Raw genomic sequence first — 1,153,433 nt, 5'->3', positions numbered from 1 at the left:
ACCCTAGGGATACAAGGTTGAGGGAGTGGCCAGGGCTGTTCACGGTCTAGTTGGGGAGAATGGCGAGGATCGGGCATTTAGATAAAGTATGGTAAGTGTTCTGCTCCTAATAAGAACAAAATGTGAGTCCAGAGCAGTGGTCTCTAATGCAGCAGTAGGTTCAGGAAAAGTTTCTGGGAGGAAAATAATTCCTAAGTTAGATGTTAAGCCTAAGCCCAGGTTAACCCAGTTGGAGGGAAATGTTATTGGTCACAATTTTTAGATGCATGAAAAATAAAAATTAATGCTACAGAAAGTAGTTTACCATTATTGCTTCTCTTCTTCTTCCCCCGCCACTTACCCCTGCTCCTTCTATTCTTCTTTCACTTTTGTTGTTGTTGTTCCGTTGCTAAGTCATGTCCAACTCTTTGAAACCCCATGGACTGCAGCATCCCAGGCTTCCCTGTCCTTCACTGCCTCCTGGAGTTTGCTCAAACTCACGTCCTTGGAGTCGATGATGCCATACAATCATCTCATCCTCTGTCTCCCTCTTTTCCTCACGCCTTTAATCTTTCCCAGCATCAGGGTCTTTTACAATGAATCAGCTCTTCACATCAGGTAGCCAAAATATTGGACCTTCAGCATCAGTCCTTCCAGTGAAGTCAGGGTTGATTACCTTTACGATTGACTGGTTTGATCCCCTTGCTATGATTATTACTATTATCAACAACAATAGTAATAAGACCTAACATTTTGAGCAGGTACCATGAGCCGGGCATTGTTTCAATCATACTGTATGTTATGTTTAATCTTTGCAAGCACTATTTGAAGTAGGCATTATTGTTAGCCAATTTTAGAGATGAAGAAACTGATGTAAAGAAGTTATTTGGCTGGAGTAAGGTTATATAACTAATAACTAAGGTAGAGAGTATTTGGACTCAGTCTCTCTGACCTTGAAGCTTCTACTGTTGCTGTCTTTGTCAGAAAATTAGAGACAATGCCTGTTCCTTCCTACTTGTGTCACAAGTCCCTGAGCCAAATTATGATTGACAGAACCTAAATTATATGCCTAGGTCTTAGCTACAGAGGGGGTTGAAATGAATTGATGATATCTCATCCCCTACACAGTAAAACAGTCTGTCCCACAATGATCTCAAAGTGGAAGTTTCCCTATACTTAGAAAAAGGTCCTATTGATAGATACACAATGACAGGGATGAAAAATATTCCAGGCACAGGAAGACATTTGCAAAGACATAGAAGCAATAAAGAGCAAAGATATTTCAACAAACTGCAGTTAGTTGCTATCAACAGCACTTAGAATGAAAGTCTGGGGTGAGTATGCAAAGGGGATACAAATGCAGAAGCCTCAGATCCTCAAAGGCCTCATACACCATGGTGAAGGCACTACATTTTATCTCCAGGGCAATGAAGTAAGGAGTTTTAAGTAAAGGAATGATGCAATCACATTTGCAACTGGAAAGATTTCACTGAATGCAGAGAATGAAGGTAAGGAGAATGTTACCAATATCCAGAGCATGACCATGTAATTTGTTATGTCCAAAGGGGGATCAATTAAAGTGTGAAGGGGAGTGCACCTATTCATACTAGAAAACAGGCATTTACTGTCACCGCATTAAGTAAACAGAGGGGTAAGAGGAAAAGATTGAAAGAAAAGAAATAAATTTTTTGCAGAATAGTTTCACCAAGAAAAGACCTAGACTTTTAAAAACATCTCATTTCCTACTCATAATGGAATGGTTTTATTTACCCCATTTTGAACGGAAACGAATTCCTTGAGATTAAATTAGTTGTCCAGGATCACAGTGGTAGGAAACCAAAAACTCAAACTCCAATCCAGTTCAGCCAGACCTGAAAGCATGACCTCTATCCAATTCTCTTACCCCTTTCTTACCCCACATACAAAGACTACTGCCCATCTGCTATAAACTAGAATGATGATTAAAAACATGTCTTTTGGAGACAGACAAGCCTAGATTTGAAGACTGGTTATGCCACCACATACACATGGACAATACCAAGAAGGCCAAAAAAGTCTTTTAATCTAAGTCTGTTCCTTCTTCTGTAAAATAGGAACACTAATATTATGTACTTCAAGGTTTGTGGTTAGAATTAAACAGAGTATACAAAGTGCTTGAATACACAAAGTATTCAATATATAACAGCTTTTATATTACTAATACTTGATATATTCAGTTCAGTTGCTCAGTCATCTGTCTCTTTGTGACTCCATTGATTGCAGCGCACCAGGCCTCCCTGTCCATCGCCAACACCCAGAGTTTACTCAAACTCATGTCCATTGAGTTGGTGATGCCATGCAACCATCTCAATCTCTATTGCCCCCTTCTCCTCCTGCCTTCAATCTTTCCTAGCATCAGGGTCTTTTCCAACGAGTCAGTTCTTCACATCAGGTGGCCAAAATATTAGAGTCTCAGCTTCAGCATCAGTCCTTCCAATGAATATCCAGGACTGATATACTAGCTGGAACAAAATAAAGGATCAGTGACTATAAAGCAAGAGGCTGTTTCTTTAACCAAAGCTGAGACTATTTTAGTTTGGCTTATTATTGAGAATTAGAGCAAGACCAAGTCAACTGGTAGAAGGATCTTTGGGCCCAGTAAGTTATGGGATCCAACATCTGTTGGATCATTGAAAAAGCAAGAGTGTTCCAGGAAAACATCTACTTCTGCTTTATTGACTACACCAAAGCCTTCGACTGTGTGGATCACAACAAACTATGGAAAATTCTTAATGAGATGGGAATACCAGACCACCTTATCTGCCTCATGAGAAATCTATATGCAGGTAGAGAAGCAACAGTTAGAAACAGACATGGAACAACAGACTGGTTCCAAATTGGGAAAGATGTCAAGGCTATATATTGTCACTCTGCTCATTTAACTTATATGCAGAGTACGTTATGCGAAATGCCATGCTGGATGAAGCACAAACTGGAATCAAGATTGCCAGGAGAAATATCAATAACCTCATATATACAGATGACACCACCCTTATGGCAGAAAGTGAAGAAGAATTAGAGAGTCTCTTAAGGAAAGTAAAAGAGTTGGCTTAAAACTCAACATTCAAAAAACTAAGATCACGGCATCTGGTCCCATCACTTCATGCCAAACAGATGGGGAAACAATGTAAACAGTGAGAGACTTTATTTTGGGGGGTTCCAAAATCACTGCAGATGGTGATTGCAGCCATGAAATTAAAAGACGCTTACTCCTTGGAAAGAAAGTTATGACCAACCTAGATAGCATATTCAAAAGCAGAGACATTACTCTGCCAACAAAGTCCATCTTGTCAAAGGTATGGTTTTTCCAGTAGTCATGTATGGATGTGAGAGTTGCACCATAAAGAAAGCTGAGCACTAAAGAATTAACGCTTTTGAACTGTGGTGTTGGAGAAGACTCTTGAGAGTCCTTTGGACTGCATTGAGATCCAACCAATACATCCTAAAGGAAATCAGTCCTGAATATTCATTGGAAGGCCTGATGTTGAATCTGAAACTCCGATACTTTGGCCACCTGATGTGAAGAATTGACCCATTGGGAAAGACCCTGATGCTGGGAAAGATTGAGGGCAGGAGGAGAAGGGGACAACAGAGGATGAGGTAGTTGGATGGCATTACCGACTCGATGGACATGAGTTTGAGCAAGCTCTAGGAGTTGGTGATGGACAGGGAATCCTGGTGTGCTGCAGCCCAAGGGGTTGTGAAGAGTCGGACACGACTGAACAACTGAACTGAACTGAAGGTATGAGAGGGTCAACCTGAGGAGAACCAAAGGGAAATGATGTGGAGGCTCATACACACTGCTTTATCCATAGAACACTTGGCCAATCAGCTCAGTTAAGCTCAGTCGCTCAGTCATGTCTGACTCTTTGCAACCCCATGCAGCACTCCAGGCCTCCCTGTGCATCACCAATGCCCAGAGTTCACCCAAACTCATATCCATCGAGTCAGTGATGCCATCCAGCCATCTCATCCTCTGTTGTCCCCTTCTCCTGCTGCCCCCAATCCCTCCCAGCATCAGAGTCTTTTCCAATGAGTCAACTCTTCGCATGAGGGGGCCAAAGTACTGGAGTTTCAGCTTTAGCATCAGTCCTTCCAAAGAACACCCAGGACTGATCTCCTTCAGAATGGACTGGTTGGATCTCCTTGCAGTCCAAGGGACTCTCAAGAGTCTTCTCCAACACCACAGTTCAAAAGCATCAGATCTTCAGTGCTCAGCTTTCTTCACGGTCCAACTCTCACATCCATACATGACCACAGGAAAAACCATAGCCTTGGCTAGACAGACCTTTGTTGGCAAAGTAATATCTCTGCTTTTTAATATGCTATCTACGTTGGTCATAACTTTCCTTCCAAGGAGTAAGCGTCTTTTAATTTCATGGCTGCAGTCACCATCTGCAGTGATTTTGGAGCCCAAAAAAATAAAGTCTGACACTGTTTCCACTGTTTCCCCATCTATTTCCCATGAAGTGATGGGACCAGATGCCATGATCTTAGTTTTCTGAATGTTGAGCTTTAATGCAACTTTTTCACTCTCCTCTTTCACTTTCATCAAGAGGCTTTTTAGTTCCTCTTCACTTTCTGCCATAAGGGTTGTATCATCTGCATATCTGAAGTTATATTTCTCCCAGCAATCTTGATTCCAGCTTGTGCTTCTTCCAGCCCAGTGTTTCTCATGATGTACTCTGCATATAACTTGGCCAATAGATCATGTCTAAAGAGTTAAGCTGATTTCCAAGGCTTTCAAAGAAAGTTGAAAATTGAATTCAAAAAGAATAAAGAGGTATTACAATAAAAGGATGAGAGAAATGGATGCAAATGTTGAAACTGTTTTAGCCCACAAGAGAAAGTACCAACATAAAAATCTACTTTTCACTTATTATTTATGGGAAGCTGACTTGTAGAGTACTTTCAAAACAGACTGTTAAGTTAGATTCTGCTTGTTCTATTTTATTTCTTGTTGTGGGTCTATACCCATTTATTCATTGATCATTTTATGAGAAACTTATGTGATAGGTAGAAGCTTTGCATTCTCGAACACGAAAAGATGAATCAGAAATAGGGCTTACACTCATGTAACATACCAATCTAGTGATAGAAATTAAATGTGCTTAGAGTATGCTAGGAGAAAGCAATGGCCCCCCACTCCAGTACTCTTGCCTGGAAAATCCCATGGATGGAGGATCCTGGTAGGCTGCAGTCCATGGGGTCGCTAAGAGTCGGATACGACTGAGCAACTTGACTTTCACTTTTCACTTTCATGCATTGGAGAAGGAAATGGCAACCCACTCCAGTGTTCTTGCCTGGAGAATCCCAGGGACAGGGGAGCCTGGTGGGCTGCCGTCTATGGGGCTGCACAGAGTCGGACACGACTGAAGTGACTTAGCAGCAGAGTATGCTAAATTCAATGCAAAAAGGGCTAAATGCCATAAAGGAAGACCAGGTGAAGCATTAAGAAATTTAAAAAGTAAAAGAGACTTAAGGGGAATCATGAAAAACTTTATGGCAGCACTGGTCTTTGAGGCGGGTCGATGGTTAAAATGAACCAACGCCGTGACCAAAGACTTTGAGAAGAAGTAAGGAGTATATGTGTATCACTCTTGTTCTTAGATGTCTGTTCAAAAAAGGCCTTTGACTTTTTATAATCAAAATAAAAGAGGCAACCACCTTTCCTGACCTTTACCTTGGGCGGCTGTCGAGATGTTATAAGCACATTTGTCAGCAATGGCTTGAAGCTCCTTTTCTCTCTGTTAAACCCTTAAAGAGATATGGAAGACAGATTAGATCATGTTGGCAAACCACACACCATCAACAGCTGTTTTCAGAAGTTTTTAACCTATTCAAGATACTACATCTAGCTCGTGAATAGTATATTAAGGAGACTGACATAGCTCTGCTAGCAAATGGTCCACAAGGCTAAACAGTGAACTTTATGTATCTAAGTAATTTTTACTAAAACTCTTAAAATTCAGAAAATGACTTATTAGCATTTTGATAGTATTGACAAAAATACTAGCTCTTTCAGTTACTTAACAGTTGGCAATTTCATTGTTTTTTTTTAACTTGCAGAGCAGTCCTAAAGATTAGGAAGGCAGGGACTGTTATTATTCTTATTTTAATGGATGAAGATATTGAAATCCAGAGAGTTTAGTGATTTTCCAGAAATCACACAGTGAATATGGACACAAATAGGGCATGACTTTCAATTTTTGAATCCCATATCACCAAGCCTGTGTGGAATATAATAGAACCATAATCTGAGGTATTGCAGTATTATCTGCATGAACTGTTCACTGTATTAGTTTAAAAAAACAAACAAACAGGTAAGAAAGTCCAAGGTTTAGAAAAAAATTGAGAAAAGGAAATAATCATAGTGTTTCTTCTTCTTCCCTCTTTTCCTTGAGCAAGATGGATTCCAGGATTAGGGGTTTGGAAGGGAGTTCTCCTGGCTATGCATTATCATTTACCCATTCTTTAATGGTCAGTCTTATGGGCTCTGGTTGAAAGACCTACACCCTTCAGCCAGATGCAACTTGATGTCTAGTCTTCTTCAAATAACTAGGGATAAACATAGATGCACATTAATAAGTTTGGTGTGCTTCGAGTTTTTGTTTATTTAAGAGAATGCAGAGAAAAATTTTCAGTTGCTGTAGATCCTATCCTCAAGGTGGATGAAATATTGCTCAAGAACTGGGAGGCCATTCTAGTGACCAGCCTCTGCTACCCTGGAAGTAAACGTCCAGTGTCCCTCTCTGATGCCTGCCATTACAGTGAATCACCCATTCTTCTCTTGCTTCTACCAACACCTTCCTGGCTAGTCTTTTTTTTTACTCACATGTTCATATTCATGTCTCCATCACCTCTAGCTGCCAGTAACTCCTATCTGCGTTATGGCTTCTCCCCTCATGACTAACTGCTATTTCTCTCTGTACTATACTCAAGTTCACTGAAGTTAGCTCCAAGTGGTTCATTTGGTGATTAAAATACCTATTGGATGGATTTATAATGCCAGGCCCTTGACTGCCCTTGAGCCAGTTATCTAAAAGATTGGCTCTGTCAGCTGCACCAATCTACTAAGATCACCTGGGAAACTATACTATGAGGAAGCAGTGCTTCATAAACTCTTCTGCAGGAAAATTAAAAATAAGGTAGAGAATATTTGACTTATGAATCATATATTTACATGGAGTCTAGAAGAAAATAGGCCATTAGAGTAAAATAGTGTGGAAATCCCAACACCTTGAAGAATAGAGTATTCAACTTCAGTTTTGGCCTAATCCACCATAGAACTGCCAAAGGAATCATAAAAGAATATAATGTAACTGAGAAATGAGAAGGCTCAATCACTTTCATAACAAGATAAAGGCAGTGGTTTGGTCAGAGTAGAGAAAATGGTGCATTAAGTATGCAGTCTTTATGTGAATAGTCTGGGATAGTGAGAAGGACAAAGGCATTGAAACAGATAGACATTGGTTTATACCTGTCTGGGTAGGCTCCTATTTAGGCAACCTTGGGTAAACTTTAACTTATATACCTTAGCATTGAGAATATAATACTTAATCCACATGTCAGTTTCAAGGATAAATAAGAAAACATATGGAAATTGTTCAGCATATAGTAAACATTCAGGAAATGATAGATCATCTATCTCTCCTGCTCAGTAATGAAGGAAAATCTCATTAACACTCTCATCACTCATACTTGGTAAGTACTTAATAAAGGTGGAACCTCTTTGGTATTTCTATTTATTGGTTTATGTATACATTTATTATTTTGAATAATTTATATAGGGAGTTTTTCAAGTAGGCATATGTGTGAACACAGAGGAGTCTCCAGAGCCCCTTGGGGACAATAAAAATGTATAGGGAAAAACACTTTCTGAAGTCACTTTTAATCTAGTTTTTAAAATAAAGTATATTATATTCTCAATCCAAAAATATTATTTGCACATTATGAAAATACATTGGAAAAATGAAATTGAAAAGTGAAAGAAGAGAACTAATCAGATTTTCACTCCTCAAAGGAAACTTCTGTTATCAATGATACATGTTCCATTATAGTTTTCCACTCTTTGAGCATACTTTGATTTGTTTTGCTTAGTAGTTATCTAATTGAATATTCAAAAGCAGAGACATTACTTTGCCGACTAAGGTCCATCTAGTCAAGGCTATGGTTTTTCCAGGGGTCATGTATGGATGTGAGAGTTGGACTGTGAAGAAGGCTGAGCACCGAAGAATTGATGCTTTTGAACTGTGGTGTTGGAGAAGACTCTTGAGAGTCCCTTGGACTGCAAGGAGATCCAACCAGTCCATTCTGAAGGAGATCAGCCCTGGGATTTCTTTGGAAGGAATGATGCTAAAGCTGAAAACTCCAATACTTTGGCCACCTCATGTGAAGAGTTGACTCATTAGAAAAGACCCTGATGCTGGGAGGGATTGGGGGCAGAAGGAGAAGAGGACAACAGAGGATGAGATGGCTGGATGGCATCACTGACTCAATGGACGTGAGTCTGAGTGAACTCCGGGAATTGGTGATGGACAGGAAGGCTTGGCGTGCTGCGATTCATGGGGTAGCAAAGAGTCAGACATGACTAAGTGACTGAACTGAACTGAATTGAATATACAGTTTTTTCTGCTGATTATTTCCCTTAAAATTATACCACATTTTCCATGTCATTTAACCTCTTCTCATTGAATCATGTCTGTGTAATGGGCTTCCCTGATGGCTCAATTGTAAAGTATCCACCTACCAATGCAGGAGATGTGGGTTCCATCCCTGGTCTAGGAAGATCCCCTGGAGAAGGAAATGGCAACCACTCCAGTATTCTTGCCTGGAGAGAGCCATGGAGAGAGGAGTCTGATGTGCTACAGTCCACAGGGTCACAAAGAGGCAGACCCGACTTAGCGACTGAACAACAGCAACAATTAAATCAGTAAGTGGATGTGTGTTGATTGACTCAATCTTTCTTCATAGCCAATGGGCAATGGTTTTTCTTTTTTGTTGTTTTATTTTGTTTTGGCTGCTTTAACTAATGCTACAGTAAAAATGATTTGTGTAAACTATGTCTGTACCTTTATTTCAGGAAAAGAGATTGTAGAATAAATGTCTTGGGGGCTGAAAGTATGCACTTCATCATATCTATGATAACATTTCATATTCTAATTTTTGCTCATTTCCTAGTTCATAAGCCTCCTTTTAGGGGGGCTGGGGTTCTAGGCAGTTCCAGTAATTCTGCTTTCCTGAACCTTCTACCCATTGCCCTTTCCACCAAATGAGATCACACAGAAAGAAAAAATATCTGCTTTTACCTCCTTATGACAGCCCATGAGATAACTGAGGACAGTTCTCACGTCCTGAGACTTCTTTTTGCCAACAAAAGGAAATGTCTACACTGTGACTATTTTTCAGGAAAATACAAGTTTATAACTAATGATTCTAAACCTTTTGCAGCAATGTTTTAAGTTTAAGCATTGAGATTCCCAGAAGAAATAGTTTTAATGTCCAATACCATTGCCTATATCCTAGTCCCTCGATGGAATGGAGAACACTGTGTTCCCTCCTGAGGCAGAGAACTGAATCCAGAGACTGAACAATAACACTAACCATAACAATCATAATGGTGATAATAGCTAACATTTCACTGCTTCCTATGTGCATTGTTCTAAGGGCTTACAGGTAATCTCCCAGTAATCCTTAAATTACGCTATGAAGTTTACATACAGAGCTCTCTTACACAGAGCTGAATCCACTTGTTTTAAATGTGAATAAAGAGAGCAAAATGGAGAAGAAAAGTCATTCATTAAGCCCAGATAGGTTATCCTATGTATTCATTTGCTATTGCTGCTGTTAAAAATTCTAACTTAGTACCTAAAGTAGTGTAAATTCATTATCTTACAGTTCTGTAGGTCAGACTCCAGCACTGGCCTCAGTGGGGTAAAAAAATCAAGATATCCACATGACTACATTTCATTCTGGAGACTCTAGGGGAGACCGTTTCCTTGCATTTTTCAGCTTCTGGAGGCCACCTGTATTCCTTAGCTCATGCTCCCCCTTTCTCTGTCTTCAAAATAAGAAAAAGTGGGTTTCATACTTATAATTTTGCATCTCTCTGACATTCTTTCCATTGTTACATCTCTCTGTTTCTCTCTGACCACAGCTAGAAAATATTGTCTACTTTTAAGGACTCGTGAGATTAGATCAGGACAACTGGCTAACCCAGGAAAATCTTCTCTTCTTAAGGTCTGTAAAACTAATCACACCGGCAAAGTCCCTTTTGCCATGTAAGTTTCCCATTATTAGAGCATGAACATCTTTAGGTGCCATCGCTCTGCATGAAAGTGAAAGTGAAAGTCGCTCAATCGTGTCCAGCTCTTTGCAACCCTATGGATATACATTCTGTGGAATTCTTCAGGCCAGAATACTTGGTGGATAGCCTTTCCCTTCTCCAGGGGATCTTCCCAACCCAGGGATCGAACCCAGGTCTCCTGCATTGCAGACAGATTCTTTACCAGCTGAGCCACAAAGGAAGCCCCATCACTGTCCATAGTGAAGTGAAGTGAAGTCGCTCAGTCGTGTCCGACTCTTTGCGACCCCATGGACAGTAGCCCACCAGGCTCCTCTGTCCATGGGATTTTCCAGGCAATAGTACTGGAGTGGATTGCCATTTCCTTCTCCATAGGACAGCCTAAATATGTGATTTCATTTATTCTTCCTGGGAAACCCCCAAGGCAAGTATATTCATTATCAACTATTGTATAACAAATTACCCCAGAAGTAAGTGATGTAAAATGACATTTATGACTTCACAGTTTCTCACAGGATCATGAATCTGGCTGAAGTTCAGCTATATCCTCTCTTTCAGGGTCTCTCACAAAACTGTAATCAGGTATCCATTTAGGCTTCAGTCTCATCTGAAGGGTCAACTTGGATTAGATTTGCTTTCAAATTTATGACATGTTTACTGGCAGGATTCACATCCTCATAGGCTGTTGACTGGGAGCCCCAGTTCCACTCAGTTGTTAGCCAGAGGCTGTCTCAGTTCCTGTCTATGTAGGTTTTTCCATATGACAACTTTCTTTTTCAAAGTGAGCAAGCAGAGAGAGTGAAAGTGTCAGCAAAATAGAAGTCATAATCTTGTACAACATAACTTCAGAAGTGATGGCATGCCATAAGTTTTGCTATATTCTACTAGCTTAAAGGAAGTGACTAGATCAATATATCCAGCCCACACACAAAGAGAGGACCATGAAGAATGACTACATGAGGAAGGGATCATGGGAGCCATTTCAGAAGCAGCCTACCACAGTGTTTGTATCAGCTATTACCACCTAGCAAGTCACCACAAAGCTCAATGACTTGAAGTGAAAACTATTCACTCTTGGTTACCTGCCTATGAGTTAATGGGGCACATCCGATTCAAGCTACAAGTTCTGCTGACCTTGAATCTTTGCTGCAGATTCAGTGTAAGTATGCTTCATTGGAGCCCAGACAGAGGAGGCTGCAAAATCCCAGAGAAGTTTCTTTTTTGGCAATAACATAAAACAAGAAGGTAAAAGAACAATGGGGTTACTTTTAAGTTCATCATACTATCTGTTCCTTCACCATATCCCATTGCCCAAAGCAAGTCATATAAATATGCCAAAAATAAAAGGACAAGAAAACATGTATCCCACTAGATTTTCCTCTAGTAGGAGCGGCTGCAGTCAAAAGGTAAAAAAAAAGTCAAGGATCCAGGAAAAAGTGAAGAATTAAGGCCAATAATTAATTCCACCTTCCATTGCATCATTACTCATGTTTCACAGATAAGGAAATTGTGGTACAGAGAAGATAACTGACTTGCTCAAGGTTACATAACCCAAATTCAGATTTGTCTGACTTCAAAACTCATTCTACCTTGCTTTATACCACAAGGCCTCAAGATATATTCTCTGAATTAGTTTTTTTCCCCCAAATAAATGAGTTTATAAATTGACATTTAAGAAATCCTTTGGCCAACAGTAGTTAGAAATTCCATTTTGTTCTTCTGTCTCCTGTTCCACTTTATCAGCCTAAATTTGTAACATGGGCAGAAGCATGGAAATAAAATCAGCTCTGAAAAAGAGAAAATGGATTTTCTTGCCATGCTTTTGCATTACAAATGGTCCCAGTCCACAGCAATCATGGCTGCACCTGGAACGCTGCACAGGCCGCCATGAATAATCCATGTTCCTCCCACACTCCTCCCTGCAGTGCTGATTCAGCAACTCCTCTCCTACTTCTGTGAAGCAACAGCAACATAGAGGTCAGATGAAGTGTAAGAATGCAACGACACTGTGAACATTTGGTTGAATCTTGAAGGCAGACAAGGGACTTAAAAATCTGATTAGGATTTAAGCAGACTGCCACACTTCCCTTCTTAGAATACTCCATTCCCTTCAAGATTAAATCTAGACTCCTTTATGTCACATATACAGAAGCTTTCATGATTTCACCATTGCCTATCTGAAGAGATTCTCATCCTCTCATTCTCTGACTTTCAACTTGACTGCCTTGGCCACTTTCCTCACCTTCAAAAATGTCAGATATATCTATTTGGATCTTGCCAAAAGGAAACATAATCTGCAGTCCTTTGCACTGTTGGTCCCTTTTCCTAGAAAATTCTTCCTTTCCTTTGTCACTGACCTAAATTGAATTTCTTCTTTCAGAAGTAGTTCAGGGGTCACCTTTTGCAGAAAATCTTTCCTGACTTTACCCTCACCCTGGCACCCAGCTTACTTGGGGCTTCTTGTCTAAGAAACATTTTGTACTTCCAACTATAGCCCTTATCAATTTATATTGGAATCACCTCTTTACTTGTCAGTTCCACAAACTTTGAGCTCTTTAAGACTTGATTCTAAATTCACATTGTTTTATGCACAGTGTCCAGCAATCATTAAATATTTGCAGAAGAAAAGATTGGGAAGAGAAGGGAAAGAGAGGAAGAAGGGAAGAAATGGAAGAGAAAGAGAGGGAAGGTAGAAACAAAGCAGGGAGGAAGAGGGAGAAGGAAGAGAGGAGGAGGCAAGCCAAAAGGGAAGGAAAAAAGATGCAGGAGAAAAACTACAATCCTATATGAGAAGGTATTTTGTAATAGCATATACTTGTGTGACTCTAAGGAGCTCTGTTCATTTTCACCAGGAAAATGCTAAAGTGCTTGGCTGGCTATCCTGGGCAAGACTAAATTCTTCTACTCTGGCAGTTCCAACCCACTAACATTCTTTGTAAACTCAAGCGAGGAAACTTTTTAAAGAGTAAAGTCTCTTAGCCAGTTCCTCAAACTGCTCTAGTGCGATCAATAACCAATCCAGATGACAAATTAATGTTACAGTTTGAAGAATGGCAAGAAAAAATGTAGTAGGAGAGGATTAGTGGAGAGTTTTCCTCCAGAACTGTGGCCTCATAGGATGTCTAAGGACCCTGCTGAGATTCTGCAGGAGTGCTGGGAAGATGGACTGTGTGTTAGATTGGAGATGATGAGTAATCTGGCAGGTGGGAGGGCACTCTGCAAATGGAGTTCTCAATTCTGCTGTAGAAATTGGTCTCTTGAATCAACCCAAACAAGAGTTTCCAGGTAATAGTTCCAAATGCCAATTGCTGCTATTTTTGCTTCTGCACCACAACTGGCTGAGCGTGATTGCTTGATGGTTTTGAAACGGCCTTCACACTCTAAGAATTGCACTTTGTGAATTGCACCTGAGGTATTACCATACCTGATAAGTGCTCTTCATTGATGTTTTAGTATAATTTCTTGGAATACGCATCCTTGGAAAGATTAGTTAGAAGACAAATCAAATATGTTCTAGGCTAATTCTTTGCAGTCATGGGATAACTGCTTCTCCCTATGACCCTTTCTCCCCCTAAAATAAATGTTAAAGTATTAAGGCTTGAAAAAATTTCAAAACCTCTAGAAGCTTTACCCTTCTAATAAATGATCCTTTTGTCTTTTTCCTGTGAAATTGCCACAGCATACAGCCAAAGAGAGGAGGTGTGGCTGTCATGATCTAGGGTTGCCAAGCTCCTGACCCTTTCCCTGACATTAAAATGGTGTTTGGATTTGAGCAGCAACAGCAACTCACTTAGAGCAACTTATATGAGCTGAAACTCTGTGCCACATTCTCTTTCTATTGTAAAGGGGAAAGAGCTTATTTTCACTGGACTTTGGTAAGAACCTAATGAAATCTGATGGATTTAAAAAAAAAAAAAGCAAAAGCTAAACTAGTCTGTGTGATTGGAGAATTATGGATTAAAATTATTATTGAGGGCTAGAATTAGTTGGATTAGAGTATACAAGGTGTATTCTATTCTGGTTTCCATAGAAAACAAAAAAACAAAGATTGGGTGGCTTAAATAACAGAAATGTATTTTCTCACAGTTCAGGAGACTGAAAGTCCAAGATTAATTTCTTGCTGGGCTTCTTTCAGATGAACATTCTCTTTCTGGATTTTAGATCACCTCTTTGGTCTCATATGGTCTTTTCTCTGAGAATGGACAGACCAGGTGGAGAGAAAGCTCTGGAGTGTCTCTTCCCTTTCTTATAAGGACACTGCTGCTGCTGCTAAGTCGCTTCAGTCGTGTCCAAGTCTGCAACCCCATAGATGGCAGCCCACAGAATCCTCTGTCCCTGGGATTCTCCAGGCAAGAACACTGGAGTGGGTTGCCATTTCCTTCTCCAATGCAGGAAAGTGAAAAGTGAAAGTGAAGTCGCTCAGTCCTGTCTGACTCTTAGCAACCCCATGGACTACAGCCTACCAGGCTCCTCCGTCCATGGGATTTTCCAAGCAAGAGTACTGGAGTGGGGTGCCATTGCCTTCTCCATTATAAGGACACTGGTCCTGTCAAATGTGGGTTCCTCCCATATGACCTCATTTAATGCTCATCATCACTTCACAGGCATTATCCCCAAATTCAGTCACATTGAAGGATGGGGCTTCAAGGTATGACTTTGGTGGTGAGGAGTAGACACAAGCATTCAGTCCATAGCACACTGGTTTTATCTAAGAACTTTTCTTCCACAGGTGTATTTTTTCACTGTTCATGGAAATCAGACATGGCTTTAGAGTCCACTTAATATATTTTAGGCTGGTTTAAAACTTTTGAAAGAAGTTTTCTCTACTGCTCCTGCAGAACTAATGTCTGCCTTCTCTTTGCATCTCCTAGAACTTTACTCTCCGATAGCACTTAGCTCATTATCACTTGTCTGTTTCTCTTAGGAAAAGTAGATGTTTCTCTGGGTCAAAACACCACTTCCTTTTAATTTTACATAACCAGACTATTGAGGATTCTCAATATGGTGTGGTAAAAACATGAATATGTTTTAGCTTTTTTGTCATTAATACCTTCAACCCAATTTTGACAGATCACCCTTTCTTATTTCCTTACAGATATCTTGGGCAGATTTATTTCTAGTTGTTTTTCATAACTGAGAGAACAGTTTAAAATTTTAATCTCAAGATTGATTGGAAACCCATCTCTTTCCTTTTCTCCAACTAAGATTTGGGCTCTGACCCTTGCTTATCAGTGTTAGAGGTCAGAGATAGGCTGGGTTATACGATTCATGCAGGCAATGACATAGATCCAAGCAGGACATAGAATGCTCAACTCTAGAGAGCTGGATTCATACAATATACCATATGACCTTCTCCTTGTGTTGTCCAGTACACAATCTGCACAACCATAGAAGGAGCCCTGAATACACAGTCTTCTACCCCCTGTCTAGGTCCAGTTATTGCAGAATTTGATAAGAACTGAAAGAAGAATAGGAGAATCAGGGGTCATCTTATAAAACATGTCATATTATCAGTAAAGGGAAGCCATCTTTGACCTTGCCGTGATTTTGTTCGGTTCATCATCTCCTGGTGATTTTCACAAATAACAATAACAATTATAACAAATAATAACTCTAATTATAATGATGTACTACATAATGCTTCTTGAGTATTCATTACCATACTACATAAATTGTAAAATACATTCTTTCATATTCCAAAATTTCTGAAATAGCAATGTAATTTACAATTGATGATGCATCATAGTTTAATTGTCAGAATTCTTCTTTCTTTGTGGTACACAAAGGAATGATGAGTCTATCAATTGCTGATCTCTGATAATTGATGAAGTACAGAATGTACAAGACAGTTCTAAGCACTTGTCTTAATTCATCTGATACAATAATACTGTGAGATTAGCTATGATTATTATCATTCTATTTTACTGACATGAAATCTGTGATGATGAGATTAAGAAAGCTGCCCACAGTCCCACCTACTAAGGATTTAGAGTTGTTCCTGTGTTTAGAGAATGAATACCCCACATTGGATGCTGGAACTACACAGCTGTGTGACCTTAAGAGATACATTCTTACAACATCTGAGCCTCAGTTTTCATTTCTGTAGAGATAATAATGAATAAGTTCAGTTGCTCAGTCATGTCCGACTCTTTGCGACCCCATGAATCACAGCACGCCAGGCCTCCCTGTTCATCACCATCTCCCGGAGTTCACTCAGACTCACATCCATCGAGTCCGTGGTGCCATCCAGCCATCTCATCCTCTGTCGTCCCCTTCTCCTCCTGCCCCCCATCCCTCCCAGCATCAGAGTCTTTTCCAGTGAGTCAACTCTTCGCATGAGGGGGCCAAAGTACTGGAGTTTCAGCTTTAGCATCATTCCTTCCAAAGAAATCCCAGGGTTGATCTCCTTCAGAATGGACTGGTTGGATCTCCTTGCAGTCCAAGGGATGCTCAAGAGTCTTCTCCAACACCACAGTTCAAACGCATCAATTCTTCGGCGCTCAGCCTTCTTCACAGTTCAACTCTCACATCCATACATGACCACAGGAAAAACCATAGCCTTGACTAGACGGACCTTAGTCGGCAAAGTAATGTCTCTACTTTTGAATATACTATCTAGATTGGTCACAACTTTAATGAATACTTCCCCAAAAGTACTATCATTAAGATTACAATACCAATGCATGAGTGCATTCTGTCCTCCTCTTTCTTTGCCCTTTCCAGTTCAGCACTATTGATAATATCCTCAATAAAACTCTCATCTCTCTTCTTTCCTTTTGTATTTCTTATCTTACTTGCTTTCATCACAGTTACTGAGTCACCCATGACAAAATCTTGGATGTGACCTTTGAGCCAGCCCTCCCATTTATCCACCATTTCCAATTACTTCTAAGTCCTCTGTACACTTAGCCTTCTATTGGGCTGCAACCCACAGGCTTGCATGCCTTGTGGTTGCCTGGCCTTGAGACTAAAGAACCTGGAGACAGCAGCAGTAACATCAGTGGTTTATGGGACAGGAGGATCTTACATACCTGAAGAAAAGTCCTGGAGCAACACCCCAATGTGTGCAGCAGACAGCATGAAGGACGTGGCAGCAGTCTTTGCTCCTTGGGGGAGACTAATCCTACCATTTATAAGAGGAATTGACATCAGGTGGGCTTCCCAGTTGCCAGAGACTAATAAAGTCCTATAATTAAGAGGATTGGATAGTCATGTGAGTGAAGCAGGGCTTGGTCAAGCAACTGATGTACAGAGAGAGAGAGAGAGAGAATAGCCATCTTGAATAGCCTGACCATATACTTTTAAAATATTTTATATTTCCACTAACTCTAGCCTAATTTAGGCCACCATTACCCCTTAGATTATTATAATATCTTATCAGCAAATAACTCATATCTCTGCTTTTGGCCCTAAGTCCCTCCAATCTATTATCTATACTAATGTCATAAATCTGCTCATGTCATTCTGTCACTGAAAATGTTTCACCACCACCTGCTAACATTCAGCAGGCCACCTGCTGAATGCTTGCTATCTGCCTAACAACAAAACTGTTAGGTAGGTATTGTTATTATTCCTATTATTCAAATAAGAAAGTTGAAGCACAGAAAGGGTAACAACTTAGCAAGTTACCAATATTTGAAATGATTTTGAGTTTCTCAAGAGAATTATACATCCCTGTATACAATATTTTCCCTACTTGACAGCCTTGCTTTAAATTTCAATAAAACTTACATTTCAATAGTGCTAAACTGCTTTCCTGAACATTTAATGCTCTATCTTGACTCAGAGTCTTTGTTCATGCTATTTCTGTGACTGAAATTCACTTTCCAGGCAAGTCATCTTCCTTTTCCTAGTTAACTCCTCTAATCCCACAAGAGGATTAATTCTTCCTGCTTAGTGTTCTAATATCCCCATTAAATACATTTGTCATTGTATTTATAATGATATATAGATGATTGATAATATTATGTGTACATTTATGTACCCCTCTCTCTCCCAACATAGATTAATGATAATTATCATATAATAATAATAATAAGACTATGCTGCTAGTAATAATGCATATTAAGTGAATGGATGATACAGCCTAGAAGTGTGCATATGTTAATTCCCAGTAAGGTTATCTTTAACCAGTGAGATAAAGGAAATTGAAACGAGCCAAGAAAATAGTCTCACTCCTTCTCATTTCTTCTGAAATGCTCTGAGGCCTCGGATCTTTGTATAGCCTGATGGGAAATGTTTCATGAGACCAAGTGAAGCCAAGTGCTGATAGTTGAGGTTCATATTTTTGGTACTTGTAATGGATAATGAGTAATATAGCACCTTGCCTTGATTTCCAACTTCCAGAATATGGAATATGCATTGAATCAAAACACAGTTTATGGTACCGTGTCTATAACTGTTAGAGTTCAAGAGTCAGCTATCACGAAGTGGATGTAGATGTGGTCTCTCTTAACTCCAGTGGTTCACTAACAGAATTGTGCTTCTTGCCCTCACAACTTTGTTCCTAAGAATAGGGAACATATCCACCAAGGAAGTCAATGAGATTCCACTGAACAGGAAAACCTGTGACTGTGACTTGGCTACTTTAGGCATATCCTTCCAGTGGACTAACGGGCGAAAGAAAAATAATGTTACTACAAGATAAGGTCAGCAGGGAAAACAGTCTGTGTAACTGAAGAAATCCACTAAAGATACTTTTAATAATTGCTGTAAGTTTATATTACAGCAAGTAATAATTGCTGATGGGCAATGACAGCAACTCCAACTCAATAAGAGTCAGGCAATTAAGGGCTCCTTCCCATCAGGGATGAAGGTCTGTGTCTCCACCAGGAAACTAACTGGACTAACTAAAATACTGGCCAACAGTGATTGGAAAGTCTAGGATGGTAAAGGATGGAGCTACATTTCTCAAGACCAATCCCTAGTAAGAACCTACCACATGCCAAAATTTTTCACATCTTTCATCTCATTTAGTGCTGCAAATTGACTAGTGATACAGGAACATTACTACACATCTATTCTACAGATAATTAAACTGAATCTCAGAATGGAATCTCAGAATGGACATTGATTGACCTTCAACTGGAAAACAATATTAAGCAAATTATTTAATACATCTGAATCTTTTAAATGGTGCTAATTAACGGTAAATGTCCTAACTTTCTTGATGCCAGGGTGAAAAATAAACTATTCTAGAAGTGCCATTTTCCATATATTGATGAGGAAATTCAGATTCAAAATATACGTTTTTATGAGACCATGTACCACTGGGTCAGTGTCCTACAAATTGAATAGCACACTGTTGAATAAGACTCTTAACCACCTGCACAATTTATGCTACACTTATCTTGAGCAAAAGTGGACAAGAGATTTCAGGTATTCTCATTCTAGTCCACTGTGTTCTCACAGAACAAGTCCAGGGGCAGCAGGTAGGAAGAAATGGTGAAAGGCATGTTTTAAAGGACTTGTGTATCCTGACATCTTTCAAAACAGCCCACAGAGTAAAGGAGAGAAACAGTTTACCAATGTGAACACAAAGTTGTCTGTATTGATACTAAGGAGGTACTTGGTACTCCTCCAAGGTCTTTTATTTATTTTGGTGGTTAGTTTGTAAGGTTAATTCTATATGCCAAATAAAAGATAAAGATGTGTGCAGACAACATTTCTTTCAAAGCTAGAAAAGCATTTGGGTGGTTAAGAATAAGGTCAAAGAAAAAATAATAATAATAGTGAAAAACAACACAATTAACATTAACAACAACAGAAACTGTCCATTTACTAAGTAAAGGACTCAGGTTAGTAACATACTATAGAATTCTGTGTAAGAGAGATAGAGGTAACTCTTATGCACATGCCCAGACTCTTGCACTTCTAAGAACCTTTCCTTCCTTAAGACTATTACAGATGGTTGGGCATGGACTGAAGGAACATGCTCTTAAACATAAAATGTGGAATATAATATTTACAGAGTTAGGTCTTATAATGTTTCATCAAAGGAGGTGTTGAGAGGGGACTGGAGTTTAAGGAATACTATGTGTCCTCTGTAGATTTCACTGGCCCACATAGGTACACAGCTAGAATTCTAAAAAGTAAAGCAATGTGAACAAAACCACACAAGTTTGATTTCCTAAAGCAGGTTAGATCCCATTAGGCTCAAGCTTATATATGGGAAGTATGCCTGGAAGTGTTGCTTTTGGTAAAATTACAAGAGGGCTTTGAAGGCTTTGCAGGCATTTATAAATCTTCAGGAGGCTACGAGAAAGTAATATTCTTGACAAATTCAATAGCATGATGTGAAATATCCTTTAGAAAAATTAATCTTGCCTGTGTGTAGAAGGAATTGGACTGAAAGAGGCAAATAAACAGGACAAGCAGTTAAAAGATGATAATATAGTAGAGACTATACTACAGTCCAGTCTATTGTATAGTATAGACTCAGTATATTATTCTACTCTTCGTTCTCAGATTGTGTTATGGAAACCGGGGTAGCCAGATAAGAGACCTCTAAATAAAAAGTAGGTTTCCTTCACTTCCACTGAAGATCTCATAGTAAAAGGAAAAGATAAAGAATTCTGGATAACAGCATCTTTGGGGAAAAAAGGTGGGAACACAAACCTCTGTGACAGAGATTGTTGGATGTCATCTGATAAACATTTCTACCTTTTCTCACTGTAAAATAATCTTATCATTTGAGATGGCGATGAACCAAGCTATAAGACTGCCTTCTTGCAGCTGAGTGTGGTAAAGTTGAAAAGATCTGGATAATGAAAAGTGAGTAGAAAGCAGGAAAGCTGCTTGAGGAAGCTGACTCAGCTGAAACTGAGTCCATTTTACCTGTACTACTTTCTCCTGCTGCCAGCCTGGAATGCAGATGTGATTATTATTCCAGCAGCTATTTTGGACAATCAGGTGACCTTGAGAATGAAAGCCATATGATGTAGAAAATACCTGGCCCTGAATATCTTTTGCATGAGAGATAAACTCCACTCTTAAGTCATTTTTGTTTGGTATTTCCTATTATGTACAGCTGAACCCAATCTTAACTGATAATGCAAATTTGCAAACATAAACTTTGGGAACCTGGGATTTAGACACAAGTCCTTTAAAGCAATGACTAGGGGACCATCATGTTAAAGAATTCCAGGGATATTATCTAGCCTAACTCCCACCTCTTACAGGGCCCCAGCTATGGAATCTACTCCAAATAGCCTCCCTCAAGATGACATTGTTTTCAATTCTGTTTTCTAAAAATCTTAAAAACATACCCTTTGCTTCCCACTACCATTGCTTTAATTCAGTTTCTCATCTTATATATATTGAAATATTGCCACAATTTTCTAATTTGTTTCCTATCTTCATTTGCCAACCCCATATCCTATACCATTGCCTACTTTCTTAACTCCAGCTGCTGTAACAAAATCCCATAGACTGGGTACTTATAAACAGCAAACATTTATTTTTCACAGTCCTAGAAGCTAGTTAGTCCAAAAGCCACCAGCAGATCTAGTGTCTGATAAAGGCCACTTCCTGGATCATAGATGGCAACTTTTCACTGTCTCCATATGGTAGAGGAGACAAAGTATCTTTCTGGACCCTCTTTGATCAGGCAATAATCTCATTCATGAGGGTTCCACCCTTATGACCTAGCCACCTCCCAAAGACCCCACCCTCTAATATCACTATCATAATATCATATAGATTTGGGGGGAATGCAAACATTACAACACACACCCACTTTCCATGCTGGCGACAAAGTGCCATGTCTAAATCCAAATAAAACCACATTATTGTCTTACTTTAAAAGTTTAAAGTCTTCTGATTGACTGGCAGAGTCCTTTCCTTCTTCAACCTTTCTCTCCATAATCTGTTCCACATACTCTATTTCCATCTGCATGTCTTCTTAAGGTCCTGAATAGGCCACACAATGCTTCATGTCTTCTTGTCATCACACTGGAATGTGCTATCATCTCTCATCAACCTTACTTGCTCTGATCCATATTTAAAGACTATAGTGGGGCAGTCCTAAGATGGCGGAGGAATAGGATGGGGAGACCATTTTCTCGCCCCACAAATTCATCAAAAGAACATTTAAACGCTGAGTAAATTCCACAAAACAACTTCTGGATGCCGCCAGAGGACATCAGGCACCCAGAAAAGCAGCCCAGGCTCCTTGAAAGGAGGTAGGAAAAAATATAAAAAACAAAAAAAGAGACAAAAGAGGTAGGGACAGAGCTCCATCCAGGGAGTCTTAAAAAGAAAGAAGTTTCCAAACCCAGGAAACACTCTCTCTGCAGAGTCTAGGGCAAGCCTTGGAACCACAGAGGGCAACATAACTGGGAGGAAAAATAAATAAATAATTAAAACCCACAGATTATGTGCCCAACGGTAACTCCCCCAGCAAAGCAGCGCAGATGCCTACACCCACCACTAGCAAGCAGGGGTGGAGCAGGGAGGTCCTGGCTGCATTGCTTAGAGTAAGGACTGGGCCTGAATGCCTCAAGGGCAAGCTGAGGGAACTAACTTAGGCTAACAAACCAGACTGTGGGATAGCTACCACGCGAAAATCCCTAAACTAAGACAAAGGACAGGCCCGCTCACAGAACAAAGGATTGAACAGAGCAAGGCCACTGCAGACCATCCCCCTCAGGTGACAGGCAGTCAGAGCCCGAAGGGGGCAATCGCAGCCCCAGAGAGACATTATCTACCAAACTGTAGGCTTCTTTGCTAACTAAGACTTCTTGGGGTTCTGGATGGTCAACATCCGCCTGAGAAGTTGCTCTGGTTGTACACCCAGAAAACCAAGTGGCAGGGACGGGGAAGCGATAAGTCACAGCGACCGCGCTCGCCAAACACCTCATCACCTGAGCTGCTCGAACCTGGGAAGGGCACAAAATGCAGGCCCCGAGTCTGCGCCTCTGAGGACTACCCGAGTGCCTGAGCCTGAGCAGCTTAGACCCGGGAGGTGCATGCAGCCCAGGGCCAGCCTCGGATGGTTCCTGGTGGAGCAACCTAGAGCCTGAGCAGTGTGATCAGGGAAGGCACATGCACCGTGAGCGGGGGCAGGTCCAGTGTGGCTGAGACACAGCGAGCACACACCAGTGTTATTTGTTTGCAGCGTCCCTACCTCCCCACAGCGCGACTGAACAAGTGAGCCTTGAAAAGTGTCCACCACTGCCCCCTTAGGTCAGGGTGGAAATCAGACACTGAAGAGACCAGCAAACAGAAGCTCAAACAGAGGGAACCACCTTGGAAGTGACAGACGCAAAAGATTAAAACCCTGTAGTTAGTACCGACTACATAGGAAGAGGCCTATAGATCTTGAGAAATATAACCTGGACCAAGGAACTATCCAAAAATGAACTAACCCCACACTGCCCACAACACCACCAGAGAAAGTCTTAGATATATTTTTATTATTTTTACTATCATTCTTTTTTTAATTCTTTTTAATTTTTAAGTCCTCTATTACTCCTTTAATTTTCATTTTTATAACTTATTATTACTTTTCAAAAAAAATTGACCCTATTTTTTGTCTTTTTTTATGATTTTTTAAAATATAAATTTATTTATTTTAATTGGAGGTTAATCACTTTACAATATTGTATTGGTTTTGCCATACATCAACTAGAATCCACCACAAGTATACACATGTTCCCCATCCTGGACCCCCCGCTGTCCTCCCTCCCCATACCATCCCTCTGGGTCGTCTCAGTGCACCAGCCCCAAGCATCCAGTATCATGCATCGAACCTGGACTGGCAATTCATTTCATATATATAATTTTTTTTTAATAATTTTTGTAATTTTGTTGTTTTTTTTTTCTTTTCTTTAATATTGTATTTTTGAAAATCCAACCTCTATTCTAGATTTTGAATCTTTGCTTTTTGGTATTTTTTATCAATTTTGTACCTTTAAGAACCCAATCTTCAGTACCCATTTTTACTTGGGAGCGAGATTACAGGCTTGACTGCTCTCTCCCCCTTTGGACTCTCCTTTTTCTTCACCAGATCACCTCTATCTCCTCCCTCCCCCTTCTCTACCCAACTCTGTGAATCTCTTTGTGTGTTCCAGGTGGTGAAGAACACTTAAGGAACTGATTACTGGCTGGATCTGTCTCTCTCCTTTTGATTCCCCCCTTTATCCTCCTGGCCAGGTCTGTCTCCTTCCTCCCTCTTCTCTTCTCTGTATAACTTCGTGAACATCTCTGAATGGCCTAGACTGAGAAGTGCACATAAGGAAATGATTACTGGCTAGCTTGCTCTCTCCTCTTTTGATTCCACCTCATCTCATTCGGGTCACCGCTAACTCTCTCCTCCCTCTTCTCTTCTCCATGTAACTCTGTGAACCTCTCTGGTTTCCCTCACTGTGGAGAAACTTTTCATCTTTAACCTAGATGTTTTATCAACAGCACTGTATATAGAGAGAAGTCTTGAGACTACTGTAAAAATAAGACTGAAAACCAGAAGTCAGAGGCTTAAGACCAAATCCTGAGAACACCAGAGAACTCCTGACTCTAGGGAACATTAATCAACAGGAGCTCATCAAACACCTCCATACCTACACTGAAACCAAGCACCACCCAAGGGCCAACAAGTTCCAGAGCAAGACATACCATGCAAATTCTCCAGCAACACAGGAACACAGCCCTGAGCTTCAATATTCAGGCTGTCCAAAGTCACTCCAAACCCACTGACATCTCATAACTCATTACTGGACACTTCATTGTGCTCCAGAGAGAAGAAATCCAGCTCCACCCACCAGAACACCAACACAAGCTTCCCTAACCAGGAAACCTTGACAAGCCACCCATACAACCTCACCCACAGCAAGGAAACTCCATAATAAAGAGAACTCCACAGATTTCCAGAATACAGAAAGGCCACCCCAAACTCAGCAATATAAATAAGATTAAGAGACAGAGGAATACCCAGCAGGTAAAGGAACAGGATAAATGCCCACAAAACCAAACAAAAGAGGAAGAGATATGGAATCTATGTGATCAAGAATTCTGAATAATGATAGTGGAAATGATTCAAAATCTTGAAATAAAAATGGAATCACAGATAAATAGCCTGGAGACAAGGATTGAGAAGATGCAAGAAAGGTTTAACAAGGACCTAGAAGAAATAAAAAAAGAGTCAATATATAATGAGTAATGCAATAAATGAGATCAAAAACACTCTGGAAGCAATAAATAGTAGAATAATGGAGGCAGAAGATAGGATTAGTGGAGTAGAATGGTAGAAATAAATGAATCAGAGAGGAAAAAAGAAAAACGAATTAAAAGAAATGGGGACAATCTCAGAGACCTCCAGTACAATATTAAATGCCCAAACATTCGAATCATACGAGTCCCAGAAGAAGACAAAAAAAAAAGACCATGAGAAAATACTTGAGGAGATAATAGTTGAAAACTTCCCTAAAATGGGGAAGGAAATAATCACCCAAGTCCAAGAAACCCAGAGAGTCCCAAACAGGATAAACCCAAGGTGAAACACCCCAAGACACATATTAATCAAATTAACAAAGGTCAAACACAAAGAACAAATATTAAAAGTAGCAAGAGAAAAACAACAAATAACACACAAGGGGATTCCCATAAGGATAACAGCTGATCTTTCAATAGAAACTCTTCAGGCCAGGAGGGAATGGCAGACATACTCAAAGTGATGAAAGAAAATGACCTACAGCCCAGATTACTGTACCCAGCAAGGATCTCATTCAAATATGAAGGAGAAATCAAAAGCTTTACAGAGAAGCAAAAGCTGAGAGAATTCAGCACCACCAAACCAGCTCTCCAACAAATGCTAATGTATCTTCTCTAGAAAGGAAACACAAAAAGGGTATATAAACTCAAACCCAAAACAATAAAGTAAGTGGCAACGGGAGCATACTTATCAATAATTACTTAAACATAAATGGGTTGAATGCCCCAACCAAAAGACAAAGACTGGCTGAATGGATACAAAAACAATGAAGGGCTGGAAAAAGATATTCCACACAAATAGAGACCAAAAGAAAGCAGGAGTAGCAATACTCATATCAGATAAAATAGACTTTAAAACAAAGGCTTTGAAAAGAGACAAAGAAGGACACTACATAATGATCAAAGGATCAATCCAAGAAGAAGATATAACAATTATAAATATGTATGCACCCAACATAGGAGCACCACAATATGTAAGACAAATGCTAACAAGTATGAAAGGGGAAATTAACAATAACACAAAAATAGTGGGAGACCTTAATATCCCACTCACACATATGGATAGATCAACTAAACAAAAAATTAAAAAGGAAACACAAATTTAAAGTGATACAATAGACCGTCTAGACCTAATTGATATCTTTAGGACATTTCACCCCAAAACATTGAATTTCACCTTTTTCTCAAGTGCACACAGAACCTTCTCCAGGACAGACCACATCCTGGGCCATAAATCTAGCCTTGGTAAATTCAAAAAATTTGAAATCATTCCAAGCATCTTTTCTGACCACAATGCAGTAAGATTAGATCTCAATTACAGGAGAAATACTATTAAAAATTGCAACATATGGAGGCTGAACAACACGCTGCTGAATAACAAACAAATCACAGAAGAAATCAAAAAAAGAAATCAAAATATGCATAGAAATGAATGAAAACCTGTGGGAGACTGTAAAAACAGTGCTAAGGGGAAAGTTCATAGCAATACAGGCATACCTCAAGAAACAAGAAAAAAGTCAAATAAATAACCTAACTCTATACTTAAAGCAACTAGAAAAGGAACAAATGAAGAACCCCAGGGATAGTAGAAGAAAAGAAATCTTTTAAATTAGGGCAGAAATGAATGCAAAAGAAAGAAAAGAAACCATAGCAAAAATCAACAAAGCCAAAAGCTGATTCTTTGAAAGGATAAATTAAATTGACAAACCATTAGGCAGACTCATCAGGAAACAAAGGGAGAAAAATCAAATCAATAAAATTAGAAGTGAAAATGGAGAGATCACAACAGACAACACAGAAATACAAAAGATCATAAGAAATTACTATCAGCAATTATATGCCAATAAAAAGGACAACGTGGAAGAAATGGACAAATTCTTAGAAAAGTACAACTTTACAAAACTGAACCAGGAAGAAATAGAAAATCTTAACAGACCCATCACAGACACAGAAATTGAAACTGTAATCAGAAATCTTCCAGCAAACAAAAGCCCAGGTCCAGACGGCTTCACAGCTGAATTCTACCAAAAATTGAGAGAAGAGCTAACACCTATCCTACTCAAACTCTTCCAGAAAATTGCAGAGGAAGGGAAACTTTCAAACTTACTCTATGAGGCCACCATCACCCTAATGACAAAACCTGACAAAGATGCCACAAAAAAAGAAAACTACAGGCCAATATCACTGATGAACATAGATGCAAAAATCCTTAACAAAATTCTATCAATCAGAATCCAACAACACATTAAAAAGATCATACACCATGGCCAAGTGGGCTTTATCCCAGGGATGCAAGGATTCTTCAGTATCCACAAATCAATCAATGTAATTCACCACATTAACAAATTGAAAAATAAGAGCCATATGATTATCTCAATAGATGCAGAGAAAGCCTTTGACAAAATTCAACATCCATTTATGATAAAAACTCTCCAGAAAGCAGGAATAGAAGGAACATACCTCAACATAGTAAAAGCCATATATGATAAACCCACAGCAAACATTATCCTCAATGGTGAAAAATTGAAAGCAGTTCCCCTAAAGTCAGGAACAAGAGAAGGGTGCCCACTTTCACCACTACTATTCAACATCGTTCTGGAAGTTTTGGCCATAGCAATCAGAGCAGAAAAAGAAATAAAAGGAATCCAAATTGGAAAAGAATTAAAAAAAAAAAAAACTCACTGTTTGCAGATGACATGATCCTCTACATAGAAAACCCTAAAGACTCCACCAGAAAATTACTAGAGCTAATCAATGAATATAGTAAAGTTGCAGGATATATAATCAACACACAGAAATCCCTTGCATTCCTATACACTAATAATGAGAAAATAGAGAAATTAAGGAAACAATTCCATTCACCATTGCAATGAAAAGAATAAAATACTTAGGAATATATCTACCTAAAGAAATTAAAGACCTATATATAGAAAACTATAAAACACTGGTGAAAGAAATTAAAGAGAACACAAAAGATGGAGAAATATACCATGTTCATGGATCTGAAGAATCAATATAGTGAAAATGAGTATACTACCCAAAGCAATCTTTAGATTCAATGCAATCCCTATCAAGGTACCAACAGTATTTTTCACAGAGCTAGAACAAATAATTTCACCTGTATGGAAATACAAAAAAAACTCAAATATCCAAAGAAATCTTGAGAAAAAGAATGGAACTGGAGGAATCAACCTGACTGACTTCAGGCTCTACTACAAAGCCACAGTCATCAAGACAGTATGGTACTGGCACAAAGACAGAAATATAGATCAATAGAACAAAATAGAAAGCCCAGAGATATATCCACACACCTATGGACACCTTATCTTCAACAAAGGAGGCAAGAATATACAATGGAGAAAAGACAATCTCTTTAACAAGTGGTGCTGGGAAAACTGGTCAACGACTTGTAAAAGAATGAAATTAGATCACTTTCTAACACCATACACAAAAATAAACTCAAAATGGATTAAAGATCTAAACATAAGACCAGAAACTATAAAACTCTTAGAGGAGAACATAGGCAAAAAAATCAGTGACATAAATCACAGCAGGATCCTCTATGACCCACCTCCCAGAATATTGGAAATACAAGCAAAAATAAACAAATTAAAATTAAGAGCTTCTGCACAACAAAGGAAACTATAAGCTAGGTGAAAAGACAGCCTTTGGAATGGGAGAAAATAATAGCAAATTGAACAAACTGACAAACAACTAATCTCAAAAATATACAAGCAACTCATGCAGCTCAACTCTAGAAAAATAAATGACCCAATCAAAAAATGGGCCAAAGAACTAAACAGACATTTCTCCAAAGAAGATATTCAGATGGCTAACAAACACATGCAAAGATGCTCAACATCACTCATTATCAGAGAAATGCAAATCAAAACCACAGTGAAGTACCATTTCACGCCAGTCAGAATGGCTGCAATCCAAAAGTCTACAAGCAATAAATGCTGGAGAGGGTGTGGAGAAAAGGGAACCCTCTTACACTGTTGGTGGGAATGCAAACTAGTATAGCCACTATGGAGAACAGTGTGGTGATTCATTAAAAAACTGGAAATAGACCTGCGTTATGACCCAGCAATCCCACTGCTGGGCATACACACCAAGGAAACCAGAATTGAAAGAGACACGTGTACCCTAATGTTCATCTCAGCACTGTTTATAATAACCAGGACATGGAAGCAACCTAGATGTCCATCAGCAGATGAATGGATAAGAAAGCTGTGGTACTTATACACAATGAGGTATTACTCAGCCATTAAAAAGAATACATTTGAATCAGCTCTAATGAAGTGGATGAAACTGGAGCCGATTATACAGAGTGAAGTAAGCCAGAAACAAAAACACCAATACAGTATACTAATGCATATATATGGAATTTAGAAAGATGGTAACGATAACCCTGTATGCAAGACAGCAAAAGAGACACAGATGTATATAACAGTTTCTTGGACTCTGTGGGAGAGAGAGAGGGTGGGGTGATTTGGGGGAATGTCATGGAAACATGTATAATATCATATAAGAAATGAATCACCATTCCAGGTTTGATACAGGATCCTTGGGGCTGGTGCACTGGGATGACCCGGAGGGATGCTACGGGGAGGGAGATGGGAGGGGGATTCAGGATGGGGAAAACACGTACACCCGTGGTGAATTCATGTTGATGTATGGCAGAACCAATACAATATTGTAAAGTAATTAGCCTCCAATTAAAATAAAGAAATTTTAATTAAAAAAATAAAGACTATAGTGAATATATATGGCAGTAATGATCAAGCCTTTTGATCTCAGAGTCAGTCTAATCAAATGTTATTGAGGACCACAAAGTCATTTGCTTGTGTCAGTTGTATACATTAATATTTCCCATTTATAAATTTTAAATGAGAACAATTTCAAACATCTATGTATTAACCTATTTACAAATAATATATGCTAATATATAAAATAGTTTATAAAAAACTACATTTTCAAAAAATTAATAAGAAGAGTGGCATTATTTTACATTTCTGAAAATTTCTCTAACGTCTAGCTTAATAGAAGACTTTTCTGGCTTAAACAATTTTTCACATCATTTTTTCACATTTTTCACATCTATAGTCAATCTATTTTGATATACTATTTTGACTGAAGTGTGTAAATTTTGGATAATTTTATGGATTTTATTCTTTGAATCTAAGCAAACAGTTAAGTAGTGATACCTTAAAGGTTAAGCTGCAATGTAGAATCTGAAAACATACAAATAAATTTTCTATACTCTGTTACATTGAAATCTATTGGTTAACCCTGTATGGATTTTTATCAATGATCTTTGTAGCATTGGGCTTCCTTAGTGGCTCAGAGGGTAAAGCGTCTGCCTGCAGTGCAGGAGACCAGAGTTCGATCCCTGGGTCAGGAAGATCCCCTGGAGAAGGAAATGGCAACCCACTCCAGTATTCTTGCCTGGAGAATCCCATGGATGGAGGAGCCTGGTAGGCTATAGTCCATGGGGTCACAAAGAGTCAGACATGACTGAGCGACTTCACTTTTGTAGCATCAGTGCATGAGTCATTTTAAAAATATTGGTTTAGTCATGTAGATCCTTGATATGTTGACTCTATAATATCAATAAATCATATTTGTTACTCTCCCCACATACTCCATCTGAGAAATAGTTAAGTATTAGAAACCATCAAGTTCACACTAGTAGATAGAAGCTTTCTAAAATTTTGATTTTTATTTGAAAGTTCAAATTTCATCATTGGTAACAAATACTGTAGTTGTTTCCCTTGAAATAGCAGCCTTACTTTGTTCATGAATATGTCTTCCAAATGCACCAGTTTGAACAGTCATAATTTTTCTGTAAGTTACTCTTTGAAGTAAAAAGTGCATTCCATGAAAAAAGGCAGCTAGTTCAGCTTGCAACTCAAACAATTGTGCAACGACTTTTCCTCAAGGCAGACGTTTTACTACAGTATGCAGGGAAATAACTTTTTGGCAGAATTAATTTGGTACATCGATATTAAAAAGCATGTAAACAGGATTAATATTTAATGAAATCAATAGTTCTACTGTTTATTCAAGGGCATTCTAAATTAAACTGGCCTCTGTAGCTGTGAGTACAATGTAAAGAATACAATGACGACCTTAAAGTTTCGGTGCTTTGATTCATTCTGAGGTGCTTGCAGTTTTGGTGCTTTTGTAACATTACTTTGCTTTTGTAACATCAGTGAAAATGTCAAGATAGAGGGAAAAATGTAAAAAGCATTTTAGGATTACAAAGAAAGTAGTTTTAACCTCATGGATCTTCTAAAATGGTCTCAAGACCCCAGTGTCCCCTGGACCACACTTTGAGAACCATTCGTCTATAGAATCAGTAATCTGATCCTACTTCCCCTATTTTGGAAATTGACTCTTTCAAGTCTTCTGATACAGTTTCTGTGGAAGTTGCCTATTTCTAAGTAACTATCTTAGAGATACATCTAATTGGCTGAGAAGTACACCAATGAATTCCTTCTCTAAAATTCTGGACAGGGAACTTTGGAATGTGGACAGTTCATTAAAGCAGCTTCTTTCCAGTGTCTGAAGATGCAAGATGTAAAATTTTGAAGTGTCAGTGACACTACCTCCTGTCAAAGATACCAAGAATCAGAGACAGCCAGTCTGAAGCAAGAGCAAAGCAGAGATTAGAAGGAAGAGACATCTTATTAATGTTCAAATAAATGGATCCAAGTTTATATAACCATGTTTCTATACTTGATTGTGATGAGATCTCTATTAAAAGCTCCTTTGAGATAAAATCATTTACATAGGTTTTCTAGCATTTGCAATTCAAAGCATCTGAAAATAAAATTCTCCTCAAGGGACTCCTCATCTGCGAAGCCCCCTAGCTCCATTCTCTAAGCAGAATTGATGGCCCACCTTTGAGACAACATTAGGCTTATCACTCACCTCTGGCACAGCCTCTGCCTTACTGCAATCACACACACTCTAAGGTTTTCTCACCTGGAAGTCTCCCCAATACATTGCAAGCTCTTGGAAAGCAGTGAAAGAATAGAACCATTTTTTTAAACTTAAACTTTAGCAAATTAAATGTATGAATGGATATAGGTAGGGGAAGAAGAAGGAATGAAGAAGAAAAAGAGTCATTGATATAGACATAAAATCTTGCTCTATTCCTTTCTGGGTAAGTTATTTCATGTTTCTGTGCCTTCATCCACTCATGCTAGACTGAGTCTGAATTAGGTGAGAATCGTTTTTTAAAACTTACTTTTAATTGGAGAATAATTGCTTTATAATATTGTGTTGTATTTTGTGTTGGTTTCTTCCATATATCAACATGAATCAGCCATAGGTGTACATATGTCTCCTCCCTCTTGAACCACCCTCTCACCTCTAATCCCAATCCCCCACGACACCCCCAGCTCCGTTGTCACAGAGCACCAGATTTGAGCTCTCTGAGTCATACAGTATATTCCCACTGGCTATTGTATGTATGGTATAGAATGTGTTTCCATGATCTCTCTCAATTCATCCCACCCTCTCTTTCCCAGACTTATTCACAAGTGGGTTCTCTAAGTCTGGGTCTCCACTGTGAAAGTTGCTCAGTCATGTCTGACTCTTTGCGACCCCATGGAATATACAGCCCATGGAATTCTCCAGGCCAGAATACTGGAGTAGGTAGCCAGAACACTGGAGTAGGTAGCCGTTCCCTTCTCCAGGGGATCTTCTCAACCCAGGGATTGAACCCAGGTCTCCTGCATTGCAGGCAGATTCTTTACCAGCTGAGCCACCAGGAAAGCCCAAGAATACTGGAGTAGGTAGCCTATCCCTTCTCCAGCAGATCTTCCTGACCAAAGAATTGAACCAGGGTCTCCTGCATTGCAGGCAGATTCTTTACTAGTTAAGCTACCAGGGAAGCCTTGCTGCCCTGAAAATAAGTTCATCAATGCCATCTTTCTACATTTCATATATATATATATATATATATATATATATATATATATATATATATACATATATATATATATATATATATATATATACACATTAACATACAATATTTGTTCTTCTCTTTCTGACTTACTTCACTCCATACAGTAGACTCTAAGTTCATCCTAGGTGTGACTCTTAAAATGCCTTCAGTAAGTAAAATTTTCCTAAGAAACTCCATCCTTGCCAGTTCAGTTAGAAACAGAAACCATATCTACAGTATTTCTCTAGGAATCAAGATGAAGTTTATTAAACTTTCCATTTTGTAGATTTGAGACCTCCAAAGAGAACCACCTACCTTCTCCCACTTTCATTCCATTTTAAGAAACTTGAAAATTAAGTCCCCCACACTATCAAGTACAAATTTTATAACTCTTCAACAAATCTTTTAATTTCTATTTTCTCATCTGTTCCTGACCTGTAACTTACCATCTTATGAGTTCTCTAAGACAATTGTTTGACCAATGTGTTCACATTGCCTATGTGAAATGAAAATATGTCCTGCCATATTAATAAACAAGAAATGTCACAGCCTTTGGTGATTTCTGGCCTCCAAACGTGATTGAGGGCTCCAAAAACTGCAAAACAGTGATGCTGCCAGCCCCCATGGTGATTGCTGAGGAGCTCTGGGGAACTAAGAAGCAAGGTGGACAGGGAAAGAGGATTGGCCCCAGATAGCTAAGTGCATATAAAAGGAATGACTTCACTGAGTCCAGAGGCTTGCATCTTCCCATACATAGAATGGCAAATTTCTTAACTTGATACCTGATCTTTGATGTTCAGACTGTAAATTCCTTAGATTGCTACAGGGTTCTTGATGTTCAGACTGCCTGCTCCATGTGTTGCAAACTTGTATATAGCCTGACTTCCCCTCCTGCCTACCTGGAACGGTTTTCTCAGAGCAATCACTGCAGATGGTTACTGCAGTCATGAAATTAAAAGATGCTTGCTCCTTGGAAGAAAAAGCTATGACAAACCTAGACAGCATATTAAAAGGCAGAGACTACTTTTCTAACAAAGGTCCGTATATTCAAAGCTGTGGTTTTCCCAGTGGTCATGTACAGAAGTGAGAGTTGGACTGGACCATAAAGAAAGCTGAGTGCCAAAGAATTGATGCTTTTGAACTGTGGTGTTGGAGAAGACTCTTGAGAGTCCCTTGGACTGCAAGGAGATCCATCTAGTCAGTCCTAAAGGAAACAACCCTGAATATTCATTGGAAGGACTGACGGTGAAGCTGAAGCTCCAATACTTTGGCCACCTGATGCAAAGAGCCAACTCATTGAAAAGGACCCAGATGCTGGGAAATATAGAAGGCAGGAGAAGATGATAACAAAGGATGAGATGGTTGGATGGCATCACCGGCTCAATAGACAGGAGTTTGAGCAAGCTGTGGGAGATGGTGAAGGACAGAGAAGCCTGCTGTGCTGCAGTACACGGGGTCACAAAAAGCTGGACGTGACTGAGCAACTAACACACACACCATGAGGTAAGCTAAGTCTTTTATTTTAATCTCTTCTTTCTAGGTGTTTCTCCCCTAGAAAAACCATGTACTTCAGGTTTATTCTCAGGAAGTTCAGATTGAAATAGCATTTATCTCTGACCTGCACTGAGAGAAGTCACAAGACTGGCCTAAATTCACACAGCTAGTAACCACTGCCTAAAAGCTCAATGGAACTTCCTGACTCTAAACCCTGCTCTCTCCCCACCTGTGGTCAATTCCACTCAGACAAAGAGCCCAAAGCTTTTAGTTCAAATAAAAGACAAGGATTTTATTCTATCTGTGGGTATTTAAGGAAATAAATTTTGTAAAGAACTGAAAAAGAGCTGAAAAACAATGGTGAGCATTTAAAGACATTACAATTTGACTGAAGCTAATGGCAAGGAGATTGGAAAGAGGAGGGTATGTATTTCTGTCACTGCCCTAACACTAGCTTGGTGACTTGAGCAGGTTAAGCAAAACAGACAAGTTCATCATATATAAAATGAAAAAAAAAAAAATCTTACAGAGAAAGAGAACAAACTCATTTTCTGAGCCTACCCATAGTCTTGACAAGTATTACCATACTTAATTTTTACAACAACTCTACTTATCTGCTTAGTAGGCATTATAATTTTTTTTTTTCTAACAAAGAATCTGGGATTTGAAAAATTAAACTTTCCCAGCATCACAGAATTAACACCTGTGATTCCCACCACCACTGGTCTATAGGTCTTAAATGAAGGCTTTGAAATAAAATAGCCTAAGAAAAGAGAATAAATGTATTACACTGTCCAAAGTCTGGTACCTTTGGGTACATCAGCAGAACCATCCCTGAAGGTCAAATCAGGAAATTTACTCTTATTTCACCACTTACATTCAATCATGACAACCTCAGTTCATGTCTCCCTGCCTCAGTTTTCTCACCAGAAAAATGGGGTAAATGAATCATAGTCCTAGATTCCTGCCTTATGGAGCAGTGATGAGGCCTCTGCAAGATCACAATGATAAAATGCTTTGTGTTCCATAGAGCCCTATACAAATGTGTGCTATTATTATTATTATTATTATTGCTATTATGATTATTATTACACCATGTTCTTTGGGCAAGACATTTATGTTAAACTGACACAGCACATAATTGGAGTGCTCAAGTTAAATAAATGAAGTCAGCTGTCTGACTCCTTTAAGATAAATGATGTTATTACAACATAATTGTATAACCCCATATAGCTTACAGCAGCAAAAGGATGTGTATTTCACATGCCCTCCTATAATTACATCCCCATTATAATTTTGCAGTTAGTTGCGATGAGCTCTGGTCATGAAAACATGCCAATTTTGTATGGGATTGAAGTCTGCCTAATTTTAGCAAATTGAGAGTCACACAAAAGAAAAGAGATAAATACTATGTTGTTATTTTTCATTAGAGAATTGCTATATTAAGAGGCTGCGATCCAGCTGTGTTTGTTTAAATAAAAGTGTGATTTGAATACCTCCTACAGCTAATGTTCCTGCCAATGAATAAAAGATAAAATGTGGCTCCCCTCTCGTTGGATGGGAGTCTCTGCATTCTAGCTGACTTGGAGATTTATTGTTCCACACAAGGAAGTTGAAAGCGTGTAGGGCAGACCACACGCAGGGGCCTTTTGTGTATTGTTTCAAGCCACACCACTAATAGATTTCTTCCACTGAGGCTCCCAGCAATTCAGCTGTGCTCAAATGCTCCACTTATCTGTGAAAAAATAATAATAAAATAGTAATTATGCCTCAGTGGCAAATGCAGCCCAGCTCGATGCCACAAGGAAGAAAGTAAACAGGAACAAATATCATTCAGAGAAGGAATGCTGTATTGGAGTCATTGTGATAATGGATTTAAGCCTTTTCTTTATTTCTTCCAAGCAGACTCTCTCACTTATACCTCAGTGTCTCTGTCTTCCAGTGTCCTCCCAAAATTAACAATACTCTCCTGAAATTCAATGCCTTACAAGTTGGCCAACCCAGAATGAAAGACCAGAGGTGAGATCGAAGATGGAGCTACAATGTAGTTAAAGTTAATTTTAAAACATCTGGAATGATGTTCTAGAGGTCTGGCATACCAGGATATGGACAACATGAAAGACTTTGCCATCAGGTAGATTGCAATCTAACAATGCATGCAAAATATATACATATTCCTCATTCTCCAAGCCATTAAGTGTGAGTTTTTCAAAACTCTGTTATCTGAATACTACTTGCTCTTGACCACTCAATTATTGCCCACCATTCCCTCTCATATAGCTATATCAGATCTCCCCTCCCGCCTCCTCAAACGCACACACAGCATTCTGTATTTTATCTTCAGGCTTTTTCAGGCATTAATTATCCCTTCTATCTGACTTGACTTTCCTCCAGTCATGTAGTTAACTCATCTTCATAATTTGGTTCAAACTTCAGCTCCCAGAAGTATTCCCTTAAAAAAACTCACCCGCCATGAGGATGCTCCAGATGCGGGATAAACATACCTCCTTCTCTGTAGCAGGAACACCTGTGCTAACTTCATACACAGGGGCCCAGCTGAGGAGGTTGAGCTAGAGAGACATATATCTTGTGTTCCCTATCTCCATCCTGGAGTGGGGGCAGTTGGGGAGGAGGGAGGATAGCTCTTCTCTTTTTTGTTCCTTCTCCTTCCCACCACTCCATACCATCTACCAGAACCATAGCCATCATGAGTAACTCTTACCGATAGGAGTGCATTTTTCACATGTGTTGAGCTGGAATAAAAATAAGAGAACTATATTTGTATTGAAATATTCTGTCCACTTCTCTGCCTCTTTCCCAGGTCTTTGAGGAGGATCTTTTTGTCCCTGTATCCTAAGGCATTACAGTGACTAAAGCTTTATAGACATATAGTAAATGATAGGTGGAAGAGTGAATAGATAGATAAGCAAATAAACAGGAGAAAAAGGTGACTGGTAACAGGGGCCACCAGAGAGGGCAATGAGACCCCACTCCAGTACTCTTGCCTGGAAAATCCCATGGACGGAGGAGCCTGGCGGGCTGCAGTCCACGCGGTCGTCAAGAGTGGGACACAACTGAGCGACTTCACTTTCACTTTTCACTTTCATGCATTGGAGGAGGAAATGGCAACCCACTCCCCTGTTCTTGCCTGGAGAATCCCAGGGATGGTGGAGCCTGGTAGGCTGCTGTCTATGGGTCGCACAGAGCCAGACACAACTGAAGCGACTTAGCAGCAGCAGCAGCAGCAGCAACAGGGGGCCACAACCTCCAGGCTCCAGACTGGTACCTCCTATCAGATCACTGGCTGCATTAGATTAGAATTAAAGTGCACAAAAAATGTAATTCGTATGAATCATCCTGAAACCATCGCTCCAACTCCCTGGTCTGTAAAAAAATAATCTTCCATGAAATCATTCCCCTGCTACCAAAAAGGTTGGGAACCTCTGACTGGTAACGTGAAAAGTGAGGACAAAATGCAATGAGAACCAAAATTAGGCACAGATCATTTGCATCTGGGAAAATTAGAGGAATCTTATGGAGAATGTGGCCATTGAGCTAAGACTTCAAAAATCTTATGATAAAGGACAGGGCATTCCAAGCATAAAGAACAATAAAAGTGACCATTTCAAACCTACAGTATCCACAGGGTCTAGTTACAATGCCCAAATGGGGTAGTTACTTCCAAAGTAAAAACTCTGAAAGGCTACACACATTTCCAATAATAACCCATATCTGAATTTTTTTGGAATGGTCTTCCAGGTCCACCTAATAGGCACTGAACAACATCTAATTCAGATTGCTTTGGTGTTTTTTTTTTTAAACCCAAATCTGGACTGCCTAGCTTAATTTCCCACTTCACTGTTTCTTCAAAAGTTGAATATATGTGATTCACATAAACAGCATGTGCTCGATATATTGAATGAAGTCAGTGAAGTAACAAACTCAGAATTGCCACCACTGGGGACAATAAAAGTGTCACGTTTCTTCATCACAGTCACCAGTTCACAGAGAAGAATTGCCTAGGTGAAAAAGGAAAAAGCACACCAGTTATTGACCGTTTAACCCTGTGCATATTATATAACCTAGCTAAGCTTCTATTTCCTCTTTTGCAAAATAATGTTAACAATAGTTGCTTTGTAAAGGTATTGTTAGGATCAAATCTGACTTTAAATCACATGATATTGCTATTTTGTAGGTAAAAGATCAGCAATTTAATGGGATTCAACCCAATGTAACTGTGATTAGAATATAGAAAATGCTCAATTTAGGTTAAGAGTGAATCTTCATTGTGTGTAAATGATGAATGACAATTTAAACCTAGTTATATCATTTTTTTAAACCTTAGTTATATCATTTAATAGCAGCAAACAAGTAAGTCACCATTGTCCTAACCACAGTTTCCTTATCTGGAGTTGATGTTATTTCCCTTGTAGTTATAAAAATAAAAGAAATTAAAGATATCTGATACAAAGCAGTCACTCAACCAATAGAAACCTAGATGATTGCAAAAGGCCAAGATCTATGAAAAGATAACAGTGTTCTAGAAAAGAATACTGGGAAGAAAATTTATTCAAGAGTAGGTTATATACATAGGTATTCTGGTCTCATGTTGAAATATTCTTTATTGAAATCCTATGACCTTGCATGTAATTCTAAAGAACTGTTGTGTTGAAGCTGACTTAATTAAGGCTCAGTAGAGAACTGAGCAGGTGGTTGCCAGAAGCCACTGGGAGTCTGGTTTATACTGTCTGAGTCCATTTAAATAACCAGAATGCTCAAAGTCTAAAAAAAATCTATTCAAACAGTAACCGTCATGATCAAATTAAAACTACATGCTTTGTGTGTGTGTAAAAATATGGCATGGGGATCAAAATTAGATGTTAAATACTCAGAGGGATCTTATTAACAGAAGTTTCTGACCTAGAAGCACATAAAGAATGTATTCATTCATACCATCAGAAGTTATTATTATCTGAAATAATAATAAACTAAGTTATGACAGCCTGCAAAAGTGCTGGGCAGACATGGTTTTTATCAAGTGTGTAATGCTAATAGCCATCCAACAAGGTAATTATTTGAGTTAAAGTTTAGAATATCTGAGAAGCAGTGCATAGGGATTGTAAGGGAATAGTAGTGTTCTCAGGGGAATGCTTCATCGATGTTCAGAATGTGTGCTTAGAGACTTCCATCTCACACACAGAGTTTAGAGGGCACATCTTAATGCTGTGCTGAAAATAATCACCAAATCTCAAAAGGTTTCTTCATTTAGAATTTGGACTGGCCATTATGTGAGGTATCCTCAAGGGAATATCTTGGAGTGTGTTCTGTTTTAAAAGGAAAAGAGACATTCTGAACTACCTTCTGAAGCATTCAAACAAGGAGAAGCAAGAGGCTTCTCTCAAAACCAGGACTTGAAAGCCAGCTAACATGTGCATTTGGCACCAAGTGACCATAGAGGGTGAGGGTCTAAGGCTGCAGGCTTGGGGGTTGCCTACCTCCAGGTCTGGGGGCAGGTTTTGCCATTCTAAGTCCTGGGACAAATCATCAAATCTCTCTAAGCTTTAGTGTCTTCATCTGCTAAGGTGGCTAATAATCTGTATCTCATGGGAAGTAAGTAGTGCATAACCTCAGAGACAAGTCACCCAGTAACAAGTGGAGGCTAATGTGTGTCTTCAGATTTGCTCAGCTTCTCAAGCAAGATTTGGGGCTGCAAGAGGACAAATGTCAGGGTCCTTAATGACATGATAGGCACCCAAATTTTTTTCAAAAACTCTATGCTGGGATCTAGGAGGTAAAAGGTGAGCTTCATGTGTGGGCTCTGAGACGTTAAGGTGCAGAAGCTGGCTGAGCCAAGAAAAGACTGAACTCTTTCTCAGCCTGAGGTCCTCTTGAAATGCCCGAGGCTGCATCCTGGCCCTGGGGAGACTGTGGCACTGGACAGACTAATCAAACCCAGGCTGTCGTGTGTTTGCTGCAGCATTGTGGAGGAAATGATAGGTTTTCTACTATAGGAAATCTGAAACTGATTCAGTATAAGATTTTGGTCATTTGAGAAAGAACGTGAATGAGAACCAGGAGAAGTCGTACATGAACATGTCTTTTCAATATCCTTGACAGATGCCAAAAGAAAAGTTAAGTAACGTGTAGGATACAATACTATTTCCTAAATTGTTCCCAGAACACAGATTTGCGACATTTACAGGGGTTCCACCAAAAAATAGTGTTCTGTAGTCAGACAAGTCTAGAAAATGCTACATGTTGTGTTTACATCTGTCCTGAATAATGGTAATTCACTGTAGTCAATCAAATGCTCTGAGAAAGCCTATAATAACAAATATACTTTTAAAAATTTGTTCATTACCTTTGGGTATTGTTCGCTTTTGAAAATATAACACCTATGAGTACCTCTCAAAACATCAGTGTTCTTATGAATTCAAAATGGGAAGTACAGCGGCTGCAAGAATGATAGTGTCAAACAATTGTTTCTATGGATGTCTTCCAAGGACTGACTAATCCCTGCCTACAGGATGATGCCTTCCATGAGGTACCCTTTCTATTTTCTTCACTGGAGCACTCAGCTCAGCATTCAGGCACAATTTCTGGAAAGCCTTCTTTATTTTTTCTACCAGTAGAAGTTAGGAAGCTTCAGCTGTACTCCTGCAGCCCCTAAGCTTAGCCCAGTGTGACAGTGGCCGTAGCCACTTGTCCCTGAGGACCTTGAGGTCAGACGAATGCTTGTACCCCAGCAACTAACCAAATACTCACTGTGCTCGGACTAATGTCCTACAAATGACTCTGAATCTTTACTAAGCTGAACTTTGATGTTTGAGCAAGTCTTCTGTGATAAGTCTGAAGGTCGAAGTAATTTCAAGTCTTTCTCTACCAAGGCAATTCCTTATCCCTGGTTTGGTGGCCTGTACAGAATAAGAGAGTCTGGAGGGACTGGGGGCAGGAGGAGAAGGGGACGACCGAGGATGAGATGGCTGGATGGTATCACTGACTCAATGGACATGAGTCTAAGTGAACTCAGGGAGTTGGTGATGGACAGGGAGGCCTGGCGTGCTGCAATTCACGGGGTCGCAAAGAGTTGGACACGACTGAGCGACTGAACTGAAGAAAAGGGAAGCTAGAAATGTAACTTCTTGGCTGACAAATAAAAGGCTCTTGTGTGGTGTAATAGCCAACAACAAAAAGCTTTATTCTAGAAGATTTGATATTAATAGCATGTTCAGAATGTATCCAGGTCATTTTAATCTCACCACCACTATTCTAGTTCCAATGTTTGATATCTCCCATCAGTGACAATACAATGATGCCTACACAACTCTCTCATCTTCCATTCACCTTATACAAGATTCATCATTTTCTTTATTAACAATAGGTATCATTTTGACTCAGTGGTAAAGAATCAGCCTGTAAATGCAGGAGAGGCAAGAGACTCAGTGTCAGGAAGATCTCCTGGAAAAGGAAATGGCAACTCACTTCAGTATTTCTTGCCTGGAAAATTTCATGGACAGAGGAGCCTGGTGGGCTATAGTCTATAGGGTTATGAAGAGTCAGACACAACTGAGAGACTGCAAATGCATGCATGACTTCTGCAGAAAACCATGCATTTTCACTTATGCAATATTATTTAATATTAGGTAGACCACAGTTTTTTCCTACTCTCCCCAAAATATTTCATCAAACCTCATGAACCTATCCAGTCATTCAAGATCATCGAAAATATGGGGCAGATTTTCATACAGATTGCAAAACTGGGATTGATAGTTTGGGCATTTATATTATCAAGTATTTAACTTAGTTCTGAATATATTTACTGTTATAGATAACAAATGATATATGTTTTAATTGTTTACTAAGCTGTAAAACAAATCCAAATGTTTTGTATTGCCCAGGTATTACATCTTTTAAAACTCAAATATGGCAATTTCTTCTATATGATTCACTCAGATACACTCTGTTCTGAATTCCCCTTAAATATCTCTTCCTTGGCTATGTTTTAATTGATTATAGCACATGCTAAGTCACTTTATGCAAGTCCGACTCTTTGTGATCCTATCAACCATAGCCTGCCAGGCTCCTTCGTCCATGGGATTCTCCAGGCAAGAATACTGGAGTGGGTTGCTGTTTCCTCCTCCAGGGGATCTTCCTGACACAGAGATCAAACCCAGTCTCTGAAGTCTCCACATTGGCAGGCAGGCTCTACCACTAGCGCCACCTGGGAAACCCTGTGTGCAGGTATCCACTTAAAAGTGTACAGTTTAATGAGTTTTGAGAAATGTATACACCCAGAGAGACTTGGTAACAATGAAGAAATAGAATATTTGCATCCCTCAAAAAACTGCCTAATGCTTTTTTATGGCCAGTCTTACCAATCCTTTGTCCTTGGCAACTTCTGATCTGCTTTCTGCTATTATAGATTAATTTGAATTTTCTAAATTCTATATAAATGAAATTATATGGTATATACTCTTTTGTGTCTAGCTTGCTTCACTCAGAATAATGTTTTTTAAATTCATCTGTGTCATGCATTAAAAAGTATATCAATCTTTTTCATTGCTGAGTAATGTTCCTTGTGTGTATATATAATAAAATTATCTAATCCCCTGCTGATGGGCATTTAGGTTGTTTCCAGCCTGATTACCAATACAGCTGCTATAAACATCCCCTTACACAGTTTTCTGAGGACATATGCTTTCATTTTTCATTTCTTTGGGGTAAATAACTAGGAGTGGACATACTGGGTATGTATGGTTAGTGCATGTAGCATTTTCTAAGAAATTACCAAACTGTTTTCCAAAATAGTTGTAATATTATGCTTCTCTCCAGCAACCTATTAGATATTCAGTTGTTCTGAATCCTTACCAACATTGGATCTTACAGTCTTTTTCATTTTAGCCATTCTAATAGAAGCGTAGTGGTATCTTATTTTGGTTTTAAATTGCATTTTCCTGATGACTAATGATGTTAAGAATCTTTCCATATGCTTATTAGCAATTAATACATCTTCCTTGATGAAGTGATGAAATATATGTTTAAACCTTTTCCCTATGTTTAGTTGGATTGTCTTCCTGCTATTAAGCTGTAGTTTATTAAATATACTGCATGCCAAGTCTTTTAACAGATATATATATATATATATCTTTTTTCCCAATTTGTGACTTGCTTTTTCATTTTCTTAACATTTTCTTCAAAGAGCAGTGATTTTTAATTTTGATTAAACCTCACTTATCCTTTTTTTTTTTTTCTCTTACTGTTTTAAATGTGGGAGGTATTAGTTAAGGAATCTTTTCCTACCTTGAATTTGCAAAAATTTTCTCTACTTTTACTTCTTAAAGTGCGAGCTATTACATTTAGGTCTTTGAGTTAATTTTTGTGTATGTCCGTGTGTGTTAAGTCACTTCGGTCATATTTGATTCTTTGCAACACTATGGACAGCCTTCTCTGTCCAATTTTTGGGTAAAGTATGAGTTAAAAACCAAATGTTTTTCATCTAGATTTCTAGTTCCTCCAACACAGTCTCCAAAAATGACCACCATTTCCCCAGCGGATTGCTTTAGGATATTTGTCAAAAATTAATTGACATATTGACATAGGTCTATTTCTGGATACTATTCTGTCTTCCTTATACCAACCAATACCACACTGTCTAGATTACAGTAGCTTTATAGCAAGCTTTGAAATTAGGAGTGTAAGTACTCCAATTTTGTTCATTTTCAAAATTGTTTTGGCTAGCTTAGACCCCTTTACATATTCATATAAATGGTAGATTTATATTACCAAATGCTAGATTTTTTTAAACCTGCTTATATTTTGGTTGATATTGAGTGACATTGCTAGGTCATTTTTAGTAGAATTGATATCTTTCAAAACTTTAAGATGGTGTTCCATTGTTTTCTCACTGGATTTCTGATGAGAAATATGCTATCATTTTAAAACCTGGTGTATTTTTTTTTAATTTAGTTGCTATAAATTTTTTCTCTAAATAATTGATATTGAACAACATAATTAGATATTCCTTGGTGTGATTTTTTTCATTTTATTTTTGCATTTGACTTCTATAAATCTTCCTGATTTTGTGAGTCTATAATATTTATCAAACTGGAGCAATTTCAGTGATTATTTCTTCAAGTATTTTCAATTTCTCCTTTCTTCTGTGCTTCAAGGTACCCTTGATATTCATTTTATCTATATTTGGCTTCTTGATGTTGACTCAGTTTTTTGATGTTCCCTTCACTTTAAAAAGAAAAATTCTTCCTGTATTTCATTTCTGTTAGCATCTATTTCTGTGTGTCAAGTTCACTGATCTTTTCTTGTGTAGTATCTAATCTACCAATAGTCCCGTTAAATGTGTTTTTTACCTTAGACATTGTGATTTTTATCTCTAGAAATTTGATTTGGGCCTCTATATATCTTCCATGTCTATACTTAATTGTTTTGAACATATAGAATATGTTCTAATGGTTTTAACATCAGGTCAGTTTAGTTCAGTCACTCAGTCATGTCCAACTCTTTGTGACCCCATGGACTGCAGAAAGCCAGGCTTCACTATCCATCACCAGCATGGTGTCTGCTAATTCTACTTCTTTGTTAGCTCTGGATCAGTATCAATTGACTGATCTTTGCCTCATTATGAGTCCACTTTCTCCTTTGTTACATGCTTATTATTTTTGAAATTTAATGCCAGACATTGAATTTGTCTTATTTTGTGCTGTATACTTTTTTGTATTCCCAAAAAAATGTGAGTTTTCTTCTTTGATACTGTTATTGGGACACGGTTTGATCCCTTCAGATCATGCTTTTAAGATTTACTAGGGAGGTTCATGGTCAACAAAAGAGTCCAAATTGCAGTACTTGGATGCAATCTCAAAAATGACAGAATTATCTCTGTTCGTCTCCAAGGCAAACCACTCAATATCACTGTAATCCAAGTCTATGCCCCAACCAGTAACACTGAAGAAGCTGAAGTCGAACAGTTCTATGAAGACCTACAAGACGTTTGAGAACTAACACCCAAAAAAGATGTCCTTTTCATTATAGGGGACTGGAATGCAAAAGTAGGAAATCAAGAAACACCTGGAGTAACAGGCAAATTTGGCCTTGGAATGCAGAATGAAGCAGGGCAAAGACTAATAGAGTTTTGCCAAGAAAATGCACTGGTCATAGCAAACACCCTCTTCCAACAACACAAGAGAAGACTCTACACATGGACATCACCAGACGGTCAACACCCAAATCAGATTGATTATATTCTTTGCAGCCAAAGATGGAGAAGCTCTATACAGTCAACAGAAACAAGATCAGGAGCTGACTCTGGCTCAGATCATGAACTCCTTATTGCCAAATTCAGACTTAAATTGAAGAAAGTAAAGAAAACTGCTAGACCATTCAGGTATGACCTCAATCAAATCCCTTATGATTATACAGTGGAAGTGAGAAATAGATTTAAGGGTCTAGATCTGATAGATAGAGTGCCTGATGAACTATGGAATGAGGTTCGTGACATTGTACAGGAGACAGGGATCAAGACCATCCCCATGGGAAAGAAATGCAAAAAAGCAAAATGGCTGTCTGGGGAGGCCTTACAAATAGCTCTGAAAAGAAGAGAGGTAAAAAGCAAAGAAGAAAAGGAAAGATATAAGCATCTGAATGCAGAGTTCCAAAGAATAGCAAGAAGAGATAAGAAAGCCTCCTTCAGCGATCAATGCAAAGAAATAGAGGAAAACAACAGAATGGGAAAGACTAGAGATCTCTTCAAGAAAATTAGAGATACCAAGGGAACATTTCATGCAAAGATGGGCTTGATAAAGGACAGAAATGGTATGGACCTAACGGAAGCAGAAGATATTAAGAAGAGGTGGCAAGAATACACGGAAGAACTGTACAAAAAAGATCTTCACAACCCAGATAATCGTGGTGGTGTGATCACTCACCTAGAGCCAGACATCCTGTAATGTGAAGTCAAGTGGGCCTTAGAAGCATCACTACGAACAAAGCTAGTGGAGGTGATGGAATTACAGTTGAGCTGTTTCAAATCCTGAAAGATGATGGTGTGAAAGTGCTGCCCTCAATATGCCAGCAAATTTGGAAAACTCAGCAGTGGCCACAGGACTGGAAAAGGTCAGTTTTCATTCCAATCCCAAAGAAAGGCAATGCCAAAGAATGCTCAAACTACCACACCAGTGCACTCATCTCATGTGCTAGTAAAGTAATGCTCAAAATTCTCCAAGCCAGGCTTCAACAATATGTGAAGCATGAACTCCCTGATGTTCAAGCTGGTTTTAGAAAAGGCAGAGGAACCAGAGATCAAATTGCCAACATCCGGTGGATCATTGGAAAAGCAAGAGAGTTTCAGGAAAACATCTATTTCTGCTTTATTGACTATGCCAAAGCCTTTGACTGTGTGGATCACAATCAACTGTGGAAAATTCTGAAAGAGATGGGAATCCCAGACCACCTGACCTGCCTCTTGAGAAATCTGTATGCAGGTCAGGAAGCAACAGTTAGAACTGGACATGGAGGGGGGGGGGGGGCGGTCCTAAGATGGCAGAGGAATAGGACGGGAAGACCACTTTCTCCCTCACAAATTCCTCAGAAGAACATTTCAACGCTGAGCAAACTCCACAAAACAACTTCTGTAGGCTGGCAGAGGACATCAGGCAACCAGAAAAGCAAACCATTGTCTTCAAAAACAGGTAGGAAAAAATATAAAAGACGAAAAAGGAGACAAAGGAGGTGGGGAGGGAGCTCCGTCCCGGGAAGGGAATTTTAAGAAGAGAGGTTTCCAAACACCAGGAAACACTCTCCCTGCTGAGTCTGTGGCGAGCCTTGGAAACACAGAGGGCAACATAACAGGAAGGGGAAAATAAATAAATAATTAAAACCAAGAGATTACAAGCCCAACAGTAACTCCCCCAGCAGAAAAGCAGCACAGAAGCCTGCATGCGCCACAAGCAAGTGGGGGCAGGGCAGGGACGCGCGGGAGGCGCGGGCTGCAGTTCTTTGTAAGAATCGGGCAGGAACGCCCCACGCACAACCAGAACGATCTAACTTGGGCTAGCAAACCAGACTGTGGGATAGCTACCACGCGAAAAGCTCGAACATAAGACACCGCCAGGACCGAGCACAGAACAAAGGACGGAACGGAAAAAGCCGGCTGCAGACCATCCCCCGCCGGGGACAGGCAGCCAGAGCCGTAAGGGCTGGAAAGGGGCAATTGCAGACCCGGAGAGACTTTACTTACCAAACTCAAGCAGGCTTCTTTGCTAGGACTTCTGGGGGTGCTGAACAGTCACCATCTGCCTCACAAAGAGCGCCAGCGGTCCACCCAGAAATCTGAGCAGCAGAGGCAGAAAAGGCGACAAGTCGCAGCCATCGTGCTCGCCAAACTCCTGAGCTACTCGGACCCAGGAACAGCACAAAATGCAGTCCCAACCGAATCTGTGTCTCTGAGGGCTACCTGAGCGCCGAATCTGAGCGGCTTAGACGGGGGAAGTGCACGCAGCCTAGGGCCGGCTGCAGACGGTTCCCAGCTGAGCATCGTAGAGCCGGAGCGGTTTGTACGTCGCGAGAAGGGACAGGTCCAGCGGGGCTGAGACACTGTGTGCACACGACAGCGCTATTCGTTTGCAGCATCCCCCCTCCCCACAGCGCGACTGAACTAGTGAGCCTAAAAAACCAGCATAAAGAAGAAGTTAAACAGAGGGAACTGCCTTGGAAGTGACCCCACACTGCCCACAACATCAGAGAAGGGCCAGATATATTTTTACTATTTTTAAATCATTCCTTTTTTTTTCTTTTTCCTTTTTTTTCTAACTTTTTTTTTAATAGTTAAGTCTTCTATTTCTCCTCTAATTTTTATTTCTATAACCTATTATTACTATTCAAAAAAAAAACGACTCTTTTTTTTTTTTTTTTGGCAAACACCATATATACTCTTTGGGTGGTTATTGGTGGTTTTTTTTTTTTTAATAATTCTTGTGGCTTTTTCTTTTCTTTTCTTTTCTTTTCTTTTTTCCTTTTGCCTTCTGCTTCTTTTCTTTAATAACGCATTTTTGAAAATCCAACCTCTACTCTAGATTTTTAATCTTTGCTCTTTGGTTTTTGTTGTCAATTTTGTACATTTAAAAACCCAAACTTCACTACCCAATTTTACCTGAGAGCGAGATTACTGGCTTGACCACTCTCTCCTCCTTTGGACTTTCCTTTTTCTCCACCAGGTGGCCTCTGTCTCTTTTCTCCCCCATCTCTTCTCTATCCAACTCTGTGAATCTCTGTGTGTTCCAGACGGTGGAGAACACCTAAGGAACTGGTTACTGGCAGGATTTGTCTCTCTCCTTCTCATTCCTCTCTCTTATCCTCCTGGCCACCTCTGTCTACTTCCTCCCTCTCCTCTTCCCCGTATAACTCCGTAAATACCTCTGAGCGGTCCAGACTATGGAGCGCACATAAGGAAGTGACTACTGGCTAGCTTGCTCTCTCCTCTTTTGATCTCACCGCATCTCATTCCAGTCACCTCTAACTACCCCCTCCCTCTTCTCTTCTCCTTGTAACTCAGTGAACCTCTCTGAGTGTCCCTCAATGCGGAGAAACTTTTCATCTTTAACCTAGATGTTTTATCATCGGTGCTGTATAGATGGAGAAGTCTAGAGGCTACTGTAAAAATAAAACTGAAGACCAGAAGCAGGAGGCTTAAATCCAAAGCCTGAAAACATTAGAGAACTCTTGAATTCACGGAACATTAAGCAATAGGAGCTCATCAAATGCCTTCATACCTACACTGAAACCAAGCTCCACCCAAGGGCCAACAAGTTCCAAAACAAGACATACCACTCAAATTCTCCAGCAACACAGGAACACACCCCTGAGCTTCAATATACAGGCAGCTCAAAGTTACTCCAAAAACTTTGACGTCTCATAACCCATTACTGGTCACTCCACTGCACTCCAGAGAGAAGAAACCCAGCTCCACCCACCAGAACTCCAACACAAGCCTCCCTAACCAGGAAACCTAGACAAGCCACTGATACAACCCCACCCACAGTGAGGAAGCTCCATAGTAAACAGAACTCCACAAATTACCAGAATATAAAAAGGCCACCCCAAACGCAGCAATATAATCAAGATGAAGAGACAGAGGAATACTCAGCAGGTAAGGGAACAGGAGAGTTGCCCACCAAACCAAACCAAAGAGGAGGAGATAGGGAATCTACCTGGGAAAGAATTCCGAATATTGATAGTGAAAATGATCCAAAATCTTGAAATTAAAATGGAATCACAGATAAATAGCCTAGAGACAAGGATTGAGAAGATGGAAGAAAGGTTTAACAAGGACCTAGAAGAAATAAAAAAGAGTCAATATATAATGAATAATGCAATAAATGAGATCAGAAACACTCTGGAGGCAACAAATAGCAGAATAATGGAGGCAGAAGATAGGATTAGTGAAACAGAAGATAGAATGGTAGAAATAAGTGAATCAGAGAGGAAACAAGAAAAACGAATTAAAAGAAATGAGGACAATCTCAGAGACCTCCAGGACAATATTAAATGCCCAAACATTCGAATTATAGGAGTCCCAGAAGAAGAAGACAAAAAGAAAGACCATGAGAAAATCCTTGAGGAGATAATAGTTGAAAACTTCCCTAAAATGGGGAAGGAAATAATCACCCAAGTCCAAGAAACCCAGAGAGTTCCAAATAGGATTAACCCAAGGCAAAACACCCCAAGACACATATTAATCAAATTAACAAAGGTCAAACACAAAGAACAAATATTAAAAGCAGCAAGGGAAAAACAACAAATAACACACAAGGGGATTCCCATAAGGATAACAGCTGATCTTTCAAAAGAAACTCTTCAGGCCAGGAGGGAATGGCAAGACATACTCAAAGTGATGAAAGAAAATGACCTACAGCCCAGATTACTGTACCCAGCAAGGATATCATTAAAATACGAAGGTGAAATCAAAAGCTTTACAGACAAGCAAAAGCTGAGAGAATTCAGCACCACCAAACCAGCTACCCAACAAATTCTAAAGGATATTCTCTAGACAGGAAACACAAAAAGGGTGTATAAACCCGAACCCAAAACAATAAAGTAAATGGTAACAGGATCATACTTATCAATAATTACCTTAAACGTAAATGGGTTGAATGCCCCAACCAAAAGACGAAGACTGGCCGAAAGGATACAAAAACAAGACCCCTCTATATGCTGCTTACAAGAGACCCACCTCAAAACAAGGGACACATACAGACTGAAAGTGAAGGGCTGGAAAAAGATATACCATGCAAATAGAGACCGAAAGAAAGCAGGAGTGGCAATACTCATATCCAATAAAATGGACTTTAAAACAAAGGCTGTGAAAAGAGACAAAGAAGGCCACTACATAATGAGCAAAGGATCAATACAAGAAGAAGATATAACAATTATAAATATATATGCACCCAATATAGGAGCACCGCAATATGTAAGACAAATGCTAACAAGTATGAAAGGGGAAATCAACAATAACACAATAATAGTGGGAGACTTTAATACCCCACTCACAACTAAGGACAGATCAACTAACAGAAAATTAACAAAGAAACGCAAACTTTAAGTGATACATTAGACCAGTTAGACTTAATTGATATCTATAGGACATTTCACCCCAAAACAATGAATTTCACCTTTTTCTCAAGTGCTCATGGAACATTCTCCAGGATAGATCACATCCTGGGCCATAAATCTAAACTTGATAAATTCAAAAAAATCGAAATCATTCCAAGCATCTTTTCTGACCATAATGCATTAAGATTAGATCTCAATTACAGGAGAAAAACTGTTAAAAATTCCAACATATGGAGGCTGAACAACACACTTCTGAATAACCAACAAATCACAGAAGAAATCAAAAAAGAAATCAAAATATGCATAGAAACTAATGAAAACACAACAACCCAAAACCTGTGGGACACTATAAAAGCAGTGCTAAGAGGAAAGTTCATAGCAATACAGGCATACCTCAAGAAACAAGAAAAAAGTCAAATAAATAACCTAACTCTACAACTAAAGCAACTAGAAAAGGAAGAATTGGAGAACCCCAGAGTTAGTAGAAGGAAAGAAATCTTAAAAATTAGGGCAGAAATAAATGCTAAACAAACAAAAGAGACCATAGCAAAAATCAACAAAGCCAAAAGCTGGTTCTTTGAAAGGATAAATAAAATTGACAAACCACTAGCCAGACTCATCAAGAAGCAAAGAGAGAAAAATCAAGTCAATAAAATTAGAAATGAAAATGGAGAGATCACAACAGACAACACAGAAATACAAAGGATCATAAGAGACTACTATCAGCAGTTATATGCCAATAAAATGGACAATGTGGAAGAAATGGACAAATTCTTAGAAAAGTACAATTTTCCAAAACTGAACCAGGAAGAAATAGAAAATCTTAACAGACCCATCATAAGCATGGAAATTGAAACTGTAATCAGAAATCTTCCAGCAAACAAAAGCCCAGGTCCAGACGGCTTCACAGCTGAATTCTACCAAAAATTGAGAGAAGAGCTAACACCTATCCTACTCAAACTCTTCCAGAAAATTGCAGAGGAAGGGAAACTTCCAAACTCATTCGATGAAGCCACCATCACCCTAATACCAAAACCAGACAAAGATACTACTAAAAAAGAAAACTACAGGCCAATATCACTGATGAACATAGATGCAAAAATCCTCAACAAAATTCTAGCAATCAGAATCCAACAACACATTAAAAAGATCATACACCATGACCAAGTGGGCTTTATCCCAGGGATGCAAGGATTCTTCAATATCTGCAAATCAATCAATGTAATTCACCACATTAACAAATTGAAAAATAAAAACCATATGATTATCTCAATAGATGCAGAGAAGGCCTTTGACAAAATTCAACATCCATTTATGATAAAAACTCTCCAGAAAGCAGGAATAGAAGGAACATACCTCAACATAATAAAAGCTATATATGACAAACCCACAGCAAACATTATCCTCAATGGTGAAAAACTGAAAGCATTTTCCCTAAAGTCAGGAACAAGACAAGGGTGCCCACTTTCACCACTACTATTCAACATCGTTCTGGAAGTTTTGGCCACAGCAATCAGAGCAGAAAAAGAAATAAAAGGAATCCAAATTGGAAAAGAAGAAGTAAAACTTTCACTGTTTGCAGATGACATGATCCTCTACATAGAAAACCCTAAAGACTCCACCAGAAAATTACTAGAGCAATCAATGAATACAGTAAAGTTGCAGCATATAAAATCAACACACAGAAATCCCTTGCATTCCTATACACTAATAATGAGAATGTAGAAAAAGAAATTAAGGAAACAATTCCATTCACCATTGCAACGAAAAGAATAAAATACTTAGGAATATATCTACCTAAAGAAACTAAAGACCTATATATAGAAAACTATAAAACGCTGATGAAAGAAATCAAAGAGGACACTAATAGATGGAGAAATATACCATGTTCATGGATCAGAAGAATCAATATAGTGAAAATGAGTATACTACCCCAAAGCAATCTACAGATTCAATGCAATCCCTATCAAGCTACCAGCCATATTTTTCACAGAACTAGAACAAATCATTTCAAGATTTGTATGGAAATACAAAAAACCTCGAATAGCCAAAGCAATCTTGAGAAAGAAGAATGGAACTGGAGGAATCAACCTGACTGACTTCAGGCTCTACTACAAAGCCACAGTCATCAAGACAGTATGGTACTGGCACAAAGACAGAAATATAGATCAATGGAACAAAATAGAAAGCCCAGAGATAAATTCACACACATATGGACACATTATCTTTGACAAAGGAGGCAAGAATATACAATGGAGTAAAGACAATCTCTTTAACAAGTGGTGCTGGGAAAACTGGTCAACCACTTGTAAAAGAATGAAACTAGATCACTTTCTAACACCATACACAAAAATAAACTCAAAATGGATTAAAGATCTAAATGTAAGACCAGAAACTATAAAACTCCTAGAGGAGAATATAGGCAAAACACTCTCCAACATAAATCACAGCAGGATCCTCTATGACCCACCTCCCAGAATACTGGAAATAAAAGCAAAAATAAACAAATGGGATCTAATTAAAATTAAAAGCTTCTGCACAACAAAGGAAAATATAAGCAAGGTGAAAAGACAGCCTTCTGAATGGGAGAAAATAATAGCAAATGAAGCAACTGACAAACAACTAATCTCAAAAATATACAAGCAACTTATGCAGCTCAATTCCAGAACTAAATAGGCATTTCTCCAAAGAAGACATACGGATGGCTAACAAACACATGAAAAGATGCTCAACATCACTCATTATTAGAGAAATGCAAATCAAAACCACAATGAGGTACCACTTCACACCAGTCAGAATGTCTGCGATCCAAAAATCTGCAAGCAATAAATGCTGGAGAGGGTGTGGAGAAAAGGGAACCCTCCTACACTGTTGGTGGGAATGCAAACTAGTACAGCCACTTTGGAGAACAGTGTGGAGATTCCTTAAAAAATTGCAAATAGAACTACCTTATGACCCAGCAATCCCACTGCTGGGCATACACACCAAGGAAACCAGAATTGAAAGAGACACATGTACCCCAGTGTTCATCGCAGCACTGTTTATAATAGCCAGGACATGGAAGCAACCTAGATGTCCATCAGCAGATGAATGGATAAGAAAGCTGTGGTACATATATACAATGGAGCATTACTCAGCCATTAAAAAGAATACATTTGAATCAGTTCTGATGAGATGGATGAAACTAGAGCCGATTATACAAAGTGAAATAAGCCAGAAAGAAAAACACCAATACAGTATACTAACACATATATTTGGAATTAGAAAGATGGCAATGACGACCCTGTATGCAAGACAGCAAAAAAGACACAGATGTGTATAGCGGACTTTTGGACTCAGAGGGAGAGGGAGAGGGTGGGATGATTTGGGAGAATGGCATTGTAACATGTATACTATCATGTAAGAATCGAATCGCCAGTCTATGTCCGACGCAGGATACAGCATGCTTGGGGCTGGTGCACGGGGATGACCCAGAGAGATGTTATGGGGAGGGAGGTGCGAGGGGGGTTCATGTTTGGGAACGCATGTACACCCGTGGTGGATTCATGTCAATGTATGGGAAAGCCAATACAGTATTGTAAAATAAAAAAAAAGATAATAATAATAATAATAATAATAATAAAAGAACTGGACATGGAACAACAGACTGATTCCAAATAGGAAAAGGAGTACGTCAAGGCTGTATATTGTCACCCTGCTTATTTAACTTCTCTGCAGAGTACATCATGAGAAACGCTAGACTGAAGGAAACACAAGCTGGAATCAAGACTGCAGGGAGAAATATCAATCACTTCAGATATGCAGATGGCACCATCCTTATGGCAGAAAGTGAAGAGGAACTAAAAAGCCTCTTGATGAAAGTGAAAGAGGAGAGTGAAAAAGTTGGCTTAAAGCTCCACATTCAGAAAACGAACATCATGGCATCCGGTCCCATCACTTCATGGGAAATAGATGGGGAAACAATGAAAACGGTGTCAAACTTTATTTTTTTTTTTTGGCTCCAAAATCACTGCAGATGGTGACTGCAGCCATGAAATTCAAAGACGCTTACTTCTTGGAAGGAACACTATGACCAACCTAGATAGCATATTCAAAAGCAGAGACATTACTTTGCCAACTAAGGTCCGTCTAGTCAAGGCTATGGTTTTTCCTGTGGTCATGTATGGATGTGAGAGTTGGACTATGAAGAAGGCTGAGCGCCGAAGAATTGATGCTTTTGAACTGTGGTGCTTGAGAAGACTCTTAAGGGTCCCTTGGACTGCAAGGAGCTCCAACCAGTTCATTCTGAAGGAGATCAGCCCTGGGATTTCTTTGGAAGGAATGATGCTAAAGCTGAAACTCCAGTACTTTGGCCACCTCATGTGAAGAGTTGACTCATTGGAAAAGACTCTGATGCTGGGAGGGACCGGGGGCAGGAGAAGAAGGGGACGACAGAGGAGGAGATGGCTGGATGGCGTAGTGACTCAATGGATATGAGTCTGAGTGAACTCCGGGAGTTGGTGATGGTCAGGGAGGCCTGGCGTGCTGCTATTCATGGGGTCACAGAGTCAGACACGACTGAGTGACTGAAATGAACTGAACTGAACTGAACTGAGGGAGGATGAGAGCATTGCCTAGTATGAAGCTATTTATTCTCCACTACTGAGGCTAGTTCTTTGGGTGCTCTCCCCAGGTTCCTGTGATTCATAAGTTTTCCTGAATGACTGGTAGAAATAGGCACTATCCCCAGTCCTCATGAGCACTTGTCTCTTTATACTTTCAGGTGGTTCATTCACTGTCCTCAGATACTGTTCCTACAAGTATGAGCTGATTTCTCCGTTGAAGACTCAAGGAGAATCTTCTATAGATCTCTGGAGTTCTCTCTCTGTACAGCTCTCTCCTCCGCAGTAGTTTGACCTGAAAACCTGTCACGGTATCCTCAGACTGTCAGCCCTATCTCCTCAACTCAAAGGGCTTCGTGTGATTCCTGTCCCCTGTTTCATGGCCTGAAAAACCCCTCAAGGCAGCAAGATGGGAAGATTATAGGTCCAACTTAATTTTTCCCCATCTTTCTTAAAATTCATTGAGATTTCTTTTTCTTTTTTGCAGGGAGTGGTGGTGTTTGTTTCTTGGTTCTTTCAGATGGGAGAGTAAATCTAGTTTCTGTTACTCCATCTTGGGAAGAAGTAGAGTCTATATTTGCTCATTTTTAAAACACTTTTCCTCTTTACAGTTATATTTAGATATTTCAAGTTTATTGGAATTTTGTTCTTGGTTTTCTAATCTGCTCTTTCATTTCATGCTTCTATCTTTCCAAACTCTTAGCCCTGTATCTTGAACTCAGTGAGAATGTTATGTTCTGTGTAGAATCCCCCTTCCCACATTGCAGCCCAGGAAGTTCCTCCAGATAGAGCATGTGAGTTGCAAAACTCACATTTTTTCCCTTTTCTAAGAGGTTACTGTTCTACAGTGTTTGTTGTTCAATGTGTGAAAAATTATGTATATTGTCCAGTTCTCTGATCATTTTCAGTGGAAAAGTAAGCCTATTCTTGTGACTGGTAGTAGAAGTATTCTTTGGGTTTTCTCTCATCACTTAAAGATATCACACCATTATCTTCCAGTGTGCATGGTTTCTGAAGTCTGCTATAATTCTTATTTTTTCCTTCCATATTGAATGTGACTATTTTCCCTCTGGCTAACTGCATTTTCTGAGTTTTCTTTGTTTTAAAAACTTGAAAATGACATGCCAAAGTGAATTCTTTTAGGCTGGAAGATTGTTTCCTTTTGATTATCCTGTTTGGTTGACAATGGGGATTGGCTTGCCAGAGAGATTATTTTTCAGTGTTTGCTCCACCCTCAAATTTGATTTTCCTCTTCTACTGCACCTCAGAGAGGGTATATCTCTTGCACATTACTTGCTACTTACTGCTTTTAAGTCTAATGGTTTAGGATGTGGGTCTTCTAAAGACCCTTTTCTTCTAAACCTCACATTTAGATAAGCATTGTGTTTTAGAGTATGGGCTTCTCACTAATATTGAGCCCAGCTCATATTCTTGTTTCTCCATCCTTTGGATTTTAATCAGTATACTACCAAAAATCTTTTTTATAAAATACAAGCACTATTACTTTCTAGCTGTGTGACCTTAGGCAAGCACATCATTTCTCTGAACTTCAGGCTTTTTATTATATAAAGTGGAGATAACAAAATCAAGGAGATTAAAATTTTTCCAAAGAAGATTAACAGATGCTCAAAATCACTAATAATTAGGGAGATGTAAATCAAAACTACAGTAAGATATGACCTCACACCTATTAGAATGGTTATCATCAAAAAGATAGGAAATTACAAGAGTTTGTGAGGATATGGAGAAAAGGAACCCTTGTGTCCTGTTGGTAGAAATGTAAACTGATGTAGCCACTATGGAAAATACTATGAACATTCCTCAAAAATTAAAAATAGGGCCACTATATGATCCAGCAACTTCTCTTCTAGGTATTTATCCAAAGGAAACAAAAACAGTAACTCAAAAAGATGCTTGCAGCTGCTGCTAAGTCGCTTCAGTCATGTCTGACTCTGTGTGACCCCGTAGACAGCAGCCCACCAGGCTCCTCTGTTCCTGGGATTCTCCAGGCAAGAATACTGGAGTGGGTTGCCATTTCCTTCTCCAATGCATGCATGCATGCTAAGTCGCTTTAGTCGCGCCTGACTCTGAGCGACCCCATGGACAGCAGCCCACCAGGCTCCTCTGTCCACAGGACTCTCCAGGCTGGAGTGGGTTAAAAAGATGTTTACACTCCCACATTCACTGCAGCATTATTCACAGTAGCCAACACATGCAAGCAACTTAAATATCCATTGATGAATGAATCAATAAAGAAAATATGATATATATATATATATATATATATAATTCAGCCATATAAAAGAAGAAACTCTTGCCATTTGCAATGACCTGAATGGTCCTTGAAGGCATTATGCTAAGTGAAATAAATCAGAGAAAGATAAATACCATATGACCTCATAATGGAATCTAAAAATTAAAAAAATAATAATAATAATAAAAGAACTCATAAATAGAATAGATTGATGATTACCAGAGATAGAGGTTGAAGGATGAACAAAATGAGTGAAGATAGTCCAAAATTACAAGCTTCCAGCTTCCAGTTGTAAAAATTAGTCTTGGAGATTCAATGTACAAGCATGTAGTTAGTAATACTATATTGTTGAAAGTTGCTAAGAGAGCAAATCTTAAAATTTTTCATGACAAGGAAAATACTTGAAACTATGTGTAGAAATGGATAATAGACTTAGTGTGGTGACCATTTCACAATATATACAAATGTTGAATCATTATGTTACACCTGAGAATAATAAAATATTATATAGCAATTATATCTAAATTTAAAAAATAAAAAAAAAGAATGAATACTAAAAAATACCTAAAGTGAAACAACATGAAATCTCTATGTTTATAATATTGTAGTTGTTTCACATATATTGTTCTGATTAACTTACTAATTAATAATGATACAAAAGTGGGTGAATTGCAACTTTTATTAACACACCTGGAATTTAGCATTTCTATTTCAAAATCAGCTTCTGGAAAAATCCCATTTCCTCAGTTATCCAAAAGGAAAACAAAAAATGAGATGTTCATCATTCAGATATAATAATGCATAAGAACACAAAAGGTTAAAAAAAAGCAACGCTTTTTCAACCCCATGCCATCCAACTGTCTCATCCTCTGTCAAATAATTGGCAAAGGAAATCGAGTTGAGGGGAGCCTTCTGAGAATGAAATAACTCCTCGATCTGTAAATAGTGTTCAGAGAAATAGAGTAACTAGGAGACACAGTGAGATAACATGTTGGACTAGCGACACCCTCAGATGTCCGACCATGCCACGTTTAAACTCCAAATCTTCCATTTTTAGGATGTGGCAATTTGGACGAATTACTTTCTTTAAACCTCAGTGTCTTTACCTGCAACAAGGCAATAATTGTGCTTTCCTTACAAATGTGTCATAAGGATTAAGGAGGAGAAATGAGACAATATACATGAAAGATCCTGAGATATAAGAGGAGTTCACTCTATGTTTATTTACAAAACACACTTACTTAGAAAAAAGAAGGCTATCTATCAGGAAACAGCAAAAGGAGCCAAAGGCAGCATGAGCCAGAACTCAGAAACCTAAGAGAGAGATGCCAAACCAGAAACCCAAATACCAAGATTAGGAAGCAAGGGTGACAGTCAGATAGGACAATACCACTCTATAGGAACAGAATTAGCCAAATTTGGGTTAATGAAGACAATGTGTCTGAAGGGGGTGAAGAGGGGAGTCTACAAGGAACTCTAGTCTAGGTCACTTCTAAGGACCCTTCCATTACTTGTATTTTATTTTATTATTTGACTGTGCTGGGTCTTTGTTGCTGCACACGAGCTTTCTCAGTTGCAGTGAACAGGGACTACTTATCATGGTACGCTGGTGGTGGCTTCTCTTGTGGAACAGGGGCTCTAGAGCCCAGGCTCAGTAGTTGTGATGAATGGGCTTAGTTGCCCCGCAGTATGTGGGGCCTTAGTTCCCCAACCAGGGGTAGAATTCATGTCCCCTGACTTGGCAGGTAGATTCTCAACCATTGGACCACCAGGGAAATCACCCAATACTTGTATTTTAGAATTCTATGCTTTGCTTAAACAGTTTTTTTTCACTAGCTCCCATTTCTAGCCTGGAGACAGCATAGTAGCATAGTTCATTCCTGGATCTTAGTAAACCCTCCTTCAACACCTCAGCATTGTGAGTTTGGGCAAATTCTTCTAATGGACTTTTGCCATTCTTTTTAGATACTTATTATCTTAGCTCCTTTCACATATTTGGGATCTTTTCTACCTTACAAGTATTGCTTAGAGCATAGCCTAATTCTCAGCATAGAAGCTAAAGAAGTTGGATGCTTGCTTTTTTAGTCTCCTCAGCAGACAATATTTGAGCATTTAAATTGGCATATCAGCAGCATTCTCCATGGGCTTTGAATTAGAAGCTCATAACCCAAAGATTCAGAGTCATAGAGAAGCTTCACCTTTAAAGGTTACCATTGAAAAATAACACTCCAGGTCTAACATTGGTGTCCAGTGTCCGCTGATTACTAGCTCTATGCAAGCAGCAGCAATATTTTCCTTCATGAATCAGTTTTATAGAGTTGATTTTAGGTTGTGTTGTTGGGAGTATTCTCTGAACCTGGCTTTCCAATCATCCCATCCATTCTTTTAGTAAATTCCTTTTGCTTAAATCAGATATATTGGTACTGAGACTGACACATTCTCTTTAGCATCAGTTACCTCATCTATAAAACGGAGAAAATAGCAATTTCTGCTTATAGGAAACTGTAATGATTCAACTAAAGGAGGCACATAAAATGTTTACAGGTGTTCCTGAAATATCTGTTTTTCTTAATAAATGTTTGCCATTATTATTTAGTATTTTATTTTTACAGGGAAATTTTGAAAACACTATATCATTGAAAGCTCTCAACCACACTTGAAAAAGATACAACTTTTACTAATTTAGAAACACATATCCATTAACATTAAGCATATAGAATGAACAAAGCTAGATGTTCTGAGCAAATCACTAGGCAAAACTACCATTAAGATGGGATATGAAATGGTAGGAATGGATGAGATCAATATAAGGAAGAGTGTGAGTGAGAATAGGGCTCCAAGTTCTCATGGAGATCAATAGGTTTACCAGTTCCAGTAAGGATGAGATGAGTGTCAGTTCAGTTTAGTCACTCAATCATGTCCAACACTTTGCAACCCCATGGACTGCAGCATGCCAGGCCTTCCTGTCCATCACCAACTTCTTCCAGAGTTTACTCAAACTCATGTCCATTGAGTTGGTGATGCCATCCAACTGTCTCATCCTCTGTCAGCCCCTTCTCCTCCCACCTTCAATCTTTCCCAGTATCAGGGTCTTTCCAAATGAGTCAGTTCTTCACATCAGGTGGTCAAAGTATTGGAGTTTCAACTTCAGCATCAGTCCTTCCAATGAATATTCAGGACTGTTTTCCTTTAGGATAGACTGGTTTGATCTCTTTGCAGTCCAAGGTACTCTCAAGAGTCTTCTCCAACACCACAGGTCAAAACCATCAATTCTTCAGCGCTCAGCTTTCTTTATAGTCCAACTTTCACATCCATACATGACTACTGGAAAAACCATAGCCTTGACTAGACAGAATTTTGTTGGCAAAGTAATGTCTCTGCTTTTTAATATTCTATCTATGTTGGTCATAACTTTCCTCCCAAGGAGCAAGCGTTTTTTAATTTCATGGCTGCAGTCACCATCTGCAGTGATTTTGGAGCCCAAAAAATAAAGTCTGATACTATTCCCACTGTTTCCCCATCTATTAGCCATGAAGTAATGGGAATGGATGTCATGATCTTAGTTTTCTGAATGTTGAGCTTTAAGCCAACTTTTTCACTTTCCTCTTTCACTTTCATCAAGAGTTTCTTTAGTTCTTCACTTTCGGCCATAAGTGTGGTGTCATCTGCATATCTGAGGTGATTGATATTTCTCCCAGCATTCTTGATTCCAGCTTGTGTTTCATCCAGTCCAGTGTTTCTCATGATGTACTCTGCACATTAATTAAATAAGCAGGGTGACAATATACAGCCTTGACATACTCCTTTTCCTATTTGGAATCAGTCTGTTGTTCCATGTCCAGTTCTAACTGTTGCTTCCTGACCTGCATACAGATTTCTCAGGAGGCAGGTCAGGTGGTTTGGTATTCCCATCTCTTCAAGAATTTTCCAGTTTGTGATCCACACAGTCAAAGATGTGTGTAAGCAATACTAAAAAGAAAAGAGTAATGAGGTTAAAAAAAATAAAATTTGGTCAAAATGCCAAAAGAAAATCATATTTCAAGAAAGGAGGGTCAATTATTCTCTAGAAAATTCTAATCCCCCTGCTGAAGGAAGAAGAAGCACGCAACATTCAAGATAAAAACAGGGTGGGAGGAATATGGACAACATAATTTTTTAAAGGAGGGAAATAGGGTTTTGTTAATGCAGGAATGAACAGAAACATTGTTCAGTAGTTTCTAGGTAGAGTATCCCACAGTTCAGTATAGAGTGTCTGACAGGATATAACAAGGCCAGAAGGGAGCTAGCTAAGATAAGGCACTTCAGTTGTGTCCAACTCTGTGCAACACCATAGACAGCAGCCCACCAGGCTCCCCCGTCCCTGGGATTCTCCAGGCAAGAGCACTGGAGTGGGTTGCCATTTCCTTCTCCAATGCATGAAAGTGAAAAGTCAAAGTGAAGTCGCTCAGTCGTGTCCGACTCTTTGCAACCCCATGGACTGCAGCATATCAGGCTCCTCCATCCATGGGATTTTCCAGACAAGAGTACTGGAGTGGGTTGCCATTGCCTTCTCCTGCTAGACCTGATATATAAGAAGAGATCCAATCTCATGCAATATCATGGAAAGGACACAGCTATGGGAATCTCCAGTTAGGTTGTTATCCTTGAAGTCAAAGTGAAGTCTTATTGAGAATCCTGGTTACCAGACCTTTCAGAATATGATACTATTCGTTATTTTTTTGTATCAAGGACTGCATCCAATTTAAAACATGAGACCTAAAAAGAGATGTTTGATCACTAGCCAAGCTAAGAGTTAAGCCAGAGCTCACATACAGAATAGAACTAGAGCGAAAAAGAAATCCAGTGTAAAATAAATAGCAACAAAGCGGCTATAGGTACAGGGTCAAGATCTATAGGCAAGTTAGGTGAGAGTGAGAGCCTCAGTGTTGACAGCCAGTCCCCAGAAACACTGTGTGAGAGAATAATGGAATCAGAAGTATGAGGAGAATGAGGCTCCTAATTGCTGGGAAAGACTGGGTTCATGAGCCTGAAGAGAAGCCATCTCAGGGACCTAGGCTGAAGAGGCTGGAGGAAGGAAGGGAGAAAAAGAGGAAAGGAAACATTACCTGCCAGGACCCTTGACCTGCTTAATCAATAGATATTGATAAGAGGCCAAACAAGAAATTAAGGCAAGGCTTTATTTGGGCTCCTGCTATAGCAGGAGGGAGTGAAAGCAAGTAACAGTTTTCCCTGCTAGCTTTCTCACTCCTCAGGCGAGGCAAGCTGGTTCCTTACATGGGATGAGGGTAGGGGTGGGTCCAGGAGTTGGCCAGAGGGGTGGCTGTGGTGGTTTACCCACCCGTTTGGTGGTCAGGTATGCAGGGGGACATGTGCTGTACGCTGCTTTTGCTTCCAACACCCTTCTTTTGCTCCTGGCTCTTTAGAAGTGACAGTTGGGTTTTTGGTCTTTTTGTATCTTGTCCATAATTTACCCCAATTGCACATGCACATAGTTATTTATAGTTCATTATAGTTTCTTGGTATTTTGTTGCTCAAGCAGATGTTCGTCCAGGTGACAGTGCTGCAGCAAAGGGTCCCAGGTCCCAGCCTGTCTCAGAAAGAAGAAGAAGGTAAGATAGAGAAGAAAACCATGGAGAGTCAGAGAACTGGAAGAAAATGTAGGGGGAAAGGAAGAAAACAGAAAGGGAAGAAAAGTGAAAACTGGAAGCATGGAAGAGACTGACAGAAAATGAGGCAAAGATCTATATCTTCAAGCAGGAAGACATGACTGAATTACTGGGAGAGAGGGGGTGCAACAAATGTTTGAAATGTAGGTGAAATATAACTTAATTGTCTGAGATCATCCACCACACATGCGGGGTGGGGGAGGGGGGAATCACATCAGGTTGTAACTGCCTTAGTACTGAAGAGTTACGTTTCTGCATTTATAAACAGATATCTTTTGGCAAGTGAATCAAAAAGGCCTCCACAAGACACACGATTCTGGGCTTCAATCCATTCACTCTGTGAATTAATTGACTTTATTTGAACTCTACTGTTTTCAGTTGGAGAATTCACTGTGAACATGTTGTACATCTCTCAGATATCAAATAGCAAATGCACTGCAGCCAGATACTGAAACAGAGCCAAAAATTGTTCATTAATCAGAAAGAGGTTTCTCCATGATTAGGAAAGACAACCAAGAGGTAAATAAATAAAATAAACAGCTAAACTCTTTAAAATGTCTTAAATTTCACTTTTCACTTGGGAAAAAGAAGCTCCACTGGAAACCAAGTAATTGTACTCACTAGGGAAAGGAGGTGGTAAATGACATCTGCTTTTGAAATCACATTTGTTCCTGAGACCTCATTTATAATCATTTCTTCATATCTTACTCAAAATCATCAATTTCCAGCACTAGATTCACAAATTCAATTGTTTTCTTCTTTTACAGCATAAAAAATTATGTTTTAATCTTTTATAGTATATAACCATTTATTTGATTTGACAAGACCATGGAGTGTATGTTCTCATTAATCTATAAATTCACTACATCTTAAAAGGTTAAAGTACATACACATAGTGTTCTAGCCAGAATTTATGGGTGCTTTCAAAAGATAATTACTCTTCTTTTCCTAAACAAATTAGATAGATGATGATAGATTAGATGATAAACAGATAAAACGAGGTTCACAGACTCCCATGAGAGCCTGGGTGAAAAACTGGGCTGGGAAATAGCCACAGGCAAAGGCAAACCACAGGTCTGTTCTGATATACCTGGCATTACTACTGGCATTGTGATCATTCTAAGTATTTCCTCTGCCTGTCATATTTTCTCAAATTCAAGATCTCTTCACTATGTTTTCATCTCTCTAATCCCTGAAAACTAGCAGGGATTAGAAGATAACCTACCAAAATATACAAACAGCTCATACAACTCAATAACAAAAAACAAGGAACCCAATCAAAACAACGGGCAGAACTAAATAGACATTTCTCCAAAAGATATACAGATGGCCAATAGGCACATGAAAAGATGCTTAAAATCACTAACTATTAGAGAAATGCAAATCAAAACTACAATGAGGTACCTTCTCACATGGGTCAGAAAGGCCATCATTAAAAAGTCTACAAATAACAAATGCTGGATAGGATGTGGAGAAAAAGCAACCATTCTACATTTTGGTGGAAATGTAAATTGGTATAGCCACTATGGAAAACAGTATGAAGGAAAATAATTTTTTTAGTTAAAAAAATAGACTTGCCATATGACCCAAAAACCCCCACACCAGGGCATATATCCAGAGAAAACTAATTCAAAAAGATTTGTGAACCCCAACATTCACAGCAGCATTATTTGCAGTAGTCATGACATGCTGCTGCTGCTGCTGCTGCTTCTGCTAAGTCGCTTCAGTTGTGTCCAACTCTGTGCGACCCCATAGACATGGAAGTAACCTAAATGTCCATGTACAATTGAATGGATAAGCAAGATGTGGTGCATATATACAATGGAATACTACTCAGTAATAAAAAGCATGAAATAATGCCATCTGCAGCAACATAGATGGACTTAGAGATTATCATACTAAGTGAAGCAAGTCAGAGAGAAAAAAATGAATATAACATGATATCACTTATATGTGAAATCTAAAATATAATACAGATGAACTTATTTACAAAAACAGAAACAGGCTCACAGACATAGAAAAATTATTTTATGGTAACCAAAGAGAAAGAGGGTGGGGGAGAGATAAATAAGGAGATTGATTGGGACTAGCATACATGAACTACTATGTATAAAATAGATAACAAAATTATACTTTGTAGCACAGGGAACTAACTATATTCAATATCTTATAATAAACCATAATGGAAAAGAAACACTTTGCTGTGCACCAGGAACTAACACAACATTGTAAATCAACTAAATTCAGTAAAATAATATTTTTTAATACACCCTGGTGGAAAAAAGCACATGACCAGTATGAACTAATATAAATAGCTTTACACTGATTGAATAAAGACTACATTTTTTGTTTTTCAACGTGCTTGAAATGTTCACAGAATTCAGACAAATATTGAATGCCCAGTAGGAAGCAGAGAATAGAAATTAAACACATTAGGTCTTCTAATTGCCATACCATAATGTCATAGATAAATAAAAAGATAACTTTAAAATTTCATATACCTAACAATTAAATACTACTACTAAGTGATGTATAGGTTAAAATTACAGCAGAGGGAAACTATTACAATTTACAGTTGAAAAATAATAAAAGAACTATATGACAAATTTTGTGAGATACAATTATAGCAGTATTTAAAAGGAAAACTTTAGTTCTGAATACATTTATTAAAAAATAAATAAGACTGAAAACAAATAAAAGAATCATTCAACAGTAAGCTTTAAAAAAAAATCACAACTGAATAGCTGGGGGAAAAAATCAATTAAAAAATCGGCAAAGAGCTTAAATAGACATTTCTCCAAAGAAGACATACGAGTGGCTGATGGATATATAACAAGATATTCAGCAAAACTTATCATCAGGAAGATGCAAATAAAAAACACAATAAAGTATTACTTTACCATTCTTAGGGTGGCCATTATTAAAAGGAAAGAGAAGAAAGAAAAAAGAGAGGAAAAATATAACAAACTTTGACATGGATTGTAAAAATTGAAACCCTTGTGCACTGTTGATGGGATTATAAAATGTTTCAGTCAGTATGGAAAATAGTACAGAGTTTCTATAAAAAAATTAAAATAGAACTACAATGTGATCCAGCAATCTCATTCTGGGTATTCAAAAGAATTAAAAACACTATCATTTTTTTAATAATTCTTTTATTATTTATTTTTTACTTTACAATATTGTATTGGTTTTGCCATACTTCAACATGAATCCACCACGGGTATACACGTGTTCCCAATCCTGAACCCTCCTCCCACCTCCCTCCCCATACCATCCCTCTGGGTCATCCCAGTGCACCAGCCTCAAGCAACCTGTATCAAACCTGGACTGGTGATTCATTTCTTGCATGATATTATACATGTTTCAATGCCATTCTCCCAAATCATTCCACCCTCTCCCTCTCCCACAGAGTCCAAAAGACTGTTCTATACATCTGTGTCTCTTTTGCTGTCACGCATGCAGGGTTATTGTTACCATCTTTCTAAATTTTATATATATGCATTAGTATACTGTATTGGTGTTTTTCTTTCTGGCTTACTTCACTCTGTATAATAGGCTCCAGTTTCATCCACCTCATTAGAGCTGATTCAAATGTATTCTTTTTAATGGCTGAGTAATACTCCATTGTGTATAAGTACCACAGCTTTCTTATCCATTCATCTGCTGATGGACATCTAGGTTGCTTCCATGTCCTGGCTATTATAAACAGTGCTGCGATGAACATTGGGGTACACGTGTTTCTTTCAATTCTGGTTTCCTCGGTGTGTATGCCCAGCAGTGGGATTGCTGGGTCATAAGACAGTTCTATTTGCAATTTTTTAAGGCATCTCCACACTGTTCTCCATAATGGCTGTACTAGTTTGCATTCCCACCAACAGTGTAAGAGGGTTCCCTTTTCTCCACACCCTCTCCAGCATTTACTGCTTGTAGATTTTTGGATTGCAGCCATTCTGACTGGCGTGAAATGGTACCTCTTTGTGGTTTTGATTTGCGTTTTTCTGATAATGAGTGATGTTGAGCATCTTTGCATGTGTTTGCTAGCCATCTGTATGTCTTCTTTGGAGAAATGTCTGTTTAGTTCTTTGGCCCATTTTTTGATTGGGTCATTTATTTTTCTGAAATTGAGCTGCATAAGTTGTTTGTATATTTTTGAGATTAGTTGTTTGTCAGTTGCTTCATTTGCTATTATTTTCTCCCATTCCAAATGTTGTCTTTTCACCTTGCTTATAGTTTCCTTTGTTGTGCAGAAGCTTTTAATTTTAATTAGGTCCCATTTGTTTATTTTTGCTTTTATTTCCAGTATTCTGGGAGGTGGGTCATAGAGGATCCTGCTGTGATTTATGTCGGAGAGTGTTTTGCCTATATTCTCCTCTAGGAGCTTTATAGTTTCTGGTCTTAGTTTAGATCTTTAATCCATTTTGAGTTTATTTTTGTGTGTGGTGTTAGAAAGTGATCTAGTTTCATTCTTTTACAAGTCGTTGACCAGTTTTCCCAGCACCACTTGTTAAAGAGATTGTCTTTTCTCCATTGTATATTCTTGCTTTCTTTGTCAAAGATGAGATGTCCATAGGTGTGTGGATTTATCTCTGGGTTTTCTATTTTGTTCTATTGATCTGTATTTCTGTCTTCGTGCCAGTACCATACTGTCTTGATGACTGTGGCTTTGTAGTATAGCCTCAAGTCAGTCAGGTTGATTCCTCCAGTTCCATTCTTCTTTCTCAAGATTGCTTTGGCTATTTGAGTTTTCTTGTATTTCCATACAAATTGTGAAATTATTTGTTCTATCTCTGTGAAAAATACCGTTGGTAGCTTGATAGGGATTGCATTGAATCTATAGATTGCTTTGGGTAGTAAACTCATTTTCACTATATTGATTCTTCCAACTCATGAACATGGTATATTTCTCCACCTATTAGCATCCTCTTTGATTTCTTTCACCAGTGTTGAAAACACTATCTTGAAGAGATATTTGTACCTCCATGCCCATTGCAGCACTGCTTACAATAGCCAAGGGTATGAACAATGTAAATATCCATCAAGGATGAATGAATAAGAAAAATGTAATATAAACACACAATGAAATGTTTTTCAGCCTTAACAGAGAAGGAAGTTCTGTCATATACTACAACACTGTAGATCTTATACTAAGTGAAAATAATCAATCACAAAAGACAAGTACTATATGATTCCATTTACATGAGGTGTCTAAATTAGTCACTCATAGAAGCAGTAAATACAATGGTGGTTGCCAGGGGCTAGGGAGAGAGGGAATTGGGGAGTTGCTGCTCAATGAGTATAGAATTTTTGTCATGCAAGATGAAAAAAGTTTTAGAAATCTGCTGTATAAGAATATGCAAATATATATCATATATGCATATAGATAACAGTACTATATTGTAAGTTTAAAAATATATTAAGAGGATAAATGCTATGTTACCTGGATTTTTGTTGCAGAATTACAAAAAAGAAAAGTTAAAAAAGAATATTAAGATAAACACAAAGAAACAACAACAACAAAAATAAAGAACAGAAATAGATGAAAAAGAAAAAACAGATAAATAGCAGTGTATTTTTTAAAAAATATTAATAATATAAATAAATCTCTAGCAAGGACAAACTGACATAGAAGAAAATACACATATAGGCAGATGAACACACACAGAGAAGGAAAAATAGAAATAACAGATGCTTTTATAAAACAATAATACTTCTGATAACTTATATAAAATTTATGTGTTTCCAGAAAAATATAAAATGCTAAAACTGGTATCTAAAATTATAAATTTTAATGAATCAATAAATATTTTTAAAAATTAAATGGTAACCAAAAACCTCTGCTTTGCCTAAATAGCCACAGTATAGACAGATTTTCAGATGAATTAAACCAAATTTTAAGAAATAAATATTCCAATCTTAAACAAGTACTTTTCTGAATAGAAAAATAAAACAGTAAAACAACTCTATTCATTTTATGAAACTAATACATACTTGCTACCAAATTCACATATCAAAATGAGAAAATAAAATACTAGCCAATTTCACTTTTCATTTTCTCTTTTTAAATAAATTTTTTAAAATTTTTACAATGTTGTGTTGATTCCTGACACACAACAATACAAATAAGTCATAATTATACATACATCCCTTCCCTCCCCTCACCCCATCTCATCCCTCCAGGTCATCACAGAGCACCAGACTAGGCTCCCTGTGCTACACAGCAACTTCTCACCAGTTATCCATCTTACACCTGATGAAACGAGGAACAATGTTTGCACAAAAAGCAGCATGGAAATGTTTTTAGCAACTTTATTTATAATTGCCCAAACTTGGAAGCAACCAAGATGTCCTTCAATAGATGAATGGTAACCAAACTGTGCTAATCCATAAAATGGAACACAAGTCAGTGACAGAAAAGAATTAAGCTACTTTCATGCAACAACACCAATGAATCTTACATGTATACTGTTATATGAAAGGAGCCAGTTCGAAAGACTACATACTCTATAATCTCATTTATATGACATTTCAGAAAAGGCAAAATGATAGAGATAAAGAACAGATCAGGGAGTTGTAGAGGAGAAGGGTTGATTAGGGGAAGCACCAGGATTTTTAGGGCAATGAGACTTTTGTGTGTGGTACTATGGTAGTAGATTCCTGCCACCATGAATTGTCAATACTCATAGACCTTAAAAGCAATGAATATAAACTAAATATAATTTAATAGTTTATAAATATATCCATTTAAAACACAAACTGTATGTATGTTCTCAAGGGTTTACAAGCACTTACTTCACGCCAGGCACTAATTTTATGCTGTATTATATATCAATTAATTTAATTATCCAATAATGAGACATAAATTAGGAAACTGAAGAATGGAGATGCTAAACAGCTTGCTAAGATCACACTGGTAGAGCGAGGGATGGAACTGAGGTTCCAATGCCTCCATTCTTAAACAGTGTGTGATATTGCCTTTTGTGTGGCAGGGGATTCAGAAGGACATATATCAAATATACCATTTGTGTGACAACTGTGGAGAGGGAGGAAACAGTAGAGAGTAGAAGTAGGGAAAGAGAATGAAGGGAGAGAGTACAAAAATGTAACAGAAGGTAAAAGGGCACCTACAAAGGCTGATGATGAGAGTCAACCAGACTGAGGAGGATGATTAGCTAAATCTGTGCATCTGTTGATTAAAAAAAAAAAAAGTGCTGACATTAGCCAGAAAATTCTGATTACTCTTCAATCTTAGGTAACCAAACATTTTAGATACATATTTTTCTTGGCTTTTTTGTTTGTTTGTTTGTTTTACTAAATCAGCAACTTTGTAGAACAGAAATGTCTAGCCCAACAGACTCATGAGTACCTGCCTATAACATCTGAAGGACAGCTCACAGATCCTTTAACTCTGGAGAACTCCTCACCACTTGCTTGAACTATAGCACCAACCCACACATTTCTGATCCGTTCTTGAATTTATTAACTAGAATTTCTGTTGAAGCTGAAACTCCAATACTTTGGCCACTTGATGTGAAGAGATGACGCATTTGAAAAGATCCTGATGCTGGGAAAAATTGAGGGCAGGAGGAGAAGGGGAAAACAGAGGATGAGATGGTTGGATGGCATCACTGACTCAACGGACATGGGTTTGGGTGAACTCCAGGAGTTGGTGATGGACAGGGAGGCCTGTCATGCTGCAGTCCATGGGGTTGCAGAGTCGGACATGACTGAGCAATTGAACTAAACTGAACTGAAGATGAGTTTATTATCTCACACCTAGTCTATCTCCTACCTAGCATATATGTCTATTTCCCAAACTCTTCTTTCTCCTACTCTGTTTTGCCCCTCTGCTCCATATGTCATACACCTAACCTTAGTGGTACCAACTGATATTTATCCATCCACATGTCCATGCCTGTGTTCAGTCAATAGACTCTTAGCCTTTGCTATGTCATGCACTGTTCCAGGCACCAAAGATAAAGGAACAAGTTGGACACAAATCCTGAGGACAAGAGTTCACATTTCAAGAAGGAAGACCAACATACAAATAAATGAGTGCAGTAAGATGAAACCCAACTTGTGAAATAATGTATGTAACTCTATAAATGGCTCAGCATCTTGCATGACATAGAGCTTCAGTTCAGTTCAGTTGCTCAGTTGTGTCCGACTCTTTGCAACCCCATGAATCACAGCACACCAGGCCTCCCTGTCCATCACCAACTCCCAGAGTTCATTCAGACTTATGTCCATTGAGTCCGTGATGCCATCCAGCCATCTCATCCTCTGTCATCCCCTTCTCCTCCTCCCCCAATCCCTCCCAGCATCAGAGTCTTTTCCAATGAGTCAACTCTTCGCATGAGGTGGCCAAAGTACTGGAGTTTCAGCTTTAGCATCATTCCTTCCAAAGAAATTCCATAGAGCTTAGAGTTAAATAAATAATATATGCTTGCCTATTTGCAACTTCTTTAATGTCCTTTTCTGGGAGTGTGTGATTTTCTTTCTGGGTAAATGACTCCCTACACATTTTCTTTCAGAGGTCCTCAGGCTGTGACTGTGGTTCTGCTGCTGTTCATATGAATGTGCAAGATAAAAAATATATCAGGTTTGCACTTAGCATCAGAAAGAAAAAACTGGGACATTCTCTACAGCAAATTTTCCTCCTTGCCTTCCCATTTTTCAGATCTCTTCTTCTCCAGGTCTTTTCTATGGTATGAAAAGGTATACTGCTTTTAAATCTCAACAGTTTAACTTAAACTACTGTTTCTTTAAATAAAAATTATTATTTACCATTATAAAAGGTATGAATTATTGAAACTTTTGAGAACAAATCAAATATTCTTTGACGCATCCATAAAGGTAAAAGAGGCCAGATGTTGTCTCTATTAGCCTGTAAGTGCTGCCATAACAAAATATCACAGACTAGGTAGCTTAAACAACATAAATTTTTTTTCACAGTTCTTGAGGCTAGAAATTCAAGATCAAGGTGCTGACAGTGTTGTTTTCTCTTGAGGGCTCTCTTTAATTTTCAGATAAATTCCTCCTCACTGTGTCCTGACATGGCATTTTCTCCATGTATGCTTCTAGTGTCTTCCACTTCTCATTAGGACACCAGTCCCTACTGAATTTAACTTCATCCTGATGATCTCATTTAGTCTTAACTATCTCCTGAAAGATCCTATCTCAAAATCTAATTACATTGGAGATTAAAGCTTCAAAAAATGAATTTAAGAGGAGAACACAATTCAGGCCATAACGTCATACTTAGAAGCACAATACCTATCACAGAACACTGGATTGAGCTCCCTCTTTTACACAGAAAATTCTCACTTGCTACCTGTTTTACATATGGTAATGTACAGGTTTCCATGCTATTCTCTCAATCCATCCCAATCTTTCCTTCCCCCACTGTGTCCATAAGTCTGTTCTCTATGTCTGCGTCTCTATTGCTGCCCTACGAATAGGTTCATCAGTACCATCTTTTTTATTCCATATGTATATGCTGCTGCTGCTAAGTCGCTTCAGTCATGTCTGACTCTGTGCAACCCCATAGATGGCAGCCCACCAAACTCCCCTGTCCCTGGGATTCTCCAGGCAAGAATACTGGAGTGGGTTGCCATTTCCTTTTCCAATTCATGAAAGCAAAAATTGAAAGTGAAGTTGCTCAGTTCTGTCCAACTCTCAGCGACCCCATGGCCTGCAGCCTACCAGGCTTCTCTGTCCATGGGATTACCAGGCAAGAATACTGGAGTGGGTTTCCATTACCTTCTCCATATGTATATACATTAACATACAATATTTATTTTTCTCTTTCTGACTTCACTTTGTATAATAGGCTCTAGGTTCACCCATCTCATTAGGTGGAAAACTCAAATGTATTCTTTTTTATGGCAGAATAGTTTGTTCTATGTTTCTCAATACCACACAGTTATAATCTTTGATAATTATTACTCAAGAACAAAAAAGAAAAAAAAAAGAGTTGAACTCCTAAAAACAGAAAGGTGGCTGCAAGAGGTGTGAGGAGGGATATGGGGATATACTGTTCAAAGTGTAAATACTGTCATTTGTAAGATGAATAAACTCTGAGAATTCAGTACAAATAAAAAAAAAAAAGAAGCAGCAGCATGATACCTTTATTCCCAAGGAGCCCATCACTGTTTCTGCTAAACTGGTTGATGTGAAATCTATAGCTCTACCACAAAAGCAAAGGTGATTGTTAGAGAGTAACATCATCAAAATGGCAAAATAGGAATTTTCTACCATCTCACCCACAAAGAACCTTGATTCTGACAATTGTCCATGGACAAGAGTGTCTTCAGACAAGTATAGTAGTCCAGCAGAGAAACTCTAGCACAAAACTGGGGAAAAAATGATATTGGACATATTGAAGAGGGTAAGAGAAACAGTTCCACTTTACCTGCATCACCCTTAACTAAAGGTGGTAGAGTTTAGTACCAAAGAAACATGATAACTTTCTAATGTATTTAGTTGCTCAGTTATGTCCAACTCATTGCCACCACATGGACTGCAGCCCACCAGGCTCCTCTGTCCATGGGGATTCTCCACGCAAGAATCCTGGAGTGGGTTGCCATGCCCTCCTCCAGGGGATCTTCCCAACCCAGGGATCAAACCCCAATCAAATCACATTGTAGGCAGATTCTTTACCATCTGAGCCACCAGGGAAGCCCAACTTTCTAATAACTGACCTCAAAAAAAAAAAGTAGTTAGGCTCTTAATTTCTCCCACAAAAGAAAAGTAAGAGAATGTCAGTGAGCACCTGGCTTCCCCAGCTATAAAAAATGCTGCCAAAAATACCCACCTCTTTCTTGCCCCACTTAGAATATTGTGTGCTGCACAACTAAGGGGTGGAGAACCACTGGGAGAGCAACAGCCACCCTTCTCAGAGGACATCAAAGGGATGTAGATATGAGTAATTGCAAAGCAGACTTCATCAAGAAGCCTGAACTCCCCCAATGTTCAGTGTGTCTCATATACCACCTACCACACCCCCACCTCATGGTTGGCTCCTGATGCAGGAGGAAAACAAGAGCAAGCCTTTGCAAGCAGCCTGTGAGTGTGTATAAAAAGCTAGCCAAATTCTCCAAGATTGGAAGAAAGTCTACAAATTTGAGCACTGAGCACCACTCTAGGGAAACTAATGGAAGGGAGCCCATCAGCTCCTGAGCTGGCTCTGCGGGAGCAAGAGAACATACACAATCCTAAGAATTCCTTCACAAGAGGGAATAAGAAGTATGGAGTAGGCACACTGGAAAGGTGTGAAGGGGTCCTCAGAATCCCCAACAGGGATCATGGAAGATATTTCCCTCCTGACACCAGTCAATAGAGAGTGGAGGAGGTGACTCTTTTTTCAATGTAAAGAAAACAATGCATGACTTCAAGAAGCATGAAAATTCAAGGGAACATGACACACTAAAAGTACATGTTAACTTTGCAGTAACTGACCTAAAAGAAATGGAGATCTGCCTTTTGCCCAACAGTTGTTTTGTGAAAGCTCAGTGAGCTAAGAAAATGCAGGAATACAATTCAACAAAATCAAGTAAATAATACACAAATAAAATTAGACATTTAACTGAGAGGTAGAAATTATTACCAAAAAAAAAAAAACACACACACACACACACAGAATTTCTGGAGCTAAAGAATAAAATGTATAAACTGAAAAATCAGCATCAGATGTGATTAACCACACACACACACACACACAAAAATGATAAGGTAGAAGATGATCTGAAATTATCTTACCAAAAGAGGTCAAAGAAAAAAAGAAATAAAATGAGTGAAAAAAAAGCCTATGCAAACTGTGGGATATCATGAAAAGATATAATCTATGTATTTATTAATTCTGAGAAGAAAGGGGGAAAGGGAGGTAAATAGAGAGGGGAAGAATGTTTATTTAAAGAAATAATGGCTGAAAACTAAACAAATATAGGGAAAGATTTGATATCCAAATTAATGAAACTCATAGATTTCTAAACACATTCAGTGCAAAGAAATCCTCTCTAAGATACATTATAACTGTCAAATTAAAGATGAAAAGAGAATTTTTAAAGCAGCAAGAGAAAAACACTTCTCTAATACAAAAGAACCCCCATAAGGCTGATTTATCAGCAGAAACATTGCCAGCCAAGAAAAAGTAGGATGATTTATTCAAAGTGCTGAAAGGGAGGAAATGTGTCCAACAAAGAATACTTTACCCAGAAAAGCTATCCTTCAGAAATGAAGGAGAAATAAAGATTTTCTCAGATAAACAAAATCTGAAGAAATTTATCAAGAAATATTCAGGCTGAAATGAAAGAATGCTGATTAGTAACATGAAAACATAAGAAAATATAAAATACAATGATAAAATGAGTCTACAGTCAAATTCAGAATATTTTAATAGAGTAATATGGTGGTATATTAATCACTTACCTCTAGTATAAACATTAAAAGGCAAAGTATTAAAAATAACTATAGCTACAATAACTTATTGATGCACATGTAAATTGTGATATCAAAAACATAAAATGTGGAAAGGGGAGTAAAATGATAAGGTTTTTGTATGTGATCAAAGTTAAGCTGGTATCAGCTTAAAATGACTTACATCTTTGAGATGTTTTTTGTAAGTCTCCTGGTAACTACAAAGCAAAACTTTATAGCAGATACATAAGAGATTAAGATTAGGAATCAAAGCAAATTACAGAGAATCATCAATTCAAAAAGGAAGAAAGGAATAAGGGACTACAAAACAGCCAGAAAAGAATTAGTAAAATCTCACGGGTAACTCCTCACTTGATAATAAATACTTTAAATAATTACATTAAATAATCTATTTAACTGTAAATGGATTAATTCTCCAATAAAAAGACACAGAGTGTCTAAATAGATAAAATATAAGATCCAACTATATGCTGCCTACAAGACACCCACTTAACCTTTAAAGACACATATTAACTCCAAGTGAAGGGATGTAAAAACAATACTCCATTCAAACAGAAACCAAAAGAGAGTAGGGGTATCTACATTTATCATAAAAATAAATTTTGAGTCAAAAAATATAAAGGGGAAATAAGGTCATTATGTAATGCAAAAGGGGTCAATTCATCAAAAGAATAAACAGTTGTAAATATATACGTATCCACATCAAAGCAACTAAGTATATTAAGGAAATGCTAACAGATTTTCACCAATTTCATCCAAAAAAAAAAAAATGAAAAGGAGGAACACTCTCAAACCCATTTTATGAGTCTATTATTACCCTGATATAAAAGCCAATATCCCTGATAAATATAGATGCAAAAATTCTCAACAAATACTAGCAAACAGATTCAACAGCAACCATAGGTAAAATAGATAGCCAGTGGGAATTTGCTGTATGACTCAGGGAGCTCAAACTGGTGCTCTATAACAACATAGAAGGGTGTGATGGCATGGGAGGTGGACGAGATTCAAAAAGGAGGGGCCATATGTATACCAATGGCTGATTCATGTTGATAAATGGCAGAAGCCAACACAATATTGTAAAGCAGTTATCCTTCAATTAAAACTAAATAAATTTAAAGGAAAAAAAAAGATCATACACCATGATCAAGTAAAATTTATCCCTGAGATGCAAAGATGGTTTGATATTTGCAAATTAATAAATGTGATATACCGCATTGACAGAATGAAAGATTGAAATGTATGATCATCTCAATAGATGCATGAAGAGCATCTGACAAAATTTAACATCCTTTCATGATAAAAATTCTCAATAAATTGTGTACAAAAGGAACATGCCTCAGCAAAATAAGGACCAAATATGAAACAAGCCCACAGCTAATGTCATGCTCATAATTGAAAGATTAAAAGATTTTCCTCTAAGATCAGGAATAAGACAAGGATGTCTACTTTAAATGGATAAAATATAAGATCCTATTATAGGCTGCCCATACGACACCTAGTATTCAACAAAGCTCTAGAAGTTCCAGTGAGAGCAATTGGTCAAGAAAAAGAAATTAAAACATACAAATTGGAAAGAAAGAAGTAAAATTGTCTATATTTGCAGATACATGATCTTATACATATAAAATACAAAAAAAAAAAAAAACCACCTGTTAGAGCCAATAAAACTTTGAGTAAAGTTACAGGATATGAAACAAAAAGTCAGCTGTGTTTCTATACACTAACAACTAACTATCTGAAAAAGAAAGAAAATAATCCTGTTTATAGCTGTATCAAAAACAATAAAATGAATAAATTGAATCCAGGAGATTAAAGATTTGTAACCTAAAAACTCTTAAGACTGTAGTGAAAGAAATTTATTAATAAGAAGTTATATTTCTCCATCTATTAGTGTCCTCTTTGATTTCTTTCATCAGTGTTTTATAGTGTTCTATATATAGGTCTTTAGTTTCTTTGGGTAGATATATTCCTAAGTATTTTATTCTTTTCGTTGCAATGGTGAGTGGAATTGTTTCCTTAATTTCTTTTTCTACTTTCTCATTATTAGTGTATAGGAATGCAAGGGATTTCTGTGTGTTGATTTTATATCCTGGAACTTTACTATATTCATTGATGAGCTCTAGTAATTTTCTGGTGGAGTCTTTAGGGTTTTCCATGTAGAGGATCATGTCATCTGCAAACAGTGAGAGTTTTACTTCTTCTTTTCCAATTTGGATTCCTTTTATTTCTTTTTCTGCTCTGATTGCTATGGCCAAAACTTCCAGAACTATGTTAAATAGTAGCGGTGAAAGTGGACACCCTTGTCTTGTTCCTGACTTTAGGGGAAATGCTTTCAATTTTTCACCATTGAGGATAATGTTTGCTGTGGGTTTGTCATATATAGCTTTTATTATGTTGAGGTATGTTCCTTCTATTCCTGCTTTCTGGAGAGTTTTTATCATAAATGGATGTTGAATTTTGTCAAAGGCCTTCTCTGCATCTATTGAGATAATCATATGGTTTTTATTTTTCAATTTGTTAATGTGATGAATTACATTGATTGATTTGCGGATATTGAAGAATCCTTGCATCCCTGGGATAAAGCCCACTTGGTCATGGTGTATGATCTTTTTAATGTGTTGTTGGATTCTGATTGCTAGAATTTTGTTGAGGATTTTTGCATCTATGTTCATCAGTGATATTGGCCTGTAGTTTTCTTTTTTTGTGACATCTTTGTCAGGTTTTGATATTAGGGTGATGGTGGCCTCATAGAATGAGTTTGGAAGTTTCCCTTCCTCTGCAATTTTCTGGAAGAGTTTGAGTAGGATAGGTGTTAGCTCTTCTCTCAATTTTTGGTAGAATTCAGCTGTGAAGCCGTCTGGACCTGGGCTTTTGTTTGCTGGAAGATTTCTGATTACAGTTTCAATTTCCATGCTTGTGATGGGTCTGTTAAGATTTTCTATTTCTTCCTGGTTCAGTTTTGGAAAGTTGTACTTTTCTAAGAATTTGTCCATTTCTTCCACGTTGTCCATTTTATTGGCATATAACTGCTGATAGTAGTCTCTTGTGATCCTTTGTATTTCTGTGTTGTCTGTTGTGATCTCTCCATTTTCATTTCTAATTTTATTGATTTGATTTTTCTCTCTTTGCTTCTTGATGAGTCTGGCTAGTGGTTTGTCAATTTTGTTTATCCTTTCAAAGAACCAGCTTTTGGCCTTGTTGATTTTTGCTATGGTCTCTTTTGTTTCTTTAGCATTTATTTCTGCCCTAATTTTTAAGATTTCTTTCCTTCTACTAACTCTGGGGTTCTCCAATTCTTCCTTTTCTAGTTGCTTTAGTTGTAGAGTTAGGTTATTTATTTGACTTTTTTCTTGTTTATTGAGGTATGCCTGTATTGCTATGAACTTTCCTCTTAGCACTGCTTTTATAGTGTCCCACAGGTTTTGGGTTGTTGTGTTTTCATTTTCATTCGTTTCTATGCATATTTTGATTTCTTTTTTGATTTCTTCTGTGATTTGTTGGTTATTCAGAAGTGTGTTGTTCAGCCTCCATATGTTGGAATTTTTAATAGTTTTTCTCCTGTAATTGAGATCTAATCTTAATGCATTATGGTCAGAAAAGATGCTTGGAATGATTTCGATTTTTTTGAATTTATCAAGTTTAGATTTATGGCCCAGGATGTGATCTATCCTGGAGAATGTTCCATGAGCACTTGAGAAAAAGGTGAAATTCATTGTTTTGGGGTGAAATGTCCTATAGATATCAATTAAGTCTAACTGGTCTAATGTATCATTTAAAGTTTGCGTTTCTTTGTTGATTTTCTGTTTAGTTGATCTGTCCATAGTTGTGAGTGGGGTATTAAAGTCTCCCACTATTATTTTGTTATTGTTGATTTCCCCTTTCATACTTGTTAGCATTTGTCTTACATATTGTGGTGCTCCTATATTGGGTGCATATATATTTATAATTGTTGTATCTTCTTCTTGTATTGATCCTTTGATCATTATGTAGTGGCCTTCTTTGTGTTCATGGATCGGAAGAATCAATATAGTGAAAATGAGTATACTACCCAAAGCAATTTACAAATTCAATGCAATCCCTGTCAAGCTACCAGCCATATTTTTCACAGAACTAGAACAAATCATTTCAAGATTTGTATGGAAATGCAAAAAACCTCGAATTGCCAAAGCAATCTTGAGAAAGAAGAATGGAACTGGAGGAATCAACCTGACTGACTTCAGGCTCTACTACAAAGCCACAGTCATCAAGACAGTATGGTACTGGCACAAAGACAGACATATAGATCAATGGAACAAAATAGAAAGCCCAGAGATAAATCCACACACATATGGACACCTTATCTTTGACAAAGGAGGCAAGAATATACAATGGAGAAAAGACAATCTCTTTAACAAGTGGTGCTGGGAAAACTGGTCACCCACTTGTAAAAGAATGAAACTAGATCACTTTCTAACACCACACACAAAAATAAACTCAAAATGGATTAAAGATCTAAATATAAGACCAGAATCTATAAAACTCCTAGAGGAGAACATAGGCAAAACACTCTCAGACATAAATCACAGCAGGATCCTCTATGATCCACCTCCCAGAATTCTGGAAATAAAAGCAAAAATAAACAAATGGGATCTAATTAAAATTAAAAGCTTCTGCACAACAAAGGAAAATATAAGCAAGGTGAAAAGACAGCCTTCTGAATGGGAGAAAATAATAGCAAATGAACCAACTGACAAACAACTAATCTCAAAAATATACAAGCAACTTATGCAGCTCAATTCCAGAAAAATAAATGACCCAATCAAAAAATGGGCCAAAGAACTAAATAGGCATTTCTCCAAAGAAGACATACAGATGGCGAACAAACACATGAAAAGATGCTCAACATCACTCATTATCAGAGAAATGCAAATCAAAACCACAATGAGGTACCACTTCACACCAGTCAGAATGTCTGCGATCCAAAAATCTGCAAGCAATAAATGCTGGAGAGGGTGTGGAGAAAAGGGAACCCTCCTACACTGTTGGTGGGAATGCAAACTAGTACAGCCACTATGGAGAACAGTGTGGAGATTCCTTAAAAAATTGCAAATAGAACTCCCTTATGACCCAGCAATCCCACTGCTGGGCATACACACCGAGGAAACCAGAATTGAAAGAGACACATGTACCCCAATGTTCATCACAGCATTGTTTATAATAGCCAGGACATGGAAACAACCTAGATGTCCATCAGCAGATGAATGGATAAGAAAGCGGTGGTACATATACACAATGGAGTATTACTCAGCCGTTAAAAAGAATTCATTTGAATCAGTTCTGATGAGATGGATGAAACTGGAGCCGATTTTACAGAGTGAAGTAAGCCAGAAAGAAAAACACCAATACATTATACTAACACATATATATGGAATTTAGAAAGATAGCAATGACGACCCTGTATGCAAGACAAGAAAAAAGACACAGCTGTGTATAACGGACTTTTGGACTCAGAGGGAGAGGGAGAGGGTGGGATGATTTGGGAGAATGGCATTCTATCATGTATACTATCATGTAAGAATTGAATTGCCAGTCTACGTCTGACGCAGGATACAGCATGCTTGGGGCTGGTGCATGGGGATGACCCACAGAGATGTTATGGGGAGGGAGGTGGGAGGGGGTTTCATGTTTGGGAACACATGTAAGAATTAAAGATTTTAAAATTAAAAAAAAATAAAATAAAAAAAAAGAAGTTATAAATAAATGGGAAGATTCATGTTCATGGATCAGAAGAATTAATAATATTAAGGTGTCATATTACCCAAAGTCATCCAAAGACTCAGCTGAATCCCTACCACAATTCCAATAGCATTTTTCATACAAATAGAACAAACAATCTTAAAATTCATAGGGAGCAACAAAAGACCTGGAATAACTGAATTCATCCTGAGAGAAAATAATAGAGATGAAGACATTTCAATCTATATTTTAAACTATAACACAAAAACTGTAGTATTGAAAACAGCATTTAATGGCATAAAAAAAGCAGACACATAGACCAATGGAACAGGATCAATAACCCAAAAATAAACCCAGACATGTATGTTCAACTTATATTTTTAAAGGGAGACAAGAAGACTGAATGAGGAAAGGGTAGTCTCTTCAATAAATTGTGCTGGGAAAATTAGATATTCAGACAGGAGAAAAACTAAAAAATGAAATTGGACCCTTATTTTATACTGAACACAACGATTAATTCAAATGGATTAAAGACTTAAATGGAAGACATGAAACTGTAGAACTTTTGAAGGAAACATAGGAAAAGAGCTCCTTGACAATGGTCTTGGCAATGGGTTTTTTGGCTATGACACCAAAAGCAAAAGCAGTGCCAGTAAAACAGGACATAGAACTAAAAAGCTTCCACCTAGCCAAGGAAAGAAACAATGCACGAAATGATAAGGTAACTTGTGCAATGGGAGAAACCATTTGGAAACCATGTATCTGATGAAATATTTCATTCAATTCCCATAGAAAAACACAAATAATCTGATTAAAAACTGGGCAGAGGACCTAAATAGACATTTTTCCAATGAAGATACCTAAATTGCCAACAGGTATATGAAAAGATTTCAACATAACTAATTATCAGGAAAATGCAAATTAAAACCAGAATAAGCTATCACCTCACACCAGTTAAAATGGCTATAATCAAAATGACAATAGATAAATGTTGGCAAGAATGTGGATGCACTGTTGGAAGGAATAAAAACTTGGAAAAATACACTATGGAAAACAATATGGAGGTTCCTCAACAAATTAAATGTTGGACTACTGTATGCTCCCATTTCTGGGAATATATACAAAGGAACTTAAATCATTATCTCAAAAAGACATCTGTATCCCCAAATTCACTCCAGCATTTTCACAATAGTCAAGACAAGGAAGCAACCATAATTTCTATCAGTAAATGATGTATAAAGAAAATGTGGTGTGTGTGTGTGTGTGTATATATATATAATGGAGTTCAGCCATAAAAAAGAACGCAATCCTGCCACTTGAAACATGGATGGAATTTAAAGGCATTATGCCAAGTGAAATAAGTCAGAGAAAAATAAATACTGTGTAATATCACTTATACATGAAATTTTAAAAATTCAAATTTATAGAAACAGAGAGTAAAATGATGGTTGCCAAGGAATGGATTGTAGGAGAAGTGGTGGGATTTTGGTCTCAAAATACAAACTTCAAGTTATAAGATAAATAAGTTTTGGGGATCTAATGTACAGCATAGTTACTACAGTAAATAATACTATATAATATACTTAAAAGTTGCTAAGAAAGTGGATCTTAATTTTTCTTACTCCCCCACAAAACAGTAGTCACGTGAGTTGATGGTTGTGTTAACTAATGTTATTGGGAAAGTCATTTAGTAATGCATATGTATATGAAATAAATGTGTATATCTTAAAGTTACAGAATGTTATATGTCAGTTATACATCAATAAAGCTGCAGTGGAGAGAGGCAATTGTTAAAGAAACTTTATTTTCTCCATCTCCTCCTGCTGAATTATGTAGGATCTAGTGTTTATTGTATTTATTCTTTAATTTATCCATTAACATAAAACAGAAGCTGAGCTAATGCTTTGACAGCAAGGATATTGATACTGAAGTTTGACCCAAGCTTCAGTGGTGACTGATAACTTGTCAGCTGTATGATCTTAGGCCAATTATTTAATGTTTTGGAACTTCAGGATGCTCCTCTTTAAAAATAGGAAGAACAATGCATACTGTATAGGGTTAAAGTGTTAGGGGAAAATATGTAAATAAATCATATGGTATATTCATTTCATACAGATAGTATTATCACAAATTTAGTAATTTTAAACAACATGCATTTATTCTCTTACAGTTCTGGAAGTCAGAAATCAGACGAATATTACAGGACTAAAATCAAAATGTTGGCAGAACTATTTCCTTCTGGATATTCCAGGGGTTAATCCATTCCTTGCCTTTACTAGCTTCTAGAGGTTGCTGATATTCCTTTGCTCATGGCTGCTTACATCTTCAAAGTCAGCAGAGCAGCGTCTTCTCTACTTTCTGACTTCCTTCCTGCCTCTTATAAAGATGCTTGTAATTCCATTATGCTCACCTATATAATCTTGGAAATCTCCCTATCTCAAAACCCTTAATTTAATCACACTTGAAAAGTCACTTTTGCTATATTCAGAAGTTCCAGGAATTAGAACATGGCCATCTAATGGGCCATTATTCAACTTATCACACCTGGCTTATTGTAAATTTGAGTACAAAATTGTTGGTTTTGCCTGTACAGTATATCCTTTGCTCTCTTCCTTATCCTGCTCTGGTGATAGAATTTTGTATCCATGCTCTTTGCCATGTGCCTTCGGTACAGGTCATTTACTTTGGTAAATGAAATGCTTGAGCAATAAATGTAACGTGAGCAAAGGGTTTGAATGTGCTTGTTTGGCTTGGCTTTGTCTTGAGAAGGGGATGCCCTGGATAACTCCTGGTCCCACAGGAGAAGACATGTGGCTTATACTTAATCCGTAGACTAAGTAGAGCTTCTCTAGCCAACTTGTTAGTAAAAATAAAATATTTGATGTGGTAAGCCCTTGAGATTATGATGACCTCTTCTATCTAGCACTTTTGCAACAGTTGACCAATGAAATATCCTAAGTTAGGTTCCCCAGAAATAGATCATGAACCAAAGATGCTGTCAAAAGAATGAAAACATAAACCACAGACTGGAAGAAAACATTTGCAAAAGACGTATCTAATAAAGTACTATTGTCAGAAATACACAAACTATATACAAAGAAGATATAAAGAATAGACATAAAACCTAGTAATGAGAAAATAAACAACCTAATTAAAAATAGACCATTGTGTATATGTACCACAGCTTTCTTATACATTCATCTGCTGGGAGATGGAGAGGGTGGGATGATTTGGGAGAATGGCATTGAAACATGTATAATATCATATATGAAACAAATCACCAGTCCAGGTTCAATGCATGATACTGGATGCTTGAGGCTGGTGCACTGGGACGACCCAGAGGGGTGGTACAGGGAGGGGCGAGGGAGGGGGGTTCAGGATGGAGAACACATGTATACCTGTGGCAGATTCATGTTGATGTATGGCAGAACCAATACAGTATTGTGAAGTAATTAACCTCCAATTGAAATAAATAAATTTATATTTTTAAAAATAGACCAAAAACCTTAAAAGACACGTCACCAAAGAAAACAAGCAGATGGCAAATAAGCATGTGTAACATCCCACATTATGGTTTATCAGGAAATTAAAACAACAGTGAAATATCATTACACAGCTATTACAATGTCCAAAATTCAGAACACTGACTTCACCAAATGTTGGTAAGGATGTGGAACAACAAGAGCTCTCATACCTTGCTGGTGGGGGTGCAAAATGGAACAGCCACTTTGGAAAATTGTTTGGTGGTTCTTATAAAACTGAACATACTCTAATCGAATGATCCAGTAATCACACTCTTTGGTATTTATTGAAAGGAGTTGAAATATGTCCATGTAAACACCCGCACATGGATGTTGATAGCAGCTTTTATCATAATTGGATTTGCAAGATGTCCATTAGTAGGTGACTGGATAAATAAACTATGTTGCATACAGACAATGGAATATTATTCAGCACTAAAAAGAGATAAGCTATCAAGCCATGAAAAAAGATGAGGGAACCTTAAACACATATTATTAAGTACGAGACAGCAATCTAAAAAGGCTACATTCTATATGATTTGAACAATATGGCATCCTGCTAAAGGTGAGACTGTGGAAACAGAAAAATATCAGTGGCTACTAGGGGTTAAGAGGGAGGGAGTGATAAATAGATAAAGCCCAAAGGATTCTTGGAGAAGTGAAACTACCCTGTATGGTTCTGTGATGATGGATACATGTCACTATAAATTTCCCCCAATTCATAAAATATACCACTCAAGAGTAAACTATGAAAACTATGGACTCTGGATGATAATGATGTTCAATATAGGTTCATCAGTTTTAACAGATGTACCACTCTGATGGGGAATTGTTGACAATGGGGGAAGCTATGTGTTGGGGCAAGGGATATATGGGAAAACTCTGCACCAATTCTCAATTTGGCTATAAACTTAAAATTGCTCTAAAAATAAAGATTATTTTTAAAAACTTTTAAAAATTACCATATGATAATATTTATAGCTACTTCCCAAGCTATTCTAATAAGTAAGATTTTTCTATATCAGTAATCATAACTTTGTTCAACCCACATTTTCCTTACCTATGTATGCAAGGGTAAGGAGTAACAGTATCTCTCTTCCAAACTAGCACACCCTCTAGGTTCACTCAGATTATCAGTGGGAAAGGGTAAGTGTGTTCACTGGCATTACATTCCAAGTAGGAAGCTCAATTTTATACAGATATTAACTTGTTTGATCATCAAAACTACCTTACGAAGAAACATTATTATCCTTGTTTAGCAAAGGAGAAATATTACTGCAGAAAGTGCATGGATTTGGAGGTGAAACGAACTAAAATCATATAAATTACTGGCTATGAACTTGAACCAGTAATTTAACAGCTTTGTAGGAACTGACTAAAATGATGTCTCCATCAGCCTGGCACAAGGTACATACTTTTTAACTAGTGATCCCACTTTCTCCCAGAGAGCAGTGGGACTGTGATTTGACTCCGCTTCTGTCTGACTTTAAATTCCATGCTCTTTGCCCTTTGTAAGCCTTCCTGCAATAGAAAGCCATCTTGTGTAGATTTGGCGCATGTGTTTTTGCACAGTGCAGAGCTGGAAAAGGATTATGATCCCCAGCGACCTTAAAAATGAAGTACTTAACTATTGATTTATTTTTATTTAATATGACTTCCTGAAAAAACCCCTGGTCTACTGAAGATTCAATTGAAATTATTAGCCTATAGGCATTTATGGATACATGACATATGCAGCTCTAATAAAAACAGATTAACCCCTCTCTTTCATAGTTTACACTGCATCAAGCACTGAAAACTAAGTCTGATGTAATAGATCTCTTTTGTGGTTTTAATCATAACAATTGCACCAAATGGCTTTTTTTGGTGCATGTGATAACATCATAATGGAAAACTAAATCGATAGCATATTTCTCAATCTAATTATATGCCTTGCATTTCTAAACCAGTTTTAATGAAATACAGTAAGTGGTAGCATGGAAATTAGAAGAGGCCTAGAAAAAAAGCAATTGCAAATAATACTGTCAGTGACAGGAATAGTATGAACTCTGCTAGTCTGTGCGAACAATGCCTTCTCACTACAACTGCACAAAAGACAAAAAGAGGCAAATGGATCATCCAAACAAATCATTATTTTCAGAAACAAGCATGTTTTACAGACTAAACCTAGGATACAGCAATTCAAAAATAGATAAGGAGCATCAGAAACTGCAAAACTCATCTACACACAAACCTCACCTGGGTATCACAGCAGGATCATCAATCTATAATCACACTAGCACTCTCATAAAAATTTTAAGTGGCTTCTTTCCTTATGCAGACCCCTGGAAAAGGACATGGCAAACCACTCCAATATTCTTGCCTGGAGAATCCCCATAGACAGAGGAGTCTGGTGGGCTACAGTTCGTGGGGTCGCAAAGAGGCGGACTTTACTGAGCAATTAAGCACAGTTCCCTAGACAGAAGAGTAACTCATGATCATTACACAAGTTCTGGAAAATATTAAAAGACACAAAGAAAAAGCATACTTTAACCTAAAATCTACACCCAGAGATAACCCTGGTTAAAAATTTGACTAATCTCCTTTGTTTTTTCTCCTAAATATATGTTACGTATTTGAAATGAACAATAATTCAGATAGCTCAAAGTAATAAGGTAGGTAACCCATAAACAGTTCCTAATATAAAAATATGTACTTTTACAGGCACTTTATTAGTTTCCTAATGGTATTTCCTAGGGTGTCATAAAAAAGGAGCATGGATTAGGTGGCTTAAATAACAGAAATTTCTTTTCTCACAGTTCTGGAGTCTAAGAGGCTTGATTTTTCCTAAAATCAAGGTGAAGGGAGGACTGATTTCTTTTGAAACCTCTCCCCTTGCGTCATAGATAATGATCTCTCTGTCTTCATATAGTCTTTCCTCTATGTATGACTGTGTCCATATTTCCTCTTTTTATAAGGAGACCAGTCATATTGGACTTTACCAACAAAAGTCCAACTTTATCTACAAAGTACAAGTTTTCTACCAACTTTACCAACAAAGGTCCATCTAGTCAAAGCTATGGTTTTTCCAGTAGTCATGTATGGATCTGAGAGTTGGACTATAAAGAAAGCTGAGTGCCAAAGAAGGGATGATTTTGAACTGTGGTTCAATTAGAGAAGACTCTTGAGAGCTCCTTGGACTGCAAGGAAATCCAACCAGTCCATCCTAAAGGAGATCTGTCCTGAATGTTCACTGGAAGGACTGATACTGAAGCTGAAACTCCAATCCTTTGGCCACTTGATGCGAAGAACTGACTCATTTGAAAAGACCCTGATGCTGGGAAAGATTGAAGACAGGAGGAGAAGGGGCCAACAAAGGATGAAATGGTTGGATGACATCACCAACATGATGGATGTTAATTTGAGTAGATGCTGGGAATTGGTGATGGACAGGGAAGACTGGTATGCTGAAGTCCATGGGGTTGCAAAGAGTGAACTGACTGACTAGTGACCTCATTTTAAATTAGTTGCCTCTTCAAGACACAATCACCAAATGCAGTCCCATTCTAAAGGGTTAGGGTTTCAACATATGAATTTTGAAGGGTCACAATTCAGCTCATAACAGGTGCTAAGTGTGGCAGACAAATACATCATACACCTAATAAAAGGATAACATCTTACAGGTTCTGCACCCTGCTCTAGAGACATAAAGATCAGTAAAGATCAGTGTCCTGAAGGAGCTTAAGTTAGCGAGCAAAGGAAGGACTGTTTAGTGAATATCATTGGGAATTTATTGATATTCTGGGGAGAATACATAAAGGCTCTCCTGATAACCTATACCAAAAGAAATGACATATTTAATAAAATGACAAAGCTTCCCTGGTGGCTCAGCTGGTGAAAAACACACCTGTCCATGCAGTAGATACAAGAGACCTGGGTTTGATCCCTGGGTTGGGAAGAACCCCTGGAAGAGGAAATAGCAACCTGTTCCAGTATTCTTGCCTGGAGAATCCCATAGACAGAGGGGCCTGGCAGGCTACAGCCCATGGGGTCACAAAGAATCAGACATGACTGAGTGTACACACACATGCATACTAACACACACACACAGTAAAAAAAGTGTTAAGAGAAATAGGGGGGAATAAAGAAGAGGAGGAGGAAAGCCAGAGAAAGGGGAAGAGAATGGAGAAGAAAAAAGGCAGAAAATGTAAATGAGTTGTATCTATCTTCCCTATGACACAATGGTGTATTTGTTTTAAATCCATTCATTTAATAGATATTAGTTGACCATCTACCACATATCAGGCCTTTGACTAGGCACAGGAATAAACCAGGGTTTTTGATGTTCATACACATTGAAAGGAGCCCCTCAGATTATTTATAATGTAAATGCAAGTTTACATTTTCTTTACCTTCCTGTTTGATACTGGTTTTGCATCAACATCATAAGCTGTATGCAGTCAATATGTTCCTGCATAAGTTGTTCCCGAGACTTTCTGTAAATCAGATCTTATTAGAAATGCACAAAGAGAGACGGCTGTTCAAAGGCACCCCAGAGAGACCCCTGTGATAAGAAGAAGCATCCTTATGTAAAGGGAGGTTCCAGGGCTGTGTCAGTCCCAACTGTCATACCTGTGTCCTGGCTCTCAGGTTATGCCTGAGCGCTCATCTGTGTTCGCACTGTCTGTCCTTCTGCCTTGGATTACAAACCCCTGGAGGTGGCCCACCACATCTGTTCCCTTTATTGCATCCAGTGTCACAATGAAGCATGCACAGAGAGATCTTAGTAATGCTTTCAGTTGCTGATAATGGATGCAGAAACGGATCTCAGCTGATAGCATCCATGGGGCTACGTTGAGGAAATATCCCACATGGCCTATTTCTAAACAGTAAAGCCCCACATTAAATGCATGGCAAGGCACTGCCAAGTGTAAGAAGCAAGACCAGGGATCCCTTAGTCCTGTTCATGTCCCAGAAACAGAGAAAGGAAATTATTTGAGGAGATAACAAAAGAGACTAAGAGACTTGGAGACCCCTTGAGGGCACTCTGAGAAGCTCAATCTGAGCTGTATTGGGTTGTTCACCACCCGGTGCCTTTGATGAGCATAGACTTTTCTATAAGCTTCCATGAAGCACAGGGTGACAGTTGCTGTCCTCCCCAGTGAGAAGCGTCTCAGGTTAGTAGTACATTGCATGGCAGCTTGCTCCTAGAATCTAATTATCAACTCAGAAGAAATGCCTAAGTCCTTGCCTTCTACCTTGAGTTCAGAGAAATATTTCAGCCAAAAGTTGTTTTTCTAATAAGTAGTTTTACAATGCCATTGCGAATAAATGAGTGCTATAATGTCTGGTTGACATTTGCTCAATTCAGTCAGATTGTAGCAACCCTAAAATTAAAGTCAATATTCACAAATACAAACATGTCCCAAGAACTATACTAATATTGATGAATCTTCTTGAAGGGGAAAATATATATTTCTCCAGTATGATTCAATCATTTTAATTCTTTGACCAATTTTCTATTTACTCATATTTTCCATCTTTATTTCTATCTTACTTCAATGATTTTCATGAGTATCCACCATTTTCCATGTATATTTTATAATAGAATTTGTAGTTATTTAACTTTTTCATCCACACTAAATTGAATGATCATAATAACTTCTTCCATGGGAAGTTTTCTTTAGGGGTTATTATTTCCATAAAGTCTAATTTTCTTAATTTTGCATTTATAAATTTTTCCTAAATTATTTTATTTACCCATTAATATCTTAATAATGTCTTTACATTAGCGAGTTTCAGTCTGTGATCGTTTTGGGGGTTATTTTTCTGGAAACTATTATCTTCCCAGTTAATGTCTACATTTTCTCTTTTACCTATTTTTCTACCTGTAGCATAGTTAATCCTATCAGTCCTGAATATTCATTGGAAGGACTGATGCTAAAACTGAAACTTCAGTATTTTGGCCACCTGATGTGAAGAACTGACTCACTGGAAAAGACCCTGATGCTGGGCAAGATTGAAGGTGGGAGGAGAAGGGGATGAAAGAGGACGAGGTGGCTGGATGGTGTCACTGACTCGATGGACGTGAGGTTGAGTAAGCTGCAGGATTTGGTGTTGCGCAGGGAAACGTGGTGTGCAGCAGTCCATGAGGTCACAGAGTCAGACACGACTGAGCAGCTGAACTGAACCGAACATATTTAATCATACAAAGTCTTAGTCATTGCTAATTTTCTGCTAAGTTCTTATTACTTCTAAAATTAAGATTCCATACAAATTAGATGTAAAATAATGTATTTTTATTCCTTTGTAAAGGCAGATAGGAAACAAAAGGAGGTGAAATAGCTGTGAAGTCAACACAGCGTGGCAAAAATTCCCAGCTTCATTCAAATACAAGCATCCCTGGAAAGGGCAACACCATTTATAGCTGGAATATGGAAAAAGTGATTCAATCTCACGCTTTCCTAAAAATGGGAGCGGAGGTTCTCCCTTTCCCAGCCGCCTGCCGCGGAGGTGCTGACACATAGCCTGGTCTCCATCCGTCCCTTTCCCTCTGCGCAGCTCTGACTCTACAACTGGAGAAACAAAGCAGCAGGAATGGGAGATTTGTTTCTGTGCAGCACAGCTGTGGCAGCAGAGACACACGGGGTCCTGGAGTGATTACGAGGGCCTTGAATGCCAGGCTAAGGGGGCTGAGCTTTCAGTTCAGTTCAGTTGCTCAGTTGAGTCCGGCTGTTTGCAATCCCATGGAACACAGCACACCAGGCCTCCCTGTCCATCACCAACTCCTGGAGTTTACTCAAACTCCTGTCCATAGAATCAGTGATGCCATCCAACCATCTCATCCTTTGTTGGCCCCTTCTCCTCCTGATTTCAATTTTTCCCAGCATCAGGGTCTTTTCAAATGAGTCAGTTCTTTGCATCAGGTGGCCAAAGGATTGGAGTTTCAGCTTCAACATCTGTCCCTCCAATGAACACTCAGGACAGATCACCTTTAGGATGGACTGGTTGAATGCCCCCTGCAGTCCAAGCAGCTCTCAAGAGTCTTCTCCAACACCACAGTTCAAAAGCATCAATTCTTGAGCATTCAGCTTTCTTTACAGTCCAACTCTCACATCTATACATGTCCACTGGAAAAACCATAGCATTGACTAGATGGATGTTTGTTGGCAAAGTAATGTCTCTGCTTTTGAATATGCTGTCTAGGTTGGTCATAACTTTCCTTCCAAGGAGTAAGCGTCTTTTTAATTTCATGGCTGCAATCACCATCTGCAGTGATTTTGGAACCACAAAAAATAAAGACAGCCACTGTTTCCACTGTTTCCCCATCTATTTCCCATGAAGTGATGGGACCGAATGCCATGATCTTAGTTTTCTGAATGTTGAGCTTTACGCCAATTTTTTCACTCTCCTCTTTCACTTTCATCAAGAGGCTCTTTAGTTCTTCCTCACTTCTTCCCATAAGGGTGGTATCATCTGCATATCTGAGCCTATTGATATTTCTCCCAGCAATCTTGATTTCAGCTTGTGCTTCTTCCAGCCCAGCGTTTCTCATGATGTACTCTGCATATAAGTTAAATAAGCAGGGTGACAATATACAGCCTTGACGGACTCCTTTTCCTATTTGGAACCAGTCTGTTGTTCCATGTCCAGTTCTAACTGTTGCTTCCTGGCCTGCGTACAGATTTCTCAAGAGGCAGATCAGGTGGTCTGGTATTCCCATCTCTTTTGGAATTTTCCATAGTTTATTGTGATCCACACAGTCAAAGGCTTTGGCATAGTCAATAAAGCAGAAATGTGTTTCTGGAACTCTCTTGCTTTTTTGATGATCCAGCGGGTGTTGGCAATTTCTCTGGTTCCTCTGCCTTTTCTAAAACCAGCTTGAACATCAGGAAGTTCACCATTCATGTATTGCTGAAGCCTGGCTTGCAGAATTTTGAGCATTACTTTACTAGCGTGTGAGATGAGTGCAATTGTGCAGTAGTTTGAGCATTTTTTGGCATTGCCTTTCTTTGGGATTGGAATGAAAACTGACCTTTTCCAGTCCTGTGGCCACTGCTGAGTTTTCCAAATTTGCTGACATATTGAGTGCAGCACTTTCACAGCATCATCTTTCAGGATTTGAAATAGCTCAACTGGAATTCCATCACCTCCACTAGCTTTGTTCATAGTGATGCTTCCTAAGGCCCACTTGACTTCACATTCCAGGATGTTGGCTCTAGGTGAGTGCTCACACCATCATGATTATCTGGGTCGTGAAGATCTTTTTTGTACAGTTCCTCTGTGTATTCTTGCCACCTCTTCTTAATAGCTTCTGCGTCTGTTAGGCCCACACCATTTCTGTCCTTTATTGTCCTGTAGAAATGGAGAGACATGGAGAGCTCTATCTGGGGAATCATATGCTCACCTCTGAGATTTAGAGAGATGACTAGGGCAGCACATCACATAGAATGGATTGAAGATAACAACTCTGGAGACAGACTTTTGGAGGGCTAGTTCTGCACTACTGGTCAGCATCTTCCCAGTCCAAGACACTGGGTGCCAACACTGCTTCCCTAGTCCTTGATGGCATGGTTCTTGCCCATCTTTGCGTCTGCCCAATAATCTCACCTACTCCATTGGGTACCTCTCTATGCTCCAAACAAATCATTCAATGCTCCCACATCTGTATTCCCATGTTCTATTCTCATGATTCAAGAAATCCCTTACTCTCATTCTCTTCCTGACAGATTCAGTTCCAGCCCTAGGGTTTAGTATTTCTAAGGAGACTGAGCTTCTCCCTGAAAAAGGCAATGAAGAAATTACATAATGCCTCTTTAGTAATGAATTTCTCAAACTTTTCCTTCATTAATAAGAGGAATGAGTGCTTGAATTTGTGAGTGAGTGAGGAAAGGTGGAGAGAGAGAAAATGAATCCATTTTAATAGTCTATCTTCTGAATTTTCTATAAAAATATATTACTCTCATAATTTGAAAAAATAAATATATTAAACATTTTCACCCTAGTATTCTGATAATTATATTCATTTTTTTCAGGCAGCTCAAATATCCCTATATAGGTAGGCTTGTGTAGTCTTAGCCTACATGAAGCTTTTTATCTTAGTCTGGATTCCTTAAGTATCAAATCCAGATAAAAGCTTTCTTAGAAAGGTTTATTAGAGAGTACTGTCTTGAGGAAGCAGAAGAGGGAAAACGGAAGTGGGGATGGGAAGAAAGAAAGTCAAGTGTGAGGAAGGCATTACTGTTCCCAACCCCGTCCCTGGTCTTTGGAGAGATCCTATGGAAGTATTTCCTCTCCATGCAAGCCAAATATGGAGGAAAAGAAAGAATGATCCCACTGGTGCAGTTCATCTCACAGGGGCAACTGTCTCAGAAGTACAACTTGCATTACTCAGCCCCTTGGCAACCTCAAGGAAGCCAGCTCCCAGCAGTACCTGGGTTGTGAGTCACTGGACGGTAGAAGGAGCCCAGTGGCGGGAGCTGAGCCACAGCGAGCCAGCACATAAGCATCGCTCAGAAGCTCAGAGCACTGTGTCATTCCCTATCTCCACAGCAGCAAGGAAGCCACAAAACAGGAGCTGTGGTGTTAACATGAGAGGCTGGAAGCAGATGGAGTGCCATGACAACCTGGCCCTGCCACCAAGGTGGCCACAGAGCTGGAAATCAATGCCTCCTCCTTCAGCTTTTAAGAACACAGTTGTTACAAGTGACTCTCCTAGAGGGCCATCGGTAGCATCAAGCAGAAAACCACATGGAGTGATTACAAACTGGGTTCAGTAGAACACTGATGAAAATAAAAAAGATTAAATAGCAGCTTTACATTTTTTTAATATAAACTTATTTACTTTAATTGGAGGTTATTACTTTACAATATTTTATTGGTTTTGCCATACATCAACATGAATCCACCACAGGTATACACGTGTTCCCCATCCTGGACCCCCCTCCCTCCTCCCTCCCCGTACCATCCCTCTGGGTCATCCCAGTGCACAAGCCCCAAGCATCTAGTATCATGCATCGAACCTGGACTGGTGATTCGTTTCATAAATGATATTATACATATTTCAATGCCATTCTCCAAAATCATCCCACCCTCTCCTTCTCCCACAGAGTCCAAAAGACTGTTCTATACATCTGTGTCTCTTTTGCTGTCTCACATACAGGGTTATCGTTACCATCTTTCTAAATTCCATATATATGCATTAGTATACTGTATTGGTGTTTTTCATTCTGGCTTACTTCACTCTGTATAATAGGCTCCAGTTTCATCCACCTCATTAGAACTGATTCAAATGAATTCTTTTTAATGGCTGAGTAATACTCCATTGAGTATATATACCACAGCTTTCTTATCCATTCATCTGCTGGTAGACATCTAGGTTGCTTCCATTTCCTGGCTATTATAAACAGTGCTGCAATGAACATTGGGGTACACATGTCTCTGTCAATTCTGGTTTCCTTGATGTGCTTTACAAATTGTTGGTTTTGTGAACTAGGCAAGTTTTGAAAATTGATTGATTAGTGCAGGCCAGGCTGTTACTGTAGGAGAAAAGCCCTCATATCTCAGGTGTTTCCTCCCCTCTGTGGCCCCCACCAACCTCCATATTCAGCTTGCCAAATCTCTTCCCTTGTTTCCCATAAGCCAGTGGTAAGAGGAAAAAGCATGGATGGTCTCATACAGGGGTCTTAAAAGGCAAGTCTGGGAAGGGGTACATACTTCTCTCATTCCATTGGCCGGAACGCCATCAGATTGCCATTCTTATCAGCAAGTGAGATGAGGAAGTGTAGGCTGGCTCATGCCCATGAATAAGAGGAAACAAGTTCAGTGAAAGCTACTTTGTTTCTGCCAGAAGTGCCTACTTGGTCCCAGGCTTTGGGTCATGCACTGAAAAGACAGCAGTTACAACACAGATGTGGCCTCCCTTGGGAAGCCAAAAGTATGAAGAAAAATCAAGAGCTTCAACAACTAATCGTGAACACATGTATTTAAACAATACCATTGCAAATGAGATGAGAGCAGAGGGTACAAGGGGTAAATTTAACAATTATTATGACATAGGTAACAAGGAACTAGACACGTAAAAATCAACCAAGTTAAGCTAGAAAGATGTGTGTGTGTCTGTGTGTGTGTGTGTCCCTGACAGAGATATTCACAGGAGGCATTCCAGGGTGCAGAAATAACCTATGTCAGGGTTATTCTTCGGTGGAATAACCCTATTTGTTGCATTACTGAGTTAGCAAATAAGAGTGCCCAGTATGTGCCAGAAAGTGTTAGTTGCTCAGGAATGGCCAACTCTTTATGACCCCATGGACTGTAGCCCACCAGGCTCCTCTGTCCATGAAATTCTCCAGGCAAGAATACTGGAGTGGATTGCCATTTCCTTCTCCAGAGGATGTATTCTGCAAGTCTCTGTAGAGAGCATGCAAAATCCCACAGTCTACTGCCATTGCCTTGGAGAACTTATTTTGATTCATCGAGAACAAGACCTCACAAATAATCTCATAAATAATCCATGTTTGGCATGATTTCAAATGTGAAACAGGCCTTTTTAGACACTAAGTAATGCTCTTCCTTCCATTTCTTAAGCCAACTATTGAGCCCACAGCCAGGATGTCAGTCCACCACTTCACTCAAAGGCCCAGCTTTACCTTACTGAGAAGAAGATTTAAATATCTGCCATCCTCAGGGCCCCTTTTAAGGAAATCACTCCAAGCGCATCATGCGTGACATTTCAATGATCGCCACAGTGCTACCCTGATACCCTCCTCAGACTGCTGGGATCAGGGCTCAGAGCAAGAGCTCAGAGCCTCTAAGCTAAAGTGGCAAAAAACTTTTCAATTTTTTTCCGTTTACAGTCATGGTAGTTTTAATAGTAAGAGTAGTATCAATATTTTATAGTAAGAATTGATATCAAAATTATCCAATTAGACTTTCTCTCTTAGTATGATAAAAGCTAGATTCCTATTTCTTGGGGTTTCCCCAGTGGCTCAGTGATATAGAATCCACTTGTCAAGGCAGCAGACATGGGTTCGATCCCTGGATTGGGAAGATCCCCTGGAAAAGGAAATGGCCATCCAGTCCAGCACTCCTGCCTGGAAAATTCTAGGTCAGAGGAGCCTAGCAGATTATTCTCCATGGGGTCACAAAAGAGCCAGACACAACTTAGTGACTGAACAACAATCCTTTATTTGAGAATAAAATTTAGAGACTGTTTACTGCTTAAAAAAACATAAAACAAGCCTTGTACACAGCGAGGCCTCATATTGTTCTGTGTGGGTAATAATTTACAAAAATAAAGAAGGATATGATTAGGAATAGAAATTTTGTAGCTGTGGTCTAATGAGACACATCTGCAAGCAGGACCTGAACAGAAAAAGAGCAAGTGAGGCTTTCCCTGCAGGAAGGAGGGCTGGCAGTTTTCAAGATGTCTAGTGAGCTAGGTTTGCATTTTAGGTTGGTTCCTGCTCTGTGCTCTAATCCCTGGAGCCGTCCTTAAATTTTTAGTAAAAGTCTGCTGCATATAACTTCCTTGTGTGAGTGATGCTTTAGAGAATGAAGGAGAAAACTCCCATCAATGAATGAGACAGATTGGAGAGAGGCATGAGGACAGCCACAAGAGACAAAAATGTGAGCTGGTCAATCAAGAAGCTGAAATTCACAGCAAGAGGCTCTAAGAGATCACTGGGTGAGTGTCATGAATCCTCCTCAATCTTCTTGAGGGCACTGGATTGCCCATTACAGAGGGAAGTGCTGCTCCCGGTCACTGTGTCTGGTCATTAAAGTAAAAAGTAGCCTGCAGAAGGCCAACACACATGGGTCTATCAAGGTCAACGTCACAGGCTTCTATTCAGGTCCGGCTGACATCAAACCTGCATGTTTTCATACAGCTGTGGAGAAGGATACTGATGACTCGGCTTAGTAATAACACTTAAGTTCTTTGAGCAACCAAATAAGCAGACAGAAATATTTTGCCTCTATTCTTCTCATCTTCTTATTTCCAAATGTATATGCTGTTGGTTGCTTATAGGTTGTTGTTTCTTTTTTCTGTAAAGAAATGAAAAAATTGCATCTTAAAAGCAGCCATGAAGTTTTCTGTAATAACCTAGAAATCTATCAATTTTATAGACAACCCAACTGATAACATATTGTCCAACAATGTTTTTTCCTACTGTTTTCTTCCTTTTTTTTTTTTTTTTTTGTCTTTTGGGTTTTTTTCTTTTTGCTCCATGAAAATAGCACAATATGGAGTGATGTTTTAATTTATTATTATGAAAGGGACAGCAACTGGTTTTTAATGGTTACAGAATGGGGACTCGCAGCCCTGGCCCAGCTGCTGTCACCAGCGTGCCGCAGCAGACTCACAGCATCTTGTCTCCAGCACACATCAGTGCTCCCGCCGGCTGCCTCCCTCCCTCCCAGAGGACGGGCCACCACCTGCTGCTGGCGCAGTGCCGGCCCTTTGGGGAACAAATGTTCTCTGGCTGCTGGGTGACAGGACAGGACAGACGCCGGATTTCAAGGAAACCAGGGAAATGCGCCCTGGGGCTTCTTGCCCTTACTCGTCCACCCATCTGCCTTCCCTGCCTGGCACAGATCTCCCTAATCAGGGCCATCGGAGAATGGGCTTTTTCAGACCTTGATCTAGATGGCTCTGTCTCCTTTTCTCTACCAGTCTCCCTTGGGGCTATAATGGTCATTTATTTATTCAGGCCACAAGCATTTTCTGAGCCTCTGTTCCATGCCAGGCAATTTGCTAAGTGCTAAGAATATAGACCTGAACAACTCAATCTCTCACCTTGAGAAGGTCACAGTTTAGTGGGGTAGACAAGACATACAAACCAATAAATTACAATTCAGCACTGAGAGCGTTAAGGGCAGAGTTAAAAATCAAGTGCACAGAGAAGCAGCATTAAAGTATCACACAGGCATGAAGCTTGTGGACTTGGGAGACTTAGCCTTGGGGAAATCCAGCTGCCTGTTTACTTTTGGACAGTTCATTAAGGTCTTTAAGTCCCAGTGATTCATTGGTATAAGGTTATGTGAAATAATGCAGTGAAGCACTGTAACAGGGCGTGTGATAAACATTCAATAAATCTGGACCGTTGCTACCCAGCACAATTTGTATTCAAATACCTCTCCCAGAGCTGTGGAGTCCCAGCCACTGCATCCAGGCAGGAGTTTTGGAAGCAGAGAAGGGATGAGGGGAGAGGAGGGTAGCTAGTAGCCTTCAAAGCTTAGAGCTGAAGAGGATTCCCAATGAGCCATGTCCAGGGACTGAAGCTGGAGTACAAAGCCAAGTGACAGATCTGCCTGGACTATCAGGCAGGAGGGGCTATTGTGAAAGAAACTAAATCCAGGACAATAGGATAGAAATTGGAGGTATCAGGCAAAACCCAATCATAAGAGAGAACGCAATGCAGAGTGACAATCTGGAGTACCAGAGTCTTGAAAAGGCTGGAAAACTCTACTCAGTTGAGATGGTATTTGATCTCAGTCTTAAAAGATGAAGAAGAAATTGCAAGGAAGAGATGCAAGGGAAGGGATGTCCTGAGAGGGGTGTCTTGAAAGGGGAAACAGCATGGGCAAATGCACATGATGTCCAAAGTGAAGAGTGAGGAAGTCGAGTAGCTGGGACCTTGAGTGCCTAGAACACAGTGAGAGGAGGTGAGGCTGGAGACTGCCAGGCGCTGAGGCACGGAAGGCCTGCAGTGCCAGGCCAGGGAAACTAGCCTTATCCTGGAGGCCCACGCGGGTGCCCAGCAGAGTCACCGGTCCAGCTCTGACAAGCTGCCAATGCCCGGGGCAATTCTCAGCTAATTGGTCTTGAGTAAGACATGGTCACGAGTGTTTTTAACATCTCCCCAGGTGATTCCAGTGTGCCTCCAGAGCTGCAAATCACTGCTGCAGGCAATCAGAAGTCAATGGAGAGACTCTTTTCACTTTTGAATGCTATGAAGCTAAGAGATTCATTTAATTTCAGCCAACATTATCAACACCGACTGGGTGCCAGTCCCTTGCTAACCTTGTAAATATGGAGATGCAGAGGTCAGGGTCCACTGCTCTGTTTGGCTCTTAGGAGTTTATGAATCACATTCACCTCCACTGTCTTATCTGGCCTGGGCATGGAGAGAGAATGTGGTTGCTGCCCTTCAGGGGAAGCAGTGTGCCTAATCCACTCGGTCATTGTGGGGCCTACCCTGAGGTCTGGCACTGGGCCGCAGTGGGGAAAATGAATTGAGCAATCTTTCTAGAGCAAAATCAATAGCTTCAGAACAGCCAGCCACGCTAGCAGCAGGGGCGGGTGCGTGGGAGGAGGGGAGTCGCCGGGGGAAGGGGGGAAAGGCGCTCTAGGGAGAAAACAAGGACACTGCAAGGAGAGGACAGGAGAAAAAGAGGTGTTGTGGAGGGAGGAAGGAAAGGAGGGCCAAGGGGAGCAGGTTAGGGGGATAAGGGGTGGTTCATGAGAGAATTTAGACAAAACCACTGTAACCCTCTTGTTTTATGCTCTCTCCACTGCTCTGAACCCTGAGCGTAGAGGTGGGTAGTGTGCTATGAGAGGGAGAAACTGGCACATTGCAAGTTCCTGTCCCTGTGCTGAGTATTTTGAATATATTCATACAAGGTAATACTTGCTAATCACTAATTCCATAAATGAGAAGACAGAAATCCTAAAGGTCACTAGACTACCAAGCTCATATGTGATGGAGTCATTTATCCCCTTAGAGGCTTAAAAGAGAAAAGGATGGGGGAGCTGCTCTGTAAGAAGAGACACTTCAGAAATCACTCTTTTTTTCCACCCTCAGCCCACCTAGCTTCCACAGATCTTCAGTCTGCTTGGAAACTTGTCCGTTACAGTTGCACAAAGCAGATGAAAGAGAAAAGGAAAGCCTCCCAGGCAATTGCACAGAACACGTTCTTAGGATTGTCAGGCACGCATCCTCCTGAGAGGCCCGTGGGAGGGCCAATGGCTTTCCCTGCTGAGGCTGAAAAGACTGCAGGAAGAGGAATGAGCTCACTGCTGCCCACTAGAGTGAAAAAGCTGCTCTGGAAAACAGCAGCTCCCTCTGGCTCATGCCCGGTGATCAGGCCTCTAGTGACTGCTTAGATATATGCCCAACTCACACTAGGTCAGCAGAGGGAGAATTTATTGGAAGGATAATGGGGTTATTTCACATGGATGGAAGTGTTGGACCAAATGGCAGGAATGTATGCTTGCAGTTGGGCCGTGGAACAGTTGGACTCAGGGATATGAACCAGAAGGAAGTGTCTCATCTCTTTTCTGTACCTCCACGGTTTTGCACTGTTAGTTTCCTTGTCAATCACTGCAGACTGCCTTTTGCTGCAAGGTGAAAAACACAGCCACCAACAGGTCCTACCTCCAGAGAAGTAAGTTTATAACTTGAAAAAAAAATTCCAGGGGAAGGCTTATATGGAGAATTCTGCTTGGTTGAGAGAGAGGTGGTGCCTACCCCTTTACCAAACAACTTTGTCTACAGGAAAAGCATTATGTTCAACGGTATGGCAACCCCAATTAGATCCCTGTGAAAAGAGGGGAGTACCACCAGAAGAAGGGAGAGGCCTTAGGATTTTACACTGTATCTCACCAACAGAAATAAGACCCCTCAACAATGGCAGAGAGAGATTTTGACAATGGAAAGATTTCCAACACATAGTGTGCCTGCATGATCAGCCGTTTCAGTCATGTCCAAGTCTCTGAAACCCCATGGACCATAGCCCACCAGGCTCCTCTGTCCATGGGACCTTTTCTGGCAAGAATACTGGAGTGGGTTGCCGTTTCCCCCTCTAGGGGATCTCTCCCTGACATAAGGATCAATCCCTCACCTCCTGTGAAAGTGAAAGTGAAGTCGCTCAGTCGTGTCTGACTCTTGGCAACCCCATGGACTGCAGCCTACCAGACTCCTCTGTCCATGGGATTCTCCAGGCAAGAATACTGGAGTGGATTGCCATTTCTCATCTCCCGTTCTTCAGGCAGATTCTTTACTGCTGAGCCACCAGGGAAGCCCCTTTCAACACATTATTTACATGTGAGAACAATTTATATGCAATCCTGAGAGAGAGATAAGATCCCCCATCACTAGTCCTTAAAGTTCTCACAGTAACAGTGTGGCAGATCATCATGCTCCTTTCCTTACCAGACACACAGTGAGGGTGTATTTCCCACAGTACTTGTGGTTAGCAATGGTCATGTGATTGACTTATAACTACTGGAAAATGGTGTGTCATTTCCAGACCTGCTCCATTAAAATCTTCTCATGCAATCCTCTGTGTGCTTCTCCCCTTTCAGCTGAATGGAATTGAGATGGCCCCCCAGGTAACTGGGAAGCCGTGTGTTTAAAATTGTAGAACCACAGACGGAAGGAGCCTGGCTCCCTGAATCACTGCTTAAAGAGACCCACTAACCACAAGCACACACGGTGGGCTCTCAGATTAGGGGAAAAAAAAAAACTTTTATAGCATTAAGCATTAAATTTTGGAGTTTTACTTATTACAGATGTTATATCTGCCTTCATTAATAAAGTTAGTAAACATTTCATTAACTGGAATTAACTACTTTGAGTCCCAGCTCTGTGGTAAACTTGCTAGATGACTTAGAGAAAATCACTTTATCTCTCTAAGTCTTCCTACCCATTATACCACCATTGCAGGGCTTTTCATTAATGAATAGAGATAATGCATATGAACAAATGTGAATGCTAAATTACAACTTCAGGATGGAATATTACGAACTTGTCTCTATATTGCCATTTCTCAAGTATGCCTAAGATTTAATTTTAGTGGTTTAAAGAGCTTTCAAGTTTCTCATTGAAAGTCTCCTATTTAATAAAGGAGGCAATATAGGCTATAAGAATATAATTTTTCTGTAGAACTCAATAAAGTTATTTTCACTTTGGATTTTTTAAAATAAGTGGCACTTAAACATTTTTTATTTCCTGAATTAATCAGCATTAGCAGATGAATAGCTTTTCACCACTGATATTACGAAGTTTCACTTATATCTTCTTGAAGAAATCAAGAATGAATTGGAGGAAAAAAGGAGAACTTTTGCCCTTAGTAACTCATAGCTCTGGGCCTTGGACCTGGAACCTCTGTTCCAAGTTGTCCTGCCTCCCCATCACCTTTGGAGAAAGTTTAATTACTTAAATAATTTTTTATTTTATTTATTTTTAAATAACTTTTAATTTTTTTATTGCAGTATAAGCAGTTAGCAAAGGGCTTCCCAATGGCTCAGATAGTATAGAATCCACCTGCAACACAGGGGACCTGGGTTCAATCCCTGGGTCAGGAAGATCCCCTGGAGAAAGGAATGGCTACCTACTCCAGTACTCTTGCCTGGAGAATTCCATGGACAGAAGAGCCTGGTAGTCTACAATCCATGAGGTTGAAAAGAATTGGACATAACTGAGCAATTAACACTTTCACTTTTCACTTTCATAAGCCATGACAAATGTTGTGATAGTTTCAGGTGGACAGCAAAGGGACTCAGCCATACATATACATGTATCTGTTCTCCCCCAAACTGCCCCCCCCCCATCCAGGCTGCCACATAACATTGAGCAGAGTTCCCAGTGCAATACAACAGGTCCTTGTTGGTTTGATTCCCCTCTATTGGGCACAGCTATTTCATATCTGCCACTGCGATTACATAGGCTCCCAAGAAACTATGCAGAATAGCCCAGTCTCACCTTCTTTTTGCCCACACCAGAATACTCTGAATAAAGATTCATGCATCCTGTTACATCAGTGGTTTTCCAACTGTGCTCTTGCAAGCTCCCTAGGAGCCACTTGTGTTTGAGTTTTGGAGGAGTCTCTGTTGCTCCTCTAACCAAAGCAGCACTGATCTTACCTGTTTAACATACTGAGCTTTAGATAAGATTTTCTTTGAAAAAAGAGCTTCCTAGTTTAATAAAAAAATACAAGGTTGAAAGCCACTAAACCAAAATTGAACTTGGGTGTTATAACATATGATGGCAAACAAAGGAGATTCATTTTCTAATGCTGTCTGCTACTTCTTATGACTTGGGATGAGTATTTTTCCCTTTTAGGCCTCATTTTCTTTGTCTGTAAAATGGAAAGTGTAATGCCATCAGAGCTTAGTTTTCTTCCTATTTTGCATTAGAAGATCCACGGGTCAAGGTCATTCAGGTGTGCACTCAGTATTGGAGATGGAGACAGGGAAGGTAGGATGGACTCCTCTCACAGAGAGGAGGAATGAAGGCCCCAAGAGGGAGATTTTAACTTTATTAAAAATATATATATATATATTTGTTGAGCTACAAGCATGTACAGCTGTGCAAAGCAGTGAGAGTTCAATGAACCAAGTAGTTAACAGTGCTTACGGTGCCAAATCTGACATTGGTAGACGTCAGCACCAAGGAGTAAGGGGGCTGTCAGAGAGAAAGAGAAGGGTGCTGGCAGAAGAACAAATGGCTCCCTGTTAGGGGGCTCCCCCCAGATTCAATTGTTATCTTCTTCACAGAGTCTTAACTCCCTCTCACACTTTCAGCCATTCTTCTGAATCTTTAGTAGAGGTTTCTATCTAGTCTTCCCTCTAACCATTGATTTTCTCACTCATTTGTCATTTACATAGCATATACACTAAGGCATCTCCTTTCCCCAACACACAATAGCAGAGCCTCAGGACCCAGAGATGAGTTCCTTGTGATACCAGTCATCAGGATGCTCACGGTGGGGACATATGAAAAGCCCTGCAATGAATGTGCTAAGAGCTGGGATGGATGAACATGCATGAGGATGGGGGAATCATGGGTGATCCTTCACCACTCCTCAGATGACTCTGGATCCCTCCTTCCTCCACTCTCTCACCTCTCTGAAGCTCACCTCATGCTGAATCACCTTATGGGGCATGCCCTTATGCTGAATCAACAAGATCAGGTACAGGCATCCCCAGTGAGGAAATAATGAGGGCACCAGAAGGTCACCAAAAAGAGGAAGCAGCTATGTTGCTTTGTGATTTAAAGTACTAAATGGTACACTTATTTCCATTAACTGCTATAGTGTGGTGTTCTCATGGGTGAAAACAGTGGGATTTTCATAACATTACTTTGGTCTATCTGGTTACAGAACCTGCTAGTTTTCCTGAGTATTGAATGTACCTGAAACATTGAGGAATTAAGGATATTCTGTACTTTATCATCCTAGCTCCCCTGCACCTGATCTTTTCTGGTTAGAGACAAAGTCCTTATTTTTTAGTCACTCAGTTAAGAAATATTTACTGAGCCCTAGTGCATGGCTGACACTGTGCTTTGTACAGACATGTAAATGAAAAGAAATGAGCCCTGATCCCAGAGACCTAACAGTGTCACAAGAAAAACAATCAGAGTGATTAAATTCAATAAGATTGGTGTCACGTGGGAAGTGAGGTCAGTGCACACAGGGAGCACAAAAGAGGGACACGCCACCAGTGATGAACTTTTAGAAAATCTTCCTAGAAAGCAAAACCAACCTGGGTCAAGTGAAGAATCGTGGCTGGTCAAGGACAGTGACGTTGGAAGGGTATCCAGACAGAAGGGACTTTGTCTCCAAAGACGCTGTCCAAAACCAACGCACTCATACTACTTAGAAACTCAGCATGCAGCATGTATTTTGGAGTCAGACAAATTTTCTCTCTTTTTTCTCCCATCTCATCTACTTTGAGGCATGATTATGAAGGTGAAATGAGAAAATGGATGATGCGTTTCAAGCAGTATCTGACATCAGCAAGTTTTCATAAACTTGGAGACATTGGAGAATATGTGTGGGTATGTGCATGGATCAGAGAGGAGCCCCTGAGTGTGTGTCTTTGTAAGACTGAAGACTTACCTTATCTAATGTAATGAACTATCCATCTCCAATTTGTTCCCCCAGAATCACTCATGACCCCTTGTCTCCAGCTTCGTGTCCTGGGAGCCTGGCCTGTTTAGACTCTAACAGAGAGCTCCCTTGCTGACTTCTAGCTAGGGCCCACAACAAAGAACATCATAGATTAGACACAAGAGTCAATTCATGTTCCCTCCTCTGCAGTCATCTCGGGCTGCCACACCCTTGGCAGAAGGGCACAGCTCCTGCCAAGTGGCCCTCTCTCTCCATTTTCCATATCTCTAGATCCTGGTAGTGGCCCCCTCCTTTTATCCCTCACATACCAGGATAAAAATAGGCAGTTGCTACAAACCCCAGGACCTACATTATCTTGTGGTTTCCATACAACAGACCCCCCACCCCCACCCACCTTTGTAACTGAATCTTTGATTCAATTCTTCTATAATCACTCAGTTTGAGTACACTATCTATTCTTTCTGGAACTCTGACAGACTCATACTCTATAAGTCCTACAAAGGAACTCTAAATAAGTGTGTGGACATGGGAATTCGTTTTTAGATGCAGGAATAATGAATATATTTTGTTAGGGATATTTTGACAAGGACATACTGAGGCACTAAACCAGCTCAGAGCTACCTGAGAGAGGTGAGGAGGCTCTCTTTGCTGTCTCTCTTTCCCCACTAAGCTGAGAAAATTGAGAACAATGTCCAAATTTTATCCTTCTTTTAATCCGTAGCCCCAGTATCTAGCTTAGAGACTGGGATACAGAAAGAATGCTCAATATATGTGTGTTGAATTGATTTTCACAGAACTGTCAATGGTTGGAAAAGAGGAGGGAGATAAAAGTTACATAACCATACTCAGATGCATATATAAACCACACTTATGACTTTTCACGTTTCAAAGAACCTTCACTTTGTCATCCAGTCTTGATTAAAACAGCATTCTTCTGGAGGTCCACAGGAAAAACCCTTCTTCACTGAGTGGGATCAGGACCCAGAACTGGAGATGGGATGGGCGCTCTGCCACTGAATCAAGAACCTCAGAGCCAGATAGACACTTAAAGGTCATATGGCCCCAAGATAACTGCTTTTTTTTAACTCCCCTGACTTGGATGATTATATTGTGACCAGGCTTTCGGAGTACAGAACTGGGAGACTAGCTGGGAGTCTGATGAGGCAGAATCTCAGTGGATGAGGAGCTATCCCAAGCAGCCATGAAAGAAATAATATCCCAGCATTGGGAATTACAAAAGCACAGAAAATTTAGAGTGAGCCTCCGAAGTGTCAGGTGCCACAGTAGTTGGTGAAAGAGGAGAGTGCCGGGGGAGAGGGGTGAGCTATGGGCCAAAAAGGAAGCAGGGCCCAGCTCTTCTACCTTCTTAGCAATGACCTTGGGAGAGTCACTTCCCTTCTCTGTGAAGAAAGGAAGTGGGAGGGCTACCTCATTTCTAAATGCCTTTCTCTTCCATAAATCAACACTTCTAAAAATGCCTCACATTTCTGCAGCTCTTCACAGCTCATAAAGTACATTACCTCATTTCATTCTGTAGAACTGAAGGCAAAACTTGGCAGAATGCAGAGTTGACCTTACACTTTTCTGATGACTTTTCAACTGGAAGGCAAAATTCAAGCAGCCCCATGCTCTCATCTCTGAACCAGTCTTTCCAGTAACCTGTCACCCCTTGCTCACCACACACCACACACATACACACACACACACACACACACACTTTTGTCAAAGACAAAATAATTCTTCCTATGAGAGTTCCCACATTTAAATTTTAAAAGTAGTCAGCTACACAGCCCCAACCCAAACTAAAACGGTGAAGAGTAAAGGTCACTTGTGGTGCCTGGAGAGTAGGCAAATCTTACTCCTACCCTAAATGGCCTAAGAGATTTGGGAATTCACCTAACATTCTGGTCCACAGAGTCTGGATGCAGAGTATCAAGGTATCTCCAATTGGGGATATGTGAGTAGAATGGGGTTAGAGAGAACTTGGCTTCCTCGGTTTAGAATTCTAAATGGTGTAATTGATCCAAAAGGGCCTTAATAATCGAGGCTATGTGGTAATGGTAAAAACTCAAAAGTTTATTTTAGTCTAGATCATAACACTGCCCAGACTGGTAACAGAACAAGGTGACTAACTTCTTTGAGATCTATTCTGTCATTATAAAATTAAGATTTCGGTTAGATGATCAATAAGATGCTATTCCATTTATTGGTTATTCAACCAAAGCACGTTGGTTGAACATCTACCCTGTGGCAGATATGGTGAAAGGCACTGGAATAAAATTGTTTAATGTTAACTAAAATTAAATGTGAGAAAGACAGAGAGGAGTTCACATTATGGTTGGGAAGATAGATGTGCAAACAAATAAATGCACTATGCAAGAATCATCATCTATAGAGGGGAAATGGAGAAGGCGATGATGGCACCCCACTCCAGTACTCTTGCCTGGAAAATCCCATGGATGGAGGAGCCTAGTAGGCTGCAGTCCATGGGGTCACTAAGAGTCGGACACAACTGAGCGACTTGACTTTCACTTTTCATTTTCATGCATTGAAGAAGGAAATGGCAACCCACTCCAGTGTTCTTGCCTGGAGAACCCCAGGGACGGGGGAGCCTGGTGGGCTGCCGTCTACAGGGTCACACAGAGTCAGGCACGACTGAAGCGACTTAGCAGCAGCAGCAGCAGCAGCATTGAGGGGAAATGCAAAAGGAGCAATTCTTTCTGGTGGAAGGTCAGAGAATCTTCGAGAAAAAGAAATGTTTAAGTTGGATCTAAATGTGACTAAAGCTGAGAGGCTCTTTCCCCCAACAGGGAGCAGAAGAAATGAAGACAGGCTTCAGGAAACAGACTTAATTGGTAACGTTTAGAACCCCAGATGATGAGAAAGGGCGATGGCTCCTGGAGATGCAGGCAGGAGCCAGGCTACGCAAAGCCAAGTCAGCCTGGGTGAGATGATCAAAAGTCACTCAGAGCTATAGACGGGAGAGAAATGATTAGCTCTGCATTCAGTAAATATCACTCTGGTTACCCTAGGGACTATAGCCGGTAGGAGCCCAGGCCTGGGGGCAGGAGCTCAAAAATCACCATATGATGCCGGAGGAGTTAGAATCAATGAAGGCAGCCTCCATGGAGATGGAGAGGAATGTGTGAAGTTAACAGCCTTTCAAGGAATGTGATGTGTGATTTATTTACTTAACAAACATTTACATAGCATTTACTACGTGCCAAGCCCTATTCTAAGCCCTCAAAAATATTAACTTGTTTAATCATCACACCAAAACTACAATGTTAGAATTACTATCCTATTCTATGCAATGGATGAGATGAATATGACACAGTCAGGATAAGAGTTTTACCCAAGGCCCACATCCCATGAATGGATAGTCTTCCCCTTGAGCCTATGTTTTTAACCACTAATATCAGTAATAGAGCTTAGTTGAGTAGTGGATGGATGGTCATGCCATTTACATCCTAACAGAAGAACAGATATTGGGAGAAAGACCAAGTTTGTTTCGGAGCATGTTATCAAGGCACATGTAATATCATGGTGGAAAAGCCAAAGAGATGGGCAGGTGGGTGTGAAGAGGAGAAGAGAGTTCTAGGCTGGAGATCTAGTTTTGGAAGTCATTTGTGTGGCAGTGGTGGCAATGGTTACCAAGTGGGCGACACAGACTGTCCACTGCTATCACTAGTGTGGCCCATGTGACATGGAAGGTGGCCTCCTCAAGTGCACAGCTGGTTCTGGTTGCATGTCAAGAACCATTCTTCATTTCCTATGGAATGTTTCTCATTCTGCTAGTTGTGAACTAACTATTGTCTAAGGATCTGGTTATTTTCACCCAAGAGTCATATTTGAAAGTATTCCAAAACACACAAAAGTATGAGCTGCTAAGAGAAAATAGGACTTTGATCTAGAACCTATATTAAGAACTCAAGGCAGATGAAACCTCTAGTAAGATCTGATTTCATAAAGTCCTTCTCTGTAATCCTATTGTTTAATATTTAAAACCTACACATAATAATTGGTACAAAACATAAGCACTATAATTTGGTTAAGCCAGTTCTGTATTTACATTCCTTTTATTAAAAATTTAGTGGAAATGAATAATTGAAGAAACACCAGAGCTTAAAGACTTTTTCAGTGACAAGTTAAAGGTTGAATTCTGGCCTACTGAGTAATGACTATATCCACTTAAAAACTAGGCTATATTGCTTTCAGAGTTCAAAAAATTCTAATATGATTTAATGGAAAGCAAAGACAACACTCACTGACTGCAGGTAAATCACTTCATTCACATGCTACTCAGTTTACACTTCAGTCATCAGAAAGAAATATGCTAAGCTTTTTAATATGTGTCAGGCACTGGACTATATGCTTTCTTTCCAGTCTCATTAACATAGCAGAAAGTGAAGAGGAACTAAAGACCCTCATGATGAGCCTGAAAGAGGAGAGTGAAAAAGCTGGCTTGAAACTCAATATTCAAAAAACTAAGAACATGGTACCTGGTCCCATCACGTCATGGAAAATAGAAGGGGAAGAAGTGGAAACAGTGTCAGATTTTATTTTCTTGGGCTTCAAAATCACTGTGGACAGTAACTGCAGCCGTAAAATAAAAGATGCTTGCTTCTTGGGAGGAATGCTATGACAAACCTAGATAGCATATTAAAAAGCATAGATATCACTTTGCCATAAAAGGTCTGTCTAGTCAAAGCTATGGTTTTTCCAGTAGTCATGTACAGATATGAGAGTTTGACCATAAAGAAGGCTGAGCACTGAAGAACTGATGCTCTCGAATTGTGGTGCTGGAGAAGACTCTTGAGAGTCCCTTGGACTCCAAGAAGATCAAACTGGAAGGACTGACATTGAAGCTAAAGCTCCAATACTTTGGCCACCTGATGTGAAGAGCCAATTCATTGGAAAAGATCCTGATGCTGGGAAAGATTGAAGGCAAAAGGAGAAGGGGTGACAGAAAATGAGATGGTTGGATGGCATCACTGACACTATGGACCTGACTTTCAGCAAACTGCAGGAGATAGTGAAAGACAGGGAGGCCTGGTGTGCTGCAGTTCATGGGGTCACCAAGAGTTGGACACAGCTTAGTGGCTGAAAAACAACAAGATCTCACAACTGCCAGGCAAAGGCAAAATGATTGTCCTCATCTTTTGGATGATGAAACCATAGTTCAGAGAGGGAAATTTACTTCCTCAAGCTCATTCAGTGAGTAAATGACAAAAGTAAGGACCTGAACCAAGTCCACATTCACTTTGGGCAGTAATCAAAGTCTCAAACTCTAAGGCCAGGTTATTTTCTTGATGTTAACACTATCTCCTGCTCTCTGGAAGGCCTGCCAACTATTCTTCAACTACCCAATCTTTTCCATCCTTCTAGACATCTGGACATCTCAGGGCCCACCTCCCCACCAACTCCAGCCCATAAAGTTCCTGGTTTTGTTCCTTTCTGGTTTGGCTTACTCATTCACATCACTCGCATTGTCATCTGGGACCCTGGGCTTCCCATGGGTAAGTCCTGCCTTTCCCACATCACTGTAATCCCTTTCAGCCTGAACTTACCTGTCCCTTGCATTGCAGGTCTCATGACTTGTTTAATAAATTATCCCAAATTAACCAAAATGTGGTTGTTGGGGGGTCTCTGGGGGAGACCACAGTGTGTAGCACCCTCTTCTCTTCCTGAGTCTTGAACACATTGAGAAATAAGTAAAATAGTGGCATTGTGAAAGTAGCTCAGTCGTGTCTGACTCTTTGCGACTCCACAGACTGTATGGTCCATGGAATTCTCCATGCCATAATACTGGAGTGGGTAGCCTTTCCCTTCTCCAAGGCCTCTTGCCAACCCAGGGATTGAACCCAGGTCTCCCCCATTGCAGGCGGATTCTTTACCAGCTGAGCCACAAGGGAAGCCCAACATAGTGGCAGTCAAAAGTTCAACTTTAGTGCCTGAACTGATAGATAAGAGGATCAAACTGGCTTTCCTAGCACTGAAAACAAAAACCCTGGCAGCATAGGTTCAGTTATAACTCATTAACTGTGGGAGGCAGGCTTAGGTGACACTCACAGTGTGGTTAAGCAGAAGAGAAATCAACTGGGGAAAAAAGGGAGAACTCCCAGTTATTCTTACATAGTTTTTTCATAGCATCTTGACATCTCCCAGGATACAGCAATTCCATAAGAAAAGGGACAAAGAATATAAATATCTCAAAGTGTAAGGAAAAGATATTCCCTTCTAACAGTGTTTAATAGCTCACCAACTTTCCATGCATTCTACATTTATTGAGTTGAAAAGAAGGAAGAGTGACAGCATTGTTTATAAGAGCTCTGTGAGTATCTGAAAAACATAAAAGACTCATAGTCATAATAATAACAATAGTAATTATTTTTATTATATTGATCACTATTTTTAGAAATTATTCTATGCTTCAAATTGCTATTATTACCATATGTTCAATCCCCATTATACAGATGAGGCTTACCAAAATTAAATTTCCAGGGTCACAGATCAACTAAATGGTACAGTCAAGACTTAAATCCAATTTTTCTAACTCTACAGTCTCCTAATGAAGATAGCCTATAAGTAGCCATTACTACTGCTGCATACAAAATAAATAATTCTAAGACATGTGACCTTTACGTATAATTCTCACATGCATAGCACATCAACTCTCTTCAAATATGGTTTACAGAGGTTATGTTTTTATTCTTAATGTCTGATGAAGTGATTATCAACATCAATGGCAAATATATACACAGGCTGAATAAAGGCAGTTATTGTATCATTTAAGTGTGATGTCCTTGAAGTCCAAAGACCCAGTCTTAAAAGCCAGCTTAGAAACTTACCAGCCACAGAGGGCTATTTTGAATAAATTACTTAACATGCGAGATCTATTTTAAAAACAGAATAATTAAACCTACCATAATGTTGTTACAAAGACTAAAATAGATGGTCTATATAAAGTATGCAGCACAAAGTCTGACACACAGTAAATACAGAAGAAATTACTACTAAGAGGAAGGCAAACTGTGAGGTGAGGGAGAATGAGGCAGAGAAGGAACAATAGTCAAACTCTGTCTCTGTGGTATGTTTACAGGACGAGAATTGAGGGAGGGAAAGGAGGGAGGTGGAAGGAAGCAGAAGCTAAAGCAAGAACGTGTCAATGTAAACTGTTTACACAGCACTGAGGGCATTGTAATTGCAGGAACCATGTGTTATTGGCTGTCTCACCAGTAACTAGCAAAGTGTATAGCTCAGAGCAGGAACCCTGTTAAACGCATGAGAGACAAGACCAGCCAGTCTCAAGATCGTCCCAGACCCACTGTACTTATCAACTTCTCTGCTCCTGAGACCCTCCCTGACTCTCCATCTGACCTAAATTATGGTACCTTTTTTTTTTTTACCAATGACATCAGAGAAGAAGAATACAATCCTCTCCCCTGTCACCACTGCCTAAGGTCATTTGGAGCGACCAGTCATCACTATGGGCGGGATGCTTACAATTTCTGGACCTCAGCTTCCTCAGCTGTGAAATAAAGGGTGGCCAATAGCTGTTCCTCAAGGATTTGGGTAGGAATATAATAATCAAAGTATTTAAACTGTTTGGCAAATTCATGGCCCTTCCTTACACACTTGTGCATCCTTCACAATAATCCTATAAGGTGGAAAGTAGGGCTGGTGTAGAGGGGCAAGCATTCATTGTTTAGTTAATGTGTCCCAGCCCTTCCTACTGTGTTGTTGCTGTTCAAGCATTCAGTCATCTCTGACTCTTTGTAACCGCATGTTCTGTAGCATGCCAGGCTTCCCTCTCCTTCACTATCTCCTTCAGTATGCTCAGACTTATGCCCATTGAGTCGATCGTGCCATCCAACCTTCTACCCTCTTAGCATCCCCTTCTCCTCCTGCCCTCAATCTTTCCCAGCATCAGGGGCTTTGCCAGTGAGTCATCTCTATGCATCGGGTGGCCAAAGTATTGGAGCTTCAGCTTCAGTATCAGTACTTAGCATGATCTGTTCTGTGACTGTTGAGTTTAAGTTAACCCACAGTACTTTTTCTGTTTGCAAACAAGATAGATGCTTAAGCATACATATTTTAAAATCTCCTGAAGGAATGGTATTAATTCCTGACTTAATATTGTATTTCATGGTTATAACGTTTTCAATGTCTTTTTTCAATTTGGCCCTCAGCCCTGTCAGACATGACTTAGTGTCTGAACAACAACAGCTTATCATGATGAAGCAGAGCAGGCACAATGGTCACCACTTTGCAGATGAAGAAACATCCAGAGTGATTGCAGGTCCTGCCTTCACCACTTGGTTAACTGCAAACCTGGGGCCAAACCCAATTCCCTTGATACAGAAGCCCAGATTCTGTCCAGTGTCTCACATTAGGGGGAAAGAAGTGACGAACGTGGCAGTACCTCCAAAAGGGGACCACAGTAAGGGCACCTCTCTGGCACCACAAAATTACTTAACAGTGAGGACAGCCTAACAGATGAAATCTTCAGCTTCCTGTAATTGTGAAGGGGAGATGCCATTAGTCTCATCTTACAGCGACAGCCCTTCCTCCCCACTCCTGTGGAAGTGGGGAGACTTCCACAGACTCGGAGAGCTCAGAGAGGAAGTTCTCGATTACCCTGGTGCGCAGAACATGAGCTCTCCAGTCCTAGGGTCTCCAGCTGCACTGCCACGGTCTGCTGGGGAGGGAAGAAGTCTCAGCCTGACTCAGCATCTCAGTGTCTTTTACCTCTCTCATGGACCGAACCTCTGCCTCAGATTTCCATTCAAAAAGTTTTGCCATGAATAACAAACAAATAGTTTGAAAATCACAAATCTTGTCCTTGCTCTCAATTGATATTCTAATCTTCTTTACAGCATCTGCAAGAACGTGTCCAAAGAACCTGACATTCCCCACTGGTGGGAACATGGCAACTTCAGGAAGCAGTTCATGTCATCTTCAGCTGTTCGGAATTTCTTTGCTGTGTTAAGCAGTGATCAGTCCTGCCATGAAGCTTATTGCTCTTTGGTCTCAAGTTAGGGTGATATTCAAAATATTAACAACCTGCCGGGCTGACACAGTGCCTGCCATCTGTGTATCAGCCCTGGTCCAAGTCAAGCCCTAAGGCCATACAGAACAGGTGTAATTGCTTATCTGCAGGAGGCCCTTTTAGTAAGGTGAGTGGGGCTGGAGGGAGGTAGGGCACCTCAGTTCAAGGCACCTCATGATTGGCTGGGATTCCCATGACATTCCCTTTCCAAGAGCATTCCTTGCTCTGAGCTGCTTTTTAGACTCCAGGCAAATCTGAAGAAATATATTCTGATCTTCACTAATGCTGATGTCACCAGCAGATATCTAGTGTGGTAAGGGGGAAGAAAATGACAGTTTATTCATTCATTAAACCATTATCCATCCTATCTATCTATATATTGTATTTAATGTTATGCAAGACCCTTTGCCAGGCGCTGGAGATACACATGTATATTAAACAGATATGTCTTCATCCTCCAAGAAACTTAAAGTTTACAGGCAAATATTTAGAATATAATAAAATTGCTTTTGAACCCTAGCTTCGAAAACTACGGGACAGTGACTTAACCTCCCTCGGTTTGTTTATTCATTTGTTAAATAGTAATGCCTATCTCATAGGATCATTGTGGTTTTAAGATGAGGTAACAAACTTAAAGACTCTAGCACTTTATAAACGGTGGTAGTTTTCCTTTTCCTTTTTATCAATGTCACTTAAATGTGACAATGTCACTTAAATGTCACAACGTCTATTACAGTGGGTGGCTTATTTTAGTGTTTCAGAAGTGCTGGTTTCCTTCTTTTACATTTAATTCTTATTATTACTAAAATTTTATAGTAAATCTTAGGTTACATCTATATAAAGTATATATGTGTGGATGCACATCCTTGTAACCACAATACAGTTCAATACAAAGAACACTTCCAAGACTGAAAATTTCCCTCAAAACTCTTCCCAATCAATGTCCACTACCCTTCTCCAAAGATAAACACTTTCAGACTGCTATCACCATCCATTAGTTTTGTTTATTCTTGACCTTTACTAAATGGAACTATGAAGTGTACAGTCTTCTAAATCAACCTTCTTCCATTCATTATTATGTCTAGAGATTTGTCTATATCGTTATGCACAGCAATATGTCACATTCTTATTACTGTGTACTTTCGCATCATGTAAATTTACTCATCTTTTCCACTGCCATTAGACATTTGAGTTATCTGATTTGGCTATAATGAATAAAACTGCTATAAAAACATCCTTGTACCTGTCTTTTGGTGCACATGTGCATTCACTTTTTTGGAGTATCTATCTAGGGGGTCTTAAAGGAAACATAAGTTTATCCTTAGCATATTCTGCCAGTCATTTTTCCAACTTATCTATACCAATTCCCATTCTTAGCAGCAATGTGTAAGAGGTTGACATTGTCACCAACATTTTTTATTGCTCACTTTAGCCAATTAGATGGATGTGTGCTGAAATACTATTGTGATTTTCATTTGCATTTTGCTGATAAGTAATGATGTTGAATAACTTTGCAAATGGTTATTGATCATTTGTCTGTCCTTCTTATGAAATAACTGTTCAAATCTCTAGCTCATTTTGAAATTGTGGTATTTTTCTTTTGTTGTTCGGTTGACCTGTAAGAACTAGTTGTGTCTTCTGGATATAAATTATTTCTATAGAATTATACCCAAGTGTGTGACTTGAATATTCACTCTCTTAATGGCTTTTAATGTACATAAATTCTTAATTTTAATAAATTTCAACTTATTAATCTTTTATATTATGATATATAAACCTTTTTATCTTAAATATTTTACTGATCTTCCTTTGAGTTTTAAGCGAAGAGCTTATACACAATTTTTAAACTCTTGGTCCTAGGATAAGTGTCCAGCCCTCATTCTAGTCTTTTAAAAGAAACTATCAATAAACTTTATAGATAGCATGATGGAAGCAGAACTTCACTAGACTCAAGAAAAAGTAGTTATTTCCATAGGCCCTTTGACTACTTCATTCAGTCAAAAGACTAAAGAGTAGTTTAGCATAATAATTCAATAGCATGATGGAAGCAGAACTTCACTAGACTCAAGAAAAAGTAGTTATTTCCATAGGCCCTTGGACTACTTCATTCAGTCAAAAGACTAAAGAGTAGTTTAGCATAATAATTCAAAGCAGGAATCTATGATTTGTTATGTGAGTTTAATGTCTAATTTTTATATTCCTAGAACTTGAGTTCTGGTTTACATTAAATTACAAAGAGCACTATTTAACTAGAATTGGATGATAGCAATGCTGTTTGATCATCAAGTTTTCTCTCCTCCAGGCTGAGCAATCATCAACCCTTCAACCGCATTACAGGCGCCCACCAAGCCGACTGCTCTTCTCTGGGGGTGATTCTGTCGCTATGTCGTGTCCAGCTCCTGCAACCCTACGGACTATAACCCGCCAGGCCTCTCTGTCCATGGGATTCTCCAGGCAAGAACACTGAAATGGTTTGCCATTTCCTTCTCCAACTCTTCTTGTGGGTACCTTGCAAATTTTAATGTCCTTAAAATTAGTTGTTCAAAAGTGACTTCAACGATGCAGGTACGTTTGTTCCTTGATTGATGTAAATTTGGCTCACTTCAGGATGTATTTGTCTTTTCAGAAATATCATATTAAACTTTCAGAAATATATATAAATATTTTGGTTTATATTAAACCCGTTTAATTAAACTCTTCGCCTGTTGTTCTGTGACTTTAGTGTACATGTAAAAATCACCTGGATGCTTGTTAGATTTCTGGATCTCAACTTAAAGGTCCAAATTCAGTAGATCTACCATGTGGCTCCAAAAATCTGCATTTTCTAACAATCTCCCCCACCACCAGTAATTCTAGTTTGGGTGATTTGGGGGCTGTAACTTTGAGAAATTCTGCTTTAAATCTTTCTCACAGAGGTTTTAGTTAAGTCTTATCTCCTAATGGTGTTTTTTGTGGGTTTGGATTTGAGGGTTCAAGTTCATAACTTTGCATCGATTCCTCTTAAATTCACCAGTGAGAAACTGTGGTGAAGAAAACACAAAGCATGGGCTTTGGAGATAAGAAGACTTGTATTCAAAACCTCCTCTGCAAATGCTGGCCTGAGTTTCAATTCCCTCAACTGTAGAATAAGAGAACACATTCTTCCTGTGTTGTCGCAACCATCAGATAATCTGCTTGCTGTAGCTACACGGTGTGGGGCTTACCGAAGGTGTTCCATTTGTATTGTCTCTTTAAGAACATTCCCTTACTATTCCAGCATATGGACACCTTGGGGAAAACTTATATTACTACCCAATTAATTAATTCTTATTTCCAGCCTCCTGTCACTTGAAAATTTTGTGGACATTTTACCTCTATCTTCCTCTCAGTCAGTGATACCCAACCAGATGTGCATATGAAATTCCTCTGGGAGCATTTAAAAGTGCCAGATCCCTGGAATAAAAACCTCCAGAGGTCGAGCCTGGGAAAGAATTGGCTTCAAAAGCTCCCCAGATTATTTTTGATATACACCCTGATTAAAGAATCACTGGTCTAAATAACTAATCATACTGTGGTTTACTATATATCAAAAACCACAAAATGTGCTGACCTTTTGAGCCATCAATACTCACTCCTAGAAGTGGATGCTGAGGAAATAATCCTAGATGAGGAAAAAGACTGGATTACAAGGATGCTTAATACAAATCTCTTTGTAAGTAGAATAAGAAGGAGGAACAGGAAAAAGAGAAGGCAGAAGGATTGAAGAAGTTGAAGGAGAAGAAGTAGTGAAAGGAAAGAAATTTATTGCCCAACAGTGGGCCACCAGGCACCCTAAAAAAGTGAATAAAATGTGGCACTACTTCCTGCTCAGTATCACACAGCCCAGAAACAGACTGCTGCATTTTTTAATAGTGATTTTGCTGGGCTTCCCAGGTGGCTCAATGGTAAAGAATCCACCTGCCAATACAGGAGACACAAGAGACATGAGTTCAGAAAAGGCAATACTTTCTAGTATTCTTGCCTGGAAAATTCCAAGGACAGAGGGGCCTGGTTGGCTATAGTCCATTGGGTTGCTAAGAGTCAGACATGACTGAGCACTGAGTGCATTAGACACAAGAATCTAATGTGCTACATATGAGAGATATAATCATGTTTTTTCTTGTTTAAAGCATAACTATGGGGGAAACACAATAAATCATAGGTAACAATTTTAACAGTAAGATGATAGTTTATTTTATGTTAATATGTTTTCTAATTTTTTCTATGAAAACATTCTTCTTAAATAAAACTTTAAAAATAAATGTTCTTTTTCCTGATAGGTTTTACATTAAAACAATGAATACATATTGCTATAGACTCTCCAAGTCAATGTTGTTGTTGTTTAGTGGTTAGGTCCTGTCTGACTCTTTGCAACCCCATGGACCATAGCCCACCAGGCTTCTCTGTCCATGAGATTTCCCAGTCAAGAATACTGGAGTGGGTTTCCATTTCCTACTCCAGGAGATCTTCCCAGCCTAGGGACCAAACCTGGATCTCCTGCATTGGTAGTCAGATTTTTTACTGCTGAGCCACTAGGGAGGCCCCTCAAGGTCAATATTCCTCCATTAATCAGAATTATTTGGCTACCCTCATTTCATCTAAGGAGATTATCTGTTTATTAAGAACAGGCTAAGTACAAGTGCTACGTTAGGAATTCTCATGGACATTATTTCAGATGATCTTCACAACAGTCTCATGTAATGTATACTATTACTATTCCCATTTTGCAGATGAGAAAAATGAGACCTAGGTACATTAAGTAACTTGAAAAGAAAAAAGTTAGTCACTCAGTCATATCTGACTTTTTGCGACCCCATGGACTGTAGCCCACCAGGCTTCTCTGTCAATGGGATTCCCCAGGCAAGAATACTGGAGTGGGTAGCCATTCCCTTCTTCAGGGTATCTTCCCAACCCAGGGATCAAACTCAGGTCTCTTGCATTTCAGGCAGATTCTGTACTGTCTGAACAATCCAAGGTCAAGATAGGGCAGAGAGTACATGAGATAGATCTGTATTCTCAGACAACTGTGGGTGAACCTGCAAGTATCTCAAAATAAAAAGTTTAATTTTTTTTAAAGACAAGTGATTGGCAGGGCAGGGATTCACATGCGACCCTGAGTGACTCCAGCTCCTACACTTCTTCAGTCATATGAATACTAAATTGGTCCCACTTTGCTGTCCTCTGATCTCTCCTTCTGCACCTTGTCCACTAAGATACTGAGTAACGTTTCACAACTTTGCGAAAGTCCAACCCATTATGCTTTACAGTGTGACTGCTTACTCTGTTCGTGAAGGCCTTTTGCTGGATCTGCTAGAAGCAGCAGAGGGCTAGCCTGTGGGTTTCGGTGCCAAGAAGGAGCAGAATAAAGGAGGTAAGAGTCAATGGGCATTTTGCCTGACTAAGGACTCTGGGATTGGACCCTCAATAGATATGCAAATTGAATTCTGTGTAATTTGTGCTTTTCAATAACCTCAGCATGTGTTGGATGTGTACAAAAAGAACTGTAAAATAAAATTGCAGACAAAAAGGGGAGTCAGAACATAGAAAGGGGAAGAATCGGTTTATTTCACAAGCCAAACAAAGGGTCATAATAAATTCACCAGCCATTAGTATTTTGGTTGCATGGAACAAAGAGCTTGAAATGAAATGGGGTGGAGGGGAATCACAGTTAACTGTTACATGGCTGGCCTGCTTCCATTTGGCTGACCAAATAGATCACGGGATGAGCCCAGGAGTGGCCTAGGGGCATTTGCACCTCTATGGGACAGCCCCCACCAGTTTGCAACCCAGCTGTGGCTCTTCCATATGGTCAGATGCCACTTGGGCAATTTTTCCTTAGGAAAGCAGGTAATAAAAAGATCCAGTTGTGTTTTAATCAGCAATCAGTTCATCCATAGTTACATGCTTCCAAAAGAATTATAAAATATACAAGGGATGAAAAAAGAAATGCAGAGATGTAAAGGTAAAAAATGAGAGAGAGAGAGAGAAACATGCAGAAAAAAACTGAAAGAGAAGCAGGAAAGAAAAGAATAGAGAAAAACTGACAGAGAAAGTTGATAATAATGATCAGAGACACTGTTGCCAGTGCTGCTTTTGCCACCAGCAGTGCCATCATTTTTTGGTATTAGCTATGGCCTCAAACCTAGGGCAGCATTCCCCCAAGAACAGAGCTCTGCCAGCTCTACACACACCTCCCAGGAGCCCTGTGAAGATTGCTATGAAACTGTTGTCCTGGTTGAGCATGTCTTAACCACTGAACTTCCCACCTTAGTTCTTAGCTATTTGAACATCCTTCCAATAGGCTCCAAGGTCCTTGACAATGAAGTCTAGAGTTCAGATACATATCCTAAATGACAAGCATCAGACCAGACCCATTTTAGATACTTAAACAATATTTAAAAAGTGAATGTGTTTTTCAGCTGTGTATAACGGACTTTTGGACTCAGAGAGAGAGGGAGAGGGCGGGATGATTTGGGAGAATGGCATTCTATCATGTATACTATCATGTAAGAATTGAATCGCCAGTCTATGTCTGACGCAGGATACAGCATGCTTGGGGCTGGTGCATGGGGATCACCCACAGAGATGTTATGGGGAGGGAGGTGGGAGGGGGTTTCATGTTTGGGAACACATGTAAGAATTAAAGATTTTAAAATTTAATTAAAAAAATAAAAAAGAAAAAAAAGAAAAAAAAAAGTGAATGTGTTTTAAATGGATGAATGGATAGATGGATGGATGGGTGGATGGATGGGTGGATGGATACCAGACACCCTAATACTCACATGAGCCCAGTAGGTTAGCTGTTATTAATCTCCTTTTACAAATGAGGAAAGTAACATCCAGGGAAATCCAAATCTATCTGATTCTTTATCCTGTAAAACAGCAAAGAGTTTCTCAGACATATTGAGAAACAGAGGGGTACAAAGTTTGGGAGAGGTTTAGGGAACAAATGAATAGGGGAAAAGGAAGGAAATGGGAGGAGGAAAGATGAGGGAGAAGTTGGTGCAGAGCAAAAACGGGTCCTGCTTGAGGCCCTCAAAATAGAGGACAGGGCTTTAGCTTTGTTTGAAAAATAAGTAATAAAGTCTGGGGTGAGCACAAGCCAGGACTGGATGACATCATATTAGCATAGAATCAGGAGTTTAAGGGAGACTCCTAAATCCTATTTGGCTCTGACAGCAGGTGGACTGGGGTTGGGGATTTGCAAACTGGCCAAGGTCATCCGTGGTAGCCCTAATGCAAAGTGAATGTCAACAGAGATTTGATAATAAACAGAAGTGCTCAGAGATTCTGGTGTCCACATACACAAGAGGAACATAGGAAGGCAGTTTTGCATGAGTGAGGCTGGATCAACGTTGCTCTTAAAGACCTAAGTCCCATGGACCCTGCTTGCCATAATTTTCAGAGTAATATGATTTTTGACAAATTCATTAAGCAATAAGACATGACAGACTGTAAATTGCTCTGCTGTTAATTTACGTCCACTATATTGTTAGGCACCCAGCCAAAACTTGGTCCTATCTGAAAGCAGAGATATAAATTGCTGTTGTGTAACCACAATCTGGAAAGCTTTGCAAGGATCAGAGAATGATCAAATGCCTGACTCCTCAACACTGAATGAGAATTCAGCCCCTTACTCGGGCCTCAACTTCCCCTGAGTGCCCACTCTGGTACAGCCACGTTCCCTGAGGAGAGCTTATCAGAGCATTGGGAATATAAACAGCTTTCTTTCTATAAAGGGATGGGCTCTGCACCAAAGGTACAACATCATTATTTACAGAGTACAGAAAGAGAAGTGATCAGTTCTAGCATAGAGATGAGATGAGAAGTTCATAGAAGCTTCCAGAAAGATGATTTTTGAATTAGGTCCTAAAATAAACACGGACATTCCTCAAATGGAAAAGGATGGAAGTTCTTTGCAAGAAAACCTCACAGAGGCATGAAAGTAAGATATGTTCAACGAGTCTGAGCAATTTGGTGTGACCTTAACACAGGTTGCATGAGGGATAATCATATGCAAGTTATATGGCAAGAGAGGAAGTTTGGGTCAAAGTGAGAAGTCTTCTACTAAGACTTCATACTAAGAAAGAAAGTGAAGTCGCTCAGTCATGTCTGACTCCTTGCTACCCCATGGACTGCAGCCTACCAGGCACCTTTGTCCATGGAATTTTCCAGGCAAGAGTACTGGAGTGGGTTGCCATTTCCTTCTCCAGGGGATCTTCCTGACCCAGGGATCAAACCTGGATCTCCCGCACTGCAGGCAGATGCTTTACTGTCTGAGCCACCAGGGAAGCCCTCATACTAAAGGTCTAGGAGTTTATTCAATAGTCACCTTCTCTGCATAATCGCATTGCCACTACCTAATTCAGGCTGTTATTGTCACATTTAAAAATTGAAGACTTCCATTGAGAGTGACTATCTGGAATCATTAGTTTTTAAGAATATAAACCCTGAGGCTGGTACTCTATGTTGATAATTTTTAAGCAACAAACAATACTAAAAAGAACAATACCTAGTATCTATCAATTGTCAGTCACAGTCATTCCTGGGTTGGAGCACTGGATCAGAACACAATCTCTCAAAGGCTACTTTTAGTGGAGAGGTTTTCCAAGCCAATTTCCTCTTAATCCAAAAAAAAATGCGTTTAGATCTCTTCCTTTCTCTATAGGCATCTAGGGAAGGAGGAGAGAAGCCTTGGTTTTGGAAAAACATTAATTCCCAGGTCACCAGCTCTGTTCCCTATTTATTCAGCAGAGTCCTTTCCATACACCTCCAGACTGAGTTAACAGATTCAACGCCATGGACTTGATTTCACTTTAAGTTTTAACTGGACTTAAGGACTTTAGGAAAGGAAAATAAAGGGGAGGAAATTACAAGACTGACTTTCCAACCTGTGGCAGCAGAATTGAGGGAAACAGACTATGAAAAGAACCAGGAGACCAGGGTTTTACTCCACCTTCTCACTCACTCCCTGGTGGCTCAGATGGTAAAGCGTCTGTCTATAATGTGGGAGACCCAGGTTCGATCCCTGGCTCGGGAAGATCCCCTGAAGAAGGAAATGGCAATCCACTCCAGTACTATTGCCTGGAAAATCCCATGGACAGAGGAGCCTGGTAGGCTACAGTCCATGGGGTCGCAAAGAGTTGGACACGACTGAGCGACTTCACTTTCACTTTCTCATTCAACAGCCCTGTGGACTTCAGCAAAGGTGGCCTCACCTGTCTGGGCTGCAGGGAATTAAAAGGAAATCACGCATATGGAAACATCTGGCACAGAGTAGGCCCTCAGAAGATGCTTATGGAATCTGAATCTACAGTATAGAACCTGAGAAATATGTAGCGTTCATATGGGAGATGTCAGATATATCTGGAAAAGGGCCGCAGACCCAAGGAATAAGCTCAATGAAATCATCGGCATGATGTGTTGGTATTGTGGGGTAATTTTTAGTACTTTGTCCAGTTATTTTCAGTCCCTTGAGGCCTTTTATCAGTTTCCGTGCTATCCCAATGCTATTCATAAAGTTGGCATGCTTTATGAGCCTTCATCAACCTACACACAGTGAGACAGGTCCCAGGAGGTGGAGGAAAGTTCTGTTTCTTGTGAAACTAGCTATGTGTGAAACACATGGAGTCCTTGGGGATGCCTGACATGATTTAGACGTTCTTTGCCTGCCCACTGCAGGAGGTTTATACGGGAAAGGCATCCTGTCATCTCACTAACTAATGAAAAGCAGACGAGGTACAGTAGAAAGAACGCTGGTCTTGGTCTCAGGAGGCCTCACTCTGGAAGCACAGCTCTGTCACCTGGGAGACCTTGGGCAAATTAACTTTTCTGAGCTTCAGTTTGCCTGCCTAAAAGGTAAATAATAGAACTTACTATTTGGGATTTTTTTCTGGACTCAAATGATATAATTTATGTGCAAGCACTTTGCAAATTGTAAAGTGCCAACAATTGTGTGTTAGAACTCTCATCATTGTTATTTATGGTGATGGAGCATATAGGCTTTGCAGCCAGTTAAACCTTTCTGTCTTCATGTCCCCATAACCCCTTAGCTACTGTCTCTATCATTTCGGAAAACATAATTCACTTCCAGATAATTCAAATGAGGTGATTCTATTGAACCTCTACATAGAAAGGTGTAGGGAGAGTTAAGGGAGTAAACAAAGGATGAAGAGGTACCAAGAGGCCAGCAAGAGCTGGAAGCATTTGCTCCCCACTTACAAATGAAAGAAAGAGTAACAGTTTCTGCCAGAGCTAAGAGAATGAGGACTGAACCTCTAAAGGAGGAAGGCCTGGCTGGAGGGTTGCAGCTATTGCCAGATTTGGGGCACCAAAACAGGAGAGACTTCTCTCCTTATGGTCACCAGTCTCCCATTGGTTGAACCTCATTTGAAGGCAACCAGTAATGGTTCCCAAATGATGCAACCCACAGGGTCAAACTCTCAAAGATTCAAGTCTTTGTGGCCATCTACTATCTCCTATACCCTACTGTTCATAGTGTTTCGTATGTGACATCTAGATAGCAGCATAGCTGGTAATTATGAACTGGATTCTGAGTCAAGGTCTGTGTTCAAATTTTGGCTCTGTCATTTGCTATATGATCTTATGGAGATTTGTTTAACCCATCAGAACTTCAATTTCTCATCTGTACAAGAAGCCTTATGAGAGTGCCAATTTCAGGGGATAGTGAGAATATTAAATTTGTACACTGGTAAGGCATTTTTCAAGGTACATATTAAGCATTCTACAAATATTAAAGATATTGCTGTTTAACTTTCTACAGACCTTTTTTTTTTTACTGTTCCCCCTCTCTCCCAAACCTCTTCACTAGAAACCCTTCATGGAAACTTTACCCTTTTGCGTCTTTAACCTGTTTAATAATGCTACAATTTTTTATCCTAACTGAAACATGGACCTCCCTGGTACACTTTTCTAATTTGTTTGACTTATTGGCAATATCTGTATTTTGATCACTCATTCCTCCTAGGAAAGACTTCTTCCCTTGGCTTTGGTGTTACTATCTCCTGATTTTCATCTTGATTGGATGGATCATGTCCTAAACTGAATTTATTTTCTTTCCCAAAAAACACACTCCTCTCCTCTTAATTAATGACACCCACATTATCCAATTGCTTAAACCTATATGCCTCACTTCTTTCTTACTCCTTATATCCAATAAATCATAGAGCTCCATATATTGAGTCTCTAAAATGTCTCTAGAATCTATATTCTCTTCTCCATCCCTAAAAGTACCATGTTCATGAGTCATTATCATCTCTTGCAACTTTATTGCAATAATTTCCTATGTGGCCTCATTGCCTTTCTGTCTTTCTTTCTCTACCTATTTTTCACACTGTAGTCAGAAAGCTTATTCTATAAACAACACTTTCTCATGCCCTCACCCTTATTAAAACTCCCTCAGTGATTTTTCCACTGCCCATATTAGAAAGCCCACTCTTGTAATTTCTAGCAAGACCCTCTAGACCTAAACCCTGAATACTCATCTAGAGACACTCCTTTCTCTCACTCAACTGCAGTTGTAACAAATGAGTTGCAAATCCCTCAGTGCTCAAGCTTCTCTCTCCTCTGGGTGGTATACATGCTGGCCAGGACCCTCCATGCCTAATTGGCCCTTGAATAATTCTCACTTGCCCTTTGTATCCCAGCTTGGATGCCACTTTCTCTAGAAACCATTCCTGACCCTGAAATTCCAATTTAGTTGGCCCTCCTAGGTGTGCCACCATGACTTAGGAGTGCTGTTCTAGGTAGGCAGTTCTTCATTCACACTGTTTAACCTTTGAATTCAGTACCTGGCACTTTTGAATAAGGGAAGTTTCAGCATGACAATATCACTGCTCAAAAAAGTTATTTTGGATTTTCCATAACACCTTATGGAAAAGCTCAAATGAAGTTTTTGGCTAACCCAATATACCACTCTAACCCACTGATTGAGAAATTGTGTGGGGCCTGAAGTAGTATGGTGTAAATAGAAAAATGTTTCTATCTAGACATCCATGTTGTTATTTTTAAACAAATATTAAAGATCATACTATGTTCTAGCTCAGTGTTAGATTCTGATGAAACTGCAACAAACGAGACACATTTCCTGTCAAGACCTCACCAGTTACTGGGGTAAACAGACAGGTAAACGTACATCTACAATTTGGTGTGATGACTTCTTGGACATGGGAAAACATAATAAGCATTTTTGAGCACTTTTAATAATAGCAACCACCTATATGGTTATTGTGAGGATTGAATGAATTCATGCATAGGAGGCACTTACAGTAGTACCAAGCACAAGTGCTTCTTATGCATTTATTCACTCAATCCTCACCTCAACCATGTGACATGAGTACTATTATCAAAGCCCATGTCACAGATGAGAAAAGTAGGGCACAAAACAGATAAGCAACTTAGCACGGAGCCAGCATGCTTTCATGACAGTACTTGGCTCTGAACCTGGCAGTCAGATTCCAGAGCCCACGGAATTCAATCCCTGTCCAGGGGCAAACACCCAAGGAGCTGTGGGAACAAAGAAGAAGGGAATCTAGTCCAGCCTGGGTTCCAAGAATGGCACACATTTCCTGTCTGGCTTACATAATTTGATCTCCATTGAGGCTAATACTAAAATGAATACTCAGCTCTGACCTCCAATGCCTTTGCCCCAAAGCAGAGCTGTGCATGAAACCAACACAGTGGATTTTGTATCAGTTCATTGTTATTAGTCAGTTAGGCCTTGCGAAGCTGACAAAGGAGCAGATGCTAGGAATATTATATGTAGTATAACTATCATAATGATGTGCAGTTGTCAAAAGCATCTATTTTCTTTGTTAAAAAGAAGAGCATTTTATGTGGGAAATTTCTTACAAAGTCAATTTTTCAGCCGAGGGCAAGAGGAGAGAGTAAACATGAAAAGCCCGAGAAAAAGGTAGATGGAAGCGGAGGATGAATGTTTAGTCTACGTCTAATAGTCTGCAAAGAACATGTGCAATTTGGGAAGATTATAGGGGGAACTGCCAGAGCCAAGTAAACTCTCTGAGGTATGCACACTACGCATTAGTAAAGGATCAGCCAACGCTCACTGAGCCACATTTCCCTTCTGTTTGCCCAAGTGGAATGGCATACAGAAGCAAAGAAAGGGCACCTATCTTGTAAGCACCTACTATGTGTCAGGTGCAACCTTCCCTCTTACAGTTATCAGTTAATCCTCAGGAAATTATACAAGAGAAATATTTTCATCTCCTTCTTGCAACTGAGCAATTGAGGCTTGAAAATTTGCCCAAATTGTGCCTATAAATTGCAGTCAGAATGAAAATCCACTCCTGACTACCAGCAAAGCCCTTTCAACTCTTACTGCTCCCTGACCCTGAAAATTTTTAGGACTCTTTGATCATGCCTCACATAACCTTTAGGTTGGCACTCCCAAGGTCCATGAGGGAAGGGACTGTCATTGAATCCCAAGTACTACATTTAAAGTATCTAAAGTACAATGAATGTTCAATATTTTTTTTAATTCTTTAATAGACTTTATTTTTAGCATAGTTAGAGGTACACAGCAATATTGAGAGGCAAGAAGAGATTTCACATATATCTCCTGCCCTACACCCCCACAGGCTCTCTCACCATCAACAACCTGCACAGGAGTGGTATATTTGTTACAACCAGTGAACACTGTTACAACCTAAAGTCTGCAGTTTACATTAGGATCCACTCAGGTGTGGTACAGTCTACAGGTTTTGGCAAACATATAATGACATCTATCCACCATGATAGCATCATACAAAATAGTTCCACTGCCCTAAAAGTCTTATTTTTCATCCCATTAATGCTTCCCTAGCCCTTAACCCTTGCAACCATTGATTTCTACACTGTATCCATAGTTTTGCCTTTTCCAGAATATCACATAGTTGGAATCACCCAGTACATAGCCTTTTTTTGCCTTCTTTTACTTGACAGTATACATGTAAATTTCCTCCATGCATGTTTACAGCTTGATACCTCAATTTTTTAGTGTTGAATAATATTCCATTGTCTAGGAATACCATAGTTTACTTATCCATTCAACTACTGAAGGACATCTTAGTTGCTTCCAAGTTTTGGCAATTATGAATCAAGCTGCTATAATTATCTGTGGGCAGGCTTTCCTGTAGACATGAATTTTCAATTTTTTTGAGTAAACTCCAAAGAGTATGATTGCTGGATCATGTGCTAAGAGCATGTTTAATTTTGTAAGGAACTGCAAAACTGTCTTCCAAGATGACTGTACCATTTGATTCTCACCAGCAATGAATGAGAGTTCCCATTGTTCCACATCCTCGACAGCATTTTGTGTTGTCAGTGTTTCAAATTTTGCCCATCTAATATGCTACTGGAGATCAGTGGAGAAATAACTCCAGAAAGAATGAAGAGACAGAGCAAAAGCAAAAACAACACCCAGTTGTGGATGTGACTGATGATAGAAGCAAGATCCGATGCTGTAAAGAGCAATATTGGATAGCAACCTGGAATGTTAGGTCCATGAATCAAGGTAAATTGGAAGTGGTCAAATAGGAGATGGCAAGAGTGAACATTGACATTCTAGGAATCAGCGAACTAAAATGGACTGGAATGGGTGAATTTAAGTCAGATGACCATTATATCTACTACTGTGGGCAAGAATTACTTAGAAGAAATGGAGTAGCCATCATAGTCAACAAAAAAGTCCAAAATGCAGTACTTGGATGCAATCTCAAAAATGACAGAATGATCTCTGTTCATTTCCAAGGCAAACCATTCAATATCACAGTAATCCAAGTCTATGCCCTGACCAGTAATGCTGAAGAAACTGAAGGTGAACTGTTTTTGAAGACCTACAAGACCTTTTAGAACTAACACCCAAAAAAGATGTCCTTTTCATTATAGGGGACTGGAATGCAAAAGTAGGAAGAAAAGAAACACCTGGAGTAACAGGCAAATTTGGCCTTGGAATACAGAATGAAGCAGAGCAAAGGCTAATAGAGTTCTGCCAGGAGAATGCATGGGTCATAGCAAACACCCTCTTACAACACAAGAGAAGACTCTACACATGGATATCACCAGATGGCCAACACCAAAATCAGATTGACTATATTCTTTGCAGCCAAAGATAGAGAAGCTCTATACAGTGAGCAAAAACAAGATCAGGAGCTGACTGTGGCTCAGATCATGAACTCCTTATTGCCAAATTCAGACTTAAATTGAAGAAAGTGGGGGAAACCAATAAACCATTCAGGTATGACCTAAATCAAGTCCCTTATGATTATACAGTGGAAATGAAAAATAGACTTAAGGGACTAGATCTGATAGAGTGCCTGATGAGCTATGGACCAAGGTTTGTGACACTGTACAGGAGACGGGGATCAAGACCATCCCCAAGAAAAAGAAATACAAAAAAGCAAAATAGCTGTCTAAGGAGGCTTTACAAATAGCTGTGAAAAGAAGAGAAGCAAAAAGCAAAGGACAAAAGGAAAGATACACCCATTTGAATTCAGAGTTCCAAAGAATAGCAAGGAGAAATAAGAAAGCCTTCCTCATCAATCAATGTAAAGAAATAGGGGAAAATAATAGAATGGGAAAGACTAGAGATGTCTTCAAGAAAATTAGAGATACCAAGGGAACATTTCATGCAAAGATGGACTCGATAAAGGACAGGAATGGTATGGACCTAACAGAAGAAGATGATATTAAGAAGAGGTGGCAAGAATACACAGAAGAACTGTACGAAAAAGATCTTCATGACCCAGATAATCACGATGGTGTAATCACTCACCAAAAGCCAGACATCCTGGATATGAAGTCAAGTGGGCCTTAGGAAGCATCACTACAAACAAAGCTAGTGGAGATGATGGAATTCCAGTTGAGCTATTTCAAATCCTGAAAGATGATGCTGTTAAAGTGCTGCACTCAATATGTCAGTAAATTTGGAAAACTCAGCAGTGGCCACAGGACTGGAAAAGGTCAGTTTTCATTCCAATCCCAAAGAATGGCAATGCAAAAGAATGCTCAAATACTGCACAATTGCACTCACAATTCTAGTAAAGTACTGCTCAAAATTCTCCAAGCCAGACTTCAGCAATACATGAACCATGAACTTCCAGATGTTCAAGCTGGTTTTAGAAAAGGCAGAGGAACCAGATATCAAATTGCCAACATCCACTGGATCCTCAAAAAAGCAAAAGAGTTCCAGCAAAACATCTATTTCTGCTTTATTGACTATGCCAAAGCCTTTGACTGTGTGGATCACAATAAACTGTGGAAAATTCTGAAAGAGATGGGAATACCAGACCACCTGACCTCCCTCTTGAGAAATCTGTATGCAGGTCAGGAAGCAACAGTTAGAAGTGGACATGGAACAACAGACTGGTTCCAAATCAGGAAAGGAGTACATCAAGGATGTATATTTACACCCTGCTTATTTAATTTAAATGCAGAGTACATCATGAGAAACACTGGGCTGGATGAAGGACAAGGTAGAATCAAGATTGCCGGGAGAAATATCAGTAACTTCAGATATGCAGATAACACCACTCTTATGACAGAAAGTGAAGAGGAATTAAAGAGTCTCTTGATGAAAGTGAAAGAGGAGAGTCAATAAGTTGGCTTAAAACTCAACATTCAGAAAACGAAGATCATGACATCTGGTCCCATCACTTCATGGGAAATAGATGGGGAAACAGTGGAAACAGTGGCTGTCTTTATTTTAGGGGGGCTCCAAAATCACTGCAGATGGTGACTTCAGCCATGAAATTAAAAGATGCTTACTCCTTGGCAGGAAAGTTATGACCAACCTAGACAGCATATTCAAAAGCAGAGACATTACTTTGCCAACAAAGGTCCATCTAGTCAAGGCTATGGTTTTTCCAGTAGTCAGCTATGGATGTGTGAGTTGGACTATAAAGAAAGCTGAGCGCCCAAGAATTCATGCTTTTGAACTGTGGTGTTGGAGAAGACTCTTGAGAGTCCCTTGGACTGCAAGGAGGTCCAACCAGTCCATCCTAAAGGGATCAGTCCTGAGTGTTCACTGGAAGAACTGATGCTGAAGCTGGCCACCTGATATGAAGAGCTGACTCATTTGAAAAGACCCCTGCTGGGAAAGATTGAAGACAGGAGGAGAAGGGGATGAAAGAGGATGAGATGGTTGGATGGCATCACTGACTCAATGGACATGTGTTTGAGTGAACTCCAGGAGTTAGTGATGGACAGGGAGGCCTGGCGTTTTGTAGTCCATGGGAATTTTCCACAGTTTATTGTGACCCACACGGTCAAAGGCTTTGGCATAGTCAATAAAGCAGAAATAGATGTTTTTCTGGAACTCTCTTGCTTTTTTGATGATCCAGCGGATGTTGGCAATTTGATCTATGGTTCCTCTGCCTTTTCTAAAACCATCTTGAAGAGTTAGACACGACTGAGTGACTGAACTGAACTGAATAGATGTACAGTCAATAAATATGGTGGCTCAGCTACTAAAGAATCTGCCTGCAAAACAGGAGACCCAAGTTCAATCTCTGGCTTGGGAAGATGCCCTGGAGAAGGGAATGGCAACTCACTCCAGTATTCTTCCCTGGAAAATTCCATGGATGGAGAAGCCTTGTGGGGAACAGTTCATGGAGTCACAAAGAGTCAGACACAACTGAGCAACTAACACTTTCACTTTTTTTTCTCTTAACAAATGTTTTTTAATAAAAAATATTTATTCATAAATCAAGATGAAATAGAGTTATAAATCATTAAGAAAGTAGAGCTATGACATTGTTATTTATATGATCACTTTTAGATGACTGGGAGTAAAAGGAGAGCCTCCACAATCAAACCCTAACCTGTCGCTTTCATGGTACCTGCACTCTTCTGGGCAAATGGTCCTGCCTGCTCCAGTCAAGCAATCTGCTGAGTGTGTGTGTCCGCTGCAGCTGAGTGACAGAAATGCACTTTGCAATCTTAGTCTAAGATCCCTCTCATGTTAGTAAGTGAAAGTCTCTCAGTCATGTCTGACTCTTTACAACCCCATGGACTATAGCCCTCTCACAGCTATATTTTATTCTTTTCTAGCTACTATGTTTTTCTCCCCAAATTTGAGATGTAAATATTCATGTCTCTTTTATTATCATAGATAATTGCTCTGGAGCATGTTGCCATTGTTAGAAGAAAAAACAATACCTCCACATTGACATACCCTTTCTAATAAGCCCCATATTAAACCTACAATAATTTAGTCTGACACACACATAAATAGAACAATGTCAAATTGTGAAATAAATCCAAATGCGTAGAGGAATTTAGATTAAGTGATATTTTAGTTCTGGGAAAGCTTTATCAGTGAATACACAGAATTAATGTGATAGGTACAATTTTTAAAAAGTGTTAGATCCTATTTCATACCTCACACAAAAATTAATTCTAGAAGTATGAAAGGTTTCAATAATGTAAAAGGAATCTGAAAAAAAAAAGGCTAAGGAAAAATGTATGATTTATCTGAACAATCTTAGAATAGGAAAGGTTTTTTAAAGAATAACACAAAACCCTGACACTTTAAACAAGTCAATAAGCTTGATCATATAAAAATAAAATATTTATGAATGATTAAAAAGTAGAAGACAAATGAAATATTTGGGGAAAATATGTTTGCATTCCATATCACATCAAAGAGATATTTTTCCTAATACATAAAAAAGTATCTGAAGAGTAATAAAGAAAATACCACTAATCTAACTGAAAATTATCAAATTATATGTACCTAGTTTACAGGAAAATACAAGTATGTTTTTAAAATAATAAATAATATTCAATGTCACTCATCATGAGAAGATATACCGAGAAGCTACTTTTCTCTTAAAAATTGGCAATGATCCATATTTTGAAAATATGCGTAGATGGTGAAGGAAGCTAACACTCTTGGATATTGTCAGTGGGATATTTTTGTACTGCCCTACAAATGTACAGTGGGCTTCCCAGGTGGTGCATTGGTAAAGAATTCACCTGCCAATGCAGGAGATGTCAGAGACAGATTTTGATCCCTGAGTTGAGAAGATCCCCTGGAAGAGGAAATGGCAATGCACTCCAGTATTCTTGCCTGGAAAATTCCATGGACAGAGGAGCCTCATGGACCACCATCCATGGGGTCACAAGTAGTCAGACATTACTGAGCACACACAAACACACAGATGTACAGGAGGACAAATGGGGAGCACCTTTCCATATATACCCTGTGATCTAGCAATTTCATTTCCTTGTATTCATCAAACAGATACACCTGTACATTTGTTTGTGCTGATATTATTGCAAATTCCATGTACATCAGAACAGAGTAGTTAACTAAAGCATAGTGCATTCTAAAAGAGGATAAGGATCATGTCATCTGCAAACAGTGAGAGTTTTATTTCTTCTTTTCCAATTTGGATTCCTTTTATTTCTTTTTCTGCTCTGATTGCTGTGGCCAAAACTTCCAAAACTATGTTGAATAGTAGTGGTGAAAGTGGGCACACTTCTCTTGCTCCTGACTTTAGGGGAAATGCTTTTGATTTTTCATAAATTGAGGATAATGTTTGCTGTGGGTTTGTCATATATAGCTTTTAGTATATTGAGGTATGTTCCTTCTATTCCTGCTTTCTGGAGAGTTTTTACCATAAATGGATGTTGAATTTTGTCAAAGGCCTTCTCTGCATCTATTGAGATAATCACATGGCTTTTATTTTTCAATTTGTTAATGTGGTGTATTGCATTGATTGATTTGTGGATATTGAAGAATCCTTGCATCCCTGGAATAAAGCCCACTTGGTCGTGGTTTATGATCCTTTTAATGTGTTGCTGGATTCTGATTGCTAGAATTTTGTGAAGGATTTTTGCATCTATGTTCATCAGTGATATTGGCCTGTAGTTTTCTTTTTTGTGGCATCTTTGTCAGGTTTTGGTATTAGGGTGATGGAGGCCTCATAGAATGAATTTGGAAGTTTCCCTTCCTCTGCAAGTTTCTGGAAGAGTTTGAGTAGGATAGGTGTTAGCTCTTCTCTCAATTTTTGGTAGAATTCAGCTGTGAAGCCATCTAGACCTGGGCTTTTGTTTGCTGGAAGATTTCTGATTACAGTTTCAATGATCCTCTACATAGAAAACCCTAAAGACTCCACCAGAAAATTACTAGAGCTAATCAATGAATATAGTAAAGTTGCAGGATATAAAATCAATACACAGAAATCCCTTGCATTCCTATACACTAATAATAAGAAAATAGAAAGAGAAATTAAGGAAACAATTCCATTCACCATTGCAATGAAAAGAATAAAATACTTAGGAATATATCCACCTAAAGAAACTAAAGACCTATATATAGAAAACTATAAAACACTGGTGAAAGACATCAAAAAGGACACTAATAGATGGAGAAATATACCATGTTCATGGATCGGAAGAATCAAGATAGTGAAAATGAAAATACTACCCAAAGCAATCTATAGATTCAATGCAATTCCTATCAAGCTACCAGCGGTATTTTTCACAGAGCTAGAACAAATAATTTCACAATTTGTATGGAAATGCAAAAAACCTCGAATAGCCAAAGCAATCTTGAGAAAGAATAATGGAACTGGAGGAATCTACCTGACTGACTTCAGGCTATACTAAAAAGCCACAGTCATCAAGACAGTATGGTACTGGCACAAAGACAGAAATATAGATCAATGGAACAAAATAGAAAGCCCAGAGATAAATCCATGCACATATGCACACCTTATCTTTGACAAAGGAGGCAAGAATATACAATGGAGTAAAGATAATCTCTTTAACAAGTGGTGCTGGGAAAACTGGCCAACCACTTGTAAAAGAATGAAACTAGAACCCTTTCTAACACCATACACAATAATAAACTCAAAATGGATTAAAGATCTAAACTAAGACCAGAAACTATAAAACTCCTAGAGGAGAGCATAGGCAAAACACTCTCTGACATAAATTACAGCAGGATCCCCTATGACCCACCTCCCAGAATATTGGAAATAAAAGCAAAAATAAACAAATGGGACCTAAATAAAATTAAAAGCTTCTGCACAACAAAGGAAACTATAAGCAAGATGAAAAGACAGCCTTCAGAATGGGAGAAACTAATATCAAATGAACCAACTGACAAAGAACTAATCTCAAAAATATACAAGCAACTCCTGCAGCTCAATTCCAGAAAAATAAATGACCCAATCAAAAAATGGGCCAAAGAACTAAACAGATATTTCTCCAAAGAAGACATACAGATGGCGAACAAACACATGAAAAGATGCTCAACATCACTCATTATCAGAGAAATGCAAATCAAAACCACAATGAGGTACCATGTCACACCAATCAGAACGGCTGCAAACCAAAAGTCTACAAGCAATAAATGCTGGAGAGGGTGTGGAAAAAAGGGAACCCTCTTACACTGTTGGTGGGAATGCAAACTAGTACAGCCACTATGGAGAACAGTGTGGAGAGTCCTTAAAAAACTGGAAATAGAACTGCCTTATGACCCAGCAATCCCACTGCTGGGCATACACACCAAGGAAACCAGAATTGAAAGAGACACATGTACCCCAATGTTCATCACCACACTGTTTATAATAGCCAGGACATGGAAGCAACCTAGATGTCCATCAGCAGATGAATGGATAAGAAAGTGGTGGTACATATACACAATGGAGTATTACTCAGCCATTAAAAAGAATACATTTGAATCAGTTCTAATGAGGTGGATGAAACTGGAGCCTATTATACAGAGTGAAGTAAGCCAGAAAGAAAAACACCAATACAGTATACTAATGCATATATATAGAATTTAGAAAGATGGTAACAATAACCCTGCATGCGAGATAGCAAAAGAGACACAGATGTATAGAACAGTCTTTTGGACTCTGTGGGAGAAGGAGAGGGTGGGATGATTTGAGAGAATGGCATTGAAACATGTATAATATCATATAAGAAATGAATCATCAGTCCAGGTTCAATGCAGGATACGGGATGCTTGGGGTTGGTGCACTGGGATGACCCAGAGGGAAGGTGCGGGGAGGGAGGTGGGAGGGGGGTTCAGGATGGGGAACACATGTACACCTGTGGCAGATTCAAGTTGATGTATGGCAAAACCAATACAATACTGTAAAGTAATTAGCCTCCAATTAAAATAAATAAATTTAAATTTAAAAATAAATAAAGAGGATGAGAAAAAAAAAACCTATGTCCTTTATCTTTATGAGATACAATCATCAGGATATGTTTCCATATTTTAAAAAATACAAAACCAATGAGTGCAACAGTCAGAAACCAAATAGCACACATGATATGATTCCATCCATATGACCTTCAAGAGCAAAGGAAACTAATAGATGGTGATAAAAGTGAGGCTAGCAATGACCTCAGCAGAGACTGGGAAGAGACACAGGGAAGTGTTAGGGTGCTAGAAGTACATAGCTTGATACAGATGGTGATTACCTGGGTAAATGTTGGAAGAAAAATCCACAATGTACACATTTCTGCACTTTACTGTACATGCTATACCTTAGTTTACAAAAATATAAACAAGATGCAGAACAGTACGTATAACATTTTATACTTTGCACAAAATAAGCAAAAGAGAAAAAATAAAAAGGTCTCTATGTGGATTTGTTTAAACTTACCTAGGATATTTCCAGAAGACCACACAAGAAACTGATAGCACTAGCTACACCTGAAGAGTGGTTCTAGGTGATTAAGGGTAAAGGTGAGAGGAAAACCCCTCACATATATCTTATGCTACTTTTGCAAATTAAAGCATGTGAATATATTACCTTACCATAACCATACATTGAATTAAAAATTTTAAAATACAGCATTTGGAATTATCCAAGACTCTAGGAGCTTACTCAGTTCTCCTTACAAACGCGGATTGTCAGGACACTGAAAGGTCTACGGTCAGCCCTCTACTGACAAGGTCTCTCCTGCCACAGTGTCACTATTGCAGGCTCGGCCTGTAAGACCTGACAGACACTGGTCCATCACCAGCCCCCATCACCTCCCAGGGCAGAAGTCATCACAATTGCTTAGACTCTTAGGTTGACCAAGATCCTATGCCCAGGTGCCCCGTTTTATTCATTTATTTTAAAATATTTACAAGTGCCCATTAAGTATCCACTGTATGGTCCACACAAAGGGGACACAGTAGCTCATATTTGTGGTTGAGGAAGACAGATAACAAGCAAATGAACAAAATATCTAGAGAGAACAAGTCAGATGGCAATATGCATAAGGAAGAGAAACAAGTCAAGGTGTAAGGAGAAAATTTCAAGGTGGAGGTAGTGAGGGAGAGTCATGGCTATTTCAAGGGTGGCTTACAGAAGGCCTCACAGGTGGAGTGGTAGCTCGGATCAGAATGAAACAAGAAGACAAGCATGGAGAATATATGAAGATAGAGAAGTTGAGACAGAAGGAACAGCAAATCCAAAAGCCTTGAAATCAGAGCCTGCCTGCCATAGTGAGAAACATCACAGAGGCCAATGTGGCTACAGCTCCAGGGACCAAATCAGGAAGAGAGCAGACAAGAAAGGAGAGGGAAGCAGGGCCCAGATCACACACGGCCTCGGAGGCCATGTAAAGACTTCCACTCCTACTCTTCACAACATGGGAAACCAGTAGAGGGTTTGGGGGAGAATCAAGAGATTATTTTTGACCTGTTACATGGAAATGTCAGGGTGGATACAAGTCTGGGCTTTATAAAGGAGAAAGAGTCTGGGTATATGAATCTGGGAGTCACTGAGCTTCATTTTGCTCCAAGTCAGTTACTCTTTGGGGTCTTTGGGGTCTTTGATGTCCTTTCTCATCAGTACCTCTTGGTCAGGCCCATCCTAGACTATTTTATTTCAGTCAGGTTCCCCACCTTCTTCTCATCATGTGAAGCAAGTGCTTGGGTATTTTACTCCTCCGTCTCAGTAGGCAAACTTATCTCTCCCCACCTGGAGACTCCATATGTCAAAGGATCCAAGAGGCATAGCTATTGCTAAGTCACACACATGTGCTCACATGCATTCAAGTGCCAGTTATGCTCTTCTGCTAGGACCTTAAGTTTTACATTTCTTTAATCAAGAGGGGCCATTTAATTGAATCTCTTCTGAACTAAAAAGGGCTACTATGTCCACTTGTACAGATACCTTAATATCACTGAAAGCTTTTCATTATGCCTTACTAAGGTTCCCATGACTTTTCTATGACCTTCACTAACTTTGTAGACTTCTAAAACATTTTTAAATCTTTGTCTATTCTCCCTCTACTAACATCTGAATTATCCATCAGCTCTTGTTTAAAAATATATGCCACCCAACCTTTAAATCCCTGGAATCAAGGCACAGCCTTCTCACTAGTGAATGACCTTGAGAAAGTCACCTCATTTCTATAAGCTTCAGTTTCCTTAGCTTATAATCAACTCCTGTCTCTAAGAACAGAATATTTTGTTTATATTTTCCTGTAGTTTGCTACTTAAATTGATGAGGATAAAGATGAAGATACTTGTATAGTGATCCCCTAGTGAACTAGCGGATCTTCATACTCTTTGCAGGGCAAGGAGGAAAAAAATTACAAGTGAAGATGAGACATGCGAACAGAATTCCTAGCGTGCATCAGTATAAAGCATATAGGTATTATGATTTTTATTATTATCCTGAATTGGCTATGAATTAACTAGCTGTGTGAGCTTGGGAAAATTTACATATTCTCCCTGAGACACTGATTGCTAGTCTGTGAAATGCAGGCAAAAATAATTCTATTCCTGAAATTGTTATAAGGAATATTCAAATATATAAATTTCTTACTTAAATAAGAAATATTTAAATAAGTCTAAGTACTGTGTCTGATATCTTGACAGTGACAGAACACTTCATAAACTTGATGATACCATCCTCATCACCGTCGGGGAGAAGGGTCAGCTGGAGCAGGGCAGATGGAAGATCCAGGGAAGAACTGAGCACCAGGTGAAGCAAACCAAAATTCTGATACAGAGAGTCCTCAGTTTTTACAAGTTATGCAGAAGAAGACAGAAGCAGTGGAGATTCAAACTTGAAATAGCAATATTTCACTCTGGACAAACTGTAAACAAATATGTATTGAGTTTGTTTGTTCCCATGGATGGAGAAGCCTGGTGCGCTATAGTCCATGGGGTCACAGAGAGTCGGACATGACTGAGCGACTTCACTTTTCACTGTTGTTTGTTCCAGGGGGTAGTAGACCATAATGATCAAGAAGTTGGATTTTGTACAAAAACAGACATGATTTCAATCTTGACTCTGGAACACTGGCTCCGGAAACTCCATCCCCCAAATCTCAATTCCTCATCCACAGAGAAAAGATAAAAGTGATAGAATTTGGCCACCCATGGATCCCAGTGACATCATCCTCATTGAGACACAGAGCACCATAAGGAAAAGAACTCAGAGCCTGAAGACAGATTTGGCTTGAATCCTAACTTAGATATTTACTATGTGATTTTGGATAAATTTTTTGATCTTTCCAAGCCTAAGTTTCCTCAGCTATAAACTGGGGAAAATAACCACTTCTGACTGAAATACAGCAAGCAAAACACTATTGCAATTATGGGCACACAGTATGTACTCAAAGCGGTGATTACTATTATCATTATGACAGCTCTTTACCAGGAACTGTACCTCATGTTGGGGATTCAGTGTGGACAAGAATATATTTCATACTATGTACAACATGACACTTTTCAGCTATTTGAAGACAGGTGCCATGTTCCTCCGTGTCATATCCATGCCTGTCTTCTCAGGTTTCTTAGCTATTTCTCACAGCACAAGATTTCCCCATGCAATCCTCTCATCTCTGGCCTTCGATTGCTTTGCTTGGTGAGTGTTTCATTTTTGTTTTTGTCAATGCCCATTCAGAATATGGTACCCACAATGGAGACACCATCCAGCCATGGATTTCCACTGTCAACCTGAGGATCACAGGTGGAGAATTTGGCTTTTGCTCTAACCCTCTACTTTAGCTAATTAAGCCACACTTTTCTGCCAGTTTTTCTGTTTTTACAGTCATGGTAAAATGACTCTAAATGACAGTCACAATGAAAACTGCAATGGAGCTACTGAACTCATGAGCTTAGCAAGAGTACCTGAGAAAGTCTTCAGTTGTTTTAAACAAGCTTACAGGTAAAGAAGGGGCTTCCACGATAGCTCAGTGGGTAAAGAATCCAGCTGCAATTGCAGAAGACACAGGTTCTATCCCTGGGTAGGGAAGATCCCTTGGAGGAGGGAATGGAAATCCATTTCGGTATTCTTGCCTGGGGAAGCTGTTGGGCTATAGTCCATGGGTCGAAAAGAGTCAGACAGGACTGAGTGAATGCACACACAAGTGTAAAGAAGCATATATCCTATATGAAGATTCGAAGTAAAATCAGAATGTATCTACTTTACCCCTTATCCTTTAAATAGTAAGGGTGGCCCTAATTTAGTACCACTGAGAAGATGAGTATTTCAATCTAGTAGGGAGAAAACAAAACCTTTAACATTACTAAGAATAGAAATACTTAACTAAGAAATCAGCTTTGAGTGTATTTTAAAAGTAGACTCCCTAGTAAAGTTGATAAGATCTTTATTATTAATGTCAAATATCCTTTATCCCAGCTCATAAATCCTCCCAGAGAAATGAAATAGAATAGAGGTAGAACAGATTCATACCCTCCTCCTAAGACAGAGTCTTCTACTGGTGCCTCCAGGTAACCTAAAGAGTCAGCAAAAGGTACAGCTTTAAGACAGTCAACAGGTAGTTCCTGCAATCTAGGAATGTAAACAACCACTTTTCAAATTAGAAAGAAAAAAAAAAGAGTCCTAAAGTATAGATCCTAGTCTCCAAACATTCATGAGGACACCTTTCTACTCATTGATTTATGTGCCTAGGCCTGAGTATCAGAGGCCTGAGAAATCACAGCTGGATGAAAGAGATGAGCTTAGCATGAACGTCATATTTTGTTTTATAAAAGGAGCTCAAGCAGCACGGTTTGAATGGCTCGGCACCTCTTTAATCAAACCAGGGCTTCTCAGGCCAGGGCTTTGTAAGTGAGCTAATTAGCAATGTGCCAGAGACTTACCTGGTTAATCAAATGATTAATCACTCCATAGATTTCATTTCTCTTATTTCCTGGCTGTCTTTGGCTCTTCTATTTGGCTTTTTTTGTATTTGGGGGGAGAATTAGCATTTTAATAGCTGGCAGTCACCATTCAGGGTAAAAACTGGCATTGTCCCATTTTAACCATTTTTTGTACAAATAAAAATGAGACAGAGGGGATTCTTTCCCAGAAGTAGAAAAAGAATAGTCTTTGACTATGGCTTGACCACAAAATGTTAAACCATTTCTGAGGAAACATGGTGTTTAGGAAGAAGAGGATTTGAAGCACTGTGGAAGGTTTGAGCAATTCTTTACACGAGCAGTCTTGTCTGGAGAATTACATGACCACCATTCCTGTAATGATTTAATGATATTCTTAAAGTTTAGATATCTAAACCATTAAGGAGCTCATTATCTTTTTCAAAGTTAATATTATAATGGCCCAATTTCAATTCAATGTCTTAAAATAGTTGTCAGTCATAAAAAGATATAAATAGCTAAGAACTATAAGAAATTCATCAATTACCAGCAATTCCTTCACTACGTCACTCCAGTCACCCTGAAAATCAGCCTCCCCACTCAGTCCATATGATCCTTCAGCCCATCTCCCATGACTTGTGGATCTTCACCATGAACCATGTGAAAGCATCCTCTGATGACCCCAATGATGTTCCAAATGGATGACAATAACATCATTATACATTTGTTAACAATTCCTTGTGTTTGAATTTCCATTTAATTTTCTTCCATTGCCACATGTGTCAAATTTCCATGAGAAGTACAGAGAATATGATCCAATAAATATTTTCCTTTTTCAAAGGCCAGTGTAAGTGGATCTTGAAGGTAGATGTGAATGATCCAAAAGGATAATGGGCCTCCATCCAGTTAGGCTGGTGATTCTCAGCTCTTTAGAAAGAGGCTCATGTCTATGTGACATTTTCAAACTGCATTCTTTGCCTCTTTAAATGTCCTGATCTTTTGCCACAATGAACCACTGTTTCTTATGGAAGATGGTCAAACACTTCAGAGTAGGTGTGTAAGTAATATGTGTGTGGTTGGTATGTACTTGTTTCTGTGTGTGTGTGGTATGTATTTCAGTCAAGAGAGAGCTGACAACTGTAACATTAGTAGGTGTAATGTTATTACCAAACATTACTAGGTGCACTAAAGAGCAAACATAAATTGTAAGAAATGGAATATTCCTGTAACTTTAGAGCAAAATGGAGAAAACATGGAAGGAATGAGAATCCAACTGGAGGGATCAGATTTCTTTCATTGTTTCTTTATTAACTATTGCCCCCCAAATAATCAGAAGTCTATAATAAAGGTAAAAATTAGTTCCTGAGACAAAAGCTTTGATTATTGAGAAGGCTCCTAAAATGAACGACTCTTCAACAAAAGTCTCTAATTTAAAGGACTCTTTGATGACTGGAAAACAGAATCATCAGAAGAGAATTCAAGATAAAGACTAAGTTTTCGCCTTATTCCCTGGACAGTTAGCCCATCCAAATAGAGGACCTAGTTGAGGTAATGCTACCACTTCCAGTTCCGGGCGTATCCCAAAGCCAGGAGTAACCCAAGAAATGCTGACAATCAGATCAAATTTTTAGTTTCCCCTACTTCAGTTTTACTCATTTCCAATCACTTATCCATTTCAGCCTCCAAAATGATCTTTCTAAAACACAATCTAACCTGTCTTTACAATCGATTCAAACTGTCTTGGACAGTTTACAAGGTTGTACATGACCTTCCCCATCCCTCTCTTCAGCCTTGTCTCCATAATTCCTCCATGCACTCTCTCTGCTTCTGGATCATATTGACCTGAATAACCAAACGTTTTGTGGCTTTTGCCACCATTAGGCCAGCACTAACTGCTTTCATGACTTCTTCAGGTAACTTCTGGAAGACCATAGGGAGATCTCAGTCCTGAACAAACCCACCCATGCAGAGTTAACCCACCCAAGGCAAATCCATGTTCATTGCTACTCTGTGCCACCCAACCAAGCTCTAGACCCAGGTCAACGGCTGTTTTACCTCCACTCTGCCAAGGCTCAAATCTCAATGACCAAGAAACTTCAACATGCCAAAGTTTCAGCACAATTTCATGGTCAAAAGGAGAATATTTCTATTCCACATGTATAAATCTCCAGGAATGAAGGGATGAGAGGTGGTACCAAAATGTTTAAACGCAGAGGTTTAAACAAAGTTGTCATTTCTATTTTTATATATGGCCGCTCTGTGCTCCCAAGACAGCCTTTGCAAGATAGGAGACAAATCCAAATGACAAATACTGTTCTGTATTCAGAACTCTCTCTCTGACCTGTGAAGGAAGAGCTTTAGATGGGATTCCTTCTTGGTAGAGGATAATTTTTTTCCTAGAGAATCTGCCATGCCTCCCTAAAACCTGAGGTCACTAGATTGGTTCTCCAGACATGCTGAGATGTGTCTGTCTGGATCCCACAAGTGGAAACATGATTTATTTCACAGGAGAATTCTCAATATCCCCTAAAAGAGAGTTCCATCAGGTCTCAATCTGCAGTTTTCCAGACACCCTCAGACATGTCTAGACCCATGGGTAGACGTAGCTAGTGCTCAGGCCAAGACCCAGCTACACCTTAATTTATGGGTGAGGTGGGAGAAAAAGTATCTGTGGAAAAGGAGGTATTTGAGCCATATTTTGAAAGCAGAGAAGGATTTATGGAAACACTGCAACAAATGATTCATGAAGAGAAAGCAGAACCATTATAAAGGCCAAATATCAAAATAATCCACTTTACACAAATTTTGCTAAGCTGTCCAGAGAAGGACATACTGACATTCTTTGAGATCATACCGACTCACAGTGACAACTCAATAAATATTGTTGAATGAGTAAATGAATGAATGAGTAAATTGTTTCATTTACTTTAAGCAAATTAAGTTTGGCTCTGAGCCCCCACTTGCCACAGGCAGGGAAGATTCCATTTCAGTCAGTTTAGAGGGTGATTTCCTTCCCTGCCTGGGGTTTTGAAAACAGTCTTGGCAGTATATATGGTATGCACAAAGTGAGGGACTGCTACATGGTGTTCACTCTCCTTACAATTACATGCATCCTGTATATGACATTGCCAGGCAGACAGTCCTCTATCATTTGGCAGGTGGTGGTGCTTCAGGTGGGCTCAGAGATGCTTCCCCAGCAGAGCGCTCCAACCAACACAAGCCCAGCCACAGATCCAATACCTGCTTCAAAAGCCTCAGTGTTAGCGATCCTCTCATAGCCATCTTCCCTTATTTGGTGCTTCATCCATATAGATCATGGATTTCTGTCACTCACAGAAGCACCCCAAGTGCTAACTAACCCTGTCTCAGTCAGAAAAGGGAAACTCGCCCTTTCCCTTCTAAATAAACCCCCTTTTGTTTCTTGAATCACAGCACCAGTCTCTATTCATGAGTTCATAAGCCCAAATAGAATAATGAGTGCTTCATAATTTCTGCTTTCAACCCTGACATATAAAAACTATTAACAATCTCTTAGACAAGGAATGGGCTTCCCAGGTAGCACTAGTAGTAAAGAACCCTCCTGTCAATACAGGAGACATAAGAGACATGGGTTTGATCCCTGGGTTGGGAAGATCCCCTGGAGGAGGCCATGGCAACCCCCTGTAGTATTCTCACCTGGAGAAACCCATGGGCAGAGGAGCCTGGTTGGACTACAGTTGATAGGGTCGCAAAGAGTATGGCATGACTGAAGCAACTTAGTAGGCAAACAAGGAATGCAAATTCAGATCAGAGCTTGGGCTCTTATATAAGGTACCTTGCTCTTTCAAGTCTGGAGAGATAACAGCCAGAAAAAAATACCAAAATCATGTTGCAGTGTAGTATTTTCCCCCCAGGATCATTCTAGTTCCCATGATACTGTGGATAACTATGTCTTGCAAAGAACTCTGAATCCAGAGTCAGAAGACTCCACCTTCTGGACTCATTGCAGCTCATCATGGCTTCATTTTCTCTTGTGTAAAAATTGTCCCATTGACCTCCCCAAACCACATAAAGATCAAGTGAAACAGGAATTCTTCAAATCCTGAGAGCTGGACAAAGAGTGCTTACTAGTGCGGATCAGGTCAAAAGTCAGCAGAAACCTAGATTAGTTGCGCCTGCTCCCCTATGACTGTGAAAAACAGAGTCCTCAGAGTTGAAGTGACCCTCGTGGCCTCAGAACAGGTGACCCCTCTTCTCACGGGTGAGTTCTACTGTTTCATAATCCTGGAGGGAGGACGAGCCCTAGCGGCAATGCACAAGAAACACCAGCCAGAAATGTGATCCTTGGGCCGCTTTGGAGCAGGAAAGCAGGTCTATCACCTGTGCGATGTTTACTGTGGGCCCCAAGGCCTGAAAGGCAGCTTTGTTCAGCCCCCAGGTGAGCTGCAAGAGGAGGGTGCCTCTCCAGCCACCGCCACCAAGACTTGCACAAAGCTCTTATTCAGCGGTCCCGTCCTGGCCGTGCCCTCTGATGCTGCCTCTGACTTACTGGGTTCCCTGGACAGAGATAATTTCCTTGGCTGCACCCCCCTCAACTGCTGACCCTACTACTGCATAATGCCACTCCAAGGGCACGGGTAGAATATTACATTCCAGAGAGAAAAGGCAATGCTCTGGCTGAAAAGACCCGGCTGCAGTGGAGGACACTCCCCGTTCACCACAGAGCTCCCAGTGTCCTAGCAGACAATAGGCCTCTGTGCAGCCCCATCTCCTAATGCAAGGACTGCCTACATGTTTTCATCTTTGGAAACTTCAAACTGCTCAGTCCCCAGGAGCGGCTGCACAAGGGAGCGTCTATCTAGGATGGAAGGGGAGAAGAGGTGAGAGTTATCCTTTCAAAATAATCTCCCAGCCAGATTTATTTATTCCCAGGGGTAATGCCAGGTTTTTCCCAGTTTATTCTCTCATTCACTTAAACAATCAGTATCTATAGATCATCTACAATGTGCTAGGCATCTTGCTAAGATGTCTTACTACAAATGCCTTGCCCTAAAGAGAAAAATTAAATAAGACTTCCCTGCCCTTAGGCAGATGGTGTCCAAGGGTCTGGAAAAAAAGGCACTTTGTGTATTGATTTTTGTGTTGGGCATCCTTTTTCCCACTTTGTGCAGTACCTAACCTTTGATCTTCATTCTGTCCTGGCTCCTGAATCCCTTCTAATTTATCATCCTGTGAAAAATAAGTCAAAATGTTGGGTTTCCCAGGCAGTCGCTTACTAGTGGGAATGTAAGAACAGCATAATCCCTGTGAAGGACAATTTGTCAATACATAGTAAAACTGTGTGTGTATTTACTCTTCTACCCAAAATATCATCTCTAAGAATTCACCCTGAACATAAATCTCTAATAATACAAAACTACACATACACAAGATTGTTCAGTGCAGTATCATTTTCATTTGTAAAACACTGGAAAATACTTATATGTCCAAATATAAAGGACTGATTCAATAAACCATAGTGTTACGTAGTCGAATACTATGCTGTTGTAAAAAAAAAAATGATGATCACTATATATTGAAGGAATAATTTATAGGGAGTATTATTAACTGACAAAGTCAGGATGCAAAATAACATATATAGCATGCTAGCTTTTATGTAAAATAAAAAGAGGAAACAAGAAAACATACAAATCTCTGCTTATTTTTACCCCCCCCCCACAAAAAAAAAAAGAATAAACAAGAAAACAACTAAGCTGGATACCTATAGGATTAAGGAAACAGAGATGAAGGGAGGTGAGAGAGTGAATTCCTCTAAGTGTAATAATTTTGACTTTGGGATTCTATAATAGAGGCTTAAAAATGTAAAGGATCACTATCTTGTAACAACCTGTAATCAAAAAGAATATACATATATGTATATTTATAAAACTGAATCTCTTCGCAGTACACCTGAAACTAACACAACATTGTAAATCAACTATACTTCAAGTTTTTAAATGCTGTAAAGGATATTATTGGGTCAATTGACAAAGTTGGAATAAGGACAATAAATTATATCAAAATATTTTTGTTAGGGTTTACTACAGTTGATAACTATGTTGCGGTTATGTAAGGAAATACCATTGTCCCTAGAAAATAGACACTGCTATGTTTAGGGTAAAGTCTATAATATATGCAACTTACCTTCGAATGGTTCAGAAAAATATTATACATATATATATGTGTGTGTATGTTTATTTACACTGTGTGTGTGTCCATATGTAAGCACAAAGGTAAAGAGAGGAAATGATAAAGCAAACGGAGCAGAATGTCAACAATAGAAGAGTCTTGTTAAAGGGCATATGACTATCCTTGTACTATTCTTATTCTTACAATTTTTCTTTATGCTTGAAGTTATTTTCAGTTAAAAATTTTTTGTTGTTGTTGGGTTGGGTTTCTAATGATGACATTTCATAAGAAAAATGTGAACATGATTGTCTCAGACTGTCTCCTTCTCCAGTGAATATCTGCACTTCTGGGTGCAGCAACTTCTTGGCCTACCCGTGTGTTCTTCTTAAAGTCATTCTCCCATGAGTCTGGCAAGTAAGGATGTATCCTAGGTGTACTCTTCACTGTATCAGGAAAACTGTAATAAAAGGAAATTAAATGGTATAGTTGATCAGGCTTGGACCTGAGTCATCTTAGGTCATTTTGAATAAGAATAGCTACCACCTATGACTTCCCTGGGGGCACTAGTGGTAAAGAATCTACCTGCCAATGCAGGGTTGGGAAGATCCCCTGGAGTAGAAAATGGTATTCCACTCTAATATTCTTGCCTGGAAAATTCCATGGGCATAGGAACTTGGGGATCTACATTCCATGGGTCCACAAAGAATCAGACATGACCGTGTGACTGAGTGCGTGCACACACACACACATACACACACCACTTATGTATCAGAATTATGCCAAGAACTTTATGGATATTGTCTCATTTGATCCTCACAACAACACTGGGAAGGGAGCAATAATGTCCTTGAGAAAGAAGCTGATATATACTGTGAGATGTAGCAATGTCATGACTAGAATTCTGATGTCCTGGTCCCAAAGCCCATGTTCCTTAACCTCCAGGATTTAATACCTGCCCCAAATATAGAAAGACCAGGTCCACCTGTCAACTCATAAAACTCTCCAGGTCTTGATTCTGAAGCTACGTCCTCTATAAAGCCCTCCTTGAACCCCAGGAGGCATTGATACTACTTTCCCCATTCTCCCATCTCAGTTGGTACCCACCGCTAAAAAAAAAAAAAAAAAAAAAAAGGCAAGAGAGAGAGAGAAGAAGAAAATTGATAATGGTGTATTATTGTTTTTGCATGTCTGTTTTACTTTTTGGACTTTTACTTCCTTGAGAACAGAAACTATGTCTTCTCTTCTTTATATTCCCAGCATCTCTCACAGGTTCTAGTTCATGATAGATACTCTCAACATTGCTGAAGTTGTATTGGATTTTGTTGAGTATCTATTGAGTCTTCGAAACAGCTCTATTATGCTCACATTTTATTCACATAGTAATTGAGGGTTAAACTTGAGCCTTGAGTCAACAGCTTGATATGATCTCCTGCTAAGGCAAATATGATCTTAAACCTCATTAACAGAAGAATCATATGTAAAAGAGAAAATGGATGACCTAATCTACTGTAGCTAATCAGGCCAAATACAGAGAAAAACACTTCTAAATCTACCTGAAGGTAGAAGTAGTCAAACTGGATGAAGCCTGAGAGCAAGATGAGAATAGATGGTACTCAAAGACAGCATTGTCTCAGTGGAGACCAAAGAGATGAGGATTCATAATGACTCAGGGGAGCTTTAGCTGTTTTCAAACACCTTAGTGCGTTCAGTTTTTCTAATTGAACACCAGGAGATGAACTTCAGCTGATGGGTAGTTGTCACTGGGAGAAGGATTAGTGTTCTATAAAATAAAAGAATATTATTTTTTTCGTTCAGCTATCTAAATGCTATCTATGCTTCAGATAATAGTGAGCTCCCTGTCTCTAGAAGAATGCAAGCAATGATTGAATACCATGAGTTAGGAAAGTTTTAGAGGGTATTTGAGTGCCAACAAGTGAAAAGACAGGGGTAAATTAGTAGCATCTATATGCAGGTCCTTCAGCCAATCTAAAGACATCCCTGGCCCACCAAAAAATAAGCAAATAATAAAGACAAAGTAGGACTTCCCTGGTGGCTCAGATGGTAAAGCATCTGTCTACAATGCAGGAGACCCGGGTTCAATTCCTGGGTCGGGAAGATCCCCTGGAGAAGGAAATGGCACCCCACTCCAGTACTATTGCCTGGGAAATCCCATGGAAGGAGGAGCCTGGTAGGCTACAGTCCATGGGGTTGCAAAGAGTCGGACACTTCACTTCAGTTCAAAGGCAAAATAATAAGTTTTCACAAAGCTGAATTAGTTCAATTTAAACAATAACTCAATTATAAAATTATGCCTTTTGGTGTTGAAGTTTCATTGTTTTTCTATAAAATGAGGATGATAGATGGTTTTTACAGTGCCTGACTTGGCACACACACAAAAAAAAATAGCAAGTTAAGAAATCTGTGGTGGTGCCAAAATACTTTTTGAAATTATAGTGAACCATGGAAATTCAAAAGTCTATCAGCGAATGGACCAGACAACCTCTGAGGGCTCTTCCACCTCCAGGAACAAATGGCTCCACCTCTCACAGACTTGAACCCTGAGTGTCACCATCTAGGTCCAATACAAACTCACTGGCTTTGGAGTCAGACATGCTGGGCTTCACACCAAGGTTTAGCTACTCACTAGTCAAGGAACTTTGAGCAAGTTGCTTAATATCTTTGAATCTCAGTTTGCTCATCTATTGATACAAATAAGGATTAAAAATAATGTCCTTCACTGTAGGATTTTGGGTGTTGGGGTCCAAAACCACACATAGGCTTGTGTGGCATATAACACAAATGGCCACAATTCTTTTCACTTCTTCAGCTAAGAGGCAGAACTTACTTTTCCATCCTTTGTATTTGTATTGGCCTTGTGTTACTTGCTTCCCTGGTGGCTCAGAGGATAAAGCGTCTGCCTGCAATGCGGGAGACCCGGGTTCGATTCCTGGGTTGGGAAGTTCCCCTGGAGAAGGAAATGGCAATCCAATCCAGCACTCTTGCCTGGAAAATCCCATGGATGGAGGAACCTGATAGGCTACAGTCCATGGGGTCGCAAAGAGTCGGACACGACTGAGCGACTTTACTTACTTACTTACTTGTGTTACTTTGGCCAAAAGACTGTAGCAGAAGCAATAGTCTAAGCTGGGGTTGCAAGTGTCTGCTCATGTCTGCTTTTGGTCTTGGAACATTCACCCTGTGCCATGTGAATAAGCCAGGCTGGCCTGTTAGTTAATGAGGTCCAGTCACTCTCACTTCTCTAGTTGTCAATCAGCCAACAGCCAGAGAAGGCTATTGAGAGAGGCCATTCAAGACCAGCCTGCCCTCTATCTGACCACAGATGCAGGAGTAAACCCAGTTGACACCAGCCAAGCCTGACCCAGATCTTCAAAACACCCAACAGACCCCTTGACTCATGAGGAATAATAAATGATAGTTCTTGGAAGCCACACTGTTTCAGAGGGGTTGTTATTCAGCAAAAGCTAACTGAAAAACCAGAGTTAATATTTTCTAGTTAAGTGACCTTGAGCAAGCTATTTTCAGTGTTTCAGTTTTAATACTCTTATCTGTAAAACAGATGAACAAAACCTACTTCATAAGTTTATTGTGCAACTTAAGTGATATTATATAATTAAAATATTTGTTCCTGGTACATGTTAAATATTCCATTCATTATAGATTAAGACTAGTGGTAGTAGAAGTAGCAATATGCTTCCTACTACCCTACCCTCCACATAGATTCCAGTCCCAAGAACCTCCAAACAGAGGTTATTTGTTTGAAATAACTGTTCATCCTATGACTAATAAGATTTCTTATGCAAAATGAACTTAGTTGGGCTTTGACTGATTTTATATTCCTGACTCACCCTCTGAACTACTGTTATGCAAAGTAGGTGCTAGGGTGTTAATTGCTCAGTTGTGTCCATATCTTTGTGACCCCATGGATTGTAGCCTGCCATGCTCCTCTGTCCATGGAATTCTCCAGACTAGAATACTGGAATGGGTAACCATTCCCTTCTCCAGGGGATCTTCCAGGCCCAGGGATTGAACACAGATCTCCTGCACTGCAGGCAGATTCTTGACTGTCTGAGCCACCAGAGAAGCCCAAAATGTAGAATTTTCATCAAACTGTTCAGAGTTGACAGCATCACTGTTCCCAGAGTCAAACAACCCATTAGGGCAAGAAGGGTAGGAATGAGTACAGCTAACTCATTTTGCAGGGTTACAGGGCACCATGCATTCTCCCAAGGGAAAATATTGTTACAAATAATATTCACACCAAGCATTTTCATTTGCATATATATTGATGAGTAAACCAAGTCCAATATGGTTCAGCGACTCTCCTATGATCACGTTACCAATGATAGATAGAGCCAAGGTGCCACCAGGTCAGATGCACCCCAGACCTGTTGATCTTTGTTCTGAGGATTTGCTCTGCTTTGAGATCATCTAAGAAACCTCTCACAGAGGTCCCCCTCTTCACCCTCACATCTACTGCCTTCTTAGTGGGTCATACCCAAGTCAAGCCTTCTGTCTCTCACCTGTTCACTTCAGTAGGCTTTGTCTCACTGCCTCTAGTCTCAGCCTCTGACAACAGCCACCAGTCCCTGCCAAAACCAACCCCCATGACACGCAGATCTGATTACAGTAAAGTTCTGCCTTTCAGAATTGGAATTCCCTAACTTTCCTTCACCTACATGATAACATCAAAACTCTTGTCTCAGAGAAGCAGAGTTGTATCTACCTCATCAACCACAGAGTCCAACTTTCCTCCCTCCAGGCCACCCTAACATTCTCCCAGTTCCCACGGCCCGCCATGCTTTTCCTTGCTGCCACTTCACTGTGCATCCTGTCGTTCTCTTCTGAGCTCTCCCCAAGGGCTTGAGTTCCTGACAAACTCCAACTTGATCTTCAAGTCTTCCTTCAAAAGCCAAATCCTTTGTAAAATCTTCCCTGAAGCCTCCACAGATTTAGATCATCTTCTCCCATCATCCCTCCTCTCACCCAGTTAAAGCAAAACTTAGACTATATTTTTTGCCTGTGTGTCTTCCCTATTAGAATCACAAACCAGGCATCAACCACAATTAGTGAGATTTTGTGTTTGTACTGTGCTAATAAAAAGGGTTATTACAGTGGCCTCCGCTGTTTAGTTTAGTGGGCAAGAGATGAAGGCAGAAACCAAGTTAGACATTGCTAATCAGTTATCAGACTTTGAACTTGTCAGCTTCTTAGAACTATGGGATAATGGGTCTCTAATAAATACCTCATTTTTAGATACAGTGAAGAACTGCTCAAAGCAAGCAGCTATATCCTGAACTCAGGAAACACTGGGCTACGAAATAAGAGAGATGAAATGGGAAACCTTAAGGAATAAGCAGCAAAACCTGCAGGAAGACTTAGAAAAATCATTTACTTCAATTTTCAGGGGTGCCAAGGACAGAATGCATTTTCCTTGTGAGTAAGGAAGAGGAAATTTTGTGAAAAACAAGATCTTTCCAGAGCAGGTGTTAAAGAAATTAAATCTCACAGAGGATGGACCAATGCCAGAATTATGATCCACATGATAAACAAGGAAAAGGTATTCGGCTGGGCCAAGAGCAGAAAAGGATTGGAAAGAGACAAAGTGACATAGAGAAAGCAAAGGGGGCCTCCAGGGTGCAGCCATGCTGTCTGTGAGCAACAGGTTTATCCTCTCAGGTCTCAGGCAGGTTTCCAGAGAACACCTAAATGCTAGAGATATGGACTGTTTTTAAGTCATTCTGTAAAGAAATAGTAGCATCATTTGGTTGTCTAAATCACAGAACCATAAAGACAATTTAATTACTACCCTTCAAGCATAAAGATGAGAGCATTCTCAAGTGCATTAAAAACTTAGAAACACAAAACCTATGAGCTTTTGGTGAAAAAGGTGCCCGATAATGAAATATTGGAAATCAATGATGCCTCAAAATTAAAGAATTTTGCAAACACAAAGCCATGGTGAAAAGGCTAGTAGTAAGTGCTAAATGGATTTGAGTACTGAATTAAGATTAGATGACTGGGAATTATGTTTACAAATTAGATGTTAATATTAGGAATTACAACAATGTAAAATAATTTCACTAAGAAAAAATGGAAGGCATGAGGAAGGGCTGTGAAACACAGATGACCCACAAGTCTTACATTTCAAAAAGGCCCTTATAGATAAGGCCCAATTTGGAGCATCTAATTTAAAAGCAATTTTTCCTCATTCCATTAATGTATTTCATAATGTTTTTCTTAAGTTTGGAAGGATTTTTTAAATAATAAATATCCTATTAAGTAACAGTCTGAGGTTTAGCAATACCTTGTTCTTTTCTTCCATTAGATTTAAGAAAAAATAAACATACTCTCTATTAAAAATGATGTGCATTTTAATGACCACACTTTTGTATAATTACTTCTGCCACATCCCTTTGTTCCCAAAAAGAAATGTAGAAAATAATATTAAATACACTTTCAAACTTACAATGATAATATGCAGGTGGAGAAATTAGTGGAAAAATTTACTTTCTTCTATGAACTTTTCAATACTGCTTGATTTTTGTGTTACGTACCATATTTGCAAATATAAGAAAGAAATTATTCTTTAAAATAAACACACAAGGACTAAAACTGATTTCAGTTCTCATGCCACTCTGTTGGTTGATAATAATTGCCTGGAGCACCATGTTAAGAAGGATTTTTGAGCTGCATTAAAAATCAGCAGAAAACAATACTCTGATTAATCAGTGAATCTGCCATGGATGGCTCTCAAGAAGTAGTGATGCCACACAGAATATGTAGTCAGCATTTCAAAAGACTAATAAAAATGAGAGTAGTGTTTTGTGTATAACAACTGAAGTCAAATAAGGACAGACACACCATTCACTCAGTAAAGTGGACTAAGCAAAGACCTGCTGCTGCTAAGTCACTTCAGTCATGTCCGACTCTGCGCAACCGCATAAAGACAGCAGCCCACCAGGCTCCTCTGTCCCTGGGATTCTCCAGGCAAGAACACTGGAATGGTTGCCATTACCTTCTCCAATGCATGAAAGTGAAAAGTGAAAATTGAAAGTGAAGTCGCTCAGTCGTGTCTGACTCTTAGTGACCCCGTGGCCTCCAGCCCACCAGGCTCCTCCGTCCATAGGATTTTCCAGGCAAGAGTACTGGAGTGGGGTGCCATTGGCTTCTCCGAAGCAAAGACCTACACATGCTAAATAGCTTACACACAGTAGAAAGTGCAGTTTATAGGCAAACATAAAAAATGGGCAAATGGTAATGGACAATTTATTTTACTAGTCTCTCTAGTTAGTGCATATTTGAAATCTCCAATAATATTTAAATATTTAAAATATTTAAAAAACAAAAAATAGAATAGAATTAATATAGAAGCCTCTGCCATTAAACTCGGAGAAGGCAATGTCACCCCACTATAGTAGTCTTGCCTGGAAAATCCTATGGACGGAGGAGCCTGATAGGCTACAGTCCATGGGGTCGCTAAGAGTCGGACACTACTGAACGACTTCACTTTCACTTTTCACTTTCATGCATTGAAGAAGGAAACGGCAACCCACTCCAGTGTTCTTGCCTGGAGAATCCCAGGGACAGAAGAGCCTGGTGGGCTGCCGTCTATGGGGTCACACAGATTTGGACAGGACTGAAGCGACTTAGCAGCAGCAGCAGCAGTCATTAAAATAACTAGTAGTCCTCTGCTGATCCATAAACTACATGAGTAAGTCCATTATTGAGAGATGTGTTTTCAATGAAATTCTAATTTGAGGTCTAATAATTAATTATCAACATTCATAATATATGTAAATTATTGTGATCAATTGAGAATTATGAATAATTACAGTGGTGAATAAATCCAGAAGAGAAAATATTAAACCTAAATCAGCATAGTAACAGATTTTTAAATTATATTTCAAAGGAGAAACAAGGAAAGAGTACACTTAAATGGTTTCAGCATTTCTTCACCTTCCAGATGCTTCCTGAACCCTGTGTATGTCAGGTTCTGTGCTGGTTGCTGGGGTTAGAAAGATGAATGCAGCACCGTTGTCATTAGGAAGGGAAACATAAGGCAGAAGAGGGCAAGACTGTCACTTAGGTGAAGGGAACCAGGAGAGGGTGGGCACGTGGGAGCTGCTGGCAGGTGGAAGTTTGAAAAATTAGAGTGAAAGCAGCAAGTGCTGCTGGCAGATCAGCAGGCGTTTCATTGGGACAGTAAGCAAAATTCTTTGTTCTCCAGTAATCTTGGACTGATTACTTGCAAAGGAATATGATTAAGTTTGCCAGGTGGCACTAGTGATAAAGAACACGCTTGCCAATGCAGGAGACACAAGAGACATGGGTTCAATTCCCTGGGTCAGGAAGATCCCCTGGAGGAGGAAATGGCAAGCCACCCCAGTATTCTTGCCTGGAAAAACCCATGGACAGAGGAGCCAGGTGGGCTACAGTCCATGGGGTCACAAAGAGTTGGACATGACTGAAGCGACTTAACACAACACACACTTGATTTAGTTACATGTTTCCTATGCACACTCTGCGGAGTAATGGACACAGTAGCAGGGGGAAGAGTTGGGGGCCAGGGGGATCTGTAAACTCGCTTAAATATCCACATCTAGGAGATCAAATGCACAAGAAAGAACCTGGGGGATTTCCGGCAGGAAAACTGGGGCCAGAGAGGAGAGCTGGTGCAGTGGACAACACCAGCTGTAAGTACACTCCTCTGAATTTGCTTGGACAGAATTTGCTGGGACCCAGGATGAAAGGAGGCTAGAGGTCCGCCTAGCAATACTATGTTTATGCAATGGTCCCAAGGATGTGCAGGGAATAATATAGGGGAATAAACACCCTTTCTGAAGTGAAGGTGCCTGAGAACAAGAGCGGCACCAGTAATGGTGAGCCCCAGCTTGGGGACGGGCCTGCCGAGGCTGAGCCCAGCCATGTGATACCCAGGTTCTGCAGACTGTGTGCTGATGTGGGACACAGGCCTGGTGGGCCCCAGATTCCCCAGCTCCCCCACTAATCACAGCTCTCCTCAGCTTCTGCATTGTTTTCACAGCTGTTCGGCTGCTCCTGCTCAGTCAGGGGACAGACAGGCTGACTCCAAATCACAGAGCAGAGAATACTACTCGCGCCAAAGAGAGGGTGTTCATAACATGATTTTTATTGGTGGAGGTGGGGCGAGGGGGTAGCAGGGAGATGGAAACGATGCAAACTCTTAACCCTTTTAATGACTGATCAAACAAGAATTTTTGTTCTGAGAGAGACAAGACTGTACTCAGAATTAAAATCATTTGGCAATTCCAAAATGTGTGAAGGACTGGCTTTTTCAACTTGAGATCATATTTGCCCATAAAAATAACATTAGAAATAGGAAAATTTTGTCTAGACCAGATCACAAAATCCCATCTAATCCTCAACATATTCAGTTATACTCACCAGCGTGATCAGAGAGCAGAGAGAAGGCAGAAACTTAATTATCTAAATAAAAACTGTAGCTTACATTCATGGATTGCTCACTATGGACTCCAAACAATGTGTATATAATTTCACAACACCCTACTCTGAATCTATGAAGTAGGTAAATTGTCTTACTTTACAGATGAGAAAACTGAGGCATGAAGCAGTTAGTAACTTGCCCAAAGTTGTAGAAATGTTAAGAGATATGGCCATGATTATAAAAGAGACATTTGACTCTCAAATCAAGGTTTTTAATTACCATGTTACATCTCTGCTTTCAATACCTCTATGTTAGTTTCCTGTGACTGCTGTAATAAGTTACCTCAAAACACAGTAGTTTACAAAAATGTAGGGACTTCCTGGTAATCCAGTCGCTAAAACTTCAAGTTCCAAATGCAGGGGGCCCAGGTTCGATCCCTGGCCAAAGAACTAGATTCCACATGCAGCAGCCAAGAGTTCACATGCTGCAACTAAAATGATTCCACATACCACACCCAACTGACAGACCCCACATGCTGCAACTAAGACCTGGGGCAGCCAAATAAAAAAAAAAGTTTTTATAAAGAAACCACAAAGTTAGTTACAGCCTATAGGTCATAAGTCTGAATCAAATTTCAATAAGCTAAAATTGAGTTGTGATAGGCCTGCATTTCTTCCGGAGGCTGGCTCTGAGGGAGAATCCATTTTCTTGCCTTTTGCAGATTCTAAAGGCTGCTGACAACATTCCTTGGCTTGTGGCCCCTTCCTCCATCTTCAAAGCCAGTAGCACAACATGTTCTCACTCCTTCTGCTTCCATCCTTACATGTTTATTCTCTTATAAGGATCCCTATGGCTGCATTCAAGGCCCACCCAGATAATCCAGGACAACCTATCAATTTCAAGCTCCTTAATTTAATCACATGCCTCTGTCCCTCTGGCCATGTAAGGTAATATATTCACAGGTTCTAGGAATTAAGAAGTCCATATCTTTGGGGTCCATCCCTCCATCTCCCACAATACCTAATAACATATGCATATTTTACTCAGTATTTCCATCGTGGTGTGTCATATGTATTTGTTTATGTTCTGCTTCATTACAAGTTTTTTGAGGACAGGGACTATCTGTTTACTCGTCTTTAAATCATTTCAGTAAAAAACACTAAGTAGGCTCTCATAAATGTTTGTTGTGACTGATGAATAAAGAAAAAATACTATGAAGAGATTTAAACATGATAACAATTTGAGTTCATTTTTTTGAATAACAACATGTCTTTTATAAGAAAAAATGGTGAGCAGAACCAAATACATGCTGACTTTCAGTAATGACCATAAAGTGGACTGAGTTCTTTGTCCTTACACATCATGCCATCTGGGGCCTCCTTCCTTTGTTTGCTCTATTTCCCAACCTTGAATGTCCTTCTTACCTTTCTTTTCCTGGTTCCTTCCTACTCATCCTTTAAGACTTAGGTCATGGGTCCCTTTTTCCAGGAAGCCTTACTGATGCATGCATGCACGCGCGCACACACACACACACACACACACACTGGTATGCTGGAAGTTTCTGAAACAGCTCACTAGAGTTGATTGTGCATATTTTTCTCAACTTCTTAGCATGTTACCATGTTGATAGCCATGGCAGGAGTAATTACACCATGGAAACTGGCCAATGCTATAGATCATAGCTTTTTTTTCAGAGAGCTATTATTCAATATGTATACCTCTGCATGCATACATTCCCCACGAGCTCAGTCCTCCTTTCTGATTGTGTACCCATTGCATCCCCTTCTTATCTCTACCATAATATTTTCCATTTTTTTATGATATTCTGTTGATATGTTTATTGCTTTTCAAGTACCATCTGTTCAGTTCAGTTCAGTTCAGTTCAGTTGCTCAGTAATGTCCAACTCTTTGTGACCCCATGAACCACAGCACACCAGGCTTCCCTGTCCATCATCAACTCCCGGAGTCCACCCAAACCCATGTCCATCAAGTCAGTGATGCCATCCAACCATCTCATCTTCTGTCGTCCCCTTCTCCTCCTGCCCTCAATCTTTCCCAGCATCAGGGTCTTTTCAAATGAGTCAGCTCTTCACATCAAGTGGCCAAAGCATTGGAGTTTCAGCTTCAACATCAGTCTTTCCAATGAACACCCAGGACTGATCTCCTTTAGGATGGACTAGTTGGATCTCCTTGCAGTCCAAGGGACTCTCAAGAGTCTTCTCCAGCACCACAGTTCAAAATCATCAATTTTTTGACACTCAGCTTTCTTTATAGTACAACTCTCACATCCATACATGACCACTGGAAAAACCATAGCCTTGACTAGATGGACCTTTGTTGGCAAAGTAATGTCTCTGCTTTTTAATATGCTGTCTAGGTTTATGTTAATGGAGAGGGGCAGTGGGGGAAAGGATCTGGTGATCCCTTAAAGTTACTAGTCATTTGATCATAGATTAGTCCTTCCCATAATTCAACCTGGTTCAGCAATTTTTGGACTGATCCTCTGATTCACTCCAGGCAAACATTCATTCCCACAGAGGAATTAACAGCCCCCATCCCTGCATCATCCATGAAGCAGCTCCAGGAAGAGGACGACAAAGGATTGAAGTGTGATGTGCTCAGCCCCAACCATTTGTCCTCATGCTCTTGTGTTTCTTCTTTCTCCTCCATGTCTTATGGACTGGCTATCATGGGAGAGGGTAAGTGGAGGAAGCTGTCTTTTACCCAGGAGAATGTAAGGGGCACACTTAAGAGTGCCAGTGACCTTTCCGCTATCTCTCTCATTACCAATCTACTCATGGTCTATGTGTTCATCTGAGATATGCCCATCTGTGTGGGCACTGAGTCATGGACATACCTCTAGGCAGGAGACCCAAAAGACATTTGAGAACATCTTCAATCTGACTCCAGCCCCCTTTCCTCAATATCCACAAGAGATATAGCAAACTTGCAGATCACCAATCTCCTTACCCACCTCATCCCAAACTCAGAGTCTGTGGAAGCAAATGGGATTTTCCACTGCTCCCTGAGACCCCACACTAGTAGGTGGGATGACCTCTGTCTCTTTCCAACATCAACACCACTTGTATCTCCAAACTCCAAGATCTTGGGTGTGTGTCTTAAACCTAGCAAACATCCATCTTGAGAATGAGCTACCAGTTTTCCCTTCTTGAATAAAACCCAAGAATTCAATTAGAATGGGGAATGGAGGCTAACTTTCTATAAAATACTCTCCATTAAACCCTTTCTGCAAAGCCACTTCTACACACACACATGCACACACACACACAAAGCTCTCTTTGCTTAGACAAGTGGGGGCGGGGTTGTCATATATTTCCTTCTGGAGTGCCATGCTGTGTAAAACCAATGTGTGGCCATCACTGAGCAGTGGAACAGATGGGTTCTTTGACTTTAGAAGGGAAGGTAACGGCATCTTTTTCTCCCAGCTGTGCGCTGCCTCCGTGTTATTTTACTTTCCTATGCTACATATCTGTTTGCACCAAGCACCATGATAAGCATTTTATAGGAGTCATGTCACAGCAATAATTAACTCTTTTTTACAAACGGTGACATTGAGTTTCATAAAAGTTAAATTATTTCCTCAAATCACTCAGCTAATAACATCCAAAATAAAATTCAAACTTAGGTTGGTTTAACTCAAAACCTTGTGTTCCTGACTGCTTATTTTTGCCCCATCTCAAATCTGCCCTCATCTGTGGACCTACCTTTGCCTTCCCATAAGTACATTTCCTTCAGGTTATATTATTAAGGATCTTTTAAAATATATGTTACTGCTTGGAAGGCAAGCTCACTGACCATTTTTATTATAAGGGAATGTATTGTTCATCATTGCCAAGGAACAGGTAAAAGTTCACCAAAACAGCCTAAAGGGGAAGTTTTCAGTTTTAAGGCATTTTACTAGGCTCTTGGTCTATTAAAGTAAGAAGAATGGCTGGCCCATGAAGATTCTCCTAACTCTGGCTCTAGGAAAGGTTATTGATTCTAGGATGCTAGGAATTAAGTGACTCACACTGACCCTCCAGAAGGTTCTCGGCCCCCATGGAACAAAGAAAGACATATTTGCAAAACCTTCTGCTCATCATATCAATGGGGGGCCCTGGGGTTTACCAAATGTTTGACTTGGACCCCTGGTCCCATAGCTTCCAATTTCCCCTATCCACTATCTCACTAGCCCTTACTGAAGGTCACACCACTATTAAGGCCTTCTCCCCAGGCCTAATGATCTGGGTTGGACATTTCCAGAATCCTTTTTCCACTCAAGCATCAGATTGAAGCAGTCATTTTCAGGTTCCTTCCACTCAGCCCCATCCTGACCCTGAGATGCCTGTGGAGGTAGAACCCTACTTCTCCAGTGAGAGGAGGCCTCAGACTATCAAACCTCACTACCAATAGTAAAGAGCAATTCCCAAAGGGAAAAAAAAAAATACGCAAGACCTTGTGACCTCTTTCTCCCCTTCCATGCATAAGAAGTTCCAACCACAAAAGTTTTGAGTAAAATCTCCAAAAATATATCAGTGGAAAGCAAAAATCATCATTTCAACCAGTTTCTTGTTTTGAATAAATCATCTGCTCCCAGCCACTAGTGCCAGGGCTACTTCGTCTATTCGGTACTGGGAGCTCAGGATTTTTAGACCTGCATGCAGATAAAATAATACAGGATCCAAAACAAAGAACAAAAACTGCAAATCAAAATAATGTTGAACTAAGTAGCTATATAAATGTAACATCTTTTCAGCCACTAGATTACAATTATACTCTTATAGTTATTCTTAATTATAGGAAACAAGGAATGTGACTGCATTTTAATATGTTTGCAATGATCTTGGATAAGACCTCCCAAAGAAAGAGAATAGTAGAGCATCTCTGCCTAGTTCCATGGCTCATGGTGTGTCCTTGACTAAAATTGGAGCTCATCTCCTCTTAAAGACTGGGGAAGGGAAGGAGAGGATGGAACAATCCTTCAGTACTACTAGAGGGCACAGGTGGGGCACTACTCCCATCACTCATGCAGACTGCTTTCCATTCCTTTCCCTGCAGACACAGGGATGGCACATGCAATCAGACATCACAGGATGAGACAGCCCTGGATAACCCCTCAAGAGACGAACATATTCCAGCTTATTTCTCTTGTGTGATTTCCAGTCTCTTTGAGCAGAACTGCCCTACACTCTGCACTGTGGGCTGATCTTTTTGTTTCCATCTCCCCTAGTCTCTGTCTGGGTTCCCCTTTCCCCGGCAAGAATTCCAAGTGATTACAATCTTCATTGATTTCCAATGAGTAATTTCTTAGGCATCTCCAGAAAGATGCCTAGGAAACTTAGGCATCTCCAGAAAGATGGACACCCATCTCCAGGAACTAACTGATGGACACCCATCTCCAGGACTGAGACCACACCATATACATATAATAGTCACACACACACATAATGTAATACTATGTGCCAAGCACTGTTCTAAACATGTTCAAGTTTATCAGTAACTCTATTATTATGCTTATTTTTCAGGAGAGAAACCTGCATCACAGAGAGCAAATACCCTGCCCAAGTTCCCACAGGCAAAAGTGACAGAAGTCTTAATCACTGCACTGTCCCACGAGTCCACCCAGGTTGGAGGAACCTAAGACCAGTGACAACTGGACCAGCTGCCTAGGAACAAACACTTGTCTGAGAATGGAAGATGAAACCAGACCCCACAGAACCACACAGCCTCGGATAACTCCTTGAGAGAGAAACCTATTCCCTCTTATTTCAATTATGTGATTTCCAGTCTCTTTGAGCAGCTCAGCTTGTTCTCTAGCTGCTTTGTCTCAGCACCTTCCAAATAAAGCAGGTGGAGTCATTTTGGATGCTTAATCACACATGGCTGTGTTTGGCTCACCAATTATAGTTTTGGGTAAGTCTCATCTCCCCAGCGAGATTTGAAGAGAAGTCCTTGAAGGCATGGCATCGATCCTATTGTAGTCAGAGAACACACCTGTGGTTTCTCATTTCATAGGCTTAAATTTCTACTCTCCATGTTCCAGGTGGGTCATCATGGACAAAATTCATTTCCCCAGGTTTCAATCTGGGGTTCAATCTTCAACTGCAAAATTGGGGTAATAAAGGTATCGAACTATAAGGCTGCCCAAAACATTACAAAAGAATACTTCATGAAAGAGTCTTAGCCCTTTGACTGACAAATAATAACTATTCATAACTATTAGCAAAAACTAAACAGCTGTAAAAAGTGTGCGAAAATCTACCTGGTACTTTGCATATATTATCTCATTTAATCCCCCAAGCAGTGCTTCAAGGGAGACAAAAGTATTAAAATGTTACAGGAAAGTAAGTTCAGATTTAGAGAAGCTTAGAAAATTACCTAACCATATACCTTATAAAACATGGACCTGGATTTGCAGCTCAGCCGAGGTTAAAGCATCTGCCTGCAGACCTGGATTCGATCCCTGGGCCGGGAAGATCCCCTTGAGAAGGAAATGGCAACCCACTCCAGTATTCTTGCCTGGAGAATCCCATGGACGGAGGAGCCTGGAGGGCTACAGTCCACGGGGTCGCAAAGAGTCGGACTCGACTGAGCGACTTCACTTCACTTTCTTTAGAAAGAATGTAACTTATCAGTCAGAGAGCCAGCAAAGGCATGGCACAAGTGACATCATTCATTTGGTGTTTATTGACTGAATAAATGACTCCTGATAAAAGTTGGATTTAAACAGAGTTAGTGTTATTCCTACATTTTATTTCTCAGATTCAAGAATTTTATTTTAAAATCTAAGTCCATGACCAGAGGTTTCATGTTAATTAACTAAAATTTATGATAAGAATAAATAATAAAAAGCTCTCTATGTACAAAAAAAAGTTGAACTAAGTAAGAGTCAGGAGGAGATTTCACATCGACCTTACTTGAGCCAGGGGGATTGGGGAGGGGAGAAAATATACGTGCAAGTGATATCACATTATTTCCAGACCTATAATTCATGGAACACATTGTATTTACAATATTTGTTTGAAAGAAGCCATAGTAAGTTATACCCTAGGGACTAGTCACTGCAACTAAACCCATCAAACACAACCAGGGCAAGGAGTTGGAGGCTCCTGATATAATCTGTATATTTATAAGAGGCTTTGCTTCAAAAAGGTAGCTCCAACCCCGGATCCCAAGACCTTTATTTGAACTCTTGGCGGAGGCATAATTGACAGAGAGAATTAAAGGGGATATGAAGACCTGGGACTGAACTTTTTCAATAGTCTCAGCTCAGCTCACATTGCTCACAATATTAGAGGCTGCCGAGATGATATTAAATGATGCCGCACTGACAGAGATTAACAGAGTATGCAATTAGATTTAAACGCTGTAATTGGAACATGCTGTTAAGTGCCTACCATCAGTCGTGGGTCTCCCCTTATGGCAAGCGAGTCTCTCCTTGGGTTGCTCTGTAAATTTAACACTGTCCTCACCAGCTACAAATCCTCTGCCACTTATGCAGAGAATGAATGGGACTGACATTATGATGAAATTGTCGTCTATTATGCTGCACACCTCTGTGCTACTTTTCAGTTTTGAAGTGCTTTCAAATCCAATTAGATTTGTTAAGCTTTAGAGCAGCCTATGAGGATAGGAGGGCTTCCTTGGTGGCTCAGATAGTAAAGAATCTGCCTGCAATGCAGGAGACCTGGATTCTATCCTTGGGTCAGGAAGATCCCCCAGAGAAGGGAATGGTTACCCACTCCAGTATTCTTGCTGGAGAATTCCATGGACAGAGGAGTCGAGTGGGCCACAGTCTATGGGGTCACAAAGAGTCAGACATAACTGGGTGACTAACACACACACACACAAACACACATATCAGGATAGGAGGACAGATGTCACAGGGATGTGGTCAATGATTGTTACTGCTATAAAGAACTGCCCAGGGTCTACTAAGCTACTCTGTGGATAAATCATGAATCTAAACTAGATCTTTTGACTCCAAGTTCTGCGTGCATTCCATGATGGCATTTTTCCTCCATAGGTTGTGATTTGAAATTCATTTTGCCTCCAGCAGTCATGTGTGGATGTGAGAGTTGAACCATAAGAAAGACTGAGTACCAGTGAATCAATGCTTTCAAATTGTGGTGCTGGAGAAGACTCTTGAGAGTCCCTTGGACAGTGAGGAGATCAAACCAATCAATCCTAAAGGAAATCAACCCTGAATATTCATTGGAAGGATTGATGTTGAAGCTCCAGCATTTTGGCTCTCTGATGCGAAGAGCCAACTCACTGGAAAAGACCCTGATGCTGGAAAAGATTGAAGGCAAAAGAAGGGGGTGGGTAGCAGAGGATGAGATGATTAGACAGTATCACTGATTCAATGGACAAGAATTTGAGCAAACTCCAGGAGGTAGTGGAGGACAGAAGAGCCTGGTGTGCTGCAGTCCATGGGGTTGCAAAGAGTCAGACACAATTTAACAACTGAACAATAACAGGAGATGGAGGACCTCAGGCCCCCAGTAGGACAGGTTACCACATTCTGATATCTGTTACCCTCAGGAAATGGCAACCCACTCCAATGTTCTGGCCTGGAGAATCCCAAGGACGGCGGATCGGGGTGGGCTGCCATCTGTGGGGTCACACAGAGTCGAACATGACTGAAGCGACTTAGCAGCAGCAGCAGGAGCACACCCATAAGCTTCCAGGGAAAAATATGACCTCTATTAACCACTGACAATACCACAGAATGAGGTGTGTCAAGATATCAATAAGCACCATATAAAAAAGAAAAAAAGGGGATTTTAAAATTTCATTGAGTATTTCTGTATGATTCAGTTTGCCCACCTACAAAATATGGAAATAAAAATGACACTTTACATTTGCCAAGCTAATCACTATATGCCAGGCTTTTAAAAGATGCTCTATATGCACTAACTTTTGGATTCTAAAAGTTGGTTTTCAAACTCTTCATGTAGCAACAGGATTCACCAATGATACTATAAAGATTATTGAAAAGTCAGGAGATTCATTGGATGGGTCTCTGAGTCTGGCTCTCCCAACTTCATTCAGAAAAAGAAACTGAAAATGTGTGACTTGTTTATTAATCTATCTTGTAGGCATTTGGTTTCTTAAAATAATTTTAATATATTTTTTAAATTTTATAAATATTAATTTATATGTTTTTATATTAGACATGATTCAAAATTCAAATAGTAAAAAATTGTGTCAAGTAAAAAGTCTTTCTCCTGTTCAAATCGTACAGCTACCCAATTGACCTCTCTTCAAATGAAAAAGCCAAACAAGAACAGAAAAATTTATCACTATCATTAAGTCATCTGTGTCCTTTCAGACATATTTCAATTAATATAGGAGCAAATATGAATATTTATTCTTTTTTACCATTACTCCCATGCCATACACACTGTTATACATCTTGATTTTCACTCAATGTAATTTGGAGATCTTTCCATTTCAGTTCTTTAAAAGCTTCAGCTGTATAATTCCATTTAACCAGTCTTCTGTTGATGAATATTTGGGAGATTTCCAATTATTTGCCATGAAGAATAATACTGCTTATGTCAATTTTCACATAGGAAAACATATACATAGTATAATTTTCTGGAAGTGGGATTGTAGGGTCAAAGAATAGATGTGCTTGTAATTTTGTTTGATATTAATATAAACTATACCAATTTACTTCCTTCCAGCAGCATATAAAGTGTTTCCACACAGTCTTGGCAACATAAGAAAGAAAGAAAGTGAAGTCGCTCAGTCGTGTCTGACTCTTTGCGACCCCATGGACTGTAGCCTACCAAGCTCCTCTGTCCATGGAATTTTCCAGGCAATAATACTGGAGTGGATTGCCATTTCCTTCTCCAGCGGATCTTCCCGACCCAGGGATTGAACCCAGGTCTCCCACATTGTAGACAGACGCTTTACCATCTGAGCCACCAGGGAAGTAAGCTTGGCAACATAAGGTATCATCAAGTGTTTGAATGTTTGCCAGTTTGGTAGATGAAAATGGTATAAGAGAACAATTTAAATTTTCTTATTATGCAAAAAGTCAATTGACTCTTTTAGAGTCTTTAGTTTGGGATTTGCCTTTTCTCTAATCTGTTATGCATATCCTTTGCTCGTTTTCCCAGTGGCTTGATGATCTTTTCTATATTGATTTGAAAGACCTATTTATATATTAAAGATATTAGCCATTCATCTGAAAACAGTTACAGATATTTGCCAAGGGTCATTTGTCTTTTGACTCTGCTTAGACCATTTTTGCAAACAGATTTTTTAAATACATGAAATGAGGTATTTTTTTTTCTTTCTTCTTCTGGCTTTTTCATTTTGTATAGTAATTGAAATGATTTTTCCATTTCTAGGTAATAAAATAACTCTCACGTGTTTTCATCTACTATTTTTATGATTTCATATTTTACTTTTAAATTTTTGACCCATTTGGAATTTATCTTCAAGCACAATATGAATGTGAATCCAATTATATTCCAAATGGCTACCCAGTTAACACTGTATGTGTGTGCTAAGTTGTTTCAGGTGTGTCTGACTATTTGTGACCCCACGGAATGTAGCCCGCCAGGCTCCTCTGTCCATGGGGTTTTCCAGGCCAGAATACCGGAGCGGGTTGCCATGCCCTCCTCCAGAGGATCATCCTGACGCAGGGATCGAACCCACTCTCTAGTCTCCTGCATTGGCAGGTGGGTTCTTTACCACTACTGCCACTTGGGAAGCCCTGCTGCCGCATCCACTGGCTCTCTTTTCTTCTCCACACGTACTCTCTCTCTCTCTCTCTCTCTAATTTGAGTCGCTAACTTTATTATACTCTGATTTCTATATATATTTGAAATCCATATATCTTTAGATATTGTATTATTTTCCATTGGTTCTTGTTTACTAGCCAATACCTCACTGATTTGTTAAAGATTTATGATACGCTTTAAGATTTTCTCGAACAAGCACTCCCTCATTGTTCTGTGTTTTATGACTATTCTGATTTGTTTCTCTTTCCAAAAGAACTTTTACAAATTATTTTGTTATTTTTGATAGAATTATATTCATTATAAATGAATGTACATAACCACTACAATATTGTAAAGTAACTAGCCTCCGATTAAAATAAATAAGTTTTTTGAATTAATGTACAAAATTTGCATATTTAAAGATTGACTCTCCCTATCCAAGAAGTTAGTATATGCCCTTCTATTTGTTCAGCTCTTCTTTTATGGAATTTCAGAAGCATATGTGTGTTGCGTACGTGTAGACAAGTAGACAAGTAGGTGCTTGCTTTCATACATGTATATACTGCATTACACATGTATATATAATTCGTATACACACAAAAGATATGGGATGTTGCACACTAATCAGTTGCCTTTCATTATCTCTGTAATAAAATCATAGAAATTCTATCTCATTATATCCATTAATATGGATTATTAATTAATAAGCTATTTATTAATTTATCTTTATATTCCTGGAGTAACTCTTCTTCCTCGTGGTGTAGTATTCTTTAATATGCTGCTGGGTTTTGCTAGCTAATGTTTTACTTGGAACTTTTGCATCTTCACTACAAGGATGTTTTAAAGCATGAAAACATTGACTAAGATCCTGTTCAATTCTAATATCCATTAAGTAAAACCCAAGAAACTGTATGAGAACAACCAAGTATCACACAGCCTGGTACTGGCTACAAGGGCAAACGAAATTAAAAGAATTCTTTTCCACCCTCTGTGCTTAGTAGAGTGCCCAAGCACAAAAGCAGTGCACCAACAATGTTTGTTTTAACAGTGAATAAATGAATAAATATTTATTGAACATTAGAAAGCTCATGACATGGCACAGGAAATGGGCTAGATAGAGCGTGGACTCTGGACTCAAGCAGACCTGCAATCCAATTTCAGCTCCACTGCCTCGGTAGACGAGAGATCTTAGACACAAATGACTCATTCTCCTCATCTTAAAACACAGAGAATAACATAGCATGCAGTTTGTGATAAACATTAAGTGAAATATTCTATGTAATTAGTAAGCATATCTCTTGGTGAAGAGCAGATTTTTCAAAAAATTACTTCCCCCTCCCCACTCTTTTATCTCCTTCCCTTATTAAGAACATATACTCTAACACAGGGAATAAAGCAAGACACATACCCACACCCAACCACACACATACACACCTCAGAGTGGGGGAAAAGCCTAGGGCTACAGTAGGAACATTGAGTGGTGAGACAGAAATGAGTTCTAACACAGTCATTCCCTAAATATGCACCCACGGACACATGATCCAAATCAGTAAATCTTAGTTTCCTTGTCTGTAAAATGGGAATCAATACTATTTCATACAGTTCATGTGAAGACTGAGGCAATACACTTGAAGCATCTGGTACAAATCATCAATGGTTCCCTGGTGTCCTTGCTCCTTCCCGAGAGTTGCTCACTGACAGCTGATGGACGGATTACCTACTGTCTGCCAAGAATTCTCCTCGTCAGTCAAACTCCCTTCTGCAGAGTGGGGAATTCCTGCTGGCTGATCCGGAGACGTGACACCAGGAAGCTCCATACACACCACTTTCTTCCCTGACCTCCAACTCTCCTAGCCACAGAGACCCCTCACTGTGATCCTTAATCAGATGCTGATATATATGGTTACCTGTTGGCATGTTAGGTTCTACTCACCAAATCACCCTGTCTCTTGCTGTTCTTTTCTCTCTCAAAGAAGCTCTCACTGGATTGAACCCAAGAGATTAAATGCTGTAAACCATGTGATTTTAGGAACAGTCTTGGCTGTAGTTGATGAACTTCTTTGAAAACTCCACCAAAAGATTCTACTTCACACCAAAAAAACATTTACCAGAACGTTCCCTCCCACCCTAGGGCCTTTGCCTGGCTCTTCTTTCTCCCTAGAACACTCTTCCCCACTCCCTCTCTTTGTTTTTTTGGTTTGGTTGGTTTGCTTGGTTTTTTAGTCCCACTCCTTTGATGCTGAAGAATCTCAGATCACTAACCTCTTCTTTTAGGAAGTCTTCCCTAATCCCCCAGGCTAGACAAGTATCCCTGACAATATACCATTATAGCTCTCTACTCTCTTCCTTTACTGCACTTCTCATTTATTAAAAAATAAGCATCTTTCTTACCCACTGACTATAAAATCCAAAAGGCCAGAAGCAAGTCTATTTTTGCACATGTTATTATCAATAGCACATGGTCCATAGTTGGCTTCTAATGATGTTTATTGAATTAATTAGTTAATGGATTAACCACTGCTAAGTGCTTCTCAGGGAGACTATATTTTTACATTCTATATATTATTGGATCTCTACCTCCACTCAATCTTAAAATAAGCCCCAATCTTTTGTCCCCCTTTATCAAATATCTTACCTTGATGGCAGACAGTTTATCACTAATCATGTCCTACTGATCCTCCTACTTGAAGGAATCTGTCTTTCCCTTTTCTTCCCGGCAAACAGTCCACCCCATTCCTCTTCCAACCAGTTAGGTGTGCACCCCAGACGCACACACAGATACATACAACTAAGGGATCCCTCGGCAAACAGCAAGCTAATATGTGTTTACTAGTGATTTGAGCACTGTCTACACTCTAGGGTACTGTGCATTGCTGCTGCTGCTGCTGCTGCTGCTGCTGCTAAGTCGCTTCAGTCGTGTCTGACTCTGTGCGACCCCATAGATGGCAGCCCATCAGGCTCCCCTGTCACTGGGATTCTCTAGGCAAGAGTACTGGAGTGAGTTGCCATTTCCTTCTCCAATGCATGAAAGTGAAAAGTGAAAGTAAAGTCGCTCAGTCGTGTCCGACTCTTAGCGACCCCATGGACTGCAGCCTACCAGTTTCCTCCATCCATGGGATTTTCCAGCCAAGAGTACTGGAGTGGGGTGCCATTGCCTTTAGACCCTGATAAATCTTGGAGTTCTGTGCAAGGCCAAGGCCAGATGCAGTCCTCCCCTGTGCCCTGCATTGTATCACAACAGGGGCTCATCTCCACAGCCTGCAACTCTCAGGAGAGGTTCTGAGGGGACTGAAGGAGCAAGAGAAGAGGGGAAGCCAGAGCATCCCACACCCCTTCTCTATGCTCAAGACCACATCTCTTCCACTGATACAGATCCCATCTGATAGACCAGTCATCATCAAATTCTCCCAGTGAAACCCACCCCTAGGCTCCAGAAACCCTCCCATTTCTTGGCCTCTCTAAGCTGGTAGGGTTAGGGGCTTCTTGTTGCTGCAGATCTGTGTGTTGCCTCTGTGCCTGCTGGCTCCCCATCTTTTCTATCACATGTATAGCCGGTTCCCTCAAACTTGTTTTATTTTCCCAGTTGGACTGAAACAAGTGAAGATGACAACAGAAAGCTAGGACAACTACTCCCTACATTTCCATTCTACTCTATGATTGTCATTTCCACCTTAGGATGCAGGCACCAAGTGTTACACATTCTCTGCATTATCACACCAACTCCCAAAGTACTTTCTACATATTGAAACTTCACTTAATATTTTTGAATGAATGAATGAATTGAACCTTGGGAACTGTAATATCTTAAATGTTTAAAGCCTCTATTATATCATGAAGTTGTTATACATTAATTATAACCAGTTGATAAGCACCCTCCTTAATAACAAATGAATCTGGAAGTAATATAATTAATTCAAAATTATGTAAGCAATCAAGGTGTGCTTACTCTTCCATCAATCAAGGCATAACTACTTAACCATGAGAAAGCTCAAAAGGGGTTTGTATAGCCTTTTATGGGGCTTACAAAGCGTGTAACTCAGGTTATCAGCAGAGCATTGTCAAAAGCACTAGACAATTAAGGCTGCTTAAATGTCAGGCATGAAGGAAGTCTATTTCTTCTCAGATACTGTTATAATTTTCTTAACAGAATTTCCTGAAGAGATGGCCAGATCTTGTATTTGGATGTAATTTCACACTCACATGCATTCATACCACCACCCCAATAGCAAAATAAATAAATAAATAAAACAGTTAGATGTTAGGTGGATAGATAGATATATGATAGATTGATTGACTGATTGATAGATGGGTAAATAGTATATAGATATGTACATGGAGATAAGAGGGGGCAAAGAAAGAAAGAGTAGCTTCATAGCATAGCCTATGTTCCCTTGCCAAAGCAGAGCTAGGGAAAGAGTTTTTATGTGTAAATAATTTGTTTAAGAGGTTCTTATGGGCTGGATTATGTTCCCCCATAGTCCACAAAGAGCTGGACGTAGCTTAGCAACTGAACAACAACGAAATTCTCATGTTAAAGTCCTAAACCCCAGTACCTCAGATTGTGCTACAGTTGGAGACAGGGCCATGAACGTCATGTGAAGTCATGTGAATGGGTCTTAATACATTATTGCTAGTCTCCGTAGAAGAAAATAGATTGAGATGCAGACAGCTCAGAGGAAAGAGCATGCAAAGACAGAGTGAGAAGGCAGCTATCTGCAAACTTAGAAAGGCCTCTGATGAAATCAACATGGCCAATGCCTTGATCTTGGACTCCTGGCCTCCAGACCTACAGGAAAATTAATTTCTGTTGTTTAAGCCACCCAATCTGTGGCATTTCTCACCATAATGCTATAGAACTAATACAGAGGTAATGCTAGGGAGCAGAAGTGAAGCTCAAGTATAGATGAGGGGATATGGAAAACGCAATGCATATTCCCAATTCTAGTATCCATTCTTGACTTCTATGGCTTCAGATCTCCTTGTCATCATACATTTACTCACTCAACAAACACTTATTGACAGATCAACTAACTACTATGCCTAGCCTTGCAGATTCAAGAGAATGAGCAGGTAGCCCCTGCACTCAGGGTGGGAACTTAGCTACAACATCCAGTTTATAATCCTGGAGGCTCTGCCCTCAAGGCACTTCAAGTGGCAATGTGCCTCTTACATCAAACCCCATGAAATTCATTGACTCCCAACTCTAGCACACCATACTCAGTCTGGTTGTATGATCACCCTCCCAGAATTCTCCAGTATCCGATTTTTCAGATTCCTTCCACGTTATATTTCTAGAATTATCTTTTTTTAAATTAACTTTTATTAGATATAGTTGACTTACAATGTTGTGCTAATATCTATGGTACAGAAAGGTGAATCAGTTATACATGTGTGTGTGTGTGTGTGTGTGTGTGTGTGTGTGTGTTCAGTTGCTCAGTTGTGTCTGACTCTTTGTGACCCCATGGACTGAAGCCCACCAGGCTCCACTATCAATGGAATCTCTAAGCAAGAATACTGGAGCGGGTTGCCATTTCCTACTCCAATACATATATGTAGATACACTCTTTTTAAGATTTTTTTCTCATATAGGTCATTACGGAGTATTGAGTAGAGTTCTCTGTACTATACAGTAGGTTCTTATTCGTTATCTCTTTTATATATAGCAGTGTGTATATGTCAGTCCCAATCTCCCAATTTTTCTCTCTCCTCTCTTTCTCCCTTGGTAACCATACATTTGTTTTAGGATCTTCTTGAATACTATTTAAAAATCTAAATAATGTATTATCATAAATAGTACCAATGTCACCCACACTGCTACAAATTTTTTTTTCTTTTGGCTTCACCATGAGGGATGTGGGATCTTAGTTCTTGGACCAGGGATCAAACCTGTGCACCCTGCATTGGAAAAGGAGAGTGTGAACCACTGGACCAACAAGGAGGTCCCCACACTGCTACATTTTAACAGCATCATGCAGCAACAGGAAGCCTCTTTTTCACTTCTCAGTATTGTGTCTATGTGTTAAAGATCTAACTTTCAGACCAAATCTCTAACCAGAAATAATGACTCCAACATGAGCAAGAAGGTGGATAATATAACATGAGACATTTTTGCTATTATTGACAGCAGTTGTGTGTTATATCACTTTAGGGAAAGAACGTTGGCACTAGGCATGTCAGAGTCAGAACAAAGGGTTATATATGTCCTGACTTAGCCCAGCCCTATGTTTTACAAACAAAATTCTACAAGCAGAGTAGCATTGCAGAAACAGCCTACATTCAAGGTCACCCAGATCTGGGTCCAAATAGCTACTTCGTCATTAACTCCCTGTGAGATCTCAGCCAAGTCACTTCACCTCTCTGAGCCCAGATGCTTCATCTATAAGACAGAAATAACATCTAACTCATAGACTTATCAAAGAAGGCAATGGCACCCCAGTCCAATACTTTTGCCTGGAAAATCCCGTGGGCGGAGGAGCTTGGTAAACTGCAGTCCATGGGGTCGCGAAGAGTCGGGACACGACTGAAGTGACTTAGCAGCAGCAGCAGCAGCATAGATTTACCATCGGCTTTGTGATGAGGTCTTTCCTACCTGGGTCATGGGAACTAAAATGGTAATCTCAGCTCCCCAACACTCCTTCTCTCTCCCCTGCTTGTATTTTTTTTGTCTTCAGTCCTTATCATCATCTGATACATCATAGATTTCTACAGTTGTATCCCTCTTTTCACTTAAATTTTACCAAGCAGATGTTGTGCAGCTGCTAAGTCACATCCGACTCTTTGGGACCCCACGAAATGCAGCACACCAGGATTCCCTGTCCTTCACTATCTCCCAGAGTTTGCTCAAATTCATGTCCATTGAGTTGGTGATACCATCCAACCATCTCATCCTCTGTCTCCTGGAGGAGGAAATGACAAACCACTCCAGTATCCTTGCCATGAAAACCCCATGAACAGTATGAAAATGTTACCACTACTAGAAAATAAATTCTGAAAGGACAAAGATTCCTGATTCTTTCACTTAATGTTGTACCCTCAGTACATAGTAGAAACTCATTAAGTATTTGTTGAATGAATGAGTGAATGAATCATTGAGACTGTTTATACTGTGTACCTGAAACTAACGCATTATAAATCAACTATACTCAAATAAAAATCAGAAGAAAGAAAGATGCATTAAATGTTAGTTTCATGAAGCAACGGGGCACAGTCTAGCTAAAAGAGCTGAAAGAATGATACCAGTGCCAAATAGAGACATGACCAACAAGCTGTAGCTTTTTCCCAAAGGGAAAAGATTTGGCTGTGACTTGACCACAAAGTGCTTTTTAAACAACAGCATCAATTATTCTGGGTATCTTCTCCCCAGCATCCTAAATTTCTCACAAGTACCCAGTTGGCTAGCAGGCAGCCTTTCTTAATAGAAACCTCTGACCCTTGAGGAGTCGTTTCTCTTGCTAGGAGCACTCTCAGATATACATTCTTTGCAGCAAAAGGCTCTTTCTACCACTTCTATCTTGTGTGTTAGGAAAGAGACAAAGCTTACAACTAGAGAATGTCTCAAAGAGAAATGAGGCCAGCAAAGGAGAGAAAAAGTGCAATAACATATTGGGAGTAAAGCCAAAAAATATAATGTTTCTGTTCCTGTTAATATGACCTCACTTTTAACCCTCAGGCCAATTCAGCCTGGGATGCAACATGGGGCCCACAGAGAAGGTGAGGAGAAAAAGAGATGCTTTCCAGCCCCATACACTGGCTAACTAAAGACTGGCAGTCAGTGGGGTCACAGAAGTTGTGGGCCAATGCTCCTCACAAATTAACAGCAGAAGAACAAGTGTTTCTCTGGTGACTAGATGAATCAATGAAATATGTATTTGTTCTCATTCATAAATATTTATGAAGCACCTCCATTGCACCAGGGTCTGTGGTGGGCACCAGGGTTACAAAGATGAATGAGACTCACAGAGGGGCTTGGGCTGCACCAGTGACTATCAAACATTTTTGAGTCTTGTCATCTTCCTTCAAAAGAACAAAAGCCCAATATGCAATACAGTTTCAAGCTGAGCTGCTCCAAATTGAAACAGGCTGTGTGTGGAGGGGGAGGGCAGGGCAGGGAGGATGGGCTCTTCTTCAGTGGGATATCTGAGGAAGTTCCATGGCTTCCCAGAGCATGTTTGAAAACATTGACATGGATGGCAGTTCAGGTGCCTCTGTGACAAAGATGCTAGGTTTCTGTAATTCAGAAACCAAGCTCATTATGAGAGAGTGGGGCTCTGAGGGATCCAAGACGAAGAGGCAGTTTCAGATCTCAGAGTGTCCTCCTTGGAGGATGCTTATAGGGTTCCTCGGAAGCCAAGAGTTTGTTTGCAGGCAAGAGACGATAGTTATGTACATTTGCTACTCAGCATACATCTTGTGTAGGATAAAATTGCTTCCTCTTGTACTCTTGTACTCCTGGGTACTCGCTTTCCCAGACTTATTTGCATCCAAGGCACAGGTAGGAACCAGGACCTAGGAACATGAGTACATATGTCCTCTTCCCTTTCTTTTCCTTCTTTCTGTTTCCTCCTATCCGCTTATCCTCTCCTCTCCTCTCCCCTCCACCCCCTTATTCTTTCCTCCTCTTTTCTCCCTCTCCTTAGTGGCATCTCAGTGTCTAAGGTGCAAGATCAGACCATCACATAGTTGAGCAGTGTTGGGGCTCACATAACAATTTCCTTATCCACTAGAGAAGGGATAGGCTATGCACTCCAGTATTCTTGGGCTTCCCTTGTGACTCAACTGATAAAGAATCCACCTGCAATGTGGGAGACCTGGGTTTGATCCCTGAGTTGGGAAGATCCCCTGGAGAAGGGAAAGGCTGCTCATTTCAGTATTCTGGCCTAGAGAATTCCATGGACTGTATAATCTATGGGGTCACAAAGAGTCAGACACAACTGAGTGACTTTCACTTTCACTGTCGGACTGAAACCTTCCCTTCAAACCTGCTCTGTGGAGCCCCACACTTCTGTTGGCACAGGGAAGTTGAGTGGGAGACAGGGACCCTTCTCTTTCAGAAGCTCCCCTTGAGCCATACCAGGAAACTGCTTAAAATGAGGCTGCCAATGGAAAAATGGCTAAAGAGTTTCCAACATTTTCATGTGGCAATAGTTCTGAATTCTCTCTCTTTCAATACACAGATCTAAAAAAATAAAAGGACTTCCTACCCTTGAACCTCTTTATTTATATTTTCGGACATGTCAGCCAAAGACAGTGGCTTCTTCCAGTCCAGAACTCTGGATGTTCTAGGAGTCAGATGTTCTGAGAAGACATTTTTCATTTGGGAAACTCCTTAAAAAGGAATCCAGGTGGCCTTCAGCCTGATAGCCAAGTTGTTGACAAAGCACCAGTGATTCTTATATTTCCTGGACACCAATCCATATTGCTTTAACAGGATTTCATTGCATTGAACTTGATATTCCCTCCAAAACCATCAATCTAGTCTCAGCTACTTCTGTTGGTCAGAATAAATCTTGTAGCTATACTTAGAGAGGTCCAGAGAGAGGAAAACATTCTTCTGTGTTAATTAAACAAATATTAACCAGGAAATAAGGTCCTAGTTAGAGAATTAGGAGTTAGGAAATCAGGGTTCTTATGCTAGACTTGCCAATTTCCAGTTTTGTGAACTTGGTGATCCTCCTCTGTGAAATGAGGACAATATATTTCATGGGATTTTTGTGGTGATTAAATAAGAATGAGAGCGTGAGGGGGGACATACCTCTCAAAAATGTTTAGCTACTATTGTTATTTCTTTATCTTCATTGTTATTATAGAGTCAGAAGCAAATGTGCCCAGAGACCCTGGTGAAAGCATGTGCGTGGAAATAAGGGGAGTTGTGATGATGGGGAACAAACAGCATTTTGAATTCCCTGGATCCTGCTTTCCACCAGCCATAAGATAGTGGATAATCTGTTTCACCTTCTGAAGCTCCACTTTCTGACCTGTGGCACAGGGATTAAGTTGTGGTATTAAATGAGTGGAATTATAAAAGCCATGAGTGGAATTCCCTGTTGGTCCAGTGGTTAAAAAGTCACCTACTAATGAAGGGGACATGGGTTCCATCCTTGGTCCACAAAGATCCCACATGTTGCAGAGCAATTAAGCCTGTGTACCTAGCACCTGAGCCTGAGCACCTAGAACCTGTACTCCACAACAAGAGAAGTCACAGCAATGAGAAGCCTGTGCACCTCAATGCAGAGTAGCCCCCATTCGCTGCAACTAGAGAAAGCCCATGTGCAGCAATGAAGAACCAGTGCAGCCAAAAATAAATCAATAAAAGCCATGATACAGTGCCTAGTTTACAGCATGACCTCAATCAATGTTAATTTCCCTCCATTTGCCCCTTTTGTCAAATAAGTGAGAAGCTTTTTCACCTACAGAGAAGTAAATCAAGGGTCAGCCAGTGGACCAAATAAGCCCACCATTTGCTTTTATAATTAAAGTTTTATTGGAACACAGCCATGCCCATTTGTTTACTATTGCCTATGACTGCTTAGGTGCTACAGAGACCATATCTGGCCCTAACAGAAAAAAATTATTGACTTCTGACCTAAGCTATTCAAGTCCAAGATCCATGTTTACTGCTTTGGAGCAGAGCTCTATTGTTATATATGACCAGACCATTTTCTATTTGTATATTCAATCCCTCAGTCCCCTTCTTGATTATTCTCTCACCTCTAAGAAGTTGATCAATTCAAGGAAGACTAGAAAACCAGATCTTCCTGATGAGGGATTATCCAGTTGTCTCCATAGTCAATTGTATCCCAAGATCTTCCTGACCTTTAATTGCTGAGTCATCTTGCTGCAGAGAGAAATGCTGCACAGAACCATTTATAACCCTGAACAGAACATAATAAACCAACATTATAACTATGACAAAGCAAAAACAATGAATAGTCCCTTTAAGATGGTTGGAACCAGAGACTCCAATTGTGCGATATGGGCAAAAAGAATAAATTCCATATTAACAGCTGGCATTAGAGGGCCTAGTCACTTTTTCTTTCAGATGATGTAGAGTCTGCTCTATCTTGCCTGTTTCATTGACCTATGTTAGCAAGTACTGTTAGTAATGATACAAACACTACCACCATGAGTAGTCAACAAAAAAATCTAGAGCAATGCAATTGTTCATTGCTACTCATGCCAACAAGTTGAGACTGATCCATATCAGTCTAGGGCAAGAATAGTACCGTTAATAATCTTTTCTAGAGTTAGTGATATGCTCCTTGCAGGGTTTTTTTTTCCCCATTTGTCGATTTGCACAATTGGGAACATGGCTCTGATTGTTCACATAAACAATGATTAATTCCCCAAAGCTGAGTGCCTGTGTAATCAAGGGTAGCCTCTTCTGAAGCTCACACCTGAGTTGAAATTTCCAGCTTTGGTGATTTATAGAATTAGGGTGCCTGTGTAGTGACAAGTTTTGGCATGCTGTTCCTAAAGTGCATGAAATATTAGTCTGAGAGAAAAAGAACCAGGAAATTCTAGCCATGTGGTTCACGATAGGGGCATAATGACATCCTGGGAAAAAATTGTTCATGACATGAGGTCACGGCCTTACTTGAGCTGGGTTACATATTTGTATCTTTTTTAGCCTCTTCCAGTTGTGAGTATTTATTAGACCATTCATTCTAAGAAAGTTATTGAATTCAAATTTATATTATCTAAATTCTGATCAATAGATTGTAATAAATTATCCTTTTGCTAGGAAAGGACACATAGTGAAGTCACTGGTTGGTTTATTTAAGGGTCCCTGTCCATGCAAATAGAAATGATATTAGCTGCAATTCTTCGTGGTTTGTTTGAGGAGATTGGAATAGCTCTAAAATTTTTATCATTAGAGTCTGGTGGTTAATGGCACATCCAAATGTTGTTACAGTGAGAGATAGAGCTATTGTTTAGGATAATCTAAGAATGGTGTTACAATGAATATGTTCTAACCTAACAACTATCATAAAGGGGAATGATAAAAGAAAAGGAGCCATTATAAATCAGGACTCTATAGAAAATGATAGGCAAGTGATTATAAATAAGCAGATGAAAAACAAAACCAGAATTACACAGAGATGTTGGTCCAGTATCTTGGGTGCAAGCTATCCATAATCTGATGTCGTCAGATTGTTCTAAAGATCCTGGGTCAGATATTTACTTCCAAAGATCAACTATTATGAGAGAATCCATGAAAACTCTTTTTGAGATTTTATATTTTAATAACTTCCCAATTGTGTGGAATTCTGTGTTGCTTGTTTAGTTGTGAAACAAGAACCCAAGAAATGTTCCACTGTATCTGTTGTTAAAGCACCTTTCAATCAAGCTCAAATGCAGGTGTTTTTGTTTTTCTTTTTGTTTTTCTTAAGTCTTTTCCAAGGTATAAAATTTCCTGGTTGAAAATCATGAAAAGGTTGTTTAGGTAGATTTTCTGGGAAAAAGGCCTTAAGCAATGGGAAAGAACTAGGGATAGTACATGAGTCCCCTGCAATATTTTGCCATGTCTTTGTGCAACAGGGAAGAGTCTAGTAGTAGAGATAAAATCTCTTCATATAAAAGCCTTCCACTGACCAGTTCTTAAGAAAATAACTGATGTGACCCCAGGAGAGTGAACTGTATGGCCATAAGGGCTGGTGGAAATATCTTTGACCAAGTATTAGTGAATTTTTTATAATTATGCTAATTATTATTATTACTACATATATATTATAATTATGCTAATTATATCAAAGTATAGTTGTTTCACAATATTATATTAATTTCATCTGTACAACATAGTGATTCAATATGCTTAGAGATTCTACTCCATTTAAAGAGATTATAAAATGTTGATTATATTCCTTGTGCTGTACAATATATCCTTGTAGCACACTTATTTTATACACAGTAGCTTGTGCCTCTTAATCCTCAACCCCTATCTTGCCCCTCCTCCTTCTTTCTCCCCACTGGTAACTACTAGTTTGTTTTCTATATCTATGAGTCTGTTGCTTTTTATTATATTCATTCTTTTTTTTTAGGTTCTACCTATAAGTGATAACATACAGTATTTGTCTTTCTCTGTCTTACTTCACTTAGCATAATATCCTCCAAGTCTACCCATGTTTTTGCAAATGGCAACATTTCATCCTTTTTTATAGCTGAGTAGTATTCCATCATGTGTATGCACACACACATATATCGCATCTTCTTTATCCATTCTTCTGTTGATGAACATACCTACATTGCTTCCATATCTTAGCTATTGTAAATAATGCTGCTGTGATCATTGGGGTGCATGTATCTTTTCAAATTAATATTTTCATATTCTTTAGCTTTATACCCAGGAGTGGAAGCCTGGGTCATATGGTAGTTCTATTTTTTTTTTTTTTTAGGAACCTATACGTTGTTTTCTATAATGGCTGTGCCAATTTATATTCCCACCAAGAATGTGCTAGGGGTTCCCTTTTCTCCACATCCTAGCCAACACTTGTTATCTGTGGTCTTTTTGATGATAGCCATTCTGTCAGGTGTAAGATGGTATCTCACTGTGGTTTTCATTTGCATTTCTCTGATGGTTAGCAATATTGAGCATTTTTTTCATGTGTCTGTAGGCCATCTGTAGTCTTCTTTGGAAAAATGTCTATTTATGTCTTCCAATTTAAGGATGCACCTGGTTCTTTTAATCTTTGCAGAAGATTTGGACATAAGGGAAGAATAATTTTTGAGTTTTTAATAACACCTTATAGAGTTTTTTTTAATCATGTTTCCCATAAATTGTGTGTCTCAATCAGCTAATATAAAATAAAAGTTGATATACCTCAGCTAGGAAACAAAAAGTCAGGCAGCTTTTTAGCAACTGTAAGAGCTATAGTTTTGGGCAAGGAAATAATCAACATCAACACAACCTGAAAACAGACATACAGTAACTAAAACATATTTAAACCTCATGGATGGAGGAAGCTGGATAAAATCCCACCCTTTTCAAATGAGCCTCAACTTCTATAATGGCTATCTTTCAATAGGAAGTATGTGTAGCATCTAAAAGTTTCTTAACATGTCCATTTATGATAAAAGTTCCAGAGGAGGTGAGAAATTCTTGTTTCCAAAGAATCTCAAAGGTGTATATTACTTCAAAACATATTGCTATCTGGATATATATTTACCTCCCAGTCTTTGGCTACTTTTCAAGCTCTGATAAACACCATAATTTCAGCCATCTAGGCTGATGTTGCCTCAGGTAGAGAGATATACTCTGAAGGATAGTTTAAGTTAGTGATACCATATTCTGGTTGGTAACCACCAGTTTCTGCTTTGAGTATGATCCATTATGAAATAATAATAGAACAAAGTTCTCAATGGCAGTCTCATAAATTTGAGTGAGCCAAATTTCTGAAGCAGGAAGGAATATGTTTTAGTCAAGAGTCCAAGAGTTGTAACTAAAGGCTAGGAGACAGAGAACCTAAGTTATTTGAAACAACCATCACCTTTGTGATATATTTACTCCAGTGAAGAGATTGATCAAAGGTGGCAGAGCTTAATGTAGAAAGAGCAGCATGCATTTCTACCAAGAATTAGTGAGGTTGATCATTTATATTTATAATTAATTTACCTTGCATGTTCAATAAGACTATAGCAAAATATCGGGCACTTTTTCATTCCTTGGAGCACCCTCATTGATCTGAACTGGGGAATTTTTCTTTACCTGTGTTTTCTTTTCCAAGATGGGACCATCTTTTTTTTAATTGCCCTTTCTGTTTACAGTTTCTACAGGCACCTTTGTCAATACATGGCCTGTTAGGAAGTGGGCCACCCAACTTTTTGGTCATCAGGGCCACACATCTGTGTTCCTGTCTCATTTTTGTTTTAGAGTCCTTTCAAAATCTTCTATCAGGTGCTGTAGTTCAGGTAAAAGGGCTCTCCCCCATTCTAATTTTGGTTTCCTTTTTAGGTTTCCAATGAAAAGACTTCTGTTATGTCAGTGCCTTTTTAACTCCCAAATATTATCAGAGGTTATTTTCTAGTCTATTGCAAAATCTCATATAGTTTCATCTTTTCTGTTTGCCTGATTAAATTATAATCCAATCTATATGTATTGGAAATGCTTCACATATGGCTTTTAGGATACTGTCCTACTTTCCAGGCCTTTCTTTGAATCTCGAATTTATTTTGGAAAGAAGGAACCTGTAGATCCCTTTATGGCTCTGTGCAATTCCTTTTGCCACCCAGGATTAGCATCTAAGTTTCCAATCATTATGTGTAAAAGTTGGCTGTAGGTCAGATAATCCTGGGTTGTATGCACTCAAAACTCCTAAATTCTTCTATGAGCAGTTGCTAGTCATGTCTGAGTTAAGGGAAATCTTTAATTATAGTTCTTTTTTTTCTTTTACAGGCATTTTTGTGTACATATATTTTCTTTCTTTTTTATATTTAATTTTTATTTTTACTTTATTTTACTTTACAATACTGTATTGGTTTTGCCATACATTGACATGAATCCGCCATGGGTGTACATGAGTTCCCAATCCTGAACTCCCCCTCCCACCTCCCACCCCATATCATCTCTCTGGATCATCCCTGTGCACCAGCCCCAAGCATTAATTCAGTGTGTGTTCATGGTTTCAATTCTACTATAGCCTGCATATCCAGTTCATGGATAAGATGGATGTCAGAGTTGTATCGTCATATATGGTCTTGCCATTGTTTATAAATTCAGTCTCTCAGTCTTTTAAATTTCCCAGTTAATTTTCCACTAATTGTCCCTAACTCTTTGTGTTTATTAGAGAAGGTGATGGCACCCCACTCCAGTACTCTTGCCTGGGAAATTCCATGGACAGAAGAGCCTGGTAGGCTGCAATCCATGGGGTCGCAAAGAGTCAGACACGACTGAAGCGACTTAGCAGCAGCAGCAGTAGCAGCAGGGGATTATTGGTGGCTGTTTAATTTGCACCATCTAATCCCCTCAGTTCAGTTCAGTCGCTCAGTTGTGTCCGATTCTGCGACCCCATGAATCGCAGCATGCCAGGACTCCCTGTCCATCGCCATCTCCCGGAGTTCACTCAGACTCACATCCATTGAGTCGGTGATGCCATCCAGACATCTCATCCTCTGTCATCCCCTTCTCCTCCTGCCCCCAATCCTTCCCAGCATCAAAGTCTTTTCCAATGAGTCAACTCTTCACATGAGGTGGCCAAAGTACTGGAGTTTCAGCTTTAGCATCAGTCCTTCCAAAGAAATCCCAGAGCTGATGATCTTTAGAATGGACTGGTTGGATCTCCTTGCAGTCCAAGGGACTCTCAAGAGTCTTCTCCAACACCACAGTTCAAAAGCATCAATTCATCGGCGCTCAGCCTTCTTCACAGTCCAACTCTCACATCCATACATGACTACTGGAAAAACCATAGCCTTGACTAGAGGGACCTTTGTTGACAAAGTAATGTCTCTGCTTTTCAATATGCTATCTAGGTTGGTCATAACTTTTTGTCCAAGGAGTAAGCGTCTTTTAATTTCATGGCTGCAGTCACCATCTGCAGTGATTTTGGAGCCCCCAAAAAATAAAGTCTGACATTGTTTCCACTGTTTCCCCATATTTGCCATGAAGTGATTAGCCAATTAGAATTCTTGGGCATAGATTAAGGATGAGAATGCAACTTCTATGGCTCTTAAATATGCTGACTCCAGATTAAATAAATGCTAGACCAATTTATACTGTGTCTTTAGCAACACAAGTCCATGGAAAAGCAAGAAAGATAGAAATAAAGTGGTATGAGGATAGGCAATGATGTATGATAGCAGTAGCTAGTATTCTGAAGTCATTTAATCTTCATAATATCTTTTTTATTTTAATTGGAGACTAATTACTTTACAATATTGTGGTGGTTTTTGCCATACATTCATATGAATCAGCCACGGGTATACATGTGTTCCCCATCCTGACCCTCCCTCCACCTCCCTCCCCATCCCATCCCTCTGGGTCATTCCAGTGCACCAGCCCTGAGTACCCTGTCTCATGCATTGAACCTGGACTGGAAATCTATTTCACATATGATAATATACATGTTTCAGTGCTATTCTCTCAAATCATCTCACCCTCATCTTCGCCTGCAGAGTCTCAAAGTCTGTTCTTTACCTGTGTCTCTTTTGCTGTCTTGCATATAGGATCATAGTTACCATCTTTCTAAATTCCATATATATGATTAATATACTGTATTGGTGTTTTTCATTCTGGCTTATTTCATTCTGTATAATCAGCTCCAGTTTCATCCACCTCATTAGAACTGATTCAAATGTATTCTTTTTAATGGCTGAGTAATACTCCATTGTGTATATGTACCACAGCTTTCTTATCCATTCATCTGCTGATGGACATCTAGGTTGCTTCCATGTCCTGGCTATTGTAAACAGTGCTGCAGGGGTACATGTGTCTCTTTCAATTCTGGTTTCCTCAGTGTGTATGCCCAGCAGTGGGATTGCTAGGTTGGCAGTTCTATTTCCAGTTTTTTAAGGAATCTCCACACTGTTCTCTATAGTGGCTGTACTAGTTTGCATTCCCACCAACAGGGTAAGAGGGTTCTCTTTTCTCTGCACCCTCTCCAGAATTTATTGTTTGTAGACTTTTGGATAGCAGCCATTCTGACTGGGGTGAGATGGTATCTCATTGTGGTTTTGATTTGGATTTCTCTGATAAATGAGTGATGTTGAGCATCTTTTCATGTGTTTGTTAGCCATCTGTATGTCTTCTTTGGAGAAATGTCTGTTTAGTTCCTTGGCCCATTTTTTTATTAGGTTGCTTATTTTGGGGGAATTAAGTTGCAGGAGTTGCTTATATAGTTGAGATTCTTTGTCAGTTGCTTCATTTGCTATTATTTTCTCCCATTCTGAAGGCTGTCTTTTCACCTTGCTTATAGTTTCCTTCGTTGTGCAAAACCTTTTACATCTAATTTGCTTTTTGTTTATTTTTTTGTTTTATTTCCATTACTCTGGATCCTACTATGATTTATGTCATAGAGTGTTTTACCTATGTTTTCCTCTAGGAGTTTTATCATTTCTGGTCTTAGATTTAGATCTTTAATCCATTTTGAGTTTATTTTTCTGTATGGTGTTCGAAAGTGTTCTAGTTTCATTCTTTTACAAGTGGTTGACCAGTTTTCCCAGCAACACTTATTAAAGAGATTTTCTTTTCTCTATTGTATATTCAGGCCTCCTTTGTCAAAGATAAGGTGTCCATAGGTGTGTGGATTTATCTCTGGGCTTTCTATTTTGTTCCATTGATCTATATTTCTGTCTTTGTGCCAGTACCATACTGTCTTGATGACTGTTGCTTTGTAGTATAGCCTGAAGTGAGGCAGGTTGATTCCTCCAGTTCCATTCTTCTTTCTCGAGATTGGTTTGGCTATTCAAGGGTTTTTTTTTTGTATTTCCATACAAATTGTGAAATTATTTGTTCTAGTTCTCTGAAAAATACCATTGGTAGCTTCATAGGGATTGCATTGAATCTAAAGATTGCTTTGGGTAGTGTACCCATTTTCACTATATTGATTCTTCCAATCCATGAACACAGTATATTTCTCCATCTATTTGTGTCATCTTTGATTTCTCTCACCAGTGTTTTATAGTTTTCTATATATAGGTCTTTTGTTTCTTTAGGTAGATTTATTCCTAGGTATTTTATTCTTTTTGTTGCAGTGGTGAATGGAATTGTTTCCTTAATTTCTCTGTTTTCTCATTGTTAGTGTATAAGAATGCAAAGGATTTCTGTGTGTTAATTTTATATCCTGTAATTGTACTATATTCACTGATTAGCTCTATTAATTTTCTGGTGGAGTCTTTAGGGTTTTCTATGTAGAGGATCATGTCATCTGCAAACAGTGAGAGTTTTACTTCTTCTTTTCCAAACTGGATTCCTTTTATTTCTTTTTCTGCTCTGATTGCTGTGGCTAAAACTTCCAAAACTATGTTGAATAGTAGTGGTGAGAGTGGGCATCCTTGTCTTGTTCCTGACTTTAGGGGAAATGCTTTCAATTTTTCACCATTGAGGATAATGTTTGCTGTGGGTTTATCATATATGGCTTTTACTATGTTGAGGTATGTTCCTTCTATGCCTGCTTTCTGGAGGGTTTTAATCATAAATGGATGTTGAATTTTGTCAAAGGCCTTCTCTGCATCTATTGAGATAATCATATGATTTTTATCTTTCAATTTATTAATGTGGTGTATCACATTGATTGATTTGCAGATATTGAAGAATCCTTGCATCCCTGGGATAAAGCCCACTTGATCATGATGTATGATCTTTTTAATATGTTGTTGGATTCTCTTTGCTAGAATTTTGTGAAGGATTTTTGCATCTATGTTCATCAGTGATATTGGCCTGTAGTTTTCTTTTTTTGTGGCATCTTTGTCAGGTTTTGGTATTAGGGTGATGGTGGCCTCATAGAATGAGTTTGGAAGTTTACCTTCCTTTGCAATTTTCTGGAAGAATTTGAGTAGGATAGGTGTTAGCTCTTTTCTCAATTTTTGGTAGAATTCAGGTGTGAAGCCATCTGGTCCTGGGCTTTTGTTTGTTGGAAGATTTCTGATTACAGTTTTGATTTCTGTGCTTGTGATGGATCTGTTAAGATTTTCTATTTCTTCCTGGTTCAGTTTTGGAAAGTTATACTTTTCTAAGAATTTGTCCATTTCTTCCAAGTTGTCCATTTTATTGGCCTATAGTTGCTGATATTAGTCTCTTATGATCCTTTGTATTTCTGTGTTTTCTGTTGTGATTTCTCCATTTTCATTTCTAATTTTGTTGATTTGATTTCTTCATAATATCTTAAAGAATCCATCTTTAACTGCATTCTACAGATGAGGAAACTGAAACAGGGAGGTCAAGTGATTTACCCCAATTATGCAGCTAGCAGGGCTTCCCAGGTTGCCCAGTGGTAAAGAATCTGCCTGCCAATGAAGAAGATGTAGGAGACTCAGATTCAATCCCTGAGTTGGGAAAATCCCATGCAGTAGTAAATGGAAACCTGGTATTCATGTCAGGAAAATTCCAGAGAAGCTTAGCAGGCTACTGTCCATGTGATTGCAAAGAGCTGGACGTGACTGAATGACTGAGCATGCATGATGCAGCTAGTAAGTGGCAAAGCAGTATTTAAGCCCAGGCTGGCCACATCCTTAAGATCATGTTTTATCTAATTTAACTAGGGAAATAATAGTTTGAGGCAGCCAGAGCTGGACACTAGCATGGTTAAGACAACTGGATTTGGAGTCATCCAGATGTGAGTCCAAATCCCAGTTCCAGCACATACTGGCTGGAGTAGGAACTCTAATAAATTCATTAACCCACTGAGTTTTGAGGTCCCCACATGAAAAATGGGAGACTACACCCAGAGCCAGGTAAACCTTAATCCCTCTAGGCAGATAACCATGATATTACATCAAAACATTAATGAAGGTGAAATGAAGTAAGAGAAAAATGTATTTTCCAGAACCTCTTTCACAAAGAGTAAAATATGTGGCAAGAAGGAATATTTTAATCAATTGTTGGCTGTGAAGGAGGCTGTGGGGGAGGCAATATTAAATAGTTGCTAAGCTGCTTTCTAAAGACAAGTGTGTCTAGTTAACAGGAGGACTTTTGTTTAGCAGAATTATTTATGAAATCTTGAGTTAAAGCTTAATTCTTTTGTAAAGAGGGAATGGCTTGCATGGTTAACAGGAATCCCCTTTATTTACTTCCTTCAACTTTCCTTTAACCATCCTATAACTACTAGACATTTAAAGATGATCAATTTGAAAGGGCACAGATCATTCAATTACCACAATTCCCATGCGTTTTGTTCCAGCCCAGCTAAGGTTTAGCTCATAGAAATGTAAAAATTAAGTGATATTAGGTGGAAACACATAATTGCCAGTATTTAACTGTTTTGACCTACAAAAATAGTATTTCTGTGTGGTTCAACCTAGTATAAGGTATTGCAAATACTTTTACCCAGGACTTGGCCCAGCATAATTCCTTGGTAAATGGCAACCAGTTTCATCACAATTGCCAAGAAGAGACCAGCTAACTCAGGCATGCTTCTTGAAGGCCACATTTAAGATACAATCTAATGAATGAGAGATTCTCAAATTCTGGTGAATACTAGCTTCATGGTTTGAAACTTCAGTCCACTGGTAGGAGAACGTCTGTCCATGAGGTGTCTGACACAGGACACAGCTCCTAGAAGGCAATCCTAGCAAGAATGAGAAGGATTGTCAAAGTTTTTCAGCCAGCAGACAGGGCTGTGTCTACATGTCTTCAGGAAACAGGAATGAACACAGGGAAACTGAGGTAGAAGTCCAGACCTTAGACAAGAACAACTTGAAAAGAAAAAAGAGGAATGTAAAAAGAATGTTTTGATTTCTTTTCCTGACCTCCTTCCTAAAATATTTTTCACAATAAAATAGTTAAGATGTAAGCTTCAAGGAGAGACAATTGGGAGTCAGAAAATCCTACCTGTACCTTGGTAGGCACCTTGCACAATACACTTTTGTTGAATAACCTTTATTTGACAAATGTTTGTTCGGGCTAAAAGTTAGTTAGTATCAGTCACTCAGTCATGTCCGACTCTTTGAGATTCCATGAATTGTAGCCTGCCAGGTTCCTCTGTCCATGGAATTCTCCAGGCAAGAAAACTGGAGTGGGTTGCTATTCCCTTCTCCAGGAGATCTTCCCAATCCAGGGATGGAACCCAGGCCTCCTGCATTGCAGACAGATTTTTTTTTACCATCTGAGCCAACAGGAAAACCCTAATAAATGCACATTAAAGCCCTACAAGTCTTATAATAAAGAGGCATGTTTGATTTTATTGAACCCTGAACTTTTCAAATATTTTATAAGATAATTTTTTCTTCATTAAATGCTTAATACTCTATGGAGCCCAAATTTTCAAAAGATGCTTTAGGAAATACATCCCTGGATTATAAATTTCTTGGATATTCTATATAAAGCTTTCTATCCTCTCTACTTACCACAAGAATTGGCCTAAAGTTGAGTTTAATTTAACCAAAGATGGGGTAAAGTGTGAAATAGGAAGGTAGTCTCCAACTGAAGACAGGAAGAAGCCTTGGTGGACTGGGCTTTGCTAACATCTGCCAGATATTTTTAAATGAATGTGTAGCCTGTGCTTTCCCACTGGCCATTTCACTGAATCCACATGACCACCCTAGCAGGCAGGTAGTATCAATCCCTGTTAAGAGTAAAGAAAACAGCATTCAGACAATTACAGTTACTTGCTCAAGTCACATGTTTCTTGGGTCAGAAACACCATGCAGAGCGTGGTCTTCAGTTTCCAAATCCAGATGCCCATATCCACCTCACATTAGGAGCATAAAATCTTTGGACAGGGAGTTATTCACCCAAACTAAGAAAAAAGTCTTAAATTTATATATATGAAGTCTAAATACAAGTATCCCGAAGCACTGATTGTTCAGACATAGTATGGCAATAGTAGGTTAGGTCTTGAGATGGGCAGAGGCATTCACTACAACCTGGGGGACTTGTTTTCTCCATTGTCTAAGTGCCCTTGGACCTCAGACAAACCTCATATTTCTTAGAACCATGTATTCCTCTGAGAGCCCAGGAAGGCGTGTGGTCCAGTAAATGCAATTAGCAGTCTCACCACTCCGTTTCCTCATCTGTTGTCTCTGGGAGTACAGACATCAAAAAGCTCACATTTTCAAAAACACTCTTCCACTGACCAGAGTCACTAGCTGATTTTGAGTGGGACTGAGGAGAAGGCAATGGCAACCCACTCCAGTACTCTTGCCTGGAGAATCCCATGGATGGAGGAGCCTGGTAGGCTGCAGTCCACGGGGTTGCTAAGAGTCAGACACAACTGAGAGACTTCCCTTTCACTTTTCACTTTCATACATTGGAAAAGGAAATGGCAATCCACTCCAGTGTTCTTGCCTGGAGAATCCCAGGGTTGGGGGAGCCTGGTGGGCTGCCATCTATGGGGTTGCACAGAGTTGGACACGACTGAAGTGACTTAGCAGCAGAGGTGACTATCTAGGGAGCCCTTGGGATATATGAAAAAAATGTATTGAGCATCTCTAGGAACAAGACTCAATTCTAGGCACAGAGACACACAGAATTGATTGAAAGAGAGAAACAGTTAGCCAGAGAGATCATGTAAGATAATTCCTTAAAAAATTGCAAATAGAACTACCTTATGACCCAGCAATCCCACTGCTGGGCATACACACAGAGGAAACCAGAATTGAAAGAGACATATGTACCCCAATGTTCATCGCAGCACTGTTTATAAAACAGCCAGGACATGGAAACAACCTAGATGTCCATCAGCAGATGAATGGATAAGAAAGCTGTGGTACATATACACAATGGAGTAATACTCAGCCGTTAAAAAGAATACATTTGAATCAGTTCTGATGAGATGGATGAAACTGGAGCTGATTATACAAAGTGAAGTAAGCCAGAAAGAAAAACACCAATACAGCATACTAACACATATATATGGAATTTAGAAAGATGGCAATGACAACCCTGTATGCAAGACATCAAAAAGGACACAGATGTGTATAACGGACTTTTGGACTCAGAGGGAGAGGGAGAGGGTGGGATGATTTGGGAGAATGGCATTGTAACATGTATACTATCGTGTAAGAATCAAATCGCCAGTCTATGTCTGACGCAGGATACAGCATGCTTGGGGCTGGTGAATGGTGATGACCCAGAGAGATGTTATGGGAAGGGAGGTGGGAGGGGGGTTCATGTTTGGGAACACATGTACACCTGTGGTGGATTCATGTCAATGTATGGCAAAACCAATACAGTATTGTAAAGCAAAATAAAGTAAACATTTAAAAAAAAAAAAGAAGAAGAGATTCCAGCAAGTTATTTAACCTCATCCTCAATGTGGAATTGATAATAATATGATGATATATAAATTTACATCCTATAACTCCAGGCTTTTATATTTAAATGCTATCCCCAAATTTACTCTCAAATGATTCATGGGAGCCCCTGAATCAACATGATCAAAGTTGAACTTAGGGCTATATCCTCCAATTTTGCAACTTCTCCAATATTTCTATTTTTGTAAAAAGTTCCCAGAAATTCCATCCTAACAATTCTAGAAAACTGAAAGTCTTAAACATTAGTATGGAAAACACGTCAAAGCACCTTCTCAGTTCTGTGAACTCCGAACTGAAGACCGTGTTATGCCTTTTTAGCCACCAATGGCAGAGGGGTGAAGACAAGTTTATAATTTTAGTGTTTCTGTTTTTGTTTTTTTTTTTTTTTTGGCCATATCACAGACTATGATGAATCTTAGTTCCCCAACCAGGGATAGAGCCAGTACCCACTGCAGTGGAAGCATCGATTCTTAACCACTGGATTGCCAGGAAATTCCCTATATTTTTAGTATTTCTTGCACTTGATTGCCTGACCTCTCAGCAGACAGACATACCTGGTCTCTGTGACTGGGTCTGGGACTCTGTAACACTTACTGCAATGGTCAGGCCACATCCAAAGAAATAGCCTGATTTTGAGGGGCAACTCCCTCTGAGAATAACTACAGCAGTTAACAGGACCAATGCATCCCTCAGCTCAGAATCTCTTACATTTTCTTTGCAGGGTGACTGTAATCAGGACTGATCTCTTGAACATATTTCAAGTTCCTGGAAATTCATGGCTCAATTACAGTAGTGACTCTGAGTTGAGAAGAAATACCTCATTGCAATAAATGGAACTGGAATGCAGAAATATTTCAGTGATGCCTCTAAAAGGAGTGGAAGTCATCATGTGGTATCAGCAGATGGTGCCCTTGAATATCTCCCTCACTAGACTGAGCTCCTGGAGGCCAGAAGCAGCATCTAAACATGCCTGTTGTCCTCACAGAGCCCAACACTGTCTGTGTGCAGAACATGTGCATTGAATCACTTGACACACTATGCTTCCTGTGGACAGCCATGAATTTTCCATTTCTTTCACTTCCATTATAAAATCAAGAGACACATTGAATCAAGGTTCTTGGGTTTCAGTCCACAGTTTTCAGTAATTATATTTCAATTTGTATCTTTTATGAAATAGCTAGTTGGGGGAATTCCTTGGAGGTCCAGTGCTTAGAACTCTGTACTTCCATTTCCAGAGGCCCAGGTTAGATCCCTGGTCAGGGAACTAAGACAAACCGCACAATGAGACCAAAAAAGAAAAAAGAAATAGCTGGTTAGAACTGACTGTGGTAGTTTACCAAGGTTGTAATGAATGAGTGTAAGGCTTGCCTGTTGTTTAGCAACCATTCTGTAAGATTTTAATCTTAAAAAAGTAATATGGCATTGTGGTCCATCTGGGTTGAAAGAATGGATTTACTTTTTGGGTGGCTATGCCAGCATTAGCATGAAAGAAGTGCTGAAGTGCTGTGAGCTGAACTGTATGGAAACTGTACCTCTCCCATTGATGCTACACTCCATAACACATGGCATATGTATTGGAGGGTCAAAGCCACAACAGGGATGGTGGGTGCAGAGGCAGCATTCAGGGCTGAGTTCTGATGGAGGTGTCTCTTGCACGGTACTGGAATCAATTTGGTCTTGCCGTCTCTTGTTTGCAGGGCTTGGGCACGTGTTTTCTATTTGACTTTTCATAGCTATCTCACAGGCTCACATACCACACAGAAGAAATACAGGCATGTTAAGTCTGTGGGTTGAGGGTTTTTTTAAGTAAAATCTAAATGAATGGGAAATAGATGTTGGAGAAAAATCATAAAAGGCATGACTGCCTGAGATATTTACTCTCTCCATGGATGGTACAATCCCATTCCAAGGAAGTTTCCAGGGGCTGGAAGAGTGTTACAGAGTGGAAGCAAAATGTTATGGGGTAAAGGAAAACTCCTATAAACAGGGACTTTTGTCTGTATCTTCCATCCAAACTACTGGCATCTTTAAGATGCTGCACTTGTCTCTATATGAGGCACCAGTTAAATGGGTAGTGTTGGTGGCTTCTTTCAACCATGACTTCCTGTCTCCCTTCACCTTTTTCCTCGCACTGTGTTTTTACCACACATGTTTTCATAGCCTTGAAAACAGGCTACTTGGAAGATAGATTGCTCTGTTTCTCCCAACTGGGTACCTTGCTTCTGGCTGCCCTGGGTAACTCAGCCCTGTTCCACAACCCTGGACCCATTTGCTACCCTGTGGAAAGGACCCCTATCAATCTCATTCTTTGATAGAGGGAAAGCCCTGACCCACCCTTGAACTCTTGAAGCTGCATTCCAATAACGTGGCACCGAAATGTTTGAGGGCAAGAAAAATCAATGGATAGTAAATTAAAATAAAAGAAAATATCTGGGAAAGGCCATAAAAATGACGAAGGACACATCAAGAACTAAGCATACATTGAATGGTTTTCTAAAATTACAAATCCCTCCCAGAAAACAACATTGCATATTCATGTTCATTACAGTCACCAAAGTTCTATGTTGACCAACTTTAATAACCTGGAGCCTTTCTCACCCTCTGGGAGGCATAAAACATTTCCATATCTGAATAAAGGAACAAAAAATGAACTGAGAGCCTGAGTGAATTATCTATAGGAGCAATCCACAGAGATAGTATAAAAATAAAAATTGCTTCATCAGAGTTGAACCTAGCCTGTCCTACAAATCAATCAAAGAAGGTAAACACTGAACAGATTCAAGGAAGAAGGGGATGTTGGAAGAAGAACTGCTGAGAAAATCATCAGCCTTTGGAATTACCACAGATTCTCCCTCCAAAACAGGCAAACACGTACAACTGAGTTCAATTTCCTTCATAAACACCAACTGAGAACTTTTTCTTCAGGTATTCCATTCAAGAAGGAGTCAAACAAAGTACAACTCCTGAGCTTGATGAGCTGAAAGTCAATTAGATGTGGTGACGGTGGTTTAGTCACTAAGTTGTATCTGACTCTTGCAACCCCATGGACAGTATGCCACCAGGCTCCTCTGTCCATGGGATTTCCCAGGCAAGAATACTGGCATGTCTTGCCATTTGCTTCTCCAGGGGATTTTCCCAACCCAGAGATCGAACCCAGGTCTCCTGCATCATAGGTGGATTCTTTACTGACTGAGCCACTAGGGAGGCCTCGATCAGGTAAACAGAGTTAATAATTTTAACATGATGTGAGAAGAATCAAATGTTAGAGGACCCACTTCATGGGTACCTAGCCCAACTTGAATGCCCAAAGGTTTCCCAATGACACATTTTAATTGAGCCTGGAAAGCTAAGAATCATTGAGATAGGCCTGAAGCTACTCAAAAGATGTTCATTAGTCCCTCATTGTTTTACAAAAATCCAATCTAGTGCACACATTCTGCGGCAGGAAGACTTGGACATCTCTATAATGAGTTTGCAATCTAGTCACAGAGAAAAGACTTCTAAATGTACATGGAAAAGTTACAGTCACTTCTCCAATATGGTAGATATAGGCTAGATATTGTGCTTTCAACTGTATGAGTTCAGTTTAGTGTTGATAAAAGAGAAGAAACAGAGGATGAAGAAGTCAGAGAAGGCTATCATTTTCATCAAAACTTTCTCAGCATCAGTGAATTAGGAGTGGGCCGCTACAAAGCTAGTGAATCTAACCCTCTTTGAGAAAACTGACCTTGATCAGTTAAGATCATATGACCAAGAAGTGATAGACAAGACTGAGTTCCTTGAAAGTACATTCAGGTGAGTATTTCCAGTACTTGGAATATAGTTAGTGCTCAGTAAATATTTGTAAGCTTAATCAACATCCTTCTCTGAAGGACTATCTTAGGACAATCCTGAAGTACTATGCAACACTTCCAGAGCAGCAACTGAAGATGAAGATAGGACAGACATCAGTGCAAGACAGAAAAGGACTTTGTCTCTTAAATGAGCCACATGAGTCAGATTTCAGAGGCCAAATAAAGCAGTCAGTGTTTAATGATATGACATAGTTAAGACCTATCTTCTTGGATACTGTAAACTTCATCTCAACAAATCTTTTTCAAATACCTACCCTGTGCCAAGCATTTGATTCCTCTCTGAAACACAAAGGTTACTAAACCTACCCTTGATCTCAGGACTCCACTATCTAGAGAAGAAAGTACATCCACTTGGAACATTTTGCCAGTTTCCTAGAAGTAAACTTGAAATGCTAAGTGACTAAATGAGAGGAGCAGTTTGATTCTAACTTCGGTGGATCTGGGAAGGCTTCGTGGAAATGAAAACATTTCATCTTGGCCTTGAATTATGACTAAGTCTTCAGCAGGAGACTAGGTAAAGAGAGTAAGATGAAAAATCAGACAGAAGCAAGACCATATTGTTCATATTTTAGAATCAGTGAGAAGTATGGTACAGGAAACCCAAGGGGAATGCCTCCTGTAAGGAGAGGTGGCCCAGAGCCTGAGCTATACCGGAACATGTGTTTACCCAGAGCTATTAAAAAAAAAAAAAAAAAACAGGTGATCAGAAGATAAAGCTGAATCAAGTAGAGCTGAAGCCCCAGTGTTGGGACCCCACCTGTCTTTCATCCTTTACCACGTCTGTCCAAGTCAGCCTAACTTGAAACTATGGTCACCTAGAATGCTCCAGCTGCTATAACCCACTCTGCCTGCATGCTAGGCAGGCTAGAGTTATAGAGAATTTATGTATCTTCTCTCCTCCTTCCCCAAGCAATGATTAATGGTCTATAAACACCCTCTTCACTCCCCATATATGGAAACACTGGAGGATGTGCAGCCCAGCAGAATTAGGCTCCAGCTTCCCACAATTTAAACATGTTGCATAATAATTCTCTACCAGCTTTCTTCTCTAACCTGTCTTATTTCTCCACTCCCTTGCTGAGGTTTTATAGGATCACCCTCAAAATACACTATTTACATCTGATTTAGTCTCATGGTCTTCTTCTGAGAGGAAGCCAAACTGAGACACTATCAGGAAATTATCGTTAATGATAGACTAAGTAATTATCAAGAAAATAAAACCAGTGGTCAGCTTAGATGAGCAGGAAAATGCTATAAAAAGAAACAGAGGAGATAAGCCAATAAATAGGAAAGTGAAAGAAAGTACAAGATATGGGCTAAAGAAAGTAACACGTAGGGGCACAGCCAGGCAAGAAGTTCAAAACTAAGTCAATAAAAATGAGTTTTATGTGCCAGTTGCCCAATTTAAGGGCAAGTCTAACAGATTGATGGATACTTAATCATTTTGATTTGGACTTCTTTGAAAAACTAATGAAAGCTTTGGACTCACTTTCCAGAAAAAAAAAGAAAAAAGTATATGCAAACTATACTGCTTGGAGCTTCAGTGGATTCCCAAACCCCAGATTAAGAAACCTGATTAAAGGCTGTATGTGAGGCTAGACTCAGAGGGCCTTGATTGCCTGCAGAGGGCTTCAGCGTTTATTCCATAGGCAATGGGGAGCCAGCAAAGCTTTTTACTATCAGAGGCCCCAAGTGGTTATAGTTTTCCATTCTAAATGGAACCCAAGAAATCTGGATGCTTTTAACAGATTGAAAGATAGATTGGAAAAAAAGTGCATAGATAATTGAGCTCCTTGTTGGCCAAAAACATTTTCAACCAGATGCAACTATAGGGCTTCAAAGGCTGCTGACTGCAGAATCCAGATGCACCTCCATGGACGCCATGGGGAGTCACTTCCACAGCCAAATGTTTTGGCCTCAAGAATCCCTGGAGCAGGATAGATGCTGAATGGAGCTGGAGACAAGCTCAGGGCAAACACAACACAACTGTCTCTATGACCACATATCAGGAGTCTGGGTTAGAAAGGCCCCTTTTGCAGAGTATATACGGCAAGTGTGGGGTATGAATAGAGATAGATGAGAGACAGAGGGGCTAAGAACAAAAGAATCCACTTGGAGGGATAAACAAAGCTGGGAGAAGAAAGCAAAGAACATATGGAGAAGGACCTATCAGAATTATAATTATCAACTCACACCCAGAGAAACACACACACACACACCAACTGGCGCCAAGACAGGTCAAGAGCCAGAAACACCAGAAGAATACTTCTCTTCTGTCGAGTCATATAGCTATTCCTGATGCATTTGGTTGGAGTCACTAACAATTTTTTGAGGGGTTCACTGCAAAATGGAGGAAAATAAAGAAAATGCATTCAAATGGTACTCAGTTGGCAGTATTTACTGTAAATTAAAGACAACTTGTCTGAAATATGAACATGACTGAGCACAATTAAGTATCAGAAAACAAGCACCCACCTCACACAACTTCTGTAACAGCTCCAGTTTGCACCAAATTGAGCAAATGCTTTCTGAAAATGTGGACTGAAAAAGGATGCCAAAACACTTGCTCTGAAAAGTTGGGGATTAGTGACAGTTCATAAAGGAACCTAAGGAAATAATGTCAAGTTAAGGGGAAAAAGCTGGAAACAAGATTGCCAAGAGAAATATCAATCACCTCAGATATGCAGATGACACCACCCTTATGGCAGAAAGTGAAGAGAAACTAAAGAACCTCTTGATGAAAGTGAAAGAGGAGAGTGAAAAAGTTGGCTTAAAACTCAACATTCAGAAAACAAAGATCATGGCATCCGGTCCCATTACTTTATGGCAAATAGATGGGGAAACAGTAGAGACAGGGGCTGACTATTTTTCTGGGCTCCAAAATCACTGCAGATGGTAACTGCGGCCATGAAATTAAAAGATGCTTATTCCTTGGAAGGAAAGTTATGACCAACCTAGACAGCATATTAAAAAGCAGAGACATTACTTTGTCAACAGAGGTCCATCTAGTCAATGTTATGGTTTTTCCATTGGTCATGTATGGATGTGAGAGTTGGACTGTGGAGAAGGCTGAACACCGAAGAATTGATGCTTTTGAACTGTGGTGTTGGAGAAGACTGTTGAGAGTCCCTTGGACTGCAAGGAGATACAACCAGTCCATTCTAAAGGAGATCAGTCCTGGGTGTTCATTGGAAGGACTGATGTTGAAGCTGAAACTCCAATACTTTGGCCACCTGATGCAGTGCTGACATTTGAAAAGACCCTAATGGTGGGAAAGGTTGAGGGAAGGAGGAGAAGGGGATGACGGAGGATGAGACGGTTGGATGGCATCACCGACACAATGGACATAGGTTTGGGTGGACTCGGAGTTGGTGATGGACAGGAAGGCCTGGCATACTGTGGTTCATGGGGTTGCAAAGAGTCAGACAAAACTGAGCAACTGAACTGAACTGAACTAAGAGGAAAAAGACAATGCACATAAACACGTTCATCCTCACATCACTCATGACACTGATGCACAGAAGATACTTCATTTTCCCAATGGAAAGAGCCCCCCATGGCCTGCATGCTGCCCATGGGGCCAACAGTATGCTTACTCCTCAGGTTTGTCCAGAGACTTGGCATTTACCTTGTCTTTGGAGGACTGAATATGATTTTTAATTTTTTCCAGTTCAACTGACTGTGCTCTCTGGAAAAACAAAAACCAAGCAGTTTTTAGATAATGATCTTAAATACAGCAAAACTCTACATATTTTCATATTTCTTAGCATCTGTTTGAGGTAAAGCTTGACTATTCATGAGATATTTTAAAGTGTATATGTGTAATGCAGACCATATCATCTCCAAATCTTCCAAATATTATTAGCTATCAAAAGTGAAAGTGAAACTGTCTCAGTTATGTCTGATTCTTTGTAACCCCATGGCCTATACAGTCCATGGAATTCTCCAGGCCAGAATACTGCAGTGGGTAGCCTTTCCCTTCTCCAGGGGATCTTCCTGACCCAGGAATCGAACCAGGGTCTCCTGCATTGTAGGCAGATTCTTTACAGACTGAGCTATCAGGGAAACCATTATTGGCTAAGAGTTGACTCATTGGAAAAGACTTTGATGCTGGGAGGGATTGGGGGCAGGAGGAGAAGGGGATGACAGAGGATGAGATGGCTGGATGGCATCACTGACTCAATGGACATGAGTCTGAGTGAACTCCGGGAGTTGGTGATGGACAGGGAGGCCTGGCGTGCTGCAATTCATGGGGTTGCAAAGAGTCGGACACGACTGAGCGACTGTACTGAACTGAACTGAACTGATGTGCAAAATATTTATTCTAGCATGGTTTAAATCAATATGATATCCCTTTCTTGTTTTTTAGCTGTTTATAATACTTCTCTGGCAATCCAGTAGCTAGGATTCTGAGCTTCCACTGTAGCAGGGCACAGGTTCAATTCTTGCCCAGAGAACTCAGATCCCTCATGCCAAATAAACTATAATACTCTCTGGAATGCAATAGTTTTACTTAAAAATGGTATTTCCTATTCAGAACTAAATCAAATTAAATTTGGAAGGAATTTGATCCTAAAGATGGTATAAGATTTTTAATATAAATTTATTTATTTTAATTGGAGGTTAATTACTTTACAATATTGTATTGGCATAAGATTTTTAAAAGAAAAAGTACCTATTTACCTATTGCAATCATTATCTATGCCTATCTGCTTTGGAAGAAATAAAAATATAGTTGAATTATTAAGTCATGGAACAAAAATAAAAGATTTTGATTCTCCTAAAAAATAAAAAAGGAATTATAATTGTCAGTAGTGGAGGATGGTTTGAGAACAAATGAGACATCTATGGCCATGAGAAGGAAGAATGAGAGTAATCGACCTTGAAGGATCTGGGTACTAATAGGGATGAAGAAAAGTGATGATTTTTTTCCTCTTTTAAATAAATGAGTTCATGGAATGACTCTCATTTTAAGTATTCATCAAATGGAGAAACTATATTCAACATCACATGGCATAATCTTACAAGTAAGGTGTTATCCCCAAGCCACAGGTAAGTAAACTGAGACCTAGAGCTTGCACAAGCCCACCTCATGAGTAGTGGGAGAGCCAAGGTTTGAACCCAGGCCTGTCTCACTTGGAGTCACACACACTAGTTTCTGCTTCCCTTGTCCCAGAGCCCAGATTTGTAGAATTAACATGACTGAAGTGAACACAAATTTGGTGACTTAGGCACCAAAGCAAAAACGAAGAGTCTTCTCTGCCTAAGTTTTTATGGAATAGGCTGATGGGGGAGGAAGAGGTTGCTGTGGCTGGTCACCATGATCTTCTACACGATGACCTCTAAACCTTCACTATCCACAGCACTGTGGTACTCCTACCATGCTCAGGCACAGAAGGACCTGTGGGAAAATGGGAGGTGTGCTTCAGGCAGAAGGGACTCAGCTAGGTCATCTAGATTGATGTCCTCTAGTTTCTGGAGAAGCCAATGGTGTGGCAGAAAGAGCATGGATGCTGAGCCAGGTGATGAAGTTCCGAATCCTGCTCCGCCATCCATCACCTCACCCATTCACCCACCGAATCTCTCACAGACTCTCATTCCTCACTGGTAAAAACCAAACCACCTGTTTTTCAGGGCAAATGCAATGATCATGCAAAATAATGGATGTGTCGTGTCTAACACTATGCCTGGCACACAAACAAGCTCTCAAAAGCTAACAGTCTTGCAATCCAACATCTTTTATTGTACTCTCCTTTTCTGTTTGAAACCCTTCTTGTGGGTGTTTGCTACAAACCCCCCACCAAGACCTGTTAGCACCCTGGTTAGCTCTTCCCCTTATTTCACCTCAATATACAAATACGGTATCGAGTATAATAGCAAAATTAACGTGCAATTTGCAAAACTCTTCCACTTCTATCATAACGTCTATCTCTACCATGGACCTAGGAAGTGAACAAGCGGGAATAGTTACCCTTTGTTAATTATGTTGAAAAAAGGCTCAGAGAATAGGTGTGTTGCATCCCAACCACACAGCAAGTATCAGAGCAAGTAGGGATCAGGCAGCTTAAATAAACAGAGCCATAATATACGTAGATGCTGACTTAGTTCACTCTAGTCATTATAACAAAATTCTTTGCCAACTGAGACACAAGGGAAGCCCAAGAATACTGGAGTGGGTAGCCTGTTCCTTCTCCAGCAGATCTTCCCACCCAGGGAATCTAACTGGGGCTTCCTGCATTGCAGGGGGATTCTTTACCAACTGAGTTATCAGGGAAGCCCTGACTCTAGTCATTATAACAAAATATTAGAGACTAGATGACTTCAACAATAGGAATTTTGCCCAATAATGCAAAAATCACAGTGCTGACCAATTCTATTTCTAGTGAGGACTCTTCCTTGCTGTGTTCTTATGTGGCAGAGGGGGAAAGAGAGAGCATGTGCTCTCCGATGTCTCTTCTTATAAGGACACTAATCCTGCTGGATCAGGGCTCCACCCTTGTGACCTCATTTAACTTCACCCTGTCTCCAAACACAGTCACATTGGAGATTGGGACTTCAACATCTGAACCTGGAGGAGAGGGCAACACAAGCATTTAGTTCCTTGGACAATTTACTTGCCTCCTTTGCTTCATCTTAAAAAACAGTTTGGGATAGCTGTGTTTAAGACATCTTCCTAATCTGATATTCAGATTCTACTCTAGGATTGAAAGTGAAAGTGAAGTTGCTCAGTCATGTCCGACTCTTTGTGACCCCATGGGCTGTCGCCTACCAGGTTCCTCCATCCATGGGATTTTCCAGGCAAGAATACTGGAGTGGGTTGCCATTTCCTTCTCCAAGTAAGGATTACCCACCATTAATTTTTACTGGTTCACAGTCTCTTCAAACTGCCTTATAGGCAAGAGTGTTGCATTTTCACTTTCAGTGAGTTTCCCTGAAAGAGCATTCATTCAGTCAACAAACATTTGATGAGCATCCACTGTATGTCAGTCACAATACTAGACAGTGAGGCTATACTTTAAATGAGAAAAAAACTCTTCCTTCCAGTATAGAGAGAGAGAAAGAGAAAGTTTCAAGGTGTCAGTTAAGATGCTTTCAGCTACAAATACTGGGAATACAAACCCTAATTGAAAGCATGAGTTTATACCTATGGAGGTTTTACTATCTCATATGACAAGATGCCCAAGGTAGGTGTCATGGTCTGAATGCTTGTATGCCACCAAAATTCATGTGTTGAAATCTTAACCCCCAAATGATGACAGTAAGTGGGGTCTTTGAGAAGTGCTTAAGTCTGAAGGGTAGAGTGAATGGGTCAGTGCCATTACATAAAAGGCTCCAGAGACACCCTAGTTCATTCCACAACGTGAGGGACATAGCAAGGAAGTAAAGTTGCTACTCGTGCCTGACTCTTTGCGACCCCATGGACTATAGCCTACCAGACTCCTCCAATGGAAAGTCCATGGGATTTCCCAGGCAAGAGTACTGCAGTGAGTTGCCATTTCCTTCTCCAAAGGATCTTCCCAACCCAGGGATCGAACCTGGGTCTCCCACATTGCAGGCAGATGTTTTACCATCTGAACCACCAGGGAAGACCACATAGCAAGAAAGTACTAGCTAAACAAATGGGACCTAGTTAAACTTAAAAGCTCTTGCACAGCAAAGAAAACTATAAACAAGGTGAAAAGACAACCCTCAGAATGGGAGAAAATGATAGCAAATAAAACTGACAAAGAATTAATTTCCAAAATATATAAGCAGCTCATAGAAGTCAATACCAGAAAAACAAACAACCCAATCAAAAAGTGGGGAAAAGACCTAAACAGACATATCTCCAAAGAAGACATACAGGTCCAAAGAAGACATACACATGTCTTTTAACAAAAACATGAAGAGATGCTCATCATCACTCATTATTAGAGAAATGCTAACCAAAACTGCAATGAGATATCACCTCACACCACTTAGAATGGCCATCATTAAGAAGTCTACAAACAATAAATGTTGAAGGGGGTGTGGAAAAAAGGGAACCCTCTTGCCCTGTTGGTGGGAATGTAAATTGATACAGCCATTACAGGAGATGGTATGGAGATTCCTTAAAAAACAGAAAAACTGGAAGTAAAACCACCATGTGACCCAGCAATCCCATTGCTAGGCATATACCCTGAGGAAACCAAAATTGAAAATGACACACGTACCCCAGTGTTCATTGCAGCACTATTTGCAATAGCTAGAACATGGAAGCAACCTAGCTGTCCATCAACAGATGAATGGATAAAGAAGCTGTGGTACATATACACAAGGGAATATTACCCAGCCATATAAAGGAATGAATTTGAATCAGTTCTAATGAGATGGATGACCCTAGAGCCTAGGGTGAAGTAAGTCAGAAAGAGAAAGATAAATATCATGTACTAACACATATATATGGAATCTATAAAGATGGTACTGATGAATTTATTTACAGGGCAGCATTGGAAAAACAGACTTATGGACATGTTCCAAGGGAAGGAGTGGGTGAGATGTACGGAGAGAGTAACTTGGAAATTTACATTAGCATATGTAAAATATATAGCCAATGGGAATTTGTTGTATGACTCAAGGAACTCAAACAGGGGATCTGTAACAACCTAGAGGTGTGGAATGGGGAGAGAGATGTGAGGGAGGTTGAAGCAGGAGAGGACATATGTATACCTACGGCTGATTTATGTTGATATTTGGTTTAAAAAAATTGTAAATTAACTATCCTTCAAATTAAAAATAAAATAAATTTTAAAAAACAAAGAAAGTACCAGCTATGAAAGAGGCCCTCACCAAACATGACCATGCTGGAGCCTTAATCTTGGACTTCCCAGCCATAAGAACTGTGAGCAATACATATTTGTTATCTACAAGCTACCACAGTAAGCTTACCAGCAAGACTGGCAAGGCTGTTGTGTTTTGTTAAAACTGTCCAACCAAGCTAGGACAGAACTCTTCAAGAATGGTTTATGCAATGGCTCAGTGCTGGTATGAACACTCAGCTTCTTTCCATTCCCAGCAAACTGGAATTGCCACAGGCTAGCTCTTTACATAGACAAAACATGGTCACCATATTTCTAGGAACCCACAAGTAGGGCAAAATCATGCAGCAGAGGAAGCAGAGACATAGCTTCTTGCAAATCCCTGTTACTGAACAACATTTTTCCAGAAGCCCTCGGGAGACTTCTCCTCTCAGCCATTCATTATCACTGTAATATGGCCCTCCCTAAGGGGCATATTGGGTTTCCCTGGTGGCTCAGATGGTAAAGAATCTGGCTGCAATGCAGGAGACCTGGGTTCAATCCCTGGGTCAGGAAGATTCCCTGGAGAAAGGAACAGCTACCCACTCCAGTATTCTGGCCTGGAGAATTCCATGGATTGTATAGTCCATGGGGTTGCAAAGAGTTGGATACAACTGAGCAGCTTTCAAGGGGCATATTAGAAAGCAGAAATAGACAATTATGACTTACTCCTAGAGTTAGAGTGGGTCACTTCTGAGTCATATGGGAAAGAAGCAGGCAGCTGACCCAATCAGTGCGTAACAACAAGGAGTAGGGGGTAGTACCCAACAATCCTAAATTACACAATTTACTGCTTTAAGGAATATAATAGAAGTAAGCCTGAGATACCAAAGGAGCACACAGGACTGGCTCCTCGGGCAGCCTGCCTGAGCATGCACGAAAAAAAAAGAAAGTACAGTATTTTACAAGCTAGCCTTTCAGATGGGGTTTGAAGCAGAACCAGAAATGCCATTGCTTTGGGGTGAAGCGGTGATATTTACAGACTCTCATGTGCCTCTGGCAGCAGTTGACTCCAGCAGGATATGACTAGTCCCTTACAGCAGAGTCCAAACAAGGGCTCAGAGCCCTTAATACAAGCTACCTTAAGGGAGCTTGGGGCCCATAAGAGACAGGCAAAGGTCAAATCTCTAAGATGAGACCAGAATGAGGGTTGAATGTGCTATGACTTAACAGATGTGGGTTTTGTTGTCAGAGAGCCTTGAGTTAAATGTAAGCTCTATTATTTATTAGAAAAATTATGTAAACTCTTTGGATCTCAGTCTCCTTGTCTGTAAAATGGGGATACCTACTTGGCTGGTAAGGATTAGCTATAATGTGTATAAACAGTAACAAAATGCCTGGCACATAGCAGTAAATGGTAGCTATGATCATCACTAGAAGAAAATACAAGTGGGAATAGATCAGAAGTGAACGAAATGAGAATGAACAAACCCCAGGAAACAGAAATTCAAACAGAGCCCAAGTTTTAAATTTAGATACCATTTTCATAGTTTTTTTTTTTTTTACAGTCGGCAAAACCTCTCCTCACCTATTGTCTCACTGGATCTTCTCAGTCAAGTTATTATTACGGCTAGCCCATTTTACAGGTCAAAAAACTGATATTCACCAAGGCTTCATCTATGACATGCTTTGTTCATCTCTGATATCATGACAGAAGAAAGCCCCTTGGAGTGTATTTTCTCAGGAAATTCAGGCTTCAAGAAAGACATCTGCAGATTAAAAACTCAGAAACCATGGGACCCTGAGACTAACCCACTAGTGAGTCACTAGCTCTGAGTCTCCTTAAAGGTCTCCTCAAAGGTCTCCTTGGAGAGCAGTGTTGCTTCAACTTTATGAGGCATCAGAATCTTCTAAAGGGCTTGTTAAACAACAGATTGCTGGGCAGGACCCCAGAGGACTCAATTCAGTGTGTCTGGGATAGGACCTATTTGCATTTCTAACAAATTTCCGGATGATGCAAAAGCTAATGCTTTGGGACTACATCTTGAGAATTCCTGGCCCAGAAAATGGACCCTAGAATTTAGATCAGGGCTCTCAAATGTAAATGTGCATAAGAATTACCTGAATAACCTGGACATGCAGTCCCCACTTCCTCCCATGAGGCAGTTCAGATCCACAGAGGGGACTCTGATGAAGGAGGTGAACTCAGCCCTATTGAAGAGAAGCTGAGTGGTCAGTTCTGTCAAGCTCTTTTTGATGTTCACCCCTAATTATGTGTATTTATTTACATATAAATTATTTACATCTACTTCTATAATCATATATCATATTATTTCATATTTTTAAATCTCAAATTTTAAAAAGTTACAAAAGATATACATAAATGTTCAGTTTTCTTCCTGTACCCAAGTGGATTGCCTGGCACTCCTGCTTTAGGGAGAACTGAATGCACCAAACGCTATTCAATGTGTGTTCTACAAAGTGGCAGTATCTGTATCACCTGGGATCTTATTAGATGCCCATGTTCACAGTCCCTGCCCCACCATAGATGGAGTCAGAATCTCTAGGGCTGGGGAAATTGTATTTTAATAGGCTCCCTGCATGATTCTATGGACAATACATTTTTGAGAATCACTGATAGTTAAGTACACAGATGGAGGCAGAGAGGCCTCGGCTCTAAGACGATAACTAATGGGGGCAAACCACAAACGCAAGATACAGCTCAACTGAGGCAAGTTCTTAAACTTTAAGATACTAGAATTCCCCACTGGAATTAACTTTTTTAGTGAATGATTTTGAGTCAACAATGATCACATTATTATTCAGAAGTCTAGTGTTATGATTCTATTTTCTTACCTTGACACTGTCAAAGAAAAGCACTGGTTTTGTGTGTGTGTGGATTTCAAGAAAATCTACCTGGTCAGAGGTACCAACCCTCCCAGTTTGCCCAAGGCTGAGGGTATTGTCAGGACACAAGACTTCCTGTGTCAGGAAAGGCCTGAGAAAATCAAGACAGGTCTGTCACCAACCCTAGACTCCAGCTGATGATTTTAAGAAATCAACTTCTTTACTCTTGACACCTATAGAACCTCTGCATAAGGTGGCTGTGGACAGGGCAAAGAACTGTAGACTTGAAGACCTGGGTCTTGCAGCCTCACTCAGAGCAAGTCAGATAATTTGTGAACCTCTGTTCATCATCTGCAAAATGGAGGCACAAATCGCTGCCTCCCACCCTGCACAAACAGATTGTCAAGGCCAAGAGAGCTGATGTTATGAAGACACCTTATGCATTACAAAATAGTCCAGAAACAAAAGGGACAGCTGATCGACATCTTGGAAAGAGAGCAGGCTTTGGGACAGGCAGATCTTAGTTACAACCTAGCACCACACCGGGCTCATAATTTCTCTCTGAGATGATTCCCATCTATAAAATGGGAATTCAAATTACTGATACCTCTCTCTTAGAATATTGAGGAAATTGAAAGGGATGGTTGTCGCTAAGAGCCTGGCCTATTTGGAGCTCCAAAGTATTAATTCTTTTCCCCATGATTATAAGACAGTCAAAGACTTAATAATAGTTTTTTTGCAGTTAATGCAATGAATAGCATCATTATGCTTGCTTCCTGAAGTGAAAAGCCACAATAACACTCCTCCCTGCTCCCAGGGCCCGTTTGATGTGGCAGGGGGTGGGAAAGGATGTTACTTCCACTTGGTATAACCAAGCCAGTTCCTAGGCACAGAGGAGTGGAGTGAACACAGGCTTAGGGAGGCCTGAGGCTGACATTCACAATGACCTTTGCATATGGGAATGCCAAATATATAACTTCTGAACCTGTTTAGCCATTTCTTCAGTAAATAATACCAAATGTGAATATATTTTTTTTTTCAAATCATTTAAAAAAAAAAAAAAAAGAAGTACAAGTGCAGCCCATCCTCACAGAGGGAGAAAGTGCCATTCATTGGGTGCCCTCTTTTCATGCAGGGCTTTTGTAACATTTCATTTCTAAAGATTCCATGGGCTCATCAAGCCTTCACTCCGCCAGATATCCTGTGTTTTGAGCATCTACTTTGTGCCAGGTTTGGCCCATTATAAATATGAATAGTTCGTGCTTGGCAGGAAGCTCACAGATACAAATAAACACAGAGTTACAAACCACAGTGAAAAAAAAAAGTATTAATAGAGGTAAGTCTGATGGATGACAAAAAGAAGGTTTAAAGCCCCACCTGGGGAAGTGTTGGAAATGAGCCACATTCTGTAAATTAAGCATGCACACAGGATTGATGGCAATTATCCCCTGGTGGCCATTGTCTTTGACTTGGCACATGGCCTCTTCCAGGGACCCTGAGAATAAATGGTGGCCAGTGGGATCTGAGCACAAGCACTGTATGTGACGTCCGGGCTCTACTTTTAAAGGGAAAGTCGTGTTCACCCGATTCCCTTTCCACTTTCCTTCTGGATGGAATCCAGGCATGGTAGTGAGCTGTCTTGGACCATGTGGTTGAGAATATCACCTAAGGATGTCAGAGCATCAAGAGGCAGAACAGAGGTAAAGGACCCAGATGGCAAGGACTAGAAAGGCGGAGGGCAAGAAATCTTTCATAGGATGCTGTCAAGAAGGTTATGGCTGAAAAGAGATCTGTGAAAGACTCTGAGATAAATCAGACAGGCCTGGCTGCCTGCTCAGACCATTACGTGTAGTCATAGTCCTCGGAGATCCCAGTTGTCTGTCATGAAGAACCTTCCTTCACGACTCAGTTCAGGTCCTTCAAAACACAGATGCCAATGTGGAATTAGAAGTGCAAGAGATTCATTGAGGATGGTGTTTGTTAAATATAAAAGGAGGAGGAGAAGAAGCAGACAATGCTGTGATGCAGATCTGATGCCTGTGAAAGGAGAAGGAGAGGCATAAGGATTGGATAGCAAGAGCCTCAGACTGTGGCTCAGTTCTGAGAAAATCTCCAGCAGCCCAACAGGAGTTTCATTGCAAAGATTGCTCATAGACAAATCCTAGGAAGGGCAGAAATGACATCTTGCTTCATCCCTGACAACAATAACTTCCTTTAGTTTCCCAGCTGACTCAGAGAAAATCCAGGTTGGAAGGTGCCTTAGAGATAATTTAGGCAGCATTGTTCGAAAGGATTTTCTGCAGTGATGGAGATCTTCCATATCATCCCTGGTCAATATGGTAGCTACTAACCACGTGTACCTAGAGACCTCTTGGAATGTGACTAGTGTGACTAAAGAACTGGACTTTTCATTCAATTAATTTAAATTTAAAGTGATCATTTGTGGCTACCCTATTAGACAGTAAAGATCTAAAATCCAAGTTTTTAAAGGAAGAAAAGGAGGCCAAACAGAACATGTCCAAACACAACAGTAGTTAAGGATAGACCTAGGACTTGAACCCAGTCTTTTTAAGTATGTGAGTGCATGCATGTTCAGTCAATTCAGTTGTGCCTGATTCTTTGCGACCCTACCAATTACAGCCTACCAGGCTCCTCTGTCCATGAGATTCTTCAGGCAAAAATACTAGAGTGGGTTGCCAGACCCTCCTCCAGGGGATCTTCCTGACCCAGGAATCAAACCCACATCTCCTGCCTTGAAGGCAGATCCTTTACCCACTCAGCCACCTGGGAAGCCCCAATTTTTAAGTACAGCTTTCTCTAAACCAACACCTTCTGAGTCAGGATATAGAACATAGTACTTCTATTTAGAAACTTGGGCCTTCACTTACAAGTTGTCTCACATATTTAAGGGGTCTGATCTTTCTTCGAGCACTTAGCAGTTAGTTTCATGCCAAAATATGTCTCATTTTTATGACCAATTGCTTGGGCTTTCCTCTCTGCTCTTGTCTATGTGTTTGGACATGGCTTCTCTCTCTGTTTGCTGCTTTAAAAGTTTTCTGCTCTCCTTTACCTCCAAACTCAGGTGTTCCTCTAGTATTATTTAGCCTCTTGGGGCCTGTCCCCCAGCGCTGTCCCCAAGAATAGTGCCTCTGGGAGTTGAAAGTTCCTCTGCCTGGCCATGACAACAGCCTTCGTGTTAATCCAGCTAAAGCTCCTGCCGAGCCCAAGGTCTCAGATCCCCTCCTGGGCCTTTTCCTCCTCCCTGATCTAATCCCACTCCATCACCTGCAGCCCAGATGGGGAGACCACAAATCCCCAGGAATGCATTCCTAGCAGAGGACACGTGATTGCTCCAAGGCTTACCATTCATTCCAAGACTTGGAATCTGGCCGCCTCAGAGAGTACACACTTCCTTTGGGCCCAGTATGGGAGAGCACTTTTCCTACCTCATTCTAAACACAGAGACCTTCACTGTAGCCAGACATCTCAAAACAAAAATAAAAAGGAAGCACTTTTAGCACCCCTACAAATCTCTGTCATCCTCCTCACTCTGAATTCCCCTTCTTTTTGAATAAAATGATGGTCACTTGTAAAACCCCCAATAGACATTCTTCCCATGTGCATTCTCTCCTTCTTTCCCTTGGATTGCTTAAACTGTTATTGTATCCAGACCTCTCGGTTCTTTGTTTTACCCAGCAGCATCTCCTGTCATTCTAACACTCACTTCTCTTTATCTAAAAATGAGCTACAGAATTTGTAAGACAATCAGGCAATAGAAAATGGAAACAATAAGCTGGTCAGAGAAGTTTAGGATTTTATTTCTAAGTGGAAAGTATGTACTGGGTCTTCCTTTAACACAGAGCTTGGCAACTTTTTATTTGAGTGTCGTTCTGGTCTCTTGGACACTGGGTATGACGTTACAGGTCCACTTCCATGGGCTAGAGACCATTAAATATGGGGTAACAATGGAATTTGATCACTTAAATCAGAACAACTTTGTAAGTGAAAGGGAGTATTATCAACAATTGTGCTGGGATAAAATAGGGACTTCCTTGGTGGCTCAAATGGTAAAGCATCTACCTACAATGCGGGAGACCCAAGTTCGATCCCTGGCTTGGGAAGATCCCCTGGAGAAGGAAATGGCAACCCACTCTAGTACTCTTGCCTGGAAAATCCCATGGATGGAGGATCCCAGTTCATGGGGTCGCAAAGAGTCGGACACGACTGAGCGACTTCACTTTCAAAGAAGTAAATAAGGATCTTTTCTAGCAAACCAGTATGTGGCCAGCTTAATCTTGGTTGATGCACTCATCCATTTTATCCTCCAGTTGTCAAGGGGTTGTGGAGGGATGGGGGACTAACAGAGCTGTTCACCATCGAGGTATTGAGTCCTGAATGCTGGCCACAAACAGCATCCTGTAAGGAAAACTGAGATGCGAGGAAACAAAAAAGTAAGTCAAGCCAGAACCTTGAGAAAACCTGGGGTATCAACACTAAGGCTGAGGAAAGCATTCAGAAAAATCTAAGCACGTTGAAAGACATGCAAGTATGCCTCCTACGTCATGACTTCAGTCACCTGCTGGTCTGTGAGGATGGAGTGAGCATAAGTATGGGTGACTTAGCTGCCAGAAATCTTGTGGCTGCTTAGATGCTGTTGCTAATGTTCCCAGAGTCATTTAGTTCTAAAATGAGGCAGGGTGTATTATAAATGGAACAGGCACCTGGAAAAAAAGGCCCTTAACCTTTGCTGGTACACAGAGGGTCCCCGAGGTTACACATTATTTATCTGGGAATGTAGAAGGCAAATAGCCGTAGCAAATGTAGGACCATTTTTTATCTTTCTAGTTTCGCTGAATAAGCCTTTTGAGATTCTGTTGGTATTAATATATATGGCCCTACTTTGAGGGCAGGAGAGAGGGAGCATTCTAAACTATAAAAGTAAATAAATAACACCAATACATCAACACCCTAGATTTCTGTCTCAAGCTAAAATAGAATTCTTTTTAAACATTTAAATACGACTTCAGACAGTTACTTAGAAGAGAAAAAAGATATGACCCTCAGAAGCCAGACTCAATTCCCAAGGACGTTCTTTCTGTGGCCCAATGCCTTTCATTAGATATTTAAGAAGGAAGACCACTGGAGAAACATCTTTACACAACACTGAGGCTATAAAGAGTGAGAAAACTGATGTCCAGAGATAGAACTAAAACCACAGAGACAGACACTATCAGAGGGGTGATTAAATTTAGTTCTCTTGACTTACATGTGGTTCGGTACAGATATCCTGGCAATTTGGTAGGATATAGTCAGGCATGATGCTTTGATGTCAGACTCAAATTTCTATCTTGGTTCCATTTATTCTAACTCTGGTGCTTCAAATAAGGCCCTCTATAAAGAGTGTTTTGATATCTATTTTATGACATGGTTATCAAGAGAAAAATGCAATTATATTGATAAATTGCCAAGTATATGTTGCTTCAGATTCAGTAGGTCCCAGCATAGCTAGCTCCGTCCCCCATTTCTCTGGCTGAGACACCAGCCACCCCTTTGATTGTTAGTCAATTCAAATAGCACAAGTTTTCAATACCCATAATCTATTTATAGGAAAATATACAGTAATTCTCAAATTCCTTTGATGTAAGAATCACCTGATCAAGAGAATGAGAAGACCAGTCACAATCCAGGAAAAAATATTGCCAAAGACATATCTGATACCTTTATATATCTGATCCAAAATATACAAAGAACTCTTAAAATGCAACAATAAGAAACTGAACAATCTAATTTAAAAACGGATCCAAGATGTTAATAGATACCTCAGCAAAGAAGATACACAGATGGCACATAACCATATGAAAAGGTGTTTCACACACCATGTTATAAAGAAAATGCATATTACACAGATGTAGAGAACAAACTAGTCATTACCAATGGGTAGAGGGAAGGTGGGTGGTGCAATATAGGGGTAGGAGAAAAGGAGGTACAAACTGTTAGGTATAAAACAAGCTACAAAGATCTATTGTACAACATGGGGAATAAACAATATTTTATAATAACTATAAATAGAGTGTAACCTGCAAAAATTATGAATCACTATAGTGTACACCGCAATATATTATTTTGTACAGTGACTCTACTTCAATTTTGAAAAAAGAAAGCTTAAAAAATCACAGAAATATTTTACTTTGTCAAATTTCTACACATTTTCAAACAATCTGACCTAATTACAAGCATAATTGTTTGTGGAACTTTCTTGAAAATAAAATAGTATATATTTAAAAAACACACATACACACAAAGTTTATAGCAGAGAAATAAAGACAGTTCACAGGTTTGAAAGAAGGATCAGCTTCTCAGGAAGCCATATTTCATACTGTTCTCCAGTAACATTACAGACGTGTTAAAAGAGAGCATATAAATATTATCAGGAAATAATTTCCTCTAAAGGATAGTTCTAATATAAGGAACACAACAAATCAATTATCCTCTGCCAATATTTCTCAGGGGAGTATTTTAATTTGTGGTTGATTTTTTCATATGCATATCAGCATCTTAAAAACAGTAACAGTTTTTTGAGGAAAATTTAAATAAGCTTTGCTTTACAAATAACTTAAAAATTCTGTCAACTATAGCTTGAAGATTTACTACAATAAGGAAAAAATCATTGTGGAGACTTTGCACATAGGTATGCTGAAGCATGCTCCTCAGTATCAGCTTTGCCCTTATTCTGACAATAAAAGATTGCTTGTCCACTCAGAAAAAAAAAAAGAAGATATAGATTAAAACAACAGTCAAATACCACTACCCATACTAGAACAGCCAAAATCCAGAACATAAACACCAGATGCTGGTAAGGATACGAAGCAACAGGAACCATCATCCATTGCTGGTGGAAATGCAAAATAGCATAGTTTTCAAAGCCAGTTTGATGGTTCCTTATAAACCTAATATGCTCTTATTATTACAATATAGCAATCATATTCTTTTGTATTTATCCAAAGGAGTTGAAATATATGTTCACACAAAAGCCAGCCTATGAGACTTTATAGCAGCTTTATTCATAATTATCAAAACTTGGATTTGACCAGAAGTCCTTGAATAGGTGAATAAATAAAGTATGGTACATCTAGACAATGGACTATTATTCTGCATTTTTAAAAATGAACTATCAAACCATGAAAAGACATGGAGGAAACTTAAACACACATTACTAATCTGAGAGAGTACATATTATATGATTCCAATTCTATGACATTCTGGAAAAAAACAAAACTATGGAGACCGTAAAAAGATTAGCGATCACCAGGGATTGGGGAGCAGGGGAAGGATGAACAGATGAAGCACAGAGGATTTTTAGGATGAGAAAATACTCTGTATGATACCATTAGGATCCACACATATCGTTATACATGTCCAAACTCAAAGAATGTACAAAATCAAGAATAAACTTTAATGTAAATTAAGGACTTTTGGGATTATAATGTGTTGATGTAGGTTTATCAATTGTTAACAAATGTATCAATACCATTGTGTTGAGAGATGTTTATAATAGAGGAGACCCTGCATGTGGGGGTGGCAATAATATGAGAAATCTATGTACTTTGCTCTCAGTTTTGCTGTAAACCTCAGATTGCTCTAAAAAAAATTACCTCAATGAAAAAAATTTACCTGTGACATTAGTTAGAAATGCGGATTCAGCAGAATTTAAGTGCAGCCTCGGAACCTGCATTTTGATATGCAGTCCCTTCTCACTTCCACTCTCATCTCCTCACTCCAAGACTCAGATGCAACTGGACTACAGACCACACTTAGAAAAGTGCTAACAGAGAGAAAAATGATTTCCCTCTCTCTATTAGTTACAAAATCATTTTTCTCTCTATTAGTTATAAAACATTTCTGTGCTTCAGATTAAAATATGAAGAAAATTCAAACTATAAATTTAGGAATCTCTCATCCCAAGAGACCAGAGAAGGCAATAGCAACCCGCTCCAGTACTCTTGCCTAGAGAATCCCATGGACGGAGGAGCCTGGTAGGCTGCAGTCCATGGGTCGCGCAAAGAGTCGGACACAACTGAGTGACTTCACTTTCACTTTTCACTTTCATGCATTGGAGAAGGTAATGGCAACCCACTCCAGTGTTCTTGCCTGGAGAATCCTAGAGACAGCGGAGCCTGGTGGGCTGCCATCTATGGGGTTGCACAGAGTCGGACATGACTGAAGCGACTTAGCAGCAGAAGCAGCATCCCAAGAGACACTAATTCAGTGAGTGGAGTCTTACATCTGTATTTTAATAGGTTAACTCTGATGCTTAACTAGGTTTAAGAACCACTGCTTTATGTATGCTGCAGGATTGTGGTCCTATCCATTCTGATTTCAATTCTCATGGCTAATTTTGCATCAAGTCATTTAAAGCCATTCTACACTGGACTTGTTTTCCTACAAGAGTGGAAGGATTTTGCTATCTAACATTCCAATCAGAGGCTTTCATGCATAAGGCATTGCTCACAGGTGTTCATAATGACTGCTTTCCACAGCCAGTTGGAATGAGAAGCCTGTCTTCATTTTAGCTTGTTTGCTTTTAAATATACACAATGCACAGGTAATAGCAAAGTTCTTAAACACAAAGATGTTAATTTCATCATGGAGGAAAGATGGTCAAAAAGAGACACAGTGGCATTTACAGATTACAACTTGGCTTTTTGAGATTGTGAAGAGTAGTAGAATAGACATTCTTTAAATAAGCTTAATAGCTACTGCGTGCATTTCATGCCAAGACAATTAAATGTAGTCTGCCCTCCCAGGTTCCAAGAGGAAGTGTATCCTTGAAGACAAAGACTCTAAAGTCTGCCTCACATAAATGTCTATGTTATCCCCTCACATATTCTCAACCTGTGGGTCTTTATTGGTCTCTACAAATAAATTATAGTCAGATGCTATCTATATGTATATTTATAATACATATAAAATATTTATATGTATATATAAATTATATAATATGCATACATGCAAACACACATACACATATATAGCACCTGACCCATAATTAACATCCATGAAATGCCAGCAACTTTTCTTTTGAAATATACTAAAAACAAACAAAATCGTAGTGTAAAAAGTGCATTGAAAGATGTGAAACATACTCAGGCAAGATGCTATAAAAATAATAATGATGAACATTTATCACAATGCTGCCTAAGGCCATCCCCATAGGTCTAGATCTGTCTTCCTCACTCCTGATATAAATGCCCAGCTGTTTCTTCCCCTGAGTTTTGAATGATAGCCAGGTTCTTTTCACATCTATCAAATGAGTCCTACCAGTGCCTGCCCAAACTCCATCCATCCTACTACATCACCAGTTGGTTGGAAAGGGAAGGAACTTCCGTTTATTATGAATTTTGCATTTTAGGTACTATAATTACCTGTTCATTGACTTAATTATCAAATATTTATTGAGCATCTACTATATGCCAAACACAGTTGGGAGGTTCCTGCAAGAGAGCAAGCGTCTGTCTTCAGAGAGTATCATAATATGTGTCACATGTATTATCTCATTCACTCCCATGAATAAGTCCTTAGACGGTGCTCTTACTACCGTCCCTATATTATGGATAAGAAAATGAGGCTAAAGTCAGGTAACTGGCTGTTTCACACAGCTACATGATGAAGTTGAATTTAAAAATACAGTTGACTCCAGAGCCCATATGAAGTTTCTCTTTTTCAATTTTTGTCCTATTTTGCCTGCTTTTTACTGCAAACTCACATACAACTCAGTTCTTACTATTGCAAAGTCAAGGAAAGACTTGCTGAGTGCATGCGTGCCTGCTCAGTCACTAAGTCATGTCTGACTCTTTGTGACCCCATGGATGCATCAGGCTCCTCTGTTCATGGGATTTCTCAGGCAAGAATACTGGAGTGACTTGTCATTTCCTCCTCTAGGGGCTCTTTCCAAGCCAGGGCTAGAAAACCCATGTCTCCTGCATCTCCTGCATTTGCAGGCAGACTCTTTACCACTGAGCCACTTGGAAAGCCCCAGCTTATGAGAGCGTGCAATAAAATGTAAGCAAAGGTAGAACAGGACATGCCTGACCGTGCCCAGCTAGTTCTTCTCAGTCCAGTGGCAGCAGCTCCACGACCTGTCTTACCTCCTTGGTCGAGAGCAACAAAGATGTACCAAAGTGAGCAAATAACATCTGACTGGAGTTTGCCAAGATAGGGACAGGCCAGTGGCTGAATAACTACCTTCAAGTAGTCTTCCAAATTTGTCTTTTCTATAATTGCCAAGTGTGCAAAATTCTATACATCTTCAACCTACTAATAAGCTATCTACTAAGATATTTAAGGCTATAAAATTTATTATTCAAAAACTGTCATTAGCACATTACTAGAATCTCCCATGGATGGAACTTCTATTTTCTACTGAGAAAAATGACTTCATCAAAATTCTTCCCTGTGTTGCACAGTTTCCATTGTAACTCAAGCAGGTCATTGTAATGCTTGCAATTTATAGGAAGGAAGGAAATTTTGTTACCTTTACATCACCAGCATTGCTTTGATCATGGTTTTATTTCTGCCATTCTTGCTTTGTAATGACCATTTACTGCTATTTTAGCAGCACTATCAATCTCACTTGTGGGTTGTTTGGTTAACCTTGAGCAAAGCCTTGAGCACCTATGAAACAATACCAGACTGTTTAACACAGATGAATTACAGTTTTAGGATGAAACAACACCAGCAGAAAAAGATTTGGGGAAAAAATGACAAAAGTTTCCCCAACTTTTATGAAATACATAAATTTACAAATTCAAGAAATGTAATGAACTCCAAGAAAAATAAAATGAAGAAAAATCACACCTGCTGATAATGAAAGATGAAATCATCTTGAAAGCTACCAAAGAAAAAGACACTTGGCGTACTAGAGAAGAGCGGTTCAGATGATAATGGAGAAATAAGGCCAGACGACAGTGTACCAACCTCTGACAAGTGCTGAAAGAAATTGACAACCCAGGAGTCTAACCTAGAAAAAATATTTTTGAAGGCAAGAATAAAGATGAAATAATGATATAGCTGGATAAAAGAAAACTAAAAGATTGTGTTATCTTATAAGAAATTATCCCCCCAAAATGCTTTAAACCAAAGGCAAGAAATAACATGAAAACTCAGATCTTCGGGAACAATGAAGATCATTGGAAATATTAAATTCCTGGATAAATATAAAATATTATTTTCCTCTTAATTTCTTTTTCTATAACAATTTGAAGCAAAAATTATAATATTATCTTGTGAGAATTATACAATACACAAGAAAACCATCAAATCAGATAATCACAGTGGGAGGTATAGACTGATATAGCTGCAGTGTTTTTACATGTTGCATGAAGTGGCAAAATATTAAAATTAAGAAGTATATCTTAAGCCTTATAGCAGCCATTAGAAAGATAATGCAGAGAGTTATAACTAAGAAACCAGGAAATAAATAGAATTCTAAAATAATCATCAAAGAATCCAAAAGAAAAGAACAGAGGAACAAAATATCAGAGGAAATAAATGAAAAACAACAAAGCTTAATATAATTATTAAAGTATCTTGTAATCACTGGGCATTGTCCTCTAGCATTAAAGCATTCATACTTCATTTTACATGCAGCAGACAAACCAATACTGTTTTGTAAAATCACTCATTCAATAAATATTTACTGAGTTAATATTATGTGCAGTGCATTAATGTTATGCGCCTGGTACACAGTGATAAAAAAGATTTTGTCTTTTTTATGGAAGTAATAGGAAATGATGAAAGGTATTTGGGCAGGGAAATAACATGATAAGATTTGCCTTTGTAAAGCTCTCTGTGTGAGGAACTGGGTGGAGGAGGAGGGGTGGGGAAAGCAAGGGAAGAGGACAGGGGGCTGTTGCTTGATTCAGGGGAGAGGCAGAGATGGCTTGGAAATGGCTAACAAGACTGAACTTGGAGAACCTTCTCTGAAATTAAAAGATCTAAAAATATGTTAGAAAAAAAATGTATAGGGCACGGTGATGAATCGTTTATAAGGAGTGAAGAGAAGGGTGATTTCGTAGAGCATTTCTAGTTTTCTTTTGTGGAAAGCCACTTGAGGAGGGTGCCAGTTGCTGAAGTTAGGGGACAATGGTAAAAGTGAAGACCAGGAGTTCATTCAGGGACATTTTAAGTCTGAGTGACAGACACTAAAGCAGCCAACTGGGGATTTCAATTAGGGAATTTATGTTGTATTCAATGCAGTATCCAGTACTCAACACAGGGTATGTTTCAAAATAAAAATTCAACACATATTTGTTAATTGACCAGCTTAGAATAAGAAGAAAAAAAATAATAATAATAATTTATTAAGCATTGACTCTTCCAAGCATTCTGAGGCATTTTGTGTGAGGCATCTCATTTAACAGTTCAACTTTGGTGATTAGGAAAACTTTACCAATTACGGAACACTCAAGAAGCTTAAGTAAGAAAACAATGAAATTGTAGAATCAAAATTAAAACTCAGATCTGCCTGGTTACAAGTCACTTGCCAAGTCTTTGTTCTTACTCACAACCTCCTGGTCACCCACCACAATGTAACATTTATTTTATGGAAAAAAACTCAGCTTCTTCCTCTGTATCTTAGAAAAACTCTCCCTCTCTTTTCCCCATAATCATTTATTTTATCACTCAGGCATGGATACTTCGGAATGAAATTTGGCGATTTCTACTTTGCCTCTACCGGAGATTAAGAGAAGAGAGTCTGCTGCCTTCTCTACCTGCAAAACTAAAATAGAAAAATGGATACGCTCCCAGTGCTCCAAGATCACGGATGCACTCATTTCATGTGTATTCTTCAAAAATTTCAAGGAAGTTGAAATCTAATTTAAGCTATTACATGATTGTTCTAAATGACTTAACCACATCAAAGCATCAGTGGACTCACACTCTGGGAAGGGACATTGTAAAATGGTTTTCAAACATATAATGCAGTCTCTCAGGTGCTTGAGACAGGGATGCCCATCTCTGAATATAAAGATTCCCTTACACTTCTGAGATCAAAACAACAGAGCCATTATTTGAGAGGCCGGATGAAATACCAGAGCCATTTCTTATTAGCTTCAGTCATTAAAGAGAATTTAGTAGCCTGGCTATTTATGCTTTTTTTTTTTTTTTCCTTCCTTTAAAAAAAGGCAATCTTAATGGAATGAAAGGGCGGAAGATTCTGAAGATCAAGATTAAGGGTAAATTTCCTACTAATTACATTGTTTTCTGCTTTCAGAAAAGAAACTCAAACCAGTTTTCCAGTTCCCCTCTCTATCTCATGCTAAACAGTTCAAGAACAACAACAACAAAAAGAGATGTCAAGCTTATTGCCGTTTGCTTAGAGTGAGGAAAATTACTACCATACTACTGTTACTGCTATGAGTACTAGAGAAAAACATCCATCTATCCTCTGGAATGTCGGATGTGTTTTCCTATAGCAACAATACTGTGAACAAAATTTGGATCCCCAGCAGGAAGCTTAAAAGCCAAGTCAAGCCATGACACTGATGTAAAAACACTGCTACATCTAAGCACTTAGGCAAGATCCTATGAATCTCAGAAACATCAGAATTGCATCCCCTGTCCCCTTCTCTTTTGATAACAACTATTTTGAAAGACATATAATAGTGGACATTCAACCTTTGTATAAAGAAGACAATATCTGACAGGGTAGAATAACTTAATATTGAATAGCGTAGACATTAGAACTAGATTAGCAAGGTTTGACTTCTGTCTCCCAACACTACCTAGCTCTGAACATTGAATAAGGTACTTCTTTTATTCTGTGCCTCAGTTTTCACATCTATACAATGGGAATTTAAGGAGTATCCTTGCCAGGCTCCCCTGGTCGTCCAGTGGTTAAGAATCCATCCTGCAATGCAGAGGACACTGGTTTGATCCCTAGTTCAGGAAGATTCCACATGCCATGGGGCAACTTAGCTCATGCATCACAACTGAGCCCATGGGCTGCAACCACTGAAGCCTAAGCACCTTGAATCTGTGCTTTTCAACAAGAGAAGCCACCTCGATGAGAAGCCCACACACCACAAGAAAGACCCAGTGCAGCCAAAAATAAATAAATAAAATTTTTAAGATAATTTTTAAAAGTTAGAGCCAGATTTCTAATCCAGCTCATGCTCTACCACAAGCCTATGGATATATTGATCTTGGCCTTGGAAATCCTGATGGATGTAGTTAGTTAGAGAAAGTAAAGACAGCTGACCATGTGCAGTCAGAATCATAACAACCTGAAGCATTACAGAAACTAGGGCATCAAAACCCAGGGATTGCTGGGACCCAAAAGCAAGTTGCATGTAGAGACATTTTCCAGAAATCAACTGTTCAAGAGCTAAGAGGGTGTTCTCTTCACAGGCTTGACACTTTCCAGTTTCCCTTTTCATTCAGAGATGGATGCTAAAAGAAACAGAGCAAAGACAGACAAGAAACAAGACTCTCCCAAGTCCTGAAAAACAGGTCTAGTGGCACTGAGGTTTCCTCTGAGACAAGGTAGGAAAGGATAGGCTAGCCTTCTTGATTCCTGTGAGCCTCCCACAGTGCCCACATTTCTCGATTATTTTGAAAATGTAGGAGGATTATCAGGAAGGTTCTTTTAAGGAGTCACAGAATCCCAAACCGGAAAAGGGATTGGCCTTTTAGAGCACTTACCATGCGTCAGGCATTGGGTTCTCACCTTGAATCCTCCCAGCAACCTGGTATTATTGTCCTCACATTACAGCTGAGACAGAGTGGGTTAAGTAATGCCAGGGTCATAGGGCCAGGACAGGACACACTGGCTCCTAGCCTGCCCAACCCACAAGCAGAGCTCTTACTCAGTCAGTGTCCACGAACTACCCCCGATGTGACCTCCTCCAGCACTCACCACCCTGTGAAGTTGCCTGGACAGCATCCCCAGTGAGTGGCTTTGCAGTGTCCACTTAAATACTAACTACAAAAGGAATCTCACGATTTCCTTTTTTATTGTGGCGAAATGCACATAAAATTTGCCATTTTAACGATTTTAAAACCTGTAATTCAATGGCATTTAGTATGTTCTCAAGGGTGCACCACCATTGCCACAACCTAGTTCAAGAAAATTTGAATCACCCCAAAAGGAAGCCCCCTTACCTATTCTCTATCCCTGCTTCCCCATTGCCACTAATTAGCTGTCTCTGTGATCTTCCTATTCTGGATAATTCATATCGATGGAATCATACAAAATGAGCATTTGTGTCTGGCTTCTTTCACTCAGTGTAATATTTTTAAGGTTCACCCATGTATGAGCATGTATCAGTACTTTATTTCCTTTTATGGCTGAATAATATTCCAATGTAATGGATATTCCACATCTTATCTGCCCATTCATCAGTTGCTGGCCATTTCTGTCACTGCTTTTGGCTATCTGGAATAATTTTTTGAACATCTGTTTTAATTATTTGGGGTATATATCTAGGGGCAGAATTACTACTTCATATGTGAATTCTGTCTAACTTAGTCTGGAACCATTGAAGTGTTTCCATAATGGCTATACTGGTTTACATTCACATTAGCAATCTATGAAGTTTCCAATTTCTCCACATCCTCGTCAAGGCTTGTTATTTTCTGTTGTTTTTAATTATAGCCATCTCAGTGGGTGTGTGGAGAAGGCAATGGCACCCCACTCCAGTACTCTTGCCTGGAAAATCCCATGGACAGAGGAGCCTAGTAGGCTGCAGTCCATGGGGTCACTAAGAGTCGGACACGACTGAGTGACTTCACTTTCACTTTTCACTTTCATGCATTGGAGAAGGAAATGGCAACCCACTCCAGTGTTCTTGCCTCGAGAATCCCAGGAATGGTGGAGCCTGGTGGGCTGCCGTCTATGGGGTCGCACAGACTTGGACACGACTGAAGCGACTTAGCAGCAACAGCAGCAGTAGCAGCAGTGGGTGTGAAGAAGTAACCTGTTATGCTTTTGATTTGCATTCCCCTTATAATTAATGACACTGAGCATCTTTTCATGTGCTTATTGGCCATCTATATATTTTCTTAGATAAATGTCTATTCAACTAATCTGCCTACTTTTTAACTAGATGGTTTGTCTTTTTGTTGTTGAAAGAAGTATTTTTTTTTAATACTATGGATACTAGACTGTAGGTGAATACATGATTTGTAAATATTTTTCCCCATTCTGCTTTCTCACTCTTTTGATGGTGTCCTTTGATGAATTTACGCTTTTGATTTTGCTGAAGCCTAACTTATTTATTTTTACTTTTGTTGTCTGTGCTGTTGTTGTCATGTCTATTAAACCACTGCCAAGGTCAAGATTAGCCCTGCATTTTCTTCTAAGATTTTTATACTTTTAGTTCTTATAATTATGTCTTTGATCCACTTTGAATTAATTTTTGTACGTGATATGAGGTAAGGGCCCAAATTCATTCTTTTGCATGTGAGTGGGGCTTCCCCAGTGGCTCAGTGGGTGAGGAAACTGTCTGCAATGCAGGAGATGCAGGAGACAAGGGTTTGATCACTGGGTCGGGCAGATCGCCTGGAAGAAGAAACGGCAACCCACTCCAGTATTCTTGCCTAAAAAGTCTCATGGACAGAGGAACCTGGCAGGCTACAGTCCATAGCATCACACAGAATAGGACATGACTGGAGTGACTTAGCATGCACGCACATCAGCCGTCACATATCTCCACTCGTTAGAAAATTCCTCCTCACCTTGTGTTGAAATATACCTCATGTTACCACTAACCTCTGATCTCACTTCTGCCCTCTGGAGTCATAATTACCTACAGTGACATGATCGGGAAACTTGTTAAGCTCCCATTACTTTCCAGGAATATTCTAAATGTTTTACTCCTATTATTTATCAGAGTATGTCCTCCAACACTATAGATACCATCATTATCCACAGTTAATAGATGAGGAAACTGTGGCATGGAGAGGTTAAGTAGCCAACTCACTCACAGTTACACAGCAGATCCAGGATGCAAACCCAGAGAGTTCAACACTCCAGCTCACAATCGCAACCTGAAGAGCGGTTGAGCAAATGTTCATTGAGTGCCTCTGGGTCAGGCAACTGTGTTAAGAGCTATAAGTACAAAGTTAATGGGCCCCCCTCACTGCCTTCATGAAGTTTATATATTACTGGAGAAAACACTAATCAATATCAAGTCTCCTCTGGGGAGGGTTGTACTGCAGGAACACCAAAGATAGACATTCTTCCTGGGAAAGTAGAAAACTTCACTAAGTTCACAAAACCCTTGCCTCCCACCACTCCATTCCCCCATCCAGTCTAAGTCATGTTCATGGTACCACTCCTGATATAAATACCCTCATCCTTGAACAGAGACTGAGATTCTCTGGACCACTGCTGCTCTCCTTAGCTTCACATGGGCCCACATTGACCTGGAGTATTAAGAAGGATCATTCTCCAATATGGGAGTCTCAACTCATCCATGAGTGTTCACGTTACCATTCCCAAAATGATCCTCCACCCATTTCCCGTGGTACTTGAAATCTCTTCGATTATTAACTCTTCCATTGGTAAAGCTGTTTACTCTTCCAAAGACGAAATATCTATATCTCTACAAGTAAGCAAGTAGTGAACTACATTTATTATGGACCCATCACATACTAGGCATTTTATGTAGACTGTCTGCCAGAAGAGCACAGTGAGGTACGCATTATTAGCCCCATTTGACACAGGCAGAAACTGAGACTCAGTTTAGAGAATGAAGTGGCAGGTTAATATTTAAGCCCAGGACTGTCTAACCTCCCTGCAGAAATCCCTTTGGTAGCTTCTCTGAAAAGAGAACATTTAGTTTATGCTAAACCACTTGATGCTGGGAGGGACTGGGGGCAGGAGGAGAAGGGGACGACAGAGGATGAGATGGCTGGATGGCATCACGGACTCGATGGACGCGACTCTGAGTGAACTCCGGGAGTTGGTGATGGACAGGGAGGCCTGGCGTGCTTCAATTCATGGGGTCGCAAAGAATCGGACACGACTGAGCAACTGAACTGAACTGAAACCACTTTCTGGGACTAAGAGTTCATAATCCACATTTGACCCACCATGGAGTGTCTCTGGTTAGAAAGTGTCTGCTTCTAACAATGAAAGCATTCCAGAAGTAAAATGGGCTGCCTCAGGAGGGGCAGTGATATTCTCATCTCAGGACTTTCTCAGCTGTCAAAAGGTCTTTGTTTTAAATGGAGATTCTCAGTCCCCACTTAGCCAACTCATTCCCAAATGCAACATAGCAAAGATGACAAACCACTAGAGCCAATTTGAATGCCTATATCATTTCCTAAAAGCTAAAAGGACAAAACTGCAAAAAAAAAAAAAAAAAAAGCTATGTTTATGTTGCCACTTTTCTCATAGGCAAGGGCATTGCAGGCAGTGGAGAGTGAGAGCAAAATTAAACTATAAAGAAATAATTGACAGTGTTTCCTTAATCGTGGTCTGGATCTGCTGATCTAGCCAAAAGCGAGGGGGCAGAGGTGATCTTTGCTATGCCACATTGAATAATGCAATCATATTTTTGATACCAAACTACATTTAACTGCCATATAAATCCTGCCTGCCTCCATACCACACCTCATTATCTCAAGAAATGTACAACCTCTGGAAAGTCAAATGTGGTGAGACCTGTGCCCCCGAAGCTGAAATGGAGACACAAAGCTGAGGGGCAGAGGCTTGCTGCACAGCACTCCATCTTCCTGCCCGCACACCAGGAGCTTCACTAAGGTATCCTTGGTTGCTAACTTGCTCTGGGACATTAAGCAAAATATTTCACCTTTCTGGGATTCGGTATTTCATCATTAAAATGGGAGTAGGTGGTATCATTATTCCCATTTTGCAAATAACAAAGGTCGGGTACAGAGAAGTTAGAAAATTGCTCAAGGTCAAAGTCAAATGTCTCAGTTCAGTTTAGTCACTCAGTTGTGTCTGACACTTTGTGACCCCGTGGACTGCAGGACATCAGGCTTCCCTGTTCATCACCAACTCCCAGAGCTTGCTCAAACTCATGTCCATCAAGTCAGTGATGTAATCCAACCATCTCATCCTCTGTCATCCCCTTCTCCTCCTGCCTTCAATCTTTCCCAGCATCAGGGTCTTTTCCAATGAGTCAGTTTTTTGCATCAGGTGACCAAAGTATTGGAGCTTCAGCTTTAACATCCAATGAATATTCAGGATTGATTTCCTTTAGGATTGATTGGTTTGATCTCCTTGCTGTTCAAGGAGTCAAATATCTAGTCAAAGGGAATCCAGACATCAAGTGCAAATGTGTCTGTCTTGACTTATAAATACACTCTTCCATAAATGAGAAATCTCTAACACTGTGACTCAGTGGAACTTTGCTGGAACTGTGAGGGTTAAAAACTCTTAACGGTAGCTTCCACCATTTGGAGCTTATTGTCAACATATGAACTGCCCAGATTCCCAAAGGAGGAAAAAATTCATGAAATAAGCACAGTGTTTAGTGTTCAATCTTGACTTAGAGGTATGTGGTGGGGATAGCAGAGATGATTGGTATAGAGAATGGGGAAGAGTTCTTTCTCAATCTCTTTGGAAGGCAAAAGGAGGAGGCTGCCACTCTGCTTGACTTGGGAAGAAGCAAAGAGCACACTGGGTCATTTTTGCCCTGTTTCCAGCTACATGAATTGAAAAGCCAAGTCCAGGTTCAATGCATCATTCTTGAGGCCGAGAACAAAATCCCTCTTTGTTCCCCAGTGAAACTTATCTCTGAAGAGCTGCACAACTTCCTGTGAGATATAGCCCTGCAGATGTGCCATGGGAGACCCGCCTGGCTGGGCTGCCATCACCCAGAGTGCAAGAATGGGCACTTTGTACTGCTGGACTGAAAATGACACTCTCTGCTCTGATCCCCATTGGGGTTCCCAAGTGGACAAAACTTCCTGCTAAGGGGAGGGGCTGTGGGCAGTGGATGTGTGTGTGATTTTGTTTTGTTCCTTTGTGAGTTTGTTTAGTTATTTATAGAGCCAAAGGAGAAAGCAAGGGGGCAGAGTGTAGCACAGTGTTTTGCAAACTGTATTCCATGGAACCCTTCCAAGGGTTGGAGACCCTGAAAGCTGGCAGTAGAGGATAGGATGGGTGAAAGAGCAGGCAAAGATCCAGAATATTATATCTGCCTCCTTCTCCCCTAGCCAACACCACCAACAATAACAATCACAGCAGTTCTAACAATTTAATGTAGGAGGCTAGATGATTTTATTTCAACAAAGACTTTTATAGCTTAAAAAGTGTTTGAAAAACACAATTGCTATAGATAAATTCTATTCTCAATTTTGCTAAAATGTAGCTCTGTGATGTTGAATAGTTATTCTCAACTCTGGTCTCAGTCTCTTTATCTATAGAACAACGAAAAGCATCAAGTCCCCTAGTACACTCCAGGTAAAAGGAGGAATTACCAAAAAATTCTTTCTGACACAGTTTTATGCAAGAGAAAATGAAAAATGAAGGAAATCCTCTCTGTAAGATGGTTTAATTTTCAATTAATATAGGGCAACAAGCTCTTTCTGATTTTCCTATTATGGGCCCAGAATTAAATGAGTACCAACGGACTGTACGTAGTACACAGAAATCTACCGTTGGTGCTACTAAAATTAATGGGCTATTTGAACATCTTTATAAGGGACATTAATTTTTCTCTGGTTGATAATCAAAAAGGGGGAAAAGACGATGCAGTTGGACAAAAAGAAAAGGGGAAAATCAAAATTTTCTCATTGAGTATGCAGGTAGGAACTATTGATGGCATAAAGATAGGAAGGCTTTTGTGCTGGATTGTTCAACTGTCAACTTGGTTAAACTGGGAACTTGGTTTCCCAGAATTCCCTTCCATATATGATTCTGAGTTAGCATCAGCCAAAAGAGGAAGTTGTGTGAGATTGAGGAGCAGAAGTAGAAAAGTGGCCATCACCCTCTGAAGGTCTTATTGTGATCAGCGACAAACACAGAGGTTCCCAGGGGGCCCAGCTTGTCCTCACTTCTCTACACGTCAAGCTCTTCTTCTGGACATTGGGCTCTGCTGAACAACAGCTTGTCCCAGAGTCACCACCACACCACTGATGGCAGTAGATACGCAAAGACGACTTCTAATTGATTTCATTCCTCACAAGTTGCTCCCTTGAGGTCTCCCTCCATCAGTCATACATGACTTCTCAAGTACCCCTGGGAAGCTCCAACTTGTTCTTTTGTATTAACACTTTAAAAAGATTGGTTAGCAACATATTTCTCGGATACTCCAACCCTCTTTTTGCCCATCACTTCATTAGCTCCTTCCACAATTGTATCAGGTCTAATTCCTCTACTCAGTCCCTTATCTGAACACTCACAGGAACTCTGCTTCCCAGACTGATCCTTAAGGGATACAGAAAATTCTGATTGGAAGTCAAAAGCTACCACAGCATAAAATCTACAATATATAGCATTTTCTTGAGATAGCAGCAAGCAGAGGTTGGAAAGGCAACTAGGACAATGTTTGTAGAGGCTAAAAGATCAGTGAGTAAATCTGAGGCCAGATAAAGGGCAATCAGTATTATATCGTGGTAAAACAACCAGCAAAGCTGGCACTTATGGTGATTTGGAAGATAGAAAATGTACTGGATAACCAGTTGATCTGCCTAAAACATTTCCAAACAGGATGTTGAAAGTGTCAGTTGTCATCTTTTGTCTATATACAAGTTGCAGGAAGAGAAATATGAGCTAAAAAGAGAAATGACCCATTTTCAAGCAGAATTGTTAAAACTACATATGCAAATCAGACTGTTATGAGCAGAACACCTGTGTGTTTGTGTGATACATATGCAACTTAGGATTTTCTGATTTAGAAAATACAGTTAATTTTACATTCCTTAGTCTCTGTAGCCAGCAAAAACTTCTTAAATTAAGAATTAGTCTCTGAGTACTGATTAAATTAAACATGTGACCATAAGAAGCTATGTTAAGACCTCAGGAAATTTTAAATTAGTGACTTATGGATTTTCTAAGTAAAGAGGACTCAAAAATCTCAAGCATGTTACCTGTAATAGTCTGACTTGCAGATTGAGAAGTATTTATCAAAAGAAAGGTATTTCTCAAAAAGATACGGATTTTAGACATAAACTGAACCCGAGGGAGATACATGGAAACCCACAAAATTTTTAAGAAACTTGTACTAACAAAAGCACTGCCAAATTGGACAAAAAGGAGCATAAACCATTCAAAATGAAAAAATTCTTCTGGGTATCAAACTTTGGGCAGAAAGTAGGTTGACAATGCACTCAGTTGTAAACACAAGCCAGTTCTTATTTAAAAAAAAAAAGAAGAAGAAGAAGGAGAAAGATCTCAGAGAGTTCTACCAAAACAGAAGATAATCAGGACAGATTCAAAACTGAACCCTTGCCAGTGAACATGCTGCATCAATAGAGTAGGGGACTCAGAGGATGTGCTCTGCTAGATTTCTGAATTTCTATGAAAATTCTTTACTATTCTTGCAAGCCTCCCCTTTTTGAATATGTCTTTTAAAGCTATCCTTTCTCTAACTAACTCATTATTGTATCCTGTGTGTGCGAGAGACAGATATCTTGTCTTTTTAACTAATAGTTCTCTGAATCAAGAGCAGCTACCCCTAAGAAGCTGCATTAGAGGAACTTCATCTCCACCTAGATCTGATGGATCTGCAATAGTGAGATAATGACTTCAGGACTTTGCCATAGTGAAAGGAGACATTGAGGGGGGTCTTATCCCATAATGAGAGGATAACTGTATTTTGTATGTGGGACAAATGTAAATAAGTATGACCAGAGGATAAACTGGGGTGGGAGTAAAAGGGGTAAAAATGCCTATGGATTCCTTTGAAGTTCCTATCATGACGGCAAAGAGTCAGTTTCCTCACTTTTTTCAACTGAGGAGGCCAGGTGACTTGCATTGACAATAGAAAGCAAGAGAAGTGATATTATATGGTTTCTTGGTGCTTCTCCTCTCACCCTTCTGCATGTGCCACTTCCATCCTTATTCTCTTGGTCTTTCTCATTGCCAGTCATGAAAAAGCCCAGGGTAGTCTCCTTGGGGATGAGAGAGGCCATGCAGAAGTAGACAAGGTCAGTCACCCCAACCGCTATAACCATGCCAGTTGAGTCCCAGTTAAATCCTATATATATAAGTGAGGCCACCTAGGCCAGCCACCGCCTAGAAAACAAACCAACCAACTTTATATGCATGAGTGAGCCCAATATCGTACGGATTAGCCCAGTCCAAATTTCCAGTCTACAGAATCACAAATAAATAATGACTAACTGTGCGGGTATCTTGCTGTGAAGTAATAGAAAGCTGAGGTGGTTTCAGGGAAACAAAATCTGGAATTGGTTCTTTGGAGTCCAGGGACCAGGATGAGGCAAGAAAGTTATCCAGAATGTAAATATGAAGAAGACATTCACTCTCAGGGTTGTACAAGTACCCCTTAAATTTTTCACCCTATACATTTCCCTCCCCTAACTTAAGACCTTAGTTCTCCTGACTGGATCCAAAGGCATTAATGACCCAGTTGCTAGTGATAAAAGAAATACTGCTCACCCACAGCATGAAGTGGAAAAATCTTTTCCTAAATTATCATCTTGTAGCACCTAGAATCAAGTGCTCATATACAAGAAGTCTTTGAATGGCCAACTAGCTGCTGTCATAGAGTATTTTAGTAAAAAACAATGAGTTGGTGGTTGTTGTTTAGTTACTCGGAGAAGGGAATGGCACCCCACTCCAGTACTCTTGCCTGGAAAATCCTATGGACGGAGGAGCCTGGAAGGCTGCAGTCCATGGGGTTGCTGAGGGTTGAACACGACTGAGCGACTTCACTTTCACCTTTCACTTTCCTGCATTGGAGAAGGAAATGGCAACCCACTGCAGTGTTCTTGCCTGGAGAATCCCAGGGATGGGGGAGCCTGGTGGGCTGCCCATCTATGGGGTTGCACAGAGTCAGACAGGACTGAAGTGACTTAGCAGTTTAGTTACTAAGTCATGTCTGATTCTTTTGTGATACCATGTACTGTAGCCCACCAGGCTCCTCTGTCCAGGGAATTTCCCAGGCTAGAATACTAAAGTGGGTTGCCATTTCCTTCTCCAGGGGACCTTCCCAACCCAGGGATTGAACCCACGACTCCTGTACTGCAGGCAGATTCTTTACCACTGAGCCACCTGGGAAGCCCAATGAGTTGGTAGGTTGTTCTAAGAGTAAAGGAGAACATGAGGAGAAAATGAACTTAATGCCTTAAACTCCCAGCTCAAAGTTTGATTAAGGAACCAGGAATCTTCATGGCTACACTAAAAGACATCACTATCTCTTATAGCCACAGGTGGAGATTTCAGAAAACCAAACCAAAAATCTAATTGTAAAGGTAACTGAATTATAACACAAAATGTATCACAAGCTCATAGGGCCCTATGTTAAAGTTAGGTCCTGAATGGGAAAGATAAGACTCCTTGAAATAGAGACAATATATATGAGAAAATTCCAGTGAACCTGAGGGCCTTAAACTTCAATTCCTCTGAGCATCCTTTGCCAATAAAAATAATACTTCCTTCTTAATAGTTTTAGGGAAAGATGGTGAAAAGACTGGAAAGCATCCAAGAATATGGGTAGAAATAGGATTGCTTTGTCTAGGAAAGAATACACAAGCAGGTACATGAGATGTGACTTTAATTATATGAGAAGCTAGCATTGTAGGAAGTTTAGATTTGTTTCACCTAGACTATAGGAACAAATCAAGAACAAGTTGGTAGAGATATGGTATGTATACTACTATTTCCATGTTAGAATTCCTTTCTGGAACTTTTTGATAAAATTATGCTTTTCCAAATTCTAAATGCCAAGAAAGCCTGTCAAAAAATTAGGAAAATTAAAAACTCAAGAAATCCTTTCACAATGTATATGTATATCAAATCATTGCATTGTACACTAAGTATCTCACAGTTTTGTTAATTATACCTCAATAAAGCTGGAAAAACTGAGATTGCTCCAAAATAATGTTATCACAACAGCTTAGTGTCTCCAGCTACACCATACATTTTCCATTTGCCGCTTTATACCCATTCTCCACTCTTATCCATTCTGCTCTACACCCTGGAACACTGCCTTGTATGGACTACATGAAAGATTTTTATGTCCTCCAAGATTTCAGAAAGATTGGCCAATAGTAGGTTAACTAACCCTGGTAGGTTAGCTCAGCTGGTAAAGAATCTGCCTGCAATGCAGGAGACCTCAGTTCAATTCCTGGGTTGGGATTATCACCTGGAGAAGGGATAATCTACCCACTCCAGTATTCTTGGGCTTCCCTGGTAGCTCAGACAGTAAAGAATCTGCCTGCAATGCAGGAGACCTGGGTTTGATCCCTGGGTTGGGGAGATCCCCTGGAGGGGGGCACGACAACCCACTCCAGTATTCTCACCTGGAGACTCCCCATGGACAGAGGAGACTGGCAGGCTACAGTCCATGGGGTCGCAAAGAGTTGGACACGACTGAGCAACTAAGCACAGCACAGCACAACTACAGAAGAGGGCTTCACCGGTGGCTTAGTGGTAAAGAATCTGTCTGCCAATGTAGGAGACGTGAGTTCCATCCCTGGGTCAAGAAGATCCACTGGAGGAGGAAATGGCAACCCACTCCAGTATTCTTGCCTGGGAAGTCCCATGGGCAGAGGAACCCGGTGAGCTACAGTCCATGTGATCGCAAAGAACTGGACATGACTTAGTGACTAAACAACAACAAAGGCTATGGAAGGAAGTGAGAGGAAAGAGAATATGTGCAAGGCATTCATTCAGCTGGCTTCCTCCCTCAAAGGTCACATTGAACTGTCTGTGTCCATGACCAGACAAAGTGGTTTCTTCTACTTCACTGTCTGACTGCATATAACTGCTCCTTCTCCTCACTCTGACTAAGGGAGACAGCTCTTCTGCTCTTACTAGCCTCCGGGTACTGAAGTATCTCTAATGGTACTTTTGTTAAAAGTTCCTTTGTAAATAGACCTTCTGTGAATCACCTTATTCGAATGTCTCGTTTATTTCCTGTTGGGCCACTGGTTTATAGACCAGTGGAAAGAGAACTTCTCTTTCTCAATAATTCTAGCAAAACTCACAAGGCTGATGCTCATTGGCTTCCATGCCATAACTTTAGTTAAGTGGTCAGTAATAATTGTGGCCATGGAAATGCAGCATTTTGATTAACCAGACCTTTTTCATGTATCTATCCCTGGGAGTAAGGTCAGTCCCACTGGAATCATGTAGAGTCAGAGTTTGAGTGAGATAGTCCCCAAATAAAAAAGCATGGATTTTTTTTTTTTTAAAAAAAGATCTGATATCTACAAAACTAGGCAAATTCCAAATGTTTGGAATCCCATCACACCTATAAAATGATAATAATGCATTATCTAAATTGAGTAAATGGACTAGGTTCTCCTTTGAGTTTTCACATAGCTTTAAAATTTATGATCTAACTCAAACAATGTACATTGGTAAAACTGAACAAATTTAATTCTATTTCCTGCCCTACCAACAAATATCTATATGGCCTTGAACAAGTCACCTCTTTTCTAGGCTTCTATTTCTTTATCTGTAAAAGGAAAAGGTTGGACTAAATGATCTCCTGGGTATGCTCTAGATGTAAAACCTCTGAGTCTATGATTGTCTCTGAAATTCCAAGTTCTGTTAGGGTTCTTGGATTGTAAACATCACAAATAAGTTCGGTATAACATCAGACTCTGCCCCTACACCGAGATAAAAGGAATATATTAAAGGTATGAAAAAACAGAGAGTCCTAGGCAAACATTAAAAGCAAAACTTTGGAAATATCAGAAACCATAGATTCTCTGTGAATCTAAGCAGAAGTGTTGTCTTTTTTAAGCACTGCTTATACAATGAGTCAGCTCCACTTTTCATCTCTCCATCCCACTCAGTATTCATATTCCCAAGCGTAAGATCAGAAATTGATTAGTGTGAGCTGCTTTCTCACCTTCTATCTGGGGATGGCAGAGTACCTTGCTGACTTTCCCAACAGGACAATACATCATGGGAGGATAATGACTCCCAGAAGGTAGAAAAGGTAATGAGCAAGCAAAAATTACTGATACCCTTTATACAAGTCAGCAATAGCATCAGAAGCTGGGTACAAATTTCCTTTGCTCATATTTCCAATATAGCTCTACGTGGCGGCTCAGCGGTAAAGAATCTGCCTCCAATGCATGAGACACAGATTTGATCCCTGGGTTGGGAAGACCCCTGGGTCAGGAAGATCCCCTGAAGAAGGAAACAGCAACCCACTCCAGTATTCTTGCTTAAAAAATCCCATTGACAGAGGAGCATACAGTCCATGGGATCACAAAAGAGTCAGACATGACTTAGCAACTAAACAACAACCAACTCCTTGCAAATTTTCTTGGAATTATATGCATCATACCTAAGTCACAGTCCCAGAATCTTCAAAACAAACAAACAAAACATTTTAACCTCCAAAATTCAAATGAATTTGTTAGGTCACCAAAAGATCTGGAGATTAGAAATGACAATTTCAAAATGAGATTCTCTTTTCAAGAACATTGTAAAGCAAAGGCCAATAACTTGGTTTTGTTTTTATTAGACTCTATTATTTTTCAGCCGTGGGCAAATGCTTACAAAATGAGATATTACTTGAATATATGAATGTAAAATCAAGAACTCCAGCATAAAAGGTGAATAATTTATAAATATACAAAATGAACCCAACCCTCCTCCTGTCACCACTGTCACTGTGTATAGAAACCAAAAGCCATGTAATTTCACAGTAATTATCCAATTCCTAACTTGAGGCTTCAATATCAGCACTGAAAATTATGTATCAGTTGTACTTGGAATTGTAAGTTTTATAGTGGGATGAAATTACCATGAATTAGCAACTTGTTGGCATCTTTAAAGAGAATTTTAATATTTAGTTTTGAAACGGACATATTATAAGGTTCTGCATATGCATTATCAAGACACATCATATGTGCATGTGCTTTATATTTATAGTTCTGTGTTTGTATGAATCCTGTATCTATTTACCTTGCATTCATAAACACTTGCAAAGATTGAAAAGTGTTAGTCACTCAGTCATTTCCAACTCTGCGACCCCATGACTAGAGCCTGCCAGGCTCCTCTGTCCATGGAATTCTCCAGGCTATACTGGAGTGGATAACCATTCTCTTCTCCAGTAGATCTTCTCGACCCAGAGACTGAACTCAGGTCTTCTGTATTGCAGGCAGATTCTTTACCATCTGAACCACCAGGGAAGCCCTTGCAAAGATTATGTTGTTCTAGTTCAGGTATGATTCATTTTTCTAAATGTGCTTACTCTGCACAGTTGAGCTAAATAAACTGTAGGAAGAAAATTTTAGGGAATTACTATTGCTCTCTACATCCCAGTTCTGAAAGTTGTTGGTACCTAGCTGGCAGACAGGCCCTTCTGAGGCTTCACAGGGCCTGAGGAAGAACTGGCACGCAAGGTACTCAACAAATGAGTTATGAAGACATGAATGGTTGAATGAATATCAAAATGGTTCACATGAGTGTGTGAATCGCATTAAGATTCCTTTTCCAAGAAAGGCAACATCAAGAGATGTTTAGGAGATACCAAAGATGATCTAAGGTCTTGCCAAGAGGCGCTAGTGGTAAAGAACCCATCTGCCAAAGCAGGAGACGTTGGAGACAAGGGTTTGATTCCTGGGTTGGGAAGATCCCCTGGAGGAGGGGATAGCAACCCCCTCCAGTATTCTTGCCTGGGAAATCCCATGAACAGAGGAGAGGCTACAGTCCATATGATCACAGAGTTGGACATGACTAAAGTGACTTAGCATGCATGCAAAGGAGATATAGAAATAAGAGATGTATTTCTAAGCTATGGTCTAGTCCAGGCCCCTACCATAGCAGTGAATTTTGGCTTAAGCTGTTTGTCATTATAACAAACATTGTGCCTGATCCAACACCTCACCATGGCATGGAAGTAGAAGAAATCAATAAAATGGTAAGAGGAGAGCGAAAAAGTTGGCTTAAAGCTCAACACTCAGAAAACGAAGATCATGGCATCCGGTGCCATCACTTCATGGGAAATAGATGAGGAAACAGCGGAAACAGTGTCAGACTTTATTTTTGGGGGCTCCAAAATCACTGCAGATGGTGACTGTAGCCATGAAATTACAAGACGCTTACTCCTTGGAAGAAAAGTTATGACCAACCTAGATAGTATATTCAAAAGCAGAGACATTACTTTGCCGACTAAGGTCCATCTAGTCAAGGCTATGGTTTTTCCAGTAGGCATGTATGGATGTGAGAGTTGGACTGTGAAGAAGGCTGAGCACCGAAGAATTGATGCTTTTGGACTGTGGTGTTGGAGAAGACTCTTGAGAGTCCCTTGGACTGCAAGGAGATCCAACCAGTCCATTCTGAAGGAGATCAGTCCTGGGTGTTCTTTGGAAGGAATGATGCTAAAGCTGAAACTCCAGTACTTTGGCCACCTCATGCGAAGAGTTGACTCATTAGAAAAGACTCTGATGCTGGGAGGGATTGAGGGCAGGAGGAGAAGGGGACTACCAAAGATGAGATGGCTGGATGGCATCACTGACTTGATGGATGTGAGTCTGAGTGAACTCCGGGAGATGGTGATGGACAGGGAGGCCTGGCATGCTGTGATTCATGGGGTCGCAAAAAGTCGGACATGACTGAGCGACTGAACTGAACTGAAACCTTAAGTAAAAGTCATTTAATTCCTCACTTTGTAGTATTCTCCTGGAAGATTTAACAATGAAATTTGTTGCCATATGAAGATGTGAGTTATCATCTCAAACAGCGGTTCCCTTTGAAAAAATATTGTGCTCAAATCTCATGGACTAGACATGCTAAAAAGTTTTTCTTTGAGACCTGAAAGGTGTTAGTCATAAAAGAAGATATATAGGGTTAAAGGTTTGTGTCAGCCACTCAACAACAGACCCTAAGAAACAAAGGTGCCCGTGTGCTCTTGAATAAATCTCTTTTCTTGGTTTGCTTGTAATATGTACAGCCCTCCAGTGCAAATCCCAGAGAGGAAACCCCTATGGTTTGACTCTAGAGGTGATACTTTAGTACCTATTCAGGAAATATCAGAGCTCATTGGCTAGGCAATAGTGAAGTAAAGGCACTTGAGTGGGAAGATTATGGAAATAAGAGGACCAGAGGTAGAAGAGTCAGGGAATAGAAAGTGTGTACTTTTGTGCATGAGAGTGCTATATGAGCAACTTTTCTTTTCTCACTATTTAAGAGGTATGAGAGTCACATCAGCATGATGGTGGAAGAGGAAGCCCCAGACCTTGTTCCTTGACTTAACAATATATATGATCCAAAGGCCTTTATAAGTATTCCTATAAATTAGAAAGTTGCACTATTTCAAGCAAAGCATTCTCAAAAGCATTCTCTTGAAATTGGTAAGAAAAGGCATTTTATTTCAACCATATAACCTCCTTCCCCAAGTTGGCACAGGTTGCAATCAAGAGGAAAAGTCTAACTCATGGATTCTCTCTTGGGATAGAAAGAGAAGAGTGGAATGTATGTCCAACTCTCCAGCTTTGGGGGGCAGCTACCTAAGAAACTGTTTCTGTCTCACCTGATGTGAGGTGCTGATTAGGAACCAGAATATCTTGAGTATCTGGGCATCACAGAGAACCAAAGAAAGCTCAGCAGTTTATGACAACATCACAGAATTTGTAACACCATGAAAGAAACGAGCACAGCTCATCAGGATCAGAGGGAAACACTCTTGTGGCTTCTTTCATGAGAGGGAAAGAAAAGTGTGGAATGTACATCCAACATTCACATTTTCAAGGGGCTCACAGAGGGATTGGTTTCTTTCTTGCCTGACTCAGAGCACTTGTGGAACTGGCATACCCTGGACACCTGGGGATCACAGAGAACAGAAGAGAATCAGTGACTTGTGACAGCACCAGAGAACTTGTGGTGCCATAGACAGACACGAGAGGAACAAAGAGACTGCAAGCTCCAGGGGAAAAGTTGACAAACCTCTCTAATGGGCAACCCCAGGAAAGGTTTGAGAGGCTCCCAGAATCTCTAGCCATGTTGGTTAGCGAAGAGCTTTCCTGTACAAAGCCAGACTATAAAGAGCGAGAGAGGCAACTGTGTTTTCAAATATGTAAAGCTCAACACAAATCTAGACAGCATATTAAAAAGCAGAGACATTACTTTGCCAAAAAGGTCCATATACTCAAAGCTATGGATTTTCCAGTAGTTATGTATGGATGTGAGAGCTGGATCAAAAAGAAGGCTAAGCACTGAAGAACTGATACTTTTGACTTGTGGTGCTGAAGAAGACTCTTGAGAGTCCCTTGGACAGCAGCGAGATCAAGCCAGTCAATCCTAATGGAAATCAACTCTGAATATTGATTGGAAGGACTGATGCTGAAGCTCCAATGATTTGGCCACCTGATGCAAAGAGCCAACTCACTGAAAAAGACCCTGATGCTGGGAAAGATTGAGGGCCAGAGGAGAAGGGGACAGCAGAAGATGAGATGGTTAGATGAAATCACCGACTCAATGGACATAAGTCTGAGCAAATTCCAAAAGATAGTGCAGGACAGGGAAGCCTGGCATGCTGCAGTTCATGGGATCACGAAAAGTTAGACACAACTTCATGACTGAACAGCAAAGCTCAAGCAATGCACATGGAGAAACACAGAAACAAGGCCCAATCAAAGGAATAAAATCTCCAGAAACCAGCCTACAGAAACAGAAGTATACAAATTACCTGACCAAAATCTTCAAATATCCATCAAAAAGATGCTCAGTGAGCTCAGGAAAATTATTCATGAACAAAATGAGAATATCATAAGAGAGAGAGAATATTTAAATGAAAACAAAAAGAAATTCTGAAGTTGAAGAATACAATAACTTAGAAAAATCCACTAGAGGGGTTCAATGTCAGCCTTGACTGAGAAGAAGGAATCAGTGAACTTGAAGACAAGTCATTTGAAATTCTCCTGTCAAATGAGCAAAACATAAAAGGATAAAAAAGAATGAAGGAAGCTGAAGGAGTTTATGGGACACCATTGAGTGGAACGATATATGTATTATAGAAGTCTCAGAGAGGAAGAGAAGAAAAAAAGAAGAAATAATGGCAAAAAAAGAAGAAATAATGGCAAAAAACTTCCCAATCTAGGGAAACAGACATCTGGATTTAAGAAGTGCACCTGATCTCAACTAGGATCAATCCAAAGAAATTCAGAGACACAGTATAATCAAATTGTCAAAATCCAGGACAAAGACATAATTTTGAAAGAAGCAAGAGAAAAATGCAGGGAAGCCTTCCTAAGGCTATCAACAAATTTCAAAGAAGAAATTTTAAAGGCCAGAAGGAATGGAATGATATATTTAAATTATTGAAAGAAAAAAAAATCCAACCAAGAATACCATATTCAGGAAAATTCTCTCTCAAAAAAACAAATAAAAGTCAAGACTTTCCCAGATAAATAATATCTGAAGTAGTTCATCACCACTAGACCTGTCTTTATAAGAAATGCTAAGTGGCGTCCTTCAATAAGATTGCTATACAGTAACATCAAACTATATGAAACTATAAAGCTCTCTGGTAAATGTATAGACAAATACAGAATATTGTAATGCTGTAATAGTGGTGTTAAATCACTTTTAATATATACTGAAGGAGCTAAAGGACAAAAGTGTAAAAATATGACTATAAAAATATGTTAATGGGTAGATATGCTATATTAAAAAGATGTTACTTATAAATAATACAAGGGGTGGGCAAATGAATAGAATTTTCATTTGTGAATGAAATTAAATTGTTATCAACTTAAAATAGCCTGTTTTACATAAATCCCATGATAACCACACAGAAAATATCTATAGAAGATACACAAAAGAAAATAAATATGAGTCACTACATACTGTTATTGAGACCTGTCTCTCTCTTTCAGCCAATCTCCAGGTACCCCTGATCTCATCTAAGTTATGTTCATAGATAGTTATAGACAAAGAACCTGAGGCTCTGGGAAGAAAAGGGACTCAGCCAGGAGTATTCAGAGAGATAGTGGCACAGCCCTGGTTAGATTCCATATCTCCTGGTTCCCAGTTTGGTGTTCCTGTTAAATTTCTTGTGACTAACCTGGGAAATATCCAGCTAAGCAGAGAGGCAACAGAGAAGCAATCAGTTGCTAGGGGGCTGGGGGGTGGTGGGCAGGGAGGGCGGTCATTAAAACTAGTCAGCAATAGACACAGATCTCCAATTTTAACAGGTTTTTATACGTATTTTGTTTCCATTATGGAAACAGTATCCATTCATTACAGGAACTTTTGAAATGGCAGACAAGCAGAAAAAGGAGAAAAATTATAATTCCACCAATTATATACACAACCATTAACACTTGAATTGCGCTCTTTCTGTCTTTTAATGAATAGATTGTTGAGTTTTCACTGAACTACACTCTTTCTGTATGTTCATTTTGTATCCTGCTTGTTTACAGTACTATAAGCATTTTCCATTTGCAAACATTTTCTTTCATAGCTACATAATATACTAGAGAGTAGTTGTGCCATGCTGAATGTTTTTTCTGACTTCACTATTTCAAATGACACTAAAATGAACATGTATCTGTGTATACGATAGTTGTTCCACATTTACCGAGCACTTATCTACCTTGGTCATGTACCAAGGTGAAATGATAACATTAAAGAATGTAAGGATTTTTCAGTGTTTTGGTACATAGTTCCACATCACTTATAATACATATTTTCTTGTTCTTGTTCAGTCACCCAGTCATGTCCGACTCTTCATGACCCCATAGACTATAGCACACCAGGCATAAAAAGACATATTTTCTTATTTATGTGCAATTTTACAAACATTGTTTTTGAATTCTAGAAATAGAAAGAACCCAAATATAGACAACTACTGAATATCCTGGCATATTCCTTTCCAATCTTTTTGAAAGCGTATACATATACACACATAATTAGCAAATTGAGATCATTATGCTTAGGTTTGGTCTTTGGCAAAATAGTTTATGAGCTTATTTCCATGTCAAGAAACAATACTTACAGACCAAACAGATTTTATTAATCACAGCATTTTATCCCAGTCATACAGGCATACTCTCGCTCATCCACTCACAGTACAGCAATACCCATATCCCCAGACCCCGTAATAGGACAGTTCTCAAGGAGTCACCCTGGTTGTAGTTCTCATGAGAAGTCTCTGAGAAACTGACTCTAGAATGGATATAGGAAGTTGCAATAAACATTTCCATAAACTGGCACTTCTGCAGAACTGAGTGATATTCCAACATGCCAATCACCAGGAACTGCTGTAGGTCCCGAAACTCGGTCGCTTGCTTTCATCAGAAGATGTTCACAAAATCACAGCAGTTAAGGCAGAAACTTTGGCATCAGAACATTCCAGGCCTAAGTCATGACTCTGCCTCCTACTGTCTATGTTGCTTAACCTACATAACTTCTCTAAACCTCAGTCTCCTCATATGCAAAATTGAGTGACAATGCTTGCTAACTCATAGTTTGAAATGACGATCAGACAAGGCAAAGCGTGTAAAATACTTAGCAACATGGTATAGTAGGCACTCAATCAATTTCAGCTATAATTATTCTTTTTTGAGAAAGTCTGGCAACACTTGTCTCTGATCCCTCAGAGCTTTGTCTTCTCACTCACAAATAGGACTTTCTTTTTCCTCGTTTATCTACTAACAGACAATGCCTTTTATCTGATAATTCCCAAAGCAGATATTCTGGCAATGAATATGGCATTTCACAATGTTATCATATTTGTCTTATCGCAAATGCTATTAATTGCTCAAAATATTGAAATTGTCATTAATTATTTTTAATAAATAATTTTACTTCAGGCTTACTAGTGCCAGAAGCTTATATGACAGTATCTTCTTCAATCTTTACAAGCCTGTAAAGTATTTTTATGACCACTTTTCAAGTGAGCAAACTAGCATAGAGGCAGTTTAAGAAATTCGTTGAAGATCACACTTAGATGTTGAAGACTCAGGATTTGAATCCAAGCCTGTTAGACTTCAAACCCTAAGCCCCATTCACTTGGCCACGAGTCAGCAAACTTTTTTATGCAAAGAGCCACATAGTAAATATTTTATACTTTACAGACTATATGGTCTCCATCATAACTACCCTCCTCTACCAGTGTAGCATGGAAGCAGCCACAAACAGCACAGAACCTTTTGGACACTGACGTTTTAATTTCATATCATTTCTGACCAAGTGCTCAGATGGGAGAGCTTCTTTGAGATGAAAATATAGGGACCAAGAAACATCAGTTTTTCATTTCATTGCTTCCCGCTTTCCTCACCCAAATTCTCTTCTCTGGTGGTGCAAGACTCCAGGGAGATGTCAACACATTATTCTACCAAGAAGCTCCTTGGAGGTACAGTGGTCTGATTGCATGGGTTTAGTGTCACACTGCAAATATCTCTTTCATTCATTCCCTGAACCTTTGTATATGACGAGAAAGACGCCAGTCACTGGAGAGAAAGTCAATGCCCACCATTGTTCTCATTGCCTTGGCTTCCTTTCCCTGCCTGCTGTTACATCTCCATGGGAGAAGGCATTCCTAGATGTGTCCTTGCAAGAGCTTGTCTCTGATCCCTCACAGATTTCTCTTCTCACTCACAAATATGACTTTCTCTTTCTGTATGTATCTATTAACAGACAATCCTCTGTAAATTGGTAATTCCCAAAGCAATAATTCTGGTAATGAATATGGCAGTTCCCAATGTTCACTTAAAGACATGTAGCTCTCTTAAAAAGAAGAGGTGTACTGGGTATATTCTGTTCAAATAATGCATGAAGCCTTCTCCCTGCCATTTGGGAAATAAATAAAATCTATGGACTGGGACTCATGAACTCCAGGCTCAAGTCTGCCACTAACTTGGCAGGTGTCCTTAAGAAAGCCATTTGACTTCTCTAAGTTCAGTTAGTTCCTGAGGCATACCATCTGATACCCTGCAGTTACTGGGAACATTGGAAGTTGACAATTCTCAGCTAAAAGCCCCTCTGGATTTTGTCTTGGCTGAAATATTCGTGTAGCCCAAAGCTGCATTTAATGATTGGTTGGTCATTGCAAGAGTACAAAGGTCTGGTCCCCTTGATCAATTTGGTACTGTTCTGCAGGGAGATCCCAGCTTCTGGGTTCCCTGTAGAATTAGCTACACCTTTGCTGGAACTACATGGATTTTTAACTCCTCCCTCTGCCCAGGTCTCCTTTTCCTTCCTTGCAGATATTGATCCTGAAAGCCTCCCCAATAAAATTCTTGCACACAAATCTCCACTCAGCCTTACCCAAGATTCAGAGTTTGCCACCCACCTGGGACACTCGTCCTTCCCTTTCCCATCAACCCAATAAGCAGGCTGTGCTAGATACCTCATTTCTGTCCATAAATAGGAATAAAGCACAGTGGCCCAACTGCCAGGTGTATAATATAATCAGCAGAGGCAGCAGTGGCTGGATCTCATGTGCCTCTGAATCCAGCTGTAATTCTGAATTACAGAATCCAGGACACAGCTCTTCAAATGCTATGAAACAAGTGGTTCACTGGCAACAGAGGCACTGAATATTAGGACCTCTGGGTTGGAGCCCTGTCTCTGCCACTTACTTGTTGCATGACTCCAGGTGAGTCTCTCTGCTGGGTCTCATTTTCTTAATCTACCAAATAAGAGGCTTTGTCATTCCCTTCTCTTAACTTTAAACAAATTTATGCCATCTCTGCTTTGAAAAGAAAGTTATTTTTTGGAAAAAATCAGTCTCTCATTCAATATCATACAAAAGCACACATTAGGTGCCTAATTGTTCATGACACTGTCTGGTGCCTTATGCAGGGCTGATTCTCAGAACCCTTTGGCCTGAACTGAATGATGTGAATAAAAAGTCACCTTGCCAAAGAGGCAGCCTCCCTGGATTCAACGTGCCACTCAACCACAAAGGAGAAATCTGCTGGAAGTTCACTCTTCAATACATGAGATTGTCATGCATTCAGGGGATGACTAGAAAGGAATGGAAACTAATGGACGTAGAGTACCTGCTAAGTTTCTTTCACTTACCTTCACCTTTTTACATAGTTAATTTCATTCCAGCAACAATACCTGAAAGTAAGCCATTGCCCTCTCCATGTTATAGATGAAGCCTGTAGAGAACACACGACAAACCAGGGTCATGCATGGAGAATGCGGAAGAATGAAGGCTAGAAGCCACCGTAGTTTCACTGCACTGTAACAGAGGCGCCTGCTCCATTGCTTCCTTGAGTTGGGAGACTCCTTGATGGCAGGTCCCACATTTCTCTTATTTGTATCCTGAGCACCTAGCACAGCGGTAAGCATTTGTTGTTACTAAACTCATGTGTATGACATTAATTAATTAAGAACTCCTGACTTCTTTTGCCATCGTTATTATACCAACACACAATCAGTCTTGCTTCTTTACCTCAAAATTTCTATAAAAATGATCCATCTTGAGACAAAAGATCAATCCCGACTCACAAGAATGTAGCTTTTTACAGTCTGCCAACTTACATGGGGACACCAGTCACTTGTCCACTTGAGGACTCCATGGCTGGCTAACTAGTCTCCGCTCTGTTTACTTGCATGAGACTAGCTCACTTGGGCCAGCCAAGCGAGGGCTTCCATTGATTTTTACTAAAAAGCCATTATGCTTCTGAAAGCTGTTGCATTTTAAGATGGTTTAAATGCATCCATCTTGTCATTTTTAACCATGCCCACAAAAAGCATCCTAAAGATACTTGATCGTTCAATTAGACTAAATGAGGCCAATGTATATGCTGCTGCCGCAGAGGTTATCATGCTTAATAAAACATACTTTATAAACCCCATGAAGGCTGTAATTAAATTTACAGGAAGCCTTCCGCACAACTTGAACAAAGGGTGCCTGAATGGTGTGTGTGGGTCTGTGTCTGTGGGTGTGTGTTTTGTGAGTGCTTGTGTGTATTGTAAAGTCCTGTTCCATAAGGATTATAGCTCCCCTGCTGTTTGGAAAAGATAATTTCACTTGTAACACTAATAACTTGAGCAGGGGAGAAGCTGGCCTGGTGAATGGAATGCACTTCACTGCACATCTTGGCTCAGCTAGAAATCGGAAACAGATGGTCCTTGCGGCTGGTTTCCCACTCGAGCCCGCTCACTGCCAGCCTGTGGTCTTCAGTGAGCTGCTGCTGGCAGTCTGTGACTTGAACATAGTAGGACAGTGGCAAAAGAAATCAAATCTTTTCCAATGAGCAGCAAGTTATAATGAAATTTGACAGATCTGACATTCTATACCCAACATCTAGTTAGAATATATTAACCTTTTAGTTTTCTTAAGCGCCTTGCATAGAAGTTGTGAATATACTTATTAGAGGGTTGTGTTGTATGCATGTTTTCCCTTTCCTTTTTTTTTCCTTTTTAACAGGGGGCAGAGGGTTTAGTTCAATCTTGGGTGGCAGCTGGTTGACAGAAAATGCAGAGAAAATAAAAGAGAATTTCTAAATGGCAGTGAAGAACAAGAACTGCCACTAAACCCAGTTCTTCACAGGGCACAGGCGGGTGAGTTTCTGCTGAAAAAAATTATCAATATTTTTCTTGAACAAAAAGATACATATCCTAGATCAAAAATCTGGACAATCTCTGGGCATATTATTAAAATGGATGGGGCTGTCTGGACCCCCTGGCATTTTCTTCAATTCTGCCCTTTTCAGCTTTGCAGCATTTGCTTCTGCCATACGGTGAGAAAACCATGCCAGGTGACTTGGGACACTGTTTTATTTTATTTTATTTTTTTTTAAGTTCCCACACTCATGCCTAGTAATATGAGTACCTGTGCAAAAGACTTTGATACTTTCATCATAAAGGGCTAAATCTCCCACCAGAGACTTTGGCATTTTTCTAGGCTTCAGCAGAACTAGACTGTCTATCCTTTCGTGTAGATTCTTCCTCTGGTTTCAGAGCTTACATGTGAGTGACATTTTTATTTTCAGTGTTAGACAGTGATGTCCTGAACATCATTTTAGGATTTTCCACCTGATTAAAGTTAGAAAAGACCTTGGCTATAGATAATCTCTCTTTCATACAAGCTTTTTTTCAAGTCTTAGATACCCATTGCCCTAAACTGAACTTCAGTTTCAGCAACAGGGTACATTTCTAATTTCATTATTTTCAAAAATTTGGAGAGTTGTTTCATTAAGCTTAACAACCAAGGATAGAAAAGAAATTTTTTAAAATCTTCTGAGAGCTAGCTAACTAGAGCAGGAAAAGCTGGGCTTTCTTGTCAAGTAAGTACCAGGCTGTCTCAGCTCTTCAAACTTTTGTATGTGTCCTTAGGCAAGGCTCTTACCTTTTGGATCTTGACCTGCAAATTGAAAATAATACTAACCTTCTAGGTTGTTGTAAAGCTTAAATGGTATATCACACCTGAAAGTACCTCAACAAGCACTTAGCAGGTGCTGAGTGCTTTCATGGTTTGGAGGCAGCACCAGCCTGGTAAAGCTCTGGAGTCATAATTTCTAGCCTTGAATACTTCTTCCATCTCTAGCTCCAGGATCCAAAACAAGTTGCTTCAACTCTTAGAGCCTGTTTTCTTGCTTTTAAAATAGAGTTACTAACAGATCCAACCTCATAGGACCTATCTGAAAAGAAAAATCTTACAACAGTGCCTAGCTAAGAGGAAGCACTCAGTGTTAGCTATTGCACATAAAATCAAGTTGCTCTTCTCCTAAGTTTCAAATTTCTAATAGCCCTAGAAACAAAGCTTCAAAAGGAAAAAAAAAAAAAAGGTACTTGCCAGCATTGCAAAAGTTTCTACTAAATGAGTGAATGAATGAATAAATGAATGACCTGTGTTCATTAAAGAAAATGAGAGTATAATCTGTCTCTAAGAGTACCAGTGGATGATATGGATAAGAAGGCAACAGGAATTCAAAGGTGCTAGACATCACTGCAGACTGGGGTCTTGAAGAAGGGTGTTAACTAGTAAAAGCAGATGTACTAGAATGGTCAGTAGTTCAAGGTAAATGAAAAGGCTCTTAAAATATGAGATGAATGCAAATTTCAAATCAGCTAATGTTCTGTGCCTTTTTACCATCTTTCTCTCACTATTTAGGGAGCCCCTATTGTTTGCCCATCATAGAGTTTGACCTCATAGCTACTGAGATAAACAAGACACGGCCCCTGCCCTCAAGCATCTCAAGGTTCAGGAGGGAAGGCTGACTGGGAGGCAGATGGTTCCAGAAAAGGGTACTAAGAGCTGAATGGAGCAAGGCACAGATTTTTAGGGAAGCACAGAGTGAAGGTACCTAACTCAGTCTCACAGGGCAGAACCGGAAGCAGAAAGAAAGGGGATTCCCTCCACAAAGGAATAATAGTAACAAAACATCATTAACAAAATAATAATTTTGCTTGAAAACTTGTTACATATCAGGAACTATTGATTTTATGCATATTTTTACTAACTTTATATTTATATATGTATGTATGTATGTATGTATATATTTAATAACAATTGCTATCTTCATTTTTCTGATTAGGACTCAGAGAATCAAAGTTGTTAAGTAACCTGGAAGTGGTCACACAGTAACTAACCAAGCCAGCATATGGGCAACTGGACTTCAGAAACTGTCTTTCCAATGACTCTGCTATCCAGCCTCTGAAAATCATTAATATTCCATTTCATGTTGACTTTTAGCAGCATACATCAAAAAACAAAATCTTGCCTTGGTATTGCACACCTGTTGGCAGTGAAGTCTTCAAGGTCTTTACCCAAATAAACTGCAGTAAACACACAGATGGGAATGCCCCAGTCCCTCAGTTCTTCCAGGTTCTTCCATTCAACCAAGGCAGGTGGGTAGCTGATTTGGACAGCATTGGCCACAGACCACCAGAAAGAGGCTGGAAAGTGACTTGTTCTTTGCCCCAGGGGGCTCTTGTTATGAGAAAACGATTCCTGTTCTAATGTTCCTCCACAGTCAGTCGGGCCATACTCCTCATCCATGCCCTGCAGTTTAACCCACCGTTTGACTTCACAGCTAAGAGGACTCCTACTTCTTAGAAAACACGTTCCAAGGAAGTAAGAAAGTTCCAATCCGGATGGGCTCATTTCTTGACAAAAGTGCTGTCTTTGCCTCAGATTCATTCACGTGCAGTGGGAAGAAGTATTCAAATGACAAGAGTTAAATTCAAAACATGTAGCCACTTTCTGTTAAATTTTTTTTGTGACTGAAAGCAAACCATTTAGATGTTTGTTTCCAAAAAGGCATCTGTCAGCAATCAAAGGGGAAAAATGCATAAAGCAAATGCAATTGTTTGGAGTAGCATTTCCTGGATCATGTTAAATGCTTGAATTGCTCCCCATTATGCTCACCAAATAATTTTATTTCCCACAATAATTGCAATATTTAACATGTTTTATTTAATCTTGTTTTAAGGCTATTAACAACAGGCCACACTGTGAAAAGATTGATTGCTATATGGGAAAGGACAGTTTCCACCAGCCTCTTAGAGAACAATGATAAAGTTAAATGCACCTAATTGTTTTGGATTTAAAACACTATTATCCAATAATATTTCTCATTTCTTTGTTCAAAACTACTTTGCCATCTCCTGTAAAATCCTCCTGAGTATTCCATCATTCACAGAATGAAATCTGGACTCCAGTTTACCTTATGCCTCATTCATTCATAAACAATGTGTGTGCATGGGGTGTTCTGAGTCTCAGAAATGCACCTACTCAGATCAGAGACACCTTCAACTTCAGAGTCTGCTGCAGGACAAATTAAAAATTGTACCCACGAACCTGGACCCACAAATCCAAAATACCCTTGTGCCTTTGTACTCTAGAAGAAGGCTGAGCAGACTCTAAAGCAAGGGAACTGTGGTTTTGTCTGCTTGTCAGAGGCAAGTTGGAAAGGATGAGATGGAACAAGAGGTTGATTCAAAGGCAGAATGCTACTTCATTTCTTTTCTTTTTTCCCTTTTATTTCTGGTTTATTCTATTTTACACTTATACAGAATTTTCAACTCTTTTCTATTTTGTTCTCCAAATGGTAAGCTGAAGAAAGACTAGGTCATTTTAATGATGTTGCAGTTATACAAGGCAACAACTGTTTTGACTGGCAAGGTTTTGCTTGTGGACACCTAAAGTAACTTAGTGTTCCCTGTGCTTCTGACTCTCTTTCTCAACAGAGAGGTGACACCAAAAGAATAAAGACTACAAATGCTTCTAAGAGTAATGCTAATATCCATATTTGATAATCATTTTCAATACCACTGCCTACACTCATTTGGAGAAATCCCATTAAATGAGGGATGAGAAAGGGGGAAAATGCCATACTTACTAGATTTGTGGTTCATTCTGTAAGAAGCAGTCTGTAGATAGTGCTTTAAATGCTTAAACATTTCAGGTGCAACTGGATAAAATTTGCTTTGCCAGAATTATGTTTGTCAAAGCAGCCATTTTGCTGATGCTAAGTGGTTAAAATAACACCAACTAAGGAAGAGGTCAGAAATAGGAAAACAAAAGCCACCAAAATTTCACCTCTTTGGAACTGATATTGGGCCTGAATAAGTTCATCTAAATATTATTCAGTTGAAAACGTGACTAGAACAAAATCTCTTGGATAGTCTGGCTATAAATGCACAACTTTTCAAATAATCACAGTTCAGTTACCCTAAAAAACACTGGAGATAAATTCTCCCATGCTCCAGAGTGCCGATACAGGAGACCTGGAGTATAAAGAATTATAATATCATTGCTAACTTCTTGGAGATGAGCAAATCGTTTGTATTTAGGGGAAAAAAATGGGATGTGTTTGGTACATGATTCTTATAAAGGTATTTCTGCACTTCCTAATTTCACACAGTTAGCAAGAATAAAATACAACAAATCCAAGACATCCTTTCTATTTCTTTCTCCCATCTTAGTCCTAAAGTCAAATGACTTGAAATTCAGCAGTTTCTTGGAGGTCTCAGTTAAATTTAAAAAAATTATTTTTACAACCATTCTTATTGGTAGGTCCATGTGGTGGTTTATTTTTCCTGCTAAAGAAAGGATGTGTGGCTAAAAATCCCTGTGAAGAAGATGGCTTGGTTACAGTAAGGAAATCAGATGCAGTTTTCCCTGAATAAGGACGTCCTCAGTCAAGTTTAGCCTGAATTGTGTTAACCTGGGTTGAAAATAACAGAACCACTTTATTAACAAACAATGGAAAAGCCCAGAATTAACTTTTGTTTAAAAAAAGGTGCACCCAAAGATAGACATGGTACCTAACCTAGATGAGAACTTGTGAAATATCAGTAATGTATTTCCTCCTAGAAAAACACACATGTAAATACAATACCAGCAGAACCAAAAAGCAAGGGACCTGAATGTTGTCCTCTCATGTTTTTGTTCCTTCACAACCAAATCAACTGATGAATCATTTTTAAAAAATAAGGTAAGGAAACATATTTTTTCCCCAGACTTTTTGTATTCCTTGGGAAACCTGTTCAGCTGTCCACAGACTTAGTTTTAGACTTTTTGCTTTGCTTCCAACAAGATGTGTAAGACAAGAAAACTGAACTAAACACTTTTTTAAATGCACAGCTCACGTTCCTGAGAAAAGTGGCTGTGAAAAACAGATACTGAATCAGACTTAAAGTCGAAGAAGGGGGTGGTGGTGTAGAAAGAAAAAAAAGCCCAAAACATCGCATGATAGTCTCTAAGCAGTTCCATCTGTCAAGCAGAAATTTTAGGCTAATAGCCTGTGGCGATCCCTCCGCAGTCCACTACCTGCCTTTGTCCTATTAAATCTCTTTATTCTCCTTAAAAAAAAAAAAAAAAAGAGGGGGGATTGGTTGTTGGAAGGAAAGGAAAACCCTTGCAGACCAAAATCATCTGAGTGATGAAGCCCTAATTTTAACTGCCTCGCTTTGATGTGTAGCAGTGGGTTCTTGTTTTTTAAAAAGGAGAGAGAAGACAGTGCTAGGAGCAGAAGAGTTTTCATCTCCACTTCACCTTGCCACTGGGTCTGTGAGAGATTGGTTCATTGTCAAGGAGATTTTTTTTTTTACCCATGATTCCATATGGTATGGACCGGACTACATGTTGCCCCACATGCCACTGCAAATGTTTTCTCAATTAGGTGTCTTATCTCCCGTGAGTTAGCATCAGATGAAGCTTGCTGACAGCGTAATGGCAGGGAAAGCTTCCGACGGCTCCATCAAATGGCAGCTCTGCTACGACATCTCGGCCAGAACTTGGTGGATGGTGAGTTGGCAGCCGGGGCTGCTTTTTTTTTTTTTTTTCCCTTTTCTATTTTCCCTCCCTCTTTGACAAAATGTCCCAGACCTCACATTCATCAAATTCACATTTGATTTTTTTCACACTCTTCAGTGAGGCAGCCTCACACCGCTTCCTCCTGCCATCCTCTCTCTGCCACTCTGAGACTTGAGTTCCCAGGAAGGCTTGTCCTGCTTTTCCACAGGACAGTGAATGGGAGTCGTTGTGTTTCTGTTTTTTTGCTTGTTTGTTTTTATTTTTTTAAGAGAATATCAGAAGTTTTAAGGGAGAAGTGGATATTTTAGCCAAGTCGAACTTGGGGTTTGAAAAAAAACAGAGACACGTTTATCCTGGCCCTCAGGCTTTAGTCCCTCTGTCTAGCTTCACGTCCTCCTTACTTTTGTTTTCAGGGACTCTGGGGTGTGTGGTTTTTCCTTGACTGTGGTATTTTTTGAGGACACATGTTGGGTGCTGGGAGAAGCTAACCCTGGGTGAGTTCGGCTGTTTGCCCCATTAACTGGATGGCCTGAAGTCACCTGTGGGAGACCTCTGGGTCCCCACTCCCTGTTTTCCATCCGGGACCCTCAGCCCTCATTTAACTTTCCCCCGTTTGTTTATGTCAAAGCAGGTCTTCAGTCTCTCAGGAACTCTAGCACTGAGTGAGAAAGACTCGCACACCCTATCTTTTCAAAATTCTGGGTCCAAATAAAGTTTTAGTAAAAGTTCCATCCTGCAGCCGCGGAATGAGTTAACTCACATGTCACGGTCAAGCAGGCCAGACAACCTTTGACATCCTGGATCTGTAAGAGGTAGAACAAGTTGGGAGGATGCACAATAGCTTATTGTCACGGGAGATGCAACTCCGGTGCCGAAGAAAGTCCTCAAATCATTACCGCCCTCGTTAGGGTGGTGTTCGTTAAGGATTAATTCGTTAGCAGCGCATTTCTAGTTTTCCGTAATTATTATTCTTGCGGCAAGCGTGAATTCTTCCAGGGAGTGAAAAAAAAGTTTGCTGCCAGGACAATGAATGTATTATCCGTTCCTAACTGGACCGTGAACTTCAGCTCATTTCACATAGATATCAGTTTAAGAAAAAAATGAGAGGGAGAGAGAGAGGAAGAGAGTGGTGTTGGAGGAGGCTGGCGAATGGAATTACAAGACGCACAAGTTGGTTTCATTGTATGCTCTCCGGGAAGAGTTCTCCTTTCCTCTTCCTGAACCAGTGGTGGCATCATTTTGGCATGTTTTAGGAATTCTGAGGACTGAGAGACTATTAAAAGTGAGCTTCTGCAGGATTCTATTCGGCTGCTTCTTGGGGTGCAGAAGGATGTGCATTCTAAGGACTCTTGAGTTAAGGTGGTTGTGGGTATGTGTGTCCATATGTGTGTGAACTTGCAATTTCTTAACTAGACCTTAGAAACTTTACCAGTGATTTCAGGACAATGTTACTCGAGGCTTTTGGTTAATTAGACTAGCAGTAGGCTATTCACTTCCATCCTGAACTTTTATTCAGGGCACTTGTTTTCCCATAAGAGTTTCTGCCAGCAAGAACAAGGTTTGCTTGTATGCAGTGATGTTGTCTATTGCTTTAGCGTTATACAGCTTGTTAAACACTAGAAATGAACATACTGATTGGTTTAGCTATTATTTTCTAAGCTAAGTTGTAAGTTAAAAAAAAAACTGCACGCTGATGTCATATTCTGGGTGACATTCTACTTCCCTGTATTTCAAGAGTTCATAGATTTTATAGACTGTTACTTTTTATGGCAAATTGTGTCATCTTTTTTTTCTTTCTTGCAAAGATCACCAAATGCTCCTCTTTTTGTAACTCAGAAAACTGTCATTTCTTTTATGTAAAGTTTACTTGGAAGTTGCTTTTCATTTAAAATTATTTTACAGATGTTTTACCGCCGGGAATATAAAATATAAAAGTGGTGGAAACATTTAGCAATGCAGTCGACTAAAAATAAACAATGCTGTAAGCTCACATGCTGCTGTTTAGGCTGTATACTGCAGGAAGTTTCTCCACTTCAGTCCTTCTAGATCTTTGCTTTGAAAAGGAGTGAGAAATCAGAGTGCTCTTTAAAGAACTTGTAGAAGCTACCATAGAGAGTAAATCGATTTTTATTTCCCTCAAAGGTGACCACAGACCACAGCGTTTTAGATCTGCCTATTCCAAATAACTCTAATGTAAACTTCCCATTACTGATGGGAAATTGAGGACTTTGGGGTCGGGAGGGAGAGGATTAATTTAAAATTAAAACAAATTTTGCATTTTCTCTTAGCTCTTATCTTTCCTTGAATAGCATTCACTTCCTCTCCCTCCACACCCCTTCGTCACCCCAAACAATTTTTCCCAATTCAAAAAAAAAAAGAAATTTTTAGACATGCCCCTAGCTGATATGCTTCTTTAACCAAAGAACAGTACAAGATCTGAGTTTCGCACTAAAGGCAAATAAAGCTTTAAAATTACCTCATGCGTCATCTGGCTGCACAGACTCCGGGCTGCATAGTGGGAACCTCCGGCTTGGTCCTCCCAGCATACAAAGGCAACTCAGTGAATGCCCCCTCCGCCCGTGGAGGCTCGGCCTCAGCTGCCAGCACCGGGATATGCAATTTTGCTTTTTAATGAATCGTAAACAATTTGTATGGCAAATGAGTTTGTTTGTTTTAGTTTGGGGGCATATGTTGGACCAGGTTGTAGACATCCATTACCGACTCCAAATTTTGGGGGTGAGAATGGAGAGAGAGCCTCAGATCATTTTTATTTTTCTAAATAATAAAGACCCTACTAGAATGAAAGAAACCAGTTAATCAAAGACTGAGAGTAACAACCTCTCTCATCTTTCCTCTCTCTCCCTCTCCATCCCCACCCCCTCTCCTAATGTACCCTGGCTTACAGTAGGGTTTTAACTTCACTTTTTGATAACTAATTGGAGAGCAGTTGGCTAAATTAATCAGGGGCTTTTTGAAGTACAAATTTTAGCTTTGTCTTTATAAAGCTACGTCTGTCTGAGAAACAAGTGTTTTAAAATGAGAAATACTGAGAAGTGCCTTCTCTGTCTTCTATCACTTTTTTTTTTTTTTTTTGCTGAAGATAATGTCTTGAAGGACATAGGGTATAAGAAATGCTAAATACACTTTCGTTATCAAATTGGAATAAGAAACAGGTCTTGATACGCAAAGTCAAATGAGAACTTTTATTCCAGCCCAAGAAGTTGTAAACAACTTAGAAGTTAACAAGAGACCAGGGTTCGAGCATGCACATTTTAACAGTAATTACCTTTGGCGCTGCCACTTATGAGAAATCTTTTGATATCTGAGCCACTTCTCTAATGCTTTAATCATGCAAATCAAGAAATAGATATTACGTATCAACTTAATCTAGCTATGTTGTGACATCTCTATTTGAAACCTTCCGGTATAAAACTCTGGAAAACCCTTGTGAAATTTTCCTTCACTCCAAATGATATGGAAGTGCCCTGAATGTCTGTATATGCTTCAAAATATAATTCTATCCAGTGGAGTTACCTTCATTCTACCTACTTGGCATTAAAGTAAAGGCAGAATAAACCTTCTCCTCTTCCTAACGATTAGCTGATAACAAGATACTATAGGATTATTTTTATGTGAACTACAAATTTGTCTTGCCTCTATGATCAAATTTAAAAACTCACAGTGACTATTAAATGAAGGCTATTAAATCATCCTGCATCTCCCTCACTCCCTAGGTTCCCAAGCACTTATTTTGGAAGTATTCTCTTTAGAAATTGCCATACAAGTTTTCAGTCAAGAACTATCCAAATTTTTGCATCTCAGATTTTGTGTGCCATGAAAATGCTTGGGCAGGAACGATATGCTATGCCTTATAATGTAAATGCCTTTAAATATATATATTTATGCATATATAGACAGATAGGTATAGATAAATTAGCAAGGTACTTCTATGAAATACTGTCTTTCTGTGCTCAACAATTTAAAAAAACTCTCAACTCCAGCCTACTTTTCAAATGATTGGCAGTCCTAACCGCTGCAGACAGAAAAATTCATATTTCATGCAAACCTTTTGTTGTTATTTGCTTAGTTTCACATCTAATGTTGTATTTATTGTTTCAATTTTTGAACTGTTATTTCAGAATGAAACAACTTTTGTTAGATATTGGCTTCCATATTCCTAAGAAGACATTGCTTAATGAAAATTTTTCTGTGCATCTGCTCTAGCTCTTTCATGATGACGAGTAAAATAACTTGGAATTCGCCACAATAGCCATAAAATGAAAACAATTAAAATCAGAGAATTCTGAAAATAATAAATCTTATCTGCTCAGCATCCAGTATTTTATCAAAAGAAAGTGTTCGTGATAAACAGATCTACACACATTTATTTCAAGCATTTACACACTCCACGTGAACTTGTTTTTAAATATACAGTTGCCTTATTTTATCGATCATTATAAAGATGTGCAACTCAATTAATCTAAGAAAATGCATTAATTTCAAAGGTCTCTGTACACCCCAAAAACTATTTTCTCACAGTACTAACAATAATCGATTGAATGAAGTAGAATATTTTTCTCCCACATACACTAAGAAATTATCCTTATCATTTTCTTTTTGGTTAGCCTTACACAACATTTTTTCAAAGTACCATTTACTATACTTAGAAACAGATACATTAAGCTATGTTCCTATTTTTTTCTTTAAATCAAATTATGATCCAAACGTACTTCATCCAGAAATGTGATTGGTTACTTAAGTTAGCCTATGTACTTCTACTATCTTTTTTAAAATCTTGATTTCCTGTTATTACACTCGTATTTCTCCTGTGAACTTTAAACAGTAAAATAAGTGCTTTGTCCTTACTTATTTTCTAGTTGATTTTCCTTCACCTGTCCCGAATATTGTCAGGAATGTTTCTAATTTAAAACCAAAAGAATCAGGGGCTGATTAGAAGACAGGAAATTGGAGGATTAAACTGTCTGGTTGAACTTCCTTTACTTATCAGCACTCAGTAATTCACACTGGATTACAAACTCAACAGGACCATTTTTACAATGCATTGTTCCTTCTGGGTGTTTACATATACACAGTGTCTCTGAGGGAGTCTGTATGCGCGTATGTGTGTGTGTACATGTGCACGCTATCTGTGTCTGTGTGTGCATTCATGAGCATGAGAGAAAAGGGTCAGCAGCTGGTAGTTATAAGTAGATGCTTTTAAGAGGAGCAGTTTTAAACCAAAGGGGCTTATACTAGCGGTATGAAAGTTCATTCAAAGACTATAATCCCAGGATATTCTCAAAACTTTCTTATTAAAACAGTTCTGTGAAACCAAGCAAATAAGGATACTACAAAGGAGAAAGCAAGATGCACTATTTGAGAAGTGAAAAGTAGTTGGTGGTCCCTTATGCAGTTCATCTCTCCATAGTTCTGCTCCAAAATCCCAACACCCATAGGATGAGTGAGTCGGGAAAGTGAGAGAGTTCATCTAAGAGGCTTCCCAAGCCCTCTTGAGATCCCCTTGGCACCAGCTGAGAAAGGACTCTCTCTTACTAGGATAGCAGGTCTGAACATTTCAGGTGACCTTATACTGTGAAATGAGTGTTTGGCAAGGAATTAAATAACAAACCAGTGGAAGTAGGTTAGGATTCATCTCATGCCATTAGATCATTAAAATTTGAAAATAAATAAAAAATAAACCACCGCCCTTGATTTTTACCATGTCTTATATATTTGCAGAGCTATGTTCTAGAAACCATGCTGAGAATTATTTTTCCTGACTCCACTCTGCTCACCAGTCTTGTCCTCAATAAATATTTGTGGATGTGGCTTAAGAGAGCTCCAGAATAATATTTAACAGTTTTTCCTGCTTCTAATTGAAATGGTGCATTCTACTGAGAAAAATAGATGGAAAAAAATATGGAATATGTGATCTGGCAAAATGAATTGGTCAGTTGCACTGGTAGGTCTGGGGGTTAAAACTCGAGAGCTTGTTCTGGTGGTCTTTCATTCATTCACCAAATATGTACTGAGCCCTGACTGAGAGCCTGGGACAGAGGGGGCTAGGAAATCAACTGCTGCTTCTGTCAGATGCCATCATTTAAGCTTTAAAGGTTCTCAGATGCCAACCTCTCTCACCTAACTGAAAATTTCATCCTAACAGCTAGCATTTATTGAATACAAACTGTCTACTAGAATCTCTCCTAGGTGCTTCAGGTATATATATATATATTTTTCATTTAATCCTCATCATCATACTATTGCCTCATTTTACATAGAAAGGAACCAAGACTCAGGAAAGGTGGCACACTGCCCAAGGCCCAAGGATGGCCACACTCCTAGAATGAGCTGCTCAGACCACAGGCCCACTGGCTTCAGCTTGGGTCAAACTTGTCATGAAAAGGTCAGTTCTTTTAGCACTAGAAGATGTTTCAGAACTTTATAGCATTAGGATCAGGCATCCATTTGTATAATGGTATTGTCGGGGCACAAGTCTGCTAAGAAAATAGAGACACAGAAATTACAACGTGTTAAAAAGCAAGATACTTTTTAACTGGGCATCTTGTGATGCCCAGTCCCTGTTCTGGAAGAGTTATACAAAAAAAAAAAAGTTTGTATGTGACATAAACCTGTCACCAACTAACAAACTCATAAAAGACATGGGAGAGTCTGATGCAAAGAATATACCCAGTCTTATTAAAACACACCCTTTCATCAGAAGATAGATGGCTCAGGGAAAACCCAGAGTGTTTAAGTTCTTGCTGAATATTAGGGACATTTTTTTCTCTAAGAAATGTAATCTATATTTAGCAAATATTTCACTTGTAGTTTTAAACGGAGCATACCATTTTAAAAAGACCATCCTTCCAAAGAAAGGTTCCTGGAGCTTCTCTTTCTCTCTAATATGCTGAAATACCAAAATAGAACAGTATTGCTATTTAATATTTTTCCTTGCCCCGTGAATCGCCAATTAAAGGTTTATTCCACCATACTTTTCTGTAAGAGAAAATACAATGCAGGATATATACTGCTTAATGGCAAAGATCTTAATATACTCCCTGTAAGTAAACATCTATTTTCCAGACAACTGCTGACCATAAGAAATATGTCTCAGCCAGAACCCTTTAATGGTGCCACATGTTGGACATATTTTTCTATTCTTCATAATCCAAATTTCTTTTGCGGTCCTTGATGCACACATGCTATCACTGGCTGTTTGAAATGGATGATAATTGGGAATAATGACCGGGTCAGAGGTGGGGACGTATGCTGGGCAAAGCAGTCCTCCAACAGGTCGCAATGCCGCAGGCCGGGGCGGGGGCGGGGGGGCAGTGCTCGTAGCGGGGACTTCATGCTTGTGAACTGAATCAGACATTCAATTAATGCAGCTGACCCTTCTCACCTCAGTAGGTACCACACTGTGTGCACCATCTCCCCACATAACCTACGTGTCAACAACGTCTATACCCATATATTGTCTGAAAATGCTCTTCCCAGGATGGTCCCATCTGCCTCCCTAACCCCTAAATCGTCCTCAGCCACCCTCTCCCCCGCCCAGAATTGCACGACTCTAGTCCTGCTGATGAAATGCCTTAGCAGCTGGGTTTGATAAGCTCCCTTCACATGTTGAAAAACTAAACATTGTGGGCTAAATAATTGATTTCACCCGTTCATTTAAGAATCAATTAAAATCATCACAAATTGTTGTGTTGTGTTTTAAGAAAAACATCAACCTCGATTCTCATTTTTCTGTGAATGTGAGAGAAAATTTAGTAACAGTTGAATGAAGCCTTAGTAACAGGTGCTAAAGTCTGGTCTCCCTCCTAGTGATGAGGAGGAATCCTAGAACACTTGTAACCATTACCCAACACTGGGTACAAGTTGATAGAGTATTATCTGTAGAACTGCCTAAGGAAGAAAGGAACAGAAGGGAAATTACTATAGGAGGTGTTGATGTAATTTCTCAATTGAAAACTACAGAAATGAGAGGGCTTCTTGCAGGGGGCCACATACACAAATATCTTCAGACCAGGTCAGCCACAGTAAAGATGTAATAAACTGGTAGGAACAGTGGGATCTGTGAGAAACTGGGGAGTGATACTTACTTACCACTAAACAACAGTGAAAACAACACCACATTCACCACACAAAACTCATCCGCTACCCTGGGGGCCTAAAACGATTGAGTGCAGACCATGGATCAGAAGATAGAGTGGGATTCGGGCATCAAAGTGTTTCACTCCACAAAAAGCGAGGAACTTAAAGGAAAATACCCCTGGGGAAAAGATCATAGCAACGTAAACTGCATAAACTACACTGCAGGTTCAACCGTTCACATCTGATGCTTTTCTCCTGGCAGGCTTTTGTGGGTGGGAGAAGGGAGGCAGAGGACCCTTCTGCCTTTTGGTAAGTATCCAAAGTAGGGGCTGGGGCCCTCAAGCAGGAAAGGCAGTTGGCAGAAAGGGGAGCGAGGAGATATGGGAGGATGTGGAAAGCATGCTGAGATGGGAGCTCGGGGAAGCACCAGACATGCTTGCTGAGCCTCATCTTCCCACCCCAGTTCCCTTTATTCTAGCCCCAGGTTTCTCAAAGTGGGCTTAGTACCCCTAGCCTTTTGTGGAACATTCTAGAAAAGGATACTTCAGTGGCACACAGCAGGGTACTCATGCCTTTCTCTCCACCCAGCAAATTCTACCCTCCTGAAGGTCCAGGATGAATGAAGCCTTCCCAGGTTCCCCAGAGGCAAAATGAGTCACGTCCCCACTGCCTCCTGGACCCACAGCCTATTGCTCATAGTATTAAGACTCTGATGAAATTGTGTTGGTGTTATTCTGTTTACTATCCTGCTCCACTATGTTACTTGCTCCATTAGAATGAAGTCTAGGTCTCAGTGTTCTTTTTATCTCCAGTCACAGAGATAAAAAGCCTGTAGCAAGTATCCCCAAGAAAGAGGTTCTGTGATGCTCAGTCAGCAGTTGGAGAAGTGAGAGCAATCAGAACTAGGGGCCTTCCCTGACTCTGCTTCCACTTCTCTGAGCACCGGAGGTCATTCAGCAATGTTGCCTGGCTGTGTTTTTGCAGAGATTTTTCACTGCTGTGTGTTCACTGCTTCCTCTGCATAAGGACTGGACCCAGCAAGCACACTGCACACGCATGAGCTAATCCTCGAAACCCGGAAACAGCGACACAGGCATAGAGAACAAATGTATGGAAACCAAGGGGGAAAGGGATGAGCTGGGAGACTGGGATTGGCATATACGCACTACTGTGTATAAAATAGGTAACTAATGAGAAATTCCCAGGTTGCGTTAGTGGTAAAGAACCCACCTGCCACTGCAGGAGACGCAAGAGACTCAGGCTCCAGCTCTAGGTTGGGAAGATCCCCTGGAGTAGGAAATGGTAAAAGCCACCCCAGTATTCTTATCGGGAAAATTAGATGGACTGAGGAGCCTGGAGGGCTACAGTCCACGGTGCCACAAAAAGTCAGACACGATGGAGAGACTGAACAAAAACAAAGCAGTGAGAATCTACAGGATAGCACACTCTACTCAGGGCTCTGCGGTGACCTAAATGGGAAGGAAATCCAAAAAAGTGGGGATATATGTACACATATAGCTGATACACTTTGCTGTCCAGTAGAAACTAACACAGCATTGTAAAGCGACTGTACTCCAATACATATGTTTCAAGAACCTTTCTGTGACTCCAATATCATTATCTGCCCTCCACCAGCGAGGAAACCAAGCAGAGGTGAAGAAGCTAGCTAAGTAGTTGGACAAATTCCCTAGCTGTTTTTCACTCCTACACTGTACTACCACCAAGATACCCAACACTGCCACACTGTGACTCCATCTCAAAGGAAAAAGACTGTGATAAGTAAATGGGGACAAAGTTTCACTCCGGTTTACAAAGGACAAGGGGAAGTCCCAGACTCTAAAGCTTCCCCTGAAGTCAAAATCACAAAAGAGTGGGTCAAGATCTGGGGTCTCTAGTGATCTTTCCACTAAGTACCCGTGGTGGTTAATCATAGTGTATGGTACTGTGTAATTAAAAGCAAACAAGTGTTTTCCACCCCCTCTGAGGATTACAGGAGATTTTCATTGTTTTTCTTTCTGCTTGTCTGTATTTCTTTTCATTTTTCTATAACAAGCATATATTTTTATTTATAAAAATGATATTTAACAAAATCATACTCCCTAACAATATTAATCCTATTCCCTTGATCTCATGCAACAGAAGTAGCACCAGCTGCAAACATGCATGGACATCATAGGACATTGGACTCTGAGGATGTGCATATTTTCAAAGTTGAGTGAAAATTCATTATTCATTAACTTCCATACTTAACTGCTATTTTTAAGATTTCCTTTCCTATAGTGTAGCATAGCAATCAGGAACACAGATTTCAGATTCAGGTGGACCTGAGTGAATCTTGGCCTTGCTTTGGATGACTAGCGACAGTGACAGAAAAATTTTGAATCAGGTTCCTGAAACTTGAAAATGTAATAATCATCATAGTGCTGATGTGAGGTTTAAATGAAACAAGGCGCATTACACAAGCCAGAAACCTGGGAGGCATTCTAACACCTTCCTCTTGTTTATTCCATGTACCTAACTTAAAATTAATCTCATTGAATTTACCTCCTAAATAGTTCCCAAATTCATCTCCACCACCCCCCTACAGTCTAAGCTACCATCGTGTCTAGCCAGTATTGCCGCAGTAGCCTCCTAACTGGTCTCATTGCATGCATGTTTGCCCCCTGCAATTTGTTCTTAACACTTAAGGCGGAAGGATCTTTTCAAACACCAGTAATCTGTGATTTCAATGGATTACACCTTCTTTTAAATAAAGTCCTTAAAAAGGCCTGTATAGGGTTGCCTCTCTAAGCTTGTCTGGGGCCATTCTTCTTCTCTCTGAACATACTCCAGCTAGTTAGTTAGCTACTTTTAGCTTTGAAATTCCCAAAATGTCACATCCTATAAACAGCCTTCTCTTTTCTCTAGAACATATTCTCTTGTAGTTAACATTTCCACACCTACTGTTCTCAGTACAAACATGGCTTTTTCAGGAAGACTTCCCTGTCCCTAGATGGTATCAGAGTACTCTCCTGATGGATTCTGAGAGCACCCTAGACTTTCCAGCAGGGCACTTAGCACTCCTTATAGTCATAAATGTAGGTGATTATTTTATTACTTTCTGTTTTTCCCCAAAGACTATAAGCTCCATAAAGAATAATGCTTTGCTCATGTATATATTCTTGCATTCAGAACAGCACCAGGCACATAGTGGGTGGTAAGTCAAAGCTTCATTTAATGAGCAAATGGATGGTACAGTGCTTAAGATACCAAGCACTGAGCGAGTCTTTATTATTATTATCATAATCAATATGTTATACATACAGATAGGTGTTTAACCCTGGAGAAGGAAATGGCAACCCACTTCAGTATTCTTGCCTGGACAATCCCCACGGACAGAGGAGCCTGGCGGGCTAGAGTGCATGGGGTTGCAAGAGTCGGACACAACTTAGTGACTAAACTACCACCAGAGGTGTTTAAATGTAGATATATTGTCCTGAGGCTTCCCTGATGGCTCAGATGGTAAAGAATCTGCTAGCAATGCGGGAGATTCCTGGGTTGGGAAAATCCTTTGGAGAAAGGAATGTGACAACCCACTCTAATATTCTTGGAGAATTCCATGGACAGAAGAGCCTGGAGGGCTACAGCCTATGAGGTTGCAAGAGTCAAACACGACTGAGTAACTAACATGTCCTTTAAAGAAAACTCATTTAAAAAAATGGAGACTTAAGAGTTGAGAGCCTCAACCTGGGCTTGATTCCTGGCCTTGTCATGTCTTAAGAGTGAAACTTGGCCATGTGATTTCACATCTTTGATTGTGTGTGTCTGTGCTAAGTCACTTCAGTCCTGTCCGATGCTGTGCAAACCTGTGGACTGTAGCTCACCAGGCTCCTCTGTCCATGGGATTCTCCAGGCAAGAACACTGGAGTGGGTTGCTGTGCCTTCCTCCCAGGGATCTTCCCAACCCAGGGATTGAACCCGGGTCTCTTAAGTCTCCTGCATTAGTAGGTGGATTCTTTACCACTAGCGCCATCTAGGAAGCCCATCTTTGATTGCTGAGAGTTAAATGAGATAATACCAATGATGTGATTAGTATGGTGCTTGGCATATGGTAAATATTTAGCAAATGGTTTATTATTATCATCATTATTATAGATAATTCCCAATCTTCCTCTAATAGTCTATATGGACCTTAGAAAGCCTCTTAACCTCTCTGGTTATTACCTTCATCATCTTTGGAATAATAATGTCATTCTCACATGGTTCACAGGGCTCTTTGGGGAATAAAATAAGTCAGCAGGTGGAAAAGTTTCTCTGAAAATTATGAAGTGCAAAAGATATGTAAGATGCTGCTATTGACAAACCTAAGAAACACAGGTTCTATGTAAACACATTCAACCAAAATTAGCATTGCTTTTTCTAAATCTTCTAAGAGTGAGGTTCAGCACACCTCCTCAACAGTGACTTCAAGTAGTTGATAACTAAATGTATGTTAAGTATAGAGACCATATAGTTTAGGAACATACTTTGTAGAATGAGAATGCCTGTATCAAATCCCTCTTACACAACTTTCCATCAGGGTGACCACAGGCAAATTGCCTAATCTGTTCATCTGAAGAGTGGGACAAATGACAATACTTGTGTCATGGATTGCTATAAGGATTAAATTACATAAATTGTATAAATCATCAAGAACCATGCCTAGACACATGTTATACATGTAATACACATATTCAACCATCATTAAGATTGTAGTTATTTTTGTTGTTACTGCTATCTTCATTATCATGTTGGCTGTCACTTTTTAAGAGATTGATACGCAAGGTTATGGGAAGATACTAATAGCCAGGTAGTCAAACAGTATATAACAGATTCGTTCTTCCAAGATGGTACCTTCGGATTTAGAGGCAAAGAAATTGCTCCCCTAACATGTTGGATTAATCTGCCCTAGCAACTCAGTTTGGGCAACACAAGGACCATGTGGCTTAGACACCTTAGAAACAGAGAGAGTATATGAAAGAACATCCTGCTAACAATAGCCTCATCCCATGCTGTGGACATCACACATTTTGTGATAAAATTTCATGCAACCAAATGTGCTCCCCTTCTCAAGATATAATTCCATTTCCCAAGATATTTAGTGAGATATCTTAAATGATATCACTTAAATTCATGCTGAGTTACAAGCATGCTTTCTACACTTGAAACTGTCACATGTTAAATTCAGTGTAACAACCTTTATGCAACAATTTCTGTGGAATATCAGTGACCTCTTATTCCCTTGGGAGAGAGAACCATGGCCTGTGTATGACTAACTCACAAGTTTTATCTATTACAGTAGGGTGCAGTGAAAAAAAAAAACAGTAACTGTATCTTTATTCAAGAAAAAATGTATTGGGAAATTATAAGTGTATAGCCAATGTTAATTTTAAAATAATAATAATAGATAACATGTTATTGAGTACATCCCTGTGCCCGGCCCTCTACCAACTACTTTACTTGAATAGCCCTATGTAATATTCCCATTTTACAGATTATAAACTGGGATGTTAAGTAACTTCAGTTCAGTTCAGTTCAGTCACTCAGTCGTGTCCGACTCTTTGCGACCCCATGGACTGCAGCACACCAAGCCTCCCTGTCCATCACCAACTCCCGGAGTTTACTCAAACTCATGTCCATCGAATCAGTGCTGCCATCCAACCATCTCATCCTCTGTCAGCCTTCTCCTCTGCCTTCAATCTTTCCCAGCACCAGGGTCTTTTCAAATGAGTCAGTTCTTCACATCAGGTGGCCAAAGTATTGGAGTTACCTAAATTTAATTTCAAAAGTCAGGAAGTGACCTGGGATGTGAATGGTAGTCCAAAACTCATGTTCTTAACCACCTGGATATACTATCTAATTTAATATGCTGTTACACTGGTGTTTGCTATTTAAACTTTACATTAACTATTAATCTTATTTAGTTTTTTTCTGTGTGGGGAATAATAACCACAAAGCTGGCACTGAGATCCAGGGTTCAAGGTTGCAGCACTAAAGACCTTCTGGAAAATCTAATAATCAAGCCCTTTTAAGTACCCTCTTTGTGATGAGTCATTGGATAGAACTAGAATCTCTGGTTTTAAAAGGCTTCTATCTAGGAGTCCCTAATGCAATCCTTGCCAATGTTCAATACCTAAGATAAGAAAGAAGACAGGATTTCTTAAAAATACTGACAACTGGTACTAAGAAATTTCTCACTGGTATTTCTGGTAGGAAGTTCCACTAACCACACATCTATGATGTCGAATAGAAACATATAATTAGTGACTCCTGACTGCTTGCATCAAAAATAAAAGTCCCACAAGCACATGTCAAGAGATGGGAAGATCTTTTGTCACTTTCCACACTGCTTTCTACTCATTCAGAAACATGGATTATACAAAGCATGGAGATAGCTGTTCTTTTTTTCCCATTGATATTTCTATACTGATTGAGATACTGTAACTATTGCAAAATAATTGAGTAGGGATAGCAGGGAAGCTGGCAGTGATACAGTGCATCCTTGGAAGTGTGGTCCCATTAGTAAAACCCAAAAGACAGGAAAAGGAATGGAGAAAGCTGCAGTGTCCTTGCATGCTGGGAATTGTAGTTTTACATCTTTCATCTGCTCTGAATATTAGGAAGTCAGTCATTGGGACAAGAAGAAATTCTTGTCACAGATCAGCAAAATAGCAGAAGGAAGCTACTACACTGGAAGTAAGGCCAAGACATCAATCTGATATACAATTACAGACCTGGGAAGAGGATTTCAGCAGAATCCAGTTGGAGAACAAGAGGTATCCCTTGAGCTAAGTGTACCGTATATGTAAGAAAAAAACAGATCCAACAAGGCCTCTTCCTATTTGAAGATAGATAAATTTTTTAAAAAAAGAAAAACATACAAAATAGAAAGCATTACATACTGTTGGGCAAAAGCAAAGGGAGTCTCAGAAGAAAAAAAAATCTGAAAACTATAAAGGATAGAAATAGAAGAAAATGGAACAATATCTGCTCTCTAAGATTACAGTAGAAAGTCATCAAGAAAATATGTGATGAAAAAGAATTGTAGGATAAAATTTTAAAAGAGATTGTCAAAATCATGTAGTAATTTAAGAAAATTAGCAGTGTTAAGTCTGCTGCAAGGCAAAATTAATACCGTGAAAATTGATCCTGTAATTTCAAAGTCAAACTCTGAATAACTTTCCCCGACGTACACAAATCACACAAAATGTAAAACTTGTGACAGAGAATGACACCTATCCCAGAGACTGAAGACCCATGGAGTGGGTTTCCATTTCCTCCTCCAAGGGATCTTCCCAACCCAGGGATTGAGTCCATGCCTCTTGCATCTCCTGCATTGACAGGTGGATTCTTTACCACTGCACCACCTGGGAAGCCCAATGCAAAGTAAAAAGTTTAAAGAAAATAAAAATAAAAGGAAACTCAAAGAGTCATTAAATACAATGAAGGTAAAAATAGGAGAAGTGGTATTAATTTCTGGAAAAGTAGCTTCAAGGGAAAAATAGATTACCTGTTCATGTTTACAAGCTGGAAAATAGTGCAATGAGTCTACAGTAGTAATTAATCCCTTTATGCAGCAATTATCCTAATATCAAATAATATAAAGCAAAAATGCTCAAAAAATTAAGGAGAAAGTGACAATAACACAATCTGTATATGTAATCTTAACCCAGATATATCCACTTTTTCTAGTTCAATTAGGCAAGCCAGAAATAATAACATGGAGAATTTAAATAAATATAATTAATAATAGTAAGTCTACTAAATAATATTGACCTCTTACAAACACAATGTATTATGTATAATGACACTAGAAAATAATCTCATAGTATAGTAAATATCAAGGTTTCTCAGGTGGCTCAGTTGTAAAGAATCCACTACCAAGCAGGAGACACAGGTTTGATCCCTAGGTCAGGAAGATCCCCTGGAGGAGGAAATGGTAACCCACTCTAGTATTCTTGATGGGGAAATCTCATGGACAGAGCAGCCTGGAAGACTACAGTCCATGGGGTTGCAAAGAGTCAGATATGACTTAGCATGTAAACAGAAGCAACAGAAGCTTCATATAGAAAGAAAGAATCTCAATAATTAATACATATATTAAATGATTGTTTAAAAAAAATATTTAACATCATACTTAATGGCAAAACAAGAAGCATTCCAACTAAAATCAGTAACAAGGTGAAGAAGCTCCAAGCTATCATTATTTTTTAATGTCATCCTGCAAGTTCTAAACAGTTCAAAATATATGAAAGAAATATAAAGTATAACTATTGAAGAAAGATAAAAGCAATGTTATTTTCAGGTGACCTGATTAAATACTTAGAAAATCCAAAAGAACCAAATGAAAAACTGTTGCAATTAACAAGATAGATTACTTAAGTAATGGCCACAAACTAGTTATATACAACAATGTCCATCTAGTCAAGGCTGTGGTTTTTCCAGTGGTCATGTATGGATGTGAGAGTTGGACTCTGAAGAAGGCTGAGTGCCGAAGAATTGATGCTTTTGAACTGTGGTGTTGGAGAAGACTCTTGAGAGTCCCTTGGACTGCAAGAAGATCCAACCAGTCCATTCTAAAGGAGATCAGTCCTGGGTGTTCATTGGAAGGAATGATGCTGAAGCTGAAACTCCAGAACTTTGGCCACCTCATGTGAGGAGTTGACTCATTGGAAAAGACCTTGATGCTGGGAGGGATTGGGGGCAGGAGGAGAAGGGGACGACAGAGGATGAGATGGTTGGATGGCATCACCAACTCAATGGACATGAGTTTGGGTAAACTCCAGGAGTTGGCAATGGACAGGGAGGCCTGGCGTGCTGTGATTCATAGGGTCACAAAGAGTCGGACACAACTGAGCGACTGAACTGAACTGATGGCAGATAAAAGATATAATGGAAAATGACTCCATTCCCAATAGTAACAAAAACAAACTCATAAAGCACCTAGACGTAACCCCAACAAGTAGTATGTAAAACCTAGATAAATAAACTATAAATAATTTCTGAGAAGATTTTAATAAATGTATCCCCAGTGTGGGGCTATAACAATACTATGTCCTAAAATTGCAAGTGTAACAGTTTTCTCCCAAATTAATTCTTAGGTTTAATGCCATTCATGTCAAATCCTAAGGTTATGTAGAAGTTTGTAGCTAGATTAGCTACAGAACATACACAAACATACTTCCTTTGCTTCTTACCAATTTTTTTCCCTCGTATTTTTCACCATTTACTTACTGTCTGTGTATATCCCTACTAAAATAGAAGCTTTAGAAAGTCAGGATCATAGCCTCCTTGACTGCTATATCTCCTATATCTAGAAAAGTGCCAGATGCACAGTAGATGCTTAATAAATATTTATAGAACAAATGAACTTTGTAAATGATTATGATATGCCAGTTACGTTCTAGGAGGGGAACACAAACAAGGGAACAGATCATTACACTTCAGTGTAGTAACTAGAATGATAGAAGTTTGCACAGGATGCTTAAAAAAAGAAGAAGAAGCCAAAAACCCAGCCTGGAGACTGTCAGAGGACACTTGAAGAAGACAGGGATCTGAACTTAGTCACAAAAGCCAAATAGAAATTCACCAGACAGAAGTGGAAACGTGGTAGAGAAGTAAACAGAACCTGTAGAAGCACCGAGATGAGAGAAGAGAGGAAAAAGCATCCAGTGTGTCTAGAGCAAGAATTTAAGGGCTTGATGAGAGACGAGCTGATGGGGTAGTTAGAGGACAGAAAATGTTAAGGAAACACTCTTCACTTGCAATTAGTATTTAAGGAGTAGAAGTTTTATTACTAGTTTCTGTGCTCCATCTCCCTGTACTCTTTAGTCTTTAAACCATCCAGTCAATTGTAAGGTCTCTAAGGAAAGAAACAAAGGGTTGAGTAATTTTTTTAATGAACATTCCTTTCCACCTAGCCTTCCCATTTAAAAATGTATTTGCATACTCTCGTTTCTCTTCAGAGCATATAAATCTTTCACATTTTACTAACAATGTATTTGCTTTGCAAGTTCAATCCTTAAAACACTGACTTCCTTTTTTTTTTTCCTAAAAAGAAGTGTACATTCCAGGGTTGGAAAGGGTTAAGCATAAAGAACTTTAATATTATTTATGGACCTTTTGCTTTTCCTGAACCAAATTGTTCCCTGTGGTTGATCTTATGGGCATTTGTCAAATCTGCAAAAATATCTCAGTCAATCAGTATTTTCTGAGAAGAGGTGGTCTACTTGATTTTATTTTCTAGTTAGCTGAGACTTGACCCTTTTAGTTCCACTCTGGAGGCTAAGGTTTCTTGTAAAATATAATAGCATACTTTTGTGCTTCAATAAAGCATTATGCTGAATCTTTATTTAATGCCTGAGGATTTACAGAGCTCACAGGCATTGTTCTGAGCATAAGTTTATGACCTTAAGTTTAGAAGCAGGAGGAATTTTGCATTAATTGCACACTATACCCAACATTTTGAAATACACAAACCTCCACTCTTTCAAATGTAGGTATGATTATCCCCATTTTTCAGACAAAAGAACTGAGGCTTCAAAAAGTTAATAAATTGTTCCATTTTGTAAAAGTACCCCAAGATGGTCCCAAATCCCATGGTCTTTCCTTTGAACCTGAACTAGGGACAAACCCCTCTAAAACTGATTCTAAAAAAGGGTATTATCAGCACACCTGAGAGTTAGGGATCTCCATCAACAACCACCCTGATGCTTTGAATTCAGACCAGGCAGGAGCAAGCAGGCATGCTTTGAAATGTCTTCTCTGTTCATTTCGATACAACAAGTAAAGCTTTTGAAAAAAAAACTCTGATTTCAATTTCTATCCTTATGGCTGCCTATTATCCTATTATAATAATTAGAAAGCAAGAGAAAATTGCACATTTCCAGTTAATTTAGGGCAGAATAATCAGGTGTTTATTTTGCTTTTGAATGAATTCTCTTGTTACAACAGGTCCTGCGGATTAAATGGAGTCTGCAGTGAGCTAACTTGAAGTAAGATTCACAAATATAAATTTAAGGTACATGATCTCTGTAAAGTTTATCTCACCTACTCAGACTGCTGTAACTCTTCTCTCCCCTCACCATGTGAGGGTATGTGCTATGATACAGGGGTGGACAAAGTGATCATTCACTTCTTTCTTCCCTCCTTTATGTATTGAGTGCCTGTGATAGGTTTGGTATCAGTAAGGACAATAGACCTCTTACTACCACATCATGCCCCTTTCTGAATATTTTTCCTTTCCTTTACCATTGTCTGCAAGGACAAGAGAATGTGCCATGCCTCTCCTGAGCATCAGAGTTCTGAAGAGTTGAAGGTGTCCAAAATTACCCCCTCCTAAAAAGGTGGGGAAATTATTTGAACTTCTTGTTTCCCTACCTCTTTTTCTTTTGAGTCTCATAGAAGTAAAAACTAAATACTCTGCCATTTTATCTTGTTCATGCTATTTTCTCACTCATCACACACAGGTTGGGTAGGCAGTCACCTACACACTATAATCTGAAGTGCAGAATCTAAATTCTTTCTATTTCAAGCTATTACATGGCTGAAATGCCATCCAAGGGCCCGTGTCCCTCTCCCTGTGAGTGAATTAGCTTACTGGATCATCAACCTTCTTTCTTGGGTCCCCTTGGAGTCCCAGGGCTGACTGAGCAAACATGAATGTTAGGGTTGGTTCACTCATTTCCACTCATCAAGGGAGAAAAAAGATTAAAAGAAAAAGGGAAAAGCTATTGGAAAACAGAGATATATGGCTCCAAATTAACTATTTCACTTTTCAAAGACCCACTCATAGATTCTGTTATCTAAAGCACTTTAAATATTACAGAATATTCTTCTTGTCTTCCAGTCCTTGGCGTATGTGTTAGGTAACCAGCCAGCACCTTTCAAATCTGGTGCCTGCTAACACTGGTGACTTTTGTTTCTGCTAATCTTGACTTATTTTCTCCCAGGATTCCCTCTAACTTTGTAAGGAAGCATTCATTGAATTTGCCACAATAAAAATTGTTTTCCCCCTTTGGAGATGAGATCAACATAGATCACCCAATGTGAGTGATTTATGTCTCCAGCAACTACCTCCAAAGAGCACAGAGAGATAGCACAGTTGTTCTCACTAACCCCCCAAAATCATTTCAAGATGAATTCTGGGTTACTTTAGCAGCATCTTTGTTTGGGTGCAGATCCACCATGTAAGGCCTCTAGCAGCATATTAAAATACAGAGACATTACTTTGCCAACAGAGGTTCATTTAGTCAAAGCTATGGTTTTTCCAGTAGTCATGTATGGATGTGAGTTGGACCATAAAGAAAACTGTGTGCCAAAGAATTGATGCTTTTGAATGTGATCCTGGAGGAAGACTCTTGAGAGTCCCTTGGACTGCAAGGAGATCCAACCAGTCCATCCTAATGGAAATCAGTCCTGAATATTCATTGGAAGGACTGATGAAGCTGAAGCTCCAATACTTTGGCCACCTGATGTGAAGAACTGACTCATTGGAAAAGACCCTGATGCTAGGAAAGACTGAAGGCAGGAGGAAAAGGGGACTACATTAGATAAGATTGTTGGATGGCATCACCAACTCAATGGACATGAGTTTGAGCAAGCTCCAGGAGTTGGTGAAGGATAGGGAAGCCTGGTGTGCTGCAGTCATGGGATCACAAAGAGTCAGACATGACTGAGCAACTGAACAAATACAACAATAAAATTTGGAGCTTAGATTGATCATTTCAGTGGTACCTTCTAGCCTTCCATCCTGTAGAATCTATGACACCTTTTCATGGAAACGAAGGTTTCTCGTGGAAATATTACCTATCATTTTTCACCATTCTAATAAAAACCTCTTCCCCAATTCCTGTGTTACTGTGGTAACTCAGGACATGATGAAGGTCACCTACTGGAGAAGCTTTATAATCACTTCCAAGTGGATGAGAGAAAGAGGCTGCCTGGGATTATTATCAGTCGTGATAATAATGGAAGCTGTAGGTCTTTTTGTTCCTTTCCATCCTTATGACTATAGTGTTGATCTTCTTCTGAAATTACAAACATTTTTTGTGACAATTCGCTTCCACCCAGCACATGTGGTATCTGGCTAGAATCTGTAAATTGATGCTCCCCACTCTAGTGTGTGACTCAAGGAAGAGGATCGGGGAATGGACGGAGCAGTGGAACTGTGGCTATAGAGACAGACACAGCTGAGACATTTAAAATGCATGTTCCCCTAATAGGAAAGAGAGCAGACTGTGATAGAAGGGGATGAGAGTGGCCGCTCCTTGTGAGCTGGGGCCAGGGGCAGGGGGGATGGGGGATGCTTGGTGCCCAGCTACCAAAGGCTCAGGACTCTAGCAAGGAGGCCCAGAAGAATGCAACAGGAGTAAGGTTGTCTGATAAGACAGTGGTAGAAAACCATGAGATAAAGGAAGTCTGGCCTGCAGCAGATAGTCTAGAAGGCAGGCAAGAAGTCACCTGACACGGACAACAAAGGGTGACGGAAGCCAGGCAACCAGAGAGCTCAGTAAGGGAGGAGGGGCTGTGAGCTGCTGGGTGGCGTGGAGGGGTCGGATAGGAGCACCATTGACTTGGCCAGGTTTTGATCAAGATGTACATCTTTTACTTAAGGGGAAACCACTGAGGCATTCAGCCCTCCAAGCTAGTGTCTGGTTGGCTAAGATGTATTTAACCTTACAGGTGGACAGATTCTCCCGAAGGAATTTGGCACAGGAAGTATTGCTGTTTATATCAAGGCGTTGATATAGAAAAAGAGATCAGAAGGAATTCCAGCCAGCTCCTGGTCTCATAGAACCTTATACAGTTAACTAAAAGCTTTCCTAACTTTCATAGAGTCATTCAACAAGAAATTATGGAAACTTATTGTATGCCAAGCTGGCATGGAAAGGCCACATACTGAGGACATATACTGAGGAATAAGACGCAGGCCCTGGTCTTAAGGAACTTCCAGCAATTTCCTCTGTGTGGACTATGCAAAATTTCTGCCTTGCTTCCTTCTGCTTGCTTCCTTAGGTTTATTGTAGGAATTCTAATATCAATAGTGGATGTGAAAACAAATTTCAATGTAAAATATTGAAAGCAATACAAACAGAAAGAGATTAATATCATTTTCCATATAATTTAAAGTTCTAATAATTTAGTTAGGATGGGTAAACAACAAGGTCCTACTTATAACATAGGGAGCTATGTTCAATATCCTGTGATAAAAAATAATAGAAAAGAATTTAAAAAGAATATATGTATAACTGAGTCATTTTGCTATACAGTAGAAATTGGCATAATATTGTAAATCAACTATACTTGAATAAAATTTTAAAATAGAAAATATAGTTCTAACAATTTAGGTCTGAGGTAACCAAAATTCAATTATGCACCTTTGTTTCTAGATTCCTATGTTTTCTAGGTCTATGTCTTCAAAAAAATCATTAGGCATCTGATTCTGATGTCCTATATTAATGTCCTCACTGTGACTAGTGAGAAACTAGCCTAAGGGCAATGTCCTTTAAGTCAATCTGGGATAAAAGGTATTTTTCTGCCTGGCATGGAAAGATGGTAAAAGTGAGAGGCAGTGTAAAAATGAATCACCTCTCTAACCCAGACTTTATGCTCCATACTGCAGACCTGCTCAAATTCAAAAGGTGTTCAAAACAGAGATGTGGGACTCGTAGCCCTGTATCCCAGAGGGTGAGACCAACCAACAGGCTCAGGAAGCACCATACTCTTGGGGCTGAGCACTTGCCACATACTTCTTCATCTCCAGGAGTTGGCCAAGGGTCCATCAACATCCTCACTCACAACCTGCTTTCACTATGATGGTGGACACTGGCAATTGATTAAAGTCTCCTGAAAGATTAGGCCTGTCCCACACTTACAATTATTTTCACACTTCCAGCCCGCTGACCTTGATAAGAGGGTTTTTATTTGTGGTAAAATATACTTGATATATATATCATGAAAATGATCATCTTAACCTTTTTTGAGTGAGCAATTCAGCAACATTAAGTATATTGACACTGTTGTGCAACCATCAGCACTATCCACCTCCAACCTTTCCAAATATAAAGCCTATGTGATCCAGCAATTCCACTCCTGTTTGTTTAGCCAAAGAAAACAAAAACACTAATTCAAATAGATACCTGCAACCCAGTGTGCATAGCAGCATTATTTACAATAGCCACACTATGGAAGCAACCTTAGTGTCCATCAGTAGAGAATGAGGAGGCTGGCACAATGCCTGGGAAAACTAGCCACTATTTTAAAAGTTGCCACCAATAATCTATTGACAGGTCAACATCATTTCAGAGAACCTAGAGTCATTTCATTCATTTATTCATTCAGAAAACTTTCACTGGGCATGTCCTTGCAACCAGCACTGTCCTGGCCACTAAGAAGACTAAGGCAATTGTGATATAGTCCCTTAGGCTTTTGGAGGGTTTGGTGAAAGGTGACATGAGATTAATCCAGAGGAACACAGGTAACCTCAGATAGCCATGAACTGTGCATAATTTCCCAGCACAGAGCTCTTCACGAAGAAATGATTTGATAAGTCATTCAGATTTATGACCTCATTCTCTTCCTATTTTAATTAGGTCATAGTAATCCACATAAATAATATTTTGTCCTCGGACAGCGTAAGCAATAATTAAGAGCATGGACTTTAGAGACAAAGAAGCCTAGCGCCCAAAAGCATTTCCTGAGTGACTATGAGGGAGTGAGTTAAACTCTCTAAGCCTCTGTTTTCTCACAGCTTTTAAAGGGTGTATGTAAGCTTATAGTGCTTAGCATGGTGCATGGTGTGTAACAAACACTCAACAATGTTAGGTATTATTAATAGATAAATTCACTCTCTTATTCCTTTGTTTTTAATTCTTTAAATTTTTGTTTTTGTTTTTGGCAGAGGAAGGAAGGAGGGAGGTTTGATCCACGTGTTATTTTTTAATCCTATGGCTATATGTGATCCACCTGAAAAAGGACTTCCTGGGCCCCCCTTGAGTCCCTCTGTGTATGTCATACCAGGCAAGGTCTCATCAAGAATATTAAGAACAGTCTGTCCCACAGACATGTATTTTCATAAATGTGATTTCAGCAAAATGAACATTTCCCTCTTAGATGTAGACCTGAAAACATCAGGATTTATTTTAATATAATTTCTAAAAACTTTTTTTTTTCCCCAAGAATCTACTGTCTCAAATTAGAAAAGGTGTGACTTTCCAGTTATAGCAAATTGAAGCCCTACTTCAGAAGATGTGAACCCGGCAGGAAGTGACTGATTCTTAAGGAAATCCCTAAGCTGGGACCAGCTCACTGGCTTGAGAACGGGCAGACTATCAATGGGCAGCCTGCTCCCTACGTGTGTTGACTTAGACCTCAGGTTCCTGTGCAGTGGCACTTAGGTTAAAATTTAGCAGCTGAAAGCTTAATCAGAAACTTTGCCCTGAGTAACTCTGCTGTGAAACATACCTGTCTGTGTTGCATTCAAAGTTTCAGGCTGCTTCAGAAAGCTGTCCAACTCTACTTCCCCAACTACACAGTCCAGGAGTTTGGATCATAGAGGAAACTCCTTGTCAGTTTTGATTCTAAGCTGCCCACCTTTTATACTCTTGGTTGTAAAAATATCCAATTCAAGAACTAACTTCCCTGGCTTGTCACTTTCAGTTGTGAGTGTTCCAAGCTCTATCCAAAAGAGATACAGAGAAGAAAGTTTGAAATCATTATTCTTAGTGATGACAGTTATATTTGGCAGTTTCAGGAAAGAAAAGAAATCCAGGACAGGGAAAAATCTTTTTCTAATGCCAGCACTGAACCTTCAGAGCCTTTAAGTGCTACAATTCACTTGTATCATCACTAAAAATTTTTAAAGTGGAGGGGATGGGGGGAATGTGCCTCCCCTTCCATAAAAAGTACCAGCACCTTGAGTTCAATCAACTACAGTCAGAGAACAGTCTCCATTTGTAAAATGGTAATACTAATACCCACCACCTGCTTCCCAGGGCTGGTGTACGGGTTTGTGTTCATTTCTGAGAGGGGCTTGAGATCCTTGAGTGAAAGGTGTGATGCACAGTATTATAATTCTCACCACAGGGTAACATATGGAGAGGGAAAGAAAGTGTATAGATACGTATGTTTCTGTTTAAACTCTGTGTGCAATGCTGACTTTTATCTTATTTTGCCTTTAAGCTAAACTGCATGGGTCACATTTAGAGCATATGTTGTTATCATTTGCCTTTTTTTAGCTCAAGAAAATTGAGTGAATAACGGGTATTGTTTTCCTATTTGCCATGGTTAGAATGGTTGCACGTTTCAAAATCTCTGACTTGACACACAAAACAGCAGATTCTCTTATTATGATGCCCAGGAGGGGCTTCATCGTGTGTTTCTCCCAGTCTACCATCCATAAATATTATGGATCCCATTTTGAGTATTATGAAATTGGCCAAGTATTACTTTACAAGTGAAAAAATCTTTTCAGCCTCCTTGATAAAAAGAACGGACAATTAAACCATCTCACTGTTGGTTACCCACATGCCTCTCACTCACAGCGCCTTAATTGGTCTAATATGCCTTTCCCTTTTTGCTCTTTTCCTATAATGAGCTCTCATGTTAGTGATCTTGTATTTTAAACCCTTACAGAGGACCCAGCAGTGTGTTAGGACAGAACCTACACTTCTGCAGAAAGCCTCTTTTTCAATTTGATTTTAATTAGAAACCAGGTGGTACAAACCCAAAAGTTTGGTGGTGTTCCTCGGATGTAAGATGTGAAACGGTTTTTAAGTAACACTGTATTAGTCATGAGGCAGCAATGGAGTAATGTTGACATGACTCGCAAGTAGCATTGTTGAGTAAATGAATCTGCGAGAAGCACTTGCTAAACTAAATGAGTTTTGCAGTTGTATGCACATTTGTGTAATCCTGTTTATTGATGCCTGAAACAATTTGCAAAATAGAAACAAATCCACGAAGAAGAAATATGTTTGGAATTATTTGTTTATATGACAATTTTAAAAAAAACACACAGGAATCCAACTGCCACATTTCATGCACTAAATATACCATATGTGGAAGCTTCCCCTCAGAAAATTCGACAGCAACCTTTACCATCTGATGCAGAACAATAAGGAACAAACTTAGTCTTTGACTTGCTTTCTCAACTGTTTTAAACACAAGAGTTAGTTCTGTAGATTTTTTTTTTAGCCAATAGGATACCTAAACTATTGTCTTTTGTATTCAAAGGCTAATGAAGAAAAAAATTTCTCCTGATGCAGAATGAATAAGAGTAATTACTCTGATAGTAAAAAAAAAAATATATATATATATATATGTATATATACAGTTGCACATTTTCCTAGGGGTAAAAAAATCCATGTTTTTAAGGAAATGCATTAAAGTTTACAATGGGCCAGACACTGTTCTTGAGTATTATCACAAATATTAATGTATTTAAACTTCATTACATTTCCTTGATTACTGTGATGATGCCCAGTTGACATCTGAGGCAACTGAGGCACAGAGAAGTTCAGTAACTTGTTCAAAATTACACAACCAATAAGCAAGAGAGCCAGGATTCAAAGGTAGTCTAGCTCCAGCATCATGCATGAACTACCACACTGCTGCCTCTCCACAGAGTAAACCCTCTATGTGTTAGGGAAGGGTTTTTTTTGTGTGTGTGTGTTTTTTTTAAGAAGATTCAGGTTCTCTGTTTAATTTGTCATCTAGACACCAGCATTTCTGGAGCTCAGATGCTAGCCCAGTCCGTCTGTGGGCCTGCTGGCTGTCCGAGCACCCAAGGGACTCTCCTTCTCACACTCATTTCTCCAGGCCTCTGCTTTTGTGGGCGAACACTTGTTGCTGTCTGACTCACTTAAGAAGTACATGCTGCCTCAGCCCTGCCAGCTGCGATCTCAGACTGGATCACTTCTCCAGATTTGAGGTTAATCAACTGTAAATTCCATTAGCTTCATACGGAGTGAAAATAAAGAACAGACGGCTTCACATGGGAGCCTGGAGTAAGGTGCAGCTCCTCAGGTCTAGCCGGCAGGTATCCGTTTTTCCCTCTGGCCTCAAAGCAACAGTGGCTTCCACAGGAAGACAGATCAAAGAAGGGCTGTTCCAGAATGCCTGAACCGCTGGAAGGGCTCTCAGAGGGCCCCCATACACCACTGACGCCCTTTTTTCTGGAAAGAGGTCAAATTTGAAACCCCGGTTCATTATTTTCCTGCCTTTGTGAAAGCGTTTCCTAGAGACACTGGGGGGTATGCTGCTGCGGTGGGTATGCCGTGCTGACAACTGATTCTTCTGCCCGCTAGACACTATGGACAAGTGCGAGGTTCAAAAAGGCTGCCATGACTTTGAGGTGGTCCTCACTTGAGGCCGTAGGCTTCTTTTCGTACGTCCTTATGTAGAATGGCTTGAAAACACAAAATAAAAGCCGTTTTTCCAAAGATCGCTGATGTTTTTCAAAAACGAACAAAAGTGAACTTGCTAGGACATATTCAAATACAAGTTGTTAGTTTCTCATTAATCTAAGTTGACCAAACAAAAGCTTTGCTAGTTCAATAAAAGAAGTATTCCATGGCAGTGTTGAGTAAGTTAGCAATTTCCTTTAAAAATGCATAGTTCTATTCGGCTCCTTGTGAGAAGCTTCCCCATGATCAGGTGAGAGTTCAATTTCCATTTGACTTTTTAAATGCCATATGGTCCCTGTCTACGAGCTTTTCACTTTCCCTGATACCCTGCCCCACTCCATTGACTGAGTGAGTGTTTTGCTTTTAGTATTTTTCCTTGTTTAATTATTCACCTCTTCCTACCCCAGATTAAGGCAAATATTGTCACCATTAAAACAGACGGAAAAACGCAATAACCCCGTGGCTGGGAACTTATAAGCCAACCAACCCTGATCACAAATGGCCCCTTTCTAATCAGAGTTTGTGGAGGAATAAAAGATGCAATTGTCTGGAAGGGATGAATATGGGATCCATGCTGGCTCGGGGGTGAAAGGTCATCGCATGCAAAGGTCCCTTTCTCTCTGGCACAGCTCCCTTTGTATAGCATAGTTTGGCAGCTATCTCCTTGCACTTCGGCTACCTGCCAGTGCAGCTGGTACTGTGTCTTGTGCAGACAACAAAGCGTCACTCAGCAACCAGCAGCTCTGCATGGGGCCGCTTTTCTCAGATGACAAAGAAAGATGGGCTATACATTCTACCATCGCTGCCCATTAAAAGGACTCTTAAATTGCATTACTACAAGTTATTGTTAATTATGTAGTAGTCACTGGAGCTGGAGGATCTTTCTGGGGAGGGTGATGGGGCTGTATGCTGGAGAAGATGGAAGTGGGGGAGGGGTGATGGTGGAAGGAAGGGGTATGGGGTACGGAGGGAGGGGTGGAAGGGGTGGGAGGGAAAAACAACCCATCAAACCCTGGTGGCATGAATAGGGTAAGCCCTTGGTCCTGACACCTGGCTCAGATGGTTAGTAGTTGCTGAGGGAGAAGGAATCAATCGGCTGAAAGAATCTCTGATACAGGCAGTTTGGAAATTGTTCTGCCCACGCTCCATTCAAAAAGCTACACCAGAGGTTCCCAGCATTTTCATTTAAGAATAATTTTAAGCAATTTATCACTTGGCTGTAATGCATTCGCTCTGGGCCGAAATCAATAAGTCCTGCAATGTAGAGATAAGGCCTGTTTAAAGGTTGGGGGAAGAGGGCCAGAGGTTGCCTATTGTCAAATAGCCAGAAAATTAAAATTAAAGTGATATGTTTACCCCATTTGGCCATCTGGGGTAGAAACACAGCTCCCTTGGTGTTGCCCAGGTTTTTTTTTTTTTTTGAGGGTGGATTCTGGGAGATATTTTTCCTTCAAGGGTCTAGTTCCCTCCGCACTGCTTTAGAAATCACATCACTATAGCTATGTGCCCCCAAACTAGAAAGAGCTTCTCACGTCTTCTGTTGAATTCCCTTGGAACATATCGAGTGGGCATTTGTTTTCTCTCACACTGTCTTCCTAATGCTTCCTAAGGCAGTGACTGAGTTTTTGAGATCTGGTAAGAGTCGGACACGACTGAAGTGACTTAGCACACACACAGAGTTCGTTTGCTTGTCCCTCCCCAAGGAATAAAAACACACACATTTTCTAAAAAAGGTTGAACATGGGGCTTTATCAGTCTTCTTTGGCTTATTTTGAGGGTTTTGGCCACTGAAATGAGATGACGCTGCTCTCGAAATGTCTGGCAAGTTTCACATGATGTGTACCAAACTCTAGCAGGGAGAGGATCCCAATTTGATGTAATTTCATTGCAACAACACCGCAGCACTGCCTCTCACTCCTCCCCATCCCCCAAGCTTCTCCTTCACTCCCTCCCCCGCACCCTCCCCTGCTCTGCACTCCAGCCCCCTCCTGCCAATCCTCTTCAGATTAAAAGAAAATCCAAGGGAAACAGGACACAATGGGGGCAGATGAAAGTCCACAGTCTTTAGTTTCCATCTTTCCTTCTTGTGTCTAATTTTCCGCTTCTTGGTTGTTCTGATCTCAGCTATTTGCAATAGTTATATATAATTTAACATTATACAAAAGTATTGTCATATCAAACATAGTGAAATGGATTCCAAAAACACCATCTGGTATTTGGGAATGCACTGTGAGTTGGGAACGTGAGAAGAGATATTCTTTGCCACTTTGCTTGGGACCCAGCCATTAGCAGTGTAATTGCCAAGAAAAGGTGACAGGCTCCAGGCTTAAAACAAGTGGGTTCCTCCCCCCCGACACACTCTCGCCTGTTAACTCTTGTGAGTCCTAAACCATAATAGAAAAGTCTCTGAGGACAGAGCAACTTAGAACAACAACCAAAGAACAACAAGCAGAAAAAAAGGACTATGGAATCTGATTTTTTAAAATAGGAAGAAAATAGCCCACTGCATTATTATTGCTGTTATTTTACGAAGACTGTGAAGTTGGACGAAATAAAATGAGTCAGATACAAGGAGGGTGGGGACTGGGGATGGGTTAATTGTGCTTTAAAATTCTGGGGGTTTTCAGTGGATTTGCATGATGAGAGTTTTAGTCCAAAGCTTGTTTCAAAATCCTCATTAGTTTCCTCTAATCCACCTAAAATTATGAAGACCTAGATTGTGAAGGTCATCTGTGACGATTCAAACCCATTTAATTTCATGGAGGTTGGCACCCATTTCTCTATAGGAAAAAGAAAATGAATAGCTTGGGACTGTCTTCTGTGTCTACAGTTTCGGGAACAGCCACAGGAGAGAAACAAAGAAATACAGACTGCACACTTTCACAGACCTGTACTTTGTTCCACCAGTTTGAGAACTGTTAAAAATAAATAAATAAAGCATTCCTGAGTAACAGGGGAAAGGAGTTATCCCATCAGATGGAAATTAGAAAAAGGAGTTCTTTGCAGGAGATAAAAATAAGCGAACAGCAGGAAAAAAAAAAAAATCAACCACTTAAACCTCTCCTAGCTATGTTCAATCTGGCGTTCACAACCTGGGTCTGTCTCTGTTTCCAACTACAAAAATAGTTTACAAGGGTCACAGTCTTTTTTTTCTTCCACACAGTGTGTCAGAAGTTGGGATGTGCGACCCAGAACTGCCACTCCATTACACAGAATAAAATGATATCTGGTGGGTGGATGGAGAGACTGCCAAAGAAGACACAGTGAAAGCTAACCCTCTCAGTCTAGCTCCTGTTTTTAAATATTTATATCTCTGGCAGACTTTTTTGGGGTAGAGGAAACTGAAAGCTCTTTTGCTATCTGTCATTTCACCCAGGAAGAGGAGGGAGTCTCTCCACTTGATTTTCCTCAAGTTTGGCACCGGGAACAGGCGATGGCATTTCTTCAGGGCAGTGAATTTCTCTTTGTGGAAAAACCGGCCTGGACCAAGGATTTTTACAAGAGCCAACAGCCGCTTTCCATACCCGCCTGGGGCCGGGCCAAGTTCCCATTAGCACTGCTGTTACAGCTCAGGCCTGCTCGCAATCAGCCAGTGCTGCCTTCCTCAGGGCCTCTTAGGAAAACCTAGGAGGGAAGCCCGCCTGGACCTGGGGCAGCAGGCAGTGGAGAGCACTAGAAAGGGCATTTTGGCTCCCCATCTGGCCTCGATCATGAACTTGCCTTGTGATCATCAGTTTCCCTCTTCCCAGCCCCACATCCTGACTTCCCTCTTCAAAGAGTCAGGAACTGAGGTCAGTTGACTGCATCTTCTTTTCTGTCTTAACATCACCTCTGCCTCTGCCATCAATTCAGAGCCAGGAACCTTCCAAGAATCTTGTCACATTGTGAGGCAGCCTTGTAGTGTGCATATCAAGGGGTAAGGGAGAGGCCTTTGGAGCCAGATACACCTTAATGATACATGTTAATCATGGCTTTGCCACCTGCTAGCTGTGGGACCACAGACTCTACCACAAAACACAGTGTTGTTGTTGAGTCACTAAGTCGTGTCCAGCCCTTTGTGACCCCATGGATTATAGCACACCAGGCTTCCCTGTCCTTCACCATCTCCCAGAGTGAGCTCAAACTCATGTCCATTGAGTACATGATACCATCCAACCATCTTACCCTGTCACCTCCTTCTCCTCCCGCCTTCAATCTTTCCCAGTATCAAGGTATTTTCTGAGTCAGTTCTTCACATCAGGGGGCCAAAGTATTGGAGCTTCAGCTTCAGCATCAGTCCTTCCAATGAATATTCAGGACTGATTTCCTTTACGATTGACTGGTTTGATCTCCTTGCTGTCCAAGAGACTCTCAAGAATCTTCTCCAGCACCACAGTTTGAAATCATCAATTCTTTGGCGCTCAGCCTTCTTTATTGTCCAACTCTCACATCTGTATGTGACTACTGGAAAAGCCATAACTTTGACTATAGGACCTTTGTCAGCAAAGTGATGTCTCTGCTTTTTAATAAGCCATCTAGGTCTGTCAAAAAACAGAGTAGCTCATTTCTAACAGGAATGTTGTATGGAGTATGTGAGACAGTTTTTATAGGATCTTGGACATGACTGGTCACTGAGGTAAAAGCCTAACGTTATTGTTAACGCAATCAAGAAACGCACACAGTTGCATCGGGAAGCCTTTAATTCTTCACTTTCTTATACCAAGTCTTGTGTTAAGTGCATAAATGCAGAGAAAGAAAAGACAGCCTCAGTAAGTTCTCCATCAGAAAACACTGCTTCATTAATTACAATAGGCTTAACTTTCTCTATTCACATCCTTTAATCTCCAGTATTTGTGAGATTTTTCTACAGCATCTTTTGGCAATAACAGTAACTACAATTATAATAATAGTGGCCTTCTACTCAACCTTTGCCATGTACCAGGCTGTTTACATACACTTGCTCATTTCATTCTTTAGGTCTATACTCTTAACATGATTACAAAAGGAAAAATGGGGGAACTGGGAAAATTAAGTAACCTGCATGGGAACACACAGCTGTTAATATGCTAGAGGTGATGAAAAGCAGGAATAATATGCTTTTGTTTTCTTGATAGAAGTGATCTTGATTCAAGTTTCTAAGAGTCCATTCCAATTCTTATGGTGACTCATTTGCGATTCACTTCAGACAAAGGCAAAATGAGCCATACAGCTCATGCAAATTATTTATTCATTAAATATTATTAAGCATCTACTCTAGAATTTGGATATTCTGGTGGAAACAAAAATAATTCAACATGAATTCTTCTCTCAAGTGAAATAAAATCCAGAAAAGTAAAGAAGGCCTGTTTATAAGAAACTGATATGCAGTGAAAGAGGGGCATGTTCCGTTATGGAGTTTCAGCAGATGGCATTGGTATGTGACATGCTAGGTTGCTTCAGTCATGTCCAGCTCTTTGCAACCCTATGGACTGTAGCCCACCAGGCTCCTCTTTCCTTGCGGATTCTCCAGGTAAGAATATGGGCATGGGTTGCCATGCTCTCCTCCGGGGGAATCTTCCCAACCCGCATCTCTTGCCTTTCCTGCATTGTCAGGCAGGTTCTTTCAGGAGATGGCGTATCTGAACTCTATGACCTCCAGGTACAACTGGACTGGAATAGACAATCAGGAAGAGTGTGAGCTGAGGTGATGCACAAAATGATGAGGAAATATGCTCCAGGAGGAGAGAAGTGTATGAGCAGAGACCCAGACGTAGGAGTGGGTCAGATGTGTGCTGATAAGAGTGCAAGGAAATAGACCCAGGAAAAGTGGTGCACTGTGGCTTGCAGGCCCTCAGCAGTCAAAGCACAGAGTCCTAATCACTGGACCATGAGGGAATCCCCAGGATAAACTTTTGAAGACATGAATCTGGATAGTACAGACTGAGAGGGGAAGATAGACGTCAGAAGTGATACGTTGCCAAATGTTACGCCCAAATGTGTTGTTTAAGAAGTGTTCCTTGATGAGGACTACATATGCTGTTACTTAATAAATATTCCTGATGAGGAAGACATGTGTTTAGCTGATGAGGAAGACATGTGCTTAGCTGATGAGGAAGAAACAGCAAACTATCACCCAGGGCTCAGTTTTTCTACTGGCTTCCATGTAACTATTCACTCTTGTAAGCATCCGAATGTTTATTAAGTAAATACTCCGCAACAGACTAGACACTAAAAATACAAAGATGAACAGAATATGGTCTTTTCCTTTGAGGCATTCACAATCCAGGGGCAGAGGCAAGCATGAAAGAGAGCAGCTCTAAAATGGTGTCATGGGGCAGGGTGATACTGCAGAAAAACAGCCTGGAGAGCCAGAGGGTGAAGTGGTGGACATTGCCCAGGGCAGTAACGGAAAGCTTTACAGAAAAGGGAAGATTAGGGTTCAGTGTTGAAATTCATATTCTTTCTTCAAATGAAAGTACTTTGTGAATCTCAAAAGCACTGCAAATGTTCCTTACTATTTTCTTATTTTTCATAACCACAACTTTGAGGTTAAGTTGGCCCAAAAGGAGACAAAATATTTATTATTGGAGCTGGAGGAACATCTTAAAACAGCTTAAAAACATATTAAACATTTGGTACACTGGCTTTTACAATGAATGGGTGCATATCTATATGAATATGCATATATGTGCATATCCTAAAAGATGATGCTGTGAAAGTGCTGCACTCAATATGCCAACATATTTGGAAAACTCAGCAGTAGCCACAGGATGGAAAAGGTCAGTTTTCATTCCAATCCCAAAGAAAGGCAATGCCAAAGAATGTGCAAACTACCACACAATTGCACTCATCTCACACACTAGTAAAGTAATGCTCAAAATTCTCCAAGCCAGGCTTCAACAGTATGTGAACTGTGAACTTCCACATGTTCAAGCTGGATTTAGAAAAGGCAGAGGAACCAGAGAACAAATTGCCAACATCCATTGGATCATTGAAAAAGCAAGAGTCCCAGAAAAACATCTACCTCTGCTTTATTGACTATGCATCTTTGACTGTGTGGACCACGACAAACTCTGGTAAGTTCTTAAAGAGATGAGAATACCAGACCACCTGACCTGCCTCTTGAGAAATCTGTATGCAGGTCAGGAAGCAACAGTTAGAAATGGACATGGAACAGACTGGTTCCAAATCAAGAAAGGAGTAGGTCAAGGCTGTATATTGTCACCCTGCTTATTTAACTTCTATGCAGAGTACATCATGAGAAACGCTGGACTGGAAGAAACACAAGCTGGAATCAAGATTGCCGGGAGAAATATCAATCACCTCAGATATGCAGATGACACCACCCTTACGGCAGAAAGTGAAGAGGAGCTAAAAAGCCTCTTGATGAAAGTGAAAGAGGAGAGCAAAAAAGTTGGCTTAAAGCTCAACATTCAGAAAACAAAGATCATGGCATCCAGTCCCATCACTTCATGGGAAATAGATGGGCAAACAGTGGAAACAGTGTCAGACTTTATTTTGGGGGCTCCAAAATCACTGCAGATGGTGACTGCAGCCATGAAATGAAAAGATGCTTGCTTCTTGGAAGAAAAGTTATGACCAACCTAGACAGCATATTCAAAAGCAGAGACATTACTTTGCCAACAAAGGTCCATCTAGTCAAAGCTATGGTTTTTCCAGTGGTTATGTATGGATGTGAGAGTTGGACTATAAGCAACTGAGTGCCAAAGAATTGATGCTTGTGAACTGTGGTGTTGAAGAAGACTCTTGAGAGTCCCTTGGACTGCAGGGAGATCCAACCAGTCCATCCTAAAGGAAATCAGTCCTGAATATTCATTGGAAGGACTGATGCTGAAGCTGAAGCTCCAATACTTTGGCCATCTGATGCAAAGAGCTGACTCGTTGGAAAAGGCCCTGATGCTGGGAAAGATTGAAGGCCAGAGGAGAAGGGGACGACAGAGGGATGAGGTGGTTGGATGGCACCACCTACTCAATGGATGTGAGTTTGAGTAAACTCCGGGAGTTGGTGATGGACAGGGAGGCCTAGTGTGATGCAGTCCATGGGGTCGCAGAGTCGGACATGACTGAGCAATTTAACTGAACTAATACATGGGCTTCCCTGGTAGCTCAGACGGTAAAGTGTCTGACTACAATGCGGGAGACCCGCGTTCAATTCCTGGGTCAAGAAGATCCCCTGGAGAAGGAAATGTTAACCCACTCCAGTATTCTTGCCTGGAAAATCCCATGGACCGAGGATCCTGGTAGGCTACATTCCATGGGGTCGCAAGGAGTCGGACACGACTGAGCGACTTCACTTTCACTTTCAATATGTGCATATATGAATGCAAATATTGCTACTATATTGACAAATACTGTTTTATAATTTCAAATGGATACCATTCATTTCTTTAAGTTCCACCAAAAAAGACAGTGAGTTTATTTAGATTCACCCCAACATCTGATCTTGAAGTAATGGATGATATCTGCTTTCATAACCTCAGTATCATCTTTATTTCAACATTTTATTTTGAATACATAGCCTTATGAAAATCCTGATTGCACTGATAAGTTGTCAAAGTGGTAACATCTGTGGGTTTTGTTTGACGGTTTGTTTTTTGTTAACAGCTTTATTCACAATCTCAAGATACTCTTCATTTAATCTGGGCCAGAAACGTGAAGGCAGAATAGCAAGACATTTCAATTTCAGAATTTAATTAATAACAACACCTACCGTGGTTCTCTATCTTTGACATAAATATGAAAATTAGATGTAAAGAGCCCAAAATTTACACTGTTAGTCATTCAGTCTTGTCCAACTCTTTGTGACTCCATGGACTATAGCCCACGAGGGTCCTGTGTCCATGGGCTTCTCCAGGCAAGAACACTAGAGTGGGTAGCCGTTCCTTTCTCCAGAGGATCTTCATGATCCAGGGTCTCCTAAATAGCAGACAGACTCTTTACATCTGAGCCTTGATTCATGAAGATCAGCACATCTCAGATTCACAAGTTTCTGAGTTAAATATTACACCATGATAAAAAAAAGATTGGCCAAAGCAGCAGATTGGACATTTACCTGACATTTAATTGTGGTACCTGTGACTCAGTCATACAATTTTAGTTTAAACATCTGAATTCCAGAAAGATCATTTCTAATGAATGACATATTGATAGGAAATTATAATGTATGTACAGACGTGTACTGTTATTTTCTAACATCAGAGAAATTCTATGAATAGTAGGATTATCCATTTATGTTTTGTCTTTTTCTGTTAAAATTTTGATAGGAATTATTTTTCAATAAAATTAAATATATTCACAGAGATTATTGAAGTTTTCTTCTGAGCCTATATAAAAATTAGTAGACTAGCAGCTCAAGTAATTATGTTGGTAGTCTCCAGTATATATATAAGATACATACACACAGACTTATGGTTTCCTTGATAGCTCAGTTGGTAGAGAATCCCCCTGCAATGCAGGAGACCCCAGTTCAATTCCTGGATTGGGAAGATCTGCTGGAGAAGGGATAGGCTACCCATTCCAATATTCTTGGGCTTCCTTTGGCTCAGCTGGTAAAGAATCCTCTTGCAATGCGGAAAAACTGAGTTTGATCCCTGGGTTGGGAAAATCCTCTGGAGAAGGGAAAGTATTCTGGCCTGGAGAATTCCATGGACTGTATAGTCTATGGGGTTACAAAGAGTTGGACACGACTGAGAAACTTTCACACACAGACTTAAGTATATTCATGGATTTTTATCTCAATTTTCAAAATAGTAAAAAATATGTTTACAAAAAAGAAATTTTCATCTTGTATTACCACAACAAAATAATTTTGTCCTTTAAAAACAGCTCAAAAACCATTGATCACCCTATACTTTCCCAATGGATGATAAGCAAGATAATTTTAGGTGATCTACCAATACTTTTATGCTGATTATTTTTGCTATTGATGTACTTGTTGAAATGTGTATTAACTATTGGCTTCTCTAGACATATAGATGGCCAACAAACATGAAAAGATGTTCAACATCATTAATTATTAGAGACATCACCTCACACCAGTCAGAAAGGCCATCCTCAAAAAATCTACACCCAATAAATGCAAGAGAGGGTGTGGAGAAAGGGAAACCCTCTTATACTGTTGGTGGGAATATAAACTTGTACAACCACTATTCAGACAGTGGTTCAGTGGTTCAAAAAACTAAACATAGAACTACCATGTAACCCAGTAATCCCACACCTGGGCATATATCCAGAGAAAACCATGATTCCGAAAGATACACATGCACTCTAATGTTCATTGTGGCACTATTTACAATAGTCAGGACATGGAAGCAACCTCAATGTCCATCAACAGAGGAATACATAAAGGAAATGTGGTACATATGTATAATGGAATATTACTCAGCCATAAAAAGGAACAAAGTTGTGCCATTTGCAGAGACATGGATGGACTTAGAGACTATTATACAGAGTGAAGTAAGCCAGAAGGAGAAAAACAAATATCATATAATATCATTTATATGTAGAATCTAGATGAATGGTAACAGATGAACTTATTTGCAAAGCAGAAATAGGGACATAGATGTAGAGAACAAACATACGGATACCATGGGGAAATGGGGGGAGATGAATTGAGAGATTGAAATTGACATACATATATACAGGGAGGAGCCTGGTGGGCTACAGTCCATGGGATCATGAAGAGTCAGACACGACTGAGCGACTTCACTTTGACTTTTCACTTTCATGCATTGGAGAAGGAAATGGCAACCCACTCCAGTGTTCTCGCCTGGAGAATCCCAGGGACGGGGGAGACTGGTGGGCTGCGGTCTATGGGGTTGCACAGAGTCGGACACGACTGAAGCGACTTAGCAGCAGCACCAGCATGTATCAAATAGATAGCTAATGAGAACCTACTGTATAGCACAAGAAACTCAGTGCTCTGTGGTGACCTAAATGGGAGGGAAATACAAAAAAGGGGATATATATATATATATATAAACACACATATGACTGATTCAGTTTGCTGTATGGCAGAAACTAACACAACATTGTAAAGCAACTGTACGCCAATAAAATTTATTTTCAAAAAAGTTTGGCAAAGTTCAAAAAAAAATATTGGCTCTTCCATTTTCTATCATGATAAACATTTTATTTTACTCCAAAGTGACCTATAAAATTAAGGAGACTGAGTTAACATAAAGAAAAATATTATGTAACTAATAAAATAGCACAGGTGAGCATAGAAAAATTGTAAAGATAATAGATAAATGACTGCAGTTTGGTAAACTCTAATCTAATACAACCCACTTGCCAATCCAAGTGGAGAAATGAAGAAACAAATAGCAATTCTTTAGCAAATGAGGTGAGAATTTAGTCATTAAGTTGTGTCCAACACCTGTGGCCCCATGGGCTGTACCCGCCAGGCTCCTCTTGTCCATGGGATTTCCCAAGCAAGAATACTGGAGTGGGTTGTCATTTCCTCCTCCAGAGGATCTTCCTGACCCAGGGATCAAACCCCTGTCTGCTACATTGCAGGCAGATTCTTTACCAACTGAGCCACCAGGACTTGCCCTCATTTATCCTCATTCTTAATTCAGGAAGACTATCTTGTTCACACTGCAGGTGCAAAATCTGCACATGAGCCCTCAGGTCTGATGACTTTGTCAAGTAATATGTGTGGCAAACCAAATGTTTAACCGACAGTCTAAAGATAAGCCAAAGCCAAATGTCTTTGTGTACAACTTCTCAGTGCTTCTCTGAGGGCATCTGTGTATTTTTCAGTTGCTAAGTATGAAAAACAGCCTTAAAATATAAATATTATATACATATAAAGTATAAATTGTAATTAAAATAATTGTAATTTTTATAATCATAAGAATTTCTCATGATTGAAAATCCCAAAGATAGTGCTGTCTTCAGTCTTGGCTTGATCCAGGAACTCACAGTTACCCCGTTTCTTCATTCTGCCTTTCTTGGAATCCTAAGGCAGAAATCTTTCCAACTTACTTCCCTATTATAGCAAAAAAAAAAAGAGTTCCAGCATTCCCGAGAAAAACCTGAGTCATCTCTTTAGATCCATGTAGGTCCTAAGGCCCATCCTTAAACCAAAACTGTGGTCAGAGAATGAAGACCCTGCTTGAATTAACCCAATCATGTGTTCTATACCTAAAGTGCACCTTGGAACAACTGGGCTTTTTCACAGGCTATTAGAAGCTGTTAGGGGAACTTCCCTGGTGGTCCAGTGGTTAAGACTGTGTGCTTCCAATGCAGGGGGCACAGGTTTAATCCTTCATTGGGGAACTAGGATTTCACATGCCATATGGTGTGCCCCCTGCCTCCATAACAAAAAAAAAGAAAGAAAGAAAAGAAGAAGCTGTTAGGATTGAAGACAGGTGAGAATAAAGACTGGACAGGCAGCCCCCAATACCCACTGCAGTGAAGAAAAAGTAATAATGTTAACTGTAATGGGAATCTTTAGATTTGATCTGGGAAAGACTCTGGATACTTTCAAGGGCATGTCGTATTCTTCAGAGGTATTTATGAAGTGTTCATATGTGAGGGGAAAAAAGCGGTGTACCGCCAGCCACCTCAGGCGTGCATTCATGGCCAAGGTCCACAAGGATAACTGTGTGAATGTCTCCTTGCTTAATACCACTTTGGGAATATATTTCCCCACTACATTCCAGGCTGGGCCACTGTCCTACTTAAGAATGTACTTACTGGTGGTTATTTTTTAAGAGGGTGGCGGTGCAAAGATAATCCAGTCTGGAAGCCAAAAATAAAAGGAAGCCATAAGTTTTGATATTTGGAGTTGAGGTTTGGGGTAGAGGGAAATTAAATGGTTCTGTGAGGAAAAGAGTTGCCTTCCAGTGAAGATGCTGGCTCCCTTCCTAGTATTCCTATTTGTTTAGGCTTCCCACAAAGCACACACTTTAGCTTCCTGCTACCCCTGGAAAAGCAAGCTACCTCAGGAGTAAACATTCTGCAGTTAAAGTGCCCATGGAAATAAGGCTGTATTTTAACAGTAGTCAAAAGAACGCAGGTGAATGTCATCCAGCGTTTAGTAAAGTGAAGAAGGATCTGAGGAAGTCCTGAACATTTTCCAAAGCCTCCTGACAGCATAACATGTCAGTGGCCGCTTCTGACTTTTATAATTGGAAGGCTAAGAAGCACATCAGTGAAAATGCATCAAGCGGCTACTCACTTAAATGACTTCCTCTAACCTTCACATCAAGTCTGTAAGGCTTATTTAGCCCATTTCACAGGTAAATAAACAGAGGCTCAATGAAACGAGATGAATGCTTCCCTATGGTTTTGACAGCAGGCTGTAGCGTGACCTTGAGCCCTTCTTTCTTAGAAGCCCACCTCCACTGTGAAATGAGGCCTTTGGCCCTAGAAATGCCTTCCCAGCTGCCTCCAGCCTCTCAGGCCTCAGACTGTTTGTGTTAAGCCCTTCTCTTCCAGTCTGTGAGGTCCAAATCCTGGACAGATGTCTCTCACCATATGCTGGGAGTGATTTAACAAGGCCAAATGGGCAGCCCCGTGGTTAGAGGCACTCTCTATTCCATACACGCGGGTGCTGCTGCCTGCCTGGCTGGCCCAGCCCTGCCCACTCCTTCTCCCCGTCTCCCTGTCTCCTCTTCTCCCAGGCAGCAGCCTGGAACTGCAGATGCCAAGCAGCGGAAGATATTTTTAAAGCTACAGCATCTGGCTCCTTGGCAGCCTCCACCCGCTGGTGGGCCGGGTGTTTTGGAGTTGCCTCTGGGCACTTCACGTGGTTTGGCATCTGATCCATTGTCTGGGCTGCCTTTTAGAGCCAGGCTTTTATTGTAAGGTGGAGGTGGGGGTGGGGGAGTTCCCCTGAAACCAACTTTTGATTATGACCTAGGTCACCCCTCTCAGTGACATCAGTATGTCTCTGGATCTTTCGTGATGGCTTTTTTATCCCTTTAAAAAACAGAAGTGATGAAAGAATGAAAGAAAAGAACATTTCCCCTCTGCCAGAGTGGGTTTGAAAAGAAAGCTGTTCAGTAGCTGTGCAGCTGGCCAGACCTTGCCCACCGTGTCCCCGTTCTGACTAGCTCAGAACACGGCTTTCTTGGCATTCAGACTTCCCTCCTGCTTGACTATTACTCAAATATCTCCCAGGGGAGGTGTGGGGTGGGGGAGGGGGAGGTTCTTTTCTCTGTCTCTCTTTTTTCCCATTTTTGCAGAAGACTCTGAAGCTTCCTATCTGTATCCAAATAACCATTCCCCAAAAAAAGAAGAGGGAGAAAAAAAGATACTGACACTTAATTCTCCCTGGCAAGCCATATTAAGTTTTTTCTTTTTCTTAGAAAGGTACTTTATAGGGAACACCAGCTCCCCTAGCCTGGAAACTCAGGCTTGGGGACTTGGCCCTGTTTCAGAACACCAGTTTGAAGATGACTTCAAGTGAGGATTTCAGGCCTAGTGACAAGAAATTACCTCAGTTGGGGGAACAGGCTCCTGTGTCATGGGGTTGGGCAAGGCACCAGCCTGCCTCTCACCACGCACTTGGCAAGACCACTAAGTGTGGTCTTTTCTCCAGCCAGCAGGCACAGGGAGTCCACAGGCAGTGGCTACTAGGGGGCAGGGGCACCAGTGGCCAGGGATGACACCTGGGGGCCCAGTCCACCTGGCCAGAAGGTTGTTTTTGAATATTTATTGGACATGCTTGTCTTCATTAAGCTACATTGATATAAGACCTGGGACATCATCACCCTCACCAAATAGGAGTCGGTAGTAGCTGAGGGCAGGAGGGGAAGGGGGCTACACTCTTAGTATTTTCACTGAAAGCCTGTCTTCCTTTTTACCTGTGTTGGCCCCATGAGAGTTTCATGTCAGACTGACCAGCAGAAAGGAGCTTAATAAAATGGGAGATGTTCGAGCAGCAAGAGTCGCCCCACCCAGGCCCAGGCATTTCAAAATGTTGAATGGCTGCAGAAAATCCAATTAACACAAAGGCTACTGGAACTCATTCATTCATTCAAAGTAGTTATTATCTTCTCTGTATCAGGCATTATTCTGGGTCCAGCAGATACAGTAATAAAGAAGAGGGATGAGGGAGTGCTGGGTGAGGGAAGGATTCAATTTAAATGAGGTGGTCAGAAGAGCTGAGTCTGAAAAGTTGACATTTGAGTAAGATGCCAAGGGAGGTGAGTGATAAGCCAGTTGGGTGTCCAGAGAAAAAGAGGGAACAACCAGTGCAAAGGCCTAAGTTGAAGCGTGCCACAGTAGCTAGAACAGAGTGAGTCAGGGGAGGATGGTAAGAGATGAGGTCAAAATGTTAAGGGAAATGGGAGAGATTGTAAACATGATCTATTTAAATAAGCTTCATTCAGTGAGACCATCCCAGTGTATCCAAGAAAAGGAACAAAATACGAGTGATGGCATTCTCAAAGAGTCAAGGGACAAACAAGCCTGATGATCACAGGAGAATGGAGTTGACATGTATTTTGACTTGGCTTGGTTCTCCAAGCCTTGAGATGTGCTTTTGTAAAATAAGACGAAACCACAGAACCTGAGGCTTCTACAGGGTGAAAAGATGAATTTGACAACCTTACAGGAATGCAAAAGGCTAGGCTCATACAAAGAAAGTTTGGGACTTCTTTATGATTTGATACCCAAAACAATGCCTGCATTGTCTATTTCAGTGCCGGAAGTTCCACCATGTTTAGCTCCTTCGATTCGGAATGCAATAGATGGAGATGAGAGGGCACCAAAGGAAACCCTACCCATATCAAAATGCTGGCAAGTGTTAGAATACATATCATCTTCTCCTAACTTGTTTTCTCAATTCTAAGTTCTCTTCCATCATCTTTTAAGCCCACACCCTTAGAAATGCTCATCAAGTACTATTTCACTTGGTTTTCTAAACTGGTTAGAGCTACTTTGTTCAAAGCCCTCATATTTAAAGCTTTTTAGGAAGGTACCAAGTGTCTCCTCTACATTTACGATTGTTGTCTTGAGGCTTGCTCCTTGGAAGAAAAGCTATAACAAACCTCAAGAGCATATTAAAAAGCAAAGACATCACTTTGCCAACAAAAATCCCTATGGTTAAACCTTTGGTTTTTCCAGTATCCATGTACAGATGTGAGAGGTGGATCATAAAGAAGGTTGAATGCCAAAGAATTGATGCTTTCAAACTATGGTGGTGGAGAAGACTCTTGAGAGTCCCTTGAACAGCAAGGAGACCAAACCAGTCAATCCTAAAGGAAATCAACCCTGAATATTCATTGGAAGGAATGATGCTGAAGCTCCAATGCTTTGGTCACCTGATGCAAAGAGCTGACTCATTGGAAAAGACCCCGATGCTGGAAAAGACTGATGACAAAAGAAGAGGGCAGCAGAGGATGAGATGTTTAGATGGCACCACTGACTCATTGGACATGAGTTTGAGTAAACTCCAGGAGACAGTGAAGGACAGGGAAGCCTGGTGTTCTGCAATCCACAGGGTCGCAAAGAATCAGACACAATTTAGCAACTGAACAACAACAACAACAAAAATGTGCTGCAGGGCAGCAAATCCAGGAATAGGTACATTTCACTGAGTTTTACATTAGGATGATAAGTCCTACTCTGTCAGTCACCGGCTGTGTAACCTCTCTGGGCCTCATCTTCTCATCCTACAATAAGAAAAATAAGTCCTGCCTAGTAGAGACTTCGCGTGGTTTAGATTTAATGGTTACAAAGTATCTGATGGATAGCAAGCAGAGAGATTCTAAGAGGGCCCACTTGTCAGTCCACCATCACTCAGAAGTGAAGTCCAATGCCTCTCTAGGGCAAGTTTCCACCTGGTTCTTTATTCTTTCTGGTTTTCACATATTGCTTTATTGCTGTGATTCTAACAAGTATTCAAAATGTTATAAAATTATGATATCACTTTATATATGGAACGACCACAATATTTCGTTTTGAGGGAGACTAAGATAGATAAACATTAATTATTCTATCAACACTGTCTCTTTAGTGTCCAATAAGCTCCTCTCAGGACTCACCATGAACTGTTGGCCTCACAGCTCATTAAAGGGTACAAACTATCCATGTTGTTAGTATGACTTACCTTCTTTACCACATGCCGGGGTTCAAAGTATGCTGTGATAAGTTTTTATAAATTCCTGATATGAGCATCAATTTTTTTCTACTATATTGTCAGGATAAAATTGTGCTTGAGGGCAGACTGCTTTACCATAGCAGCTGTAGCCAGCTGTTTCCATGTTCTCCCTGGGAAGAATGTATTTTTTTGTTTATTTACTTACTTATTGCATATTTGGCACCAAAGGCAATATTTTCCAAAGTACATTGCAATGAACATCAGTTACATAGAAGTGATTCCAAGAAAGGGTTTTGTGGTCAAACAAGTTTAACAAAGTGAATTACATAACTTGTTTTTCTGGTTTTTAAAGTCTTTTCATAGTACTTTATTCTAGGATATTGTATATAGTCCCCTGTGCTATACACTCGGAGAAGGCAAAGGCAACCTATCCATTCTATGTGTAGTAGTCTGTATCTGATAATCCCAAACTCCTAACTTATCCTTCCCCTATCCCGTTTCCCCTTTGGTAACCATAAATTTTAGAAAAGGTAAAGGAACCAGAGATCAAATTGCCAACATCCGCTGGATCATGGAAAAAGCAAGAGAGTTCCAGAAAAACATCTATTTCTGCTTTATTGACTATGCCAAAGCCTTTGACTGTGTGGATCACAATCAACTGTGCAAAATTTTGAAAGAGATGGGAATACCAGACCACCTGGCCTGCCTCTTGAGAAACCTGTATGCAGGTCAGGAAGCAACAGTTAGAACTGGACATGAAACAACAGACTGGTTCCAAATAGGAAAAGGAGTACATCAAGGCTATATATTGTCACCCTGCATATTTAACTTATATGCAGAGTACATCATGAGAAATGCTGGGCTAGAAGAAACACAAGCTGGAATCAAGATTGCCGGGAGAAATATCAATAACCTCAGATATGCAGATAACACCACCCTTATGGCAGAAAGTGAAGAGGAACTAAAAAGCCTCTTGATGAAAGTGAAAGAAGAGAGTGAAAAAGTTGGTTAAAGCTCAACATTCAGGAAACTAAGATCATGGCATCTGATCCCATCACTTCATGAGAAATAGATGGGGAAACTGTGGAAACAGTGTCAGACTTTATTTTTTTGAGCTCTAAAATCACTGCAGATGGTGACTGCAGCCATGAAATTAAAAGACGCTTACTCCTTGGAAGAAAAGTTATGACCAACCTAGATAGCATATTCAAAAGCATAGACATTACTTTGCCGACTAAGGTCCGTCTAGTCAAGGCTATGATTTTTCCAGTGGTCATGTATGGATGTGAGAGTTGGACTGTGAAGAAGGCTGAGCGCCAAAGAATTGATGCTTTTGAACTGTGGTGTTGGAGAAGACTCTTGAGAGTCCCCTGGACTGCAAGGAGATCCAACCAGTCCATTCTGAAGGAGATCAACCCTGGGATTTCTTTGGAGAGAATGATGCTGAAGCTGAAACTCCAGTACTTTGGCCACCTCACGCGAAGAGTTGACTCATTGGAAAAGACTCTGATGCTGGGAGGGATTGGGGGCAGGAGGAGAAGCGGATGACAGAGGATGAGATAGTTGGATGGCATCACCAACTCAATGGACATGAGTCTGAGTGAACTCCGGGAGTTGGTGATGGACAGGGAGGCCTGGCGTGCTGCGATTCATGGGGTCACAAAGAGTCGGACACGACTGAGCGACTGAAATGAACTGAACTGATCCATAAATTTGTTTTCACGTCTGAGAGTCTGTTTCTGTTTTGTAAATAAGTTCATTTGTGTCATATATTAGATTCCACATATAAGTGATACCAGATGGTATTAACTTTCTCTGTCTGACTTAACTTATAGTATGATAATCTCTAGATCCATCCATGTTGCTGCAAATGGCATGATTGCATTCTTTTTTATGGTTGAGTAGTATTCCATTGCGGAGAAGGCAGTGGCACCCCACCCCAGTACTCTTGCCTGGAAAATCCCATGGACAGAGGAGCCTGGTGGGCTGCAGTCCATGGGGTCACTAAGAGTTGGACACGACTGAGAGACTTGACTTTCACTTTTCACTTTCATGCATTGGAGAAGGAAATGGCAACCCACTCCAGTGTTCTTGCCTGGAGAATCCCAGGGACAGAGGAGCCTGGTGGGCTGCCATCTATGGGGTCACACAGAGTCGGACACGACTGAAGCAACTTAGCAGCAGCAGCAGCAACAACAGTATTCCACTGGGTATATATACCACATCTTTATTCATTCATCTGTTGATGGACTTTAAATTGTTTCCATGCCTTGGCTATTGCAAATAGTATTGTAAATGCATATTTGGGTACATGTATCTTTTTTTAATTGTATCTTTCTCAAGCTTTTGAATCCAGCAAATGGGATTGCTGGATCATATGGCAACTCTATTTTTCGTTTTTTGAGGAACATCCATACTGTTCTCCATAGTGGTTGCACCACTTACATTCCCATCAGAGTGTAGGAAGGCTCCCTTTTTGCCACACCCTCTTTAACATTTGTTATTTTTAGACTTTTTAATGATGGCAACTGTGAGGTGGTACCTTATTTGGGTTTTGATCTTTATTTCTCTGAATGAGGTAACTTGTTAAGTTCACAGTGGAGTTTTAGTTTGTAGGATCCTGAAGTTATAAAACGAGTAAGTCAAACAAGTAGGCCTTCGACAGCGAGTAATCCTAAAAGAAATTGTGAATCTTTTATTTTCAATAATCCCTATAAATTTGTGTAGTGGGGGCAGTCATCATTCCCCTGTACTTAGATGAGAATTCAGCAATCCTATGACTTTTCTGAAATTGTTAGGCAGTGATTCAATGTAGAGATTTGAAAGTATCAGTTAATATGTCAGCCTTCTGGGCTGGTTCCTGAAGGCAGGTGACATGTCTCCCTGCTTTGGGTGTGACAGGTTTTAGCTCTCTCTTTCACCATCATTTTCCTGATCTGGCTTAGTCTGATGCTGGCCCCTTTGTAGTTGGGACACAGGGTGGGATCAAATTTAGGGAGTGGAGGTGCTAGAAAGGGAGTGTAGGAAGGTCCCTCTTGATAGGTACTTTCATAAGATGGCTTTGAGATCTCTGGGCCTGGCAGGGGTTGATAGACCCCTTGTTTTGTCATATGGACTTTCATGTAGCTTCAGAGGGCCCCCTGCTAGGCACCCCCAGCTGCCTCTCCCTTGCTCTGGTCCTTATCAGCCACTGATGCACATCACTGATGTCCTTCCTTTGAGAGCTTTCTCCCTTGTACGCTGCTCTTTGGAGCAGGACCCCTTTTTAAAAAACCTTGCAGGAAGCAGATGGAAAACTCAGATGGAGTCATCAAAGGGGAGTTTAATGAAGGGATTGTTTGCAATGGAGTGAACAGGGGAGGGTGAAACCAACAAGAGATGTGAAGTGACCTGAAATTGGCGAGAGTGGAGAACAGTAACCACCCTAATCATAAAAGAACAAGTGAAGGGAAAGCTGCAGGAAACAGCTACCTAGTGGGAACCGTGGCCTCCCATAAGCCAGCATTTTGCCAACCTACCACCCAGCAGGATGGTGCCCTGGGAATGGATCCCCCGACCTCTCTTCTCATGTTCTCCGATCTCCCTTGATGCCTCCTACTGACTAAATCCAACTGGAAGTCAGAGGGTGAGGGAGCCATGTCAAGGTAGCTTATAGAGGTCAACCTCCTAAGCCACAGAGCAGGGTACAGAAGGGTGGACAGCGGACAAAGAGGCAAACAGAAAGCCTCTTCATGACCTCAAGAGGCTCTTAACATGGGTTCCACGGCTTCATGGACTGGCCCGCATCTCACTCAGCTTTTTTCTTGACTGCATTCTTTTTATTTTTATTTAACTTGGACTGCACTGGGTCTTCGTTGCTGCACCCAGGCTTTCTTTAGTTGCAGAGAGCAGGGGCTTCTCATTGCAGTGGCTTCTCTTGTTGCAGAGTGTGTGCGCTCTAGGGCTCGTGGGCTTGGTAGTTACGACTCACGGGCTCCAGAGCCCAAGCTCAGTAGTTGCAGCACACAGGCTTAGTTGCCCTGAAGCATGTGGAATCTTCCTGGAGCAGGGATTGAATCTGTGTCCCCCATATTGGCAGGCTACCACAGAAGTCCTGATCGCATTCCCCCTTAGTTGGCCCGCTCCAACTGATCCAGACATCTCTCCATTCCCTAACCATGTACTTGTTCCCTCCCTGCTGGAATGTTCTTTCTCTACCCTCCACTCAGGAAATCTTTTTCATTCTTTATGACTCATTTTAAGCATCACTTACTCATGGAATCTTCCCTTTAAAGCCCTGTACTTCTACACATTGCTTTGTGTGTTTGGTATTCATTCACTATTGATCGTGATATTTTATTTATTCATTTATTTGGCTGCATCAAGTCTTAGTTGTGGCGTGCAGGATCTTTCACCGCAGAGCACGAATTCTCTAGTTGTGGCGCGCAGGCTCTGGAAAGTGTGGGCTCAGCAGTTGCAGCGTGGGTGCTTAGTTGCCCCGAGGCATATGGGATCTTAGTTCCCCCATCAAGGATTGAACCTGAATCCCCTGCATTGCAAGGCAGATTTTCAACCACTGGACTACCAGTGAAGTCCCAGTTCACTGTTTTCAATGACAATCATTTCCCTCTTTTCCTCTGGACACAAGCTCCTTGAGGGCAGGGGCTACTTCTACTTGGAGGCTGACACATAGCAGTTCAGGAAGAGTTCATTGAGTGATGGGTGTCCTCCGTCTGGGCCTCAGTTTCCTCAAAACAAGGGACTTAATACAGAGGACACGAAAGGCTGCTTTGAGTTCTCAAATTCTTCAAGATGTAAATGCTATTCCCACAGGTGAGACCCTCTTGACTTCTCTGTCAAGAAATTTCTTCCAAGTTTATACATGAACCAGGGAATACAGTAGGGGGAGAAGGTTAGGAAATCTCAGATTACTTATGGGGGGGGGGGGAAATAGCATTATGGTGAATGTATACAGTTTCTCAAGGAAATGAGCAATCTCTTCTTTGATGGAATATGTGAAAGCTACACTGGAAGGAATAATTAGATTAAATGGTGATGTAAACTGGAAAGGAAGCCTTACTTCCTGCACTACACCAAATGTCTTACAGGTGTCAGTGGGACCCACCAGCTTAGTAATTAGGGTGTTTTAACTGTCTCCACTTAACTAAGTGCAAATGATTGAAAACGGGGTTTTCGCTGGGGCCCCTGGCACCAGGAGAACATTTTGGTGAAACGAGCTTTGTTCTCCATTACTAGAATAAAAAACAGGATTTATGGTAAATGGATGTTGTAATGGTTTCTATTTTACCCCACATGGCCCAAGGCTTTGCTAGCATGTGTCCCAGAAGCCTTGTGACCCCAAAGAAAGTGTATCTGAGTGGGTCGCTGAGTGCAGAGCTGGAGGGAAGGCTCTGATTGAAGAGTCAGCAAAGTTCTGTCAAGACCTGGCTCTTCCACCAAGATATGTGCAATCCTGGGAAAGCCAGCTAGAACTACCTGATCCACAAAGAGGACAGGGTGACAACCCTGAGACACAGAGGTTTCTGACGGGCAAGGGAGGTAACAGAGCAGGATGGAAACACTTCAGTTTTGGAGCCAGGCACCCTTGCATTCCAGCCAGGGCTCAGCCACTTACAACGTGGGTGACCTGAGCCAGGTGACTTATCTTCTCTGAGCCGCAGCTGTCTTGTATGAGAGCTTGAATATCATAAGACCCCCAGCCTGTATAGCACAGGGAACTCTACTCAGTGCTCTGTGGTGACCTAAATGGGAAGGAAATCCAAAAAAAAGAGGAGATATATGCATATGTGTAGTGATTAACTTTGCTGTACAACAGAAACTAACACAACATTGTAAAGCAACTATACTCCAAAAAAATAATTTAAAAAAAATTTTGCTAAAAACAAATCTTTCATAACCACACAGATCTCAAATTTAAAAAATATCTAAGTCGCAGGCCTCCTGCCCGGTGGCTGAATAGGATCGCTATAATATGGTCACAATACCAAAGCTCAAATAGCTGGACAGGTTGGCCCTTCCATTTCCAAAAATTCAGTCTTTGCATTCATTCATTCATTTGGCAAATATGTACCAAGTCCCTACTATGTTGTTGTACAGTCACTCAGTCCTGTCCAATTCTTTGCGACCCCATGGACTACAGCACACCAGGCTTCCCTGTCCTTCACTATCTCCCAGAGTTTGCTCAAACTCATGCCCATTGAGTAGGTGATGCCATCCAATCATCTCGTCCTCTGTCACCCCCTTCTCCTCCCGCCTTCAATCTTTCCCCAGCATCAGAGTCTTTTCCAATGAGTCTTCTTTGCATCAGATGGCCAAAGTATCGGAGCTTCAGCTTCAGCATCAGTCCTTCCAATGAATATTCAGGATTGATTTCTTTTAGTATTGACTGGTTTGATCTCCTTGCTGTCCAAGGGACTCTCAAGAGTCTTCTCCAGCACCACAGTTCGAAAGTATCAATTCTTTAGAGCTCAGCCTTTTTTATTGTCCAGCTCTCACATACATACATGAATACTGCAAAAACCATAGCTTTGACTATATGGACCTTTGTCAGCAAAGTAATGTCTCTGCTTCTTAATACACTGTCTAGGTTTGTCATAGCTTTTCTTCCAAGGAGTAAGCATCTTTTAATTTCATGGCTGCAGTCACCGCAGTTTCTTGGAGCCAAAGAAAATAAAGTATGTCATTGTTTCCATTGTTCCTCATCTATTTATCATGAAGTGATGGGACAAGATGCCTACTATGTGCCTGGCCCAAATTATATAGTAGTCAGCAAGGCAGCCATGGTCCCTGCCCACATGAGCCTTACAGTCCACATGAGACAGGAGAGCACAGACTTCACATAAATAGAGAAGTCTGTGAAAGAAAATTCATAGTCCTGTGAGAGCAGTTAATGGGGAGTGTTATCTAGATGAAAGAGCTCAAGAAGACTGCCCTGAGGGAGTGGCATTTAAGCTGTGACTTAAAGAATGAGTTGGTATAATCCAGGGCAAGATTACGCCAGACTGCGGGAAGAGTTATGTCTGAAGGCTGAGAGGTGGGACGGTGCTTGGAAATGAGAGACAGCCAGGACAGTTTTGTTAACAAGGGGAGGAAAGGTGCCTGGTGAGGCGGGTGAGGTGAGCAGAGACCAGCTCGAATTGATTTAATTCTATACACAGGGGTGAAAAATCTCTCCCCAGATTGCTCTTATAGGGCAGAGTCCTGCCTGGGTCCTTGGCTTGATGGTTACCAAGACAACATGGAAGCACAAACAATGCCTGGAGTGGATGGGAGACCTGTGTCCTAATCTCAGATTCGTCACCTAATCCTCACAAAGTATATCTGTAGCTTCATTTCTTTTTTAATTGAAATATAGTTGATTTACAGTGTTGTGTTAGTTCTAGTATACAGCAACATGATTCAGTTGTTCATATATGTATTCTTTTTCATATTCTTTTCCATTATGGTTTATTATAGGATATTTAGTATAGTTCTCAATACAACCTTGTTGTTTATCTATTTTATATATAGTAATTCATAACTGATAATTCCAAACTCCTAAATTATCCCTCAGGGGCTTCCCTGGTCACTCAGTAGTAAAGAATTTGCCTGTAATGCTGGAGCCTCAGAAAGACACAGGTATGATCCCTGGGTCAGAAAGATCCCTTAGAGAAGGGCATGGCAACCCACTCCAGTATTCTTGCCTAAAGAACCCCATGGACAGAGGAGCCTGATGGGCTACAGTCCATGGCAGAGTCAGACACCACTGAGTGACTGAGCATGCGTGCAAATTATCCCTCTCCTACCCTCTTTCCTCTTTGGTAATCAGAAATTTGTTTTCTATGTCTATGAGTCTGTTTCTGTTTTGTAAATAAGTTCATGTGTATCATATCTTAGATTCTACATATAAGCAATATCATGGGCTTGTCTTTCTCTGACCTACTTCCCTTAGTAGGATCATCTCCAGTTCCACTCATGTTGCTACAAATGGCAATATTTCATCCTTTTTATGACTGAGTAATATTCCATTGTATATATGTACATCTTCTTTATCCATTCATCTGTTGATGGACACTTGGTCGCTTCCACGTCTTGGCTCTTGTAAATGGTGATACTATGAACATAGGAACACATATATTGTTTTGAATAATAGTTTTCTCTGGATATATGCTCAGGAGTGGGATTTCTGGGTTATATGTCAACTCCAATTTTAGTTTGTTAAGGAACTTCCATACTGTTTTTCCATAGTGGCTAAAATAATTTGCATTCCCATCAACAGTGTAGAAAGATTCCCTTTTCTCCATACCTTCTTCATTTAGCTTCATTTCTTGATCCCTCACTTTCCCTCCACCCAAACAAGATGCATTTGGGCAAATTCATCCAACCTAAAAATCTCAGATTCAAATTTTTAATTTCTTGACAACTTCCTTGGGTGTCACAAACACCAGGACAGTCATTTCCAAAAACAAAGAGAAAGAAGCATCTGTGCTCTCGATCCTGTTCCACTGCCATCCCTGGGAAGTCTCAGGAGAAGCACTTAGGGAGGGGAAGCAGACAGCAAGGCCCCGTAGAGGATGCACTGTCAGTAAGGTAAACAGCTGTCAGGGACAGAATGACAGTATTCAGGGCCCTTGCCAGCCTTTGGGGAGGAGAGAGAGGCTTTCTGCCATCCAGGAGTGGAGCCTGCAATGTGATCCCCCAAGGTGGAGCCTCTCCGAGGACACCGGAACAAAGAGGATCTTAGATTTTCCACTTGGGCTTGCTCTATTCTGTAATCATTTTAGCTTCCAGTCTACCAGTCCTTAGATTAACCAAATCTCTAGCAATATTGGCTGGGTGGACACAGGCTAAGTCAGGTGGAAAGTTAAGGCAATTATCCAGATGAGTCAAATCTTGCAAAAGGGTGGGGGTGGGGGGAGTACTGAATGGGAGGCCTGGCACAGCTTGGCTCCCTGTAAGCATCAGCCTCACCAGACCACTGCTCATCCCTCCAAGTCACTAGGGTGGAAGATCGCATTATTCCAAGGGATCAATTAGAATCTAAAACAAATGAACATCATTCCTCCAGCAAGGATTTGTGGAGAGTTGCAATGTGTTAACCCTTCATCAAACCCTAGAGTAACAAAGTCATAGTTACCCTTCATCTCTGAGAATCAGAGTTTATACCTTAGGTGGGCAAATAAGACCAACGGGCAAGCAGGAATCAACAAACTATAAAAATCTTCCATCTATCTACAGTATGACCCTAATTTTTGTAGGGTTTAGAAAATTAAGCAGCTGGAATAGACGACAATTTGTAGCGATAGTAGACTTAAAGGAGAAAAATTCTAGCACAAAAGAAGGAAGACAATCCCAGCGGTGAGTTAGATCAGCAAAAGCAGGGAGGTAAGAAAGAACACAGAGAATTTGGAAGAAAGCAAGGAGCCACTACTAAGAAAGTGCTAGAAGTATAAAAACTCAAAATCTAGTCCAATTTGAAGTCCCAGCCAGTAGTGGATCTTGACAAACGTATTCCATTATGGGTTTAATTGTGCCCCACAAAACATATGTTGAAGTTTCAACCCCTTTGTGCATGTAAATGTGACTTATTTGTAAAAGGAGCCTCTACAGATGTAATCAAGTTAAGCCATTGGGGTGGACTCTAATCCAATATGACTTGTATCCTTGTAAGAAGAAAAAGACACCTTATAAAGACAGAAGGGAACAGGCGGAACACTTTGTGAAGAGGGAGACAGCAGTGAGAGTGAAGCACCTACGGGACAGCAACCATCAAAGATGGGGCCAGGAGCCAGGAAGAGCCAAAGAAAGATTCTCCCCTACTTGTTTCAGAGGGATCAGGGCCCTGACGACACTTTGATTTGAGAAGTTCAGCCTCCGGAACCATGAGGCAATACATTTCTGTTGTTTTAAAAGCCACACAGTTTGTGTTACTTATTACAGCACTTGTAAGACATTGATACACACTGACAAATATTCATTTAGTCTTAGTGAAGGTACAACTGTCCATCACAGGGACAATGTAAAGGTATATGAAACAGCCCCTAGAAAAGTGCTTTGCCCTCCCTAGAAGGAATTACATTGCCAGGAAAAGAGACTGTATCCCCACACCCTGAACAATGCTTGGCAGGAAAGAGGTAGCCACTCCTTTCTGAGGAGAATGGAGTGGACAGTTTGAATCAGGGGTGAAACTATAAGCTTTAGAATCAAGTTAGTCCAGTTAAGCCCCACTGTGCCTCCTACAGGAGAAGGCGATGGCACCCCACTCCAGTACTCTTGCCTGGGAAATCCCATGGACGGAGGAGCCTGGTGGGCTGCAGTTCATGGGGTTGCTAAGAGTTGGACATGACTGAGTAACTTCACTTTCACTTTTCACTTTCATGCTTGGAGAAGAAAATGGCAACCCACTCCAGTACTCTTGCCAGGAGAATCCCAGGGACGGGGGAGCCTGGTGGGCTGCCGTCTGTGGGGTCGCACAGAGTCGGATATGACTGATGCAACTTAGCAGCAGCAGCAGCAGTGCCTCCTACAATCTATGAAACCTTGGCCAAGTTCCCTCTCTGGGCCTCCATCTTTTCAGCTATAGAATGGAGATAATACATGAACTTAGCCCCTAGAAGCAAGTGATTTAAAAAAAATAATAATAATGCACACAAAGTTCTCATCACAGAGCCTGGCCCCTACCTCCCTGGTCTCAAGCTTTACCTGAGGGCCTCCCAAAGTCACATGCTTCTTCCCACATCTGGATTTTGCCCCTGCTACCCTCATAGGCTTTGGCCTCAACCAGCCTCCATCCATCTCCCTTTTCTAGAATACCTCTCAGCCTCAGGGCCACTCCTGTGCCCTGGGCTTCTTCCTCCTCTGAAACCCTCTGACACATAACTGCCATCATCATCAGGAAACACCAAGAGACAACTTGTCTATTATCTAGTATGCTCTGCCATCCACCCTAGGTTGTTACTTCCATTAAAAGCCAGTTAAAAAGACAAAGAAAAGATACTTCCATTCTTCAGTGCTTACTCTAAGTCAGACCCTGTGCTGAGCACTTACATTCCTCATCAGTTCAGTTCAGTTCAGTTCAGTTGCTCAGTCGTGTCCGACTCTTTGCAACCCCATGAATCGCACCACGCCAGGCCTCCCTGTCCATCACCAACTCCCGGAGTTCACTCACACTCACATCCATCGAGTCCGTGATGCCATCCAGCCATCTCATCCTCTGTCGTCCCCTTCTCCTCCTGCCCCCAATCCCTCCCAGTATCAGAGTCCTTTCCAATGAGTCAACTCTTCGCATGAGGTGGCCAAAGTACTGGAGTTTCAGCTTTAGCATCATTCCTTCCAAAGAAATCCCAGGGTTGATCTCCTTCAGAATGGACTGGTTGTATCTCCTTGCAGTCCAAGGGACTCTCAAGAGTCTTCTCCAACACCACAGTTCAAAAGCATCAATTCTTCAGCGCTCAGCTTTTTTCACAGTGCAACTCTCACATCCATACATGACCACAGGAAAAACCATATCCTTGACTAGACGGACCTCAGTAGGCAAAGTAATGTCTCTGCTTTTGAATATGCTATCTAGGTTGGTCATAACTTTTCTTCCAAGGAGTAAGCGTCTTTTAATTTCATGGCTGCAATCACCATCTGCAGTGATTTTGGAGCCCCAAAAAATAAAGTCTGACACTGTTTCCACTGTTTTCCCGTCTATTTCCCATGAAGTGATGGGACCGGATGTCATGATCTTCATTTTCTGAATGTTGAGCTTTAAGCCAACTTTTTCGCTCTCCTCTTTCACTTTCATCAAGAAGCTTTTTAGCTCCTCTTCACTTTCTGCCATAAGGGTGGTGTCATCTGCATATCTGAGGTGATTGATATTTCTCCCGGCAATCTTGATTCCAGCTTGTGTTCCTTCCAGTCCAGCGTTTCTCATGATGTACTCTGCATAGAAGTTAAATAAGCAGGGTGACAGTATACAGCCTTGATGTACTCCTTTTCCTATTTGGAATCAGTCTGTTGTTCCATGTCCAGTTCTAACTGTTGCTTCCTGACCTGCATACAGATTTCTCAAGAGGTAGGTTAGTTGGTCTGGTATTCCCATCTTTTTCAGAATTTTGCACAGTTTATTGTGATCCACACAGTCAAAGGCTTTGGCATAGTCAATAAAGCAGAAATAGATGTTTTTCTGGAACTCTCTTGCTTTTTCCATGATCCAGTGGATGTTGGCAATTTGATCTCTGGTTCCCCTGCCTTTTCTAAAACCAGCTTGAACATCAGGGAGTTCACAGTTCATGTATTGCTGAAGCCTGGCTTGGAGAATTTTGAGCATTATTTTACTAGCATATGAGATGAGTGCAGTTGTGCGGTAGTTTGAGCATTCTTTTGCATTGTCTTTCTTTGGGATTGGAATGAAAACTGACCTTTTCCAGTCCTGTGGCCACTACTGAGTTTTCCAAATTTGCTGGCATATTGAGTGCAGCACTTTCACAGCATCATCTCTCAGGATTTGAAAGAGCTCAACTGGAATTCCATCACCTCCACTAGCTTTGTTCGTAGCGATGCTTTCTAAGGCCCACTTGACTTCACATTCCAAGATGTCTGGCTCTAGATTAGTGATCACACCATCGTGATTATCTGGGTCGTGAAGATCTTTTTTGTACAGTTCTTCCATGTATTCTTGCCACCTCTTCTGAATATCTTCTGCTTCTCTTAGGTCCATACAATTTCTGTCCTTTATCAAGCCCATCTTTACATGAAATGTTCCCTTGGTGTCTCTAATTTTCTTGAAGAGATCTCTAGTCTTTCCCATTCTGTTGTTTTCCTCTATTTCTTTGCATTGATCGCTGAAGATGGCTTTCTTATCTCTTCTTGCTGTTCTTTGGAACTCTGCATTCAGATGCTTATATCTTTCTTTTTCTCCTTTGCTTTTCACCTCTCTTCTTTTCAGAGCTATTTGTAAGGCCTCCCCAGACAGCCATTTTGCTTTTTTGCATTACTTTTCCATGGGGATGGTCTTGATCCCTGTCTCCTGTACAATGTCACAAACCTCATTCCATAGTTCATCAGGCACTCTATCTATCAGATCTAGACCCTTAAATCTATTTCTCACTTCCACAGTATAATCATAAGGGATTTGATTTAGGTCATACCTGAATGGTCTAGCAGTTTTCCCTATTTTCTTCAATTTGAGTCTGAATTTGGTAATAAGGAGTTCATGATCTGAGCCACAGTCAGCTCCTGGTCTTGTTTTTGTTGACTGTATAGAGCTTCTCCATCTTTGGCTGCAAAGAATATAATCAATCTGATTTGGGTGTTGACCATCTGGTGATGTCCATGTGTAGAGTCTTCTCTTGTGTTGTTGGAAGAGGGTGTTTGGTATGACCAGTGCATTATCTTGGCAAAACTCCATTAGTCTTTGCCCTGCTTCATTCCGTATTCCAAGGCCAAATTTGCCTGTCACTCCAGGTGTTTCTTGACTTTCTACTTTTGCATTCCAGTCCTCTATAATGAAAAGGACATCTTTTTTGGGTGTTAGTTCTAAAAGGTCTTGTAGGTCTTCATAGAACCGTTCAACTTCAGTTTCTTCAGCGTTACTGGTTGGGGCATAGACTTGGATAACTGTGATATTGAATGGTTTGCCTTGGAGATGAACAGAGGTCATTCTGTCATTTTTGAGATTGCATCCAAGTACTGCATTTTGGATTCTTCTGTTGACCATGATGGCTACTCCATTTCTTCTGAGGGATTCCTGCCCACAGTAGTAGATATAATGGTCATCTGAGTTAAATTCACCCATTCCAGTCCATTTTAGTTCACTGATTCCTAGAATGTCAACGTTCACCCTTGCCATCTCTTGTTTGACCACTTCCAATTTGCCTTGATTCATGGACCTGACATTCCAGGTTCCTATGCAATATTGCTCTTTACAGCATCAGATCTTACTTCTATCACCAGTCGCATCCACAACTGGGTATTGTTTCTGCTTTGGCTCCATCTCTTCATTCTTTCTGGAGTTATTTCTCCACTGATCTCCAGTAGCATATTGGGCACCTAATGACCTGGAGAGTTCCTCTTTTGGTATCCTATCATTTTGCCTTTTCATACTCTTCTTGGGGTTCTCAAGGCAAGAATACTGAAGTGGCTTGCCATTCCCTTCTCCAGTGGACCACATTCATTTCCCTTAATTCCATTTTCATGACACCTCGCTAATGTATGTCTCTAAAATTTCTTTGTCTCTCCTGCTGGAATACACCTGCCACACAGTAGGTGCTCAATAAACACTGTTCTAGACACTCAGACTTCACTTCATGTCTTCTTCACTCAGTTAGCTAGAGAGAGAAGAGCCAGGGAAAAAGAAAGCAAGCCTTGTGAGTGTCTGGGAAATTGTTCAGTGCTGCAGCCTGCAAAAAGGGAAAGTACTTCTCCTTTGGAGGATAGCTAGGGAGCCCAGAAATTCCACATGAGCCCCACCTAGCACACCTTGTTCCAACCAACCTTCCCTCACTGCCAACCCCCACCAAGCTCGCCATTAAGAAAATAAGCTTCTTATTGGAAACCTCTTCCCAACACGGCCATACCCCAGGACAGCCTATCAGGCCGTTGGGCCTTGTTAGTGCCCATGGCTGTGCACTGGTGTGTAACTGGATCCCGAGCCATGTGCTAAATGCTCCATCTGGAGCCACTCTCTCTGAACACTGCTGAGGGCTGCTCCTCATCCCCAAAGGTCCTCTGCAGAATGGCTCAGGTTTCCAAAACCTGCTTGTAATGAAGACAGCACCCGTGGCCTGAGGCTGCTCACTCCTGCACAGGAGAACCAAACACAGAATGGCAGAGACCTACCCTTCACCATGTCATTCTTCATACGGGCACTCTGAGACCAAGCTTGTTCATTCTCTGTCTTCTGAAAGGTTTACTCAATAAACATTTATTGAACAGCAACTACATGCCAGGCATTTTTCTGGTCCTGGGGTTAATGGCCGAGAATAAAACAGGAAAAAAAAAAATCCCTGCTTTGGGATTGTGCAGCTTATATTTTAGCAGAGGGAGACACAGAATAAATTTCATTTGGAAAGTAAATTATAGAGATTTTGTGTATTGGTCTCCTCAGGTTGTTATGACAATGTATCATAACTTGGGTGGTGGGGACAACAAGCATGCATTGTCTCACCTGGAGGCTGGAAGTCTGAGATCAACGTGTGTCCTGGGTGGGGCCCTTCCAAAGACTGCAAGGGAAGGGTGAGCTCCAGGCCTCTCTCCTTGGCTTCCCAGTGGCTGTCTGCTCCCTCTATCTCTTTGCATCATCTTTCTTCCATGTGTACCTCGATGTATACTGTTTATATTTTGCCTTTCTTAAGGACACCAGTCACGTTAGGTTAAGGCCTAACTGATTGACCTCATTTTAACTTGATTACCTCTGTAAAGACCCCATTTCCAAAAAAGGTCACCTTCTGAGAGACTAGGGGTTAGAACTTCAACATATGAATTTGGCCCATAGGAATGTTAAAGTAATATTCTAACAGAGACTTACAAGTACATAATAGAGCATGCAAATAGGGGAAAAGATGAAGCAGTTACATATTTTATTTTCTTGGGCTCCAAAATCACTGCAGACGGTGACTGCACCCACTAAATTAAAAGATGCTTGATCCTTGGAAGAAAAGCTATAACAAACCTAGACAGAATATTAAAAAGCAGAGACATAACTTTGCCAACAAAGGTCCGTGTAGTCAAAGCTATAGTATTTCCAGTAGTCATACAGATGTGAGAGGTAGACCATAGGGAAGGCTGAGTGCCAAAGAATTGATGCTTTTGAACTGAGGTGTTGGAGAAGACTCTTGAGAGTACCTTGGACTGCAAGGAGATCAAACCAGTGAATCTTAAAGGAAATCAACCCTGCATATTCATTGGAAAGACTGATGCTGAAGCTGAAGCTCCAATACTTTGGCCACCTGATGAGAAGAGCTGATTCATTAGAAAAGACCCTGATGCTGGGAAAGATTGAGGGCAAGAGGAGAAGGGGAAAACAGAGGATGAGATGGTTAGATGGCATCACTGACTCAATGGACATGAGTTTGAGCAAGCTCCAGAAGATGGTGAAGGACAGGGAAGCCTGGTGTGCTGCAGTTCACAGGGTCTCAAAGAGTCAGCCACAACTGAGCAACTGAACAACAACAATACAACTAATTAACACTGTCACTTAGTAATATGTTAAATAAACAAGAAAAGTAAATCAGGTAAGGGCCATCAGAGTGCTAGGACAAGAGCAGATGAAGGGGAGACTAGCAGGAGATGCGGTCAGATGGGAAAGGAGAGTGTGGAACGGGCAGACCGCTCACTAAAGCCATAGCATGAACGGAAGCTGAAGCGAGGGTAAGAAAGGTGCACAGTCTGGTTTTTCTGTGTGTGAAGCACTGTTCTCCTGGGAAGTTTGGTCTCGGATAAAGAAACTGACCCCTGATGGCTCAGCACATAAAGAATCTGCCTGCAATGCAGGAGACAAAGAAGATGTGGGTTCAATCCCTGAGTCAGGAAGATCCCCTGGAATAGGAAACAGCTACCCACTCCAATATTCTTGCCTGGAGAATGCCAGGGACAGGGCACCCTTGTGGGTTACAGTCCATGGGGCTGCAAAGAGTCAGACACTATGGAGCATGCACACACACACACACACACACACACACACACACACACACACACACACACAAAGAAGCTGATCTTCACAGTAATGTTTCACGTCTGCAGCTTTTCCAGGGCTTGCCACATCTTTTCTGCACTGACCCTTTGTCCCGAGATCCAGGGCACTAGTCCAGGATTTTATGAGGCTGCATCTTCCTGAGTCCCAGAGACCCATTTCCTCAGAGTTTTTGGACCTTAGGCTTTTTAAGTATCACAGGTCTTCTGCTGCACATGTCAAACTGGCCTCCACAGACCAAAACATCTCAGTGTACCCACCACAGGGCTCACCTTGGCCTCACATGAAAAGTGAAAGTGAAAGTCACTCAATCATTTCTGACTCTTTGAGACCCCACAGAGTATACAGTCCATGGAATTCTCCAGGCCAGAATACTGGAGCGGGTAACCTTTCCCTTCTCCAGGGGATCTTTCCAACCCAGGGATCGAACCCAGGTCTCCCGCATTGCAGGCAGATTCTTTACCAGCTGAGCCACAAGGGAAGCCCAAGAATACTAGAGTGGGTAGCCTATCCCTTTTCCAGGGGATCTTCCCAACCTAGGAATCAAATTGGGGTCTCCTATATTGCAGGCAGATTCTTTACCAACTGAGCTATTGGGGAAACCCTGGCCTCACATATCATACTACAGATGTGGAGAGGAGTGAGCCAGCCTCTGAGCTAGCATCAGAAATAATAAATGCTTCCAAAATGGTCTTCTTAGGGAACAGAAGTCTATAAAAACTTTTACCAACAAGACAATAAAAGGTGAAAATAGTTATGTTCCCAGATGCGGCCAAGCGGTGTGCCATTAGAGGCAATGCTGTTTGCCTCTGAAAGTCATCACCCGCCTCCAGAGTCTTGAAATTCCCTCACTTCTGGGCCTGCTGACTTCACCCCAACAGGTGGCTGTTTATCTTAAGATAAGCTGCTTATCTTATCCTAACTTGGATCAAAGGCCCATACGGTAGATGTGCCATGTGCCAGGCATGTTATAAACATGTGCTCATTTAACCTTCACAGGGACTGCTATAGATATTACTAGTCCCATTTTATAGATGCAAAAACTGAGCCTCAGAATGGTTATTTTGCAAAAGATCACACTCGTAAGCTAGTGTGTTAATGGAGTTGGGTCTCAAATCCAGGTTTGGGTGATTTCAAAGCCTATTTCCCCCACCAATACATCTTGCCACTTCCCAACAAATCCATTTTCAGAGTAAATATCTGCCTTTGATATACTTGCTCTCATTTAATATGCAGGTAAAAAATTTCCTTGTTTCCTTTCTCTCTCTATTTAAAAATCTTATCCAACTATAAAATTCTACTTTAAAAAAATCAAAATAGTATCCATTATTTCTTCAATATCTATCCCTCATATAACTTATCTGTGAATTCTTTACTGGTCTCTAAGTTGTGTCTGACTCTTTTGTGGTCCCATGAACTGTAGACCACCAGCTTGTTCTGTTCAGGGGATTTTCCAGGCAAGAATATTGGAGTGGGTTGCCATTTCCTTCTCCAGAGGACTTCCCAACCAGAGATTAAACCCAAGCCTCCTGCTGTATCTCCTGCATTGCAGGCAGATTCTTTACCGCTAAGCCACTGGGAAAGCCCTTTACTGAGAGCCCCATTCTCCTGACAAAAGCTTGATGTGTTCTCTTTGAAACACTAGTCAAGTAAATACGAATCAGAATCAAATGGACTTGTGGTCATAGTCAATATCTGTGACACTGAGCAAGTTATTTACCTCCCCTGAATATCACTTCCTTGTAAATACAATAGGGATTAAAATTCCTACTTCATATAGTTTTCATAAGGATTAAAAGAAATAATGTGTGTAAAGCAGCTGGCCAATAGTAGCTGCTCATCAAGCGCCCTCCCCTACTCTTATGACCCTCAGAACATTGCACCTTACAGAAGAGCTCTTAGTAGTTGCCTTTGACAGTATGGCCTGTGTCTTCCACGTTTTTGGAGACACCATTGTAATAGCCCATACTTGGTGCTCTAGAAATGTTTATGGAATGAGTTTAAGTTGCAATTTACTGATCTTTCAAGAAAGAAAAGAGGAAGGAAAGAGGGGGAGAGGGGAAAAATAGAAAGGAAGGAGAGAGAAAGGGAAGGGGAGAAAGCAAGGAAAAAAGAAGAAAAGGAGAATATCCACCAAGGAAATGAGTGGTAGGAAGAGAAGCCTACAGACAGAGGCCCACACAGCCAAGGAGCTTGATGAATCACAAATCCATCTGTTTTCTAAAATTGTAGGAGCTAGCCCCATCAGGACTGCACCCCTTGTTTTCCATGTACCCCAAGTACACAAGCATGTGATTTTTAATGGATAAATGGCAAAAACATGGGAAATTTAGGCAAAGCCCCCTTGTATGTGTTAGAACCAGGACTACGATGAAGAGCATCTCCGTAAGTATCAAGAAGGTCCGTTTTGCTCCCTTCTCCCCCACCTCACTGTGAAAGCCCCCAAAAGCAGGTCACAGTGCATGACAGCTCAGCTCCCTCCTACTCCTCCTGGCAAAAGGACACCTAGTTGCAGGCAGAGCCGCCAGGCTTTGCTTCCTCTCAATCTGCTGATAGCAAGTGAGGGAGAAGAAATGGGGCCCCTCTGCTCCCACTCCTCCTAAGTCAATTAGAACAGGCTGATTTCCCTAACAGGATTATCTCTGTCCCTCCCCAGAGCCTTTCCCATTAATGAAGTCATCAATGATGTTGCCTGCATTCACCCAGTGGACTGCTCATAGCACAGAGATTGGTTAGTAACCTAAACAAACAAACGCGCAGTTCATAATTCTCACCTTTAACGTCTTTACAACAGTTTCGCCCTCCAAAAGCGTGTTTCAACACTAATGAAAAGGCCTCTTTTTCTGTGTGTGAGCATCTTTCCACATTTTATCACTAGTCTCAGGTGTTGTAAGGTATCATGGGTCGCTTCTAGCAACTCCAGGCAGGAAGAGAGAGGCAACAGGGACGTGTTCCATTCATGACAAACAGTGACAAAGCATGTTCCCCAACCCACACCCTAATCCATCAGAAACTTGAAAATAATGAATCAGACAATCTAGAAAATCCATAATTTATAAGGAACATCTAATCATGTGTAACCAGAAATCGAGACACATATCTAGAAAAGTATTAGCGAAGGACACTGAAAATCCTACCAAACTCTCACTGTAGTCTGAGCTATCTTCCTAAACCACAAATAGGATTACTTCACAGCCTGCTTATGACTTTCCAATTACTTCCCATCGCTGTGAGGACAAAGTCCTCCATCCTTAACACAGTCTGTGAGACCTTGCTGTGCTACACACACATACACACACACGTGTACATAATTGTACACATACACCTGCACAGGTGTGCATACACATACACAAAAAATAATACATATGCAAACACACATGTACACACATGCCCAAACAAACACACACACTTGTGCACACTTTCCTCTATTGATCTTTCAGGCCCCAAGGCAGATATCACTTTTTCCAGGAAGCCCTCCCTGAAACCTTAAATGTAAATTAGATGCCTTTCCTAGAACTCCCCTGCACTTTGTATTTTGCTATCTTAACCTTTCTACACTGTTTTGTAATTGACTATTCACCTGCCTAGTTCCCCTAACTAGACCTCCAGGTAAGGATGGCATATATACTGTCTACCAATATAGCCCCAGGGTCTGCTTGCTGTGGCCCCAGTTCGTACAGTACCTAACTCAATAAGTACTTGTTAAATCAAATTTAGTTGAAAAGACTGAATTTAATATGACCCAGAGAATCTCAGGCAGGCCTACTAGCATGTAGTAGGTGTACAATAAATATTTGTCATTGAAGTGAATTGAACTGAATATGATTTGGATAATCTCACAGGAAGGCACAATAGAGATTAACTGTATTTCAAGGAGCTAATAGCTGATTTTTTATACAGTTTATGAGGGTCCCATGGCAAGTATCCTGGGGTGGTTTACCATCCCCTCCTCCAGTGGATCATGTTTCGTCTGAGCTCTGCTATGACCCCTCCATCCTGGGTGGCCCTGCACAGCATAGCTCATAACTTCACTGAGTTATGCAAGCCCCTTAATAGCATCAGAGGATATTGCTTTGTGTGATGAAAGATGCTGTTGTTGTTTGTTATTGTTCAGTTGCTAAGTCATGTCCAACTCTTTGTGACCCCATGGAAAGATGGTCTTCACCAAAGGGGAGGGGTCATAGTGGAATAGGAAAAAAAACTAGAGGGAAGAAAAAAGAAAAAAAAGCCACATCTGACTCTTTGCAACCCCATGGACTGCGGCCCACCAGGCTCCTCTGTCCATGGAATTCTCCATTTATCACACAAGAATGCTGGAGTGCGTATTCTTCTTCAGGGGATCTTCCCAACCCAGGGGTTGAACCTGGATCTGCTGCATTGCAGATAGATCCTTTACCATCTGAACGAAATGGCTCTTTCACCCAGCCCTGATCAAGAGAAAGTCAGGGGGTAACCACTGACTCAAGTTGGCAGCTGGGCTGGAGAGGGCTCTCTGCTGTGGGCAGAGGATTCCTCAGCATGTCAAGATGCTTGGCCTCCTTTTCTCAGATTCACTCTTCACCAAATGGCCCATAAAGTTTCCCTGCAGATTTCCTACCGGGAGAGCATGTTCTGACCCCAACAATCCTGCCCCTTCAGCAGTTCTGTTTCTCACTGAAAATGAATAAATTGGCTCAGCTCATGAACTGGTCTCTTGGAAGCCAGGCTAGTAGGCATGCACCCTGAACCCTGCTCCATTCTGAGTTTAAGAACAAATATCAGGTTTCTAAGCTTACAGAACTGCCCAGCCTGAGCAGTCCCTGGGCCCCCCAGAACACACCTCAATCTCATTGCTTCTAGATGCAATGGAAAGCAAATCTAAGACTTGGTGATCACAGGGCTTAGAGAACTAATTCTGCCCCAGAGGCTGGCCATCTTGGGGCAATCAGACCATGAAGGCACCACCTGAACCCAGGCAATGACAGGCAGGCAGGGACTAAAGATACATACTTTAGTGGCGGGGACCTGGCATCTGGGTCAAGGTATCAGGCAGGCCCAAGTTATGAGAAAGGAACAAATAAGCATCAGGCAAGACTCTCTGGGAACAGACAGAGTAAGGAGCCTGGAACAATAGTAACCTCCCAACACTGGCTTCCGTGTGTTGGACTCTGACTATGTTCCAAGCATATTCTCGGTGCTCCATAAACATGATCTAATTTAGTGTTCCAATAGCCCTATGATCTAGGTACGAACAGCACCCTAATTTACAAGGAAGAAAGGACTCTGGATGCAATACCGAGGTTGTCAATATACTAGCACAAATGTTATGCAACTGCCAATATTTGGCTATTGTTTGCTACTGCTGCTGCTAAGTCACTTCAGTCGTGTCCGACTCTGTGTGACCCCATAGACGGCAGCCCACCAGGCTCCCCCATCCCTGGGATTCTCCAGGCAAGAACACTGGAGTGGGTTGCCATTTCCTTACCTACCAAGAAAATGGCAGTTTCATGGGATTCAGAGGGTTGACCCAGGAACCTAGTCAGGATTGAATGCATTGGTGAGAGAAGACAGAAGTGAAATAGCGAAGGGATCACCAGGACACAACCCTCTGAGACTCGAGGGAATGATGGCCACAGTTTGGACAGTCCCTGGCAGGCCATTGTCAAGGCCCTGGCAAGTTATGATGAGGGTTTCTGGTCCAGGGGGCTGGTTCCACAGACAAGCCAGGTGTTGTTTACCAGTCAAGTCACAAGAGAAAACTGAGCTGCCCCCTTTCCCGACACCCAGAGACCCAAACAGCCGCTCATGTCTGCATCAGCCCTTGCTGAGCCCTTTGCTGTGAACAGAAATCAGATCGCACGTTGCCTGGAGTCAGATATGTGACCAGACTCGGTGCACTGTGCAAGATTTCACTGATGAAAATAACTTTCTCCTGCTGCATTTAACATCTGGTGTCACAGATTTTCGCTAAGAGCCATAAAATCACTAACTTGCAGAGAAAACCTCATTGTTGAAAAATACATTTATGGAGGGGTGGGTGGCAGCCAGCTCTGGACCTGCTTTAGTGTTAAAGGCAGCCCTTTGTCTCCTGGGAGGATGAGAAATCTCACGAGGCCTCGGAAGGAATGGAGGGGGACCTGGGGGGGGGCAGTAAAAAGACTCACCCGAGCTAGTGACTCTGTCCCTGTATAGCTGAGGGAATTTGGAATGGCTCCTTAACCTCTCTGAACTTATATTTTCATATCTACCAAAGGGAAAAAAAGTGATGATAAAATGGCCACCTGCTAAGGTTACTGTGTGTAGGTCCAGTGAAATGCCACATGGCAGTGCCTAGCCCAAGAGCAAATGCCAGCTTCTTCTCCTTGCCTTTTCCTTTTCATCTTTTGCTCTCTGATATTTCCTTTCAGACCCCAGTCTGCCAGCACACCGTGGCATTTGTTAAAGACTTGTCCACATAACACTCCCTCAAGTGTGGCCCAGGCTGGTCTGGCCGGGCCCCTGTGCTCTGCTTGGGGTGGAGTTGCTGATGTCCTAGTCTGTCTCTCCCAGTAAAATGGAAGTGCTTTGAAAGACATTGTGTCCGTTCACTGGTGTCTGGCACACAGTAGGTGCTCAGCAGTTCGCTGAAAAGAGAGGACTATATGGTGTCAAGGAAAAGCTTTGAGGGAGAAAGTGGTGCCACAATCACTTATGTCCACCAGCACATACTCAGCAAGCTTCTGTGCCATCCAGGTCTGGTGCTGGGGCTGGGGATACAGGAATTAGGTGATAAAAATGGGGTGAGCATGAGGGTGCTCAGCTTGGCTGGTAACTGGGGGCTGGGACCAGAGGGACCACTCTTTGTAACTTGTCATTCATGACAAGAGGGAATCCCTCTCCAGCTTGTCAGTCTCGTGGCTGCCTTTGCAATTCACATTAAATCTATTTCCCTTTGGATCTCAATGCTGCCCTGAGCAGAGTGTGAGAAGGGAGCATCTTGATGGGGTTGACTCTGCCCCAGCTCCTCCCCACTGCATAGTCTTGACTTTGACCCAGCCCTGTTTGGTATAGGTGATTGCTCAGAGCATATTCAATCTCCCCTCTCTCTCTCTCTCTCTCTCTCTCTCTCTATCTCTCTATCTCTCTCTCTCTGTGTGTGTCTCTCCCTCCCTCCCCACCTTTCTTTCCCACTCCTCTCTTTCTTTCTACCTCTCAGTGTATATCTTTCTGCCTCTGAGCATGTGTGTACTTTTCTCCCACATGCTCTCGTGTTTCTATCCTGTCTGTCTGTCCCTCTCTGGTTCTCTGTTGCCCTGCTTCTATCTCCCCATCTCTCTGTCTGTGTCTCTCTCTATGTAGGTGTCTCTCTCTTTCTGTCTGTCTCTCCAAGTCTGTCTCCACCCCCTTCCCTGTTGCTCTTTCCCCTCCTGTCTCCATCCCAGCTTCTCCCTACCTGAGCCACTCCTCCAGCTGCCTGGGGTCCCACGCAGCCCAGCCGCTCTGCACATATTTTTAACTCTCACTTATTATCTTTGCCGTTGCCATTTTTGGCTGTGGGCCACAGCAAACAGAATGTGAGAAAGCAAAATCTAATGAGCTTCTTCAAGAGAGGATAGGGAGCTTCTGTTATTTCATTTAGTCCTCCGAGTCTAACTTCTGGCACTTCCGTCACATCTCCAAATGGTAAGTGAAGGTTGCTACTTTTCAATTTGGTTGGGCTATGTAGCACATTTCATCAATTAAAATGCACCCTTGGTGCAAAATCACAACAGGGCAGGCAGGAAGGGTGTCAGTGTGTGAGGAATTTTTTTTTCAAAGTTACTTTTGTTCCATGTAGTTGAGATCTGTTGAAGGCAGCCTTATGCTCCAAACAGCATCAGTGTTCATGGAAAGCAACATGTGTACGATCTACCGCAATGCATTGCCCTGATTGGCTGAGGACCTACAGGACCTGGTGGAGCACGGGGCTCTGAATTTAGCTCAGGCTCTGCTGGCGGGCCTCCTAACCTGTGGAGTGACCTGGGCAGGTCACTCAACCTGCCTGGACACTGCTCCTGACTCACCCAACCCTTCCCCATAGACCATAGGAGGAATTCTTTAAATGGAGAGATCTTTACAACAGGCAGTGAATGAATGAATGAATGGGATAATAAGCTTCACCAACTTCCCTCATATTCATTCATTCATTCGACAGTTATTGATGAACACTTACTGTATGCCAGGTACTATTACTGGCTTCAACTTTTGGAACATTAGGTTCAAAGATTTCAACCTTTCTCCTTGTCCTTCTTTGCCAAATGGAGATGATTCATTTTAGTCACTATGAAAGACAACACCTTCAACCTCCTGTCCTTTCTACCTTTATGACTGTGCCTTTGATTTCTAACTGGCAGAACAGTTCTCAGAGCATCCTGAGAATCTGCTTGCTGGGTTCTAATCCTCAATTTGACTTGAATGAAATTCTCCTTTTTTCTTCTTAAAAAAAAGTTGCTTGAAGGGAGAACCTTTCAAAACATTACTGTTGTTTCCTGGTTATAAGTGTGACACATTTATTATAACAAATTGTAAATTAGTCATAATCCTTCCTCCCAAAGATCACCACTGTTTTCAAAGGAAAGTTATACTTAACATCACCAGAAAGCGGCAGGCCTGAACTAACTCAGTGAGCTGAGTCCCAGAGAGAAAATCGAAATTTAGCATAATAGATGGACTGAGCAGCTGCCTTATACCAGGAGATATTTATAGCTACAAAATTAGTATACTAGAATCTTGCCCTTCCAGGACTTGAGAAACACTGACTTATTGGTCATCTTCACCCCCGTGTTTTAAACCCAGCTCTGAAGTATTTCCACCACACCATAATTTGGGAATGGGCTCTGTATCTAATTGTCAGTGCAAGTCCTTCACCCATTCTCAAGTTTCCTCCCCCTCTGAGTGCCTGACAATCATCATCGTTCACTCCTTCCCACTCTCTTTCCTTGGTATTTCCTTCACTCAGAAATTGTGGCTACTTGACAGCCTTATCTTGTGCAATGCCAGAGATTAGCATAGCATCTTGAGCAGGATGTGATCGATGGAACAAAGTAGACTGGAACATGGCTAACACCACCCTTTTCCAAGGTCCCACAGCTGCTTCCTTCTTACAGCCCGGACCGACTGTCAATAAATGCTCTGGACTGAGCAGGATGTGTCTGTCACCAAAGGGTGTTGTTCAAACTTCTAGTCCCTCCCAATATTGAAGGAGGGGAAAATGGTAGTCAAATAAATTTGGGGAGTGCCTCTGGCCGCATCTTAGTCACAAAGCAAGTTACCACGTGGAAGGCCCCGAGAAATCTGCTTAACTCACTTTACCCCAGAAATTCCCAAATGTCTGCCTGCGGATGTTAGTGAACTCAGTATGGGACATAAAGTCAGTTATTGTTATTGTCTAAGTTATTCATATTAATATTATGTGAATATTATAAAGAGAAACATTGAATCTGGTGTTATTAACGTATCTTCCTCTACTGTTACCATTGCCAAAGCTAATATCATTGTTATACACAAGGTCATCACCAGTCTGACCTTTGCCCAGTTCAGTGAACTTACCTCCCACCCACCCCACCATTCAGCCTTTCCAGATGGCTTAAAATACCCCCAAACAATTGCTCTTGCCCTGGGATGTTCATCTAACTTATCTGTGCAGCCAACTCCTACTCATCTTTTAAGGCTCAAATTTTCTCCACTGTGGAACCACCCCTGAACCCCTTAGGAACAGGACACCCTTCCTTGTTCTTTCTATTGCATATTCTTCATCTACTGAGTAGGACTGTTTGCTTCCACATCTGTCTTCACTGCCAGGTTAGGAATTCCCAAAGGACAAAGACTGTCTTTTTCATTTTACTCATAGGGCTTAGAGAGATTCACAGATGCTTCCAAATAAAGACATGCAAATGGACCTGCATCCAGAGATCAGGCAGACTCAGTTAAAGGGGCAAGTGAAGAAGACGCTTGAAATAGGGAAGGTGTAGGCAGCAGCCGGCATTTGGAAGCTTCATCTGTAAGTGACACCCTGCTTTTAATAGAGTCTCTCAACAGCATTGGCAATTTCCAGACATGTGGGTGGTCTTTCCAGAGGCATTAGAGAACAGGTTCCCAGGAAACAGAACTTCAGACCAAGCACCAGGTCAGGATGAGGTAAGCCCTAGAAAGACCAGGGGAACTCAGATGCAAATCTGAGTTGTTGAGAACTAGTCATTGGATTGATTGAACTAATGGCCCAGAATCCCTTAAACTCTCCTTAAATAGAGAGAGGATTGAATCCAGATTCTGGGACAAGGCTGAGCCCACAGGTGCAGATGAAGTGGCTGCACCTGGGGGATTAGAGGGCTCCAGGGACAGGAAGCTAGACTGATCATTAAGGCTTCCAGGTGCTTCTCTCTACATGGCCTGGCTAAGGTTTGCCTCTGTCTCTATGATACAACCTCAGATTCCCCCATACTGTGGATTTCTGCGTTCAGAACCCCAGGCCATAAATGTGGCTTCCACCTACTTTCAAAATCATTTGTGCCTTAGAGTTTACACCCCTGAGTGAGACTCATGGAGTTGTGATCCAAAGATTTGTTCACCACCACAGGCTCAAAGCCAGACACCACAAGCCTCAGTGACTAACACGGTAAAAACCACGTATCCAAATAGTTTTTGGATGAAATTAAGATGGATAAGAGTGGGATTCTTTCAGAAGAATAAAACTGTTCATTTTCTTTTAATAACTGAAGACAAACATCTCCCAAGTATCTATACCAATCAGAAGGGAAAAATACAAGAGATTCAGATCAAGCTAAGAGGATTGGAAATAAGCTTCTAAAAATGGGGGAAATAGATTCTAATTAAATCCTGAAGTCCCAAATCCATATCTAGATTGCAAACTGTGAAAGGAAAAGCAGATCATTTTGGTTCAAAATGATTCTGTTGACAGAGCAGGTAACTATCAGGAAACTCTTCCATAAAGCAAGAAAAGGGGTTGGAAAGGCCTAAAGTTCTACCTTGCTGTTGTTTGTTTAGTCACTAAGTTGTATCTGACTCTTTGTGACTGCATGGACTGTAGGCTGCCAGGCTCCTCTGTCCACAGGATTTCCCAGGTAAGAATAATGGAGTGGATGGCCATTTCCTTCTCCAGGGGATCTTCCCAACCCAGGGATGGAACCCCAGTCTTCTGCACTGGCAGGTGGATTCTTTACTGCTAAGCCACCAGGGGAGCCCAAAATTCTACCTTATTCAGTGGAAATTCTAAAGGATGGGAGAGGATTTCCTGGTTTTCTTTTTACCTTATTAGTCTGAGAGCCAGGGAGCAATAAGAGAAAGAGACAGAAATGATGGAAGGATGGATGGGTGAAGATGGATGGTTGGATAGGTAGATGGATAGAAGGATGAATGGATGAGTAGGTGGGTGGGTCGATGGATGAAAGGATGGATACCATTCTTTAAATGTAGATAAAATGGGTAAGGTTCTAACTCGGGCATCTGCTTAGTATTTTCCCCTAAAGACCACTTACACTTTCTCAAATCCTGTGCTTCTTGAGATGGTCAGAACAAATTCCATATGCGACTCAAATGTGCACTGGGATCACTCCGTCCTTTCTGAGTCTAACAACACTGCTGAGACACTACCCCCACTTCATTCTACATCAAATCTAATACTCTCCCTGAGATTGGCCGTGGACTCAGGGCTAATATGTTCTTGATCTGTCGTTACTCAGATTTTCTGCTCCGGCTACATTTAGAAAGCATTCTTGCTCCACCTCTCATATTTATCCTCTTCTCTCTGTTCCATGATGACTCAAATATACAGTTTCACCTCTTTCCTTGGTTTACCCCAAACACCAATCCTGAACCATCTGCTGAGAATATGGAAGAACAGTGATGAGTGGTTATGAAACAGAGCAACAAACAGGTAAGAATCACGGTTAAGCAATTATACATTCCTGTTCTTAAAATCTCTCAGCCATACCCACAACTGGGGATTTCTCACTTGTTTGCCTTCTCAAAATTCCTGGCCTCCTGCCATGGTTATCTCCCCTCTCTCTCTAGATTCTTCTCCTATTTTTCTTCTCTGCCTGCTTCTAACCCAGCACATTCCCATTTATTTCATGTCCATTTGGATCTCTCTTCATTTCTTCCCTGTGGCTCCTCCCGGAGGCACCCTTGAGGCTCTGTGATCAAACACACCCATGTGTGTCTGAGACAAAGGCTTCTCTCTCGTCACAAGGTCTCATCTCTTTGTCTCAAGTAGCAATTTCTCTCCCGCTCCACCTCACACCACATTTCTCCTCCAGCAATCATCCTTAGACACACAGCAATCATTATTAATTAGGTCTATTTTGAATCAAAGGCTGAATGTCTCTGCTTCTGACCTCAGTCTGCTACCTGGCCCAGGCCAGCCCCACCATAGTTCTCCTCCCAGAGCTGTTCCCTGAAATCCAGTTGGCACTCGAGCTTCTTAAAAACCCATCATCTTCAAATGTGAAGAGTACGCAGGACCTGGTAACACCATTTATTTTGCTTTATTTAATGTCACAGTAATCCTATTAGATGGATAGTACTCCCATATTTCTGGCTTCCCAGGTGGCTCACTGGCAAAGAATCTGATTGCCACTACAGCAGATGCAAGTTCGATCCCTGGCTCAGGAAGATCCCCTGGAATAGGAGATGGCAACCCACTCCAATATTCTTGCCTGGAAAATTCCACGGACAAAGGAACCTGGAGGGTTACAGTCCATGGGGTCACAAAGAGTCAGACATGACTGAGCACAAGCACCCCCATATCACAGATGAAAAAACTGAGGCTTAGATAAGTTAAATCATTTTTTCCAGAGTCACACAGTTTTTCCTCCCACCAGCTTATTTCTATTCCTGAAGCCAAAGTGATTTTTCACTTCTGTGGCCAGAATTATTGTTCTCAAAGGGACATATGAACATGTTTACTGTTGCTGAAAACTCCTCACTGGCTGCCTGCTCTCCTCAGGGCGAGACTTCAAGACCACACATACACATACTGTTTACCTCTCAATCCCATCTTTGCCAATCCACCCTCTTCTTGATCCCCTGATCCCCTGCCTTACACTCAGGTTCTAGCCGTGTTCAGCCACATATTGTTCACACCTCTGGCTCTTTGCACATGCCGCTCCCTCTGCCTGTCACCATCTCCCTGCTAGAATGAAAGCTCTTTGAGAGAAAGAACTTTGTTCCGCTCAGCACTGCTCTAATGCCTACCGTGATGCTTAGTGCATAGTGGGTCTTCTATTTGCCCGAACTGTCTCTCACACTCATTCTCCAGGCATCTCACATGTCGCTTCCTCCAAGTCTTCCTGACAGCACAGTCAGGTTCCAACTTCCCTTTTCTATTCCCTCACAGCACCTCATGTTTATGTCTATCATAGCCTTGATCAGCCCCTGCTGTGATTTTCTCTGTACTCTTTGACCTACTCACTGAATAGTGAATCTGAGAACATGACTACATCATGTATGCCACAAGTGGGCAGAGTGCCAAAACCCAAATCCTGGTGGAAGTCAGAGGGACCGATGTGTGGGGCCATCACAAAGATGTTACTCTTGACAATTCCAAAGCAACGTGGCCCAAATAGATGGAGAAAGAGAACACAGATACATTACCTCGGCTGTGGGTACCATTTGCTTTTGCTGTGCCTCTAGCCAAAGACAATGCCTGGTATAAAATAAGCTCAAGCTGTGAATGAAGGAATGATCCAGAATGAAGCAAGTTCTGGGACTAGTATGTCCACCCACAATTGACTTTCCTGTTTTGATGCCATTTAGTAACCTCTTCCTCCTGTGGTGCTATGACCAATATGGTGGAATTAGAAAAGTGAGATCTGAGACATTTAGGAGTAGCAGTAATTGTACAGCAAATTTCATTTATGGACATTTCCAGTCATCTGTACTCCACCACCTTCACCCCCAACAGCCTCCAGGTAAACTGTAAGACGTGTTTCAGGATCCAAGAATGAGACCAGCCTTTCCACCTTCCCATCAAAGTAGTTCTCTGAACCCTCACTGGTTGTCTTTCGGCCCACCTCATACCCTAGTGCCTTCTGAAAATAATGGCCCACCAACTCCACTCAAAAGAAAAATTCCTTCTTCTCCATTTCAAGAACCTTTCAGTTAGAAGCACCCCTGTGACTTTAAGCCTAGATCAAGTTATCTTGTTGTTTACTATGAAATGTGTGTGTGCTACTGATACCTGGGCTGTGAGCCCCTTAAGGGATCATAGGGACCCACTGAACACATCTAAAACCTCCACTTCTCACCACTTAAAGGAATGTAGGGCATGTCTGTGGGTAAAATCTTCTCTTCTCCTCCAGGACACCCCACCTTAAAAATCAATCCTTTAGGGTTTAGCAATGCAATGTAATTCAATAGATAATTGAAATTACGTCTGATGGCTCCAGTCTATACCAGGTGCTAGAAAGAGATGAACATTTTCCGGAGCACCTCCCCCGTACCAAGGAAGGGTCTTCATTTCATTTCATCCACACATCAGACTTGAGGTAGAAATTATCAACTCTGTTTTACAGTCACTTTGACAAGTACATGTCATTTGTAGTTTGGGACATGGCGATTCAAAACCAGGTCTGATTACAAAGGTCACAGTATTTTATTTATCTCTGACAAAAATATCTTTATATAACATATAATAATTATATAATATGCTTTATACTTATAATAGTCAAAATTATTATAAATTATTCCAGATTTATTCTATTTAAATGTATATGTTATAGAACCTAATTTTTTAAATGATGGAAATAAACTTATTTACAAAACAGAAATAGAACCACAGAATTCAAAAACAAACTTAGGGTTACCAAAGGAGAAAGGTGGGCAGAGGGAATAAATTAGGAGCTTGGAATGAACATACACACACTATTAAATATAAAATAGATAACCAACAAGGACCTACTGTATAGCACAGGGAACTCTACTCAATTACCTATATAGGAAAATATCTGAAAAAGAATGAATATATGGATAGGTATAACTGAATCACTTTGCTATACACTGAAACTAACTCCTAATAATTATTGGGAGAAATTATATTCCCAATGAAAAGTATTGGAGTATACTTTTTATTGGGAGTATAACTTTTATTTATACTCCCAATAAAAATTTTTTTAATACACATGTCCCCTTGGGATAGATGCAAAGAGGGAGCAAGGAAGGGCGCATGTGCAATGGTCTGAATGATTTGGCAGGGAGTAGGGCACAGAAGCTCAGGATAGGTGAGTTTCAGTGCGTACCAAAAGAATGGGAAGGAAAAGGCTTTAAATATCTACTACGCTCCTATAATATGATAGTAGCTTTTCATACATCTTCTCATTCAGTCTTCATAATGACTCTGTGAGGCTGTTGCCATGAGGAAACTGAGGCCCAGAGAACTAAGAAAATTGCTCAAGTTCACAAAGCAAGGAAATAGCAGAGCCTGGATTCGAGCCCAGATCATTCTGGCGCCAGGGTTGACTCTCCTTTCTTTGTCCCAAGCTGTTTCTTAGCAACAGGGCTCTCAGTGGAGGCCTTGAGCACAAACAACATATAAATAGGCAATAGATGGAGCCATTAAGTGTTAGTCGCTCAGTCATGTCCAGCTCTTTGTGACCCCATGCACTGTTGCCCTCCAGGCTCCTCTGTTCTTGGGATTCTCGACTTAGCAGCAGCAGCAGCAGGCAAGAATACTAGAGTGGGTTGCCATTCCCTTCTCCGTGGGATCTTCACAACCGAGGGATTGAACCTGGGTCTCCTGTATTGCAGACAGATTCTTTACCACCTGAGCCACCAGAGAAGCCCCATAAATTTCTCATATCTTTATGAGAGGAGGGAGGTTTGCAACTTGGAGCTGGAGACCAACTCCCTCATGCTAAGTCACTTCAGTTGTGTCCAACTGACCCAATGGACTGTAGCCCTCCAGGCTTCTCTCTCCATGGGATTCTCCAGGCAAGAATATTGGGGTAGATTGCCATGCCCTCCTCCAGGGAATCTTCCTGACCCAGGGATCGAGCCCACATCTATGTCTCCTGCATTAGTAGGTGGGTTCTTTACCACTAGCGCCACCTGGGAAGTCTGGGTGTAAAAGTGAAATGGAATTAAGGGAGGGGCTATGGAGGGATTTTGTTGATTTCCCAGATAACCTGGGACTCCAGCCCAACATGTACAAGAGCCTCGGGCTAGAAGCCAAGGTGCTCATCACAGCTCTGCTAGTAACTGAGTAGTGATGTCACAGCCCTACTAGTAGCTAAGTAGTGATGGCCCAGGATGTCCATCACATAACCTCTTCAGGGTTCCATTACCTCTACTGTAAAATTAATCTACTGATAGGGTGACTTAAGATCCATGCATCCCTGAGGTGTTGAGGATCTTCAAAACATAACAGCAAAATATGCTGCTCTCTCTATATCAAACTGTTACAGTCCAAGGCCCTTCCTGAGGAGCTAAGCATCTCCAGATAGTTCTGTCAGCCTGAAGATTGCTTCTTTCACCATGTCCTTTGTCTCTATGGGTCTAGAGTAGGTGATAAATATTGATTAAAGCAGGGGTCCCCAACCTCCATGCTGCATCCCGGTACGTCCTGTCAGATCAGCAGCAGCATTAGGTTAGAAATAAAGTGCACAGTAAATGTGCTGAGCTTGAATCATCCCGAAACCATCCCCCTCACTCCCGATCTGTAGAAAAAATGTTTTCCATGAAATCCGTCCCTGGTGCCAAAAAGGTTGGGGACTGCTGGACTAAAGCACTGATACTTGGCTAAGGGAAGAATATAAGAGCACACTTGAGCGTAACACCCTGTGAGTGGGGGAATCAGCCTCAGTCGACAAAAACATACCAAGGCTCCACACTCGGGGCCTGGCACTGCGCTAGATGCCAGGGATCCAGGAGAAAACTGGCAGCCAGAAAAGCATGGAACAAATCATTAGGCGAGTGAGTAACAGCAGTTGCACTGCATTCTGAGGTTCTCAAGGGAGCCATGCCAGGGTTCAGACACGGTAGTTACATAGGCAGGTTTGTGAATTAGAGACAGCAGGATTGGAGGCAGAGAGGCCAGTTAGAAAATACATTGCAACTGGCCTGGAGACTCTTGAGGCTCTGAAAGAAATCGGGACTGGTGGGGACATTGACAGACGAACATTGTCGGGAAGTAGAGAGAGCACAGCCATGTGACATGAAGGCACCCCCACGGCTGGCATTACTGGGCAAGAGGGTGATTAATACTAATCACCACACACGGGACTCGCTTGGTTCACCCATCCAGGGAGGCAAGATGCCAAGAGGCACAGGTGTTCCATCCCATCAAAGGCAGCCTCTGCCTCTCCTGATTGCATGAACAGGCCTCCTACCTTCCTGCTTCTCAACATCCAGTCTGACCCACAGGGAGTCCTGGCTTCCCATTAGGGGTGTCCTCCTCAGAGAGGCAGAAAGTCTGCAGGGGTCCAAGCAGGGGTGAGGGCTCCTTATGGGAATCGTCATTCAGGCTCCCCCGCATCCCGGAAGGGCTATGGGTCCAACCCATGGGCCCTGCATCCTGTAATCTCCACTTGCTCTGTGCCTGCTGGCTGCCATCTGTTTCCTATCCGGGCTGAGCACGAGCTCGTGCGTGTGGTTACCATCTCGCAGAAAAATTCCTCTGCCAACAAATGGGGAAATGTTCCGTTTATCCATGCCCCTTCCCCCTTTTCGACTGACTTCCGGAATGGACATTGAAAATATCGACCCTTTCTATCAGGCCTCCTTCAGCTCCAAGGAACATGTAAGGACGCAAAATTCCCCTTGATGTCCATACTTTGTTGAAAGCGTGGGGGACCTCATGGCGCGTGTACAAGGGCCAAACCAAAATAGGAAATATGAGCAAAGTGGTTGCATCCTTTTGCAATCAACTATTATAAAAGCTGGCCATCTCTTGTTCAACAAGAAACCATGGAGTTTCCACCAGGCCCAGTTTTATTTTACATAATTATAACCATCTCGGCATGTCAATTAAGATAGAATGTTACCTTTGGGATGGGATCAATTAGGGCCCTGAAGATTGAATTTGGAATCGTGATTAGCCTGTTTTACATTTTGCCTTCGTTTTCTAAAATATACAATTGTCTGATTCAGCCCAATTTTTAAAAACATTTTGTAAACTTATTTATTTTTTTAAGCCAAAACAGACGTGGGAGGCCTATTAGTAACAGGAACCATAGGAAAATGGAGGATGGGGGTGGTGGGGTTGCTATTTGATTAGAGTCAATTCTTAAATTTCCACAGCAAGAAAATATTGAATGTGCTGTAATGGTTGCTGGATTTTCTTAAGAACTGAAATCATTACACTCTGGCTGCAATCCAAGCTCTTCCCTTTTTTTAGGTTACAATTTGAAACGGTGCAGAACATGCTATAGCGTTGTAGTCATTCATGTAATGTCATTGAATCGAGCTTCTGGAAATAGACAAAGGACTTTGTGTCCCGAAATGTTCTTCTGGCGGAAAATTGATAGCAGTCTGAGATATGCTATTACTGGGTTTGGTTCTGCCTCCAAATTTGTGCTGACTAAAGTGATTTCATGAGGGAGAGAGAGAGAAAAGGAGAGAGCGAGAGAGAAAATGGCTAGATGAACTTGCAACTGTGTGGGGAAGCTAAATACTTAAAACAAATGCCGCATGGAAGAAAAGCACACATTTCCCAGCAGAGATGCGCGAGTTTTTTCAGGGGTCACTAAAATTACGTGAACCTCTTTGCTTGCTTTGCTTAAGTTGTTGTTGCCCAAATGGAGAAGATGAACAGGCAAATGCCTGACACGAAACCCCTGGGTAATTCCCCAAGCCTTCCCCTCCCATCCCTGCCCTCTGCAGCATTTTCTCGTTCATTGTCACCCCTCGTCAGGAGCTCTCACCAGACTCATCAGGACGACAAGCAAGTCCAGCTTCACCAATCAGGGATGCAGCCTGAATGTAAATCAAGCTTCGGCCTGGATGCTCCAGCCAGGACACATGGTGCTGGGCACAAACCCACGCCTGGCTCATTCTTTGGCTCCTAAGTCCTTTCCAAGATTCACCATCTTCATCACTATTGTCCCTTTCAAAAGAAAAAGTTAGAGTTGTTTTGTGCATGATGTGAAAGACATGTCAATAAACCCCCTTTCCACATAAATAGCACATCAAAATATTACCAAATCATGCTGCTGACTTTGCCAGCAGGCAGAGGATTCCATCTGGAGATAATATCTTCCAACTGAGAGGCATCCAAGGTGCCCTTTCCTAGGCAACGGGCAAGTTGACCTCTCTGTGGCTGAATCCCATCCTCTCTGAACACACAGGCTCTCGGCAATTCCCTCCTCTTTGGTCCAGTCCAGACCACCTGCTCTTGGACCAGAAGTCACCTGCTCCACTCCAAAATGGACTCACTGATCCTCTTTCTTCTGTGACAGCCACATGATCTCTTTCTGACCACCCTCCCCAATAACACCCAGGTATCCTCCAGAGGACCCCAAAGTAACAAGTACTGATTCTAATGAGGTGCAGAGCTGGCTGGTTGGTTGCTGGGTCATTGGACCAGTACTGTCCTCATGGGTGCTTCTCTCAACCCAGTGACAATAGCCAAACCCACTGTTGGGTCAGCTCTCCAAAGCATCAGAAGTGACACCTTCTGAACCAAGCCTTCTCCACTTTCCCCTAACTCTTGGGCCTTTCCTTCTGCGAATTCCTCTGTGATTCCAGTCTAAGCCACATAGAGATTCTCTTTATTGTTCTCAATCGCCACTAAACATTTATCATGTGCAAAGGACAGAAGGGTAACAAAGCACCCACAGGGGTCCCTCGTGTCCATATAATCCACTCCTTACTCTGCCGAGGTCTGAAAGTTTCTGAGACATTTCAGAGGGGCTTGTGTTGTTCTCAAGAGGCAGGTTAGGTGGTCTCGTATTCCCATCTCTTTCAGAATTTTCCAGTTTATTGTGATCCACACAATCAAAGGCTTTGGCATAGTCAATAAAGCAGAAATAGATGTTTTTCTGGAACTCTCTTGCTTTTTCCATGATCCAGTGGATGTTGGCAATTTGATCTCTTGTTCCTCTGCCTTTTCTAAAACCAGCTTGAACATCAGGAAGTTCACGGTTCACGTATTGCTGAAGCCTGGCTTGGAGAATTTTGAGCATTACTTTACTAGCGTGTGAGATGAGTGCAATTGTGCGGTAGTTTGAGCATTCTTTGGCATTGCCTTTCTTTGGGATTGGAATGAAAACTGACCTTTTCCAGTCCTGTGGCCACTGCTGAGTTTTCCAAATTTGCTGGCATATTGAGTGCAACACTTTCACAGCATCATCTTTCAGGATTTGAAATAGCTCTACTGGAATTCCATCGCCTCCACTAGCTTTGTTCATAGTGATGCTTTGTAAGGCCCACTTGACTTCACATTCCAAGATGTCTGGTTCTAGATGAGTGATCACATCATCATGATTATCTGGGTCGTGAAGATCTTTTTTGTACAGTTCTTCCATGTATTCTTGCCACCTCTTCTGAATATCTTCTGCTTCTCTTAGGTCCATACCATTTCTGTCTTTTATCAAGCCTATCTTTGCATGAAATGTTTCCTTGGTGTCTCTAATTTTCTTGAAGAGATCTCTAGTCTTTCCCATTCTGTTGTTTTCCTCTATTTCTTTGCACTGATCGCTGAAGATGGCTTTCTTATCTCTTCTTGCTGTTCTTTGGAACTCTGCATTCAGATGCTTATATCTTTCCTTTTCTCCTTGGCTTTTCGCTTCTCTTCTTTTCACAGCTATTTGTAAGGCCTTCCCAGACAACCATTTTGCTTTTTTGCATTTCTTTTCCATGGGGATGGTCTTGATCCCTGTCTCCTATACAATGTCACAAACCTCATTCCATAGTTCATCAGGCACTCTGTCTATCAGATCTAGACCCTTAAATCTATTTCTCACTTCCACAGTATAATCATAAGGGATTTGATTTAGGTCATGTCTGAATGGTCTAGCGGTTTTCTCTGCTTTCTTCAATTTGAGTCTGAATTTGGTAATAAGGAGTTCATGATCTGAGCCACAGTCAGCTCCTGGTCTTGTTTTTGTTGACTGTATAGAGCTTCTCCATCTTTGGCTGCAGAGAATATAATCAATCTGATTTGGGTGTTGACCATCTGGTGATATCCATGTGTAGAGTCTTCTCTTGTGTTGTTGGAAGAGGGTGTTTGCTATGACCAGTGCATTATCTTGGCAAAACTCTATTAGTCTTTGCCCTGCTTCATTCCATATTCCAAGGCCAAATTTGCCTGTTAGTCCAGGTGTTTCTTGACTTCCTACTTTTGCATTCCAGTCCCCTATAAAGAAAAGGACATCTTTTTTGGGTGTTAGTTCTAAAAGGTCTTGTAGGTCTTCATAGAACCGTTCAACTTCAGCTTCTTCAGTGTTACTGGTTGGGGCATAGACTTGGATTTCTGTGATATTGAATGGTTTGCCTTGGAAACGAACAGATATCATTCTGTCATTTTTGAGATTGCATCCAAGTACTGCATTTTGGACTCTTCTGTTGACCATGATGGCTACTCCATTTCTTCTGAACTCCGGGAGTTGGTGATGGACAGGGAGGCCTGGCGTGCTGCAATTCATGCGGTCGCAAAGAGTCGAACACGACTGAGCAACTGAACTGAACTGAACTGTGTTGTTCTCACTGTCACCCAGGTCTCTTGGCTCCTTTGAGTAAATGCCATTGCTTCCTGGGCTGCTGTCGAACCCCAGGAAAGAGGTCATTTCTACTTATTTAAAAGTTCTTGCAAAGCATATGTGAGTTCAGTAGATTTTTGGAAGAAATTGCCAGGAGTGCATAGAGAAGAGAAGGGAGCAGTATTACAGCAACACAACACCATGCAAACCATTAAACATAAAAGCCAGGACCATCTCACCAGCAGAGCATTTCAGCGGCACATCTCTCAGCCTTCTTGTAGCTCGTTCATTGCCTGCTCACCAAACAGCCTCACCCCTTTGTTACTCCTCTCGTCTCTCAGGAGAAAGATCTTATTCCTGAAATGCAACAGTTTGAACCATTCCTCTTTTTGAGGAGGTTGTGGAAGGAAGCTAACATCACTCCTACCCTCTGATTTCAAATACCCTTAGTGAACCACAAGGTTGTGAACCACAAACAAAAACAGTTTATTCCCTAAGGAAAATGTTAGTACCAAGTGTTAAAATTATAAAAATGTTGCCTTATTACACAAAGAGGTATGATACCATTGGATTCAGTATCACCTGCTATTTTCTGTACACTCTATGCATGAGGCACCAAGCTAAGCCTCCAAGCAGGCAAATTTACTTACTCTTCACCACAATTTACTGTGGGATAGAAACTGACCCTGGGAGTGGTTCCCTTGTCCAGCGCTACCCAGATCAGTCAAACTATCAGACCTATTCTCTTAATCAATAAGTAGCTATATCCCACCAGTTAACAAGTGCGAATTTTTTGCAAAGCACTATGGAAATTACAAAGATTAAAAAACAGGATCCCCACATCAAGTGACTTATAGTGTAGTAAACCATTAGAAAGGGTAAGAGTTACCCAGATTTGAGGACAGACCTGGATTTGAATCACAGTTACATTACGAGTTTGTTGGATGACACTGAGAAAGTTATTCAACCTTTCTGAGCCTTATGTGCCTCAAATATAAAGTGGAAATTGTAGTGGGACAACCCTCATGTTGTTTGGGGGACTCAAGGAGATAAGACATAGAAAGCATTCAGTGCAGTGCTAGGCACACAAGGAGTCAGGAATAGATGTTACCTTTCATTATGATGTTATAGTGAATATGTTTTATAGCTTGCTTTGTGGATTTAGCATTTCATACTGAGACTCTTCCTGCTGCTGAATATCTCTTCTGAACATCATTCAGATAATGACTTAATGTCTTATTATAAGGACATATCATAATTTACCTCACTATTCCCTTGCTTTATTTATCTATTGGGTAATATTTTTTAATTATATTTGTTTCATTTTAATAGATGGATGATGGCTTTGCATATATTGGTTTAATTTCTGCCATATCCATAGGCGTGCATATGTCCCCTCCCTCTTGAACCTCTGTTCCACCTCCCACCCTTTCCCATCCCTCTATGTTGTTACAGAGCCCCCATTTAAGTTCCCTGAGTCATACAGCAAATTTCTATTGGCTATCTATTTTACACTGGGTAATACTATTGTCTTCCTAATATATATGATATCTTTATACATTAAGGCTATTAGGTTTTTCTTCATATTTGTTGCATCATCTAAATACTTTAATTTTTTTTCAGACAAGGCTTTATTGGGTCCCTGCAACAGCATGGGGAAGCAAGAACAAGTAGCAGGTTAACTTGCTCACTCATGGGGCAGAGTCGGGGGTGGGGGGAGAAGGGAACACAAACTTGGTGCAGTGCTTGCCCTTTACTTGTGTTTCAAATTTTTTGACCTACAAGTATTGGTCAATTTTTATGTAGTTAAACTTATCTAAATTTTCCTTCATGATTCCTCCTATTAATTTTTAGCTTAAAATATCCTTCCCACAAAGAGATCAGAGGGCTATTCATCAATGTTTTTTGAGTCTAAAGATACATTTTTCAATATAAAGTGATTTACAAACTAAATAGAGTCTAAAATTTAATGTTAGTGGTCTTTTCTATTCATGAGCGACCTCAATATCCCATGACTTGAAGTAACTTGTAACTGCTAATAAGGATTTTTTTCATGATGTAGTTTGGGGGATTACATCAGATTGAGTCACATCCTAGGAGTCTTTGGTGAGTTAGTCTGCAGAGATTTCTAGGCCCTGAGAAGTCACCCAGATCTTCACACATGCTCTCATCAGTGTCAAAGCTCTGCTCCCTGTTTTCCCTGAAATTCAGCGGGATTTGAAGAAAAGACTTTGGAGTGAGGCTGACCCAAGTTCAGAGCGCAGCCCTGCTCTGAACATATAGTCACCTATGTGTGTACCAGGTACATCCTCTGAGCCTCCATTTCCTCACTTAGAAAATGGAAGAAAATGATGGAACCAACTTTAGAGACCGACTGTGAAGACTGAATAAGGTAATACATGTATGAACATCCCTGGTGGTCCAGTGGTTAAGATTCCATGCTTCCAAGGCAGGGAGCTCAGGTTCGATCCCTTGTAGGTGAACTAGGATCCCTCATACCAAGTGGTGTGGCACAAAAAAAATTTTTTTAAGTAAAATAATGCATGCATGTGAATCTCTTAGAACAACGTGTGCATGCTAAATCCTTTCAGTCGTGTCTGACTCTTTGGGACCCTATGAACACTAGTGCATCAAGCTCTTTTGTCCATGGGATTCTCAAGGCAAGAATACTGAAGTGGGTTGCCATTCCCTCCTCCAGGAGATCTTCCCAACCCGGGGGTCGAACACGCATCTCTTGTCTCCTACATTGGCAGGCAGGCTCTTTACCATTAGCACCACCTGGGAAGATGACCATGGTTGTTCTCAAAGATTGGTTGCCCAGTACAGACTGTAGAGTAAGATCCCTCATCAAAGCAGGAGACCTCTGACATCAGGATAAGTCTAGCCTTGTGGCAGACTCAGTTCAGTTCAGTTCAGTCACTCAGTTGTGTCCAGCTCTATGTGAACCCACGGACTGCAGCACACCAGGCTTCCCTGTCCATCACTAATTCCCAGAGCTTACTCAAACTCATGTCCATTGAATCGGTGATGCCATCCAACCATCTCATCCTCTGTTGTCCCCTACTTCTCCCACTTGCAATCTTTCCCAGCATCAGGGTCTTTTCCAATGAATCAACTCTTCCATCAGGTGGCCAAAGTATTGGAGTTTCAGCTTCAACATCAGTCCTTCCAATGAATATTCAGGACTGATTTCCTTTAGGATTGACTGGCTGGACCTCCTTGCCAGTTCAAGGACTCTCAAGAGTCTTCTCCAGCAGCACAGTTCAAAAGCATCAATTCTTCAGCCTTCAGCTTTCTTTATAGGCCAACTCTCACATTCATACATGACTACTAGAAAAACAAGAGCTTTGACTAGACAGACCTTTGTGGCAAAGTAACATCTCTGTTTTTTAATATGCTGTCTATGTTGGTCACAGATTTTCTTCCAAGGAGCAAGCATCTTTTCATTTCATGGCTGCAGTCACCATCTGCAGTGATTTTGAAGCCCAAGGAAGTAAAGTCTCTCACTGTTTCCAATGTTTCCCCATCTATTTGCCATGAAGTGATGGGACTGGATGCCATGACCTTAGTTTTCTGAATGTTGAGCTTTTAAGCTAACATTTTCACTCTCCTCTTTCACTTTCATCAAGAGGCTCTTTAGTTCTTCTTTGTTTTCTGCCATAAGGCTGGTATCATCTGCATATCTGAGGTTATTGCTGTTTCTCCCGGCAATCTTGATTCCAGCTTATGCTTCATCCAGCCCAGCGTTTCTCATGATGTACTCTGCATGGAAGTTAAATAAACAGGTTGACAATATACAGCCTTGATGTACTCCTTTCCCAATTTGGAACCAGTCTGTTGTTCCATGTCCAGTCCTAACTATTGCTTCTTGACCTGCATACAGATTTCTCAGGAGGCAGGTCAGGTGGCCTGGTATTCCCATCTCTTTAAGAACTTCCCACAGTTTGTTGTGATCCACACAGTCAAAGGCTTTGGCAGAGTCAATAAAGCACAAGTAGATGTTAATCTGTAGCAGACTAGGGTAGCAAAAAACTGGAGAGATTGGATTCAAAACAGAGTGCATTCATTTCATAGGGCAACCTTAACAAATTACCATACACTGGGTGGCTTAAAACACCAGAAATGTATTCTTTCACAGCTTTGGAGGCCAGAAGTCTGAAATCAAGGTGTCAGCAGGTCTGGAGCTCTCCTGGCTCCCAGTGGCTGCCAACAACACTTGATTTTCTTTGGCTATTGAATACATCACTCCAGGCTCTGCTTCCATCATCACATCATCCACCCATGCCTGTCTTCTCCTTCTCCTCTAGGGATACATACCATGGGAATTAGTCCTACTCAGATAACCCAGGATTATATAATCTTGAGAACCTGTTACAACTGCAGAACACTTTCTTCCAAGTAAGATCACCTATACAGGTTCTGAGTAGGTATATATTTGGTGGGGGTGAGAAGGCCACCATTAAACCCACTCCAGAGTGCATCCCCTCCCCCTCCATGAAGTGAAAGAGATGAGGAACAGGGAGGTAATCTTCAGCATTATAAGATTATATCCTTGAAAATCAAATGATCATTAGCAAGGTGACAGCATTTTAATCATCTCTTTCCAATATCCAAATCAATAGAAATACCGAAATGTGTTAAAGTGAGAAGGGTAAAAACAATTCCAGACTCACTGGATCAAAGAGAACAACCTTGGAGAAATCCAAGGTCACCTGCTGAAAACTCCAAATGTAAGAGTCAGAAAATTTCATAGTTGATTTTGAAAAGGTATTCCCAGCCTCACAGGGATTTCTAGATTCTTTCTGCTGCTGGTATCTCTGATGATTAGAAAGGAGGATCCTAGGCAGGAAAGTGTCAAGGTGTCCCAGAAGATGCCAATGCTTTGTAAATACTAAAAGGGAAACATGCCAAACAGAAAGGGAAACAAGCCCCTCCATTACCCTCCCTGAAAGATATCTCCTGCCAAATGAAATAAGATGTTTATGTTGTGTGCGCCATGTTTATATATCTTCTCATCCTCCTTCCTGGTGAGTGTTTTGCAAATCGATTAAGGTCGTTACAACTGTGACTCCTCAATTTCAAGCCCTGTTTTCGTTTATCCAGATCAATTTCAAGTGACCTCTAAGGGATTCATCTTTATTGGGATTCTGTAATGCTCAAAAAATGTTACTTTTATTAAAAAAATGCTAGAGGAGAAATTTAATGACTTATGATCTGTGGTCTTATTTGCAAATATAAAGGGAATTTCAAGTCCAAAAAATAACCAGATCTGACAGTTGGTTCATATAAATTATTCAGCCTTTTCTAAGTATATAGATAAATAACAAACACTTAGCATCCCCTATGTGTGTTTACCTAATTTTGTATGAACAAGTCTTTGAACCCTTGTTACAACTGTGATTCCTCAATTTCAAGCCCCATTTTCTTTTGAGGGGGGCTTGAAGAAAAAAGCCCCATTTTCATTCTTTTCAGCAAATTTTGCTGAGTGCCTACACTGTGCTGTTCATGTACTACTGAGGGGGTGAGTTGGAGAGTCAGACGCATGCCCAGTGGTATCCAAAATAGGCTGCTCAACCTCGTCTAGATCTCCTGAAGTGACTGGGGTATTTATTACTCTTCCAGTGTAGCCCAAACCATTGTTCAACTTTCCCAGTGTCCAAAGGAAACAAATGGAAAGCAGATTGCTGGAGCCACCCCAATAATTCTGACTTGTCCTGTCTCCTGAGGACGCAAAGACCTGCAGTAGTAACACCTACCTCAGCTGACTCTAGTGCAGGTGCTTCCCAGGTGGTCCCCAGACTGTGTTTTGAAAACCATCCAGTCGGGAGTACCAGTCATGCTGCTAGACCTGATTTATGTTGGCTCATGGCCTGCACAAAACTGAGCCTCCTGCTGGCAAATTGCAGGACTAGAACAGATTCCCTCAGACAATATCCCTGGAATTTCTACCCACAGTCAAGCAGAAGAAATCTTGTCTACCCTGTGGAGTCACACAGAAGAAATCTTAGTTCATTTTCTCATCAGCTGTTTATTGAATGTCGATTATGTGCCAAGGTGCTTGGTGCAGAAGCTACAGCAAAGAACAAAACAGTCAAAAATCCACCACCTTACATTCAAGTGGAAGAATGATGCCCAGTTTTCCTCCTCTAGTTTCATGCATGCACACATTCATCCATTTCACAAATACGGATCAAACTAAGCAAGATGAGAAATAAACAACAATCTTACCTGCTAAAGGGCCTGCAGTCCAGAGAGGGAGAGAAACAAATAAAAACCTGTAAAATAATGTATTAAGTGCAAAGATGGAAGAGTTTGAGGGTGTTATGAGAACTCAGAAAGGGTTAACAGAGGAAAGTTATCCAGAAGGAGTGGCACGAGACCGAAACCTTGAGGACAAGTAGTTCAGAGGTGGTGGCACCCCACTTCAGTACTCTTGCCTGGAAAATCCCATGGACGGAGGAGCCTGGTGGGCTGCAGTCCATGGGGTCTCAAAGAGTTGGACATGACTGAGCGACTTCACTTTCACTTTTCACTTTCATTCATTGGAGAAGGAAATGGCAACCCACTCCAGCATGCTTGCCTAGAGAATCCCAGGGACGGCGGAGCCTGGTGGGCTGCCGTCTGTGGGGTCGCACAGAGTCGGACACGACTGAAGCGACTTAGCGGTAAGTAGTTCACCGAGGTCACAGGCACATCTGCATACATGCAGGCTAAGTCGCTTCAGTTGTGTCTGACTCTCTGCAACCCTATGGACTTAGCCCTCCAGGCTCCTCTCTGTCCATGGGGATTCTCCAGGCAAGCATGCTGGGGTGGATTGCCATGCCCTGCTCCAGGGGATCTTCCTGACCCAAGGATCAAACCTATGTCTCCTGTGGCTCTTGCACTGCAGGCAGCTTCTTTGCCACTGAACTACCCAGGAAGCCCCCACAGGCACATCTACATGAGAGGAAAAAAAACTAGATGGAACACAACGTGATTGAAGCAAGAGTGGGGAGGTAAAGACAGAGGGATGATGCACAGAGGTGGGCAGGGACCCCCGAGTATGAATACCAGATGTTACTCTGAAGGCCGTGAGAAGCCGATGAAAAGTGTTAAGAAAAATGAGGTAAACTACTCTGATTTGTGTTTCAGAAAGATCTCTCTGGATTCAGTAAAAGGGATAGAATTAGAGGGGAGAGAGGCAGCATGAAATGAGTTAAGAACTTATTACAAAAGAACAGTCCAGGGTGAGAAGAGTCTGCATACAGGCCATGAGTAGGCGGTGAAGAGGGAGGCGCAGAGTTGACAGATGTTTAAGAAGAGGAATTGAGAGCACTTGATGACCATTCAGGGCTTCCCAGGAGGTGCTAGTGGTAGAGTCCACCTGCCAATGCAGGAGATGTAAGAGACATGGGTTCAATCCCCGGGTAGGGAAGATTCCCTGAAGAGGACATGGCAACCCCCTGCAGTATCCTTGCCTAGAGAATCCCCATGGACAGAGGAGCCTGGAGGGCTACAGTCCATAGGGTCACAAAGAGTCAGATGCGACTGAAGTGACTTAGCACACATGCATGATGACCAATCAGGTGTCAGAGCGTGAAGGAGAATGAGAGCCCCGAAAAGAACCAGATGGCAATTGCACTTCCCAAATTTCTCTTCATTAGCCTTCCTCCAGGATTAATAACCCAGTTTTTAATTTTTACATCATCCTGTTTCCTCCCTCTCGTATTGTTATTCACGATAACTGAACTGAATCAATGGGGAGCTTGACCATGGTCTCTGTGGGATGATGTACTCTAGTTGAAACCACCTACTTACACCTCAGTTAAGTTTAAATTATCTTCCAAGGGTCAGATCAACTAAAAAAAATTGGTGATAATCCAAGGTAGAAAATGCAAGAGTTGGAAATTCTCCTTGCTGAATAACTGAACTCTAAAGTTCATACAAGCCAAGTTATATCCCATAGCCTTTAGAAAATGATGGCAGGCTGAAAGTACTCACCACAAATCCATAAGGGGAAGATGGGGAGGGGCATGGTGAGAACAGGGGAAATGCAATTGAAGAGGGGGTAACAGTAGCCTTCCATAATAGTGATAAAATTTTATTCTTATGCTTATTGTGGGCACATGAGTGTGTTTGCTTCATCATCTTATGCACTATTTGATGGGCCTGAAGTATTTTAGACATACCTGGGATCACATTAGAGATCTGGTCACTACCTTTGTGATCTGGGCCAAAGTTTCCAGGAGACCTTTTGGATGACCCTGCTTGCAAGTTGAGAGACATTTGCAGGTGTGAACTTTTCCCCCACCTTGGTATTGGTAGGTTCTTCTTCATCAGCAGGAACTTTATGCGTGGAAAATAATGCTACAGCTATTGATTGCTTCTTGATATATTAATTGCATAGATCTAGTCAATAAAACTTTGAAAGTTAAAAGAAAAAGATGAAAAGGAGACAACAAATGTAATAATTTCAGCCAGTAGGTTTTACATAATGTAACTCAGTGCCCTAGACACTCTTCAGAGGGAGACGATTGAGTGACTCACACTCAGCTTCCCACTCCAACCACCCAGCAGTGCTCTCATCCGACTGTACACCGGCTTTTCTCTCAGTACTGAGTGTGTGAATGATGAACTCTACGGTTTACACAAAAAAATTATTTAGTAAATAAGGGATTTTGAAAACAATAAATTTTTTATTTTCTCCATCTCTCATTTCTCTTTAGAATTTAGGCTAATCGACTATATGAACACACACACACATAGTGTATGTATACTCATACACAGCTTATACACACACACACACAATGTGGCAAATGACCAAATGAACCCAATAAGGAACAGCAATATAAAAGCCTGAATGAAGATCCCATTTTCCCTTTATTGATCAAAGGGGAGGATTCTTTTTCTTCATAGTGACTTCATGAAGCCTTTTGTGATCACTTTATGCATCCTGAACTTTCACTGAAGGCTGGTACACATTGTGCTTGTGTTTACAGCCCTGACTCTACTAGGCCCACAGTTACCATTCTGGTACTTATTAAGTAAGCAAGCAAATGAGTGAATTAAAAATAAAAGAAGAAAAGAACAGATAAATAGATGAACGGCCGAACAGTTTGATCAATTAATTCACAAATAAATTGTGTCCTGCCCTCATTAAAGTTATGGGTCATCCACAACGTGAATGCATACATAAATTTCTACACATTGATTTCACAGTCAGAATCCAGGTGTGACAACATTTTCACATGTGAACACTTAGAATCAAGGCAAAAAGATTTTCCTCAACCAATATGATTACCCTTGACTGTAGCAGAATCATGTCAGAAATTTGCTAATTATCTTTCTGCTGCTAACAGCCACTGTGTTGATCTGCTTTACCATGAAAAGGCTTTTCATTGGGAAGCATGTGGAGGACTTCACACGTGGAAATGTGCTAGAACACAAGCAAAGACTATTTAATTGCATACTTTTCTACCACTTTTCTATCACGAACAAATTCAAAGGCCAGCAAGTCAGCCATAGCAGTTTCCTCACTCAACAGGAAGAAATGAAGACCTAAAATTGAAATCCAATTCAGTTATTGTTGGTTAAGCAACTCCCAGCAGAAAGACTGGGCTAAGGGAATGGTTGAAATGCAAACCAACTTCTCAAGAAGTTGACAATCTAGACAGACTTGCCAACATCTACTTTTGTTTATTTTCTCATCTATTATTTGCCTACCATATACTATGAGCTAGGTACTTTTGCTAAGCCCTGGTGATAGTCATAATACAAGGGCATATTTCATGCCTATGCAAACAAGAGAGTTTGCAGTGTATTGTTGTTATTCAATCACTAAGCCATGTCTGACTCTTTGCAACCCTATGGACTGCAGCACACTAGGCTTCCCTGTCCTTCATTATCTCCCAGAATTTACTTAAACTCATGTCCATCAAGTCGGTGATGCCATACAACCATCTCATTCTCTGTCGCCCCCTTCTCCTGCTCTCAACCTTTCCCAGCATCAGGGTCTTTTCCAATGAGTCAGCTCTTCGCATAAGATGGCCAAAGTTTTGGAGCTTCAGCTTCAGCATCAGTCCTTCCAAAGCATATTCAGGGTTGATTTCCTTTAGGATTCACTGGTTTGATCTCTTTGCTTTCCAAGGGATTCTCAAGAGTCTTCTCCAACACCACAGTTTGAAAGAATCAATTCTTTGGCACTCAGCCTTCTTTATGGTCCAACTCTCATATCCATATATGATTGCTGGAAAAACCATAGCTCTGACTATACGGACCTTTGTTGGCAAAATGACGTCTCTGCTTTTTAATACACTGTCTAGATTCGTCAAACATAGACAAACCTAGACTGCAGTGAAGAAGGTAAGGCAAATACTAAGCAATAAGCATACCTACAAATACAAAATTATAAATATTCTTAAATATTCCATAGGAAAACAATGAGATTCTATGAAAGAGAATGATAGGGGAAATATGCTTTAAAAGGAGAGTGCTCAGAAGCGACCTGAGAAAGTATCATTTGTGCTGCCCCCTACCTGTGACAAGGCATAGTCTTAGCAATAAGGGCTAACATAAGACGCAGAAAGTTCTGTGGATGTATACATTAAAAGACATTTACCTGCAGCTAAGGGACTCTTCCTGGAAGAGGCACCAGTTTGGGGTCTTCTGGCAGGATGAGCAGAGATCTGGTATGGGGAGAAAATTAACAAGTATGAGAAACAGCAAGTTGCTGAGTATAGCTAAGGGACAAGGCACAAGGGATGATCAAAAACAACCAATTATGAAGAGCTTAAAATGCCAGGCCAAGGAATTTCAACATAATTTTACCGGCAAGGAGTAAGTAAGGAGGAAGCCTTGTAATCAGGGTGTGGGATGCTCATATCCGTGCATTTCAAAACTCAGAATGCAGATGAGTGGGGAGGGATTGTATGCAGGAACAGACTAAAGGTGGGCAGGACAACTAGACCCCAAGAGATCAGCAAATGCAAACAGAACTGCCATGGTCCACATGAGGCTGCTGAGGACCTGAAATGGGACAGCAGTGCACTTATGAGGGGATATGACAAACAGCCCATGTTGGCAAAGTGATTTGCCTGCCTGGCTGGCTGTAGTCCAGTCCTTACTGGCCTTAGGAAGTGAGAGGGTGGTGTCTATTATATCACTAAAATCATAAGACTCTGGGAATACAGAGATGGTGGTGTCACTAGCCAGACAGAGAATCAAGAAGGAGGAGCAGGTTGAAGAAGAGATGCTTTGTTTGCTTTGGGATATGTTGGGTTTAGGGATCTTCAGGGCCCTCTGTCCAGCAACTGCATCCATTCAGACTGGTAGAACACACACACGCTGGGATGATCAAGCCAGAGGCTTCTGAGCTGACTCAGCTGCAGCCAATGCTCAGAACCCCAGGTCACTGCATGTGTTTTGTTTAGCTGATGAGTTATCATGAAGTATTAACTGTACTCAAGCCTGGGCCTTCCCAAGAACAGGCATGGGCACACCTAACCCAATATTCTCTGGGATTATTACTGCTTAATAACTCTTTATTGGGGAAATCAAATAGTTGTAACTTTTCACTGGTGTTAGAAAAGCTTGAGGGGTGAGTCATGTGTTACCCACAGAAGAAATCTGTCCACACTAGCCACATAGTAAAATTAAGTTCAAATAAAATGGTTTGGAAGAGTGTTTCATTTCAGAAAGGCTTACCTTCTTCCTCTTACTGGAAGTGAGTGTTACAGGGCATTAAAAGGCTCTGTGTCCTGCATTGTGTTTAATATAAGGGCTTCATTTTTTCTTTAATCTTCATGAGATTGATACTAAAATTCATAAGTGGTAAAAAGCAGTTGTAGTAAACCTTTACCTTTATAGTACTGCACCATTTATGAAACACTTTGGTCAACGTTACAACCCAGTAGGGTCAGAATTGCAGTCTCTCCTTTCCTTCAGAGAAAGTGAGGCTCAGAGAGGTCCCAGGAGGTGCTCAAGATCACATAACTAGAGAACATCAGAGCCAAGGGTGAGCCTCCAGCTTTATTGTGTTTGTATCACGCTGCATATATGTGTAACATTTCATAGTTTGCAATGTACTCTCATAATTATGTTTTAGATCTTCCCAAGAGCTCTGTGGTTTGCCATTGCCGACTCCCTCTAGGGCAGAGGGCCCTGAGAGCAAATGACTTGGTAACAATCACAAGGAGTGTGATAGACCGGAGACTCCAGGCCTAGGCTCCCTCTATTCACTCCCCACACTGCAGATCTCCTTCCAGGACAACCAGGGAACAGGAAGCTCTGCCAGTGGTTCTCATTAGTGGCAGACAACTAGGACTTTTACTTGTCTTATCCTCCTGGACAAAAACGGCCTCCCAGAGTTCTTCCTTCTTTACACCATACCAATAGCCTATTTGAAGCACTGAGGAAGATGCCTTTAAAAAGGCTGCTCTTCAGACTTTTCAAAAGTTCCAGATTTGAGCCCCAAGTTGAACATCATTGCCTTCACCCACGCTTGCCACCAGTTTCAATCCGTTGACAGAGGCTACTGAGGGAAAAAACCCATTGGACTCTAAAGCAAGTCAATCCACTGAGCCAGCTGAACACTCCTGAGGGTCCACTTAGTTCATCACACTTGGCAACACTCAGAGAATACAGGGTCACCCTGCCCAACACACTCTCAGCCACTCGTATCCTGGAGCCTGTTGTCTATGGATATCGCAAATTACACTCTGAAAGCACTGAAGTGTCCAACACTTTGCAACTCTATGGACTGTAGCCTATCAGCCTCCTCTGTCCTGAAATTCTCCAGGCAAGAATACTGGAGTGGGTTGCCATTCCTTTCTCCAGGGGATCTTCCCAACTTAGGGGTCAAACCAGGGTCTCCCACATTGCAGGGAGATTCTTTACCATCTGAGCCGCCAGGGAAGCCACTGAAGTAAAAGATGGGTTCTTACCAAACATTTCTTTAATGAAGGCAGAGTGCAAGGCTTACATTTCATGGCACAAAGCAAACCTCCTCTTACTCCTCCTTGGGAATCTCTGGTTTCCCCAAGTTCTTTTCCCAAGAGTTACTGCTACCTCTCTCCTCCTCCCTGAACCTTCCCCAGACTCCTCCCCGAACCTTCCCCAGACTCCTCCCCACTCCCATAGCCCTCCAACCATGCCCTCTGTCTCTCCTACGTGTAGAGCAATTGGCATCCCTTTCCACTCACCCCACTCAGGAAACCTAATAATATCCCTGGGGATTCACTCTCTCTAAAACTTCAGGAACTTTTGAGCAGAGAGAGTTGGAGACAAATTCTACAACTATTGAGTTAATTATTGCTCCTGGCCCCAAATAAAAACACAATAGTCAACATTTTTAGTCTCAGACTCTATGCATATTATCTCCCTAATTCTTAAAACAGCCCCAGAAAGCAGTTATCCAGACCCATTTCACAGATGAGTATATTGAAGATTGGAACAATTAAGCTACTTACCAGCTACTGCTGGTCAAATGCAAACCCAAATCTATCTGGCTCCAGAAAGCGTGCATCCCATGCCACACTGCAAGGAAACAGTAACAGCAAGCTGCTTCCCCTTTGGGAGCTGCCCTCTCCCCCGACCAGCCACCCAGCTCAAGCCAGCTGCAGCCCTCCCCCTGCTACCCCCACGTTTCCTCTGGCCGGAGGCAAAAGGAAGCTTGTTACCTCTGCAGCTGATAGACCCACTTCCTGAGCCAGCCCTGGGTGCTATGTGCGCAAGGCCCAGCTCCCTCTTGCCCCCAAGACCTGCTCAGCAGCCTCTAGTCACATCTGGAATGTATTTGAAATTACCTCTAACCACAACTGCAAAATAAGTTTTTTTGAGTCAAAGATTGCAAAAGATTAAGCCGGTGGCTTAGGCTCACTTGCCTAGGTTCACCCCAGGAGATCCATATCCCTGCTTCCCCCTGCTCCCACTGACCCTGTTGGGGCAACTTAACATGGGAAGTGTGGTCTGTTTGTTGTCACCTGAGAGCATGAAAGCCTCAGTGCACCTCTGGAAGCATGGACTCTGCTTGCAAGTGAGGAGCAGTGGTAAGCAGTCTAGGACAAGTAAGCGCCAAAGCAGACAGTTTTGGAACCAAACTGCCCCCAAGAGTGAGTCCTCCATCTGGTGAGTTTGGTGAGTCACCTAAGAGCGCTGAGTAAGAGAGGACCCTTAGGAGTAAAAAGATAACACCTGCACCTCAAAGTCCTAAGTAAGTGTCATTTATCCTCATTATTATTTCCAATGCAGCCTCAGCTCTCTCCTGACCTTTCTGACCTTGGACCCCAAGTCTTATCACCTGCATTGACAGATTAGTTTCGGTCATCTCTCAGGTCCTTTCGTACACTGATTTTCTATGAAGCAACCCCCATTTTGCTTCTTTTTTCCTGCTTATTGGACCAAAAAAAAAATCACTCATTCCCAAAACCTCTTGGAAAAAGAACTCCGCCTGGCATGGGCTTTCATAGGAAACAGCTCTTCTTTTCCAGGGTTGGAATAAAAAGCATGTGTTGTTTACTGTTTGTTCTGGTTCAGAGAGAAACAGAAATAGTAGAGTAGCTTCGCGTGACAAAGTGATCTCGGGCAGGAGGGGCAGGTATATAATAGTGAACATGTCACATCCACAGTCTGGGGCCCTGGAGGGTCTTCTGTGCTGTGGGCTTGCCCAAAGTGCACACCTGTTGTGTGATAAAAATCATAAAATGGTATTCCCAGAGATCTCTATCTTGGAGTGGAATGATCAGGACCAGGGAGTGATGGTTGATATTGCGAGGTGCCAAGCAAAGCAAGCAGGGAGGTGAAGAACTGACTGTTGGCCAGGAATAGAGGGGAGAAAAAAAGAGAGAGAAACAGTATGATAATCTGGTCTCAAAAGAGCCAGGCCCCTGCTTTTGGCCAAGCAAGGAGATCTTTGCCAGCAGCTTCCTAAACGCATCCACCAAACCCATCCAAACTCCTGCCAGGAGGCATCATTATAGACAAACGTCTGCCTCAACTCTATTGAGAACACATGAAAGGAAAGGCTTCCTACCCACTCTTCTGAAAGAGTTTTGCCATTTGGACAGATTTTCAGGGTCACTTTCCGACCCATCCCTGGAAGAATAACAGCTATCAGACCCCTCCTGACTTACTTGTTAATGGGAACAAAAAAATATACACCTTTATTCAGAATACAGATGGATGCCCAGTCCTAGCCCTCTGGCTCTCTGAGACACCTCTGCTACCTTGTCCCTTGCATGTCCCCTCTACCCTTTGGCCACCCTTGGAAAGAAATGTCCTTCCAGTTAAGCATGCTTTGACTAATTAATTTATTCCATCTGTTCTTCCTCAGGAACTCTGACCATGACACAAAAGGTTCTGAAACAGATTTGGTTCTTATATTGATAACCAGGTCACCCATAATTGAAGCAGAGTAGAGTATGGAGGGCTGAAGGAAAAGGGCAACTAAGATTTGTTTCCCCTTTCATTTGCCTGGCTTTCATGCAAATTGCTGATTTACCCAGTAGCTTAAATGCATGAGGATGTCTGAAACTGTATAAGAAGGAAGCTAATCTACGCTTTGCAAGGAAAATTTTTAACCTAACCCTCTCCAAGCCATTGGTGAAAGGAATGCTGAGAAAGAGAAATGAACAAACTCGTGAATAACTGTCAAAGGAATGAACAAACAGTACTAACCGAGCAACTACAATGAGCCAACACCGTCAGCAGGTGGCTTGCATGCATGCTGTCGTGTCGGACTCTTTGCGACCCCGTGGACTGTAGCCCACCAGGCTCCTCTGTCCATGGGATTCTCCAGGCAAGAATACTGGAGCGGGTTGCCATTTCCTCCTCCAGGGGATCTTCCTGACCCAAGCGTTGAACCCACGTCTCCTGCATTGGCAGGAAGATTCTTTACCGCTGAGTCGCCTGAGAAGCAGGTGGCTTACGTGTTTTTAATCCTCCAAATAAGCTTGTGAGTAGGCAGAATAATGCCTGTGTCACAGATGAGGCAACTACACCTCAGAGAAGCAAAATGACTTGTCTTGAGTCCCTCAGGCCTTGATTCAGCCTCAGATTCGCTACATCCTCAAATCTACTTCCACCTTGATGCACTGGGAATCTGGGAAACAAGCATTTCTTTGTTATGAGTGTATTTTCTACAATTCTGATGACTCTGAGTCTAGCAGGACCCCATCAAGTCTTCAGGGGTGGGGAAAATAAGTGAACATGACTGGTCTGGGTGAGCTCTCCCTGACAGCTCTGGAGAAGCAAATGTGGCCTTACATGTGCAAGCTCACTTCATTAAGTTAGTCTCCTTCATTTGAACTCAAATGCCCTTTATCTGAATTGACAGCAGGTTTCTGATCAAATATTACTGAGTCTGCCCCTAGGTGCAAACGTGGGCGAGTTCCTCTGTTTCCCTGTGGTTGATGCCTTGTGACTCTGGGTGCCAGAACCATGCAGTTTGACTCGGCCTAACACAATGTGACAGGTAACCTCCAAAGGAGAATACAGTACCTCTCGACTGCCTCCCATGTTCCCCATTTTTGCAGCAAGCATGTCTCAAACCCAGTGTGCAAGGGACTTCTTAACGCACCAGGTGCTGCCTCTTGGAAAGGTCACTTTTACATTTGCAGTCTTTGCATCCTGTTCCCCGTTATGGATTAATGGAGCAGAAGACAAAAGAGCCCCATGTTAGTATATATTTGGTCCGTCCAATACCATTCTTGAAGGGGCTGAGGGAAGGGGTCCCAGGCCATAGGCGCTGAGGTGAGGGGGCCAAGGTCCAGGCTCGGTGCCCCAGGGTTTTGTATGAACTCTCAGCTGATGCCCACGGGGTCTGATGGAGTCGAGAGAGAATCTTTCAGGTGCCAGAGCAGTGCCCACTCCAGCCTGTAGTCGACTGAGATAACCTTGACAGCACGAACAGTGGCCAGTGCATCATCTCCCTGGGGATGCAGCGATCCACAGAAAGATCTCTACCAAACCTCATGCCCTTGCCAAGGCTTCCAGGTGTTTCTTTGTGTTTGCATGGAGAACTAACATCATTTTTTTCCTTCATTTGGGAAGAGGTGGTCCAAAGTGTTTAAGCGACAGTAGTTGCAACATGTCAGAGTGGGAATTTATTATCTCAGCCCCAATAGGTCTTAATAAGCCTTACACAACTGTTTAGGCATTTATTCTATTAACGGCTGTTCATTCTGGTGGCTTCACCTGAATATTCATGATCTTCCTTCTCCCCAGAGCTTCCACGGAGCAGCTGTTTGAAACCCACAGCAAATGTTCAAGAGAGTTCCACAAATACAAACACCCTCACAGCTGACTGTTCCAGCCCTGGCCTCACAGAGGCTAGCCATGAAACATTTATGTCAAGTGGTTTTTGGAGGGCGACATGTACAAAACTTAAATAGTCCTCCCCCTTTGGGGAACCCTGCAGTCTAACTGGGACATGACCAGTCACACAAAGGGTGCAGAAGAGCCTGCATCCACGAGATAACCAGATCCTTCCGTGCCCCCTCCTATCCTGGGAGGTTCTGAATAAATTTCAACTGGGAATGAAGCTACAGCTGCTTGGAGGATGGAGGTGCGAGTATTACAGGCAGTACACACTTCAGGAAGTATCGCTGAGGTGGTTGTCTGTGAGTGAGGTGGTTGTCTGTGAGTAAGGTGGTTTGCACAGGGAATTTTTTTTTTTTGCATAAAAATATCAGAAGAGAAAGGATTGATGGTGGTTTTCCGAAGGGATATAACTAGGAATGACAGGATTAAATTACCAAGAGGACGATCTGACATGAAATCTAGTGAGATACCCCCCTTAAGCATATGTTTTGAGCCTTTCAAAACAGAATGCGAAGTGGAAAAAGTTCAGGCTCATCTTTATAACTGAACAAATCGCCCCTCTGGGCAAATCCCTTAAACACATCGTGCCTCAACTTCTCTTGTAAATCTGCAGGGAGGTGGAGAATGTTGGGTCAAAGATGTTTATATAACAGCATTTTATAACCAATAGATGTTAATGTATTCAAAACACACTCCTATGGTCCTTAGCACACCCCAAGAAGATTTTTAAGGACTAGCTTCCCTGGTGGCTCAGAGGTTAAAAGTGTCTGCCTGCAATGTGGGAGACCTGGGTTTGATCCCTGGGTCGGGAAGATCCCCTGGAGAAGGAAATGGCAACGCACTCCAGCATTCTTGCCTGGAGAATCCCATGGATGGAGGAGCCCGGAGGGCTACAGTCCACGAGGTTGCAAAGAGTCGGACACAACTGAGCAACTTCACTCACTTAGTCTAAAAGCATAAAACTAATATGCTTAAGTGGGAATATGAATTATTGAATAAACATATTTTCTAGCCTTTTTTGGAGATCGCCTTTTGGAGATACCAGGGAGGACTCTAGGGTGAGCAAGCACTGGGGCTGTTTGCTAGAGTAGGAAGAACATGTCGAGGCATAAGTCATACTGACCAGGATTCATATCTCAGCACTGTTGCTGAAACTGAAGCAAATCTCTTCACTTTCCTGAGCCTCAGTTCCTTTGTCTGTAAACTGTTAAGAATCTCTGACTTAACACTTCTGTCCCAAGCTTTGAAGTGCCGTGATGCACAGCACAGTGCCTGCCACAGCTCTCACCAGACGCGTGTCCTTTATCTCGCCTTCTGCCCCTGGAGCATAGCTTGCTTTTGCACCCCCAGCAAGTCTGCCCCCTGCCAATCTCCCTTTAGCTGTGGGGGTTTTGTATCTGGGATCTGGATGTATGGATAGAATAGCCCCACCTCCAACCAATGAACTGCTCTAACCAGAATTCCACTTCTTTCAGCCAAGAATCAGAAACCAGGAGCAGGACAGGAGAGAAGAATCTATCCCGTCCTTATTTTTTCACTGGCCTGGCAGTCTCGTTCTTTCCTTGGGAACTCTGAGCTGGAAAGGAAGGGGAGAGTTGAAGGCTTTACTGGAGTTTATTCCAGGAGGAGAAAATAAACTGAAACTTCTCAAGGAAGGCAATCATCCTTAGCCAAGTGCCCTCTTCTGTGCTTTCCAAGAATTTACCACATGTATTTCGATCCTTGATTTTTTTCCCTAGTAGAGGAGTGCTTCTCAGTCTTTTGTAAAAGACATCTTTGGAGTCACATACAAACCTCAAGTGGTCTCTGGAATTCAACATAAAAGAAGTATGATTCAAATCAAATCAATGCAATTATAATATCAGCATATTTTTGCAAGCTTCCTCCATTAACACAAGTTCCTATCCCATGCTTGAAAAAGGGTATAATATTGGGTTGCCCAAAAAGTTTGTTCAGGTTTTTCTGTAAGTTGTTATGGAAATTTTTGGCCAACCCAATATAACAGAGAATGAGAGAACCAAACATGGAAAAAATAAATTAATATAAAATGTGGCAAATGTTATAAAGGAAGATGAGAGCAAGTCCTTGGGAGCACAGAGGAGGAGGAGGAGGGACTCTGCTGGCTGGGAAAACCTAGGAAAGCTTGAGAGAGGCAGGTCACAATGGAGTAGGCATTTGCTGGGTGGAAATAAACAGAATAGGCATTACAAGCCCAGGTAACTGTGTGGGCTGAGGCCTAAAAGTAGGAAATGGATGGTGAGACCGGAAATGGCAGAGTTCTTTGTGGCTGGAGTGATTTAGTGGGGAGCAGGGCAAAGTGGATTAGGGCCCCTTTGCAGTGCTAAGGGCCTGAATGAAATCTTGCAGGCAAGGGTCGGGTGGCTTCATAAGCATTTTATTTTAGAAGAAAAACACATGCATGTTTGTGATAAAAGAAATAAGCTGGGACATGACAGTTAGGAAGATCCCATGCTAGGATTACTTAATCCTCCCAATAACCCCAGGAAGAGGTTATTTCTCTACAACAAGCAGGAGTTCATGACTTACTCTTTTGCTGAAACGTAGCAGGATCTGGGTCTCAAACCCTGGCCTTCTGATTTCTAGTCTTTGATTTTCTTCATTTCTCATCATAATTTATTAGCAATCACAACCACAAAATGCAGACACTGAGTGATTCTCAGGAATTCGAAATTTTTTTTTTTTTTTTAGCTGTGTGCTGTTGATCCATTTAACAGTCTGGCTAAGCCTATAAACCTCTTGTTAGAATTATTTTTAAGTGCATAAAAAGTGTATCAAACTACCAAAGATACTAATAATAGTGAAATATAGTTATCAAAATATTTAAAATGCTATGGTAAAATAAGTAGTTCTTTATTAAGGCATCAAGAAGCCAACTCTATTGGAGAGACTAATAATTACCAGACATAGTGGTAAATGTAAATCATGTTTCAAGATCTCTTCAAGAACTGTTATGCAATATGAAAAAATCTATAATTCCTATTGGTGACATACTCATAGGATTTGTGGGTGTGACTATTACCTGATTCTAATCATAATTAATAAAAGTGAGAAATTTTATTTACAGATTAGTGAATATAAAGATGTAATTTTCCCCACCCAGATTCACAGATTCCTGAATAATATCCATGGACCGTGGTAAGATTCTCAAGAAATGTTTCAAATTTGAGATAACCTATAAGCGTGATTTCTAAAATATTTAAGAGATGGGGACCTTTTTTTCAATTGAACTAAGAAAATGAATTTCTTTTTCAGATACCTTTTCCATGTAGGTTATTTCAGAATATTAAGTAGAGTTCTCTGTGCTGTATAGTAGGTCCTTGTTATCAGTTTTATATATAGTAGGGTTTCCCTCATAGCTCAGTTGGTAAAGAATCTGCCTGCAATGTAGGAGACACCAGTTCAATTCCTGGGTTGGGAAGATCCCCTGGAGAAGGGATAGGCTACCCACTCCAGTATTCTTGGGCTTTCCTTGTGACTCAGCTGGTAAAGAAACCACATGCAATGTGGGAGACCTGCGTTCAATTCCTGGGTTGGGAAGATCCCCTGGAGAAGGGAAAGGCTACCCACTCCAGTATTCTGGCCTGGAGAATTCCATGGACTGTATAGTCCATGGGGTCACAAAGAGTCGGACACGACTAAGCAACTATCACTCACTCACTCACTCACAGTATGTATATGTTAATCCCAAACAGATATACATATATGTATAACTGAACCACTTTGCTGTACACCTGAAACTAACACAACATGGTAAATCAACTATACCCCAATATAAAATAAAAATTAAATTTAAAAAAATAAGGAGAATTTCCACGATGAAATAGTTCACAGCATAAGTGGAAGGAGTATGGAGGATTTGGAGACTCACCTCCTGGGTCTTCTTGTCCCCTCCCTTAAGCACCTACAATGGAGCTCACCCATAAAGTATCACCTCAGAACTCAGGGCTCCCCAGAAAATGCTTTGCTGAGGTTTCCCAGCCTGTCAGCTGTGCTCAACTGTCTCAAGACAGAGACCTGGAAGGTTTTCCTGTGATAATAGCCCTTTCCAGAAAACAAACTGCCATTCCACTCTCAGGAAAGCTGGTTTTCAGGGAAAGTTTCTGTGTAACAGTGAATCTTCAGGAATATTCCAGAGCTAGCATTGTTCATACACAGGCTGCTCTCAGTGAACAGTAACGGTTTGAAGCTAATACGGAAATAATCCATTTTCAGCAGATGAAAGAAGGGGGATCAGAACGGTAACTTGAGCTGAGGGTAATACCAGTGCCAAAAACTTTTATAATGGAAACTATCTAAAGAATCCAAGACCCTTTGTTAGATATGAATGATTTCTTTTTTCTGGTGAAAAGTGTATGAAGAACTTGAGAAGAATGGCTGCAGTGGATTTTATGAAACAACCTCTGTGTGAGGAAGAAGGGCTCAGGGTAAGGTTGCAACTCCAGTGTGTCCTTACGTTACGTAATGGGGAGGGAGTTGAAAGATGGTCAGACCACCACAATAGGATGTGCTCTGTCTTTGAACTCTTTCCTCTGGTTTTAACTGTAAAGTCATACATGTTTCCTTGAAATACCTCTCTCACTAGGTGTGTGATATAAAACAGAAACAGAAGCAAACTTAATTAAGAAAGAATTCTATAAGGGATGATACACACACCTGGTGTTTCCCACTCAGAGTGCCAAAATCTTCACTGTAATAATTGGGAAGATCCCACCCACACATAACCCCATATATGACAATGCTTTATGGTTTTTAAAGCAGGATTTTTTTTAAAAAAAAAAAGCATTAAACGGATTCTACTGAAAATATCTAAGCCCATTCTGAAATAATAGAATCTTTTGGCTCCATTACCAAAATGCAAAGAACCATAAAAGATATATAGTAGACTATGACATAAGTTTATAGTTTCTTTTATTCATTCATTCATGTCTTTATTCAAAAATGACTTATTGAGTGACTTTTATGCCTGACGGACTGAACTAGGTTCCAGAAATACACTAGGGAACAAGACATGATCCTTTGTTTGCATGAAACACATATTCTAGAAGGGAGACAGACATCAAACCATTACTTATTCAGTTCTTCCCAAAAGAAATGATTCTCAGTCTTCAACATGATTGAGCATTACCCAGATTAGCAGATATAAACTATTATATATAAGATGGATAAACAACAAGCTGCAACCATATGGCACAGGGAACTATATTCAATATCTTGTGATAAGCCATACTGGAAAAGAATATGAAAAATATAAATATATATACAAATATATTTATATATGTACAACTGAATCACTTTGCTATATGGAGATTAACACAACATTGTAAATCAACTATACCTCAATAAAAAACTTTCTAAAAAATTATCCCCCAGGAAGTTTGTTAAAAAGTCCATATCACTAATTCTACAAACCTGCAGTGGGGATGAGGAATTCACATTTTTAATGAGCTCTGCAGTTGAGTCTCATGCAGGTGGTTGGTGGACCAGGCTTTGAAGAATGCTGCAAATTAACGTGTAGAACAGGCTGTTTTTCCTGCCCACCACTCTCTCATCCTACACCCTTCACACAGGAATGCCCATGTCTTACTTCAGAGCGCTTATTAATAATAAACCTTGGGCTTCACCCACACACTATCTTAGAGCTCAGCCTTTGTGAACCCTAGGCACTAAAGGGTTAAATAGTTTATTTCTGAGGAAACTCTGATTCCCTTCAACACGTGCAGTGTTTTGCTGCAGCCCCCTGTCTCTCTAACCTGAATCATCTGCCCCTCCATTTTTAGGCAGCTGCACAGTTTCTGCTTTCTGTGAGCTTTATTAGCAAGAGGAGGGTTTCATGCCCCTCTGGGCAGGAAGACTTAAATTCTGATTGCAAGGCACTTGAATCCTTCCAATACTATTAAATAGCCCACTCCACCTGGCATTATCAGAGAACGTGACTGCTTGACTTCCTCAGGCTTCCTAGTACAAGCGCACACATGCACACATGCATATGGATATCCACGTGCATATAAATAGGTTTGCATATACAATCTATCTAAATAAAATCTGCCAGTTCCTTAGTGTCACCAAAGAGCATTAATTTGCAAATTCTCAGCTAGAAACTTAATACAGCTAGTAATCCATATAAGAATTTAACCCCTTTCAATTCTATTTCTTTTTTTTTTTTTTGTAGACATAGTATTTATTTATTTTTTTTTTTTACCTTGTATAATACCTTTATTTTAGTTGGAATTATTCTTTTTTTTTTTTTTTTTTATAAAGGTACCACAAAGTGAAGAACTTCAATCTCCACTTGCCTTGGCCCTTTCTCTTCCCGTAAATGAGTCTTAGGATCATCCTTGATATGACACCATGCCTGGACCATATTGGGACTTTGCCCATAACTTCAACAAATTAAAGCAAGACTGGTTTTCACTGCCTCCAAAGCACAAGTTGTTGCTGTACAATAATCTCTGAATCAATTAATTATATCCCAGTGGATTCTAAGCATAATACTTCCTAGAGTTAGTCCTTATATTTTCTTTATTTCTTCTTAATATGGTAATATTGAACTAATAAAAAATTAATTGCTTAGGGCTGAGCTGAATTAGTGAGAAGTGTGAATTATAAATTGTCTTTTCAGAGCAGTTTTGTTACTATAAAATACAGCTAGATTAAATAAGCATGCCAAGTAAAAGGCATGCTGCCCTGCCCCACTTTAATGAGTAGATAAGAATAATTTGTAATTAGCATACGAAGTCTGCTAAATTGCTTTTTTGAACATTCTTAGCATAGGAAGCACATGCTTCCACAGCACACATCACAAGAATTAGCCAAAGCTGGCTCTATGAATACTCTGTAGGGTATTATAACAGATTCAAGCACTGGATAATTTTTTGAAGTCCATTTCAAAACTTCCATAATTCTGTGATCAACCAAACTTAACACCTTTTTTTTTAATTTGGTAAAATTCTTTTATGAATTATCATAAGTTCCAAACTAGTGAAACCCAAACTGATAAATTTTGCTGAATCCAATTACTCTGTTCATTTCCTGATTTTCACAGAAAAGTTACTATTTGGTGTCGAGTGTCATTTTCCTGCAGCATTATTTACAATAGCCAAGATATGGAAGCAACCTAAGTGCGTATCAATAGATAAATAGATAAAGATGTGGCGTATACATAACATGGAATATCACTCAGCCATTAAAACAGGGAACAAAATCTTGCCATTCATGGTAACATAATACTAGAGGGCATTATGGTCTATGAAATGTCAGACAGAGAAAGACAAATCCTGCATCATTTCACTTATAGGTGGAATCTACACAGCAAAACAGATGAACAAACATGACAAAACAGGAACACACCCCTAGACACAGAGAACAGTCTAGTGGCTGCCAGAGGGGAGGGGTTGAGGGGAGGAGTGAGTGAGATAGGTGAGGGAGATCGAACGGTGCACACTTTCAGTTATCAAACAGAAGTCATAGGGTGCACTGCACAGCACAGAGAATGTAATCTATAAAACTCTAATAACTTTGTGTGGTGACAGATGGTAACCCGACTTAAGATGATCATTTTGTAATGTATAAAAATAAATAAATAAACATATTATATATTCAACGTATAAAAATATTGAATCACTATGTTGTACACCTGAAACTAAGTCAACTACATGTCAATTTTTTAAGAAATTTATTAAATAAAAGTATAAAATTAAAATTTTTTAAACAGCATCATGTTCCATGGGATCTAACAGGGGAAAAAAAATAGGAGAAAGCTGCACTCCAGAGATGGAGAGAACAGTAATAAAATTAGCGATTGACGTCATGCACTATCTACTTCCAAATATGCTGTATCTTTTTGCTTTCATAGTTTTTCTGGGCAAGAGGTTAGGAGAGTTGTTAGAAAGTGTTAGTCACTCAGTCATGCCCGACTCTGCGACCCCACGGACTGCAGCCCACCAAGTTCCTTTGTCCATGGGATTTTCCAAGCAAGGACACTGGAGTGAGTTGGCATTTCCTTCTCCAGGAGATCTTCCCAACCCAGGCATTGAACCTGGGTCTCCTGCACTCCAGGCAGATTCTTTACTGACTGAGCTATGAGGGAAGCCCTATTATTAATAACACCAAGGGTCTGTGAGTTCTTACAGGATTAGAATTAAGGTTTTCTGAGTCCAGAGTCTACTCGGTATGTAATAGAAGCTCCATATGCATCAGTTTGGACTTCCTCCGTGGCTCAGCAGTAAGCAATCTGCCTGTAATGCAAGAGATGCCAGAGATGCAGGTTTGATCCCTGGGTTGGGAAGATCCCCTGGAGGAGTGCGTGGCAACCCACTCCAGTTGTTCTTGCCTGGAGAACCCCATGGATAGAGGAGCCTGGTGGGCTACACAGTCCATAGGGTCGCAGAGTCAGACACTACAGAAGCAACTGAGCACGCAGGCAGCAGTTTAATGAATGAACAAATTGCTCATCAATCAACCAATACATATAATTAGGGATAATTTGTATAATTAAAAGAAGGCATTGGTAGGCAAAGACAATCATTCAAAGACTAAACATCCTTCATATACTTCGGAAAATCTACGGGACCCCATCAGTATACGTAGCCAGGGCTGGCTCCATCACTGGCACGGCCTGGTGCAAAATGAAAACTCAGGTACCCTTGTTCAAAAACCATTAAGGATTTTAAAACAACAACAAGAAAGCATTAAATTAAGCACATGTGTGCTTTGCTCAGTCATGTCCGACTCTCTGCGACCCTGTGGACTGTAGCCTGCCAGTCGGTCCATGGAATTTTCCAAGCAAAAGTACTGGAGTGGGTTGCTATTTCCTATTCCAGGAGATCTTCCTGACCCAGGGATAAAACCCATGTCTCCTGCATTGGGGTAGATTCTTTGCCACTGAGCCACCTGGGAAACACAAGCATAGGGCCCTTCTAAGGACAAGGGTCCAGTGCTAGTATGCAAACCACAAGCCATGAAGCCAGCTCTTCATATAACATTTTAAAGCTTAGAGCGCTGGTCCTTGTGGGGAATGATAACATCCTGTAAAAGGCACTTTGGATGTTGGTAGGTGGGGAAGTTCTTGGACAGTGCAATGTTTGGAGGCCCTGCTGGTGGGTAGTGTGCACGGGACAAAGATCCTAGAGTTCTTCAATGTCAGAGATAGCCCAGCACTATCAAGAGCATTCCCGCTCCCCAGAGAGCCTTTGACTATCCCAGCAGCTAGTCCCATAGGTAAAAATTCTGTTTGTAAGTATCTGAGCTTAAAAAAAACACCTTTGTTTTACATATCCTGAATTTTCTCTGTCAATTCTGGAAAGAGTGCAAGATGCTTGTTTAGAACTTTATCATTAAAAACAGTCAAATTCGTGTCGACAACTGTCATTCAAGGTGATTCTTGGGGAAATACAAGCAGCTGACTCCTCCAAGTGTGCCTTCTAGTTGAAGCCTAGCCATGCTTTCAGGCTTCCCTGGTGATTCAATGGTAAAGAATCCACCTGACAATGCAGGGGACCCAGGTTCAATCCCTGGGTCGGGAAGATCTCCTGGAAAAGAAAATGGCAACCCACTCAACCCACTGCATTATTCTTGCCCGGGAAATCTCATGGACAGAGGAGCCTGGAAAGCTACAGTCCATAGGGTCGCAAAGAGTCAGACACAACTAAGTGACTGCTGCTGCTGCTGCTAAGTCGTTTCAGTCAAGTCCGACTCTGTGCGAGCCCATAGACAGCAGCCCACCAGGCTCCCCCGTCCCTGGGATTCTCCAGGCAAGAACACTGGAATGGGTTGCCATTGCCTTCTCCAAAGAATGAAAGTGAAAAGTGAAAGTGAAGCCGCTCAGTCGTGTCCGACTCTTAGCAACCCCATGGACTACAGCCCACCAGGCTCCTCCGCCCATGGAATTTTCCAGGCAAGAGTACTAGAGTGGGGGGCCATTGCCTTCTCCAAACTAAATGACTAAACAATCACAAAACCATTAGGAACTTTCACCTAAAGGAACATGTTTTTTTTTTATCATATATGGTTTTCCTTTTATACTACAGTTAGAACATTACTTTTTTCTAATTGTTTGGAGGTAGGTTATACTATGGGAGCATTTCATTTTATGTTGGTAAAAAGTGGTTTCAAAATATTTGTTACAAAATGTGACTTTGGGTATGAAAGAGTTGAGAACCACAGGCTTAGAGGCATAAGATTACAAAATGTTTCAGCTGGAAGGAATCTGGGGAATTATCTACTTCATTGACAGATAAGGAAATTTAGGCTGAAATAAATTATATACCCAACTTAAGGTTACCCAGCAATTATTGGCAATGCCAGGCCTTGAACCTACACTAAAATCCAGGACTCTAGAAAGGGACTAGTTCTTTCCTCTTTGCTTTCCTCCCTCCCTTCCTTCCTGCCTTCTCTCCAACAAACACAACTGAGCTCTTACTGTGTGCCAGGCAATAGGGTGGGTCCTGATGACTGGGAGATGACTAAGGCACTAGCTCTCTCTTAAGAAGACCACAGACAGGCCAGAAGACAGGGAAGAACCAAATACCATGAAACATGCCTCAGCATAGACCTGTGTTCAAAACATTACAAGGAGCAAATAACTGAGTCTTCCTCAGAGACTTGAGCAAAGATGGAATATGAACCTTCAGGTAGAAGAGAGGTTTTGCCCTGTTGAAACAAGGCAACTTTCATTCCAGGTCCTTGCTCAGCATGGACAAAGACACAAGGGCCCAAACGAGAGCATCTGTGATCAGGAATTGAATGTCCACAGCCCTTAATATCAAGGAGTGCTTCCCAGAAGCAAGGGGTTGGTCATTATTCTGACAAATGTAGGCAAGCAGAGAACAAGCAGAGAGCAGGGCTGGCTCAGAGGACTCGGGACTCCCTGAGATCACGGGGGAAAGGAAATGAAGGGTGACATCTCTGAGCCACTCTGTGGGTGATAAGGGCCTGATAAGCCTTTGGAGTTCTGCAGGCACTGGCTGGAGTGCAAACTAAGAAAAGAGCTCGTTGATTGCTGAAGTGATTAAGTGGATCACCTTATTGATTCTCACCTAGCCTGGAACAGACCTCAATAACCAACATCAACTGCTTTAATAAGAGTAAAGGAAAGATTTACTGGATATGAGCGCTTTTCATTAGAGAAGACAGAGGGGAAATCAAAGATGCTGACCCATCAGCAAGGAGCCTCAGTGTGGCTCCCAACCTTATGACTGTCCACCAGACGGGAAAGTAGAGAAGAGGAAGTCAAATGAGACAGCCCCTGGGCCCGTGCTTATCAGAAGTGTTAGAGAAGTTCCACAGTTTGCCAGAGTGCCTGCTTCCCCTCTTCTCTTCCGCTCCACACTGCAAAGCCCGCCACCCAGGAAGCTGGGACAAGGCAAAGCGGCTGCCACTTACTGAGTCCAAAGCCAGGCACTGACGTGGCCTTTTTTAGGCATTATCCACAGTCCTCACGTCAACCCTGAGAGAGATGTATCATTTTCTCCCCATTAGAAGGGAGGAAACTAAAACTAATGAAGTGGCTCCTAAATGGTGGGGCTAGGATTTGAACCCAGTTCTCTCTGTCACTAAGGCCTGCACTTGAAAATTTTCCCTTGAAAAGAAGACTTGGCAAGCATCCATTTTTTCCTCTCAAGGCTTTGAGTTAAATCCACTCTACCCCACAGAAGTGAAGTGTTAGTCGCTCAATCATGTCTGGCTCTTTGCGACCTCATGAACTGAAGCCCACCAGGCTTCTCTATCCAGGGGATTCTCCAGGCAAGAATACTGGAGTGGCTTGCCATTTCCTTCTCCAAGGGATCATCCCAAACCCAGGTCTCCTGAATTGCAAGCTGATTCTTTACCATCTGAGCCACCAGGCAACCCCACAGAAAATGACCAAATTTTAATTTTTATTGCCCAATTACTATATGTCAGACACCAATAAAATATTATGACCTTTGACCTTCACAACCAGCCTAGGGAGTCGAGTCACTCTATTTTATTATCTTCATTATAGAGATGAGTTAACTGAGGCTGGGGGAGTTCTCAGCACATGGCAAAGCAAGATCTTTTTTTTTTTAAGTATTTTTTTATGTGCACCATTTTTTTAAATTGGAGTATCATTGTTTTACTTTTATTGGAGTATAACTGTGTTTCTGCTGTACAACAGCGTGAATCAGCTGTAAGTATACATATATCCGCTCCCTCTCAGGCCTCCTTCCCACCCCTTTCCCCCGTCCCAGCCCTCTAGGTCATCACAGAACACCAAGCTGAGCTCCCCGTGCTGCGGTGCATAGGGAAAGACAGTAACGACAATGAAGGGCAGCTTCCCAATAGCAACCTATTTTACACGTGGTCGTGTATACATGTCAGTGCTACTCTCAATTTGTCCCACCATCCCCTTCCCCCCATATGTTGATGTGGACCATTTTTAAAGTCTTTATTGGGTGATCAAAAAAAGTGGTAAGTTAAAGCTTCCAAGAAGGCTCTAACCATGCAAACGTCTAATTGAAAATGATTCTAGGAGGTAAAACAGTGAGTTCAGACCCCAGGAACTTGGGGCCTCCACAATAGAGGAGGAGGGCACTATAGATCAGAATGTACAGGGAGGCAGTGAAACAGGGTCAGGTACCGGCAGCAGGAGCAGCTGGGTCTCCTCAGGGCCACCAGGTTGTCACGGGAACTGGATTTTATTCTAAGTAAGAGAAGAAGTGTTGCCATGCCCTCCTCCAGGGGATCTTCCTGACCCAGGGATTGAACCCAGGTCTCCTGCATTGCATGCGGATAGATGCTCAACATCACTCATTATTAGAGAAATGCAAATCAAAACCACATGAGGTATCATATGCCAGTCAGGATGGCCATCATCAAAAAGTCTACAAACAATAAATTCTGGAGAGGGTGTGGAGAAAAGGGAACCCTCTTACACTGTTGGTGGGAATGCAAACTAGTACAGCCACTATGGAGAACAGTGTGGAGATTCCTTTAAAAATTGCAAACAGAACTGCCTTATGACCCAGCAATCCCACTGCTGGGCATACACACCGAGGAAACCAGAATTGAAAGAGACACATGTACCCCAATGTTCATAGCAGCACTGTTTATAATAGCCAGGACATGGAAAAAACCTAGATGTCCATCAGCAGATGAATGGATAAGAAAGCTGTGGTACATATACACAATGGAGTATTACTCAGCCATTAAAAAAGAATACATTTAAATCAGTTCTAATGAGATGGATGAAACTGGAGCTGATTATACAGAGTGAAGTAAGCCAGAAAGAAAAACACCAATACAGCATACTAACACATATATATGGAATTTAGAAAGATGGCAATGATGACCCTGTATGCAAGACAGCAAAAGAGACACAGATGTGTAGAGCGGACTTTTGGACTCTGAGGGAGAGGGAGAGGGTGGGATGATTTGGGAGAATGGCTTTGAAACATGTATATTATCATGTAAGAAACGAATCGCCAGTCTATGTTTGATGCAGGATACAGGATGCTTGGGGCTGGTGCACAGGGATGATCCAGAGAGATGATATAGGGTGGGAGGTGGGAGGGGGGTTCATGTTTGGGAACTCATGTACACTCGTGGTGGATTCATGTCAACGTATGGCAAAACCAATACAGTATTGTAAAGTAAAATAAAGTAAAAATAAAAACTAAAAAAAAAAAAAAACAATAAATGCTGGAGAGGGTGTGGAGAAAAGGGAACCCTCTTACACTGTTGGTGGGAATCCAAACTGGTACAGCCTCTATGGAGAACAGTGTGGAGATTCCTTTAAAAACCACAGTGTGGCTGCTGCTGCTGCTGCTGCTAAGTCACTTCAGTGGTGTCCAACTCTGTGCAACTCCATAGATGGCAGCCCACCAGGCTCCCCCATCCCTGGCATTCTCCAGGCAAGTGTGGAGATTCCTTAAAAAACTGGGAACAGAACTTCCATACAACCCAGCAATCCCACTGCTGGGCATACACCCCTAAGAAACCAGAATTAAGAGACACATACCCCAATGTTCATTGCAGCACTATTTACAATAGCTAGAAACAACCTAGATGTCCATCAGCAAATGAATGGATAAGGAAGTTATGATACACATACACAGTGGAACATTACTCAGCTATAAAAAGAAATGCATTTGAGTCAGTTCTAATGAGGTGGATGAAACTGGAGCCTATTATACAAAGTGAAGTAAGTCAGAAAGAGAAATACAAACATTGTATATTAATGCATATATATGGAATTTAGAAAGACAGTAACGACAATGAAGGGCCGCAAAGGAGACCAAGATGTAAAGAACAGACTTTTGGACTCAGTGGGAAAAGGCGACTGTGGGAAGATCTGAGAGAATAGCACTGAAACATGTACATTACCAAGTGTAAAATCGATGACCAGTGCAAGTTCGATGCATGAAGCAGGGCACCCAAAGCCGATGCTCTGGGACAGCCCAGAGGGATGGGGTGGGCAGGGAGGTGAGAGGGGGTTCAGGATGGGGGCACATGTATACCTGTGGTCGATTCATGTTGATGTACGGCAAAAACCACCACAATGTTGTAAAGAAATTATCCTCCAATTAAAATAAATAAGCTGGAAAAAAAAAAGCTGAAGATATGGAAGAATTTTAAAATAAAATAGCTCCAACAGATAGCCTACTACTATACAGCACAAGGAACTCTACTCATTGCTCTGTGGTGACCCAAATCGGAAGGAAATACAAAAAAAAGAGGATATATGTATACACATAGCTGATTCACTTTGCTGTACAGAAGAAACGAACATAGCATTGTAAGGCAGCTAAATTATTTTAAATAAATAAATCAAAATGATTTGCATCTTCAAAACATAATTTTGGCCGATATTTGATGGAGACATAAGAGGATTCAGGGAGACGAGTGGGAAGCCACGGTGGGCTCCTGCTGGAGCAGGAATGCAGCTCAGATTCGGTGTGAACAGCAGCAGAGAAGTGAGCACGTTCCGGGACTCCCTCGTGGTCCAGTGGTTAAGGCTGCTCTTCCAGCACTGGAGACATGAGTTTGATCCCTGATCAGGGAACTAAGATCCCACAGTGTAGCCAAATAATTTTAAAAAGGTGGGGAGGGCATCTTGAATACATTTTAAGGGAAGAGCAGGCCTCACTTGCCACCTTGCACTTTTTCCTACATGGAAAAGAGCTGCTCCTTTCTTGATAGCGCAGATGGTGGCCCCTGCCCACCGCTCTCGTTCTGATTGGACTGGATTTTGCCAAGTGAGACTATGGAAACTGAAAGAACAGAACGGGATGCCATCACTGCCTCTGCTCACCCCAGGAGAGGGTTTTATGAAGTCTCACCAAAACACAATGCCTGCCAGGAAGCCAAAAAGTTCCCCTGACTGCTGCTCACAGCGGCCCAGACACAGCGGAAAACCACCGGTGGAACACACCCTGCGTTTCTGAACCTCAGTGATGGTTTGTCCTGTCTGCTGTGGACACACTGACATTTACCTCAGAAGAAACAGACAACAAGCTGAGCTAGAAGAAACCTGAGGTCGCCTCAAGGGCTACCTCATCTATTTGAAAGCACCTGGGGATGCTCATTTTCCTCACGGCACGTTGGTGAAAACACAAGGAAGGGCTGTGTACCACCCGCAGGCTTAAGTTCCCACTCTGGTAATCAGGGGAAACTCATCTGAAGGATAAGGAGGAATGTGACAGGCAGCGCCCCGGGTCATGTTCTCAGGAGGGTAGACAGTCAGTGGCATATAAGGGTCTGCAGGTCTGACTCCAGGAAACAGAATGCTGAGCACAAGGTGAACTGACAGGAGGAAAAAAAATCAAGGGAACCCTAAAGAGTTGTACCTAACTCATCTGACAGAGCACTGCCCACTCCGTCATGGCAGCTGAAACACTGCCCCTCACCTATAGGGGAGCACATTTGCATTTAAGCACCCCAGACTGCATCTATTAAGGAAAGTGCTTAAGCAGGAAAGATAACATGGCTGTCTGTCTGAGCCAGTGATTTTGGAAACCCAGGCACCATGTCAGAGCATCAGGATTAAAACCTGGACTTCCCTATCCAGTGGTTAAGAATCCACCTGCCAATGCAGGGGGAGACGGGTTCGATCCCTGGTCCAGGAACATCTCACATGCCACAGGGCGACTAAGTCATGTAACACAACTACTGAGCCCGCACCCTAGAGCCCCTGCTTCACAACAAGAGAAGCCATCGCAGTGAGAAGCCCACACATGCGACTAGGGAGCAGTGGAGAAGGCCTGTGCACAGCAACAGATCCGGCACAGCCAAAAATGAATGAATAATTTAAAAAAGGTACATACCTGACTCTAGTCTAAATCAAAAGGAAGCTTATTCATCAAACTAGGGCAGGGAGGAAGGGGCTTAGGACAACTGCCATTCCTGACTTTGGGTTGATTAATTATATTCAGAGAAAAAATGCCATCCATTCTGGGGGTCTTCACACAAAGTGGTCCTAGAATGAATCTTGGCTACTTGGGTTTGCTTTCTTCCTAAGGGTAAAATAGGAGATGTTCACCATTTCATCAATAAATATTTATTTAGTGTCTGCCATTTGTTCACCCTTCTGGTAGGAACAACATTAAATAGGACAGAACATCATCTCTGCCCTCATGAACTTTATAATTCAATCCATTTTTAGGCCTTTCTAAATATTAGGCATACGTGTGACAGAGGGTTAAATTCAATTTAATTCAACAAACATATTGAGTTCTTATTCTGAGCAAAGTAATATAAGGACAACCTAAGAATTATTAATTCAAAGAATATTAAGAAAATAACATGTGGGATATACTAGACTGGCTGTTCAGGGAGACATGTAGTTGATCTTGATATAAGATAACTGCCTCAGGGAACCTGCTGTGTGGGAGCCATGATAAAACTTTCACATAGATAACTGTCCATAGACAGACATTTTAAAATGATACATGTCTTCAAAAAAGAGAAGTGCAGATAAAGAACTTTAACAGGAAGGATGAGGGGATGACCAGCTTTGGGAGCTGGGTAAAACCTATTCTCTGCTTCAATTTCCTAATTCATTCATTTGGTCATTTACTCAACAAACATAGCTTGAATTCTCGCCACATTCTAGATGTTATGAAGGCCTGGGATGAAGATCAAATGAGAAAGGAGAGAGATGCTGGTTCCCTGGCATAAATACCTTGGTAAACACTTCCCAGTCCAGAGGAGATGCGGTGCGAAAGAGATGAGGCAACTTCTGCTCTGGCTTGTGGTGGGAGATAGTTAGGAAAGGAAGGTGTTACCAAGTAAATGAGTTTTCATGGGGTGTGAAAGCAAAGCAAACATCTCAGGAGAAAGAAGAAGGAAGACACAGCACTCTAGGCTCTAGGGTGATGACAAAGTCTCTCAAGGGAGAGCTGCAGAGAGAGGGGAGGCTGTACACAAGAAGCAGGGAAGGAGGCTGAAGGTGGCAGCTGAGGGCGGAGGCTGAGGGGCCTCTGCCGGTGTCCCAGTGCTGAGGAGACTGGACCGGCAGATTCTGATCTGGGAGTCTGCTGTGAAAATGTGAGAAGATACTAACAAAGAACAAGCAAACTTTCCTGGTGGTCAAGTGGTTAAGAATTCACCTGTCAATGCAGGGCACAGGTTAGATTCCTGGTCCTAGAAGATTCCACATGCCACATGCCAGCCACAACTACTGAAGAATGCCTAGAGCCCGCACTCCCCAACAAAAGAAGCCACCAAAACAAGAAGCCTGCTTGCTGCAACTAGAGAAAGTCGTCGGGCAGCAACAAAGACACGGCACAGCCAAAAAGGAGAATAAAAAAAAGGCAACTCTAGGGACCTCCCTGACAGTCCAGTGGTTAAGGCTTTGCTTTGCAATGCAGGTGGTACAGGTTCGATCACTGATTGGGGAGGTAAGATCCCACATGGCTCATAGCCAAAAAATCAAAACAGAAAACACAAGCAATACTGTAACAAAGTCAGTCACATCAAAAAAAGAAGGAAAAGAAAAAAGAGGGGAAAAAAGAAAAAGAAACGGCAGCTCTGAAGGTGAAGGATAAAGCATAAGTGCTTTGTGGCATAAATCCACATAGGAACCCAGAACCCTCCAACAGCACTGAGCAGTCTGAGTGTAAGAGTGGACGGAGCTCTTCACTGGACAGACACAGCACGTGCGTGTGCAAGGGAACCAGGCATGCTCTGCAAAGCTCAGATGGCCCACCACGGGGCCTGGCCTCATAGACTGAAAGAAAAAGGGTCAAGCTGCTGGAGCTGGATATCAAATAGATTTCATCTGAGCTGTCAACTCCAAATGATAGAATCCTGGATTCCAAAGTTACCGCTGCTCCACAGGACAGGATGGCACCATCAGTCAGGAATGTCCTCTAAGGGCACAGAAAGTGCGGCCACAGCCAAGCCAGGTAGTGGCTATCTCTGGACTAGCAGCCAGATGAGTCTGTGAGAGTGAAGGAGTGAGAGAGCTGAAAGAAAATGAGACAGTGTGCAGAGAAGCTACCAGAACTTGAGGTTGCCAAGATGGAATTCTCACAGGAGATGGCCAAGCCTGACACAAGGTCATGGGACAATTTGGCTGAATAGAAGACCAGGCACAATCTAGTGTTTAGATGCCCAAGTGCTGCTGAGTGTCTTGCTGAAGAAAAGACAGGTCTTCAGAAGAGAAAAACACTTGTGACTTAAAAGGAGGAAGATGGGAAAAGCACTGGGCTGTTACCAGGTGTCTGTAAGAAAGCACGGGAAGCGCTCACTCCACCCATCGTCATCAGCCTCCCACTCTTGGCTGCGTACATGGACTCCCTCCAGACTCATGGTGCTTCCAGCCCCCCTGAACTCAGCTGGAGGGACCAGCCACTGAAGATTTCCTCCAGCAGAGTGGGCAGGGCCAAGCCAACAACATCTCCTCCCATGACCTGATTTCCTGACTTTTTTCTACTTGAGGCAAGGACACAACTGGAGGGTCTACCCTTGTAACACATTTTTAAGTATAAAAATACAGTGTTATTGACTATGGTACAATGTTGTACAGCAGGTCTCTAGAACTTACTTATCTTTCTTAACCGAAACTTGATACCCTCTGATTAGTAAATTTATTTTCTCCCCTTCCCCCAGTCCCTGGCAACCACCATGCTGCTCTTTGATTCTATGAATATGACCGTTTTCGATACCTCGTGTAAGCAGAATCCCATAGTACTTATCTTTCTGTGAGTGCCGTATGTCATTTTAGTGTAATGCCCCCAGGTTTCCTCTATGTGGTCACATAGGGCAGAATTTCCTTCTTTTTTAAAGCTGAATAGTATTCCATTGTGGGTATAAGCCACATCTTCTTTAGGCATCCATGTGTCATCCATGTGTCAGGCACCCACTGAGTGTCAGGGGACACTCAGGTTGCTTCTACATCTTGGCTGTTGGGGATAAGGCTGCAGTGAACACGGGAGTGTTACTCTCTCTTTCAAATCCCGATTTCAGTTTTTTTGGATAAATACCCAGAAGCGGGATTGCTGGATCATATGGTAGCTACCCCCGCCTTTTTTTTTCCGAGGAGCCTCTATACTGTTTTCCAAAGCGACTGCACCATTTTTCATTCCTACTAACAGAGCATAGGGGCTCCAATTTCCCCACATTCTCACCTGAATCTCTCTCTGGGTTCTGGAGTGACAGTGTCTCAGGAGTTTAGCACGGAAAACACCACAACCTCCTCCTCAGTCGGTGCCATGGTGGAGGGCTGGGCTCATCATTCTCCAAGCTTCCCCATTTGCCAGCTTGCCCTGTGGATAAATGCAGAGATAGGCCAGAGGGGTGAATTCATGGCCCTGCAGAGCATGTCTAAAAGTGTTTGTCAAAAAAAGAGTTAATGACTGCTTCTCTGCAGGAAGCCCGAAAGAAATGAGTGTTCTGAAGTGTAGAACATTGCTTTTACGGTAGGTGGTGTTATTGTTACATGTTCATACAGACGGTGCTAATTAACAATCCTAAAGGCCACATCATTAAATTATTTCTCGGCTTAAAACCCTGCAATGTTTAAAGCACCCAGCAATTCAATTATACCCAAAACACTAGCCCAAACACCAAGGCATTCTTCGGCCACTGACAAAATGCAATTCACTCTTAAGAGCAGGTGAGCCTTAAAAAAAGAAAGAAAAACATCTGACATGCTTCCTCTCTGTCCCTCTCCCATACACACATCCTAAATATTAAAAACAACAGTAATCTTCAAAGAAAATTTAAAGGGAATCTTACCTTTGCCGGACAGACAATGAAATATACACTCTACTGATTTTCCTGTATGTGCAGATAGGAAGACTATGATTAAGATTTGCTTAAAGATCTCTCTTGAAAAATCAAATCGTTGCCCTGAACTCTGTTTAAGGTCCTTTGGGTTTTACCGTTTTTCTTCTGGGTCCTGCCACCCATCCTTTGTCATTTCTAACTATTGTAAGTTGCATTTGGTGTTTGAACCAGGGGCAATGTCATGGCTTTGGGCTGTGTTTTTCCTGGATGTGTCTCATGGTCAGCACGGAGTACTTTGAAGAACACACAAAGCCCCTTTGTCTCCCACCTAGTGAAACATCACAAGTAAAGAGTACAGGGAGAGAGGGCTTCAGTGCAGCTTAAACACACACACACACACCAAGCTCTGGCTCTTCTGGACTCCCCTCAGCCTGATTGTCTCTGCAAAGGGTGAGACAGTTCTGCTCACAGGCGCAGAGCCCTGATCAGCTGGACAAGTGGCTTCAGTTCTCTGGATAAGATTTGGCAGGTGACACCATGACAGAACCTCCCACTTGGAGAGTGCTGGTGCCGGGGCCACATCTGGGAACAGCACATATGTGATTTCACTGGTTTTCACACAAAGAGGCAGTTTGCGCCAGCGGCCAGCTGGCCAGCTGGGCACTTCTCTGCAGCCATAGAAAGCACGGGTGGGAAAGCAACCCACCTGATTCCCTTTTTTGTGATCTCCCCAAATGTTCAGTCTCTGTATAAACCATCTCATCACTCTTCTCCCTAATACTTTCCCAAGAGTACCCTTCAAGGAGGCCCCACTCAGTTCTACGGGGCCAGGAGACTTATATATCTCCCTAGATCCATATTATAGAGCATAGTGCCTTACACAGAGCACACCCTGCCTAAACCTTTTCTGGATGGAGGGACGGATGGACAGACAAAGACATGGATAGAGGATGGATGGATGGGTAGCTGAATGGATGATCAGTGAATATTGGATGAACAGATGTGTGGATGGGTAGATGGATGGGTGGATAGCAGAATAAAGCAACTGAAGATGCTGCTCCGCCTCTCTGAAAGAACTGAGTCCTCCTAATGACAGCCTCAATCTGGACTTTGGATCTACAGAGAGGCAGCCCAGGCTGGTGTTATCAGGGCCGTCAGCGCACTCGTAGTGCGGCCAAGCCCCATTCGCTCACCCCAGCAGATACCGCTAACCGGCCACTGTGTCCTTGCCAACAGATTTAAGACTTTTCCGCAACATTTTCTCCAGTAGTGCTCCAGGCAGGTACTCTTTCTCATCCAACAAGATGCAACCAATTTTCTTTCCCAGGGTTAGAACATGGGCTTTGGGGCCTAACAGACCATTGTTTAAATCCTGATTCAATCAGGTTTTTTTACTGTTGCAACCTGGACAAAGCTACTGAATATAAAACTAAGCCTTTAGCTTTTCTACTTATATGAAGGAAGATAAAGAACTGAATGAGTACTTACCGTGTTGATTAATGAGAAAATTTACCTGATACAGTAGGTACTTAATAAAAGTTCACTGTTTTTATCCAGAGACTGTTTATGGGTTGTGTCACTTGTTTCCGCGAAAGGTCCTTTCCATCACTGCCACACTTATTGCTCAGTGGCATCTCTCCCAAAGTGATGACAGAGAAAAGGCATCACACTGGCTTTGGTCTGACGAAACTCAGACTGGACTTGGTACCACAAGAGACAGCATCAGTATGGACAGAGGAATCACAGTCTCTAATTTAACTATGATTCAATCAGGCATTGTTTGGAGGCAGAATAGTAAAATGAAAGATCGAGAAGAGAGGAAACTGGGTTCTAATCAAGGTCTAGCTTGAGAAACAGGGAGAGGTCACCTCTCTCCTATGGTCCCAGATGTCTTCTATGAAAAAAAACGCCACTGGGTTCTATGCATGCTTCAATCCTCGATTCTACAATTCTACCTGATCGACATCTCCTCACTCTCCGCTAAAGCCTTTCCTGATATTTCCCACGAGACATAAATTCTCTCCCTGTGAGACTTTGTAACATTTGTCTGTGCTGAGCATCTGGAAATTAGTCCATGTCCTGATCCCCTTGTAACAATGATACAGTCAGATCAAACTAACTGCAGGACCACAGATGGTTCTAAGGTACACACACACACACACACACACACACACACACACACGCGCGCGCGCGCGCGCGCGTGCACGTGCATTCTAAGTCGCTTCAGTTCATGTCTGACTCTGACAGACACAGGCTCCTCTATCCATGGGATTCTCCAAGCAAGAATACTGGAGCGGGTTGCCATGCCCTCCTTTAGGGGATCTTCCCAACCCAGGGATAGAACCCGCATCTCTTATATCTGCTGCATTGGCAAGCAGGTTCTTTACCACTGGTGCCACCTGGGAAGCTTTACACACACACACATACACACACAGCTCTCTAACTCTGAGATAAGTAATAACCCATTTTGCAGTTAAAAAACTGATACAAAAAAAGGTAACTTGACCAAAGTCAAGTTTGGGGCAAGTAAATGCTGGGGCAAGTATTTGACCCCAAGCAGTAAAGACCTGCTGTCTGGAGGCAATAATAGCTATCTTTGTTGTTTAGCATCTCTGTTTCATCCCCAGGAGCCTCCCACATCTGAACCCAAGCTCTGTTTCACTGCTTCATGCCTCCATTTCCCAATGCATACTATGAGGACAATAACTGTACTTCCTCATAAGGCTGCTATGAGAATTAGGAGTTACTCTAAGTCAAGAATTCAGAGCAGGGTCTGGTCCCTAGTGAGTGCTGCTCAGGCATTTGCTGTCACTGTGTCCAGGGACCTAGTCCAGAGCCTCTCCACATTCCCTGAGCCTTGTGCATAGCAAGTGGTTTTGTGGTGATTCAGTTGATCTAGCTGAATAGCTCAAAACCATGGTACTAGGAGGCAAATAGCCAGATCCAGTCCCAGCTCAACCACAGATTAACTCTGTGACCTCGAGCATATCAACTAAGTTCTTCTGATTCTTAGTTTTCTCCATTTATTAAAATGGGAATCCTATGGGCTGCCCTGTGGATCACTGAGAATTGCTGTGCTGCTCAATTCAACAAGACCAATGTGTACACAGTGCAGACTACTGGATACATGAAAGGGATATAGTGTGGGTTAGTCCTGAAGAAACCACCTCCTGATGGCTTCTGAAGACCTCTGCTTGAAGGTCATTCTCACCTTGTTGCAAAAGCAGAAGAGAGAATTCTCTCCAGAAGAGCCATTTTCATAACTTTTGCTAAGCCAGATAACCTTATTGTAAAGCATACTGCAGAGGAGATATGGAGACTTGATCTTGTCACACTGAAGGAACCACGTCTCTATGTCCAAGACGGGGCAAGTCATGAGTTTCCTGACATGTATAGATGTTCTCTAAGACATCCAAAAAATTTTGCCATCAATGACATATAGATACCCGTTCAGTTTGTTGGAAGTTAGGTAGAACATATTACTGACCAGACAATATTCTTAAGGAGGCATTTATTTCTGTTGTTATTTCCTTGTGGAGTTAGACACATCTATGTTTTACTACCAGTTCAATCACTTACAAGCTATGTGACCTATTTAATCTCTTTCAGCCTCTCTAGGACAGGAGTAGGGATTAGAGACAGGGACCTAGCAGAGACCCTGACACATAAGGGAGGGTCTATGAATTTAGTAGTCGCTGTTGCCTTCATACTCCTCTGTATTTAGTTGCTTCAGTCTGAATGCAGGGATCCAAAAGTCCTCCAGTTCTGCCTTACCTGTTCCTTCGACCACTGTAGATAACCCAAGGTCCATGGTCTGAACCTTTCTTGACATCTGCCAATAAACACCCTTTTGTCTCCCTCCCATCAGATAGGCCAGTTCTTGCTAAGATGTGTGCCTTTTAATGTGTTCCCCACCCACGTAACATTTGCTAAAAGATAGTAACTCATGCCCCCTGCAGTGGAAGCTTGAAGTCTTAACCACAGGACCACCGGGGAAGTCCCTATGACAGGTCTTAAAGACTCCAATTATGATTATTAACCACATGGCTATGGCTCCCAATCCTCTATAATAGAAAGCTTTCCCTGGTTACTACTAAAGTCCTATAAAGTCTTCTCATGAGCACTCAGTAGGTCAGGCCACAGCCCAAGGTAAAACCCTAGCAGATTAAAGAACAGAAACAGCATCATGTAAAAGAAAAATCACAGATTTTCAAATCAGAGAGATCTCTGTCCCTTAGGCATCTCTTGACCTGAACTCTTGCTTCCTCCTCCATAAAGTGAGGATGATGATAGCATGTACCTCATGAGCTTACCACAATAATTCAAGATTATGTATCAGTTAGCCTTTGCTGTCTAACAAGTCTCCCAGAGACTTAATGTTTTATAATAACAAGTGCTCGTTTAACTCATAAGTCTGCAGGTTTGCAATTTGGGCTGGTTTCAGCTAGACAGTCCTGCTGGGCTCCACTGGGCTCTTGAGACCTGGACTCAGAACTCACACATCATCCCTCCCACCACATTCAACTAGTCCAAACAAATCACAAGACCAGCCCAGATCGAGGCAGTAGGAACACAGGCTGCCTTTTGACGTGACTTGCTTCAAATTATTGTGGCAGTACTGAACGCTACCATAGGTCATAAATAGAAAACACCTGGCCTTCAAACCAAGTTAATAGATTTCTAGCATATTTTTGGTTCAGAAATTCTTGCAGTGGCCTTTTATATGAAACTTTAAAAGAATATTTACTAAGCCTTTACTATTCAGCATTGTGCTAGATATTGGAGAGGATTTAAAATATGTTTATGATGGTCTCTGCCTTTAAGGTGCTTATAAATCTAATTGGGGGCAAGGGATGACATGCATGTATTGGATTGGCCATAAAGCTCATTTGAATTTTTCTGTAAGATGCTGTGGAAAAATCAGAAGGAACTTTTTGGCCAACCTAATACAAAGATGAATTACAAGACCAGAGTGAAATATCAGCGTGAGGGATCAATAGTTGAGGAGAGAGAATGAGACAGAGATAGAAGTGTGTAGAGTCATTGGGGAGCTTATCAAAGGAGAGGGGATTTAAGCTGGGTCTTGAAAGATGGTTAAAGTTGGCCCAAAGCACCAAACTGATGTGACTCTTGCTGACATTCGCCTTCTATCCAGGCTCCCTTTCTAAGGGCCCTTTCCCAGAAAGAACTCTCTGTATCCATCGCTTACATGATGAAGCTGTTTCCAGCTCTGTAGGGGGAAAAGGAGAAAGCCTAATCCTCAGAGCCATTAGTCAAACAAAAGACCTTTATTGGTGATCCACAGGATGACATAGTGGAAAGATTGTGGATTTTTTTAGTTCCAAAAGCTGGCAATGTATATTTGTGTGTCTTCTCGAAAGACTTCATTTCTTCATCTTTTATTTCTAATGGGAATTGTTCCTACCACAGTACATGAAACATCACAGAGTATTTGAATAGAATGTTTCTGGCACGTAGCAGACAATAGATAAAATGCAGCCCCTCTTCTATACTCCATTGCCTCTGCCATTACTTCTAACTTAGTTACCAAATGTTCCATAAAGAGTAATAATAAACACCACAGCAAAGGCACTGGGTTTCACTATAGTAGTTGTGCACGCTTCCCAGGTGGCGCTAGTGGTAAAGAATCCACCTGACAATAAGGTGGAGGCAGGAGACTTAAGAGATGCAGGTTCGATTCCCTGGGTCAGGAAGATCCCCTGGAGGAGGGCATGGCAGCCCACTCCAGCATTCTTACCTGAAGAATTCCATGGACAGAGGAGTGTGACAGGCTACAGTCCATGGATCACAAAGAGTTGGACACAACTGAAGCTACTTAGCATGCATGCATAGTAGTTGTAAGGCAAAACTCGTTCCAGAAGACCCAGGTGGAGCACCTGTCAAGAGAAAGGTGTTCAGTAAGTATCTGTTCCTCTTGCTTGCAGTTCTGAATCTCGTCATGCTCTCCTAGGTCTCTGCAACCTGCCCACATTGCTCTATCTTTCTGAAATAGCATTCCCCCGTCCCAGCCACCAACCTAGCCAAGGAGCTAACTCCATTCCTCTTAGGCATCTACTTTCTCCTCCAGAAAGTCTTTCCTGCCCCTACTTCCCACCCATTCCCACTCTGGTTTAGGTATCTCTCCCCATGCTCCTATAGAAGTAAATGGAACAATATGGGATCTCAGAAAATGGTTATTCGATGGATGGCTGAATAGAAGGATGATTCACTGAGGTATTCCAAACAGAAATCAATCTGCCAGAAGCTCCTTTCACATCTTTGAGCCAGTGTATGGGGCCTCTTGTGATGCATAAATTTCTTGAATCAGAGATAGAAGCTAAACTTTCTATGAAGAGGTAGGGGTCAGTGATTAAGGCTCAATCTCATAGAATAGTAGACCTGACATGGAAAATTCCTGCTCAGCATGTGCACACTTTAATACTCACAGGAAACAGCAGGTAAGCACCATAATTAGAAAGATATGAATAAACCCAATGAAAAAAGTCAAGCCATTCCCCCTGAAAGTTTTCAGGGGCAAACTTATGGCAAAGTAATTGGAGATAAGATTCTTTACCATCAGATTCAGTAAGCAGAAGACCCCAAGCCTGACATGTTTGGGAGGGAAATGCTTCTGTCCAAAGAGACTGAAGTTAGTTATTCTGAGATCCCTAACAGAAATCGTTTTCATCTTGCCAAGGGCTTCAGCAAGCCATGGAGCCAGGAGACCCTAACTCTCAGCTTCCTAATCTCTGCTTTCTCTCTCACCCTCCACAAAAGCCTCAGCATCCTTCTCTTCCACCTCATCATGCAAAGTTTTCTAAGTGTTTGAAGATTAGAGGAACATAAATATTGTTTATCTAGCTTGCAACAACCATAAAGCTTTTCTCTTTAAAAATTTGTACAACAAAACAAAACAAAGCAATTGATTCAAATGTGAAAGCCATGAAGCACTATCTAAATTTAATAAAATAAAATGTATATCATCAGTATATGATGCCTGTATATTTCCTCCCTCTCTTCTTTTCTTCCTTCCTTCTTGAAATACACACACACACACACACACACAACATTTATGGACTGCCATATGCCAGGAAGTCTGCTACCCCTACTGATGTAAAAATGAAAAGGGCACAATTGTTTCCCACAGTCTAGAGGAGACAGGGCATGTAATACAGTCACCATATAGCGTGAGGAGTGTGATGCGAGACATAAGGGCAGGGTGCAGAGGGGTCACCAAGAAGAAACGTGCAAATCCATCTAATGGATCACAAAAGCCTTCCCAGAGGAAACCACTCTGGAGCATAAAGGTGATTCTAAGTATAAAGAGGGATATGCCAAGGAAAAGGAAAGAAAAAAAGGATGCAGGTTTCACACAGCAAGAATGGCAGAGAAGGCAGAGTAATGAATGGGCATTTGCAGAAGTATCGGTCACTTCATTATGACTATAGGAATGGGATAGACAAAGCTAAAGATATACAGAGGAGCCAGATCATGAAATATCTTGTGTGCAAAGATGAATTTGTGTTTTATTCTAAAAGCTAGTGAAGCTAATGGGAGCTAGTGAAGGGTTGTAAGCAGCAAGGCTATAATCTGATTTCCATCTAGAAAAGTGGCTCCATCATAGAATGGAGGATGGATAGTAAGGGGGCAGAAAGACCACCTAGTAAGTACTGGAGTAAACTGCATAAGAAACGATTAAGCCCCGGTGGGCCAAAGCAATGGACCTAGGAAAGGTGGTTGAGGGTCCTTTAATTTTGGGTGGAACCTTGCATTTGGGTTCTTTTATTTTTGTTTTATAATGGAGTATAGTGGATAAACAACATTGTGTCCATTTCAGGTGGACAGCAAAGCGATTCAGTTATACATGTACATGTACTTATTCTTTTTCAAGTTCTTTTCCCATTTCGCGTATTACAGAACATTGAGCAGAGTTCCCTGTGCCATACAGTAGGTCTCTGTTGGTTATCAATTTTAAATATAGCAGTGTGTACATATCATCCCCAATTTCCCTTGTATTTTTGGATGAAACTTCCTAGCAAATAATATACTGTGGTTCCCTTTGCATTCATTTTCTATTTGCTTTCCCTAAGTATCTGGTTTAGGAAAAATATGTCTTTGCAATTACTGTGATCAGAAATCCATGTTTTTATCCCATCCCAATCACTTGCCAGCTGTGTTCCTTCAGGTTAGTCACTTGTTCTCTCTGTGACTCAGTTTCTTTAATAATAAAACAAGATCATAAAGCTTATCTCCTAACCCTGCATGATAATTAAACTTTAACAACTCAATATATTATTGTTTAGCCAAATAAGTCTCAAAAGTACAGTAAATCATCACATACTGTACAGCATTAGGAATATTCTGGATGCAGAAAATCTAACCTAAATTGACTCAAGCTAGAAAAACGGATGTCCTGGAAAATCTTTGTTAGCAGATTTGGCTTCAGACACAGTTTGACTGAGGCTCAGATGAGGTCACCCGGACCCAGAAATCTTGGCTCTGCTACTCCCATGACGGCTCCATGCTCAGGCTCACATTGCAGTCCCCTTCTCTACTGCCAGCAGCTTCAGACACACATCATACCACCCGACTCTGTCCCTCCTGGTAAGTTCTTCATAAGCTTCTCTCATTGATCTGAACTGGATCATATGCCCTTCCCTGCAGCCAGAAGATGGAATTCATATATTGATTTATGCCCACATCGGGGATTCTACCCGTGGAGGCATCCAAATGTTCAGAACTGAAAATGAGGGAGAGAAAGTTCTTCCAAAACAAAAGTGTCCCCACTCAAGGCCTCTGGTTGCTAAGCAGCTGTATAGAGATGAACCAACCTTGCTGTTGCTACCACCGTTCAGAGATGGAGTACTAAAGAGATATGGCCCTCCTTTCCACTTATGTCATAATTGGAAAAATGGTTACTTATTGTTAAGCTTTGAAGTATTCTTCTTCCAAATGATCTCATAACACCTACGAGCTATTCAGGGATCACCAGGTTTCCACACGACTCATTTAAGAGGCACTTCTACTGGTAATAGGAAGCAGAGGGCAAGAGAGCGCTTCTAGCAACAAGAGAGACTAATGGGCAGGAATCAGATAAAAGAATCTGACAGTAATCAATATTTGTATTTATAATACAATTACAGTCAGTAATTGTATTTATAAGAGGCATCCTCTTCCTCCTTGGAAAGTACCTTCTAGCCCGTGGGGACTTACCCATCTCTATGAGCTTTAGATCATTTCACCAATCTTTTGCATCCAGCCTCCTTGTGAGCAGACCCCAAGATTGTATTTCCATTGTGCCCTCCATGCGAGAGCATTCAACGGCAGAGAAACAAAACCAACAACTGCCTGGTCATCAAGAGGTGACCATCAGTGCTATCTTTCTCAGTTCAGTTCAGTCACTCAGTCATGTCTGACTCTTTGCAAGCCCATGGACTGCGGCACACCAGGCTTCCCTATCCTCCACTATCTCCCAGAGCTGACTCAAACTTGTGTCCATTGAGTTGGTGATGTCATCCAACTGTATCATCCTCTGTCATTCCCTTCTCATCCTGCCCTCAATCTTTCTCAGCATCAGGGTATTTTCCAATGAATCAGCTCCTCTCATCCTATGCCCGAAGTATTGGAGCTTCAGCTTCAGCATCAGTCCTTCCAATGAATATTCAGGACTAATTTCCTTTAGGATTGACTGGCTGGATCTCCTTGCAGCTCAAGGGACTCTGAAGAGTCTTCTCCAGCACCACAGTTCAAAAGCATCAATTCTTTGGCGCTCAGCTTTCTTTATGGTCCAATTCTCACATCCATACATGACTACTGGTAAAACCATAGCTTTGACTAGACAGGCCTCTGTTGGCAAAGTAATGTCTCTGCTTTTTAATAGGCTATCTAGGTTTGTCATAGCTTTTCTTCCAAGGAGCAAGCGTCTTTTAATTTCATGGCTGCAGTTGCCATCTGCAGTGATTTTGAAGCCCAAGAAAATAAAGTCTCTTACTGTTTCCACTGTTTCCCCATCTATTTGCCATGAAGTGATGGTACTGGATGCCATGATCTTAGTGTTTTGAATGTTGAGTTTTAAACCAGGCTTTTCACTCTCCTCTTTCACCTTCATCAAGAGGCTCTTTAGTTCTTCTTCACTTTCTGCCATAAGGGTGGTGTCATCTGCATATATGAGGTTATTGATATTTCTCCCAGCAATCCAGCCCAGCATTTTGCATGATGTACTCTGTATATAAGTTAAATAAGCTGGGTGACAATATACAGCCTTGTCATACTCCTATCCCAATTTTGAACCAGTCAGTTGTTGCATGTCTTTCTACATTCCATATATATTGTTTGATTTGACAGAATAACATTGAAACATACACATTACCATATGTGAAGTAGATAGCCCATGGGAGTTTGATGTAAGACGTAGGGAACCCAAAGCCAGTGCACTGTGACAACCTAGAGCAGCGGCAAGGTTAAGAGGTGGGAAGGGGTTTCAAGGGTTAGGGGACATATGTATACTTATAGCCAATTCATGTTGACGTATGGTAAAAACCATCACAATATTGTACAGTAATTATCCTCTAATTTTAAAAAATTTTAATGGAAAAAAGGTAACTATCAACAGCTTGGAAGTTGGATCCCACCATTTCTTAACTCTAGGAGAACACAGAGGGGAGGAAGCTTTTCCTGCCCTGGAAGAGGCAACATTCACAAACAGGATTCCCCGTTAAAGAGTAAATCTCATATCCTTTAACTTTATTCCCTGATTTGTCTGTAGTGTGTTTCTGTGTTCAAAAGTCAGATTCTCATGAGCAGCAGCCATATCTTGTTCATGTCTTAACCCAACATTTACCACTAGACTTGAGCCATAATAGGGGTTTCATAAATGTGCATAGAAACGAAAAATTCACTTTGCTAGGCACTAAAATTCAAAGATATAAAAGACAACTTAGTCCTTAAAAGTCTCAAAGCCTGGTTGGGTGAAAAATGAGAATATAATGGATTTGAAATAAGACAAGGTGTACTAAGTAAAAAGCACCCAGGCAAGGACCTTTCCTGTTTGTGAAGCACTAAATCAAATCCAGCTTTTATCTGATTTTCAGGACATCTAATGATATTGGCATAGCAGATTTTCTAGCTTCATTTTACAGACATAAAATCAGACATAAAAATTACTTGTGATGCACAGCGTAGAAAGATTTAAGTTACATAATTGTTAGTGACAGAGCCTGAACTGGCTCTGAACCCCAGGTCTGGGCTCTTCCTATGACATCTTTGCAGTGTTCCAGGATGAATGCTGCTAGCATGTTCAACCCTGAACACCACAGGTGGTAAAACAGACTACATGGGTTAAAAAAAAAATGCTTTATCATTCTCTCTTCTAATCACCACACTGAATTTGTGTGAAAAGTTTAAACATAAAAGAATAGAGAGAGCGTCTAAGTGTCTCAAGTTTAGACAAATGTAAAATTAGTCAGTGACTAACTTACAACTAGAATCTAAGACTCCTTGGTTACCACGCCCCCTTTTGCCTTCTCTCTGGCCCTAAAAAATGACAGTCATAGCATCCTTGGATAGTAAGAATAAAAGAAACCTTACATGGTAGTACATTTCCACCCATGCAAATAGCTTTTCCTTATACACCTCCAATGAAAACATACCACTTCCCGCACTGAAATGCAGATCATTCAGTATTACCTACTATTGGTCTTTGTGTCATAAACAAGCAGAACTATGATTCCCTGGTACGTCCACTCATTGGTTCTGCATTGGTTCGATTTTATTCTGTTTTCCTGGGTAACTGACAGATGCCGAGCACCTCATAGATAGGCACTACTGTTACATTCATTTTGCAGACAAAGAAACTGAGCCTTTGAGAGCTTAGAAAACTTGTTCAAGGTCATATCTGGGGAGAGACAAGATGGGCTCTGCTATTCTTAAATATCAGTACAGTGCTGTCTGTGGCTGGCACTTAAGAGATGCATAAGCGAAACTGCAAGCCTTCCTCCAGACAGAGCAGACAGGACGAGTTTTGCAGACATGGTTCCCTCTCCACCACTCTCCCGTTTGACAAGCCTGTAAATGTTCAGGAGCTCTCCATCCAACATATGAGGTTAATTAATAATATGTAAAAGTTTATAGTTTATACAGTGTAATCTCATAAACATTTATTAGTATGCTAATAGAGAATAATGGCCATGTGAGCATAAAATGAGATGGGGGCTGCAGTGATGGAGCAAAAGAGCTGTCAGAAATTCCGTGGCATCATTTTCTCCAGCAAGGGTATTACAGAGGTGATCTCCTGACAGATTCATTTTCCCGGTTGCACCCCTGGAAGACCGTGATAGGGTTGAAAAGATGCTGGACTTGGGTTCTGTTGATCTGGGTTCTAGTCCCAAATCTGTCCTTAAAGAAAGAAAGGGAATTGACCTTTATTAAAATCTGTTCTTTGCCAGTGTTCTACTAGGCACTTCCCCAGTGACTTCTCCAACTGTTCCACCTGGGTGAGCTCAAGCAATTACTTGGCACATTACAAATAGTCAAACATATTTATTCAATTATGCTGAGTTGAAATCACTCCCCTTCTCTAGGCTGTTTTTTCACTCTGTCTCTAAGATTCCAAGAAAGTCTTCCACCATCTCTCCCAAATATGTTAGGCAAGTGACAAAATTTAAATCATTCCACTTTTTTCAAATCTAATACAGGCTGGTTTAATGCAAGAGGCAGGACAGCTAGAGTCTTGTCAACCACTGCCCTCATTGGCCACAGGCAAGTCATGTGATACAATGTACTACAGTCAGTTTCCTCATAGAAAGCAGAGACAAAGATGTCAAGACAGAAGAAAGTCATGAACTATGTGGAAGTGTTTAGAAACACATATATGTGCATTTGTCTCTCTGCACAACAATTGACTGAGTACCAATTATAAGCAAGCTCTCAGGCTGGGACGTTGGGGACATAAACATGACTAAGACCAGATTTCTATATATAAGACGTTCAGTGTACATGTGATAGAGATGGAAGAGTGTGAAGTGACCCTGAAACAAATAAAGTTATAAATAAGTTTCTGTAGAAAGTATAATTCATTTCATTTGGATGGGATTTTTTTTAGAGAACAGTTCATTAAAGAGAAGGATTACATTTTTAATTCAGCCATGGAAGATGAGCAGACCATTTTGCAACGTGACTATTATTTTAATCTCACCTTATGATTACAATGCATTTAGAGATTATCTATTTTAACTACCATACGGTATTTCATTTTATGAAACCACAGCATATTTTGATTTACTAAGGGACAATTAAGCTGTTACCATTTTGCACTATTAGGTTGACTGTCGTGATCCATGACTCAACCACATTGGAGCTCTTTCCCTACCATAGACAATTACGAGTGGAATGACTGGTATGTGTTACTTACCAAGTACTGCCAAATGGCTCCCCAGTGGATATGGGCAGATTAATACAATTATGCAAAATATAAAATCACATAAACAGTGTTATGTATTATTTGTGGATACATTTAAATATAATAAAATGGCATTGGAAATGATTATATACCAGCTTCACCACAGTGCTTACCTCCAGTGTAAGGGCAAGGAAAAAGAAAAGGACTTTTGCAAATGCCAACCTCTCTGAGTTTCTGGTAAAGAATTTCTGTACTTTTCTGGATAGAAATATGAACTAATTCATAACTAATCCTATTTAAATTAGAAGACCCACATCAAGGTGAGAAATGGGGAGTAGCAGGACCAAGGAGCCTGGTAGGCTGCAGTCCATGGGGTCGCACGACTGAGCGACTGCACTTTCACTTTTCACATTCATGCCTTGGAGAAGGAAATGGCAACCCACTCCACTATTCTTGCCTGGAGAATCCCAGGGACAGAGAAACCTAGTGGGCTGCCGTCTATGGGGTCGCACAGAGTCGGACACGACTGAAGCGACTTAGCAGGAGCAGCAGGCTTTCTAGGCTGAGGAAATGACACCCCCAGGAGCAAAGAATAATGTAAGCATAGCCGGTCCCAGGAGTGGTCCCAGGTGTGGCACAAACATCACTGTGACTGGCGTGAAAGATGCTGCGCTGGGAAAGAGAACGTGACAGGTCAGTGGGATTCAGCCACTCCAAGGTGTCTGGACCATGTTCGGAAATCAATAGAGAACCACTGAAGCTATTTGCAACCCATAAGCCTGTGTGCTTCTAGCCGGTCTCTGGCATTATCTGGACAGCACCAAGGTCACCCACCACCCACCACCCACCCCTCTGCCCCTCCCCTCCTCACGCATCTTCTGACCTCTCGCGAGATGCTGTGGTCAGAGCTTGAGAGCCAGGCACTTAGTAGCCGGTGGGGCCCCCTCCGTGGCAGCCTTTAGAGATGAGTCAGCTCAGGGCTGCTAAAGTGGAAAATGCACGTTGTCTCATGCACAGGTGTGAGAATTGGAGGAGCTCTGAGCCAGAGCTGTCCTAAGCTCGATGAGAGTTCAAACAATCCCCAGAGCCAGCGAGAAGAAAATTGTCTCATAAAACTTCCCATTGATTTTAGTTGGACCCTTATATTTAAATTCCCATGGGACCAGATTGCTTTTTAGCATGATTAATACCCCTGCCTTCCCTGATGCTCCTTCTTGCTCACTCTCTCTCCCTGTAAGACACATATACAGACACACTGCATACTCACAGCCTCTGACACACTCAGCCCTCCTCTCCAATGTGGATGTGAACACACAGAGACCCAGCATCTCTGCCTAAGTGCTTCTCAAACTCCTTCTACAGGGGGTTAAATGTTTCCCTTGTCAGGAAACTTCAAGTCGGTTTCCTTTTGTAATGTATTTTTCACACTTATCTCAAATCTGGCTAGGCTTTGCCTTATGACCAAAATTTTCCCTTGAAAACACCCTGGCTTTTCTTAACCCAGAGCACAGGCCCTGCATCAATCATGGAGCCGATGACTGGTGGGTGAGCTCCACGAACCAAAACAAGCCACTCAGCAGCTCGTACTCAGCCCCGCCAGGGCTCTCCGGGGTTCACAAGGGAGAGAAGACATCTTGCACCCAGCCAACCTGGTGCAAACCTGGGTACCTGAGGCAGGAGGGGGCTTCTCAGACTTATAAAGGATCCCACTCAGTGCCCAGGGAAATGCTGGGAACCAGGAGGGGCAGGGTTACCTGGCATGCCCTGCAGCTGGGAGCAAACTCCAAATGAACTTACATGCAGAAAATGGTCCCTGAGGATCCAGTTTCCCAGCAGACATCACCCTTCAGGACTTGTTTTTTTGGGGGAAAATTAGTATGTGTAATAAGAAGAGAAAACATCCATAATCATTCTCTTTCAAAGGCACCCAGCTTAGCACAGACATTAGCTCACGTTTACTACCATGTAGGAAATGCGCTTCTCAGTCAAGGCGCCCTCTCTGCCAGGTAACACATGCTGCCACTCTTCAAGCCTTCTCCCACCCCCAAGGCTCCCCATCCTCTCTTCCAATTCTTAGCCTTTACCTGAACCTACCAAAAGAAGACAGATTCCAGGGGGTAAGAGAGTACTGTGGAGAAGACCACACTGTCCAGAAATGATACAGGGTCCCTTGAGCAGTAGAAACCAAAGGCCAAGAAGAACAGTTGTCAAGAGTTGACTTAATGGAGTCGAGTAGAGGAGTGGGGCTCCATCCATCCCATGGTGCTTTGGGAGATGTGAGCCCAAGCTCCATCAGGCCTTCACCTACCACTGGGATGGCCGTGGCCTCTCCACGTCAGCATTCCTCTAGCTCATTCCAAACACCTGTGTCCTTACTGACCTTTCCTTCTACCGAGATCCTTTCTCCCCAGATGGGGTCGATGGAATTTGAAAGCTCAAACTTTTCTTCCATCATCCCCACATCTCCAAGCACAGTTCCCAACACATGGTAAAAGCCTAGTAAATTGTTTGACGGGTTGAAGTGCTTTGGAAATGAGGTGCAAACAAAAAGATGGTCCTGGGATGTTTACTCTGTCTGAAAGAGTCTTATAAAGCATACAGTCCAGAGTTGGGTTGTGTCAGTGAACTAATCCCCCATCACATTAGCTCAGATCCAAACATGATGACCCAGGGTGGACCTTCTCTTGGGTCAGTGATGCCCCTGAGAATGCCATGGAACATCTGAGGGTCTTTAATGCACTATCTCTTTTGCAAAGCAGAGTGGTTAAGAGCAGGGATAATGGGCATCAGGCTGCTTTGGGTTCAAATTCCAGCTTTACCTCCTACCAATTGAGTAACCTTGGGGCTCACCTATCTCATTGCTAAAATGGAGTTATGAAGAGCTTGTACCTCATAGGGTTGATGTGAAATCAGGTGCCTTGTTACATTTAAATCTGTAAATAAATATGTGGGTATTCATATATATATCATATGATATGATATATATATATATGAATAGTGGCTGACATAACCTGACAATAAATATCTACCATATGCCAGGCACTGCTCTAATTGCTCAAAATACAGCAAGGAATAAAAACAACAGTCAAAAAAATCCATGTCCTCATGAAGCTAATAGTCTATTGAGGACATTATCCTAAAGCAATATCAGTGACCCTCATAATTAGTTTTTTATGATTATTCCTATAGCATCACCCTTTGTTTCCCCTACTGGCCAGTATCTCCAGACCTGGCAAAGTTCCAGGCACACAATGGTTATTCAGTAACCAGCTTTCAAATAGACAATGACTAGATGAATCCACAATTAGAATATTGCCATAGTTGTGTCAGTTTCAAAATTATATTAGGCATCAAGTACCGAGCCTTGGTCAAGGGATTTAAACTAACTGAGGATTCAGGCCTCAGCAAACCTACAAGGCCAGGAGTATTATTATCCCTATTATGCAGATGAGAAAACTGAGACAGACATAAACTGGAAACATTGCTCAAGACCACCCAGCCAGAGCTCACACTCATCTGCTCAGGACATCCTGCTCCTCAGTAGGACAGAACAGGCCAGGCTTTTTAAAAGCACAGCAGACACTCTTCCTGTGACTAGGAGGAAACCAGCCAGCACTTGACAATTGTAGCCACTTAACTCACCTGTCTGGCCTTGGTCCTACCCCACCTGCACAAAGCAGCCAGAGACGACCACCCTAAGTGACAGAACTGATCTGGTCACCTGGTCATGTCCGTGCTTGAGCACCCATCACCACCTCCTTCCCTGTGAGTTTTCGTTGTCTTTAAAGTGTTTTTCAGACTTTTTATAAAAAATGTTTGTGTGTTTGTTTGGCTGTGCCAGGTCTTAGTTGTAGGACTTGAGGTCTTTAGTTGCAGCATGCAAACTCTTAGTTGTGGGATGTGGGACCCAGCTCCCGACCCAGGGATCTAAGCCAGACGCCCTGCATTGGGAACTTGAAGTCTTAGCCACTAGACCACCAGAGAAGTCCCTAGACATTTTCTTACCTTTATCCATAGTAAGAAACACATTTCACGTGGTACCTCAGTACGTGTGCTGTGTGCTCAGGAGCTCAGTCGTGACTCTTTGTGACCCCATGGACTATAGCCCACCAGGCTCCTCTGTCCATGGGATTCTCCAGGGAAGAACAGTAAATTGCCACTTCCTTCTCCAGGGGATCTTCCAAACCCAGGGATCAAACTGGCATCTCTTATGTCTTCTGCATTGGCAGGTGAATTCTTTACTCCTAGTGCCACCTGGGAAACCCTAACCCAGCCCTATCCCAACATACAAATGAAATAAAGCTTCTCTAAACAGTACCTGGCCCTCTTTTTGGCTGTGTATCTTAGGCTGGGTATTTACATTTTCTCTTTCAGACCCCCCTCTGCCCTCTCCACCCTGCCCTGCTCTGGCTTCAAAAGCCTATCTCAAAAACTTAGTGGCATGTGACCTTGGGCAAGTTATTTAACCTCTCGAAGCCTCAGTTTTCTTCCCTGGTTTAAAAAAAAAAAAAGATGGGGATGATAATAATAACACCCAGCATAGAAGACAAAATGAAATGGTACATAAATTCTTAGAGTATGCCGGAATATAGCCACACTCAGAGAAATGTTAGCAAGGGCTATAATTATTTCGAGTAGACACAACCATAAATGTGCATTAATTTTCAGGAATTTGCTTTAGTGCCTCGCTCTGACTTAGCAAAGAGGCCTCAGACACAGGCTATGTGTCCACAGTCTTGGAGCCACATGATCAAAATGACCGTTTTAGAACAAAAGCCACCATTGTGTTGTTGGAGGCCGTTTTTGAAACAGATTCAGATCGATTGCCCTACAGATCTCAGTGGTCCCCAACTGCTTATTGGAAGATGACTTCTCAACTGAAGAGCAGTTTCTTCTCTGGCAGTGTCTCACTGTGCCCAGAGTCAGGAATCTAAGCCAGTGATAATCCTAACAGACTCACCTAATGACGTGTTTCAGGGTCCTGGGGAACGAGGCACCAATAACATGGGTCTCCCGTGTGAGACGTGCTTCTGCAGCAGCACAAGCAAGGGCTTTTTATTCTCCAGAATTTGGGTTTATTCCCCAAAGGCAGACACCCAGGTTAACAGCCAACTTGCAAAAGGTGCCAAAGCAGACTATTAGGAAAAAAGAAAAATCCCAGGTTACAAGTCACTTGGAAGGCAGTTTAATTATAAAATGTGTGAAGCTGAGTTTTAAATGTGAAGGTTCATATGGGCTGTTTCCTAGGACTCTTTGAAAAGTGTTAACTAGTTATCGTTACACGAAATTTATGAATGTACACACCCCAGGACTGTATGTTATTTCCTAGGCCCTTCAAAAATTTGCAGTAACAAGGAGCTGGTATTCACTATTTAGACATTCCAATGCTGGCATCAAATTCAAGGCAAAGACCCTGAATGCAAACATTTATATCAATAGTCTGATCACCAAAAAACTCTTCTAACTTTGGACAGTGCTTAGCATCCTTAAATAATATTTATAGCCACCTTCTTACCAGACCAACAATGTGAACTTTCTTCCTATCTACCCAGCACACACACACAAACACAATTCCATTTTGAAAAGATAATTTTTGCTGATAGAAACTGCCTGGCCCAAGATGCATTGGTGCAGAAGATTAGCCACCAAGTGTCCCAAAAAACTCCACCCCAACCGAAAACCAACTCCCTCCAGTCACAATAGTGAGGATGGGATTATAGCCCTTGCTGTCACTCACCCTCTCACCACCTGCCACCCTGTGAGATCAAGGGAAAGGGCCAGGAAACTTTGGCAGATGGTACCAGAGCCCACCTTTCTGTAAACCCACATTTGAATTTTCATCCCGCAAATAGGCTGGGGGCAGGGCAGCACAGCAGGGGCGGGGTTGGGGGGGGTGGAGTTGGGAGGAGAGTGTGGGCATCAAAGATGAATAGATATTGGTCCCGACCCTCGACCTGGTCACCAAGCAATAAGGGACAAATTAAGGCTCCCCCAGGGGAGAAGCCCTAATTTGTTGTTGTTTTGTGTGTTGTTCAGTCACTAAGTCATGTTCGACTCTTTGCAACACCAGGGACTGCAGTGCGCCAGGCTTTCCTGTCTTTCACTGTCTCCCACAGTTTGTTCAAACTCATGTCCATTGAGTCAGTGATGCCATCCAACTATCTCATCCTCTGTCACCCCCTTCTCCTCCTGCCCTCAGTCTTTCCCAGCATCAGGGTCTTTTCCACATCAGGTGGCCAAAGTATTAGAGCTTCAGTTTCAACATCATCCCTTTTAATGAATATTCAGAAGTTGATTTCCTTTAGGATTTGTAGCTCTTGCCAATTTCCATCATGTAGATACTCCCACTATGACCAATTTCAAGCTGCCAACATGACATCCCAGAACAGAGAGTTGGGCAAAGATGCCCAGTGGCACCCCAGTACATGGTACCTCCACCATACAGGTACAGTAACCTCAAGACTATAGATCTTAATAAATGTGAGCAGTGCAGTTTCTCAGATTTCTGTGGCACATGGTAAATTGTAATAAAATAATTTGGAAGCAATGAATTTTGAGTACTTATTAACTCTAAGTGTCGTATATCTGATTGCAAATTGAGATGATTTAAGTTTTAAAGGTGGTTATGTTTAACAACCAGCACACAAAATTCCTGCAACCTTTAACAATTGGCTTTTATGGGTGGTGGCACTCTACTCCAGCCCATTGCTGGATGGACCTCACTTGGACAGAGGGTTGACCAGGGTGCCTCAGGGCCAGGGCAGGGATTCAAGAGGCCAGATGTGAGCAGAGAACTTACCTGAAGCCATCTGAAGTGCAAGAGCTCAGAGTGCAGTCCAAGCCAAATTTTACAGAGAGCTGAAAGCCAGACACAGAGGAGACGAAGTACTCACAGCAGACGAAAAGAGCCAGAGGCCAGCTCCACAAAGAAGGTGCAGAGCAGAGCTGACTTGGGGCCAAAATGTGGTCAGACAGAGAACAAAGAGAATGATTCGGGAACAAGTGAGGAGGTTTTTGGAATGCAAAAGGAACTCTGAGAGACGGTGCAGCTCACATTTGTTAGTGAATGCTCTTGATCATCATTCACGAGCACTTCATAATGATTACAGGGGCCTTCACATAGACATGGTGCTGGTGTAAGTGCTTTGCATGCTTTATCTCACTTCTGATAGCTCCATTTCACAGATGAGACAGACAGCCCAACTCCAGAGTCCGTGGGGCCCCTCCAATGCTCTGCAGCTGCACGGGTATACTAGGCTTCTTTAAAACGTTCTGCAGAAAAACAGTGTGTGAACACTAACAGTAGAACAAATATGTGTTTTCCAGCCTGTGTTCAAATGGATGGTGGTGGTTTAGTCGCTGAGTCCAACTGTTTGCAGCCCCCATGGACTGTAGCCCACCAGGCTCCTCTGTCCATCAGATTTCCCAGGCAAGAATACTGGAGTAGGTTGCCATTTCCTTCTCCAGGAGATCGTCCCGATCCAGGGATCAAACCCATATCTCCTGCATTGCAGACAGATTCTTTACTGCTGAGCCCCCAGGGAAGTCCCCTGTGTTCAAATAGTTGGTTCAATATAATATCTGTGTTCGGAGGTATCACCACACATTTCCTATGGGTAAGGAGGAGGGTTAAATTAAGCAGTGGTTGATCTTGCCTTTTGGTGAACCAGATGCACTGTGAGTACTCTGCAGGGAGGAGGGTCGAATACAGTTCCTGCCCTCCTGAAGCTCCAATCTCTACTCCTTCACGCACACGTTCAGCCCCTTGGATTTGACACCATTAGCAGTCCTTGCTTCCTGAGTCTCCTTTCTCCAAACACAACAACTTTGGTTCCTCTTGCCCCAAGGCCCAGTGCATACAAGTCAGCCCACCTTGCAGCCTGGGCCCACTTTGCAGCCCAGCCTGGGAAGACCCTGGGTCCTTGTCCCAGAGGGGAAATTCTAGCCTGTGAGCATCTTGAGACTGCACAGACTTTTTCCAGAGGACCTAGCAAAATGCCCAGGACCATAAGTAGGTGCTGAACTAAACACAAGGCTGCTGGAGCAGGGAGAAGACATTACCACAGTGCCTTCTCATTTTATGAGTCATTGCATGGGACATGGACCAACGGCCCCTCTGCCCTTAGGAAGTGACCTTCTAACTAGAACGACACAGTGCTGCACATTCCCCGCCGGGAACCGCAGAGGCCTCACAACATCTCAGTCTGGCTTGAAGCATTACACTGAGTCTCAAGCAGAGTTTTCCCTGCTTTTGTCTTTGACTGATGGGGGCACTTGAGAAAGAGCTATCAAGAAGGGCCAGGATACCGCATGAAGAGCTTCAGGGAAGTTCACGATCGGGTCTCACCCACTGACCTGGGAAAGTCTCCATGAATTCATTTTCCCCTCACCCTCAATGATGCTCAATTGGCAAACCCGGATGAGGGAAGAAGTCTGTTTTCAATTAGGGCTTCTCAAAAATGTGTTTTTAAATAGCCTGTAAAAATAATCCGATAGAGGCCGTAGAGGTGTGAGCTGTTGTCATCATCCTGTTTGGAAAACGTCACTCAGAATACACCCCAGAGCCAAGGAGGGGGGTTGTGATGCCTTCAGAAATTTAATTTGTGAAAGGAACCTGCCGGATTAGTTGTGCCCCTTTGTGCCAGCTTTAATGCGTCCTCCACCAGGGAAATCCGAGGCTTTGGATGATTAGCCAGGTTGGATCATGTTACCCTGTTTGGCTCTGCAGAAATCACACTTTTCATTTTGCCTTTAATCCTAAAGGTCACTGGGAAGGTTAGCCCTCAACACAAATGATACTTTGTGGTCTTACTTTCAGACAATTATCAACTCATAAATCTTGGTCCGACGGTAATGAGAGTGTGAGAAATAATTGAATTCAGTCCAGATGAGCAGGATTGGAGGAAGGAGAGGACTGAGTGGAGGTGAAAGACAGAAGGAGGGGGTCCAAGACCCGAGAGCCAGAAAGCCTCTGCTGACTCCTGTTGGTCTTTGTTGAATCACTGCATTTGGAGGCTTGGATGGATATGAGTGAGGACATTAAAGATGGTGATGGTCCAGTGGAAGCTCAGAAAATAGAGAGTAAAATCTAAATAAGATCACTACTGGCTCTAAAGGTAGCCAGTAAGAGAGAAGATGCAAAAGGAACTAGGGAGCTGAGAGTCCCAGCTCAGCAAATATCCATGCTGTGGGACCCAGGGAAAACCAGTTGACCTCTCGGTGTTGGAAATGGGGCTTCTAGCCCCTCTTACATCACAAGAATGTCATAAGGATCACAGGAGATAACACACTGGAACATGTTTAAAAACCCTTAATAGAGACCATATTCTTAAGGCAAGTTAACACCATGTAGTCAACAATGATTTGGAGACAAATCCTGTTGACTCTACGTTCCAAGAATGTCTAGAACTGACCTATTTTTCACCCATTCCACTGGTCCCATCTGGATCCAACCCAGCATCTTCTTTTCCCTGGATTATTAGAAAAGTCCTCAATAATCTCTCTCTCCATGAGTCCCCTTCTCCAAAATTCATTCCTTATCCAGGATCTAGTCAGAAATCTTTGAAATATGTCGTGTTACTCTTCTGATCAAAACCCTCTAGTGGTTCTTCATTCCGCGTGAGTCCCTTGGTGGTGAAGGAGGGGAACCTTTGCACCATGGTGCCTTCCTAACCAGCCTGGCTTCAACCACTGTAAATCTGCTGCAGATACCTGCAAAGCTGGCAGCACCCATAAGAGAAAGGGAAGGAATCGAATTTGGCTTGAAATAACCAGTATTTTTGTTTTCAGCACCAAGCATTGCCAGTAATTAACTAGGATATAAAGGTTGCTGGGTTATTTAACAAGATTTTGTGTATATATATAAAGCACCTGACACAAGGAGAATGCTCAGGAAGCCTGTCGTGATTCCATTATTCTGAATGAGGACAGGGTCACAGACTCAAGTCACATGGGCCACCAGGGTCTATACCATTCCAGGGACTTGGCCCATAGGCTTCACTCAGCTGGAGGTGGGAGTCAGAATCATACGGTAGCGAGAACTAGGAGCGTGCATGGCCTGATTTGGGCTTTGCCGCTAACCTAGTCTATGACCTTAGTCTGTGACCTCATTGCTCTGTCTCAGAGTTTCCCATACGTTAAATGACAGTTTAAAAAACTCCACATGTGTATTATGGCTGAGTCCCTTCACTGTTTTCCTGAAACTATCACAATATTGTTGATGGGCTATGGAAGTGAAAGTGTTAGTCACTCAGTCGTGTCTGACTCTTTGTGACTCCATGGACTAGAGCCCACCAGGCTCCTCTGTCCATGGGATTCTTCAGGCAAGAATACTGGAGTGGGTTGCCATTTCTTTCTCCAGGTATGCTCCCAACCCAGGGATCAAACCCAGGTCTCCTGCATAGCAGGAAGATTCTTTACCATCCAAGTTGATTGGCTATACCTCAATACAAAATTAAAAGTTTTTTTAAAAAAAATTAAATAAACTGAATGCAAACAGTAAAATTAAATAAATAAATAACTTTTTCACCTACCTTCTAAAATTGTGAGCATCAAGTGACATCAAGTATCTGAGTTGACTTTGCAAGGTTGATGTAACTTATTAACTACAAATGAAATATCACCTTGATGGAAAAGAGACCTTACAAAATGATGGCTAACATTTTGTAGAGCTCTGCTCTGTGCCCAACACTGCTTCAGGGCTTTTCCAGGAATTAATTAACTTGCCTACTCCTTACAACAATCTTTTGAAGCCTGAATTATTATTATCTCTGTTTTTCAAATTCAGAACTGAGTACAAGGAGATTAAGTAATTTCCCAAGATCGTGTGACTGGTAAGAGGTAGAACCAGGCCTCAGACCCAAGTTTCCCTGGCTCCAGAGCTGGTGTTCTCCACCTCTAGCTGTGTTCAGCATATCCCCATTTTGCAGATGAGAAAACTCACGAGACCACACGCGTAAGACAGCGGGAGGCAAGTGACGTGTAGCAGGAGAGCACCATGTGCCAGGCGAGTCCTCAGGCTTCCCATGTGCCCTCTTACTACTCATGGCAATCCCATGAGGCAGGAACCACACCTATGTTACTGTTGGGGAAACGCAAAGCATTTAATTAACACAATTAACTTGCCTAAAATCACCAGCTTAGTAAATCATAAAACTAGGATTTGAGCCCAGTCCTTTCTGACACCAAAATCCCTGGTCTTTCCACATACCATGCCTGGGTAAAACTTACCCTGATGCCAAGAACAATTTACACACGCAACATAATGATGTGGTACACTTATACCAATGGGTTCAAAGTCCCTTCTGATATTAAAGGAGCAGCTTATTTTTTGCCCCTCATACCAGAGGTTTGCTGACACATTGCCAAATCCTTCTTTTAGCCACTGCGCCGGAATAGGCCAATGCAATGATGAGTTACACATCACAGAAAGATAAAGCCCTTCATGGCGATGCTGGCATAGTCAGCCCTGGTGGAATATACTAGGACCAGGTGGTGCTGAAATGAGAGAGTAACTGGAATGCAGGGGAAATTGTGGCACACTTCATTTGGACTGATAGGCAATTTTGGGTCCACTCCCATGGAAATCACTTGGGGATAACCTAGCAGTTATTAAATGCACCAGGCTTGTGGAAAGACCCATTCATTACTGAGTCCCTGCACCAGAGCTCCTGCTTAGCAAAATGTCGCCGTTACAGAGCCTGATTTAAACCTAATGCAAGGGGCCACGGTAAATCCTGTCACTTAGCAAAAGGCAAGAGAAGACAGCACCTTCTGAGAGATATGTGGGGCTGTGGATGCAGCACGCAGGTGCCCGGAAATATCTAAATATGGAAAATAGACTGAAGTGAGTTAGTTACTCGTATTTTGACTCGTATTTTCCAGAAATGAAGGCTTCCTCTAATGAAATTGCAAATCTTCAACCCTGCGGTGGGAGCCACAGGGCCATGACGCCACTCCCCAAGCATCCCCTGAATCTCCTGGGTCTCTCCATTCTTCCCCTTGTCACACCACATTTAATGCAAAATCTGCCAGGGACACTGACAAACAGGTTATAGACACAGAAGTCTTGCTCATATCAGTCAATGGCAGCCCTGCCATTCTACTGCATGGGCCATAAACCTGGGAATCATCCTTGGCTCCTCTCTTTTCTTACAACCCACATCCAATACAGCTGGAAATTCTGTTACCTCTACGCCTAAATATGCCCCAAATCCAACCACTTCCCCAACTCTCACCCGCATTCAAGCTGCCATCATCTCTCACCTGAATTGGGCAATAGCCTCCTAACTGGTCTCCCCGCTTTCATTCCCGCCACTCTACAGTTTTTTCTCAACACTGCAGTTGGCATGATCCTATTAAAACCTTAACCAGATTGTGTCATGTCTGTGTTTAAACCCTCCAATGACTCTCCATCTCAATGAAAGTGCAAGGTCAAGTTCTTTCACTGGCCATGGCGCCCCTCATGGCACGCCCTTTGTTTCCTTCCCTACCGTGGATCTTAACTCCCCTCCTCCCGCTCTCTCTGGACCCACTCCCTTGTTTCCTTGCTGTTCCTCAGATGGCCTAGGAGTAGTGGGCCACAGAAGAAGAGCCCATGAATGGGCTCAAATGGGCAGAGTATCTCATGTACCTGCAGGAGGGTCAGTCCAGTGGGTGTGACCCGATTTGACTGGAGTATGTGCAGAATGAGAAGACGGCACATTTTTAGAGAGGAGGAGGTTGAGCACGAGTTCAGGTCTCAGCAAGCCTGAGCGGGCCACACTGGAAGGTGACAATGAGCGTGCCCATCTCCTACTGGGCATCCTTTCTGCATCTAACTTTTAATCCCCTAGCTCAGCACACAAGGCCCCTCCTGTTCTCTCCCCTACCTTCTAGTTTAGGCTGCCATGCCCTCCTAGGTCCCTCCCGTGTCCCCTGACTCCGTACCAGGCTGCTAAGAGTTACGAAGACTGTCATGCTGTTCCACACTGGAGAACATTCACCTTTGCGATTTCCCCAAACTTTCCTCCCTCTCCGCATGTCTCCCTCACCCCCAGTCCACATACATTAGCCTGCACACACACATGTGACCTCAGGAATCTTCCCTGCTCCTACAATGCTCACACTATCACACCACTTCACCCTCTGTACTCTAATAGCACGTTTGTCTCATGCCTGCCAGATTGTGAGTTCTTTGTTGGGAGGGACCAATTGCTGTGCGTTTCTGTATCCCCAGCATCTAACACATTGCCACACACATGGTAGTGCCCTCTCAGCTCCACATACCAGCACTCAGTGAACGGAGGAATGAAAGCTGGTGTCCCATCAATGCAGAGAGGTTTGACAGCAGGAAAGAACAAGACCCATTCACAGGTCTGGAGGTCTGAGTCAAGCCCCTAGCATTTGGGAGGCTGGAGAAAGCAAAGCAGGGGTTAGTCTTATAGGAAGTAGAACATAGATCATCAAAGTGGACCTTTGAGTACAGGAAGAAGTCAGGGACTCGAGTGGCAAAACTGGAAGCGAAGAGATCTTCTTGCAAGGGCAGGACAAAAGACCCCAAGATGGGGAATATTTCTGATAGCTGATGGAGCTGCTGAGCTAGTAGACTGAAGACAGAAGTAGTAGTCAGCAAAGTCAAATGTTCCCGTTAATGAGAACAAAGGGTGCAGGGAGCCTGGTTGCTCCGTACATGGCAGCTTCCATGGTGTCTTGATCACCCTTCATCCTCCAAACCCAGTGGCACAACCGACCAGGGCATCCCTTGGCACAAAATAGAATAGGTACCATAGTATTTCCACATTTCACCTTAATAGCTCTCTCCCTCTTTTCATCACTTCCTTCCCCAAAGTACAGGAGAAAAAATTCAACCACCACATTCACATTTAGCAGTTTTGAGTCAGATTGCCGCAGTTTAAATCCCAGCTGTGCCATTTGCCCCCTATGTGGCCTTCAGGAAGCCGCGTACTTAGCTTTCTCTTCTATGAGATGGGGATGTCATCATAGCACATACCTTACAGGGTTAGGAGAGGAGCAAATGAGGTGCATGAAAAGCATTCATTGTAGTGCCTGGTGTCCAGTACTCAGTGACTGTGCCTCGGTATTTTTTAAAGTCTTTATTGAATGTGTTACAACATTGCTTCTGTTGTTTATGTTCTGGTTTTTTGGCCTTCAGGAATGTAGGATCTCAGCGCCCTCCCCTTTCAGGGATTGAACCCGCATCCCCTGCCATCGGAGCATCAGGGAAGTCCCCATGCATAACTGTTATAATTCGTGTTGTGCTGTTATTGATAGCATAGTGACTATGAACACGAACTACAGAACCCAGACCTTTGGGTTCAAATTCCGACTCCACCTCTCACTAGCCCTGGGACCTTGGACAAGTTACTTACTTCAGGCACTTACTTCAATTTCTTCATCTGTACCATGGAGATAATAGCAGACTTACCTCCAGGGGCTGTGAGGTAGTCAATAGCTATAAAGCATTTAGAACAGTGCCGGGGTTATATAACAAGTGCTTTCTAAAACTCAGTAGAATAAGTACCTTATTCTTTTTAGGAACCAGTGACTTACTGTTTCCCCTCTCCTGAGATGCAGTGGGGCCTCAGTATCTCAGGATATGAAACCCGCAGATATGGAGGACCAACTGTATTCATTGAACTACAGCATTTTTTAAAGCTTTGGGATTATCAGAAGTCTTATTTTTCACCACATGGACCGAAAAAACACTGGAAGCCAGTCTGGGGGCATGACAATGCTGGAGCAGGGCAAGGGACAGAAATGAAGGAGACAGGCAAAAAGTAAGAGAGATGAGAAGTGGAGAGAGAACCTAATGGCTTTTGTGTTACAGCATTTTATGTAAAGGACTTGAACATCCTTGGATTGGCTCTTGGAACCAGTGCCCCACAGATACTGAGGGATGACAGTACTTGCAATTTTTCAAACAATCTTAGGGGAAAGAAACCCTACATGTCAGCGGCCAAGACCAATGACTATGGGCAAAGGTAATACTGGAGCTTCCTGGCATTTCCCAAGTGTCCTGTGAGTGCCAGCCTTTTCTCTCTGCTATACATCTGGCTTCACAAGACCCAAACCAGTCCCAGACCTGCTGGGAAGGTCCCCCGAGTCCTGACAACATATGACAAAGTGGCGGGAGGGAGTGGAGCGCCTGCAGAAAACAGCTGACCCAGTGGACTGGCTGCTGCCCCTGGATCTATTTCCCAGCGTCTCGAAAGTTGCTGACTTCAGCCTTTCCAGAGTAAAGCACCGTCCATGGTCAGAGACAGCGCTGAGGCGAGCACGCAGCACAGCCGTAAATCTGCAAGCCATATTATTTAAGAGACCTGACTTTCTTGTGTTGCGATATTAAAGCAAATCTGCCTCCTGCTCATAAATCAGCAGGGCTATTTCCGTCCTCAGCCACTCTGCTCAGCCATCTCGAGATGCACACAGCATACATTTCTCTCACTTGGGAGGTGCAGGCTGAGAAAGTAAAGGAAGATATGTATTTACACCCTCCCAAAACTCTGTCCTCATGACCCTACCTATTGTTCCTTCCCCACCCTAGGAGCTTAGCCTCCCAGCATCCTCTGCTGCTGCTGCTGCTAAGTCGCTTCAGTCGTGTCCGACTCTGTACAACTCCCTAGACAGCAGCCCACCAGGCTCCCCTGTCCCTGAGATTCTCCAGACAAGAACACTGGAGTGGGTTGCCATTTCCTTCTCCAATGCAGGAAAGTGAAAAGTGAAAGTGACATCACTCAGTCGTGTCCGACTCTTAGTGACCCCATGGCCTGCAGCCCACCAGGCTCCTCCGTCCGTGGGATTTTCCAGGCAAGAGTACTGGAGTGGGGTGCCATTGCCTTCTCTGCCCAGCATCCTCTGGAGAGTCACAAAAAACACAGCACCACCCCCTGGATATTGACGCAGGTTACTCTCCCAGCACTCTGGGTAGATAGGGCAGGTGCCGGTCATGAAACTGAGTATCAGAGATATTAAGTGAATCTCTTGCAATCACATAGTGAATAGAAGCATACACGTGTACTAAATCTCTTCAGTCATGTCCAACTCTTTGTGACCCCATGGACTGTATGTAGCTACATGGACTGGTCAGGCTACTCTGTCCATGGGACTCTCTAGGCAAGAATACTGGAGTGGGTTGCCATGCTCTCCTCCAGGGGATCTCACAAACCCAGGGATCAAACCTGCATCTCTTATGTCTCCTGCATTGGCAGGCAGGTTCTTTACCACTAGCACCACCCGGGAAACCTAGTGAGTGGAGGAGCCTGGGCTAACTCATGTCTCCCAACTCCTGGTTCAGTGCTCTTTCTACAGCGTTAAATGTCTCATCATGAATCACTTCACATGCATAAAGCACAGATGTGCAGGGACTCTCCTGGGGAAAAAAGAAAACGATGTCAGTTCAAAATTGTAAATGAACGTTGATTGAGAGTCAGCTATGTGCCAGGTACTTTCCAACACATCAGCAAACCTTATCACTATACCAGACCTTTCTGTGGCTTCCCATCACCCAGAATGCAGCCCTGGTTCTTAGCATAATAGCCAAAGGTGCCTGTGATTTTGGTTTATGCCCCAAACCACAGGACGCTGCCTTCACTTCGTCTTTCTGTCCTCCAGGAAGTCGGTTCGGGCCCGGCTTACCTCTACGCCCTGGCTGGGCTGGGGCTCTTCCTCCACAGTTCTCCAGCACCTGAGCTTGCTCTCACTGCAGTGCTTTCCACATTCCTTCACCAGGCTCTGTTTATTTCTGACTCTTCCTCAGATTCTGAACTCCTTCAAGGCAAAGAGATTGCATAGTTCCAGGTGAGAGGGTGGGTGCACAACCAGTGTTCCTGGACCGAATCCTCACTACCATCCCGCCCAGTGTACATAGTTATCTTCATTTGACAAGCGAGGAAATAGACATTCAGACACACTGCATGGCTGTTCAGCATCAGCCTTTGGGAGGGTCCCCGGCTGGACCTAAAGCTCACCCATGCCCTCGTCCCTTTCCCCTCCCTGCCTTACTCAGCCTTAGATGGTTCAACTGACTTCTCTTTTTTAATATTTATTTATGTGGCTGTGCTGGGTCCTAGTTGTGGCATACAAGATCCTTGGTCTTTGTTGCAGCATACAGGATCTTTAATTGAAGCATCCAGCATCTTTTTTTTTTTTTTTAAGTTGTGGCATGTGAAGTCTTAGTGGCAGGATATGGGATCTAGTTCCCTGACCTGGGATCAAACCCAGGACCCCTGTGTTGGGAGTGAAGAGTTTTAGCCACTGGACCACCAGGGATGTCCTGCTTCAATTGATTTCTGCTTTTCCATCCAGAGTTAGTACACAGAACAAGCCCTGCTGTTCAGTGCTATCAAGAAAGCATGTGTCCTGTCTTCTCCCTCCTCCAGTCAGCATGGCTCCACTATCCCTTGAGAAAAGACCCTCATGGGTCACCTTGGAAGGAGTGTTGTCCTGTGGCCTTCCACAGAGGGCTGACCAGGACCCATGGGTGAAACTCAAAGGGTAGAATATTCACGTGAGTTCACAAACTTGGAGCACTCACTCTGGGTCAAGCATTTCTCAGTAACTAGATCTGTCAGAAAGGAGAAGAGACTATTGATCGTGGCTGGAGGGGGCACCTAGAGGCAGAATGAACTCTTGGCAGCAATGTTACAAGCAGAGACAGAAGCATTTGCTGTGGGTGGGAGTGATCTGACGTGACTCCCATAATCTCTGAATGTGGAACCCTGGGCCCATAGGCCTGGGGTCCCTCTCAACCCCAGTCCCTCCCCAGCTCTTCCAAACACTGTAAAAAGCCAAGGCTTAGGAAATGTAACTAAACTAATTTTGTGAAAGATTCTAAAATGTTCTTTAAGTATGGCTCTAAATGATTTTGTTTCCAATACTTCCTGGCAGAAAAATATTACCCCTGCATTTCAATGCAGAGGAAATAAGCAGGCTGCATTTGGCCGAATTCATTTATTTAAGTTATTTCCTAAAATGAGTGTAATTTGAAAATGACTCGTATTATTTTCTCCCAGTACAGGTTAATGCCTTATCCGTGGCCTCTGGAAGGGACACTTCTTGCAAAGAGAGTTATTAGTTTTTTATTTAGAATGTACTGTATGGGTGATTTGTGGGTGTAACAAACCTGAATAATTTAAAGTAGCCTTTATTTGCTGAGAACTGCAGTTTTGGTGTGTTTTTTTTAAGTAGATTTTAAATCTTTAAACTTCCTGAGATTAAGAGAGATCGGCCACGGGATTTATTTGTAGCAGGAATTTCTTTTTCTTATGCTTGCGTCTTTCCCAGCACCCATTCTTCTCTCCTGCCTCCATCTAGAATCATGTAATGTCAGAGATAAAGGAGATAGTAGATGGCCATCTTTTAGAGCGGTAGGTTTCAGACTTCTTTTATGGCCAAATCCTTTATGCAAAGAAAAATTTTAGCCCCTCTAGCAATAAAACAGGGAAAACCAGAGCTGCTCTGGCAGGGCTTGGGAGTGGGAATCATCCTTCTCAGCTGACCAGTCCATCTTCATGCCAAGATTCACAGAACTCCTGGAAACACACCTTGAAAACCAAGACCACTCATTTCACAGTAAGAGAACAGAGGCCAGATGGTAGGGAATGACTTATCCAAGGTCACTCAGCAAGGACAAGGCAGAATCAGAATTAAAACAATGTCTCCCATTTCCTGGTAGCTCAGATGGTAAAGAATCTGCCTGCAATGCAGGAGATCCAGGTTCCACCCCTGGGTGGGAAAGATCCCCTGGAGAAGCAAATGGCAATCCACCCGAGTATCCTTGCCTAGAGAATCCCATGGACAGACCATGGGGTCGCAAAGAGTCAGACACAACTGAGCAACTAACACCTGCTTGCTTGCCCCTGACCCAGCTTATGTGCATCCCATCAGACCCAGCTGCCTCCTGCACTAGGCTTTGCTGTTTACACATAGATCTGTCAACCATCTTTCAAATTCCCGTCTCTTGGTGAGAGTGATAAGAAGCTTCTCAGCACAGGAGCACAGCACAGAATCACACTCATGCATGTCAGCAGCAGCCGTAACAGTGGTCCCAGGCCACATCCTCCTGATGTGTGCACTCAGCAGCCATCCTCTGCCTCCAGCAAGGCTTGGTGGCTCATCATTTCTAAGCAGGGCACGTTTTTCTGCGGTCCTCTTTCCAAAGAGCACATAGTGACAGCAGCCGGGAATGCAGAGTCAGCAGAGGGGAGCCGCTTTGCCTGCAAAGGCCCCATAGCGACCCAACACCCTTTGCCCCTTTTCCTTATACCTGGAAACCCGACCTTTTTCCTGACGTCTGGGGCACCCTGTGCCAGCCAACACCCACCAAAGACCTCATCTCAGCCCCATACCCAACACAGATTCCGTATGAACAAGGGCAATTTTTGTTTGCCTTTCTGCTTTTTATTTCTAAGGAGAAAAGCATCTTGCTACATAACAGGTCTTTTGTTCTGCTAGGGACCTTGGTGAGTATAGGTGTGAATTTAGCAGGTAAAGGCTTCAGGGAGTTTAGCTTCACTGCATGAAGGAAGGGACAAGTTCATTTTGTTTGCTAGAGATGCAGGAGAGGACAGGAGAGAGACAGAGTGGGCCTGGCGGGCTGGAAGAAGCTGGAATCTGGTCCACCTGGCAAGAAGCTGGAGTCCAGTGTGCCACATGGACTAGAGGGATTTTAAAAGCAAAAATCTCTAACGTGAAATTTCAAGTTATCTGTGCTGCTGCAGTCAAAATCCCTCCCTTTCTTCTGCTTTCGGGAAGCCTTCTCTAAACTCAAATGCCTTGTTGTAAGTGGCTTTCCTGAAGGAAATCAGGAGAATGAACTGAGTTCATATCTCAGTTGGTGAGGCAGAGAAACAGACATGTGAGTGGAACAGTGAGAAAATCCCTAAAGGCAGTGATTGAATTAAAACTGGAACTCAAACCCAGAGCTGATCACAAAAACAGAAGGCTCTGGGCCATGCTTCATCATCTTGGGGAGAATTTACTACTTACACACTCCATGAAATGGGCTTCTGAGTCTGTCTTGTTTTCGTTTTAATTCCTGGGAAGATACCATCAGATGTTCAATTTGTATGTCAGGCAGCCAGCACATCTAACACTGTAGAAACACAGATTTTGCCTGTGCTGTCAGGGCACCTGGTAAGTTAAGATACAGTAACAGTTGTTAATTCAAGCCGGTAACATTTGCTGACTCTAGCTGAGAGTAACTTTCTTTCTCTCTGCTTGGTGTATTTGTCCTTGCCTGGGTTTAAATACTACCAGAAATCCTTTAGCCCCACCTCCACAAGCTTTCGCAGAGCCACGTGAGATTAGTGCAGTCATGAGGCTGAGGGAGAATGATTGCTTCATTCCAAAGCAAAAAGCATAAAAGAGAAAAAAAAGAAAAAAGGCATAAAAGAGGTTCACAGAGTATTTAGCCTTTGCTCTTACTAGTGATCGAGAACAATAAGACAAGCATTCTCACTCTTCAAAACTGGTCATCTGAGGTGCTGAAAAGTCCTAGAGACAGACACAGATCATGGCTGAGTGTGAATAAGTTAGATCGGATCTGAAGGGTAAGGGAGAATTTGAGGATACCCAGGAATTTGGGGAAACAGAGAAAGGACCTTGGTGTTCATTTCCAATGTCCTTCAAGTTGGGAGAGAAAAGTCTCCTGTGGGGAGAAAACCTCAGGATAGAGGTGGAGAGAGGCTAAGCAAATGGCTGGGATGAGGGTCAGGGAGGGACATTTTCTCTGGGAAGATCAAAGGAATGAGCATGTTTAACCAAGCAGGTAGGTTCTCAAAGTGTGGCTAGTTTGGAGCATCCCCAACTTTAATCCTTTGTATCACAAGGTTTCTCCAACAGGAATCCAGTTTCCCTTCCCACTAAACCACATCCCTGACTTGCCATGAGCAGCCCAGGGCCAAGACTAGAGTACTAGCTTAGACCCCAGAGGTTTGGATCTCAGCCTCAACTCTGGCCTTCTTGGATTTTAAGTCAGCTACCCAAGCATCAGCTGGGGCATTATTAAATCATGAGGTGTCAAGTGCTTTCTATTTCAAGGAGCAGAACACTTTCTTCAAATAAAATCTTATTCAGTAGCTCAATATACAAGAGAGATCAAAGCAGAGTTGTCTAGAAGAGAGTGAAGGTGACTGTGGCCCTCCCTAAGGGGCCCTCAAACACACAGTGCTGTGGACATACACTTCACCTAGCAGGTCACATGGAAGGTGCCCCTGGACTGTGCAGTGGAGCAGTACTAACTTTAAAGCTCCACAGAACACAGTTCAGGCAATCACAGGACAACCTAATCCCCTTCCAGTTCCCACAAACTATGGGGATACACTTTCCCCAAAATAGATCAGTCACAGGGCTAACCCCAGTTCTTTGTCTTTGTCCCAACTCAGCCTGCTTGTACCCCAGGAGACTGGAGGCTGGGGAATTAGAGATGATAAAGGAGGAGAAAGGACCAAAGTGGAGAGAAAAAAAAAAAAAAAAACTGCCCACTTAAGCATAGGTGTATATGAAAAGTGAAAGTGAAGTTGCTCAGCTATGTCTGACTCTTTGTGACCCCATGGACAGTAGCCTGCCAGGCTCCTCTGTCCATGGAATTCTCCAGGCAAGAATCCTGGAGTGGGTTGCCATTCTCTTCTCCAGGGGATCTTTCTGACCCAGGAACCGAACCTGGGTTTCCCACATTGCGAGCAGATTCTTTACTTTCTGAACCACAAGACCTCCATCTAACTGTCAGTTCAGTTCAGTTGCTCAGTCGTGTCCGACTCTTTGCGACCCCATAAATCGCAGCACACTAGGCCTCCCTGTCCATCACCAACTCCCGGAGTTCACTCAGACTCATGTCCATCAAGTCAGTGATGCCATCCAGCCATCACATCCTCTGTCATCCCCTTCTCCTCCTGCCCTCAATCCCTCCCAGCATCAGAGTCTTTTCCAATGAGTCAACTCTTCGCATGAGGTGGCCAAAGTACTGGAGTTTCAGCTTTAGCATCATTCCTTCCAAAGAAATCCCAGGGCTGATCTCCTTCAGAATGGACTGGTTGGATCTCCTTGCAGTCCAAGGGACTCTCAGGAGTCTTCTCCAACACCACACTTCAAAAGCATCAATTCTTCAGCACTCAACTTTCTTCACAGTGCAACTCTCACATCCATACATGACCACAGGAAAAACCATAGCCTTGACAAGACGGACCTTAGTCGGCACAGTAATGTCTCTGCTTTTGAATATGCTATCTAGGGTGGTCATAACTTTTCTTCCAAGGAGTAAGCGTCTTTTAATTTCATGGCTGCAGTCACCATCTGCAGTGATTTTGGAGCCCCAAAAAATAAAGTCTGACAATGTTTCCACTGTTTCCCCATCTATTTCCCATGAAGTGATGGGACCGGATGCCATGATCTTCTTTTTCTGAATGTTGAGCTTTAAGCCAACTTTTTCACTCTCCTCTTTCACTTTCATCAAGAGGCTGTAAAGCACACTGAAGAAGGAAGTTGCTGTTATGAATAGAGTGAATCTTGAACCAGAGTCTCAGCCAGTTCTGTCACTTCCTAGCTGTGCAACCTCTGACAACTTATCTGTGAGATGGGAGAGAAATGAATGCCTGCCATACAAGTCTGTTTTGAGGAACAGAAGAGAAATATGTGTTAAAATACATGTAAATTATGACATGTATATAATTTAAGATATTATTGTTGCCTTATTAGTTTAACCCCTTTGTGGGCTTCTCTTGCCTGCAATGCAGGAGCCACAGGAGACTTGGGTTCAGTCTGTAGGTCAGGCAGGTTCCCTGGAGGAGGGCATAGCAACCCACTCCAATATTCTTGCCTGGGAAATCCCACGGTCAGAGGAGCCTGGTGGGCTGCAGTCCATGGGGTCGAGAAGAGTCAGATACGACTGAGAGACTTCACTTTCACTTTTCACTTGCATGCATTGGAGAAGGAAATGGCAACCCATTCCAGTATTCTTGCCTGGGAAATCCCACGGTCAGAGGAGCCTAGCAGGCTACTGTCCATGGGACTGCAAAAAGTTGGACACAACTGAAGCGACTTCGTGCACCCAGCACCTTTTTGGCTGTACTGGAGATTTTAGCCCAATCCTTTATACCACTGAATCTCTAACTGTGATTCAGTTGATGTTTTAGGAATTCTGCAAATAATGGAATCACATTTCAATTTTGTAATAAATTTGAATATTTTTAAACTGTGATTCAGTGTTAGAAAAGAAAATTACAAGATGCCCGGAGAACATTCATGGGCTTGCGGTTGGTAGAACGAGGAAGACTTACTGAATAAAGTTATGTTTGGGAGTTAAAGGATGCGGAAGTGTGGGCAGGCCAAGGGAACAACATGAATGGAGATCCTACAACAGGAAGAAAGCATGGGGTAATTAATGAAGTGAAAGGGGGAATTCCCTGGTGCTCCGGTGTTAAGGACTTTGTACTTCCATTTCTGCGGGCATGGGTTTGATCCCTGGTGGGGGAACTAAGATCCCGCAAGCCATGCAAAATGACCAATAAATAAATAAATATAATTTAAAAATACAGAACTGGAAGAAAGAAGGCCAGTGTGGCTGGTGGGAAAGGACAATGGTGAGAGTCGTGAGATGGGGCTAGTGAGGGGAGGTAAGCGGGGGCCAGACCAAGCTTGTATGAGCAAGCTAAATCTTACATAGAGTTCATAAAAAAGCTTATAATTTTTCCGTTTATCTTTGGCTGTGCTGGGTCTTCACTACTGCACAGGCTTCTCCCTAGTTAGAGTGGCTCCTCTCAAGTTGCGGTGCACAGGCTTCTCACTGTTGCAGAGCACAGGCCCTGGGGCGAGCAGGCTCCAGTAGTTCGGCTCCCAGGCTCTAAAGCACAGGCTCCACAGTTGTGGCAAGTGGGCTTAACTGCTCTGCGGCATGTGAGATCTTCCCAGACCAGGAATCGAACCTGTATCTCCTGCATTGGCAGGCAGATTTTTTACCACTAAGCCACCAGGGAAGGCAGGATTCAGAAAATTTTGCTCATTTTTTTTTCTCATTACCAGATGTATTTTCATTTGGACACTCATCAGGATAAGAAATAACAATATCAAGATACTGAAGCACACTGGCCAGCCTGCCTAAGAACGGTCACAGAGCAGGGATTATAGCTGAATAATGCAGAACCTCAGGACATGACAAGGACCCAGCACACCAGGAAGCGGCTGAAACCCTAGTTACATGAATGAATGACTGAAAGAATAAACAAATGACCTTCAGTTTAACCATTCATTTATCAACAATTCTGCTCAAAGAACTGGAAACTAATTCATTAGATCCTCAGCTGGGGCTTAGACCTTCACCCACTAAGAACTACCCACCCCATCCCATTCTCCACAGCAGAAACTAGATTCCTAGACTTTAGTTTTTGTGTTAACTTCATGCAAACACCCATAAAATCTTCTTAAATCATAAGAGGCTTTTTAAAAGCACGTCGTCTAAAGCCTTCAGCCTCCCCTCTCAGATCCCATACCTGAATCTCTTTTCTCTCCCTACCTACAGATCTCTGTTCTCTTCTAACAGCTCCTCCTGCTGTGGGCATCTTTTTGCCCCTCAAACAACTGTAAATGTGAAAATGATTCTTCTGAAAGCCAAAACCTATCTCCCTGAAGCATTCATTCATGATTTTATTTCTTCTGCTCTTTGAGGCTATACAGATTAAAGCTACCTCCTTTTTCAAATAAGAGCCTCTCATAAATGTCTTTCCTCCATCTGTTCCATAGAAATCATGTTTCTGTTTTAGATCAGAAAAGCAAAGTTCTGTGCCCAGTAAAGATTATAACCTAACAGGGTCGTGGGCACAAAACACAGCACTTGTAGGTGGTGTCCCCATGTCCTTGTTACGTGCTTTGGCTCTTCATATGGGGAGTTCAGGAAGATAAACATCAGGGCCTTTGGCAACTAGGGCTAAGGTTTGAGCTCAATTTGAAGTCTCCTGTGAAATATGTTGGTGGCTTGAACTCTGACACTTGTGAGTATTAGCTCACACAGTAAAACTATCATGACTAATTCAGCCCAACTGGAGGAAGTTATTGGCGGGATGCAGGGTAGCTGGGGTGACTTAAGACATTGCTTTTTGAGAAAGGAAACTTGCATGAATGAAGACTGAATGATTTGTTAACCCCCAGAGAAGGTGTTACATATAGGTCAAACCTGAGTTCATTGCTAGGGCAGCTGTGCTAAAGGGCTCTGGCTATAAATTCGCCTTATTTCAGCATTTATAACAATGGGTTTAAGAACTTCGAAAAGTGTCCAGAATAATTTAATAAAGCTTATTTTTGTTATATGGGTCTACTTGAAATAAGGCCATGATCTTTATCTTTTTTTTTTATGACTAACCACTACACAGAACAATTCCTTGCCTTTATTGTCAGAAGTAAGATCCTGCTCATTCTCTCAAGTGGACATTCATGGAGCAAGGGAAGGAATTCCATGACCCCTGGAAGGTTTTGGTCAGCAGTGTAGCACACCATGGCAGTAATCTCTGGGCCACCATTTGGCTTACTGAATCCTTTTGACTTTAATTGAAACCCAGATGTAATCTTTTATAGCTCAATGATTTTTTTCTCCCAGGCACTCTGATGAAATATAAACAGTTCCCTAGTATCCAGTGAAAATAGTTTCTATTCCTCTTTCCTGTTTCTAATTAATTGTTGAGCAATTAGATTGAACCTTGATCTGTAGCAGTCACTATAAAATTGTACCACTGCAGAGAGTCTTAATAATCACAGGCATCACCACAAAAGTAAGATGTTCTGGAGGGAAAAAAAAAGAGGAAAAATATCTTGAGGGCCTTAATTCATTCAATTAAAAATATAATAATATTTTAACCTAAAAGAATATCTATTGCCTGAACTAACGAGGTCTTTCAGCACCCTGGTGAATGAGACAGATACAGAAAGATAATGGGAAAATGCTGAGTTTAAGTGACTAGCTGGTGGCTGACACGATGGAAAACCATGGCAGAACTCAGCAGGGGACCCCTCCTGCTAACCATCATAGACCAGAGCCAATAGTCACAATCTAAATTAAACACCCCTAAGCCCAAGAGAGTCGCAGAGATGTCACGATCATACTGGAAAAATTACAACCGAGGCTTGCCTCAAAATTCCAAACGTGCATCAGAGGAAAAGCATACTGTTCCCCCACCACACTCTGATTTCCTCCCTTGGAAAAATGACGGCAGTGCCATTTCTAATTCAGTGTTATGCTGGGAAGGTTGCAAATTAATTACAATTATGCCTTCTTTGTGCCAAGTGATAATTTACTGCAATTAATTATCAAAAGATCTACTGCTGTCAATTATGATACTTGCTCTTGAGGGGGGAGGAGCTATTTGTGAGCCTCTGAAATCTGTAAGCAAGTTATGTTTTGCCCTTTTTCTTTTCCATTTCCAATTAAGCTATTATAATTTGTTTTCATCATGCCAAACACAATGGAAAAACTAACAGTGTTACTCTAACCTTTTTCTTAATCTAAACATTATCTAGACTTTCATTGAGTCAACATGCCTATTGTTACACCTGCAAGTCGTACATGGAGGGAGGCATACTTCAGAATTAATGAGCGCAGCTGCGGTCTCTCTTACATTCAGCACTTGTAAAATAGACCTCTTTAAAGTGCCATTATCACAATATTGATAGAGTTATTTATAGCATTGCAAACGCTCCCAGTCATAACAGAGGACTTGTTATCCACAGCGAGTTCATGCCTCTGTCATCCCCTGGCCTCGATCCAGAGCTGGGGAGCAAGCACCAGGTGGACCATCTTTCAAAAATGAGCTCTAAAAGACATCCAAAAAACTTGTCCTTAAAGTGAATCTGATCACCAACAGTGGTTCCAGTGACGGAGTGACTACCTGTAGGAAACATAGTAAGTGGGCCAGAGCCCCCACACGTAAGATATGGCACCTATAACCCAACCCAGCACAGTTCTGCAGGGAAATGGGAAACCCGAGGTACAAGGCTTGCGCCATTTCTTCATAAATCAAAGAGGTGCCCGTGCAGGAGGGCAATGTTGGAAGAAACTGTCCATTTCCACACCCTTGCTTGCACTCCTCCATTCCACAGTGGATGATCACCCTTTCTTCTTTTCTGTGAAGGAACCTCCTTATTTGCATCTTCTCCCCATAAAATTTAAGTGCTTTGTGGATTAAGCATACACCTTATTTGTGTCCTGATTAGCCCAGTGGGAAAGTACTATACTCTGTAATTAGCACCCTGTAAATTTATTTGAGGCTCCTTTGTCAGGCACCGAACCCTGTGTCAAGCACAGTATAGGCCCTGTAAAGCAGTACCGGTCCTAGATAAGTCATCATTTCTTCTCTTAAGAATGTCATAGTCTGGGGCAAGGGTCCTCTACCTTTCTTTGAAGTTATAAGATCCTTCATTAATCTGCGGAAGTAAACACTTCAGGATCTGTCTGTAGAGAAAGCAAGATGTCACTCAAATAGGGCCAGGGCTCTTATAACAGAGGCTGCCTCAGAAGCCACCTGTCAGCACAAGGTAGAAGACGCTGAACTCATATATCCAGACCTTTTTACAAGAGTTGAAGATCCCCTCCAGATGTCCTTGGATGCGTGTGGAGGGACTGAGGCAGCAGACCGGCAGTGACTTACAAGGCCTCTGTAAAGTAAGTGACTGTCTGCCAGGGGCCCTCTGAGAAAGTGACAAGCTTCTCTGCAACAGATGGCCTGATTCCCTATCACCTTCCAGGGTGCCCGTGTGGGTGAGAAATCTCTAGGTCATGCACCTAATTGTAGGGAGTCACAACCTTATAAAGCCCATTCAGGGACCACCCCCACTCTCACTCCCTGCCTCACTCCATCCTGTGAGTAGTGGCAATGAATTACAAGAATTATATGCTGGTTGGGCAAGGGCATGCTTTGCCTGGGAAAAAGACTATCAGCCTTCCTCCCAGAAGCACATTCTCCCTAAACAGGTTGGCCTGGCTTGCTCAAATAGTGAGGGCCAGGCAATTATCGCATATTTTTGTAAGTTTATGTTTGGACAAGTAGATTTTATTTCTTTTTCCTATCTGTATTCTGATTGAATCCACCTCCCCCACCCCACCCACACACTAGACTCTCTCCTTGCTGGCGGTGAAGATGAGCACGTGTTGATCAAATCTGCCAAGCGAATAGGTCAGCCCCTCTGCCAGCCTTCACCACAGAGCCCTGGGATGACAGAAACCCAGCTGAGAGGGAGAGATAAGCCTTAATGCATAATCTTCCCCACCCATCCACATCTGAGTTTGCAAATAGACATTCAGAAGTGACCCTGGCTCCCAGGGTTTCGCCGTGCTCTGTTCTCGCCAGCCAAACCCTGCCCTGAGCTCCATTCACAGACACCCATCTCTCACATGCATGGGCACGCTAAAGGGAGACGGGTCACATGGCCATCCCGTGGGAGTAGCCTGTCACTCATCCTGGGGCACAAGACCAAGCTATCACATAGCTCGCAGAGACCTTTCCCTCTGAATCCCATCACCTGCATTTATGGCTCCTAAAGGGAATTTTTCCCTTTGCACCGGGTAGGTGGAGATGGCTGCTTCGTGCAGCCTGGGTACACTATGTTCACAAAGCGCTTCTCTGAGAGGCAGCCCCTGTCACAGGAAGAGCCTGGCGAGGTGGGGACCCCAAGATACTAATCCTAGCTCCACTGTATTAGAGTCACTTTTCTCTTCTAGTCTTCACTTCCTTGTCAGCAAAAGGAAGGACTCAGCCTAAATGAGAGATTGCAACCTCAACCACCCTCTAGGACCAAGAAGGCCACATAGATGTCAGTAGCTGCCAACAGGTGGTGTTCAGAGCCATGGTGAGCAAAGAAAGCCTGCTCCCCCATAAAGGCATTTTTTTTCTTTTCTAAAATTGTTAAATGCGCTTGAACAGCAAAATACGTCTGCATTCGAAATTCGTCCTATGACTGCAAGTTGTGAGCGTGGGCTGTTGCTCACAGCCAAAGCAAAATGATACTATTGGTATTTCAGAACTTGTTTTATTTAGTGGATCTCAGAAGTATTTAAGATATTTTAAATAGAATCAGTGAAATTAAATAGATTTCAAATATGAAATTTTAGGGACTTCCCTGGTGATCCAGTGGTTAAGACTTCGCCTTCAATGCAGGAGGTGGAGGTTCAATCCACGGTCAGGCAGCCAAGATCCCACATGCTTTGAGGCCAAAAAACCAAAACATAAAACAGAAGCAATATTGTAACAAATTCAACAAAGACTTTTAAAATGGTCCACATTGAAAAAAAAAAACTTTAAAAATTAAGAAATTTTAGCTGAATCTTCCTTGGCCATTACTGGTTCTGTTGCTGCCTTTAACATTAGTACCTTCTGCCTGGGGCAGCTTAGAGCAACTGTGCGTGATGCAGTCAGTCCAGGTGGGCTCCAAAGTCCCCTGCAGGGTCTAGCCCCTAAACGCACCCTTGAGGACCACTGCTACTCTGGGCAGCTCTTCTGCTCTGTCCACGAGCTCCTAACTGCAGCACTCCTTCTCTCTCCCCCATCTGCCAGGAGAAATGACCCTGCCTGCAGCCCACCCTTTCTCTTCTCATGTAGGACAGGCAGTAGGCAGAGGGGCAGAGTTCCACGCAAAGCTAGCTATCCTGAGGAAAAACTGTTGGTGATGTCACTCACATTCTCCCCGTCCCCTGTGGAGCCACTGTGCCCATGTGGAGGAAAGAAGGACGTGCCCTTGCTCCATGCTTCTCTGGCTGCACCTGTGCTTACCTCTGTCACTACACTTTTCTGCAGTATTACTTTTTTATATCATTCACATGTCTCTTTCTCCCACTAAGTCTGTAAGGTCCTTGAAGGTATTTTTGTGTCCCCGGTTTCTAGCATAGTGTCTGACATATAGCAGATTCCATATATTTTTTATATTATTCCTTACTTCTTATTTATTGCAAGGATGTCAAATTTATATAAACAAAATAAAGAATATAGGGCATTCTGGGCTTGGGGGAGCATAAGCATAATAAACATAATCTATTATTATTTGTATTTCTTCAGAATGTCTGCCGACACCTAGGGCAACACCTGACATATAGTATGTGCTGAATTAATATTGTATAAATGAATGAATGAATGAAGGGAGAAAAGCCATTTTGCACAATTTCTATTTCCATCAGCCTTCCTGGGAAAATTGCTTTTCTTCCTTGCATTCTTGAAGTCACACACCAGACTCTCCCCTCTTAAGCCACGTGTTGATAATTTATATCTTTGCATTGGTTGAGGGTCTTGAAATCTTGAAAGAAAACCCTATACAGAGCTCATGTTCATACACGATAAACCAGACTGACAGTTAAATCAGAAAGGCTGTTTCATAATTTAATTAAACTCCCTTAAATGTAGACATTAGTCAAGGACAACTTTATTGATTGAGTCTAATTGCATATATTTTCTTATACTTTTACTGAAGCCTATTTTTCAAGTCACTTGAAAGACTACTCCCATTTTTGAAAGAGGATACGACAAAGTGAGGTTTTAATTCATTACCTTTTGGACATACTGTCATTCCCTGGCTAGCACCAATCCGTTACAGAATGTGATGGTGCAATTACTTATAGGCCTCCCAATCCACCTTTTTACAAGTCTTAGTTATTAGAAAATTCTGAAGATCTGTCTGACTTTCATTGATTTAATCAGTCAATCAGTCATTCAACAAACATTTATTAAATCTCAGTTATGTGCTAGAAATACAGAGATGAATGATGCTCAAAACTGCTCTCCAAGAACACCCAGTTTGATAGAGGAGGTTGGTAAATAAATAGTTAATTTACTGTAACATGCACAGTGGACTAAGAGATCTGTATAAGGCACCAGGTACCCCAGAGAAGGATGGGGTGACTCATGAGGGAGAGGTCAGGGAAGGCTTCACAGAGTCATGTGTGAGCTGGGTTTCATTAAATTTATATAATAAAGGGAGTAGCAGTGCTTTAGACAAATCAGGTGGGGTAAGGACATTCCAGGCAATGTCACCACTAGAGCAGATACATCCACAAGAGGAAGTAAGGAGCAACTAAAGCGCTGAATGCCTGAGGTGGACGAGCAGCAGGTCACCCTAGAGAAGGAGCTGAGGGTCAGGATGAAAAGTTTTTCTGAAGACTGGGGGCATGATCTGCTTGACATTGTGGAAGATGGCCCTAAACAGTTACATAGAAAATAAACCACAGAACAGTAGGTTTCATGCTCCTAGCTGAAGTCACCCTGTCCAGCACCTTCTTCCCCAACTTTCTATGGACCAGCAGTGAGAATCCATTCCTTGCCTTTTCTGGGAGGTTACCTATAGCCCTTGGTTCCTGGTCCCTTTCTCCATCTTCAAGGCCAGCAGCGTTGCTTGTGTCTGATTGTGCCTTCATCCTCATATCTTCTCTGACTCTCCTCTTCAGCCTCCCACGTCCACTTTTAAGGGCTTTATTGGATCTACCTGGATAATCTAGGATCATCTCCCCATCTTAAAGTCAGCTGATTATCAACCTTAAATCCCGCTTGCCGTGTCAGGTGACCTATTCACAAGTTTCAAGGACTGTGATATGGGCATCTTCGAGGGGCCATTATTTTGCCATTACAAGGAGGAAGCAGACAGAATGAGACAGGCTTGCAACATTTGTGAGGAGGAAAGCACCTAGTGTGATGGAAGGAGCCCTTTCCACTGTGGCTTTGACGTCAGAGACCTATGTTACATCAACAACTCATCCACATGCTCACCCATGAATTAGAACAATTCAGTTGATATTTCTGAGTCTCAGTACCTTCATCTATCAAGTGAGGATAACCATAACTACCTCCCAGGAAAACTGAGGGAATCAAACGTTCTTTAAAATTAAGGAAGCAGTGCTTAGCCAAGAGTAAGTACTCAGAAAATGAGGAGGAAGAGTAAAAAATGGGTCCCAGCTAAACTATTAGGAGCTAGCAGAGGAGTAAAAAGAAGACAGGGTTGGACAAGTAAGCAGAATCCACACCATAAAGAGCCTAGAATGCCAGAGTTTGCCTATGAAATGCTATCAAAGATGCTGGCTAGAACAACAATGAATGGCTAGAATATTCACCAAGCAAACAAGAGTGTCAGATGAATTAGAATGAGTAGCTTTGGCATGAAGAATCCCTCAGGACATGTAGGCTAGGCTCCTACACAGCTAGATATCATATTTTAAGCCAATAAGCAGAAAAGAAATCCCCCATTCTGCTGCTGCCCATGGTGAACAGCGTGTTGCCCTCTAAGTGCTCAGTTCATGTTCACACATAATTTTAAGTCTGCTTTAACCTCAGATTCATAGATTTCCAATTTACCCAACATCTGGAACTCCAAGGACACTGGAAAAGCCACTCTGGGAGCCTGCCATTTAGACAGTGGTGCCTCAGTAAACATTTGTTGATCAAAAACTGCTAACATAGGAGAAAGAATATTTGGAAGCCAAAACCAGGTCTTTTGAAGTGGAACAGAATTTGAAAAGTTTGAACTGTGACATATTGAAAAACATATTTTGCAAGTGAACTCTTGGGGAAAATTATCATCTAAGGTCAGCAAAAACATCCAAGGGAGAAAAAAGAGAATCTAGAATATTTGTGCATGTGAAGGGAACATTTTAGACTTCTTTTCCTTTTTGTCCAAATCATATGCATACACACACACACAACCTGGGGCAATGCCTAATTGCAATCATCAAGCAGTAACTTTGAACATTCAGGAAGATTATTCTAAGTTCCTATGACTATTATACCACCAGCTATCCCTAACTAATATTTGTTAATTAGCAATAAGAATTTGTTTTGTAAAATTTTTCTGCAATTGACAATATACTTCGTATGGGTTTTCTAGTTGATCAGCTAGTCAGGTAGTTCTACATAAATTGCTTTACTTATGATAATAAAATAATATTTTTGAATGGCTGTTCTCCTCTTGATTATAGGCTAACAAATGAACATTGTGCTTACCGCACTGATCTCTGCCAATAATATGAATCATTTTAGAGCATGTGTAGTGAGTTCCAAATGCGTCAACTTTACTTCCTGGTGTAGAATACTTGTCAGAGCATTCATCGTAGACCAATGTCACCATGTCTCCAGAAGTTTCCTTTTAAAATATAGATTTGTTCAGGGGCACGAGTGGTAAAAAGCAAAACAAACAAACAAACAAACAAAATCTGCCAGTGCAGGAGACACAAGAGAAGTGGGTTTGATCCCTGGGTTGGGAAGATCGATCCCCTGGAGGCAACCCAATCCAGTATTCTTGCCTGGAGAATCCCTTGGACAGAGTCTGGCAGGCTATAGTCCATGGCGTGACAAAGAGGCGGACATGACTAAAGTGACTTAGCATGCAGCGTGCACGCAAGGCAAGTGAAGCAGAACTAATATTTGTAGAACTCCTCTCTAAGCTTTTTCATGGACATTAGCTCACTTAGTCCCCACAGCAACCCTGTGGTGAGCAATTATGAGTCCCATTTTATAGATGAGAGGGTGAACCTCAGAGTTTAATATCTTGCCAAAGGTCTTTCCACCAGTAAGTGGCAAAACTAGGATTTAGACCCAGTTTTCTCAGCCAGCTTTACTTTCAGCTGCCAAGACAACTGGAAAGTTGCAGCAAAAGTCACTGGTGAACCAGGACAGATGCTGAAACCTATAGGAAGAGGGCTGAAAAAGAGTCACCCTCACTCTTTGACTTATGTTAAAGAAAACCTCACTTTACTAGGAATTACTAATCTGTCCCTAAGAAGAAACCAAGAAAGAGTTCAGTCAATAAATCATCGCTGGATGGCAGTTGAAAGCAAGGCAGATAGCTATAGTCATAATAATATTTATGACTACTTACATTCGTTTATACCTACTATATGCCAGGCGTTCTTCTAACACCTTAGAGATACAAACTCTTTTAATCTTACAACATTTCTGTGAGGTTGGTGCCACTGTCATTCCATTTGATTGATAAGGAAGTAGAAGCACAACAAGACCACAAGGTAAGTGACAGATAAGAATCAACCCAGGCAAGTCTGGTTTCAGCACCCACAGTCTTATCCTCTAAACTTCACTGCCTCCATAAAGGAGATTCCGAGTTATATAATATCAATGAACACAGAATCACACTGATACAAGAGGAGTTTTAGCCACAGAAGTAATGATGGATGCATGTTTATAAACTTTGTAATTTATAAAAGCAATGTATTCATTATCATTCATTCACTATTATCTCAATTGATTCTCTTAAAAAAGAGACTGAAAGCATATTTTTTATCCACACTGTACTGATTCTTTCATTCATTCAACAAATGTATATAAAGTGAACACTTGTCTTGAACAAGCTTTGGAGATAGAGAAGTACTCAAAAAGAATCTCATCTTTGCCTTTATAGAGTTTACGATACAGTAGACAGGATATTCTTTAGTAAATAATCATGTGAGTATGTAATTACAAATGGTGCTAAGAACTTTGCATGAAAAGTATTGGAGATTATGAGCATATAATAGAAGGTGACCTAGGTATTCAAAGACTCGCTGATAGATCTAGGCTGGAAGACATCCCTGAGGAAATTAATTTGAGCTAAATTCTAAGAACAATGGAGAATTAATTTAAATTTTACCCTGTGAGTAAAGACTTCCTCCCTATTCAAAATAGCAAGCACTTTTCACATACCTTACTCCTCTCTAATCTTCCCTATCAATTATCATCTTCTAACAAACAATTTACTTATTTATTATGTTTCTTTTTGGTCTGAGTACCACCGCACCCCCAACAAGAATATGAGTTCTGTGGGGATGGTGAATCAGTTTCATTCCCTCAAGTCTTTGGCAAACGTGGGACCTCAATAAATATAACAAAGGAACTAGTGAGAGGGGCTTGGGGATGTCATAATCAACAATAAAGGGGGACATTTCTCAGTAGATACATCCCTCTCTCAAAGGGCCTGGGGCAGGAGGGTGTATCGATTTTTTTTTTTTGGCCATACCATACGGCAAGTGGAAATCTTAGTTTCCTGACCAGGGATTGAACCCGTGACCCCAGCAGTGGAAGCTCAGAGTCTTAATCACTGGACTGTGAGGGAAGTCTCCATATCGATTTTGAAGGAACTCAAGAAGGCCATCAGGCATGTTGAGCAAGGAAGAGAGTAGCAGAAAATGAGATGGAAAGGGAAGATTAGACCATGTTGTGAGAAAAAGGAAATTCAGAGTGAATGATTCCCCCTCACCAAAGAAAAGGAGCCACATGTGTATTTCAAGTAAGCTCTAGCCTACTTTGTCACCTCTTAGAATTCTCTCAGAGGAGTAGGGAACTACATGCTCTTCACACAATAATGACCAAGCTTAAGCAGTTGGCATGAACAATGACAAAGAATGCTCAGATTGGGAAAATAATTAATAGATGGTTAAAATATGGTCATTTAACATGCCTGAGGCAAAAAAGCTTGATGGATGTGGTTGATTTATGAGCAGCTGGATATTAATGCACGGGATGTCAAAGTGTGTGAATTTTGTAGAGTTTCCTAATTCTGCTTTGTTAGAACATAATATTAAAAAAGTGGTATCCTAGATCATTACTGTCTCAGCTAGAGATAATTGATATTGTGGCAGATAGCCAGCATTGTTGAAGGAAAGAGAATGTTTCAGGAGGCCAGCAACACCAGACATTCTAGGACCCATGGATAGATTTCTACTTGCCTGCCCCAAGGCACCATTGACCTCTTACAGGAAGGAATCTCTTAAGGAAGTCTTCCTTAGAACAAGATGGCAGAGTGGGGGGACTCCTTTATGTCCTTCCACCTGGCTCAGAAGAGAGAGATTTGTGTCTTTTAATTAAAGTGCATCTTTGTCAAACTGGTTTTCTTACTGTCAAACTAGTGTTCTGACTGGAAGCTTATTTCATACAGCCTCCCAGATTACGCCTAACACGTGGTAGGACTTTTGAAACCCTGTGGCACAGTATTACAGGAGGAGCTTGGGGCTTGATTCTGTCAAACAAATTAAATGTCTGCACTTCATACACTGCTGCTACTGCTGCTAAGTCACTTCAGTCATGTCCAACTCTTGCGACCCCATAGACGGCAGCCCACCAGGCTCCCCCGTCCATGGGATTCTCCAGGTAAGAGTACTGGAGTGGGTTGCCATTTCCTTCTCCAATGCATGAAAGTGAAAAGTGAAAGTGAAGTCACTCAGTCGTGTCTGACTCTTCGCGACCCCATGTACTACAGCCCACCAGGCTCCTCTGTCCATGGGATTTTCCAGGCAAGAGTACTGGAGTGGGGTGCCATTGCCTTCTCCACTTCATACACTAACAAGGCCAAATTAAACACTCATCAAAAGGGAGATACCTTTTAATGTGCAATGCCTGCAGCCTCCTTGACACCAGCTAGCTTTCTCAACAAATCCCAGACTGTCTTCACTGGATGCATGAAGATGGCATTTTATTTCCAAGGTAGTCGCTTCTAAGATTTGTCTTCCCTAAAAGGATGATTCTTATTCCAGCTACTCTGCAAGTCTAGTTAGTACAAGAAAAGGTTTAGCCACCACACATAATTTGTTCTCACAAATAAACATTGCCACAGGTGTAAGCTATTTATTTTGCCCAGAAGGTAATTATAGTAAATTAAATGAGACCACCATTCCACTGACCCTTCCTAGACCTTTAAGAATGGCTATTTACAAGTTGAACTATGATAACTTACTCTGTGATTCCATTCTCTGACGTGGTCACTGCCAGTTCTTTGGTTGCTGTAAGCCTGAGATGTCCAGCACCTCGTTTAGGTGAAAATCTAGTTAAAATCTAACATAAGCATGTCTGGCTTGGGTTTTGTCAGGCAGCTATTGACCTGGGAAGCCCTTTAAAGAAGTAGAACCTTGCTCCAAATTATTTTCTCATCTTTCCGAGTCTTTATATTCATTCTGGAATGTTACATGTTGAAAGCTAAAAGAGTCCTTGAAGGAATATTTGGCCAAGTAATTTTCAAAAAAGTCAGCTAAACAGTGGCATTAGGATTAACTGAGGTGCTTATTAAAAATACATTTTTCCAGGTTCCACCCCAGACCTGCTTGAACAAAGGCTGCGGTTGTGGAACCTAGGGATCCAGGCTAGCAATAAGTCCCTCAAGGGATCTGGGTGACTCAGTGGTAAAGAATCCACCTGCCAATGCAGGAAACACAGGAACCTCAGGTTGAATCCCTGGGTCAGGAGAATCCCTTGGAGGAGGAAATGGCAACCCACTCAGTATTCTTGCCTGGAGAATGCCATGGACAGAGGAGCCTGGGGTCAGGGGGACTGCAGTCCATGGGATCACAAAGAGTCGGGTGTGACTCAGCATGCAAGAGATTTTGTTCCTTAACCACTACGTTTGGAAACCAGAGTTATATTCCTCTCCTCATCCCATAATCAGACTACATAACCCTCTTAGCAGATGAAATCTTATATAGAGCAATAACAAATATTTCCCATGCACACTTAATTATTATTAGGAACAGAGAAAGGCCTCAAGTTATCAACATGATTTCACATTTTCATCCTATTATCTGGGTTGGTTAGGATACTGCATTATAAAGAAGAGTCTAGCAAGCGGGCTACAGTGGCCAGAGTTTCCAGGTGAGGTTATAGTCAACATCAAGCACCTGCTGCATCTGCTTGGAGTAGGACTTCCACAAGTAGCTGCTCTAATAGGAAATCCAAGACCATCACGGGAGAGGATCAGCTCCAAGACCATCATGGGAGGGGATCAACCAAGGTTGAATGAGGACTCAAATCAAGCACTTTTCATGCATTAAATTATTTAATCTGACAGTGACTCTCCTACACAGACCCTCCTCTTATTAATACCGTTTTAACAAGTGAGGAAACTAGAGCACAGAGAGGTTAAGTAACTTGCCAAGGTCACACAGCTAGTGAGTGGCTTCAGAACCAGGCAAGGTGGCTATAGAATCCACATCTTTAAACATTAAACACACTGCTTCTTCAGAAGGCTAATGATAAGGATTATGCTCTAATCAACAGAGAAATGGGACACTCACTCAGTAGGAAAGACAGCCAGAGCTTGGCTGTAGCACAGGTCAACCTACCAGTCATTAAAAAAAATAAATAACTTAAAAGCTTTTGCACAACGAAGGAAACTATAAGCAAGGTGACAAGACAACCCTCAGAATGGGAGAAAATAATACCAAATGAAACAACTGACAAAAAATTAATTTCCAAAATATACAAGCAGCTCATACAACTCAATATCAGGAAATCAAACAACCCAATCAAAAAGTGGGAAAAAGACTAAACAGACATTTCTCCAAAGAAGACATTTGGATGACTAACAAACACATGAAAAGATGCTCAAAATTGCTCATTATTAGAGAAATGCAAATCAAAACTGCAATGAGGTATCACTTCACACCAGTCAGAATGGCCATCATCAAAAAGTCTACAGACAATAAATGCTGGAGAGGGTATAGAGAAAAGGAAACACTCTTGCACTGTTGGTGGGAATGTAAATTGATATAGCCACTATGGAAGACAGTGTGGAGATTCCTTTAAAAACTAGGAATAAAACCATCATATGACCCAGCAATCCCACTCCTAGGCATATACCCTGAGGAAAGCAAAATTGAAGACACATGTATCCCATTGTTCACTGCAGCACTATTTACAATAGCTAGACCATGGAAGCAACCTAGATGTCCATTGACAGATGAATGGATAAAGAAGTTGTACATATACATAATGGAATATTACTCAGCTATAAAAACAGAAATGCACTTGAGTCAGTTCTAATGAGGTGGATGAACCTATAACCTATTATACAGAGTGAAGTAAGTCAGAAGAGAAAGATAAATATCATATTCTATCACATATATATGGAATCTAGAAAACTGGTACTGAAGAATTCATTTACAGGGCAACAGTGGAGAAACAGACATAGAGAACAGACTTATGGACATGGGCAGAGGGGAGGGGAGAGTGAGATGTATGGAAAGAGTAACATGGAAACTTGCATTACCATATGTAAAATAGATACCCAATGGGAATTTGCTGTATGTCTCAGGAAACCTAAACAGGGGCTCTGTATCAACCTAGAGTGGTGGGATGGGGAAGGAGATGGGAAGGAGGTTCAAAAAGGAAGGGATATATGTATACCCATGGCTGATTCATGTTGAGGTTTGACAGAAAACAACAAAATTCTGTAAAGCAATTATCTTTCAGTAAAAAAAAATTAATTAATTTTTAAAAGCCAGATGATATAAATTCAATACTAATTTACATGAATTATATTATATTCTTTGGATTTTGATCATGGAAATCTTGGGGAGAAAAAAAGTTTTCCAAATTCAGTTCAAAGGTGTACAATGTTAAATAAATATGTTCCTATTGTAAAAAGATAAAAAATAAAAGCTGCATCTTAGTAACCATCAGCACACTTCAGGCACAATGACTTCTAGACTGTACAGCAGCCAGACTAATTTCAACCAACCTCACCTCCAGGGATGGTGTGGGGGCTCCTGTTGTCTCTGCTCTAGAAGGAACCAGCTTAAGAGAGCAGGGTGTTGGGCATTGCCTTACCTCCCGGGCTGCCATAACACTATGCCTTAGATGGCTTAAACAGCAGAGATGTACTCTTGCAGTTATGGGGAAGTCTGAGATCAGGGTGCCAGCATGGGTGGTCTCTGGTAAGACTTCTCTTTCTGGTTTACAGGCAGCCTCTTTCTCCCTGTGTTCACATGGCCTTTCCTTGTTACTATGTATTAAGAGAGAGAAGATTCTCTTTACCTCTTTTCAGAAAGTCACCAGTCCTGGGACTTCCCTGGCTAGTGCAATGGTTAAGACTCTGAGAATCTGACCCCTGGTTGGGGAAATAAGATCTTTCATGCTGTGCCTGGTGGCCAAAAATGCATGCATACATATGTACATAAAATAAAAGATCAGCAATCCTATCAGATTAGGACCCTATTCATATGACCTCATATAACCTTAGTTTCTTCCTAAAAGCTCAGTCTCCAAATACAGTCTCATTGAGGGGAAGTGGGGCTAGGGCTGCAACATATGAATTTTGGGGGACACAATTTAGTCCATAGAAATCACTTGGATATTATGGGAGAAGGCAGATCCAATACCAGCAATGACGATACTGATTCTGCCGCTGAGGGTCTCCTGTGTGCCAGACTCTGAGTTAAGTACTTCCTGTATGCTACCTCATTTAATCAGTGCCCTACAAGCTCAGGAGTAATAAACTCATTTTTTTAATGAGAAAACCGAAAAGGTCAGAGATTTGGGGGACTTCAGATTTAACTAGTGGCAGAGCCAAGCTCTGATTCTGCTCAGTCTGACTCTCAATCCCTATGCCAGAAATGACACTCTGGATCTGTGATCTGGATCCCTTGGAAAGTCTAAATCAAGTTATAAACCCTCTCCCTAGGAAAAAAACACACAAACACAAAATTTGCATATAATTTTAGGGGGCCTCCCAGCAATCCAGAGGTTAAAGGAAGTGAAAGGATAGACTAAACAAGGATTTTATTTCTCTGGAGAATCAGAATCTCAAGTGTGTGCTACATGCATGCTCAGTTGTGTTCAACTCTTTGCAACCTCATGGACAGTAGCCCAGCCTTAGGATTCTCCAGGCAAGTATACTGGAGTGGGTTGCCATTTTCTCCCTCAGGGGATCTTCCCGCCCAGGGATGGAACCTGAGTCTCCTGCATTGACAGGTGGATTCTTTACTGTTGCACCACCTGGTAGCCATATTATAGAGCAAAGGTAACTTTTGCATAAATTTCTAAGCTGAAGCATGTACATCAGAGAAACTTGCATGCTACATGGGTTGCAATGGGCTTGCTGCTGCTGCTGCTGCTAAGTCGCTTCAGTCATGTCTGACTCTGTGTGACCCCACAGATGGCAGCCCATTGGGCTCTGCCGTCCCTGGGATTCTCCAGGCAAGAACACTGGAGTGGGTTGCCATTTCCTTCTCCAATGCATGAAAAGTGAAAAGTGAAAGTGGAGTCGCTCAGTCGTGTCCGACTCTTAGCAACCCCATGGACTGCAGCCTACCTGGCTCCTCCGTCCATGGGATTTTCCAGGCAAGAGTACTGGAGCGGGGTGCCATTGCCTTCTCCGGCAATGGGCTTAGCCCCAGGACAACAAGACCACCGTCCCCTGACTGGAAGTAACAAGGCAGCACCAAGCTCCCTCTTTCTCTCTTTTTCTGGGAACGGATCTGATGCAGGGAGAGGGAAATGGCTCTTTAAGATGTACCGAAGAAGCAAGCTAAGGTCACCTGAGAGCAGGAGGCTAGAATTCAGAGGAAGCCAGGGATCAGCAGATAATAGAAACTGAAGCAGATCTGGTATGATAGAGCAGGCAGCTCTCAGCCTAAGGGGCCCCTGTCTGCCTTCTCCATGAGGAATGTGGGTTCGGTCAGGACACATCTTTATTTTCTTAAAGCAAAAATATTCAAATTTTTATGTAAAACCTCCCCATTTTCAAATGTCAACTCTTAGAGGACATGCCGCCTTAGAATGATCTCATTCTTCATAGCTTTTAGTTTCTTCTGTTGGTAACATGAGATTTGTAATAAGATTAGTCTCAGGGGATTTTTTTTTCAAAGATCAAATGAAATAAGGTATATAAAAATGCTTTATAAACTATAAAGCGCTATATAGGTGTTAACAAAGAAACCTGTAAAAAGCAATTTCTCTCCAGCAGTAGTGATAGTATATTTAATAGCTGGGCATCAAACACCTATAGAGTCTGAGCTGTGACAGAAGAGATCTTTTAAAAATGTAAGTCAGATTATATCCTCCCTCAGTTAAACTCTCATCCCACTTAAAGTAAAATCAAAGCTCTGTATGGTCTGGGTACTGTCCACCTGTCTAACCCAATCCCTGACCTTCCCCTCACTTAGGATGCTCCAGCCACAGCTCGTTTCTATTCCTCAACCACAGGGGGATTCTCCTCTTAGAGTCTTGGCAAGAGGCTCGTTGACTGACACACAGTGTCCCTGACCTTCTGCATGGTTCAGTTCAGTTCAGTTCAGTTCAGTCGCTCAGTCATGTCCGACTCCTTGCGACCCCATGAATCGCAGCACGCTAGGCCTCCCTGTCCATCACCAACTCCCGGAGTTCACTCAGACTCACGTCCATCGAGTCAGGGATGCCATCCAGCCATCACATCCTCTGTCGTCCCCTTCTCCTCCTGCCCCCAATCCCTCCCAGCATCAGAGTCTTTTCCAATGAGTCAACTCTTCACATGAGGTGGCCAAAGTACTGGAGTTTCAGCTTCAGCATCATTCCTTCCAAAGAAATCCCAGGGCTGATCTCCTTCAAAATGGACTGGTTGGATCTCCTTGCAGTCCAAGGGACTCTCAAGAGTCTTCTCCAACACCACAGTCCAAAAGCATCAATTCTTCGGTGCTCAGCCTTCTTCACAGTCCAACTCTCACATCCATACATGACCACTGGAAAAACCATAGCCTTGACAAGATGGACCTTAGTCGGCAAAGTAATGTCTCTGCTTTTCAATATGCTATCTAGGGTGGTCATAACTTTTCTTCCAAGGAGTAAGCGTCTTTTAATTTCATGGCTGCAGTCACCATCTGCAGTGATTTTGGAGTGATTTCTCCACTGTTTCTCCATCTATTTCCCATGAAGTGATGGGACTGGATACCATGATCTTCGTTTTCTGAATGTTGAGCTTTAAGCCAACTTTTTCGCTCTCCTCTTTCACTTTCATCAAGAGGCTTTTTAGCTCCTCTTCACTTTCTGCCATAATGGTGGTGTCATCTGCATATCTGAGGTTATTGATATAGACCCATTATTTAACTCTCAGATCAACAGCCCCTTCTGAGAGGGGCATTCCAGTCCAAAAGAGCAACCTGATCACCCTCAGCAACCACACTTGACTTTATTTTAGCATAGCCCTTCTCACTATTCGATATGGTTCTTGATTTTTATTGGTTTCCTTTTTTAACAAATGCGTCCTCCCACAAGACACAAGCTCTAGTCCTACACAGTCTTTTTGTTTATTTTTTATGTATATTTTTTTAATTTACTCTTAATTAGAGGATAATTGCTTTACAAGATTATGTTGGTTTCTGCTGTATGTCAGGGGCTTCCCTCATAGCTCAGTTGGTAAATCATCTGCCTGCAATGCAGAAGACCTGGGTTCAATTCCTGGGTTGGGAAGATCCCCTAGAGAAGGAAATGGCAACCCACTACAGTATTCTTGCCTGGAGAATCCCATGGACAGAGGAGCCTGACAGGCTACAGTCCATGAGATCACATAAGTCGAACACAATTTAGTGACTAAACCACCACCACCACCACTGCTGTACAGTCAGCCTTAAGTTTACATATACCCTCTCCCTCTAGAACCTCCTTCCCACCCCACCCCAATCCCATTCCTCTAGGTCTTCACAGAGCACTGGGCTGAGCATCTTGTGTTATACAGCAACTTCCCACTTTTTTACAATGGTGATATATATAGTCTTATTCACCACCGAATTCACCAGCCTCTGAGTTAGGCCTGGTTTATGGTTGAAATTACAATATCCGTTGAAAGCAGAGTCTTAAAATTGGTATTATAGTAGAAATTTTAGTAGAAGAGCAAAAAGCACTTTGGACTGGACCAAGGCCACTTCTTGGGTCCTACTCAGATTAACTGAGCCAGAATCTCTAGGAATGTGGTTCAAGTATCTGGATTTTTAGTAAACACCTTAGATGGGTGATTCTGGTGCAGGTGACCTCAGAACACATTTTTTTTAAACACAGGATTTAGAGGACAAAGACTGAGTTCTAGAGCCTATTTATTTTGCAGGGTGTTCATGAAGCCTCAAAAAATAAAACAACAGGTAAAGTTCTTTGCCTACACCCAGACTTAGAGAAACACAGGCTGTTCTTCCCTGGCCTTCCTGTCAGGGGCCTGCAGTGTCCACATTCAGGGATAGAAGCTTGCTGTGCCCTCAGGCAGCTCCTTCTTTTCATGGACCTGAGCAAGCTTTATGCCCTCCTCCACGAGGTACATCTTCAAGGATTAAAGACAAGTCTACCAGCTTCCTTTAGCATTTCTAGATTCTTAGCCACTCTCAGATCTTAGCAAGCTGGATATATTTCAGTTTGTCTAGGCCATTTTTAGAGTATAAATTTTTCTAAATTAATTAAATAGTCCTCTACAGTCTGTTCAGTGTAGCTACCTGATAAGAATATTATTTTTAAAATGACTGGAGTTGTAAGGTCAAGCATTCAGGAATTTGACTTTTTTTCTCATCTCATCAAAAACAAAGCAGAGTTTTATAGAAAGAATCATCTGCAGAATCTCACAAAAGACTGATGGAGAAACAAAAACCCAGAATATCAACCTACAGTGAAGAAAAAAATATAATAGTAAAAACTAACACATATGAGCCCCACCTCAAGCCCAGCCCCATCACACACTCATCTCATATGCATAACCCTGTAAGGAAGCATCATGACTCTCCCCCTTTCAGAGATGAGAATTGTCCAACATGAGTATCTTGCCCCAGATGACCTAATTAGATCTTTGCATACTTGGTGTAAGAGCCCAGGCGGCTGGTTGACCCCAGAACCATGTACTTACCCACTGACTATGCCCTGTGAAAACTTCTCTTCTGACACCAGACCAGCTGGTCTGCTCTCGCTCTTTATCTCCTGTGTCCCCCTCTAACCAACCAGTTCTTCTTACTGATGCCTCTCTTTCTAGAACAGCACCATGGATGATACCACAATCAAACTCCATTGGCTTTTCCAGTTTCTCCTCTTGAGGGTATTTCTGCAGCCATCCATTATATGTTGATTTTGTAATTTAAGTCTTTGAATTTGGATGGAGGGAGAATTCCTTACTGATGTCTATAACTTCCTTTAATGATCAACTCAAACTTCTAAATATTTTTCCAGACTACTGGTCTAAACCTAGGCTTGTATACTTGCGCCACTGATTTTTTTTTCAACCCAAATACAGGACTTTGCATATATACCTGTGGGATTTCATCTTGTGGTTTTGGGCCATTGTTGTAGCTTGTCAAGATTATTTTAAATCTTGACTCTATCGTTTGCAATATCAGCTACTCCTCCCAGCTTTATGTCATCTGTAGACTTAATTAAATGAAGCATCTATTCCTCAGGCAAGTAAGTGATAGAAATGTTGAGCTGCACAAAGCCAAGCATAGATAGTATGACAGGAGGGATTTTTAACAATGGGTCTTGGTATTGTGCTGGACTGAGCATGGAGATGAACATTTCGTCACTAAAATTAACCCTCAGATGCTCTATTGAAGAGAGTGTAGTTCCAGCTTTCTCCCAGTCTTCATAATGCCAAGTTCTGGCAGTCATACTAATAGCATGATCATCACTTTTGATGTACCTTTTCATATACTTCCTTACCCTTTATAATTTATTGCCTTGATGAAGTAAAACGCTCTGTGCATATGTGCTTTGGTTACAAAGATGAGGAAAATAAACAATTAAGTTGATCATCTGGGCTCTTAAACCAAGTGTGCGAAGTTCTAATTATGTCATTTAGGGCAAATTACTACTGCTTTGGCAATTTTCATTTCTAAAATAGGGAGAAAATTGTGATTCTTTCTTACAGACTCATGTGTATGAGATAGTGTGTGATGGTTCTTGGCTCTGAGTTGGAGTCCATGTGTATTAATTATTACTATTTTTATCTTCACCGTAGGTTGACACCCTGTTTTTTTTCCTCATTAGTCTTTTTTTTGGGGGGGGAGGGGGACAGGCCACTGCATGGGGCATACGGGATCATAGTTCCCCAACCAGGAATAGAACCTGTGGCCCCTGCAGTGGAAGCACTGAGTCCTAACCACTGGACCACCAGAGAAGTCCTCTTCATCAATTTTTGTGAGATTCTGCAGGTGATTCTTTCTACAAAAGTCTGCATTATTTTTGATAAATTAGGTGGGAGGGGGTGGAAAGTCAAATTCCTGAATGTTTGACCCTGGAAGTCCAGTCATTTTTTTAAAATAATATTAACATCACAGGGCTTCTTTGGTGGCTTAGTGGTAAAGAGTTTGCCTGCTGATAGAGGAGACATGAGTTTGATCCCTGATCTCGGAGGATCCCACATGCACTGGAGTGACTAAGCCTCTGCACCACAGCTATCAAGCCTGTGCTCCAGAGCCCAGAAGCCACAGCTGCTGAAGCCTGCATGCCCTAGCCCCTGCGCCCTGCAACAGGAGAAGCATCACAATGAGAAGGCCGCGCAGCAATGAACCCCACACAGCCAAAAACAAACACAATTAATTTTTAAATGATATTAATATCATGTAACTATTATGAACAGACCATAGTGGACTATTTCATTGGAGAGATGATATGGGAGAAAAAGAGGAAGACACATTACTATGATGAGAGATCAAGAAAGGTGCCCTAAAGGAAAAGTTGCCCAGGTTAAATCTGAAGTTCAAGCGTGGATTGGTCAAAGAAGATTTGGGTGTGGAGTGGTTGTCATGAGCTAAGTTCACAAAGCATCTCTGCCATCTTAGAAGACTGATTTTATATTAATAACATTAAAAACTTTCAATGAAGTTTCTGTCCAAGAAGTCTCCCCCATACACTTCAATCGTTTCCAATCCCGCCTGCCTTGAAAATCCTACTGACGTTTTTTTCCAACCCAGGAGCAGGTTGCCCTTTAACATATACTCATATTTTTACCTCCATAATGTATACATGTATCTTTCACTCCCCAAATCAAGGCAGGGCATTGAAAACTAAAACTATGGTTCACATCCTCATTCAGTCCACAGTTTAAAGCATCAAGATGGTAGTGAACAAATTCTTGATGAATTGAATAGACCCAGCAGAGATGAAAGGCTAACAACCGCGGGGGGAGATCAGGTGAGAGGCTGATAACCAGGTAAAATGGCACAGATAGTGAGGATGCCTGGAAAACTGGGGTGGAAACTCTATGCAGAGAGGATCACATTTGTGATGTTCCCTCTTGTGCCAAGTGACCGGTGGAGTGCCTGGTTTTATCTTTGGATAAAATAAACCAATGAAAAGTGTTACATTTTTCTCAGAACTATGCCATATTTACTATTTGTATGTCCAGTCCTACTTTACAAGGACAGCGTATGGCATTGGCATCCTTTGTAAAGGTTCCTGAGTCTGTAAGGTGGTATTAATTTTTTTCTTTTCCATTGTGATCTATTACAGGATACTGAAAATGGTGCCCTGTACTATACAGTAGGATTTTGTTGTTTCTCCATCCTATGCATAATAGTTTGCATCTGCTAGTGCTGAATTCCCAATCTACTCCCCCGCTTTTGCCAACCATAGTCAGTTCTCTATGCTTGTGAGTCTGTTCCTGTGTCATAGATAAGTTCCTTTGTGTCATATTTTAGATTCTACATATAAATGATATCATATGATATTTGTCTTTCTTTCTGGCTTCACGTGGTATGGAAATCTTAGGCACAATTTCATTATACATGTCAAGATATAGTGAGATTTTGGAGGGTATGCCAAGCTCATACACAAGCTTTTACCTTATCTGATAAGTCAGCATATATTGATAACAGAACATCCATGGCCAGTCAGGTTGGTTGAGAATGGCTGTCTGGGCTCGATGGGAAAATGAGGCCTAAGCTATTGATCATGTTTCTTGGCCACAGGTAAAGGATGTGGTGATTGGAAAACACAAGGGCCATACATATGCCAATCCCTGATAGGTATTGCCTTTAATGTGGCTTTCTTAAGGACTTTTGGCACAATCTAAATGGTCAGCATCATCCTTCACCTTGTAAACTGGTGTGCATGTGACTCTAGCCTTTTCTTTAACCTTATTACTATGAAACAAAATATATCTAATTTATCAATCCAAAACACATTACTAAACAAAAATATACATAAGATACACCTAAACAGTTCAAAAATTTGTCAAGAGTAAACATGTGATACCACCACCTAGGACAAGAAATAGAACATGTTCAGTCTCTTACAAACCCCCTCTCTTTTGCTCTCTCCAAGACACTACACACCATTTTCCTGATTTTTAAGGATATGACTTTCTTGCATTCTTTTAGTTTTATCACCCAAGTATATTTCCCTAGGCACCATAGTTTGGTTTTGCTCTGTTTCTTTTTCTTTTTGGTGCACGCGTGCTAAGTCACTTCAGTCATATCCGACTCTGTGCAACACTATGGACTGCAGCCTGCCAGGCTCCTCTGTCCTCTGCAGACGTAAGAGACACAGGTTTGATCCTTGGGTCGGGAGGATCCCCTGGAGGAGAGCATGGCAACCCACTCCAGTATTCTTGCCTGGAGAATCCCATGGACAGTGGAGCAAGGAGATAGTATCTTAAAAATCAGGACAGTGGTGGGTAGTATCAAATCGTACAGTATACTTTCTTTGGTGTTTTTTAAATTGATATTAGGGGTGCAAGCTTGATTGATTTTGCTGCAGGTAGCTGTGGCTCGTTTATTTTTAATTTATTTTTATTGTAGTATTAAAAAGTGTGACTGTATGACGGTTTTTTAATCCAGTCTACAGGTGAAAGGTATTTAGATTGTTACCAGTTTTTAACTAGTCTGAATAGTGTTGGTATGAACTTTCTTATACACATTTCTTGGAGCACGTATTTCTTTTGGATTTATGCCTAGAGAGTAGTTGTTGGGTCATAAGGTGTTCATATGTTCAATGTTAATAGATAATGCAAACTGGTTTTCTTGGTCACTGCATCAATTTCACTTCCACCAGAGACACATGAGAATTTTAGCCTTTCTGCTATGTGTGTGATATTTTATTGTGGTTTTAATTGTTATTCCCTGATGACGAATGGGCATCTTTTATATGTAATTTGACCATTTGAAACTCTCTTTGGTGAAGTGCCTGTTCAGGCCCATGTACAAGATTTGCCATTTTCTTTTATAGGAGTTATTTTTATCTATTCTGGACACAAGCCTTTATCAGTTATACCTATTACAAATGTATTCTATTTGGTGGCTTTCTTTCCACTCTCCTAATGGTTTCTTTGGAGGAAAAATAGTTATAAATACTATATAGTTCATATTATTCAACATTTTTCTTTATAGCTCATGCATTATTTTGCCCAATTTATGAAAATTTCACCTAGTTCAAGATCGTGAAGATATGTTATATTATCTTCTAGAGCAAGGGTCCCCAATCTCTAGGATCTAATGCTCATGATCTGAGGTGTAGCTAATGTAGTAACAATAGAAATAAAGTACACAATAAATGTAGTGTACTTGAATCATCCTGAAACCATCTTCTTGTTTCATCTGGTGCAGAGAAGTAAGTCATTTCATTTTTTCCAGAATGATCACCAACTGAGTTTTTAAAAAGACTGCTCTGAATCAATATTTTTGTTTTGAATTATGTTCACCTATGCATGGATCTCTTTCCAAAATCCCTATTTTATCCTTATTCAGGTAGCAATACCAAACCAATTTCTGCAGCCATCACATCCAGTGCAGCAAATCCTCCCACTATCCTTCTTCATCAAGTGCCTTGCCTATTCTTGGCCACTTGCATTAACATATGCACTTAAGATAATCTTTTCAGGTTTCATTTAAAAAATCTTGCTGGGATTTTAATTGGGAATACATGAATCTATAGATCATTTTGGAGAGAAATAACATATCTATAATATTGTATTGTCCAATAGGAACATGGTATGTCCCTACATTTATCTAGGCAGTTTTATAAAATATTTTTGTTTTCTTAAAGTGTATTCCTGAGTATTTGACAGTTTTGATATTCTTTTAAAAACATGCTTTTTCAATTTTATTTTATAATTGTTTGAGACTACAATATAGAAATGCAATGTTTTTGTGTATTGAGCTTGTATCCAGCGATCTGCTAAGCTCACTTATTAATTCCAACAATTCATACATATTTTGGATTCTCTACATACCCAACCATAGCATATACAAATAATCAGAGTTGACTACTCCCCTTCCAATCCTGATAGATTTTGTTTCCTTTGTTGCCTCGCTATATACTAACTGGGATCAATACAATACTGAATAGAAATAGCGACAGAAGTCATCCTGCATGTTGCTCCCAATCTCAAAGCTGTTGACATCTTGCCATTAAGTATGGTGCTTGCTGCTGGTTCTCAGTAGCTGCTCTATTCCTGATTAAGGAAGTTATTTTGTATTCTTAATTGTGTAGAGTTTTTTAAATCACCAATGGATATTGAATTTCATCAGATTTTTTTCTGCATGTATTTAGATAAGCATATGATTTTGTCTCCTTTACTCCGTTGATGCAGCATATTGTTGGGTTCTGAATATCAAGCCAACTTTGAATTCCTGGAATAAAGCCAAATTGGTCATGATTTATTATCCTTTTATACATATCCAATTTTTGTTTAGAATTTTTACATCTATGTTCACAACAGAGAATAGGATATACTTCTATAAACTGTCCTCATCAAGCTTTGGTATTAAGGTTGTGCTGATCTTATAAATCAAATAGGTAATACTCCTCCGTTTTCTATTCTCTGGAAGAGTTTTTGGAAGTTTGGCAACATTTCTTCTTTGAAAGATAGGTAGAATTTACTGTGAAAGCCATCGAGTTCAAGATTTTCTTTATAAAAAGGTTTTTTTTAAGTATAGATTCAATTTCTCTAATAGTTACCAAATTATTCATACTTTCCCTTTCTACTTTTATCCATTTTGAAAGTTGTTTATTTTTTTTTAGAGAATTTGTGTATTTCATCCACATTGTCAAATATATTTGCATAAAGTTACTCATACTATCTTTTCATCAAATGTTTTTAATACACATAGTATCTGTAATCATGTCCCCTTTTTCACTTGTAACTTTGGTAATTTGTGTTCACTATTTTCTTTTTTTCCTTTGATCAACCTCATGAGGGATTTATTGACTTTATTAACTTTTTCAAATTAATTTTTAGATTTTGTCATCCTTTCTACTCTATGTTTATTTTCTACTTCATTTGTTTCTACCCTTATTTTTTATTGCTTCATTCATTTTATTCAACCTTATTTTCAGCTCTGTCTTTAAATTATTAGAACAGGTGATTAGCCCATTGATTTTCAGCCTTTCTTCCTTTATAATATATGCATCTGAAGCTACAGATCTCCCTATATACATGGCTTCCATTGTATTTTATTAAGTCTTGATACATATTTCTCATCATTTTTCAGTTAAATTATTTTCTGAGTTTCATTGTCATTTCTTCTTTGAACTATGAGTATATATAACTATATTTCCTAGGTTTCTAGGTTTTTAGGGTTTTCCAGTTATCTTTCTGTTATTGACTTCTAGCTTAATTGTATGGAGGGAAGTTTTTTGAAAAGGTTTTGATCCTCTATGGTATAGAAGTTTTACATGTGCTTCACAAAAAAATATGTACTTGGCCATTATTTGTTGTCTTACTCTACATATGTCTATTAAATCAAATGTGACCATAACGTTACTCAAATTCTCTATCAGTTCAGTTCAGTGGCTCAGTCGTGTCTGACTCTTTGAGACCCCATGAACCACAGCGTGCCAGGCCTCCCTGTCCATCACCAACTCCTGGAACTGAACTGAACTGAGAGAATTTGAGCAACGCTATGGTCACATTTGATTTAATAGACATATGTAGAGTAAGACAACCAATAATGGCCAAGTACATATTTTTTTAATATTCTCACTGATTTTCGGTCTGCAGGCTTTATTAGATATTAAAAGTGACTTAAAATTGTATATTAGTCTATTTCACGTTCTAGTTTTGTCAGTCTTTGCTTTATATATTTTTGTGTCTGCTATTAGGAATATACACATTTCCTGTGAATTAAATATTTTATCAGTGTAAAGTGTCTCTCTTCATTAATAGTGTTTTACAAGCATTTAAAGTATATAACAGTTAAGTTTGGCTAGTACTTGTTTTATGCACATTTTTACTCTCCTCCCAATTTCTGTATTTTTATGCTTAGGCATGCCTTTTAAAAATATGTTAAGCACTGTAATTTAAAGTTTGTGTCTCATGACTCCTCTGTTTGGAATTCCCATAGGTCTGTTTCTTTTGCCTATTGGTTTTGTTAATTTTCATTCCTATTATCTGGTCACCTCATATTCTTATTTATTTCCTTATTATATGATGGTCATTTTGTTCAACAATGTGTTTATAGAATTAATTTGAGGCCTAAGATGAGATTATCTTCCCCAGAGAGGATTTACATTCGTCTTGGCCCTCAAGCCATAATCACTTCAATTCAATTTAAAGATGATTCAAAACTGGCCTTAGTCCTTCCTGGGCCTCTCTGTTTCTGGTTCACCCATCCCCAGGGCTCACACCTTTCTAGGGTCATAGCCAGCGCTCCCAACCTGGGTAAATCCTGATGTTCAACCTCTCTCTCCCTTGCTTCCCTCTCTAGACCTGATAGACCTAGTAGAAAAGTGGGCCCAAATGCTGAGCTTACCTATTGGGCCTCACTCTCTTCTTCATCCTAGCTCGGTCATTTTTCATTACTTAGTTATCTAGGGCCTTAAAGCTGATATTTTTATATTTTTACCAGTTTTTCTTATTGTTCTCAGAGAGATAAATAGTCCAAATTACCCAATCCACCATAATTAGATAAATGTACATGTCTGCTCTCCATTTGTTTTTTAATGTTTATGATTTACATGATTTTCTTGTTATGCTTTCTTTTTATTTTTTGGCCACATGGTTTGTGGGGTCTTAGCTCCTAGACTGGGGACTGAACCCTGTCCTTCTGCAGGAACACATTGAGCACATTAACCACTAGACTGCCAGAGAATTTCCTTATTATGCTTTCTTATTATGGTTGCTTTTTTATTCCAAAAGTTGTACATTTCCACTGTCAAAAATTTAGAAAATACAAACACAAGAAGAAAAATTAAAAATCACTTAAAATTTCACTATTTCCTATTTATTTTTTCTCATATATATAGACATTTTTAACAAAAATGAGATCACACTGTAGTTATTTTAGAATTGAATGTATTCATTTAATATATGAACATTTAATATATAACATCTTGACAGCTTTATACTATTCTAGTATATGTATATACTATAATTCATTTAAACAGTTTTTAGAATTGAATATAAAATTTTTCCAATTATTAAATCACTATCACAAACATTTCATCAAATATTCTAAAAGTTCATGATATTTTTCTTAGGATAAATTCCTAAAAATGGAGTTGCTGGTCAGAATATATAAGGCATTGTATACATAGCCAAGTTGTCCTCCAGAAGAGTATTATGGGTGTACACATCCACCAGCAGTGTGGGAGAATGATAGTGCTCAACTCCTAAAATCAGATTAGAACTTCTGAGTAATTATTTCCTTACCAACATAGGTGAGATGTATCATTTTAAAACAAGTAAAAAGCATTTTAAATGCTTTCTATCCTGCTTTTGCCATCATTGTGACTTTGATTTCTTCCTCGGTATATAAAATGAGCCACTAGCTTGGGGATTGGAGGATTTAGGGGCTTAGCACTGGAGATCAAACATTTCCTCTGCAGAGGGGTCCAGGGCGGGGAGAGGAGAAGAGGGAGGTCTGTATAAAAGCTGGTTCACTGAGGATCACCAGGGATGACCATTGACAGTTAGCTGGGTGGCCAAAGTAGGGCTCTTCCTTCTGGTTGATACCCTCACACCTTCTATTAAAAACCAAAGTAAATGAGTATAAAACTTCTTTCTGGTAATCCAGAAACTAAGCAATACTAAAATAGATAAGCTTTGTTTTGAATTCCCCTGTACTGAAGAAGTCTAAACTCTTTAGCAGACTTTTTGAGGTCTGATCTGTTCCCCACCTCTCCTGTGTATTCTTTCTCCTTCCTGACGTAAGACCTTAATAGCCAACAATGCTGACTTCCCCTAGGTTCCCAGACAGTCATGCTTTCTCTCTTCTTCTCCCCTTTACCATGGATACAGTGTCCTTTGCATGGAATTCTCTTCTATTCTCTATCAAGTCCAATTTATCCTTCAAAATTCATCTCAAGGGAATTTCCCATGACCCCCACATCCTGGCTAGGAATAACTCCCATCTTATAGTATTTTGCATTAATCTCTGTCACAGAACCTATCAGTCTACTCTGCACTCCTCTGCTTACTTGTCAGTGTCGTCTGCTATCTTTAGAACTTGTGATGTCAGGGACTGTTTCTTATTTCTCTTTACACTCTCAGCACTGCCCCTGGAAAATGCTCCTTAAATTAAGTCTTTCCTTCACCTACAGATATTCCTTCACTTACTCCCCAAATCCAGGACTTTGTTTCTATTAAAGATAATGCCACCTAAATAACTCATTCCCAGTAAGGTAATAGTAGGATGTAGTTGCATAACATTCTAGAATGATAAAACAGGGAGGGATGTAGGTAATCATAAGCCATGTTCTCTATTTTTATGGCAAAGGAACTGAATTTCAGGAAGACAGAGTGACCTGTCCAAGATTATATTACAAGTTCATGGTCAAACTACAATGCCAGTCTTTTGATTTCTAAACCAATACGTTTCCCACTAAATCAAGGAGCTTAAGAGCAGCATCTCAGAGGCAATGGTCCTTAAGTCACAAAAAAAAATCTATACTTGTGGGATTTCAGATGCTATGGCTTCCATACGAAGGATACAACTCTTGGTGTCTCGCATCTTATGCCACCTACCTCTACCCAAAGTGAGGAAAGGGGAATTCCACAATATTAACATGGAGAAAAAAACTATATTTCATGGTATACTTAATAAGGAGGATTTTGTTTTATGTTCATTATTGTATATCCTCTTTAAGATGTCGTAAAATCTTTCTGAAGATGAAGAAATAGAAACATGAAGCCACACGTGTTTTTTAAACTAAGCCTTGATGTAGTCAAAACCAAGTTTCAAAGGTTTATTTTGCTTGACTTATTTACTGTTCTGATATCACCTTTTGGAAAATAGCAGATATCTATTTCTGAAATGCATTGTGACTTAAACTGATAAGCTAAAATCAATTATGCTATTTTAGTTTTATTCCTAATTAGAACATAAAATAGTAAGAAACATTGTTACTAAGCCCTGGCTTAGCCCATGGGGCAGTATAACATGGTTACCAGTATAGACTCTGGAGCCAAACTGAGTTTGGATTAGTGACTTATAACTAACTTTGAGCAAGTTACTTAGCATCTCTGCCAGAGCTTTTTCATCTCGAAAATGGGGATGTAAATAGACACATTTCAGATGGCTGTTTTGAGGATTAAATGAGATAATAACTGTAAAGTGCTTAGAAAAATGCCAGGCACATGGTAAGGCTTAGAATTAGTTATTACAGCACGGGCTCTGTAAAGAAATGTTAAGTTGAAAATAATCAACAGATCTATAGCGGGAAGGCGGGGGTGTTACCTACTCCTGCCCCAAAATACAAAGCTCATGCTTCTGGAAATAATTTTAGCGAATGGAACATATCCCCATTGACTCTCTATAATATTATGCTACAGGAAGTCCATGAAATAAAACTCGATAAAATACAAACAGTAAATGTTATCCAGTAACTATTCAAAATTTCTGGATTTTCACAAAACAGTTCTTCCGAATCGTAATTAAAGGTTTGAAAGTCAAATGATTTAAATGCTAGTTTTAATTACCGCTTGGTGAACTTTAGTGTGTTAGAATTGTCACAACTTTCCTTAAGGATTACTCTGAAGCCAGGCGATACAGTGGGAAATTATTAACTCCTACTTTGGTACAGCAATTATCTGCATTACAAGGTTTATGCAATTAGCTGTTTAAGATGTCATTATATTTTGCCATCTGGTACACAGGAGTTTATGCATATGAACAGGCACGTGTTGAAGTGATTTTCACTATATGACTTGTTCTCAACCCAAGGCATCTCTCTAATGAGGGGAAGTTACCGTGCACCGTACATTAGTGGCAGGTGCACACTATCAAGCTTCATTTTCATCGAAGACCTTCATTTTTCCATTTTAAAGTATTCTGCACAAGTGCTGGAAAATTAATTAGTCGTTTGCCATTGAACGACGCCTGCAGACGTGTTCCTTAGCAGTCAGATGCGGGCACGGCTTCAGCTAGGGGCCGCTCCTCCTTACCCAGACCGGTGCGAGGAACCCGCGCTGGGTGAAAAAAGCCAGGGCGTGAACCACCGCAGTAGACAGCCTCTCGGGACCTGGGAATGGGGGTGGGGGTGGCTGGTGGCGGGGTCCCCGGCCTCAATCCGGCTTTCCACCCAAGGCGGGGCGCGCTGGACGGGGGACTGCGCGGCGGCTTTCAGTCCGCAGCTCCCGCGGGGCCACGCGGGTCCCGACCGACGCGCATTGGAAGGGCGCCCTCTGCCGTCGGCTCACGGCCGCCGGGTAAGAAGAGAGACTTGGGAGCGGTCGGCTTAACTTTACACGCGTTTTGCACGAGGAAAGCCCGGCTCTCCGAAGGGGCTTGCAACCCTGCGCACGCGCAGTGTGCGGACACCGCCCCCCCCCCCCCGCCCACCCGCAGTCGGGCGCGCTCGGGTCGCGCGAGGACTCGGCCCCGCGCACCCGGGGCTGGCCTGGGCGCCAAAGGCCGGGAAAGAGAAACCCCCGGGCGGGACGGCGGTGGGGCGAGGGACAGCCGGAGATCCGGCACCTGTTCCGGAAGGTGGCCCTGCGCCGCCCGCCGCAGAGCCTTTGTTGGTTGGTTCCGTCTGAATCGCCGCGGAGCCCAGCCGTCCCGCAGAGGCGCGCGGGCACCTCGCCGAGGCTGGCCCCGCGCTGCCATTGAAACGCGACACTGACGAATGAGCTGGGCCCGCGGCTTTCTTTGGGAGAGTTAGGAGTCGCCCGTCGCGGAGAATGTGGCTCTCTGGTTCCCTGGGAAACGTTCTGCCTCCTCGGCTGCTGCCATCTTCCGTCTCCCCGCGAACACCGCCGCAGCACGCACGTGTTTCCTCTTTCCCAGTCCGCGTGCCAGGAGGAGAGCCCAAGTTCAGCTCCGAGAGTTGAGCAGGGAAGGACTCTGCTGAACACGGGAAAGTGGGGTTTGAGGGGGCCCAGGCAAGAAGGTAGTTCCTTGAGCCTTTTGCTTTAAGGCACCGACTGCATGTGTCCTCAGTCGTGTCCGACTCTGTGCGACCCCATGGACTGTAGGAAGCCCACCAGGCTCCTCTGTCCATGGGATTTACAGGCAAGAATACTGGAGTGGAGACTTTAGCCTTTTGGGGGAGAGGGGCTGAGTATGATGGCAAGGGGACTGAGGGAGAAGACCCTGGCTGAACCTGTCTCCCCCACCCCTTTGTCACGTTTCTGCGCCAGCCTTTTGGGGGGGAGGGGCGGGGGGAGTGAGGAGTTCGTTATTTAGTTGTCTGTTTCCAGATACACAACAATGTGTGAAGCACTGAACCGGGGACTAGCAGTTATTAAGAATCAAAATAGGAATTTGCAAGCTGATTAAAGAGAATAAAATTCAAAAAAGGGGATAAAATGGTCTCATTAAAAAATCAAATGGTGTAGCCAGGCTGTGTACAACTAAAGGGTAGGTAAAATTAGAATTGGCTGTTGGAGTCCCAGAACTTCTGTACCTGGGGCAACCCTGCAAGTAAACTGGTCAGAGGTGATTCTGTGTTCTCACAGCACAGCATAGGAAAGACAATAGAGATTGAGGTGATGGTGGCAAGAAAAAGAGCCGCTCATTCGCGCTGGAGAAAATTGGACAAGTAAATCAAGGCCAGATTGGAGAAGGCTGAGGGACCTGGGATTGAGTGGATAGAGTAGGAAAACCTTGTGCTTTGGGGCCAGTCGAGACTAAGTCTGAATCTCCTTTATGCCTCTTAGAAGTTGTAATTAGGAGCCCCTGTTCACCTCTGTCAGGCAGTAATTATGCCTCAATGCTATGAGGATTATACACGGTTATATGAGACAATGTTCTTGGCCCTAATACATTTAGTGTTGATATAACCCTTTCTTTCAACTATTTCAAATGTTGCCATGCATGATCTCTAGGCTTCTTCAAAGCATCTATAAGGTTATTTAAATAACCATATGTCTATGCTCTTCTTGCTTAAATCCAGCCAGCTCTGTTGCCTCCAGACACTAAGGAGTCCATGCTATACCGCTATGTTTTATAGCATCTAAATTATTTGAAAATGTTCAATTTCTAGCATAAGCTTCTAGTATAATCAACTTTCTGAGCAACTATCCCATCAGATTAGTCCATCTGATGCCAGTCACATATAACATGGGTTTATTAGACCCTCACCAATGGCTTTGGCTGAAAATTCATCTTCATGAACAGGAGCAGCAGTTAAGTTTCTCAAACAACCCTCACACCTGTGGCCTGCAGCCCACATTCAGAAGCTCTGAGACTGCAACTTAGGAAGGTCAGGCTGTGATTCACCATAGGTGATATGAAGAATACAAATGAATTTCAAAGTGACATATAGACTGGACCCCCACTCTGTCCTTTCACTGCTAAAAAGAGCCCTGGATTGCTCACTGTTGCTGTTGGGGAAAGGTACCAAAAAGAAGTAGCTAAGATCTCCAGATACATGCCCAACACACCCCAACCAATATGTGTTTCCATGACACAGAAGCACAATTACACATCCGAGAATAAAACAAATGTCTCCAAAGTACAATGCTGTCTATTATAAAATCTCATTATAAAATGAGGCCATAAGCTATAGTTCCCACTTATCTAAAGTATTCAACATTCATTCTTTTATCTAACCATACCTGAAGATGATGAAATTTGTAACTGAAATTCTAGGATGAAGATAGTAATTTCAGAAGAGAAACATGTCAGCTTAATGTATGAGGTGGAGTCTGTGTTCTCCAAACATTAACCCCACCACTTTATTATGATAGAACTAAGACATGGACCTAGGGAGTGGGAGAGAGGAAGAAGTTTCTACGTTGAAGTTTAGAATGTAAATCTCAAGAGAATTGCTCCTGCATTTCTTCATACTTTTCCCAGCACTCAAAACAGGGTGGAACACACAAAATAAATTACATGAGTAGGTGCTGGTTTCAGATGGTGTTTCTTCACAAAGCCCTCTTACCTAATTACCAAACTGGTCCCCAAAAGCTGACCATCCAAAGCCATCTGACCTTAAATTTGATAACTTTATGGTGTTAGTTACACAGTGCGGTTTTTTCCTGCTAATGAATCTCCTGTGGCATCTGTTTTTAAAAATGAAAATCTATTACATTATTAGAAATACTCTCAGGGTACAGAATCTGCATAGCAGTGAAATGCGGTTAATGTCTGAGCTTGTGACATTTCATTGGCAAGCAGAAGCACCAAGATTGGACCCAGTTTAAAAAAAAAAACAATAGAAGAAGCAAGTAGGATGCACACATTTATATCCAATACCCCAACCCAAAGCCTCTTTAACTTTCCTTGTGCTATATTTGTGTGCATGCAAAGTTGCTTCAGTCATGGCGGACTTTTTGTGATCCTATGGACTCTAGCCGACCAGGCTCCTCTTTCTGTGGGGATTCTCCAGGCAATAAATGTTTGTTATGTTTAGTTATTCTGAAAAGTGAAAAGAAGGTATTCTGGGTAGGAATGCACCATATTCTACCACACCTTCAACATGGTTTGATTTGGTGCCTAGGTAGATAAGAAGAAGGGGAGTTAGTGAGTAATTGTTACACAATTTGGAAAAACAAAAGTACTGAAAGGAGTATAATTTTCCTGCCAAATAATCCAATCCTTTCATCATGAACTGTTACTATTCCATGGATGCAGGTATCAGCAAAAATATTTAATATTCAGAATTACTTATTGTAAATAATTTTTGTAACCAAATCTACAAAGGACCATCACTATGGGTCAGATGCCAGGATTTTGCCATAGCTACATTATACAAAAATTTTCAGTGTGATAGTATGCTATAAAGAGATTTGGTTGGTTTGGTCATTAAATATGTTACTCATATTTGTTAATGAGTAACTAGATCAACTCATTGTTTGGCTTCTCCCATGGCACACATGCCACCTTCCTCCACCATCAATATTTCCTTATGAAATGTAATACTCGACCATTGCTAAAGGCCATAAAGACCATCTTCTACCACACCTTCAACATGGCAAAACCACCAAGATGCCACTTCTCCAAGTGACCTTTCCCAATAACTTGTAGCAGTGTCCCAAAGCTAGTTGGAACCATATTAAGTTATGGTGCAACAGAGGCACCTGGATGTATAATCAGAAGAGCTGGGCTCTTCATGACCTGGCTCCACCACTTCTCTGAAGGATTTTAAGTGACCCCCTATTCTCCTACTCTCTAACCCCCAACCCCCATATACCTGAACCAAGGTTTCCTCTTCTATGAAGAGTGAACTTGAAGTCCTACTTCATGGAAGTGTTATAAGAATCACATGCACATAGTAGGTGCTTAATAAATTGATGTTAAAGGTAGATTCTGAAATGTAGATCTGAGTTGTTGACATAGGAAAATTTCTTGAAGAAACAAAATATACCAACTATTCCTTGTATCCTCTTGATTTCCTCATATTCAAAATGAGAATAACATAAACAATGTAAGGTGATAAAAATGAAATGAGGTAATACTGTGTGTGTGCGTACTCAGTTGTGTCTGACTCTTTGTGACCTTATAGATTGAAGCCCACCAGGCTACTCTGGCCATGGGATTCGCCCTCCTCCAGGGGATCTTCCCAACCCAAGGATCAAACCTGTGTCTCTCTCTAGTCTCCTGCATTGGCAGGCAGGTTCTTTACCACTAGTGTCGCCTGGGAAGCCTCAAAATAGCAATAGTAAGTTATCCATATTAGAATGCTATTATTTGTCTATGAGGAGGGGATTAACTAGAGAAAGTAGTTATCACAACTTCTACTGACGGGTCCTTCTAATCAGACACTCATCTCTCTCTGGCTCGCTCTATCCTCTTCTAAGGCCCTAATCTTCAAAAAACAGAAAACAGTAGACAAGGGCTTATAAGTTAGATTTGTTAGAGTAAAAGACAGCTTTTTTCTTATTAAAAATCGCTGAAAGCTCCCTCTAGAAGGCATCGCATAGTACGCTGTTTAACTCTAGAAAAGATCCTGTCAGGTATCACTATTCCCCTTTTTAAAGGATGACGAAATCAAGACTCAGAAAGATCAAGTAACCTGTCCAAGGTCACAGGCCCACTCTTAGTGAAACAAGCTGCACTCCCTCGGACTAGCCTGGAGGAGGGATTTCTTTGATCCACGAATTCCCGGATTCCTGTATTTACTACCCCAACCCCCTACTCCCCAAAAGTTCATTCTCAGTGCCCTCGGGACTCCCTCTTCTTCTAACAGTTCCGTAATTCTGCAGCTCAGAACTCAGACTCAGGATCAGAGAGAGGGCTCCCTGGACAAAACCGGGCCCTGCTTCTTCCCCTGGGTCTCTTTTTCTTGACCGGCAGTTTCTCCCCTTCTCCCTTCTGCAATCTGGAACTCGCCTGTAGGTGGCGCCCTGATTCGCTCGGGGAACTTGGAGGGCGAGGACACCGGTCACCGGCGGCCTCCCTTCAAGGCCATTTTAAATAGTCCCTTGGCTGGCGCCCTGCACAGGAACCCTGGTAATGCGGTCATGGCCCCCGCCCCCGCCCCCGCCGGGTCTCTCTTCCTCTCCCCCGCCTCGCCCCTCCCCTCCCGTCCCCTGCCCCCTCCGGCCAGTGCGGTGCGGGAGCTGTCTGTCGGCGCTTCCTCCGAGGTCGGGCTAGGGAGCGGATCTCCAAGCGCTCTAGGCCGAGCCTGGGGCTCCGACGTGGTGCTTCGACCCCAGAGCCTCCGCCGGCCCTCCCCCCTCCCCCATCCCCCACCCCCGGTGCTGCAGCTGGAGCGGGGGTGGAGGGATCGGGGGAAGAGTGTGACCCGTGAATGCTGGGCGGGGCGGGGCAGCTTTAAAAACTTCTGAAAGGCCACGTTCAAAGCCTCCAGGGACCGAACTTGGGCCGGAAGGCGGTTTCCACGGAGGGGGCCTAAAAGGGGGCGGAGGGTGCACCTGCAGGGGCGGGAGCGCGCTGCCTGGGAAGAGGGTCTGGGTACCCAGGAACCCTGAAGCCCGGGCCCGGCACTCGCCACCTGGCCCCAGCCTCCTCCGCCCCAAGCCCTTGCCCCCTCGGGGAGCCAGCGGCCCCTCCCGGGACCTTGCTTTCATCCTCCCGGCGGGATGGCAGTGGGGCGGGGTGGGAGCCTTTTTGGGCCGCGTGTTCCCTGCGGGGTCTTCCTTCCCTCCGGCCCCTCCTTAAGAACCAGAGGTTTTGCAGCAAAGTTGAATTCCCGGATTTTAATTCCAGTCCACCCGGGTGGGAGACGGCTGAGGAAGTGGGCATCGCGATGGAGGAAACGTTCCCACTTTACTTCCCACCCCCATAAAAATCACTGGGGAGGGTGAGAAGGAAGAGAAAAGGAGAGGAGGGGGCCCACGCTGGGGGTGAGGAGGTGGGTAGAGGGTGGCCAGGGTCGCACAGTGGCGAATCGGATAGTGGTCCGGGCGGGCGGCGTCTGTGCGCCTCGGCTGTGCCATCTGGGGGCACATCGGGAGGGGCAGCCGCTGGCCAGGGCCGCTCTTGAACAGACAGCTGACGCGGTCCCTCACGGGTCAGAGGGGGAAGGACTAAAGGGATTTTCACTAGTATGAGGATCTCCAGGCCCAAAGTCCTTCCTCTTGAGGCTCTTGAATTAATTAGGTAAATGATTTCCTTCATTGGTAGTTTCTGAAGAAGACATTTTCTGGTATCTTCTGAAACAGAGCGCTTTAGCCAGGTAGCAAATACAGGGAGGGTTCCCTTAGGACGGTATCCACTCCTGCGGTCTCTCGGGGCGTGAACAGATGGGTGGGTTAGTGGGAGCACCTGGGGATACGTAGACATGGAATCGAACAAAGCTCCTGAGTTAAGGAAGAAAAAGAGCTACTGAAAATAGAGTCGCTTGAAAATAAACAACATAAATTTTATTATTTTGCTTGGCGTCCTTTTCCTTGATCTGAGAAAGTAAAATAAATGAGTTTGGGTTTTTTTTTTCCAATTAGCATTTATTACATTTTCTCAAAGGCCTTGAAAGAGTTATTTTAATAAACTTGAAGAACAATAGTGCTGGCATTACAGAGATGAGAACCGATCGCTAGGCTCCAGGAGAGTTTAACTGCAACACTAACTTCAAATTTAGTGTCAACTTTATGTATTTTTTAAAAAATAGAGCAGCGTTTTTATTAACTCATAACTTTAGGAGGTAGGGAACACTAAAAAAGAAAGAGACCTAAGGAAAAATAAAGCAATGGGAACAAAAAGAAACGAGATTAATTGTAACAGTCTGATCTTCAGTGAGTCCCAAGTCGGCATTCTAACACAGTGCACATGTCTGGTAGCTTTAACTTTACCCGCAATATTGGTGGGCCCGGTCTCTAAGCGCTTCCTAAGAAAGAACAAGCTTAAGCAAAATGTGTTCTCTTTTGTGAAGGTCTAGCACTTACTTAATGAAGTTGCTCCAACAGAAAAAGGGGTCCTTCTGCTCTCGGGTGACCTGAGCAGATTTCACTGCTGTAAAATCGGCAGGTGTGTGCAGCATCCGCAGCGCAAGAGCCTGGACCTGGTAAGCCAGAGAAACAGTTGACCGGAGTACCTTGCCCTGGCATTTTAGCAGACAAGAACTGGCACGTTGAAACGGTCCATGTGATGGACAAAGAGATCGAGTTTCCTACAGAGTGCCCACTTTGCAGTCCAACATTCTCCTGTATACAGGGGGAAAGCAACATTTTTATCCCTTAAGACTAAAATGTAACCTTTAAAAGGAGTGGAAAGCATGGTCAAGGGCTCACAGGTCAAGTGCAGCTTTTCTGGTAAGGAGCAAGAAACTTCGTAAAAGTTGGAATTGCCAGTCAAAGAGATAGTTTAAGATGCTACAACATAGCCTGGTCACCAGAAGAGAACCAGAAATACTTGGGGGTGCATTTGTGTTTGTGAAGGGGGTGGGTAATTGAGACTTGTTTTGCTATTGTTTGAATGATTTGAGGTTTACGGAAAGCGGACCTTATAAAGCTGGAAGGCTATACTTTCTGGGCAAAATACTCTTGGTGATTTCACCCTCAGAGCCTGTGGGGTCTAAGACCTTTGCAAGCACCCTTGACCAGAGAAATCACACATCTAGCAAACTGCAACTTTTCTCTTGGGTTCATTATATAAAATGCACAAACCTTGATTGCTAAATAATTTAGGTGGTGTTTTCTCTCAGAAAGAAAACTCCAGGGAGAATTTCTGGAGATAAGGGCTGTATTAGAGCCGATTCCTTAGCAGTGGGACAGCGGGTCAGACAACATACTAGCACAAGCACACATCTTTACCTGAACCGGTTCGCACATTCCCACCCTGGGTGCACACACTGCCAGCTGAAGAACAAGAGTTTATCCACCCCAAGTGGATAAGGAGTAAGGCTTGATGCAGAGTTCAAACACATGTCCACAAAACACTGAAGGGGGGCTTAACTCTGAGTGTTAAGAAAGGTTACCTCCAAGAAGCCAGGGACTTCCAGCAAGCAATGAAAAAGAGCCCCAGAGGTCTGCAACCTGTCAGCTCCAGGGGTAGTCCCGCCAGCCCCACAATATCAGTGCTGTGGTTCAAAGTTGGAAACTGCGGTTTTTAATTGAGTCAGGGTCCTGCCTCCCCGTTTCCTCTTCAGCGGCCCCGCTCGGTAAGCGGATTTGCTTTTCCATGCATCGCTGGCAAGTCGCTTTTAGGAAACCTAGCTTCTGTGAAACGTTTTAAACATGGTAATATATTGCAGCCTTATGAAATCCCCCTCCAGAAGCGCGTGAAAGAGGCTCTGTTTTCCTGAAGGATTTGGGGACTTTACTATCTGAGCAAAGGCTGGCTCAGAATCCAAGGAAGGCTTGGATTCACTTCACATCCACTCACGTGAAGGCAGCGTATTTTGTTATTGGTTTTGTTGTTTTGTTTGGTTCTTAACGCCTAGAAGCTTTTAAAGTCACATAATACTCCCTCGAAAAGAGGTGGGGGAAGCACTAAACTTGCTTATTTCTCTCCAAGATACCCTAGAAGGTATTTGTCTGAGAGAAGCGGTGCTGAGCTGGTGGAACCACCAATTAATATGGAGAACTAGGCCGTCTGGGCCAAGTTCCCCAGGCATGGAGACGCGGAGGGGAGGGGATAAAAGTCTCTCACAAGTCGCCACTAGGAAGAGGGTGGCAGAGCAGAGAGCCCCTTCAAAAGTTCAGCTGTGCTGGGCGTCTGATCTTCCTTCCAAGACCGCTTGCCAGGGAGCCCCGCGGGTTTCAGCTTCCACTCAAAAGTAAGGGTTGGTTCTGCGGCGTCGCCCCCCTCCTATTCCTAGGGACCTGCCAGGCCGGTGACCGAGACTCGAGCGGCGCGGGGTCAGCCCCGGGGCCAGAGGGCGGCGCCGGCCGCTGCGCGCCTCGGTCAGCAGCCTGGCGGTCGTGACCTTGTTGTTCAGCTGCTGCGACTCCCGCTCCATCCCTGCGCCCGCCCTCGCCCCCTCCCCCGCCCCCGCCCCCTTCCAGGACCGGAGCGGGGGATCCTCGACCTGTCTTTCCGGTCGGTGAGGACGGAGGGTAGAGCTGAAGGGATTTATTCTCAAATTCCCCCAATACCTGTGCAACAGGGGAAGTCCGCGGGCCACTGGGGACCGTGATCAGTGAGGTCCTCGCGGGCACTCCGTGGAGGTCTCCAAAAACTATGCGAGGCCAGGCGCCGGCGGCTTCTGGTGCCAAGTTGCTGCGGAGGCGCGGAGGAATGAAATTCGCCAAGGTTCCCACCTTTGCCTCCGGAAAAATTTTAAAGCATTAGTCCCTATATACCTTATATATGTACAGGGACCTTCGGTTTCCTTTCGGCACCTTACAGCGCCTCTTTAGAGGGAGTGTGTCCATGATGGAGAGAGTGGGAGTCCCCACGGGCGAAAAGGAGGAAGGCAAACAGGTGTTATGAAAGGCAGCACACCCTCTTCTATTGATTGATTTATTTAGGAGATTGTGTTAATCAGATTGACAAAGTGGAGTCGAGCACGCAGTAGCTAGCGCTCGGAACACAACTTTTCTTCCTGCGCTTTCAGCAAGACGTCGTCTGGTTAACTGAACTGAACCCGGCGCGTTCAGCCCTCTCAACTTGGAGTTGGACTTCACCCTCGGCGCCACAGGTCTGCCAGCCCTGGATGGGACGGTCTCTTCCCGGCTCCTGGTAGAACAGTTAGTGCACCTGGGGCTTCAGGTGCCACAGGAAGAAAGAAGTGGGACCTTACTTTCCAACATGCAGTGACCGACGCCTGCCAGCTTCCACCTTGTTCTGGAAACACCTAATATCCACTTCCTCTATAAAGCTTAACTACAGCTCGCCTCCAATCCCAAAATGCAAACACTATCAGGATTGCTCCCTTAAGCATTCCTTGCCTGTGACCCTTCCTAAAGCCTGGTTCAAGTCTGCACTCTAGGGGGTCATTAAGAGAGGAGAAAAAGTCAGAATGTTGCTTTTCCCCTTTAAAGTAATAATGACACCGAGGGAGCCAGAGATTTGCAATTGTTTTGACCCCATAATTCAATGACAGAGACTAGGCCTGAGGTAACAAATTGTGTAGGAAAAAAAGTTTCACAACAGAACAGGCAGGAACTGATTCTTGCAAACTTCTACCCAAAGAAAATCTTGGCTTCTTACCACCTGGACAGTCAAGACACTCATTAATAAAGATCCACTCAACATACAGACCCAATATTACACATTTGCATTGACCTGGTCAAGTGGAGGATTCTCCAACTTCACCTCTATTGAATGTATGGGAATGGAGTTTGGTGGAGAATGTTTTGGTTTATTCTTAATAAAGACTCGTGTGCCCCCTGCTTTAAGCTGACATCATAAAAGCCTGATAAAGTGCTTAGAGGCCTTAGTTGAAATTCAGGAGCAGTTCAAAGATCCCTCTATTATATCTGCCCTTGCTTTCCCTGTATTTACACTGGAGTAATAATAACCTCTAACATTTATTGAGCTGTTGGTTACATGTGCCATGCTCTGTTCCCAGCACTTTAATATGATAACTTATTTATCCTGACAACAGCACTATGAATTAGTTGCTATTATAATCCCCATTTTATAATGTGGGAAACTGAGGCACAACTAAGCAATTTGGCTATGATTACTCAGCTGGTGCATGTGAAAATTAGTTAGTGGTCTGGCCCTAGCCACCACACTTCTGACCACTCAAGACACAGACAAGAGGAATGTCAAAGAGTGGTCTCTGCCTGCGACCGTGCTTGGCATTGTTTTCCGAAAAAGTAGACAGTAATTAATCTCCTTAACTCAGTCAATCTTGATAGCCAATATGGCACAGAAGAACTCTTAGACCTACTAAAAACATACTTTCTCTAAATTATCCAAGTAATTTAATGCATTTCACAAACAGATTATAAACAAGAATGTTGAAAATTGTTCCAATCCCCAGATTATATTGGCTGATCCTTGAAAATAGTCTCTACCCCCAAAAATATAATTATAAGATTACAATGTCATTCTCAAAGAGCATTCATTATATACTATCTATACTTCAGAACTGGGACAATAGCAGCTCTTAATATAGACACAATCTTTATTGTTAAGAACTCAGGCATACTGGACTCATCACTTTCATCACCACCAGTTTAAATAGATGCCACCTGAAGAATGTGACCTCTTTTTCTCTCTACATTAAAACTTCTTCCCCGTACCCCATCATTATTTCCTCCTAGCTAAAATCATGTTAGTGCAGAAAAAAAATCTTAGAAAGCATATCATTTACCCTCTGCGATTTTACAGATGAGAAAAGAGGGCCATAGCAAAAGAGACCTGCTCAAGTTCACAGACCATGGCAATGTCTAGAACCCAGGACTTCACTCCCAGTTCACTCCTTCTCCCAACCCGAACTCATCTTGAGAGTTTATAAAGGTATTTTCACTGACAGCATACTTTAAAATAAATAAGTTTTACCAACTCTTTTCGACCCACGATATATAAAGAAGGGGCTGTCTTACGCCTTTCTTCCTTTCAGATGTGTTCCTGGAACGTCTTCACCAGATGTTTACCCAAGAAATTACAGGCGCAGAGTCTTCAACATGTGCGTGCATTTTGAACGCAGCATTTAAGATCTGAACTCAATTTATGATTTTCGTTTCCTTATTAAAAAAATAAAAGGGTGGGGGCATGTTAGTTTTGCCTGCAAGTGAGTCTTTACCGAGTCTGCGTTAACGTCACTCACTTTCACTCTGCGACGTGCTAGTCTCACAGTCTAGTTTTGTTCAGACTTTATTTTGCTCCAAGCTCCCTTACAAGCCACTTGTCCACGCTGCAAAAGGTGGGGGTAGTGGTTGGGGTGAGGGGCTCTTTGGCTCTTTTTTTCCCCCGGTTCCTATATGTGATGCAATTTGGAATCATTTCACTTGGCCCTCCGCGCGCGCACAGACGCGCGCGCACACACACGCACACACGTGTACCAGGCATGTGTGGGCCCCTATAGAACGGTGTAGACGCGCGTTTGTGATTTAAAGTGGCAGGACCAAGAGCTGGACTGAAGTCGTGAATTATTTTGCGTGATCAATCAGCCCGATCGTCTGCACACTGTACTGGTATCATTCACCCGAGTGCTCGGCAGTTACGGCGGACGTGCACTGCGGCAAAAACGTCTTCGGAGCCGCTAAATTTGTGGCCACTGCGGCGGCGGCGGCGGCGGCGGCGGCTTGGGGGCGCGAGCACGGATTGATTTTTCAAGATCACGTCTCCTTCAGTGAGGGTCGCCGAATCGAATCGAGTTGAAGCCTCACTGGATGCATGCGGATTAGGTTTTGTACCTGAGATTGTTAAAATCCATTAAAAAAAAAATTCCTTTAGAAAGACGAGCAGAGCCGTCAGTGCAGGAAAGGAGATATACCTTTTCTGTTTTATTTTCCTTTTACGTTTAGGGGGGAAAAAATGAAAATGGCTACCACCGCTTCTTGAGCACAGGGGAGGCCAGACCTTTGCAGACTGGGAGATGATGCTCGAAATCCTCTTTCTTCCTTCCATCCCTCCCTCCCTCGCCCTCATCCTCTGCTCTGAGACAGCCTAGGGAGAAAAATGGTCATATGCACTTGCGTGGGTCATTTGTCCTCACTCTCACTCTTTTCTTAGGACAAGTAGTTACCTTTTTTGTTTTTTCTTTTGACAAACTGATCCTTTTTATCTGGTTTCAAATTTTTAATAAAACGTGTCCGGAACATGTTTGATTTGTCTTCTGCTTAGACACCCAGCCTTGCAATGGTTGCACAGCGGCAGGGTGGGGGTGGGGGCAATCTCCGACCGGATCTGTAGAGCTCACCTGGGCTCCAGACACTGCCCGGTGGTTACCCAGACTTTTGCGGAGGGGGAAGGTGGGTGGGAAGGCTAATTAATAAACTAGTTACCAGATGTGTATTGATGCCTGCGAGTTTTTGAAAAACACATCCAGAATTTCACGTGCTCGTGATTGTATTGCTCTTCCGAGCATATGGATCACTCCAGACCAGTTATTTACATTTAAAATGTGGGGTTCGAAAGACTTGAGAGACGGTTTGGCGTCCCACTTTGTTTGCAGGATAAAACCTGAGGATCTCTCCAGAGGGTGGGAAACCTTTTCCCTTCCTGAAGGTGGCATGGACCTATTTATCCCGGATTTTTACTTCTCCCCGAAGCAGCAAAGCAGGTCGTATTTGCCAAACTGGGAAAATAACTGCGGTGTCGATGTGTAATGACACAATGTTGCATAATAATAACTTAAGCAACTGTGCTTTTGTTTACCGTGATGTAACTTTCCCGAAGTTTGTTTGTAGCTTTAAAGGGTTTAAGTGCAGAGCAGAATGCCTGTGAGCAGCTGCCATGAAGAAAGTGAGCGTGATTCAGCCCTCCGGTTTGGGATCTGCAGTTCCCATCTTTAGCTGCAATCCCAACTTGTAGGTCCCGGGAGCAGAGTGGAAGGCAGAGGCAAAGCAGAAGACTTAGCTTTACCTGATAAAGTCTGCCTGAATTGTCCACGACTTGGAAGAATACTCATGTTCAAAGCAAATTAAAAAGTCAGAGGCAGCAGTGCTGGGAAAATCCAGCTCAGTTAAATGGGAGCATATAACATAGTTGAAATACAGCTTTTTAATGAGCGTGTCTCAAGTAGTAAAAATGAGTGCAAATGAATTCAAAACCAACCACCCCATTTGCTCCAACATTTCAAACATACTGAGTCTGTCATGTGTTCCGGCTGCTGTTTCACAGCCCATGATGTGTAGACAGTGCGCAGTTTCTACGTTATAATGACTTGGAGATAAATGAGTGTTTTAATTTAGCCGTTAGAGACAAATGAAAGTAGGTTATACATCTAGGTCCACAGAAAGGCGGCCTAGCAACCCAGAGGAAGCCCACACTCTCCCAGACAGCAACACCTCCTCTGTCCTTTTTTTCTTAAAGACCCGGATTTGCAGGGCCTCTGAGTTGGGCATGAGTCTGATTTATAACCATGAGTGATAGACCAAAATGTATTGGTTCACACATGGACATGGATGTATGAAAACTAACAAATAAAGAAGTCTTTGTTAGCCATTAGGCAGGGCTGTAAACTTGGGAGATGCATCCCTAAAGTTTATCTTAATTAATACTTTTTGTGATTAATACTCTTCTGTATAACCTTGATTCACCATTTACAGAGACCCTATTCAGCCAGGAAAGTTAGCTTTTTAAAACTTTTGTGGCATCAAAGTTGTTTTTGTTTTTTTTTAAAGGGGAAAAATCACAAATCAAGCTCTCTTATATGTTGTAGGAAAAATTAGTAAAATTCTTAATGTGTTACTGTTTTAGAATTAAAGTTAACAGGAATCTCCTTTGATGAAAATAATAAATATCTGAACACTATTTGCATTAATTATGGTGTTTTCTTAATTGATCATGTTTTTATTTTCAAAGTAACTATTTCTGATAGTGAAAAACTTCTGATTTTCTCATAATGGGACTGTGGGGTTGCTCTATCAGTGAAGTGATTTTAAACTTTCAATTTAGATTGTTATGTTAAACTTTCATATCAAGAACTGTGAGAACATAAAGTTCTTTTTTAGTTGTCTGTTTTAGTTTTTGATGTCAAAGTTAATTCTAACCATTTTATCTACAGTTCATGGAAGTCTATTACTATTACACCTAGCATATTCATTAAGACACATAGTAAGTAATGTTATATAATACATTTTTTTTTGAAAAATTAAAGCAAAGGACATGAGCAAATTGAGACAACTGAAATGATCAAGTAACAATATCACAGCAATACAGACACCTGTAAAATTATGTATTTGAGTCATTATTCACAGTCAAATTTACAAAAGAAAAACAAGGAGGATGAGTTTTTATAAGCCTTTACAATTAACACTTAGCTGGGGAATAAACAGGTGTCTGTGTCCACTGTTCTCCACTGAGAAAAACTCTTTTCCTGGTCACACTACACCCTCCCCCCAAATTCAAATAGTATTTTAACAAGTACCGATATTGACCTTGCAATGAGTCTTTTAACTATCTGTAATATAAAATTCAACTGTATTCTCAAATTTTGACTTTGAGAAACTAAAGCAAACATGAATTGTTATGTTTTTAATACACTTTGAAGCAAGTGTCATGCACATTATGTTTTCAGGACTTACTCAAATACTACGCTTCTACATAAGAATGTAGGGTTTACTGCAATCTGATATTCAAATAGAGACTTTCAAAAGTTAGTCCTACTAACACAAGGATGAGGTTTGGAAGGAGAGCAGTGAGGTAGGATGTGCCTTGTTATTTGGTACAATCTCATGTGTCATATGTTTTGAATGACCTGGAGAAGGTATTCTGCTCTGGCCTTCTGGCAAATAAAGTAACCCAGCCTTGCCAAGAGTCACTTGCCTCTTTGAAGACCAGATCATCACTTACTTGTCCTGAGTCCCTAGAACATAACGGAGTGCCAGGCTACCGCAGCATCCAGTAAATGTTTCCCAGGCTTGAATTTATTTGATAGTTCTTAAGTTTTAACAGTAAGTGTAAATTTAAGGAGTGGATAGGGTTAGTAAAAATACTTTGGCAGAAAATCAGTTGGGAAGATTTTGTTTCTATCTGTTATCTCGGGACAAATTAAAATATATTTGATTTATTGTTAACTTTATAGCTCTTGGGCAGGCTAGCAAATTAATAGGAATAATGTTAAAACCAGAAACACTTACCATTCTTTGGCTTCTTTCTTGAAGCACTTCTTTTTCAATATACCAAAAGCATACCACGTACCATACAAACTTTAATTTCCCGGCTCTTGGCCTGGCCCTGCTTGCTACAAGCTGGCCATTTCAAGCATCCTCGCCAGACTAAAGCACTCTTTATAATTGGTTCTCCTTGCTCTCATTTTGGTTTTCTTTAACACAAAGTAAAAATTATGCCAAACTGCCAAAATTTATTGAAGGCAAATGCCATTTTTTCCGGCATTACTTTACTAAACAAGGCATGAGTGATTGAATGAATCTTAATACTTGCAGTAAACCAAGGCATTATTCTTGCATATTAAAATTCAGAGTTTTTTTTCCAAACAATTTGTTTTGCATTTGTGTGATCTAAAATAGAACTAAGATCTAAGAACTCCTTTTCTTCACCCATTAAAAATAATGGCCTTCAGGGATCATTTGTTGTCTTCATAGGTATACAATCTGCTGATACAGCACAACACATAACTTTCAGAGTGAAGAAAATGAGGTATATAAACAAAGGAAAACAGCATCACTGTGTATTTTTATGATTTTAGAATACTACATTATTTATATAAAGAATATATAAAGCCAGAAGTAGACTATTTGCATCCCAATTAAGGAAAAACTCCATTTAATTAAATATGAGTTTTCTAAAGTTTTCTCATGAAATATAAGACTGATATTAATATGGTGATATTTAATTTTATTAACATTGTAGATAAAAGGATAATAATTCCCGATCAGAACATCTTTAAAAATTTCTTTAATGTCATAGTCCTGTCGTATTAATTGGCAAGCTAATGACCTGAAGACACTACATGATGGGTAGTTTTCATGGTTCAGGGGAAACAGTGGACAAATACTTTTGAGTGTAAGGAGAAGTTCAGTACAGTATTGTTTACCAAGATGAAATAAGTTTGATCTAAATGTCTTTTGCTCCAAGTTAGGTTCTGGGACATCTTGACTAATTTTCCCACCGTCAAAGAAAAACACAGCAAAGCAGAGAAAGAATAGGCAACCTGTTTTGAGCACCTACAGTCCATTCTCCATGTTGTTGTTGGTTAGTGTGATTTTTTAAAACAAAGACTGATCTTGTTACTACCTTCTTTAAGCCCTTCAATAGCTCCCCATTAACGTCAGGATAAAGTGCAAAATCTTAAAAGTTGGTCACTCAGCCTAGACTGTTCTGACCCATATTTATCCCTTCAGCCTTCTCTTGGCACCTGCCTTTCCACTAGTTCACAGTCCATTTTATTTCAACTATTACCCCAGCCTTCCTTCTCCCCATTCTCATTCCCCTTGGATAACTCCTGTTTAAGAGACAGAGAAAAAGAAAAAACAAAAAACCTGCTCTGACATTCAAAAAGCATTTCCAAAATAAATGAAGACAGGAATGGATGAACTCATATACCAAACAGAATATGCAGAATTAGAAACTTTTAGAATTTCAAAGGACCTTAGATATCAGCTAATTAAAAACCATCTTTTTCAAATGGGCAAATGGAGAGTGGTCCTGAAAATTCAAGAGACTTTAAAGATTATATAATAGGAGAAGTGAGAACAGAATCCAAGATTCGTGATGCTCATGAAAGCAACTCTGTAAATGAACTGTCATTAAATAATTTGTTCAATTTTTCCCCAAAGACACATTAAAATTCCCATTTCCTCCTCAAAAAATTAAAAATAGAATTACTATATGATTCAACAATTCTAAGTATATACCCAAAAGCATGGAAAGCAGGAACTCAAATAGAAATTTATACACCATATTTTTAGCAGCATTATTCACAAAAACCAAAAGGTGGAAACAACCCAAGTCTCCATCGATGGATGAATACATAAACAAAATATGGTACATACTTACAGTGGAATATTATTCAGCCTGAAACAGGAAGGAAAATCTTACCATGTATGAATTTTGAAGACATGCTAAGTGAAAGAAGCCACTTACAAAAGTGCAAAAACTGAATCATTATTCCTATGTAAGATTCCTAAAGTAGTCAAGTTCATAGAGGCAGAAAGTAAAACTGCTTGTTAGGGACTGTGGGGAGAAGGGAATAGGGAGTTACTATTCAATGGATACAGAGTTTCAGTTTGGAATGATGAAAAAGTCCTAGAGACGGATAATGATAAGAGTTGCACAACAAAGTGAATATACTTAATACTACTGAATTGTACATTATAAAATGGATAAAATGGTAAATGTTATGTATTTTACCCGGAGAAGGCAATGGCACCCCACTCCAGTACTCTTGCCTGGAAAATCCCATGGACGGAGGAGCCTGGTGGACTGCAGGCCCTGGGGTCGCTAAGAGTCGGACACGACTGAGTGACTTCACTTTCACTTTTCACTGTCATGCACTGGAGAAGGAAATGGCAACGCACTCTAGTGTTCTTGCCTGGAGAATCCCAGGGACAGGGGAGCCTGGTGGGCTGCCATCTCTGGGGTCGCACAGAGTGGGACACGACTGAAGTGACTTAGCAGCAGTGGCAGCATGTATTTTAACACAATTAATTTTTTAAAAAGATTGCCATTTTCCTAACGGATCTACCAGTACAGTGTCAGATTGTACCCTATTTCCCTACCCTTGAAACACACAGGCATTTTTTTTCCTGTGATGTTTATGGTTAACTCATAATCCTGATTCTTAGCCTATTAACTGCACTTTGAAGCAAGTCACCTACTTATTACTGCTAGTGTATCCAACACAATAACAACAACCCCAACTCTATACATTTCTTTGCTAGAGTTCCCTTTGCTGATAGCATTTTTTTTTTTAATGTACTTTACAGTATTGTATTGGTTTTGCCATACATCAACATGAATCTGCCATGGGTGTACACATTTTAAGTCACTTTATGAAAGAGAAAGAAAGGTCAAGGGAGGCTGGAGAGCTCTGAAGGGATAGAGGATGCACGGAGAGTCTGAACTCAGTATCCATGCCAACTGGGTTGTCCAGTTCCTATTTCCTTCCTATCCATACTATCTTGGGGGGAATGGGATGTTATCTTAAGAGTGAGCGTAAAAAACCCTAGGGTCAGGACTTCCCTGGTGGTCCACTGCAGGGGATGTGGGTTTGATTCCTGGTCTGGGTACTAAGATCCTACAAACTGTGAGTTTAAAAAAGAAAAAGAAGAAGAAAAGAAAAACTCCAGGCTAAAGGGGCCAACCTTAATTGGTTTTCTCCTTTGTTGCTGATGTTCTGGACCTATAGACACTGATGTCAGACCAGGTACATCCTAATTTAGCAGTATCCAGAGCACTAGTTCCACTAGCCCAGGGCACTCAAGCTATAGTTGAGCAGTTTTAGAAGAAGCACAGTCCCTTTGTCCTTATGCTGGCTGGAGTCTCACCCAGGGATTGAATATATGGTTCTGTGTCTCATACTGAAGCTTGTCTTCTTTACAATACTTGTTTGTGTACATGTATGGCAGTGGTGGTGATGGCTGGTGGTGAGAGCTTATGTCTTAAAATCTTGCAGACCTCAGAATGTGTGTGTTGCTTTTGAATAACTTTTCTTGAATTTGCATTTTAAATGATATGAATATTACGTATTTCATACGTTTTTACCTTTTCTTTTTTAAATTGACGACAAGGAATCTCAAATTCGAAATTGCAACTCAACCCTGGATACCAACTTCGGCCTTGACTTTACCTTCAGTTCAGTTCAGTTCAGTTCAGTCACTCAGTTGTGTCCGACTCTTTGCGACCCCATGAATTGAAGCACGCCAGGCCTCCCTGTCCATCACCAACTCCCGGAGTTTACTCAAACTCATGTCCATCGAGTTGGTGATGCCATCCAGCCATCTCATCCTCGGTCGTGCCCTTCTCCTCCTGCCCCCAATCCCTCCCAGCATCAGAGTCTTTTCCAATGAGTCAACTCTTTGCATGAGGTGGCCAAAGTGCTGGAGTTTCAACTTTAACATCATTCCCTGCAAAGAACACCCAGGGCTGATCTCGTTTAGGATGGACTGGTTGGATCTCCTTGCAGTCCTAGGGACTCTCAGGAGTCTTTTCCAACACCACAGTTCAAAAGCATCAATTCTTCAGCTCTCAGGTTTCTTCACAGTCCAACTCTCACATCCATACATGACTACTGGAAAAACCATACCCTGGACTAGAAGGACCTTTGTTGGCAAAGTAATGTCTCTGCTTTTCAATATGCTATCTAGGTTGGTCATAACTTTCCTTCCAAGGAGTAAGCGTCTGTTAATTTCATGGCTGCAGTCACCATCTGCAGTGATTTTGGAGCCCCAAAAAATAAAGTCTGACACTGTTTCCCCATCTATTTCCCATGAGATGATGGGACCAGATGCCATGATCTTCATTTTCTGAATGTTGAGCTTTAAGCCAACTTTTTCACTCTCCTCTTTCACTTTCATCAAGAGGCTCTTTAATTCTTCTTCACTTCCTGCCATAAGGGTGGTGTCATCTGCATATCTGAGGTTATTGATATTTCTTCCAGCAATCTTGATTCCAGCTTGTGTTTCTTCCAGCTCAGCGTTTCTCATGATGTACTCTGCATAGAAGTTAAATAAGCAGGGTGCCAATATACAGCCTTGACGTACTCCTTTTCCTATTTGGAACCAGTCTGTTGTTCCATGTCCAGTTCTAACTGTTGCTTTCTGACCTGCATATAGGTTTCTTAAGAGGCAGGTCAGGTGGTCTGGTATTCCCATCTCTCTCAGAATTTTCCACAGTTTATTGTGATCCACACAGTCAAAGGACTTTACCTTATTTCTATGTTAATAGTTTCTCTCTCTCTCTCTACATATATATATATATATGGGCTTCCATATATATATACGGGCTTCCCTGGAGACTTAGATGGTAAAGAAACTGCCTACAATGTAGGATACCTGGCTTCGACCCCTGAGTGGGGAAGACCCTCTGGAGAAGGAAATGACAACCCACTCCAGTATTCTTGCCTGAAGAATTCCATGGACAGAAGAGCCTGGTGGGCTACAGTCCATGGGGTTGCAAAGAGTCAGACATGACTAAATGACTTTCACTCACTTTGGATATATATATATATGACTATATGTGCGTGTGTCTGCATATAGTTGGACAGACAGAGATAAATAGAGATACACACACACACATCCCCACTCAGAAGCATTTCTGAATAGAGCCAGGATAAATACAACCAACTATATATCCATGTTCTTTATTCTGTGCTGTACGATAAACCACTGTTGCTGGTACAGGCCTTCATAGAACAGAAACCTAAATTTTCGTACAGTTTCACACTCATGATTTCATTGAATCCTCACAAGACTTCAATATGTAAGCAGGGCTGATGATACTTAAACATTTTTCAGAGAAGGAAGCCAGAGGGAGAGGTTGAACTGTCCAAGGCCACAAAGAGCAGAGACTAGAGAACCAGATTTATTCGCAGCTCTTCACACGAATTTGCAGTTCTAAACAGCTGCTCTCACCCCACCGTCATTTATTTTTCCTGAAAATTATCACTGAACTGTCTGAACACGTTTAGGTAAATCTTTTAGGTACCTGCCTGGATTTTATAGTCGTCCATTCGATTTAGATAATTAACCATTTTCTTTCTCCTATCAGATTCAAGAGCAGTATTTCTCCACTTTCCCAGGCCTCTTTTCAACTTTGATATCAGAGATAGTTGTTCACTCCTTTCCCATTCCTGCAAAATATCCTTTGCATGATGTAATGAAACTGGCACCGGACTGGGGATTAATTCTTTACCAGCTGTAAGACCATGAGCTTCACTCGGCTGGTTTCAGTTTTATCATCTGTAAAGTGCGGTGGCTGGAGACTCCCGAGTTCCCCTTCCCCTTTCCTTCGGTGAACTGGGTACTTTGCTACCTGCACTTTAGTTATGGCACAGATTTCCTCTCTCTGGCCAGCCTAGCAGCTCAGTCGTGCCACACCATCTTTAGTACTGGCTAGCCTAGCAGCTCAGTCGTGCCACACCGTCTTTAGCACTGAGGAATTTCTGCAGTTTATCACGGTGTGTATCTATGCTGCTCAACTGCAAGCGTGCTCAACTGCTCGGTCATGTCCAACTCTTTTGCAACCCCATAGGCTGTAGCCCGCCAGGCTCCTCAGTCCATAGGATTTCCGAGGCAATAATACTGGAGTGGGTTGCAATTTTCCCCCTCCAGGGGATCTTCCCAACCCAGGGATTGAACTTGTGTCTCTTGCCTTGGCAGGGAGACTCTGTACCACTGAGCCACCTGGGAATAAGAAGGATGGGTCTAGGGTGGGGGAAACGAAGAGCTGTTATTCAGTGGGTGTTAAGTTTCAGCTATGCTAGATGAATACGTCGGAAAAGGCAATGGCACCCCACTCCAGTACTCTTGCCTGGAAAATTCCATGGATGGAGGAGCCTGGTAGGCTGCAGTCCATGGGGTCGCTAGGAGTCAGACACAACTGAGAGACTTCCCTTTCACTTCTCACTTTAATGCATTGGAGAAGGAAATAGCAACCCACTCCAGTGTTCTTGCCTGGAGAATCCCAGGGACGGGGGAGCCTGGTGGGCTGCCATCTGTGGGGTCACACAGAGTCGGACACAACTGAGGAGACTTAGCAGCAGCAGCAGCAGCAGATGAATACATTCTGGAGATCTGTACAATACAGTGCATATAGTTAACAAAACTGTACTGTGCCCTTCAAGATTTAAGAGGTTAGACCTCAAGGTAAATGTTCATACCACAGACAAAAGTGGGGGGGCACAAGGAAACTCTGGGAGGTGTCAGATATATCTATTACCTTGATTGTGGTGATCAATCATGGGTGTTGGTATATGTCCAAGCTCATCAAACTGTATACATTAAATATGTGCAGTTCTTTGTATATCAATTATATCTCAATAAAGCTTTTCTATTTTTTTAACAATGGATCTACGTGTTTGCCTTTGATTATGATTAGAGCTCACTAGCACCTGGCAACTATTCCAGTACTCTTGCCTGGAAAATCCCATGGATGGAAGAGCCTGGTAGGCTGCAGTCCATGGGGTCACTAAGAGTTGGGCAAAACTGAGCAACTTCACTTTCACTTTTCACTTTCATGCATTGGAGAAGGAAATGGCAACCCACTCCAGTATTCTTGCCTGGAGAATCCCAGGGACGGAAGAGCCTAGTGGGCTGCCATCTGTGGGGTTCCACAGAGTCGGACACGACTGAAGCAATTTAGCAGCAGCAGCACTTAAAAAAAATTGAAGCCTGAACTTTTTCCTAAGTCTGAAATCATAGCTAGAGCTTTGGGGAGGAATGCTAAATGAACTGAACTGTTTTCAACCACTCATCCTGTGAGTGACCTTGAGTAACTACTACAGTTTCCTGAGCCTTCAGTTCAGTTCAGTCGCTCAGTCGTGTCCGACTCTTTGCAACCCCATGAATCACAGCACGTCAGGCCTCCCTGTCCATCACTATCTCCCGGAGTTCACTCAGACTCATGTCCATCGAGCCGTCCAGCCATCTCATCCTTGGTCGTCCCCTTCTCCTCCTGCCCCCAATCCCTCCCAGCATCAAAGTCTTTTCCAATGAGTCAACTCTTCGCATGAGGTGGCCAAAGTACTGGAGTTTCAGCTTTAGCATCATTCCTTCCAAAGAAATCCCAGGGCTGATCTCCTTCAGAATGGGCTGGTTGCATCTCCTTGCAGTCCAAGAGACTCTCAAGAGTCTTCTCCAACACCACAGTTCAAACGCATCAATTCTTCGGTGCTCAGCCTTCTTCACTGTCCAACTCTCACATCCATACATGACCACTGGAAAAACCATAGCCTTGACTAGACGGACCTTTGTTGGCAAAGTAATGTCTCTGCTTTTGAATATACTATCTAGGGTGGTCATAACTTTTCTTCCAAGGAGTAAGTGTCTTTTTAATTTCATGGCTGCAGTCACCATCTGCAGTGATTTTGGAGCCCCCAAAAATAAAGTCTGACACTGTTTCCACTGTTTCCCCATCTATTTCCCATGAAGTGATGGGACCAGATGCCATGATTTTCGTTTTCTGAATGTTGAGCTTTAAGCCAACTTTTTCACTCTCCTCTTTCACTTTCATCAAGAGGCTTTTTAGCTCCTCTTCACTTTCTGCCATAAGGGTTGTATCATCTTCATAGCTGAGGTTATTGATATTTCTCCCGGCAATCTTGATTCCAGCTTGTGTTTCTTCCAGCCCAGCGTTTCTCATGATGTACTCTGCATAGAAGTGAAATAAGCAGGGTGACAATATACAGCCTTGACGTACTCCTTTTCCTATTTGGAACCAGTCTGTTGTTTCATGTCCAGTTTTAACTGTTGCTTCCTGACCTGCATACAGATTTCTCCAGAGGCAGGTTAGGTGGTCTGGTATTCCCATCTCTTTCCGAATTTTCCACAGTTTCTTGTGATCCACACAGTCAAAGGCTTTGGCATAGTCAATAAAGCAGAAATACATGTTTTTCTGGAACTCTCTTGCTTTTTCCATGATCCAGTGGATGTTGGCAATTTGATCTCTGGTTCCTCTGCCTTTTCTAAAACCAGATTGAACATCAGGGAGTTCACGGTTCACATATTGCTGAAGCCTGGCTTGGAGAATTTTGAGCATTACTTTACCAGCATGTGAGATGAGTGCAATTGTGCGGTAGTTTGAGCATTCTTTTGCATTGCCTTTCTTTGGAATTGGAATGGAAACTGACCTTTTCCAGTCCTGTGGCCACTGCTGAGTTTTCCAAATTTGCTGACAGAATGTGGTCCACTGGAGGAGGGAATGGCAAGCCACTTCAGTATTCTTGCCTTGAGAACCCCATGAACAGTATGAAAAGGCAAAATGATAGGATACCAAAAGAGGAACTCTCCAGGTCATTAGGTGCCCAATATGCTACTGGAGATCAGTGGAGAAATAACTCCAGAAAGAATGAAGGGATGCAGCCAAAGCAAAAACAATACCCAGGTGTGGATGTGACTGGTGATAGAAGCAAGATCCGATGCTATAAAGAGCAATATTGCATAGGAACCTGGAATGTCAGGTCCATGAATCAAGGCAAATTAGAAGTGGTCAAACAAGAGATGACAAGGGTGAATGTTGACATTCTAGGAATCAGTGAACTAAAATGGACTGGAATGGGTGAATTTAACTCAGATGACCATTGTATCTACTACTGCGGGCAGGAATCCCTCAGAAGAAATGGAGTAGCCATCATGGTCAACAAAAGAGTCCAAAATGCAGTACTTGGATGCAATCTCAAGAACAACAGAATGATCTCTGTTCGTCTCCAAGGCAAACCATTCAATATCACAGTAATCCAAGTCTATGCCCCAACCAGTAACGCTGAAGAAGCTGAAGTTGAATGGTTCTATGAAGACCTACAAGACCTTTTAGAACTAACATCCAAAAAAGATGTCCTTTTCTTTATAGGGGACTGGAATGCAAAAGTAGGAAGTCAAGAAACACCTGCAGTAACAGGCAAATTTGGCCTTGGAATACAGAATGAAGCAGGGCAAAGACTAATAGAATTTTGTCAAGAAAATGCATTGGTCATAGCAAACACCCTCTTCCAACAACACAAGAGAAGACTCTGCACATGGACATCACCAGATGGTCAACACCAAAATCAGACTGATTATATTCTTTGCAGCCAAAGATGGAGAAGCTCTATACAGCCCAGAAAAACAAGACCGGGAGCTGACTGTGGCTCAGATCATGAACTCCTTATTACCAAATTCAGACTCAAATTGAAGAAAGTAGGGAAAACTGCTAGACCATTCAGGTATGACCTAAATCAAATCCCTTATGATTATACAGTGGAAGTGAGAAATAGATTTAAGGGCCTAGATCTGATAGATAGAGTGCCTGATGAACTATGGACTAAGGTTCGTGACATTGTACAGGAGACAGGGATCAAGACCATCCCCACGGAAAAGAGATGCAAAAAAGCAAAATGGCTATCTGGGGAGGCCTTACAAATAGCTCTGAAAAGAAGAGAGACGAAAAGCAAAGGAGAAAAGGAAAGATATAAACATCTGAATGCAGAGTTCCAAAGAATAGCAAGAAGAGATAAGAAAGCCTTCTTCAGTGATCAATGCAAAGAAATAGAGGAAAACAACAGAATGGGAAAGACTAGAGATCTCTTCAAGAAAATTAGAGATACCAAGGGAAGATTTCATATAAAGATGGCCTCAATAAAGGACAGAAATGGTATGGACCTAAGAGAAGCAGAAGATATTCAGAAGAGGTGGCAAGAATACATGGAAGAACTGTACAAAAAAGATCTTCACGACCCAGATAATCATGATGATGTGATCACTAATCTAGAGCCAGACATCTTGGAATGTGAAGTCAAGTGGGCCTTAGACAGCATCACTACGAACAAAGCTAGTGGAGGTAATGGAATTCCAGTTGAGCTGTTTCGAATCCTGAAAGATGGTGCTGTGAAAGTGCTACACTCCTGAGCCTTAGTTTCCTCAATTGTGTGGTTAGAATGACAATGGCAGACCCACCTAGAAGGAAAGGTAAAGGTGAGAATGTTTGTGGAAGGTCTGTGATAAGCAAACTCATTGTCCTACTATTTTATTACTTAAAATTTCCATCCAGTGATAATGCCATGTCTTGCAACAGCCATACTCCTGACCTTGTGTTTTATCAGACTGAAAGGCTGGAATGCTAACCATTTGTTCATCTATTCATTCACATGTGAATTTGCCCAACATTCATTGAGGATCTACTGTGGCACTTTGCTTATAGGAATCCAGGAAGGAATGAAGTCATCGCACTTCCAAGGAGCTCATAGTCTAGCAGACAAATGGACAAATAAATTATTGATATACAAACTGATGGGTCTTCCCTGGTGGCTCAGACAGTAAACAATCTGCCTGCAATTTGGGAGACCCGGGTTCAATCCCTGGGTCTGGAAGATTCCCCAGAGAAGGGAATGGCTACCCACTCCAATACTGTTGCCTGGAGAATTCCATGGTTAGATGAATCTGGCGAGCTACAGTCCTTGGGGTGCAAAGAGTCAGACATGACTCAGTGACTAACACTTTCATACAAATTTATATACAATATGAAGAGAGCTGTCCTAAAAATGAGTATAAGACACTAGAGATCATGCTGGAGGGATGGATGGACTCTGCCAGGGTAGTTAGGAAGTAGTATTTGGTTCTTGAAAAAATGAGTGGAACTCATTTTTTAAGGGATTTCTGGACAGAAAAAAAATCACACAGACAAAGGAAGAGAGGAATGAACATGTGTGCTGTGTTCAGAAAATGATGAGAAGAGATGAGTTGTTTAGTGTGTATGGGATGAGCAGGTCACAGAATTGAGGCAGGAGGAGAGTCTGGAAAAGGAAGCTGATAATAAAAGCAAATGTAATCTCTACCAAGTTGGGGAAAAACCATAACATCGTTATAGAGAAAATTATCCAAAGATCTCATGAGATTATTTTGTAATCTTGATTATTAGTTGTAGTAAATGCTAGGTTGCATTATCAGAGACCTCAGAACCAGAAGTTTAAATATGATCTTGGCCCGAGATCACTTAGGGACCAAGGTCCTTCCATCTGGCTGCTCTCTTGTCTCCGAGGGTGCAGTCCTGGTCTTTGTCACTGAAGTTTGGTCTCTAACATGGCCTCATGGAAGCCCTTAGAGAGGCCAAAAATTTACAACAAATTTCTTTTAAGCAAGTAACATGGAACTTGCACTCAGCTATCCTGCTTCCATCCTATTGAGAAGAACTTAATCATGCGTTATGCCTATCGGAAATGGAGGCTGGAAAATATAGATTCTAATTGTTCATCTATGTATCCAAAAGTAGAAAACAAATTTAGGGGGGTACGGTAGACTGCCACAACTTGCTTATTTGGAAACCTCTTCAAATCCTAGATTTAAATTTGCTTCTAGTATTTATCCTTTATATTGCCATGTTAGGTATTACCCTTATATTGCCATGTGAGATGGCTGGATGGCATCACGGACTCGATGGACGTGAGTCTGAGTGAACTCCAGGAGATGGTGATGGACAGGGAGGCCTGGCATGCTGCGATTCATGGGGTCGCAAAGAGTTGGACACAACTGAGCGACTGAACTGAACTGAACTGAGACCTCTAAATGCTAGTGTTCATTACTTAGCCTAAAAAGTTCTTTGGATGATCTAGGATTTACCCAAGCAAATCAAGAAAATGTGATGTATACCTTTGTGTTCAACATTCAATTTAGTACCGAAATTTATAGTTATTATTAGAAAAATACAGTGATTCTGAATTATGTTTCTATTCTGTAAGACTCTGATGTTCTAGTCTCCATATCAATGCCCTGCAAGAGGATTAGGTTTCTATTTGGGTCAACAAAGCAAAATTCCTGGAAAAGCCTACTATTTTCAAGGCATAAAGCCAGCCTATGTGGAAACATGAGGCTCTCAAATGGGTTGACAACTCAAAACCACCCTATTTAATGTACAGCTATTTTTCAATGGGGCTGAAGTTACTAGAACACAAATTCAGGGAGTGGAAAGAGCTAATAGAGAGTAAACAGTCAATCTATGTGAGCTACTGTTATGGTTGCTGTTATTTATAAATTATTTAATATTGCAGGTTTAAGGATATAGAAGGGCAATGGCACCCCAGTCCGGTACTCTTGCCTGGCAAATCCCATGGACGGAGGAGCCTGGTGGGCTGCAGTCCATGGGGTCGCTAGGAGTCAGACACAACTGAGTGACTTCACTTTCACTTTTCATGCACTGGAGAAGGAAATGGCAACCCACTCCAGTATTCTTGCCTGGAGAATCCCAGGGACGGGGGAGCCTGGTGGGCTGCCGTCTGTGGGGTCACACAGAGTCAGACACGACTGAAATGACTTAGCAGCAGCAGCAGCAGCAAGGATATAGAAGTAGCAATTTGCGGGGTGGGGGAGGTAAGAAGAGCTTCTTTCACTAACAGATCTTAAACGTCTTGTAGATATTTGGACATTGTCCCTATTGATCAAAGTCCCTGAAATGAATGTGAATGATGTGTCTCTCCCTTGCTTCCACACCCCTCTCCTACCCTCTACTCTTCCCTCCTCTGTCCTCTTGCTCATTCATTTCTGCTGTGCTACAGTTCAAGACTTCATCTTCTCTCGCCTTCTTCTAACTGGTCTCTTTACCTCCACTGCTACCATGATCTTTCTAACTTGCATATCTTATCTTGCCTATCTTTTGGTTAAATACCTTTGAGGCCTCTGCAGTCCCTCAAGCAAAACTCATAAGGCTCTCCACCATCATGCCTCAGTCTGCTTTACCAACTACAACTCTAGTTACCGTAACACAAGCTAACACTAGCTAGTGCAATGAGCCACAATTGAACCCCACCCCATTCTCTGGCCCATTGCATATGGTGCTGATATCACGGTGCTTTCCTAGACAGGAGTACTCTGCCCCTCAGTTGTTCACCTGACAAATGCATACTTTTAGCCCAACACTAATGTCACTTTTTTTTTTCTTTTTATCTGTACACCCAAGCAAGATCAGTCATCTGTATTCCTACTGCCCTTTATGTATATCTAAGTTAGAGATACCACTTACTATGTTGTTATTTACCTTTATGTCTTGTCTCTGCCATTGGACTGAAAGCTTCTTGGAGGCAGGGATAATATCTTATTCTCTCTTTCCTTAGCTCTTAGCACATTCAGTGTACCTAGAATATGGGTGTGTGTGTGTGTGTGTGTGCACAGTGCATGCTCATCACTCAGTCATGTTTGACTCTTTGCAACCCTATGAATTGTAGCCCATCAGGCTCCTCTGTCCATGGGATTTCCCAGGCAAAAATACTGGAGTAGGTTTCCATTTCCTCCCCCAGGAAATCTTCCTGTCCCAGGGATCGAACTTGTGTCTCCTGCATCTCCTGCATTGGCAGGCAGATTCTTTACCACTGAGCCACCTGGAAAGCTCACCTAGAACATTATAAATATTAAACAGTAATAGTATTATTATAGCTACCTTTATTGACCACACATATTGTACTCAGTAATTTACATATGGTATTTGAATATGTACCATGTTTCAAAGGAGGGATCTAAAGCTTACCAAGGTTAAATAATTTGCCTGGAGTCACATAGTAGGCACTTACCTGGTGGCTCAGTGGTAAAGAATCCACTTGCATTGCAGGAGACTGCCTGCAACTCAGGAGATGCAGGTTCAATCCCTGGGTCAGGAAGATCCCCTAGAAGAGAAAATGGCAACCCACTTCAGTATTCTTGCCTGAGAAATCCCATGGACAGAGGAGCTTGGTGGGCTGCAGTTCATGGGGTCACAGAGTCAGACATGACAGCAACTGAACCACCATCACCACCATACATAGTAGGACCAACATTAACACCCAAGTTGGATTCCAAAGCCCATACTGTGTTGTTGTTGACTAGACAAAGATAGAAAAGGTTACTTGGGAACTGGTGCTAGCTAACCTACCACATTAGACCAAGTTAATGAAGTACAGACATTATACACAAAACTCACTGTTACCACCTACTGACAAGGCCTGGTTTGCTTAGCATTAGTAATTACTTAGGCCACAGCATCTGCAGAGTAATGCAATACAAATTGATACCTCTTGTGCATTTCAAAGGCTCTTAGCTAAGACCTCCATTCTCACAATAAGTCCATGTCCTATTTTATAGGTGTTATGTAACCATCTCAGGATTACATAGCCTAGCACCAGCCAAACTAAGCCTAGAAATTTTTTGATTACTTAAAAAATTATTTTTTCTTTTTACTTAAGCCACTATATCTCATCAAGTGTGTTTCTAAGGTGAAAGCGGTACGCCAGGTGGAAATGCTCAGTGGATTAAACGCCACAGACTTTCCAGAGCTAGATAATATTTGAATCTATCAGAGTCAGACCAGAACAGCAAATCTTGTGTAATACCAAGGGCAGCCACAGTACTTTACCTTCCAGCAATGCTTCATTAGTTAGCTAGTTGTAAAGTGTTTAAGTCTAAAGCCAAAAATGTGGTTCAAAATAAAATAAGTTTCTCTAACATCTAATTTAACTGTGCAAGGTCCTGTTATTAATTAATTAGGTAACTTCACCAAGGACAGTTAAGAAAATCAGACAACTATCAGGTTGCTTCCTATTCCTCTTGACCTCTTATTGGATAAATTTTATCAAGTGAGCTAAGCACACATTTTCCTGTAACTCAGTTATTCAGTAAAAATGTATTAAGCTACTTAACTGATGCAAAGCAAACACATTTAAAAAAACAAAACAAAATAATAGGCCAGTTGTGAAGCTTTCCACTTAAAGGGACACCCTACCCCATACATACACCACCACTGAACCAATGGCTTATTTGTTGCTTGAAACAAACACATAAAAGATTGACACTGAAATAACCTGATTACATGAGTCTGGTTTAATGATATAAGATGAATCAGTGAGATGGAGGACTTAATAATTCAATAACTTTTAACGCCTCTCCCCTTTATATGTGGAATATCTTTCAGCTCTTTTCGGGGGATGGGAGGTGGAGGGGTGTATTAAACTATGTGGAACCCAGGCTTTTTTTTTTTTTTTTAAGGATATTGACAAATTAGACCGTTGCAATTAAGTTAGAATTCACTGGATCTCTTGCTTTAAGGGAACAGCTTTATTCTTGAGGGAGCCCACCTAACAATTTTATGTTCAGCCATCTGCAGGGCAGAGCCAATGCCTTTTTCTTTCTGAATCTGGAGTAGAAGCTTTATTTCATTGCGAGTTCTCTGTGACATTTTGCACTCTCTTGATTTAATGAACCAAAGAGGATCTTTAGCTCTTGGTCTACACCAGTGCAAATAAAGGTTAAATCTCTCACTAACCATCCTGAACAAGCCTAATAACTCACGAGAGACTGCAGAAAAAGAAACCGAGAAAGCAGGTGTGCAGACTTGATTAAAACGTGCGAAACCCGCACAACCGCAGGCAAAGGTACTATATCGTCACATCTCCCTAGTACCGGCTGCGAGGTCCTCAAGCGGGGGAACTCCTACTGCGCCAAAAACACCATCCAGAGAGCCGGGCCTAGTAACACAGGAGCTTTCTTCCGAACGGTGTCCCGACCGGAGCTTGCGCTGAATGCTGGGGCTCCTATTGGCCACACGCCGTGGGGGAGGAGGAGACTGGAGGGGAGAGAGACAGGAGGAGGGGAGAAGGGGGCAAGGCCTTTTCCCTGCCCCCTCCTGGCCCCCACCGCCGCCTCATGCGTGGTTACTATGCAAATTGCAGCGATTGCGGAAATAAACAAGGGGGTAGGGAGAAGAGAGGGACTGCGAATCGATTGCAACTTCTGCAAAGTCTCGTACAATCCAAAGCACACAAGGCAAAACCAGAGAGAATCTGAGAACCAGCCAGCCGGGGTTGGATCGCTTTCAAAAGAGGAGAGAGAGACTGTGAGAGAGGCAGAGAGCGCGCATTGCAATTGCAAAAGCCTCCTGATTTGGAGTTAAAAAAAAAATTCTCCAAGAAGCCTGCAATTGGCCAACAGCTTAAAAAAAATCTCTTCCGGGTTTTCAACGGTTCCAAGTTTATTTAGATGTCTTTTTTAATGCAAAAAAAGGGGGACAACTAATGAAGCAATTCGTCTGAACATTTTAAAGTTTCTCAGTTTCTCACGTACTCTTTTTACATTGCAATGGTACGTGGTTCAGCTTTAAACTTTCTATTTTGCGTTTATACGGTACGCGTTTTATAAACAACAATAATGGTAGAATGATTTTGTTTAATAGCTAAGACTTTAAAATTTCTCTAGCTTGCATATGCATTGGAGTGATTGCTGGGTAAATGTCTATTGTGATGGTTTTGTTTTAAAGATGTAGCTTTGTGGATGGCTTTTTTTCTTATGTACATCAAGGACCGGGTTTCCTTTTTTTTTTCCTCCCTGAGATTTGAAAAAATTGCTGAGCTTGACAGATTTTTTTTTTTTTTTCCTCCTAGCGCTTGCTCGGTTCCAGAAAGGGGGGGGGGGGGAGCGAAAAATCCTGTACGTGCTCTGTTCTGTAAAAAGACGTCTGGCCTCAGCAGTCAACCTAACCCGAAAAGAAATGTCTGGACCTGGAGAATAATTGACGATTCGATCCTCTAATCAATGGGACCAAAGGGGAGACTGACAAAAGCTTTACCCAATCATATCCAAGCTTGGGTGTACAATGGTTCGCAGTAGCCAGAAGGGGCGGGACAGAGAAGATCTGAAGTTCTCTGCGGCTCTGAAGGGGATGGTGTGGTTCAAGCTGTCAAAGCTACAAGCTCTTCCGGATTTAGCAAGCACAATAGGAAAGAGTTTTTGAATTTTAGAAGAAAAAAAGAACCTAATTAACGTGGGGTTGTTTGTTTTCTTTTGCATGAATAGTAAGCCTTCATTGCCTTTTACAAAAAGTTAAAAAAATTCTGTTAGAGAAATCTTTAACTTTGCATGAATGATTATTTCTAAATTCAGGGAAGTTGTTAACGGTTGTGGAAGATGAAGTTCAACTTTTAAAAATGTGTGGCTGATAAACTATGGGATTGTAGTGAGCTTTGGAAAGTAATGTATTGCATGCTTAGCAGTGCAAAACGTCTTTCTCTGTTTATCTTAGAAGCTTTGGCTTTTCAGGTACTTTGAAGGAATAGGCAAGCCTCTCTTCTGGAACTCTAAACAACAGGTTTAAAGGAGAGACTGTTTCACAGGTGGACTGACAGCTGTTTTATACATTTGAAAGGAAGAAGGGGAGAGTGTTTTTCTTGACTTTTCTTGAATTCTGTTTAATATATGGTCAGTAGCGAATAGGATATTGAGACTGGCCAACTGCACATTTCTTCTTGTTACCACAATAACCCGTGTGGAGGGTGTGTGTGGAAGATTGCTGACTTGCTAACCCTCGGCTGGAGTCTGGCCTCTTGAACAAGTCTTTGACACCAATCCTGTGGAAACGAACGGCAGCAGCTTGTCTTGGAGACAGTAACTGGCAGCCTCTGAAATATGTCCATCTTTCCCTTCCCTTTGAGCAGTGTAGACACCTAATTCTGTTGGGAAGTGAATGGAAAATAAAAGAGGCTCTTTCCCATCTTTGGCTTAAATTCCCATCCAGCTATTTCCCAAGGCTTTAGGCCTTCTAATCAAATCTGGCCTGGAAATCTGATGTAAGAATCTGCTTAGATGCTCAGCTAAGCAACATGATTCAATTTAGGAATATATGCATATAAGAAAAATCTGCACACAAGTGACTGCAGGTCAAAAAACTAGAGAAGGAAAACCTTGGGAAATGCAAGTAATAAAGTTAGTCTTGGTAAGAACTATAGAAAATGGCATTGTCACTTGTGAACCCCAATTTTATCTTCACTGCTTTGTACATTAAAATCTAAATCATATTAACAAGATCTTCCTATTAAGTAACCTCTGAAATGAGAGGTATTTGAGATGTACATATAAGTGAATCCTTATTGACGTAATTTATATATCTAAGAGGATTTCACTAAAACTGGCAAGGTAACATTTCTGCAAATAAAACACAGCAAATGCAAGGCTGGGCTCTGTGCCAGGAAGAATATGGATAGCAGAGAGCATGACAGGAGCCTCCTTTGCACAGAGACAATCCCATTTCAAGGCAGTCTCCTAGCACTTGCAAAATAAATGATTGGAGTGGTTATTTCCAATAAGGGGTTTATTCTTCCTAACAATGGGTCATTTATATGATTGCAGTAAACTAGTTTTTTTACGTCACCTGTGTTTCCTATACTGTTCTCTCCACTATCCTTTCTTTCTTCTCTTCACCCTTCATCCCTGTTCTCTTTCAAGGGTCTCAGTATCTTTTCGAACTTTGGACAAGGATTTACTTTTGTAACTTGGGACCAGGGGAGAGAGTTGGAAATGTTTTTTACCCCCAGACTGCCCTCTGAGGAACATCTGTTTCTTTGTGTGTGTGTGTTTAAATTTATGCCTGTTGGAGAGAAAGTTACCAGAAGCCTCTCTGTAACTGTAACTCTTCTACTGTATTTTTCTCAGTCCGGTTTCCAAAGGCTGTAGTTGGAGCTGTGCTTTGTAGAGTTTCCCCCGCCTCTCCACCCCACCCCCCTCCCGCGGGGGAGGGAGCGGGAGCTGGCGGAGATAGGAGAGAAAGCAGGAGCGGATGTGAAGGGCTTTGGTGCTGAACTTGGATCCAGCCCTTGCCTAGAGGGCGCAAACAATCGTCCCACATCCAAAAGTCTTACGAAGGGCGCCAAAAGTTACTTAAGATAATATTGCTAACCGCAGAAAGCTGGAAATCGCGGGCACATCCACTGCTGCAACAAAAGAAGTTTTTAAAGTAGAAATATCAGCATTAAATTACTTTTCCTCTTTAAAAAAAAAAAAAAACAGGGCGACGTGCCAGTGCTTTAAAAAAAAATCCTTTTCCTTTTTCTTGAGATTCAATTAAAAGTCAGAATCTTTGCTGTTTGGGGAAGTGGCAGATGTGAAGTCTATCTTTTAATACACCAAAAGAAAGATTTTAATCTTCTCTGGAAGAGAGCTTCCCAAGAGTACACACTCGGAACAATAACTTCTCACTGTGCCTCAGTTACATGTTGGAACTGTCAGCCAGAAACTTCTATCGAGGAAACTTGGAGCGCGTTGAAGTTATAGATCCCAGCAAGAGTTCTCGTGGCCAGGAATGTTGTCTCTGTAACTCGGCTTGCCTTTTAGGACGTTTTTCTCCTTCTGAAATCTAAGAGGAAGCAAGGAAAAAAAGTAGTTGTGTCGTTTGGGAAACGGGGCTCTTTCATTAAAGTTTTAAGTCATTATTTCCCCTCACCCCTTAATAAATAACCTGAGAGATTTCCAAGGATATTTAGAAGCGGGGGCGTGTGAAAATGGTCTCCTGAGAAACCAGGGATTATTTTGGCTGTTAAGTAACTGGAGAACAAGCATAAAATCACGTTAGAAAGATGCAGAATATTTGAGGACTTCATATTCTTTTCTCCAGGAGCATATTTCTTGCCCCTTACTTAAAAAAAAAAAAAAGAGTGGGGTGGGAGAAGAGTCTGAATGAGAGTGGCCTTAACATGTCATCTCATCCATACATGCAGAGTGGGCATTCCTACAGGAATTTCTTCTTTTCAGAGGCTCTCTAGATGGGCAACCTCCACCAAGGTGCACATTCCCCTGTCTGTGTGCTAGAGCCTTTCATCGTCATATAGTCGTCTTCCCTTTTGGAATTTTAAGGATTAGAAAATGCAGAAGGCTGCAAACTAGAGTGAGGGAGATGAGAAGGGATGGAATGGGGGTTTGGAGGAAGGAGGTATACTTTTTTCCCCCCCCTTTCCCAGCAGTGAGGAGAACCTAGAGAGAAAATATGAGGTTAAAAAAAAAAAAAACTGGAAAAGCAGGCTTATTGGCAACTTGCCAAACCTTAAAAACCACCCCCCTTTTTCTGCCAAAACAATACTTTAGCAAATCTAAAATAATTGCAGGAAGCTCTTTTCCATTTTAAGAACTATTACCTGGGGGAGGAAAAAAGAGGGGATTCTTAAAAGGCACCCTTCCAGAGGTGTCCCGGGAACAGGGGAGGTAATGACAGGCCTGTGTCCAGTTCTGGGCACGCGTTTGTGGACGAGAATATCTCCCTTCCCTAAGGGGACATCCCTTTCACGTTTTTTTTCCCTCCTAAAAAGAAAAAGATGTCACAGCTAAACCACTGTTGTTTCTGAACGTGATAGAACTTTTTCTATGGCGTCTGTGCTCAAACCCACTAGTTTCACAGTCCTGGGAGGGAGAATGCTCGTTAATCTCCGCCTCCCTTTCTCCAGACAACCCCCCCACCCCAGCCCCCAAATCCGGTGAATCTTCCTTGTGAAAATTTCCCCCACCACCCCCGCTTCTGGAGGCCATAGGACTGAAGCTGCACAAAGTTTGCAGGGTTTTGTGCATAATTACCTCTGCCGACGATCTATTCCCACCAAAAGCTTCGTCGGAGAGATTACAATGCTTTGAGCCGTACCGCATTTCAGAAGGGAAAAAAAGTTACCTAGGAGGTCTGATTTTTTAAATTTGCATACATGCAAATCTGCACGCCCGCCGCCCCCCCTCCCCGCCACCCCGCTCGGCTTTCTCCGCGGTTCTCTCCTTGCCCACGCAGTGAATCGAGGGGTGCAGGGCAACCTGGCAAAGTTGCCCAAGTCCTCCACCGAGGTCCGCGAAGGTCTGCGGCGGGGGTTGGGGGATGGGGACGAGGAAAAGTAGTTTTGTTTGCTTAAGCACATCCTGTGGCAGCCTATAGCTGCCCGGGAGTACAGACTGTAACTGCTCCTCACTGCGTTACCCAGTAATGCGCTGAGCGGGGACGGGGGGGTGAGGCGGGGGGGCCGAGCGAGCGAGCGAGCCAGGGAGCGAGAGAGGGAGCGAGCGAGGAGCGAGCGCGAGCGGCCGCGGAGGCTCGGGACCCGGCTGGCCGCGCGGCGCCGCAGCCGCCCCCTCCCCCACCCCATCCCCCCCCCGCCGCCACCGGCGGCGGCGCGAGCGGGCGGCGGCCGTGCGGTGCGGTGCAGAGCGGAGGCGGGCGCGCGGGCAGCTCGCGGGCACCCGGCCGGCGGGCGCGGGAGCGGGAAAGGGTGCGCTATGCCTTTAACGCCCGCGTACAGTAGACATGTATAGTGGAGTGTAGGGAAACTCTAGGCGGGGTTAAAGTTCAGCTCATGGAGCGGCAATAGCGCTGGCTGGCTGCAGTTGAGCCGAGTTGGAAATGTGAACGCAAGAAGCAGGCTTGATTTTTTTTTCTCCCCCCTTCTCTCTCTCTCCTCCTCTCTCCCTCTTTCTCCTTTCTCACCCGCACTCACGCACACCTCCAAACCGCACACACCAGACGCACACGCACACCCCACCGCCCGGCAGTGATGTATTCTCCGCTCTGTCTCACCCAGGTAAGCAGCTGTTTGGATGCGGAGGGGGCGTCGGGATGGCGGGGGCAGACCTGGGGCCGGGCCGGGGGTGCCGGGGACCCCGCGCTAGCAGGGCCCGGGGCATGTGTCCCGGGGTGTGCCCATATCTGCGCGTGTTTCTGTGTGTGTGTGTGTGTGTATGTGTGCGCGCGTGTGCTCGTGGTGGGGGGGCGGAGAAATACAGCTTTAAGAAAGTAACTTTGTTTCCATGCGGGTGCATTCCTCTTGCACGGCCATTTGTGTGGGCACATGGCTAATGGCGCCCTCTTATTAATGCGTTAATTAATATCGGGGCGATTGACTGCGGAACGGTGGTGTTTTCGGACGCCCCGCACGTGTTTCGGCGGGGTTGCAGCCCATGTCACGCTGAAATCTGGACTCAGCGTTTCTGCAGGCGCGAGGCCGGTTTCTGTAGTTCCGCGGCGCCCGGGGAGGGGGCCGCCGACGGAGCCCCCCTCACGCCCCGCACGCTCGGGGCCGCTGCACCCCCGGCTGCGGGAAAACTCAGGTCCCCGCGCCCGCGGCCCGCTCGCGGAGCCCGCGCCGCCGCAGCCGCCCCAAACTCTTACTTTTGTTTATTCTTTGTCAGCCTTTGGGGTCCGGCCGCGGGAGGGACGCGGGCCAGCGCCCCGGGCCCCGGCCGGGACAGCGCCCCTCGGACCCGGGCGGGCGGCGGCGAGCCGGCCCCGGGGCTCCGCGGAGCTGGACTGCGGGGCTGCGGGGCCGCGCGTCCCCCCGCGTCGGCCGGGTGGAGCCTGCGTCCTCGCCGCCTGTCGCCCGCTGGCTTTCCCGAGCGAAAGTTTCCGTGCCGGGACGAGCCCACGCAGCGCAGGGCGGCGAGCAGCCGAGGCCGCGGGCCGCGGGCTGGGGCGCGTCGGGCGGAGTTGGGCTCCCAGCCGCGAGCCCGAGCGGCGGCCCGGCTGGACGCGTCTCCCCCCGCCGCCGCCGCCGCCGCAACGCGACTCGGGCAGCTCCGCGCTCAGGACTGGGGCAACTTTTCCCCTCCGACCTAACTCGGAGCGTGGGTCTCTCTCGCCCCAGCGCTTCTCCTTTCCATGTCCTCCCTTTCCATCCCGCCCCTGTCTGCACAACCCCCAGGCAAAATATTGCTACTTCAAGGCTCCAAATCTGGTCCCTTTTGAATGTATTATTTATTTATTTATTTAGACCAAAAGGCATGAAGTCAAAGTGATTTTGCGCAATTTTTTTTTTTTTTTGAAGAAAACTGTGAGCCTTCATACTGTTTTGGTACAGTGCGATCTGACCATTAATCATGTACATGAAGTTTGTATGCTTCATGTAAAATGTTTACTCACCACTCCCTACAAAAACCTGCTACCACTTCTTGCTTTCATTTAGCAGGAGATAACGGTTTATCCGGAATACTTTCTGGAAGACTAAAAAGTATCCATAGTTTCTTCTCTCTAGATTCTGGATTTATTTCCCACATGACATCCCTTCTTATTGCAATATCTAACAGTCATCTACCGGCTATTTGATCTCAGAAGACTCTTAAATATATCTTTTATGTTGAAATGGTCGGTTTGGGATTTAGGCCTAGCATTAATAATGGATAGCAGTTGCTTTCAGTTATTGTAAAAGTTTTTTATTTTTCCCTAACAAACTTCCAAAGTTACTATTTTAGTAACTTGTGGAAGTATGGAATGAAACTTTTCCAACCACTTTTGGCAAGGTTCACAATTGCATATGGATAAGATGCAAAGTGTAAGATAATTTGAATGAGTTATGACTACAGTGAAAATGCTGAGATTCAAAGGCTGAAGTTCTAGCTGGCAAAAGTTTGCAACACATAGAACCAGTAGATAATACCAGTGGTGTTGCTGTAGTGAGGAAGAACCTTAGCAGACACTTTAGCGACTTCTCCGGTGAGCTCTCAATAGATAAATTTATATTTTGGCATGATGCATATATGAGGATACCAGTGTACGCATGTAGGCCCAGGGCATAGTTAGGTATTTAACAAAGTTAAAGGATTCGCACAGCTCATAAGCCATTATCACATTAAGAAAGTTTTTTTTTTTTTTTAAAACCTATTTGGCCCTGTGATGGATACATTCAGTAGGCCTTCTTCTGGAAACACCACTAAGAGAAATGCTTACTTAGTGTAACAGTTTGTAAAGAAAATGTACACTAAATAGTGAATGAGAGTCATGTATTTTATGAGTTCTTTTAAAAAATTGATTCACAATGTATTTAACTTTCCAGAATATTTATAAAGCTTTAGAGCCAGGTTTAAAAACAAAAAAGTAGTTTATTGGTCATTAAAAAAAGTCCAGTAAAGCATAGTGATAAAAAGACTCTAAATGAAAGAATAGACTCCATATACGTGAATGCAATTTTTAAAAACTTTATTAGGAAAATGCCAAACATCATATTTTAGTCCAAGTGGGCACATTTTAACCAAATCATGTACCTGGTCATAGAATGGTAACAGTAGAAATTTATAGGTGAACCTTTCAAAGAAGTAGTTCCAGAAATATCAGCATTCCGTGGTTCTGAAACTTGGCTTACTTGCAAACAGATGAACATTGAAGATGCTGATTCAAAGTCCTGTTGCTTTTGAAACAGGTTTTCAGGTTTGTTTTTATTGCTGGCCCGTAACTTTCTCACTGAGTACATACGTAAAATATTCTTTTTGTTTTCTCTTGACTATTTTGAAATATTCCACAGCTTATGGCGATATGTGCAATAACATGATTTATAAGGGCATACTGTTTTTTTCTTTAAAAACTCATTTATGCTATGCCTGGACATTTCCTACAAGTGAATGATAGCCTTTAGTTTTGATATTCTGGAATATTTCTAATTGTGTGTTGAGAAAAATAACTAGCACTTTCATTGTGCATGTGACTGAGTCATAAAAAATACAAAATATTGTGTGCTTTTATTGGCACATTCTTAAAACCTTTGGGGAGTAAAAACCTGTAAATACTTTTGATGCAAAATTGGGACTTAGATTATTCTTAATGATTAGTTGACATAGTTGCCCTCATTTAAGGATTTTTTGATGAGATATGTGGGCATTTGGTTGGCAGGTAAACAAAATCCTTTTGAACACGAATGAACGCAGTTCGCAGTTCTCTGAGAAGCATATTGGGGTATCTTTGAACACTTAAATGTCACATTAGAAGATTTATTTTAAATGTTTATTATTATTAAAGTGCTTTAATAAGACTAGGTTTGGACATAAATATGAATGTTTGGAGCTAAGTTATTCTTTGCATTTTAAAATGGGGCTGAGACTTTAAAATGAAACCCTCCTTTTGGTGAAAGCTCACTTTGTAGTTAAGGTAGACTCCGGGCTTTCTTTGCATAATTCCAGAGAGCCTTGGTCCCCCACATGTCCTGTGTATATAAAAAAGTCAGTCAATGTGAAGGACTGTTTCAAACCCTAAATTTATGTATTTTAGAGCATTTCAAGGATGAGCTCAGAATTTAGTAATGTTTAAATGCTTTGCGGTTTGGTGTATACCTTGCTAGATAAACTGTGGCTTGAAAAATGCTCCCCCACCCCATTTCTCTCTTTCAAAGTATAGTAGTAGAAAAGATACCCAAACATCAGAAATTTTAAAGTGCAAATGGTATATAGGAAAGAATAATGTAATTCTTGTATTTTTCTCTGTTTTCTCTCCACTTAATGTACATGCGTTATAAAGGCTGACTTCTTTGCTTTTGGATTCTTTTATTGAAAAAGAGCAGTTTTCAAACCTAAACTTGAAATACAAAGCCTGAAATTTGTTGAGAGAGGAAAAAATTAAATGTCAATTATTGAAATGATTTATTGTATATTATATTAATATAAACTTACCTAAAAAGCAGTCATATGTAGTTTTTAAATGATTGACTGTAATTTATATTTTAACATGCTTGATTATTAAAATATTTCACCAATTTTAAGCACTCAATTTATATTTTAACATTTAAAAATTAATAATTGGTTTGATAGTATTAATATTTTGGACATTATAGTTACTTGTGCCTCCAAAGTATATATTTAGATGGATATTACAAACCTAAAGAATGCATTTTATATTTGTCTGTCCTCCACCCTTTGAAAAAGTCATCAAATACCTCTTTGGCGTCCTTATCCTCATTTATTTGAAAGTAAATAATTTATCTTTTGGTGGGGGTTGTGCAGTGGGGAGAAGTTATGTAAGATTAGTGTGGGTTGGTTAATCAAAAGTTAGATGTACTCAGAAAGCTTTGTGGAGGTTACTGTTTAATTTTCCTTTAATCTTATATTTCTATTTCCTAAGAAAATGTCAAATAAAAGAATCAAGTATTTTCAATGAAAGAGTAAGAAAAATTTAAATGTTTTAGATTCAATTTTATTTTCAAATTACTTGAACTTTAAGAGGCAAGCATGAGGGTTTTCCTGTAGTCTCATAAGCATTGAATATACCGGGTTCTCTGTTTCCCTGTGAGAACAAAAAACCTGAAATACTATTTTCAAAATTTAAATAAGTACTCTGTTTTTTAGGGATGATTATTACTGAAGGTATTTCACAATCACATCAGTAAACTGAATGTATTTAGTTGCAACCGTGTTGTCACAGTGACACATTCTGTTTACTATCTGGCTTGAACGCTTTTTTTTTCCCCCTTTTTCCCTTTTTGTTTCATTTCCATAATATCAGCAATTATGTCTTGGACATAGATCTTTTTATTTCTAGTCCGACAAATATAAAATCCATTTCTTCTTTTATATATGGACCTGCCAAATTTTTCTAAGTTTTTGAGTCAAAAAAAAATTGTGTGTAACTGTAATACTTAAAAAGGAATTAAAATGTTACAAAAATGACTAAGAAACAGATCAGAGTCTACATGCACTACTTTTAGAGGGAAAGTCTTTGTTTCCATTGAGCGTGGAGATGATTTTTGCTCCTAGACTTCCATAAACACTGACTGGCATCTAAATGTTTAGGATTTGCCAATCTGGCTTCGGAGCCCTGGCTGTACTACAAGTAGTGAGGTCAAGGCTGGAGCAAAATTAGATATGCCTTCCTTGAAATAGGGTTAAGATTATATGTTGTTATAAGCATTTTGATAAACTTCACTGGCTGTCTAAAGGCTTTGGGACGTAGGCCCGACAATAGAACCTGGTACAGTTCCGTAACATAACAAACCATTTTTTACTTTTTAACAGTTTTTTTCTTTGAGATTGTGAGACACGATACTGATAGTATTTTTTTCCCCCCCTCTTGGACTTCCCATAGCAATCCCATGTATGATTTTGGTAATGCTTGAATCAAATTTCAAGTGAAATAAGGATTATATATACATATTTTAAAGGTGAGCATCTAAAGAAATGTTGTTTCCTTTTGTTTTCATTTTAGTTATATTTTTGTCTTGATTCATTTTGCCAGGATGAATTTCATCCTTTCATCGAAGCACTTCTGCCCCACGTCCGAGCCTTCGCCTACACGTGGTTCAACCTGCAGGCCCGAAAACGAAAATACTTCAAAAAACATGAAAAGCGTATGTCAAAAGAAGAAGAGCGAGCTGTGAAGGATGAGTTGCTAAGTGAAAAACCAGAGGTCAAACAGAAGTGGGCATCTCGACTGCTGGCCAAGTTGCGGAAAGATATCCGACCTGAGTACCGAGAGGATTTTGTTCTTACAGTTACAGGGAAAAAGCCTCCATGTTGCGTTCTTTCCAACCCAGACCAGAAAGGCAAGATGCGAAGAATTGACTGCCTCCGCCAGGCAGATAAAGTCTGGAGGTTGGACCTTGTTATGGTGATTTTATTTAAAGGTATTCCGCTCGAAAGTACTGATGGCGAGCGCCTTGTAAAGTCCCCGCAGTGCTCTAATCCAGGGCTCTGTGTCCAGCCCCATCACATAGGGGTTTCTGTTAAGGAACTCGATTTATATTTGGCATACTTTGTGCATGCAGCAGGTAAGTGCGACGGTGAGAAGTCGGTCCACTTTCTCGCGTGTGCTTCTTTCCTGATGACCTCTGCGTGTGCTGGGCCATTCTTGAGCTCCCTATGGCAGGCCACGTCTATATGGACAGCGTGGTGTCCAAGGTAGCCCAATGTCAGAGTAGCCAGATGCTGCAGAGTTTGAGGTTCCACCTTCATTCAGGTGGAAAAGCATAGCTTTGAGAGCATTCTTAAGTTAATTCTCTTGGCAAGTAGTGTTATCAAAGGTTTTGGTAGTCAATTATGAGATATTGTTTAAATCACATTTTTTTGATGAGGGGTGAGAGAAACCTCATAAAAACCCTTGTAAGAAAGAGTCTATTTTAACTGGCAAGTGATCTAGTTAAAGGGCATTTAGTTTGATAGTGAGGCAATGTTTTTAGTTGCTTTTCTTCTGGGAGTGTTTTTAACCTTCTGGAGCCTCTTGAGCCCCCTTCTAATCAAGAAGAGGTTGGAGGTAAGATTGCTATCAAATTGCTGATCGTTTATGAAGAAAAAAGAATCACACTAATACAAACTTACTAACTTTGTTTTAGGAATACTTGATGTTGTTTAAGATTTCTAAGGGAAAAAAAACTAATCCAACTCTTTAAGCAATTGATGGAAAGGTTAATCTTAAAAGTAACCAAATCTGTATAGTGCGTTTGAACAAATTGAGAAATCGATATTGAGAACTGATTTAGTGAGTTGCTTTGATTCATAATAACATTCTTTATTGTTCCAAGGCTGTTTTCAAGGCATGCTTTTCCTGTGTCTATTACAGCAGGTAGAGTAGCATTCAGGATAAAACTATTGAGGACTGGATAAAATAATGCATTTTTACTTTGTTCCTCTTGTCTTGTTTTAGACAAAAGGCTCATTGTGTTAACGTGAAAGCTCAGGTCTTGTGAAACTTGTTGACTTTTTATATGTACATATCGGTCTTGCTAGATTACCTTTATGGCAGTTACTTGAGCCAGATGGAAGAACGAAGGTTGTGGAATCCTTCCAGTAGGTTGTTTTGGGGTGCATGTATGTATGTATTTTGTGCCAAAGGGCAGAGAAGATGATACCTGTAAAAGGGAACACTCCATTGTTTTGCAAAACATTTTTAATTCTAAGAATGTGAGCAATTTTTTAAAGACGTCATCTGATAGCCTATTCTCTATTATTTTTCTCAATATATGTTTTAGAAAGAGAACTTTTGTTATCCATCTGTCCTTACATAAGAAACTGGAGAAATTTACTTTGCAAGCATGTCACATCATCATTTGCATTCTGTTGGCAGGGGATAGATGAGTATTTTAGAGGATGTGATCTGTAAGTGTTTCAAATATTTGGGTTTTTGAAAATGTATACTTAATTATAAGAGGTGCCTGTTGCTTTAGCCAGTTTTGGGTAGCAAAAACAAAAAGGCAACATCTCTCAAATGACCTCTAAACAGGAACAAGTGGCCCTTTATTAACTCTCAGTTAACTCTATTGTTGTTACTTTATCTATTGAAAAAGCAGAGTTAAAAAATTTTATTTTTATATATATAAGTAGAGATTCTGCCAGGGCAAGGTGCAAAAAAGGTGTGGCTATTAGAGGTGCTTTGGGAGCACACTCTTTAAAAATCGTGTGTTTAATCTCTAATATTTGGAGAAGTAAATACTTTATAAATGATAATAAATGCTCTAACGGACCAACATAGGAAATTGCAGGTGCCAACGAGTGATGCCCATCACGGTGTGTGCGGTGTATCCCTTCGAAGGTAACATCACAACGGAATACCTGTTCTGCGCTTATTGGTATGAGCAGCGTCCCTTCTAAGTTTTAGGTGTAAATGTTTCCTTTAGATTCACAGAGACGCAGCCCTTCTCGCTCTCGCCGTTTCACGTTGGATTCTCTTTCACTGTTGACGGTTTTTGCACGTTTTATGGCTCCAGATCTTTGAGCCAACACAGTTGCTGGCGGTTTCAAGGACCGGAAGGTTGATGTTGGTGAAATGGCAGGTAGAAGGTTGCTTAGGAAGAGTGAGCATCCTTATTGCTAATGAAAGATTTATTGCCAGCACCGTGGATCAGACTACCTTTCGGTTTGGTTTCCCTGCGCCTCCCAGAATCCCTTGGTTGCCTGAATGCCGGCCAAGTGCAAGCCATTGGCTCTCCCTGCGCAGCCGCGGCGCCTCTGCGCGCACCGGGAAGGGTCCGAGGGATGCTCAGGGCCTTTTGTCTGAAAATATCTCAAATTTGATTTCAGAGATTTAAAGGCCTGTTATTTGTGGAAGGGAAGCTGCCAGTACAAATAGGAGGTAGATCGGTCAACTCGCATACAACTGATTTGACAAGCATCTGTTATAATACTGAAGATTTGTAAACACTAAACAATGTTTTTACCTCCTTAAAAGTTTTGAGAACTTGCCAGTATTGGCAGGAGGCAGAGACTCTGAAACGTGCTTCAAGAAACATGCCAAAACCATTGTGGCCTTTTCACCTATAGTCTCCCCCTACTTTCTTTTAAATGTATTTTTTTTTCTCCCCAAATGCCATTTCCCCCCTTGATTGCCACAAGAAGATTTTTTTTTCTTTCTAAAAATGCATACAATAATTATTGCTTCATGCCTCGGCCTCTTCTTTGGAAGGAAGTTGAAATCTTAGAACACACATGTAAATACTGAAAGCTAATGCAGAATCAGTTGTTTTTTTAAAAGTGTAGGAGATGATTTTTTTAAGTTATTGAGATGCAAAATACAATACATAAACTGCATTCCTTTTTTTTTATTCCCTCTAAATCAAGGGGCATTAGAACTGTGAATTTTGTGGCTGATAAACAGTAACAAGTGTAATGAAATCGGAGTGATTCCAGAAGCCTGAGAATTTCATCTCGTTAAAAGTACAAAAGAGTAAAACCATCTTATGCCCAGAATTTGGTCTCTACTTGAGTCGTCCTTCCCACGTATCGCATGACAACTTGGAGATGTTATGGCATTGTGGCAAATGGTTTTCTTTGTGGGCGTGTAACAGTAAAGCTAATTTATGACTAGTCTTTACCAGATGATCTGTATCAGAATCTACAATATACCCGGCACGTGGCAAGGTCACAATTTAAGTTGTTAAGGTCATAACCTTAGCCACCAGGCATTTGACCTTTTAGATAAAGTTAACCTTTGTTCATTAGTAGGCACTCAACCGAGAACTTTCTGGAGAGTTTTTTTTTTTTTTAAACTGCTTCTGTATAACTTCTGGTAATGTAATCACATTCTAGAAAGATTCTCAGTTGAGTTAGTTAAATTTTGTAAGGGGTTAGATTTTTTAAGGACTCATCTCTTATGTAGAGATAGGTTGCTGTATCTAGGCCATAAAATGACAGTGTCACAATTTACTTTTTATAGTTATTACCTGCTGGGGGATAGAATGAAAGCTGAGGCAGCTGTGTGGAGATGTTTAAAAACTAAAGTTAAACAAATAGAATTATGTTTAATTCAGTGAAGGCCTTTGCTAAGTTTTGAGTGGCTTTAGGCCCCAAAGCGATTAATCACAATGAGCATCTTCAGTTTTTAGCAGGTGAGGAATTTTCTAAGATTGGAAGTATTTTTAGTTGCCGTAGCATTCACTTTGAAAGACAAATACATGACAGGAGTCAGGTAGTTGCTGTAATTGTTAATTAGCCCATGACAGAGCAAATTGAACTTGTCCTGATGGTAGCAGGAGTACTTGTTAGTTTCCTGGTAGAAAGTGACCATGTTTGCACCATAGTGATTTCAGTACAGTCGTTACTGATTGCTTCCATGCTCCCATCATTGCTGCCTTTACTTAGTGTTGCTCGGACCAGGAATAATATAGGTTTGCCCGCTTACTGGAAGAGTTGTGGTGCCTGGGAAGCTTGGTACCTGTCCTGGAAACCTGCCGGCAGGGTTACTGATGACCATATTACCTGTACTATATTGTTCACTTAATTATGCTGTCCTGAACGCTCATTCAAATTATTTCTGTTACTGTTAGTTTCTCCCTGATAGGCCACGTATTATTCCATTTCAACAAAGAGAGACTCCCACTCAGGTGCACTGTAGTTGTATTTTGGCTTCGTGATTGCCATTCCTTCATATAGTAATAGAGGAAGCCGTGATATGCAGATAGAGCAGATGGTCATGTTGACAGATTGAGAATTCACTTCCTACTGCTTCAGAGCAGGTGTAAGATTAGGAGTGTCTGTGTAGGAGCGTGTGTGCGCCTCGTGTGCATGTGTGTGCACATCCAGGCTGCACACAGAGTGCTGGATAGAGTAGGGGGGGAATGCTTTCTTTTTCTAAAAAGCAGGTACCTGAAATACAGTGTAATCATCTGTGGAAGGTTATCAATGCATACCGAGTAGTATTAATAATTACAAAAAAAATTTTAACGGATGTTAGATTGTTACAGTTTAAAATTTTATGCCAAATTAATTGTGATAATTTTTAAATTTAAGGTAACTTACTATGTTTGTGGCAGGGTTGTGTATATAAAATATAGTTAATATGTCCTGTTAGCAGGAGCTTGTGTGTATGTATGTTTACACTCAAATCTAAGACTATACATTATAGTACCTTAGTAAACTGCCTAGTAGAAATAGTTGTGTGGTTAGTTTCTTTGATTTATAATAACTGTATTTGGAAAAAGAATGGGGAAAGATTATATACAGCGATATTTAATGTTAGTACCACTCTATTTCAAATTGTAACCCTAACCTTAAAGCAAAGATGGATTTTGTGGCCGATTGGTGTACTGTAACTTACTGGTACGTGCACACGCTTTTAGAAGATGTCATCTTTCTACTTATCTTTTCATTCTTTAAGAGAGTTAGCCCAATCAACAAACTTGAGATGATATATGGCTTTTATATCCTTGAGCGTTGTCTACATAACTTGAAGATTGTAGCAATATTCTCTATTTAGAATGCAGCAACAATATTCTTTATCCTAGAATGTGGCGAGGAAGAAGTTGAAAGGCAGAGAGAGTAGAAGGAGTAGGGAAAAAGTGTTGTTCTGGAGTAAGACAGAGGTCAGCTCATTTATGGCTCAGAGGTTTGAGTGTTGGTAAGAAATTTCCCAACGCTGCTGGCTTGGATTTGCCTTGTCTGCTTTTCCACCCAGTGATGGATAGCATTAATTTAAACCTATTTAGGGCTAGTGTGGGAGAAACCACAGCCTTTGTTGTGGTCACTGCTGTACACAGTAGGACTGGGTGTTTTACTTGGTTAAGGCCTCAAGCTGCTTCCAGAGGATGCAGAACAGCCTGTCGGTTTTTTAAAACTTGCACAGAAGCAGCAACAATTCTAATTGCTCACAAATGTTAATATAGATTATTAAAAACAATTTTGAGGTTAGAAGGAAAAACATAAAATACAGATTGCATTCAGTGACTGTGCTAAACACCAATTTGTTGTCATTTCAGCAATTATTTTCCTATGGTCATTTAGAGGTTAGATGTTGCTTTTAAACATAAAATTGTAAATCCTTGGGAGGAGAGGTCAGGGGAAGGAAGAAGTCAGGTGGAGGAGGAAGAGAATGAATGAACTGGCATGCTTTGTTAAGAGAAACGTAAAACTGTGAACTTAATCGCGAATGGAGATGCTCTAAAAAGTGTTCTGGTTTAAGTAATGACTGTAAAAGGATCCCAGGCAGTAAGACATCAGGTGGAGAATTTTATAATCCATCTCACCATCATTTTTTGCATTGTATGTTCTAGACTGAGAGACTGTATGGGGGGTTTTTGGAATTTCTTTTCAGATTTTTAGAAAGAAAAGTTCTGCAAAAATTCTGGGTAGCATTTAGGGGTCCAGTTAAGGACACTGTGGCTTGCATGAACTTGGAAAGGGGGCTATTGAGATTATTATTATTATTACCATTTTGCTTTTCAAGGGGGAAACAGAATGTTGTCAACATTTTGGCCTTTTCCCACCAAGGCAACTGTTAGAAGTGATTGATCCAAACTTTAGAATTTATCAGAATTCTCTAGATGGAGATAGAAAGATAAATAGATAGATGTGAAGATAGAAATGGCTTTTCTCCTAGGCATTTCCCCAAATATTAGAAATCAGTACTTCTTGTTTTGCTATGACAATTCCACAGGGTAGAAGTATATTTTATCTAACAGGGTTAGTCTTCTTATTAATATTCTAGTGAAATAAACATGGCCTTTTAGCCAAAGGACTATGTCCACAAATAACAAATTGTGGCAGGTTGGAAGCAGAGGATATTTTTGCTGTTTTGTTTGTAAGAGATACTAAAAGAGATAAGATTGAGAGAAATAAATTCATTTGTGTATGCATTTTGGGAAGTGTTGGTCTGTGAGATATTGCTAATCTCAACCTGAGAAATGGTTAGGATGATCGTAATAACTGGAGATTGAAATGGTATAGCTTTCATGTTTTTTGAGAGCCTTAAACTTACTTGTCTTCATATCTTTCACATATTTTCCTAGTGATAAGTATTTTGGACCTTGATAAATCAAGAGTAGAGAGAAGGAGGGACTTCCCTGGTGGCTCAGATGGTAAAGAATCCGCCAGCGGTGTGGGAGACCTGGCTGGGTTTGATCCCTGGGTTGGGAAGATCCCCTGGAGGAGAGCCTGACAACCCACTGCAGTATTCTTGCCTGGAGAATCCGCATGGACAGAGAATCCTGGAAGGCTACAGTCCATGGGGTCGCAAAGAGTTGGACACAACTGAGTGACTAAGCACAGCACAGCACTGCACAGAAAAGGAGATGGGTGGAAGAAAGGAAGGCGGGCGAGCAGGCAGCTGGGCAAATGTTAATAATAAATTTTATTCAGTGTCTGTTTTGCAGCAAGTGCAGTACTGAATTTTGCCATACATTGTAGCTTTCTGTTTTTTTTTTTTTAAACTTCATTGGAGTATTGTAAATAAGTAATGCACTGTCCATTTGTACAGGTGAAAATCAAGTCTCAGAGGTGCCTAGTGACTTGTGCAGAGCAAGATTAAACCCAGGCCTCCTGATTCTGTGTCCTATTCTTTTAAAAATAAAATTCAGATCCGTCTGATATCCCTCTTTACATCCTGTTGTCTGGATTTAAAGAGGGCTTGGATGTCACTTAAATGGTATCACACACCTTAAATCAAAGGGGCAATAAAAAGTCAAAATCCAAACCCTTCCCACGGAGGTATTTTACAGTGAAGTTCGGGTTTTGTCCGCAGAATGAAGCCACACTTGGTTAGAAGAGGGAGAAATGGTCTCATGCTTGTTAGTGTTAGGGTCAAAAATCTGGAATGACTTGTTCTTTCTTGTTTTTAGAATGTAGAAGTTTAGTGAATAGAAGCATTATAACACAGGTTAAAAAAAATTTTTTTTTGTAAGATAAAGTTAGATGAATTGATTCTAGATGTTTTAGGAATTAAAGCAACCATTATTTTAAGAATTATAATTACATGTAATATTTTACTGGGTAGATTTTTGTACATTTTTAAATATGCACAAGATATATATATATTTTAATTTCTTCATTAGATTTAAATGTTTTAAATTTACTTTGTTCCCAAAAGATCTTTTGTATAGTTATTTAAAAAACCAAAAAATGGAATTTTATTAGTTAAAAAAGTAGATTTTTAATTTTAAAGACAAAGGAGGAAAATTGAAAATAGGAACAAGTTTCATGTTAATGCCCTTAAGTAACTGATATATTTATTGATTAATTTATTTAATGCCTTTATTTTCATTTTCTTTAAACTTCAGCAAGATTAGTTCTTAATGACTTAAGTGTAAAAGTTCAGAGCCTCACTCAACATGAATTTTATAATTGTTAATAGAAAAAAGGTGATAATTATAATTTATACTACATCTGTTCATTGTATATATGAATCCTTCTAGTCTTTATTAAAAAAAATAAGCTGTTGAACTTACATTGAATAAAATAGAAATGTGACTTTCTTTTTAAGTTTAATTTTTTAGAAGTGCTAATAAATTTAAAAGTTAGGGTGTGGAGTATGTCATCCCAGAAAGGGAAAACTGAGGGGTGTGTTAAAAGTGATTCAATTGGAAACAAGAGGATTGCAATTAAAAAAAAAAAATAAGACTCACACCCCACTGTCCTCTCCATCAGGCTCCATACTGCCTACCTTTGATGTCTCTGGTGAGAGTTTCTGGTGGGACCAATAGCCTGTGAGTTTCCGAACAAAAACTGTTTTCAGAGCATATGTATTCATGTATATGTTTTAATGATTATTTTTGAAATGCTCTGTGGATTATAAAAGCAAGATGAAATAAAAGTAGCAATAAAACATATTTTAAAAATGAATAATATTTAGCAGTTTTGTCGGTATTTCTGTGTAGCATCTGCCATTGTCAGGCTGTTGTCTTTGTTGCTATGGTTTGGGTGATTTTATTTCCTTTTGTAATTTTGCCAGCCTGTGATTGGTTAGTGCAACAACATGTTCATGCTGTTGGGGAGGATGTATCTGTGGTGAGTCATATAGCTTTATCCGATTGGTAATTTTTGGTAAGGAAAGGTATTTGTCAGTGGATAAATAGGAACTTTGGTGCTACAACATCAATAATTCATTTAATTTTCAAAATTTGGGACCTATTACTTAATATGGGAAACTCAGAACTATCTCTTCTGTGTTACATCCCTACCTTTTTCCTCTTCCCCTATTGGAAGCATTTAGAATTCTGTGTATTTTAATTTTGAAGAGATTAGTGATTTAAGTTTAAGCTTCTACATAAAGTGAATATTGTACGTATGGGATCCCATCATTGTCACTTTCAAATATTCCATTGCCTTTCACAGGAGCTGACATCACAAGTCCTTAGGTTGACAAATTCTCATCAACTTTTGTGAAAATTTTGGCTGCAAAAGGAGTAAAGTCAAAAGAGGGCCATAGACAGATGGATTTCAGTGTTGAGATGACATCAAGCCCTTCTTGTGGCATTTTTAAACATTCCAAATGAATGAGGAATGGAGATGCTTAAAGAGCTTACTGTAGAATGAGTAATTAAGATACTGTGCATCCGCATGTAAACCTTCAGCAGAGCTGTATGGGCTCAAGTATAATAGCAGATTAAGAATGAAAATAGTAAACATCTTTTATGTTGAGTATAATTCATAAATATTAAATATTAAAAGTGTTGTTGATGGAAAACAGTGTATACCTGAGAGTACATGTTTAGCATTAAGTAATTGAAAGTTAAAGATAAGTGCGTTACGGACACTTAAGATGAAGCAAAGATTCGGGATAAGAATTTGGCAGAAGCTTGTCTGCATCTCTGTAGGACTGTGGCAGGATTTTTGCATGGATGCCTTGTATATAAAAATTACCGAGTTACTGAAGTTTCTGATTGATTTATTTAGTTGGCTTTTTCTCCCCTTCTTTTAAATGGTGGAGGTTCTCTTTGGGAAAGTAGTTTCAAGTAACTTCTGAGAATGAAGTCTTTGTAACTTGATGCTGTTCAACAGCGTAACTATTGTTGTCTGTCCCTGTCAGGGGAAGATAGTCATTGCAATACTTTTATTGTATGGCCTCTTAATATGTGACAAGGACTTGTATCAAGAATTCTCTTTTCTTTTAAATGTACTTTTAAAAGTCCCTTACCCTTCCAACCCAATCAAGGATGACAGTGGTTTTTAAGAAGATTCAAATGAATTTTTATTATTTTTTTTCTGCTTATTTACTGTACAGACAAAAGTCTTATTTTTTTTTAAAAAAAGGGACTTTGAAATCATATATTTTAGATTTTCTGTAAAATAAACTAGGAATAGAAATTAACAGAAAAGTGCCATCTCATTGGGCCCAGGATGTGTATAGTTCTTGGAGAATGAGGGTATTGCAGCCTGAAATGTTAGCATTGAAGAACTAATTGTTCTGAAGGTATTTGTCCCTCATCTCAGAAAAGATGGCAAACATGCAAAATGGATAAATGTAATCCTTTGTACTTTTACCACCTACATTTTTAAACTACAGTGACTCTGATTTCTCTAGAAAGGTCAGAGGTTTCAGACAGAAAGCTTTGTGATTCTTCAAAGAGAGACATTTTCAATTTTGCTATCTAAAGACTGATTATGCATAGCTTTTAACTTTATTTGCAGTTGAGCCTCGGAGGTGCTGTGCTGGGGTGGGTGATGCTGAGTAAGTGAGGCCAGGTCATGAGACAGCAGAACTGGAGGCAGACAGATAGATGGGAGAGGAACACAGATGCACATTCAGAGAGTCGCGTGTTTGGCCCTTTATTACTGACACCTTTTAAAAAGTGTGAACAGAGCAGCTGTAACTGTGTTTTGCTTTGTGCTGGAGCATTCTGTGACAGACTCTTTAAACACTGTGGGCACTTAAAGGAGTTTACATAGCTGGGTGCCATTTCTTAGGGTTGGCTTTGTTGGTTTTCTAAATTGTGGATATGGGTTTCTTGGGTTTTATGTGGGTTGCTTTGTTTCTGCTTTGTTTTCCTTTTGGACTTCTCCAAGTTTTGGAGAATTTTTCATGTTGGGTGATGGGGGCGAGTGGAGATGGTAGATGCCTTTTGTTGTGGTTTGCTCCTGTTATTCAGGAAACTGAGGTTCAGAGAGTGTTCTTAGCTTACTCAAGGTCAGGCCAATGGTAAGTGGCAGAGCCAGGATGAAAGCCAGATCCGCTAGACTAGTGTTGTTAATTTCTGTGATATTTAAGTTGGTTCTTATACATTATTTTATTAGCTCTTCATGTAAATCTTACCTTTTGGATAGGGAAGCTTTTATAATTGCCTTAATGCTGCTGAGAAACAAAGAGGCTGAGAAATGTGTCCATGGTACATGGTTAGTAAGTGGTTAGGGCTGGTTACCAGGTCTGACCTTTCCACGGTCTGTTTTTATCTCCTATGTGTTCCCGAGTATATCATTCTCCCTAAGGGCTGCTTTGGAATTTATGGATGGGCTTAAAATTGTTCTCTGGAAGTACATTATAGTGCTGAAAGCTATTGTTTTCTCTGAAGTTAAAATTAAACGTTTTTTTTTATTTTTGGCCGTGCTGGGTCTTCGTTGCTGTGCGGGTTTTCCTCTTGTTTCGTGTAGTGGAGGCTACTCTCTAGGGTCAGTGCGCAGGCTTCTCTTGTTGCAGAGCACCAGCTCTAGGATGCTTGGGGTTCAGTAGTAGCAGCACGTGGGCTCAGTAGTTGCGGCTCCCAGGCTCCAGAGCACAGGCTCCATAACTGTGGCACCTGGGCTCAGCTGCCCTGTGGCCTGTGGGATCTTCCTGAGCCAGGGATCGAACCAGTGTCCTTGGCATTGGTAGACAACTTCTTTACCACTGAGCCACCAGGGAAGCCCTTCTCTGAAGTTTAGAAAGTGGTCAGCAAGTAGTCTTTGTCCTGGTTTGTTAATAGATTCAGAACTTTATACTTTGAAGGAAGCTTAGAGGAAACTTTCATTTTGCAAGTCTGTGCATCCCAGGAGCTCTGGAGATAGAAAATTCGTGTGTGAGTTGAGGAGCAGTTGTGGTCTGTTGTTATCATTTGCATCATGGTGAATGCCCTTGGTTGGTGTTGTCATAGGAGATGCAGTTTGGTTGCCTCCGTTGATAGTTTCAACCTTGCCGTCGACAACTCAGTTCAGCAGACATGTTTTGAATGCTCACTACCTATTAGGCACTGTGCTAGGTGCCAAAGCACACAAAGGAAGGAAAAACTAGGAGGTGAGTTGATGCCATCGTAGATGAAATTTCCTCAGAAACTGATTTTAAGGTTTTCAGTGTTTTAAAATTGGGATTCTCCCAACTAATAGCTCATATGAAGTTTTAAACATTTGCAAAACCAGTTATTGATACCGCCCTTTTCCCGTACAGTTGGTCTCCACTGAGGAATTCTGTCTTCTGATGACATTACTAGTAAGTGTTAAATTTTTTGTTTTCTTATGTCAGAAATATCTACATAAATGGAGAGCAAATCGGAGCAGACAGAACAGGGCACAGGTGGTTTCTATTATTTGATAGTTCACTGTAGCATGTCTTCTCTAGAGAAATCTGGTATACAAGAAAACTTTTCCTTCTTTTTTTAAGGCCCTCCTTTGAGGAACACTGAGGTATAAAACAGAGTTATAGGGAAACTAAATAGCAGGAGAAATGAAGGAGTGACAAACAAAAAGCAAGGGGAGGCCTTGAGAGCAAGCGTGGTGAGTTCACGTGGCAGTTGCAGACCGTCCCTAAAGTACAGCCAAGTCCCAGGAGCACAGCCATTTACATTCTGTCTTGCTCCATCTCCGAAGAAAGTAAGTAATCGTGGGACTTTGACATGGAAGTGAGTTTTAAGTTGTCCGAAGTCTCAGACTGCTCTGCCTTTCTTTCTCTTGTGAAAAGAAAATAGGCAAGTAGTAAGGGGGTTCTGTATGTGTGAGTGTGTGTTAGTGTGGTAACGGGGCAGCTGTGAGGGTCTTTTGGGAAGGTGGGTACAGATGGTGATAGAACGGAGAGGAACTATTGCATGTCTGATAAATGAAGTACAGACAGCAGCAACCCCAACAACAATCTGGTGGTCCCAAATATTGGAAATTTTTTGTTCTCTGTTACATCTGCTTGTTGTTTAACCTGAAAATGAAATCTGTTTCTTTTTTTTTTTTGAAATCTATTTCTGCAGCCATTAATACAGGTGCTTTTCTTTGTATAGTGCACAGAACAAATGATTTGTTCCGTAATTATTTTTCAAAAGGCACATGAGAATGGCATGGGATTATCATAGAAATTCATTCTGAACACTGTAAATAAAAATGGCTGGGATTAGTCATAGTGACGTGGGGTACATCGTGGAACTCAAGACAGATTTCTTTCTTTGACGGTCAGGGTGAGAAGTGAGGCAAACTCGATAGAGTTCATGGAATGTTAGCAGTTCATTTCCTCCAGGGAAAATCATGTTGATGTCAGATGAAACAAACCACTTGGATACAAATATCAGAATTTACTTGATGAGTTTGGGAATATCTGGGATGTTTCCTTGAAGAGTGTCTTATTTCCAAATAATGAAAGTTTTGACACCTTTGAAAATTTTTCCGTTTTTGCTACTAATCGTTAGAATCTCCCCGTCTGTCTCCTCTTTCCTTGCCCACACTTCACTCACTTGTAATCCTGGATGACATTTTTTCAGATCTGGCCTTAATTCTGTTTTCTTTTGTCTCCCACATTTTTTCATGAAATATGAATAAAACTGAACACGTTAATGATAAACAACGCTCATTAATGCTATATATTTTAAATTATATGTATTCAGGAGAATTGTGACTCTGTATTTGTGAGTCAGTATAATACTCTTTGCTGTTGTTTAATCACTTATTTAGAGGAAAATTGTTTCAAGGGATTCTCATTGTCTAAGTCTGACATCTGGAAAAAGGATTGCGCATCTTTAAATTTGGAATGAGTCCCCAATCACAGATTCCCACCAGGGTGATGTTTCAGTAAACTCTGATGTCTTAGCCTTGGATTCTTGAGCTTTTGGAGGCAGGGGCTGAACTCTGAGAAGGGAATTCAGGACTAAAGGAACTTAGTGTTATGGAGTGACTTATGCTTCTGACAAGGCCCCTTTCAAAATGCTGTGCATTATTGAAGGTTCTTATTTGTTATCAAAACAATAAACGCAGTGTTGAAATAAGGACAGGGTGTATTGAGACAAATGTGGGATAATTAGCACAGGTAAATTACCTTTCTGGATTGAGTGAACCAGTGGACATGACTAACCTTAAAACTGGAGAGAGCACGTGCAAAGACATGTGAGAATTTTAGCGCGCAGAACATATAGGGGCCGTCTGTTTCTCTGCCAAGTCTTTACCCACTACACACACACACAGACGTACGTGCACATATATACACATACACACGCGAGTGCATGCTTGCTTAGTTTTGTCTGACTCTTTGCAACCCTATGGACCGTAGCTTGCCAGACTCCTTTCTCCCTGGGGTTTTCCAGACAAGAACACTGGAATGGGTTGCCAAATCAGAATAAATAAATTATAATTCTGACAATAAAGCTTTGGTGACTTTGGACTTATTTATAAAAATTATATAGGCTATTTGTTTTTCTGGCTAAGATCTTGGTGTTCGCTTTTACCACAACTGTTTACCTAGAAAAAATGATTTGGAGGTGATAGAGTAGTGTAGACATTGCTCCACTGTGTATGTGAAGAAATCCGTTTCTATATTACAGCAACAGTGATTTGTCAAGTACCTACTGTGTGCTAGCTACTCTGATAGGAAAGGGAGAAAGGATTTTAATTTTATGCTGTTAAATTTGTGAAGAGCACAATCTTGATTAAAAAGGGAACCCTCTCCTCAGGATGAACACACATATTTTCTGGTTTTGAATCACATAGAATCCTGGTCTACAGGGAAAGTGTCTGTCAATCATAGCCTTATCTCTAGTGAGCGTTTGCAGGTTTGTTTGTCTGTCCTCGATGAATAGGGTAGATTTTGGCATGGTTACTTCTCCTAAGTTGGGAGAGGCCAAGGGCAGTAGTGGTAGAAAAGGTAAAGATCCAAATTAAGGAGCTGGGTCCAATTATATACGATGAACTCACACGTCCCCCCATTCCTATCCAATACTTTACTCATTAAAACTGGTAGACCAATTTCATTAGCTCCAAAATGCACCAGCATATGTAAATCTTCTTTGTTTAATTGGAGACCTATTGATTGTAGGTAACATAAGCCTCTCTAAGGGAAACAGAACCCAACTGAAGATAAGAGTTTCTTCCCCCCAACACATACAGCATTCACAATTTTATTTCTCTAGGCATGTTCATTATCAAAACCATTCCACTGCAGACTTTCCGAGAAAGTGTTTTTGTCTGGCCCTGTTTTCATATCTAAAAGCTCCTACTGGTTTCAGCAAAGGATAATGGAAGGATTTTGATGGAATATGCATTTTTTTTAACTAAAACTTTAATAATATAAAAACTTATAAAATCATATGAAAAATAATTTGCTTTAAAGAGACTGGGAATAAGTCTTCTTTTGTGTTTTCATAGACTGCTAAAAGGGACCAAATTCTGACTGTCGTCTTTGGTGAGCAACACCAGCAATGTTCCAATGAGAAATGGATACTAGAATGTACTTTTCCCCTTAACATTCTAATTGGATCTCAAAGTTACAGAGAGGATAGTGTACCAGCCTGCACTTTGCAATGTGATATAAAGTACGGGATTTTCCCAGTGTGCTTCAGAGGACTGGGGTATCTTATAAATGTTTAAACTATAATGAGAAAATGTTCACTTACTTATATATGTTCCTGCAATTCCACTTTATTTCTGGAGTGTAAGATTCAGGTCAAGGTCAATGTAGGGCTAGTTGCTTACAGGGAAGTAGGAATCTTGGAAAGGAGAAATATCTGTTTAGATATTGTATTCGTACAGTAACTCAAAAATTATCTTTAAATGACAAAAAGTAAGGTGTCAGAGAGGTAAATATCTCTATTTTTTCCTTTCTTAAAGTTGTGCTAAACTTACATTTAATGTTAAGGCCTTGAATTAAGAAGCACTCTAATTTTTCTATTCCTTAGAGTACTATTGATCTCTAAAGGAGATATTTAATAAGTGAAATTATAGCATCTAGGGAAAAAATTCTTCTTTTCTGATTTTGTAAGGTAGTCAGTGCTGCCTTGGAATACATTCCTGGCCTTTCTTGTACTGGTCATTTTCTTTCTTTCTCCCGAGTAGCTGCTTGAACACCTCCCAGTGGGTGAGGAGTGTTTGTTCAGGTGGCACAGAGTAGAGAGATCTTGACTGGTAGAGAGTAACTTAATATAACGCTTATCAGTGAAATTCTAGCTCATTTAATTATTACTTAATTCTCTGATTATTTTTTGTATCTGAGAGGAGAAGATTGTCTTCACTCTGGGGAAGTATGGATGGCTACATGTTGCTCTTGCAGTTTCTTAATTCACTATACCTGGTAAGGTGTTTGGAGCTAGAACACCTTTTTAAAGAATAGGGTATCTATGTACCTACAAAAATGGTGAAATTCTGACTGGACCTGTGATGAAATAGGGAATCCTCTTGTTCAATTCATCTTTCAGTACTAGATACCACTCATGTTTGGTTAGATTTCTAAAAAATTTGTTTTGGAGATTATTCATAGGAACTCAGGTCTATAACCAGGTATTGAATGTTTATCATTGGAAGGAAGCTTTGTACTCATTTATCATTTCCTCTCTGCCAAGCCACAAAAATCCTACCTTGTTGATCTTTTCTCATATATGTGATATATGATGTGTGTGTGTGTGTGTGAGAGAGGCTGCCTAGCTCTTTACAGCAAACCTGTATCATCATCCTTTCTTAACCTCTTTCTAGGAATAGAAATTTCTTTGAAACCAAGCACAATCGAAAAATGAAATAGATTGTTAAAAGACTGAATGATGCATTTTAAGTCGAACAGACATGTGGATTATCTGCTGTTTCGATTTGTCCATCCTGAAGTTCCCTCCATTACCACTGTACCCTCAGTTTTTGCATGGGAATTGGAGAGTAGATGTAAAATACAAATTATTCGCACTAGTCGAGTAAAAAGGAATGAAGATTATTTTTCTAATTTGACTACTCATATATTTTCTTGGAGGAAAAAGCATTATTAAAATAATCCAAAATAGAAACTCTAATGTATTTCTTTTAAACTGTTTCTCAGACCTGTTGCTGGAGGTTCTAGGATACTGCGAAAAATCCTTTTAATAAACATTACTGGTTTGATTTCTTACTGACTTTCACTACTTTTCAATGTGAAAATATGTGGAATTTATGACACATGATAATGAAGACCTAGCTACCTACTGCTCAACTCAAGAAAAAGTACATTAGCAATACCTTGTATTTACTTCTATGTTCCCTAAAAATAACACCCTGATATTCCCCCCATTATCATGAGTTTTTTGTTTATCAACCCCCTCTTTTAAAAGAAAGGTTTTTATCGCCAATGTGTACTAAATATATTTCAGTTTTGGCTTGTTACTAAATTTTATAAACAGTAAATATACCTATATGGCACTTCTTTGGTGGCTCAGACAGTAAAGAATCTGCCTGTAATGCGGGAGACCCAGCTTTGATCCCTTGGTCAGGAAGATCCCCTGGGGAAGGGCAGGGCAACCCACTCTAGTATTCTTGACTGGAGAATTCCATGGACAGAGGAGCCTGGTGGGCTGTAGTCCATGGGGTGGAAATGAGTCAGACATGACTGAGCGACTTTCACTTTCACTTCACACACACACACATACATACATACATTGGTGCTTCTGGGAGTTGCATTTTCATTCAAGATTATGTTTCTAATATAATGTTTCTAATGTCCTCTTGTTAAAGGATGAACTGTATGGAGAGTTGATCCTTGAACAACACGAGTCACTTATATGCGATTTTTAAAAAATAAATAAGTATTTCAGTACTATATGATCCAAGGTGGTTGAACCCAAGATGTGGAACTGTGGACATGGAGGGCTGACTTTCGAGTTTTATACAGATTTTCAGCTGTGTGGGGGTCAGTGCCTCTTTCCCTGTGTTGTTCTGAGGTCAACTGTACTGTGATTTCCTCTTTTTCTTGTATAACGTGCTATTGTGTAATGGGGCGATGTGATATTGGCAGTTTCTTGATATTCAGTTCAGTTATTGGCTCAGTCATGTCTGACTCTTTGAGACCCTATGGACCGCAGCACACCAGGCTTCCCTGTCCACCACCAACTCCCAGAGCTTACTCAAACTCATGTCCATTGAATCAGTGATGCCATCCAACCATCTCATCCTCTGTTGTCCCCTTCCTCTTGCTCTCTATCTTTCCCAGCATCAGGGTCTTTTCCAATGAGTCAATTCTTCGCATCAGGTGGCCAAAGTATTTTAGTTTCAGCTTCAGCATCAGTCCTTCCAATGAATATTCAGGCCTGATTTCCTTTAGGATGGACTGGTTAGATCTCCTTGCCATCCAAGAGATTCTCAAGAGCCTTCTCCAACACCACAGTTCAACAGCATCAGTTCTCCAGGTTTGATGCATGATACAGGGTGCTCGGGGCTGGTGCACTGGGATGACCCAGAGGGATGGGATGGGGAGGGAGGTGGAGGGGGGTTCAGGATGGGGAATACATGTACACTCATGGCGGATTCAAATCAATGTATGGCAAAACCAGTACAATAATGCAAAGTAAAATAAATAAATTAATTAAATTAAACAAAAAACAAAAGCATCAATTCTTCGGTGCTCAGTTTTCTTTATATTCCAACTCTCATATCCATGTATGACTACTGGAAACACCATAGCTTTGACTAGACGGACTTTTGTTGGCAAAGTAATGTTTCTACTTTTTAATATGCTGTCTAGGTTGGTCATAGATTTTCTTCCAAGGAGCAAGCGTCTTTTCATTTCATGGTTGCAGTCACCATCTGCACTGGTTTTGAAGCCCAGGAAAATAAAGTCTGTCACTGTTTCCATTGTTTCCCCATCTATTTGCCATGAAGTGATGGGACTGGATGCCATGATCTTAGTTTTCTGAATGTTGAGTTTTAAGCCAACTTTTTCACTCTCCTCTTTCACTTTCATCAAGAGGCTCTTTAGTTCTTTGCTTTCTGCCATAAGGGTGGTGTCATCTGCATATCTGAGGTTATTGATATTTCTCCTGGCAATCCTGATTCCAGTTTGTGCTTCATCCAGCCTGGCATTTTGCATGATGTACTCTGCATGTAAGTTAAATAAGCAGGGTGACAGTATGCAGCCTTGACATACTCCTTTCCTGATTTGGAACCAGTCTGTTGTTCCATGTCCAGTTCCAACTGTTGCTTCTTGATCTGCATACACATTTCTCATGAGGCAGGTCAGGAGGTCTGGTATTCCCATCTCTTGAAGAATTTTCCACAGTTTGTTGTGATACACACAGTCAAAGCCTTTGGTGTAGTCAGTAAAGCAGAAGTAGATGTTTTTCTGGAACTCTCTTGCTTTTTCAGTGAGCCAGTGGATAGTGACAATTTGATCTCTGGTTCCTCTGCCTTTTCTAAAACCAGCTTGAACATTTGGAAGTTCACGGTTCATGTGCTTTTGAAGCCTGGCTTGGAGAATTTTGAACATTACTTTGCTAGTTTGTGAGACGAGTGCAGTTGTGTGTAATTTGAGCATTCTTTGGCATTGCCTTTCTTTGGGATTGCAATGAAAACTGACCTTTTCCAGTCCTGTGGCCACTGCCGAGTTTTCCAAATTTGCTGGCATATTGAGTGCAGCACTTTCACAGCATCATTTTAAGGGTTTGAAATAGCTCAACTGGAATTCCATCACTTCCACTAGCTTTGTGCATAGTGATGCTTCCTAAGGCCCACTTGACTTCGCATTGCAGGATGTCTGGCTCTAGCTGAGTGATCACATCGTCGTGGTTATCTGGGTCATGAAAATCTTTTCTGTATAGTTGTTCTGTGTATTCTTGCCACTTCTTCTTAATATTTTATGCTTCTGTTAGGTCCATACCATTTCTGTCCGTTATTCTTCTTGTTATTAACAAGTGTTATGAACAATAGCATGTTTTCTGGACAATGTGTGTAAGAGCTTCTTTAGGGTATAGACCTAGAAGTAGAACTGTTGAATCATAGAGCATGTAAGTATTGCATTTTTTATAAAGATAATCTTATTTTATTAAGTAGTTGACCTATACACATTCTCACTGATAATTGTTGTTCAGGCCGTAGAGTGTGTCCATCTGTTTGTGACCCCATGTACTGCAGCATGCCAGGCTTCTCTGTCCTTCACTATCTCCTGAGTTTGTGTAAACTCATGTCCATTGACTTGGTGATGCCATCCAACTATCTCATCCTCTGTCACCCCCTTTTCCTCCTGCCCTCAATCTTTCCCAGAGTCGGAGTCTTTTCCAGTGAGTCGACTCTTCACATCCTGTGGCCAAAGTACTGGAGCTTCAGCTTCAGCATCAGTCCTTCCAATGAATATTCAGGACTGATTTCCTTTAGGATTGCCTGGTTTGATCTCCTTGCAGTCTAAGGGACTCTTCAAGAGTCTTCTCCAGCACCACAGTTCAAAAGCATCTATTCTTCAGCGGTCATCTATTCTTTACAGTCCATCTCTCACATCCATACATGATACTGGAAAAACCATAGCTTTGAATATACCAATCTTTGTCAGCAGAGTGATGTCTCTGCTTTTTAATATGCCGTCTAGGTTTGTCATAGCTTTTCTCCCAAGGAGCAAGCGTCTTTTAATTTCGTGGCCATGGTCACCAACTGCAGCGATTTTGGAGCCCAGGAAAATAAAATCTGTAACTATTTCCACTTTTCCCCCATCTATTTGCCACAAAGTGATGGAACTGGATGCCATGATCTTAGTTTTTTGAATGTTGAGTTTTAAGCTAGCGTTTTCACTCTGCTCTTTCACCTTCAAGAGACTCTTTAGTTCCTCTTCACTTTCTGCCATTACAGTGGTATCAAATTAGAAATGCAATCAAATATCAACAACCTGATATCTGAGGCTGTTGCTATTTCTACTGGCAATCTTGATTCCAGCTGAGTCATCCAACCCAGCACTTTGCATGAGGTACTCTGCATAGAAGTTAAATACTAGCAGTGTTTAAAAGATTCTGTTGATATTCATCCTTTCCAGCACTTGAAAAGTGAAGTGAAAGTGAAAGTCGCTCAGTCACATCTGACTCTTTGCGAACCCGTGGAGTATACAGTCCATGGAATTCTCTAGGCCAGACTACTGGAGTGGGTAGCCATTCCCTTCTCCAGGGGGTCTTCCCAACCCAGGGATTGAACCCGGGTCTCCTGCATTACAGGCAGATTCTTTACCAGCTGAGCCACCAGGGAAACCCAACAGTTGCCATTGTCAAATTTTTGCTTTTTGCCATTCTGGTGGTTATAAAATGACATTTCAGTGTGGTCTTACTTTGCATTTCTAATTTGATTGCTGATGAGATTAAGTACCTTTTTTGTATACTTATGAACCACTATCTTTCCTTTTCTGTGACATAAACACTCATGACTTTTACTCATTTTTTCTGTTTTGTTGCTTTTTTTTTTTTTTTAAATTTGTAGAAGTTCTTCACACATTCTTATTTCTGTCCCTTTGTGTTTTATGTTTGCAAATATCTTTTCATAGTTGTGGCTTGTCTTTGATTTTCTTTAAGGTATCTTTGATGACCAAAAATTCTTAATTTTAATATAAATGTTATTAATCCTTTGTTGTACAGTTAGTCCTTTTGTGTCTTAAGATATCCTTTGAGTTTAGAGATACATTGTATTTCTCATACATCTTTAAATATTCATCTCACATTTGATTTTGTATTCCACTTGGAATTTATTTTTGGTGTATGGTATGAGGTAGGGATCTAATTTCCTCTTTTTCTCTGAATAATAGTTTTCACTATATCATTTATTAAATCATTCCTCTATTTGTAAATGATCTTCAGTGTTCTGTCATTTATTAAGTTTTCATATTTGTGTGGGTCTATATTTAGACTCATTGTTCTGTTACAGTGATCAGCTTGTTGGTGTGTGTGTGTGTGTGTGTGTGTGTGTGTGTGTGTGTGTGTGTGTGCTGGGTTGCTTCATTTGTGTCTGACTCTGTGACCCTATGGATTGTAGCCTGCCAGGCTCCTCTGTCCTTGGGATTCTCCGGTCAAGAATACTGGAGTGGGCTGCCAGACCCTCCTCCAGGGGATCTTCCTGACCCAGTGATTGAAGTGGCATCTCCTGCATTGCAGGTGAACTCTTTACCACTAAGCCCCCAGGGAAGCCAGATCAGCTTGTCTACTCTGTATCAAATCCATGCTGCTCAGTTACTAAGACTTTATAGTTAGTTTTGCTATCTGATAAGGCAAACCCTTTACACTTTATTTTAAGGAGTGTTTTTAATTATTCTTCACCTCTCTATTTCATATATATTTTAAAATCATCTTGTCAAGTTTCATGAAAAATCCTATTGGGATTTTGTTTAGAAATGTATTAGATTTACAGATGAATTTGAGGCAAATTGACATCTTTTACTGTCAGCCTTACTACATCTATGAACATGGTATGTTTCTCCATTTCTTTACATCTTATCTGTAGTAAATTGTATTATTTTTCACCCAAGTCTTGACTCTTTTTTTTGCAAAGCTGATTTTGTAAATTGTGTTTTGAAAACTATATTTCTGTGTTTCTAGTATAGAAATACAGTTTATGTTTGAATAGTGAGCTTTTGTGTAGCTGTATTTACATATTTTTCAGCCAGAAATTTGTCTATAAATTATTTTGTGTTTACTGTTTATATAATCATACATTTTCATTTCTGCTGTTCAAATGCTATATTTTTATTTTCCTTAACCTTCTTACTACCCTGGCTCCATTTCCAGTTCGAGTTCAGTTGCTCAGTTGTGTCCGATTCTTTGTGACCCCATGAATCGCAGCACGCCAGGCCTCCCTGTCCATCACCAACTCCCAGAGTTCACTCAAACTCATGTCCATTGAGTCAGTGATGTTATCCAGCCATCTCATCCTCTGTCGTCCCCTTCTCCTCCTGCCCTCAATCTTTTCTAGCATCAGGATCTTGTCAGATGAGTCAGCTCTTTGCATCAGATGGCCAAAGTATTGGAGTTTCAGCTTCAATATCAGTCCTTCCAATGAACATGCAGGATTGACCTTTAGAATGGACTGGTTGGATCTCCTTGCAGTCCAAGGGACTCTCAAGAGTATTCTCTAACACCACAGTTCAAAAGCATCAATTCTTTGGCACTCAGCTTTCTTTATAGTCCAACTCTCACATCCATACATGACTACTGGAAAAACCATAGCCTTGACTAGATGGACCTTTGTTGACAAAGTAATGTCTCTGCTTAGGTTTGTCATAACTTTCCTTCCAAGGAGTAACCGTTTTTTAATTTCACGGCTACAATCACCATCTGCAGTGATTTTGGAGCCCCCCCAAAAATAAAATCAGCCACTGTTTCCACTGTTTCCCCATCTATTTGCCATGAAGTGATGGGACTGGATGCCATGATCTTAATTTTCTAAATGTTGAGCTTTAAGCCCACTTTTTCACTCTCCTCTTTCACTTTCATCACGAGGCTCTTTAGTTCTTCATTTTCTGCCATGAAGGTGGTGTCATCTGCTATTCCCATCTCTTTCAGAATTTCCCACAGTTTGTTGTACATACACATAATCAAAGACTTTGGCATAGTCAGTAAAGCAGAAATAGATATTTTTCTGGAACTCTCTTGCTTTTTTTGATGATCCAGCAGATGTTGGCAATTTGATCTCTGGTTCTTCTACCTTTTCTAAAACCAGCTTGAACTTCTGGAAGTTCACGGTTTACGTGTTGCTGGAGCCTGGCTTGGAGAATTTTGAGCATTAATTTACTAGCGTGTGAGATGAGTGCAGTTGTGTTGTAGTTTGAGCATTCTTTGGCATTGCCTTTCTTTGGGATTGGAATGGAAACTGACCTTTTTCAGTCCTGTGGCCACTGCTGAGTTTTCCAAATTCGCTAGCCTATTTAGTGCAGCACTTTCACAGCATCATCTTCCAGGATTTGAAATAGCTCAACTGGAATTCCATCACCTCCACTAGCTTTGTTCGTAGTGATGCTTCCTAAGGCCCACTTGACTACCCTGGCTGGTACCTCCTATTCATTGTTGAATTAACCTGTGAGAGTGCATTCTTGACTTTTTCCTTGATTTCCTGTTTATTTTTTATCCATGAATGAGACTGAGTTAATGCCTTACTATTTAAATATGACATTTGCTGATCACATTTTAAGTAGAGAAAGGTCAAGCAAAACCTTACCTAGTTTTATTAACTTTACCCTAATTTTACATACTAGATTTGCTCTATGTTACCAAAAATCGAAACCTCCAATTCTCTGGGCAAATTACTTCATGCGAAATGAAGTAGTAAAAATTATTAGGTGAGTGGTGTTTTGAAAATTGTCATCTCAAATTTTACAGTGATAGGGTAAAATGTATATATGAATCATTCTAGATATTTCAGTAAAGACAAGGACTAAATTTTATGTTGACTTGAGATTCTTTGTTACTGTGGTATGTGGATCAGCTTCTTAAGTGTTTAATTTGAACTATAGAATCCTTGAGTATCATTTTTCACAATTTGAAATGCCTGATTTGGGTGGGTTTAGCCCCCCACCCCCATTTCCTCATGCAGTTTTTGTTAAGACTTGGACAGATTACTCCTAATCTTGTGAGCAGACTGCAGGAAGACAGCTATTAAAAGTAGAAGGCTATTAAGCAGTCAGGGGTTTATTATGCTTTAGTGTTTTGTTTAAGTCTGCTCTTAATTGGTTGATTAATGTATGTAAAGTCCTTTTCCCCCCTCCATCTCTACAGATGGCAAATGGTAAGTCCCAACTGTCATTGTTCGCAAAAAAGGTTATGGTTCAAAGTCAAAGATTCAGAGATACCACAATAATCAATCATAGGAACTTGTCTCAGAGTGCCCAGCCAGGCAGAAGTTAGGCAGAGTATTAATATTTACTCAGAATCCCTTAGGAGCATTTTTTTTTCTTTTTGGTGTGTTCTTGATTTTATTTAGGAAAGATTGTTTAATTAATAGCAATGTCTCTCTGAATTTAATGGCAGGAATTTACGTAAATGTGAGAAATATGAGAAGGAGTGGTAAACAAGTTTTCTGTTTACTGATTACCAGATATTGCTGGAATTTAGGTCTACTATTTAAAAATAAGTGTAATAGAGAAAGTAACATTCTTAATATATTGAGATTAACAGAAAACTTTCAAAGAAATGTGTTTTTTTTCATTTTCACGTGAGGATGATATGTAATAGTTAACTTCCTTTTTTTTTAAGAGGAAGAATAGAATTATGTTCTGGTATTGATCCATAAAGAGGATTTGCATTTTATTCATACTATAAAAGTACCTTTAATGGATACATTGTGGTAATTGAATCTATACTGTGTATCACTATCAAAGTATCTTTTTAATTATTTTATGTTATATAATTCAGTAACTAAATTGAAGTCATGGGGAAGGAGATGACTATATTACATCTTTTAAGTATAATGTATAGCCTTTAATATTCTTAAAGTGGATGGCAGTTAAGGACATTTTTAGTTGAATGCAAAAGAAAGAGGGAGAGAGAAAGCAAGGGAGAAAGAGAGTGGGGGTAGAAGGAGGATTCCATTACATTCAGCACGGTATGAAACTAAGTCAAAGGAGTTTTGTTAATTAAATTCAATTGCCATCCATTAGACCAGTGGAATGAGATGGCTCTGCCAGGACGCTGACACAGCACAGGTATGCAATTTGGCTAAATGGCCATTTCTAAACCATAGCAGACATTTCTCTACTTGTTCACTTTTTCTTTTTTTAAATGAGAGTTTTTACTCTTAAAAAGTCAAAGAGTAACCAGTGCTCGCTGAAGGGTAAAGGTATCATTTTTATGCAGTCTATTGAGAAAGGATTAGTTTGTTGACTTGGAAGTGTGCGGTTCACATGGAGACTATTTGGGAGAAAATGACTTTTAAAAAGTATGCAGTATCCTCAGGCAAGCATACTAACAAGTTTAATGTGTTAATATAGATACGGGTGTGTTTTTAAAAATTTAGTTGTCTTTTAATCTAAACCTATTTCACTCATAGTCATTCCCTGGATTTTTTAAGTATCCTTGATTTATAAAATTGATTATAGCTATATTTGAGACTTATTTAGAGGAAGTTATAATAATTATGGGTATTATAAATGAAATTTAGGTGGCGGGTAAATGTATCTACATTTTGGCATAAATCACTACTTTTAGAGGCTTTATATGTCAGACTGATGAGTTTCTTACCATGGTGAAATGACAAGAATACCACTCCGGCATTGGCTGACACATAATTTTGACAGCCAGCAAGATTGCAGTGTTGCTGAGTGCACAGATTTCCACTTCCTGCCAAGATTAAAATTGGCAAAAACCAGAAAGGATATTAGGGATTGTCACTTTAAGGAGAAATAACATGTTAATGTTCTCTATTTGCTTAAGAAATATAAGGGTGATCTCTTGAACTGTAGTCTGTTGAATTCTAGAAGTTTGCAATCAGTAGAAGAGTTTGATTAGCGTGAACATCAAAAAATTAAATTAGTGAGGTTCTCTGACATTTGTGATAATAAGGCTCATTCTAGTTTTACTCTGTAGGACATTTTAATTTTTCTTCTGTGTAAATTCTTCACAAACACTATGAGTTTCCCAAAAGTCCCTGAAGAACAAAGGCCTACCTTAAGTTAGTGAATTTGAAGCCAGAAGGCCTTATTTCCAGAATTCTCTTGATTTTTTTTTTTCCTGTACAAGCAGATGGTTTTTCTTTTTATAAGATGCCAGATATTCCCTACAACAAGAAATGCCATTTATTGAGAACCTACTATGTGCTGGGTTCTGTACCAGGCACTCAAATTTTCCATGTGTTTTTCTTAGGAGTTTTGTTTCAATCCAGGCATAAAAATGCAGGGAAAAAAATGATATCCTCTGTTGTGAAAGAGTCAGACTCTGAAATCTGCTTATACTTTGCTATTTACAGTAAGTACTTTTGAAACAGCTGTAGACGCTCAAATGAAAGTAGCAGTGTGGAGTGGAAATGTGGGAGCATTCATTTGGGAAGACTTTGCGTTTCTCCAGCTTTATGGCCAACAGAAAAGGAGATTGTTGTGCATTCTATTAAATACTGCCAGTATGATTAATTTAAAGGGTTACATTTTATTGAACCCTGGTGTAGATGTTCTTTGTCAACCCACATTCACAGCTAGTTAGAGTGTGTGTAGCATTTATCAAAACTTTCTGGAGCCCCTCTCACCTCATTAGCATCTGAATCTCTATTCAGCAGTTAATGTCCGTTACTGCTAGAGTGCTCAATTCTTGTTTTCAATAAGCCAGTTGTAAAATGTCAGACTGTCACTTACAATATAAAAAACCAAAAATGATGGTATTTGTAAAAATGTTATCACCTCATAAAAACAAATTGTAAAGACATGAAAGTGATCTTGCTATGCTGGGCTTTCAGAAGGGAGTTAGTACGGCTACTTTAAATACCAGTTGTGTAGATTCCCACACTTTTCTACCAATGGAGAGGTTTACACAAGCATAATTTAAGTTACAATTATACTAATTAACATCTCATTTGCATAAATTGTTGAAGTCAAAACAACAAAGAATTGTCTAAGAAGCTTAATCCTATTTGTCCAAAATAGATTTTTTTTAATAAAAAAGCCATGCTCTAAAAACTGGCAGCTTGAGTATGTCTTTAGTATGTTGGGTTATGCCATTTAAAAAATAAATGCTTTGTATTTGTTTAAGAATATTTTCTGTATCCTTTTTAGAATATTTCACTTTTAGTGTGCTTTGAAAATTAAAAACAAAACCCAGTACGCTCTGGTTCCTAAATCATATCCCAAAGTGATAACAAGATATTAAAGAGATTAACAGGAGATTAAAATCAAGGTACAGTATCATTTATATGTAGTAGTGTAGAGTTACATGACTCATTAGATGTATGATGAACATGTGTGTATGTGTGTGTATAGAATTTATTAAGAATCTTTGTAGATCTTCCACGGTCAGTTAAAATTTTTAAGTCTTGGCTGGTCTTGTTCATATTGTCCAGGTGTTTTCAGTGTCGTGTATTTGCCTTTTTATTGTTGTAGATTAAGGGTATGTTAAAGCTGGTTTTTACCCAGGTCTTCTACATGTGTGATAGCTCACAACTCTAGAAAGAAAACTTATTTTTTAACGGCCACCCAAATGCAGTTAGTTTCCTAGGGGATGACTTAGTACAGTAAACTATCTTCTTTTCTATGACTCATTTAAAATCAGGGACATGTTTGTGTGTAGTGGATTGGTGGAGTTTTCAGACCAACCGGCAAAAACTCTGCTGTACTCTTGTTTGTAGGTGTGACATTCATTTATTTAGTATGCAGTTGTTGTTACCATTGAGTTTACATAAATTATATTGTGCATATAAGGAAATAAAATGTCACCAGCAAGGTTTAGGATTTTTGTTGTTAATTTTTATAGTAATTTGGGGTTGAGGAATTGCAATTAGGCTGCTTAGTCAGTATTTCCAATGCTGTATTAGCCCTAAAAACATGACGAGATCAGGCATAAGATTAGAATGATAGTTTCACTTTAAAATTCTATGTCTTAAAGTATTTTGTTTATAATAGATAGTTTATCTTAATTCAGTCAATATAATCTTACTTTAAGTATATTCTTTAACTTGATCTTATAAGGTCAAGTTTATAAATTACTGTCTTAGAAATATTTAATTTGCAAATATGTTTTGAGTGTCCACTGCATGTGAGCCATTGTGCTGGATTTGGTGAGGGCTATAATTTTATATATGTACAGTGTAGTCCTTGCTTGTGTGAAACATGTATTCTTCTTGTGGATATAGAAATAAACACCAAATGAGAATATCTTTTGTAAAAAAGTAGAAGAAAATTCAAGAAGAATTGAGATGGTCTAGAAGGCTTTTGTATGAAACTGAATTTGACTAGTGGATTTGACTAGTAGAAGGATTGTGGGGAAATGAGCTGATAAAGAGGGGTGATGGTAGGGATTAGTTGGAGAGAAGACCTGGAGAGCCAGGGAAAGGCGTGCGTGAAAGTGCAGGAGCAGGAATAGGCAAGGTTTGTTCCAGGTCAAGTGAGTGGACACATTCAGTTGGAATGGGGTTTGTCTTGGCGAGGGCAGTGAGTGCCCAATTAGAGATTTAAGCATTAGAAATCTTGCAGAGTTTTTGAACAGGGACATGTTTTAAGAAGTGTTTCCCCAAGATTATTTGTGATTCTCAATACAGGGAGCCTTGAAAAAAATGATGGAGTGAAGTTAGGGACAGTTTAGTTGTCCCTACACAAAATTATAAATCATAATGGTTTTTATTTCCTATTCCCTGAGTAATATAATGAACTAAACAAATGAAAAAGCAAGGGTGCTTTGGAAAAAAATAAATGATTTCTGATTCTGGATGATACTTAAAATTTAAAAAGGTATGTTTTGATATAATAACATTTTAAATTTCTTTGTCTATTTAATACTGATTAATTCATTCTATATGTTTAAAAAGATCAATATGGGAAAGTGAACATTATTTCCATTCTCCTTTCAAAGGAAAATGATCTCCAGATTATTTTTCCATCTGTTGTTTTTAAGTTGGTTTTTAAAGAACACAGTTTGTTTCCTTTGAGTATGGCCAAATCGTTTCATTGTCAATATTTGATTTTTCTTGGAAGTTGAGGGCATGTCAGAATTACTCAGGAGAATGTTCTGGACTTTTCTTCTTATCTTTTAAAGGCTTATCTTTGATAAAGTTGGACATGGTGTGTACATGGTGACTTTTATCAGTCTTCTTGTCACTTTTCTATATTTACCTTGTTCTTAGTACGTAACTCGAGAGTGCCTTCAAGAGACTAGAAGATATTTGACTTCAGACACCACATTTTGGGTATTTTAACATAATCAGGAGAAAACTGAGTATTATATTCCAGTGGGAGGATAGAATGCATTGGCATTGGTAGAAGTACCCATCTTAAGTATTCAACAAATAACTTATTAATCATTTACTAGAAATAAGGTGACATGGTATATGTGGATAGCAGAAAAATAGTGAAAATGGGGAAATGTTCTTTCCTTCCAGACGCTCAGATATTGGTAGGGGAAAAGGCAAGACGTGTCGAGTGCTCTGTTAAATGTAGACCACAAAGGACCCACGTGGCCCAAGAGAGGACAGTGCAGCCACAGCTTGGAGATATGGCAGGTTCAGTCTCAGGCTCCCAAAATAAAGCGAATATCACAGTGAAGCAGGTCTCGTGAATTTTTTGGTTTCCCAGTACATACAGAAGTTATGTTTGCACTACGCTGTAGTTTATTAAATGTGCAGAACCGTTATGTCTTAGAAAGCAGTGTACCTGTCTTAATTTAAAAATCCTTTACTGCTTAAAAAGGAAAAATGCTAACCATCTTTTAACAACCAGGGTGGCCACAGGCCTTCAGGTTGTAAACCAGGCAGGACCTGTGAAGCATAATAAGGCAAAGAGTCATGAAACGAGGTGTGCTTATACTGATTCTTAGTTGAGGAGAATGAGGACGATTTCTGTGAGGGAGGTGGTGTTAGGGAAATGAGGGGACAGTGCATGGGGCTGGGAGCCTAGGGCGTGCCTTCCAGAGGTGGCAGGTGGTTGAAATGGAGCCTGGGGTGCACAGTGACGCCTCGCTCCTCAGTCATTTAGCGGGCCAGCTGCGGAGCGAGGCTGCTCACCTCCCTCACGAGGAGCTCACCGACTTCTTCCTGGACGGGTGGAAAAAGTGTGTCCGGTTGCCTCTGCCTCACAGAGAGAGAAGGTCCACATGTGCTTCCTTTGATGTATTATCCCTTGGCATAGCTGAGAGTTTAGTTCAAGTGTTTGTTTATTTGAAACGTCACAATCCTGTAGCTAAAGTGTGGGTATTTTGAACCTATAAAAAGATGGTGAAAGCCGTAGGTCTCCCTGTTCTTTTCCTTCCTTCCAAGGGTGACCTGAGGAATATCTGCCATATCTCCTTGTCGTTTCCTTTTTTCTCCTAAGAGAGTGTGATGCTGGTTTCCTCTGCTTCCAAGGCTGTCCAGTTATAACAGAGGTCAGTGGTATGAATGCAAGGCTGAAGTTAGAGATCCCAAAATAATGTTGTGGAATTCTCACGTATCAGTAGAATTGTGTTATGGATTTGAGGAAGCTTTGTATACAGTGAAAGTGAGACCCCTGAGTTAATTAAAATAGGTTCACAGGGCATATCTACCATTACAAGTGTAGCTATAAATATTTGCAAAGTTAAGGAGTTTTAATATCTGCAAATATGCAGAAAACATGGGCATTAGAAAGTTTAGATGGCCTTAATGAAGAAACAAAGTCAACTTTGGAACTTTGCCTAACGGGAATGAGGTTTGTGGATTTGATAAACATTGTCGGTTGTTAAGGCATCTTCTGATAGGTGAAGAGTGGTTTTTCGATGCAGTACTGCTTGGCATGCATCTTCTCTATGGTCTATTATCTTGTGGGAATGACATTCGTTAAGTTGGTATCTGTGTGCATCCCACCCAAATAAAGAATGTTTCATCAGCAAAGTGAATTGCCATATAGTCATCAGACTCTGGAAATAAATTATCAACCATGACTGCAGTGGGTGAGGCTGTTTGTTTATCAGATCGCTTGAGAACTGAGTAAAGTGAATTTCATATTTTCCTAAGTCTTGAATTCTCATTTTAGACATCTGTTCGGAAGCTTTGTAAGCCATGGAGTATTCTAAATGAGCATTTTGTTAAATGGATGAAGGAAGACTTAGTTTTCCATTGTTAGGTGAAACCTAATTAAAAATTAAATAATGACCTGTGTTGGCTTGTAAATTTCTTACTTCCTGCATATATGAGTGTGTTTTGTTAGAACATTCCATTTTAAAATGTGTGCTTTTTTTTTAATTGACAAGAAATACTTTAAAAATACTATTTGTTACTGGCCTCACTATAGAGTAGCAAAGGACAGTCTTTTGTTGAAAGTGGAGGGGGTGGTAGGTGTTAGAGGCATGTAGCTCTAGGAACTGGGTTTTCTGTGAATATAGCAGAGTTAAATTGTTCACAGAGGCACCACTATTTGCATTATATTAGGAATTCTTTGTAAATTTTACTAAATAAAAATGTTTTCTCTTACAGGCCTGATTCTCTAGTGGACTTCTGGTGAATTGTGTGGCTACCTTCCATTAATGTTAATGGAGGTTATGGATATAAACCCCTCCATAGTGATGGACGAATGAGCCCCAGAGAAAAGAATGCTTGTAATTATTGGGTTGGGATACAGGATTCACTTGGTCTCTCTAATACCATTTCTTTTCCTCCTAAAAATTTAAGGTCTTACATTTAGGAGCAAGCCTTTCTCCATCCTAATCCTTTGTTGTCAAGTCTGCAGTGACATTAAGAACAGAAAAAATAGGGATAATTTTTTTATTGGTAGGCATAGTTTTTATGTTAGATAATATAGAATATATATATATATTTATGTATATATTATATATGCAGTTTTTTTGTTTTCCTTTCACTTACTATTTTTTGGTAACCATAACTTGATTGTTTTAGAGGTCATAATATTCTTCACTAATAAGAGTTGCTTAATAATTCATTGGGCTTCCCTGGTAGCTTAGCTGGTGAAGAATCTGCCTGGAATGCAGGAGACCCCAGTTCGATCCCTGGGTTGGGAAGATCCCCTGGAGGAGGAAATGGAAACCCACTCCAGTATTCTTGCCTGGGAAATCCCATGGACAGTGGAGCCTGGTGGGCTACAGTCCATGGGGTCACAGAGTCGGACATGACTTAGCGACTAAACAACAGCAAATAATTCATTATCCTGACAGACTGAAGTTTATCATTTAGTTATTAAAGCTCTCAAATATATTTATTGAGTACCTGCTGTGTATAAGGCTCTGAGCTTAAATGCATATGGCATAGCCCTTATCTCACATTGCCTTTCATCTTAGGATAAAAGTATAGCCAGTCCCTAAGAGATTGTCCTTTGGGCCACAAACTATGAAAGTTGCCTTGGTTAAGAAAGGGAAGGAAATTCAGAATCAGTAATATCACTTCTGGGAATCTGAGTAGAGAAAGTAAGTCTATATGTAATGATGTTTCCAGTCAGTACTCTTTTAGGTAGTTGATTTACCCAGCTAACTTACTATTGGCTGTCCACTATGTACCAGGCACTGGGCTAGGCACTGGGAATGCTCCAATGGACAAGGCGGGTAGAGCCCTGCTTTCATGGGGTTTAAAGTTCAGGGAAGTGGGTAAACACATAACTGATTTCTAAATGTAGTAAATCTCTAAAGGGAACACATGGTGATAGAGAATAAATGAAAGGCCTTCTTCAGATGGAGATGTGGAGAATCAGACCATGGACACCTGAGCATCCAAGTAGAGAGATGATTATGTGCAGAGAACTGGGTGGGGATGGGGGAAGAGAGAGAGAGAGAGAGAGTGTGTGTGTGTGTGTGTGTGTGTGTGTGTGTGTGTGTGTGTGTGTGTGTGTCCCAAGGGGAGAGAGAGAGAGAGAGTGTGTATGTGTGTGTCCCAAGGAGAGAGAGAGAGAGTGTGTATGTGTGTGTGTGTCCCAAGGAGAGAGAGAGAGCGTGTGTGTGTGTGTGTGTGTGTGTGTGTGTGTGTGTGTCCCAAGGACTGAAGACAGGAAGACCATCGTGGATAGTGGTGTGTTGGGGGAGAGTGATCTAGAGAGAGATAACTAAATTCCTTGGGAGAGGAAGAGTAGCTTGCCGTGAGATTACAGAGCAGACTAGTGGTGGTGGAGGTAGCATTTGAATCCGGGTCTGTCTGACCTGACTGTGCTGTGGTCCGGCGACGTGTTATAAGCACCAGAGGGTAAGCACCAAACACTAGTAGAGGAAATAATTGCTACAGACATTCAGATAAGAGGAGAATCACTTTCATCTGGCACATAGCTCAGGATTCCCTTTTTAAAAATGTCTAGAATGAGAAAAATCTTGTAAGACTTTTCCTCCTATAATATAATCAGAAAGCTATTCAGGCTAATTTTCGGATAAATTATTATCTCTAGCTGAAAGGAATATTGTACACAAACTTTTTATTTGGTAACTTTTCCCAGGAAATCTTAAATATTTATGCATATCATTTGGTGATTTTGCTCTTATTTATATATTTTTCTCCCTAGTGACACTTGCAAAGTCTTGCTTGCCTAACTCCTGAAGTCCACACCAATAGTAAACCCTCCAACCTCTGTTCCTGGGCCAAGTGTTCTTCCTTTGTTACCAGGTCTACACAATTAATGGCTTTATCATATGAAGTAATTCAGTTACTCAGCAAAACAAATGATATACACTTTTAGAAATAGCTCTAGAAAGTAAACTTGAACCTAAAAGTGTTTAGTGAGAGGAAATTTCTGTTTGTCTTTAATTAAAAGAAACTGTATGGAAATGTAAGCTTAGGATGCATTAATCAGAGAAGTTGGCGTCGCAGTGTGTTCTTCATTTTTATTTGGCATAGATTGCATGGGTGCTCATTAAATAATTTGGCTGAAATAACTCTTGTGATATTTCTTGTTAAATTTTTGCATCTGAATAGACTGTAGCTCTGAAAAGTGAAAAAAATTCAATCTTTAGGGTTGAAGTTTTGAGCCATTTATTGTAACTGAAAATCTTTATTATGGAAATACATATTCATCATAATATTTGCTTGCCTCATTGTTGGGGAAGAAATGTATATTATGAGATTATATGTAATTTTAATAAGAAAGTAGTACACATGTCGCACATTTATAGCTGGTAAGTAGATACTTGTACTTAATGCCTTTGAATTTTAACAACTTTGTCTCTGCTCACCTTGTCTGTGAATTTGCTAACTTTGGTATTATTTTAAATACACATGTGTTTAATACACATTTGAAGGAGAAAATCTGCATGTCTAGAGGCTTGATAGGGTATACTCACATCTCAAAGGGAGCCTGATCTTTAGAGATAGCATATTTGGATAATCAAGGCCAAGGAAAAGGAATTTCCCCCTTCACTTTTATTTTTTGGTTCATATAGATCAAACCATGTTTCTTTGGCCTATATCAGGTGGTGTAAACTAGGCCATAGGTCTGGTTTGGGCCCCGCAATGTTTGTAATTATGCGAGGACAGGATTGAATTAACTTAATTGTAGAGTTTTACCCAGTGTCTTCACCAACCTCCTAATAAAGTAATATGAAATTCAGTAAGTCATGCCAAGTGGGACAGTGCTTCACTCACATAAGCTTCCTAAACGTGATATATTCTTATGGCGCTTCTCCAGAGTGTAGAAGAAACACATTTATCTAGGTGATTAGTATTCTTTCTGTCTGCCAGATTTAAGGATTGTTTGGAAATATTGTTAGAATGGAAATCAACATTTGTTGCTACACAGGATTGGGCATTCCAGGCAGACTCCGGTCGTTTTTAACGGTGTTGCTCTCCTGTCCACTCACGTCGTATCTGCTATGACAGCGACAGGTTTCCGTAGCACAGCTGCCATCAAGAGTGATAAGCTTGTAAGTGAAACCTTTGGGAAAGTAATAAAGTCATTTCTGGTCCCATCTCAAAGGACATTATTGAAAATGTCTTTAAAAGTGATCAAGATAACACCTATGAGACTGTGTGACGTTTGGGTGTTTAAAGTTACTAGCAATCTGCAGTTAAGTCCATTTCAAGCTGAAAAGTGGCTCTTGCACAAACTCCCTTTTAAACACCATAGCCAGTTCTAGGTTTTAGGAAAATAGAAACATCAGAAATTAATAGTCAAAGAAAGTTCTAGAGCAGAAGATACTTTTAAGTTTGTAGCTGCCCTGATCAGATTTAAAACTTGAACGTGGCAGTGCTTTGCATTTTGCAATGTCTAATGAGCACCTCGTGATTTATTTTGTTAATAGTATCTATTAGCTGTAGTACAGGTCCGGTTTTAAAAATCTCAAATAAATTTACGATAAATATATTAACAAATTGCAAGGTCTTACATTGACCTCCAGGCATTAGGAAATCAAATTTAAAATGTTGCATTGTCTGTTACTCAATGCAGTGCGCTGAGGACAGCGTGTGACTTGTGTACTAGGAATGATGCAATCGCTAAATATTCTAGTGTGAGTTAAGGTTGATTAAATGATCATCTTTAACTCTGCTCTTCCTGGGGCTTTTTGAACTCTTGTTTTTCAGTTGATATTCCATGCTGTATTTATTGTTCTTCTAAAAAGGTGTTCTCTTTGGGGCAAGAAAACATGAAATCTCTCTTGGATTCTGGATGGAGATCAGCAACCTTATGCGCAGAATGTAAACATGCACTGAGTTACCGCAAACTGACCATCCTAAAAAACAAAACAAAACAAAACTGAGGAGTGGAATATATAAGCAGAAATCAGAAACCAATCTACAAAGTTATAGATTTATTAAAAACTTTTAAACATTCCCCCCCCCGAATGAATTTTCTGTGAAAACTAAGGCATTTTTCTACTCATCTGGAATCAGTTTTTACCCCATTAGCAGGAAATAGTGTTCAACACAAATAGAGTTCGCTTTATGAGACAAAGAATTTGCGCTCCATAAGTAGATGTGTACAATAAAAGACTCTTTTTGCTGCTCTTAAACAGCATTGTGAAGGAAGGATAGCAGTAGATATCATTATTCAGGTAACTTTCAATGGTGTGATTCCCTGCCCCCCAACCCCACCCTATAAATTCAAAGTAAGGAGAATTTTTAACCTAACCTGTTGGGAAATATTTTAGTGCAGCCTTTAATATATTGGTAAAATTAAATGTTCCCTGTGCTGGGTCTTCGTGGTGATAGCATGTGGGGCTAGGGTAGGACTCTCTTTTCTATTTTCTTTTGATCTTAAAGTTACATAACTGTGCATTCAGCTCAACTTGTGTTATTGCAGTAGGAAGATGTGTAGGTGGAAAGATATTCTAAAGGGAGGCTAAAGCTACCTTCCCTGACAAGAAGAAATTCAAGTGAACAAATAAAAATAGACTCAAAGAATCATAGAATGTTACAGCTGTAAGGGACCTGAAGTTTCATTTAACCCAAATTTAAGCTTCAGGGTCCTAGATAGCATTTACATTCTGGACTTGTGAATGGGACATTTCCACATTTAAAAGTTAAATGTATTAATGTCTACACTTGTTTACCGTGATGTGTTTGTGGCTATTTTTTCATATTGCTAATGGGAACATTTTGTATTATTGCTCCTTTATTTGTCTGAATGCTTGTATATGCCTGGCTAGTCTGCTAATCTCACATGTGCAAACATAGGAGAGAAAATGGCAATCCAATGTTGTACAAGAAGAGAGTTATAGTGCAAGAAGACTGGATTAATTGTGCTTTTGGCAGTCAGGTTGCTGTAAGGGTCATATTTTACAGTTTTAGACTACCCCACATGCATCCCCGAGTTTGTACAGGGTTGTTGAGTGTCTCATTAGACATACAATCTGCCTGCTATTCTGTCCTGACATATAAAATGGATGTCATTGAACTGGCATCTAGAAAGCGTTGGTAGCACTACAGATTTTATCACTCATTCCAAACATAGGAATTGCAAAACACCTTTCTTTAAATATTTTCTCTTCATGGTGCAACTCGGGAGGGCCAAATTCCAGCCTTAAATAAAGTTTCAAGCTGACCGGGTGACAGAAATGGCAGAGTAATAAAACTTTTGGTCAAGAAACTGTTGCCTGAACTGTATTTAAGATTAGACTGTGCGTTTGTGACTATTCTGGTGGGCTCCTTGTTTCTATTTAGCACACCCATCTTTGTATCCAGGAGAGTAGTGGAGGTAGTGGAGAGTTCCACCTTTGATTTCTTATTCTAGAGATATTCCTCTTGACACTCCTAGAGCCTAATCGGTATTATTTTGTTGATGATAATCTACTTAAATGATATCCTATCATGAGAATCCCTTGATAGACTGATCTTTACATTTTTGCACAATTCTTTCTTCCTGGCTTCAAAAAGTGTTTTTTTCCCCCTTAAATCATTTTTCTAATGGAAATTACATATAAACATGCAGGACAGAATCCATAGTATGGCAGGAAACCTATGTAGTAGGGCTGGTTTTGATACATAGTCCATCCTATTGGCAACTATGGACCCTTTGTAGGATGCTTCATATAATAATGTGTAGGGTACAAAAGGAGACCTCTGCTGTAATTTCTTTGACTTTTATATTTTGCATTGGAACTGTAGATTTTTTTTTTTTGGTTGGAATTTATTTGAGATGATTAAAGACATTTTGCAGAGTACTCAAATATAGGTGAAAGAATTTCAAGTTTGCTCATTTTGGCATAATTTTACAACAAAAGTGTTACTGTTGGATCTGGGCATGTGATGGCTGAATGAGTGTTTCAATGAAATGACATAAGTCTGTATAATTTGGAGGGTAATGATGCCTTAGAACAAGAATAAATCTGGAGCGATGGAAAGGCTCCATATTCTAGATGAATGCATGCTTCCTCTTATGGGTCTGAAAAATAAAATTAAATTTTTATTTATACGAGTCCACTGGGGAAAAACGCTACATGGACTGGGTTTATGATATATTTCAGAACAGGAATATTAGCCTTAACCTCTTTCCTCACATTGCATATGATATTTAATCCATCATCTTTGTTTTAAACAAACAATACGCAAGCTGTTGCTGGCATTGGTATAAAGCTGATGGTCCATCTGGAGAGCAGGAATATAGATCAGGAAAATAAGAGAATTGAAATTGGGTGCAAGGGCAGATTTGCATGTGCAAAACCTTTTCTGTTTTACCAGCTTTTTATCAAATTATTTAATACTAGGCAAAACAGATTCCTTTTTCTTGAATCTGAGTGCCTTACTGGAAGAAGAGTTGCTTCAGTGTTAAAAGAAGGACAGTTGGGCTTCGAGAGACAATAAAATCCTAAGCCATTCCCATCACTTTTCTTTTAGCATGAGAGTCCATGTGGAAGAGGAGACAGAGCCCCACTGGGGGATTTGCTTCTTGTTCTGGCTGTGTGACCCTTGGCCAGTCATTTTAGCTTCTTGACCTTCAGTGTCCTTTGATCCCACTTAATTCAGCAACCATTTATTGGGGCAACTGTGAGAATTTTCTCTGAGCCAGCCATTCTGCGAGGCATTATGGATCCATAGAGGAATAAGCATGGGTCTTACTCAAGAGGCTTTAGGTCTTGCAGCGGAGACAGATCTTACAACCGAACAATGGAGTGAGTGTTGTATAAATGGGAGGAAGGGGAGATTTATTCTGTCCAGAACACACAAGGAGATGTGTATTACGAATCCTTCACAGGGCTTTTCTGTTTTGACCAGGCGAGGAGCAGACATTCCAGGTATCTGAATGGTGAGAGGTTCAGAACAAATTATCAACAAAGTTCTCTCCAGTTCCCCATGTGTAGCGTTATCAATGTAAAATTCTTTGAATAGCTTTCCACTGATGAGTTACTTGCTGAAGAGTGTTGATTGTCACGGTTGGAAGAGAGGAATAATGAAAGAAACAGTGATTTTTCTTTAGTTATAATATTGGGGCTGGATGGGAGGAGGCAGCCGGTTTTTTGTTTTTTATTTCTCTCTCTCTCTTTTCAGTTATCACCCCTTTTGACAAAGCGTCTTGCGTGGAGGGTGGGCCTTCCTCCTTCCTTGCAGAGAGCCGTGCGGGTGGACCCGCTGTAACCTGGCCTCCCTCCATGGGAGGAGGGAATCCAGGTGGCTGTATTCAGATGTGTGTGTGCAGCGAGGCTTCTGAAATGACAGCAGAGCCCCTCGGCTTCCAAAGCAGCTGTGACTCTGGATAGCGCCCACCATTTCTGCTTCTCAGCAAGAGAGGAGTGAATCTCTGTTGCCTTAGAAGGCGTGGAGCCTGGACTTTTCTTCCTCCTGAAAAATTATTTGATTTTTGCATTTTTTTTTTTTGAGTGGTGGATGATGATATCTTGACAAAAGAGATTTCCTCCTTTTAAACTACACTAACGAAAGATCTTGTGTAAAGTCATGGGTTAGGAAGAAAACTAGAATACCTCCTTTTTTGTTGTTGTTTATGAACAGCCAATAATGTATTCACATGTGACATTTGAGCTGGCATTTTTTTTTTTCCCCTCCTAAGATGACAGTAGCTTTCGCTGTGGTTGTATCCTAAAGCAAAGTCAGAATAACCCTTTGCTTCTGTCCCCCTTGGTAGTTCTCTTTTACCCTCTTGCCTTTTTCATTTAGACCTTATGGTGTTTCCTAACCCTCAGACTGTTTTGAAAGGCTTTGATTAAAATATGCTGATAAAAGAATTTGATAACCCAAGTTAGGGACGACAAGGCTATCTGGAGAAGACCGAATGATTTGGCAGCCTAACAAATTCTATTCAGAGCACACAAAGAGATCCTGGAATGTTTTATGGGGACTTGTGTTTGGGGAATGGTATGAACTCAGGTTACCTGCAGAATATGGTGTCATATGGAAGCATTTAAGAGCTTATGGAAAAATCTTTGAAATAAAGTGGAATGAGCCAGCAAGCATATAATACCTAAGAAGAAAAATAGGAGCATTCATTCTGATTTTCAGGTGGCTGCTCAAGGAAGGGAGAAGGACAAAAGTAAATTATTTTCACCATCATAAGCATATTGTAGAAGAGATATCACCTAAGAACAGTTTTGCTAACCAAACCCTAACTTAAAAGGATATTAGAGGCCATCATGTCTAATGGCCTTCCTCTGTAAGAAACTCCCGTCTGATGCCCCCAAGAGCCTCTGCTTAAATACTTCCAGTGAAAAGTGAGAGACGGGTAGTGGGGAGGAAGGTTTCAGGCATTCATGTTAAAAACCCAGTATCTGCAAGTGAGTGTAGTAGATACTTCCTCACTGTCTCAGTTGACTTTGTGTAGGTTTTATAAATTCCGGTTTACAGATGAGGAAACTAAACGTAAGTTGTGTAAACGTAAGGCGACTTGCCTGAGCTCATGTGTCTAGCTTAAGGTGAAACTGAAATTAGAACCTAGTTCTGTCTTCCGGCACTACACAAACCTGCCCCTCCCCAGGTAGAAGAAGAGCTCCCTTATTCACAGGGCAGCCTCTTCCGTCTTAATGCACGTTGTTTGAAAATGCTTTCTTTTATTTAGTTGAAATCTGCCTCTCATTAACATCTCTCCTTGGTCTCCATTTCACCTCAGGAACATCACAGAGTTGATGGAATTTTTTTCCTCATTCAGGTATGTTAACAACCACTGCTGCCCAGATGGTCTCTGCCATCTTGTACGTAGTTGATTTTTTTTTTTTAATGAACACACACACACACACACACACACACACGCACACACACGCACACACACACACGTCCTCTTGCTGACTGCACTGTACCGTCCAACATATGGAGCTCTTTTTGAGCCCTAGGGATCTAGACTCAAAGATGAATGTTCGCAGACGTCTTAGTTTCATTCCACTGTGTCTGATTCACCAATCAGTTGTTAATATGCCATCATGCAGGTCATTAATACAAATAATGACCAGGATGAACAGGCTCGGTTAACTTGTGGTCTGTGTATTAGTTCCTGAAATTGTATGCTGCCTATGAATTTTTCTGAGAAGAAAGTTGGTAACAGTTGTCAAGATTTTAAATGATCCCATTATCTTAAAAAGTTAAGAACTACTCAAAACAGAGAACTTCCTCAAGGTTGAATTAACTAACCTCTTTGGGGAGGGCTTCCCAAGAGACTGTAAATTCATAAAACCATCATCCAGACCATTTACTTTGTCCGACAGACATGGGAAATAGTCTCGTAAGATGCCTGGCTAAAATTAAAGTTTGCCATGTTTTTTGTCTGGTCTTGATACTCCTGGACATTGAAAAAGAATAATTATGCCCTCAAAAATGGAAAAGAGACTGTAATGTTTTGGTAGGAAGTGAGCCTTTTTTTTTAAGTGTCCTTTAAAAGGTAAAAAATATAAATCTTTTGGAGTTTGTATTTATTTTCCATTTTTCTTTGTTTTTAATTATAAGCCTAAGTACTCTTCAGCAAAACCTTGCCCTTTACTCTGCAGAAACCTTGAAAACAGGTGGGATATTGAAGAATATCCTGTCTACACCTGACTCCTAGCTGCTGTTGAGTAGCTGTTGGCATCCTCAGTAGCCTGGAAGCTCCTTGAGGACAAGGGTCTTAGCAAGGCCTTGACTCCCGTGCACGAAGCCTAATGTCTGGCAAATTTTAAACTCTGAAGATTTCTGAACTGAATGGAATGAGTGAGATGAAACTGCCCGTTATGTATTGTTTTAGTATCGGGTTGTTTAGTCAACCTTATTTCATGTGCCTTTATTTTGGGTGAATGAGTTAAAAATGTAATTGTACTGAGCACCTAATTAATTTAATAAATAATGAAGAGGAAGAATAATGGGCCATAATGAGTTGTGATCTGCAGGGATGAGAAGAGCCCAGTTACAAATGAGGAGCTTTATTATGTGTGAAATAAAAAATATGTAGCTGAAGTGAAAGTGTTGATGAGCATAACCCCCTCATATGTTGCTGTTTAAAATGGGCATTGGCCCTCATGAAACGGATGCTGATAATTTTACATATGTAGAAAGAGAGTTTTCAATATCTAGATTTCAGAGAAGTTAGTTAATACAATCCCCTACTATTTATAGATAAGGAAACTCAGGTCCTGAGGATAAAGTGGCTTTCCTAGGGTTGCACACTCAAAACAGTAGTACTCGTTTCTATAAACAGTGCTGCCTACCTGCCCCATGCTTCTTTTCTTTTTTAAATCTTCTAACTGTTGAACGTATAAGATTAGGTAAAGGTCGTTTCTGGACTATGTAAGTACCCTAGTTGTCCCAGCTGTTGTGCTCTGCTCAGTTCCTGTCCAACTCTCTGTGACCTCATGGACTGTAGCCCACCAGGCTCCTCTGTCCATGGAATTTTCCAGATGAGAATACTGGAATGGGTCGCCATTTCCTATTCCAGGGCATCTCCCCAACCCAGGGATTGAACACACGTCTTTTGCGTCTCCTGCATTGGGAGGCAGATTCTTTACCATTGAGCTACCTGGGAAGCCCAGTTTGCTCCAGGAGTAGTTTATGTCTATCTACCATTGTCTAGGGCTTCCCTGGCGGCTCAGAAAGTAAAGAACCTGCCTGCAATGCAGGAGACCTGGTTTCGATCCCTGGGCTGAGAAGATCCTCTGGAGAAGGGAATGGCTACCTACTCCAGTATTCTTGCCTGGAGAATTCCATGGACAGAGGAACCTGGTGGGTCTGTGGGGTTGCAAAGAGTTGGACATGACTGAGTGACTAACAGTTTGACTTTCACCTTCATCTAGTAGAGTCAGAGCAAGCATCCACACAATTTGCTTTTAATTTGGTTTTCAGTTTAAGTAAAATATACCCACAGAAAGACAACAGTCACATTTCTCATCTGAAGTTTTGAGTTCTTTATGGTATTTCACATTAGGGCCACTTTTCAAGGGAAGTTTAGATACTGAATATGTGAAAGACATCTAATAAAGCTAAGAGTGTTGAGAGATGTTCAGAGCCCAGCTATCCCTTCTTACAAACTGTCTCTTCAGCAGGGGGATCCCATAAGAATTAGAATCCTGGCTTGGTAGACAGGGGAACTGACCCAGGGTAATGGTTCTTACAGTGTTATGAACCGTCGTTGACTCTTCTCTAAAAAGTCAGTGTTTTGTTTCAAGCATACAGCCTAGACTCTAACTTTTCTGATGCTCCCAGAATGACTGCTCAGTAATTACTTCTACTCTGCATTAAAACAAAGTTCTTGTTGAGGTAGGAAGAAGAGGAAAGACCAACTTGCTCAGGCTGCATTAAGTTATATTTCAGACTGCTAGTGAAATAAGAAAGGTTCCTGATTTTTAAGACATCACAGATGCCAAGTGTATGATGAAGACATATGTTACCTCGCTCTCTTAGAGCGATGGATAAACAGGCATACTCATTGCCCTGTAACTTTCAGATCTTCTGTAACCTTTTTAAACAAAATGGAAGAAGTTGCTTCTTGTACCCAAGGGAAGAGAAAGTTAATGACTAGAAAGACAGAATTTACCTAGGAAAACAGTGGAATTAAGCTCTGGACAAAGCACGCATCAGTGATGCATAACATTTTTGTTAATTGGGTCTTAACAGGTTTCTGACTCATGTGGTAATCATTGTAGAAGTGGGTCATGCTAGACCATGCCAGTGGCATATCTCTCAGCTATTGGAACTCTTTACCTACCTGTGCTTGTACACCTGAGTTTCTGGAGGCGTACATTTCTATAGCTTAATTTAGGTTCCACATACACTTCAGTGGTTAAACCTGAGCTAGACTCAAAAGAGTTTGTTTCCATTAAGAAAATGAATCTTTTATGTGGACCAAGGTCAGGTGAGTTAATTTGTTTGCTTTTATTGGAATAACTTTTCCCATTCCAATTCATCACTTAATTTTAAGTGGTTCTACTAAAATACCCATTAAAGTCCCTTACATTTCTCACAGACTAGTGCTATGACAGGTTCATACAACTTTTCTATTTCAAAGTACAAAGGTAGCTTTTCCAGTCATCAGCCTAGCCTTCCTTGTCTGTAATTTCCCAACAATGAGGGAACATTTTTTGTAATAGCAGTATGAACCTTAATTGCAAACAGACCAAATGAAGTCTTCAGGAGAAACAAAATTAATTAAAATATGAAAATGCTCTCAACAGTGATAAACATTTCTTTTAAGAAAGTAATATGACTCCCTGCACCACCACCCCCCCACCTCCAACAAATTCTCCTTTTTCTGCCCGCTTCACTCTCTTCCCCGCTGATGCATTTTCCAGCAACTCAAATTCAACTCCTGCTAGTAAAGTAACTAAATGTGATGTTATCGCTCTAATTAGTGGTGACAAAAGATCAATTAATGTTATAATTAAAAACAGTGTCTAGATCTGTTGTTTGTGGTGAACAAATTTGACAATTACTTTGTTTGTTGACATCGATGTGTTGAATTTCTTCCCTAGATTTTAAGGGGATGCATTTTAGTGCTGATGTGCACATTTAACTGTGGACAGTAGGAACAAGGCAAGCATATTAGGGGAAGAATAGGGCCCCTAATGTCTAAGCTAGAGCCATATTTTAACATACTTGACACCTTTCCTCGGTGCCTGGTGCTATATCAGCAACTTGTACTCACTGGGTCTGGAGCCTCATGCTTTTAATATTTTATCACTAAATGCTTAAGTGTTTATGTTGCAAAAAGAAAAGGGGGAAAAAAAGAGATTCCCACTTGGACTTTTAGACCACACGAACAGGACAATGTGATAACTATATCATTGATGATTTTGGTCCCATGTATGGCAATGACTTTTAAGTTGATGGGGTGGAGTAGTGAGTATGTGATTTTCACAAATCTAGTTGGATTTTTTTCTGATGGGGAGCAAGCTGTTTTTCATACATTGAAGCCTGGGAAAGCTATGTTACTGGAGAAGGAGTAACTGTAGCTCTTTTCTGAGTTGTTGCCAAGCAGATGTAGACTTTTGGAATGTGCCCAGAAAACTTCTACAGCTGATACATTGGTGGCTTGTTCCTACTTCTGGCTTTACTGGCACCTATTTCAACAGCAGAGGAACACAATTTCATGTCGGTAGGTCACAATTTTATATATTTGTTTGGAAGCAACTAGCTGTTGGTAAGTCTATCAATAGAAGCGAAGTGAACCTAGTTTGCTTTTCAGGAATAGCGGGAAAGATATGACCAGCTTTGGTTATGTCATTTTGGAAACATAGCCAAAAATCAAGAAGATCCGTCTGAAACGTTGTCTGAGGGATTAGCACTGAATGTCAAATAAGGCAATCCAGTACGATTACTGAAAGAATCTCACCTTTTACCTGCATCTCACACACGGCTCATGCCTATTGGATCTACCTGAATAACACTTGGCTTGATTTTAAATTCTTAAATTAGTGGCTTCTGCCATCACTGTTTGGTATCCTTTCCATGGTTTTAATGTTGTAAAGGCTCTTGGAAATGGGGAAATAGCAACAGCGTCAAGTTGACAAATTTGTCAAAAATGAGCCTTTTTAAAATAGTTGCTTTAACAATGTCATGTTAATTTCTTGCTGTACAGCAAAATGAATCAGTTATACATATACACATGTCCACTGTTTTTTAGGTTTCCTTCCATTTAGGTCACCACGGAGCACTGAGTAGAGAGCCCTGTGCTATACACTATGTTCTCAGTCAGTTCAGTTCAGTCGCTCAGTCGTGTCTGACTCTTTGCGACCCCATGGACTGCAGCACACCAGGCTTCCCTGTCCATCACCAACTCCCGGAGCTTACTCAGACTCATGTCCTTCGAGTCGGTGATGCCATCCAGCCATCTCATCCTCTGTGTCCTCTTCTCCTCCCATTAGTTACCTGTTTTATACATAGTAGTGTGTGTATGTTAATATCAACCTCCCAATTCATCCCGCCCCTTTCTTCCCCTCCAGAGATTGTCATACAGAGTGAAGTAAGTCAGAAAAGCAAATACTGTGTAATATCACTTACATGTGGAATCAAGAAATGAGCATTTTCTGTAACATAAGCTCAAAACAACAGAGGTCAATACCACCATCTCAGACAACTTCGTAGCAGTTGAAATCTTGTAAACCTCAAAGGTAGTATATTTTTGGCCTGTCCCCCATAAGAGGAGGAGGCCAGTTGAATCCATTGACTCACTCTGTCGCTGGCTGAAAAGACAATTAAACAAGCAGAGAAGGGAAGAACAAAGAACCAAGTCTGTTCCTCGTGTAGAAGGAGTTGGAAGATGAGAGTAATACAGCACTTTAGATGTGTGTGTTAAAAACTTACAACAAATCATAGATCATACTAAAGGATTACTGAAGTTTAGAACATGGCTGAGGGTATAGATGTCAGATTTTCTTACACAATAGTGAGCCTTTTGTTTCAGAGTTCACTCTTGGCAAGAAACTCGCTACCTCTGTGTTAATTTCCTGTCGATCTTTCATTCAGCAACAGAACTAGAGATGGGGAGCAGACACCCCCCCCCACCCCAGGCTTTTAAGACTGCGCTTTGTGTAGATTAAAAAGAAGAAAGAACAAACTTTTCCCAAACAAGATATCCATGTGCTTTCTTTAAGATCCTGTGTTTGTGACTAAAATGATCCTTAGAAAAATCCCTCTCCATAATTTTGAACCTCTCCTTTTTCTAAAGACTTTTATAGCCATTTTTTTTTTCTTCCCAGCATGTGAACAAACGTGTAACTCGAATAGACGTTACTTTGCTATTTACTTAGATTGTTTTAAAAGGCTAGCTGTGTGGAGGAATGAGGAAGGAAGGGATGTGGGAGTGGCTGAGGTTTATTTGTTCTGTGCTGACCTAATGAGTGCAGTTCTTAAAAAAATAATAAATATTTATATGTGATCTTAATTTTTAATGAGTCTCATAAACGGGCTGGTATAGAAAAGGGTATGAAAAGCCTTATATATTAAACTTTACATACTGTAAATATGTGCATATGTACACTGGAATATTTTAGGAGGGAAAGGACATTATTGGTCTTGTTCACTGTTTTTTTCCCAAGTATCTGGAAAAGTGCTTGACACATAACTGGCACTCAGTAAATATGAGTTTGAGTTGAGTTTTAAGAAATGAATGTAACTAGGCAGCATCGTATAGTGGGATAACATTAGATAATTCAAAAGACCTGGAGTCTGCCTCCAGCACCGCCATTAACAAAGTATGATGTGAAGTTGCTTAATTTCTTAATGGAATCACTTAATTTCTTTGCTCCTCCATTTCTTAAAAATTGGAAATAATAGTTGCTGCCCTCCTTGCCTTTAAGTTTGCTTTTTTAAAAAATAATGATTAAATGATATCTAAAGGATATAAAAATGCTTTGGAAATTACAGAGTGATTTAAAGACGTGTGTGTGTATGTGTGTGTGTGTGTGTGTGTGTGTGTGTACACGTACAGAAAATCCTTTATCTCTTGCTTCTCAATTTCTTTTCTTAGGAAAATCAGATTATTTAAATCCCATTATGCACAGCTCTCCTCTCTTCTTCTTAAGCCTCTGTATTCCATTACTTCCAGTAAATCAGAAAAAGGTGGTGAGTCAGGCTAGAGTGGAAAGCAAGGTCTGCTGTTTTCTGACATCCGTTTTACTCTGTGGAACTCTAAAATCTTGAGTGCACATATCTCATGAAATTTCTTACCTGTTTCAGCTTTACAAGATATAACATAGGATGTAGAGTAGCTTAGATAACTACCTCAAAATTCTCTGATGACCAACCTAAAATATTTATTAGTTGTTAATGCTAGATTGAGAATTGTGAATTTAACATGGGGTCTGCCTAAATAATGAGTATCATGGAATTAGCTGTAGAGTTTGTTTTTAAAGTTTGTGTGTGTGTTAAAAATAATATGTCCTGAAGCGGCACACCTGGAAGGGAAAATGATAGGAAGTCAATAGTAAGTAGGATGGTATTAACAAAGAGGAAAGAGATCATCAGGATAGTTGTGTCTCATTTTCAAAACTCTTCAAGACTTCATTTATTCTCTACAGTTACTTTTTGAATTAGGATTCTTAAATTTCAATATTGGGTAACAGTGTAGGGTGGCCATTCAGATTAACATATTACCTTAAATTTGGAAGAAGGTGTGAAGACTGCAGTAGACTTTAACAGCATCATGGAACTTTAGCATCATCAGAGTTTCAGATTTTAAAAGACCGTCTAGTCCCAGCTACTCTCATTTCTGTCTTTGAAGAACTGAGGCCCACATGGCCCAGGCCAGTCATCTTTTGGAAGGTCATGCGACCAAATTTACTTTAGAGTTAGGACTATAGCCCTAGGTCTTCAGATTTCCATATTCCTACTACTACTTCCTGTTACCCAACTATTCAATTTTCATAAAATGAAAACAATCATATAAGCCCCACTTAGAAAAACCTTCCAAAATATTGTAAAGGTTGAGTGCCTTGCTTTGCATTACCTGTGCTAATAACAATCATTTAGGTTTACTGAACTGGAAGCCTTACTTTCAGATTAATGAGTGATATTGAATGTACCATCACTGGCCAAACATATCCATAGATCACACATTTTAAATCTGAAAGAATGTAAGTAATCTCTATCCCCCCTCCCCAACCCCCAGCCACTCTTTTAAACGACAGGGGCTATTGAAAACCCTCCACTGTCACTTGCATCCATGTGGCTTAAAATATATGCTACTTATTGAAAGAGTTGTTCAACTTAAACTCAGGAGATATATTACAGCGTGTAATATGCCTGCATTTGTCCATGCATTCTTTTTGGAAACCTGATCTTATTTATGTCTGCTTTTAACAGATAGGCTAGGTTAAGTTATGTTAAACATGTTGTACTGAGGCTTGATTCACTGTGCTGCCGCCTGGCTTTCTTCCTTGATTAGCTTTAATCAAACTCTCCACATTCCATGACCTTAATAAAGCTATTTTTCCTGACAACTGAAGACTGTCTTAACAAGCACAGCTCATCTGTGCTGAAACTAAGGGTGAGTTAAGATGGGGTTTAGGTCCTCATTAAAGTCCACAGCATGGAGTATGAGAGGAAATGATGAAACGGTGCTCCCTGAAACATCTCTTCTTTAAATTTAATTAGACAAATTATACGCAAACCAGTAGATGCCCTGGGAAGGCAATCAACATTAGGGCTAATAAAAAGCTTGAATAGTATAAAAGGGCCAGGGGGAGGGGCTCTAGACCCTTTCTAACACTTTACGAGAAGTAAATTAACACCAATCGCTAAACATAGAAACTAGGTGAATTTCAATATTGATTTAGAAATTAATTTTATGATGCTGTTCGAAGTGCAGAAATGCAGTTTGTACTTAAATCTCTTAAAGTTTGGCATGTGCACACATATCCACAAGGTATTTTATGAATACATACATTAAGTATACATACATGTATACTTTAAATATGAAATATTTTGTACACTGGGGGATGCAGTTATGGTCTGACTTTGGAGTTTTTGAGAGACCTGGGTTCAAGTTGTAGAGAGTGTCCCCATTTGCTTTGTGCACGTGTGTGTCCAAGTTACTTCACCTCTGTGAGATTCAATTTCGTCACCTATAAAATGAGTGAAATAATTCTTTTCCTGGAGAGACTTTGTAAGAATTGAAGTGAAGTGAAGTCGCTCAGTCGTGTCCGACTCTTTGCAACCCCATGGACTACATGTAGCCTACCAGGCTCCTCTGTCCATGGGATTTTCCAGGCAGTGGTACTGGAGTGGATTGCCATTTCCTTCTCCAGGGGATCTTCCCGACCCAGGGACTGAACCCGGGTCTCCCGCATTGTAGACAGATGCTTAACCATCTGAGCCACCAGGGAAGTCCTTATAAAAATTAGTTGAAATTCAGTTAGATTAAACATACAGAATGCTTGGCACAATGCCTGGCACATAATAGGTGCTCAAAAATAGGTGCCCACATTTAAAAGAAACTTCTGCTTAGCTAAGGGTAGCTTCAAGTGACTTATCCCATAAATATGTGAAAACTGGATTATGAATGTAAATATTCAACATAATCTTGTGGATCAAGATCACTATAAGGGTCCTGCATGCTAGAGAACAGAGGCTCATAGATTTTGGAAAGAATGGTGACTCAAACGTAGCAAGTGAATTATTTGAAGCCTTGAGTAACCAAATGGAGAGACACTTTGGAAAGCTGAAACACTTACTAAGGTGCTAAGTGTCTTGTATACCTTGTTATCTCATTTAATATTGAAGACAGCTCTGCAAGGTAGGTATTATTGACCTAATTTTACGGACAAGGAAAAAGAGATTCAGAAAGAGTGAGTGAGCTGTGTGTTACCATGGTGGAACTCAGGGTTGACTCAGCTCAGAGTGTGTTTCATTGGATGGAAAACTAGTGCAGACATGTATATCACTTTTGAAACCAGATTTGTCGTATAACTTACTGCATTACATTCTCTTTTTTTCATCCTTCTCAATGCACTTATTTTGTGTTGTGTTTAACCCTCGGTTCCATTGCTTTGGGACTGTGGTTCTCAGTCTTGGCTGCCCTTTTAGCATGCCTGGAATGGGATCTGGCATGAGTATTTTCTAAAGCTGCCCTGGTGGTTCGTCATGTGCAGACAGGGCACTCAGATATATCTACCTTCATCCTGGGTATTTTGGTTGTCCCCAGTTTTAAGCCTAAGTGTCAGCAGTGTTTTGTCAGTCAACTGTGATCCCCCTGCTGGTTTAGGGAAAGATATATGGAAGGCCTGACATCTATTCTAGTTGTGATAGATGTTGCTTATGCATTAATTAGCATGTAAAAATTAAATGTTCTTACTCTATTAGCTGGTTTTCTCTTTTTTTCCCGTTGAAGAAGGCGAATTAAATGCAATGAAGATTATGGCCACAAAAAAGAAAAACTGATTATGGCAATGTTTCCCCTCAAGAATGAAAGAGTATAAGGCCATCCTTTTCTCAATTTTTAGTAAAACAAAAATTATTTACAAAATACCCTGACCTTTACCCTTATTCCCTTGGAGGTGGGAAGAGTCTTTGTGGTCAGGCTGATCTGTGGTCAAACGCCGCCTCTCACTTTCTAATAAAGAATTAGTCATTTTAAACTCTCAGAGTCTTGGTTTCCTAATCTGTAAAAGAGAAATAATTTTGAACTCATTTAGTTACTCTGAGGAAGACATGAAAAAAATAACAGTTTGCAGAGGCTGGCGCTGAGCCTGACCTGTTGTCAGGAGTCACAAGTGTCTTTGGATATTGGTCAGGTTGGGGGGTTCTTGAGAAGGCTTTGTGGGACCGGTGGGTTCTGCAGATTGTGGAGCCTGCCGTTGACTCTTAATTGTGGAGCCTGCAGTTGACTCTTAATTGTGGATGCTGCTATTCAGATAGATCTTCTTTCTCCTAAGAGATTCCTGGGTATCTCCTTTATAGACCAGAAAATAAGGAAAGAAATTAGGATATTTCCTTGAAAGCTAGTCTGGGATTTGGTAGCTAATGCTGCTGCTGCTGCTAAGTCGCTTCAGGCGTGTCTGACTCTGTGCGACCCCAGAGACAGCAGCCCACCAGGCTCCCCCGTCCCTGGGATTCTCCAGGCAAGAACACTGGAGTGGGTTGCCATTGCCTTCTTCAATGCATGAAACTGAAAAGTGAAAGTGAAGTCGCTCAGTTGTGTACCACTCCTAGTGACCCCATAGACTACCGCCTACCAGGCTCCTCCGTCCATGGGATTTTCCAGGCAAGAGTACTGGAGTGGGTTGTCATTGCCTTCTCCGTTGGTAGCTAATAGGAATCAGCTATTCCCTAACTTCAGATTTCATAATATTCTTTCTTGGTTTCAGTTCTGAGTCATTGGTGCCTGCTCTGGTGGCATTGTTAATGAACTCAGCCGATTACTGGGAAGTGATCTTGTCTTTCCGCTTGCCTTCAGGCACAACTACATCTACATTACCCCAAACAGATGTATTCCATTCTTCTTTAAAAGACTATGTAATAAGCTTAACTATTAAGTTCATTCTAATTTCTAAGTTGATAAGCATCAGGTTAAGTATATTTCTACTCCTGCCATCTTCCTTAGAGGTATAAAATTGTTTGCATACCTCTTACTTAGGGATTTATACAAAGAAAATGTTGCTGTCTGCTAATGGTTTGAAAATGCAGGATGTTTTGAGAACCCAGTAGAAGAGTACTTTCCCAGCACGTCCAGAACCTGGTGAAAATCCAGATGTTAGGTGGGACCAAACTGGATGATAACCGATAAATGGTGGTAGAAATATTCAGAGAGGTAGAAGCCTGGAGACCACTTACTCCCTAAGCTTCAGGTCCTTACATGACCCTACAACAGCCAGGCAGTGGGGCTGCAAGGCTGAGATAAGTACTGAAAATTGGCCAGGGTACTCTTTTTTTTTTTTAAACATAGCTCCCTCCTTTACACTTTTCTGTACCTCTGCCCTGAAGGCTACACAGTCTGTTACATGCTGATAGCTAAGTAAACCCAATCAACATTCCTTACTACTGGCTACAGAAAAGACTTAAATTATTTACTGGCCTCCCGGATGTTGGTAAATATCTGGCTTGTATTTGTTTGAGGGTTTCTTTTGGGGGTAAGGGTGGGGTCGGTGGAAGAAGACCAGTGTACAGTATCTAAATTTACATTATAAAAATACAAATTTTGTTCTCCAGAATAAAAAATCATTTATAGTCGACCTGCACTGTTCCAAGGCTAATGACAAACTATTTTGTTCTTAATTTGCGGATGCCTCCACCACCCCTATGGCTTTATATATTTTCTGTAGGGAAAAATGCAATTTATAAAATAACCTGGGGTAGGGAGAATCCAGTGATAAAAGAGATAAGAACATTTTCGGACTGTTTTTTGGAAGGTAGCTTGGGAAAGCCTGGCTTCCCAGGTGGCTCACTGGTAAAGAATCCACCTGCCAGTGCAGGATGTGCAAGAGATGCTGGTTTGATCCTTGGGTTGGGAAAGCACCCTGGCGAAGGAAATGGCGGCTCATGCCAGTCTTCTTGCCTAGGAAATCCCATGGACAGAGGAGCCTTGTGGGCTACAATCCATGGGGTTGCACAGAGTTGGACACGACTGAGCTACTGAGCATGCACGCAAGGGAAAGCTCATTTTAATAGTTCATACCTCTGGGCATCCTGGCAATGCTGGAAACAGAATTGATCAGAATGAAATGAAAATAGGATGCAAATCCTCAGTTTCTGTTAAATATAGACAGGCTGGGAATGGGGCATCCTGAATTTAGAATAAGTTTCCTTATACAAAGGAGGAAACCTAATTTGACAGGAGTCTATGTGAAAACAGTCTAAGAGTGTAAGCTGACCACAAGATTAACAGGGGCCAGCCGTGTGACAGTGCGATTTCCAAAGCTGATGCCGTGTTGGGCTGCGGTTTGACCACAGCTGTAATTTTTTGCCCAGTTTTGGGCCCAAAATGTTTAAGAGGAATGCCAACAAAATGGAAACCTGGATGTTAATGGGTCAGGAAATCATATCATAGGAGGGAAGGGGAGGAAAACATGATGGTAAAGTCTGGAGAAGAGATTATTTAGAGTGACCTTAAGAATAAGCTTAAATATTTAAATGTCCTGTGGAGTATTCTCTGTTGCTCTAGAAGACAGGCGTAGGAGTTTAGGTCTTTCTCTGGAGCCTCTCATATAGGCTTTCCAGGTAGCACTGCTGGTAAAGAACCTGCCTACCACTACAGGAGACCTAAGAGATAACGGGTTCAATCCCTGGGGTGGAAGGAGCCCTTGGAGGAGGGTTTGGCAACCCACTCCTGTATTCTTGCCTGGAGAATCCCATGGACAGAGGAGCCTGTCAGGCTACAGTCTATGGGGTTGCAGAGAGTCGGACAGGACTGAAACGACGTACCACACTTAGCACACTGGAGCTTCTCATATACACACTATGTGTGAAGAAAACAGAGACAAAACCTGGGTTAATGTCTTGCACTGCTTGACCCATTTTCCCAGCAAATCTGCTAATCTTCCTGCGTTTCAAAATGAGTGTCTGTCACCATTCCTCACCCTGTCATCCGAACCAGAAATCGAGCATCATCTTTTCACTCATCCTTTCCCTCAGGGGAAAACAAACAAACAAAAAGCGTTGCTTATAAAGTCAGCTCCCGTGGTTCCCAGGTTCAGTTTATCTCCAGTAACTCACTTGTTAATGGCTCTTGATAGGGAGGCAGTACTGTTAAACTGGGTAATTTCTAGAGGGTTTTGAGATGCCAGAGGAAAAGAATATTAGCTACTTGCAGCAGAGGGAAAAATTCTATATCCTTTTTGGGGGCCAAGGTTAAATTCTGTGTGACTCATCACACTGACATTCTGTGTGACCCAAAATCCCTTCTGTTTCCTGGTCTGCTTGTCTTGACCTGTTACACGTCTACACCAAAATAGTTTCATTAACACTGGGATCATGCACAGGAGATGGTAGCTAACTGATGTAATTAACTGATGTGTCAAAGGCTATTGGCTTATTGCATATGCAACTGTCTTTTCTGGTGGGGAGATACACTTTCTGCTGACATAATAGATCTACACATATACCCAATTTGCCAGATAATCTGTTGGGTTATCGCGAGGTGTTTGTAGCGATTCCATTTATATAGGCAGAATGGTGGGATCAGTTACTCTGTTCTCCCAAAAGGCACCTGGCTGAAGGTGCTACTTGTTCAATGGTTAGCGCAGAAGAGGAGAAAGCAGTTTAGTTTTTGGGCCTTGGTGAGGTTCTTTTCCTTTTCTTCTTCTTCTTTTTTTAATCTGTGCTTTTGGCATGCTAATGCACGCATTTAGTCTCTGTAAGAAATTTCCGTTTAAGAAAGAATTTAAAAACATGAAGTGCTCAATCCATATCTCCTAAACAACTAAAAAGACTGCAATTTCAAATGAGAAATTATGTTGCAAAGAAGAAAAAAGTTGTTTATTATGGCTCAAAATTTTAATCACCCAAGGGCTGTAAAGTTAAAAATAGACAATTCTGCCTTCTGTTTATGGTAAACTTGGCTGAGTCCCGGCAAATTTCAAAGCTGAACATACTGTATGTTATTTTTGCTTAATTTTAGATTCCACATTTTAAAATTATTTCTTACAAGAAGCATATTTCAGGATATAAACTTAGCCTGAAGAACGGTATTCTTGATTTCTGCCCATATTGAAACTCCTTTGAAAATAGTAAACTATGGTTTTGGGATTTTCCTATTCCCAAGAGTCCAAATGGGTACCTTTCTAAGTCTTTTACATTATGAATGAACACAGAAATAGGAAATTGTAAAGGTTACTTTCTGCTCTCTGGTTCCTTACTTGTGATTTTAGTTTCCTTAACAGCATAATGCAATACAAACATGCTAACTTGCACCAAGTGTTTCGTGGAGGGAGGGGCATTCTGTCTTGGCTTTTGTGCTTCAGGTGTGGAGGCTGACACTGAGAGGCTCTTTGGCATGTAGAAGATGTCTGCCTGGGTGCCAAAAACCTAAGACAGTGCCCGGGAGAGACCCTCCCAGCTGCAGCTCCCGGACAGTGCGGCTTGTCTCCCTGATCCACTCGCACCTGCCCCGAGAACCGCTCCTGTGGTGACTGCTTGGCCCAGGAGCAAGTAGGCTTGTTGACTCAACCCTCTTCATGCCTCCAGAGGGAGGAGGAACACCTGGCTTCTTCTCTTGACACGGCTCTTGTTGATTCTTGCCCCCTGAGCTCTTCACAGAGTGCACTTCTAGGCCTTTGCTCTTGGGGTTTTTAGAGCAAACCCTTTGGGATGGCAAGAAACCTAGGAGAGGGGATTTTTAACCTATTACTTAATGTGGCATCAGAGAATCAAGCCCTCCCCACAGAGTGAATGGCATGCTTAGTAAATATTTGTCAAATATTGCTGGGTGAACGACTGTTTACTGAAGATCAAGATTTTTGTGATGGCTCCGACAGAGGTGTGTTTGTGATCACGTTGATCATAGCTACCATTGAAGGATTCCTGCCCTTTGTGTATGTTATTTCCGATCTTCCCAAGAACCCACTGTATAGAAGGGGAAGCTAAGCTTTGGTAAGTTGGCGATGTGCCACAGGACATTGAGCAGTCTAGAATTAGCTGTGTAGAATTTATCCTTATTAAGTGTAGAATTAGCACTGATTCCCTGTTCTGTTCAATATGCTGTATCACCATGATTGAGCAAGGTTGAGATAACAGGACCCGTGCATGGACACCTCTGAGTGGCCAGAGGCTTTGTTACAGCATTCATGAAAGTGCTCACACCCTTCCTCATGAGATTTCCCAGGCCCCAGTCAGAACCTGTTAATGCTTAGTTTACACACTGTTTTAATAAAGTTGGTTATCTCTTTTTCAAGTACACAGCAGATTTATTTATTCAGTAATTATTTTCTGAACAGCAGACATGTGCCATGTATTCTTTTAGGTGCAGAGAACAAAAAAGACAGAATTCTTGGCTTTAGAGATCACATTTGCAGATTTATACATCAGTGGTTCTCAACCTATGGTCCCCAAAGCAGCAGCGTCAGCCTCACATACAGACTTATTAGAAATTCATATCTTAAAAAAAATTTTTTTTGGCCACAACATGCGGCATGCAGGACCTTTGTTCCCCAACTAGGTATCGAACTCATGCCCCCTGCAGTGGAGGCACATTGGACCTCCAGAGAAGTCCCAGAGATTCATATCCTTGATCTGAATTCTAGACCCACTGAATCACAAACTTGTGAGTTAAGTAATTTGTTTTTAAGCAAACCATTGTTCTAGAAGGCTTAAAACAACATTTTTGTGTTCCTGTGACAAGCAACCCTGTGGAAAACTTCTGTCTTTAGAAATTTCCCAATTAGTATGTGTGTCTGTGTCTGTGTGCTGAGGCCTGAACTCATCCATTCTGTGATGGGCTTTTGGTGGGCAGTGGCACTGGGACATTTGTCCACAAAAATTTGAGCCCTGGAATCACATGTGTCTGGATTCAGATTATTTCTTTGCCAAGCACTGGCCCCATGAACTCATGATACTGCTAAGCCTTAGTTTTCTCACTGTGACAGTGAGGGTTATGGTAATGGAACTGCCCTTGGCACAGCTGCTTGATAACAGAGAACATGCCTGAGAACTAATCAGAATGTCTTTCTGTCTCTAGGATCTAGCACTTGGCTTGGCACAGGATAGGTGCTCAGGAAATGTTCTTTGAGAAAGTAGATGGATGTTTATTTTTCCCTTGGTGTTAGCCACTAGCCCAAGGCCTGCAGCTGTTTAATTCCTACCCTTTGTCCGTCTTTAGTGGAAGAAACCAGAATAATAAGAACCAGCATCAGAGCATACCTGGCATACAAGGTTCTTTTGGAAATGCGTGTTGCTTACCTCTGTTTAGCTGCTGTGCTGTGCTCTGCTTAGTTGCTCAGTCATGTCCAGCTCTTTGCTACCTCATGGCCTGCAGCCCGCCAGGCTCCTCTGTCCAGGGGGATTCTCCAGGCAAGAATACTGGAATGGGTTGCTATACCCTCCTCCAGGGGATCTTCCCAACCTAGGGATTGAACCCAGGTCTCCTGTATTGCTGGCGGATTCTTTACTGTCTGAGTCACCAGGGAAGCGCAAGAACAAAGTAGGTAGCCTATCTCTTCTCCAGCGGATCTTCCCAACCCAGGAATCAAACTGGGCTCTCCTGAACTGCAGGCGGGTCCTTTACCAGCTGAGCTACCAGGGAAGCCCCTGTTTTGCTCCTGCTGTTACTTAATCCTCTTTGGTGTGTGTCACGTTGCCTGCTCCTCCGGCCCTTAACTTTGAGATATTTCACATGCCTATAAAAGTTCATTTAATTAAGGGGCTGCCATTTCTGCTTGTAGATATTTTATTCTTGAAATGCTGATGGCATTAATAGTAAATCTAAGAGAATCAAACCTCTGCCTGTTCTGTGCCATTTCAGCACTAAGCCAAGGAGAAAAACCCTCAAGGAAATTAACACTTCCCTCAAGCATGGTGGGAACACGGAGCTAACGCATTGCCACATAACCTGGTTTCACTGACTTTCCGAATTTTTGTTTTGCCCTTTTTATTACATGTTACACTATATGGCTAAAACCAAAAGTGCAATTAGGAGGATGTTTTCTCAAAATCTGCAGAGTCTGGCCAATCAGATAACCTTGCAATAGAAACATTATCCACCAGAGACTTGCTTGTTATTCACAAATAGATTATCTTTTATCTCCAGGCTTTCATTAGTTCACTAAATGTTACTGAATACCTACTATGTGCCAAGCATTGTTCTAGTGCTGGGGATAGAGTGGTGAAGAAACAGAACGAAATCCCTGCCCTCCAGTTACTTTTTCACGTAAGGGAGCGTGGGTAGGTGCCTCTGGAGCAGTGAGTTTTTGTGCGGAGTCTGAGCCTTGGGGTGGGCTGGCCACGGCAGGGACACTTGGATATGAATTCCCTGGACATTTGATGACTGCTCACTTTGAGTTATGTCAGCACGTTGAGCCACTTGTAGTGTTTTGCTCCCGTTTTGTGTGTGGCGTTACGGTTACTGTCATTGTTTCTCTGGCCCATCAGGGTGCTTGGATTTGTGGTGTAAAGTCAGTGCTGATTGAGTTCATCTCTTCTTCCTGTTACTGCAAGCCCTGTGCTTGTTTCCTATTCCTGCTGTAGCAAATGATCACAACCTAATGGTTTAAAACAACACAGATTTGTGTTCTTACAATCTTGGAGCTGGGGAGTCTGAAAACCAGTCTGGGGTCAGCAGGGCTGGTCCATCCAGGAGGTTCCAGGGGAGGCCCATCCAGGCAGTTCCAGGGGAGGCCCATCCAGGCGGTTCCAGGGGAGGCCCATCCAGGCGGTTCCAGGGGAGGCCCATCCAGGCGGTTCCAGGGGAGGCCCATCCAGGAGGTTCCAGGGGAGGCCCATCCAGGCGGTTCCGGGGAGGCCCATCCAGGCGGTTCCAGGGAGACCCATCCAGGAGGTTCCAGGGGAGGCCCATCCAGGCGGTTCCAGGGGAGACCCATCCAGGCGGTTCCAGGGAGACCCTTCCTTGCCTCTTCCAGCTTCTAGAGGCTGGTTTGGTATCTTTGGCTCATTTCTGCATCACTCCAGTTTCTGCCTCTTTCTCCCAGGTCTTTGTCGTCCTGCCTCTCTCCTGTAAGGAACCTTGTGATTACATCATTGGGCCTTCCTGGATGATACAGGATAACCTCTCTACTTCCAAATCCTAAACTGGATCACCTTTTGCCACAGTCACAGGATCTGGAATTAGGATGTAACCATTTAAAGGTGCAGATTGGTAGGGGGCGGTCATTGAGCCATCCACACCCTCTCAGGGAGTCCAGAGTCCCTGGGTTCATTGGCAAACAAGTCAGTTTTGTTGAGTTGACTCTTCTGTTCTATGAAACCCAATCCAACAGCGCATACTCTAAAATGCAAATGTTGCTAACCTGGCAGGATGGATTATACTTGCTTTACTACCTGAAAACCTCCTTAGGACTCAACTCAAAAGCCCCTCCCCCGGGAAACCTTCCTGGGCTTATCTGATGCTCTTCATTTGTGATTCCCTGACACCCAGTGTGTAAGTGACTGCGGGACCACATCTTCCTGTTGTAACTGTGTGGGTTTACCTGCAGCCCACTGGCCCCCCATCCTCTCTCCTTCCCCTAAATGGTGTGCTCTTTACAGGAAGGTATTGTCTGTGCTGGACACATGGAAGATATTTGTTTGTTAAAAGTTTCTCTTTTAAAAATGATTGGAGGTTCTCCACTCTCATATGTTTAAAAAAATTGTTTTCAGTATGTGTTACTTAATTCCATTTAACAAGCTCTTCACTAGAAGTTGGAAGATAGAGTGTGGCCAGCCTGGGCTCTGGACGGACTGACATCCTGTGGCATGTCTCAACTGTATGTCACATCGTTAGGACTCCTGAGTCCTGAGTTCATGGGTCTCGGGGGCGCTTCTTTGCAGATGAATGTAATCCTGTGTCACCACGCACGTGCATGCTCAGTCACTCAATTGTGTCCAACTCTTTCCAACCTCATGGACTGTATCCTGCCTGGCTCCTCTGACCGTGACATTTTCTAGGCAAGAATACTGGAGTAGGTTGTTGCCATTTCCTTCTCCAGGGCATCTTCCCAACCCAGGGATTGAACCGACATCTCTTATGTCTCCTGCACTGGCAGGCGAATTCTTTACCACTGGCACTACCTGGGAATCCTTAAATCCATATTTCCAAATATCCAGAAACAAGGTAGATTCTGAATATTTGGAAATAATGATATAAATAATGGTGAAAGACTGAGTGAATCTTAAAGTTCTAAGATTAGTCTCAGTCACCAAAGAACTGTGGCCTGGTCACCTTTAGGATTAGCTTCGTGGAGTCAGATTTCTGGTGACAGAGATACTTTATGTCAGTTTTCAAAAGGAGTGTCTTTCTGTGTAGAAAAATCTTTGAGTCCTATATGGTTGTGGTTGGAAAATAATTTTGCCTTCTTTTACAGTATCCGGGCTGATTTTTTTTTTTTTTTTTTCCTTTGTAAGTGGACCTTGGGTTTTCTGGAAAGATGTAATTTTCATTTTTTTTTTTTTTTCACCTAGTGGTGCTTAATGATACCATGTGAATTTTTATGGTCCCAGCTGCACTGAAGTGTGTGCCCTGAAATTTCAGCTGGATTAAGAATGTACCTTGGTGTGAGGGCTGAAATTGGAGAAATGGGAGAACACAGGGTTGGATCTATATATGCTGCAATTAATATTGATGAGTGGGCAAAAGTCCAGCATTATCCTAGGGGGCTTGGCTAATGTTCATTGTAAAGCAGTGCAAAGGAGTCCTTCCCCTGCAGGTGTGGATGGTTTAATTTAGTAGGTGGATTAGGAAAAGCTCGGGGTGTTTTCTTGTGCTTCCAGTTTACATCACATGGTGAACACTAGCCTGCTGCATCAGGTGCAGCTCGTTCTTGAGTGGTGGTGACAGGCATCCTGAAGCTTCGCTAACCCACCTCGGTATCTCCAGGGTCTAGCGTCATGCCTGCTGCATAGTAGCCACTCAGTAGCATCTGTGACATGAATAGGAGAATGAAGCAGTGGTCGCCGAGGCAAGGCCCCTTAGAAATACTGGCCTCTGCTTACCTCTAGCCCTCTTACCACCCGCCCCGCCCCCCTTCTGCCCATAGTACACTGTTTGTAGCTTGCTAAATAGCTCACATTCTTTCTTGCCTTTGGAACTCTGTACCATTCATTCCCTCTGCCTCTGACTACACCCTCCCTAGCCCCTTAGTCTGATGAATTCCTGCTGAAGCTTTATGATTTAGCGCCTTCTAGAAGACTTAGGAGGCGTCCCTGCTGGTATCTGAGTGAAGAAGGCCTGCTTCATTTTTCATACCTCTGTGAACCTTTGGATACCAACAGGAAGCTGCTGACTAGTGGAACTGGTGAGATCTGTGTCTGGGCCTTCTTTTCAGTAGAGTGTGAAGCATTGGCAGGGGCTGGAATCATTTGGATTATATCTCCCAAACTCTACTTTATTGGTGCTTTTCATTTCAGAATGGGTAAAACGTGACTAGGATACCAGAACAGAAGTCGTCAAGTTAGCAGCAGGCTCTATTGTGTCTACAGAGCATCAGGATAGAATGGACCATGAAGGAGAATGGTCGATGAATTACCTGTACTAAAGGGTCTCAGTTGGCAAAAAGAAGTTGAGAAACTGAAGCATTCCCGTTCTAATGAAATCTAGGAAAGTTTAGTGCATAGTAGATGCTCAGCCAACGTTAGCTGAGGTTGGAAGAATAAATAGATCAAGTTACTTTTTTCTTTCTTTGGGCTTTATGTTAAGATTTAAAACAGAAAATCTTTAGAGAGTCTCCATTCTGCTTCTTTTTGTGCACATAGTCCTAACTCAGCCTATACTTACTGTTTTTGCTAAGACTGACTCATCTTGTTTCTGATTGCCTTAGCGATATGAGACTCTGGTATCCATGGGAATGGTGTTAAGGCTGTATTGCTTTCATGCTTAGGAAAATGTAAACCAGAAGGGCCAGCTGTTGGTACTGGTACCAGCTAATTCCTGAGAGCTATAGAGCAATCTCATTCTTACATTCTTAAGCCAGTGTGGAAAACAGCATAATCTCCTGGGAAACTAATCAGCTTTTGTGACAAATAGATGTGATTCAAATCTTGGGTCTGCTGCTGACCGGCTGTGTGACTTTCGGCAAGTTGTTTAACCTCTCTGAATTTCTTCATCTCTGTTTTTTCTGTTTTATAAAGTCCCGGTGGGGAACCATATTAACTCTACAGGGCTGTTTGACAAGTAGAAATGATTTTGTAAGTGTCCCAGACTGCGTTTGATTTTTCAGTAAATAGTAGATATTAAGACTACCGTTACTGCTGTAAACCAGGTTGGCTACAGGCCCTCCAGAGTTTCAGTGGTGACAAGGTTAGGGCTTCCCAGATGGCCCAGTAGTAAAGAACCCGCCTGCCGATGCAGGAGACGCCAGAGATGTGGATTCAATCCCTGGGTCAGGAAGATTCCCCTCGAGGAGGAAATGGCAACCCATTCCATTATTCTTGCCTGGAGAATCCCATGGACAGAGGAGCCTGGTGGGCTATAGTCCATGGGGTCACAAAGAGTTGGACATGACTGAGCGTGCGTGCATGCATGCACGCACATGCACACACACACGCACACACACACACACAGGATCAAGGTGGGACAGCTGGGTTAGATTTACATATTCTGTGTGTGTGTGTGTGATGGAGATTTTCTTTTTTTTTTCCCCCTCCGAGGAGAATTCAGTTTGGTTTAAGAAGGGAACTGACAGTGTCTTCCTTATATTCTGGGTGTTTTAGAGATGGCTAAACATTGGTACTAGTTGCTAAGGAAGAACTTGAAAAATATGGATGTGAGGGGACTGGGGGCGTCAGGGCATGAGCGCTGACCTGTGCTCCCTGGGCTCAGCTCGGTGCCCTCTGCGGGGTCCCTCTCATGCTGTGCCCTTCATCTCCTCCCTGGGAGCCGAGCAGACAATTATCCCTGCCCTCTTGCGTGTCTCCTTTCCAGGCAGGTACTTCTTCCTGACCAGGAGTTGGCATGGGTGGCCCCAGCTGGGCTGGTGTTATTGTTCCACAAAGTGTCAGCAGAGAAATGGCTGTATATTGGAGTGTCCTTTGTGATTTTAACATTTTGAGGAATCCTTCTATGATCCAGAGTATCTGGCCCCAAAGTCTTCCAGCTGAGAAATTCTGTGAGTGGAAACACTTTGAATAAACCTAAAGCCAAGAAGGGATCTTCAGGATAAATTTTAAAAATTCTTATCTGGTTGGGCTATAGCAACTGCTTATGCCACTGGTCTTCTTCGGGGTATTGATAATGCTTGTCTTTGAATGGGGCATGAATTTCCCAGCTTCCTAGGAACAACAACAGCAGCAATTCCCCCAACAAACCCCAGGGTGTCTGAAGCGCCTGCTTTCTTCTCGAAGAGCCGATCGAATACTCTTCTGTGGGCTCAAGAGCTATCAGTGGTATTGAACAATTAGACTGGAAGGAAGGGTTGTGAACAGTTGTTCCCTAAAGGCTTGGAAATTAACAAAGGCCATATTAGTAGGTCCCGGGAGGAGGAGTTGAAAAGAATGGGGGCTAGGAGGAACAATTCACAAGTGGAGAGGGTGATTGGAGGGGTTTGTTTCCCAGATAGTTTTCAAAGAAAAGATTTGTGTAGTTTGCTGTGGGACTGAGAACGCAGTGCAAAACCAGTTGATGTTCTTTTTTGTCTAACAATTACTTTCTCTGGCATCTTCCTTTTAAGCTAACAAAGTGTCTTCCTTCCTTCTGCCTGGTCATTGATAAGAAAGAACTTCAGGGCTTTTTGCTTCCCAGGGCTCAGGGTAGGGTAGAGAGAAGGACTTCCATAAGAGGGAATTGACATTTTGCAAAATTTCGTGAATTTTGGCACAGACAAGGAAAAACCTTCCAGGGCATAGTGAAGATTCGGGTTTTCATTTTCGGCTCGGGGTGATTGATTTCTTTCTTTCACGGGGCTGATGGAGGAGGTCAGTGTCTTAGAAAGGGAAGAAGCCAGGGAAAAGGAGAAAAGAAAGAATGAGATTTATGACCTTGTGGATCCCTGCTTTTATGTCTCGTAACCATTCCCAGTACTGGAAGTTCATGACACCCTGAGAAACAACCCTGGAACTCGGAGCAGTGATCTGCATGCAGAGGCGATGTTAAACAGTCCAGCGAGCGTCTCGACTGAGAGTCACAGACGGGCCCGCTCTGGACCCTGAGCATTGCTTTTCTGTAGTTTGTTCTCTCTGCTGTTTCACGGAGTTAGAGACAGACCACCCAGGGCCACTCACGTTATACCGGGGATGGTTGGCGATGGTGCTAGAGAGGAGTTATTTCAGCAACGGGACTTTTCCATTATTCTTTCTGTAATCAGCCCTTCACGCTCAGCACATGGAAACCTTCGCATCTGTCACCAGGAGTACAAAACTGATAAGGTGTTGCTCAGAGCCCCCACCCTGGTCAGTCCCCTGAGATAACAATAGAAGATCTTACAAAGTGTAAGGATCTTCTTCCATTTTTATTTCATATGGCCCCTTAGGTAACATGACCCAATGTGGCCATTAAATGACCCTGCTTACACTTGGATTACTCGGTACAAAGCAAATTTATGGTTGTTTATTCTCTCCTCCTATCAGCTATTAGTGCCTAATCATATGGTCTATCGATCATGAGATTAATCGCCTGCTCAAAGAGGCAGCAGGTCTTGTGGAATGCTGCACTGCGCCAGACTGAACTTCAACCTTTTATACAAACTGGAGGAGTCAAATCATCATTCACTGCCTGAAGCCCCTGGTCCCTGGGCCTCCTGAACCCCAGGAGGTAAATCCCTGCTTTTTCAAACAGTGTACTTTGCACTTCCTTTCCTGCGTAAAACTTTACTTCATTGATTCAGGCAGGCACTTGTAAATAAAATCCTTTGCAAGGCATCCTATAAATAACCACCTAAACTGAAAATATGTGGGCTTTCTTATACAAAGCCCCATAGTGCTGCCATAATTAAAGGTCTGTCAGTATTTCTATTAGAAATTCTCATTTTGGAAGATTTATAACTAGACCATTAAAGTTTTCTTGGGCTAAGACTTTCCATGAGTATCATGATTTGAGACCTTTTTTTCCCCCTCCGTTTTGTGGAGTATGTTTCTTTAAAGATATAAATAATAAAGCCCAGGAACCTTATGCCATAGTACTCTGTATCTGCAAAGATCGAACTCTTTAAAACTTGAGTACGGCACCATCTAAAGTGGCTACAGTTCCCCTTCCCTGTATTCTCATTTGCAGTTGATGAGAGCAGAGCATCGTTGTCCTGTTTGTCCTATACTGTCACGTTTGTTTCCTGGTCTGTCTCCTCCTCTAGGAGAGTGAGGCCAGGGTGATCTTAAAGCCCTTGGTCTTTTCTAGCCCATTTATCAGAGAGCCTAGCTGGATGAGCTGGATTTGTTCAGTAACTGCCTTGAAGAATGGGAATCAGGAAACTTCCCTTCCAGTCCTGACACAGTTGGTCAGGGTGGGGAGTAGATTCAAGCAGTGAATTTAGGCAAGTTGCTTGACTTCTCTGAAAACAAGTTTTCTGATCAATGAAATGGGTGCCTTGAGTTCGGGGCTGGTAAATCAGTGTTCTGTGAGTTGAATGGTGCTAGCCCAGTTTTCAAGCATTTGAATCCGAATGCCTTTAGGTGAAATCTGGTGTTTCTAATTTGCCGTAATCCCCGCTGTTCCCTGTTGTATTATCCTGTATCAGCAGCCTGCTTTAACCTGCCTGCTAGGTCTGTAAGTGTTTAAGATTCCTTGTAGTTACAAAGTTATAATGTGATCTTTTGTTGTTACAGTGAGGTTCGAAATCCGAGATGCAGGGAAGCTGAGGATGCCTTTGACTGTAATTTTACTTCTCTAACTTCTTTTTATCAACAAGAAGCTCAAATACTACTTTTTGTTTCATTTTGGAAAACTTCTGTTTTCCAGACAGACTGCATTGGTTAGCAATTAATTTGCTTTCCCATTTTTAAAGCAGATGGACATCTGTAACTGAGCACGCAGATACAAAGGAGTGGAGAGTATGAAATAGTTTTCGTGTGATGAATTGGATGACGTTTTAGCAAGCTTGTGCAGTTGTTCTGTGGATAAGTATGTAGTTTCTCTTCGAGGTTTTGATATACTAAAAATAGCTCCTAAGCCTTCCTGCCGTTTTAAACACCCAAGGGTCCACGGGTGAGTCCTGAGCACTTGGCTTTTTCTTCTGTGAGTTTCTGGGCTACTGTTGTCCTCAGAGCTTCGAGTAACTTGCCTCCATATGCAGTCCACGTCTTAATTGTCTCACTACAGGTCCGCCTAGAGAAGTCTCTATAAAACCTGGTTTTCATTTTCCATAAGAGGGAAAGAGCGTCCTAATATGAGTTTACCCTAACACCCTCGTTTGCATTTTCTCCCTTTAGTCAAGAGCATTTTGGAAGATTTGTCAGCAAGAGAGAGAGACAGTTTGATACTTGACTCCCAAGCTAAGGAGAAGCCTTTCTTTCATCTCAGCTGAGGCACTGTTGGATATTGAAGGTCAAGAATTTAAAAGCACACATTTAAATAGAGCAAATTAAAGATCTATAGCACAGAAATAACCTGCATAAAAACCAGTTTTGAGGCTTGACCTTTGGTGCTTGAAGTTGTCAACATCTCACAAAAATAAAGGGCTTTTGAAGGTAGCAACCGGGTTTAAACAGATCATCATGTGGATACTATTAATAAGAGGAGGTGGTGTCTGCATTGTGGCTAAGAGCTTAGGCTCTGGAGTTCCACTAATTTAGGTATAGTTCTCTCTTGGTTCCTTATTGATTCTCACTTTGGAGAGGTTACTTAACAGTTCATCAGCCTCAGTCTCTGCATGTGTAAAATGGGGATAGCTTGTTGTGAGGAGTAAATGAGAGTGGTTCACACAAAGGATTTATCCTGTTGGTCACAGAATGCTGCTGCTGCTACTGCTGCTAAGTCGCTTCAGTTGTGTCCGACTCTGTGCGACCCCAGAGACGGCAGCCCACCAGGCTCCCCCATCCCTGGGATTCTCCAGGCAAGAACACTGGAGTGGGTTGCCATTTCCTTCTCCAATGCATGAAAGTGAAAAGTGAAAGTGAAGTCGCTCAGTTGTGTCCGACTCTTAGCGACCCCATGGACTGCAGCCTACCAGGCTCCTCCATCCGTGGGATTTTCCAGGCAAGAGTACAGGAGTGGGTGCCATTGCCTTCTCCAGGTCACAGAATAAATAATGCTAATAATTATCATTATGCTAAGACATAATTGAAATATGTTTCTGAGCTTTGAGTTTTTTTTTTTTTAAACAGGTTGAAGTATTGCTTTTTAAAAAATTTGGCTGCACCAGGTCTTAGTTGCAGCATGTAGGGTTTTAATCGTAGTAAAATCTTTTACTTAGTTTGTTTAATTGCAGCATACAGGGGTCTAGTTACCTGACCAGGAACTGAACCCCAGTCCCCTGCACTGGGAGCATGGAGTCTTAAGCACTGGACTACTGGGGAAGTCCCTAAAGAGGAGGCTTTCTTGAGCGTGCTCATGCGTGCTGGGTCAGCTGCCTACGTCTCCAGGAAATCGTGTGTTTCAGCTGTCCTGTTGTAGGTGTGCTGCTTCAGTGTTTTCAGGAAACAAATATGATGTTCAGCTTTAAAAGTCTAAGGCTGACATCTTCTCTGTTGCTTTTTCTTCTCCCTCCAGATCAATCCAAATTAAAGTTTCATTGCAGGAGTTTCATGGACCCTTATTAGCATTAATTATTGTTGGTGTGCTGGTGAGAGTCCTAAAGTGAGTGCATTAAGATTTAAAACCCTTGAGAAAACTTTAAGCCCTCATGGACTGACAGAGCTGGAAGGGACCTAAGCCATCATCTCCTCTAAGCCCCATTTTACAGATAAGGAAAGTGTATTTTACAAGGTGAAATAGGTTTTGAATAGGGACTATCCTACCTAATGGCTTTTTAATTTGTACTCTCCCTGGAATCTGCACTCATTTGGCATGTTATGATTATGTTCTTATTGTGGGAATTGTATGTATTTATTAGGGGCCATTGAGATATAGCATTGGGCATTACTTCTGTGGCAAAGGCATGGGGGCAGTAATCATTATTAATGGATTCCATTATTTGGGAGAGCGTTTTACTGACTAGAGAGAATTCATTGCATTGATCCATTGTGCCACATTTGTATTATACCTGGTAGTTTAAAATGATATCCTCCAAACTGGGAGGCTGAAAAATTGTCCAGTCTTGGCAGTTATCCCATCGGCACGACCTTCCTTTTACTACTGAAAATACATAGTTCTGCTGAAAGAAACCTTTTGACTGGTCCCCAGTGCCCTGAATGTGTTTAAATCCCTCACTGCTGAAATAGGAGGATTACTACTGCTATCATTGTTCTAAAACAAACTTCCTTTTGGACGATAACAGCAGTGGTAAGTCAGATGTTGAAGAAAGTACCAGCTTAACTTCAGTTTGCTTTAAAAGGGCTTCCTCTTTAATTGACAAGTGTCATGTGTAATAGAGCATGGCAACTCACATAGAAAACCATGGGCTGGGCTTCCCGCTGGGGTTGGAGTTCTTAATGAACATACAAGTGAATACACTGAGGCAAAAAATTAAAGCGCCCCAACTGTGGGCTATTCATTCTGTTCACTCTGGCCAGCGTGGCGATCCGCACCAGCTACACCAGTGGCCAAAGAGACCTATGTTGGTCATGTGGCTGTTTAGTAGTCCTGAGCTAGGGTGACTGTGGTCTTTCCTGGTGATACTTTGAATAACAGCACAGATCTAGTGTCATCGCTAAGGGATAAATATTATTCTTTTAGTTTTTTTTTTTTTTAACATAAAGATAATAAGCTGTTTTTGGCACATGCAGCCTCTTCACAAAGTGGTGGTTTTCTGAAGCTCTGGACCACTTGCTATCATTTGTAAGTTCTCTCACTTAGTAATTCCCTTTTCCTTCCCTTCACAAAGAGAACAGAGCCAATTTTTCAGAGGTGATGTTTATAGCAGTTCAACACACTCGAATAAGCACTTAGAATAATGTCAATGGGGGGGGAGGGCATATTATTATCAAATTAAGTAATGGATGGGCAGTGATATTTTATTTATTAAAGCTCGTCTGAGTACCATTGGAAACGGAGTATGTTGGTTCTGAGTGCATAGATTAGAAAGGAATGTTGAGTTTGGAAACGTGGCAGCCTGCAGCACTGTGTATGGTTTAAATTAAACCTTTTTTTGGAAAGCAGATTTGCTCTAGGCCACATTTAAGGGAAAAGCTACAGCAGAGTGAGCTGGCTGTGGTTTTTCTTTTACTCTGTAACCGGCCCACTTTCCCTTGTTTTAACACAGAAAAAAGACTTTGGACTCCTTCAGACCAACCACAGAGCTTCTCTGCTGACCACAAAAAGGAAGCTTGGCGTAGAAGCCATAGGATTAATACCCACTGTCTCTTAACCCAACAGAGTGTGAAAACTTTTATAAGAGATTTCTCTGGGCAGGCTGACACTGTAGTTGGACTTGAAACATTTTAAAGCAAGAATAACTTGGAATTGCATTATGCCACACTGCTCTGTAAATTGTTATGTGCGATCTCACTGTTAAAAGTTATTTACATGAGCCCCCAGGTTTCAGAGGGATAAACCACTAACAGCTTTGTGTATCTTGAGGAAGAAACACAAGAAGAATTAAAGATAGGCCTATGCCAAATTATCTTAGCGTAGGTAGATCACAGTCAATCAGATTTTATTGTTCCTGGACAAATGGAGACAATTGGCTCTTGGTGGAAAAGCCTTTTAATCTTTGAAAATAAGAAGATGAAGATTGTGGATTCTGTTAAATCACTTGATCAGCTTTATTAATTCATCGCATTGTTTTTCAACTAGGTGAGGAAGCTTCTTTTTAGCAGATGTGCATCTTTCTAAAATAATCATTTCTGCATTGCAGAGGTGTTACTTATTATGCTGACCTGCTCAGGGGTTATAAATGGTTGTTTCTGTGTCCTCAGCGTTCATTTTAATGATTGGAATCTCACCACCCCGATTAACTCATCGTGTGTTTGCACATAACCACTCTGAAATGACCAAACAAACAAAAACAAAACCAGAACACCCTCGTGTGTTTTTACTCCTCCCAATTCCTAGGATTGATATATTTTAAAAGAAATGTGCACGTACATTTTGCCATGCTGAATTAAACAGTTTTTCACAGGTACACTCTATCCACAGTCTGGTTTCTGTTCCACAAAGAATCTCAGTTGAAATAATTGATTTGAAAAGTTGAAGGGAAAAACTGGCATACGTGTTTCAGAACTGTGGTCTTACAGTAACCACTGAGTTAATCCTTGGTTGACGGAGTGTCGCGAGAGGGGTTTCTTTGCTGTCATTAGAGAAATTGGTCTGTATAACACTTCCTGTGTGTGAAGAAATGCAGTTGTCATCTTGCCTGGGCCATTAAAACAGTATTTAAATACTTCCAGTTGTGAGGAGCCTTGCGTTTATTGTGGTTATTTTCCCAGGTGCCTTAGGAGCAGCTGTTTTGTGCTTTCCTGAACTTAATAGTTGAAGAATGTGGGAAAGAAGTGGTATACTCCCTGGGTAAAGTATTTTAGCCACCCTGGAGTAGTTGCACTGCATCTTGATCATCTGGGTAGAATTCTACTGTAACTAATTGAATCCATTGATCACTGTCTTGTTTTTTTTCCATCTTCTTCTCAGAGGATTCATTTCATAGGGGTCTATACATCAGTCAAGAAAATGACTACAGAGGAATTACCAAGACTGGTAATAAAGGTAATTTAACCTGGTATAATATATATTTTTAAGGCAAACACTCTTAAGTGTCCTTTCCCTGCTGAGAGTTAGCTTCTTAATTAGGCCCAGTTGGAAAACAAGTCAAAATAGGACACTGACCAGTACTTTTAGAGAGGGAGAGAAAAGGGGAGAAAAGGCATCGATCTTGGAATTAGATGACCTGGTTTCTAGGCCTTTCTATACTAGGGCTTTTCAAACTTTAATGTGTGTATGAAATCAACTGGGGAGATTGTTAAATTGCAGATTCAGAGTCAGTGGGCACCCTGAGAGTCAGTGGTGCCCCCTGAGATTCTGCAAGTTTCTCTGCAAGAGTCTAACAAGCTCCCTGGGATGTCCATGCTGGACCTCAGACAACACCTTGAATGCGAAGGAGCCGATCCGTTAGAGCACTTAACTAACTTTGTGGTTTTGGATACACCATATAATGACTCTACCTCTCTGCTTCCTAATCTCTAAAATAGGGAGGTTAATTTTTACTCTCCCTGCCTCATCAGATTGTTATGAGAATCAAATGAGATAATGTAGATGAAATTTTAAAAGGCTGCATAAGTTAGAAGACATCAAGGATCTTTGTTTATAGATAAAGACATTCTTGGAATACCTTTCCTCAAATCAGTGTGAGCTGCTCTGTGATGGGAAGCGCCCTGAATTGTGAGAGGGCCTGGAATCCTTCCTTCCCTCATATCTACTCTCTGCTGCCTTTGGCCACATCAGGTTTACTCTGCAGGTCCCTCACTGTCTCATCTTTAGGGTTTGGCCTGGATTAGCAGATCTCTCAAGTGTGGTCTCAAGACCAGCAGCATCAGCATCCCTTGGGAACTTGCTAGAAATTTGGATTTCCAGGCTAAATTTTGTGTGATCTCATGTCTCATAGGCTCAAAGAAGAGTTGAGGGTTCCCCCACGGTGGTCACTGAGACTGGAAAGGTGGGATGAACACCTGGGGATTTAAGCTTTACCTCCCTAGAGGTCAGAATAGAATATTGCTGCACTGACTTATGCCTTTTTAGCTAATCCCAGCTTTGGGGCTGCTTCAGTGCCCTGTGAAACCTGATTGAGACAGAGTGTAGACCCAGGAGTTCTGGTCCATCCTCCTCTTTGCTCTCCTGCCGCCCCGATGGTTGTCAGCCTAACCCAGCACTGTCTTAAACACTTTTCGGAGTTTTTGAGCACTTTCACAAAGGTGACTGCAGTCTACTTGCGAAGGGTAGATAGGCGTGAGATGAGAACTGAGAGTACAGTACATGATTGTCATAAAGTCACTTACAGTTAGACTTCACATACTTGCAGTTTTAGAGTTTGTTTGTTTTTATATTAGGAAACGCATCTGAAAATTACAGAAAAGCAAAACCAGCCTCCAGTTATCCAAAGTAGATTTTATCAAGTTCAAACTAAAACTCATGAGCTTTATGATCGGAAGAGACCCTCACTGAAACCTAACAATATCTATAAAAGTCTCCACAGCAGCAAATAAAGTGTAATGGGTAGCTGCTTGAGTTTGGTGAGTGGAAACAAGCAAGAGGTGTTAGCTGGCAGCTGAGCAGTGAGGAAAGAGCTTGAAGACTCTGTCAAAAGTAGAGCAGATAGGAGGGTGAGATGCAGAGTAGCTTGAGCCCCTCTTTCTGTGTGCATGTAGATATACATGTGTATGCATGCATGCATGCATGCTAAGTTGCTTCAGTCATGTCTGATTCTTTGTGACCCTATGGACTGTAGCCCCCCAGGTTCCTTTGTCCAAGGAATTCTTTAGGTAAGAATACTGGAGTGGCTTGCTATCCCCTCCTCCAGGGGATCTTCCTGACCTAGGGATTGAACCTGCATCTCTTCACATCTCCTGCATTAGCAGGCAGGTTCTTTACCACTAATTCCACCGGGCATATATGTATATGTGTGAGCAGTATAGTAATAAATATATATGTACAGTGCATATGAGTATGAAAGTGAAGTGAAAGTGTTAGTCGCTCAGTCATGACTGACTTTGTGACCCCCATGGACTGCAGCCTGCCGGGCTCCTCTGTCCATGGAATTTTCTAGGCAAGGATACTAAAGTGGGTAGCCATTCCCTTCTCCATGGGATCTTCCTGACCCAGGGAACAAACCTAGGTCTCCCACATTGCAGACAAATTCTTTACCTTCAGAACCACCAGGGAAGCCCCTTAAGCATATGAGCCCGACATCCTAGAATGTGAAGTCAGGTGGGCCTTAGGAAGGAAGCATCACTACGAACAAAGCTAGTGGAGGTGATGGAATTCCAGTTGAGCTATTACAGATCCTAAAAGATGATGCTGTGAAAGTGCACTCAATATGCCAGCAAATTTGGAAAACTCAACAGAGGCCACATGACTGGAGAAGGTCAGTTTTCATTCCAATCCCAAATAAAGGCAATGCCAAAGAATGCTCAAACTGCCGCACAATTGCACTCATCTCACACGCTAGTAAAGTAATGCTCAAAATTCTACACGCCAGGCTTCAGCAATACGTGAACCGTGAACTTCCAGATGTTCAAGCTGGTTTTAGAAAAGGCAGAGGAACCAGAGATCAAATTGCCGACATCCGCTGGATCATGGAAAAAGGAAGAGAGTTCCAGAAAAACATCTATTTCTGCTTTATTGACTATGCCAAAGCCTTTGATTGTGTGGATCACAATCAACTGTGGAAAATTCTGAAAGAGATGGGAATACCAGACCACCTGACCTGCCTCTTGAGAAACCTATATGCAGGTCAGGAAGCAACAGTTAGAAATGGACATGGAACAACAGACTGGTTCCAAATAGGAAAAGGAGTACGTCAAGGCTGTATATTGTCACCCTGCTTATTTAGCTTATATGCAGAGTACATCATGAGAAACGCTGGGCTGGAAGAAGCACAAGCTGGAATCAAGATTGCTGGGAGAAATATCAATAACCTCAGATATGCAGATGACACCACCCTTATGGCAGAAAGTGAAGAGGAACTAAAAAGCCTCTTGACAAAAGTGAAAGAGGAGAGTGAAAAAGTTGGCTTAAAGCTCAACATTCAGAAAACGAAGATCATGGCATCTGGTCCCATCACTTCATGGGAAATAGATGGGGAAACAGTGGCTGACCTTATTTTTGGGGCTCCAAAATCACTGCAGATGGTGATTGCAGCCCTGAAATTAAAAGACGCTTAGTCCTTGGAAGGAAAGCTATGACCAACCTAGATAGCATATTCAAAAGCAGAGACATTGTCAACAAAGATCTGTCTAGTCAAGGGTGGTCATGTATGGATGTGAGAGTTGGACTATAAAGAAAGCTGAGTGCTAAAGAGTTGTTGTTTTTGAACTGTGGTGTTGGAGAAGACTCTTGAGAGTCTCTTGGGCTGCAAGGAGATCCAACCAGTCCATCCTAAAGGAAACCAGTCGTGGGTGTTCTTTGGAAGGACTGATAATTGAAGCTGAAACTCCAATACTTCGGCCACCTGATGCGAAGAGCTGACTCACTGGAAAAGACTCTGATGCTGGGAGGGATTGGGGGCAGGAGGAGAAGGGGACGACAGAGGAAGACATGGCTGGATGGCATCACCGACTCAGTGGACGTGAGTTTGAGTGAACTCCAGGAGTTGGTGATGGACGGGGAGGTCTGGCATGCTGCAGTCCATGGGGTCTCAAAGAGTCAGACACAACTGAGTGACTGAACTGAACTGAACTGAAACTCATGGAGTAAACTCAACTGAAACTCTGCAGTTATGAAGAACCTTGTAGATAATTTTATCCAGTGGTTTCAGATTTTTCTTAAACAGAGAGCTTATCTTCAGAACTAAATTCATGGGAGAGTGCTATATATCTGTCTGTACACACGCATATTGGTCTGTCTATCTACACATACCTTACTGTATATAAAACTGGAGAAGGTAGGGGTACTGGAATCTGTTGGCTTTGGCACTTCTCTTCCAGAACAGCTTCTGTTTGAGTCGACCCCTGGGGCAAGGAATCACCTGGGAAACTTGTTACATGCAGATTATGATTCTGTAAGTCCAGGGAAGGGTTTGAGACTCTGCATTTTTTAAAAATTAACTCCGGAGGTGTTATATGATACACTGACGTAATTTGAGTAACAAATCCCTAGGGGATCTGTGTAGACAGTTTGAAATCCTTCACACTCTTCATTTTACAAATGTGAAAGACTTGGACTTAATAATGAGTTTTCAAAAGCCGCAAGCCTGGTTAGGGTCTTCTGATTTCTGGTGAGCCCTCTGCTCTGTATCCTGCCTGGGAGGGATGGCTGTGTCCTGCCCCTTCTGGATGAACAAAGTAGCCCAGGACCAGGTTCCATTGGCTCTGTGAGGGCCCGACACAAACCTACTGTTCTATAGATGATGCTGGAGATGCGTGCTCTTCCAGCCCACTATCTGCCCCATGGAAAAACAGTACTTTGAATCAGACTCCATTTAGGCTGGAACATTCTGATTAGCCAGCACGGGCCGTTAGGCCAGTCGCTGTGGTGTCTGCTGCCACAGCAGAATGGATAAGCAGTTCTCAGCCCCCCCAACGCAATCCATAAAACTCTTTCATCCTTTTCTTTTTTTTTTTTTCATGATGTCTAGTGTGCGCAAATGGAAAATGGCTGAGGAAAAACAGAGTGAAAGTTTATATAAAATATTTATACCTTAAAGATCTTTTATCTTGTGTCATTCAAGAGATAGAGAAGTGAAAAATGTATTGGGAGTACATTATCAAGAGTACATTATAAATTTAAATCTCAGATTGAATAATACCAGCTGCTAATGTGTGGAGCTTTGGAAATGAGTCACTTTCGAATCTTGAGAGTTTACTGTACCAGGTCAGTTACACTTAAGAAGGAAATGCCTTTTGAAAAAGAATTCTATACCGGAATCAAGACTGATACTAATGGGCATTAAAAATCGAATACTTGACATAATATTCATTTTAGAATGTAGTTACATAGAAATGAGATGTAGGATCTGAGAAAGTTTATGGAGCATTTCTCAAAAAAAAAAAAAAATCAGATATTTTTGGTTCTATCTTTGTGGAACAGTGTAACCTGTGGTTAATAGTATGTGTCTTATTGTCAGAAAAACTTAGATTTAAATTCTCTATCCACTGTATGTTAGCTGTATGATTTTTGGATCAGTTATTTTCTCTGAGAATCATTTTATTTTTAAAAATAAAAGTGATAGTGCTGCCTAATGTTTTGTTTTCAGGATTAAGTGGCATCGTATTTGTAAAGCACTTCACCCATTGCCTTGACTTGAGTGAAGTCCCAGTAAGTAGTATTCATATCAGTCAGTATTATTACCATCATATTGTCTTTCCTTTTTGGAAACACTTATAGAAAATCCCGACAGATCCAGGAAGGGCACGCCAGGCTCAGGAGGCCTCGTGGCCTCTGGTAAGGCTCTGAACTCTGCAGGTGCAGCAACAAACATGGCTAGAACTCCTAGCTCTGGACAGGCCCAAGTGCATGGCCAGTGATGAGAGCAGAAAATCCTAACCACTGGACCACCAGGGGATTCCCCCAATTATTGTTTTTAAGAATCTGGAAATCCACATTTCATATGTGAATCAAAAAATGTTTGAAATAATGGCAGTTGTGTCTTGAGAATGCTGTTGGCTGCAAGAAACAAAAAATAGTGGTCTCAACACAAATTGATTTTTCTTACGGCATGTAAGTTCAGACACAGCAGTTCATGGGGGTCTATTCGTTCACTGATGCTAACAGGAATAGGGCTTCCCAGGTGATGCAGTGGCAAGGAATCTGCTTGCTAATGCAGGAGACACAGGAGACATGGGTTCGATCCCTGGTTTGGGAAGAGGAAATGGTAATCCACTCTAGTATTCTTGCCTGAAAAGTTCCATGGACAGGGGAGCCTGGCAAGCTATAGTCCAAAGGGTTGCAAAGGAGTCAGACCCAACTGAGCTGCTGAGCACACACGCCAACAAGAATCTAGGCATTTTCCATTTTTCTTCCCCTGACATTCTTTATCTGTTGACTTATTTTGTAATTCTTGCTATGTTACGGTTGCCGTATGTATGTTCAGGGGAGGATGGTGGGGGAGATTGGTCATGCTAGACCAGGGAGCGAGAAAGTTCCCCAGAAACGATACAGGTGGCCTCTCCTTAGTTAAAACAGGGTCACTTGGTGCAGGGAAATTTGGGCAAGTAGATGTGCAGCTTGCCAGTCCCTGTAGTGGGCAGCGATTGTAGTGGGCAGAGGAGGTAGTAACGTGGCTGTGGTATTTACCAAGGAACAGTGCCTGCCCTGGCAACTAGCTCGACAGGAAACCCAGCTGCAGGGCCTGGAGACCCCGTGACCTCCAGTGTGTATCAGAAATCTGCAGATTTGAGCATTGTGAAGGGAAAGTATCCTCTGGGGCAAGGCCAGTGTTTTTTTTTTTTTTTTTTTTTAATTCAGTGGTTTTGTATTGTATGAGACAGGTCATTGCTAGCAATGAGGAAACTGCTGAGGGAACATAGCAATAATTTATTTAGTTTTTAGAAAGGTTATACCCTAGGGCTTCCCTGGTGGCTCAGTGGTAAAGAATTCGCCTGCCAATGCAGGAGACGCAGATTCAGTCCCTGGGGTCAGGAAGATGCCTTGGAGGAGGAAAAGGCTACCCACTCCAATATCCTTGCCTGGGAAATCCCTGGGACGGAGGAGCTTGGCATGCTGCAGTCCATGGGGTCACAGAAGAGTCAGACACGACTTAGCGCCTAAGCAACAAACAACAACTCGCATATGCTAAGGAAAACCAAATCTGTTTGACTCTGGTCAATCAAATCTTTTGTAATATTTGCTTATACTTTTTGCAGCTTTACTGCTGAGTTAGCTGTTCTTCAGTGTCCTTGACAAATTTGAGAAGCCACCGTGTGTATATAAATTGAGAGAAAATGTTTTTGCCATTTCGATCCTGATCATTTCTTCTCAGGGCTATAAAATTTGGGTTTTCATGACCCTGATGTCAATTAAAAAAAGAAAAGGAAAGAAAAGAAAAAACCCAAAGAAAACAACTCCTGATAGTCTGAAGGGTTTATCCTCATTGTAGGAGGGTGTTGTAGAGTCTAGGGACTGTGGATGGCCACCTGCCAAGTACCTGGAAACATGGAAACCGAACTTTACGGCATTCGTGTAATTCCAATGTGTATGTAATCACTTTGTCAGGCCCGGCAAGTCAGTGAAATCTCTAATAACACAATAACAAAGGATAATTAAATATTTCAGTAACCATAAACTCTAAGATAAAAACCAAAACTTTTTATTAGGGGAACTGTGCTGAGACAACCTTTTGAAATGATTTAAGGGGATCAATACATAGGTGAATAGGTGAACCAGTCCACTACTCTAAATAATCTGTTTAAGTTTAAATATATTTACTAAGGCAATGGCACCCCACTCCAGTACTCTTGCCTGGACAATCCCATGGACGGAGGAGCCTGGTAGGCTGCAGTCCATGGGGGTCGCTAGGAGTCAGACACGACTGAGCGACTTCACTTTCACTTTTCACTTTCATGCATTGGAGAAGGAAATGGCAACCCATTCCAGTATTGTTGCCTAGAGAATCCTAGGGACGGGGGAGCCTGGTGGGAGGCTGTCTCTGGGGTCGCACAGAGTCGACACGACTGAAGCGACTTAGCAGCAGCAGCAGCAGCAACAGCAGCAGATGTTGTATCAAAATCTACTTTAGAAGTGTAGTGAGGGACAATTTTATTTTTCAAATGAATTTGCCTTTTTTTTTTTTTGACTGTGCCATGTGGCTTACAGATTGAACCTGGGCCCTTGGTAGTGAAAATGCAGAGTCCTAACACTCTGGCTCAGCAGTGAAAAAATCTGCCTGCAATGTAGGAGATGCACGTTTGATTCCTGGGTTGGGAAGATCTCCTGGAGGAGGAAATGGCAACCCAATCCAGTATTCTTGCCTGGGAAAACCCTGTGGACAGAGGAGCCTGGCAGGGTACAGTCCATGGAGTTACAAAGAGCTGGACATGACTGAGCATGCCCTAACTACTGGACTGTCAGGGAATTCCCAGTGAGAGACTGTTTTAGAGACAAGGAAAAGAACAGGAGACTTCTCTGTATGGGCAAATTATAGTGCATTTCTGTTTAGTAGACAGCTCTAAATGTGAGAGATTGTGTGCTGGATGTTTTAAACTTACTATCTTTACTCCTCTTATCAGTCATAGATTGGATATTGCAACCTCTCTTCCCTTGCTGTGGACACTAGAGCTCTGAGTCCTCCAAATGACTCACTTGCCTGGGGCACACAGAATGTTCTGGAATTGATCTTTAAACCTAGCTCTGTCTGTGTGCCACACTCATTCTCTTTCCCATGTTGTACCTGCATTGAGTGAGTGAGGAGAAAAATAACAGATTAACTTAAATGTGGGTTAATGTACTTAGCAAAGGAACAATCCAAGCTACTTACAGGATATGGGCTCTGAGCTACTAATTACACGTCATGAAGGAAACCTGGGGCCTCCGTGTAGGCTGTCACTCAACCTGTCTGCTCCCCATCCCTAAAGACAGTCCATCCAGGAACACTGGTTGAGCACTTGCTTTGCATGGAAATGGAAAGAAAATGTTTTTGCCCTTGAAAAACCTACATCTTTTTTTCATAGGACGTTTCTAATGTTGCTGTAGTGAGAAAAGTTCCCTGTAGAAGCTCTCTAAACAACACATCGGTCTGTATATAGAAAGGAGAGATAAGGGTGCCGTCCTCTAGTGCCATGTACTGATTCGGAGTGAGTTTTGGAAACCAAGACTAGAAGTTAGAATAAGTTTACTTTGATCTAAAGGAAGCATTTTCTTAGTGGAGTCATTATTATATTATTTCCTAGCTATTAAAATTTGCCATCTTGATGCTTGGTTATTCACTGAAAGCTATGAAATATTTATTAAGGTCATATCAGTGTTGCGTACAAAGGGAGCCACGGAATGATTTTTATTCCATGCTTTTTGGTAGCACCGTTCCTGCTGGTTTGCCTCAACGTCTGTAGATTTTATTGATTATAATTATGTGAATGTGCATTGTCTCTAAGAATTTACATGGGTTTAAAAATCAATCCTTTATGTATTTATTTGAAATAGTTTAAAAAAGCTTCTTGGAGTAAAAGAGACAGACCTGCAACTATTAATCCTGTTATTTCTGTGAGGCAGAAATTGTGTTATTTTCCATGAAAACATTTGCAGGTTTTATGTGTTATGATCCTTTTAGTTTTAATTTCATTTCCTCTGTCTCCAGTCTTTCAGACGTGTGTGTCATAGCTTATCCTTATCTCCAGTAGATTTCTGGGTGTGCCTGGAAACACCCCCCCCCCAGCTCAAATCCTAAAGGTTATTTAGATTCCAGTGTTGGGTGCTCTCTACATATTCAGATTTTGTTGTAGAAATAAGATTATGAAGATTTCATGGCAATTGATATCTTGCATTTACATGATGGATCAAAGGACTGTGGAAGGGCCAGTGGGAGCTTGTGGGGTCAGAGGTTTCTACTGAAAGATTTCTGGGTTTCCTCGTGTATCAGCCAAGTTTGACAAATACATTTATGATATTAAGGCATCAATAATTATACAAGGTTGTGAAATTAATTCACACTGATATATGTGAGGTCTTAACCAATACAGAGACCAACTGTAAGGCTTTTAAAAAAGTGATGTTTTTGTGGAGGTGCAAGAATTGACTTATATTTATATAATTTTTCATAGCAGCTAATCTCTGCCTATGTAGAAGTTTATCTACTGTGTGTGCATGTCTATTGTAGATATATATTGAGAGAGATAGTTGGAAAGATTATAGTGTTTGACACAGAAATATTGAAGTAAATTGTACTTTTACTTTAAAGATCAAATAAAAATAAAAGAGCATTATTTATAACATAAACTCAAACTAAATACATAGCTGGGTGAGCCTTTAAAAAAATATATCTTTTTGAGATCCCTTTAAGAGACAGTTTTAGTTTCCCACACTGGAGCTATGTAGAGATTATGGGCCCTAACATCTTCCATGGCTATGATTCTTGAAGATAATCAGTGAAAATTTCTCTTGTTATACTTCTTTAAAGTGGGATTTTATTTGTGGTACCCTGAGACTAGTGCATGCCTCTAGTCATGGTGACTATGCCTCTAGATGGAGGTGACTTAACTCTTTTCTAGGGGTTGAAAAATTAAGCCCTGGCTGTAGAGGTTTTGGGTGTTTTCTTTAAGCCCATAGCTTTGATCACAGTTTTTTGAAAGCTTAATTATGAATGGCTGTGGAGTATTTTTTTTAACCCACTTACCAGCTTTTTTTTTTTTGCAGCAAGACTAGCTTCCTTTGCTTATGGAAGGCCCCACATTTGTTTAGAAAACAAAGTCTGCCTTATCCTAATTTTGCTGGTGACAAGATGTGGCTACAAAAAAAAACAAAGAACAAACCTGTTGTTCATATCAGACCTCTGTTGGGGGAAGCCTAAATTAATAAAATGGTAATTTGTTAAACTTAGCTGGGACTCTGTTTAAGGAGATCTTTTATTTACAAAATTGAGTCGATTCCTCCCTAAAGGGAAAAAAAAAAGGTAATTTTAGTGGCTCTTGAAAGCTTTTAGATAAATACTCCCAAGTCATTTTTCCCAAGCTTAAAAAGCAACACAGATAGTCTGAAGCCTGGTTTTTCCAGCCGTGTAACAAGCACAGAATAGAGGATTCCAAATATTTATCTCCCCACACCCGAAATGATTCTGTGTTCCAGTCAAATGGTTACTTGTGCTGTGTTTTTCGGACACCCTACACTGTGCTCTCTTGGTTCAGCCCTCGAGGAACGCTCTTCTTTTTACTCTCACATCTCTGTCCAGAGGAACCCTGTCTGTCCTCCACCTGCATGTTTTTTTAAGTGCCAATTCTTTCTTGACATCTTCACGGACTCGCCAGCAGGACGTGGTGATTTTGGAAAGGGGTCCAGGCTTTCCAATGCAATTCCCTCCCTTACCTTGTGGTTGGGTTCCGTATTATTGTTTTTCTGCCTTGCATTTTAGGTATTTACATACTGAGTAGTGTTCGGTGGTCAACAGATATTTATTAAATGGCTGCTTTTGCCAGGTGTGTGTTATTTACTGGAGAAGCCAAAGGTTTGAAACCTGGCCTGTGATGTCAATACATCTTGGTCTTTTCCCTTCCCCATTTGGCTGTGAAATCCCAACGGGTAGAGACAGTCTCCGAGTTCTTTGGTATCCTCTGCAAGCCTTGGCTTCTTGAACATAGTTAGCTGCTCAGGGAGTCAAATTGGTTGACCAAATCAGTTTTCTTTGGATTAAATTTGACAGGAAAGGTCAGCTTTCCTCTTTGGGATCTGAGTAAAAGTAGTGTTATTTATGCCATTGACAATTACACTGTGGTTGTGTGTGTGTGTGTGTGTGTGTGTGTGTGTGGTGGGGGGTTGCGGTATATAAAGGAAGATTTTCCCACTACCTCAGCCACATACCCTTTGGGCATTTACTATGCTTCTTGGAAGGTATGGTGACAGTCGGTATAGGTCAGACAATCAGAACTTCCCTGAGTACCGGCGGATACCATGTTGACCTCCTCATCCTACCCCATAGAGCTGTCCTGGGGATCTTCACGCGTGGTAGCTGACTGACTAGAACTTCTAGACCCTGTCAGCTGTAGCTTTCACTGAGTTCCCAAAGGCTTCCCTGACCCCAGAGAGGCTGAGTGAATGAGTAAGTTGACACTTGTCTCCCTGAAGGATCTAAAATGTAGGTGGGATTAGATGGGTTCACAGCTCTGATCCATAGCAGTGTCCTAACATTTCCTTTTACTTTGATAGGGTAGAAGGAAGGTCTGTAAATGTGAGTATAGGGTAAAACTTGAGGTGACCTCTAAGAAGCTGTAGGGCTCCTGGGCAAATGATGGCCAAGACCTGCACTATTGGGATAGCCCAGAAACCCAGCTTGGCAGCCAGTGGTCATAACATTTTGCATTTTCCCTGTATCCTAGCCACTGTAGGGTTTCTGGGTGTTTAAGACTGTAGCCTAACCTGCACTCTTGCCTAAGAGTATCCCTACTGCCATTGCTGTCTAAATGACAAGGATACCTATTAGTAACATTTTTAACTTAACTCAAAAATGGTATTCTTCATTGAGTGCTGTAGTAAATTTACTTTGGTACTTTGATGGTCTGAGCAGAGCAAAAGTTAGTGTCACTGCCTTTATAACGGCTGGACACTTATCATCAAGCTGTGCCAACATCAGTGATCATGAGCTACGAAGGTGTTTGGTCTTGATAAGCTTGGAAGAAGCAGACTTTGTTGTTGTTGCTGTTTTAAAAAAAATAGCTATTGGACTGTTTCAGTTTCCCAAAAGAGAGGAGAAAGGGAAAGAAGAGGTATTCTTCCCTAAATAGAAAAGACAGAAAGTTTATAGAAAATAATACCTAAGTTGCTAACGCAGTGTTTACCTTTGTTATATGATTGTGTGTGTGTGTGTGTGTGTGTGTGCGCGCACGCACGTGCATTCACAGGCACACATGACTTAGTTTGCCTACATAGTATAAGGCCTTTGAATAGATACCAGATTTGCTCTGTAACCTTGGAAGATTTATTTACTCTCTCAATTCCTTTTATTCCAAATCTTTTATCAAACACTGTATATTATGTTCTCTAAAATTGTTAAGTAAAAGGAAGTGTGGAAAAAAATTCCAAGATACTAAATTTAATCCAAGCTCAAAGTATTACAATAGGAAGATGGCGTCTAACCCATACACTTGAAATAAAAAGCCAAGCAAATGGAAATGTGATATATTTAAGAGGACACTTCTTAGAGGGAAAAAAAAACGGGTTTGATGTTCCTTCCATATTGACACTATTCGTTATATTTTAATTTAAACATTATTTAAAAAACATGTTTAAAATAACTATAGTGACATTTCTTGTCTGGTTGAGCCAAAGGATGGTATGACACAAATGTTATCTATAATGCAGGCTACATTGAATCATTAAAGCCTCATCTTTGTTAAAACACTGAATATATGATTTGGGAGGAGGAGTTCCTTATCTAGGAAGAATTTTTGGTAGGTCTTCTTTAAAGAAATGAGAGAAATGCCCTGCTGATCTATTTTGAGAAGGAATAAAAAATTGTACCTTGCTGTGGCCACCATGCCAAGGTCCTGTGCTGGTGTGGGTGTGAAGGTGACTGTACTTTTGAACACTTTTAGACCCCTCATTCTAAGCTGCTCTTCTCTTAGGAACTGTGTGCCCTACTGGAGACAGCAGCATTTGATCCTTGAAAAAGGGAGGATTTCCTCTGCACCCCTTTCAAGAGCTTGGTGCAGAGGGTGATTTCAAAGGATTTACCTTAGCAGCTTTGTCACTGAGTGCAGAGAGGGGAATTTCTGTGATGATTCCAAACTTAGAATAAATGCTAGGGAAGAATCCGTACAGCTCCAAGGACTTCAACCTCCAGGGGAGAAAAGCAGTAATTTATGGATCTCTCTAGAAATTATGGTTGGGTTCTTTTCCCTCTGAACCCAGTCTTTCTTAGTCATGTGACTGGAATTCAATTATCAGTGCTGTAAATAATCTTGTGAATGGAAGCAGTGTGTTTGGCAGTGAATTTCTGCTTCCTAAAGAGAAAGGAACCTTTAGAAGTTATTAGAATAATGCTGGACTGGCCATGATTCCGAAGGCAAATGGTCAGAGAGGCACAGGACTGGGTCCCCGAAGACAGCAGGTTTAGATGAGTCACATGTTTGCTGGGGACGGATGGCATGAAGGTGGATATGTTTTTATAAATGCATATTTAAAGCAGGCTGTATTTAGAAGTTTATTTATAACTGGTTTTAGGATAAAGCCAGCCTGTTGATGCATAGCAGAGTTGATCTTTTGGTTCCATTAGCATCTCTGAAATATTTAACAAGAAGCTGAGTTTAGCACATGAGCTCTTTCAACCATTGTTGGAGATAAGGCAGCCCATATTGGATGATTCCTGCTGTAAAACCAGCCGGCATCCCCTTGGTTTTTCCATCTTGCCCTGTGCCTTGTGTTCTAGACTAGGGAAGGTCAGCTTTTTATAGTCAGAAGTGTGTATGCCTTTGAAAATAGCCATTCCCCTACCTGTCCTCAGCCAGTAACAATTTATGTCCTGAAGATAGCAAAGAGTGCTGATTTAATTCATTTTACAACCAGTGTCCTTTCATGGGAGCGAGCAGGCTGGTAAAATTGTTTCAGGAACTAGAACATTTTTCTTGGTTATTTATAACATAACTTGACCATCCAGCTACACAGGGCTTCGTTCAATTGAGAAGGTCTATTGAATCCAAAAATAATAATCCTTTCTATTTGTCTGGTATTTGCAGTTTTATAAGGAACTTCACATCCATTCTCTCATTTGATTTTTCTGACAACTCCTTGAGGGCAGAGAGGGCAGATATTACCTGCAAGTCACAGCTGAGGAACCTGAAACTTCAAGTCCTTCTAAGTCCTGCTCAGTGTTTCACAACCACTAAATGACTGGGCCACGAGCCCCCTAGATTTTATTCTGGCTCAAAGGCCAGTGCTCTTTTCACTGTTTGTTTTGATACCCTTGGAAGGTTCGGCGCTCATCTAGGAAAGAAAAATTGGCAGCTCTTGCTGAGGAACACAGAAGTCTGCTGGGAGAAACAGATCCGAGAGAGCTGTGCTGGCTCAAAAGTAAAATGAGAAAAGACCAAGGGGGTCAAGGGCCTTGGCCACCTGCCCTGGTTCACTCCCTGTGTGATTGTGGGCAAGTCACTTCACTTCTCCACGGAGAACTCACTCTTAATCTGGCCAAAGATGACCATCTCTCGTCAGCCGTAGTCACCCTGCAGGTGTATGGTGGAGACAACAAAGTGATTCCTGTGTGGGATTCCTCGGGTGATACACAGGATACATCAGAAAGACGCTCTCACTAGGGGTGTCTTTCATATTTGAGTTTAAGGTGTGAGGTGGAAAAGCAATCATTTTGCTTTATGCTCAGTCGATCAGTCGTGTCCAACTCTTTGCGACCCCATGGATTATAGCCTGCCAAGCTCTTCTGCCCATGGGATTTTCTAAACACAAATACTGGAGTGGCTGCCATTTGCTCGTCCAGGATTTTCCATTAATGGGGGCCTCAAACCTACGCTCCAGGCAAGGGTAGGGGATTGCTTTATCTGCCCTCAGTCAATTCCTCACTCTTCCTCACTCTCCTTCTTTTCCTTTCTCTCACGTCTCTGGGCAGGACTGTGAAGAGGCCCCTAAGCATTTCCCCTGTGAGATAAGGGCCTGCCACGGAAGGAACATGAGATTTGTACCCAGATATCCCAGCCTGGGTGCTTTCCAGGTGTGTGACCTTCGATACATGGCTTCTCTCAGCCTCAGTTTCTGTTCTGTCAGGCTGGGATCAGGGTGATGCCTGAGGGGATTAGCATTAAGTGAGGTAATGGGTGCGGAGTGACCAGCACTTGGAGGGCTCCCAACAAGTATTCTTCTGTGTTAGAGATTGATGATTAGGACGGAGCTGATGAGGGAGGTTGATGCAGAGAGGGACGGCGTTGAGATTTGGCTGTTTTCTTCACTGGAAACACTGCTGTATTATCTTTCAGCTTTCATTTTGTCTCTCTCTCTGTTTTTCCTCTCTCATGTGAGGTGTCTTAAAGGAAAAGACAAGCTGGAAGGTGAGAGTCTTACGCAGATGGAGAGGTCCGTGGCTAACTGTACTTGCAGAAGTCTCTCTTCCCATCCGTCCTCAGTTTAGAAACAAACGCCCTGTCAGCAGGCCAGGGCAGTTTGCAAGGCTGTGGGGAGGCTTCACCCAGGGAGTGTTACCTGCTCTGAAAGTGACACCTACACACTTCACAAAGCAGATGGTTTCTTTTGTTTTCCATGTGGTCGAAAAATGAAATGGACCTTTAATAGAATGTGTTGGGGGATTCCACACTCTGTTATGACTCTGATGCACAGATAGAGATTTGGTGGTGGTGGTGTTCAGTTGCTAAGTCGTGTCCAACTCTTTGCGACCTCATGGACTACAGCATGCCAGGCTTCTCTGTCCTTTACTGTGTCCCAGAATTTGCTCAAACTCATGTCCATTGAGTTGGTGATGCTTATCCTCTGTTGCTCCCTTCTCCTCCTGCCCCCAATCTTTCCCCACATCATGATATTTTCCAGTGAGTTGGCTCTTTGCATCAGGTGGCCAACATATTGGAGCTTCAGCTTCAGCATCAGTCCTTCCAATGAATAGTCAAGGTTGATTTCCTTTAGGGTTGAGTGATTTGATCTCCATGCTGTCCAAGGGACTCTCAGGAGTCTTCTCTAGCATCACAGTTTGAAAGCATCAGTCCTTTGGCTTTCAGTCTTCTTTATGGTTCAACCCTCACATCTGCACATGACTACTGGAAAAGCCGTAGCTTTGGCTAGACAGATCTTTGTTGGCAAAGTGATGTCTCTGCTTTTTAATACCCACAGCTTTAGGAGAATTTGTACTCCGACTTTCGACTGGCAGCAGGGTGGGGAGACGAGAAGGAAGTGAGTGAATGATGCTGCTATCATGTGGTCCAAAATGAGTGAGCGGCTAGACACCTGCCATTTGCATGAAAAACTGAGAAGAAGGGAAGGAGCATGTTTCTACCTTTGATCCCACATGACAAAGTGGAAGGGAAAATTGGTTTGGTTCTGTTTGATAACCTTTGAGTGCCTGCAATGTGCCAGGCACTGACTGTGATGGGTGTCTAGGGCATGAGAAGGAAAGATACAGGTCTTATCTTTGAGAAGGTTCATTTGAACCACATGTGATGGAGTTGAAGTTACGCTTTGAGTTATGAAAGTTAGGACTTGGGATGAACTTTGGTTCGCGCACTGTCGAGGGGTGACTTGCTCTTTTGGGAGGTACCCTGGCATGCAGTGAGTAGCACCTTCTGTATCTGGAATGTGTTTAAGGATCGGTATTCTTGAAAGTGTGGCTTCCTCCCCAATGCTGATATAAAGGGTTTCAAAAAGACATGTCTCAAAATTTGGCATTTATTGGGTATTAATAGGCCAGTCCCCAAGACATTATTCATTGTTGACTTTTCAATTAAGCCTTTCTGTATTGATGGTTATCATTATTTCATTTCAAGATTCTGAGAAATGTCATATAACTGCAAAGGTGAAAAACTCAACTGCGTTTTCCTCCCATCATAATAACTGTTGGAGGATGGCACCAGGTAATATTTAGTCATGATTTGTCTGAATCCTTGTTATTCCTTATCTCTTCCTCTCCCTCCCCCTAAAAAAGAGGGTATTAAAAACTTGTGTGATAGAAAGTCTTATTCTAGTAAGTCAGTGTTTATGCGGAGGATTCTCACATTTGTTTATTGTTACACGACCTAGTCTTTGTAAGCTGGTTATTTCATTGACAATTACATCTTTATGTGATTACCTTCTGTCAAATGTCTCCAGTTATGTATTCAGTCATTTCTTCACTTATTCTACCATCAGTGACACCTGCTATGTGCCGTGCACATGTTAGGCAGGTTCCCGTCATCAAGGAGCACACTGTCCAAGAAAGAGACGCAACAGTGAATATAGTGAAGTTAGATCTGTCTTAAATGCAGAGTATTCAGGGCTGTATTTCTAAGAGAGCTTTCCTCTTAGCTGAGTTTTCGAGGGTGAGTGGGTGGATTTGGGGAGGAGATAGAAGGAGTGGCATGTGTGCAGACAAGTGGAGAGCTTGGAGAGGACAGGGTGTGTTCCAGCAGGCGCGTGGGTCAGCCTGGGGGTGTCTGGAGCCACACGCATGCTTCCGAGGCCGTGGCTGACTTGCACGCTGCACAGTGGAGAGCCACCTGGAGACGGTGCAGGACCCGCAGGACCATAGTGACAGCTTCCCAGGTGCTAATTACCTTTCTCCCCTTTTTAAACGTTGCCATCGTTTTTATTGTAAATGTTGCTGTTTTAAGTTGGGTCAGAAGCTTTGCAGGATGATAGAGACAAGCATGAATTAGTGAATGACAAAGGTCTTTCAATCTCCTTTGAAAAGTAGTCCTACCAAGTTCCTCCTTTCATCTCAATAGATGCTTAATAGGTTAGGGATAAAATCATGGCCTTTTCTCCCTTCTAATTGCTTACTTGCAGTTAAAGCCGTTTTTCATATAGAATGTGTTGATGTGAAAATAACTTATTTCTAATCGTAAATAGGCAATATCTACAGTATAGAATATCTGGAAAGAAATAGATGAATATTAAAACTAACTCTGCCTATTTTTCTTTCTTTTTTTTCTTCCAGTCTTTCCTGGTGTGCATTTTAAAATAAAAACAGGATCACACTGCAATGAAACAATTTTTAAAAATCCGTTTATTCAGGAGAGAGTTGTATTACTACATTTCTGTAGCAAAACAAGCCTTTTAAATCCTCTGTAGGGAATTCGGACAATTATTTGGGACTACCAAAACCGGAAAAGCAGAAGGAACTGTAGTTCTCCCCTCTCTGTATTTGGTGGTTTAGTCACTAAGTCGTGTCTGACTCTTGCATCCCCGTGGACTGTAGCCTGCCAGACTCCTCTGTCCATGGGATTCTCCAGGCAAGAATACTGGAGTGGGTTGCCATTTCCTCCTCCAGGGGATCTTCCCGACCCAGGGATTGAACCCGGGTCTTCTGCATTGCAGGCAGACTCCTTACCACCTGAGCTACGAGGGAAGCCTTCTCTATATTTATGAAAAAGTTCAAAAGAAGCTTATGAGGAGTTAGTTCAAATATAACTTCAGTTGCATGTTATAGGGTCAAGTTATTCCAGCATCCTATACCGTCTATATTATCTTAAACAATAGTAAATTCATGATGATGGTAAAAAAAAAAAAAAATCCATGATTTAAAAAAAAATCTTATTTGTATAACACCATTTACCTAGTGATGTTATGTACATCATCTCATTTAATTCTTACAACAGGGAAAAAAATTACCCTGTGCTGTGATCCTCAGGTATGTTCTGAATCCTTCTTTAAAAAAGGTTATATTATACGTAGCATAGTGTTTATGGTAAGAATGTTTTCTGTCCTCTGTATGTGTTTTGGAAGGCCATGCATCACATACAAGTCTCTCTTGATTTTTAAGCTAGTCAGACTACCCTTTCCATAATCCCCCTCCTCGAATTTCAGCCATCCTGAGTAGAGGAGCTTTAATCAACCAGCTCTATTATTGGTTCTGTAAGACCTTGACATTTGCAAACTTTATTTTCTGTCTTTTGTCCCACACAGTAGCCACTCTTGCAAATCAACCTTGGGGAGTTAGCATTCTTAATGAAGATCTATAGGAGACTTTCTCCTTAGACTGTAAATCAGCTCTTTCAAGGCACCATTCATCTCTTCCTTTGAGCGCATGAATTGGTATATGGCACCTTACAAGAGCTCATTTATCTTACGTGGGTTCCTAGTTATTCCCTCTGCCCACTTCCCCTGGATTGCCAGAGATCGAGGCAGAAGTGCAGTAGAGGATGGCTTTGTACTTTGAAAGTTGCCAAGGTCAGCTGAGGTGCCTGTGGCGTTGACTTACAGGGAGCTGGTACTGAGTATCACCCATAACTTTTAGGGCGATATCATCCACACCAGCAAAGGAGTTAATTTGCTAAAGCATTCAAGTTGCACTTGGTTAATTAAAGGTGGCTAGAGGATAGACAGCAGAGGATAGACAAAGCAGTAGGAGAAAAAGTTTGTTACTGTACCCGACCATTAGAGAGTCTTTTTCCTCTTTAACATTTGTCCAAATTATATAGGCCTCCTTTTGACTTCATAATTAATTTTATACTGATGAGAATGATGAACTTTCACGTACCTCAGCTATATCCTAGGTGCTTTTACAAATGTCTTATTTTTTCATACAATCCTACCATGATACAGGATCCATTATTCTCATTTCTCATATGACTAGATGATCATTACTGAGATTAAATAAGAATACATAACCAGAGGGGCAGAATCAGGATTCAAAACCACGCATCTCCAACATTTGCCTCTGTGCCCATCCTCTGGCAAGGCTGCGGCTTTATTGGAATCAACCGCTGTTCGAAGGACGTGGCACACTATACATCACATTCTGCTAACAAATTAACTGAGGCAGAGTGCTGGTATGAGGTTGCAGCTAGCAGTGGACTCCCAGGCCAAGCTTACATTGCTAATAGTGCTAATAATTGTTTTTATAGTTTGGATTTCCTCACAAACAGACTCTAAGACAAAGGTTTGGGTACTTTATTTGGGAGGCGATCCCCGGGAATATGGAGAGGGAGGAAGTCCAGTTAAAGATGCCTTAATGAGCAGACTACTGCTGGGAGCAGCTGGGTCTCAATCCTGGGCGACCCCCGCTGAGAGACTAGAGCACATGCCTCCAACTTGTTTCACTGAGGGCCAGCTCTTGTCCTTCATTGGTTGAGCTTGCTCCTGGGCACATTACTTCCAGCCTGTCCCACTCTGCCCTGTGTACAGAGAAAGCCCTGAGGCAGAGGGACTCTGGTGTTTGAGATGGGAAGGCTCTCCACCCCAGCTGTAGGTGACTTCCAGGGTGGGAAGGGCACCAATAGTTGCTGCTGCATTTGCTTTTGAAGCCAACACTTGGTGCTGATAAGGATGCATCTAGATCGGTGACCCGGACTAGAGGGTTGACACCTTGTAGGAGCCAAGCAAGGCAGCAGGAAGGCAGTGAAGCTGGGATTAGTCCTAAGGGAGGAAGAAATCGAGGAATCAAGGCAGGCAGACTCAGGCTTTGGTCCCATTGAAGTGAAGTTGCTCAGTCGTGTCTGACTCTTTGCGACCCCATGGACTGTAGTCTACCACACTCCTCCATCCATGGGATTTTCCAGGCAAGGATACTGGAGTGGGTTGCCATTTCCCTCTCCAGAGGATCTTTCCGACCCAGGGATTGAACCCAGGTCTTCCGCATTGTAGGCAGACGCGTTACCGTCTGAGCCACCGGGGAAGTCTGTTCTGCCACTTATTAAATGTGTGTTAGCAAGTCACTTAATTGCTTGGAGCCTCAGTCTTCTCATCTATAAAGTGGACACGACTACCTTACAGGGTCGGTAAAAAAAGCCTTTGTAAATTATAAAGAGATATGCAGCCCTCTGCCTTGCTCCTGTTGGTGCTACTGATGGAGGCATCTGATGGAGTACTCTGTGCTAGTGGAGCTTTGATTAAGGCTGTTTTTTTTGTGAAGCTCCTGAAGAGCAAGTACCATCTTAACACCCCGGGAAGCCTGTCCTCAAAATATCCTGACACTTGGGAAGTCAAAGGTCAGTGAATTCAAACCTTGTATAGGTGCCTCCTTCTCAGCATGGTTTCTGGCCAACTGAGACCTGGTAAACCTGATTCTGCACCAGACTGAGATTGCATTTCCGTACCTCCCTATGGAGTGCTGATTATTTTTCTGGTGAGAGTTGATTTGAATTTGAACCCTGTCAGTCAAGCACTGGTTTTCCTAAAGGTCCACCAGCCTTTTTAGAAGATGTCAGCGAGGCTTTGATCTCTCACACTGCCAGTTTGGTATCTGACCAGGGGCTGACTCTTAAACAGGTGGTTGATGTCAAGTGAATCAGGACTCTCTCCACATGTGAGTTTGGCCCTAATGTAGCCATGAACTGGGTGGATGGCTCATTTTGGTGGCCACCCTTCAGTCCCTCCGGCTCCTTGGGGAGTTACAGACCAGGAGGAGAACACACGGCCCCGGTTGTACCCCTGTACATCCGACATCATGCCCAGGACTTTAGCCCACCCACCCCGTCAGCCCCTGACTTGAACTCCATCACTCAAGAGGGAGCATTAAAAAACCCACACCTCTGACTCATGCTTTGATTTTGCGGCCTAAAGAGGCAAAGACGCTGTAAGGAGCTTTTAGGGGCCATCACCATGGAGCCTCTTTATTGCCTAGCAAGAGCCTTAAATGATAATGGGAAACCTCACTATTGATTGGCTGACTCTTAATTCTTCCTCTTTGGGTTTTGAAGTAGAAGCGATGGTCCAGAATATTTATATTACTCATTGGATATATTAAATTAAACATACGAAAGTCCTGAAGCCATTTAAGATGAGGTTGCAGCACTGGTGAATAGGACTTTATTACCAAAAGAGGGAATAGTAGCTTTTAGTTGTGGCTTAGCTGGAAAGTATATTGATGATAAGAATGGTTCAGCAGAGGTCTTGGGACTCGCAGAAGGAGCTCAGAGTGTGTTTCCTTTTAAGAAAGTTCTTCAGGCCCATTCTCTATAAATGTGATGTGATGGGGCTATGATGTGATGGAGGGTGGGGTAACGAAGAGTTAACTGCTGTCCTGGCTGAAGATAAGCCCTGTTGACATCTTGACAAAGGCTGTTATTGGGCTGTTAAGGACTAAAGCTTGAGTTCTGGGGCTCCAAGTCTCAGAAGATAATGTCCACTCGCTATAGGTAGCCATGTGAAGTACAACCTTATGGGACATTGTGGGGTTTAGACTTTATTTCTCTCTCATCGTAAACCTGGTGGAAATTAGAATGGATGAGAGGATTAGATGATTCTGTTAAATGGCCATTCAGGTATATTAGGGCTATAATTTTTGTTTCAAAAGATTTCAACCCCTAAACAAAATGCAGAGCCGTGGCCGTGAAATGGTTAACATGACTGCCTCTCTTACAGGTTTCCCCAGATATGCTTACTTGGTGTACAATGGATAATTGTTAGCTCTTGTTGTGCAGATGCTGTTGCAGATGGAGTCCTGTACCTGCATGCATAGCAAATGAATTAGACTGGCAATCCCCTTTATAAAGCATAAATATGTAATTTGTTCAGCTGTTGTAATTAAATATGTATGTGTGAAACAGCCACCATTCAGGTCATTAATGATGCGCCATGCCAAATTAGAGCTTACAGACAGTAATGTACATTGTTGTGCAATGAGGGAATTGCAAATAACATAGCTAAGCCTTTCTTAGTAAAGTGATGCATTCAGCAGCTTTAGAAGGAATATTTACAGTTGTAACATTATTTTTATTTAGAAGGTACTTTTTTTGTTCAATGTGAAAGTCTATAAGATGGAATTAGTTTTATCACGTTTAGTTTTATTAATGTTTTAACGTTTTATCGTACAAATGCCAGACTTTATTAAACATGCTGCTTAGTGATAAGTCTTAAGTATCTACTTACATATGAAACAGCAGTTGCCCCTGTTTTTCTACACAGTTATGATAGAATTGATGTATCATAGCACCTTGGAATGTCTTGATTATTTCATTGCATTAAAAAAAAAAGCCCTCATAATATTTCAACTCTATTCCCCACTGATAGATAAAGAAATTCCACTGACAGTAAACAGTCTTTTTATTTCCATAGAAATTGAGCTGAGAAAAATGCAGTTATCAAAATATAAACAAATAAAAGTGGTAAATTTGCCTCTTGTGCTTCAGTTTCCAATGAATTACTTGTGAATCCAAAGAATTTCCTAAGAAAAGTGTCATCCATGGGTCAGAATGGTTGTTTTTAAAATTTTAAGACCCAAAATTTATGAAGTTAATGCACTTGGGAAAATTATGGTTCTGTCCTTTTTCTCTTTGGTTTCATGTTCCAGTCTTCAAAATACTTGAAGCTGAAATTTAAATATATTAAAACTATTTTTATTTTAAATTCTTTCTGCATTTTTCTGCATTTGTATTTTGGTTGCCTACAGACACTCTATTTTTAACATGCATGTTGTTTTGACGGTTGGTACTGAGACTGTAAGAGCTAACCATCTTGACCTTTCTGTTCACCAGGTCAGCAGGAGGAAGCGTCTCAGAGTTAATTCTGTCTTGTTCACAGCTGGGGACAGAATATTCCTCTGTGATCCGCTTGCCCATGATTTGCTGAGATCTCTTGGAAGTCAAATTTGATACTATAAGTCCTGGGCTTCTGAGGTAGAGCACAGATCAACCTTACTGACACATTTGGTTAAGAATTAGAGTAGACAAGACCTCTGTGGTCTTTAAAAGTTTCACAAACAGTTGAAAATGGAATTATTTGGTACATTATCTTAGTTTTGCAACAAGTTCCAATTTAGAAATTTCTTTAAGCCCAATATCAACCAAGATTCAGGACCTTGAAGAAATTTCGGTTAGGACTCTAAAAAACAGTGTGCATGGATGTAAAATTTTATTTTCAACAAAACAGCAATTATTTCAATTAAGCAAATATGTGTTATATTAGAAAGGATTTAAACCATAACAACTTGGCTTGCTTTATATAAATTATTATTTTGTAGTATCAAAAATTTTTACTTAAGAGATGCTCTTATCCTCATATTCTCTGATTTTTCTGTACCATTTTTCCTGCAACTTTTCAGTTCAACTAAACAGAAACATTTAATTTCAGCATTGAAGAAGTTTGATTCATACATTATTGTTTACGAAATAGAAATGTTACATGGATGACAATAATTTAAAAATATGGTGACTTGTCTTGGTTGTATTCAAACTGCCCTGAATACTGAAGACCAAAATCCATGAAGTCTTTGCCCTGCTAGCTTCTTGCTTAGCATAAACTATGAACTCATAACTTTCTGCAAAGATTTTCTTGAAGATCCTTTTCTCATTTAGTTCCTTTATCCCAGTTAGAGATCTTAATCTTTTGATGGGCAGCTACTTTTATTTCTGGTTCAGAACTGTAGCACAGGTGAAATAGCTTTAACTAATGTCAGTCCATGCGGTTGCAGAAGAGTCGGGAAACGACTTAGTGACTAAACAACAGCAAATGTATGTTTTGGTATTTGGAGAGAGAATTTGAAGGATACTTTATTTAAAATACCCTGTTACAGCTGTCAGAAGTCTCTCCTAATTTATTTTCTTGCAGGTATTTCAAAGATGCTTAATCATTAAATGATGATTGAGGAATTTAATGATAGAATAGATAGGAATGAGAATTGGGAGGTGCGAAGGAGTCATTGGATCTGAGAAATGCCCGTAGTTTGGCGAGGTGGGACTGTGAAAAAGGCATAGGCCCTACTGAGGTAGCTTCAAGAAGTGGACGCTTGTTTTGGAGTAATGATAGCAGGTATATATGCTTTGGCTCATTCAGGTCCCTCTCTCCGGAGGGACACGTGTGAAACCATCAGCACGTGTATTGGTCTTGTATTAACTGTGGCAAGGTTGTGCATTAAAGAACATCACCATTACCAAAAGGGTGGGAACACCCCAGTGGCAGTGGCTAGTGGCCAGGTGCTTTAGGATAACACCGCAGGCAGGCCTGGCCAATCAGATGCACTCTCTTGCTGGCAGTTGCTCCTTTGGCCACCACTGCAGTAAACACTTTCCCTTGGATGTTGGTTTTCTGTTGTGTCTGGCAGCCACACAGGGCTGCTTGAACTTTAGCCAGAGGCAAATATTTATACATCAGAGTGTGCAGTGTTCAACTGGTCAGGCCTGAGAGGGAGAGTGAGAGACCTCCGTGCCTTCTGGCCAAAGAGGATGTGTTTCCCCGGGTGCCCCCATCCCACCCCCTTTCCACCGGGTGACATGGTGAAGTGGGACCATCCTGGAGGTCGCAGGAGCTTGGGCTGCCTGTGCTGCTTTCCTAAACGCATCCAGGCACAACCTGGGGGTGTGCTTTCCGAAGGGAGGGCGTCCTGACATTGCTGCCTGCTCCTTTAATTTCTCTTGGAAAGTTTACAGTTAATATTTTCCCTGGAACACTGTCAAGCTTTTGACAGAGCCCGAGTGTATGCCGAACTGTGAAATCGAGCCCGAGAAGCAAGTTGTGAGAAATCTGTTTCTACTCAAATCCGTAAGGTTTCGTGAAAAACAAAAACAAAAACAGAAAACTTCAGGGGGGAAGCCGGGAGCGGTCCGGGCCGGCCTCTCGTGGTGCGGGCTCGGCCGCCATTTTAAGAAGCCGGCGCAGGGCGACGCTGGGCTCCTTACATGGCGGCTGTATTTACTCGGCCGCAGCCAATCACGCCGGCCGGGCCGGGCACGTGACGCGCCACGAGGGCACGCTCAGCCATTTCCTCGCTGCTGAAAAACTTGCTACCTCCACAGAGCACTTTACCTTGTTTTGCATGCCAAATGTTCCTGCAGAATGTGTCTAGCAGACTGGCATTTGTCCATAAAGTTATTTTAGTAGGTAAAAAGTCTCTGAGCACTTGAGCTTTGTGCATTCTTTATGTAAAATGGATTTCCCTTCTTGGCCAGAGGCCAAGGGTACAGCACACTCGCTGGGTGAGAAGAGAGCTTCTCTGCTGAGAAACTGGTGGACCGACACACTCTAATTTTTTGGCTTCTGACCAAACAAGCTCGATGGATGCCAAAATTCAACAAAATAACACATTATTGTGTGATAGGAGCCCTACTCGAAGAGAGCAGGAACTCGGAAGAACTTCGTACTGTCCCCCCTCCCCCCATTTTTTAAAGCATTGTCACTTTGGGGAGCTTGCTTTGGGAAACAAGAGGAAAATAGCAAAATGCAGCCGTAGAGACTAAGGTATGATTTGCACATAAACATGAAGGAAGGAACTGAAGGAAAACAGAGGAGTTTAAAATTGCTTTTATGAACTTTTCCCAGACATAACACAGTTTCATGACTTGACTCTTGCTCGGATTCTTAACCCTGTAGGCTCCATCTATGTGTCCAGGCTGAATGTTGGGCTACTTAATAGGCAAATAATTTACGTGAGATTTAAGCACTTTAAAAGGACAAACGTAAGGATACCTGTAAATGCCAATAATGGAATCTTGGCAGGCTTATTAGGAACAGCAGAAACCTTCGTATGTTTACATGTTTTATTATGCTTGTGCCCCCTGACGTCAGATTTTTGAAGTCTATTAAATTACTTGTCTAAGTCAGGTGAGCTCGCTGTACCTCAATTTCCACATAGGTAAAACGGAGACATTAAAGAAGATAGTTAAGATCTTTTTGAGCTCCAAGGGCACTAAAATCTGAATAAACAACAGGCAGAAATATAAAACAAATCCTCAGTTATTGTATGGAAAATTATCAATCTAAAAGGGAAAGGGGAAATATCTCTAGTTCAAACCACCATCATCCTTTCTCGAAGTACTTCTGTAATCCCGAGTGTTCGGGCCTCTTCCCATCTTGATTCTTCAAACAGCAGCGAGAATAGTGTTTAAAGAATTGAATTAGTTTTTTTAATCATCCCTCTGCTTAAAAATCTCTTGTGGTTTCCCCTGGATTTAGAATAAAATCCAAACTTGATGCCATGGCTTACAGACGCTGCCTGGTGTCCTCCAACCTCATGTTATACCAAGGGGCTTTTTGGATGGCTTACTGACCTTATTCTGATTTTTGGAACCTGGCAACTTCTTTGCTCCTTGTTGTCTGCTTAGAATACTTTTTTTTTTTTTCTGGCTCTTTCTGTGGCTGGCTTATTCTTACCTTGCGGCTCCCACTTCAAGTGATACCTCTGTAGAGGAACATTATATCTAAAATCAGCCTTCATATTGATATTTCCTTCATACTTTTAGCAATCTGGAGTGGTCTTGTTGATTTATTTGATTACTCATTTGAAACCCATTTTCAGTCCCACAATAATAGGAGTCATCTGTAGGTCCTGTTCTGTTTTCTATTTTTTGTACCACACAGAAGCACATTGGGCATGAAATGGTCAAGTTAGAGTATGCCAAAATACGTACTTCATTTACTTTAAATTTCACTAAGAGTCCTGTATTTTATTGCTTACACTCAGAAAAGTTTTATTATAAAATGTGTTCCTAGATTAAGGCTTTCACTTCTGTTTGGAGAGGCGGGAGAACACATTGGCTCAGAAAGGACACAGCTGGGAGCCCTCGGTGGGCTTGTCCTTGGATCTTGGCTCTACCCCTGACCAGGGGGTTGAGCGCTCCACTTCAATTTCCTAATCTATAGAGTTCAAAATAAGTTCCTTCATTATAGGATTATTGTGAAGACTAAAGCAATATCGTATGTAAAACTCTCATCACAAAAACGCTAACATTTACTACTATTGTTACTACCACTGCCATTGATTGAGAACACTGTGACAGGCTCAGTCCTGGCGGCAGGAACGCCACTGCTCTAAGAAACAGGCCTCGCCATTCATCCACGGATAGGACGTCTGATTCAGTGATCCGCTAGAGGTGTCTTACCTACAGTACATTGTGCCAGGATCTGTAGGGATGTGTGAACAGAGCATTAGTGGATACAGAAAGGGAGCATCTCCCTCCCCGCAGACAGCAAAGATGCCTTGGGAGAAGGAGCGCTGGGCTAGATTAAGTTGCCCTTCAGGTAATATGTTCCTTTTGTTGTTGCTGTTTAGTTGCTAAGTTGTGCTGGACTCTCTGTGACCCCATGGACTGTAGCCCACCAGGCTCCTCTGTCCATGGGATTCTCCAGGCAAAAATACTGGAGTGGGTTGCCATGTCTTTGTCCAGGGGATCTTCCTAACCCAAAGATCAAACATGCATCTCCTGCATTGTAGGTGGATTCTTTACTGCTGAGCCACCAGGGAAGCCCAAAATACATTCCTTAGAGATAATAATAAAATAATGGCAGCTAATACCTATGTAATTCTTTCACTAGTGCACCCAGGTAGCAAGATGCTCTTAAGTGTCTTGTATTATCTCATTTAATCTTCTCTAGGTGGTATCTCATTTAATCCTCCCAGCAGCCCTATGAAGCAGTGTGATTATCCCCATTTTACAGAGGAGGAAACAGCCAAAGAGAGGTTAGGTGGCACACACAAGATAGCACAGCTACCCGGTCCCAGGATCGCGTATGTTTTTGCTGTTAGACCACGATGGCTACCCTGCTCAGTCACTTTGGCATTCTTTGGTTCTCTGTGATTGCTTCCATCATGTATGGAAACCCTGCAAGGATTCTACGAAGAGACTGTTTCACCTTGTTAGCCCCTGGTGCCTTATTGGTAAAATGTCAGCTGTAACAGTATCCACCTACCTTGTAGGGTGGTTACGAGAATTAAATGAGGTAATTCAGGTAAAGGGCCTAGCATATTGCTTAGCATATGGTAAGCACTGAACAAATGTTTGCCAGAACTAGTATTGTTGTTTGTTTAGCCACGTTGAAATGAGCTTTGTGATCCCCTGGAATGGGTCTGAGCCCCCCTTCTCTTGGTAGCCCTCACAGGGAGGGTAGACCCCCAAAGAGAAAAAGTTGGCGGCAGCCGAAATGGCCTGCCACCCAGGTTGTCAGCATCGTCCCTCAGCTGCCTCTCCAACTGCCATGACTGCTTTCTAATTTAAAAATTACCCTTCCCATTTTATATTTCGGCTCAGAAATCGATGCATCTGTGAGGCAGTTTGTTTTCCCAGGAAAGTGTAAGGAGCCCCTGGTGGTGGTATGGAGACGCGCTCCGTTTAGACTCAATATTGCCACCCACTCCCTCTGCAGTGTCAGAGAACACTGGGGAAGATCTGTTCCTCCCCCTTGCACACTGGGGACCGCAGAGTCCCATCCTCCAGGGCTCCGCTTCTTTGCGGGTGCAGGGAAGCATTGATTCCCTGCACCTTGCCTCCTTCCTTTTGTGCCTCTCACGTTTCCCTATCTCCGAGACTTCAGCACTGGATAGACGCCCCTGTTTCTCATAGCCAGGGTTCCGTGCCCGCTAAAACCCAGGGCAAGGCTCTTCAGAGCCCGATTTCCCGTTTCCTTTTGTGGAAGTGGGTTTCTGCGAGAGTCGACGGTGATCCCTTTGTGCCTGGACGAGGCGGTCCTCTAAGGGGGAGGCTCTGCTGCCTCTGACTCTAGTTTCAGTGCAGGTGGGCCCGATATTTGCTGGAGAGGTGGGGGCTTGGTGTGGCTAGTTGTGTAAATGAAACGGAGTGGGCTTATCCTTGAAGTTTTCTTATGTGACCATCTTTAGATTTCACAGAAGGAAGAACACAGTCCCCAAAGCACTGAGAGTCACAACATATAAATAGCTCTGCTGAGTTGAACAAAAGCGCCTATTGTGTGGTGCGCGGCAGAGCAAGATGTATACTGGGAACTCGGAACAAGATACTAGAGATTTCTTTTCTTTTCTTTTTTTACTTGAGCTTGAAAAATTTGTTTTCCCATATGAATTATGTGTTCAGTCTTGGATCTTAAAACAGACTAATTTAATAATGTGGGTTCGAATCCTGGCCATGCCACTTGGCACTGTTTGATTTCAGGCAAATTATTTAACTCTGTGTTGCTGTTGTTATTTAGGGGAGTTTTATAATTAATCTTCTAAGGCATTTATGGTGGATGGAAATCTGTTCTTTCAAAGTTGATAATCAGTCATTCGGTGTACCTGAACATTTCCTTCATTAAAAGCTGAGGCAGGTTCTAGTGACTATTTTACCATTGAACTGTTGCCACCAATCTATACCTAATTTGTATTTTTTCTAAAATAAATTGCTGAAATTCATATAACTGGTACTTGAGTTGATATTCAAAGCCCTGTATATCTGATTCTCTCTGTAGATAAATTATTTAACTTCAGTACAGTAAATGTTACCTCATCTGTGAAACAAGGATAGTAATACCTACGTAACAGGCTCTTTGTGACGATGACACATGATACGTGTGAAAAATGGCTGGTTAGATGCCTTCATAAATTCGAGGGCATCATGGCTAGTCAGTCATTCAGGCTCATCAGCAACCAACAGATGATCTGTGATCAATTCAAAGCGGGTGTAGGCTAGGTGAGGGAGTCAAAGAGATGGGTGGTCTTCGTGGCCAGGAGAGGTGCGTAAAGGGCAGGCAGGGTGAAGAGGAGGAGGGCTGCGTAGCCAAGGCAGACAGAGCGGGAGTCCTGACGGGGCGGTGTGGGGTTGGGCCTGGTCTTTGGGCAACAACTGGAGTTCTGCATTTCTTTCTGCTCTCTGTCTAGGTAGCACATGGCTTCAGAACCTAGAGTATAGGCATGGAGAGAAGGTTCTAAATGTGGTTCAAGGGTAAGCCATAGGTGCTTTCTCTGTTTTCAGATAAATACTGTGTATCTAAATCGGTAAGTTAACTATGAATGTTTTATTACACAGGATCCATTTGCCTGTATTAGAAAAGACTTCGTTGTCTTCCATGTAAGGAGAGCCGGCCAACAGGAGTGCTGGGAATGTTGGGTCATAGGCCCTCATTAAATACCTGCTGATGGATTGATTTGGTTTGGATCACATCAGGAATTGGGGAAACTCTCGTTCACATCTACAGTTTTTGGATAAGGGAAAATGTCATATCTGGCTATGTCTGATAATAAGGCTATTGAGTTTTAATAATGACAGCGTTTATTGAGTGCTTCTTGGTGGCAGGCAGGCAGTGTTCTAAGCTTCTCTATCAGTTATTTAAGCCTCACAGTACCCTCTGTGTGAGTTACTATTATTTCTCCGATTTCCTGAGTAGAAAATGGGCACCAGTCAGGTGACTCCAGAACCACTGTCTTAATCACCCCACGTCTGCAGTCAGAATAGTTCTATCTTCATGTTACTTTGGGCTGATGAATCTTCACCCCAGCACCATGAGGTTGGTGAATTCCTTCATTTGCTGGGTAGTTATTATTTCTGTGCTCCTAGAATTGGGCTAGGCATAGGCTGGAATATGGGATTATTCCTGGAGGCTAAGTCATTTTCCTAAGTAGCGCTACTGTCAGAGTTGTAATTTAAAGTCCCGAGTTCATGGCTCCCAGTCTTGTAAAACAGGCACACACACTCTATCCTATTTTTATGGTTATATCACAGGAATGATTTGCGTTTATTCAGTCGCAAATAGGGCAGAGTGGTAGCTAATCTGTCTCAGGATTTGTTGCAAATTTTCTTATTTTCACATGTTAGGATGTAACTGATTGGATCTGATTTGAGGCATCTACTGAAACAAACAAATAAACAAAATGCTTTATGACCTTTAGGTATAAAGTTTGGAATCAGAATGTGTGTGAAATCAGAATCCAAGAACATGAGTTGGATGATATTCTTAAAATGTAGACTATATCTGATTGCCCTTACATCTAGGATTTTCGTTATATGACTAAGACTTGGGTTTCTTGCAAGAGTAACTCCTTTTCTTTCCTTCCTATGGCAGGCTTTATATCATTTTTGGTACTGAGCACCAAACTCTCCTGGCAGCTTTTTAATTGAGGTTTTGTAGTTTTAATAGTCTGGTATTATAAAAAGCCAAGTTTGTGCCAGAATTTTTCCAAGACCAGACATGAGCTTTGACACCACAATAAATTAAAGATAAATAAATAAAGAAACATGGCAGTGAAAATGTGGGAAGATTTTTAAATTTTTTTTGGTTTGAACTAGCATGTGAGCCCTACTTGTAAATTTCAGGCATGTTTTCTTAGTACTTCAGCTCAATGTTACAATGCTTAGCTACATTAATCTGTTACTGGGTAACCCCAGAAAGAATGTTAGACCAAACCATTAGGAGATTGGTGGGGTTTTTTTTTGGTTTGTTTTTGTTTTTTATCCTGTGTGCATTATTGAAATTTGACAACATTCTCATAGTCTCTGCTTTCATTTAAGGATTGGCTATCAAAAATAGGGGTAAGTGAAAGGAACCCAGAGAACTAATGACCAAATGAATAGTAGTATTTAAAGTCGCAAGTTGCTATGATACAGGCTTCACCGTGACCTGGATGGATAAGGGCTAAACAGGATTTGCTTTCTGGAGAATGTGGGTGCCTGTTCTACCAATTCTGTGTGTCTGCTGCCTGCCTTGTCGGCCTCCTCCTTTTCCCAGCACCACTTATTTCAGTTCTGAGAAACAGCTTCCTCCCATTACACGTACCAATTCAATCAGGCAGGAGATAGTGCTGAAGGTTTTTGATGCCATCAGCTTCTGGTGTGTAGACAGTAGCTCTGTTTGGGAGAACCTTGTGAGGGTGGTTGTGATGAGCATCTTTCTGGATTCTGACCCATTCTCAACTCAAGGCTTTCAAATTGATTGATTTCTCTTCCTTCTCTCTCTCCCCCTCCTACCCACTCCCTCCCCCTTCTATTTCCCTTTCTCTCTCTCTTTCATAACACAAAATGGGAATGATTGCACTGATCAAACCCAAGGCCTGCCTTGCTCCACAAATACTGGAAAATCATTTGAGAGCCATTGCTTGTCTTTCAGATGCTCAGTGATACAGCCCTCATCTAGGCACTAGAGTTCGGAATTGAGTTTGCTCCTGTAGGAACCTGCTTTCTTTTTCTAAACTGTGTCTTAAAATTTACAAAAAAGGCCTTAAGAAGCTTTGAAGCAGATTAAAAATAACCCAACAAAAAACTTCCTTCTCTTTCTTTAGTCTACTAAACTCTGTCTAATTTTAGGCCACCATGCGGAACTAAAGCTTTTATTGAGGTTTGAAATGTCAAAATAAGGAGGGATTTGTGTATATTTTCACTTTTGACTTCGTTTACTGGAAGTGCTGAAGCACCAAGTGGGAGGCAGTTTTGGAAGTATTTCTGATCTAAAGAGGAAGTTCCATAAATCACCCACGGTAATATCTCTCTTAGTATTCTGAGGAGATGTGGGTGATTCCCATCATGCCTCCTGGTCTTTGACCACGTACCTGGCCCTAACTTGGATTTCATAATTTGAGCATTTCAGTTGTTCACTCTTGAAAATGTTAATACTCAGATTCTTAAGGTCTTCTATTAAATATTTTTAAGATTTGCCTAGTGCAGAGTTCAAAACTGGCAGTCATTGTCAGAACCCTGTGCTTTGCTTAGTTGCTCAGTCCTGTCTGACTCTTTGCGACTCTGGCGGACTATAGCCCACCAGGCTCCTCTGTCCATGGGATTCTCCAGGCAAGAATACTGCAGTGGGTTGCCATGCCCTCCTCCAGGGGATCTTCCCACCCCAGGGACTGAACCGAGGTCTCCTGCATTGCAGACGGATTCTTTACCATCTGAGTCACCAGGTAAGCCCCAGAATACTGGAATGGGTAGCCTATCCCTTCTCCAGGGGTTCTTCCTAACCCAGGAATTGAAGTGGGGTCTCCTGCATTGCAGGCGGATTCTTTACCAGCTGAGCTACCAGGGAAGCCCATGAGAACCCTATGACATGGGAAAAACCATTACGATTGAATGTGCCCCCAGAACTATCAGTGTTGGCCATGTGTTTGGTTTGCACCGATTTATAAAAAGTTTGTGTGCTTGTGAAAATTTTAATCTCTGCTCTTCAGAATATATTGTTTAGTTGCTAAGTCATGTCTGACTCTTTCGTGAGCCCATTGGGTTCAGAAAGAACCCAATGGGCCAGCCTGCTTCCTCGGTCCAAGGGATTTTCCAAGCAGGAATACTGGAGTGGGTTGCCATTTCCTTCTTCAGGGGATCTTCCTGACCCAGGGATCGAACTCGTCACTCCCGCTGTGTCTCCCACATTACAGGCAGGCTCCTTACCGCTGAGCCACCATGGAAGCCCGCCATTCAGAATAGTTGAGTATAAAATTGAGAAGGAAAGTATAAGAAAAGAAGCTTTTCAGTGACTCTCAGTATCTCTTTTGGTCACTGAGTGCTATGAAAAGGGTCTTTTTCGTTTCCAGCTTTTCTGCTCTTTGAAATCTCTTTCGTAGAATTACATTTAGAAATAAATGGAACTTACTCTGCCTCCTCCAAAACCCCCACCCCTCTCCATCTAGAGAAGGATAGAGTAGCCTCTGAATGAGGTGTAACAGAAATAAGTGGGTTCTAATAGATAGTCAAAATTAATAGTTCTCTATTGACAAGGGTGCAGTAGAAGCATTTCAGAGTTATTCTGCAAATATTTTCTCTGATAATGTGGTAGAAAAGTGTTGATGAAGGATCATCATCTGTAGTCAGTTCCATTTTGCTCCTACCAGAGTTGATACACAAATATGATGTATTTCCCAGACAAGCTACAAATTCCCTGTGTCCCAGAAACAATTTATGCTGGCTAATACATTTATTTTATAATCTGCCCACTTTTCCTTTAAAGATTACCCCATTAATGTCCTTGTTGCCAGAAGGCAAATGTCCTAATTTCATAGGATGGATACTTGCAGGACAGATTCTTCGGAGTTTATCTCCTTACACTTAGGTTTTTATTCAGGGCTTTGTCTACATGTATCCAAAGTCAGCTTAACTTTTTGACCTAATTAACTGATTGGCCTGATGAATTTAATTAAAAGAGAGGAGGTATTTGTGCAGAGAGGACCAGCATTAGTGTAATATGGTAGTTAAGATTAACAAGACTGATTTAATTCGGTAATTAATTCATTTGATAATTTGATTAACAGGATAATTTAGCGTCAGTCAGAGACCTAGGTTCAAATCCGTATTAGCTAGGTGATCTCATCTTAAACATTTTAAGTGTGTTTCCTACCACACCGCTGCCCCCCCCACCCCCGCCCCACCCCTGGCCCCCACCTATAGCACGTAACATCATAAGGGTGCAGGGAGCATTGGTGAAATCAGTCATGTAGAGTGCTTAGCCCAGCACTTGGCACAAAGTCACTGGTGGACAAAAGTGCCTTTTGTTACGTTCTAGGATTTTTAGATGTATGTCCTCAGAAAGACACTGTGTCTCAGATTGCTGTCAGGTTTCGTTCTGAGTAAACAGAATGACTTCTTTTTCTGAAGACATCAGTAGCACAAGTATCCTATGGTCTCTGAGTTTTCTCCACCTTTTGGCAATTGAGGCATTCTTCCCTCTCTTATTCACATCGAACTTTAGGTCATAATAATAGTCCCTGTATTTTAAAAAAGCATTTAATAATTTCCATACAAGCTTATCATACTTTATTTCCACAAAACCCTACAAGGTGGTGAAGGTAGAGGTTAGATCACAGAGACACAGAATTTTAGAGGAGGCAGGGAGTGTGGTGGTCTGGACTGTGTCTCATTATTTGGTTGGTGCAGAAGCACTGTGTTCAAGTGCTCTGCTGTTAGTGGCAAAGCTGGCAAAGCAGATCTGAGTCCAGTGCCCTTTCCACCACACCATGTTGATCACTTCTCTTTTTAATTAAAAATGCCCTGTTCCTGGCCCCTTATTGACAAGTTGTTCATAGCTCTTAATTTCTGGGGTTCTCAAAACTGTTTAATGAGCATATCTGGATTAAATCCAGATACTCTGATGATAAATGGTGCTCCTTTCAAGATACCTATCTATGTAAGTACAGCAGAGAATCCGTAAGTTCCCCATCAGTTTCCCCATTTTAACATCATGGCTCTTTTCCCTGTAGCCCTCCGAGAAATCAGTTCTCTCTCTATATATACCTCTGCTTCTTTCTATCACCGTCTCTTGTCACACATGCTCCTCTGACTATGGATGCCACTTTAAAAATAATGATAGCTAGGGATCAATACTGAAATATTTTCAATTGATTCTTATTTACAGAGTTTCTAGCTACGCATTTAACAGACTTTCCTTTTCTATTTTGTGGAATGTTAATTTTGTTCAACCGAGATTCCTTTGTCAGACTGCTCTAATTACTGGATCTTACATGATTATGAGTATGTATCCCTGTTAGTTAATATTGTCTTAGCCACATAAGAACGTAACCAATGCATGCGACTAGGATGAAATGCAGTCCGATGGGCTATAAGTCTTTCACTTACATCTTCATTTTCTTGAATCCTTTGTATTTCAGTTCTTATCTGTAATTTACTCCCATAAATGATATTGTTCTCCTGAGCTTCCTTCCATACCCTCTTCTGTACATTTGCCTTTTTCTTATTTTTGGTTACATTGTATCACTGAAAGTTAAGAAAAGTAAAAATATAATTTACTGTCTTATCTGTATTATCTGTATTTAAATGTTTTACTTTTATTTTAGATTTGTGAATTCTTTTATCTCCTGACAGTTTTAGCCTTTTCAAAGGTGAGGTTTATTTTCTGTAAATGTTCCATAAATTGCCATTCTATGAAAATTTACATATAATTAACAGTGTATATTTTTTAGAATTATAGGAAACATCTCTTTTAAATGCTACTTCTTTATAATGTTATTTCAGAGAGTAGGAATTCAATTGCAGTTTTTATAACCTAGTTTTATGATATCAGAAAAAAATACATGTATAAATAAAGCAGAGTAAAATAACAGTTTTTAATTAGCTTGGTTTTTCTTACAGAGTAGCTGAATTTTTCATAGCAGAGACTTGATCTTTTGGGATAGATTTCGCTTTGTTTAATATTGATTGGAAAGTGTATTTTTTTTTTTAAAAGTTAGAGTCTAGTTGATTTACAGTGTTGTGTTAGTTTTGGTGTATAGCGAGTGATTCAGTCATACATATATATTCTTATTCATATTATTTTCCATTATTGTTTATTGCAGGATATTGAGTATAGTTCCTTGCGCTGTTTACAGTAGGACCTTGCTGTTTGTTTATTTTATATATAGTAGTTTGTGTCTGCTAATCCCAAGCTTCTGCTTTATCCCTCCCCCACTCCCCGTCCCCTCTGGTAACTGGAAGTTTGTTTTCTATTTCTGTGAGTCCATTTCTGTTTTGTAAATAGTTTGTTTGTATCATATTTTAGATTCCACATATAAGTGATATCATATGATACTTATCTTTCTCATTCTGACTTGAAAAGTGTATTTTAAATTCTGTAGTGCACACTTCTATAAGTTTTTAATTTTATAAAGTAAATTAAAGGTAAATTTGCTTAGGAGATATGTTCTTGTTTTGTGTGTAGGTGCTTTCAGTGGATTTCAAATGAAATGTAGTGGTATCTTTTGAGAAAATTGTAGCTTTAGTGTGCTACTAAATACCTAGGGTTAGGAAGCAATACCTAACACTCGATTTGGACAAGAAATTTGTATAAGTTTTATAGAGGAATTTAGTAGGTGAAAAAAGTACATCCCCAAAGCAGTATTCAGTTCATGTAGTAAACGCCTAGGTCTGCGGAGCTCTTTCTCAAGTTAAAGGAATCTTCACTTGAACCAGTTATTAATAAAAGCTAATTTAAGATAAATTTGGAAAGCGTCTATCACTGAGAATATATCTGCCTTTGTTTTTCTCTGTTGCTCATGAAGTTACATTTTACTGCATTCTTGGTGTAGAGCAAATTTTACATGCGCTATATGACCGACTAGTGGCATTTTGTTTAAAAAAAAACTCATGCTACAGAAGCTCATACAGGAGACTTACGATATTTTGTTTTTTGTTTATCAGCATGCTTTATTTTTTTAAGAGTAACTGTATGCAGAATGCATATTTGCCGTTCAGACGAGCTAATGGGCTTACAACTGGAGGGTATAAATTCTAGTATCTGTGTTTTCCAGCTTGCAGCAGTGTTATCTGAAGCCTGAAATGGCTGATGTTAATCCTCAATTTGTTTTGTTGCTTTCCAAAAATTAAGTTGAAGTAAAAGAAAATGTGATATAAATCAACTTCTCCGCATAATAATAGCGATACAAATAGTAAGATATAAAGTGAAATTTCCTATGTGTCATACTGTTTAAAAACTTTAAAGGATTGTGTGTGTGTATGTGTGTGTTTAATTGAACGGGAGAAGCAGTAAATTGCTGGCTTTTCATCAAATTGATGAATTTTTAATTTCCACTTCAATGATAGTTCTACCTTAAATTCATTTGTCTGATTTGGAATGCAAGAAAGAGATAAGGATTTGCACCCTATATTTATAATATCCCAGAAGAATTTCCTTGCTATTGGCTAGAAATTCAGCCTTCCCACAGAGTTGTAGATGGTGTGATTTGGCATGTACCTTTACTTACCCTTATTCTTTACAGTCAAAGATTTATAGTTCAGAAGGAGTCTGTAGGTAGAGAAGGATCTAAAGAATGGTTCTCTTAGTACTGCATACTTTGGCTAGGAAACCTTTTTATTATTCTGTTTTCTGTGCATCTAGACTTGCCCAGAAACAGCAGACTTAGACCATCCCCACTTCAAGTAGAATAAATAAGCAGAGTGGGGCCAGGAAAAGCCAACGAAGAAGCCACGAGGCAATTCATTAACCCATTTGAAGACATTTTCAGGCAACTTGTTAAGCTTCAAAGGTCAAAGTGACCAACATTGAATTCATCACGGGAAAAAATTCTGGTAGAACAAAGTTAGCCAACTTGACCTTTAATACTTAACAAGTTGTCTTAAAATGTTTTTATTCAATCTGGATACTTTGCTAACATGATTCATCTTCTAATCTATGTAAATGTGACTTTTACATCATACTGGGTTTTCCGTAAGGGCTTCATGTGATGGACTTTCAGAGCAGGTAACACAGAGTTTGTGATTGCTCTGCCCTGCTGTGTGTCCAGTCACAAGGGCAGGGAGAGTGCCCCCTGCAAGGGCAATTGAGGGAGAAAGTTCTAAGTCTCAAGAAGTCAGTGGTTAGGCTGTTCTGAATATTTTCTTGCTGGAAGCTGAGCGTGGGAGGTGGAGGTTTCGCCTCTTGTGTCTCTTTGCCCTGCTGCCCGCTCTGTTGACTTGCAGCAGTGGTCCCGGCCGGCAGGCTTGGAAGCGGCAGGAAGGCAGTGCTGTTTGTGGGGTGGTGCTGGCCCAGCGCTTTCCAGGCATGCTAGCACTCAGTGCGCAAGCGGAGGACTTCACTTCCGCCAACTGTGACTTCAGAACCCAGGTCTGCTCCTGAACCTGGACGCCCAGCTGTCAGTGTGCCGCCATATGGCACCAGCACATGGCACCCTGATTAAAATTTCAAATTGCGTGCGTTTGTGTTTGCTGGCTGGCTTGCTTAAAAGGCAGAGACCTCACCACCCCAGCCTGCCCCCTCCTCCATGGCTCTGAGGTATTATGTTTGCCATCCGTAGGCACGGGTTGGCAAATGAATGGCCTTTCCTCACTACAAAAACCATCACTCTTGTTCTCTCGCCTCCTATTTCGAAGGAAGAACAGTCCCTATTTTAAGAGAGGCGAAGCACTGTGAGAAAATGTGTCTGGTGCCCTCGACAAGATCTCTATAGACCAGAAACGAGGTCCCTGGTTTTACCAGTGACTTATTCAGAGTACTCTTCAGTCTTTACCTCTCTTCTCATTTGAAAGAAAGTGAATATTACTATCCCTTAAACATAATTTAATTTTTTTTAGTGAGATTTGTTTATTATGATACATATTTGTACTTTAGAGTTAGACCCTGGGAGCTGGCGTTAATAAGTACACTATTGCTTTTGTGCTATCCTCCCTTTGTGCATAGTCGTAGCTTTTTGTATGTTTACATTTGAAAATTTCTGAACTGGATTACATTGATCCCTCTTGGAAAATAGTAGCAATGAAATTCTATGAAAGTAGGTCCCTCTGTTCGAAGTAGCCAAGACTTACTGCTGCTTGGGGACATCAGCTATTAATAGCTGCCCTTTATTGATCATTTACAGAAAAGGGTAAGGAAAATGCAAATGGTGTATCTCTGGGAGAAGGAAATGGCAACCCACTCCAGTATTCTTGCCTAGAGAACCCCACAGACAGAGGAGCCTGGTAGGCTACAGTCCACGGGGTCACAAAGTCAAACACGACTAAATGACTTCACTTTGCTTTTTCCTTTCCTTTCCTATGTACAGATAAGTCAAAATACAAGCATGATACAGTTTTTGTGGATTATCTTGAGGTGGAGGAAGGGTACCTTTCCAATATGAAAACCAGACCTGGTCTCATCCTCTGACCACTAGTCAATCTGAGGTCCTGACATGCTATGCAGCTGACTTATAACAAGATAAAGATTTAATCTCACAGAATCCCACACTGAATACAGTATAATGCATCCATCCTATTTGGAAACTTTACCTTAGTTATGCTTAGTTGATTCAGTTCTCTTCAAAAGAGTTAACAATGGGAAGAGCATTTCAGAATACTCAGAATTCACCATTTGAAGAAAATGTTTGCAAACAGTGATTACTAAGGTCAGAAAACTTGACCCTTGCCTCCTAAGTATTGAATATAATTATATATGTCAATAAATAGTTCATTTTAAAAGTGAAAAAAAAAATGGTGTATCTCTGTCACCTTATTTAATTCTCACAGCACTCCTACTACACAGCAGCTGCTAGCATCCTCATTTCAGAGGTGTGTATGCTGTGGGTTAGGACTTCCCTGCTGGCTCAGCGGTAAAGAAGCCGCCTTCCAGTGAGGAGTCATGGGTTCAATCCCTGAGTTGGGAAGATCCTCTGGAGAAGGAAATGGCAACCCATTCCAGTATTCTTGCTTGGAAAATCCCATGAACAGAGGAACCTGGAAGGCTATAGTCCATGGGGGTTGCAAAATAGTTGAATACAACTTAGCAACGAAACAACAAGAACATGCTGTGGGTTACTTTTGAAGCTTTTCCAGGACAACACACTTATTGGGTCATGGGACATTTGGGAAATGGAGATTTGAACCCAGATCGGTTTGACAGGAGACTATACATATTATATTGCTTCCTTTCTGGAGAGAGGATGGAAATTTTTTTTCTAGTTCATTCTAATACTAGCTACTTGTGTGTAGCTTCTTCTAACACTAGCTTCTTGAAAACAAATCGCTGATGTTTTCAGAAATTTGAGCTACACTTCATACAACTCATTTCTTATCAACCCCTTGTCGCCATTTGCAGTCTTGACAAGCAAATACAAGGGGTATTTTCTTCTACAGATAAGGTGGAATTATAGTGCCTCATAGTGAAATATGCTTGTGGTTTATATAAATCCATGACAAACTCTAATATTGAGCTCATTGAACACATTATTGCCAAAGATGTCACTGCTATGGCCTAGGTGGTCTGGTCAAACACGTGACATGGAATTTATGTCATTTATATGTGCGTCTATGCTAAGTTGCTTCACTTGGCAACTCTATGGACTGTAGCCCTCCAGGCTCCTTTGTCTATGGGATTCTTCAGGCACGGATACTAGGGTGGGTTGCCACGCCCTCCTCCAGGGGATCTTACCTACTTACTAACTTGTGGTGGTGTGATCACTCATACTAACCTAGAGCCAGACATCCTGGAATGTGAAGTCAAGTGGGCCTTAGGAAGCATCACTACAAACAAAGCTAGTGGAGGTGATGGGATTCCAGTTGAGCTATTTCAAATCCTAAAAGATGATGCTGTGAAAGTATTGCAATCAATATGTCAGCAAATTTGGAAAATTCAGCCGAGGCCACAGGACTAGAAAAGGTCAGTTTTCACTTCAATCCCAAAGAAAAGCAATGCCGAAGAATGCTCAAACTACTGCACAGTTGTACTCATCTTACACGCTAGTAAAGTAATGCTCAAAATTCTCCAAGCCAGCCTTCAGCAATACGTGAACCATTAACTTCCAGATGTTCAAGCTGCATTTAGAAAAGGTAGAGGAACCAGAGATCAAATTGCCAACATTCACTGGATCATCGAAAAAGCAAGAAAGTTTCAGAAAAACATCTATTTCTGCTTTGTTGACTATGCCAAAGCCTTTGATTGTGTGGATCACAATAAACTGTGGAAAATTCTGAAAGAGATGGGAATACCAGACCACCTGACCTGCCTCTTGAGAAACCTATATGCAGGTCAGGAAGCAACAGTTAGAACTGGACATGGAACAACAGACTGGTTCCAAATAGGAAAAGGAGTACGTCAAGGCTGTATATTGTCACCCTGCTTATTTAACTTATATGCAGAGTACATCATGAGAAACGCTGGGCTGGAAGAAACACAAGCTGGAATCAAGATTGCTGGGAGAAATATCAATAACCTCAGATACGCAGATGACACCACCCTTATGGCAGAAAGTGAAGAAGAACTAAAGAGCTTCTTGATGAAAGTGAAAGAGGAGAGTGAAAAAGTTGGCTTAAAACTCAATATGCAGAAAACTGAGATCATGGCATCTGGTCCCATGACTTCATGGGAAATAGATGGGGAAACAGTGGAAACAGTGTCAGACTTTATTTTTTTGGGCTCTAAAAGCACTGCAGATGGTGATTGCAGCCATGAAATTAAAAGACGCTTACTCCTTGGAAGGAAAGTTATGACCAACCTAGATAGCATATTGAAAAGCAGAGACATTACTTTGCCAACAAAGGTATGTCTAGTCAAGGCTATAGTTTTCCAGTAGTCATGTATGGATGTGAGAGTTGGACTATAAATAAAGCTGAGCACCAAAGATTTGATGCTTTTGCACTGTGGCGTTGGAGAAGACTCTTGAGAGTCCTTCGGACTGCAGAGAGATTGAACCGGTCCATCCTAAAGATCAGTCCTGGGTGTTCATTGGAAGGACTGATGCTGAGGCTGAGACTCCAATACTTTGGCCACCTGATGCAAAGAAGTGACTCACCTGAAAAGACTGTGATGCTGAGAAAGATCGAAGGTGTGAGAAGAAGGGGACAACAGAGGATGAGATGGTTGGATGGCATCACCAACTCAACAGACATGGGTTTGGGTGAGCTCTGGCAGTTGGTGATGGACAGGGAGGCCTGGCATACTGCAGTTTATGGGTTGCAAAGAGTCAGACACGACTGAGTGACTGAACTGAACCAAACTTGTGGTTATTGATAGGGCCACTCATCTGCAGAAGCGGGAGTGTGTGTGGTTTTTTTTCTTACAGCCTAGAAGACTGGTGACCAAGTAAGGAGGCTGCATGGTCATTAGATGAGTGCTGGAGCCTAACTGCAGGTTCAGACCCCAGCTTATTCTTTTGCTAACATAATAGTCTTATGCAAGCCACCTGACATGTCTGTGCCTCAGTTTCCTCTTGTCTAAGAGGGATAAAACTATTATGAATTAGTGCATGTAAAACAGTTTAGAATGTGGCTCCTGGAACAGTGGAAGTACTTAATCAATGTTAGCTAAAATTAGTCATCACATTTAACACTTTACATGGAAAAAGAAGTTATTTTCCAAGAAGATTAATTGATCAGTTTTACAGAAAATTCTAATATTAAGACCCTATCTTTTAAAAACATCTCAATAAATAAGTCACCTTCTTGATTGGATCTGCCAATCAATAATCATCGATGATGCTTCTGCTGGGAAATGGTGCATGAAATCTCCAAAATAAAAAGTATTATCACAGACCTTAAAAAGATATCAGCTACGTTGGATAGAAAAGATATCCACTTACTTATGTTTCAACAAGTGCTCTGGAGTGTTTACTTATGTAATACAGTGAATTGTCACAACTACATAATGGAATGTGTGCTCAATCCTAAGTAATGACAGAAAGGATGAAGAAAAGCTAAACAAATAAACCAAAAAGAAATGCCTAGAAATTTTAATAAGGTATATAATACTAATAGTAGTGCTTCTAACAATAACAATAACCGAAGTAGAAGCCAGCAGTACACATGGACGCCGCTTCTCTTACGGCTCTAGACAAGCTATTTACATACTTAGCAAAGTTATGAAATTCTATCAGCTCGAATCTTTTCCGCCACAAATCATTCATTTCTTGTAAAACTCCCATGTATTCCACAGGGTTGCTGAAACACAACAAAGTGTGAAAGAGAAAACAACTACTCCCTCCACATTTTCTTTAAAAATAGAAAATTCTGATGAGAATCTGAGATAAGAAGCCAAGATGTACTTTCTCAGATTTGGCTTTTTTTTAACCCCAAGTATCATATGAAAATACATTCTGATAGCTTAAAGAATCAATATCTTTTTACTACATCTATGAAAAAAGTAATGACTGTTGATAATTTTCGTAAAATTCCTTGTACTCATTTTAATCAACAAATTTTCTCACCTATAGCATCATGCCTTGAGATAAACATGGCAGATGACCCATGAGTCGACCTGTTTTCTTTCTTTCGTTGAACTTTAAAATGTAATATTCTTCCTGGTGTTCAGAGAGATACATTTGTTTGAGCCTCTGTGTATATTATGTATCATTAAGAAAATTATGAAAGCTAGAGGCAAACTCTTAAAATAGAGTTTTTCATGTCAAGTTCCTGTCTCTCTTGAGCTGAAAAAGAAAGAAAGGAGTAAGGGCCATTAGGAGGATAGCAGGTAGTAAAAGCCTATTTAATGTAACATCAATTGTGGAGAAAATATTAGGTACAATTACATAAGGATTGCGTGAGAGGGAGCACCTTGAGAAGCATAATTTAATTAGAATGAATTTATGAGGGAGAGGTCCTGTGCCATTAAACAAAGGGAAGGCAGTGGTAGTGTGCTCTCTTTGCGAGAGCGTTTAATGAGTTCCCACACATTGTGCTTCAGGTACAAGATTTGTAGCAGGTGGGCATAGAAATGTAGCTCAAAACAAAAACTGGCAAGTGTCCTCACTGGCGATTTCTGAATTAAGAGTATTTAGGAAACTGCTTGGATAGTAGTATTTCTTAATGATGATTTCACTGAACAGCTATCCCAGGCAAGATAACCCTTTTCTCTTAAAAAAAAAAATCAGATTCCAGTGTGTTCTTTAGTTGGTCAGTGAATATCTAAGGGTAGTCCTGGCCTCACTTGACTCCTGTCTTGCCCCTGTGTTAGATCACACCTCATTTAGCATTGCACACAATGCTAAATGACAAAGTCAATATCATTGCCTATCTTGATATTCCAGAAGAATAGTGCCAACGGTGACTTTAGATTGAGATTTTTGTCAGGGTTTGTTTCCTATTTCTGGTCAGAGGGAATTAGGGTGTTATCTCCCTATACTGTAATTGTGGTCATAAACTTTATCAGGATTCTTTAAAATCCAAGTAGGTGAAAGGGAAGGAAAACACAATTGTGAAATTGGGTGAAGGAGGCCTTAATAAAGGTATTACCTTAACCTTGGTCAAAATATGTTCCCTAAGACCCCAGGAAATCTCATATAGGGAGGGTTTAAATCGTATGGAAGGTTTAAAAAATTGGCAAGAGAATAATTCGTTGTTTAAGGATTTATTTGTGTCTGTACCTCAGAAGATATGTTTTTGGAATTTATTGCAAATAATCCTGTTAATCTTTTCCTAGGTATCCCGACAGGCCAGGTGGCTAAGGAAGGATGATACATAACAGGACTATGGAAATGCCGTAAATTATTACATAGTATAAAAGTATCTATGATATCCATGACTAACTTTTAAAATGGCAAAGTTATAAATATCTGTAAAGTCTGTGCTCAGTTGTACTGGTTACTGTGGTACTAATGTGTAAAGAATATGTATTTTGGTTTTGTTTTGTTCTCCACCCTTAGATTTTATTTATAAAACAAAAATTTTACATTTGCAGAAGAGGGGCATTAGCAGGGTGTAAATTAAAGACAAAAAAACCCCAATAGGGGAGAATATTTTAAATGTCTTGCAGGGAGTGGAAGAAAGAATTTTGCTTAAAAATTTCACCATATGCTAACTATATACAGCACTTCAAGTTTATTTATTGTTAAAGCTTCATGTAAATCACGTCATTCTGAAAGTCATGGAAACTGCACATTTGTGCATTAAACTATGTAAACAACAAAAACTGGTCATCCATCCAATTGTTGCTTCACTTATTTTGAGTTATAGTGTAATTTTGTGGAGGATGAAATGGAGATTGCACAATATAGCGATTTCCTGTAACACCTACGTTTTTGCTGATATGGCAAGGTCTGTCGGTATGAGAGCTTAACCTTTATTTTATTTCAAAATGTGTTTTTTATTCTGAGTTCCACTGGTGCCTATGGTTTCACTTTTCTGTGTGAACCACATGTTAAACCTGCCCTGACTAAATGAAGGAGTCAAGTGGTAGAAAAGACCTTGTAGGCAGGCGGATTTTATACTGGAATGAGTTCAAGAATACTTTGAACCTATCAGTAACATTATTAATAGGGAGAAAGTGTAAATGCTAACACTTCAAGTGCTCAAGTGTACATGTCAAAATGAAAGCATAAAGTTACATAGGACTGCTCACCAGCTTCCTTTATTTGTAAAACAGATACATCCTTTGCACATAATTTGTCCTGTTCACTTTTGTCTTATCACTCTTCTGTCTGCTGTGCCCGGTTCTTCCTCTGCTTGTTGGGACTCCACTCATCCTTTCAAGCTGCCTCCAGTCTTTTGAAAAATCAGGCAAGGAATAGGTCCTTTTTCTTCTGCCCAGTCCCCTTTGATTAACCTTCCTCCTGATCCTTTTACCCATTGCACATGGTTTAGGTTGCCATATGGTTAAGTCTGGTTTGCATTTGTACTTGGTTGTTTGAGAGTTGGTCTTCCTCATGAGGTTCTGTTTTCTTAGTGCTTAAAACAGTTCTTTGTAACAGTGGATACTCAATAACTATGGCTTGGACTGAATTAAAGGAGAAAACAGAAAATTAAAGAAAAAACAGAAGCAGAAGATATTAAAAACAGGTGGCAAGAATACATAGAAGAATTATACAAAAAAGATCTTTATGACCCAGATAACCATGATGGTGTGATCAGATATCCTGGAATGTGAAGTCAAGCAGGCCTTAGCTTAGGAAGCATCACTACAAACAAAGCTAGTGGAGGTGATGGATTTCCAGTTGAGCTATTTCAAATCCTAAAAGATGATGCTGTGCAAGTGCTGCAGTCAATATACCAGCAAATTTAGAAAACTCAGCAGAGGCCACAGGACTGCAAAAGGTCAATTTTCACTCCAATCCCAAAGAAAAGCAATGCCAAAGAATGCTCAAACTACTGTACAATTGCACTCATCTCACACATTAGCAAAGTAATGCTCAAAATTCTCCAAACCAGGCTTCAACAGTACATGAACTGTGAATTTCCAGATGTTCAAGCTGGTTTTAGAAAAGGCAGAGGAACCGAATTGCCAACATCCGTTGGATCATTGTAAAAGCAAGAGAGTTCCAAAAAAACATCTACTTCTGCTTTATTGAATATGACAACGCCTTTGACTGTGTGTATCACAACAAACTGTGGAAAATTCTTCAAAAGACGGGAATACCAGACCACCTTACCTGCCTCCTGAGAAATCTGTATGCAGGTCAGGAAGCAACAGTTAGAGCTGGACATGGAACAGCAGACTGTCTCCAAATCGGGAAATGAATACGCCAAGGCTGTATACTGTCACCCTTCTTATTTAACTTATATGCAGAGTACATCATGCAAAATGCTGGGCGGAATGAAGCACAAGCTGCATTCAAGATTGCTGGGAGAAATATCAATAATCTTAGATATGCAGATGACACCACCCTTATGGCAGAAAGCAAAGAGAAATTAAAGAGCCTCTTGAAAGTGAAAGAGGAGAATGAAAAAGTTGCTTTAAAACTCAATATTTAGAAAACTAATATTGTGGCATCCAGTCCCATCACTTCATGGCAAATAGATGGGGAAACAAGGGAAACAGTGAGAGACTTTATTTTCTTGGGCTCCAAAATCACTGCAGATGGTGATTGCAGCCATGAAATTAAAAGATGCTTACTCCTTGGAAGAAAAGCTATGACCAACCTAGACAGCATATTAAAAAGCAGAGACATTACTTAGCCAACAAAGGTCCGTCTAGTCAAGGCTATGGTTTTTCTAGTAATCATGTATGGATGTGAGAGTTGGACTATAAAGAAAGCTGAGTGCCAAAGAATTGATGCTTTTGAACTGTGGTGTTGGAGAAGATTCCTGAGAGTTCTTTGGATTGCAGGGAGATCCAGCCAGTCAATCCTAAAGAAAATCAGTCCTGAATATTCATTGTAAGGGCTGTTGCTGAAGCTGAAACTCCAATACTTTGACCACTGATGTGTAAGAACTGACTCACTTTAAAAGACCCTGATGCTGGGAAAGATTGAAGGCAGGAGGAGAAGGGGACGACAGAGGATGAAATGGTTGGATGGTTAGATGGACATGAGTTTGAGCAAGCTATGGGAATTGGTGATGGACAGGGAAGCCTGGCATGCTGCAGTCCATGGTGTTGCCAAAAGTCAGATACGACTGAGTGACTGGATTGAACTGAAAGGAAAAAAAAAATGAGAGACGTCTACTTCAGTAGGATCCAGGCAGTAAAGTGGTGAGGATACATTTAGGGAAATCTGTACCTCTCTAGGAGTGACCAGTTGCCTGGCTCCCAATGGACGACAGTGTGAAAGGCTGATCCCATTTTACAGTAGATTTTAAGGTGTATTACGTATGTATTGTGGTATTTGAATACTAATTTTAGATCGAAGGAGTTTTTCTTTATACATAATTCAATAAACCCATCTTCTGTAAAATCTGAAGGATTTTTTCTTGGTTTGGGGGAGTGGTTACTAACTGCCTAGTGATTTATGAAATGATGAAGTGGAACAGAGATGTGTCTCCAGCTGGATTGTTCTCATCAAAGTGACCTCCCCTTTTCCTGTGGCCTCCTTGAAGTGGATCTAGTCTAGAAGAACCTCTGATTATTGTCTTAGGATTCTTGTCTACCTAGGCATAGATTCAAGAGACAAAAACTAAGCTGAGTTTGTTTTTAGTGACTTGGAGCTGGTAAGTGGATGGACTGCAAGTTACTTAGGCTTGAATTGATTCACACCTTGTTCCTAAGAGGTTCCCCTGATTCACAGAACTTTCTATAATCAGTTTGATTCATGCATCTATTTGGATTTAGAGCATGCATGTTAAATGACCCTAAAGGTAGTGCCTGATATAAGACATAGCAGGAGGACCTATCTTAAAAAAAAAAAAAATACCGTTACTGTGTAATCCTAGATAGCTTGTTAAGTGAGTTTCCTTTTATTTGTAGCCATCCTCATTCTTTGAAAAGACAAAACAGCAAAAATGCACTGAAATTTGATTTAATTCCTAATTGTGGATGTTTGACTATATCTGCCTTAGTTTGCCTTTGGGCCCTGAGGGGTGGATGCTGAATATAATGAAGCTCTCTGGAAACTGGCTGTTGAACTTTTTAGTAGAACAGACTTCCCTGCCGTTATTACCTACCAGGGATGGTGAGTTGAGGAAAACTCCATCCTTTGTTTCTGTTACTGTGTGAGCATTCCTGATGTATCCTGGATGATATGGAGAAACATTTAGGTAGAGCTTTTTTCTCTCAGAGCTTGCTCATTCATTCAGTCAACAACTGTTTACTTTGAACCCACTCTTCTAGGCCCTGGGCTTGTGTTCTGTTAGCACAGACATAATTTTCTCAATCGAGAGGGCTTATTACAGTGCTAGGACATGTTGATTAATTTAAAGCCCATTGCCAATTATAAATGTTTTTTGCTGTTGATTCAAGTGGGTCCTAAAGGCTATCCTATAAAGGAACACTGCTTTTGAAATTTTAGATTATTTTTTATTTTAAACCCTTTTGTTGTGGAATCAAACATTTAGGAAGAGAGGATACACCGTAAGTGAGCAAGTTCAGGAATTCTGATCATGAGAACCGCTTGTTGCAACCAACTCTCAGTCAAGAGGCAGCATTGCTAGGAGCCCAGAAGCCATTGTGTTCTTTTCCATATCACAGTTCCCTTCTAGAGATGATCCTTTTCTTGACCCTTATGGTAACCACTTCCTTGCTTGCCTCTTTCAGTCACAGTTTGTCTATATTTGTTCAACTCTGTGCTTCAAGATTAATCTGTTGTTTCAGTGTGGCTGTAATTTGTTTACTTTTTAAAAGAAAGCTGTGGTATAGTCATAGGATGGAAGCCTCTGTAGCAGTGAAAGATACTGTTATTACCCCGTTTTTATAGATGAGGAAATTGAAGCACAAAGAGGTGAATCAATTTGCCTAAGGTTCTACTTCTAGGATATGTTATAAAACTAGGATTTGAACCTAACTAGTCTTAACGTCCAGAGAAGGCAATAGCACCCCACTCCAAGTACTCTTGCCTGGAAAATCCCATGGGCGGAGAAGCCTGGTAAGCTGCAGTCCATGGGGTTGCAAAGAGTTGGACACGACTGAGCGACTTCACTTTCACTTTTCACTTTCATGCATTGGAGAAGGAAATGGCAACCCACGCCAGGTTGGTTGGAGAATCCCAGGGACGGGGGAGCCTGGGGGGCTGCCGTCTATGGGGTCTCACAGAGTCAGACACGACTGAAGCGACTTAGCAGCAGCAGCAGCAGCAGCAGCAGCAGCCTTAATGTCTGGAGAAGGAAATGGCAACCCACTCCAGTATTCTTGCCTGGAGAATCCCAGGGACGGAGGAGCCTGTTGGGTGTCGTCTGTGGGGTCGCACAGAGTCGGACACTACTGATGCGACTTAGCAGCAGCAGCAGCAGCAGCAGTCTTAACGTCTGAGTCTGTTCTCAATATTTTTATTTTCAATTTTTATTTTTATTTTGCTTTACAATACTGTATTGGTTTTGCCATACATTGACATGAATCAGCCACGGGTGTACCTGAGTTCCCACTCCTGAACCCCCTCCCACCTCCCACCCCATATCATCTCTCTGGATCATCCCCGTGCACCAGCCCCAAGCATCCTGTATCCTGTATTGAACATAGACTGGCGATTTGTTTCTTACATGATAATATACATGTTTCAGTGCCATTCTCCCAAATCATCCCACCCTCTCCCTCTCCCACAGAGTCCAAAAGTCCATTCTATACATCTGTGTCTCTTTTGCTGTCTCGCATACAGGGTTATCATTACCATCTTTCTAAATTCCATATATATGTGTTAGTATACTGTATGGTGTTTTTCTTTCTGGCGTACTTCACTCTGTATAATCGGCTCCAGTTTCATCCACCTCATTAGAACTGATTCAAATGTATTCTTTTTAATGGCTGAGTAATACTCCATTGTGTATATGTACCACAGCTTTCTTATCCATTCATCTGCTGATGGACATCTAGGTTGTTTCCATGTCCTGGCTATGGAGCAGTGCTGTGATGAACATTGGGGTACATGTGTCTCTTTCAATTCTGGTTTCCTTGGTGTGTATGCCCAGCAGTGGGATTGCTGGGTCATAAGGCAGTTCTGTTTGCAGTTTTTTAAGGAATCTCCACACTGTTCTCCATAGTGGCTGTACTAGTTTGCATTCCCACCAACAGTGTAAGAGGATTCCCTTTTCTCCATACCCTCTCCAGCATTTATTGCTTGTAGACTTTTGGATCGCTGCCATTGTTCTCTTAATATTATACTAAGTTGTCTAAGACTTTAAGCAAGACTTCACCTAAATGATGTACAGCATTTCAATTTCTCTGAAGGTTTATTTAACAGATTTTCTTAAAAGTGCATTCTCAGAAGCAAGACTTTTATAGATACTATAGTGATGATATAAAAATATAGAAATTTCAAGACTTAATGCAAATTGACAGCTCCTGGAGATGATCTAGTCACTGGATTCTTTATTTTAAAACTTTGAAAGTAGAAGGTCAAAAAGTTGTGAGACTGGGCAGAGTTCAGACACCTGTTTATCAGAAGAGGCAGCACCAAGAGGCGTGTTGAGATGAGCTGATGAGAACTGAAGTGGTCCCAGGTTTACTCCCTGTTTCAGTCTTTCGATCAACACGCTGAGTCTTACCCAATTGGATGCCCAGTTTCTTGCTGAGAACATTTCAAGGCTTGGTGTCAGCTATTGCTAGAAAGAAAAGCTCTAGACAGTGCCTCGACAGCTAACAAAATTCCCGTAAGACGAAGTTGACAGGACAGAAGACTGAACTTTTGTGGACTTGAAGCTGAAACCAGTGACTGGTGCATCCTCTCTTGAAGTCATAAGCATGATTAGAAGTCAGTGTAAAGGTGTTATTCCCCTAGTTTTGATAATTCTTGTGTGAGCTCAGAGACATGTATTGCCTCTTGTTCTCTGTATCCTTTGACCAAATGAATTTCTCCTACTTTCCATGTTACCAAAAGGCATTTAAAAGATGAAAGGTGTGCCCTAGATAAATATAAATTGATCAAATGCTAACTCTTAAAAAGAACCAAAGATAGTCACGCCATCCTTTCCCCTTGTTGTCAGAACTTTTAAAATTTCTGCCCATCATTATACTCCCAGACCCACTCTGTTGCAACACATACACACACACCCCATTGTATTGTTTCAAACTTTTGCATTGACATCAACATCCCTGCTGTTCTGAAGAACTGTTCTAGGAAAGAACAAGTGAATTCTTGATAGCTCGGGTTAATATATGGGACTTAGATGTAGACAGAAGTCAAGTCATTATGAGGTCATTCTAATCATTGAAGATGTCCAACGGTAGACTGGACTTGTAGAGAGGCTAGGGACCCCACATGGGGAGGGAGCAGGTCTGCTGAAGTGGTTCAGGGACTTTGTAGCTGAGATGGATTGGGAAATTGCATGCAACAACCTTCAAATTTGTACAGTTTTTTTAAGATTTTGAAATGAAATTTATTGAATTGTTGGTTTAGGGAGCAACTTCTTTGATAATTTCATTTTTCTCAGATTTAAGTAAATACACATGAGGAAATTATTCTTAAGTAATAAACAATAGACCTGTTTTATATATATCCATATTTGTTCTTTCCCCATTTTTTTTCATTAGAAGATATATTTTCAGCTTGTATGCAATTTTTGGGGGGTGGGGGTTAATTGCTTCACAGTATTGTATTAGTTTCTGCTGTTTCACAAGGAAGTGAATAAGCTATATGTATACATATATCTCCTTCCTCTGGGACCTCTCTCCCACCTCTGTCTCACCCATCTCCATGTTTTTTAGATTTAAAAACGAGACTATAAGGCAGTGTTAAACTGCTTAGCCAGAAACTGTTGTACATGGTCATCTTTCCTTTCTTTTTCTTTCTTTTTTAACTTCATGATTTTGTCCTAGAAAATTTACAAATTCTACTTACATGCGCCTCCCTCCTCAGCCTGGTAGCTATCATTGAAGAGAAACTTGGGTGATCATGGGGCACATAAGAGTTCAGCTGATAGTTGGAAGTGGGGGAGGAGTCCCGGGAAATCTGTAGCTGTAAGCATTCATCTTTGACCAGAGAAGCACTCTTAAGATGTGCTCAGATGGAATTCCCGTGAGTCTCTCTTCTGTGGAGTGGGACTGTTGTGGCACCAACAGCAAAGCAGTTCATGAACAAAAAGCCTTCTCTAGCGTCACCATTGCTGGTGTTCACTGTTTCTTGCCTCCCCCTGCTTTTGTTTGGCGAGGGGTTTCTTACTTATTCACACACACGTTTTTACAAGATTAGAACAAATGTCTGTGTTAATAACATCCCGAGTTATTCTGCGGGGAGAGGTGCACATTCCATCTTGGTGTTTGTGTGGGGTTTTGCTGAGGAAAGCAGAGAACTGAATGAAGTTTCACTCAGCCTGACTAGAGGATGTTGTGCCGTGTAAATGTACCAGACATTTTTTTTTTTTTCCGCTTGCTCAGGAGTGGATAAGGAGAGGCACTATTTGTAGTGTGTGAAATATTTTTAAAAAGTGAGAACTCCCTGTGAGGTGTGGTTGTAGCAGGAGTAGGTCAAGTATTTCCTTCTTTAATATTTAGCCAGAGGAGACCACTTAGCTCCTGTGAAGCCTGCCTTATAACTGATCATTCCTTTCTTTTTTTCTGTTCACAACATTATGATCCAACTCTTGTTCTTGTACACTAGTGAGATCTTTCATTCTGAAAATCCTGCTACAAGCAAGTTCTGACCAATTCATCATTCTTGCCGCCATTCTCTACTGAAGTACATCTTGGTTCATGCCAGGCTGAGAATGAGCTCAGCAGAGAAAGGAGAAATATATAGTGGTTTAAGGATGAAAAGAAAAAGAATACTCTGGTGGTTTTTCAGTTTGTGTTTGTTTTGTTTTTTAGTTTTGAAAAGACCCAAGCTCCCACTTTTTTATTGTTTTAATTCAAAAGGATGCAGTTTGATATATTAGAAGCATTGTCTTTGGAGTCCAGGAGACCTGAGTTTGGAGCTGCACTTTGCGACCTCAGACAAACTACTTACTCTTTCCGAGGTTCAGTTTGCTGTCTGTAAAACAGGAATGAATAATAATATATCATAGGGTTGTTACATGGATTAAATAAGAACACTTAGTATAAGGTGTATGGCACAATTCTTTGCCCATAGCAAGTAGCTTGCTATTATTCTTGCATTAACAAAGCTGTCCAGGTATTTCTTCCCGTTAGTAATTTTCATAAAATACATATTAAATTCTGTTATTTAATATGATTTAAAACTTTTAATAAACATGTCTAGAGTTTAAGATTTAAGACTTTAAAAAGAGTTCACACAGGATTTGTTTCTTGGTGATTAAGTAGTGGGCAGTCATAAGATTTTTATTTTATGACATGTTTAGGAGAAAGTGCTGAATGAAGCTTGTAATAGTAACAGCCCTTTTAATGAGAGGACCAGATAAAGAAGTCATTTCCAGTGCTGCCTGGGAAAAGGGTGGATTTCCTGTGGCATCATAACAGTTCTGAGTAAAGGACCTCAAAGAATTCCTGAATTAAAGGATCTTGGAAACTAAAAAATTCAAGGGTTTTTTTTTTTTCCCCCTCCCATAAATTGATCTATTGCATCCTAATGATATTAAATAGAAGTTGATTTTTCAGAGGAAAGAAATACTTGAGAGAATTGAATTGTCTGTCAGACTTGCATATTTCTCTTTGGAGAATCTGTTCTGTAAAAGCAGTTATTTATATCTAGATTTGTTCTCTTAGAAATGATAATTAACCCTTTAGGGGTAAATAGTTTTCTCTCCCCTAAATGGCTTTGATTGATTACTTATTTTTTAAAGATTCATTTTCCCATATAATCTCTCAGAGGCTGGGGATCAGATAGCCTTCAAAGTACGTACCACACTGTGCACCTAGGCTCAAAATTAATATTTTCATCTTTATTTTAAAGTTTTTTTTAAATAAAAGTAATATGAGCTTGTTATAGATCCTTTGGAAAATATAGAAAAATGGAAGAGAAACCATACACAGCTCCACCGTCTAAAAATAATCATCATCACAATCTCGGTGCATTTCCTGCTGGATGTTTTTCTGTTCGTACAGAGCACCATGGTGGATAGTCATGACTGAATATGTATGTGGGGTCTTCAAGGATCTTCTCATGAGGCCAGGTGCTGTTGGACAGATACTGGTGGTAGCCAGGCAAAGTGTGTGGGCCTGCTCATAAGGATGACAGGATCACAGAGAGAGCAGACTGCCCTTGGATCCCTCAGCCCAGTGGGACGTGTGGTTTTCCTCAAGTGGGCAAAGATTGTAAAGGGAAGGTGGTTGTTGTAGGCAGACTCAAAAGAGATCTTCAGATTGTCCCCATGGTAAGTAACAAGGGCCAAAAAAAAAAAAAAAAATCAGACTTTTGCTCTGCTTTGGTATTTCTGTATTCAGGAAAAAACCATTAGTTTCAATAAGTTCAGGTTTTGAAGGTAACTTCTTCCTCTTGAACATTTCCCAGTAGGGATTGAATTATTATCATTAATTTGAAATGTGCAGGGGGAGACATAAACATGAGAGAATTGAGAACTCTTAGCACATAACAGATTTTTACAGTATCTATCCCCGACCTGAATCATGACTATTTTTTTTTTAGTTGAATCTTTCTTTATAGATGCTTTCTAGTCTGTCCTATGCACCTCTGACTTTTCTCATGCTGAGTCATACTTTGTTCTGTTTTTTAAATATAAATATATATCCTACATCACTGACTCAGTGGACATGAATTTAAGCAAACCCCAGGAGACAGTGAAGTACAGGCAAGCCCAGAGTGCTGCAGTCCACGGGGTCACAAAGAATCAGACATGACTTAGCAACTGAACAACAATGTATGCATACATATATATCTCCATTATTGAACAAAGACTGGAAGAGTGGATATGGCATTGGAAATGTGCAGTGTATCCAGAGATCACTTGTGTTGAGAGATGATTTCATTGTAATCCTTCCTGATTGAACCTCTCAAACCTTTTATTCTCATCTGCAGTGTGAATGTTTTATTCCTTTTCCCTTGGCTCTGTCTCCATCTGCATGCAGTCTTCAGGTGGACTCCTTTACTAAAGCGAAGAGCATAATATTCTTCAAGTTTGCCTAGCTCTTTGGCATTTAAACAAGCTAGAGAGATGCATAAATTTAGCAAAGGATCGGGGCCAAAGTGATGGCTGAACTGGCATCATTTCACATTTTTCATGCTGTGTATTTATAGCAATAAATTTCAAGCAAGGAAATAGATTGCATGGAGTATGCTGTATTAGGAAGGAAGTTTGTATACTTTTGTGGCTTATTAGTATCTTAGTATAACCTTCTTCCCACTTCGCTGGTTGAGTGAACTGAAACAGATAAGTTCAGGGGCTTTTTGGTTGTTATTCATGTGTCTGGCCAGTTAAAGGGTAGGTTTTTTAAAAATAGGTATATATATATAAAACTGAACTGAGCTCCCAGAATTATTACTTGGTTGTTGTGACTTTCGTTCTCTTTCTGCCTCTCATTCTAAGAGTCTGAAGATACCCTCTCACAACCGCTGCCCTCGTAGCTGCTAAGTTCTAGAGCTCTGTGGTGAACGCATATGTTAACTTAAAAAACAGACAGTACCCAAAAAACAAACAGTGCCTAATTCTTTAAAGAGGAGATAACAATAGTACAATAAAATTGTATTTCCCAGTCATTGAAATCTTATAATCAAAAATACTGAGAAAATTTTGCTTCAATGATTATCTTGCTTTTTGAATCAGTGGTGGGTTATAGTTCAGAAAGGAATTGCCCAAATGTTGTTTATTTAATAATTATAATATATAAGTGATGGTGATGATAAGGATAAATAATAACACCTTATTTTTAAAAAAAAAATAGATACTAGCCTAAATGCTTTCATGAATTATCTCATTTAGTTGTATCAACAAACTTTCAAGTCATAATATTATCATTCCCAGTTTATAGATGAAGAAACCCAGCTTTATTTAAGCTCTCAAGAGCTTAAATAACTTTCTTTAGAATATAGATCTTAAATATCTAGAGTAAATAAATGATAACAGAAAATATTCCCCTCCACTAAATATGCTTTCTCCCACATAGTCCATCTATTAGAGAGTTTTGGAATAGGGGCTTGTTTTTTCTAAAAAAAGAGAAAACCTTGATAGACATTTTAGTGTTCATTAATCATACAGAGTTATGATGTGAAGTTGAGTGAGCAAAGAACTTGTTGGATTTGTAGCTGTAGGGTAATAGGGTTGTTTGTGAAGATTTAAAGGAAGGGTGATGGTGAAAAAAGTTTGTTTTTACAAAAGGGACAGGCAAGGAAACTGACCTTTCTGTGCTCAAGGTCATAGGATGGAGTAGAACATCAAAGACATATTCCATCTACTGCGAAGGTTTCACCTTTTACCCCAATAAAACTTTTCTCTTATGTCACCTTTGAGACACACACCAGAGCTTATTGTTCTATAGAGCTTCCAAATAAAGTGCATTTACTTCGAGGACAGAAAATATAAATTTGAAAAAGTATTTGAGATTTAGAAAGCATGACTTTTGAATTCTAAGTATTTATTATCCAGTAGGGACTGTGAGCCCATGAGTAGGTACTGAATTATCTCCATCTTTGAAACTAGAGTGCCTGGGACAGGGTCTGACAGGTAACATCATGAAGAGTCCATAAAGCTTTCTGAATACATGAATGAGTGAAGAAATGAGTGAACAAAATTATGGCGTTTTCTCCTATCATCTGCTAAACATCTGCCTTTCATTTTAAAGACCCTCCTTTTAAAACATTAAAAAGAGGATATGTAACCTAGTTTTATTAATAATATTGAGTATTCGTTCATATATAATTGGACTTACTGATAAAAGAGAACTTTGTAGTTTGGTTTATAAAAGAAAATTCACAATTGAGTGGCATGTGGACCACACCTTCAGACACAGACACTCCATTCAGACTTGCAGACCCCCACCCTGCTCAGTGTCTGGGCTGTAGCCCAGACTGAGGTTGGACAGCGGGAAGAAGGAAGCCCTGTGGTTAAACCACTTGGGATGATCGAAAGTCGACCATACTTATTTTCAATTTGGCAGCCACAGTAGCTTTTTCCTCCAGTGTGCAGTTTTCCCTGGCTGTTTTACTATGTGGGCTGCTCACCATTGGTGATCTGGCAGAGGCATCTGAGGAGGCTCACCGTGGCTCCCTCCTGACAGTTCCGTTGGCTCTTCCAGTGCTTTCCCTGACTCGGCCATGCTCTCTGGTCTCAGGGAGTTAATCAGTTGCAGTGAGTGCAAAAGAAGTAAAAAGAAAGACAAGAAAGTGCGACCTGAGGAGGATGATAATGGAATGTTAAATTTAACATGACCTGAGTTGTAAATATTCACAGCATGTGAAAATCTTCCTGGCTCCTCCTCCTGTTTCACATGCTTTGGTTCAGATCCTTAGAAACTTCTGGTGGGCCTTTGATATTTGAGTCCATCAGTGTATCTGTGTTGATACTCCAGATTTGAATACCATCTTAGTTAGAGGCGTGGTGTGGTGGTTATGATGTGTGAGTGTGTGAGTGTCTCAGTGTCCAGGAGAGGAATGTTGTGAAGATGCGTGTTCTTGTGGGACAGACCTGTGTCTCCTGGGATGAGCTAGTGTGTGTAAGTGTGTTCATTTTCTTTTTCCTGTTTCTTTCAACCTATGTCTTTTTCTTTCCCATTTTCATCTCAAGTTGATGATATGTTATTTGCACTAATACCTGGGTGTAGTTTCCTACCCACATTGAACCTCAGTTAGAAGAACCTCAGGCCTCAGTGATCTTAATTTTAACCGATTTCCCTGGATAAAATGCTCCTGATACCAAATAGCTGTATGTTGAATATTTATTATTGCTTGAAAGCAGTGTCTTGGAAAGGATGTCAGGGGTTTCCTAAAGGAGTAGTAAAATTCCATTTTCCCTGTAGCATTTACCAGCTGCCTTGCAATTTGGGTAGCCTGAAATATGGTCAGAGTGCATGTTACCCAACTTTTCCTGGCAGCTCCTGCTCTCTTCATGCTTCACGCAGATGATGCCCCATCCCCCTGCCGACCATCAGGCACGTGTTGGGACCTGGTCATATCTTCATGACTCTAGCAGGGAAGGGTGGATGCCAGGAGAATAAGAATCAAGCTAGTAACCTACCTGACTTAAAGAAAGCACCACTGCATTTTGTTGGAAGTATGGGAGTTTGGAGGTGTCCCCCAATCAAACCTAAATCTCTGGATGGTCAACCATGATTGAGTTGCTGTTTTCTTACAGGTGTATGGAGGGTATCATTTCATGATTCCCCTGGGCCTGAATGGACAGATGATTAAAATATATAAATTCATGGATCATATCAGAGAGAAAGGATTCTAATTTGTGGTCAGAATGGGTCTACTCTTGTGTTCTGCTAGGGTTTATCAGGATGTTTCTTGCTGAAATTTGCTTGTCCAGTTTGGATTGAACCACTTAAATTTAACAAACTTTAACCTTGCAAGAAAAAAACAGAGAATCCTAGAAAGTAAGAGTTTGCTAATATCTTGTGTAGGACTTCAGTAATGGGAATCAGGATGAAAAACCAGTGTTGGCTGATGAAAGTTAGAAGTTGGGCTCATAATAAATTGTATTTGCATTCAGTTAACAGCTTACAAACTGCCCTACATTTATTATTTTATTTGAGCTTTGTCCTTGTTCCCTGAGGGAAAATGTCTGTTATTATTATCATTATTATCAACATCACCTTCCATTTCACAAATTATAAAATGGAGGCTCCGAGAATTTTAAGAGATTTTCCCTAAAGTACTTAACGGATCTGCCAGCGCAGGAGACATATGAGATGCAGGTTTTATCCCTGGGATGGGAAGATCCCATGGAGGAGAGCATGGCAACCCATTCCAGTATTCTTGCCCATGGAAAGAGGAGCCTGGTGGGCTACAGTCCATAGGGTTGTAAAGAGTTGGACACGACTGAGGCGACTTAGCACGCATGCACATACTGTAGCTAAGTCTAACTTTCTGAGGACTTCTCTGTCTTTTATTATCTCATAGTTGGCATTCGAACAGAAATAAAGATGCATTTTATAAATGCATATTTTATAATACTGCTATAGCCAATATAGGAAATGGCATTGAAGTTATGTACGTTGCCTGCTAAAATCAGCACAATTTGTGAAACAGGCCTTACCTCTCATAAACTCCCTTAGCTCCTGCACATTTCACTACTGTCTTGTTATAATGAAGTTTGCAAAGCACTGCAAAGACTGAGAGGCACTTTTCCACTCCCTACACCAGACAGTGCTATGACATGTCTGGAGACTTCAACAGACAATGTGGGCCTACGGTGAAGTACTTATTAAAATTTAGGTCTTTCTTCACGAATATATTTCTTTTTTTAAAAGATGTAATTTTATTTTTATTTATTTATTTGTTTTCGGCCAAGCTGCTGCGTGGTACTGTGGGATCTTAGTTCCCCAACCAGGGGTGGTACTTGTGCCCCCTGCAGTGAAAGTACAGCTTCTTATCCACTGGGCCACCAGGGAAGTCCCCATGAATATATTTCTTTTTTAAATTGAAAAAAACTGTATCTAAGAATTTGTATCGTTGCTTTAAAATGTGTTTCTAATGAATAGAATTAAAATTACATTTTATGGATTCTTCAACATTGATAAACTGTTAAAAATGATTATACTGTAATTTGAGGTATAAAACCTTTATTTCACTTAAATGAATAATCCATTATATGTAACAGCTGGAAAATTCTGATGGGGCTCTGTCCATGCAGTTATTGATTGTGTAATGCTATCAGTTTTTGATAAACATGTTCCACGTTTCTCTGTTTTGCACACATAAGCATTAGAGTCACCCACTGTTTGAAGACAAGAGATTGTCACCTTTTAGGAGTTAGCATCAATAGATACATCTGGAACTAGGTAAGAAATTAAAAGACCAGAGCAAAAATCAGACTAACCCATTGGTAAAAATTAAGTTCCTCAGGAGCTGACCAATATAAGGTCTTTCCCAGACATGACCACTGCCTATAAAAGGCTTTTAAAGTACACATCATCATTATTGTAGAAATGTAACTTATTCAAGTAGGTGAGATAAATCAGCTCCTCATCTATCAAGCTGCAGCTAAACAAGGATGATAGTATCTGACCTTAGATGACTTTTCTTATTGCCTGTGCAAATCAGGTCACTACGAAATCACTGTTTATTAGCTTTTTTCAGTAACATGATGGTCTAATTATTTCAAGACTTGTTTATCCCTCTTCCACATGACGTGGAATCAGATCCTGCCCTCTGCTCTGCTAAGGTTTTTCTGACTGAAAAAGGTTAATTGAACAAGAGCCCATGAGAATGCAAACTTCTGTACATGTGGTCATTACTCATGTACCTTGCTTTGGTTAAATAAACCCTTGATGTCCTTGATGGCTTGTTTGCCAAGAACTTGATAATCCCCTCCCAGTTGCTGCTATCAAATGCAGGCAAGGAGAACTATGAATGGTTATGAACTCTCATGATGCTGGTGTATGCACATAGTGATATTTGGCACAGTTAAACCTTGTTTAGTAGCTTCCTGGTTCATTTCCTTTTCACTCCATCAGAAAGTCTGGGCCTTTGTGGACCATCACTGTACACAGTTCATAGTGATAAATAGTTCACATTTCTTGAAGGGCTATGAGGTTTAAGCAATAACCTAGTGCCGTCATCATCTGATCTGTTCCTGGAAGGTGCGTCTTCAAAAGCTTTTGACTTTTTTTGGATGTCCAGTGCAGTACCTTGGGTTCCACTTTTTGCCTGCCACCCCCACAAGCCCTAAATTTTACATACACACACACACACACACACACACACACAATATTAAGCTAATTACAAGACTTTTAAAGAAAGGCATCTCTTTCTTGTTATGATGGCAGGTAGTGTCATGGTGAAACATAAAAGTTGTTCCAGTTGGTTCCTGAAACTTAGAAAAGTGTCAGTGTTTCAGCTGAACTGAATCATCATCTTAGCTTTTTAAAGCTGATCAGTTCAACAAGACAGGACTGATTACTCAGGCAAATTAACTGCCCCTGAGACAAGTGTTCAGAATAATTCTTCTTGTACGATCTTCGGTATTAGTGTGTAGCAATAATCTTTACTGTCCTATTTTGTTTAATTGTCTGTGTAGATATTCTCTAGAAAGGAGGTTGATTAAACTTTGACATAACTTAAATCTATTGTATGAACTATATTAACATACATAATTATGCCTGGAAGAGGACTGTACATAATTTAAAAATTTATGGTTAAGAGATCTATACAATTTTTTCTCTGTAGCTTTCCTTTAGCTGTGTGTTAGGAGGTATTCAGGAATATGAGTTTAGGTTAATAACCCATGACAGAGCCAAAGTCAGGAAGAGGTGGTCCCAGAGGACCCAAGTTAGCTCTTGTTGGGAAAAACTCAAAATTGGGAAATAGGACTTTGGAGGCATAGGTCAAAGGAGGATATGAAATATTTGCCCCACATCCCCTACATGAATAACCTTTATTTTGGAGAGGAAAGGTTTCTCAGACTTACTCAATGAGGATTAAAATGAGAATAAACACATATTCCCTGTATTCTCTCTCTCTCTCTCAGTGGTCTATAAACTCATAAATGAAACAATAAAGCCTTAAAATCCAACATTGTGTTCAGTCTGAGCTCTTCCACTTAAGCAGTTTGGGACTTCAAGCATGCTGCTATTCATCTGTTAGCTTCAATTTCTTCGCTTCTACAAGGGATATTGACAGTGTTTATACTGTGGCATTGTTATGAAGAAAAAATGAGGTAATATTAAAAAGTGTTTAAGGCACAGATACTGGCACATTGAAGATACTTAGTAAATGTTGATTTCCTTCTTGTTCAGCAAAAGCTTAAGGAGGAAAGCTGTTTATGTGTTAAGGGAATGTTTATGTGTTTCATTACTTCAGTAGAATTTGCCAAACATATTTACCTCATTAATGCTAAGTAAGTAAAACAGAGACTCATTTCTAAATACGAACACAGAGATTTTATAATTGACCTATCGCTCCTTTTTTGTAATGCAGTGTGGACTCTTTACCTCTGTGTCTCTGAAAATCTTATAATTTTAAAATGTAAGTTCTTCTGGGAGTCTTCTGATTGAAATGTTGCTGTTATTGTTCAGTCACACAGTCATGTCTGACTGTCACTCCATGGACTGCAGCCTGCCAAGCCTCCCTGTCCTTCACCATCTCCCTGAGCTTGCTCAAACTCATGTGCATTGTCAGTAATGCCATCCACCCATCTCGTCTTCTGTCGTCCCCTTCTCCTCCTGCCCTCAATCTTTCCCAGCATCAGGGTCATTTATAATGAGTCAGCTCTTCGCATCAGGTGGCCAAAGTATAGGAACTTCAGCTTCAGCATCAGTCCTTCCAATGAATATTCAGGACAGACTTCCTTTAGGATTGACTGGTTTGTTCTCCTTGCAGTCCAAGGGACTCTCGAGAGTCTTCTCCAACACCACAGTTCAAAAGCATCAATTCTTTGGCACTTTGACTGAAGTGGGCATTCTTCAACTCCATTCATATCCTGGCTTTATAAGATAGCTGAGAACTCCCTGAACTGACAATGTGGTATATGTTTGTGAGTTCATATGTTTTCTGGGAAGCCAGCGTGTGGCTTTCATCATTTCCAAGGAGTTAGGGAACCCAAAATATTTAATACTGATCATCGTGATGACTTTCTGCTTACATTTTTTGGCCTGAGAATATAAATGTTGCTATTGATGTGTGTTAAAGACTTACTGTACACTGGGCTAAGCTTGTTTAATGTTTTATCGCAGTGGAACCTGGGCTTTTATGAGCGTAGGTCCATAGAGATACTCTCAAGCACTCAGGAATAGAAAGTCCAGGCCCTAGCCAAGCAGAATACCAAAACCAGGGATGGACAATTCACTCAGCTGTTTACTTTGTACATAGATTTTCCCAAAATGTGAAAATTGTGATTTAATGATAGTACTGTTTCTACACCATGTATTAAAGGTATGAGAGGTTTTTTTTAAAAAGCATTGTAAAGGATGACATTAAGATGATCATCTTACAAATCATGGTGTGTGGAATACACCTTAGACCATGAACCTCAGTTTGGGGGGATTTTATTTATTTTCTATGTATGTATGAAAAGTCTATAATTGCCAGAAAGATTAGCTCCATCTGTTCTTCATTCCCTCTATGGGACTGAGGAGGGGGAAAAATTTATGGAAGATTCAGATTGGTTAAAAAACCCACAGCAGGAAGCCTTTTGTCTTACTGAAATATCCTGGTTACAGGGCTTCCCTGGTGACTCAGCACATAAAGAATCCACCTGTAATGCAGGAGCCACCGTTTGGATCCCTGGGTCAGGAATATTCCCTGGGGGAGGAAATGGCAACCCACTCCAGTATTCTTGCCTGGAGAATCCTATGGACAGAGGAGCCTGGCAGGCTGCAGTCCATGAGGTTGCAAAGAGCTGAACATGACTGAAGTGACTTAGCACGCATGCATTCCAGTTAACAGCTGGGAAAATTAGGGATAACCCATTTGGCATGTAGCTGGACATTGGCCAGTTTGAGGAAATCTTCAATACAGGATCTTAGCAAATTCTTAGTTTGTTGTTGAATTGACCCATCATGATATAAACATATCTTGAAATGATCAAAACTTATGAGTTATAAGTAAGGTTGTATTTTCCTCGATGAGAATTGTCGTCCAGCCTTACTGGACATGTCCTGATGTAGCCCTTTTGTACCTGAAGTTTGTTCATGTCTGTTGGGTTTTAAGCATTGTTAATAATACAGTCAGAGCAACACTGAAGAGTTAGTTTCAGTGGTGTTTGCCGGCTCGACCAGCTGATTACTTTGTTCTGAGCATAGTTCATACACCTGGTAGAGTTCTCTCAGCTATTATGCAATTCTTGTGGTTCCTGTAGACTTGCCTTCCAACTTGATTCATTTACTTTATCCACCCAGTGTATAAGTATCGAACAACTGTTATGTGGAATACACTGTTCTGTGCTCCAGGAATTAGTTCATTGCTTTAAGAGTACACACTTGGGTACCGTTTTGGAGAATTGTTAGCTATGTTTTAATCCAGAGGAATAAATGAGAGAGAACAAGGAAATTCAGTAATTTCGTCAGTGTTCCAACATCAAAAATGATTAATATCAAATAGAAACACACACCTGGGTATTCTTTTTGCTGACCACATGATCCTGTACAGTTTTATGTCCAGCACTATGTAAACAACAAAAGTGTTCGCAATAGAATTGCTGTTTTTCTATAGCCATCTTCAGAAGATTTTTCAAAGGATTTTGAAGTTTTAGGGGATTTAGAAGGATTTTGCCTCCTTTGGGCTGGAAATTTGGTGTCTCCATTGAAACCTGGAAACCAAACCAGGCAGTTTTGGGTTCTCTTTCATTTAGAATGTCAGAGAACATAAAAGTGAAAAAGCCTATTTTTGTTCTAATACTTCATAGTCATTATATTTTGTTTGTTTTAAATTTCTCCTGAATATTACTGACTTTTCTTGTTTCTGATAAACTCTGTTTCAAATAAGTTAACTTAGAAAAACATTGGGAGGAGATAAACCTGAGCCTAATGATCATGAACTTTTCAACTAGGAGTGTTAACTAAGTTGTGAATCTTTTGGCAAGGTCACACAATCCTGGTCTACTTCCTGACAGGTTTTAAATTTTTAGAGTTTTCCTTCTACCTAGTTTTTCTGTAAAAGAATTTCATGGTAGTAATCTAATAGCAGTCTGTGTCTACTGTTTTTCTGAACTTTTCTTTCTTGTAGCATTTGGGAATTTAGTAGAGGTTTAGCAAGTAGTGATTACCACTACCACACAAAAAAATTGCTAACATTTCTAAAATACACTCACTATGAAGACTGAATTTCATAGGAGTGATTTAAATGCTTAGAACACAAGTGTTTTGTGTCATAACATTTTTTAAAAAACAAGAGACGCTTGCTTCTGTTTATCATTTTTAAATTTATATGCCATCATCGTAATTTGCATTAGACACCCTGGTAAAAAGAAGAAAACAAAATCACCTAGGGGAAAAAAAATCAGCTAGGGAAATCCATTTAAAATTTTGCCATTTGGGGAGGTAGGCTTTTGAATATATGTATGTATTTTTAAAACCCTTTGTAAAAATTTAGTGCATTATCACAAACACCTTTTCTGTCATTATATACTCTCCTTCAGCATCGTTTTAAAGACTAACTTATATGCTGCTGCTGCTGCTAAGTCGCTTCAGTCGTGTCTGACCTTGTGTGACCCCATAGACAGCAGCCCACCAGGCTCCCCCATCCCTGGGATTCTCCAGACAAGAAGACTGGAGTAGGTTGCCATTTCCTTCTCCAAAGCATGAAAGTGAAAAGTGAAAGTGAAGTTGCTCAGTCGTGTCCAACTCTTTGCGACCCCATGGACTGCAGCCTACCAGGCTCCTCTGTCCATGGGATTTTCCAGGCAAGAGTACTGGAGTGGGGTGCCATCACCTTCTCTGAACTTATATGAATGGACCATTATTTGTGAAATCAGTTCTGCATTGGATACTGAGTTTGGGTGCAAGCTTTTGCTATTATAATTAATATGATGATTAATATCCATATAGCACAATCATGATTGTGTATTTTTAGATTTCTTTTTAAAAAGCAATATTGTGATTTTAAAACATTTTTTAGACAAAACTAAGTGATATGGAATTGTTTAATTCCTTCCTTGTATGCTTTCTTGTTTGTACACTTCATAAAAGTATTAGTTTTCAAACTGCTACCCTCAATTATTTAAAAACTGCTTTTAAACATTTGTTAGCTATATAGTTTTGACATGTTACTTAAGTAATCTAGTTATTAAACTTACAAGTTATCTTATGTTTAAGGAAATACCAATTATCTCACATTGTTTTCACTAACAGAACAGTGTATGATAGCTTCCATTTGGGGGTTGCCTGTAAACTAGAGCGTATTCCGTCGGCATTTTCCACCAATAATTTTGGGGAGCATGTTTTATGCCACTGTCTCCCTGGAGATGGGAAGTGAAGAATTTCTTGAATCTTAAGGAAGAAGAGGGATTACAAAATCCACAATATTAATGTTTATATTTTTTTAAATAACCTTTTACTTCCTAGGGTTTTAACTTTGTGTGTGTGTGTGTGTTCCTCTGTATTCATCATAGAATATCTCAAATACCATTGGAATACTTTACCCAGTCCCCTCCAATTTGTGGGTTTGCGGGCTGGTCCAGCAGCAGGCTTTGGAGAAGTTACTTGCTACCTTATTATAACATACTTAAACTCAATAGCAATTCAGGCCTTACTGGGTATTTACCTAATTTATTGTGGCAATGCGGTATTTAGACCACTGATTAAGTGAAGTCTGTCAGTATAGTTAAAAGAAATTAGAGACACTATCATTGCTAAATCACTTTACAATTCAAAGAAGAATTGTAAACATATGAATCCATTTAATTATAATAGTGCCAATTATAAGAGAAATTGTAACACTGAGAACAGTGGCTTTTATGTAATCATAATAATGGCATGTATTTATCTTGGTTTGGCAAGTTAGGCCTTTCTTTAATACTTGGCTTTGCCTAAATAGAATGTGGTTTGCTGAAACCCACAATAACCCCACACCCTCCAATTTGTTATTGCAGAAAATACTGAACAATAATCATGTGGTATGAATGATTAATGTATGCATGGGTTAGTAAGTATCTTTGAGGTTTAAAAAGTGTTTTTATTTACATTCTTCTGTTGGCTGAAGGTATAAAACAAATAAATACAAATCCACATGTGTTAAATATTCCCATTTCTTTTCATACGAGTATTTGCACTGTGTGTACAACCATAGCCTTTTCATTGTTTTCTGTGCTTTTTGTTTTTGTTTATCTAACACATATCCTTTAGTAATATTTTAACTGCAGTGTTTGATATGTAATCCATTTTTAAATTTTCTAAGTGCTTTGAATTTAGCTTTATCCTAAATATAAAGATAATCAATTTAGTAATATTTGAAGATTGGCAAATTTAGTTTATAATGTGTTCAAAATAATACCTATTAGAGTCACACTTATTTCTAGAAGAGCATATGTAAAAAGATTACTCATATTTTCTGTTTAATAAGATTACTATTATCATGGAGGAAGAGGTACTATCTAGTGGTATAAACAAAATTACTGTGGAGTTGGAACATTTCTACACTTTAATCTCAGGGCTTTTATTTATTTCTACTTCCTGCCTTCAGAAAGATAATTTGCAGCAGTTCCACACTGTGCATTTGTAGATGTGGAAGGAAATCCTACTTTCCTAAGCAAAGAAAGAAGGAATTTAAGTTTAATGAGGGCTCTAATAAAAAGAAAAAACCTTTAAAAACTCGGATCTTTATTTTAAGGATAAATAGACCTTCAGTGAACATGTAGAATTCATTGTAAAACCTGTACATTATGAAGAACATTAGAAATCCAAACTGTTGATTTATTGGTAAGATATAGCCCAGAAAGTAAAGATAAACATATAGTAGATTTAAAAACGTGACATCTGGAAAGGGTTAATATTTTTATTATATGAAATTTGGTATAAAATTGTGGGCAACCCATGACACGGTTTGGAATACTTGATTATTCTTTTCTCAATAAATAAGAGTGGCATACAGTTAATTTCAGCACTGTAATTGAGCAGTGCATTCTGGGAAGTCGAAAAGCACTGTAAGATGAGGAAATGTTTTAGGGACTAATCATGAGAAGAAAGGAGCCTTTCATAGCCCGTATGATGCTGTTGTCAGAGCTAAAGGCAGATAATGATTCCGTAATAATGGCACATTGTGAATATTTAAGCTGAAAAGATTTGGGCAAAATGAACAGACATTGTTGGTTTGTTAAAACTGAACAGTTGGTCCCTGGGCTTCAAAAGCGCCCTGAACTCAGTACAACATTTTTATTTGAAATTTTTCCTAAAACAAGACACTTTTTTGAAAGTTATATCAAACACCACCAGTATAAGACATTTTAAAATGATCTACTTGTTTAATTTTTACTGTAGAAATTGATAGTATGGGCTCTTTCTTGTTACTGAGAAGTTTAAAAGTTTTGTGTGTTTCTTCTGTGTCTTCTAAACTTCTCTGGCAGAGGCAGTGCCTTCAAAGAACATTCTGATAGCAATGATGTAAAATATTGAATATAAAACCAAAAGTGTCAGATTGCAAAGAAAGTGAAGTGATTTGCATTTTGCTTCTGAGGTTTCTAATACACCCCTAAGAGTCTTGCATTGGGTTTCTATGTACCTTGTCTTTGCTTCTCATTAGTATGTTTTCAACCTGTTTGTTTGCGTTCGGGAAACATCTGTTAAATGCAATTTATATAGCTCTAGTTATCCATTTTGGGGGTATGTTACCAGAATCTTAAGATTTGAGTCTTCATCGCCTTCCTTTAGCTTAGAACGGGAAGAGAACTGTACCCTGAGCCAAGAGCAGTATATTTCAAAACTTACTAACTTTAATAGTGTGCTTTTAGAGTTGGTAGCACATCTGGGAAAGAGCTAGATTCTGTTTTGCTAAAGTGTAGGTAAACACACCAGTACCTATACTTTAAAAAGCATTATGGAAAACCTTAGTGAAATAACACTTTTTAAATTTTTAAAAAATCTGATTTGATTAGAAAAGAATACTATTTAGTGTAAGTTTTAGGATAAAATTCAACCTTTATGTATGTAAGATATGTGTATCTCCAGTGAGCTCTCATTTATTATATGTATGTTACAATGACATAAATAATTCCAAGTCTGGTATTTCTTTTATAAATATACTTTTCATGTGCAGTTTTACACAAAGACTGAAATGAAACAGATTTCTGAGGCTATACAAATGTTTTTTGTTGAGTAAAAAAGATTACTTATTAAAATGGCTTCACAATTTAAACCAAAATAACTTTTTTTTTTTGGTTTATTCTCTGAGATTGTTTGAAGGGAAAAAAATGTTGCCGTATGTTTACACTAACATTCATTTTTACCCATATGCTTTAAATCTGTGTATTTATTTAACCAAATATTGTTTATTTTTAGAACTGTTTAATTTTTCTTTTTAACTGGAATTTTTAAACAGCAGCTCTTTTAAAATTAAGTTAAATAAAATTACACCATTTAAGGACATTTTCTTCAGGATTTTGAACTAAGAAATAAGTCCTTTATTACCATTAGGTGAGACTAGTCTTTGGGCAGGAAATAGGCAGAGTCCAAAAGCAAAAATAAAGCAGAACAAATGTTTACCAGGAAAATTTACTGTAACCCAAGCAGATTCTTGTATCACTTTTCTAAAGTAGCTTTCATGAAGGGTACTCCATGCAACTATGAGCTGAAGAGCCTTTTCTTGTACTTCTGCAGAGAAGCATAATTTGAATTTTGACACTCTACCTGTACAGATTTACATTTTTTTCCAAGTTTGAGAGATGAGAATTGAAAATATAAAATGAGATTGTTATTTACTTAGAAACTCCATAAAATTTAACTTAAGATAAACATTTCAAATTATATTTTGAAAAAAAAAAAAGTTTTTGTAATCACTTTTTTACTTTTTCTTAGATTCTACGTAATTCCAGAATTGTTTAATTTTTTTTTGTCTGAAAGTATGGATTTCTCATTTGGTATTAAGCAGTAGTTTTCTTTAAAATGATAGTTATTATCCCCTACTCCGTCCTCTGTATTTCTGTTTGTTCAGATTAGCATTCTTTTCTCAGACAACTCTGGCCATTATCAAGGGAATCAAGGATGCTAAACTTTCTTAACATTTACTTTGAGGTTTTCCGAGGATATCATCTAAACCTTCATCAGAGGAACCTTCCAGGAAAATTAAATTTTGTTATAAATAATTTAAAGCCCATAATCAGAAATCACCCTGTTTGAAAACCAGCCTCTCCACTTACAAATTACCAGATGACTCTTGCCTAATATGAAGAGAAATGCTTGAGGTAGAACTTTTGTGAAGATGAAGAGAGATTTTTTTTTTTTTAACCACTAATAGAATTACATTTTATTTACTGAGGAATAGAACAATAAGGTCAGACAACATGCTTAACATAGGGTAATTATTAAAGAATTTCAGTTTGTTTTAAAAAATATTTTTGTTAGTTTATTGTCTTGGATTCAGCTATTCAATTTAACTGTAAACAATTTTACTTAAATCTAACAGCTCCAGGAGCTCATCAGTGAAGAATCTGCCTGCACTGTAAGAGACTCGGTTTGATCTCTGTGTTGGGAAGATCCCCTGGTGAAGGAAATGGCAACTCATTCTAATATTCTTGCCTGGGAAATCCCATGGACAGAGGAGCCTGGTGGGCTACAGTTAGTGGGATCGCAACTGAGTCAGACATGACTTAGCAACTAAACAGCAAACATTTTACTGTTTATACTGTTTTTTTATTAACCAAAATACATGCTTCAATATTTGCATCTTGCACTCCATGGAAATAGGGTTTTGGGTTTTTATTATGGAATATATTTAAAATATAAATACATACAATTGTCTCTCTTGAAGAGTCATGATATACATTATTAAAGAGTTTGAGAACTTTAGCAGTTCCCAGATTTGTCAGTGGAATTGTTTTTTGTTTTTAACTCCTGTGAATCCCCCCGAAACACACTTTGCAAAATTATGCCCTGAGTCTTTTTTTTTTTTTTTAAACTCTTTCTAAGTGAAGAAATTTAGGATTTTTGGTTTGTTTTAAAGGTGTAAAAATCATCTTTCTGCTCGAGGGGAGTCCTTAAAAATGAATATGTTCTGGTCTCCATTTGGATACCAAGTGCCTCTTGGAGGGGGGCTTTATCTCAAGCAATGCTGCTTGATTTGGCTATCCACTCCCGTGGCCCCCATCCATCCAGTCCATTGCAATTTACTTTAAGTACTTCAAACTGTGTCCTTGGAAGACAGATTTGCCTGGAGCCATTCCAAGTTGGCAAAGGGATGTTCTAATAAAGCTCTAAGTGGTACTACTTGCTGATCAAGAGGAGAGGGGAAGGGTGGTGACAACGTGATGCTACAAAGGTCATTTCATATGAATCTAAAGTCCATTTTTAAAAGGTCTCCTTTCTTTTCATCCCATAATTTTGTGCACTGGAAAGATTTGTTAGTGAAGCTCTCTTTTATTATGTTATGCCTACCAAGAAACAGACTTCTAAAAAGTATTAATTTTCAAAATTCCTGACATAGGAATCCATTGTACACTTCTGCTTTAAATTTGTCCCATGCCTCAAAAAATGTTTTATCACTTCCAGTCTTTTTTAGGGAAAAAAAAATCCATCAGAAGGAAATTGACTTGAAGATTTTAGCCTAAAACTTGGTAAATACTCAGTGTAAAACCATCATATAAATTTTTATTTACCTAGTATCTTTTTGCCTAGAAAAGAGATGAAACAACTGTGGCAGGAAATTCTATCTTTTATTGTCAAAAAAAAGTTTGCTGTTCTTATCTAGTTGATGTCTTCAGTATTTGCTGAAGAAGCATACATGATTCTTTTTCTATCATAATATGTATCTAAGAGATCTTAGATTTGTTAATGTTTGAGCCCTCATTAGTATGAGAGGTGAGTCTGTTTTAGTGTTTGAGCTAAAAATCTTAAAAAAAAAAAAACACATAATACAACACCAACTCTAATCTTACCAAATAGACTGTAGTTATTTCAGAGGATTTAACACATTTATTAGATAAATGACGTACAGTTTCAGAGACCATAACATACATTTAAAAACTGTTATAAGTGAAACAGGCTCTTGACAATAATTCATATAATCTAATTAGCTAATGTATCAGTTGTTAATACTTTTTAAGATATCGTGTAAACAAAAATGAAATGTTGGGTACCCAGCAAACATGTATGATTGAAGAAAATCCAACTCCAGCAGGAAAATAGTATTTGTGGAATATGTAATGTGGTACTGTGGTAGCATTACAAGAGATCAGTGACCAGCTGGGGTTAGTAAACCTTTGCATCTTGCTATCGACATTAGGCAGCCGCTTGGTAAAGCCTGGAAAGTAACATGTGCCTCAACAGTTAGCACTTAGAGACTGTGTTTTAACAAGTCTGCAGATATGTATTTACATGATAGACCATACTAACACCTTTTAGTGTTATCTGTCAATCAAGATTTAATACTGTTCCTTGATAAAATGTATCTGGTGTTCATTTCCATTAAGTTATCCTACTTACTTTGTGTTTTTACATATTCTGTAAGAATTCATGACTGCCTGACCTCTTGGGAGTCTTCTGTAAACTTCACATTAACCCTGCTTCCTAGGGATTGCAGGGGTCATTTTCACCCCTGTGAAACTGAAAGGTCCAAATGATTGAGTCCAAAGACGCTTGAGAAGGGATCTGCAAAGTCTCGCCCACTTCCAAAAAAGAGAAATGCTTTAGTTTATGCATTTGGCAACCACGCCTCGCATCTTTTTATTTTTATTTTTGGTGAAAGGATTTTACATCAGACAGATATTATTAAAAGATTTTATTTAACACTCAGATGCATTTTGTTCTAAAACGAATGCTTGCTCAAGAGTCTAAGAAGGCTTCATGGGAAGAGCAAAGCAATCTAAGCCATATGTATTGGGCAGGTTGCCAGTTGTTTGCCAATATGCCCAAGCCACCTGGCTGTGCATTCAGCCAAGTATGCCATTCCGACCAGCCAGCTTTAACCTCCCGGCTGCTTTTCAGAGCTTAGGAAACTCTGAAGGCCGGGAGCTGCACTTCATTTCTCCCATGCCAATAGTTCTCACTCAGACAAACGGCACAGCTCCACTGACCGGTAACTCACAAATACCCATTTTGAATGAGCTCTCCTTTTGTTTAAAACACCATTCACTGGTGCTGAACCAGTGCCATAAGATGAGTCTGGAGATAGCAGACTGAAGCCTTTACCCATATGCCATAGACAGACACTTTGACTGACAAGCAGCGTTTTATTCCCAAGTCTGCAGTGATAGGGTTTTATGATTCTGGTTTGCTGAGATTTGGGTTGACTATATTTGCCACTGGTTTCAATTTTTATTTTGGGTGCTTCTAACTTTTAAATGTTTGGAAACGTTTGTTCATTTGGTTTTTCCTTTTTTGTTTAGTTTAGACATTGGTTCTGCTGTTGCATAATTTATGTATCAAGCCTGATTTCATAATCTTTGGCAATCTAGGTCAGGGATTGTGCAGAAGAGACAACTTTAAAATTCTGGTTGGAACCTTGCAGGCTGGTTTGTTCTTTACCAAAGTCACATTAGGGGAAGTCTTACTATTAAAAGGTGGTATTCTTTCTTTCATCTGATCATAAGAATTACGTAATGTGTCTAATTTCCTTTTTTGCCTTGGCTCCTAAGAAACTCAGAGATAAATTTAATTCTTAGTCTCAGTAGATAGTTCACCCTAGGTTTCTGCCCCTGTAACTTCTCTTCTTAGCCTCTGTTGTTTTGTTCATATTTTTCTCTCATGGCCTTAGATTTGCTTTTGTGTGTGTATATATTTGTGAATTTAATACATGAGTGTGAACCATCTCAAATAATTTTGGGAATGTAGGTGTGATAATGGATAAGTAAACATAAATTCCGTGTAGAAACTTTATTCTTAATTAAAATCTTTAAATGAACTTTTCTAGTATCATTGCAGGTGTCTCAGATTAATCATCCCATGTTTTACCTAAAGGGAGCTGTGATGATTTAGGTCTAGAACTTTCATTGCTATAAATTTCTGCATGAGGCTTGGACTGGCCAGTGTGTAATTTCCCATCAGTATTGTGGTCTGTACATTCTTAGTGGATGCCATTTTCCTCTTCCTGGCTCAGTGACCACTATCTCTCAGATCTTGAAGATCTGTTTTGGCTTGGCTCCAATTTAATCAGTCTGAATGGATTCTATTGAGTAACTTGACTCATTCACCCTGCTGAAGAGAGTCTGAATACACTATTTCTGAGGGTTTAAAAAAAACTATTATAATGTTCTTTTTGACTAGAATTGTCAGTCATTTCAGGAAAAACATGTGATCTGTGTATGTGTGTGTCTGCGTGCATTTGTGTTTTTATGTGTATTTTGGGGGCCCATTTTTCACTCCACTAATAAGACCCATTCGAATTGTAACATTTTGGCCTAAGTCCTAGGACACACTCAACAAAGCCCCGAGAAGGTGGAGCTGCACCAGCTTACAAGATGGATAGACTGAGCCGGGGGAAGTGTCCCAGCGGGCTTTTGCAGTCTGTCAGAGGAGCTGCAGCTGTGACCACCCATCTGTGCGTCCTTGGCTTGGGCTGGGCTTCAGTGTTGAACACTTACCCTGAAGAAAGATGTTCAAAAGGAATGGATGGTATGGTTCAAATAATAGTGGCCAAAATGTGACAGGGCTAATGCTTGAAGAGAACTATTGTAGTCCACAAACTGTAAGATTTAGCCTTTTGGCATTTCTAAAATTCTAAAATTTTGCGATGTTCATTACATTGCTTGTTTTCCTGTATCCTCCTAGGAAGAAATACTGGGCTTTAAGTTTATTTTTTTATGTGTATGTGTGGATTTTCAGCGTAACCTTAAATCCAAAAGAATCTTGACAGCCATATTCATAGTGTCTTCCCTGATTCATGTTTTTAATCTTATGAGTTAAGCTTTCTGCAGTAGGTAGCCATCTTTCCTATCTTGGTTCCTGAGCATTGGTTATCTCCTCATTCATTTTGAAATAAAAATTTTTCTTTTGAAAACATTTGTGAGCAACAAGAAGCTCAATAATTCTGGACAAAGAAAAGACTGTTAATTATTTAACCTTTTAAAGGTTTTTTTTATAAGAACCATAAAAAAATCTTAAAAGGACCCACTAATAACCAAGAATGCAAATATCCCAAAAATAATACAAAAAATTTCCCCCTCTTTTTGATATAGAAAAATTATATAGATCATTTATATTAAAGAGGTTTATACATGTGCTTGATATAGCAGATGAGTTCATTTCATCCATGTCATCTAAAATAAGTCCGTTCGTGGGGTACAAATAAAAAAACTGACAAGACTTTCTTTTTCTTTCGTTGAATCAAAAATTTCATATGTATATATACTACATATACAGTGTATATGTATGTATGTGTATGTATATATATATATGTATACACCTCTGTGTCAATTAGATTGAATTAAAAAGTATATCACTTAAAAAGTGTTCTTGGAAAAGTAAACTATTATGCAGTTTCCCCCATTATCACCCCTCTAGCCAATTACTCAACCATATATTAAAGAAAAGAAATACCTTTCGTGTTTATGCTTGAAAATTTGTTATGTGTTTACAGTGCAGTGAAATTTATATTCCATCTCTTACAAATTTTCCTATACTCAGATCCCCTCAAACATCATTTCTGCCTTAGAAAGGATTCTTAGGCAGTTTTTTTTTTTAAGTCTCTTTATTTGATTTCACTCAACTATATGAGCTTATCAAGCAAAAATGGAGTGTTCAATCAGGTGTCATCTCAATGAAAAATCATTTATGGGTTTATTTATTGAGTGTCTACTACACTTGGTGCTAAAAACCCCATCCTTGCCCTATGGAAGATTAAAGTGTGATTAAATCAGGAGCTATGTGTCTTTGCTTCTTCCCCAACATTCATTTATTACCCTTTCAATCTCATTTTCTTGGAAAATTCTTAAATGTTGAATTTTCAATTAAAATATAGGATACAGGTGCAAAAACATTATTAAAAGTGATTTTGGGCAAAAAGGATTTGATATAATTCAACTGTGATTTCAAATTTTTAAAAAGTTTTGATAACCAGTAACAAAGGAGAACAGTATCCTTAACATAATAGAATTATCTACATCAGAAAAAATCATACATACTGAAAAAATCATACATACTGAAAAATATTTCATCAGTGAGGATGAAATATTTGAGTCATCCTCACTAAAATTAGGAACAAAGATGAGTGTTATCACCATTATTATATAACATTCTCCTAGAAATTATGTCCAATGTAATAATATATGAATCAGAAAGAAAAGAGACAGAATGATCACTCTTTGCAAATGATGCAACTACTTATACAAAGAGTTTGACAAAAAACATGTGGAATTAATAAGAAAATTTAGCAGAATATCTGATTAAAAGATAAATACCTTCAAGCAATAAGTTTTCATCATCTAATCATCTCTAATGAGAAACTATGATGGAAAAATGAGCTCATTCAATAAAATAATAAAAATCACAAAATATCTAGGAATAACCTTAAAATAACTTGGCAGTGAATTGATGAAAAGGCCTGCTCTGAAGTCGGTGTTCTGAATCGTGAGGGTTCTAGGAGTGGGAAAGAATGGCACGTGAAGGTCTCGTCACTCACGCACTCCTCTTATGTTGCAGCCTGGAAGTTCTGTCTTACTCCTCTTTTACTGTGCCTCCTAACTGATCAGCCACCAAGTTCTGCCAAGTCTGCCTTCTTTTTAGCATGCAAGTCAGTTCCCATCTTACCCCATGCTTCCTTTGGTTTCACACCCTTATTATTTCTAACCTACACTGTCTTTTGCCTCCTCTTTTTTGCTCTCATTCTTTGTGTGTCATCCATATGCTATTGCCAGGGTGATATTTCCACAAAGAGAATTATCACTGCTTTCCTGACATCTCTTCAATAGCTCCAGCGCCTACTATAGCAATTCTGTGTTACCAGCAATCCAAACAGGATGCTTTATTCTCTGCTCCCCCCACCCCACATACCGCTAGTTACAACTCCCACCTCCACCTTTCACAATTGCATACATTGCAGTTCAGCACTCTGATCAGGCTCTGCTGAAATGCTTGCAGTTTACCAGTTCTGTGCCTTATCAGTGCCTCAGTTCTGCCAGATCAGGGTGGTGCCATTGCATGTTCTGAGTTGCTAGAGCATGTAACCTCCTCTACTGTTACTCTCCATCCACATGGCTTTGCAGCCTGGAAAACTGCAGATTCTCTTACAATGTTCAGTGTAAGCACTGTGTCATTTATAAGACTGTTGCACACACAGTCTTGCAAAGTTACTTACTTTCCCTGTTCCTTTAGCACCTTAGTACATAATTCTTTCATTTTATGTGCCACACTAGACTGTAGCCATTAGTAAACCCCTAGTAGCGTAGGAATTCATTGTTATCTCTGACATCAAGCACAGTGGCTAGAACTTGGATGCTCAATATTATTTGCTGAAATGACTATCAAGGAAATTTTCTTTAAGTTTGAAATTCACAAAGTTTTATGTTTTTGAGATAATTTTATAGTTATACGATTTTTTTTCTGGATTAATTGCTTTAAAATTTCTTAGTTTTCTGGCATGTTGGAACTCAACAATAGCTGGCATAAAATATAAGTACACAGTTTTAATGTCACAGCTGAAGTTTGAAAAATACTTAATGTTTTTTTGCAGGAATAAATTATAAAGTTTTATGAATTAGGCTATAATTTTTGTTTAGGTCATCAGCTTATTTGCTAATGTTCACAGTCAGGTAACATCTTTCATTGAAACTAATAAATGATACAAAATCATATATGTATAAAATTCAGATCCATTAAAATATTTATTCAGATTCCTTTATATGCTTAGGACTGAACTGGGTTTTAGAAAAGTATAGAACAGCTCAATCTTTAAGAACATTATATAAAGGAAATGACTTGCTTATGTAACATTCAGAGCAAGATGAAAACAAGAGTATTTCATCCTGCGATACAAAGTATTGTCACCCCCATTTTATAGATAAGGAAACTGAGTTTCAAAGAAGTTGGTGACTTTACTATCATTACAAAGCCAGCTGTTAGTGACGGGTTTCAGGCCAGGACCTAGATTTTTCAGTCTCTGATGAAGGACTCAAAAGAGTTTAATGTGCTAAAAAGGAATTTGATGAATTTGAAAAATGTAAAGCAAGTCCACAAAGAACAAGAAACAGAATCGTAATTCATGAATTTTCTGTTTCTCCTTTTTTACTTATGAATTTATAGAAGTAAATATTCAGTAGGTTATATTCTAAATAATAAAACATGGTATTTGGGTGGCTCTAATATTTTGTAGGCATTCCAGAAACACTAATTAATCTAAGTTCACAAATATTCCTCTGAGTGATGGGACTAGACCATTTTAACTAAAAGGGAAATTAAGCCATATATATTATATATGTACATATTTATGTAAAGCATAGTAGAGCAATATGACATTGAAATTTTATTGCTGTGAGTTTGGGATGACATCTTATAAGTGGCAAAGCCACAAGTGAGTTATGCAGGTCATCTCAACTCAATGCCAATAAAATGTTTTTACTGTACCACATCATCCGGTATTCTGCCTATGCTACAGATTTAAAAGAGAACCAATTTTAGAAATTTCCAGAGTTGTAAAAGTTTTTATTGGCACTATATTTCAAACTTGCTGGCTTGTAAATATTAGTTCCATTAATTGTGGTAAAAATTAATGCGTGCATGTGAATGCCTGCTCAGTTGTGTCCAACTGTTTGCCACACTGTAGCCCATCAGGCTCCCCTGTCCATGGGATTTCCCAGGCAAGAACCTGGAGTGGGTTGCCATTTCCTTCTCCAGGGAATCTTCCCAACCCAGGGATCAAACCTACATCTCTTGCATTGGAAGGATTCTTTCCTACTGAGTCACCTGGGAAGCCCCAAAATTAGTGCACAAAGAGGTTTAAAAAAAAAAAAAACACTCATGATAGGGGTCTTAAAAAATATTTCTAGTTTCATTTTTTCTGTTTTACATATAAATGCTGTCTTCTCGCTTCCCTTTATATGTAAATCTTTTTCCCTTTTCAAAAGCTACTTCAAGCCCCATCTCCAAGGAGCTCTCCATAGGTCCTTCACATCACCCCTAAGTTTGATCTAATTTTTCTGAACATTTACTTTCACTTATTGCCCATAAATTCATTAGGAGATGTTTTTATTACTTTTAAATCACTCTTTTGTTGTTGGTTTTAGTCTCTGAGTTGTGTCTGACTCTTTCGTGATCCCATGGACTGTAGCTCATGAGGCTCCTCTGTCCATGGGATTGTTTTCCCAGGTAAGAATACTGGAGCGGCTTGCCTTTTCTTTCTGCGAATACTGGAGCGGGTTGCCTTTTCTTTCCGTGAGGGATTTTCCCAACCCAGGGATCAAACCTGCAACTCTTTGCACTGGTAGACAGATTCTTTATCACTGAGCCACCAGGGAAGCCCAAATTACTGTGAGTTATAGTTTATAATTAAACTATTAATAATAAGTTTATCGTTATTAAGCTTTTAATTGAGTGTACGGTGGCACCAGTGGTAAAGAATGCACGTGCCAATGCAGGGCATGAGACACGAGAAATGAGGGTTAAGTCTCTGAAGCAGGAAGACCCCTTAGGGTAGGAAACGCAACCCACTCCAGTATTCTTGCCTGAAAGCTTCCACGGACAGAGGAGCTTGGTGTGGGCTATAGTCATGGGGTCTCAAAGAGTCAGATGTAGCTGAGTACGCATGCATACTGTCTTTCCCAAATAAATTCTAATCTCTTTGAGAGAGTATTCATTGCTTTATGTTGTTCCTGGTCTTTAGAACAATATTTTTATTTGCTTATTTATTTGTTTTAATGTCCTTTCTTTTTTCTTTCCCTTGTGTTCTTCCACAGACATTGATTGAGTGCCTACCATTTATTTTCATGCCTTAGTATGCATTGGATATTGACGATGAAAGACTGCCTAGAGAAGAGCTTATAGAAATGATTTGCAGACTATGGTGTACATAATAATACCTTCAGGAGCATGGTTAAGGAAGTCTTTTCCCATGCCTTAGAGACTCAGGGCTGGTACCAAGGATCGGTACTTCTTAACACCAGGTGATTCCCATCTGGGAGCTCACAGACTTTGAGAAATCCCAGTTATAGGTGAAGGGTGAATGCACCATAAGCTGATCATCATAATGCTCTGCTATTTAAAAAGTCTTGGCACTTCCCTGGTGGTGCACTGGCTAAGACTCCGCAGTCCCAGTGCAGAGGGCCCAGGTTCGATCCCTGGTCAAGGAACTAGATCCCACATGCCGGAACAAAGACTTGGCACAACCAAATAAATATTTTCTAAAAAAATAATAATAAAAGTTCCTATGATGGCAACATGCTCCAGGTATTCATGGAATCCAGTGAAGAGTCACCAACTGAAATTAGAGAAGTCAGAGGAGTGATGTCATCATTGCTACTTATGAATAAATACTTGCTCTATGAATAAATAAATGGCTATTTCAATTTAGAATTGGACTGAGGCGGTGGAAACCCTGGGGCTCTATGACCCTGAGCAAGTTCCTTAACTTCTCTGAGCTTGAGTTGAGTGACCATGTGTCAGGGTATCCTCAATGCTGGTGCCATTAGATTGGTTTCAGTAGCTACTTGGCATACCTTACTACCTTCTGGCAAGAAGCCATAGGTGAGAGCTGTGAAACAGTCTTTGAATTCTTAAGTATTTTTTCCGTTTTAAATAAAGTGTGCAGAAGGAGAGTCTGCCCTGATTCCCAGGGCTTCAAAGGGTCTGTTTCACAGGGACCTAATCTAGATTCATCTGGATGTGAGTTTGAGCAAACTCTGGGGGATAGTGGAGGACAGAGTAGTCTGGCATGTTACCGTCCGTAGGGTCGCAGAGTCGGACATGACTTAGCAAGGGAACAACAGCACCAATCTGAAAAGCAGTTTTCTCTAGAGTCAGTAACTCTAGCTTTGCAGTTTTGAATGCTTGCTGTGGATCCATCCTTCCATCATGTGGGTACATGACTGCCTCCTCTGGTTTCTGATTGCCCCCTCTTCTGTGAGCTGGAATGTCTGTTGTCTTCTTTGTCTCTCTACAATACCCATCAGGCTACTTTTCTCCACGTAACATTTCAAAACTACTGGCATGTTAAAGAAGTGAACCCCTCAGAGAGGCCCTGGTAGCTAGCTCGAGCCCCAGCAATAGATGAAATATCTAGCCATTTTGACCAAAAAATTTCATATTATCATAAAGCTGACCATATTCCCACCTTTCTAGCTGTACTGTTTTAATGGTTAGAGTTTGGATGACTTACAAGTATTTTAAGAAGACCGAATATGTATGTTGGCTTCTGGCACTTGCAGAGTGGAGTTTTTATTTAAAAGACATGAAAAAACACATTTTGGTTACAGTATTTTTGTTTTTTTAATTTGTTTTTAGAGATGACCACAACTGAGTTATTTCCTGGAAATACAACCGTAATTGTGACGTCCGTAGTAGCTTTCTACAAACTTGTGACAGCTGTGACATTTGGTTTCCCTGGCTTCATGTTTCATTCTCTCTCTCCCTGGTGGGTCCTATCTTGAACCAAGTCAAGTCTTTTTCCCCTTATACTCCAGTCTCAAGAAAGCAGCTGTGACTAGAGGAGGAAGTTGCAACATGTGATAAAAGGCATAGTAGGCAGCAGGAGTAGGGTGTGTTAATGAATAAAGGAATGAAACTATTGCATTGCAATCAATTTTAAAAAGTGAAAAAAAAAAGTAAGTTTATCAGCTTGTCATTCATTTGTAAGACAGCAAGAGGACTGAGTTTCCCTCCTCCCCTCCCCACCCCCCGACCCTGCCCTGAGTTGAAGATTGGTCTGCTGTTGTGTAGACTCATTGTTTTTTTAGGTTAGTGTCTAACAGTGTAGGTGATAGATCTACGCTGGAAATGATGTTACCCTAGTCATATAGTTTCTGAACTTCCCTTTCCTCCCTGAGTCCCATCTGTGACAGAATACTAGGGCTGATGTTACATTCTAATTGTGAATCAAAACACATTAAAAACATCCCAAAACAGAGGACTTTCTGCTAGTCCAGTGGTGAAGACTTTGCACTTCCACTGCAGGGGGCGTGGGTTTGATCGCTGGTTGGGGAACTAAGATCTCATCAAAAGAAATCCCCAAATAGTCAATTAATCTGTGTCCAGTTCAGGATATATTTATCATTTCAGAAAATATCTGTATTTTGAGAAAAAAAGGGGAAAGCAGGTAGACAGAAGTAATTTTTTCTAGATCAGTGTTGACATGGGAACAGCTAATCTATTTAGAACCCACCAACATAATCATCATTGGAGAGAGTTCTTCAACAAAATAGGTGTGAAGAGTAGGGTGTATCTTGAGTGTGTTGCTAGTTAGGGTCCCAAAACATATGGCATAAGACATCCTTGAACAAAATCACAGACAGTATATGCTCTGTGCTTTTAAGGCAGATGCTATATATGATTTTTACATGGTTTCTTTGATGTGAATTGTCACAATGTACTTTATCATATCCAAACCAAAAATAGTGATCCTTACCTACAAAAATGATATATAGGCATTTTTAACATACAAAGAAATAGAAGAAACCCAAAGTTCTAGGACTAACAAAGAGCTTCCAAGCTGCACTTGGCCTAAGAGTCTAATTTGGATATGTTTTAAACTGTTGTTGGAGAAGAATGTTCCTAGAAAGGACAGTTTTCTTGTTTCTGATCATCCCGTCTCATTATTTTGTGACATCTTTCTTTTTCCTGTTGTCAGTTATTTTAAAATGACTCTGGATTCATTTGTTGTATTAATGTGTGAAGGGCACAACCAAGGACTGTGTGCTTTTTAGTTCATAGCAGATATAGTCCATTTCTCTAATTATATCTAGCCAAAGAGCTTTGGCAATCACTCTTTTGCTTTTCGACAGTGAGAAAACTTCAAGAAAATTAACCTTCAAAAAAAAGAAAACAAAGCAAGTAACCCTATAAAGTCATAGCCAATGACTTTTTCATGTCTTTATCCCAGTGCCTAAGGTGCTTAATCATTTTTGCATGGATTAATTAATACATATCTGTTGTATGCTAAGTCGCTTCAGTCATGTCTGAGTCTTTGCAATTCTATGGACTATAGCCCGTTGGGCTCCTCTGTCCATGGGATTCTTCAGGCAAGAATGCTGGAGTGGGTTGCCATGCCCTCTTCTAGGGGTCTTTCCCCCCAGGGATCAAACCCGTATCTCTTACGTCTCCTGTATTGGCAGGCAGATTCTTTACCAGTAGTGCCACCTGGAAAGCCCAGTATAGATCTAGAAACTTTATCTTCAACTCCAGTCTAATATAAGCTCTCCAGGAGCAGGGAGTTTTGTCTCTTGCGTTCACTGCTGTATTTGTGGTACCCAGAATGCTGCATGGTACCTAGTATGTGTGTTTTTCATCTCCATTCCTAGTGTTGAATGAATGAATGAATGAGTTAAAAGCACTTCTTAACCCTCACAACAGTCAACGATATGGTAATTTCTAATTCATATTATCAAGAACCTCAGACTAACATAGCCATGTTTCAAGTAAAAGCATTTGTATAATTCTGCAAAATATACACTTTTATAATATTCAAGTAGTTTTATTAAACCAAAGATAACAAGAGAACCTCATCTTTGTTGGGTTATATTAACAGTAAAAGAATTAATTATTTTGACAATTAACTGATAAATTCTTAAGTCTATGGTGGGCAAAATATTGTGCTTAAGTATATTAGAAATAAAATTTAGAAAATTTACAAACTAGTTTTTCTCCTCATGAGCAGCATAGGTAAAAGGAAACACACAAGACTCATTTTTTTTTTTTTTTTTTTAAACAACAGAGTCAACAGCAGTTTGCTTGTTTTTTCATTAGTTCTATGAGGTTTTTTCTTTTCTATCACTGTCTTCAGATAAAACTATCACCAGGTGGATTCTTCAGTAGGTTTCCCACATTCTTGTGTATGCTCTTGGATTGTGATCTAGCCTTCCTAGTCTGCTGTGTCTCAGCTTTCCCAGGTGTAAAATTGGCCTAACAGAGCTCATCTACTAGCAAGGAGGGGTATGAGACTTAATTAGCAAACAGCTGGAAAACCCCTTGAGATAGCTCTGTGAGTCAGAATGGAAGTGCATTGTTATTAATCATTATTATTATTGTTATTATTTTTAAATGGCTCAGAGCCATTTCTAAATTTAGTAGTAAAATGAATGCATCTAATAATTCTTCCCATGTACATGCTCTGTGGTCATGCATTTCACAAATTAAATGGCAGAATCCTTGTAGGATATGATTATAATGATCCAAGTAAATGATCCTCAACCAGTTCAAAATTATGTGACTAAGACCCCAAGGAGCTAAAACAAGCACTCTGCTTTGTTACCTTTCAGCTTCTTGAATGACCCATTTTGTGTAAATTTATATGAAAGGGAAAAAAATTAGATTTTTTTTTTTCTATTAACTTGGACTTTTATGTTTAATTAGCTGGGAGCTGGGGATGGGTGGGTCACCTCCTAATTTCCAAATACGTCTATCCGTGGCATCTTGTCCATACTATACATAGAAGCTGTTCTAAACGTGATTGTCTTAACTTCCTATCAGTTATTGAGTCAAGTTTAATTTGTGAACTTTAGAAGTCAGAGAGTTTCAAACATCCTTTGAAAAGATAATCATGTGAATCATTTTTTCTAGTTGTTTCCTGGTCTCTCCCGGTACCTATCTGTCAAGAAATGCTGTTGGGTCTGAGTTAGGTTGGGTTGGAAGTCGGTGGAGAATCCGTTTCCACTGAGATCATATGCCTTTAGCTTGAATTATCTTAGGCAGACATCCTGGCTAGGTGCAATGCAAAAGTCAGAGGGTGTGAGCCTGAGGAGACCTGAGGCTGGCAGCCCACTAAGTTGGGGAGCAGGAGAGAAAAGGGAAATTCTATCTTTTCTGGTGCTTTTCCCCTCTTGGTTTCCCCACAGAAAATCAATAGCGTGGTCGATAGTTGGTTTTGAGTTGTTCACTACATGCTGGAGTTTTTCTGATGTAAACCTTTGGTGTCTGGACTTCAGACATTATAGTGTGTCAGGGAAGATTTGATAGCTGCCACAGCCCTCCGGGGTTACATTTTATTCCCTGTGACAGCCTTTGTAATGTGAGAGGGGAAGTACAGATCAATTTTTACACCATTTAGTTGTTGGGGGAAATTTCTTTTCCCCTGTGAATTGATTTGAAAAATTTACCCTATTTCTTCTAAACAGCAATAGAATGAGACCTTTTTATTAAAGAGTATATTAAAAGAATATATTCAAATAAAAAGCAATTCAAGCCTTGCTCTGAGTTGTTAAGACTCCATTGTATCCTGTTCAGAATTCCTCAAATTCTTTTTGCATGACTTGGAATGACACTTTTAATTTTAAATGTATCCATTTGGGAAAACCTGGTGTCCTTCCTTAGCAATACTGTGGGATGGTGACATCATAAAGAAGATGGCACAGTGTCAAGAATAATGCTTGAGTGGTTTAATGCAGCTTTTGGTTTCTTTGAAACTCTATGGTGTCATTTATGGATATTGAATAACTACAGATAATTAATAGTCATTATAATTTTCTGTTAAAATGTCTTAATTTTTATTTGAATCCTTTCTATTAAATCTCTTGTTATTTGAATTTGAAAATCATTACATTTTTCTTCCACAAATGAGGGTTTAAGTTGCTTACCTATATTTTTCTTTCATTTTAATATTTATTTTCCTTCAACATAATAAGTCTTATCAGAATTACCCTTGAGAAGCTGTAAGGTAACCTCTAGTATATTTATATTCAGTGAATACAAGATGAAAAAAACATTGTGTTTGTAAGATGGCTTCAAATTTTTAAAGATAAATTTCTAAATGGAATGAAAATGTTTCTGTAAGATTATGTTGAAACAGCATCCTACAGAGGTACAAATACTGTGTCTTTAAAATACTAAATACATTTATTTGAAGTAAGGGCCAAATATTTGAACAGTGATATTTAAGCAGGAACACTAGAATCAAGTTTCTTATTCTCAGTGTTATATATCCATCATGCTGTATTAATTGAAAGGATTTGGTATAATCTCATAAAGAAACAGGCAAACTCTGGGCTTTCCTCTCTAGTAAAAATATATCATTCATGTCTTCCATTACTGTACCATAATTATGGTAAGTGAAGCAGAACGGAATCGATAGAGCAATTTATCAATGCATTCCAAACTATTCTAGCACCGTTTACGTCATCTACTGCAGATACTGTCATTCAATAAAGAGACATCTAATAGTATCAGGATTTTAGACTGATCCGCTTCAGCATAATGTTTTCCTATGTCATGTTCTAATTTGGATCACCATTTAATTAATTGTTTCACTCTGTATGATATTATTGAAGTAAAATAGTTCCTGAATTGAATTTCAGTAGAAATTTTAAAGTTTAGTCTTAAAGTTTAAAAAGCACTGCAGTATTATAAACAGTGTAAATAGTGCATGGATTTAGCCTTTTAGGTGCTGTATGGAATTATATCACAGTTGAAACCAAGATAGAAGCCAGGTATCCATCATGTCCTCAAGATACTTTAAAATTTAAATAACAGATATTTGGTTGGGGATATTATTTAATGACTTGAAAGTTTTTTTTGATATCACGAGAGTCAAATATTTTAAGTTTTATCATATTTATGATTTAACAATAATTATAGACTCATAGACAATTTAGTTCATTTAGTTTTTTTCCCATAAAACCATAAACAACATGGTCTTTTTTTTTTTACCATAAATGATCCTCTATAATATGATATTAAATACTTACAGCATTGAAAGGAAGATACTAAATTGTATATTAATATGTTGTTTATTTTAGTAAGGAAAAGATATTTCAGATTATTAGATTGTTATTTTCCTTTTCCATATGGTGGTAAAATTGCCATCCAGTGCCCTGTAGTTAATTCAACCTTCTACAAAATGATATAAATCTGGTAATGATGCCAGAGTCACAGCAATGCAAAATTATCACTTTTATTTCAGGTTTGTAGCCATCAAGAAATGTTTTTAAGGACAGAAGTTATTTTTGGTTGAGTCAGAAACACTGAAACTTATGGAGAAAGAGTGAAGTTGACTATAACAGTAGTGTCAGAAAGTACAACTCCTCGTTTTGGAAAAATAGTATTATGTACAAGTTTTCTCTTTTTGCTTTCTTTTAGGCTAGTTCTTAAGATAACATTTGTTCTTGTCTTTTGGGTAATTATATTAAAGGTCCTTAAGATAGTGTCCATGAACTCACAGAACATTACGTGGGACACAGTCTGCATTTTGGAATCATCCTCTAGAATTGTACTTCGTGGGGTGTGATCACTGCCCTCCTCCCTTCTGTTTTGTGTCTTGAAATTGAACCGGCTTGTGAATGTTTTGACATAAATTGTGGCTATGTTTTTGGCCATCTCTTTCCTTCGTCATACCCTCCACTTTCCTGCTCACTGGTGTCCCTCCAGGATTGATTTTTAAGCACTTGTGTGCTAAAGGGTTAAAGAATCACATTTTCAGCTGCTTCAGCGTGATGTATTGAAGAAAATTGGGGTGTCATTTACTTTGGTGAAGATGTTATAAAATGTTTGGTTGGCAAGATTTATTGAGGGTTAGTCTACCTGATACCACACTGTATTGTTGAATGTGGACTATTTTTAACTAGCCTTCTATTTAAACAGTGTCAGCGAATTCTGAGCGCTTGCCAAACACATTCTCAAAATGGTTGCCAAGCTGTAAGATGGCTGCCAAGGTCTGAGCACACCGAACAGGTTCAAAATGGTGACCAAGTTCACAGGATCTGTTGGTCAGATTCCCCCACTGCCACCCTTAACCACCCCCCTCCCCAGCACACAACTACCACCCAAAAAGGAAAGGGGGAAAAAACCCCGAAGATGCAAGACTTGGCACCAACTCCTTGGCACGAGTGGTTGTAGTATCATCCAGAGATTCAAGGAGTCACCGTGTACGCCTTGCTCCCTATGCTTGGCAGAAGACTATTCGGGGGACTACGTGAGGTGAAAACTCCACCGTGAAACAACATGGCCATTTTCTCCACCTGATCTAATATGCACCAAATAATTCTTTAGAAAGGGGTTGAGTGGGGGCAGGGGGAGACTAGACGAAGCAGTGCTTTCAAAGAGCTTTCTAACCGAGATCCAAGAGCGTTAACCAAGGCTTCGGGCTGTGCCTTTTTGTACTGCCTGCCTTAAGTGGCACAAACTTTATATACAACAGGTTTAAGATTTATTTTAGTTTTGCATTTGTTTACTTAAGTTTATAGCAATTGCTTTCTGGCAGTTGTGCTACTTAGCAGATTGAAATAAAATCATAAGGGTGAATTAAAACATACTGCTGTTAGTGCTGATTAGAATTTTAGCTTAGTGTAAATACCGGATGCAGGGTCCAACTTCTCAGACACTTGGCATGAGCTCAACAGGGATCTCCAGGCTACACAGGAGACAGTGTGTGTGTACTTGGATGCTTTTAAAATTCTTGGATAGGTGGAGCTTACTACTTCTGCTGGCATGTTAGTTCATTGTGCTGCCTGCGTAATGTGCTTGGGTTCCAAGGTAGACAGGGAAGCTGGGGAAATCACAATAAGGGAAAAGAGCTGGAACTTGAAAAACAAAACCTGGACAAAGGATTTTAATGAGACCCTGTGAAGTTATTACTGTGTGTTTTGGTTGTTCAATATAAGTAACTAATGCTGAACAAAGTAGAACTGTAGGGTTTGCGATATTTGGAACAATGACCTAATGGTGAGTATATTTCTACAACTTGTTAAAATTCTTCTCTGTGTGACACTTTAAAAAATATGCTTGGTGAATTAACTTCTCCAGGCCGTCAGTTTACTCAGGGAATTCCTTAAATAGGTCTTCTGTTTTATATCAGCTGTGGGCTAGGTTTTATGTTCTGATGAAATCCTGAATTCCTAAAGAGAATTTTTAATTGATAGAATATTTTGTTAAATACTTAAGTAGCTATACAAAAAAGCTGGTTGTCATGAAGGGCGTGTTTTGTTTTGTGTCCATCAGTAGTGGCATTGGCTAGTGATAATATTATAGTAATGTAGTTTATATAGTTTGAGCTCTTGGCAGTCAGAAGTTTTAGGATTTGTTCAGTCATGGAGAGCTGTTTAGTAGGCAGGTTACACTTGGTATATACTCTATCGTAAGAGGTAGCCAAGAAATGTGGCTTCTCGGTTCTTTTATTATTTTTTTAAAACTGATATCAGTAAAAAACAAAAACAAAACCTTTGTGTTTAGTTAACAATGACTGTAGCTCTTGTAGTTCTTTTCCAGTCTTTTTGCTCCTGATAGGCATTGTCAACCAAGGCCCAGCCATTCAATAGGTGAAACCAAATGTTATTGACAGTGCTGAAATTTGAACTTTGCATCCTTCAGTGTAAAAGATCAATGCCCATTAAGATGTTTCAGCTCTGAAAGTTTCAACATAGAGCTACCTAGGCTTTTAGAGGTTAGCTGGGCAAATGTGTATGTGATATGAAAATTGCATTGCAGATGCCTTAATATATATTTAGAGAGTATATTTGCAATGTTATATGATATTACAAATGTAAGCTAGTTTAATTAAAAACACTTCTTGCTAATTCTTATATATTTTACTGTGAATTAATTACAAGGAACTTGAGTAAAACCTTTCTTTCTGAATTAAAAATCAGGAGTTCATGCCTCCTTACAATGAATCATAGTACATGTATAATCTTCAAATTAGGAACGTATAAGTAGTACTTATTATTACCTGTCAAATTTTCCATTCTTTTCTAGTATATATTTTTCACTGGCAGTTTATTTAAGTGAATGATATTGTTGTAGAAAGGTAAATATGAAATCCCTAGAAATATTCTATTTTTACTTTGCTCGTATTATATCCATGAATATGTAAGCAAATCGAATTTTTTCAGGTTGCCTGAAACGTGCGGTAGTTCTAAATTTTGTAGTATAGAATGCCATTCAGGCAATGTTTAGGGAGGTAGAATAAAGCAGAGTATTGTAAATTCACAGATAATTCAGCATTCTCACTTCTGTGAAAAACAGTATTTTTCAATATTTTTAAGAAAAACTTTGCCATTGTAAGACATAGTCCATATTTTCTGTTAGTGAAGTACAAAGTCATTTCTTCAGGAAATTTTTCTATTAGTCTTTCCAAAGTGAATATTTTAATTTAACAAGATTGTGTTTTAAACTTATGTTGTGGTCTATTTGGCATTTTACCCTTTTTTTACATAGTATACATGTATAATTAGTACATGGGGTGTATGTGTATACTTGTTCTACCCAAGTATGTATAGAGATATAAAATTTACTTTCTATATAGTAGCTTTCTGCATAGGGCAACCCAAACAGCTGTTATTCCTTTTTATAGCTTCTTTAATCTATGTGCCAACAAGTCAGTTTACAAAATCTGTTTTGTTGATGACTGCTGCGATAATAATTGTGGTGTTTTGTGGCTTGGCAAAAGGCTGGGGTCTCCTCTGAGGACTCGTGCCAAAGGCTTTGAAGGGGTTGAGGTGGATTCACTGCCAAAATGAGTCACCACTCTCTATTTTATTTAGTGTCCTTCTGCCAAGGCCTTAGACACTTTCTGTTTTCATTCTTTTGTAGGCTTTCCTCCCCACATTGTGGTTTTCTTCACAGCCAGAGGCCTGGGTCTGCCAGGATAGGTGAGAGAAACTGGCTGCCCTTCACTAAACGCCAGTGTGCAGTGGAGCTGGAGGGATGGGGTTAGCTGTTGTGTTCCTTGAATGAATGTGAGTTTAATTATACAGTTATGAATCCTAAATAAAATGATGGATAATCTGGTTCACTCTAATCACCTGGATTTGGGTTAGAAATTCTCAGAAGAGTAGTTATTATTTATTTTAAAGTAGCATCCAAATAAAGTGACAGTGTTTTAATGCTTTTCATAATTGATTGTTGAAAACCTTAGATTATTCACGAGTACTGGCTGCAGGCCCAAATCTTGAATTTTTCCTCAAACAAAAGAGTACCATCCCCTTCCTTTTTAAATACCATAATATTTTGTTTCAGATAAACTATTTTATATACATGCCTAATAGTTTTCAAAGAATAATCCTAAAAATTTTATTTCTGCCTGTCTAGATTTAAGTTCTCACTGATGAGTGGACTGTGAACTATGAACTGTAGTTGTTATCTAAGATATATTACAGATTTAAGTATTTTACTCTTCCTTAAATTCTTTTAATAGATTGAGATAAGTTGGACTAAATATCCTCTTGCTGCTGCTGCTGCTAAGTTGCTTCAGTCGTGTCCAACTCTGTGCGACCCCAGAGACGGCAGCCTACCAGGCTCCCTCCCCTGTCCCTGGGATTCTCCAGGCAAGAACACTGGAGTGGGTTGCCATTTCCTTCTCCAATGCATGAAAGTGAAAAGTGAAAGTGAAGCCGCTCAGTCGTGTCCGACTCTTAGCAACCCCATGGACTACAGCCCACCAGGCTCCTCCGCCCATGGGATTTTCCAGGCAAGAGTACTGGAGTGGGGTGCCATTGCCTTCTCCATCCTCTTGCTAGATTCTTCTAACTCAGATATGTTATACATATAGAAAGATGACTGGTATAAATCTGAATCTTTAAAATATAAGCAAAAATGGCATTTTGTACATTACTGTTTATTTTTCTTCAGTCCCTAAGTCGTGTCCAACTGTTTGCAACCCTTGGACTGTAGCATGCCAGGCTCCCATCACTGTCTCCTGGAGTTTGCTTAACTATATGTCCGTTGAGTTGATGATGCTATCCAACCATCATTACTATGAGGAGTACTTAATTGGACCTTTGATTACTTTGGCCCCAAAATTTCAGATGACTTTTTTCTAACTTATGACACCATCCTAAAAGCGAATAAACTGTATATGCAGAAGTAAATTGACGGGCATAGCTTTTGCTTTGTTAAGTACCCATTCATTGTGTTATATCTTTAAACATGGTCTACATTATAACATCCCCTGAAAACATTTCCATAACTATAAAGTATATTTTTCAAAGTTCAAAGTCCTAACTGCAGGACATCAAAATACTTTCCATATATTATGGCCTAAGCTTTTGTTCCTTAGGAAAGAAAAATGCCATAAAATGACTTTGACACTTTGTTTACAAAATAACTACTATTAATAATTGATTATTATTCCTTATAAATATTTCAGTTAAAATGTATAATTACATAAGTGAGGAGTCTGAGATAATATTAGGATAAAAATTGATGTAATCGCATCCTGCAAAGGTTAGTGGTGAGCGTTCTGATAAGTTAATGTATGTGAAAGCCCTTTAAACTGTAAACTATTATATAAATATCAAAAGGTTATTTTTTGGTGTGTTTTCTTAAACTCTGGATTATCAAACCTTTTTCTCCATGTATTTTCTTTACATTTCATTTTCATTTAAAATAGTAAAAATAAGTAGAAATAGTTACTAAAAACCTGTTGTCATTTTGTGATATAAATTTACTTGAAATTTAAATACTTAGAGTTCACGGCAAGATTCCAAGACAGAAATTCTTTTGGATGACCTATAAACCACTCAATCCCTGGTTAATGCTCAAACCATGTGAAAAGTTCCAGGTGACATTCACTTTGAGCCTTGTCTGAACCCCATAAACTGAGTGAAGTCCTGTAAACCCTGTGCAAACCCCAAAGAATCAAAAATAACTAACCCTAGTGCATTTTATTAAAACCCACTGTTTCCTAGTGGCTGCTTTAATGTGCCCCAAATTTGAAGACAAACTTTGCATTTGGAAGTGAGCTGTTTTATTTTGGAAGGGTTTTGAACTGTGGTGTTGGAGAAGACTCTTGAGAGTCCCTTGGACTGCAAGGAGATCAAAGCAGTCAATCCTAAAGGAAATCAACCCTGAATATTCATTGGAAGGACTGATGCTGAAGCTGAAGCTCCAATACTTTGGCCACTTGATGGAAGAGCTAACTCATTAGAAAATATTCTGATGCTGGGAAAGATTGAAGGCAGGAGGAGAATGGGACAACAAGGATGAGATGTTTGGATGACATCACTGACTCAATGGACATGAGTTTGAGCAAATTCAGGGAGATGGTGAAGGACGGCGAAGCCTGGCATGCTGCAGTCCATGGGGTTGTGAAGAGTCAGACACGACTGAGCAACTGAACTGAACTGATGAATCATAAGATTCTTAGTACTTAGATATAGTTATCCTATTATGAAGTTATAATAATAATGCTAGTTCATAAGAGGAACAGGCGCCTCCTTTCAAGTCTTAATATTCCCAGGATCCCTCAAAATTCAACCAGGAATCGAACTGGGGTCTCCTGTATTACAGGTGGATTCTTTACCAACTGAGCTATCAGGGAAGCTCAAGACATAAATAGGGTAATAGTAATGGTTGTCATCCTAGTCATGGTATTAATAGTAGAGTTCTTCATCAACATTATTTGAAAGAGTAATGTTGTCTTGAGTTTATCCTGAACCTTTGCATCAAATACTTAATCTATCCTTTATTATGACAGTGTAAGTTGATGGGAGCTAAATATTATTTGTCCTTTTATGCAAAAGGGAACAGAATCCCTGATTAGTGAGGTTACTTGGCTTCTAATTAGTTGCATGACTTAAGATGCAGGTAGATTAATCTTTCGGGGCATTGATCTCATCTTCTGAAAAATGATTTGTTAGATTCCTTTTAATTCTTAAAAACATCTGGAAATGCTGTTGCTGTCATTTAGAAAGCCTGTTCCCCCCAAACAACAGTCTTTGTGTCATTGTTCATTAACTTTGTTTTGAAGATGAGGTGACTGATCTGTTGAGGACACATTATAAATCACTGGCCTCACTTTCCTTTACTAATCACCATAATCAGAAGTATAATAGTTACCACACACCAAATGCTTCCTCTGCCTTGAACATCATGTGCTGGTCTCTCTCCATCAGTTAGCTCACTGGTCTTCCTGTAGTTCTTCATTAAGCCTTAGTGTCTTACTGTATCAGCGATTCTATTAAGTTGCCTACACATTTTGTAGGACTATTTTTACATGCCAGTGTCCTTGAGTACTCAAGAATTCTGAAATCATTCTTTTTGCCTGTAAATGTTAACAGCTACCGAAAATGAGGACTCTCTTTCAATCTCCTAACGAGTTTGCTTTGACTATCAGTCTTAGGATGAGTTTCGTGAGGATTAAGTGATTTTCATACATTTGTCTGTGCATTCTTTCAACCATCCGGCCATCTGCTTGTGTACATGTAACCTCTTTTTCTGGCGAAAGCTAGATGAATGAGAAATGCTCCTTGTCTTCAAGAGCTTGCAACTTCCAAAGTTATAGATCCACCATGAAAAGCATGTCAACATGCACCTTAAGTTCCTCACCTAAATGGCACTGGGAAATATTTCCAGATAAGCAAATGCTGAGTGAAGTGTGTGCTTTACAGACTTTCATATTTCATCTCCAAGGAAAACATGGCACTCTGAAGAATTGGGCTTTTAGAGTGTATGTGCTTAGCTTAGTTCTAGATGCTAAAGAATGTCGTAAATAGCTGCTGAAATAGTCCTGTGTCAACCAGGAACAGTGCCACTGAAGCAGTCACTACATGCTCTGGGCTCTGTCTGTTATAGGATCTGCTCATTAAAGCTACTTGCTGGGTCTTTGTTCATGTCGTGCAGACCTTGTGGCAGGTGTTACAGCTGCCAGCCTGGCACAGCCCATAATTGCTCTTGATGCCACCCTTAATGGGTGGGGGAGGAAGGCAGCATCGTGGTTGAGGGGTGGTGAGAGAATGCCCTCGGGCTGTTTCTGACATCTGGTCACCACTGCTGTTTCACTGCAGTATCTGCTTGGTGCCTACAAATATTGGACCCTTGAGTTGAGTTTGCTGCCACCATTGAATTCCTTGCAGCTATCATTATTTCACAGCTGGGCAATGATTTTAGCTTAGAAAAGGATTATTCATCTCAGGGCCAAAAATAGTGCACTGCCAACATGATCCTGAGAACTTTCTTATGTTTATTAAATGAGAGAATAAGTATCCTCATAACCTCCTTTATTAAGTGTTTCTTGGTTTTGAACTTTTTTTTTTTTGCTAGAATGTTATCTTCATCATTATTTCTAAACTTATAAAGGATTAAGTTTCCTCTTCAAGAGTTTCACATATTTCTTTTATGTATACAAGGTGATAAGTAAACATTGATCTGAGGAAATTCTGAAAAATCTTATTCAGCCAGCATTTACCATGCCCTTATCTGTCAGCCCCTGAACGAGATGCAGGGGAAAGAAAGGCCAGACTTCAACTTGCTCTCACTCTAGCAAGAGAGACAAACCCATACACAACTAACCACAACATTGGGCAGAATGATTCAAGTGAAAATGAAGTCAAGGGTGTTCCAGTCTGGGTATGGTTGTGTTTTGTGTGCGCAATAATGGAAGATAGTCCTTTTTACTGAACACTTGGGTGAGATGGATTTGAGAAAACTTCATGCACAGAACTTCTCAATGCACAAATTAGGCAAGTCCCAAATACGAATGCACTCTTGCAAGGGAGGATTTCAGGCTGTCTGGAATCTCCAAACTTGGGTTTGTCCACAGTACTGAATTAACGGGGCTTTCCAGAGGACTCAGTGGTAACGAATCTACCTGTCAACGCAGGAAACGCAGGTTTGATCCCTCGGTTGGGAAGATTCCCTGGAGAAGGAAATGGTGACCCACTCCGGTATTCTTGCCTGGGAAATCCCATGGACAGGGGAGCCTGGTGGGCTACAGTCCATGGGGTCACAAAGAGTCATACACGACTAAGTGACTGAACATGCATGTGTGGGGAATGCTAATACAGCAACAGCATACACACTGAACCCCCATCTAAACGCACATGGAGAGAGAGCATTAAGGCTTAGTGATTCTGCAGATATAAAGATGGCATTTCATGGTCCCTGAAGCGATATATTATTGGAGGAGCATTCATACCATTTTGTTTTAATTGATTCTATCTCTTAAGTATGCAACCAATCTGCGTATATCTCCTTTTAATTATTTATTTGAGCTGTGAGAGAGAAGTCAGTAATCATTTGGTGATCCGTTCAGATACCTTCAAAGGAAGGTATCCATCTTTTATCTGACAGACATGCTGAAAGATGTAAAACAAAATATTTTTATTTAGCAATTTTATCAATATTCTTTGTAGTGCAAATCATTTAAAAATGCAACTTATGCAAGATGCTCAGTAAGTATTGTTGATTGAAAAAAAAAATGGCCACAAGGAAAAAAAATGGTCACAAGAATTAAGTTTATGAAATTGAGGAAAAGGCTAGAACATAAGAACAGGATAAATCAATGAATAAATTATCTTCAGAAGGAAATCAAATATTATAGTTAGGGTGAACAATGAAATAAACCCACTGTAAGAACATTAGCCAACACATTTAAGTGTCTTCTCTATGCTTATTATGGAAAGCGTGACAGAAGGAGGTGGAATAAATTCATCAGAAATGAGTGATATTTATTACCATGTTTCTGTTGACAAGTTTCAGTACACAGGTACACTAGTGAAATAGAGGTTGAAATTATCATGGATAGAAGAAGCTTAAAAAAACACACTTTCTTTTCTAGGAAAGTATTTGTAAATTGTGTTTAGTTAATACAAGTACATAGAAAGCATATAGAAGTTTTCGATCTATTTTCATAAAGTTTGTAAGATGCTGGATAAGATGTACAGGTCCTTGTCCTAGTCCTGTATGTTGAAAATGATTGTTTTAATTGGATTACTTCTTTGGAAGAAAGACAAAGAGTACATTGCTAAAAGCTTCTGGAAGCCGTTTTCCATATTTGTAATAATATAAGTGCTAGAAATGTGCTTCCATTATATGCAAAGGCAATAATGCCTTCTGCAAGCATAGAGTCTCTATAAGACTTTTATAATATTGTCAATTTAAATTCAAGTAGACAAAAGTTAAGATAAGAGGACTAGCTCCTTTCTGCTTTGCAGGTTTTTGGCCACTCTTTCTAATTCTGTTCCAAAGAGCAACCTAAAAGTCACTTTTTATTTAGCTAAAAAAAGAATGTTTATTTCTTTAAGTACTGTGTCAGTTCTATGTGACCTGGATGATGTGTGTCATAAATGTAATTTCTGCATGATTGGCTGAATTTTTCATTTTTAGCTAAGATGTCTGCTGTGACCCAATACTTGGGAATGTTTGTGTTGAGAGATAACTTGGAATTTATTACCTTACTTTTAAGAGTACCTCTGATAATATAGATATAACAGCTTAGTTATAATGTTCCATCATCTGTATATAGGCATGTACATGAACAGAAAATAAATGGCCTATGCCATATAATATGTTTCTTTTCATGGTTTTATTTTAAACTTTACAGTGTTATTTACATGACCAGACAAAATTTGAAATTGTAAGAAAACTATGGGCCAGTTAAATGCCTTTGGAAATGTCCTTTGAGATAATGAAATGTTGTATAGAACATTATGAGTGTAAAATGAAAAGGCTCTCTTTATCTCTTTTCTAAAGCCATGTCGAAACTTTTGCTTTCATAATATGCCATTGAAAAAGATATTATACAAATATATTATAAAATCTCACCGTGAAATTTTTTCTTGCAAGTAGGGAATTATGCACCCTACCAAAGGATAATTATATTTAATATTGAGAAGCTCATTGAAAATCTGTGTGGATTTGGTTTATATGAACTATAGATTGATGAAAGCTATTTTACTTTTGGATACTCCACAAATTCCAGACATCTCTTTCTGTCTTTTCTATGTACGAGAAATCTATACACAACAGAGAAAGATGGAAAAGATGGAGAGCTTTCATTTCCCTTATTTTCACTTTTGTTTCATCCTCCTGTGCTTGTTCTTTGTTTAAATAAACTTTTGTGGTATGTCTTTCACACATCATCGCTCCTTGCTTCAAAGGCTTCTTTTAATAACTTAGCCCTGGCTCACTTTCTTTTGCATATGAAATTGATTTAACGAAAGTGTGTGTGTGTGTGTGTGTGTGTGTGTGTGTGTGTGTGTGTGCGCGCGCGCGCATATATGTGCACTCCAACATGTACACACACATCTGTACAAATAAAAATTTCACTGGAAAGGAAAGCTATGCTCTCTGGTTTACTTTAAACACATGCCCACAGACCCTTGTTGAAGTGAGAGAGCCTAAGCTTGGAGTCAGTCTATTTTTGAGATCCAGACTTTTCTCTTAGTGCTGTCTTAGTTTCTTCAGTCTGAAATAAGGACAATAATACTTGCTTTGCAAAAGTTTCTTGGAAAGTTACATGCATGTGAATAACTTGGCTCACAGTGCTGACCATTCTTATTCAAGCAGTTGGTAAATCCTTGCTGTTTCTATCATCATCATATAGGAATATACTTTAGTAATATGTTTATTTTGAAGTTGATAAGTTAACTGGTAATAAGCAGAAGGTTGAAGTTAAGGCTTTTTGTTGCTGAACGATTGATCTTAAGTACAATCACATGAAAAATGTTAACTATATTAACCTGAAATGATTTTTTAAATGACAGTATTATCTATGTGATTTTGAATTGTCAAACCAAATTATGTTAAAATGGAAATAAAAATTTCCATCAACATAGTGTCCCTAATTAATAAAAAAATGTTTCACTACATCCAAATTTAAATCAAGACAAAAGTAATGACATGCTGATGGTTTTACAAAATAACAAAAATATAAATAAAGTTTATAACTTGAAAATGCTATATTAGGAGCTAAACAGTCCAATTATTTTTCCTGTTCTTTAAATACAGTTAAATCAATTTAATTATTTCCTAAAGCAGGGAGATAGAAATATCAACTTAGCTACCATTTTAAATAGAGTAACTCTGAGAAGTTCTAGTTATTTCTTCCATTATTAGAAATTAGAGTTACACCAGAATTCAGAGAAAGGTATGTTTTTCAATCTTATGTTCCACCAACAAGCATTATGCATCAAGCATCAGTGCCTTCTCATAATATCCACTCAATAACTATTTGAATTTTATTTTCTTTGAGTTGACCCTCACTGGAGAAGCTCTGTATTAACCCGTTTGCAAGACTGACTTAAGACTTTTTCTCTTCTTCATAACATACCAACTGATGCCTGGAGCGTGCTGAATACTAATAGCACAAACTTGCACTTTTGTTTTTAGTAGTTGTGTGCCTACCAAAAGTTAGTTTTGTTATCCTCAGGCCTGTTTATACTAGTATTAACTAGTATTGTTATAATTTAATTAAATTCATGTGATTTCAAAAAGAAAAAGGAAGTTCTATTTCTGTGTAAATAAGCCATAAGGTTATTAAAGGTGAGTTACAAAATTTTTTTTGTCACATGTGGATGAGTTGTCTCAATTGTAAAGGGAAATTTGTAAAAATATAAAAGGATCCTGTGCTTAGATTATCACAGAAGTATGTTTAGAATCTCCCTGCACTTAAAAAATCTTATATAGGTGTGGTTTGTATAAGAAAGATGCTGCATTTAGCAGATATTAAAGTTAAGGCTGTATTTCTGTATGGAAGGACTGCCAAGAAATGTGCATATGTCTTTAAAGTTAAATTGCTTGAGGTGTGTATGTCTCATAAAAATTTATTTTTATCCATTTTAAAAAACTAACCAATCAACTACTAGCTCCTTTCATATTGAAAGGGAATGCTTCTATTCTATTTCTTGTTCATATTCTTTTCATATATTTAGAAATATTCTGTTTTTTTCCCCCCACCAAGGAAAATCAGACGGAATTAGCAGATAGGGTTCATGTCTTGGGCTATGAGACTTGTAAAGGGTCAAGACCTGAAATTTTTCTGTGGGAGTTGATATGGTGAGGTTGGTCAGTTCCATTAAAAAAAAAAAATCATCCCAGCTAGAAGATGTTCCAGATGGTCTAATTATAGACTTTGGGAGGTAGCGCAGTGAAGCAGTAGATGACTTGGAGGTCTAGCTGGCAGAAGGTGAGTGTCCAGAAGTTGGGCAGAACCAAGAGATAGTCTGTGGGTCAGTGGTTAGCATCACAGAACTCTGTCAGGAGCTAATAGGACTCCGGGTGCTAACCTGAATTTCAGTGCCAAGAATTTTGTGCTTGGGAAGCAGGCAAGGAAAAACAAATCAGCATCTCCAGTTCCAGATGAGTCAGGGTACTTGACTCAACACTTAAGGTGGAGTCTACCTGCTCAGAACACTGCGCAGATTGCTCGCACCCAGACTGGAGCACAAGGTCAGAAACTGGGGGGAAGCTTAGTGTGGAGGTTCACGGTAAAATTGTGTTTCTCAGGGCCCCTCCTGTCTCCTGAGCACGGTCGCGCTTACCGATGGCTACTGTTACACAATTTGACATCAAATGGCTTACCTGGGGGTGACAGAGAGCCAGGTGAGGACTTCAGGTGTTTAAATAGGGTAGAAAATAAAATAGCTCTGTGTCTATTTAAATGAAGACAAAACCCAGTAGCCAGAGGATTGAGAGTTTTCCTGAAAAAACTCCTATATTTGAAGGAAGCATCTGCTTCCAGTGTTAGAATAACCGTAGCTAAGTAAGATAAACTCTTTGCCTTTCTTTGTTGTTGACGTTGTCTGTCCTGGTATCTAGTATTGCCTGGCACCAAAAAAAAAAAGGCAGTAAAATAATGGTTATTCATTTGACCTATGTTTCCCTTGTGGCTCAGCTGGTAAAGAATCTGCCTGCAATGAGGGAGATCTAGGTTCAGTCCCTGGGTTGGGAAGATCCCCTGGAGAAGGGAACAGCTACCGACTCCAGTATTCTGACCTGGAAAATTCCATGGACTGTATAGGCCATGGGGTTGCAAAGAGTCACTAGTGAGTGACTTTCACTTTCGCTTTCATTTGACCTATCTGGGTCACACTTGTAATTAAGGTTTATCCTTCGTTAAAGAAAGTATAAGCTTTATTATTATTTTAAAATATATCTACTTACTATTTTTATAAATTTGGATTTCTGGGTTTTTTAAATTATTATTATTTTGTTGCTGGAGTGGTGGTTCAGTGGTGTTTTACAGTGGGGCATACTTATAGCTGAACTAAGGTGTTTGAGTCAGACTTTCTACACATAAAAGTACTTTGCATGGTTTTATTTCAAGTGTATCAACTTACATCATTTGTGGCACTGAAAGTGAGATTATAATTCCCAGAGCACTGGGACAGTTCATTCAAAGGTTAGCCCACCTATGTTTATAGTAGTTCTCTGTAATATAATTATAACTAATTTCCACTGTTGTTTTTGGAGAAAACTGTAGACTGTAATTATGTGTTAGCGCTTTTTAAACAGCTCCCTGCATTGTCATATTATTTTAAATGGGCTCTGTTTTAAAATAACCTTTCATGTTTTGATTGCAAGAATATAGCTTACATGGGTCTGTAGTTAGCAAAATACAAGGATCTAGTAAATGATAGAGCGTTAACACAACTCTGGAAGCATTTGTTAAACATTTCTAGCAGTGCCCTAGGTTTACAGGGGAGAATAAGCAGGAGAGTAGAAATTTCTTGTCCTTTAACCATTGACTAGCCCTGTTAGATAGGCAAAATATTACACAGAATAGGTAAGCCCCCATGTGGAAAAAAAAATACAGTTATACAAATGTGAAAGTGCTACACACGAAGCATATTGTATTTCATTTTTGTGGTCCACTCAGGGGCATCTCAGAGCAGAATTAGAATAAAGTCCCATCTCCCAGAATTAAGGGCAGCAACCCCATTTTATCTCTTGACAAATGTTGCCCATATCGTCCCCAAATGGCAGATATCTGCATATAGTTAGTCATCTGGACACACCCTTCCCCTGCTACATTTCATGGCCATATTAGTAATAGAATTTTAGTGTTGATTTAAAAGACAGTCTGCCTTAAAGCAGATTGCATAGTTTGCACACTGTGAATTGTAATTAAAGTGTAAGGGGTGCTTATTATGTCAACAACTGGCATGAGAACCCCCGAGCAGCAGGTGACCCCGAGCATGTGACGTTTGTGACAGCTAGGATCCCCTTTTCACTGGCTTAGCAATCTGAAAGTCCACATTGAAAGAAGCCCAGAGGCTGTGTATTTCATTAGATCCCAGGGGAAGTGCAGGATACAGCTTCCTTCTGTTTTCCTGGGAGGTCGCCAGAAAGTTTGTGGAGCTCTGTTTCTGTCAGAGGCTCAAAGGAGAAAAGAAAAAGCACACACAAAACAAAACACCATACACACCACAAAACCATCCACCAATCGCCCCCAGGACCATAAATTTGACATTTCCCACAGTCTCACTGAGACCACAGCGTTGCTGTGTCAGCAGTATCCCCCTTGCTTTGAGTTATTTGAAAGGAAGGCTCCGTGTTCTAGCATTTAAAAAATGCTTAATCTTCCATATGCAGTGATTCTTTTCATATAAAACCATGAAAAATGATCAAGTGCAGATATCATATGATTGGCTCTAAATGCCTTGGCATTATGTATTGCATTCTCCTCACCTCCTAGGATGGGGCAGGAGTCTGAATTTAGAAAGACGAAACCACACGAGTAATAAAGGAAACGCCACGGAGCCGTACTGTGATGGGCAAACCATTTGAAACGTGGTCACATCAAAGGTGTGCTACTTCCGGCGGCTCAGATCCTTTGCAAGAAGATTTTTTTATGGCATTCCATAGTGAGTACAGGCCCTCGCTAAGGTTTTGGTTCTGGTGAAAGTTTGTGGTCTTTGATCTTCTTGAGACCTGACTGGTAGTTGCTGGAGTGAATAGGAAAGGTGTCTCTTTCTTTTTCACCTCACATTTGTAGGCTTCTTCTGTCACGGAGTTTCCATAGCACAGAAATGGAAGCTGTGGTGCTTTGTTGCTTAGCTTTGATAACTCAGGTATTTTGGGAGTTGATTTTTAATTTGGTACTCAAGCTTCCTACATGAATTGATGTGGCTGTAGCTGCTCTGCTCTCAGGAAGGCCAAATTTAAGCCTAGCAGGAAGTATTTCTAGCCTTATAGATCCCTAGCATAGCTTTTAGTCCCTAAGTGTTGTTAAATTTAAACCAGAAAATAAGAACTCTGCGAACCCAGACCCCACTTTTTGTGTGTGTGTGTTTTATTTTTTGGCCAAGAAAGGAGGGTTAACAAGTCACTGTGTGTATGCTTATATGTGACTGTGTGTATGTTCTTATGCTAGTCTGGGAAGAGAACCTCAAGGCTTGAGAGAAAAAGATGCACCATTTTTATAAATATGGTAAATAAAACCTTTGAACTTTAGAGCTGCATTCAATGCCTTATTATTATTAAGGGAGTACCAGTTATGTTTAAAATTATAGTCCACCTATTTTAGAAAATTTGCAAAGAATTAATTTCTTTGTATTTATATTTTTCAAGGTCAGTTCCTTTATTCAGCCAGAGGGAAATCCAATATCCTTGCAGAATTTTACCTCAGTTACCCAGAGAGATGAGAGAAGAATAGATTGGGGGTGGAATGTGACAGTAATTTGTCTGTCTCTGCTGCCGCAGGTTAGCAAACTGATCATCAATTTCTGTGGCAATATAAGCATAGTGTAGAGGTTAAAAACAAAAAACAAAACTGTCCCAGGTCCAGAATTTTCCATTTATTACTTAGCTCCTAAATGAAGCTGTTTATTTTTTCTCTCATCGTGTAATGTGAATACTACTTCCTTAATCTTTATTTTTAGTTAATCAGCCTTAATTATATGTCCTTACCCGCCTTGAAAGTGTATATTATATTGTTTTATCATCTGTACAAAATCATGTCACTTCGTGGATGTTATAGTATGTTAATATGTATCACCTGATGAAGGGGGAATACATAGAAAATAAGTCATTTTCAGAACTTTTGACGAATTTTAGAAACTTTTAGCTTATTTTGTCTGTTGTGGGGACTAGACAAGTCATTTGTCCATCTCTAATAGGAAGAAGGAAGTTCCTTCCTTGTGTGTAGCCATTTTAGGAATTTTAGCCTTAATTGAAAAACACACCTTGTTTTCTGATTGTACTTTGTTTCTGCTAGGAGATAGAAAAATCTATAGGCAGTCTGTGGGATAGGCCTTGCGTAGAAGTCTTGCCCAGAGTAGCTTCCCACCTCTATTCCTCCATTCAAGGTCACTTATTGAGCATTTCCTATGTGCCAGCCCGTCTTTAAGTGTGTGCCCTCAAGGGCTTGCAACTTGTTGGTAGGGCAGATGGGGATTCTGCTCACAGAGAAATGAAATAGAAGCTGAGCCCCGTTCTTAGTAACCAGGCTGTAGGAAGCCAGAGGAAGGAGGGATTAATTCTGCCAAGAGGAAGGGAAAGGATCCTGTCTTCATCCTCTTCTACCCTGGATAATATTCTAAATTCAGGGCAGGGATCTGCGCTATATAAATGTGACTAACAGGTCTTGGAAAAGAATGCAATTCCTTTCTGTGCCTAAGTGGGGTGTGGACAGAAACAGAGGGTAAAAGCAAAGCCAGAACTGTACAAATTAAGCAAAATCTTTTCAGATATTTGATAGGAAGCTTTGGGTAAAATGTTAAAAGTTTTAATTAATGAATTTTAATGGCAGTTGAGGGTTAATAAACCCAATGGGCACTTACTTATCCTAGTTATCAGTGTGTTGTTACCAGACAGTTGAGAATAGTAGTGTGGGCTGGTCTGTGTAATACCAGTGGGATAATTAAACTTTGCAGTAGTCTGTCACTTATTCCTCAGGCAGAGGGACTTACGAGTTGGCAGTAGGTCATCTTGCGTTGCAGTTTTGTGTTCTAAATGTAGCTAAGTCTGAACCTACAGAAAAAAAGATTGGGAAAATGGAAGTGGTGAGTTCTTTTTGACTAAGGAATTTGTTCAGTCGAGGCAAAGGGCCAGTTTGAACAGCGTAAGCCTGAAACATCTTTCACAAGGGGCTCTGTGTGCCCTTTCAGCATTCTGCTTTGCTTTGCTTCTAAAGACATGACATCTATTTTCCATATAATCTCTCAGAAGGAATTGTACCCATTTTATTTTATTAAGGAACTTTCAAGCAGATCTTGCAGTGTAGCGAGCACACACACAGTTTCTCTCCACGTTGGTGCCGTCCTGTCCAGGGCAGCAGGCGGACTTGCGGCAGCTCCTGGGCCTGCAGGCTTCCTGGAACCTAGATGCTGGGAGCCCAGAGCACATGAGCTTCCTGTTCAGGGCTCCGTCTCCAGGGCTCACAAGAAGCCAGGCACACAGTAGGTGCTCGATCCACGTCTGTTGGCATTATTTGTGGAATGATATGCTGACTAAATGATTAGAATGTATTATTAAGGGATTTCAGTCGAGCTTCCATTTCCTCGGTTGCTAGATTTGTAATATTTTGATCAGCATATGTCAACATTTCTAAAATTATTTCAGATTGATCAATGACGTCTGAAGTTCCACTTACTCTTTTGCAATCACTCATTTCTTGGGACATAGAGTTCTTAGGAAAAAAATGATTTAGACTTCAAGAATTTAGGGATTTTAGGAGAAAACTAGTGCTCATTTACTTTAATAGCCTTAAAGACGAGGAAAATGAGACCCAGGTTTACGGTGCTTTTAACAGTCGATTCTGGATCCCAGATTTCCTGATTCTGAACCTGGTGTTCTCTTTTTGGATATTAAGCCAGATACCTTAAAGCTTTTTCTCTCTGTTGCTCTCACTTTTGATCTCTCATTTGTGAATACTTTCTTTAGACCAAACAGAGGATAATAAAGTACTCCAAGGGAGAGAAACTCAGAGGTGAACCTCACATGGAAATGCTACAGGCCTGCTGCGAGGTACAGCCAACAACAACAAAAAAAGTGAGCTGGCGACCTGCCTTCCATGCAAAGGTTATTTTTCTTATTACAACAAAACTAATTAGTGGATTTTCTAATGTAAGAAAATGTTGCTGTTAGTAAAAGTTTTCTCTGTGCCAGAAAGCAGATGGTGGCAGTGAACAGTGTTTTCTTTTGCCAGGTTTTGTATATGCTTTCTAAACCTGCAAGAGATTTTGCTTCTCCAGATTCAGATTTCTGATCTTTTTTATTTTTAAACAGAAATAGAAACTTATATTTAAATGTACTTGCATCATGTGGTCTGTTTGACATATCATGGTTCCTTGAAAATGTTGAGTAACATTTGATGTTCTGCATGAATTTCTTCTCAGAGAGTCTTGGGACTTTTTAATGCTGGGTTGTACTTTCTCTCCTGACGGAAATCTCGAGGTTGTGCCTCGAGGGTACTGCCGCAATAGGGAGTTTTGCTGGGATTATCAGGAGCAGTGTATGAGATTTTCTTTATGTGGAAAATTTTTTATTTTGTTTTGTTTTGCTTCCAATTACTGTGTAAATACCAGCTTTTCTCAGTAGGGTTCCTTAGAGTCTGCCTCTATTCATGATGATGTCAGGGTTTGTATACAGTTTTGAATAATTCATTTCCCTATCTACTGCCGGTGAGATGTTACACTCTTCCTGTTCATTTAAAATTTTTTTTTGCCTACTGTTTTTGATGAAATTCCTTTCAAATAGGTTTGTTCAAAGTCTTCCCCCTTTGAAGTCTAAGCATGTCAGGACAATGGGAACATGGCGGCATTAAGACAAAGTGCCTTCTGGTTTTAAGACCAGGTGGGAGGACACGTGACTACAGTAGTATAGATGTCAGGCTATTCTGTATGATAAAGACTTAAAACTCTGTTGACTAAGTCTTTGAAAATTTCGTCTTTCAAGAGGGTTCCCATTTAGAGGAGAAAAAGAAATCATTAGATGAGTTGTTAAAATATAGAATAAAAATGGAAAATGAAAACCAGCCCAGTGATGTTTTTTTTTTTTTTCTGAGATCGTTTGGATAAATATAACAAGAAAGAATTGCCCTAAATTTACTAAATGGAAAAGAATTATGAAATTGTATGTTGTTTTTGGAGGTGGTAGCCAGAATCAAAGGAAATAGCAGAGACCTTCATCCCTTCTTTTACATCATTCCCCTGTTAAACTCTGCTATGTTCCATCTGTCTCAATACAAACCTGATAATTCAGAGATACCATGCAGGTATTATGTCACCTTTAATTCCTGAATAAACTCTGATCTTTTCTTGTAACTCTCCCTAGGTCTGTTGTAAATAAAATTTCCTGTCTTATCTGAAGAACTGAGATTTCTGAACCCTGTTCAAAACAAACCACTTGTTTTGTTAATGTGATTTTTATTTTTTTAAATACGTTTTCTTTTTCTTTGTTTTTCTCACATAATTTTTTAGAAGGTATTTATTTCTTTGGGTGCACTGGGTCTTGGGCAACATTCTGGATCTTTAGTCTTCACTGTGGCATGTGAGATCTAGTTCCCTGACCAGGGAGCCAACCCCAGCCCCCTGCTTTGGGAGTTGGGAATCTTAGCCACTGGACCATCAGGGAAGTCTCTATAATTTGTTTTCAGTCTTCTTTTCTAGTAACCAAGAAATAAAATAGGACAGTTTAGAAGGACCAGTGAGCGATTTCAGCCAAAAATGACTTAGTCACCTCTTATTCTTTGCTCAATATTGTAAATCTGAGAAGACAGAGGTGATACTGAAATCTCTCTGAACCCTAGGTTAAGGGCCATGGCTGTGTGAATGCTATAGGGGGTTAAACATTGCTTCTTGAAGCCCAGCAGTAACAGAGTGTAGGGGTGAGGTGGGATATGATTGGCAAACAGGACGGCTCGACTTTTTCCCCTTAATTTGTTTATTTTTGATTGAGGGCTAATTACAATACTGTACTGGTTCCTGCCATACATCATCACGGCTCAGCCACAGATACACGTGTGCCCTCCCTCTTGAACCTCCCTCCCATCTCCCACCCCATCCTACCCTTTTAGGTTGTCACAGCCCCAGTTTGAATTCCCTGAGTCATACAGCAAACTGTGGGAATTTGCTGTATGACTCAATTTTGTTTTACATGGTGGTGCTCCAGTTTCCCTGTCAGCTATTCCTTGTCAGTAGGCTTCCACCATGACCAAAAAATTGAAAAAACTGGGAAACTACAGAGATTTGTTATTTTTGTTAAATGGAAAACAATCAGATAAACCATTTCCTTTTTGTGGAAATCTCCACCTCCTTTCTCCTCCCCTTATGGACTTAGGAAAGTGTTCTCAAAAACTCCATGTTACCACCACTGGTGTTAATTGGGGCGTGGGGGAAGTAGCTACTTTTAAAAAACAAGTAATATACACTTTGGGGCTTCCCTGTTGGCTCAGTGGTAAAGAATTCACCTGCAGTGCAGGAGAAACAGGTTCGACCCCTGGGTCAGGAAGATCGCCTGGAGAAGGAAATGGCGACCCACTCCAGTATTCTTGCCTCGGAGACAGAGGAGCCTCTTGGGTTACAGTCCATGGGGTCACAAAGAGTCAGACGTGACTCAGAGACTAAACAACAACAATATATACTTTAATAAACAGTCCAGAGTTGAATGAGTGGAATTCTTAGTCAATATTATGAGCCACCTCAGAATTGAGTAAAAGACTCAATGACTTGTACATAGTAGGTAATCAATAAATGGTTGGTGAACTGAAATAAGCTTTTCCCCTAAGAATCACTAATTATTAGTCATTATTTAGAGTGATAATGGTTCTTGAAAAGTGAATCAACAAAAATGAAATCCCAGTCACCACTTAGACTTTTTACGAGGAGCAGTTATTGAAATAGCACCTCTATTAGAAACTTCCCAGAAGACATGATTTTTTAAATCAAAATAAATCCAGGTGACAGATAAACTTAAAAAAAAAAAAGCATATCCTGTCAAACCTCAACATGAATCAGCCATAGTTATATCTCCTCCCTTTTGAACCTCCCTCCCATCTCCCTCCTCTGTAAAGCAATTATCCTTCAATTAAAAAAAAAAGCATATCCTGAAGGTAGTTCATTTGCCTAATCCTACATAAACTATTACTAGTAATTGTATGGGAGACAGTTTAATTTTAGGATTATTACTAAGCAAATTACTCATCCATACTGAGTTACTGAAAATACTTATCCCCCCTTCAACATGACCACAGAACAGAATATAGATTGTACCTTAAAATGAAAATTAAAATGACAGATAAAATGAACTTTAGATGAAGATAAAAGCATATAAGTTCAACTAGTACCTGACTGGTGTAAGTGAGTAGGATCCCATGAACTGTGGTGGATTTCTGAAAGCTTTTTTGTATTCAGAGCTACATAAGTCAATTCATGTGTTTTAATGATCTAGGTTTGTTTTTTTCTTTTTTTGTAGGATGTTTGTAGTTTTCTCATGTGTATCAACTCACACATTTTTGAAATTTTATAATTTAGTATAGTTTTGGTTATAGATTAAAGTTCACTGACTAATCTTTTTAGCATGTTTAACTGCTGCAGGGTATAAAGATACACAGAACTTGATGGCTTCCAAGTGTGGTTCAAACATCCAAAGCACTCGAGATTAGCACCATGTGAAGAAATTTTAAAATATTGTACTGCAATTAATTTTAAATAACTTAGCACTGCATATGTCAGGGAGAAAGCCATGATAGGATCCAAATGGAAACTCCTAAAAGGGAGATGATTCAGTACATGTAAATCATTTTATCTATCATAAAGACATAGAGGCAAAACATATATCATTATTTCTACTTGCAAAAAGCTTCGTTATGATGCTGTGGAGAACCTGAGCACCATTTTTTTGACTGACCAAGTGATAGCTCCTAGATTCATGCATATTAGTTAAAAGTACAGAAACCAAGTTATTGTCAACATGAAAATTGAAAGCACATGGAAATTTAAAAATGTATTTTATATTACATATAAATACATTATTTCTATGTGATAAAATATTACATATGTAGGGATTAGAGGTGCCGATGCACCACACATCAAGAATCGTTGTATAACTTAATAGTCATTGCTCAGTGTGTGTGGTTCTCTTATACGTACAGTCGCACATCTGCAGAGTCAACCAACCCTGGATTGTGTAGTTCTACAGTGTTTACTATTGAAAAAGTCTGCTTGTATAATGGACCCACACAGTTCAAAACTGTGCTGTTCAAGGGTCAACTGTACATACATTTATGGGTACATACATGTAAATGTATGGTATACACTGTGTGTGTGTGTGTGTGTGTGTGTGTGTGTGTGTGTATCGGAAATGTTTTTGAAATAGTATTGTCCTCAATGCTAGTCTAGGACCTAGGACCTAGACTAAATTCTTCAGGGATACCTTATTCAGTAGCTCTGAAAACAAGAAGTTTTCTGTTGTCCTGAATAATATGATAGACTAAGAAATAAAGAGAAAGCTCTGCTTATTGGCTTCTGTGGTGAGGATTGGTTAAGTCATTGAAGATAAGCATTCACAGTTCATAGCAGGGTATTTGCTGTCACTCGTAAGGTAAAGAAGAGACAGTCTGGACTTTTGATGATTATTGAAGTCATGTTAGTTCTAATTGTACTTGGGATCAGCAACTAATATCCCCCAGTCCCTTTTGATTAAAATATGGGTCCAGCCTTGAACGCAGCCAGAAGACCAACAACTGGATTGCTAGTGATCTGTTTCAAATCAGAACTCTAGGGCTGGAAAGAACCTTTCCAGGATACCTAACTGCCTCCCCCGCACACCTATTCTGTTCCTGAATCTAGGACCAGAAAGCCAAGCCAGTGACTCCCATAAAGTCTATATTCTCACCACGTGGGATATACCACCATCCAGTCATGTAGCCCCCCAAAGGCAGAAAATTCACCCTAAAACATCTGTTGACATCTCCAAAAATAGGCCCTGTTGTATTTCCTTGGCCCTGAAATAGCAATTTTTTCACCTTCTGATTTCAGTTCCAACAAGTATCTATTAGTACCTATATGTTCCAGATACCCTCCTCTGTGCAGTAAAAATAATGAGACAGGAAATACAAGTAAGAAGTCAATGTGATTCTTCAACCAATTTCTGTGTGTTAAAAACCAGTGTCCATGCAGTGTATAGTTAAGAGTTATAGCTCCTATAATTTACAAGGCATTTCAAATCATGCCATTCTGTTCTTATAATTTCTAAAGTCAGGCATCTGGAAGACGAGTACATAGAAGTTCAGAGAGATGTAGGGGCTTGTCCAGTTCAACAAAACAAATGTGAATAGCCAAGAAGAGACTCAAACTCAGGTTTTCTAATACCAAGTCCTCTACTTGTTTCAATGTACCACAGCTACCTATATTAAACTGTCATTTCTCTTAAAGGGAGTAGACCAGGCCTGATTATGAACAGCATCATGAAATTATGTCTAAGGGAGAAAATCCCGATTTTTAACAAGTTTTTTGATATTTTGCACCATTCCCAACAGTGTTAATTATGCAGTAATAAAGGACTCTGCCTAAACCTTTGTATATCTTACTGGAAAAGTTAATCTCAAATTATTCCTATCAACAGTTAGCATCCAGGCTACTGGAAATTCTGTTACAAGGCTACAGTTAGTGGTACAGTACAGACTGTGAATAGTAAGAGAATAGAAGTCATTACAGGTGTGCCCAATAACATGTTGCTGCACATTAATTTCACCAAGAGACAGGACTTAATCAAGAGGAGATGCCACAGAATCTTGGTTTTATTATCATTATCCTGATTGAGAACTCCGTAAAAGCAGAGACCTTGCCTTTTAAAATTTTGTATCTCCATGTATGCAGGGAGAAAGAAGGCTCACAGCAGATGCGTTGATGAATGCCTGAATTAATAAATGGAATAAGTGAGCCCAAAGACAAGGACGTTAAAAGGAAGCAGTGTTTTTTCAGGGATCTGTTCCAATATCATTTTCCCCTTTGATTAGGAGTACTGGTGTGAACATTGCTAACACTGAGTCCCAGGCTTCTCCAAAATCTAGCTCTCACCTGTGCTGGTACTCACAAAACATCTGATAGTCCTGTATTCTCTACTTTGGGGGAGGAGGTAGGAAAGAAAAAAAGAAACAAAACCCCCAAACTTCCTGATTTACCCAACCACAGAATCTTCAACCTTCTCATTAAGGTGTCTGCATTTTTTTAGGCAAATTGTTACTATGCCATTCTCATCCTCTTCTTTGACAGCATTATCTTCTGGTTATGAATATGACAGAGTCCAGTGATTTGATTTGTGAGAGTTTGGTCCTTTATAGTCAGTGGGTCGAAATCCCTTCCACCATGCTTTTTCCCTGCCTTCCATCCCTCCCCTTCCCCCACCATCAATTCTTGATTCCCTTCTCTCCTTTTTTTCCTTTTCAAGCAGGAAAATATCAGTAAACCCCACCATCTTGTCATCCAAAATTCCATGGGCGCTTTAGCTCAAGGGGTCTTCTTCTCGAGGCCTTCACCTTACTTTTAGACAGTTGTCATTATCTTTGTCTAAAGGTCATAGCTAAATTGAATAAAAGGAAAGCTGTGTTTTCCTGTCGATGCACAAAGGCAGTATTGACTTCCCTAATCCAGTTTGCTGAGGGGTGAGAGAATTAAATTAGATATCTAAGCACAGAAATTGAGAGCCTTTGAAAACAAAGATAAGGAGACAAGACTGTATTTTCCCTTTTCCTGGGAGCTCTGGGCTCAAGATTTTGCAGGTGTGTCATCTGATCCATGGCTTGCATCGATCAAAACTGTGCCAATGCATATTTAATTAGCAAGGGGACCCTAGATGCATTATAGCCATCATCCTTATATTGAATGGACTGTCAGACTTTCTGCACACTTCTCCACCCCCACTCTCCCCTCCACCCGTGCCCCCTCCCTTGCCTCCTTGTTTGGGAAGCTTCTGCATTTTGTCTGAGCAGCTAAAAAGTTTCTTTGTTTTTAGCTGCTGATGCATACAGCACTACTGAGGAGAATACAAACAAGTAGAGTCCTAAAGTGTTTATTTTGTCTAGGAAGACAAGCTCGACCAATTTGATGCCTTTGGTAAGATTTTCAAACCCTGTAAAAAACCAACAACAACAACAAAAAAAAGAAATACATTTTTCAACTCTGCAGTTACAGATTTTTTTAAAAGGAGTCAGTTATATTAGGATAAAAAATGAGGATCCTGGGATAAATACTTTAACAATAAAATATAAGAATAAGTAGTTGTCTATTATAATAGAAAAAGTATTAAAAAACTCTCTGGTCTTGACCATTAGATAAGGCATGTTAGCAAATTTTTAAATTATCAGCCCAAATTGTATGATAAAATTCATTCTGTCCTGAGTCTGTCCTGCTATTAGGGAATTCAATGGAAGTAGAAAAATTAAGATAGAAGGTGGGTAAAATGTTAGAGTTGGATGTATTTATTTATTTATTTTTTAAGTTTCAAAGGTTTCATAGGAACATCTGCTGGTGGGGGTTCTTAAAGTGGTGGGAAGTTTGGAGTTTTGCCTCCGACAGGTTATTTCATGGGATTATAGTCACCATTGATTTTCACACAGGTTACAAAGCCTGAGTACCCAGACAGAGTGCTGTCTGATAAACAGATGTAAGGCACCAAGTCTGCTTAGAATAAAGAGCAACAGACTGTGAGCACATATTTAGGACTCATTTAAACTCATCAGCATAGTCTAGCTCAGAGTGCTCTGTCTCTAGTCTACTTTTGAGGTAGCTTCTTGCTGGTAAAGTAACAAGAAATTTTTTTTCTTACTACAATTTGCTGTGGAGACTCATGGGAAATTCATTTGCATACATCTTGTTACCAAGACTGACTACTTCCTGGCTTAGACAAAGTGTTGCCTGATAAACAGACTTAACACACAAATGTCTGTCTGGAATAAACAACGGCAAGCTGAGATTTACATTTCCATTATCAGAGATAATCTCTTTCCCAGTATATGGGAATTAAGAACCTTTATTTTAAAACCAGGACTTTGATGCTGATGTTTTATACCAGAATCACATCATGTGTAAGTTTGGCTTGATTTTTTTTGAAAAAAGCAAAAATGTATTATGGATGGGAAGATTTATATTGCAGAGGTAAATGTGCATTTCTTTTGGGGGGATCTTATAGTTTCAAAACCAGGTTTTCTTGGCATTATTTGATCCACATGACAACTCTATTAAATTAGGCAAAATAGTCATTAGTGTCCCCATTTTACAGATGAAAAAACTGAGATGCAGAGTAATTAAATTATATAGCTGAGATTTTTTAGGGTTCTATCTTTTTAACATTTCATTCTCTTTTCTATAGTGAAATATGAAAAAAAAATAGCAAAAAAGTTAATCTTTAGAATACTAACTGAACTTAAATAACATAATTATCCTCAAAGAGATCATTTTATTATTTTTAATAAAATTTTGACAGATACCCAGATACATGAAAAGAATGTGTATAGACTATAACTAAATTATACATGATTTTCATTTGACACGTTTGTTTTTATAGCATGAAAGTATACAGGGAGATTTTCTACTTCCAGTTGCATAGATGACTATATAAGTACTCTTTAAGTATATTTTCTTCTGTTGAAGAACTCCAAGAACTTACTGTTATAATTCATTTTGTTTGTGAAAAAACTGACTCAAAAGGAGAACTTGAGCACAGGTCTGGTATGCAATAGTGTTATAGTTGTGGCTTTTTAGGCAAGTCTTTGTTTACACATGAGTGGGTAGGTAACCAGGTTGACTCACTATTGTGAGTTCAGAAGTGATCAACAGGTCACCATCACATATTAACATTGCTCCTATTATGAGAAAAACAAAATTCAAAGGTTACCTCATCATTTTATTTTATTTCAGTCATGGTCCCTTGTCAAAGAAAACATGAGAAATTAGAAATTGAGTCCCAAGTATCACACTTGCACATCTTTATAATCACCACATTCTTGCCATTGACTTCATTTATAACTTCACTGAAAAAGCCCATCACGACTTGAAATCTGTCTCATGTGAAGATTGAAGATTGAGTCATTTGGTCTTTACTTTCAGAGTGACTGAAGTTGTAATTTTCAAAGCTTAGAAATGATTTCCCCCTCAGTGTCATAACACAACAATGGTGAGACCATTTTACTTTTCTCTCAATGTGTTAAAACTGTGTATCATTCCACAACCTCCCTGTGCACGTAGCCAAGTAACACGTTTATGAGTAGGTGATAAGACAGTTGAATCACTCTTCACCCTAAACAGTCTCATCATCATACACAGCCCCGACTAAACAGATGGGCCTAGAATACCAACATTAATGCCAAAAAATCTAATTCCTGCAAATTTAATATTTCACATCTTCTTCTTCAGAAAGACACGTAAAAAAAGAAAATAAGTTTCAAGAAGGAAATTTGTAGTCATCTAGATTATGTAACACTCTTAATCCCAACCCTGAAAATGCCATACCCGGAAGTGGTGAGGGGGTGAATCTCCTGAGCAGCTGGCAGCCCCTGGGGTGGTCTGGTGGAGCCCTTCCAAGTCGCTGCTGCGTGAACACAGCCTTCCTGCTCCATCCGAATCCGGATTAGAGGATTCAGGGACCAACGTGTGCAAACTAGCCTGGTCCTTTTGGAATGAGGGCTTTTCCTCTGTCCCGTCTCTACCTCCCTTCTGGTGAAGAAGGATTTGCTGTGTATCCCTTGATTACTGTGATTATCATAACACACACAGTTCTAGCTCACTGGGAAAGTTACACAGGCCAAATTTTGTATTTTAAATACAGATAAGACTTCCCATTTAAAGAACCGTGGAGTATTTCCATTTTAAAAGATAAGAAAACTTTTATGGTGTGACTCATCTCATAATTTGTTTTTTTAAAAAACCAGGTTATTGTATATTCTTTTTTCATTAAGTGGACCACAGTTGTATACATTAATTGTCATTAAATATTGGTTTGGTTGTTTACTGAGCTTAAAAGATTTATATCCATTCTCTGAAAATGTTGGTGGTAGTTGAAGATTTTTGGTCATCTAGATTTAATGATGGTATTACAAAATTCTGTTTGTTCTTTGCCAGACTATGATGGATAATGTTATATTTAGCAGACTGTATTGTATTCATCAGTGTTTACTTGTAAGCTGCAGATTGTATATACATATGTGCAACTGTGCAGTGACAGTCTACATTCTCAAATAAAGATTTTTAAAATATTTCCTCACACCTCTGTCTTTAAGGCCATGGTGATAGTGGAAAAAAATAGACAATATTCCTAAAGGTTATAAAGTGTTACAATAATACTTCTTTTGTAACTGCAGCTATAAGGCTGATAAGCAAAATGCATCTATTATAGCCATTTTTCTAGATTTCCGTACTGTAATAAACATCTTATGGTACTGAACAATCAAAATAGAGTAATTCTAAGCCTTAGATTACCAATCAGAAATAGATTTCTGTAACATCATGGATGTAGAAAAAAATGAATCTTGGATTCTTTGGTTTGACTCTTTTGCAAACTACTCATCTTTCCAAACCTCTGTAAGAAAAAAAAAAAGCCTACCTAAATTTTGAAAATCTTTCAGGGCCACAATCCTAGAGGGTAACTGTTTATTATATTCGGAGTATAATGACCCTATTCCTTATTTTCTTTTACCCCTGGAGCATTCCTAACGCTTCATTTAGTTGGAGGAAAGGATTCATTCCCGACTTTGTTTTTCCTTTTTGACACTATAAACAACAACTCCATTTCTTTTTGGTGGCATTTTCACTTTCTTTCTTTCACTTGACTAACTCATTTTTGTTTCTGGATGCCTTCTCATTTCTTCTTCATATCACCTTTTAATTTGGGAGATTTAAAACCGGACACAAAACTCTTAAAAAAGCCTTTTCAAGCTTCGTCTTTAGCCAAATCAGTGTGCATGTAGGGAGCTTGAACTTAAGCGAAATTACTTTTCCAGTGGAACCTGGATTTGTATTTTTGGGGTCTGGAGACTTTTGTTGATTTCATGTTGACTGAATAGGAATTACACTCGTTTGTTTCAGGGTGGGAAGTGCTCCCCACCACTGCGTGGCTGCCCTTCTTTTATCAGCTATTCACAACAGCGGTTGTTAGGATTTTGAGGTCCTCTTTGGGCCTCAGGATATGGCTGCTTTCTCTTATCTTTGGATTTTTTGAATGTGTGAACTATTTCTGCCATCCATCATTTTAGCCTGCACACATTTCTGGGGTCCTTTCATGTGTCAGACACCGTCCTCAGCTCTTATTATTCTGAGAAGCCTCTTGCCATGTGTCGGCCAGGGGATCAGAGGAGGTGATTGTCTGCAACTTCTAAATGCCGTGCGAGATTTCCCAGCCGTGAGCCAGAGGGATGTGCCTCTCTTCCTTGCCAGGTCCCACGAAGGGGGAATCAAGCAGAAATAAAGACCTTTTCTGCCCTCCTTTTTCATTTTGTCAGTCCCAGTCAGCTTTTAGATGTAAACTTAGTGCATTCTCAGTCACTGGCAGAGGTTCAACACTAGAAGGCTGAACAAGTGAAAATCCATCCTTTTCGTTCTGTGGTTATCAAATCCTTGGCTGGGCCAGGTACTCTTGGAAGGTACTGGACCTAAGACTAGAATAAGAAAGGAATTCTTTTCTCACGGAGTTCTGATTCTCATGCGAGATCATTGAAAAGTGCCTTAGTGCAACACAGTGTAAGTCACAATGTTAGAGATGTATGGCCAGTGAGAGAGGAGAGAGGAAAAGTTTAATTCTGGGTTGGGCACAAGGAAGATTTAACAGCATTCCATCTTTGCTTCATGCCTGGAGAACAGAAAATATATGGAAGTGATGTCTGTTTTTTTGCCCAATCAGTTTTACCCTGCTGACCTGTTTTTGTCACTCTTCACCATCCCAAAAGGAGTATTCTCTTGAGGTTCCAAGTTGAAGGGGAGCAGAATTGAGGGGAGGGGGACTGGATCCATGCAGAAGTAGTAAATCCAGTACAAGCTTCTGTTCCTGCACAAGCGTATGGAAGCTCAGGCTAGTGTGTTGGCATTAGGATTTATTTTATTCCTTTCCCAAGTGATTATATTGATAGTGAAATATCTTTGTCTGAGTACTCCAGCAGTATAGCAGTAAGCACCATAAAAATGCATAGATAGATGACTACCAGTTCAATTAAGAGGTCTCAGTCCAGCCTCCTATATGAAAACCCTGTCTATTTTAGGTTTAAATTTCTGCTCCTAAATTTTTTAGAAACCAAAAGAAAAATTACTTTTCAAGGTTAAGGTTGAAGTCTAAGGTTCCTTAAACAAAAAACAAATCCCTGGATGGGGAGAAAAATTGATAACCCTAATGTACTTCCTCACCATAGCATTTCCAACTACATCATTTAAACACATTTTAAATAATATTCTCTTCATTGTAATATACAAATCTTCTGGCTTTCAACCAGGAAACCAGAGAAAGTTGCTGCCATGGGCGACTCAGATACAAGAAAGGCACCCAGTTCTGTGCAGGTGAATTTTTTTGTGGGCCTCTAGTTATTTCAGGTGGTGGGAATCAAAAGGCCATGTGATAATTGTCCCCAAAAGTAAGATGTGAAGTTACTTTGGCTTCTGACAGGTCTCTACCAACTATGCACAAGAGAAAATTCAGTTAATTTTTTGCTTTCATGATAGTGTTTTAATACAAATACTTAAGAAAAAAATCTTTCCTTTGTATCTTTCCTTTGTATGGGTAGAAATTAATTTATAATTCTGGTCACCTGGTTGTCCCCATACATAACAGCATTGCTGACCTTTTGTAATACCAAAGAAAGAGTCTATCCGTCCTCAGCAAGAATTGCGCCAGGACTGGGTAATTTTGTTTCTCGTTGGTTCAAAAAAGAAACGGCATTAAATGGCCCATGGTAGGAAATAATTAAGTGTTAAGATCATTTAACTTTCCTTGTAGGTCTTTGGCTTTTCCTGTCCCTTACCAGGATGGTGTATTTTAGTATGCAGTCCTCCGGTGGAGAACAGTATCCCCAGCTTTTGAATAAAACTGGGAAATTAAATTCCGTTTTCAGTTTGGCTAGACGCCTCTTCCAGTGTTTGTAGCTGAGCTTTCACAAGAGTGCTTCGGCCCCTTTCAGACCAACTCTGAGCTATCTTCCTGCTGCTCAGTTGTTGGCTGTTGGTTTGCTTCTTTTTCTGCGGCTTGGAATTTTAAACTTTCTTTGAACATATCTAATGCCATCTTTTGTTGCTAGTCATGTTTTCTGTAATTATGCTATCTTTCTATAAATATAGGGTGACACGTAAAAGAAAATTTCAAAGAGCAGAGAAGTCTACTTCTAGATTATTAAGACAGTTGTTTGGATCTTTCATTATTTCTTTTGCCTTAGTATTGATAGATAAAATTCAGAAAACTAATTGGCTATGGTATATTTAAATTAATTGAGATAAAAAATATTTTTCCTTTTGTTCACAAAGAAGTGATTGGTCCTAAAGATATTAATACACCAAGAGAAAGAACATCGGCTAAGCTATCAAATAGAAAGTTAGGCTTACTAGTCTTATTCCAAAGAACATGTTCTGTTTGGCAAAATTTTAGGTATCTATACTGGCACATGATCAAGAAGAATTTTAACTTTACCTAAGACAAACTTAGATATTTTCTCTGATTTCAATTGTGGATATTAATGGTTTAAAAATTTGCAGTACACAAATAATGAAGGTATGCCTTTCTCCTAAAACATGTTGAATTACTTATAAGAATGTTTAATTTATAATTTTTAATTGCAAAGTTACAGAATACTCCCTTAGAAAAAGAGAAGGTAATCATGCCATATTTTAAAATCACTTGCTATAAATGTAATATTAATTGATTGAGTTAAAATTTCAAATGTGATCGCATATAAATTTATATTCCAGTTTAAGTTCCAATTTTCAGTGCAGACTTTGTATTTAACTTTGTGGTTCATTCTGAAGAATTTCTCTAAGGCATTTTGAGAAATACTGTAATACTTTTGGTTTGTGTTTTCACTATGGCTATTGTTACATTATGATAAGAAGCTATCACTTTGCCAGACTTAAATAAAAATTCAGATTTTCACATTTGAACCTTTGACTCAATCTAGAATTTTTGCTCTATGCACCAGGTTAAGCGCATCTAAAAATTTTAAAATAGACATTAAAAAAAAAGTACTTTCCAATAATTAAAATCTTCATTTGCCTAAAAGCAGGGAGTCTGTCTTACAGTAATAAATTAGTGCTTCTCGACCTAGGGCCACTAGTAGGACTGCTTCTTTGTGCAGTATCTGCAAGAAAGAGCATGCTAAAGCTGTAACTCTATTGGTGAAATAGAAGTAATGTTTTCAATTTAATCACAGTTAAGTGTCATGACCTTTTGATCCTGCATTGAACTTCTTGCTAAAATGGGGTCAGATTTCAGATAGCCCGTTCTAACTCTGTGAAGTCAAGGTAAAGTGCAGATCCAGGCTTTCCATAGATACAGAGATTTTTCTAGACAATTTTTTGTTTTTCGATAATATTATATACTGTTTCAAGTCTCAGAAAAATGCTTTACGTAAAAAAACTCTCTTCTTGAAATAGTTTGCCTTTTTTCTCCTTTCCCCAAGAAAATGTATCATAAGTATGCTTACTTCTAATTCTGTGAAAGTTTTTGATCTAACTGGTTTATCTCATCTTAAAATTATATGTTACTTTATTTTAAATTGTCTCATTTAGAAGTTAAATTGATTGGATTAAATTTTTAGTTTAAAAATGGTTGTATTTTTATCAGTAAAATAAAAAATAAATGAGATTCAATAAAGGTGTGCAAGAACCTGTTTTTGCTCACAAGCCCCTTTAGGATCTCCCAGATGCATTGGTACAAGAGGAAAAGAATAATTACCAAGTGAGGGGAGATGTATACCTTTTAGAAAGATGTCTTTGAGCGATCCTGTTGTTTTAAGTAAAGGCGCTAGAGTATTAGGATTCTAGTATTTAATGGTGTTAGTCTGCATAATCTGTTGCTGTAATACGGAGCTAAATATCAACAGAACTTGTTTCTGTTGTTTGGGTTGCTTTTATATACCAGCTTCAAAATATGTTTTGACACTTTATTATGTTCTGAATCAAGCTTCAGATGTGTGTAATGAAGGATGAAGTCTTTATCAGACTCTAGTGTATAAATAATGGAGAAGAGCAGTTTGGAAAGGGTCTCTGTGTAGGAGGATGGTTTCTGAAGAGTTTTAAGTTATGATCTGGCGCAAGCCAAGTGCTGCCGGAGGTGTAAACAGAACTGAGAGTCCTCTCTGAAGGCATGGGCTGCTGCGGCTGCTGCCCTGTCTTTTCTTTCTTCCTTTTTTGATCATCATGTCACCTCTGTAATATTCTCACTCCTGGTTTACACGCTGAACCTTTTGAGAAGTCTGCCACCTCTGATCCACTTTCTTTCACAGACCCTGTAATTTTTGGCTGTATTTTTATGTTTTTCAGATTCAAGTCAATCTGAAAGTCCCAGCCAGCCAAGTGATGCTGACATTAAGGACCAGCCAGAAAATGGTAAGTTTAGTTTGGGACTCTGGTTGCTGCTTTGAGAGTCCATGGTAGCCCGCAGCCAACCAAGTAGGAGGACTTCAAGGTCTGCCCGAGTGGGTGGCCCACACAGTAAGAACAGTTTTTGAGAACTTAAGGAATTTTCTGGATCACTCTAACAGCCCAAAACCCTTCCCCTCAGCCACAAACTCGATCAGGGTACTCTTTTTATCATTATTTTTTTTAATTTAAATTTTTATTTTTACTTTATTTTACTTTACAATACTGTATTGGTTTTGCCGTACATTGACATGAATCCAGAACCTTCGTTCCCAGGAAAGTTGGTTACTGTTTGAGGCAGGGTTGAGTTACCTGATCAGTATCATTTGCAGCATAAGTGAGGAGCCAATGCCTTTTTATTTCAGTTCCTTTTAATATGGCAAGTGACCCACGATCTTCTTCACGATGATATAAGTTTATTGACTGACAAGTATTTTTGAGGCCTTTTGGAAGATTTTTGCTTCTGCTAAATAATTACTGTAAGAAAATGATGTCTGCCTTTGAAAGATTTTCGCTTTAAGTTGTCTAAAACAGTAAGGGTACATGACAGTATAAAATTTGTCAGTTGCATAAATGTATAAGCTGTATATTGCAGGAATTTGATTAACCTAGAATACACACTTTATATATGAACATAGTAGCATCCACTAAAATACTAAGTGTGTAGTATATGTGCTTCAAGGACGAAAACAGTTGTCATAGGTTAGAATTTGAGTAAAACCATCAGTTTCAGTGAAAACTGAGAAGTGAACTAGTGGTACTCATCACATGCTAAAGACTGTATTACACACTTTCATGGATATAATCTCCTAAAATTCCATAGTGCTCTTCCTTGATGAAAGAGCTGAAGCCTCTAATGGTAGCTTGAGCATGAAGGGCCTTCGAAGGGAATATGGCACTGTGGCTAAAAGCTCAGGCGGTGGTGTCAGACCTGTGTTTAAATTCTGCCTCTATTCTTTCTTTCCTTTGTAATTTTGAATAGGTTATTTACCCTCACAGAGTACTGACTTATTTCTTCTTTGAAGTGGTACGGTAATATTACTGACATGTTGAAGAATTAAATAAGATAATATATATAACATGCTCACAATAGTCTCTTTCATAGTACTTTACACTAAATAAAAGTTGACTGTTGTTCAGTATTCCTTGTATGATTTTTCTAGTTAGTATAACATTTTTTTTTTCACTTACTTAAAATGACCTCATTCCTCCTGACTGTCTTATTTTTGTTGTTCTATTTTTCTGTTTTGGTCTCCACCCGATCTTTTAGAATAGATAGGTAAACTGAATTATGTCCGTGTTGTGGGGTGGAGGATTGATTTTATCACTTTGAATAGCCTATCACTGATTTCTCAGGATTTGTTCATTTCCCAAGCCTCAGAAATTCTCTACAGTGTTGCTGGGCTCCCATATTAAATATGCACTGTCTTGCTATTCCTCTCCTCATCCTGGTATTTTGGTGGTATTTTACGTATCAAAGTTGTCTTTTCGCAGCAGGCATTAAAAAAGAGAGAGAGAGAGAAAGAGACCTCTGAAGGCTTGTTTTTAGTGTCATAAACAGCTACATCTTACTTTCTGTTGACATTTTAAAGAGTGATATTTATAGACTAGTTTCACTCTTTATTTCCCACTTGACTTATAGGTGATGGCTTATATATCTCTTTTTTACATATAATATATCTATGTATAATCGGCTTGAAGTTGTGTCCAGAGGTATTCATTTTATTTTCACTGTTAAGAACTGGTGGGCTGCTGGGGTGTGTGGTTCTCGTGTTTGGGTCTGGCTGCCCCTCTTGCGGGCCTGCGATTCATCTGTCTTCATAAAATGGCCGACAAGCTGTTCACATGCAAATATAAATTGAGGGCATGAGAGGCCTGGCATGCCTTTCTGGAGCTGCTGTAATACCGATATTGTGCATTTCCCATTCCAAAAAGCAACCAGGATTGAGCCTGAATTTTTCGGCCAAAGACGAGAGACTAGCCAAGTTCATTGTTAACCGCAGATCACTTGGTGCCACCTCAAGGATTCACAGTACCATTTGGGAAGGATCATGTGAGTTCAAAGAAGGGAAGTATTAATATCCAGGAGAGACAATAATAAATTCCTATGTTTCAAATTTCTATTTATTTCAGAGAAAGAGATGTTGCTTCATCTTAGACAGTTCCAACTAGAGTTCAGACTAGAGGAACACCAGCCTCTTCAGTTTCCTATTTCTGCCTTTTGTCAATCTCAGATGAAGTTATTTGAGGAAAAAAATTATTTTTTTTCCTCTTTTTTAAAGATGTATAATCCCTGAAGGAAAATAAATGAAGATTTCTGGACTAGGTATTTAGATGCATTAGATGACTTTCTGGGGTTGCTTTGATCGACTCTTCTTTCGTTTTCATTACCCCAGGTTATGGAAGATGAGTTCCTGAAAGGTTTTTGTTTGTTTGTTTCTTTCTTTTTTGTTTTTAAGAAGAGAACACTCATAAATGTATCAACAAAACTCTTAGAGAACTTTTGAAATCTTGGTGGATTAAGAAGGGACGGACTCTGTCTGATCTTCAAATAAAGTGGGAACTCATTATTCCTTCTTTATGTATATATTCGAGGGGAAATAGTATTCTTTTTATCCTAGCTCTTGAAGAGAAAGGTAATGGGAAACGAATGGTATTTTCCTAGTAAACCATGGAGAATGAATAGACAAATGGTAACATGCTGTTTCATCCAAAACCATAAACTAGGCCATGTAACTCTACCTAAAGTGGATGCAGCTGTTTCTTCCCTGCGCAACTAGTCTCTCTATTTCTACAGAATTTTTGCTTTCTTTTCTTGTACTCCCTTAAGACTTAACTGTAAAAGAAAACAAATCTTTGTCCAATTAGAGTATTACATGGGAATTTTGAAGGAATTATCTGAAACCCAGAGATAAAATGTCAGAATCACTGAAACTCAACACTGGTATAATGTAATGAACTCCACCTCTAGAGTCAAACAGGCCTGAGTTCAAATGAAACGAGGCTGGGTGACTTTGAGTAAGGTGTCGCCCCAATCTCAGTATTCTTATCAGTAAAATAGGAACACTAAAATTTCCTAGCTCCTGAGTAACAAAATGAGAATATGCCTGTGAAACAGCATAATGTGGGTTCATAGTAAGCACTCAAAGATAACCATCAGTTCAGTTCAGTTGCTCAGTCATGTCCAACTCTTTGCGACCTCATGAATCGCAGCACGCCAGGCCTCCCTGTCCATCACCAACTCCCGGAGTTCACTCAGACTCATGCCCATCGAGTCAGTGATGTCATCCAGCCATCTCATCCTCGGTCGTCCCCTTCTCCTCCTGCCCCCAACCCCTCCCAGCATCAAAGTCTTTTCCAATGAGTTAACTCTTCACATGAGGTGACCAAAGTACTGGAGTTTCAGCTTCAGCATCATTCCTTCCAAAGAAATCCCAGGGCTGATCTCCTTCAGAATGGATTGGTTGGACCTCCTTGCAGTCCAAGGGACTCTCAAGAGTCTTCTCCAATACCACAGTTCAAAAGCATCAATTCTTCGGCGCTCAGCCTTCTTCACAGTCCAACTCTCACATCCATACATGACCACAGGAAAAACCATAGCCTTGACTAGACGGACCTTAGTCGGCAAAGTAATACCTCTGCTTTTGAATATACTATGTAGGTTGGTCATAACTTTTCTTCCAAGGAGTGAGCGTCTTTTAATTTCATGGCTGCAGTCACCATCTGCAGTGATTTTGGAGCCCCAAAAAATAAAGTCTGACACTGTTTCCACTGTTTCCCCGTCTATTTCCCATGAAGTGATGGGACCAGATGCCATGATCTTCGTTTTCTGAATGTTGAGATTTAAGCTAACTTTTTCACTCTCCTCTTTCACTTTCATCAAGAGGCTTTTTAGTTCCTCTTCACTTTCTGCCATAAGGGTGGTGTCATCTGCATATCTGAGGTGATTGATATTTCTCCTGGCAATCTTGATTCCAGCTTGTGTTTCTTCCAGCCCAGCGTTTCTCATGATGTACTCTGCATAGAAATTAAATAAGCAGGGTGACAATATACAACCTTGACATACTCCTTTTCCTATTTGAAACCAATCTGTTGTTCCATGTCCAGTTCTAACTGTTGCTTCCTGACCTGCATACAGATTTCTCAAGAGGCAGGTCAGGTGGTCTGGTATTCCCATCTCTTTCAGAATTTTCCACAGTTGATTGTGATCCACACAGTCAAAGGCTTTGGCATAGTCAATAAAGCAGAAATAGATGTTTTTTCTGGAACTCTCTTGCTTTTTCGTTGATCCAGCGGATGTTGACAATTTGATCTATGGTTCCTCTGCCTTTTCTAAAACCAGCTTGAACATCAGGAAATTCACGGTTCACGTATTGCTGAAGGCTGGCTTGGAGAATTTTGAGCATTACTTTACTAGCATGTGAAGTGAGTGCAACTGTGTGGTAGTTTGAGCATTCTTTGGCATTGCCTTTCTTTGGGATTGGAATGAAAACTGACCTTCTCCAGTCCTGTGGCCACTGCTGAGTTTCCAAATTTTCTGGCATATTGAGTGCAGCACTTTGACAGCATCATCTTTCAGGATTTGAAATAGCTCAACTGGAATTCCATCACCTCCACTAGCTTTGTTCATAGTGATGCTTTCTAAGGCCCACTTGACTTCACATTCCAGGATGTCTGGCAGGGCTCAGATCTGTAATGAGATACGCATATTCAAAAGGAAACAAGCTGGGAGACTTGGAGTAGAAAGAGGAAGAGTGTCAGCGATAAACCAGGACTCTATAGAGACATCTTCTATAGATACCTACGCTGTTCTGAAATGTCAGGTTTAAGTCTCTTAAATCTGTCTGTAATCCCTGTAGTGGCATATCTCTTTTGTTGCTTAGTTCTCTTCTTCACATTCTGTTTCCCTCTCAGGAGTTGAGAACTACAGAAGTGACGCAGAGTTGCTAGGGCCTTCGGAATGAAGGCCCAAGAAGGTTATTCTAGAAAGAAGGCAATTCACTTAGATGTCTTTAATCTGGGCTGAATTTTTCCTTGGCACAAACCAAATCTAATCTCCCTTAGTAAAACTATAAACTGTTGATGGACAGAATTCACGACCAATTTTAGATGCTTTGAACACGACACATACCTGGTATTTATTAAAATTAATAGGTAGACAAATAAACTGTCATTATCCCCAAATGGTTGAGTGTTTGCTCATTATTGATTTACCAAGAGGTTTTTAAGAAAAAAATAAAAACCCTGAAGAAGTTGAAATCTAATTTGGTTGTGGGGGAAAGTTGTATAGTTGTGCATGTATGACAAATGGACATACATACACAGCTATGACTAATAGTGCTGGGAAGCCAGAGCTCGGGGCTATTCTAACGGACATAGTAGATCAAGTTGTAACTCCACCCTCACCCCACCCTAATGAGCAGGTGTGATCAAAGATATGAAATACCATCATGTTCGTTTATGGTTGATGACCATAAAGAATGGAATCCTACTTCAGATTGAAGTTTTCAATCTGACTGTTATCATTCATTTAATCCTTTTGCGTGTTACAGAAATCCCCTTTCTGGCTTTTCAAGAGCTCCTGAAGGTTTAAAGCCTTATATGTTAGACTGCGACTTTGAAGATCTACTCATAGCACATTTGTGAATTCCCAGGAGGTACTTTGGCTACTGTTAAGAGTTTCTGTGGCACAGAATACTTGCAATGCTTCCTCAGTATTTACAGGGCCTGTGAACAGTCCTCCAGAGCTTGGGTTCTGTGTGGCATCGGGTCATGCATTCATGAGGGTGAAGCTCATGTGATAGCCCTCCTACTTAATTCCAGGCACACTTCTGTGGGGCCACACTGAGGCAGTGACTGAGGGAATAGCATCGTCCAGCACTGGCAGTCTGAAAGCACAACCCCAACGGGGACTCCTGGGCATGCACCCTTAGCTAAGACAAAAGAAGACAATGTACAGTTCCTGCGCCAGAAAAAGAAACGCTGTGTTCACAAGCTTTGATTAGATTTTGTTTTTCCTATTTACTATCTCTCATCACTTATACAAGCTGCTAATAATAATAATCTCATCTTAGTGGTTTAAAAAATGTGATATTTATAGCAGGAAATCAGGGTTGGTATTTAGATAATTTTCTTTAGGTTTAATCATGTTGACTCTTCCTCATTTACCTGGTAGTTGCATGTGTGTTGGTGGCATCAACTCTCAGGTGGGCCACTTGCAATCAGTGGAAAGCCATTAATCATGATGTTTGCCCCAGATTTTGAAAATTTCCAGCTCTATCTGCCAGTTCAAAAATCACCCTGGAGTATTGGTTGGATCTCGTGTTCATGTTCAGCGTCTTTGTTTATGATCTTGTATCACCAAACTAGGTATTGTTGCTAAGTGTTGCTAGATGAACAGGGAATCTCAGTTGTTAGTATTTCACTGGTGGGCTTCCCTGGTGGCTCAGATGGTAAGGCGTCTTTCTGCAATGCAGAAGACCCGCGTTCGATCCCTGGGTTGGGAAGATCCCCTGGAGAAGGAAATAGCAGCCCACTCCAGTATTCTTGCCTGGAAAATCCATGGACAGTGGAGCCTGGTAGGGTACTGTCCATGGAGTTGCAAAGAATCAGACACGACTGAGCGACTTCACTTTCACTTTCATTAGTAACTCATTTCTGTATTTTGAGTATTTCAATACTTATGAAATAACTTCCAAGGATACTGACTTCCTGAGTTAAGATTTGTATGTAGGATTAACTCTGTAACTTGGTGGTGAGCTAAGAAATATAAATCTATATTTCTCTTTTGGACAAGCATTCTTTTATCTGATAATCATTACAAAGTTCAGGCCTTCTGCTTTAACTTTTTTCTCATTACTTCCTCAAATATATGGGAGATATATTGCAGTATGATATTATTAGTACATAGTTGAAAGGTAAAATAAAATTCATATTTCTAAATGCTAAGAATTGTTTCTTTCTACTGAATGGACTGCTGTTTCAGGAACTATTTTGATTATTGGTCATTTTAGTTGTGTCATTTTCGGAATTTTGAAGGCAGTGCACAGCTGAACAGTTAGCATTTTATTGGGAAAGCAGGAGCACTCTAGCACCATTGACTTGTAAATAAAGCTTGTCAATATTTCATAATTTGCATGACTTTCTTTTACAATTACCTAGCAACAGTTATTCTCAGCAGTGTTCTTTCCAAAAACCCTGCAGGGACAGACACAGTAGAGTGACCACCAGAATAGCAGCAATAACAGTAATGATCAATATTCTAAATATTGTAAAGGTCCCAACTCAGGGAAACATTAAAACCTAAATGCCTTCTGGTTTCCAGATCTGTGTAATTAAATTCTGACTGATGAATTTTCAGCAATGAGATGGAGCTAGTCTATCTTGTTTTAGAGACTGGGGAACTAGAATTTGGTTTAATCTAAAATGTCAGTCTGAGGCCAGGTGAATTGTGCTTTCTTAAATATTGTTAGCAAATGTGATCCATCATTGTTTGCAGGGGCTCTTTAGAAATGCCTCCAACAAAGTAAATTCTTGAATCTTGCGTTTAGAAAGATGAGGTACCAGGTGAGACTGGAGGCTTCCTCCACAGGCTTAACACAGTATAGAGTACTCTGAGCTTTATTTACTACAGGATCCAGGGTAGTAAAAGACCTTTTCAACTGAAAAGAGGAGGAGGAAATCTGTCATTTTAAAAAAGTCATTTACTTCTCACATTAGGGATATTTTATTGTCTACATATACAGGTTAACTAGGTGAACAGACTTTAAGTGGTTGGCTAGTAGCCAAAATAGGGAATGGATTAGACTCCTATTCCCCTGATTTCCAAATTCTGAAATGGACTGGCTGGGTGGTCTATTCCAGACACAACCCTCCCTACCCCCACCCCTCGCAAACCTGTCCCCACCACCAATCCCTCACGCACAAATTGTATAGAGGAAAGAAAATATAAAGGGGTGTCTTTCTCATCCTCCAATTTCTTCTGCGTCTATGACTCATGGTCCAGGAGAAACAACCATTTGGATGTAACATAGAATAGAAACATCAAATAGAAAAGTGATTTTAAGTGTTTGTTTATACTTTATATGGGATTGTGTAAATATACCCATAGATCTCAATTCTCGAAACAGGAAGCAATGCTGTTCGTATTTGAATTGGGCTCAGAAAAGAAATCAGATGAGGGGCTGCCGTCAAGTCACAGTGGCGTGGAGAAGCTGCGGTGGGTGCTGCGCCCGCTGTTCAGGGGCCGCGCCGTCTGCACTGCTCTCTGTTCCCTGGGTTTGAACCCTGCACAGGCCCTGATAGAACCTTTGGCAGATCTTCTCAGAAGGACCTACAGTGCACTCCTCTTAGTCGCTTTTGTGTTCCTCTCTCTGTCACTGAAAAATCCACGTGGTGAATTATCAGGGAAGCTAGTTTGGGTCAGGAATAGTGTATAAGCTCTCTTTGCCATACATAATAGGGTCTGATTTGACACTTGGGGGTGAATTTGTTGATTTAAATCCTGTATATCATTTTGGGGAAAGAATTATCCATTTGTGGACCATATTAGTAAACTGAATGCAATATAAATAATTTATTTGGGGATTTGGAGCCGCTAATCCAGATTGATTAGTTGTCTGCTAGAAAAATTCATGTGACCACAAGGACTTTTGGCACCTTTTCCCTCTACAGCTTCCTCATTCTTTTTCTCTTCTTCAGGTTTCACTTAGCTCCAGGCAACTCTGTTCCCTTGGCATTGCCTTGTCGTTAAGGAAATCTACTGGGATAGCACAAATTGAGGTGGGGGGAGGGGTAGTATTTACTGCAGATTACTCTGCCCCTTCTCAATTGTTAAATTCTACAATTGGTTGATTTTAACCCAAAGAGAACAGGGGAGTCTCATATGCCTTATCCACAGGCATCGTATGGCTAATATCCAAAGAGAAAAGTATCAAGGATGTGGTGGTGGATCCTAGCACAATAGGAATAGATTTCCAACAATCTCTCCATGAAGGAAAGTCGGTGTTTTCTTAGACCTCTGTAGGTATTTTTGTAACCAGAGAGCTTCTCAGCAAGCTGAATTTGTAAACTCAAGAGATGAACAAATAGAAGCCAAATCACAGCTTCTGAATAGGTCAGATTAGCAAAGGAGAGCTGCCGTTATAAGCCTGACACTGAGCATCTGTTAAGGAGAAATCAGTTGTCCAAGCCACTTAAAGTCCTGCACCTCAGTTTTCTTATAAGTCATCTGCTTGCTCAGTCACTCAGTCATGTCCAGCTCTTTGCGACCCCATGGAATGCTGCCAGTCAGGCTCCTCTGTCCATGGGATTCTCCAGGCAAAAATATTGGAGTAAGTTGCCATTCCCTATTCCAGGGGATCTTCCCAACCCAGGGATCGAATCTGTATCTCTTGTGTCTCCTGCATTGGCAGGCAGATTCTTTACCACTGAGCCACGTGGGGAGCCCAGATAGTTATTAAGAATCTGCTGGGTACATTTGGACTATATGCTGGATGCATTGAGGGACTACAGCGATGGATCAGACTTCCCGTTCTGGAGGACCTGGTAATCTAGTAAGGGGAAAAAGGCTTCATTCATTCTTTCAGCAAATATTTATCAGATGTATTCTCAGAACCAGATTTACTGAGTAAAACAGATAACATCTCTGCTGGAAGAAAACACACATAATATAACAGGTGATGTTAAATATTATGAAGAAAGACAAAGCTAGATAAAGAAAAACGGGGCTTTCTAGGTGACACTGGGGGTAAAGAACCCCCTGCCAGTTCAGGAGACAAAAGAGATATGGTTCCATCCCTGGGTCGGGAAGATCACCTGGAGGCAAGCATGGCAATCCACTCCTGTATTTTTGTCTGGAGAATCCCATGGACAGAGGAGCCTGGGGAGCTACAGAGTTGGGCAGGACTGAAGTGACTTAGCATGCATGAACACCCAAGGGCTAAACAGTGGAGTATAGGACACTTTTACAGAAGGTAGTCAGGGAAGGCCTTTTTGACCTGTTGACTTTTGAGCTAAGACTTGATGGCAGTAAAGAAGAGAACTATGCAGATATTTGGGACTTCTCTTCTAGAAAGAGGGAACAGTAAATGGAAAGACCCAGAGGCATGTTGGAGGAACAATCAGGGTTAGGGTGGCTTGTGGCACATAAGTGAAAGAAGAGCAGTTGGCAACAGGGCTAGCAGGAAGCCAAATTATATTGAACTTTGTTGGCCAAGGAAAGACATAGCAAATCCTTGATAAACTATAATATGCTCAACAAAGGAATGCACATACCAAATCCATTCATTTCTTGATGTAGTGATATACCCTGAGCCCTTGCGCTGTGTTACTTAATGTTGAGTGGTGAACAAAGCAAAATGGCCTAATTCATAGCACTGTCAAAGGAGATTGTCGTCTGCCGTGGCAGTATCTTTTAGTATCCCCAGAGGTTTTCCTTATGCATACGTTACTGAAAACAGAGTCACTTGCATAGGATATTTGACTTCACATACTCTCTCATGCAAACAATTCTTTTTTTCATTTAATGGAGATCTAAATCTGTGGGGCTGCAGTTTAACCCTTATCTCAGGACTCTGTTTAGATTGTAAATCCTCAGGTCTCAAGTCCATGACCACAAAGCTTGATTTTTTTTTTTTTTTGCCTCCCAATTGTTGCTAGATTTAGCAAATAAAACAAGATACCAAGTTAAATTTGCTTTGCAGAACCACAACAAATAAGTATTTTAGTATTCCATGGGCTCTATTTATTACAAAAAAGGACTTGTTTATCTAAACCAAGTCATGTATTGTATCTGGCCACCAGTCCTAGTTCTCTGCACACTCCCATGGAGGTTACACGGGCAGCAGTAAGAGCAGTACTGGAAACGGCTCAGTTAGTCTGTGATGATTTCAGTGATCACAGAGGGTCAAACCACTGGAATTTAACCTGCTGGAAATGAGACCTGAGAAGAGTATCACGAAGTTCTAATGACTCAACTGCTTAAATTCCATTCATTCTGCATCTGCCGGTAGCCCAGTCGTTGTCTTGGAACAATAAGCCGCTTGTGTGGCATAGTCAGTAGGTACAATACTGTAGTTGAGAGCCATTCAACCCATCCAGGTCAGTGTGTAAGCTTAATTAGTGGAACTGTAATTGAGTAAGGCATAGGGACATCATGTGAGTCACTTCTTCAAAGGAAGTATATCTTGTCGCAAGTCCTAGATATTGGCAGACTGGTTGCCTCATGAAAGATGGTGAAAGTGGAAAATCAGTCAAATCACACAGCACTGGAAAAGTCCACATTCAAAAGTAAGGTAGAGAAAAGACCTTTAGGTTGACGTGAAAATAAACGGTGCTATTTTCTTTATGCTCTACAGGAATCTAAATATATATTATGTTCTCATTTAGGGCTGTTTTACTAGCTGTGACAAAACATGTTTGAGTGTGTTATAAGAACATGATGTGGTCTTTGTACCCTCCAACTTAAAGAAAGGATAATGTCCACAGATTCAAGGAAAGCACTTTTGGAAATCAGGGCTAAACTGTGCTGGGCTTTGGAGCCAGGTAATGACAAAAATAATGAATTTGCTGGTAACAGTCATGCTGTTGATAATGGCTCACATTTGTTGTGGGTTTTCCATGTGCTGGTGGGGTAGTTCAGGTCTCCCAAGAAGAATATGCCCTTACGGAATTAGATGTGCAGGGATGTGGGGGGCTAACATCGGTGAGTTATAAAGGGAGGGAGCCAGGTTGGCTACAGAGGCTTCAGACTGCAATACTGATCTGATACCTGTGAGAGGAGAGAGGAAAGGGAGGAGGATTGGGGAGGAAGAATCCTAGACGTGAGGGAGCTTCTAAGAAAGTTTTGTACAGGCCAGTGGAAAGTCTTTGAGCCAGTCACTTGTTATAAAGTTTTTTTTTTTTTTTTCTCCCCATAGGAACCAGTCTGCATTAGTATCCTCTTCTTTAATCATTTACTGGGAGCCTGGAGGAAGCTCTCTGGAACAAACATGGTAGTAAATCCAGAGGGGAGAGATTGGAGTTGTCAGGCAGTGGTGCTTCTTGTCACATGTGATATAAGTGGCTCATTTTTGTGGCCACCACAGCAAGGCACTGTGCCAAGAGGTCTAGATTAATGATCTTATTTCACTCTAATACAACTCTTGGAGATTGGTATTATTAGTGTACCCATTTTACCGATGAGGAAACTGAGACACAAAAGAATTTAGGTAGCTTTCCCACAGTCAAGAAGGCAGAAAGAGTACTCACAGGACAGAGTTTACAAACTTACATGTCAGAAGCTAATTGCTACATTATAGAAAGAACAGTATTCAAACTCGGATTCTGTAACTTGGGCAAACTTTTGGACTTGTGTTTTCTTATTTATAAGGTGGGATGCCATCGCCTTCTCAGGAAATGTATTTTAGTTGCTGTTTTTGTTTTGAGCTTAAGCAGTGTTTGTTCCTTTCCTTCCCCGTGTTGTTTGCTCATTTAGGATGAGCATCTCATACTCTTAGGTATCTGCCTCAGCCTTGCTCAGGCACCCACAGGCTTAATTAATCCTCGGAACTGAAAGGACTGTTTCTATGCAGATTATGTATATGGATGTATCTCTGTGGATGTGTGTATGTGTATATTGCCCAGAACTTGTAGTGATTCATAGGACATGTACAACAAAGTGTAGTCTACCATCCTTTCATCCACCTCTTTGCTTCATGGAAACAAACTCTGTGCTAGATGGCAATCTGGAATGTGTCGTTTTCTTGTTTTTAATTTTGGGGGCACAGTTACATTCTTTTGGAAAAAATATGTTCTTATTTTTCGTATGAACATTTTTACTCTTTTTCCTACAGTCTCAAGCACTATTCCTATATGGATCAACAGTGAATATTTTTAAACAATGGATTAAATTTTCATTTGATTTTTGTGCTGAAGGTGGAGTGTATAAAAGTAGTTGTAAGGTGTTTTTACCAGATGCCATTGTATTTGTTGGATGGTATAAAACAACTATGACTGCCAATAAATTTGAAAGTATTTCACTTGGAAAAGATGTGGGAATGTAGTTTTATTGAAAACATAAAAATAAGGAGTTTATTTCCACTCCCCATTTTTGTGCAGTACAATAGAAATTTGTACATCATCCCTTTGATTTTAGATTTCTGAATTATTTAAAAGAATCGGTTAATTCTCCATTTCAAGTGAGTAAGACAAAGTTCATTAGGATATCTGATTCCTAGCATGTCCCCCATTCACAGATCATGTTAACTCCTTAGAGAGGTTTATCTTTTAAAATTGCAAATGCTGTCCAAACTGAAAGCTTTTCAATGTAATGCCTTCTTACAGTTTGGGACTATAAGTAAGATCTTTAATATAGAGAAGGGATGAGTCACCTTGTCAGAGCATCAGTCAGTTCTAAAGGTAGCAGTGCTCAGGACATGCATGTGCAGTGAGTTCTAGTAGATTTGCAAATTGCTATCATGAAAGATATATAAGTAAAATTCAACACGCACTAACAGTGTTCCTGACCAGTGGTTACCAACTGGTGGTTCTTGAATGGAGTCAAAGAAAAAAAATCTTAAAAGAAACTGTGCATTTTTCCCTGGATAATAAGATGCATAGCTGACAGTTTTTGCTTTTGACTTTGTGAGCTCACTGGTCATGTAACACAGAGAGAGACCTGTTTGGCAGTTGTAGTTTGAATTCATCTAATAAAAGATGGAGGGGAGATAAATGATCCAGTATTTAGTAAAGATGGTAGGTTAAATACTTTGAGAAATAGGCTCCACGAGAGGGAAAATATTTTAAGATGTCTTTAACAGTGAAAAGATACGAAAGTCTCTGTGGCAGACCAGTAGTTAAGAATAGCCTTTAACTTTCCCTTTGGAAGGAGAGGGGAAAAGAGAAAAGCAGGTACCAGGAAGAGCCAGTGAAGAGGAGTTGTGCCCGGGGCTGCTCATCATCTCCAGAATGCATCTTTTTATTCATCTCAACAGACATTATTAAATTCACTTCTTTCTAAGCAGAATTGATAGTAAGGGCCACGGATAAAAGCCGCTCAAAGTAAGAGACTTGGGTAGCGCTTCTCTATATAAATTGACCCAGGAAATCATACTTTCAGAGTACAGTAGCTTAACAAAGTTGGGGTCGCCTGATCATACATTGTTGTGTTGGACATTTGTATTCTGGGTTCAGAGCTCTTCTAGTGTGGATTCTGTGCATCAATAGGCGTGGTGAGAAAACTGACCTCAGTAGAATAATAGTGTGTGTGTGTGCTAGGTACTTTAAATTGTTGCACTGTGTTGTCTTAATTTGACCTAATCTAAGACCTGGAGGATGAGGTTCGGGGAAGCTGAGGCGCAGATCCGTGGCCAACAGCTAGTGAAGGGCAGAGGAAGTGCTGCTTTGCTTTTCTGGGGAAGGCTCTGGCATTGTACAGATGATAAGCAGTGAGGTGCTTTGAAATGTCTTGGAATGCTTTACACTCAGCAGTGATAATAATCTCAAGTAATTTGTATTATTAGTATAATAATTGTATTATTTCAATGTGTTTTCTCTATGTCCTGCCCCTTCTTCCCAGGGAAATTGCAAACATGAGGTTAGAGAATGACAGTGGTGATGATACACCAGTAGTGGTTAATCAGTCAAAACTAGACAATCTCGTCACTTGTTTTAGGTGAACGTTAACTCATGTAAAGAGTAATGTGTCACAATATGCTTAAAATTAAACCAGTAAGAAAGATTTGCAGAATTCCACATTTCCCTAGGGATAGTGTTATATGCCATGGGTCACGTGTGACAATCTGACATAGCTACCAAGTGAGGGAGATGGTATTATCAATAACAAATACATCATTATTTTTTAGAAAATACAAAATAAAAATAAATAGAAGCCCTAATGTTTTTTTCCAGTCTCCCTAACATGTATTTTGAGGACATGGCTATTCTAGATAGTGTAGACTAGACTACCCTAGGGGGAAGAAATCAATGTTTGTAGGAAGGAATTTCTGTTCCAAACATAGTATCTGGCAATCAAATAAATATTTTGGAGTGAATGATGAGTGAACAAATGAGTGAATGAATGGATCTTGCCCTCGGGAGCTTAAAGTTTTTCCCATCTCTATCTTGCCCCTTCCCACATTCCTCTCCCCACTGATAACCACTCGTTTGTTCTCTATACCTTTGAAAAAGTGTTTTTCTCAAACTAAGATATATTTGACATATAACATCTTGTATGTTTAAAGCTGATTTGATACCTTTACGTTGCACTATGATTGCCATTGTAGCATTAGGTGACACCTCTATGGCATTACACAATTATCATTTTCTAGTGTTGGGAACAATTAGGATCTAGTCTCTTAGCAATCTAATGTGTATAATATAGTATTGTTGTCTATAATTACCATACTGTGTATTAGAGCTCCTGACTTACTTATCCACTAGTTGTATGCACCCTGAAGTAACATCTCTTGCATTTTCCCACCCCTAGTCCAGTACTCTTGCCTGGAGAATCCCATGGACGGAGGAGCCTGGTAGGCTACAGTCCAGGGGGTCACTAAGAGTCGAACGCGACTGAGCTACTTCACTTTCACTTTTCACTTTCATGCATTGGAGAAGGAAATGGCAACCCACTCCAGTGTTCTTGCCTGGAGACTCCCAGGGACGGGGGAGCCTGGTGGGCTGCCATCTATGGGTAGCACAGAGTCAGACACCACTGATGCAACTTAGCAGCCGTCCCTGATAACCACCATTTTAGGAGTTTAGAGTCTTTTCAGGGAAATATATATTTAAAAGTAATTCCACCCCTTTTCTTAGTCATCTGTATATTTATTATTCATAATGTATGTGCTACTCCTTGTGTCAGGCAATGGGAATATAAAGATAAATGAGGTGTAGCCCAGTGTTCATCAAACATATATTCTAATAAGGAAGATGAATATTTAAATAAATATTTGCCATGAATTTTGACTGATCTCCTGAAGGTATTTAAGGTCTGTGATGAAAATGGGTACAAATGATAAAAACTATGCAAGAAGCAGCAATAGTTAAGCTGTAGGTGTTCATACAAGAGCTTTATTAAACATTTGACCTAAATACTGAAATGTATGTTCCTAGATATTACCTGTGGCTTTCTTGCCCCTTAGAATGAACTCAGACCTCCATTCCACACAAATACTGAAATGTATGTATGTTCCTAGATATTGCCTGTAACTTTCTTGCACCTTAGAATGAGCTCAAACCTCCACTCCACACACTGAAACAATCTGAACCTCACCCAGTGTTTCTGCATGTTTCTGGGAGGGCTTTCGTGCTAAGGTCCCTTGGTTCTCAGTTCCTACACCTGCAGTTAGTTTAAGTGATAGGTCTTTTTTCAAGCTGTACAATGCCCTCTCCCATGGCCTGTGTCCTAGATGTTGGAATGAGCCTTTTCCCCATGATTCTGTTCTGTGCACACATAGAACTTATCTGAGTTGCTGAGGTTGGTGGAGTTGTATGGTAATGGACTGGAGGAGGGAGCTCTCAGAATACACAAGCCACTTCATACTGATTTTACACATTCTGCTCTTCAAAACACTGGGGCGGCTGTGCCATGTTGCCATTGCCCTCTCTTTTTCTCCCTTACCCTCTCCTCTCTGAGCTGCTTCTTGTTCTTGGTGGTGGTTTAGTCACTAAGTTGGGTCCCTCTCTTGCAACCCCGTGGACTATATAGCCCATCAGCCTCCTCTGTCCATGGAATTTTCCAGGCAAAAATACTGGAGTGGGTTGCCATTTTCTTCTCCAGGAGATCTTCCTGACCCAGGGATCGAACTTGGGTCTCCTGCATTGCGGGCGGATTCTTTACAAACTGAGTCACCAGCGAAACTCTTCTTGTTCCTGTTTAGTTCTAAATGCAGAGGAGTTTCACTGTATCCTATTTCCTTGAATTTTACCATCTGATGTTCTTAGAGGGTCTCCTTTATTAATAAGAAATGTACCACCAGTATATTTTCCTAATCAAAGAATGCTAATGCTCTTAATAATAAACGGGATTCTCAGCTTCTGTTTATGTGAGAGAAAAGATGGAGCATCCTTATTAAGCAAAAAGAACATTTGATCCACCATGTAAGGCTCAATTTGGCTGAGGCATGGTGTGTCTGAACAGGTTTTAATACACGATAGTCATATCATGTTTAATTCCTGGATGGCCAGTCATCCGGCATGTTTCCCTTGGAGTGAAGCTTGCTGACTTCTTGGCTGACAGATAGAAAGCATCCATAAATGAGAGGCAGAGACAAAATTAAAATGTGACTTCTTTGGCATCCACCTTTCGAACCTAGGCCTTCCCCCACTTTACTCTAATTCAATTTAGGAGATGTTGGATGGAAACTAATACAGTTAAAAAGAACTTCATGTAATCTCACTAACATTCTTAGAACATGATGCTCAAGGTTTTCTGGTCAAGGATATTTGCATTTGCATTTATAGAACAGTTAGAGGCAGAATTCTGTGCGTGTGAAAAGTCCTTGCTCTGAGAATGACATTTCCAAGCTGTCAAAATCTGATGCACTCAAAGCTAAACCCAAAATTGCCTTTTATTCTGTAAATATTGAAGAAAGGGCTTAGCATGGCACCACTGAACTTGCTAGCCAAGGAACTAGCCTACTGGATTGGAATCAGAAAAAGGCTCTTTGTTGAGTTTAAATTGTCACAAAATTCAAGCGTGAAGGATACAGTGAGAAAGTATCGCAAGCAGTCATAGGCCCACGTTTTCTTGCGGGCCGCTCAGCCCCTTTGACACTATTTTCTGGTGCGTCATTGGGGGTGTAAGAAAACTGCATGAATCTACGTTGTTTGACTGTTCTTATCTCTAATGTCTACAGTGAACCACAGAGATATTCACACTAAACCTTCACATATTGTTCATCCAGTCAACCAATATTTATTTATTAAACATCAGCTGGACCTGCTGGATGCCTGACACTGTTCCAAGCATTAGTTACAGGACTGATGAAGCCCAGAGAAGCAAAGAGATATGCCTGAGATAACACATGAATTAGCAGTAGACCCGAGACCCTGAATATCATGTCCCCTATCAAAAATTCTTTCTACTCTATTATCACTCTGCCTTGCTTAGGCTTCTCCTTCTCTCCCCTTGTCCCCCAAATAGACTGAAGTCCAATAGTTACTTGAAAGCCTATTGAAATTGTTCTCTTAACTTTCCAAGTTGTTAAGTTTATTTGAAAGTCATTCATTCAAAATTTCAAATCAAATTATCGCAATTTTCATGTCTCACTTATTTATGTGCTTCTGGGAATAACATCTGCAAAGGCCAGCCTCATTATAAAGTAGATTGTAAACCCCATGAAGGCAGGGACTATATACCCCTCATCACCCACCATTTTTTTCTTTAGTACAGTGCCTACTACCATCCAGGGTGTGTGTGGATGAATACCAGTTGTAAGTGCAGAACTGAATGGCTCTCCCCGATGCCTTAGGGTACTGCTTTTGTCTGGCATGGTGTGCCTGCAGCACAAGCTCTCCAGAGAAATCTGCTGCTGGGAAGGTGATAGATGATTTGATCTGTATTTGCTGGGCCTCCGCTTAGCCCTGTGCAGTCCCCAGCCCATTTCTTCCTGTTTCAGAGCCTTGATGGTCATGAAGCAACTTGCAGCTGTTGTGCTTGCTGGATTGTAGTCGCAGCCTCTGAGGTTGGCGGTCCGCAGACACAGCAAGGTGCTTTTGTGGCAAGGCATGGAGAGTTTGCTGCCGGTCGGGGAGGAGCGGCTTTCCCTGGGACTTGGCTGGGGCTGGCAGCATCGCAAGCTGCGCAGCTGCCGGTCCGCTCTGTTCCCCGCCACTGCCGTCCTCATCTGCCCGCAGCCGTCAGCTTCCCACACTCTGAAGGAAAATCTTGTGTGAGGCCGAGCTGGGTGTAGCTTGTCGCAGTGTGAGACAAATGCGTGTCCCCTGGCCAAGCTGACTTCGACATGAAGGGATCTTTGCAATGGGAGATGGAGCAGAGCGAAGGAAGACAAAAATAAGATGGAAGTGGGTTCTTTGTGAGCATTTAAGCAAGTACATGTATGACAAGAAAGGCCAGTTCATGTGATTCTAATAAGCTTCTTAAACTATACTTTATGGACAAGCATAAATATAAGACCTGGTCTCTATCTTCTTCACTCTTCTTTTCCTATAGGGTAAAGAGCAAGCATGAAATTTGAAGGAGTGATGAGCTTGACAGTTCTTCCTGATAGAGGAAGCTGGCTTTTGGGAGGAAAAAATCCAGTCTTCTGATTTGAGCTTTGACAGGTGCATGGGTGCAAGAGGGATGAGACACCCCTAATTTTGTCACCTTCCTGGCTGTGAAATGTTTTTTAAAATATTTGCATGTGCACTTTACCACTTCCCAACTGACCCTGGAAATGTACTTAACCTTTTGTGTCTCAGCTTCTTCATCTGTGAAATGGAAACAGGTGATTCTTGCCTTTCTTCTTTCCCAAGGCTTTAGTAAAAGTATAATCAGATGATGTATCTGAAAGCACTTTATAAGCAATCAACCCATGTATAATACAGTGAGCTGTTGTAATAACTTGAGATCATCAGGAATTTCTTCATTTCCTTCCTTGATCCTCTGGAAAATGCTAGGAGGCTACTGAATGTATTTCATATTTTTCTCCTCAGTCCGGCAGTGCTCATTTTCAAGTAAATATGGCTTTAAAGCTGCTGCATGGGGAATGAATGTGCCTCTGCATGGGGCGTGTATTTTACTATTTGGCACACGGCTTCCCCCACCCCCTGTACCTACAGAAAGATATTCTTTCTGCATTTACCATGGCACCACTTTCACCGGTACTATTCTGAACGAAGTTGGAATTCTGAAATTTTGAACATCATTTTTAAAAAGGTAAACATCCAAATTTACCTCCCAAAGCCCTAACAAACAGATACATGAAACCCACAGTTTCTGATGATGTTCCAGCTGATCCAGAATCCATCTAAGGCACCTTCAGACTGTGTCAATATATCAGTGTGTAATTTCAAATGGACTCAGGTTTATTGTCTGAAACTCCCTTGAATCCCCAGTCCTTTTTCTTATTTGCATTGAGTATATTCTAAAAGTGGGTCTACAATTTTAGTTGGCTTTTGCTTAAATTTTTCTTTTTCTGGAACAATCAGGTCAGAGACAGAATAGGCTCTAACTCTGTAAATTTGTTGTTTTGGTGAATCGTGAGAGTTATAGGGATATAGTTGTTTCCAGTAATTCCTATGTGTGTTTAGTGATCTTAAGAGGAAATATTAGCATCCTTTTTCTTAAGCCACTGGTCTGAAAGATCTGTAAAGCAGAGACTTGAAATTCTCTGACAGATTATCTCTAAGGTTCAGAAATAAATTTTAAGCATCTTCTAATCCCAACTTTATCTCTGCCTTCGAGCCTCCGTTTCTATTGACTAATAATCCCTGACTACCAGATACTTGTGTCTTCAAGATATCAAAGTTTATTTTTAAAAATAAAATATTAATAAATTTCATAGAAGAAAACATCCAGTCTGTATTGGGAGCACTATGGTACATTTTTTTTGTTTTCATGCATTTTTCTGGTTGAACCAAATTCTCTCACCACACCTTCTCAGAAAATTCTACAACTCATCCCATATAGAAGCATAGCAGAACAAGCAAGGTTTAGTCATTGCCAAGACCTTTTTTTTTTTTTTGCTGTGTGTTACCTGCTGAGGAGGCTCTTACTTATACTCTGACAAATATGACATAAATTGGTGGAGAAGAGCTTCCTTTGTTAAATGGTTCATTCATTTCTCTGGCCTGATGTAAGTTATATGAACCACAATGAATCACAACAATTACTAGTTTAATTCCTTTTTTACCCTGGATTCATTTAAAAGGTTTGCTCTATAAATATAGGACCTGTAGATAAAAGGTTTCTTTAAAAATCACTCTCTTTTCAAGATGTTTTCATTAGTTGGTATTCATTTAAGTGGGTTCTACTCTGCATACCATTAAAGGTGTGTGTAAATGTTTTTATTGGTTTCTTCCCTATCTTCTACTTTTATATTTCCTCCGTAAGAGGCAATGCCATTAACCTTAGCAATGCTCAGTGTGATTGTCTTTCGATCAGCCCCATCATTGCAAACCACTGATCCATAGCTTACATTACTTAAACCACTGGTTCCTAAACAGAAAAATAGCCCCATTACCTTCCTTGGAATGGTGATAGGCTGTCTGAAAAATCCTTTCAAAAAGAAGAGTGAGCAAAAATACTCCGTGGTTGCTTTGGGAATAGTTCTTTCTTTGATAGAAGTGTTTATAGTAGTGGAACCTAAGTTTCCTATTTTAACTACACATGAAACTTTTATTGAGTCCCTGTTATATTCAGGGTGCTTTTTTGGACACACAGGTGATGCCAAGATTTTTGGATGCAGTCCTTTAAGAGATGTACTTTTTTTCCTCCCAGTGATAGACATGTATACTCCTAATAATAATGCAAGATAAATACGCAAAGTGCTCTAAGAGAGAAGCGGACAAAGTGCTCAGCGGACATAGGCGAGAGAATGCTTGAATTCAGATTTTAGAGACAAGGAGTGGTAAGTTAGATTTCACCCAGCAGAGAAGAAAAGTGAGGAGGAAGAAGGAAGAGGCATGTTCAAATCAGTGAAATAGCCACCAGAGTCACTGTGTGGTCTGAATGTTTACGGTGAACTTTGAAAATAGCCATCATCCGGTATGCCTTGTGCAAGTGAAATGAGCGGCGACAGAAGGCAAAGTGTCTACGGGGATGACATTCATGTTTTAGCCTCCCCTTTGAGACTCTCCCTGTGGGGTAAACCAAATATGCCATCAGTTCACACATTTCAGAGGGCTTACTGTCTTCAGAATTTGGCTTAACCCCACCCCATCACTCAACTAGCCAGAGTGCTGGAGAAGGCGTTGAATTAAGAACTCAGAAAACTGTGCTCCATTCCTGGTTGAGCCATTAATTAGCTAAACTCTTGGATAAGTAACTGTTCTCTGAGCCTTGGTTTACTCTTCTATAAAGAGGAGGTAACAATACCTACCTCATAGTTGTTAAGAGTCTTAAATGAGATAATTCATAGAAGATTCTTAGCATAGTGCTTGGTATATATCTAGTGCTCAAAACACGGGCTCCATTAATTTAAAATGATATTTCCATACCTCATTGCCCTTCTTAAATTAATTGAACTTTCTTTTGTGCTCAGTCATGGCTGACTCTTCGTGACCTCATGGACTGTGGCCTACCAGGCTCCTCTGTCCATGAAATTTTCCAGGCAAGAATACTAGAATGGGTTGCCATTTCCTTCTCCAGGAATTTTCTTTTAGTTATTGATAACTTACAACATACTGGGAAAAGCCCTCTGTTCAACATGGCTGCATTAATTTGGAAATAAGATCCAGTTTATTTTCTCCACAATAAAAACCACTGTAAATATGTGCTCACTTGTATTTATAGAGCAGGTATTTTGAGCATTTTGAGACCTGAAGCTTATGAAATTGTAGTTTCATGCTTATCTAAAATAATCGCATGTGTGCCAAGTCACTTCAGTCGTATCTGACTCTGTGCGACTCCTGGACTGTAGCCCGCTGGCCTCCTCTGGCCATAGGATTCTCCAGGCAAGAATACTGGAGTGGGTTGCCATGCCCTCCTCCAGGGATCTTCCCGACCCAGGGATTAAACCCACGTGTCTCTTATATCTCCTGCATTGGCAGGCAGGTTCTTTACTATTAACACTACTTGGGAAGCCCAAAATAATCATATAATAGAACTTTTCCCATTGCTTGACACTAGCTCCTTAGTGTCCCAGTGAGTTTACAGAAGCCAGGAGAAGATGGTCTTCTCTAGTTACATACTAAGTGGTGAAGTTTTCCTTTTCTTACACATTCCCATCATGTCAGAAGGCTCGAAAGATCCCTCAAATCTTGTTAACATTTACTGCTGTTACAGCAGTTTTGTGTCTTGATCTTTTCATTGACTTGTATTTTACCTTCCTTTCCTCTGAACTTTGAAAGACGCAAGTGTTTGAAAGCTTGATCTTTGTCTTAAGCTGTGGAGAAGAGAATTTTAACTTACGTTCCCCAAATGGGGCCACTGTGTCTTTAATTTTTCTTTTTAATTTAATCTCTATGTCTATGCAAGAAAAGTTTTCACTTAAAGCACGACCTTTAATGAAAGCATTTTTGTTAAAGGGAAATCTTAATGGAGAGAACTATAGATAACAAATTTGAAGAAAATGTCTGGCAGCACAGACTTCTGCAAGTTTGAAGCTCTTGGTGAAATCTCAAACAGTCGGAATGGAAAATTACTCAGTCTGTTTCCTCAAGATAGACTTGTTTGTACAGCTACTCAAAGTTTAAATGGCAGAACAGTAGGTACACACGCTGTACTTATAAGCTGTGTTTGTATTACAATGCTGTGTTTTTAACCTCTTTTTAGTTTGGAACACAAGCTGGCTAATGTCTTAGTTCTTTGCTTCCTGGATTATTAGTGAATAGCATGGTTGTATTTAATAACCAGAAGGAAAGGAACAAACAGGCAAATAACTTCACTGAGATTATATTTTTCTCTTATCCTAAGGGATGAGAGTTTTTACTTCAGTTGCATATGAAGACTATTTTAAAATTAAATATTGAGTCCCACTCTCGGGAGATCAAAGAGTCTTCAAATATCTGAGGATTCTTAAGTATATCCTTATTTTGTAGAGTCCTGTTAAAGGTCTGGGACTTACAAAAAATTTGAATCAATATGCAGGCTATCTTCACAGTTATCAGCATTCTTAGCAGAAATGTACAGCTCACCTCTGATGATCATGTTTTATAAGCTATGGATAATAGCAATAATTGCGAGCATTTGTATTATACCTTGGAGTTTTACAAAACAGCTTCCTTTGCATTATTTCATGGGATATCTTGTGGAGCTTCTTCTAATTATACTTGCATGATATTCAAATAGATCTAAACCCATTTCACTAGATTCTGAATAAAGCATATTGAATTTTTTAAAAGTGTCACTTGTCTGAAATTTTTGAGAATAATGCATTTTAGAACTTAGACTCCAAGAACTGTAAATCCATATTTGTAAAATAAGAGTACAGAAAATGCCATTAAAATGTGATATAACTATTTCTATAGATTAGTAGATAGTCCACAGAGATTTGTTGTACTTGTTAAAATAATTCTTTACAATGAATAATCCAGTGCAGGTAATTTTATTTCTGTTTCATGTAATAGTTCTTTTTCATGAAAATATACTATAAAATTGTTACCTTTGCAGATAAGTGTGGGTATATAATATGTGTATGTGTATATATTTACCAAGTTGGCCAAAATGTTTGGTTTTTTCCATATGATGTTATGCAAAAGCCGAATGAACTTTTTGACTAACTCAACATAATTTAATTTGTATATACATGAACTTCCATTTTATGAAGATTGGAAGGCTTATTTACAAAGAAAACAGTAAAGTGGAAAATATAAGCCAGTAAAAAAATGAAGACTGGGAAATATATAAATTAAGGTAGAGAGATAATTAAATTTGAAAAAGATTCTATTCTGCTGTTCTACATTGTTAATAGTGCTGAGCCATAAGCTTGTTTCTGAACTTCCTGGCAGCCAAAGGAAAAAGAGAAATACCCATGATTAATTACGTGATTCTCATTACCTATGAGATGATACATATCCGTTCCTCAAGGGAAGAAAGATTTTCATGGCTGTTAGTTGTAGTATTTTTCATGTAGAACTTCAGCAGGAGGACTCAGGGGATAGAGGGGCATTCAGTGTTAGGGACGTGGATGCAATAGAGGATTTAATAAAATAGCTTCTTTTAGGGTCCACTAACTAGAAGCTGAGAAACTAATACAAACGTCTAATTTAATGAAAATTATTTGGGATAATCCATGATGAAACCTGCTTCTAATCTATCAGAAAATTTGCAAAAGCTAGAGAAATAGACATTGTGATCTTTACAAAATCTATGGCAATAGGTAGATCTCATTGTCTTCATATGGTTTTAAATGTTTCTTATGGTTAGGCACTTGGTTACTGATGTGTTTTAAGAAGTGATAATTGCTTAAAGGAGGCTACCTTGGTGGCTCAGATGGTAAAGAAACTGCCAGCGTGCAGGAGACCTGGGTTTGATCCCTGGATCAGGAAGATCCCCTGGAGAAGGGAATGCCTACCCACTCCAGTATTCTTGACTGGAGAATTCCATGGACAAAGTGCTTAAGCACTGAATCATTGTACTTCACAGGGTAAACAAGCAGACTCTGCCTCTCAAGGTGGAAACTGTGGCTCCTTAACATGACTGTTGCCAGGATGTAGGGAAAACAGGTATTTGCCCTTGTGATTATTTTTTAAGTATTTAAAAAAATTCTCAAGTCTCCCCCCAGTTGCTTGAAGATTCTTTTAGCAGTGGATCATGTCTTTTGTTGGTTAAAGGGAACCAGAACTGAATGCAAAGCCTTCTGAGAGAGAGAGTGAGCACATGCTGATTTAATTCTCCTCCAAATAGAAATGATTGATATCAGATTCTTGTCTGAAAGCACTTTCCCCGAGTGGAAAGAACTCTGGGTTCTTCAGGGGAAGTGACGGTAGGTTCTGTCCAAGCCAGGTCACCTACAAAAGCCAGTGCCAGTGCCTCTTGGTAAGGTGTGTGTTGGCAGAACGCAGTCACCGCTGGCCTGGTGACCTTGCATTAGTGTCTCATCTAGACCCCTCGCTGAGAGAGAACTTTTCCACTTAAAATATTACGTGCACACACTACTGTTGCTTAGGACTAAAAGGATTATTTAAACATGGGATAAAGTGGTAGGTGTGAAGGTGTGTATTTTGACAACAGTGGCTTCCTCTTGCAGATCAGATTTTCTTTTGACCCTGTTCATTCATTGCAGAAAAGTGTAGGCTGGTACCCATATCCTCACCTGGATACTTGGGATGGGGATTCGAGAAGTCTTCGCTCCTCGTAGAAACCACACGGAGTGCAGTCCTGTTAACTTGAACAGTAAAATGCTGAACAGTGTAGCCTGATGTTCTCCTGTGAAGCATAACACTACGAAAAGAGAGTTTTGTTCTCCAAATACCAATTCCTGGCTATAGTCATTTTTTAATGTGTAACTTCAGATTTATTTCATCAGAGAACTGGGAGGTCCCAAGACAGTGACTAAGTGGGAATATGCAGCAATGACGAGTGAGAGCGCCGTTTCTAAGAATCTTGGTTATGTGGAAATCCCCCTTAGACTAATGATGGAAGAGAAAACATGTGGTGTGTGTTTGGTAGATCATTCCCCAACAGGATGTTTTATTTTTTGTGTTTAGTCTCTGTCCATAGTAACAATTATAACGAATGCATCAAAAATAAAGCCTGCAGACCTTGTGACCTGCCTTGGAATCAGCATGAATTAGTTTGGGGCAGGAAAATCCAGCTGCGTATTAGTTTTATTAGATGTTCCCGAACATTTTATTGCAATATTTTGGAAAAAACAGCCACAAACAAATCTTAAGTTTTCAATGTGTTTCCTATTCAATATGCATTTTGTTTTTGAAGAATAATTAAATTGGATGTTTATAATTCCTTTCTCCTTGATTCATTAAAATGCTGTCTTTGGGGAGAGCAGTTTCAACACAGGAGGATCATTCCTTTTCCCAACAACCTGTTCCTAGAAAGGGGAATATATTGTTAGTCCCCCCTGCTACTCCTCCAAATGTTCTCCAAACTGAAGGAAAAAAAAAAAGCTTTTAAAAGTTCAGACTATTACTTTTCACTTGGTTCTAATGATATTGCTTGAGATTTTTTTTCCCCCCTATTCTGATGATCAAAATTGCTGCTTTTAATTACGTGACCAAGAAGAGCTGAGAACCGTGTAGGGCTTTTCACCTTACTCAATCCTCTTTTTTTAGGGCTTCCCAAGATGGACTTCCCTGATAGCTCAGTTGGTAAAGAATCTGTCTGTGGTGCAGGAGACCTGGGTTCTATCCCAGGGCTGGGAAGATCCGCTGGAGAGGGGATAGGCTCCCTACTCTAGTATTCTTGGGCTTCCCTTGTGGCTCAGCTGGTAAAGAATCCACCCACAATGCTGGAGACCTGGGTTCTATCCCAGGGCTGGGAAGATCCGCTGGAGAGGGGATAGGCTCCCTACTCCAGTATTCTTGGGCTTCCCTTGTGGCTCAGCTGGTAAAGAATCCACCCACAATGCTGGAGACCTGGGTTCTATCCCAGGGCTGGGAAGATCCGCTGGAGAAGGGAAAGGCTACCCACTCCAGTATTTTGGCCTGGAGAATTCCATAGACTACAGTCCATGAGGTTGCAAAGAGTCAGACACGACTGAGCAACTTTCACTTCACTCAGGTGGCGCTAGTGGTAAAGAACCCGCCTGCCAAAGCAGGAGACTTAAGAGACACGGGTTTGATCCCTGGGAAGGGCAGGTACCCTGGAGGAGGGCATGACAATCCACTCCAGTATTCTTGCCTGCAGAATCCCCATGGACAGAGGAGCCTGGTGGGCTACAGTCCATAGCGTCGCAAAGAATCAGACATGACTAAGTGGCTTAGCATGCACAAATCCTTTTTATCAATGAGGAAACTGAGGCTCAGAGAACTTGAGCATATTGCACAGGTGACGTGACTACTAATGGCCGAACATAACCATTCCTCCCTCAACATTTGATAAATATGTATTTAAGTACCTACTTTGTGCCAGATGCCTTTTTAGTGGCACAGGATATATCGGTGAATGAATCATCTAAACCCTACCTACCCCTCCACCCTGCAACTACATTCTAGTTGATGGAGACAGAGAATTCAAACATAAATCAGAAAAAGGTATAGTGTGCCAGCTGGTGAGAAGTGGAGAAAAATTAAGAAAGGAGATGGGGTGGGGAGTCAGGAGCAGTTGAGGTTTTAAGAAGATGTCCACAAACACCTTACTGAGAAAGTGACATTTAAACAGATGAGAAGGAGGTGATGGAGTGGGGCAGGAAGATGTCTGGGGGAGGACTACTGAAGATGCAATGAAGGGAGTGAGGTGGAGAGTAGAAGGAGAGGGACTCAGGTAAAGGGCTGGGGATGAGGGCAGCTCATTCAGGACAGTGGTTGTCAAACTTCAGCAGCATCACATTCACTCGGAAGACTGTTGTTAAAACACACATTGCTGGGCACATTGCCCCTAGAGTGTCTGATTCAGAATTTGCATTTCTAACAAGCTTCCACGTGCTGCTTCTGCTGCTGGTTCAGGGATCACACTTTGGGATGCACTAAGGCTATTTTCAGACTCTGGCTTTGACTCTCAATGCATGCATGCCATTGGCAGGGTTTGAGCACAGGAGAGACAGGATCTCGTGTACTGGAGGGTAGGCTGTAGGAGTCAAGGGCAGAAGAAGGGAAACCAATTAGGGCGCCACCATAGTAATCCAGATAAGAGATCATGGTGACAGCATTAAGCTGTGTTATCTCTATTCTGAGTTTACTTGAGCTTGACCTCTAAAGCAAAAGCATACTAAGCATTAGTTACACTTAACTTAAAATTCCTTTGGTTAAATCTCTAGCTAGTGTGAGTGTATGTATTCTTTTTCAAAGAACTGCTGGTTTAGAAGTATGGGAAAAAAGAAAATATGGGGAGTTCAGAGTTGAGATATTTTTTTAATAGGGCTAACGAGGATCTGCCCAGGAAGACGGGACTTTGTGGAATGACCCTGAGGAGGCAGCAAGGGTAATCAGCAAGACTAATCAGTCCAACAGACTGGAGCGTTGACCTTCAGCTGACCCTCTATATATAAGCTGATCCTTGGTAGGAGAAGGAAATGGCAACCCACTCCAGTATTCTTGCCTGGAGAACGCCATGGACAGAGGAGCCTGGTAAGCTACAGTCCACGGGGTTGCAAAGAGTCAGACAAGACTAAGCGACTTCACTTTCACTTTGGTAGGAGTAGAGAGGTGAAAGTTCCTAGCATCACTAGAAATATCTGTAGCACATATACTGTTTCCTTGCACGGGTGCATGTGTGCTCAGTGGCTCAGTCATGTCTGACTCTGCAACCCCCTGGACTGTAGCCCACCAGACTCCTCTGTCCATGTGATTTCCCGGGCAGAATAGTGGAGCGGGTTACCATTTCCTTCTCCAGGGGATCTTCCCAACCCAGCGTTTGAACTTGCATCTCTTGCATCTCCTGCACTGACAGGCGGATTCATTACCACTGAGTCACCTGGGAAGCCTTAGTATTTCCTGAAACACTCAAATCTGTGAGGAACTGAAACATGGCGTGACCTTTGCTTCCTTCCTGATAGGAAGCAAAGAAGAGGGAAGCTATGAGGCAAAAGTTGATCTTGGAGTCACCAGTCTCCAGTGAATAACTGCATCTTTCTCCAGGTCTCTTAATATCATCTGAAAATTGGAATAACAATAGTGTTTGTGTCACAGCAGGGGGTCAGATGAGGCTACTTGTCAAACCGTTTGTTGTAACCATCATGACTGTCACAATGAAATTTAAGTAGATTTCTTGGCTTTTCAAGTCTGACACTTCCTGGTCCCTTATCCAAATTCCTACCACACACACAAAATAACAGAGTGTGTTGTTAGGGCAGAGGTGAAATGGTGGAAATGACGTGTATGTCAACATGCATGCTGGGCATGGGAGAGGGAGGAGCTGTAACCCCTTGGAAGGAGGGACGAGGGGAGCAGGCAGGTAGAAAATGGAGATAAGGTGGAGAACCAGAGGAGAGAGACTTGAGATGGAGAGCAGAGACCGCATGAAAAGGGGAAGGAGAGCATGATAAAGAGTGGCCACTTGGAAAGAATGAGAAGTTCCTGGATTCGGATATCAGGGCAGAGAATAAAGGGCCGAGGAGCTGTTGGGGCAGAAGGTAGCTTCATGGCCCCACAGGCCGAGTGCACCTTACCAAGCCGCCATTACTCACAAGATGGCCATTGCTGGCCCTGCAGAAAAGTCTCTGCACTTTTGAGGGGCAGCAGAAAACAAGAGAAATATCAGAGAAATCACAAGTTACACTTCAGAGACTCTACTTAGCGGCAGTGTCTGTGACAAGCAGACTCATGAAATCTGATATCCATGCAAACCTTTTAAGCAGATAATCTGAGAACCCAGACAGTTGTTATAAGTCCCCATGGAAGCATTTGAGAATTCTTTCTGTATATCCTGGGGCCAAACCCGGTGTGACCTGCTCCTCCATTGACATGGAAGCAAAAAGGACAGCCATCATCTCTTCAGTACCCACCCTCTTATTTTATCCTCTGATGGACAGAATTAGTTCCATTTAGCAGATGCAGACTCTGAGGCTCAGACTGTAAACAGCTATGGCTGGATTTCAAACCTGGCGGCTGGCTCTAAAGGACCGTCTTTCTGTTATCAAGACACTGTCTCCTGAATGTTTTCAGGGACTCACTAGTCGGCCTCTTCTGTGGCTCTCTGCCTGCATGCCTGTCTTTGGGCCATTCCATCTCTCACCCGCAAACCCCAGAATCGTTCTTAGATCAGGATTCGGTGAAGAGTTCTGTAGGAGTTGGTGTAGAGTTTTTCTGGTTTCTTGGCTGTTGCTTCTAGAATGCTTTCTCACACCCACGTCTTACCATTATTGATTTACAAGTTCAGTTTAGTTGCTCAGTTGTATCCGACTCTTTGCAACCCCATGAACACCAGACTTCCCTGACCATCATTGATTTATGAGGCTACCCACAAAATGATGTTGGCCGCAAATCACCTAGTTCATGGAGGGTCTTTACTAGTACCGTCCCACCCCCACTCACACACATGCAGTGCCCACTTTCTGGCCTGGGAGTCCTGGATGAGTTGTTCCATCACATCAGGGTTTCCTGTTCTGCCACATCCAGGGATGCACAGCCACGCACTGGCTGTCCTGCACACTGAAGAATGCAAAACTCTCAGGATATAAGAAGAGTCACCCTGGGCCAAAGTTTGGGACCTACTCTGCTCTGTAATGTCTTTTGCAGGGTCATCCATTTTTTGATCCATCTTGCCCTCCTCTACTATATCTAACACAGTATTGTGCACGTAGAAGGGGTTCAGAAGGCCTTGGGTTGATTAATGGAGAGTAGATTACTCATTTCAACCTAAAGCAGTGTCTTGAGGGAAAAAAAATCCCATGGTATGGCATGAATATGGAAGGATTTAGGCCTTCTACAGGAACCATACCACAATCAACACCAGAAAACATGATTTCTTAAAAACTAATGAAATCCAGTCACCTGGATGAGTGTGCCGAATGATCAAGAGAATCAGCCAATAATCTCTAAAGAATCATTTCCAGGATCCATATATGATCATGTTTCCTTGTTGTGTTTTCCCCAGCACAAGGAAGCTGGCAATTGAGTCGCCTGTGTGTGATAGCGAAACTTTCATGAACCTTTAGCAGATCCATTTATAGGCATCTTTTAAAGACTCCAGATTTTCCTGGGCCTTTTGTGGTGATAACTGATGCATCTGAAGTAGAACTGGGAGCTATTCTTTGTCAAGAGATAGAAAATATAGGCAGTCTTGTCTTCCTTATAAATGTATGTTGTTGTTGTTATTATTATTATTATGTCAGCGGTAAACTGCTCCCCGGAGAACTGAGACACAGCATCGCAGAGAGAGAGTGCGCCTGGCTGTGAAAATGGGCAGTAGGAGTATGATGATATTATCCTGTGGTAATGAATTTACCTTTATGACAGATCATTATCCCCTTCTGTAGCTGAACCGGATGAAGGACAAGTCTAGCAGAATAACCCGGTGGTGCTTGGGATTTATTGGCTTTAAATTTTTAAACTGGAAAAATGCAGTTACAGCCAGGTTATCTCTATATGAATGTTGCAGAGGGGGACAGAGATGAAAGAAGTCACGTTTTCTTTCTGGTAATGGTAGAAAGCAGGTGGTCGTGACAGTCTTTAACAAAACAATGAGTGCCGTTCCTCATATGCTTTGTCATTTCAGTGCTTGAGTCAGGGGATGAAATGAATGGTAAAAATTCCATAGGACATCATCATCTTTATTGATAATAAAAACGACTTAAGGTTTCACTGAGTGTTACGCTATAGGAAAGAGCAAAGATTTGTATTTTACATGAATGAGATGAGATTTCCCTTCCAGGTGTATGTCATTCGAGTTCGTGGTTTTAAGGCTTCATGTAAACATGGGACTGTCTTATGTTAGTGACTGTGGGAGATGGTAGATTATAGTTTTGCACAGTGGTGAGCTGGGGTATGATGAGGTAGGTATCTTCATGGGGAGAGGATGGGTTTGGAATCATGAAGGTTGACATCATGGCTTTTTCTTTTACTTATCCTATGACCCCAAGCAAGTCACTTAAGCTGTCTTAGTTTTCTGTTTGGAAGCAACGAAGTCAACACCTGACTCTCAAATTATTTTTATGCTTTAGTGTCAAGTACCTAGTAAGTCTTCAATATGTGATCATTGTTGGTGTTCCTGCTGTTGTTATTGTTGTGATTGTCTTGATTCAGGAGCCCTGGTCATGACACTCTGTGCTGCATTTTAAGTAGGGCCCACACCTAATGATGGTGAATGACTGAGAAGCAATGCTGATGTAAAGCTCCTCAAACCCTGCATTTCTACAGGAGTTGTGAGAAATCTATCCTGTGCTTTAGTAATCTTTACTACAGGGCCTGATTCTTAAACTGCTTTCCATTTGATTGATCACCAGAAGAGAGACCAAGTGTTCATTCTCCCTTTGTGAATACCTTGTAGAGTGTCCCCATCTTTTTCCTCTTTCCTCTGATTTTCCTTACAAGGCCTTTTCTGCTTTCATCTGAATTTCTGACACTCTGTACATTATGATAATCATGTGGAAGCCAGGACCAGGCAGTCCATATAGAGGGGCTCCATCAGACTTGAATGTGAAGAGATGGTTAATTTCTTTTCCCTAGATTCATTCCTATCAATCTCAGAATCTTGAACTCTTTCTTCAATATCAATACCCTTTATCTTCTATTTTGGGCAAAATGTGATTGTGCCCCCACCACAACCTCCCCCGAAAGCCCCCTGACCCACAAATCTGTACATGATTCATCCTTAACTTAAAATTTTCCATGTTTCTGGGCATGTTCACTTTATGTCTTCCTGTTTTTTGTTTTGATTTGTTTTGTTTTGAAATCTTGCTATCAATAGTGAGAGGGAAAGACAGGAAAATTCACACGGAAGTGTATGTATGTAACACCTTGGGTCCAGATTTTCCTCAATTCAAGGAGTAAAAGAAAACCTCAAAGGCATAAGAATGTGAGTGAATACTTCCTTCTTTCTGTATCTTAGAATGATTGCATGGATAGAAGCAGTTGCTTCTTTTCTCGCTTTTTATTACAATGAGATTCTGCTTTTAAGTCCATTTGCTTTGGGCACAGAGAAATGCCTAGAGTTTTCCTGTAACAGAGATGTTTTACAAAATAAGATCACACTGGAGTTGTTCACTCAAGGTGTGTCTCAGGTGAAATGTTAATCCATTCAGTATTTCTTTGTGTTTTGGAAATCTCTTTAGTGTGCTGGGCTGGTGGCCGCATTTTCTGGTAATATAGACTTGGTATCAGACTTCAGCAAGTCAGATTTTAACAGGTATGAGACCGTGGGGCTGAAGTAGGGAGAAGATCACTAGAAGTGGAAGGGCTCAACCTGTTTCCACTTAGATCTGCCATTCACCTTCTCTTTGATTGTATGACTGCAAGCTTCATATGCTTCAAGAGCTTTTCAGTACTTTAATCAACTCTATAGCAGAGGCTTTCCTTCTTGTCAAAATGCCCAGAGAGGAAGCATCTTACTGCCTTTGAGGGTATGGGGAGTAATGAAAGAGGGAATTCAGTTCAGTTCAGTTGAGTTGCTCAGTCGTGTCTGACTCTTTGTGACCCCATGAACCGCAGCACGCCAGGCCTCCCTGTCCATCACCAACTCCTGGAGTCCACCCAAACCCATGTCCATCGAGTCGGTGACGCCATCCAACCATCTCATCCTCTGTCATCCCCTTCTCCTCCTGCCCTCAATCTTCCCCAGCATCAGGGTCTTTTCAAATGAGTCATCTCTCCACATCAGGTGGCCAACGTATTGGAGTTTCAGCTTCAACATCAGTCCTACCAATGAACACCCAGGACTGATCTCCTTTAGGATGGACTGGTTAGATCTCCTTGCAGTCCAAGGGACTCTCAAGAGTCTTCTCCAACACCACAGTTCAAAAGCATCAATTCTTCGGCACTCAGCTTTCTTTATAGTCCAACTCTCACATCCAAACATGACCAGTGTAAAAATCATAGCCTTGACTAGAGGGACCTTTGTTGGCAAAGTAATGTCTCTGCTTTTGAATATGCTGTCTAGGTTGGTCATAATTTTCCTTCCAAGGAGTAAGCATCTTTTAATTTCATGGCTGCAGTCACCATCTGCAGTGATTTGGGGGCCCCCAAAAATAAAGTCAGCCACTGTTTCCACTGTTTCTCCTCTATTTCCCATGAAGTGATGGAACCAGATGCCATGATCTTAGTTTTCTGAATGCTGAGCTTTAAGCCAACTTTTTCACTCTCCTTTTTCACTTTCATCAAGAGGCTCTTTAGTTCTTCTTCACTTTTTGGCATAAGGGTGGTGTCATCTGCATTTCTGAGGTTATTGATATTTCTCCTGGCAGTCTTGATTCCAGCTTGTGCTTCTTCCAGCCCAGCATTTCTCATGGTGTGCTCTGCATATAAGTTAAATAAGCAGGGTGACAATATACAGCCTTGATGTACTCCTTTTCTTATTTGGAACCAGTCTGTTGGTCCATGTCCAGTTCTAACTGTTGCTTCCTGACCTGCATATAGGTTTCTCAAGAGGCAGGTCAGGTGGTCTGGTATTCCCATCTCTTTCAGAATTTTCCACAGTTTATTGTGATCCACACAGTCAAAGGCTCTGGCATAGTCAATAATGCAGAAATAGATGTTTTTCTGGAACTCTCTTGCTTTTTCAATGATCCAGCAGTTGTTGGCAATTTTATCTCTGGTTCCTCTGCCTTTTCTAAAAACCAGCTTGAACATAGGGATGCTAAATATCTTATAATGCTCTGGATAGTTCCGTCTAATGAAGAACTAATTTTCCTAAAATGCCAGTAAAGTCCCTATTAAGAAAGGGCTTACCAGACTGTTTGGTCATCCTTTTGGAAGTGCCTTTGAAATATTAGGTGCCTAATAAAGCATCAACTATATATAGCATCAGCTAGGCTTCCCTAGTGGCTCAGCAGTAAAGAATCTGCCTGCCAATGCAGGAGATGCAGGTTTGATCCCTGGGTCATGAAGATTTCTTGGAGAAGGTAATGGCAACCCACTCCAGTATTCTTGCCTGGGAAATCCCATGGACATAGCGTCAGCTGAATATTAGGGAATGGTGCCCACTACATTGGTCTCCCATGTCAACAGGTACTGTGCTGGGGTCTATGCATTATTTCATTTAGTCCTCACTCCAGCAATAGGAGGGCTTCCCTGTTGATTCAGGGGTAAAGAACTCGCTGGCAATGGAGATGTGGCAGGAGCTGTGGGTTCGATTCCTGGGTCAGGAAGATCCCCTGGAAAAGGAAATGGCAACCCACCCCAGTATTCTTGCCTGGAAACTCCCATGGACAGCCCATGGGGTTGCAAAAGAGTTGGATACAAGTTAGAGACTAAACAACAACAACACGCAATAGAATAAGAAACAGGCTCAAGGTGGTGCGTCCACTTCCCTAAGTGGAGAAAGACTGGGATCTGAATATGTCTGCCCAGCAGCAAGACAGGCTCTGTCCTGTGCTGCCTGCCTCTCAGATGAATCTTTTCCTCCAGTGGGGAATAGAGGTGGCCCACTTCTGTCTAGAACTTGACTGCCATCAAGGCGTGGAGAGCCATATGTTACCCATTCTTTGCAGTAACACTTGCATTCTTTATAGCCCCGGCAGCCCAATAAATATCTGATAGTGATAATCCTGGCTGTATAGACCTGTGGGCATACAGTTCCAGGACACCTGTGGTACACAATTGGCCTGTGCTTTGACTATTAGGAAACAGAGTTCACTGAGATGAACCATGGCCAAGCAAGAAATTTATAATCTCCCTCATCTTTTGTCTGTATCAGATCTGTGTAAATGCAGTGTTTCTGTTCCTTAATGGGCTCTCAGGTGAAAATATAGGTATCACCATTGCTCCAAGGTTGTTCTTTATTAGAACTCTTTATTACCTAACTTGATTTTTATTACCTAAAATTTTGGTTCTTGGTGGCATTCTGTAATTCACTGCTGGTCCTCCTCCCCAACATTTTGACTTGAAAAAATTTTCAAATTGGAATTTCTTTACAATAAAGTTTATTCAAAATCTCAATTGACAGAAGGGGAAAAAAAAACCTTGTAACTTTTCAAATATTTCTCTCCCCCATGTGACAGCTGGAGAAGGCAATGGCACCCCACTCCAGTACTCTTGCCTGGAAAATCCCACAGACAGAGGAGCCTGGTGGGCTGCAGTCCATGGGGTCGCTAGGAGTCGGACACGACTGAGTGACTTCACTTTGACTTTTCACTTTCATGCATTAGAGAAGGAAATGGCAACCCACTCCAGTGTTCTTGCCTGGAGAATCCCAGAGATGGGGGAGCCTGGTGTGCTGCTGTCTCTGGGGTCGCACAGAGTCAGACACGACTGAAGCAACTTAGCAGCAGCAGCAGCAGGAGCAGCAGCATGTGACAGCTAGGGCTTCCCAGGTGGTGCTAGTCATAAAGAACCCGCCTGCCAATGCAGTAGACTTAGGAGATGCAGCCTTGATCCCTGGGTCAGGAAGATCTCCTGGAGAAGAAAATGGTAATCCAGTATTCTTGCCTGGAGGATCACATGAACAGAGGAGCCTGGTGGGCTCCAGTTCATAGGGTTGCAAAAAGTCAGACACAACTGATGTGACTTCACACAAACATGTGACTGCTAACTCATAGCTTTCACTGTGAGGCTGGTGTGGCTTTAAATTTTCACATATGCACAAAAATACAGTAAATTAAGTAGTAGTCAAGGATGGATCAAAATCATATTTATGGGGAAGAGGTTGGAGGGAAGTGGTGTTAAGGAATCCAAAGTGTTTTGAGAGCTCGTGGTTTTAGTGGTACTGATATGGAAGAAATAAACTTCCCACAGGGCTGTTTGGTGAAGGACACTTCCTTTTGACTGTGAAGCTGGAGTTTCAGTTTTGGTTAGCATCCACTGAGCCCATCATCTAGTGGGAAGAAAATCTAGTGTAGTTAGACCTGCAGGTCAGATGTGTGTATGTAGACAGTGGTGGCGGTGATGGCTCTCACAATCATGTTGTCCTCTGCCAACCCCTTTGTCAGTGCCTGGGCCTGTGGAACAGATATTGTTATCTGTGCAATTACAGAGCCATGGGTGAGAGTGTGGGTTCTTTAATTAGACTGCTTGAGTGGAAATCTCAACTCTGTCAGTTACTATCTGTGTGACTTTGGGCTTAGTTGTGCCTCAGTTTGCTTCATCTATAAAAATGAGGACAGAAGAGTAGCTGCCTCATAGCACTTGGAAGATTATGAGAAAATAATACATGGAAAGCTGAGATGAATAGCCGGCACATAGTGAGCCCTCAGTAGCATTCGCTAGCTTCACTCCAGGGTTACTTTTCTACCCACAAAGAATCTGTGCGAGTCTCCCCCACTTCATAGTGCTCACCCTGCTGGTCTTGGGGGACAGTACAGACCATCACTGCCCTTCCAGGAAGCTTTCTTTAACACTCTCAGACTAGTCTAGGGCCGCTCTCTCTGCTCTCAGGGTCTGCTTTCTACTACCAGGGCCTTTATCAGGTTGTACTATAACTGTCCTGATATTGGCCTGCTTCCCTGACTAGACTGCAGGTACCTGAAGGTTCAAGATGTACATCCCAATGCCTATCAGAGTGCCCGGAACAAATATGTTCGACAAATATTGTCTGAATAAACTAATGGAAGTTTAATTGGCTTATTCAAGGTCACAAAGCTGGTAACTGAGAACCTCGTCTTACAAAAATAAACTACGCATCGTTGTTGTTGTTGTTTAGTTGCTAAGTCATGCTCAACTCTTTTGCGACCCCATGGACTGCAGCCCGTGGACTGTACCCCATGTAGCCATGGTTGTCTGTGGAGCCCTTACAAACAGCTGAGAAAAAAAGAGACACTAAAGGCAACGAAGAAAAAGAAAGACATACCCATTTGAATGCAGAGTTCCAAAGAATAACAAGGGGAGATAAGAAAGCCCTCATTAGTGATCGGTGCAAAGAAATAGAGGAAAGCAGTAGAATGGGAAAGAACAGAGATCTCATCAAGAAAATTAGAGATACCAAGGGAACATTTCATGCAAAGATGGGCACAATAAAGGAAGGACAGAAATCGTATGCACCTAACAGAAGCAGAAGATATTAAGAAGAGGTGGCAACAATACACAGAAGAACTGTATAAAAAAGATCTTCATGACCCAGATAACCATGATGGTGTGATTACTCACCTAGAGCCAGATATCCTGAAATGTGAAGTCAAGCGGGCCTTAGAAAGTATCATTATGAACAAAGCTAGTGGAGGTGATGGAATTCCAGTTGAGCTCTTTCAAATCCTAAAAGACAATGCTGTAAAAGTGCTGCACTTAATGTGCCAGCAAATTTGGAAAACTCAGAAGTGGCCACAGGACTGGAAAAGGTCAGTTTTCATTCCAATGCCAAAGAAAAGCAATGCCAAGGAATGCTCAAACTACTGCAGAATTGCATTCATCTCACACGCTAGCAAAGTAATGCTCAAAATTCTCCAAGCTAGGCTTCAACAGTATGTGAACCATGAACTTCCAGATATTCAAGCTGGATTTAGTAAAGACAGAGAAACCAGAGATCAAATTGCCAACTTCTGTTGGATCATCAAAAAAGCAAGAAAGGTCCAGAAAAACAGGAACTTCTGTTTTATTGATTATGCCAAAGTCTCACTGTGTAGATCACAATAAACTGTGAAAAATCCTTCAAGAGATGGGAATACCTGCCTCCTGAGAAATCTGTATGCAGGTCAAGAAGCAACAGTTAGAAACAGACATGGAACAACAGACTGGTTCCAAATTGGGAAAGGAGTACATCAAGGCTGTATATTGTCACCCTGCTTATTTAACTTATATGCAGAGCACATCATGTGAAATGCTGGGCTGGATGAAGCACAAGCTGGAATCAAGATTGCTGAGAGAAATATCAATAACCTTAGATATGCAGATGACACCACCCTTATGGCAGAAAGCAAAGAGGAACTAAAGGGCGTCTGATGAAAGTAAAAAAGGAGAGTGAAACAGCTGGCTTAAAACTCAACATTCAAAAAATGAAGATCATGGCATCTGGTCCCATCACTTCATGGGAAATAGATGGGGAAACAGTGGAAACAGTGTCAGACTTTGTTTTTTTGGGCTCCAAAATCACTGCAGATGGTGATTGCAGCCATGAAATTAAAAGACGCTTGCTTGCTCCTTGGAAGAAAAGCTATGACCAACCTAGACAGCCTATTAAAAAGCAGAGGCATTACTTTGTCAACAAAGGTCTGTCTAGTCAAAGCTATGGTTTTTTCAGTAGTCATGTATGGATGTGAGAGTGGACTATAAAGAAAGCTGAGTGCCGAAGAATTGACGCTTTTGAACTGTGGTGTTGGAGAAGACTCTTGAGAGTCCCTTGGCTTGCAAGGAGATCCAACCAGTCAATCCTAAAGGAAATCAGTCTTGAATATTCATTAGAAGGATTGATGCAGAAGCTGAAACTAATACTTTGGCCACCTGATACAAAGAACTGACTCATTGGAAAAGATCCTGATACTGGGAAAGGTAGAAGGTGGGAGGAGAAGGGGACAACAGAGGATGAGATGGTTGGATGGCATCACTGACTTGATGGACGTGAGTTTGAGCAAGCTCTTGAAGTTGGTAATGGACAGGGAAGCCTGGCATGCTGCAGTCCATGGGGTTGCAAAGAGTCGGACACAACTGAGCAACTAAACTGAACTGAACTGAACTAGACTGTAGCCCACTAGCCCAGCAGGCTCCTCTGTCCATGGGATTTTCTAAACAAAAACGCTGGAGTGGGTTGCCATTTCCTTCTCCAGGGGATCTTCCTGACCCATGGATTAAACCTGCATGTCCTACATTGGCAGGCAATTCTTTACCAGTGACCTACCATTAAACTATGGATAACATTCCCCTAATAATAATAATACATTAAATTATGATTTAAGACTGACCGTTACTTAGAGAATGTTGTCCAAACTGAAAACTCTCCAAATTTTGGCCCTATCATCCTTGCAAACCGCTATCTAGCAGTAATACTTGCTATCTCCCCTGCTCCCAACATACACACTTGGCTTCCTAGCCATAGGCTTATCCTTGGTCCCATTAAGTTTGATCACTTACGCTTCCATTGTTTTCTGACAGTTGTCATTATTTATTGAGTGTGCAATATAGAGAGGGCTGTGATGCTCTGAGGACACAGATGAAATCAAAAGGTGATAACATTTGAATTGGGTCTTGCTGGCGTGAATCCAGTTTTCTTACTACTTCTTCTTCGAAAAGTGTTTTTGCTAAACTGAGGGGACATCCCTATTGGTTAATATCTGATCCAAGTCTATCATCTATACTTAGCTCATAGATTAAGCTAGATTGTTGAGGAATGTACCAAGCTGTAGAGAAAACTTTAGGTTTAGAATTAAAGCACCTTAAAAAAAGAAACAAAGAAAAACTCCATTTAACTTCTCCCTCTCTCTTTTGATAGTAGTTGGAACTTCAGAGATTGGCCTGTTGAGCTTACCGATGTAGTTGGTTTGGTGTTAGCGATAGGGACTTAGGGCGTTTTGGCTCTGTGTCTCTTTTACTTCACCTACATTCTTTCTCTGAGAGCTGAAAATAGAAAAAAATGTTTATTTTCAAGCATTATATGTTATTTCATATTTCTATAGAGTCTGTGGACTTCAGATACAAAGATGCTGTCAAGAACAAACAGAATAGTATTTGTGGGGTTCCATATTCAAAAGCAAAGACATTACTTTGCCGACTAAGGTCCGTCTAGTCAAGGCTATGGTTTTTCCTGTGGTCATGTATGGATGTGAGAGTTGGACTGTGAAGAAGGCTGAGCACTGAAGAACTGATGCTTTTGAACAGTGGTATTGGAGAAGACTCTTGAGAGTCCCTTGGATTGCAAGGAGATCTAACCAGTCCATTCTGAAGGAGATCAGCCCTGGGATTTCTTTGGAAGGAATGATGCTAAAGCTGAAACTCCAGTACTTTGGCCACCTCATGCGAAGAGTTGACTCATTGGAAAAGACCCTGATGCTGGGAGGGATTGGGGGCAGGAGGAGAAAGGGACGACAGAGGATGAGATGGCTGGATGGCATCACTGACTCGATGGACGTGAGTGAACTCTGGGAGTTGGTGATGGACAGGGAGGCCTGGCGTGCTGCGATTCATGGGGTTGCAAAGAGTCAGACATGACTGAGCGACTGAACTGAACTGAACTGGAGTTTATTAACAGTAAACGTATCTTCTCGGCAATAAGAGATCAGAGAGGCTGGGCCAACATGTTCACATACACATAAAGACCAATGAACCAATATTTGAAATTAAGATCTTCCAGAAAAGGCAAATTGTGTTTTATATTTATGAACCATATATATGAGAGCCCTCCAAGCAAAACAAAACTTTGTCATTTTGAAATGCTAACTGCATTTCTACAGTTAAATTTAAAAGTTTTAACTTATAGTTTAAAGTTAAAAATGTCAAATTCTAGCTGTATTATCTGGAGTAGATACTAGGGTAACGGTGAGGGGTAGAGGGCATGACTGAGGAAGAAGTGAAATCTCAAAAGAATTGTAAGAATAATTCCCTGACTTAGAAGAGTTTGCTTCATATTGACTCTATTGACTTATTGACTCTATTCTAAATATAGAATCAATAAGTCAGTTCAGTAGTAGGCAAAATTACCTGATATCAAAATTACCTAATGAGAATTGTAAGACAGTGTTTATACACTAGAGTGAGTTTTTCACCAAAGGACTAAATGACCCCTCCCCGCCTTAAGTGAAAGTGGAAGTCACTCACTTTGCCATCCCGTGGACTATACAGTCCATGAATTTTCCAGGCCAGAATACTGGAGTGGGTAGCCTTTCCCTTCTCCAAGGGATCTTCCCAATCCAAGGATCAAACCCAGGTCTCGCGCATTACAGGCAGATTCTTTACCAGCTGAGCCACAAGGGAAGCTCAAGAATACTGGAGTGGGTAGCCATTCCCTTCTCCAGGGGATCTTCCTGACCCAGGAATTGAACCGGGGTCTCCTACATTGCAGGTGGATTCTTTACCAACTGAGCTATTAGGGAAGCCTTTCCCCTCCACCTTGCTGCTGCTGCTGCTGCTAAGTCGCTTCAGTCATGTCCGACTCTGTGCAACCCCATAGACGGCAGCCCACCAGGCTCCCCCGTCCCTGGGATTCTCCAAGCAAGAACACTGGCGAGGGTTGCCATTTCCTTCTCCAATGCATGAAAGTGAAAAGTGAAAGTGAAGTTGCTCAGTCGTGTCCGACTCTGTGCGACCCCATAGACTGCAGCCTACCAGGCTCCTCCGTCCATGGGATTTTCCAGGCAAGAGTACTGGAGTGGGATGCCATTGCTTTCTCCGCCTTCACCTTGGGGGGCAGTTAAAAATGTGTGAGGGCAGTTTTGGTTGTCACAAAGAGGGGGTGTTGTTGGCATTCAGTGGTGGAGGTCAGGGATGCTAAGTGTCCTATAGCATACAGGGTAGTTTTGAACATTGGAAGAAATCCCTCTCAAAATGCTGATAACCCTGCCAAGAAACATTGCAGAAATTCTAAAAAGTCAGTGCTCCAGCTTAGGTAAAGCCAGGTCTGAGACTTACTGGTTCACTCTCCAAGTCATGCAAATATTCTGTTCCCTAAAATCAAGGAAATGGCCTGAATCATAAAGGGCTTCACTGATCAAAGTCAATAGAGGGAAACATGTCCTTCATTCTTCTGCCTAAAAGGGCAAATTCTTTTAGCATTGATTTAAAGCTGTAAGGAGTCAAGACTCTCTTTATTAATGCTTTCTCTCTGTCCATGGTGAAGTAAGGAGCTCATGTGTGGAGTCTGGATTCTGAGTAGTTCATTTCAAAAAGGTATTTCTTCATTCGGTGTTAATATTCCTTTTATTTTTTTTGTAGACATTTTTATAGTATCCTAAGTATTTTAACATCTTAAAAAGTTTAAATACATTGTTCATCTGAAAAATACTGAAAAACAAAATTAGATTTCTAAATACCTGTTTTCTAGAACATGCAGCTTGCACTTAGTTACCAGTAAGAATTTTCAGCAAATCGAATTCTTTAAAAAAATAAAATGTAACTGGCAAAATAAGTATGCCATTATTTTCTAAATACTCCTAAATATGCTTTATTGAAAAATTAGGTTAAACTTAGTCTACTGAAAAAGAAAATTGTCCGAGGGTCCTTTTCTTGGTTGAGTATCTATAGTTATCACCCCTAAAATAGGAAACCAAAATTTTTATTTCCATACCTACGATAATGCTTGACCCAGGTAGATAGTTAATGTGCATTTAAAAAATAAATCTGTATTTAAAATTATTTTAGTAATTGTAACTAATTATATTTTTACAAACATTCTGAATAAATATATTTATTAGTAAATATAGGAATCAGATTACTAAAATATATGCTCAATTTATTTCAAACAATTTGGAGACTAAGTACTGTTTTTATTTCACTTTACGAAAACCTAAGAAATACCAGAAGATTTGTTTTTAATGATAAGTTTTGTATTACTTGCTTTAATTTCATTTTTAATAAGAAATTCTTTGTAAATAAAATATCATTATTATATATACAACTTTTTTGTAGATACTACGTTATTTGTTTTCTCACATCGAAAGATCATAGTTATTTCTACCTGTTTTTTTTTTTAATTTTTCTATTGATTTAACATCTAAAACAATTTATTATTATAATAATAGCTATCATTTTTTTGAGCACATTCTATATTCTAGGTTCTTAGCCATATATTTTTTATATTATTGTTTTAAATGGGAATGATGTTTTTCTTCTTCATTCTTTTTTTTTTTTATATTATGAAAGTATGATAACACATTTTCAGGAGACTTAGAAGATACAGAACAAAGTTACATATATTTCCACTATATGTTGCAATTATTTTTTTAAGTAGATAAATTAAAAGTTTTTAATTGGAGTTTCAATATCAAAATTTCAAAAATTAATAGAATGAATAGACAGAAAAGAAGGATATAGTAGACCTGAAAAGCACTGTGAACCAATTCAGCATAATTAAGATTTATACAGTTTTCACACAACATCAGGATACAAATTCTATTCAAGTTGCCGTAGACTATAAACCAGGAGACATTGGAACATATCCAGGGACATAAAACAGAGTGCACAAATCTTGTGGTCCAAAGGTATTAAAATCATGTGGAGTCTGTACTATTATCCTTGTGGAATTATGTTAGAATTCAATATAAAAAGATATTGGAAAAAAAGCCACATATTTTCAAGTGCAACATGACATGTACCAAGAGAGATCTTTGCCTTTTGGCTAATTATTTTAAATACATTATCTCATTATTCCTAGCAACAAACTTAAGAGGTAGGTACAACCATTAGTGCCATTTATGGCTACAGAAACTGAGGCTTAAGACATTTGGGATTCTAATTTCTGCAGTATTTTCCCTACTACTATAAGATACATAAATAATACCTTGCAGATATAATTTTTGAAGGACAAGATAAGTGAACATGTTGCCATATTGATCTCTTTACAAGAGAAAAGACAAGTATATTGCATGTTCACCTTAATTTATACGAAGCCCAGAATGTTTTGTTTTTCTGATCACAAATAACTGAAAACTATGAGACTGAGTATGTTTTATAATTTATTTTACATTAGATGTATAACTTATTTAAATGCAGCAGTAAGTCTGAAGAAGTTTGATAAATGAGGCAGAATTAGCTTCCTTTTGAGTGAACTTCCAAAGCAATGGTAATAACTCGCTAAGAAGAATGGACACTGGCAGGTTTGAATCCTTGGTTGCAAGCTGACACTTTGAGGGAATGTTCTTAGCAAAACACTCACTTCAAGGGAAATTAGGTCAGGCTTCTGGAACATTTATCATGTGTACCTGTCACCAGTAAGACCCAGTCCTTAAAGTGAACTGCGATCGCAAGAAATGATCCGTCCTGCTCGGGGTTGCAGAGGACATGCTAAACCAATAGTTCTACAAATATGTGAGCTTGGCAGAAATTCCCATAAAACTGAAGCCAACGCCCATATAGTTGCTGTGGGAATTGAATTCCTTAATACTCTGTTTATAGAATTTTGAAACGGCAAATGGATTTGGTCTGTTCCAAAAAACAATTTGTCCCATGGCTTGTTTGTAATAACATCTAGAGTTGCTATAGAAGGATGTAGGCAGACAACCCCTGTCTGCTTTGGAAGTCAGTTTCACCAGCCTCTGCTTGTCTCATACCACACAGCCAGGTTGGTTTTTGCCCAACTCAGAGTACTATTTGCATAAAGGAAAGGCCACCTTCTACTGAAACTAAGGAGTTGCTCATTTGCTGCAGAAACTAGAGTAGTTAGCAAAATCCAGAGCCAGAGGAGTTAACAAAATCCAGAACAGTGGAAGGTAAGATAGAATGCATGGTAAAACCAAAACAACACAAATGAGTCATAACTCAGTGTCCTTTCAGTAATAGTGTGGCATCATTTGGGTAGTTTCAGAGCAGTGTCAGCAAGTATGGGGATCCCACATAGGAACTTGAGATTGCACCTGCATCAGTTTCTGTGCTAATTTTAACTCAATGAACATCATTCATTGGGGTCTTATGGATCAAAATGACCTCATTCACCAAGCAGTCTCCATATCTCTATATCTATTTGGTTAAGTTACCTTATCTTTGACAGGAAGTAATTACTCATCTTTTTCATAAATTCTTGTTGAGTAAACATACCTAAAGATGTAACCAAAAATTGCTAATTTATATATGAACTTGGTTGAAGAAAAAGGTATTATTAAATGTTCTTGTAGGAATCTACCTTTTTATGCCGAGAAACTACAACAGAATAAATGGTTAAGAATAAATATTTCATTTCTGTGTTCCTTGTCATATATATAGTGAGGACCCACCATATGCTAGGCACTGTATAAGTGGTAGAATTAAAGCGATGACAGATTACAGTTCCTGCTTTTATTGAACTCTCATTTATGTATGTGTGTGTGTATGACAGATCCTTAGATAAAAAATAATGATACCCTGTGTAACATGCCAAATAGAGGTAATTTTAAAATGCAGGAGACAAACTCAAGAACTTAAATTTTATCTGTAAGAGGTAGCTTTTGAAACAAAGTTTTGTTTTTAACTGTATCCTTAAAAAAGATGGGGCTGTTATACATGAAAACCCAGAAGATTTGAGGGGCTAAAAGGGGAGAATGGGTTTGGAAGAAATCTACCAATGATTTCTTGCTGGAAGAATTAAAAAAAAAAAGACAAAACCTTTCATTATCACACTCTATTAAGCCAGGACCAGGAAACAATTTCTAATCAGCACTCTGATCTGGGCAGAGATTGTGCAGCCTTTTGTACCAGGCCTCAGATCTGTGTTCTCCATTCACACATGCTCACTTCCAGCTGTTGTCATTGAAATCCCACATAATCTTTCAAGGTCAAAGGGCAGTCACCCATGGCTGCTGCAGTTAAAAGGTTATGCTGATTTCTGTTGTCAAATATTGGCCCTTTTCTCTTCCAATCACTCCCATTCTACTTTTTCTAACAAGAAAAATCCAGCCTAGAATTGTATTACATGACTTTAAAGTCTTAAAAGTGTTCCCCCATTGTGCTAACACGACATGGCCTGAACAGTCTAATTCATTCTGTTATATTTCACAAAGAATTTTCTGCTACTTTAAAATACTCTGAGTTTGTGCTAAGCCAGCAAACTTCAAAGTCTAGTGGCCTGGACGATTTGTGGCGTGCCATAGTGTCTGCAGAATTGTGTACTATAGATCCTATAATTTAATAAATGCTGTGAATTATGGCATCAGTAACTAAGTAATTTCTGGGTGAGTAGGAATTGCACAAAGCAAATGACTTTAACAAAGATGGTTGCTGTTTTGTATTTTGTGTTTCTAAACATTAACTTTATTTTATTATATATTTAGAAAATGACATCCACCTATTTGTAATTTTTTTGTAGTCTTAGACAAGTCATTGTAAGAATTCTTTTAAAATGTATTGCTTCAGTTCATCACTGATTTTCTTTTTGTGCTCCATGAACCGAAGTCAGTCTTGAGTGTCTTAAAATTAGCGCATGGCTCCTGGTCATCTTCTTTCCTTATCACTGTGTGTGTCCTCAGGTGGTTTAGCATGCAGGCTCTGTGTGAATGGTTTCACAGGAAGAACAGAATGATAGGCATTAATTTTTTTTTCCTGTTTTACATCCATAAACCAGGGTAGCCGTCAGGTGATGTAGTTTCATGTCTGTTTCATTTAAGGTAATCAGTTTCTGATGTATTCAGAGAATGCGTTTGCTTATTTTTTCTCCAGTATGTATGAGTTTGAAAGCAGAAACTGAAGCTATTACAAGTAGTTTGATCTATTTGCATATTAACAATTGTTACTGTCCAAGTTTAGAGAAAACTTTGGTTCAGAACATAGAACCAATAAGTTTGTTTGAAAGCCTCTTTTAATTCAAAACCAGGTTAATTAAGAAATACTTTTAAGTTTATGATGCATTAAAAGATAATGTTAATTTTAAAATATTTATAAAATATGAATCATTATATTAATTACATGGAAGTTACTTTTTCCTAACATGAAGCAAAATTTTCTCTTTAAGAACCTTTATTTTTAATGGTGCTTTAAAAATTTTTTTCTAAAGCAAGTGTTTCTCTGTTTTTGTACAAAACTAATTTGTGGTTGGGTCCACTTGAAGAATATCCATTTATGCTTATTATAGGTTTAATAAATGTATAATTCTAAATGTTTAAGGGCAATGGGAAAATTAATTGGCTCACATGACAAAACAATGAAAGAGAATATTTAGCCTAAGGAAGAGAAAATTAAGGGCTGAGGACTGTCTTTAAATAAGTGAAGGACAGCAAAATGGAAGAGAGAGTAGATTTATTCTGCCTGCTCCAGAGGTAAAGTGAAGTGAAGTTACAGCACGGCAAACATACTAATTAATTATTTTTTAAAAGTCAAAGCTCACTATCTAAAATTCTTTATGACACAATGATGATTACTCCACTACTGAATGATCTTTAAGATCCCGTCATTTCCAGTTCATCCTATGATATTATGCATCCAATATTTCTAAACGTACAAATAAGTAACAATCTTTTTCCACTTTTTATTTAGATGTTTTGATGTCTTTTAGACATAATCCTTTAATTAAATGCCTAATCACTTGTAACTCAAAGTCATAAACCTTCTTTATAGTTAAGTTGAGCTATCAAATTTAATTTAATGAAATACTGCTCTTCCCTTATTAACTCCAGGAATTGGTAAAAGGATGTGATGAGGCCTTTGGGTTAGATTGGATAGTCAAGTCTCTGGTATTATATTTGTTGGATTAAGATGCAATAAAATACATTATATAAAGAGAACTAAACAAACCTGTGTTCTAATCCGAATTCTGCCACTAAGTGTGTGACCTTGGGCAAGTCACTTAACCTCAATGAGCTTAAGCTTCCTTTTCTATAAAATCAGAAGATTGCCAACTACACAGGGTTATGGGAAGAATTAAAGCTAATATGTCTAAAGTATGTTATCTATGAATTTTTCAGCCAGGTAACTTATCTTTACAATACCTGTTACTGGCTTGATCCATTTGCCTAATCTGGATATTTTAAAGTGATTGCAAGTTAAGATTGGGAATATCCTTTAGCCTTGCTTTAAAGGTATGAATTAGCTCAAAGAGTTCAGATTCTACTTTCCCCTCAGCACTTTAGTACATAAACCAAATGGGGGAAAATAGGAAAAGAAGCAGAACAGTGTATGAACGGAAGGACGCTTGCCAAAAACAAATGGTGTCCTTGTCAAATTATTTAGGAAATTGTGAGTTAAATGATATTAAGAGAGTTTGTAAGAAACTCTCAGAGGCTTTAATGTGTAAATGTTCCTTGTCATTCTCTTAAGGGTGATTGTGATAGTGTTTGCTGAACTATTTTTACTATGGAAGTCTCTGTCTTATATGTACTTGTATCTTTGTTTTTAATTCATTTGTGGTGGAGCATTGGGGTGGGAGTGGGGGGTGACTATCAGGAAGGTCCTTTGGAGAAGGGCATGGCAACCCTCTCCAGTATTCTTGCCTGGAGAATTCCATGGAGACAGGAGTCTGCAGGCTACAATCCACAGAGTTGCAAAGAGTTAGACATGACTGAAGCAACTTAGCACATGCATGCACACACACACACACACACACACACACACACACACACACATTCTACATAACGGGGTTTGGGAAGTGCTGATATGAACCCTGACATGGAGGATGGAACATACCTGTATTTGGAGAACAACAGGTGGGACATCTTGGTTGCAACACAGAGTATATATTGGGTTGGCCAAAAAGTTTGTTTGGGATTTTTTTAACATCTTATGGAAAAACCTGAATAAACTTTTTGACCAACCCAATATTTGGATGATGTTGGAACCACTACCTGAAATGCTGAGAAGATATATTAGAGACCAGATCTTGAAGAGCTTTAAATACCTAGCTAATACGTCTAAACTTTATTCTCAAAGAAATCATGAAACACTGATGGTTTTATTATCAGACAAAACACAGGAACCAACCATGTGTTCTGTCTCTACTGTGCTAGTAGATAAACATGAAGAGAAGATATGTATCAGGCACCACAAATTTCTTTGGCTAGAAGGGCCTTATAGAACATTTAAATAAATGAAATACAATAAAGAGTACTGGGAAATGTGGTATATTTGTAAGCTCATGCTCAGTTTAAAAACTTTCATGTGCAAAAAAAAAAAAATTAGTATTCTGCTAGCGAAGCAAAATGTGTTTGCAGACTGGACTGCTAATTTGTGGCACTTTTGATTCTAAAGGGAAAGACTGGCACTTATGTTGGTTAAGTTAAGTACTAGGCTACTATAATGAAGACCAAAAAAAATAAGGTGGTTAAAATACATTAAAATTTGTTTTCTTTTTGTAACTGTTCCAGATGATAGGCTAAGTTTGCAGGGAGGTTCTACTCTCCACCATCATTCAGGGTCCCAGTTTCTTCTTATTGCTTTGCCATCCCATGGGCTCTGTCTTTGTCCACAGACCCAAAATTTTAAATTTGGGTTTAATGGATCAGTAGACAAATTTACACCCCCCCTTAAAAAAATCTGTTTTCTAAGATATCCCAAAAGAAAAGTAAAGAAGGAACATGTGACTGGAGGTAAACTAAAGTAATTTACATAGTGCTTTAGAGGGCTACTAAATAAGGGTGTCTCAAGGTGCTCATCTGAATCACTGAATCAATATTTATTGCACACCTAGAAAAGGGATTGTGATGGGCTCTGTGGGCAGTCAGATCAGAAGACATAGCCTGCTCTTGCCTGGTTTGTTGTAGGGGTGCTGAAGGAGGATAGGAAGACAAATCACTGTCAGATAAAGAGAAGGAGCCTACTACAGCAGGCAGGTCAAGCTGATGCTCTACTCAACACGATTGACTGAACACAGCTGATAAGCATGGACTAAACCGTGGGGGACAGAGACGAGGAAGAAGCCACTTGCCCTCCGCTTGGGTGGCTCAGAAGCCAGCTGGGAGTTCACCGAAGCAGGAATGAAAATTCCAGGGAGGAACAGAGTTGATGAGGTCAGCTTTTCCTCAGGAGCAGGAGAACGTGAGTTCTGTGAGAGCAGTGTCTTCAGGATTTAGTCCAAGACCTGCACATCACAGACAATCCCAAGTACTTGTGGAATGGAAATGGCCTGACCACAAGGGACTCTTTTCCTTTGAGGAACTCAAGCATGAAAAGGTCTGGCCATTGGCTTGTCTTACTAGTGATGGAACCATATTTACCATGAGAGAATAAAGATTACAGTCATCCCTCCATATGCATGAGCCTTGTTTCCAGGACCCCCAGGGATACCAGAATCCTCAGATGCTGAAGTTCCTTGTGTAAAATGGCATGGTGGCCTTTGGTATCTGTGGGTTCTGCATCCCCTTATATGGAGAGCAGGCTGTACATTTGAAGGACCCGTGTATGCAATGTGCTTCCATCCATTGGCTAGATGAAATTTGATAATTTAGAGCTGAGAGCCTTTGCTCTTGTTTAGTTGCCAAGTCGTGTCCAGCTCTTTGCAGTCCCATGAATTGTAGCCTACCAGGCTCCTCTGTCCATGGGATTTCCCAGGCCAGAATACTGGAGTGGGTTGCCATGCCCTCCTCCAGGGGATCTTCCCAACCCAGGGATGGAACCTGCGTCTTCGGCCTTGGCAGGCAGATTCTTTTACTTTTGAGCCACTGCAGCTTCCTGCCTTTGTTCTTTCAACAGAACAAGCAAACATACCACCTCATATACACACTTTCCTCCTCAAATGCATCACCTCTGTTTCATGGATGTTCCAACTTTCTTTAAAGGCCAGCCCTTCGGATGATTTGTTACCACTTATTTCTTCCCTGACCTCTGAACCGCTCTGCAAATCAAGCTTTTTTCCTTTAAGAGGTAGATATTCAGTTCCTTCATAAGATGAAGGGACTTCTAATAGCATTTTCCATAATAACTGAAATTATCGAGGTAAAGAAAGCTGCTTTTCCTAACCACCCATAAAAGTATTTAGCTTTTTGTATTTCTGCCTCTCTAGAAAGTCTAATCCCTCCCCACTGTGAGTATGACAGACTCCAAGGTATTGAAATCTGTACTCTAATTGTGAATTCATTGAACTTTTTTAGCCATGTTATCTAAAATGAAAAAGAATCTGGTCCTTATTTCAATCTCCTATACAATTGCTCCTGAACCGTAGTTCAGAATTGAAGAGAGTCAGAACAGTGTGCAGTCTGGCTTTTCACCTAAGGCATACTTAACCAAAGTATATGTTTTGCACTCATTTCTGAGAGGCCCTACTCAAAACGTAAATCCTGGGACCTTTGGGGAATGTTTACTCAGCTTCCCATCTGAAGATCTTTCAGTGCTAACATCTGAATTGAGAATTAAGTACTTAAATTTGCCTTTGTGTTGTCTTTTCTATTTTGCTCTCATCTTGCCATAAAGTAGACCACCCAGATTAGTGTTATTTCCCTGAAAGTCATTTTTGTGATTTGGTTTGCGTTAGTAAGAGCAAAATATTAATCTGCTCAGGTTTGCTTCGTTAGCTGTGTCATTTTTTCCATCATTTCTCAGGTTTCACTTCTCGCTGTTGTCTTCTAGAGTTCATCAGTGGGTTTCCAAATAATTGGTGAAGGAACAAAACCAGTTTCATAGTCGTTTAAAGATACATGGAGTGTCTACACAGGTCTTTCCTTGGGGACTTATTATAAACATGAAGTAGTCAAGGCAACGTGACTCAATTTCATGATACTGTGAGGGGATGGTTCCTTTAGGATTTGTGAATACTTCTTTTTTATTTTTCTGGTTTTTGTACACTGACATATATTTCATCTTCTAAATTACAGACACTCCACTAAAATAGACTTTAGGAGGCAGGTTGCTGGAAGGGGAGGAGGATCCAGTTGTTATTTTTACAGTGACTTTCAGGATCATACAAGATGCTAGCTTAAGTGTGGGACTAGACTTTTTTTAGCCCCTTATGTCCATTGAATAATGCTGTCCTTTATCCTGTTTTTATTTGGTCTCCCAAAACATGAACCATAATCACAACAATAGGGCAACCCAGACACTTCTCCTCAGGGAACCTGCTATCACCTTCTTGATTGGAAGCTTTGTCTAAATGGCTTGTCTGTCCTGTCCTTGTCCTGTTTAGTTTGGAGGGACTGTTTGGGTGGTTCATTTTAATAGTTTTTCAGATGCATATTGGCTTGATTTCACTGGTAGAGATGAGAGAGAATAAGAGACAGAAATAAGAAGTTCTGTCAACATTTTTATAAAAAAGGAAAGAAAGCATATTGAGCCCAATTTGAGCTGTGTTTGTTCATTCTGAACCATGTCTGAAGTGCATAAAGAGAGACCTTCCCTGCCCACTGTTTCTAAAGCTCTTTCCTATTTGTGTCCTTAATATTATTTATTCCCTTTGTTGTCATTGTTCAGTCGCTAAGTCATGTCCGACTCTTTGCGACCCCAGGGACTGCAGCATGCCAGGCTTCTCTGTCCTTCACTACCTCCTAGAGTTTGCTCAAACTCATGTCCGTTCAGTATGTGATGCCACCCAACCATCTCATTCTCTGTCACCCCCTTCTCCTCCTGCCCTCAATCTTTCCCAGCAATGAGTCAGCTGTTCACATCAGGTGGCCAAAGTATTGGAGCTTCAGCTTCAGCATCAGTCCTTCCAATGAATATTCAGGGTTGATTTCCTTTGGGATTGACTGGTTTGATCTCCTTGCTGTCCAGGGGACTCTGAGGAGTCTTTTCCAGCACCACAGTTCAAAAGCATCCATTTTTGGCACTCATTTTCAGCTGTATCTAATCCTAGACTATAAATTTCCTGAAGGTAGGGACTGTGTCTTAAACCCTTGGCCCAGTGTCTGACACAGGGGACACAGAGGAGGTGCTCAAGAAGTATTTGTTGAATAAATGAATGAATCATCAGATTTGCCTGTCAGAGAGACATTTCTGGCTGCAGTGTGGGAAGCAGACTAGAGGAGAAGCCAAGACTGATGATATAGACCGTAGGAGGCTGTCCCATCATGCTGGTGAGAAGTGGGAAGAGCCAGGGCCACAGTCAAGAGGGAGAGATGGAGATATGCATGGAGTGGATTCAGGGGGGGATTCGTTGCATGTGGGTGTTTGCAAGAGGCGAGAGTCAGGGATGACATAAACATAGAAAATGAGATGAACGGTGGATGGCTTGTTGAAGTGGGGAATTCACAGAGTAAGAACAGATTTTTGGAGAGAAGAAAAGGAACTCGACTTTGGACATGTTCGATCTAAGGATACCTGTAGGCTATCTGGAAAGAAATAGCTAATAAATATTTTGATCTATGTTTTTGGAACCCAGGAGAGAGATCTTGACAAAAGGTAAAGATTTGAGAGTTACTGGCCTATAGCTTCATTCATGCACTCATTCAACAAATATGCACTTGCTAACTGCTTTGTCCCAGGTGTTAAATACAACGATGAACTAAGCAAATATTTTTCTAGTTTCCACACATATCACAGTCAAGCCTGGTAGCTGGTAGCATGGAAATAAAATAACACAGGGAATATGTGATAAGTAGAGATGAACACAAATGGTGGAGAACACCAACATTTAAGAGGTGGACAAAAGAAAAGGAGCAGGATGATGGTTTGAGCGGATGAACACTTGGGCTTCCCCCTCCCAAGGCCTTGCGCTAATCTAAGTTTTCAAAATACATTGGTTGCTTTTTCTGGAGGCAGGATTAAAGTATGTTCACATTCTCTCTACTTAGAAATTCATGTTAAGTCGTCCTTAAAATAAGGAATTTCACAGGTTGGAACTGAAACAAGTATCAGCCCGCAAGCAAGTGACACAGACAGAGATGAGCAGGAGCTGGAGATCAACCCAGATTTTCGCATTCAGCTCTGAATATCCTTGCTATTGTTAGATGGGTCTTAAGTCAAACTTAATGCAGGTTGTGGTTGAATTTCCTTTGTTATGGGCTGTGGGGTAAATGTGATGTTCACATTGTCACAGTAGAAAGAGATATTATGCTCTGTTTTGCCAGGACTTTGAGTTTTACTTATTTATTTATTTTTACTTCTTAGTTCTTTTAACCCAAGAGGCAGCAACATCTCAGGCACCTACCAAGTAAATGTCAACTGAATTACCTGGGTGTGGGTTGTTTTAAGAAGTGAAATTTCTTAGTCACTTCTTCAAATTAAATTTGTCTTTTTTTTAAAAAAAAATGGTGGTGTATAGATGTGTTTCTCTTTTTAATTGATATAAATGGCATAAACATTATGTGAGTTTCAAGTGTACAAGACAATGATTCAGTTTATGTATATACTGTGAAATTACCACCACAATAAAGTGTAGTTAACATCCATCCCCACACATGGTGCCATTTAATTTTTAAAAAGCAAAGTATGATTATTGCATATTCTAAAAATTAGAGCCACTTCATCTAAAGTACCATAGATTGTGTGTTTGATATAAAAATTAACTGAATATTGTCTTTTAATTCTCAGTCAAAACATCTTTCTTATGCTAAAGTCCAATTTAACCAAAAGAAAAAGAATAATTTGTAGGTCCTTTTATAATTCTCCAAAACTTGGTGATTTCTTTTTGCATGCGTTTATGTGCCTGATATGTAACAAATTTGCTGGTGCATAGACAGGTAAGCTTGCTTCCTTTTAGTAGTGGACAAAATCTAACTTTTATCACTAACATAAACCATATTTATGAATTATTTGTTATACATTCAGACATTTTCTAACATTGTGCTTCTTAAAGGTATATTACTTATTTCAAAGACTAGTTATTTAAAAAAAAAAAAAAATCCCTTCCTCCAACTACTTCTCTTTGACCCTATTTTTCAAACAGGAGATTAACACTAGTTCTATAGACAGGTCTCTCAACTAGATTCCACCTGTGATAGTCACAATCAGAAAACTTTAGAGGCAGAGAGGGAAATGACATGCAGAAATTATGTATTTCTTGCCATTTATAAATATGTTCCTGAATATACCATAAAAATAAATAAGCAGTGGATAATTAGATGTAATATCAGATATCTTAAAGGAAGTTAATTATATCCAGCAAAAATAAAGCAGATGCAAAATTCAGAGATTAAGTCATTTTGAACTGTTGATTACCTTTTTAGAAAGTTTTATTTGTTCTCAAAAGAATTTGTGTTTATGGTTCAAGGTTTGGGGCTTGTTCTTTGCAGGCTGGCTTCTTAAAGAATCACACTGTGGTGCCTCTTGAAGTGAAGGGAACATCTTTAAATCTTGTTTGGTTTGAATGAATGGATAGCTAATCCCGATCAGATGTTTCTTTAGAGAATAATGTTTAAAAACTGTTATGGAATTTAGCTATCCTAGCTGATTCTTAGGTAGGGTGTTTTCATCCCAGTTGTGAAGGTCTCAGAGGTCAGCCAAGGTAACCATTTATTTAAATCGTCTTTTGTTTCAGATTTCCTGTTGAGCTCTCTTTTTTTAACCATTTCAAAAATCACCCAGTTGTTGTGTCATAGCTTTCCATAACCCCTAGATTCAAAGATTCAAACCAAAAAACCATCTACGTAACTAAATGACTGTACCCTCCCACATAACTCTAACTAGAACAGAATATGAAATTAGACTTCACATTTTCTAATCACAGTGAAACTAATATTTGGAATTCTCTTGTCAAATGTCTTCTGTTTATGACGCTTTTGTTTCTTTTGTTTTTGTCTCCCCAGGACATTTGGGCTTCCAGGACAGTTTTGTTACATCAGGTGTTTTTAGTGTGACTGAGCTAGTAAGAGTGTCACAGAGTAAGTATAATTTTGCCTTGATTTGATAGTTTTGCCTTGGGTTTTTGCTTACCTTTTGCCTCCTGAAGACATAAATCGCTTTCAGACTCTCTTTTTCATACACCTATTGGAAGCATTTTGCCATGTAGTTTGTTTGAAAGCCAAGAATTTAAGTCAGGAAAAATTAAATATTTTAATGTGAGACATAAGAGAAAGAACTGAAATCCTGAGTGTCTCAGGTGTTCCCTAGCTTATAGTGTGAACCTGGTTTAAAGAAGTTCTGAAGCTTCTGGATTTCTAAGAAATTCAGCATTTTAAAAGAATTGGTTTTTGACCTTTAAGAGGACGCTAATGCCCTTGGCGTGAGTGACACCCCGCAGCGTGATCATTACCAGCTTGTCAATAATCACCAACAACAGTGAATTAAAAGTGCCTGTCACCACCCTGTCCCGTTGATCAAAGGGTTATTGATTGTATTTGGCTATGATATAATCCAGACAGTCCGAGGAGAAGGTATAGGATTCCCCCTGATTCCCTGTACCGTGAGACACACAGATACACACTCTATTGCCATTCCACAAAGACTTCTCTTTATTTTTATTTAAAAGTATACCTACAGTAGCCTTGAAACTGACAAAGTATCATACATCAACATACTTCAAAAACCTAATAATAATTTTCATCATATTTCAGATAACTTTGCAGGTCTTGAAAAGATCATATAGGCCTTAGGCATTGTGCCTGTGGTGCTTGATGATTTAAAATAAAACAAAAGTTTCTGGCTAACATTGAAAGAACACATATCTACACTGACTGTGATATTCTAGGTCCCAGTACCAAGGGAAAAGATACCAAATACTTAAATTTTATTTTTTAATCCCCTTTCTACTTCAAAATATCACTTGTAGATAAAATTTGCATTGTTGAAGTTGGTTTCAAGCTGCATCAAATTCTTTGAGGAATGAGGTGGAGTAAAAATAAATATTTTTATTTCAAGTTCATACCTTCCATTCACTGTATTACAGTCTTGCAAGCTTGACTGAGTAAGCAAGTCAGTCTCATGACAAGATGTCAGATCAAGCAAGGCAAGCTATCCTGATTCTCACAGGCTCAGGTTCTGTCTGTTCTTATTTCTTAAAAGTCCAGAAAGTGGGATACCAAGGTATGGCAGGGAATACAGGGGTAGAGGGACAGAGAATCTGTCTGCTAAGCATAGCTTTTCATGTATGTTACGTAAAATTAATCCTTGCAATAAACATGTCAGTTAAGATATTACTCTCATTTTTACACATGAGTTAAATTAAGGATCTAGTTAAGTCATTTATCCAAAGTCAAACAAGTAGACAAAAGGTTAAATCTGTGTAGTGCTAGAATCTATACTTTTAGACTAACCCAAAGGAACTTGAAGACATCTGCAGCCTGAGACTAGACAGGGAAACAGCAAGAAGGTAACCATGGTTAGTGTTGGAATTATAGCACCAGGAGTCCTTGCTGATGCTGTAATGTTCTGGTGTAGGGATGTTGGAAACCTAGAGAATGAAGCATTATGAGCAGCAAGTTTATGACCTGGCATGGAGAAGTTGCTGCCATATTATGAAGTGTTCGAGGAGCACCAACAGTGAGCTGGAGACTAGATTTTCTTGTTAACTTGGAGGGTATATTGCTGCCACAGCACAGCTGATTAGCCATTGACAAATGGTAATGCATTCATATGTATATTTTTTACTTTTTAAGATTTTTACAAGGTGATCATCATCCTACTATTTTCTTATAATTTGAATAGTAATATAAAGTATAAGAGTATAACTGTCTTAATGGCATTACTGGGACATACATTCATTCATAGATCCCTTACAGGATATCACCTTAGCTTTAATGAGTAAAGAAAACCCTTTTAAGGTTGATGCCCAAGACCTTTTGTAGTCTACCCTGGCTGCTGTGCATCCTTTTAAATTTTCATCACTGTCAGTGTCCTAAAACCTAGGCCTCTGTAGGTCAAGGCCCACACTGCTCACCAACCTCAGAATCGCAGCCTTCTTCCACGCTCTCTGTGTCCTTTAAGGTCTTACATCCCGAGGCTTCTCAGGGCCCATCTTGACGAGACTTGCATTCAGTCTGCCCTACGCGGTTGCCAAGGAAATTCTGTCTGCCTTCAGGATTGCCAGGGGCTATGGTTGAACCGCACATTGAATCTGCAAAGGGACCTGGTTTGTTTCCTGTCCCTGTGTAGAGGGCCGTGTTGCTGATGCCTGGTATCCTGAGCGTCCTTCGGCTCCCAAATGCTTTTCGATTCTGCACTCTGCTGTGTAATCGCTCTAGGATTCACTCACACATGGCCTCATGCTGACTGAAACTGTTTGGCAAGAGTGGGACTGGGCTGTGTCAGCGAAACTGTGGCTTCAGGCCAAAGTGCCATGCAGAGCCCCCTCCCTCCCGCAGATCTATAATCCAGGTTTGTCAGGGTCTGTGTCTCAAGATTGCCTTGGCTGCTGGGGGAAGGATCCCCGGCTCATGCTTCCTCACCCACACACCGTTCTGAAAGACTAAACATTCAGGTCACATGATGGCGTCAACATCCTTAACCGTTCCCTCCAGTGTTGCCCCCTTTCCCACGGTAGAGATGCTAAGCATCCATTTAAACGCCGCAGTGGACACTTTTTCCTGATAAGTGGGGCTGGGGTGCATTTGCAACCCTGAGATAGAAATAAGCTAACTGCCACGTAAGTTGATTTCATGCCTGATGTGAGTCCTGGAAGGAGCATGATGCTAAACTAATATGAAAAATCATAGTTGCTAGAGTTTATCAAGTACTAAGTACCAGGCCTTGTGCTAGACATCATTCAGTCCTCCCATGGTTGCTGTTATTGTCCCTTTTTATAGATAAAGGAATCAGTGATGCTCAAGGTTCAGAAACTTGTTCTTTTCATTTTACTGTACTCAACTGCCTGCAGACATTTTGGTCATGACCTCTCCTGTAACCAACTGTAGGGCTTCCCTGATTGCTCAGTGGTAAAGAATCCACCTGCCAATGTAGGAGACCCAGGTTAGATCCCTGGGTTGGGAAGATTCCCTGGAGAAGGGAATGGCAACCCACTCCAGTATTCTTGCCTGGAAAATTCCATGGACAGAGGAGCCTGGTAGGCTACAGTCTGTGGGGTCACAAAGAGTCAGACACGACTGAGTGACTAACACACGCCCTCCTATAACCATTATAGAAGCAAACAATCCAAAGATTCTGTACTTCTACTAAATTATGATTTCTTGTTAGAGTTGATAAACTTTTCAGTTATTTATTTGTGCATTAAAAAATTAAAATGATTTTCGGGTAGACCAAAACAAGTAAAGTACTTAATTACAGTTTTTTCCTGGATTTGTTTTCAGGTTTGATTTTTTCTTTGTAATGAATAGACTTTAGAGAAGTTTAAGTTTATTGTTTTACATTAACAGATCATAAAGAATTTCAATGTGGCTTCCTCCCCAATTTCCTCTCTTATTAACGTCTTTTGTTAGTGTGGTACATTCATGTTAATTGATGAGCTGATACTGATATATTATTATAACTCAAGTTTGTAGTTTATATTAGGGTTCTTTCTTTGTGTTTTACATTCTATGTGTTTTGACAAATGCATCCATTATTACAGAACAGTCTCACTTCTTTACAAATCACCTGTGCTTCCCACTTCCCCAACCAGGGATCCCTTTACTCTTTCTATAGTTTAGCCTTTTACCTGGATGTAAAAGGTAAAAGTTTCTAATGTCCTCACTGTCTTAGAATTTCTTCTGCTGTGTTGCACAGTTCTTATCTTCCTCCTGTCTGTCCTAGCCCCACCCAGGACCCCCATCACCACCTACGTGGTCCAGAACATTCACACGGATGGTGGCCTTAGCTTGAAAATTTTTCCTTTCTGGACCTATTGAATTTAATTTTTAAATTTGCTAAACAAATATTGACATTCCCCAGGTTTCCAGTTAGTTTCTGGTTTTAGTTTTCCCCCTTTTAAACTTAACAGAGGAGGGAGATGCTGTTTCAGTGTTTCCTCATGAGGATTCACTGAAATAACCGTGTGCTAAGTTTGTTGATTATAATCATGTTACTACAGGGTGGCAGTGGCAGAGAAACTCAAGGAAGAGTTGCCAGCTTAGCCTTGCACATTCAGAGATGAGGGTCAAGTGACAAGGTTGCTCGACATTTAATTATCCTTCTCATTTGCACACACCTGTTAGAATCAGAGGCTCCTGCTGCTGTCTCCCAGCAATTTCCCTCTTTCTTTACCCCCTCCGTGTGTGTGTGTGTGTGTGTGTGTGTGTGTGTTTACGTGTGTGTTAGTCGCTCAGTCGTGTCTGACTCTTTGCAACCCCACGGACTGTAGCCCACCAGGCTCCTCTGTCCATGGGATTCTCCAGGCAAGAATACTGGAGCTGGTAGCCATTTCCCTCTCCAGGGGATCTTGCCAACCAAAGGATCAAACCCAGATCTCCTGCATTGCAGGCAGATTCTATACCATCTGAGCTACAAGGGAAGCCTGTCTGCTGTGTACCTAACTTTTAATTTTTTACATCATCCGGAGTCCATGAAAAGCAAAAAAGGATAGTTCTGTTTTTCTTAGCAGCAAAGCAAGTCTGTAGTATAAAAGTAAATATACATTCATTCTTTTCCTACCTTTTTCCTCCCTGTGCTCAGACCATCTGAAAGTAGTTCTGGTTATTTATTACTTTGTTCTGGGGGAGGGAGGGTGGAATACAGACCACTAGACACGTTGCCAGAGAGAAGGGAGAAGTCTTCTGTGCTCTGGGGGAGGGGGTTTACAAGTGCTAACAATGAGGTTCAGAATCACTGAAGTTGTTTTAGCATAATACTGTGAGGAAAGAGACAGGAACCATCTGTTGAAATGGCTCTGACATGATGCTGCATTTTCAAACAAAGCCTTCTAGAAGCATTTTCAGATGGGTCTGTCTCCCATGAAGTTGCTACAAAGAGAGCCCACTCCACTGGCGGCTGAATGATGCCACTTAGATAGCGCTCTCTGTCAGCACCCTCTCTTGTTTATTTGGCACCAATGTTTTCCTCAGAGTGAGTGCTTTGAGGCTGTCAGATATTCTTCCTGGTATGAACCCAGAAAATCCTCCTTAAAAAAAAAAATCCACTCCTTCTGCCCATTTCCTTCTAAAGTGCTGACTCTCTTACTTGAAGTTGGTGGAGTGACTCTGAAACCTTAAATACTTCACTGGGAAAAGAGGAAAACCACAAATACACACAGGCCATTGTGACTCTGGCCTGACGGGTTCTAATTTTCTAGCCGTGGTTTGTACACCCGAGCCGGCTGCAAGGGTTAAGTAAACTTCGTGGCTGGGGATGACTTCATGGCCCTGGAATTTTGAAAAGCCAGGGTTCTCAGTACACTGTGGCCAGCCTTAGAATCTTTGGGTGTGAAAACCACTCTCAGTTACCCAGACTGATTTGGGGTTCCCATTGCACTGCTGCAGAATCTATTAAAATCCAGCAGCTGAACCGTCCTGGCTCTGCCACAAAGCCAGGCTGCTGGGTGGCTACAGAATTCCCGAGGTGTTTGTCAATGGAGAGCAGGAGTGAATGGAGGAAGGCGTCTGCTCAGCCTGGCATGAGGTGGCACCCTAGTGGCTGTTTGCTGCTTTAGAAATGCACACTCTTCTGTATTCTCACACAGGAATCGTTGCTAAGATCCAACTTGCAGTTCATTCGTAAAATTCTTTTTGAAGTCTCTAGGTCCTTTGTGCGTCTCTGGGGAACCCACATCCACACCCTTGGTTTTCTGGCCAGCAGTTTAGTAGGAACTCTTTCGGTAACAGTCTAACCTGCCACGATGGAGCTACTACAACAGAATTAACTCGCCTCCAAGGTACAACGAGGAAATGAATCTCTTTGACAGGGTCAAGCCCAAACTTGAAAAATTACAAAATGTTCTTGCAAAGAAAGACTCATGAAGAAATTCGTATAGGATAAGAGATTCCGAATGTCCTTGTCCTCCGGGGGTGCCATTTTAAATATTTGCTGGATTTTAGGTCTTCATTAAAGTGGAGTAGATATGAAACTTTCTTTTCTGAACAAGTAGCCTGTTGGTTCGCCTTTGATCAGGGCATGGAAATTATTCTTAAAACTAAGGTTATATTCTTACGCAAGTTCTTCTTTTGAAAGAAACCATTTGGGCTTGAGCATTAAGGGAAGAACCAGAAAGATTATAATAAAAAATAGACTGCAGCCCTAGCGTGAACAGTGGCTGTGACCTTGCCTCTTGTTTGCCATTACACAATTCAATGGCAGTCCACTCAAACTATGCTCTCGATCAATATCCTATTAAAGCAGCACAAAAAGTCTCCATAAACTTAGTGGTTAGCTATGTTTATAAATGGAACTCGGCATAATTAGATGGTCAATAGCAGGCTCTACTAGTAATTTTAAAATGAATCTCACACATTTTCTATCTGTAGAAGTCAATGGCACCTCTTCCAGAGTGAGGGTATCATGTGCAGCACACAAAAGAGTAGCAGTTCCTTTAAAAAAAAATCAAAATGCCTATCTCCAAAGTGCAGTTTTTCAAGAAAATCTGTTGCATTATGAAGTAGAGAATGCTGATTGGCCCTGTATCTGTTTTTCACTTTGCCTGTCAAAGCTACCTTATTCTGAATGTATTATGACATTGCAAATGTTTTATTTTCTAGTTTTAATCAGCCCCTCATAGAGAGATAAAGTAATAAATATTGCCATACTCTTAGGAAGAAAAAAAAAATACCAGTCTTACTGGCTTAATTTAGTGGGTTTCCTCTACTATAATTCAATAAATTTTCAAAATAAATACTGAAATTGAGTTAGTTCAGAAGGATGTTTTGTAGTATAAATTTTTTCTTTTAATTTTCTTGACATATTTGGGGTGAATATGTGGACAGTAAGGCTGGCAACAAATGGAATGAACTGGCAGTAATAGAAATTTTCATCAAACTACTCATTCTTCTGAATCCTGGCTCACACTACGTGTGGCCAAACATGATTTTTTTTCCTGTCCTACTCTCCTCACCCACTTGAGAAAGAGCCACATAAAGTAAAAGAGTGCTCCCACCCTTACCTGCAAATTGAAATGTGCATATACTCTGCGTTGTTGTACGCTCTGGCAGTGGTGTTATGATCACCATCTCAGCTGAAATTAGAGCTAGGATAAGAACGAGCTCATGACATCCGCAGACCCATCAGTCAATGCTGTGCACGAAGGGTGTGTTACACACACACCCCTACAGTCTTCCTGGTTGAAGCAGTGAGTTCTTATGGCAAGATTTAGACAGCCTCTCATTTTCTTTTCTTAGCTGAGTCTTCTGCTAAATTTGCCAGACTGTGAATATTTTTATTATAAAGATTTGACTCAGGAAAAAGCAAAACACTTAACACCTTGATGTACACACTATTTTGTTACGATCTCTGCTCATCTGTTCCTCTATTTATCATCTTTTCTAGGTAATTCTTTCTTCGGATGATATATTACATAAAATCATATACAAGATGGCATCATGGTATTATAAAATAGTTACAGAGATAATAGGTAACCTGGCTCTGTGAGGTGACTTTGGGCAACATGTAACCCTTCTCAACTGTGTTCTCCTCATAGCTAACCATCATTTATTCAATCAGCAAGGATTTATTAAGTACCGGTTGTGTGCTGGGCCTGTGTCTGAGTAATGGAAATAGAAACCCCCTTCAGGAGTGTTTCAAGGATGAAGTGGAAAACGTCAAGCATCCAGCACATAGCAGATGCTCGGCAGTGGAACTACTGTGATTATTATTGAACAGGGATTCGGTCTCTGATCTTTCACTCAGAGTTGATCTTTGAGCCGACCATACTATCAGCAAATTTATTTAAAATATGTGTGTGTGTATGTGCTGAGTGTGTGTGTGTGTGTGTGTGTATAAATTAACAGGGGCTGGTTATAGAATTCATGTTCTAAAAATCAGTTTATTACAAGGGCCATTCTAGTGACCCCTTCAGAGTTAGTAATTCTGATAGAATAAGAGCATTCCAATACTAGATCTAATTCGTCTACTTTAGGAATCCCCAAAATTTTTATTCCTCAAGCTTTCAGCCAAAGCCTATGTTTCTATGTTACCCTGGAAATTTCTCTTCCAGGGCTTTGAATGGATAGCAAGATATTTAAAAATCCTCAGTCTAAACACTGACATGTTAACAATTTTTTAAGTGGCCAGCCATACTGTGGGTTTTTTCAGGTTTAAAAAGTATTTGGTTTTATAGTATTTGAAAATTTCACTCTCTTTTTCATTATGGACATAAAAATCCCAGCATGCTGGAGGTAATTTCTGCCAATGTAGTTTTTAGTAAGTCTTTATTTATGCACTCATAAGCCTCGATTTTTACAGAGCAGATATTTATATTCAATAGGTAACATTTAGGGAACTAAAAGACATTTTGGGGATTTCCAAAAGCCTGACAGAATTCTTACATTACCCCACAATAAGACTTCAAATACTATGCTGAGAGTTTTGTTGGAATGTAGTGTCCTCACTAAATCTTGCTGATTATAGAGACCATTGCTGATGACTCTATAGGCATGTCAAGGACAAGACTGATGGGAATCACACTCAGAAAAGCCACATTTTAGGTCAGATATTGGGAACTGATTTAATCCAATATGTGACTGATATGAGGACATACTAGCACCCAGAATTTTTCAATAGATGGAAGAGGGAAAAAAAACTAAACAGGTCTTGCTGAACATATTGAGAATTGTTGAAGATGGCTGGATTTGTAGGTTGTAGGAATGGGACTCTGTTGACATAGTTTGGTTTCCTAATAGCTAATAGTCAGATAGTCCCAGTGCACTCTTGGTTAAGGGGCTTACTTTAGAAGCCCATCCCTGGTTTATAGACCATTGTGGTGAAAAGACCTCTTAGGCCATCAGATCCATCCCCTGTCAGGAAAGACTTAATCCCATGGCCCAGGCTGTATCGTATACTAAATGGGTACCACATTCGACCTCAATCAAAAGCTGTGACGAGATAATACTCTAAAATGCAGATAATCAGTGTCGGTCCCAAAGGCAGAAGCCACAAGTACGAGAGACGCGTCAGCATCACTAACCCCACTGTGGGTTGCTCAGCTGGACCATGTGTCTGGCTCTTCACCCAGTGAAGGCACTGCCTGACACTCAGAACTCTAAAAAGAAAGAAGTGAGAAGGGAGAGGATGAGATAGTCATTTTGCCAGTTACGTGGTGGGTGATAAATATTTTTCTATTTAAATCTTATTAAATTCATCTCTCCGGTAACCAGTGATGAAGGAAAGACAAGGAGAAATGTGTGTTTCACCTCTGTTTCTTTGGCAGGTATCTAGATATCTGGGCTCAAGCCCGTGCTCGGTCACATGTTTAGCTCTGTGATCCTGATCTTGCTGCTTAACCGCACAGCTCGTTTTCTTACTTGTCAATGAGAATAAATACAAATACACATTCCATGTCCCCATGCAAGGATGAAATGAGATGATTCAAATAAAACACCTATTCCATTGCCTAGCACACAATAAATGCTTGATAAATATTAGTTCCTCACCATTTTTCATTAACAAGCTCATATAATTTTAGTTCAACTCAATAATCATCTGTTGGATGTGAATGTATGAAGCATCAGTTACTGTGTGCTTAGAATACAGAAATAAGTAGCAGACAGTCCTTCACTTTATAGAGTAGATATGGAAGTTTATTGAGACCCAAGACTGGAGTTTATGATTATCGATAAAGTGCCTGAGTATGCTTTATTGACAAATTGAACTCCTAATAATTATCTATCAAAGATGAACCATCTTCATGGCTCATAGTGGGGAGGAAGGAGGGCATCAGTGAATGGTTCTTATTTTAGTAAAAGAAAAAATTTTTTTAGAAATAAAAATTCCTCTGTTTACCTTCTTGCCACCCCAAGCACACTCATTCCTTACCTTGGGTATTCAAAACATGAATGTGTGAAAACGGTGCTCTGTGTTAGCGATGCCTTTGAGAGGGTTAAAACATTCTGCTGGGTTTTGACACTTAATACTTCATTTCATAAAAAACATTGCTTCAATCTTATAAGAGCAGGGAAGTTCATTTTCACATAGAGGGAAACCCTTGTTTTAGTTCAGTGCCTGTCTTTTATGTGCCATTCTGGAAAAACACACTCCCTGCCTTCATTGGCCGGATCTTTCAGAATGGAAGAAAGGGGAAAGGAGAGCAGCACATGGTTTACAGACCAGAAATCTGCTTGGCAAAGGAGTTGCTGAAGACTGTGGTGTTGGAGCTGCAGAGAAAGTACCTTTATGATTGATTTCCATTCAAGTCAGACTGACTGCAGTGTGGTCATTTTTCTAACCCATAACTGCTCACACTGCAGCAGTCTGCTATCTGCAGGGCGTCTGAATTATAGCAGTCTATGTCCGTGTTCCCTCTTACACAAATTACTTACACTGGTTTCTTTTTCCATGCAAATTCATCAGTTTTACAGCCCCTCGTAGCCACAGTCAGGAAACTCTGGCCGAGAGCACAAATTGATAAAATGAGTTAATTTTACTATACTTATTTTTTTTCTTTCTAAAAGCCCTTTCTCCTAGGCAGTGCTCAGGAAGCATATTATGGTGAAAGGAAGATAACAAAGGAGTTGAATTTTCTTGCCATAAATTACTTTCCAAGTTAATTCCCTTTAACGATGATTCCAGATTTGCTTGAGTTTTCATAGCATTGTACGTTTACAACTGCGCCTTTGATAGAAAGAAGACCAAGTGTTTTCCCATGTTCACTCCTTTGTGCCTGTGACATGGACTTTCTTACAAGATCTTTGCCACTAGCATGCAAAACAACACTAAATTGTGCTGGGCCCTCAGAACTGTGTGCTGTTGTTGGACTCTTTTTGTCCCCTCTAGTCTTAAAGTACAAGTTCACAAAGTCTCAGTGAATGTATTAGAGTATGTACTCTAGAGAGAAATGTACCTCTCTTTTCTTTCAGTAGTTATTTTAGAAGTTGGAAATCCACTCATAGTCTTTCTTGGGGAATACCTATTGGCCATTACTCCATCTTGTTTAGTTGTCATGCAGATTTGAGGGAGGGCCAGGTGTGATTTTTAATCTTTAAAATGTAAACACCACCAGGACAAGGGTTTTTATATATCTTGTCCACTGATGGATCTCAACCACCTGGAGTAGTGCCTGGCACATTAGAGTTGCTCCATAAATATTTGGTAAACAACAACCTCAGTTATGCAGATAATACTGCTCTAATGGCAGAAAGCAAAGAGGAACTAAAGAGTTGGCTTAAAGGGCCTCTTGATGAAGGTGAAAGAGGAGAATGAAGAAGCTGGCTTAAAACTCAACATCCAAAAAACTGAGATCATGGCATCCAGTCCTATCACTTCATGGCAAATAGATGGGGAAAAAGTGGAAACAGCTACAGATTTTATTTTCTTGGACTCCAAAATCACCATACACCATGACTGTAGCCACAAAATTAAAAGATGCTTGCTCCTTGGAAGAAAAGCTATGACAAACCTAGACAGCATATTAAAAAGCAGAGACATTACTTTGCCGACAAAGGTCCATATAGTCAAAGTTATGGTTTTTTCAATAGTCATGTATGGATGTGAGAATTGAACCATAAAGAAGGTTGAGTGCCGAAGAACTGATGCTTTTGAGTTGTGGTGCTGGAGAAGACTCTTGAGAGTCCTTTGGACAGCAAAGAGATCAAATTAGTCAATCCTAAAGGAAATCAACCCTGAATATTCCTTGGAAGGACTGATGCTGAAGCTGAAGCTTCAGTACTTTGGCCACCTGATGTGAAGAGCCAACTCATTGGGAAAGACGCTGATGCTGGGAAAGATTGCAGGCAGAAGGAGAAAAAGGCAACAGAGGATGAGATGGCTGAATGGCATCACCAACTCAAAGGCATGTGTTTGAACAAACTCCAGGAGATAGTGAAGGACAGGGAAGGCTGGCATGCTGCAGTCCGTGGGGTTGCAAAGAGTCAGACACAACTGAGTGGCTGAACGACAACAACTGAATGCAGCCTCTCAGAGAAGATGTGCTTTTAACCATAGACTGGCCACACTGGTCGTTTAGGTAATACTCCCCACTGATTCCCATTAAGCAAGTTGTAAACTCAGTGCCCTGTCATCTCCCAGGCAGAGTAGCTTGAAATTTTGGATAGAAAAAATTTTTTTTCCATCATCCTCTCTTTCCAACAATGCAAGCCTGAGCAGATTGTCTCTGGTGGATGGCAGAAGTTCAATAACCACAACCTTATCCAACTACTAATGTGTACTGAAGAGCAGGTCATTAAGAGGGTTGGCTACTAAAGTAACCCCTTTCTTCCAATAGCCCACATTACTGTAATGATTCCTTAATAGCAAACCATTTATTAAGAAATGACACAAAGACTACGTTCTACAGATGACAGGAAAGAAGGGTGGGGGCAGGGGGATGAATGATTTAGGAATAAAATCTAAGAGACAATTCCCCAAAGTTAACCTTTTGCGGAAAACTCCTCAGTGGAGCAAAAATCCACAAATGCTTTAGGTTGAACTAATCGCAGTGCTAATTAAGAGCAATGAGAAGCCCTTTCTCACCATTTATGTGTATTTACAGATTTCTAAGTGTCAGTTTGTACTGCTTAAAGTTTGGGGGGAGGGGGTGCAAATGGAGAGAATAGATATTTACTCTTCTTAATTCAAAACATATTTATTGATCATCAGCTGTTTGGGGATATAAAAGAGACTGTGGGATCTGTAGGATTAAAGGCCACCTGGTGTAACCCCCCAATTTCATGACCTAGAAAAGTTACTAACCCCCCTCATGCCTCAGTCCTCCCTAGTGGTGGTGTGAGGATTAAATAGGATGAGGTACTTAGAGCTCTTAGCCAGTGTCTGCCCAGAAGTGATGCTTAGTCAGTGTTAGTCCTTGTTGTTGTGATGGTGATGACCGTGGTAGTGGATTCTCATTTTTATTATAATTATTACTAGCATTATGAAGTCCAAAGAGCTTAAGTGACTTAACCAAGTTCCTCTGGTGGTTATTGGCAGGGCTAGACTCTATAAACAGTCTCTCCGAGGCCCTGACCAGCACTTTTTCTATGCCCTGGGATGTCTATCCTTACAGAGCTTAAATTGCACTCAGTCTAGTTGGGTAGAAAATCTTATATATTAATAAGAGATAAAAAATGATGAAGCCTATGGTCAAGTACACATGGAGAAAAATCAGTTTCACAATATATCAAGCAGAAAGGAAGTGTTGTGGCTGGTCCAGTCCTTCCTTAGGATCCCCATGTTTGATTGGCAGTGGCCATAATCTCTGTACCAAACCAGCAAGCAGTTAGTCATTAGCTTCAGAAGCCCAGCTTGACATCCTGGGCAGATGCGTTTCCCTGATTTGCAAAAAGGACATAATACCATCATTAGCACATTTCATTATATACATCTTTGTGATACTTTATTAGCATAATATGATTATTTGCTTATTTATGCTCTTTCATTGTGTATAATTAGAAACTTGCCTTTTATACCTATTCACTATCCTGGAAGAGGTGACAGATACCAAGTGTGAAAATTTTATTTTCATCCTGGACAGCATAGTTTAGGTCTCTGTTCCCTTTGGCCAGGACTCCCAAATCAACCTGTCAACTGATTTCCCCGCCTCCAGAGTTACAGTCACCCAGTGTTCAATCTGTGTGCTGTTGCTGTGCTCATATTCCTCATACAGGCATACTCAGTCGTGTCCAGCTCTTTGTGACCTCATGGACTGTAGCCCGGCAGGCTCCCCTGTCCATGGACTTTCCCAGGCAAGAATATTGGAGTGGGTTGCCATTTCCTCTTCGAAGAGATCTTCCCAATCCGAGAACTGAACCCACATTTCCTGCATCTCCTGCATTGGCAGGCAGACTCCTTACCACTGAGCCACCTGGGAAGCCTGCGCTAGGCAACATTCCTCAGATTCGATAATTATTCTATCACTGCCATTCTCAGAAAATGTCATGGATCCCACAGATCACTCTCTTACCTCCTGCCTCCAAACTTACGTAACATTCTCCCTTTTGCCTAGGAAACTTCTCCTATCTTCTTCTGGGCCTCTTTAAACCCTCACTTGCCTTGAGAGCTCAGCTTAAGCACCCATTCTTCCGGGAGGCAGCCCTTTTTCTGATCCCACAAGCCAATAAGATCTATTACTCCTTTGAACCTCCCTAACAGCTGACCTGCCTCTTGAGAAACCTATATGCAGGTCAGGAAGCAACAGTTAGAACTGGACATGGAACAACAGACTGGTTCCAAATAGAAAAAGGAGTACGTCAAGGTTGTATATTGTCACCCTGCTTATTTAACTTATATACAGAGTACATCATGAGAAACGCTGGGCTGGAAGAAGCACAAGCTGGAATCAAGATTGCCGGGAGAAATATCAATAACCTCAGATATGCAGATGACACCACCCTTATGGCAGAAGGTGAAGAAGAACTAAAAAGCCTCTTGATGAAAGTGAAAAAGGAGAGTGAAAAAGTTGGCTTAAAGCTCAACATTCAGAAAACGAAGCTCATGGCATCTGGTCCCATCACTTCATGGAAATAGATGGGGAAACAGTGGAAACAGTGGCTGACTTTATTTTGGGGGGTTCCAAAATCACTGTAGATGGTGACTGCAGCCATGAAATTAAAAGACGCTTACTCCTTGGAAGGAAAGTTACTACAACCTAGATAGCATATTGAAAAGCAGAGACATTACTTTGCCAACAAAGGTCCGTGTAGTCAAGGCTATGGTTTTTCCAGTAGTCACTTATGGATGTGCGAATTGGACTGTGAAGAAGGCTGAGCGCTGAAGAATTGATGCTTTTGAACTGTGATGTTGGAGAAGACTGTTGAGAGTCCCTTGGACTGCAAGGAGATCCAACCAGTCCATTCTGAAGGAGATCAGTCCTGGGTGTTCTTTGGAAGGAATGATGCTAAAGCTAAAACTCCAGTACTTTGGCTACCTCATGAGGAGAGTTGACTCATTGGAAAAGACTCTGATGCTGGGAGGGATTGGGGGCAGGAGGAGAAGGGGACAACAGAGGATGAGATGGCTGAAATGGCATCACCGACTCAATGGATGTGAGTCTGAGTGAACTTCGGGAGTTGGTGATGGACAGGGAGGCCTGGCATACTGCAATTTATGGGGTCGCAAAGAGTCGGACACAACTGAGCAACTGAACTGAACACATTCTAGTCATTTCCCCTGTGAGATTTAACACTTTTAGCCTTGCATTAGATATTCAGGTATAATTTTTTTATTATTCCACTAGGTTATAAATCCTGTGGGGGCAGATACAATATATACCCTTTTATCATTTCAAGTTTAAGACCAATATTGTACATGAAATTCAGGGTGGTATGGCAGGAAAAGCCCAGCTTTTGAGGTCAGACATCCTTGAATTTTAATCCTGGCTGTCTCTCTTCCTTGCCTTTCTTGTGATCCAGGGCAAGTGATTTAACCTCACTCCAGGGCTTAGTTCGCCTCATCTAGAAAATGTACCTTTCCTGAAAATATTGTTTAAGATTTAGGTTAGGTATAATAAATAAAGTGCTTCTCAAAACATGAGCCCCCCAGGTACTCAGAAAAGCCTACCAAAAGGCCACCTTTTGAATTGTTAGTGACTTGGCAAGACATCCTGTTCTCCAGATTAGAGGCACTGAGAATACCCAGTGCGTTGCACTGATATTTTGACCGTGACCTCTACCCTCAGATATAAAAAAGCCTTTCTCTTTGGCTGTCACAGTTTCACTGAATTAGAATCCACTCCAATAAGCTGACATGCATACCAACCATACACACAGACAGGACTGGACGATTTTTGCTTACAAGACTCTTTTGAAGAAAGCAGAATTTGGATCTGTGAGTTATTAGGGTTATGTAACCCAGGTGTGAAACCCAGTCTCATTTCAGAAATTTAGTGAGGTTTTAAAACTCAAGACATATATAATCAGTTTGCCAAATCCTGATGTTATTCAGCAGAAATCAATCGGTGCTAAGGGAGGTGTCACATGCTGCCAGGACACCCAGTGTTGTTAGATTACAGCTACAGTGTACTAAGCAGCTCACAGGAAGGAAATACACAGGCAAGTTAAGGAACGTTTCTGTGGGCTTAATTATTTTTTTATTCTTTCTGAGAAGTGGACACACCATATGCACATGTGTATTCTTCTTCCTTCACCTATTCTGGCTCCCTTGACATTTTAAAAATATAATCAAGGCAAAGTACATTTTCTAGAGTAGAGCATGATGGTGTGTATGCATTCTAAATCACCTCAGTCATGCCCAACTCTCTGTGACGCTACGGATTGTAGCCCACCAGGCTCCTCTGGCCATGGCATTCTCCAGGCAAGAGTACTGCAGTGGACTGACATTCCCTTCTCCAGGGGATCTTCCCAATTCAGGGATGGAATCCGCATCTGTTATTTCTTCTGCATTGGGAGTTGGGTTCTTTACCACTAGCGCCACCCGGGAAGCCCTAGAGCATGATAGATAAAAGTGTTAAATGTAAGAGCAACTGGATGTTCACCAGCAGATAGAGGGCCTCAGACTTCTCTCGTTAAGTCCATCTTCTTTACATTTTGCTCTGTGTTTTCTTCCAAGAAGGTGTGGGGTCATCCAGTTTCCACAGTGCTCCATCCGGCTGAAGCCTCAACCTCATCTTGAAACTTGTGAAGAAAATTTAAATCTAGCCTTATCCTCTTTTTTAGTTAACAAGAGATGCCAATCTCTAAGCTCCATGAAGGCACAAAATGCAAGCACCTGTTAAGGGACTTCCCTGGTGGTCCAGTAGCTAAGACTTTGCACTCCCAAGGCAGGGGGCCTGGATTCGATCCCTGGTCAGGGAACTATATCCCATATGCCACAACTAAGAGTGCAAATGCTGCAACTGGAAAAGATCCTGCATGCTGCAAGGAATGATGGAAAAACTCGTGTGCCACAACCAAGACCCAGTGCAGCCAAATAAATTAAAAAAAAAAAAAAAAAAAACACGTATTATATGCCAGGTTGCTAAGAGGGGTGACCCATGCCCCCATAATGGCAATCCCCTCTGCACCCATGGCCAATTTAAGGCATAAAGTATTACGAAATCAAAGGGGCTGCTGCTACTACTGCTAAGTCACTTCAGTCGTGTCCGACTCTGTGCAACCCCAGAGACGGCAGCCCACCAGGCTCCCCCATCCCTGGGATTCTCCAGGCAAGAACACTGGAGTGGTTGCCATTTCCTTCTCCAGTGCATGAAAGTGAAAAGTGAAAGTGAAGTCTCTCAGTCGTGACGCCATGGACTGCAGGCTATCGGGCTTCTCCATCCATGGGATTTTCCAGGCAAAAATACTGGAGTGGGGTGCCATTGCCTTCTCTGAATCAAAGGGGAAGTTATGCAAATAAGTTTCATATAAAAAGCAAATTAGGGAATGACTGGCAAAATTATTCATTAGAACTCTGTTTACACTCATTGTCAAGCCTAACCATTTGTTTGGGAAGTAAAGACCTTCCTTGATTAGAGTCATTGAGAGATGTTTTTGAATTTCAGAAAGTCTATGTGAATTTCAGTATTTTCTATTCCTTAGCAGTGACTATTTTTATATAACGGTAGTTGTGATTAAGGTTTAGCCATTGCCATTATCAAACAACTAAGTGTTTATTTTAGAAATTGCTTTGCCCCTCATGCTGTTTCTTATTTCCATAGTTTATTATGGCTTCACAGTCTCCCCAGTTTCCCAGCATCTGTCCTAGGAATTATCCTGCACCACTCCTTTTCCACCATTACCACACTCCAGAAGTCAATACATGTTCTCAGTTTCAGCTCCTAAACAGCTGTCTCCAGGCTCCTCCTTTCTATCCCTTGGACCATGCCCCCATCTTCTCTTATTTAAATGACTCGACTGCTCTCAGTCGATTTGTATTATTCTTCAGCTGGTTTTATTGATTATATTCTTCAGCTGCCCCCCCCCACCCCATACTTATCCTCCTGACAGGTGGCGTGTCTAGCTTACAGGTACAGATTTGACAATAGCATTCCTGTACTTTGTTGGTTTTCCTTTGACTAACAATCAGTTACATGTGACTAATGCTTACTGACTGCCTCTTAGTGTAAGGGATTATATTAGATACTAGTAGCATAACCCCAATAGTCCTGTTATAGTGGAGTATTATAAGAGCTTCATAGCTTATAAACAAGAACTGAATGAATTCAAATTCATATTCCTTGAAGAAATCTACCTACCCTTCATATTGTTATTGTTTTTCTTCAGTTGCTAAGTCATGTCTGACTCATTTGCAACCCCATGGCCCACCAGGCTCCTCTGTCCATGGAATTTCCCAGGCAAGACTACTGGAGTGGGTTGCCATTTCCTTTTCCAGGGGATCTTCCTGACCCAAGGATGGAACCCATATCTCTTGGATTGGCAAGCTAGTTCTTTACCACCTGACCTTAAATCTCCCTTCTTTCCCCATGTATTATTAATATATACCACATTATACCAAGTTATCATAATCCAATACACATTTTATGTTCTCTTACCTGTATAAATGCTATTCTCTCTACCTAGAATGCTCCATTCCTCTAATGGATAAATCCTGCTTGTTCTTTTAACATTCTTCCCAGGCCTCACATTTGCTGAGGCCCTTTTACTCCCTTGAACCTCTTATCCCTCGGCTGAGTCAGATACCCACTTCTATGCAGCCATATCTATTTAAGAATAACTCTGGAAAATCCCATGGATGGAGGAGCCTGGTGGGCTGCAGTCCATGGGGTTGGTAAGAGTCGGACATGACTGAGCGACTTCACTTTCACTTTTCACTTTCATGCATTGGAGAAGGAAATGGCAGCCCACTCCAGTGTTCTTGCCTGGAGAATCCCAGGGACGGGGGAGCCTGGTGGGCTGCCGTCTATGGGGTCACACAGAGTCGGACACGACTGAAGCAACTTAACAGCTAGCAAAGGACTTATCAGATTGTATTGAAATTAATCTGTCAGCCTAACTCTCTAGAGCTGTTTCAGGGTAGGGACCATGTCATTCATTTAAGTATCTTCCTTACCCAGCATAATCCTTGGCAGTAGCAGACTCTCAGTAATCATTGGTTGAAAGAGTGAAAGTCCTTGGTTCATGATTTTCCTAACTATCCTTTCTTCTTATGGATATGAGCCTCTATTTAATTTATTTATATATCCACTTCTATGGGCTTTAAAACTCTCAAACTAATGCCTTGAGACAAAAAAAAAAAAAAATACATCTATTGCTCCTGCCTTGTATAATTTTCCAAAAGAACAGATCCCTTGCATGTATATAATTACACCACTAATTTTACACAGAATTGTCTTTTAGGATTGATAGATGTTATTTATTCATTTAAAAATATTTATTAAACTACTGTAAACAGGATATCTACAGGCTCCAGGACATATAAAATGTGCAGAGAATCACATCTCACACAGGGGTCAGCCCTGAAAATCATGTGCAGTCAGTTATTTTTAACAGTCCCTTGAATCAGAGGTCGACAGATTTTCCTATAGAAATATTTTCAGCATAGTGAACCATACGGGCTCTGTCACAGCTACTCTGCTCTTGCAGTGTGGAAGCAGAGATGATATGTAAATGAAGCTGTGCGGGTATTCCAGTACAACTTTATCTACAAAAATTATGGCTCAGGGACCATAGTTTGAGGACCTTGCCTTAAACTGGAAGGTGGGACAGACAGTAAAGATGTATGCAGGGTGCTGAGGGGATTGGGAGTAAGGGGAAATCACACATTCTCATCACATGAAATTGGGATTAGGTGACCTGCGAAAGATGAATTTGCAGCTCAGAACTAACTCCAGAATACAGATGTGTGTAAGCTATCACGATCAAACAAAGCTAGAAAAACCCAGGGAATGCTGGTCGTTCAAGAAAAGTAGCAGACCAAAATGTGAAGGTATTTTTGTTAGAAGCATCCAGGAACATGGCAACCTTAGTGACAATTTACCATTACACAAAAAGAGGAAAGATGAAAGGTATGTTATAGAAAATATATGTCCTTCTGATGCAGAGGATTTTTATTGTCAGAATTCTTTTAAGGTCTGAGTTCATTACTGATAAATTTGGATAAGCTAACCATATAAATTCAAATATAAAGTGTGTTAAATGGAACACTGAAATATGCTCTCATTGATCTTTTATTCACAGACCTTACCTGATATTTCTTTCTTTTTTTTTTTTTAATTCTAGCACCAATAGCTGCAGGAACTGGTCCCAATTTTTCTCTCTCAGATTTAGAAAGTTCTTCATACTACAGCATGAGTCCAGGAGCAATGAGGAGGTCTTTACCCAGCACATCCTCTACCAGGTAATTTTATTGTTGGCTCTTAAAGAGGTCAAACTTCATAGTTTACACACCTTGATTTTTAACTCTGGGCCTACTAGATGCTTAGCAGTGTGCCTCTGGTAATAGATGGTAAAAGTGAGTTCAGCCCCAGTGGATTTCCAGTGTCACTGAGGGGAGAGAGCGCATGTGCAGGCGGCGTGCCTCTGTGTGCGTGTGGGGAGGGGGAGGCTTCCCAGGTATCTCAGTGACTGCGAATCCACCTCCCCATTCAGGAAATGTGGTTTCCATCCCCGAGTCAGGAAAATTCCCTGGAGAAGGCAACGTCAACCCACTCCAGTATTCTTGCCTGGGAATTCCCATGGACAGAGGAGCCTGTGGGCTGCAGCCCATGGGGTTGCAAATGAGTCGGACATGACTTAGTAACTAAACAACAACATAAACTCACACGCACACACACACATATACACACACACATATGTGTATGTATGTATACACACACATACACGTATATACATGCAGACTCACATATACACATCAGTCAGTCAGTTCTGTGGCATGGGCTGAAAATAGTTAAAGACAGCTTTATCCAAAATGAGCGAGTTGTGTTCCGCTGTAAACTGTAAGCATTAGTCGGAGTTAGTGAGATGGAAAGTCATAGAATGGTGTTCTGGGTGGGGTGAAGACATGAGCAAAGACATAGAGGCAGGATGGAGTATGAAAATGGCATGTTCTCAGAAAATTCAGGACAAGGCTTGACTAGGGAAAAGTGGTTTGGCTAGTTTGGCAGAAAGTTGGCCCTGGTGACGACAGTCCCAGTCTCCATGCCCGCAGCAAACGTTACCGCTCAGTTTCAGCTCTTTTCCTACTACTGCGCCCTGAAAGTTCTCAAAATGCAGTCTATTGGAGCTGCTCTGAGAGATGCGACTATGTGATATCCTAGTGTGAAGATGTAAAAGCAGATGCAGCCCGAGAGCATCGTGGGGCCAGATCACAAGCACTGTTGCACCGGGAGACCTTTAAAAGAGTGAAGCTGAAAGAACACAACCAGATAACGATTCCAGGGTGCTTGATCCCCTCGGGGTCACGAAGCCAAAATCAGAATGAAGCATTTTGCAAGATCCTGTTGTCTCCAGATAACCTGTACCAGAGGGAAAGGGATTAGGCATTAAACCCACAGTATTCTTTTACAAATTGGCTTTAGCACTGGACTGTGACAACAAAGAAAAGAATGGTGCAGAACGATCTTTAATGTTTGTGTACTTTGCAGAAAAACATTTGACAAAGGTATATTCCTCCTAAAGCAAGCGTTTGAGGATTTAAAACAATGTCCAGATGATAGAAATTTTCCCTGGTAGAGACTCATTCTTACCTTGACTTTATGTATTTTAACCATAGTTACTTAAATAAATCATCAGCTTAGTCATTACCAATGAGTTGAAGATGGTTAAAGAAACTGTATTTTCCCAGATATAACCACTAAGTCCTACCATCATCTTTCACATTATTTAAATATCCCCCCTAGTTCACTGGGGTATAAAATTCGTCTCCAGTGCCACTCCCCCCCCCTACAAAAAAAACCATTTATAACAAAAGAACGAGATTTTGAACATATTCGGGTATTAATACATTCTGAGGATTTTGAATGTTTGCTGATGGAAGGGACATTGTGTGTAACTACACTTAGTCAACATAAAAAAGCTTTGCAAATACTTGTGGTTAGTGATTAATTTAAAAGTCGATTGACTGTTTGTTTTTCATATGTGCACTGTGCAGGTACCATGGACAGCCCAGCTTCTCCAGCTGTTTTTTGCCTTTTGTTTCAACTTTCTGTGTGGAAGCCTGGTTATTAACGTACTTTAAAAAGCTAGTGTCGTTCCCATATTCTGCAAATAACTAACCCTGATAAGGCAGTAATTATACACAGCATCAGTAGTTAATAACTTGGTAATATGTTTGTTTTGCTCTCATTAGGCTCTCCTAAGAAGATTCTTTTAAAATTATTCTTTAAATATATAGACTCAGCAGAATTATCTGTGTACAGTTGAGGAACTGTGCCCAGAAGAATACCCCAGATTTCCATATAGAAAAGTTCATCAACCAGTCAGTCTTTGTTTATGCTATGCCAATATTAATCGGTCACCTGCTCTGTGGCAGTCACTGTATTAGGTGCTTTACATACCTGATAGGAGTTAATCTTCACAGGAATTTTACAGTACAGATAGTGTTGCATGTAACAATGGGTCAGCTCACAACTTAGAGAAGTTAAGTAACTTGCACAAGGTCACAGATCAAGTAAGTGGTGGAGTCTACATTCAAACTTGGAGCTGCTGAACTTTCAAACCATACTGTTTTGACACTGAATCCTCTTAGGAATGGGGCTCACTCTTTCAGGAAGGAATAGAATAGGAAGCCCCCAGAAAGGATTATCTGGCATCTCTACTTTTCATGGACTGTTAGCATTTGCTATTTTGAATTATTATTATCATCTTGAAGGCATGTACAGTTCCTGCTTCCCCTTCTGGATTGCAAATCCCTTAGAGCAGTGGTCCCCAACCTTTTCGGCACCAGGGACCAGTTTCATGGGAGACGGTTTTTCCACCGATTGGGGTGGGGGGAGTGGTTGGGAGATTCAAGCACATGACATTTATTGTGCACTTTATTTCTCATCTAATGCTGCTGCTGATCTGACAGGGGGTACTGGTCCATGACACGGAGGTTGGGGACCCCTGCTGAACTCTTCCAGTTCAGCTGCAAAGACGTATTAAGTCCCAAGGATATGTGATTCATAAGGCACTATGGATGTAAAGTCAAGTAACAGGAGCTTTGCAGTCTCATGATATAGACTGACAAGTGAATGAATATTTTTAGTTCAGAGAATTCGGAACACTCAGGAAAGAGGCATTTTGCTGTTCTTTAGGGACAAGATAAAGCATCTAGGCTTTGCACATAGTAGGAATTAAGCAAATGTTTGAAACGAACATAATAGTCTTCCCTTAATTTCTAGGTAGTATTGCTAAAGACAGAACAAATTCCACACCCAAGAAGAGATGGTGTGTCATTGCTTAAAAGAGTATTTATCCTCCTTCTTATGTAGAGACCTTACTGGTCCTTTCCTGTGTCTCTCAAGTGTTTCTGGGAGGATAGAATTTATGCTAGATAGTCAAGAGCAAGAAGCCAGAATTAATAACTGGGGATTCCCTGGCTGTCCAGTGGTTAGGACTTCGAGCTTCCACTGCAGAGGGCATGGGTTCCATCCCTGGTTGGGGAACTAAGATACTGTATGCCGTGCAGCATGGCCAAAATTAAAATAAATAAATAAGGAACAAAAGTAATGACTGATTCATATCTAAATTTAAAAAAATAAAGAAGATTGATAGGCATTAACTATATTCCTTCCAGTAAATATGTTCAAAATCATAGAAGGGGTAATATAAAAATTGGGATGCAATATACTTTTCTTATCCCAAAGAACTTCATCAAGATAAACCAGCTGTCAGGTTTGTGAAGTCAGTAAACTTTGTCCTGGAAGCCCTTCACTCATCGCTCCTGGCACTTCTGATTTTCTTCCCTCCTGGATCTTGTTCTCTCCTCTAGCCTGTACCTCCACCTTCCCAACATTTATCCTGTGTCAACCCCTGACAGTCCTTGCTTTCAAACTGAGGGGTCAGCTAATATCTACAGACTCTCTCACCTTTAGGATTTAATAACCACATGAGTAGGGCTTCCTTAGTGGCTCAGATGATAAAGAATCTGCCTGCAATACAGGAGTCCCAGATTTGATCCCTAAGTCAGGAAGATCCCCTGGAGAAGGAAATGACTACTGACCCAATCCGGTATTCTTGCCTAGATTCCATGGACAGAGGAGCATGGCAAGCTACAGTCCATGGGGTCGCAAAGAGTCGAATACAATTGAGTAACTAACTGTTAATGCATGAGTATTTGCATTTTATTCTAGAGGACACCAAGGAAATTAAAAGCATTAGAAACTCAGAAAGATATTGGTACTTGGAGAAGGACAGGTAATGAAGTTGGCCTTTTGGGTGGGATCTCATTGAATCATGACACTTGGGCAAATCCTTGTCACAAGCACTCATGTGACTGTTTCTAAATCTGTAGCCCAATTCAGCAGTGTTTGAGCATCTGTTATTAGTCAGATACTGTGATAGGCACTAGAGCTTTAAAAAAAATCCTGATAATCTTCTTCACAGATCTCAAGCTCCTGTTAGAGAATGTAGGTCTTGCCTTTTATTTGCCAGGGAACATAAGAAAATATTTATTCTGTTTCCAATTTGTATTCTTTCAACTTCTAAGTAAAATTATTTCAAGTAGCTTTCACTTTAAAAATTACAGCAGATAATATTAAATACAGAGAGGGCAGAAACCATGTGGAAAGATAGGAGAGACTCTTATATCAAGAACCTGAACCCAGAGTTATTCCTTACATTTAGCCCTTGGATGCCTGGTTTCCAAGGCAAGAAGGGAAGCACTAGGCTATGTAATGTACCTTTTCTAATAAAAGGAAACTAGAATTTCTTTTAATGATATGACATTTTTTCTGGTTTTATGTATTAGGAATTTTTTGTGTATGTCCTTTTACAAAGTACTTCTGTTAGATACAGTTTTACATAACATACAGAAAAATTCTTTGAGTGGCTCTTTTTCATTAAATTTCAAGGAAAGCCAGGCAAAGGACATTAAGTAAATCGTTAGAGGTTTTTCCTTTGGATACTCAGCTAGCATGCGACAGGTCTGTTGCTGTTCTGCAATCTAGCTTTCATGAGAATAGAGCTTAAAGGCTAAGATTCCTGGAATGGCAACTTCAGTAACTAGAATTTCATGCCTGAAACTGGGCCTTCCTCAGTTTTTTACTTGGATGGCTGCAGTGGCCTCTTAACTGTCTCCCCGGGGAAGGTTCTGTCTCCTTCTTTTCCCTTAGCTCTTCGAAAGCCGTCATCTCTGCAACTACCAGAATGACCTTTCTGACAGATGACTCTGACGTCACTTCCTGCTTAGATCTATTCAGGGAGCCTCTGTTGCTTGTAAGATAAAGTCCAGACGTACCATAGCTTCTGTCACCTTCACCCCATCCTTCTCTGTACCCCTCCTGCCACTTTAACCATAGTGAATGCCTGTCAACTCTCTGCGAGTGTCACACACTGCTTGTGGTGGTGTTTCTGCTTGACGTGCACCTGCCTCCTGGAGTGATGTTGGGAATAGCTAATAACCTGGGTGACAGGAGCATACCAGTTAGGACAGAGCTGCCCTGCCACAGTGCCAAGTCCTGGAATGCCTCTAATGTGCCATACCTTAACCCTTTAGGTTTGGGATCATGAGGCTGTCCTGGGCCAAAGATGGGGTGACAAAGTTGGGGCAAACATGAGGCGCTTGAGAGTGGGACTTTGCCAGTTGATAAAGAAGTATTTCAGTATCTTAAAATCCAGAATGGCTGCCTCAGGAGTGCATCACCTGAGTAATAGCCTGTTCCTGCCCTGTTCTTCTTTCTGCTCCGTCTCCTTACCCCCTCTCTTCCAGACAGTTCAGGAACCATCTCCTCTGGGCATCATTTTCCGACCTTCTCTGTGTATGATTGCTTTCTTCCTCCATCAAGGAACACACTATAACCTCTGTGTGGTTCCACTATCATACCTGTGTTTCTCTTTGCACAATTTTGTTTACCTCTTGTTTTTCATGCATGAGATTGTAAACCCCATGAAGACAGGTGTTATATCTGATTCATTTCAGTATTCTAGCCTTTAGCACAGTACGTGGCATGTGGGAGATGTACAATAAATGTTTGATAAACGAATATATATTAAAAATTCTGTACCTGACATATGAGGAAGAGATTACCCAGCTAGCACTCATACCAGGTATGAAATCTACTCATTCTGGTATGTTAGTTACATAATCAATTAATACAATTAGAACAACATTAGCAACATGTAGCATTTCACTACCTTTTAACTCTTGTAACCTCAAATTGGGAGAAAAAGACCTCAGTTCTTTAACTGGAAGAAACAGAATATATTCTGGAAATTTCCCAACCATACTTCTCCAAAGCTGAAACATCCCCGCTTGATGGCATAGAACTTCATTCTTGGTAATTTCCTTGTAGAGAAGTGGCATGCAAGTCACTGGGTCGCTCTTTTTCCCATGTCCCTTATTCTCACACGCAGAATAAGTAGAATCCTTCTACTTTTGTCTCATTTGTTCACTGTTTTATCCCTAGAGCCTGGACAGTGACAGCAGGCCAGGTCCCAGTCTAGGCACTAGAGGGAAAACAGTGAATGAACGAGGCAGAAGTAGAAGGAAGGGATTGCCACTGTGCAATAAATATTTTTTAAATGAAGAACTCTAAGTAGAAGGTGAGAAAATATGGCAAAAAAACCCAAAAGGCAATTCAGGCTTTTCTTCAAGGGTTGTGTGCCCCGATTTTTCTCCTTCCTGGGGTGCCAGAGGGCTTGAGTAGATGTCTAGGATCGTTGCTGATGGCAACGCCCCAGCCAAAGCTCTGGGGGAAACACACGTGGGCTTACTACCCAGTCTTCCAGGTGGAGACAGGAGACGGAGCCAGCCAGCAGTTCCTCAAAGGAAAAAGGAATCGGATGTGGCGGCAGCAGCAACTCAAGTGACAATAAAAACCAAACCCAGACACTTGGAACAACATAGACCCAAGAGTTTGTTCTCCATCCAGTGACTCACTAAACTGAACAGGAGCCCAAAGAAGCCCACGAAACTACACTGAGTTACCCAATTGCTTCCTCCCTTGGCTTTCTTTCCACCAGAGATGCCACGTCCAGGAGGAAGGTGGTTTGGATCGCTTTTAAACATGTACGCATTTGTTATTTCAGCTCCACGAAGCGCCTCAAGTCTGTGGAGGATGAAATGGACAGTCCTGGTGAAGAGCCATTTTACACAGGCCAAGGGCGCTCCCCGGGGAGTGGAAGTCAGTCCAGCGGGTGGCATGAAGTGGAGCCAGGTAAGCAGGGCGGGCGGCCACTGTGAGTCTAAGGCTTGGGGGGAGGAGGGAGTGCCACCAGGCAGAAAGCGAAGGGAGTGATCTCAGAGCAGTGGACTTTTTGACTTTCTCCACATGAACACGTGTTTGTAGCTGACTGCTGCTTTTATGAAAGGGTGGCAGTGCAAGGATGCCATTCAGCTGAGATGAAAGATTGAGAAGGGTGGGTAGGGTTTTCTGCTCATATGTTTTCACTACACAGCAGTCCAGCGTTCCATTTGCCTTTGCTTTCATTTTATACCAATTGCCTTTTGGGTTTGGTTTTATCTTTTAATAATCAAAATAAAAATCCATTAACTTTTTCGACTGCATCAATAGCGTTAGAGAGGAAAGAAGGGCTCCTGTGCAGTAGCTTACACTTGGATCTTTATAAAATGAGGAAACTTTTAAATATGTTTTGTCATCACAATTCTTTTTCTATTTAAAAGCAACAGCTAAAAAAATAAAAATACAAGGAATAGCTATCTTTATGTCCATCTTTCGTGAACTAAGCAAATGATGACTCCTAGTCTAACCTCCTGGGGTGGTTTAGTCCTGACTCTGGAGTCTTGAGCCATGTGACTAATTCTGATATCGGAAGCCTTTTGAAACTTTTCTCAGTGTCTATAACCTCCAGATTGTCAGGGGAGAATCTCCTCCGGTACCTTCCTCAATATGCAAAGTCTAATGATGTAGAGAATAGAGTGGGCTCTGGAAAAAGGCTGAGTGTAATCCTGGCTCCACTCCAGCTGGCTCTGTGATTATGGGCAAACCACCTAACCTCTCTGAGACTTAAGTGTCCCCATTTTTACCATCTGTCTATAATAATAGGCATTTCAGTGCTCTTGAGAATTAAATGAGGTAATATATATGACCCAACTAAGAATTATACCTAGCACAGTAAGTTTGAAAAGATTTTCCCAATTCTTGCCTCGGAGTAATTCCCTGCATAAGCAAGCACCGAGAAAATCTCTGAACCCCTTCACCTTCAATCTTAACTCCTCTCTCTCCCCCTAACATATCAAAAGAGACTCTTCAGCGAGTGTGACTATAGAGGGAGCAGCACCGCAGAGGCTTGGGGGATGGTGGAACTGTTCTGTATCCTGATTGTGGTGGTGGTTACAGGAATCTACACATGTGTTAACAGTCATATTAATAGAAATGCATGCCTTCCACTTCTGAGCCCCCAGGCAGTTTTACTGTATGATAATTAAAAACAAAACCTCGGTCCCCACTAGCTGAGTCCTTTATCTTCTTCCCTTTACCAAGATGTGAAGATTTCATTTTGCCTCCCTTCTACCTAATCTTTTTACCCAGCTTATCCATTCATTGACTCACGGTTTCACTGGGAACTTTTTTGTGGATGAGGGACGATGCCTGGTTCTGGGATCTCAAAGCTGAATGAGAAGGTTGTGGCTCCTGCTTTCAAGGAATTCACAGCTGGGGTGGAGAACAGACACATAAGAAGATCATTATGTGATGATATGGGAGGTGTAAGGATGGGGTTTAGCCTCTGGTGCTGCCATTTTCTTAGTATCATCAACATAGTGCTCAGGGTGTGATGGGTCTTCTACAGAGGGCTACGCATCAGCTCGCCCCACAAGGAGATCCATGCCAGTTTGCCGAAAGCGGTCAAGAAATACACCCTGGCCTAAATGAATGTGCTGACCACCCGTGTGGGCAAATGCACGTCAGCGCCACCTCAGAATAGTGCCAATGAGAAGCTTATGTGCTGTTAAAAAGTTAAAAGATCTACCTGTTCTTTGAACCCTTTTTAAAAGGCCAGTTAAAGTCCTGGCCAGTTTACCTGCTTCTGTGAAAGTAAGAATCAAAATATATAGATTTGGGGCATTGTGCTTGAGGGTCATACTAACTCGGTTTTACACAGACTGAGCTGCTTTTTTTATGTTGATGTACATGAAGCTCCTCTTCCAGGAGGCTGTCCTCTGGATCCTTAAGTAGATTCCTTTTGAGCCTATGTGGGGGCTGTGGGAGTAGGTTGAACATAGAATATGTTAACCTAGTGACTCTTTTATTCAGAGTAATTCTGTTCCTCTCTTCTGCATGTTATGATTCAACTGATCATAAATTTTAACATCCGAATAACTGTATCCCTTATGGTCATTAAATAACTAAAGTTTAATGGCTAAATCCTTTTGGGGAGGATATATATATATACACACAGATACATATACATATATATACACACGCATAATTACATTACATATTATACTGTATGTATATATACACACATGCTATACACATATACACATATAGTATAAGCATATAATTAATTGTAGGGGGGCTTCTCTAAGGGAAAAAATTTACACTTTTAGAGAAATCCCTCACTATTTTACTGTATTCCTGGACTGATGCTCCATTCTCTATTTCTATTTCATTATTGAAAAATGCAGTTTCATGGTATATATGCAGGGGGTGGGAGGGGACAGTGGATAAATTTACATTTGTCCATATTCAGCATAGAAAGTCATAATTGAAAGAGGGCCTGAGGGGACATTAAAACTCAACTGAAGGATGTTATACATGTTCCTGGTGGCTTTGGTGTCATTAACTCACACCACCCATTTTAAATGGATAATTTATGCTGCCAGATGGTCCTTTTGGGGGATTTTCCATCTAGCCCAATCCCCTTTTTGGCACAGAGGACACCCTTATGTTGTTCCCACACTGATCCAGGCCTAGCATCTCCCCAGGGACACAGTTCATTGAGTAGGAGGCTTTTAGTGGTCCACACATGTAAATTACCTTCAGAACCTGTTGGGAGTTTATGCATATCTGAAGGCCAGCAGCCTCTTGGTTGCCTGCATTTGGAGTAATTCTCACAAGCTAGTACTAAAGGATACTTTGTTTATGTCTCAGATGTGACCCAGGAAGCAAGGCCTGTGCTTACTCCTCCACTCAGAAAGCTTTGCATCTGTTTACCTGCCCTCAAATGCTTTTCAGCACTCCCCGGCCAAAAGAGGGCCGAAGGTTGCCAGAAGAGACAAATTTCCTGGAGCAACAGGAAGGCTTTGGAAAGTAAAACAAACCAGACATGCAGTAAATTACATGGGCTCTTTCAAATGTCTTTTGTAGTATCCTGTTCCCCATTAGTTTATCTCAGCACTTTTAGTGCACAGCTCTTATTATCTGGGAAGAAGGGCATAGGAGATTAAAGATGATGTTAGTTTAAAAACATCAGACAACCTCAAGCTGACTTTTGCTTCTCTTACAATGCTGCATTTGTTCTCTCCACTTAGTTTCGTTTCCCAGTTATCTCAAAACTGGGCTAGATTCGAAGCTTTGAAGCTAATCATGCACTGATGAAATGAGTCCTATGAAATTCTATCAAGCAAAAGTGCACATACCATCAACTCTTGTTTATCTGGACAAATGAAAAACTGCAGAGGAACTGATAATGCAAATGAATAGGAAGGAAACCAAGAGGCAGGCGCCTACAGTGGGTCAGATACTGAGCATGGTGCTTTCGTATGTATGGCAAAGATTATGGTTACAATTGTTTAAGTACTTCCTGTCTACCAAGTGTTTTTGTGTTTTTTTAATTGCCCTAAATCATGCAAGCAGAGTGAGCTTGCCTCTGTAGAGATGAAAACTGAGAATTATAAAATGTTAGGTGACTTGCCCAGAGTCACACAGATAGTAAACCTGGGGATCCCTAATCCAAATTTCAGTTCTGATTTTGGAATGTTAAGTTTTGTCTTCTCTACCCAGTAACCTCTTTTACCATAAACATTTATGCTTGTATGATTAAAATTAAAAACATAACAATAAAAATTTTTTTAATTATTCATCAGAAAGACTTGACAAATCCCCCACTTCCTTATCCCAAACCCTTGACGTGCACCCAGGTCAGGGAAGGATTGTGGGTTTATTAAATGCACATAGGACATAATACATGAACCAACAGTATTAACTGTTAACAAACTCAGATATCTATCATTTTTCTCATAAAATCATATAATCCTCAGGATTCAGATCTGTGTTCAAATAATACATCATCAGTGAGGCTTCCAGTGACTTAAAATAGCTGCTGTTTCTCTTCCATCATCCTATAATTCGTAAACTTTTCCTTTCTTTATACCATTTTCTCCTGTTATCTGATGTTCTCCTACTTGGATATACACTCTGAGCAGTGGGCCTGAGTCTGTCTTTTCTGCCGCTGTACACCCAGCATCCCTGACAGTGTCTGGCACATAATAGGTACTCAATAAATGTTGATTGAGTGAATGAATGAAGCCTATAAAGCAGGGAATTTGGGTGCTTTCCATAAATCTGAAAGCAGAGTTTGCCACCAGTAATTCTCTCAGAATTGATGTTTACTATATTCTCAATCTGTAGGCTATTATTCAGTCAAATCCAATTATTAGCAAGTAGTAAACAAAACAATGGGCTTCCCCGGTGGCTCAGCAGTAAAGGCTCTGCATGCCAATGCAGGAGACAGGGAGACACAGGTTCAGTCCCTGGGTTGGGAAGATCCCCTAGAGGAGGAAACGGCAACCCGCTCCAGTATTCTTGCCTGGGAAATCTCATGAATAGAGTAGCCTGGCAGGCTACAGTTCATGGGGTCTCAAAACAGTCAAACATGACTAAGCAACTGAACAACAGCAAGCAAAACAATTGCGAAGCCTCAGCCAGGGGCCCCGTTGACAAGTGGTAGTATATAACATTTTGTTACAGTATCTCTCACCTCGAAGGGTATTCTGTTAAGGGAATCAAACCCTTTTTTTCTAAAGCTAATCCTTTATTGATTTTTAAGATAATGCTTTTGTTTTTTTAATAAAAGGACAATTCATTAGCACAAGCTCTATATCAAGAATTCCAATAACAAATCTTCTGTAGAATGTTTTCTGCAACTTTCTTGATTTTTGTCTGAATATTGTCAGATTTCCATAAGAAATTCTTTCCTATAGTAGCTTAATTAACACCCATATGAGACACTATGAAATCTATATTATGTGAAGTCTAATCTGTTACTCAAAATGTGGTCCAAGCACCAGCAACATGGCATCATCTGGGATCTTATTAGAAGTACAGAATTTCAGACCCTACCCAGACTCATGGAATATTAACAAGATCTCTGGGTAGTTCCTATACATGTTAGCGATTGAAAAGCCTTGATCTAGGCTCCTTCCTTGACTGTTCCTTTTTGCAGGCTCTTACCACTCAATTCTTACCTTATCTAGAGGCAACCTGAATTTTCACTGTTGTGCTCCCCAAGCTTTCTCCCTACTGTAAGTAGGAATGCCATTAATGCTCTTCTAGACAGATAGAAATCTAACCTATTTTCAGACATGTCAGAGAAGATGATACCCTCAAACAGTGGTTCATACCTCAGTACAAAAAGAAAATTCTCCTGTCTCTCTCATCTTCCTCCAGTTGAAGTGCATGAGGAAGAGCTGGTCATCTAATCAATATAATTCAAGTCAAACCAAGTCATTTAATCTTTATTAAGTGCTGACTGTGTTCAGTACCAGAGAAGGTAATGGCACCCCACTCCAGTACTCTTGCCTGGAAAATCCCATGAACGGAGGAGCCTGGTAGGCTGCAGTCCATGGGGTCGCGACAAGTTGGACATGACTGAGCGACTTCACTTTTACTTTTCACTTTCATGCATTGGAGAAGGAAATGGCAACCCACTCCAGTGTTCTTGCCTGGAGAATCCCAGGGACGGGGGAGCCTGGTGGGCTGCCATCTCTGGGGTCGCACAGAGTCGGACATGACTGAAGTGACTTAGCAGCAGCAGCAGCAGCAGCAGCAGTGTTCAGTACAGAGCAGATTCAAAGATGACTCCATTGAGTCCCTGTCTTCAATGGCAAACCAGATTTTCTTCGTTGTCAGTCACCGTCTATAAGATGGGAACTGTGGTTTCTGCCCCATCTCTGTCACAAAGTTCAGTTCAGTTTAAGTTGTGTCTGACACTTTGCAACCCCATGGTCAGTAGCCCGCTAGTCTCCTCTGCCTATGGAATTTTCCAGGCAAGAATACTGGAGTGGGTTGTCATTTCTTTCTCCAAGGGATCTTCCCCACCCAGGGATCAAATCTGGGTCTCCTGCATTGCAGGCAGATTCTTTACCAACTGAGCCACCAGGGAAGTCACAAAGTTACGACAGTTAAATGATCAACTTGAACTTCTGCTCCAAGTGCCAAAGTCCTTTGTTAAAATTAATGTTCTCTAATTGTATGAAATATTGTTAGGGTTATTGAGGGAGACAGACCTTACCAGTGCATGATGGTTGAAAGCCAGCAGGATTAAATGCTACAGGGGTAAAAGGAGAGAGTGGTTCAACCTGACTTTAGAATCAGAGACACTGTCTGCAGAAGGAGGCAGTGAAACTGGATTTCCATTGGACCTCAAATGAGAAATGTTCACAAACTTGAAAGTGATTCATGATGTCTCTTAGCCTTTCAGTCATTGGTATATATAAATTTGTGTTCTCCATATATCTTTTTTTCTAATATATATACATATATATATATATCTTACAAAGCAGTTTTGTGGCTGTCCTGTGAAGCTTCTCAGGTTGTCTGTGTTCCCAAAATTGATTCATTAGAGGGTTCAGTGGGTTTCATGGATTACTCAGTTGCACCACTTTCTGCATCTGACACATACATACCAGTCAATATTAGAATAAACATTTTTTATTGTGAAAAATATGTGAAATTATAGAACTTTTTCAGTGAAATTTAGTTCTGTGTTTGAAAAGAGGAACTTCTTACTCCTTAAATTTTCTCCTGTAGAAAAATATTCAGAACTCTAGCATGCCTTCAATTATTTTGTGATTGTAAAACTTTATTAACAGACAGTGTTAATTTAGCCAAGATGCTGGAAGTTCTGAACAGTTCAGTGAAAAGTTTTAAAGCCAAATTTGGTAAGTAGTAAGTTTTTACCTGTGGTCCTTTTCTTAAAAACTTTCAGAGATAAACTTCTTTCAGAAATTGATTTCTTCCCAAACGCATCAGTTAGTTCAGTCACTCAGTCATGTCCAACTCTTTGTGACCACATGGATCACAGCACGCCAGGCCTCTCTGTCTATCAGCAACTCCCAGAGTTTACCCAGACTCATGTCCATTGAGTCGGTGATGCCATCCAACCATCTCATCCTCTGTCATCTCCTTCTCCTCCTGCCCTCAATCTTTCCCAGCATCAGGGTCTTTTCAAATGAGTCAGCTCTTTGCATCAGGTGGCCAACGTACTGGAGTTTCAGCTTCAACATCAGTCCTTCCAATGAACACTCAGGACTGATCTCCTTTAGGACGGAATGGTTGGATCTCCTTGCAGTCCAAAGGACTCTCAAAAGTCTTCTCCAACACCACAGCTAAAAGCATCAATTCTTCGGTGCTCAGCTTTCTTTATAGTCCAGCTCTTACATCCATATAAGACTACTGGAAAAACCATAGCCTTAACTAGACGGACCTTTGTTGGCAAAGTAATGTCTCTGCTTTTGAATATGCTGTCTAGGCTGGTCATAACTTTTCTTCTAAGGAGTAAGCGTCATTTAATTTCATGGCTGCAGTTATATCTGCAGTGATTTTGGAGCCCCCCAAAATAAAGTCAGCCACTGTCTCCCTGTCTGTTTCCCATGAAGTGATGGGACCAGATGCCATGATCTTAGTTTTCTGAATGTTTAGCTTTAAGCCAACTTTTTCACTCTCCTTTTCACTTTCACCAAGAGGCTCTTTAGTTCTTCACTTTCTGCCATAAGGGTGGTAAAATCTGCATATCTGAGGTTATTGATATTTCTCCCGGCAATCTTGTTTCCAGCTTCTTCTTCTTACAGCGCAGAGCATGATGTGCTCTGCATATAAGTTAAATAAGCAGGGTGACAATATATAGCCTTGATATACTCCTTTTCCTATTTGGAACCAGTCTGTTGTTCCATGTCCAGTTCTAACATTTGTATCCTGACCTGCATACAGATTTCTCAGGAGGCAGGTCAGGTGGTCTGGTATTCCCATCTCTTTCAGAATTTTCCACAGTTTATTGTGATCCACACAGTCAAAGGCTTTGGCATAGTCAATAAAGCAGAAATGGATGTTTTTTGGAACTCTCTTGCTTTTTTGATGATCCATCAGATGTTGGTAGTTTGATCTCTGGTTCCTGTCCCTTTTCTAAAACCAGCTTGAACATCCGGAAGTTCATGGTTCACATATTGCTGAAGCCTACCTTGGAGAATTTTAAGCGTTACTTAACTAGCGTGTGAGATGAGTGCAGTTGTGCAGTAGTTTGAGCATTCTTTGGCATTGCCTTTCTTTGGGATTGGAATGAAAACTGACCTTTTCCGGAGACACAGCAGTTCTCATTTTTGAAAGTTGAAATTAAGCACTATAATAATACATTATCTGTTCTTATCACAATTATTAAGTCAAGGTATACATTTTAAAGGTATTTTTAGAAGATAGTAAACATTGGGTCAACCAGAAGCCCAGGACATGTAGAACCAGAGTTCAAGTGTCACAACTGCTAGGAACACAGCTGCATTTTGCAGACTTAGGTTGGTTCATTGTAGTTTTCAGTATTTCATATGAAGTTCACTTAATTCCCAACTCCGCTGGTCCTAATTTGACGGCTAATAGTCATTCATCAGTTGTAAGAGTGGGGAAAGTTTACCGACTTAAACTTGTAGCTGAGACACATGAGCAGAGGCCCATTATCGATGCCAATAAAAAGGCCGCAGACTAGTAACAATAGTCCATTGATCATGGACACTCAGCCACACTGGCATATATTAAGGGAGATGATTAAACCTCCCACAATCTGCTGCTGTAATAGGAAGAGTCACTGTTACAGAACACTGCCATAGGATCAATGTCTTGGCTTTTCTTCTGCATTTATAGAGCATTGGGAAATCATCATTATGTGACAACAGTGTCTCCCATTACCTCTTTAATATTGACACCTGCTAGATGGAGACCAGTGCACCAGGGAGCACCACTGCAGTGACAAGGGTTCTTGCTCTCTAGTGACCCTCTGTTAGCACAGGACTTTCAGCCAAATAAGGGGTTATGAGAGACGAATTATATTACAAAACGAGCACTCCTTAACTACCCTTCAAAAATGTTCATATCTTCTTTATCAAGGCTATTTTTTAAGGCTAAAAAAGGGAGCGGGAACAACATATTCTAATAAAAGGTTACCTATTAGAAGAAAAGAAATAATCTTCCCACATAAACGCATGTACACTGTATGTGTGTGGATATGTGTTTGTCAGAATAAAATATATATATATATGGTAAAGCACAGTCCAAAAAATAGCTATTGTATTCCTGAGGCCAGTTAAAGTACCTGGCACATGGTAACTATTCAATCAAGATTTGTTGGCTAACTGAATAAGTAATAACATGGGAACCGCACATGTCTTATCTTATCTTTTGAGGAGGGCAAAGTGCTCAGGAAGTGGAGCGCCGCGTACATTTGTTCAGTGATTGAGTGTATTCGTCGAGTGAATGAGCGCAGCTTGACGTGCATCAGAGAACTCAGATGCACGATTTTGTAAATACAGAAGCTCCCAGCAAAACAGATGCTGCATTTTAGCTTGCCTTGTCTGAATAAATAAATTACCCAAGCCTCCAAATTTTTTATTTCATGTTTGAAAATGAAGCTGTGTGAATATTCTAGAAAGCAGGAAGGAAAAGTGTATCCTATACCTTGGCTTTACGTGGGGAATCGTCCTCCATCTCCTGTTCTGTCACTGTCTTCAGCACAGCCCCCGTGCCTTAGGTGGCAAAGAGCTGGTTCATCAAGTGGCCTTATTTAGCACATTGTAAGGAGGAGCTTTCAAGTAAATTTCATCCCAGCCACAGCAATCTTCATGGGCTTGCTGGGGAGGGAGAAAATAAGAGAGAAATAACATGTATTATCAAGAGTAGAAAAGTACAATTGAGGTTCAAAATCCTCCAATTCTTCTGTTATGAACAAGCCTTGGATTTTTAGCAAATGACTTCTCTGAATTTTCATTTTCTCGTATGTCAACAATGGGTTCTTTATAACAGCTGGCCTTCCTAACTCGTAGCTTTGAAAAGATCGTATGAGATGATAATAAAAACAGGAGCTACCATTTATTAAGCACCAGCTGTGTGCAGAGTATTGTGCATGGCACAGAGATAAAGATGTTTTTAATAAATGTAAAGTATACTTGTAAACTTAAAGCTTTACACATATATTATACCGCTTTTTCAAAATGCTTAAGTGCTATGTGAGTTTAAGATGTGTGCTCAGACACTCAGTCATATCTGACTCTTTGCAACTCCATGGACTGTAGCCCACCAGGCTCCTTTGTCCATTGTATTATCCCAGCAAGAATACTGCAGTGGGTTGCCATTTCCTCCTCCAGGGGATCTTCCCGACCCAGGGACTGAACCTGTGTCTTCTTGCATCTCCTGCATTGGCAGGGGGGTTCTTTACCAGCTGTACCACCTGAGATGTCCATGTGAGTTTAAGGTACTGTGAAGTTAAATGGAAAGCCTATTATACACATCTCTTATATATAAAGCACTGTGCAGAACGGTAACTGGTTAAGCCAATACCCAGTTCTACAAGGATTTCAGTGTGCTAAAAGTCATGTAGTTCAGGAGTTGATTCATTGGCTTGGACCACTATCCTCTGCTGTAATTGCTTGAAGAGCAGATATATCAGCCATTCCATTATTAAAGGAGTGTCAGTGAACGCTGTCCCCACTTCCTCCCTTTCAAGCTATCTTATCTTTCTTTATCTCTGAAAAACAGGTAGAACACTGATGTGTAAGCAACACTCAGAAAGGGTACAACGCAATGCCATTCCATTCCAGCAAAAAATTTAGCTATCTGCACCCATGGACTCAACCCCTTCCTAAAGCAGTTCTAACTTGCAGATAATGAAATTGGGCAGCATCAAAGCAAGTGTTTACTGAGAGGAAACAAAATTCTTCTGCAATGAGATTAAATTCACCAAAGGGGGAAAAACCCAGAAAGTATAGTTAGAAGAGAAGAAACAAAGGATATGGATAGGGACTTCCCTGGTGGTCCAGTAGTTAAGAATCTGCCTTGCAATGCAAGGGACACTGGTTCGATCCCTGGGCCGGGAGGATCCCACATGCCACAGGCCAACCAAGCCTGTGTGCCACCACCATGAGCCAGTCTCTAGAGCCAGAGAGGCACAGCTGCTGAGCCCATGCCCTGCAACTACTGAAGCCCAAATGGCTGGAGCTTGCGTTCCACAACAAGAGAAGCCACTGCAATGAGAAACCCACACACCGCAAGGAAGAGTAGCCCCTGCTCGCTACAGCTAGAGGAAGCCCTCACACGGCAACGAAGACCCACCACAGCCAGCAAATAAATAAGTAAATCTTTAAAAAAAAAAAAAAAAGATATGGATAGACAAACATATAGGTAGGTAGATAACGACTTACCTAAGAATTTCCTGTGTTGATTTTTCTATATCTAATAGATTTTATTTATCTAATAAATATTAATAAATATTTGTAGAATTCAGAAGGTATTTTTCACCTCTGATACAAAGAGCAAAAAAATGCTTCTTCAGTGTCCCTACTTCCTCTGATCTTTCTATGAACACAATGTAGATATTTCCTAGACATGAGTAATACCACATTCTGATTAATAATAAAAGATAAATTTACTTTTGTTTTGTCATTGGAATCCTGCTAAAAATTTAAATACGTGTTTTATTAGAAACAGCTAATGTTTATTGGGGCTTCCCTAGTGGCTTAGGCAGTAAAGAATCTGCCTGTAATGTAGGAGACCAGGTTTGATTCCTGAGTTAGGAAGCCATGGAGAAGGGAATGGCTACCCACTCCAGTATTCTTGCCTGGAGAATTCCATGGACAGAGGAGCCTGATGGGCTGCAGTCCATTTTTGAGCACTTTCATATCTATATGTATATGCACATATCACTAATAATAATAAGTACAGACCACTAATAATGCTATTTGCAGACTTCACTTCTCTCTCGCAGGCCTACACACCGGTGATTCTATTTAAATGTTAAATAATCAAGTATAACACTGTCAGTTTACATGGGGAAAAGTTTCTCTCTCTTCTGGCCACCAGTGTTTTTAATAAAATTGGTTTGTAATACTGAGTTTGAGGCTGTCTATGGGGATGGGAGCAGAAAGAAAGAAAAGTCCTCAGGCATACACAGGTCTCAGGAGTCAGGAACTTTCTGCCCCGTGCAGCCCAGCAGTTTCTGATGCAATGGTGTGCATCCCAGTAGCTTTCCTGCTCAGCAGAGAATTACAATAATGCCTATTTATCCAACTCTATCTATCCATGGATTTCAAGCACATCATAAGCTCATCAAGTAATCGAAGACATGGCACCCTTTTGGAGATGATGGGTGAGTTACATCCTCAAAGATGACGAGAAACCCTCACATTGACGTAGTAAGTCAGTAGGTACTGAAAGTGGAGAGTGTTCTCTCCTGTACCGAGTCACAAAGTATGTCTCTGGGACGGGAGAAAACTTCAGGAGTAAAAACAAAAATCATCTGATTTCAAAGCATCTCTTTAATTTGATGAAATACTAAACCCTGATAGAATAACTGAATAAATACAGTTATTCAGCATGCCTCTTCAAAGTATTATTGATCTCCCTTTTGTAACAATTAAACTGCTACTCTGAAATGTTTGGATTTTTAAATCCTGGGTTACTTTGGTTCCCTGTTCTCTGGGTCTGTTTGGAGTGGGGGACTCTGTGCTGTGGTCCAGCACCCCCAGCCACAATGGAGACAGGCTTCACAGACAGCTGCAAATGTCCATTCAGATGATCCTCCACATTTTAATGTGTTCCAAACATCTCATTGTCCTTCATTTGGAAGGAACATGCCAACCTCTAGGGATTTTCCCGGAGAAGGCAATGGCAACCCACTCCAGTACTCTTGCCTGGAAGATCCCATGGGCGGAGGAGCCTGGTAGGCTGCAGCCCATGGGGTCGCTAAGAGTCGGACACAACTGAGCGACTTAGCAGCAGCAGCAGCAGCAGGGATTTTCCACTTTGTATCTAAGGAGAGGTGAAGTTTTTTCATTTGCATCCTTGGAAACACACTCAAGTCATTAGACTTTCAAGGAATGGCAGCCCAATATCCATTTCTAATCTGAAGGGTCCTCTGCAGCACCAGATGATTTTGCAGTGTTAGCTGTCAACCCTGAACTCACTTCGCTGTGATGAGCTTCCAAGATGAATGCATTCTAGGATATCGTGATTACTTATGACTGAAGGCCCATTAGAATCTGCAGTCTGCCTTTCAGCCAGTTTATGAACCTGAGTGAACAGACAGTTTATCAAAATGGCTGTGCAGTGTCCCTCATGTTCTAACACACTTTAGGGTCTTACATAGGCAGTGCTTCATGTTCTAATGTCAAAATACACGTGTGAAGATTAAAAGTAATATGGGATGCATAAGAATACTTTTCAGGGGCAGCTATTCTTTGATATCTGTCACTTCATAGCAAAGACACCTGCTTCTAATTTTAGGAGTTCTTTTTGCCAGTGGGTGATTTCTTTTTTCCTTTAAAATGAAATTGTATCCTCAAAAGACTTAACTGGTCATTTTTCTCCTTTTGATGTGCTTGATATTTTTATGAGTTTGTCCATTGGCATTGAAGCCTTAACATGCCTTTAGTTTAAAAAAAATCTTTATAACACATAATTATTATATTGGGTCACATAAAGTTTTATCCTAGCCACACATTTGGAGACTTTTGCAGAGAGAAAAGTTGTTATAAATATCATTATCTTCCACTTGGACTAATTGATAGTTGTCTTAAGTTGACCAAAGCCTGAGAAATAAACTCTCCCTGTGGGAGAGGTTCAGCAACTTACCCTCAGTACATATATTTGGTTGTTTTTCACATTCAGTTGGTGACAGTTATTATTTGAGGGTTGGTAAGTGGAATCAAAAAAAAAAAAAAAGAGAGAGAGGAACCTAGGTTTGTCTGTTTAAATACATATGGAAATAGTCCTTTGGCTTGGGAGGTAGCCAGCCTACTTGTAGAGTCCAATGTGGTTTGCTTTCTTGCTTTTATCGTGCATGAAGACCTTTTCCTAATAGGCACTGGATAAAGTGAATTATTCAAGTAGAAAAAGATGCAAAAGATGGTATCTTGCTAGCATCCCATTCTGATTGGCCCATGGAGAGTTGTCTGTATAAAATTGGATCCTTGTGTTGGGTTCCAAAAAAAGGTGTGAATATGAAGGAGAAGTGCTAAATCATGACTCCAGAGAAAATGTCGGCCATGAGCAGTTTTTAGTTTAAGTGAAAACCAAACTTCAGGATTTGGACAAATAAGACAAGGCGAAAAAAGGGTGAATCATTAACTCTAGTATAAAGCTGTTATAGTGATCAAGTTTCCGCAAACTTGCGTAAGATGCTCAACAAAGACTGACTGAATGGAACTTACTCATTTACTTAATTGATATGAAAAGCTTTGCCAAGCATATACCCTTTATGTCAGATAAGTAATTTTTAATAAAATATTTCCAAGATATGAAGACAGTCAAGAAAACAGCACGGTTTTTAATAATTGCACTCCTAAGTAAACGGATCTATCATTACGTTGTCACAAAGAATGACAGTGAGCAGAAACATCATGCTAATCCCTCTCTGATAAGTGTTCGGTGTAATTAGACAGACACCATCTTGTCTGTTGAATGTAGCATTCACGAGAAGTACAACTTTACACAGAATCCTCTTTTCTGATATGTCGTTTTGCTTCTGAAAACGACTCGTGTAGTTGTGCGCAGCTATTTCCTTTTGATTTTATGTTTTTGTTTGTTTTAGTCGTCTTTAACAATAATGTGGGCCTTTTGTATCCACAGAGCTGCATTTGAGGTTAGCAGTTCATTTTGTTTTGCCAACTGTCAGAATCATAAACCTGCTTAAGTATTTTTAAGCTTTGAAATGACCTGTTGGCTTATCTCTCTGAAATGAAGGTATGACTCTTTTAGAGAGAGGTCTTCTTATGAGGAGGAAGCCAGTTTTCTGCCTTAAATAAGAGCCCAAAAGAGAACATGTTTCCGTGAAAATTTTTAATGTTAAAATGATTAAATGTATTGCCCCCTTCCACCATCCCCAGGCATAGCTCAAAAAAAAAAAAAAAATCCATTTCCTTTTGCCCTGTGGCTTGTGTCCTGAGCTATGAGCTACCGCATGGTTATAAAGTGTTATCCACTCAGTTCATTGCATGGCTCTACCTCCCCACTTTCTCGATGACTCAAAGGCCTTTGAATAGGGTTATTGAAGGATGGCAGGCAGATTTCACTAAGTAACATAACAGGTGGAGGTCAAAGTAGTTTATTTGTGGAGATGAACAGAGTGCAGAGATGAAAAATCAAATGCTTTGCCATAATAAGGTTTAGCAAGAAAATGCTGACTACACTAAGCTGAGATTCTAGCTGACAGAACCTTTTCTAGCGTTCATTACTTGATTTCACAGTTCAAGCAATTTGAAGAGACCTAAAATTATATTTCTTTTTTCCCTTATGAAATGTTCACATCAGTCTTCAGATTTTAAATAAAATGATGGGTGCTCTGCTTGTAACCAAGGAACATTAGGACTTAATAGATTCCCAGTGTAGGCATATCCCAAGCATGGAATGTCACAGACTGTGCATCTCTTACAAATTAAATTCTACCAGCAGGCACCTTAAACTCCAAGCTTTCAATCATGTTTTAACTGACAGAGTGAACATATTTTGATAAACACTGAACTCCACATCATCTAAATGAATATTGTGAGTGGAAAAAAGTCTCTAAAAGATTATTTACCAAGTTTGAGCACTGGCTTACCCTCAGCTTGTTGAAGATAAAGAGGAAAGGGTGTTTGTTTGTTTGTTTTAATTTCCCTTTGTACAGTTCATGAATTTGTATAGTACATGTGCTTTGCTTTTACAGCTTAAAAGAGGGTTAAACATGCTGATAAAATATATCAAAGTAAGATTTATCTGCTGTTCTACAGCAGGACCAAAAATCTAAAAGATTATTCGGTGGCATATAGACCAAAGCTGTCAAATGGAACTGTGTGCAGTGATGCAACATGTTCTAACTCTGCTCTGTCCAATACTGTAACAGCTAGCCAAATAAGGCCATTGTGCACTTGAAATGTGGCTGTGCTGAGCCACTGAAGTTTTTAATTCATTTAATTTTAATTAATTTAAATTTAAGTAACCACATGTGGCTAGTAGCGACCATATTGGACAGAGCAGATATAAACCAAACATATGTATGATTGAGTTTTTTACTTTTCATCTGGGTATCTAGGCAGAATGAATAAAACATTAGGCTATATTGTACTATTTTTTTCATGCAAAGAAAATAGTTTAGTTTTCTCAGTAATTTCTTTTTCATTCCCAGTCCTCTGTGAATGTGTGTGAGTGCTGTGTTGAGCCCAAATCAATCCTTCCCTGAATACATGGGAGAGGGTGAGATGGTGAGGGAGAAGATAGGGTGGGTAGGAAATCTCCAACTTGTAACCATAAGGGGCATGAAATGCAATAGCTGACTCATTGAAAAAGACCCTGATGCTGGGAAAGATTGAGGGCAGGAGAAGGTGGCGACAGAGAATGAGATGGTTGAATGGTATCGTTGACTTAATGAACATGAGTTTGAGCAAACTCTGAGAGATAGTGAGGGACAGGGAAGCCTGGCATGAGGCAGTCCATGGGGTCACAAGGAGTCGGACATGACTGAGCAACTGAACAACAACAGAATCCTGACAGTGGGGTGTCTGTATTTACCCTGAAAGGAAAGGAAATCTCAAAAGTCCTGAGACTTCATTGTTGGCCCAGGAACCAGATTTTTTGGTATGGTATTTTCCTTGTGTGTATCCTTTGCTCTCTCTGGTTGTAAATTTTCACTTAACGAGTGAACATTTGGAATACATTAGCGAACTCATCATTTCTTTTCTCCTGAATTATCCATATAATTTTTTACTCCATTCTCCCATTTTTTTCTAAATTGAAGAAATCACTTGTGTCTAAGCCTTTTAAATTACCTGAACTTCTTTATGATGTGATAATTCTTTGGGGGGGGGGGGGGTCCTTTTAGCTCATTTTAAATGGTTGCATATAGAACAAGAAGGATACACCTCAGAAGCTGTATTAACTTTCATTTTATTCTCTCCATCATAAAAATGATTTTAAAACATTTTTATTCACTGAAAAAGGTTAAAAGTCAAAATAGTCTTGAGTGTTTTACCTTTTTGTATTGTTGAGTGTGTTAATCATAATAAATTACTTTAGAATGAACCCTAGTGGGTTTTACCATTAGGACACAAATCTAGGCTGAATACAGTATTCACTAACTCCTCCTATCACACAGCATGTGTTGATAGCCACAAAACAGGATGGTCCTTGTGGGATTAATCTATCCCATCACGGTCTTTATTTAGCATCACACTTGGAGATGATCTCGTATAAAGTCTAGCTGCAATGGCCCTAGAATGGTCCTGTTCTTGCTTGGGGGGCTAGAGACTGGGACAGTGCTCTGCATCTAGCAGCTGAGCATCTGGGCTTAAATCTGCTGGTGGTAGGTGACTTGCGAAATAGAGTGCTGGTCCTCAGCTTTTGTTTTGTGCTTGAGAAGCGGCACTGCAGTTTATGCCAACAACGTTAGTCTGGCAGCCATGACTGGTGTATCCATTCCCCACACTGAGACCTGGAAGTAGAAGGGAACCTGAAGACCCGAATGTAGAGAGAACAGTCAGGACGGCGGTTGGCACGTTACTTAGGCTGGAGAAAAATGTCTGTGTACCATTAATAAGCTCTGTTTTAAACCAGCCTGTGATTGGTTTGTAGCAGTAATGGGCACCTGCGTGAAATAGTATACTGAAGGGAGGAAGAGCTTCGGCTAGCTCAGTCCATATCCTGGCTCCTCCACGTACTAATCTTGTGGCCTCTCACCCTCTGTGGGACTTGGCTCGCTCAGTTATCCTCCCCCCAAGGCACGGGCTTCTGCCCATCTGCTGGACACGTCCATCAGTAGGCCAGCGTGCTTCCCTGTCTCCCACTGCTTCCCCCCTTCCTAAAGCTGCTGCCCTAATTGTCTGCTTCCCTTTACAAACTAACTTCAAGAGAATTGACTATACCGATTGTCCTGCTTCTTCCCTTCCTGTTGATTTTTGTAGGCCATTCTAACCCATCTTCCATGCTCCTCACTCTCACAGAGCTCGTTTATTCTCATTATGCTTGACCTCTCAACAGCACTCACCTCACTCCATCACAACTGTCTTCTTCAAATACTTCTCTTAGTTTCTGTAAAACTGCACTTTCCTATGAGTGAAATGCCTCTACTGAGTTACTTGCTTTGACACCAATGTTAGTAGCTCAGAGGTCTCCCTTGATGTCAAGACTTACTGAATTTTAAATAATTGTGTGTGTTAGCCACATACTTTTGATTAAGTGAGGTATTTCTGCATTATTATATGGACTAGGCTTGGAGTATATCAATGACTCTTAAAAGAAGAATTGTGACCCTTTCTGTTAATGTCTGCAGGAGGCTATTGAGAAAACAAGGTGTTGAATAGGGGAGAGGCCTGTTGTATATATTAATGTGTATATATTTGCTGTTTTAGAACTTTACATCTTTGGATCATTATCTGTTAGAAGACTTCTAAGTCTGTGTGATATTTTTCTTTTGGAGGTTCTGTGTTAGAATTACTGGTAATATAGTCAGCATGTTTAATAAAATCCTAACTGATTCCTACTAAGGCCAAGCAAAACCTTTGGTATATAAGACAAGATGATTCTTAGTGCTGTACTTCAGAGTCATTTTAATATTTTGCATATTCTTTTGCAGATGATAATCACTTTTCTTTGGATATCAGAAAGTTCAACTATAACTATATTTTGTTGCCTTAAATAGGACACTGTTTTTATAGTGTACAAGGGAAACTATAGGAGGGAGTATGATATTTAACAAAATAATACAAACCTTAGAACCTGAGAGACCTGGGTCAGAATGATCACTTAATGGCTGTATGGTCTTTTAATTTTTATTTTATATTGCAGTGTGGTTGATTAACAATGATGTGCTAGTTACAGGTATATAGAAAAGAATGGCTGTATGATCTTCAGCAAATTGCTTGATATCCTTGATACCTACTTTCTGTGACACTAAGTTATAGGTAGGTAGGATAATAATACCTACCATTCTGAGATGCAGACGTAAGGATTTGTAAGTACAGGGTACATAGCAGGTACTCTCTCATTTGTGGCTTTTATTATTCTCAGCCTGATTTTTGGAAATGATCAATATGTAGGGATTTGATGACATCTTTTTAGCTGCCTCGTGGCTCTCTTGAGGCTCCTCGGTGGATGAAGGCTTCTAATAGCCTTTAGATTTAGTATGATAGTTGTTCTGGTAAAGCAGTAAAGATAGGTTGTTGGGAATTCGATCATGATAGTAAACAGGAGAATGTCTGAAGTCAAACATGAACAACCGAACTTAAGCAGCATTTTGTAGTCCTCTCCAACCAGCTTACATGTTGGATTTTAAAATGAAAGTGCAGAGTTTGTTGGTTTCCAGATCTTCTCCCAAACAGATTGTGAGTCTAAATGAACAGTATTAAAACTAACCTTTCTTTCCTTTTTTTTTTTTTTTTTTGGCCAAGCCATGTGGCATGTGGGATCTAGTTCCCTGACCAGGGATCAAACCCTTGCCCTGTGCAGTAGGAGCACGAAATCTTAACTACTGAACCTCCAGGGAAGTCACCTAACTTTTCTGTTCTCAACTTTAGTACTTTGAAGAAAGAAACACCAGTTAAATCTTCTCTGACAACTGAAACTACATCACCCAAGCTCCAAAGACAGACAAGATAAGGTCCTGCTGTCTTGAACAACATTAAACAGGGATAAGTTTCACAGGACAGTTGGATTTTTGACTAAGTACTCTAACAAATTAAGCACTAACCCTGACTTTTTACTTCCTTTAAAAAATCCAGCATGTTGTTCTAGTGTCAGTGGAAAATTGTGATCTCTCTTTCTTCCCCCTTTCCCACTAATGTTGTAGCTCCTTGACTCAAAAATATCTCATTTTAGAAGCTTTCTCAAGCAAAGAACAGCATTATTGTACTTTCTTCTCATTCCTGTAGTATGTGCTTCTTGTCACTATAAAATTCTTGGTCAAAGTGTGTGGTAATCTCATGACTCAGGAGAGAGGGGGAGTTAATATTGATTATGATTTTTCCCCTGTGTATTCTTTTTTTTATTTCAGGTTGCAGCAAAAAGTTACCCCTCAAAACTCTTTGATTTGTTATGAGAGACCTCAAGAATTATTTTGTGTTTCTTCATATCATTTGATCACATTTTATTATTGTTATTTCTTGAAATAATCAGGAGAAAATAGAAATTTTCCAAAGTGCTTACACCACTAGAAATAACTTTGAGCCTCTTTCCTAAGAAGATGTCTTACCATTTTCTCTGGGTGAGCGTAGGCTAATGGAAAACCTCATTACTAGAACAGACATTAAAAATATTGAAAACTTCTGGATTTCTAGAGATTAGTTAGTGCATAGTAAGCATCTTTAATGGGCTTCCCAGGTGGTGCTAGTGTTAAAGAACCCACTTGCCAATGCAAGAGATGTAAGGGATGCGGGTTCAATCCCTGGGTCGGAAGATCCCCTGGAGGAGGGCATGGACACCTTCAGTGTTCTCGACTGGAGAGTCCCACAGACAGAGGGGCCTGGCTGGCTACAGTCCATGAGGTCACAAAGAGTTGGACACGACTGAAATGACTTAGCACCAGGCATCTTTAATATACATATTACTAGGGTCAACAAGTCTTATATTTTAATATCATGTTAGTCTGCTAATGCTGTATAACAGATTACCACAAATTTAGCTTAAAGCATCACACATTTATTATCTCACAGTTTCCATGGGTCAAGAGTCTGAGCACTGCCTAGCTGGTTCCTTTACTCAGGGACCCACAAGACAAAAATCAAATTTTGTCCAGGCCAAATTCCTTTCTGTAGCTTGGGGTTTTCTCTGGAGTAGGGGTAGGGGAGGAAACTTTTTTTTTTTTTAATTGCTTTGCAATGTTGTGTTAGTTTCTGCTGTGTAATGAAGTGAACCAGCCATATGTATACATAGATCCCTCCCTCTTGAACTTCCCACCCACACTGCCCATTCCACCCCCTCTAGGTTATCACAGAGCCCTGAGCTGAGCTTCTTGTGCTTTATAACAGCTTTCCATTTGCTATCTATTTTTTACACCTGGTATTTTATATACATCAATCCAAACACATGATTATTGGCAGAATTCTATTCCTTGCAGCTTTAAGACTAAGGATCTAGCTTCCTTAAAGCCCTCTGTCAGTCACAGCCCTGCTTAGCCCCTTGAGGTCCCTACAATTCCTTGCCATGTGGCCCTCTCACAGGTCCTTTTTACCATGTGGCAGCTAATTTCTTCAAAGTAAGCAGGAGATTCTCTCTGACTTCTAGTCCTTCTTTTGAAGGACTCACTTGATAAAGTCAGGCTTAGTTCAGTTCAGTCGCTCAGTCGTGTCTGACTCTTTGCAACCCCATGAACTGCAGCCCACCAGGCCTCCCGGTCTGTCACCAACTCCTGGATTCCCCCCAAACCCATGTCTATCAAGTCGGTGATGCCATCCAACCACCTCATCCTCTGCCGTCCCCTTCTCCTGCCCCCAATCTTTCCCAGCATCAGGGTCTTTTACAGTGAGCCAGTTCTTCGTGTTAGGTGGCCCAAGTATTGGAGTTTCAGCTTCAACATCAGTCCTACCAATGAACACCCAGGACTGATCTCCTTTAGGATGGAATGGTTGGATCTCCTTGCAGTCCAAGGGACTCTCAAGAGTCTTCTCCAACACCACAGTTCAAAAGCATCGATTCTTTGGTGCTCAGCTTTCTTTATAGACCAACTCTCACATCCATACATGACTACTGGAAAAACCATACCCTGGACTAGACGGACCTTTTTTGGTAAAGTAATGTCTCTGCTTTTTAATATGCTGTCTAGGTTGGTCATAGCTTTCCTTCCAAGGAGTAAGCATCTTTTAATTTCATGGCTGCAGTCACCATCTGCAGTGATTTTGGAGCCCAGAAAAATAAAGTCAGCCACTGTTTCCCCATCTATTTGCCATGAAGTGATGGAACCAGATGCCATGATCTTAGTTTTCTGAATGTTGAGCTTTAAGCCAACTTTTTCACTCTCCTCTTTCACTTTCATCAAGAGGCTCTTTAGTTCTTCTTCACTTTCTGCCATAAGGGTGGTGTCATCTGCATATCTGAGGTTATTGATATTTCTCCCAGCAATCCTGACACCAGCTTGTGCTTCTTCCAGCTGGGCGTTTCTCATGATGTACTCTGCATAGAAGTTAAATAAGCAGGGTGATAATATACAGCCTTGACATACTCCTTTTCTTATTTGGAACCAGTCTGTTGTTCCATGTCCAGTTCTAACTGTTGCTTCCTGACCTGCATATAGGTTTCTCAAGAGGCAGGTCAGGTGGTCTGATATTCCCATCTCTTTCAGAATTTTCCACAGTTTATTGTGATACACACAGTCAAAGGCTCTCCCAGGATAATAATCCTTTACTAACTCAGAATCATCTGATTAGGGACCTTAACTATAGTCATAAAAATTCCTTCCCCCTTGCAATATAACAATTTAATCACAGAATGACTTCCACTTTATTCACAGGTACCAGCCATATTCAAGGGAAGAGGATTATGCAAAGTATATACCCCAGGGGAACTTTGAGCCTTTCTTAGCATTCTGAGTACTACAGTGTTTTTGGCCTGTACTTTTACTCATAACTGCCTCCAGAGAACAGAGTCACTGAAAGATTAGAATTTCATATATGCTTGCCCATGTCCACTGAACGCTATCTGAAATGACTCAGGTAGCTTAAAAAAATGGCTAAGTGGAGAGAAATACAGAAGGTCTAGATGTTAGAAAGCCAATGGCAAGCCAAAATGCTTTTTTTTTTCTTTTTTGTTTTTATAGCATTGTTTTAGTTCCTGCCATGCAACAACACAAATCAGCCATAATTATATTAATACACATATGTCCTCCCTCCCCTCCCCATCCCACCGCTCTAGGCTGTCACAGGGCACAACCTTCTTTCTCCATTTGTCGCACTCTCTCCCTCCCCAGCTGTGTCTACAAGTCCATTCTCTACATCTGTGTCTCCATTCCTTCCCTGCAGATAAGTTCCTCAGTGCTATCTTTCTAGCTTGCATATATATGTATTAATATATGATATTTGTTTTTCTTTCTGACTTACTTCATCTGTATAACAGGCTCTAGGTTCATCCACCAAACTCATCTCCTATTCTGTTCGCCACCATTGGGTTTTTACAGCAATCAGTAGGAGGGAATGTCCCATTGAAACAAAATGAAATGGAGTGAAAGTTGCTCAGTCATATCTGACTGTTTGCGACCCCTTGAACTATACAGTCCATGGAATTCTCCAGGCCAGAATATTGGAGTCAGTAGCCATTCCCTTCTCCAGGGGATCTTTCCAACCCAGGGATTGAACACAGATTTGCCACATTGCAAGCATTATTGTTTCCCATTCTATTCAGTTCAGTTCAGTCACTCAGTCATGTCTGACTCTTTGCGACCCCATGAACTGCAGCACGCCAGGCCTCCCTGTCCATCACCAACTCCCAGAGTTTACCCAAACTCATGTCCATCAAGATGGTGATGCCATCCAACCATCTCATCCTCTGCTGTCCCCTTCTCCTCCTGCCCCCAGTCCCTCCCAGCATCAGAGTCTTTTCCAGTGAGCCAGCTCTTCGCATCAGGTGGCCAAAGTATTGGACTTTCAGCTTCAACATCAGTCCTACCAATGAACACCCAGGACTGATCTCCTTTAGGATGGAATGGTTGGATCTCCTTGCAGTCCAAGGGACTCTCAAGAGTCTTCTCCAACACCACAGTTCAAAAGCATCAATTCTTTGGCACTCAGCTTTCTTTATAGACCAACTCTCACATCCATACATGACTACTGGAAAAACCATAGCCTTGACTAGAAGGACCTTTGTTGGTAAAGTACTATCTCTGCTTTTTAATAGGCTCTCTAGGTTGGTCATAACTTTTCCTTCCAAGGAGTAAACGTCTCTTAATTTCATGGCTGCAATCACCATCTGCAGTGATTTTGGAGCCCAGAAAAATAAAGTCTGACACTGTTTCCACTATTTCCCCATCTATTTCCCATGAAGTGATGGGACTGGATGCCAGGATCTCAGTTTTCTGAATGTTGCGCTTTAAGCCAACTTTTTCACTCTCCTCTTTCACTTTCATCAAGAGGCTCTTTAGTTCTTCTTCACTCTGCCATAAGGGTGGTGTCATCTCCATATCTGAGGTTATTGATATTTCTCTCGGCAATCTTGACTCCAGCTTGTGCTTCTTCCAGCTGAGCTTTTCTCATGATGTACTCTGCATATAGGTTAAATAAGCAGGGTGACAATATACATCTTGACATACACCTTTTTTATTTGAAACCAGTCTGTTGTTCCATGTCCAGTTCTAACTGTTGCTTCCTGACCTGCATATAGGTTTCTCAAGAGGCAGGTCAGCTGGTCTGGTATTCCCATCTCTTCCAGAATTTTCCACAGTTTATTGTGATCCGCACAGTCGAAGGCTTTGGCATAGTCAATAATGCAGAAATAGATGTATTTCTGGAACTCTCTTGCTTTTTTGATGATCCAGTGGATGTTGGCAATTTGGTCTCTGGTTCTTCTGCCTTTTCTAAATCCAGCTAGACTTCTTTATTTTTACATATCAAAAAGAACTTTGAAGTAATATTTTGTTGTTCCAGAAAAATGTGTAGCATTATTTCATAATCTTTTTTAAAAAATCTGATACTTCTAAAAAATATATTGAAATGAAAGTTTTGACTCATTAAGAGAAAGCCAATCAGTCATTCATCTGTGCAGTAATTGTATAACAGTTGTATAGCTATTTGGTAAAAGAAATTTTAACAAGGAGTTTATTTTTAACATAACATACAGAAACCAAATTTGATTTCAGAAAGAAAAGCTAGGATTAATGTTGTCTAGTTTTAAACAGAAATCAGTTGACTAGCATTTTGCAACTTCATTTGGTCAATTAAGTATACAGAGCAAATTAACCAAAACATACATTATGCATATGGAGAAAATATTAAAGTATATAATAAGGAAAAGTGCTCAATATGAGTCTTTAAAAATTGAAAACATAAAGTAATTTTGAGATTCATGACAGTCTTGGGGTTCATATTACTTGGCTGTGATAAATTTAGAAGATTATACAGAGTTTGGCTTGTTCTTCTTGTACACACAGTATTTCTTCTCAGTTTAACCCTTTTAAAGAGGATTTGAATTTTGATCATTTTGAATCCATTTACCACCTTCATCATCTTGATGTGTATTATCTAAATATAATTTCCCTCCCCCCCTTTTAAAAGTGGAACTGGTGGGTTTAAAGCATGCCAGCATTTCTGCCCTATTTAGAATGGCATGGGTTGGAAAACATGAACTTTTCAAAGAAATGACAGCTTTTCCTTGAGTCGAACCATTTGCTTTCTTTAATAAGATTAGTTCAGATACTGCATTTCATCAATTCCATCATCTGAAAAAAATCCTGCCATCTTAAAAGTTTTGACATTTTCATTTTCTATTCTATTTCTGCTCTATGACACATAGTTCAGGCATTTGGCTGAGTTTAAATTAGTGGACTGGTTGGAAGCCTTAAAATGTGTTTGCGCAGAAGAAGTTTGAATGAATTGGGAGATTTGTTTACATTTGGAGCTTTGTATTTTTTTCCTTTTATTTTTAAATTTGAAATCTCTTCTTATGATGATACCTTAGGTTAGGTTACTTGCAGTGAACGTTAATCCAAAATCTCAATTCATCCTGATGATGTTAGGACATTGGCATGACATGACTTTGGTTACTGATTCAGCGAGCAAACAAATATAGCTAAAGTCACTTAGTGACTTGTTTCTAATTCAAGTCACATAGATATTGATCTAGAATGGATCTGATCCTGATTTGTCTAGTTTGTGTGAAAATCACACGCCACTTCATGTTGTCCTTGTCTGTCTATGCAAATTTACTTACAGTTTGCAGTTTGTTTCTTTTCTGGGGTTAAAGCCCCAAGTTTGGCTCTGTCCAGGCATCTTTTAGTAAAGCCACAAATAAAGCTGAGAACTGTAAAACTGTTAATAGTTTACATATCTTTTCAGGCCACTTGGTATGTTCTAGACTGCTTGTCAGATAGCCTGAAAATAGAGGCAGGCAAAGCAGGCCTGGTCTCTGTTCTTACAGAATCTGTAGTCACACTTGGAAGGTTGTCTTGTAGAATCTCATTAAGGAAATCTGTGGTCAGAAATAAGCACATGTTTAGACATAGGCCAAACTAGCTAAGTTTCTGAACATATGTATACTTACAAAGTGCTTAGAATAGTAATGATACTTAGCAACTACTTGATAACAGTTACATGCTAATATCATTATTATTTTTATTATTTATTTTTCCAGGTCACCCAAATAATTCTCTGGCCATAGACAGAGCATAATACATATGAATATATAAGTGAAATGAGATTTGGTTCTTTGACATGCAATCAGACCAGTTTTGTACTGCAAATTTAAAAGAGCCCAAATTTGTCCTGTGATGTGGAGACTAGGAATCATTTCCTTTATTTTTACATCCAAGTTTTCATGGTTTTAACTGGCACCCTACCAAACTGATAGAGGCCTCTAGTTGTGTGTGTCAGTGTGGTTGCTGAGAACATTACATTCAGTAATTACAGGGGACAATTTTTGCATGATTTTCTTCCTAGAGCATTTGCTATGCTGGAAATGCTATGAAAAGCTTAGACGATAGTACAAATACTATTTTTAAAAACAAACTTTTATTATATATTCTTAAAATACAGTAATATATGTTCGTCATAGAAAAAAACAAGCAGAAAAAAGCAGGGATAATCACTCAAATCCGACGTGCAAAGAGAACTGCTATTATGGTTTATGCATATTTCTTTGCAGTTGTTTCTCTGTACATAGAAATACATTTTAAAATGGCATCACAGTGTAATATCCCATTTTGTGATGGCTTGCTATGTCTTTATCCTATGTCATTAAACACCTTTCCATTGTCATTATTCTTTTACAATATTATTTGCATTGGCTATGACATCTTTGACTATTTAATTTTTATTTTTTAACTTTTACCTTTTTTTTCTATTATAATTTATTCACTGGGTGAACAACTGAGTTACCATTGTTGAGGGTTTTTTAAATGTTAAAGCAGCTAAATTGTATAAAATGTGCCTTGGCACTGAAATAAAGTAACGGGCAAGATGAAATGACTGCATACGAATCCTCATATGCTTCTACAGCCTTCTCTATGAATGGTCCCAGAGGCCTCTGGCCCAGACAACAACTTTCCGGAAGCACTGGGAAAGTGGTGTTCCATAATTAGAGAAGATCAGAAACCCTCAAATGGGCTGTGATTTAGGAGAGTAAGTTAAAATCAACTATATGCTGACATCAGGGGACCCTTCTGTTACCTGTTTGTTTCTATGACAAATTCAAACCAATTCAAACTAACTTTTCCATTCGCAGGTAGATTTCTTGTTTTAATTCTTTTAAGTTTGATCTTTTAGGTTGCATAAGCTGTGTTCCATGATTTAAGTGTGCTTATCCATTCATCCTTCCTGCCAGGAATGCCATCTCCAACCACACTGAAGAAGTCGGAGAAGTCTGGTTTCAGCAGCCCCTCTCCTTCACAGACCTCCTCCCTGGGAACGGCATTCACACAGCATCACCGACCCGTCATTACAGGACCCAGAGGTGAGCTGCTCCGCTGGCACCCTTGACTGTGCTTAGTTCATGACCTTGGAACGAGAGTAGTAAAATGAGAGACAACAAGGACTCCCCCAGAGTAGTTCTGAAGGAAGTGAGTGTTCTTATCCTCAGGGACTGCTTTGGAATTGTAGGGACCCAAGAGATTTGGTATCAAACCCTGATCCTGACCTCTTTCTTTGTTGGTGGGATGTTGCAAAGAGGTGGGAGGTAATTTGAATTAACCAAAACCAAACCTGTCTTAAGGGCTTTCCTGGTGGCTCAGGTGGTAAAGAATCTGCCTACTATCTGGGAGATCCCTGAGTTGGGAAAATCCTCTGGAGAAGGGAGTGGCTACCCACTCCAGTATTCTTGCCTGGAGAATTCCATGGACAGAGGAACCTTGTAGCCACAGTCCATGGGGTCACAAAGAGTTGGACACTAATGAGCAACTAACACTTCCTTATCTTAGAAATTGTATGAGAGGGGCACTTGTGTGTGTGTGTGTGTGTGTGTGTGTGTGTGTGTGTGTGTTAGGTGAGTTTATTTTTGTGTGATAGCTTGTTTTCATTCTCTCACCCCTGCTGATTCCCCTTTCTTGAAACCTGATTCAATATGTGGCATTTTGCAGTGAGGTTGTTTGCATCACCGTGTTGACGAGCCGTCTTCGTTTGCCCCTTTTGAAGTGGTAGATAGTTTGTCTGGTTTTCATTGCAATGTTTTCATTATTTTTGTCTCGTGTGCTTTTAAGTTTATTATTAAAATGTGTCCACAAGAAATATGATTTGTATTTCACATTAAAGACAAGCTTTAAACCTCAAGAGAATGTCAGCAAATCACTTAACTTGATCTTGTTGCAAGATGAAAATATTTATTAGTTTGTTTATGAAACTCCCACAGTAGGAGTATGAATAATTGTAACCAAGTTTGCTTTCTTCCATCAGATTTTTGTTTAGGTAAGTTTGTGATCTACCAGCTGCTATCATAAAACATCCTAGAAAGTTATGGTCTCTTGTCTACTTTGACATACGCCTGGAGAAACTGGTATTTCTTGCATTAATCTCAATGTATCTGAATCCGTTTATGAATACTCTGTGTACATCTCAGGGAAATATAGCAGTTTAGAGGGCTGGCCAAAGTACATGTGTAGAAATCACCTTGAAGAAAATAAGTATTTTGACTATTATATGAAGCTGTGTCTCTATCCACAATTATGAAAGCTCACTTGCCCCATCTTTAAAGATCTTGTGATCATTGATGGAACTTTCTTAAGTGTCCTAATTATTTCACTTGTGTGTAAGAGTGAAAAATATGTGCATTCCCCCCCCCCCAGTTTGAAAACCTTGCACCTGACTGGAATTATGTGCTCCCAGAATGAATCTCTTTGAATGGGGCAGTGTGATGATATAATTCTCGTTGTCAGCATTCCTTAAGCATTGAAACTGTGGTGGGAGGTAAGAGATATGAAGATTTAGTTAGAAGACTTTTGGTCTCAGGGAGATAAGGCCTGTATGTTTCTCATCTTTTTATGATCAGGCTGACATGTTCTAAATGCTACATGGATCTTAAAAGCAGAGGTTTCTGTAGGAAACTCTGGAGGGAACTGTGGAGGTTCCTTCATCCATCAATCAAGGATTTACTGAGTGCTTGTCACTGGACAGGCACTGGGAATTCAGTGGTTCCTGTCCTCATAGAGCGTATTGTCCAGTACAGAAAAATAAGCATTTAGAATATGTTGTGGAATGCACAGTTACTTTTCACTTTATATCACCTAAAGAATGTTCAAAGGGTAGATATTGTCAAAGTCAAATCTTAAAAGTCACTTAGATGAATGGAGAGCATTCCAAGCGAAGAAAAGACTCCTGGTACACCAGGATTAGGAAGCAGCAACGCCAGCAATCAGGGCAGTTTGTTGAGTTGCCTCTTTCCATTTCTGCTTATCATCTGAATTTTGTAATGTCCTCTCCAATAAAATGGGGACAGTAGTAATGGCACCCCACTCCAGTACTCTTGCCTGGAAAATCCCATGGACGGAGGAGCCTGGTGGGCTGCAGTCTATGGGGTCGCTAAGAGTCGGACACGACTGAGTGACTTCACTTTCACTTTTCACTTTCATGCTTTGGAGAAGGAAATGGCAGCCCACTCCAGTGTTCTTGCCTGGAGAATCCCAGGGACGGTGGAGCCTGGTGGGCTGCCGTCTGTGGGGTCACACAGAGTCGGACACGACTGAAGCGACTTAGCAGCAGCAGCAGCAGTACTGCTGAAGGATTTTTTTTTTTCTCCCAACCTCACATTCTTACACACAAACTACAATAAAACAGTATTTGTAGAGACTCTGAGGAGTATAAGGCAATGTGTATATGTTATCATTTATTCAGTAAATACTGAATGCTTTTTATATGTCTTGCCTTAAAACTATAGATCTAGAAATGATTTTAGCACTTACCCATAAGTGCCATGATTGGGAGCTTCTTCATGCTAAACAGTTAATCACATTTGCTAAAATGATCCACACTGAGTTGAACCAGAGGGGACCTTCTTATTCTACAGAACTGTGAGTTTTGGTCTTCTATTCATACTCATGGAATTGTTTATAAGGAAAAGAGAAAGATGCCCAATTTAAAAATTATGGAACAATTATGGAATTCCAAAGAATTTTTTCACCAGACTTCAATATGGTTCACAGCATCCTCAGGTCTCCTTTTTGGGAAATCTACTCAGGAACCCATTCTTATTACATCCTGCCCAACTTAGTGGTCTGGTGAAGGGAAGTGGGGCAGTTGGTATGAAATACCTCAGCGGCATCTTTGTAGTCAGCATGACAGAGTTGAGATAGCTTAACATAAGACCCTATTGGGCTAAGACCTTTTTAAAGTTTGGTGGTTAGATACTTGTTATTTAAGACATACTTGCTATAGATATCATATTCCCTCTTATCCTTCTGTGAACTGGTTGGAAAGCTAATGCTTGGAATGACATCACATCTGGGACTAAGAGTTGATGTTTTAGGAAGCTAAGGCTGGATTTAAAAAAGGAGAGTCTAGCAGAGGGAGCCAGTGTAGAATAAATGTGGCATGTACATTAAGGAGAATTCAACCTCACATGTTCTTTTTATTGGAAGGAGAGGCTTGGCTTCCCTGGTGACTCAGATGGTAAAGAATCCATCTGCAGTGCAGGAGACCCAGGCTTGGCCCCTGGGTCAGGCAGATCCTCTGGAGAAGGAAATGGCAAGCCCATTCCAGTATTTTTGCCTGGAGAACCCCATGGACAGAGGAACCTGGCGGGCTCCAGTCCATGGAGTTGCAAAGAGTCATACGCAACTGAGTGACTAACACTTTCACTTGCTCTTACTACAATCTGAAATGGTAAATCATTATAGAGAATCCAGATAGGTGATCAGACTTCAAAAAGGCCAGGAAGAAGAGAAAGGTGTGTCCTTTATCAGGATCCTGGGGCACTGGGGAGGCTGTTAACTGTAGTCCTGTTCAGAGTCACATGGTCACCTCTGGATAGCACCTAGATTGTAAGACCTCTGCTGCCTTCTTTAAAATTCCTCATGGGAATAGCCCTACTAGACAAACACCAATCGGTAGACAGCAGCTGTGTGATGTACCCCAGTGCCCAGGCCAGAGGTGGTATGCTAACAGAGCCACAGAACAGCAAATGCACCTCAAATTTCAATGAATTCACCAAATTCAGTGAAAACAAGCAATGGTCCTGTTTTTCACTGCGAAAATTAGCTATGTTTAGAAATTTGGTGGCCACTTTTTACACAGGAAACCTCTCTTTGATGATTGCAAAGCTGAGGCAGAAAAAATAGAGCCTCGAGGGGAGTGAGTAAGTGCAGAAGCTAGGGTTGGAGGTCGAATGGACTGGTGTTTGAATCCTATTTCCGCCACTTTTATCAGCTGTGTGAACCTGGCACAGAGCTTTGCTTCTCTGAGCCATGGGTTCCTCATCTATAAATTGAAGATCTAATCTCGACCTCAGAGAATTATATTATCTTAGGAGTAGATGAAATCATCTACTTACAGCCATGATCAGGTCAGGCAAACAATTAAGTCACCCATTTTCATCAGGGCTTTGAAAGCCTCATGCTATCATGCTGTCCTCCTGCCTTTGCCTGTCCACACACTGCCCATCCCAAGACCAATTCGGGTACCACTTTCTACCTGAAACCTGCTCAGCTCCAACCAGGCTGCCATCATCTCTCAATCTGCAGACTCTGGGAGCCTCTCACATCATGTCTTCACACTCCCTACACCAACTTGGTCTTACTTCGTCAGTTCACGTACATGTCTTGTTCTTTCTCTAGAATAAAACCTCTGTGAGGAAGGATCTCTAATAAACACTTTTTGATATCTTTATTGTTTCTCACACCATGGGTTTTGAGCTCAGATTTTACTTGAATGAATAAAAAGTATGTAAGTTGTCCATAAACTGTACATAAGAGATATTCATCCCATCCCTGAAACTGACAGATTTTCACTGCTTCTAAGGGTGACATATGACAGTAGTTTATATGGCACTTCTTTATAAGGAATGTCCAAGAAGAGGAAGAACCATGGCCTTTCATCCAAAGAAAGCTATTGCAAGATTATGAAGTAAGGCTTATTAAAAGCTATGGTGTTTCTTAGTTGATGCTATTCTAATCTTCTAATCTAGAATTGGAATCTAATTTTCCAATTTACCTTGTGAAGGTAGGGACATGTGGTTTCTTAAAATGAATCCCGTCTCTGATAGTGTCATTGTTTATGGCTTTGATAAATCATTTAACATTGTGACCTCTGTTTAGCCATCGCATGGGGGATGATACTTCGCCAGTTTACCTGGTGGCTCAGATAGTAAAGAATCTGCCTGCAATGTAGGAGGCTCAGGTTTGATCCCAGGTTGGAAAGAGTCCCTGAAAAAGGGAATGGTTGCCTACTCTAGGATTCTTGCCTAGAGAATTCTATGACAGAGAAGCCTGGTGTGTTACAGTCCATAGTGTCCCAAAGAGTCAGATACGACTGAGTAACTAACATTTGCGTAGTTAAAATTAGGTGAAGAAGTTAGACTGTGGAATGCCCTACTGACTGAGGAAGAGATTAAATTTCCGTAAGGGTGTTTGTTACGTCATTATACGTTATTACAGTTACTGTGCACTTTAAACGGAAAGAGTGGGCTTTCAAAGACTTTCTTTTAGCAGTACTTAAAATTTCAACCGTAATAAAGTATTTAATCATGACAATTCATCTTCTTCATGATAGTGAAGAAAAATTGTCATTTTTCTTTTTTCTTCCTTTTTGCCTTTCTAAGAGTTGTAAATTTGCCTGATAATTTTTTTAATTTAATTTGATTTTTTTATTTTTTATTTTTTTACTTGACAATACTGTATTGGTTTTGCCATACATTGACATGAATCCACCACAGGTGTACATGAGTTCCCAACCCTGAACCTCCCTCCCACCTCCCTCCCCATACCTAACTCTTTTTGAGAATTATTTGGAGTACTCATCAGAGATATTTTAGAATTTCTTAAAAGTTGTCTTCTCGAAACTTATGTTTCTGCCTTAAGTCTTTGCTATTTTCAAAAGCGAGATAATAGATGATACTTAATATAAATGCTTAGCACAAGGTAAAGCGACTCTGTGCTTTAGGGATCAAGAGGCAGTAAGGAACCTGCACCATACACGATGTAAACCAGGGCTTGAGAGTAATTGACAAATAAGCACCGATTGAGCTTCGTCTAGAGCCATAGAATTTCAGAATAGCGCTCTTGGAGCCTTCTGGTTTAATTCTTTTCCTGGATCCCTTAAGAATGTGTTTGGCTGTAAGTAACTGGAAATCTAAGACAAACATATGGAGTTTTCCGTGGTGGCTCAGTGGTAAAGAATCTGCCTACCAGTGCAAGAAACATGAGTTCAGTCCCTGGTCTGGGAAGATCCCACATGCCCTGGTACAACTAAGTCTATGGGCCACACCTATGGAGCCTTGATCTAGAGCCCAGGAACCACTGCTGCTGAGCCTGCATGCCCTAGAGTGAGTGGTCTGCAACAAGAAAAGCCACCACAATGAGAAGGCTGCCACTGCAACTAGAGAGTAGCCCCCACTTGCCACAACTAGAGAAAAGGTCCTCACAGCAGCAGAGACCCAGCACAGCCATAAATAAATAAATACAATTAAAAAAATAAAAACCAAACATGTGATTCAGAACTGTCATGGTGGCACCTAAGTGCAGTCAAGGATTGAGGTTTCTTCTCTTATCCATGCTTTAGTGGATTGTTCCCATCCTCATGCGGTGACCTCAGGGTCACAGTGTAGCCACTGCCCTCCGCCATGCATCTGCATTCCACGCGTTTTAAAGAAGGGAGCAGACAAGAACCAAAAGTGCCTGCCAGGCCATTTTGCCACCTTTCATGGAATCTTATTCAGCATGATCAAAACTATGCCTCTTGATCACCGCTAGCTGCAAGGGAGGCTGGAAAATCTAAGTATTTGACAGAGCACATTGCTGCTCTGTTTAAAATTGGGGTTTTATAAGTAGGTAAATAGGAGAAAAATATTCTGGCTAGCAGTCAACAACATAGTTACTGTTACTCAGAGAAATGCGAAATCTGAGTTGGCCAGAGCCAAGACTAGAAATCTAGCCTCCAATGCTAAGCCTTTTTCAACATATTTCTACCTTTTTCTCCACTACTGGGAGAAACCAACTCATTTATTTCAACAGTTAGTTTGTTTTCACAATGTTTATTAGTCAAGGACGTGACATAGCCATTTAGATCTTTTGATAAGTATGATACAACTCTTATTATCACACTGAGTTTTTTTTATAATAGCAGCCATAAACAGATCACTTGACCTTTTTTTATGAGCCCATGAATCCTTGCTACTGGTAAATGCAGGGTTTCTGGTAGGTGCAAGTCATTTCAAAGATAGCTTTTGAGGTCAGTTTGACTTTTTTTTAATATTGAAATTAGTGTGCAGACTCCCATTACTGTCTAGGGGCCTGTTAACTTTTCCACAAATATTTATCAAGTACTTACAGGGTACAAGGTGCTCTGCTACTTGCTAAATAGAGTGGGGAATAAAGCTTGGATTCTGGCCTCAACTTGCTTACTTCCTAGTAGATGGCAGACAAGAAACCCAGCCTTGTATTACTGTGATGGGTGCACCCAGGGTGCTGCCAAGATCAGGGTCCACCTGATAGAACTACCATGGCAGGTGACACTGGGCGAGTCCAAACAAGTGTGACTTAACCCTCTCTCAAAGAGTACCTCCTAGTTGTAAGCAGGCAGCAACAGCAAACAATTGTGCTTTTAGACAACTAAGTACTGAGGAATCCAGACACACAAAGTGTGAGCGAATGGCCAAAGCCCCACTTCTTTATGGGTCAAAACATACACACACACACACACACACGAAGGGATTTTAGAAGTCAGATTGCCCTGATTTTGAAGACGTGCACAATATGTATTAAAACAATAGCCATGTAAGCTTAAGATACATTGTGCAGCTTTCAAAGAATCCTGCCAGTTTCTGATCAGACATTTACATACTCTATGAACCTCTCTAAATCCAGGATCCTCATGGCCCAATCAAGGATCTTGCCTTTAGTGATGAGACATGTGAGGGTATGAAGTCAATTGTATCTCCCAGTTTGGCTAAAGATAACACACTGCAGAGAATTGTGAGAATAAGATAACTTTCCAGGAAGTTGAGGTCACCAGGAAAGGTTGGAAGACTGGAGATTCAAAGACAATAATAGAGAAGGAAGGAAGGAGAGGAATAGTGGGAAGGCTCAGTCATCACTAGATGGCAAGGCCATTAGAACGGGACCACGTCTTTATTCTTCCTCCCGAGATTCTGTATCTCTCAGCCTCATGGATGGTGTTTGCAAAGCACTTAGTAGGTATTTGTTGAATGAGCACATAGATTTGATTGACAGCAAACAGGAAGTTTGGAAATAACAGGTAGTTTTCCATCCTCCATGTGTGATAATAATACCATATTCAAATGCATGTATTTCACAGTATTTAGGGAGATGCATAGCATCATGAATAAGTGCTCGATATACGCTTGTTCTTGTTTAGTCACTGTCTTGTCTGACCCTCTGTGCCCCTATAAACCGAACGTGCCAGGTTCCTCTGTCCTCCACTATCAGTCCCTGAGTTTGCTCAGATTCTTGTCCTTTGATCCAGTGATGCTGTCTAACCATCTCATCTTCTGCTGACCCCTTCTCTGTTTGCCTTTAATCTTTCCCAGCATCAAGGTCTTTTCCAGTGAGTCAGAAAGTGGCCAAAGTATTGGGCTTCAGCAACAGTCCTTCCAATGAATGTTCAGGACTGATTTCCTTTAGGATTGACTGGTTTGATCTCCCTGCTGTCCAGGGACTCTTCAAGAGTCTTCTCCAGCACCACAATTTGAAAGTATCAATTCTTTGATGCTCAGCCTTCTTTATGGTTCAACTCTCATATCCATACATTTACTCTGTTTTAATTAAGAGCTTCTAGTTTCATGGACATTAAGAGAAATACTGAGCTCAGAATGATTTGATCCTCTTTTTATGGAATATTTGCTGTGGTATTATAAATGTTTCTGCCCAAATGAAGGACCCTGAAGAAGGAAGAAGTCCCTGGTGCTCCATCGCTCTCGTGACCTTGGCATCCTTCCTTGGCATGCACCCCCTACCTAAGCAGTTGGTTCATTTAGCTTTCTTGTATCATGTCAGCAGACTCCTTTGCCTCTTAGGAAATATTTTTAACTTAGTTGTAGAACACACTAGTGCTCCTTTCAGTGGAGCTGAATTTAATTTGTCTCTCCTGGTTTAGTGCAATTGAATCATCTCAGGAAAATGAGAAGCAATTAAGTACCTGTTGCTAACAAGGTGCTGAAATAATCTGCCAACAGATGCAAAGTGTTTATTTATTATTGGAGTATGTCATTTGAGAAAACATTACGTTGTCTTTTGACAATCAGAATTGCCAGAATTGACTTTCAAATGCAGGCGTCACAGACCTAACAAGTGCCACCTCTGAGGAGCACTGAAAAGAGAATAAGAGGGCTTGTGAACACTGGTCAAGGTTAGCTCAAGTGCCGGTGCCGGGCCTAATGGGCACCGTTGTTGATGGGATTTGAAGGAACTGGATGGTAAAGAGGAAAAGCAGCTTTTTAGCAAAGGCCCTTTAAGTCCCAGTTCAGGAAATTATTAAATTCATTAGCCAGATACTTACAGCCAGCTATTACTACCCAGCTAAAGGAAAAAACAGTGCCAGCAAATGTTTTAAAACTACAACTAAACAAAAGTCAGGAAGCGTGTAATTAAAACTGTACCTTTATTGTATTGTAAAGAGTTTCACTGTGACATGGAAAATATTTAAAGGAGAAGGCTGTTTAGCTAATTTGTCTGCAAGTGAACTGCTTAGTGGAGAAGTACCCTAAATTAACTGTAAGGCCACCCACCGAGCGAGCCTCATAAAGGGCCGTGGCTGCTCAGCTTGGTTTTGTGTAACCGTTCAATAATTACTAGATAAATGCATAACTAAAAGCTCTATTACACTAATAATTTGTACTGAGATAGATGTGTGGGACACCCTGCTGGGTTAATTTGTCATCCCCGCAGCAAACTTCTAAAGAGAGCCCTTCTGCAGTGCTATCTGTTAATACGTGGTCCCAAGGAGGACAGGTTAGAGCAGTAAGACCAATTGGCTCCTTAATCTCTTAAAGAGGCAAAATGCACCCCGCCCGTCGCCCCCACCCAGCCGCCGGCCCTGGTGAGCGCCTGAGAAAAGAACAGGGTGATTGGTGATTAACCACGTGGACCCAGATTGAAACACTTTTAGACAAAAGGAGCTGCTCTCCCTTGGAATTTCTTGCCCCTTTCTCTCTTCTCTCTTTATCTCTCCCTCGCTGTCTTCCACCCCCACCTCCTTGTCCCCCAACCATAAATCCACACATATAGACACAGTGAAGGCACTGGTTCTGGGCAAAGTTTCTTTGAAATCATGTCACTGACAAGACTTCTGGGTACTGCTTGCACTGTAAATCCTATGACCAGATAAATCCCAATCAGGTCTTTCTAGTTGAGCTTAATATAATGTTGATTTTATGTTTAGATTCATTCTTCATTTTTTTGTTTTCAGAGTAGAATAAAAAGCCCGTATTGGGCTTGTATCTCTGTTTTATGTGGAATGCTGTCTTCTATCACACACACTCACACACTTGCTCTTTTAAATATGAAGCTCGCATTTAAGCTTTAATGCAGGGATGTCAACCTCGCCGATGGACAGAGCCATAAAGCATGTTAGAGTTAAGTGAATTACTGTAGCATGGAACTGTAGCTTTAACAATGTTTATGTAGTATCAGCTTATCATCCACGTAGGCAAAGCGGGGTGAGCACTGATACTCGAAATGGGAAGGCACAGTCCTGTTGATGTGGCTGCAGTATCACGCAGAGTCGCCCATTTCATGCCACGTCCTTTGTATTGTTGAAACAAGTGGATTCAATCACTCACATGAATGGATGGCCTTTTAAAATGTGTATTTCCACGGTAAATTTTACATTTGCCGTTTCTTAGTATTAAGTAGCAGTTACTTCCCCTCCACCCCAAACGATTCATTTTTCCTAGGTACAAAACACGTGTGAGGAACACCAGAATGGACAGGTTGTAATACAGCAGTAAGGGGCCTATGAGGCAAATATTGTGAAAGGAAGTAAATGATTTGACCTCTGAAAAATAATGCATATGGGAGCAGAAGAGTGCAATGAAAAGCACACGGGCTGTGGGGTCACGCAGGATAGAATTCAGACGCTGCCCGGCCACTCAGGATCTGCACAAGCTTGTGCCAGTCCCTTGGCCTCTGCTGGCCTCTGTTTCCCCACCTGTACGAAACTTTAAGGTGTGAATAGGAGGAGGAAGTGAAATGCCATATGGAAAGGGCCATGTATGTGGTTAGTATGTTACCAAACATTAGCTGTCTCAGAGTCCCCCCATCCCCATATCTTCTGCTGTCTTTTTATGTGGTTCTCGTGAAAGGATTCTCACTTCTCTCATTCCTCACTCCTCAACTCCTGCTTTCTCTTTTATCTGTTTCTGTGAGTCCAGAAGGTGTGTGTATTTCTCCTCACTGAGAGGAGTCTTATGGAAGTCTTCCAGGAGCCCCTGGAAGAGATGGGGCCTCAGGGACATGAGCCAGCCCAGTTACACCATCCCATCACTCTTGTTTGGTTGGAAGAACAGGCGCGTCTCCCTAGTGGGGCCGGTGAACCCCCTGCCATGATGACTAGCCCACAGCCGTGGTGACAACTTCACTTTGACTTGTCTTCATTCAGGCGTGGCTCCTGCTAAGGGATAAGCACCATTGTTATTTACACAAGTCAAATCAGCAAATAATTTTTGAGAATGTACCATCTGCCAAGCACTGTGCTAGGCCCTAGTGAACAAACCAAACAAGCCTGTCCTGCCCCTCAGCCTGAAAGACCAGAAGAACAAACAGTTGTTACTCAGATGAGATTCATGAATTAAAGAAATGGATAATATAGCAAGGTATTAAAAGTATTTGTGGGCATTTGGATTTATGTGTGTCAGTTTGTGTGGGTCCATTGTATTGGTGTACAGTATGTATTTAGGAAACCTTAGTATCCCTGAGGGATATCTGTAGATCTTCCCGAATCCTCAAATTCCTGAATACCATAATAAGCATTGTTGAACTGTTGCATACCCAGTAATGCATCAGTCCCCGACCTTCTTGGTACCAGGGGCCAGTTTCATGGAAGACAGTTTTTTCACAGACTGGGATATAGGAGATGGTTTCAGGATGATTCAAGTGCATTACATTTATTGTGCATTTTATTTCTATTATTACTACATCAGCTCCACCTCAGACCATCAGGCATTAGATCCCAGAGGTTGGGGACTCCTGCAATAATGAACAGAAGACATGTTAATAAGTACTGTTTCAAGTGATATATTCTTACAAGTGAAAGAACCCAACCAGATTGCTTAATCACCTCTCCATTCTCCCCAAAAGAAAATAATGGATTGGTTCGTGTAACAGAAAAGTCTGAGGGTTTGTGGCTTCAGGTAGAACTGGATCCAGATGCTCAGGCAAAACCTTCAGAAATCCGTCTTTTTATCATTCTCAGATCATCTGTCCTCTGTGTGAACTTCATTCTCAGGCTGAATCTCCTCAGATCATGGCACTGATGATATGAGCAGTTCCAAGCTTAATTCCTACCTTGTAACAGTCCCAAGGGAAAAGAAGATCTAGAGAAGCCCAACTCCTTCCTGATGCTCCGAGTGGCCTAGTGTGGGTCATTTGCTCACTTTTAAAATAATCTTTATGTTTAAAAGGTAGTGATCTGATTCCCTGGTGGCTCAGGTGGGAAAGAATCTGCCTGCAATGTAGGAGACCTGAGTTTGATCCCTGGCTCAGGAAGATCCTCTGGAGAAGGGAATGGCTACCCACTCCCATATTCTTGGCTGGAGAATCCCATGGACAGAGGAGCCTGGGGTTGCTATAGTCCATAGGGGTCACAAAGAATCAGATTAACTGAGTGACTAACACTTTAAAAGATAATGGGGGAGGCAGCTGGCATGGCAGACAGTGGTCCCACAGGGGTTACAGTGTTGGTGACCCTGGTGCGCAAGCCAGGCAGTGGCAGCATCTACTTTCAGACCCCACCCCTGCCCAGGAGCTGCAGATGAGGCTTAAGGGAGGCGCCAAGGGAAGGTCATGGTCAGGTCTGACCTCAAGGAGCTACGGAAGTGCTTCAACCTGAGGAGTGGATCCTGGAGCAGTTCCCCGGCCTCTATGGCTGCCAGGAAGAGGGGATCCTGAAGCTGGAGATTGATGTGAATGAACTCCTGGATGTGGAGAGTGATGGGACCTAGCTGCCAGGGTCAAGAAGCTGCTGGTTGATTGTTACAAGCCCACTGAGGCCTCTGTCCCTGGCCTGCTGGAAAAGATCTGGGGCATGCAGAAGCACACCCTGGAAAAAGACAGTCCTCCCACAAGACAGCCACTTTCCCCCAGTCTTATAGCAGCAGCAATACTGGGGGCCTGGTGCCGTGAGCAGGACTCCCTGTGCCTCCGGCCCAGAGGGGCTCTTCCCTGATGTTAAAAATAAAGGTAATAAGTTTCTCATTGGTGTGGCCTGGGTTCTATGCTGACCCACAGAGCCTGGGGGGAGGGTGAAGTCAATGGCATAGACTGAGGTGGAAGGAGGCTGTTACCCAAAGATACCTTCGAGCTTTGTTTCCAGAAGAACAGGTGAAGGACTGCTGGGCCGGCAAAGCTGATAGCTGCCCAGTCCAGATTAGAGCACAGCTGTCCTGTGCCCAGGGCAGCAGAGTCGGCTCTCCCATCAGCCAAGTGACTTCATGTTGCAGGTGGGGCTTGAAGAGCACAGATCAAACCTCGGTCTTAGGAGAGTGACAGTCCATGCCGGGGAACTCCAGGTTCATGGGAGCAGTTGAGAACAGTTCAACTCTTTTTTACAAATTATTTATTTATTCACTTGCCTGTGCTGTGTCTTAATTGTGGTAGGCAGGATCTTAAGTTGTGGTATGCGGGATGTAGTTCCCTGACCAGGAAGAGAACCCAGGCCCCCTGCCCTGGGAACATGGAGTCTTACCACTGGACCACCAGTGAGGTCCTAAGGACCGTTCAACTCTTGATTCCCGATGGCCTTGTGCTGCCACACGGCACTGCGTGATCCTGAGTACTTGCAGTATATCTTAACTTTGGACACGACTAAAGCGATTTAGCAGCAGCAGCAGCAGCAACTTATCCTAAGAATACAACTCTAAGGGTAATAAATAGCCCAGAGTCCAGCACACTGTCTGGGATACAGCAGATGCTCAACACATACTTTTTAAAGGTGTGAGCCCACTGTGTACTAGGCAGCTACGTACACTAATTCTGATTCTCAGAAAAATCTCTTAAATTAGTGCTATTTTATTCGATTTTACAGACAAGGATATGCAAGTTTGAAAATGTTACGTAACTTTTCCTAGACTCACATAGGGAGTGAATGATTTCAAAACCCCAAATAGTCAAGCTCTAAAAAGCACACAGACATAGGATTTCCATTTTGCAGCACAGAAAACCAAGGTGCTTAGGAGGTTGACACAGAGGTAGTTGATACTCAGCTTGGGGTAAACTTTGGTACCCTGACTTCAAACACTGGCCCAATGCATCTCATACTTCTCCTTGTGTGAAATTTATCAGCAGTAGGAATAAATCCCTAAATCCTATAGAGTGAATTCAGGAGGGTGCTTTGACACCTGTGCTTTAGTAATCATGTTACTCAGACATAGGGCCTTGAACTTCAGTGTATACCTATCAGTTGGGTGGGGGTAGTGGGAAGAGAGACCATGAATCAGTCATTGCTTTGTTTGTTGTGGGGTTTGTTTGTATTGGTCTTGCACTTTTTTATTTTAAAGGTCAGCAAAGACTTGCCAACAGCACAGGTCCCAGCACTTGATAGGCCTCCCATAGGCTAGAGAACCTCCATGGAGCTTAGCGTTTCAAATCCCAGGTCATTTGAGTGTTAACTCTCTGTTAGCCTATGTGATCATCCAATCTATGGTGGTTATTTTTCCCTTAAATGTTTTGATGTATCTCTTCTTCATCTTTAGTCTTATAGTATATCTTGCATGTTACATAGAAGCTCAAGTTCCCTTCATGGAACTGCATCTTGTCAACTTTGCTTATTAAACAGTCCCCCTTCACGTCTCCAATAATCACAGCTGTTGTGTGGTGTTTGCAGGCATTTCACATTAGCCGTCATGGCGGCTTAGTTGATTCATGCATAAATATGGTCTATTCAGAGAAGAGGCCCTATCAGTACCAAAAGGCTAGGGCTCTATCTCACAGAAAGAGCTTGAACTAGTGTATTCACTTAGGGGTTTTTCTTAATTGAAATATAGTTGATTTATAATGTCGTGTTAGTTTCATTTCAGTTATGTATTTGTACATGTATATGTGTATATATATTTTCTTTTTCGTATTCCTTTCCCTTAAAGGTTATTACACAGTTCTGAGTATAGTTCGCTGTGCTGTGCAGTCGATCCTTGCTGGTTATCTACTACTTCTCTGACTCTTATGTTTGACTTGACATGATATACACATGGATGGGACTTCCCCACTAGCTCATAGGTAAAGAATCTGACTGCAAAGCAGGAAACGCAGGTTCGATCCCTAGGTATGGAACATCCCCTGGAGAAGGGAATGGCAACCCACTCTGGTATTCTTACCTAGAGGATCTCATGGGCAGAGGAGCCTGGTGGGCTACAGTCCACTGGGTCTCAAAGAGTCGGACAGAACTGAAGCAACTTAGCGTGTATGCATGCACATACACATGGATGTGGGAAACCAGCACATACCCAAGGCATGTTAATTAATAGTGAAAAGGGTCAATCAAAGAGTGACAATGGCTAGTTAGTGGGAATACAGAAGGCAAGCAGTTTGCTTTGGAAGCCTTCCAAAAGATGAGGCGTCAGCGGGAAGTCTAGCTGGGACAAGGACCAGGTTTGGTAGGCAGTGGGTAGGAGGGACAGAGATTATCTGGTGCTCAGCTTACAGACAGAGCATTGTCGGTGTTTGGAGAGTGAACAGGAATTATGTGGGTCTACACAAAGAGTCGGACACGACTGAGCAACTGAACTGACTGACTGACTGACCCCAGGGGCCATTAGACTATGGCCCAGCAGTCGAATCTAGCCCTCTCTCTGCTTGTTTCTTAAAAGAAAATGTTATCGGAACATTTTATGGCTATTCTCATTTATTTATGTGATATCTATGGCTGCTCCTGCATTGAGTAATTATAGCAAAAACCATGAGGCCTGCAAAGCCTAAACTATGTCCTCTCTGGCCTTTACAGAAAATGTTTGCCAACCTCTAGTCTAGACTATAAACCAGGGCCTTTGAGAAAGAAAGGTCTTTAAGTAGCAAAAATTGATCTAAATTAAAATTTTAAAAGATCTTTTTCACCCCTCGCTGTATTTTTTAGTTTATTTTTCCAAGATATTGGAATTTGATCTCTATCCTGAACTTCTATCTTAACTCAAATAGAATAGAATAGATCAGTTATCTTGGAAGTCTACTGTAACAAAAAGTTACTTTGTTTGGTAGCAATAACATAAAAATACTGGTGTTTTGCAAGTCATCGTGAAATATCATATATTTCTCTCATTTGATATACCCACGTTCTTTCACACGTATTCAGTGATGTTAAAGATGTGTTTTGAAAACCTTGGTTTGAGTCAAACATTTGTTATTTAGAAAAAGTTCCACCTCCTAAAGGCTTGAAAACCATTGCCAGTTCCTTGTTCCTTGTGTCTCTGTTAAAATAAATCCCAGAACTCCAAACTTCTAAACTTTCGTGAATGGCAGGTCTGACTCACAAATGATGTATAAATTATAGCTATGGACCAGTAAGATTTCTCAACTTTACGTAGGCTATCATGGTGTTACATATTGTGGTTTTGAATTTCTAAAGAAGCAAACTCCATAGTAGTTGACAGCCCAAACAATTCAAGTTCCATTTGCCCTTATGGAATGCTTTTTTTTAAGTGTGTGGTTTTTTTTTTTTTTTTTCTTCTACTTTCTGCTCCTTTTAGAACTGTGCCTTATTAAAATCTTTACTTTTAAATATGAGTAGTCAGGATTTCTTAATGCCACCTTGTACTTTGCGGAAATGGTTATTTTTGTCTAAATAACATCTTAATGCTGAAGACAGATGAGTAGCTTTTTCTTGTAATGGTGCTAACAGAGAGAAGCAGTTTGGAATTTCACCTGTTGCCACTGACAGTGTCAATTAATGGTAAGACTGAAGTTTCCCAAATGCCAGGCCTTGGGAGTGGTCATTCGCTCTATGAGCAAAGAAGACTGTGTAACGCCATCTGACAAGCACGCTGCACCTGAAGGAGGATTTGATTTTATTGTTTGCATTGCTCTCCTAACAGCTTATCTTTGGAGCCTCCCATAGAAGAGAGACTAGGACCTAAGGGCTGGTGCCGGAAAGCAAAAACTAATATGAAATAAATCTAATTCTCTGTCCAACCCGTGAGAGTCTGCAGTCGTTCCTGGACGAGAAATTAAGTCAATGTCAAGCCTAAACAGAAGAATATATTTCAATCATGAATTCTTGGTTTGAGAAAAATGTAGGAGGGTTATTAGAACTTTTAAAGGTTCTGGTTGGGCAAAACTACTGGCAGTGGTAAAGAGAGGTGATTTTCTTTAGTCTCTTTTTTTTCTAAGACTTAGAATGAATTAGAATGAAATACAAGATACCAAATCCATGTGGCCATGACTCCCTGGCCATCTTTGAGCTGGAAAAATTGTCTATAAAGTCTCTTCCCTGTAGTGGACTCTCAGACCAAGAATCAGTTGTTGGACCTTAGAAATCTCTCGGCATACACAGTAATACAGTAATGACTTTGACCTTCTCTTCCCCAGTCTTAATCAATTATGCCTTAAAGGAGGAAGAATACTTTTAAGTTAAATATATATATATATATACATATATATATATATATATATATAAAATATACAATAACATTTAATTTTAAACTTTTCCTCTTTCAAACTAAAACCAAAGAGGCTTTTAAATAATTGGGGCCACAGTGGGGTGGAGGTGGGGGGTGGTGCACAGACAAGTAAACCAACCTGCCTGACCTGCTCTCTTGTTTTTAAGTATCCAGTAATATGATCATTTTGCAATAAATAACTGAGCCTACACCTCTGGGAAATTCTGGGTCTCTGCTTCTTTAATTGTGGCTACTTTGTTCAGATGTGTAGGCAGTGCCATTCCAGCCAAAGAAACCAGATCAAATTTCCTTCCTTCCCATCTTTTTTGTATCCTTCATGAAAAGCCCAAGCAGTTGTTTGAAACAAGGCTGGCCTCTGGTTAAAGTTTAAACTAGTAGTGAGATCCATCTCAAATGGAGTGTTTGTGACACTTTTTGCTGCTCCTGGCCTAGGGTACTAAGAGTATTAGACCCCAGAAGCAGCCAATTTTGTAGTGCCTTTTAATACACAAAATTGTATTAACATCAACATGGATACAGATGGATGCATTGCAATAAACTGTAACCACTTGAGAAAAGCCTTTATTGACTCTCAAGTAAATAATGCACATTTTAAAGGATCTAAATATGCATTTACATAATGTGCTATAATTTTTTATTGTGTCAACTACTCACACACGCACATCCATAAGAGATGTTTTTCTCCGTCAAAAATTTGGACTCATACCATTATTTTGTGCATTGCATTAGCACCATGCCAGAGTCACAATGGTAGTTTCTCTTTTCTAGGGCCTGAGCTGACCATCTCAAACTACAATTAGTCAATTTTGCTGATTGAATAATTGGTTGGTTAATTTAACCCCAGTGACACTTTCTAAAATAATTTGTGACCACTTGTTCGAAAACTTAGGCACACTAAAAACACCTAATCCAAGATAAGAGAAATGAAATAGAAAAGAAGGAAAACCAGATTTATACATGGCTGGAATCTTAAATCTGAGCTTTAGAGCAATGGAAAAACCCAATGCAGTCTCATTGTTCAGGAAAAGAATGCTACTAGAAGGTTATCCAGAGAAATCACATGTATTTAATATTCTCCCTCATGGCTCACGTGGTAAAGAATCCACCTGCAATGCTGGAGATCTCCCTGAGATCTCTCCTTCTCAGGGAGATCCCCTTGAGAAGGGCATGGCAACGTACTCCAGTATGCTTGCCTGGAGAATTCCATGGACAGAGGAGCCCAGTGGGCTACAGTCCATGGGGTCGCAAAGAGTCAGACATGACTAAGCGACTAACATACACACACACATACATACACGGAATATATTTTGTGATGTGTGTAACACAACTGTTTTCTGTTGGAAGAAATGAAAGCACGGGATCTTGAATGATTTATATCCTATTCCAGTGAACTAGTGGGAAGCAGACATCCAAGGCATGAGAAAGTAGGGGTTGTGAAGAATGACCCTTTGAAATGCAGATTCAGCAGTCGTCTAGTTTGAATCCACAGGCTAAATGATTTCCTGGTATTAATTAAGAGTTAATTGATTATTATAAGTCAACCATTATAGAGTGAACTCCACACAGTACCATGTGTTTTCAGGTTTGTGTTACAATAAACTATATGACACAAGGAAAAGAGGAATAATTTTTTTTAGTAAAATGTAACAAGCTTTCTTGAAGAGATCTCTAGTCTTTCCCATTCTGTTCCTTTCCTCTATTTCTTTGCATTGATCACTGAGGAAGGCTTTCTTATTTCTCCTTGCTATTCTTTGTAACTCTGCATTCAGATACTTGTATCTTTCCTTTTCTCCTTTGCTTTTCACTTCTCTTCTTTTCACACCTATTTGTAAGGCCTCCCCAGACAGCCATTTTGCTGTTTTGAATTTCTTTTCCATGGAGACGATCTTGATCCCTGTCCCGTGTACAATGTCACGAACCTCCGTCCATAGTTCATCAGGCACTCTTATCTATCAGATCTAGTCCCTTAAATCTATTTCTCACTTTCACTGTATAATCATAAGAGATTTGATTTAGGTCATACCTGAATGGTCTAGTGGTTTTCCCTACTTTCTTCAATTTAAGTCTGAATTTGGCAGTAAGGACTTCATGATCTGAGCCACAGTCAGCTCCCAGTCTGTTTTTGCTGACTGTATAGAGCTTCTCCATCTTTGGCTGCAAAGAATATAATCAATCTGATTTTGGTGTCGGCCATCTGGTGATGTCCATGTGTAGAGTCTTCTCTTGTGTTGTTGGAAGAGGGTGTTTGCTATGACCAGTGCGTTCTCTTGGCAAAACTCTATTAGCCTTTGCCCTGCTTCATTCCGTACTCCAAGGCCAAATTTGCCTGTTACTCCAGGTGTTTCTTGACTTCCTACTTTTGCATTCCAGTCCCCTGTAATGAAAAGGACATCTTTTTTGGGTGTTAGTTCTGAAAGGTCTTGTAGGTCTTCATAGAACCATTCAACTTCAGCTTCTTCAGCGTTACTGGTTGGGGCATAGACTTGGATTACTGTGATACTGAATGGTTTGCCTTGGAAACGAACAGAGATCATTCTGTCATTTTTGAGACTGCATCCAAGTACTGCATTTTGGACTCTCTTGTTGACCATGATGGCTACTCCATTTCTTCTAAGGGATTCCTGCCCGCAGTAGTAGATATAATGGTCATCTGAGTTAAATTCACCCATTCCAGTCCATTTTAGTTCACTGATTCCTAGAATGTTGACGTTCACTCTTGCCATCTCCTGTTTGACCACTTCTAATTTGCCTTGATTCATGGACCTGACATTCCAAGTTCCTATGCAATATCGCTCTTTACAGCATTGGACCTTGCTTCTATCACCAGTCACATCCGCAAGTGGGTATTGTTTTTGCTTTGGCTCCATCCCTTCATTCTTTCTGGAGTTATTTCTCCACTGATCTCCAGTAGCATATTGGGCACCTACCAACCCCAGGAGTTCCCCTTTCAGTATCCTATCATTTTGCCTTTTCATGCTGTTCATGGTTCTCAAGGCAAGAATACTGAAGTGGTTTGCCATTCCCTTCTCCAGTGGACCACATTCTGTCAGACCTCCACCATGACCCGTCCATCTTGGGTGGCCCCACATGGTATGACTTAGTTTCATTGAGTTAGACAAGGCTGTGGTCCGTGTGATCAGATTGGCTAGTTTTCTGTGATTATGGTTTCAGTGTGTCTGCGCTCTGATGCCTCTCACAACACCTACCATCTTATTTGGGTTTCTCTTACCTTGGATGTGGGGTATCTCTTCACGGCTGCTCCAGCAAAGCACAGCCACTGCTCCTTACCTTGGACGAGGAGTATCTCCTCACCGCTGCCCCTCCTGACCTTGAACGTGGAGTAGCTCCTCTCGGCCCTCCCCGCGCAGCCACTGTTCCTTGGACATGGGGTTGCTCCTCTCGGCCCCCGCCCCTGACCTTGGGCGTGGGTAGCTCCTCCCGGCCGCCGCCTCTGACCTCGGGTGTGGGGTAGCTCCTCCCGGCCGCTGCCCCTGACCTTGGGTGAGGGGAAGCTCCTCTCGGCCAAGCTTCCCTGCGCTTCTGCGCAGTCCATCACAGCCAGCGGACCAAAATGGTATGGTATGGACCTAACAGAAGCAGAAGATATTAAGAAGAGGTGGCAAGAATACACGGAAGAACTGTACAAAAAAGATCTTCACAACCCAGATAATCACGATGGTGTGATCACTCATGTAGAGCCAGACATCCTGAAATGTGAAGTCAAGTGGGCCTTAGAAAGCATCACTATGAACAAAGCTAGTGGAGGTGATGGAATTCCATTGAGCTATTTCAAATCCTGAAGGATGATGCTGTGAAAGTGCTGCACTCAATATGTCAGCAATTTGGAAAACTCAGAAAAGTGGCCACAGGACTGGAAAAGGTCAGTTTTCATTCCATTCCCAAAGAAAGGCAATGCCAAAGAATGCTCAAACTACTGCACAATTGCACTCATCTCACACGCTAATAAAGTAATGTCCCAAATTCTCCAAGCCAGGCTTCAGCAATATGTGAACTGTGAACTTCCTGATGTTCAAGCTGGTTTTAGAAAAGGCAGAGGAACCAGAGATCAAATTGCCAACACCCGCTGGACCATGGAAAAAGGAAGAGAGTTCCAGAAAAACATCTATTTCTGCTTTATTGACTATGCCAAAGTCTTTGACTGTGCAGATCACAATCAACTGTGGAAAATTCTGGAAGAGATGGGAATACCAGAACAGCTGACCTGCCTCTTGAGAAACCTACATGCAGGTCAGGAAGCAACAGTTAGAACTGGACATGGAACAACAGACTGGTTCCAAATAGGAAAAGGAGTACATCAAGGCTGTATATTGTCACCTTGCTTATTTAACTTATATGCAGAGTACATCATGAGAAACGCTGGGCTGGAAGAAGCACAAGCTGGAGACGTGACTGCCAGGAGAAATACCAATAACCTCAGATATGCAAAAAGTGAAGAAGAACTAAAAAGCCTCTTGATGAAAATGAAAGAGGAGAGTGAAAAAGTTGGCTTAAAGCTCCACATTCAGAAAACGAAGATCATGGCATCCGGTCCCATCACTTCATGGGAAATAGATGGGGAAACAGTGGAAACAGTGACAGACTTTAGTTTTTTGGGCTCCAAAATCACTGCAGATGGTAATTGCAGCCATGAAATTAAAGGACTCTTACTCCTTGGAAGGAAAGCTATGACCAACCTAGATAGCATATTAAAAAGCAGAGACATTACTTTGTCAACAAAGGTCCGTCTAGTCAAGGCTATGGTTTTTCCAGTAGTCATGTATGGATGTGAGAGTTGGACTGTGAAGAAAGCTGAGTGCTGAGGAATTGATGCTTTTGAACTGTGGTGTTGGAGAAGACTCTTGAGAGTCCCGTGGACTACAGGGAGATCCAACTAGTCCATTCTAAAGATCTGTCCTGAGTGTTCTTTGGAAGGACTGATGCTGAAGCTGAAACTCCAATACTTTGGCCACCTGATGCAGAGTTGACTCATTGGAAAAGACCCTGATGCTGGGAGGGATTGGGGGCAGGAGGAGAAGCAGATGAGAGGATGAGATGACTGGATGGCATCATTGACTCAATGGACATGAGTTTGAGTGAACTCCAGGAGTCTGTGATGGACAGAGGGGCCTGGCGTGCTGCAATTCATGGTGTCACAAAGAGTCAGACACGACTGAGCGAATGAACTGAACTGAACAAAGAAACTAAGGTCCACATTTTAGGTGTTAATGATTTTCTTTTACATATTTATCAACAAGAACAACAGCAACAGAAAGGGCAAGGGTGTTGATTAAACAATTAAGGGAGGAATTTAATAGTCCCGTTAAAATATTTCCTCTATCAGGTTTCTTTAACTTTTATCTGTCCAGTCTTTGCTCAAGTAAATTTTTCCCTTGGACAGCATTCTCTGCTGGCCACGACAATTTCATAATCTCACAACCATTCATCACTTTCCACTTGAGCACCTGAAGCATTGCCACTTTATTATTAAGGTCTGCTTCCTGTAGGCTCTTGACAATGGAGGTGCCACCTTTGTGTTTGTTATGCTGCAAAAGTTGAGTGTATCATTTCATTGTGCTCAGTACATTCCCAGCCTCATTTGGGAAATGCCTCATTCCGTCTCTAACTAGAAACTATTTGGTCAAATACAGGCCACTGGGTGAAAGTTTCTTTCTACCAGCAAAGACGAGCATACCATATTAGATGAAAAAATTCCTTGGGTTCTTTAAAGCTTTTTGCATCGTAAGAGATGGCTAAAGTCATTTAACTTTCTAGCTGCAGATTTTAACTCAGAGATTATATAATGGATTTCAAGATTTATCATCCAGTGTGTTAAGTCCTGGGCTTCCCAGATGGTGCTAATGGTAAAGAACCTGCCTGCCAATGCAGGAGACATAAGAGAACACAGGTTTGATCCCTGAGTTGGGAAGATCCCCTGGAGTAGGACATGGCAACCCACTCCAGTATTCTTGCCTGGAAAATCCCATGGACCGAGGAACCTGGCAGGTTACAGTCCATAGGATTCCAAAGAGTTAGACATGACTGAAGTGACTGAGCCCACATTAAATCCTACGTTTTACCAGTTTTTCTATAAGCTCCATGAGTTTTTGCTGGGAAAAAGTTTTTAAGTTTATATTTATTTGTATGGCCACTTTATTAATTTCTGTACCACTGATATATCTGATCATTCATTGTACCATCAGCAGATATTTACTGAGTTCCAGACACTGTTCTGGGGATATGACAGTGAATCTATTAAATGGATGGAGAAACTATTTACTAAGATGGTGAAGAGAGAGGAGCCAATACAATTGGTTTTATTCAAGATGCCCTCAATTATAGGACTGAAAACAACTTTGTGTCATCTCAGTGTTGTATCCCAAGCCCGTAGTAAGAGCCTAGGAATATTTTTGGATAGATTAAAGGTTGCATGAATGAAGGAATCTTATCAAGTCATCTGCATGGTGTGGACTGGACTGTTGCTCCCATTCCAAACTCCTGTTTCTACTCTTGAAAAACTGCAGATGCCACTCAAAACCTCAGAGTTCTTACCACTCCCAATTATTAGTCAGAAAATGCCCCACTCCTACAGATACAGTAGAGAACAAAGAACCCATGTCCAGGGATCAATAGAGATGCATCCTTTTTTGACAGTCCTCAGACTTACTGATCAAATGGTGGTAGAAAGTGTGGCCAGTCTTGCTTAATTGCTCTTCAGTTTTATTGAGTCATTCTCAATGTTAGGAAAGTCTTACTTTCCAAATATTTGGGTATTCATTTGTTTCCTCTTTGCAGGGGCTCCTTGAGTTTAAAGATTTAAACGCAAAAAGTAAGGAAAAATAAATGCTCTCATCTGCTTCTACTTGGGAGATGTCTCTCTGGTCCTCTTTGGGAGATGAGAGCTGCCATGTTGGTGTTATTTGGCGTGTGTCTTCAGCCCTTCCCACGTGCTCTTCTTATCCTCCAGCAGGCTTTACCAATCACCCTTCCACGTCAAGGGCAGAAGTCTTCCAAGGCAGAATTATTAAGCACTTCACATACAGTTTTTTAGCCTAATACAATATTCTTTCTATATCAGTGAAACTCAATATATAGGTTCAGATATAAGGGAGTGATAGTTGTCTGAGTCTTTCATCAGTTTGTATGAGCAGAGGGCTAGCAATTTAGCAGGGGTCACTGCCTATCTCCTCTGCCTGGGTGTTTCCCTGCTCTAACTAACATCTGTGCTTTTCAGAGTTTGGCTTTGAAACCTTGCGTATAAAGTGAGGCACCCAAATTGCCTGGGTTCATTAAGTGATCATTTACTACAGACTTCAAAAAAATTTCATCCTGAATTAGTCCCTAGAAATTTCCTTGAAAGGGTGTATAAGAGCTTTAACAATGAATTATTGTCTATGGAATGCTCAGCATGAAAGGGGATCCATATGTGCAAACCAGAATTTGTCATATGTAATGTCAGTTAAATCAGGGCTAATCTACCAAATACATTTTTTATTGCCTGCTTCATTAAAAAGGCTCTTAAGGTAATGAATAATCTTCAGCTTCACCAAGGATTATTAATGCCTTTATAACTCATGTCCACTGAAAATAGAAGGACAGCTTGAAACTCTACCCGAATCTAACCTCCATGTTTGTCTTAGAGCTTTAAGGAAGAAAATCTATCAGACCTCTCCAGTATTAAATGCTGTCACACGAGCAGTTACTGTGAATTGAGGCAGGAGAAGACATTTTAAGAGGAAGTTGAATCTGGTTTAAATGCTGTGGCAAAGCAAGTCTTTCTCTGTTAACTCTGATGTTTTGTTTTCCTACAGCAAGTCCACACGCGACACCATCGACTCTTCATTTTCCGACGTCACCCATCATCCAGCAGCCCGGGCCTTACTTCTCTCACCCAGCCATCCGCTATCACCCTCAGGAGACGCTGAAAGAGTTTGTCCAACTTGTCTGCCCTGATGCTGGTCAGCAGGCTGGACAGGTGGGGTTCCTCAATGTAAGGAAAATTCTTTTTTTTTCTCAATTTCTTTAGAAATATTAACCAAATGTAAAAATAACAAGGGGAGACCTTATAACCCTGTGATGTGGTGCTCCAATGTTGTGCTGACTGACTACAGGCAAATGTCATATTTATTCTAGATTGTGGGAAAGTTAACTTACTCTAAGAGGGATTGGCCGGGATTTAAAAACAGTGTTTGTATTAACTTCGCAACTGTCAAGTTTATGGATATAAATCATCTTAAGGGTGAACTGTATAACCTTCTAAGGTCTGTAGGCAGATAATTCCACCTCCTGCACACTAACCCAAGGGCTCACACAGTTAACAAAACAGAAAGACCAAATAATTTTAAATAATGATTTTGAGTGGTAGGGAGAGGTAGGGAGAGGAGGGGGCACAGATGTTTCAGATCAGCTAAGTTGATATTTTTTAAAAATAGTCTTCTAACACTTTACATCAAGTTGACCAATACTTGAACTCAAGATGCTCGAAGTAGTTTATTATAGTCTGCTATTTCAGTAAGTAGTTGTCTTTCCCACTTATCTTTGTATAAAGCTAAACAGTCTACATAGATTTGAATGAATTTTAATTTTTTTCTCAAATAAGCTAAATCACAAACTGAAACAATATTCCTAATGTAAAAGTGATTTTTTTTTAAACTTTTTATTTTGTATTGGGACATAGCCGATTAACAATGTTATGATAGTTTCAGGTGAACAGCGAAGGGACTCAGCCATATATATACATGTATCCATTCTCCATCAGACTCCCCTCCCGTTTTTTAAAAATCACAAATTTTGTTTCAAACGTAGAGCCAGATGTTTACAATGGATAGCTATATCCCAAGGCCAATAATAATAAATTGGAAATAATGAACAGCGTAAAGCCAAATGTAATTTTCCCTTTATCCTAATAACTGCACATGAAGCCACAGATGAACCATAATTATGATTGCCTAATCTAGAATATTTTATCACACCATTCTATCACTGATTTCCTTGCTTGAAGAAATACCTGATTCTGCATATCTGAGACAGAAAAGGCAGCTTTGACTAATGTCTGGTGATGTGTTAGCAGATACATTTCTGTCTAGACAACAAATCAATATGGAGCCTTTTTTCTTTTTGCTTGTGTATTCATTTGCTTGGCTTATTCTAAAGCATTCACTTATGGACTTTTAGCCCACTCAGAAATAACACACAGGCAAGTTGGTTGGCAAGAAAGCACAACATTCTGACTGTCAGATGAGATTGTCTTTGAGGAACAATACTAAATATATAAGTGAATGTTGATGAGGGAGTGAGACTTCCTCTGCAGAATTATTAAGCTTAAACTTAAAAGCCTAGGACAGCAGCATCTCCTTCAACTGAATTTTGATTCAGGACCAGAGCTGAGATAGGAGATGTTATTGCTGAGTGAACGATGTCACTGAAGACCGGAGGCAGAAAGGCCACTTGGGAAGCCATGAAAAGACTGAAGTGATCACCAGCATCAAGCATCTGACTTTCAGATTTCTAACTTCTTTTTTAATAGTCCTGACATCATCCTATATAACTGTCAAATGCCCAGTTTTGCATTTTGATCAAAATTTTATAGGGTTTAAGGCAGGTCTCTTCATGGGACTATGTCGAAAAACTTGAAAATAAATGGATTTTATTGCTTTCTTCAGAAGAAAACTTTTCTTTTGTTAAAGAGCTGTTACTTGGTTGTTCAAACATCAGGCAGCCAAATAAATATGACTCTTATGGCATATGCTTATATAATTTAAATCAAAATTAGAAGTGATATTTTTCCTTAGCAGAATTTTGACAGCTGAATTCTAAAGTTTCTGTGCCTGATGTTATACAATATGTGAAAGAAATTTTTTATGTTCACTTAACATATTTATTAAATGTTATATAATATCAACTTTGAAGAGTGAAAATAAAATATTTTTTTAATCTCAAATGCATATTTAGGAAACTTCATTATATCTATATAAATAGGCATGATGGAATAATTCCGCATTCTATAAAATACTTATAAATTAAATTAATATCTAATAATCATGAGAATGATGACAAAGATCACAGTTAGTACTGGATCAAAGCATTCCAAGCACAAGTTGACAGGTCCTTTCATAGAATCAGATGCACAGAAGGTCAAAGTAATTCAAGAGATAAGTTTAGGATACGTGGAGCATTTGTGCCTAGACTGTACTTTTGTGGAATGTCTTAAGAACAACCTACATTTCGTCATCCATATGCTCTTATGGAAGAATTCAAGCAGCTAGAATACTTAGTAATTTGCATAAAATGTGCCTAATGCTTAACGAATCCTTTGTTTTCAGAAGCAGCTAATGGTTCTTCTCTGTGCCTTTTCTTTCCTGTGCATGCTTTGTTTTGCTCCCATCCCGGCAGCCCAACGGGAGTAGCCAAGGCAAAGTGCACAACCCATTCCTTCCCACCCCCATGTTGCCACCACCACCGCCACCACCGATGGCCAGGCCTGTGCCCCTGCCGGTGCCAGACACAAAGCCTCCGACCACGTCAACAGAAGGAGGCGCAGCCTCCCCCACCTCACCAAGTAAGTATGGCTGAGACAAGGCGCCGGTCACTTACAAAGCTCTGTGCACTTGAATCCACGTCTCAGCTTGGCCCCTCACTGCATAGGCTTTAGTGAAAGGCACGATCCCCAGTGATGGTTGTAGTATGAGTTTGTAGAACCAAGACCAGATCAAAGCAGATACTACTCTAGGGTACCACCAGCTATACCAAGTGTGAAAATCACTGGGTGTTTGGGTGGATAAAATGGTATAACTCCATGTGCAGGACTGAAAGTCAAAATATGAATTATTCAGTGTTGCATATTATTTGAGTGGTTTTGAATGTTATTCTCATGATCATCAAACAACATCTACCTGTATGAATCTTATTAGCAAAAATTCCTCATACTTTTGTAGAGCCCTGTCTTCCAGTAACTTGCAATCCAAGAGAAATGCATTTGATGAGCTACAAAGGCTACGTACCTCATCCATCAAATAGAAAAAAAAAGTTTAGATCAAAGTAACCAATTCAAAGGTGTGTACATTGAACATTCACCAACAATAAGAGCCTGCCAGAAGATCAGAGCCAGTAGCCATGGCAGTTGCCTAGCTAAGGTTGGCAGAGGGAGGAGATGGAAGATGGAATTGGAAGGAAAGAGAAAAGAACTCTTGGCTCTTCTCTGAATACTCTGGGAAGTGTGATCAGACAATACAGGATTATTTGATAAATTAGAGAGAGAACAACTCTGCTGGTATTTCCTGATATTTTAAAGATGACAAGGGAGTAGAAATAGGTTGAACACATCAATTTGGCTTGTATTATACCTGAAATAATGACAGGAAGAGTGGTGGCTGCAGGCACCCAGGTAGTGGATGGGACTACCTAATCTTGATAGGGGGTGTGACGACCACCTTCTCTAAAGCACCACGGGGGGATCAAGGCATAGGAAAGAATGAGAGCTGTGACAGTGTCCCTACAGAGAGGAGGTCTTTAGGAAGTGAGGATGGACACAAGGCACCTACAGAGGAAGAGGTGAGCACAGACCAGGAAAGAAGCAGTAAGATCAAGAACGTGAGCAGCAGCTATGGAAAGTGAATGGAAGAAAGCCCAGGAAGAGCTGTTTTCCAGGCATAAGCTCTGGGCTTGGACAGCCATTTGGATGAGTATAGTGAAGGACGATTCAAACCTCTTGGTGTTGGGGACAGTGTGGTATTGAGTACAGGAGGGCCAAAGAGAAAAAATGAGCCTCTGTTGATACAGTGTTCATTGAACTTAATGTGGGGGATACTGATTTCCGACATCTAGAGCCCCTCATGGGTATGGGTGAGAGTCAGGCTATCTAGTATGTATTCATTTTGATAATGCATGCAGAAGTGAGTGGCATTGTGCATGGATTCTGGTTTTGTAGCAAAAAGACTGAGAGTCTAGAGGAAATCTGGGCAGGCTTACTTCTCTTGGTAAGAAGTGGTTCAACAAAGGAGAAAACCCTGAGTGTCCAATGACATAGGAAGCAAACTAGGCTTGCTATCAGGATCTTGGATGCTCAGTTCAGAAAAGAAGCTTCTGAGAGGTAGAAGCTTGTAAGTGAGTCCTGCTTATTGTGTATTCGCGTAACATCTTCAAACTAGTCAGAGAATAACCATCCCCAAACTCCATTAAGTCTGGTTCCTGGGGATATTGACTTACACGCTGGCAACCACATGCTTACTGTGCTATTGTACCACTTGTGCATATGGTACCACTTTTCTCTATATATGTACAGGACATTGGCTGAGCTCTCCAGAAAACCTTGTTTAATATTCTTATTCTACACAGAATAAGTCTAAAGGATAAGTGCTCAAACCCCAGCTTTCACATTGGTAGCTATGTTTCCCTTCCAATCCCAAGTTTCCTCATCTGTCGAATATAGGCAGTAATCCGTAGCTGGGCAAGGTTATGTGCAATCAGCCACGATAAGCACCACACCACCACCAAATAAATTGGAGCATTATATTATCTCCCAGGGGCTTATCTGTTGGCTCAGACAGTAAAGAATCTGCCTACCATGCAGGAGACTTGGGTTCTATCCCCTGGGTTGGGAAGATCCCCTGGAGAAGGGGAATGGCAACCCACTCCAGTATTCTTGCCTGGAGGATCCCATGGACAGAGGAGTCTGGTTGGCTGCAGTCCACGGGGTGGCACAGAGTCAGACACAGCTGAGCAACTAACCCTTTCACTTTCATTTCATTATTTACCAAAACTCTTAACTGGTGGAAGCCTCCCAGGCTAGGCTAATGAAGAAACGTGTCTGTAGAACATGTAGAAGCTACTCAGCCCCTCAGTCAGGTTGGTACCTTTGAGTCTCTTCCCCGGGCTTCCTTCCATGGATTGAATCTAATGCCTTGTATGAGAATATAACCACTGTCCTCTTGTGCCCAGCCCCAAGCATTCATTTAACATGATGGGAAGAGGTGTGGAGGAGGCCTTGGCAGATCCACTCATATGGTTGCATGATCATTAGCACAGGGTTTAGAGATTTTTAGAAAAAGAATTTCAGGAAAGGGGAACAAAAGTTTGATATTTACATAATAATTTTATACCTACTTTTTGAATCCTAGGATTCTAGGAACATAGACAAAACCAAGTGTTCTACTGATGGCATAGAAAGATTTTTATCATCATAAATTTTAGCCCTGTTTCTGGTCTTTCCTGGGGTTTGCTGAATTCACAGTAATATGTTATTTCAGAGCAATATATCAGCTATCTTCTACTTTATTTTTAAGACAGTGATAGTCTGGGAAATCTGTAATTTATAGTATAGGAGAAACCTCTCAAATTAAAAATCTAAAAGCCCACCAGCCCACACTGGGAAGACTGCCTTCTTTCATTCATTTATTCATGCTTCATATATTAGGCATATATTAGGTATCTGTCATGTGCCAAGGACTGTGTTAGCCGCTTGGGATACAAAGATGATTCACCCCTTCTCCAAAGAAACTCAAGGTTTGCTGTGGGAGACAGCTGGGATACAGGCAGCTCGCCCAGACAGCACCGGGACAGAGGGGTGCATCGGTGCTGGTGCCGTAAGAGGACCTGGGAGGGAGTTGGGTCCAGGTGCGGGGCCTCAGGTGAGATTTTTTGGGAGGGAGTGACTTCCTAGCTAATTAGGGGTAGCATTCTGATGTTTCAAGCCTGAGGGAGAAGGTAGAACTTCTCAGAAACCAGCTTGTGGGTGGAAGGAGGGGGTGTCTGACATTGGATTACCACTGGATAAAAATTCAGAGCAGAAATATCATTTCATTAATTCTTAGAAATTACAACCACAGGATGGTTGGATCCTGTTTATCTTTGTCAGTTTATTAGAGCTCAACTTTAGCAAGAAGAAACATCATGACAGGGTATTATTAAGTACAGATGTTCAACATCCAAACAGTATATCTGATATTGAGTCTTTTTCAAAACCTGGGACAGTGTTTTCTATTGAGAGGTTTAAGATGATTTGCGATAAAATAAGGTTTTAAAAAGGAAAGTAGGAATCACCTATCCTGACAACTTTTCTGGGCCTGGACCCCTGTGTCTGTTAACAAGAATAGCCCTAGCTGCTCTTCACACTGTCACAGACAGGTTGTCAGGACAAAGCAGGGTGACAGATGCGCTGTGCTGTAGACAACGTCCAAGACACCATTTTGAATATGCTCATTTATAAAATACAGATGGGTGCCAGCCTAAAGCAGAGTATGTGTTTTTGAACTAATCAGTTGCCTCTGGCACCAATGTGCAACTTTGCAGCTGCGACCAGGAAAACGAGGGTAAGACAGGTTTGGGGGAAAATATTTGCCTATAAAATAATATGTTTTAATGGGAAAAATCCTTACCAGAGGCCTAAAAAAAGAGTAACGAGGGTGGAAATAACCGTTCTGTTCTCTCAAGGAGGACATTCATGTTGTTGATATGTTTGGAGGAAGATTGATATATACTATGCCAGATCTCTTTAGGATACCATGACAAACAGAAGAAATAACTGGTAAGAGTGATTCACAGTGGATGAATTCTACTTCTGCTGATTAACTGGGTTTAGATAACCGGTGAGAGAATATCACTTCTTTCATTCATTCAGTAAATAGTTATTGACTAGCCACTATGTGCAAAGCAGTGTTGTAGATGCTAAGATTCTGCAGGAAATGAAAAAGACGAAAAATCCCTGAATTTGTGGAGCATTCATTTCACAGAAGGAAGAAAGACAATGAATAAACTAATAAGTATAATAGGTAGGAGTGATGTGAGATGCTGATACAATAGTAGGAAAGTGAAGCACAGAGGGGTTGGGATTAGTGGGGGTTGGATACAACCTAAACAGGGTGGTTGGAAGAAGGCCTGTCTGAGAAGGGGAGGTTTGAACAAAGTTCAGCAGAGGCAAGAGGAGGAGCCATGAGACTGTAGAGGGAAGAGTTTCCGAGCAGGAGGATCAGCCAGCCCAGCCTGCGTGTTTGAGGAACAAAACCCAGAGGCCAGTGTGGTGAGACCATAATGAGTGAATGAATGAAAGTAGGGGGAGGCCATGTCTGAGAGGTAATGTGGATGAACAAGGATGTGACTGGGAGCTGGGGAGCAGAGGGGAGGCTCAGGCTCATGGAGGCAGCAAATGTTGAAGGTTCTTACGGGCCATTGTTAGGACTTTGGCATTTGTTCTGAGATGGGGAGCAAAGGAGTGACACAAGTTAGGTTTTAACATAAACTCTTTGAAGGCTTTGCTGAAAATAGACTTCATGGAGCAAGAATTAAAATAGGAGGACTAGTTATGAGGCTTATTTTAAATCAATAAATATGAGTGTCTTCTACATGCCAGCCACTATTCTAGGCAGAGGGACCCAAAATGAACAAAGCAGACCATCCGCTTCCTTTGTGGCATTTACATTCTAGAGGGAGGGGACAAACAACAGAGAGCAAGTAAGTTAGTAAATTAGGGACCAGTAAGTACAGTGGACGAAAGTAACACGGGGAAGGGAGGTGGCATACCATTGCAGTATTGCAGGCAAGAGCTGCCAATGACCTGAACCCATATAGGGGCAGTGCATTCTCAGTCGCTTCAGTCATGTCCAACTCTTTGCAACGCTATGGACTGTAGCCCACCAGGCTTCTCTGTCCATAGGATTCTCCAGGCAAGGATACGGGAGTGGGTACCATGCCCTCCTCCAGGGTATCTTCCAGACCCTGGGTTCGAACCCATGGCTCCTGCATTAGCAGGTGAATTCTTTACCACTGAGCCACCAGGGAAGCCCCTGGGGAGGCAGTAGGGGTGATGAGAAATATTTGAAAGGTAAAGGTGACAGCATTTACTGACATGTTAGATGTGAGTTGAGGAAAAAAAAAACTGGAGATATCAGCAATGACACCTAGATTTTTGACTTGAGCAATTGGAAGGATGGAATTGCCATAAAGTGAGTTGAAAAAGTTACAGGAAGTGCAGTTCTGGGAAAGGGGTGGGCAAGTTTAGTTTGACTGAGTTATATTTGGAGATGCCTATTAGGTATCTTGGGCTTCCCAGGTGGCTCAGTGGTAAAGAATATACATGCCAATGCAGGAGACGTGAGTTCGATCCCTGGATCAGAAAGATCCCTTGGAGGAGGAAATGGCAACCTACTCTAGTATTCTTGCCTGGAAAATCGCATGGACAGAGGAGCCTGGCAGGCTACAGTCCATGGGGTGGCAAAAGAGTCAAATGCAACTGAGCATGCATCCATGCACGGTAGGTATTTTACTGGTGAAACTAATTATAATGACGTCCTACCTACTGCAGTTCTTTGCAGTGTACTGAGTTTTTCTACATGCACCATCTCATTAATTGGGAAGGGACTCCTTTTCAAACATGTAATAAAACAAATGGATATTCCTAAGAGTCCTAAGGACAACAGCTCAAGAATAGGCAAATCTCTCATTACATTTGGATCTGTTTGTGGTATGATAATTCAAAATGCACAATTCATTTTCTTAATTGCATTGTAAAATTCAATTTTTTATAATAGGTTGGCACCAAGAACATACTATAAAAATGGACTTTTCCAGAAAAGAAACTGAAGATTGGCATCATAGCCTAGAATTATAATGAAAAGAAAAAAAAAACATTTTTGAATTATGATAGAAGATAAAACATGAATATTTTCCTTTTTTAAATTAATTAGGAACACAAAAACTCAATTTAAAAATGCATGAAAGACTTATAAACAGTTTTCTCCATCCTGTCTTAGCCATGAACTTTTGATTTTTTTAAACTAGAATTCTATTAAATTAGAAGCATGTAATAACAAGTTCCCCTTTTATTTTTATATCTCTGATGAATTTTGTATACATTCATTGTATGCATGAGTTTGAACCTGTTAATCAAGGATGTAACAATAATCTCTGACCAGGATTGAAATTTGCTAGTATAATAATTAACATATGTTCAGTGCCTTTTGGTTAGCAAAGCTCTTTACACATATGTTTTATCTCATTTCCAACTTCTTAAGACTCAGGAAGTTAGGATTTTATAGATAAGGAAACTGAGATTTGAGAATGGAATCTCGAATTTCCCAAGATTATAATCCCACAGTGTGCATGGGCACTCAGTCGCTCAGTCATGTCCGACTCTTTTGCAACCCCATGGACTGTAGCCCACCAGGCTCCTTTGTCCATGGGATTCTCCAGGCAAGAACACTGAAGTGGGTTGCCATTTCCTTCTCCAGGGGATCTTCCTGACTCAGGGATCAAACCCATGTCTCCTGTGTCTCTTGCGTTGCAGGCTGATTCTTTACTACAATAAGCCATCTAGATGAAAAAGAATAATCCTATGGTCGCATGGTGCTAGCTCCTACTGTAGCCAAATTACAAAGCAATATGACACAATTTCTGGTTACCAGGGAACCACAAACTGCCTATTCTTGTCTGAAATTAATAACCCAACAAAATGTTGAGCTTTTACTAATACCAAGCACTTTAAAAGTTGTTTTTTATGTATCATCTTGTTTTAATCCTCACATGAATGCTGTGAAGTGCATACTTTGAAAAGTAAATACCTTAATTGAGAAACACAGGGTGTGAAGAGATAGATAACTTTCTCAAGATCACTCAGTCAGGTGTAGCAGCGTCATGACTCACACCCAGCCACCTTGAACCTGCAGTTCACACGCTTGGCCAGAGCATCCTTTGAGGATCTTCACTTTAGCCCAGTTTCCAGGTTTGCAGTGCAGATCCTATGGGAGAAGTACAAAGGAAGATACTAGTGGTCATTTATACTTCAGTGTGGATCAGTTTCCGTTGCTGAGAATAACTTTTTGTTAGCAGGGAAAGTAAAGAGAGCAGAAGGAAAGCGATAAGCAAAGAATAGCGAAAAGGTGGGAAAACAGTAGCTGTTGCTAAAGGCAGATGTTCTTTGTTCCTTAGGGCTCTGCAGAGCTTGGACTGTTGATGAATGCTTAGAAGAATTACTCTCTGAGTTTTCACCCAAATAATGACGGCTCTCTTTTTCATCAACACTTTTTTATGTTTAATTTTAATCAGTGATTGAATTTAGAACGAGTGAGTGAATATGTCATATACACAATTTTTAAATGATATAAGGACTGTATTTCCTTTCAGAGAAGAGCCAGTGGATAATGACAAGAGAGAATTTTTTAAGAGTTAGTGGCTTCCTTTCATAAAATAGTGTTTCTTTACTGGTACCTGGACTCTTCCTTTAGTTTTTAAATTTTTTAAAAAGTTTATATTCAGTGAAATTCACCCTTTGGTGTACAGTTCTATGAGCTTTTAAAACATCATAGATTCTTCCAGCCAACACCACATCCAGGATACTGAACAATTCCAAAGAGCTCCCTCCTTCTTCTTATCTACTCTTAAGTTAATGTCTGATGTTATTTAGTGCCAGGGAACATATTTTACTTTGATCTCTCTATTTCCACATTGAATTTTATTCTTCAGCCAGCACTGCTTCTATCCCCATTATATTTTAATTTTTTATATTCGTCTGAATCAGAAAGAGACCAGTTTAACTGCAGTATTTTAGGATATGGTAATAGTGACATTTTCATATGGAAGAGGGAAAAGAATTATTCAATAAAGTATATTGGGATGACTGAGTAGCTATCCACAAAAAATAAAATTCATTATACCAAAATAAATTCCAGGTGGTACAAAAAAAATATAATATAGAAATATTAAGCCTTAAAGTACCACAAAAACATAGGGCAGACTTTTTTGAAATATTGAAATGAGAAAGACCTTTCAAATAATATAGAAAAATATCTTGACATAATCCTGTTGAGTGTGTGAAAAATAGGCATTCTCCTATACTGTTTGAGGACTGTAAATTGGTTCAACCTCTCCAGAGGACTATTTTATTATATATATATTTATATATATAAATTTTAAATGTAAGTCATACGTAGTGTTGGACATATGAGCAAAGATATACATCAAGTATTCACTGCAACAGTGATTATAATAAAAGAGTGGGAGTGGAAGTGAAATTCGCTCAGTCATGTCCGACTCTTTGCGACCCCATGAACTATATAGTCCATGGAATTCTCTAGGCCAGAATACTGGAGTGGGTAGCCTTTCCCTTCTCCAGGGGATCTTCCCAACCCAGGGATCGAAACCAAAATATCCAAATATCTACTAATATGATATACATTAGAAAACCTTTTGAAAAGAAGGATGGGGCTTCCCTGGTGGCTCAGTGGTAAAGAATCCACCTGCCAATTGCAGGAGACACGGATTCGATCCCTGATCCGGGAATATCCCACATGCCATGCCATGGGGAAGCTAAGTTTGTGTGCCACAACTATTGAGCCTATCCTCTAGAGCTTGGGAGCTGCAACTACTGAGCCCACGTGCTCTGGAGCCCATGCTCCACAACAAGAGAAGCCGCTGCAATGAGAAGTCTGTGCTCTGCAGCTAGGGGGTAGCCCCCACTTGCCACAGCTAGGGAAAAGCCCGCACAGCAACAAAGGCCCAGCACAGTCAGAAATAAAAATAAGTAAATAAATTAAAAATAAGGGTGGAAGTGAAGCTGCTCAGTCGTGTCCGACTCTTTGCGACCCCATGGACTATAGCCTACCAGGCTCTTCCATCCATGGGATTTTCCAGGCAAGAATACTGGAGTGGGGTGCCATTGCCTTCTCCAGGGGATCTTCCCGACCCAGGGATCGAACCCAGGTCTTCTGCACTGTAAGCAAACACTTTTACCATCTGAGCCACCAGGGAAGTCAAAAATAAGGATGGATGTATATGAATTCATGGGATAATCTTTGAGTTATATTAAGCTGTCAAAGGAGAGTGCTAAGAAACAGTATGCATAGAACATATGCTGCTCTAGAGTGGGGGATGTATGTATACACTTGATTGCAGCATTGAAGGATAGAAATTGCTTTGTTGGGAGGTTTTAAGTAGCTTACCCAGTGAGAATAGGAGAGATTATTGAGTTTTAAAGCCCCTTTTATGTTAAATTTGATTTATTTACTTTTAAAAGTATTTTTCTAGTAAACTAAAATTTTTCTTTAAATCTCAATCACTAATTACAGTGACCAAAACTCACACAGTGGGGTCAGGTAAGGGGGGTGAAATGGGCGTGATCCAGAAAAGCCTTGGTAAGTTTTGTACATCTAGTTTTTAGTTGCACTCACCTGAACTTTGGGTATGATAGCAAAAAATATGTGCTCTTTCTGGTGGAGAATTATATTCTTCTTCCCCTCCCAGAGAGCATGGAATTTAGTACAAGGATAACATTTTCACCCTCAGTAGCCATTATTCGCTCACAAGTTCTGCTTCCCTGGTGGCTTAGAGGGTAAAGCGTCTGCCTGCAATGTAGGAGACCCAGGTTCAATCCCTGAGTCTGGAAGATCCCTGGGAGAAGGAAATGGCAACCCACTCCAGTACTGTTGCCTGGAAAATCCCATGGACGGAGGAGCCTTGTAGGCTACAGTCCATGGGATCACAAAGAGTCGGACCCGACTGAGCGATGACACGTTCTGCTTTAGGAACCCATTGGATACAAATGTACATGTGCTATCTTTAAGTTATAATTTTCGGTAAATACTTTTTTGCAGAGCATTTCTACTTTATGCACAAACCAAATTTTTAATGTCTAACTGTACAAAAGAAAAATAATTATTGCAAATCAGGCCCTTTGATATGTGTTTTCATATGTATTACCTTAGTTGCACGATTTTTATTTTAATCTGAAAAATTGGAATCATTAGCCCTCTTTTTAAAAAGAGGAAACTGAAATTGAACCAGAATTCGAATCCAGGTCTGTTGGATGCTAAAGCCCAGTGCTTTCTACTCTACCACTTAACTATATTTCAAGACATGCCATAAAAAATACTTTTCTATTATTCTTATAAAAACTCCTGGGTACATTGAATTGGATGAAAAACAGAGGAACTCGTGAGCAGAAAAAATAAGAACTGAACTTTGTCAAGAAGAAATGAGTGACAAAAGAAAACAGATAATGAACGATCACATTCATTTGGGTTATTTAAGTTATCATAACCCATTCATGTCTTATTTTGCCTCAGTTTTTTACTATTTCAAATGACAGAAATGACAGATGAGTCTTAAGATTTTCTTCATGAAGATAATATATGGCAATGCAATGTAGGAAAATTGAAAAATACAGAAAAGTATTTTTAAAATTATATTCTCCTATAACCAACTACTAATTAACATTTTAGTCTGATTTTCTTCCCTTTTTTCAGTGCATTTCTCTGTGTATGTTTATATTCATATAAGATTATTGTGACCTACTGCATATAATATTTTCTAGGTTTTTTCTTAACTAGTATTTTACATCTTTTCTTACTTTATAAGAAAAAGCTAGGAAATGTTATTTTAAATAATTTTTACTTATTCTCCTACCACAGAACATTATCTTTCATCCTTGCCTATGGAATATCCTCCAGCAAATCATCAAACATATATTTTTGTCCCCAACTTGAATAATTTTATTAGGATAGATTCTGGAATTGGAATCACTAGTGCAGATAGTATAAATATTTCTCTTGATATACATTACCAAACTGCTTTTCAGAAACGTTGTGCCAGTTTACACCCTTAGAAATTATATATGAATCTGATCATAACATTAACCCAGGAGAGATTTAAGTATTGTTTTTTTATATTTGGGGTTTTCAGATTCTGTTTGTCTTTATTTAGGATTAAAAATTACTAGAAGATATTTTGAAATCACTCATAATTCCAGTCTTTATAGATAATCACTTTCTGTGTATATTCTCCAGTCATTTTCTGTGCTTATTTTAAACATAATTGATCATATGTATGTGTATATACATATATATAATTTTATAAACTACTTTTATTCATTTCATATTATAAGCATATCATGGTGTCATTATTATTTTAAAACATTTTTAATGACTGCAGTATTCTAACATATGGATGAAACATCAATTTATCCATTGGTTCCAATTTGTTGCACTTATAAGTAATGCTGTAATGAACATCTTGGAGTGTAAGTCTTTATATGTGCTTTTAAGTATTGGTTGAGAATATAGTCCCAGAAGTGGGTTTCCAAAGTTACACTGCCTTTGGAGAGGCTACAGAAGCCTTTCAAGAGGGAGGGATCCAATATATTGATCTTGGTTTCTTTTTTTAGTAAACCCCAGCTGAAGCCAGAGTTTATTCCCTGTGGCTCTTCAATATTACTTTCACCTGTGCCTACCATCTACGTGGTTGTTTTTGATCAATAGATATGTTCAGTTAAATAACACACAGCGTACACATAAAAATAAGTGATATAGAATGTGGATCAGTCATTAGAAATAAATTGAAATGAACTGAAATAAAGCTGTATTCTGTCCTTTAAATCATTATGAAAAAGAATATTATAGGCAGTATAAATAGGTTGTTTACAGGAAATACTCATTGTTAAGTGCCTCTTCATTACACAGATTTTGGTAACAAAGTCAAAAGACGTCCAGTTTTTAAGTTGCTCTGAGTCCCTTCTCTCTGTGTGCACACATGAATTTGTCTTATACCTTCCTCTCTGAACATATCATTCCAAATCATGATGTCATTTGAGCCCTACCCGCTATTAAGATCCCTAACACAAGTGGAGAGACCAGCAGAGCAAAGCCATCTGCCAAAACTGATTCTTTTCGTGACTTTTGTGAACTATTGACACATTAAACATTTCATGTAAATTGTTACCATACATGTTAAGTAATGCTAATATATTAAAGTTCAGATTCTTTAGATTTTCAGGAAGAAGGCTGGTGGGTATGCTATTCCATAATAATATACTAGCGATAAGTAGGTTTTAATTTCACGCCCTGAAGGCTGTCTTTTTTGTTGTTGGTAACTTGTTTGTACAGACAAAAGATCTGCAGAGATAATAGAATGAGGTAACTGACTTCACATACATGATCAAAATAATGGAAATTCAATGTGGTTATCTTCTAGATTCCAAATACCTGGACAAAAATTACAACATCCATTCAATCACGTGGGAATTTCCAAACCTCTGAACATTGGGTCATGCGTCAGCAAAGGCTAAATGTGTTTCCTTGGCATTATAATTACATTAATAATGCCAACCTAGGCCCTGTAAATTTGTCGATACCCATAGATTTCTTCAAAGGAAAAAACATTCCAATATCCTCTAGCATTTTTTTTGTGACCTGGCAAGAAATAGTGCTGTTCAAGTTCCCAAATGAGTCAATTGTAATAGGTTTCATTTAGAAAGTACCCAATCTATTGTAGCTCCGTCAGAAAAGAATCTGCCTGCAGTGTAGGAGACCCAGGTTTGAACCCTGCGTTGGGAAGATCCCCTGGAGAGGGAAATGGCAACCCGCTCCAGTATCCTTGCCTGGAAAATCTCATGGACAGTGGAGCCTGGTGGGCTGCAGTCCATGGGGTCGCAAAGAGTCGGGCACGACTGAGCGACTAATATTTTAATACTTAATCTATTTTCTAATAGTTTCTGCATTTGTTTTTTTACAAACGAAAGTGTTTTTCACAGGGCTTTTAAAAAAATAGTATTGTAACATACGATAGTGCAGTTAAGATTCCAGAAATTATTTCACTTAGGTATTTAGTCGCCTCACTGCTTCAATTTGCAACTGCATGCATTCTGATGCACAGTCAGGTGTCACTGATAAACGTTTAATAAACTTGCAGTTTGAAAACACAGGGATTTGTTCAAGTCTCCATTCCTAAACTTGTTCGGATGACTTTGGTCCAGTAACTAGCACATTCCTGGGCAGGTAGTGGAATCACAGTTAAGTCTAGCTGAATGAAATTGAATCTTTGTCTAGCGTTTTTAAAGAAAAATCCCCACATGTGAAAATGTCTTGAGTTTCTGAACACAAGACAACATGTGAAGTGCATGCTGATTTTGAGATAGGATGGGAAAGGTTTACAGTGTTAGGATGCCTAGTGGTCTTATGCTGTGCTGTGCTTGGTTTCTCAGTTGTGTCTGACTCTTTGTGACCCCGTGGACTGTAGGCTGCCAGGCTCCTCTGTCCATGGGGATTCTCCAGGCAAGAATACTGGAGTGGGTTGCCATGCCCTTCTCCAGGGGATCTTCCTGTCCCAGGGATCGAACCAAGATCTCCCTCATTGCAGGCAGATTCTTTACCATCTGGGCCACGAGGGAAGCCCCTAGTGGTCTTAATGGTGTTTAAAATTTGGTATCTTTGATTCTTTTATAAATTATTTCTTCAAGAAGAATTCAGTGGACTTTTTCTCCTTCAATTTCAAACGTTCAAGTCCCCAGTCCTCAACTTTTCATCTTCCAGACTGTACGGCAAAGTGTCATTTGCGACATTCCATCTTTTCTTCTTTCCCTCCACGATTGACAGCCCCACCCTGCCCCTCTGCTCCTTGGCTCCTGCATCTTCCTCTGTAACCCGCAGCTCATCTGAACTTGCCAACTAACATGTCTTTTACCGCCCGTCACGAAGGCCCTCTCCTTCTCCTCTACAAAGCTTTTCCTGTTCCCCCTGCCAGGTGTCACTTTTCTGTCCTTAAACACCCCACCAATTTTTATGTATATTACTTTTAGACACTCATATTTTCACTTTCTGTACTCATCTCTCCCCACTAGACGCTAACAGTTCAAGGATAGCAGTGTGTCTGGCTCATCTTTTTATCTCCCATAAAACTCAGCATAGAGCCTGGCACGGAGGAAGTGTTTACATGAGAGCAAGGGAGAGACAAAGAGAGAGAGGAAAAATAGGAATACATAAGATATTTCTCCTTGATGCACCGCAGCAGTTAGACTTGGTAGAGTTTGAGGGAATGAGGAACTGGGCATTCCCTCCTTTTAGATTAAGAGCATGAGAAATGGGATATTCCTTCCTTTTAGATGGTTGGCATCTCTCATGAACAGAACACAAACTTCTCTTCAAACTTTGTGTCTGCCAGGGTTTAGGGGACTTTGTTGCTTCCTGTGTCTGGAAGTAAATTCAGAATGTCAGAACTAACAAGGACGTAGTGTATAGCACAGGAAATTATACTCAGTATCTTGCAATAGCCTGTAATGGAAAAGTATCTAAGAAATTATTTATTTGTATAAATATACATACACATACACACACACACACACACAAATGGATCATGTTGCTATAAACCTGAAACTGTTAATAAAACAACAGTGTAAATCAATTGTATTTCAATAAAAAAATTTTTTTAAGACAAGTATCTAAGACACACACACACATAAAAAGAAAATCAAAATACACTAGCTCTCTTACATTATCTTTTCTGCCAAGGTGCCTCACTGGGTCATGCCCTTCTCTCCCACCCCAGCAGAGGAGCTGGGTGCCTCTATCCTCAGGCTGGTGAGCCCCAGCACTCAGCCTCCTGGTGGCCACTCTGTGACACTGGAGAGGGCTTCCTCCAAAGGGTTGCTCTCCTTTCACACCCTGGCTCTACACAGAAATCTGTAATTTTCTCTCTCTTCTGTTTTCCAGTGATGACACACAGTTCAGTTCAGTTCAGTCACTCAGTCGTGTCCATCTCTCTGCGACCCCGTGAATCAAAGCACGCCAGGCCTCCCTGTCCATCACCAACTCCCGGAGTTCACACAGACTCACATCCATCGAGTCAGTGATACCATCCAGCCATCTCATCCTCTGTCATCCCCTTCTCCTCCTGCCCCCAGTTCCTCCCAGCATCAGTCTTTTCCAATGAGTCAATTCTTCGCATGAGGTGGCCAAAGTACTGGAGTTTCAGCTTTAGCATCATTCTCTCCAAAGAAATCCCAGGGCTGATCTCCTTTAGAATGGATTGGTTGGATCTCCTTGCAGTCCAGGGGACTCTCAAGAGTCTTCTCTAACACCACAGTTCAAAAGCATCAATTCTTCAGCGCTCAGCTTTCTTCACAGTCCAACTCTCACATCCATACATAACCACTGGAAAAACCATCGCCTTGACTAGACGGACCTTTGTTGGCAAAGTAATGTCTCTGCTTTTCAGGGGTTGCTAAATTTGAATTAGATCTTGAATCTGGCTGCCTACTTTCAAAACAAGCTGATGCACTCACATTTTCTAGTTTGTGAGATTTGAGTGGTTTTACTAATACTGTTTTCATCTTAAAGAAAGCATCAGCTGACATTGGTACAGATATTTTAATGTCTCAAGTATCTTGTTTTGCAGTCATATTTTTCCCCCAAAACAGGAAAGCTCCAGCTATCTTTTATTCAGAACAGTTGGACCACTTTTTTAGCCCTATGATCAGCTTATGATTGTTGGGTCAAGGCTATTCCAAATTCCAAACTGATTCATCTGGAAACTCGTGATTCCTCTATTCGGTCACCTCCCTTATTCCTTCTTATTCAGAGGCAAAAAAAAAAAAAAAAAAAAACAGATAACCTGGGAACAACAAAAGTTAGACTCACAGGCAGTCAGTTACGTCCATTTCTGAGAACATAGAAGCTGTTCTTCCAGGGAACACCTGCCCAGTTGTAAAGAGCAGAGCTAATGGGTGATCTCAGCCACTCTCCCTGGCCATCCCACAATCTCCCTAGAGATAGGTTCCAGTATTCACAGAGGCTCAATTGCATATAAAGAAAGAATTGTTCGTGAACTGTTTTCCAGTTGCTCATACTGAGGCCTGACTTGTACTGCCTAACTGAAGGATTTTAGAATTAGCAATGCATATGGTAAGTGGGCAACACAGAAGGATATGGGATCAGATTCTGACTTGAAATTTTGATACTTACCTCTGTGGCTAAGGCTAGGACTCTTGGATAATCTGAAGTAATACATAGGAAGAGAAAAAATATGATCAGATTAGCCCATATAAGAGCTGGCAGGTGTTTAGTATAGAAATGTGTTTTCATAAGGCTAAGAAAATGGACCATGATGATGCTGCTCATGTAGGTCAAATGGCTGCTAAAAAAAGCAAACACTTTCTGTTTCCGAAGCAGACAACTAATCAATACTTTGATTTCTAATAGTCATGTTTGTCATGAGGACTTTTACAATGAGGTTATATAAGCAAATTGATTTCCCGGTTGACTTTATCAGGAAATCATCAAATGCCCCTGAATCTTCCCACCAGAGTTCTCAAAAATACCTGATAATTTCTTACGAGAAAATTATTTTCTGGACTTACTGATTTTCTGAAGCTCCTTCTGCAACATTTGATTGTTGCTGTAAAGAGACAAAAATTATAGATAATGAATGTAATATAAGAGCATAGTAAGCACAGTTGTATATAATTAATTACCATATAGCCCCCTTTACTTCATTTTATATTCATGTTGAAAGCACTTAACTGGGCATATGTAATTGATTCACCATGACATATATGATTGTTTCAGAAAGTTTCAACTGAGGCTTTTGTTCAACAAGATAACTCCCTCATTCCACTGATTCTTTGGGAAAAATCAAATTCACCCTATGTCATATCATCTCTGGAACTGCATCCTGTTATAGGTGAACACTCTGCTTATTGAAACTACAATAATGGAAGTCGAGCCACTTTCTTTCTTCCTTCCCTTGTTTTTCCAGTATCCTTGATTTTTCCGAGAATCAGCTTTCTATAGAATAAGTTTCCCCGAGCACCTTTTGTTCCATTCAATGACTTGGATACTCCAAAACGTCCAGATCTTTATAGTTGTAATATCTTTTTTTTTTTTTAAGGCAAACACCTTACCACCTCTCTCAGCATAGCTCTTTAAAAAAAAAAAACAACTTTGGAGCAGTTTTAATAGCCTATGAGAGCATTAAGGGCCTCCTGGGATGTTTGGTCTCTTGACTGAAGAAGAAACAAGAGCCAATTGTTAGTCTCATGGTAATTTTGAGTGGCTCAATTATTTAGATGCTAAACCTCCTTTCAAAATGGCAAAATTTATGTCTGACAAAAATATTAAATAGAGAATGAAATGTAATACAGACCTTTCCAGATTTAGTGCTATGTAGGAGACCTGGGTTTGATCCCTGGGTTGGAAAGATCCTCTGGAGAAGGGAATGGCTACCCACTCCACTATTCTGGCCTGGAGAATCCCATGAACCGAGGAGCCTGGCAGGCTACAGTCCATGGGGTCATAAAGAGTCAGACACAACTGAGAGACAAGCACTTTTATGGTAAGTGAAGACCTAGCTTCACACAGAAAATAAAAGAAAAAAAAGCATATGTTTCCTAGGATCAGCCAGCATGCTTGTTGGGATGTCACCAGTACAGTCAAGTCTTCACAGGAAATCCTGTGTATATCTGTGATGATCAGTGCGGGCATGCACACACAGCTCTGCTAGGACCATCACACCAAGGCCTTACGGTTCAGCCTTTCATCAGTCGCTTCACCCTTAGAACCGTAACTTATTCTTCATGCCTTTTTGTTCCTTCTCAACCTACCTACCTATGCACGTGTAAAAAATACTTTTTTTCCTCATAATTGCTAACAGGCTTAACAGGTTATTTTATCAACAAGTTTCCTCCTTTTCTCTCCCACATCCTCTTTGTGCCCTAGGAGCAGATAAATTCACTATCAGGTGATTATAGCCCATCATTTTCAGTATAAAACTTTCTGTTAAGACTTTTGAAAGCACATCAAAGTAGAGCAATAGGCTGAATGAAACCATTAATAAAGAATATTTGACTGAGCTTTTTAAAAAGTAAATTTCCCCATAGCAATGAGTGAGAGGCACATACAGAATAACTGAATGTATTTTTCAAATCTCTACAGGTTAATCTGACAGGATGGGCTGGGGAAGAAATCAGTTGCTAGACAGTATAATGTATCATACAATTAGATCATTTTAGATAAAGCTATTATTGGACAAATTCTTCTCAAACAAATACTACAGCCACAAAAAAGTTTCTTCTTAATAGATATCCGGGGACCCTTTTATTCCTCCTCTGTTCCAACACAACCATAATACATGACCATCAGAGCGCTGCATGGGTGACTTACTTCTAAGACCAATAGGACTTGGGCCAGATTGGTTGGAAATTTTGTCTCTGGATGTGCTTAACAAGGGAAACAAGAAGTCTGAGCAGTTTTCTGTAAAACAGAAAATCAAAGGAAGAGAGGCAGATGATGTTAATGCACGGGAAAATATCTGGCAAAGGAACTTGGTATTATCCCTTCAGTTATTTGTGTGTTTTAAAAAGTGCAAATCCTTTTCATCTTTTAGATAGTGCATGTCTTGTGTTAGTCCAGAAAACTTAGGCTTTTTTACAAGTATGGTTAAGAAATTTGAAATTAAGTAATTGTCTAAAAATTCTAGTAAAGACTATGAATAAATCCTTGGAGTTTGTGGTTAAGAAGTGAATGGAAGGACACCAGAAAAAAAATGTCCGTTTGTATATATGAGCCAACGAAACACTAAAACTACAGAATTTTTTCTCTGTAGAGTGAAGCTCTTCAATATAAGTATAAAAACCAGCAACAGAACATTTATGTACTGTGAAAAGTATAGTAGGCTGAAGTGTGGTACCTAAGGTTCCAGGTTTACATGGGGTCTTGATGGTTTGTGCCTGAACAGAAAGGTTCTAGGATGGGAAGACTATAAATGTTAATACTGTAAGCACATTTTGTGATCGTAAAATTCTAGACACCCCACTAAGCCTGTAAAGCCAGTGTGCTGTAGATGGTTTTCCACCACCTTTCTGGAGAACCCAGTCCCTTTGTAAAGACTCTAATATTGTATTTAGAGATAGAGGAACAGGAACATCCCATGATCTTTAGGACGGTAATAGTGTGAAAAGCAAGATTGTAAAATGAACTGCTTTCCTCCCCTTTCTACCTAATTTCTTTCTCCTGTGCTTTTAAAGACTAGGACATCTCTTTCTGACCCCAGAACTCATGTTTCACTCAGAAAGTATACTTTGCAAATGTCCTGCATGTTCTAATTTGTATGATGGAAGGAGAAAAGAGCTCATCTGAGCACCAGTTTGATGCTGTTTTACCCCAGCAGTCTTTGGAAGCCAACCCCCGTTCCTTTTTGACTGTCTGAAATGCCCTCGCTAGCTAGATCCCTCTGCTAGCTGCAGTGTTTGCACATTTCCTTGTTAATCAGCTGCGTAGGCTCGGAGACTGTGTGTTTTGGTGTTGTCTGCGTGTGCAATCTCGTGCCGCTTCCTGAACGCATGTGTCCCTTCCCTTCACAGCCTATTCGACACCCAGCACCTCCCCCGCAAACCGATTCGTCAGTGTTGGACCACGGGATCCAAGCTTTGTAAATATCCCTCAACAGACACAGGTGGGCCGCTCTCATCTTTTCTGTATGTGGTGCAGCTTGTTTTATTCATCAGGTGCATTGTAACTCATCTTTCGCCACCACAGGCTGCGTTTCCCAGTCCCTGTTCCTCCCTTTACCTCCCAACCCCACCCCCCACCCCCATCCCCCGACCTTGTCCCGGCCCTTCAGCCACCTTTCCATGTGTTCTCAGAAATCATGGAAAACAGTGCCTGCAATTTTTGTTTCTTGTATTGAGGGGGTAGAAGAGGAGGGTTTCTGTGCCAGACCTGCTTTTGCTATGGGAAGAAAATTTTCCCAGGGCTGGATAGAGTGTGCTCCCTCTTTTAGGAATCCGTGTCTCCGCGTGTGAGCAGACAGAAGTAGGCCCCTTATTGAACCTGGAAAGTACACTCTGCTTGCCAGTGACATCAGAGTGCATGCTAGGAGTGGGGGGCCAGCCACTCTTCTGTACTCGTTATAGGGTCCCCAGGACCCTGACAGTCTTTCTAAGAGAAAGGAAAAGAAAGAGTTCCTGAGCCCTGTTAAGTTGCTGGTATTGGTGCAGAAATAGGAGGTATTTGTTACTGTCTGTGCTGGCCCCAGTGGGGTGGGAGGGGATGGATGTGAATTAATGTCATGTTTTGAGGTAGGTGATTGAAAAAAAAGAGTTTGCCAGGACATCTAGAGTTTGTTTTTCAGTAGATGTGTTTTGTGCTAGTATAGATCAAGGAGAAAGTCTCGCTTTTAAAAGTTTTGAAATAGCTGCTGTGAATTGAGAAACACTGAAAGACTTTTAGAATTCCAGGGTAGTAGCTATAAAGATACTTAGAGATTTGTGAAATAGAATTAGAAACAAGTTTTAGAAGAAGCTCCTCTCTCATTTCTTAACTAGAATGTGACTGTATATTATCAGAATTGACATAAAGAAAATGTTTTCCCTTTGAGGTTCTGTTCAACACAGTGTTTGAAAAAATTCTCCAAGATGTTTTGTGCATGTGCTGCGGTGTATAATCTCCAGATGCCTAATTTCTAACTATTCATCTTTGTTTGTAACACTATGAGCAGGTGCTTATGAACGAAATAGATTTGCTTTCCTGGGTCCATTTGCTTTCTTTGTAAAAGATTTTAGTTTATTGCTGTGTCGACAGTGCGGGTTAAACAGCATTGCATCTGAAGCCTTCCTACACTGAAGCAGGGTCACAGAAAGTACAGCCTCGGAGGAGGCAGCTGTAAGGAGAGGGGAAGCAAAGAGGGGAGGAAGAAAGTTAACTCTTGAATTTCCCACTTCTGCTGTTTCTTCTGAAACTGGCAAGGGAGGGAAGGGGCGGAGGGGGCAGGTGCATCGGCATCCGGGATTAACATTGCCTGTTCCATACTCCCCGCAAAATTGTTCAAGTTTATTGCTTACTTTCCCACACCTTCAAATACTTAACTGCTGAATTTGAAGTGGAATAATTACCTCAGATGCATTAAAGTAGAACATTTCTTGTACATTTGTCTTACATGGACAAATTCAATGAGAAGGGAAAAATTGGGGACAGTAGCTTTATATTGGATGATTTCTTTTCTAAAAGCACCAGTGGGCTCAGGTTACTTCATTAGGAACCTCAAAAATGCAGTTTGGAAATGCCCTGTGTGTATTTTACATAGTGTTTTTTTATAAGCTGTGGTTCACTGCACTGAAATTGTACCCCACATTCCATTCAATTTGTTTCTCTATAATCAAAACGTGTTCTATTCCAATATGGCCTTGTTTCACAAATGCCTTATTTAACCCACAAACTGAGTCTTCATGATGTTGACCACAAAAATTCAATTCTTAAAATCCAGATTTTCTACGCATCTGGATGAATGATGTCATGTAGGCCCAATATTGGCATCTGGAACTGAATTTTTTGGGTTTCTGTTAAATATTTGGCATCATAGGGACAACAGCTTAAATGTTTCTTATCGCAGTGACACCTGCCACATTTGGCTTGGAAAAAGCCATCCCCAGTTGTCTTATGAGAACTGCACTAATGGAGTTATTCTTTTTCCCAAAAAATATATCCTGAGATAAAAATTATGTGCTCTAAATACTTTAATATTTAGATGTATATATTAACTCTTTTTTAAAAAGAACTACTTTCTGGAACCATTTGGAAGTCATATCTGTAGATATAAATAATAAAAATAATATTTTAAAATAATCTTTCTGAGAGGACATCGGTTAAGAAGAGGAATTTTTATAGGAATTTTTTAGACATAATCTGAACATGACCTGCAGATTAGTAATTTCCTAGGCAAGCCTACATTTTTTAAAAATATTTTTGTTAATAGGCATGAAATTTGTATTAATTGCATTATTTTCTGGGAAGACAGAGTTTTGTAGTCTGCCTTAAAGAAGTAAAAATTGAAGAGTCAGCCAAGCAGATAGGTGAGCTTTATAAATGCAGAAAAGGTATCCTGCACAGAAATCCAAAAACAAATACAAAGTAAAATGGCCTCTCTTTTCCCCAAAGAAACCTCTTCAAATACTTGGAGCATCAACCTGTGGAAAACAAATGACTGAGCAACTGAACTGAACTGAACTGATGGGTCCCTATTTCTTTCTGGTAGATAGAATTTGAACTAACGAATAGACATTTGAAGTAGGCAGCTTTCAGTTTATCATAAGACCATTCCTTTAAAAAAAAAAGTTACTTGATTATATAGAGCCCCTATTTATTGAGCATTTTCTATGCACTAAGTACCTTAAGTACATTATCCAACAAATCTTGACAGCCATCCATTAGGATATGTATAATTATCTCCATTTTATAGATGTGAACCCTGAGATCTAAAGAGTTGTTGATTTTTCTCAAGGCTGTACCGTGGAGAACAGAGCAAGAATGTGTCCCCAGTTCTGTCTAACTTGAAGACCTATGTTATCTAACTCTTGTATTGTTCTTACTGCCTTATAGAGTGATGAGCTACTTTCCCTGCAGATATTCAAACAGAGACTGATGCTCATCTCTCAGGAATACCACTGGCATATTCTCTGGTTTTAAATCTGAGTTTGCTCTGATCAGAGATAGACTCTGATCATTAGTGTATACCCGAAAGAATTGAAAGCCAGGTTTCAAAGAGATATTTGTATACCCATGTTTATAGCAGCATTATTCACAATAGCTAGAAGAGGCAAGTAATCCAAGTGGTCATCAACAGATAAGTGGATAAACAAAACATGGCATATACATTTTACTGTGTGTATACCATTTTAATGTGGTATATTACATATTATCCAGCCTTGAAGACAAAAGAAATTCTGCAATATGTTGCAACATGGATGAACCTTGAAGACGTTATGCAAAGTGCAATAGGCTAGTCACAAAAGAACACACACTGTACGACTCCACTTAACATGAAGTACCTAGTGTGGTCACATTCAGAGAGACAGGAAGCAGAACCGTGGTTGCCAGGAGCTGGGGAGAGGGCAGAATAGACAGTTACTGTTTAGTGGTATAGAGTGTTCGTTTTATAAGATGAAAAAAGCTCTGAAGATGGATGATGCATGATGTTGGTGTTACACAACAGTGTGAATGTCTTGCATGCCACTGAAATGTTCACTTAAAAATTGTTAAGATGGTAAAGTTTATGTTCATTTTATCACAATTTTTAAATGTGATTATTAGATAAACTCTTAATGACCCTTTCACCTCTTGAGAGTCTGAAATTCTGTAAACAGCCAGGAAGAGTGGACTGTTTATCAAAAAATAATCCACTGTCATTTTGTGCTGAGCTCTTTGAAAGCACTCGTTCTCATGTCCGGCACACAGTGGGTAGTCAGCAAATGTGGGCTGAATCTAAATGATTCATAAGGAAGTTTAAAAATAATGACTTTTTCTTATTACTGTCATGAAACATGTTAACTGTGGAAAATACAGATGGAAAAAATAATTTTTAAAAATCTCTTGTAGTCCTACTGTTAACATTTCTGTCTAAATCCATCCAGACTGTTTCTGTGCATACAAATATATTGCAAAAATGAGATCATATTATATACACTGTTTGGTAACCTGCTGTTTCTTCCCCCTTAACAATATATTATGGCCTTCTTTCCATGTAAATTGGAAAAATTGAATATTGGCTTTTATTGCACCTATTCATCATCTGTAATGATTGGTAGGGAAAGATAACATGGATAATTGAAAGCCATTTTTCCTCCTCCTTCCTTCCAGTCTATTTTTTTTTCTCCAGAGAATTCCTCCCTTCACTGAGACAGAATTGCCTTCTTTTTAGCCTTGCCCTGAGCTAGTTTTCTTTCAAACTGCCTTCCAATTGCATTGTATTAATATAATTCACCCCAGCTTTGGCTCTGTTGGAACATTCCTGCCAGGCTATCCATCCCATTCTTCTGCCTCACTTTTCTGCTACCTCTGCGACTATCATGATTTGCTTCCCCGTTTCCTTCTCCATTTTATAACTCATCATTAACATGGAGGGTAGCCACCTCCAGACAGCCTTTAGAACACCCATCTGTTCTGAGAAAACACGACCACCCCGAATCTCTTTATTTTTCAGTATTGTCCCATGACAGTTGATAATAACATAAAGAAATGACTCTGGGGCATAGAGTATTTACTTCACTTTGGACACTGTTAATGTCCCCTGCACACCCACTGAATGATAGAAGAGAGAGCATGCCATCATATCAAATAGCTGAAAGCCAATGACCATCTCAATTGCATCTCATAATTTAATCTGACCCCTGAAAACGAGAGCCATTAAAAGGAGGCATTTATTTAGAGAGAAAAAGTTAATATTTCATCATCAGGTAATAAATAGAAATACCAATTCCCACACAGAAGGACTGAGCAAAGAACTCATTTTCATTCAGGTTCTGGTTTAATCAGAATGTTCAAATAAAATGCTTAACCTGCAGAACGCCAATGAGGACTAATTCTTTAAAATGAAAAATGAGTGCAAACAATATTAAAAACAGGCATTTCTTCCCTGCCACCCAAATCTATCACTGTTCTGCCTCAACAGAATTGTGGTATCTGAAAGGCTATTTAAAACCAAATTACCATTTGGGTTATTAGAAGAATCGCTTGGCATGGCATGGGCCTGATTTGTTGACAAAAAGGCACAGGTGCTGTAACCTTTGCTTAATAAATCATTTAGCTGCCTGACTCAAAAGCAATGTGACTGCCTTTGCCTCATGAAATTTACAAACGTGTGCACGAGCCACACGCTTCTCTGTGCCGGAAGCCTGCTCACCTGGAGAGGTCCCCGCAGAGCTCAGTTATAGGCACAGCACTCGTTGTCTGCCTTTGGTGGGGATGCACAAGGAACATAGGGAGGTGGTGGGTATGGAGAGTGTTTGGATCTGTTGCCGTTTTCTGTGCCATATTCCTGAAACTCCGCCTGAGAAACCAGTGCCCAGGCGAAATGCAAAACTTTCTAAATCCCTTTCATCAATCACTCATCATTTCTGACTGTATTCCCAGCACCTACAGAATGCAGGGAATAACAATTCTCCTCAAGTTGCTCAAAGTCTGATAGAGGAAACAGATGTAAAAAATAACAGTAATGACAACAGTAGCAACATTAATGGCGCAGTGCGACACGAGTTAACAATAAGGATTTGCCCAAGAGGCTTGGAGTTGGGGAGAAGACCTTTCAAAGAGTGGACGGGACAGACAAGGCAAGGTAGCTTTTCTGTCCTTGTCTAATTTTGGACTGATGATATGGCTGTGGCTCTTAGACATTTTACCTTTTTCTGCTACTTTTAATTTGACCAGCCATGAGCTGGACAATAAGACTTTATCCCATGTAAAGGAGAGAGACACATTGAGCTCTGTCTTCTTTGGACCAAGCAGATGAAATTATTAGACTCCTTTCCTGCTGCTGGCATATCAGCCAGACCACCGCCCCCCCCCGCCCCCGCCACCACCACCACCACCCCCCCCACCATCCTTCATTTCCAAGAAGCAACGCTCCTTATGTAATATTCTCACGCCGGACACCAAGCTCACTTGAGATTGCAGTGCAATTAGCTGAAGGCATTTCTTGCCTTCTCCCTGCCCTGACCCCAGCCGCCTGCCTGGAGGAAGTTGGGTACCACACAGAAGTGCAAGGAGCAGCTGGAGAGCTGCAAAGGCAAGACACTCAGACTTCCTTAGAGAGAAGAAAATAAACTATCCTCCCCCTTCTAGTTAGAATTGGGTCTGAGCATTGGAGCTACAAGCCCATACAGCTGAAAACTCCCAAGACTGGAGAGGAGTGGCAGATAAAATTCCATTTACTTCCAACTCTGAAAAAAGTTAATTGGCTAAACGGGCACTCTGTATTAAGCACCGACGCGAACCGACACACGTTCGTTTCTGTGCCTGCACTAACTACAGGTCTCAGAGCCGTCTGAGATTAGTGCTGTTAGCCTTGTTTTGCTTCTCTGATGGCTCAGTGGGTAAAGAATCCGCCTGCAATGCAGGAGACACAGGAGATGCAGATTCAGTCCCTGGTCTGGGAAGATCCCCTGGAGAAGGAAAAGGCAACCCATTCTGGGATTCTTGCCTGGAAAATCCCATGGACAGAGAAGCTTTGCGGGCTGTATAGTTCAAAGGGTCACAAAGAGTTGGACACAACTGAGCGCGTAGGAGAGAAATTCCCTGGTTTTGGAAGGGAATCTCCCTGTTGTACTGATAGGAAAATTGAAGTTTTAGAGAGTATACTTGTCCCACGGCAAATGAGATAGCCAGGATTTGAACCAGTCTGTCTCCAGAACATCTTTCCTGAATACTGTCTGCATCCTTAACTGTTTATGATGAAAGGTTGCTGACCATTTTCTCTTTGTGGCCTGAGATTGACTCTTACACCAAGGAATAGGACCGCCGCTGTACTTGATTCTTCTGAAGACCTGCCCCGGTTTCCTATTAGCTCCTGCATCTGTGAAATCAAGACTGAGCTCATTCTCTCATCCTGCCTGGGAAAAAGACCTTTACTAATGACATTAGTCAACATCTGTGAGAACAGCCAGGCTCTGCCCAGAGAGGAGAGCAGCTGAGGTTGTGAGCTTTCCTTTCAAATCTTGGTTGGAGCTTTATTTCATCACTTAGAAGTGGTATGCGTGCTTCATTTTGGGGTAATTTTTAAAATTTTTTCCTGGTAATTCAATTTTTCTAGCCTGGTTTATGAACTGTAAAATGGTGATAACTGTATTTATCTGCCTCCTACGGTTGTTTTGAGTCTTAAACTCAGTGCCGAAAAAGTAAATGCTTAACACCTGCTAATACTCAACAAGTGATAGCATTGGTTGTTTGGTTGATAACTAAGTGTTTATATTTAAACATTGTTTTCTGGATTACAAAGTATTTTCTCATGTGATCTTCAGAACAACCCTTTGAAGTAGGCAGAGCTGTTACTATTTTTATCCCCATTATATAGATTTAAAACTGTGTAAAGGTTTAAAGAGAGGGCAGTGACTTCCCCAGAACCACATAGCCAGGGGTGGGCAGAACCAAGACACAGACCCACACTGATGGCAGAGCCTTCAGTGCACCCATCGGGAAAGGACATATGTGGTCTTTCAGCAGCTCATCATCATGTGCTCTGTGGATACGGGCAGAACCTGCCTGCCAAACGCTGGGTCTAACGTGACCATCCAGTTAGGATGAAATTTGGACAAAATGCCACAAGTTCAGAATCTCATGGATTCTTCCATTGAGCATCTGCCCTAAAGGTACTCCAAAAGCCTCATTCCATTGGGCACCTCTGTCCTTGCCCTGCACCCGATATCTAACCTTAAGATAAGTTGTGCCCCAGGGAAGAAGAGACTTCCCAAGGGAAAATCAGTCATATCTCTGAGGACAGTAAAGTGAAAGTGTTAGTTGCTCAGTCGTATCCGACTCTCTGCGAATTCTCCCAGCAAGAATACTCAAGTGAGTTGCCATTTCCTCCTCCAGGGGATCTTCCTGACCCCGGGATCAAAACCTGGTCTCCCATGTTGCAGGCACATTCTTTACTGCCTGAGCCACTTAGGGAAGCCCCTTTTCTGAGGGTAGTAAGGACTGTGGCAAATGAATGGACCCCCAGCATCTGCAGAGAAAACAGTGCCTGATCATTTTTTCTCTTACGTTCTCGGCCCCAGCCGTAGGTGTTGAATAGTCAGCACCGCCTCAGGGAGATGAGTTACCCCTGCCATCTGCTCCCTCCTACTGCGGGCAGAAGTGACTCCTCCAGCTTCCCAGCCCCCACACCAGCCTGTATGTTCTTGCCACGTTTCTCTTCACAAACACTTGGCAGCTGACTCACGGACAGCCTTTGAGACACTCTTAAAATACATTTTTCAATAAACAGAACCGTTGTCTCTCAAGTTTTAACTTGGCAGCGTGTTTTAGTTGTCCTCAGCCACAAATTTCACTTCCGAACCAAGCCAGAGCCTCAGTTCTAGGAACTGGTCTGCTTTTCTTCCCCGGTTTTTTAACTTCAGAGACACCATCACGTTTAATGGCATGTTTTACTTTAGTTTTAGTGTTTTTGTTTGTTTGTTGCTTTGCTCAAAAAAGATTTGAGGAAACTCCTTGGTTACATGAATTGATGATCACTGAAAGGATTAAAGGTGTTTGTATGGGATCTGGCAGGACTTCCCGGGTGGTAGTGTTATTCAGTTGCTCAGTCATGTCTGACACTTTGCGACCCCGTGGACTACAGCACGCCAATCTTCCCTGTCCTTCACCATCTCCCGGAGTTTGCTCAAACTGTTGTCCATTGAGTCGATGATGCCATCCAGCCATCTCATCCTCTGTCACCCTTCTCCTCATGCCCTAAATCTCAGGTGGCTGGATGGTAAAGAATATACCTGCCAATGCAGGAGATGCAAGGTTCGATCCCTGTGTTGAGAAGGTCCCTTGGAAAAGGAAATGGCAACCCACTCTAGTATTCTTGCCTGCAAAATCCCATGGACAGAGGAGCCTGGTGGGCTACAGTCCATGGGGTCGCAAAGAGTCAGACATGACTGAGCATGCATGCCTGCATGGAATCTGGCATACAGTAGGTGCTCAACAAGTAGTGCTTCCTTTTGTGCTTGCTTCTTTGCCAGTACTTAAATGAGGTCAGTGGCAGTGGAGAAGGGGAAGGTGAAAGGGAGATTCTTCAGGAAATTTTAGACATCGTGGAAGTAGAGAATGGACTAAATGTCTGATATTTACTGACATTTAATTAGCTGTTTGGATTTTGGGGAAAGTGGGATAGAAAATGAAGTGGAGGGAAAGACTGACAAGAGAAGCTGTGAATGGCTGTACAGAGCTGAGAGGAGTTGGGTGAGAATTTGATGAGAGCCTTACAATGAAGTCAGAAAATTGCAGCATCAAATGCAAAACTGCCATCAACATGTCCAGCTCTGAAATGGGTCTTGATAATGATATTTCCAATGAAATATCCAACTAAGGGAGATGTTCTTTTTTTAAAGTTGGAATATAGTTGATTTATAATATTGTATTAGTTTCTGCTGTACAGCAAAGTCACTTAGTTATACATGTACATATATATACACACATGCATATATGTATATATACGTGTTCTTTTTATATATTTTTTCCTTTAAGGTTTATCACAACTGAGCATCATTAGTTGTGATCAACCATAATGTATATGTGTGTGTGTGTATATATATATATATATATATGTATGTACAATGTATACACACACACACACACACACATATGCTGGGATAAATAACAACCTCAGATTTGCAGATGATACCACTCTAATGGTAGAAAGTGAAGAGGAACTAAAGAGCCTCTTGATGGAGGTGAAAGAGGAGAGTGAAGAAGCTGGCTTAAAACTCAGCATTCAAAAAACTAAGATCATGGCATCTGGTCCCATCACTTCATGGCAAATAGAAGGGGAAAAAATGGAAACAGTGACAGACTTTATTTTCTTGGGCTCCAAAATCACTGAGGACAGTGACTACAGCCACAAAATTAACATTTGCTCCTTGGAAGAAAATCTGTGACAAGCCTAGACATCGTATTAAAAAGCAGAGACATCACTTTGCTGACAAGGGTCCGTATAGTCAAAACTGTGGTTTTTCCAGTAGTCATGTATGGATGTGAGAATTGGACCATAAAGAAGGCTGAGCACTGAAGAATTGATGTTTTCAAATTGTGGTGCTGGAGAAGACTCTTGAGAGTCCCTTAGACTGCAAGGAGATCCAACCAGTCAGTCCTAAAGGAAATCAACCCTGAATATTCATTGGAAGGACTGATGCTGAAGCTGAAGCTCCGGTACTTTGGCCACCTAATGTGAAGAACCAACTCATTTGAAAAAACCCTGATGCTGGGAAAGATTGAGGACAAGATGAGAAGGGGGTGACAGAGGATGGTATCACTGACTCAATGGACATGAGTTTGAGCAAGCTCCAGAAGATGGTGAAGGACAGGGAAGCCTGGCATGCTGCAGTCCATGGGGTTGCAAAGAGTCAGATACGACTTAGTGACTGAACAGCAACAATGGTTTATCACAGAATATTGAATATAGGTCTCTGTGATATATAAAAGGATCTTGTTGCTTATCCATTCTGTGTATAATAGTTTACATCTGCTAGTCTTAAACTCAGAGAAGACAGTGGCACCCCACTCCAGTACTCTTGCCTGGAAAATCCCATGGGTGGAGGAGCCTGCAGTCCATGGGGTCACTAAGAGTCGGACACAACTGAGGGACTTCACTTTCACTTTTCACTTTCACACATTGAAGAAGGAAATGGCAACCCACTCCAGTGTTCTTGCCTAGAGAGTCCCAGGGACAGGGGAGCCTGGTGGGCTGCTGTCCTTGGGGTCATAGAGTTTGACACGACTGAAGCGACTTAGCAGCAGCAGCAGCCTCAAACTCTCAGTCGGTCCCTCTCCCACTCTTCCCTCCCCCTTGGCAACCACAAGTCTGTTCTGTATGTCTGTGAATCTGTTTCTGTTTCATAAAAGTTCATTTGTGTCCCTGATAGCTCAGGTGGTAAAGAATCCACCTGCAATGCAGGAGACCCCAGTTTGATTCCTGGGTCGAGAAGATCCACCACTGGAGAAGGGATAGGATACCCACTCCGGTATTCTGGGCAGGAGAATTCCATGGACTGTATAGTGCATGAGGTCACAAAGAGCTGGACACGACTGAGTGACTTTCACTCAGATCCCACATGTAACTGATATATGGTATTTGTCTTTCTCTTTCTGACTTACTTCACTTAGTATAATTATTTCTAGTTGCATCCATGTTGCTGCAAATAGCATAATTTCATTCTGTTTATGGCTGAGTAATATTCTATTATATATATGTGCCACATCTTTGTTCATTCATCTGCTGATGGAGATTTGACCATTTGACATGTTTCCATGTCTTGGCTGTTGTGAAGAGTGCTGCTGTGAACTTGGGAAGTGCAGTTATCTTTTTGAATTATAATTTTGTCTGAATATATGCTCAGGAGTGGGATTGCTGGATCAAATGGCAACTCTAGTGTTTTGAGGAACTTCCATACTGTTCCCCATAGTAGCTGCACCAACTTACATTCCCACCAGCAGTGTAGGAGGTTCCTAACGGAAATAATTTAGACACTCATGATCTGATTTCTTCAGGGGAACAAAGCCAAAGTCAGGAATTGAAGAGTAGAATAGACTTAGGATTGAGTAGGATTGTTTTCACATCCTGTTTCTGCCATTTATCTGAGTGATCTTGGACATGTTACCCTTTAAAATTCTGTTTTCCCATCTATGAAATGAAGGTGATAAAATTATCCACCTCATAGAAGAAAATCCAATTAACTATGGCTTAAGCCAATCAGATTTTTGGGTTCCTGCATAGCAAGAAATCTCTCAGTGAATGGCTGTTGGCATTGTTTCAGCTGCTACAGGATGCCAGCAGGAGCCTTGCTCTTTCAAACATTCTGTTGTACCATCCTTAGCATCCACAGGCAGGTGCCTCTGACTACAAAATGACTGCTGCAGCTCCAGACATCATCCCCACATCATTCCCCATTATTCCTTTTATATCAAGGAATAAGGATTCTGCTGTTTCGGGTTTCATTGACTAAAGCTAATGGTCACATTTTAATCTTTAGCTGCAAAGAATGCCAGTAAAGCCAACATAAAATTATCTTGATTGGCTAAGATCGTGACTCATTTACCCAGGGCTGGTCACATTGTCCTCCCTAAACAAAATTGCCCTGAGAAAGAAGGGGCAATAGATAGTAGGGAGGACTGTTAACAGTATCTGTCATCTTCCTTTTTCTCCCATGCCCTGGCTGGTTTCATGATGTTTTCAACTCCAGTTCTTGCATTTGACTCCTTTCGTCCACTCACTCCCTGTGTGTCTAGGAGACCTGTATGCTGTGTGTATGTATGAGTGGATAGTGATCATCTCATTTAAGCCTTCTCTTGGATTCCAGGATTTGGGCAGAAGTACTGGAGTTTTGGGTAAACCAGTTTCCCCTGGGGCTGAGTCAAGGTTATCCTGGTAAGCGAGCACTCCAAAAAGGCTGCGTTGAAAGACATGTGCCTTGGTAATCACAGGGGAAGTCCGGGAAACAGTGCCCTCCGTGCACCCTCCCAGGTGCTTATCAGACACTCAGCAACAGGTTCTGGGTTTCTCTTTTACAACTTGGAACCAGATGCTTCCTTTGCAAAAGAAAAGAGCCTGGTTTTGCTGAGCTTGAGTCAACAGAGTTCAGAGCACAGGAAAATGGATTGGCCCTGCTGCACGCTCTGAGGGGAGAAGGTAGTACAGGTGGGGTTCCCACTTCCACAAAGCCCCTGCATGTGAGAACCCTGTATCTGGGGGTGGGGGGGGGCGTTTGCTTCCCCAAACGTTTCTGCATTCTGATAACGACCGAGCGCGGCACTTCCGCCGTGGTCCCGTGGTCAGCGCACCGCACTACCAGCGCTTCCACTGCAGGGGTGCAGGTTCGATCCCTGGTCAGGAAGCTAAGATCCCATGCGCTGGTGGCATGGCCAAAAAAAAAAAAGAAAGCAAAGAAAAAGCTTTCTGGTTATAAATAATGACTGTTCACATTAGGAGAGGTTCCTTTCAGACACAGGCTTTCCCAGGCCATCTAATGAGTCTAAGATCTTGAAGGTTCTACCAAAGCACAGTTTCAAGGCCAGAGCCTATTGTCTGACGTGAGATCTTTCTCCAAGATCTCATATGAGTTCTCAGTGATTCTTCCTGGCCACTTTTCCCACACCCACTTGTTTACCTTCCTGTTTGTTTATTAAGGATGAAGGCACATTCTTTTATCAGTGGCCTCTGTTTTGAGGATATAGCCTTTCAATGGAGCCTATTCTTTGAGTTACATTCCAAAGTACAGGCCTCCCCCAAAATATTTGCATGAGAATTTTTCCTTAGGCTTCCTTCACATGGCTTCCTTTACAGCAGAGATGAAATAACTTAGCACTTCTAATTGGCTTTTCCCTTTCCAAATGCTTTACACATTAACTAATGAATCACATGAGCTTGTGATAAGCTGGATGCCTGGGCTGGAGCTGGGACACTGGCTTCGGACAGGCTGTCCTGGCCCTGTGTTCCTCTCCCTCACACTCTCCCTTCCCCCACACCCCCGCCCCCTCCACAGTCTAAATGCGTTGGGCTCAGCCCAGACACAAACATCCTCAGCACAGCCTTGTGGGAAGGACCCAGCGCTACCTTCCAAGGCTTGATGTTGTTCAGTGACTAAGTAGTGTCCGACTCTTTGTGACCCCATGGACTGCAGCACTCCAGGCTTCCCTGTCCTTCACTGTCTCCCTGAGTTTGCTCAAACTCATGTCCACTGGGTGGATGATGCCATCCAGCCATCTCATCCTCTGTCGTCCCCTTCTCCTCCTGTCCTCAGTCTTTCCCAGCAGCAGGGTCTTTTTCAGTGAGTCAGCTGGATGTGCTACATATTAAAGGAAATTTCAGGCCAGGGCCAGCCTTGGTGGCACATAGCTTCCCCTTCTCAAGCACAATTCTCCTTCCATGGATCTGTGGCCAAGTGTGTATGTGTATTGAGGAAGGAATAGTACCAGGGGGGTGGAAGGACCATACCAGAGAAAGGTCCGGTAAGGGAAATGCCCATAGTGCCTCTTGGTAGAGTAAAAGGAACACTAGACTAAGAGTCAGAATACTTGGATTCCTAGCTCATCTCTCCCACTCACCAGCTATGTTTTTGTCCTTAGGGAGGGAAAACAAACCAGAATTTACTGTTGTTTTAGTTGCTAAGTCGTGGCCGACTGTTTTGCAACCCCATGGACTTTAGCCCACCAGGCTCCTCTGTCCCTGGGTTTCCCAGGCAAGAATATTGGACCGAGTTGCCATTTCCTTCTTCAGGGAATCTTCCCAACCCAGGGGTCAAACCTGTATTGACAGGCGGTTTCTTTACCACTGAGCCACCTGAGAAGCTAGAATTTACTAAGTACATACTGTATCCCCAGTATCACACGAGGGTGGAAGGGGTCTACTGACATGACCCAATCCCTGCCATACATTACTGACCGACTTCTAAGGAGAAAAGGAAAATATTATAGTAAGATATGCTAAAGAAAACACTTGAAGTATGTGTAACCTACAAGCAGTGCAGAGAGTAGGTGACTAACCCTGAGGAGAAGCAGGAAATTCATGGAAGATACGTTCTAGGGGAGGTTTCACATGAGCTGGTTTGCAAGGACACAGACATAATTGCATTCCTGGAGAGGGGAATAGCACATGCCGAAATTAGTGGTATATGTTCAGAGAACTCTACTCTGTTCAGTATGTTGATTGTGTGCCTGCATGTTCGGTTGCTTCAGTTGTATCTGACTGTGCAACCCTATGGGCTATAGCCCGCCAGTCTCCTCAGTCCGTGGAATCCTTCAGGCAAGAATACTGGAGTGGGCTGCCGTGCCCTCCTCCAGGGGATCTTTCCCAACCCAGGGATCAAACCCTCATCTCTTACGTCTCCTGCACTGACAGGCAGCTTCTTTACCACGAGTGTCACCTGGGAAGCCCAGTATGTTGGTTAATATAAGGTAAATGACAGAGAATGTTGACTAAGGAGGCTGGGAAGTTAGACGAGGTCTAGTCTTGAATACAGGCACTTGGACTTTATGGGAGACAGAAAGCAGGTGAAGGGCACAGTGGGATCTCTGTATGGGAAGAAACCTTAACCCTCATGAAGTATGAGATTTTACAAGTAGTAGCAGCATTAAGCAGAGAAGCCAACGGCACCCCACTCCACATGGGGGAAGGCTGCAGTCTGTGGGGTCGCTGAGGGTCAGACACGACTGAGCAACTTCACTTTCAATTTTCACTTTCTTGCTTTAGAGAAGGAAATGGCAACCCACTCCAGTGTTCTTGCCTGGAGAATCCCAGGGACGGGGGAGCAGACATGACTGAAGTGACTTAGCAGCAGCAGCAGCAGCATTAAGACCTATGGTCATGAGGTACTATCTTCTCCCAGGCATTATAACTTAGTAGAGAAAATAGAAGCTTTCGAGCCAGATAGACTTGATTTTTATTTATCTCAGTACATGACTGATGGGGACTAAATTGTAACTGCCCGCCTCCCATTTCATATTGAAGCACTAATCCCAGCGTGATAGTATTTGGAGATGGGACCTTTGGAAGGTAATTAGATTCAGATGAGGGTGAGGTCCTCATGATAGAATCAGTGGTCTTAAAAGAAAAGACAGGGAATTCTCTAGTGGTCTAGTGGTTAGGACTCAGCAGTTTCACTGTTGCACCCCTGGTTCAATCCCTGGTCTGGGAACTAAGATCCCACAAGCAATAGTGTGGCTTTAATAAAAAAAAAGGAAGGACCCTAGAGAGCATGTGTCATGTGAGGACTGGGCAGGAAGAAGGTGGCCGGGCCGTCTGCCAGCCAGGGAGAGGACCCTCACCAGACTCTAAATCAGCTGGAACTTTGATCTTGGACTTTGCAGCCTCCAGAACTGTGAGAAGATAAATTTCTGTTGTTTAAGCCACCCAGGCTATGGTATTTTGTCATGGCGGCCTGAGCAACATCTACAGAGACCTTGGGGTAATTTTTAGCCTTTCTGACCCATAGATATCACATTTATAAAATTATGAATTAAGTCCTGCACTCCACTTAGTTTTGTGAAAATTCAGTGTGGTTGGAATGTAAAGCTGCCAGCACCCTACCCTGGCACAGGGAACAGTCAGAATGGAACCCACATCAGCACCAGCATTGAATCAGGAGGCATCTCCTTCATCTTCAGGACCAGGGACCTGTGTGTACCAGCAGAAACAGAGAAATGTTAACGTGGTGAGAACCCCAGAGGTAATCTGGTAATTTCCCCCCTGAGCTGAGTCATCTCTGCCCCCATCCTCCCATGTCCATTTTCCATACGTTGTGCCGTTAATTCTCTCATTAGCCCGTGGAATGATATTTATTTGTTAAGAATATACTTAGCATACTCCCAGGGAGCAAGTTAAAACTCAGCTAACAGCTGCAGTTTCTGATTGTGAGGAAAAATACGCTGAGAAATGCATCTGGAGAGCAGCTATGTATGTATGTTATAATTTCCTATTAAAAAACTATTAAACTTTATGCTGGATGAGGGAGAGAAGAAAAAAATCCCAGTGCAAAAGCAAGTTATGAACATAGGAGCACAGTTTCTGAATGTTTACTTTGTCAGATACACAGCTGACATGATTAGCTCTAATGGGGTGGTGATCCTCACTGAATTGCAGATGGGTATGAGTGACTGAAATACCGCCGGGACTTAAATAAGTGGCGCATACTGTATTACTTAAGACTTCCCTGGTGGCTCAGACAGTAAAGCATCTGCCTGCAATGCGGGAGACCCGGATTTGATCCCTGGGTCGGGAAGATCCCTGGAGAAGGAAATGGCAACCCACTCCAGTATCCTTGCCTGGAGAATCCCATGGACAGAGGAGCCTGGTAGGCTACAGTCCACAGGGTCGCAAAGAGTCGGACACGACTGAGCGACTTCACTCACTCACTCACTGTATTACTTAGGCTGCATCCTTTAGCCAAGTTGAAGGCTTCTTTCTCTCCATCCATTCCCAACACATGCACGCTCACAGGTAACATTCACACACGCATGTGCACACAGAGGCATGCGTCTCTCCATTCCAGAAGCTCCGTGGAGAACATTAATCACCCATCTGGAGCAATGCTGACTTGCCTTCCATGACTTTTCCCCCTTTGCCCTCTGCCATCAAAGTGCAACCCCACCCCCCACGCTCACCATGGCAGATAATGGTATCTCAGATCAGTCCACTTGCTGCGGCATCAAGACCCAGATCAATTTATTGACTCCATGAGAGTGGCTGGTACAGTAACTGTTACAAGAGAAGAATGAAAAGTGAGAACGTGTCCACATGAAAAATAAAAATGACGTTTTGTTCTTTCCTGCCCTCCCCCTTTTTTGCCTCATAGATCTTTATGTGTTTACACAGCAGAGAGCACTTTCCTTAAGTTAATCAGCTCCTTCTACATTATTAATTGTGACAGTTAGGGTGCTACATGAGAGGAAGAGTATTATGGGAAGCATTGATCTCACTCGGATGGCGTGGACCTGAGTAGGTTTGGTATCCCTCCTCCCATCTCACTGCATTGGGGTCCCATCAAATCACATTTCCTTGATTGACAATGCAGAACGCCTCCCATCAATAGAATTGATTCTGTGAGAAGGGACAAGGAACATTTTTCAGCTAGAAATAGATGAATTATGGTGATGGCAAAGAGAACATTTCAGAAATCTTTCGGTCTAGAAACTTTTGTTGGGAGCTAGATACTATTATCGTCCCAAACACAAGCCTACTTTATATCCTCAGAAAAAATGCAACTATTAGAAGAAACTTACTCCAAGTGAAAAATAGATTTAGTTGAAGCCAACAGTGAACCTGAGGATATAATAGATGTTTTTAAAAGGCCATCGACTAATTTTTTGTGGGAAATTTTTGGTTAAGTGCACATCTTTGAAAGACATTTCACTAAAGTTCAACTTTCATGGCTTATACCTGTAGACCCCAACATAAATCCTATGTGAATGGACAGAAGTGAGCGGGTGTCATTTGTGACCTGGAAATAAAAGGTCAACCATTGGATTTATAGCTTTTTTAGTGAAAAGAACATAAAGATTCCTGCCAACTGGAGTCAATCCATATTTTAATGTTTCTTAGTTAAGATTATAAAATCAAGGGACTAGGATCATGCTGTTCAGTGAAGGTCAAAAATTAAATGTGATGGGCTAAGTATCATTCCCATGGGGCAGAAGTTAATATTTCAAAATCCCTTTTTACCACTGGCAGTCAAGAAACGAATTGTCCATGATCATTAACCAAGGGAAGGGGAAATCCCACTACCATTGCTAAGTTTAATGATGATTATTACATTAATCAACTGTATTGTTAAATTACTCTGCTGTTCTCATGTAATGTCCCCAAATAGTGATAGTGGATTGATTGCTACCAAAAAATTCTCATATACAGTGGTGAACACGTCATGATGGGGGCTCATGGAGATGGGATGAAGGCTTATTTGTGGGAAAAGAAGTTGTGGCTATTTTATGGATAAAGAGATATAACATAAAATGTTACACTGCATATAACATTCCTCTAAGACAAGATTCTGTGACACTACAGACCTGTTACTGTATATGATTCACCAGGACAAGTTTTTTTAAATACAAAAGAAAAAGAAGAGCATGCATTTCTTTTTATTATCTTTTTTCTATTTCATATTTTTGGCGTCTTTTTTATTTTTAGGGAAAATAAAAGGAAGTGTTTGCAGTTCCTTTTCTTCAAAGTTTTAGAGCTCTGGCTCCCATCTCCTTTGGATTAAGGTTATTTAAAGTTGTTTATAGGATGACTCAGACACATGTACCCCATGACATTATTTAAAATTTATTTATTTGCCACACTGTGAGGCTTCTGGGATCTTCGTTCCCCAATCAGGGATTGAACCCAGGCCCTTGTCAGTGAGATCATGGAGTCCCAACCACTGAACCACTAGGGAATCCCCCCGCATACTCCCATGGCATTTTAAAATCCATTTTAAGATGCCAGTACTTTAAGAAGTTACTTTTAATAAAACAGCCCCTGTGAACTAGAGGGCCCAGGCTCAGGAAGTTGAAATGATTTATGAGGCCATACAGATAATCGGAGACAAGGTCAGCCTGAGAAAGACAGGGTATCTGACACCAGGAAAGGAAGGGACTGGTAGTTTAGTTGTGTGGCTTAGGATATGGGTGCACAATTTCTGTTTTGCAGAGGTGTTTTATAGAAGCTTATTATCCATTACGTCTTCCCTTGGTGGCTCAGCAGTAAAGAATCTGCCTGCAGTGCAGGAGACACAGGTTCAGTCCCTGGGTTGGGAAGGTCCCCTGGCGAAGGAAATGGCAACCCACTCCAGTATTCTTACCTGAGAAATCCCATGAGGTGAGCCTGGTGGGCTACAGTTGCTGGGGTTGCAAAGAATCAGACATGACTTAGCAACTAAACAACAAATATCCATAGACTGACCCAAGTGCATTGGAATCTTGAGAAACAAAAGGTTCACCTTGGAGAATGTATCTTTGTACACTACCACCTATTGTGGGTGTGGGTGGGTGAGTATTAAACCCGTGCTTCTGTCTGTGCTCTGGGGTAGCTTTCAGTGGCATATTTTTCTAACTTCTGTCCTTCACAGTTCAGACAAAGGTTAAAATTCCCATCTACTTTCACAGGCAAACACTTTAAAGTGCTTCTACAAGAGGCAGCGAGTAGGGAGGACCTTTGATTTAAAGTTCAACATTTACATTTGTAATTTTGACTAATTTCTGTGCTCACATTAATTAAATTGAAATTGTTTAATTAGAATAAAACTGAAATTGATCATTAGGATTAATTTAACCTGATAGGCTTTGTGTGCCTTTCTAGACAAATATTATGAAATACAGTGATAATGAAGCAGTGAGAGGTATAATTTCACATCTAATAATGATCTTAATATCTGCCAGTTATTCTCTGGTATCGGGATAGCTCTGAATGTTGCTGTTTGTTACATCATTACCCTTCAGCTAAGACCATGCTGTATCTCTCCACTGGTCTCTTCCCAAATATTTTTTCCTGTCAAAGTCTAAAGATGTACCAAATTCTCTTCACCCCTCCCTCCTAGTAACATCATCCCTCCCCTTTCCCTCACCCCACCATCTTCCAGGAAGGCTATTTGCTTGGCTCTTCCCCCGGTCCTTGTATCACAATGACCTTTGTAAAACAAGAACTGCAGAATGACACTCCTTATGGAATTCACTAGTGCTCCTCAGTTCTGGGGTCATTGCTATCAGCTCTGGACTGCCCCTCTGTCCTGTTCCTGGCTGATTACTACGATTAAGAACCAGGCACAGAGCTAAGCTGCATAGAAAGAGGAGGGGTTGTAACCCCTGAATAACTGTTAAGGGGTGGGAGAGAAAAGGCAGCTTTTCCAGGTGTCCAGTGTGCACCCAGGAAATAGCTTGCCATCTTCATCCTGTGCCTTCTGTGTAGCTCCATCCAGTGAGCATGTTTCCAAATTTGGTGCCTTTTGTTTCTGAAGGAAAATTCTCGAAAGATAAGACTCCTGTTTTGCCATAGGATTTGGCGTAAATGAAAGAACATTAGAGCTGCATCTGCCTACCAACACACTGAAAGAAAGTGAAAGTGTGAGTCATTCAGTTGTGTCTGACTCTTTGCAACCCCAAGCCCACCAGGTTCCTCTGTCCAGAGGATTCTCCAGGCAAGAATACTGGAGTGGGTTGCCATTCCCTCCTCCAGGGAATCTTCCCAACCCTGGGACTGATCTCCGGTCTCCTACATTGCAGGTGAATTCTTTACCATCTGAGCCACTAAAGAAGCCCAAACAACACATTGATGAATGTAAAGCTTTTTGAACTATCAAGTCAACTATCAAATTATTTTGTCTTCAGAAGAATTAATATCTGCATGGATAAATTAAATCTTCAGGAAAATCTGTAAAGCATTTGAATTTCAGATTCCTCCTGTCTACCATTTTGCTGCTGCTGCTGCTGCTGCTAAGTCGCTTCAGTCGTGTCCGACTCTGTGCGAACCCAGAGACGGCAGCCCACCAGGCTCCCCTGTCCCTAGGATTCTCCAGGCAAGAACACTGGAGTGGGTTGCCATTTCCTTCTCTAATGCATGAAAGTGAAAAGTGACAGAGAAGTCGCTCAGTCATGTCCAACTCTTAGCGACCCCATAGACTGCAGCCTGCCAGGCTCCTCCATCCATGGGATTTGCCAGGCAAGAGTACTGGAGTGGGTTGCCATTGCCTTCTCCGACCATTCTGCTAGAGTTATTTAAAAAAAAAAGTAACATCAGCAGTTATGTTTCCTACAGCAACACTTAAGGCAGAAGTTCAAAGTATAGAGGAGAATGAGTTAAAATTATGTAGATATTTATGAGTAAGAAAAAAGGGAAACAAAAACTAGACAAAAGAAAGAACATGTGATTCTCAGCGTGAATGTGACTTTGGGAATGAGTGATCAATAGGATAGTAGAGATTATTCCATATGCAAATTATTGTCTTTCTGCTGCTTGGCCAGTCATTCCTGGCCAAAGACAGAAGCTGTTGGGGTTGTAAGCCCTGATTTCATTCAGTCATCATAAGTAAACTGCTGTCCCCAAAGAAACTAATTTTATCATTCATTTCTATAGACTGTCATCTATGTGGATTCTACTTGTATTCATGTCTTTATCCAATAGAAGCAGCTTACTACATTCATAGCAAAGGGTTTTATTTGGAAGCATATTCATATTTCATTGGGTTTTTAAAAATCCTTCATGTTTCTAGCATTTGAATTAGGCTAAGTTCAAGAGATTGAGAGAAAAGAGGAGACAGCCAGCATAGCCATGCTGTTATTGTATTGGTCCAAGAAAAGTGACTTTGTGCTATGTACTAGGGCCAAAAAGCTATATGGGCTAGCATATAGAGATGAGGTTTCTGTCTTCCTCATGTCAGAAAAGCAGATGTACACATAGAAAAAGCGTCACCTCAGTTTAACAGCTTAGTTTAACAAGTTAAAAAACAAAACACTTTCATATTTTCATGTATTATTTCATCCTCACAACTACCATGCTAGGAAGATGTTCCTAATCAGAGGCACAAATGGAGACCAGATACATGATGGACTCGATCCATCCTCCCTGAAGCAGTTTCTTCTCTGAGCCCCCACAGCAGTGCTTTCCTTTAAACTGTTTTCTGACTTATCACCTGTTGCTGTGCAGGGATGCAGCTGCTGATCCTGAAGTACTGGGAATGTCACAACCTGCCACCCCGGGTACGCTCAACCTGTCAGGAAAGAACTGCTTGCTCCAGGGCTGAAGATGCTATAGAGTAATGCTCAGGTGTTGCAGCACTGGTTTATCATTGTTGTACCCAACTTCTTGCTAACTCAAATTCACACAGAAGTTGAGTGGCAGAGTCCCTGGTGTTATTTCTCCAGCTTTCCTTCCAATTCTGTCCATAAAGACCATTGCTGCTTTCTCTGAACTCCCGGCCCCTTGCTTAGCAAAGAGATTGAGTCTTAACCTCAGTCAGCCAGGAAACCAGTTCTCTCCAGATTGGTTTCTAAGAGCATTTCAGAATCTCTACCTCAGTTCTTCCTGCTCCTAACCCAAAATAGCCATTTCTTCCTCTCTAGTATAACTTCATTGACTAGAAAACACCTGAGATCTTTTCAACATGGAAAATCCTTTAGATTTTTTTCATAAACATAATAAGAGATCCCTTCTGAATTGGGGATATTTCTCTTCATAACACCTTTTAACTGCATTTTTCAAGTCAGAAAACCAGCTTATGCAAACCCTAGATCTTACCTTTGAAGAGTATAAATATGTATTGACCACTTTCCACAAAGAGTTGAAAATGGTTGCAAGGAAATCCGAAGTCATGACTATGGAATTCTAGAATATCTAAAATCTTTTTAACTATTAATAGAATGTTAACACTAAAACCTTATTGGGAAAATTAAGAAGATTCTGTTTTCTAGGCCCAGCCTTCTCTTTCTTTGACTTTATAGTGCATCTGAGGAAATTTTTAATACTAACCAAAGCTTGGTGTTGCCTGGCATCTGAGTCTAAAATGCCTGAGAAAGCAGTACAGATTCCAACTGTAACACATTCCTCCCCCAAGCCTTGGGAACGAGCCTACTGAGGCCGGCAGAGTTCAGAGAGAGCACATGCAAATAAGGTTCAGTTATAAACTCCCGAGGAGTGTTTTATTTAGTTTAAACCTGAACCTGAACTTGTCAACGTGTTCCTGGAGAACAACACAGACAGCTGCTGCAGTGGAACAGGAAGCCATATTTCAGCTCAGACAATTCACTTCTTTGAGAGAAAGAAAAGTCTTCGAGTAATTTTTTTTAACTGAACTGCCTTTAGGATAGCACATGGTGACATCTCTGCAAGAGGTTGTGATCACAGAACCAGAATGAGTTAATATGTGTCATTTGAACTTGCCACCATTTCTTCAGTGTGAATTATAGGATCTCTTAGCCTATGGTGATTTAACAAGAGAAAAGAATATTTAAAAAGCCAATGAACATATAACCATCATCCAATCTGTAATTGGTTTCCTTAAAATATAATAAAGTGATAGGAGAGGTATGGAACTATTCCAGATCAGTACTGTGTGCATGAGTTCCGAGTCTGTTCCTAAATCTCAGTTACTAGGAGAACACTAGCAAATAGAACTCATCTGAAAGCAAAGTAAGTGATTTTGTTTGCATGCTTGATTTTATGACATATGCTTAACTATGTCTTCTGGCCTCCCTGGTGGTTCAAACGGTAAAGAATCTACCTGCAATGAGGGAGACCTGAGTTTGATCCATGAGTCAGCAAGATCCCCTAGAGAAGGAAATGGCAAAGCACAATGTTCTTGCCTGGAGAATTCCACGGACAGAGGAGCCTGGCAGGCAACAGTCCATGGGGTCGCAGAGTCAGGCACAACTGAGTGATTAACACTTTCACTAAATATGTCTTAAATAATCTTTAGTTAGGAGATCACCATTTTTAAAGTCATTACGAAAAAGGTAAAAACGAATTAAATTTTCTGCGTTAGAATGATGCTGCCCCTTTCTAAGAAGCATAGATTCCTGACAGGGAAGCCTCATAGCTCTGGTGATCCCATAGATTATGTTCACAACGATATCCTTGATAAGACCCTTGACAGAGACTGTGAATACTGTGAGATCTCACCTTTGCACAATTCCCCAACCCAGCTCCACCAAGAAGCTTCCCACTCACCTCCACTGGAAATATTCAGGAAGAATCTAATTGTTTATAGTAATGAATATTGCGTAGTTCTAAGTTTAATCTACAAATTTAAAAGGAAATAAATCTGAACATAAAAAGCATTTGCTGTTTCAGCATTAAAAAAAAATACTGTCATTTGAAACTGCCGACTCCCCCATGTGGGTTTGTTTTGCAAGTCACATCTTAACAAAGACAAGTTTTGTTGTCATAAAACCAACCCTAAATCCCACCACCAGAGGAAGGAGTAAAGCATTGTTCACTTATCCTGGGTCTGTGCTTTCTGGGATGTCACACAAGAGCTTTGACTGGGCTTGAGAAGATCATTCCATTTTTATCCAGGGCAATTGGCTCCGATGAAACCCCAGGCCCTTCTGTGACATCTAGATCACATCAGTGTTTCCTGTAATAATGCTGCTTACATTTTAGGCCAGTATTTCAAAGTTTTGTCTCTATGTGTCTTACTTCCGCCCCCAAATAATAGAATACTATTATAATAACTGGTATATAAGGGCTGTTCTGCAGATAAGTTGGACCCCTGACTTCCCACAGACTAGAATCTGGCCTCTGACTTTTTCCATAGTCAAGCTCATTCTAACTTCATTGAGGGGTAGAACAGTTTTATCCCTGCCAATATCACATCTACACAGTGAATGAGGAAAAATGATGACTTCTGCACCTGTAAGTCTGAAACGCAGGTGCTCCCAGAAGGTACAGGGATAGGAATGGGATCCTTATAGTGTGATCAGAGCAGCCAGAGTCGCGGGGCAGCCAGAGGCTGAGCTGAGCCCCACAGTCCAGTACAGAGTTGCTTCTTACTGCTCTCTCGCTCTCTTCTGTCAAGAACCTGAGAGCAAAGATGTACAGTCTCCTCCGCATTCCATCCAAATCCCACCTCTGCACCTCACTTCTTTGGCTCCATACAGAAGCCCCCAACCCCCTGCTGGCTGAGCGTGCCCTCTTCCTTCCTGGGGCGGGCAGCTGTTTGCAGAGTCTTTGAGAGGGTAGAGGTCTTCCCTCATTCCTGTGGGAGTGGAAGCACAGATGGAGAAATAGAAAAAGAGAGAGACTGGCTGGAGGGGTGAGAGGAGGCAGGAAAGGGGACCGGAAAGGACAGAAGAAAGGGCCTTGGACAGTGAATAGAGGAGGACGAAAGAGGTCAGAAGCAAAGAGCCATGCTCAGGGCCAAGCAAAAAAGCAGCTGCTGGGGGGTGGTCACGGGCACAGGTGCCAAGTGCCATCCGGTGCCCAAAGGGGACTCCTTGGCTGGGAGGGTTAGTTTGGAGATTTGTTTCTGGCCAAGGAGCAGATCTTCTGTCGTACTCATGCAGGAATGTCTCCGGGAGAGTTTTTGAAGTAACTGGACGTTTCACTTCAGTGTTCTTTTCCCTCTCACCAGATTTTATCTACCTGCACCACTGAAATGGTACATGTGCATGTTAGGTTTCCTGTGAACCTGAGTCATGTTGGGAAGAGCTTTTCAGCTCTGGGGGAAGAGCAGGAGTAAAGAGGCAGGCCGTGGCATGATTATTGTAATGCGGCCACGCTCGGCTGAGCGCAGACCTCCACTCCCACGCCTCTCTTTTTAAATCAGAAAGGTTACCTCCCTGGGCCACCATTGGGCCAGCCCCAAGTGTGACTGTCTGCACTTGTTAGACAGCAGGCGTTTAATTAAAATTGGAATCCAATGTGTAGAAAACATACATTTTTTTTTCACTTCATAGCTCTCCACAGGAAGTCATACTCTCTTCCTGCCCTGCTCCGCTCAACTCTCCCCACCACCTAAAAAGACAAAAAAAAAGAAGACAGACTCAGGGAACGATTATTTCAGTGTTGAAAATCAGAAATTACAAAGGGCCGGGCTGCCTTCTTTATTTTTGCCTTCAGGGTTAACACCAGCCAATGATAAAGCCTATATTGTATCTTCAGCCCAGAGCTAGCTTTTTTTTATGGCTAACTTCCTGTGTGGAAAAGGAGTTGTCCCATTTCAGAGTGTTAAAATACGGCATTTAATGAATCAGTAAATAAAATTTTTCACCTTACTTTTGCCCAAGGAGTCGGTTGATCCCTTCTGATATTTGGCTGGACTTTGTGGAATCAAAAACAAAAAATTGAAAGAGCAAATAATAGACACAGGCCCCTAGCTGAAAACTCAACCCCTGAACACCCTGGCCACCGCCTTTTCCACTGCAGAGCCACCCAGCGCACTATCTGGGCTCCTCCCAGAACATTCGGCTGTGCCATCATGGCCAAACAGATCGGAACTCCGGACAATTTCATCGGGTCCTTGTCCCCTTAATCTCCATGCTGCACCTCAGATCTGAAGCAGCTTCCGTGGTGCGGGCTCACTTTAATGGATAATCTATTTTTCATGAAAAAGCAGGAAATAAGCTGTCTCTTTCATAAAAAGATTTACAAAATGTAATCATTGTTGAAATATTCCCTTTGAACTGCCGTGTCCACGGGGGTCTCCGGCTCCCAGAGTCGTGCTTCATTAGAACCCCCTCACAAGCGGCTCCAGAAGGGCAGGTACACTGGTGGGGCCCGCTTTGATGTCTTGAATGAATGAAAGAAAAGCACAATAAAAAAGAGCTGTTGATCAAGCATAAAATACTCTTTAAGCTGACAGAATAGCAGCGTTAACACACCCTAAGCTGCTTTTCGTTTTTCCCTTTTTTCCTCACATTTTCCTGTGCTTTGTGTACAGTGGGGGTTTGTATTTTATAAGAAGTCTCTGATCTATGTAGTATGCCATTCGCTAACAAAAACCAAAATAGGATTGTTTCTGTCCCACTTGGTTGCCTGACTACTCCCTCCCTCCCCCCAACCTCAGATCCCCTCTCCCCCTCGACCCCAACTTCCAAGGCGTGCAGTTCAGCCTTGCAAGGCAAGGGCCCAAATGCCTTTCATAAACTTGAGCCAATTTCTTTTGTGTGGTTGGTTTCGCTGCTCTGATTTTAATACCGCAATTAAAGACAGATTTTTATTTTCTCAAGAACTTTCTCTTGCAACTGGAGAAATGGAACTGACACAGCTGCTACCTTTAACCAAGAAATTATATCATTAAATAAGAGCAAGCCGCCTTGCTGAGCGATGCCTTTCCAGGGGAACTGGTCCTCTGTAGGTCTCCTGTGGACCTTATGGCCTGTACACACTTTATAGAGGATCCATCTCACCTGGCTTTCAGGTTTTCCGCACTTGTCTCTCAGGCGTTAGTTCATTCAGTCCCTACAAAAACTGATAAAGTTGTTAGCTCCATTTCACAGAGTCTAAAACTGAGACCCAGGGGTGCTGACTTATCTAAGATCATTTAGAAAGTGAAAGTGTTAGTTTCTCAATCTAGGGTTAGTTTGTGACCCCATGGACTGTAGCTCACCAGGGTCCTCTGTCCATGGGGTTCTCCAGGCAAGAATACTGGAGTGGGTTGCCATATCCTCCTCCAGGGGATCCTACCGACTCAGGGATCGAACCCGGGTCTCCTGTATTGCAGGCACATTCTTTACCATCTGAGCCACCAGGGAAGCCCCTTTAACTAGCATGTAATGGCATACTAGTTAAACGATGTGAAAAGTGAAAGTGAAAGTCACTCAGTCATGTCTGACTCTTTTCGACCCCATGGTCTATACAGTCCATGGAATTCTCCAGGCCAGAATACTGGAGTGGGTAGCCGTTCCCTTCTCCAGGGGATCTTCCCAACCCAGGGATCAAACCTAGGTCTCCCACATTGTTGGCAGATTCTTTCTGTTAACTCTGACTCCAGTGCCCCACCTCTTAACACTATGCACGCAGCCCTCCAGTAAGTCAGCAGAGCAAATGTGAGTGGCCAGAGTGCAGTTTTTAATTCAGAAGTCTTTGGTTTCGTGAGGTAAAAGATTACTTGATAAACATGTGAAGGGAGGCCAGAAAGAAGAACTTTGCTTAATGGTGAGGCAGACACTAGAGCAAGTTGGAATACGGTGAAAGTCAGACTCTGGAACAACTGTTGGAATAACTGGATTGTGTATGTACTCTCAAGGTTTGGAGGTGCTGGATGGCTTATTGGGTAAAGAGATTAGTGTTTTCCCGTCTTGAGGTCTGAAGCAAATGGAGGTCTTGGCCGGGAACAGCGTGGTCACTCTCCAGGGAGTGGTGGTTTGGACAGCTCCTCTGCGCTCGTAGTAAGCAGGCAGCCGTCCATGTTACAAAACTACTGCACATGCTACGGCTGCAGTTGGCCCCACTGCAAGAGCTCTTCAATCAGAACTCCCTGGGATGGCTTGTGGAGACCTGCATGTCTCCGTGGAGAGCACCTGTCGTTCAGGGGGATGCGGGCGTGAGCCATGAGCATGGATGTGGTACAGCCATTCTAGAAGCCACCCATGTAAGCAGCTTGTTGGGGTAATTGACACTAGTCTTTGGGCTTCCCCGGTGGCTCAGATGGTAAAGAATCTGCCTGCTAATGCAGGAGACACAGGTTCAATCCCTGGGTTGGGAAGATTCCCCTTGGAGAAGGGAATGCCAACCCACTCCAGTATTCTTGCATGGAGAATTCCATGATCAGAGGATCCTGGTGGGCTACAGTCCATGGCCTCGCAAAGAGCTGGACACAACTGAAGGACTAACACTTTCACTTTTCACTTTTGGAACCTTGGAGATTTCTTCCTTTATTCAACAGTGTTTATTAAATCACCAGGCAAGACACCAGAGATGCCAGACACAAGAAGACAGTTTGTTTTCTTGGGGAGAAAATAGGCAATTACAGTTCAGTGACTGTGACAGAGGTAAACTCAGGAACTAGAGGCCTGGAGAAAGACCCTTTGGAAGAAGGGACTGCTAATCTGAAAAAGCAAGGACTAGCAAGTGTGAGCAAAGCTAAGGAGCTAGGGCTAGCTCTGCCAAGTTCCAGCAGGGAGAAAGCATTTGGCTTTGGGGGACCTGGAAGAAGTGTAACACAGCACAAGTGTTGAGTATAAGCAGCGAAAAGATAAGGCCGCAAAGGTGAGCAGGGCCAATCATGGCCCATTACTGTTTTAATAACTTCCTGTACAATAAATAAGTCTTGGGTTTAGCATTATTGAAAGCAGGCTTTCTTTAACAAAATCAGACAAGAACAATGGCTGCAGAGATCACAGCCTGTGGCTGGGAAGACCAATAACTGACACCTGGGTGCAGGGTGTCACCTTTGTCAGAAGAAACCAGTATCCCCATGCCATGAAGAATGGCCCTACAGTAGTCTTCTAGGGGCCCAAGGACAGAGTCGTGCTTTCTTGAAATCACACAACTAGTCAGTCGAAAAAATAGGACTCGGTCCTGGGTCCCTTGGACATTGAATACTCAGCCTAATCAGCTAACACTCGTTTTCAAACACCCAGCTGTGAGAATAGCAAGGTAACTGGTCTCTTGAAGGTTACTGAAGTCTAAGGACCAGGACCTTCTTTCTGCAGGACAACTCCTTGGGAGCAGGTACCATATTTGTTGTACTCATATTCCCAGAGCCTAGTGTTATCAAGCACACAGTAGGATGCTCAACACTTGTTAAATAAGTGAAGTACTCCCAAATGAGGTATACTAACATCAGAAACCGGGAGTGGACTCCAAGGCCTTGTCCATTTCCACTGGATCAGAAGGAGGCAGGGGAGGCTACCCGGCTTCTGGCTGATTTGCCAAGGACAGCTCATTTGGGCTAAACAGTGGGCTTTCACTCATCCAAACAAGAGCAGGAAGCCAAAAATGACTAACTGGATTAATGACCCAGCAGAGATAGCATCTCCTCCAGAGAGAAGTCAAGATGCTGACCGCAACTCCTGCAGTGCTAGTTGGCAGCATCCTCTTCAGGGGCTGATGGAGTATGAAGGAGTGGAGAGTGGGGGCAGAGGCCTCCCTGGATTTGCACGTTTCTGCTTTCTGTGTGTGAAATGTCCTGAAATAACCCACCTTGCCTGGAGAAGAAAGCAAAGTGTCACACCCAGTTCTGGATTCCACATTAACAACCTCCTTCCGCGGTGTTCAACTTTGCCCTTGAGGCCTTTTGTTTAACTTTTTGATTTGAAAAACAGATTCTGCTGCGTCACAGTCTGTTCCGCCCTCCCCACCCCCCACCGCAGCACCCTCTCTTTTTTTTGGTTAAAGTAAAATACAGCTATCTCAAACAGACTTGCATTTCCTTTTGTTTCTGAAATATGCATCCTGCCCTTTCAGTCAAAAGTGCATATAAAAGCCATTTTAACATTCATTATTTACATTAGAATGTGTGATGTTAACTAAAGAAACTGAGCCTTCATCAACCATGTTTTAGGCACCCTTATGACCAAATTTTGGAAAATAGCCTCGGTTTCCTAATTACTCTCCCCTTCAGATAGGAAAGGAAAGAGACTGCCACCGTCAAAGGTACCGAGTGCCATTTCAGGCTTCCTGCTTGTGATGAAGCCGGATAGATGTTGTTTATGGTTCATAAAACCTGTCTACTGTGAATATTCCAGAATCCTGGCAGAATGGGATTCGAACTATAAATTAAGGGGCGGGAAGTGTGATAAAACTCCTTAGAAAAAAGTGGGGGGTGGGGTGGGGGGGAGTCATGCTGCAATGGTTAAATGAAATTTTATAAGCACATTCAGTGTGGAGCTGTTTTGCATTACATGAGTTGAATACCTTAGAGACGCCACATCTGCAGGCACTTTATTAAATCCTTAGTCAGCACTTTCCAACCTGATGAGATTACTTCTTCATTTGACTGGAGAAGAGGAAAGCTGAGCTCTGGTCCTGGACTGCAGATTTCTTTTGATGTTTCACCTTGAACACTGAGAGAGGACAATCAGCCCCACTTCCAGCCCCCTCCTCACCACCTCAGCACATCCCAAGCTGTAGACACTGTGAATGTAACAGTAATTTTCCTTAACTCTAGCCTCTGTGGGAGTTTGGATTTATGGACCTCCCAAACAACTATAGCTGAGAGTTCCCAAGGGAAAAAAAAACAGAAAAAATAGATCAAAGCTCTGTGTTTACTTCCTTAATGTAAATGTATCAAGATAACATCATCCGATATTCTATTGTAATATTGAAATTCACTGTAGATGAGGGACAGGGGTTCCTTTGTAGTCCATCTGGATACAGTAGGTTAGATTAAAGGGCTATAAAATATGAAGGCAGAAACCGTATGAAACCTAAGCTTGTGTTAGTAAATATCTGAAGACAATTTTTTGACTCTCCATCAATGAATTTTGTTTAATGTGGCAACATTTTCCCAGTGATTTGCTCCTCAACCCCAACAATTTAACAATCTCAGATTTCTTTCATATTTTTCTTGTACAGCCCAACAAGAAAATGCCCAGAATTATTCGTCAAGTAATGTTTTGCAACTTGCACTCCTTGAATTATAGATTTTGTAAGAGACTATCACAAGAGAAAAATGGGCTTTTACAAACATTATCTTGTCTATTGCACATTATTCATAGTTCATGGAAGTTTTTAAAAATCGAGTGGCTTGGACATGTGCAGCTATCACACTCATCATAATGGAATTAAGGAAGGCCTTCAGCTACAAACTAGTCATGAGAACATTTGATGAAATGAATGGGTTCTATTTTTTAGTTTTATAGTTGCTTATCTGCCATCACTATGAATAAATGATTTAATCAAGGAGCCCTCATTCAAAAGGGAAAAAAATTCCCTGTGTAGTTCCCCTAACCAGCTGACTTCCCATTCTGGAAAGCCTTGGTCAAGTAGCTGGGTTAATTGTCATGAAGATTAGTGTAATGTTGAAATAAGGACTAATGGTCAAATTACAGGAGTGAAAAAGTTTAAGAATAGGTTTTGGTTTGGGCCTGAAAGGGTTAATTAAGTTTTTTTCACGGCTTATTAAAGACCCCCAACCCAGGCCTTCAGGAGTCATATTGACACCCCACCCCAGGGCAACTCTCTCTGGTGACATGTTGCTGGTCAGAGCACAATAGTCTTCTGTGTCTGCAAATCATTGCTAAAATCATCTCAAGGAAAAAAAAAAAAGTTTGAAAGCTTTAACGTTAGACAAAAGCCCAAGAGCTGCACTGCGCAGCTCAAAAACCCGGAGTCAGCAACTTCTATTGATTAAAAACTAACCTTTAAAGTAACTCTGAGAGTGTGTGGTTAGCATTTAAATTTAAACATGTCATGAGTTGATTTGTGTTACTGAATACCAACTCAGAAGGAGTAACATTCACATTGCATTTTTTTTCTAATTCCCTTAAGCAGCTAAAGTATTTCATGAAATGTCAATAGGGCAGAAAGAAAAGGAGGGGGGGGACAGCCAATGCTGGGCCTGTAGTTTTCTTTCCCATGCAAATATTCACACACACACACACACCCCCAAAAGGAAAGTGTGGAGAGTGAAACACAATAATTAGTCCTTTGTCTAACTTTCCCAAGTGCCAGAGAAAGACAGATTAATTAAATATACAACAGTGTTGGTTTTTGGAGTGGGGGTCTCGCTTGCTGGGTAGGTCATAAATTAGGCAGAATAAATACTTCAATGTGTTTGCAGTGGGCCTGCTACGTCAGAGCCACTGGAAGGTTGGTGGGAGGAGAGCGGAGGGTTTCTTGCTAATGATAGTCACGTCTGGGTCTGTCTGGTTGCTCTTAGCAACCAGACATGATGTAACACCAGGATGAACTTGAACTTGGGGGACTTGAAAAGAGAACAATAGACCAGAGCAATCAATAAAGCCTATTTCAGTGAAGGATTACAGAGCTGCTCTGGGGTAACCTTGTCGGCAAGGCACACACTGAATAGTAAGATGTGTGAAGAAACTTTTTTTTCCTTTGCTTTGCTTTTTAAGAGAAGTGTAGAGGCACTACAGATTTTTGTAGTGCACTGAGGTTGTGTCCAGAAACTGTGGAATGGAAAACTGCTCCCCCTACTGACTCACTGAGTCCCAGGCGCTTGCTTTGAGAACTACGACGCAGCGTCAGATTTAAAGTCTGGAATTTCACAACTGACTTAGAAAGTGTGAGAACAGACATTGTCAGCGTGACCCGCCGCATCCAAAGTTTGAGACTGTTTGGTTCCAGGGAGAACTCGGCTCTATCTCGGATCTGCGTCAGCTATGCGGGAGTCCAGCTAGAAATACGGTTTGGAGACTGCCTCCTGACTCCTCTCTTCCCCCCTCTTCTTTCTTTTGTCCAGTTCGATTTAGGCCCTGTGTATTTGCCAGGATGATTTCCTTTCAGGACACAAGAGACTTTATTGTGCTCCTCAAAGCATGTGGTCAAAGAATAACATCTGAAAGTATACAGGATGAGTAGTTTCTTGGTTTAGACTTCAGGTTTTTCTTTTTTTTTTTTTTTTTTCCCCTTCAAGTCCTCTGGAAATCAAAGGTAGCTTGTGTGACTAGGAAATCTTATCCCAACCTCCATGTAGCTATCATTTTGCCATTTATCCTGGAATCAAACGAGTCCTTGCTTTACCTAATTGAATCTCTAGGACACGGATGAGCCTTCATCTGACTGAGTCAACCCAAATGCAACCCTTTCTAATACTGTCAACTCAGAGGTTTCAGAAGCGTTTAATTTTGCTTGAGGTTGATGATTTTTCTGTGAATAAATGTGATGAATTTGGTAGGGTAGCTGTGGAGAAAAGTTGGCAAAAGCCATGTACTTTTTTATCTGACTTGAGAAACTGACTCTGATACTAAACCGTAATTGGTCACTTTGTTTAGCTAACAGAGAAAGAAGTGCCAGCATATAGAGCGACGTATCGCCAGACTATTGCCCAAAGCTAACCACCTAAGGGCTCATGAAAGGAAAAGGCAACTGGTAACTAGGTCCGGCAGTTAAATGCAAGGCTGTAAATAAACGTCAAAGGAGCAAAAGCATGCGTGAGGGCTGTGCCCGTGGCCTCATTTTTTCTTTTGGGCACTATGGTAAAATCTTTGATACCAGTTGACAATTATATGTCATTTTTAAAAATTTTATTTTAGAAATATTGAGCTGAGAGGAGCATTTACATCTCCTCATGCACATCTAAGGAGACTGAGTAGAAGAGAAATGCTATGACTTATCCAAAGTCACCCAGGATTCTTGGTACAGCACTTGTCCTACTTGAGCTCCATTTACTCTTCTGTCGGTTTTGATCCTCTGTGCCCGTTACAAGAGCATTATGATAACTTCTCATTGAAAAGGAGATGCTGTGAGATTCATCAGAGACGGCATCCATGATGATATAAAACCTCTCCCTTCACCCATTCTCCATTCATTCCCCTCTGCTTTGTTTGGAAGCCTGTATTCCAGGCACTGAGCTAGGCGCTGAGGGTTCAATGAAAAACCAGGTGATAGAGCTTCTTGCTCTGCTACAGCTGCCCTCGCCAGATTGGAGCGTCCATACCATGCATGTCTTTCAGGTAGGCATAAGTACTTGGTTGTGCAGGTTACACTCAGAGCCTTGGCAGCCCCCAGCAAAGACGCTGAATTCCAATTTCAGAAGAGTAAGAGCAGTTTCAGAGTCTTAAGCTTTACTGTTTGTCATTCTTTTACTTTTACCGGTGAAAACCGCCCTTTACCCCTAACACAGATCTTGATTTCACCAGTGGAAAGGCCACAGTTAAAATGTGTTATTTTCCAAATTGTGGCTCTAATTGCACTTTTCCTCTTGTCTTCCAGTCCTGGTACCTGGGATAAAAGTCGCAGCGTCCCACCATCCACCAGACAGACCACCTGACCCCTTCTCAACTCTGTAACATGGACGCATCCTCAACCCAGCGCGGTTACAACTTCACTGTCACTGGAAGGGGAGAATCAAATCAACTTGTACATGGAAACAGCAAGCATTATGGTCCAACAGCAAAGGCCATAACCTTTTGGGATTTTTTTTTTAATACTTTAGGAACTGTTGTAATTTTCTCATATGGTGCTGGAAATGGTTGGGCTTTGTAACATTTGAAGTGTTTCCGTGGTTGCGTGAGCATTAGGCAGTGTGGCTAGAGAAGGTCTACCCTTGCTCACTGACTTCCTGTTGTAACACACTTTCTTTACGGAGCCCGCCGTTTCACAGTATTTCATGAATTTACCCATACTGGTGTGAGCCTCTTTGAGCAATCAGGAGGCGCTTGGAGAACTAAATCTTTTGTAGTAGCTGAGATCTGCAATATATATAACTTACGGGACAGTCAAAGGGCAATGTTTTTCTGTAACATATTGGAAAAAGAAATCGCAGTTATGTTCCTTTTTTGTTTTTTCTTTTAGTTTGGTTTGGTTCAGCAGTCAGCCGTTAACTAGGTAACATGGCCCGGAAGGACAGTGAATCCACTCACGTTGCAGAATAATTCCGAAAATGGCAAACTACTACTACTACTATTCAGTTTTTTAAAAGTTTTGAAATGCTGCACTTACATTAAAAAAAAAAAAAACAACATTTTTTCAACAATTTCAACAATGACACAAATTCACGTGGAAATGGGGAAGATGGTCTGTTTTGACAGAAACTGACAGGAATCAATCAAAACAATCGAATTTTGAATTGAGTAAAGTGCAATTTCATTGGATAGCTAAATATCTTTGTAAGATAGAGATTGTTGAAAATTCTATTTTTGTTTTTCAAGTCCTTCCACCCCAGGACTCTAAATTATTGGGGTAAAAAACAGCCTTGCAAGAAAAAGGGGAGCTATTTTTGCTTTTTATGTTTTTTATTGTTAAACTTGTATCCCTTTAAAAACTGAAGGAAAATTTAAAAAAAAAAAACAAAAAAACAAATCTAATGGTGCTTTTACCACAATATGTTAACTACATTAAATGCTAATTAATTATTTTCTGTTATCAAAGCACATAACTAAAATAAAATCATGGTATCTGTTAATTTTATAAGCTAGAAGTCACTAGAATGGATTATGCCAATTCTGAAAATTTTTACGTGTATCTGGCAACATAGGATTTATCAGTTATCAGACACTTCATTGTTCCAGAGATTGTCCAGAAAATTTAAAGACCTTTGCGCCCCTGAACTGGGCTATGGGAAAATAATTTTAATAATAATAACGAAACCAATACTGAGACAGATGCTGGTGCCCATTCAGATCAAGGGTACTTGTTAGGGAAAAAAAAGTTTGCACCCCCAAATGTCCTGTATCTTATGTAAAAAAAAAAAAATACAAAAAACAAACAAAAAATAACAAAAAAAAAGTGCAAGTGATTTTTCTACCAGACAGCGAAGCACCCCTTTGCTTCCCATGCAACTTCAAGAAGGTTTCCTATACTATACATATATATACGTTCTGGTTGGCGAGCCCTGCTGATCAGAGAAAGTCTCTGCATGTTCTAGTGTTAGTAACTAATTTTTATATAGTTAATGTAGGATAAAGTAGAGTGCATTAAGACACAATATTGTAATCCCTACTCTAGGCACTTGCCTTTAAACTATGTTTTTCAGCCCTTCAGAAGGGTTCTACTACTGTCCTATACAATCAAGTAACTGAAATTCTTGGGAAGACACTTTGCTCCTCATCTTTCCCCCCCGAAACAATGTTGTTTTGTTTTGTTTTTTTTCCTTAATTTGCACGAAAACAAAAATTCCATATCAATGTGCCTTGCCCTGGATAGCGATTATTTGTGGAATTGTTGCACATGCTCCTCTATTGAAAGGGGTTTTTCCCTAGTCAAGCATTTGGAGACACTTTTTGTAAATGTGACTTTTATGTCAGCCATTGTCAGTTTCAACAGCTAGGACTAAATAGAGAGTTAGTTGTCCCGCAGATAGGAGTGGTCTTTAGTGTCCTCTGCGGTCAGTGGCAGTGCTATTCTGAGATCTGTAGATGCTTAGAATATCAGTATTTTGGATGTTGCTGCATTTTACAATTTATTTGGAGTCTTCCTTTATTTTCCCCCGCCCCGCCCCCAGATATATGAAAATATGCAATACCTGCTTATATCGTGTAGGAAAGCTTAGCAATGATTAATTTTTCTTTTATTTTTTTTATTTGACCAAAGTCGGTGCTGCACTTGACGCAGTGTGTTTAGGTGTCTGTCTTTGTACTTTTTTTGTGATTTTTGAATGCACGTGCGCAGGAAGGGCTCCTCTTAGAGAAGCAGTCAAACTGTGAAGCACTAAGCTGACCCTGCTTCAAGCAATTTTGTTTTTACAACTGTTCCTTTCACAAGCAAGCCTTAAAAAAAAAAAAAAGACAACTTCCCTTTTCTTCAGCTCCCACACCCCATTTTTCTTAGCAGACTGCAGTCAATCCACATTCAATACAAAGTATATAATGCCCATTTTTATATGCACGTTTTTAAACTTCCAAGTTCTGAAAATTGTTTACTGGTTATCTCTATTTAAGGAAAAAAAAATAAAATAAAACCTTTTGGACTTTCATATGTGTCTGATAAGTGGTTGAATAGTCGTTTGGCGCTGTTGTATGGTGTGATTGTCAGTATATGGTGTCACTTCCTCTAGCCAGCCAGCATACTTTGCCTTCCCCTATAGCACTTAGCTGGGCATTACTTTATTATGACATATGTGCACTAAAAAAAGAAAAAAGAAAAAAAAAAAGAAGAAAAACAGCAGCTTTCAGTGCTTCACAGTGAAGGGAAAAAAGCCTAGACAAACATTTTGTCAGAGCCTTGCGATAAGCCAAGGCATTACCAGTAAATTGGTTGTATATACAATAAAATTGCACCCTTTTTTAAAAACAAAACAAACTAAGCAATAGTTTGGGCAGTTTTAGTTGTTTTTAGTGAGCATGTTGTAGTCATGACTGCAAAGAGAGAGATTAACTGCCCACTCAGAAGATATGTAATTTGTATTGTTGTATAGTTTTATTGATTACACTGATTTATTCTACCCTATTTTATAATGCAGGACTTTTGTAATGTTGTTTAAATGAGGAAAAATTTCTGTCAAATTAGCCTAGTGAAATTTCTGATTGTTCATTATAAAGGCAGCGTTCATAGAATGGCTTTTCTTTCTTTCCTGCCCCCTCTCCCTTTGGGAACTGGATTTAAGTTTAAAACTTTCCTGTTTCCTTTTTTTTTTTTGTAAGTATTTAAATACAGTTTTGTTTTGTTTTTTCTTTCAATGGTATAGCATATTCCTATGCTTGAGAAGTATAGGTCTACTGAAAAACCATTGTAAATGGACGTTACAGGTATGCTGTATTTTTGAAGGTATTCTGTTGTATTAAGTTTGATGAAGCTAAAATTAGGGAACTCTGAACAGATTTGCAGGAAAAAAAATGTTTTAAAGGCTTTAAAACATTAGGGAGGCAGTCTAGGGTGATAACGAACAGGGATTAAGTATTAAACACACTAAGTTATATTTTTGTTCATGTTTCATTGTCCAGAAAGCAGCAGGAAACTGTAGTTTAGTTGTGATCAAGCAGGAAAAAAGAAACATCAACAATACGAGTGTTTAACCTTTTTAGACTCAAAGTCAAGCGAAGATGTTTGAGGAAGACGTTGCTACCTGGGGTGTGTAGACTGACAGACCGAGGGCCATCCACACTTGAAGGCCCAGCCCTTGATTCTGAGACACATTCGAATTTTTTCTCTCCCTTCAAATGGCATTAACAATATTGGCAAAGATAAGTCCCTCAAATAACTCTCCATTTTTTTCTTTGGGAACTGAAGTCAGAGGCACAAACACTAAATCATATCATTTTCCTGTATCCTTTTTTTTTTTTCTGGCCCATCTCCCTGCCACAAAAATGCTCCTTGTCTGACCGTTAATGGGCAGAGGCCCTCTTTCCAAAGCCCGCTCTCCCCATCCCACACGTTTTTCTTTCCTTTGAGGTTTGAACTAGGTTTTCTGTTTCTTCACACCCTGGCATGACAGTTACTATGTCAGCTCCTCCCCGCCCCCACCGCGCAGTCAGGCGTGGGCTACAGGCGGGCCAAGGTCCACTTCCCGAAGCGTGTATTCTTCACATTCTGACAGGTGAAGTGTAAAGGAACCCAGACTTCCCAGAGTCACAGTATTCAGACAGCCCACTGGAAGACGCAAAACCCCGTCTCAAAAAGTTTGTCTTTTACTTTTCAAGTCCTTATGCTCATAGGCTTTGAATTCTGTAGTTACAGTGTCATAAAGTATTTGCAAAATCTGGATTAAGAAAAAACAATGTTTTCCTTTTGATTTTTTTTTTTTTGTGGGGAGGGGTTTCTAAGAATGTCATTTAATGTACATGGCATCATGTCTCTGGAAGTATCATTTTGTCCATAGCTGTAGTGGTCTCTCTCTCTTTCATTTTCTTTCTTTCTTTTTCTTCTTGTCTCTTTTTCCTGGTAGCAGGCCTCCATAGAACAAATTTAAAACACAACTGGCATGGTAATGTACGGAGAGCTTCAGTGGCACCTCACCACCCACCCTCCGAGACCTGTCCTAAGATTTAAGACAGTCTCAGAAAGCTGCACTGCCCCCAGCACAGCTTTCATTCAAATCAGCTTTTCCAAGGCCACTTTCGTCCTGAAGTCAATGCATGTATTTACTGTTTGACAGTAAACCCGCTCTGCCTTCTCCACGTCCAAGGCTGTGCATTCGTCTAATTAGTGTCGTGTATGTTTTCCTTTTATTTTTTCCAATAAAAAAGCAGTGGGATGAAAATTGCTTTGATATATAGCAGGTAACATTGAAGCTATTCCATAGCACTTAACTGTAGTGAATACTGTGTCACCAATCCTGAAATCAATTTAATGTTTAATGCAAATCCATTACATGGTGCTATTACAGGCTGACAAAATGATTTACACAAATGTGACAACTTGGGCTCAATTCACTCTGCTTTCCAACAGTGTAAATGCATAGCAGTGTTTATCTGCATGAGAACTATGCACTAACCTATCTGAAGAAAAAAACTATGTCAACTTTGGTATCTACTTTCCGTTTACTTCAATCCTTGCCTTTTTGGTCATTGTTATAATGCCAGCTTTAGGACAGAAAGAATTATAAGAAAACCAGCATAATACCTGATATATTAAAATGTAGTGCCTGTGAAATCTGTATTATATTGCTCTTCTGAAGTAAGATTTTTCTACACCGGTAGCCTTCGCTGTCTGTCAGTCAGGACCTTCTGGTATAGGTGATGTAAAATAACCATACAATATTAATGCATGCTATTCCATAATGCTTAGTGAACTGTATGAATATTACTCAAGATTATGTTAGTCTTTTTTTTCTGACTTGGTTCTTGTCAGCTAGGTTTAAAGGTATTTCACTGAGAACGCAAATTCTGTCTTTTCTTGATTTCGGCAGTTTTCAGTATTTTGGAGGTATACATTTACTTAAACTCAGTATTACTTGTGTTTTTGTTTTCGTTTTTGTTTTTTGTTTTCTTTTTCCTAGGGGACAAGCATGGGTGTTTGATTTCAGAAATCAGTCCCTGGCAAGACTTTTGTCTCAAAACAACCATTTGAATTTCAAGAACTCTGCTCTGAAGACACTGAGGATATTTCAAAATGAGGGACATTTCCCTTCACCCTCGACTGAAGCTTTGCTGATACTGAAGCATTTTCTTAATGGACAATGTTCAGCCAGGTACCCATGCTTGATCCGTCTTCACACCAGACTTCCTCGTATTAAGAGAAAAAAAAAAAGAAAAAAAAAATCTTTACAGAATCACATGGCTATTTAGTTTCACGCACAGTTGCAATATTTTCTTCAAAAATAAAACTCTGTACAAACTTTGGGCCCGATTCATAAGAAAAAGAAATTGGCTATTAACACGGGATTTTTTTAAATATAACTTTTTTCTTTTTCGGTCTAAATTTGAAATGACTTGCTTCCCAAATGAAATCTTTTATCTCATTTTTTTTTCCCCTAAGCCAGCACTGATCTGCCTTTTATTTTTTATTCCCTTTTTATAATCAGTTAGGGTGATGGGGAAACGGAGAGCAGATTTCAGCAATGCTCAGAAAGATAAGAGGGGACCACCTGCCCTTGAGCATGGTAACAAGGGAGACAGCAGACTGTAGGGGCAGGACTTTGCCTGAGTGCCAGACATCATGAGTTTCCACAGGAGCATCACATTTCCTGATGCTATTCAATTCAAAAAACACAATTTCCAAAGTGTGTCTGGACCACGAGAGTGTATGGTGCAAGTGCCTCTGCGAATCCAGCCCTACCACCGGCACAGTGGAGAACGCCCCCCAGGGTGTTCCACGTGAACTTGTGTCTCTCCGTGGCGGTTTCTGGGACAAATGGTGTCCAGTGAATGAGGCTATTTTTCCTGCTGTTTTTATGCTCAGCTTCTCAAAATGACAGAAGATTTTTCCCTTTTTGATTCTATTTGTGTTATTTTTATTTTTCAATTTTTTTTTTAAATAATAGTCTATAATTTAGCACTTTTTTTTTTTTTTTTCAAACATCTCAGCCGAAGGTCACAAGGCCACTGGCTACGTTGGGATGGAGGCCTAAAGATTTCTCCCTAGTCTCCGACTGCCTTTCTGCACTGTGAAGGCAGTTGGTAGCATCACTGCTGAGGTACTGGCTTGACCTAGAGCTGGAGGTTTATCAGGTTCTAGGAGGTCCTCAAGGTAGACTTTCAAAGGCAAATACACGACCCCCCTCCCCTGCAGCCCTGACCTCTTACCAGAACAAAGTTCACTGAGGGCTTGTCCCACCACCCTTGGAAATCTGTCTGCTCAAGATACCTCCGTTTTTGTTTTTTTGGGTTTTGTTTGTTTGTTTGTTTGTTTCATTTCAAATTGTGGGAGAAGGGGATTAAACACTTCCAATGGTAAGAGATCTGTTGTGAAACTGAACACCCCCCGTGTTAATCAGTTAGTTTGACATTTGTTTCTTATGAGCCGGGCCCCCGGTGCCTCTAGTATACTTGTATTGACCCTCATAGTTACCCTTTTAGTTTGACTGTGTTCTGTGAAAATTTGTAATTGGTTGAGAATCACTGTGGGCGTCCATTCTTATTCAACTAAATCTCCACAGGTTTTTTGAGCTGGTGTGGATTAGTTTAACTCTTGTATTCAACCATTAGTGCTACCACCGTCTCACATTACAATACAATTACTGGAAGCAAGTACTGCATTTCCTATGCAACAAAAAAGGAAAATAAAAAATTGCTAATGCTATGGAAGCTGCGTCATCATTTGCTTTAAATCGCACCTGGAAGGTGACGTTTGAGTGATGGTTATGGGTGTTATGGGTGTTTCCCCTAAAGACAGCCAGTCTTTGCGCCTGTCGCTTGCATCATCCTTGACAGATGTCAGGCGCCCTCCTGCTGGCTTGTTTACCTATTTGTGTGTGTGTGTGCGCACGCTCAGTCACTCAGTTGTGTTATTTACCTTTATGTCTTGTCTTTGCCATTGGACTGAAAGCTTCTTGAAGGCAAGGATAATATCTTATTCTCTGTATCCCTGGATCTTAGCACATCCAGTGTACCTAGAACTTGTGTGTGTGTGTGTGTGTGTGTGTGTGTGTGTGTGTGTGTGTGTGCGCGTGCGCACGCTCAGTCATGTCTGAGAGTTTGCAGCCCTGTTGACTCTAGCCTGCCAGGCTCCTCTGTGCATGGGATTTTCCAGGCAAGAATCCTGGAGTGAGTTGCCATTTCCTCTTCCAGGGGACCATCCTGACACAGGGATCAAACCCTTGTCTCTTGCATCTCCTTCATTGGCAGGCGGATTCATTGCCATGCAGCACCTGGGAAACCCCTTTTACCTACTTAGACAAATGCAAACTTCACACTCACAGAGTGCTGATTGTATGCTTGAGACTGTTCTCAGTGCTTTAGATTTCTTGTTGTTCACTTGCTAAGTCATATCTAACTCTGCAACCCCATGGACTGCAGCATGCCAGGCTCCTCTTTCCTCCACTATCTCCCAGAGTTTGCTCAAATTCATGTCCATTGCGTCGGTGCTTTAGGTAGTGTATCAGTTAAGGTCCAGTCTGGAACCAGGAAAAGGGTCCAGTCAGTTTTTCCAACACGAGTACAGCCACCACCCCTGGAGTTAGAGAAACAAAAATGAAAAGTTGGGTTACCAGACCAGAAGCTCCAAGGAGGGACTCCCTACAGATATTTGGATCTTTACTGAGAGGAGTCACCGTGAGGCCCTCACAAGTCACCACATGGCCCTTACTCAGACCTCTCAGAGGATGTGGGCAGCTGATGCTGGGCCCTCAAGGGGGTTACAGCCACAGGTACCAGCACTTCAGAGGCAGTAAAGCGTGACTGGTGCTGGGAGAATTGAAAGGAGCTGGGGTGGTTTGCACCTCTATCCTCTTAGCTATCACGTTGTGTGTAGGAAATGAACCCAGAGTGAAGTTCCTTCCCTCCTACTCCTAGGCTCCTACCAGAGTTTCTCATCAGCTTTATCGAAACAGAGCCATCCAGCAAAGGAGTCTGGGAAAATACCATAAGGAAGCCATGGCCCCATGGAACAGCGTATAGAAGGGTGGGCTTGGAGACCAGAGACAGCAAGTAAATAACCACTATCTTAATCCAGTTAATCCCCACAGACACCCTATGGGATCACTTCCATTTGTAATCCCCCTTCTAGAGATGAAGAAATTGAGACAAAGAGAGATTCAGTAATTTACCCAAAGTCATTCAACAAATACATGGCAGGGTAGGATGTGAATCTAAGAAGTCTGGCTCCAACGTCCTTCCTATAATCACTACAATATTTTGACTGAACTGTTTATTCAATAAATGTCTTTTGAGTACCTATTATGTATCAAGGGCTAAGGCTAGTCAGTAAGCAAAGACTGGGCAACTATTCTTAGGAAGTACACAGCCTAGTGGGCAAGATAAGCATTATTTCAACAAACAGCAGCAAAGCTAAGTGTTTACCTTATTGCACATCTGTCAGCGATTGGGTGGTATAAAGGATACACATAATTGCTGTGAAAGTCAACTGAGGCTGGTGAGACAGAAATTAACCAGGCAAAGCGGGTAGGCAGCTGGGAGAATGTTCTAGGCAGAGGGAATAGCGTGTACAAACAGCCTGTAGTAGCCCTAGGAGGGGGTTGCAAGAAGGCCTGTTTGGATGAAGAGGAGAAAAAGAGGAAATACGGTACAAGATGAAGCTTCATGTTTAGATCACAATATTGTGGGGCCTTGCCGGCATATTAGAGAACTTTGTCCTCCCTGCAAGAGCATCATAAAACATGTATCAGTCAGATTAGGCTATATCTATGCTGTGGCACAAGCAGACCCAAACGTGCAGTGTATTACAACACACAATAAAAGCTTGCACCCTATTTTGCATGTCTGTCAAGGGTTGCTGGGGCTTCTGTATAGTCTCCTCATTCTAGGACCCAGGGTGAAAAGTGACCACCATCAGGATGGTTGAGGTCAGCATGGGAGCAGGGAGGACACGCACTGGCTTTCAACAGCTCTGTCTGCAGTTGACACACACCACTTGCACTCACATTTCATTGGCCAGAGCACGTCATGTGGTTCAAGAGGACCAGGAAGGATAACCCTCCCTCAGGAGACTGGAGAACAGATTGGTTTTGGGCATGGGTGGTGCAGTGTGGAGAGGAGGCTGAGTGGAGAAATCCAGAGAGAGCACACTACAGCGACCAGAGAGGACGGGGCCTGGGCTGTGGCACCCATGATGGAGTGAGCGAGAAGGGGACAGAGCAGAGAGGTTGTGAGGATGTTAACAGCTACTGTGTACTGACCTCTTCTGTGTGCCAAGTGATGTAGGTGATTTATTCTGTTAAATTTAATATTTTCTCCCTCATTATTGCAGCTTTCAAAAAGGTGGAGTCCGTCCTCAAAACATATTTGTAACTCAGGTGAATGGATCCGTTTTTCCCATACTTGCCTTAGAGTCCAAGTTAGAATCAGTTACTACTTTTCGGTTATTACTCAGGCCAATAGCAGAACTTTGGTCTTTATTAGTTGGAGTTAAGACTTGGGAGTTAAAGTCAGTTAACACTGCTCCTTCATTGACATACTCTAGGACAGATTATGTGTACCAGGCTCAAGGTGAAGGCGAGGTTGGGATCAAAGCACAGGGTCAGGTGGAAGACTGCCTGGATTGAATCTTGGCTCTGTATTTTATTAGCTCTGTGGTGTTGGCAAGTGCCTCAGTTTCCATCGGTACGATGGGAAAAATGATAACAGCATACAACCACCTCACCAGGCTGCTGTGAGTATTTGATGAATTAACATTTGTAAAGTGGCTAGCAGTGGCCTGGCAATTGTTAAGTGCTATGAGAATGTTATGACTTAAAAAATAACTGATTCCAAAATAAAGAGCTAAGTCATTCTTTCAGCACACTGATGGTGTAAGTTCTCTTCCTTGTCATTTCCAGGTCTCTATTTGGGGGAATTCTGAAAAAACTTTCATCTTCCACTAAATAGGGAGAAGTAGCATAAAACGTATAGTCAAAGGTTTGAGGACAGATATCCTTGAGTTTAAATGTCAGTTCCTCATTTTATTAGTTCTGCGACACTAGGGGCCTCCATTTTCCTATCTGTAAAATGGGTGCAAGGATAATACATACCTTATGAGATCATTAAGAGGGTTGAAATGAATTAATGCATGTAGAGCACCCCATACAGTACCAACCATGTAACTATCATTATTTGCAACCTTGGATTGGTGCATCCTAATGAAAGGAACCCGGACACTGGCAGGGCAGTATGGTATAGCGGGAAGAAGTCTGGGCTTGAAACCAGAAAGCACTTGGATGTGAGTCCCAGTTTCACCATTCATTCATCACATGGGCCATGTGATGTATTTTTTAAATTTTTAAATTAAAAAAAATTTTTTGGCTGCACTGGGTTTGCATTGCTGCGTGCAGGCTTTCTCTAGTTCAGTTAGTGGGGGAACTAACTTCTCTAGTTGTGGTGCACAGGCTTCTCATTGCAGTGGCTTACCTTGTGCAAAGCGTGGGCTCCAGGGCACACGGACTTCTGTAGTTTTGGCTGTCAGGCTCAGTAGTTGCGGTGCACTGGTTTAGTTGCCTCGAAGCATGTGGGATCTTCCCAGACCAGCGAACCCGTGTTCCCTGCTTTGGCAGGTAGATTCTTAACCATTGGATCACCATGCCCAGGCCATATGATATTAAACAAATTATTACACCTCTCTCTCAGTCTTGATTGAGAGAGAGGCCCCAGTGGCTCAAGGACTGTGGCGGAGAATGTGCAGAGAAGCACAGTTGCAAGCATTAGGCACTGGGGACACTGAATAAAATCCAACTAGAGTCTAGACCCACCTGGCTCTGGTTTCTGTTTTCCTCAACAGTGTGAACAGCTAGGGAAATCCATTCTCATCAGACAGGGAAGTTGGCCAAGAGAAGTGATGCTAGTCATCATTTTATCCCTTCAAGTTCTGGCTCTTAGTTTAAAAAAAATGCTAAAGTGTAGAGCTCTTACTGGCCTTCAGGGAGAAATAGGGCTTCCCATGCCCTGTGAGGAATGAGCAAGCTTTCATCTCCAAAACATATAAGCCCATTTCTGGCATGTTCAGTTTGAATTTAAAGTTCATTTCAGGGTACCTGGTAACAAGCAAAAAGTACATTTATTCCTAACATATTTAAGTTTTTTTTTCTATTATAGAAAAATACCATCATGTACAAAATAGAATTGATTGGTGAACTCCCATGTACCTCCTATTCATCACTTATAATTAACTTCTACCCCCTCTAAATTCTGGGCTTGATAGCTGACAGCTCAGTTGGTAAAGAATCCTCTGGCAATGCAGGAGACCCCGGTTTAATTCCTGGGTAGGGAAGATCCACTGGAGAAGGGATAGGCTCCCTACTCCAGTATTCTTGGGTTTCCCCTGTGGCTCAGCTGGTAAAGAATCCACCAGCTATTCAGGAGACCTGGGTTCTATCCCTGAGTTGGGAAGATTCCCTGGAGAAGGGAAAGGCTACCCACTCCAGTATTCTGGCCTAGAGAATTCCATAGACTGTATAATCCATGGGACAGCAAAGAGTTGGACATGACTAAGTGACTTTCATTTCACTTTCCTTTCCCTCTATATTCCATTCACTTCTTGACCATCCCCAGATTATTCTGAAGCAAATTTCATGCATCATATTTTATTCATAAATATTCCAGAATACATCTGTAAAAAGCAAAGACTCTTATAAATGTATTCACAATACCATTTTCATACCCCAAATATTAGCAACACTTCCTTAATATCAAATAACCAATCAGTGTTCAAATACCCCCAACTGTCTTATGATTTTTAAAATACTTTGTTCAAATAAGGATCCAAATAAAGTCCATACACTAAGAGGTTTGTACCTATCTTAAAGATTTAAATCTGTAGAGTCCCCTTCTTCTCTTGTATTTTCCTTGCAATTATTTGCTGAAGAAACTGGTCCATTTGTCCTGAAGAGTTTTTCCCAGGCTCCATCTTATAAACTGTGTCCCTGTGGCATGAACATGTTTGACCACTAAATTGGAAGCGTGTCCTTTGACCTTGGAAATTGACCCAATGGGATGCAGTCCCAAGGCTGCCTCACACACAGTTATGGGATTAATCAAGGAACTCACCGTGTGTTTGTGCCCTGACTCTGGAAGCTGTGGCCAAAATAACTATGCTGAAGTGAAAGGTGCCCAGGAACTGTTCTTTACCAACTCCATCCCAAGATGTTTTTTTTTTTTTTTTCCTCCTCAGACAGCATCTGCAGAGGCAAAGCAGTGTCCGTCTTAATGTCAAAAATTCACTCCTTGTCCCTTACTGCTGATTAAAAAAAAAAAGAAGAAACCCAGCTTCTGCCTTAATGAAGAACAAGATTAATGATTCTGGTCGTCTGTAAACTCAGACGAGGGTCTTTCTGTTTTTGCCTCCCTGTTCAGTGGGCATTCTCTTCCCTGTGAATGTATGCGCTTGGGACAGAAGTCAGTTCCAGGGCAGGGAGGCGGGGCTTCCGATCAGGCTCTATGGAGCAGTGGGGCTGGATTCTTAGGGCCATGAAATCGCTTCATTTAGTGCATCTGCTCTCTCCACTTCTACATCCTGGCTTCTGAACACAGCCCTGGGCCATGCTCAGGTCCCCGAAGCTACAAAATCTCTTCTGTGAAGTCATTCAAAACAAACTCGACCTCGACTATGGAGTTCCTCCCCTCTGCCAGAACACGGGGCTGGAGAAGGACCTGAATCTGAGACCATCCCCAAGCTGCACAGAGTCTAGCAGAGCAAACAAACATGTAAACCAAATAACTGTATCTTGGCCTTGTAAGAACCAGGGAGGCATCATATGCCAGATCACCTGGGCTCAGGTGTGCCCGAGGGGAGGGGGAGGGGAGAGAGAGCCACAGGGAGGAGTTTGCACAATGTAGGTCTTTAAGGATGAAAAAGAGCTCAAGAGTCTGGAGAAAAGATATAAATAGCAATAGCATAACAATAGTAAGAACAGTAACATGTACAGGATGAGCTCTTACTTCACACCACAAATCTTTCTCAGGGCTTTACAAGTAACCCAACCCCATGAAGGACTTACAACTGTTGTTCCCACTTTACAGATGAGGATATTGAGGCACAGAGTTTCAGTAGCTCTCCTTACTTATATTAACAAATGCATATGGGGTCTATGGGGAGGGGTGCATTTCTAAATCAAAATCAGTTGCAAATGTAAATCTGGTTCACTGCCTTCTTCCTAGTGCCTAGAACACTGCTTGGCATGTAACAGACACTTTGTTGTGTGACGGAACCAGCAATGGCGGTGTCATTCAGCTTTCCTTGCTCCTCCTGATCTACCCTTCACCCTTCTCCAAGCTGCTGTCAGCTCAGGAGGCTGACTGTGTGACCTCGTCAATGGGCTTCCTTGCTCTCAGGTTTTTAGTCTGGACCAGCTGATTGGAAGCCCAGAAAGTAGATGTGTGGGAGAGAGGACAGAGATGTCAGGGCATTTACGTCCCAGGCTCTCTCCCTAGGTCCCTGCTGGCTGGTGGCATTCCTTATCAGAAGGTTACAGCCCCTCTCAGGATGGTCCTTGTTTCTGCCTTTTGGGTTCTAATGACGGCTCCCTCTCCTCATCCCTTTGCGCAGGAGGTGGTAAGAGTTTTGGATACTGCTCAGTCCTTTGACAGTTCTCTACATCTTGCCCAAAGCTTTGTCAATAGCCTCTTTGTTAACCTCTTGCAAATGATCTTGCGTTGAATATGCCATCTGTTTCCTGCTGGAACCTGGACTGATAGAGTGGTTAAGCCAGAGCAGGCTTCCGGAATCTTCTTTCTCCTAAACTCCAGCAGAGGCTCAGATTTATTCACATGGTGGATGTCAAAGCCATAAATTTTCTCATCTTAGTTTATCCTAGACTCAGAAGGCTGGACTCAACCTTCAAAGGTCGCTAAAGTCCATTTCCCTGCTTCCAGTGAGGAATCCTACCCCCCACCGCCAGCTCTGACTGCTCCTGTCAGAGGGAAGTATATCTTACTTTGAAGATCTCCAGGTAAGAAGATATCATAACTCACGCGAGTGTCTCCATCCTCCCTGACTGATAAATTTCCCTCCTGTCTACCACCAACCCCCTCCTGTTATAGGTGAATCTTGCTTCCTTTGTCTGCTCCCTGGCAAGAGCTGAACAAAAGATCCTTCATTCTTTGAAAATAGGCATTAAATCATCTTTACCTTCCTCTAGCTCTGAAGTGCAGATCAATGAAAGCAGATAATCTACCCACGCTGGTCTCAAGCCATTCTGAGAGAACACTAGGCTGTAACGAACACTTAACAATAATGAGTTCTAAAAGGTCTGTCAGGGGAGGGAGGGAAAGATGGCACCCAAACCTCCACTGAAGACGGCTGACTGGGTTCCTGACAGGAGATGGGCAATTCTTCTTCTCCTTTGATTTACTCATCTCCTTGGCCATTTATTTTCTACCTGCTATCCTCAGTCTGAGTTCTGGAGGGCGCTGGTTTGCAGATAGTTACCCACCTGTGACAGCTGCTGTGTCTAGACAGCTCTTCAGGCCTCTGCTTATTCCCTCCAATCTCCACCCAGCCGGCCTCTCCCTGGACTTGAATGGAGCCAGCCGGGAACCAGGAGCATCGATACACCCAGGTCTGATAAACCTCTATGTCCACAAACCACTGTTTGCAAGTGAACTTTTTTTAATCAAAATTTATTTCCAGAGTTTTCAAAATGTTCTTTCCCAAAACCTGATTTTTAAAATCCCAATTGCATGGGGACTTCCCTGGTGGTCCAGTGGTAAGGAGTCTGCCTTCCCAATGCAGGGGATGTCGGTTCGATCCCTGGTCAGGGAACTAAGATCCCATATGCCTTGGGGCAACTGAACCCAAGTGCCACAACTAGAGAAAAGCCCATGAAGACCCAGGGCAGAGAAAATAACAAATAAAATCCCAATTACATATTTTAAATCATTTACCCAGACCTTTAAAGGGTTCTCCTGTTACACTGTGTATGCTCTCATTCCCAGATTGGTAAATATATGCACACAAGAGGGCCTTTTTCTCATTCCCATAAAAGCACAAGTGATGCGTGTACAGGCCCTTATTTATATTCCTCCATCGGTTGGATGTCCAGCCTAACCCAGAAACCCAGATCAGCTTGTGTCACTGGGTCATCCCAGTTAGCCACTAATTGTCCCAGTACTTTATTAAGGTAGGTGCTATTAGTCCACTTAAAAGTGAAGAAACTGTTTGTCATGGAAAAGGAAGTCATCCAGATACTAGGGGAGAACCTGAAGGGCTCATCTCTGACCCCTGAAAGGGGTGTGAAATCTATTTAGTTGAGGAGTAGTGCCAGCAACTAATACTATGGGATATTTATAACTGAAAGGTGCTTGTAGGTACCTTACAGGTCTTCCCAGGTGGCACTAGTGAAAAAGAATCTGCCTGCCAATGCAGGAGATGTGAGATGCAGGTTCAATCCCTAGGTCAGCAAGATCCCCTGGAGGAGAGCATGGCAACCCAGCTTCAGTATTCTTGCCTGAGGAATTCCATGGACAGAGGAGCCAGGCGGACTACAGTCCATAGGGTCACATAGAGTCAGACACGACTGAGTGACTAACACTAGCGCTGAGAGGTAATGCAATGATGCCTGGTTCAGCAAGCCTGTGTTCGAGTTTCTCCTCTGACACTTTGACATCCTGCTTCATCTTAACCATCTCATCTCCGAATCTCAGCATTCTTCATTTGTGAAAAGAGGAAGAAGGTGGTCCTCACAGAATGATAAAAGTCCCTGTTAAAGAAAGGAAGTTCACAGAAATGTTAACAGTTGGAATTTAAGAGCTGAGAGAACTGGAACAGAGATGGTGTGCCTGGGTCAGTCTCTACCTGGGGGAAAGAAGTCATCAGGGTCCTCTCCCCAGCTCCCTACCATTTAACAACTAGAAAGGATCGCCATCCCTGTGATGGGTCTGACTTGTTTCTCAGTTCAGTTCAGTCACTCAGTCGTATTTTTTGCGACCCCATGAATCGCAGCACGCCAGGCCTCCCTGTCCATCACCAACTCCCGGAGTCCACCCAAACCCATGTCCATCGAGTCAGTGATGCCATCCAGCCATCTCATCCTCTGTCATCCCCTTCTCCTCCTGCCCTCAATCCCTCCCAGCATCAGGGTTTTTTCCAATGAGTCAACTCTTCGCATGAGGTGGCCAAGTATTGGAGCTTCAGCATCAGTCCTTCCAGTGAACACCTAGGACTGATCTCTTTTAGAATAGACTGATTGGATCTCCTTGCAGTTCAAGGAACTCTCAAGAGTCTTCTCCAACACCACAGTTCAAAAGTGTCAATTCTTCAGCACTCAGCTTTCTTCACAGTCCAACTCTCATATCCATACATGACCACTGGAAAAACCATAGCCTTGACTAGACGGACCTTTGTTGGCAAAGTAATGTCTCTGCTTTTTAATATGCCATCTAGGTTGGTCATAACTTTCCTTCCAAGGAGTAAGCGTCTTTTAATTTCATGGCTGCAATCACCATCTGCAGTGATTTTGGAGCCCAAAAAAATAAAGTCTGACACTGTTTCCACTGTTTCCCCATCTATTTCCCATGAAGTGATGGGACCAGATGCCATGATCTTCGTTTTCTGAATGTTGAGCTTTAAGCCAAATTTTTCACTCTCCTCTTTCACTTTCATCAAGAGGCTTTTTAGGTCCTCTTCACTTTCTGCCATAAGGGTGGTGTCTTCTGCATATCTGAGGTTATTGATATTTCTCCCGCAATCTTGATTCCAGCTTGTGTTTCTTCCAGCCCAGTGCTTCTCATGATGTACTCTGCATAGAAGTTAAATAAGCAGGGTGACAATATACAGCCTTGAGATACTCCTTTTCCTATTTGGAACCAGTCTGTTGTTCCATGTCCAGTTCTAACTTTTGCTTCCTGACCTGCATACAGGTTTCTCAAGAGGCAGGTCAGGTGGTCTGGTATTCCCATCTCTTTCAGAATTTTCCACAGTTTATTGTGATCCACACAGTCAAAGGCTTTGGCATAGTCAATAAAGCAGAAATAGATGTTTTTCTGGAGCTCTTTTGCTTTTTCAATGATCCATTGGATGTTGGCAATTTGATCCGTTCTCAGTCCAGAAGGTGGTGCCTCCAAGCTGAGGCTTCGAGCTGCGATTCCCAGAGTCCAGCCCCTTCTGCTCCGCAAACAGCATTTTCCCTTCTGGATGGCTCTGCGCAAGTGACCCAAGTGTCACAGAACATTCTGGACTCCCGCTTCCTCAGGTCCTATCAAAAGGTCACTTTGGCCTCTTCCAGCTCCTCAACTTCCTGCCTTAACCCATATTATTGAGGCTGGATCCCCAAAAAATTAGTTCAATGGAGGTTTTTTCCCTGGGTGCCTAGCAACTCTTTCTTGACCTTGAAATATAAAAAATGGTAAGGTCTCTCTGAGGTAAGGGAACTCAGAACATGGAGGCTTTGCTAACTTCTTGGGATGAGAGAAGCAAAAATACCATCCTTATTTCTGCTTCTGTTATAATAATGACAGCAAACCTCAAGCCATTATCTTTATAAATTGGCCTGCATTCATGACATCCAAGTACCAGTTACTGTGCTAAGGGGTTCTTTTCCGAGTGCCATCTCATTTGAATGGAAGGTAATAACATAAACCGTGCATCTGAATAGAGATGCCAAGAAATATTAAGGACACACGCTCCATTCTGCTCCATGGGGCCACTCCTTGTTCGTTACCCCCTCCCCCTCAAAAAAAGCCAGTCATAAATTAACCTGGAAGTGAATCGATTCCTATGAACAGAGCCCGTGACTGAAGCCAAGACCCGATCTCTTACACATAAAGCTCAAGAAGTACAGCTGTCCTTGTCCAACTTCACAAATTTTTGGAAGAGATCAACCATTTTCCTCCTTTGTCCAAGGAGGAAATGATATATAAGCTTTAGAAAGAGAAAGCTAGAAAGAGTTTCAGAAGAAAGAGAATTAGCATTGAGAATTTGCTCATTTGGTATTCCCATTTGTTCTGAAAGGTGGGGTACAGACGCAGGGAAATAAATACAAGAAAGTCCTGAGGGCAGTACGAGGCACAGTTTGAGAGGCAGCTGTGCCGCCCTGATGGAGACATGGACGTTGCAAGCGTAGGCCTGTGTGCCATCCACAAGAGGCCGCCTGGTGAGGCCAAGGGATGCACAACGGAGGTGAGTAGGAACCAGCCCACAACAGTGAAAGGGGAAGAAGTCACTCACACTGGGTGCTTGCCTGCAGCCAAAGGTGGCCCTAGACAGAGCAACCTCCAGGCATTATCTGTGACGAGAGAAGAGACCGTGTGGACAGCAGCATCTCTGGCAACATAAGTGCAAGATGCAGATGCAGGAGAGACTGGAGCATATACCCTCCCGTCACCCACTGCTGCCCCTGACATTGGAGCCAACTCCAGAGAGGGGGAGGGGACACACTGAAAATGGCTTTCAACTGGATGTGGATCCATTCGTTCTAGAATTGACAGAAATCACTGATTGGTCTGAATTTACCCACAAGCCTCTAGATGGGATTACTTGCTGAAAGACAACTTAGAAACTAAGGATCAGAAATGAAACAGAGTTGCCTTTCTTTTTTACCACTATTAATGATGCCTGGGAAACTGCACACCCTCTACAGCTGTTAGTCACCGTGAATGCATGGAGCCCTGACCTGGAACGTGGAGGCAGACTCCCTTTTTGTGATGGGAGAAGAGAGAGAGAAAAAAAAAAAAACAACTCAATGTTTTGACTTGACTGGAGCAGCAAGGATAAACTACAAATACTATCTGAGTCAACTGTCCCTACAAATAAATGGCTTTTCCTGTGGTGATGTATGGATGTGAGAGTTGGACTGTGAAGAAGGCAAAACGCTGAAGAATTGATGCTTTGGAATTGCGGTGTTGGAGAAGACTCTTGAGAGTCCCTTGAACTGCAAGGAGATCCAACCAGTCCATTCTGAAGATCAGCCCTGGGATTTCTTTGGAGGGAATGATGCTAAAGCTGAAACTCCAATACTTTGGCCACCTCATGGGAAGAGTTGACTCACTGGAGAAGACTATGATGGTGGGAGAGATTGGGGGCAGGAGGAGAAGGGGACGTCAGAGGATGAGATGGCTGGATGGCATCACTGACTTGATGGAGGTGAGTCTGAGTGAACTCCGGGAGTTGGTGATAGACAGGGAGGCCTGACATGCTGCGATTCATGGGGTCGCAAAGAGTTGGACACGACTGAGCAACTGAACTGAACTGAAACTGTCCCTACAAATAATAAAGATAATAACAAGTGCTACCAAAATAGAGAACAGTGTGCCAGGTGATGTTATTTCGTCTAAAATGATGAACTACTGCTTGCATTACCACAGAGATGTTCCACATGGTTTAGGAGGTACACAACTTTTGGTAAATATCAACAATCTGATTTTAAATGTTTTGGGGCAAGGCAAAGTGACTAGAAATGGCAAACCAATTCTTAAAGACGGGACCGAATTGGAGGCTTCACACTGATTTCAAAACTTACTGTTAAGCTATGGGAATCAAGACAACACAGTACTGACAAAAGAATAGATACATAGACCCACAGAACAAGACAGAGTCCAGAAGTAGATTCACATGAATGTAGGGAACTGCTTTCTGACAAAGGCAGCGGCAGCCTGATAAGAGTGTAGCCTTTTTCAACATATGGTGCTAGAAAATTGGACATCCACATGCAAAAGAAAAAAAGAGAGAGAGAGAGTGAGGGAAGGAGGAAGAAAAGAAGAAGAACCTTGATGTATATTTCAGTTTGTACAAATTTTTACTGAGAATGAAGCATGAAATGTGTGAATAATCGAAATTTATAAAATCACTAGAATTAAATACTACTTAGAAAATCTTTGTGATCTTGAATTTTTCAAGAGTTCTTAGCTACAACAGCAAAAGAATAATCTATTTAAAATAATATATTAGTATTCATTAAAATTAAAATATTTTGCTTTTCAAAATATATTGTTAAGAGAAAGAAAACAAAGCCAGAGATGGGGGAAATATTTCCAAAGCTTATGGCCCAACAAGGAACCTGTGTCCAGTATATACAGAGAACTTTCAAATGGTAATAAAACAAAAAATCCAACTGAAAATAGGCAAAAGATTTGAATAAGCACATTACCAACAAAAAACAGCAATTTTACTGTATGCAAATAAAAATACAATCTTTTAAATGTAGCAGACTTAGCTAAACCATATTTATATAACATTTTGCACCCTGGATATAAATCTTAGCAGATTAAAAAGGCTGAAATCAATACACTAAAGATCTAACTCAAGAATTTTTTTGTTTTTTATTTAATTTAGTTATTTAATTTATTTGGCTGTGCCACATGGCATGCAGAATCTTGGGTCCCCTACCAGGAATCTAAACTGTGCCCCCTGCGGTAGAGACATTGTGTCTTAACCACTGGACCACCACTGAAGTCCCAAGAACATTTTCTTTTTCTTAATCACTAAATTATACCCAAAGAAAGTAGTTAGGAGGGAAAGACAAATGGAATAAAATAACAAAAGACAAAGCAAGCATGCAATAGACGTCAACAAATTTGTAAAACAGAGTAACAGTGAATATTCTGAGGAAAATGACAGGTGAAAGAGGGGTTTAAATACACAAATAAGCAATGCCAAGAATGAAAATGGGACATAACTATAGATAAGGTGGTCATTAAAAATAATACAGTAAGACAAGTAGAAGCACAAGCTGGAATCCAGATTGCTGGGAGAAATGTCAATCACCTCAGACATGCAGAAGACACCACCCTTATGGCAGAAAGTGAAGAGGACCTAAAAAGCCTCTTGATGAAAGTGAAAGAGGAGAGTGAAAAAGTTGGCCTAAAACTCAACATTTAGAAAACGAAGATCGTGGCATCTGGTCCCATAATTTCATGGCAAATAGATGGGGGAACAGTGGAAACAGTGTCAGACTTTATTTTTCTGGGCTCCAAAATCACTGCAGATGGTGACTGCAGCCATGAAATTAAAAGACGTTTACCCCTTGGAAGGAAAGTTATGACCAACCTAGATAGTATATTAAAAAGCAGAGACATTACTTTGTCAACAGAGGTCCATCTACTCAAGGCTATGGTTTTTCCTGTGGTCATGTATGGATGTGAGAGTTGGACTGTGAAGAAAGCTGAGCGCCCAAGAATTGATGCTTTTGAACTGTGGTGTTGGAGAAGACTCTTGAGAGTCCCTTGGACTGCAAGGAGATCCAACCAGTCCATCCTAAAGGAGATTAGTCCTGGGTGTTCATTGGAAGGACTGATGTTGAAGCTGAAACTCCAATACTTTGGCCACCTGATGCAAAGAGCTGGCTCATTTGAGAAGACCCTGATACTGGGAAAGATCGAGGGCAGGAGAAGAAGGGGACAACAGAGGATGAGATGGTTGGATGGCTTCACCGACTCGATGGACATGGGTTTGGGTGAACTCTGGGAGTTGGTGATGGGCAGGGAGGCCTGGTGTGCTGCGGTTCATGGGGTCACAAAGAGTTGGGCACAACTGAGTGACTGAACTGAACTGAAGACAAGTTTGTTCCTTATCCCTAGAAAATATAGCTAGAAAATATTGGCTGAGTGGATAACTGGACAAATTTCTTTAAAATTCTGACATAAGAAGTCCCTGGTGTTCCAGTGGTTAAGACTGCATGTTCTCCTGTAGAGGGTAGAGTTTCCATCCCTGGTTGGGGAACTAAGATCTCATAGGATATGTGGTTTAGAAAAAAAAAATTAAAATCCCGACAATAGACAAAAATAGAAAATATAAACTGTCCAATCAAGAAGAAAGATATTAATAACCTACCCAAGGAAAGTCTAGGCCTTAAATCTCCCAACAATGACTTCTAGCAAACTTCTAAAAAGAAGTGATGTTAATAGCTCATAGTTCTTTTAGAGACTAGAAAAAGAGAGACTCCTCAATTTTACCTTTATATCAAAATGTGACAAGAATACTAAGTGTAAGAAAAATCTCATTCACAAACATAGCTGCGAAATTTCTAAACAAAATTTGTTCAGTCATGTCTAACTCTTTGGGCTCCATAGGCTGCAGCACGCCAGGTTCCTCTGTCCTCCACTATCTCCTGGAGTTTGCTCAAATTCATATCCATTGAGTTCATGATGTTATCTAACCATGTCATCCTCTGTCGCCCCTTTCTCGTCCTGCCCTCAGTCTTTCCCAGCATCAGGGTCTTTTCCAATGAATTGGCTCTTCGCATCATGTGACTAAAGTATTGGAGCTTCAGCTTCAGCATCAGTCCTTCCAATGAATATTCAGGGTTGATTTCCTTTAGGATTGACTGGTTTGATCTCTGTGCAGTCCAAGGGACTCTCAAGAGTCTTCTCCAGCACCACAATTTGAGAGCATCAATTCTTCGGTGTTCAGCCTTCTTTATGGTGCAGCTCTCATATCTGTACATGACTACTGGAAAAACCATAGGTTTGACTATATGGACCTTGGTCGGCAAAGTGATGTTTCTGCTTTTTAATACGCCATAGATTTGTCATAGCTTTTCTTCCAAGAAGCAAACACCTTTTAATTTCATGGGTGCAGTCACTATTCACAGTGATTTTGAGCCCAAGAAAATAAAGTCTCTCCCTGTATCCATCAGAGAAATGCAAATCAAAACTGCAACATGCTATCACCTCACACTGGTCAGAATGACCATCGTCAAAAAATGCATAAATAATAAATGCTGGAGAGGGTATGGAGAAAAGGGAACCCTCTTGCACTGTTGGTGGGAGTGTAAATTGATACAGACACTACGGAAGATGGTATGGAGATTGCTAAAAAACTAGGAATGAAACTGCCATATGACCCAGCAATCCCACTACTGGGCATATACCCTGAAGAAACCATAATTGAAAAAGACACATGTACCCCAGTGTTCACAGCAGCACTGTTTACAATAGCCAGGACATGGAAGCAACCTGGACGTCCATCAGCAGACAAATGGATGAAGAAGTTGTAATATAATACAATGAAACATTACTCAGCCATAAAAAGGAACACATTTGAGTCAGTTCTAATGAGGTGGATGAACCTAAAGCTTATACAGAGAGAAGTAATCAGAGAAAACAAATATTGTATATTAACACATATATATGGAATCTAGAAAGATGTAACTGATGAACTTATTTGCAGGGCAGCAGTGGAGGTGCTGACGGAGAGAAGAGACTTGTGAACACAGAGGATGAAGGAGAGTGTGGGACGAATTGAGAGAGTAGCATTGAAACATATACATTACCATATGAAAAATAGGTAGCCTGTTGGAATTTGCTGTATGACATAGGGAGCTCAAACCCTGTGCTGTGACAACCTAAAGGGGTGAGATAGGCTGGGAAGGGGGAGGGAGTTCAGGAGGGAGGGGACATATGTATACCTATGGCTGATTCATGTTGATGTATGGCAAAAGCCAACACAATACTGCAAATCAATAATCCTCCAATTAAAAATAAATAAATTAATTAAAAGAGGGCTACTCCATTTCTTCTAAGGGATTCTTGCCCATAGTAGTAGATATAATGGTTATCTGAATTAAATCTGCTCATTCTCATCCATTTTAGTTGGCTGATTCCTAAGATGTTGATGCTCAATCTTGCTATCTCCTGCTTGACCACGTCCAATTTACCTTGATTCATGGACCTAACATTCCAGGTTCCTGTGCAATATTGTTCTTTATAGCATCAGACTTTATTTTCACCACTAGATATATCCACAATTGGGCGTTGTTTCCGCTTTTGCCTAGCCACTTCAGTCTTTCTAGAGCTGTTAGTAATTGATCTCTGCTCCTTCCTGGTAGCATATTGAACACCTTCCGACCATGGGGGCTCATATTCCGGTGTCATATCTTTTTGCCTTTTCCTACTGTTCATGGGGTTCCTGAGGCAATAATACTGGAGTGGGTTGCCATTTCTTCCCCCAGTGGACCACATTTTCTCAGAACTCTTTATTATGACCCATCTGTCTTGGGTGGCCCTGCAGACTGTGGTTCATAGATTCATTGAATTATGCAAACTCCTTCACCACCAACAAGGTTGTGATCCATGAAGGGGCCTAAACAAACTGTTACAGTGAATCCAGCTTTATAGTAAAAGGACTTATGGCACAATGAGTTTTGGTTTTATTTCAGTAATGCAAGGTTGACTTAGCATTCAAAAAATCAAAGTGAAAATCTGCAAGCAATAAATGCTGGAGAGGGTGTGGAGAAAAGGGAACCCTCCTACACTGTTGGTGGGAATGCAAACTAGTACAGCCACTATGGAAAACAGTGTGGAGATTCCTTAAAAAATTGCAAATAGAACTGCCATATGACCCAGCAATCCCACTGCTGGGCATACACACTGAGGAAACCAGAATTGAAAGAGACACATGTACCCCAATGTTCATCGCAGCACTGTTTATAATAGCCAGGACATGGAAACAACCTAGATGTCCACCAGCAGATGAATGGATAAGAAAGCTGTGGTACATATATACAATGGAACATTACTCAGCCGTTAAAAAAGAATACATTTGAATCAGTTCTGTTGAGATGGATGAAACTGGAGCCGATTATACAGAGTGAAGTAAGCCAGAAAGAAAATCACCAATACAGTATACTAACACATATATATGGAATTTAGAAAGATGGCAATGATGACCCTGTATGCAAGACAGCCAAAAAGACACAGATGTGTATAGCGGACTTTTGGACTCAGAGGGAGAGGGAGAGGGTAGGATGATTTGGGAGAATGGCATTGAAACATGTATACTATCATGTAAGAATCGAATCACCAGTCTATGTCCGTTGCAGGATACAGCATGCTTGGTGCTGGTGCACGGGGATGACCCAGAAGGATGTTGTGGGGAGGGAGGTGGGAGGGGGGTTCATGTTTGGGATCACATGTACACCCGTGGTGGATTCATGTCAATGTATGGAAAAACCAATACAGTATTGTAAAGAAAAATAAAGTAAAAATAAAAATTAAAAAAAAAAACCAAAGTGATTCGTCATATGAACAGAGTAAAGGAGAAGGTTTACTTATGATAAATCATTGAGCTATGAATTTTATTTTGCACATTTAATTGTATTTGTGTTATATTTCACAATTTAAAAAACTAACATAATGAAGGCATTTCAGGCAGACCAGACTAGTTTGAAATTCACACATATTGTACACCTAAAGATATTGGACAACAGGCAATTTTAAAAATTTCATTGTATGGTTGAGTTTTCAGGGAAAAAGGAGGAATCCTCATATTCTAGAAAGATAGTAGAAACAGAACAAAATGGTAGCATCTACTGAATCTCAGCCCAACAGGCAATGGTCAGGGGCCTTGATGCCAAGTGACAGGGGCTTTGATGGTACCATCCGTACGTTCAGGATGTACGGAAGATGGAGAGCTCAATTGTAAGCCATGGATGCATATGAGACATGGATGTCAAAAAGGCAGTTGACTGTTAAATGTCAGAAGAGCAGGATGAAAAAGGTAAACTGAAAGGAGAGACTGAAAGTCAGGAATCTGGCATATTGGTTGGGTTTAAAGACTGTTTTTGGGGGGTTGAACCACACAGCACTCTGTGCTATTTCTCCCTCCATTAATATTGGCATTCCCCCAGTTATGCATCTGTCTGTCCCTCTAGACTCAGGGTTGGAAACATTTCTGGATCCTCAGTGCAGGATTCAGAAAAGATACTGCACAAACAAGCTGTTGAACTATTGGCTCTCAAACAAGAAGCCAAGGGAGGAATTTGGTCAGGTTCCAGACACAATGGAAAAACAGGTGAGCCTGGAAAGTGGGCAGGGTGTGTTGGAAAAGGGAGAGATGGGCCTCTAAGGAGCCACCTGGAAAGCTCGGAGGAAGCAGTGATGCTGGGAACTCAGAGGAGCCTTCAGTGAGGAGGAGGTTGGTGTCACCTGGGTCCAGATTGCCTCTTCTCTCCGAGGTCTGATTCTGGGAGGTTTGGTTGATGGATTGGTTAGGATAGTCCCTACACCTCCTACCACCCTCCCTCCTGCGCTGGCCCTGCATGCTCACGGGGATGTGATAGGAACAACCTACGCCCTAAAGTAGGATCCAAATTCCTGCCTCTTTTATTATCAGAGCTACATCTGCTGGAGCAAGTCAGGGAGTCTCAGTGCCTAAGACCATAAATCTGCTTTCAAATGCCCAGAGCCGCCTCTCTCTGGATCTGTGGGAGATACTCTGCAGCCCCTCCTTCCAGAGGGAAACAACCACCCAGCTGAGGACAGAGACATCCCGACTGCAACCAAGCCCTGCCCATGCCAGGTGCTTGCTGCAAGAGCTGTTGCCTGACTCACCCTCTTTGCTCAATGGCATTTGGCATCACTGCCAACTTCTAAAGAGCCTTCGGTCATACACCTGGACATCCGGGGGTGGGGGGTGGGGGACATGTTCTAGGCTCACAGTCCAGGGGTTGCTTCTTAACCTACCTACTTTTAATCCTCGTGAATGCCATGTCACCACCAGAAACAGTACCAAATGTTATAATGCTACTGAAGCAGGAGAGAGATGGATGCAAAATAATCCTACCAAGAATATGTTGCAGGCTATAGCAAGCAAACAACCTCTGCATAGATAGACAAGAAAGGAAAAAAAAAAAAAGACCTGGGAGAAATTGGTCAAGGTATTGCACTGTGTCTTCCAAATAATCTATGGTGGGCATGCGTGCTAAGTCACTTCAGTCATGTCTGACTTTTTGCAACAAGGCTCCCCTGTCCATGGGATTCTCCAAGCAAGAATACTGCAGTGGGTTGCCATGTCCTCCTCCAGGGGATCTCCCTGACCCAGGGATTGAACCCATGTCTTCTGCATTGCAGGCAGACTCTTTAAGACCAAGCCCCTATGGTGGGCATGCCTATTCTATTTTCCAAATAAGTCTACCATGTTTATGTACATCTCTTCTACATATATTTTGGAAAATACTAATAGGCATTTTGTAGAGAAATAATATGGACATACTTATCCTATTGTCTAATTTGACAGACTGAGCTGGCATCTCTTACTCAAATGATTACAACAGCAGCTCCTTCTACACCGGCACAGTGCCTGTCCATGCTGGGCACAGTGTTGATTAGGTTGGTAATGTGAAAGTTGTCTGTAACCTTGGTGGCAACTGTCTCTTGAAATTGGAGCACAAGTCAGATTGCCATGTGCGGTATGGTAGATGGAGCAAGAAAAAGAAGGTTAAGTTTGGTGTCAGAAGGATAGCCTTGGAAAAGGTTTTGTGTAAGGAGGTTGCATTGCTCTGCTCAGGTTGCCATAACAAAACACTACAGACGGAGGGGCTTAAACAACAGAAATTTGTTTTCTCCTAGTTCTGGAGTCCAAGACCAAGGTTGTTAGCAGGTTTGGTTTCTTTGAAGGCCTCGCTCTTGGCTGCCTTCTCATCTTGTCCTCCTGTTGTCTTCCCTCTGCAGGGGTGCATCTCATTCTGCAGCCAAATTTCCTGTTCTTAAAAGGACACTGTCCTTCACTATCTCCTGGAGCTTGCTCAAATTCATGTCCATTGAGTCAGTGATGCCATCCAACCATCTCATCCTCTGTTGCCATAGGTTCCCATTAGTTATCTATGTTATACAAATGTCAATAGTGTGCACATACAGTCCCAGTCTCCCAGTTCATCCCATCTCCCCTCTTCCCCCATCTTGTCCATACATTCGTTCTCTATATCTGTGTTTCTGGTAAGTGGTCACGTTTTTAATGTGGAAGGAACTCACAGAGAAAGAGAAGACAAGTGAGAGAAGAGAACACTGAGGCCAGGGGAGGGCAGGGATGCAGAGCCCTAGGGACAGGGAGCCCTGGGCAGGAGGGGGGCGGTTCCTGCCCCAGTAAATGGACCTAAGTAAGAGCATGGATTCCCCGGTGGCTCAGTGGTAAAGAATCTGCCTGATGCAGGAGATGAAGGTTCGATCCCTGGGTTGGGAAGATGTCCTGGAGGAGGAAATAGCCACCCATTTCAGTATGCTTGCCTGGAGAACTCCAGGGACAGAGGAGCCTGGCAGGCTAAAGTCCATGGAGTTGGACGTGACTGAGCAACCAACGCTTTCAAGAGGGTGGAGCAGGTGTAGTTTGAAAGTGAAAGTGAAAGTGAAAATCCCTCATTCGTGTCTGACTCTTTGCGACCCCATGGAATACAGTCCATGGAATTCTCCAGGCCAGAATACTGACGTGGGTAGCCCTTGCCTTCTCCAGGGGCTCTTCCCAACCCACCTTTTTGGGAAGGTGTAGCTTGTGTCTCTATAATATGACTGTGACAAGCTGGTGAGTCTTCTCATGACAGAGGAAATGAGTGTCTGGGAGATGAAACTGTCACTCATTTTGTGGGCAGCTTGACCACATATGTCAAGAATTTTAAAAATGTGCATGTGGATTGACCTAGAAATTCCATTTCAATGAATTTACCTCAAGAAAATAACCAGGGTTGTGAACCAAGATCTAGTAATAAGGATGACAGACAGACAAAACCACGGAGTTGTTTATAATTTGAAAAGGGCAGCAATCAACCTCAATATCCAAACATGGAGGGCTAAGCAAGCAAACTCATGTATGTTCTTAAAATGTAACCCACGTGCTAGTAGGATGCTGAGCATGTAGGCAGCCATTGTGCTTATTAAGACAGGATGAGGGGCAGACAACCACACAGAGAAATAGCATGCTTTTGTAAAAAGTGATGGATACGTATAAAAGAGAGCCCGAGTGTGTGGGAGGCAAAGGTTAGCTCTGGTGATCTCTGGGTGGTGGAATTTAGGGAGCTAATTACTCTCCTTTGGCTTACCTATAGTATCTAACTTTTGCTGCAGTGAATATATTATTTAAGCAATGCAGGGGAAGCGGTGAAAATATTTTTAAGGCACCACTTGGATTTCTTTTCAGGGCTATCTTCCACAAAGAAACCAATTTTTTATTACCTCTTAAGAGTTGTGTAAATGATGCTGGCAAGTAAAAAATAATAAAACTGATATGAACATGCTCCCTGTAGACTGAGGTGCCTGTGCATCCCCGGGGCTGAAGATGGCTTTAGGCACACAGTAGGCCAGGCAAGTGAGTGATTAAGGAAAAACTGTTGGATGTGTGCTGAGGGCCGGGGTGGGGAGGTTACTAGGCATCCCCCAAAGAGAGAAAAATCACTCTCACAGCACGCCCCATCGTACCTTAGTAAAATAACAAATGATCACAAGTCATGAAGCCCCGATGTAACTCCAAGGTTGTCAAAATCTAGAATTTTCTTCCTATAAAGGTCTTGAGCTTGTGGGAATGTGGTCTCCAATTTCCATCCACGACTCAGACTGCTAACCAACCTGGGCTTCAGCTCCCATCAGAGGTGAAGCATTTGCTTTCCAGAAAGACTTTGAGGCCAAAAGGCTTTGGTCCTGGTGATGCATCATCTTCAGAAATGTTCCTTCTTCTTCTTAGGTCTATTGTCTTTACGACTATAGCTTGAAGGCATTACTTAGATGTTGTGAAACAACAGCCTTTTAAATTCATGTGATGGGCTGGTCTAGCTATTTAATCTTGTTCTTAGGTGTAAATGTTTCTGATGCTATGGAGAGGAAGAGAATGAGAGAATATTATTAAAACAGGGGATGAGTCTAATGTCTTTTATCTGCCAGAGACAAGCCAAGACTGGAGATATTTATTGGTTCAGTACTTCAGCAACATGGTATTAATTGTCTTTGAGTGTTTTGATAGGTAGTTCGTGCAAAGGTATTAATGAAAACAGCCGCACTTCATTTTAAAATTAACTACTTGGCCATTGAGCAACAGGAGCTGATAAATGATGGCAATAAATTTGTGATGGAGATTTATGTCCTGTAACTCAGAGCAGGGCCGTGGGCATGCTCAGATGGAGTGGGGAGATAAGAAGTACCAGAAAGTAGAGAATATTTCTCTCAAACCCTTGCTGAGCCCATTAGTGGTCACCTTCTGGGACGTCTTGGGTTCATGGATATTTGGTTTCCCTCGTGCTGTGAGGAAGGTCTCAGGTGAGGTCTCAGACCATCTTGCTGGCTGAGATGCTTCCTGATGTGTGAGAAGGTGTCTTCCCGGTGCTTGTCTGGACTCTGCCCATTCCATCCTGGTGGTTGTGTTAGGCGAATCACACTCACTGAAACCGCCCACCCTGGGCAGGCAGCATAGTAACCATTTGTGTGAGTTATTTTATGACAGGAGGTCCTGGTAAGGCACAGGGAACTAACAAGCCACCACCAATTGGAAGAGTTCAGGAAAGGTCGAAAGGAGAAACCACGTGTCGACCACCTCCCAGAATCCTTCTTGGTGGCATCCATCTCGACTGAGCAATGTGTGCATCACCAAGAAGGACTCTGACTGAGACTGATTGGCCAAAGACAACCAGGAAACTAATCCCATCACCATAACACCTGAGACTACGACCCACGTGGCAGAGCAGCCCTCCTGGGTTTCCTTACCCTGCTGCTCGCTGCCCAGGCATCCCTTCCCTTCTTGCTTTTTCAGCATATGCATCTCCTCAGACAATTCATTCCTGAGTATTAGACAACAGCCCGCTCTCGGGCCCTGGAAGGGGTCCCCCTATCTGCAATAGTTGGGTAAAAGAGCTTTCATCCACCTGTGCTTCTCAAAGCAGCTCCTCCCAGGCTGGAGTGGCTGACACAACCACTGTCTCCTCAGAGCTGCCTCCTTGCTAAGGCTATGGGAAAATTTGTCCAGGTGGACACAGCCAGGCGGGAAGGAAATATTTCTTGCACAGTTGTCAGGCTCTAGGGTAGGTGCCTAATTTACATAATTCTATTTAATCTCTACAACCATCTTGAGAGGCAGCTCTTACGAACCTATTATTAACTCTGTTTTAGACAGGAGGAAGTTGAAACTCATAAAAGTAAAGGGATTTGCCCTGGCCCTGGGCAATGTTCTTGCCTGGAGACCATGTGACAGAGAGAACATGAGTTTCGAAATCACAGAAGCCAGGTTTGAATCCCAGATACCCCACTCACTGGCTTGGTTATTTTGAGACAATTTTTTAACTTTTGGGGGCCCATAGGTGTTTTGGTTTTTTGTCTGTTTATCTCCAAGACAATAACACAATCATCATGGGATTCTGAAGCAGGTTAAATTAAATAATACAAAGAAAGTCAGCTGGGCTGGGATTCCAAGCCAGGCTTTTCAGACTCAAAGTTCTTGTAATTAAGCCATAAGGAGTCACAGCCTTGGAGAGACACAGAAGCCAAGGCAGGCTGGCACATCCAGAGCTGCCCAGGGGGCAAGCAGGGCACTGACAGTGGGGCCCACTCGAGGGCTACTAGGATTTCAATCTGTAGAGCAGCAAAGCTAGAGCAGAGTTATCCTTGCTGAGAGTGGTCACAGAGGCTTAGCGTCCAGGCACACGTGAAGATGGACCAATGTCTACCTGCTATATACATCTTCTGATTCTTTAGCCATCTGATGTGAAGAGCCGACTCATTGGAAAAGACCCTGAGGTTGGGAAAGATTGAGGGCAGGAGGAGAAGGGGATGACAGAGAATGAGATGCTTGGATGGCATCATTGACTTAATGAACATGAGTTTGAGCAAACTCCAGGAGATAACGAAGAAGAAGCCTGGTGTGCTGTGGCCCATGGGGGTCACAAAAAGTCGGACACTGAGCAACTGAACAGCAACAAGGGGAATAACAGAAAACTACTCCCTAAGAAATTGAGAAACCTCATGTTCTGGGAGAGGAGGTGCCTCTGGAAGGAAGATGAAGGAATAGTAGAGAGCCAAAGCTATGGCCATGGGACACCCCAAAGAGCGTTTCCTTGGGATGAGCAGAAGGGTGCTATCTGCTACCTAAGGCTCTGCTAAAGGTAATCATTGACACAAACCACTCTCATTGGACATTTGCTAAAGTGGAAGTCATCTGGCTGCTGGAAGACTGGTGGGAGACTGTGAAGACTGGTGGGTTCTAGGAAAAGAAGTTCATTTCCAGGCTGCGAGATTAATGGAGGGCGTTCGGCACTAGAGAAGCTCCTGACAATATATTTAGGGACTGGCAGTCCATCTGAAGGTCGAGTATGATCTAGAAAGTGAAAAGTGAAGTAGCTCAGTTGTGTCTGACTCTTTGTGACCCCATGGACCGTAGCCTACCAGGCTCCTCCATCCATGGTATTTTCCAGGCAAGAATACTGGAGTGGGCTGCCGTTTCCTTCTCCAGGAGATGTTCCCAAACCAGGGATTGAACCCAGGTCTCCTGCATTGTAGGCAGACGCTTTACCATCTGAGCCACCAGGGAAGTCCTGATCTAGAAGCAGAGAGAATATGGTCCAGCTGAAAATCATGAATGCAGCAACCCCTGGGTGCAAATATTTAGGATTTAGGAAAAGTGATGTGTAATTGGATGCTACAGATGCAGATGTGCCAAAGAAATGATTCTTGCTCTCAGGAAATCCCATGGGGGAAGACAGTGAACAGGCATTTATGACATGGCTTGGTCAATATTCTTTCCCAGAGCAGTCCTGAGAAGATGCCCCTGGTCATCAACTGGTGTTGGTTCAGAGGAGCTAACACCAGAAATGGGACATAGAGACAACAGCAGCTACTCTGGGCAGCAGAGTGGACGTCCCTGCTACTGTCCTGCTTCAAATCTTGTTCTATTCAGTTGTGTGGCTCCGATGAGCCACAGTCATGGAGCTTCCCAGGTGGCCCTGGCAGTAAAGAGTTGCCATTGTAGGGGATGCAAGAGACACGGTTTGATCCCTGGGTTAAGAAGATCCTCTGGAGGGGGAAATGGCAACCCACTCCAACATTCTTGCCCGGAAAACTCCATAGACAGAGACGGGTAGGCTACAGTCCATGGAGTCACAGAGTCGAACACGACTGAGCACATAGGCGCACCACATTCATGATTCAGCTCCTATCTCAATCCCCAAGCTCATTTCTCATCACTCCCTGCTTCCCACTTGGGTTACACCCATATCAAATGCTTGTGGTCACCAACACAGCCAGGCTGCTCTTTGCTTTTGATTATATACTTCTGTCCTCCTGAAATACTCCACCACCCCTGAGGGCAGCTAAATTCTATTCATCCTTAAGAGTCTTAGGACAGAGGAGCCCGGCGGGCTGCAGTCCACAGTGCTGCACAGAGTAGGACATGACCGAAGTGACTTAGCACTCATGCGCACGGGAGTACTCACCTGTCTGGTATTCAGTGTCTCTCGTGGACATCCCTGTCTTCGTCATTGTCCTCTCCACCTTGTGTTAGATTTAACGATGTGTTTCTCCCCTGCTGGACAGTTTACTGGTTGGTGTCAGGAACTATATATTCTTTTTTTGTTATCAAAGTACCCAGCAGCTAGCTATTGCTTCATAAATACATTTTGTAATAAGCACTTACTGAAAGGTAGGCAGACAAATTTAAATGAAGTACTTCTTTTCTCTTTAAGCTTACCAGATCACTCAGCTAAATTGGAATTGAATTCAAATTTGAGTTTCATATAAGCAGTGAATAATTTTTTTAGTGTAAGCAGGTCCTAAATGTTACATGTGCTATAACTACGTAGTATGTGTCTCAAATATTTCCTGGAACATACATATACTAAAAACTTGTTATTTATCTGAAATTTAAATTTAACTGGGCTTTCTGTTTTTGTTTGCTAAACTGTGTGGCCCTATTTCTCTCATTAAATTTCTAAAAAGTCAAAGTATGTGAGCAAGGGTAGTCTCCTGTGACTGATGGAAAAATGTTAAATCTGGCTAAGACTTTGGCAAAATATTTTCTAATATAATTGCATAATTGTTCAAAAATACTGGGAATTAATTCCAATATTTTCAATGACCAAAAGTTTGAAGCAACTTGAATGGACCTCAGTGAGAACTTTGGTAAAATAAAATAGAATTTTTTTTGCAGTATAACATCAAGATTAAGAGCACAGGGTCTGAAGTCAAAATGCCTGGGATTCAGGGTATGAGACGCTAAGGAAGGTTACTTAAGTTTTCTGTCTCAATTTCCACATTTGTGAAATAACAATAATACAAATGTCTGCCTAGGGTTTTGTTGTTCAGTCACTAAGTTGAGTCTGACTGTTTGCGACCTCATGGACTGTAGTATGCCAGACTCCTTTGTCCTCCACTGTCTCCTTGAGTTTGCTTGAATTCATGTCCATGGAGTTCGTGATGCCATCCAACTATCTCATCCTCTGTAGCCCTCTTTTCCTCCTGCCCTCAGTCTTTCCCAACATCCAGGATTTTTTCCAATGAGTCAGCTCTTTGCATCTGGTGGCCAAAGTATTGGAGCTTCAGCTTTGGCAGCAGTTCTTCCAATGCATATTCAGGGTTGATTTCCTTTAGAATCAACTGGTTTGATCTCCTTACTGATTATGGGACCCTCAAGAGTCTTCTCGAGCCCCACAATTCAAAAGCATCAGTTCTGTGGCTCTCAGCCTTCCTCATGGTGCAGCTCTCACACCTGTCTGTACATGACTACTGGAAAAATTATCATTTTGATTATATGGACCTTTGTCAGCAAAGTGATATCTCTGCTTTTCAGCATGTTGTCTAGGTTTGCCATAGCTTTTCTTCCAAGGAGCAAGCATCTTTCTGCCATTAGAGTGGTATCATGTGCATATCTGAGGTTGTTGATATTTTTCCCAGCAATCTTGATTCCAGCTTGTGAGTCTTCTAGCCTGGCATTTTGCATAATGTACTCTGCATAAAAGTTAAATAAGCAGGGTGACCATATACAGCTTTGTCAAAGCCCTTTTCTAATTTGGAACCAGTCAGTTTTCCCATGTATGGTTCTAGCTATTGCTTCCTGACCTGCATACAGGTTTCTCAGGAGACAGGTAAGGTGATCTGGTATTCCCATCTCTTTAAGAATTTTCCACAGTTTGGTGTGATCTTTGTGCAGTACTTACTTCAGGGCCTGACGGAGAGTAATTCTCAAATAAAGATCCCTATCATCATCATCACCACTATCCTTATTGTAGAATATTATGGTGTCACTGAAAATGACATTATAGATTGATGCTTATTGATGTGAAAAGATGTTTCCATTATGCATGTGTGGAATAATAATCCAAACAACATATATACAGCATTCATTTAGCAAATAATTTTTGAACACCATCTCTCCATTAGGCCCACTGTCCAGAAGTCAGCAGCTTCAGGCATAGCAAGGAAGAAAGCAAAAATGACCTCTCCCTTCATGAAACCTAAAACATTTCTTGAACAGACAGACATTACTGAAAACATACACAAATTAAAATGTAACTAACATTCTGGTAAGAGCTATAGAGAAAAATAAAGAGAAGAGTATAAAGTAGCTGCTGCTGCTGCTGCTGCTGCTGCTAAGTCGCTTCAGTCGAGTCCGACTCTGTGCAACCCCATAGACGGCAGCCCACCAGGCTCCTCTGTCCCTGGGATTCTCCAGGCAAGAACACTGGAGTGGGCCGCCACTTCCTTCTCCAATGCATGAAAGTGAAAAGTGAAAGTGAAGTCGCTCAGTCGTGCCTGACTCCCAGTGACCCCATGGACTGCAGCCCACCAGGTTCCCCCATCCATGGGATTCTCCAGGCAAGAGTACTGGAATGGGTCACCATTGCCTTCTCCGTATAAAGTAGGGAAGACCTAATAAAAAAAGGTTGCATGCTAAGTCGCTTCAGTCACAACCAACTCTGTGTGACTAAATGGACTGGAGCCCACCAGACTCCTCTGTCCATGGAATTCTCCAGGCAAGAATACTGGAGCAGATTGCCATTTTCTACTCCAAGGGATCCCAAACCAGGGATCAAACCTGAATCTCTTAAGTCTCCTCCATTCTCAGGTGGGTTCTTTACCACTGGTGCCACCTGAGAAGCCCAAGAATACAGGAGTGGGTTGCCATTTCCTTCTCCAAGGGATCTACCCAGCCCAGGGATCCAACTGGTGTCTCCTGCATTGGCAGGTGGATTCTTTACCACCAGGCAACCGGGGGTTATTGTATCTGAAACCTGAAGGATGAGGGGCTTAGCCAGGCCATAGCTGGAAGACTTCTCTGCTGCTGCTTCTCTAAGCAGGGAAATAGCACGCACGAAAGCTGCGAGGGGAGGGAACTCTGGACAAGGTTAAGGAACTTAAACATGGCCAGTGTGGTTGGAGTCTAGCAGATGGGTGAGACAGCAAAGACAAAATTGGAGAGATAACTGAGAGTTGATCATCTTCAGCTTTGTAAAATATCAAGTCATGTTAAGGAGGGTTGAGCAGTTGGATGTTTATGCTAAGGTTCTCAAATACAGTCTCACCATCCATCATTTTTGTTTTACTTGCTTGAGATTTGAGGCTCTGCATACAGAAAGAGAAGAACAAAGTTGAAGGATTGACAGTACCGGACTTCCAGGCTTTCTCTAAATCTACAGTAATCAAGACAGTGTGGTACTGGTGAAAAAACAGACAAATATATCAACAGGACAGAATAGAGAGCCCAGAAATAGATCCACATAAATACAGTCAACTGACCTTTGCAAAGGAGCAAAGGCAATACAATGGAGCAAAGATAGTTTTTTTAAACAAATGGTGTTGGAACAGCTTTACATCCACATGAAAAAAAGCGAATCTCTACATGGACCTTTTGCCCTTCACAAAAATTAACACAAAGTGAATCATAAACCTAAATGCAAAGTACAAAACTTCTAGAAGATAACACAGGAGAAAACCTAGGTGACCTTGGCATTGGCGATGACTTTTTAGATACGACAGCAAAAGCATGATCCATGAAAGAAATAATTGATAAACTGGACTTCATTAAAATTAAAAACTTCTGCTCTGCAGAAGACAATGTCGAAAGAATGAGAAAGCAAGGCACAGACTGGGAGAAAATATTTGCAAAAGAAACGTCTGATAAAAGATTCAGAGCTCTGGGTAGGAAAAATCTCATTGGCGTAATTAAAGCTACATATCCTCAGGGAGGGGACAAGAGGAATCTCCCTTTGGCTTCTGCTTCTGCTATTGACAAGCTACTGCATGGCCTCTGCTGCCCTGGCTTCCTTCCACCCTTGCAGAATCCAGGGACCCCATGTAAATCGAGGCTCCCATCAGTAGCCCCAGGCTTAAAGATAGCAGTGGCTACAGCAAAGATGCTGGTGTGCCCCTCACCGAGGTATTTCTCAAGACTTTGGCAAAGAGAATGTCCTTTGCACTCTCCTGGGAGACATAGTTAGGGAGTGAGAGGGTAAGTCATTCCTGATAAATTCCCTCCAGCCTTTCTATCTCTCAAAGTCTTTGAATTCTTTCCTTTGCTTGATATCAAGGAATTTATGACATCTCAACTCTGTTTAGTGTTGGCCACCACTGAGTCCAGATTTCTGTCAACCAACTGAACAAACAACGGTATCTACTCCCAGCTGTTCAAACTTGCAGCAGAATCTGGAGTCTCTGCTGAGTGTATCCACATCAGTGACTTCAACTTGGTCTGAAATTATGTTCTTCTGTCCTTAGTCAAGGGTCTACAGAATTCATTCCCATACATATTCCCCAGATCCTTGAAGGTGTAAATTAGCAAAGTTTTGCAAGTTACTTGTTATATGCCTTTGACTTTTTACCACTCACCTCCCCAGTGGGTATTCTAACTCTGATCCTGAAAACAAGGGAGGGTTCCTGTAAGGCAGATCATAAACATAGAGTCCTTCAATCAGGGTAACTCTTATAAGGGAGTTCTAGTGTCTTTGAGCAAAAAGAGTCAAAAAAAGAGAAGAGCTGCTATTCTCTGAGCTGAGTTCTCCGAGTCTTTCCTACATCCTCATTCCACCAATGCCTTAACTTTCTTCTGAGAGGCATGACAAGGCTAAGAACTCAGTTGATATAATTCTACAAACCTCAGATTCCACTTTAAATTTGTTTTCCAATCTCTCATATATGTGGCTTTTAGCATCTGGACATTCATTTAGCACTGCCATAAGAAGCTGCTGGTTTTATACATATTTAAATGAGAATTTGTGTGTGTGTGGGGGGGGGGTACTTAAACTTGTTCTTTTTTAATAAACTAACCCCAGCCAGTAGAAGCAGCCACTCCATCCTAGGTTCTCGAACTCCTCCTGTCTTGTACACTGTCTCAAGATCATGGTCTTAAAACCTTGCTTTTTTTTTGAGCCCTTCATACAAATGACCACTGGTAATAATTAAGATCTGCTGCCATGAACCATGGGCTTAGTTTCCTATTCTCTGAATCCTAGAAAGATGATCATTGTCATCAACTCAACACTGAGGCAATGTAATCAATCCCAGATATTTTTCTGTTTTTTTTTTTTTTTTTTTTTGGCCATGCTGGATCTTTGTTGCTGTGCAGACTTTTCTCTACTTGTAGCAAGCAGGGGCTTGCTCTCTAGTTTTGGTGTGTGAGCCTCTCACTTTGGTGGCTACTCTTGTTGCAGAGCATGGGTTCTAGGGCGAGCAGGCTTTGGTAATTGTGGCACATGAGCTCATTAACTGTGGCTTCCAGGCTCTGTGGAAAATTCTGAAAGAGATGGGCATACCAGACCACCTGACCTGCCTCTTAAGAAACCTATATGCAGGTCAGGAAACAACAGTTAGAACTGGACATGGAACAACAGACTGGTTCCAAATAGGAAAAGGAGTACGTCAAGGCTGTATATTGTCACCCTGCTTATGTAACTTCTGTGCAGAGTACATCATGAGAAACGCTGAGCTGGATGAAGCACAAGCTGGAATCCAGATTGCTGGGAGAAATATCAATAACCTCAGATATGCAGATGATACCACCCTTATGGCAGGAAGTGAAGAAGAATTAAAGAGCCTCTTGATGAAAGTGAAAGAGGAGAGTGAAAAAGTTGGCTTAAAGCTCAACATTCAGAAAATGAAGATCATGGCATCTGGTCCCATCACTTCATGGGAAATAGATGGGGAAACAGTGGAAACAGTGGCTGACTTTATTTTTCTGGGCTCCAAAATCACTGCAGATGGTGATTGCAGCCATGAAATTTAAAGATGCTTACTCCTTGGAAAGAAAACTATCACCAACCTAGATGGCATATTGAAAAGCAGAGACATTACTTTGCCAACAAAGGTCTTTCTAGTCAAGGCTATGGTTTTTCCAGTGGTCGTGTATGGATGTGAGAGTTGAACCATAAAGAAAGCTGAGCACCAAAGAATTGATGCTTTTGAACTGTGGTGTTGGAGAAGACTCTTGAGAGTCCCTTGGACTGCAAGGAGATCCAACCATTCCATCCTAAAGGAGATCAGTCCTGGGTGTCCATTGGAAGGACTGATCTTGAAACTGAAATCCCAATACTTTGGCCACCTGATGCGAAGAGCTGACTCATTTGAAAAGACCCTGATGCTAGGAACGATTGAGGGCAGGAGGAGAAGGGGACGACAGAGGATGAGACGGCTGGATGGCATCACCAACTCGATGGACATGGGTTTGGGTGGACTCCAGGAGCTGGTGATGGACAGGGAGGCCTGGCGTGCTGCAGTTCATGTGGTCGCAAAGAGTCAGACACGACTGAGTGACTGAACTGAACTGAACTGAACTGAGGCTCTAGATCACAGGCTCAGTTTTATGGCCCAGGGGTTTAGTCGCCCTGCGGCATGTGGGATGTTCCTAAACCAGGGATTGAACCCATGTCCTGTGCATTGGTAGGTGCATACCACTGAGCCACCAGGGAAGCCTAATCCCGGATTGTTGCCTTAAAGCCCTTCTGATATGAAGTGAGTGAAGTGAAGTTGCTCAGTTGTGTCCGGCTCTTTGCAACCTCATAGACTGTAGCCTACCAGGCTCTGAGGAGCCTCTCAGCCCATGGAATTTTCCAGGCAAGAGTACTGGAGTGGGTTGCCATTTCCTTCTCCAGGGGATCTTCCCAACCCAGGGATCGAACCCAGGTCTCCTGCACTGCGGGCAGACGCTTAACCGTCTGAGCCACCTTGCTGCAAATTCCTTGGTACAGATCTCTGTATTGGAAAACTACAAGAACAGAAACAGAGTTGACTAACTTTCATTTACAAAAATTCATTAGAAGACATTAGATAACTCAAGGTTTGGAAAATTGTTAGGAACCAAGCAAGGCTAGGCACCTGGAGAAACTGGCCAGGATGTAGCTATGACCAGTAACAAACAGAGCCTTCCTGTGGCTGGTCTCATCATCCCTTGTCTTTGCTTCATTCACTCAAGAGTCAAACATTTGGGTAGAAGCCTTCAATTAGTGACCATAGGTCTTGTGCCTTCACTCTAGTAAGGGAGGAGGTGGTGGAGAGAGGGAATGCTTCCTGTTAAGGCTCCCACCAAAAACCCAGAAAGGCAGACAGGTAGGGGGACTCTGACCTTTTGGTCATGAGTCACTTCCCTTGGCTCACTGAGATGTTGCCACTTCTCTGTGATCTATGGGCTTCCCTGGTGGCTCAGCGGTGAAGAATCCGCCTGCCAATGCAGAAGACGAGAGTTCCATCCCTGGGTTGGGAAGATCTCCTGGAGGAAGGCATGGCAACTCACTCCAATATTCTTACCTGGAGAATCCCTTGGGCAGAGGAGCCTGGTGGGCTATAGTTCATGTGGGTGCAAAGAGCTGGACATGACTGAAGCTACTTAGCACTCATGTGATCTTGTGTCATGAGCCCTTGCTGGTCACCATGGAATCCACTTCCTCCCATCAGCAAGGGCCCGCCCCCCTACCATGCTGTGCTGTGGGAAAGTCTACAGGTCTGTGGCAGAGTTGTGTCCCTAGAAAATCCACAGGGTTATGTCAACTCTGGTGTGTCTCCCTCCTTCATAGATGCTCCTCACAGGAGAGAAGCCTCTTGATCTTCTGAAACTTGTCTGGAATTTCTGCTGTCTTCTCTCACGCAGAGCTTGACCTAAGGTGGGTGTGGGAGGGATGCAGTCACCCCACTATGTCTAAGCTCTCTGTGTTTCTTCTGTGACTTTCTTACCTTCTCCAGTCTGGAGAATCCTTTTGTTGTTGATGATGCTATTTGCTCTGAAAGTAGGATAGTCTGTCTTTATATCTAAATCCCTAAATCTGTTACTTATGTCCTGATTTTCCTTTATTCTCTGCTTGGCCATTCCTCTTCCAGGGTAAAATACATAGAGCATACAAGCTGCTTGCCAAATCAGAGGAAGGTTTATAAAATAACAGGACATACTGAGAAGAAAAAAAGTTAAAATATAATAAGTCAAAAGAATACAAAATATTATCCTGTAACTTTCTGGTTATGCTTATCTGTATTTTTAATTTTTCATTAATTAAATCAGAGTACAGTGTAATTTAACACCAAACTGGCTACCTTATGAGGTAGTGAGCCCTCCATCAATGGAGGTATTCAAATAGAGGTAGGATGACCATCTGTTAGGAATGTGGTAAAAGGAACTTCTTCAATAGTGGGAAGTAGGATAAAATGATGTCTAAGGTCTAATCAAAAGTTAATATTTTATGCTTTATTTTTTATTACATTTTTTATTTTTGTTCCACAGATTTTGACATCTTAATGAAAATATTTTGAGGTCCCAACTAATTATTTGAAAAAACAGCCTCCCTGATTTCTAACAAATCAATCAACATTTATTTTAGAACTTGTTCTCAACGCCCAAGATCAGCCATTCCCAATTCTGTTGGTTCTGTTGGCTTTCATACAGCTCTTTCTGTTACAATGGCCCTATTGTTCTTTTCAATGTCTTCTGGCCTTTTCTCTATAAATCTTTTATGGAGTGGTTGTCTGCTTATTTTTCCCGGGTAAAGAGGAAAAACTATGGCTTGACCCAAGTTTGGGAAAAGCATCTTTTAAAACATTGAAGAAGTCATAGATTTGAGGTAAAGGACCATTATTTCCATCCTTTCTAACTGTGGGGACCTGATAAATTATTCAGCCTTTCTTAGCCTCAGTTTCTCATATGCAAAGTGAAGATGCTGCTGCTGCTGCTGCTAAGTTGCTTCAGTCACATCCGACTCTGTGTGACCCCAAAGACTGTGGCCCACCGGGCTCCTCTGTCCCTGGGATTCTCCAGGCAAGAACACTGGAGTGGGTTGTCATTTCCTTCTCCAATGCATGAAAGTGAGAAGTGAACGTGAAGTTGCTCAGTCGTGTCCAACTCTTTGCGATCCCAGATAAACCCCACTATATCAACTCAATCAAAATTAAGCAAAAGTGATATGTTTAGGTGTGAAATGATCTAGAGGTGACACTCTCAGGGCTTCATCTCCATTTCTCTGCGTTCCCTCTACTCTGCCCTCTTCTGTGGGTCAGCCCCCTTCTCTTCCCCTCTTTCCTGAGCTGCCTTCTCTGTGGTAGCAAGAATGACAGCAGTGTTTTCAGGCCTCACTTCATACTGTATATGCTCTAAAGGAGGAAGACTCGTCTGTTCCAGTTGTTACTGTGGATGAGAAAAGAAACTTAAATTCTTTCCTGGAAGTCCCCACAGCTGTCTCCTCACATCTCACCAGGCAGACTGGGTCCCATGCCCGTCCTGAAGATCCTGGTGGATTAGACTAAGATGAGCTGAACTACTGAAGTCGATCAGAGCCCCCCTCTGGAGATGAGGAGGAAGTGACCTCCCCTCCAAGAGAGGGTGTCTCAGCCCAGGAAGGAGCTGCTCTCTGCACCAAGATCCGGGTGCTATTTCTGGGAGAAGATGGAGAAGTGGAGGCTGGGGAATCATCTGCCAAGATGGTTTCTATTCCTGTACAATTCTCTTATTGTTCAGCTGCTCAGTCGTGTCCAGCTCTTTGCAACCCCACGGACTGCAGCACGCCAGGCTTCCCTGTCCTTAACCGTCTCCTGGAGTCTGCCAAAATTCATGTCCATTGAGTTGGTGATGCTATCCAACAGTCTCATCCTCTGTTGCCCCCTTCTCCTCCTGCTTTCAATCTTTCCCAGCATTAGGGTCTTTTCCAATGAGTTAGCTCTTAGCGTCAGGTGACCAAAATATTGGAGCTTCAGCGTCAATATCAGTCCTTCCAATGAATATTCAGGGTTGATTTCCTTTAGGATTCACTGGTTTGATCTCCTTGCTGTCCAAGAGACTCTCAAGAATCTTCTCCAGCACCACGACTGGAAAGCATCAATTCCTTGATGTTCAGTCTTCTTTATGGTCTAACTCTCAGAACTCAATACAATTCTCTAGGTTAAGATGAAAGTCACACATTTGAAAAAATGGCAGTGCCTTATATCTGTGAAAATGCCAGGCTCCAATAAGCCAAGTGGCATCAGGGGACTGATTTGATTTCTGACCCTCACCTACCACTTTAGAAAATTTATGCCATTTCTTTCAGACTTAGTTTCCCTATCTGTAGAATGGGGGTGCCACATAATAATGGGATATGCTCACGAATTTTCATTATCAGTTGTTTTTAATTGTGTCCGCACAGGAATTAGGCCAGCTGTTCTAAAACCACTTTGGGCTGGTAAATGTGGAGGTCCTGTTTGCAACCTCGAGAAAACCACCCCTGAGCAGATCACTAAGTTTCCAGAAACTATGGCATTGAGATTTCAGAGGGAAGGAATGCTTTGTGAACCAAATTTTTAGTAACATATAGAAAATCATATTCATGTGTGCATAAGTCATCATGCCCTGAACACTTATCTCCATATCTCTGATGCAGAAAGATTAATCTTAGGAAGAATAACTGACAACCCATTGCTTCAGGCTGCAGAGAAAAATGAAAATGTCCTCTGCCAATGTGATTCATATTACAATACTTAGGCACGTCCTGCATTATCTGGTCTTGTTTGAATGAAAGAAACTTCCAACTATTCTGTTGGAAGATATACATGTTTTTTCCTTTTTGTATCACTCTCAGAATTGTTAGATGCTAAAAAAGAGATTGTGTGTTTCTTGCTCACACAATCTCGTCTATGAGTTAGGCATTCCAAGGGAGGCGGTATGGCTTGGTAGGATTTCATGAGATTGTCCTCTTACCAAATTCTGACTCGACTATTTTCTTAACCTTTGCAAGCTCCAGTGTTCTCATTAGGGAAGTTGGGGTGAAAAAGGCATCCACCTCATTGTAAGAAATAAATGAGAGGGACTCCCTGGAGGCCCAGTGGTTAAGAGTTCACCTTCCAATGCAAGAGGTGTGGGTTCAATCTCTTCGGGAAGCTGGGATCCCACATGCCTCAGGGCCAAAAAACCAAACAAACAAACAAAATGGCAAAACATAAAATAGAAGCAATATTGTAACAAATTCATTAAGGCTTTAAAAATGGTCCACATCAAAAAATATTAAAAAAAAAAAAAAAGAAATGAGATAATGCTGGTTAAATATATTAGAGAAAGAGCCTAACATATAATGCACGTTAGCCATCACTGTTTGGGGATTTCTGAGAAAGAAGAAGTGTACTTACATTGGGAAAAGTCTGGTAGGCTGATACTTATTCTGATTTTGGGACTGTTCCTCATTGCTGTTATGTTCCAACATATGAGGATATGGGAATAAGAGTAGAAATAAGGGCCCTTGAATCAAGGCTAAACCTCTTCTTTTCCTATCTCTACTTTAAGCCTGCACTGTGAGGAATCTTATGCACATGCTTGGAAAGCCCAACCTCAATGTTCAAGCTCTGTCTACATGCCCAGCCCAATGCAAAGAGTAATCCCTAGATTATACCCTCAAAATTATGAGTATGCACACCTGTGACAAAGCCTGCGCTCATCACTGGGAGGTGGACAGGTGAAGAGACTCTACAAGCCATAAAAGCAAATTGGGGCCATTTGTGTAGGAATTTCAGGGTGCCAAGTACCAACAGAATGGCCTACAAGAGACAGTGAAGGATCTTGGTGGACTTATTCCCTTAGCCTAATGGACATTCAACCTGTGGGGAGGGTACAGTTATAGGAGAGCCAAAGACAGGGATCTCTGAACTGTGGGGCCCAGGAGAAGAGCCTGGGGCTGGAAGTGGTACTGAATTCATCTCTTGGAGGTTATGGCAACCCATTTTAGTGTTCTTCCCTGGAGGATCCCTATGGACAGAAGAGCCTGGCAGGCTGTAGTCCATGGGGTCACTTTATTGAGACATAATTTATATACTATGCAATTGACTCATTTAAAGTAAACAAGTCAATTGTTTTTCATACAGATGTAGAGTCAGGCAGCCACCATCCGACTCAGTTGACTTCTGCTTCAGTAGTTTGTGGAGAGGGTGCAGAATCCACTCTCAGTCCACTCAACCCATCTGCCTGTGAGGAGCACGAGAAGGGGAGACTGGAATTGACTGTTTCTCAGGGGATCTGTCTTCCCGATGGCCTCTTATAAAATGTGTTGCTGCACTGAGTTTGATTCGGATATTTAAAGATGTGAATTTCTAATACCACGTGGCCTCAAAGTGCAGTCCAATATCTTTATGAGGATTCAATCAAGAAATGGTGATTTATTTTCCCCTAAACTGAAAAAGAAAAACAAACAAACAAAAAAAAACTGCCCATCACGGACTTACCAAAAGATGGCTCATCAACCTCCAACATAGTATTTTTCTCAGGGGTTTTTAAGGGAAATTTTGGTGACATGAAATTCTCACTTTATACATGTATCAGAATCTAATTTTCAAGAAAGATGCAACTTCACTCTAGACAGGAACACAAAAGCAGAATTTTGCTTGGTCTGGAGCTCTTAGATGACCCAGGGTCTTGCAAGTCCAGCCTGTGACTCAATATCAGACCTTTCAATGTGGCCATTTCCTAAATTCTATTGACAGCGTATCTTAGTTAAAAAACAAAAACAGGGGCTTCCTTGGTTGTCCAGTGGTTAAGAATCCACACTTCCATTGCAGGGTGCACAGGTTCAATCCCTGGTCAGGGAACTAAAATCTTGTATGCTGCATGGTGCAGTTAAAAACTAAGTAAACAAAAACCTAGAGGGGTGTGATTGGGTGGGACGTAGGAGGGAGGTTCAAGAAGGAGTGAAGTGAAGTGAAGTCGCTCAGTCATGTCCAACTCTTTGTGACCCCATGGACTACCAGGCTCCTCTGTCCATGGGATTTTCCAGGCAAGAGTACTGGAGTGGATTGCCATTTTCTTCTCTAGGGGATCTTCCCGGCCCAGGGATTGAACCCGGGTCTCCCACATTGTAGCTCCAGACCAAGCATTGTAGACAGATGCGTAACCATCTGAGCCACCAGGGAAGTCCTGAAGGAAGTCAAAAAGGAGGGCACATCCATATACCTGTGGCTGATTCATGTTGACATATGGCAGAAACCAACATGATATTGTAAAGCAATTACTCTACAATTTAAAATAAATTTAAATTAAAAAAAATTCAAAAACCATTAAAACAACAATAGCAACAAACCACCTTTGGCACCTCCATGATTACACACAACTATCCTTCACTATCCAACTATGTCAGCTCCTGAGTTGGGATAGTATATTTGAATAGTGAGTACCAGTTTATCCAAATCAATATGGCCCCCCAAGATTCCAAGAGCAAGTAGTAAGAGTTTGGATAGCAAAAAATTTTATCCTGAAATTCATTTGAATTGACTTGGCTCCAGCATTCTGACAGCAAGTGTTGGGTAGTGGAGATGGCTATATATTTATTTACGATTATATTTGTGCTGTTGGTTAGTTGCTCAGTAGTGTCTGACTCTTTGGTGACCCCATGGACTGCAGCCCGCCAGGTTCATCTATTCATGGAGTTCTCCAGGCAAGAATACTGGTATGGGTTACCATTTCCTCCTCCAGAAGATCTTCCCTACCCAGGGATCAAACCTGAGTCTCCTGCATTGGCAGGAGGGTTCTTTACCACTGAGCTATCAGGGAAGTTCTCTGTACTAATACATGGGTAATATTAAAGAATCCCGCAAATTAGGCATTTTAATAGATGAAAGAAATGCAAATAGCAATTCCAATCACTGTGCTAGGTCCCTGGAGTATGTGTCTTGTTTTGGAGATCATTCTAACTGGTCAAGAACCAGGAGTGTCCTCGGGTCACAATGCAGAGCGGCCATAAAACCCTGTGATCTATTTCACTGGTTTTCAGAATAATTCTCTGCTCTCTTCTATATTCACAGCTATTAGCCTGCCTCCTGCTTGGGGTGACTGCCTTTTCTTCATGTCACTTCATTTTATCACTTTATAAGTTTTGATGGTATTAGCAAATTTGTAATAGCTTCCCCCTCTACTGTTTCACAGTAGATCAAACATTAGCGTTAAATGGGCAGTTTCTGATTTCTCCTTAAAATAGAATCCTAATTGTGTTTAAAACTACCTTCTCCCTGGGTGGTTTCTCAATAATAATTGCCAAAATGCTGAAAAGTTTCTGTCCTTCAAGAAGGAGCAAGTTACATCTGGCCTACTCTTGCCTCATCCTGAATTCCAGATAAGCATCTGGCTTTTGCTGACCCTAAGAGAGGCAAGCAGGGCCTTTACTCATGAGCAAGGGCTGCCAGTGTATGTGAGACTTTCAATTCAGTTTAATCAATATTTCTGAAACCTTACTGTGTACAAGGTTCAGCAGTCTGTTTGTTGTTCCAGTTTATGTTAGCATTGGGTTAATGAAAGGGATTATTTTTGTGAAAAATAGCTACCCTGTAAGAGCCATTCAGATTTTTCATTTCATCTTCATATCCAGTCATCAGTAAAAAGAAAGTTAGTTTGTCTATGATAGTAGTATTCAAAGGTATTTGAGAAGCCCAAAGTCTTTTCCCTAAGATTGTACTTGGAACTATAGTATGCAAAAGAGAGGAGAAGGTTCTGGTTAATTTAGATGTAGAAGCCCCAGGTCCCACCTACATGGTCTTCTCTTGCCACTAACTCCTAATTCTCTTCTTTGCAGAAAACAAGAAAAGAGCTGGGGTGGGGGAGAGATTGAAACATATGGACTAGAATCTCTGCTCTATAAGAAATGATATGAATGCGTAACTTTGAGATGGGTATACTCAACCTCTCTGTGCCTCTGTTGGCTTGTTTTAAAGATAGAACTAATAATATTTGCTTCCCGGAATGACTATGAGCCTCCAATGAAAAGCCTGGCTCCTTGCTCTGCTACAGTTACTCTGCTCCAAGAAGGCCCAAGTTTCCTGAGCAAGAAAAAGCACAGCCATTACAATTGCTCTCAACCCAAGCCAAGGTACACAGGTGAGGAGGAAACTCTGCCTGAGGCTCCATCTGGGCAGCAACACCAATGGGTAAAAAAACAGACTGAAAACTTGGATGTGTAGCCATAAGATTTATGATGCATACTGACTCCTTCCTGTCAGGGAGAGAAACCACAGTTCTGCAGCACCGCAGATGTTCTCCATAAGGTCTTCCTGACTAGCCCACTTTCTTCTAAAGGTATTTATAAGTTACATTGTTTCTAATAGTTACATTTTAGGTTTTTCCCTCCTCCCATATCAGAGTCCATCTCCTTATTCTCCTTGGGATCAGTCCTGCCCCAATCCATGAAAATGATTGTGAAGGTGCTTTGTAATGATCACAAACTGTTCACATGTGAGTTACTATTACTGTCTTTTATAGAAGTTTCTTCTATTCAAACATATCGTGCTTTCTGATGTTTATTAATCATTGTCTTGGATCAGCTTTGCTTTTCCTTTGTCTTCTTTCAAAATAACTGACCTCTGCCCTTGAAACCTGAATCCGAGACAGACCTAGAACTGGGGCCTCTGCAGGGAGAACTTGACTTTCATTGTTTTATCCTTTTGTGCCCCATAAGCTAATTTTGTTTTCCCAGAGTAGAAGAAAGATGAGGCAAGATGCCGCACCAGATATGCTGCTGACGGGTTCATTTCATTACCAGGCCATTCGCCGCTTGGAATCGTCTATGGCTAGTGGCACAGAGATGCCAATGCCCTTTCCAATCACGAGGGTGATGGGCGTTCCAAACCTGGGTTTGATTCGTTTCATGGCCCCTCTCTCCTCTCCATTGCCACTGATGTGTTTCAGTATCTGCATTGTGTTGAGAAGAGGAAAATAATGTTGTAGCTGGAATTGTTTTGAGGGGCAGACACAGGGAGGTGGAACCCGTGATCACAGAGGGTTGGCAGCTGGTGGCCAGAGTTGTGGATCTCTCTTCAACCTGGAGGGACCTTGGGCTGCACAGGTGGGAGGTGTGGGCGAAAGGAGGTGAACGTGGCAGATAACTCATTGTTCAGATGTGACGCTTCAACTCCTGCAGCACCAGAGGTATTTGCCAAGAGCCCCACCCTTCTTTGGAAAGGATGAGTTATTGACTATGAAGAAAACACAAATAATGGAGGTTATTTCCGTGCAGAGACAACATGAGCTAGGGTGCTCTTTTAGGTAGTAAGTCTTATCAGCAATGGCTTCCCTAAGTGCCTCCAAAGTGTCTATCCATTAGGGCCCAAGGAGGCGCTTTGATTCTCCCTCAGAGGGGAGAGCAGTTTAATAAATCACCCAGTGAATGGAGCATCTAAATTCAATAATTGTGAAGTGCAGATAAATCACTGCTGTCAATGCTGACTTAGACTTTATTCATTCAAAACAGTTAAATTCAAACAGCATCCAGCATCCAGACATTCACGGCTCCCAACCCCCGGCTACTGGGCTAGAATGTCTTCCCAGAGTTGGGCCTCCTTCCTGGCTGTCTGTTAGGAAGTGGGGAAGGAGGAAGTAGGTTGAATTACAGCCAGAGAGATGACCCATTCAAGCAACAGAGCGATCGTGGAGGCTCAAAGTTAATAATTCATTGTACTGTCGGCTGTGTGTTAGGTTTCATCCTTCGAGCTGCTGATGGAAAGGCGATCAGGCTCTGGCATCTTACTCCAGCTGCACAGCTGGGCCTTCTAACACATTATCTGTGGTTAATTTGCTTACCAGCGAGGTGAGGGCGTGACACAAGGGTACATGATAGTAGCTGGGAGTTTCGTAAATTCAAGTTGAACCAAGACTGGGAGGCTAATTCCATCTCCTCCCCCAGATTCTTCCCCATAAAATATGGGGCATTTCTAGCCCCTTCATTCAACCCTAAGTACATTTCATGTAAAATGCAAGAAAGTGTAACTCTTATATTTATAAACATGCCAACTTGTAAATGGTTGGATAGGTATTTGAATTATTGTTTGTTAAATATTTAAGCTGAATCCTTCATCCATCAGTTCTCATGAGAAGGCAGGGGACAGATTTATGATGCTGGAGGTTTTCTGGTTAGTTGGCAGTTGGCATCTCCATTAATTATGGCTCACACAGTAGGGTCTGTAGTGATAATCGTAGCACTGAAAACCAGGGTCTCTATTATTCCTTTTAAAGGGAGCTAATGCAACCAGAGCTGCTGACATGAAAAGGAAAAGGAAAAGGAGATGTAATCTCTGAATGGTTGCTGCCACTTTCTGAGGCTTTGGTGGGTCTGATTGTTTCTCTGACTACAGCATAGTTTAAAGAGCAACGTTTAAGAGACAGACAGACCTAGATTTCAGTTCTAGGTCCCTTGCTTTCTGATTCTGTGAACCTGAACAACTTACTTTATTCCTCTGAAACTCAGCTTTTATCTAAATAAAAGGGAATGGGGGAGAGATAAATTAGGAGTTTAGGATGAGCGTATGCACACAACTATACTTAAAATAGATAATCAACAAGGACCTACTGTGTAGCACAGTGAACTGTACTCAATATTTAGTAATAACCTATAAGGGAAAAGAATCTGAAAAAGAATATACATATATAACTGTATCGCTTTGCTGTACACCTGAAGCGGACACAACATTGTAAACCAATTATACTCCCATTAAAAATTTTAATTAAATAAAAGGAAATGATCATAACTAACTTGATACAAATATATTCATGTATATACACCCATGTGTAGAAAGATAAGTGGTTAAAGTGTAGTATAATACCTAACAAATAATAATAAATAGCCATAATTCTTAAGCAATAAAACAAACTTCACAAGGGGAGAGGTTTTAGTCCTGTTTATTCACTGTTAATACCCAGTGCCTAGAACAGTGCCTGATACAGAGAATAAATTCAGTAAACATTTGAACTTATTTCAAATGTTTATTGAATTAGTCAGTGAGCACATACCAAGTTCCAGACGCTGGCACAGGTGCCATTTAATATTATGAGAACCCTGGAATTTGGGGGATAAAGTCTCTGAGACTCTGAGAGGTTAAGTGATTTTCCTGATGTCACCAAGCTAGCATATGCCCGATGAATGTCAGTTTCTAGTCCCTCTCCTGCTCTCACTAAGAGTTGCAGTGGGTCCTGAGATCTGTCTCTTTCATGGCTTATAGGACCTGTGACCATGTGGTCATATGTGGAAAGACAAGCACCCTCTTTTCACAGCAGGGAGAAGTCAGAGGTCTCTTTCCCCTTTGAATTTCACAGATGAAGACTGGAAACTCAGAAAGTGCCTCCAAACAGCCTTCAGAAGAGGCTGAAGGAGAGAAGATGGGTGCTTTTGTGATGCTCATGAGAGCTCTGAGGATGGGGCACAGGAAGGAAGGTTCACTGAGGTGCCCAGGGAAGGAAAGCCCTCCTTCCTTCTCTAGGCCAAGTCTGTGGCTCAAACACCCGCATTGTCCTCTCTTTCCTGAAGACAAACTCTTGGCTGGCAGGGAGAGATGAGGGGCTGATTTTGGACAATCCTATTTGCCAACTGGATCCATGAGAAGGGTTTGGGGAGGGGCTACTGTTTTTTCTGATAGATGTTAGGATGGGTATGTGTGTGTGTATTTGTGTGGTCCCTGCAGCAGAGAGTGTGGTGAGAGACAGATTGTGACCTGCTCCCAAGGCCCTCCAGGCCCTCTGGCCTCAGGCTGGTAGGTGAGCTAGCGGGGGTGGTGGGGGCGGGGGGGGGGGGGGGCGCCCAGAAGAGATTGAGGGCTGTGTCTGTAGAGCTCCAGGGCCCTCCCTATGGCTGCCCCTGGTCGGGCCCACGCCTTGAAGCAGCAGGGAACCTCTTTCCATGCCTGCCTGCATGACCCATGGAGGCCTCAGCAACTGGAGTATATGGATGCTGCCATTAAGGAGAATCTTGGATCTCACCACAAAAAAGATACCCCATGTCCAAGGGCAAAAGAGAAACCCCAACAGGATGGTAGGAGGGCAAAATCATGTTTAGAATCAAACCCCATACCCACCAGAGCTGCTCAGAGGACTCAAACAAAACCTTGTGTGCACCAGGACCCAGGGACCCCACAATAGACGGAGCCAGACCTGCCTTTGAGTGTTTGAGTGTCTCCTGGGGAGGTATGGGTCAGCAGTGGCCTGCCACGGGGACAGGGGCTCTGGCTGCAGCAGACCTGGGAGGCATAGCGTTTGAGACCCACCATAAAGCCACAGAGCAGACAACCCACAAACTGGAGAACAATTATACCAAAGAAGTGCTCACACTTTTGCAAAAGTTCTAGGACTTACAACAGATTTCCCAACCTGAGGATCTGGCAAAGAGACTGAGAACCCCCAGTCTTTGAAGGCCTTGACTTTGAAGGCCAGTGGGATTTGATTACAGATCACAGGCCTGGTGAAACAGACTCTTGGAGAGCACAAACAAAACCTTGTGTGCACCAGGACCCAGGAGAATGGAGCAGTGACCCCATAGGAGACTGAGTCAGACACACCTGTGAGTGTCCAGGAGTCTCCCATGGAGGCCTGAGTCGACAGCGGCCTGCCATGGGATCAGGGGCGCTGAATACAACAGTCCTTTTGAAGCAAGTCATTATTCCTCCTGTGGGAGGGAACGCAGCCCCACCCATCAACAGAAAATTGGATTAAAGATTTACTGAGCATGGCCATGCCCATCAGAGCAAGACCCAGATTTCCCCCAAAGCCAGTCCCTCCCATCAGGAAGCTTCCACAAGCCTCTGCCCTCCATCAGAGGGCAGGCAGAATGGAAACCACAGTTACAGAAAACTAACCAAACTGATCACTTGGAACCTGGAAACTAGTCAGAAGAGGGAACTCATCAGCTCCCTCCAGACCTACTGAGTTAAACCCTGGGGGTAGGAGCCAGCACTCTACTTTAACTGGCCCTCTGGGTGACGCCTAGGCAACTGTTGGAAATCGTTTCCATGTATTTGTCTAATTCATCCTTAGAACTGAAGAAAGAGAGGCCCAGGGAACTTAAATAACATGCTCAAAGTTACACAGCTCGAAAATTACCAAGCTGGAACAAGAACCCAGCTCTTGACTGGCAGACTGGAATCTGCCTTGAGATCTTCCAGATATCCCAGGGGGAGTCCCAGTTGCTGACCGGCCCTCCTCTCTGCACTTGCCCAGAAGTCAGAGGGCATGGTGGCCATGGGGTAGCAGGGCCAGCACCATGCCACCCTGAACTCTTTTCTCTCCACCTCTACCTCCTGCCTCACCTCCTGACCTGATCTGGTTTACAAGGACAGAGTTAGTGGCATTTCCATCTTCCTTTTCCTCCTCTGGCTCCTCATTCTCACTCACTGAGGCTTTTATACATCCCTAGTCTCTCATGGGCGGAGAAGGCAATGGCACCCCACTCCAGTACTCTTGCCTGGAAAATCCCATGGACAGGGGAGCCTGGTAGGCTGCAATCCATGGGGTTGCTACTAGTTGGGCATGACTGAGCAACTTCACTTTCACTTTTCACTTTCATGCATTAGAGAAGGAAATGGCAACCCACTCCAGGGTTCTTGCCTGGAGAATCCCAGGGACGGGGGAGCCAGGTGGGCTGCCGTCTATGGGGTCGCACAGAGTCAAACACGACTGAAGCGACTTAGCAGTCTCTCATGGGAGGTAAATGAAATTTCATGGTTAGGAAATGTTGGATTAAATGAAGTAGATTTCTTTACCACAGGTCTTCTCAGGGCCTTTACTATGTAACATGTGAAGCTCCAAAAACAGGATATAACAGGCAGTGTTCAACTTCAGTTCAGTTCAGTTCAGTCCAGTCGCTCAGTCATGTCTGACTCTTTGCGACCCCATGAATTGCAGCACGCCAGGCCTCCCTGTCCTTCACCAGTTCCCGGAGTTCATTCAAACTCATGTCCATCGAGTCGGTGATGCCATCCAGCCATCTCATCCTCTGTCGTCCCCTTCTCCTCCTGCCCCCAATCCCTCCCAGCATCAGAGTCTTTTCCAATGAGTCAACTCTTCGCATGAGGTGGCCAAAGTACTGGAGTTTCAGCTTTAGCATCATTCCTTCCAAAGAACACCCAGGACCGATCTCCTTTAGAATGGACTGGTTCATCAACTTGGACGATCACAAAGCCTTTTTTGTTTTTCAAAACTTGCGTTTAGTTGTTTATTTGATTGTGCCAGGTCTTAGTTATAGACCTGGGATATGTGGGATCTTTAGTCGCTGCATGCAGACTCTCAGCTGTGGCATGAGATCACTAGTTCCCTGACTGACGATCAAACTCAGGGCCCCTGCATTGGGAGCATAAAGTCTTAGCTACCGAACCACCAGGGAAGATCCCCAAACCTTTTTTATTCAGAAGACATTTCAGAAGACTAACGTTCTGCAGGTCCTTTCGCTATGGTGAGCAGAGCATGAGCCCTAAGTGGATAGGATATGATATAATTAGATTTTGAGGGACGTGGTAAAGGATGGAGAAAGTTCCAGAATACAGATTTTTCATTCTACCAGTCTTTGCCATCTTAGCACATCCTCAAGAGTAGCCCTATCAGAGGTCTTTTAAAGTACAAGTTTATTGAGTTGAAATGAGTAATGGTAGGGAAGTATCAATTCCCCACAGCATTGTTGGGGTTGGGTTCTGGACACCCCATTGGGCCAGTTGTTTACCCTTTAATTTCTGGATCTTCGGAAGGTGGGGTACTGGGTCTCAGATGAAGGTACAGGAGGAGTTGAGTTGGGGAAGTGTATGTGGGTATTCTGAAGGCTCAAGATAAGTGTTCTGTCAACTATGGAATTATTTCAGTGTTTGGCAATCAATATGGCTATTCTGGTTCATGCCAGCTGAACATTAGCCCTAAATTCAGGAGCAGGCTTCAGATAATCAGTGTCCCTTCAAGGCTATGTATCCAAGACTTCCCTGGTGCCCCAGTGCCTTGGACTCTGTGTTCCCAATGACGGGGTCTGGGTTCGAGCTCTGGTCAGGGGACTGGATCCCACATGCCACAACTTGCAAGAGTTTGTATGTCAAAACTGGAGAATCCCACATGCCTCAACTAAGACTTGGCATGGCCCAAAATATACATACCTAAATAATTTTTTTAAAGGTTGTATTATCCAAATAAAACAATATGTATAACACTTGGGAACATGATAAAATACAAAGCATAATTCACAAAAGCAATGAAACTAATCAACTACCTTCATTATTAAGCACCAGTTATGGTTTTATTGTTCTATAACACTGTTATCTCTCAAATTTTTGAAGCTCAGTTCTGCTTCATCTGGGGTATGGGTTGCTTCCGCTGATATTTAGTGGACTCAATAAACACATCTTTCTATAGGAGGGGTCACAGCCCAGCCAGAGGCCCCTGGCTTGGTTGGTTGCCCATAATAGGACAAAAAATATAAATATTAAACTTTCTGGCTCTGCTACTAGCTGTATGGCCTTGGGAAAGTTATATACCATCTATAGGCCTTTGGAACATGGAGATATGTAATCATAAAATAATATGCATGAAGTAGCTGATTAACGAATGCATGGCACATAGTATGCTTTCAATAAAAGTTTTAAAACCCAAAAAATTGTTAGCAAACCTGGAAAACTAAAAGAGTTGACTAACTAGTTAACTAATTAAGGAACCACATGCACACACACACCAGCTCCTTCTGGGTCACAGGCCTCATCTGAAGAGTAAACTGCTGGTTTGAGTTTGAATGTGGCAAGGAATCTGAGACCTACTGCCTCTCCAACTCTGCACCCTCACCTTCAGTTGAGGAAAAGCAGATGTACAGAAAAGGAGGTACCAGATCAAGTGACCAAAATCTGAGCTGGAGGAAAGCACTCCTAATCCCCGTGGGCAAGGGCTTATGATCTGGCAATTGAGTGATGGGCACATAGTATATTAGAAGCATGTATCAGTTAGTGTTCCCCAAAACTTAGTGGCAGTGGCCACATATTTAGCTCATTGTTCTGTGGATCAGAATTTGGGCTTGGGGCTCCTGTGGTCTTGACTGGGCTCATTCATGAATGCACAGTTAGATGCAGAGTCAGCCAGGAACTAGTGGGCCTACGTTGGCTTTAAATTTGCAATGGCTCATCCTTGTTCTACACGAAGTGTCAGCCTCTGGCAGATTGGTCCAAGCCTGTTCACATGGCAGCTGAACAGAATTCTTTGAGAAAGCGAAAGTCTTCAAGACCTGTTAGGTTCAGAATTGGTACATCATCATCACTTCCACTCATCTTACTGGGCAAAGCAAGTGACAAAGTCAGCACAGATTCAAGGCGTAGAGAAACAGTTCCCATCTCTTGATGAGAGGAACTTGACAGAACTTTTGATCAGAGTCTCCACTCATCCTAGCCAACAGATATTATGCAACCCAGTAGACCCACCCACGTGCTCTTTGCCCGGAAACTGAACATTCAGTGAAAGGAACCACTTAGGAGCTTAGATGCAAACTATATATATATACACACACATACACATATATATGATGGGTAAACAGCAAGCTCTTATAGTATAGCAAAGAGAATTATATTCAATATCCTCAGATAAACCATAATGTAAAAGAAGATGAAAAAGAATATACATATATAACTGAATCACTTTGCTGTACAGCAGAAATTAACAAAACATTGTAAATCAACTATAGCTCAATAAAAGAAAACAAAAGGAGATCTAGTAAAATTATTCCGGAAAGAAAGGAACAAGGGAGACACAGAGAACAAATGTATGGATACCAAGGGGGAAAGGGAGGGTGGGATGAATTGGGAGGTTGGGAGCGACATATATATATACTCTTGAGACTATGTATAAAATAGATAACTAATGAGAACATACTGCATAGCACAAGGGACTCTACTCAGTGCTCTGTGGGGACCTAAATAGGAAGGAAATCTAAAACAGAGGGGATAGAGACCGGTGTTTGATACCTGGGTTGGGAAGATCCCCCAGAGAAGGGAACGCTACCCACTCCAGTAGTCTGGCCTAGGAAATTCCATAGACAGAGGAGCCTGGCAGGATACAGTCCATGGGGTCGAAAAGAGTCGGACACAACAGCACAATTTTCATAGGATGTGTATGTATGGCTGATTCATTTTGCCATACAGTAGAAACTAATACCTTGTAAAGCAACTATACTCCAATACAAATTAGTTTTAAATAATGAAGGAAAGGAACCAGGAAAGTGACACTGTGACTTCCAAAAGGCTCTCCATTTGCTCTTGCCACCTTGCTTGCCCAGTGCAGCTGAGCCACTTCCTTGCTCAAGCTTAGCTGTTAGTTTTACTTCAATTTTGTATGTTACCTCCTATAGTGGATGCGTTGGTGCACTGTCCCGATTGCCTCCCAGGACTGGAGGGTGTTGCATGCTGATGGCCGCAGGTAAGCCTCATCTCAAGAACGGCCCTCTGCTCATGAGTGCCACCTCACAAAGGTTATGCTCCCTCCTTGGAGTAGCCTCCCTTGGACTGATTCTGAAAGGCCATCCCTGTGGGATCGCAGTTGGCTTTCTGCTCTGCCCACACCGTCCTGCCTCCTGCCTCCCTCCCTTCCTCATGGGTTTTGCTACCAAGAACACTGTAGAAAAATCTCTAAGACACTATCCTGCAAGCTCAAGATCATATATCCTATATCCCCCTGAAACTCTCACAACATTGTTAATTGACTATACTCCAATACAAAATAAAAAGGTTTTTTTTTTTTTAAAAAAAAAGAAAAGATATTCTATACCCCTTCAATAAATTTCATGTTTGCCTCGGTGAGGCAGTCAGATTCTTGTTACTTACAATCCAAAACTGTTTCAAGATATTTCACTCCCAGATTCTTATCACTATGCTGCTTTTTAAAATATTTATTTATTTCTATTTATTTATTCATTTGGCTGTGCTGGGTCTTAGTTGTGGCACGCAGGATCTTCCAATTCCCTGTGGCATGCAGGATCTTTAGTTGAGGCATGCAAATTCTTAGGTGCAGTATGTGGGATCTAGTTCCCTGATGAGGGATTAAACTCTGGTCCCCTGCATTGAGAGCGCAGAATCTTAGCCACTAGACCACCAGGGAATTGTCTCACTACACTATTTCTAATTCTTATTTACTACTAATTGAGTGCCTACTATTCAACCTCTCAAAATCACCCTGCCATGTGAGTACCAGTATCCCTGTTCAACTGTGGAGATAAAATAAAGCAGAGAGAAAGTGAAAATGTTAGTTGCTCAGTGGTGTCCAACTCTTTCGACCCCATGGACTGTAGCCCGCCAGTCTCCTTTGTCCATGGGATTCTCCAGGCAAGAATACTGGAGTGGGTAAGCCATTCCCTTCTCCAGGGGATCTTCCTGACCCAGGGATTGAGCCTGGGTCTGAGCCATCAGGGAAGCTAGAGTAGTTAAGAAACTTTACCTTGCAACCAGGCTGCCTAGGTGTTATTCCCACTTCTGTCACTTACTACCTATGTAGCCTTGGGTAAGTTTCATATCTGTCTATGCCTCAGTTTCCCCCCTCTGTAAAATAAGGGCAATAAGCTGTCTCATTGGGTTTCTGTGAGGATTAAATGAGTTAACATAGATAAAATGTTTAAAACAGTTCCTGACGAACAAGAAGCTTTGCATAAGTGTTTGCTATTATTATGGTTGATGTTAGTATTATCAGTAGTAATGGTATTAATGTTTATCTTTCTGATTCCGAAGGCTGTGGATGTTGGGCCTACTATCTTCCCCACTTGAGAACCCTCTTTTTTCCACTCCACCCCAGTCCGTCTTGCTGCCAGAATGCCAGAACTCAGCAGAGAGTCATGCATCTCTGATGAAAGGGAAGCGCTGTGGCAGCTCTGCTGACAGGGCTCCTCTTTGCTGGCCTTCACATTTTTCTTTCTTGCAGCTTTGAAATACTGTCTCCTCCCCACTCACTGCCTTTGCCATAAGTAACTGTCTTCCTGGAGCCACCTGAGAGACGCTCCTGTCTGGGGAGTCCTGCCCTGACCGGGATGTAATTTGTTAAGGAGTATTTAAACACAACAGACTCCCAGAGTAAATGGGCACTGTGCTGCCCAAGGAGGTGATTTCATTATTAGGATCATTCTTCAGGCCATTCTTAATCTCAGGCCTGCCTCTCTTATCTGCACATCTTGTGACGGGACACAGCGTAAATATCAGAATCAATAAATTACAAGTTTGCAAGGATGCAGGCCAAACAACAGTAACCTGGTTACTGGGCACCAAAGCCAGCTTCTCCTTAGAAACTTCAACCCTGGAGTAAGAAGTCAGGGCAGTGGGATGTATTCTTGTTATAGGGCACAAGCTGTTCTGAAATTAAAAGAATGGAGGTTGGTCTTAAAATCCGGGATCCAATTATGGGGACAACCCCCCATCCAAGAGGGGGGCTCCAAGGCCCAGAGCACGTGTAGCCCCCATGGGAGGCTGGGGGCCTCCACCTAGCATCAGACCAACAAGGAAGCAGTTGGAACCGATGGAGACGTTCCCAGTACACAACCAAGCAGAGCAGGTGTGTCGAGGAGGCTCCACCCGGGGCCTCTCCGAGCAGCCTGTCCTCGCTGTTTCTCATCAGATGCTGGGTAAGTGGCACCCAGCCCGGTGGCCTCTCCTGGTGCCATTCTCACCAGGGCTACCAGGCCCCACCTCCAAGTTCCTGGCAGCCTTGGATCTCCTTGCAGTTTACACTAGTCACTGCCGGGAGCTCCCTGAGTCCTCTGCGTGATCTTGCAGTCAACCTCCTCCCCAGACACTGCTGTGAACATTGTGTTCTGGGGGCACACGGGCCAGCATCTCCCGTTCTCCCTTCACTTGGCTCTGATCTCTCCCTGTCCTCAGGGCTCCAGACTTCCTCTGCTGTGTCTGGCCTGGTGACTCTCAGGGTCCCTTTTACTTCAACCATTTTTTCTGATTCCTGCCAGTTTCTCTTGCACATTAACCTGTCCCTGAGCCCACAGGAGGCTCCGGGCCCGCCCAGGGCCGGTCCTCCTTGGGCAGTGGTCGCTGGTGATGCGTGTTCATGCTCGGCCTGCCCCTGTCACTCAGGGAGTCACTTGCGTGCCTGCCCTGGTCCCTTGCTCCCTGTTCCCCATCCCTGGCTTTGAGACCAACTGCAGCCTATTGCCTGCCTTTCACTGACTTCTGTTTGTCCCCCGGGCCAAGGGCTCCCCTAGTCTGACCCCCACCCTACCTACCACTCCTTGGGGAGGAGCAGACCCTCTGGCCTCTCTGCCCCGCCGCCTCACCCAGTACACCCCTCCCCTCCTTCTCCCAGGCCCTCTGCTGTGAGGTGAGAGCTGCGTGAAGCTTGCATTAGCAGCTGTGGCCAGAGGGGAGATGTTGACCTTGTGGGACTTCATGCTCTGGACTGAAGGGAGAGGGAGTCACGGTGACTTCCACATCCTCTCTTGACCAGAGACACAGGCTGGGCTTCTCCTGAGGAAGTACACGCGGGAGTTCTAGGAATCCAGCCCGTCCACGCGTGGGTTGGAGGAGCGTCTTTGTGCCTGGGAATTAGGACCCCTGCCCCCAACCATTGGGAGAAGGCAATGGCACCCCACTCCAGTACTCGTGCCTGGAAAATCCCATGGACGGAGGAGCCTGGTGCGCTGCAGTCCATGGGGTCGCTGAAAGTCGGGCACGACTGAGCGACTTTACTTTCGCTTTTCACTTTCATGCATTGGAGAAGGAAATGGCAACCCACTCCAGTGTTCTTGCCTGGAGAATCCCAGGGACAGAGGAGCCTAGTGGGCTGCTGTCTACGGGGTCACACAGAGTCGGACACGATTGAAGCGGCTTAGCAGCAGCAGCCCCAACCATTAGCTCTCCATCCTGGGCCTGCAGCTCTGGGCCTCAGCATAGGCTCCCGAGGAACTGCTGCTCTCCGCCAGCACTTTGGGTCCTTCCTGACAGCCCCTCCTTGAGGCCTGGGATGGGGGCCATCTGGAGCTAGTCTCCTCTTCTTGGAATGCAATAAAGGCAGATACTGTGCACCCAGAAAAAAAAATCCAGGACTTTGTAATTATAAGGGGCGACTTGATTCTTAATGATTACAGGAGCATTCCCAGGCTGAACCAACTTATGTCTGGAAATCCCAAGGCCAGAGTGAATGTGGAAAACAAAGATTGACTGAACATCCCTAAGGGCGCCGGAGACACAGAGGAAAGAAGGTTAGAGTCCCTGCTGTCTTCCCTGGCAGGGAGGTGGGGAGCGACACAAGAAAACCATCTTTCCAGGAGGATCAGAGAACGGAGGCGGGAGCGTAAGAAAGGGCGTTTGAAGCCAGCCTGGGGGCGAGGGGGCGGGGGTGGGGCTTTCCTGAGCGGAAGAGTCTCAAGTTGAAGGTTACGATAGCAGGTGCAGAAGAAGCAGAGCAATCTAGATGGAGGGGGAAGCTCTCTCAATGGCATATATGTGTAAACACTGGGAGCTGCGGGAACCTCTTGAATTCATTCCTCCTCTCCAGCTCCACTTCCACTCTTCCACCGGTGAGCAAGGTCAGACTCTCATCATCTCTCACCTGGGTTACTATCGCTGCCTTCTTACTGGTACTGCCGTCTCCTGTCCTCTGGTCATAGCCTTCTCCTCTTCCTCCTCCCTTCCAAGTCCGTCCTCTACTGAGTAATCTCATTCTCACTCCTTTTCCCAAAACCCTGTTAAGGGGCCTCCCCAGCAGGATGAAATCTACTCTATTTAGCACAGTAGCTAGTGTCTGTGTGAGTAATCCTGCTCCCTGCAAGGCTATGTCTCTCCCACCCAACCCCCTCGCCTTGTGTTCGAAGGACACAAAACAAAAATCTGAGTGTCATCTGAGTGTGAGGCTGTGTTGAATGCTTTTGCTTTGGATAGTATGTCATTTATTCTCTTTTTACAGATAGGTTGAAAAGCATAGCCAATTATGGGACTTCCCTGGTGGTTCAGTGGTTAAGAATTCACCTTGCAATGCAGGTGATGTGGATTTGATCCCTGGTTGGGGAACTAAGATTCCACCTGCCTCTGGGCAACCAGAGAAAGCCCCCGTGCCACAACAAGAAAAAGGAAGAAGTTTTAGAAAATAATAAAAACAAAATAAAAGTGTAACCAGTTTGACCCTACACCCATGTTCTTTCTAGGGCTGTAGTTTGAATTAAATTTATGTTCAGACTTTTAAACTAATGATCTAAAAACTGTAGAAACAAACCTATATGTAAATTGTATAAAAAGAAAAAAATTGTTTACAATTATTGAATTTTATTACAATTAAATCTCCTTAAAAACCTGGAATTGACACCTGACACTGTGTTTGGCTCCTGCTCCCCCATCTGACCTCACCTCCTATCAGCCCTCCTCCTGCTCTGTGCTCCAGCCATTCAGCTGTTCCTCTGTCAGGAAGCAATTGTCCATCAAGTTCTTCCTTGTCTCTCTCTTTTTTTTACTTCACTGACAGCTTTGTCAGGATCTCGCCTCTTCAGAGAGGACCCCCCTGACCAGACTCTAAAATAGCCCCGTCGTATTTGGTTTCTATTTCCTGTTGCCCTTACCACTACCTGACATAGCTGCTTATTTATTTGTTATTTGTCATCCTTATTCCGCAGAGTTCTATAACTATAGAACCTTTATTTCCAGAACTTAGAACAGTACCTGACATGCAATAGACACACAGTTTTGAAGAATGACTCCCAATACGCCAAGGCTTGGTTATGACCCGACTGAGAGCACTATAGTAACTGAAGCACATGGGGGCGTGCAGAAGGCAGACTTTGCAAGGACAGGAGAGGCATGGAGACCAAGTGAGTGGCCTTCACCTAATGCACTTAGGGAACAGGCCCACTAAGGTCACCTCAGATGCTTTGATGGGAGTCGTATCAATTACGGAGACAAATACCTGATTTTTTAATCCTGAGTGCCTGGTACAGAGTAGACACTCAACAAATGCTTAAAGTGTAAGTGAATTCTAGAATTTTATGGTTGCCTCAGTCTGCCTCCAGCTAGCTCAGCTCACGTTCTGAGTGCAAAGGCTGGTCAATGATTTTACAAGTTGTTATTGCCTAAGTATGCATCTTTTCAATTCTGCACTTAAAGTGGCAGCATGAGCAATCTGATTTCTGGTTCCTTTATTGGGTAGAAACTTTCTTGTAACTCTCAAGTTTGGCTCAGATCCAGCCAAGGAGTCTGGGAAGCTGAACACTGAATGACTGTTCCAAAGGCCTTCTCTATAAAAGTGGTTAGTGTTTTGGCAAGCTTGTTGGAGATTCTTCACTATGGGAACCACTTTACTTCTCAAGATGGCTTGAAATAGCTGGATGGTCAGGGGGCACATTCTGCAGCAGAGTTTTTCCATTTACAGGTTAGCGATGGTTTGTGGTGGCCGTCAAACCTCTTCAATGCAGTGGTTTCTTAAAGGAATGTAATAAGTTACACCAGCTTTTTAAAATAAAATATATTAGAATAGAAACTATAATTGGCAATCTAGAATCAAAAATGTATTTCAAAAATGAAGGCAAAATAAAGACATTTTTAGACAGCAGATGCACACTAAAGAAAATGCTAAAGATGTTCTTAGCAGAAGGCAAATGAGCCCTCACAGAAGCACAGAGATACAGGAAGGAGAGAAAAGGAATAGAAAAGACGAATTTTAGAGAAACTAGTGTATAAAACACACAGGCAGTTAAAATACATGACAACAAAGCACAAATTTGGGAGGATATTAAATGGAGTAAAGATGTTCTAAGTTCCTTGCATTTCTCATCTTACATATAATGTTAACTATTATATATGTAATGATATGTAATATATAATTTTTTATCACAATATCACAGTTATGATGTTAGATTTTGAAAGTCAAGGGTGCATGTTGTGAGCTTCCCAGGTGGCACTAGTAGTAAAGAATCCGCCTGCCAATGCAGGAGACATAAGAGAGATGGGTTTGATCCCTTGGTTCGGAAAGATACCCTGGAGGAGGGCATGACAGCCCACTCCAGTATCCTTGCCTGGAGAATCCCCATGAACAGAGGGGCTTGGTGGGCACCACTCCATAGGGCCGCAAAGAGTCAGACGTGACTGAAGCGACTTAGCAGGCACTCATATCCTAGGGATACGCAACCTAGCCTCTGAGAGTCAGAGAAGGCTTCATATCGGACAAGAGCTCCAAGTTAAAGGGTGAGCTGGAGTAATCCAGTTGATGGTGAGATGTATAGGGGATAAGATATGGTGTATTCCAATCAGGGCAAAGAATGTATTCAAAGGCTTAAAGGTAGGAGAAATTTACCTCTGCTCCAGGAATTGAAAGACCTTCAGCGTAGCGAATAGAAGAAGGCAGAGTCCCAGAGAGAAGAGGAGAAAGGCTATGAAGGAAGCAGGCCATAGATTTGTTTGGCTGACTTTTCCATTTCTTGCTCACCCTTGCTAACAGATGTTGATACTGTGAGTGATGCTGAGGTAGTGTTAGTATACGGTTTATCCCCCTCCTCTGCTCTAAGTAGACCCTGGAGTCCTGTAGAGATGCCCCTGGACCGTGTCAGGGGGTAAGGTAGGTGGCAGAAGCAGCTCCTCTCCCTCACTATCTATTTTTAAACCACCATTGCTGCCAGAGCAGCCTTTTCACACTTACCTGATTTACAAAATTAATTTCTGTGTAACATTTCATCCAAAGACGCGGTTCTACTGCTTAAAATGATATCTGTGTATATTTGTGTAAGAGAGTTTCCAAGAAATGAACTATTATTTTCATGAACTAAGAAATCTGCCTCTGGCAAAGGACACCAACTCTGTCCTCCAAAAGGTGAGCAGGAGTCGGGGGTCACATTGATACCAAGGCCAGAGGTTTCCAGCGGGCTACAAGGGAAATGTGACTGCAATGTTCCTGGAGCTGAACTGCAAAAACTAAAAGAAAGGGGAGGAATGAGAGAAAGGGGAGAAGTCAAACACGTGAGTATGAGTGTTTGCAGGGAGCTTGGAAAACGCTTATTCTGAAAGAAGAGAGGCTGCAGAAACTCAAATGGAATCCTTCTGAGAGGACTTTCTGAGCAAAAACAAGCTTCTCTCTTTTCCTTCTGCCTTTATCTCAGGGTCCAAAATGGTGAGCAAAACCCAGTATCTCTCTTCCCACCCAGCTTGTCATCACTTTCCCCACACCCCCAACCCTGACTGTGGGGGAGAGGATAATTTGAGTTTGGCAGAAAATGCAAAAGCAGTTCATTTTCCCAGACTTTTTGAAAAACAGCAATTAAAACCATCCCAAACACCTTGAAAATTAATGAACTGTTTTCCGGTTAGGCTGATCGCCTTGTGAAGACAATGAACTCACCTTGTTAATATACATTGGAACATTTACTCATTATTTGCCCATATCTACCTGTCTTATCTATCTTTATTTAAACTTTTACAAAGCAGTTGTTAAATTGTATGCCCCAGTAAATATGTTAACTTGGTACAATTTCATGGAGATTTATGCACCTGCAAAGTCGGATATATTAAGTTCCCACAAAAGCTTGGCTTTTGGGGTGTGTTCTTTCCAAAGACTCTGTGGGGGAACGTTTTCGATATGGAGAGCAATACGCAGGGACCAAAATCAATGGACTTAAATTATTAAAATTCTAAGGATTCACTACAGATCGGGTCAGGTATTATAAAACGTACAGTCCATCAATTTACTTTCAATATTAATTTTAGCCCTGGGCCTGGCCATGAACACCGCGAGAATGCAAAGCATGTGACGTCTCACTTAGAGCTGACGCAGAAGGGAAGTGACTCTGAAATATAGACCCTCTTGGCCTCTGGGGGAGATTTATGTGGCGAGGATCACGCTCCTCAGAGAAAGACTGCAGATGAGTGGCAAGTCTGCATTATAAATGCCTGGGGTAACTATAAAAACATAAATGGTATCAGGTTATTGATTTTTTTTTTCTTTCTGGAACCCACAAATTAGAAAAGTCACTGCTAAAAATCACCAGTCTCTCCACCAAATTTTAATTAAAGCATAAATAAATCATTTTGGCTGCTGCACTTGCATATAAACAAAGGGGGAGATGGCATCCTTACAAATGCTTGTCAACATTTGGTGACTAATGACTCACAGTGAAAATACAATCTGAAGCAACTGAATTGAAAGCAGATTCTGGAGCTAACTAATATCACATGCAAACCATCTAAAGCTATTATGTCTAGAGGCATTGAAACCACAGATCAGGTTTTTGGGGGTGGGTGGGGGGATGAGGATAATTTTGTTAAGTAGAGCAATACTATTTTTTGTTATTAAATAAAGTGAAGCCCTGTAATGAGATATTACAGCTGCTGCACTTTCGCCACGTGATGAAGAAATGGATACCTCATCCCTCACAGCAAACACTAACCATATGCTGCAATGATTCCAAATGTTGATTTTATTCCTAAATAAATACAGAGCAAAATAGATATTTTGAAAATAAGGGTGAAAGAGGATGTTCTGGGCATTCCTAGATCTCATTACATCAGAAAAAGAAAGAAAGAAACCCTGAGATATTGAATACTAAAGGAATCCCCAGGGGATTTCCAGCATTGGCATGGGTGCAGCAAGCTCGAACCTGAAATCTGTGCTGTGCTCCGGCTTTTGGAGAATGGCACAGAATGGTCCTCTATGGGCATCGCTGGAGAGCACCTCTGGATTTCCCTCCAGAATCTGCTGTGAAGAGGAGGCAGTATAGGTGATCTTCCCTAAGCAGGAATCAAACCCGGGTCTCCTGCATTGCAGGCAGACTCTTTACCATCTGAGCCATCATGTTCCCCCTCAAATCTAGTCTCCCAGTTTTGCTGTATTTTCCATTTCTTCTCACCCTTTCACAGGATGTCCTCCAGGAATCTGCTGCTTCCTTTCTTGCATCATTCACTATTACCTCCCACCAAACAGTTCCATCAACATACACATGCTATTCTTTCTTGCAATTTTAATTTTAAACTTTCTCTTTCCCTACTCTTCCTTCCGACTGGGCTCATTTCTCTCTCCCTTTGCATCAGAACTCCTTGGAAAAGTTAAAAGTTACACATTCCCTCCTCCCCCATGGTTTTAACAGCTTTTGGAATCAGAGCACCCATAAAACGAATACTTGCAATCGTTTATGTGAGTCTAGCAATGATTAGTAAGAGCAGGGCAAACTTGTAGCTGCTTCTGCTGGCCTTGTGAGATTGGGAGGCTCTAGCTGAACCATATGGCTCAGATAATGGGCTTTAGAGACTGAGTGGATTCAGATCCTGGTTCCCCTAATTATTAGCTGTGTGATCATGGGCAAATTTTTTTAAATCTCTTAAGTCTTACTTTACTCGGCTATATAATAGGAAAATAATAAAATTAACTGAGGATTAAAAAAAAAAAAGAAGAGGAGGCAGTGTGACACTGGGCTCTGCTGTGCTAGAGGAGGGGGATTTGACAGAATGACCTGTGGCCAACACATCTTAAAGCAAGGTTCTTCCTGGTAGGAAGGTGTACCTTATGCCTGCGGTTCCCACCTTTTTCACACCAGGGACCAGTGTTGTGGAAAACAACTTTTCCATAGACTAGGGTGGAAGAGGATGGTTTGGGGATGATTCAAGTGCATGACATTTATTGTGAACTTTGTTTCTATTATTATTGCTTCAGCTCTACATCAGATCATCAAGCGTTCGATTCCGGAGGTCGGGGACCCTTGCCTTGTGCAATTGTTCTTGCAGCTGCACCGGAAGAAGCTCAGAGAGAACAGGAAGTGTGTTGTCTACAGTAACACCTTGTTTGTCAAATAATAGTAAAGGAAGGACAATTTTTCTTCATTCATTCATTTATTCCTCCAGTCAGGCAACATCCATTGTGTACTTAACCTTGTGCCATGCATGATATTAGCCGTTTGATAATATAGAAAAGCATACTGTGAAGTCTCCATCCTCAGGAAGGGTTCAACTTGAAAATAAAAATAGGTTCAGCACAATGTGGTAAATAATAGCAGCATCTTGAGGATAACAGGGGTCCAGAGGAAGGCAGACTTAACTTTGGGGGAAAAGTCATGGGGCCCAAGGAAAGTTTTATACAGTGATGTCTAGGCTGAATTTTATCATGTGCACATACACTTGCCAAGGAGAAAGATAAAAATTTCAAACAACTGGAACTTAACCTTGTGTGTGCCGAAAGTTTTCCCTTTACCAATTGTGAAAAGAAGGGAAAACTTATTTAAAAACACAAACACTGTATCAAAGGCATAGAGAAGTCAGACTGTCTAAAGTTAAATTCCAGTTTTGCCACTTACCAGCCCTTGAAACGTGGACTGATGGATTAGCCTTTCTGCGCCTCAATTTCCTAATCTTTAAAACAGGGGGAACAATAGTACATACTTCATGTAGTATTTTGGCTTCCCATGTGGCTCAGTGGTAAAGAATCTGCCTGCCAATGCTGGAGCCGTGGGTAGGATTCCTGGGTCGGGAAGATCCCCTGAGGGAAGAAATGGCAACCTACTCCAGTCTTCTCACCAGGATAATCCTATGGACCAAGCGGCCTTGTGGGCTACAGTCCATGGGGTCGCAAAGAGTCGGATGCTATTGTGCTATTTTAAGAAGCAAATGAGAGTTAATGCCTGTAAAGACCTTATAATAGTGCCTAACACGTAAAAACCATTGTAACCACATACACACACATTAATAGACAGTCCCACATTCACACACATTCTCATAGACACACATAGATGGTCATAATTATACTTAATAGCAAATGTTTATTGAACATTGTTTATGTGCCAGTTATCATGCTAAGCACTAAAAATAGAAAACAGAAAAACAGAGTCCCTGCCCCTAAGCAGCTCACCGTTTTTGCTTTTGTTTTTTAAGTATAGTTGATTTATGATGTGTTAGTTTCAGGTATACAGCAAAGTGATTCAGTTATACACATACACACACACACACATTCTTTTCAGATTCTTTTCCCGTATAGTTTATTCCAAAGCCCTGAGTAGAGTTCCTTGCGCTTTGCTGGTTATCTATTTTATATATAGTAGTATGTATGTATGTCTGTGTTTTAGTTGCTCAGTTGTGTCTGACTCTTTGTGACCCCATGGGCTGTAGCCTGCTAGGCTCCTCCATCCATGGAATTCTCCAGGCAAGAATACTGGAGTGGGTTGCCATTCCCTTCTCCAGGGGATCTTCCAGTATGTATGTATTAAATTTAAACTCCTAACTTATCCCCTCCTCCCCTTTGGTAACCGTGTTTGTTTCCTATCTTCATGGGTCTATTTCTGCTTTGTGGGCTTCACTGGAGCCCACAGTTTTAATTCACAATTTTATTGACTGCTAACTCTATCTTCATAGCTGAACATTTCGCCTGATCACAAATGTCACCTCTTACAGAATCCTTACACTCACCATGTATGTGATCACACACTTCATCCTTTCTCCCTAAACCTGTTCTTGTTCCCCAGTTCCCTGATGTAATCGGCTGCATCACCACCCAGTCAGCTGTCCAGGCCCAGAACCCAGAACTTATCCCTGACTCTGCTCTCTCCTCACCTGCAAGTCCGATCACCAAGCCTTTCCAACTGTGTCTCTAAAAGTTCTTTCAACCCTGTCTCCTCTTCTGCATCCTGACACTGACTCCTGGAATTCAAGCCTTTGACACCGCCCTTCTGTATGGGCACCAGAGCCCCTGAATCAGCCTCCAGGTTAAGCCATCAGGCACCCAACTCCCAATGGAAATTTCCAAAATGGAATCTGGTGGCGACCTGCTCACAGTCCCTCAGGGGATCCTCATTGCTTACAGTATACACAGCAAGACTCTCAGGGACAGTCATGGTCCAGCTGAGTCATGCGTCATTACACCAAATGGTGCTGAACACCTCAAACCTCATCTTAAACTACTCTCTGTTTCGTATTTTATCCTCCATCAAATGCAGCCACATTTGTCCCCACCACACTCACCTCTTTCCCCAGCCACCTGTATTGCACCCTCTGGGAAGGCTTCCCTGACTCCTCCTCCTGGCGAGTGCCCCTTTTGTATTCTCTCACTGCACACTTCACATTGCACTGTGAGTAATCACTAATTCTCTGAATCATTCTCTCTTACCACAGAGTCTAGCACAGCTAGGGAAGGAGCAGTAGCAATATTTATTGAAAGAATACAGTGCTTGATCAACTCTAACATAACTTTTCTGTGAGATGCACTTTTATTTCATGTTCCACTAAGGAAGAAAGAAAGGCTGCCAATTAAACTGATGCTACGTGTTATCACATCCCAGTTGCAGAGACGTTAAAATGGGAAAGAGAGGCTTCTTAGAATCCATGAACTATGATAGCTAAAATTGTCTTTGTGGGTTTACCAGAGGCTTGTAGAGATTAAGGCCTGGGCTCTGGAGTCAGACCATTTACTGGGTGTGTCAGTCTGAGCAAGTTACATCCTTTCTCTATGCCTGGTATGTTTCATTTATAAGATAGAGTTGATAATTGTACTGCTTCAATTTTGTCTGCTCACATCATTCCTGCATTTTGAACTTTGAATCCTAAAGCCTTTGCCTTTCTTGAGTAGCCTGTTATGTAGCTTGGTAGGTAGATGCTTGTTTGTCTAGTGTCCTTTGGTGAACCAACCCTCACCCCATTCTTTGTTCTGCCCAATCCAGGTGACTCTGAGGGGATCAGTGACATCTGTCTCAGCCTGAAGGACGTGAGGAGGCTGAGGTAAAGGCAGGGGGAGGGTTGCACAGAGACAGCAGGCCTAACCAGTCAGAGCACATCATGCTACTTGACCACAGTGACAGTCTCAGGCGAAAAAAGATACAACTAGGGTTTCCATGAAGGTTGAAAAGGTTAAAGTACAGAAAGTACTCTAAAGGCACCCATGGATTTTATGCAGGAACTAGAAATTTACTGAATGTAAGCTTTTTGAGAACAGAGATCTTTAACTGATTTGTTCGCTAATATTTCCAAGGGAAGGTCTTCCCTAGTGGTTCCGTGGTAAAGAATCTGCCTACGACGCAGGAGCCAGGGGACACGCAGGTTTGATCCCTGGGTCTAGAAAATCCCCTGGAGGGGGAAATGGCAACCCACTGCAGTATTTTTGCCTGGAAAATCCCACAGACAGAGGAGCCTGACAGGCTAAATTCTTGGGGTCACAAAAGAGTAGGACACGACTTAGTGACTAAACAACAGTAACAGCAACATTTTCTGGAGACCCAGGGTGGAGGTACATAATAGGTACTCAGATGCACTTGCAGGATTAATGGACTCTGATGTTTCTAACTCTCTGTCTAGATGTAAGATGCCATTCGTGCTACTATCAATGTGTTCACCTCTGTCTCCCACCTCCCTATTTCCTCCTTTCCTTTCCTTTCCTCCTTCTTGTCCTTCTTTCTTCCCTCTCTTCTTCTGTCTTCTCTCTTTATTTTCTTTATTTTGTTTTTCACTTCTAGTCTGCTGTTACCTGAAAAGCAAAAACAGCTATCGCATCAGGATTGTTTTTTCAGCCTAAATAATACCCCCCATCCCTGCCCATTTCCACTTGTCGACCCCTGTCCTTGTTCATCCCCTCCTGAGGCATGACCTCTGCCCACAGGGAACCCAGGTGTTTCTCCCTGAGCTCATCGCGACATTGCAATTGACACAATGTCACCAGTTTCCTCTATGGTTTGCTCCTGGTGGTCTGGCACTGGCAACTCACTGCCCTCAGTTCCCAAGAAGGGCCAGGCATTCTGTTGGTCCTATTTTGCTGTGGCCTCTCTCCTGACTTGCTTCCATTCCCACTACCCATTCTTGGTTGACGCCGCCACAGCCCCTGGCACCGTTTCTGTTGTCGCATGGAAGCACATCTTGGCGAGGAGGAGGGGTTTCCCCCATGCAGCTCTCATTGGAGACCTACCACAGTTGGAGGTCACTCCTGGGCTCACCCTCACTGTCTGAGACCTCGAGGACATTGGGACTGGACCATCGCTTAATGAGTATGAAGCTTAGGGAGGCCCCAAGGACAGTGTCCAAGGGAAAAAACCCCAGTAAAACCTCAGTCTACAGGAGTTGACCAGACAGGTGACAACAGGGAGCAAAGCACTGGTCTTTTTATTTGGGAGGGGGCATAAACCCACTGAAGAGGGTGTGCCAGGCAGTCTGGGGAAGGAGGGATTAGACTTGGAAGGTGAGGGGGAGGGTGTGCTGAGGCGAAAAAAGACGCAAAAGATCAGCGAGTTCCTGGCTGTCTGACCGTGGCCAGAGAGGGGATGAGGGCTGCTGTGCGGAGTTTCTCAGGAAACTGGATATGGGAGCAGTGCCCCCATCTCACCTGGATGTCCTCTGTCCCAAGCAGAGCACTTGGGCCTGGGCCCCCTGAAGGGGACAGTGACCATCTCAGCAATGACCAGAGGGGATCTCTGGCCCCACAGAAAGGCCTCCAAGAACTTTTCCTGGAAGGCCCATGACTGAGGCTGAATTTCCTTCCAACATAAAAGTGATGGGAGTTCAGAGCTGTGTTTAAGTTGACTGAACAAAAGAAAGATTTTGCCTTGTGTGTGATGTGCCTATACACGTGAGTGTCTACTATGTGCTAGAAAATATAGTAGCATTATCAAACATATTTTATCATTTAAACTTCAAAACAGCGATTCTGTAGCAGTCAGGATTCAAACCAAATTTGTCTAACTGCAAAGTCTGTGGGTGTCTTAGTAAATAAAATCAAGATAAAGAAATAAGTTGTTGTAAGTGTTCCAGCATTTATGTTATATATGTGACTTTTAATCCTCACAATAAACATCATGTATTTTAAGTAGAAGAACACTTTCTGGGGTATTTTCTCTGGCTAGGACATCAATTCCTTGTCTGTTATGAAAAGCCCTGTTTGTATAGCAGGACCTCAGCGTCTCACAGCCCTGAGTTATTCATCTTGTTCGAAGTGAACAGCAGAGAGCACAGAAACTGAAGTCTGAGTTCTAGATTTCCAGAAAAGAGACTCTCCCTGGTCCAGTACTAGCCAGTTGTTAATTCCTGTTCCAATCAGCTATGGGATCAGCTGCCCTCCAGCAGCTTAGCCAATCTAGTTCTCTCTTCCAGGGATTTGTAATTGGGCCTTAGAGATTCTAATCAGTCTGTACTGGCCATTTGAACTGAGGGCATGTAAGTGTAATACTGGAAAGAAACTGTAGTTGGCTGTATGTGCCCTCGGAAGTGCTGGTGGTGGTTTAGTTGCTAAACCATGTCCAACTCTTGTGACCGCATGGACTGTAGCCTGCTAGGTTCCTCTGTCCATGGGATTTTCCCTGAAAAGAATACTGCAATGGGTTGCCATATCCTCCTCTAAGAGATCTTCCCGACCCAGGCATCAAACCTGCATCTGTTGAGTCTCCTGCATTGGCAGGCAGATTCTTTACCACTGAGCCACCTAGGAAGCAGGTATTTATTTATTTACTTGGCTGCACCGGGCCTGTGCACTCACTGTGGCAGGTGGGTTCTTTGATTTCCATTGTGGCATGTGGGATCTTTAATTATGGCATGTAAATTCTTAGTTGCAGCATGTGGGATCTAGTTCCTTGACCAGGGATTGAACCCCAGGCCCCCTGCATTGGGAGTGCAGATTCTTAACCACTGAACCACCAGGGAAGTCCACTGTTACAGTAACTTAACTACACTTTTCTTCTGATCATTAAGTGCTGGCTTTGGCCATGTTCATTTTCGAATGCTGTTATCTCTGCTGAGACTCACAGCCCAGTTCTACGGTAAAATTTCCCCACCCACCTGTGTCAACCCTGAACAGCAAATTCTCAAGAACGCCAGAGCCCCCTTCTCCAGGGCATGTTTTATAAACTTATGGGAGGGAATCATGGAGAGGTGGTAGGTTCCCAATTCTTATGGAGTATATCCAGTCTAACATTCCTTCTCTCTGACTCTCTGGATTTTACTTTGGAAAAATTCTATCTTCTGCCTTACTAATTTTCTCTTCAGTTACCTCGAATCTGTTTAATCCATGAGCTCTTAATTTTAATTATATTTTTCATTCCAGAGGTTCTATTTCATTGTTTTCCAAGTATAATAAATCTTTTTTACAGTTGCCTCTTATAGACATTTGAAAGTTTATCTTTTATTCTTTTAAACAGAAGAATACTTCTTCCATATCTGAGAGCATGACAATTTAAAGGGTCGTGTTGTGGGGAAGTATGTCTTGCTATGATCCCCACCTAGGGAAACTCATGAACTTTGTCTTCTTTTCTCTGTACTCTGCAGGCAGGGAAAAAATCAAAGCTCAAGAGCAAAAAACAGCAAACACTCCCGGGACAAAAGCTTTCTCTGAGCCTTGTTTTCATTTCTGGGATCCTTTCAAAACGTGACTGGATAATATCTTCCTACTCTACCAGCTCTTAGACGTCATCCAGCAATCTTAAAAGATTTTGTAAAACCTAGCATTTTTAGTTGTTTTCATCAAGAAAACAAACCTAGATATCTAGCCTGTAAATATGGCTGAAAATGGAAATCTCATGATTTTTTTTTTTTTTTTGAGGTCAGGGAACTGAAAACTACAAAGGCCGTGACAGTCTATGACCAAGAAGAAATCCAATATAATTTTTAAAAATACTATGTTTTTTGTGTGGGTCATTTTATGGTTCACAAAGTATTAGTACTTTACCTCCTGTCCATTTTTTTTTCTCTCCATTCCAACATCAACCATCCTAGTTCAGACTTCACTGCCTTTAGCAGCCTCCTATCTGATTTGTGACTCTCAGCTTCTCTCTCTAATTCATCTTGCTGGCATAGCATTCCTAAAAACAATTCCACTACCTCACTTTCTTCTTTACAAATATCCTATAGCTACCTATTGCTTATTGGATAAAAATCACTTTTCATCCCAAGAGGTGACATGGTACTACATGAAGATTGATATTTATCTAACTTGAAGCCTTAATGCAAAAAACATATGCATCTGAAAGACCTAAATCAACACTGATTTCTTCCCTGAATTATTCCCTACTAACCTTGGTCTCTATTATTTTTCTTCCCTGAGCCATGAAGAAATTTATGTAGTAACACAAGGTCTATTATTCTTTAACAGCTTTATTGAAATACAATTAACATATCACGATTCACCTATTAAAAGTGTACAAGTCAATGGTTTTAGTATGTTCACAAGATTGTGTAATTATCACCACAATCAATTTTAGAATATTTTCATCAATCCAAAAGAAACCACCCACACATTGGCGGTCACTCCCAGTTTCCCGTCAGTCCTCCAGTCCCTAGGAAACTACCAATCTACTTTTACCTCTATGGATTTGCTTATTCTGAACATTTTATATAAATGGAATCATATGTGATCTTTGGGGAGTGGATTCTTTTGGTCAGTATAGTATTTTCAAAGTTTGTCCCTGTTGCAGTATATATCAGCACTTCATTCCTTGTTGTAATTAAGCAACATTCCATTGTATGAATATGCAACATTTTATTTATTCATTCATCAATTGATGGATATTTAGTTTTTTTCCATTTTCTATTATGGATAATGTTGCTATGAACATTCGTTATTATGGATAATGCTGTTATGAACATTATTACAGATATCTAAGCTGGTGTGATGTGGTATATCACTGTGATTTTCATTTGCAGTTCTCTAATGACTAATGATGCTAAGCACATTCTCATCTACTTGGTGGCCATTTATATATCTTCTTTGAATAAATGTCCATTCAAATTCCTTGTCCATTTGAAAGTGGCTTGTTTGTCTTTTTATTACTGTGCTGAAAGAGTTCTTTGTTCTTTCTGGTTATAGGTTCCCCATCAATCTGATAACTTACAAATATTTTCTCCCATTTTGAGCACTGTATTTTCACTTTTGTGGTAGTGTTGTTTGTAACCAAAAGTTTTAAAGTTTTATATAAGCCAACTTATCTATTTATGCTTTTGCTGCTTTGCTTTTAAGAAACTAATACCTAATCCAAAGTCATAAAGATTTGTAATAGCTGCTTTGAAGGCGCGTGCTAGGTAGGTCGCTAGGCTTATCATGGGAGTTCCTAGAAAGGCAGCTTCTAGTGACTGGTTTTGCCCTCTGTTACTTTGCATGTTATATAATTTTTATTGAAGACTAGACATTTTAAATATTAGATTGTAACAACTCTGAATATTAATCCCCCTACCCAGTTGTTGCTGTTTGCTTGTTTGTTTTGTAACTTGGCTGAACAAACTTGACAGAGCCTAATTCTAGTGCAGTCTGCAGCCTCTGACACCCCTGGTCAGACCTTTCTCCATTCGTTTTTATCTTTCATCCTGGCTTCCTCGGGGTCAGCCTTGAGTTGGCATCAACCGCTCGTCAGTGAAAAGTTGCGCTTAACCCCTATAGGTAGGTCAGGGTTTACCCTTCAACAGTGTGTGTATGAGGTTTGGAGATCGCTATTACAATCAGAGGAGGAAATGGCAAACCACTCCAGTATTCTGGAGAATCCCATGGACAGGGGAGCCTGGCAGGCTACAGACCATGGGGTCACAAAGAGTCAGACACGACTTAGCAACTACACAGATTACAATCCAGGGAGCTCTCTTTTTTCTTTCTTCTCGTCCCATGTCCTGTGAGGTACTACAGTATGGAGGCTCGCGCTCTGACCCTTTCCTAGAGTTGCAGCCTTGGGCATTCACACAGGCTTCCAGATGGCCAAGGGCACGTGTGATTTTTGTTTTTAAACCTGGTTTTCTAGGAGTCACCGCTGGGTTAGAGTAGCTTATTGCTCAGTCAGTGCTGAGTCAGAGGCTGTGTTTAAAGCCTTTGTGCTGGTGTGGCTTCTGCCGGAGGTTAATAGCTCTGCGTACAGCTTGAGAGGCACTTTCAAGTCCGCCCCACATCCCACTCTGATTGTTCCTGACAGCCTAGCACATACATGCGTCCTTTCTGACTCCTCTGTTGACTGTGTTCCCAGGAGCTCTCCTGGTAGCTGTCTTTCTTTGCTTGCTCTCTATGACACTCCTGCTCTGCCACTGTTCCTGTACTGTGGAGCTACCAGCTTCTTAATCACTCTCCATCAAGACCCCTGGGCTTCCCAAGAGGCTTAGACAGTAAAGAATCCACCTGCCAATGCAAGAGACCTGGGTTCGATCCCTAGGTTGGGAAGATCCCCTGGACAAGGGAATGGCATCCCACTCCAGTATTCTTCCCTGGATAATCCCATGGGCAGAGGAGCCAGGCGGGCTACATTCCATAGGGTCACAAAAGAGTCGGATATGACTGAGCGACTGGTACATACAGACACACACACTCCCCATTGTTTTGAGCATTCTATAGTATGGAGTTCCCCACACTGTTCCAAATGAAATCAATCCCTCAGACAGAGCTATGGGAATCTTCAGTCCTCCTGACCTGGCTTTGTCTGGGCAGAAACCCTGTGCCCCTGCAGCAGAACTAGGGACAGAGCCTTGTTTTTACCAGAGTGATACCCTTGCTCTGTGAGCGGGCACTGGATGAGATGGTGGCCCCTGATCTCCTTGGCTTTCCCCTCCTGACACAGAACCTCCACCCTTCAAGCAAGTTGGAATGAGGGTGATTGGCCTCCAGTGTTCTCAGCCTCTGCACCTGGAGGGAAGCAGCCATCTTATGAGCCTGAGCTGGGTGAGGAAGAGGAGCTCCATCCTTTTAGCCATGCCTGCCCAGAATAGAGCTGCTGGAATGTGGGGCTGGGGAAGATACGAAATGGCAGCTTGCCCCTCCCTGGGTGTAATTTCACTGTAAACTGGAGGCTGGAGGGACAGGGGACCCCTGTCTTCTTGACTGCCTGCAGTTGGAGCAGAGCTTCTATAACGTGAAGCTGTAGAGAGGGGGTAAAAGAGTGGGTTCTGGCTCCGATGTCACGGACTTTCACTGATCTTACCAAGATTTAGTAGATTTTCTTGAATGAATCTTTCTCCCTTTGCTGTATGCCCTCAGGAAAATTTTCGGAGACTTTAAGTGATTGTCTTTTTAAATTTTCACCAATGATTTGTTTTCCTTATTCCTCTTTCTGAAAGTTTTGAAGCCACACAATCTATTACTTGGTTAGAGAGATAGACTCTATACATTCACTTGACAGATATTTATGGAGTTTCAACTATGTGTCAGGCAATGATTCTGGTACTGGTTGACCTCTATTAACTTACTGTTTCAGAGGTTTACATGTATCTAACACTCATATCTCTCACGGAAGAGAGTGAGCCTCAAGGAAAGGGTCATGTCTCTTAGGTCTTTGTAAATCACTATGGGCACACAGCACAAAGTGAAATGTATATGCTTGTGTTCAACTCATTCCTTCCTGATGTCCCTGCTTGATTAACAGTGCATTTTCAAAGCTATGCATTTTTTCCTGAAATGCTCATTTCCTCTTGTCTTTATTTAGCAAATCATTCTAGATTTTCTATTATTTGTCTCTGATTCCAAAGTCGTTGGGTCATCAGGTTTGACTGCCTAACGTGAATTTGTTGTAGTTTAGTTGCAAAGTTGTGTCCCACTCTTTTGCAACACCATGGACTGTAGCCCACCAAGCTCCTCTGTCTATGGGATCTCCTAGGGAAGAATACTGGAGTGAGTTGCTTTTTCCTTCTCCAGGGTATCTTCCTGACCCAGGGATCGAACCTTGCTCCAATCTCCTGCATTGGCAGGTGGATTCTTTACCCCTGAGCCACCAGCGAAGCCCCAGTGTAGGTTAGGACTTTATATACGCAATGTCTCTAAGACTAGAATTTATCTCATGGTCAAAGGATGCCTATCCCATTTTGCAGATGGAAAAGCTGAGACTCAGAGAGCTTAAGGAGGGACTTCCCTGGTCCAGTGGCTAAGACTGTCTGTTCCCAATCAGAGGGCCCAGGTTTGAGCCCTGATCAGGGAACTAGATGCATGCCGCAACAAATAGGGAAGATCCTATGAAAGCACCTGAGACAAGGGGCAGCCAAAGAAAGAAATATTGAAAAAATAGGAAGTATGTGCAGAACATAGAGCTGCCTGCCTCCAAAGGCTGCTGTCTTTACTCTACGCCAGCCTACTCTGCCCCTCGACTTCTGAGAAAAGAGAACTACAACAAGTTTTAAAAAAATGAGTTGCAGCACCTTGAGTCATCTACAACAGCACATGCTTTGGAAGTCTGCTGATTTTCCCAAAGCAAATACACGATCTGGCCTCTTCATGCTTGTTGCACACAAAATGACTAATGAAGAACCACAGGAGTGAAAAGGAGTGACCTCGTTACGCCACCCCAAAACCCCCAAATGACCCCAATTAAGGCAATGATCTGGCTGATTTACAAACATGCAGCCCACAAAATGGCAAATGTAACTCAACCACAACCAATCTGGCCCTTGTTAGCTGTGTCATAACAAGAACTTGTATGAATATCATTATGAAACACTAATTTAGGACAAGAATGTTGCTGAATTCAAAATTTTCTCCTACAACAACAAAAATAAAAATCAGGATTGGTGAAGTATATGTTTTTTGTTTTTTTGATTTGATCTGAACATCTTCAAAACCCTGCATTCTAAAGATCTTAGTCCTTCAACAAGATTTGAGAGGTTTAGTTGGATCTTACTGGTTGGTTCCTTCAAACTAAACTAATCTCACACCCTCCACACCAAGCTGCAGAATCAATAAAACAAGGAAGGGTAAAACTGGAAAGAATTCGAGTGGAAGCCTCTGAGGAAAATGTGGGTTTGTTTCCTTCCGTGGCAGGAAGAAAAGTTGACATTTCAGTAAATCGTATTAGACCATAAACTTATTAGGTGTTAGACTGCTTCTCCCCTAAGTTCTACAAAACACCTGGAATAGTATTATTTACCTATCAGGAGGTCATCAAGTATTAGCTGATTATTGCAGCCCAAATCTCCCCTTCACTGCCATAGCTGTTGGAACCAGGGTTAAGTCACTTTAAGGGTTTTCCCCTAAATCTGCTCTATTATCAGTCTTCACCTGCCATATGGCTTATTCATACCTTTTTTTTCTTTTGCATCTCTCTGGGAGTTCCAACATGGGATTGGAATGTCTCACATATAGCTTGAGCTGCTTTCTGGCTGCCTCTTCCTTCCTCTGGCTGCTGTTTCTGTTGCCTAGAGTATGCTGTTTTTCTGCTTAACCATATTGATGTCCTCTGGGTTGGACTGAGAGGGCCCCAAGTGTTGATTCTTTCCCCACAGGGGCTAAGTTTCCTATGCTGTTCATCGCATGGAAAGGTAGAATAGAATTATGACCCTTGGGGCAGCTTACTCTTAGAAGGTGTAAAGGAAAAGTCCATCTGACTAGGCCAGTTTTTACTTACTAATCAAATAAGCTTTTCCAACTGTCCTGGGGGATAGTGAATAAAGTGTAGTGAGAGGCTGAGAGTGTGACTTTCACTGAGTTCATTTCACAAAGAAGGAAACTTCAGGTGTGATGGAGAAGTACTCTAAGGCCTTCAACATGCTAACCCTGATCTGCCCTTGGCCTCTAATGCCGCTGGAGCTCCTAAGTCTAGATCCAGGCTTTGATCTTTCCCTCTAATACTTCATTCCTCTCTCTTTCCCCCTTTATATACTATTCTTTTCGGAAGGAGGAGGGCCACAGCCAAATCAGCGCTGGATAGCCATGTGACCACCTGAAATTCTGGAGGGTTGTTTTTTTTAATTACAAAAAGGGAAAACAAGGAGAATGGATGTCAGAGCAGAGTTCAGCAGTCTTTGCCTCAGGCAATATGAGTGGGCCTTCACCCTGTGCTCCAAACCACTCTGCATTCAGATTCCGTTGCCAAGTGTGGATCCCAGCCTCAGGCTTCTCCCTCATTTCCTCTAGACTCCCAACGCCCCTCTCTGCAGCGTCTTCCTGCTCCCATTTTACCAAGCATCAAAGATATCTGCCGATAACAGAATCCCAATGGTAGACAAATTTCCATGTTCTTTCTTACTGTGACACATGAGGTTCAAAAAACGCTGTGATGAGCGACAGAGGTGTAACCTTAGAATGCTCTGGGAACACATGGCAGGGACCCTGCATCGGACCCCCACGGAGAGGCAGAGACTGGAGAAGGCTGACGGTGATGTCTGGGAAGAGTTCTTCTTTTCTCAATAGTTATCTTTATTTATTTGACTGTGTCAGATCTGATGACACAGGGCATATGGGATCTTTGATCTTTATTGAGGCATGTAGGCTCTAGTTCCCTGATCAGGGATCAAACTCTGCATCCAGAGTGTGGAGTCGTAGCCACTGGACTGCCAGGGACGTCCTGGGGAAGAGTTCATGAAGAGCAAGAGTTTGTCAATGAAAAGGCATTATGGACAACAGGAAGAGTATGTGCAAGAACCAGAGAGATGAGCGCATTTGCAGAATAGCAAGTAGGACCTACTGCATGAGCCAAGTTTCGGTTGGAATGAGGATGTTTATAGAAGATGAGGCTACGGAGGTAGATAAGAAGCAACTGATGAAGGACCTTGTAGACTTTACCCTGGGGATAAATGAGATCTACTGGTGAGCTTTAAGGGGTGACCCAAATGCATCTGCATTTGCGAAAGACAGCTGTGACGGTTAGGTGAAGGGCGTATTGGAGAAGCAAGACTGGGCGCTGCTACAACAGTTAGGAGGTGATTAGAGAAAACCAAGGGAAACAAATTAACAGCCTGAAGTAAAATAGTGACGTCTGTCTCCAAAGCTCACAGTTTTTCCACAGTAATGATGGTTTTCTTCTCTATTTGTGTTTGTGCATGCGAGCATGCTCAGTCACTTCAGTCATGTCCAACTCTTTGTGACCCTTTGGGCCATAGCTGCCAGGTTCCTCTGTCCATGGGATTCTCCAGTCAAGAATGCTGGAGTAGGTTGCCATGCCCTCCTCCAGGGGATCTTCCTGACCAAGGATTTGAACCGGCATCTCCTGTGTCTCCTGAATTGCAGGAGGATTCTTTACCCACTGAGCCACCTGGAAGTCTCATTCCATAATGGATTTGAGATGACTTTCACAAATTCACTAAGTCCAGTTAGCAAATGTGAATCCAAGTCTGCAAAGTCAGGTATATAAAAAGCATGTCTTGGTTTTTCAGATGTCAAGCTTAAAATCTAATCCAAGCCTGCTCTTACTGGGTAAGTGGACTGGCCACCCTTCCCACCTGGCGTTGTGCCACTTTTGTGAGCTCTGCTTCCCTCTGCTCTCTCTAAGGCCACAGATTAAAAAACTCTGGGAATCTCTTTGTCATTCTTGGGGAAATCCTCCTCTTTCCAAGTTCCCCCCAGAAGCCATTTCTCTCCATACAAGACACTTAACTCATCCTCCTTTAAGACTTCAGACTTCTAAACAAACCCAGAAAGGGAAGTCAGCCATAATTTTACTGCCTGTAAAGCAAGAAGGCACAGAACTTGCATGATACTTTCATCAGAGAAGAAGGAAGTCATGAATTCACATGTCAAAAAGGGTCCTGTCATGATACCATGTGATTATTTCACATATAAATAACTCATGGCAAAGGGAAGATAAAATAAATTAAAACTAGTGAGAGAGTTCATGCCTTGAAAACTGTAAACACTTTTCAAAGTAGGAGCCAGGTTTCAGCTCTGAGCTATTTAGTCATCAAAGCACAAAATGAACACGGATTAATATTGCAACTGTTCATGGCATCCACTAAAGAAAGCACATCTGTTTTTCAGGAGCAACATGGTTTTTACTTGCTCCTGGGATGAGAGGAAAGTTCCTTCACTGCATCCATGTAGAGTGCACACTGCATGACACAGACAACCCCACGTTCCACATCATCTTTCCAATAATTACTTCTATCAGATCATTTCTTGTAATGATATAGGCACCAGACACCTGCTCTAGACAGGAACACAGGTAAATAGAAAATTGCTGCGTGTGATTAAAGTAGTGGAAGTGCTGCACAAAGAGCAAAGGAAGTGCTTTTTCAAGTTCCCAGAAGAAGGAAGGATAGAGGGAGCCCAGCATCCAAAGATCCTGGGGCTGGAATGAGGATGGAAAATGCTCAGGTCATAATAACTGGACAAAATACAGTCTCATACTCAAACTTATACAAAGTATTGACAGGAAGTACATTAATTATTATTAGTTGTTTTTAGGTGATCATATTGTGGATGATTTTCTATATTTTGTTTTCAGCTTATCTACATTTTCAAATTTTTATGATGAGAAAGTTATTAATATTTAGAGGCTAGTTTTAGTTGTAACAGAAGACCCCATAAAAGTAGCTCTTAGCTTTTGTCACGCATGATGTAACCCAGAATGAAATGATATGAGATCTGGGATTTGCTTCAGAATAATGTGGGGCAGAGGAAACGTGGACAAGGCCACAGATGAGTCAAGACTGGTCATGAGTTGCTAATTGTTTAAACTAGATGATGGATGGGTACCTGGGGATTCATTACATTGTACTCTCCTTTAGTATATTCTTTAAAGTTTCTATAACAAAAAGCTGAAAAAGCAAACAAATAGATAAGGAAAGTGACCTTGGCACATTAACCCCTCCATGGTTCTGTTTCCTCAGTTGTAAAATGGAAATAATAAAAACGTCCACTGCATAAGGCAGTTAGAGGATTAACAGTGAATGTGTGTACATTGCTCATAACAGTGCCTGAGACTTAAGTGATCATTGTGATTGCATTGTGATTATGATGATATTATGATTGCTTAACTGGAGGCACAGTGACCTCTTAAGAGTCCAGGTTCCTTCTACCTTTCTACTTTGCCATCTCATGTGGGTTACTCACGCTCATGGTTATATGATGCTGAAGCTGTTCTAAGCCTCACCTCCTCTGTTGCCCTGTCTAGAAGCAGAAAAGAGGTGAGCCTCTGTCCTTTTGGTGTCCTTTTTTAAGACTCAGGAAACTTTCCAAGGAATCCCCTAGCAGGCGTCCCTGTGCTTCTCATTTGCCAGGATTGCATCACATCGCCATGCATAAGCGAGTAACTGACCAAGGGGCTAGATCTACCAGCTGATGGTAAACTGATCGAAACTTACACCCTGGAGCTTTCTGAGGGCCCCTGCAGTGGATGGTACACAAATGCCAGAAGGAAGAAAATCATGGTTTCTGTTCAGAAGGAAGGCAGTAAACAGTGGCTAACAAACAGTCAGCAGATAGTGATTTCCTGTGGTGTGTTAGAAAATCATGAGTAGTTCTGTGGGCCTGGAGTCTTCGGTAATGTAGGAAACAAGAAAAGAGATGGGAGCTGGTGGCAGGTGAAGGATAGGGTGCCATTCAGGAAACACTGCATTTTTTTCCTGGGGAGCCAGGAAGACTGAGGCACAGCAACTAAGGAAAACACAATAAGAAAAAATAGTACTAATTTTATTTTAACTTGGAGTTTTCCTGAAGATAGTGTATAACTCTATGCAAATTCTATATATATCATATGCAAATATACTTATTACTACCTCAAATTTTTTACACAACTGGATGTGGTCTTTGAAAAAGAAAAACAAAAAAACACCTTGGTGGAAATAATAGACTCAGCAGTAATATCCCTAAGTGGGGAAGCAAGCTAGCCTTGGATTTGATATTTACATCTTAACTTCATTTCCTACTAAGACTTTTTTTTTAGATTCTCTACTAAGGTCCTCTATGATTTGCTTTCAAGGACCTGGTGAATAGCCACAGCCCTCACCGCGGTATCTACCCTCAGTGCTGAGTGTAATTAACCCTATGTGAAAATGAATTCCACATGGGTCATTTGAGGAAGGCAGAGCCTTTTAAGGTATTATTTAATTGCAAATGAGAAATGCATTATTTGATTCATTAAAGTATACTGTGATGCACAGAGGCTAACCTCAAGCTGATGAGCACTTTTCAAATTAAGATGCCGGGCGCTTCATTATTGGCATAAGTGTTGCTTACTGGAGGGCCTGCACATGTGATGAAATGCAAATGGGTCAGGAAGGAGAAATTAGGAAGTGTGCTTGTCACTTATGAGACTTGTATTTCTGAACAGGAAACCGTAACATCAGCCAGATCTTCACTGGAAGCTTACAACTTTGTTAACAAGAAAATCAAGATGCTCCTTCTCCTCCGTTGGCAGAAATAGAGTACAATAAGAAGCTCTCTTTGTGGATCCGGTATGTATGAGGGTGTTCTCCTTGATGCACAGAGTCTGGCATAAGTTAAGTATATATGCAAATCTGTTGAATAAATAAACAATACCAACCCTGGTTTCAGTCAAATTCCAAACCTGAGCAACTGAAAAATCAAAGTCTATTTTACATGGATCACTAATTGTACACTTCTTGTCATGTATAGCAGCTTTTAATCTATATATGCAGTTTCTATTCTAGATACTGGGAACACAGAATAAAATAAGACTCACTTTTTCCTTGGAGCTTACATGCTGATAGAGGATGATATAAAACAAACAAGATAAACATGTAATATACATCATATACAAAGGTAGTGATGGGTGCTGAAGACATTAAATAATTAAAGGGGCTGGGGAAATTGGAAAGTGGTTGGGATGACTTGTAACTTTTCATATGTGGCCAGGGAAGGTCTCGGTTAAATGATGACTGATAATCATTGATATTACAGTACTGTTCAGACTTCCCTGGTGGTATAGAAGATGGGAATTCACCTACCAGTGCGGAGGACACGGGCTCAATCCCTGATCTGGGAAGATCCCACATGCCAAGGAGCCACGAAGACTGTGTGCCACAAATTACTGAAGCCATAAGTAAATGGAGAGCTAGAGCATCTATTTCCTGAAATGAAGAAGGCAAGTAAGTTTGTTTGGAAAAGCACAGGACCTCAATTTACGACAATAATAAGTTTGGGATGCTCATTAGACTCCCAAGTGGAGATGCTAAGTAGATGGGTCAGTGATAGAAACATAAATTTGGCCTCTACTGGTATATAGATAGCATCTAAAATCATGAGATTCAGTGATAGCACCAAGGGGCAAAGAGTGGAGGAGAAAGGCATAGAGGTCTAGAGGACTGAGAGCAATGAGGATTGAGCTTCTTTATGCTGAAAGATCAGAGGAAAAACAGCAAAGTAGGCTGAGAAGGAGCTGGTAACAGATAAGACAAACAACAAGAAAGGTTGTCGAAGAAAGATTTTCAGAGTGTTAAATCATGCAGATAAATCAAATGAGAAGAAGTCTGAGAACTGAGCATTGGGTTTAGAAAACGGAGGTCATTTGTAATCTTGATAAAAACGGTTTCCCTGGAGTGATGTGGCAACAGCCTGATTGGACTACGCTCAAGCGATAATGGGAGAAAAGAAATGGGACAACTCATTGAAGGAGTTTTGAAAAGGAAATTTTAAAAAATGAAGCTTTACTGGGCAAGAAAAGGAGTCAAGAGAAGATTGGAAAAGAGATGGGAGGACTAATAGCAATTGTGTAAGCAAATGGACGAGATCTATTAGAGAGGAAAAGATTGATAATGCTCGAGAGAGGGAGGGGATTGCAAAAGCAGTGTTCTCATACAGACAGGAGATGAGATCTAGTACACAAAGAGAGAGGTTGGTTTTTGCTAGGAGTTCATCTGAGAGAAATATGCACAGATGCAGAGAGGTGGTTGGATATGGGGATGGGAGTATGTGGATGTTACCATTTGAGTGCCTGTGTTTCCTTAGTGACATTGGAAGCAAGTTCGCAGACTCAGAGTAAGTGTGGCAATTTAAGAAGGTTGGTGGTTTGCCATAGAAGTCTGATGCGGAAAGAAAGGGGCAAGACAACTGAGAATTTATTTAAACCTTTTTTTCCTATTCTTTTTTTTAAATTTATTTTTGGTTGCATCGGGTCTTAGTTGCAGCGTGTGGGGTCTTCACTGCGGCATGCAGAGCGCACGGGATCCGTAGTTGCAGCACGAAGGCTTAGTTGTGTCATGGCATGTAGGATCTTAGCTTCCTGACCAGGGATTGAACCCATGTCTCCTGTATTGGAAGACAGATTCTTAACCACTGGTTCATCAAGGAAGTCCCCACAACTGAGGATTTATGTAGGGCTGCAATGATGTCATAATTAATGATAAGACTTAAACTGGCCAATGAGGAAATGAGCAGTGTTAGTAAGTAGAAAACGCATTAGGGTCAATGAGTTGTAAAAGCAATAGTAGTTGTACCATTACCAGGGGAGTTGCTTAACATTCACTAATGCTAATTTACAACAACCCTGCAAGGTGGGTAGTATAATTCCAAAAGCATAGATTGTTAATAGACATCTCACATATTGTGACCATAAGCAAAGTCATAGAGATATTTGAAACTCAATCAGTTGTCATTTCAGTATCCAATATACAATGCATATATGCAGTATCAATAACCAAGGATGTGTAACTCTAGAATCCTGGAAGAAGTGGAGAGGCTCTTACAGATTTAAGGTTTTGTGGAGGAAATGCAAAACCCAACCGAGAGACTGACTCAGGCTTCCTAGTTCCAGGCTTCCTAGAGCACACATAGAAATAGGTATGAATTAACTCTGAGGACAAGAGCAACATAAATAGCCTCGTTTTGAAACTGATCTGCAACTACGAATAACCTTCAGCACATCCGAGCAGAATCAACAGGAGTCTAGTCAGCATCCTCGCTAAGTCTGGAGTCTTCAGTGACAAACTCAGAAGGGCACCCATATAGTACAAGGGGAGATACACTGGTTTTCTAAGTGAGATGTGAGAGGAGTCAGTGCAGGTAGCTGAAGATAGTTCTCTTGGTTGAAAGTAACCTCAATGACTTTCAGCGATATTTGTCTGAACAGATAAAGACTTGTTAAATATTAATCTTTCAGGCTGAGGGAATCTGTGCAAGTGTTACATATTTCTAATGTTTACAATGAATTTGGCCAAACAGAGTGACAGTCTTGTAACTCCAACTTAAATTTTGTAATCAAATACCTGATTAAACTTGTGATTTTCATTTGAAGTCTCACTGTTTATATATTGTATTAGAATATCTAAGGGAGCTACAGTTTCCCATATTTCTAAGTTTAATTTATTAGACTTAGGTTTTTTTGTAATTAAGGAAACTCTGTTGTCAGACCATTGAAATCATTAAGAAAGGAATCAAATACATTAAATACACTTTGAAATATGTAAAGGTGTTTAATTAACCAGGTGTGTAAATGAAAGCAAACGTTAGTCATCAGTTCAGTTCAGTTCAGTTCCGTCGCTCAGTCGTGTCCGACTCTTTGCAACCCCATGAATCGCAGCACGCCAGGCCTCCCTGTCCATCACCAACTCCCGGAGTTCACTCAGACTCGCGTCCATCGAGTCATTTCTCAAAAGTAATTGTTAAAATTCACTAGCCTTATAAATGAATAAGATTTGAAGCCAAACTTAAAATGTTAAGGAAGAGCTCGTTCAATTTGTAACTTTAATTTAAAAAGTAGTTAAAAGAAACAAAAAAGCCTATGATTAATCTTTAATTAATCTCTGATTAATCTAAAGCTGACCTTAACGATACAAAAAAAAAAACAACCCCACCTGCAGAGATGGGGAAACTGAGGCAGGCAGTTAGTAAGTGATAGTGCTGGGATCCAAAGCCTGGAGCTTCAAAAACCCATGTTTTTCTCATCACTCTTCATTGCCTTCCCCTGACAAATAATTAGACAACAGTAACATACAATTAACATAAAAACTTGAAGAGTTCATTCTTTCTCTCATGTCTTGCAAGGCCTCAGGGTTATAATTATATCATTATCTCACAGTGCAGAGTGAGGCAGAGTAGGTTTTTAAGGATTGGGCTGAATTAGTATGACTTTAATTATAACATACCCTGGAAATGGCTTTTCTTACTAAATCCCTAACACTGGCATGTGTATACATACTTTGCCAGTTTTTCATAAAAGTAGAGTATAAATAGAATAAGTCCAATAACCTATGGCTGATTATTTAAACTCTAAGTATGTTTGCTTTATGGATAAACTGGAGTTTCCTATCCTTGAGGTTTTTCCTGAGATTGGTTCTGTGCAGCCCTGGGAAGAGGAATTGGATGGAGGGATGTTCCCTTTAAGTATTCTAATAAAAGATAAAATCCAAACCTCCAAATAGATAAGATACGATAATTCTCATTAGCAGCCAACACTATTGACACTCATTCAGCGCACTCAGACTATGATCAGGGACTGCACTCTAAAGAGCCTTCTGATTTCTTGCAGAACTGTGTGAGATTCTCTATCAGATAGCTTCTTCAGGACCAACAATCTCCCACTGTCTCTGCATTTTCTGTTAACAAGGAGGAAGGTCGGTTGTGGTTGTCCAGAGACACGGTTGGTGGCCTTCCTAATAACCATCAAAGCCCTCCCTCCCTGCTAACAGATGCCCAGCCCGATACCTGGTTCAGGTATCAGACAGGCAGCCCAGGAAGGGTTGTGGTGACCTGTCCTCTTTGCCAGTGACAGGTCTAGAGGTGCATGTGGGACCTAGTTTTAACCAAGGAGACATAAGGGTAAGATGGCAGGAGTGGATAGGAGGCTTCTGGGAATGATTTCTTCCCTGATATGAGAGGCAGTGCTGTGAGCAAGAGCTCCTCTGACTGTGCCCTTCCTCTTGAAGAGATGCTGACCTTTAAACAAGTGATGCTTAGAATTTTAGCAGCTATCTGGGAACTGACTGTAAAAGATAAAACTTACACTAGAAGCAACATTTGCTAGGAGAAATCAAAACTGACTTGTATGTTTATCACAGCTGGTTCTAAACAGTAAAATCTGATGAAACCTGATGAAGGACAGCGAACTTTGAAGGACTCCAGGAATCAGGTACCCAGAGGACTGAAATGAAGACCCTTTGCTAACCAAAGAACATTTATACTGACAAATCCTGGATAGACTAGCCAATTTACTCTACTCTATCCAGAGTCCTAGTTTCTGTCCTTGGTTAGCCTAACCACTATGAACCACTCCTTCTCATTTAGCTCTTAAAACCCCTGACGGGAGAGAATGGGATGAATTGAGAGGGTAGTATTGAAACATATAATTATCATGTGTAAACCAGATAGCTAGTGGGAAATTGCTGTTTAACACAGGGAACTCCGCTAGGTGACGTGATGACCTAGAGGGGTGGGGAGGGGCAGGGGAGAGATGCTCGAGAGGGAGGAGATATATGTATACTTGTGACTGATTCACGTTGTTGTACAACAGAAACCAACACAGTGTTGTCAAGCAATTATGTTGTTGTTCAGTCGCTAAGTCATGTCCTACTCTTTGCAGCCCCATTGACTGAAGTACACCAGGCTTCCCTGTCCCTTATTATCTCTCAGAGTTGGCCCGAGTTGATGTGCACTGAGCTGATGATGCTATCCAACCATTTCATCCTCTGATGCCCTCTTCTCCCTTTACCTTCAATATTTTCCAGCATCAGGATCTTTTCCAATAAGTCAGCTGTTAATATCAGGTGGCCAAAGTATTGGAGCTTCAGCTTCAGCATCAGTCCTTTCAATGAGTATTCAGGGTTGATTTCCTTTGGGATTGACTGGTTGGATCTCCTATACTCCAATTAAAAATAAACTTAAAAAAAACAAAAAACAAAAAACCCTGAGTTGTCCCCCTTAAGAAACTTCTCAGTGAATTTCTTCAAGGATCTATGTCCCCTCGACTAATAATTCAATGAACTTGCCTGTAAAAGTAAAGGCAAAAACTCTGGGAGGATCTGGTTTTATATGCTCACAAGACCATAGAGAAGCACGTGATTCTCCAATTGGTCGCCTTGTACAGTTGCTGTGAAGTGAAAGTCGCTCAGTTGTGTCCGACTCTTTGTGACCCCATGGATTATACAGTCCATGGAATTCTCCAGGCCAGAATACTGGAGTGGGTAGCTTTGCCTTCTCCAAACTGTTGCTGAACTAACCCTAAAACCACTCACCGCTATATAGCTCTTGCTAAGTGAACCTTAAATATGTTATTTTATGCTGAGGATCAACAAACTGCAGCCCATGGGCAATAAATAAAGCTTTATTGGGACACAGCTGTGCTCCCGTGTTCACATTTGTCTTTGACTACTTTTGTGCTATACCTGCAGAGCTGAAAGATTGCCACAGAGACAACTGCGCCTCTAAGCCTATTTACTAGCTGGCCCTTAACAGAAAAAGTTTGCTCACCTCAGTTTTAAGTACTGTTAGGTGAATTGTCTGTCACATCACATTGAAATGTGGAAATGCTACAGTTCTATTTTGGCTAGTTTTTCCTTTTCCTGTACCTTCCCAGGAAACGCCCAGTCTGATTCTTCCTGCACGCACTGCCTGGTGGACCATGGATGGAATCCAATATCTACTCAATCTATAATCTCATACAACTGACCTTACCACTGTGCAGTCACCCCAGCTCTTTTTCTTAAGTCCGTGCTCGAGCCCTGCCCTGTCTCAATAGGACTAGCTCAGGTAATCTGGAGCATTCTTATAGTACTACCCTTCCCCCTGGCTAGCTTCCATTCATCTTTTCTAGCTTAGCTCAAAGCCCATTCCCTCAAGAAAAGAAAAGATTCTCTGACTCACCAAATAGACCTGTCCTATTTTTGGTCTCATAGGGTGCTAAATTTCTCTATCAGAACACTTATCAAAAAATGCAATAGGACCTTCATTGTGCAATTAGTTTCCATTCTCTCCACCCCTCCCCCCTTTTTTTTAACATGAAAAAGGGTTTTATTTGAAGGGGAGCAGGACTCTAGTTGGTGGCTCAGAGGTTAAAGCGTCTGCCTGCAATACGGAGACCCGGGTTTGATCCCTGGGTTGGGAAGATCCCCTGGAGAAGGAAACAGCAACCCACTTCAGTACTCTTGCCTGGAAAATTTCATGGACAGAGGAGCCTTGTAGGCTACAGTCCATGATCGTCGCAAAGAGTCGGACATGATTGAGCGACTTCACCAACTCACTTCACTCACTCAGGTCTCTAGTTGGGCTTCCCAGGTGGCACTAGTGATAAAGAATCTGCCTGCCAGTGCAGGAGATGTAAGAGACTTGGGTTCCATCCCTGGGTGGGGAAGATCCCCCGGAGGAGGGCATGGCAACCCACTCCAGTATTCTTGCCTAGAGAATCCCCATGGACAGAGGAGCCTGGTGAGCTACAGTCCATAAGGTCGCAGAGTTGGACACGACTGAAGCAACTGAGCACACACACAGGACTCTAGTCAAATAAGTCGTCCACTGCCTGCTCAGACTCTGCCTTCTTCTCTGCTCTGCCCTGGGGCCGAACCTGCAGCAGGAGCTGCAGATCCTGGGCAGTGAAGACAGCCACAGCCCTGCCAGTGGGCACGTTGGCCAGCTTGCTGACGCCCTGGGAAATGATGTCCTCAATGTTTTTTTTTCCGTTCAGCTCACTGATGATCTTGTTGAGCCATCAATGCCCATGCTATCAAGGATCTTTTGATGTCCTTCCTTCCTTAGTGGTGGGAGAGGAACTGCCGGCAAGGACAGCCAGCAGGATGGAGGCGACATGGCGCATCGTGGCGGCAGCAGAGAAGCCCCTCGTATGTGACCTCTCCCTTCCTTTTTAGAATAAAAGCTCAATAAGAACAGGGACCACCTGCGTTGTTTTTCTTTTTCCTTAGTACCTAGAATTTCACCTTATATGTAAAACACATGAAATAGGTACTAATAGTTGAATGAGGAATACGCTAACGGAACAAACAGTAGCAATTTTATATTGAAGCCTGTGAAGTCCTATGTCCTTTACTGGACCATGTCTATTTTCCAGAAGGATAGAAATGACCCCAGTGTGTTAGGCTGGCGTGTGTTATGTGAATCTGAGAGTATCTTGATAAGTGTGCCAAGATCTGGCACCATGCCATCCACATCCAGCCGGCGTGCTCTTTATTTTTCTGCTGTGACCCGTCAATTGCCCCATCCATCCACCCAGGTTCTCTTACACTTGTATATGTCAACCTCCGCTCACCACGGAGGCAGCTGTTCACCCCACCAGCTAGGTGCCCTCAACAGGCTACTCCACCTTCCCTTTCTCATCTGTAAAATGAGGACACAGTGTGTAGATTAGAGACGTCCCTTCCCGTTGTGAAGAGGATGTGTAAACTGCTGCCTAAACCCAGACGTCATTGCAGAAATAGGGAGGAAAAGGGAAATACCTTGAGAAGGAAAAAGTGGTCCCACATTTCGACTAGCAGAATCAACGGAATATTTACCTGGAAGAGTTTCAAACCTAGAGACTGTATTACATTCCTTTTATCTTTTTCTGCTAATCTTATCTCTGCTTTCTGTGTAAGAGCCTAGGGAAGAGCAGCTTAGGACCACTAAGTGGTTGTTCCTACCCATTCAGTCACCTAAGCATTGGGACCTGTAGACCAGTAGACCAGTCCACAGTGGTGGCTGAGGACTCCCGTCTTCTACAGGACCCGCTGGGCAGGCACAGAGGCGCTTGTGCCTTCAGACCCATCTGTGACCTCAGGTGGAGTAGTCATGAGCTTGGGAGCTGGAGTGGTCCATGCACCCTGCTGTTCTTCCTTGCGGCCTTCTCAGCATGTACCACTCATTCTTTTCTGACTCTCCAGCCCCACCTATAGAAGCAGAGGTGAGGTGTGACCTCCCATAGGTGTGCACCCAGGATGGTGGTGCCACGCGCATGCAGAACTTTCTGGGCTAGCATCAACCTCCTCAGACACACTGAGTGAGCTTCCTTCTTGCTGCAAGGATGTCAGTGACCACAGGGCACAGACAAGAGTCTGTATACAGGGCGCAGCGGTCCATGGGTTAACGCACAACACCTTCATGGGAGGCTGGTTGTCAGCTCTGGGATCAGTGACCACCAGAAGACATGGCCCCAGAAGGCTGCCTGGGTCTGATTAGGGAAGGCTTTGGGAGTGACGCGGGCGGCAGGAGGGGTGGCTGCCGTGGTTGCGGCACACTTCAGCACAGCCCCCTGGCCTGTGTTCCTGAAGGACGTGACACTGATCAGCTGGTTTTTAAATGGTAACAATGGCACAAGCCATCTGCAGAAGCTTCCCCCAGGCCCCCTTCAGATCTAGAATGTAGACACCATCCCTTTTCCTTTAGTAGATGCACTGTTCCATTTGGAAGTCACGGTTGGTGCCACCTAAGTGGGTTCCTGCTGCTTGGAATTTGAGGACATCCTCCCACTTCATCTGTAGGACATCAAGAGCTCTGGACATCGTGAACATTTCCCTTTAAGTTATACCAAGGACCCAGGACAATTCTGTATGGACTGCTCTCTGGATATGTGAGCAAAGACTGGATTAGCTTTCATTGCTTGTGTGCCAAGTTGCTTCAGTCTTGCCCAAATCTTTGCAACCCCATGGACTGTAGCCTGCTAGGCTCCTCTGTCCATGGGATTCTCCAGGCAAGAAAACTGGAATGGGTTGCCATGCCCTTCTTCAGGGAATCTTCCCAACCTAGAACCTGTGTCTCTTATGTCTCCTGCAGTGGCAGACAGGTTCTTTACCACTAGGGTCACCTGGGAAGCCCTATCTTTCATTAGCAAGTCTGAAGTTTTTTTCACCCATCAATAGGAATGGGCTCTTGAGAGCAACATGGATCTAGGGGGAAAAAAAAGTCACTTTCAGTTATAACATCGTTTCATTTAGCCTAAGGCAAAGTTTCTGTCTCACTCCCAATTTAAAATTTCTGCTCTTCCCAACATCCCTGGATTTGCAAACCTCAATACAGTTCTGAGTCCCTGGCAGGAATCTTCAGTGGGGAGTGAAAAGTGTAATGTCTGGGTGTGTTCTCCTTGCTTTTACTAGATCTCCAGATTTGGGGTAAAGAGAAGGGAAGAGGAAGAGAGAAACATCCTCCCTTAGTGCTGCGGCTGCTGTTTTATTCTCCCAGGCTCCTCCTGCTTGTCTCTGGAGGCTTCCACACCCTGGTCTTTGACTGGTTGTGTGGATTACGAGGAGGCACCCAGTTAACTACATACTTGCAGCCCCTGATATTTGTGTGACACGCAACACAGCTGATGCCCTGCCTTCCCCCACTCTCAGCTTTTGCAGTCACTCTACCGCCATTTTCTGACCTTCAAGGATCTTTAGGTCCAGTTACCTTCAAAATGTCTTTTTGGCCTGTGGAAAACTGAGGTCTCCCCTCCATCCTAAATGGCATCATTGGTCATCGGCATCATTGGCGTCATTGGTCCTCTGCTGCTTTTTCTCCTTACCCTGCTGTGGCCTGCTGCTCCTCTGACTCCCCTCTTCAGGGTGCCCAGACAGGGCTCGCTGGGTTCACACGTGCCCCCCACCACCTCTAGGGAAGGGATCATGTGTCAACCTCCTAGGAGCTTTCTTACTCTTTTCTGCTTGGGAGGCAGCACGTTGGTGGGTCTGAGAGTGTCTGTAACTCAGTCAGCATCCAGAGAAAGGGAGAAGCCAGGCTCCCCTTCTTGCAGGCAGCCTCAATTTCCTGGAGTGGTTCTCCAGGAACCACTTGACCTGAGAAGTAAGCAACTCATGGGGAATGGAAGAGATGACACAACAGTTTCTATTCAGCCAACAACTCATTAGTAAGAAATTCATACTTAAGCAAACTGAATTTGAGTTTCTTATCGTTTCTTATGTAGGTAGTGGAGGGCTTCTTTTGTAGTTCAGACGGTAAAGAAATCTGCCCGAAATGTAGGAAACCCAGGTTTGATCTCTGGGTCGGGAAGAACCCCTGGAGAAGGAAATGGCAACCCACTCTAATATTCTTGGCTGGAAAATTCCATGTACAGAGGAGCCTGGCAGGCTATGATCCATGGGGTTGCAAAGAGCTAGACACAACTAAGCACCTAACACTTTCAAGTGTGTATGTGTGAGTGTGTGTGTGTGTGTGTGTGTGTGTATGGAGGGGTGTTGCGAGGCTATCTGGTCAACTTTTTAATAACATCTGCATATGTCCCTAGTATCTCCTCTTTACAATAGGAAGGTTCTTTCAGTTTTGTAGCTGTAGCCCAAAGCCCACAACAAGAGAAGCCCCATTTACCATCTTGTTAAATAAATTTAAATATATATATAATATTGGGATGACCAAAAAGAATGTTTTAGTTTTTCCATAAGATGTTATGGAAAAACCCAAATGACCTTTTTAGCTAACTCAATACAGTACGTAATTTGGATCATATATTTTATAACTTGCTTTTTCTTACTTAAAGATGTATTTCAAAATTTTCCCTGTTACTAAATGTCCCCTGAAGTATTATTTTTAATACCTGTGAGAGAGAGACGAAGAATCTCTCACTGCATCAGTAATATTCGGCTAGGTCTGAAAGACTGAGTCATAGTTTTCTAGGGAGAGAAAAAGAGAAACCTCATATTGAAAGATATAGAAGCAAGAAAGAACATCAAGTATTCTGGGAACTGGGAGGAGGAGGAAAAGACTTGATTGACACAATCTTATGAAATTGGAGGGTTAGTACTTATTATTGCTCTGATTGCTATTACTATTACTACTGTGAGTAATTTTATTTTCAAAAGAGGAAACTGAGGCTTAGAGTAAGAGATCAGTGGTAAAGCCAGAATCAAGTCAGGACTTCCAGAACCTTGGAAGAAAGTGAATGTAAGAAAGAACGTTGGAAAGCAAGGAACTTGGAGTCATGCAAAGAGAAGGTGTGCCCTGGAAGTGAGAGGATGAAAAGGGAGAAGAAAACCTCCCTGGGTTTCCAGTTCAATCCCTTTTGTTCTCAGAGAGGCCTGGGAAGATGACCACCAACTTCCCTCACTGGATGAGTGAAGTGTAATAAATATGTGCTTTTCCTTTTTGTACGAATGTGAAGTTGTTTCCAAAATTAGCCCTGTCCAACCGTTAAAATCCCCAAGTTCCCAAACTGTCTCAACAGGAAGCAAGCAGTGGACATCCAGATGTTTCTCCTCCCAGTGTTTGGCTGTGTAATGTTTACATGTATCTTTTTCTTGTCAAATCAAGACTTTATGAAATGCGTTATTGTGAGGATTGGTCATATGCACAAAAGTCCTAGGGAGGGGAAGTGAGGGCAGCATGGCTACAGAGTGACGCATAGCTCTTTAGCCAAGGATCCAGCTCAGAAAGCCGTTTCAGGAGTTCACCAAGTGTGGGACCCAGCTGAGACTGGAGTTCACCAAGTGTGGGACCCAGCTGAGACTGTTCTTTTCCTTAATGAAGAAAAGTAGCACAGAGAGCAATCCTGAAGAACTGCCCTTTGTGTGAAGGGAGGAAAAGAATCTGCCTGCCAGTAAAGCAATCTACTGAAGGCTGTGAATACCAAAAAGCCATCTTTCTACAGGAGAAGTGGTGAATGGAAGGTGGGATGGTGAATAGTCAGTGGCTATCACCTTGGGTGTCATTAGTTACCTCTTAGCCTGCGCCAGGACTGGGCTGTGAAAGGTCAGTGCTTCGCATTCACTGCCTTTGCTAAGCCTCAGAATAATCCTAGCAAGGAAGTTTTCCCCACTCGCCGTTCCCCCATCCCCCAGTGCTCTGTTTATAGATAAGGAAACTGAAACTCAGGAGGGCTTAAGATGGTACACATTTAGTAAGTGGCTGGCTGAGCTGGGAATCCAACCTGGGCCTCAGTTCAAAGAGACTATACATTTGACTTACCAACATATTGTGAATGCAATGCACATAATTCTATTAGTAAAAAAAAAAGGGTTCACTGAATAGACTGTGGTAATTATTTCATGATGTATGTAAGTCAAATGATCATGCTGTTCACCTTAAACTTATACTGTGCTGTCTGTGAATTCATACAGCTGAATGTGAATGTGAAATCTTCATAAAACTGGAAAAAAAAAAGGGGGAGGGGGGATCCATTTTGTTTGGATTCTCCAAGGAGATAGGGGATTTTGCCTCACACCAGAGGCAACACCAGAACTTTCTAACCAGAACTGCCTGTTTTTCTCTCTTAAAACTAAAAACTGAAAGAACTCTGAGTTTTAATGAATTTTAATGAGTTTTATTTCTCTTCCATCCTCCATGGCAGTTATTTTGCCTAGGTAGTGGGGTCACTGATGCAGAGAAATCTTGAAGGCAGGAGGAGATAGGAATGACAGGATGAGAGGGTTGGATGGCATCACCATGTCAATGGACATGAGTTGGGCATGAGTTGGTGATGGACAGGGAAGCCTGGTATGCTGCAGTCCATGGGGTCACAAAGAGTCAGACACTACTGAGCGACTGAACTGAGTGGGATCAATTTTTTAAAAAATACTTTAATTATTCGGTTGCACCAGGTCTTAGTCGGCATGGAGAATCTTCTATATTCATTGTAGCATGCAAGATCTTTTAGTTGCAGTATGTGGAGTCTACTATCCCAACCAAGGATTGAACCCAGGCCCCCTACATTGGGTAGCTTGGAATCTTAGCCACTGGACCACCAAGGAAGTCCCTGGGGCACATTTGATCATTTTTCTTGTCTTGCTTTTCAGCCGGTATTATTTCATTCCTTCTTTGAATCTCAGAGAAAGATATGAAAGGCAAACAGTGCATACCTGACAGATCGCAGTGATTAACAATGAAAAAAAACAAACAAAATAAAACAAGCAAACAAAAAAACAGCTATAGGATTGGATCCAAAAAACTTTCTCCTTCCAGGTAACTGGTGACCAAAGAGATAACTTATCAGACTTTCAAATGATACCACATTTGATTATTTGATCTTCTTTTCTCCTCTGTAATTATTTGTTGTGGTTGTTCAGTTGCTCACTCATGTCCAACCCTTTGTGACCCCATGGACTGCAGCATACCTGGCTTCCCTGTCCTTCACTATCTCCCGGAGTTTGCCCAGACTCATGTCCACTGAGTTGATCATGCCATCCAACCATCTCATCCTCTGCTGTCCCCTGGCCCTCCTGCCCTCAATGTTTCCCAGCATCAGGATCTTTTCCAGTGAGTCAGCTCTTCACATCAGGTGGTCAAAGTATTGGAGCTTCAGCTTCAGCATCAGCATTCATAAGTATGATCTTAGACAAACCTTCTTGTTCTCTGTCCCACTATTAAAGAGAGGGAAGGAAGAAAAAACAAAGACAAGTAAGGCCAACTTTGTTTGGATCTGCTGTACCTCAGTAGCAAATTTATGGTTTGGGTCTAGAGTAGCATGTAGTACAGATAAGGCATTTGCTCTTTTTTTTTTTTTTTTAACTGAATGTTTAATTGCTTTGCCCTCTTTGGCCTCATTAGAGAAAGGCCTATATCCTCCATAAATGTACTATATGTAAGAATGGGCATCGACAAAAGTGAAACATCTGCTCGCCAGATCTGCCCCCAAGTCTTCTTAAGCACCAGGGGAAGCATCTCAAGTCAGTCTTCAGTTTGACTTTGCAGGAATGCTGCAGAATCCTCTGCAGTGTCTTTGCCTCTCACCTTCCCTGGGATTTTATAGGAGACTTTGAAGTTCCTCTGAACAAATAGGGTCTCTGTGTTTCACTTATTGCTGAGCCAACCCTGGGGCCTTGGTTCCATCAGCTCCTTATTAAGTGTTTAGTAATTTCAGTTTCCACCTTTTGGTCTTGCTTGCTTTGCAAACATCTGGAGAGAATTAGCTCCCTGGCCTTTGTAACATACGCATTTTGTGGTCCTAGGGAGAGTGGTGGGCTAGGGGATGTTGTTGCCCTTAATGAGTTTTCTTTACAGTGTTTCTCTGTAAAAGGTACCCTCATTAATATTAACAGACAAAGAGAAGGTGAGGCTGTTCCACCTCTCTTTAGCTCTTGCTTTCTTGACTCTGCCTGAGCCCTTCATGTTGAAAAGGAAAGAATAAGTATGAAAACAGGAATGAAATACAAGATAATAGAGTACACCATAAGAATAATAATAGCGACAATAATGTCCAGTCACTTGCAATAAGTAGAAGTCTATCCCTGCATGACTCAATATGATACTGCTGGCTACATGAGCCTTTTGAGCCCTTGAAATGTGGCTGGCATATATGTATTAAGATTTATTATAAGTATAAAACACACTCTAGACTTGGAAGACTTAGTATGAAAAAGGTAAACTATCCCAATAATTTTATATATGTTATATATCGAAATGATAACCACTCAGAGTTAAAATTAATTTTACTTGTTTATCAGACTTCCTTGGTGGTCCACTGGCAAAGAATTTGCATGCCAGTGCAGGAGACACAGGTTCGAATCTTGGTCCGGGAAGATCCCTCATGCAACTAAGCCTGTGGGCCCAACTGCTGAAGCCTGTGTGCTCGAGAGCCCATGCTCTGAAACAAGAGAAGCCGCCACAGTGAAAAATCTGTGCACTGCAACTAAAGAAAGTCTGCACACGACGACAAATACTCAGCATGGCCAAAATGTAAAAAGTAAATAAAGAATTTTTTTTAAAAATTTGCCTGTTTCTTTTTAGCTATTTAATGTGGGGTCGCACAGAGTCAGACACGACTGAAGCGACTTAGCAGCAGCAGAAGCAATGTGGCCATTAGAAATTTAAAATTATGTCAACAGTTTATTTTTATGGTTTCCTCGTGTTTCTATTGGATAGAAGTGCACTAAAGGACAGAGCAAATGATTTCACAGGATGACTCAGACTTGCAAGAGTCCCATGACTAAGAAACCATGTGACATCAACATGGACAGGAGAAGTTTCAAGGGAAGTGTTAAGAAAATGTCATTCTGAATCACAACAAACAGGAAAAGGTAGTTATCAGAAACTACCGTCTGGTGAGTTTTTCTCAGTATGAAATTCTAGAATCAATTATTAAATATAGCACTTACAAGCAAACTAGAAAACAAATAGACGAATACAAGAAACTGGCTGGGTTCACTAAAAACAAGGCAGACCATATCAATGTCTTTACTGTTTTGGATGAAATTGTTACACTGACAAATCTAGGGAATTATATAAACATGCCTGATTTCAACAAACTATTGGACAAAACTTCTCATGATATCCTTGAAGACAAATTTCAGAAAGTTGTGTTGGATAATAGTAATGGGATAAATCACAATGGGCTGAATATTTGCGTTAATCTTGAAAATTTAGCTATGGAAAGGTCTATAGGGGAGGTCACAAAACTTAAAAATTATTTGAATGAATATGATGGCTACCCAAATCAGTACTCAATAAAAATGCATCAGTAATGAGAATATTACATACAACCATCATTAATGTACAGTGCTAAGTTCATGAAATGAATTATGTAGATCCCTAGTGTCTCAGACGATAAAGAATCTGCCTGCAGTGCAGGAGATCCAGGTTTGATCCCTGGGTTGGGAAGATCCCCTGGAGAAGGAATGGCAACCCACTGCAGGATTCTTGCCTAGACAATTCCATGGACAGAGGAGCCTGGCAGGCTACATATAGTCCATGGGGTCACAAAGAGTGGGACATGTAGCCTGACTTGAAAATAATGCCCATGAAAAAGAATTCTTCTTTTTTTAAACTAAATCTGAAATATACTTGTGGGAAAACATCATATAAAGCAGTAGTCTCACTTTTTTGTACTTAATTGGCCAAATCTAGAGTATTTTGTTCAGTTCTTGGAGAACTACAATGGTGCCGCTGCTGTTCAGTTGCTCAGTCTTGTCCGAGTCTCTGTGGCCCCATGGACTGTATGTAGCCCACTAGTCTCCTCTATCTACGGAATTTTCCAGGCAAGAATACTGGAGTGGGTTGACATTTCCTACTCCAGGGGATCTTCTTGACCCAGGGACAGAACCCATGTCTCTTTCGTCTCCTGCCCTGGCAGTCAGGTTCTTTACCAAGAAAGGGGTCTTAATGATGAGCAAACGAAGGCCACACAGGCTGGCAAAAGAAGTCCAGACAGCTATGGCGTGATAGCTGTGCTCAGCTCTACCGCTCGGAGAGTACAGACATTATACTTGGCTACGGAATACAGGCAAATCCAAGAACAACGAGTGCAAGTTACAGGAAAGATCAGACCAGACCATTATGAAGAAGTTTTGGAGCTATCCACGAGAGAGACTGCCATTCCTGCGGCATCCATCAAGACTGTTTAAAGAAGATTCTTCTACACTGGAGGCAGATTGAACTAAGTGAGATCTTTAAATTTCCAGTTTTAGGACTGGAAAGCCTGTTAGTATAAGGAGTTTCCAAACACTCTACAGGTTTCTGCTTTCATAAAATTAAGCTAAGCATCATCTTGGAGTTTCTTTAAAATGATGAAGCAAGAGGAATTACACTATCAGGAAGCCTGGTACATGCTGGCTCTGTATGTGTGTTTGGGTGTGGGGGTGAAATGAATCCCTTCTTTGTAGGGTTTGGTAGTTTCTGTGGTATAAATGCCCCTACTACAGCAGATTTTAAGCCACTCATCATTTAATGCCTGGATCACAAATTTCCTAAAATTTTAACAGGGCTGTCACAGCCAGTCATTGGATAAGCTGGCTGGCTCCAGTTCTCTCCTATTAGCCCATCACCTAGCAGTCAGAACGTGGTGTCAATAAGCAATCAATCAATCAATCAATCAATCAAATATTTGGGTTTAAGTATTTGATTTTTCAGGTTTGCTATGGGTCACACACTATGAAAGATGTTAATATGTAACATGTTTTTTTTTTTTCCCTCAAAGAATTTACGGCCAAATAGGGAGGGGAATGGTTTTCAGGGGACAAAGATTAACACAGAAAAAATAGAGAGTATTTTAGGACATGGCACAGTGCTGGCCACATATGTCTATGCTGGGGGAGCAGTGGCGGCACAAGAGCTAACGTTTATTGGGTGTTGAAATGCTCCATGTGCAGTGTGAGCCACTTATAACTCAAGATGCGCAATCTTAACCCTATAAGGTAGACATAGTTAATACTGTAGGACTTCCCTTGTGGCTCAGATGGTAAGGCGTCTGTCTGCAATGCAGGAGACCTGCGTTTGATTCCTGGGTTGTGAAGATCCCCTGGAGAAGGGAATGGCAGCCCACTCCGGTATTCTTGCCTGGAAAATCCCATGGACCGCAGAGCCTGGTAGGCTACGGTCCAGGAGGTCGCAAAAAATCGGATACGACTGAGCGACTTCACTTCACCTTAAGGTAGACATTGTGCCATTGTATGAATGAAGAACCACAGCTCAGAAATATCAAGACGTGAACTTGAGGTCACATCACTAGTAGGAACACAAGACCCTCTAAATCTGCACATCCCATTCAGGCCACCATTTCTTCCTTTGCATCATCAGGGAAGGAGGAGGGAGACTGGGATGGTATGGCTGTTGAACCCTGGCTGACCCAGCAAGCAAGGCAAGGCAGATGGCAAGGAGGTCAAACTCCCAAATCCTGTCCATCCACACTGAATGCTGCTCCAGCAAACTGACTGCGATGTGAGTTTTTGTTAAAAATTCCAGCTGTGTGAGTTAGGGAAGTAAATAACTTTCTGAGCCTCAGTTTCTTCGTCTATAAAATGAAAAGAAATATTCTCTAACTGACACTTTGTTGAGATTAAATGTGTTAATTTTCCAAAACACCTAGCACAGCACCCAGCCCAGAGGGCGCATTCCATAAATAAAATCCTTTCTGTACACACAGGTGCACGGGTCTCTCCCTAATTGGACTGTCACGTGTCTTTACGCCTTCAGCAAGTAGCACAGGGCCTCCTAGAGTCCAAGTAAGCCTTGTTTATTTACAGCAGGGATTCATTCCTCTGGACCCAGAAATAATTTCTACCTTAAGTAAAACAAATATATATACACATGTAAAGATCCGTTCCAGTGTTGAGAAGTCAGTGTATGCTTTTTCTCAGGCCTGGTCATTCCACACAGATGAGGACATCCTGATGGTCCACTCTAATCAGCCTGAAAGCTGCATATATCTGCTTATTAACTTCAGCAAGCCATCATGTTTCTGCCATGATCTTTCCATTCTGAGAAGTTGTTTGTTTCATTACAGTAAGTAACAAGTGATGATGCTAGGGTTGCCACTAAGGGCCCAAGGAAGAGTGTCATACTGTCAACTGAAGTTCAAATATGACAGCTCAAGGCCAGTTCAGTCAAGGAAACCAGTGGTGAAGGTCATGGGACCGCTGGAGAGGCGCTCAGATTTTTTAGAAGAAGTGCATGTCCATCACTACATCCTGAGAGGGTTGATCAGTAATTGCACGAATGGGAACCGGAAGCCTGAGGCTTGTCATGGCTCCAGGGGATTTGAAGAGAACAGAACAGTGACTGGCAACAGACAAAGCTCCATAAGATCAAGCAAAGGCACCCAGCTGTGCTAATTCACCCTTTCTGTTAACTCATCTCCCTCTCCCCAGATCTGCCAGAATTGCCTGTAGGCAGATGCTTCCTACCGGTGTGCACAGGTACCAACTATGAAATCCACCTATGTATTTTCTGTGGAATCTGGCTCTGATTTTAGCTGACAGCATGTGCTGTTGACTGGTTTTTATTAAAGTCCATAAATAAGAGAGTAATTCATATCCAGTATGTTATAGACATTGTTTACATAGTGAAACTCTGAAAACGGTTTTGTTGTTCTCTGCTTTTTTCTACTTTTCAATTTTTCTTTAATGAGTATGGAGTTCTTTCATATTTAAAAGATAAACACTTTTTTTAAAGAGTAAGAGTTTCATGTCAGAGACAGAAGTGTAGGGAAAGAAACTCTTATTGCTAAAGGCTTTGAGAATGATATTCGTACACCCCTGATGATCAGAAATTTCTCTACTGGGGCATTTTCCTCTACTTTCTGTAAATCTGAGTGACCTTTGTTCTGAGATCGCCAGTTCGAAGATTGAGAAATATGCATTATAATAGAGAGATGAGTAGTTGGTCAAATTCCCTAGCACCTACTGCCATTTGAGTTCTAGGTGAAGTGCTTGGAAAATGATGGCTTTTCAAAAACTGGACTTTCTCAGCCCAGAAAGCCAGGATACATGACACATGGTGGTTCAGTGGTTTACTGAGCATCAGCTGTGTGCACTGAAGATGCAGAGATCATTTCCGTCTTCACTCTAACGAGGAAGGTAGATATGAAAGGAATACTGCAATATGAGAAGGTGACTTATGTACAGAGGTTGTGGTGAGTGGTCCGGGTGGGTCTCACAGAGCTGAGGACATTTCAAAAGGCTTTCCTTTAGAGTAGGAATTTGCTAAGCAGACCAGATGTGGTTGGGTCGTAAAGAAGTGGGTAAAGATACAGGAAATCTGGCAGAGGGAAAAAAAAAAATCAGGACCTCAGCACTGACTCAAATAAAGTTCTCAAAGACACAATAGCTCTTGACCCAAATAAGGACCGTGGCTAGTGGGCCACTCTGAGCCCTTATTCCATCTCACACCTATCAGTCCCGCCATATACTCAGTAAAAGGACAGCGATGATTCAAGAAAACCACATGACATCATCATCCAAAAGCACTTGATGAGCAGAGAGATGTCTTACTGTGATGCTTCCTGTGCTTTCTGTGAAATTGTGAGAGCAAAATTTAAACTCTGAGGCTGCCCATTCAAGAATGAGAAACTGTGTATTAGGATTAGCATAATAAATACTTCTGTTTTGTAGAACCTACTGGAGATCCCCAAATGGCTTTTCATGAAAGAATTTACAGTCTGGACACTGTCTTACTACCTAGACAGGCAGGAAGGGAAGGGAGTGTTGCCACTGAAGTTGCTTGCTATGTCAGTGGGGGCTTTCCAGCCCAAGAAAAAAAATAATTGCAAGGCAATTGTAATCTTTACTGAGCTCTGTTGAAACATATGAAAGAGATTCCCAAATGTACAGCAAAACATCTTAAAATGGCCTTTCCCATCTCTCTCTAGTCGTATATATCACACGTTTATGGCTCCCTCCTCCTAATTCTTTTCCTCCTTCTCCCAGCTTCCCTCCAAACTCTCTTAAACCCAGCGACAAGAGCACTTGTCTTCTCTCCCCCAGCTCCCTTCCTGCCTTTCTGAATTTATTCCTCCTGAGGCTGGTAGCTCTTTCTCCCTTTTCTAAAGTAAATCAATTTCACCTTTTCGGCCCACTACTCCAATCAACACCACAGTATTTTTATATTTGTGGCAGAAGTTTAATAGGCAGAATGGGGGGATGCTTTGCAGAGGCTAGAATACCCAGGGGAATGATTTTTTTTCCCTTGTCATCTAAACAGCAAGCACTTTCAGCCCCTGCTGGCAAAGTTTCTTTCTGGTGGCTCCCATATTTTAGGCCTGTTGTTCAGTCGCAAAGTCATGTCCGATTCTTTGTGACCTCGTAGACTGCAGCATACCAGGCTTCCCTGTCCTTCACAATCTCCAGGAGTTTGCTCAAATTCATGTCCATTGAGTTGGTGATACCATCCAACCATCTTATCCTCTGCCACCTCCTTCTGCCTTCAATTTTAGGCCTTGCTCACCCTAAACACATAAGGCTTGTCAGAATAAAGAAGCTTGATGTAAAATGATCTTCCTGAGAGTATTTTCCTTAACTTTCTTGTCTTTCCCTTTATTCATAGCAAATTTGAGTCTCCTTTCCTTTACTCCTCGAAGGTGGTTAACTACAGGAATACTATCCATGATATTTAAAAAAAAAAAGAAAGAAACAGACTCATTCTTTAGAAAGAGAGAGCAACTAGTGGTTACCAGCAGGGAGAGAGAAGGGGGAAGGGGCCTTTCGGGTAGAGGACTAAGAAGTGCAAACTATTAGGTATAAAATGAGCTACAAACACAGGGAACATAGCCAGTTTTTATAATGACTATAAATGGGGTATAATCTTAAAATCACCTTTAAAATTGTGAATCACTAGGTTGTACACCTGAAACTTACAGTGTATGTCGACTGCTGTTCAGTTGCTCAGTCATCTGACTCTTTGCGACCCCATGGACTGCAGCACACCAGACATCACCATCCTTCACTATCTATCTCCCAGAGTTTGCTCAAACCCACATCCATTGAGTTGATGATGCCATCCAACCATCTCATTCTCCGCCGCCCCCTTCTCTTCTTGCCCTCAATCTTTCCCAGCATCAGGGTCTTTCCCAATGAGTCTTCTTTGCATCAGATGGCCAAAATATTGGAGCTTCAGCTTCAAAATCAGTCCTTGCAATGACTATTCAGGGTTAACTTCCTTTAGGATTGACTGGTTTGATCTCCTTGCTGTCCAAGGGACACTCAAGAGTCTTCTCCAACACTACAATTCAAAAGCATCAATTCTTCAGTGCTCAACGTTCTTTATGGTCCAGCTCTCACATCTGTACATGACTACTGGAAAACCATAGCTTTGACTATATGGACCTTTGCCAGCAAAGTGATGTTTCTGCTTTTTAGTATGTTGTCTAGGTTTGTCACAGCTTTTCTAGGACAGGGGCCCCGTTCATTAGCACTGTCCCTGGAAAACACCATGCACTCATTTCTTAGTGCAGTTAGTACTTACCAAAGTGGATCAAAAGTGAGCATAAGTTTCTCAAAGGATTTTTTAGTCCCTTGAACCAAGTTTCACTGACATAAGACCTGGAGCACACACAATTGCGTCTCACCCTGTTTCAAGCCACCATGTGAATGAGTGACCAGGAAGTAGCCTTGCCCTTATAGGATTTCCTCCAGTATTGACACTGCAAGCCAAGGATCTTTAAGGACAGAAACAGCCATTTGTTTTTCTTTTCCTCTGAGAAGTGTCCTGATGTAAAGTTTTCCACTCACCTCCTGACTTCTCTGAGCTCACTCTGGCATTTGAAGAGTTAATCTGCTGACACCTAGTGGCTCTCGGCCAACCTGAGGGATCCCCACTCACAGGGGAGGAGTGGGCGAGGGTGCTGGGGTGGCGTTGCCTTGGTGACCAGCTTTGTCTTTCCACCCCTGGGTACTAGTTAGAGGGGCTGACTTTCTGAAAGCATATTCTCTTTCTCCTCTCTCTCCCTCTCCTCCCTCCCCTGCAACTGGGGCCTGTTTCCTCTAGACCCAAGGCAAAGCAGTAGCGCAGGCTCGGATTTCTTGCAAGTTTTCCGCTGTGGGGTGCCGCAACAGCTGTGACCCTGGCTTGATTTTGATGTCGACTTCAAGGGCGCCGTCCCCAGCAGGGGGAACATTTTTACCTCAGGAGTCTATTCACATTGGTAGCCTTGGCAGGGAAAGTTCCAGAAGCTTTGATTACACAAATACCTCTGCTAGGTACAGGCCCCCGTCTTGGCAACCTGGGGAGAGAGAATGTGCACGTGGGCTGATTAAACCAAACGACCGTTTCCTTGGGTGGGGTGGGGGTTGTGGGAGGGGTGGTCTTCAGCTTGGAAATGATTTTTTCCTTGGCTGTGTTGCCTGGAAACTTGGAGGGTTTAATTAGGACTAGGGAGGTTTTGGGCTTCTGCAGCTGCCTCTGTTCTCCCCCAGGGTTACTGACTGAGTGTGTGTGTGTGTGTGTGTGTGTGTGTGTGTGTGTGCGCGCGCGCACCCGTGTCCCCAGCAGACCAAAACCAGCTGGAGAACTGTACCAGGGCAAATGGGACTCTTTTCATTTCAATTGATTTTAGTTAATAATTTTGAAACTTGTAAACCACAGAGAGGCTAAGAGTGGTTTGCATGTCATGTACTGGAGCTGGACAACTGGGTGGAAGTGGTAGTTGATACTGCTAACCTTTCATCTATCAAGGGCCAATCTTTGGAAAGTGTTTTGAATGTTCCCAAGTTTGTTCAGGAAGGACTGCCCTGGGTCCACGGCTCCCTAGCTCTGTGAGTTCCAAGGGAGAACTGAGGTAGAGCCCAGTCTGTCCCAATGCAGTTATCTTACTTTGTTAGGAAAAAAGAACAAATAAATTAAAATGCAATCTATTAATCCTTTATTGGTCTCAATGTCTTTATTCAGCTCAACATGAGCAATTAGTTATTCTGCTATTTAGAGATTTTGAAGACTGGAGAAACATGTTCTTTTCTATTTTTTTTCACGTGTGTGTACATTTGTATTTATTTTTCAACTACAAATATTATACATATGTATATTCTGGTTATAAAAGAATTAGAGACAAAAGTATAACCTCTCTCGTTCAAAAGGAGATTTTCCAACTGGAGTTAAGGTTGATGAAGGCACATTTTGGTCCATCTCTCCTTCTTCCTTCCCTCCCCTCTTTTTCCCCTCCCTTCAGAGGAACATGCAGAGACACAGTCCCTTCCTTCACAAAGTCCACGGAGTTGAGCTGCAACATCTCACGTGCCTTAGTTCCCAGGACTGCCATAACAAAGTACCACAGAGCGGATGGCTTAGACAGCAGAGCTGTGTTGTCTCACAGTTTTGGAGGCTAGAAGTCCAAGATCAAGGTGTCAGGGGACCTCCCTGGTAGTCTAGTGGTTGAGAATCCACCTTCTAATGCAGGGAAAGCAGGTTTGATGTAGACTAGCAGCCGGACACGACTGAAGCGACTCAGCAACAGCAGCCGCAGCAGCAGCAGCCGGACACGACTGAAGCGACTCAGCAACAGCAGCCGCAGCAGCAGCAGCTAAGATGTGTGGGACATCTTACATAGGTAGGTAGGTAGCTAAGATGTAAGATGTGATGTAGGTAGCTAAGATGTGTGGGACATTAAGAGTGCTTTTTCTTTCCTGCACATTTTTGCCACAGAGAGTGAGTAATTGGCTTATTTTTCCACTTGCTTGGGTTTTAATGTCCTTTCTTATTGTTTAGTCACGAAGTTGTGTCTGACTCTTTTGCAACCCCATGGACTATAGCCCACCAGGCTCCTCTGTCCATGGGATTCTCCAGGCAAGAATACTGGAGTGGGTTGCCATGCCCTCCTCCAGGGGATCTTCCCGACCCAGGGATCAAAGCGACATCTCCTGCATTGGCAGGTGGATTCTTTACCACTGAGCCATCAGGGAAGCCCCTTTAATGTCCTTATCCCTAATCAAATTCAAATTCTGCCCTAGTTGTGTAAGTGTTTCTCAATACATTCAAACATGTTAGTAATTATTGATTTCATTTTCTTGAGCTCTCTCTTTTGAGCTGATACAGCTTGCACTGGCGGTTATATGACTAGATTGTTTCCCAGGGGACCCTCCACGTGGGCCTTTCCTGTTAGACTGGTCAGATGTCCAGAGAAGACTCTTCTATCTCCTTCTTGTAGAATATATATCTGACAGCTGTTTTCTGGAAGCCGAGTGTGGGAAGAGGCTGGAGTCCAAATATTTAATCCATCAGTATTCCTTGAATCCCACTGTTTTCAGCACAGTGATCTCCAATACCTTGACTCTCCCTGCATCTCAAGTTCAAAAACCCTTGTTTACTGTCTCTGGAAACTAAATCTCTTTTGTCATTTACTACAAGAAGGAGTTGAGTGGCTTCGTACCATGGGGAAGGTGGGAGTGGAGGCAAGGGAAATCTACCTGCTTCTACACCTTTTTCCGCCTACCCTCCTGCTTCAGCCCCACCTTTACTCTCACTTCCAGAGGCACCAGGAGCACCAGTTCCTGCCCTGGTCCTCTGTCTGCAAGTCACTCTGGGGGTCTCCGCACAGCATGCCTGCAGGTGGCTTTACCCATATTGTCTGCTAGCTCGGTCATCAGTCCTTCACAGGTTTAGCTGTTTCCATCTTTCCATCCTCACTGCTTCTGTGTTAGTAGGTTTCAGGAAGAAAAGGAGCCAAGTATGTGTCCAATTTGCCAGCTTTAACTCTGAAGCCTTTCCTGTCCATTCACCAGCATGTTCTGGAGGCATTTTCAACCCCTAAATGAATGATCCAAATCCTGAGCTAAGTAGCACTGTGAGTCAATTTGGGCAGAAGAGAGGACCTTCAGCTTTACTATGTGATCTAGAAACATGTGCACACACACACACCAGCACACGCTCAGCTCAGTTCTCCACTCTGTATCACTCACAGCCGACCTCAGCAGAATATTTGGAATCAGCTCCAGATTCTTATTTTGTTCTCCAAGTCTTTTTTTTTTTTTTTACATTCCCCAATTCTCTCTTTTCCTCCTCTCCGGTTTATTCTTGACAGTATAGCCACAAAGTATTCGTTTTGAAAATGAAAATTCCATTATTGTATGTCATTCCCAGGCAACGTTTTGTCTTTGCCCTTAAAGTTCTGTACCCTACTCTCCTCCTATAACCCCTGCCTGCTACGGTTTCAGTTCAGTTCAGTTGCTCAGTCGTGTCCGACTCTTTGTGACCCCATGAATCGCAGCACGCCAGGCCTCCCTGTCCATCACCAGCTCCCGGAGTTCACTCAGACTCATGTCCATCAAGTCGGTGATGCCATCCAGTCATCTCATCCTCTGTCGCCCCCTTCTCCTCCTGCCCCCAATCCCTCCCAGCATCAGAGTCTTTTCCAATGAGTCAACTCTTCGCATGAGGTGGCCAAAGTATTGGACTTTCAGCTTTAGCATCAGTCCTTCCAAAGAACACCCAGGACTGATCTCCTTTAGGATGGACTGGTTGGATCTCCTTGCAGTCCAAGGGACTCTCAAGAGTCTTCTCCAACACCACAGTTCAAAAGCATCAATTCTTTGGCACTCAGCTTTCTTTATAGTCCAACTCTCACATCCTTACATGACCACTGGAAAACCAATAGCCTTGACTAGATGGACCTTTGTTGACAAAGTAATATCTCTGCTTTTTAATATGCTATCTCGGTTGGTCATAACTTTCCTTCTGAGGAGTAGGTGTCTTTTAATTTCAAGGCTGCAATCACCATCTGCAGTGATTTTGGAGCCCCAAAACCAAAGTCTGACACTGTTTCCACTGTTTCCCCATCTATCTGCCATGAAGTGATGGGACCAGATGCCATGATCTTCATTTTCTGAATGTTGAGCTTTAAGCCAACACTTTCACTCTCCTCTTTCACTTTCATCAAGAGGCTTCTTAGTTCCTCTTCACTTTCTGCCATAAGGGTGGTGTCATCTGCAGATCTGAGGTTATTGATATTTCTCCGGGCAATCTTGATTCCAGCTTGTGTTTCTTCCAGCCCAGCGTTTCTCATGATGTCCTCTGCATACAAGTTAAATAAGCAGGGTGACAATATACAGACTTGACCTACGCCTTTTCCTATTTGGAACCAGTCTGTTGTTCCATGTCCAGTTCTAACTGTTGCTTCCTGACCTGTACGCAGATTTCTCAAGAGGAAGGTTAGGTGGTCTGGTATTCCCATCTCTTTCACAATTTTCCACAGTTTATTGTGATCCAAACAGTCAAAGGCTTTGGCATAGTCAATGAAGCAGAAATAGATGTTTTTCTGGAACTCTCTTGCTTTTTTTGATGATGCTGCTATGGTTTAGGGGGGTTATATTAGTCTCCCCTCCTCAGCCAAACTTTGGTTTCCCTAGCTATTTTGCAGTTCTTGGGCCTTTGCATATGATCCATCAGTTCAGTTCAGTCGCTCAGTCGTGTCCGACTCTTTGCAATACCATGGACTGCAGCACACCAGGCCTCCCTATCCATCACCAACTACCAGAGCCTACTCAAACTCTTTTCTATTGCGTTGGTGATACCATCCAACCATCTCATCCTCTGTCATCCCCTTCTCCTCCTGCCTTCAGTCTTTCCCAGCATCAGGGTCTTTTCCAATGAGTCAGCTCTTCACATCAGGTGGCCAAAGTATTGGAGTTTCAGCTTCAGCCTCAATTCTTCCAATAAATATTCAGGACTGATTTCCTTTAGGATGGACTGGTTGGATCTCCTTGCAGTCCAAGAGACTCTCAAGAGTCTTCTCCAACATCACAGTTCAAAAGCTTCAATTCTTCAGTGCTCAGCTTTCTTTATAGACCAACTCTCACATCCATACACAACTACCGGAAAAACCAAGCTTTGACTGTCAGACGGACCTTTGTTGGTAATGTCTCTGCTTCTTAATATGCTGTCTAGGATGGTCATAGCTTTTCTTCCAAGGAGCAAGTGTCTTTTAATTTCATGGCTTCAGTCACTATCTCAGTGATTTTGGAGTCCCTAAAGATAAAGTCTCGCACTGTTTCCATTGTTTCCCCATCTATTTGCCATGAAGTGATGGGACTGGATGCCATGATTTTTGTTTTCTGAATGTTGAGTCTTAAGTCAACTTTTTCACTCTCCTCTTTCAATTTCATCAAGAGGCTCTTTAGTTCTTCTTAGCTTCCTCTATACCCTGCCTGGAAAGCTCTTGATCTCAGCTCCCTAAAGGTTCTATTGAAAAAACACTCTTTATATCCAGGGAGACCTTCTCCAACTGTGTTTCAGCCCCTCCCCACACACACTCAGTTAAATCCTGCATTATACAATCCCATATAATTTTGTGATAGCACTTTAGTTGCATGTCCAGGCTAGAATGGAAGCATCATGAGCACAGGATGTTTTTCTGTCTTGTTTCTACTATCACCCTGGTATGCATCACCAGACCTGGCCCATAGAAGGCAATCCATAGTTAGTTATTTAATCATCTGTACTTTGCACCTTAGGGTTTCCTAATCTTCGTTTTCTGAGAAGGCAATGGCACCCCACTCCAGTACTCTTGCCTGGTAAATCCCATGAATGGAGGAGCCTGATAGCCTGCAGTCCATGGGGTCGCTAAGTTGAGCACAACTGAGCGACTTCACTTTCACTTTTCACTTTCATGCATTGGAGAAGGAAATGGCAACCCACTCCAGCATTCTTGCCTGGAGAATCCCAGGGACAGAGGAGCCTGGTGGGCTGCTGTTTATGGGGTCGCACAGAGTTGGACATGACTGAAGTGACTTAGCAGCAGCCATCTTCTCTTTCACCCCAGCATACTCTCCCTTCTAAATGTACTGCTCTGATAGCCAAGAATATTAGTTAAATATTGAAAATTTTGGCCTGGAAATATAGTCACAACTCCCTTCCTGGAAAATTGGGCTTTGCCTTTCTCTCTTTCCTTTGTGAGAAATAGCCCTCATTGTCTTCAGGACACAAGATTAGGTGACCAGGTGTCTCTCAACTTACTCTGCTGGCTCTCAAGGCAGAAGATCCCCAAAATTAGAAATAGAAAGGGAAAGACTTAATTTTTCCATAGGCAATCAGGGAAGTTGGATGTAGTGATAAACCAAGCAAAGTCATAGGATGTTTCTCATAAAATAAACTGAACAGAGGGCCCTGTTACAGAATTGCAATTGCAATATGATGTGTAAAGGTTGCCCCAGATTTCTTTCTCATTGCTTTTCTTATAAGAGGAAAAAAAAAAAAATCCAGCCCACAGTATGCAGTAATTGGAAGTTTGAAACTGAAACTGTTTGTTTCCTCATCTGTAAAATGAGAAAATTGAACTAAGCGCCCTCTAAGGCAGCTCTGAAACTCTGTGACCTTATTCTACGAGTCTTTATAAAAATTGTTCACAAGAACTTTTAGGTTTCTGAAAATACATTGCTCTTGAGGAAATCAAAGTTTTATTGCAAGATTTTTTAAAAAATGTAAACACTTCTATGAACTTGGCAAAAAACATCAGGTGGAAAATAGTGTGGATTTTCAATCTGCCAACAGTGATCCCATTCTAAAAAGTTCAATTGTCAGTAATTTTAGGACTCAGCACACAACTATATAAGGGCTAGAAGGGCTGAAACCTTCTAGCAGGTTTGGAATTCTGTGTCTTTGTCCAGAGGCAAAAATGAAATACCTGCTTAACTGCAAAAGATTGGTATTTGAGACTTTTTAAAAAATAAAGGTACCATGTGCTACTTGGTATTATTAGTAGTACATATCTACTTCTTTTGACAGTCTATCATTGGGCTTCACTTTCCTTCCCCACTAATGTTGGATTTCTTTGGCCCCTGCAATGTTTGTGGACATGAAAAACATTGTGCTTTCCTCAGTTTAACTTCAGTCTTGTGGTGACTTGCCATGAGAGGGCAAGTAATTACTGTCTGGAGTCCAAAATAAAAAATATGGTGCAAATATAAGCTTAACTCACAGACCCTCCCAGCTGAGCTTAGCAAAACTCAGCAAAATCACAGTTGATCTGCTGACTTTTGAACATGAGAATAAGTGCTTGTTATTTTAAGCTGCTAAGTTTTGAGGTGGTTGTTCCATAGCATAATCATGAAAAAGTTGATTAATACAAGATGCAATGTAGGTTCTTGAGAGATATAATATGATGCGTAAGGTATGGTTTCTGAAATTTGGCACACCTTGTTTTGAGTCTCACTTCCTTTATTTATTAGATGTGGAATGTTATGCAATAGACCTATCCTCTTGAAGACTCTGTTTCCTCATCTGCAAAATGGAGGTAATTATGGGAACAAGCTAATAGCACTGTTGTGTAGACCAAATGAGTTAATACATATCAAGAAGCTAAGACAGTGCCTGCTACATAGTGAGGAGCCAGTAAATGTTTATTATCACTAACAATAATGATTATTATAATTTCTATAACATAAATATTACTTTCCCGTTAAATTATAAAACTGGATATAAAGACTTATTTTGAATATTTGGTGAAAAAGAATGAAGATTCTACCACATGGCTAATAAGTTCATATGATATTAAAAAGGTCTTCCTGTAGCTCAGATGGTAAAGAATACAGCTGCAAAGCAGGAGACCCAGGTCCAGTTCCTTGGTCAGGAAGATCCTCTGGGGAAGGGCATGGCAACCCACTCCAGTACCCTTGCCTGGAGAATCCCATGGACAGAGGAGCCTGGCAGGCTACAGTCTACAGGGTCACACAGAGTTGGACACAACTCAAGTGACTTCACATGCATGCATGCATTTTCTACCAAGCAAGCTTATCTATATGTATAAAGAAGTTTTGAGTTCCTTTGCAATGATTTCCCAAATCTGAGCTCTTTTTACTATTAGAATTTGCATCTCCATGTCCCAGAGTCTAGGATATGAAATTTGGTATCAAGTATTAATAGTTTAGATCCAATCTACACCCTCAGCACCCAGAATCATTCATTAGAATTCATATGTAATAGTTCACTGCTGTGGTACTTTGCCTTCACGTATTTAACAAGCATTTATTAAGTACTAGCTATTGCATTCTGAGTGACAAATACTCCATCTCTGGCATTTTTGGGGCTTCCTTGATGGCTCATATAGTAAAGAATCTGCCTACGATGTGAGAGAACCAGGTTCAATCCCTGGGTCAGAAGATCTCCTGGAGAAGGGAATGGCTATGTAATCCTGTATCCTTGCCTGGAGAATCCCATGGAAAGAAGGAGCCTGAGGTGCTACAGTCTGGGGTTGCAAAGAGTCAGACATGACTGAGCAACTAACACTTCATTGCACTAGGTATTAGAGATAGATAAACAGACATCGTTCTGCACTGATGGCAGTCATATGTTAGCTACAGATTACAAGTATGTTTCACTCTGGTGTCAACTCTGATGGATTTAGAGTGGCTGCCCAGAAGGCTGTCTAAAAACAATTCTAGGAGGTATGGCAAAAACCATCACAATATTGTAAAGTAATTACCTGCCAATTAATTAAAAAAAAAAAACAATTTTAGGCAGCATTTTGTCTTAGTGGGGAAAGAGTCATGGGTTTGGAAGGAAGGAATGGTTTTGAATACTTGCTAATCCAGCTTTAGCTAGAGGTCAGACACATATACAACAAAATATAATTTAATGCAGTAAGTGCTATTTGTGAGACAAGAACAAAGGAGCATGGAACATAGAGCAAGGAGTAATTAATTTAGCCAAGAGAAGAGCTTAGTAAGGAAAGCCTTAATTGAAAGGGTGAAATTTTATCTGGGTCTTGACTGGTGACTAACAATTCAGTAGGTGATGAAGTGGGGAAAGATGATTTCAGGCCAAGAACACAGAATGAGCAAAGACACAGAGGTGTATTAGTACATGGGGTGTTGGGGCACAGAGGACACAGCATATAGTCTTGTTTGGTTAGAACATGAGATGTGGGATTCTGCTAGTAGGAGTGAGTTATCATAGGGGGTTGGGACCAGTCTGTAGTGCTTTGTTATATAAGCCATAGAAATCCCTGAAGGCTTTTACGCGAGAGCATCATACAGCCAAACGTGTGCCTTTAAAAAGTTACTCGTGAAGAACTAGATTGAAGACAGGAAAAAAAGAGAGAGAGAAAAAGAGGCAGGCAGCAGAAAGAAGGTTCCTGCAGTTATGTAGATAAGGGACAGTGGACATCTAAACTGGGGAGATGTGGCAGAGAGAAAGGAGACAGCGTCATTAAACAGAATAAGGATGCTCTTCTCCCAAAGTGAATCTGTTAGCCATGCAGTTGTGTCCAACTCTTTGCGACCCCATGGACTGTAGCCCACCAGGCTCTCAAAAATGACCTATTATTAGGGTTTCAGTATAAAGCAAATTCAACAGTCTACTTTTTTCATTGCTTTTGTTTTAGTATTACTGTTTGAATATGTATAGTGTATGTGTGCGTGTTAGTTGCTCAGTTGTATCTGACTCAATGCAACGCTATGGACTATAGCCCACTAGGCTGTTCTATCCATGGAATCCTCCAGGCAAAAATCCTGGAGTGGATTGCCATTTCCTTCTCCAGGACATCTTCCTGACACAGGGATTGAATCCAGGTCTTCCGCATTGCAGGCGGACACTTTACCATTTGAGCCATTGGGTAAGCCCTGAGTATGTATATACATCATTAAATTACACATAAATGGGAACTTGAAGGGTAACTTCAGATTTTTAAATTTATTCTTGAGTCAATCCTGTGAAGTATTTACTAAAATTTCCATTTTACAGAGGAGAAAACTGAGGCTCAAGGATTAAAAGAGCCCGGGGTCAGTGATCTTAGATTATACATCTTCTAAATATCAAAATAGCATTTGATCCCAAGACAACTTGACTCTAGAGTCAATGTTCTTAATGACTACTCTGCACCATGGAAACAGTTCATTCTCCAATGTTACTGTCCATTTCCACTAACTGTTAAATCTCTTATATACCTCCTCTTTTCAGTCTCATGTATCTTGACCTAGGAGACAAGCCAGCGGGTATCAGAGGAGTATTGAAAGTAGGAGAAAAGTTCTTCTGGAAGAACCCAATAATTTGGGCTTGAGATCAAAGAAAAACTATTGATTTTTTTCCTGAGTACATGACAGATTTGTCAAGTAATCTTGAATCTCTTACTCTTTGGGAATCAATGCATTAATTAATCCATGGGCAATGTACCTAGCACTGTGCTGGGGAAATAAATTACCCCAGAATTAATCCTCAATAGGGATACAGGGGAAAGAGCCCAAGACTATGAGATAGGAGACGGACTTGGGAGCCCTGGCTCTGCCATGAACCTGGCCTTGGCCTTAGACAGGTCTCTTCACCTTTCCTCACCTTCTTTCCACCATTGGAAATAGCCCCAGGGATGGTAAAGGTCCTTACCATTCCTATATTTTTACACTTGCTTTACAGGATTAATTGAAGGAAAAATAAAAGAGCAGTTAGTATTGGACAGAAAACTGTGGTAATAAAACACACTGAATTGCACTACGGGTTTAGCAATCACTTGGCGTCTTCTGAAACTGCCTCCTAAATATGCAGGAAGAGTGTTTATCATTCCAGCTCCTATGGAACCTGACATTTCAGAGAGAATAGGCTTTACAATGTCGCATTTTCTCAAAAATTGCTGCATTTGAAATCTTGTGGGATATTTAAAACTTGTTTTTAGAGCACCAGAGGCACTTTTCAGCTGAGTTACTCAGTGTTTTATCCCTCCATCCTCTTCATCTTGCCTGAAGAGTCCCCAGTGGTAATTTTTAAACATGGCTAGGTACTTTGTCGAGGTCTTTGGAGTTCAGGGCAGCACAGAGTTTACTCTGAGGCAAAATGTTTTGAACAGTGGCAGCATGCGCTCACTGTTTCCTGGAGCTAACAGCTGCAAATCGATCTTTGCATCCCACTTCTTCCAAGAAGAGACGGTGGGGTGGGTGGGAACGCAAACTTGCTGTGTCCACCTGAGCAGCACGGTCAGGTTCCTCGCAGTCATCCTCTTGGCTTCACAGGAATCGCAGAAGCGACTGCCAAGCCTTGCAACAGTGCGATCCTGCTGCCTTCCAGCTCTAACACTCAAGGGTCGAGTCTCCAGAGAGCAAGGGCTCCAAGCATTTAGTTAGTAGAGATGATGGCATTCCTGGAGCTCTGGGGCTGCCCGCTCTGCCCTCCAAAATAAACGGTCCTCTTAAGGCTTCACACTGTGGGTTCCTCCCTATATTAACACAGGAGCTGACGAATTGGGTGCGAAGCTGCGACTCATATTTTGGAGGGTATAAGGGATGATTGTGCTGGTTCTAATTCCAAAGCTGATCTTTTTAGCAGGTTATGATGGATGACTCGCCACGGTGGTCAGCGCCTCCTGTATATTTTAGGTGGAATGCTTTCTTTTGACACATACTTTACAGAGACATATGTGTATCCTATTTTAATTAATGGAAGAAATGATTCATTCACAAGTGAAAGATTTAATTAAAGAAAGGATCAGTAGGGGTCAGCCATGAATTGCAAAATACCTCTGATGTTTATTATACTCTCCACCAACTCTGCATGCTGTCTGGAGTGGTACATGGCAGTAAAGACAGGCGCTGGAAAGAAAGAAAGTGAAGTGTAATTCACTCATTCATTCAACAAATATTACTGAGCCCTTACTGTGTTTTAGGCACTGTGCTAGCCTCTGCAGATAAAATGGTGAGCAGTCAGACATGATTTTTTGCCCCTATTGAAGTAGGGGGGCACAGGAAAAAGTGAAGAACAAATAAAACCCTATTATTACTGATGCTAACATGTTTTCTGAAGGAAAAAGTGATTTGGGACTTTTCTCCTTGTGGTGTTTTGGTATGTTTTTTAAGGATCTTAGTACCCAACTTTATAGTAAGGTGCTTATTTAACTTTGGAATATATATCTGATATCAGTCTGACCCAAGTCCACTAGATATAGCATCAATATATTATTCCTAGAAGCAGAAGCTATACATACTGAGTTACAGTATATGTCCCTTGTCCCAGGGGCTCCTTTGAGTAGATAAACCTTGTGCTTTAGAATCGGGGAAACCTGGATTCAAATCCTGGCTTCTCAGCTTAATTGCTTTCTGGTCTATTATATTACTTTGCTTTTCTGATCTCAATTTTTTTTCTTTTAACAGGAATAGTAAGAATATATAAGGTATTGAGTCAATGTGGACAAAATAAACGAATAGTACCTAGCATATAGCTTTTATATTAGATAATCAGCATTAATGTCTGTAACTTGTTTTCTTATACTATGAGTAGTAGGAGGAGTATTCTCCTTCTCTCTGGAACTTTCTCCATTCTGTGTTTGTTCTGGCTGTTCATGTTATTTTCTTAACCCCTCATTTGATGACAGAGGTCACAATTTTTAAAGCAGCGAACACGGTCTGTTATATGCTTAGTGATCGATAAATGACTATCAAATGTTTGGATGAAATTTTCTTGATCTCTTGTTGGAACTGGGTAGAGAATAAGTTGACAGCAAACAAAGTCCTCAAAGGCTTCCCATAACACTTGGAGTAAAGATCTATATTCCTTATCATGGCAAATGGGAACCTACATGCCCTGACCTCTGCCTACCTTTCAGATCTCAACCACTGCTATTTTACATTTCTTACTGAGCTTGAGCAATCAGCCTTGCCTGCAATGCCCTTTCTCTAGAACTGTGTGTGGCTCACACCTTCAGCTCTTTGTTCAAAATGGTTCCTAGAGGCCTTCCCTGACCACCTTGCCTATTCATTTTCCATCTCCTCATCCTGCTTTATTTTTTCTCAAAGCATTATCTCTGTTAGAAATTACACAAAACCAATCTGTTGTCTATCTCCCCAAATTATCACATGTGAGCTCTTGAGGGCAGGAACCTAGTCTGTTCCTGTCCAGCCCTGAATCACCCTGCCACCAAATGAATCAAACAAATGAAGTATCTCTTTTCATGTTCCTAGGGAAATATTAAAACTTTCCAAATAGTTTCAGTAGCCTCTAAAATATAAGAAATCTTCCCCCCACCCCCGCCCCTGCTCCAAATTTTTGCTTTCAACACTGAATTTAACATTTCACTACAGAATGGCAGGAAGAGGGAAAGTCTATTTCTAAAATCTAGTCATATGGAAAATGAAGACACAGCCAACATGAGGTCTTCCAAAGCCCCGATTTTAATAGGATTTCTACACATTTTTTCTTTCTCACCATGAATCTGGCCCTTGTAAGTTGCTTCCTTTGTGCTTAAAAAATAGTTTGTTACTTCTGCTCTCCAAGCCAGCAAACATGGATTTTCTTTAGTTTTCACATGATCTGGCTCAAAACAGCAGGAAACTTGAATGTTTCGTTTGGCGTCCTTCACTGACTGAGAACAGAACTGCAAACAAGAGAGTCTCGCTTAGCGCAGGCGGTCCTAGCGCTGGAGAGCACAGACCAGAACCTCGTCCTCCACGATGCAGTCCGCACACAACGATGGCTCACGACTCTTCTGGAATGGGAGGGATGAGTGGGGACCCCAGAGGCGTCCCTCCACGTGTAAGGCCTGAGCCTGGGTGTGCGTGCGCGACGCTGCGTGGTGTGGGAGCTCTGCTGGCTTCGCCTGGAGCATTTTGACCAAGTCTCTCCAAAGAGCCAAACAATGCCGGCTGTTCCTGGCAAGGCTGGGCCTGGCTTACTCAGATCTGTGTTTTAGGAGAGGTGCTTTAGGGTAACAGAACTGGCTCCATTTCCACCATGACCACATCAGCCCCGGTTTCCGCTGTGCAAAAACAAAATTCTCAAAAATGTTACCATACCAAATCGTATGTGGCTTTTGTTTTATAAACAACTTTTTTTTTTTTTTTTTTTTTGGTCTGTGGAAACTGTAATAAAGACCAACACCATATCCAGTTGTTTTCCAGAGAGCCAATCCCACTTGGGAGATTTTCTCTCAGCATGAGGTCCTGCTCGTTATTTTCCTAGCAGATATTCCTAAAATTTGACTCTGTGTGGTCAAGGGCCTAGCCGTGAATACTCAGCATCTCATCTTAGAACCATGGGCTTCTTCCTGCTTCTGAAAGAGAAGGTTTCAGAGCCACTGATGGAGGACTGGTGGAGACAGCCGTGAAGGAAGTGGTCTCACAGAGGATCTCAGTTTTGCTGGAGATGGGAAAGGCTCCCTAGCAAAAGAGGAGGCCCACATTTGGGGCCCACAGGCCATGAGAATATACTAGACCGGAGGTTTTGATGTTCTCAGATGCTTGGACATTGCCTGAAGTGCATTGCACCAAATGCCTTCCTTCTTTCAGTATGATTTCATTTAAGACAAGTAAGATGAAAGCTTACAACAGGACATCACTGATTTTCCAACATAAAACAAGCAAGGGTGATAATATTAATGGAACAAGTATGTTCTGGCAGAAAATTCTTACTATTTGCACACATTCCCTGGTCCAGTGGTTAAGAATTCACCTTCCAATGCAGGGGATGCAGGTTCAATCTCTGGTCAAGATCCCACAGGCCTCTGAGTAGCTGCAACAAAGAGCCCACATGCTGCAACTAAGAAGCAATGCAGCCAAATAAATAAATAAATATTTTTTTAAAAGAAAGAAAGAAGCTATCTTCAAGGTACAGTACATGAAAAAATAAGTAAATAAAAGACACAAAATAGAGTTGAGCACCAGAAATTTTTCCCTTGTGACTGAAAAAACATGGGTTATCAACAATAATCTCTTGCAAACAAATCCCATTCACAACTGGCTCCAGTGGAGAAGCAACTGCTGAATTACCAAGGGAATGTGTCTAGTACATTTCATTCCCAGATTTCACAAAGTGGGTAAGACTCAGATGGCCATTTTCAAGTTTCATTCTGTCACCAAGTAGCTAGGCCTCAAATTCTACATCTATAAAATAGAGATAATAATACATTAACTATATATTATATACAATATTACACATATTATATTCAACTAATGCTTACCAAAAAGTTTTGTTGTCAAATTAAATGACATAATTCATGAAAGTCCTTGGCATAAGGTCTGGCATGTGGTCAAAGCGCTCAATAAATGTTACTTTTAAAAGTAACTATTATAACAATTTTAATTTGTGACATTGTTATTAAATTTAACACGTGTTACCCATGATTCCTATCCATTTCATCCTTTTTTTTTTTCTGCCTTTGAATTCAGAATGTCTGGTAGCCTGCATATTAAGTGGTAAAATACAATATGCCCATTCCTCAACATGAATTTCTCTGAAAAATACTGCCAGCCATGCTACAGATTCCTGTAAGTATTTTGCTAATTCAAACAGCAAGATAATACTAAAATCAGCACGATTTCTGTCTAGACTATCAGCCCATTTTTAGCACCTTCTTTACTATCCTCTCTTCAGCTCCTTGCACATGGGCTGCTCCAAATTTGTTTGTTGAGTAGACAAATGTTCTTTATTCATACAAAGGAAACAACAGCTGCTTGAGTAGCCTCTTCTTCTCTTCCATCTATCATTTTTCTAAAAAGAAATCTCCCTGGTGAGTATGGAAGTTCTGAGATAGATGTGGTCATGAGTGAGGGACATTTTCCTGGTGATTAAAAAGTCATTCTTAGGAATAAAAGCTATCTGATTGCCCAGTACCCTCTTTGGTATGTCATTCAAAATACTGACGTATTATTTTAATACCTCCTTTCTTAGAGTCAGAATTATTTTCCCAACATCATCCATTTCACTCATTCTAAGAAAGAGCTATCATTGCCTCATGTCCCCAGTGATTAGATAAATGATTCTTCCTACCTTGAAACAACTAAGTAGAAAGTATACCGAGGAAACTTAAACGGCATAGTCCTCTTCTTTTCTAACTGGCATGTGCACCCTAGAAGTTTAAAAGTTTATTTACTTATTTGGCCTCACTGGCTCTGAGTTGCAGCAGCTTTGTTGCAGGGACCTTTAGTTGGGGCATAAATGGACTTTCATTGGAGCATGCAAACTCTTACTTGTGGCATGTGGAATCTAGTTCCTTGACCAGGAATCAAACCTGGGTCCCCTGCATTAGGAGCATGGAGTCTTAGCCACTGGACCACCAGAGAAATTCTCTAGAACTTTTTGAACAATGCTTTGAGTTCCTACACCTTCCTATAAAAGGGTGTGTGTGCGAGTTGGTGAAAGATGGGGAGTTGGTGATAGAGGAATCCTCCTCCTTCATTTTTAGCCAAGAGAAGGGGCTTCCATTTGGCCACATGGAGAGAGCAACATGTTGGCACACACACCCATGGCCTGTATGCTGACTTCCTCTGGGGAAACTAGAAGCTTAGCCATGGGCTGATGGCCACTTTGATGGTGGAGTCAGGAGAGGGCTGCTGAGTTGGGGAAGTCTTGCACAACCTTAGTTTGATTGGACAAGGGGTGAGTATTTCCCATGGATCAGATGTGGGCAATGCTGAAGAGAGAGCGAAGCTGCAGACATTTTAAGGTCTGTCCATTTGGACATCCTGGGAGAAGGGACTCCAGCAATGTGAGTGCATGGAGAGAGGCCCCTCTTGAGCTAGGGTCTTCAAAAAGGAGAAACATCAAGCAAGGAAAATGTGCATTGAAGTTGCAGTTGGAGGGCCCAACTGGGAACCTCCAGAAGAGCCCTGGAAAGCATCCACTGGGGAAAGGACAGGTTGGAACATTTGTCAGGCTCAAGAGCATGAGGCCGCCCAATGATAGAACCAACTCAAGTAAGGGCTTTCTTGACCATTATCTCCTCTTCCCTTTTTTGTTCGCATACCTTAGGAGTCAGAAAGTAGATTACAAGCTGAGGGTTAGGGAAGGGGAGGCCAGGAGGAAGAAATATGCAAGATCTCAAGACTATATCCTTTCTTGCTCACTATGACATTGTTCATTTTTTGTTGGCACATAATCTAATTTACATTACAAAAAATTATTCTGGATACCTTGTGGAGAAATGTCACAGAAGTAACAGAGAAAACATAAAGACCAGATACAGGACAATTTCACTGGTACACAGGAGGCATTAGGATGCTTTAGACCAGGGTAACCAAGAGGAAGTGTTGAGAAGTAATTGGATTCAGAATATATTTTGAAGCTGGAAAATGTAATGCCTGTGAGGAAAAGAGAAGAATCTTCTTTGACTACAAAGTTTTTGACCTGAGCAGTTTTTTGAGTGAACGAATTATTGAGTGAATGAATGAATTGGGAGTATTGGTGGTTCAGAAGGTAAAGAATCTGCCTGCAATGCAGGAGACCTGGGTTTGATCCTTGGGTAGGGAATATCCCTTGGAGAAGGGAATGGCAACCCACTCCAGTATTCTTGACTGGGGAATTCCACAGACAGAGGAGCCTGGTAGGGTACAATCCATGGAGCCGCAAAGAGTCAGGCACAACTGAGTAACTAACACTTACTTACTTATTAAAGAGTTTTCTTGATAAACTCTCTTGATGAGGATAAAAGAGGAGAGTGAAAAAACTGGCTTAAAACTCAATATTCAAAAAATTAAGATCATGGCATCCAGTGCCATCACTTCATGGCAAACAGAAGGATAAAAAGTGGAAACAGAGACAGAGTTTCTTTTCTGGGGCTCCAAAATCACTGCAAATGGTAACTGTAGCCATGAAATTAAAAGACACTTGTTCCTTGGAAGGAAAGCCATGACAAACCTAGATAGCATATTAAAAAACAGAGACATCATTTTGCTGACAAAGGTTGGTATAGTCAAAGCTATGGTTTTTCCAGTAGTCATGTGTGGATCTGAGAGCTGGACCATAAAGAAGACTGAACACTGAAGAACTGATACTTTCATTTGAACTGTGGCGCTAGAGAAGACTCTTAAGAGTCCGTTGGACTGCAAGGAGATCAAACCAGTCAATCTTAAAGGATATCAACCCTGAATACTAACTGGAGGACTTTTCCTGAAGCTGAAGCTCCAATACTTTGGCTACCTGGTTAGAGCTGACTAACTGGAAAAGACCTCGATGCTGGGAAAGATTGAGGGCAGGAGGAGAAGGAAGCAACATAGAAAGAGATAGTTGGATAGCATCACCAACTGAATGAACATGAGTTTGAGCACACTCTGGGAGATAGTGAAGGACAGAAAAACCTTGTGTGCTGCAGTTCATGGGATTGCAAAATGTTTCACATGACTTAGCAACTAAATAACAACAGTGAAAGAGTTTTCAAGTAATCAGGTGGATCTATATTTCAGAAACCTCACTCTGGACGTTTAGTGAAGGATGGATTGGTGACTGAAAGCCAGGGGACAAATTGGAAGGCTACTGAAATAATCGAAGGGAAAAACCTTGGGGCTCAGAGCTCTGGTAGTAGGTATGAAAAGGAAGGGATAGACTAGAGAAATATTCAGGATATTAAATTATTAAAGTGTGGTGAGATAATAATTGTGAAGGATGAGAAACATAACGGCTTCCAGGTGCCTGGGTCAGTAGTAGCTCCACCCTAATGGTGAAGAACATGGAAGGCGTAAAGAAAGAAATAAGAGGATAAATGCTGCGACAGTTAATTTTACTTGTCAGCTTAATTGGGCTAAAGGATGCCCAGACAGCTGGCAAAACATTATTTCTGGGTGTGTCTGAGGGTGTTTCAGAAGAGATTATCATTTGAATCCACAGACTGAGTAAAGAAAGATCATCCTTACCCAAAAACGTGGGCACCATCCAATCTTTTGAAGGTTTGAGTAGAGCAGAAAAGTGGAGGATGGATGAATCTTCTCTCTGCTTGAGCTGGGACATCCATCTTTTGCCTTCAGACATCAATGCTTCTGGTTCTCTGGCCCTTGGACTCAGACTGGGATTTATGTCATTGGGTCCCCTGGTCCTTACGGCTTTGGGTTTGGACTAGAACTCCACTGCTGGCTTTTCTGGGCCTCAGGCTTGCAGTCAGTAGATCATGGGACTTAGCTTCCATAATCATGTAAGTCAATCCTTCATAATAAATCTCTTTCTATATTTATGTGTGTATATATATATGTATATATAATGTATATATATTATGTATAATGTATATATCTCCTATTCATTCAGTTTTTCTGAATGAGGAGCCTGGTAGGCTCCAGCCCATGGGGTCACTAAGAGTCAGGCAAGACTGAGCAACTTCACTTTCACTTTTCACTTTCATGCATTGGAGAAGGAAATGGCAACCCACTCCAGTGTTCTTGCCTGGAGAATCCCGGAGACAGAGGAGCCTAGTGGGCTGCCATCTATGGGGCTGCACAGTTGAACACGACTGAAGCGACTTAGCAGTGGGAGCAGCAGTGACTAATACAGATGCTGAATTAATTGTTGGATGTCATGGTGATCATGAAAATAAATAATCCAGTGCTTGCTTCAAGGTAGGACTTTTTGCCCCAGTGGCTGGGAGTACTGTCAGCAGGCAACTTCCAGATGTCAGTCCCTTTGCCTCAGCTGCAGAGATCCCCTTTATCCAACGTCATGCCCTTCCTAGGACACCATATCCAATATATGATCTCATGGGGATATAAAGGCTCAGCTACTCTGTCCTGTGGTGGAATAACACTAATATATCACATATACTCTAGAGTTCCCTGTGGAGATTTGATCAGGCCTGCCATCACAGTTGGACTTCTATCTCTGCCCAATCCTACTTCCTCCCCTGCCTACCAGAGGTGTTGATCCTAATAAACATCCTGCATGTCAGTCTCCATCTTAGTGTCTGCTTCCAGAGAATCCAAACAGTGATAGTTGACAGAAGTGGTTCCAAAGAGATTATGCAGTCAGGGTTTTGGAGCTGAATCTCTCACTGGCTGGCTGGCAAGAAAGATTCCATTATTGAAAAGTATGAAGTAATTACTAATTATAAGGAAAATGGAACTGGATACTTGTTGCTGTGTCACTGATATCCTGGAAAAAGATAATGAAAAGTAATGAGAGATCAACAAGCAATCGAAAAACCACTGTGAAAGCTGGAGGGATTCCCTGGTAACTTATGATAAGACTCTCATTCACTATAGTGGGAGAGCAGAAAAATATGAGGCCTAGGTCCAGGACATAGTCAAAGCTATGGTTTTTCCAGTAGTCATGTATGGACGTGAGAGTTGGATCATAGCAAAGGCTGAACACTGAAGAATTGATGCTTTTGAACTGCGGTGTTGGAGAAGTCTCTTGAAAGTCCCTTGGACAGCAAAGAGATCAAACCAGTCAATCTTAAAGGAAATCAACCCTGAATATTCATTGGAAGGACTGATGCTGAAGTGGAAGCTCCAATATTTTGGCTACCTGATGTGAAGAGCCCACTCATTGCGAAAGATCCTGATGCTGGGAAAGATAGAAGGCAGGAGGAGAAGGGGATGACATAGGATGAGATAGTTGGATGGCATCACTGACTCAGTGGACATGAGTTTGAGCAAGCTCCAGGAGATGGTGAAGGACAGGGAGGCCTGACGTGCTGCAGTCCATGGGGCAGCAAATAGTCAGACACGACTGAGCGACTGAACAACAGCAAGCCCCAAACTTCATAGTCAAAGTGGAATGGCTGAGTTCTAGAAAAGGTTGTTACCAACCAAAGCATATCTATTATGTAGGGTCAGGGCCTTGATAAAATTAAAACCTCATCCTTGGGATTATCTAATTGAATGCCCCTTCAGATTTTGAACTCCTAGACTCCTCTGAACTCTTGGTCTTCAGAAATGACCCCTCTTCTTTAGAAATGATGAGAACTCCCCCTTCCTGAAGATAGTGCAGAGAACTTTGGCCTGTGAGATGATAAGTGCCCCTGAGAACATTTGCCCACCTTCCCTCCCTGCCAAAAGACCTATAACTAGGAGTAGGTCATGATAATTCAGCTGGAGATGTTTCAGGTCTCATAAGGAATGAAAGTGACCCTTCTCCAAAGTTGCAGCAAAACGTAAGCAATATATACAGCAGAAGATGAGGAGCGGGTGTGGAGCCAGATTCTGAAGGCGCATGTTCAAGGAGGTTGGAGCATAAGATTGGATAGGGTTGAGTTTGGGTTTGGGAGCATCCTGCTAAAATACAAGATACAATACCCTGGCAAGGACTCTGAGAGATGATGCAAACTCTAGGACAGTTCCTAAAAGTATTGAAAAAAGCAATGGACCCCATTAAGGGAAATCAAATTGTCAGAAATGCTGTGTCAGATGGTTGTGCCAGAAAGTTGTTTGAAAGGTTCACAGAAGTAGGCATGCTGGAATGGATATACTTAATAAGGCTAGAAGACTCACCAGATAATTGCTCTTCTATGAGAAAACAAAGAAGATACACCATTTACCAAGACCAGAAAGAATATGCTGTTGAGAATATCAGAATGTCTCTAAGACACAAATTTGACCCTATTACTCCCTTCCTTAAAAACTGTTTAGTGACTTCCCATTTTGTGGGGCATCATGGATATGTTAGAGTCTTGTTCAGCAGTCCAAGTTCTCAGTTTGAGAGGTCATTTCAGAAGTAGACTCACATAGGGACTTCCTGACAGCAGAGTGGTTAAGATTTCACCTTCCAATGCAGGAGGTGAGAGTTTGACCCCTCATTGGGAAATTAAGATTCCCCCATGCTTCATGGCCAAAAAACCAGAACATAAACAACAGAAGCAATACGGTAACAAATCCAATAAAGACTTAAAAAATGATCCACATTAAAAAAAAAAAAAAGGTCTTTTAAAAAAATGTTAAAAAAACCCCACAAAACTCCCATAGCAATGGGGTTAATAGGATCCCCAAAGCAGGAGAGGTTAGGTGGTGATCCTTAACTGCTCAAAGTCAAATGGATGTAATTATAATAAGACTATAGTTAGAGCAGTAGCCAAGAGGGCTTGACCTGTAGAGATTTATTGGTATACTTAATAGAACATGTTGTCCCTCAAGGCAGAAGAGATGGGCAGCCAAAAAGGGTTCTAATCAGATTTTATCTCCACAGAAATTAAGGGTATATAATCAAGAGGCTGAAGGCAGTTACTCTAATTTTAAAAAGTCACAGTATCTAGTCTAGTTTCTGGACTTGAATCTATTTTCAAAACCAGACTCACTAATTCAACAGGAGGCCAGGTCTCCAGGAGGAAGGACCCTGTAACACCCCAGCAAATATATATAGTAATGATTTCCCTAGTCCTTCTCCAAAGGGACCTATGGCTGTGTACTTTGGTAACTATACACTGAGGAAAAGAAAGTACTCAAATATTTCAAGGACTGTTGGGCACAGTATGAATACTTAGAGATCTGGATCACCATCACAGCACTTCTCAGAGTAGGGGACTATAGAGGCCAGACAATAGATGGAATCCTGGTCAAAGTCCAGTTTACCATGTGTTCATTAGACCTGTGACCCATCAGTGGTCATCTCCCCTGTCCCTGAATGTATAATTAGATTTGATATACTTAGTGAAACTCCTATATTGGGTTCTTGATCTATAGGATAAAAACTACCACCGTGGGTAAAGCCAAGAGGAAGTCTCTGAAAATGTCCTACCATCAAAAAGAGTAAATCAGAGACAATATCACATTTCAGAGGGATGGCAAAAATTAGTTGAGTAATTTATTATCATTATCTAGGATCTATCTGGTCTCTGCAAGGACTAGACTAGGGAATTAAATGAATATATAGTGGGAACGCTACCAAGACAACCGAAAAGTAATGGCAAGAGAGATAGGAAGAAAAGCAAGAAAGATTGGTGCCATGAAAATCAAGGGATAAAGGCATTAATACTAGTAGAGAAATGTAGTAAATTCTGAAATCGTCCATTGAAACTGATATATACGATACTATATCATTAACGGCCTTGGAGAAGGAAATGGCAACCAACTCCAGTATTCTAGCCTGGAGAATCCCAGGGACGGGGGAGCCTGGTGGGCTGCCGTCTACGGGGTCACACAGAGTCGGACACGACTGAAGCAACTTAGCAGCAGCTTAGCAGCAGCCAAATCAATCATTTAACAAACTTTCATTGCCTGTTACCTTCTTCTGATAGGTAACTGAAATAGATACGATCCCTTCACCTGTGAAAATGTAGAGTGGTGAAAGCCAGATTTGTGTGGAATAAAAGGAAAGGAAATAAAATCGGAAAGTGTGTACTACTTAAGGTTTGGAGATAATAGAGGTACAAAAATGTATGGACCCTTAGAGCTACAACTCCACACCCGGCCTCATACGCCCATACTCTGCTGCTGCAGAGGGGAGTATTTTCCTCTTCCAGTTATAGTAGTTGGGAGGGAAGGGAAAAGTCTATGGAATTTACACCTGATATCTCGAACTTTCTTCATGAAATAGAAGACAGGACCATCTTAATGGTTGCATTTAGGCTACATGGTACCTGGGCAGCCAGGTCTGAGTTGGCTAGGTTCAACCAGAGTAACCACAGACTTCTCAGCCTGCTGGGGATGGGTGTTGCATCAGACAGTGTCCAATCAGGAAAGGGGACTCCAAGCTAGGTATTTCAAAGAGAGGGTACTTAATATAGAGAATTGGTTATAAAGGTGATGGAAAATTGAGAGGGCAAAAACAGCAAGTAGAGGTAGCCCAAATATTTGTAACTACAGAAAGCAAAGGTTAGGGGAACAAAAGAGAAGAGAGAGGGTTAGCAAGACCTAGGTAAGAGGAAGCCCCCACCCACATGCTGGTCCTCAGACCTCAGGGAGGGCATGTCTGGCTGGTGCTGGTGCTTTTAAGCAGGAACAGTGTAACTGGTTTGGGGAGTGCCAGTGAAGCTGGGGACTGAATCCATAGCTGTATACCAACACTACCAACACTAGAAACAGAAAAAGCCCTTCCACTTCCTTCCACCTTCCAGTCTCCCTGCCATTCTTCCCACTGACAGACCATCAGCTAACAGGAAGCCAACGGGCAGCAGCTTCTGAGCAGCATAGTTTGCAGACCTTCAAACAATACATCAGAAGTAGGATCATCTGCTTGGGCTGATCCTGGATCTTCGAGCTATGATGACATCAGTGCTTGGCTGTCAGGAGCAGGGGACGTTGATAGCTGGGGAATCCCAGGATGGACAGTGTGGGAGGGTGTGAGATTTCAGAATGATGTAGCAATCTGAAACTTATGAATTGTTTATTCCTGGAATTTTCCTTTCCAGTTTTTGGACTGCAGTTGACAGGAGTAACCTTCTCCTGGAATTTCCCAAGAAGATACCACTCTCCAGCCATCTAAAACTATTTTGAGTTCCTCAAACAGCCCTTGTGCTTTGTCATTTCCCTGCTTTTGTTTGTGCTATTTCTACTGCCAAGAACTCTATTCTGCACTCCCCTCATTCACTTGATAACTTCTATTTACTTACATGAAGACCCATCCAAGAGGTGTACTATTCAGGAAACCATCACTGACTCCGCCAAATGTGAGTAGTAGGTCACCACTGTGTTCACACAGTACTGTAGGCTTATCTGTAGTGTATTATTAATAGCTTTTATCTCACCATTGCAGTTGTTTATATGTCCATCTCCATCACAATCCTCAGGTGCTTGAGGAAGAGATGACAGCTTTTATTGTGGACATTAATTCTGTCTTCCCAGGACCACTCTTTTTTGATTTTTTAAAAATCTAATTTTATGTGTTTCTTTTTGGCTGTGCTGGGTCTTCGTCGCTGCACAGGCTTTCTCTGGTGGTGGTGAGTGGGGGCTACTCTCTAGTTGCACCATGGTGGCTTCTCTTGTTGTGGAGCATGAGCTCTAGGGCGTGCAGTCTTCGGTGGTTGCATCTCCCAGGCTCTGGAGCACATGCCCAATAGTTGTGGCCCATGGGCTTAGCTGCTCTGCTGCATGTGGGGTCCCCCCGGATCAGGGGTCAAATCCATGTCTCCTGCGTTGGCAACTGGATTCTTGACCACCGAGACACCAGAAAAGCCCCTAGGACCATTCTTTCCATTCAGGAAGTGCCATAACGTCATCCCATAGCTCTTCATTGTGCCCTTAGGGCTTGGGCCTGTGACCCAGGACTGGCAATTCCTGGTACCATAATCCTCTTGATGACAATGACTGATATTAAGTATAGGCATGTGATTGAACAGAATCTTTTCATGGTTTGTTGTTGTTGTTCAGTTGCTAAGTCGTGTCCGCGGCCCCATCACCTGCAGCACACCAGGCTTCCCTGTCCTGTGCTACCTCTTGGAGTTTGTTCAAGTTCATGTCCATTGGGCTGGTGATGCTATCTAACCATTTCATGATATTAATATATAAACCCTGGAAAGAGAAGATTTCTCTTTTCCTTTTAGATTGAATGCTATAATGATAGAGGCCTTGGACTACTAATAGCTATCTGTCCCATCTCATGAACAGCGCGTGTCCATGGAGTTGAACAAACCCTGGAGAGGGACACAAAGTTAGAATATGGAACTAGAGCCCAAATAATATAAATCAGCCTCTGAATCTAATAAATGAGCAACAAGTGTATTCTGCATTTCCCAATTATATAAGCCAATAAATTCCCTTCTGTACTTAAGGCATTTGAGTTATATTCTGACACTTGCAAACAAGAATCCTGACGAATGTGTCTTTACAATTTATGTTCCGTCTGAATCACAGTAATTGGCACACAGGACTCAATAAAAACATGCTATGTGAATGAACAAATAGTACCAAAAGGTTCAGGCATTCCCTCTGCGTAAAGTGAATCCCTTCTGCTCCCTCCCCGAACTGCTTAGTGTCTGCTGCTCATCAACAGCACCCCCGCTTCTTACGTCTTGCTGTAGAGGCCACACCACCTGTGTCGACGTGTGGTTTCTCCTTAAACAATGTTTGTCTAGTTAGCAAGTGCCTAAAATGTCTATCAATCTGTAAACACTTGGAGAGACTCCAGTTTGTGTTCTTATTTTCCTAGTTTCATGCTTTAAATGAATCTCAAGTTAGGAAAGCTCTTATCAAAAAAGCCATCAAGCCTCATCCAATTCACTGAACAAAAAGACTGAGGAGCCCTCTATCTGACATTGGACTTTGTAAAAGGAGACTTAAGTGTTCTTGAGCCTTGTGATTGTGGGTCACTGTACCTGGGAAGTGATTTTCCCTCTTGCAGGAATCGATTGGGTAAGTCCTCCACTGTGTAGTTACTGAAGACTCTGCCTTAAATGGAAGGAAGGAGAGCTTCTAAGTCATTAGTAGATTAATCCTCTTCCTTGGTTTTTAGAGAATAAAAGGCAGTGTGTTTTTAATGAACAAATTTTATTTGATTTTGAAGTGCTTTCTCCATATAAGGTAAATGTCCTATTCAAAGTTCTCTCTTCCTTCTTACATACAGCAAATCTAATCCTCTTTCAACATACACCTGAAAGTCATAGCGTTTTATATATTAAAAACAATTCAAGGTTCTTCGCATCAGAAACAATCCTGCTTGTATCCACTTAACTCATATAAATATTTAGCAAGGTCAGCAAAGATGCTTCTGAAATTTTCCCTTTCAATTATTTCTTAAGGTCAGTAATCTAAAATCTCCAAAGCATGATATGTTTTTACAACAAAAGACAAATACATAAAGAAAATTAAAAGCAAAAATTAGAACTGCCTTGTTCATGTGCTTTTGAGTGGTTAGGAAAATGTGTCAGGATCTGATAGTTTCTGCTTGAAAAGTAAATGTAATAAAAGAGCCAAAACCAAGCATGACTCATCCCCCCAGGGCAGAGTCAAGGATATAGTGGTGTGGACTCTTGCCTGCAGCGTGAGATGGGATTCCTGTATTCACAGAGAGAATCTAGGGATTGCAGGGGTTTGGAGTAAGGTAAGCGGGGTTCGATTGCTCTGCATAGATGTTGGGAAGAATTTGAGGAAGACTTTTTGTTTCTGAGAGGAAGGGGGAATGGGAGAATGAAGGGGACACTGGACAAGCAGGAGGAGGACTAGTGGAAAAACTTAAGATCAAGTCTAAGTTTTCTTTTTATCTAGCTTTATCTCCCGCTTATCTTAGTGAACTTCCTTTTGCCACATACATAGAGGTCTATGGTGAATTATATATCCATATATATATGTACACATTTGTGTGCATCATTATATAAACACACATATGTATGTGTATTATATATACACATGTATATGTACATCACAGACTTGTCGTGGCCAAGGGGCTTTCGTAACACGAAGACACTATTAGACATGCTGTTCAGGGCCACCCAATGTGGATGGGTCATAGTGAAGCATTTTGACAAATTGTGGTCCACCGGAGGAGGAAATGGCAACCCGCTTCAGTATCCTTGCCATAAGAATCCCATGAATAGTATGAAAAGGCAAAAAGGTATGACTCCAGAAGATGAGCCCCCAGGTTGAAAGGTGTCCGATACTGCTACTGGGATGAGATGGTGAGATATCATCACCAAATCAAAGAACACGAATTTGACCAAACACTGGGAGATAGTGGAGGACAGGAGCCTGGTTGCCAGCACGACTTAGTAACTGAACGACAAAACCAAAATGAAGAAAAGAAAGAATTTTTAAATTCTTTGGGGGTTGATGCCAAAATGAAGGAGAGAAATGACCAGTCACAAAGAGGCATAATGGGAAATAAGAACTGAGTGGAAATATGTGACTGGATTCAAAGGTGACTATAAGAAGTTGAAGTCCCTGAGAATTTTCACAAATGCTTAGGAGGGCATTAGACTTTCCCATGAGGCATAGAACATGGTTCAGGCTAATCTTAGGAAGATATCAAGGGATAAGGAAGCCTCAGATAACAAAGCATCTATATGCTATGATTTCCCCCCAAACTCAGAGATCTAAGCACTCAACTAACTAGGGATGGGTCACATTGATGACACAAAAGGAAGGTCTTTGTTGTTTATTATATAAATAACACAAGTAATAGAATTTACAGAAATAAAATGATTGAAGAAAACAGAGAGGCATTAAAATGTGGAATAGTAGCCTTTCAAATCATGGTAGAAATAGGAAGGAAAGAGTTCAAGAGGGTGTATTGTGAATGGTGATAAGTTGACTATAGATAGACTTGGGCAGAGAAGGTCCAGGTTGAATAAAATCTGCATATTTTATATACAAATAAAAATGGATTAATACCATATATTACTTCATTCTGTATGTAGACACATCCTTTGTAAATAGAGCTAGAAACTGTAATTATATAAAATATCTTACATGCTCTTTAATATTTAATTAGCCTCCCCATTGGAAATCAACCACGTAGAAAAGAAATGCTTTCTCAATAGGTTAATATTAATTACTTAACAAGCCTGGCAATGATATTTATGGAATACTTAAAAAACAAGCATTCATGAAGTGGAAGCATGTTCATCCGTCTACTGGGAGGTTTGCAGCATTTCTCAAAGTGTCAAATTCACTTTGCGCTCTGCCTCTTTATGTTGTGAAAATTTGAAATTACTGTTGATTTGAAGGCTCTTCAAAGACTCTTTTTTTATCGCTAGCTGAGAAAAAAATTGAAATGGATTAATCTGGTATTCTTTAAGTATGCCATTTCTTAATCGTGCAAAAAGATGATAAACATATGAGAAAAGGAAATCTAGTGGAGTAGAAGAATCAGTGTATGATAGTCAAAGACACAAAAGTAAAAATTATTTAAAGGCAGCAACCAGCATCAAGAGAAATGGAGGAGGAAGTTCAGTATCTGATGTGATTTGAAGAATGTTAGAAAAGATGCCACATGGATAGAATGACCCTGTTAGAACTACAAAAGTGTGGTACTTAAGAATAGCCCCTGTGCTGCAATTATTCATCAGCTCATTCATTCTTTCAGCAATGTACGTCTGATCCTCTCTCTGTCCTGCCTTGGCCTGGATGCTGGGACACAAGGGGATATCTGGGATACCGATTAATAAAGCCAGTCTCCAGTCGCGGAAACACACAAGTAAGAAACAATTGTAGGGACTTCCCTGGTGGGTCAATGGCTAAGACTCTGTGCTCCCAATGCAGGGGGTCCAGGTTCAATCCCTGGTCAGGGAACTAGAACCCACATACCACAACCAAGAGTTTGCGTGGCTCAACTAAGATCAAAGATCCCATGTGCCTCAACTAAGACCAGACATGATCAAATAAATAAATACTAAAGAGAAAAGAAAAGAAACTGCTGTAGTTTTCTGTGTTCAGTGTACCACAGAGAGAAATAGCGGTGAGAATAGGAATTCTAGATAAGGAGTGACAAATTTGAATGTAAATGTATATTAAATATTAAGTAAATACACATCTCAAAATAGTTTTCTCCCTTAGTACTTGAAAATTATTTGATTAATCATGTTGTGAGAGTTTGTGTGGAAGGATGCAGGGTACCCTAGACCCCAAAGCAGTTCTGGTTTTAGCTGTGTCCCTGACCAGCCCTGGACTTCTGGCAAGTCCTGAAAGGCCTCGGAGCTTTGGTGGCCTCCTTTATAAAGTCAGAGCATTTGTCCTGATGATCTATAAGCTACTTGCTGAGCTTGACGTCTAAGAAGCTTCATTTAAAATGCAAATGTTATCCTCAAAGAGTGATGCATGAAGCCAATGGGACTTTATTGTGCATTAGTTAATTAAATTTGCTAGCCAGTCACCTTCCAGAGCCCTGAGAGAAAGGGACACAGGTAAGATTCATCTCAAAAATGGGACAAAGGGCCCTAGATTTGGGTGGGTATGCCTGGAAAATCCCATGGACAGAGGAGCCTGGTGGGCTGCAGTCCATGGGGTCGCAAAGAGTCGGACACGACTGAGCGACTTCACTTTCACTTTCATGCATTGGAGAAGGAAATGGCAACCCACTCCAGTGTTCTTGCCTGGAGAACCCCAGGGACGGGGGAGCCTGGTGGGCTGCCGTCTATGGGGTCGCACAGAGTCGGACACAACTGGAGCAACTTAGCAGCAGCATCAGAAAATAGGAGATCTGGGCAAATAGAAGCAGTGGAAAGCGTTCAGGCTGAGCAGGATGTGTCAGGAGGAAGGAGAGGCACAGATAACATTTTTAACATGTTATAGGAAAGTGTTTCAACTTTGTGTTCAGGATAAAGCATTAGAACATGCAGATGTGATCGACTATAAACAGTGACAGACTGTCTACTTCAGAAGGACTTAGGGTAACTCCTGGTTGAAAAAGGTCGCTCAGGGATGTGTCTTCAGGGCACACTGGCACCACATTATCACAACTACTCTTCACTGGATTGTGGCTTTATGCAGAATAATGAATATGCAGGGGGAATGAGGGTGAGATTATAGGGGGCAATTAAGGATCTACCCAAGTAACCTCTTGATACCAAGACTGACCAAAGAGGAAGAGGACAACTGAAAGTCCTCTTCCTTCCCTTTGCAATGCTCCCTCCAAATCACTGCTCACTTAGAATAGCCTACGCAACCTTCATGCCTCTGATCCATCTGGGAAGACATGATCACATCAGCCAGGGAGAACTGTCTGACCCTGCTTTCCTTACACACAACGGCCCCGATCCAGGTGCTTTAGACCAGCAGTCCTGCTAAGCAGTCCTAGCAAAAGATAAATGTGAAAGCAGGCTGCATTTTGGCCTAATCACCTGTTTTTGGTCTTCTTGTATAACTTAGTTTAAAGTGTCTGTTCTTATCATATCCACTTCTAATTTTTCTTTACATTTTAACAGTGGATATAACTGCATTGTTGCATTATTATACTTTAAAACTTTTACTCTATTACTATAGCCAACCAAAACCAATTTACTTTTCAGGGACTTACAAAAGGCCACACCCATCATGGTTAAAGTAAAGTGATAGATTCTACTGGCCGGCAGAGTAGAGGACTGTGTGTAAAAACCAGACTTGAACGGAGCAGTGCTGAGTCCTGACTGGATCCTTTGTCAGACAGCTACACACATTCCTAAGTGAAAAAAAGAGTGGTTGTGGAATAGTGTTCATCTTTTGTATGATACAGGTTAGATTTGATCTGTCCTAAGTAAACGTCTTGAGAACAAATGTTGAAAGTATTCAAAAGATGAGATGTCCCCAAATCAGTTCTTCATTAAAAAAGAGATTACATGCACATCTCTTCATCTGTTTTATACAAAATACTTGTATGATTGAAGTAGGCCTGTGCTCACCTGTGATCAGGCTCCCTGATCTCTCACATCTGGAGGGTCCTTGCATGTGTTAGATTTCTGTGTGTCGGACATGACTGAGCAACTTCACTTTCACTTTTCATTTTCATGCATTGGAGAAGGCAATGGCAACCCACTCCAGTACTCTTGCCTGGAGAATCCCAGGGACGGAGGAGCCTGCTGGGCTGCCGTCTACGGGGTCGCACAGAGTCGGACACGACTGAAGTGACTTAGCAGCAGCAGCAGCAGCAGCAGCAAGGTCCCAGTAGGACTCTATAGAGTAAAACTGCTCCTCTGCTTGGGGCCAGTCTTGATGCCTGTAAGCTTGATTCCTATCTTCCCACCTCCTCAAGCCCTTACTAGATCAATTGTCCCTAGCATCCTATTCTAAATCCTCAACCAAGCTCTTCTCTATGATTCCTCCCCTTTCCCTCCTCATTCTAATGCTTAAATCTCTTACTTTGAAACCGAAACCCTTTCTTCTGAATTCTCCACTAATTACATCTCTTCTCTTACCTCTTCAAACATAAATTCTTTAAGAGTATATTATTTCTACTGTTTATATTGCCTTCTTTCCATTAACTCTTCACCTCACTACAGTTTATCTCCTATTTTGCATAAAGCAACAGAAACTGACATAGGCATCCAAGTTTTTTTTGCTTTTGTTTGTTTGTTTTTTCAACATACTAAATAGTATCCATTCTCACCTCGTTGAAAAACTACATCTCTCAGACTCTCTTGCAGTTAAGGTTCTGTATGCAAATTAGGTTCTGCCAATTAATACATTCACAAAAATTTGGGAAGCTACATATGGAGCAGAGGCAATCTTCTTGTCATTATTTCTGCTAACAAGCAAGATCATGAAAGGAAGACTCGAGTGTCGAAAAGCAGGAGGCAAGGATGACCAGACTGTGTCTGGTTATCACCTTCATCCTTTATGGGTTTCAAGAAAATTTCAACAGTGACAGAGGAAGTGTCTTCCTAACCTCAAATACCTGATCTCTGAGTAGCATCTATGATATGCACACTGAAATCAATAGTGCCAGTGGTGGTTTCCTGATCCACACTACTCTAGTATTTGCAACTGTTTTTAAAGCACTCAATTATCTATGTAAAATCCCTTTTTGTTTAAAATCCCTAGGGTATTTTCTGTCTCCTACACTGAGCCCTAATACAGTTTGTGAAACTTGAGGTTGTTATAGACAAACTGACCCTCAACAATAAGAATTTTGGGGTGGATATCTTGATTTGGTTGGATCTGAAGGTAGAGATGATTCATTTCCCACTAAGAAACGGGAACTGGCAGTCCATGAGAGTTACAAATAGAGCTAACTTAAATATCACATTTTTGGACCCATAATAAGTACCTACTGAAGGCAAGCCTCTTGATGGATTAGTATGCTTGAAATGGGACAGGAAAGGACGATGGGTCAAGCTGGATACTTTTGAAGCTCTGAAGAGCTTAAAAACTCTGAGCTCTGAGCTTATAAACTCAGGCCTTACATTTCTTTGAATTGTACAATCTAGGCAAGATTAGAAAATCTGAGAGTTAGTATAACTGCTATTAAACAATATGCAGTCTGTTAAAGACTGTTGAGTTGACAGATCCAAATGAGATACCAAGGCTGCTTATGTGACTTTTGAAATGAAACTGAATCCACAGCCTTACCAGGTCTTTTAGGGTCAAGGTAGACTTTGATTAAGAAAGAGTGAAACCCTGAAAACTAAGATCAGTTCAGTTCAGTTCAGTTCAGCCGCTCAGTTGTGTCTGACTCTTTGCGACCCCATGAATTGCAGCACGCCAGGCCTCCCTGTCCATCACCATCTCCCGGAGTACATTTGAGTAAAATCAGATAAGTACATTTGAGTAAAATCAGGTAACTATGAGTCCCTGGAGCCTAGTACCTACTGAGCCTCACTTGCCAGAAGAAGCTGTCCTTCTTTCCCATTTGGTGAAATTGGCTCTGCCTTGTGTGGAGACACTGCACTGACCTTCCCCGAGCATCTACCTTCAGGAGGATGCCATTTAACCTCATGTCCCAGGTGACAATTTCCATTACCTCTCTTAACCTATTAAAACAATGATATCACATCCTTGAGGGAATTACATATTAATATCAGCATCAAAGTACTCACCTGCAGCTTGCTGCAATTTGCATTTCCCAGTGATTCCTCGGTTGTTATTGTTCAAGTTGCTAAGTAGTGTCCTACACTTCGTGACCCCAATCACTGCAGCACACCAGGCTTCCCTGACCTTCACTCTCTCCTGGAGTATGCTCAAACTCATGTCCATTGAGTTAGTGATGCCACCCAATCATCTCATCTTCTTTCATCCCTTCTCCTCCTGCCTTCAATCTTTCCCAGCATCAGGGTTTTTTCCAATGAGTCTTCTTTGCATCAAGTATTGGAGCTTCAGCATCAATCCTTCCAATGAATATTCAGGGCTGATTTCCTTTAGGATTTACTGGTTGGGTCTTGCAGTCCAAGGGACTCTCAAGAGTCTTCTCCAGCACCACCACTCAAAAGCATCAAATCACTGTGGACAGTGACTACAGCCATAAAATTGAAAGACGCTTGCTCCTTGGAAGGAAAGCTATGACCAACACGGACAGTGTATTAAAAGCAGAGATATCACTTTGCCGACAGAGGTCTGTATAGTCAAAGCTATGGTTTTTCCAGTAGTCATGTATGGATGTGAGATTTAGACCTTAAAGAAGGCTGAACACCAAAAAATTGATGCTCTTGATTCCTCTGTTATTTCCCAATAAATTCAATTTCTGATAATTTGGTGAAAAAATATTTGAATTGGGAAGATGGTGGCAGGAATGGGTCTTGTTGAATATCCACATAAAAAATATAAAGAAAATTTGATGTAAGACCAAATATGATCAATATTTATAACAAAATAGATGACAAATCCAAAATACAAATGAATAGAGAGAAAACATCAGCAAAATACCAAGAGTAATGCCATGTGTCTATTACTGGAGTCTGTGTTGGAGAAATCAGAGAAAATGGTGAAACTGATAGACTTAAAACCCCTACGAAAGGCAAGAGGCAACAACAAAAAGTGCAGCAGGCCAAACTGAGAACAAGTTCAGAAACTCCAACATGGGGTTGGGCAGTCTGATCCCTCTGAACCCTTGAAGCAGATCTAAAAGGGCTCCCTTTCAAGGCAGAATCCCACAGAAGAAACTGCTGCCAGTTGAATTAAATTTGAGTAGGACAGAAACAACAGAAATAAATGTAAACGAGAGCTAGATCAAAGTGTGGAGGAAAAATAGAGCCAGAAAATCTCAGAAAATAAGACACCATTTTTTTTAAACACTTCATGAAAACACAGAGGGAGCTCTGTAAAGTTAGAAAATCAACCTGAAACAAGCTTACTTTTAAAAAAGTTCAACAAAAACCAAATTTATATTAAAATGAATAACAGACCAAAAAAAATCAAGATAAAATCTCATAAAATGTTATTATTTGAAAAGAAAGAAAAGAAGCAGAATAATATCCCTACAAGGAAAGCACACCTGAAGGATGTGCTCAAAGACCAGGTCTAACCTATTCTTTCAAACAGCTAAAAGACACTAAGAAAATAAGACAGTATAAATCAGAAATCAGAGATGGAAAATCTCAGCAGTGACGTGACAAAACTCAAGGAAGAGCTACCAATACAAAGGGAAAAATTAATGAAAATTACTGCGGGAAAAAGGTAAGAGCAGATAAATACAGGTAATGTCTTTACAATGGAGGGTAAAAAGAAGCAAATGTTTTTAAATTCAAAAAGAAATAAGGAAAAATTTAAAAAGTCAAGAAAAGTGGTAAATATTGAAGGTAGGCAAAGAAAATCCAATATATGGGCAATAGGAGTCCCTGAAGAAACCCAAAGCAGAACCAAATACTAAAATCTTTCCTGAAATAAAAAATAAATGTAATTGAAGTAAATATTGAGAGTATATTGTGTTCTTGAGTAAAGGTATCTAAAATAGTTATGCCATTTATAAAGTTAGTGCTTTCAGTTCAGTTCAGCCTCTCAGTTGTGTCCAGCTCTTTGTGACCCCATGGAGTGCAATACATGAAGCCTCCCTGTCCATCACCACCTCCCAGAGCTTACTTAAACTCATGTCCATTGAGCTGGTGATGCCATCCAGCCATCTCATCCTCTGTCCCCTTTTCCTCCTGCCTTCAGTCTTTCCCACCACCAGGGTCTTTTCCGATGAGTCGGTTCTTCACATCAGGTAGCCAAAATATTGGAGCTTCACCTTTAGCATCAGTCCTCCCAGTGAATATTCAGGACTGATTTCCTTTAGGATGGACTGGTTGGATCTCCTTGCAGTCCAAGGGACTCTCAAGAGTCTACTCCAACACCACAGTTAGTGTCTTACTTGTATAATAAATTCTCTCCATCCCAATTGTGGGAATGATTTCTGTCTCCTGACTGCACACAACTAGCACCAGGAGTGATCCTGGGAAACAGACCCTCACATCTGAAAAACTGAATTTGAGGATTGCTTTGGTCATGTTTTTTGGTCTGGAATAAAATGCTGAACTCTTTGTCAATGGAAAAATAAGATGTTAGGTAACCCATGACATGAAGTGGCATTCACAATTAATGCAGTTATCATCCGTGGTTGCTTATCATGAAGCATCTACACAAGTACTAAAACATATTCTAGTAAAATTACTGAACTTTAGGGAAAAAAATCTTTCAATCATCTTGGCAAAAATCACACATGATTTATAAGGGAAAAAAAATATTATCATCAGATTTTCAAAAGGAACTTTTTACACCAAAAGAAAATGGATCAACATACTTAAGATGCTCAATGGAGGAAAATGTGAGCCAAAGACTTTATATACAGTAAAGCTGACCTGCAAATATAAAAGATTCAGGCTGTAAGCAACATACAAGAACCTGAGGAATACTGTTCCCATGAGCCCTTCCTATTAATAAAACTCTGCTGCACTGACCAATATGATAGCCACTAGCACATGTGACCATTAAAATTTTAATTTTAATGAATTATATGAAGTAAAAGTAAAAGTTCAATTCTTCAGTTAAATTAGCTATGTTTAAAGAGCTCAAGAACAATATGTGACTAGTGGCTACCATATTGGATAGTGCAGATATAGAACATTTCCATCACGGAAAATTCTATGGGATGGTGCTGTCTTAGCCAATGAGCTTCAGACAACCGAAACAACTTGAGAATCATTGCCATAAAGACCAATGGTGGGTATTAAATAAATACTTAATTGAATAACTAAGACTAAAGGGGGATTAAAAAGGAGAGATTATAGTACATAAAATCCATAATTTGACAATCTGATACAATAAAAATGGGCGAGATGGTAATAGCATATGCAAAATTAAAGTATTTTAAAGTTATATATTCTGTACTTCTAATTACCTCTGGTAATATTAATATTGCTATTCTGAGGCCATTTTGCGTGTGTGTGTTAAGTCACTTCAGTGGAGTTTGACTCTTTGTGACCATATGGACTGTAGCCTGCCAGGCTCCTCTGTCCATGGAATTCTCCAGGCAAGAGTACTGGAGTGGATTGCCACGCCCTCCTCCAGGGAAGCTTCTGACCCAGGGATAGAACCCATGTCTCCAACATCTCCTGTATTGGCAGATGTGTTATTTACCACAAGTGCCACCTGGGAAACCCAATACTATTGAAAGTAAGTAAGTTAGTTTAGTCACTCAGTTGTGTCCAACTCTTTGCAACTCCATGGACTGTAGCCTACCAGGCTCCTCCATCCATGGGGTTTTCTAGGCAAGTGTACTGGAGTGGATTGCCATTGCCTTCTCCAGAGGATCTTTCTGACCCAGGGATTGAACCTAGGTCTCCCACATTGTAGGCAGATGCTTTACCATCTGAGCCACCAGGGAAGTCCTTAATACTATTGTAGTCAATCCTAAAGGAAATCAACTGAATTGGAAGAAGTGATGCTGAAGCTGAAGCTCCAATACTTTGGCCACCTGTTGGGAAGAGTCAACTCCTTGGAAAAGACCCTGGTGCCTGGAAAGGTTGAGGGCAGGAGGAGAAGGAGATAGTTGGCTGGCATCACTGACTCAATGCACATGAATCTGAGTTTAAGTGAACTCCCAGAGATAGTGAAAGACAGGAAAGTGTGCCTTACTGCAGTGCATGGGGTCACAAAGAGTTGGACATGACATAGCTACTGAATAACATTTCTATCATGTCCTTGAAAACTAGGATTCTCAGTGTGGAAGAAAGGAGATACAAATGTAATACAGAAGAGGTTAGATAAAAGATCCTGTTGCTTTAATTTAAATTAGAAATAGTATGAACTGGAACCTGTGACTGGCTCAGTAATATTGGGCATCCCTATGGTCCTGATTGTGGTTCTGAAATACCCTTCTTCATTAGAAAGAGCCAGGGAGAATTCTCTGGCAATCCAGTGGGTAGGACTCTATGCTTTTACTGCTGGGGCTACGGGCTGAATTCCTGGTCTGGGCACTAAGATCCCATGAACCAAGGCCAGGAGGCATGGCCAAATTAAAAGGAGAAGGAGGAAGAGGAGAAGAAACCAAGGATTTGGAGACAAAAGACTGGGTTCAGGTCTGGGGAAGGATATATACAAGACACGCTTGGAACATCTTGACTTACCACATAGCAAGGGAGCTCTCAAAGACTACAGGGGCCATATCAAAAAGACTCAGAAGCCTACTTGAAGAGGCTGATATTTAGGCTGATGGGAAATTTTCAGTTTCAGGAAAGATTGCAAGAGATCAAAACTCCTCAAATATGTTTAAATCCATGAGTTACTTATAATAATAGTAAATGAAAAATCAACTCATTAGTCACCTTCAGAGAATGAAAAGAAACAACTTACTTCCTTGATAACTGGATAAACAAAAGGAAAGAATCAAGCACTTATCTTGCCTATTCTATGTGAATTAGCAACCAGTTAATACACATATGCAAGTTTCTATTTATAAAATCATTCCAGCTAATATGAAAACAAAATGATAAAACATCACAATTTTGAAACCTCCAATAGTAAGTAGATCTAGGCCTTGAGCCTCACCAGCAGTTGAAATCATAAAAAAGTAAAAATCAGACTGATATTATTGTGTCCTCTAATGAAAGAATAAAACATCAAGTATAGTATTGCCAAAGGGATTGAACCTGAGTCCATTCAGGCCTCTGGATCTGGTTGCCAATCTGCAGGAAATGCAGAAGGAGAAGAAGCAAGTTGAACTGCTCCATGAGTAGGCAGTAAAAAAAAAAAAAAAAATCAGATTTGGGAAACTCTATAGCTCCAACAGGCTGGGATAAATTGTATAAACTTTCAAATAGACATGATAAAACTATAATATTTAAGAATGCACATTTAGGTGATAAAAGCATACAAATGTAAGGAAGTGATCACTATGTAGAAGTCAGGATGGTTATTACTTTTGAAGGAAGGAAACCATCCCTTCATAGGGATGAAGGACATGTAAAGACTTCTGGGATGACTGGCCAAGTTCTATTCTTGAATCATGTGTTAGTTACAAAGATGTTCACCTTAAAGTAATTTAACAAACTACCTCAAAAATAAGATTTGGAAGATGTGGGTGGTGATTTTTAACATAGCCCCATTTAATTCACCACTGTGTCCATGGCAGAAGACATATGCCTTTTGGAAAATGACAATGAATTCTCTTAAATTTATTTAGCCATTTGGCAGCACTTCAGCTGAAAATGCTTTTTCAAATATGGTCTCTTTACCAGACCAAATCAACATAGACCCTGGTATTTGGTATGCAGTTATTGCTTGGATAAATTTTTCATTCTCTACACCAAAAAAACAGAGAATACTTAAATTCTTAAAGAGATGGGAATACTAGACCACCTGACCTGCTTGTTGAGAAATCTGTATGCAGGTCAGGAAGCAACAGTTAGAACTGGATATGGAACAACAGATGAGTTCCAAATAAGGAAAGCAGTGCATCAAGGCTGTATATTGTCACCCTGCTTATTTAACTTATATGCAGAGTACATCATGAGAAATGCTGGGCTGGATGAAGCACAAGCTGGAATCAATATTTCTGGGAGAAATATCAATAACCTCAAATATGCAGATGACACCACCCTTATGAAAGCAAAGAAGAACTAAGGAGCCTCTTGATGAAATTGAAAGAGGAAAGTGAAAAAGTTGACTTAAAACTCAACATTCAGAAAACTAAGATCATGGCATCTGGTCCCATCACTTCATGGCAAATAGATGTGGAAACAGTGAGAGACTTTATTTTCTTGGGCTCCAAAATCACTGCAGATGGTGACTGCAACCATGAAATTAAAACACACTTACTCCTTGGAAGAAAAGCTATGACCAACCTAGATAGCATATTAGAAAGCAGAGACTTTACTTTGCCAACAAAGGTCCATTTAGTCAAGGCTATGGTTTTTCCAGCCATCATGTATGGATGTGAGAGTGGGACTATAAGGAAAGTTGAGTGCCAAAGAATTGATGCTTTTGAACTGTGGTACTGGAGAAGACTCTTGAGACCTTGGACTGCAAGGAGATCCAACCAATCCATCCTAAAGGAGATCAGTCCTGAATATTCATTGGAAGGACTGATACTGAAGCTGAAACTCCAATACTTTGGCCACCTGATGCAAAGAACTGACTCATTGGAAAAGACCCTGATGGTGGGAAAGATTGAAGACAGGAGGAGAAGGGGACAACAGAGGATGAGATGGTTGGATGGCATTACCGACTCAATGAACATGAGTCTGAGTAATCTCCGGTTGTTGTTGATGGACAGGGAGGCCTGGTGTGCTGCACTCCATGGGGTCACAAAAAGTTGGGCACGACTGAGCAACTGAACTGAACTGCATTATCTAATCCATCAAGCCACAGAATTGTGCGTATATAGTAGCAGTCCAAAATTATGTAGAAGCGTTAAATACAAGATTTTACTAACAGAAGTGGTAAAGGCAGTGTAAGCTGCATGATGCGGGCTACCCCCACTCCCTTTGCACCCACTCTGGCAGCACCGTTGCCTCTTCTTCTACTTGTTCACATGGCTTTGTGGCACGTTGCTTACGAAAAGTGACCTGAGGAAGCAACAACTGCAGGCATATGCACTAGCTAAAAGTGGACTGCCGCAACAGTATGACCTACTTAAGGATGACCCTGAAGGACAGTGAAAAATGAAGGTGAATGTGAAAGGTGCTCAGTTTTGTCTGACTCTTTGCGACCCCGTGGACTGTAGCCTGCCAGGCTCCTCTGTCCATGGAATTCTCCAGCCAGTTCTACTGGAGTGGGTAACCGTTCCCTTTTCCAGGGGATCCTCCCAACCCAGGGATCAAACCCAGGTCTTCCATACTGCAGGCAGATTCTTTACTCTCTGAGCCACCAGGGAAGCCCAAGAATACTAGAAGGGGTAGCCTATCCCTTCTCCATGGAATCTTCCGGACCTAGGAATCTAACCGGCATCTCCTGCATTGCAGGCAGATTCTTTACCAGCTGAGCTACCAGGGACAGTAAGAAAAGGTAATTCTTTCAGTTGGCAGAACCTCAAGCATTTCCCCTTTGCCTGGAAGGAAACAGAAGGGGTAGAGATCTACAGAAATTTGTAGGTGGCTCTAAATTGTTTAGCTAGATGGTCGTAGACTTGGGAGGAACAAGATTGGAGGACTGGTAAAGCAAGGATGAATGGGAGAGAGTTGTAATGTTAGACCTCACAGAATGGCTCCCAAGGGTGAGAATATTTGTGTTCTATGGGGACGGTTATCAGGGGGCACTCACTACAGAGGAATCACTCAATAACGATAGGGAAAGGTGATCTGATCTGTGAATATCAGCCAGCATCTTTGCTAGTAATGCCAGAGCTTGCTCAATGGGTACACAAATAAAGTTAAGTGGACACAGTGACAGAGATGGTTGTTATTTATGGGTTCAGTAACAGAGAAGGCTTCTCATAGTGTTTTATCTGGATGGTACTGCTGATGACTACTCAGTCTTCTAACAGCGGAGACCCAAGCTTGGCCCCCTACCTGATACCACCCCTGGAAAGATAAGATAATTACCTGGTGACAGGTTAATCAGACCACTCACTGCATAATGGAAGGGGCAACAGATTGTCCTCTACCTTAAGAAGAATAATTAGACAGTGAAGTAGAGGGGAGGGATTAGAGATGGGAAGATCAAGTACAAAGTACCATTTAAAAAAAACAAAAGCCAGGACTTCCCGGGCAGTCCCCTGGTTAAAACTCTGTGCTTCCACTACAAGGGATAGAAGTTTGATTCATGGTTGGGTAATGAAGATTCTACATGTCACATGGTGTGGTCAAAAAACTAATAAAATTTAAGAAAAAAACAAAACCCAAAGCTACTCAAAGTCAGGTTATATCTGCCATGTGCTATCACAATCCTTGTAATTCCTCTGTCATACTTTCCATGCTTCATTACAACAAAAACTCATGAGAGCAGGGTGGTGTCTGTTTTGCTTTCCATCATATTTCTAGTACTGTGCCTGGGACATCGCAGAACTTGATAGATAAGTGTTAAATGTTTGTTGAATGTCTTCTACATTTTAATATTTATCGAAACGTCGTAAAAGTATTTTGGTCAAAGTAGGTGCTAAACAGACATTTGTTAAGTGAAGAAAAACTATACTCAACCAGAGCATAAGCCTGTGGGCCAAATCCAGCCTGCCACCTGCTTTTCTATGGCCCACAAACTAAGAATGATTTTTTACACTTTTAGAGGGTTGGAAAAAGCTAAAAAAAAAAAAAAAAAAGGATAATATTTTATGACACATAAAAAGTATATGAAATTCAGATTTCAGTGTCCATAAATAAAGTTTTATTGGAACACGGCCACACTCATTTTTTTACATGTTGTCTGTGGTGCTTTCATGCTACAGCAGCAGAGTTGAGTAGTTGTGACAGAGAACGTATGTCCTGCAAAGCTGAGAGTGTTTACTGTCTGGCCCTTTACAGGAAAAGTTTGCCGACCCCTGCACCAGACCTTCCAAAGCACAGAGCACACTGGTTTTAAAGACACTGGTTAACACAGTGTTGCCTCCTTCCTTGGCAGAGAGCTGCTCCTTCACTTTAATTTCTTCTAAAGAAAACAAACTGTGTTTCTTATATTTCATGACTTCAGGGTGAGACTTGTTCTAACACATGCCAGAGCCCTTAGACTCCTTTGTGCCATACTGGTAATACGAGATATATAGTAGCCAGGATAGATAAATACACAGAGAGAGATGGAAGGAGAGCCACAGAGAACACCAGGGGAAGAGACAGGGTTCCACACTTTGGCACACCAGCTCTTCAAGATAAGTTTTACTTCTCTCAGCATCTCTTCAGAACCATGTAATGTGGCTTTTCCAAAGCTTTGTTCTGTTTTTATTACAGTAAAATGTTTATTGTGATTACTGAGAGAATTGCTATCTTAAAACTGATGCTTACTATGGTTGAGTTTGACCTATATTAAGTGAAGCAATGTTTTAAGATAATACACTGAAGTTTATGAAGGAAATGTTGACTCTTTCCAAAGAGAGAAACTGGAATTTCTTTTCCTGAAATAGTGATTTCATTGAATTAGAAAAGAGGACATATTTTTGTTATTTGACTTCTTCCTCACTCTCTATAAAATGCATCCCTCCATTTTATCTGCTATTCATCTAGAATAACCACATGCTGGTAACTGACTTTTGCACTACACTCCAGCAATTCTTGGAGAAGACAACGGCACCCCACTCCAGTACTCTTGCCTGGAGAATCCCATGGATGGAGGAGCCTGGTGGGCAGCAGTCCAAGGGGTCGCTAAGGGTCGGACACGACTAAGCAACTTCACTTTCACTTTTCACTTTCATGCATTGGAGAAGGAAATGGCAACCCACTCCAGTGTTCTTGCCTGGAGAATCCCAGGGACGGGGGAGCCTGGTGGGCTGCCATCTATGGGGTCGCACAGAGTCGGACATGACTGAAGTGACTTAGCAGTAGCAGCAGCCAGCAATTCTTTATCATTTAAGTTTATTACAGGCAGGCAGACCCTGATCCCGATTAGAAAGACGAGGACTATTTCCATAATTACTGCATACAAATAATAGCATTTATTCTGGCAATTCCCATGCTATTCAATCAGGCAAGATTCAATACAAAAAAAAAAAAGCTGATTTGCCAAAATCAGACATTTGTTAAGTGAAAAAAATTATGTGCCCATGTCACATTCTGTTTTTTGAAGTTTATAGCACTCAGGGAGCACTTCTTGTTGGAAGTTCTATTTAAGAATTACAGAAGGATTATGATACTAGCATCCACCTGATACAGGAAAACAAAGGCGAGTGGGCCATTTCAGAAATCACAACTTTTAAGCTCATTGCAATTTCTGAAGTAAACCTAACGGTACTGCACAGAACAAGAATGTCTCTAATCTAATCTCGGCAGCATTGTGATTTCAAACTGCTAAACCATACAATATATTCACTTTTTCTTTGTGTTGCTGCCAAGTCGCTTCAGTCATGTCCAACTCTGTGCGACCCCATAGACAGCAGCCCACCAGGCTCCCCCATCCCTGGGACTCTCTAGGCAAGAATACTGGAGTGGGTTGCCATTTCCTTCTCCAATGCATGAAAGTGAAAAGTCAAAGTGAAGTCGCTCAGTCGTGTCCAACTCTTTGCGACCCCATGGACTGCAGCCCACCAGGCTCCTCTGTCCATGGGATTCTCCAGGCAAGAGTACTGGAGTGGGGTCCCATTGTGTGGGTTTGCATATTTACCTTCACCAAGGATCTTTCTCTGTGTCTTGGTTGTATATTGCAGCATTCATGATTGATGAATTGTTGTCAAGGACAAACTAAGGCTCCTGTATTTTACCAAAACAACTTTTTATGGAACACAAGATTTTTTCCAGGGGATACATGCAGATTTAGCATTATGCATTTTTGTCAAAGGAATAGAGAGGATGGTCTAATAAAAATGGTGAACAAAATGAGAGCAAGTATGAGAAAGTCACTGCCAACGGATGACTTGAATTCAAGATAGATACATGCAAGCATCAAAAAGACACATGCACCCCAAAGTTCACTGCAGCTCTATTGACAAGAGCCAGGACATGGGAGCATCCTAAATATCCATCAGAAGAGGAATGCATGAAGAAGATGTGGTGCATATACACATGGAATACCACTCAGCCATACAAAGGAACAAAACGGGGTCATTTGTAGAGATGTGACTGAACCTAGAGACTGCCATACAGAATAAAGTAAGTCAGAAAGAGAAAAACAAATATCATATATTAACACATATATGCAGCATCTAGAAAAATGGTATGGATGACTTTATTTGCAAAGCAGAAATAGAAACATAGATGTAGAGAACAAAGGCATGGATATCAAGGGGAAAGGGGTGGGGTGGGAGGAATTGGGAGGTTGCGATTGACGCATACACACTACGCATACTATGTACAGAATAGACAACTGTTGGGAACTCTACTTAATGCACTTGGTCCTAAACGGGAGTGAAATTCGAGAGAGGAGATATATGTAAATGTATGGCTGATTTATTTTGCTGTACAGTGGAAGGCAATACAATATTGTAAAGCAACTACACTGCAATAAAAATTAATTAACAAAAAATATATGTAAACTTTCCTGGCCTTAAACCTGACATCTAAGGAAAATGCCAATGCTAGAAGTTAAGATGACAATCATCCAACTGTTTCGTCCTTTACTGAGATCACTAGAAAGGAATACTTCTAACTCAACCCAAAACGTCTAAACAACCCAACTGCTAAAGAAAAATTATGTGTATATGCCCATGATGGCCACAGAGCAGGGGAATAGTTTCTGTTCTATTTGTTTATCCTTTCTGAACTGTTAAGACAATGTCTCGATCTCTCTGGCCACACCTCCAACAACACTCCTCCTCCGAGGATCCTTGAAATCTTCTTTACAATATAGACCAGGAATTCTCATTGAGTCTATTCCAACACCTGAAAAAACTTACCACTTACAAGTACCACTCTGTGATAAGATGCATTTGATTCAAGTGTGTTGGAGTAGGTCAGGACTGAAGTCATAAATCTCATGAACACTGTGATTTAATAAACAGTGGTCCATCTTTGGTCCCAAGAAGCAATCAAATGGATTCATAAAATACAAAGAGAAAAAAGCTGAGGGAAATAGGGGGAAAAAATGATTATTTGTTAATTCTGAGTGGTGGGTACGTGGATGTCTGATGTTTGCTCTATATTCCTATATTTGGAATACTTCATAATTTTGTAAAATTGTTTTTTTCTGGGGAAGAAGAAAGCTAAAGAAGTTCCCAGGTGCTCAAATTCTAAATGAAGAAACGATAAGAAACAGGAAAAATTGCACAGCATTTTTCTTTTTCAGGGGAAGTAAGTTGAAGAAAACCCTTAATTGCCGTTCCATTGGAGGGGCAGTGATCTAGGGAGTCCCTGGGAGCAATATTCTTATTCCACTGAAGGAGGTGAGCCAAGATACTTATAAGCTCTAGAGAACCTTTAACACAGGAAGCTATTTATCATAACAAGCTTGGTTGATACTGTTCCCATACTGAACCAATTAGGTTCGCCTATTTCGTCATACTTCATAACTTGGGATGATAGGTTTCCAAGTATGGTACAGCGTAGTAATTGAATTTTGATCAAACACACATGGCCCATAACCCAGTATGTGAAATTTTCAGAACAGTTCACAGCTTTTAAATATCCAGTCAACATGTTGCCAAAAGTACAGGATGTACTTGATGCAAGGGGGAGAGAAAGGGGAGGGCTGAATCTTGGTAGAGCTGTAAGACAAATATTTTTGTTCTTGTTCTCTTCTTATTTTTCAAATAGCAGTGGAGAAAGGCTGTGGGATATCATATCATAACTCAAGTCTTGCCCTCGCTTGCTCTGTGTGCATAAACATCTTTGAGTCTTATTTCAGATTACCATTTATTTTTTTGCATGAAACTTTCATGTCACAGGCCTGCTACACACAACCTGTTACATTTTTTATTGCAACACTAGCCAGAGTATTTCTTGACAACCTACTATATGTTAGGCTTTCGGTACACAGGTCAACTCTTTTGAATAAAGAATCAAGATCTCTGCTTTCATGTGATCTACTGTGGTTACAGAGACAGACATAAAATAAAAAATATCAATAATTTTATCACTGTGCATGCTGAGTTGCTTCAGTCATGTCTGACTCTTTGCCACGCAATGAACTGTAGCCTGCTAGGCTTCTCTGTCCATAGAATTCTCCAGGCAAGAACGCTGGAGTACATTGCCAGGCCCTATTCCAGCGGATCTTCCCAACCCAGTGATTGAACCTACTTCTCTTATATCTCTTGCATTCACAGGCAGGTTCGTTACCACTAGTGCTGTAACTTGTGATGATTAACATGAAGAAAAAATAGGGCATCAGGAGGAACCTGATGGGGACCTGATCTATCCAGGAGAGAGGAAGTGGGGAGGAGAAGGAGGGGACACATCTCCAAGAAAGTGCCACTGAAATTGATTTCTGAAAGATGGGAAGTGATCCAAGGGAGAGAATGATTATTCCCAGGAGAAGTAAGCATAAGGATAAACTTTGAAGTAGGCTGGGCTGTGGCAAGTTCAAGGACCTGAAGGCTAGTATATGCAGTGAGAAAGAGGCTCAAAATATAGGCAGGAGTCAGATCACACCATGCCATGTAAAGGATTATGTTCAGTGCAGTCACTGAAAAAGTGGCTGCCCAGAGAGTGACAGGGTGGGAGTCAGGCAAGACAAGAAGCAGAAAGACTAACTAGAAGCCTTGGCAATGGTCCAGATGGGAAGTGATAGTGGCCTGGAATGGCGCAAAGGCAGAGATGGAGAACAGTGGACACATCTGAGAGAGATTTTGGAGAAGTGACATGATTGGAGACAACCAGACATGGGAAGTGAGGGAGAAAGAAGTCCCAAGGACATTTCCAGGTTTCGAGCTTGAGCAATTCAGCAAACAAAGTCTAATAAATAACAACTAGTTAGTATAACTCATAAGACTGCACCGGATGATGATGATAAGTCACTCCAGGTGTGGCTGACTCTTTGAGACCCCACGGACTATAGCCCACCAGGCTCCTCTGTCCATTGGATTCTCTAGGCAAGAATACTGGAGTGGGTTGCCATGCCCTCCTCCAGGGGATCTTCCCAACGCAGGGATGGAACCCACATCTCTTACATCTCCTGCATTGGCAGGCGGGTTCTTTACCACTGGCACCACCTGGGAAGCACCAAATGATAGGACTCCATCAACCCCACAAGTTCCCATGCTTGTAATGATATTCTGCTTCATCAGATTTTGTAAGAACAGATGCATTAATCAGATGGTGGGGATATAGAAATTTTCCACCTACATGCATATCAAACTTACCATAAGCAGAAGAATGTCTCTGAGATATTAAAATCAGACTTTAACATAAATCAAGCATTTTTACTCTTAGTTCCACGGACACAGTCATAGAAGTCTGGCCCTTGAACTAGAACAACCTGAAAGAAAACAAACTTCCTCTTTGAAAACGTTTAAAAAACAAGGACTTCTCTTTATTTATTCATGAGATTTTTTTCTTGAGAATTTTTAGTGTGAGGGTCATGAGGTAAATAAGATGTGTTCCCTGCCTATGCTCTCAGGGAGAAAAAGGCATGAAAATACGCATAATATGGTGAGTATGTTCATAGATCAAGCAATAGAGTTCTATTGGACAGATAACAGGGCGATGAACTCTACATGGGGTACTGACACATGGTCATAGCTATGAAAGACTTCAGAGGGGTTGCATTTGAGAAGTCTTGAAAGACAAGAGTTTGTCAGTAGAGCAGAGGATGGGGAGGGGGAATTCCAAGAGAAGGTAACCGCATAAGATAAGGCATGCTGCTGCTAAGTCGCTTCAGTCGTGTACGACTCTGCGCGACCCCATAGACGGCAGCCCACCAGGCTCCCCCATCCCTAAGATTCTCCAGGCAAGAACACTGGAGTGGGTTGCCATTTCCTTCTGCAATGCATGAAAGAGAAAAGTGAAAGTGAATCACTCAGTTGTGTCTGACTCTTAGCAACCCCATGGACTGCAGCCCACCAGGCTCCTCTGTCTATGGGATTTTCCAGGCAAGAGTACTGGAGTGGGGTGCCATTGCCTTCTCCAAAGATAAGGCATAAGGGTCCTAAAGAGGGCAAAGTGCTCAGAGCTAGAATCCTCAGGGTGAAACCGCAGGGTGTGTGATCCAGTCTGGAAAAATCATCCTTCCATTCCAAAGTCTGAAAAACATGACCAGTCTAGTCTGATTTATCTGCTCTTAATTGACCCAGGCAAAAATTCTCTTTTGTGTAGGCCCCAACCAACAAGGACCTCTTACTGTGACCACTGCCTGAAGACTGCCCACGGTTACCTGTTGAGATGAGCAGCAACAATCCTAATCCGTCCCCACACTGGGCCAAGGCCACAGGGTCAGGCCATCTATGGTGCCTAGAAAGATGTGGCCATTGGACTCCCCTGGAAGTCCAGTGGTTAGGACTCTGTACTTCCGTAGCAGGAGGCACAGGTTCAGTCTCTGGTCAGGGAACTAAGATCTACATGCCTCTGAGTGCCACCAAAAAACAAAAAAGATGTAGCCTTAGTGCAGGTGGTGCTAGTGGTAAAGAACTTGCCTGCCAATGCAGGAGGCATAAGAGATGTGGGTTCGAGCCCTGGGTTGGGAAGATCCCCTGGAAGAGGGCATGACAACCCACTCCAGTATTCTTGCCTGGAGAATCCCATAGACAGAGGAGCCTGGTGGGCTGCGGTCCATAGGGTCAAAAAGAGTCAGACACGACTGAAGTGACTGCACGCATGCACACAATGCTTATGTGGGCTGGAGAATACAAACAGAATGGCTGTGACCTCTAGTATTATCAGTCTGGCTAATTGGTAGTACAGCTGCCCCTATATAACAAAGAATGACCGCTACCAAAAAAGTGTGTGTGCACGTGTGTGATCTTTAAATTTTAATAGCTAGTCAGACAGTCCTTAGAGAGAGAATTGGCAGCTTTGGCCTGGAGGCTGTTCCCCCACCTGTCTCCAGGCACTGCAAACACAGCTGTGTAAGAAGGAGACAGTCAAAGCTTCCAAGGAAAGAAATGGTACCGTCTGGGGGAGTGGGGTGGGGGAGCGGATTAGCAATGGGAGCGCCTTTCTCACAAACCCACTTGGGACAGGGCCTATCTAGCAACTGCAAAAATTAGCAAGGACGACATGATCAGGCTTTTTTTTTTCCCTCTTTTTTTTTTTTTTGACTTCACTGTAAAATCATTGAAAACCCAACTCAATGGCCATTTTAAAACCATTTTTACAGGATGAGACAGAGCACACCATTCAAGTGAAGAGGAGAAGAAGGTAGCATGTGTTTCTGGCAAGATTCATATTCAGGTATCCTTCTCGCATGGAGGTGAAAAGGAAAGACGATTCATGCTGTCACAGAACTCGGAGTTCCTTACACAAAACGCAAGACTCCCTGGGCAAGCGCCTAGAAACTTCTTCTTTATCTAGATTTCTCCAGACTGCGAATTGCAGGCATTTTTTAAAGTTCAACTCTTTAGAGGAAAAAAAAGTCAGCGGAGGCAAGATTTCAACAGATGTTAGCAGTTCTAGAGTGGTCAGGGGGCTGCCGCTCCCCAAAGAAAGGGGAAATTCGCAAAGGGAAAGTAACAAGTCGTTTTGGAAGAAGAAAACCCCAGCAAGGAGGTATTTTCCGTATCATTTTAATCACAAAATAGCACGAATGCGGTCTGTGCCTGCGTGCTACCCAAACGTCGATCTGAATACCACTGAACGCTGGTTTGAAAATTTCCATTTTTGTAATTTGCTTTCCTTTGTTAAGCCAAGACTTGAGAGAAACCTGGCAGTCGTCTCCAAGTCTGGCACGATTTCCCTTCCGACCCACTCGGTTGGTGGGGATGTGGAGGGGACCGCACAAGAGAGGAGAGAGAGGGAGGGAGGTGGCTTGAAACGCGCCCGCCCGCCCACCGGGGCCTGCGGAGGGAGCAAGCCCAGCGTCTCAGCCAGGGGGTTTGGCTCCACCTACAGGAATCTGAGGGCACTCGAAGCAGATCCCTCTGCCGCCACAGAAACCAAAGGTGGGGGGACTCGGACAACTGCTGGAGAATTTCCCAGCCAATAGGAATGGGCTCTAAGGAGCTGACGGTAAGGAGTCGGGAGGTAGGGATCGTCATCACCAGATCCACAGCGGCGTGTCAGATCCAGCTCAGGGATTCGTACTTAGGGAGGAGAAAAGACTTCATGCCTCCCCTATAACCTATGATTGATTTCACGCGTAAAATGCAAGCCCCATCTGAGGACAAGGGCAGTGTCTGGTCCGAGTCCAGGACCAGCATACAGCCACTGCGCTCAACTGTTTATGAACAGGCAAATGAATCTAACCCACTGGATAATACACACGGTTAAACATCAAAGATCTAACGTGATTACAAACGCTTTTCCCTCCAGGCATATTTATGAGTTGTCAGGCATTTTGCTAATGGCTAGTAATTGCTGAAAAAAGCGACTGAACCATCCACACTATTCCAGCGTTCCACCTCCAATATGGGCAACACTAGTTAAGAACCACTCATTTCATCTGATGCCCTTAATTTGCAGATGAGTAAACAGAGGTTTGAAGAGGGGTTTTGTTGTTGTTGCTGTTTCGTTTTGCCCCCAGTCATCCACTTTGTGGGTGATAGAACTGGTTTGGGGCTAAAATTTCCTGACCTTCTCTCTGCTGTCTGTTTTCTAAGGCAAGAGATTTGTTCTGCTGGACGGTGGAATGGCCTGACAGATACACTTAGCTGATTGACTGTCGCAGGCGGAAGTTCATTCCCCACCTACCTGTTGTCCTGACCCTGAGCTTCTCTCTCAGCTTCTGCAAGAGACTGAGGCAGCTGCTCCTGCTGCTTTAATCCAAAAATCAAACGCTGCCTGGAACTGGTGCCAACTGGTTGCTAAACTTACAAATTCAATTTTTTTTAAAGACTAAAGGACGGAATCTTTGAGCCTGCGGGTTTGTAAGCTACAAACAGGCAGGTGCTGTGTTTTAGCAACACAGGTGTCTTATATCGAATATCTAACACATGTACTTATCCAAAGTGCTTAATAAGCATTCATTGAGTTTCCCAATGATAGTTATGGATGAAGATGATATTTACCAATTGAAAAAGAATTTTTGCTGTAGGCAGTTATCACTGCTTCCAATTTTTTTTTAAAAAAAGAAGATTCTTCCTGTAAATGTGATTCTGTTTGCATTGTGTCAGATAAATGATGATGTAGTGAAAGTTGGAAATGAGAAGATCCAGATTCCATCCGCAAGCCATCTATAAAATGGAAATAAATAATACTGTGATGACCTCCTAAAGAATTAGACATGAATCATTATTACAGTAATAATCACAGCATTAATAATAGCTTTGAGCTATTATTAAGTGCTAACTACCTTCTAGACTCTCTGCTAACCACTTTAAGTGCATTATCTAATTTATCCTCATAACGACCACATATAGGTTACAATTATTATGCCCATTTTACAGAATGAGGGAACTGAAGTTTATAGACACTTAGGTGCTCACCTACATGACAGCTTATAGTGGTGAGGCCAGTACTGGAACCCAACTCCTACCTGACTCCACTAGTGTGTGTGCTAAGTCACTTCCATCGTGTCTGACTCCTTGTGACCCCATGGACTGTAGCCCACCAGGCTCCTCTATCCATGGGATTCTGCAGACAAAAATACTGGAGTGTGTTGCCATGCTCTCCTCCAGGGGATCTTCCCAACCCAGGGATCTAACCCATGTCTCTTATGTCTCCTGCATTGGCAGGCGGGTTCTTTACCACTCCACATTCCATAAACATGGTTACACAATAGATACCTATTGACTGATTCAGTGCTGCTGCTGCCAAGTCGCTTCAGTCATGTCTGACTCTTAGCGACCTCATGGACTGCAGCCTTCCAGGCTCCTCCGTCCATGGGATTTTCCAGTCAAGAGTACTGGAGTTGGTTGCCATTGCAATATTCAAATCTTTGTCTCTTAGTTCTCATGGGGACTCTATACTTTTATTTCCAATTACTGAAATAATAGCATTAATTGCACGTTCCATTACTGTTTAAATTTAAAAGGGCATAAGTCCAAACTCCTTCTTTTCTTTCGTAAGCATTTACTAAGAACTATCCATATTCAGAGGAGCTTCCCAGGTAGCACAAGTGGTAAAGAACCTGCCCTCCAATATAGGAGACGTAAGAGATGAGTCAGGAGCATCCCCTGGAGGAAGGCACAGCAACCTACTCCAGTATTCCTGCCTAGAGAATCCCACGGACAGAGGAGCCTGGTGGGCTACAGTCCATAGGGTTGCAAAGAGTCAGACATGACTAAAATGACTTAGCATGCACACACACATCCATATTCAGACCTCCAAGCTTGGTCAGGGGCAGTGGTTCTCAACTGGGGGTGATTTAGCCCTCCAGGAGACATCAGGCAATGTCTGGAGACAATTTTGGTTGTCATACCGGGGGTGGGGATATGCTATTGGCCTCTAGTGACTAGAGGCCACGGTGCTGCTAAACAGCCTACAGTACAGATGATATCCCACCACAACAGAGTTATTTGGCCCAAAATAATAGCAGCAAGATTGAGGAACCTTGGCTTAGGAAGATGGAGATGAATAAAGCAGATATAATCATTAATCATCTGATATGGACACAACTGAGCGACTGAACTGAACTGATGGTAGATGTATGTATAAATTTGGAGCACAAAGTTTGCGAAGATGCTTATGTGGTGACAAAAGATAAGTGCCCCAAAGCCCATAAAGAGTTATGGGGTTTACTGTGGGCTGGGAAAGGCTTGGTGGAGGCAGTGGCACTTGAGCTAGGGACAAAGAAGAGATAAAATCTGGATTCCAGATAAAAAGGACAAACAGTGTGCAGGGTGTGGGTGTGCCTAAGGAATGTTGGTTTATTTTAATTGGAGTGGAGGACGTGTGAAGAGGAATAGCGGAGAAAGGGAGGTAACATTTGTTGGGGCCAGATCAAAGCGCCTTGAGCACAAAGAGAAAGACTTCGAACTTTCTTTGTAAGTAATGGGAAGCCATCCGATATTTTCACATGGAGTAATAACATGATCACAATGTTCTGGGGAGATGAATCTAGCAGCTGAGTGAAAATGAACTGTAGAGAATAAGCTGGAGACAGGAAGACATGTCAAAACACTACTGTTGCATGTCTTACTCTTAAAAGGAAACCACTTAGCTATTTTAGTTTTTATTAGTAGCAACCAATAATAGAGTGATTATTGTGATTCAAAGCCAATAGACAGTTGCACTGTCTATGCAACCTCACTTAGTGTTCCCGTCTGTCACAAGGATCTCCCCATTTTACAGATAAGGGAACAGTCAGAGTGACTAGGAAACAGCAGCGTCAGAATCTGGCTATCAAAGGCCTGTGCTCCTAACTGCTCAGTGTGCTGTGTACAAGGCTGAGATTCTTAACCTCTTGACCAAACCAGACTGTTCTTTCTAAGGCAGACAATAAAACGAGGCAGCCCAGGCCCCCAAGGGAATGGGAAGGTCTAGGACAAACAGCCTCAGGAAATGCGCTCCTCCTTGGCAGACAGAGCTGACTGTAGGGAGAAAAGGAGTGTTTCTCTGGGCTAATTTTGGAGGTGTGGGGAGCATAGGCACATACCTTATTACAAACACACTTACACAATAGAGTCCCTTAATTTATTTGGAGTTAAACTGGTTCCTCCCAGGGGGGTGGTAAGTGAGAGCAAAATGGACATGTCTGAAACAAAGATCGAGCTTCTCACATCAAGCCTCTCCTGGCTGATGAGGTAGCAAGCAGAAGACAAGAAGTGGGGAAGAGAAAGGCTGTGACTCAGAAATTCCTTGTTTACTTGGCTCCTGAACAGATGGCTAACTGGATCCAGGTGTGTGCTCTGGGTTTGTTTTAGAGCCTGTTGGCCACAGGCAGGGAAGGAGAGGAGAGGTGTTGACCATATCCGTAGACAGAGTGGGTGGCAGCACTAGAGTCGGTGGAGGTGCTGACAGAGGCATGGCCACACACACCAGCTGGCACCAGCAGCTGGGTGGGCTCTTCAGGGCCTGCAACTAGACTCTCTGGTCGCCCAGGGCACCAGTTTTGTCATGAGAGGCTCATTGCAAAGAATTAGAGAAGGAGAGAACCCAAACGGTGGCCATCACTGAGTAGCCAAGAACCAAGAGGTAGAGTAGTGTAAGAACATCCTTGAAAACGTCCAGGTTTATCTGGAAGGAGTTGAGATGGTGGAAACTCTCACAGAGCATACGGGAAGAGTTGGAGAGACTTCCACGGCTTTTGATGCCCAGTCATTTCATGGTGACCCTCCATCTTGGGATAATCTTTAAACTCGTTGGGAAAGTGTGTGATCTACAATTTAAGGATAAAAGGCTCCAGGATTCTGGAGTTCCAATTCTTCCTTTTAAAGTCCCACAGCATTGAGCAAACGTAAATTCTAGCCATAGTCTCTTAGATCTGACAGCCTAGTAAACAGACTTCTAAAAAAATTCAGAGAACTTCCCTGCTGGTCCAGTGGTTAAGAACCTGCCTTACATGAAGGGGATGCAGGTTTGATCCCTAGGCAGAGAACTAAGATCCCACTTGCCACAGAGCATTTAAGGCCACGTACCACAACTACTGACCCATGCACCGTGAGTAGAGAGTTTGTGTGCCACAGGGAAAGATTCTGCATGTGACAATGAAGACCCCATGTGCAGCAACTAGGACCCGACATGGCCAAACAAATAAATAAATATTGTTTTAAAATTCAGGACCCAATCTACTCTCTAGACTAGAACTCCTCAAGATCAAAGATTGAATTTGTACCACCAAACTTAAGAGGTGCTCAAGAAGTATCTGACTTGAATTCAGGGCAGTCTTCTCCTGAAACATCAGGAGTATTACTAGATGCATTAATATAATGTTTAAATACAAGTTTTATTTTCATCTAATTAAAAAAATAGCCTAATCTTATATATGAATATGCCTGTTTCTACAAAGCAAATTTGGAGAACTCAGCAGTGGCCACAGGACTGGAAAAGTTCAGTTTTCATTCCAATCCCAAAGAAAGGCAATGCAAAAGAATGCTCAAACTACTGAACAATTGCACTCACCTCATACGCTAGTAAAGTAATGCTCAGAATTCTCCAAGCCAGGCTTCAGCAATACGTGAACTGTGAACTTCCAGATGTTCAAGCTGGTTTTAGAAAAGGCAGAGGGACTAGAGATCAAATTGCCAACATTTGCTGGATCATCAAAAGAGCAAGAGAGTTCCAAGAAAAACATCTATTTCTGCTTTATTGACTATGCCAAAGCCTTTGACTGTGTGGATCACAATAAACTGTGGAAAATTCAGAAAGAGATGGGAATACCAGACCACCTGACCTGCCTCTTGAGAAATCTGTATGCAGGTCAGGAAGCAACAGTTAGAACTGGACATGGAACAACAGACTGGTTCCAAATAGGAAAAGGAGTCTGTCAAGGCTGTATATTGTCACCCTGCCTATTTAACTTATGTGCAGAGTACATCATGAGAAATGCTGGGCTGGAAGAAGCACAAGCTGGAATCAAGATTGCTGGGAGAAATATCAGTAACTTCAGATCTGCAGATGACACCACCCTTATGGCAGAAAGTGAAGAGGAGCTAAAGAGCCTCTTGATGAAAGTGAAAGAAGAGAGTGAAAAAGTTGGCTTAAAGCTTAACATTCAGAAAACGAAGATCATGGCATCTGGTCCCATCACTTCATGGGAAATAGATGGGGAAACAGTGGAAACAGTGGCTGACTTTATTTTGGGGGGCTCCAAAATCACTGCAGATGGTGATTGCAGCCATGAAATTAAAAGACGCTTACTCTTTGGAAGGAAAGTTATGATCAACCTAGACAGCATATTCAAAAGCAGAGACATTACTTTGTCAACAAAGCTCCATCTAGTCAAGGCTATGGTTTTTCCAGTAGTCATGTATGGATGTGAGAGTTGGACTGTAAAGAAAGCTGAGCGCCGAGGAATTGATGCTTTTGAACTGTGGTGTTGGAGAAGACTCTTGAGAGTCCCTTGGACTGCAAGGATATCCAACCAGTCCATCCTAAAGGAAATCAGTCCTGAACATTCATTGGAAGGACTGATGTTGAAGCTGAAATTCCAATATTTTGGCCACCTGATGCAAAGAGCTGACTCATTTGAAAAGACTGTGATGTTGGTAGACATTGAAGGCAGGAGGAGAAGGGGACGACAGAAGATGAGATGGTTGGATGCTATCACCGACTCAATGGACATGAGTTTGGGTAAACTCCAGGAGTTGGTGATGGACAGGGAGGCCTGGTGTGCTGCGGTTCATGGGGTCACAGAGTTGGACACTACTGAGCAACTGAAGTGATAAAAAGCCTTTGCCCATAGTCTGTAAGTTGTCCTAATACTAAGACCAAATGCCAAAAGGCACATGTTTTTTCCTGGAGAAAATCTGGAAAAGACAGTTATACTAAAACACTACTCAGAAGGATCTGTTTCACTGATTTTGCTTGAGTGAGTGGCATCATTGTGCAGGTATGCACAGTAAGTCGCTTCAGTTGTATCTCTTTGCAACCCTATGAACTCTAGCCCACCAGGCTCCTCTGTCCATGGGATTCTCCAGGCAAGAAGTGGGTTGCCATACTCTCCTCCAGGGGATCTTCCTGACCCAGGGATTGAACCTGCATCTTGCATTGAAGGTGGATTCCTTACTGCTGAGGCCACTTCCCCAAGTGGCATCATTAGGCCTCTTCAAACCAAACAGTGTCCTGTGAAAACAGTGAAAGCCAGAAACCAAAGCTCTCATTACTATGGCCTCTCCATTTTGTTACCGTACATGGGATGTTCCATATGGAGATGAGGAATAAGACTAAAAGCACAGCTTTTCAGGCTTGAGGGTGTCAATCAACTGGAAATGTCCCTAGTCACTTTACATGTATCCCGCCCTTCAAAATAGCTAGCTTGGATCCAATCCAGTGGATGATGTATTACTTAACCTTGAAGTATCAGGTTAGCTTCAAGTCTTTATTGAGTACTCTCTATGCATATGGCACAGAACTAGAAGATAGAGGTAAGAAAAAAAGGCCAACAGTAGTTATGCCAGGGAGGTCATGTTCCTGCCATCCTGATGCTTCCTCACTGAATGAAACTCAGCCAGCAGATCCTCATAGCAATATGGCCGGGGAGTAAGTTGGAAAATATGAGTGGGCATGTAAGCACAAGAGCCAACTCTGCATGGAAATGATGGAGAGTCTTCCAGCCAGTTGAACCTCTGGTTGCTCAGCAGCCCAGTGATAAACAATCTCAACTAGGGAAACCTCCAGCTGAGAGTTAGGATATTATACCTGCTCAGGACAGTGAAGATGAAGGGGCACCTGCTCAAGGGCCTGTTAGGGAAGCTGATCAATAGGAACTGGCTCTGTTGAAGACTGTGGATAAGCCCAAAAGTGGTCCTGATGTCAAGGAGGAGATTCTACCAAGTCTAGAGCCCATTAAGATGCCGGAAGCATGTGAAGGGACAACCACAATTTAAACAAACACAGACTGAGGCCAAGCATGCCGTCCTTATGTTGGAAATTTGCTGCTAACCATCTCCCGATAGTTTCACAACTTAAAAAAAAAAAAAGAAAAAGGGTCAAAACAGGACCCTGGACCCCAACTTTCAGCTTATAAGCTAGTTGGAGAAAACACAGTGAAGATGGATGAATAGAAGACAATATTTGTCCCTCAAACACCTACTGAGTGAGTGCCTAATTTGAGCCAGGCTTTGTGCTAGACAGCAGCAGTACCAAGGATGAATTGGTTCCACTTTGTTCAGTTCAACACTTGTTATTCATTTGGTACATATTTATTGAGTGTATTTGGAGTAGACTACAGCTTTTCAAGCCTTAATGTATATGGAAATCACCTGGGGAATTCTGATTCCATGGATCCGGGGTAAAGCTTGAGACTATACATCTCCAGGACGCTCCCAGGGAATGCCAGTGCTGTTGGCCCCTGAACCCCTCTTTGAATAGTAAAGGACCATACAATGCCTTGGTTCTTTCCTGGTGGCTCCGAAGGTAAAGAATCTGCCTGCCATGCAGGAGACATGGGCTCAATCCCTGGGTCAGGAAGATATCCTGGAAAAGGGAATGGCGACCCACTCTAGTATTCTTGCCTAGAGAATTCTATGAGCAGAATTCTCTGTAACCCGGCAGGTTACAGTTCATGGGGTCACAAAGATTTGGACGCAATTGAGCAACTAACACTTTTACTTTTCTTAGAGAGGAAAATAAGATAGCCATGACCCCTGTCCTGATGAAGCGGATATTCTAACAAAGAATATAAATATTAAACAAGGAAGATGTTCAAAGTCTTAAGGAGAGCATTTTGTGAGGGGACCTAATTTCACCAAGGAATGAAAAAAAAAAAGCTTTCCTGAGGAAGTGATGTTTAAGCTGATAAGAATCTGCAGACAATAAAGGAGGAAGAATATTTCAGATAGAGAGATCAGCATGTTTGAAGGCCTGGAGGTGAGTGAAAGCTCAGATATTCAACAAATACTTACTGAGTTTCACCATTTTCAGGCTCCATACTGGATATGAAACCCTGCCCTGGATGAAAACACAGTGGGAGAGACAGGCATGGAGACAGATGACTTCAAAATTATGCCGAGAAATTTTAACGTGGTAATCACAGGATGCCAGAGAGTACTCAAGAGGATTTCCTAACCCAGCGCAGGAGAGAGGACATTGGAACAGAGCCTTTGCTGATGAGTGGAAATAAGGAGAGAGAAAAAGATGTGGCGACATAGGAGATCTGGTCCTTGCCACTGAGGACACATCGTCTAGTGGGGAAGCTGGCAAGCTGTGTTATGTGATCCTGATGTTAATATAATATAATCATCATCTGGGAACATTGCCTGGCGCATAGTAGGCACTCATTAAAGATGTGTTAACTGGATGAATATCTCAATGCTGTGGGAGTGATAGACTCAGGATGTCCTAGATATAACTGGGTACTAAGTTGTTACCAACTGCAAGTGCCCTAAAAGTTCAGAGCACTAGGGTATGAACAAGAACCGGGCTTGAAGGAAGGCTAGAGTCTGGAAATGTAGGGTAGACCAGTACACATCCATTCTGAAAAGAAAGGAGTATCAGTTCACTGCTGGGAGTAAAGGATTAAAAAAAATAAAAAAGCACAAAGCAGGGTTTCTTTACCATCTGAGCCGCCAGGGAAGCACCTGAAGCAGGGTTTCTTAGTCCAGGACACTTGGAGCTTCTGGGCATCTATGAAGCCCCAGAGATTATGTGTGAAATCCTAGGTATTTATACATCCTAGGATTCTTTTCCTGGGCAAAGAGACTAGAACTTCATCAGATGGTCAAAGGAGTCCACTCTCCCTCACCAGGTTAGGACCCTCGGGGAGAGAACAAGCAGCCTATTCTAGGTAGCCTGTGAGCCATTTACTGATTACAAACAATTACGGCAGTGGAATCCCAGCACAATCAACCTCAGGTCTGAGTGTGCTAGATGCTTTCAACCCTGCGTTTGAGTGGCATTTTAGCAGTGTCCTTGCTGCTTCTTGTCAATCCAGACCTGTCCCTGTTGTCAGGGCATCCTCAGCAGTTGATGAAGGTGCCTCATTCCAAAGGCTATTTATATGCACCCAAGTCCTTCTCCTTGAGTTTCCAGTGGGGACAATGGTCTCTTGTTAGGTTGTCAACTGTTGACATTTCTCTGATCTTTTCTTACAGTTTCTGTTCAGCAGCAATTGCTGCAACCACTTAAGCACTGAACAAGCAACTGATTGGAGCAGATTTAATAAACCTCCTGGAGAAGGAGGCTGCATGCTTATGGACTTTCATGGTACTTTCATGGTAGTGCATAATGGACCAGGTGCTCTTCCACCCACCTGCTTATGCTACCATAATAAGCACAAAATCTACATATCTGGAGGAAAACAGTATTTTCTGAAACAATAATAGATGCAGGAAATTTGTATGTTGTGGGTAAATGTCTCCATGGTTTAACTTTGCACCATTCTATTTTGGTTAAAAATATCTACAAGGTCATCCCTTACCATCTTCCTTTTAAAATGCACTGGTAATTCAGGACTTTCCTGGTGGTCCAGTGGTTAAGATTCTGAGCTTCCAATGCAAGGAGGTGCAGGTTTGATCCCTGGTCAGGGAATGAAGATCCTGCACACCATAGGGTGTGGCCAAAAAAATAATAAAATACCCTGGTAATTGAAATGGCCCGTTTTTCATCAGAAACTGGGGATTTTGAAAGGAGTTTGAGGGAGAACGGATACATGTATATGTATGACTGAGTTGCTCTGCTGTGCACTTGAAACTATCACAACAGTGTTAATTGACTGTTCAGTTCAGTTCAGTTGCTCAGTCGTGTCTGACTGTTCGCGACCCCATGAACTGCAGCACATCAGGCCTCCATATCCATCACCAACTGCTGAAGTCTACCCAAACCCATGTCCATCGAGTCAGTGATGCCGTCCAGCCATCTCATCCTCTGTTGTCCCGTTATCCTCCTGCCCCCAATCCCTCCCAGCATCAGGGTCTTTTCCAATGAGTCAACTCTTTGCGTCAGGTGGCCAAAGTACTTGAGTTTCAGCTTTAGCATCAGTCCTTCCAATGAACACCCAGGACTGATCTCCTTTAGGATGGACTGGTTGGATCTCCTTGCAGTCCAAGAGACTCTCAAGAGTCTTCTCCAACACCACAGTTCAAAAGCATCAATTCTTCGGTGCTCAGCTTTCTTTATAGTCCAACTCTCACATCCATATACGACCACTGGAAAAACCATAGCCTTGACTAGACAGCCCTTTGTTGGCAAAGTAATGTCTCTGCCTTTCAATATGCTATCTACTCCAATATAAAATTAAAAGTTTAAAAAATGGTTTAAAGAATTGGAGTTTTGCAAAATAGCAGTTAGAAATTCCTCTGTTTGAGGAGACAGGCAATGTTTAAAGTTCTTTGAATAAAATAACCTTAGAGTAGAAATCTTAGCAACCAGTTTGTATTAATAGAAGTACAGCATTCAGAATGAGAGGAACGATAGTCCCTGTCTCCCTAGGGCTAGACACACCACATAAGAAATCCTTTTTATTCAATATTTAATGCCCCATTAGAAGGGGGATAGCAACAGACACATGAAGCTGGTGCTCTGGAAATAAAGGCAAATGGCAGTGGCTAACTTTTGCAGAGTCCTTACTAAGGCCTGGGTGCCGTGCTTTGTATTGTACATTTAATCTTCACAACACTACTAATATACTACTATTAACAGTAGGGCACTACTACTATTATCTCCGTTTTACAAGTAAACTCAGGTTATGCAGATTGGTAAGTGGCAGAGCTGGAATAACACTTGTTCTGTCTGACTCCAGTGGACCCTCAGCATAGGCAGTTGGCGTATTTTCAGTTACTCTTGCTAGAGATGATTGGCAATTATGACAATGAAATCATTGCCACTGTATGTGTGTGCACATTAGCCATTTCACCGGTCAGCACATACACACTGTGAGGGCAGTGCCCATACTAATGACGCACATATTGACCTCAGGTTTAGCACAGAGCTGGGCACATGGTAGGTCTTCCTTACTTCTTTTTTTACTGAATACAATAACTAACTTCAGAATATTTCAAAAAAACCAACTCACCCATCAGATTATTCAAAGTGTAGGGGGAAAAGCACATTCTAGAGGGTATAAGTTGTTACAAGTCATTTTAGAGGACAGTTTGCAATAATGATCACAATCTGTAATGTGTAAACCCCTTTATACACACATACAAAGAAACATGCACATATATACACAAAGATGTCATACACATACTTACACCAAGAAACATACACATATATATACACACAAAGATGTCAATATATATATGTATGTATGAAGTGAAGTGAAGTCGCTCAGTCGTGTCCGACTCTGCGACCCCATGGACTATAGCCCACCAGGTTCCTCCTTCCAAGGGATTCTCCAGGCAAGAATACTGGAGTGGATTGCCATTTCCTTCTCCAGGGGATCTTCCCGACCCAGGGATCGAACCCTGGTCTCCCGCCTTGCAGGCAGACGCTTTAACCTCTGAGCCACCAGGGAAGCCCTATATGTATATACTTATATACATTTATTTGCAGAGATATGCACACAAAAAATACATGTGTATATATACATGCATTTACATATGTGTGCGTATTCATTACAGTTCTGTTTGTGTTAGGAAAATAAAATGGAAATAACCTAAATATCCATCAATAGGGAGATGATTTTTTAAAATTATGATACAACCATACAATGCAATACTATGTAGCCATTAAAATATTGAAGCAGATATATTAACTACGTAAAACTGCTAATTCCTTCCTGTTTAGATCTACAAATATAAGAATTTCATATAGTTCAACTTTATCCATGTGCAGATATGAACAATTTCTAAGCATATTAGAAACTGAAAAAGGCAAGTTGTAAAGTATGATGTAGTTATGTTTAAACATAAGAAGCAAAAATATAGAAAATAAATGAGAGATACTCACCAAAGAATGAACATGGTTATTTCTCAGCCTTTTACAATGAGAATTTTTAATAATTTCTTTTTAAAATGTGTTTACTACAAGTAATTCCAAAGGGTTTATATCTTTTGTAAGCATTTCTCTCTGATCTATAATTTCCAAACACCATGAACTCACCATCTTTCTCCTCTGGCACAGATGAGGAGAGTAATGAAGAATTAGACTTAATTATTCAGGCAAAGAAATCCAGATTATGAGAACAAGGCAAAAAGCAGAACTTTGTCTTGGATTATCTCGAGACAATTGCCTGAAATTTTCCTGCTTACATTTCCTGTTTGAACCTGGCTTTTCAGATTAATGTGAGTGATCTGTTTTTTTGTGATTCAGAACCTCACAGAACTTGGCAGGCAAAGAAACGCGAAGAAAGGAAGAAAAGGAAAGGGGAAAAGTGGGGGGAGCAAAAGAAGATGGGCAGCATTTGAGAAGGCTTTATAAAGCCATATAACACACCCCTTACCCTCTGGGAACAAAGGGACAAAGCTAATGGGAGACAACAGATGTTCTCCTTTCCAAACCATGAAAGCATAGCACTCTACACCCAGAACTCCTCCTCATTCCAAGGAGCGTCTAATACCTTTTACTGGAATATCTGTACAACAAAGGAGTTTTTTTCTGTTTCTTTAAATGATGGGTGTTAAAGGAAAAATTACTGTTACCAGGTACTTATCAAGTGTGAGTTATTCAAATTGTTGTCTTCTCTTGATTCTTATTTCTCTAAATCAGCTTTATTGGGGGTAGAGTTAACACAAGGTAAAAATGTATCCATTTAAATTGTACATATCCATGAGTTTTCACAAGTAATACATTCCCTGATAGCTCAGTTGGTAAAGAATCCACCTGCAATGAAGGAGACTCCGGTTCGAATCCTGAATCGGGAAGATCCGACCCACTCCAGTATTCTTGGGCTTCTCTTGTGGTTCAGCTGGTAAAGAAGCCATCTGTGATGAGGGAGACCTGAGTTCAATCCCTTCCCCAGTTGGGAGGATCCCCTGGAGAAGGGAAAGGCCACCTACTCCAGTATTCTGGCCTGGAGAATTCCATGGACTGTATAGTCCATGGGGTCACAAAGAATCGGACACGACTGAGCAACTTTCACTTTCTTTCACATTCATATAGCCACCACCATAATCAATTTTGGATGAGGTTCCATCATCCAAAAACATTGCCTTGTGCCAGTCAGTCCCCACTCCTCCTTCTGGCTCCAAACACCGATCTGCTTTCTATCACTATAGATTACATTTGTCTTTTCTTGCATTTCAAATAAATAGAATCATACAGTATGCACATTTTTGTATGTGTCTTCTTTCACTCAACATGATGTTTTTGAGATTTACCCATCTTACTGTGTGCACTTATAATTCATTCCTTTTTATTGCTGGTTTCTATTGGGTTCCATGGTCTGGCTACACTATAAGCACAGTTTATCCATTCACTCACTTAAGGACATTTTGGTTACTTCTAGTCTTTGGCTGTTATGAAGAAAGTTGAACATTAGGTTGATTCTTACTTTTGCAGTGATTTTTCTTCTCCAATATAGTCATTTGTTTTAAAATTAGCAATAAAATAATCAATATTACATTAAAAACAACAACAAAAAATAACTCCAAGTTGATTTGAAACTGATTTGAAATTAAAATCATCCATTTGGTTGGGCCATAGAGATGAGAAATAAAACTAGGTATCTTAGATACCTACTGGTATTGTTTAGCCTCCAAGTCATGTCTGACTGTTTCGCAACCCCATGGACTACAGCCCACCAGGCTCTGCTATCCACGGGATTTCCCAGGCAAGAATACTGGAGTGGGTTACCATTTTCTCCTGCAGGGGATCTTCCTGACCCAGGAATCAAACCTAGGTTTCCCGCTTGGCAGGCAGATTCTTTACCACTGAGCCACCAGGGAATTCCCTAAACACCTACTAGGTGCTCATTAATATGCACAGATTATCACTTAAATCTTCACAAAAACACTAAATCATGAGGTAGCTATTATTCTTATTTTACTAATAAGGAAATAGGGGCACCAAGAGGTTAAAGAACTTGTCCACGGTCACAGAGTGACTAGGCAATAAACCCAGGAATTTTCACCCAGACCTGCCTGACTCCCATCTGATGCTCAGCAGCCCTACTTCTCATTGCTGCATCTCTGGCAGGAGGCCTGGTAAAGAGGCTCAAAGGCAGACAGTTTTGATTAAAATTTTGTGTTGATCTAGACGGGGGAAGCAGGAGAGGGAAGATGGCAGTGATTGGGTAAAGAGAGGAAAGAGGATGAAAGAAGAGGAGGGAAAGCAGCACTCTGTCCATCTTGACAGATTAAGGAGTCTGAAGATCCAGCAGGGAGTTGGCCTCCCTGGAAACTGCCTAAGGCCTGAAACATTTCTGTTCACAGTTGAAGGCAAAACCTTATCCAGCCCTGGCAGCTCCTTCCCTCTACATCAGGGCCCCACCTCTGGAGCCTGACACTCTCAGCAATCCAGGAGGAGGAGCACCTTTTCAGTTGGGTCAACACTGCTGTTTTGCATGGAGTGAACACCACTCACCTTTGCCTCTGAAGTCAAGAAAAAATCTGGGCCTGGAATTAGAGAAACTGAAAACAAGTAAAATGACTCATTTTAAACAGTTTGAAGAGTGGAAAGTTTAATGATTTAGCTCAAAATTAATTCAATGCCTACAAACAGAAAAAGAAGCCAAAGTGAAAGAGGGAAATGCAGAAAGTCTATGGCCCTCAGTATGTGTCAAACACCGAGCTCACAATTTTTCCTGTATTAATTGAGCTGATCTTCATAATCCTATCATACACAGGATTATAAATAGTACATAATAGTAGAAGAAGTCTGTACTATTTTTATTCCTCTTTCATACATGATGAAATCATGCCTCAAAGAGGTTAAATATCTGCCCAGGGTGATACAGTAAATGGCAGAGACAGTACTCAAGCTCACTAACCACTACTGTTTTGTTCCCAGGGGCTATATGCCAGAGACTGTGTATACATACATTTATAAAAAAATGTTTAAAACACGGTACCAACATTTGGAGAGCTCATGAGTAAGCATTGGACATTGCTTTCATTTCGGGGACTTCCCTGGTGGTCCCCTGGCTGAGACTCTGCTCCCAATGCAAGAGGCCTGTGTTCGACCCCTGATCAAGGAACTAGATTCTACATGTGGCAACCAAGTCATCACATGCCACAACTAAGATCCAAAAGAACCAAATAAACTAGTCTATATATATATACACATATCCTTATATTTTAAAAGGAAGAGAAACCAATAATTATGTAAAAGTGGAGAAGAGGAGGAAAGGAGAGGGAGAGAAAGAGGAAGACCAAAACTCCCACCTGCTTCTTGAAATCCTCCCAGATCACAGGACCCCAGGATTGGGAAACAGAGTGCTTGTCATACAGTTAATTCTCTCAGTTCAGTTCAGTCACTCAGTCGTGTCCGACTCTTTGCAACCCCATGCATGAATCGCAGCACGCCAGGCCTTCCTGTCCATCACCATCTCCCGGCGTTCACTCAGACTCATGTCCATCAAGTTGGTGATGCCATCCAGCCATCTCATCCTCGGTCATCCCTTTCTCCTCCTGCCCCCAATCCCTCCCAGCATCAGAGTCTTTTCCAATGAGTCAACTCTTCGCATGAGGTGGCCAAAGTACTGGAGTTTCAGCTTTAGCATCAGTCCTTCCAGTGAACACCCAGGATTGATCTCCTTTAGGATGGACTGGTTGGATCTCCTTGCAGTCCAAGGGACTCGCAAGAGTCTTCTCCAACACCACAGTTCAAAAGCATCAGTTCTTCGGTGCTCAGCTTTCTTCACAGTCCAACTCTCGCATCCATACATGACCACTGGAAAATCCATAGCCTTGACTAAACGGACCTTTGTTGGCAAAGTAATGTCTCTGCTTTTCAATATGCTGTCTATGTTGGTCATAACTTTTCTTCCAAGGAGTAAGCGTCTTTTAATTTCATGGCTGCAGTCACCATCTGCAGTGATTTTGGAGCCCAAAAAGATAAACCTGATACTGTTTCTACTGTTTCCCCATCTATTTCCCATGAAGTGATGGGACTAGATATCCTGGAATGTGAAGTCAAGTGGGCCTTAGAAAGCATCACTATGAACAAAGCTAGTGGAGGTGATGGAATTCCAGTTGAGTCGTTTCAAATTCTGAAAGATGATGCTGTGAAAGTGCTGCACTCAATATGCCAGCAAATTTGGAAAACTCAGCAGTGGCCACAGGACTGGAAAAGGTCAGTTTTCATTCCAATCCCAAAGAAAGGCAATGCCAAAGAATGCTCAAACTACCGCACAATCGCACTCATCTCACACGCTAGTAAAGTCAAAATTCTCCAAGCCAGGCTCCAGCAATATGTGAACCATGAACTTCCAGATGTTCAAGCTGGTTTTACAAAAGGCAGAGGAACCAGAGATCAAATTGCCGACATCTGCTGGATCATGGAAAAGGCAAGAGAGTTCCAGAAAAAACATCTATTTCTGCTTTATTGACTATGCCAAAGCCTTTGAATGGATCACAATAAACTGTGGAAAATTCTGAAAGAGATGGGAATACCAGACCACCTGACCTGCCTCTTGAGAAACCTATATGCAGGTCAGGAAGCAACAGTTAGAACTGGACATGAAGCAACAGACTGGTTCCAAATAGGAAAAGGAGTACATCAAGGCTGTATATTGTCACCCTGCTTATTTAACTTATATTTAACTTATAGTTCTCTCAGCAGATGTCCAAATCGTCCATAGCCCGTCTCCATGGCCTCATGCTTTGAATACCTCCAAAGAGGAAGTATGGAGACAAAGTGAAGTGAAGTGAAGTCGCTCAGTCATGTCCGACTCTTGCGACCCCATGGACTGTAGCCTACGAGGCTTCTCTGTCCATGGCATTTTCCAGGCAAGAGTACTGGAGTGGGTTGCCATTTCCTTTTCCAGGGGATCTTCCCCACCAAGGGATCGAACCCGGGTCTCCTGCATTACAGGCAGATGCTTTACCGTCTGAGCTGCGAGGGAAGCCTCTAAAGTGTTCTTCTAACTAGGAAGAGAGGTCCCACTGAGATTTGAACTCGGATCACTGGATTCAGAGTCCAGAGTGCTCACAATTACACTATGGAACCCCCTACTTCCCTGGTGGCTCAGATGGTAAAGCATCTGCCTACAGTGTGGGAGACCTGGGTTCAATCCCTGGGTCGGGAAGATCTCCTGCAGAAGGGAATGGCAACCCACTCCAATACTCTTGCCTGGAAAACCCCATGGACAGAGGAGCCTGGTAGGCTACAGTCCATGGGGTTGCGACAGATGCAACTGAGCAACTTCACTTTTGGCTGATGTGTGAAACACTGACCCTTGCTTCTCCCTCTGTCTCCCTCCCTGTCTCCCTAGTGATGAAAAACCCCAGCTCAGCTCATTTTCTCCCTTTCTGATTTCTTTTATCTTTTACTCTCTTTGACAGCCATTTTGGACACCTAATCATATGCTGTGTTTTATTGTTTCTCAATTACTTTGTATGCATGAGTCATACATGCTGAGGACAGCCAGCCATATTTTATACTTCTGGGGTCCCCCAGAGGAGTTAGGTCAATTCAGGGCATATAGCAAGCACACAGTAAACCAGTGAGACCTGCCAAATTAAATTAACAATCCATCATCATTAGAGTAGCTTAAAACTGGCCATACAGAATGAACTGTCATTTAATTGGTGTTTCCCGTAAAAGAGCCCCCTTTCTACAATATCAATTTTCATGTTAAAAAAAAATACTGACAACAAAGACCTGTTAAAAGGAAACTTTTCCATGCACCTCATGTTTGTATTTGAAATACAACTTCCTAACCAAGAAAAAAAAAAAAAAAAAGGAAAGAAATTAAAAGCAAAGCATCCTAAATTGTACAGTTGAGGTATTGTTCCCTGTCTCTACAACTCAGACATCCTGAGCCTCAGATTCACCCCTTACCTTTCTCATATACTTATCCATTTCTGCATCTAAGAGTTAAGATTTTTAAAGGTTGATTTTTAAAAGAAATATATCCCGAATCTCCATATGAACTGTAAGGTTCTCATCGCAAGTGGATACAGGTTAGAATATGTTTGATCATAAAAGCAGAAAGGCTAGAGTAAAGTGCTGTGAAGAATCTATCGGAAGAAATGGGATCAGAGAGATGTGGTGCACTTCTGTTAAGTGCATACCACTTAACTGCATAATCAGCTTGTGCTCCCAAGAATTATGCAGTCTCTGTGTGGCCCCCATTAGATTGAATGTGTTGCTACTCCAGTTAATTGCATATTGGAAAATTGCATAATTCAGCTCTATGCACCCTGAACTGAGTTCCAAATGCCATCCGGTACTATGTAATCAAACTAAGGAAGTGAAGAGCCGGAATACTTATGAGACTCTGCCCATTTGTCACATTTGATTTGCAGAGTCTGTGCTGTAAACAAGGCGGCCCATTGGTCATAGCGCTGTGCACTCTGGATTCCTGTCCATCCCCTCTGCATCCCAACACAACCTCAGGCCCCCATCCAAAAGTTAATTTTAAATGGGTCCAAAAGAAAACAGGATGTCAGCATGTGAAAATTTGATTGAAAAACAAAATATCTGAGTCAGAACTATGGTGTTCTCTTCCTAGGACTGACGTTATTTACATGGAAGAGCAGAAAATGCAGGGACTAATCTTGAATCTAGCTGGGCAAGTCTTTTCCTCTCTCATGGTCTCAGTTTCCTCTTCTGTACCAGGGAAAGAATAGTACTAACCCTGTTGACCTCACTATGCTCTTATGAGGGTTAAATACAATGGTGCTTGGTAAACTACAAAGTGACGCCGCAACCTATTACCAGTTGCAGCAGAGGGAAGAGATTGGGCTTTATATCAAGAAAACCAGAGAGTCTATCAAGTTGCTGGAAATATTCAGTAAGGACCAAGGGCAGCAGAAAGTGGTAAAAGAGAAATGAAAAGGAGGAAATGCTCCCAACTCTATGGCAAACCCTTCAAAGATCAGACGTTGTCCTTAGTTTCAGTTTCCTTCTTACTCTGTAGAGACTTGGAGCTCTTTCTCATCCTTGGGCACTCATGCCATGCAATGAGATCCTCATTACACTGCCTGTTTAGCAGACACGGCAGCATATCCACATGAACCAGTGATAAGTATAGGGGCTGGCGTAAAGAAAGACAGCACCCATCACTCAATGCTTTAAGCTCTCCAACTCTCACAAGGAGGGGTTTGAGCCACCCATGCCTGAATCTTGGAATCTAGAGGAAATGCTCACATGCCAACTGGCAACACTGGAGTGTAGCCCAAAGACTTCAAAGGTTTCCTTTGCTCTTTGCAGATTTCCTTCCATAGATGTTTTATCCTCAACTTGTATCTATTAAGACTATGAGTGATACTTCTTAGACACATTTTCTGCCTGTAAAATGGTCCTCCTGAATCGCCTGGCGGAGTCTTTAAGTCAACGGTTGCCAAACTCTAGAGTAGTTGCCTGCTCCTCTGTTGTCTGTGGAGTGGTTGAGAGGAGTGGGTGCTTAGTTCAGCCTCTTACTAGTTGTATAATCCTGGGAAGGGTACTTAATCTCATTAACTTTTGCTTTCCTTTTCTGCCAAATGGGGCTAATGAAAGTATCTACCTTTCAGGGCTTCTATGAGAGTGAAATGAGATCCCATATGCCAAGCAAAAGCACAACACTAAGCTGAGCTACCCATTACTAGCACAGAGACCATAGATTACTCAAGAGAAGCTAATGGGGGTTATGCATCAGCATCTGTACAGAATTCTGAAATAACATTTATTTTAACAAAAATATGGTGGTTTTAGGCAATTTAATCTGCATACTGCTTGTCTCACGTAAGTGTCTAGTAAAGTGTTTTTACTGTGGAAAGAGGACATCATGACTTCAAGCAAAATGTGAGCACAAACCATTCTAGAACATTCCTAGGGAAGGAAGTGACTCACACGTCCACTCTGACCAGTATCATCAGATGCAGGCATATTTCACAGTTTGAGGGGGCAATGAGAGTGTGCCTCTGAGGAGCTTGAGCAGCTTGCCCAGAGAAGGCACTTAAATGTTGGATGAATTGAATTCAGCACTGGTTGAGTTGAATTGAGGGCAGAAATTCAACTGACCAGTCAACTGAGCGAGTCCACTATTTCTCAAAAGATGGATCAAAAACTGCACAAGCATTTCAGTGTAACATTCCAGACCTTCCAAAATCTGACTCTTTTATGCATCTCTATACGCTTAGCAGCTTGCACAGTGCCTGAGAGCTGATATGTGCTCAATAAATCATGGTTGAATAAGTTAATAAATTTGTTAATGATTCCAATATTTGTTTCTAGCCTCATCTTCCATGATCTTCCAGCATGAACTCTTCACTATATTCAGGTTGATCTACTCATGATTTCCTAAACACTAACTTACTCATTCCTACCTCTGAAACTTTGCTTACAAACCTCCCCATAAGCCACGTTCACTGCTTCTCTTATGCAAATTTGTCTCACTTTTTGAGGTGTGATGTTTCAAACTGTGTCAACTTGGCTAACTAGAACTACATTTCCCAGGATCTCTTGCGGTTCTCTTCAGTTCAGTTCAGTCGCTCAGTTGTGTCCGACTCTTTGCAACCCCATGAATCGCAGCATGCCAGGCCTCCCTGTCCATCACCATCTCCTGGAGTGCACTCAGACTCACGTCCATCGAGTCAGTGATGCCATCCAGCCATCTCATCCTTGGTCGTCCCCTTCTCCTCCTGCCCCCAATCCCTCCCATCATCAAAGTCTTTTCCAATGAGTCAACTCTTTGCATGAGGTGGCCAAAGTACTGGAGTTTCAGCTTTAGCATCATTCCTTCCAAAGAAATCCCAGGGCTGATCTCCTTCAGAATGGACTGGTTGGATCTCCTTGCAGTCCAAGGGACTTTCAAGAATCTTCTCCAACACCACAGTTCAAAAGCATCAATTCTTCGCCATTTTGCCTTCTTCACAGTCCAACTCTCACATCCACACATGACCACAGGACAAACCATAGCCTTGACTAGACAGACCTTAGTCATCAAAATAATGTCTCTGCTTTTGAATATACTATCTAGGTTGGTCATAACTTTTCTTCCAAGGAATAAGCGTCTTTTAATTTCACCATCTGCAGTGATTTTGGAGCCCCCCAAAATAAAGTCTGACACTGTTTCCACTGTTTCCCCATCTATTTCCCATGAAGTGATGGGACCAGATGCCATGATCTTCGATTTTTGAATGTTGAGATTTAAGCCAACTTTTTCACTCTCCTCTTTCACTTTCATCAAGAGGCTTTTTAGTTTCTCTTCACTTTCTGCCATAAGGGTGGTGTCATCTGCATATCTGAGGTTATTGATATTTCTCCCAGCAATCTTGATTCCAGCTTGTGTTTCTTCCAGTCCAGCATTTCTCATGATGTACTCTGCATAGAAGTTAAATAAGCAGGGTGACAATATACAGCCTGGATGTACTCTTTTTCCTATTTGGAACCAGTCTGTTGTTCCATGTCCAGTTCTAACTGTCGCTTCCTGACCTGCATACAGATTCCTCAAGAGGCAGGTCAGGTGGTCTGGTATTCCCATCTCTTTCAGAATTTTCCACAATTTATTGTGATCCACACAGTTCCAGGTTAGAGTTGATTAAAAGAATTTGCAAGGATTTTGGAAGATCAAAGTCTTATTAGATGTGACAAGAGACAAAAACTGGTGCTAGCAGGTTCCGATTTGTCTTGTTTCCACTGCTGGCCCTGCTGACCACCAGCTTCCCCAACCCACTGCCAGATGCAAAGTCAACCATCTCCCTGGGCTTGTCCATCATCCCCTTGGTGGTCCCATCTAAGCAGCTAGATTTATCCTGGCTTTCCAGAGTTCTCTTGCAATTTCTACTTATCTACCAGTGCCAGTTTTCCAGGAAGACTGGTTAGTGATTTGACCTCTGATCTTCCAGCTCCTCTTTCTGGATTTTACATCCCCAGATCCTCCCATAATTACATAACGTCTAATTGCTATAATAAATTCCTTATTCCATAACAGTCATAGTAGTTTTGCTTCTCTGATGAATCTTTAACTGATACGCAAGGCTCAGTTCATGTAACAGCTGTTCCTTGATGACTTCTTGACCTCTCCAGAGCATTTCCTCTACAATTTTTTTGGTACAATGTGTTTGTGGTCCCCCATGGGCATCGCTCCCACATTGCTTTGTATTGTATTTATATCCACATGTGCTTTCACAGTGCTCAGAACATGGTTGGTATTCAGTAAGAGTTCAATGAGTAACTGGAAGTTTACATGGCATTTGTGTCACCACTCCCCCCTCTCACACAACAGTCATTATTCATTGATCTCACCATGCTTTCCCATCATGCTTGAGCTCTGCCTCATGAACCTTCTCCATGTAGATGGATAACTGTAGCTGGCCTGGAAGAAGACACCTGTCTGCCATACTGAAACCTTTGAGTATAATGACTTATACTTCTTAGGCAAATTAAATAATTTGTGGGTTTGACCACTGGGTTGGAAAGATCCCCTGGAGGAGGGCACAGCAACCCACTCCAGTCTTCCTGCTTGGAGAATCCCCATGGAGAGAGGTGTCTGGCGGCCCGTGGTTCATGGGTTACAAAGAGTTGAACATGACTGAAGAGACTTGGCACAGTATGCACAAAAGGTCACAGCGCTTGCACACACAGAGCTCAGTAAATGTGAATTCCCTTCCCAACCTCCTGCCCCACTGCACCGAGCTTTCACACAGTAGGGAGCCAGTAAATAATTGTTGAATGAGAGAATGTCAGTGCAACGTTCACAAAACGAGCTGTACGACCTCTACAAACCAAAGTGACTCACAGAGATTTCACCTTTGAAAATAATGAATAAACAGAAGGACAGCTAGAGTGAACTTACTGCATTTTAAGAAGGACACTCCAGCCATTTCTGGTTCTTTCAGAGCTAAAGTAGACAAAATACAAACAAGCCCAGGCTCCAACCAACAGAAACATGTAGCATTCTGTTAAGCACTTGAAAAGAGGGAAAACCTTTCTAACTTCTGTTCTTCTGGGGTGGTTAGCCTGCTTCTTAGTAGTCACATAAGAGGAAGATTATAGAAGAGAAAAGAAACTTGGGGAGAAGGTTTGGGTTAGAATTATTAGGTAGGAAATATATGGTCTAGAGAGGAATTTTTTTGTAAATTTCTGAGAAGGGTATCAAAATGAGACACAATTGACTTGACCCTTGGCAATATTATTTTTGGATTTTTGGTAGGCTCTCTTTTCCTGGTTTTGCTTTGCCAGTCACAGTCCATATTGCTAAGAATTCTGGCAGGTGCTGCCCATCCCTGTGCTCATTCTTCATAGTCCATCTTCCGTTTCTGTGGATGGGATGTAGTGATGTCCCCGGTCATCCTGGCAATCAATAATTGAAAACATAGACATGAAAAAACAAAAATGAAGCAGTATGCTTATTCCAGTGGGTGATAAGGTAAATGAAATAAGCTTACTCTATAGGATAGACAATGTCCAAAGTAAACCACTGTCCCAAATCCTTGCGATGTACACACAGAACTCTTTTAAGATTATCTCCATTAAAAATTTTTTTTTTCAGTTGGAGGATAATTGCTTTACAATATTGTGTTGGCATCTGCCACACAACAACATGAATCAGCCACAAGTTACACATATGTCCCTTCCCTCCTGAACCTCCCCCCAACTCCGCCCCATCCCACCCCTCTAGGTTGTCACAGAGCACCAGGGTGAGCTCCCTGTGCCCACACAGCAGCTTCCCACCGGCTGTTTTACACATGGTAGTGTATATATGTCAACGCCGCTCCCTCAATTTTTTCCTTCCTTTTCTTCCCCTCGCTGTGTCCAAAGTTTTTTCTATATGTCTGCATCTCTATTCCTGCAGTACAAATAGGCTCATCAGTACCATTTTTCTAGATTTCTAACATATGCATTAATATATGAAAATTTTCTGTTTCTGGCTTACTTCACTCTGTATAACAGACTCTAGGTTCATCTACCTCACTAGAACTGACTCAAACGCATTCCTTTTTATGGCTGAATAATATTCTATTGTACATATGCACCATACGTCTTCTTTATCCAAGACTATCTCAACTTAGTTGATATGTATTCACACACCCAAGCCTAGTGTATGCATAACCTAACAGGCAATATACTGCATCTGTTTCCTGCCTCTACATCGATCAAAAGAGCACTAAGCTTTGGGTAACTGTTAAATGTGAGACATTCTCATTTTGCCTCCACATTTTGGGACATACCATCAAAAACTGGGTCTTCTCAGGTAGCACTAGTGGTAAAAAAAAATCCATCTGCCAGTGTAGGAGACATAGAGACTCGGGTTCAGTCCCTGGGTCAGGAAGGTCCCCTGGAGGAGGCCATGGAAATCCAGTCCTGTATTGTTGCCTGGAGAATCTCATGGATAGAGGAGCCTGGCAGGCTACAATCCACAGGTTCACACAAAGTCTGACACAACTGAAGTGACTTAACACACACACAAACATACATTATAAGATAGATCCGCTGCCTTCTAGTCTTCTCTAGACTAAAAGTCATGTGAATAGTAGATACTGCTTTCATATGTTCGCAATCCCAGGGACTGAAACAAGGTCTGGCATAGAGAACGTGATGAGTACATGTGTGCTGAATAATGAGTGAGTTTTACCATATTGGTATGGAAATGCCCCCCCAAAGATGCCTTTGTTGCAATTCCCAGAACTTTTGAACATATGGAAAAAGAAAGTGTTAGCTGCTCAGTCATGTCTGACTCTTTTGTTACCCCCTGGACTGTAGCCTTCCAGGCTCCGATGTCCATGGGTTCTCCAGATAAGAATACTGGACTGGGTCACCATTCTCTTCTCCAGGGGATCTCCTGCACTGCAGGCAGATTCTTTACCATCTGAGCCATACTGCAAAAGGACTTTGCGCATGTGATGAAGAATCTAGAGAAGGGGAGATTATCTTGGATCATCTGGGTGGGGCCCAAAGTACTCACAAAGGTCCTTCTTAGTGAAAGAGGGAGGAGGGAGAGTCAGAGAAGGCGATGGGATGACCAAAGCAGAGGTCAGAGTGATGGAGAGCCATGAGCCAAGGAGTGTGAACAAACTCTAGAAGCTGGAAGAGGCAAGGAGACAGATTCTCCCCAGATCCTCCAGAAGGACACAGTCTTGCAGATGCTCTTTTTAGCCCAGTGACACCCAATTTGAACTTCTGATCTCTAGAACTGTAATAAGTGTGTTTTAAGCCCAGAGTTTGCAGTGCTTTGTTAACAGTTGCAATAAGAAGCTAATGCAGCAGCATTAACATTAATAAACCACAGAAGTTGTTTTAAAATTGAGATATAATTGACATATAGCATTGTATTATTTTATGGATAATAATCAAAATGATGGCCAGCATTTATTGAGCATTAGGGAGAACCACAATACAAGATCCTTTGTAGACAGAGTTTATTAATTCTCAGAACTGTGTCATAAGGTAGATATTCTTTCCCTCAAATTACAACTGAGGAAACAGAAGTCTAAAAAAGTGAAGCTATTTCATCAAGATCAAGTTAGCGAGTGGCAGAACAAGGAGTTGAACTCAAGCAGTCTGAGTCCATATCACACCATCTCCCATGCTTGTGCTGAGAAGTGTGGAAAATGATAGAGACCAGTAACTTACAGATAGAATGAGAAGGACCATTCCAACACAGATGCCATGGTAGAGAGAATATCATAGATGCTGAAGGATCTATGACCCACACTGAAGGGTGTAAAAAGGACAAGAAAGCTGGATTATTCAGGATTCGGTACCACTGGATCTTGAAGAGTACTTGGACCATGTCGGTCAGTACACAGTGGAGTGTCCTTCCAGTCCAGGGAAATGGAATGAATGAAAGGAGGAAACTGTGAGGCATGTGGGCGTGGAAATGGAGAAAGAAAATGGAAAGCCTGTGAGAGGAAAAAGTCTGAGAAAGAAAAACAAGATAAAATACTTAATTATTTTTATGGGAATAGTACCATCTGTTGCGCACCTATTCCACCCTACAGGGAACATTCACATTTATTATTTTATTTAATCCTCACAAAACCTCTGCTAAATGAGTATTATTAACCTCATTTTTACAAGGGAGGAAATTAAACATCCAGAGAGGTTAAGTAATTGCTGAAAGGCATGTATCCAGGAAGTTTGATTCCAAAATTCATGCTTTGTCCTTTGTTTCTTTCTGCCCCCATGATAATCTCAGCCCTTCTCTAAGAAGGAGCAAATTTCCATTGAAATAAGAATGATAGGCAGAGCTGCCTTGAAAATTGGAAAGAGCTGCTTTAGAGGTTGGCAAGTTAAGAACAATCAAGCCGAGGCTAGTTTTTATCCAGGCAGCTGTTGAACCAGCATTACTGACAAGCCCTGGGCTAAGCAAGGGGAATAGAGAGATCACAGTGAAATGACACACATCTTCTCTGCCTTACGTTTAATGAGGGATCAGAGGAGTAAAAAAACTTTACTAGCGTGTATTCATAGGGAGGGAAAGTAGAGAAAGATTTGGGAGAGGTAGAGTTTTACTTATGTCATTACCTTTTATTTCATAAGAGAAAAAAGAGAAATCTGAAACAAGTTCGGCAAATCGTTAACATATATTTAATCTCATGGAGAAGGAAATGGCAACCTACTCCAGTATTCTTAGCTGGGAAAGTCAATGGACAGAGGAGCCTGGCAGTCCATGGGGTTGCAAGAGTTGGACACGACTTTGCAGCTAAACAACAAATTTAGTCTCGGTGCTTAGCACACAGGTAGGTATCCGTGACATTACTTTTCTTCCTTAGTTTGTAATATGTCACAGTAAGGCTCAAGTCAATGAACACAAGAAATATTGCTTTTAAAAGAGATCATCACAATTGTAAACCATCAGTGCCACACTAGTGGGAAGCATAGATTAGTACAGAGGATAGCAGAAGGGCATCTGTGTGTGTGTGCTTAGTCACTCAGTTGTGTCCAACTCTTGCGACGCCACAGACTGTAGCCTGGCAGTCTCCTTTGTCCATAGGATTCTCCAGGAAAGAATACTGGAGTGGGTTGCCATTTCCTCCTCCAGGGGATATTCCTCAACTTAAAAAGAAGCCGGAGGGACTTCCCTGGCAATCCAGTGGTTAAGATTCCATGCTTCAGATGCAGGGGATGTGGGTTTGATCTCCTGTTGGAGAATTAAGATCCCACATGCTGTGCAGCACTGCCAAAAAACAAAAAATAAAATTGAAAATTAAAAAAAAAAAAGAAGCTGGAAAAGGCAAGGAAATGGATTCTCCCTTTGAGTTTCCAGGACACGTCTCTGGATAATTTCATTTTAGCCTCGTGAGACCTGATGGAACTGCTGTCCTCAGCCATGCCTGCAAGACTCTGCAAGAGACACTTGGAAGTGGATGATCAGAGTGTTTCAAAACAAGGAGCAGCAGAAAGCAGATGTCTCAGAGTCAGGGAGAGCAGAGCCCATTCCTGTGATCTCCAGGCGTCAGCTCACAAGTCCTGACTGTGCAGCGAGAGGGGAGGGGATGATGGTGGGTGAGACTCAGTCAGGATAAACCTTTTAAGCCAGGAAAAGGAATTTGGATTTTATCGTAAATGAAATATGAGCTTCTGGGGAGATTTAAGACAGATAGAGATGATCAGGTTTGCTTTTCAGAAAGATCCCTCTGATGGGAATAAGAAGGTAAACCGAGAGGAAGGTGGGACTCAGCCAGGTAGACTGGGCAGTAGTCTATCACAAGATCCTAGATGAAAGATATCTGGGGCTCTGAAATAACAAAGTTGCAGTGAGGATGAAGTAATGTTTACAGAGTACTGATGAGGTGTAATTTATAAACTTGGTGATCCATCAGATATAGGAAGGAGACAGCACCAAAGATAACTTCCAGGTTTCTTCCTTGGTATTTCTAGGATGCCCTGCTATTTTCTGTCATAAGGAACACAGGAGAAATATTTTTTTTTAATGAAGCTGAATTTTTTATAAATGGTGCTGGACAAACCAGACATTCATTTACCGAAAAAAAAAAAATCTTCACAAAGACCTTACACTTCTCACAAAAATTAACTTAAAATAGATCACAGGGCTGAATGTAAAATACAAAATAAAATTCCTAAAAGATAACACAGAGAGTCACATATATGTACCCCAATGTAAACTGCAGTATTGTTTACAATAGCTAGGACATGGAAGCAACCTAGATGCCCATTGGCAGGCAAATGGATAAGGAAGTTGTGGTACATATACACAATGGAAGATTATTCAGCTACAAAAAAGAACACATCTGAGTCAGTTCTAATGAGGTAGATGAAGCTGGAGCCTATTATACAGAGTGAAGTAAGTCAGAAGGAGAAACAATACAGTATGTTAATGCACAGATATGGAATTTAGAAAGACGGTAACGATGACCCTATATGCAAGGCAGCAAAAGAGACATGGATGTAAAGAACAGACTTTCGGACTATGAGGGAGAAGGCGAGGGTGGGATGATTGCGAGAATAGCACTGAAACATGTATATTACTGTATGTTAAAAGATGACCAGTGCAAGCTTGATGCATGAAGCAGGGTACTCAAAGCCAGTGCTCTGGGACAACCCAAAGGGATGGGGTGGGGAGGGAGATGGGAGAGGGGTTCAGGATGAGGGGACACATGTAAATCCATGACTGATTCATGTTGATTTATGGCAAAAACCACCACAATATTGTAAAATAATTAGCTTCCAATTAAAATAAATTAATTAATTTAAAAAAATAAGAAAATGAGGTTAAGGGGAAAAAATTATAGAGATGGAAATAATCATACTAAAAGTTGCTCCACACCATATCTTATCAAGGAAATGCAAATTAAAACAATAAGATACAACTACACACCTATTAGAATGGCTGTAACCCAAAACACTAACACCAAAATGCTGGTGAGGATGTGGAGCAATAGAACTCTCATTCAATGTTAGTGATGTGTTAACTGGTACAGCCATCCTGGAAGACAGCTGAACAATTTCTTACAAAAGTAAACCTATTCTTACCACACAGTCCAGCAATCATGCTCCTTGGTAATTACCTAAAGGTTTTGAAAATATTTGTCCACACAAAAACCTTCACACATATGTTCCACTTCAGTTCAGTTGCTCAGTCATATCTGATGCTTTGTGACCCCGTGGATTGCAGCACACCAGGCTGCAACTCCCGGAGCTTGCTCAAACTCATGTCCATCGAGTTGGTGATGCCATCCAACAATCTTATCCTTTGTTGTCCTCTTCTCCTTCAGCCTTTAATTTTTCCCAGCATCAGGGATTTTTCCAATGAGTCAGTTCTTTGCATCAGGTGGCCAAAGTATTGGAGCTTCAGCTTCAGGATCAGTCCTTCCAGTGAATATTCAGGAATGATTTCCATTAGGATTGACTGGTTTGATCCCCTTGCAGTCCAAGGGACACATATGTTTATAGCACCTTTATTCATAATTGGCAAAACTTGGAAACAATCATGATATCCTTCAGTAGGTGAAAGGATAAATGTGCTGTGCAGTGCTTAGCTGCTCAGACATGTCTGACTCTTTGTGACCCTGTGGAATGTAGCTCTCCAGGCTCCTCTATTCATGGGGATTCTCCAGGCAACAATACTGGAGTGGGTTACAATGCCCTTCTCCAGGGGATCTTACCAACCCAGGGATTGAACCCAGGTCTCCTGCATTGCAGGTGGATTATTTACCAGCTGAGCCACCAGGGAAGCCCAAGAATACTGGAGTGGGTAGCCTCTCCCTTCTCCAGGGGATCTTTCCAACCCAGGGATTGAAGTGGGTTCTCCTGCACTGCAAGTGGATTCGTTCCCAGCTGAGCTGCCAAGGAAGCCTGATTTTCCATTATATATTTGTCATTATATATTTATAACATCAAGAATGAACCCTAATGTAAACTATGGGCTCTGGGTGAATATGATGTGTCAGTGTTCATCAGCTGTAACAAACGTACCACTGTGCTGGTGAATGTTGATAACAGGGGAGTCTATGGAAACCCACTCCAGTACTCTTGCTTGGAAAATCCCATGGACAGAGGAGCCTGGTAGGCTACAGTCCATAGGGTGGCAAAGAGTCAGATACAACTGAGTGACTTCACTTTCACTTTTCATTCATATGTGTTTGGGGGCAAGGAGTATATGAGAATTGAAGCTTCTGCTCAATTTTGCCGTGAACCTGTTCTAAAAAATAAAGCTTATTATATGAAAAAAATGAAAATGAGAACAATTTTGAAAATGTTGTAAGTAAGCAGAAATGTTTTAACGGGTAGTTTATTAGTTCATTCCCAATTTATAGATGAGAAAACTAAGGCTTGAGGGATAAAGGATCTTGCTCAAGGTCAAGCAGCACATTAAGCATGGAGGGTAGAATTTGAACCTAGAAAGTTTAATTCCCAAGCTCATCTGAGTAGCCATGTATGAAATGAAGTTTGAGCCCATCTTAGTTTCCTATTGTTGCTGTACCATTTTAAAAGTAGGAAAGATAAAGGAGCCTAAATAGAAGTAAGCTTTTAGTACTTTACCTCAAGGGGTAAAATGTTGTTACCAATAGATCATGATAAGTTTAGGTTTGTGTCTTATAATATCAAGAGCAATGACTGAAGAAAATCATGCAAAGTGATGCATTCAAAAGCATTGTAAATAAAGGAAAATGGATGTTTTAAAAATTTCAACTAGTACTCAGGAGGCCAAAAAGATAAAATGAGAAATGAATGGAGAAAACAAATAACAAAAATGGCAGACATAAGCCTTAACATATGAATAATTAAGTTAAATGCAAATTGTCTAAATATTTTCATTGAATGACAGATTAGAAAAATGGAGGAAAAGTATGATCCAACAATATGCAGTCTATTAATAACACACTTTGAACATAATAACTGACTGCTGCTGCTACTGCTAAGTCGCTTCAGTCGTGTCCGACTCTGTGCGACCCCAGAAACAGCAGCCCATCTGGCTCCCCCGTCCCTGGGATTCTCCAGGCAAGAACACTGGAGTGGGTTGCCATTTCCTTCTCCAATGCATGAAAGTGAAAAGTGAAGGTGAAGTTGCTCAGTTGTGTCCAGCTCCTAGTAATCCCATGGACTGCAGCCTACCAGGCTCCCCATCCATGGGACCTTCCCGACAAGAGTATTAGTTTCCTATTATTGCTTAGTAGCTTAGAACAACTCACATTTATAATCTTGTAGTTCTGGAGGTTATTAGTCTACAGTGGGATTTTCTGAACTAAACTCAAGATATCAGCAGAGTCACATTCATCTGGAGGCTCTAGGGGAGAATCTCTTTCCTTCTTTTTCCAGTTTCTAGGGTCCATCTACATTCCTTGGCTCGTAGCCTCTTCCACCATCTTCAAAACCAGTGGTACAGAACTTCCAGTTGTCTCTTCTCTCTGGCCTCTGCTTCAGTCATCTCCCCTTGGGCTCTCCTGCCTCTCTATTTCCCTTGTAAGTACTTCTGTCATTGTATTAAGCCCATCCGGATAATCCAAGATAATCTTCCCATTTTAAGATCCTTACTTTAATCATGTAGGCAGTCTTTATTTTCATGTAAGGTTCTGGGGATCACGACATGAACATCTTTGGGGTCCTACTATTCTGCTTCTCGTAAGTCTCTCGGCAAAATATAGGCAGACAAATGATCCTTTCACAAATACAGGCTCACCTAAGAAAGCCGCAGCCTGATGTGTCATTAGACACTCCTATGGCTAAATCCTTCCTAAGGACCAGTGTTCCCTGGGTACATAAATAATGGACAATTCCAGATTCCACTGTTTCTTGAGGAAAGGCTACTATGCCTTCCAGCTCTGGTTTTTATTGATCCAGGGTTCGGGTGGGATTGAACCTGCAAATGGCAGGTTTTATTACAGGCAACAGAAGCAAGCAGGGGCTAATATACCTAAAGTTAAAGTGAATGGACAGAGACGGGGAAAATCTGAAAAAGATGATTGTCAGATATTCCTAAAGACTCTATGGAAAATTCCAGTGTGGGAAAAAGTCCATAAGAATTTCTATTGAGCAACAGCAAAACAATAAACAAACAAGTCAAATAAAACCATATATATATATATATACACACACACAACTGAGAACATGAAATAACTCACTTCAGGAAACCACAAACTATTCTTTCCACAGGAGGTGAATATGGGAGTCAGCTAGGCAAGGCAGGTCATTTTGACCTCTCAGAGTGAACTATATTTGAACTCTGCTTTAAGGAAAATGAATACTTTTCATAGTCAGTGATTATGGAAGTTTAAGGCTTGACATCAATAACAAATCATTAGACCCTTATAACTTTGTTTCTTCTTTTTTTATTAAAAAAAAAAAACAAAAACCAGCCTAGGAATTCCCAGTGGTCCAGAGGTTAGCTCTCTGCACTTTCACTGCCAAAAGTTTGGGTTCAATCTCTGATTGGAGAACTAAGATCCCACAAGCAGCGTGGCCAAAACCAACCAACCAAAAACCTCCAGTAGGGCAGTCATAAGAGATCTATGCCCAACTGTCTACTCACACAGGATTAATAAGGATTTAGAATGGTGTAGTGATTAGAACAGGCAATGGGCTTAGGAGTCAGACTTGGTTTCAAGTTTGCTAACAGTGTAAGGATGGTCATTTAATCTCTCTAACCCTTAGTCTCATTATGCATAAAATAAGGCTAAATGATAGTTAGTGACCTTGCAAAGTGTCAAGTACTACATGAGATAAGAAATACAAAATCTTAAAAGCAATCTATCATTTTCTAAGCTTTTGGCTCAGATGGTAAAGCATCTGCCTGTAATGCAGGAGACTAGGGTTTGATCCCTGGAATCATTTATTAAATATATATATATGTGCACCACACACTGTGAAATACACTATTTTAATTAACCATATAACAATCATATGAGGAAGATAATATCTCCATTTTAAGAATAAGGACACTAAGAGTCTAAGTTTATCCATAATATGTGGCAGATTTATTTGATCCTAAAGACTATGAGCTTAAAGCATTACCCTACATAGCCACTGATAAAGTTGGATGGTGGGTAGATAGTGAAAAGGTTGAATCAGAAACTAGCCTGAGTTGTGCAGAGAAGCACAACATTTAGCTAAAACTTCCTGTTAACATCTTAGAGGCAAACAGTATACCGCTGTTGTTGTTTAGCCGCCAAGTTGTGTCTGTCTCTTTTGCAGTCCCATGGACTGTAGCCCACCAGGCTCCTCTGTCCATGAGATTCCCCAGGCAAGAATACGGGCACGGGCTGCCATTTCCTTCTCCGGGGGATCTACCTGACCCAGGGATTGAACCTGCATCTCCTGCATTGGCAGGTGGATTCTTTACCACTGAGCCACCAGGGAAGCCCAAGTAATCTGTATCTATACATAAAGGACCTTTATCACTGGACAGGAAGCTAACTGGCCTGCCTTACAAGGTGACCACGGGGCCTGAGGCAATCAGGTCAGGAAGGTACATAATGACACATCATAATATGACGCATAGTAGGTGATTTAGTAGACCACTCCCAACCCCGCCTTCCTATTCTTTCTAACAATCTACTGATTGGTCTGAGAACTCCCTCCAGTAATCACCCATTCCTAGGTAAGATTTTAATGTTTATAAAATTCCACTGTGCCAGGCATTGTTCTAAACCCTGGGATCATCAAGGACTTCAATAAGTCAGCATAGGCTCATTTCTTCACCCACCCCACCACCCCCACCTGAGACAAGAGTTAGGGTTGGGACCATGTTAGGATGACAACTCCTAATGTTTGACAGAAAACAACAAAACTCTGTAAAGCAATTATCCTTCAATTAAAAAATAAAGTCAAAACAAAAAAAAAATACTCTAAAGTAGAAGGTTATTTAATCTCAGATTAATTTATATCCAGTTAACCCATTCTAGAGTTCCCATTCACTCAAAAAACATTTTGGGAAACTTCGCTAGTGGTCTAGTGGCTAAGACTCCACACTCCCAATGCAGGCGGGCTTGGGTTTGATCCCTGGTCATGGAACTATATCCCACATGCCGCAACTAAGAGTTCACACGCCACGGCTGAAACATCCTGTGTGCAGCTGCTAAGACTCAGTGCAGCCGAATAGATGAAGAAAAAAATAAATATTAAACAAAGCATTTTTTGAGCACCCCTTATATTCTAGGAACTGTTCTGAGCACTAAGAACACAGTACTATATGAAACAAAGTCCCTGTCCTCACCAAGCTTACATTTGAGTAGGAGAAAGAGAGAATACATAAACATATGTAATTTCCTGTAGCAATAAATGCTGTGAAGAGAATGAAGCAGAATCAGGATTCAGAGCGACCAGTGGTGGGCTGGGGCAGTATCGTCAGGGACGATACTTGAGCAGACACATGAATGAGTGAGGAACCAAGTCAGGCAAAAACCTGAAAAAGAACACTCCAGGCAAAGGAAAGAGTCAGGATGAAAATCTTGAGGTGGGAACCTGTTTGGCATATTTGACGGACAGGAGAACTGAAGCAGGATTGGAGATTTGGGAGAAAAGCAACACCTTCTGGATTTACTTTTATCATTTGGCTGTTGTGTGAAGAATATATAGTAGGAAGGCAAGAGCAGAAGGGACACACAGTAGGTCAATAAGTAGCTGAGAATTAATAAACAATGAATTCATTTTTTGAACACTTTTTTAAAGACTTGCTGCACTTAAAGTAGTTTATATGATGTCTCAGACCACTCAGTCATAATCATATAAAGAAGACATGCCATTCTTCCTAATGTTTCTTGTGCTACAATAGTACATGAATTTCACAATTCCAATAAGTCTTTAAATTTTGAGATATGTCTGAAAATCAAAGATGGGACCATGAGCCTCCATAATCATACTCTCTTAAATATAAAATTAGCTCACATGATTAAAAGTTCAAACACTACACACTTTCTAAAGTGTTCTGGTAAAACAACGTTTTTCTTTGGCATATGCAGTCCAAATAGCTCTAACCTTAATCATTTTTCAAGTCTTAATCTCCACATGCTTGGCATATTCTGATAACATTGACAGGTTAAAAGCAACATTCTGTTGTATGCACAGCGATTGCTTGCAATTAACCTTAATTTAGGCTGAAAGTAGACTGAACAGCTGCTTCATAGCAACATTTCTAAATTTATTAGATAAATATCTCCAGAGAACTTCAGATTAAGAAGCAACAAAAACAAAATCTTGCAGCCTTCTCTTAGTCAGGAGAGTCTTGAAGCAGTGCACACACCAGGAAGACTACTTTCCTGAGAAAAGAGACATTTGGGGCCCTTATTGCACAGAGTAGCTACAGATAATGACAACTGGAGATAAGAAAAATGTAGGTAAACAATGTTTAAAGAACACATCCCACATTTCTTCCATAAAAGGAATTTTAAAGTCCACTGATATTTTACTGAGGGTATAACCCCACTAGAGCCCCAGCGTAAGGAACCTTTGCAAATTTCAGATGGAATTCCTCAAAGTCTAATGCCATCATTCCATTCCTTTAAAATATATTTAATAAATAGTGGCTATTATCTATGTCATCTTAACCTCTCAACATTAACTGGTATTATTATCCCTATTTCTGTGAAGACAGACAGCCTTAGAACTGTTACAGTAACGACACTAGTTGTAAAGACAGGAGACAACTCAGGCCTGATTCCAAATTCTGTGCTTTTCTCAATAAACTGTGCTGCTGGGGTGACAGACCTTTGATATCATGTGTTAGATCTGCCTTTTTCTTTTACATGTATCTATTCTTTATTTATTTTAATTGGAGGCTAATTACTTTACAATATTGTAGTGGTTTTTGCCATACATTGACATGAATCAGCCATGGGTGTACATCTGTTCCCCACCCTGAAGCTCCCCTATTCTTTAAAGTCAGAATCACATTGGAAATCAGGATAAGTGTATCTTGAAGAAGAAGGAGAGGAAGAGAACAAAATTTTCTTGAGCTCTTTGTTCTAATTCACCCATACTATTAGGGACTTCCTGCTGGCTCAGTGGTGAAGAATCTGCCTGCAAAGCAGGAGCTGCAAGTTCAAACCCTGAGTCAGGAAGAAACCCTGGAGAAGGAAATGGCAACCCACTCCAGTATTGTTGCTTGGGAAATCCCATGGACAGAGGAGCCTGGCAGACTATATAGTCCATTGGGTCCCAAAAGAGTTGGACACGGCTTAGTGACTAAACAATAATAACAACTCATACCATTATTTATGGTGCCAAATACATCCATGCAAATAATGCATGTTTACTGTAGAACTTTTAGAAGTTCAGATAAGCTGGAAAAAAAAAAAAAACTAACTAAATAAAATTCAGCTGCAATCCAACCACCCACATGCCTCTAGTTTCATTTGACCTCAGCAACACTAAGCAGAACATGACAGTATGGTTCTATCTAACATCTCTCCTGCTGTCACACACACATAATGAGAATTTTGGTCTAGAAACTGCTGCAAACACCAGATGAGGTTAACAGCAGTTTTGGACTTCCCAGGTAGCTCATCTGGTAAAGAATCTGTCTGCAATGTGGGAAACCTGGGTTCGATCCCTGGGTTGGGAAGATCCCATGAAAGAGGGCATGGCAACTCACTTCAATATTCTTGCCTGGAGAATCACCATAGACAGAGGAGCCTGGTGGGTTACAGTTGATGGGGTCACAAAGAGTCAGACATGACTAAGCGACTAAGCACAGCACAGCACAACACCATCTTTAGGTCTTTGACAATAATCACTGCTATATCATAGTTTTAATATTCATAAAACACTTGCATATGCATGATGTAAAGTTGAGAAGTTTGAGTAAGTTTTTTTTTCTTTTTAAAAGACTCAGTATAGGGAGATAATCCCATCCTCACTGAAAACATTAAACAACATACTAAAAAAAAATCTGCAGTACACAATCATTAAAGTGTATTTCAAAGAATGAGATGACTGTAATTATCACATTGCAGGAGTATAGCAGTTAATAGACCTGGATTTAAATCTTGGTTGTACTACCTATTTCATGACCTTGGTCCAGAGACTCAATCTTTGTGGGACTCAATTTGATGGCTTAGTGGTAAAGAATCTCCCTGCCAATGCAGGAGATGCAGGAGACTGGGGTTTGATACCTGGGTTGGGGAGGTCCCCTGGAGAAGGAATTGGCAATTCGCTCCACTGTCCTTTTCTGGAAAATCCCATGGACAGAAGAGCCTGGTGGGTTACAGTCTATGGGGTTGCAAAAAGAGTCTGACACGACTTAGCAACTAAACAAAACATAGAGCTTAGCATAATATCTTGTATAAAGTCCTTGTAAAAGGAATTTTTAACAAAATCTTCTTGAAAATTTGATTTTAAGCCTTAATGTTTCAATAAATATTTTTCTTTAAAAACATATTTTCTAAGACAGGAAATAACATTGTTTCTTCATCAAAGACTACTGCTACCTTTACTAAGAATTAGGCTCTGTTTTAAAAGATACAGGAATGAGTACCATGATGATTAACTACAAAAACACTATTCCAGGACTTTGTTGGGTACTTGGTACTGTACAGAATTTTTATTCATTCCTAATCAGTACATCATGAGAAATGCTGGACTGGAAGAAACACAAGCTGGAATCAAGATTGCCGGGAGAAATATCAATAAGCTCAGATATGCAGATAACACCACCCTTATGGCAGAAAGTGAAGAGGAACTAAAAAGCCTCTTGATGAAAGTGAAAGAGGAGAGTGAAAAAGTTGGCTTAAAGCTCAACATTCAGAAAACGAAGGTCATGGCATCCAGTCCCATCAATTCATGGGAAGTAGATGGGGAAACAGTAGAAACAGTGTCAGACTTTATTTTGGGGGGCTCCAAAATCACTGCAGATGGTGACTGCAGCCATGAAATTAAAAGATGCTTACTCCTTGGAAGAAAAGTTATGACCAACCTAGATAGCATATTGAAAAGCAGAGACATTACTTTGCTGACTAAGGTCCATCTAGTCAAGGCTATGGTTTTTCCTGTGGTCATGTATGGATGTGAGAGTTGGACTGTGTGAAGAAGGCTGAGTGCCGAAGAATTGATGCTTTTGAACTGTGGTGTTGGAGAAGACTCTTGAGAGTCCCTTGGACTGCAAGGAGATCCAACCAGTCCATTCTGAAGGAGATCAGCCCTGGGATTTCTTTGGAAGGAGTGATGCTGAAGCTGAAACTCCAGTAGTTTGGCCACCTCATGCGAAGAGTTGACTCATTGGAAAAGACTTTGATGCTGGGAGAGATTGGGGGCAGGAGGAGAAGGGGATCACAGAGGATGAAATGGCTGGATGGCATCACTGACTCAATGGACGTGAGTCTGGGTGAACTCCGAGAGTTGGTGATGGACAGGGAGGCCTGGCGTGCTGTGATTCATGGGGTCGACTGAACTGAATCAGTAACTTTTCTCATTTTCCAAATTTATCTCCCCATCTGTCCCCTCTCAGCAGTGCAGAATAAAGACTATTATGAATGAGCTTCCTACGTACCCTTAAAAATCTTTGCCTCTCATCATGAAGAGGACAATTAGATAATTCAGTCGACTATATGACATCCTGTGAAAATAGTAACGACAGATCTGCTACCATTCCCCAATACCCACACCCAGCTTCCTTTTTCTAGCAGCTATCCTGCTCTCAAAGTTTGGCTTTTCTTCTCCAGCCCATGGGATGTGAAGGGCAGCAATCAGCACTGGTAAGCAGTGGTCTAACTGCAGAGCAAGGGGGTGGCTGCAGGTCTCTGCAGCATTTTGTCTGCAGTTAGTCTGCACAAGAATAATTAAGAGTTGACTTTGGTGTTGTTTTGGTTTGGGCTATTTTACTTCATTCTTTCTCTATTTCCCTGGTTAACTATGACTAGATGTATGTATCAAAACTGTAATATGTGATTACTTTTAAACTAAGAATAACAATTCTAGAGGAAAAAACCGGAAATGTACATTGTTCATTTATTAAAATAAGTTAAATACATAATACAGAATTACATAAATAACGATACAGACATGAAATACTCAGCAGCCATTATAAATAACTTTGTAAAAGATTATTTATTGAAAGAAAATATTTATAATACAAAGAAGTGAGCTACAAAACAGTATGGATAATATTTCATTTTTGTGAAGAAAAATGAAAATACATGCATGGAAAAACTACTAGGACATACATAAAAATATTATCATTGTTAACTTTGAGCTGTGGAATAAATTGTTCTTTCTTTGTACTTTTTGGTCTTTCCCTAAAGTTTCTATATTAAGGTTGTATTAATTTTGTAAATAGAAGAAAGCAAAATGGATTCTGATTTAATGAGGCAAGGAAGGAAGGTGCCAGCACTCTGGGTAACATCTACATTTACAGAATTTGAATGAGAAAGAGGATGTTAAGTCTAATATCTTAGACTTGCACTTTTTAGGCACTGATTTTTCTTTTTCTTTTTTTGTTTTTTGCTAGTTTCCATCTATTTTAACTTTCTGGCTGCCTAGCAGTATAATAATAACCTAACTCAGCCTTAAGCATCTAGGTTAAAATAAAAGAAAAAGACACAGAAATTTTTTATAGAACAAACTGTCAAACTAATATTTCTTATAGTCCTAGTGGTCTCATGAAAAAAATGCTGGCTGTAGACATAACAGAATCTTTGAAATCTTAGCGGTCCTTTAGTTTAATACAGTGGAGGTAAGAAATCTTCTTGGATAAAGAGGTACTTCTGGAAATTGTATTCATCTTTTCAGGCTAAAGTAGTACCATTTGTAGGACTTCTCCAGTAGCTCAGTTGGTAGAGAATCCACCTGCAATGCAGGAGACCCTGGTTCGATTCCTGGGTTGGGAAGATCCCCTGGAGAAGTGACAGGCTACGCAGTCGAGTATTCTTGGGCTTCCCTGGCATTTCAGTTGGTAAAGAGTTAGCCCTCAATGTGGGAGATCTGGGTTCAATCCCTGGGTTTGATCCCTGGGTTGGGAAAACCCCTGCAGGAGGGCATGGCAACCCACTCCAGTATTCTTGCCTGGAGAAATCCCATGGACAGAGGAGCCTGGGGGTGCTACAGTCCATGGGGTCGCAAAGAGTGGATCACGACTGAGAACTTTCACAGTACAATTTGTAAATGCTTCTGTAGAACACTGTTTCTATAGCATTGAAAGAATCCTTCCCGTTTTACTCTAGAGGGTTTAGGAGGAATCCCAGGAATGACTGAGCTAATCCATCTCACAATTTTGGCCACTGTCCCAAGAGCAGGATTATCAAATAAAGCGTCTCATACAGAGGCCTTGACATACGATTCCTACACACACTACTAACAGATAGCCATGATAATATAGTGCTGCATGAAACTAAAACAACAGCATTCACGTGCTTTAAATGCATTCACATAAAAAACAAGCAAGACATAAAAACATTATCTGTAAAAGAATTACATGTATTAGGCAAAAGGGAATTACACAAACTGGAAAGACTACAGAATTTATAGGAATTTATAGTGAAAACAAAATCTAAAGGTTTAAGAGTGTATTGTGAAGGGACTTTATTTCTAGATTTTACCAACAACAACTATCAGAGTATAGCTTATTTGAATATACTTTTGAGAAGCACCTGCTTTGAAAGAGACTTCCCACCTGGTCAAGGTAACTGTAACAAATTACTTAGGAAGCAAGATTAGTTTGAAGATCTGACTGCAGGTATTTCTCACATAATTGAACTGATATAGCTGTGGAAACCCTACAGACTTTAAAATCTGAGATTAAGTGATCCTGAAGTAAACTTCAAAGCACTGTCTGCAATCAAAGAAATGAGAGAATACTAAAAAATGGGCATCTAGCTTAACCGAAGCCAAAAATATCACTGTGGAAAAGTGGAGCCCAAGGAAATACAAGCTCCTAACAGCAGAGATGTTTGTGTTTTGTTCCCTGCTGCATTCTAGTATCTAGAACAGCTCCTCCCCCATGATAGACACTCAGTATTTTCATTAATGAAAAGCCAGGGGCCCCTCCTGACATATATGAGGAATCAATCCAAATTCACTTCTTGTATCAATACTTAATAATCTCCCACCAACTGGAGAAGCTGTAACTGTATGACTAACATATTAGTGAGCTAACTGTACTATATTGTATATTTTTGTGTGAGATGCGTGATGAAAAATTATGGTTTTTACTTTTGATAAGCCCAGATCCCAGTAATTTTGAAATTGGTATGCCTGTTACTAAAGTAAGATATGACAGTATTATGGAGACGTAACATTTCTTGTATTTCCATCTTCTTAAAACCCTCTGAACATAGTAAAGAAAACCAGTGCTGAAGAACAAGTCCTGCTTCCCCTAGACAATGGAGCATCGCTTAAGACGCTTGTGCCAGCATCTGCTGGGCAGTGCTAACAGACGCAAGATATCAATCATCTGCTCCGTGTTCCCACCTTGTCCATCCAGCTTCAAATATAACCACGCTGAGCTACATGAGTCAGCATCTGATCCCTCCAAAAGTTAGTGCATCACTTCTAAAGCAAAAAGGAAAAAGTTCACACTTCAGAGCCCTGAATCACTGGCAGAGTATCCATGGAGCATCAAGGTTTCAGACTCCCTTGAAGACCTTTAGCTCCCTGGATACCAAAGTAAAGACAGATCTGAAAGCTACAACAACAAAAAAGAAACCAAAAAACAAAAACAGGTGGGTGGTCATATACAGGACTGCAACCCCAAGCAATATAAATGGTATTTGTTCCCACCATGGATTAACTGCTTTGAAGGATCAAAATACAGAATCCAGCAACATTCAACATTTAAGACAGTTTTCTTAAAAAAAAAAAAAGGCACTAAAAAATGTGAGTAAGTCAAACTTTTATTTTTCAGAAGCGAAGAGGACAAGTGGTGACTTGCCTTTTGAAAAGACATTAATATCAGGGTAATCATCTATCTATCTCATAGAGACAGCAGCCTAAGAAAGACTCTATTATCATACAGCTCTCAAACAAGTTCTATTAAATAAATCTTAGAACAATATGTTTTTAACAAAAACCAACAAAACAAAAACATCGACAACAACAAAAAATTAAAAAGAATCCATACAGTGGTATTTGAAGAAAGAAAAACCTGGAAGTCTTATATATTGAGAGTTCTCTATTAAAATCAAGGAGGCCCAAATCCTAAAACAGAAAAGAAAAAAAAATGTTAAAACACAATCTTTTAAAAGAATCCAATGAGGTTTTTACAGATGCACGTTTTAATGCTTCAGTTATTCAACACATTTTTTCTTACACTGGGAGCACTTCTGTAAGTACTGCCAGAAATTATACAAACGACAGTGTAGAGATATGCCTTCTCAACAGGCCCTTCAAGTTTTACATTTGGGTCTGGAATCTCAATTAAATGTTTTTATAACAGAGCTGCAGAAAATGGTATTGTTTTTTAAATTACATTTGCTTTTTACACATTATAACTTTAAAACGGTCTATATACTTTAAGAAGAGAAACAGCAACTTACATGTGCAAATAAGGTTATGTGAAACAACACAATCCTTCTCATAAAGTAGGAGTAACAATTTCCAAAGTGAAAATACTTAATACAAAATGAAGTAGTCAGTGGGGGCTGGGGTAGGAAGTGGAGAACCACCAGGGAAGGCACAGAAGGCCTAGGTTCTAGATTCAGTCTTGTACTGATTAGCTGTCTATCTTAGTCTCAGCTTCCTTAGGTCTCAATTTCCTCCCTGGGAAGGAGGGCAGATGGCTGTCTATGCTTTGTTTTAATTTTAAACCCAAAGGCTCTTATACTTTACAAGGAAAGATCTGTCACTGTTCAATCTTCAGGCCAATAACTAGAAAGCATATCCCATAATTTTATTGGGAGAAAATAAAAAAATCTACCCTAAGGGCAAAATTATACTTCATATCCTATTTATACACGAAACACAGAGAGTGATTATTCTCTTCCTGGCTTCTAGAAGCTCTCTCTGAACAGAGTCAACTGAAAATCCTAGGATTATGACCGCCAAAACATCCAGCCTGTGTTTCTCTCTGCCTTACTGAAACCTGCTAGACAGTTCTAAGGTCGACAAATTATTTTTGTGAGCAGGACCAAACTTCAGGTTAAAGTAAGTACTTGTAGTAGTTTCAGGGTTGAAACTCCATCAACTTTCAGGTTTAGGAAAGGAGAAGAGAAGAATGAAGTTTAAAGATCATACTGATCCTAAGAAGGACGGACAGTAGAAAAAATATACTTTATTATCTATAACACATACTTTCATCATAACCATTATATAAACCTTTGCGCTCTTTTTGCTTTGATGTTATTTTTTTCTTGTGAACTTTGTCCTTTAACTATATTTACTACAAAGAAGCAATATGAATTGTGAACTGCAAGAGCTACGTGCATATACAAAAATGCTTTATAAAAAGTTAAACCTGCATTTCCTGATAAGCAAAAATACAGGTTTACAACACTAGATGATCTCTTAAATCTCCCTGGGTCCTCAAATTCTCATAATTTTATAAAGATAAGTAAGATTACATACACATATCACTTACTGTTTCTTTTAAACAGTATTCATGGATATGACTGTGTTTTCCTAAATGTCTCATTGGTAATACTCAGTCTTGTAAGTCTGGTTCCATAGTAATCTATAATGTAACTACTTCCATCTGAAGGTCCAACAATCTAGAAGAGAAAATTTGCAAATTACCCATTTTACAGAAGATACTTAAAAAATATTTTGAGTTTACTTCTCTCAGGTGTTAATAAAATTACTTCAGTAGCACCAGAAATATAACCTAAACTAACTCAAGGAAAAAAAGTAATTTAGTAGCTCATGCAGCTGAAAAGGGCACTAGGGAAGCTCACAGGATTAAGAGAGCTGGGGGAACTAAGGCCTCAAGAACTGAAATGCCACACACATGAGGCCCTTGGTTTGGCCTCCCTGCATTTATTCCACAGACACGTGCTCCCAACTGCTTGCCAACTTCTAGATACATATCTTGGCAGTTTCCAATAGAATGTAAAATTTTCTTCGTCAGTATATATACATCAATTTCAGGGAAGATCTTTGACTGATGTGCCTGGTTTTTATGCCTGTTGCTGAACAAATTACTATATCCAAGGGAACAGAATGAGTATTGGCCAAGCCAGGCTCCCTCTGGGAGATGATATAATATGACTGACAGTCTACCAGAACCACATGGAATGGAAAAGGAAGAAATAAACTCACACACACACACACACACACACACACACACACACACACACACTCACTCATCCTAGGAGTCTTGTCCATTTAATCACATTTGTGACAATCCACTTAACATGACCTCTACAGCTTATCCTTTAAGATAATAATTTTCAAACTGCAGCCTTAGGGGTACACAGGGATTTACAAAGGAATATGCAGGCCCAGATAGCTGCAAGGGAATCCATCTTGAGATCCTTAATTCACATCAATACTCTTTGTGAAAATGACCCACCTGATATCACACTAGAATAAAAGCATAATGCTAGGTCCCAAGCCCATTTCCCTTTCCCTGTGGTCCTTTCTCCAACTTGGCAACAGTAAAGCATACCTCCCCCATCAAAATACACTGAGTCTCATGATGGCATATTGCCTTAAGGTATAAAAATCTCTGATGTGTCAAAGAAGGGGATAATTCAAAATACTGAAGTCAGGGATGTCTTTTAATCAAGAGTCCAAAAATACTCTCTGTCACTGTTTAAAAGATGCAGTCCTAGTAAAATTTGACTTTTCTTTAGCTTACAAATGATTGGCTAATATCTGTAACATGTTTATGATATTTTGATCAAACTGTATATCAATAATTACATTAAGTGGATTTTTTAAATTCTATGCTATTTGTATTCTGTGGATACATTTTAAAATGGATGTAACAGTTTTATTTAAATATGTCAATATTTGCAAACTAGAAATGATATCCTTTGCAACTTTTTAAGCTTATGATGGAAAACTGAAATGTCAACTTGAAACATGTGAGGATAGGGGTTTCTTAAAAAAATTCTTTTAGGGGCTATGCAACTGGAGTTTGAAGAACACTACTATAGAGCACTCATCATTTTGAAGATAAATTTGGTTTTAAAGGCTATTCAACAAATAGTTAATTCCTACAGTCCAGGCACCATGCTAGACATTATACACAGAACAGTGAATAAGACAATCTGCCAACAGGGAGTTTATTCTAGTGAACTATAAATGTTAATATTCAAATAATACTAGATACCTTGCTAGGTGCTATCATGTACTTGAACTTCCTCCAAAGATCAAATTGCTTTGTCTTGAGATTTATGAATGTGATTAATGAATTTAAATAAAAATTAAAACATCTTCAATGGCAAAGTCACAGAGGAAACTAGTACGTGTATTAAGCAAAGAAAGAGAAGAATGGGTGACTAGAATTTACATGTTTTGAGACTCTACAAAAGAAACAAAGAAAAAGGAAAGCCTAGCAAGTAGAAATAGGTTAAATCACATGGTTAAAAACTGGCCTAACCTGGAATATCTGCGTAGATTGGAACAAGACCTTTGCCCTATTATCTTCTTCTTCCTATGCCATCTCCTTTGACACTCTCACTTACTTCTGTTAAAAAAAAAAAAAAGATCTCAAAAGTTGAAAATAAGGAAAAAAGATGATTGGATAGCTTTTTACTATCATGCATTTCTAATAAGCCTGCCCACAGCTCACTTGACTTTCTCAGGAAATATAACTATTTAACTAAAAATTGATTAGGGCCCAGATGTTTTACAGTCTTGGCAAGTTATCAGTTAACGTATAGAAGAATGATACATTGTCTTGGTCTTTTGTTCCCCCTGTCCTGTAGATAAGTTAGCCCTAAAGATTACAGTTTTATTACCTGGTAATACATGGTCCAATTTTGTATATAATTTAGCAATCTTATTATAGCATTTCTTTCCCTTCAAACTATGTAATTCTGGCTCCTCAACAACTGGTTCTATTGCGGTAGATCCTCTTTCCACAGATTTGATTCAGCCTGGGCATGTAATCAATCACCAATGAGATGACAATCTATGAGACAAGTTCAATGGGAGGCTTATCTGCTTTTAAGAAGGTGTGAGAGGAAAACAGTGCTTTTCCATCTCTGAAAGTAACGATACAAGAAGTGATCCTAACCAATGGAACTGAAGATAGCCAAGGGAAGGAAGGAAGAAGGGAAGAAAAGAGGGAGAGAAGGAAGGGAAGGAGGGAATAAAGGATTTGGGTCTTTAAGTTCTAAATTAACAAATCTTAGAATTACCAAATCTCCAGATTCTTGGTATAAAAGACGTACGGCCATTTGTTCACTGACAACAAAGTATGAAACCTAAAATTATGTTTATTTCTCTGCTAAGAAACAGCCTGAAGCCAAATTCTACTTCATGAAGTATTTCTGTTTGATAAGCTGGGGCAGATTTCTGAAATCTATGGGGAGAAGAAAGACCACTTGACAATTAATGGACCAATAGGTTGCTACAGGCCTTCATCTTCCGAGAGGGGAATCAGGAGGGCCACTATGCTGTGAAAAGCTATTTATTCTATACAAAGGGGTGTAACGTATCTTGTGTGAGAAGCCCTAAAGCCATAAGGAAGCAACTTTATATCCTTCTATATGAGTTTCCTGAGGCTACGGTAACAAATAACCACAAAATCAATGGATTAAAACAACAGACATTTACTTTCACAGTTCTGGACCCCGTAAGTCTAAAATCAAGATATCAGTAAAGCCACATGCCCTGCAGAGACTCTGGGGGAGGATCCATTCTAAGGTACCCCTTGGCATTGCTTGGCTTCTGGCCACATCACCTTGATCTCTTGGGGTGAAGGTCTTTACATCACCTTCTTTACTGTGTGTGTGTTTGTGTCTTTTCTACTGCCTCCTATAAGGACACTTGTCATTGGATTTAGGGCCCATCCAGATAATCTAAAATAATCTCTTCATATCAAAATTTAATCACATCTGCAGAGACCCTTTTTCCAAATAAGACAATATTCACAGGTTCCGGGGATTTGATACAGGCATCTTTCGTCTTATCACACCCCTATTCTATGAAGATCGCTGGTGGTGGTTTGGAGGAATTGGGTGAAATTTAATTTCTTTCCTGTCATTTCTGATTGTTTTCAACCATGAAATTTTATTTGCAGCTTAAATGCAAAAAAAATAACTTTGAATTGTTTACTTAAAGAAGTAAGCTTTTCAATAGGTGGAAAGTCTATAGCAAGAAGAATAAATTAGAAAACTCTAGAAGTTCACATTAAAGAATGTTAAGCAGTGATCACAAAATTTCCTGTTTTTCTGTTCTTAATCTTTCATCTCCACTATCAGTTCAGTTCAGTTCAGTTCAGCTGCTCAACTGTGTCCAACTCTTTGCAACTCCATGAACCGCAGCACACCAGGCCTCCCTGTCCATCATCAGCTCCTGGAGTTTACCCAAACCCATGTCCATTGAGTTGGTGATGCCATCCAACCATCTCATCCTCTGTCATCCCTTTCTCCTCCTGCCCTCAATCTTTCCCAGCATCAGGGTCTTTTCCAATGAGTCAGCTCTTTGCATCAGGTGGCCAAAGTATTGGAGTTTCAGCTTCATATCAGTCCTTCCAATGAACACCCAGGACTGATCTCCTTTAGGATGGACTGGTTGGATCTCCTTGCAGTCCAAGGGACTCTCAAGAGTCTTCTCCAACACCACAGTTCAAAAGCATCAATTCTTCGGTGCTCAGCTTTCTTTATAGTCCAACTCTCACATCCATACATGACCATAGCCTTGACTAAACGGACCTTTGTTGGCAAAGTAATGTCTCTGCTTTTGAATATGCTGTCTAGGTTGGTCATAACTTTCCTTCCAAGGAGTAAGCATCTTTTAATTTCATGGCTGTAATCAACATCTGCAGTGATTTTGCAGCCCCAAAAAATAAACTCAGCCACTGTTTCCCCATCTATTTACCATGAAGTGATGGGACTGGATGCCATGATCTGTTTTCTGAATGTTGAGCTTTAAGCCAACTTTTTCACTCTCCTCTTTCACTTTCATCAAGAGGCTCTTTAGTTCTTCTTCACTTTCTGCCATAAGGGTGGTGTCATATGCATATCTGAGGTTACTGATATTTCTCCCGGCAATTGTGATTCCAGCTTGTGCTTCCTCCAGCCCAGCGTTTCTCATGATGTACTCTGCATAGAAGTTAAATAACCAGGGTGACAATATACAGCCTTGACGTACTCCTTTTCCTATTTGGAACCAGTCTGTTGTTCCATGTCCAGTTCTAACTGTTGCTTCCTGACCTGCATATAGATTTCTCAAGAGGCAGGTCAGGTGGTCTGGTATTCCTAACTCTTCCAGAATTTTCCAGTTTATTGTGATCCACACAGTCAAAGGCTTTGGCATAGTCAATAAAGCAGAAATAGATGTTTCTCTGGAACTCTCTTGCTTTTTCCATGATCCAGCAGATGTTGGCAATTTGATCTCTGGTTCCACTGCCTCTTCTAAAACCAGCTTGAACATCTGGAAATTTACGTATTGCTGAAGCCTGGCTTGGAGAATTTTGAGCATCACTTTACTAGCGTCTGAGATGAGTGCAATTGTGCGGTAGTTTGAGCATTCTTTGGTTACCAGTAAGTACTTTTAAACCTAAACCTTATCAAACAGATGTGATCCCTTGGTTACTTACTGGCTTTGCCTTGTTGTTGAAGTCAGATGGCTTAGATAACTCAAATATCTTAAAATTTAAAATATTATGATGAATTAATGAGTGAAGGACAAAAACAAACCCTTCATGCAATTCTATCAATGTATCATTTTACTATCTAATCCATTTAAGAGTTTCTTCCATATAAAGAATGTAAATATTAACACTGGCAAGATCATCTCATCTCCTGAAGATCTATTAACCTGCTGAAAAAGTAAAATGACACAGCTGTCTGCAATTAGAGGATAATGATGCAACCTGTGTCCATCCCAATTCTCCAAAGAAGTAAATTCCCATTCTCTTAAAAGTTGAATTACATGTTTGTGTCCAGAGCTGACTTCTATGTCATTAATTTTAATATGAGACCATTAAAAAATCTAATTACTCACATTTTAATTAAGCACTAAAATTTCCACACAGTGCCAGAAATTATACAGTCAGATCCCCTGACTTCATTTGACTTAAACACTGATTAATATTAATCCTAAATGACCATTATAAACATCATTCCTCAAGAAATGAATAAGAGTCAGCATTCTATCTCCTGAGGAAAACACAACATTGGGCTCAGTCTCAGGACTACTTTGTTTTTTGAACATTCCTTTCATTCACTAAATAAAAATCTGCCCACAGGTAAGTGAACTAAGTGAAATCTACCTAGTTAAGATCATGTGACAAAGTAGAGACTACCCAAATTATCATCAGTTCCCTCAGTTTTCCAGGTCATTTCCCCAATATATCATTCCAGAGTTAAATAAATAAGAGAAAACTTGTTGGAACACTTGGTATCTAGTTTTTATATCAGAGAAGGCAATGGCACCCCACTCCAGTACTCTTGCCTGGAAAATCCCATGGACAGAGGAGCCTGGTGGGCTGCAGTCCATGGGGTCACTAAGAGTTGGACATGACTGAGTGACTTCACTTTCACTTTCATGCACTGGAGAAGGAAATGGCAAACCACTCCAGGGTTCTTGCCTGGAGAATCCCAGAGACAGAGGAGCCTGGTGGGCTGCCAACTATGGGGTCGCACAGAGTCGGACACGACTGAAGTGACTTAGCAGCAGCAGCAGCAGCAGCAGCAGCAGCAGCAGCAGCAGTTTTTATATATTGCTGTCCTACAGCTAGTGAACTATCAAGGACACTGACCAACATTTCCAGTACTGGAAACAGATTTAGAGTGATTACACATTTAGTCCTTCTTTTGATCAAGACCACGTATTTCATGGAGCAAGGGCACAGGTTATGTCTTTGACAAAATCAACTGGCTTACACAGAAGTGAACCTATAACCTGAATCTTATTTATGCTCTGAACTGAAAAGCCTAGGCTCTTAAAATTTCAGTAAAATTCAAGAATTTAGACAAGATAAAATCAAGACAACTCTTCTTTTATCTTCAGCCTGCAGTTCCCAAGGAGACATATATATATAGGCTGCCCAGCATGGCTTATGGCTTACGGGATTTTAGTTCCCTGATCATGGACTGAAATAGGTCCTTGGCAGTGAGAGCATGGAGTCCTAACCACTGGACTGCCAGAGAATTTCTCCAATGAGATATTTCTGATAATAAGTGGGATGTTATTCTCACAACACTTCTGAGAGAGTAAGATTCTAAGTTTCTTTAGGGCAAGGACCCCAACTTATACCTAAATGGTGCTAAGTCATTTTCACTTATGGTATAAAACCTACTATTTATACTTTATCATACCAACTTTTATTTTTTTGTTCATTAGCTCATGTGCCCTATGAAATTTAGAACTTTAAAGACCTAAAGAAAAGCACTCACTTTTTAAAAACTACCATTTTTAGCCTATCTTCCCTATAATTGGCACAAAGACACACTTTTCACAAGTTACACTGCATTCAGCTCAAATCAGCAAAAATTTTGAGAGAATATGTTGAGCATACTATTAGTACTACAGGTGATTAATAAAATTAATCATTAGTTAATTAAATCAATCAATTATTAATTAATTAACAATTGAATTTAAAATTAATTATTTTTCCCAAGGAATTTATGTGTGAAAAATCAAACCTGGTGTGTAAAAGCTAAAAAAAAAAATACAAAAACAATATATAACCCAGTGCTAAAATGAGTTACATATGTGTGTGTATTCAGTGGCTCAGTCATGTCTGACTCTTTGCAACCCCATGGACTGTAGCCTATCAGACTCCTTTGTCCATGGAATTTTCCAGGCAAGAACACTGGAGAGGGCTACCATTTCCTATTCCAAGGGATCTTACTGACCCAGGGATCAAACTCACACTTCTTGCGTCTTCTGCACTGGCAGGTGGATTTTTTACCACTGCACCACCTGGGAAGCTCCCCAACTTACATATATTAAATGCCAAACTAATAAGATATTTAATAAATTTATTTATAAAATTAAAACTCTCTTGGAGGTTATATTGCTTTGTATATTTTGCTACTTACACAGTTAATAGTCTTTTAAGGAAATCTACTCTGCAATGTTGATAGGAATGAAAATGAATTTTTAAAAATCATCACAAAGAATCTTGACATACTTCACTTTAACGACTTTCTACATTCCAACACATATTTCCATTTTCCCTCTACCCATCTTCACCTTTCTGATATGTGTCTGTTTGGTCTCTACTTAACAGAATAAATTTTCTTTTCTTTCTGTTGGTGAAGTACACATCAGTGGTTTTGATATAAATAAAAATGTTCATTGTGGGAGTGAGAAAAGAGGTTTAAATAAAATCAAATATTCTCATATTTTTTCTGATAAAAAGACCAAATTACCTAATTTATCCTTCACAATATGTATGAATATATGTAAGCATAAAATTAGTGTTTTAAAATTTTCAGACCTGCCTTATGAATATATGCACAGCAGTTATACACAAAGTTGCCTATAACTGAAAAATTGTATGTTATACATGTACCACTGATTTAAACTCTGTTGAACACACAAAACAAATGAATTAATTCTATGTATTGTTTTATACCATTCATTCACACAGTGCTATTTGCATATTTTTAAGAAACAAAAATAAGAAAAAACTTCAAAAGTTTACTAACAGATAAACTCATGAAAGCATTTTTAGTAAGTATAGATATATTTAAAGCTTACTTACCTTAGTAATATATGCATTAGACTTTATATTGTTTCAGTTCAAAGATGAAATAACCAGACCTATTTTTTTAAGGAGGATTTTCCTGGATTTTTCTTATAAACACTGTGAAGTAAAGTATGTTTTTATAGGTTTTGAGTTCATGCACAATATAGCTCTGGGATCACAGCCCCAAAGAAAAAACTCTGCAATTCATTGAGGAATAATACTTGATGGTAAAAAGAAAAGAATTAGGGATGGAGAAAATAAAGAAGAAAAGAAGAATAAACAAAGATGATAGAATGTAAAAGGTTTATGAGAAATTGAAAAAGTATATCCAAGACAAAAATATTAACATAACATGATATTTATAGTAAAAACTTACTTGACTGAAAAAATAATTCTCTAAAACTAATACAGTCAATATCACCTGTCAAATATATTAAACAACAGGTAGAATAAAGCTATGTATCTTATTTGGCTACTTTTGAAAAATGACTAATTTTTTCCCTGGTCTGAAAGCAGTCTACAGTGGTCATCCCTATTAAAATGTCTTATTTAGGGAAACCTAGTGCCAAGCCAGGCTTCAGCAACACGTGAACCGTGAACTTCCTGATGTTCAAGCTGGTTTAGAAGAGGCAGAGGAACCAGAGATCAAATTGCCAACATCTGCTGGATCATCGAAAAAGCAAGAGAGTTCCAAAAAAACATCTATTTCTGCTTTATTGACTATGCCAAAGCCTTTGACTGTGTGGATCACAACAAACTGTGGAAAATTCTGAAAGAGATGGGAATACCAGACCACCTGACCTGCCTCTTGAGAAATCTGTATGCAGGTCAGGAAACAGCAGTTAGAACTGGACACGGAACAACAGACTGGTTCCAAATAGGAAAAGGAGTACGTCAAGGCTGTATATTGTCACCCTGCTTATTTAACTTTTATGCAGAGTACATCATGAGAAACACTGGACTGAAAGAAACACAAGCTGGAATCAAGATTGCTGGGAGAAATATCAATAACCTCAGATATGCAGATGACATCACTCTTATGGCAGAAAGTGAAGAGGAACTAGAAAGCCTCTTGATGAAAGTGAAAGTGGAGAGTGAAAAAGTTGGCCTAAAGCTCAACATTCAGAAAACGAAGATCATAGCATCCGGTCCCACCACTTCATGGGAAATAGATGGGGAAACAGTGGAAACAGTGTCAGACTTTATTTTGGGGGGCTCCAAAATCACTGCAGATGGTGACTGCAGCCATGAAATTAAAAGACGCTTACTCCTTGGAAGAAGAGTTATGACCAACCTAGATAGTATATTCAAAAGCAGAGACATTACTTTGCCAACTAAGATCCGTCTAGTCAAGGCTATGGTTTTTCCAGTAGTCATGTATGGATGTGAGAGTTGGACTGTGAAGAAGGCCGAGCGCCGAAGAATTGATGCTTTTGAACTGTGGTGCTGGAGAAGACTCTTGAGAGTCCCTTGGACTGCAAGGAGATCCAACCAGTCCATTCTGAAGGAGATGAGCCCTGGGATTTCTTTGGAAGAAATGATGCCGAGGCTGAAACTCCAGTACTTTGGCCACCTCATGCGAAGAGTTGACTCATTGGAAAAGACCCTGATGCTGGGAGGGATTAGGGGCAGGAGGAGCAGGGGACGACAGAGGATGAGATGGCTGGATGGCATCACTGACTCGATGGACGTGAGACTGAGTGAACTCCAGGAGTTGGTGATGGACAGGGAGGCCTGGCATGCTGCGATTCATGGGGTCGCAAAGAGTCGGACACGACTGAGTGACTGAACTGAACTGAGTGTAGAAACTCAAACATTCTAAATCTACCTCAATAATTTGTTGATGTGATAGTCTCAACTCTAGATATTTAAGAAAAGAACTATTAGTTCTGAAAAGTTCATGTATATGTGTACCAGAAAATAGTGGCTGAATCAACAAATAAGCTCTATCATTTGACATAAATAAAGCTACAAAGCACTGATATCACTAAAGAAAGAACCTAGTGTGAAATATTAACTAAATGGTTGGGTTTTAAAGACATTGAATTCTGTATACCTTAAAGAATCCCAATAGTACATTAAATTCCTTGGATCCTCATTTAAGTGAGAAACCCATTTCCAAGCATATGTGCAGAAGAACCTTAGCCTCTTCATGCCTGCTTGCCTGTCCCACAGTCAGAGAAGGCAGGATATTTGGTTAGGCATATGTTTATGAATAAAGACAGGAAAATTCCAACTTTAAAACCAAATATTTTCCTTGTTTAATTCTGGTATCTTATTGGTCCATATGTCGCCTCCTCCTCACAGTATGGTCCCCTCCTCACAGTATGTTACCAAAAATCTCCTAGATTTTGACTTTCTTTTAGAGCATAAGGATAACATCAAGCAGACAGAATTAAGGAATGGAAATACTGTACGAAAAGAAGAGCAAAACTGATGATAATCTAAATACACACTGACACACTTGCTGAAGACATTAGGTGCTCCATAAATGCTTACTGAAATGCTGTTTTGTGACATTTGTTGTGATAAATTCATCTCTTCTCTAATTTAAGAATCCCCCAGAGTTAACCACAACCAGTTCAGTATAATTTAATAGGAAATATCTGGTGGACTTTTGAATGCTTAAGGTTAACATTTCACAAACCTCTGAAGCAGGAGAAAACAAAGCTAACACAGAGAAGCAGAGATGAAGAGGAGAGTGGTGAGCACATCATTTGACTGCATGGATTTGGTCTTGTCCAAGACCAGCCCCACTCCTGGATTTTCCAGAGCGCTCCCAGACATTCCTGTTTTCTTTTTTGGCTGCAGCTAGCTGTATTTCAGTTTCTACAATTTGCAACCAAGAGAAAATGGCAACCCACTCCAGTGCTCTTGCCTGGAGAATCCCAGGGATGGGGGAGCCTGGTAGGCTCCTGTCTATGGGGTCGCACAGAGTTGGACCCGACTGATGAGACTTAGCAGCAGCAGCAGCTGAATTTCAGTTTCTACAATTTGCAACCAAGAGAATACTAGTATAGAGAACCTGCCCAGTGCAAAAAAATTTTGTTTCTGCCTCTACATATTCATACATAAATACAAGACTCTCACCAGTATCCTGTTATAGTGAGTGACAATGCAGCTGTAACAGGAAAAGAGACAGTAAGTTGGAAATATTGATAACCTTAATCCCTCTTAGAGGTTCATAATACAAATTTTTAAGCTTCTGAGAAGTTCTCCAGTATCTCAGCACTCACATTTACAAATCATATTTGAGCACAGGTCCTTTTTAAAGAAGTTCTTACATCTTTTAGAACTACTAATTGAGCCCAGGTTGGCAAAGGCCACTTGAAAACATGGCCATGGATCCTTTAGATCTAGCATCTGAAGAAAAATGAAAAAGCTTTCTAACATACTTAAAATGTACCTCAGAACTCAAATTTGAATGTAAAAGTAGTTCATCTTCTAGACTGAAACTAACTCACCTGCATTGAAATAAGAATGAAATCAATTAGGCTCCCAATTCCACAAAACCCCACAGTGCAAAACTTTAACAAACCTGGAAAAGAAGATAAAGTCATTTACAACCTGGAAAGCCTTATACATATTAATAAACTTTTCCATTTCCCAATAAATCATTACATATACCACAAACGCTTTATATCAAGAGTATAAAATTAACACTTAAAAAAAATCAAATCTTCACCTAAAAATATGAGAAAAGTTTAAAAGACCCTCTACATAGAAAAACTACAAAAAATGATTCATTCACTTAAACAATCTGAAGTAAAAACTCAATGTAATCTTACAAAACTTAAGAGAAAAGGCCTAAGAAAATAAATCTTTAAATCTCAGCACACAGAACTACAGAACATCTTTTAGTCCTAAACCCTTATATATGTACACTTAATACACTGTAGATAAAAATTTTAATATATATTTATAGTAGAAAGTTAAACACTGTCAAGACATAAAAAAGAAATCTGGAAAAAATTACACTGAACTTTTAATTAAGTAGCAAAATGCTATTAGTAACCCAATTATCTTCAATTTATCCTATACGTTTTTCCTAAGCATCTTATGTTTATTATTAGCTCTATAGTCAAAATCACCAATTCTGTGTACACCTCTGTCCTTGGCTCCAACCTTAGAGCCACGGTACTAAAACAGATGATAACAGAGCATAGAATCTAGGACATGTAACAATACAACATAAAAACATGATGATGGAATCAGAAGAGGCAGATTGAGGGTGCAGGGTGGGATGAGTAATCTCTCTTCTATATTTAAACCTGAGCTGCTCTCCAGACATCCCATTTGAGATATAAAGATGATATGAAGCAAGACTCTTCGTGAAAGGGTAGTTCTAAGCATCAACTACAAACAGATGCCAGCTAAAATTGTAAGAATGGATGAGACCACCTCCTGGCACACATTTGGAAATATGCAAGCAAGACTGAAATATCTAGGTAAATTAAATGATTCCCTATCCCCACCCCCCCATTAGTATTAGATATACAGCAGAACAATGTTCTAAGCACTGGGATAACACATGCTGGAAATAATTTCTAAAATATTAAAATATAGACACTACATAAAATAATGCTTTTGGTTCTCTTCAAAACACTTATCACCTATCTCATATTTTACATTTGTTTACCATCTGTCTCCTGGAAGTCCCCTTAGAGAAGGGTCTTTTATCTGTCTTGTTTACTTCCGTGTCCTTAGTACCTACAACATTGCCTGGCACATGGGAGATGCTCAACATTTGCTGAAATGAATAAATTCTCTCAACCTTTCTGTTTCCTAAAGACCCCGAACTTTTTATTCACCGTCTTATACAACAATTCCTTTAATTATTTTTCCATTAATTGCACTTCAGTATAACTGCCCAAGGAAATTTATTCATTCATTCAGTATATGTATTCTATCCATTCACTCATTATTTCTGAATTGCATTCCTCTTCACAGAGTATTTTGGAAATATCACAGTTTCCCTTACTTCAACTTGTTTATAAAAAGAACATTAAGAATGGATCATGGACTTCTCTGGTGGTCCAGTTCAGTTTGGTCACTCGGTTGTGTCCAACTCTTTGTGACCCCATGGACTGCAGCATGCCAGGCTTCCCTGTCCATCACCAACTCCCAGAGGCTGCTCAAACTCATGGCCATCGAGTCAGTGATGCCATCCAGCCATCTCATCCTCTGTCGTCTTGTTCTCCTCCCACCTTCAATCTTTCCCAGCATCAGGGTCTTTTCCAAAGAGTCAGTTCTTCCCATCAGGTGGCCAAAATATTGGAGTTTCAGCTTCAGCATCAGTCCTTCCAATGAATATTCAGGACTGATTTCCATTAGGATTGACTGGTTGGATCTCCTTGTAGTTCAAGAGACTCTGAAGAGGCTTCTCCAACACCACAGTTTAAAAACATGAATTCTTTGGCGCTCACCTTTCTTGATAGTCCCACTCTCACATCCATACATGACTACTGGAAAAACCATAGCTTGACTAGACGGACCTCTGTCGGCAAAATAATGTCTCTGCTTTTTAATATGCTGTGTAGGTTGGTCATAGTTTTTCTTCCAAGGAGCAAGCATCTTTTAATTTCATGGCTGCAGTCACCATCTGCAGTGATTTTGGAGCCCAAGAAAATAAAGTCTCTCACTGTTTCCATTGTTTCCCCATCTATCTGCCATGAAGTGATGGGACCAGATGTCATGATCATAGTTTTCTGAATGCTGAGTTTTAAGCCAGCTTTTTCACTCTCCTCTTTCACTTTCAACAACAGGCTCTTTAGTTCTTCTTTGCTTTTGGCCATAAGGATGGTGTCATCTGCATATCTGAGGTTTCTGCTACTTCTCCCAGCAATACTGATTCCAGCTTGTGCTTCATCCAGCCCAGCATTTTGCATGATGTACTCTGCATATAAGTTAAATAAATAAGCAGGGTGACAATACATAGCCTTCACCTACTCTTTTCCCAATTTGGAACCAGTCTGTTGTTCCATGTCCAGTTCTAACTGTTGCTTCTTGACCTGCATACAGATTTCTCAAGAGGCAGGTCAGGTGGTCTGGTATTCCCATCTCTTGAAGAATTTTTCAGTTTGTTGTGATCCACACAGTCAAAGACTTTGGCATAGTCAATAAAGCAGAAGTAGATGTTTTTCTAGAACTCTCTTGCTTTTTCTATGATCCAACGAATGTTGGCAATTTGATCTCTGGTTCCTCTACCTTTTTTAAATCCAGATTGAACATCTGGAAGTTCATGGTTCATCTACTCCTGAAGCCTGAATTGGAGAATTTTGAGCATTACTTTGCTAGCATGTGAGATGAGTGCAATTGTGCAGTAGTTTGAGCATTCTTTGGCATTGCCTTTCTTTGGGATTGGAATGAAAACTAACCTTTTCCAGTCCTGTGGCCTCTGCTGAGTTTTCCGAATTTGCTGGCAAATTGAGTGCAACACTTTAACAGCATAATCTTTTAGGATTTGAAATAGTTCCGCTGGAATTCCATCTGCTTCCTAAGGCCCACTTGACTTCGCACTCCAGGATGTCTGGCTCTAGGTGAGTGATCACACTGTCATGGTTACCTGGGTCATTAAGATCTTTTTTGTACAGTTCTTCTATGTATTCTTGCCACCTCTTCTTAATATCTTCTGCTTCTCTTAGGTCCATACCATTCCTGTTCTTTATTGCGCCCATCTTTACATGAAATGTTCCCTTGGTATCTATAATTTTCTTGAAGAGATCTCTAGTCTTTCACATTCTATTGTTTTTATTTCTTTGCACTGATCACTTAGGGAGATTTTCTTATCTCTCCTTGCTAATCTTTGGAACTCCGTGTTTAGATGGATATATCTTTCCTTTTGTCCTTTGCCTTTTGCTCCTCTTCTTTTCACAGCTATTTATAAGACCTTCTCAGACAACCATTTTGCTTCCTAAGGCCCACATGACTTCACATTCTGGTGGTCCAGTGCTTAAGAATTTGCCAGCCAGCGTATGGGTCATATATTTGATCCCTGGTCCAGGAATATTTCACAGGCCATTGGGCAACTAAGCCCTTGCACTACAACTACTGAGCCTGCAAGCCACAACTAGAAAGCAGACCCCACTCACCACAACTAGAGAAAGCCCGCATGCAACAACAAAGACCCAGCACAGCCAAAAAAAAAAGAAAAACGTTTGTCTTCAATGAACTGCTACTCTATGAAGAAAATGGAACTGTGCCAGCGCCTTTGCCTTCATGATGCCCTCTTCCAATGGTGGTCTTCCTGCAGCTATTCTCATCTCAGGGTACTTCTTCAGAGCATTCTTCAAGCATGCCGTTCCCCACAACAGGCCCAGCACTCTATCACACGTCTCCTATTTATTTCCATCACAGTGTTGATCAGAAATAATTTCTTGGTTTGTTCATTAATTCTCTGTCTTCCTATGCCATGTAAACTCCTGAAGACAGGGTTCTCATCTGTCTTATTCAAGTCAATTCCTTGAACAGTATGGCACAGAGTTTGATGAATATTTGTTGTATGACTATCAAAAAACTAGAAACAATCTATGATCAACTTGAAAAACACAAAGTAGCATACACTTTAAACAGCATTTATTAAAACTGAAAATGATCAGGACCCTGTGGTGCTCCTGGCCTTTCTGTTCCTGTTCTCTTTTTTGAAGGGAAGAGAATCCAGCCTCCATGACCTTTCCTGAGTTCCAAACGGCAGATGTGAACAGTTGCTAATCAGGGGAGGAGCAGCCAACAAGCCAACAGAGTCCAGGAATCAGAAAGGCTCATCAATATTAGGGCTTCCCTGATAGTTCAGTTGAAAAAGAATGTGCCTGCAATGCAGGAGACCCCGGTTTGATTTCTAGGTTGGGAAGATCCCCTGGAGAGAGGATAGGCTACCCACTCCAGTATTCTTGGCCTTCCCTTGTGGCTCAACTGGTGTAAAGAATCTGCCCACAATCAGGAGATATGGGTTGGGAAGATCAACTGGAGAAGGGTACCCACTCCAGTATTCTGGCCAGAATGGGGTCACAAAGAGTCTACACAACTGAGTGACTTTCACTTTTTTCACTTTTCTTCAAGATTAACTGAGACCAGATTAGAGGAGTGCAGGCCCTGCACACATGCTAACTTGTCAGCAACCCTACCCTTGAAACTAGTGCTATAAAACTCCTCATCAAATCCTCCTGGGTTGGGACACATAGGTCTTGAGGGCAGGGGTCTGCCGTGTCCCTCCTTGTCTGGCAAAGCAATAAAGCTGTTCTTTTCTACTTCATCCAAAACTCTGTCTGCAAGATTCGATTTGGCACCAGTATACAGAGGACAATCTTTTTGATATAAAAACCCATGCAAACCATTACTTGTATGTATCTCATTATTTGGAGCACCAAAACTAATTTTTTAAAAGATGGAGGGAGGGATTTTCGAACAACCAAAAGTAGACTGACTTTTTTATCCAAGTAAAAAAGTTGTTAGGTCTCTTTGTACAGATCCTATTTACTTATCTTATCAAGGAAAGAAATGATGCATTTAGATTTTAAAGTTTTGGAATTCCAAATAAAAATGTTTCTAATCAAGAAGGATCCATTTTTATCCTGAGTCATTACTGTCGTAGATATATTCTTCCAAAAAGATTATGCTGCCAGATGATATTCAAAAAGCTCATGTTTTCAGTGTACTTTATTTATACTTTAGTAACTTACATTTTACATTTAAAGTATACAAATTCAATAAAAGGATTTATTTGGGTATAAAATAAAAAGCACAGAGATTAATTTTTGGTATTTTAAAAAAACTGGGGGTATTTTTTGCTTTATTACAGGTTGAGCCTTGCAAATATTCTTCTGTGTAACTATTTCAGAGAATGTAGATTATTTCATACTGAAGCTGCTGTTTGCCAAAGCCCAAGTGTTCTATAATGATTTGGTAATTAGGTAGTTCTATTCTTTTCGTGCCTATACCAATAAAGGAGAGCTTTCAAATCTTAGAAGAGTTTAGCCTACAAATCCCTGTACCTTTATTTGTCCCATGATCTGTGGATATAATACGCCAGTCCAAACTGGTAACTCCAAACTTAAAAAGAAAAACGGAATACAATAACCAAAGATTCTGAAGTTTGGGGCTTAAAAACACACAACACTTTGTTATTCTCATAAGAAAATATTTACACTTTAAAGTAATATCACCATGAAAGGAGTATCTCTCCCCCTATTAACTGCTCCAAAAGAGCTATTATCTTTGAGAATCCATAATCTTTTGATGCTACAGATGGTCAAAACAAAATATACCAATTATTGCCATGTAAAGAAAAATCACAGATGTTAACACAGTTAAAAACACAAAGGCAGAATATTAGAAAAATAAGGCTTCATGGTGAAAAAAGGTTCAGCTAAAGCAGCACAAGTATGAGAATAAATCAATTAGAGGAAATAATGCTATATACATAAAGTATCCATAAAGAAAATTTTTCTTAAAGGAATGTTTGGGTCTTATTAAATTTAATTTAATCTCACCCTCAACACATTTCCCTTATTTAATCCTAACATAAAATTTATATAATGAAGAAAAGAGAGAGAGTTCCAGAAAAACACCTCCTTCATTGACTATGCCAAAGCCTTTGACTGTGTGCATCACAACAAACTCTGGAAAATTCTTTTAAGAGATGGGAATACCAGACCATCTGACGTGCATCTTGAGAAACCTGTATGCAGGTCAGGAAGCAACAGTTAGAACCGGACATGGAACAATACACTGGATCCAAATCAGGAAAGGAGTATGTCAGGGCTGTATATTATCACCCTGCTTATTTAACTTATATGCAGAGTACATCATGAGATATGCTGGGCTGGATGAAGCACAAGCTGGAATCAAGACTGCTGGGAGAAGTATTAATAACCTCAGATATGCAGATGACAACACCCTCATGACAGAAAGCAAAGAAGAACTAAAGAGCCTCCTGATGAAAGTCAAAGAGGAGAGTGAAGATGTTGGCTTAAAACTCAACATTCAAAACACTAAGATCATGGCATCTGGTCCCAGCACTTCATGGCAACAATGGAAACAGTGAGAGACTTTATTTTCTTGGGCTCCAAAATCACTGCAGATGGTGACTGCAGCCATGAAATTAAAAGACGCTTGCTCCTTGGAAGAAAAGCTATGACCAACCTAGACAGCATATTAAAAAGCAGGGACATTCCTTTACTGACAAAGATCCATCTAGTCAAGCTATGGTTTTTCCAGTAGTCATGTATGGATGTGAGAGTTGGACCTAAAGAAAGCTGAGCACGAAAGAATTGATGTTTTTGAACTGTGGTATTGGATAAGACTCTTGAGAATACTTTAAGCTGCAAGGAGATCAAACCAGTCAATCCTAAAGGAAATCAGTCCTAAATATTCATTGGAAGGACTGATGTTGAAGCTGAAGATCCAACAGTTTGGCTACCTGACGCGAAGAACTGACTCATTAGATAAGACCCTGATGCTGGGAAAGATTGACGGCAGGAGGAGAAGGGGACAACAGAGGATGAAATGGTTGGATGGCATCACTGACTTGATGGACATAAGTTTGAGCCAGCTCTGGGAGCTGGTGATGGACAGGGAAGCCTGGTGTGCTTCAGTCCATGGAGTGAAGTGTCGAACACGACTGAGAGAATGAACTGAACTGAACCTCACAGTGAAGATTCCTCTTTGATCTCTGGTGGGTAGCAAGATGGAAAGAATAAGATTAGCTTTGGTAGCTAGAAAGCAGAGCGCTCAGAAACTTTAAAACTCCTCACTGAAGGGCTAATATAGAAGCAAAGTACTACAGTAAATAAAGCATGATCTCTTGAGCCAGAGTATTCGGGTTCAAATTCAGGTCACTAGCTGAGTGTCCTTGGGTAAATCTCTTAATCTCATGACAAGTTCCCTATCCATAAAACAACGATGATAACTAATATATCAGCACATAAAGCAAGGCCTCCAGAGGCAGCAATTCCTTTAACCTCTTTGGTGACAATTTCCCTACCTGTTAAAGCAGATTTAAACAAGATGATAAACTCAGAGAGTTTTAAGGCTCAAATAAGGGGAGACACGTGAAAGTATTATTTAAACAAAAGCTACCATCAAATGTGACTAGCTTTCAGAAGCATTAGTAACTATGGTAAATGTAAAGATTACAACCAGGAGGAAGGTGTGGGGAGGGATGCTAGGGGTAATAATCAGGCTCTACACCAGCTCATACTGGTTGCTGCAGTTCCAACCCCAACTTCTCCTGAAAGAAGTAGTTTCTATTCCCAAAGTAACACTGATAGAGATCCAGGTAGAAGGCAAATATTTTTGGAGGGATAGGAAAAGATACGCATTTATTCCTAAAACATTTATTGAATACCCAATGTGTACATAGCACTAGCAATGACAACCCCAGTCTACTAATGACTACACTGTCTTGAGTGTGTGTTTTCATAAAGATGAAAAAAAAAAAAAAAAACAAGTAAAGTCAGTATCTTTTACCCAAGTTCACTACAGAGCTAATTGCTAGCTCTGTCAACAGAGAAAAACACTGACTATTCAACTCCAGCTACATGGAACCTGTAACTATTAATAGTATCCAGAGATTTAATCTATAAGAATAGGTACATTTACCTACAAGTTTCACAAGAATTTTTGTTTTTTTAATAAAATACACTCACCCAAGGCAGGGTATCCAAGGTAAAATCGATCTGCTCCCAACCATCCAAGGAAAAGAGACAGTGCAACCGCCACTTTGTATGAATAGCCATTCCTGCACAGAATCAGAACCTGAATGTCACATTAATATATTTCTAACATGTAAACATTTTAGAAAATAATGTTAATTATTACTGTTTGTTAATCAGTTCATTCATCCATTCAATTAATGCTTTTTGGGTGACTACTGAGTGCCAGGGACTATTTCAGTCTACTGGGATATATTAATGAGAAGAGATAAAAATTCCTGCCTTCAAAGAGCTTACAATCTAGTGGCAGCAAATAATAAACCTAAGTGAAAGTCGCTCAGTTGTGTCCAACTCTTTGCGACCCCATGGACTATACAGCCCATGAATTCTCCAGACCAGAATACTGGAGTGGTTAGCCTTTCCCTTCTCCAGGGAATCTTCCCAACCCAGGGAATGAACCCAGGTCTCCTGCATTGCAGGCAGATTCTTAACCAGCTGAGCCACAAGGGAAGCCCAAGAATACTGGCGTGGGCAGCCTATCCTTTCTCCAGGGGATCTTCCTGACCCAGGCATCAAACCGGGGTCTCCTGCATTGCAGGCGGGTTCTTTACCAGCTAAGCTATGAGGGAAGCCCATAAACCTAAACATATTTTAAAAAGAAACTGTATGTTAGAAAGTCATAAAGAAGGACTTCCCTGGTGGTCCAGGGGCTAAGACTGTGCTTATAATGCAGGGGGCCCAGATTCGAGCCCTGATCAGGGAACTAGATCCCATGTGCTGCAACTACAATATCCTGTATGCAGACATGAAGTTTGAAGACCCCACCCCACATGCGCAACCAAGACCTGGTGTGGCCAAATAAACAAATATTTAAAAAAAAAGACAGTCATAAATGTTATGAAAAAAGAAGTGGATTAGGGTGTATAGGGAATTCAGAATGCCAGGGATACAGATCAGGGCCATTTAAGTGGAGTGACAAGAGTAAGCTTCATTGAGAAGGTGGTATTTCAGCAAAGACCTAAGGGAGGTAAGAGATTCAGCCATGCCATGCCTCTGATGGAAGAGTGTCCCAAACAAAAGAAACTGCTGTTGCAAAGGCAGCCTACCTGGCATGTTCAAGGTCTATTAATGAAGCAAGTGTAGGAAGAATGGAGTAGGAGAGGGGAAGAACAGAAGGAGACAAGGTCAAAGAGAGAACAGGGCAAAGAGGGCAGATCATGCAGGGCCTTGAATACCATTGTTAAGTGCTATAAAAACACCATTTTCTACTGTGAGTGATATGTGAAGCTACTGCAGAGGTAAGCAGAGGTATGGTGTAAAAATAGTCATTCTAGTTGCTATGCTGAAGATGACTGCAGGGGAGTATTTGCGAGCTACTGTCACAATAATGTACAACAAACCTTCCCAGATCAAGAAGAGACGAAACCAGAAAGGAGTAAAAGTGAGGAAAAGTAAAACCAAAAGAGTGTGGTGTCAACATGGATCTACTGTATTACACAGGGAACTCTTCTCAATGTTATGTGGGAGGCTGGATGGGAGGGGAGTTAAGGGGAGGATGGATACATGTATACGTATGGCTTAATCCCTTTGCTGTCCACCTGAAATTATCACATTGTTAATCGGCTTTACTCCAATACAAAATAAAAAAGTTAAAAAAGAAAAAAGTGTGTGGTATCTTGGAAGTCAAGTGAAGTCAGTGTATTAAGAAGAACAGAGTGATCAACTGTGCCAAATGTGACTGATAGATGATATAAGAATGCCTGAGAATTTACCACTAAATTTAACCAAGAGGAGAGCATTAGTGACCTCACCAAGAGCAATTCTGGCAACAATGAGGGCAAAATATAGAACAGAGCAGGCTTAAGGAAGACCGGAAGGGCCATAGCAGTGCCCGTGACTCTGTCCCATCCTACAGCACCCACAAACGTGGCTCTCCCCTGCCCTCCCCGCTGCAGCAGAGTCCACAACCCAGGCAACCCCACTTGTGGCAGAGATACCTGCCACCCTGGTGTCCCTGGTGGTAATGCCAGCAACGACAGCAACTCTCGCAGCGTCAAAGCAACAGTAACCCCACAGGAAAGAAGGAGAGATGATGAGGGCACTGACGACACCTCTGGCAGAGGTGACAGAGGGCAGAAAGTGCCAATTAAATATAGCCAAAAGGCAGCTCAGGGCAGAGAGACAGGCTATAAATTGTGCTGCAGTGCCACCTACTGAAAAGCAAAAGAAAGCACTCTAATTACCAATCTGTAATTGGTAATTAGAATTACTGTTGGAATCAAAGTAAATAAAGTTTTACCTAAATGAGAAAGGTATTCACTACCTCAAGCATGCCAGCAAAGGAACAACTCATCAAGCACCATGAAAAGCCACAGTAACACAGCATCAGAAAAAGAAAACGACAATTCTCCAGAAACCAAACTTAGAATCACAGAAGACTGTGGTCTCACAGAGAATTCAAAATAGCTTTCAGGAAGAAACATGCTACAAGAAAACAGAAAAAGAGTTCAATGAACTAAGCAAAAAAATTAATGAAAAGAAGAAATATTTTATCCAAGAGACTGAAACTCTTAAAAAAGAACCAAACAGAAGTTATGAAGCTGAAGAACTCAATAAACGATATGAAGAATGGCATTAAAAAACGATGGAAACAGAGTAGACCATATGGAAGAGAGAATTAGTGAGCTTAAAGACAGAAACTGGGAAATGATTCAGGTGAGAGAGGAGCAAGAACTAAGTCTTTTTCTTTTTAATGAAGAAACTACAACAACTATCCAACTCCATTAGAAAGGTGACATATGGACAATGGGTATACCAGAAGGAAAAGAGAAGGAGAAGGAAACAGCTTATTTAAGGGAGTAACAGCTGTTCAGTTCAGTCAGTCATGTCTGACTCTGTGACCCCATGGACTGCAGCACGCCAGGCTTCCCTGTCCATCACCAACTCCCAGAGCTTGCTCAGACTCATGTCTATCGAGTTGGTGATGCCATCCAACCATCTCATTTTCTGTCACCCCCCTTCTAAGTAATAGCTGCTGCTGCTGCTGCTAAGTTGCTTCAGTCGTGTCCAACTCTGTGCAGCCCCATAGATGGCAGCCCACCAGGCTCCTCCATCCCTGGGATTTTCCAGGCAAGAACACTGGAGTGGGTTGCCATTTCCTTCTCCAATGCATGAAAGTGAAAAGTGAAAGGGAAGTCACTCAGTCGTGTCCGACTCTTAGCAACCCCATGGACTGCAGCCCACCAGGCACCTCCATCCATGGGATTTTCCAAGCAAGAGTACTAGAGTGGCTGAGAATGTCTCAAATCTGGGAAAGGAGTTAGATATACAAGCCCACGTAGCAAATAGAACACCTAAAAAGACCTTCCCCAAGACACATTAAAACTGTCAAAAGTTAATGACAAAGAAACAACTGTAAAGGCAGCCAGGGGGAAAAAAGACAGCAACCTACTAACGTGCCCCCACTAGGTGATCAGCAGATTTCTCAGCAGAAACTCTATTGGCCAGGAATGACAGTAGAATGACAAACTCAAAATACTGAGAGATAAAAACTGTCAGCCAAGAATACTCTATATAGCATAAGTTTCATTCAGATACAGGGAGAAATAAAGGCATTCCCAGACAAACAGAAGCTGAGGGAGTTTATCATCACTAGACTTTCCTTAAAAGAAATGCTTAAAAAAATTATTCTACTTGAAATGAAGAAGCAAGAGTACAAAAAATTTTAAGGTAATAAATAGAATCAGAAAATGGTAACTATATATCAGAATAGGTTGCTGGGAATTTCTTGGTGGTCCAGTGGTTAAGACTCTGCACTCTGAATGCAGGGGACCCCAGTTCAATCCCTGGTCAGGAAATTAGACCCCACATGCTACAACTAAATATGTGGCAACAAAGATTCCATGTGCTGAAAGGAAGACTCGGCACAGCCAAATTAAAACAAAACACAAATCATTAAAAACAGGTTGTTAAACACAGAATTATAGCAAAGATTAAAGGGTGAAAAAAAATAACCATGGCTACATCAATTTGTTAATGAATTCACAGTATTCTGTGCTGAGACATATTTGTGACAACAAAAATATAAAAGGGAAAAAGGAAAAAAGATGTTACCTCTATAGGCATAGGAGGATAGGATACTACCAACACGACTTCCCTGGTGGCTCAGTGGTAAAGAATCTGCCTGCCTATGCAGGAGACATGGGTTCGATCCCTGGGCTGGGAAGATCCCACATGCCATGAAGCGACTAAGCCCGTGTGCCACAACTACTGACACTGTGTTCTAGAATCCAGAAGCTACATACTGAACTCATGTGGTGTAACGACTGAAGCCTTGCAGCCCTGAGCCTGTGCTCCATAACAAGAGAAGCCATCGCAATGAGAAGCCCGTACACCCCAACTAGAGAGTAGCCCCCACTCACCACAACTAGGGAAAAGCCTGTGCAGGAACAAAGATCCAGTACAGCCAAAAATAAACAGATAAAAATTTTAAAAAAGATACTACCAACAGAAAAAGGACTATCTTTGAAATGTTTATACAAACCTCATGACAACCACAAAACAAAAATCTAGAGCAGAGACCCAAAACATTAAAAAAAAAAGAGAGAAAACTGAGAAAAACATCAGAGAAGACTACCATTTCCTTGCACAGAAATGCAAAGAAAAAGAAACAATGGAACTACAGAACAACCAGAAAAAAAAGACAAATGGCAATACCAAGTCCTCATACATCAATAATCACACTAGATGGGAACTTCCCTGGTGGTCCAGTGGTTAAGACTGTTTTTCCATTGCAGGGGGCATGGGTTCGATCCTGGGTTGGGAAACTAAGATCCTGCAGGCCACACAGCATGGCAAACACACACACACACACACACACACACTCTCTCTCTCTCTCTCTCTCTCTGAATATAAATAGATTGAATTCATCAAGCAGAAGACACAGAATGCCTGGATGGATTAAAACATAAGACCCAACTAGATGCTGATTCTAGGAGACTCATCTCAGGTCTAAGTAAAGGACTGCAAAATGATACTCTAAGCAAATGGCGGCCAAAAGAAGAGACAAAGATGGGCATTATATATGAACAATAAAGAGTATAATTCATTTAGATAACATATTCATTGATATATATGCACGTAACAACAGAGCACCAAAATATATAAAGCCTATAACTGACTTAAAGGGAGAAAGTGACGGCATCACAGTGAGAGGAGGAGATGTTAACAACCCACAATAAATGGATTGATCACACAGGCAGAAAGAGAACAAGGAAAACGCAACCTTAAATGAAACACTAGACCAAAGAGACTTAATAACAGATGTATACAGAACATTCTATCCAAAATCTGCAGAATAAACATATTTCTTAAGGGCACACAGAATGTTCTCAAGGATAAACCATCTGCTGGGGCATAGAACAAGCTTTAATAAATTTAAGAAGACTGAAATTATATCAAGTATCTTTTCTGACCACAATGGTATGAAACTAAAAATGAATTTTAAGAAAGCTGAAAAAAATCATAAATATGTGGAGATTAAACAACAAACTATTGAACAACTATTGCATCAGTGAAAAAATTAAAGGGGAAGTTTTAAAAATATCTGAAGAGAAATGAATATACAACATACCAAAATCTCTGACACACATGTAATATCAGTACTAAGAGAATGGTTTAAAGAAATACAGGTCTACTTCAAGAAAGAAGAAAAACCACAAATAATCTAACCATACATTTAAAGAAACTAGAAAAAGAAAGGAAAAAAAAATGAAGCCCAAAATCAGTAGAAGGAAGGAAATAATAAAAATGAAATTGGAAATAAATGAAACAGAGACCAAAAAGAAAACAGAAAATATTAATGAAACTAAGAGCTGGTTCTTTGAAGAGATAAAGTTGACAAACCTTCAACCTGACTCACTTAAAAAAAGAGAGAACTCAGATAAGTAAAATCAGAAATAAAAGAGGAGAAGTTACAATGGATATCAAAGAAATACTGGGTTGGCCAAAAAGATCATTTGGGTTTTTCCATGTCATCTTATCCAGAAAGAATTTTTTTGTCAACCCAATATAAACGCTTATAAGTGACTACTATGAATAGCTGTATGCCAATAAATTGGACAACTCAGAAGAAACAGATAAATTTTAGAATCATACAGCTTTCGAAGACTGAATCCATAAGAAACAGAAAATTTGAATAGCCCAATTACCAACTAAGAGATTAAAATGATAATCAAAAACCTCCCCCAAAACAAAAGTCCAGGACCAGATGGTTTCACTGGTGAACTCTACCAAACATTCAAAGACTTAATACCTATCTTTCTCAACCTCTTCAAAAAAACTGAAGAGGAGGGGACACTTCCTAACTCATTTTAGAAAACCAACATTACTATGATACCAAAATAAGACGAGGACATCAAAAGAGAAGAAAATTACAAAACAATCTCTCTGATGAACACAGATGCAAACTTCCTCAACAAAACATTAGCAAACCAAATACACATTAGTAAACCTAATACAAGGATTACATACCATGATCAAATGGGATTATTACAGGAATGCAAGGATGGTTCATTTGCAAATCAATCAATGTGATACACCATACTAACAAGATGAATAAAAATCATATGATATCTCAATTTATGCAGAAAAAGCATCTAACAGGATTCAACATTCATTTATGATTAAAAAAAAACTTTCAATGAAATCAATACAAAAGGAATGTACTTCTACATAGTAAAGGCTATATATAACAAACCCATAGCTATTATATTCAGCAGTGACAAACTGAAAGCTTTTCCCTCTAGGATCAGGAACAAGATAAGGATACCCACTCTTATCACTCTTATTCAACGTAATACTAGAATTCATAGCCAGAGCAATTAGGCAAGGAAAAAAATAAAAGACAGCCATATTGGCAAGGAAGAAGTAAAACTGTCACTGTCTGTGGATGACACAATTTTATATACAGAAAACCCTAAACATTCTACCAAAAAATTATTAGAAATAATAAACAAATACAGTAAAACAGCAAGGTAGAAAATCAATATACAAAAATCTGCTCTCTTATATATTAACAACTAGAAGAAAAAGAAGTTTAAAAAATCCCATTTACAATTGCAACAAAAAGAATGGAATACCTAGGAATAAATTTAACCAAGGAAATGAAAGACTTGTACACTGAAAACTATAGGACATTATTAAAATTAATTGAAGAAAACACAGAGAAAAGTAAAAAAATCCCATTCCTCATTGCTAAAATACAAATTACCTAGTAGAATCTACAGATTCAGTGCAATTCTTATCATACAACTCAATTACAACAAAACAAACAACCTAATTTAAAAATGGGCATAGGATCTGAACAATTTTCCAGTTAAGACATGGCTAATAGGCACTTGAAAAGAAGATGTTCAGTATCACAAATCATCAGAGAGATGCAAATTAAAACCACAATGAAGTATCATTTCATACATTAGAATGGCTATTATCATAAAAACAAGAAAAAACAAGATGTTGGAAAGGATGTGGAGGAAAAGGGAACACTCATGCACTGCTGGTGGAAATGTAATTTGGAGCAGCCACTACGAAAAACAGTATGGAGATTCCTCAAAAAATTAACAATAAAATTACCATATGATCTAGCTATTACAAGTCTGGGTATTTATCCAAAGAATAGGGAAATACTAATTCAAAAATAAATACGCATTCCAATGTTCACTGCAGCATTATTAACAATAGCCAAGATGTGGAAACAACCTAAGGCCTACTGGTGAGTTAACGGATAAAAGATATATATACACATCTAAACATATAAGACTACTACTCATTCACTGAAAAAAAAAAAAAAACTTGCCATTTGTGGCAACATGGACAGATCTTGAGGGCATTGTGTTGAGTGAAAGAAGTGAGATACAGAAAGACAAATATCATATGATTTTGCTCATGGCTGGGCCTAAGCCTTGCAGAGACAATGGGACACAGTACATGCTCATGCTTAGTTATGTCTGACTCTTTGTGACCCCATGGACTGTAGCCCCCCAGATTCCTCTGGTCATGGGATTTTCCAGGCAAGAATACTGGAGTGGGCTGCCATTTCCTCCTTCAGGGGATCTTCCTGACTCAGGGATTGAACCCGTTGTCTTCTGTGTCTCCTGCACTGCAGGGGGATTCTTAACCCACTGAACCATCAGGGAAGCCCATTTTGCTCATATGTGGCACATACAGAAAATAAGTAAATGAACAACAAAAAAATAACATGAAAAAAACCACACTGAAACAGAAGATACTGGTAGTCCCTAGAGGTGAAGGTAGGTGGGAGGTGGATGAAACGCGTAAAGGGGATCAACTGCACAATGATGGATAGGAACTAGACTTGGTGGCGAACAGCCTGCAGTATATATAGAAATTGAATTATAATGTATACATGAAACATGTTACAAACCAATGTCAACTCAATAAAAAAAAAGTTGGAAAAAAACTAAAGAAAAGAAGCATTAGATAATCCTTTCAAGGAGTTGCTACAAATAAGAGTAAAGAAATAAAGAGGTAGCTGGAATCATCATTTTAAAGTCAAATCTGATCATGTCTCCTGCTTATAATCCTATTTTTTGCATTGCATTCACAATTAAGACATTTTCAGGGAGTTGGGGGAGATAGTAAACAGCCCAGAGATCCTGTCTATGCAGTTAATATTACAAGGATGTCAGATTTTGCACTGAGGGGAGCAGTGCCCCTCTACATTGAAATGGGTCACCAGAATAGCAGTAGAGAAATAATCTGGGCGACTTGGTAGACACTCAAGTGATAATCTACTGGCTACTAGCAGTGGAAGAAAAAAGGAAACAAAACTGGGAAATATTAAAAGCAGAAGCAGCCAGACTAAATGTGGGGAATGAGTCATTCTTTGGAGAATGACTCCAAAGTTTCTGCTTAAGGAACTGGACAGAACAGCTGCATTCATTAATACAAAGGAGGAAATGAAGGAAGAGACAAAAGATTCAGTTTGGGATCTTTATATAAAGATGGTATGAGAAACCAAAGGGGTGGGTGGATGAATGAAGAAGAGAAAAGGACCAAGGACATAATCTTGCGAATATCAAGATATAAGAAAGAAGGAAAATAATAGGGATCAAAGGAAATTGAAGTGTGTTTTATACTGTAAGTCAAGGAAAGAAAGTATTTTAAGAAAAAGGAATAACAAATGCTATAGAAGGATTGTAGACTATAAATATCCACTTGATATAGCAACAAAGATCACTGGCAAATTTTAGTATGGCCAAAAGCCATACTGCATTAGACTAAAAATTCATAAAAGATAAATATTATAGAAACAAGCCTCTCAAAAAGCTTGGCCAGTAAGGGGAAAGAAATTAGAAAAGCAGTGATCTATATAAATAAATCACCCTGAAGAATAATCTAAAAACTGGTGGTGCAGCAGAGATTTATCGAACTGTTCATCAAATCATTTTGCTTTTTCTCATAGGCATACAGTTAAACTACTGTATCATACAGTAAAAACTGTATACAGCTAAAACTACTTGTTTTGATGTGCTTTGTGTTATTGCGCTTTACAGATAAACTGAGGTTTTTTACAAATTGAAGGTCCGTATTAACCCTTCACCAGGCAAGTCTGCCAGTGCCATTTTTCCAACAGCATTATTTTTAAATTAAGGTACAGTTTTTTGGACACAATGTTATTGCACACTTAATAGACTACACGTAGTATAAACATAACTTTTATATACACAGGGAAACCAGATGATTCGTGTAACTTGCTTTATCACACTGATCTGCAACCAAACTCATGATATCTCTGAGGTATGCCTGTGTATTAATATATTCCAGCTCACTTTGCAGTTAAATGCAGCCATCACTTAGTTCTGGCCAATGGAATGAGGACAGAAGTGATGTAAGCCATCATGTATGCCATGTCTGGTCCATAAAACATGTCTATAGGTGTTCCATCTCCTCTCTCCATCTCTTGGCTGAATGGAAAAGACTCTAAGGACTAGAGGAAGTAAAGTCAAAAGACGAAAGGTACAAGACCCCTGCATGTCTGCATGGAGCAACTATCACTTCCTTCACCCCATGTAGACCTCCAAATCAACACAAATTGGATTATGATATGAGTGAGAAATAAAATTTACTGGGTTAAGCCACTAAAATTCTAAAGGCATCTGTTACAACAGGTAGGCTGCTCCAACTAGCGTAGATGGGCAGTATAAACAGGTGTGACTTGGTAACTGATTACACATAGTTAATAGACTTCAGTTGCTAAAGAATACATTATAGAATGGCCACATCTGTGATAGTTAGATGGAGTTTTAATCAAGTATCAATATTATGAAAGGATATGCCAGGAGAAGGAAAATATGTAAACTGGAAAAGGGGACACTCAATGAATTAACAATCTGTCAGTGAGTCTTTATTCAGTAGCTGACCAGCAGGTGTTTGTTTGAAAGGCATATACTGAATATTCTGATAGAGGAAAGTAATGTATTAGGTTATCTTACTTTTGTGATTTATCATTAAAATTATCCATCAACCTAACTCCTTTTGTTCTGATTCAATGCTCATCAAGCAAATCCTATTTTGGAATTTTGGACTTTACAATAGGAGAGAAATAAGTTGGCCAGTAGGCTTGGAGTATCTAGTTTCCTTGATAATTATATTTCTTATCACAATTGACATGAATGTCTTGTGAGCATGATTAGTATAGCTCAGTTGCATTTCAGTCTAATCTACTCAGAGACATTAAAAGAAAAATCGAATTAACTTGGAAATTAAGTGGCAGATCATTGTGATATGAACATTACAGGTAAAACTAATCTGCAGTGTCCAACTTGAGTGGTTCTTAACAAATGTTTTCTTGGACCATCAACACTTAACAAATTATTTGTCATTTGGAAATATCAAATCTATAAATTAAAAAACTGACTAAACCATATCTAAGTACTTTGAAAATAATTCCTCTTAACAATTATTATTTTACTAATGAGAAATCTTAGAACCCAAGAAGCTTAAGTGATTGGATTACACAGCAAGATAGAATCTAAAGCTCCTCATTAACTTTGTAAAGTAGGGTCAAAAGAGAAAAAAGGCTCTAGTAGTAATTTCTAAGAATTCTAATGGAACTTGCAGAAACAAACAGTGGTCTTTCTTTATACAACTGCTAAATAGGTACCATTATATAAAATGCAACAACATACAGTAAAAGGTAAAAATACAATGCCAGGAATTAATAAAAATGGGTAAAACTAAATAATGCTTTCAGTACAAAGTAGAAATATAAGAATAAACTGTTTTACTGCTTTACTGCAGCAAAAATAAACAGCCAACTTAAAAGTTCTTTAAGCTAAGAATATTCCCAACAAAATAAAGTCATTTCTCTTAATAAATTTCTGAATTATTTAACATTATCATTCATCATCTAAACCAACTATAAAGAATGAAACCAAGTTTCCAAATGCAAATAATTACTAATTAGCATTCTTTTAATACTGTAGGTATGCAGTCCCTTATTTGCACTCCAGAAAGTCCCCAAATTTTGAAAACAGAATTTTTTCATAACCCATTTGGTAGCATAAACTGACTGAACTGACATGGCCTGAAGCCACTCAGTCTACTTATCCCATACAGTGAACTACTAAACTTTACTTGGTTGGTAAACTGTATTTTTAAAACAACACACACACTTAAAATAGAGGTTTTCTGACAAAAGCAAAAAGATAAAAGTTATATTAGTGTAGGATTCTCCTTATAAATTAACTCTTTACTCTTCATTCCACCCAGATGAGATTTCACTCAGGCAAATAAATCTGAAAATTTAGCTTCAGTAATATACTTACACATTTCGGCAAGATATAGGCTTGAGAAAACCAACTTCGCTTCCAGTAAAATGTGTTTCGTTGCCACCAAAATCCTTACAAATTATGTTAGGTGCTGGAAAACACTGAACTAAAGGCAGAAAAAAGCAAGAATCCATTATTTCTTTTTCCTGTGGAAAATTATGTAATTATGCTTTTTTCCTAAGGGTAGCAATGCACACAAGAAAATCTAATGTTCAAACCAACCACCTCCCCATATGAGATTTTAATTTAGATAGGAAAAGCTATATTATATATGTTCATGTACAAGATAAGATAAAGATAATGTTCAATCTCCTGTTCTTGACAAAGATGATTGAGGAAGAACTGCCTAATATTACTGTTCTTTACTTCATCTCTACGGTGAAGAATACTTCTCGAATTTTTTGTTGGTAACTAATCAGGCAATTCATTACATAAAACATAATCTAATTTTGCATTTTCAGTTTATAAAATTCTTATAGATGTAACCTACAATAAACTAAGATTCTTCTTTATTCTAAATAGCTTTCTACTTATTCTAAATGGGTTTGCTTCTCCATTCCCTCTAGGATTTGATGTAGTATGTTATCTCAGCATTTAGTAATTTGATCTTTATTCATAACCCAGATGACTTAATAAGAGGAAGTAACACTTATAGAGCTTACTATGTGCTAAGCAGGTACTGTCCTGAAGCTTTTATGGCCTCATCATATAAAGTAAGAACTCTGGAATGAGAATCACCTAACTATACATTGCCTCTTTCAGGAACTTGGATTCCATGTAGATAAAAGTAGCATTAAGATCATAAGAAGATTATTGTGGGGATAAAATGTGATATAAATTATCTAGCATAGGCAATCAATAAATGTTAGTACTTTTTACTCCTTCACCATTTCTGACTAAAAGGTACTAATACCTTTAGGCTAGTTTCAGAAAATGCTTATCTCTATGCTTAACATCAATGATTACAATTTTTTGAGAAAATGAAAATAGAACTTGGTATAACAGACTTAAAAAAAACCCACAGAGACCCCAGTGTTTTATTATGAAAGAAAAATAAATGGCATTTATTTTCTACTTTATAATTACCTTAAGATTTCCAACAAATGACTGTCCTTTTTTAGGCCATAGTACACTGAGAGAATGATGCTAGGAAAAATATCCTGTAATGACTTTGCACTCTTTGGTTGTGTTACTGATAGTTCAAACTGTATCATCCCATAAACTTTACTTATTTAATGTATTTACATTTCCAACACAAGAAGATGCTCATGCTAAAAAGCAAAGATTCAGTAAAACTGAGAACCATTTAGACAAGAAAGAAGGTAATAAAATGAAAGGAAGAGAGTGAAGAAATAGTTATCCTAGGAAACAACTAAGGGAAGATAGTGTAATTGACCACAAATTTAGCTTAGAGGCTCCTGGTAGTAAGGCAAAAAGAGCTACAGAGCTACTGTGATATAACTGAAAGCATACCAATTCACCTCTGAACCACCGTGGGAACCTGGTTTGGCACGTGACACAGGAGTAAAGGAATGTAATAAAGAAGGTCCTTAATAATAAGAACCTTTACAAAACAGTAATAGTTTTCCACATAGCCTTTTCTCACACTGACTCCAGATATAATCAAGGGTTTATAATGTTAGGATCGACAGAGATGGGGCAACAAAAGTCAACAGGTGATTTATATGTAGCTGTTTGGCCATCTGCCTTGATACAGGGATAAAGCTTACTGAATTTTGTGAATCAATTATTATCACGTCCCTTAAGTTGTATCTCTTGGTCTGCCAGATCTTAGGTCATGCTTTTGACTGGAGCTATATGGCAGACAGCTTCCCAGGTGACACAGGGGTAAAGAATCCACCTGCCAGTGCAGGAGACTTGAGAGACGTGGGTTCGATCCCTGGGTTGGGAAGATCCTCTGGAGGAGGGCATGGCAACCCACTCCAGTATTCTTGCCTGGAAAATTCCATGAACAGAGAAGCCTGGCAGGCCCCAGTCCATGGGGTCGCAAAGAGCTGCACACAAGTGAGCGACTAAGCATGAGCACGCGCACATAGCAGGCAACTCAAAACTGAGATTAACAAACATCTGAAACGCTAATACATTTTCTATGTTACTGACTGAAGGAGATGAGTATGCTCTATTTAAATGATGGAGGAATGACGGAAAGTAATTTTGCTTTCCAGGGGATATGTGGCAATGTCTGGAAACATTTTTGGTTGTCACTACTGGAAAAATGCTACTGGCATGTAGTGGATGGAGGCTCACACACTAGATCAGCTGTGTTCAAATAATTTTGCTCACATACTCCCTAAATTTTTTTAAACTATATATTCCCTCACACATTTTCAAGCTGACATCTAAAAATTTTCACCATGGATTTAAATGGCTGGGAAAAAATTTATTTCCAGCATACTGTAAATACTGCCCTTAATATTGAAATATTATAGCATTCTTTACAGTGGAATCTAAACACAGCAATTTGATATCTATCATGATCCAATCAAGAATATGAAAGGGCTCTTCTTTTAAATGCAGAAACTTTACATTAATTGTAGGAAAAAATACACATATAATAAAAACTGATTCTCGCTGATGTATGACAGAAAACCACAAAATTCTGTAAAACAATTATCCTCAACTAAAAAATTTAAAAAACAACAACAAAAAAACTGAGGATCTGGAAATTGATTATTGTAAAGACATACTGTGGGCTGAATTGCACTCTCCCAAAAAGATATATTGAAGTCCTAACCCTCAGCACTTCAGAATGTGACCTTACTTGGAAATAGCATCTTTGCAAATTTAAGTTTGCAATCCAACTTTGCATCCAAGTTAAGATGAGGTCATTAGGGTGGGCCCTAATGCAGTAAGGTGGGTATCCTTCAAAAATGGGGGAATGAACATACACAGGGAGAAGACGATGTGAAGACATGCAGGCAGGATGCAGCGTGAACACAGAAGCAGAGCAGACTGATGTGGGGCTTTCCCTGCTGGTCTAGTGATTAGGACTTGGGACTTTCACTGCCGAGGACCTGGGATGATTCCCCTAGAGGCTTTGTCCAATATACTTTGCTTTAGAGAAATGCACTGTTTTTTTGAGATTACAGCTTCCTTTACAAAACACATAAATCATAATTTTTTCAGTTACATTCTATTAATTGTTCAAACTCTCAAATTTTGACAACTTTAGTTTTCAATGTGTTTTATCATTTCTAATATAAGAAATGATCTGTATTCAATATGAGCTACTTTGTAGTCAATGAGACAGATAAGGAGAGAAAAATGCCCAACATTTCAGGCTTAGAACCTCAGGAAAGATACAATTAGTAGAAGTACCAGAGTGAAGGGGAAACCATATTGATACAATATTTCTAGAGAAGTCTGACAGAAGTATGAGCTAATTATTTCAAGGGACAAAAACTACATACTTTAGTGAGGATAGATGAGGGGCTGCTCTCAGTATAAAGTGAGATGACATGAGAAAATAGTAAGAGAAACACTGAGATGGATCAGATTTGCTTGAACTGATAGAAAATGCCAAAATGCAGTACTTCAGAATGGGGCAAATTTAGGTTTAAGTCAGAACTCTGTCACTTAACTAGTATGTTCTTCTGGTCAAGTTATGAAATCTCACTGAACCTTGTTTTGTAATCTGTGAAACAAAAGTAAGACCCTTGTAATACTTTAATAGCCAAGTATTAAAGGCGTTTAGCATGTAAAGCATGGTGTCTGGCTAGAAAAAATGTTCAACTTAAACTATAGAAACGAAGAGAACTTCAACACTGAGAAGACTAAGAGGCTGAACCTGACAGGAATAAATATAACATGTGAGTGATCTGTAAAAGTAATAAAAGACTTTGTGAAATGAAATTAATTCAATGGATGCCTACAGCCCTAGAACTTATTAATTTTTACATATTTTATAGTGACTTCATTTGATCCTTATTTTAAAAAAAACCTGTTATGTAGACAGAACTAGTAATATGCTTTTTTTTCCCCCTTGTACAAACAGAAAAACTGACATTCCAAGAAATTAAACAAGCTGACCAAAGTCTCACACTAGGTAATATTCTTTAAGTCCTAGACCAACATTCATCACTTTTAATCAACACCCTTTTCATTTCGCCACAATAATGCCATGCTTACACTGATTTCAGAAACAAGTAAAAATGAGTTTGTATGATGAGATTTAGGAAGCCAGCTATCCATAAATGTTAACTAGTGGACAAAATTAAGCAACATGCTATAATCCTGAAAATTATTCCATTTTCAGTTTTCCTGCAAAATGTTTGGCTCTGGCCAATGACTGGGATTTAAATGGCATCAACTTAAGTCATCAACAATGCAATGGACATGGACTTGGGCAAACTTCAGGAGATGGTGAGGGACAGGGAGGCCTGATGTGGTGCAGACCATGGAGTCACAAACAGTTGGACACGACTGAGCAAGTGAACAACTCAACCTTGAAAGACAGTATTTCTTGATTATATAAAGCAGAACTATTTTTTTAAGCACAAAAAAGCTAAACTCAAAATAAAGTAACCAATGAAATTTCATAACAGTAAAAAGGAGTGACCTAGACAGGAAATGGTGTGGGATTCTACTCTAGTCATAAAATTAAAAGACATTTGCTACTTGGAAGAAAAGCTATGACAAACCTAGACAGTGTATTAAAAAGCAGAGACATCACTTTGCCTACAAAGGTCCGTATAGTAAAAGCTAGAGTTTTTCCAGTAGTCATATACGGATGTGAGAGTTGGACCATGAAGATGGCTAAATGTCAAAGAATTGATGTTTTTGAAATGTGCTGGAGAAGACTCTCGAGAGTCCCTAGGACTGCAAGGAAGTCAATCCTAAAGTAAATCAATCCTGAATGTCCACTGGAAGGACTGATGCTGAAGCTGAAACTCCAATACTTTGGCCACTTGATGCAAAGAACTGACTCTTTGGAAAAGACCCTCATGCTGGGAAAGATGGAACACAGGAGAAAGTGATGACAGAGGACACGAGACATATTTTATAGTGAGTGGGTGGCATCACTGACTCAATGACAGGAGTTTGAGCATGGTCCAGGAGACGGTGAAGGACAGGGAGACTTGGCATGCTGCAGTCCATGGGGTCACAAAGAGTCAGATACGACTGAGCAACTGGACAACAACAACAACAACATTTAAGTGTACATTTCCATAAATATATTTCAATAAAACCTTAATAAAAAAGACCTGTGTCAAAGGACCACAGCAAAATTTCTGGAAATGGTTTTTTAATACCTTTGTATTTTACTGATTGGAAAATTGAAAACACTTGCTATATATGTCAATATGTATATATACGTACTAGACAGCACACTCCTTGAGGGCAGAAATTGTCTTTTTTTAATGTATCATCTCTACCACTTAGCAGAATGCCATATAATAACATCTTAATAAATTAAATATTTTCCAAATAATAGATAGTTTAGGGTTTCCCAGGTGGTGCTAGTGGTAAAGAACCCACCTGCCAATGCAGGTTCGATTTCTGGGTTTGGAAGATTCCCTGGAGGACAGAACAGCAACTCACTCCAATATTCTTGACTGGAGAATCTCATGGACAGAAGAGTCTGGTGGGCTATGGTCCATAGGATCACAAAATGTTGGACCTGACTGAAGTGACTTAGCACAGTACACACAAGAACATAACAGACAAGGACATAATAGAAGCAGATATGATTAAGAAATTGTGGCAAGAATACACAGAAGAACTTTACAAAGAAGTCTTAATGATCCAGATAACCACAATGGTGTGGTCACTGACCTAGTCAGACATTTTGGAGTGTGAAGTCAAGTGGGCCTCAGGAAGCATTACAATGAACAAAGCTCGTATAGGTGACCGAATTTCAGCTGAGCTATTTCAAGTCCTAAAAGATGATGCAGTTAAAGTGCTGCACTCAATATGCCAGCAAATTTGGAAAACTCAACAGTGGCCATAAGACTGGAAAAGGTCAGTTTTCATTCCATTCCAAAGAACGTTCAAACTATCATATAACTGCACTCATTTCACATGCTGGCAAATGGTCAACATCCTAGCTAGGCTTCAACAGTTCATGAACCAAAACCTTCCAGATATACAGGCTGAGTTTAGAAAAAGCAGAGGAACCAGAGATCAAATTGCCAACATCTGCTGGATCATAGAAAAAGCAAGGAAATTTCAGAAAAAGACCTAATTCTACTTCATTGACTATGTTAAAGTCTTTGACAGCGTGGATCACAACAAACTGTGGAAAATTCTAAAAGATGGGAATGCGAGACCACCTTACCTGTCTCCTGAAAAACCTGCATGCAGCCAAGAAGTAACAGAACTGGACACTGAACATCGGATCACTTCAAACTGGGAAAGTATGACAAGGCTGTATACTGTCACTCTGCTTATTTAACTTCTGTGCAGAGTACGTCATGTGAAATGCCAGCTGGGTGAACCACAAGCTGGAATCAAGGTTGCCAGGAGAAATATCAACAACCTCAGTTATGCAGATGATACTACTCTAATGGCAGAAAGCAAGGAGGAACTAAAGAGCCTCTTGATGAGGGTGAAAGAGGAGAGTGAAAAAGCTGGCTTAAAACTCAACTTCAAAAAACTAAGTTCATGGCATCCAGTCCCATCACTTCATAGCAAACAGATGGGGGAAAAGTTGAAATAGTTATAGATTTTATATCCCTGGGCTCCAAAATCACTGCAGATGGTGACTGCAGTGAAATTAAAAGATGCTTGCTCCTTGGAAGAAAAGCTATGACAAACCTAGACAGCATATTAAAAAGCAGAGACATCACTTTGCTGACAAAGATCTCAATAGTCAAAGCTATTTTTTTTCCCAATAGTCATGTATGGATGTGAGAGTTGGACCATACAAAAGGCTGAGTGCCAAAGAATTGATGCTGGAGAAGACTCTTAAGAGTCACTTGGACAGCAAGGAGATCAAACCAGTCCATCCTAAACCCTGAATATTCCTTGGAAGGACTGATGCTGAAGCTGAAGCTCCCATACTTTGGCCACTAGATGTGAAGAGCTGACTCAATGGAAAAGACCCAGATGCTGGGAAAGATTGAGGGCAGGAGGAAAAAGGGGTGACAGAGGATGAGATCACTGGATGGCATCACAGACTCAATGGACATGAGTTTGAGCAAACTCTGGGAGACAGTGAAGGACAGGGAAGCCTGGCGTGCTGCAGTCCATGTGGTCACAGAGTCGAACATAACTTAGCAACTGAACAACAATAACAGATAGTTTATAATATAAATTTGTGCTTTTGTTTTGATCCATTTAATTATTTTATTAAACTATTTACTACAAACAATTTCTCAAAAAATAATGATGCTTGTTAACTGGTACTGGGCTAACTGACAACCATTTAAAGACCACAACAGTTTACTGTTATAACTGAATCTCCTTTGCCTTTGGTCCCAATTCTTACTCTACACTCCTAAACTTCCCTCTCTGTAAAACATTCCATCCACTAATTCCTTACCAAAAAGTATAGTTTAAGAAAATAACTTAGTCTGAAGATTCCATGAGTCTATCATATGCTCAATGAAAGAAACAGAAGAAGCACGTTTCAAGGGTCATTTTGATGTCCTTGCACATCAGGACTCAGAAATAATTTACAGCCACTCCACTAGTCTTTTCATGTTTTAAAAAGGAAATTAAAAAAAAAAAAAACAGCAGCCTGTGGACAAACATAACTTCCTGATAGGGACAGGCTGGTAGAAACTACCCCAGATCTTGGCTGAACACTTTTGGGTCATGCATAAATTATACATTCTTATGTAGAAGCCTGGTGAGTCATATTTGTCTCCAAAACTTTATTTTCTTTTTAAAATCACAACAACAATCTAAAGTCATTTATTTATTGATTTATAACATTTTATATATGTGTTCCCAGATTTTTAGGCACTTACGGTTTATTCTCTCCAAATAAATAACCATATCATTCCCTTATATAGAAAGCCTTCTTTTATTTCTCTGCAGCTCTCCATTTACATCATCTATGCTTACTTAACTGGCAGGCCATGGCAGGACCATAACACCTCCAAGTCCTTTTATGTTTCCTAGCAATCTGATCATTTGATTTTGTATTTGTTTATAAACTTACTTAGTGATAATACTTTAGTGGATTCAAACTTATTTTACAAAAGAGACACCTAACTGGAGGGCAGAGCTCTTTTTGGTCAGAAACTATTGTTTTTAGTTGTAATTTCCTTCAAATTTATTCTAAATTTCTTTTTTAGAATAATTTCCTTCAAAATTTCCATGCCTACAAAGAAACCTGCAGACTAGAAAAGGAATGAGATAGCAGGCTGCCTCATTCCCAGTTTAATGTTACCTGAGTCACAACAGTATTCAAAGACTTGCAACATATATCATATAAGTGGTTGGATATTTGAAAGCTCATTCTTCTTTATGTATGTCAACAATATTGTCCACTCTGAGAGCACACTATAAAAGACTGAACTCTAACACAGGAAAGTCAGTGTATACTTATAAAGCAATTTTAAAAGGAGGGGATTATGTGCAAAGTTCCTTTAAATCTAACATATCCAAATTAAACAAATGTACACATATTGAGCAATATTTACTATAAGAATCACATATATATTACCTATTACTGTTTTGGAGAAGGAAATGGCAACCCACTCCAGTACTCTTGCCTGGAGAATCCCATGGAGGGAGGAGCCTGGTAGGCTACAGTCCATGGGGTCGCAAAGAGTTGGACATGACTGAATGACTTCACTTATTACTGTTTATATGACAAATTTCATTACTCCAGAATACTAGCAAAATATCTGCTATAAAAGTTTAACACAACTTACTTTCAAATATCTTTGCTCATTAGAATGGGGTTAACAGTGTATCAAAATGTGAAGAGATAAAAAGAGAGAGGAGATCTTTTAAAAATATATACAAAGTCATAATCAAGAGGTCAATTATTTGACTATAAGATACTTTTTAAAAACAAAGTTTTTTGCAGTAAAAAATCATTTTAATCTCATTTCCATAATGAGTCTATTTAGTAGCTTTCATTATAAAGAAAACATCAATTATTGCCTTATCTCCCATCTAAACAATAAAACAATCAGTATATATTCAGTAGGTATTCTTTTCTCAAGATAATACTAGATATTAAATGGTAGATATTACTAGATATTACATACTAGATATTAACCAACATTATGTACTATGTAAAACATGAATGCCAAATCCAAATAGCTTCAGCATATATCTATCTACCTTCTTTCCAACATATAACCCTTCAGAAGAAAAGGCTAAACAAAACAATTTATTAATCTTTATCTGGCATTAAATACTTTTTGGAATAACAGAAGCTCCCCCACATCATTAGGTTGAGGGTATTATCCACTATCAAACCATCTCGCTAATAAAATACTGATGTGCACTTAAAATCCTTATCATATTATTTTCATACTTAGGATGCACCTAAGTATCTTTTACAAATGCAAGATATGGGTGATATATTACTAGCTCCTTGCTGCACATTACTGAACTGTAAGTCTCCTTTCAAGTTCTCTCTGAGTAATTAAAATCTAAAGAGGCATCTTTGTAAAACACAGCGTGATATATACAGGGCATCAAGAAAGCTATATAAACTGATTCCAAAAGCTTTAAAAAAAAAGAATGAAAATAAAAAATTTCTCAATTTATATTATTATTTAATAGAATAAGATTCTTTTTATAAAATATTAACAACCCCTAGATTGTCTAATATTAAGTTGTTCTGGAAACAGAAGGATGAAGTAACTCAAGAAAAAACACATTAATTACTTTTAGCAATCACACATATATCTATGAAATAATGTTTTAAAAGTAACTTAAAAAAACATGTTTCTGGAAGTCTTACCATAAGCTGTGTAGTTTGTACAGTTAACTGGTTCTTGTGTAGCATCATTTATTTTTGGATCTTTACAAATATATGTAGAAAAGTTAAGGAAATATAAACAACATTCCAATACAAAACGTGATCATCTTGTCTTTAATATGTCATATATTTATGTTTATAATTACATGTAAAAAGAGGATGTTAGTTAGTCCAGGTCAACAAGCACAAGCACAGATACACTTTCAGTGTCACTAAATAATATCTGAACATTAATTTATTTAAGGAAAAGTACATTAAAAGCTCTAGCAGAGGGTGCCATCCTTAAAGAACATCAGTCAGGGTTTAAGCACAAAGCACAAAGAAAAAATGAAAAGTAAAAATCTCTACTGAAGTATTATGAGAACTTCAGGTTAAAAAAAAAAACAAATCAGTTTTCAGATGTCTGATGAAATTATTCACAGGGCCCAAGTATTACCATACATATAATTTCATGCAACACAAATAACCCTGTGACATGGATACTATTATTTCCACATTACTGAAGCAAACCAGGGCTCAAACTTTGAGTGACTTATGCAAAGTGGAGTAAGTGATAGGTAGTAATATCACATTTCCTGATTCCAAGCCAAAGGTAAATTCCACCATACTGCAAGGAAGATGGTTATTTTAGGTGGGTCTACATGATCTTCCCAGCAGGGTTTTAAGCTTCTGGAAACATATAATATTGATCCTCTAATAGATGTTTACAACACTCGGGGCACGGGGGGTGGTTGCTTTTCTGTTTCCTGAATATTTTATTGACACAAATATGAGATAAGTAAGGTATTCACAAGATGTCTCAGTAGACAGAGTTTGACACTTGCTTCGGATTTCTGAATCACTACCGGAAATCTCATCTTTGTGCCAGGAATAACATTTTCCAGTTCACATTGTCGTGTATGCTCAGTCACTTCTAAGGTTCAAAAAGCACAACTCAGACTTTTCTAGTAGTCCAGTGGTTAAGATTCTGTCTCCAATGCAGGGGACATGGATTTGATCCCTGGTCCAGGAAGATTCCACATGTTGCAGAGCAACCAAGCCTCTGCACCTTGAGCCCATGCTCCTTGACAAGAGAAGCCACCACAATGAGGAGCCCTCACAGCGCAACTAGAGAAAGCCAGAGAGCAGCAACAAAGACCCAGCCAGCCAAAAATAAAAATTAATTCAAATTTTTAAAACGATGATCTAAAAAAAATTTTTTAAAGCACAACTCTCCATACTGCCCAATTATTTTATTAGAAAAAAAATTCACTGCGATATTTTTGCCAAAAGAAAGGACTCAACTTACCAGTTCAGTGATTCTCAAACCCCTAGCATAATGGTAATCAGCAAATTAGAGCTATTCTGTAAAAATTTAGTAATGGTGGCCTCTCCTAAACTCACATAAAAATACTATATAATAGAATTTTTTTAATTTTAAGATTTCCTCTCATAGAATCTTTCTTGCATCTCTGGCTTGCGTTCTTAATTTTTCTGTTCTACAATTTGTATGAAATTATCTAATTTCATACAAAAGTACCTATTTTGATTTGAATGTAACTCCTATTTCATACTCCTCTTATCAGAGCCATGACAATGAACTGATCTATTTAACTCCTCCAGCCTGTTTTCTCATCAGTAAACACATGAGAGCTAAACACATAAAGCCCCTACTACATGCCAGGCCCTGTTCTAAGTGACTTACTGGTACTAATTTTGCACAACACACCTTTCAGTTGGTACCACTGTTATTTTCGACGTTCAGTCGCGAAGTTGTGTGGGACTCTTAGCGATCCCCATGCTCAAAGCTCAAATCGGTTACAAAGTGGAGCAGGAATTTGCCCCAGTACAGTCTGGGATCTCAAGGAGAGATAAATAAAAGTAATAAATGCAAAGTCAATAATAAATTGGCAACATACATTGGTTATGTCGTTCTTGCCTGCGTGTTAAGTCGCTTCAGTCCCGTCCCACTCTTTGCAGCCCCATGGACTGTAGCCCGTCAGGCTACTCTGATGGGATTCTCCAGGCAAGAGTAAAATCCCAAGGAAATCTCACAGGCTAGCCTCTGTCCTCTCACCCCCCAATCTCTCTGCACTCCCCGCCCCAGGCTCCTTCTGTCATTATAGGTCACAGGTCACCGTTCCCTTCAGCACAACCCTAGCCCGACCTGAGGGTTCCTGTCCACTCTCTATTCCACATTTACCTCACCCCCATGGGGTGCTCTCACAGAGGATATTGTCCCATTCTGAGGTCCTCGCACTTAAGTGTTTCTTCAGCACCCCCGGCGGCAGCTCCCCAAGGTCCCGTGGTGACTGATACGAACCACAGGACACCCATGAGCCGGGCGGCAGCAGTCTCGGGAGCAATCGGCCTGCAGGGACAGGCGGCCGCCATACTGGGGACAGGCGCCTTCCCTACAACTTCCGGTTCCGCCTACGCCTAGGCCTAACCAGGAGTCTAGCAGAGGGAGGGAGGCTCTTAAAGGGACAGTGCATCTGTTAGAGGCAGGTCCTTCCCCTGCTGCTGCAGCAAAGTCACGTCTCCCCTAGGCCTGCGGAATTACTTAGGAGAGGTTCCATTGGTCTTTGAGCGCCGCAGGAAGGTTTCTCGCTTGGAGAACCAGCTGTCCTCCGTGCACGGCTGACTCCCAGGCTAATCTTGCTGTGACTTTTCCATCTGAAAAAGTGCCGGCGGCGCCAGGCGATTTGATAAACACTTTACAAACATCTCTGTTAGTCTGGTAGGATTGGGGTTTACAGATAACGAACCAAACTCAAAGGCGCTGAAGAGCATGCTGACTTTAGTTACTGAGTTGAAATAGAACTGATGTTTGCCTGATTTCAGAATGTGTGCTCTTAGATGGCCTCTTTCGGAAGGCTTGAGGACTTTGTATCACAACAATAAATATTATACTTTTCTTTTTTTAAAAAAATTAATATCTTGGGGATTTTTGATGTTTTAAAATTTTTAATTATTTTCACAACTTTATTTTTGCAGCGAAAATTTATGTGAGGGAAAGGGCCTAAAACAAGAGACCAGTGGGTTTACAACTAAACTAAGTAAAGAGCTGGAGGGTTTTTTCCATATCTTTCTAAATTTCCACGTATTCTGAAAAGTTCTGTAGTGGGGTTATCTTTTATACTGAAAAAACTGTGTACTTCTTTTAAAGTGATAATTTAGTCATTTTTCTCTAACCTGGAAATATTTGAGTCTGAGTGGTGCCTCTTCATCATCAACTTTTGAACAGTTGTGATGTGCAGTGGTTCTCAAACTTTAAGAAGCATCAGTATTGCCAAAGAAATGCAGACGGCTGGTCCCATCTCAGTTTCTGACTCTGAAGATCTAGTATTGTTGTTCAGTTGCCAAGTCTAGTCCGACTCTTTTTGACCCCATGGACTGCAGCAAGCCAGGCCTCCCTGTCCTTCACCACCTTCCGAAGTTTGCTCAAACTCATGTCCATTGAGTAGGTAATGCTAATCAACCATCTCATCCTCTGCTGCCCTCTTTTCCTCCTGCCTTCAATCTTTCCCAGCATCAGGGTCTTTTCTAATGAATTGGCTCTTTGCATCAGGTAGCCAAAATATTGGAGCTTCAGTTTCCACATCAGTCCTTCATTGAATACTCAGGATTGATTTTCTTTAGGATTGACTAGTTGAATCTCCTTACAGTCCAAGGGACTCTCAAGAGCCTTCTCCAGCACCACAGTTCAAAAGCATCAATTCTTTGACACTCAGCCTGCTTTTTGGTCCAACTCTCACATCTGTACGTGGCTACTGGAAAAAAAAAATAGCTTTGACTATATGAACATTTGGTGACAAGGTGATGTCTCTGCTTTTGATATGCTATCTAGGTCTGTCATAGCTTTTCTTCCAAGGAGCAAGCATGTTTTAATTTCATGATTGCATTCACCATCCAGAGTAATTTTGGACCCCCCCACCCCCACCCTGCCAAAATAAAATCTGTCACTGTTTCCACTTTTTCCTCTTCTATTTGCCATGAAGTGATGGGACTAGATGTCATGATCTTCGTTTTTTGAAGTTGAATTTTAAGCCAGCTTTTTCACTTTCCTCTTTCACCCTCATCAAGAGGCTCTTTGATTCTTCTTCGCTTTCTGCCATTAGAGTGGTATCATCTGCATATCTGAGGCTGTTGATATTTCTCCTGGCATTCTTGATTCCAGTTTGTGATTCATCCAGCCTGGCATTTTGCATGATATACTCTGCATAGAAGTTAAATGAGCAGGGTGACAATATACAGCCTTGACATATTCCTTTCCCAATTTTGAACTAGTCTGTTTTTCCATATCTGTTTCTAACTGCTTCTTCTTGATCTGCATACAGGTTTCTCAGGAGACAGGTAAGGTGGTCTTATATTCCAATCTCTTCAAGAAGCTTCCACAGTTTGCTGTGATCCACACAGTCAAAGGGTTTAGTGCAGTTATTGAAACAGAAGTAGATGTTTTTCTGGAATTATATTGCTTTCTGTATGATCCAGCAGATGTTGGCAATTTGATCTCTGGTTTGTCTGCCACTTCTAAACCCAGGTTGTACATCCAGAAGTCCTCGGTTCATGTACTGCTGAAGCCTAGATCTAGGATGTGGCATGATAATTTGCATTTCTAATCAGCTGACAAGTGATGTGGATATTACTGACTCAGAGACCACACTTTGACAACCTGGAGATAATGTATTACAAGATATGTCATTTTTGAATGAGAAGACATGAAACTATTTGCAATAATGCCTTAGTATTATAACTACATTTAAAATTTTTCTTAAACCAATTTTGTAGCGTTACTATACTATTTTAAAAATTAAAACATTTATGCCTAAAGACAAGTGATAAGGAATTTGAAAGTTAATAGTTCAAATTTTAAAATTCCTGTTTTAATTGGACTTAAACTTTCCTTTTCCCCCTTTTCCTCCCTCTCTCCCTCACTCTCCTGTCCTCCTTTCCTTTGTTCTTTCCTTCCTCCCTCCCTTACTTCTTTCCTTCTTTTCTTTTCTCTCTGTCCCTCTTGCTCCTCCATCAAGATATTTATCAAACATTTACTTGTATCCAGCATAAGACAAGGCCCTACAGACTGAAAAAAATAGAGAAGAATCCAGTAGTTAAACACTTTGTGTTTACTGGGGGGAAGGACAAACAGTTAAAATAGTTTGGTAATTGCTACAAAAGAAGCTAGTTATTGTAGTAGTAGAGGGTTTTGATAAGATAACTCCCAAAGAGTTCTGGGAATGTAATATTTTGCCACTGGCATCAAAATAATTCAAGGCCAAACTGAGGGGACAGGGTTGTTTCTTCATAGAATACATGACCACCTAAAAATGTACAACCTAGAAAATTAACCATTAACACTGAGTTTAAAAAATTACCAATAGTGTGTATAATATACAGCTCACCACCATCCCTCAACCTCATCCTGTGATGAAATTTAGGAAAGGGGTTGGGGCCAAGGATCAGATAAAATTCAAGGATAAACATTGGAATGTCTGTTATACATAGTATCTGGTGACAAAAGATTGTGACTTTGCATTTTGACTACTTTCAAAAAGTTGTGGGGCATTTCCTCATGGTCCAGTGGTTAGGACTCTGTGTTCTCACTGCATAGAGCCTGGATTCATTCCCTGGTTGGGGAACTTAAATCACAGAAGCCAGTGGCTCAGTCAAAAAAAAAATTCTGAATCAATTTTCAAAATACTATATAAAGAAAATCAGAAGATGAAACGAAGCATCTTTCTAATGAGTTTATTGAAATTGCGACAAAATTAGATATTTTCCTGATGACTGCAGGAATATTGCTGATATTTGTGTTATTTTTCATATAGATTTTGAACAATTAACTGTTTGAAAATGCTTGTGCTTTGTTAATCCTATTGCAAAATCTATTTTTATGATTCTAATGATTATCTTTGTTCTCCCCCACAATATACAAACTGAAAAGAACAAAACTCTTCCCATTAAAGTAAAATACTTTACTTTCTTAACTTTCTTGAGTTGATTACATTCTACCCTTTCTTCTAACTGTACTTTAATCTATTTTCTCATAGCTCAGTAAAATATGTTACTTTACATTTTTGCAAGTATAGTCTGATCATAGGATTACTACATTGTCTAATTTTAGTAAAAAGGTTGTTAAATCTCAAACTTAGGCATGTTTTCAATGCAAAATTTCTTTGTCATATAAAAATTCTATAGGATTCTTTGGAAATTCTACAGAAAGTAAAGGACATGAATAGCACAGCCTAATATGGAAATTGCTATGTAGAAACATTAGGAAAGAGGATTACCAGTGAAGCCTGAAGCAAAGCTTCCTCTGGAATTCAAGGGCTCAGCAACATTGGATCTTTTCATTCCTAAAATTCTAGTATACACCTAATTACATTAACACATACTTTTGCCCAGAGCAATCTGATTCCTATTTCAATGATTAGAACAGAATCACTGAAATACAAGATCATTACTCTACCCAAATTTCTTTTTTATGTAAGATGGGCATTTTTTTTTTTCTATTGTGGTAAATTTATGACACCTGGTCTTGTTACATCTTTGGTAATTTTTCTACATCCATGCTCTCAAGTATTTCTGTGTCTTCTCTTTGATGCACCAGTCTAACTGCCCACCATCCAATGAAATTAACCTTGACTCATCTCTTAATAAGGTATACTCTATGCCAAGTATACTTCATCTTGAATGCCAAATGTAGGCTGTAAAACTGACTTTATCAGAGTCATACTTCTCAATAAAACAAAACAGAATAAACTGGCTTTTCTATTAAGTAAGTTACACCACCAGTATCCCTTTTATTATCCGACCTTAGGATCATCTTTGCACTTCAGTTTTCTCCTTTTTCTTCTTTAATCCCTTTATCTAATCAGTACAAACGCAACTGATCCTTTTAAGTGCTCCTTTTCCCCCTGGTCATACCATGAGGCATGTGGCACCCCACTCCAGTACTCTTGCCTGGAAAATCCCATGGACGAAGGAGCCTGGTAGGCTACAGTCTATGGGGTTGCAAAGAGTCGGACACGACTGAGCGACTTCACTCACTCATTCACCATGAGGCATGTTCCCTGACCAGGGATGGAACCTGTGCCTCCTGCAGTAGAAGTGCTGAGTCCTTACCACTGGATCACCAGGAAGGTCCCAAGTTCTCATTTTTTCCTAATTCTATATTCTCACCCTGTTTCAGGTATTCATCATTTTCTATGTACCTTGCTATAATGCCTTTTTCCTTCCTCTTTTTGATTCTAGGCCTTCTCCCCAACTTTGTCAATCCATGTTTCACACTGTGTCCAGATTAATCTTTCACTTAAGAAAACACAATACCTCTATCATATTCAAAATTTTATTCAAAATCTTATTTAAGTTCCTTGGATTTTACCCAGAGGAGTTGAAAACATTTCTCCAGACAAAAAACCTGTAGACATACTGAGAGCAGTTTTATTCATAATTGCCCAAACTTAGAAGCATAAGATGTCCATCAGTAGGTGAACAGATACATAACCTGTGGTCCTTCCAGAAAACTGAATATTATTCAGTGCTAAGCTATTAAGCCAGAAAGTGAAAGTGAAATCGTGTCCGACTCTTTGCAAACTGTGGACTGTAGCCCACCAAGCTCCTCTGTCCATGGGATTCTCCAGGCAGGACTACTGAGACATGGAAAAACCTTAAATGCATGTTACTAAAAAGCCAATCTGAAAAGGCTACATACTGTATGATTCCAACTATCCGACATTCTGGAAATGATGAAACTATTGTTGTTCAGTTGTTCAGTTGTGTCTGACTCTTTTTGATCCTATGGACTGTAGCATGCCAGGCTTCCCTTCCTTCACCATCTTCCTGAGCTTTCGCAAACTCATGTCCACTGAGTCGGCGATGCCATCCAACCATCTTGTCCTCTTGTTGTCCCCTTCTCCTCCTACCTCCAATCTTTCCCAGTATCAGTCTTTTCCAATGAGTTGGCTTTTCGCATCAGGTGGCCAAAGTAGTGGGGCTTCAGCTTCAGCATCAGTCCTTCCAATGAATATTCAGGATTGATTTCCTTTAGGATTGACTGGTTTGACTTCTTTGCAGTCCAAGGGACTCTCAAGAGTCTTCTCCAATTCCAGTTTGAAAGCATCAGTTCTTCAGCATTCAGTCTTCTTTATAGTCCAACTATGGAGACAATTAAAAGGTCAGTGGTTGCCAGGAGCTGAAGGCAGCACTGGGGTGGGGGCTGGGGGATGCATAGGCAGAACACAGAGGATTTTTAGGACTGTGAAAGTGTTCTACATGATATTATAATGGTGAATACATTATACATTTGTCCAAATCCATAGACTGTACAATACCAAGTACTTTGGGTGATTATGTGATAACATAGGTTGATCACACTCTGGAGGAGGATGTTGATAAAGAGGGGAGCTATGAATGTGTGGGGCGGAGAAGGCAATGGCACCCCACTCCATTGCTCTTGCCTGGAAAATCCCATGGATGGAGGAGCCTGGTAGGCTGCAGTCTGTGGGGTTGCTATGAGTTGGACACGACTGAGTGACTTTACTTTCACTTTTCACTTTCATGCATTGGAGAAGGAAATGGCAACCCACTCCAGTGTTCTTTCCTGGAGAATCCGGGGGGAGCCTGGTGGGCTGCCATCTATGGGGTCGCACAGAGTCAGACATGACTGAAGCAACTTAGCAGCAGCAGCATGAATGTGTGGGGAAAGGGGGCACATGAGAAATCTGTTCAATTTACATCCTAAAACTGCTCTAAAGAAATAAAGCATTTTAAAAAAATTAAATAAACACCAATCAAATGGTTTATAAAAAGTAAAAAATAAAAATCCTATTCAAAAATTTTCAGTGGTCCTTTAATTTCTTAGAAATGAAGGATAAAGTCTTATAACTTAAAGTTCTCTGTAATATTTTCAGGCCCATCTGCTCTGGCCTCACTTTATTTACTCCTGCTCATTGGCTTTCTCCTTGCTGTCACATGTATCTGTCATGTTCATGGCATCTATGTGCTGCTTCATTTACTGAGCACTTTCTATGTGCCAGGTGTATGCAAGACATGTAATTTCTTCATTCAACTTTCAAAAACACCACGTGAAGTAAAAACACTGTTACTGAAATTTCACTAATAGGAATTAGAATATTTAAGTAACTTGTCAAAGTGACATATTTTAGGAAATGGTGGAATCAGGATCAAACTCAGATCTTCTGACTTCAGATATATATTCTTAAAAATTGTGCCCATCTTCATCATTCTATCAATAAGATACTCTTGAGTGTTCTCAGAGGTAAAAACAACAACAGCAAAGACTCCGTGCCATATGTATAAATGGAGAAGGAAATGGCAACCCACTCCAGTATTCTTGCCTGGAAAATTCCATGGACAGAGGAGCCTGGCGGACTACAGTCCATGGGGTCGCAAAGGTTTGGCCATGACTGAGTGACTGAGCACAATGCATATGTATGGAATCTAGAAAAATGGTACTGATGAACCTATTTGCAGGGCAGGAATAGAGATGGGTCCCTTGGACTGCAAGGAGATCCAACCAGTCCATTCTGAAGGAGATCAACCCTGGGATTTCTTTGGAAGGAATGATGCGAAAGCTGAAGCTCCAGTATTTTGGACACCTCATGCGAAGAGTTGACTCATTAGAAAAGACTCTGATGCTGGGAGAGATTGGGGGTAGGAGGAGAAGGGGACGACCCAGGATGAGATGGCTGGATGGCATCACGGGCTCAATGGACGTGAGTCTGAGTGAACTCTTGGAGATGGTGATGGACAGGGAGGCCTGGCATGCTGCGATTCATGGGGTTGCAAAGAGTCAGACACGACTGAGCGACTGAACTGAACTGAACTGAATAGAGATGCAGATGTAGAGAACGGACTTGTGGACACAGTTGGGGAAAGACAGGGTCGGGCAAACTGAGAGAAGCATTGATATATGGGATTTTCCAGGTGGCACTGGTGGTAAAGAATCCACTAGCCAATGCAGAAGATGTGAGAGACGCGGGTTTGATCCCTGGGTCAGAAAGATCTCCTAGAGGAGAGCACGGCAACCCACCCCAGAATTCCTGCCTGGAGAATCCCATGGACACAGGAGCCTGGTGGGTTTTATTCCACGGGGTTGCAAAGAGTTGGATACAACTGAAGTGATTTGGCATGCACACAGTCATGCAGCATTGATATATATATATATATAAACTATCATGTGTAAAATAGCTAGCTAGTCGAAAGCTGCTGGATAGCACAGGGAACTCAGCTGGTTGCTCTGTGATGACATAGAGGGGTAGGATGGGGCTGGGGTGGGAAGGAGGCTCATGAAGGAGGGAATGTATGTATACATAACAGCTGATTCACTTTGTTGCACATCAGAAAGGAACCCAACATTGTAAAGCAATTATATTCCAAAAAAAAAAAAAAGGAGTTTGTTTCTTCTTAAGAGGCAGAGGTCATGGTAAAATTGTGTATCTTTTTACCAGACTTGACAAGTGATATTTTTCTAAAACAAACAAACAAACAAAAAAATGATAAAAAAAAAAACTAATGGTAACACTATGAAGAGTCAAGTGTATGATCTTGTAAAGGCTGTTCATACAGCTGCACTTGTCTTTTATCTTCCTTGAGGAGAGGTGTCCCCGTAGTTAACATACAGTCAATCACACTGCTTAACAAATACTAGATTTATTTAATGAACAAATACCTGAAGAATCAAAATTCTGGTTAGTTACATTAGAGAGAGTTGAATAAAGCCCTTTTAGATTTTACACAGTATTTCTCCAAGTCAAGTTATGGTATCAAGAATAAAAACCTTAAAAACATATAGGGAAATAAACACTGACTTCGAGTCAGAAGATCCAATCTGGGTCCCAAATTTTGAGCAAACTACTTAACCTATAGGTGCATGGTTTCTTCGACAGTTTTTTCACAGGGCCAGTGAGGTACAAGCTAGCGCTCAGCATATCGCAGGCAAACACTGCTACACTGGTTTCTTTCCTCAACTAAATGAGAAAAAAATAACCTCAGTTATACTTAGAATTTTACGTTGGGTCAACAGATGAAGACACAAGGGAGAGATGACAGAACGGGAAAGGAGAGGTACAGAGAGGGACCACGCTGCTGCTGCTAAGTCGCTTCAGTCGTGTCCGACTCTGTGCGACCCCATAGACGGCGGCCCACCAGGCTCCCCCGTCCCTGGGATATTCCAGGCACGAACACTGGAGTGGGTTGCCATTTCCTTCTCCAATGCATGAAAGTGAAAAGTGAAAGTGAAGGCGCTCAGTCGTGTCCCACTCTTAGCGACCCCATGGACTGTTGCCCTCCAGGCTCCTCCGGCCATGTGATTTTCCAGGCAAGAGTACTGGAGTGGGTTGCCACGGGCAGATTCGACCAAATCCTTTCATCAATGTCCTTCTTTAGTTTCCTTGATTTCAGGTCTTTTCTCAGCCCAGCCCTCCCACACCGGTCCAACCAGATCTCCCCACCACTTGGCTTTTCGTCTACCCTCTTGGCCCCCAGATCCCACCTTTTCCTGGCTGCTTAGCACTCCCTCACCCAGTAGAACTTCACCTGCTGAAAGCAGAGAAGCCCACCGCCCCGGCGCTACGCCGGGAGTCGGCCTCCAGCAGCCCCAGACTCGCCCTTCCGCCCCTCCTGCGCCACCTCGGCGCCCCGCCCCGGCCGGGGAGGGTAGGAGAGAGGGGAGGGCCTGCCAGGTGAGGCGCGGACGCCCTGGGCTTCTCACTTCCGCCCAGGTGAGGGAAGGCTGACGCCGAGCCTGTCCGCCTGCCAGCTCCGGGCTCCCACCGGCGCCTCCGCCCGATCAGGTAAAGGGGAGGGGGGCAGCCGGGCAGGCGCGCGCTGTGCCGCGGGGACCCAGCGCCTCGAACAGGACGGGGCCGCTCTCCCCGCGTCCGGAGCCTGCTCCCCTGTCCCGGCGCGCTCTCAGTCAGTCGTCCGGGAAGAGTGGGCACGGGAGACCCTGGGCGCCGCTGGGCGCTCGGCCATGCCCGCGGAGGGCACGGGGCGCCGTCCTCCTGCATGGGGCACTGGGACCCCACCGTGATCCCCGCCCCTCGGTGCCGGACTCGCCGGAGGCCGCGGGCCGCGCAGCCGCCCCGCCCCGCCGGCCCTCAAATCTCGGCCCTGGTCTGTACCGGGAGAGGCCGGGATCAAATTTTGCACCCAGATGGGTGCCTGCGCTTTGCCCCCAGAGCTGGGCAGAGTCGCCCCAACTGGTGACGGTGAAAGGAGTGAACAGGTGGTGGCCTGCTCGAGGTCCTGGAGGACGGGGTGCCCAGGTTCCCATCTGGTTGCTGGTGGTCACGTAGCCGAGTCCCCAGGCCGACGGTCAGGCCTAGGTTCTGCTAGCTTCACTCTTTAGATGGTGAGGACCGGGCGGAGAGCGCTCTGCCTCCAGCCTTTGGGGAGATTGCAGGATTCCTGCTCTAAGTCAAGCTGAGGAAAGCATTTTCACATTCTTTCCCCCACCTCCTACAAGCATCCTAACCCTCCAGGGACACCTAGCAGGCAGAATTAATCTCCCCCTGAAGTGTTGTCTTGGCAGTTTGTCATATCTCCAGATGGCTCTTATCACTTTGGATTTGAGTTAGTTGTTTACTGGTTTGTCTGCGCGATTGAGAGGGTGGCCTTTAAGGACCTTCTCAGCTGCTTTCAGAGTCTGGGCATTGGTAGGTGTGCAATAAACAAATGTTTCTTAAAAGAGCTGAGAAGACTTCTGGAGACCTAGAAAATAAAGACGTCTGTTACACCGAGTATGTTAATACCACTTGTAGGCAGTCTAAGATCCTACTGGGCTGTCAATTTATTTGCTCAAAGCTTTTGAAAGGTAAAGCTAGGGAGGAGTGGAGGTAAAAACTCAAATCGGTTTGTTTTGAAGCATCTGAAAAAGTTAGGCGAGGTAGTGACTTTTAGCTATAGTGAGTTTGTCTGTTTCTAGGCCCCAAATGATCTTCATAAGGATTGTTCAAAATTTAAAATAATAAGAAAATTAATAAGTAACGGAACTGAATGGTTCTTTACATATAGAATTTATAAATTGTGTTCTAAAGAAATTTGCCCTTCTCTAATTGAGATCCTATTAAGAGTTGCATAAGGTGAGCGTGGTATATCAGAATAATGGTTGTGTTTAAAGTTGGAAATAAATTATATTAAGCCCTCATTTGTGTTCAAAGGTGCTTTAATAAGTTCTGGTCATGTATTAATAGTTTTTTGAACTATGAAAGTGAAAGTGAAAGTCACTCTCATGTCCAGGCCAGAATCCTGGAGTGGGCAGTCTTTCCCTTCTCAGGAGGTGATCTTCCCAACCCAGGGATTAAACCCAGGTCTCCCGCGTTGCAGATGGATTCTTTACCAGCGGAGCCAAAAGGGAAGCTCCTTATAGTTTATAACTATAAAGTTAATGTAGTCATTGTAGAAAAAACGGAGATAATTTTCAGGAAAGGAACTAAAAGTACACACAAACACACCTACCATTGAAAGTAACCACTGATTACATTATGGTATCTTGCCTTTCAGTGAGTATTCTTCAAAAGAAAAATTTGTGTATTTTCCCATGGTGAATTCACCTTTTAGAACCTTGTGATTCTTAGACAATGGCTCAGCATTCAGTAATGCTTGTAATTGCATTTGTATTTAAGAGCACTTAATAATTATCCTTAAACTAAACAACCAAGCAGTCTATCTCTGCTTTGTTAAACTTTAACAAAAATACATTAGGTTGGGGAAACTAAAGTGGGTTTAATTTGTTTACTCAAGATTTTGCTCACCTTGGTAGTAGAATAAACTTTTTGAGAAACAGGTCTGCTGCTGCTGCTGCTAAGTCGCTTCAGTCGTGTCCGACTCTGTGCGACCCCATAGACAGCAGCCCACCAGGCTCCCTGGTCCTTGGGATTCTCCAGGCAAGAACTCTAGAGTGGGTTGCCATTTTCTTCTCCAATGCATGAAAGTGAAAAGTGGAAAGTGAAGTCACTCAGTCGTATCTGACTCTTAGCGACCCAATGAACTGCAGCCCACCAGGCTCCTCCGTCCCTGGGATTTTCCAGGCAAGAGTACTGGAGTAGGGAGAAACAGGTCTATTCCACTTTAACTTTTGAGATCGCTTGACCATTGCTGTTTGCTGCACTCCAGCCCCCCCCCCCCCCTCCCCGCCCAATTCAGATGTTTTTGAGTAGATTTGGATGCCTTTTAAAAAAGCATTCATTCTAGGTTCTGATGCTAATGAAGAGAAAAAAATGAAAAAGGCCTGCTTAGTTTTTGCGTTTGCACAACTGTGTAGCCTGCAGAGTTTGTAGACAGCAAATTAAGTCCACCTACCATATAACTTTTGACAAGTCACTTGACTCTGCCCCAGTTTTCCCATTTGTAAATAATCTACCACACTGAGTTTGGGGAGGTTGAAATGAAATAATGTTCAAGAATGTGTCTTGTAAACTGTAAGACATTCTTCTCCTGCTTTTTGCTCATCCACTGAGATGCTGAATTCTGATAGAATGAAGGAGTTTGTTGTTTTTATTGGGAGGAACTCTAGTTTTAAAGTGATTTCATTCTGATCTGCTCCGCTCAGTGCTTTGGTCATGTCCAACCCTTTGCGACCCAATGGACTGAAGCCCACCAGGCTCCTCTGTCCATGGGATTTTCCTGACAAGAATGCTGGAATGGGTTGCCATTCTTTCCTTCAGGGGATCTTCCCAACCCAGGGATCGAACCCCCGTCTCCTGCATTGCAGGCGGATTCTTTACTGCTGAGCCACAAAGGATGCTCCCTCATTCTGACAGTTACTTTGATAAAAGGTGTCGAGGCTGTATTAGCTGATGAAAGTTTTTGCTAAAGACACTATACAGAGATCTTTCTGAAAAAGCCTAGGTTAAAACTGCACTGACAGCACAGTTTGCCACTTGCTTTTGTGACTAAGCACTTGAAATAGGGCTAGTTGGGGTTGAAATATATAAATAGACTGTAAGTATAAATAGACATCAAAATTTGAAGACAGTGTAAAAACCTAAATACCTTAGTTTTAACATTATTTACATATTGAAATGGTAATTTATATATATTAGGATAATTAAAATCCCCTGGAGAAGGAAATGGCAACCCACTCCAGTATTCTTGCCTAGGAAATCCCATGGACAGAGGAGCCTGGCAGGCTACAGTCCATGAAGTTGCAAAGAGTCAGACATGACTTAGCAACTAAATGACAACAAAAGGATAATTAAATATGTTATTTAAATTAATTTTACTTGTTTCTTTTTGCTTTACATGTGGCTACTAGAAAAATTTCAAATTACATATGTGGCTCACACTATATTTCTATAGTGTGAGCAGTGGGTTAGGATTCAATATATGTTTATTCTTAAGAGGGTTTGATTTACTGAAGCCCTTACATTTTGATTTATAAATTGATTTTTTTAAACTCTCGAATTTAGGCCTCCCCACTCCCACCTCCCTTGTATTCATTGCATTTGTGAAATTTTTTGTTGTTTAGTTTTTTGAAAAACAACTACTACTGACTATAGAAGAAAAATCACAGCTAAAACAATTACTTGTTTTTTTGAAGCCCCCACATAGCTTAGATAATTTTGATTGAAAAGAGATGTTAATAATAATAATAGTGTGTGCTCAGTTTCTTCAGTTTGACTCTTTGCGAACCTGTGGACTGTAGCCTGCCAGGCTCCTCTGTCCATGAGACTCTCTAGGCAAGAATACTGTAGTGGGTTGTCAGGCCCTCCAGGGTATCTTCCCGATCCAGGAAGATACCTGGGTGTCTCCTGCGTTGCAGGCGAATTCTTTACTGCTGAGCCACCAGGTAGCCACCGTTTGTTGAATGTTCACTGCATTCAGGCTGCTTTATAATCTCTTATTTAGTCCACCCAACTATAAACATTAATACTTTTATTATTTTATAAATAAGGAAGCTAAAATATAGGAAAATTTAATCAATTGGCCACAAAAACTCAGAGCTGGTTCCAGGAATGGAACCCAGGTCTCTATGATTTCAAAGCTTGTATACTATAGATTTTCCTGTATTTTGAGAATTAATTATTGAATCACCTGGAAAAAAGTTGGTTGTCAAAAGAGATATTTAGTTCTAATCTCTTATTTGTGTTAGTGACCAGTAGGGAATGCTCAACAGGAGATTAGATGAATGAATCATGAATTCCTACAGTCGCTCAGTCGTGTCCGACTCTTTGGGACCCCGTGGACTGTAGCCCACCAGGCTCCTCTGTCCATGGGATTCTCCAGGCAAGAATACTGGAGTGGGTTGCCATTTCCTTCTCCAGGGGATCTTCCCAACCCAGGGATCGAACCCAGGTCTCCTGCATTGCAGGCAGACGCTTTAACCTCTGAGCCACCAGGGAAGCCAATCATGTTGTTACAGTGAATGAAAAGGAGTTTGTATATCATCATACTAAATCTTAAAAATGTAAAATTGAGATAAAGCTGAAGGATAAACATATAGTATAATTGCCATTTATATAGTTTAAAACACTGCCACCCAATAATATTGTAAACAAAGGTAGTTTGTGTTTCAGATTTGAATTGTCTCTATATTGATTGCATGCATTTGTGAAGCTGCCTTGTGGTTAAATGAAGTTAGTAAAATCTCTGTGAAATGCGCATTCTCTAATATTGATCTTACTTTTAAAAGAACAAACCAAACCAGTGTTGCCCTTTGCTTTGATGCTGTGCACATGTCTAGTTAGTAGATAGCTTTGAAGCCCAGGTGTGCAGCATTTCAAGGACAGACAGACCTATTTTCATTTAACTTTAGCCCTTAATTGATAGGCATGACGTTGATAACAGCCTGGGTGAGGCTTCTGCATTGGGAAAGGCAGTCCCTCACTGTATTATTTTCTGGAACTTGAAGCTCCAGGATGGAGTGTGGTAGGTGAGGAAGATGAAATAAGTAGATGTTGATGGTCAAGTTTACAAACATTCATTCCCTCCCTATTGAAAATTTGAAATCTCTGATTCTCATTTTTAAAGTAGTTAGTTGCTGAAAAAGTCTTTAGCAGTTGACCTTCCCTCCCCACAAAGTGAAATTAATTTCACTCAGTGGCAGTTGCAGTCTTCCTGTCATTACCATTTCAAAGTGCTTTCCCCCTTAGTTTTTGAAATTATAAGATCTTTTCTGCATTTGCAAAAAGATGATACATTGTTGAGATAAATGAGATGTTATACAGAATGATCCTGCAGTGTACATAGTAGGCACCCAAAAACTGGTTACATGATTTAAGGCTGGATGAAATGGATTTTGGGAAAAGGTCAAGAGAAGGGTGAACATTAGTGGGAAAGGTGTCTAAAGCAAGTGCTTAGTCACTCAGTCATGTCCTACTCTTTTCGACCCCATGGACTGTAGCCTGCCAGGGTCCTCTGGACATGGGGAGTCTCCAGGCCAGAATACTGGAGTGGGTTGCCATGTCCTCCTCCAGGAGATCTTCCCAACTGAGGGTTCGAACCCAGGTCTCCCATGTTGCAGGTGGATAGCCTCTGAGCCACCAGGGAATAGTTTGGCCTATTTCGCAATTTGTTCAGATTGTTTTGAGTATCACAAGCATCCTAATAGTGGCATGACTCTATTTCTGGGAGAGGTTAAGGGCATACAGTCTGCAATGTGGGAAGAACTGAACAGAATATTTGAGGTGGAAACTAGCCATTAATGAGGAGTGTGAATGGCTGGTTCTTTCAGAGAGTCACTGGCTACACATCAGAGATCTGTAAATGAAAATTTCCCAGTTCATTATTTTTTTTTGCTGATCACTGGAAAAAAACTGCCACCAACAGGAAAAAAGAGCACATCATAAAACAGTTTAACTTTGTTTATACTCAGTGGACAAGTTATAGACAGAAACTGATGTGCTTTGGTTAACTATGAATTGTTTAATGAGAAAAGTTAGTACTTATCTAATTTAATTATTCTGATAAACTGACTTAATTTTCAGTTCTGATTCTGAGTTTAACATGGAATCTTTCAGCTTTGACTTCAACATGTCCTCCTAAATGTCCAACATTAAGTGGACTTGAACATTGCCTGTGGCTTAGGCACATGGCCCTGAAATATCAGGCTCATTTTAGAATTTATATATATCTGTTTCCAAAATTCCAGGAGTATAGTGTTTTGATGGCAGCCAAAAATGCAGTATTTACTTTTTTTTTTTTTAAAAAACATCTAAGGAGTTTAGAAGATGCTTTGCTGTTTGATAGGGATGCAGGCTAGGAGACCTCTCTCAACTCTACGTTAGGATGACAGCAGATGTGTTTATCTGTAGTTTGAGTGAAGAGCCATTGTTACTCCCTGGCAAGGAGAGTTTGTTTTCCATTTAATCAATATCTCATAAACGCTGAGCTTTGAAGACATGGCCATGGCAACTAGACACAACTTGAGCTTTGCTCTGCTAAGGAAGCAATAGAAATTTAAAGTTGCTCATGTATTCCAATTTTTGAGTAATTTCTAAAATCATGACTTCATCTGTAGTTAATAGCATTTAGATTGTTCAGAGTCCCCAGTTTCCTTGAGCTCTGGGGAATTGCCACTGAAGAGTAACATGCAGTCTAATTGTGATATGCCCAATTCACACCTGTAGTGACAGGCTGACTACCTGTGCTTCCCTATACAGGTTGCCAGTGATCTTTTCTTTCAGTTTTCTAAGGTAAAAGTATAAGATGTCCTTTTAAACCAAATTTTCAAGACATGAGATATCTTGCTCAATTTAAGAAAGAAGCATAGATGTCTTAGGTAGTTACAGTCTTGTGTGCTACTGGGAATCTGCAGAGTATGTTTCTCAGGGTCCTTAATTGGCCCACATTCTTGAACTAAGGCAGTTAATAAATCTTTTCAATAAGTTTCCTCCACCTAGAAATTTAAATCAAATTAAATTTCTAACTCTGCAGCAGTTTTTCTCAGATATTACATTAATTGGTAATGGCTGAGGGCATGGGTATTTTTGAAAAGCCACAATATTATAATAATTTCCTTCAATCAAATCCCACAGTGAACCAGACATGAAAAATTCATGGCACAAACTCTCTTGATCAATGATGAAGTGGAAGCTGTTAAACATAATAGACTACTGGTTCTCTAGAGTCTGTGCAGCTCTGAGGAAAGCAGCACTCTGTGGCATTTTAATGCCTGGCCTCTGACCCATTGTAGGTAGCCTATCTACCACAAGGTAGACTCAGCTTTACCATGTCTAAACAAACTTGAAATTCCTTGCTGCAAACCCTGTCAGTTTCTCTGCCAGGCCAAATAGGTCAAAATTCTTTGGCTAAAGATTTCCTATGACCATAAAATGAATGAAACATGGGTTCCGTTTAGTGTACATTCTACTTCCTGGATGGTCAGTTATACAGTTATTGCATTTCTTTCTTCTGACCTCATATACTCTGAAAGCCCTAGTGCCCTTCCCTAGATATTATGTAACATCATGAAGTTGCGGTAATTATCCAGGTATGTTCTGTGGACACAGTCTAGCTTTTAATAAATATGAGTCATAGGGTTGGATGGCTTACCAGGTTCTAAGCTGAATCCTTCTGGAAACATATTGACCACCATGCTTTTCAAAATGTGCAGGAAGATCTTTTGAGAGAGTAAGAAAAGGACAATAAAAATTTGCTTTTTTTTTCTCCTTACTCTCATGATGCTTCTATTTTATGTATATTTTAAAACACATATAACATGTAAATATAGTAATATATGTTTATAATGATGGTAAGGGGAGTGGTCAACATATTTTTAACTTATGGGAATGTGTGTTTCAAAAAGTTTGAAGACCACTAATCTATCTTGTTACCAGAATTACCTTTTTAAATAGAAATCTGGACTCAATATTTCCCTACTTAAAAGCTTTTGATTGCTTCCTGCTGCTCACAGGATAAAGAGTAGTCTACTTAGCATTATTTACAAGGACCCTCTCAAAATAGTCTGTCTGAACCAGTAATTCTCAAACTCAGGATGGAAGATTAGGTTTCCCCTCCCCTAGTCTTTCAAGGACAGACATTTTAATGAAATTATTAGAAAAATGAATTGTTAGAAAAAGGAAATTACAAAAATAAACACAATGAAAGTTGTGTTTTTTATTACTAAATTTAATAGACCTACATGACTGCCATATTCCATGATTTCTAAATGCTTAAGTACCAGTTTTGGTGCTTATCTCTGTGGGTGAAGCATCCATCCACGGTCTACACGTGTAGTAACACTGGTCTGAATTACTTTTTTGCCCTTTCTGCTGCCTTTACTAGTCTCACTGAGAGTCATTCACTTTTATACCTGCATGCGGTAATTCTCTCATTGTGGTCTCTAGACTAGCTGCACTAAGATTACAGGGGACCTTTGTTACATATGCAGATTCTCAGGACTTGGCTTAGACATACAGGATCAGAAACACTAGGAGTGGATACTACGATTTGTGTTTTAGCATACCCTCACGGTGATCCTGAGGCTCACTAAAATTTAAGACGTCCTTAACTCAGGGCACCCTATATGTCATTCAAACTGGAACCCTTCTGAGAATGAAATGGACTGCTATTAATAAAGATGCCCAGTAATATGAGACTATGTTAGGCAAATGAGGACAAATGGTCACTCTGCTTTTATACTCCATTCTTTTTCTGAGAGAGGTCTCTAGTGTGTTCTCATTCTAGCATTTCCAAACTTCCATGGGCAGGGCAGTCACTCTCCTTTTATGATTTCTTTGAGCACATGGTCCAGTTCAGTTCAGTTGCTCAGTCATGTCTGACTCTTTGCAACCCTGTGGACTGCAGCACACCAGGCTTCCCTGTCCATCACCAACTCCCAGAGCCTACTCAAATTCATGGCCATTGAGTTGGTGATGCCATCCAACCATCTCACCCTCTGTTGTCCACATCTCTTCCCACCTTCAATCTTTCTCAGCATCAAGGTCTTTTCCAATGAGTCAGTTCTTTGCATCAGGTGGCTAAAGTATTGGAGTTTCGGCTTCAGCATCAGTCCTTCCAATGAATATTCAGGTCTGATTTCCTTTAGGATTGACTGGTTGGATCTCCTTGCAGTCCAAGAGACTCTCAACAGTCTTCTCCAACACCACAGTTTCAAAGCATCAATTCTTCTGCGCTCGGCTTTCTTTATAGTCCGACTCTCATATCCATACATGACTACTGGAAAAACCATAGCTTTGACTAGATGGACCTTTGTTGGTAAAGTAATGTCTCTGCATTTTATTTATTTTTATTTTTTATTTTACTTTACAATATTGTATTGGTTTTGCCATACATTGACATGAATCCACCATGGGTGTGCATGTGTTCCCCATCCTGAACCCCCTCCTACCTGCCCCCTGATCCCATCCCTCTGGGTCATCCCAGTGCACCAGTCCCGAGCATCCTGTATCATGCATTGAACCTGGACTGGTGATTCATTTCACATACTATAATATACATGTTTCAATGCCATTTTCCCAAATCATTCCATGCTCGCCCTCTCCCACAGAGTCCAAAAGACTGCTCTATATATCTGTGTCTCTTTTGCTGTCTCGCATACAGGCTTATTGTTACCATCTTTCTAAGTTCCATATATATGTGTTATTATACTGTATTGGTGTTTTTCTTTCTGGCTTACTTCACTCTGTATAATAGGCTCCAGTTTCATCCACCTCATTAGAACTGATTCAAATGCATTCTTTTTAATGGCTGAGTAATACTCCATTGTGTATATGTACCACAGCTTTCTTATCCATTTGTCTGCTGATGGACATCTAGGTTGCTTCCATGTCCTGCCTGTTGTAAACAGTGCTGCGATGAACATTGGGGTACACGTATCTCTTTCAATTCAGGTTTCCTCGGTGTGCATGCCCAGTAGTGGGATTGCTGGATCGTATGGCAGTTCTAGTTCCAGTTTTTAAAGGAATCTCCACACTGTCTCCATAGTGGCTGTACTAGTTTGCATTCCCACCAACAGTGTAAGAGGGTTCCCTTTTCTCCACACCCTCTCCAGCATTTATTGCTTGTAGACTTTTGGATTGCAGCCGTTCTGACTAGTGTAAAATGGCACCTCATTGTGGTTTTGATTTGCATTTTTCTGATAATGAGTAATGTTGAGCATCTTTTCATGTGTTTGTTAGCCATCTGTATGTCTTTGGAGAAATGTCTGTTTAGTTCTTTGGCCCGTTTTTTGATTGGGTCATTTATTTTTCTGGAATTGAGCTGCAGGAGTTGCTTGTATATTTTTGAGGTTAATTCTTTGTCAGTTGCTTTATTTGCTATTATTTTCTCCCCTTCTGAAGGTTGTCTTTTCACCTTGCTTCTAGTTTCCCTTGTTGTGCAGAAGCTTTTAATTTTAATTAGGTACTATTTGTTTATTTTTGCTTTTACTTCCAATATTCTGGGAGGTGGGTCATAGAGGATCTTGCTGTTATTTATGTTGGAGAGTGTTTTGCCTATGTTCTCCTCTAGGAGTTTTATAGTTTCTGGTCTTATGTTTAGATATTTAATCCATTTTGAGTTTATTTTTGTGTATGGTGTTAGAAAGTGTTCTAGTTTCATTCTTTTACAAGTGGTTGACCAGTTTTCCCAGCACCACTTGTTAAAGAGATTGTCTTTTCTCCATTGTATATTCTTGCCTCCTTTGTCAAAGATAAGGTGTCCATAGGTGCATGGATTTATCTCTGGGCTTTCTATTTTGTTCCATTGATCTATATTTCTGTCTTTGTGCCAGTACCATACTGTCTTGATGACTGGCTTTGTAGTAGAGCCTGAAGTGAGACAGGTTGATTCCTCCAGTTCCATTCTTCTTTCTCAAGATTGCTTTGGCTATTCGAGTTTTTTTTTTTATTTCCGTACAAATTGTGAAATTATTTGTTCTAACTCTGTGAAAAATACCGTTGGTAGCTTGATAGGGATTGCATTGAATCTATAAATTGCTTTGGGTAGTATACTCATTTTCACTATATTGATTCTTCTGATCCATGAACAGGATATATTTCTCCATCTATTAGTGTCCTCTTTGGTTTCTTTCACCAGTGTTTTATAGTTTTCTATATATAGGTCTTTTGTTTCTTTAGGTAGATATATTCCTAAGTATTTTATTTTTTTCGTTGCAATAGTGAATGGAATTGTTTCCTTAATTTCTCTATTTTCTCATTAGTGTATAGGAATGCAAGGGATTTCTGTGTGTTGATTTTATATCCTGCAACTTTACTATATTCATTGATTAGCTCTAGTAATTTTCTGGTGGACTCTTTAAGGTTTTCTATGTAGAGAATCATATCATCTGCAAACAGTGAGAGTTTTACTTCTTTTCCAATTTAGATTCCTTTTATTTATTTTTCTGCTCTGATTGCTGTGGCCCAAACTGCCAAAACTATGTTGAATAGTAGTGGTGAGAGTGGGCACCCTTGTCTTGTTCCTGACTTTAGGGGAAATGCTTTCAATTTTTCACCATTGAGGATAATGCTGTGGGTTTGTCATATATAGCTTTTATTATGTTGAGGTATGTTCCTTCTATTCCTGCTTTCTGGAGGGTTTTTTTAAATTTATCATAAATGGATGTTGAATTTTGTCAAAGGCTTTCTCTGCATCTATTGAGATAATCATATGGCTTTTATTTTTCAATTTGTTAATGTGGTGTATTACATTGATTGATTTGTGGATATTGAAGAATCCTGGCATCCCTGGGATAAAGCCCACTTGGTCATGATGTATGATCTTTTTAATGTGTTGTTGGATTCTGTTTGCTAGAATTTTGTTAAGGATTTTTGCATCTATGTCCATCAGTGATATTGGCCTGTAGTTTCCTTTTTTTGTGGCATCTTTGTCAGGTTTTGGTATTAGGGTGATGGGGGCCTCATAGAATGTTTGGGAGTTTACCTTCCTCTGCAATTTTCTGGAAGAGTTTGAGTAGGATAGGTGTTAGCTCTTCTCTAAATTTTTGGTAGAATTCAGTTGTGAAGCCCTCTGGTCCTGGGCTTCTGTTTGCTGGAAGATTTCTTATTACAGTTTCAATTTCTGTGCTTGTGATGGGTCTGTTAAGATTTTCTATTTCTTCCTGGTTCAGTTTTGGAAAGTTGTGCTTTTCTAAGAATTTGTCCATTTCTTCCAAGTTGTCCATTTTGTTGGCATATAGTTGCTGATAGTAGTCTCTTATGATCCTTTGTATATCTGTGTTGTCTGTTGTGATCTCTCCATTTTCATGTCTAATTTTATTGATTTTATTTTTCTCCCTTTGTTTCCTGATGAGTCTGGCTAATGGTTTGTCAATTTTACTTAACTTCTCAAAGAATCAGCTTTTGGCTTTGTTGATTTTTTCTATGGTCTCTTTTGTTTCTTTTGCATTTATTTCTGCTCTAATTTTTAAGACTTCTTTCCTTCTACTAACCCTGGGGTTCTTCATTTCTTCCTTTTCTAGTTGCTTTAGGTGTAGAGTTAGGTTATTTATTTGACTTTTTTCTTGTTTCTTGAGCTAAGCCTGTATTGCTCTGAACCTTCCCCTTAGCACTACTTTTACAGTGTCCCATAGCTTTTGGGTTGTTGTAGTTTCATTTTCATTTGTTTCTATGCATATTTTGATTTCTTCTGTGATTTGTTGGTTATTCAGAAGTGTGTTGTTCAGCCTCCATATGTTGGAATTTTTAATAGTTTTTATCCCTGTAATTGAGATCTAATCTTACTGCATTGTGGTCAGAAAAGATGCTTGGAATGATTTCAATTTTTTTGAATATACCAAGGCTAGATTTATGGTCCAGGGTGTGATCTATCCTGGAGAATGTTCCGTATGCGCTAGAGAAAAAGGTGAAATTCATTGTTTTGGGTTGAAATGTCCTATAGATATCAATTAGGTCTAACTGTTCTATTGTATCATTTAAAGTTTGTGTTTCCTTGTTACTTTTCTGTTTAGTTGATATACCCATAGGTGTGAGTGGGGTATTAAATTCTCCCACTATTATTGTGTTATTGTTAATTTCCCCTTTCATACTTGTTAGCATTTGTCTTACATATTGTGGTGCTCCTATGTTGGGTGCATACATATTTATAATTGTTATATCTTCTTCTTGGATTGATCCTTTGATCATTATGTAGTGTCCTTCTTTGTCTCTTTTCATAGCCTTTGTTTTAAAGTCTATTTTATCTGATATGAGTATTGCTATTACTGCTTTCTTTTGGTCTCTATTTGCATGGAGTATCTTTTTCCAGCCCTTAACTTTCAGTCTGTATGTGTCCCTGGTTTCAAGGTGGGTCTCTTGTAGACAACATATATAGGAGTCTTATTTTTGTATCCATTCAGCCAATCTTTGTCTTTTGGTTGGGGTATTCAACCCATTTACATTTAGGGTAATTATTGATAAGTATACTGTTCATGGGGTTCTCAAGGCAAGAATACTGAGGTGGCTTGCCATTTCCTTCTCCAGTGGACCACATTCTGTCAGGCCTCTCCACCATGACCCGCCCGTCTTGGGTTGCCCCGAAGGCATGGCTTGGTTTCATTGAGTTAGACAAGGCTGTGGTCCTAGTGTGATAAGATTGACTAGTTTTTTGTGAGTATGGTTCCAGTGTGTCTGCCCTCTGATGCCCTCTTGCAACACTTACCATCTTACTTGGGTTTCTCTTACCTTGGGTGTGGGATATCTCTTAATGGCTGCTCCAGCAAAGCACAGCTGCTGCTCCTTACCTTGGATGAGGGGTATCTCCTTATCGCCACTGTTCCTGACCTTCAACATGGGGTAGCTCATCTAGGCCCTCCCTGGCTGTGCAGCCACCACTCCTCGGGTTGCTCCTTGCAGCTGCTGCCCTGACCTCGGACACCGGGTGTCTCCTCCCGGCCGCCACTGACCTCGGACGCGAGGTAGCTCCTCTCGGCCGCTGCCCCTGACCTCGGATGCAGGGTAGCTCCTCTCGGCCGTTCCTGCATCGTCGCAGCCTGGCACGCTAGGCCGGTGCCCCTGACCTCGGACGCGGGGTAGCTCCTCTTGGCCACGCTTAGTGAGCCAGCTCGCAGGCTCACAGCCGCCGGCACTTAGTGAAGTGAGAAATAGATTTAAGGGTCTAGATCTGATAGATAGAGTGCCTTATGAAATATGGAATAAGGTTTGTGACGTTGTACAGGAGACAGGGATCAAGACCATCCCCATGGAAAAGAAATGAAAAAAAGCAAAATGGCTATCTGGGGAGGCCTTACAAAGAGCTGTGAAAAGAAGAGAGGTGAAAAGCAAAGGAGAAAAGGAAAGATATAAGCATCTGAATGCAGAGTTCCAAAGAATAGCAAGAAGAGATAAGAAAGCCTTCTTCAGCAATCAATGCAAAGAAATAGAGGAAAACAACAGAATGGGAAAGACTAGAGATCTCTTCAAGAAAATTAGAGATACCAAGGAAACATTTCATGCAAAGATGGGCTCAATAAAGGACAGAAATGGTCTGGACCTAACAGAAGCAGAAGATATTAAGAAGAGGTGGCAAGAATACACGGAAGAACTGTACAAAAAAGATCTTCACGACCCAGATAATCACGATGGTGTGATCACTAATCTAGAGCCAGACATCTTGGAATGTGAAGTCAAGTGGGCCTTAGAAAGCATCGCTACGAACAAAGCTAGTGGAGGTGATGGAATTCCAGTTGAGCTCTTTCAAATCCTGAGAGATGATGCTGTGAAAGTGCTGCACTCAATACGCCAGCAAGTTTGGAAAACTCAGCAGTGGCCACAGTACTGGAAAAGGTCAGTTTTCATTCCAATTCCAAAGAAAGACAATGCAAAAGAATGCTCAAACTACTGCACAATTGCACTCATCTCACATGCCAGTAAAGTAATGCTCAAAATTCTCCAAGCCAGACTTCAGCAATACGTGAACCGTGAACTCCCTGATGTTCAAGCTGGTTTTAGAAAAGGCAAACCAGAGATCAAATTGCCAACATCCACTGGATCATGGAAAAGGCAAGAGAGTTCCAAAAAAACCATCTATTTCTGATTTATTGACTATGCCAAAGCCTTTGACTGTGTGGGGATCACAATAAACTGTGGAAAATTCTGAAAGAGATGGGAATACCAGACCACCTGACCTGCCTCTTGAGAAATCTTTATGCAGGTCAGGAAGCAACAACAGTTAGAACTGGACATGGAACAACAGACTGGTTCCAAATAGGAAAAGGAGTACGTCAAGGCTGTATATTGTCACCCTGCTTATTTAACTTTTATGCAGAGTACATCATGAGAAACGCTGGACTGGAAGAGACACAAGCTGGAATCAAGATTGCCGGGAGAAATATCCATAAGCTCAGATATGCAGATGACACCACCCTTATGGCAGAAAGTGAAGAGGAACTAAAAAGCCTCTTGATGAAAGTGAAAGAGGAGAGTGAAAAAGTTGGCTTAAAGCTCAATATTCAGAAAACAAAGATCATGGCATCTGGTCCCATCACTTCATGGGAAATAGATGGGGAAACAGTAGAAACAGTGTCAGACTTTATTTTTGTGGGCTCCCGAATCACTGCAGATGGTGACTGCAGCCATGAAATTAAAAGACACTTACTCCTTGGAAGAAAAGTTATGACCAACCTAGATAGTATATTCAAAAGCAGAGACATTACTTTGCTGACTAAGGTCCATCTAGTCAAGGCCATGGTTTTTCCAGTGGTCATGTATGGATGTGAGAGTTGGACTGTGAAGAAGGCTGAGCGCCGAAGAATTGATGCTTTTGAAGTGTGGTGTTGGAGTAGACTCTTGAGAGTCCCTTGGACTGCAAGGAGATCCAACCAGTCCATTCTGAAGGAGATTAGCCCTGGGATTTCTTTGCAAGGAATGATGCTAAAGCTGAAGCTCCAGTACTTTGGCCACCTCCTGCGAAGAGTTGAGTCATTGGAAAAGACTCTGATGCTGGGAGGGATTGGGGGCAGGAGGAGAAGGGGACAACCCAGGATGAGATGGCTAGATGGCATCATGGACTCAATGCAGGTGAGTCTGAGTGAACTCCGGGAGTTGGTGATGGACAGGGAGGCCTGGCGTGCTGTGATTCATGGGGTTGCAACGAGTCGGACACGACTGAACTGAACTGATTGATAAGTATGATCCCATTGCCATTTACTTTATTGTTTTGGGTTCGAGTTTATATACCCTTTCTGTGTTTCCTGTCTAGAGAAGATCCTTTAGAATTTGTTGGAGAGCTGGTTTGGTGGTGCTGAATTCTCTCAGCTTTTGCTTGTCTGTAAAGCTTTTGATTTCTCCTTCATGTTTGAATGAGATCCTTGCTGGGTACAGTAATCTGGGCTCTAAGTTATTTTCTTTCATCAGTTTAAGTATGTCCTGCCATTCCCTCCTGGCCTGAAGAGTTTCTATTGAAAGATCAGCTGTTATCCTTATGAGAATCCTCTTGTGTGTGATTTGTTGTTTTTCCCTTGCTCCTTTTAATATTTGTTTTTTGTGTTTGATCTTGTTAATTTGACTAATATGTGTCTTGGAGTGTTTCACCTTGGGTTTATCCTGTTTGGGACTCTCTGGGTTTCTTGGACTTGGGTGATTATTTACTTCCCCATTTTAGGGAAGTTTTCAATTATTATCGCCTCAAGTATTTTCTCATGGTCTTTCTTTTTGTCTTCTTCTTCTGGGACTCCTATGACTCGAATGTTGGGGCATTTAACATTGTCCCACAGGTCTCTGAGATTGTCCTCATTTCTTTTAATTCGTTTTTCTTTTTTCCTCTCTGTTTCATTTATTTCTACCATTCTATCTTCTACCTCCCTATCCTATCTTCTGCCTCAGTTATTCTACTGTTGGTTCCCTCCAGAGTGTTTTTTTTTTTTAATGTCATTTACTGCATTATTCATTATATATTGAGTCGTTTGTATTTCTTCTAGGACCTTAGAAGATGACCTAGAATCCTTGTCTCCAGGCTATTTATTTGTAACTCCATTTTGTTTTCAAGATTTTGGATCATTTTCACTATCATTATTTGGAATTTTTTATCAGGTAGATTCCCTATCTTTTCCTCTTTGGTTTGGTTTGGTGGGCATTATCCTGTTCCTTTACCTGCTGGGTATTTCTCAGCCTCTTCATTTGTTTATATTGCTGTGTTTGGGGTGGCCTTTCTGTATTCTGGCAGTTTGTGGAGTTCTCTTTATTTTGGAGTTTCCTCATGTGGATGGGGTTGGACGGGTGGCTTGTAAAGGTTTCCTGGTTAGGGAAGCTTGTGTCAGTGTTCTGGTGGGTGGAGCTGGATTTCTTCTCTCTGGAGTGCAATGAAGTGTCCAGTAATGAGTTATGAGATGTCAGTGGGTTTGGTGTGACTTTGGGCAGCTTGTATATTGAAGCTCAGGGCTATGTTCCTGTGTTGCTGGAGAATTTGTGTGGTATGTCTTGCTCTGGAACTTGTTGGCCCTTGGGTGGTGCTGGGTTTCAGTGTAGGTATGGGGACGTTTGGTGAGCTCCTGTCAATTAATGTTCCCTGGAGTCAGGAGTTCTCTGGTGTTCTCAGGATTTGGACTTAGGCCTCCTGCCTCTGGTTTTCAGTCTTATTCTTACAGTAGCCTCAAGACTTTTCCATCTATACAGCACCAATGATAAAACATCTAGGTTAAAGATGAAAAGTTTCTTCACAGTGAGGGACACCCAGAGAGGTTCACAGAGTTACATGGAGAAGAGAAGTGGGAGGAGGGAGATAGAGGTGACCAGGAGAAGAGGGGGAATCAAAAGAGGAGAGAGCAAGCTAGCCAATAATCACTTCCTTATATGCTCTCCACAGTCTGGACCGCTCAGAGATGTTCACAGAGTTTTACAGAGAAGAGAAGAGGGAGGAAGGAGACAGAGGTGGCCAGGAGGATAAAGGGGAGAATCAAAAGGAGAGAGACAGATCCAGCCAGTAATCAGTTCCCTAAGTATTCTCCACAGTTTGGAACACACAAAGAGAATCACAGAGTTGGGTAGAGAAGAGAAGGGAGAGGGAGGAAATAAAGGCAACCTGGTGGAGAAAAAGGAGAGTCCAGAGGGGGAGAGAGCAGTCAAGCCAGTAATCTCACTCCCAAGTAAAAATGGGTACTGAAGATTGGGTTTGTAAAGGTACAAAATTGATAACAAATACCAAAAAGCAAAGATTAAAAATCTAGAGTAGAGGTTGGATTCTCAAAAATACAATATTAAAGGGAATAAAAAGGCACAAAAATGATAAAATTTTTTTTGCAAAGTAATAGTAGGTTATAAGGAGAAGGCAATGTCTACCCACTCCAGTACTCTTGCCTGGAAAATCCTATGGATGGAGGAACCTGGTAGGCTGTGGTCCATGGGGTCACTGAGGGTCGGACACGACTGAGCAACTTCACTTTTACTTTTCACTTTCATGTATTGGAGAAGGAAATGGCAACCCACTCCAGTGTTCTTGCCTGTAGAATCCCAGGGATGGGGGCGCCTGGTTGGCTGCTGTCTATGGGGTCACACAGAGTTGGACACGACTGAAGTGACTTAGCAGTAGGTTATAAAAATGAAACTAAATGAGTAATAGAGGATTTAAAATAAAATTATTTTTAAATTTAAAGAATGATAATAATAAAAATATATCTAGGACTTTGTCTGGTGGTGTTGTGGACAGTGTGGGGTCAGTTCATTTTCAGATAGTTCCTTGATGTGGCTTATATTTTTCAAGATCTATAGGCCTCTTCCTATGTAGTCAGTGCTAACTACAGGGTTTTAATCTATTGCACCTGTCACTTCCAAGGCGGTTCCGTCTATTTATTTTAGCTTCTTCTGTTCCCTTGTCTCTTCAGTGTCTAATTTCTGCCCTGACACATGGGGGCAGTGGTGGACACTTTTTTAGGCTCACTTGTTCAGTCTTGCTGTTGGGAGGGAGGAACAATGCAAACAAATAACATTGGCGTGTGCTCGGAGTATCTCGGCCACACTGGGTTTGCCCCCGCTCACAGCATGTGTGCTTTCCCTGTCTATACTGCTTAGGCTCTAGGTTGCTCTGCCGGGAACTGTCTGGGGCTGGCCCTGGTTTGTATGCACTTCCCAGGTCTAAGCCACTCAGGTTCAAGTACTCGGGTACTCCACAAAGGCGCAGACTCTGTTGGGCCTGCGTTTTGTACCCTTCCAGGTCTGAGCAGCTCAGGTGACCAGGTGCTGGCGAGTGTGGTCCCTGTGACTTATTGTCTCCCTCGTCCCTGCCGCTCAGTTTTCTGGGTGTACAACCAGCGCACCTTCTCAGGTGTGCTGTGTGTCTTCTGGGGAGCTGATCTCTGGCTGTGACCTTCCCGGCAGATGTCGACTGTCCAGAATCCCAAGAAGTCTTAGTTAGCAATGAAGCCTGCTTGCAGTTTGGTAGATGATGCCTCTCTGGGGCTGTCATTGCTTTCTTCCAGCTCTGGCTGCCCTCGCCTGCCTGTCTCCACCAGGGGATGGGCTGGTCCGCAGCTGGCTGGCTCTGCTCAGTCCTTTGTTCTGTCAGTGGGCCTGGTGGTGTCTTAGGTTAGGGCTTTCCTGGGATAGCTATCCCATAGTCTGGTTTGCTATCTCAAGTTAGTTCCCTCAGATTGCTCTTGGGCCATTCAGGCCCATTCCTTACTCTAAGCAATGCAGCCCACACCTCCCTGTCCAGCCCCCGCTTGCTAGTGGCGGATGCGAGCGTCTGCGCGCGTCTGCGCTGCTTCTCTGCTGGGAGTTACTGTTGGGCATGTAATCTGTGGGTTTAAATTATTTATTTATTTTTCCTCCCGGTTATGTTGCCCTCCGAGGTTCCAAGGCTCACCACAGATTCGCCAGTGAGAGTGTTTCCTGGTGTTTGGAAACTTCTCTCTTTTTTAAGGCTCCCTTCCCGGGACAGATGTCCATCCCTACCTCTTTTGTCTCTCTTTTTATCTTTTATGTTTTTTCCTACCTCCTTTCGAAGACAATGGGCTGCTTTTCTGGGTGCCTGATGTCCTCTGCCAGCATTCAGAAGTTGTTTTATGGAATTTACTCAGCTTTCAAATGTTCTTTTGAAGAATTTGTGGGAAAGAAAGTGGTTTCCCTGTCCTATTCGTCTGCTGTTTTAGGACTGCCCCTGTCTCTGCTTTTTAATATGCTCTCTAGGTTTGTTATAGCTTATCTTCCAAGGAGCAAGTGTCTTTTAATTTCATGGCTGCAGTCAACATCTGCTGTGATTTTAGAGCCCCCCAAAATAGTCTCTCACTGTTTCCGTTGTTTCCCCATCTATTTGTATATGGTACACACTCTTGCTATTGTATGTAAATGCCTTACAATATAATTATCCAATTGTGTTGTCATTTTCTTGCTATATATCTATCTTGATCTCTCATTAGGGCATCTTAGCCATTTTGTCCCTTTTACTTTTCAAGTTATAAACATAATACATGCTTTTTAAATTAAAAAACAGCCCTGGTATTTATAAAGTATAGGTCTAATTTTTTATTTCCCCTTCCTCGCTTCTTCCCATAAGTTATCATTATTATTATATTGACTATCTTTCTAAATCTAGAAAATGATACATACACCAATATATATTATTTTCTTTAAAAAGGGGAAAATAGTTCATATATTCTGAAACGTATTGTTGTTCTTATTTGGTGTGTCTATTAGATAATGGGGCTTCCCAGGCAGTGCAGTGGTAGATAATCTGCCTGCCAATGCAGGAGTTGTTAAGCTTTGATTTCTTGGGTCGGGAAGATCCCTTGGAGTAGGAAGTAGTAATCTATTCTAGTATCCTTGCCTGGAAAATTCTGTGGCCAGAGGAGCCTGGCGGGCTGCATACAGTTCATGGGGCTGCAGAGTCAGACACGACTGAGTGACTGAGCACACAGGCATGGATTAGCTGCTGTTCCTGTGTTGACACAAAGGGTTGAATTGCCCTCCTGTGAGTGAGAGCTCATACCCAGCACCAAACCTTAATCGTGATTCCAAGGTTACAGGCAAGAAAGAGTAACACAGGAACTAGGCACAAAATTCTTTTCTGGAGGAGCCCCCAGCCAGTAGACACAGCTTCCAAAGAATGTCACTTTTTCATACTAGGACATACTATCAGCATGCTTAAAACACCTCCTTACACATAGACTGACGTTGTTACTTATAAATGTATTTCTAACAGACTTTTACTGCTATTTTTAACAGACTTTTACAGATATTTTTAATGTGTTGAGTAAAATTCAACCTAGGAACACATTATTTTTGGTTTTGTTTGGGGTTACCAGACCAGTTGTGAACAACATATACAGAAACATTTTCTTAAAGGAAGACTCTTCGGTTTGGGGAATCCCAGGATTTATACTCTATTAGTTCCTCCAATAGAAAATGTCTTTGTGATTACGTCCCATCTTCCAGCCAGCTATGCTCTATATAGCCATATGTTCTCAGATTATTTACAATAGCAATTAAGACAGATCAGGTATTTCCTGACATTTTAAAATGAGAGACTGTGTTATCTATTAAAGCCTTTTAGCTTGTTTGCACGGAGGAGGTCTGGCATCAATCTGGGAATCCCTCGATGAAGGATTGAGCCACAGGCTTGCTGATAACTATTACCCACTCATTCTTGTTTCAATACATTTCAACCATATTCATTATTTTAATGACTAATTTTGATAGTTTAATTTTTCCAGTTTTATTGTTAAAAGCAATGCAGCAAATGTGCTTGTACATCATCTGTGTGTCTTTTTGTCTCTCTTTAGGAGAGACACTCAGAAGTTAATATTCTGGGTAGAAGAGAATATGAATTTAATATATTGATAGATATTTCTCAGTCATTCTCCTAGAAGATTGTGCAGATTTATTTTCCCACCTGTTTTTCTATGACATCTGGGGTACAAGCTATTATTAGAAAAAAAATGCCAATCTAATATGAAAAGTAGCACTTCATAGTTTTAGTTTGCTTTCTTTGATTTAGAGAGGTTGATGTACAGTATTAATGACCACAAAGCTGCTCTTGTCCACTCTTGGGCTAAGTGCTGCTACAGAAAAGGATAGTGTCATCGTGACTACCCTTCCATTATTCACATTTACCTGTCAGTGGATAGTTTTAAGGGCTGCATAGTTGAGATGCCGAGCATATCAGAAGTTTTTCTGTGATGCTCTATTCACATGGAATCCAGTGAATATTTGAATGGAATATAGGAACCTTTTATCAATGCCAAAAGCATCTCTTACTGGTTTTTTAATATGCTTTCTTGCTTAATGACCTTGAGTTAAAAGATAAAGGTTGTATGCAGAAGTATATGCAGAGATAATGTAAGAACAGTTGGACTGTGTAGTACTCATAGTTCTTAGATGGTTCATTTATAACAGTGTGCCACTGTGAAAGTGATATGAAAGTATCACAGTGAAAGTGATCGCTGTGGTTTTTTGTTTGCTTGTTTAAGTGACCACTGTGAAAATGCCATTTTCAACAGAGAAAAGGGTTTGCTAACATCTTGAGATTTTGTTTTTGGCTGTGCAGAATCTTTGTTGTTGTGTGAGCTTTTCTCTAGTTGCGGCGAGGGGGATTACTCGAGTTGCAGTGGGAGAACTTCTTATTGCCATGGCTTCTCTTGTTGCGGAGCATCGGCTCTAGGGAGCGCAGGCTTCAGTGGTTACTGCACGTGGGCTCAGTAGTTGCATGGCTCCCGGGCCCCAGAACGCAGCCTCAGTAGTTGTGGTTCATGGGCTCAGGCACTCCAGGGCATGTGGGATCCTCCTGGCCCAGGGATTGAGTCTGTGTCCCTGCATCGGGAGGTGGACTCTCCACTCTGAGTCACCAGGGAAGTATATATAACTTTTTGAGTTTTGATTACATTTTAGGCTAGTTTGAGCAAATCATTGGAATTAAAAGAATTATCCATGGACAATGCCAGATTGGGTGATTATCATTTGATGACTAGTTTGGATTTTTTCCCCTAATCTCTCTAGTATCTTCTTTATCCATTATTTGGATGTTCTTTTCCAGCCTAGGATCTCTCTCTCTCTCTTTTTTTTTAATCAACTTTCTTTAAGTATAACTTACATACAATAAAATATAACAAATATATAGGTCAATGAATTGTAATAAATGTATGCATCTGTTTAAGTAATACTCCATTCAAAACATAGAACATAAAAAATACAAAAAAAGAACAGTTCCATCACCCCAAAAAAGCTCCCTCAGATATTTTCCTAGTCAACTGCTTTTCACTGTGCCCAGGCAATCATATCTGTTTGGGTCTGTTTCTTTTCCCTCAACACTGTTTTTGAGATTCATCTTTGTTGTGTGTGTCAGTAATGTTTTCTGTTTTTATTTCTGGATATTCTATTTTGTTTACATATCTTAGTTGATTTATCTTTTAATCTGTTATTAGACATTTGGGTTTTTCTGGTTTGGGGCTTTTATAAATAAAAATGCTTGTTGTTGCTGTTTTTCGGCCACATCCTACAACTTGTGGGATCTTAGTTTCCTGACCAGGGATTGAACTCTGGCCCTTGGCATTGAAAGCACTGAATCCTAACCATTGGACCACCAGGGAATTCCCTGGACATTTTTGCATAGGTCTTTTGTGGTCATATATTTTCACTTTGGGGTGAATGTTTAAAAGTGGAAAAGTACTGGGTCATATAGTAAGTGTAGTTTTAACTTCCAAAAAACTGTCAAACAGTTATTCAAAGTGTTTGTGCCATTTTACGTTCCTACTAGCAATGTCTCAGAGTC

General features: G+C 40.9%; 2 protein-coding genes, 3 non-coding genes and 2 pseudogenes across 7 annotated transcripts; 2 read left to right on the top strand and 5 right to left on the bottom strand.

Annotated features, from left to right (window-relative positions):
• The first annotated feature begins 252,722 nt into the window (after positions 1-252,722).
• Positions 252,723-877,062, top strand: NFIA (nuclear factor I A). Of its 3 annotated transcripts, none has more exons than XM_068965476.1 (11): positions 252,723-252,818; positions 485,960-486,491; positions 679,696-679,761; positions 736,290-736,364; positions 756,597-756,714; positions 763,545-763,672; positions 791,378-791,506; positions 816,841-817,019; positions 819,422-819,587; positions 839,139-839,230; positions 874,049-877,062. In XM_068965476.1, exons 1-11 carry the CDS (start codon positions 252,723-252,725, stop codon positions 874,064-874,066), a joined length of 1,599 nt encoding a protein of 532 aa, XP_068821577.1. In that variant the 3' UTR covers positions 874,067-877,062. The 3 variants fall into 3 exon arrangements, with proteins under 3 accessions (XP_068821577.1, XP_068821578.1, XP_068821579.1); XM_068965477.1 differs by lacking the exon at positions 252,723-252,818 and adding an exon at positions 480,337-480,554; XM_068965478.1 differs by lacking the exons at positions 252,723-252,818; positions 839,139-839,230 and adding an exon at positions 480,337-480,554 and having other exon boundaries at positions 874,049-874,125.
• Positions 877,063-906,931: 29,869 nt separating this feature from the next.
• On the bottom strand, positions 906,932-907,003 carry TRNAC-ACA (transfer RNA cysteine (anticodon ACA)). The gene has a single exon. It is a non-coding gene; the product is annotated as a tRNA-Cys (tRNA).
• A 59,605-nt stretch (positions 907,004-966,608) lies between these two features.
• LOC138070194 (large ribosomal subunit protein P2 pseudogene) lies at positions 966,609-966,926 on the bottom strand (annotated as a pseudogene).
• An 895-nt stretch (positions 966,927-967,821) lies between these two features.
• On the bottom strand, positions 967,822-968,604 carry LOC138070185 (small ribosomal subunit protein uS2-like; annotated as a pseudogene).
• Positions 968,605-1,049,750: 81,146 nt separating this feature from the next.
• TRNAQ-CUG (transfer RNA glutamine (anticodon CUG)) lies at positions 1,049,751-1,049,822 on the bottom strand. The gene has a single exon. It is a non-coding gene; the product is annotated as a tRNA-Gln (tRNA).
• Positions 1,049,823-1,074,523: 24,701 nt separating this feature from the next.
• Positions 1,074,524-1,120,226, bottom strand: TM2D1 (TM2 domain containing 1). The gene is made up of 7 exons (XM_068965978.1): positions 1,120,069-1,120,226; positions 1,117,836-1,117,909; positions 1,107,941-1,108,049; positions 1,096,086-1,096,177; positions 1,087,905-1,087,978; positions 1,076,206-1,076,335; positions 1,074,524-1,074,827 (listed from the first exon to the last, which is right to left on the bottom strand). The coding sequence occupies exons 1-6, from the start codon at positions 1,120,224-1,120,226 to the stop codon at positions 1,076,225-1,076,227; spliced, it is 618 nt and encodes a 205-aa protein (XP_068822079.1). The 3' UTR covers positions 1,074,524-1,074,827; positions 1,076,206-1,076,224.
• TRNAQ-CUG (transfer RNA glutamine (anticodon CUG)) lies at positions 1,099,876-1,099,948 on the top strand. The gene has a single exon. It is a non-coding gene; the product is annotated as a tRNA-Gln (tRNA).
• Positions 1,120,227-1,153,433: the final 33,207 nt, after the last annotated feature.

Source organism: Capricornis sumatraensis, chromosome 2 (assembly GCF_032405125.1).
Source record: "Capricornis sumatraensis isolate serow.1 chromosome 2, serow.2, whole genome shotgun sequence".
Classification (NCBI taxonomy): domain Eukaryota; kingdom Metazoa; phylum Chordata; class Mammalia; order Artiodactyla; family Bovidae; genus Capricornis; species Capricornis sumatraensis.
This window is presented reverse-complemented; position numbering and strand designations above follow the sequence as displayed.

What these genes read in the sequence shown, in the direction of transcription:
- NFIA (XM_068965476.1), top strand. Translation starts at nt 252,723, where the DNA reads ATGAAGCTTGCTGACAGCGTAATGGCAGGGAAAGCTTCCGACGGCTCC. An exon ending in CGGCCAGAACTTGGTGGATG is followed by an intron (nt 252,819 to 485,959) that starts GTGAGTTGGCAG and finishes TCATTTTGCCAG; the next exon opens with GATGAATTTCATCCTTTCAT. An exon ending in CGTCATTACAGGACCCAGAG is followed by an intron (nt 791,507 to 816,840) that starts GTGAGCTGCTCC and finishes GTTTTCCTACAG; the next exon opens with CAAGTCCACACGCGACACCA.
- TM2D1 (XM_068965978.1), bottom strand. Translation starts at nt 1,120,226, where the DNA reads ATGGCGGCCGCCTGTCCCTGCAGGCCGATTGCTCCCGAGACTGCTGCC. An exon ending in GAGGACCTCAGAATGGGACA is followed by an intron (nt 1,117,910 to 1,120,068) that starts ATATCCTCTGTG and finishes TAACTTTTCTAC; the next exon opens with ATATATTTGTAAAGATCCAA. An exon ending in TCATTCTTATTTCAATGCAG is followed by an intron (nt 1,076,336 to 1,087,904) that starts GTGAGTTAGTTT and finishes TTTCTCTTCTAG; the next exon opens with ATTGTTGGACCTTCAGATGG.